Source organism: Scardinius erythrophthalmus (assembly GCF_964197995.2).
Source record: "Scardinius erythrophthalmus genome assembly, chromosome: 9".
Classification (NCBI taxonomy): Eukaryota; Metazoa; Chordata; class Actinopteri; order Cypriniformes; family Leuciscidae; genus Scardinius; species Scardinius erythrophthalmus.
In genome coordinates, this window is record NC_138229.1 from 45,705,471 (window position 1) to 46,858,903 (window position 1,153,433).

General features: G+C 40.3%; 1 protein-coding gene, 3 long non-coding RNA genes and 1 pseudogene across 5 annotated transcripts; 1 reads left to right on the forward strand and 4 right to left on the reverse strand.

Annotated features, from left to right (window-relative positions):
* Window positions 1–229,462: 229,462 nt before the first annotated feature.
* LOC308695668 lies at window positions 229,463–240,433 on the reverse strand (annotated as a pseudogene). Its single transcript has 3 exons — window positions 240,329–240,433; window positions 240,088–240,180; window positions 229,463–229,682 (listed from the first exon to the last, which is right to left on the reverse strand). The product of its transcript is annotated as an uncharacterized misc_RNA (transcript).
* Window positions 233,943–236,896, reverse strand: LOC308695374. The gene is made up of 8 exons (XR_014030700.1): window positions 236,421–236,896; window positions 235,925–235,965; window positions 235,763–235,794; window positions 235,615–235,662; window positions 235,024–235,368; window positions 234,824–234,915; window positions 234,620–234,735; window positions 233,943–234,515 (listed from the first exon to the last, which is right to left on the reverse strand). It is a non-coding gene; the product is annotated as an uncharacterized lncRNA (long non-coding RNA).
* Window positions 240,434–321,801: 81,368 nt separating the features above from the next.
* LOC308695670 (uncharacterized protein F54H12.2-like) lies at window positions 321,802–323,109 on the forward strand (the record flags this gene model as incomplete). The annotated part of the gene is made up of 1 exon (XM_081373848.1): window positions 321,802–323,109. The coding sequence occupies one exon, from the start codon at window positions 321,802–321,804 to the stop codon at window positions 323,107–323,109; it is 1,308 nt and encodes a 435-aa protein (XP_081229974.1).
* Window positions 323,110–403,614: 80,505 nt separating this feature from the next.
* LOC308695905 lies at window positions 403,615–408,638 on the reverse strand. The gene is made up of 3 exons (XR_014030763.1): window positions 408,131–408,638; window positions 406,496–406,624; window positions 403,615–406,165 (listed from the first exon to the last, which is right to left on the reverse strand). It is a non-coding gene; the product is annotated as an uncharacterized lncRNA (long non-coding RNA).
* A 397,381-nt stretch (window positions 408,639–806,019) lies between these two features.
* LOC308695342 lies at window positions 806,020–811,172 on the reverse strand. The gene is made up of 3 exons (XR_014030694.1): window positions 810,683–811,172; window positions 809,151–809,277; window positions 806,020–808,820 (listed from the first exon to the last, which is right to left on the reverse strand). It is a non-coding gene; the product is annotated as an uncharacterized lncRNA (long non-coding RNA).
* Between the last annotated feature and the right edge of the window lie 342,261 nt (window positions 811,173–1,153,433).

A 1,153,433-nucleotide genomic window follows, 5' to 3' on the forward strand; every position in this document is an offset into this window, starting at 1 on the left:
AACCCGCTAAGTGGCGAGGTAGCGGTGGTGCTTTCTTTCCTGCAGGAGCTGCTGGATAGCGGTAGAACCCCATCCACGTTCAAAGTGTATGTGGTGGCAATAGCGGCTTTCGCGAAGCCCACGAACAGCTAGTCACTGGGAAGAAACAACCTCATAATCCGTTTCCTCAGGGGTGCTAGGAGGCTGAACCCTCCTCGACCACCCTCGGTTCTGGTGTGGGACCTTTCCACGGTCCTAGAGGCCATGAAAGGTAAACCATTTGAACCATTACATGTGGTGGAACTGAAGTACCTATCCTTCAAAACTGCTTTTCTGCTGGTGTTAGCCTCAGTATAGCGAGTGGGCGACCTGCACGCGCTCTCAGTAAGCGCTACGTGCCTGGAATTTGGTCCTAACGACTCTAAAGTTATCGCGCACACGTCGACCAGAGGAGAGCGAGACCGCGCACATCAACACGCTTCAACAGGAAATCATCGGCAGCACTGCATAGGATTTGTTCAAGAATGTCTCCAAAAAGTGTGTTTTTGGATGTGAGGGAAAGCTTACCGTGTTCAGCTTCCCAAAGAACCCAGTGTTACAGGAACAGTGGATGCAGTTTGTTTTTCCGGGGCAGCAACGGAGTGTAGCAAGTGTGGTTGTGTGTTCTGGGGCCTCATTTATAAAACTGTGCATAGGAACCTTACTAAAAGTGTACGTGCGCCCGAAAGCCAAAAATGCCGTACGCAAAAAAATATTCAGACTTATAAAACCGTGCGTACGCCAGAACCTGCGCAGAATTCACTTTATAAATCCCAGTCAGCGGAAGATTGTGCGTACATGCGTGTCCACCCGAAATAACCATATATGGAGCTTACAACGCCTAGTTTTACTATGCAGATCCTCATCTACATATCATTTGCCTATGATTATTCATCCACGTGATAACTTAAACGTTATCACGTGGATGAATAATCATATGCAAATGATATAAACTGTACAAGAAACATTACATTAATACAAATCAAGTAGTTGTCTATTCTTGCCTTGTTTTTGAATAGCCTACATAAATCAAATAGAGTAAAATACATTTCAGAGAAAGTTTTTCTCAATCTTTTCCACTTGCCGAATTGTATTTTTAATTGATTTATATTTTTAATGGAAACAGATAGGCCTTGGGCATTATTTGCACGAAACTATTTTCTCAGACAATCTGGTATTATCATGATAAGCAATTATCTCTGTGGTTAAAACATTAAAGCACGCCACAGGAAAAGTGTTCAAAAACAATCGCATCCACAACAAATATTTCTGATTGAATTTAAAAAAAAAATGTTGTAACTTCAGTAATGATTTCATGTTTAAGTGTTTAACTCCATTAATTTGAATGGCATATTTAATATAAATGTTTATATCAGAAGTATTTTATTTATTTAAACTGTTATTTGCGTCAGTTTCACTAAACGGCTCAACACGCTCGCTGCCGCGGACATTTAAGAAGGAATGGATATTTGCTTCAAGTGACAGGCTTGGTGATTGAAATTGTATTTGTATAATCTTTCTGTATATGTTTAATTTTCTTTAGATTTTCTGTATAAAAGTGACCAAAAATACATTTAACTCCAGCTCACCATCGGTGTCACCAAAGTGCTCCATCTCCAAAACGTTCGTACGCATGGGTCAGAGTTTGCGTGCAGGTGCGCAAATTTTCCCGTCAATTTTTTCTTTATAAATCCCACCTTTTGCGCAGGAACTGGCGTACGCATGTTCTCAGCCCCGTTTTGTGTGTACGCAAGCTTTATAAATGAGGCCCCTGGTCATTTCAGTGAACAATGTTTTATTAACAAGGCCCAGGTCGACGCTGGATTTGCAAATCGTTTGCTGTTAAAACGTGGAGCGGCCCCAGTGATAAAAGACCCCATTCATGTAAGTACAACTGGATCAGATTTCTGATTTCTGCTCCCGCTTGACTCTATAGCTCCGCCTCCAGGAGCTCGGCTTTTTCCGGAGAGAATCGGAAAGCTGTATTTTTCTTTTATAAATGTGATAAAACTAAAGACTTTTTGGAGATATGAAAGATGCACTACTACTCTATAGGTACTCAAGATTAACATGAGATTAGGTGAAACTGTGTATGTTATGTACCCTTTAAGGATTTATGTGCAACGCTCTTCCGCCTATAGGCAAACAGAGCAGCTTTTCGTTTCGTTCGGTGGCCACGTCAAAGGGCTGGCCATCTCGAAACAGACCCTGTCCAGATGGATAGTGGATGCTATCGCGTCAGCCTATGCCTCCAAGGGCCTGGATTGTCCCTTGGGGGTTAGGGCCCACTCGACTAGAGGTATGGCCTCGTCGTGGGCATGGACAAGTGGGGTGTCACTTCATGACATTTGTATGGCAGCAGGCTGGGCCTCGCTGTCTACATTTATAAGGTTTTATAACCTAGAAGAGCCTGCCTTACAGGCTAGACTGTTCTGCCCTACAAAGCAAAAAGGCAGTAACTACGCAGAGTGCAGAACTGAGAAAAATGACTTTAAAGTTATCCTGTCATCCAGCCTAAGTAGTTGTAGGTAGATTATTGGACATGTGGCTGTTTTGTTACTTTATGTTAGCTTATTCTTTGTACATATCAATCCTCACATTTAATTTGATATTTTACCCCTATTTTGCAGTTACTGTATTCTTGCTTTGTATTACTTACTAAAAACGTGGCACCATACCAAGGAAAAAAGCAGTAACTACAGATTCTCCAAAAACTATTTTGCCACAACTTGGGCTCTGGGTGTGTTAGATACACTGTATTTGAATTAATTGGAACCATTTGTTTTCCTGAACATGGATATACCAATCCCAAACTAATTTGACCATTTTAGGTCAATATTTTCCACCCGGAAGCTGTTCTGGTGCTGAAACGGCTGCTTAAAGTCGCACATTGCTAAGCTGTATCAAGGTCCAAATGGGGACCATTTATTTTAAAAAGGACCACATTATTATGTGTGAGTATTAGATTAATGTGTGTCTGGGGGTGTTTCTGTATCTGTAATGTAGTATCTGCTATACCTACAAATCACATTAATGTTAAAGCACTGCAAAACAACTTTTCTTTGGAGCAAAACAAAATCATTTTGCCTACGTGTTTCTAATTTGTGTGAAGTTAGAAGGGTGAAATCGCAAATGTTAAAACCGTCCCGTGAGTAGGCCTATGTCTCGATACCAAAATTCCAGTAGTCGGTACCGATACCATTCAAATTTTACGGTTCTCGGTACCAATTTCGGTACCACAGCAAAATCTGTTGAAATTTTTCTATTTTATTTAACTGTTTGGGAAAAAAAAAATATTTATGACGGTGATCATAAGTAAATAATACATAAGCATTGAAGGCTACATGCTGTTTAAACGTAAATATTGCTTATAAAAAAATCAAGTGAAAATTAAGCAACCCTCTATGCACACATTATTTTTAGTAGTAGTAGTAGTATTTTTAATACATGGAGACGTGGCTAAATCTACTGTACAGTAGCCTAATATAATTATTTCTGTCAATTTCTTCAAGTTAAACCGAACTTTTATTTTGACGGGTTGCCGTGAAGACCTTTGAGTTTCTGTGTGTGTATGATATGACGATAGTTTTTCTCAAATTAAACGGTAAAATGCTCATGAAGTGACTCTCAGAGCGGCTCTGGATATGAATTTCATCATGCCATCATATCGTGAGGCAGCAGAGACTGAAAACAGCGCGAGCGTCACTCATGCTTGTGTGTGTGTGTGTGTGTGTGTGTGAGAGAGAGAGAGAGAGTATGACGGCAAATCAATGCCAATAATAAACGAGCGCACAACTGATGCGGGCACGCGCGGTAAATGACTTCCGCGAGAGGATAACAGATCTACACGCGAAGAAACGGGAACTCGCGAGCTCATTCAAACCCTGCGCGCGCGCATAACATCATCTCTGCACGCGATACAAGCCCTCTCGCGCGCGCATGATCATTCCCCACGCGCTCGCGCTTGATCTGCTCTCGCCTGCTGCTTTTGCTCGCTCGAACAATTTTATTTTTGGCAGTCGAGGGGCGGGACTTACTGTTTTAATAACCTCAAATGTCATTGGTTACTTTTCCCCTTTTCCAGAAGTCAGTTGCGATTGGACGCCTGTCCAATGACTCGTAATTCACTTGACTTGAGACATGAGACATCACTTCATTTGTTTTATTCATTGTGGTTTATTGATGTGTGATGTGATTTAATGCATTGTTAATACAGAATAGATTCTTACCAGATAACTTTATTAACAGAAAGTGTTGTTGCATTGTATTGTCAAGAGATATTTAGGCTACAGACTATGACGCATTTCCATGGTTATTAGCATTGCAAATTGACCCAAATTTGTATACATTTTTACATTTTATATTTATAACACTGTGATTTGTGATATTGGCATTAAAATATCTTAAAGAAATTGGAGAAAAACGGGAATGTAAAGTCATACAAGTGAAACTCGAAAAATTAGAATAAGTTAATGTGCAAAAGTTCATTTATTTCAGCTTACAAGGTGAAACTAATTCAACCTACAAGGTGAAACTAATATATTATATAGACTCATTACATGCAAAGTGAGATATTTCAAGCCTTTATTTGTTATAATTTTGATGATTATGGCTTACAGTTTATGAAAACCTTTTCACAATATTCTAATATGGAATTTGTTTCTAATTTTGAACTATTGCATGATGTTCTAACTTTTCGAGTTTCACCTGTATTTGCTGTATATCACCACTACATTACCACTACTCTCATTCACCACTATTTACGTTTACCCAACCAAAATTATATTAGTTCTGTGAACCTCAGAAATGTAAAACGTGACCATTAAATAGTTGCAAATATAACAAGGGCTTTGGATGAAAGATACATTACTTGTTTATATCAATATTCAAGAGTTGTTGTGTAAGCTTTTTGTTATCATCCTGTGTATTACTATTATGTGAATTTTGAGTGGTTTATTATATTTTCTATTAAATGTAAAAGGGATTCTGGATTCTCAAGATACAGTACAAGGCATAAATAATTACACCCCTCTGAAACCCAAACAAATTCAGAATTTTTTTCTTTATCTAGGACATTTAAAAAAAAAAAAAAAGATATGTTATGTTCAGATGGGGTGTAATCATTTATATGGTGTACTGTACTTGCCTCATACTTTCTCTTATTAGGTTAATAGTTAGATGGTTAAGATCACTATATATTTTAATATCTAATTTGCTGGGTTTAATTTTGTTCCTCTATATTTTGTAGCAAATTCTGAAAAGGCATATGTAAGCTAATTCATGCTGTGTAGGCTACTGTATCTTAACTTGAAAAGCCAGAACCCCTTTTGCATTTAATAGAAAACATAATTAACCACTTATATTACCTAAAAATGTATGTGTCATTAGTCTAGCCTAAATATCTCTTAACGACACAATGCAATAAGACTTTCTGTTAATAAAGTATCTGGTAAGAATCTATTCTGTATTAATAATGCATTAAATCACATCACACATCAATAAACCACAATAAATAAAACAAATGAAGTGATGTCTCATGTCTCAAGTCAAGTGAATTACGAGTCATTGGACAGGCGTCCAATCGCAAATGACTTCTGGAAAAGGGGAAAATAACCAATGACATTTGAGGTTATTAAAACAGTAAGTCCCGCCCCTCGACTGCCAAAAATAAAATTGTTCGAGCGAGCAAAAGCAGCAGGCGAGAGCAGATCAAGCACGAGCGCGTGGGGAATGATCATGCGCGCGCGAGAGGGCTTGTATCGCGTGCAGAGATGATGTTATGCGCGCGCGCAGGGTTTGAATGAGCTCGCGAGTTCCCGTTTCTTCGCGTGTAGATCTGTTATCCTCTCGCGGAAGTCATTTACCGCGCGCGCCCGCATCAGTTGTGCGCTCGTTTATTATTGGCATTGATTTGCCGTCATAGTGAGAGAGAGGTACCGTAAATACCGCGCATCTGCGCCATTCATTCACAGAGACAAGCAGAACATGCAGGGTTAATGTTTAAATTGTCTTTTTGCGGTTTAATATATTATACACAGACACTATATCGTGGTATATGCCGGCTACGTCAATATGCACTTAGATAAACATAGAAGCAACTGCAGCTCCTATTACAGAAATGCTGGTATCGTCACATTTAAAAAATTTCAGTACCGAAGTACCGGTACTTTTGACAACACTACCCGTGAAGATGCCGCGAAATCATCTGTGTGTGTTCACCATGGCAACAGTAACTTCACTGCGCAGCAACACGGTTATTTTTTTGTTAGGTAAAACATAACAAGAACACAGTAATGGATGTTACTGTACTCATGCTTTGTTTCACGAGGGCTTTTTGCAGTTACTGTACAAACGACTACCATTTTTCTCCAAAACGACACACATTTGAGATAAGATGTTTTGTCACATAACAAAGGATGCCTTGAATGTCATGAAAATGATAATAACTCATTTTTGACCAAAAATGCAGTTACTGCCTTTTTGCTTTGTAGGGCAGTGTTCTCAGTCTGATGTATCATATTAACACTGTCTACCCAACTCAGTTTGACTAGACTGTTGGTATGCTGCAACGTCCTGTGGGCTTATGCAGTTATAAGGTTGAGGTACTGCCATGACTGTAAATATGTGCGCGCACCTATCACATTGACCGAGTCGTTCCTCCCCGTTTACCGCTTGTGTGTATTCCACTGTTATGAGCCCCAGGCACACTGCCCTTGGGACATTAGTGTTTGAAATTTCGCACGCACTGGGTTTTACATGGGGTTCCCGTAGCATAAGCTTCACTTACGCAACACGAGAGTACTCTTGTAAGACTAACGTTACTAACTTTACTAACTCTACTAACGTTACTAACTCGGTTACTAACGTAACCTCGGTTCTCTCTAGAGAGGGAACGAGTGTTGCGTACGCTGCCGTGCTTGTGCTGCATTATGGTTTCGCTTCATTTGACTGAAATCATTGTGCAACTTCAGCGGTGGCAATTTATAGGCTTGTGGCCACACCCACACATTATGGTTGGTAAATTAAGAGGTGAGGTACAGCTTCGCTTGGACCCGTACCAATTCGCATATAATAATGGCAGGGGTACTGATGATGCTTTAATTACAACTGTCCACTCTATCTTAAAACACTTAGACAATCCATTATGTTATGTTCGTTTATTATTTATGGATTTTAGTTCTGCATTTAATTGTATTCTTCCGCAGATAATGCTAGACAAATTATATCAGATGGAAGTTAACCCCTACATTATTAAATGGTATGGCTCATTCCTGACAGAAAGGAAGCAGCAGGTGAGAGTTAACTCCACTCTTTCCGAGATGATTAATATAAGCACAGGTGCCCCTCAAGGCTGTGTAAGCTCGCCCTTACTTTTTATATTATATACAAATGAATGTAGAAACATCAATGGGAATAATTTTATTATTAAATTTTCTGATGATACGGCCATATTGAGTTTACTCCACAAAGAATCTGACATTGGTACTTATATACAGGAGATAAAGGTGATGGAGAAGTGGTGCAAGAAGCATAACTTGCTCCTTAATGTTAACAAAACTAAAGAAATGATTTTTGACCCTAGGTCTATAGGTGACCAAAGCCCTTTTATAATTGAAGGAGTACCGATTGAACAAGTAACAACATATAAATATTTAGGAATTCATTTAGACAAACAGTTACAGTGGTCACATCATGTAGATTATGTTTCATCAAAAATGTGTCAGCGTTTATATTTTTTAAGAAGACTAAGAGTTCATGGTGTTGATAAAGATATTATGCTCCTTTTTCACAAGACAGTTATTGAGTCTATATTGAGATATGGTATTATAGCTTGGTTTGGTAACCTGTCAGTTAAACTAAAAACACAGCTCCAAACATTGATTAAAAGGGCAGGGAAGATAATTGGATCAGTGCCACCGACTACTCTTAATGAGCTTTTTGAGGAGGCGGTGCGAAAACAGAGTTTTAAAATTATTAATGATCCGAATCATGTTCTCCACAGTGAGTATCCAGCGATTCGGTTATGAATAATTCGGTTCGAGAAATCTCCAACGGGGCGGGGGGGGTGGGTGTTCTGATTAATTCGGTTCGAGAGTAGAGATAAAATCCCGAGGCACACACGCACACTAGCGCACACACGCAAGGTCTCTCGCTCCCTCTCTCTGCCGTGCGCGCGCTACGCTTGCGCGCTCTTGCTTCCGGGAGATTTTAACTGATTTGCGGGCATCAGGGAGCTGCTATCAATATCATAGACAGTAAAAGAAATGGACACAGCGACCCCATTGAATTCAACGGAGACAAAGTGAAGCCAATTAGAAAATCTTACTTCCTGGGGGTCCAGCGTACTGCGCAGACTCAAACTGAGCTCGACGACGTAGATGTGACGTGAGCAACCCGTCTGTCTTCTAGTGGCTGTGCCAAGATCAATCTGAATCATTACCTTCCGAAACTCGCAGAGACGGAGAGCGTGAGTAGGAGCTGTCCATGATCTTGGAGCAAGAGAAACTTTTTGTAGGTGTTCTGATTAATTACTTTGTCATTTTGCCTCGACGTCCCCCCGATTGCCCGCGAGCTTCTCCTCCTGTCCATACGGTAATTCTCTACTGTGCGACAGAGAGTCGCGTGGCTGTGACGCAATCGTTAGCCTACTTTTACAAAAACTGCTTCTACAGGGCCATAACGTAAGATACAAGGTAATGGAGCATTTTATACATTGTCGTGTTTCTTTAGAAATAAATAATGGACAAATGGAGTCTTTAAACGCCTCAGATGTGAAGTTATTCGCTGTCAAAGTGACGCCAAAATGAATGGGAGTCAATGGGATGCTAACTGCAGGTGGGGTTCCGTTAGCCAATGGCGGCGTCCGGGGGTACTTCAAAATAATACAAATCCCTGCACCCTTGATCAATATGCGGGAGACTCCCGGAACTTCCGGGAGACTTGGGATGTCTGAAATCAAATCAAACCTTGGCGGGTCATGACGTAGCGCTGGAAGGCTTCCCATTGACGCTGGAGTCATGCCTGATAGGTTGCAGCAGTTGCTGCAGAGCAGCCAATAGGCGCGCGAGCCGTCTCGCCTAGGTCTGCCTGCTGCAGCAAATGCGTTTTACATTTTGGAAAATTAAGGATAATTTTCTGGCTTCAGTATTCTAAAGAAAAGGAGTTTTCCCGTAGTGTAAGCTTCACTTACGGCCTTTCTAGAGAGAACCAAGGTTACGTTAGTAACCAAGTGTCGATTTCCAAACTTTAATCTTACATTTCACGTATTTCAAGCTTTCTAACATTACACACATCTCCTCTAAAGAACATGTGAAGCAAACTGAGGAAACTTTATTTCAACAATCACACAGTAACAAGTTATGTCATACATTTGTCCCTAATGTTTTTAATAAAGTAGTAAATAGTAAATGAATGCATGTTTTTTAAACTTATGACTGGTTTGTTATTTAGTGTTGCCTGTCCAGATTTCATGAAACAATGGCAGAACAAAACGCCAGCAGCAACAGATCAAGTGAAGATTATTATATCAACGCCAGCAGCAACGGATCAAGTGAAGATTATTATATCAACGAATCAAGTGAAGTACATTATGACAATGAATGGATGAATTGGATCGGCCTTCAGATGTGGGGATTTTACTTGAAACTTGTGTCTGCAGACTCATTAGTTTTCAAGATCATTGCAGCCATTGAGATTCCAATCATGATCTTAACTCTGTTTGCGTTGTGTGCTCTTATCAAATCTAATCGCTCCACTCCAGTGTTTGTTATTCATTTGATTCTTTCAGATCTCATTCAGATCATTTGTAGATTAACATTCACAATCACAAGATCATGGGATGCCTATTATGCATATGTGTATAGTTTGATTGTGGGTCTGTATTTTATGGCATGTGTTGCTTTTGAACGATATCTTCTGGTTTCTCATCCTATCTGGTACAGATCTCATCATTCACTAAAAGTCTGCTGTGTCGTTTCTGTGATCATCTGGTTTGTTCCTCTGATCTTTGCAAACTTTAGCTCTCATGGGCTGCATTTTAAAAATCTGTCCCTATCGATCGGCTGTTTAATCCCCTACCCGATAATCATTCTGTGTTTTGTTGGCACTTGTCGCGGTCTTAAGGATAGACGCGTTTGCCTGCTGTGTTTCAATGCAAAAGCCTGCGTCTCATTCACAGACCGCCTGCAGTTCAGTTTAAACATCTGCACTCAATAAATGAAGTCAATGTCATTCTTTTCACTGCACACACCCTTCCTTTCTGTGACACTTAGGTTTATTAGAGAGAACTCTTGATTCATAAAACTCAAAACTCAATTGCTCTGTTTGCGCTCCATTAAACACATACGGTAAACAGAGTTTTATTAAAGATGTATTGATGTGCCGTTGATGCTTCTGCTGACGTTCTGTATCAGCAGGACTTTATCATACGATGGAGAGGAGGGTTGTATAAAGCACGGTTTATTCTCATTAATTCCCCCGATAGACTGACAGATCAACAACATCAAGTAGTTTAATGTCATAGTCTTGCTTGTGTTCCTAATGCATGTACATTATACTCTTTTACCAAATAACTACTATTCACGCTATTATTCACAGCACTTGAATATTGTTAGTTTAACTTCTGTTGTTCTCCTCATTTGTAAATCGCTTTGGATTAAAGCGTCTGCTAAATGATTCAATGTAAATGTATTAAAAAGATGAATCACTCAAAAATGAAAATTGACATAATGTACATATGCCCTCATGTCGACCAAAAGCTGGATAACTTTCTTTCTTCTGTGGAACATAAAAGACAATATTTAGAGATTTCTTTGTCCATACATTAGAAGTCAGTGGACAGTTTCGGGTGAACTATCCCTAAAAAGACTTGATTTAAAGTGCACAGAATATATTAGAAGAGTACTAAGTTTATATACAAATATTAACCAGAGCTTGCATGGAAATCAGAAGAGAGTTATTTGTAATATTGTTGTGTCTTTATAGAAGTGTTTCATATCGAGTCAGACACTGTCCTGTATTCTCTCTCTTCTATCATTAATATAATTAAAGAGCTCTCAGTTCTCCTGTATGTGTTTCTGTCTGTGATTATTTGACCAATAACAGCTGAGTTGAACTGAGAAGATCCACTTCCAGAAGAGCGAATCCACTTTCTCACATGACTTTAATGCAAAGACTCCACATGGAAAGAGCTCTCGCTCCGCTACAGTATAAGCCTTATTCCGCCTCTCCCACTGTTAATAACATGTTAACAATTATCATACAGTTTTATAAATGTTTGGTATCCAACTGTCTCTCTCTGGTAACATTTTTCATATATGCTGGGTAAGATTAATGGTATAAGTTCAGTCAGGACCACTTGAGTCAAAAATAACAGACAATTCTTTCAGTCAAAATTTTCAAATTTTATTTGCATGATTGTTAAAGTTACATTTGGTGGTATGGCTCTGTTCCGAGTTACCCATCATTTCCATGAGCTCCATGAAAGCTAGTCAGGGAAGAGCAGCAGCTTCTGGGGACATCTCCCATTTAAACTGGGAAAGCAGCAAAAACAAATCCCCCAAACAGACCATACCAGGCAATCATCCCTGGCTCTTCCTGCTAAATCGAAGAGCCAGTAGAGGATAAAAATGAACGTTTCAAAAGCCAATCTTATTTAGATAAAGAATAAGCCAACAGATCTACGTGGAGCTAGCAAGAGGAATGAAGCAAGAGCTAATGAAGCTGTAATAAAATAAGCCCATTAGTTACTGAAGCAATATTTATTTCAACTACAGATCACAAGCATCACTCATAGCTTTCTGAGCCTCAAGGATAGCTCGAGTATCTGGCCGGAGGTACCGTTTATAAGCTGCCGAAGACCGGGCTTTTCACATTGCTCTTAGTCTTAACCCATAATAATATAAGAAGACTATTAAGTGTCAGAAACCCATAATATGGATGGATGGTCATTTATTCTCAATTTCAGTCACTATGAAAGGCCTGTTTAAATATAAATGGTGAAGAATTGTGATGAAATTAGATGCAACATTCTCTTCCTGTGAGGACAAGTCTGTGAGCATCATGGAAACGCACAGAGAAATAATATAATAATTAAAACATTAAAATAAAATAAAAATTATAAAGGTTTGTCATTATCAACAAACATATTTCTCATCAATTAAATAAAACATTTGTCTGATAATTCTTCTACAAAACTTGGTAACAGTTGACGTAATAATTTGTGTAATAATTGAGAAAATTTATGTATTTTTGTCGTTTTTATTGGTTTTCAGACATAAAAGTACCTTTGTGACTCATATCATCAAGCCATAGCGATTTCAAATTTATTAAGATGTATTGTTCAGAATTACTTGAGCATTTTATAATTTGCATGGCTGAATGATGTCTTTCTCTTTTTTGAGTATTTTAAGATAATCCATGTGATCCGTGTGATCATTGAATCCAGAGGATTAAGTTAACTCTATACAATATTTCAGCTTTCCACATCGAGCCCAGGCCGTTTCCCTTCAGGAGTCAGACGTACTGTGATACTGTAATGTCCTCTTACATCAGTCAGACGGCGGGAGTGGAAGGGGGATCGAGTGAGATTATTTAATGGTGTCTATTTCAGTCTCTTTTTAACGATAGTTCTTACGCATCTGTCAATCATCCCCGCTTGCTATTTGGGGAATGAACCCAGCGCTATGATTGGTCGAACTCTTCTTCTGCTGTTGCTTGATCTGAGGACTGAAAAGTTGGCTGATAACTGCAATAAATAACCTAGTTAACTATTACTTGTTCACATATGATGTATTTTATATTATTTAAGCACCTGAAAGCGCATCAGTTTGACAGAATTTTCTACTTCAATGTGTGATAAAAAGATTTGTAATTAAAAATTGCAATCTACACATATAGAAACTACAACATGTCACAGTTGTAATGTTAACCTATTATTAAAAATATATTCCCAGATTAAAAATGATAAATTTTAAACCACAATAAAAGGTAAAAAGTTTACCACAATAACGACAATAGATTGTCATTAGTAAAGTTGGTCATAAATAGTTTAAAAAGCGTATTATTTTTTTGTTGGGGCAGGATGATGTTTTCCATGATCATGTTTGACTTTCTCCATAGTGTTTTAAAGTGGTCATTGTCCAAATAGAATTCAAATGGGTCGCACATGTAAGATTTAGAGTAGACATGCTGGTATACATTAATACGATATATCACAATGATGAACATGCATGATATTATTATTGTGGGCACTTTAAAATACCATGAATAATTATTTATTAATGATCATGCACAATATTTAATGACGCACATTCCCTCTCTGACAGCAGATGGCGCTGATGAACAGCAGAAATGCAGCTGTTACCCTAGTATATACTTCTAAAGCATTTATTAATCTTAGTTCATTTCAACATTTAATAACACTATTAAAATTAAAAACACCTTTTACAGCACTTCAAAGCTCTAAATATTACACAATTTTATTGTTATTTTTAATGAGATGGAAACATCAAAAACTTAATTTGATCCTCTATAAAAGAAGATGTATGAAAATATGTTTGATTAATGATTAATGATTAGCAGCAGGTATTTATAGGGGTCTGTCACTTTAAGACTGAATGCACAGATCCAAAATAATCCGTTTCTTATACGTTTATTTATGAAATCTGACAATTTCCTAGCCATTGACTAATAAAGACATTTCTTTAGTCGCTAGTGTAAAATTTGGTCACATGCAAGTGATTTACTTGTATAGAAGAACATTTATGACAAATTTAAAACAAAAAAGCTTGCTGAATTGCACTAATAGAAAAATAATATGCATTGTATTAACCGTGCTTACATTTTAATGCATTTTATTACTAGGGCTGGTGTATTTATGGGATGAAATGCAGCATGGTCGTATATTGAAGCTGTGTATATTCAATTCAAATCATTTCATCAAATTTTCATTATTAAAAATTCAATAATCCATATTCACCTTTCAGATTTCACTTCCAAAATATTCATTCTGACAGACAATTTTCTGTCAATTTTATTCAGTTGTTCAAATGCTACAGTAAATTCATAATTTCCCATCCGGGAACTGCAGGAATATCAGTAGAGTGTCGATTCATAATCTCCACACTGCAAAAATGCTTTTCTTACTTAGTATTTTTGTCTGGTTTCCAGTAAAAATATCTAAAAATTCTTAAATCAAGATGAATTTACTAGATAAGTAAAATTAGATAAGATAGTATGTCTTGTTTTCCAGGGGAATTAATCAAAATTAAGTGAGTTTTTGCTTAAAACAAGCAAAATTATCTGTCCATGGGGTAAGAAAAATAATCTTAATATACAAACAGAAACAAGGCATGATACTCACCTTTTAGATTATTGATATTAATTCATAACTATGAGCTCATGCGTAAGTGAAAAAATAGGTTTATAGTTTATTTTATAACATATTGACAATCTAAAAGGTGTGCATTATGCCTGACACCTACATGAACACTTACAGTTGGATTTATGACCTTTCGAATGCTATTGAAGTTAGAAACGTGTACACGTCGTATGATTCTTTACAGACGGTCCGTAAATGTGCAAATATTGTACTACCAATGTCAAGCAAACCTAACGCATGTATATCACTGAGAAACGCTTCGTGTGAAACTGTTCATTATGTGTGTCAGATCTGCGTCTGTGTCTGGTTCTCTGTCGGTCGTTGTTCGATGTCATGCTGTGGTCTGCAGTTCCCCGTGTTTTCTGTGTTTTTCTCAGTGTTATTTTGTTCCTGATTTATGTTATGATTGTTTATTTTCATTAAAATCTCCCTGATTTGGATCCGTCATCTCTGCCTGCCGTCTTTGATTCCCCTGTTCAGTGACAGACTATCTAGTGTAGCTTATACATCCCCAATCAGGAGTGAGTTTGGTCTTTTATATCACTGTATTAGTCCATAAGCGTAGGGTTGCCAACTTCAGAAAAGGAAAATAAGGGACAATCGTGGTTCTTCATAAGGGGCAGTCAAGATATGTGTCCTGTACCACACAGTGTGTGTCATTTCAGCAGTGTGTAGGCCTATACTATATAAGTTTAAGAACTATGTAAGAACTATATAAGGTTCTCAGATATAAACACCTTTGTTTTGCTTAACAAAGCACAATAAACCCTTATCAATGCACAATTTAATCCTAAAAAGAATTTTAACGTCAGAGAAATAAATGTCAATTGTCACACACAAACCATCTAAAGCTTTTGTAGCATTATACACTACCGTTCTAAAGTTTGGGATTAGTAATAATTTGTTATAAAGAAATGAATAGTTTTATTCAGCAAGAATGCATTAAGTGTGTCAAAAGTGACATTTTAATGTTACAAAAGCTTTCTATTTCAGATTAATGCTGTTTTATTTTTAGTTTTTTTTACTTTGTATTCATCAAAGAATCCTGAAAAAAATTTACACAACTGTTTTCAATATGGATTTCCCATTAAAGTATCACCGTGAATATCATAATGATTTGTTTGCAATATAATCTACAAATGCACACACAAACAGATGTTGTTCCCCATTTTACTCGCACTCCTAGTTTGCAGAACAAATTAAACCGACAAACTAAACGCTCTCGTCATGTCTGCCGCTGCTAGGCAATCATGAGCCGCGTTCTCCATGATGAGGAAGAAGTTTCAGCGAAGGATAAATGGGTTTGGAGCCCTTGCAGTAGCTCTACTGCTAGATATATTTATGGAGATGAGCAATAAAACATCGTCCTGTACAGCTATGATCAGCTATTCTTCCATCTTGGCTGAGCTTTCAATGTTGTTACGGAATTCAATTGCTGCAGTGAATTACACAGGATATCAGAGTTCTAAAGATGGCTATGTTAGTTAGTTACTAACTATGTTAGTTTCACTTCCGTTGTAAAAATGTGTGTTGGCAGTGTGTGAGCAAAACCACCCTAGAATGATAAAAATCCACCCAGTGTTTTTTTTTACAATCTCAATAAATCATAAGCACTGTCTCAGAATGAGCTGTTCTCAGATTCGGCGCAATGTGACGTAGAATTGAGCAGGCCCCGCCCACGACTGTTGAGTGACACTTCAGTTTGAGCATAGCCCCGCCCTGAGTGAGCTGGACACAGAGTCCGCCATTGTTCGACGCTTGAGCAGCTGTAGACAAGAATGTCTCCTAAGCGATTGAGGTGTGTTGTTGATGGATGTAAGAATGAACATAGCAGTCTTCATTTACTCTCGTTGTTACTCGAGGATGGATCTGTACTGTTCGTGATCCAGCTTACGGTCTCCGGAGCGACAGAACTAACAGGACCACGGCAGAAATGAAAGTGTGAGCGCGCTCTTTATCACAGTTCTTCGAGTCATTTTACGGATATAAGGTTTACCAGTTTATTTAGCACTCACTGAAAAGGTGTGTATATTTGTTTACTGTTAGTTGTAACGAGTGTTTTGTGTATTTCGCTGTGTATGTTGATGATAATGAAAGGGAGAGAGAGAGAGAGAGAGAGAGAGTTTATGGATAAAACTTTAATGCGCACTTCTTATGCTGTGTTTATTCAGCTCTTATGGCGCGTTTCCACCGCAGGAACTTTCCCCAGGAACTAGGAACTTTGGGGTGGTACTCGGTGTGTTTACACCGCAGGAACCAGGGTCTAAATGAAGTTCCGGGTAAATATTTCCCCCTCAGAAAGTCCCTGCTGGCGAGGTGGTACTTTTTTTAAAGTTACGGAACTTTCAGGGGTGGGACTTGTGCGCTGAGCATGCTGATTGGTTGAATTCATGCCACATTGTGATTGGTTGACTCCACGCAGCATTTTATTTATTAGACCGCCATTTTTTTAAATTGCAGTTCTTTGCTTTGTGTAGTTAAAGAGTTGTCTGACATGGAATTTAATAAAAAATACGATCGCTGGACCGACGACGAGGTCCAGGCTTTAATAAGCGTTTTTGCGGAAGAGGAAATCCAGCGGGAACTGGAAACGGCAATCCGCAATGAAAAGGTATACCTGAAAATATCGAGTCGGTTATGCGAGCTGGGCATTATTCACACTGGAAAACAGTGCAGAGAGAAGTTAAAAAAACTAAAACAAGATTACAAGAAGTTAAAGGATCACAACAATAGAAGCGGATCCGATCGACGTACCAACAAGTGGTTTGACCGCCTGGACGCGTTGCTGGGACACAGGCCGGCATTTTCTGGAGCAGCGGTGACAAAAGATTCGGCAATTGCGTTGTTGGAATCACTTCAGGAATCTGAGGACCAGTCGGTTGAAGGTAAATATCACATCTAACAGTTATATGATATCATGTTAAACTCGTTGCAGTGATAAAACAAACAAACTTTTTTCAACGTGTTTTTACAGATGAAATGAATAGCCCCAATGATGTGCAGCCAACGGAGACCAGCGTGTTTTCCCCTGCAATCACCAGTAGCCCTCGTCCCATGTCTCCCGCTGAAACGCGCACACACGCCGAGGTATAAAACAATGTTGTCTGTTGATAAATTATACTTCAAAACTGACCTAATTGTAATCCTAATGGTTTTGGGTCATTGTGTTACTTTTATATTATATTATTTGTGTTATTGCAAACTTAAATGGTGCATGATGGCCCAACACAAGTTTAAAATGTAAGATTTTTTTAGTGAAAACACTTAAAATAAGTGTTTAATGGTTTTATTGTTTCAGGGTGGGCTTGTGTATTTATTGTCATGTGTTTCTTCACTTAGGGAAGAGGAAAAGGGATTATGACTTCCTTGATGCGCTGAGGGACATGGAAGATTCTAACCGGGCCGCCCTGCAGCTTGGACAAGAACAGCGTGACAAATACATGCAGCTGTTACTTGAGAGCCAGGCTGAGAAAAGAGAGATGAGGAGGCAGGAGTTGGCGTTCCTGCAGTCGGAAGCTGAAGAAAGCAGGCGGCAGCAGAGGGACTTTCAGGCTGGGTTTCTGTCTGTTCTTGGACAGTTTGCCCAGTCATTCAAAAAGTAGCCACAATGCCCAGCCTCCTGATTTAACACAAGTTTGCACTTTCTCTTGAGTTTGCACTTGAAATTGCACATTAACAATTATTAGCAATTATAATCTGTATATATTGTTTGCATTCCTGCAAAGAGACTTTTAGGCCGGGTTTCTGTTCTTGGAGTTTGTCTAGTTGTTCTAAATACATTTGTATTTGTTTTTCTTTGCACATTATTTTACTGTTTATTATACTATTTATGTTGTAAGTAGTACTTACCTTGTGTCAAATAAAGTTTGTAAAATGTCACTTTCTTGAGATCAAGTGCCTTTTAATTTCCATGGTAATTTTAGCTCTTACGGTGAGATGCTGGTTAGATGTTTAAACATTTCAGGTGAAAGTGCACAGGTTAAAATAAGCAAAGTGTAGGTAATTTAACAACCTCATAAGTCACTTATGAAATGACATTTTATATTTATGACAGAGCCAAATATACAGGTATATTTGGCTCTGTCATAAATATAAAATGTAATTTCATAAGTGACTTATGAGGTTGTTAAACAAATTAGAATATCATGCAAAAGTTAATTTTAGTAATTCAACTTAAAATGTGAAACTAATGTATTATATAGACTCATTACATGCAAAGTGAGATATTTCAAACCTTTATTTGTCATAATTTTGATGATTATGGCTTACAGCTATGAAAACCTTTTCACAATATTCTAATTTTAAATTTGGGTTTCATAAGCTGTAAGCCATAATAATAAAAATGACAAAGGTTTGAAATATCTCACTTGGCATGTAATGAGTAAGGGATAATGTATAGAGAGGCGGTTGTTATAGCGAATAACAAGCCCGACAGGCTGAACGAGACCCCGACGCGAAGCGGAGGGGTCTTGACAGCCTGAAGGGCTTGTTATTCGCTATAACGACCGCCTCTCTATACATTATCCCGCTTATTACATGGCTACCTACAAAATAAATAAATAATTTGACGCGAATTATTGATTTAAAAAGGAGTTTATTGATTTAAAAACGATTGTATTGCTTCCGCCAAAGAAAATAGTCCGTTCCGCGTCCATAGCAACGCGCTGTTTTTCATGGCAACGGTCTGTTATACTCCGCAGCGGTCTGTTATAAAGAAATAACAGACCGCATTCTACATTGGAATTCAGCCAAGCCATGTAATAAGTCTATATAATACATTAGTTTCACATTTTAAGTTGAATTACTGAATTAAATTAACTTTTGCATGATATTCTAATTTGTGTTTCACCTGTAAACAGAAGGTGATAACAGAATAAATGAAAACCAAAGCATGATTCAAATAAACATTTTTATTTACAAAAAGAAAGTGTTACACAGCAAAAACAATGTGCAAGTGTATACAGCATAAAAATTAAAATTTTGTAAAAAGTAACATTTTACACACAAAAAAAAGTTTCTGGTCTGTAACCAGTGATACTGCAGTTTACTACATTGTAGTCAAAAGCTTCATTAGACCTGTACGTGCATCAAGACCCTCGGCCTCTACAGTGGATGACAGTGCCCCGTCAGGCTGGTTGAATGTACCCGTAGCCCATTCTTCTCTGAACTCATCACCATTCATTTCACAGAGGTTATGCAGAACACAACATGCTTTCACCAGGGATTTGACCTTGTGTGTATTGCAGTCATTTCGTTTTAGCAAACACCTCCATCTGCCCTTAAGTCTGCCAAAAGCATTCTCAACCACCACCCTGGCTCTGCTTGTTTTCTGGTTGTGTTGCACACACAGAAGAGGCAGTATTTTCTGGTGGCACATATAGTGTTTATTTCTGTCACACTGTATCTGCAAAATCTGCAAAATCAACAAAGACAACAATAAAATGAACAATATGTTGATATGGCTGGCAGTGTGACTTCTTTATCAACAGTGAAACTCTGTTCAATAAACTCACATACACATTACTCTGATATACATTTCTCAGATGTCAGGAAATAAGAACATTTGCATTTCACTAACTGATATTAATCTTTCAGTAATCAGATACTAATGCTCAATTCACATTTAAACTGTATACAAGCACTTAAAGGTCTATATTTAATCATATGTGATTGTAAGCTCTGTTCTTTAAATAACATTAGGCCATAACTCTGAATGACTACAAACTCTCTCAATAGCATCATAATAGTCACATAATACCCACAATGACTGAATGTTATGACACAAACGAATTACAGATCAAATGTTGCTTAACTATCTGTAAAGACAACACTGTGTGCATTAAATTGATAATCATTCTGAGATCGCGATCTACCGCGCGACCGAGTAGGCCGCATTCCAGCCGCGGCGATCACTCGCACGGAATTCCAGCCGCGGGTGCGTCGATGCAGTTATTTTTACCGATTAACCACACAATGCATCAAACAAACAAATCAACTTCACATTTAAACATTATAAAACAGTTGCGATGTCCCATCACTCATCTTACCTGCAAAATCAACAAAGACAACAATAAAATGAACAATATGTTGATATGGCTGGCAGTGTGACTTCTTCTTTATCAACAGTGAAACTCCCTGCAGCTCACCACTGCTCCCTAACGTCACCCGCCCGTATCGCAGGTTTAAGTGATATTAACAGACATCTTTACTAAATAAATGGTAACCAACTATACATAATAACAATAACACATATGAATAACAATAAATAAGAGTATTTGAATTTATATGACTATTTAAGTATAATACTAATAAAAAAATAAAAAAAAAAGACTTTATATAACCACTTGAATCTATATGACTACACCCTCCCCCACTAAAAAAAAAAATGTTCCTTGACATTTTACCACAACTTTAGAAAGATATTCCCAGGCTGACCTGTTCATGGCTGCAAAACAAAAAAAAACAAGGTAGGTTTTCAGTATATATTAACTCTGTGCATAAAATCAGTCATCCCCTGTTTGCCATGGCTTGTTTCTAGAAAGAACAAGGGGTCACTCACTACTGCTACATGTTCTGACTATTGCACTTTTCCCTTAATCTGATTATTTTTAACAGCAATGTTAGTATATGTAAACAGTTACATCTTAATTAGATGAATCTTACCATGTAACCAGACTCCATAATTATCGGCCACTTATTCACTTAGTCTTGTTACCTCTTTCTTTTTTCTGTTTACTTTACAGGTCTCAGGTATGTAACACCTTTCTGTTTTCCTCTTCTATCCTTTTTCCTGCTGTGATATTCGATTGCCTTTAGTTTACCATCCTGTCGTTTATTAAAGTCCATGGCCTCCACAGGTTCTGAGTCTGACCACAGGCAGTCTGGAAGTCGATCTCCTTCAGAACTAGATTCCTCCGTACCACTGTTGGTTCTCCCAGTTCATTATAAGTCAACATCTTTGGCTGATGTCTCTGTCTTTTTGGGTAAGTTGATGGTTGTGGCACCTCCAGTTCACTCACAGAATCTTGATCCTCCTCCTCAGAAACACTATCCTCCTGTGGAACATTCTCCTCTTCAGCCCCGGTGACGTCTGGATTCTCTTCTCCTCCAGAATCAGGTAGGTATGTGGGTAAGTCATCATTTATTATTGCTGGTTCGAATGTTTCTGCCTCAGGATTCAGCGTGATGGATGTTCCATTTTGTTTAGAACTGGGACGAAATTTACAGCAGAGTTCATACCCTTCGTCATCATCACTGTCTGAGTCTGGGTTGGTTTGTTGTTCTGGTGTCTTCCTGCTCTTTGCTGTGTGCTTTCGTTTCTGTGTTTGGCATTCTCTTGAGTCTGGCTTTTCCACAGGTAAACTGTCACATGGTAGCAGGAGGTTCCGGTGTACCACTCGGCTCTGTCCTCCTTTCTCTGATCTGATCTCGTACACTGGACCATCAGGACTTTTCCTACTCATTACTGTATACACACAATCTTCCCAGTGTGAGCGCAGTTTACCTGGCCCTCCTCTTTCACTTAAGTTCCTGAGTAAGACTCTGTTGCCAGGCCAAAGTTCAACACCATGGACTTTCTTGTCATAGTATTTTTTTCCTCGCAAGGCCTCTTTCTCGGCAGTCTTTGACGCAATTCGATAGGCTTCCTGCATTCGTGTTTGCCAGTTTGCCACATAATCTGCATAACTCGGCTGCTTTTCATTCGCCTGCAGGTTAAACATGAGATCGATGGGGAGCCGGGGTGAACGCCCAAACAGTAGGTAATATGGAGAGAACCCAGTCGCTTCACTGCGGGTGCAGTTGTATGCATGGATCACTTTGGACAGCGAGTTCTTCCAGTCAGCCTTTTTAGCATCACTCAGTGTCCTGAGCATGGACAAGAGCGTCCTGTTGAACCTTTCAACCTGCCCGTTGCCCATTGGGTGATATGGGGTTGTGTGGGACCCACGCACACCACAAACCTTCTGCAACTGATCCATCAAATGATTCTCAAATTCTCTTCCCATATCATGATGGATTTTCTCAGGAAAACCAAACTTGAGGGCAAAATCACCGAAGATATGCTGTACCACAGTTTTTGCAGACTTATTTCTTGTGGCGTAAGCCTGGGCAAAACGTGTGAAATGGTCCATCACTACAAGTATGTACTCGTAACCATTTTTACACTTCTCAAGGTGAAGAAAATCAATGGACACAAGCTGGAAAGGGTATGTAGTTTGAATGGTAATCAATGGGGCTTTAGTAACCCTGTGAGGTTTTTTTCTTTTCAGACACTCACAGACACGTGTCACAAAGTGCTCAGTCTCTTTTTGCATCTGGGGCCAATAGAATCTCTCACGTATCAAACTTAGAGTTCTCTCCGTCCCAAGATGCCCCATCTCCTGATGCAACTCTTTGTAAACTGTTTGATGATGTTCTTTTGGTAGGATCAGTTGGTTTCTCTTTCCTGATTTTCTGTACAGGACACCGTCATCGCCCAAGTGCAGTCGTGTCCACTGTTTCAGCAGGAGTCTGGCATCATGAGATTCTTTTTTGAGAGTACGGCCAAATGGACGACTGTTATTCTTTTTGTACTCCAAGACACGGCTGATAACAGGGTCTCTCTGTTGAGATTGTTTGATCTGCTCCTGTGAAAGACATAGATTAGTGGGAAGTGATATTTTGTCTTCCACCAGGTGCACAGCTTGTATGTCAATTGCACTCGTCCACAGAGGAGCATCCTTGAAAGGTAACATCACACCCTGCACTGTAGCACTTATCACACCTTGGTTTATCTCCTCTGTGCACAGTTTTATGTACTGGTCAATGTTTGGCGGCATCCTCGACAAGCCATCTGCATCTGCATTGCATCGCCCTGGCCGATATTTGATGGTGAAATTAAAATCGGCCAGCTCCGCGACCCAACGGTGCCCTGTTGCATTGAGTTTGGCTGTTGTCAAAATGTACGTTAAGGGGTTATTGTCTGTATACACTTCGAAATGTGGAGCATGGAACAAATAATCCCTAAAGCGTTCACAAATGGCCCACTTGAGAGCAAGGAATTCTAGTTTTCCTGAATGCATGTGGTAGTTTTTCTCAGGTGGTGTGAGTGTCCTTGACCCATATGCAATCACTGACATCTTCCCTTTCTGTTTTTGATAAAGGACTGCCCCCAGACCGTCCTGTGACGCATCACAATGGAGGACAAATGGTAGAGTCAGGTCAGGATAAGCAAGAATTGGTGGCTCTATTAAGTGGTCAATTAGTGTGTTCAACGCGTCTTGATGAGTCTGCGTCCAAGTTATGGGTGTGTTGGGGGATGCCTGCCCTTTTGACCTGGTACTGACTCTTTTTTTCTTTCCCGTTGTCTCAGCAGGTAATGTGCTTTGTGGTGGTGCAGCGATCAGCTGATAGAGAGGTCTTGCAAGGCGAGAGAAATTGGGTATATATGTTCTATAATAGGAGAGGAATCCCATCATTTTTCTCAGATCTCCGACTGTCGCTGGTGTTCGGAGCTTCAGGGCCTGTACCGGGGCTATTTCGGCTGGATCCATGGAATATCCATCCTCAGACACCATGCGGCCCAAGAAACGCACTTTCCTTTGAAACAGTTCACACTTGTGTGGGCTGAGTTTGACTCCATGTTTCTGGTATCTCTGGAGGACTGTGCGAATATGGTTCACATGATCATCGAAAGAGGTACTATGAACCAGGTTGTCATCCAGGTAAGGCTGACAGATAACATCTCGCAGATCCTCCAGACAAGCTTCCATGTTCCTCTGGAACTCGGCTGGGGCTGAGCTAAGGCCAAATGGAATCCTGTTCCACTGAAATAGCCCCCAGGGTGTTATAAAGGCTGTTAAGGGTCGGCTCTCTGCATCAAGGAATCCTTGGTGATAGGCCTTCCCTTGGTCCAAGACCGAAAACCAAGAACTGCCGCTCAGGGAGTCCAACATATCCTGGATCCTGGGAATGGGGTGCCTGTCCGGTACAGACTTGCGGTTTAACTCACGATAATCGCAGCAAAGTCTCAAGCTTCCATCCTTTTTCCTCACACATACCACTGGGGAGGAGTAAGGGGATCTTGACTTGCTTATCCACCCTCGGTTCAGCAGATCTTGAAGGTACTCCTTCACCTCCTGTAAAAGTGGCTTGGGCACAGAGATATAAGTCTTTTGCACAGGTGTTTTGTCATGGAGTGTGATATGCATGTTAAGTGAGGGGATGTACCCAACATCATTGTCATCAAAAGCAAAAGCATTGCACTCTTCTTTTAACAGTTGTCGTACAATCTGTTGCTGTGACTCTGTTAAATGTTCAAGTTTTATTGGGGGATCCCAATGACTTGGTTTCTTTGATTGATGTGGTGTAACACTCACCCCGCATGTCTGCATCATAGATGTTGGCTGTTCTATCAAAGAGTCTGTTGTTGCTGGGTAAGTTGTTTTTATCACTTCCAGGTGGCCTAGTATGAGTCGTGGCGTAAGTATGACCGGGTGTTTGGCTGTATTAGCGATGGCAATTGGCACTTTCATTGTCTTTTCTGTACTGACTTTGACTACGCCTTCCTGCATTACCAAACCCTCAGGTAATGGAGATGGTTCACTTGGAGCAAATAACAGGCTTTGTTCTTGGAATTGTCCTGCAAGGTGTGCTTGTGCATAGACAGTGGTTATTTGCCCTGCATTGAGCTGAATCTTTTGCTTACCCACTCTCACCATTCCAACAGTCACATTTGAATTTACATTCTTCAACAGGTTAAGCATTGATCTTGCCTTATTTATCGATATAGAGAAAGCTTTGCTTACCCTGCAGACAGTACTGTATCGTGGTTTCTGTTTATCCCACCTGGAAATTATCTCCTCGATAATGTTATAACCGATGATAGGGTTTTCAGCCACACTACCATCACTTGCCACGAGCATGGGTACTTGCAGGGTCCCTTCTGTGTCTGTATCATCACTCAATCGGAAGCTCACTTCCACCCAGCCATCAAAAGGGATCTCTGTTTGATTGGCAGCCAATCCAGTCAGTGTTCCTGGCCCTAGGAGCTCCTCAATCGGTCTGACAGTGGTATATGGTAAGTGTCGCTTTCTCCAGTCCGTGTTGATAATACTGGCTTGGGCTCCTGTGTCCCATAAGGCTTCGACTGCGACATCATTGAGCAAGCAGTGGATCAGGCACCTTTTTCCAATAATGTTCAACAGTCTAGACGTGGTAAGTGACAGTGACTCATCAACAGGAGTGATTTCATCTGTACAAATAATAGGTTGGGTGTTATTTTCTTTACTGCCTTGTTTGCTGAGAACAGGTCTAGATGTCTGTAGCACTTCTGAGCTCGCTTGGGACCCGAAGACAGAATGGACTACTGTGGGGTCCAGTTCAGCAGTCCCCTCCCGTTTCCCGATGCCGGCCTCCGTTGTCGACAGCCCCGTGACAGATGTCCATCTTGTCCACAGCGATAGCAGTGCCTGCACTCTTCACCTCTTTGGGCCTCCTGGCATGAACGGCAGCCTTTGGGCCTCCTTTCAGTTCGTAGTGGAGTCACAGGTGAATTTAACTGTGATCTGGTCGCTTCCATTGTCTCTCTGAACACTTTGGTCATTTCCATGACGTTGGCTCTGAGGTCTTCAATCGCTTTGGTAGTGTCGTTGTCAGTCTCTTTGCTTTGTACCTGTTTCTTCTTTTCTTTACCAGTGATGTCTTTCATCAATGTCTCTTTCCTCTGGTCGTGAGTCTCGCTGCTCATGTGTCGCTCAGTGCCACAGACGTGTTCTACTGCTTGAACTTCACTTAGTCTGAGAGGCTTTGGAGTCGCTGCTTTCTTTAACTTAGTTTGTCTCTCCAATTCCAGATTAGCGGCTTCACCAATTTTCTCAATCAGCACTTCATCTGCCACTTTAGGATCACTGAGGTATGGTTTGACTTGAAACTTAACTGCATCATTCAGGAGGCCTGTCTCCACAGAGCGAAGGAACTTCCGTTGAATGAGCTCAGGGCTAAACTGTTCTCCATCCTGCTCATCTCCAGATGTCCACAGTAGTTTCTCCCTCAGTTCGATGGCTCGGAAGAGAAAACTTTGAGCAGACTCCTTGGGTTCTTGTGAGATGTTCATGAGCCTGTGCAGTAGATCTGATGAAGAATCTATTTTATAATGTCCTCTGAGGATGGTCTTCAATGTGGAAAGTGTGAGGTCTCGCTTTATTTCAAGGAGTTCCCTGAGGGGAAGGCCAGGACTCACTGCTCTGATAACAGCTTCAAGGATTTCTGCCTCAGAGTACCCCTTTCTCACTCCTGATTCGATCTGGTTGTTAAGGCTAGTGTACGACAATTTTTCCTTTTGACCAGCCTCCCCAATTTGTCCAAAGACTCGGAACTCCCTCCTCATAGTAACTTCAGGAATCGAATTGTGTCGTGTGGCTTGCTCTTTCACATTTGTTTCAACTTTTCCTCTCTGACGTTTTTCTTCTAGTAGCTCGATCTGTTCCTCTAATGCGTGACGAGCAATTGCATGTGTCTGTTGTAGTTCTGCATACTCTTTTCTTAGCTTCTCTATCTCAGCCCGGGTTACTGGTGGCGTTTCAAGCTCAGCTGGTTTCTTAAGGGACTCGATGAAAGACAGAAGTTCATTAAGGCACTCTGCATACTCTTCCTCTTCTAAACTTTCCTCAATTTCATCCAATGTTTCCTCCGCCAGTCTGATCAGTGCTCGCCTCGTTTGGCTTGGGAAACCTTCACCCGACGGTTCGCTGCACTTTAGATGGAGGCAGACTTTTACCAGGTCAGGCTTCTCCAGCGCCAGAAACTTGGAGCTAACACAGTCTTGAAGTTGTTCCATATTTATTTTTTTTAGTCTCTATGATGTACCTTATTCTCTGTATTGATGAATTTCTAGGTTCGTCTCAAGGAGGAGCTGTCTCTCTCACATCCAATCAGCATTCCTCCTGGCTAGCTCGCCATGATTATGTTGCACACACAGAAGAGGCAGTATTTTCTGGTGGCACATATAGTGTTTATTTCTGTCACACTGTATCTGCAAAATCTGCAAAATCAACAAAGACAACAATAAAATGAACAATATGTTGATATGGCTGGCAGTGTGACTTCTTCTTTATCAACAGTGAAACTCTGTTCAATAAACTCACATACACATTACTCTGATATACATTTCTCAGATATACAGTATGTCAGGAAATAAGAACATTTGCATTTCACTAACTGATATTAATCTTTCAGTAATCAGATACTAATGCTCAATTCACATTTAAACTGTATACAAGCACTTAAAGGTCTATATTTAATCATATGTGATTGTAAGCTCTGTTCTTTAAATAACATTAGGCCATAACTCTGAATGACTACAAACTCTCTCAATAGCATCATAATAGTCACATAATACCCACAATGACTGAATGTTATGACACAAACGAATTACAGATCAAATGTTGCTTAACTATCTGTAAAGACAACACTGTGTGCATTAAATTGATAATCATTCTGAGATCGCGATCTACCGCGCGACCGAGTAGGCCGCATTCCAGCCGCGGCGATCACTCGCACGGAATTCCAGCCGCGGGTGCGTCGATGCAGTTATTTTTACCGATTAACCACACAATGCATCAAACAAACAAATCAACTTCACATTTAAACATTATAAAACAGTTGCGATGTCCCATCACTCATCTTACCTGCAAAATCAACAAAGACAACAATAAAATGAACAATATGTTGATATGGCTGGCAGTGTGACTTCTTCTTTATCAACAGTGAAACTCCCTGCAGCTCACCACTGCTCCCTAACGTCACCCGCCCGTATCGCAGGTTTAAGTGATATTAACAGACATCTTTACTAAATAAATGGTAACCAACTATACATAATAACAATAACACATATGAATAACAATAAATAAGAGTATTTGAATTTATATGACTATTTAAGTATAATACTAATAAAAAAATAAAAAAAAAAGACTTTATATAACCACTTGAATCTATATGACTACAGTTGCACACAAGTTGTTGGGGTGTCAGTCGTCCATTGTCGGTGAAAGGTTTCATCAGCCAACTCTTCAATGGATAGGCTGCACCACCAAGGACATAGTACCCCACATCATGTCCACAAATGTTCTTGGTTACATCAGGTAGTAACAAACCCCTATCCACTAGGTCCCACAATCCTGACAAACGCAGCACTCTGGCATCATGCAGGCTCCCTGGCGCTCCTAAAAAAACATCCCAAAAGAGACCTCTTCCGTCCACAACAGCCTGTAGGATGATCGAATGCCAGCCCTTTCGGTTGAAGTACTCTGTGTGGTACTCCTCTGGTCCAAGAATGGGGATGTGTGATCCATCAATTGCACCTACACACTGTGGCACACCCCACCTGCGCTCAAAATACACTGCCATTTCTTTTAATTTTTCACTGTTTGGTAACTGGATAACTTCTTGCATGAGTACCTTCTCAACAGATGAGCAGAAATCGTGAACACAGTGACACACAGTTGCAACTCCGACTCCAAATAAATGAGAGATGCTTCTATACTCTGAGTTGGTTGCAAGTTTCCACAGTGCAATGGCGATTCTTTTTTGAATGGGTACACAATGTTGGTAGTTTGTGTTATGTCTCAACCCTGTAAGGGGTTGGGGTTGCAATCGACGACAGAGGTACAGAAAGTATCCTTAGACATCCGGAAATTCTTTATCCACTGGGCTTTGGTGAAAGTTGGAACCACGCTGTCCCACCATTCTGTTGTTCTAGTGTGCATCCAAACCGATCGCGAAACATGACGCATTTGATAGTACTCCATTATCTAAAACATACAAAAGTGACAAAAATAAGTTGACGTAATCGATAATAACATTATTCACAACTTGGTTTAATATGATGGATTAATTTCTTACCAATCTTGTTCTTTCTGCCCGATGGCGCGCGTTCGTCCCAGCCATCTCACGGTCAATGTCCGCTATAGCTGATAACATACGTTGTCTAATTTTATATCTAGCATTACGAGCTTTCTGAATACGCATTAGTATCAGTGCTCGTCTCTTTTCTGCCGTTTTGTTAATTACCTCGTTAGTAAACCAATACATCACACACAAAACCAGCACAGCTTGAATCTCCTCCATACTTAAAACTCGAAACTCAAAAGGCGCTCAAAACTGATTGCTGTCCGTCGCAGACTGAGAGGAGCAGTCGCGCGCAGTTCAACGTCATCAGACAATTTGCATAATCTGCCCGGTACTAGACTGCGGTGTAAATGCAATAAGCAACCGGTCTGGGGTAAAAAAAGTTCCTGGTAAAAAAGTTCCTGGGACAAATTGTTCCGGGTAATTTTGATGTAAACGCGCCATTACAGAGATTCTCTGGAGTAAAACTAACGCTCATCTTTTGTGTGATGTACAATAAACTTCACTGAACTCGTCAGTATATTTTGGTCATCATTCGGACGGGTTTTGCTACAGCAGGCTTGTATTAGTGGGTAAAAGCAGATGACAAATAAGTTATAACCATAATTAAACTAAACTATACCTGTTCTATCTCTATACAGTATTATTATTCTCTGGCTCTGTGGGCATTATTGTCTGACTCCGAGTCGAAATGAACACCGCAACTGAGAGTTTCTGTTCTGATATTATCAGATGAGATTGTCCTGACTGAAGTGCGAGCTTGTGAGGCTCCGCCCCCTGGGCCGACAGCAGCAGCAGCAGTTAATTTGCAATTAAAGGGCACACACTAAAACAGCGCGTTTTTCTGAGCCCCAAAAAATTACAATTTAAACATGCTGTAAAAAATGATCTGTTGGGTATTTTGAGCTAAAACTTCACATACATACTCTGGGGACATCAGAGACTTATTTTACATCTTGCGAAAAGAGTCATAATAGGTGCCCTTTAACATTATCGCTCACTCACTAAACTCTAACTTTCACGAGGAAGCGCCGGTAACACTTTACAATACGGGTGCACTAATCTGCATTAATTCATGCTTAACTAATGCACAGATAATCATGTGTTAGTGTATGACTCACGAAGAATTAAACCATTAATTCACGATTACTGTATCAGCAACTAATAAAGATTCTAAGTGATTAATAGATTAAGTAATATATGAATGATTAATTAAATGTGTCATAATGTACTAATTCCTTAATAACATATTTTATTAACTAAAAGTGTAAATTGATGCGTAAATTACCACAATAGGTTGAAATCATGTACTTCAACTTCCAGTTGTCCACTTTAATTAATCATTAACTAATGATTTGCAAATGTATCATTATGTTTTGACTGTCAAATACAACTCTAAACCGCTTCAATAAAAGCAAACATTTCAACATCTCAGAACACTGAATAACTGAACAATACTTAGATATCCAACAATGTTTAGATTGTTATTATAAAGCTAACATTTAATGGAAAACCAAATTAAATGAGATAACTTGTGAATTATTTCCACATTCTACAGCAATCCAAACACACTGTCATTTGTGGCAACACAGTTCTCTAAATGTACACTAAACTCACTGTAACTGTTGTACTAACCAGGTAAGCGATTGCGAAGGGTGCGGAAGCATGTGGATGAAGTGGGATGATCCGCTCTAACCACCTCCACTTTCATCTTAGCCATCGGTATCTCCCATCCAACCCAAAACCTGACAAGCTGTTTCAGTTGCTCTTGTGACACTGAAAATACAAAGAGCCAAAGCATAAGACCAGGATTCTCAACGGACTGAAAACTGAATCTCTAACCTTAAATGTTACCGGTATGTTTTGCAAGCTTGTTAAGGTTAAAGGTCTATAGTGTACATGTTTTTCCTATGGTGCCTTGACATGTTTGCATAAATGAGTATACATGTTTTGTATAAATTGTGACTTAACAAGTAGGACAAAACATGTATGTCAGTTTATTACATCCTCTGCTCGAGTGCTCAGCATGGCACAGGGACAGAACTTATAATTATTTTATTTCTCCATGCGGTGCACATATACAGGCAACACACCTTCTCAAAAGGTGGCAATAAGCCACTGCCAATGAGATACTGTTCATGGCAAAGTTTATTCTAAATCACAATACAGATCATTTTTTTAATTAACCATGAAAATAAAATAAAAATATCAATATGCAATTTACCTGTCCTCATAAACTGACGCAGGCGCCCCATAATTCTGCATCTGGAGTCGACTGAGTGCCCATCGTCGTCATCATCCTCCAGCCCTCCTTCCTCAGGCCATTTGATGTGGTTTAGAATAACCTAAGAAAGAAAAAGAGAGGATCATGAGTCATGACAACTAAACACATTCTATCAACACTTTCTTTTTTTTTAAATGTGTCCCACATTTATTTGGATTCCTGACTGCCACAAGAACAACAACAAAATAAGTATTCATTGATACCAAGAAACATACCACAGTTTCAAATAGTCAGATGGCACTTTTCTGATAAAAATTGCTGTTGGAAAAGAGGAATGCCTCGGCACTGAACTCAGCCGTCGTTGACTGACGTGGAAAAACCGATGACACTGTGTCAGGTCGAGAGTCCAAAAGTGTCAGGATCAATGATTCCCTCGATCCCTGTTGAACTGCTTCAGCTGGCCTGAGTTTCATCCAAGCAGAAGAAGAATGTAGTCTTTTACCTGCCAAGACAATGCTTTCCTTTTACCATTACTATGCCAAACTATGTAATGTTGTGTCAAATTATTCTACACTGTCTAAAATTATTTTAGTAGTAATTACAGTGTGTTTGTTATTGCTGTCTTAGTGACGGAGCTTGGAGACAGTTCTATAAGTTTACTCATAAATCACTGCACTGGAGATGCTGGTGAAGGGTTACTGGGTTCCCCGTTGGAGAAAAACTAGGAATGGAAAAGTAACCAGGAGTGTACATTAAAAAAAAGAACAAAGCATGTCTATAATATAAACAATGTCCACTGTTAGAAGGGACAAATATTATTATTTTTTTTTGGTGCTGGAACTTTGGGCTTACTGCATGTTGAAGCAGATTATGAAGAAGCCAAGTCCTGTTGGTTTCTGTGTGGCGGAGGGAAATATGCCACCGCCTTGTGGGGGAAATGTTCAGCAATTTACTAAGAAAGACTGAGTGAGCAACAAGATCCTAGTCCCCTCACCCAATGCTTTTAGTCTTTGTACAACTGTTAGACTAGTTGTATGTGGTGTCTATCGTGTTGCAACGTGTAGATGCTTAAGAGGCGGCAAGGTGGGCTTCAGGATTGACTAAATACACGGCAGCCACCTGAAGTGTGTGTGTGTGTGTGTGTGTGTGTGTAGAAAACTCAGTTGACTGCAAAACCCACCCTCCCCGGATCTAACAGGATAGGTAAGACGCCCCCACTCCTTAGTATAAGTGACTCAAAATTAGCATAAACAGTTTTAGCTTAACTAACAAAAAAAAAACATTTATTTATACTGCATTAATTGAAATTAATCAATTTTCTTTGTTTTCACAGGAAGCGTAAAAGAATTTCAAGTACAGTCAAATCAAAGTGAAATAAAAATGTGAAAAACAATAAAGAGGAAAATCAACAAATTTGTGTAGGTTTCAGTTCAATCTCAACAAAATAACAATCAGTTCTACTTTTTAAGTACTGAAACGTTTCACAGATACATTCAGTTAACTCAACCTTTCAAATAAAGTTCACTTGGAAGTTCACTTCAACTCAGAAGTTCACCTAATAAAAGTTCACTTCATTTCGGCTCAAAAATCCAAGATCCAATTAAAAAATCCAGGAAAAGTAAAGGAAAAGTTATACTCTGTCCACTTATAAGTTCACGGGTCCAAAAAAAAATTCAGTTATGCGCACAAAATAAAGTCTATGAATCCCTTTGCAGGAAAATTCACCAAATCTCAGTTCCATGAAAGATAACTGAACGATTGAATAAGTTCAGTTCTGATCACTCACTGACAGAAAATGGTAGTTTGCTTACCAGTGTTCATTTAAAAAATTGGCAAATAGTGTACATCACCACTCTTAATTCTTGGATGAGGCGCTGAATGATGTCCAACGGATGGCAGGGTGGTCAGGGTATATACGTAGTTGGCAAACCGTTTGCCAACTACGTCTAGCAATCGGCAAAGCAAACTGTGGTACACCCCATTTACCAACACGCGATGGGTAACGTACTCGGTTACTAATGTAACCTCGGTTCTCTCTAGAAGAGGGAATGAGTATTGCGTAAGTTGCTTACGCATCGGGAAAGTCTTCTTTCTTCGAGATCTGAAGCCAAAAATTATCCTTAATTTTGTATTCATTGTCAACGCAGTGCAGCAGCCGACAGACCTAGGCAGGCTGTATAAGCGTGCTCATTGGCTGCTCGGCGGCAACTGCTTAAGGCTATCAGTGAGCGCTCTGAACGCGGCAACCACTCTTCGCGCCCTCCACACCCTTCTAACCGTCAGAATGGGTGTTGCCAGCGTGTATATATTCAGCGCTCACAGGCTAAAATTCTGGTTTTCGCAGTCTGAAGCGCAAAAGCTCGTGGCGCGACACGGCAGGTTACGCAATACTCGTTCCCTCTTCTAGAGAGAACCGAGGTTACATTAGTAACCGAGTACGTTCTCTTACGAGAGGTTCTCTCGTATTGCGTAAGTTGCTTACGCATCGGGAACCCCTTGTCAACGCCGTGTGCGCCGAGCATCCAGCCCATGAATCCCAGGGAAACCGGGGAAAAACATTCTGCTGGAATATGTGGCCGGTCAGCACAGTAAAAGCACTTCATGCAGCATATGAAATAGAGCGGCGCGGCCAGTCTATAAGCATAAAACAGTAGGGCCGGCAGAGCGAGCCCATACAGTACATAAGCACTCATAAGGGTAGGAGAAGAACGACATAGTCGTTCTCACATGAAGAGAAAAATCCCCGCGCCACAGAGAGGAATACGGGCGGCCAGCAGCGCGGGCCAGCACCGACAACAGCGCGTAACGGGAAATAGGAAACAGAGCGGATCAGCCGGTCTGAGTCAAACACTTCACCCTGAGTATAGTACCAGAATAGCGCCAGCATATGAACGTAGTCTGCACACGAGAACTGGGCAGAGCATACATGTCACTTATACTGACAATATTTTTGCCTGTAGGGCAGGAACTTCCAGGTTATAAAACCTCACGAATGTTGACGGGGAGGCCAAGCCCGCCGTCATACAAATATCGTGGATAGAAATTCCGCTGGACCAGGCCCACGACGAGGCCATGCCTCTAGTGAAGTGGGCTCTGATGCCCAGAGGGCACTGCAGGTGTTTGGAGGCATAAGCTGCTGGGATCGCGTCCACTATCCACCTGGACAGGCTCTGCTTCGAGGCGGCGAGACCCTTGGTGCGTCCGCCGAAGGAAACAAAGAGCTGCTCTGAACGCCTGAAAGCGGCGGAGCGCGTGATGTAAACTCTCAGCGCCCGGACAGGGCATAGGAGGTTATCACTGTCCCCACTATCGGATGCTGGCAGAGCCGAGAGGGAAATAACTTGTGCCCTAAACAGGGTTCCAATCGCTTTGGGGATGTAACCGTGCCTCGGTCTGAGAATGACTTTTGAGTCATACGGCCCGAACTCAAGACATGCAGGGCTAACATATAGCGCATGCAGATCACCCACTCGTTTGACTGAAGACAGAGCTATCAGAAAAACGGTTTTAAGCGACAGGTACTTTAGATCCACGGATTCAAGCGGTTCAAAGGGAAAAGCCTTCAGGGCCGCCAGGACCAAGGACAGATCCCAAATAGGAACCGAGGGGGGCCGCGGGGGATTCATCCGTCTAGCTCCTCTAAGGAAGCGGATAATGAGCTCATTCCTTCCCATTGCACGGCCACGCGTCGTCTCAGCGAACGCTGCAATAGCGGCCACATATATTTTGAGCGTGGAAGGGGATCTGCCCTTTTCCAACAGCTCTTGTAAGAAGGAGAGCACCCGCGGGACCCCGCATGCGCGCGGATCCAAGCTTTTAGTAGCGCACCATTTGGAAAACACCGACCATTTAGAAGCGTAGAGCCGTCTCGTGGAGGGGGCTCTAGACTGTGTGATCGTGTTCACGACCCCTTCTGACAGGTCAACGGGTATCCGTTGATCACCCATGCATGCAGCGACCAACGCTCTGGATGGGGATGCCAGATCGATCCACCGGCTTGGGAAAGGAGATCCTTTCTCACCGGGATCGGCCACGGGGGTGGGTGCGACAAGTTTGGTTTTCCCATCGCGGGGCTATAAGCAGCACTGAGTGGTGCGTTTCTCTGATCCTCGAAATGACCTGTGGCAACAGGGAGATCGGAGGAAAAGCATACAACGGGAGGCTGGGCCATGTCTGGGACAGCGCGTCCTCGCTCTTCGAATAAAACTTCGGGCATTGAGCGTTGTCTTCCGACGCAAAGAGGTCTATCTCCGCTCTGCCGAATAGGCGCCAGAGAAACTGGACTGTCTGGGGGTGCAGGGACCATTCTCCCGGGGGAATGTTGTCCCTGGACAGTCTGTCTGGACCAACATTCAGGTGGCCCGGCACGTGCGTGGCTCTTAGCGAGCGCAGCGAGCGGTAAGCCCACACGAGAAGGCGTTCTGTCAGTCTGCACAGATTCCTGGATCTGACACCGCCCTGTCGGTTCACATAGGATACCACGGACGTGTTGTCCGAGCGGACTAGCACATGGTGATCCTGTATGAATGGGAGGAAGCGCTTGAGCGCGTTCTTGACCACTATCATCTCCAAACAGTTTATTTGGAGGCATTTTTCCTGGTCTGACCATAGGCCAAAAACCGGTTTGCCCTCGAACAGAGCGCCCCAGCCTGAGGTGGAAGCGTCCATCGAGATAACTTTGCGGTGTGAGATAGTTCCCATTGTCACTCCCCGGTGGTACCAGTCGGCCGCTAACCAGGGCTTCAGTGCTGAAACGCAGCTCTGAGTCACTCTGATGCGGATACCGCCGGAAGTCCATGCTCTGTGAAGCACTCGGCTATTCAGCCAGCGTTGTAGCGGGCGCATTCGTAAAAGGCCCAGCCGAAGCACTGCTGCGGCTGAGGTCATACAACCCAGTAACCTCTGAAATGTTTTGAGAGGTACGGTGCTGCCCGGCCGGAAGGACGCGGCCAGGCGTCGAATGCAGCGCGCGCGCTGTGTCGACAGACGGGCCGTCATCGCTACAGTGTCCAGATCCAAACCCAGAAAAGAGGTTAATTGACTGGGCACCAGCGAGCTCTTGGTCCAAAGACAGGCCGAACGGCAGGACGGTGAACTGATATACCTGACCGTCGAAGGCGAATCTCAAGAATGGCCTGTGACGGGGTATTATCTGGATCTGAAAGTACGCGTCTTTTAGATCAAGAGATATAAACCAGTCCCTCGGGCAAATTTGCGCGAGAATTTGTCTGGTTGTGAGCATTTTGAACGGTCTTCCCATAAGAGCCTCGTTCAAACGTCTCAGATCCAAAATTGGTCTGAGAGCTCCGTCCTTCTTGGGAACGAGGAATTAACGGCTGTAAAAGCCCGACTCGCTCATGGAAGGGGAACCCGGTTCTATAGCCCTTATGCACAGAAGTGTAGCTATTTCTGCTCGAAGTAGATGTGCTACTTCCCCATTCACTCTGGTCTCGATACGCGCTTGAAAGCGCGGAGGGCGGCGAGCGAACTGCAGAGTATAGCCCTGTTTTACTGTGCTTAGCATCCGTTCTGATGCGCCTGGAATAGCCTCCCACGCTTTTGCGTGTGCAGCCAGGGGCAGAATGGCCTCCGGGCTCCGATCGCCGCGCATCGCGGGCTCGAGAGCTCAAAACGGAGGGGCGGGCGCGTGCTCTTGGTGCTTAGATACGGCGGATCGCACGCAACGATAGCTGGCCGTTTTACACACAGTGTCCCGGTGGCTTTGGACGGGGAACATATAGTGTGAGGCGCGAAATGTTCGTTAGTATGTGTGAGCGCTCGAGGGCGGGCACAGGACTTACATTCAAAACATGACCGGTCGTGCAAGGCCGTGTGACAGGGAGACCCGGGTTCGATCCCGGCTCTCGCGGCATATGAAATTTATGCTGTTCGCTTCCCCGAGCTCGCGGCCAGTTTTTCTTACATACAGAAAGCAAGCCGCTCTCTCCCTCGTTGGGCCGCGCAGATTGCGCCGTTCAAGGGATAACAAAGCGGACGGTCACGAGCAACGTTCAGCGTGCGCGCCTCACTCACCGGCGAAAAGAGAAGAGAGTGTGTTAGTCCCGCTGCGGCTGGACAACCGCCAATTCTCACACATTTCTCAGTCCCCTCTTAAGTTCAGGCGGCTGGAAATATTACTATTGCAGTAAACGAGCCTGTTTTAAATACACGCACGCCTGCAATCAAACGCCGACACGACAGATTAGCTCGCGCTAACCGAAAGCTAATGTGTTTTCCCCTGTGGCAGAATCATACGCTTTCGTGCGGGAGATCCGTGTTCGATCCCAGCTCTCGGGGCAGATATAAATTTATGCTGCTTGCTTCTCCGAGCTCGCGGCCAGTCTTTCTTACTTACAGAAAGCGAACCCGCCTCTCGCACCACACCTACTCATGGTGCTCGAGTATTTATGAGCGTCTAAACACGAGAGAAGAAAAGACGGTTAAGTCCCGCAGCGCTGCGGCTGGACCACTGTCGAAGCTTCACGCTCTGTCAGTCCCCGTTGCCACGGCTACTGCAGCTGTTTACCTCGCAGTCAACGAGCCGGTATATCTACCCACACGGACCACTGTCGGGGGCTGAGAATTCTTTTGCTAAACGGCCCTAAACCGATTCCCATTCATTTTCAATGGTAGTGCTAAACCACTACGGATGTAATATTATTTTGGCCACCAAAGGTATGGTGGCGCTCTTCCGTGTTTTCGCACCCCCGGGAAATTTGAAAGTCGCCATTTTCTTCCTGACTCGAAGAGTGAAAACACACAACAGCATTCGTTTCATTCTACACATTTTAAACTCTTCTAACAAAGGTAAGTTACTTTATTTATCTCTTACTATTAATGCTGAAACCTTATGCGAACTGATTCTGAACCAAACTTTACCTTGCCTGCTTTCCTTTTTTCCAGTTCATCGTAGTATGATTTGGACGCTAAATTATAAATGAACATAGGCCTTTCATCTCGTTTTCGTGTTGTGTTTTATATATATATATATATATATTGTGTTTTATTTTTTCGTGGTTGCTGCGTAACGTTATCTTACCAGCTTTAACTTGGGCTACTCGCTATGTTTTCCGGTTGTGGGTGTTTTTATTTTTATTTATTCTTAGATAATTTACGTGAATTAAGTGTTATTATCACTGTAGACTATTACTTAATCAGATTAGTTTTTCCCCGTTATTACATACATCATGCTCCTTCCAATAAGAGAGCTTGCCAAACTATTTGTCATTTTTAACACGTCCCCTTGATTACGAGCTAAATTATGAATGGGCATGACCATTATTTTCAACTTTTGTAATGCTTATGAGATTGCACATATTAAATAGTTCAAAAACTAAATGAAATGAAAACGTTTGCTTGCCCTGTGAGAATGTTTTCGTTCTAGTTATCCATTTTTACCACAGTAAAATAGTACAGTATATATTTTCTATTGTTCTTAATGTTTTGACCATGATATTTGTAGTGTAAGCTTGGTAATATAAATGTAAACTCACTCACTCTCTCTTGCTCTCTCTAAATATATATACAGTATATACACACACACACACACACACACATATATATATATATATATATATATATATATATATATATATATATACACACATATATATATATATATATATATATATATATATATATATATATATATATATATATAAGCATAATATATAACATTAAAATATTGCTTTTTCTGTCTCTCAGCTCAACATGCACAAGAAAGACATGTTTTTCCCTGGAAGGGTTCAAGTTGGGTTCCGTAAGGGACCTCTTGGTTATCTCCTTCAAGAGCCGACTGATGAGGCCAGACTGATCAAAGACAACCCATCTCTACAGGACAAGTCGGCACCTAAGAAGCAGGAGTTGGTCCATCAGAATGCTCTGACTGTGGTCCGTCAGAGAGGAGGTGATGCCTCAGACAGGCGAGAGGTATTAGGCGAGTACATCTTGCAGTTTGGGAAGTACGAGGGGAAATCTTTCCGCTGGCTACTAGAAAATGATATGGGGTACACCATATATCTGATGAAGACCCTGCATAAGGAAGAGGCAGCTGGAGATTTTATAGCAAAGGGACACAGCAAAAACAGCCTGATGTCATTTGTTAGTTATGCTCACAGCTTTGAAGAAATTGAGTCTCTTCTTAGCTATGTGACCAGAACTGGAGCTGCGCCAGCAGCCTTGTCAGAGGATGACCAGCTAGTCGGTTTCGGGGCTCGTGCCAAGAGCACATGGCAGGAGGTTTGGAAAAGCAGGTCTGATGGATATGCATCCTTTGTATTGGGGGCAACCTGTGTCCCAGGGACACGGATGCACAAGCTGCAGCAATACCTGCGGAAACAGCAGCAGCAGCAGTCTACCTGTCCGCCTGTACCTACATCAAGTGCCATAACTCAGCCCATGGGTCAGTTGTGTATTTTTTGTCATTTTTCTTTTTCAGTAGGACATATTGCCATTGTATCAATTAATATAAACAAAATCATAACTTATGATTTTACTCATACATTACACTTTAACAATCTACATTGTTGAAAGTGCTATATAAATGAAGATGACTTCAGTAACACCGAGCAATATTTTAAGAAATCCATTCTGTGAAAATGTTTTTTTAACCACCCGTTGATTCTTGTCTTTCTCCAAAACAGAGATGGATGAAGATGTTGAGTTGGAGAGTGCAATGCTGAGCATCACCCCCTCCAAGCTACAGGTGATGTGTAAGTATAATTTCCTTCCATTATAAATTGATTGTGTTCCGATTTGTTTTCTCTCAAATGTTTTACAAATGTATTTAATGTTTTGTGTGTGTTACCACCACCAGCACCACCACCAGCACCATCATCATCCTCAGCAGCTAAACCGGGGCGGTCTATGGAAAAGAAAAAAGGTTTTTGCGCATTGGGTTCAGCACTGGAGCACAGTTCTGTTGAATTGTGAGATGAAATGATCTCCAGAACTGAACATAAATCCTTGTGTTCTCAGTGTTCTGGCCATGTTCTGGCCTTGTTCCATTAACAATGCGTTTGCCGTTGGCATTATACTAAATGTTCCTGGGGACTATGAATTAATTTCCCCTTCATGAATTGATACCTGCCACAATCAGGGTAAGTACTTGCTTTTGTCAACTTGTAAATATTGCTAACATATGATGAAATGCATGTTCTTGCATGTTTTGTTCACATCCCTCCTGGGCATATGTAATTTTATTTTCTTTTTATAAGACAAGCATGTGAAGTAAGATTAGGGTGTTTTTGTCTTTAAACCTACAGGACCTTCTGCTTCCCTCTCCAAATCACCTGCTGAAAAGAAACCGCGAGTGACACCAGGTCATGGTAAATCCATTGTAATTCTGCCCATCAATTCAAATGTTTGTCTCATGTACTATGGTATTGATCTTTGTTTTTTTATATTTTCTTTTTTTAGCACCACCCTTGTGCCCCACAAAACCTGTGCCCATTCCTGAAGAGTTGATGTTTCTTGTGAAGAAAGATCCATCAGGTTCGACACAAGGTGAGAGAACGGTTTCAACTACAGGTGTGATTTATGTTAGGCTTTGTGGTAATTTTTTATTCTAAAGTCACATTGTAACTGTTTAGCATTTAAATTCCTGTTTGATATTTATAATACCTCACCACTTGTATAAATAATTCTTAATAGATAAATGTTACTCCGTTTCAGGAGACAGCAGCACCATAGACAGCTCTCGAGTGTGCAGGACACTAACATTTGAGGAATGTGTTAAAGATGGTAAGGGTGTACTGCACATAGACTTGACAAATGTTGAATTTTCAATGAAGCTGAGTTAATACTAATACTGGGTTAATATCTTTTCTCTTCAGAGACCACTTCCCACATAGCTGAAGCATCACACGGTAAGATAATTGCTTTACTCTGCTGCTGCAAAATACTAACATTTTCAGAGCATTTTTCTTGTTCAATTGCTTGCTCTTCATTTAATGAACGAGTTTTTAATGTAGCTTAACAAATGTCTGCATTTTGAATGTGGTTGTTCTGAGTTTTTGATTGCTTTTTTTATTATCTTAATTTAAAAGAAAGACCTTTATTATATTATTTGTCTATGTATTTGTAGAGCCATGGTCCTCTGCTCCTGATGATTTGTCAAAGCCAAATCCAGCTCCTTCACAAATGACAACAAAAAGTAAGCATCTAGATGATTCTTCAAACATCTGCCTGATTGATAGAAGAAAGTCTGTAGCTATTCTTATGTCTTCATTTTAATCATAACCAGGTACACCAGCCCATCCCAAAAATCCTCCACCACAACTTAGCTATGACCATGATGTCCGCCAGTGGAAGTGTTCCCAGCAGCAGAGGATCTGGATGAAGACAGAGCTGGAATCCATGGGTCTATGGCCTGGCTCGGTTCCTGTGAGCAACCCCATGAAGACTGTGTCATTGTGGCGTTTACCTCCTCAGCCAGAGCTGATGGACACTATCACTGATCTGCCATCTCCAAAATATTTTCAGCTTCATCCTTTTTTCATTTGGAAGCCTGAAAATGATACCCTGATGGCTCGGCTGAGGAACAACTATGCTCTGCCATGCAATGATGAGTGTAAACAGCCACAGGTGACATCTGCAGGAGTTGGTAGACCTCGTGTGATTACAGGCATCATGGGTCAATACTACCTATTCTCGTCACGTCTGTGCTGCAAAGTCTGCAAAAAGAGATGGTTTGCAGACAACCCACAGTGGCTGGAAAAGCTCCCCAAAAGATTTACAAACTTGTTGCCAGCAGTTCTTACTTATAAGAAGGCTATTTGTAAATCTTTATTGGATGAACTGCGGCGTACAGGTAAATCGCCCACAGACATGGGCAATCAGGTAATGGAAATGATGCACCTAAAATATGAACGTGCACACTTGGCCTACCTCCTCAGTTGCCAGAATATCCTCGATGCTGAGGCTGGAAGGTATGGACAAAAAAGCATTACAGGATTCCTGAGAAAGGAGACCCAGCATGTTCCCTTTGGGGAGTATGATGATCCCAGTGGATGGAATGGAATTGCTGTGTCTGCACACTACCTCACTGACTGCCTCCTGTACGAGTACCAGCGCCAAGAGGGAGCTATTAATAAGCTCCTACAGGGAACCTTTGGGCAGGCTTTCCGTTCCGACCACACCCGGAAGGTGGCCAGGAAGGTTACATTTACATCTGGCACGATGTCATCCTATGCCATCATGAATGATACCTGGATGATCTTATCATGGGTGATGGTACAGTCAGAAACGGACAAATCACTGGAGCCCATGTACAGGGGGCTGGCAAACCGCTACAGGATGGCAGAAGTGGAGAAAGCACAGTACCATTGGGTAGACAGGTAGGCCATGGGGCATTGTGAAAATGATTATAAGAATATTACAGGATTGATAATTCCATACCTTGCCTAAGACATATAACATGGAAAAATGTGCACATTAGATAATAACATTATCCTGACTGATGAACAGATCCAATGACTGATTGCTACAGCAGCATTAACATTATACTTTTCTGTTCTTTTTTTCAGATTGTTGTGCACCGTTCAGAGTGCCAGACCCTGACAAAACAGAGCACCTGAACTGGGAAGCATGGCAGACTACGGATGCCATTATTGCTGAAGCCACTTCCGGAAACTTACAGAACACCTGTGCCTCCAGATCTCACTTTAATCAGCACATCACAGTCAAGCTGGACTTGTTCCACTGTATGAGGCGCCTCCTCCGTGAGTGTGTTTCAGAGCATCACACCCTTTACAGCTCCTTCTCCCAGTTCTTGTCTGCTGCTTTCAGTCTGGTGGATCAGGAAGACCTGCAGAAGCTCAAGGACGCATACATATTTTGTGGGATTCAGCCTGCCAACCCCACAAAGCAGCACATTCGAGAACACTGCAGAACAAAGATCCCACAGCCTGGAGAACTCCTGAGGAGGGTTGAGGATGTTATACACCATTTTCATTTGGCAGCAGATCCTAATGGTGTTCCCCTGTACAAACCCTCTATGCTTAAGACATGGTGCATTCAGCGCGTTCACATTCTGAGGGGCTGTTTAAGTGATCCAGAGGTTGCAGGTCAAATCCTATACAGGCATGGTGGAACACTGCAACTTAACCACGTCCAGGGTGAGGGGGCCAAAGTTCCTATATGGATCCCCATAAGAGGAACATCTCAGCAGGAGGGGTACCACTTCCACCAGGCTCAGTGGGTCACTGGCACACGTGTCTCCTCAGAGCTGTTTCAAGCCCAGGGGATGACAGGAGTGGCACGATGGAACTTTCAGCGTCTGGTGGATCTGAAACAATCAAGTATTCAGCTTCCAAGAGCCTTTGATCCCTCTCTGATTGCTGAGCTGAATACCGTCTCAGAAAGGCTGTTAGGTATGCCGAAGTATCCTGCCCTTCGGGTATCTAATGTAGATACTGGAGAAAGATTCGGGCTGGAGTATGTTGAACCTGGATGCCGTCCTGTTGTTCTGGACTGGGAAAAGCACAAGACCAAGACCACTCAACCTGTAAATCTAGATGAGCAGATTGATCCACCCACTGTCCAGTCTCAATACCCTTCTGCTGCTCTTGATGTGACTCCTAGTCCTCATCTAGAGTCAGGTAAACTTTACAGATGCAGGAACTCAAACGAAACTGTTAGCAGACTTTTTACCCATAAATTAACAAAATGTTTTACTTTCTGTTGTTGTTTTTACAGTAACCACCAGCGCCCAGCCTTTGCCCACGCTGTCCTCATCTTTTGCTGGCCGCGCTGAGCCTCGTTCAGAGACAGGTGAGCAATTTGATAAACACACAGTCATTCCATAAACACCTTTTATTTTTCCTTTATTCAAAATGTAATTACAAATGTTTACTTCCTGTTACAGTAACCACCAGCGCCCAGCCTGTGCCCACGCTGTCCTCACCTTTTGCTGGCCGCGCTGAGCCTCGTTCAGAGACAGGTGAGCAATTTGATAAACACACAGTCATTCCATAAACACCTTTTATTTTTCCTTTATTCAAAAAGTAATTACAAATGTTTACTTCCCGTTACAGCAACTACCAGCGCCCAGCCTGTGCCCACGCTGTCCTCACCTTTTGCTGGCCGCCCTGAGCCTCGTTCAGAGACAGGTGAACATTCATAGATAATCATGCCAAAAATACTGCTAGTATTTATTATCTAGGTCAAGGACTGATTATATATTATTGTGATTGATGTAGGAACTACATTCACACCACCTCTGCCCATGATGGCCTCACCAACTAGCACCCGCACTGGACCTGTGAAGACTGGTGGTAGAGTGTTTGTGTTGGATCACAAAAGGTGGACAGCCACAATGAAGAAGGCCATTGACACCTTACTGGAGAAACACCATGGCAAGAAGGACATGATTAAGCTTGTGGATCAGGAGTATGCAGCAATGGTTCATAACTCCTGTACTGATCCCAACAGCATGCTCCATTCAACCACAAAACTGCACATTACACAGTATGTCAAGCACTTGGCTAAACTCTTAAACACCAGTTCTTCCTTAAACACAAGTCCTGAAAAACTTCTTGCAAGACAGCAACTCTGGTATTCACTGACAGAGGGTAGTGACACTACTAGTGTCCCGGTTATGACAGTGACCCCAGCAGTAGTTGTACATCCACCTGCACCTTCTCTGACCACACCAGTGACTCACGAGGCCATTGAGAAAATTGTGGAGGAAATAATGGTAAGACAGCAGCAACAACAACAGCAGCAGCAGCACCATAAAGAAAAGAAGAAGCAAACAAAGACTTGTCTTGCCTGTGGACAGCCCAAATCTCGGTACGAGAACGATGGCTCCTCCATCCACTTCTTCTATCAGCAAGGTTCTGTTAGGTACTTCTATTGTTCCACAAAAGTTTTTACAACCTACAGTGGAGAAGGACTAACAAACCCAAGAATGCCATTCCAAGATTTTATGGAGACTGAGTTCTTTCAAAGGGAACTGGAAGCCACAAAAAAACGGGTTGAGGAGAAAGGGCAGCCGAAACGGAAGAGGTCTGATACTCCACAGACTGGTCGCCTGTGCAGATTCTGCAAAATGGAACTAAAGCAGGGCCCAAATAGTCCACATATACACACAGGCTTTCCTGGGGTACCAGGGAAATATATTTACTGTCCTTCCAAAGTACTTTCTATTTACAAAGGTCAGGGCATGGACAAAGAGATGACCTGGAAAGAATTTCAAGACTCTGCTTTTTATGAGGTGGAAAAGCAAAGATGGGTGGCAGAGAAGGGAAAATAAAAGGGGGAAAAATTCTTGTTTCTGTAAATGTCTGTGTTCATATTCTATGGTTATCTTTGGCTTACTTTTATAGTTTGTTTTTATAGTTTTATAACAGTATAATTTTGTAATTAACTTTCTTTTGTAAATTTGGAGATTGTAGAATAACATAATAATAAATATATTTTTAATAACATTTATATCTGCTTCATTATATCTGCTAATCTTATTCTTACTTTCCATGGGCCTGATTTAATGCTGTAGCTATTTTGGCCAATAAGCAATGAAAAAACATTAAATCAATTGACTAATGATTGAATGATTTTGTATGATAGATATAAACTATGGGGTGTGTTTTTGTGTTTATGTTGACTCAGAGTTGCATAAAAACAAATCTCAGGATTGCAATGAGTGGGATTCGAACCCAGGTCTAGACGAGCATACCAATAATAAAGAGAAAAAATCTGATTGGCTGTAGTTGTAATTCAGTACCTAGGACAGCGCCAACAAAGCTTCAATTTTATTGGCTGTTGCGGAGTTCCAACTATACACGACTTGCCCCCGCGTGAGAGTCTAAGATTCCGCCACTGAGCCACAGGGGAGAATACATTAGTACTCGGTTAGCGTCATCATGTCTTGTGACGGCGTTTGCTTGCAGGCGAGCGTGTATTTATAACAGGCTCGTATACTGCAATAGTAACAATTCCAGTCGCCTGAACTTAAGAGGGCACTGAGAAATGTGTGAGAAATGGAGGTTATAGTCCGGCCACGGCGGGACGAAAACACTCTGTTCCCCTTTCACTGGTGAGTGACGCGCCAGGACGGAGTAGCTCTCTTGTAACGTAAAGAGAGCTCCAAGACCGTCCGCTTCTGCCATCCCTTGTGAGCGGCGCAGTTGCACGGCTCGAACAGAGGGAGAGTACGGGTATCTATCACATTCGCCTCATCTCCTGACGCGGCGGTGGCGCGGGCGAGAGCCGGCAGTTGAGCGGCCGGGAGGGAGAGGGCGAGAGAGAGCTCGAGGGAGAGGTTCCGGCGAGCTCCTCAGTCACAACAGTCTCCGGTGGTCGCTGCGAGCGGCGCTTCTTATTGCGCGGCCCGGCAGGGACAGGCGGAGCGACAGCTTGGTCGAAAGCTTCAAGTCGAGCCCGCAGGGTCGACATTGAAAGCTCTTCGCACTCGGGGCAGCCGCCCCTAGGAGAGTGCGGCGGCGCCGTGCCCGCGGCCCAGGCAGAGAGCGCAGAGGTGTCGGTCTCCATTGCTGAGCAGGGCGCGGCACGAGCCACAGGAAAACGAGGCGTTTTTACAAAAACGCCTCGTGCTCTTTTAGAATACATACAGTAACAGTAATAATGTAAAGGATATGTCGCCGGATAGCGTAGCAGGCACGGATGGCTGAAGGCGGCGAAGACGGCCGGCTTCCTCAGGCGCTGTCCTAAGCTTGCTGGTCGCTGGTTTCAACGGCGGCGGCTCTCAAGATCCAGCGATGCGAAGAGCGTCACTGAAGACAAGAAAATCCAGAATTTTAGCCTGTGAGCGCTGAATATATACACGCTGGCCACGCCCATTCTGACGGTTAGAAGGGTGTGGAGGGCGCGAAGCGCCCTCATTGGTTGCCGCGTTCAGAGCGCTCACTGATAGGCTTAAGCAGTTGCCGCCGAGCAGCCAATGAGCACGCTTATTTAGCCTGCCTAGGTCTGTCGGCTGCTGCACTGCGTTGACAATGAATACAAAATTAAGGATAATTTTTTGGCTTCAGATCTCGAAGAAAGAAGACTTTCCCAATGCGTAAGCAACTTACGCAATACGAGAGAACCTCTCGTAAGAGAACTCAAAGCACAATGTTAACATTGTGCAAAGCACGGTACCATAGAACGGCATAAAGCAAGAGGGTTAAGAAGTAAGAGGCGGGGCACCAGTTAAAAAATTTCAAAGTTAAAGTTCACGCAAACAGGTAATAGACAAGTTTTAGTCAAATATTGATTGTTTATAGCTGAATTACTAGAACGCAATTATATTTGGAACATTAGAATATAGCTATTAATCCAATAATCCAACGATATAAGACATAGTGGCATATTTCATTTCACACCTCCATTGTGTAATATAATTGTAAAGTCCATTAACATAGATTTAAACCTAATATTGGTTCTGTAAAATGATGTAAAAATAAATTTTAAAAGTTCTTTAAATCGGATAAATAAGCGAATATACATTTACAAACATATGCCAACGTATTGTAAATGTCTAGGTCAAACAATAAATGATTTATATAATCATTTAAGAAATAATGCAGTGCAAGGGCTGTATGGTCATAATAAACAATGGTATTTCAGTCAAATGCTTTACCAAAGTATTGACGTAAAACGACCTCTAAGCGGCGTACTGGCGCTAGCGCACGTCAAATGGATGTAATGTGACGCAAGGCGGTTAAGATGTCTTTGGCATTGGGAACAACAACCTATACACTCAGAAGGGGTAGTTTGTCTGCAGTACTTCGAGAAGATGACTTTACAGTGGACAACGTGGTGAGAATTTTTAAGGTTTGTTCTCGTTAAACTGTTTTAATCTTTGATAAATAAAAGACCCCCCCCTACAGTAGATATGTATTAATACAAAACAACAGGACACAGAAGAAGCTACAAAACCAGACACTAAAATAATTAACCTAAGATGGTGAAAACCAACAAAATCTGACAAAGGATGCAAAGAACATAAGATCCTAATTAAAATTATCAAGATAAAATACACATTAATGAAGTGTATCAAGAAAGTGTTTAGTGAAAAGGAACCCAACTTTAAAAAAGTCCAACAAAACTGATAGATATGACACTCAAATACATAATTTTGCTCATGCATACCTGTTGCTGTTCCTGTAGCTTAATTGGTAGGGCATTCATTAGTAGCCAAGTTTATGGATGTGATACTAAGGGAACACACATGCTGATAAAACGTGAAGCCTGAAAGCACTGGCTTTGGCTCAAAGCTTCTGCCAATTGCAAAGATGTAATATAAAATATTCCAATAGTGCATTGTACGTGTGTGTTGAGAAAAAACACATTACAAGAATGTATGAGTCTGGTATCTAGGTTGCAGAAATGAACAGTTAGCTGAAATCATTTATTTCTGTTGCAATTTCAAAGCAATGTAAAGTGTCAGTGTTTAGAGTATGTATAAAAAAAGGTGTTAAACACAATGTGCTTGTGTGTGTGTTTTCACAGAACTATTTTCCTTGGTCAACTTGAGGGTGACAAAATAGTACAGGTATAGTAAAAATAGTAAAATTAAACATAATTTTAACCGATAGTCAAGGAAACCTACTCCTTGATACCCCTTGCACTAAAGGTTTGTGGTTTTAGGTTAGAATGAACATTGAACAAGTTTATTACGATATTCATTACAGCTCATCAACATGCACGTTACAACTTAGTTTATTACCATTCTGAATTTCATTATTCTATTTACCCCCTCTGTCACAGGTTCTGCTTATTGTAAGCAAAGCTCCAGACGCCTTTTTGCTGTCAAAGAGGATGTATTTGCAGAGATGGGAAGAAGGGAAAAAGGAAAAGTAGGGTAAGTTCATGAATGCCGTCACCAGAAGAATCTAGTCTTCTTTGAACTTTTCATATATTCATGCAAATAAAAATCGAAGTACTGTAGCGATTAGTCTAGTCCATAGACTGTCATTTCTTATCAGTCGACATCTGTGATTTTATGTACAAGTTAGGATTGGACTAGATGTACAAAACAGACCTTTAATATAATTATTTTTACTGAAGAGAATTCTTTGCAGTTCACTCAGCAGAAGTTAGCTTCAACACTCCTTGGCTGCTCTGATCCCACAATCAATACAGCAATAATTATACTTTAACAGAGATTGTGAGATTGTTGATTGTTGATTGTCTTTCAACCGTTAAAGGCAAGCTTCTAGACACGAGGGATCAGAGGTCTTTGAAATGAGAGACAGAAGTGTCGCACGGACAAGTGGATCAGCGCCGTTACTGTCTGAGCGCGCAACAGCGGCATTGACGGAGGGGCGGGGGCTATTTTTTTACAGTCTATGGGCGGGGGAGTACTGGCTACTGTGTGCGATCGAAGGTCTAGAGCGGCTTGCCTGCCTGGCTGTGCATTAGGGATGAAATGTATAACTGATGCTACTAAAATTTATACTGGCCAGCGGGGTGGCCAGTGGGGTGGCCAGGAGTCGGCCAAGGGTGGTCACGGCCACCCCTGGCCACCCCCTGGTGGCGCCATTGGTCACCTGGTCAATATTGCAAAATAAACCCCAAATGGATGATCAGGATCCCAACAAGTGATTTATAGTAGCACTGATGTCAGTTACCTGGATCATTAGTCTGACACTTAGGGGTGGTTTCCCAGAAAGGGCTTAGATTAAGCCAGGACTTTGCGTTAGTATTATTAGGACATTTAAAGAGTTTTTACAAACTTACCTTACAAAAAACATTTACAGGTTGTGTATATTGAGACAAAACAATGGCACTGAAGATATGTCAGTGCAAGCTGTTTTCAGTTTAGACAGTTCTGACATACATTATAGTCTGGGACTACTTAAACCCTGTCCGGGAAACCGCCCTATAGTGTTGTATATTAAAAGAGATCTGACTGCTGAATGTCACAAATGACCATCAGCATCAAATGTCACAAAGAGCTGTGTAATAACGTCCTGTAAGTTTTCTTTTATTGAATTAAAGCAAATGGTATTTTTAAACTGATTCTTAATTATGTATGTATTATGTTTGTTACAGGAGTGATGGACAGTCCTGTGCTGGCACGCTGCTGTCGCAGTTTGGTTGGTTGTCGACGTTATACTTCAGCAGGGTCAAGGATGTGTTAAATGTCGGTTTGCAATTACAGGGGAATCCCTGGTGGCTGTAGCTGGCCTCTCTGAAGTGCTAAATGTAATCAGGGCCATAGAAGAGCAGTTCAGTTCAGTTCAAGATTGCTGCTGTGGTAGTTGTTTCAAATGTTCAGTTGCTACTAGAATAATATTTTCATTGTTTCATTAATATAACTCATAATATAATTGCGTTCTCTTAATATTGAAGTGCATGTTTATAGTGCATGTTTGAATGCCACCAGAAGAGTTTTTATTTTTTATTTTATTTTGGGCGTCGAAACTCAGCTTGTGCCTCACAGATTTGAGAAATATCTATTATAGAAAGCTTGAAATGTCTACTTTTAAACAAAAATATTCAAAACCAAAATAAATAGGCTACTCTCTGAATATGTAATCCATATGAAATGTGCATTTCTCCCTGGCGTTCATGGCGAGACCGCTTCGTCAACTTCATCTTTGCAGCGACACAGAAAACAGCAGTTTATTAATAAATAATTAAATGTCTCCTTGCTACTTTAGACACATTCATAATCATTACTTTTACCGGTTCTTTGTGGCAAGCTTTATGCATGCGGTCGTGCGCTTGAGTGCGGCTATATTACGTAAACGCTCATTATCCTGTCTATAGCCTAAGTAATTAAATTAATATAAAGGGGCGATATGTCCACGAATGGCTTAAATGAACAACTACTCTAGTCGACTAGAAAAAAATTTAGTCGGAGGCAGCCCTTATTCCACATATTTTCTAACCAGCAGGCCATTCTGCGCTGGGCGAGCGACCCTCGGAATGAGCGAGCGGAGCGGAATATTTAGAGATGCGCTCTCCGCTCACGAGCTCTGATCGGAACAAACCCGAACCTCACTGTCTGCTGAACTTGCGCAGAAACATCAAAATAGACATAGCCAACTTTTTAAAATTGTTTTTAAAACTAAACATTTAGACTATTTTAGCACAAATTATGAGCTTATTGTCGATTTTTTATAATTCCTGCCAAAATTAGAATATATTAAAAGGTTTTTTTTTTTTGTTTTTTTTTGGATGGGCCTGTTGAAAAGTGGGTGGGCCCCTGACCACCTTAATCTGCCCCTGTATACAAGTTTCACTTTTTGCATGGAATAACTGAAATAAATCAACTTTTTGATGATATTCTAATTATATGACCAGCACCTGTATAGCGGAACATCACTATTTCACATATTACAGCAAAACTACTCAACTCTAAACATTGCACGTACTCACTAAGGATTCACAACTCTCTTATCTCTTATACTGGGATACATGCATGCAGTTTTGAGGAACATTAACCCACCTGTATGCAGAAACAATGAGACAGAAACTTTAACTTGTGTTCAGCTCAACTGCAGTATTTATTCTGCAGCGCTAGTCTCCTAACGGTGCATGTCCACTGGCACGGTGCGAGCGGAGCGGAGCTGAGCGAGCGTTTTCAATTCATTCCTATGGAAGTCGAGCTTCACGCTCGTGCAATGCATTTTGGGATTGACAGCGGACCGGAGAAAGCGTTGAGAGCGACCGAGAGCGTCAAAAGGTTGGGCAGTTCTCGACTTTATGCAAATATCAAGCGAAAAACGCGGTCGGCAGCCAATTGCTGTGAGGTTCGGGATGTGACGTCTGTTTTGAAAGTTTAAAAATATGCAAATTGTGCAGGAGTTTATGCTGGATTTAGTGCGTAAATCATTTTGTTTACAAATTAGACGCTTTGCAGTTGTTATATATGTTAAAGATTTTATTTTGGATGTGTTCATTGTGATTATATTGGCTGGATTTGTAAAAGTTTATAGAATTGAAAGGATATCTTTGCTTGGTGCATTTGGAAACAAAGCTTGCCTATTTCTAAATGTAATTGCGTGCATTGCTGATGATTAAACTGTCCGTGTGTTGAAAAAGCTTAGATTAAACACACTCGCAACAGACACACCCCAAAGCGGACGCGTTACAGCGTTGCCAGCGGCACTGAGCGGAGTTTTGCCGCTGTAGTGGACACGCACCGTTATGCTGCGTTCACACCATAGACTGTAAAAAAATATGGATGTAGTGTCCGTGACGTCACCCGTAGGTTTCTGAAGAGCATTTTTGACATAGATATTATATAGAGACTAGATGCCCTATTGGCCGCTGGGCACTGAGAAATGCGGCCGCCATCTTAAACCGGTCGTACTCCTAGTTTCGTTGCATGGCAGCAGTTAAAGATGCCAGAGAGCAGTGTGGAGCATTTTCCCTGTTCTAATCGGCGGACCATCGCAAATAGAGCCCGGGGGATTACTTTTAACATTACCGTACTATTGGTTGTATTTTGGGAATAGAATATTACCAGATAATTGAGAAGGAGCAAGGATCTTTGATATAACTGTACTGAAATCGTAGCCAGCTAACGTTAGCTAGGCTATATGTTTACTGCACCAGCCGATGTTCACCCGGCATATGGAGAGGTGGGGTAAAGTAATAATTACAAGAGCTTCTCGGTTATTTTAGTCCCGTCCGAATGTGCCATCTCAGTAATCATTACAGACAATCATGTCAGTAAAGATTACGGCGACTTTTCGCCGGACTACGTTCGAAAGCACTTGTTAGAGGCACGAAACTTATAGCGTTAGGTAAGTGCCTATTACCAACATAATCCAAACTGAAGTTAATTCATATATTGTTCGACCGGACATAACTGTTTTATATGTATATATAAATATACGTTATTTGTGTTTGTGCACGTGATATCAGGAAGCAATGTAATACACGTTTCTTCAACTTATTAAAATATTTTACTTTACTGCAACTATCTGTTTCTGCTTCTTTATCATATTTATAGTGTGTGATTTATAAAATACCTTATATCCTACATCACATATTTTGATTTTGGACGTCTGGTCACCTTATATCTTATTTCAGAATATTATATTACTGTTAAGCCTACTATGAATATTAAAATACGCCGAACCATGTGTCCTGTATCATAGCAACATGAATGACCTTTGCAGCAAAAAAAAAATCAGTTCGGTATTCAGTGAGATATTATTAATTAAATGTGCTGACAGCTCATTGCACCTGCCATACAGATTACACTGAGTGGAGCGGGTGACCGGTCTAAGATGGCGGCCCTACGGCTCGACCGCACCAATATGCAGTAGCGGTCGATAGGGCGTCTATCTATATGATGTCTATGATTTTTGAAGCCTAAAGTGGGCGGAGCCGGCCGTCGCCATCTTGGCCTTGCGTCACTCCCGGATAACAGAAAATGGGCAAAGAGACTGAGAAATCGCCCAAATAGCTCGACGTGATGGAGTTAGCTCAGACTGTTAACGGCTCTGGGTAATGCTTGATAACGTTATGCTACTGACAGTACCAAGTCTGCGACTGCACAGGGCCTCGCGCTAAATTGACACTTGATGATGTAAAGCCAATTAAAAGTTCCTGTTTTTGCCCTTCGAAATATTATAATAGTTAAAAGACATGGCTACAAGTGAGACTGTGTATCGTGATTCTGTACTATTCTGCTAGTTGAAAATGTATTATGCAGTAACTTAATATTACTCTGAGAGTGTGTGTGACAGTGATTTATGTGCATACATGTCAGTCTTTTTTTATAGTCTATGGTCCGTCAGCGCGGCATCGCTCGTCAAGTTCGTAGAGAGCTTATTCAGTCCATTTTAAATTCTGATTTTGTCCGCCTCTCAAATGGGTTAAACCATAGATATATTACCTATGAAGTTCAAGTAAATGCGCTAGATTAGAAAATCCACGCTCATTCATGGATGTGCATTTATTGCATGAATGGAGAAAGTGCCGACGCCTGCATGATTTCATCTGACGGTACATAAGCATATTATAATCCATCTGTTCCGTGAGAGCAGAACGAACGAGCCTTTATTGACGTTTTAAATTTGAAAACTCCAAAAAGCAACGAAATTGTCAGACATCCATTAGTGCATGTTCACAGAGGAAAACAACTGAAATACAGCGCTGGTTGTTCTCTCGAACGACACTCGACGACAACAACGGAATCCTAAGCCATGGGCTTTGTACCCAAGTAATGGGTGTATTAAATTGTATGAAATAATCCCAAAAAAAAAAGCACAAACACTGCAGAGAAAGCAAGTTCAGCAGCAACATTTGCTGAGGTGAAGTGACGGCTAGTAACAGCAGACAAACGGCTAGCATTGACATCAGCGACAACCCACCTGTCACTCAAAAGTGGACACACCCTTAAATGCTGAAATTTAAATATTAATCAACTAAATGGATGAGTTATAAAAAAAATTCTGCTGTAAAGTTGGCAATTTTAACATGGGGGAGATACAGATTTGACTCACTTCTGCAGCCAGCTCAAGCGGCCAGTCAATGAATTGCAGTTTAACTCACTTCCGTGTTGGTTTCAAGAGAGAGAAGGGGAGGTTGCCGCTTGGTTCAAACCAAACGCGAATATGCGTCTGGCGCGAGTGATTTCAATGTTAAGTCAATGTTAAGGCGCGTTTATGCGCGTCTGGAGGTCTTGCGGCGCGAATGAGGCGTTTAGCGCGGTGCGGTAGACGCGAATTCGCCTCATTCGCGCGAATTGTGCTTTTTGTGCATTCACGCGTTTGACGCGAATTCGCGTCTACCGCCCGAGTTGAAAATTTTGAACTTCTGCGTCAATTCGCGCCGCGTTAACCAATCAGGAGCCTGCTTGCTGCTGTCACGTGGTGAAGTGAGTTTATAATGTTATTTATGTTTGGCCTCAATAAATTATTGTGTAATATGACTAAAATGCACAACAAAGCAAATCTTTCACATAAAAACTCGATTTCAATATATGAGAGATACTCATTTTGTATTGAATGCTATTTATTCCATATATTCTAGATTATATGGAACATTATTAATAAGACAACAAACATTTAGTGTATAAAAACTAAAAAAAATCACAGGACAGGTTTCACTTTTGGAGGCTGGCTCCATTTTTTAGCAAAACAAAAATAAATGACAGATTAGGTGCGGGCGAGGGTGAACCTCGCGCCGGGCTGTACAGCGCGGGCTCGTCAGGCAGCGACCACCACTCGAGGCCGAGGCTTATACGGCCTACGCTGTCCTCGTCAGCGTCCTCACCGTTAGGTCCACCAAACCTACCTCCTGGAGCAAATTGTGAAACTCCTGAAACCCTCCGGAGGGTTTAGCTGACCCGAGTACAGCGACGATGTCCCATACGCAGCTGTTTCTGCTCTCCAGAGCATATAGGAGCGGTGACTCTCTCGATTAATGCTAATGCTAATGCTTGATAAACATCTAAAAAAGATGGCCACCAACGGGTTTCTAAACTTTCGCCTCTGACGTGCGTGACAAAATTTCGCTTCAAACTTTTGTTTTTACGCGCGTCGATTTCGCTCTTGACGCGTGAATGAACACAAAGTGGTCACGCGTATAACTAGACGCGGCAGGCGCGAATTTAGACGCATATTCGCGTTTGGTGTGAACGCATCATAAGGGTTTTAAGTTCCTCCAGAGTGCTCTGCGCCATCTAGTGACCTCTTTAAGTATCGCCCCACCACAGTAACAAGAACAATACAATGAAATTGGCCTTTTAGTAACTATTTAATATACAATATCATGAAAAAAATTATATGGGTGTCTATTTTTTCCACATTGTTTATTTTAGCAATAATTGGTAGTATAATGAACTGTACTAACTCAATTACTTTTTTTTCTCTTATGCCTAACTGTGAACACTTTTTTTTTTAACCCTTTACATATATATTGGCAGTTAGATTAAAACACAATTTTAGAAGTGATGTCAAAGCAATATTTCACATACCTAGAATATTATGGCTATTCCATGCCTGAACAAATCTCTGTACCCCAATCTGGCTGATCTCACATGTGAGATTGGATACACAGTATCTATCTGGTCAACCCATCCTCCATATCCAAAGCCTCCTGGTCAACCATCTGAATGAGTGCAGTCTTGATTGGAAAATTGACTCGCTTATTGACTTCAGGCCATATTCTCTCTACGGTGTGGTTCTGTCGAGTAAAAGAGCATTCCCACAATGTAAAGCACAACTCAAATTACAGTATAAAGTACAAAATACACTTTCATGTTAGTTCATTACAACTTCTGATTTTTAAAATGTATTAGTAAATGCTGAAATCAACAAACAATGATAAATAAATGCTGTAGAAGTGTTCATTTTTAACTTGTGTTAGCTAATGCATCCACTAATGTTAACAAATACAACCTTACTGTTACCAGTACCTTACTCAGAAACGTACATGTCATACAAATGATAGCCTAATAATTAATAATTAATAATTAAATCTCACCTTAGTTGATGTTGTCTGGAGGTAAGGCAGTCTTTGCTGGTTATGCCTGTGTTCTGCCAAGATGTCTTGCATGAAGAGGGTTAGATAAAACTCTCTACCATGGTCCACTCTGACCTGATCCCACATCCATGGGAAAGGACAGCATTTCTAGAAAAATAAAATATAATTAAACTTTGATGTTATTGAGTGTACTAAAAATATGGTAAGATTAGAGTAGAAAATCTTAGACGTACTTGTACACCTCTTCATAAATTGTTAAATTGTTTTTTATTGGCATAGTAGAATGTCCAACATTTTTTTTGCTAAACCCATCAATGGCTATGACATGGGTCACACCAAACATGCACAGTTTTTCGTTCTGGTCCATATGCAGTTTGTGACCCACATACTCAGCATTATATGGGACAGGATTTAAATTACATGCACCCTGAAACAAAACAGATTTAATTAGGTTACATATAGAAAGTATTCAGCCCCCAGTTTTAGAAGCACTGGTGTAGAGAGACTATGGGGTGGTTTCCTGGACAGGGTTTAAGTCTAGTCCCAGACTAAAATGCATGTTTGAGCTGTCTTAACTTAAAACAGCTTGCACTGACATATCTTAAAATATATGATTTCCATTGTTTTGTCTCAAGATGCACACCAATAATGTTTTGTTGTAAGGTATGTTTGTAAAAAACTACTTAAAAGTCCTAATATATCTAAGGTCTAGTCCGGGCTTAATGGAAACCTTGCCCAGGAAACCAACCCTATACCTATCCTGCACCCATGTAATTTTCAAATGCAGGTTTTATCTATACTTTTTAAAGTTAAAGATTAAATAGACATTGATGTATGATTATGTAATGTTTAATAATTTAGATGCTAACACATGATAATTACTTTTAATGATAATTGCTTTTTACTATGGCACCCAAGTCTACCTGGCATCGAGCTTGATGATAAGGTTCATGCATCTGTGCCAATGTCCGGCCCACTCAAACCTCTGATGCACGAACTCCTTGTGCAAGAAATATATTTTCAGGATATATTTTGGAATATATGCAAATATTTGAAATTGGCCCAATAAATATATTTCTTACTTATATTTCATATATTTTTATTATATTTCAGAATATATTTCAATGTATTTTTTTCTGTATGGGTCCCCAAAAGTGTCAAAAATATATGTGGCATATATTCCAAATACATTGAAATATGTTCTGAAATATAACAAAAATATACGAAATATAAGTATGAAATATATTTATTGGGCCAATTTCAAATATTTGCATATATTCCAAAATATATCCTGAAAATATTTTTCAAATATATTTCTTTTGTGTATGGGCAGCAAGATAGCCCGTCATCATTTTACGTCCGTAATATGGTCAAGTCTGTACACACAAATAAGTAAAAATTAACCAATAATAGTCACTTAGATACAAGATAATTACATAAATGTAAAGCAATTCATTGCAAAACTCAATTTCTCTTTTTAATGTGGTAAATATATTTTCAGATGTTTAGGCATATTTTAATAAATCTTTAATAAATGTTTCATCTAGATATATCTTAATTGTGGTAATTGAAAATTAATGCAATGCAAGTAAAACTTTCATTAAGGTCTGTCCCTGTTAATTTTAAAGGATTTTATTGGTTAATCAATTAATCATTTGGGCTTTAAGTTTTAAACAGGATAACAGCACATAATGAACATGTAAACCTTTCATCAGTACTGCTGATGTATTTGGAAAAAAACTGAACCATGTAATAAACAACAGATTTATAATATGACAGAGGTTGCCAAACTAAAGTGGCTCACTACATTCTAAAGAAGTGAACTATCAATTTTATTAGACTGTTTAAGCCAGTATTTTAACAGTACAGTTGATGACATTTCTTAAATATTATGTCATCTTGTTTCAGTTCTTACAGTATCAAGTACAGTATTGACAGTGTACTCACATAAATGTATAAAACTTGGTAGATGGTTGTACTATGTCTACACCGATCACGTTGAAAAATCTTAACATTCCATCATTGAAAGTCAATGGGAGATTTTCCAAGTTTAGATCAGTATTTTTAAGAAAAACCATCAGTTAGAAAAGATAAAGTCAGAACAGTCAGAACAGTCTGAAGGTCTGCGCCGAGTTTGGTTGTAGCTTTAAAGATCTAGGAAGAGATACAGTCAAACTTTTGGCTCAGAAGAAAAAGAATAATAATAATGTATTGTTTACCGGTAAGGTTATATACAAAATCAGTAAGTTGCTTTTTCAAGTCAAATTAATAAGAGAGGGCATTCCTCCCAGAATGGCGGCGCCGCCCCAGCATGAAACGCAATGTGACGTAGGTTCACATTCACTTTAAAAAGTGAACAGTTGGATCAACTTAAAAAAATTACTTCAATTGGTAACACCTAAAGAAATTAAGTTTTCTCAACTTAAATTATCACATTTTTCACGATAAAACGTGATAATTTAAGTTGAGAAAACTTAATTTCTTTAGGTGTTACCTATTGAAGTAATTTTTTTAAGTTGATCCAACTGTTCACTTTTTACAGTGTTCTCTATTAATATACAATAACAAATTATAATTGAACAACTGTCTGTAGCAAGAGTTTTAAATATTTGTTCAAATAGTAGCGATACAAAAAAACCATCCCCTCTACAACAGCTTGCGAAACCGCCAACTCCAGCTCGTCTTCGGAGATGCATTTTCTTTTAAGACCTTTTTCAGAGCGAAATTTCCGGACATTTCGCTCTGAATTTTACCCTCTGCATACCATGCTAAACGATATGAAATTTCCGTATCTGTGTGTCCATCTTCATATATGCTCTTTATAATGTCTTCATAAGCTAATAAACTCATGGTAACGAGCTAACGACTAAGTAGACTGCATTTAAACTACGCGGGTTACATCTGCGGTTTACGTACTCTATGCACTGCGAATTTCCGGTAAAATCTCAATCGGTGTCTGGGCGGAGCTTACGAGTTTCCTGTTTAAAGCGCAACTGAAATTATTAGTGTAACGTTACTCTCTCCTATGATCACATAAAGTGATTTCGTCTGCGTTTTGAATTAAGTTAAGCTTCTTTTTTTGATAGCCTAACTGTTGTAGGCTATTCTCAATAGTTTGTACACAGTGAATATAATTTAATAATTACAGCTACTAATTTGTCAGTGGCCTATCGTTTGTAAATGAGCCAACAGCCATCGTGTTTGTTTGTTTTAATTCTAATTTGCATTGATGGTCTTTTAGTAGGCTAATTTCATTTGATGACTTGTATGAATGTATCTGGTGGCATAATAAAGTTTTAGTTTTGTGATTATTTTTTGTCTTTCTCATTTCATAGCATGCATAACTTCAACCAGACATAAGGACATGTATTAATGCAAATTAAAAAAAAATCATGATTTGTTGCACTTGTGTTTGCAGTGTAAGGTGTATTGAGCCAATCAAATCTTTTTTTTTTTTTTTTTTTTTTTTTTTGGTGCAGTCAATTAGTATTAAGTGACTACAGGTATTCAAATGCAATACCCAAACTATTGCAAAGCTGATTTTATTGCATGCAACTCAATACTGCTACACTTTTTTTGCATTTTTGCCTGAAAAACATCACATTATCCAGCTTTCTCTAGAAACTGAATGGCATATCACCACGATCTTTTCTCATAAAGACATGGCGAATTATTATTCAGTCTCTGAGGGGTGCCCAAACTTTTTCCAGATATATATGGTTAGAATCATGGTGAGATGGTGCAATAGCAACCCTGCAGCACTTTCTTAAGGTTTTAGTTCAATTCTACAAGCTTACCACAACATATGGAGATATGGAGATACTGAAATGGTCAAGTTGTGAATTGAGCAAACCTACAGTACATTCACAAGGAAATGTTTTAGTTTTATTCTAAAGGCTTTCCATAACAATTAAAATTTTCACATTTTAATGACATTTATTTAATGGCTAAAATAATAGTCCATGTAGTAATTTGCACATTTACTGTAAACATCAAAGATAAAAGTAAATCATGAGAGTATTTTAAATTTTAATAATATTAAAAAAGAGCAACTGATTCTGTTTTGAAGTTTTATTCACAAACAAGGAGAAGTAATAACATATATGACATAGGCCTATAATTAGCAAAAACACATTTATTTAAACAAACACATTAACACACTTCACCCACAAATCAAAGTTTGGTCAGCTCATGCAATCCCAGTACCAGCCTTGGCAACTGACACATTCAATCAAATATTCAAATAAAACATATAATAAAATGACATTTACAACAAACCTGTATTATTAAATCTGTACACACTATCATGTTCAAAACAAAGTGAAAAATAAAACTGTCTCCTTTGTCTGGTGTACAGAGATATTTATTGGCTCAAGTCATCTTGTTTGGAAAATAATCAAGGTTATATTATACACATTATATTTGTTTATCACATGCTTCATCATGGCCCGTTAAGATAATACAAATATTTAAAGTACATTAATATGTTTTCATGCTTGTGCCATTTAAGTGTGGCTCACCCTGTGCCATGCAGGGGGGCATGGCTACCAGTTTGAGAACCAATATTAGGTTTAAATCTATGTCAATGGACTTTACAATTATACACAATGGAGGTGTGAACTTACTGTAAATATATTAGAAATTCGATATTTTATTAAGATATCACAAGAATGGGTTTGTCATTCCACTATATCTTATATCGTTGAATTCTTTATTGGATTAATAGCTATATTCTAATAGCCTGACAACGTCAGACTTCGTACTTCCGCTCAATTTCATTTCGCTTCTGTACTCAGTCTGAGACAGCTTCAGAGCTTTCTGTTTGCCACCGGTCTGGAAACAGCCGGGCCAATCAACGAACAGAGGGCGGGCTGAGAGCCATGACGTACACGCTGATTGTACCGTGGATGCGTAGATTTACTTCACATAATCTGCAAAAGTCGTTCACAGCCTTGTTCACTCCGGTATTCCGCTCGATGGTTTTGTTTTCGCATCATACATGTGTTTACAATGAAAGGTAAATGCGGCTGAGCATGCGCATAACACACGCCATAACCAAACGTTATGTGATTGGCTTACGGGTAACCAATGATTTTAAACTTCAGACAAGCGCCCCCTAGCAAGAGAGAAAACACTTCTCTATTATGCCATTCCAGACTCTGTCTACGAAGCAAAGTGAAGTAGCAGAGTCTGGTATTACCAGGCTAATATTCTAATGTTCCAAATATAATTGCGTTCTAGTAATTCAGCTATAAACAATCAATATTTGACTAAAACTTGTCTATTAATACCTGTTTGCGTGAACTTTAACTTTGAAATTTTTTAACTGGTGCCCCACCTCTTACTTCTTAACCCTCTTGCTTTATGCCGTCCCACATGGAAAGAACCTATATGAGGATATATGCGCATATATGAAACCTATATGCAGTTTATATGCACATATATGATAATATATAGGGGAGAGGAGGGACAGTTGAAACACTTTTCAGATAAATGTCGTTTTCTAAGATAAGGTTACAGATAGATTTTTTATTTTTTTGTGATTAACAACTCACATATGTGTTCTCTTAGTATCATGTGTTATTCGGTACAAATATAGAATGATTTAAGTAAAATATGACTTTGAACGGGAGTTGTGCTTTGTTTCAATCGTCCCGCCTGTGCAGGACGGTTGAAACACAGGGGTGGGACGGATGAAACATGACAGTTTAAATGGCAACTATTCATCTAATGCTTATTTTTGTGAACAACACCTGACAAATAACTTATGTACATATTGTTACAAACATATTTTGTAATTTATTTTCATTTAAAGGGGACCTATTATGCCCCTTTTCACAAGATGTAAAATAATTATCTGATGTCCCCAGAGTGTGTATGTGAAGTTTTAGCTCAAAATACCCAACAGAATTTTATTTACAGCACGTTTAAATCATCATTTTTTGGGTCTGTGAAAAACGCACTGTTTTAGTGCTTCTCCTTTAAATGCTAATGAGCTGCTGGTTCACGGCACAGGGGGCGGAGCCTAAGCAGCCGCGAATCCCGCGATCAGAGCTAGAACAGGGAAGATGATAATAATAAAACAGACAGTCACAGTAATGGTGTTCATTTCGACCATAAAAATGCCTACAGAGTCAGAGAATATATGCTGAATGGAGTTGGAAAAGGTATAGTTTAGTTTAATTACGATTATATAACCTATTTGGCATTGCTTGTATACACTATTAATGCAAGCCTGCCGTAGGACTCCATCTGACGATCTAACGTAATTGCAGGGTTCTCAAGTCTCACGCATTGGCCGTGAGACACACGCAATTCAACCAGTTCACACGCTCACACGCCACACCGTGTATTTCTCACGCTGAAAAGGCAATGCCAACCAAGTTGTCCTACAAGCTTTATATAACGTTGTATACGAGGCGCGGGCACACAAAGTGAAGTTTCCTGCCGCCAGCACGTATCTTGGCCAGATTGCGTTCGTTAATAGGCAGCATAGATGCGCGAACACACGGAAGTTGATGGAACATTCTCGGCCACCGTACGTTCGTTACTAGGTAACCAACAACATCGCGCGAACACATGTCGTGATAATGGAGAAGGTAAGTTGGAAGAAAGCTCGTCTAACAGTGCTAGAACATTTAATATATAGCCCATCGTATACATTATTATTGATGCAGTCAAAACTCTACAACTACTTTGCAACCAGGCCAGAAGCTTTGGCTCAGTTTGGCTAGCTTACGTTATCTGAAACTAAGGGAAATGTTAGTGGGTATGGGAAGGAATGAAGATGTATTTCTTCATTTTATTTTAAATAAATTTAAATGTATTTATTTTATTTTAAATTATATTATATATTATAGCCTACTGTATTAATAGTATTTCTAGTTACATTAAGGCTACATACGTATTAAAGCAGAGTGCTCTGGGTAATATTTTATATCCTGTCAAAACATAACGTTGCCATTGCATTCATTGATTGCCATTGCATTTGTATTTTTCAAACACTTGCAACACAAAACACATTTCATAAGCTGGAGTGTGTACTCTTGTGTACACACACACACACACACACACACACACACACACACACACACACACACACACACACACACAAACACACACACATACCTTAATAATACTCTGTCATTTGTTCTCAATGTCCCACCACACAATAAATCATTATACCATTTCGACTAGACACATTCAAAATGCAAAAATATTTGTTTTTCCAAACTGTTTGGAGCAATTTGTTATATTTTTGTAATTTTTGTAACTTAATTGTAATTTTGAAATAACACTAAAGAGTATATTTGATGTGATTAATTGCTCTGTCATTTATCAGATTTACCAATTGTTATAATTTCAATTTGTGCTGGTTAATTATGAACAATGGGTAAAATTGGGGGGCGGGGACAGGTGGGGGCGGGGCTCCATTAGGGCTCCTCCCCCAACCGCATGTGATCTCACTCCAAGATTTTGATCAAACTTGAGAACCCTGGTAATTGTCTGAATGATGACACAAAATATACTGATGAGTTTAATAAAGTTTACTGTATGTCACACAAAAGATGAAGCATCAGTTTTTCTTCAGAAGATCGCTGTTAGAGCTGAGTAAACAGTATAAGAAGTGCATAAGTAACTTACATAAATTTCTGTAGAGTTGAGGGAGCATTTTCTTTGAAAACAAAATGAATCCACCTCGTCTTCACTGGCTGGCAGATTTCAAGAGTAAATAGAGAGAGCTATGTGAATGAATACATCCAGCTACAACACCTTCAACGCTTGGGAGATGCTTCGACGCTTCTCGTGAGTGCATTGCTGCAGCAATGGCGGATGTGTACAACTCGCAGTGAACTTGATCAGGGCGGGTCTAAGTTATAATGGTATGTCAGTCAACACTCGTGGGCGGGGCCTGTGGCTTTAGTGATGTCACAAAAGCCACATTCTGAAAACAGGTCGTTTGGAGACACTGCTTTTGATTTATGGAGATTTAAAAAAAAGGAGTGAGTGGATTTTTATCACTGTAGGGTGGTTGTGTACACACACTGCCAACACACATTTATGTCCAAACACCATAGAAAAGTGAATTTTGCATAATAGGTCCCCTTTAAAGGTTCATATTAACCATTTTTGTTCTGTCACCCAATAAACAATAGGCGATAATTTTGTAATCTTTCTAATAGGCTATTTTGACGAAGACAGACAAATCAGTTTACAATTAATTTTCTTACATTTCTTCCTTGAGTCATATTGAGTGTTTGCTAGTTGAATAGCCTGTTATTATGAAGAAAACGAGGCCAACCAGAGGACGATAAATGAAATTTGAAATGGTCATCCAAGATGTCAGACTAAGACGTTTGAGTGCGTGTGTGTTGTGAGTTATCTGTGAGCTATCTGAGTAGTTTCATCAGTTTCATCAGTGTGAACTTCTCGTTCTCTAGTTGGACAAAAGTGTCACATTAATACTAACAAAGTGCGATCGTAAATCCTTCAATTTATGGTCAAAGCACAACAGTTAGTATCTCCGTGCCGTCAACTGAGCCTTATATCAAGCGTGGCTTGTATTTCTGACGGCTTTTCGCGGGTTTGGAGGATTTGGTTGATCCTACCTGGTTGGACTGTGGAAGCTGTCTTGGAGATCGAAGCTATCTGTAGAAGCTGTCCGTGTGGTCATTATGGATCTGAATCCTTCAAGATGAAGGGAAGTGCTTTTTTCTGCCTCTGATGTGGTTTTATTTTTATTCTTATTGTTTTAGACCTTGCTGTTCTTGATTTTATCTTATTTTCCATAGCATCGCGTAACTTCACTGTGCCCATTTTCCTGTTTACATCTGACGTCAAGTACCGCTTTTCATCCATCCCAGGAGAGCGAATAACTGGAGTGGATTACCCACAAAGTGGATTTGGATTCCACTGCTGCACTCGCCTACCGGTACTTTACTATGAAGGGCTTTATAGATGGGTTTCCGTTTCGCGAATTACCCATTATCCTCTGCGGCGCGCCGCCATGTTGTGTGTCAAAGCTGTCAGTAAGCCACTGTGCTGCATTAATAGAAAGCCAGTTAATATAAAGTATTTTTGACTCTTTTGTGTTGAGATAACGATGACAAATTCCTCCAAACCTGGCGACAAGGTGAAGGTTATTTACAGGGACACATTAGACGATGTTTGCCAGGCAAGATATGATGAGAAATTGAGTTATATCGATGGAAAGGATCCTTACACAATGTCGAAAGAGGACTGGTTATGTAGGCTAATCCTGCGGCGTACCCCGATATTCAGGAAATGGACATTGCCAAGTATCTCATCCACACCGTTAGTGCGTACACTTTTGACAAATTAAGAGGAAGAAAGTCTCTGGAAGCATACAATTATTTTGTTAGAATGTGCGAGTTAAAATTTTATATGGTCGCATTTGTGCGAGTGCATGGTCATGTACTACTCAGTTAAATTCACGCATGAATTTTCCTGCATTGAACTTGTTTTAGCGCCCGCCAAAGTGAATTTTTGTCCCGCCAAAGTCTAATTTGATCGGTGAGTAATGTAGATGAACTGGGCGCATGTTTAACTGAAAGAACGAGCAGAGAGAGAGAGAGAGAGAGAGAGAGAGAGAGAGAGAGAGAGAGAGAGAGAGAGAGACGATCGCGCACTCTCTCTCTCTCTTCGGAGCCAGGCGAAAGTGTAAACAAGACTTCACCGTCTCCAAACTAAGCGCTGTCTTGCTCTCTCCCTCGTGGAAATGTTAGTCTGGAGCCCTGCATTGGCGGTTCACATCGCTGTAGCCAGGCGGCTGATATCTGCACAGCCTTTATTATACGGTACATTTAGACTCAGTGTCAAGACAACACCATCTGGGTAAAAAAAAACAACAACACAACGCTCCGAACTCATTTAGTGTAGGAGAGAGATGGAGAGCAGAGGCACGGAGCGATGTGCTCCAGGTGTAGCCTCTGGCTCGACCAGCTGATGTGGCCACAGAGAAAGTGATGAAGGTGGACAATCGTCAGAGTGTGCTTCTGCCCAGCCAACACCTCTCAAGGGCTGTGTCGATAGTAGCCGCCTGGGTACAGCGATTTGACAGCCGATGAGAGCTAGCGCATTTAGCTAGCCCATCTTAGAAATGATTAGATAAAGTGTCACATCTCCAGAGCACAAAACCTCTAAATGTTCACAAGAGCAGCACTGAACATTAACTCCAGCCAAACGGAGAATAATCGTATGATTTTCATGTTCAGAATAATGCCGATTCAGGATATTATCATGCTCCGTAACACACACGCTTGACCCACTTGACACACAAGATGGCGCCGTAAGGAGTTGCGGGAGAAATGTGACGTCATCGGAAATCTATCTTTTGGTGCTTTTGGAGAAAAGATGAAGGGCCTGACTCGAATGCTGTGTTTTTTATTTTACTGTGCCTATCTAGCCATTACAATACTGAAGGTGGTTTTCACGGGTATGACAAACCATATTTAGCGACTCCACTTACGTTCACAGCATACAGAGTAACGTCTGCATCTGGTTTTGCACTAGAGGTGCCGTGTGCCAGACTGTCTTCTATACTCCAGTCCTGTTTTTGCACCGAAGACCTGGTCTGTCTGTCCAGTGTTATGGCTCTTCAGGATAATTTTACAATCTCTATAAGTGCCCACTGGAATTTTAAAATAGTAGAGACAAATTCTAAATATTATAATATTAAATCATTTAGGCAGAGGTGCTTGATTGTTTTATTACTTTTGATTTCGGGAAACATTCAACCTAATCCAGGCCCAGTTTCTGACTCTGCATCAAGCTTAGAAACACCTGCAGATTTTAAATCAAGGTGCGGACTTGGTTTTATTCATTTGAATGTTCGGAGCTTAATTTGTAAAATGGATATGGTTCGTATTTGGGCACAATCCACTGATGCGGATGCAATTGTTCTAACTGAAACTTGGCTAAGTAAATCTGTTCTAGACAAGGATATTTGTATTAGTGGTTATAATGTATATAGGTCTGACCGACCAAAAAGGGGTGGGGGCGTAGCAATATTTATAAAAAAAAGGTTTCATGTTAAAGTACTGCTTTTTAAATCAGTGAGTAAACAATTAGAATTTTTAGCTCTCGATCTTGAGGTTTCTAAATCCCTCAGCATAACTGTTGTTGGTTGCTATAGGACACCGTCTGCTGATAGTAGTGCGCTCCCTTCTTTATTCCAGCTATTCTCAGCTCTTGATGCTAAAGAATTGGTAGTTTTAGGTGATTTAAATTGGAATTGGTTGCATTCAGCAACTGATGAATTTAAAACCTATTGCGATGCATTGAATCTTTTTCAGATTGTCGACAAGCCCACTAGACCAAACCTAAAATGTCCAGAAAAATCATCACTCATAGATCTAATCTTAACAAACACTCCCCATAAGTATTCAACTGCATCCATATTTGCGAATGACATCAGTGATCACTGTGTCATCGCAACAGTTAGAAACACAAAAATTCCTAAAACTAAACCAAACATCATAACCAAGCGTGATATGAAACATTTCTCAGAACAAGGGTTTCTACACGATTTGAATGATTTGGAGTGGGAACAAATAAATTTAATTCCTGACCTTGAAATAGCCTGGGAACTTTTTTATGCAAATCTTTCTGCTTTAGTCAACAAACATGCTCCTCGCAAAAGGTACTGGGTGAAGTGTCGGAATAATGCATGGTTTTCTCATCATTTATCAAATATGCTTCATGAGCGCAACCTGGCATGGGCAAAAGCTAGGAAAACCGATTTAAATTCAGACTGGTTTGATTTTAGGCGATTGCGCAATGCATGCACGGTTGCAGTCAGAAAAGCTAAAGCTGAACATTTTCTTATAGAAACATCTCACAATCTAAACAATTCATCAAAATTTTGGAAAAGTGTTAAATCATTAACTGAAAATAATAAAGGTATAGAACTTCCATCATGTATTAATTATGGCTCTGATACAATCATTGATAAAGTAAATATGCTTAATTGTTTTAATGAACACTTCATTGCTTCTGGTTTTTTGTTTGATTCAGTTAATGGTGCTCATGTGAACCCTTCGACTGTTCAGTCAGAGAGCTTAGTGTCTAGTCAATCATTCAACTTTTCACCAATTGCAATCTCTGAGGTGTGCAAAGCCCTTAAATCTTTAGATGTTTCAAAATCGGCAGGTCCGGATAATTTAGAACCTTACTTTTTAAAGCTAGCAGCTGATTTTATTGCCCCACCTCTGACTTATATTTTTAACCTTTCACTTGACTTAAATGAAATTCCACTTATATGGAAATCAGCTTTTGTTCTTCCTCTGTTTAAAGGCGGAGATCCCACACACCCAAAAAATTACCGGCCCATTTCCAAGCTGTCAGTCTTGGCCAAAGTCCTTGAAACATTGGTCAATCAATTAAAAGAATTTCTGTCTGTTAATAATACCCGGTCTGATTTTCAATCTGGTTTTAGAAAACAACATAGCACAACTACGGCAGCCCTAAAGGTAATAAATTATTTTATTGAATCTGTTGATAACAAGAAACACTGTGCAGCCTTATTCATCGATCTATCAAAAGCATTTGATACTGTTGATCATACTTTACTGATACAACGACTTGTCAGTATTGGATTATCTAAACATACTGTGGCACGAAGGGATACACTTTTCAGGGCTTAAGCCCAGGCAGTTTGCAGACTACGCCACGATGGGAATTTCACCCAAAGATTTAACTATTTTGTTCAACCAAGGCACTCAAGATCGTTGATGGATAGCCAGAGACAGTGTTCCAGTACAAAAATAGAATCTTTATTTTCACTTCGACAATGATTGAGATTTCACAACGAGCATGCACTGTACACCAAATCAAATAAAACACATACACTCAATATTCACTCCACTCACTATACTCCATTCGCAACACACACCTACGAGGGAGGAGGGCAATAGGGCGGAATCTTACCAGTGGGAGGCTAGTGGCTCGAGCAATGAGCATCCATGAAAAACACCCCAATCACACGTGTCAAATTTCACACACACAGCAAGAGATATGACCACACTTAGTGAACATGCAGCCACAGCACACCAAGGGACCCGCCACCGCAAGGGGCACTGCTCCCACTGGCAGTTCTCAGCACCTGGACAATGAACAGACACATAGAAATTAAACAATTACAATACACAATGTCTAATAAGCCACCTGTTCTAAAGCCCAAGGTGGTACTTGGATTAGCAATATGAACTAGGGCTGTAGTCAAGACCACCTTTGTCGAGTCCAAGACAAGTCCAAGACCAGGACTAGTCGAGTCCAAGTCAAGACCGAGTCCAAAGAGGTTCGAGTCCAAGTCAAGACCGAGTCCAAAAAGGTTCGAGTCCGAGTCAAGACCGAGTCCAGGACAGGAAAAAAAAAGTCTGCTAAAAAATATAAGCTAGCCTATAGAAATTAAATCATTATGTAATAATGAAATAATGAATAATTTTAATTTTATTTAAAATAATTGACTAATTCAAAGAACAACAAAAAAATAATAATTATATAGCCTAGGCCTAACACATTCGTTTCGACTGTCTGATCAGCCTTACATTCTGTTCCTGTCAATCATACACGCGATGTCAACCAATTAAACTGCATGAGGGAAGACCGAGACAACTCACAGACACACACACACACACACAAGAGATGCGGATAAACCGCGGATCGGGCGGATGACGTGACGAAAAATAATATTTTAATTAATTTCGGGCGGGTGGCGGCTGAAGCAATCAAATGAAAAAAGTTTGCCACTAAGCAAACCTGCAAGTTATGAGCTGGGTTATTTTGTTTCGATATTAGCTAGATTTTAAAACAGCCAGTCATTGCGCCTACCACTCATGGAATAGGCAAAGAAAGAAAGGTAAGAAAAAAAGTCGGAAAACTTTGCCCATTAATTAGATGTGCAAGGCAAGCAGGCTAGTTTTCGGGGTGTTATGGACAATTAAAAATGTGAATATTCACGTTGCACTAGCGGTGGACTTTCAGCGAGTTTATTTAAACATTTATTTTTTAAAGAGCCGTTTGTGAGTCAAAAGAGCCGGCTCTTTCAGTGAGCTGAGTGAAACGAGCCGGCTCACGAAAAAGAGCCGAAATACTTATTAGGTGGCCAGTGTTTCACTTTCCCTCCAATAATATATTGTTTTAATATCGCGGCGACGTATGTGTGATTACTGGGAACATAATAAAGAAACCTGGACTCGGTCGAGACCAAAAGCCATATTTGGCAAGACCAGTGGCCGAGACCGAGACAAGTCCGAGTCCGAATACCAGCGAGTCCGAGACAAGTCCGAGACCATAGAAAAGCGGTCTCGAGTCCGGACTCGAGTCCAAGACCGGACTCGAGTACTACAGCCCTAATATGAACAGACTCAATCACACAATAAATCAAAATAAACAATTAAACGTGGACAAATCACATAAAAAGGTCAAACAAAAGAAATCAAAATTAGGCCAATCCTCTTGGATATCAGCAGCAAGAAAAGGCCTCCATGCAAGAGTTAAAAGAAATAAACAAAACAATTAACTTGGTGTCACAACAATGACAGGAAGAATCAAACAGTGTTAAACAGGCAACGATGTAACCCGCCAGCCAGCCGCCTGTTAACCACAGGTTTAATAATCCTTAGTCCCGTGTGAAAAGGCAGCCGGGTACGACGAAAATCCATAAACACGTAACGTGAAAAGCATAAGCAAAGCAGCAGATGTTCAGCGTCGATGTAGCCAACTGGCGGCCGCACCCCCGGTTAAATAGCACTCCCTAAAATGCAAAGGATGTCCATTTACATATGTCCCACAATAACCATTCAACTCTTACTCAGTATAGCAACATACCTATGATTAACAGCGTTGCGTCACAGGCCCTGAGCTCTGATTGCTGATCGCAGGGCGCACACTCAGCTGGTGAAAGGGCTGCTGCCGCACCGGGGATTCTATAGCATGAAACATTCCCTATAAGCCCACGTTATAAAGTTAACGAGTGGAAAGATAAACGAAGCTAACCATACCTGCGGCGCTACGGTAAACAGATAACCAGGCAGACATCAGGTCTCTGGGCAGGTAAACAAGACAAGTCGCATACCGGTGACATCATTTGTCAAAAGAAAAGTCCCGGTTTATAAAGGGGTGAAGCCATCGCGATTGGCTCAAAGTTAACTGCCCAGAACCACTCACAGCTGCAGCAAATTAAGCGTCACTTAGGGAGGCATGATCCAAACAACTGCATCCTGCTACAATACGATCGGTTGGTTTAATAACTATCTTTCAAACAGAACTCAATGTGTACAGGCAAAAGGTTTTATCTCTGGTTCACTCAATGTCACTAAAGGTGTGCCACAGGGCTCAGTCCTAGGACCACTCCTATTTACTCTATATATAAATAATATTGATCATAATGTTCATAATGTAATGTTTCATTATTACGCTGATGATACAGTCATATATAGTTCAGCATCCACACCCAATCAGGCTCTCTCTCAGTTACAGCTTGCATTTGATATTGTTCAGCGTAACTTATTTGAATTAAAATTAGTTTTAAATGTTGATAAAACAAAATTCATGTTGTTTTCTAAATCCAAATCAATCCCTCATAATAATCTTCTGCCTATTACTACGTCCCAAGGTTCAGAAATTGAGTTTGTGTCTCAGTATAGGTATCTGGGGATTTTAATTGATGACGCTCTCTCCTTTGGCCCTCATGTCCAGCAACTGGTGAAAAGATTGAAAGTAAAATTGGGTTTTTACTTTAGAATCAAATCCTGTCTTTCCTTTGAGGCAAAAAAGAGGCTTGTTGCAGCGACTTTTCTGTCTGTACTAGACTATGGTGATGTTATATATATGCATGCATCTTCACAGTGTTTACATGCTTTAGACACTGTTTATCATGGTGCACTGAGGTTCATAACAAATCTTAAAACCCTCACTCATCATTGTGTGTTGTATACTCGGGTTGGCTGGTCTGCGTTGTCCATCCTAAGACAAAAACACTGGCATGTTCTTATTTATAAATCTATTCTCGGTTTACTTCCTTCATATCTTTGTACATACATTTGTAAAAAGTATGCTTGTAGCTATAGCCTCCGGTCACAGGAATTATTTTTACTGTCTGTTCCAGTGGCACGTACAGAGTTTTGGAAAAAGGCATTTAAATTTGCTGCTCCCTCTGCCTGGAATTGTTTACAAAGTACATTGAAACTGAAGAAACTGGTTTCGTTGGACACTTTTAAAGTATTTTTAAATGATTTGGAGAAGGAAACATCGGGCTGTAGATGTTTTAGCTAGCTACCGGTATGTAGTGATATTGAAATTTGATTGGATTTGCTTGTGTGTGTATATGTGTATGTATTGTTGGATGTTTGTTAAACTCAAACGTGCTGTGTCTGTCAGTCTTGGCCAGGACGCTCTTGTAAAAGAGATCTCAATGTGCTACTTTCCTGGTAAAATAAAGGTTATAATAATATGACTCACAAGAAAGGTTGCTCCGTATATGACTCACAAGAAAGGTTGCTCCGTAGTCTCAGTCAGTGCAGCCACAAACTCTGAAGAAAAAGAAAGTCAAAGTCAGACTGACTTCTCCATACTTTTGGGGTTTGTACTGTACATTACTGCTAAAGGGCTTTCAGTAATGTAATATTGTAGTAATATGTAATATTGATTTCTTCAACAGTTCAACAAAACATTGTTAGTTGCATACTACACTGTCAGTTACACTATATTGTCCGTTTGTATCGTTTCAGCTGTTATAAAGGTTTAGTTCACTGAAAAATGTAAAATCTGTCCTTTTTTATGCATTTATGATGCAATTTATATGCAAAAATTAGTTTTTACGTGCATATGATACACACTTTATGTCGTGTAATATGCAATAACCCACAGAGCTAATTATGTTAAAGACTAGTATGTTTAAATTTTTTTGGTCCTCCACGACGGGTTCAGTCAAGAGTGAGTGAGCGCGACATTGAGTGTGTGTGAGCGTGCGTGCCCGCACGAGTGAGTGAGCGACGGCGAGTGAGTGAGCCAAGCGACAGTGTGTGTGTGTGAGAGAGCAAGTGCTATTTATTCGTGTGAAGTGTAAGACTCACCAGTGAGTGTGAGTGTGTGTGTGTGTGTGTGTGTGTGTGTGTGTGAGAGAGTGAGTGAACGACAGCGCGTGTGTGTGTGTGAGAGCGCGCGCGCCCCCGCGTGAGTGAGCGACAGTGTGTGTGTGTGTGTGTGTGTGTGTGTGAGTGAGTGAGCAAGTGCTATATTTATTCGTGTTAAGTGTAATGCCTGGAACACAGCAAGCCGACGATCGGCTGAATTTGGTCCTCGTTGGCTTTGTAACGGCCGATTCGACATGTTGAATCGGCGTCGGCCGTCGGTGAAAGAGGGAACTCTTAACATTAGCAGCTCATTGAACAAGTCAGTGCACGAGAATAGCAAAACAGCGAGCAAATAAACCAAAACGGCACAGACAGAAGGCTTCTAATCTTACTTCATCTTACCTGACTGTTTCTTGGCGAATATTTCAATATTAACACGAGCAGAGTGAAATAAAGAAAGTGTTTAGCAGGACTGATAACGTTAATCAAAATGGTAACGTTAACAGTTAAGCATGCACTGCTTTGTTTACGGTGTGTATATCTGCAGCGTCGGTTTTCCCTTTTTAAATGACGAATATATCTGCAGAAATAGACAGTTGTCTCATTTACAAGCAGGTGCTGAACGCGCATTCTAGCTAACAGTCGCTGTAAGTTAGTTATCTTGGTGTGTTTAAGTGCAGCTTTTTACCTCAACGCGAGGCGACAACACAGTTGGCTTTCATCAGCGCTAGTTCGTCGGCTTGGTGTGTTCCAGGCTTAAGACTCACTTTAGAAAAACGAATTCCTTCGTCAGACGCAGTTGAAGTAAAAAAGTGCCAGAGCTAAAAACCAAACCCAGTGAGCTGCGCGGGAAGTCCACTCTTCAACATTGTGCGCGCACGTGCAGAACGCGCTGCATTTCACGTCACTTATTAAAAAAATAATATAGTAAGGTATACAGACAGAGCAAATTATAATCATCTGACTTGGTAAAATAAAAGTGTATCTTAAGGGAAACTTTACTATTGTATCTGACGTTTAATTACCGTTACACATTTTAAATAGCAAATTCTGCGATAATCAGATAATAAAGAACGTGTAAATGATGGTAATGAAATGACGCAGATAACGTTACTTTGCCAAAAATACTTAACGAAATTACCAAAACATTATGAATAGATCTGATCTGACAACGTTGTGATTTGGTAATTTGATGGTAATTACGGTCATGCAACGTCACGTTGTCAGTTAGGAAGTCATGAAATTATCAAAAAGTACGAATACAATAGGCTACGTAACGTTGTGTGTTAGCTGGGATAAAAGTATTATGAAAATGTAAAAGTGGCCACGATTACGATACGATATACATTTTTGACCGCATGTCATGCAGGTGCTGCAGCAGTGTTTTACGGACACCATGCAGCACATAACATGCAGTGGCGTGGCGTGGGGAAAATTTCTGAGGAAGCCAATTAAGACACAACCTCTAAGCTGTGTGTTTTAAGGGGTGGGGGCAGAAAATCATACGTTACCATTTATATGTTGCTATTTGGATGAACTATTAGAGCGCCCAGCATCATCTTACCGGGACTTACGCTTGTTACAATCCAACACTTTGAGCACGGACGCGCTCTCTCTCTCTCTCTCTCTCTCTCTCTCTCTCTCTCTCTCTCACACACACACAGTCAGTCCTCTTAAACATCTTTCATGGTGTTTTTTAATAAAACATTCGCAGATAGGAAACGCCAACGGTAAGCAACAAGAAGATAACCTTTTTCATTTAATACACCCTTAAATCGGTGTGACGCTCATGTAAGGATATACAATAGCGGTTATTCACAAACAATCACAACAATAAACAACAAAGTGCACTCACATGCTGCTTAATCAAAGCACGCAAGAAACGAACTATAATCACATTAAAAAAATAACACATTGCTAAATGGCCAGTTCAGACCAGACGCGCTCTCTCTCTCTCTCGCTCTCTCTCTCACACACACACACACACACACACACACACACACACACACACACACACACACACACACACACACACAGTCAGTCCTCTTAAACTGAGTTGCTGCTGTAGAGGCAGTTTAGTAAAAGATTTTTTTATCAAATACTCCAAATCTCCACCCTCCATAATTACAATTAATAATTTTAGCTAACTAGCTAAACAAGATGTCAACACAAATCCACAAATCTTCCGCTATTTCATTCATTCATTCATTGACGATGATAACGTGATGTGATTGGCCTGATGCCAACAAGTTCATGGCTTCCCTTGACACTGTCCTGACCAATCACAGGGGAGCAGTGTCGTGACATAGCGTCACCTGATTGGTTAATCATTCTTTTTTTTTTCTATCAAGGGATGCCAACTCAGCCTGGCCTCCTCACAGACACAGGGTGCAGTACCATGTTTTCAACGCTCTTTCACCATGTCACTTTTATAGGGGCGCTGTTTTACACATCATAAAACGCTCAGTAATGAATGAAGAGAGACGATGAGGAGATGACAGAAGGATTACGTAAACTGTGAGAACAAAAGTGTTTATTAAATGACGATTATATTCTGAAAAAGTGAGGAAGCCTGGCTTCCCTTGGCCTCCGCAAGAAAACACCACTGATAACATGTGGACAAAACTATATTTATCGTGGCCACTGACAACCCTGTGTTATATATGCATCTAGTTTACACTTAATTTAACAATCATTTTCATAAAAACGAGTTACGGAGTAAGATAAAAGTTCAAGCTTACCTCAGGAACTCTTGATCCAAAATGGAAGTTTCTCATACTAGATAGATGCAGGCGTTGTAAGGGCGTGGTCCGTGGGGTTTCCTACATATTTATGCAGGGGCCGCTCATACAACTAAGAATTCTATGTTGCCTGAACTACTTTGAATAAATGGAGTAGTTGGGCACAGGTAAACTTGATATCTTAAAGGAGAACTCCGGTCAATTTTAACATTGAGCTCATTTTTTTGTACATTTGGAGTGCTGTCAATACAGAGAACAACGACAAAAATCGGTGTTGCCTACACCGAGTTATTCTATTTTTAAAATTTGCACCCTGTTGACTTCAATAGGGCAAGTAGTAAGCCTGCTTTTTAGCCTCTTAACATCCTTTAAGTGTCATTACAAGTGCACAGAAAATGTGAGTGATTCCTTCCGAGTGAACACGGGTGGATCTGACTGCAGTAGATGTTAGAGATATTAATAAAAACGAAGTTAATTCAGCCAGCGCTCATACCTTTGTTTACATCCTGTTTTCGGTGGAAGGCCATAGTAATCGATTGTCGAGTTCACGCGCATAGGTTTAGTTACCAATGATCACGCGCGTGAACTCGACAATCGATTACTATGGCGTTCCACCGAAAACAGGATGTAAACAAAGGTATGAGCGCTGGCTGAATTAACTTCGTTTTTATTAATATCTCTAACATCTACTGCAGTCAGATCCACCCGTGTTTACTCGGAAGGAATCACTCACATTTTCTGTGCACTTGTAATGACACTTAAAGGATGTTAAGAGGCTAAAAAGCAGGCTTACTACTTGCCCTATTGAAGTCAACAGGGTGCAAATTTTAAAAATAGAATAACTCGGTGTAGGCAACACCGATTTTTGTCGTTGTTCTCTGTATTGACAGCACTCCAAATGTACAAAAAAATGAGCTCAATGTTAAAATTGACCGGAGTTCTCCTTTAAGTACGCTCAACATTTTAGTTGAGCTAACTTAGGAAAATGAGTTGAGGTAACAAAAATCTCAAATCCTTGTTTACAGTGCACTTCCCCACAGAAGACACGAAAACTCCTTGACTTCTCCCCAGTAGTCTGTCTGTGTGCATCTTGGACAACTGTAAATCATACAATATACTTTCATTATGGATTATTTGGACAAATTAGTAGGCTCTTTGTGAACTTTTACATGTAGTGTTCCCTTTTTTTCCATTTTTGCAATAAATGTTGTATTAAGTTTACATGAAATAATAAGTCAGTTGGCCAAACCCCCAGCTTCGATCCCCTATACATATGCTAATGACCAAGGTTAATAGGCCATCCGAAGGCACAGGTAAGGTCATTACAAGACATCATCTCAAAGAAGCAGCAGCTCAAGGCCTCTCTAGGTTTGGTTTGCTACTTTTTGAAATGTAAGTTGAATATTTCATCTTTATTTCACAGTTGTGCATGATTCTTTAAGACATTTCAAATGTAATAACTTAATTTACCCATTCATAGATGGAGTTGAAATGCCCCCTGTGCACCTCCAATTTGACTCATTTGAGACATCATTTGAGGTCTGCACACAAGGTTCTGAACCTGGAGGAGCGTAAGGTGCTGCTCAAGTTGACCAGAGGACAGGTGAAATTGCAGAATGTGAGCTGCCCAGTGTGCTCCAAGAAGTTTTCCTTCCTCGAGAGGCACTTGATCAAAAAACACAAAGATCTTACAGTAAGTAATCATACAACTGCCCCCCCCCCCAGCCTAACTCAAAAGCTTGTTGTTGGTTTAAGAAAGATATTATAATAGTTGTGTAATGTAAACATTTATTGTAACACATTGTTAATGTGTTGTTACAACTTTATTACACTAATATTACAATGTCCATAAAAACCAATGTTGTTGTTTTACACTAAACTCTATTTTTTTAGGCAAATAAGGTTAACCCTCTGGGGTCTGAGGTGTTTTCTGGGCCTGGAGGTGTTCTGACATGCTCTGACATTTGTGCTTATTTCTGTTACTTCTGACATTTTCATGGCTAAAGTCTAATTACACTGTATTCAGCACAAACTCTGCTACAATAATATATCAGCAGCATGTGTGTAAAAGTTTGTAGTTTTGAGATAATGACATTTATGCGTGGTTTGTGAAAATGCAAAAAAAAAATTGTCACTGAAATAAGGCCATGAAACCCATACTGATTATTTCTTCACAAGACTTTTGAAAATTGTATCACGTAGCCTAGAATATTTGCTCCAAAACTATGTGAAAATCACCCTGACAACTCATTCAGAGAAGACACTATATTGATTTAAAAACTGTAAGACGTGTTTTGTGTGAGAAAGCTTTATGCAAAGGGGCATGATCACCTCATTAATATGTATGTTTTTCCACACCTGGGAAAGACAAAGGCCCTCCCCTAATGGCCCTATTAGGAGCTATCAGGCCCTATCATTCTGAGCAACCTTGCACAAAGAATGAGGAGATTTAAAAAAGAATGGCTTTTTGATTGTTTGGATTTATTTAAAACACAACATAATCCAAATATACACAACAGTGACAAAAAAACATATTATTTAACACACTGAACTAAAGACAGAGACTTAACCAGTCACACACCTTTGTGCCATTCCTGAAACATAGTACATACCTTTCATTTCCTTGGTGTTTGATTTTTCACTTTACCATGTTCATGAACAGAGACTCATGTGAATGTTGAAGTCAGCAGGACTCCTCAGTGGGGCATCTGATTCCTGAAAAAAAAAAAAAAAAAACCGCTGTGGAACATACTGATATCAAGAGAAACTATAGGAAACTATAAAAAAAAACGATTAAAAAAATGAAGCCTATTGTTTGGCACATTTTGCTTTTCTCAAACCCGTGCAGAGAACATTTACTGAAGTGATCAAGCCATTCAAAACTATTAAACTAATTATTGTTACCATATTATACATCTACGTTTGAGCAGATATCCATAAACACAGTATTTAACAGTAAACACGGTTCTAAACATTTGTAACAACAATGACTTATTTTGGGGAAATAATTAGCTCAAATTAGCATTAATGAGAATATGCATATGTTGCTTACATGAATTAAATAATTCCCAACTAGGGAGTAGGTCAACTTCAACGTATATCAACAATTACACGATTTCTCGTTGTAATTAATGATATAGGCAGATAGAACTATGTTTCAATTTGGGGGAATTTTAGGTATAAGTTGAAGAATGTTCATTTATTGTACAAAATGTGCGTCCAGCACACGAATTGTACAATTTCTGAACGGAAATCTAGCGTCTTTAACACCAAAAGATAACACTTTTCCTGTGGCCACAAAGAAAATAATTATCCTCGTGTTTAGACAATTTGAGATTTCTTTCAATAGTAAAATTGACCGTAGAGCTTAAGGTAAGATCTGCACTACCCAGGGACTCAGATTTGAAACAAACAGAGCAAACTTGATTCAAATGATTTAACAAGTTTATTTAAATGAACTAACTACTTTAAAATCACACAGGAGTAAATATGCATAAACAAAACAATATACGATCGCAATAAGGAAAACAACAAAATAAACGTAGGAATCAAAGGTTAATATAGGGGAAGAAAGGAGAATATAAGAGAGAGAGAGAGAGAGAGAGATGAGCAAAAGAGAGTAAGAGTGATTTTAAGAATGACTTCGTGTGTGTGGGTGTGTTGGAGCACGTGGTCTGGTGTTTTGTCCAGAACCACGTGGGCATGTATTTATGTGTATGCGAAGAAGTGTGAGTCAGTGTGAGTGAGAGAATTGTGAGATAGGAAGAAACAGTTCAATCGTTCACAACAAAAACCCAATAGGCACAGTAATATTAGACATTTGAAACAGCACTTCAGATTACAAATTTAAAGTCTACGTTACTCTTTGTCGGCCTTCCTGGTGCGTGTGTGTCGCGTAGGTGCAGACCAAAAAGCGCCTGGGTCACGTGTTCACCGGAGCAGCGGTTCACGGCGTTGTCGTTGCTATGGCAACTTGAAACGAGCGAAACTTAGCAAGTTGATCTTAGCTTTAAGTTGGTTTCGTTGTTGGTTGAAACAGACTATTTACTGGAGTAAAATAGTTAAGAAAATAAAACTTGGAAGAAAATGAAAGTAAAAGCGAGCGAAGGTTTCCTTGAAGGAAGGAGGCGTGGTCTTCTTCCTCTCTCTGGCAGACTGCAATGTTTTCAGAGTTACGCGGCATTTTGAAGGAGCTGAGCTCACGCCTCTTGAGGTGTATGACCCAATCGCCTGGGAGGGCGATGGCGACTACCTCCTGACGTTTTTGCGGAGGCTCACGCCCCCTTCTAACAGTTATGGAGAAGTTAAATTTGGTCCCAATATTAATAACACCGGAATTAATAAAAGAATGCGTCTTCGGAGATTTTGAGTTAAAGATTCACTACCGTTGAGATTTTTGGAAGAGAACAATACCGTGGACGACTATGTCATGATTTAAAGTCGTAAAGATATAAGATTTTTCACTATAACAAGCATTTCATTCTTTGAGTATATCATAAAACTAGGTTATAGCGGTCCGATTTATAAGGACCATCACATAAAACAAATACATTTCAAGAATACATTTGGAAAAGGGTGATTTTTGATCATAATGTCCGCACATCCGAGCTTCTCTGTGTGTGTAAAGGGGTACTGAAAGTTCACAGCTTGTGTGTCCGGTGCGTGAACTGCGTCTGCTCCCCCCCCCCCTCCTTTCTTTCCTGAGGGGGAAGACCAGTATGTATGTATGTACGTATGTGTGTTTGCCCTCAATGGACAAAGGATCATGCCTACATCACGAGAATACATTTTAAACATTTCACAAGATGATTTCGATCCATACAATGGTAGGATCTGTGTGTGTTTCCTTGTGTGTGTGTGCGGACAGTCTTGAGGGTTCGAGCACGGGATAGAGTCTATGTGTGTGCGCATTACTAGTGTTGATTGAATTAGTCCGGTAGATAATGCTCTGTTGTGCTGAGCTGTTAATCAGTGTCTCAACGATCTCCAGGGGGTGTAAAGATGGCAGACTCGTGATTCCAAGGAGGGCAATCGATGCATGCGCCATTTGGGTCCGCACGTCCTGCCTGGCGGCATTGTGAGACAATAGAGGTGTTTTGTGTATTAGAATTTGCGTTAATCTAATCAAGTCAGACAACGACAAATGGGGTTTGGTCACGAGGAGTTTGAGCAATTTTTAATTACATGCGCGGGCTGTCTCCTTTGTGTTACATTCCCCCTTTGATGAGTTGACGGACGTGTATGGGTCTAGTCGAGTCATCACGGTAACAAAGGTCAGATGGCAGGTGCATGGCTAGGAGGAGGCAGTAAAGAGGGGTTGTTCAGACTGCAGGTTGAATCCGATGAGGTCCTCAGTATTCTCTGGTGCGGCGTTGTCCTTCCGAGGGTTTCTCCTGAAGCTGACGGAGACTGCTTCTGTGAGTTTGGCTGTGGAGGTTCGGATGGCGTTGATCCTTCGGTACAGGATATAGGCCAAGCCCAGAGCTAGGGCATGTCCGAGGATGCTGGTAATGCATAGGGCGGTGTCGGCTGCTGTCCATGTTTGGACCACAGGTGAAGTTTTCAGAATAGGTTGTCGAGACAAGGCCTGAAGGGCTGAGTCCAGTGGGGCTATGTCGATGAGTTGCGACCCCTCTTTCGCGATCCAACTTTCCAGTTCTGGATCTAGTGTGAAGTTGCGGTCCCTAAAGAAAGATGGAATCTCTAGTTCGGCTTGGTACTCTTCACTTGGGAGATGGTACAAGGCGAGGTCATCCAGGTGGAGGATGGCTCCTCGTGGGACTTGAATCCACATGCTTTGGTTCAGCAGGTTGACACGTGTAGCAGTGTCGTGTTGATCGTAGGTCAGTGTCGCTGAGCGTACTGGAGTGTTCACGAGCCATCGGTTCCCTACAATTTCAGCTTGCGTCTCGGTGACTTGGTTGCGAGATTTCGCGTCAGCCGGACAACGGGCGTCGCTAGCCAGCTGTTGGAGACCGCAGATCCCATCGGTGTTATCCCGGAGGAAAGGTTTGCTAGGGCAGAGGTAGTGTATGTCTTTTGTGAGGGTGCACATGTGCAAGTTAGGGGCTAGGTACAGCTGTGGGTCGCTGTCGTGGTACGCTACCACCTCTGGGGTCCGTACCTTAAATTGGGTATTTCCCTGCCAAAATCCAATGTTCACCACGTCTTTAAGTCGGTAGATTCGGCTTGACTCGATAATGGGTAAGTTTAGGAGGAAACCCACTTCTCGCTGCGCCGGGTCCACGTACAGGGGGATGGCACTTCCTAAGGAGTAGGCAAGATGGGTTTGTATAGGATCGGCAGGTGTGGTAATGGCGGAAGCCAGCACGGTCTGGACCAGACTCAGGGGTACCAGGTATGGTGGAATCCTGCCCATGGCTAAATTGTCTATGGAAGAGCTCACTTCTCTGAGCATGTCGCCCATTAATGCGGTGACCAGTTGGGTCTGGGCAAAATCGTTCTGGAAGACTGTGAACATCTGTTTCATGGAGCTCACAGTCCTGTTCAGCATGACGCTATGTGTGTTGAGGACAGTGACCGTGCCTCTCAGTGTCTTGCCTATGGTGGTCAAAGATGCGCTCTGTGTGGTGAGTTGATCTTTCAGTTGTGGAAGTTCCGTCTGGATTTCTGCTACCTGTCGTCGTACCGTGGCGATGTTCACCGCGTTGACACTGGACATACCAATGTTGAACAGGGTGCCTACGGCAGCAGCGGCTCCAAGCAGGGCTCCTAAGAAACGTTTGGAGCGCCTGTTGTGCCCGCTCAATTCAGCCTGGGTGAGGGTCATCTTCTCGAGTTGGTTCAGCATGTGTTCGATGTCGGCTTCAGCGTGTTTGAGGGCGGCCTCCGTCCATTTGGCACCTGCCCAGCTGTACATGACGGCTGTCTTTGGGTAGTGTGCACGGTAGACGTTTCGAGGGTCGAGTCGCACGTACACCTTCTGGGTGTGTGTCCGACAGTTCGTTATGAGCAGTCCGGGCTGCTCTCTCAACACAATTCCCGAGGCCGGAGCTGAGGAGACGAGGTCAGGTGGCGGCTGGCTTTCGGTCGTCGGGAAGCACATGATGACGATCCACAGCAGCATCCTATTATAGGCAAGAGAGAGAGAGGTGTGGAAGAGCAAAGGGGAAAGAGAAAAGGCACAGGTCAGCGAGGGTTGTCCCGTCGGAGGGTCCAGTCTTCTTTTCCTGTAACGACGGCGGTTGAGGTTAGCTTGCATTAGGCCCTTCCTGTCTGTTCCTGCTAGTTGTCACATATCTCTTAATCTGGTTGCGGTGGACCCATTTGAGGACTGGCTCTTTTGGTCCCCTTTTCAGTTGGATTTGATACGCTACGGGGGAGAGTTTGTTCACAATTTCATGAGGGCCAGTCCAGTGAGGCAGAAACTTTTTTGACAGTTGTTTGGGAGGCAAGGCGAAACTGTAGTACAGGATTTTGTCGCCCACGCTGAGTTCTTGGTGCGATGCCTTTCGGTCGTAATGCGCTTTCTGGCCCTCAGCGCTGGTTTTCAGGTGTTGCTGGGCGAAAGCGAAAGTTGTTTTCAAATGTCTATGGAGCTCGTCCAGATATTGGGACGTGGTATAGGCAGTGACGAGGTTGTGGTCTCCCGGTTGGTACAAAAGGTGTAATGGCAGGGTCATCTGCCTCCCGGTCATGAGTTCAAATGGGGATACTCGTGTTGATTCCTGCGGGGTGGCTCTGAGGGCCATCAGCACCAGGGGAAGTTTCACATCCCAGTCTTTCTGGTTAGTTGCCACATATTTCCTCAACATGGCGACCACCGTTCGGTTAGACCTTTCTACCTGTCCGGATGAGATCGGATGGTGGCTGATGTGAAGTTTGGCTTGTACCCCTAGGATTCTCCAGATCTTTTGCATGATCTCTGCGGTGAAATGAGTTCCTCGATCTGAGTTGACTCTGAGCGGTAGGCCGAATCGGGAGAAGATGTGGTTCATCAGGAGATATGCCGTTGTTTGGGCAGTGTCGTTGGGTGCTGGCAGACACTCTACCCATTTGGTAAACTGGCACACTACCGTGAGAAAGTATTTATTGCCTCTTGATGACCGGGGGAGGGGTCCTACCCAGTCGATTTGAAGGTCTGACCAGGGGAACGTGATTCCTCTGCGTTGCAACGGGGCTCTGTGAGTCAGGTTTGTTGGGTGAAACTGACAGCAGACCAGGCATTCTCTCACATATTCTGCCACATCCTGTTGCATACATGGCCAGTATGCCACCTGTCTAAGTGTCTCATATGTGGCTCTGGTACCGTGGTGCCCAGCATATGGTGCGTTGTGGGCGTGATTTATCATTTCCCCCCTTTGACAGCGAGGTACCACGAGTTTTAGCGAAGTGGTGTCATCGTTGACAAACCAAAGAATGTCGTCCCGCACACGTAACATGTGTCTGGAGTTGTATAGATGTCTGAGATCGGAGTCATCAGTGAGATTTGAAGGTGTGAGAGGGGAGGTGGAGGGGTCGAGGAGGTGCGTTTTAATTGCCTGTATGGCAGTGTCTGATGCTTGCATATCTGCAAGGTCGTTGTTGGAAATTTGTGGTGTAAGTGACAGAAGTTCTGACGCAGGTGCTGTTGCAGGTGCGGTTTGCTTTCTGCGGGTTATCACTGCTACTTCTGGGGTGGGTGGGGCTTTTGGGGAAACCCACGGTTCTCCGTGTAGGGCGCCCGCTTTTGCGAGGGCGTCAGTGTGGTCGTTGAGGTCTTTGTCTTGGCCTGGGAGTTTAGAATGTCCTTTCACCTTCTTCCAGTACACGGTAATGTCGTGTGTTGTTGTGATGTTGACACATTCTTGGAACAGGTGTTGATGCTTGACGGGTTTGTTGTTAGCAGTTGTGAAACCATTTTGTTTCCAGGTTGGAAGATGGCACACAAAACTGAGTCTGGCATAGTTCGAGTCTGTGCAGATAAGCAGTTCTTTGAGGTTATGGGCTGCTGCGATTTGCAGGGTAATGAGAATTGCTGCTATTTCTGCGTATTGTGATGACTGGGGGCCCAGCTTGAAGTTTTGGGGTGGGCATGGGTGGTTGTTTACCCACAGTACCCCTGCGCCAGCTTTTAGGATGCCCTCGCTGTTGTAGGAACATCCGTCGACGTAAGCTGTGGGCATGCCTTCGCACGCATTTTTGTCAAAGTACCTGTGGCAGGTCAGTTGTGGCTGCTGGGGCTCAGGTGTATTTAGCGTTGCAGCAGGTGCGTTGTCAGAGCAGTCTTGACATGCCGCCAGACCGTTACCTAGAGCGGATTTGTGGTTTTGTGCATATCTGGCTTCGACGTTTCGTCCTTGGAGAGCCATTAGCCATGTAGCTATGCGTGAGTTGGTGACCACACCGTCTCTTATCCGTTGGCTGTTAAGGAATATGACGGGCTGGTGGCAAGTCTCAATGATGACCTTTTGTGCTCCAATGTAGTTGGAGAAGCGCTGAATGGCCCATACCGTACAGAGCAAAGCTTTTTCACAGTCAGAGAATTTGCATTCTGGAGGGAGAAGTGTCTTGCTGGCATATGCGATCACCTTTTTGTCTTGGTCATGCCGTTGGTATAGGCCAGCACTTAGACATTGGTTTGAAAACCCAGCGTCGAGGTGGAATTCTTTTTGCGGATCAGGGTACGCAAGGCAAGGGGCTGAGCATAAATGTTTTTTAAGTTCTTTCATGGCGTGTTCTTGGGCGTCTGACCAGACGAAAGGGCAGTCCTTTTTCAGCAGAGCTGTGAGAGGCCTGGCTATGTCTGAATAGTGTTCGATGAATTGCCGGGAGTAATTGCATACTCCCAGAAAGCTTCGAAGTTCCGAGACGTTGGTGGGAGGCTTGATGTTTTGGATGGCATGGATGCGGTTTGATTGTGGTTCGATGCCATGGTGTCCAATGAGCAGGCCCACGTAATTTACCTTTTTGCGACACCACTGCCCCTTGTGTAGAGCTATTTTGGCGCCGGCAGCAGATAACTGGTTCAGAACATAGTCAATTTCTTTTAGGTGGTCGGCCACCGTCGTGCTTTTCATGAGCACATCGTCAACGTAAATCAGGTTACCTCTCGTCCTGGCGTCAGGGCAGGCTTTGTTTAAGAAGATGTTGAACTCAGCTGGTGAGTTTGCATACCCGAATGGGCATCGGTTGAAGGTGTACTGGCGGTTGCCGAAGGTGAAGGCCAACTTGTGTTGGTCGTCTGGGTGCACTGGAATAGTCCAGAATCCAGAGGCCACATCGAGTGTAGAGAAGATGGTGGCTCCCCTGATTCTGGGTATTTCTTGCTCCAGTTGTGTCATGGGCCATCGTGACAACGGCACCTGCTGATTTAGTTTTCGATAGTCTATTGTTGGCCGCCATTTGCCGTTTGGCTTGAGAACGGGCCAGATGGGTGCAGAGTAGGTGGAATTACAATTTCGAATTACACCTTTTTCAAGCATGGATTCGATGATTTCCTGCACTGGTTCGTGTGAGGCAATGGGAATCTTGTATTGCTTGACAAAGGTGGGAGGAGCCTTGGGGTGCGTGGGTATGCGCACTGTGTGGAGGTTGGTGAGACCACAGTCTAAAGAGTCTTTAGCAAAGTGTTCTTTGAATTTATATAGGACTTGTCGTAGCTTTTGGCGATCGGCATTGTCCTGAAGTGCGTCAGCATCCTGTAGAATTTGTTGCACTTGGGATTCAAAACCTGGATACGGTTCCTCCGTAGGCTTGTCGTCAGTTGAGCTGGTTGTGACAGGCGTGGCAGGTGTATCAGTCTCAGTGACAGGCATGGCAGGTGTATCAGTCTCAGTGACAGGCTGGTGGGAGACTGTGTACACTGTGAGCTGTTTGTCCTCTGTCAGCTCCGTTCTGCACACCTGGTTTTTGGCCACCGGCATGACAGATGTGATGGCAATGAATTGGAAGGGTGCTGTGAGCAATGTGTTGTCAGTATGCCCTTCAGGTATCAGTGCAGGTGGAATGGGCCCTATGACGGGTAACGTCAGGTCAAAGTCATGAAAGGCGTGACTGACTAGCCATCCCAGTCTGTAGGCTTTGGGGATGCCGATGTCAGTTGCCGTGCAATTGTTGAATAGGATGTAGACTACCCGAGATGACACTTCAGTGAGGGGTGTGGCTTCGAGGGTTAGTCCGAGTTCCACGCACTCAGGTGAAGGCTGGAAGAAGGCCAGTGTGTGGTTTAGGGTTTGGCCTTGTCGCAGGTTGAGCCGTACAGCGACCCCCTTAGTGTAAGCAGGTACCACCGTTCCCTGTTCGTTGATAAGAGTGCAGACTTCTGGAATGGTCTGCCCTGACAGTAGATTGTCATGGCTGATGGGAACAGGTGGCTGTAAAGTCAAGGGAGCCCATACGACTTCATTAATCATGTCCACATGAGCCTTGAGGCGAATCAAAATGTCTGCTCCAATGAAAACGTCGTGGGCTGGGTCTTCCAGAATCAGAAAGTAATGGGTCAAGTGTCGGTGATTCCATGTCAAGTTCAAAGCACAGATTCCTTTGGCAGATGTCATTGAGGATGGATCTGGGTTCAAAGGGAAACGTGTGCGTTTGCAGGTGTAGGGCAGGTCTGGAGTCTTTTCAATGATTGCATTGAATAGGGAGAGACTTATGGCTGAGTTATCTGCCCATAGTGCCAGGGTAATGTCTGTTGTGGTCACATCCTGCAACTGCAGGGGAGTTTTTACTTGGGGGCGGTAATTATCAGAGTCTGGCGTTGTTCTGAATGTGCAGAGTAGCGAACTTGAACCCTGATCAGCTGTGGGGACTTTGTCCTCGTGTCTGGCTGATGGAACTCCCGTGAACCTTGTGGTTTGACAGTCTGGTTCGATGGAGTCGTGTGGCTGAAGGGGGTGTGGTTCGCGCACCTGCGCCCAAACTTGTAGGTGCTTGAGGTCTAATAATGGTTCAAAGCGGTCCAGCAGGTCCTTGCCTACGAGAAATTGATAAGTATTTACTGGAGAAATATATACCGGGTGGACTATGCTCATCGGACCGATTGTCAGGTGAATGGGAGCCACGTTCTTTAGCTGGATGTCATTCTGGCTGTATGACTGCACGTTCAACTCACACGTGTGGAATTTAAGAGTTCTGTTTTGTCTTTGAGTTTCACATTTGAGTTTTTCAAACAGCTGAACAGAAATAAGCGTTAGATCAGAGCCGGTGTCCACCAGTGCTTCGATCTGCATTTCCTTTTCCAAGGTAACTGTTAAGTACAGTTTTCGTGCCACTCCTCTTTCTATTAGGTTGCCCAGAAGTTGCGGTGTTGAACCTTGCGTGTTGATTGACAAGCAATGAGGGTAGGTGTCAGGTGGCTTGTCGTGGGTGCAGATCAGCAAGACAGCACTGTCTGGTACTTTATCATGAGAGCTGCTGCAGTCCCGTTCAGGAAGTGGCGTTGTCAGCTGGTTGTAGTGAGTGACCCTGTCGTTTGGTGATGTAACAGCACGTTCAACAGTTTGTGGTTGGACAGTAGTGTTTTGTGGGGCTGTCAGCTGGATGACGTGAGTGGGGCGGCCATGTGGTGCTGTAACAGCAAGTTCGACAGTTTGTGGTTTGACAGCAGTGTTCTGTTGGCCTGTCACTTGGAGGGAGTGAGTGGAGCTGTCATTAGGTAATGTAACAGCAAGTTCAGCAGTGTGGGGTTTGACAGCAGTGGTAGGTGGGCTGTCAGTGCATATAGCATTGGTTTCAGGCCTGTGGGTTAGTCATGCAGTGTCTGGTTTGTCTTTGTCTTCTTTGTGGGGTTTCTTTTTGAGAAAGTCTCTCAGGACGTTCAGAAGTTCTTCTGCGTCGGACGTGGCTGCACTGTTCCCGCTGGATTTGGGCTCCATCTTGAGCTTACCGGTGTCTTGTCGGGAGGGGTCCCGTTGCCGGTTCTCTGGGCTTGTGTTTCGGGGAGATCGGGGTCGGCCTCTCCTGGGGTGTCGGTCGGCATCCCAGCTGCCCCCCCCCTTTTGGTTGTGGGGGAAGTGCTGTCGGTCCCGGGATCCCCTGAAACGGTCATTTTGTGGTTTTGGGCGGGTTCCCCCCCGCCCACGCTGTCCTCTGCCAGCTTGGAACGGTCGTGGCTGTCTGTTGCTGGGTCCGTAGTTGGTAGGCTGTGCACCTTCTAAATTCAGTTCTGGAAAGGGTGCAGTGACAGGGAAAACTGTGGGGTATTTCCCAGGTTTGTCAGACCCAGTCGTTTGTTTTACGTATGCTTTGTGGGCCAGGTCACGTAATTGTTGAATTGACAGGGTCCGTGGACAAACTAAAACGCCCAGGTGTGCACTTTGAGTGGGGTGGAGATTCCGCAGGAAAAGCGTTTTGAAACTAACGTCCTCTTCCATAAATGCCTCATTCCTCGGTCCGAAGTAAGCGAGTCGCAGACGTTCGTAGTAGGCTTGCGGTGTTTCCAGACGAGCTTGTTTGAGGTCCATTGCCGCAATGATGCCTTGGTCCGAGTCTGGGTTAGAGAATTCGCGGATCAGGGCTTGTCGTAATTGTGGATAATTCTGTTTCACAGATTCTGGCTGTCTATCAAGGAAACTTCTTACAATACGACCAGAAGTGGTCCGAAGGAGGTATAACTTGTCCCAAGTCGTGACGTTGTCCACGGTTTGTAAGTGGAATTCAATGTCGGTTAAGTAAGAGTACACGTCGTTGCCCCCGGCTGGATTTGGATTGAATGTAGGGATGTTTCTTGCAAGCTTGTCCAGTTCTTTGGATGCTGTGCGGTGACTGGTGGCTCGTCCTTCCAGGACGGGGCCAGCAGGTGGGATAGTGTCATGACGTCGGCTTTCCTCTTCTTCTTTAAGCGTTTGGTGGTGAAGTGCAGGTTCGCTGGTGAGGGGAGACGAAGTGGCATGTGTCCCCCCCCCCAGTCCACCTTGCAGTCCGTACGCATGTTTGAGTTCGCGGTGGACAATGTCCAGCTCGTCTTTGAGATCCTGTCTCTGTTGGATGAGCTCGTTAATCTCAGCTCGGGCTTTCTGCAACAATGTCTCACAAGCCTTAATTCTTGCGTCTTTGTCCTTTATTTCTGTGAGTGCTCTTTCTAGCTGAGCCTCTCCACGTATCAGATCGTCATTGAGGGCTGCAGTGGTCTGTTTCTCCGCCTCCACTGTCCTGTCCGTGTCCAGACGCAGGTCCTCCAGGGCCTGTTGTAGTCTTTCCACTTCCTGTTGTAGTTCCGGTTGGGTGTCATCCTCATCCTCCAGAAGTAGCTCCTGTAGACGCTGTTGTGCTTGTTCCTTTTGTGTGCAGGCCTCCTTCAGCTGAGTCCTTAGTCCGGCGGTGTCCTTTTCCAGCTTGGCCTTGTCCTCCTCCAGCAGACGTGCCTGGGACAATAGGTAGTGGGAGAGACTCCCGATGATGCGACTCCAGTCTTTTGCACTGTAGGCTTGCGTGGGGTCCTGGGCCATGATCTGGTCCACTTTGTCGTCCAGCTCCTGTTGGGTCAGGAGTTTTGGGTCACCGAAGTCCTTGGGTAGACAGCCTGTAGTTATGGCGGTTAACCACGCCTCGAGGCTATTCCAGTGTTCCGCAGGACTGGATGCACGGGACATTTTGACTCACTGTAGGCGAGAGAAACACAACACACAAGACACACAAGAAGGGCCAATGCAATCGAGTCGCGAGACTAATAAACTATAGGACGGTGTGCCGTCTATAGAACTTTGGCTAACTGACTTTAGACAGTTAGGCGGGTCCGCACAGGGCCCGAAAATAGATGCTGTTCGGTTGTCCCTCTGATTACTTAGCCTTTTGGGGTCTCGTTGGTGCTCTGCAAGACAAGTTGCAACAGAACATGCAAAGCAGAGTAGGCGAGGATTGAAAGGGAGGGAAGAAACAAAATTAACAAAAATGTCAGTGATTTGGTCTGGGCTGCACTTTGGACACTAATAGCACAAGGGATGTGCCCAGAGGAAAATATTTACGATTATGTGGTTCATAAGAAAGACAAGGGTTTGTTTTGTTTTGTTTTTTTTTTTTGTTTGTTTGATTATCAAAGTTCAGTTTACCTGAAATGGACGGAGGTCAACCCAGCCGGGCCCCGCGGAGCGCAGTCAACCTTTCTGGCGCCCAAACACCTGACCGCCGTGACCTTGGATTCTCTGTCACTCTGCTCACGGCCACGCCCACTCAAACAGAGTGACCGTAAGCACAATCCTAGTAGTCCCGGAGGTACCAGCCAACCGATTGCAATGTAAAGGTGGGTGCTGCCCAGAACCCACCAGCGTACGCTGGAGTGACAGGGGCTGTCGGTGGTTTGTGCAGCGGTCCCAACAATTAACTTTTGCGTCGGCGTGGAGGTTGGCACTCCGAGGCACCGGATTGCTGATGTCACTACTGCGTGCCGCCGCCGGGGCAGAGATAAGAGGAACTCAAGAGTCACCGCACGGTCAGTGCTGGTAACGTCAGTTGGCCAACCCGGCCCACGGAGGTCCAACCGGGCTCCCACAGTCCACTGCAGGTGCTGAGAGTCTTGCCTATGACACACAAAATGGAGTGAGCAGAGTAGCTTAAAGTGATTTTAAGATTCCTGGCTTACACCAAAGTGAGTTAGGTGGAAAATAGGACAAAAATCAGGTGGCCCGTGACAGGTAAATGAAAACAATGATAATAAAATAAAATGTTAAAGAGAGAAAGAAAATTAAACTAACCCAAAAGGGAAGAAGCAAAATAAAGGTGTGGACGGCTTTTGCCACCTAATGTTTACAGTAGAAAGGAGTTTGGATAGAATGAGAGTTATTCTGAAATAACCTAACCCGATGGAAGTTCAGCAGTGACCTCAATGCAGGTGGAAACCAGAAGAGGGGGTGGTAGGCTGCTGCAGTGGCTTATTGCGGCCTCAAGGGGGGCGTCTCTCTGTGGTGCACCCTAATTGTTTGACACAATTTACAATCTTAATTCAAAATTGGTTCAAGATCACATCCAACTAAGCCTGAGGAAGAGTCACAAGTGAATTAGAATCGATTCCTTTTAATGATTACAATAACTGAAGTTATTAAATTTAATAAATCTATAAATTTGTAGCAGGCAGATAGCTGACTTGAGAAGGCTCAGCCACCAGGGGGCAGTGTCCTTCTCAAGGCTAAAATGACTGGAATGTGACAATGGGAATAACCAAAATTAAATTAAGTTCAAATTTCACTTCAAATCTAACTACCTTTGGAGAGAAAAAGTTCTGTTGTTTTGGAGAAATAGAAAGATCTCTAAAATAAAATAATTACTATAACATTGAATTTGTTATTAAATGATTATGAAATGGGAATAAAACCAAACAGAATCATTAAGGCAGATTTAGAAATGGAAACACAGCAGAGTAGAGAGTTCGAACAGAAGAGGGATAGTTGACCCAGAGGGGTGTGGCCGCGAGGGGGCACTGTCCTCTTCCGGGTGAACTATCAGTGCTTTTGGATCGAGACACCCTATGATTTCCGGTTCCGTTTTTGGGAATTTGACAATTCACCATAAAATGTCTCAGTCCAAAAAGGGTTGTTTTAACGAACTCAGCGCGCGGGAAATACAAATATGTATTTAAACAACTTTCTTAGATATCAACGACCGCAAATTTTTGAATCACCAAAATCAAAGCGGAAGAAAAATGACCAACAGGTCTGTACCTGTGGTTGAACACGCGGTGGCAGTGTTGAGCTTACGCGGACCACGTCACCGGGCGGTATTTGGAGAAAGTTTCAGAACGCACAATTTCAAGCGTGCAGGCCTTCGCACGTACACCAAACCACGCTGCAAATACTTCTTTTTAAAGATCACGGCAGATCTTTGCAAACACAAACACACTGCAAACAATTTAATAAGATCTCGGCGGATCTGTTTCTGGTCTGTACAGACGCGGAAACGGGGTTTTCTTTCTGGTGAGCAAAACCAGAGTTTTATAACCCGTATTTTATCGTTTACGAACGATTTACAATAGAATATATATTCTTTCTGACCGGAGTAGCTTATTTGCTCTCGGGTTTTACAGAAAAATACCGGTAGTGCCTTGTGGGATTCCTCTGATCCACACACAGGTCTCAACACAGAATTACATGTACGGTCAAGTAAAAACTGATTTTTCTTAAACTCGCAACAATACTGTAACTGCAGTTTTTATCCAGACCAGATTTACTGGCGGATTATGGCTTTTCGCCCTTTGATCAGTTTTTTTTTTCGAGTCGACTTATTCAGTAATGCAATACTTATTCAATAACGTTATCAGATTCAAGCGCGCACAAAATTGTTAAACTTTCAAAATCACACATGAATACAAAACTTGCACAATCTGTATCAAACTGAGTATGAGAGTGCCCGCATTCTCCACCAATAAATATGTAACAACAATGACTTATTTTGGGGAAATAATTAGCTCAAATTAGCATTAATGAGAATATGCATATGTTGCTTACATGAATTAAATAATTCCCAACTAGGGAGTAGGTCAACTTCAACGTATATCAACAATTACACGATTTCTCGTTGTAATTAATGATATAGGCAGATAGAACTATGTTTCAATTTGGGGGAATTTTAGGTATAAGTTGAAGAATGTTCATTTATTGTACAAAATGTGCGTCCAGCACACGAATTGTACAATTTCTGAACGGAAATCTAGCGTCTTTAACACCAAAAGATAACACTTTTCCTGTGGCCACAAAGAAAATAATTATCCTCGTGTTTAGACAATTTGAGATTTCTTTCAATAGTAAAATTGACCGTAGAGCTTAAGGTAAGATCTGCACTACCCAGGGACTCAGATTTGAAACAAACAGAGCAAACTTGATTCAAATGATTTAACAAGTTTATTTAAATGAACTAACTACTTTAAAATCACACAGGAGTAAATATGCATAAACAAAACAATATACGATCGCAATAAGGAAAACAACAAAATAAACGTAGGAATCAAAGGTTAATATAGGGGAAGAAAGGAGAATATAAGAGAGAGAGAGAGAGAGAGAGATGAGCAAAAGAGAGTAAGAGTGATTTTAAGAATGACTTCGTGTGTGTGGGTGTGTTGGAGCACGTGGTCTGGTGTTTTGTCCAGAACCACGTGGGCATGTATTTATGTGTATGCGAAGAAGTGTGAGTCAGTGTGAGTGAGAGAATTGTGAGATAGGAAGAAACAGTTCAATCGTTCACAACAAAAACCCAATAGGCACAGTAATATTAGACATTTGAAACAGCACTTCAGATTACAAATTTAAAGTCTACGTTACTCTTTGTCGGCCTTCCTGGTGCGTGTGTGTCGCGTAGGTGCAGACCAAAAAGCGCCTGGGTCACGTGTTCACCGGAGCAGCGGTTCACGGCGTTGTCGTTGCTATGGCAACTTGAAACGAGCGAAACTTAGCAAGTTGATCTTAGCTTTAAGTTGGTTTCGTTGTTGGTTGAAACAGACTATTTACTGGAGTAAAATAGTTAAGAAAATAAAACTTGGAAGAAAATGAAAGTAAAAGCGAGCGAAGGTTTCCTTGAAGGAAGGAGGCGTGGTCTTCTTCCTCTCTCTGGCAGACTGCAATGTTTTCAGAGTTACGCGGCATTTTGAAGGAGCTGAGCTCACGCCTCTTGAGGTGTATGACCCAATCGCCTGGGAGGGCGATGGCGACTACCTCCTGACGTTTTTGCGGAGGCTCACGCCCCCTTCTAACAGTTATGGAGAAGTTAAATTTGGTCCCAATATTAATAACACCGGAATTAATAAAAGAATGCGTCTTCGGAGATTTTGAGTTAAAGATTCACTACCGTTGAGATTTTTGGAAGAGAACAATACCGTGGACGACTATGTCATGATTTAAAGTCGTAAAGATATAAGATTTTTCACTATAACAAGCATTTCATTCTTTGAGTATATCATAAAACTAGGTTATAGCGGTCCGATTTATAAGGACCATCACATAAAACAAATACATTTCAAGAATACATTTGGAAAAGGGTGATTTTTGATCATAATGTCCGCACATCCGAGCTTCTCTGTGTGTGTAAAGGGGTACTGAAAGTTCACAGCTTGTGTGTCCGGTGCGTGAACTGCGTCTGCTCCCCCCCCCCCTCCTTTCTTTCCTGAGGGGGAAGACCAGTATGTATGTATGTACGTATGTGTGTTTGCCCTCAATGGACAAAGGATCATGCCTACATCACGAGAATACATTTTAAACATTTCACAAGATGATTTCGATCCATACAATGGTAGGATCTGTGTGTGTTTCCTTGTGTGTGTGTGCGGACAGTCTTGAAGGTTCGAGCACGGGATAGAGTCTATGTGTGTGCGCATTACTAGTGTTGATTGAATTAGTCCGGTAGATAATGCTCTGTTGTGCTGAGCTGTTAATCAGTGTCTCAACGATCTCCAGGGGGTGTAAAGATGGCAGACTCGTGATTCCAAGGAGGGCAATCGATGCATGCGCCATTTGGGTCCGCACGTCCTGCCTGGCGGCATTGTGAGACAATAGAGGTGTTTTGTGTATTAGAATTTGCGTTAATCTAATCAAGTCAGACAACGACAAATGGGGTTTGGTCACGAGGAGTTTGAGCAATTTTTAATTACATGCGCGGGCTGTCTCCTTTGTGTTACACATTATAATATTCACCATAGTATACACTCATACTAGCCTACTTTTATCATGCTGTGTTTTATTATAGAATATAAAAACATCCTTGTGTCAGACATTAGCACTGAAAGGTTGCCTACCAGTCTAGTTCACATTTCAACATGTTGTCTATTAATAGATACATATACATGTACGATATTAGGCTTAGTTCATGTTTTTACTACAATCTCATTTCATAACGTTACATTTTAATCTGGCACCACCAGTTTAACATGTCTTACCTTAAAAATCTTCTCATCTTCAAATTGCGTTCTTCTAATTCTTCTGAGGTAAATCCAAGGTAAACAGCACAGCACAGCACAAACACAGTCTTCTAAACTTGATGAAAAGCAGAGGAGTAAGTTACCGAAGTTTCTGATTCTTTGTTTGGAGGTGATGAGGGCGTTTACAAGTCTGCGTTTCTCCGCGTGGATCATTTGCATGTCAATCACACGTGCACATTAGATTTAATGAGGATGCGTTTGAGAAACTGTACATGCCGCTGCTTTCATACAGATTACTTAAATAGAGAATATTTGTTTTTTATATAATTTACATACTTTAAAAATAGAGACTCCAAGCGTTGTATAGACATGTGTTTCAAGTCTGTGTGACAAACCTTCACTGAGTTACAGGTCATTTTCTGTCGCGTTTCAGAATGAGTTTCACATTGAGAGAGAAGGCAGAACGCGCATCATGTTTATTTTCTTTATTTTACGAAAAACACAACATTTTGTTTTTATTATGAGTGTACACAAATAAAAGAATAAAACTTACATGTAAAATCTAAATCAACAGTCTATTTTTATGTTTCTTTTGTTCTGATAAGAAAAAAAGTGAGCTGGTATCGCCGGCGATACCGCCGACCCTAAAGGGTTAAAGACATCATAAAAGACATCAAGCTGAAGGTCTCAGTGGAGGTGCTTGCTCGCCTGAGGGCAACTAATCCCGAGACTCCAATGGTCAGCACGTTAGATGTCGCTGAGAGCCTGGCCCAAGCAGACCAAGTGACAGCTTCCCAGGACCAAGAGGAGGATTCTTTTTTTCAATCGCTAGGTAAGTAAACCAACCTACAATCTTATTTGAACATAAGTCTTTTTTTACAGAACCCGGTGTATCCCGGAAACCAAGCCGACTTGGAGCTCCATACTCCATATATGTTAAAAAATTGTGTGTGTGTGTGTGTGTGTGTGTGTGTGTGTGTGTTTAATATCACTAGTGTATACATTTTAATATTATTTTGGTCACTATATTTGCACTATATTTTCATTTTGAATAACTTTTTTATATTTTTTCTTGCAAATTTTGCATTCACTATATTTTGTTAACTATATATATATACAGGGGCGTAGCACCAAATTCTGGGCCCTGTATACTCTCAATGTCAGTGGGCCCCCTACACATGCCATTGTACGATGCGGGTTAGCAAAATGAAAATTAAATTTTGAATGACATTTTTTTTTTAAATTATTTGAATATAAACAAGTATAAATAGTGTTTAAATCTATAATCAAATCAGATTATAGTAATGACTGGTTCTTTCATTCACCACCTGAATTGATGCATTTGGCATACTTGTGCTCAAATACCTTTAAACCTTAGGCTACATCGGGTTCGTTTGTGTACTAACATTTTGATCCATGATACTGATGAAAGTTTTAAATTAAAAACATTTAGCAGCTATTTTTTAACAGGAGAACACGAGACAACTGTACCCTCAGAAACCAATCAAATAAGTTAAGCCTGCCATAATGAAAAAAAAATGTCAACTATAAAGGAATAACCTTTCAGTTTTGTAAATTCCCATTAATTCCCTTATATTCCTGTTAACTCCCATGGAAATTTTCCAACTTTGAAAATTCCCAGAATTGTGCAACCCTATTCATTGGCTTTGATAACATCATGCATTTATTGAGAATTGACTATAGCTTTTAAGCACAACACTGTTTGTTTCTGAAACTGGTTAATGTTGGCAACCTGACATTAGGCCTGGCCCATAATTTACTTACAGCAACAAGCAGCCTGGTTGACAAACTAAGCTAAAGATTTAACATTAGCATACATACATTAGCAGCAGCTGTCTGGAGTTGACTACGTTAACTTTAATTGGATGTTGGTGCATAACAAGCAAACTCAGTTCACCTTTTGGAAAGAAAGCAGTCATCAGCTGCTTCCCCTCATTCTGCCTCCTTTCTTTTTCCTGCCTGTCTTTCTTTTTTTTTTTGAAAGCCCGATTTGAGCTTTTTTTTGCGCAGCATGATCAGGCTCCCAGGCTCTAGACCGCTCAAGACTCACTGCGTTACTTGTTTGCCGCCGGCTGCCGTCTATGGGCGGACTAAACCATTTTGAGGGGGGGGGGGGGTTCAGAGTGTCTGGCACTGAGTTCATTCTCTCAGTTGGTGTTATCAATTTATTTTGAAATGAATAACGACATCAATTGGAGGGCCCAATTAATTCGCATTAGGCTACAAAAAAAAAAAAAAAAAAAATGTACAAAAAAATAAAATAAAAAATTGATGGGATTTCAAAGGGCCCTCTCCCTAGACGGGGCCCTGGTTAGTCAGGTCCACTTTTCCCCCCACTACCACGCCCATATATATATATATATATATATATATATATATATATATATATATATATATATATATATATATATATATATTATATTATTGTGGTAAACTTGTAGAATTTATATTTTTAATCTGTTAAGGGAATATATTTTTAACAATAGGTTAACATTACAACTGTGACTTGTTGTAGCTATTGTTTCTATATGTGTAGGTTGCTATTTTTCATTACAAATGCTATAGTAAAACATAAAAATGTTAAATGAAGTAGATCACACACTGAAGTAGAAAATTCTGTCAAACTGATGTGCTTTCAGGTGCTTAAATAATATAAAATACATCATATATGCTATGTGAATGTAACCCCCTCTAGTTATTTCCATGCTTTAATCTCAGAAATACAGCCAGAAAGATAACAAGCATTAATGTCTTCACCAGATTTAGAATGGATGTAGATTTGGGTATCGTCAGCATAAAAGTGATAATTAAGGCCAAGCGATCGCAGCAGATGCCCAAGTGGATATAGATAAATATTTAAGAGTAGAGGGCCTAGAACTGATCCCTGAGGAACACCAGTGAGCACCGTGCAAGTGTCAGACCTAAAGCCACACATCGAAATAAAATGGGAACGGTCAGTAAAATAGGATTTAAACCAGTCTAAAACTGTCCCGGACACACCAAAATCACTTTCCAGACGGGTAAGTAATAGACCATGATCCACAGTATCGAAGGCAGCTCTAAGGTCAAGAAGAATGAGAAGTGAGGTAGCTCCATAATCAGAGGCCATCAACAAGTCATTGGTAACTTTGACCAACGCCGTTTCAGTGCTATGAAATTTACGAAAACCTGACTGAAGGGGTTCAAAGAGGTTATTGGTTGTAAGATGATTACAGAGTTGAGAGGCAACAACACACTCAAGTATTTTTGCCAAACAGGGAAGATTAGAAATGGGACGAAAATTGTTCAAATCATCCACAGGAGCATTATCTTTCTTTGGTACAGGCGTAACAGCAGCAGTCTTTAGTACTGCTGGAACAACCCCAGTTTCCAATGATTCATTTATAATGCTAAGGATAACAGGGCACCACACAAAAAAAATATTATTCTGACTTTTTTTCACCACAAGTCTGAAAGAAGACATGTTATTGAAGACAAATATCCAAAAATCTCAAAATTGACCAGTAAAAAAAAAAAAACGATTTTTGTCTCGCCTTAAGAAGTGGATCTATGACCTCTGGAAGCATCTCTTTCAGTAGCTTAGTCGGTATAAGGGTCTAACATACATGTTGTCAATTTAGATGATTTAACGTGTTTAGTAAATTCTACCTCTCCTATAGCAATGAATGAATCTTCTCCTTTTACTATCACCTGCACCTCAGTCAACATGTTTAGCATATCCTTCTCTGTTAGCACAGGATTTACATGTGACAAATGCAGGGAGATAGTAAAGCTGACGGGGAAGATTTCAGAACTAGAGACACGCATCTAAGCTCTAATCGAGGTTAATTGTAAGAGTGCAAGGGCTTTAGATACAGCTTTGGATGCGACTAGCTTAGTGAACTCTTTACATTGTTCGGTTGCGGCCACAGAGCCCGTGCAGCTGGGCAATTGGGTGATGGAGAGGCCCTGTAGTCACGGGACAAAACACCGCTCTTCCGTTCCGATTACAACATTAAACAGATTCTCCCCACTCAGTGAAACACCCACTGAGAATCCTGTTGATTGTGCCCTAGTTATTGGCGATTCTATTACACGGAACGTTAAAACAGAGACACCAGCCACCATAGTCACATGTTTGCCGGGAGCCAGAGTGCCTGACATCAAAGCAATTTTAAAAGTGCTGGCTAATGCTAATCGGAAATTCTCTAAGATTATTATTCACGTCGGCACAAATGATGTTCGACTCCGCCAGTCGGAGATCATTAAAATTAATGTTAAAACCTCACTGTGAGCACACGCACTCACACACAGCACGCGTCCCCTCAGTATGGCACAGTGGGTATTTGTTCCCCATAGCATCCTTGACGCAGTGCGAGTTCCCATGCGAAAAAGAAAACGCTTCAGGTTACTAATGTAACGGTTCCCTGAGAAGGAGAATGCTTCAGGTTACTAATGTAATGGTTCCCTGAGAAGGAGAACGCTTCAGGTTACTAATGTAACGGTTCCCTGAGAAAGAGAACGCTTCAGGTTTCTAATGTAATGGTTCTCTGAGAAAGAGAACGCTTCAGGTTACTAATGTAACGGTTCCCTGAGAAGGAGAACGCTTCAGGTTACTAATGTAACGGTTCCCTGAGAAAGAGAACGCTTCAGGTTTCTAATGTAACGGTTCCCTGAGAAGGAGAACGCTTCAGGTTACTAATGTAACGGTTCCCTGAGAAGGAGAACGCTTCAGGTTTCTAATGTAACGGTTCCCTGAGAAGGAGAACGCTTCAGGTTACTAATGTAACGGTTCCCTGAGAAAGAGAACGCTTCAGGTTACTAATGTAACGGTTCCCTGAGAAGGAGAACGCTTCAGGTTACTAATGTAACGGTTCCCTGAGAAAGAAAACGCTTCAGGTTACTAATGTAACGGTTCCCTGAGAAGGAGAACGCTTCAGGTTTCTAATGTAACGGTTCTCTGAGAAAGAGAATGCTTCAGGTTACTAATGTAACGGTTTCCTGAGAAGGAGAACGCTTCAGGTTACTAATGTAACGGTTCCCTGAGAAGGAGAACGCTTCAGGTTTCTAATGTAACGGTTCTCTGTGAAAGAGAACGCTTCAGGTTACCAATGTAACGGTTCCCTGAGAAGGAGAACGCTTCAGGTTTCTAATGTAACGGTTCCCTGAGAAGGAGAACGCTTCAGGTTACTAATGTAACGGTTCCCTGAGAAGGAGAACGCTTCAGGTTTCTAATGTAACGGTTCCCTGAGAAGGAGAACGCTTCAGGTTACTAATGTAACGGTTCCCTGAGAAAGAGAACGCTTCAGGTTACTAATGTAACGGTTCCCTGAGAAGGAGAACGCTTCAGGTTTCTAATGTAACGGTTCCCTGAGAAGGAGAACGCTTCAGGTTACTAATGTAACGGTTCCCTGAGAAAGAGAACGCTTCAGGTTACTAATGTAACGGTTCCCTGAGAAGGAGAACGCTTCAGGTTACTAATGTAACGGTTCCCTGAGAAAGAAAACGCTTCAGGTTACTAATGTAACGGTTCCCTGAGAAGGAGAACGCTTCAGGTTTCTAATGTAATGGTTCTCTGAGAAAGAGAACGCTTCAGGTTACTAATGTAACGGTTTCCTGAGAAGGAGAACGCTTCAGGTTACTAATGTAACGGTTCCCTGAGAAGGAGAACGCTTCAGGTTTCTAATGTAATGGTTCTCTGAGAAGAGCTTCAGGTTACTAATGTAACGGTTCCCTGAGAAGGAGAACGCTTCAGGTTACTAATGTAACGGTTCCCTGAGAAGGAGAACGCTTCAGGTTACTAATGTAACGGTTCCCTGAGAAAGAGAACGCTTCAGGTTACTAATGTAACGGTTCCCTGAGAAGGAGAACGCTTCAGGTTACTAATGTAACGGTTCCCTGAGAAAGAAAACGCTTCAGGTTACTAATGTAACGGTTCCCTGAGAAGGAGAACGCTTCAGGTTTCTAATGTAATGGTTCTCTGAGAAAGAGAACGCTTCAGGTTACTAATGTAACGGTTTCCTGAGAAGGAGAACGCTTCAGGTTACTAATGTAACGGTTCCCTGAGAAGGAGAACGCTTCAGGTTTCTAATGTAATGGTTCTCTGAGAAAGAGAACGCTTCAGGTTACTAATGTAATGGTTCCCTGAGAAGGAGAATGCTTCAGGTTACTAATGTAACGGTTCCCTGAGAAGGAGAACGCTTCAGGTTACTAATGTAACGGTTCCCTGAGAAGGAGAACGCTTCAGGTTTCTAATGTAATGGTTCTCAGAGAAAGAGAACGCTTCAGGTTACTAATGTAACGGTTCCCTGAGAAGGAGAATGCTTCAGGTTACTAATGTAATGGTTCTCTGAGAAAGAGAACATTTCAGGTTACTAATGTAATGGTTCTCAGAGAAAGAGAACGCTTCAGGTTACTAATGTAACGGTTCCCTGAGAAGGAGAATGCTTCAGGTTACTAATGTAATGGTTCTCTGAGAAAGAGAACATTTCAGGTTACTAATGTAATGGTTCTCTGAGAAGGATAACGCTTCAGGTTACTAATGTAACGGTTCCCTGAGAAAGAGAACGCTTCAGGTTACTAATGTAACGGTTCCCTGAGAAGGAGAACGCTTCAGGTTACTAATGTAACGGTTCCCTGAGAAGGAGAACGCTTCAGGTTACTAATGTAATGGTTTTCTGAGAAAGAGAACGCTTCAGGTTACTAATGTAATGATTACTAATGTAATGGTTCCCTGAGAAGGAGAACGCATCAGGTTTCTTATGTAATGGTTCCCTGAGAAAGAGAACGCTTCAGGTTACTAATGTAATGGTTCCCTGAGAAGGAGAATGCTTCAGGTTACTAATGTAACGGTTTCCTGAGAAGGAGAACGCTTCAGGTTACTAATGTAACGGTTCCCTGAGAAGGAGAACGCTTTAGGTTTCTAATGTAATGGTTTTCTGAGAAAGAGAACGCTTCAGGTTACTAATGTAACGGTTCCCTGAGAAGGAGAATGCTTCAGGTTACTAATGTAATAGTTCCCTGAGAAGGAGAACGCTTCAGGTTACTAATGTAATGGTTCCCTGAGAAAGAGAACGCTTCAGGTTACTAATGTAACGGTTCCATGAGAAAGAGAACGCTTCAGGTTACTACTGTAATGGTTCCCTGAGAAGTAGAACGCTTCAGATTACTAATGTAACGGTTCCCTGAGAAGGAGAACGCTTCAGGTTACTAATGTAATGGTTCTCTGAGAAAGAGGACGCTTCAGGTTACTAATGTAATGGTTCTCTGAGAAGGAGAACGCTTCAGGTTACTAATGTAACGGTTCCCTGAGAAAGAGAACGCTTCAGGTTACTAATGTAACGGTTCCCTGGGAAAGAGAACGCTTCAGGTTACTAATGTAACGGTTCCCTGAGAAGGAGAACGCTTCAGGTTACTAATGTAATGGTTTTCTGAGAAAGAGAACGCTTCAGGTTACTAATGTAATGATTACTAATGTAATGGTTCCCTGAGAAGGAGAACGCATCAGGTTTCTTATGTAATGGTTCCCTGAGAAAGAGAACGCTTCAGGTTACTATTGTAATGGTTCCCTGAGAAAGAGAACGCTTCAGGTTACTAATGTAATGGTTCCCTGAGAAGGAGAATGCTTCAGGTTACTAATGTAACGGTTCCCTGAGAAGGAGAACGCTTCAGGTTACTAATGTAACGGTTCCCTGAGAAGGAGAACGCTTTAGGTTTCTAATGTAATGGTTCTCTGAGAAGGAGAACGCTTCAGGTTACTAATGTAACGGTTCCCTGAGAAGGAGAATGCTTCAGGTTACTAATGTAATAGTTCCCTGAGAAGGAGAACGCTTCAGGTTACTAATGTAATGGTTCCCTGAGAAAGAGAACGCTTCAGGTTACTAATGTAACGGTTCCATGAGAAAGAGAACGCTTCAGGTTACTACTGTAATGGTTCCCTGAGAAGTAGAACGCTTCAGGTTACTAATGTAACGGTTCCCTGAGAAGGAGAACGCTTCAGGTTACTAATGTAATGGTTCTCTGAGAAAGAGAACGCTTCAGGTTACTAATGTAATGGTTCTCTGAGAAGGAGAACGCTTCAGGTTACTAATGTAATGGTTCCCTGAGAAAGAGAACGCTTCAGATTACTAATGTAACGGTTCCCTGGGAAAGAGAACGCTTCAGTTTACTAATGTAACGGTTCCCTGAGAAGGAGAACGCTTCAGGTTACTAATGTAATGGTTTTCTGAGAAAGAGAACGCTTCAGGTTACTAATGTAATGATTACTAATGTAATGGTTCCCTGAGAAGGAGAACGCATCAGGTTTCTTATGTAATGGTTCCCTGAGAAAGAGAACGCTTCAGGTTACTAATGTAATGGTTCCCTGAGAAAGAGAACGCTTCAGGTTTCTAATGTAATGGTTCCCTGAGAAAGAGAACGCTTCAGGTTACTAATGTAATGGTTTCTAATGTAATGGTTCCCTGAGAAAGAGAACGCTTCAGGGGCCGTATTCACAAAGCATTTTATCTTACCACTAGGACTACTCCTAAATCGCACTAAAAGATTTTAGCTAGGAGTTTTGTCTTAAAAGTTATTCACAACGCCTTTCAGACCTACTCTTAGTAAAGAAAAATGACAACTCCTAAACTAAGAGTGAGTCTTCGTTGCTATGGATGACGTCATCACTCATGCACGAGCTTGACTGAAGTGACCACCTTGATTGGCTGATGACTGTAACGCGGGAATGATTCCAAACACCTCCCCTACGATGATGAGTGACAGGTGACAGGTCTGAGAATGCAGTGCGAAGGACGGAAGATGATGAATAACTGAATAAATAGCCTGAATGAATAAAGAGTAAGGCAAAACAAATAGCCTAGTAGCCTAATGAAACATATGGATTGATGCAATATCTTTGCAACATTATTGAATTAATCTGTCACTATATGCCTCTGCCAACGTTTGCAAAGAGAAGAACATTTTAATTTGATTCACAATGAAAAATTACAAATAGTTTACATGCAATGAGTAGCCTAGTTTTGGTTGTTGTTGGTGGCGTTATTGCATCCCTAGTTATGCCTACAATACAAAATTGTTCCCTCCTGATTGGAAGCTCCTGTAGCCGCCGCATACACATTTCAAAACATCGCAACGTGAAATGCCACAAAAAGCGGTTTGTGAATATGTCTTAGTGAGTTAGGAGTCCTCTCGACTTCTTTTAAGCTGTCCCAGACTTAGGTGCTACTTTTAGGGCTAAAATGCTTCGTGAATTACTCTTAGTGAAAAAAATTAGGAGTCCTAAAGTTAGGAGTGACACGGCCATTATTTTTAGGAGTTGCTCCTAAATTCGCCAGTTAGGAGCTACTTTTAGCCTTAAAATTCTTTGTGAATACGGCCCCAGGTTTCTAATGTAATGGTTCTCTGAGGAGGAGAACGCTTCAGGTTACTAATGTAATGGTTCCCTGAGAAGGAGAACACTTCAGGTTACTAATGTAATGGTTTCTAATATAATGGTTCCCTGAGAAAGAGAACGCTTCAGGTTTCTAATGTTATGGTTCTCTGAGGAGGAGAACGCTTCAGGTTACTAATGTAATGGTTCCCTGAGAAAGAGAACGCTTCAGATTTCTAATGTAATGGTTCTCTGAGAAGGAGAACGCTTCAGGTTACTAATGTAATGGTTCTCTGAGGAGGAGAACGCTTCAGGTTACTAATGTAATGCTTCCCTGAGAAGGAGAATGCTTCAGGTTACTAATGTAATGGTTCCCTGAGAAGGAGAACGCTTCAGGTTACTAATGTAATGCTTCCCTGAGAAGGAGAATGCTTCAGGTTACTAATGTAATGGTTCTCTGAGAAGGAGAACGCTTCAGGTTTCTAATGTAATGGTTCTCTGAGGAGGAGAACGCTTCAGGTTACTAATGTAATGGTTCCCTGAGAAGGAGAACGCTTCAGGTTACTAATGTAATGGTTTCTAATATAATGGTGTCGCAACAATGGGTTGTACATTAATATTAATATTAGCTCAAATGATCTATAGGGAATTTTAATAATTAATCATGAATATGATTAATATTTTGTATGTTACAGTTAAATTAATTTATCGCAGCTGAACTAGATTGATATATGAATGATTACCATAACGGGTTTTGGTTCGTCATTAATACATCAAATAGTCTTATTTCAGCTCGAAGTTATGGGATAACTTTAATGGAATTAATTTAGTTATCAAACAATCTGTTTGTCCAGCAAACATTGAACGTAAGATTAACTTAATTCTCAAGGAAAATTATCATTCTTACAAACACGATTACAAACACGAGAAAGAGTATCTTTTCCAGGCCTTGAAACGACAACTTTCTATGTTTGTAAAATTAGCTGACTTAAATCGTAGGCTACCAAGATAAAGCATATAGCTAAGATCGAACATTTCAGGGACTAAGTAACATGGGCAATTAAAACAGAGTCAGTCAAGGACATATGGAATTTAATAATTAGACTAATACTACATCGAACTAAGGAATACAAGTTCTACAATTTACACGAGTAAATATGTATGTACAGGACACGTAAACAAAATACAAGACTAAACGGATAACAGATGAGAGAGGGAGAGGAAGGGAGAAAGTGAAACTAAAGTTCAGGATGAGAGAGATCACCGAGATGATCTCAGCATGGCAAAATCACAGACAGTAACCCGTAAGAGACAACAAAGAAATCACATTGTAAGTTCAATTCAATAATCGATACTTGCATGGCACATGGTTCTCTTTGTATGAGGGAGGAAGGCAGGGTTCTGCGTGTCTTTCAAGCAGCGTGAGTCGTCTGAGGGGAGGCGTGCGCGTGCTGTGTCTTCCGGCGCGCGTGCGAGCGCGGGAGCTTCAAAGAGTCTTTCTTTGAGGTGAAGTTGCCGGGAATGATTCAGGCTAAGTTCATTCAGCTCGTGAATGAGCAGAGGCGAATAGGAAAACGAAATAAATAAAAGAGAATAAAAGAGAAGCAGGCCGAAGCCGGTCCGGGCTTGGGTTTTGGAGGAGGAAGAAGAGCGTAGGAATGAGAGTGAGAAGAAGGAGGGTTTGGACTTTTTATCAGTGTCCTGTGTACGCCTCCTTTTTCGTGGATGACGAATCAGTTTAGGGCATTCCGAGCAGGAAGATCGTCTGGGTGTGTTAATGCTTCCCGACCCTCGTGTGGAATCACGAGGGGGCAAAATATGATATTATGCTCGGGGAATTAAAACGCATGGAACCATAACGTTTATCACAGTCTCTTATCAAAAAACTTCTTCGTCATGCCGAGGGGATCCAAACAATACTAAGGACAAATATTGGCAAAGATAGCAACATAGAGATACATTATTTTGTTGACATAAAGGCACTTTAAGATTACATTACTGTAATTCAAAAACACAACTACTCTAATATCATTCTGGGGAACATGCAAATCACCCAGAGCACTCTTTATACAGTTGTAATAGTTGGTAAAATGAAATTTTACTAGTGGAAGTCCATAGATGGTAATGTGCGTGTCTGTGTGTATCTGTGAGTTTTGGAAGGTGTGTGCGTTGGAATGTTGCCCCCCCCCCCCCCCCCCGTTATCACTGAGATCGGGTTACAGGATGCGATTCTACTGGGGGAACATTCTTCAGAGAAAAATACATTTCAGAGCCAACACTCGAAGATCATAACTATATGATCACAACAACATTAATCACACATACATACAGGAAGTTCAGATACAAGTCTGAGTTACATACAATAAAAGGATATTAAGGTAAACACAACAGATGTTTGTGTGTGTGTGTGTGTGTGTGTGTGTGTGTGTGTATGTATGTGTGTGTGTGTGTGTGTCATTCAGAATTCAGGCTGCTTTTGTGAACTCTTGTCCTTTCCCCCAAGGTGCAATAAAATGTCGTAAAAGTCCATTTGTTCCAGTCTTTATGGAGCCTGGCGTATGATTTGTAATTTCGAAGTCAGGAGGTTACAAGCTCTGATAAGCTTAGCAAAGAACGTTATGGGCAGGAATGTGCTTAGAAAACACAGAGAGTCCGAATTTGTTAATTCAGAATCAAACGAACGAATGATTCAAATAGCCCAGTCGCTACAGTCCCCCTTTCCGTCCGATGAAGTCCCTGCGTGGACATCATCGGACGGCAATCATCACGATGGGCAGATGACAGGTGAATCATGATGGTCGTGTAGCAGGTGGATCATGATGGTCGTGTAGCCGGTGGATCATGATGGTCGTGTAGCAGGTGGATCTTGGAGCTGAGGATTCAGCTCGATGAGGTTCGGCGTGGTCTCTGACTTGACACCCCCTTTCCGGGGATTCCGTCTGAAACCTTTGGACACAGCTTTCGTGAGCTTGGCTGTATTGCATCTCGTTGAGTCTTCTGTACAGGATGGAGGCCAACCTGGTGTTAGGGTGTGGCTGATTACCTGCAGAGGTGCACAGCCCAATGTCGGCGGCGGTCCCGGCTTGGACCGCAGATGAAGTGTTCAGAACAGGTCGTCGAGTCAGTGCTCGGAGGGCTGTGTTGACAGTAGCAGGGTCGGTGAGTTGGGACCCCCTTTTCTCAATCCAGAGTTCCAGTCCTGGATTCAAGGTGAAGTTGAAGTTCTTGGAGGATGGGAGTTTCAGTGCTGTCTGGTACTCTTTGCTGGGAAGCTGGTACCATGTTAGGCCATCAAGGTGTAGGATGACACCTTTCGGTACTTGAAGTCCCGTATTCTGGTTGAGCATGTTGACACGGCTGGTTGTGTCATGCTGGTCGTGCGTGACAGTGGCTGTGTGCACAGGTGTGTTAGCAAGCCAACTTTCACCTACAATCTCTGCTTGCGTCTCTGTCACTTGTGTGTGAGGCTTAGCTTCGGCAGGGCAGAGATAATGAATGTCTTTGGTCATAGTGCACAGGTGCAGGTTTGGGGCTGAGTACGGTTGTGTGTCGCTGTCGTGGTAGGCCACCACGTCTGGAGTGCGTATCTTGATGTGGGTGTTGCGTTCCCAAAACCTGACCTTGCAACTGTCTGTAAGTCTGTAGACTTGGCTTGACTCGATGATAGGCAGATTTAGGAGAAAGCCCGCTTCTCTCTGCTCGGGATCGACGCAGAGTGAGATGGCGCTACCCAGAGAGTAGGCCAGGTGTTTTTTGTAGAAGGTCAGCTGGCGTGTTGATGGCGGAGGCCAGCACAGTTGGCATCAGGCTTAATATCAGGTACGGTGGAATTACACCTGTCATTGGAGGGGCTAACTTCCCACAGCATGTCTGTCGTTACTGCTGTAACCAGCTGAGTCTGGACAAAGTCACTCTGTAAGACAGTAAACCGAGGCTTCATGGAGTTTGCGGTCTGGTTCGCTGCATTTACACTGGATACACCAATGTTAAACAGAGTTCTGGCGGCAGCTCCGGTTCCGAGCAACGCTCCCAGGAACTGGCTGGAGTGGTGGTTGGTGCTTAGGAGTCCCGATTGTGCAACAGTCACATTCTCAAGTTGGTTGAACATGTGTTCGACCTTGGCCTCGGCGTGAGAGAGGGAGTCCTCTGTCCATCGGACACTTGTCCAGATGTATTGGGCTACGGAGCTGGGGTAGTGTGCTCTGTAGACCGGGCGGGGCTGGATGAGTCGAACATGCACTTGCTGGGTGTAGGTCCTGCCGTCGGTGATCTGGAGTCTCGGTCGTTCTCTCGGTGGCAGCTGTCCTCTGGTTGGCTGACAGTACAGCATGGCGAACCACAGCAGCAACCTGGTACAGACAACAGGGAGAGAGAGAGAGAAAGGGGAGGAAGAAGCCAGCAAGGGTTGTCTTTGATTGGACAGGGCAGTCTTTTTACTTCGTGGGCGGCGACTGGGTTTAGTTCGCCTTGGCCCATGTTTTGCCACATCTTTCTGTCGGCTTGTCGCTTGCTTCAGTGTCTCGTCAGTGTCTCTGGTGCTGCGGTGTGCAGCACATGATGCGTTATAGACGAACATTAGCAGTTTATCCCCCTTTGTGCGCCGTGGCATTACATGCCTTGGCATAGTGATGTAAATCGGTGCACAACTCATAATGTTGTTCTGTACGCGCAGCATGTGCGTGTTGTCATGCAGTGGTCTGAGACACTGGTTGTCAGTGAGGTCAGATGGCGCGTTAGGGTGGATAAGGAAAGTCTTTATGTAGGTGACAGAAGCCGGAATGTCCGTTATGTTTGTCTTTGTAAACAGCGGAGCCAGCGTAAGCGGCTCTGGGGTAGGCAGTGTAGGATGTAAAGTTCTTAAGCTGTGTGTAAGCTCTTCAACCTTTAGGGTGGGTGGGTGGGTTGAAAGTGACCACAGCTTGTTGTTTAATGCGCCAGGCTTGGCAATGGCTTGAGTGAGGTCATGTCGCTGCAGGTCAGTCATGACATTGAGGCAGCAAGTGTCAAAGTCTTTGGTGGGCTGTAAGGTGCAGGGTAGCGGATTCGAACCTTCAGTTGGTGCTGAGTCTGTGTCTTTTTGGCTGGCTGTGGGAGTTCCCATGAACTCTGTGACCTTTGTGACCTGACCGTCTGGCTGTGACTGGAGGGGGCAAAGTTCTCGTACTTGAGCCCAGACTTTGAGCTGTTTCAAGTCCAGTAACGGTTCAAAACGATCTAGAAGGTCTCTGCCGATGAGGAACGGAAAAGTGTCCATTTTTGAGATGAACACGGGATGGACTAGACTCAAAGGACCAATCGTCAGGTGAATGTGGGCTACCTGTTCGAGCCGGATGTCATGTTGACTGTATGACTGTACATTCAGTTCACAAGTTTGAGGTGTAAGAGTTTGATCTTGTCTCTTAGCTTCAAATTGGAGTCTTTTGAAAAGTTCATTTGAGATCACCGTAATGTCTGATCCTGTGTCGATCAGGGCTTCCATGCTCACTTCCTTTTCCAACGTGATGTTCAGGTAGAGTTTTTGGGCCACCCCCTTTTTGATCAGGTTGCCCAAAAACATTGGCATCGGGACAGGTGTAACGGTCGTTGGGTGGTTAGGACCGGTCTCGTGTAGCTTGGTGTGGAGGCAGTTAGACAGAACAGCGTTTCCTGGTACCTTGGTATTTTGGTACCTGGTGTGAGGAAGTGTGCCGTCTCGTTCAGGGTGTGCAGCTGTCAGCTGTGGAGCTTTGGTGATGTTGTCACCTTGTGATGTGACAGTTAGCTCTGTGGTCTGTGGATGATGAGCAGTGTTCGAGGTGCTTGGCTCAGTCAGATGGCGGACAGACGGTTTGGTTTCAGTTCTTATGCTTAGGCATAAGATGTCTGGCTCGTCCTTCTTGTCTTTCTTGCAATGTTTCTGGTGAAGAAGCTCTTTCAGCACCCTTAGGATCTCTGCTGTTTCAGACGTGGCTGCACTGTGGTTATCTGATGTGAGCTCAGGCTTGAGCTTACCAGTGTCGTGTCGAGAGTGGTTCCACTCTCTGTTGGGGCTTGTTGTCCTCGACGGTGGAGATCGGCTCTTCTTGGGTCGCCGGCCGGCTTCCCGGAATCTTTCAGAGCGCTCGCTCTGGTGCTTTGGACGAGCACCACCGCGATTGTGTTGCCCTCTGCTGGTTTGGAACGGTCGTGACTCTCTGTAAAAATGTCTGTGACTGTGGTGTTGTGGGGCACACTCTAAAGTCAGTTCTGAACAGTGCACAGAGACAGAATAGATTGTGGGGTTTTTCACAGTCTTTTCAGAAATAGTCTTTTGCTTGGTGTAAGCTTTATGGGCTAAGTCACGCAGCTGTTGGGTAGACATGGTCCGTGCATCGGCCAAAACCCCAATATGATGGGATAAGGTTGGATGGAGATTCCGCAGGAAAATAGTTTTAAAGGTAACATCCTGTTCCATCCCTGGCTCATTCCGTGCTCCGAAGAAGGCTTGTCGGAGTCGGTTGTAGTAGATCTGGGGGTGTTCACGCCGACCTTGCTTGAGGTCTACAGCAACGATGAAACCTTGATCGGAGTCTGGATCAGAGAATTCACGGATCAAAGCTTGCCGTAATTGTTGGAAGTCCGTTTTGACAGCCTCAGTTTGACGGTCTAGGAAGCTACGAACATTACTGCTAGCCGTTATTCTTAACAGATACAAATTGTCCCAAGCTGTCACGTTGGCGACAGTTTGCAAGTGAAAGTCAATGTCTTTTAAATAAGCATGAATGTCCCAACCTTCTGCAGAATCTGGATCGAACATAGGAATGTTTCGAGCTAGCTTGTCAAGTTCTCGGGGGGTCGTGCCGTGGTTAGTGGCATGGGTTTTCTGAAGGGGTCCTCCCCCTTTTGCTGCTGACATGTGTTCTTGAAAGCTGGCTGGTGATGTCTTGAGCCGTGGGCTTACATCTCCCTTTTCAGTTTTGGGTTCTGGGCTGAAAGGGTTGGGGTGGCTGGGCGGGAGAAACTCTGTGATGTGTGTTTCTCCGTTCCAGCCACTCTGCAGTCTGTAAGAATGTCTCAGTTCTGCATGAACAGTGTCAAGTTCATCTTGGAGCTTGAAGAGAGCGTTATCTGATAACTGGCCACGAGATGGCGTTGTTGCGCTCATGCAGGCGGAAATCAGAAGGGCAAAGGGTTAATTTGGGGCTGCTAAACACTTACGCCCTCTGGCGTTTAGTAAATGGAATTACACAACTTCAATGTGATTCAAACGCTAAGAGCTTTTCAGCTCGCGTCACGCGCTGATTTCTGCAACACTCACAAATAGGACAGAGGTCTCGGCGGACCTTTTGGTGCTATTAATTCTACACAGGAGAGTATGGCGGGGTTTCTTCGCCGCAAATACTCAAATGTGGACAACAGGAATTTTCCGTCTGTTGCTAGACTCCCATACACACTTTATCAAAATAGCACTTATGATTTAATGTGTCGGTTTAAAAATTGGGTAGCTAATCCATTTTTTTCGACCAGGAGTTTTATCGTTTATTTTTGAATATCACTGTGGCTAACCACGAATTCAATAACGATATAGCATGCATGCAAGGCCTATGTTTAAAAAGGAATCTCGCTTAGAAAACATATTTATTAATACCGGTAGTACGCACGTGAGAATTCTTCGTTCACAGCGATTTAAAACAAATATTAGAAATGTATCAACTGCAGAGATATTTCTTCACCTCTTAACAGGACATTTGTAATATTAAATACTGCAGTGTACGTAGCATTTAACAGTGCTAAAATCGTCTAGGCATATTTTAGCAACTTGTTAAAATGTACGTTAGGCCTACTGACTTCGGCTTTTTGCCTTGGACAGTTAGGAGTGAGTTCGCGTTAGCGACTTAACTCACAAATTCATAATTTCATAATGCGCAAAAATTATTAATAACCATATAAACAGACTGAAACTGAATATTGCCCATAACAAAGTTTGAAATGCCCCGCATTCGTTCCACCAAACTGTAGCAACAATGGGTTGTACATTAATATTAATATTAGCTCAAATGATCTATAGGGAATTTTAATAATTAATCATGAATATGATTAATATTTTGTATGTTACAGTTAAATTAATTTATCGCAGCTGAACTAGATTGATATATGAATGATTACCATAACGGGTTATGGTTCGTCATTAATACATCAAATAGTCTTATTTCAGCTCGAAGTTATGGGATAACTTTAATGGAATTAATTTAGTTATCAAACAATCTGTTTGTCCAGCAAACATTGAACGTAAGATTAACTTAATTCTCAAGGAAAATTATCCTTCTTACAAACACAAGAAAGAGTATCTTTTCCAGGCCTTGAAAAGACAACTTTCTATGTTTGTAAAATTAGCTTACTTAAATCGTAGGCTACCAAGATAAAGCATATAGCTAAGATCGAACATTTCAGGGACTAAGTAACATGGGCAATTAAAACAGAGTCAGTCAAGGACATATGGAATTTAATAATTAGACTAATACTACATCGAACTAAGGAATACAAGTTCTACAATTTACACGAGTAAATATGTATGTACAGGACACGTAAACAAAATACAAGACTAAACGGATAACAGATGAGAGAGGGAGAGGAAGGGAGAAAGTGAAACTAAAGTTCAGGATGAGAGAGATCACCGAGATGATCTCAGCATGGCAAAATCACAGACAGTAACCTGTAAGAGACAACAAAGAAATCACATTGTAAGTTCAATTCAATAATCGATACTTGCATGGCACATGGTTCTCTTTGTATGAGGGAGGAAGGCAGGGTTCTGCGTGTCTTTCAAGCAGCGTGAGTCGTCTGAGGGGAGGCGTGCGCGTGCTGTGTCTTCCGGTGCGCGTGAGAGCGCGGGAGCTTCAAAGAGTCTTTCTTTGAGGTGAAGTTGCCGGGAATGATTCAGGCTAAGTTCATTCATCTCGTGAATGAGCAGAGGCGAATAGGAAAACGAAAGAAATAAAAGAGAATAAAAGAGAAGCAGGCCGAAGCCGGTCCGGGCTTGGGTTTTGGAGGAGGAAGAAGAGCGTAGGAATGAGAGTGAGAAGAAGGAGGGTTTGGACTTTTTATCAGTGTCCTGTGTACGCCTCCTTTTTCGTGGATGACGAATCAGTTTAGGGCATTCCGAGCAGGAAGATCGTCTGGGTGTGTTAATGCTTCCCGACCCTCGTGTGGAATCACGAGGGGGCAAAATATGATATTATGCTCGGGGAATTAAAACGCATGGAACCATAACGTTTATCACAGTCTCTTATCAAAAATCTTCTTCGTCATGCCGAGGGGATCCAAACAATACTAAGGACGAATATTGGCAAAGATAGCAACATAGAGATACATTATTTTGGAATGGAATGGAATGTTGCGCCCCCCCCCCCCCCCCCTGAGATCGGGTTACAGGATGCGATTCTACTGGGGGAACATTCTTCAGAGAAAAATACATTTCAGAGCCAACACTCGAAGATCATAACTATATGATCACAACAACATTAATCACACATACATACAGGAAGTTCAGATACAAGTCTGAGTTACATACATTAAAAGGATATTAAGGTAAACACAACAGATGTTTGTGTGTGTGTGTGTGTGTATGTATGTGTGTGTGTGTGTGTCATTCAGAATTCAGCCTGCTTTTGTGAACTCTTGTCCTTTCCCCCAAGGTGCAATAAAATGTCGTAAAAGTCCATTTGTTCCAGTCTTTATGGAGCCTGGCGTATGATTTGTAATTTCGAAGTCAGGAGGTTACAAGCTCTGATAAGCTTAGCAAAGAACGTTATGGGCAGGAATGTGCTTAGAAAACACAGAGAGTCCGAATTTGTTAATTCAGAATCAAACGAACGAATGATTCAAATAGCCCAGTCGCTACAATGGTTCCCTGAGAAAGATAACGCTTCAGGTTTCTAATGTAATGGTTCTCTGAGGAGGAGAACGCTTCAGGTTACTAATGTAATGGTTCTCTGAGGAGGAGAACGCTTCAGGTTACTAAAGCAATGGTTCCATGAGAAAGACAACGCTTCAGGTTACTAATGTAATGGTTTCTAATATAATGGTTCCCTGAGAAAGAGAACACTTCAGGTTTCTAATGTAATGGTTCCCTGAGAAGGAGAACGCTTCAGGTTTCTAAAGCAATGGTTCCATGAGACAGACAACGCTTCAGGTTACTAATGTAATGGTTTCTAATATAATGGTTCCCTGAGAAAGAGAACGCTTCAGGTTTCTAATGCAATGGTTCTCTGAGGAGGAGAACGCTTCAGGTTACTAATGTAATGGTTCCCTGAGAAGGAGAACACTTCAGGTTACTAATGTAATGGTTCTCTAAGAAGGAGAACGCTTCAGGTTACTAATGTAATGGTTCTCTGAGGAGGAGAATGCTTCAGGTTACTAATGTAATGGTTCTCTGAGGAGGAGAACGCTTTAGGTTACTAATGTAATGGTTCCCTGAGAAGGAGAATGCTTCAGGTTTCTAAAGCAATGGTTCCATGAGAAAGACAACGCTTCAGGTTACTAATTTAATGGTTTCTAATATAATGGTTCCCTGAGAAAGAGAACACTTCAGGTTTCTAATGTAATGGTTCTCTGAGGAGGAGAACGCTTCAGGTTACTAATGTAATGGTTCTCTGAGGAGGAGAACGCTTCAGGTTACTAATGTAATGGTTCCATAAGAAGGAGAACGCTTCAGGTTACTAATGTAATGGTTCTCTGAGAAGGAGAACGCTTCAGGTTTCTAATGTAATGGTTCTCTGAGGAGGAGAATGCTTCAGGTTACTAATGTAATGGTTCTCTGAGGAGGAGAACGCTTCAGGTTACTACTGTAATGGTTCCCTGAGAAGAAGAATGCTTCAGTGTACTAATGTGAAGGTTTCCTGAGAAAGAGAACGCTTCAGGTTTCTAATGTAATGGTTCTCTAAGAAAGAGAATGCTTCAGGTTACTAATGTAATGGTTCCCTGAAAAGGAGAACGCTTCAGGTTATTAACCTGTTAACTGTTGCCAGTGCGCGGGCGCACTGAAGCGTTTTTTTAATAAATAGTTCAAAGTTACTATCAGATTTAATGTTATACCTTGACAAACTATACATCATTAAAAAGATATAAGACTCAAGTTTCAGTATTTGACCACTTTTGTATTCTGAGAAACTTATAGCGACAGTTATTTCAAAATTTGTGTCAGGAGTTATGAAATGAAAAAAATGAGTCGATACCTTTGATATGTATTATGCGCGTCAGCCGCTTTCATTCATAAAAAAACTCTGTGATGTCGTCATGACAGCGATACACAAAACAACGTCCCTCAGGGCTTTAGCTCAAAAATGTGCAGATTTGGAGAAATATTGATATATTCTCATAGGTTTACAGGCGCGCAGATGGCACTGGGGACGGGGGGGACATGACCCCCCCCAGATTCATAGTGACCCGATCCGTCCCCCGCCCTCACTATCCCAAACGCGACAAAAAATCGTTAAAACAGGGGATTAATCAGTGTTTTCGCTATACATTATGTGTAGGCTATACACTATAGGCCTACATAAACGTGTTTTTGCAAAACGGATTTAAATCCGATCTTCAATTCCCGCACTTGGCACGCTATAGGTCTATGCATATTTAATGCTGTGCACGTCACCGAAAGTAACCAATATGAGCTGCATTTTATTGATCATCAGCTAAAATTTCAAAATCAAAGACCGCAATAAGAGAGAGCATTAACAGCCCTGGTAAGATCATTTTGTTTCTTTACTTATAATGATGATGATTGTGTGTTAAGCGTCTGTGACTTACTTTCACTTTGATTTGCGATAGTTTGCACGTTTGCTTGAGTTCAGCTTCTCGTCTGCGGCGATGCTGTTCCAGTAGCATCGCCATATTTGGCTATAACACTACATATAGCCTATAACACGCTCTCACGTTTATTTTTTAGCATTTTTGGGAGGAGTAAAATTTACATATATGGTTTCAACAACCAGATGCATTTCCACTTGTTTGTTCAGTTTCGTCTGGAATGCGGCCCAGACCTCCTCCTGAAGTGGTTTGAGCGCTCGGATTCAAATCTGTCTCGAATGCGTTTCGGAGGGCATTTACACCTGGTCTTTTCACGATCGGATAGCTATCTGATCACAGAAGGCATGAAGTGGCCAAGTGTAAACAGCCCCTATTTCTAAACTGAGCCGGTGATTTTCTGAACTGAAAAAAATTGAAAAAAAAAATCACCTTGTTTTTTCAAAAACCAAACAATTAGTATTATTATTATTATTTGCACATAGGTTCTTTGCTTTTTTGCTCATAATGATAGACTTTGTATGCCGAGATATGCAAATGTTTTAAAAAAACATACTTCGCTGAAGACATGAAGTTTTTGGTGGGTGATTGGCATACTAGTCAAATAACAGTCTGATCATGCATTGCTAGTGGTGATCAGGTAGGCTTTTGTTTACCTTTGGTCATTGTTGTTTATCCATGATTTCAAATAACAATTCCCCAATGGCTTTTTAATGCAAATCATTAGCCCAAATTATGCAAAGTTACTACTTGAGCACTAGTTAAAGCCCAAATTACGCAAATAACGAATTGAGTTTAAATCATTTGCTGACAGCTTGGTCCCCCCCAGTTAAAAAATCCTACCTGCGCCCCTGGGTTTACATCAGATTTCTATAGACAGGAATAATATCTATTGAATTTATACCCAAAATGCGTCGATGTAATCATTATGAGTGCTTGGATACTCTGTGTTTTCAATTCATACCAATAGCCTGAGGGCGCCCTCGCCGCCCTGTGAACATGAAGAAGAGCCATGATCATGTGACATTCCAGGACGTCACTGATATACACAAAGCTAACAAGAGATCGCGCTGTAACATGCAGATACAGACGTTTTGAAGACAATAAACATGTTTGCAATGATATTTGAGTTACCTGTGTTTTTCAAGCCATGCCAGGTATTTCCATAATAACAGATTATATTTATAATGTAATGCTAATCTATATAGACTGTCATTGTGCAGAATACTATACCAATAGTATATTTTCTGTCTGATTTTTTTATCTGAAGCCAAATTAGATCACAGAAGATTATTTAAAATACTCCACTTGCGTTATAAAGTAAGTTTATAAGCACAAACATGGTTTTAATCTCATAAATTGTCGTGTATTGATGGTGTGCTAAACTAACATGCTAGCTAGCCCTAGGTGCACCTGCCACCTAGAAGTTATACTTTTATGATTTTTTGAATGCTTACTGAAATGTTTCCTTATTCAAGAAATGCATTTGATACAGTTTAAAATGTGAGGTGAACTTTGAGAAAAGAATTTAGGGACTGAAACCCTATGAATAGCCTGTGAATAGCCAGTCGTTAGTAACTATAATGCAGACAAAAGAAATGCATATTTAGAGCCATAACCAGGCTGGAGAGGTGTGAATGTGTGCAGGGGGAGACTGAGACTGAATGGGGCTCGTCTGCACCACAAAACAATAGAGACAAAAGACTGCATAGATGGTTAGAAGATGACAATAAACATCAGTTGCATTTTAGAGTCAAATCAAAATAAAGTAATTTGACATGGTCTTGAAAAACATTTAACTAAATACAGAGTTTTGGACTCATTATCTTCAGATTTTAAACATAAATTTTTTAGACGTGGCTTTAGCTGTAGTGCATTTCTAGATTGCTACAGTGACAACTTCAATTTTATTTTCATGAGGATGTTTCATAAAAATTAATTTCTAATAACTTTACAAAACTTTAAAGCTATTTATAACAATTTTTTTCATTATGACAATAATTAATTCTACATTTACAATAAACTGCCAGGTGTCAGCTTTCAAATGAGATCATACTTGTGCTTTTAGTACAAAGGGTTCATGAACTGTATCTGACACTCTTATGCTACTTCCTGTTTCGAATGCGCATGTGTCGCGTCTGAACGCGTTGTTGTCTTTGGAGCTTCATCGATTGATTTATAATTCTTGATTTCTCTTTAAACTCACTTACAACGAACATTTTCTACTTTTCCTCACCTCATAGTTACAACGCGGACTGTTGAGCAGACGCGTCTCAAGCCTAGTGATCCAACGCTGGATACTCTTATAGGTTACGTCCGTGGATCACGGCTGAACGCGTCTTCTCCGCACTCATTTACAAACAAACATTTTTTCGCCTATCGTGCGTCTACTCTACACCCGTACCACTAAAAAGACGGATTATATCCAAGACTTCAGCCATAAATTAGTATTAATATTGATAGCATCACTGGTAGCGTCGTTGCTAACTTAACGTACTGTCCATCTGTTAAAATGGCGAATATATCAGATGTAAGTAGTTTACCTTTTGGTGCAGGTGAGGACACATTTGAGCTGCACGCTGTGCAGTCTGAGCTGGAAGCTGTTGAGAACCAGATCCACGACCTTTTAGTGAGACAAGCCAAGCTGATAGACCGGCGTTTGGCTCTTGAAACATCACGCGCCGATGCACACAAATCAGAGACTAACGTTACTAACCCGCTGACTCCGACCTCGTCTACTCCGTGCGTTTTTCAACATCGGTCCCGAGCGTCGAGGTCGCGATCAGCCATGGTCTCGTTATCTCCTGCTCCAACACGCCACCACGAAGCCTGGATATTTCCGCAGCGGAAGACGCGAGTCAGGTCTAGACCAAGAAAACTCTCTCCGACCCTCCCGGTTTTCGAGATATCCACACAAAACCGCTTCTCCCCTCTTCGCAAAACAGAACACGATGCTGTGATCATCGGCGATTCCATCGTTCGACACGTACACGCTACGTTAGATAAAAGTAAGGTGCATAGTCACTGCTTTCCTGGTGCTCGTGTTTCTGAAATCGCTGCTCGCGTTCCCGAGATTCTGAACGATCGCGTCGGAACTGTGGTCTTGCACGCGGGAGTGAACGACATCAGGCTGCGCCAGACGGAGGTTCTGGAGAAAGACTTCAGGAATCTGATCGATACGGTACGCAGCACATCGCCTGATATAACGATCATTGTGTCAGGACCGCTTCCCACGTACCGACTAGGTCATGACAAGTTTAGTAGATTATTCGCGCTAAATGAATGGTTAATGTCATGGTGCAGTGAGCAGAAACTGCTCTTTGTAAATAATTGGATTCGGATCGGATCTTCTGTCAGATAACATCTCCAAAATGTTAAATACCTTTTGACTAGTAACCAAAAGTCCAAATCATAGTCTCTGCTGCACCAATTTAACTGATATAAATAGTGTTGAACATTGCATAGAAACTGTGTCTATTCCTCGTTTAGTGAGATCAAATAATAAATCTAATGCAGGATCTAGAAAAAATCTAATTGTTATTAAACCAGAAAATGTTGCTATTAGTAATCAAAAACAATTTCTAAAGCTAGGTCTTCTAAACATTAGATCACTCACACCTAAGGCAGTTATTGTAAATGAAATAGTCACAGATAATAGCTTCGATGTACTTTGCCTTACTGAAACCTGGCTTAAACCAAATGATTATTTCGGTCTAAATGAGTCTACTCCATCTGGATACTCCTATAAGCATGAGCCCCGTCTGATTGGTCGTGGCGGCGGTGTTGCAACAATCTATAGAGATATTCTCAATGTTACTCAGAAAACGGGCTATAAGTTTATTTCGTTTGAAGTACTTGTACTAAATGTAACGCTCTTAGATGTTCGAAAAACATCCCTATTATCTCTAGCTTTGGCTACCGTATATAGACCGCCTGGGCCTTACGCTGATTTCCTAAAAGAGTTTGCAGATTTTCTCTCAGACCTATTAGTTAATTTCGATAAAGCATTAATTGTTGGAGACTTTAATATCCACGTAGATAATTCAAATGATGTGCTAGGGGCTGCGTTTACAGATTTATTAAACTCCTTTGGGGTCAAGCAAAACGTTACTGGACCAACTCATCGTCTTAATCATACACTCGATTTAATTATATCATATGGAACCGATCCAACCGATATAGATATCATTCCACAAAGTGACGATGTCACTGACCATTACATGGTAACTTGCATATTACGTACTCCTGTAATATATCATGCTGTGCCGCGTTATCGATTAGGCAGAACAATCCTTCCATCCACCATAGATCATTTTTCAAATAGCTTACCTGATCTGTCTCAGCTGCTCAGTGAACCCAAACAAACAGATGAACTTGAGGAATTAACTAGCATTATGAGCACCATTATCTCTGGAACATTGGATATCGTTGCACCCATTAGATTAAAAAAGGTCAGAGAGAAAAGTAAAGCACCATGGTACAACAATACTACGCATGTTCTAAAGAGAGAAACCCGTATTTTAGAGCGTAAATGGAAAAAAACTAACTTAGAGGTCTTTAGAATCGCATGGAAAGACAGTATGTCACGTTATAAAAAGGCCCTAAAAGAGGCCAGGGGTGAGCATCTCCGCAAACTAATAGAAAATAACCAAAACAATCCAAGGTTTTTATTTAACACCGTGGCTAGACTAACAAATAAACAGATGTCTCCTGAACAAAATATTCCGTTACAGTTTAGTAGTAATGATTTCATGAAGTTCTTCACTGAGAAAATAGAAAACATCAGAACCATAATTGTAAACGTTCAATCCTCAATCGCGCCTTATAATTCAGCCTCAATTATCACCCCGCAAGAACAATTACAGTGCTTTACAACTATAGAACAAAAAGAGTTAAATAAACTTATCACTTCATCTAAAACAACAACATGTTTACTCAGGCCCGGATTAACACCGTGTAGTGCCCCTGGGTGACAACATTTGAAGTGCCCCGTCCATAATAATTGGACTTTGGGTTCGATTTTTTTTTTTTACAGTTTTCAGTGGTTATGAGGAGCAATATGAGAGAGAAATTTGGTCATCGTTGTTTAGGTACATTAAGCCACGTAAAGCTTTTTCACGTTAGTATAAAACCCATGAGAACCGTGTGGAGTCAACCCACAGCCCAACCCACAACCCACGCTGCCCTGCTGAAAATGTGAAGCAGAAACGCTTAATGTCAGATAACGTCCTTAACTTTAACCTGGACTTTTGGTTTGATTTTTTGACCGTTTTCAGTGGTTATGAGGAGCAATATGAGAGAGAAATTTGGTAATCATTGTTAAACCACGTCATGTCATATCAGCATGGTACTTATGAAGTAGATTAGTGGGTCAGAGATGTCTAATGCTTTTTGAAAACTTAAGGCTTTCTTATTCATAAAACGAGTTGGACATCATCACATTTTTGTATACATTTTTATTTATTTACATTAGTAAGCTACAGGACATCGTCTTTCAAAACATGACCTGCGCGAAAGAGAAAAAAATAATAATGCGTCATTGTACCCAGCACTTCTGAAAATGCACTTCTGAATGCGTCTCTGTCCCCAGCACATTTCAAACCAAACTGAAGCCCTTGAGTGAGGTTGTCGGGGTTGTCTTAATCCATTGTCGGCATCTTTCCGCTTGGACCCCTCCCTCTAAACTTTTGGGGTACCTGGTGTCAGACTTGCAGGTGCCATAGGGGCATCGTTTCACCATCTTGCTGAAAATCGCAATGTTTGACGGTCACGGGGGTCCTTCTCCTTAGTTACAGTTGCTGAGCTAGGATTGGACGAGGACCGTTCGAGGGCGGGGTTTTGCAAACGGTCAATTCTTTATGGATATAATTAATATTCTCTCTGTATATATTGTATCATTAACTGTTCATTTTGTATCTGCATCTCTTCCAGCAAAATAATATATATACAAAACATGAAAAATATTTTAAAGTCTAGTCATTATCTTAATCACTTGGTGCCCCCCTATTGGCTGGTGCCCCAGGGCACTCGCCCAATCCCGTCTATGGATAATCCGGCCCTGTGTTTACTAGATTCGATACCAACTAAACTATTGAAAGAAGTGTTACCTATAGTGGAAGAGCCTCTCCTCAATATTATTAACTCGTCTTTATCTTTAGGTTATGTTCCAAGAACATTTAAACTGGCAGTTATAAAACCTCTCATTAAGAAACCACAATTAGATCCACATAATCTAGCAAATTATAGACCCATTTCAAATCTACCTTTTATGTCTAAAATACTAGAAAAAGTTGTGTCCGCTCAACTAGGCTCTTTCTTGCAAGAAAATGACACCTATGAAAAGTTTCAGTCTGGTTTTAGGCCGCACCATAGCATTGAAACTGCGCTCGTTAAAATCACAAATGATTTACTCTTAGCTTCTGACCAAGGCTGTATCTCAATATTAGTTTTACTTGATCTTAGTGCTGCGTTCGATACTATAGATCACACAATACTCTTAGATCGACTACAAAATTATACTGGTGTTCAAGGACAAGCATTAAGCTGGTTTAGATCGTATTTATCTGAACGCTACCATTTTGTCTATTTAAATGGAGAAAAATCGATCATAACTCCAGTAAACTATGGAGTGCCGCAGGCATCTGTGTTAGGCCCTCTGTTATTCTCAATATATATGCTGCCACTTGGAAATATTATAAGGAAACATGGAATTAGTTTCCATCGTTATGCTGATGACACTAAAATATATATTTCATCACGGCCAGATGAAAACGCTAAATTATCCAAATTGACAGAGTGTGTTAAAGATATAAAAGATTGGATGACGCGCAATTTTCTTTTATTAAATCTAGACAAGACAGAGGTACTAATCATCGGTTCAAAAAACCACCCACAAAACCTCTCACAATACAACTTTAACATAGTAGGATGCCCTTTTACTTCATCCTCTACAGTAAAAGACCTGGGTGTTATATTAGACTGCAACCTGTCTTTTGAAAATCATATTTCATATGTTACAAGAACAGCCTTTTTCCACCTTAGAAACATTGCTAAGCTACGTAACATGCTATCTGTTTCTGATGCAGAAAAGTTAGTTCATGCATTCATGACCTCGAGACTAGATTACTGTAATGCTTTATTAGCTGGTTGTCCTGCAACCTCAATAAACAAGATACAGTTAGTCCAAAATGCCGCCGCAAGAGTTCTAACTAGATCAAGAAAATATGATCATATAACACCAATTTTATCATCACTACATTGGTTACCTATAAAGTTCCGTATTAATTACAAGGTATTGCTACTGACTTATAAAGCCCTAAACGGCTTAGCTCCAGTCTATTTAACGGATCTTCTATCGCCCTATAATCCATCGCGCTATTTAAGATCACTAAAGTCGAGGCTTTTGGTCATACCTAGGATATCTAGGTCCACCAAAGGAGGGAGAGCATTTTCACATTTAGCTCCAAAACTCTGGAATAGCCTTCCTGATACTGTTCGTTACTCAGACTCGCTCTCCCAGTTTAAAACTAGATTAAAGACGCATCTCTTCAGCCAGGCATTCATATAATTCTTTTAATCTGACAGGTAAATCTGACCTCTAGTTCATAAACGCCAGAGGAGAACTGGCCCCCGACTGAGCCTGGGTTCTCCCAAGGTTTTTTTTTTCTCCATTAGGTCACCTGATGGAGTTTTTCAGTTCCTTGCCACTGTAACGGTTCCCTGAGAAGGAGAACGCTTCATGTTACTAATGTAATGGTTCCCTGAGAAAGAGAACGCTTCAGGTTTCTAATGTAATGGTTCTCTGAGAAAGAGAACGCTTCAGGTTACTAATGTAATGGTTCCCTGAAAAGGAGAACGCTTCAGGTTACTAATGTAATGGTTCTCTGAGAAAGAGAATGCTTCAGGTTACTAATGTAATGGTTCCCTGAGAAGAAGAACGCTTCAGTGTACTAATGTGAAGGTTCCCTGAGAAAGAGAAAGCTTCAGGTTACTAATGTAATGGTTCTCTGAGAAGGAGAACGCTTCAGGTTTCTAATGTAATGGTTCTCTGAGAAAAAAAACGCTACAGGTTACTAATGTAATGGTTCTCTGAGAAAGAGAATGCTTCAGGTTTCTAATGTAATGGTTCTCTGAGAAGGAGAACGCTTCAGGTTTCTAATGTAATGGTTCTCTGAGAAAAAAACGCTACAGGTTACTAATGTAATGGTTCTCTGAGGAGGAGAATGCTTCAGGTTACTAATGTAATGGTTCCCTGAGAAGGAGAACGCTTCAGGTTACTAATGTAATGCTTCCCTGAGAAGGAGAATGCTTCAGGTTTCTAATGTAATGGTTCCCTGAGAAAGAGAATGCTTCAGGTTTCTAATGTAATGGTTCTCTGAGAAGGAGAACGCTTCAGGTTACTAATGTAATGGTTCTCTGAGAAGGAGAATGCTTCAGGTTTCTAATGCAATGGTTCTCTGAGAAAAAAACGCTACAGGTTTCTAATGTAATGGTTCCCTGAGAAAGAGAACGCTTCAGGTTTCTAATGTAATGGTTCTCTGAGAAGGAATGCTACAGGTTACTAATGTAATGCTTCCCTGAGAAGGAGAACGCTTCATGTTACTAATGTAATGGTTCCCTGAGAAAGAGAACGCTTCAGGTTACTAATGTAATGGCTCTCTGAGAAGGAGAACGCTTCAGGTTTCTAATGTAATTGTTCTCTGAGAAAGAGAACGCTTCAGGTTACTAATGTAATGGTTCCCTGAGAAGGAGAACGCTTCAGGTTTCTAATGTAATTGTTCTCTGAGAAAGAGAACGCTTCAGGTTACTAATGTAATGGTTCCCTGAGAAAGAGAACGCTTCAGGTTTCTAATGTAATGGTTCTCTGAGAAAAAAACGCTACAGGTTACTAATGTAATGGTTCTCTGAGAAAGAGAATGCTTCAGGTTTCTAATGTAATGGTTCTCTGAGAAAGAGAACGCTTCAGGTTACTAATGTAATGGTTCCCTGAAAAGGAGAACGCTTCAGGTTACTAATGTAATGGTTCCCTGAGAAGAAGAACGCTTCAGTGTACTAATGTGAAGGTTCCCTGAGAAAGAGAACGCTTCAGGTTACTAATGTAATGGTTCTCTGAAAAGGAGAACGCTTCAGGTTTCTAATGTAATGGTTCTCTGAGAAAAAAACGCTACAGGTTACTAATGTAATGGTTCTCTGAGGAGGAGAACACTTCATGTTACTAATGTAATGGTTCCCTGAGAAGGAGAACGCTTCAGGTTACTAATGTAATGGTTCTCCGAGAAGGAGAACGCTTCAGGTTTCTAATGTAATGGTTCTCTGACAGGGAGAACGCTTCAGGTTAGTAATGTAATGGTTCTCTGAGAATGAGAATGCTTCAGGTTTTTAATGTAATGGTTCTCTGAGAAGGAGAACGCTTCAGGTTTCTAATGTAATGGTTCTCTGAGAAAAAAACGCTACAGGTTACTAATGTAATGGTTCTCTGAGAAAGAGAATGCTTCAGGTTTCTAATGTAATGGTTCTCTGAGAAAGAGAACGCTTCAGGTTACTAATGTAATGGTTCCCTGAAAAGGAGAACGCTTCAGGTTACTAATGTAATGGTTCCCTGAGAAGAAGAACGCTTCAGTGTACTAATGTGAAGGTTCCCTGAGAAAGAGAACGCTTCAGGTTACTAATGTAATGGTTCTCTGAGAAGGAGAACGCTTCAGGTTTCTAATGTAATGGTTCTCTGAGAAAAAAACGCTACAGGTTACTAATGTAATGGTTCTCTGAGGAGGAGAACACTTCATGTTACTAATGTAATGGTTCCCTGAGAAGGAGAACGCTTCAGGTTACTAATGTAATGGTTCTCCGAGAAGGAGAACGCTTCAGGTTTCTAATGTAATGGTTCTCTGACAGGGAGAACGCTTCAGGTTACTAATGTAATGGTTCTCTGAGAATGAGAATGCTTCAGGTTTTTAATGTAATGGTTCTCTGAGAAGGAGAACGCTTCAGGTTACTAATGTAATGGTTCTCTGAGAAGGAATGCTACAGGTTACTAATGTAACGGTTCCCTGAGAAGGAGAACGCTTCATGTTACTAATGTAATGGTTCCCTGAGAAAGAGAACGCTTCAGGTTACTAATGTAATGGTTCTCTGAGAATGAGAATGCTTCAGGTTTTTAATGTAATGGTTCTCTGAGAAGGAGAACGCTTCAGGTTACTAATGTAATGGTTCTCTGAGAAGGAATGCTACAGGTTACTAATGTAACGGTTCCCTGAGAAGGAGAACGCTTCATGTTACTAATGTAATGGTTCCCTGAGAAGGAGAACGCTTCAGGTTTCTAATGTAATGGTTCTCTGAGAAAGAGAACGCTTCAGGTTACTAATGTAATGGTTCCCTGAAAAGGAGAACGCTTCAGGTTACTAATGTAATGGTTCTCTGAGAAAGAGAATGCTTCAGGTTACTAATGTAATGGTTCCCTGAGAAGAAGAACGCTTCAGTGTACTAATGTGAAGGTTCCCTGAGAAAGAGAACGCTTCAGGTTACTAATGTAATGGTTCCCTGAGAAAGAGAACGCTTCAGGTTTCTAATGTAATGGTTCTCTGAGAAAAAAACGCTACAGGTTACTAATGTAATGGTTCTCTGAGAAAGAGAATGCTTCAGGTTTCTAATGTAATGGTTCTCTGAGAAAGAGAACGCTTCAGGTTACTAATGTAATGGTTCCCTGAGAAAGAGAATGCTTCAGGTTTCTAATGTAATGGTTCTCTGAGAAGGAGAACGCTTCAGGTTACTAATGTAATGGTTCTCTGAGAAGGAGAACGCTTCAGGTTTCTAATGTAATGGTTCTCTGAGAAAAAAACGCTACAGGTTTCTAATGTAATGGTTCCCTTTCGAAAGCTACAATCGATGCTGCGCTGCTCAGCGCATTGGGAACATATTTTATCGTGACCAGCTGTGAATATTGTGTATAACACGTCAATGAAATTGACCCGGAGGTAATATAGCCTCGGTCGGTGACGTCATCGGCGCGCCCCCGCGACACGAGGCTATAAGTAGATGAGCCACAGGTGCATCGTCAGGTCTTTTGTCTTCAGACCATTACTGTGCATGTGTGAACGTCAAAACTCTCTCTCTACCTTTTATCTGCTACAGATCTTTGCTAGGAGTAGTTTATTCAGGCAGTGTGCAGAAAATTTCTCATTTCTCAAGCCTTTTTCTCTCTCGTACATCAAAGAGTTTAAAAAAAGAGGAGAAATGAGCCAACAAAACAATAGTGTTGTGTTCTTCCATGTTCCCATCCCATGTCAGAACTGGATACACACACTTACTGCTTTGTTTGTTTGGGGAAAGAACATGCTGCCCTTGCATTTGAGCATGGTGATTGCGAGCACTGTGGAATGTTCACAGTTAAAGTGCTTCGCGTTCGCGTTGCTTATTTCAAAGGGGGTAGCGCCCATAATGATTGTGGGGCTCGCGTGCGATCTGGCTGAGAAGCGAGAGACGGTGCTTCCCTATCGCTCGCTCTCTCTCCAGATCGCGATGTCCTTTTGCCTGACTACCGAAGCGTGCCTCGGCGCTTCTTCGGCTCGGGCAGAGAACATTAAGAGTTAAACACTAAACATTAAGTGTTTGCCGCCTCCGAGCGTTTCTCCCGTGATGATAAAAGGAGATCGCTCGTGGCGATCGCTCGTGCAGTGGCCAGATTGATCTGATCACAACAAAAAGAGTCCCATAAAACAGTCTATAAATAAATAAAGATTGTAAATATTTATGTCTTGTGTCCTCGACATCGAGCCATTCTACTATCACGGGTGCGAGGGCACGCGATTATGATATTGCCTCAGTTTGGAGAGACGCTCGCGGGCTATCTCTCCCCTGGGATCACATTATCAGATGCATTTTCAGCGGTTAGGCTGGTACTGCGTTTACACCATGGCCGTGTTAAAGGCATACCAGGTTGATCTTATCAAAGATTTAAACACAGCCTATCATCCAGACCGTGTTTGCTTGTCTGTTTGGGATGTTTATTGCTGAGGAACTGATATTTATATTTATATATATAATATTTATATAATATAATTATATATATATATATAAATATGTATGTATTATATAATATTGTCTGGCTGTTCTCTGGCCACATTTAATTCTGAGGAATTAAAGCTGCCTCCGAACACATCTCTCGTTATGTTAAAACGTTTGAGAGGTTCTCGAGGTGGTGACTTGTGTGATGGTCGGATTACAGCTAGACTGCCCTCCTTGAGGATCTCCATGACGTTAACTCGGTCATGGGAAAACCTTATTCTTCGTGCATCTTTGTGCCCTTGACGTATTAAGACTATCATGGGTGTGTGGTTATACGATGATGGGCCAGTCTGAAGAGACATTTTCTTCTCTTCTTTTTGCTCATCATCATTTTAGGAGGGCTCAAAAGCAGAGTGTAACGAGTTGCGCTCCCCCTCGTGAAAACTGGGGACCGGCTCGTTGTACTCAGCAGCTGTATAATAGACCTAAGACAAAATCCTGAGGGTTGTTTTGTCCCAGGTCTGTGGGGGTGTGCCCCTACGGGACGAGACATGTAAATCAAACAGCTCCTACCTGACACCCTCATGAAACTACTGTACTTCCTCGCCACCTCTGGTGATTCGGGGAGCAGCGGTTTCCAGCGAAATGTTAGATGTTCTGTTGCTTTTCTGCTGTCATCCAGGACACAGAACATCTAATATCCCCTCAAAAGGAAGTGTTAAGTTGATACCACTCTCAGAGAGTCTGGCAGCGTGGAAACTTCTGCCAGGTTTTTCTACTTGGGTATTAAGTACAGTACAAATAGGATAGAATCCAATTTATTAATCGTCCTCCGCGTTTCAACGGCGTGGTATTCACTTCCGTGAGACCGGAACTGGCGCATGTACTGTCACAAGAGCTACAATCTCTGCTGAGCAAAGAGGCCATAGAACATGTTCCTCTTCCAGAGAGAGAGTCAGGCTATTACAGCAGATACTTCCTGGTCCCCAAGAAGGATGGGGGGTTGCGTCCAATCTTCGATCTTTGAGGCTTAAACTGTACAGTTAAAGCACTCAAGTTCAAGATGTTAACTGTAAAACGATTGTGTCGTAAATTCAACATCACGTTTGGTTCGTCATGATCGATCTGAGGGACGTATATTTTCATATAGAATATTGCCACAACACAGGAGGTTCCCAAGTTTGCTTTTGGGGGCAAAGCTTACCAATTTTGGGTCCTTCCATTTGACTTAGCCATGTTATCTCTAGAGGGTTGAGGTCAACGCCAAGGGCGTTCTCTCTCCCACCCTGAGGGTAACATGTTTGGGGTTAAATGAGACTCTGTCACCATCGGGCATAATTGTCTCCCGCTTGTGTCAGGACCAATTTTAACACCCTAAGCAACATCTAGCTAGGTCAGGACATTACATAGGTCTCATGGCAGCTGCGTCCACAATGATTTCTCTGGGCCTTTTGCGCATGAGACCATGTCAGTTGTGGCTCAAAACGGGGGATTTCAATCCCCAAGGGCAAATAAAGGCAAGAAACACTCACTGAGTGCTTCGTGTCCTTTCTAAAATCCATGTTTATGGTGAGTCACGCGCTGAACGCTTCGTGCACTTTCTAAAATCCATGTTTATGGTAAGGGTTACGCGCTGCGGCTTCGTTCCCTTTCTATGTGGTTCAGACCCCGGTTTCTTGCTTTGGGTCCCACTTTAGGTGTGTCTTGCTGTCGCAGAAGGCTAACGGCAGACGCCTCCCTGATGGGCTGGGGAGCGGTCTTAAGTGGTCGTCCAGCTCAAGGGGAATGGGAGGGTCATCAGCTCGATTGGCACATCAACTGCCTCAAGCTGATGACTGTATTTCTGGCCCTGAAATACTTTCTCCCTCAGTTGAGAGACCGTCATGTCCTAGTGCAGCACAGCGCAGTCTCTTACATAAATTACCAGGGAGGTTTGTGCTCACGCAATCTGAACAGAATAGCGAGGCAGATCTTTCTCTGGGCCCAGGAAAAGTTCCTGTCACTCAGGGCAGTGTACATTTCAGGGCACCTGAATGTGGGAGCGGATTTACTGTTCAGACAGAAACTACCGATAGGGGTATGGAAACTCCACCCAGAAGTAGTCAAACAGATTTGGACCAGATTTTACGAAGTGGTGTTGGACCTCTTCGCCTCTTATCAGAAAGCGCAATGTCCCCTCTACTTCTCTCTGAATCACCCAGCCCCTGGGTCTGGATGAGATGGCGCACACATGGCCCAGAATGTGCCTGTATGCGTTTCCTCCAGTTTCTCTGCTCCCAGGAGTTCTAGCCAGAGTTTGGTTCTCCGAGATAATATCTCTCCTCAACGGCTCGCCATGGACGATTCCGGAGAGGAGGGACTTTCTGTTTCAGACGGAGGCCGCGATATTCCATCCCAGGCCCAACCTCTGGAACCTTCATGAACCTGATGGGTACCAACTGAGGGACACTGGGCTTTCGCCTGGCGTTATTGAGACCATTCTAAGTGCTAGTGATTCCTCCACTAGAAAGAGTTATGCCAACAAATGGAGTGTCTGTGAAAGGTGTTGTACATAATGCAGATCCGGTCAACTGCCAGATTGCTTCAGTTCTGGATTTTCTGCAGGGAAAATTAACAACAGGCACATGCCCCGCCACTCTCAAGGTTTATTTGGCCGCTCTTTTGGCTTGCCATGCCTTGGTTTACGGGGTGCCACTCGGGAGACATCCTCTGCTCGCTTGTTTCATTCGTGGGGCCAGACGACTGAGGCCTCCCGTAAAAACCAATATCCCATCATGGGACATAGCAGTAGTCCTAGAAGGGTCTGGTTGAGACACCTTTTGAAACTCTAGAATCAGCGTCTGAAAACTTCTGACTCTAAAGATGTTTTTTTCTTATGGCAATAACTTCTTTGAAAGAATTGGGGATATGCAGGCTCTGTCGATTTTGCCACCCTGCTTAGACTTTGCCCCAGGAATGGTGAAAGTGATTTTGCATCCTCATCCTGATTACCTGTCTAAGGTGCCTTTTTCGGCTATACATCCTGTCACGCTTGAGGCCTTCTGCTCTCCGCCGTTCACGACGCCGGAACAGGAGAGATCTCATAGACTATGTCCAGTCCGTGATCTTCAGGCCTACGTCCACCGCACTAGCTAGTAGCGTAAGTCAGAGCGACTTTTCGTCTGTTATGGGGGCCGCAACCGATGGCTGCCGCCACTAAGTAGACCATGTCACATTGGGTCAGGGATGCTATTGCTCTTGTCTATGAGGCGCGCGGTCAAGCTTCGCTAATGGCTTTAAGGGCTCACTCCACCAGAGGGGTCGCCTCCTCTGCTGCCTTGGCAAGAGGTGCCCCTTGCAGTTTATTTGTGATGCGGCAGGCTGGTCCTCTCCGCACACATTCATAAGATTTTATAGTTTGGATGTTCATGCCACTCCGGGCTCTCATGTCCTTGAATCGACATCGCAAGCTAATGTCTAGACCTTCTAACGTTCTTGTGAAACACACCTGCACAACCGTGGGAGTCCAGACATGTTCAAGCACGGCGGCGTGGGTATTCTCGTTCCCAATGCGCTGAGCAGCGCAGCATCGATTGTAGCTTTCGAAAGGGAACGTCTCCGGTTACTTAACTGTAACCTTGTTCCCTGAGAAAGCAGAACGAGATGCTGCGCTACTTTGCCGTGCTGAAGATGTCCCAGGACTGCTCTTCAGACAAAATATCCTGACGATGCACCTGTGGCTCATCTACTTATAACCTCGTGTCGCGGGGGCGCGCCGATGACGTCACCGACCGAGGCTATATTACCTCCGGGTCAATTTCATTGACGTGTTATACACAATATTCACAGCTGGTCACGATAAAATATGTTCCCAATGCGCTGAGCAGCGCAGCATCTCGTTCCGCTTTCTCAGGGAACAAGGTTACAGTTAAGTAACCGGAGACGTTCCCTGAGAAAGAGAACGCTTCAGGTTTCTAATGTAATGGTTCTCTGAGAAGGAATGCTACAGGTTACTAATGTAATGGTTCACTGAGAAGGAGAACGCTTCATGTTACTAATGTAATGGTTCCCTGAGAAAGAGAATGCTTCAGGTTACTAATGTAATGGCTCTCTGAGAAGGAGAACGCTTCAGGTTTCTAATGTAATGGTTCTCTGAGAAAGAGAACGCTTCAGGTTACTAATGTAATGGTTCCCTGAGAAGGGGAACGCTTCAGGTTTCTAATGTAATGGTTCTCTGAGAAAAAAACGCTACAGGTTACTAATGTAATGGTTCTCTGAGAAAGAGAATGCTTCAGGTTTCTAATGTAATGGTTCTCTGAGAAAGAGAACGCTTCAGGTTACTAATGTAATGGTTCCCTGAAAAGGAGAACGCTTCAGGTTACTAATATAATGGTTCCCTGAGAAGAAGAACGCTTCAGTGTACTAATGTGAAGGTTCCCTGAGAAAGAGAACGCTTCAGGTTACTAATGTAATGGTTCTCTGAGAAGGAGAACGCTTCAGGTTTCTAATGTAATGGTTCTCTGAGAAAAAAACGCTACAGGTTACTAATGTAATGGTTCTCTGAGGAGGAGAATGCTTCAGGTTACTAATGTAATGGTTCCCTGAGAAGGAGAACGCTTCAGGTTACTAATGTAATGCTTCCCTGAGAAGGAGAACGCTTCAGGTTTCTAATGTAATGGTTCCCTGAGAAGGAGAACGCTTCAGGTTTCTAATGTAATGGTTCCCTGAGAAGGAGAACGCTTCAGGTTACTAATGTAACGGTTCTCTGAGAAGGAGAACGCTTCAGGTTTCTAATGTAACGGTTCCCTGAGAAAGAGAACGCTTCAGGTTACTAATGTAATGGTTCCCTGAGAAGGAGAACGCTTCAGGTTTCTAATGTAATGGTTCCCTGAGAAGGAGAACGCTTCAGGTTACTAATGTAATGGTTCCCTGAGAAGGAGAACGCTTCAGGTTTCTAATGTAATGGTTCCCTGAGAAGGAGAACGCTTCAGGTTTCTAATGTAATGGTTCCCTGAGAAGGAGAACGCTTCAGGTTTCTAATGTAATGGTTCTCTGAGAAGGAGAATGCTTCAGGTTTCTAATGTAATGGTTCTCTGAGAAGGAACGCTACAGGTTACTAATGTAATGGGACTTATAAAACTTTTCGTACGGCAGAACCTGCGCAGAATTCACTTTATAAATCCCATTCAGCTGAAGATTGTGCGCACATGCGTCTCCACCCCGAAATAACCATATAAGCTTACACCGCCTAGTTTTACTATGCAGATCCTCATCTGCATATCATTTGCATATGCATATTCATCCACGTGATAACGTTTAACGGTACAAGACACATTACATTTATAAAAATCATGTAGTTGCCTATCCTTGTCTTGTTTTTGAATACATAAATCAAATAGTGTAAAATGCATTTCAGAGAAAGCTTTTCTCAATTTTTTCCACTGGCCGAATTGTATTTTTATTTGATTTATATTTTTAACGGAAACAGATAGGCCTTGGGCATTATTTGCACTGCACAAAACTATTTTCCCAGACAATCTGGTATTATTTATCATGATAAGCAATTTATCTCTGTGGTTAAAACATTAAAACACAGCACGCCACAGGAAGAGTGTTCAAAACATCCACAACAAATATTTATATTGATTGAATATAAAAAATGTTGTAACTTCTCAGTAATGATTTCATGTTTAAGTGTTTAACTCCATTAATTTGAATGTCATATTTAATCTAAATGTTTATATCAGAAGTAAAACATAGTTTAAATCATTATTTTATTTATTTAAACTGTTATTTGTGTCAGTTTCACTAAACGGCCCAGCGCGCTCGCTGGCGCAGACATTTAAGGAGGGATGGATATTTGCTTCAAGTGATAGGCTTGGTGAGTGAAATTATATTTGTATTATCTTTCTGTATATGTTTTCTTTAGATTTTCTTTAGATTTTCTGTCTAAAAGTGACCAAAAAGACATTTAACTCCAGCTCACCATCGGTGTCGCCAAACTGCTCCATCTCCAAAACATTTGTACGCATGGGTCAGAGTTTGCGTGCAGGTGCGCAAATTTTCCCGTCAAGTTTGTTTTTATAAATCACAACTTATGCATCGGAAGTGGCGTACGCCTCTTTCAGGGCCTGTTTTGTGCGTACGCAACGGTTATAAATGAGGCCCCAGGTTACTAATGTAATGGTTCCCTGAGAAGGCGAACAAGACACAGTGTCTCATTGCCATGCTTCTGTTATGCCTGTGATACGTCCCTTTCAGACAGAGAAGTGGATGACGTCACTACAGGCGCTCTTTTATACTCAGGTTCAGCTAGAGTGACGGCATAGGCTATTACTAATATTTTTAGTTGAGCTAATTTGTCACACATTCATGTCTTAAAATTCTAAATTTAATTCATGCTAGTCAGGATTTTAGTCCAACAAAAGCATATACATCTCACACATCACAGTCACAGATATTGTGCAGATACTTTCAGTAGGAAACAGTTAACATTTGTGTTATATTAGAGGTGCTTTGTGGCATCATTCATAATGAATTAAATGAGGAAATGTGCAATCACACTGAAGCTTTTGAAAATTGAGGAAAAAATCACTCACATGCACTCAATAGGGAAGTGTTTTCTAATGGAATAAACCAAATAAATTATGATACTCTGTTGTAGGGCTAAGCAAACATGGGCAGAACTCTTTACTGCACTAGTACTTCAAAAATCCTTTTAAAGGTATACATGTGAATTAAATGTGACACAATGGCCTTCATCATCACATTATGCTAATGCCTATCTAGTGCAAGGAATTTCATCGATATGCTGATTGAGGACTGTTGGGACACTCCAGGCACAGAGTGGTTCTGTCGGGAGAGAGAGTCGTTTGCACCTCAGTGACACGCCTGTACCATTTGCTTCACAGGACATATGCTTTCAACTACATACTGTTTATTTATTAGTGTGTTCTAATATGTCATGTTTGGTCTCATCTGACAGCCTATAAACTGAAATTAATGGTGGTGAACTTAGTAGAGATATTAAAGTATCTTAATGTATAATCTAGGTACTATTGGTTAAACATGCATTGATGAGAATATGTTAATGTTCTTCTCCCCCTCTGGATCTCCACCCATTTGCCTCATCTTTTGGTTTCCTGTCAGTCAGGTTTAGTGACTGTATTCCACTCATGTTTAACAATGCTTTGCTCAGGGTATAAGAAGGAAAGGTAACTGTTGATCTAAGAGAAAGGCTGTAACCCCGCCACTCCCGCACACCGGTGTGTAAACTCATACTATGAGAAAGGCTTTTACGGCCTCGTCTGCACAACAGTGCATTATTTGTTCATTTCTTTGGTTCTGTGTACATAGAAAAATACTTAGATCTTTGAGTCCAACTCATGAAAAATTGAGGCAAAAACAAAAGTGTTGTGTTTCTAATTTTGTTCAGTGTATATGCATCACATCACTTTTGTGTTCACTATCAACATGTGGATGAAAGTGTTCATTACTGTCATTATTTACTAGGGCTGGGTATTGACACAAATTTTACAATTTGATTAGATTTTGATTCACAAGCTTTCAATTGGATTCGATTCAGTATTGATTATTATGGATATCAGGTTCAATACATGACACATTTTCTCAAGGAAAACAAATCTCTTAACTATTGCTGTAAACTATGGAAGTCAGTTGTAGCCTATAGGCTTCATTAGCCTACTATAATATTGAAGGTAAAAATTAACTGATTTGTATACAAATTGTTTTATAATAATAATGTAATATGAAATATAAACATTTAAATGGTGGCTGTCATACAAATCTGCCAGATTTATTCAAACATGCATTAAATATTGAAGAACATTAAAAATGATAATGAATATTGTAACGGTCTCCAGCTGGAGTGCCCTTGAGAGCCACCAGAGGGCACACCACACCAGACTCTCACGTTCACTCACAGACTACAGCCGTTTCTCAATATGCGTTCTTGTCTGTACTTGTGTTCTTGTGGACTTGTGAAACGTCATCAGTCGCTGCCTTAGTACTGTTCCAATTCAAAGTTCACATCTAGCCAAGTCCAGTTCGAATCCCCGGATGTGTTCTTGATCCGCCCCTTTTACCGAGGATGCATCAAGAGGTGACTTGTGCGGACTTGACAAGCCAGGTATCCCAGAATGCATCTCACACCACCAACCAGCAAGCGTCAATAGCACAGGAGAAACCCCGCGTAATTTAAAAATACTGCTATAAATGTGTCACGAAATGTAGTTTTAAGAGTATTTCAGGCGAGAATGTAGTTGTTTAAAGCTCAAATCTTTGGTTTATTTATAAAGATAGCGCCTATTTGAAAATTTGATCTGACGTTTTCGGAGTTGTGAGAACCAGAAAATCGGACGCTCGGCGCTCGTACCCCGCCGAGAACAGCCTTTTCTCGGCTTCTGCTGCTGACTTGCCGTTGGCTCGGATGTCTCTAGTCTAGTGGTATAACCTTTTACAGTCTATGGGTATAATATGAGATTTAAATCGTCCTGTGTATATCCAACAGGCGATTTATTTATTTTATTTGTCTCATTAATGTATTATTTGTTCCCTGGCAAAACGTTTTAGGTGAGGGCAAAGTGAAGTTATAGCTTTATTTAACGTTAGTCTATTTAACTATGTAGCCTAGAGAGCTGACTTATGTTTGACTGAATCGTTGGCTTTATTATTGTATAGCTTCTTATACCTTTTAGGCTACTTATACTTTTAGAATGGCTATTATTTCATTAAAACTGACATTTAGCAAAAAAGGTTATGTCATTTTATTATATAGCCTATTTAAAACATATAAAATATTTTATTATAATAGCCTACATGTTGCCTACATTCTCTTCACTGTATATACATATATGACACAACCCTGTCTCTTTTTGCTAAATGTTCGTTTTAATGATCAATATTATAATGTTTTTTTTATTCATCATATTTTTAAAATGAAAACAAAAAGAGTCAGGGTTGTGCTTTATATTTCGTGTTTATATGCAGTGAAGATAATCAATTGCGTTGCCTGAACCTCATTTGTGTGGCCATTATGTTAAAGATCTTTTTTAAATGAAAATGAAAAGAGGCAAAGTGGTGGTTTATAACATATTTTGTTTTATTTGTAGCCTATAAAGAGATAACCGGAGTAGCCAGAGCGAGCTGAGTGACATATCAAGTACGCCGCTGTTCCATTTGCAGAATTATCGGACTCGCGTCCTCCCGTCCTCGGGAGTTCGTTCTCCTGAGTCGAACTTGTCAGTCCGAACTACCAAGGACTCAAGTCCGAACTTTGCGTACTTGGTATTGAGAAACGGCTTACATCTCCCATCATTCTCTGCCTGGACTCATCAGCACTCATTATCACATTCACCTGTATCTCATCTTCTTGTTTAGTTCACCCCATATAAGCCTCGTTCACCCCTTCACTCACTGTGAAGTTTTGTATGTTGTTGCACTGCATTTCTGAGCATTTTTCCCTGGTTTTGTGTCTCTTGGTTTTTGGATTTCTTGCCTGTTCCCTGGATTACTCTTTTGCCTCTGACCCCTGCCTGTTTTGGTTTGTTTGTTGGTTTCTGTTTGTTTGGACTGTCTTCCTGTGTTTTACCCCTGCTTGTGCTGATTACGATTCTGGATTACGCCTTCTATTAAAGCTGCAATTGGATCTCTACCTTCGTGTCTCGGAGCAGTTCGTAACAAATATGTAATATGGTGCATATATTTAGCAAAATGCTCCTCTCTAGAGTTCATTTTTCAAGCTGACTAATGAGTTTATGGTCACTGGATATGGTTTTTCTGAGGTAAATGTGACGTTACATGACATTGTTTACAAGCTGTTTTACTGACGTCTTTCCACGGTTGAAACACTGATTGAGCGATTCCATGTGACATGATACGGTCTTCGATAAGTTGTACTCTATCATTTAACACACTTTCAGAAGCTCATTCATGTTTATTTTGCGCTGTAACTGGTGTTAAGGCGGAAGAGAAGTTCATGTGCTTCTCTAGAGCTGAGCCAGAGCGATCTCACGCCACAGCGCCAAAACGCTATTTATGTTTTTGAATTTCGTAAGACTTGATATGAAGACTGTTTCATATCAATAGTAATAAAGCACAAAGGTTATTGGGATTTATTGGATGGGATGCATTCTACAATGTTTCATTCATTCATCAACTGAAAACAGGATGACTAGCCTAATCGATTCTTGGGATTTAAGAATCGAGAAATCAATATTTTTTACCCAGCCCTATTATTTACATTAAGCTAAGGTGCTGTTTGATTGTTCCTCAAGTGTACCGTACTGTGAAAAGGTCTAATGTTCACAATTTTTGAACATGAATTAGTTTTTCACCAATATTAACACAATATAATTTAACATGTGGAACGCACATTTTGTAATGATTTGTGAATCTTTAACTTAAATGCCCATTTCTCGTGTGGATGCAGTTAATATACTTTACATTTATCACTACATCAAGTGTCAATAATTAGAATCAGACACAGATTAGTGGAGCATTATTAAAGCGTAGAGCAGAATCAAACTAACTCATCGTTTACTGACAGATTGATGTGGAGATTCACAAACATCTGTGTCTGGAATGAAACTGCAAATAAAGTGATTTTGTTTTTAGTAGTAAAAGTTGTTATAATATTTTGTCTTTACTGATGTTTTTATTCAGCCCTTACTGTATAATCATAATTTGATAAACTTACAGTATGACACAATCTTAGTATTATATCACTGTATTTCTGGCTATTCACATTCTCCTTTCTATAACACTTGTGTCTTTTTTTTAATGGTTTTATATTGTGGAGTTTGGTTTGGTTTGCTGAGTGCTGATGCGGTTGCATGTGCATTAACTGTTAATGATGTTTAATGCATCTTTGTTTGGTGTTTCTGGGGTTAATTCAGGCTATAAAAGAACGTGAGCAGCTCATAAACACCATCATCTCCTGATGAGCAGCGTCTTCAGTCTTCAGTCTGATTCCCGGTAAGATCATGTCGTCTCATGTGTGAATTATTGTGTCATTGTGTTTCAGCCTTTATTCAAACGTTAGCACATGTTGTTCAGCTTGTTGACTCTCTAGTGTGCTTGATTATGTGTAGAAGAAATTAAAGAAATTAAGATGGAATTGTTTAAAGCAGGTTTGGAAGTTTTCTTTAAGGTCCTGTAGGAACCAGTTTTCATTTCAGGCTCTTGATATTGATTTGATGATGATGTGATCAGCTCATAAACTTCATCATCTGTTTCCCAGGTGAAAAGGAAATGTATTTAAATTGTGCTTTTTTTGGACATACTTAATATTTTTAAATTATACTGTACTAAGTACTACTGCACTTCAAGTACATTTAGTGCATTTAAGTGTATTTCTTTAGTTCATTTAAAATATACTTTCATATTTCTTAACCTACAGTTATCATATATTTGAAGCTAAATTTGAATGTACTTCAAGAACATTTTAATAGCATTTCAGCTCATCAGAAATATATTAGCATTACAATATAGTTTATTATAAAAACTTTAATATACTATCTTGTTGTGTTCATTGCAAAATAAATACCTAGAGTAGATTAAAAAAGTACAGCAGCAGATATAATCTCTTGAACAAAATACATTATAATAAAGATCAGTGAAATGCTATGGCAGAGTTATATTATACACTTTTGTAGAACATTTCTGTTATACCTGTATTACTGAAAAGTAGACTATGGGCCCTATCTCGCACCCAGCGCAATAGACTCTGTACAGCGACGCATGTATCATTCCTATTTCTCACCTGACGCACAGCGGACTTTTCCCTCCACAGATGCACGTCGGTAAATTAGGGAATGAACTTGCGCTCCCGGGGGCGGTTCAGTGAAAAGAGGAGGCGTGTTCCAGCGCAAACGTTCCCTGGTGCTATTTTGCAGTTTCAGAAAACAATTCCGCCACAGACCGAAAAAAACTAGTTTAAAGTCAGTGGCGCGTTGCGCATGTTATTCATATGCTATTTTAAGGGCGCATGCTTGGCCATAATCAATGTAGCGTGTGCACAACATACACTTTGATTCTCTAATCTACACAGAAGCAGCAGTTATCATTTTTGCAAATCATACATTATTACAATAGATAGATAGATAGAAAATTTATTATAAAAGCATACATCTAGCTTACACATTTACCCAAATTATTATATGCCTGTTTAACTGAAGTTAATTTGGGTGTGTTTCTCCATCCCCAATGTCACTTCTCTGTGTTTTACGGCCCTGACGAGAACGTCGGTCTCCTCGGCTGTGAACCGCTCCTGGCAAATCCACCGTTATAATAGCAATCCGCCATGGAACAAGCGCGCCTGCTCTTAAAGGGAATGTGAGATGACGCTCTGATTGGTTTATTTCACGTTACGCCCAAACCACACCTATGAGTAATGAAGCTACTTCAGACCAACACATTTTAGATTTGTGCCGGGCGCAAGAGTCATTTATCCCGCCGGTGTAATAGCAACAGCGCCCAAGACCCTCCCACAAAGTTACTTGCGTTTTGCGCTTGATACTTGTGTTTCGGATCGTTAAAATAGGGCCCAATGAATATTACATCACTCAATAAATAAACATCACAAACGTTACGGAAAAAACAATGTGCAGAAGTGAATAATGCATTAGTTACAAACTCAGGCCTACAAACGGCTGAACCACAGAAACAGAAGAGTTTGAGTGTCACATCTTCATCTTCAAGTGGACGATCACTTCTTTGAGTACGACTCATTTTCCACAACTGAGGGCTTGTGGTTCAGACACTGTAGTGTTGAAGACTGCTTTATCACAGGGTCTGTGAAAGGAAGAATTTATATAAAATTAACCAATGATTAACATTTTTGTATCCATGCATATAAGTCAAGTCAAGTCAACTTTATTTATATAGCGCTTTTCACAATACAGATTGTATCAAAGCAGCTTCACAGTATTAAATAAAATAGTACATCAGTGTTTGTTTCTAGTGGAAAACATCCACGTTTGGTAATGCTGATCAATAGTATCGTTGATTGATTAATTAAATTAAATATCCCCAAATATCCCCAACTGAGCAAGCCAAAGGCAACAGTGGCAAGGAACCGAAAAACTCCATCAGGTGACCTAATGGAGAAAAAAAAACCTTGGGAGAACCCAGGCTCAGTCGGGGGCCAGTTCTCCTCTGGTGTTTATGAACTAGAGGTCAGATTTACCTGTCAGATTAAAAGAATTATATGAATGCCTGGCTGAAGAGATGCGTCTTTAATCTAGTTTTAAACTGGGAGAGCGAGTCTGAGCAACGAGCAGTATCAGGAAGACTATTCCAGAGTTTTGGAGCTAAATGTGAAAATGCTCTCCCTCCTTTGGTGGATCTGGATATCCTAGGTATGACCAAAAGCCTCGAATTTAGTGATCTTAAAGAGCGCGATGGATTATAGGGCGATAGAAGATCCGTTAAATAGACTGGAGCTAAGCCGTTTAGGGCTTTATAAGTCAGTAGCAATAACTTGTAATTAATACGGAACTTTATAGGTAACCAATGTAGTGATGATAAAATTGGTGTTATATGATCATATTTTCTTGATCTAGTTAGAACTCTTGCGGCTGCATTTTGGACTAACTGTAGCTTGTTTATTGAGGATGCAGGACAACCAGCTAATAAAGCATTACAGTAATCTAGTCTCGAGGTCATGAATGCATGAACTAACTTTTCTGCATCAGAAACAGATAGCATGTTACGTAGTTTAGCAATGTTTCTAAGGTGGAAAAAGGCTGTTCTTGTAACATATGAAATATGATTTTCAAAAGACAGGTTGCAGTCTAATATAACACCCAGGTCTTTTACTGTAGAGGATGAAGTAAAAGGGCATCCTACTATGTTAAAGTTGTATTGTGAGAGGTTTTGTGGGTGGTTTTTTGAACCGATGATTAGTACCTCTGTCTTGTCTGGATTTAATAAAAGAAAATTACGAGTCATCCAATCTTTTATATCTTTAACACACTCTGTCAATTTGGATAATTTAGCGTTTTCATCCGGCCGTGATGAAATATATATTTGAGTGTCATCAGCATAACAATGGAAACTAATTCCATGTTTCCTTATAATATTTCCAAGTGGCAGCATATATATTGAGAATAACAGAGGGCCTAACACAGATCCCTGCGGCACTCCATAGTTTACTGGAGTTATGATCGATTTTTCTCCATTTAAATAGACAAAATGGTAGCGGTCAGATAAATATGATCTAAACCAGCTTAATGCTTGTCCTTGAACACCAGTATAATGTTGTAGTCGATCTAAGAGTATTGTGTGATCTATAGTATCGAACGCAGCACTAAGATCAAGTAAAACTAATATTGAGATACAGCCTTGGTCAGAAGCTAAGAGTAAATCATTTGTGATTTTAACGAGCGCAGTTTCAGTGCTATGATGCGGCCTGAATCCTGACTGAAACTTTTCATAGATGTCATTTTCTTGTAAGAAAGAGCCCAGTTGGGCAGACACAACTTTTCTAGTATTTTAGACATAAAAGGTAGATTTGAAATGGGTCTATAATTTGCTAGATTATGTGGATCTAATTGTGGTTTCTTAATGAGAGGTTTTATAACTGCCAGTTTAAATGTTCTAGGAACATAACCTAAAGATAAAGACGAGTTAATAATATTGAGGAGAGGCTCTTCCACTACAGGTAACACTTCTTTCAGTAGTTTAGTTGGTATGGGATCTAATAAACATGTTGTTGTTTTAGAGGAAGTGATAAGTTTATTTAACTCTTTTTGTTCTATAGTTGTAAAGCACTGTAATTGAAGCCCAACACAACTTACAGTGAGCAGAGTTCAATCAAAAACTCACAGATATAGTTATTATCAGTAATAAAGCAACCTGTGAGTATTAGAGGGCATGTTGTGTATTGATAATTATGGTTTATTTAAACCTAGGGTATTCCTCATGAATGTGTCTATTGTGCTCATGCTAACATGCTCTCTCTTCACCTCTGTTGCAGAGATTTAAGGAAATTAGAAGTTGTGCAAAATATTGTATGCCAGGACAACTAGGACTTGCAGCTTTACCAAAAAAACAATCAAATAAACAGATTTTTACATGAATGACAAAAGGAAGCACAAATTAGACACGTTGCTACATTTTCCTACCAAGACTGACAGAATCACCTTCAATTAGGCCGATTCAAAAATGATATGAGATTAAACCAGACTTACTACTTTCTTCTTCGCTCGTCTCTGCACTCTTCAGTTTTACTTCTATAGCAGATGGTCTGAAAAACAGCAAACATTAATATTTCACAAAAAATAGTTACTATAATGACTAATTGTGTTTTAGATGCATTTGACAATGTTTTATAGTTGTTTTAAGACAGACAAATGTCTCCACATAGATTTTAAACAGATTTATCAAAGACTTCAGACGTTGACTATATACACACTGCTGAAGTTGCTAGAAATCAGTGTCAGCATCATGTTACAGCGGTTAACGTCAGTATTCACGTTAGTCATATTAGCAAATGCATAGCAGACCTGTCCACCTAGGAAAAAGTTTAAATTTAGACTTCTAAATCTAATCACATTAAAGTGACATATACACACGCACACCATATATCTGATAAACAGAAGCTCTGAGTGAGGCACACCATATTAGAGGGCTGCATTGGGATTGAGTCCCGCCGGGTCCCGCGGGACCCAACGCAAATCTCGCGGGAGCGGGCGGTTTGAACTTTGCTGCGGGCGGGAATGGGCGGCTAAAAAAAACACTGCGGGATCGGGAGGTAGCCTTGCAACATGATGGAGATGTCAATAATGGCGCTTTTCCACTACACAGTACCAGCTCGGCTCGGCTCGGCTCGACTCGACTCGCCTTTGTTTGGTTTTCCACTGTGTAAAAGTTGTAACTGTATCTGCTTCCAGGTACTTTTTTTCGTGCCCCCTCCGGCGAGGTTCTGAGCGAGCTTAGGCGATACTAAAATGTGACGTGAAAACACGGCAGACTGCTCAGAGAGAAGCATCACTATTCACTGCGTCATCATTGCACGCGCAAGACAGAGTATCCTGAATAAAAAACAGCAAAAACGAAAACAAAACCATCCAAAAACAGCACACTCGATTTCCTCCATTATCCTGTGTGTATGTGTCCAGGAGGCTATGCCGGCCAGGGAAACGAAACAAACAACCCCATGAATCTCTTTAATAATAGCAATACAAATATGTGTTTTTTCCTGCGGGACGGGAGAAGACACAAAATCAATGCATCTCTATTATTGTGCGGGAATAAATTCTCAGAGTTTTGCGGGTGCGGGCGGGAGTGGACATACATATTGCGGGAGCGGGCGGGAGTGAAACACATACGTTGCGGGAGCGGGCGGTAATGGTCAGAAATTCGGCGGGCGCGGGCGGGAGCGGGATGAAGAAAACAGTCCCGCGCAGGGCTCTACACCATATATCTGATAAACAGAAGCTCTGAGTGAGGCGAGGCGAGCTCATTATCATAAGAACCAATCACAACCCTTCAACGGCTCTGGACCAATCAGGACTAGTCATGTGTGTTATGCTATTGTTAGAATTTAAACAAGTACAAACTTTTTTAAACATCTTTGGAAAATGAATCTATTTTGCATTTCAAATAATATGATGTTGAAATCCAGAATTTCAGTAATACAAATGTATCATGTAATGGACAACAGTCTTTAAGTAGCCTTTTACAAGTAGCCTTTTACAAGTAGCCTTTTACAAGTAAAAGTGAACAACATTAATTTCAGGTATGCTTAATAATAGTTGACAAATGTTTATAATACTTTATAAGTTGGTACATTGTAAATGTTTTTTTTTTAATATTAAAACTATAAATACATAAATATTTTAGATATATTGCAGTAGGCCTAAGTGTTTATAAAGTACATATATTTTAAACACACTAAAAGCTTAATAATTTTACTATGTGCTTTAAACAAAGTACAAAAAGTATGAAGTATACAATACAAAGTATAAAATGTACTTTAAGTAAGAGTAAGTATGTTCTCTGTAAATACACTAAAACTTCACTAAAAGTATGCTTGTGTTTAGCATATTTCTTAAAAGTGTAACTAAGCATATATTTATTACTAAAGTACTTGTAGTGTACTTTTTTAGAAATATATTAAAATGAAATTCAATATATTTTGAATGCACTTCAAATTAACATGTTGGGAATACAATTGTATTATAAACATACTACATAAATATAATAAGTATATTTTTAATGCATTTAATACCACGTCTTTATCATCTGTCTTGTAGTTTGATGTTCATTATGATTCCAGGGAAGATCATGAGCTCATCTCATCCGTGAGTTTATATAGTCAACTATCTTTGTATTTCAGCCTCTGGTCTCACTGTGATCATTTGCACTTAAACTAGTTTCCTTTAATTAACACTGAGTGTGATTTCAGTCAGTCAGCAACACAGATTTCCATTTCTTAAAGAAAACAGGCTTGCAGAGCAGCAGAAGAATCAATATTTTAGAGAGATCAAAGTATCTGTGCTTTATCTCACCGATCATTCATGGGTTTCTTATTCTACTGAGGATATGAATAAATGCTGAGTGAACTTTAAAAATGAAAGCATCAGATATAAAGTGTTTTCAGATTACTTCAGTCGTCGTAGTTGAGCCGAACCGTTTGTGAAAGTTAGACTGGTTTTTCACTCAAACCACCATTGTTAGTTAATTGTGTCTTTAAGGTAATTACAGTTGCACACGTTGGATCAAATAGTTTGTCTGTAATCTCAGGCATTTCCTACATTAGATCCACAAGCTTTAAGATGTGTGTTTTTACAGTGTGTGCAGTGAATGAAGAGCTCTTTAAACACAGCAGTGGAAACTTGTGAAACATCTGTCAGTCTGTGTGTTGCTCCACAAACTTCTGCTTTGACCTGCAGACGAAACACACAATCCTATCAGTTACGTAAGTTCTTCAAGATTTATTCCTAGTTTAATAAACCATTGTACACTTGCAGCTGTGCTGGACTGAATATTCAGAACAACAGCATTCTTGCTTCTGTGATATTGTTCAAATGGAGGATTTCCAAACTTTAATCTTACATTTCACGTATTTCAAGCTTTCTAACATTACACACATCTCCTCTAAAGAACATGTAAAGCAAACTGAGGAAACTTTATTTCAACAATCACACAGAAAACAAGTTATGTCATATATCTTTCCCTAATGTTTTTAATAAAGTAGTAAATAGTAAATGAATGCATGTTTTTTAAACTAATGACTGGTTTGTTATTTAGTGTTGCCTGTCAAGATTTCATGAAACAATGGCAGAACAAAACGCCAGCATCACCGGATCAAGTGAAGATTATTATATCAACGGATCAAGTGGAGTAAATTATGAAGATGAATGGAGCCGTCAGATGAGGGAATTTTACAGGAAACTTGAGTTTGCAGACTCATTAATTATCAGTATAATTTCAGCCATTGAGATTCTGATCATGATCTTAACTCTGTTTGCGTTGTGTGCTCTTATCAAATCTAATCGCTCCACTCCAGTGTTTGTTATTCATTTGATTCTTTCAGATCTCATTCAGATCATTTGTAGATTAACACACACAATCACAAGGTCAGAAGGTGCCAGAATTACATATTTCTATAGTTTGATTGTGGGTGTGTATTTTATGGCATGTGTTGCTTTTGAACGATATCTTCTGGTTTCTCATCCTATCTGGTACAGATCTCATCATTCACTAAAAGTCTGCTGTGTCGTTTCTGTGATCATCTGGTTTGTTCCTCTGATCTTTGCAGTCATACTAAGCCCTCTGTTCCTACCGATCACCTGTTTAATCCCCTACCCGATAATCATTCTGTGTTTTGTTGGCACTTGTCGCGGTCTTTCACGCGCAATTTCACTTACTTCTCTAAAGCGCAAGAAAATTTTGGGCAGTTTGTTCCTGGTGCTTCTGACTTACACTTTTCTCATTCTCCCCTTCATGATCAGTTTTATTGTAGGTTGCTTTTCCAGTCACAACAGTTTTACATTGCTTCAGATGTTTGTGTATTTGTCTAATTATCTCCTGTATCTGAACCCACTGGCTGACTGTGTATTGTACATGTTCTTGAGGCCTGATGTTGGAGGGATAATGAAGTCTGTTCACTGCTGTTGTAGAACTGACACACATCAGAGTTCGACACACAGCCGGGACGAACACTCTCGAGACAGTAGTGCAGCGTTTGGCTGCTGTGTTTCAATGCAAAAGCCTGCGTCTCATTCACAGACCGCCTGCAGTTCAGTTTAAACATCTGCACTCAATAAATGAAGTCAATGCCATTCTTTTCACTGCACACACCCTTCCTTTCTGTGACATTTAGGGTTATTAGAGAGAACTCTTGACTCATAAAACTCAAAACTCAATTGCTCTGTTTGCGCTCCATTAAACACATACGGTAAACAGAGTTTTATTAAAGATGTATTGATGTGCCGTTGATGCTTCTGCTGACGTTCTGTATCAGCAGGACTTTATCATACGATGGAGAGGAGGGTTGTATAAAGCACGGTTTATTCTCATTAATTCCCCCGATAGACTGACAGACCAACAACATCAAGTAGTTTAATGTCATAGTCTTGCTTGTGTTCCTAATGCATGTACATTATACTCTTTTACCAAATAACTACTATTCACGCTATTATTCACAGCACTTGAATATTGTTAGTTTAACTTCTGTTGTTCTCCTCATTTGTAAATCGCTTTGGTTTAAAGCGTCTGCTAAATGATTCAATGTAAATGTATTAAAAAGATGAATCACTCAAAAATGAAAACTGACATAATGTACATATGCCCTCATGTCGACCAAAAGCTGGATAACTTTCTTTCTTCTGTGGAACATAAAAGACAATATTTAGAGATTTCTTTGTCCATACATTAGAAGTCAGTGGACAGTTTCGGGTGAACTATCCCTAAAAAGACTTGATTTAAAGTGCACAGAATATATTAGAAGAGTACTAAGTTTATATACAGATATTAACCAGAGCTTGCATGGAAATCAGAAGAGAGTTATTTGTAATATAGTTGTGTCTTTATAGAAGTGTTTCATATCGAGTCAGAGACTGTCCTGTATTCTCTCTTTTCTATTATTAATATAATTAAAGAGCTCTCAGTTCTCCTGTATGTGTTTCTGTCTGTGATTATTTGACAAATAACAGCTGAGTTGAACTGAGAAGGTCCACTTCCAGAAGAGAGAATCCACTTGCTCACATGACTTTAATGCAAAGACTCCACATGGAAAGAGCTCTCGCTCCGCTACAGTATAAGCCTTATTCCGCCTCTCCCACTGTTAATAAAATGTTAACAATTATCATACAGTTTTATAAATGTTTGGTATCCAACTGTCTGTCTCTGGTAACATTTTTCATATATGCTGGGTAAGATTAATGGTATAAGTTATCATCATCTCATACATCTATTTTGTAACTATTTTAAGTGTAACCAATGACCATAACCATATTTTGTCATTAAACCTTTTCAATTACAACTAATGTGCTAACTAGTTTTGATTTGGTATTGACTTTGAAGTGCTACTCTAGTAATCATGGACAGATTTACGATTTCTTGAACTCGAAGAGTCCATAAAGCTTGGCTTCCTTGGTAAATGCAATACAATATTGTCACTCTCTATAGCAACGCTCTCCCACATATTAAGCTATTGTAACTGCGCTTATTTCCGTCGTTGGTTAGGTGGCAGTGGGTGGAACAGACAAGATTTCATGAAACAATGGCAGAACAAAATGCCAGCAGCAACGGATCAAGTGAAGATTATTATATCAACGGATCAAGTGGAGTAGATTATGGAGATGAATGGAGACGTCAGATGAGGGAATTTTACAAGAAACTTGATTCTGCAGACTCATTAATTATCAGTATAATTTCAGCCATTGAGATTCCAGTCATGATCTTAACTCTGTTTGTGTTGTGTGCTCTTCTGTGCTCTACCATCTTGTTAAGAACATTTCTTTAGTCATTCGGCAGTCTTGCAGCCTGAACCACTGCAGGAATCCACCCTTACAGATGGTGCCGAAACCCGGGATCCCTTGCAGTGAGTTTTCTGAAGTTTACTTTGATCGGTCATCAGAATGAGGACATTTTTTCACAGTTGATTTTGTGAATGGATTAAAGCTGACCTTCTGACCATGGAATGGGTAAGTCTGTTTTCATTGTTTAATGGCTTCATTGTTTTCAGCTTTAATAGTCCCATTACTGTATAATTTGTGAATCCGTGAATATTCAGATCTCCTCAGTGATGGAAGGGAAAAATTCTGATAATAGTGATGTATTGTTTGCTTTATGGAGCAAAAATGTTGAGCCTACCCTGTGTAAACTCAAGAAAGTGTTGGACCCAACAGTGCTAAAGACATCTTTGAGTAAGCGGGCAGGGATACTGTCCAGCAGGCAGTTTGCAGGACGAAGCTGCTTAACTACGTCAGAGAGAACGTGTATGTGTAGTAACTTTCCCTCATCAGCTCGACATCCGCTGTTAAAGCTCACTTTGCGTTTTTGTGCAGATTTGCTGACATCAATGTTTTGTCACATGTTTTGTCTCTTTTGACTGACTTGAGTGGTGTGTTGATTACTGTGTAAGTGTGAGTGGATGTAAAAAAGTATATATATATATATATATATATATATATATATATATATATATATATATATATATATATATATATTAGGGCTGTTAATGTGTTTACGTATGCGGTAAATTTTTGTCCAGTTTAACCAGTTAAAATATTTAACGCAAAACGCTGTTAATTTTTGTCATCCTTTGGGTAGTGTTAAACTATATGATCCCGCTCTTATTCATGCAAATGCTTTTAAACCATTCAAGAGCGACAAGTATGGAAGTATTATCAACCCAGTATAAATCTGTCATTATTCAAGTCAATGCTCAAATCATAAATCAAATGCACAAAAGATAAATCAAATGCTCAATCGGAAGCCGCAGATGGCAAATGATAAATCAGATGCAAATGAGGAGTGTCAATCAAGTAGCGTGGGCAGAGCTTAGAGACGGAAGAGATGAAGATAGGTGACAATGGTTCCCTTTCAAGGGTTACCACTAGGGGAACGCTTTACGTGATGATGTCTTGAAGCACATGTAAAATCAGTCCAATGGTGTGGCGGAACGTCAGAGGCGGGTGACGTCATGAACCAGGAAACTATAAAGCCTGGCCAAACAAAGCAGCGCTAGCTTCTGTGTCTTCACAAGCGCTCTATGTTAAACTGTTTTGTCTATTTGGTGTTGTCTGAGTATATATACAGTGGGGAGAACAAGTATTTGATACACTGCCGATTTTGCAGGTTTTCCTACTTACAAAGCATGTAGAGGTCTGTAATTTTTATCATAGGTACTCTTCAACTGTCAAAAATCCAGAAAATCACATTGTATGATTTTTAAATAAATTTTAATCAAATTAATTTGCTTTTATTGCATGATGTAGCCCTATGGGAATTTTGGGTATTTCCTAAAATCATTATTTTTATTTTGGTTATTTTCTTTAAAATGTACATTTCATGTTGTTAAAAATGTTTAAATAATGTTTATGTGTGTTAAAAAATAAGTTAGTTAAAATTCACTTACCTAGAGGAAAGATCCAATCAGGGGTCAGGGTGAGAGGTCGGGAGGAAGCAGGAAGATAACGTTGGGAGAATGACACGAGGGAGAGAAAGAGAGACACATGAGTGAGAACGGCGCTGTAACTAGTCACGTTAAAAATTGGTAAAACACCAAGTTAATGAGTGTGATGGTAAATGAAATGTAATTGTATACCGCACGAAGAGTGAGGAAAAAGACATTTTGACCAAGTTTACAGTGTTAGTTAATAGTTGGACTCGGTTTGAGTTTTCAATGAGGAGAATGAGTGGACGGCTAGTCAGCACGATTCAGCTATAAAGACTATGCCAGTGAGTAGCCTGCTCGGTTGCCCTTTTGTGCATCGTCTGAAAAAAACACTTATCTCCAGAGCCATTCCCTGCTTAGCTGCCGGACGACGTCTTCAACAACCAGCATCGCCAGCACCGCGTTGCCGCGGTGTGGACGACGACAACGACCAGCATTACTACAGCAGTGAGTTTTTGTTCCCTTTCGAAAGGGAACTCTACACTACGTCAGAATGACGCTATGGGGAACGCCTCAGGCGTGACAGGTGTCTGAAATCAAATATCAACTCACGTCAATCATGTTGACCGGCGACAGCCCGTGAATCATCAGCTTGATTGATTAACGCGCGACCTGGATGTATAAAGGGGAGCCTTGCACACATGACAACATCTTTTCGTCTTCAGGGACTGTTTGTCTGTTTTGAGAATATCGCTGAAGCGCGCGGGAGGCTCTCGAGAGAGCCTCTTGTGCAAACTGTGAGCGTTTTTTATTTAAAAATGCTCCGCTCTCGTCTGACCCTTTTCTCGAGGGAGGAGGGTTCAGCATCTGAGCTGTGGTGCGTGCGATCTGTGAAACAATACTGTTTGGGTACGAGGCGTTCACAGTCAGTTCCTGAGGGTGCTGGCAGTGTTCATTAAGAAATATCTCGGCGCGCGTGAGAAAGGAAAAATCCGTGCGCTGTCGGATGTTTCAACCTCGCACCTGTTGACTTTCTTCTCGAGGGATGAAAGCCAAATATTTTTTTAACGGCTCGTTTCTCGCGCTTGCCGAGGCAGTGTGTACGAGAACGTATAAATGTTAAAACAGTATTGTCTGGTGATTATGGCTGCATTTAATTCTATGAATTAAAATGGTGGAATATTATCTGACTTTTAAGAAGTTAGATATTTAGTAATTCAGCCTATCATCCAGATCGCGTTATCCAGTGTTTTTGGCTGCATTTTAATTGAGGAATTAAAATGATGAGCAGTGAACAAAAAGAGCAGGTGTAATTCTGGTCTTTTTGTAAAATGTGAAATTAACATATTTCTGTTTCTTTTCAGACCATGTCTCCTGTTTTAGAGTCTGGGGCAAAATGTTATGGGTAAGAAAGTAAATCTAAAGATTTTTTCGATGGTCAAGTAGTAGGTCTTAACAGGCCTCCTTGACCAGACAGTCCCCATTTTGCAACCGGACAGTGCTTGGGCCTCCCTGAGGTGAGCTCCCAGGAATTGACTGTCAAGGAGGAATGTGGTTCTCAGGTTATAGGCCTCACTAGGCCTTCCTGAATACCATGCCTTCCTGAATATGAGCTCCCACATTCTGTGGTTATCAAGTTATAGGCCTCACCAGGCCTTTTTGAATATGAGCTCCCACATACTGTGGTTATCAGGTCATTGGCCTCACTAGGCCTTCCTGAAAATGAGCTCCCACATACTGTGGTTGAATATGAGCTCCCACATTCTGTGGTTATCAAGTTATAGGCTTCACCAGGCCTTCCTGGTTATGAGCTCCCACATACTGTGGTCGCCAGGTTACAGGCCTCATCCGGCCTTCCTGGTTATGAGCTCCCACATACTGGGATATCAGGTTACAGGCCTTACTAGGCCTTCCTGAATATGGGCTCCCATACACGGTGGTCGCCAGGTTACAGGCCTCGCCAGGCCTTCCTGGTTATGAGCTCCCACATACTGTGGCGCCAGGTTACAGGCCTCACCGGCCTTCCTGGTGATGGGCTTCTACATGTCAGGTTGCAGGCCTCACCCGGCCTTCCTGAATGTGAGCTCCCACATACTGTGGTCATCAGGTTACAGGCCTCATCCGGCCTTCCTGGTTATGAGCTCCCACATACTGTGGTCGCCAGGTTACAGGCCTTACTAGGCCTTCCTGAGTATGAGCTCCCACACACCGTGGTCGCAGGTCTTTCTAGTTATGAGCTTCCTCATGTCAGGTTATAGGCCTCATCCGGCCTTCCTGAATGTGAGTTCCCACTTACTGTGGTCACCAGGTTTCAGGCCTCATAGGCCTTCCTGAGTATCCCACATACTGTGGTCGCCAGGTAACAGGCCTCACAGGCCTTCCTGAGTATGAGCTCCCACATACTGTGGTCACCAGGTTTCAGGCCTCACAGGCCTTTCTGAGTGTTAAGCTCCCACATTCAGTGGTCACCAGGCTTCAGGCTTCCTAAAGGCCTTCCTGGTTATGAGTTTTCACATGTCAGGTTACAGTCCTCTCCAGGCCTTCCTGAATGTGAACTCCCACTCGCTGTGGTCGCTAGGGTTTAGGCCTCACTAGTTGTGAGCTTTCACATGTCAGGTTGCAGGCCTCATCAGGCCTTCCTGAATGTGAGCTCCCACGCATTGTGTCCATCAGGTTACAGGCCTCATCTGGCCTTCCTGATCATGGGTTCCCACATGCTGTGGTTGCCAGGTTACAGGCCTCACCGGCCTTCCTGGATACGAGCTCCCACAGTCTGTGGTCGTCAGGTCATAGGCCTCACTAGGCCTTCCTGAATATAGAGTGATGAAGTACATGCACCTTTACTTCATCTATTTTTCTTAAACCCATGCTTATGGTAAGTCACACGACTAACGTCCTGTGTACTTTCTAAAATCCATTTTTTGTGGTAAGGGTCATGCGCTGTACGCTTCGGTCCCTTCCTATGTGGCTCAGACCCTGGTCTTTCACCTCGGGTCCCACTCTAGATGCGTCCTGTCGTCACGTATATTACGACAGACGCCTTTCTCTAGCTACTTCCACATTCTGATGAGCTCCCACACACTGTGGTCACCGCGTTACAGGCCTCACCGGCCTTCCCGAGTATGAGCTCCCACATGCTGTGGTCGCCAGGTTACAGGCCTCATCAGGCCTTCTTGGATTCAGAATGGCTAAGTACATGCACTTTCTTTCATGTACTTTCTATAATCCATATTTATGGTAAGGGTTGTGCGCTGTACGCTTAATTCCGTTTTTTACGTGGCCCAGACTTCGGTTCTAGGGCCTTTCTGAAAGTAAACTCCCACAGGTTGTGGTCCCCAGGTTACAGGCCTCACCGGCCTTCCTGATATGAGCTCCCACATGCTATGGTCGCCAGGTTAGAGGCCTCACCGGCCTTCCTGAAGGTAACCTCCCACATATTGTGGTTGAATACAAGCTCCCCCATGTTGTGGTCGCCAGGTTAGAGGTCCTACCAGGCCTTCCTGGAGGTAGCTCCCTTTAGGCCCTCACAGGCCTCCTCAGTGTTTTGAAACACAAACACTGGGTAGATCCATGGATCGAGTAGAGAAACTCCCCTCGCTGGCAAGGGTTGTAAAGCACTATGCTGAGTCATACTCTCCAGGATGTCCCGTCTCTGAGATCCAGGCTGAGTGATTCACTGCCTGCTTCGCAGTCCCTCGGGTTGGATGCCTTCCTAAGGCAAGTGTCCAGAGGCTCAGTCTTCGGACAGACAGGAAGTGGCCAGACTGTAGTGTCTTATGTAGTGACACCAGGTCAGGCCTGCCTGGTGGCATTTCAGGTGGTACGCTCCCCTGAATAGTGACTGGCTGGGAGTCCCTTGGGTCCCCTAGCCACACTCCCTAGAAGGGACCCCTTCTATTGGAAGCTGATGTCCTAAGCCTTTGAGCTGGCCCAGATATTCCCCCCATTTACTATGTTCTGGCGGTTTCTTGGTTCATTAGCTTGGGCTATGACCGGTAGGGAGTGCTGTCACTGACAGCCCGATGTGACCTAAGGGTGAGTGGTTCCAGTGTTTCTGAATTACTGGTTCGGACAGTTGTCACTGCCTTTGGGCATACACTCCCCTCAGCATGGTGGCGTTGGTATATCGTTCCCCATAGCGTCATTCTGACGTAGTGTAGAGTTCCCTTTCGAAAGGGAATGTCTCAGGTTACGACTGTAACCTATGTTCCCTGAGAACAGGGAACGAGACACTACGTCTTTCTGCCATGCCTCGGGGCCTGCCTGCAACAGTCCCTTCAGACGATAGGATGTTGTCATGTGTGCAAGGCTCCCCTTTATACATCCAGGTCGCACTTTAACCCTCTGGGGTCTAAGGTGTTTTTGGGGTCCTTGAGATGTTCTGACATGCCCTGACATTTTTGCTTTTTTCAGTTGCTTATAAACATATTAATGGCAAAAAAAAATTACACACTATTTAGCACAAACAGGGCTACCATGAAATGTGAGCAACAAGAATGTACATGTCTGCATTTTTGAGAGAATAATGTTTATGCATGGTTATTGAAAAAACTAAAAACTAAAGTTTCTGAAATAAGGCCATAAAACACATTCTAAATATGTGCCAATAAGACTTTTGTCTAAAAGATGTCATCGCCTAGTGTTTTTTCTTCAAAATGAAGTAAAAATCACCCTGCCTTATCATTCACATAACACAATACATTGCTTTGAATTTTGCAAAGCACTTTCTGTTTGGAAAGGCAATATGCGGAGTGGGCGTCAACGGTCATGCATATTTAGTGGTTCACACCTTAGGAGACAGTGGGGCCCGCATACTTAATTAGCCATTCATTCAGGTGAGTCACTGAGCCACAAAAATGCAAGAGCAACAGTTGGAAGCATCTCAATTCTTTTTTATTTTTCCACATATTGTGCTTGCAATTTGGCCTATAATATCCAAGGAAAACATGTCTAGTAATTGTGCAGTTAATTCTCATACTGTATTTTCAGTTTTGGAATATTTATCCTCTCCCCAAATTTGTCACTAATAAAACACAATAAAAGTTATTTAAAGAAAAGGCTTATATTTACCTTTTAATAGTTTGTTTACATCTACCTTGTAAATATGTTTTTTTATTAAAAAGGTTACAATTACAACAACAATTTAAGTGTAATCTTTCTTTGTAAAAACTAAAGTATACATTTTATCATACATATTTCAAAGGTAAGGATTTGATTGATTATTTGATAACTTTATTTTTGACAAAACATACTATATTTAACATAAGCAAATATTGGCAAACAAAAGCTTATTTGAGGTGGCAGATATTTTACAGTAAAAATGTATAATCTATCCAAAACTAATCAACGAAATGTTGTCTTTCATATGTCTGTAACATAGGTCTTTCATTTTTATTATAAGAAATATAAATGTTAATTTGCAGTTTAATACGTTGCTTATACAAATACATTTTATTTCAACATATTTCAGTCGATTTTTACTCAGTATAGCAATACAGTTTGCTAAAACCGAAACATTCATTCACAAACAGAAACGCCTGACTGTAACGTTGTTTTTATGAAAGATTAGGGCATATAAATGTTAATTTTCAGTTTAATACGTTGCTTATACAAATAGCCTACATTTTATTTCAACATATTTCTGTCGATTTTTACTCAACTCAGTATAGCAATACAGTTTGCTAAAACATCATCATTCGTTCACACAGAGACGCAATTTAAATTTAAACTATCTTTTTGCGAGCTGTGATAAACAGCGTGCATCTCTGCGGTTGCCGTTCATTCATTCACAGAAACGCGATTAACTTGAGAAGGAAAAAAAACTTACTACATTCAGGGAGTTTTTCCATACTCCCTGAAAACTGCAGTTGTCAAGCCCCTCCTGAAAAAGAGCAATCTGGATAAGACCATATTAAGCAACTATAGACCGATCTCAAATCTTCCTTTCATAGGCAAGATCATTGAAAAAGTTGTCTTCAATCAGCTGAACAAATTCTTGAGCTTGAATGGATACTTTGACAATTTTCAGTCTGGTTTCCGACCGCACCACAGCACAGAGACAGCGCTCATAAAGATAATAAACGATATTCGCTTAAATACTGATTCAGGCAAATTATCGGTGCTGGTGTTACTCGACCTCAGTGCTGCATTTGACACTGTTGATCATAACATACTTCTTGACAGGCTGGAAAACTGGGTGGGGCTTTCTGGGATAGTCCTAAAATGGTTCAGGTCATACTTAGATGGGAGAGGTTATTATGTGAGTATAGGTGAACATAAGTCTGAGTGGACATCCATGACATGCGGAGTACCTCAAGGCTCAATTCTTGCACCACTCCTGTTCAACCTGTATATGCTCCCAATGAGCCAAATAATGAGAAAGAACCAAATTGCTTACCACAGCTATGCAGACGACACACAGCTCTACTTAGCCCTATCGCCTAACGATTACAGCCCCATTGACTCCCTGTGCCAATGCATTGATGAAGTCAACAGTTGGATGTGTCAAAACTTTCTTCAGTTAAACAAAGACAAAACTGAAGTCATTGCGTTTGGAAACAAAGATGAAGTTCTCAAGGTGAATGCATACCTTCACTCTAGGGGTCAAACAACTAAACATCAAGTTAGTGGTGTGACACTAGAGTCAGACCTTAGTTTCAGTAGTCATGTCAAAGCAATAACTAAATCAGCATACTATCATCTGAAAAATATTGCTAGAATTAGATGCTTTGTTTCCAGACAAGACTTAGAGAAACTTGTGCATGCTTTCATCACCAGCAGGGTGCATTACTGTAATGGACTCCTCACTGGCCTTCCCAAAAAGACCATAAGACAGTTGCAGCTCATACAGAACGCAGCCGCCAGGATTCTGAGCAGAACCAGAAAATATGAACACATCACACCAGTCCTCAGGTCTTTACACTGGCTCCCAGTTAAATTTAGGATTGATTTTAAAGTATTATTACTGGTATATAAATCATTCAATGGTCTAGGACCTCAATACATTGCAGATATGCTCACTGAATATAAACCCAACAGATCACTCAGATCACTAGGATCATATCAGCTAGAAATACCAAGGGTTCACTCTAAGCATGGCGAGTCTGCTTTTAGCTATTATGCCAGCCGCAGCTGGAACCAGCTTCCAGAGGAGATCAGACGTGCTCCTACAGTAGTCACATTCAAATCTAGACTCAAAACACATCTGTTTAGCTATGCATTTACTGAATGAGCACTGTGCCAATGTTCGTCCGACTGTTTGTACTGTATTTTATTTTATTTTTCTAAACTGTTTTAATTATTCTTATTTCTTTTATTATTTTAATTTCTTCTATGTAAAGCACTTTGAATTGCCATTGTGTATGAAATGTGCTATATAAATAAACTTGCCTTGCCTTGCCTTGCCTACATATTCGGATCTTCTCTCCTGCAATACCCGCACTCTGAAGTAGATTTTCCATTATTCTTATTCCTGACAGCGCTGCCAGATGGTGTAAACACGTAGGCTACAATGATATGATTAAACTTGTGTTTTCTCGAGCTGATATGGGGGCGTTCACAGGTTTGCTTGGATTGCCTCAGTAATTTGCGTTTGAATAGCACGCGCTCTCCGTGGGCGGAGTCACATTACCTTTGAATGAGCTCTAATTAGCTTGACTGGAATCGCTCTCTTTTAATACAGATTTCACAAGATGAGAATATTTGTTTTTTATATAAATTACCTCATTTAAAAGAAGATAATTCAAGCTTCATGCCTGTGTGTCTGTATGCTTGTTTGACTGAGTATTCGCTGAGTCACAGTTCATTTTCGGACGCGTTTCAGAATGGTCTTCACTGACAGAGAGAAGGCAGAACTCGCATCACGTTTATTTTTCTTTATTTGGCAAAAAGCACAACACTTTGTTTTTATTGTGAGTATACACAAAAATAATACACATTTAACAGAATCGATTGATGTATGAAACTTGCTTGTAATATCAAAGTCCACAGAGCAAAATTAATTTCTTTTGAACTGAACTGAAAAAAAGCGAGCTGGTATCGCCGGCGATACGGTCGACCCCAGGGGGTTAATCAATCAAGCTGATGATTCACGGGCTGTCGCCGGTCAACATGATTGACGTGAGTTGATATTTGATTTCAGACACCTGTCATGCCTGAGGCGTTCCCCATAGCGTCATTCTGACGTAGTGTCTCGTTCCCTGTTCTCAGGGAACATAGGTTACAGTCGTAACCTGAGACGTTTTGTTTGCTGCGTCACGGCGCGAAGCGGCCATTGTGTTTAAGGTCTCTCCGCTCACAAGCCACGCTACAGGCCTGCAACGTGTCCTCCTCTGACTGTCTGGGTATTCATTTCATTTTATTTGATTTAGTGGCCACTTAGTCATTTGCCGGCTTAGATTTAATTTTGGGGAATTTAGTGTTTTTGTATAATTGGTCATTTGACTGAACTGTGTTTCATTTGAATTGCACATTTGATATTTGAACTGTATATATGTAAATACTATATATTTTTCAGTAAATAGTTTAAACGTATTTCTGTTGAATATTTTCATTACATTGGGTTTATGATATTGATAATTTTGATACTTAAAGCAAGATAATAGCAAGATAATTATTGAGTTTACAGTAGCCTGGTTTAAAGTGAAAGTGTTTATTAACGGTGCTTAAGATAGCCTAAGTGACTTTTCAATTGATGCTTATTGCACTTATAGTATTGCTAGCCATTTAAAATGGGTAGAATATTAATATAATTTAAAAGGTTAATGCTTATTTAACCAAGCACTTGAGATAGCTGCATACAATTAGTGTTTCACTTTCATTTAGCTATAGAGACTCTTTATTGCCATTTTGCATTAAGTTAAAAGCTACCATTAAGTTAACTGCTAACAACTAAATAATAATTAGGGAAATATAGTAAAGCATTAATTAATATTAGAGAGAGAGAGATCTCTCGCCACATTGGAATTCGGGGAATGCACTCTGCACTAATAGCTATACACGCTAGGGGGCGCTTCAATGACATAAGTATTTGATCACCTACCAACCAGTAAGAATTCCGGCTCTCACAGACCTGTTAGTTTTTCTTTAAGAAGCCCTCCTGTTCTCCACTCATTACCTGTATTAACTGCACCTTTTTGAACTCGTTACCTGTATAAAAGACACCTGTCCACACACTTAATCAAACAGACTCCAACCTCTCCACAATGGCCAAGACCAGAGAGCTGTGTAAGGACATCAGGGATACAATTGTAGACCTGTACAAGGCTGGGATGGGCTACAGGACAATAGGCAAGCAGCTTGGTGAGAAGGCAACAACTGTTGGCGTAATTATTAGAAAATGGAAATTCAAGATGATGGTCAATCTCCCTCGGTCTGGGGCACCATGCAAGATCTCACCTCGTGGGGCATCAATGATCATGAGGAACGTGAGGGATCAGCCCAGAACCACACGGCAGGACCTGGTCAATGACCTGAAGAGAGCTGGGACCACAGTCTCAAAGAAAACCATTAGTAACACACTAAGCCGTCATGGATTAAAATCCTGCAGCGAACGCAAGGTCCCCCTGCTCAAGCCAGCGCATGTCCAGGCCCGTCTGAAGTTTGCCAATGACCATCTGGATGATCCAGAGGAGAAATGGGAGAAGGTCATGTGGTCTGATGAGACAAAAAAAAGTGCTTTTTGGTCTAAACTCCACTCGCCGTGTTTGGAGGAAGAAGAAGGATTAGTGCAACCCCAAGAACACCATCCCAACCGTGAAGCATGGAGGTGGAAACATCATTCTTTGGGGATGCTTTTCTGCAAAGGGGACAGGACGACTGCACCGTATTGAGGGGAGGATGGATGGGGCCATGTATCGCGAGATCTTGGCCAACAACCTCCTTCCCTCCGTAAGAGCATTGAAGATGGGTCGTGGCTGGGTCTTCCAGCATGACAACGACCCGAAACACACAGCCAGGGCAACTAAGGAGTGGATCCGTAAGAAACATCTCAAAGTCAAAAGCCAGTCTCCAGACCTGAACCCAATAGAAGATCTTTGGAGGGAGCTGAAAGTCCGTATTTCCCAGTGACAGCCCCAAAACCTGAAGGATCTGGAGAAGGTCTGTATGGAGGAGTGGGCCAGAATCCCTGCAGTGTGTGCAAACCTGGTCAAGAACTACAGGAAACGTATGATCTCTGTAATTGCAAACAAAGGTTTCTGTACCAAATATTAAGTTCTGCTTTTCTGATGTATCAAATACTTATGCCATGCAATAAAATGCAAATTAATTACTTAAAAATCATACAATGTGATTTTCTGGATTTTTGTTTTAGATTCCGTCACTCACAGTTGAAGGGTACCTATGATAAAAATTACAGACTTCTACATGCTTTGTAACTTAAGTGGGAAAACCTGCAAAATCGGCAGTGTATCAAATACTTGTTCTCCCCACTGTGTGTGTATATATATATATATATATATATATATATATGAAGAGTTCAGATGCAAAAGCCTCTAAGTGCCATCTGAAATTTTCTTCTAAATTTATCATTTTTATCAAGCTTGTATATTTAAGTTCAGTAATTTCACTTAAATGGCAATGAAAACTACCTATTAATTGTTATTTAAGTGAAATTACTGAACTTAAATATATGAGCTTGATAAAAATGATCATTTTAGAAGAAAATTTCAGATGGCACTTAGAGGCTTTTGCATCTGAACTCTTCATATATATATATATATATATATATATTATCAGTATGGCGAGCAAGCAGCAGTTCAGAATTTGTGTGCACCCCTGCCCGCGTTATTTAACGGGTGGGGACACACGTTTTGTGCGTTGTTTGTTTGGGTGAGGAGCATGCACGGTCAGCGCTCGAGGGCTAGTTCCGAGGAACTAGATGTTGTTAGTGTCGAAGCAGGAGGTACGGAGGATTCGCCACCTTAGACTCATGCTTTTGCGGAGCTCGCTGAAGTTTTGCGGAGCCCGCCTCCTCCGAGGAGGGTCCCAGAGCAGTCAGTTCAGTTGTTCCTAGCCGGTTCACCGTTTTGAGGTGACGAACTGACTGCTTAAAGGAACACTCCACCGTTTTTTGAAATCTGGCTTATTCACCTTCTTTCCTTTATTTAGATAGGTGGGCAAATGCATTTTTGTCTCAGTGCATGCATTGTTTTAGTTTGATAGGGTCGGCGCTAGCTTAGCTTAGCTTAATGAATGGAATCCTTTGTTGCCAGCTAGCATGTCCTGAGTAAAAGTGATAAAAAAAACAACAACAACACCTAATTACTTCTTGTGGCCTGCGTATTCACAACGAGTACAAATAGCGATGCAGATTAACACTAGGCGATTTCCTAGGCAGATATTGACTTGGGACTATATTAGGGGGAAGCACAGGCGAAGCACTGCTACTTGGGCGCAGAGATATCACGCAACACATGAAAAATTAAAAGTAAATAAAAGTCATGGACCTGACAAAATCTGTGGTCATTTGTGCAAAAGTCCTGTGTTCCACTTCATGTTTAATAAGTCCTTACAGACACAGCATGTAGCCAAGGTCTGGACGGAGGCTGTGGTAGTTCCTGTTCCCAAATCCAGTTGCCCCAAAACCGTTAATGATTTTAGACCGATTGCTCTCACGTCGATTTTAAAGAACATCTTAGAAAAAATGTTAAGGTCAGAAATCCTACTGAAAACTGAGTAAGTACTTGATCCCATGCAGTTCGCTTATAGCCACACAGAGTCAAATATGCCACAGTTACCTTGCTGAACTTACTTGTTAAACACTTGGAAGGAAATGGGTCTTACGTTAGACTTTTGTTTGTTGCTTTTAATACAATTCAACCACGTATTTTAATCAGTAGGCTAGTTGAACAATACGACCTGAGTAACAATCTTGTGGGTTGGATTCTTGACTTTTTAACTGACAGGACACAAAGAGTTACGGTAAATGGAACGCTATCAGACCAAGTCTCCTCGTCAACCGGCTCTCCTCGAGGATGTGTGCTTTCGCCCCTATTGTTTATCCTCTACACAAACATGTGTCATAGTAGGTATGAAAATAGGACCATTTTAAAATATGTAGATTATTCTGTTATTGTAAGTAGGCTTCAGGACATTGAGACGTCACGAATGTCACGGCCTGGTCATCGATGACTGTCACGTGGTGTGAGAGTCCTACCTTCAATTAAACATATCAAAGACAAAAGATATGATCATTGATTTCAGAAGACATGCCCATATGCATGAAGCCACTTCCATTAAAGGTCAGACAGTGGAATGTAATCCTACAAATATCAAAATTGAATTTTGAGGCAAATTGTGAAGCAAAAAGGGGCACCAGCGCTTGTTCTGTTTGAGGAAACTGTCTTATTTTAACATTGACAAAACCATGATGGTCTTATTTTATCAAGCTTTTATTGAATCAATTTTATCTTTCTCTTTGGTGTCATGGTTTAGGAAACTATCTTTAAAGAACAGAAACTCCCAAATCAAATTGTTAAATGGTCTAGTAAGCTGATTGGTGTGTCACAGTTTAGCCCAGTGTCCTTGTACAGTTACAGCGGATAACTGGCTCAGTTTTAAATGATGATGCCCACCCTCTGCACAGTGAATTTAAGCTTATTCCTTCTAGACAAAGGTATATAGTCCCAAAGTGCAGAACAAATTGGTATGAAAATAGCTTTGTTCCAGCAGCCATTAATCAGAGGAACAAAACGCACAGATGACACAGAAGCTATGTAATTTATTTATTTTCATTTATTTTGTATTGTCTAATGTTTATTGTCTGTGTTTGTCTTAAAAATGTATGGATAACTCTGACACTGCAAACCAAATCTACCTACGGGTACAAATAAAGGAACTTGAACCTGAACCTGAGAATATATGATGTATTTATATTATTTAAACACCTGAAAGCGCATCAGTTTGACAGAATTTTCTACTTCAGTGTGTGATAAGAAGTCAAACTAACTTCATTTAACATTTTTATGTTTTACATGTTGTTTTATAGCATTTGTTATGAAAAATAGCAACCTACACATATAGAAACATGTCACAGTTGTAGCATAATTGTAGCATAATATCATGTATGTTCATCATTGTGATATATCATATTAATGTATATACCAGCACGTCTACTCTGAATCTTACATGTGCAGCCCATTTATATGATATATCACAATGATGAACATGCATGATATTATTATTGTGGGCACTTCAAAATACCATGAATAATTATTTATTAATGATCATGCATGATAATTAATGAAATGCACATTCCCTATCTGACAGCAGATGGCGCTCATGAACAGCAGAAATGCAGCTGTTACCCTAGTATACTTCTAAAGCATTTATTAATCTTAGTTAATTTCAACATTTAATAACACTATTAAAATTAAAAACGTCTCGGTTACGTATGTAACCCTCGTTCCCTGAGTAGGGAATGGAGACGTTACGTCGGATGACGACGAATGGGGTTTCGCTTAGAAAGCCTATCATCTTCGAGTATATAAAACGAGCCAATGGCAATGAAATGCCATGGGTCTGCGGAATTTGCATAGCGTATCTCCGCCCCACGCAGGGGGTATATAAGGAAGTGCGCGAGCAGAATGCAGATATGTCTTCGCTGAGGAGCCGAGACTGAACTCAGGCGTTCCAGCGGTACAGCGGAAGTGGCAGGGAGACGTAACGTCTCCGTTCCCTACTCAGGGAACGAGGGTTACATACGTAACCGAGACGTTCCCTTTCGTTGTCACTCCGAGTTACGTCGGATGACGACGAATGGGGTTCCCAGTGTAATCACGCCACCTCTCGACTGTCTTCCAGTGCCCTGCGTAAGTCTGAGCTCCCTGTCGTGAGACTGGCACGGACGAAGGACTCCTACTTAACACAGGAATACCAAGGTACACTGGGAAGCATATCTCAGTGGAAATATGCAATCATGCCCAACCCGAAGGGGGGGGCTTGGAATACACATATGACCCCGAAGGGCTGCATACGGAGTAACACTGGGGTGTCCAGCCGCAGGTGGAATATTTCAACCCCAGGGGTGGCAAAGTGGCTTGCCAAGGGAAAGACACATGCTCAAGGAGGCTTACAGTGGAAATACACATGTGGGGGTCGCCCAGAGGGGGAACCATGCACATGGAGGCACCTAGCCAAGCGCGAAAGCTGCCGGTGGCATAACTCTGGCGTTGACGTCGTCAGTGCTGGAGGAGACTCAGGGCTTATTAGGCTCACCTGAGGAATATCGCACGTATCCCCTCCGTAGAGAGGAATGGCGAGCAAGCGAAGACACCTGAGCAGAATCTAGTACCGGCTAGTTGAGGCGAGTACATGAGAAGAAACTGGCTCCACTCGGAGATTGTAGAATCTCGCGAATGTGTTAGGTGTCGCCCAGCCTGCAGCTCTGCAGATGTCTGTTAGCGAGGCGCCCAGCCTGCAGCTCTGCAGATGTCTGTTAGCGAGGCGCCATGCGCTAGAGCCCAAGAGGATGCCACACTCCGAGTGGAGTGGGCCGTCACACCAAGGGGGCATGGTCGACCTCGCTGCTGGTAAGCCAAAGCAATGGCGTCCACTATCCAGTGAGACAACCTTTGCTTGGAGAGAGCCTTTCCCTTCAGCTTCCCACCATAACAGACAAAGAGCTGGTCTGAGGTCCTGAAACACTGCGTTCTGTCTACGTAAGCACGGAGGGCGCGTACTGGACAGAGCAGTGCCAAGGCTGGGTCTGCCTCCTCCAAAGGCAGCGCTTGCAGGTTCACCACCTGATCTCGAAAAGGTGTGGTGGGAACCTTGGGCACATATCCAGGCCGGGGTCTCAGGATCACGTGAGAGTTAGCCGGCCCGAACTCCAGGCACGCTTCGTCAACCGAAAATGCCTGCAGGTCCCCTACCCTCTTGATGGAGGCCAATGCAACCAGGAGCGCTGTCTTCATTGACAGGAACTTAAGCTCCACTGATTGCAGAGGCTCAAAGGGAGCACTCTGCAGGGCAGTTAAAACCACTGAGAGGTCCCCAAGAGGGTACGAGGGGAGGAAGAGGAGGATGTAGTCTCCTCGCTCCCCTCAGGAACCTGACGATCAGGTCGTGCTTTCCCAAGGACTTACCATCTGCGTCGTGATGTGCGGCAATGGCGGCAACATACACTTTCAGGGTGGAGGGAGACAGCCTTCGCTCCAACCCTTCTTGCAGGAAGGAAAGCACAACACTGATGGGGCATTTCGTGGGTTCAAGATTTTTAGAAGAACACCAGTTGACGAAGAGGTTCCACTTCAACGCATAGACATGTCTCGTGGACGATGCTCTAGCGTAAGTGATGGTAGCCACCACCGCTGGTGGTAGGGTACTCAAACCTACCTCGTCCCGTCCAGAAGCCACACGTGGAGGTTCCACAGATCGGGACGAGGGTGTCATAGGGTGCCCCGTCCCTGAGAAAGCAGGTCCTTCCTCAGGGGAATAGGCCAGGGAGGTGCTGTCGCGAGGAGAACTAGTTCTGGGAACCAGGTGCGGTTGTGCCAATACGGGGCAACCAAAATTACCTGCTCCTCGTCCTCCCTGATCTTGCGCAAGGTCTGCGCAAGAAGGCTCACTGGGGGAAACGCATACTTCCGGAGGCCCCGCGGCCAGCTGTGCGCCAGTGCATCCGTGCCGAGCGTGCCCTCGGTCAGGGAATAAAACAGGTCGCAGTGGGACGAGTCGTGGGAGGCAAACAGATCTACCTGTGCGTCCCCGAACTGATCCCAAATCAGCTGGACCGTCTGGGGATGGAGTCGCCATTCTCCAGCGAGAGGCCGAAGCCGAGACAGCTCGTCGGCCGCCTGGTTTAGGTCTCCCGGGATATAAATGGCTCGAAGCGACCTCAGATGCTTCTGACTCCATATAAGGAGGTGGCGGGCGAGTTGCGACATACGGCGGGAGCGTAGACCACCTTGACGGTTGATGTACGCTACTGTGGCGGTATTGTCTGATCGGACTAGTACGTGTTGACCCCTGAGCAACGCCCGAAAGCGGTGCAGGGCAAGGCGTACAGCCAGCAACTCGAGGCAATTGACATGCCAAAGGCGCTGGGGTCTTGTCCAGGAGCCCGCGGCAGCATGTCCATTGCACATGGCACCCCAACCCGTGGCGGAGGCATCTGTTGATACAACAACATGCCTGGAAGCTCGTTCTAAGGGAACTCCGGCCCGTAGAAAATTGAGGTTCAGCCACGGGGAGAAGGTCTGACGGCAGGTCGGAGTCACTGGGACCCGGAGCCTGCCATGTTGCCATGCCCACCTCGGGACTCGATCGCGAAGCCAAAGCTGAAGCGGTCTCATATGAAGCAAACCGAGCGGCGTTACTGCGGCTGCGGATGCCATATGCCCCAGGAGCCTCTGAAAGAGTTTCAGTGGGACCGCACTCTTGCCCTCGAACTGACGAAGACAAGTCAGCAGTGATTGCGCGCGCTCGCTCATAAGCTGTGCGCACATGGCGACCGAGTCGATTTCCATACCGAGAAAAGAGATCCTCTGCACGGGGCAGAGTTTGCTCTTCTCCCAGTTGACCCGAAGGCCCAGACAAGCTAGGTGCCGGAGCACAAGGTCCCTGTGTTCGCAAACCTGGTCTCGAGAGTGAGCTAGAATCAGCCAGTCGTCGAGATAGTTCAGGATGCGAACCCCGTGTTCTCGTAGGGGAACAAGGGCTGCCTCAACGACCTTCGTGAAGACGCGAGGAGACAGGGCTAGCCCGAAAGGGAGAACCGCGTACTGGTATGCCTGCCCCTCAAAGCAAACCGAAGAAACGGTCTGTGTCGAGGAAGAATGGAGACATGGAAGTAGGCGTCCTTCAGGTCGATCGCTGCAAACCAATCCTGTGGCCGTACGCATTCGAAAAGTCGTTTGGCCGTGAGCATCTTGAACGGCAGCCTGTGAAGGGAGCGGTTCAAGACGCGCAGGTCCAGGATAGGTCGTAACCCACCGGATTTCTTCGGTACAATGAAGTAAGGGCTGTAGAAGCCGGACATCATTTCGGCTGGAGGGACAGTCTCGATCGCACCCTTCGCCAGTAGGGTGGCGACCTCCGCTCTCATGACAGGGGCATTGCCACCGACCAATGTGAAGCGGACTCCCCTGAAGCGGGGAGTAGACCGCGCGAACTGAATCACGTAGCCGAGCCTGATGGTCCTCGCAACCCAGCGGGACAGACCGGGAAGCTCTAACCAGGCTCCCAGAAACTGAACCAGCGAGAGAGAGAGAACTCTGTGTGCTCAGAGATGGGAGAGTGAGTTCTTTCTTTAACCATTTTAGGGTGCTGCCCGTCGTGGGACGAGCAGCGGGAATGGGATAACCAAGGATTCTCCACCGGGGGAAGGAGCGGCCCTGCTACCGGCTCCTGAAAAGAACTCAAAACCATCTCTGAGCAGCCCGTCTCAGGAGCGCCGCTTGGCCTGGCGTTTAGCGGGGCGCGGGGCGGGAGAGGGCTGTGGCGCCTTCCTGCGGCTTCCTCCACGACGCGGGCCGGAGGCAGATGACTGCTGAGACCGGTCGGGAGGGGCGGGAGCCACAGGAGGGCGCCCTCGGCGGCGAGCGGGCTGAGGCACCTGTGCCGACGACTGCGCTGCCGAAGCAGCGGGCCGCCGGGGCAGGACATGTTTTAAAGCCTCAGTCAGCTTCTGGGCAGTCGAGAACTGCTGGGCAAAGTCCTCGACTGCACCGCCGAAGAGGCCAGCCTGGGATATGGGGGTGTCGAGGAACCGGGTCCGCTCGGCCTCCCGCATATCAGCCAGGTTGAGCCACAGGTGTCGTTCCTGGACCACACATGTGGACATCACCTGACCCAGCGAGCGTGCGGTCACCTTCGTCGCCCGGAGAGCGAGGTCGGTGGCGGCACGCAACTCATCGAAGAGTGCTGGGTCAGTCCTCCCCTCGTGCATGTCACGCAACAACTGGGCCTGGTAGACTTGCAGTGTTGCCATGGCATGCAGTGAGGAGGCTGCCTGCCCCGCAGCTCTGTAGGCCTTCGCCACGAGGGTGGAGGAGAACCTACAGGCCTTGGAGGGGTGCTTTGGGTCGCCACGGGAAGAAGCACTCTGAGGACACAGTTTCATCGCAACAGAGCGTTCAACCTGGGAACCCCAGTGTACCCTTTAGCAGCCCCCTGATCGAGAGGAGGAAAGGCGGAGGAGGCCGCCGAGCGATCACGGGAAGACAATGGTGCCTTCCAGGACCTCGTGACCTCCTCATGCACGTCCGGGAAGAAAGGTATTGGGGTTGGGCGGCGACGAGGGTCAGCGGCCGCTCCCAAAAACCAATCATCCAGCCGCGAGCGCACCGGCCCAGGTGGCGGGGACCACTCAAGACCAATGGCCGCGGCTGCCCAGGAAAGCATGGCCGTCAGCTCGGGATCAGACTCGGGCAATGCTGGGACACCCGAGAGTGGCAGCACAGCCGAATCGTCACTTCCCAAGGACTCCTGCCCACCTTGTGATGCAGCGATCGACATACGGTCCTCCTCTGGAGCGCCAAATGAGACCTGCGGCAAGTCAGTGGACTGTACTGCAGGCTCATTTGGAACACTCGCGGGTTGCACAGTGCTAGAGGGCGGTGTGGAGCGTGGAATAGTCGGCGCTTTGTTCCACACCGTAACCCTCAGGTCACCCTGGCCGCCAGCCGAAGTACTAGCTCTCGCGGAGCCAGTAGATCGGGGTGCGGGTGAGGGGACTCTACCACGAAGGTCATTGAGTCTCGACCGCAACCGTGCGATGGGCATGTTCCCGCAATGGGAACATGACTCATCCACAAACGCTGCCTTAGCGTGCTCGACACCCAGACACACAAGACAGCGATTGTGCCCATCAGAGTCAGACACATATAGACCGCAACCAGAAATACACGGGCGAGGCATCTTTAAAAAGACGTGCCGCGTGCAATGCTCTTTTGTGAAAGGAGATTTCTCCACAAATGCTGAAGCGACCAGGGAGATGAACACACAAACTCTGGCAAATCACTGCACAGATAAGCAGGGAATGTGCACTCGCTGGAACTCGCTGTCACACCAACACTTGGAGAGAGGCTCGTCTCGAAGAGAATGAAGAGATGAACTCAGGATTGGCTGTGGAGTGAAGAATCAACTTGGCTCCGAAGCGAAAACATATCTGCATTCTGCTCGCGCACTTCCTTATATACCCCCTGCGTGGGGCGGAGATACGCTATGCAAATTCCGCAGACCCATGGCATTTCATTGCCATTGGCTCGTTTTATATACTCGAAGATGATAGGCTTTCTAAGCGAAACCCCATTCGTCGTCATCCGACGTAACTCGGAGAATTCTATTGTTATTTTTAATGTGATGACCAAAAACATAATTTGATCCTCTATAAAAGAAGTTGTAAAACTAAACGTTTCAAGATGTATGAAAATATGTCTGATAAATGATTAATGATTAGCAGCAGGTATTTATAGGGTTCTGTCACTTTAAGACCGAATGCACAGATCCAAAATAATCAGTGTCTCTTATACATTTATTTATTTATTTATGAAATCTGACAATTTCCTAGCCATTGGCTAATAAAGACACTTCTTTAGTCGCTAGTGTAAAATTTGGTCACATGCAAATGATTTACTTATATGGAAGAACATTTATGACAAATGTTTTTGAAACAAAAAAGCTTGCTGAATTGCACTAACAGAAAAAAAAAAATGCGTTGCATTAACCGTGCTTGCATTTTTGCATTTTATTACTAGGGCTGGTGTATTTATGGGATGAAATGCAATATGGTCGTATATTGAAGCTGTGTATATTTAAATAAAAAACATTTCACACATTTTCATTATTAAAAATTCAATAATCCATATTCACCTTTCAGATTTCACTTCCAAAATATTCGTTCTGACAGGCAATTTTCTGTCAATTTTATTCAGTTGTTCAAATGAAATTTATTGTAAAGAGGAAAACCCCTTGAGATGTGACATCTCGTTTTCGAGGGGACCTCAACAAGAAAAACATTCACATACATACATAGCCTACATACTAACAAAACAAAGACAAAAGCTCTCCATCACAACAAAACCACCCATGTCTTCCCCAGTCCAACCATTAGAAATTAGACAAACTATTAGAGTCATTCAAATAAACAATGATATAAATGTCAAACTTGAGAAAAACAGTTACAACTGGTATGCAAATGATTAAGAAGAGACATCTTAAACTGGTAAAAGGAGGATATAGATCTAAAAGATCTAGGTAAAGCATTCCATTCAGAAGGAGCTTTAAATTTAAAGGCTCTCCTCCCACTTTCTTTGGATATCTTTGGTACAAAAAAAGAAAAAATGGTCTGTGTCTCTTAGGCTATAAGATGTTTGGTATGGAATCAAGTATTGTTTCAAGTAAGATGGATAGTTAAAAAAAATGCATTTGTGTACAAACTGCAGCCAGTGAAACTGCCGTCTTGAATTTAGTGAGAGAAGATTCAATGACTGATACATTTGGCAGTGATGTGTTCCAAATGGACATCTCAGAACAAATCTGCAGATACCATTATAAATCACATTCAAAGGCCTAAGATTAGTATCAGCTGTATTCTGATAAACAACATCCGCATAGTCAATTATGGGCAATAATAGTTGAGTAATAATTTTTAATCTAATATGTTTTGTAAAACAATTAATTGAACGATATAACATTCTTAAGCTACAATTTATGTTCCCTTTCGTCCTGGGAACTCCAACGTGTCGTCGGGGAGTTCCCTGACGAATTGGGATCACGCTTAGGGAGCCAATTGCCTTCGAGAGAATAAAAACAAGCCAATGGACATTGGCCTGCAAGATTTGCATTCCGCGACCCGCCTACTAGCGCGGGTATAAAAGGCGGAAGTAAACATTGCGCAATGTCTTTCGCTTCGGAGCCTCCAGTATCTGTGTGAGCTGCCGGGTTTGCCTGAAGAGGAATCTTTGGAGAGAGAGGAAGAAGATTCTCTGTCGCTGGTGTGACGGCGCTTCAAGCGATCACCGCGTCCTGCTGCCGGTCGAGTCCTTTTGAAAAAAAAAAGGCCGTTTTCACGGCCGGTATTGGGTGAGTGCAGCACACGGGCTTGCAGTTTCCCCGCTGTGTCTGCCGCAGTGGTCCCTCGGCGCTTCGGCACGTCCTGAGTATTTTTCTCTCTCTCTCTCTCTCTCTTTCTATTATTTTTTTTTTTTCTTCTCTTTTACTAAAAGAGCAGCACGGGCATTTCGCGTCCTTTTCAGGATGTCGTTTCACCCGTGTGTTTCTGGATGCGGTCGACTTCTCCCTCAGGAGGATGGTCATAAACACTGCCTCTCGTGTTTGGGCTTAGGGCACGCTGAGGCAGCGTTTGTGAATGAGTTATGTTCTCATTGCGGGAACATGACTCTGGCGATGCTGCGTTCAAGACTGCGAACCCTGAAACATGGGGGAGTCCCTTCAGAGAATCCCCGATCTAGTTCGTCGGCTGGTTCAGTTCGGCAGGCGGCTACTTCGGTGATTCCTGCTGGTGAGCGTATGAGGATTACAGTGGCGAATGCTCCTGACTGGTGAAAGATCCTATCGGGCTTCCCACTCCTCTAGTAGCTCGTTGCCATCGGGTGTCCCGGTGGAGCTTCCGGGGCCGTCTCGTGCAGTCCCGGTTGTTTCCTTCGGGGTGCCGCCTGAGGATCAGATGTCGATCGCGGCATCGGAGGAGGAGCGGTCATCTTCTGGTGATGACTCAGCGGGTCTACCCCCTTCGGGGGTGGTGGCTGCGGCTGAGCCAGATCCAGAAATGGCCGCTATGCTCGAAAGGGCGGCCGCGAATGTCGGGCTTGTGTGGAACCCTCCACCGGGTCCCGAACATTCGCGGCTGGATGATTGGTGTCTCGGAGGGGGTCGTGCTGTTGCCCCGCGGCCCGCTCCAGTACCATTCTTCCCCGAAGTGCATGAGGAGTTGAGGAAGTCTTGGCTGGCCCCCCTGGCGACCAGGCGTAGACAACCTCGCTCCTCCTTCCTCACCACCCTTGACGGCGGGGCGGCGCACGGGTACGAGGGAATCCCCCCAGTGGAGCGGTCGGTTGCGATGCAGCTGTGTCCTAAGACCGCTTCCGCTTGGCGGGGTGCCCCTTCACTCCCCTCCCGCGCCTGTAAGTTTTCCTCTGGTCTGACCAGGGATGCTTACATGGCGTGTGGAGACGCCGCCTCCGCCCTGCATGCCATGGCGTTGCTGCAAGTCCATCAAGCTAAAGCACTCCATGACTTGCAGGCGGGTGGTCCCGACCCAGCTCTGCTGCAGGAGCTGCGTGCGGCGACGGACTTCGCCCTCCGGGCGACGAAAGTCACCGCACGTTCGCTGGGTCGGGCGATGTCCACCTTGGTGGTCCAAGAACGCCACCTGTGGCTGACCCTTGCGGATATGCGCGATTTTGAGAAGAACAAACTTCTCAACTTCCCCATATCCCAAGGCGGCCTCTTCGGCGACGCGGTGGAGAGCTTTGCCCAAGAGTTCTCCGCCGCCCAGAAGCAGTCTGAGGCAATACGGCATGTCCTGCACAGGAAACGGGCTGCTGCTGGCCCGTCTACTGTTGCCGTAGAGCCTCCGGCTGCTTCCCGTCGCCGAGGGCGTCCTCCTGCGCCAGCTCCTCCTTCAGGGCAGCAGACCAACCCTGGAGGCCGGAAGTCTGGTCGCAAGAAGACGCCCCAGCCCGCTCAGGCGCCCCCGGCCCCTTCCCGTAAAGGGAAGGGAGGGAAGCGTTCCTGAGACGGGCGACCTGAGGGAGGTTCGGGCAGCTGCTCTGTGGGAGGGTGCCTCTGCACACCTCCTTCCCCCGGGGGAGGGCCGGGTGGAGAATCTTGTTTTTCCTTTTCTTTCTGTTCCGCCTGACCTCGCGGTCAGCGGTACCCAAAGTTTCAATAAAAGAACAGTTTCTACCTCCTCCTTCAGGTCATCCACGGTCGAGACTGGTGGGCACACAGTCTCCTCCACCCAAGAGGGCCAGAATGGCAGTGGATGCAGTCTTCGAGCGGCATCGCTCCCGTTCCCCTCTTCCCAGTCTGCGGATAGCAGCGTCGCAGCTTCCGGTGCGTCGCTCCTGTCTGCGGTTGGGCCCGGAGGCGCAGAGACCAGTTTACGAGGAGGCAGGGCCTCATTCCTCGTCTCTTCCCCTCCCCTCGCCATTGGGCAGCCCGCAGCAGAATGTCCACGGGTCTTCTCTGCCGTCTGCCCACCGGGGGAAACAGGTTGGCGTCAAGTTCCTCGCCCAGACCCCGCTCTCGGTCGCTACAATGCCTCCGGAGCCGGGTCCCTGTCTTCCCCCTCGCTGCCCCTCCGCGGGTACGCAGGTGGCTCGGGTAGGCTCGTTGGCATGGTTTCTGGAGGCCTGGCTAGAGCTCCCAACTCCGTCCCGATGGCTCATCCGTACCATCCGGTTCGGCTATGCAATTCAATTTGCACGCCGGCCTCCCAGGTTCAGGGGTGTCCACTTCACCCGTGTGAGGTCAGTGGATGCCCCTGTCTTGCGGAAAGAGATCGACGTCCTGCTGGCGAAGGACGCGATCGAGCCGGTCCCTCCTGCCGAGATGAGGTCCGGGTTTTACAGCCCATACTTCATTGTACCCAAGAAAGGCGGTGGGTTACGGCCAATCCTGGACCTGCGAGTTTTGAATCGGGCCCTGCACAAACTCCCGTTCAAAATGCTTACGCAGAAGCGCATTTTCGAATGCATCCGTCCCCAGGATTGGTTTGCAGCGATCGACCTGAAGGACGCGTACTTTCATGTCTCGATTCTTCCTCGACACAGACCATTTCTACGGTTTGCGTTCGAGGGTCGAGCGTATCAGTACAAAGTCCTACCCTTCGGGCTGGCCCTGTCGCCTCGTGTCTTCACGAAAGTCGCGGAGGCGGCCATTGTTCCCATGAGAGAACAGGGCGTTCGCATCCTCAACTATCTCGACGACTGGCTTATTCTAGCTCACTCGCGAGATGTGTTGTGCGATCACAGGGACATGGTGCTCCGGCACCTCAGTCGGTTGGGGCTTCAGGTCAACTGGGACAAGAGCAAACTCTGCCCCGTGCAGAGGATCTCTTATCTCGGTATGGAACTGGACTCGGTCGCCCGAACTGCGTGCCTCACAGAGCAGCGCGTCCAGTCAGTGCTCACCTGCCTCAAGTCCTTTCGAGGCAGGGCAGCGGTTCCACTGAAACAGTTTCAGAGGCTCCTGGGGCATATGGCAGCCGCAGCCGCAGTAACGCCGCTCGGCCTGTTACATATGAGACCGCTTCAGCGCTGGCTTTACGATCGAGTCCCGAGGTGGGCGTGGCAGAGTGGTACGCTCCGGGTCAAAGTTACCCCGCGCTGCCGCCAAACCTTCTTCCCATGGTCGGACCCTGGGTTTCTACGGGCCGGAGTGCCCCTACTCCAGGTTTCCAGGCATGCCGTGGTATTCACGGATGCCTCTGCCATGGGTTGGGGGGCCACGTACAGAGGGCATGCAGTCTCGGGTCTGTGGACGGGGCCCCAGCTGCATTGGCACATCAACTGCCTAGAGTTGCAAGCAGTACGTCTAGCTTTGTGTCGCCTCAAGGGGTTTCTCAGACACAAGCATGTACTGGTCCGTACAGACAGCACTGCGACCGTTGCGTACATCAACCATCAGGGTGGTCTACGCTCCCGTCGTATGTCGCGACTCGCCTCCCACCTCCTCCTATGGAGTCAGAAGCATCTGAGGTCGCTTCGTGCCGTTCATGTTCCAGGGGAGCTCAACCGTGTGGCAGACGAGCTCTCACGGTTGCCTCCCCTGTCAGGAGAATGGCGACTCCATCCCCAGACGGTCCAGCTGATTTGGAGTGTCTTCGGAGTCGCACAGGTAGACCTGTTTGCCTCTCCAGACACGACCCATTGCCAGTTGTTTTACTCCCTGACCGAGGGGACCCTCGGCACGGACGCCCTGGCTCACCCTACGCAAGTATGCGTTTCCCCCAGTGAGCCTCCTTGCACAGACTCTGTGCAAGGTCAGGGAGGACGAGGAGCAGGTCTTGTTAGTGGCGCCGTATTGGCCCACCAGGACTTGGTTCGCAGAACTCATGCTCCTCGCGACAGCCCCTCCTTGGCCGATTCCTCTGAGGAACGACCTTCTTTCTCAGAGACGGGGCACTCTATGGCACCCGCGTCCAGACCTCTGGAAACTCCATGTCTGGTCCCTGGACGGGACGCGGAGGTTCTAAATGGCCTGCCACAGGCAGTGGTAGATACCATCACTTCCGCCAGAGCCCCCTCTACGAGGCGCCTCTATGCGTTGAAGTGGAACCTGTTCGTCGTTTGGTGTTCCTCCCGTCAGGAGGACCCCCGAACTTGCCCGATCAGAGTCGTGCTTTCCTTCTTGCAAGATGGGTTGGAGCGAAGGCTGTCTCCCTCCACCCTCAAAGTGTATGTCGCTGCAATAGCAGCGCATCACGATGCAGTAGAAGGTAAGTCCGTGGGGAAGCACGATCTGGTCATCAGATTCCTTAAGGGTGCTAGGAGGTTAAATCCACCTCGTGTTTTGCACTCTGTACCCTCTTGGGACCTAGCTCTGGTTCTTAGAGCTCTTCAAAGTCCTCCTTTTGAGCCCTTGTCAACAGTTGAGCTGAATATCCTGTCCATTAAGACAGCGCTCCTGTTGGCATTGGCTTCTTTCAAGAGGGTCGGGGATCTGCAGGCTTTTTCGGTCGACGAATCGTGCCTAGAGTTCGGGCCGGGCCTTTCTCATGTTGTATTGAGACCCCGGCTCGGATACGTGCCCAAGGTTCCTACCACTCCCTTCGTGGACCAGGTAGTGAACCTGCAAGCGCTGCCCCAGGAGGAGGCAGACCCAGCCCTAGCTTTTCTCTGTCCCGTCCGCGCCCTGCGGGTTTATATTGACAGAACGCAAAGCTTCAGAACCTCAGATCAGCTCTTTGTCTGTTACGGAGGCCAGCAGAAGGGGAAGGCTGTCTCCAAGCAGAGGTTAGCGCACTGGTTAGTGGATGCTATCACCCGAGCATATGAGTCTCTGGGTGAGCCTTGTCCTCCCAGGTTGCGGGCTCACTCTACTAGAGGTGTTGCCGCTTCCTGGGCTTTGGCTCAAGGCGCCTCGCTGACAGACATCTGTAGAGCTGCGGGCTGGGCGACACCTAACACGTTCGCTAGGTTCTATAGCCTACGTGTGGAACCTGTTTCCTCCCGAGTACTCGCTACGGCCAGTGGTGCGAGGGAATAGGTTGTGTCGGCTTGCTACGCCATTCCGTGCCTCGGCCGGATACGTGCGACTTTGCTCCGTTGGCGCCCTACGTCGGTGAGCCTCGTGAGTTCCTCCATCACCCCTCCGGTGCCAGGCGTGGCGGACCGCCTGGCGCCAGGTCTGCTACCTCTAGTAGGAGTTGCTAGTAGACTGGGTGTTCAGTGGTCTCTACGGTGACCCATAATGCCACGTGCAGTTCAGCCGTGTCTTCCCCTTGACAGACTCATTCTGTCGTCCCTGTTGAGTACGCTCCCACTTCCCTTGGATTGGGACTACCTCAGGGACTGCCAGGTGTTTTACTACCCCCATTGGGTTAGTACACATGTGTATTCCTGGCCTTCTTCAGGCAGGCTGGGTTTCCGCAGCGTTCCCCCCCCCCTGGGTTAGGGCACGCTTTCCCAGTGTTATCCAAAATCCACTGTGCGGGTCTTGCGGAACAGCAGTGTGATTCCCTAGCTAGCTCCCGCAATTTATTCAAGAAACTGCTGCAGGGTAGCTTAGTTGGGCGCTGGAAGGGGCCAGCACCATGGCGTTTTACTTGGGATCCCAATTCTTCAGGGAACTCCCCGACGACACGTTGGAGTTCCCAGGACGAAAGGGAACGTCTCGGTTACGTATGTAACCCTCGTTCCCTGAGTACAGGGAACGGAGACGTGTCGTCCCGTCGCCATGTTGCTGTGCCTTCGCGGAGGACTGGACACTGTTCGGCTCCTCAGCGAAAAACATTGCGCAATGTTTACTTCCGCCTTTTATACCCGCGCTAGTAGGCGGGTCGCGGAATGCAAATCTTGCAGGCCAATGTCCATTGGCTTGTTTTTATTCTCTCGAAGGCAATTGGCTCCCTAAGCGTGATCCCAATTCGTCAGGGAACTCCCCGACGACACGTCTCCGTTCCCTGTACTCAGGGAACGAGGGTTACATACGTAACCGAGACGTTTTTTACAATAGAATCAATATGAGTTTTAAAAGTAAGTCGGGAGTCGAGCCAAAGACCCAGATATTTAATCTCCTCAACATTCTTCAAAGGTGAACCATCCAAGAATTTAATCTGAAGAGATTTTTTTTGCTTATGAAATGCAGATCTGGTTGAAAAAAGCATGCTATAAGACTTATTTTTATTCAACAAAAGTAAATTAGAAGAGAACCATGTTTGAATTAAATTAAAGTCAGATTGAAGTGAGGTTTGAATCTTAGATATATCGCTGTTAGATGTATACATAACTGTATCATCTGCATATAGATGAATCTGACAGTCTAAGCATATTTGTGGAAGATCATTTATAAAAATGGAAAATAAGAGAGGCCCTAGGGAAGAACCCTGAGGGACACCTGTTTCCATTATTCTAGCCTGGGAGAGAGCATCATTAAAAGACACACTTTGACGTCTATAATGCAGATAAGAATTAAACCAGAGAACAGCTGATTTGGAAAGACCAATAGCATATAGTTTGTCGAGAAGAATATAATGATTGACCAAGTCAAATGCCTTAGTGAGGTCAATAAAGATTGCACCAGTGGACCTATTATTATCTTGTGCCGAAAAAATATCATTGGTAAATAATGTAAGGGCTGTTGTTGTAGAGTGGTGAGGTCTAAATCCAGATTGATTTGGTGTTAATAGAGAAAAGTCATTAATATATTTAAACAATTGTCTAAAAATCAGCTTTTCAAATATCTTAGCTACATTATTGATTATAGAAATTGGCCTATAATTATTGACATCAAGTGAATCACCCCCTTTGTGTAGTGGTATTACTTTCGCAAATTTCCACATTAATGGAATTACACAGGTGGAAAGTGATAAATTAAATAAATCACAAAGTGGAAATGCTAAGACATGAGAAGAAAGCTTAATAAACTTCATGTCCAGACCATCAGGACCAACACCATTAGAAGACTTTACTTCTGAGATGGCCTGTTGGACTTCAGAGGGATAAATTGTAGAAAATGAGAAAGATATATTGTTCACAGGATTTGTTATAGAATATAAGAACTCAGAAGGTTGTGAACAACCAATAGAAGCAAAGTGTTCGTTGAAGGCATTAGCAATTGAAATAGGGTCAGTGATAATATTATTATTCACTCTAAGTTTAGGAGAACTTGTATTGGATTTGTTGATTAAAGAGTTAAGTCTCTTCCAAAACTGCTTAGGGTTTTTGATGTCATATGATAAAGAATGCTTATAATAATTTGATTTAGCATTTCTTGTTTTAGTTGTACAAGCATTTCTTAATTTCTTATATTCAGACCAATCAGCAGCTTCCTTTGTCTTGCAATATCTGACCCAGGCTTTATCACGCTGTTTAAATAGATGTATTAATTCACCATCAATCCAAGGTAAATGATTACCTTTTACCTTTACAGATGTCCAGGGTGCATATTTATCAATGACTATAAGTACCTCGGAGAGAAAGAAGTTCCAGGCGTCTTCAACATTAGGGATCATTTGAAATCTGGACCAGTTAATGCTTAATAAGTCTTGAATAAAAGCCTCTGTATTCAGTTTTTTACATTGCCTTATTCTAATTACCTTTGGCGGGAGACTGGGCAATTTTATTTTCCATACACAAAAAACAATTGAGTGATCACTAAAACAATCCGACAATACACCAGATTTAGAGATTCTATTAGGATGAGTAACCAAAATCCAGTCCAGAAGAGACTTGGATTTATTAACTACCCTAGTCGGATCAGTAATCAATTGAGTAAGGTTTAATCCATTAAATAAATTTTTCTCGTGAGTGGATGAACGATCCAGCCAATTGCGATTGAAATCACCAAGTAAAATCAGCTCATTTGCATGGTCTAAAGAATTAATAGTAGCAAGAATACAATTAGTAGAGTCAACAGGAGAATTCGGAGGTCTATATATGTTACCTATAGTTATCTGCTTGTTTTCATGAAAAGCAATATTAACAAATAAGCATTCAAAGTGTACAGCTCTCTCATTTGGCATAATGAGTTTTGAAAATAGATGTGACGAGATATACGTGGCCACTCCCCCACCACGAGTAGTCCTGTCTGCTCTATACAACGTATACCCATCAAGTTTAACATCTGCATCGGATATATCACTATTCAGCCATGTTTCAGAAAGTGTGATGACACTGGGCTTATTGTAGGAAAGCCAAGCTCTTAACAAATCAATTTTATGTACCAAACTCCTAATATTTAAATAAATAACAAATAAACCTTTACCTATACAAAGTCTTCAAAATAAATAGGCGGAGAACGGGGAGAAATAGGCGATGTTCATGGGAGAGCTTATCACACAAATATTTACAAACATTTACCTACATACACAAACATAGCATACAAGCCTACACACGCATACCTCCATAAACACACAAAACGGGAGAAGAAAAAAAAAGAAAAAAGAAATAGGAAATAAAAAAGATTGAAAAAGAATACAGGCTAAGACCGCAAATTATTAGATGTGAATGCTTTATACACACATTTCCCAGTGTAGACCTCATTATAAATTAAATATCCATAGAAAAATAAAAAAGAAGGCTCATAATAGGCCTAAAAAAAAAAAAAAAAAAATGAAAATGCATAGACAAGAAACAAGTAACGTTAGGCCTAATATTTTTAGATTATGGGTTTCATTTTGTAGCGCTATAGGAAGAGCGCGTCAAAGAGAAAAAAAAAACCTCAATGTTCTGGTCCTGGGAAAAAAAAAAAAAAGAAAAGAAAAAAAAATACATATATACAGTATACTAGGCTATATATATATTTTTTTTTTCCTTAAGTCATTAACATATTATATAACCTTCAAGATAAACACAGATAAATCCCGATTACGCTATAGGATACCAGCTAACAAACATCAACAACCAAAACCTTTATCAATACCTTGACCTAAACGAATGAAGTCCATTATTCAGGTAGACGTTGTAAATCCCTAAGAAACGATTCAGCTTCCCCAGGGGTCTTGCACAACACAGATTTACCATCGGAGATAATCTTGAGCGTAGCTGGGTAGTGCAGGGAGTAATCAATGTCAAGTTCACGGAGTTTCTTCTTGATAATGTCAAACTCCCGGCGTTTTTGGCGAAGACTGATACTGAAATCCGGGAATATATGAACACGTTTGCCGTTGAACTTAAGTTCATGCTTTTCGTGGGCAAGACGTAGGATTTTAAACTTATCCTGAAGACTGAGAAGTTTAACCAGGATAGGCCTCGGAGCCGAATTCTTCTGGTTCTGCGATTGTTGCATGGGGGAGCGGTGGACCCGCTCTAGAGCTGGAGGTACCGGGAAGTTCTCCACACCCAAAAGCTGCTGGATTAGGCCACCGATGAATCCGTGGATGTTTTTACCCTCTGCTTTTTCAGGAACATGAATGAAACGAAGATTATAGGCCCTGCTTCGGTTTTCAAGCTCCTCCAATTTATCCCGCAGGTAGGAATTTTCACCCTCGATTGACTTCAGGCGTTTTTGAGTGTCAGATAAGTTGTCCTCATTGGAGCTGACCCTGTGTTCAAGCTCAGCTACATGTTCGCCTAAAGTTGATAAAGAGCCATTGATAGACATTAAGCTTGCTTGAATACAGTCCATTTTTGCATCGAAGTGTGAAAATATTTCAACTTTTAGTTGTTGTATAGTATCCGCGATAAACGTACTCGGTTACTAACGTAACCTCGGTTCTCTCTAGAGAGAGGAACGAGTACTGCGTAGAATACGCTAGGGGAAAATCCTTTTCCACGAGAATACTGAAGCCAAAAAATTATCCTTTAGCGTTTTTTTTTATAAATAGTTCAAAGTTACTATCAGATTTAATGTTATACCTTGACAAACTATACATCATTACAAAGATATTTGTATCAAGAGATATAAAGATATCAGAATTTGACCACTATTGTATTCTGAGAAACTTATAGCGACAGTTATTTCTTAATTTGTGTCAGGAGTTATGAAATGAAAAAATGAGTCGATACCTTTGATATGAATTATGCGCGTCAGCCGCTTTCATTCATAAAAAAACTCCCGTGCCGTCGTCATGACAGCGATACACAAAACAACGTCCTTCCGGGCTTTTAGCTAAAAAATGTGCAGATTTGGAGAAATATTGATATATTCTCATAGGTTTACATCAGATTTCTATAGACAGGAATAATATTTATTGAATTTATACCCAAATGCGTCGATGTAATCATTATGAGCGTTTGTATACTCTGTTAATGTGTTTTCAATTCATACCAATAGCCTGAGGGCGCCCTCGCCGCCCTGTGCACAGTATTAGAACATGAAGAAGTGCCATAATCATGTGACAATCCAGGAAGCCTCGAGCACACACACAGCTAACAAGAGATCGCGCTGTAACTATGGCTGTAACATGGAGATACAGTCGTTTTGAAGACAATAAACATGTTTGCTATGATATTTGAGTTACCTGTGTTTTTCAATCCATGCCAGGTATTTCCATAATAATAGATTATATTTATAATGTAATGCTAATCTATATAGACTATCATTGTGCAGAACAGTATACAATAGTATATTTTCTGTCTGATTTTTTTATCTGAAGCCAAATTAGATCACAGAAAATTATTTTAAATACTCGATTTGCTTTATAAAGTAAGTTTATAAGCACAAACATGGTTTTAATCTCATAAATTGTCGTGTATTGATGGTGTGCTAAGCTAACATGCTAGCTAGCCCTAGGTGCACCTGCCACCTAGAAGTTATATTTTTATTATTTTTTGAATGCTTACTGAAATGTTTCTTTATTCAAGAAATGCATTTAAAACAGTTTAGAATGTGAGGTGAACTTTGAGAAAAGAAATTAGTGACTGAAACCATATGAATAGCATGTGAATAGCCAGTCGTTAGTAACTATAATGCAGACAAAAGAAATGCATATTTAGAGCCATAGCCAGGCTGGAGAAGTGTGAATGTGTGCAGGGGGAGACTGAGACTGAATGGGGATCGTTTGCACCACAAAACAATAAAGACAATATACTGCATAGATGGTAAGAAGATGACAATAAATATCAGTAGCATTTTAGCATCAAATCAAAATAAAGTCACATGACATGGTCTTGAAAAACATTTCACTAAATACAGAGTTTTGGACTTATTATCTTAAGATTTTAAACATAAACTGTTTAGACATGTGGCATTAGCTGTAGTGCATTTCTAGATTGCTCCAGTGCCAACTTCAATTTTATTTTCATGAGGATGTTTCATAAAAAATAATTTCTAATAACTTTACAAAACTTTGAAGCTATTTATAACAATTTTTGTCATTATGACAATAATTAATTCTACATTTACAATAAACTGCCAGGTGTCAGCTTTCAAATGAGATCATACTCGTGCTTTTAGTACAAAGGGTTCATGAACTGTATCTGTTTCAGTTTGGGTATGTCATTTCTTGGGATTTTTCAAAAGTGGGGTTACAGCTTAACAGGTTAATGAGCGTTACTCGACACCAGAGTAAACTCACCTTGTGCTCTCGCGAGAACTCTGGTATCCTGGGTAATTCACTGCAGCAATTGTAACAGATATATGAGCGTACAAGTTTCTTAATGTGTGATTTGTAGAATAGGATTTGTGCACCTGCAATGAAGAACCAGAGACTGTTGTGTTTCGGGGAGAGAAAAAAAGTTTGCAACTCTTAAAACATTTCTCTCTGTGTAAAATGGGTAAAATGGGGAACAACATCTGTTTGTGTGTGCATTTGTAGATTATATTGCAAACAAATCATTATGATATTCATGGTGATACTGTAATGGGAAATCCATATTGAAAACAGTTGTGTACATTTTTTTCAGGATTCTTTGATGAATAGAAAGTAAAAAAACAGCATTAATCTGAAATAAATATAAAGGTCATAAATCCAACTGTAAGTGTTCATGTAGGTGTCAGGCATAATGCACACCTTTTAGATTATCGATATGTTATAAAATAAACTATAAACCTATTTTTTCACTTACGCATGAGCTCATATTTATGAATAAATATCAATAATCTAAAAGGTGAGTATCATGCCTTGTTTCTGTTTGAATATTAAGATTATTTTTCTTACCCCATGGACAGATAATTTTGCTTGTTTTAAGCAAAAACTCACTTAATTTTGATTAATTCCCCTGGAAAACAAGACATAAGATCTTATCTAATTTTACTTATCTAGTAAATGCATCTTGATGTAAGAATTTTTAGATATTTTTACTGGAAACCAGACAAAAATACTAAGTAAGAAAAGCATGTTTGCAGTGTGGAGATTATGAATCGACACTCTACTGATGTTCCTGCAGTTCCCGGATGTGAAATGATGAATTTACTGTAGCATTTGAACAATTCATTCACAAGATGGCGGCGGCGTGAGCGTTTGATGCAGGCTGGCCAGCATGATTGCCTAGATTTGCCTTCAAATAACTTATTTTTATTTACGCTACGAATGTAATTTGAGAACTGATTTATATTACCAACGTTCTCAAAGCCTTTGATCTGTGCGTGTCCATCATGGAGCAACTTACAAACAAGTTCTCTTACGAGAGATACTCTCGTACTGCGTAGAATACGCTAGGGGAAAATCCTTTTCCACGAGAATACTGAAGCCAAAAAATTATCCTTTAATTTTGTATTAATGTAAAACGCGTTGCGGCAGCATACAGACATAGGCGAGGCAGCTCGCGCGCCTATTGGCTGGTCTGCTGGCAACTGCTTAAGCCTATCGAGCGAGACCTAGAGTGACGTCAGACCCAATGAGGGCGCTTCGCGCCATCTGCGTCACGTCCCGCCGAGACGGGCGTGGCTTAGGTCTATAAATACCGCTCGCAGGCATTATTTCTCTGATTTTTCATCCTTCAGCGAAGCAACTCACATCGCTGGATCCGAGAAGAAGCCGCGCTGTTGAAGAAGCACCTCAGCGGGACGAGTCGACGAAGCTGCTGGCCGCGCCGCCTTCATCGCCTTCCTGCTGCGCTATCCAGCGCCCATATCCTTTATTGCACTGTGTGTGTGTGTTCGCCGGCGCGACTCACACTGTCTAAAAGAGCTGCGTCTTTTTCAAGATGCCTAATTAGAATTAATTATTGTCATAATGACAAAAAATGTTATAAATAGCTTCAAAGTTTTGTAAAGTTATTAGAAATTATTTTTTATGAAATATCCTCATGAAAATAAAATTGAAGTTGGCACTGGAGCAATCTAGAAATGCACTACAGCTAATGCCACATGTCTAAACATTTTATGTTTAAAATCTTAAGATAATAAGTCCAAAACTCTGTATTTAGTGAAATGTTTTTCAAGACCATGTCATGTGACTTTATTTTGATTTGACGCTAAGATGCTTCTGATGTTAATTGTCATCTTCTTACCATCTATGCAGTATATTGTCTTTATTGTTTTGTGGTGCAAACGAGCCCCATTCAGTCTCAGTCTCCCCCTGCACACATTCACACCTCTCCAGCCTGGATATGGCTCTAAATATGCATTTCTTTTGTCTGCATTATAGTTACTAACGACTGGCTATTCACAGGCTATTCATAGGGTTTCAGTCACTAATTTCTTTTCTCAAAGTTCACATTTACATTTTAAACTGTATCTAATGCATTTCTTGAATAAAGAAACATTTCAGTAAGCATTCAAAAAATAATAAAAATATAACTTCTAGGTGGCAGGTGCACCTAGGGCTAGCTAGCATGTTAGCTTAGCACACCATCAATACACGACAATTTATGAGATTAAAACCATGTTTGTGCTTATAAACTTAGTTTATAAAGCAAATTGAGTATTTTAAATAATTTTCTGTGATCTAATTTGGCTTCAGATAAAAAATCAGACAGAAAATATACTATTGTATACTGTTCTGCACAATGATTCTATATAGATTAGCATTACATTATAAATATAATCTATTATTATGGAAATACCTGGCATGGATTGAAAAACACAGGTAACTCAAATATCATAGCAAACATGTTTATTGTCTTCAAAATGTCTGTATCTGCATGTTACAGGCATAGTTACAGCGCGATCTCTTGTTAGCTGTGTGTGTGTTCGAGGCTTCCTGGATTGTCACATGATTATGGCACTTCTTCATGTTCTAATACTGTGCACAGGGCGGCGAGGGCGCCCTCAGGCTATTGGTATGAATTGAAAACACATTAACAGAGTATGCAAACGCTCATAATGATTACATCGACGCATTTGGGTATAAATTCAATAAATATTATTCCTGTCTATAGAAATCTGATGTAAACCTATGAGAATATATCAATATTTCTCCAAATCTGCATATTTTTGAGCTTAAGCCTAGAAGGACGTTGTTTTGTGTATCGCTGTCATGACGACGGCACGGGAGTTTTTTATGAATGAAAGCGGCTGACGCGTATAATACATATCAAAGGTATCGACCCATTTTTTCATTTCATAACTCCTGACACAAATTAAGAAATAACTGTCGCTATAAGTTTCTCAGAATACAATAGTGGTCAAATACTGAAACTTGAGTCTTATATCTTTTTAATGATGTATAGTTTGTCAAGGTATAACATTAAATCTGATAGTAACTTTGAACTATATATAAATAAAACCGCTTCAGTGCGCCCGCGCTCTGGCAACGGTTAACAGGTTAAATACTGTATGCCCCTCTATCTGAGCTGCACCAATCTCATCGGGTTATCTGATATAGGCGGGCCAGAGGCGAGATGACGACAGCGCTGTGACGTCGAAGTCATTAGTAAACATTGCAAGATGGCTCTGGATGAACACCAGTCGTTTGAAACTGCTTTGGCCGCTACAATGAACGAGTTAGACTTGGCTTTTTATCTAAAAGAGGAATAGAAGACGCCACTCGAATCCTTCCTTTGCTTCCTTCCTTAATCTTTCAGATTTGGATCTGGATTTCCAGGCTAGCAGTGAATATGCTGCAAAACGCATTTACACACCCGCATCAAAAAATGTGAAGTCACGGAGAACTTTTGCTCATCCGCAAATCAGTATGTGAATTCATCCGATGAGAGTTGCACACTTGTAGAATATTTCCTCACAGATGTCTTGGATAATTTTCTAGCACAAACACAAGTACATCACTACAACTGCTTTAATCTGCTACGACGAATCTCAAATACTGTTTTCGCTTACAAGTGACAAGTTTCGCGGGCTCTCCCTTTTGCTCCATATATCTCGGTGAAATGTGGAGCAGAAGTGGGTTGTGTATCTGTAGAGGCAGTGGGCGGCACTGTTCAGAGATCAGAGATTCGGCCAATCAGAAGAGCTACTTTGGGTCTTTGCTTGGCGCCCGAACGAGAAGTGGAAAACGAGCGGCAATCTTCACGATCTGCCAGTGGCAAATAGCAATAAACGAACGTAAATATGTGCGCTGGTCAGCTATGTTGGTAATCAGTGTTTCTTAGTAAGGTTAGGCTTTCTTGTTTCACGAAAGGTAAGCTAATGCTAGATGTCCTGCACTGTTAACTTTGCTAACCATCTCATATTAGTTGATACCCTCATAATAAACAATGTATTCCTTATATTCTCTTCTGCTTTACCTTCTAGAAAATGACAGAACATGGTGGTTTGTCGCAGGTCAGTATCATATCAAGTATGCTCCTAATGTAAGATTGCCTTTATGAGAATTTACCATGCTTAGAAAACTATAGGTACCATGCTTTTTTATTTTTTTATTTTGGAGGGTAGTAAGTTTAATAGGAATACCATAGTAAAGTAAAGGGATGTCAGAGCCCAGTAATAATTACTCGCACAGGGAAGCAGTCTCGAAATTGGTCGAGTCACAGAGGGGGTTCATTAACATTTTATATAAAGCCTGTATGTGATTTAAACAATCATTGTAATCCAACGTTACTGCAAATAGGTGTTTCATGTAATATAAAATCAATATTTACATAGTTTAAGAATAGTAAGTTATCTGACCCCCATGTGCCCTGTAGTGTCCCACTAAACCACGTCCGCTGACCTGCTACTGTAATGATAAACAGGTTGGAAGCAATTGCAAGTAAAAGTGTTTATTTCAGTAAAGAAATACTCAGAAGGCAAACAGCATGAAAACATTCAGCGTCGTCGGGACTCCTCTCTCCCTCGCTCTCACTCTCAGGAACGGATCAGGAACGCAGACAGCAGGAGAGGTGACGCAGGGACTGAGACGGGCAGTGAAGAGTGCAGACGATGTCTGGTGATTGGTGAGATCGGCGGTGATGAAGTCCAGGATCCGGTGCACACGAAACACGAGGAAACAGGGGGACAAGCACGCGAACAGGATGCATCAAACAACGATCTGACAAACATGAGACGAAAGACAGGGCATTAAATAGGGCTGATGATGACAAACAGCTGTCGCTGATCAGGATGATCAGCGACCACGCCCACATGAAACAAGGAACGTAACGAGACACACCCACCCGACACAAACACATGAGACTAGAATGAGACAGTGGATCTGACAACCGTGACAGTACCCCCCCCCCCCCCAGGAACGCCTCCTGGCGTTCCCAGAGGATCCTACCTGTCGCTTGAAATCATCGATAAGGTAGTGATCCAGAATGTCTCGAGCAGGAACCCAACTCCTCTCCTCCGGACCGTAACCCTCCCAGTCCACCAAATACTGGAATCCGCGTCCCCTCCGTCTTGAGTCCAGAATACGACGTACCGAATATGTAAGTTCCCCATCTACGAGACGCGGCGGTGGGGGAACTGGGGTAGGCGGATTAATGCGAGAGTAAAATACAGGCTTTATCTTTGACACATGGAAGGCGGGATGAATTCTCCTGTACGCCGGAGGAAGTTTGAGTCGGACTGTCACCGGACTAATAATCTTGGTGACAGGAAACGGGCCAATAAATTTGGGAGCTAACTTATTAGAAACGGAGCGGAGCGGAATGTTCTTAGTAAAAAGCCACACTTTTTGACCCACGACGTATACGGGAGGCCTTGACCGGTGGCGATCGGCCTTGGCCTTGGTACGCGAACCCACCTGGAGCAGAGTCTCACGGGCTCTAGTCCACGTGCGACGGCACCTCTGGACAAAGGCGTGAGCGGAGGGGACCGCGACTTCTGATTCCAGACTGGGAAAAATAGGTGGCTGGTACCCTAAGCTACACTTAAACGGAGAGAGGCCCGTGGCTGACACTGGTAACGAGTTATGAGCGTACTCAACCATAGAGAGTTGTTGGCTCCAGGATGAAGGATTCTTGGCTACCAAACATCGCAACATTCTCTCCAAATCCTGGTTGGCTCGCTCAGACTGACCATTACTCTGGGGATGATAGCCCGAAGACAGACTGACCGTGGCTCCTAACAATCTACAAAACTCCTGCCAGAATTTGGACACAAACTGGGAACCCCTGTCAGAGACCACGTCCATCGGGAGGCCATGTAACCGAAGACGTGGTCAATCACAGTAACCGCTGTCTCCTTGGCTGATGGTAATTTGGGCAAGGGAATGAAATGTGCCGCCTTCGAGAACCGGTCCACAACGGTTAACCTGTTAAGCTGCAACCCCACTTTTGAAAAATCCCAAGAAATGACATACCCAACCTGAAACAGATACAGTTCATGAACCCTTTGTACTAAAAGCACAAGTATGATCTCATTTGAAAGCTGACACCTGGCAGTTTATTGTAATGTAGAATTAATTATTGTCATAATGACAAAAATTGTTATAAATAGCTTCAAAGTTTTGTAAAGTTATTAGAAATTATTTTTTATGAAACATCCTCATGAAAATAAAATTGAAGTTGGCCCTGGAGCAATCTAGAAATGCACTACAGCTAATGCCACATGTCTAAACATTTTATGTTTAAAATCTTAAGATAATAAGTCCAAAACTCTGTATTTAGTGAAATGTTTTTCAAGACCATGTCATGTGACTTTATTTTGATTTGATGCTAAAATGCTACTGATATTTATTGTCATCTTCTTACCATCTATGCAGTATATTGTCTTTATTGTTTTGTGGTGCAAACGAGCCCCATTCAGTCTCAGTCTCCCCCTGCACACATTCACACTTCTCCAGCCTGGCTATGGCTCTAAATATGCATTTCTTTTGTCTGCATTATAGTTACTAACGACTGGCTATTCACATGCTATTCATATGGTTTCAGTCACTAATTTATTTTCTCAAAGTTCACCCTTACATTCTAAACTGTTTTAAATGCATTTCTTGAATAAAGAAACATTTCAGTAAGCATTCAAAAAATAATAAAAATATAACTTCTAGGTGGCAGGTGCACCTAGGGCTAGCTAGCATGTTAGCTTAGCACACCATCAATACACGACAATTTATGAGATTAAAACCATGTTTGTGCTTATAAACTTACTTTATAAAGCAAATCGAGTATTTAAAATAATTTTCTGTGATCTAATTTGGCTTCAGATAAAAAAATCAGACAGAAAATATACTATTGTATACTGTTCTGCACAATGATAGTCTATATAGATTAGCATTACATTATAAATATAATCTATTATTATGGAAATACCTGGCATGGATTGAAAAACACAGGTAACTCAAATATCATTGCAAACATGTTTATTGTCTTCAAAACGACTGTATCTCCATGTTACAGCCATAGTTACAGCGCGATCTCTTGTTAGCTGTGTGTGTGTTCGAGGCTTCCTGGATTGTCACATGATTATGGCACTTCTTCATGTTCTAATACTGTGCACAGGGCGGCGAGGGCGCCCTCAGGCTATTGGTATGAATTGAAAACACATTAACAGAGTATGCAAACGCTCATAATGATTACATCGACGCATTTGGGTATAAATTCAATAAATATTATTCCTGTCTATAGAAATCTGATGTAAACCTATGAGAATATATCAATATTTCTCCAAATCTGCACATTTTTTTGCTAAAAGCCCGGAAGGACGTTGTTTTGTGTATCGCTGTCATGACGACGGCACGGGAGTTTTTTTATGAATGAAAGCGGCTGACGCGCATAATTCATATCAAAGGTATCGACTCATTTTTTCATTTCATAACTCCTGACACAAATTAAGAAATAACTGTCGCTATAAGTTTCTCAGAATACAATAGTGGTCAAATTCTGAAACTTGAGTCTTATATCTTTGTAATGATGTATAGTTTGTCAAGGTATAACATTAAATCTGATAGTAACTTTGAACTATTTATAAAAAAAAAACGCTTCAGTGCGCCCGCGCTCTGGCAACGGTTAACAGGTTAAAACAACCGTCATGCCTCTGGAGGGCGGTGACAAAATCTAGCGCAATGTGGGACCAGGGTCTAGAAGGGACAGACAGCGGCCGAAGTAACCCATCAGGAGGTCGGTTAGACGTCTTACCCATGGCACAATCAGAACAAGCCAAAACAAAATCGTGAATGTCGCGAGCCATAAGTGGCCACCAAAATCGTTGCTTAACTAAGTGACTAGTGCGACTTACTCCTGGATGACAGGCCACGTTGGAGCAGTGACCCCATCGAATGACGTCGGACCGTAACTCCTCCAGAACAAACAAACGACTCGGTGGGCAAGCAGGCGGAGGCGTTACCCCTTCCAAGGCCGTCTTGACCTTCGACTCGACCTCCCATACGAGTGTTGAGACAACTACTTTCTCGGGTAAAATGCACTCGGGAGTCACCGGGCGTTCGGATGGATCAAAAATACGAGATAAGGAGTCGGGTTTGATGTTTTTGGAACCCGGGCGGTACGAGAGAGTAAAGTCAAAACGTCCGAAAAAAAGTGCCCACCGAGCCTGCCTGGAGTTGAGTCTTTTAGCGGATCTAATATATTCAAGATTCTTGTGATCGGTCCAAATGATAAAAGGTACCCCCGAACCTTCTAACCAATGACGCCACTCCTCCAACGCTAACTTGACGGCCAACAACTCTCTGTTACCAATGTCATAGTTACGTTCGGCAGGCGACAAGCGATGTGAAAAAACGCGCAAGGGTGCATCTTGTCGTCTGAGGAAGCGCGTTGGGAAAGAACTGCTCCTACCCCCACCTCTGACGCGTCGACCTCCACCACGAACTGACGTGTGGAATCAGGGGCGACAAGGATGGGAGCCGAAACAAAGCGGCTCTTGAGGTTGGTAAACACAGCCTCGGCTGTGTCCGACCACCTTAACGTCGTTCTGGGGGAGGTCAAGGCAGTCAGAGGCGCGGCTAGCTGGCTGAAATTACGAATGAAACGTCGATAGAAATTGGCGAACCCCAGAAACCGCTGTAGGGCCTTACGGGAATCTGGACTTGGCCAATCTATCACAGCCTTAACCTTGTCAGGATCCATGCGCACTCCCTCAGACGAGATGATGTATCCTAGAAAAGAGACAGACTGTGCATGAAAATCGCATTTCTCCGCCTTGACAAAAAGCCCATTCTCTAACAACCTCTGAAGCACTCGTCTGACATGTTGAACGTGTTCCTGGAGAGACGAAGAAAAAATCAATATGTCATCCAGGTAAACATATATGAACTGATCTACCATGTCTCTCAACACGTCATTGACGAGTGCCTGGAAAACCGCTGGGCTATTGGAAAGCCCGAAAGGCATAACCAAATATTCAAAGTGCCCCCTAGGGGTGTTAAAAGCGGTTTTCCATTCATCCCCCTTCCTGATACGGACCAAATGATAAGAATTACGTAAGTCCAGTTTTGTGAAAATGGATGCTCCCTGCAACCTCTCGAAAGCTGAAGACATCAACGGCAAAGGATAAGTATTCTTTACCGTGATGTTGTTCAGCTCTCGGTAATCAATACAAGGTCGCAGAGAACCATCCTTCTTTCCAACAAAAAAGAACCCCGCCCCCGCAGGAGAAGAGGAAGGCTGGATGAACCCGGCTGCCAGAGAATCAGAAATATATTTCTCCATGGCCTCCCTCTCGGGAACAGACAGAGAGTAAAGCTTGCCTTTAGACGGAGACTTACCTGGCACTAAGTCTATAGCACAGTCATAGGGACGATGCGGAGGGAGCGAAGCAGCTCGAGACTTACTGAACACTTCCTTCAGGTCCAGATACTCCGCGGGCACGTTTGACAGATCCGCTGGCTTCTCCTGTAACACAGAAACAGACACAGACGGACAGGCAGAAACAAGACAGGACTCGTGACAGGGCTCGGTCCACATAGAGATGGAGTTGGAGCCCCAATCCACACGAGGGTTGTGTTTAACCAACCAAGGGTGACCCAACACAACAGGTGCAACCGGGGAGTCCATGAGGAGGAAAGGGATAGTCTCAGTGTGGTTGCCGGAGGTGATAAGGGTTATGGGGTCAGTAGAATGGGTAATGTTGGGGAGTTGTTGGCCATTCAGGGCATCGACAGCGATCTGGTGAGAAAGCGGCGAGATGGGAAGGTGAAGTTGGTAAGCAAGATTAATGTCCATGAAGTTACCCTCAGCTCCGGAATCCACGAGTGCTCGACAGGTGTGCGTACTGTTGGCCCATCTCAGTCTAACCGGAAGGAGAGTGGATGGTGAGGACTTCCCGGCGGAGATCCCACCCGATAGTAGCCTCAACTTTACCAAGCTGGTCTATACGAGCATCCACCCGCAACGCCAGCTCTATAAGTCCATTGAGCGTGGAGGGAAGGTCCAGCATATATATCTCTCCTTTAACACGGTCGGCCAGCCCATGCAGGAACATATCCCACTGCGCCTCCTCGTTCCATTTGCACTCAGCCGCCAGCGTGCGAAATTCGATGGAGTAATCTGCGACCGATGAACTCCCCTGTTTTAGGTCCGCGAGTCTTCTGGCAGCCTCCTTACCAGCCACGGCTCGGTCGAAGACCCTCCTCATTTCGGCGCTGAGTGCTAGGAACGAGTCGCAGCAGTGGTCCTTGTTCTCCCACACCGCCGTCCCCCACAGTGCTGCACGGCCCTTTAGTAACGTGAGCACGAACGCCACTTTACTCTCCTCTGTGACGAACGTCCGGGGCTGTAACGAGAAATGCATAGAGCATCGGGTAAGGAAAGCTCTGCAAAAATTGGGCTCACCGGCGTAACTCTCTGGTACAGGAAGGCGGGGCTCCGCCAACGGCCCTCTCTCAGGTATGGTGGGGGGAACGGACGGTGTGGGCGGCGCAGTGGGAACGCTTAGAAGTTGGACCTGCTGGGTGAGCTCGGACACCTGCGTCACAAGCGCTTGGACAGCGCGTCCGGTGTTCGAGATGCTCTCCTGCTGCTGGTCCATTCGGGAGATGCTGTGATCGATAAATTCCTTGAGTGATGCTGCACTTGCTGCTTCCATAGTTGGTCAGATCGTTCTGTAATGATAAACAGGTCGGAAGCAATTGCAAGTAAAAGTGTTTATTTCAGTAAAGAAATACTCAGAAGGCAAACAGCATGAAAACATTCAGCGTCGTCGGGACTCCTCTCTCCCTCGCTCTCACTCTCAGGAACGGATCAGGAACGCAGACAGCAGGAGAGGTGACGCAGGGACTGAGACGGGCAGTGAAGAGTGCAGACGATGGCTGGTGAGTGGTGAGATCGGCGGTGATGAAGTCCAGGATCCGGTGCACACGAAACACGAGGAAACAGGGGGACAAGCACGCGAACAGGATGCATCAAACAACGATCTGACAAACATGAGACGAAAGACAGGGCATTAAATAGGGCTGATGATGACTAACAGCTGTCGCTGATCAGGATGATCAGCGACCACGCCCACATGAAACAAGGAACGTAACGAGACACACCCACCCGACACAAACACATGAGACTAGAATGAGACAGTGGATCTGACAACCGTGACAGCGACAGACCACTTGGAAACAGGCGCTCCGGTAACACTTTACAATAGTCATGTGCCTCAACAAGTAAAGTCAACATAATGATACATTTGCAAATCATTAGTTAATGATTAATTAAAGCAGACAACTGGAAGTTGAAGTACATGATTTCAACCCATTGTGGTAATTACCGCATTAATTTACACTATTAGTTAACAAAATATGTTACTAAGAAATTAATACATTATGACTCATTTAATTACTAACAATTTATATATTACTTTAATCTATTAATTATTTAGAATATTTATTAGTTTATAATCATTAATTAATGGTTTAGTTCTTCATGAGTCACTGTCACAGGGAGGAACTCCGTGATTCCCTCCTCTGATGGCCAGAGGGCGCCCTCGCCCGAGTATTGACTCTTTCCCCGTGTGCACTACAAGTCCCAGCAGTCCCCCAGCTGATGCTGATCATCAGGTCCAGCTGTAGCTCGTCAATGGGGTTTTTTAAGCACAGCTCTCGCTGTGTTCAGTGCGAAGTATTGCTTTCCCTGTGAACAATTCTGAGCGTTTGTACCCTGTGTTTGCTTACCTGTTACGACTTGATCTGGACCTTATCTCTCGCTGTCTGCCTGGACTCTGTTCTCCGATTGTCTCGCCGCCTGCCTGTTATACCCTCTGCCTGGACTCTGTTCTCTGATTGTCTCGCCACCTGCCTCGACCCATTGCCTGTTCTTGGACTCAGATTGTGTGTGTATTCTGCTCTGCTGTTATCGCTGGTATTTGACCTCTGCCTGTCTGACTCTGTTTAGCAATAAAGCCTGCAAATGGATCCCACATCGAGTGACTCGTCATTACATACATTACATACATTAACACATGATTATCTGTGCATTAGTTAAGCATGAATAATGCAGATTAGTGCACCCGTATTGTAAAGTGTTACCGGCGCTTCCTCACGAAACCAAGCTAGAGTTTAGTGAGTGAGCGATAATGTTAATAACTAATGTATGGCGTTATTTTTTAGTCAAATGTCATGAGCGTGTAAGACATGCTCACGAGCACATTGTGTTATTTCACACGCGCAAAAATTAACCTTCAGCTGGCATGATAAAAGTACTCGCGCACAAATTCAACAACCGAGAGGTGTACAGGTAGCTGCGAGCGAGCGCCTGGCATACTCTTACTCTGCTTGTACAGTGGAATTTTGCTCGCGCAGTGGATTTCTGCTCGCTCAGCTGATTTCTGCTCCCTCGAGTGTACATGACTTTTGACAATTTGGGGGCGGAAACCAAGGAGGGCACTGACCCTCTTATGATTGGTCACTTTCACACAGGGACATCCTTGATTGACAGCTCTCATTACAGGAAGCACGGAGTTGGGTTAAGTTACCACCGAAGAAGAGTGGGTGAGTTGAGTTTGAATGCGTTTTCTAATATACATAAAATGTCTCTGTCTGCACGTATAAAATGCTGCGCAGATCATAGTTAAATCAATTACCATCGATGTATATATTTGCGAACGATGAAGCCTACGTTTTGTTAAGTAAGTTAACATTACCGTTACATATTTTTGAGCAACAAGAAGTAACGTAACTAGCTAGCCTATTCGTTCTGTAGCTAACGCCTTAGCCAACACTTGTGATGATCGCCCGACACTCATTTTAAAACTTTTAATCTTTAAAAACTGCATCTTAGACAACTAACGTTATGGCTAACTGAATTGTTTTCACATGTAAAAGTGCTATTCTTATTGACGCTGATTTAATGCATTTGATTTTGCAGGCTAACATCCAATGCAGTAAAATACTGTTTTGAATGTTGGGTAACTTAGCCACGTTCACATTGTCCCTTATTGTATTTTTGTGTGGATCCAGCTGCTCATCTTGCCGTTTATAGATGTAAGAGAAAATGGCGAATGCAAAAGAGGAGGTGAACTATTTTCTAAAATGTTTATTACGTTAAAGTAGTTCATTTGTGGTGGTGTTTGTTTCAGTTACATTTCTTTATTTCTCCCCATTCCTCTAGGACGATTTGCGCAATATGGCCCTCAATTTGGTGGCCAGGCTGAGAGCTACATTGAATAATCCAACACCAAACAGTATGTATCATGAGTAACTATCTTTACTAGGTTGCATTGCCATCTCTAGACAACATGTGTGGTTTGATTAATTTGCTTTCCCTGTATACATATAACAATATATAAATACTGTTTGTGGAACAACTTATTGCGTTCGTCATGGAAGTGTAGTGTTGCTGTCATCATCATACAGCTAACCTATTCATTTAGCCTATAACACGACAGAAGTTACATGATGTCAGTGAATTAATTATATTGAATGAATAATGAAGTTCAGGGACAGTGCAATGCACAGTCAAGCTCAGCCAGGGTATCCAGGCAGGACACATCCCAGGAACCACAAGAGCACAATGCGGTGCGTGGACTTGCACAGGCACCTTCAGGGACTGCAGTTCAAAAGAATATGGCCAGGTTTGGATGTTGTTCAAAGGATGCATCTCAGCTGTTTCAACAACAGCCCTCTTCAGTTCCTCACACAGTTGTTTGACTGCTGATTCAAATTAATTTGAATTTCATCTACTCCTCTTTCTACAGGTGGAAAATGCAGAAGGTGGAGAAAGGCTGATAGACTTATCAGATGCGATTGTGGCATGTGGCTACACTGGGCCAATAAATGTTGACCAAAAAAAGGCCATCACAGAGTAAGTTAACATAAACATAACACATAAATATTTCTCACAAAATGCTTTAGTGTTAACAATTTAACTCTGAATCAATACAGTATTATTTTTGGTTACACTTTATTGTAAGGTGTCCTTGTTACAGTGTAATTATATATTTAAGTACAGAGTAATATTAAGTAACTACATGTACTTACTATAGGAATAGGGTAGGATTAGGGCTTGGTTGAGGGTTAGTTGCATGTAATTATGCATAATTTACTGTTATTACTATGGTAAGTACATGTAACATATGTAACAAGGACACCGAAAAATAAAGTGTTACCTTATTTTCTTACTGTTTTTGTGCCATCGCTTTGCATGCACTAGTGAGGCTGATCCCGATCTTGAACCAGCTGCGTGAGGGATTGAGGCTCTACGGATTAGATGAGGTGTTAGCACAGCACACCCAGATGTGCCAGCAGCTCTTTGTCCCCGGCCACTTACAGGAAGTCAGTAACGTTGTGAATGAACAATTATTTTATTAGAACAGCCACTGTTAGAGACACTGATGACTTGCTCTTATGGCATATTCTGCATTTTTACTTTAAGCTACCTTCAAATGTGTGTTCAAAGAGCTAAACGCTACAGGTCAAAACATAAAATGAATCTTTAATTTAAATCTGCAATCCTTACTGTTTTACCGTGTTTAAGCATTTGATTTGCTTCCTTATTTTAGGTGAATGTAGACTTCCTTCTGCTTGCGCTATCTCCTGATTTCAGTGAGGAAGGGTCTGTGAGACGGCAGCGAGAGATGCGGATCATCAATTTTCTGCAGGATTTCTTGCAAAAGTTGGAAGACAGAGGTAACACACTGCTTAGCACCTTTTTCTATAATCCTTGTCCATCACTCTTACCATACTATCATACACTTGTTTTCCACCGGTTTCATTTTATTCTATTTTAATTAGTTACTCCCTCTTTAGGTTTGTATTCGTATGTGTATTCTGTCAAACCCCCGCCATGTATATGACGAATGCATTTGTACTAACAGAAATGTTGGAAATTACTTATTTGTATTTGTCTCTGTCTCTGAGAAGAAGCAGACAGCCAAGAAGAGGGCAGCCCTGAAGGTCAAAGTCACTTGGCAGCTGTGCACGGAACAAATGGTGGGGGGAAGCGCCTGTCAGTCCGGAGCTTCCTTCAGTGGGTCACAGGTCAGGCACATGTTCCACTGATCGAATCCAAGAGAGAGGCATTCAAGATAACTGTTAATTTTGATCATGACTGCGACTCCCGCTATGGGGCACATAGCCTTTGTTACCCCATTGTCAATGCTTGTGCTGTTGCCATTACATTTCCTACACGCCACTTAGCCACCTCCCAAGAGTTTGAAAACAACCTAACCGAGGCAATCTGTGGTGGTTACGAGTTCAGCAGACACTAAAGTAGCATTTTAAGGTCCTTGTTACTTGTTTAAGTTACTTGGTAACTTTGTAACCCTTTTTGTGCTTTGTTTCTATTTTCTACTACTGTGTACAAACAAGTGTACAACAAAGTTGTTCTATTGTTAAAAAGAATAAATCTAAAGATTTAACTGTGGTTGTTGTATATTTTATTTACATCACTTTCTGATCACAAAAACAAACATTAAACACCTGACAAAGCCTGAAGCACATATTCATGACATAGGAGGCAAAGGTCTCTAGTGTCAGTGTCTCCATTTTCTTCAATCAGCACCTGAAGCTCTACTAGCTGCTGTTCATTCAGTGGACACTCAAATTCAGGGACTACTATCACACCATCCACATCTTCTCCATAGTCAGCTGCAACATCCCAGTCAATGTCCGGCTCTTCAATATCCTGACAGTCGAACAAGACAGAAAAATACCGCTATCATTAGTCATCCCATGTTTACAGCATCTAATGTAATCTGTTCATCCCAATTGTTTGGCTTTTCAACATTAGCTGAAGATAAACATTTAGGGTTTGTATAACTATGCAACAAATTGATTTGATCAGGTGCTTAAATATTCGTATTGGTGTTAAACAGTACAAGTATACCTAATGAAGAGGTAACTGAGTGCATATGAACTGTATTACCAACATTTGCATCAATTGTGATTGTTTCACCAGCTGAAGATGTGTTACACTGCTTAGAGCCTGGTGGGCCATCTCAAGGTTACATTAACAGCTTATTTTGGATATAAAATTTACTGTAGCAACTTAGTTGTTTTAAAAGGAAAAAAAAAAGAACCTCAAGATTCTCTGGCTGGTCAATCGGTCGAAGCATCATTCCTGAGTGCCAAATCTGCTCAGGAGTTTTATTCCCTTCTGTTCTCAGTGGGTGGTTGTTCCATCCTTCCACAAAAGCCTCCAGGTCTGCCTTCAGTTTAGGAAGGAATGTCAGGTGGACTGTCAAAAGGTCTTCTATAAAGGGACAGGATAGGAGTATGTTACTTTTCACAGGTGAGCTTTGAAAACATAACATTAATCATTGAATTGCCTTTCGTAAATACATCTCATTGATTTATGTTTTTTTCCCCAGTATTTAACCATTTCTAAAATTCCACAATGATTTACAGTGATATACGACTAGCCATTAATGTTTATTAAAGTGCTCCAGACATCTGTTAACCAATCCAATTGTGTTGAAATTGACCAATTATAAGGACGCCTGCGCCTTCCTTGTTTTCCACCTCAAGTCATGATTATTATTATACCAGGCAAGTTTTTAAGAACAATTACTTATTTACAATAACGGCCTGGCAGGGGACAAAGACCTCCTGTATGGAATGGGTACTAGGATTAAATAAAATCAACAACAGAAGATGAAGGACAACAACAAACCTTACAAACCATGCACAAATCAAATAATAATAGAACACAGACACAGGAAACATTTAACTGACCAAGACGTACAACAATCTACAGAAAGTAGATGATAAATAGCACAGTATGATGAGACAAACCCTTACCTCTGGAGGACACATCAAGAAGGTGATCCATCTCTAGGCTGTGGAGTGCGTTGTAATATTTTGATATCACACATGTTCTGACATCCCGCCACAAGCGTTCAATCCTACGGATTTAGAAATTATTATTTTAACAATCAAGGACATGATAAAATGTTAGTATGTTATGATTTTACACACAAAAGACCTCTTTATTAGCTTGGTAAAAGCATCCAAAATACAAAAAAGAAAAACCTTTGATTATGGACGCTTTTTCCTGACTTGAAGCTTCCTCGATCAGTTCCACGGACAGTGAACATATATCGGGCTATTTCAACATTCTCCACTCCCTGATCACCTCTCACCCTGAAGTGCACACACAGATGACCAGTGTGTTAAAATCTGTCAGTGATGTACAATACACAGAAATAAAGTGCTACATTGTGTCAGAATAAACGTGTTCAGCGTGGAGGGGTAAGGCTATGACTGGAGAGTATAAGGAAGTAGAGTGTTGTGAGGAAACATTTAAAATTATAATCCTTGAGAACCCTGAGTTTACAGTAAATTCTTTCTTAAAATATAACATCCATCATGTTTGTGTCTGTACCTTGAAGCCTGTAAAAACTTACCTTGAGGGTATTCCATGCCTCTCAGTAGCTTTTTTGAAGGCAGTGAATGCGGTTGATGCACGATTGTTTGTTGCAGCATTCAAGCACATCACCTGTGTTATGAGACATTTTCATAAATGTACATTTACTATTTGTCAATATCTTACATGTACAATTGGATTACACTCTGGTCCCTTCATGCCTCAGGGAATCTGATATTTTAACACACCTTAATGACTTTTACTACCATGCGGCACCCTATATGATAACTTTTTCTCCCACGTCAACAGGGTAGTATTTCAGCCATCTGAATGCAACATGTAATTATTTGGTGTACATCATAGCAAATTTGCTTACACAGAAGGCCAACACATGAAAAGACCCAATGAAATGAAATCTTACCTTCCTGGAGTAGCCGTCCACTGCACCAAAAAGTACAATGTTGTACCTGATGGGAACAAAATAAAGACCTACATTACCAGTTTCAACCTGGATTTTTATTGTAGAAATGTCATGGCAACATACTTATGCTTTGAGATCTATCAGTGTCTGCATCATTATATTTAACAAAATAAATAAATAATGAATAATCTGTACTGTACAGTACTGACCTGATAAGTTTGTGGTTAGTGTCGACATGCCACAGTGAAAGGGGCCCCCTGACAGAGTAAGTTCTTCGCACAATGCAGCCCAGTCCAGTCAGTCTAGAAAGAATCCCAAGCGAGTCCACTCGATGCATTGATGCAGTAACTCTCCTCCACTGGACGTGGATTCCCATGGACTTTAGCCTCCCTTTGACCATCCGATAGCCTGCTGTGGGCATTTCATTTTTGATGCGTTGGACTGCATTGTCAAGCTCCTGGTCAGTAGCATTGCTGTAGTTCTGTCTGGCAGAGAGACCAAACTCCCTCATCCGTCTGTTGACTGTACTGGCTGAAACGCACAGTAACTTTGCGATGCAGTCCACAGACAGATTTATCTCCAAAAGCTCAACAAGTCTCTCCTTCTCTAAATTGTACCGGGGACGCCCCATCTCTCCAGCTACAGTTTCAACAGTATTGCTGGTAACTTCAGCATTTTCAATGTGGTCCATGACCAGATGGAGGAAATCTCTTAAGGCCTGTACAATATCTGGGGGGACATTTACATGCCTTGACAGTGCTTCCCAGAGGTACAGGCTCCTGCCGACAAGCAAACTGTAAGAAGTCCAAGTCAAGAGGCGTTCTTGAAAGCGCTGACTCTAATTTAATGATCAGCCTGGAAGTAATCTCACGTCTGACTATGTCCTGTTGAAGTGGAAAACAACATGAAATTAACACTGTACAATATCTGGTGGGACATTTACATGCCTTGACAGTGCTTCCCAGAGGTACAGGCTCCTGCCGACAAGCAAACTGTAAGAAGTCCAAGTCAAGAGGCGTTCTTGAAAGCGCTGTATGTTATAGTAACATACATGGTCACTAGTTCAACTAAAACACTTGCCATGAAAAGTTTGGGAACCACTGGCCATACTTTACGTTTTGTTTTACACATGCAGCACTGACTAAAACGCTAGTTTGCTGAGAGACACCTAACTTTTTTCTTTTTTTTCCCCACAAATTTTATTAACATTTTGTCAAATTACAATTTTAACACGTATACGAAATTGAATCAATATTCATATATCTGATCTTAACAAGGTGAAAAAATTAAAAAATAAAGAAATAAAATCGAAAAACGTTAGCCCCTGCTGAGTTTGCTATCTCGCTAGCCTAAAACTTGCTAGTTAAGGTTGATTAGCTTATGTCAGCTACTTACATGTTCCAAAACAAATTTCAGATTAAATTGCTATAACATTGTCAAACACATATGCAAACACATATAACATTGTCAAACACGAGCAAAACAGCGCTCCGCGAGCAAAACAGCACTCCGCGAGCAGAAGCCCGCTGCGTGCGAGCAGGATTCCACTGTACAAGCAGAGTAAGAGTATGCCAGGCGCTTGCTCGCAGCTACCTGTACACCTCTCGGTTGTTGAATTTGTGCGCGAGTACTTTTATCATGCCAGCTGAAGGTTAATTTTTGCGCGTGTGAAATAACATAATGTGCTCGTGAGCATGTCTTACACGCTCATGACATTTGACTAAAAAATAACGCCATACTAATGATCTTTACAACGGAAGTGAATCAATCAAAACTAACTTTATCTGGACAATAACTTTATTCTAGAGCTGCTGTAAAGCCTAAACAATCTCTGTTACTGTAATATCCTGTTATCACCGTAAAGCTGCTGTGAAACAATTCATAATTGTTAAAGCGCTGTATAAATGAAGGTGACTTGACTTTATTCATGTTTTATAATCTTTTTTGGCATAGTCTGGATGTATAATTTAGTCAGTCAACATTTTTGAGATACTGGAATGATTAGTTTGAACTGGTTTTGCAACATTATATTTGTGTTCTGTGCTCGGTCATTTACTGGACAGGCTTTACATCAGACTATCAAGTTGCCTTGAGGTGCATCGTCTCGTCTCTGTGGGAAATGAGAAGGAAGCATGTATAACAGTTTCCCTGGAGAGGGGAAATAGTGTCCGCCCCAGAGTCACAGTATCCCATGAATATGTGTCTGAGCTTAATATGGGCCTATCTGTGAAGTGCATTGCCAATATTGTAGGGGTTTCTAGGTGGACACTGCAGAGACGTATGAATGACTGGAGATTTTCTGTGAGGGATCTGTGACTTAACTGATGATCAACTTGACGTCCTGGTGTCAGACATTCACCACAGCATCCACATGGCGGGTGGGTAATTCTTAGACTATGGGCACTTTTATGTACTTTGGTCATATTTTTAAAAATACATATAATTTTGGACAAATTCCTCTTTCATTTTCAAACTAACAATAAAACCTCCTTAAAAACTTTTTTACTACCTTTCTATTATGATTTTTTCATACTTTTCAACCTCCTAATAGGTGTCAAAATCACTGTTTTCTCCTTGTCGCACACCCAGACTTTTTAACTTCAACAATAAAATACAGTTTAAAAATATGACTTATCTGGTAACTATTAATATACCTAAATTAAGCACTAGTAAAACAATTAAAATACATTATAGTAGCCTATTTAATGTGAGACCACCATCAATATTACTTTTTATACAAAATATAGCTGTCGAACTCAGCCAGTGTTTGGAATAACGGCGTTCTTTTAAACAACAACGTTGTTTTTTCAGTAACGGGGTCATCTAACTAATTACTTTTCCCGTCGTTACAATGCCGTTAACATTACTGGACGTTAAATGCGGTGCGTTACTATGCATTGATTGAATAAACTCTACTAGACATTCTCTGGGGTCCGTTTACAATCCGTGTATCATTCGTTCAATCGTTTTTTGATTTAATATTGAAAGTAGAAAAATGAGAAAACAGTTCCTTTTTCGATTTTTCATTTTTTCCAAAAAAACGAAAAACAAGAATTCAGCTTGATTTTTCGTTTTTCGTTCTGAGGTAGCAAAATTAATAAACAGCTGGAAAATTCGATTTCTACGTGTGGGCGGGAATGAAACGCCCCTTTCCTCTGATTTGTCAGCCGAAGATCAAACTGTCCCGTCATCAGCTCTTCCTCAGTTCTGCACTGCAGAATAAGAGTCCTCCGTTGTGTGGATTCTTAACGCGTTTATTGCAACTACACAGGGGCGTAGAATTTAGTAGGGACGCTAGGGACGTGTCCCTACCAATATCCAATGACCACTGATTTGTCCCTTGCAATAATTTAGATTTTTAAAAAATATATATTTATATATAAAACGAATGTTATATAATTTCGATTTTTTTAAACGAATTTTATATATAAATAATTAAAATATATGTATTATAAAACCACTCTTACAAGAGCGTTCTGTGAAAAAGGCGCAATTCCTGGTACACAATTGGTTGATCTCGTAGAAGTCCCGCCTCGCGAACCCACATCGCTAATCCGATTGGCTTTGCTTTTTCTTTCTAACTTGTGAGAGGCTGTATCTTAAGCGGCAAAATTCCTCCGAAACCTAGATGCGGTAAGTGAGGGAGAAATGAACAAAAATACGGGACAAATCGCGTCAAATATTGATTCTGGGACAGTGCAGTTTTTTTTTCAATGTATGACAATCGCGGGATAAGTAGAAAACCCGTTGGGTGTTTTGTGTGAGTGTGTGCGTGCGTGTGTGTGTGTGTGTGTCTGTCTTTCCGTCTCTCTCTGTATGTCCTGGTAACCATAGACATCATGCTGGTAACCCTGGCCTTGTGGGTGTAAAATGCCCCACAATGATGGCAATATCCGTAATCCTTGTCCTTATGGGGACAAGGATTTTTTTATCCACATGAGGAAAACAGCGTATAAATGATCTTGATGTTTTTTGAAAATGTAAAAATGCAAAAAGTTTTCTGTGATGGGTAGGGTTCGTGTAGACAATTTTTACACATTTTGTACAGTATAAAAAATGTGTGTGTGTACACTTTGTGATGGGCACTTACAGTGAAATATCATGACAACAGGCTATTTTATATGTGCTTGCTATTTAAAAAGATGTATAAATCTGACAAATCATGTTTCTATTTAAGTCTTGTGTTTTGCACAAGTTTCTGTAAGGGTTGTGTTTAGGGGTGGGGCTTGGTCAGTTCTGGATAGTGATCAACAATATATCAAATATGAATTATGAACTTGATAAAAAAAAAGTGGAAGTCTGCAATGCTTACTAATGCTTACTAATATAGTGAAACAAACGTGTTTGTCAATTTAGGCAATTTTTTTGCTTTGCTGAGTCAGGATGGCAGCTAAAAAAAGAAAGGTAGACATTAGGAGCTACTTTAAAACAAATACAAGTAAGTAATTTAACATATTTTCTCAATTGCTAAAGTGTAGAGTCATCAACAATTGTAAAAAATAATAATTAGCCATAAATGTTTTCTCTCGCTGTTAATTCGATCAATGTGTTGTTTTGCCAGCTGAGGTGACCGAAACCGTCCTGCTAGGTAGTAGCTCAGGAAGAGAGGCAGGTGGAGAGGCAGGGTCACAGGTGAGGTCAAGCTATGTGATGTTGACATGTTAGTATAATGAGATTCATTATTGAGACAATTGTTAGGCAGATGATCTGCTGTATAGTTCTTCAATGTGAGTTTGCAATAAGCGCGTTGATTAGGCAGCCACAAGTTATCTCATGTATATGCATGCATTGTTTCGTTTTATCAGGTGACCGAAACCGTCCTGCTAGGTAGTAGCTCAGGAAGAGAGGCAGGTGGAGAGGCAGGGTCACAGGTGAGGTCTAGGCTGGTAACAACGTAATCATAAGAGTAAATGTAGATATTTGTTTTGTATTACATTGAGATTGCACTGGTATATTTAGAGGTTTATTAATCACTCATCATGCATGGTTTTAATAATATGGGCATAAAGTGGTTACTAGCCTTATCATAGTGTAGATGTATTTTTCATATGCAGTAGTTGATACAGAGTGGTTAATTGTGTACTGTGGTGTATTTTTAAGGATGCTGATTCATCTGTAGACAGCAATAGACAGAGTAGCTGTGAAAGTGATGACATCAAAGAACAGAGTGACAACAATGAAAAACTGTGTAGAACTGGAGATATTCTGGACTTTGACATCAACCAACCTCACCCCAAGAACATTGCAGTTCAAAAGCTGTCAAATAGGGTCCTCCATTTTCAGGAAAATTGGTACAAGCAGTATCCATGGCTTCACTATAGCCCCACTGTGAAGGGAATTCTCTGTTTTTACTGTGTGAAAACATACACAATAAAGAAAAATACACTGTCCAAAAAAGCAGACCCTGCGTTTTCCTCAAAGGGATTTAGTAACTGGAAAAATGCTCTTGTTAGCTTTGAACGCCACCAGAATAGCAAATCGCACCATCATGCAGTCACAGTTAGTGCTCAAGAAGCAAACCCAGTAGATTCACAACTCTCAAGTGCCTGGGCAAAGCAACAAGATAATGCTAGGCACTGCCTGAAAAATATTGTAGGTTCAGTACAGTACCTAGCGAGGCAGGGTCTTGCAATGCGAGGCCATGAGACCCAAGATGGCAATCTATTTCAGCTTTTGAAATTTAAAGCCAAAGATGATGCTAGTCTCTCTAGTTGGCTATCCCGTTGTCATGACTATACCTCTCCTCCAGTGCAAAATGAGATTTTACAATTGTTAGGAAATTGTATTGTCAGAAGTATTGCAGTCTCTATCCAGTCTCTACCAGTTTTGCAGTACTCACTCATTATAGATGGCACTCAAGATGTCTCAGGAGTAGAGCAAGAATCTATCTGTTTTAGATATGTGGACCATGACCTGATACCACAAGAGGTTTTTGTTGGTTTATATGAAGTTCCAGGGACAACTGGAGTGGAAATTGCTAGGGTGGCTGCGGATGTCCTCTTGAGGCTAAATATCCCTATGAGTTGTCTAAGGGGTCAGACATATGATGGTGCAGCCAATATGTCAGGAAGACATTCGGGGGCACAAGCAGAACTTAAAAGACAGCAGCCATTGGCTTTGCATGTGCATTGTGGGTCACACTGTCTTAACTTGATCACACAGTCTGCTTGCCTAGCCAGTCCCGTGATACGTGATGCCTTGCAGTGGGTCCATGAGCTAGGGACATTAAGCCACCAGTCTGGGAAATTTAAGGCCTTATTTTCAGCAGTAGCAGCAGGTTCAGAAAGACAGTCGATATCACTCAGACCACTGTGCCCAACCAGGTGGACAGTCCGAGGAAAAGCTATCAGAGCAGTGCTGTCTCAGTATGAGAGTGTTTTATCTAGCTTGGAGGAGATGGCATCAAATGGATCTAACACAGGTGTGAGGGCAAATGGACTACGAGAGAGATTTGAAAAGGGGAAAACTGTGCTTGGACTGTTTTTGGCGTTAGAAGTGATTGATGAGTTAGAGTGTCTGAACAAGTCCCTGCAAAAACGGACAGAAACAATTGCAGGAATGAGAAGGTCAATAGACTGTGTCAGATCTACTTTAAAAGGCAAAAGAAATGAGGACAGCTTTCAGGAGGTTTTTCAGAAAGCAGTGGCAATGGTTGACTCCTTGGGATTGAGTCTATTCAGATTCCTCACCAAAGACAGCCACCAAAACGTTACACTGGTGGGGCGAGCCAGCACACTCCCAAGTCAGCTGAGGAGCATTATAGAACAGAGTTCTATAAAATGATAGATTGTGTTGATGCTCAGTTTCAGGACAGGTTCTTCAACCAACCAGATCTAGATGTATTGCAGAAGCTAGAGGAAATTCTACTGACTGGAAAAGTAGATGACATTGTTGATCACTATCCAGAACTGAATAGGGATAATCTAAAAGTCCAATTAGCCATGTTTCGGACTAAAAATACTTTCAAATCAAGTATTGAAGTGGCTAATATCATGAGAGGAATGGCTATTGAAGTGAGAGGCTTGTTTGATCAAGTTGAAACCCTTGTGAGGCTGCTTTTAGTCATCCCAGTCTCATCAGCTGAGGCTGAAAGAAGTTTCAGTGCTCTTAGGAGACTGAAAACATGGCTCAGATCAACAATGGCACAAGTGAGACTTAACAGTATTGCTGTGTGCCATGTCCACCAGGACAAACTGGACAAAGTTGATGTCAAAAAAATATGCCAACAGTTCATTTCTGTTAATGACAGACGTAGACATGTGTTTGGCTACTTCAAATAGCAAGGGACAAGACAGTAGACACAAAGTTAAGTGAAGTTAAGTCTCTGTCAAACTGCCTCCTTGTCATTATTTGTTACCTGTAACATTACCGAATTCATTATTGCATTACACTATAAGCGGAGTAAAGTTAATAAGTCTGTTAAACGGCCTCCTTGTTATTTGTTACCTGTAACATTACAGAATTCATTATTGCATTACACTATAAGCGGAGTAAAGTTAATAAGCCTGTTAAACGGCCTCCTTGTTATTTGTTACCTGTAACATTACAGAATTCATTATTGCATTACACTATAAGCGGAGTAAAGTTAATAAGCCTTCAAACTGCCTCCTTGTCATTATTTGTTACCTGTAACATTACAGAATTCATTAACATATTCAATGTTCAATTAACATAGGTCAATGTAGACTAAAAACCTTAATACATTATCCTATTAATTTCCTGAATCCTCAGGGGATGTCCCCACCAATCTCAAAATCAAACCTACGCCTCTGCAACTACATTTAATCTTTTTTTCATCAAACAACCAGACTAACGAATGGTTCGACACAACCCGTACTGGGAAATAAACTACACAGGGCTTTCTTCTGTGTAGATATAAATTCACCTAACTTTATGCTTTGCATCAGCTCGGTATGCAGGGTAAATGACAACTGTTAGCCTAACATGGTCGCCCTCGATCGCCCAGTAATTTTTTTTTTAAATAATAAATGTAGATATAGATAATCAATATAATTAGTTGTAAATTAAATATTTCAACACTTATAGAAAAAGAAAAGAATAATGCATTGACTATATATAGCCTAAGCCTAGGCTATATTAACATAAACGCATGAACTGTCATTCAGACTGACTATCTAACAACCGGAGAACAGAGAACAACAGAGATATTAAAATACATACTCTTCTGAGTTTTATAATGTAGGCCTTATTGTGTTTTATTAAAATGTATTAATTTATATCTCAAAGATGTGCGCTTGTGCGCAGTGCACTGGGTCATGTTGAGAGGGAAACAAACGCATTTTATTATTAGCCTATTCAGAAAAAGACCGGTAAATAAAATTCAACATTAACATTATAAACACTATTAATAACATATAGGCTATTTCTATGCGTATTTTACTTCTCCTTACCATTACTTCCCCTTTGACATTTGCCTATGTCAAATCCTTAAATGAATGGTATTCAGAAAACAACAAGAATAAAAAATAAGTAGCCACGTATAATAAAAATATAACCTAATAGCTTATAATAATAGCCTATTGTGTCCTTTATTATAAACAACATTTAGCCTATTTTAAACGCCAAGCCTAAACAAATTTAGGCTATTTGAATCGAAACTGAAACTGTACCGACGTTGGTTTCGCGCATCTCGGTCCCAAGTTTCCATATTTGCAATGCAAAATTTGGATGCTAACTAGTAATGTAAAGAAGGCTTTAAACTTCAGTCGAGTCCCAATATAGGCCTACACGTATAGGCTAAATCATCATCTTCACAGCATGGGAAATGAGTTTGGATTAACTGCTGTGCGGCACAGCCTTTATATTGTACAACAGACGAATTAAATTAAGCAGAATAACTTTTTATATATTTGGTTGACTGTGTTTTATTTTAATAATGAACAGGCTGCGATGTCAAGTTAGCAATGCCAGAAGTGAACTGATAATAGCCTATGTTGAGAGAGCGAGCGATGCGTCGGCGCCATCACTTGGATTTGTTGCTCAGCAGGGGAAATAACTTCGTTATTCGTTACTCTGTCATTCGAAACAGTAAAAAAATATATTTTTATTTGTGTACATTCAAAATGACTTCAAAATGTCATGCCTTTGAAAAATAAAGAAAACAACATGATTTCTACTTTAGTGCGTCTCAGTCTCCTTGAACATCTTTCTGGCGCACACCAAAAATGAACCAAAATAGAGTGAATAGCCTTCGGACGCGCCTACTTTTCAAAGTCAACATTTAGATTATTTGAAGTAAAATGCATTATATAGTCACTTAGGAATAAAACTCAGCGTGGTTCATGATAAAAAAATAAAAAAAACTTTACAGTTCGGAAAATATCAAAATAGCAATCCCCTGGCACTTGAGAACTCTGGTCTACACAGAAGAAAGCCCCGTCTAGTCTATTCCCCAGTACGGGTTGTGTCGAGCCATTCATTAGTCTCGTTGATGGAAAACATGAAAAAGTTGCAATAAACGCGTTAAGAATCCACACAACGGAGGACTCTTATTCTGCAGTGCAGAACTGAGGAAGAGCTGATGACGGGACAGTTTGATCTTCGGCTGACAAATCAGAGGAAAGGGGCGTTTCATTCCCGCCCACGTGTAGAAATCGAATTTTCCAGCTGTTTATTAATTTTGCTACCTCAGAACGAAAAACGAAAAATCAAGCTGAATTCTTGTTTTTCGTTTTTTTGGAAAAAATGAAAAATCGAAAAAGGAACTGTTTTCTCATTTTTCTACTTTCAATATTAAATCAAAAAACGATTGAACGAATGATACACGGATTAAGTAGCCTACATGGATCGTTTGGACAGAATACGAGACAGAATTCTTTATTAAATTCATAAAAGAAACAATAATTAGCTTATGAATCTGTGTATCATTCGTTCAGTCGTTTTTAATTTAATATTCAAAGTAGAAAAATGAGAAAACGGTTCATTCCCGCCCACGTGTAGAAATCGAATATTCCAGCTGTTTATACATTTTTCTACCTCAGAACGAAAATCAAACTGAATTCTTGTTTTTCGTTTTTTGGAAAAAATGAAAAATCTAAAAAGGAACCGTTTTCTCATTTTCCTACTTTCAATATTAAATTAAAAAACGACTGAACGAATGATACACGGATTCTATAGGAATACTGGATTCTAAATCTCAAAGAAATGCCACAATCAAATCCTCGGAGCAGAAATGAGGGCGAAACACCCAGAAACTCCTAATATGTGTTGCTCGGGGGTCTTTCCCTGCCATTAATGCTTGGATAACACACCACTAATAATAATAATAATGTCTAATGCAGTGGCTGTGATATTATAACCAACGTCCGTTGCCGTGATTTTTTTAATGACTTTTTAGTCCATAAAAAAGGATGTTTTAGTCGCATAACATCGGTTAATGGAAACGCCGTCATTTCGCAATAGTTTTTTTATCGATATTTAGATAATAGCGCAAAACATTTGCGCAAATCTGTAATGGAAACGCTGCTACAGCCACGTACCGCACTAGACATTATAATTATTATTAAGGGAAGGAAACGTATGCTTGATATCCAAGCATTAATGGCAAGGAAAGACCCTTACTTACAGCACATATGAGGTGTTTCATGGGTGTTTCTCACTCATTTCTGCTCAAACTGAGTCTTATAACACAATAATTCGCGAATACCTTTAAAGAGACCGAGAGCATTTGCACAATATCATTAACTAGTTTATCTAATTTTACATTTAGTTCCTTTTTGCATCTGAACATTTTTAATAGCTTTAACATGGTTGTGATGCGCTTTTCTGCATTACTGTACAGTACTTTTTATATTATCATGTTTCCCTTTACATGGTATGAAACTAAGCATAAGTGCAAGCAAACAGCAGAGTTTCCAATGATCAATAAAACAGCATGTGCTGTAAATAAATTTAATTCATCCATAATAATAATGCCAGTTGGTTATATCAACATATGTCAAATTAAGTTACGCGATATCAACTTATTTTTATAAGTTATAAACATTAATTTGAAATAACTTAAAGCGTATGTGGTAGATTTGCTTAAATAGCATTTAAACAAAGGAATTGCAAGGGATTAAAACCCCGCCCACACGCTGGTGAAAACTGGAAAACCGGTTTTCTTTTGATTCCCTGAGAGGAGATCGATTAGCATTGGGGGTTGGCAAAGAATTGGCAGACCTGGGGGGTGGGTGGTTTGTACTTTCTTGACTCTGTGGCAGCTAAAACAAGCAGCTAAAACAAAGACTGTGAAATTACATTTTGGAATTAACTTCCTTCATGTCGTTTTATTTATACACTGTAAAAAATGTTTTTTTGAATTTGTAAGTAAAGTTAGCATTAAATATGTTTTACAAACAATTAGTTTACAAACTCTTGGAGGTTTGCCATCATTCAGAAGAGTGGTGCTTGTGTTTAGACTTGCGTTTTACGTGATTAAATCAGGAAGATTACATTGGTTTCTTTTTAGTGCAGGACAGTTTAACAAAATGCAAAAATATAGTATATGAACATCGCTAAAACAAAGAGTGAATAAGAATAAAAAAAGTAATAAAGTTAAAGCTGCTGATAATTTTGTTTAAATTAACTAGCATTTTCTAAGTGAAAATTGTTTCCTAGCTTTTATTTAAGTAAATCCTACTCCAATTTTTAACATACAAAATTTAACTCCTACATAAAAAAATAAAGTTTTTTTTATTTTATTATTAATTTGATTATTTGGATCTCATTGAAATGGAAAAAAATATTATGCTGTACCAGGACAGTGCTGCTTTAATTAATAAAGTAAAGCTATATGAGTTCAGTGAATCAGGTCAAAAGATTGTGAAAAATTACAATTATGTTAAAACACAACTAACACCATCAGATTTAAGTTTTTAGATTTCGTTTTTTTTTTCGGTTTTAATTGGTTGTGACTGGTGGTTAAGTGAACTATACTGTAGGCCTACTTGAGTAGACAGATTTCTAAAAGACATTTAAATTGTTAGTTTTATCTTATTTGTCATTGCTCTTTTTCTACTTAATGTTGTTATGTTATGGATGAGTTAAATTTATTTACAGCACATGCTGTTTTATTGATCATTGGAAACTGTTTGCTTGCACTTATGCTTAGTACCATGGGCGTCAGTTTGGTTTGAAATGTGCCGGGGACAGAGACGCATTCGGAAGTGCATTTTCAGAAGTTCTGGTTACAATGACGCATTCATTTTTTTTCTCTCTTTCGCGCAGGTTATGTTTTGAAAGACGATGTCCTGTAGCTCAGGCACGGCCCCACTTTTCAACAGGCCCACCCAAAACTTAAAAAAAAAAAAAAAAAAACTTTTACTATATTCTAATTTTGTCAATAATTATAAAAAAAAATCGCCAATAAGCTCATAATTTGTGCTAAAATAGTGTTTAGTTTTAAAAACCATTTAAAAAAGCTGGTTATATTTTGATGTTTCTGCACAAGTTCAGCAGACAGTGAGGTTGGGGTTTGTTCCGATCAGAGCTCGTGAGTAGAGAACGCATTTCTGAATATTCCGCTCCGCTCGTTCATTCCGCAGGGTCGCTCGCTCAACCCAGATGTCCTGTTGCCTGGTTCGAAAATATGTGGAATAAAGGTTTTTTTCCTAGTCGACTGGTCCGTGTAACGCTTCACAATTCACTTTTCAGACCATACCATGCAAATACAAAAATGAAAAATTGAAACCAGACATTCATTTTTCTTGTTTTTCCAGTTACATTATCAATGGATATTTGCCTTTTTCTCCCCTTTTTTCAATTTTACTTTTGCTAAATTGTGACTTCAGAAACAAACATTTAAATAAATGAAATAAACCGATTTTCTATTTTTCCATTTTTCGTCTTGTAATTTGTGCCGTGGGCGGTACCATTAGCACGGGGGTGTGGCCGTGGACTAACTTAGTCTTTACTATCATTTCATTGATAACTGCTTTATTTACACTGCATGCACGTTTGAGGAGAAGTTTAAAAGACGGAACACGGGACGACATTTTTCACCCGAAGTGCCATCATTTTTATTATTAATAGTCTGTGCTAAATTATAAGGCAGTCTTGGACCGGCCATCGGGAGCAGCCGGGAAAAGTGAAATCCCGGTGGCCTGGGTACGATTTGGCACATTGCCCTTGTTTGTATTTACCTATTCATTCTTATTTTATTTTATTAATATATAGCTATATCCTTGTTGTTGTTCATTTTACATGGTACAGTAGCCGAGGCAGCCACAACCACGAGATCCCAGACAGTTCATTTTCAGTGCAGTAGAACACTGGGGGTGGCTCGCGAGCAGCAGCGCTTTTCAAGATACTTCACGGGAATCTAGAATAATGATAAAAATTATAGCCTACTAAGCAAAAAATATAGAAAAAAATAAGCATATTTTTCAAGCATTAAAGGTTTTTAGCTCTCGTTTGTAGGCTAATACAATAGGCTATTTAATGTCTATATGCTGATTCATTATCGAATGGCGAATTTAATGTGCTCGAATAAATAAATAAAAAACAAGCTGGGCAATGTGCCAAACGTAGCAAGGTAGGCTATTTATGTTTATTTATTGAAAATAAATAAATATTATTGCTTTTGATTTGCAGCACAGTAGCTATAGCCTATATCGCCTCATGCTCATATCCCGGCGAACTGCTTCTATTGTAATGAACAGACTAGAGTTCTACAACTGTGCTAGATTTAAAGGAGAACTTGGTAACTTTTTTAACTTAATAAAACTGTCTAGAAATCATTTGGATGGTTAAACTACCTGTTCTGGTGATATTGGTGACTTTCCCCGCTCCCCCCAGCGTTCCCAGGCGGAAAACCAACCTTGCAACTTGGGGACTACCGTCCCGGCAAAATAGAAATTGGAAGTCTCGTGAGAAGTGAGAACGAGAACGAGCGCGAAACACGAATCGCTTTACGGCAATTCAACATAAACACACACGCATGTATGATGTATTACCAGATTACCGTACCCACCTCGGTAGACAAAGCTCCAGACGATTCAGTTGGCTTGCTCCGATCAAAACAAACGCACATGAGCAGCGGTAGAGAGGGGGAGGAGGCCGCCGCAAGTGAGTTTTTTACGACCGTGTTGTGACATATACGCCCCCCCACAGCTGTAGGGGGAGCTTGTGGGGAAAACATGCGACAACATAAGGGAAAATCAGCGAAGAAGTGACTAGAGTTCGCTAGAGTTGCCGAGTTCTCCTTTAAGGGCATTTTACGGGAACGACAATCGGTGCAGAGCTAAAGCACACAGAAGCTCAAGCGGATGCCGTGGTAACGAACAATGCCCGCTATAGTGAAAACATCTGCATCTTTATTGTATTGTAGACTATTACAAACGAGAGCTAAAAACCTAACAAAAAAAATAAACTTTTTTTCTATATTTTCGCTTGGTAGTATTTTTATTAGGTCAATACAAACAGGTGGGGCAATGTGCCAAATCATACCCAGGCCACCAGGATTTCACTTTTCCCGGCTGCTCCCGATGGCCGGTCCGAGACTGCCTTATAATTTAGTAGGCTACATGTAGACTATTAGCCTAATAATACAAGTTATGGCACTTCGGGTGAAAAAATGTTGTCCTGTGTTCCGTCTTTTAAACTTCTCCTCAAACGTGCATGCAGTGTAAATAAAGCAGTTACATCAATGAAATGATAGTAAAGACTAAGTTAGTCCACGGCCACACCCCTGTGCTAATGGTACCGCCCACGGCACAAATTACAAGATGAAAAAATGGAAAAATAGAAAATCGGTTAGATTTCATTTATTCAAATGTTTGTTTCTGAAGTCACAATTTAGCAAAAGTAAAATTGAAAAAAGGGGGGAAAAAAGGCAAATATCCATTGATAATGTACTGGAAAAACAAGAAAAAAAGAATGTCTGGTTTCACTTTTTCATTTTTGCATTTGCATTGTATGGTCTGAAAACTGAATTGTAAAGCGTTACACGGACCTCGACTAGTAGGCTAGTTGTTAATTTAAGTCATTTGTGGACAAATCGCCGCTTTATATTAATTGAATTACTTATAGCCTACAGGATAATGATAATATAATTAATACAAAACGAAATTCAATTTAAAGAAAGGCAGCTGTTCTGTTTGAGGTCTCTGTGAAATTTTTAAAGCAGTCAGTTAGTGCCGCTTTCAGAGCGAAAACTGAAACTGAAAACGGTTAAAAAAATCGAACCAAAAGTCAAATTAATATGGACGGAAGTTAAGTGGTGGGTACAAAATGACTCATGAGGAAATCTGGGGTGCGTTTCCCGAAAGCATCGTTGGCCAACTATGGTCGCAAGTTCCGTCGTTACCAATAGAGTTCAATGGACATTGCGTGGTGGGTATCCCATGGTGGGTACGCGTACCCACCGTCCCCACCGAAATCGACGCCTATGCTAGTACAATATCTTTGCTTCTGACAAGTTTCTGTAATAAATCCGTAAATCAATCACAAAACGTGTTGGCGAATAAAATTTTAAATTGTCAATTAAAAAAAAGCAGAAACGTGTAGCCTATAAAAAACACTTAAATTACAGTTAACAATATCTGAACTGTGCTCTTTTGCATACTTCTAATTTTCTCATGCACTTTGTCTTGTATTTCTGCAATAGATTAATTGATCTGGCCATATGTGACCAGACTAACATAATTTCTCTGTCATTTCTCTGTCTTTTTATCTCTTTAAAATATTGCTACTTTTAGAAAAAATGACAATTATGAATCAAATTATTATGAACAAACAATGAAACTGTCAAAATTCAAGGCGATATAACGCACATCTCAGGTTAAATTAATTATATAAAAAACAGAGAACATTTTGTAAAAGCAAAACCGAACAAAATGCGTAATTAAAATAATTGTATTATGTTTTACCAAATGTTTAATACCACTTCCCCATAATGATATAATTAATTTTAAAAACAACATCTGTCAAACTGTCAATCAGATACCTCTTATCTGGTCATTTTTATTTTATTTTAGAAGTCATAACTGTTGATCACCCTTTATATGGATTTTGTGAATATGAATATTTAAAAGATTTACAACCTGTCGGCAAGACCTCAAGCCAACCCCGGACATTCTGAGACTAACGTGGAAAAAGCTTTATGCTTAATGCATTAAGACAGTTCAATTAAAATATTTATAAAAAATGTAATGGCAATCAGATGCGCCCAAAATATAAATGCAACGCGTTGTGCTGCAACATTACCTCACAAGAAATATCTGCACAAGAACAATCACACAAGAAATATCTGCACGAATTAAGAATCTGGGTAAGTCGCATTATTTAAGCCTTTCATTATGTTAGAATGATTTTGTGTATAAAATAAAATAAAATACTGCTGGGTTTTTACAGGCAGTCACGTGTATTATGCTCACACTAAATTCTCTGTTGCACTTATATAAATGCGCATTGCACGCACAATCATCTTAATAGCTGTAGCCTACAAAACAGTTATGCGCTGGCAAGAACGTCACTTTGCTGTTTTAATAAAAGCAATGTTAAATATTTTACATGCACTCATCTCCTGGAAACCACAGCGATGACAAAGCATATATAAAAATTCGTAAACGTTGTCCATTACAACGAGTGTTTTAAGAGAAATCTTGTAAGGATTTTGAGTGTGTTGTTTTTTTATGCGCCACCTGGTGGATATTCTGTGAAGCAAAACACATTGAGGGAATTTGTAAGTAGCGCCCCCCGAAAGCACTTGCAGAATTCTGCGAGACTCAGCGAGACGAATTGCCGAATGCCGCGGGAGAAAACGCGCGTTTTTAAAGGCCACATCTGTATAAGTTAGTTAGAAAGATAGATAGATTAGTTAAAAATAAAGAAAGATAGATAAGTTAGTTAGAAAGATAGATAGATTAGTAAGAAAGAAAGGAAGATAGATAAGTTAGAAAGTTAGATATATTAGTTAAAAAGAAAAAGATAGATAGAAAAGATAGTTAGAAAGATAGATAGATTAGTTAGAAAGAAAGATAGCTAAGTTAGTTAGAAAGACAGATAGATTAGTTAAAAAGAAAGAAAGATAGATAGATAAGATAGTTAGAAAGATAGATAGATTAGTTAGAAAGAAAGATAAATAAGTTAGTTAGAAAGATATATTAGTAAGAAAGAAAGAGAGATAAGTTAGAAAGATAGATAGATTAGTTATAAAGAAAGAAAGATAGGTAAGTTAGTTAGAAAGATAGATAGATTAGTAAGAAAGAAAGATAGATAAGTTAGTTAGAAAGATAGATAGATTAGTTAGAAAGATAGATAGATTAGTTAGAAAGAAAGAGAGATAAGTTAGTTAGAAAGATAGATAGATTAGTTATAAATAAAGAAAGATAGATAAGTTAGTTAGAAAGATAGATAGATTAGTTATAAAGAGAGAAAGATAGATAAGTTAGTTAGAAAGATTGATAGATTAGATATAAAGAAAGAAAGATAGATAAGTTAGTTAGAAAGATAGATAGATTAGTTTTAAAGAAAGAAAGATAGATAAGTTAGTTAAAAAGATAGATAGATTAGTTATAAAGAAAGAAAGATAGATAAGTTAGTTAGAAAGATAGATAGATAGATAGATAGATAGATAGATAGATAGATTTTGAAGATATATAGATAGATAGATAGATAGATAGATAGATAGAAAACGTTTGAAGATAGATAGATAGATAGATAGATAGATAGATAGATAGATAGATAGATAGATAGATAGATAGATAGATAGATAGATAGATAGATAGATAGATAGATAGATAGAAAAAGTTTGAAGATAGATAGATAGATAGATAGATAGATAGATAGATAGATAGATAGATAGATAGAAAGAAAAAGTTTGAAGATAGATAGATTAGATAGAAAGAAAGAGTGAAAGATTAGAAAGAAAGAAAGAAAGAAAGAAAGAAAGAAAGAATAGTGGATTAGTTAGAAAGAAAGAAAGAAAGAAAGGTGGATTAGAAAAAAAAGAAAGAAAGAAAGAATAGTGGATTAGTTAGAAAGAAAGAAAGAAAGGTGGATTAGTTAGAAAGAAAGAAAGAAAGAAAGAAAGAAAGAAAGAAAGAAAGAAAGAAAAAGAAAGAATGGTGGATTAGTTAGAAAGAAAGAAAGAAAGAAAGAAAGAAAGAAAGAAAGAAAGAAAGAAAGAGAGAGAGAGAAAGAAAGAAAGAAAGAGAAAGAATGGTGGATTAGTTAGAAAGAAAGAAAGAAAGAAAGAAAGAAAGAAAGAAAGATGTTTATTGATATTTGATCATAGTTTACCATAGTTTACCATTATTTACCACGATTTACCATAGTTTACCATGATTTACTATAGTATACCATGATTTACCATGTTCAAGTATGATTTACTGATTCTAGCATGATTTATCATAGATTACCATGATTTACCATAGTTTACCATGATTTACCACGATTTACCATAGTTTACCATGATTTACTATAGTATACCATGATTTTCCATGTTCAAGTATGATTTACTGATTCTAGCATGATTTATCATAGATTACCATGATTTACCATAGTTTACCATGATTTACCACGATTTTCCATAGTTTACCATGATTTACTATAGTATACCACGATTTACCATGTTCAAGTATGATTTACTGATTCTAGCATGATTTAGCATAGTTTACCATGATTTACCACGATTTACCATAGTTTACCATGATTTACTATAGTATACCACGATTTACCATGTTCAAGTATAATTTACTGATTCTAGCATGATTTACCATAGTTTACCATGATTTACCACGATTTACCATAGTTTACCATGATTTACTATAGTATACCATGATTTACCATGTTCAAGTATGATTTATTGAGTCTAGCATGATTTACCATAGTTTACCATGATTTACCATGATTTACTATAGTTTACCATGATTTACCATGATTTACCATAGTTTACCATGATTTACTATAGTAAACCATGATTTACCATGTTCAAGTATGATTTATTGATTCTAGCATGATTTACCATAGTTTACCATGATTTACCACGATTTACTATAGTTTACCATGATTTACTATAGTATACCATGATTTACCATGTTCAAGTATGATTTACTATGATTCTAGCATGGTTTACCATAGTTTACCATGATTTACCATACGATTTACCATAGTTTACCATGATTTACCATAGTTTACCATGCTAGCATGATTATCATGTTGCTAGCATGATGCTACAATTTTTTTACCATGTTGCAAGCATGGTTAACCATGATTTACCATAGTTTACCATGATTTACCACGATTTACCATAGTTTACCATGATTTACTATAGTATACCATGATTTACCATGTTCAAGTATGATTTACTGATTCAAACATGATTTATCATAGATTACCATGATTTACCATAGTTTACCATGATTTACCACGATTTACCATAGTTTACTATGATTTACTATAGTATACCATGATTTACCATGTTCAAGTATGATTTACTGATTCTAGCATGATTTATCATAGATTACCATGATTTACCATAGTTTACCATGATTTACCTTAGTTTACCATGATTTACCACTATTTACCATAGTTTACCATGATTTACTATAGTATACCATGATTTACCATGTTCAAGTATGATTTACTGATTCTAGCATGATTTATCATAGTTTACCATGATTTACCATAGTTTACCATGATTTACCACGATTTACCATAGTTTACCATGATTTACTATAGTATACCATGATTTACCATGTTCAAGTATGATTTACTGATTCAAACATGATTTATCATAGATTACCATGATTTACCATAGTTTACCATGATTTACCACGATTTACCATAGTTTACTATGATTTATTATAGTATACCATGATTTACCATGTTCAAGTATGATTTACTGATTGTAGCATAGATAGATAGATAAGGTTTGAAGATAGATAGATAGATAGATAGATAGATAGATAGATAGAAAAGATTTGAAGATAGATAGATAGATAGATAGATAGATAGATAGATAGATAGATAGATAGATAGATAGATAGAAAAGATTTGAAGATAGATAGATAGATAGATAGATAGATAGATAGATAGAAAAGGTTTGAAGATAGATAGATAGATAGATAGATAGATAGATAGATAGATAGATAGATAGATAGATAGATAGATAGATAGATAGATACTCAACTCAAGTCAGAACAGTATGAAGGTCTGACCCGAGTTTGGAGTATGTAGCTTGAACGGTCTAGGAGGAGTTAGTGTCTAAAAATTTGCGGTCAGAAAAATAAGAAGAAGAAGAAGAAGAAGAATAAGTTTAAATAGGATTTCAGTAAGTTGGCTTTCTCAAGCCAACTTAATAAAGGTTAAAGGAATACTCCACCGTCTTTGCATATTAAACTATGTTATTCCCTTAACTAAGACGAGTTGATACATACCTCTCTCGTCTCAGTGCGTGCACTCAATCGCTCTGGCGCGCGGCGAAACTTTGTTCACTCAGTTCATTCAATACGGGCCAAGCAGAGAAGCTACCAAACACCTCCACGGTTTCCCTATTTAAACACAGTTACTCGCGTAGTGTAACTCGACCTAGGACGGTGACACAAAACAAAACGTTGCGCTTTTCTAAGCGTGTAAAATGGATAACTATATTGTATGGCGGAATACCATAGCAAGTGCTTGTAAGCACTTCGTCTTGGCGGAGTAATATCTTCACCAGAGAGAGCGGGGGCTGGTGAGAGGATTTTTCACGAGTGAAGATATTACTCCGCCAAGACGAAGTGCTTACAAGCACTTGCTATGGTATTCCGCCATACAATATAGTTATCCATTTTACACGCTTAGAAAAGCGCAACGTTTTGTTTTGTGTCACCGTCCTAGGTCGAGTTACACTACGCGAGTAACTGTGTTTAAATAGGGAAACCGTGGAGGTGTTTGGTAGCTTCTCTGCTTGGCCCGTATTGAATGAACTGAGTGAACAAAGTTTCGCCGCGCGCCAGAGCGATTGAGTGCACGCACTGAGACGAGAGAGGTATGTATCAACTCGTCTTAGTTAAGGGAATAACATAGTTTAATATGAAAAGACGGTGGAGTATTCCTTTAATAAAGGTTGATCAAAGTACTATCAGCATGTCAGGGCAGGGCAATCATGTTGAATATAGGTAGATATCAAATGTCAATACTCTGGATGGCAAGTCCACCCAGTATAATATGCAAGCTCATGTTTTGAATAGCTTGTCAATTAATGCAAGTAAGAATAAATACTTACTCATCCGAAATTCTATCCACGGCTGGATCAAGTCGCTCTTCAAAATACAAACGGTCGTCATCAGAGTAGTCGCGCTCCTCTTCTGATGAAAATCTGGACTCTTCGTCGCTAGTATCCAGGACGAACTGAAGGGCTTCCGCACCGGTGTACCGTGTCATCTTCCCAACGCGCAGGTGACGAAATGATGAAACTTGAAGCGTTTAATGCATTTGCTTGGGGGCGTTTACCTGTTTTGCATAGATGGCTTAGCACATTATCTTGTGAATAGCGCGCTCCGTGAGTAGGCGTGAACGAATTAAAGTCAATGAGCTCGTAATGAGCTCGACTGGAATCGCTCTCTTTTTATACAGATTACAGAAGCTGATAATATTTGTTTTTTATATAAATGACTTCATTTAAAAGATGCAATCTCAAGCTTTATGCCCGTGGGTCTGTTTGCCTGTTTGACTGAATTTTCGCGGAGTTATAGATCATTTTCGAACGCGTTTCAAATGGGAGTTTACATACAGAGAGAAGGCAGACATCGCATCATGTTAAAGTTTCTTTATTCGTCAAAAAGCAAAACACTTTATTTTTATTGTGAGTATACTGAAAAAAAATAGAAACTGAACAGGATCGATTGATGTATAACACGAAAATTAAAGATCAAAATTAACAGAGCATTTTGTGTTTATTTTTCATTGCTAAAAAAAAAAACGAGCAAAACGCGCCGGCGCGTTTTTGGTCTCCAGAGGAAAAACCTGGCACGAGACGAGCCGGTGAGAGGTGAATGTTCTCCAGCTGGAGCTAACGTAAATAACTAGCAGTAAATCTCTTTTTAGAGAATGCAATACTACTAATAATAGCAATAATATTAACAATAATAATATAATTACAGTAATGTGATGATTATTTTTGCATAGAATAAAGCTTGATCGAGCTTAGGAGTCAGGGCTGTTTTTATTATTGTAACTATTAGTTATTACAGTCTTATCACTTGCCTGTATTTTGTTCCATATTCATGAAGACTTACAAAAAGAGATGTTATAAAGAATATCATGTCAGTTATTTTTTATACTGTAAATTAAAAGGTGAATGAGAATGTCTCTGTCAGCTCAGCTGTCAATTTTTTTTAAATTGTGTTCTTATAATAATTTTTTGCAGTTTACGTTTGTCTGTAATGCAGCTGATCATTTTTTTTTTGTTTTTTTTTTTCTATTGAAAGAGAACCGAATATTTAACCAATGCTTTTTGCATTTGTGTGTGATTTGAGTTGGACAGAAATCTGAAAACTTAAAGAGAATGACCTGTTTAGTTGGCTCAAAGTTCATTAAACCAACCATTTCAACAGCTGATTTTCTTTTTTTATATTATAGTTAGAATATGTATAACTCAGTGTTTTAACTAATTTAAAAAAAGGCTGAATAATCGTTCCAAACTTACTGATTAGTCGGCGAAATAATCGACGATTAGTCGATTAATCGTTCTAATAATCGTTAGATTAATCGATTATCAAAATAATCGTTTGTTGCAGCCCTATTCATTATTACCTAATCATTTATAAAACTATTCTGGGGTTGTTGCCTTTGTATCTAGGTTGTCTAATTAAAAAAAAAAAAGTGTTGGGAAATATTCCCTCCGGTCTGATAATTGTTTTACTCTCTCTGTTCCATTTGTGAGAACTGAACTGGGGAAAAGGGCTTTTATGTACGCAGCTCCATTTGAATGGAATTTACTCCAAACGAAATTGAAATGACAAACTCTGGTGCCTATGGAACATTTTAAATCTATTATTCGGTCACTCGAAGAAGACTCATTGATTTGCAATTGTTTTTAAGTGTTTAAATTGTATATTTGTTGTTTCAGTCTGTAAGTTGTGACTGTAACTGCTGTCCATTCTTGGCCAGGACTCTCATGTGAAAGAGATTTTTAATCTCAGAGAGATTTTCCTGGTTAAATAAAGGTAAAAAAAAAAAAAAATTGTAATGGTTCTCTGAGAAAGAGAACGCTGAGAACGCTTCAGGTTCCTAATGTAATGGTTCTCTGAGAAGGAGAACAAGACACAGTGTCTCATTGCCATGCTTCTGTTATGCCTGTGATACGTCCCTTTCAGACAGAGAAGTGGATGACGTCACTACAGGCGTTCTTTTATATTCAGGTTCAGCTGTAGGGCATAGGCTATTATCATTCATGTCCTAAAATTCTAAATTAAATTCATTCTAGTCAGGATTTTAGTCCAACAAAAGCATATACAACTCACAGATAGTCACAGATATTGTGCAGATACTTTCAGTAGGAAACAGTTAACATTCGTGTTATATTAGAGGTGCTTTGTGGCATCATTCATAATAAATTAATGCTGATGGGAAATGAGGAAATGTGCAACATACTGAATCTCTTAGTAACAAGCTTTCAGGAATCAAGCTTTTGAAAATTGAGGAAAAAATCACTTACATCCACTCAATAGGGAAGTGCTTTCTAATGGAAGAAACCAAATCAATTATAATACTCAGTTATAGGGCTGAGCAAATATGGGCAGAACTCTTTACTGTGAATTAAACGTGGCACAATGGCCTTCATCATCACATTATGCTAATGCCTATATTGCAATGAATTTCATCAATATGCTGATTGAGGACTGTTGGGACACTCCAGGCACAGGATGGTTCTGTCGGGAGAGAGAGTCGTTTGCACCTCAGTGACACGCCTGTACCATTTGCTTCACAGGACATATGCTTTCAACTACATACTGTTTATTTATTAGTGTGTTCTAATATGTAACTATGTCATGTTTGGTCTCATCTGACAGCCTATAAACTGAAATTAATGGTTGTGAACTTGATAGAGATATTAAAGTATCTTAATGTACAATCTAGGTACTATTGGTTAAACATGCATTGAGGAGAATATGTTAATGTTCTTCTCTCCCTCTGGATCTCGTCACATTTGCCTCATCTTTTGGTTTTTCTGTCGGTTGGGTTTCGGTGTTGGTATTCCACTCATGTTTAACAATGCTTTGCTCAGGGTATAAAAAGGAAAGGTAACTGGTGATCTAGGAGAAAGGATTTAACCCCGCCACTCCCGCACACCGGTGCTTAACCTCATACTATGAGAAAGGCTTTTACGGCCTTGTCTGCACAACAGTGCATTATTTGTTCATTTCTTTGGTTCTGCAAACCGATTGTTGCTGCAGCTGTCCGGGGGCTGGTCTCAGACGATCTTGGAGGTGAAGATGCTGGATGTGGAGGTCCTGGGCTGGTGTGGTTACATGTGGTCTGCGGATGTGAGGCCTTTGGAGACGACTTACGGTAGAGAAATGAACATTCAATTCACGAGCAACAGCTCTGGTGGACATTCCTGCAGTCAGTATGCCAATCGCACGCTCCCTCAAAAATTGTGACATCTGTGACATTGTGCTGTGTGATAAACTGCACATTTTAGAGTGGCCTTTTATTGTGGCCAGTCTAAGGCACACCTGTGCAATAATCATGCTGTCTAATCAGCATCTTGATATGCCACACTTGTGAGGTGGATGGATTATCTCGTCAAAGGAGAAGTGCTCACTAACACAGATTTAGACAGATTTGTGAACAATATTTGAGAGAAATAGGCCTTTTGTGTACATAGAAAAAGACTTAGATCTTTGAGTTCAGCTCATGAAAAATGTGGGCAAAAACAAAAGTGTTGTGTTTCTAATTTTGTTCAGTGTATATGCATCACATCACTTTTGTGTTCACTATCAACATGTGGATGAAAGTGTTCATTACTATCATTATTTACTAGGGCTGGGTATTGACACAAATTTCACAATTCGATTAGATTTTGATTCACAAGCCTGCAATTCGATTCGATTCAATATTGATTATTTTGGATATCAGGTTCAATACATGGCACATTTTCTCAAGGAAAACAAATCTCTTAACCAATGCTGTAAACTATGGGAGTCAGTTGTCGCCTATAGGCTTCATTAGCCTACTATAATATTGAAGGTAAAAATGAACTGATTTGTACACTTTTATTTATTTTTATAATAATGATATTATATGAAATATAAACATTTAAATGGTGGCTGTCATATAAACCTGCCAGATTTATTCAAACATGCATTAAATATTGAAGAACATTAAAAATGATAAAGAATATGTAATATGGTGCATATATTTAACAAAATGCTCCTCTCTAGAGTTAATTTTTCCAGCTGACTAATGAGTTTATGGTCACTGGATATGTTTTTTCTGAGGTAAATGTGACGTTACATGACATTGTTTACAAGCTGTTTTACTGACGTCTTTCCACGGTTGAAACACTGATTGAGCGATTCCATGTGACATGATACAGATTTCGATAAGTTGTACTCTATCATTTAACACACTTTCAGAAGCTCATTCATGTTTATTTCGCGCTGTAACTGGTGTTATTACGGCAGAAGAGAAGATCATGTGCTTCTCTAGAGCTGAGCCAGAGCGATCTCACGCCACAGCGACAAAACTCTATTTATGTTTTTGAATTTCGTGAGAAAATGGACGTAATTTGAAATCTGAGACTTTGTTTCATATCAATAGTAACAAAGCACATAGACTATTGTGATTTATTGGATTGGATGCACGCTACAATTTTCCATTCATTCATCAACTGAGAACAGGATGACTAGCCTAATTGATTCTTGGGATTTAAGAATCGATATCGGTTTGTAAAAATGAGAATCGATTAAAATCAATCATTTTTACCCAGCCCTATTATTTACATTAAGCTGAGATGCTGTTTGATTGTTCCTCAAGTGTACCATACTGTGAAAAAGTCTAATGTTAACAATATCTGAACATGAATTACACTCTAAAAAATATTGTGTAGTTCAAACAAAAAAAAATCAACGCAACAGTTTGCATCAATATATTTGCGTTATGACAACTTCTAATAATATTATGTTCAGCCAACAAACTATATTGAGTTAGACAAATGACCTTTTACTCTTTAGACAGAGGTATTTTTAAGTAGCATAAACTCTATTTTTTAAGTTGAGTACTTGAAAAAATTAAGTTGTTCCAACTATTTTTTTACATACATTTTAAAATAAATTAAGTGTTATGTACTTAATTACCATAATTATAAATGCAAGTTTTCAAGTTCACAAACTATAAAAAATTAAGTTGCTTTAATTGTTTAGCTTTTTTTTTTTTCATGTTTTTGTTCATTAATTTAGTTGCTTGTAAGAAATTAATTAATTCAACAACAATTTTGTTAGTTAACTTTTTATTTTATTTTGAATAGCAGTTTCAAAAAATGTAGTTTCAAAATTTTGCACTTAGCACAATTTACAAAACAAAAATGTGTGCTCCCCACAAATTATAAACAAACTGGCACTACAGATTTGCCTTTAAAACATTTGTATGCATACTCAATTATGCCATCACAATGAACAAATTCCAACACAGGAAAGTTATTGGCATTTACATATTTTTTCCACAGTGTCAAACAGTCTGTAAAACTTTAAATTTTAAAACTATTTCTTCACAGTAAAACCCCATTTTTAAAACATCTAAGACTGGTATATTAAACATCACAGGTATATTTAAGTTCCTTGGGGTAACTCAGATTCAGAGCATATATTATGCCCATCAGCAGAGCACAGCACCTTGAGATATCCATTCAGGATTTTGATGCCCTCAACCACAATGGTTGCCGTCTTGTGGTCAAATCCTGAAGGTTGATCACTGATGATGGCAATTGTCATCACTTGCCTTTCAATGTCTTCCTCAAACTCTTGTGTGTTCTTGTAAAGCAAGAGAAAATATAGATAGCATGTTAGAGCTAATGAATTGGATTATTGCTGTTGATTTTTAAGTTAATCTTACTTAATTCAGTTAATCACTGGAAACTTTGTTCTATTTTAACTTTAAAGGTCCACTATGTAAAAATTTTTGACCACAAGAGGGCGCAGTTTCCAACAATAACAAAGGCGAAGCTTGATGACGCTATGAAGGAGGTGACGATGGGAGATGTCGTTTTTAATGCGTTTTCACCATCTAGCGATGTATCTAAATGGAATTAATGAATCATGATCACGGATGAGGTAATTTATTCGTTTTTGTATTACCTGTATGTCTGATCGTATTATTTTATGTCACCATAATTAATGAACTGCAAGGAATGTGAAATGTTATGCTATATTATTACAGGCATGTGGTGTAATTCATATCTATTAAAATTACACACTTAAATGTTTATAAAGGTATATGGCTCATAAATGTGTGACAAGTATTCGCTGAGTTTTGTTTCAGTTTATAGATGTGCTCAAGAAAAAAAGTTCACCGCGACGGAGAGGCAGAACGCACACCCTGTTTATTTTCTTTATTTTACAAAAGCACAATGTTTTGATTTGATTGTAAGAGGACACAAACAAAAGTAGAAATATCACAGATTCTTTTTTTATATTTCTTTTTTTCTGTATGACCATAAATGACGGAGTAATTTAAGTTTATAGTGCTACAATGTGGAGAAAATCCAGCAAAACGCACCCGCGCGTTTGCCGACCTCAGAGGGTTAAAATCATTTTTACTGTAACTATTATGTTACTGGTACAATAAAAAATAATTGATTTGCTTACCAGTCTATCAATACACTCGCGAGAGCAGATCTCTGTCAAGTCCAAGATTGTCGCGCAGCTCTCTCCATCTCGAAAACGTCTGGCCGATATTTATCCGGGTTTTATTCCTCCGTTTGTCACACAGTCCGTGACTCCGCGTGTATCCGAATAGGGACGCTTTCGTTTTGTTGGCACTTCAATACTCGCCAAAGAGTAATCGTGATCCATAACAGCTATAACCATACAGTCTATGGCTATAACGCTATAACCACCACTTCCGCATTTGACCATGTGATATTCCGGTGTGGTGGAACATCACATCAGAGAATGTAGACGGGCTCTGATCACATGGTCCACACCAGAAAAAAAGGATAGAGCGGACATTGCGTCACTAAGAGGCGACATTTCTTTTCCGGGACGGACAGTTATTTAAAATCGGAATTTCTCTGAAATAAAAAATCTTTGGAGACTTTTGAGATATTGTAAGTACACAACTGGAGGAAATATATCACACTGTGCAAGTTATTTTCGGAAATTTTATTACAAAATTGTTACATAATGGAGCTTTAACTCTATTTTAACTTTTTTTTTTTTTTTTTTTAATGACCATGCACCTAGTTACTCAAATGACCAAATAGGTTGCATCAATAAGTAACGATCAAAAATATTTTATCATAAAAATAAAAAGTTTCATGAAATAATTCAAATGGTTAAGTGAAAAAAAGTGAAAAGTCTTTTTCCATACATCTCTTTATTAAACTAAATAGCCCAGTCTTATGATATTGTCACGGGTGACAAAAGCGCTATCGAGCGGAACCCCCTTATGAGCCATGAGTTTCCAGAGGGAACGATTTGTGGGCAACACATCCTACTCCGGTTCCGGTGCTGCGTTCCAGTCCACTTTTAGACACGCACTTGCGAACTTCCCTAAGCACTTCCCCTGGGGGAATCCCTGCCGCCATTTTGAAGTGCGTTCCACTTCGTGAAGTGGACGAGGGAAGTTTATATGGACAGACCCTCGTTCCCTCGATTTTGACCGAGGGAGCGAGTCTGCTTCAAATGTACACTTCAGGCACCTATATGTCCCACAATGCAGTACGATTGTGACGTCACCACATATCTCGTCTAATCACCACCACACAGACAACTCTATGATATATTAATTATATATTTTTTTTTATTTAAAACAACCCAAACACACATAAACATTTGGATGCTGCATTAAACAAATTATTAAAGGGAAAAAAATTTAAATAATAAATCAACTCCACAGCTGATTCCAAGTGATCAAGGGCTTAGGACGTTCCAGTTCAGCCCATTGCAGTTTCCGCCAGTAGTGGGCACTCGCAATGACGTACATCCGAGTGAACGAGACGAAGGGAAGTTAGCGAGTGAAGGGCATGACAATTTTGGACTGGAACGCAGCACCGGTGTGGTGGGAATTTTGCCCGGCCTGATTAGCGCTGATGCACTGCAGGTGCGAGAGAGAGAGAGAGACACAGCCTCCACATAGGCTTTCCGCCTGAGAAATCAAAGATAAAAGAGCCATTGAGAGAAGCATGGTCGTGGTTGTTGTTCGTCGGCCGTTCGTTCTCGGCAAGCGAAGTTTCTGGGCACAATCTTGTTTGTGAGAGCGATCGGGGTGAGAAGGTCTCCTGCTGAAGTGGTCTATATTGAGTGTTAAAATCGGCTGTGGTGAAGCCTCGTTGGGGAAAACCTGCCCATTGAAGTCTGCTGGACTGATTGATCGATTGGATCTGCGCTGAGGAGAGAAAGGGAAAGATAAGTGAACTGATTTCATCTTACAAACAATTGAAAAGCTTGAAGAGGATGCAGAGAACATAGATCTGACGGTTGGGAAAGCTATGTGTTTCAGAGTGTGTTGAAGAGGAACCAAAGATCGAGTATCCTTCACGGGAGTGTAATGAATGGATTGAGGTCTCTGATCAGCCTTATTGTGTGAGTGAATTGCAGTGCTTTTGCCTTATTGATACACATTAATGCATTGCTGTGGATTTGAAGTGAACACATGTGCGGTGTGCTTTTGCTGAGAAGTAGCTTCAACTTCTGCATACGTCTTTGTGAAAAGTGAGGATATCTGCTCTCTACTATTAACCTCTTCTCTGCCGAGCCCTGTGAGTGTACAGATACACTGGTGAAGTACTATTAACCTCTTCTCTGTTGAGCCCTGTGAGTGTACAGACATACTGGTGAAGTGCCATCAACCTTTTCTCTGCCTGAGCCCGGTGAGTGTACAGATACACTGGTGAAGTACTATTAACCTCTTCTCTGCCGAGCCCTGTGAGTGTACAGATATACTGGTGAAGTGCCATCAACCTTTTCTCTGCCTGAGCCCGGTGAGTGTACAGATACACTGGTGAAGTACTATTAACCTCTTCTCTGCCGAGCCCTGTGAGTGTACAGACATACTGGTGAAGTGCCATCAACCTTTTCTCTGCCGGAGCCCGGTGAGTGTACAGATACACTGGTGAAGTGCCATTAACCTTTTCTCTGCCGGAGCCCAGTGAGTGTACAGACATACTGGTGAAGTGCCATCAACCTCTTCTCTGTTGAGCCCTGTGAGTGTACAGACATACTGGTGAAGTGCCATCAACCTCTTCTCTGTTGAGCCCTGTGAGTGTACAGATATACTGGTGAAGTGCCATCAACCTTTTCTCTGCTGAGCCCTGTGAGTGTACAGATACACTGGTGAAGTGCCATCAACCTCTTCTCTGCTGAGCCCGGTGAGTGTACAGATATACTGGTGAAGTGCCATCAACCTTTTCTCTGCTGAGCCCGGTGAGTGTACAGATACACTGGTGAAGTACTATTAACCTCTTCTCTGCCGAGCCCTGTGAGTGTACAGACATACTGGTGAAGTGCCATCAACCTTTTCTCTGCTGAGCCCGGTGAGTGTACAGATACACTGGTGAAGTCACTGCATGAAAAGAGGTGTATCCGGACCAGTATACTCCTGTATACACTGCTGAAATTCGGAAGAATCCAGGAGTATACTGGCCGGATAGCTCAAATTCCATGGGTCTGTATATGTCCGTATACATCCGAAATGATACCAAATCGGATGTATGTTGTGGACGTATACTTCCGTGCTACAGCCATTTGTTGCCATGGCAAGTAATCCCTCAAAGGTTTTTTCAAGAGAACATTTTCACACCTTTGTGCACCTTTTGGCCTTCCCCCCCATTGGTCCTTTTCTTTTAAAACCACTCCCATTACCCAGACCACTATTGGAGGACAGGACACATTGAAAACCCAGGAAAGTGATTTGATTGGTTACTTTTAGAACATAACCCACCCTAGGCCTTATTGCACAGTGATTTGATTGGTTATAGGCCAGCTATGCAGATATTGCTCAGTATACACTAAACCCCCCTTACCCCAATTTTAATACATTCAAATATAATTTTAAAAACACACACAAAGAACAATGAGAAAGTCTGACATTTTTATTAAGGTAAATAAAACATTCCAAAGAGCATTATAAACAAGCATTAAAAAGGAATGGGGGAACAAAAATATTTGAGGGGATGAAAATGTAAAGGAACAAAAACAAATATAACATGAACATTCCAAAGAACATTATAAACATACATTAAAATGAATGGGGAAAAAGAAATGTTAACAAAGGTGTAAAGGAATAAAATACAAAACGTGGAGATCAGCAACATGCACATCAAAAAGAAACAAATATACAAAGTATACAATATAAAACGAGATCAATAAATAAATATAGAAATTAAAGTGTATATATGTAAATATTCATTTTTTCAAACTGCCATGATGCACTGGTGGTGTGACGTAGCGTGGGTCAGCCTCTAGTCTGGTTTGTAGTGCCTGGCAGAGAGCAGATAACTCTGTGGTTCTGTTTGGTGGAGACCTCATCCACACTGGCCTTCCATCAACAATAGCATCTTCATCAGACATCAGTTCTATTGTTGCAGTCTTCCACAGTTCCCTTTCTGTGTTGGTTTGTACAACACTGGACATGGTCTCCAGCATCTGCAAACATGACAGTAATTTAACCACTAAAACACAGAGAGGAGGATAGTTACATTCTGAAGAACAAAAACTAAAAAAACTGCTTAACCAGTTTCTTAACTTACCTGTCTCTTTCTTTAACGGTTCTTTGCAATGTTCTTCATAGTGTTTCTTTTCTGGGCCTTTTCAGGCTGAGCCAAAGAATACTTCCTCTGCAAAGTCTCAAAATACGTCTTGCAACCTGTTAAATAAATCATAAATAAATGTAATGCCAATAAAACTAAGTAAAACAGAGGACATTAAAATGATTACAACATCTTTAAGATTACCTTTTGCACATTCAGGGTCAACGTCTGTAAAAGTTGTCCTTAATTCTTCGAAGAGGTAAGTGGTCACAGCCAGGTTATGTGATGAATTTATTCTGGGGGAAAAAGTTGCAGGCATCATTAATGAAATTCAGTTTTAGTATTTCAAATCCATATAGTAGTAGATTAAACTAACATTTACAGTATACAATACGCAGTCTTACCCGGTTTGTGGATCGTATTTGTGTGGGTTGTTCTCTGAATTATGGAGGCGCTTTACGGATTCCTGTAAAGTTTGAAATTAAAAAGCGTTTAAATGGATTCACAATCTGCAAGAACCACAAAACTGAATTTTCAGTTTGAATAAGTTGGCCATCACAGTAAACATAAGAGACAAAACATATCAGTTCATAAGTCTTTAAGATGTCACTCAGTGCCTCTGATATCTTACCGGTTCGTGCCGCCTTCTGCCTATACAAGGCCACCAGTGCAGGTGTGTGTTGGTCAAGCACAGCATAGAACTGGTTCCGTATGTTGACGTTTGTGATGCGTTGGAACTCAGCACAAAGCTACAAAAACAAACAAAAATAATTATATAAAAAGACTAATACTCGATTTGCAACAGAAAACACATTTGTGATGCAACATGTTCCGTGAAAATACATTGTTGAGCAACATGGTCACATGCAAAGTGATAGTTCTTACACACAGTGAAAAGTGGCATTTGCTGTTCCACTTGAATGTGATACATATAAAAAATTTGGCAGTGAAATATGTGTGAAGAGTGGCAGAAAAGAGAAGTGAGTCTGTTTTACCTGTGATTCAATCCGAAGAGCCGGCCATTTCCCCAAGAAGTCCTTCACCTGCACAGATAAAACAATCAATATGAAACCAGTCAAATTATGCAATCAACCTCTTTAATGACAAATTAATGATACAAAATTTCAAGTGAATGTAACTTACCGATAAAGTTGCTCTCTGGTGACAATGTAGGTCTGCACGCACACAAAAACAGACAGCAAGATATTTAATTTTTAAGAGACGTTTGATTGATGCTAATGAATTAGGCTCCAAATAAAAGAAATGGTGAAAAATAGTTACAGCCTAAATTAACATTTGAGTCACCTTGATTTTGGGGATGCTCACTGCACTCCTTCCACTTAAACCTATAATGAAAAGACGTTTGTAAAGGGTTTAATAAAAACTTGCATAGTTCATTCGGTAACTATTATGTCCATAACCTTAACTTTGTTTGAGTAAAAGTTAATGTAACTGCTAAACGTTAGCCACTAGCTCATTTGGGTGCATGTAGATAACATCGCATTGAACTTGCCAGAGCAGGGCGCTTAACACAAACAGCAGCAACACACTCAAAAACAGAAGGACTATCGCTTGCTGAAAAGAGTTATTGACTAACGTTAACATTATTGCCCTGCCACGACATTAACAGTACACAGGATATTATCTGTAACTAGCAGGCGGACTGACGGCAATCGCGCCTGCGGCACCGCGCTTGCAACTTAAAAATAGCCTCGTCTAACAGTCAAATATCACGTGTAATATAATATTCTTACAATATTACAACAAGCAAAGTAGTTTTGAAGTGTTTTGGTTTACTTACAAGTTGTTTCATTCTTGATACACGTCGCTCAAGAGGGTAGCCATCTTGGACAGATTTTTCAGGTAACGTCAGCTGCACGTCATGACGTCATATCACGTGATCGACAGTACACTTTAAAATAGTGAGTAAACCAGCGGTGTTCACTCAGAAATGCTGAGGCACACAAACATAAAAATACATATTTGTTCATAGACATTAATAGTTTAAAGGTGGATTAACTCAGCAAGAGATTTTAACTGTAGTGACCTCGGTCTTCAATTCAGTGGAGTAGAAAAGCTCAGGTTCCTTCTACCTTTTTAATAAATATCAAGTCACCTTTATTTATACAGCGCTTTTTACAATACAGATTGTTTCAAAGTAGCTTTACAGAGATAACAGGAAAGTAATGCAAGACAGTTTGTTTCCAGAAGAAAATAGCTTCACAGTCCAGCTTAAGTCAGTTCAGTGGTGATTCATTTTGTTGTATAAATAAATAAATACATTTAAATGTGTATATATATAGCCACTTTGGAGAAAACCGTGATATCATCGTCCAGCTCAGTTCAGATCTCATATAATAGTGTCAACGCAGGCAGATCAATAATATTGTTGAATATTAAATTAAATGTCCCCAACTAAGCAAGCTAAAAGCCAATTGTAAAAAATGTGACAATTGTTGTTGTCTGCAATTTGTAAAATTTCACAATATAATTTGAGATATTCTGAAATGTTTGGTTCATTTTTCTTTATTTGTTCCATTAAATTTATTGCTGGAAAAAAAATTAATCGCGATTAATCGCATCCAAAATAAAAGTTTGTGTTTGCATAATATATGTGCGTGTACTGTGTATAATTATTTTGTATATATAAATACACACATATGCATGTATATATTTAAGATTTTTTATTTTTTTTATTTTATTAAATTATTTATATTTATATATAATATCAATTATGTATAAATGTATATACAGTATATACATGCAAATATTTCTTAAATAAATACATGCATATGTGTGTATTTATACATACAGAATAATTATACACAGTACACACACATATATTATGCAAACACAAACTTTTATTTTGGATGCGATTAATTTTTTCCCAGCATTAATTAAATTCCTTTGTTTATTTCATTAAATATTCAGATGTTTTTGTGAACGTATATGTTCAGACTGGGTGTTTATTTTGTCCTGTTTTTATAAAAAATATTTGAATAAGAGACTTTTTTTCATGCAGTGGTTTTAAGGCCCTGACACAGGCGACGTGAGTCAACCCTAGAGTCGGCTTTAGTCATTGCTAGTTCTTTGACGTCGGTTTTGTGTTTCAGGTCCTTAAGAATTTATTTATTTTTCTGTACAAAAAGCTTGTTTGCTGTAGCCTATAGTAATCCAGAGATAATTCTCAACCCTGAAGTCCTCCCTGGCCACCCCTCCCTCTGAGAACAGCCAGCACCTTTAGTGTCAGTCATTAACATATGAAAGGTCTTCACACCTAACAGTTGTCAGTCCTCTCACACCCAGCAGTGTTTCAGCTGTATATGTCCGTGAAATTTCACGGATTCCTGTATATGTCCGCATATGTGAGGTTTCCGGGTTTATCTGGAAATATACTGTTCCATGTTACTCTGATCCGCTTTTTCCCGCATACATCCGGCAAACATCAAATTACACAGGAGTTTACCATGCCCGTATTTTGCCGGATTTGAGTCTTTTCATGCAGTGAGTGCCATTAACCTTTTCTCTGCCTGAGCCCGGTGAGTGTACAGATACACTGGTGAAGTACTATTAACCTCTTCTCTGTTGAGCCCTGTGAGTGTATAGACATACTGGTGAAGTGCCATCAACCTTTTCTCTGCCTGAGCCCGGTGAGTGTACAGATACACTGGTGAAGTACTATTAACCTCTTCTCTGTTGAGCCCTGTGAGTGTATAGACATACTGGTGAAGTGCCATCAACCTTTTCTCTGCCGGAGCCCGGTGAGTGTACAGATACACTGGTGAAGTGCCATTAACCTTTTCTCTGCCTGAGCCCGGTGAGTGTACAGACATACTGGTGAAGTGCCATTAACCTTTTCTCTGCCGGAGCCCGGTGAGTGTACAGATACACTGGTGAGGTACAATTAACCTTTTCTCTGTTGAGCCCAGTGAGTGTATAGACATACTGGTGAATTGCCATCAACCTTTTCTCTGCCGAGCCCTGTGAGTGTACAGACATACTGGTGAAGTGCCATCAACCTTTTCTCTGCCTGAGCCCGGTGAGTGTACAGATATACTGGTGAAGTGCCATCAACCTTTTCTCTGCCTGAGCCCGGTGAGTGTACAGATATACTGGTGAAGTGCCATCAACCTCTTCTCTGCTGAGCCCGGTGAGTGTACAGATATACTGGTGAAGTACTATTAACCTCTTCTCTGTTGAGCCCGGTGAGTGTACAGATACACTGGTGAAGTGCCATTAACCTTTTCTCTGCCTGAGCCCGGTGAGTGTACAGATACACTGGTGAAGTACTATTAACCTCTTCTCTGTTGAGCACTGTGAGTGTATAGACATACTGGTGAAGTGCCATCAACCTTTTCTCTGCCTGAGCCCGGTGAGTGTACAGATACACTGGTGAAGTAATATTAACCTCTTCTCTGTTGAGCCCTGTGAGTGTACAGATACACTGGTGAAGTGCCATCAACCTTTTCTCTGCCGGAGCCCGGTGAGTGTACAGATACACTGGTGAAGTACTATTAACCTCTTCTCTGCCTGAGCCCTGGGAATGTACAGATACACTGGTGGAGTGCCATTAACCTCTTCTCTGCCTGAGTCCTGGGAATGTACAGATACACTGGTGGAGTGCCATTAACCTCTTCTCTGCCTGAGCTCCGCAGCCTACTGGTGAAAAGAGTTTCTGAATCATTGTCCCATCACTGTGCGCCGACGAAAGTATTCTGTACTGAGAAGAATCCTTACCTTCCTACTTACTGCACAAGACTTGAAGTATGCAGCATCACTGGTGAAAAGAGTTTCTGAATCATTGTCCCATCACTGTGCGCCGACGAAAGTATCCTGTAATGAGAAGAATCCTTATCTTCCTACTTACCGTTGATCCCCGAAGAATGCAGCATCGCTGGTAAAGTCAGCTTTTAAACCACTCTCACTATTGTGCACCGACGAAAGTACTTTGTACTGAGAAGAATCCTTACCTTCCTACTTACTGACGAGTCCTGAGGAAGACAGCATTGCTGACGAAGTAAGCTCTTGAGTCATTGTCCCACTACTGTGCACCGACGAGAGTTCCCCATGACGACAAAGGCCTAGAAGACATCGAATTCAATTAAGATTTGTGCCCTTTTTATATCTTGTGATAAATAAATATTATTATTTATTATTATTATTATTATTATTATTATTCAGAACTTATCTTGTGTCTGTGTCGTCCATCTGTTGCAGGCCTGTGGTGTCGGCTCCTCGCGGTGGTGGTGTTTTAAGTCCGGGGCTGGCGGGTCATCCGAGGTCCGCCCCGGTGACAATATCACTGACCTGGGTAGACACCTGGGTAGACCCAGTGTGTGGCCAGTGTAATACAATATACCTAAAATTTGAACTGAAAGAGAGCAGTGCAGGAGCACGTTGTTGCCCTGTGTGTTTACAATGTGCCAAGTGAAGATTTCATTTTATTTTCAAGATGTTGTAATACTCACAGCAAACTCCTTGAAAAGGTCCTCTTCTTTTTCTCCAAGATGGACAACAAGGCAGCGGATAGCTACTTCTCTCCATACTTCAATTGTATTGTGCTATTTAATAAAAATGAAAAAAGAATAAAGAGAAAGTGTCAACAGTAAATAAATATACTTTAATCTGAACAGGTGAATGACGACAACTTGACATTTTAAACACAAATCTAAATTATTCTAGTGTGATGGTCTAAATAATTTACAATACCTCGAGAAGCATGTCCCTGATCTTTCTGATTCTTTCTCCTTTAGCTCCTCCCTTTGATAAGGCCAGGTCCATCAGTTTTGGGGTACACTTGTCAAGTTTGGCCATAAAGGTGGCTTCAAGACTTACAGTGGTTATTCTCTTGAATTCTTCATTTATCTGTATAAAACAGGAATGGTAGAACTTTTCATATGTAACATCAAATTACATGTAATATGTTCTTATACATTAAATAATACTGTTTTCAGCCCTGTTCTCAGTACTTTTTCAATGCAACAACAATTAATACTATGTTTACAATGTCTGTGTTTATTTACAAATTAAAAATTAAATAGTGAACTTAATGTCAATGGTGATGAATTTTCTGCAGCCTGTTTAAATAACTTCAAGGTGATTTTCTGGTAAAGTTCTAAAACTGTAACAATAGCTGTCTGAAGATGGGGAAAAGAACCAAAACTCTAGTCAAAACTCGTTTCGCTTCCAAAGAGAGAACAAAACTTACCTGTGCAGCATCTGATAACGCAGGCCAGCGCTCCATGACATCCCTGATTTCAGGGGTGTTGTAAATTATTTCTTATCTGCGAAGAGAAAATGTCTTGCCCATTTTCTCAGCAACAACTTGGAAATTGTTCTTTTTTGTCACTTCATGCAAAAGGTTCACTCTCTCTTGCTCCAAACTCGCACTGAGGATGAGGAGGCAAGTAATTCACTTAAGCCTTTTTAGGCTTTTTAGCAGGAGTCTGGTCATCTGCTGGTTTTCACTTGAGTGAGTTCACCACAGTTTCTGGACAGCCAATTCCTCTAAGTTTCGATCTAAAATTGTTCATCTTGTATTTCAGTCGTTGAATCCAGCCGTAGTAACCATTGAATGACCCTGGTTCTGTGAGGCAGGGATGTTTTTGGATCAAGGCCTCCGCTACCTGACTTAAGTGAGCACTTGATGGGTATGCAGTGTATTCAAAAATGACTTCAGCTAATTTTCCAAGAATGTCTGGAAGCATTGAAACAAGATCTTTTGTATCAAGACGAGTCCCAGAACACCTGCATTTTTCATTGCCTGACTGAAGCAGTATCTCTGTACTGGAAGAGAAACAGGGAATTGGAAATTCTGAGGGCCAACCCTTTGACCGATAGGTTAGGTTTTCTGAAGTCGATTCTGAAGAAACAGGCTATGTGTCATTGGAGGTCACAGATGAGGACGCATCATTGAAAGGCTGAGAGGGACAATCATTGCTTGTGAAGGAGCTGTCTATATCTGTTAAAGTCAAAGTTACAGTCGGGGGTTCCAGGACATACACAACCTTGATTGTGTCTTTGTCTTTGATATCGGAAGTTGAAAGCAGGGTGAAAAAATCATTGCCAAAATCAACATCCTTGTAATGCAAACAGAAATTCACAGAAATCCTAAAAGTATCTCGAACAACTGATTCAAGTTCTTCAACTGTTCCGGGGACTCCAAAAGGTAATGTCAGTTTTTGGACATCATGGTCTGAAAGAATCACTCGGAGATGAGCTGGTTGGGACATTATCTGTAATACACAAAATAACAACAAATGCAAGTAAGAATACAATGCAATGTTCCCCCAGAGTTGTAGAGGCTCTGCTCAATGCAAGGTCATTACACCAAACTATTTTTTTCGTTAGTTTGTTCTTTTAAATGAAAATACATAGTCTGCACAAGCAATAACTGGGGGACCATCCATATAACAGACTTCGCTGCTGGACTGTATTTGTGTCTTGCATGTTAATCTTATTGAAAAGTAAGTGTATGCTAACAGGCTTAATCCTTGTGAAAAATTGATAAAGTTGCTTTTTGTTCCAACTATGACTTCTGAATTTGACAAGTCAAGGTTTTGTTGGCAATCTAAGTAACATAAATGTAGCGTTTCAGGGTTACAATGCTCTTTCCACTAAACACATAAGTTGATAAAGGGAACATATCAGACAGCTCTGCAGGCTCTAGCACTTTCACAGTGTCTGTTTTCTCAAGAACATAGCTCCTGAGATGCTCAACTGACCATGCAATCAAGGATTTCAGAATGAATACAAGAGTGCCCTTAACAACAACTATTTGGATCAACTCTCCAAAATCGGTCAGACCACCTGTCGAGCCATTAGCCAAAACCATTCCAATTACATACTTTGTGCCACTGTAACACACTGTATTGGCTATCTGAATACGTCTTTCATCAGGGAATTTAGCTTGCAGTGCTTTCTGGATGTTTTCTCTTAGCACAGTAACATCTACAGTAGCCAGATTTGTGGAATGTAAGATGGGTTTTACAACACTAGAATCATGATGGTTATATGCAATCATCAGCTGATGCTTCACGGAGAGTGAAAGCAGAATATTTCAAAAGGTTTGTGTGTGCCTGACAACACGCTTAAAAAAGCTGTGTTTGGCTTCAAACCGCATAGTCCACAGTAACACTAGTGGACCATAGGCTCTGATCAACTCTGGATAATGTTCCAGGAAATGGTGTTTGGGTATTAGTTTTTCCTCTGGGAAAACCTGGAGCAATCTGTGTTTGTGTTCAGAGATTTTACTGTCCAGGTGGCAAATCGTCTCCTCTGTGTGAACGTGGCTTACAACTAGCTCAACTATGCCTTTCAGCACTAGAAGTACTTCCCATGTTGGATCACCCTCAGGGATTTTTGATCCAATGAGGAGGGGCAGGAATCTCAACAAAGACCAATTCTCATGTGCATTCCCTCCAACACTTTTCTTTGTTGCAAAATTCAGAGGGACTTGCTGTGGAGCATCAGTCTTGTCTGACCATTTGTACGGAAACATTTGAATGGCTTTGTTGAGCTCATCAAGAGTAAAGTATTTATTTTTGATAAATACTTGAAGACAGAGAGACAGTTCTCGGGGGACTATACCCTCAAACAAATCATGCATCACATCAGGAGGGTATCCTGATAAAACGTTGAAATGCTTTAGATTCTTCGTAAGTGGACAGTGCCTCTTGACTACATAGACATGAGTCAAGTCTGTATTCTCCTGCACAGCCTGGATATGCATTTCATGCTGTTCTTTAGTTCTGAGAGGAAATGCCCCTGTTCTGACTTCTTCTACCTGAAACTTTGACTTATCACCCAGACAAAATCTGCAAATGTAAGAACCGGAGAAATTTTCAACAAATCCCCCCAAGGAATGTGCCCCAAGATTATCTGCCACGACACAAAACACTGTTCCTTTGACTATTTTGCCTAATGCTGGAACATACAGGCCCTCCTCCTCCAAGCTCACAAGATCCTTGAGCAGTGGCTCAAGTACAGAACTATAACCAAATCTCTTAACATCATCAGCCTTGCAGAGAATTGCTAAGAAGATGGAGGTCAGTGAAGATCTGAGCAGTGCAGGAACATCAGCAAACACCCAGTACACAGCTGTCACTTTGTGTTTCTTTCTTGATGTTCCCAGAGGATTGCATATCTCAAAGTCATCAACATAGAGAATAATAGCAATCGTAGGATCTTCTGCAGAAAAAAACTAATTTGTTTTGTAGTAAATGCCATCAGAAAATGCCCTGTACTGAGTTTGACTGTTACTTTGAGCTTCTCTGTTTTTTAAGATTACATCCCGGATCTCTTTCTGACTCAAAACCTGAAGCAATGACTTCAGAATGGGGACATACTGGAAGCTTCTATTTTCTTTCCTATCCAGTACATACTCCACTGGTTCCACCACATCAAACTGCTCTATATAATAAGATCTTCTCTTGTAGGCAGAAGAAAGGGGACCACTGCTACTCAGGGCAGAGGTAAAAGGATGTCCATCACACAGCTCTGTCATCATGTCTGACACAACAGATTAATCAATCTCACAATTATGTTTCTTCAAGCAGGACTGTAAAATGCATTTGATGATGGGTCCTGATGCTGAATGAGATATGAAATTTAACTCTTCAACAACCTCATCAATACACCTGTTAGATACGTTAAAGGTGCTCTCAAGTTTTAGAAACAACAAAGCCAACATTTTTTCAATGTGGTTTGGCAGAACTGTCACATCATTATCATCATCTTGACCATCATCAGGCAGCTCACTACCTTGAATTTCCACATCACTGTGTTGATCTGTGTTGGCTGAACTTACAAACCTTTTTATAATGTCTTCCTTGAAGTCCGTCAATGAGTGAGGAGTATGTTTTCGGCTTCTGTGGGAAGCAAATGTACCATAAATATTAGTGCTGAAATTGCAGTTCTGAAATACACAGATGACAGTCTCATGTTTTTTCAAATGCTGACCCAGGTGTTAAAATAATTCTCTTTCTGTGGAGATTGTCTTGGCATTGCAACAAGGACAAGTAAACGAGATACTTTCTGCAGATCTGAATCTTTCCTGAGTTCCCTTAGAGTGATGTCTTGATAAATGTGATCTAAGGCTACCCCATGTTCTGAAAGAACAAAAACAGTCTTGATAAAGGCATGGCAGTGGTTGCCCACCATGACCATGGTATAGCCTGTAATGTTTTAGCAACGCTATTTGTGTTTTGGTTTCAAATTTACACATTTTACACCCCGAACCCATTTTTAGATATGGGCCAACTTAAAAATATAACTGATCAGCCTAGAAATGTCATAGTACATTTGCATTAATTGTTCATGCAAATCTCAGCAACCAGTAGATATTAGTAATTTATGCCAAAAGATTCACTGAATGACAATTTAACCATAATTTACTGTATGCCTTTAAGTGCAGGAAAATAAAATACAAATTTTAGATTGCATAACAACAGTGACCAAAATCCAGAATATCTCTATTCTAACACAAAAACACACTATAAAAAAAGCATTAAAAAAAAAACCTGCCACTACTATCTTTTTTACAGAGATCAAAAGTCTGTTAATGTTGGTCAAACAGCAAACTGCCTACAATAAAAGTTGAATGCTACACTGTAAAAAATTTGTAACACTCCCAAATCAAAAATTTCAATTGACCGATAACATCTAAATTTTTCAATTGGCTGTGTGAATGACGACAGATTTTTTTTAAATGTGTCTGTGCATTAAATTATTTTACTATTTACAGCACAAATGAAATTCCCTCTCTGGCTGAGCATATTTTTCAATGAAACCGTTTTTACATTCTAATCCACTGCCATCCTGGTCAAATTATACTGCTAACAAACATTAACTGTATTACCAGGTGTAGCTAAACCTCTATTTAAATGGAGAGAATTTATTTTTAAATGAAATAAGACTCAGATTACTCACCTTGAAATGTCCTTTGTGTCATACTGGTCAGCCTAAAACATGTCTGAACTTGCTCCTTGCTCGTTAAGTGGGGGAGGAGCTTTGAAATCCTGAACTCAAATGGTGTGGAAAAATTACGTTATCAAGCCAATTTCATTGGGTTGCTACAACGTAAATATTGTTTTAAACTAATCAACACATATATTTATGTTTAAATTACAAACATTATTAAGTTGACGTAATTATCAACATTATTCTGTCATGACAACTCATTAAAATAATGCTGGCAACTTAAAAGGTTTAATCAAATTAACAATTTAGAATTTTTAATTTACAACAATGTATTAAATTATGTAGTGGTAACAGATCCCTTGAATTATTTTTTTACAGTGATTTCACCAATATTAACACAATATAATTTAACATGTGTAACACACATTTTGTAATGATTTGTAAATATTTAACAGAAATGCCCATTTCTCGTGTGGATACAGTTAATATGCTTTACATTTATCACTACATCAAGTGTCAATAATTAGAATCAGACACAGATTAGTGGAACATTATTAAAGCGTAGAGCAGAATTAAACTAAGTCAATATTACTGACAGATTGATGTGGAGATTCACAAACATCTGTGTCTGGAATGAAACTGCAAATAAAGTGATTTTGTTTTTAGTAGTAAAAGTTGTTAAAATATTTTGTCTTTACTGAAGTTTTTATTCAGCCCTTACTGCATAATCATAATTTGATAAACTTACAGTATGACAAAATCTTAGTATTATATCACTGTATTTCTGGCTATTCACATTCTCCTTTCTATAACACTTGTGTCTTTTTTTAAATGGTTTTATATTGTGGAGTTTGGTTTGGTTTGCTGAGTGCTGATGCGGTTGCATGTGCATTAACTGTTAATGATGTTTAATGCATCTTTGTTTGGTGTTTCTGGAGTTAATTCAGGCTATAAAAGAACGCTGAGCAGCTCATAAACACCATCATCTCCTGATGAGCAGCGTCTCCAGTCTTCAGTCTGATTCCCGGTAAGATCATGTCGTCTCATGTGGGAATTATTGTGTCATTGTGTTTCAGCCTTTATTCAAACATTAGCACATGTTGTTCAGCTTGTTGACTCTCTAGTGTGCTTGATTATATGTAGAAGAAATTAAAGAAATGAAGATGGAATTGTTTAAAGCAGGTTTGGAAGTTTTCTTTAAGGTCCTGTAGGAACCAGTTTCCATTTCAGGCTCTTGATATTCATTTGATGATGATGATCAGCTCATAAACTTCATCAACTGTTTCCCAGGTGAAAGGAAATGTATTTAAATTGTGTTTTTTTGGACATAATGTATTTAAATTATACTGTACTAAGTGCGTATTAAATTTATTATTTTGAAACAACAGTATATTAAGTGTATTTCAAGATATGCTTAAGATCAAATTTAAGCTATTTGCAATATATTTTAATATATTAAACTGTGCTAAAATGGAACCACTTCAAGCACATTTAGTGCATTTAAGTGTATTTCTTTAGTTCATTTAAAATATACTTTCATATTTCTTAAACTACAGTTATCATATATTTGAGGCTTAATTTTAATGTACTTCAAGAACATTTTAATAGCATTTCAGCCCATTAGAAATATATTAGCATTACACTAATAGTTTATTATAAAGCTGTTTTAATCAGTATCTGTTATACCTGTATTACTGAAGAGTACACTATGATATTACATCACGAAATAATGAATCCATCCATTTGAGTTTGATCATCATTCTGAAAATGATCTGGATGAAGTCTGACATAAACATGATTTTCTCAGCTTTTTGCTCAAAATGTTTTTTTTTTATTTTTTGTTTTTTTTATTAACTTTCAAGTGTTGTTAAAAAGAACAAAAGAAAAACTTTCTTTTGATAAATTACATGTTCAGATATTCATACAACAAAATATTCTGTGGGCGTGAAGCTTTAGTGAAAATGAGCAAAAACACTTGCGGGGAAAGAGTCATAAACACTGAGTGAACTTTAAAAATGAAAGCATCAGATATAAAGCGTTCTCAGATTACTTCAGTCGTCGTAGTTGAGCCGAACCGTTTGTGAAAGTTAGACTGGTTTTTCACTCAAACCACCATTGTTAGTTAATTGTGTCTTTAAGGTAATTACAGTTGCACACGTTGGATCAAATAGTTTGTCTGTAATCTCAGGCATTTCCTACATTAGATCCACAAGTTTTAAGATGTGTGTTTTACAGTGTGTGTGCAGTGAATGAAGAGCTCTTTAAACACGGCAGTGGAAACTTGTGAAACATCTGTCAGTCTGTGTGTTGCTCCACAAACTTCTGCTTTGACCTGCAGACGAAACACACAATCCTGTTAGTAACGTAAGTTCTTCAAGATTTATTCCTAGTTTAATAAACCATTGTACACTTGCAGCTGTGCTGGACTGAATATTCAGAACAACAGTATTCATGCTTTTGTGATATTGTTCAAATGGAGGTTCTCTTACGAGAGTACTCTCGTGATGCGTAAGTGAAGTTTACGCTACGGGAAAACTCCTTTTTTCGAGAATACTGAAGCCAGAAAATTATCCTTAATTTTCCAAAATGTAAAACGCATTTCCTGCAGCAGGCAGACCTAGGCGAGACGGCTTGCGCGCCTATTGGCTGCTCTGCAGCAACTGCTGCAACCTATCAGTGTGTCTTGGCATGACTCCAGCACCATTGGGAAGCCTTCCAGCGCTACGTCATAGCCCGCCAAGGTGGGTGTGGCCACAAGCCTATAAATTCCCACCACTGAAGTTGCACAATGATTTCGTCTCCTTCAGTGAGTGACTACACTTTGCTGGATCTCCGGGAAGAAGCCGTGCCGTCGAAAAGCCTTCAGCGGGACGAGCTCGAGTTTCAGGACGCCGGATTGCCGCCTTCGCTCGCCGTACCTGCTGTGCTATCCGGCGCCCATATCCTTTTCCCTGCTCCATGTGTGTTCGCCCGCTGCGACACATGCGTTTTTCTAAAAGAGCAAAGGCATTTTTAAATGCCAGCCATGTACTGCGGCTCTTGCAGAGCCATTCTCAGCGACGGGGACCGTCATCTGCTTTGCGTTTCCTGCCTGGGAAGGGATCACGCGGACCACGCGCTCGCTGATGGCGGCTGCCAGGAATGCGAGTCTCTGCCTCTCTCGAACCTGCGGGCTCGACAGGCTGTTTTTCACGTTAAGTCCGCTTCACCTATGCCTTCTGTTGGGCCGTGCCGTAAAAAGCGCCACTCTCAAAGGCCACCAGAACCTTCGGTGAAGGAGAACTCGCTGGCGGCGTCCCCCCGAGCCACCTTCTCGGAGTCCCACGTCTCTTTCCTTGACGGCCAGCACCCCGCTGCGGTCGAGACGACAGAGCGGGATGCTATGGAGGAGGACGGCTGCTCTCTGCTGGCGTCCGGGAGTGAGGATTGGTCGGGCTCCATCCCTGACCCCACCCCGTCGACACAGGAGTCCAGCGTGAGGGCCTCGGTCGACGTTGAGCTTCTCCGCCTTCTCTCAAAGGCCGTTGAGGACCTTGGCCTTGACTGGACCACGCCCCAGGAGCCTGCGCCCAACAGTTTGGATGGCTGCTTCCTCACTGGACGCCGCTCTGCACCTGTTTCCAGGCCCGCTCCCTTCCTTCCCGAGCTTCACGAGGAGCTCTCCAAGTCGTGGGGAGCCCCGTACTCAGCCAGGCTGAGATCCTCTGTCTCTTCCACGCTCTCTGCGGTCGGCAGCGCGAAGGACAAAGCATAGCTCGTTGTTCCTCCCGTTGAGGAAGCAGTGGCAGCACACTTGTGTCCGTCCCATGCTGGATGGCGGGCCAAGTCAACTCTGTCCACCAAAGCCTGCCAGACCACGTCAGCCTTGATCGGCCGCGCCTACGCAGCCGCCGGTCAGGCTGCATCTGCACTTCACGCCATGGCTGTTTTGCAGATCCACCAGGCCAACTTCCTCCGGTCTCTGGACGAGGCTGGACCGACTAAGGAATGTGTGACGGATTTGAGGAGTGCGACGGACCTGGTGCTCAGGGCTACCAAAGCCGGCGCCCAGGCCATCGGCCGTAATATGGCTTCGCTCACCTTCACGGAGCGTCACTTGTGGCTCACCCTGTCCGACATGTCTGAGTCCGACCGTGCCACCTTCCTGGACGCTCCTATCTCTCCGACTGGTCTCTTCGGTCCCTCTGTGAAAGGCTTCGCGTAGCGTTATTCGGAGGTGCAGAAAACATCTCAGGCCATAAGAAATTTTCTGCCGCAGTGTTCAAGTTCTGCAGCAGGCCGTGCTAAGAAGCAGCCGCCCGCTCGAAGAACGGCCCCCCCACCGCCTCCGCCCCCCGCTCCACAACAGCACCAGGCCGTGCAGACCGTCGCCTGCCTGGGGACCCAGACCCAGGCTCGCGCCCAGCTTCGAGCCTCCCAAGTCTTCCTAGCCCTCCATTGGAAAGTGCCAATGGTTAAGTCCCTCTATGGCCAGACCGGCGTCGAAATCAGCGCGAACCGCTCTCGTAGTTCCCTCAACAGAGGTGACTCGAAGAGTGTACTTAGCAGCCAACGAGCCGGTTCCACAACTCGGTCGCCTGCACACAAACGCCGTTTTTACGGTGACCCACATAAATCTCAAAGAGAGCATTATGTCTGGTTATATTCCGGCTCAGGCCAAAGGTGTTTTGAATGTAGCAAAGGTGCTCGCTGCCCAGTGCCCACCCACGCACATAAACACTACCCTCTCTGTGTGTCACACTCATCCAGGGTCGAATACAATAAAGCTGGCTCAGGCCGCTCGACCGTTAAATGTAGGAAAAGTGCCCACTGCCCAGTATTCGCCCCTACACACAAGCACTACCCATGCAGTGTCTCACACCACCACAGGGTTCATATCAGTCAAACCGGCTCACGCCGTTCATGTTTTAAGTGTACGGAATATGCCCACTGTACAGCGCTCACCCCTGCCCGTGAAAACGACTGTATCTGCGCTTTGCACACACATACAGCCTCAGCATATGAACCCAGCACGAGCTGGTGGTGTTTCAAGTGTGGACCACGTGTCTGCCTTTCAGCACACACACTCTGTGAAAAACTCTCTGCGTGTCGCACGGCGAGCTCACATTACTGTGTCTGTGATGCAGCATCTCCCCGTTCATACGACTGGAGTGCTAGCTACAGAGCCACCACGCAAACTACTGTCTATCCCATCCGAAATAAACATGAAGAACGAACCATTTCTTCATGGTCTGGTCCCCGGGTCCCCGAATGTGAGCGACCAAAACCCAGACCTCATTCTACCCCTATCAATTCACGTGAAAGCATGGGAATTGATACCAGGGGTTTCAGAATGGGTACTAAAGATGGTGAAATGGCTACTCGCTGCAATTTGCTCGCCGACCACCGCGCTTCACAGCACGGGTCGAAACTTCAGTGAATCAATAAGTAGCACACCTACTTTGCGCCGAGATAGCAAATTTGCTGGGAAAAGGGGCAGTGGAAAACGTCCCTTTGGCCGAGAGCGAGTCAGGGTTTTACAGCCATCATTTCTTAGTACCAAAGAAACACGGCAGACTCCGCCCTATATTAGATCTCAGACGTTTGAACAAAGCGCTGATGATACGCCCGTTCAAAATGATCACGACCAGACAAATCCTCGCTCAAATTTGACCAGGGGACTGGTTTATATCAGTGGATCTGAAAGACGCTTATTTTAAGATCCAAATAGCAGCCCGTCACAGGCAATTCTTGAGATTCACCTTCAAGGGCCGGGCTTATCAGTACACCGTCCTTCCCTTTGGCCTGTCTTTAGCACCTCGTACATTTACGAAATGCATGGACACGGCGCACGCGCCCCTCAGACGACGGGGCGTGAGAGTCCTGAATTATCTGGACGACTGGCTAATATTAGCCCAGTCAAAGGAGAAATTGGTGTCACACAGGACTTTACTGTTGGCCCATCTGGATCAGCTGGGTCTCAGAGTCAACTGGGCCAAGAGCATACTATCCCCCAGTCAGGAAATATCCTTTCTGGGGATAGATTTAGACTCCAGGTCTATGAAGGCGCTTGACGCGAGAGCGCACAGCGGCAATTCAGCTCATGGCTTTAACCCGCTAAGTGGCGAGGTAGCGGTGGTGCTTTCTTTCCTGCAGGAGCTGCTGGATAGCGGTAGAACCCCATCCACGTTCAAAGTGTATGTGGTGGCAATAGCGGCTTTCGCGAAGCCCACGAACAGCTAGTCACTGGGAAGAAACAACCTCATAATCCGTTTCCTCAGGGGTGCTAGGAGGCTGAACCCTCCTCGACCACCCTCGGTTCTGGTGTGGGACCTTTCCACGGTCCTAGAGGCCATGAAAGGTAAACCATTTGAACCATTACATGTGGTGGAACTGAAGTACCTATCCTTCAAAACTGCTTTTCTGCTGGTGTTAGCCTCAGTATAGCGAGTGGGCGACCTGCACGCGCTCTCAGTAAGCGCTACGTGCCTGGAATTTGGGCCTAACGACTCTAAAGTTATCGCGCACACGTCGACCAGAGGAGAGCGAGACCGCGCACATCAACACGCTTCAACAGGAAATCATCGGCAGCACTGCATAGGATTTGTTCAAGAATGTCTCCAAAAAAGTGTGTTTTTGGATGTGAGGGAAAGCTTACCGTGTTCAGCTTCCCAAAGAACCCAGTGTTACAGGAACAGTGGATGCAGTTTGTTTTTCCGGGGCAGCAACGGAGTGTAGCAAGTGTGGTTGTGTGTTCTGGGGCCTCATTTATAAAACTGTGCATAGGAACCTTACTAAAAGTGTACGTGCGCCCGAAAGCCAAAAATGGCGTACCCAAAAAAATATTCAGACTTATAAAACCGTGCGTACGCCAGAACCTGCGCAGAATTCACTTTATAAATCCCAGTCAGCGGAAGATTGTGCGTACATGCGTGTCCACCCGAAATAACCATATATGGAGCTTACAACGCCTAGTTTTACTATGCAGATCCTCATCTACATATCATTTGCATATGATTATTCATCCACGTGATAACTTAAACGTTATCACGTGGATGAATAATCATATGCAAATGATATAAACTGTACAAGAAACATTACATTAATACAAATCAAGTAGTTGTCTATTCTTGCCTTGTTTTTGAATAGCCTACATAAATCAAATAGAGTAAAATACATTTCAGAGAAAGTTTTTCTCAATCTTTTCCACTTGCCGAATTGTATTTTTAATTGATTTATATTTTTAATGGAAACAGATAGGCCTTGGGCATTATTTGCACGAAACTATTTTCTCAGACAATCTGGTATTATCATGATAAGCAATTATCTCTGTGGTTAAAACATTAAAGCACGCCACAGGAAAAGTGTTCAAAAACAATCGCATCCACAACAAATATTTCTGATTGAATTTAAAAAAAAATGTTGTAACTTCAGTAATGATTTCATGTTTAAGTGTTTAACTCCATTAATTTGAATGGCATATTTAATATAAATGTTTATATCAGAAGTATTTTATTTATTTAAACTGTTATTTGCGTCAGTTTCACTAAACGGCTCAACACGCTCGCTGCCGCGGACATTTAAGAAGGAATGGATATTTGCTTCAAGTGACAGGCTTGGTGATTGAAATTGTATTTGTATAATCTTTCTGTATATGTTTAATTTTCTTTAGATTTTCTGTATAAAAGTGACCAAAAATACATTTAACTCCAGCTCACCATCGGTGTCACCAAAGTGGTCCATCTCCAAAACGTTCGTACGCATGGGTCAGAGTTTGCGTGCAGGTGCGCAAATTTTCCCGTCAATTTTTTCTTTATAAATCCCACCTTTTGCGCAGGAACTGGCGTACGCATGTTCTCAGCCCCGTTTTGTGCGTACGCAAGCTTTATAAATGAGGCCCCTGGTCATTTCAGTGACCAATGTTTTATTAACAAGGCCCAGGTCGACGCTGGATTTGCAAATCGTTTGCTGTTAAAACGTGGAGCGGCCCCAGTGATAAAAGACCCCATTCATGTAAGTACAACTGGATCAGATTTCTGATTTCTGCTCCCGCTTGACTCTATAGCTCCGCCTCCAGGAGCTCGGCTTTTTCCGGAGAGAATCGGAAAGCTGTATTTTTCTTTTATAAATGTGATAAAACTAAAGACTTTTTGGAGATATGAAAGATGCACTACTACTCTATAGGTACTCAAGATTAACATGAGATTAGGTGAAACTGTGTATGTTATGTACCCTTTAAGGATTTATGTGCAACGCTCTGCCGCCTATAGGCAAACGGAGCAGCTTTTCGTTTCGTTCGGTGGCCACGTCAAAGGGCTGGCCATCTCGAAACAGACCCTGTCCAGATGGATAGTGGATGCTATCGCGTCAGCCTATGCCTCCAAGGGCCTGGATTGTCCCTTGGGGGTTAGGGCCCACTCGACTAGAGGTATGGCCTCGTCGTGGGCATGGACAAGTGGGGTGTCACTTCATGATATTTGTATGGCAGCAGGCTGGGCCTCGCTGTCTACATTTATAAGGTTTTATAACCTAGAAGAGCCTGCCTTACAGGCTAGACTGTTCTCAGTCTGATGTATCATATTAACACTGTCTACCCAACTCAGTTTGACTAGACTGTTGGTATGCTGCAACGTCCTGTGGGCTTATGCAGTTATAAGGTTGAGGTACTGCCATGACTGTAAATATGTGCGCGCACCTATCACATTGACCGAGTCGTTCCTCCCCGTTTACCGCTTGTGTGTATTCCACTGTTATGAGCCCCAGGCACACTGCCCTTGGGACATTAGTGTTTGACATTTCGCACGCACTGGGTTTTACATGGGGTTCCCGTAGCATAAGCTTCACTTACGCAACACGAGAGTACTCTTGTAAGACTAACGTTACTAACTTTACTAACTCTACTAACGTTACTAACTCAGTTACTAACGTAACCTCGGTTCTCTCTAGAGAGGGAACGAGTGTTGCGTACGCTGCCGTGCTTGTGCTGCATTATGGTTTCGCTTCACTCGACTGAAATCATTGTGCAACTTCAGCGGTGGGAATTTATAGGCTTGTGGCCACACCCACCTTGGCGGGTCATGACGTAGCACGGGAAGGCTTCCCATTGACGCTGGAGTCATGCCTGATAGGTTGCAGCAGTTGCTGCAGAGCAGCCAATAGGCGCGCGAGCCGTCTCGCCTAGGTCTGCCTGCTGCAGCAAATGCGTTTTACATTTTGGAAAATTAAGGATAATTTTCTGGCTTCAGTATTCTCGAGAAAAGGAGTTTTCCCGTAGTGTAAGCTTCACTTACGGCCTTTCTAGAGAGAACCAAGGTTACGTTAGTAACCGAGTGTCGATTTCTAAACTTTAATCTTACATTTCACGTATTTCAAGCTTTCTAACATTACACACATCTCCTCTAAAGAACATGTAAAGCAAACTGAGGAAACTTTATTTCAACAATCACACAGAAACAAGTTATGTCATACATTTGTCCCTAATGTTTTTAATAAAGTAGTAAATAGTAAATTAATGCATGTTTTTTAAACTAATGACTGGTTTGTTATTTAGTGTTGCCTGTCAAGATTTCATGAAACAATGGCAGAACAAAACGCCAGCAGCAACACATCAAGTGAAGATTATTATATCAACGAATCAAGTGAAGTACATTATGACAATGAATGGATGAATTGGATCGGCCTTCAGATGTGGGGATTTTACTTGAAACTTTTGTCTGCAGACTCATTAGTTCTCTTACGAGAGTTCTCTCGTACTGCGTTTTATCAAAACGCTACGGGAAAAGTCTCTTTTCACGAAACACTGAAGCAAAAAATTATCCTTTAATTTTCATATATGTAAAACGCGTTGCGGCAGCAGCAGTCAGCTATGGCGAGACGGCTTGCTCGCTCATTGGCTGCTCTGCGGCAACTGCTTAAGCCTATCGAGCGAGGCCTGAGATGACGTCAGGCCAATGAGGGCGCTTCGCGCCCTCCTCGCCACTTCCCGCCGAAACGGGCGTGGCTTACCTCTATAAAAGGAGCTCGAGAAGGCTGATTCACTTGATTTTAATCTCTTCAGCGAAGCGCACGCATCGCTGGATCACGGAAGCAAGCGTCGTTCGAAGCAAGCACTTCAGCGGGACGAGCCCTCGAAGCCGCTGGCCAACGCCGCCTTCTACAGCCGTACCTGCTGCGCTTTCCGACGCCTATATCCTTTATTGCTATATTGCTCTGTTTTCTGTGTGTGTGTGTGTGTGTTCGCTGCAACACTCACCCCTAAAAGAGCTGCGTCTTTTTCAAGACGCCTTCTCATGCAGCGCTCGCGCTCGCTCCGAGCCAATTGCCTACGGTGACTCTGAGGACTCGCCAGGCATCCTTTCCGAGGCTGCCCTTCCTGGAAGCGGACGGCGGGATTAGTTTTTCTTTACGTTACAAGAAAAGCTACCCTGCCTCTGCACGCGTCATTCACCGGCGAAGGAGAAAAGAGTGTTCTTAGTCCCACCGTTGGTCGGTCTGACCTCTTTTCTCTCACATTTCTCAGTTCCCTGTTCGGCGACTGGAAATATTATTGCAGCAAGTGAGTCTGTTACATGCTTGCCTGCCAGCAAACGCCGAAGAATACATGTTGACGCCGCTTTCAAAGCCTGTATCCCCCTGTGGCTCAGTGGTGGAATTATAGGTTCTCCTCGCGGGAGACCGGGGTTCGGATCCCGGTCTGGCGGCATATATATTTATGCCGCCAATGCTTTGCTCTGTAAGTCCCCTGAAGGCGACTGCAGAGATGCATTTTGCAGCCAGCGAGCGCGTAGTACCCGCTTGCCTGCAACCGAACACCGTTTCTACGGTTCCCGCGCGTCACTGGCAAAAGAGAATGGAGTGTTTTCAGCCCCGCTGAATCTGGGCGATTTCCACTCTTCTCACATTCTGGCATTTTGCAGGCGTTCTGAAAATGCAAATCACTCTGTCTGTTCCCCGAGAGGCAACTGCAGACGTGTTTTTTGCTGCCCACGAGCACGTGGTACAGGCCTGCAAGCAAACGCCAGTGTGGATAATACTCGCGCTGACTTTGTCTATGTATCTTCACTGTGGTCCAGTGGTAGATTCTTAGACTTGCGCGCGGCCGATCGGAGGTTCGAACCCCAGGCTGGTCGGCAGAAAATATTTATGCCGCCGAATGCAAATCACTCTGTTTGTTCCCCGAGAGGCAACTGCAGACGTGTTTTTTGCTGGCCACGAGCACGTGGTATATATGCCTGCAAGCAAACGCCAGTGTGCATAATACTCGCGCTGACTGTGTCTATGTATCTTCACTGTGGTCCAGTGGTAGATTCTTAGACTTGCGCGCGGGCGATCGGAGGTTCGAACCCCAGGCCGGCCGGCAGAAAATATTTATGCCGCCGAATGCAAATCACTCTGTTTGTTCCCCGAGTGGCAACTGCAGACGTGTTTTTTGCTGCCCACAAGCACGTGGTACATGCCTGACAAGCAAACGCCAGTGCGGATAATACTCGCGCTGACTTTGTCAATGTATCTTCACTGTGGTCCAGTGGTAGATTCTTAGACTTGCGCGCGGGGGATCGGAGGTTCGAATCCTAGGCCGGCCGGCAGAAAATATTTATGCCGCCGAATGCAAATCACTCTGTTTGTTCCCCGAGAGGCAACTACAGACGTGTTTTTGCTGCCCACGAGGACGGCCGATGATGCTATATGTGTAGAGAAGATGCCCACTGCTAGTGCCCATCCCTACACACTAGCACAGCCCTTCACACAGGGCCCGCGCTCATATATTCGACTCGGGTCGATCACGCACACAACATAGTGAACGTGCCCACTGCCTAGTGCCCACAAACACTATGTTCTGCATGCCTTGTGGTTTCTGTAAAGACGAAACCTGTGTGCATTCACTCTGCTCAGACAGACAGTGCACTCATTGCAGTAACTGTGCCCGCTCTCCCGCGCCCACACTTACTCACGGTACTTCTGGTGTCCCGGCCACGGCCGATGGTGCTATAAATGTAGTGTCGATGCCCACTTCTCAGTGCCCATCCCTACACACAAGCACAGCCCTGCACTTAGGGCTCGCGCAAATAAAATCGACTCAGGTTGATTGCGCTCCCCACATAGTAAAAGTGCCCACTACTCAGTGCCCACGAACACTATGTCTATCAGATCACAGGCTCTCTGTAAAAACGAGACCTGTGAGCGCGCGCGCTGCTTACACAAGCAGCGCGCCCCAAGCAGTAAATGTGCCCGCTCACAGCCCACATCTACTCGCACACATGAGTCCCATGGGACTCGCGCAGCCCCCCCTCACTCAGCCAAACACTGTTGTAAGGTCAAGGGCGAGCGCTCCGCCCGCTGTATTAAGCGCGCCCCCCGCCTCAAATGCCGCAGGCATAACGCCTATGTTTGTGAGCCCCATAGCACCTCTGTCGCACGGCGAACAGAGCGCGCTCTGTATCCGGCCCTTAGCCAACCATGCAGATGCATGGGCAGCGCTTCCAGGGGTTTCGGACTGGGTCTTAGGCATTATAAAGAGAGGCTTCTCGCTACAGTTTTGTCGACGCCCTCCGCGCTTCACAGCGCGCGTCGAAACTTCGGTTCCGCTGAATGTAGCACACCTACTTCGCCGCCGAAATATCAAAACTGATAAGCAAAGGGGCGATAGAGCTTGTTCCCCGAGTTCAAAGCGAACAGGGGATATACAGCAGATACTTTCTAGTCCCCAAAAAGGACGGCGGTATCAGACCCATTCTGGATCTCAGACGACTGAACAGAGTATTAGTGAAACGCCGTTTCAAAATGCTCGCAACCAGCAAAATTCTCGCGCATGTTCGCCGAGAAGACTGGTTCATGTCGATAGATCTGAAGGACGCGTATTTTCAAATACAGATAGCGTCACATCACAGGCGATTCTTGAGATTCGCCTTCGAGGGTCAGACATACCAGTATACAGTCCTGCCTTTCGGCTTGTCCCTGGCACCTCGTACATTTACGAAATGCATGGACGCAGCGCTCGCTCCTCTCAGACTCAGAGGCATGCGAGTGCTGAACTATTTGGACGACTGGTTGATCCTAGCCCAATCACGATCTCAGCTCATAGAGCACAGAGCCATTTTACTCGATCACCTCGAGAATCTTGGTATCACGGTCATTTGGGCGAAGAGTTCACTGAACCCCAGCCAAACGATTCCGTTTCTGGGTATAGTTCTGGACTCACAGTCTACGACAGCGCGGCTGTCGCCACAGCGTGTGCTGAACATTCAGCGCGCGGCGATGTCTTTCCGCCGCGGCGCTTTCACCCCGCTCAGAAAATTTCAAAGGATGCTGGGTCTCATGGCCTCAGCATCGTCAGTTCTCCGGCTGGGCTTGCTCCGCATGCGCCCGCTGCAGTTCTGGTTGAAAGCGCGGGTTCCGCGCAGAGCGTGGGTGTCCGGTCATTTACGCCTCAAGGTCGATCAGGACTGTGTCACAGCCCTGGTGCCTTGGATGGCGAACGACTGGTACCAATCAGGTGTAAGCCTGGGGACTTCCTCGAGGGTGAGGATGGTGTCTACGGACGCATCCACCTCGGGATGGGGAGCGCTGCTCGAGGGCAGACCGTCCTTCGGCCTATGGTCGGAACGGGAAAAGCTCCAACACATAAACTGCCTAGAAATGCTGGCAGTGCACAAAGCGCTGACGCGTTTTTGTCCCCACATCAAGGACCAACACGTCATAGTCCGTTCGGACAACATGGCAGTGGTGTCCTACATAAATCGCCAGGGCGGTCTGAATTCCATACCCCTGTACAGGCTGGCGAAACGCCTCCTGCTATGGGCTCAGCACAACCTGCGCTCGCTGAGAGCAGTACATGTGCCCGGGCTGCTGAATGTGGGCCCGGACAGACTGTCCAGGAACAACGTTCCTACGGGCGAATGGTCTCTACACCCACAAACAGTCCGGCTGTTGTGGGAGAGATTCGGCAAAGCGGAGGTGGACCTATTCGCGTCCCGCGAAAACGCTCACTGCCCCGCATTCTTTTCAAAGACTGACAGCGCGCTGTCCCAAAAGTGGCCGCGCTGCCTGCTATACGCTTTTCCCCCCATCTTCCTCCTGCCTCAGGTGTTGGAACGGGTCAGGAAAACGAAATGCCCAGTGCTGCTTGTAGCACCGTTCTGGAAGAACCAGGCATGGTTCCCAGTTCTGATGCAGTTAGCAGACATCGCTCCATGGCCAGTGCCGTTGAGGAGAGATCTCCTCTCGCAGGCCAGGGGCTCGATCTGGCACCCACACCTGGAACTATGGTCCCTTCATGTGTGGGCGCTCAACGGATACCCGTTGGTCTCGCAGAGGGAGTCATGAATACCATCACGGAGGCTAGAGCGCCGTCGACCAGGCGACTCTATGCTTCAAAGTGGTCGGTTTTCTCCGGCTGGTGTACAGCTCGGAGCCTTTCACCCCTCGAATGTGAGGTAACGGAGGTTCTCTCCTTCCTACAAGAGCTGTTGGATAAGGGCAGATCCCCTTCCACGCTCAAAGTGTATGTGGCGGCTATTTCAGCGTTCTCCGGTTCAACGCTGGGTCAGTCACTGGGAAGGAATGATTTAGTCATCCGCTTCCTCAGGGGAGCTAGGAGACTGAATCCACCCAGACCTCCTTCAGTCCCTATGTGGGACCTTTCTACGGTCCTGGCGGCCATGAAAGGTGCCCCTTTCGAGCCTATCCAGTCTATTAGCCTCAAACATTTGTCTTTCAAAACAGTGTTTTTGATGGCTCTCGCTTCAGTGAAGCGCATAGGCGATCCGCACGCGCTCTCTGTGAGCCCGGCGTGCTTGGAGTTTGGTCCTAATGACTCTAAAGTCATACTCAAACCTAAGCACGGCTATGTGCCGAAAGCCCTCAACACGCCTTTTCGGGCTCAGGTTATTTCCCTGGCTGCCCTGCCGGCATCGAGTGAGGAAGGGGACTCGAGTTTTCTTTGCCCTGTTAGGGTTTTAAGAGCTTATATGTCCCGCTCTGCTGTCTTCAGACAGACAGAGCAGCTCTTTGTCTCGTTCAGTGGACGTTCCAAAGGAATGGCTGTTTCGAAACAAAGTCTATCCAGATGGATAGTTGACGCCATAGCGCTGGCTTATACTGCCAAGGGCATTCCATGCCCGTAGGGAGTTAGAGCGCACTCTACGAGAAGCGTTGCTTCTTCGTGGGCTTGGTCCAGCGGGATTTCCCTACAGGATATATGTACGGCGGCAGGCTGGGCCTCTCCGTCTACATTTATCAGGTTTTATAACCTAGAGGTTCCCGCCTTACAGGCTAAGCTTTTGTCGGTGTAATCTGTTCAGCCGTCTAGTCAGACCACTGAAACCCATGCGCAATGCGCTACCGACTATCTTGGGCAGAACTGTGTAAGACCCACATTTCCCACATTAGTTCAGGTTCCCTACCCTGTCTATGTGATGTTATACTTGCGTCTGTGGACATGTCTATTCTACGACGCTACAGTATAGGGAATTAAGGCTCCCACCCTTATTCCCTGACTCTGTGTGAGTCAATCTGGTGATTATGCACTGTGTGCCTGAAATAGCTTCCGGTGATCAGTGTTTTTATCCCAGCACGCACGGCGTTTTGCAAGGGGTTCCCGTAGCGTTTTGATAAAACGCAGTACGAGAGAACTCTCGTAAGAGAACGTACTCGGTTACTAACGTAACCTCGGTTCTCTCTAGAAGAGGGAACGAGTACTGCGTTCTCTGCCGTGCGTACGGTTCACTCTGGTTCGCTTCGGCGATCAAAATCAAGTGAATCAGCCTTCTCGAGCTCCTTTTATAGAGGTAAGCCACGCCCGTTTCGGCGGGAAGTGGCGAGGAGGGCGCGAAGCGCCCTCATTGGCCTGACGTCATCTCAGGCCTCGCTCGATAGGCTTAAGCAGTTGCCGCAGAGCAGCCAATGAGCGAGCAAGCCGTCTCGCCATAGCTGACTGCTGCTGCCGCAACGCGTTTTACATATATGAAAATTAAAGGATAATTTTTTGCTTCAGTGTTTCGTGAAAAGAGACTTTTCCCGTAGCGTTTTGATAAAACGCAGTACTCGTTCCCTCTTCTAGAGAGAACCGAGGTTACGTTAGTAACCGAGTACGTTTTCAAGATCATTGCAGCCATTGAGATTCCAATCATGATCTTAACTCTGTTTGCGTTGTGTGCTCTTATCAAATCTCATCGCTCCACTCCAGTGTTTGTTATTCATTTGATTCTTTCAGATCTCATTCAGATCATTTGTAGATTAACACACACAATCACAAGATCATGGGATGCCTATTATGCATATTTGTATAGTTTGATTGTGGGTCTGTATTTTATGGCATGTGTTGCTTTTGAACGATATCTTCTGGTTTCTCATCCTATCTGGTACAGATCTCATCATTCACTAAAAGTCTGCTGTGTCGTTTCTGTGATCATCTGGTTTGTTCCTCTGATCTTTGCAAACTTTAGCTCTCATGGGCTGCATTTTAAAAATCTGTCCCTATCGATCGGCTGTTTAATCCCCTACCCGATAATCATTCTGTGTTTTGTTGGCACTTGTCGCGGTCTTTCACGCGCAATATCACTTACTTCTATAAAGCGCAAAAAAATTTTGGCCAGTTTGTTCCTGGTGCTTCTGACTTACACTTTTCTCATTCTCCCGAACGTAATCAGTACTTTTATTAGTATTCACTGGTACGACAATACATTGTTTCATATATTTGTTTATTTGTCTAGTTATCTCCTGTTTCTGAACCCACTGGCTGACTGTGTATTGTACATGTTCTTGAGGCCTGATGTTGGAGGGTTAATGAAGTCTGTTCACTGCTGTTGTAGAACTGATGTTGGAGGGTTAATGAAGTCTGTTCACTGCTGTTGTAGAACTGATGTTGGAGGGTTAATGAAGGTTGTTCGCTGCTGTTGTAGAACTGACACACATCAGAGTTCGACACACAGCCGGGACGAACACTCTCGAGACAGTAGTGCAGCGTTTGCCTGCTGTGTTTCAATGCAAAAGCCTGCGTCTCATTCACAGACCGCCTGCAGTTCAGTTTAAACATCTGCACTCAATAAATGAAGTCAATGTCATTCTTTTCACTGCACACACCCTTCCTTTCTGTGACATTTAGGGTTATTAGAGATAACTCTTGACTCATAAAACTCAAAACTCAATTGCTCTGTTTGCGCTCCATTAAACACATACGGTAAACAGAGTTTTATTAAAGATGTATTGATGTGCCGTTGATGCTTCTGCTGACGTTCTGTATCAGCAGGACTTTATCATACGATGGAGAGGAGGGTTGTATAAAGCACGGTTTATTCTCATTAATTCCCCCGATAGACTGACAGATCAACAACATCAAGTAGTTTAATGTCATAGTCTTGCTTGTGTTCCTAATGCATGTACATTATACTCTTTTACCAAATAACTACTATTCACGCTATTATTCACAGCACTTGAATATTGCTAGTTTAACTTCTATTGTTCTCCTCATTTGTAAATCGCTTTGGATTAAAGCGTCTGCTAAATGATTCAATGTAAATGTATTAAAAAGATGGTTCACTCAAAAATGAAAATTGACATAATGTACATATGCCCTCATGTCGACCAAAAGCTGGATAACTTTCTTTCTTCTGTGGAACATAAAAGACAATATTTAGAGATTTCTTTGTCCATACATTAGAAGTCAGTGGACAGTTTCGGGTGAACTATCCCTAAAAAGACTTGATTTAAAGTGCACAGAATATATTAGAAGAGTACTAAGTTTATATACAAATATTAACCAGAGCTTGCATGGAAATCAGAAGAGAGTTATTTGTAATATTGTTGTGTCTTTATAGAAGTGTTTCATATCGAGTCAGAGACTGTCCTGTATTCTCTCTCTTCTATCATTAATATAATTAAAGAGCTCTCAGTTCTCCTGTATGTGTTTCTGTCTGTGATTATTTGACAAATAACAGCTGAGTTGAACTGAGAAGGTCCACTTCCAGAAGAGAGAATCCACTTTCTCACATGACTTTAATGCAGAGACTCCACATGGAAAGAGCTCTCGCTCCGCTACAGTATAACCTTATTCTGCCACTCCCACTGTTAATAAAATGTTAACAATTATCATACAGTTTTACAAATGTTTGGTATCCAACTGTCTCTCTCTGGTAACATTTTTCACATATGCTGGGTAAGATTAATGGTATAAGTTCAGTCAGGACCACTTGAGTCAAAAATAACAGACAATTCTTTCAGTCAAAATTTTCAAATTTTATTTGCATGATTGTTAAAGTTACATTTGGTGGTATGGCTCTGTTCTGAGTTACCCATCATTTCCATGAGCTCCATGAAAGCTAGTCAGGGAACAGCAGCAGCTTCTGGGGACATCTCCCATTTAAACTGGGAAAGCAGCAAAAACAAATCCCCCAAACAGACCATACCAGGCAATCATCCCTGGCTCTTCCTGCTAAATCGAAGAGCCAGTAGAGGATAAAAATGAACGTTTCAAAAGCCAATCTTATTTAGATAAAGAATAAGCCAACAGATCTACGTGGAGCTAGCAAGAGGAATGAAGCAAGAGCTAATGAAGCTGTAATAAAATAAGCCCATTAGTTACTGAAGCAATATTTATTTCAACTACAGATCACAAGCATCACTCATAGCTTTCTGAGCCTCAAGGATAGCTCGAGTATCTGGCCGGAGGTACCGTTTATAAGCTGCCGAAGACCATCTTCCCATATAATAGCTTTTAGGGTAGAAACGGGAGTAGAGGAAGCTGCAGTTGTAGCAGCCCCTATGCGCAATGAATGAGCCGAATAACACTGTGGGGGAAGCCCGCAGTATTGACAAAGCAGGCGGAAATGGGATGCAAACCAGGCTCTAGACATAGGCTTTCCCTCCTCCGTTGTAAATAATGGGTCCTACAGACGAGCTTGTGGACGACTCCTCAGATAAGCCATCATAGACAACAGAGTACAAAAAGCAGAGTTAGTTTCAGAAACATAAACAAAAGATTATTCTCTGTTCCTATCAGTTTTTGAGTGCTTTAGAAATATGGTGAAGTGGTGAGAAAAAATTGAAACATCAGATATAGTGAGGTCATGTGCCGGATTAAAGGAATCTGTGTGTTGAAAACTCGCCACCTCTGAGAAAGACATAGAAAGCAGTAAGCAAAACAGATTCTAACATCATATCAGAATAAATCCCAAAGCATTCCTCTCTCAGACGTGATATTAATTTGTTTAAAAGTGGAAGTGTGAGAGGGAGACGATGATCATTGCCTTTAGGTTTCTCTTTTTTACGTCCATTAAGCAGGAGACGAATTGATGCATTTTACGGGACTCAAAACAGTGTACTATAACAGCACTAACATATGAAACATTGACAGGAAATACATCTACAGAGAAGGTGGCAGAGAAAGAACTAATGGTGCCTTCACGTGCTATGGTAATTATGGTAAATACCAAAAGCCGACATGGAAAAATGCACATGAACACCCCCTCATGTGGTATTTCCACTGGGCAACTCGTAGAATATTTTGATGCACGAGTTGCCGAGATGAGATATCCTTTGACCGTTTCAAAATGGCGGAGAGCAACGCAAGAGTCGTGAATACTGTTAGCGGATAGTTTTTGTAGCCTATACAATGTTGTGTCATTAACGATTGTAAAATAATGCGTTAACACTCAATTTTCAACTTTGCCGCAATTTCCTTGGTTCATATTTAATCATTTTATGTCATGTTTTATTTTTTTTAATTATTAATTATGTTTTAATCATAAGAAAGCACCACATTTACGTTTTTTTTTTTTTGTTTGTTTTTTTTGTAAAGATAAAAAAAGATACTCTACTGACACAGACCTTGCGGGTACTATATTACGACAACAAAAGCACTTGAACACAACACACTGGTAAATACCAGTTCACAAGTGGAAAATATCATCTTTTCCATAGCACGTGAAGGCAGCATAAAATGAGACCAAGCAGTGTCGTACATTTTTAATGTCGATGTTGCTAGACCAGTGGTTCTCAACTCCAGTCCTCGGGACCCGCTGCTCTGCACATTTTGTATGTCTCCCTTATTTAACACACCTGAATCAGATCATCAGCTCGTTAAGAGAGACTCCATGAACTGAACTGAGTGTGTCAGAGACATACAAAATGTGCAGAGCAACGGGTCCCGAGGACTGGAGTTGAGAACCACTGTGCTAGACCACTGCGCATGTACTTTGCTGCTGAATGTAAATAAGATTGAAAGGTCATATCTAATCTATTACAGTTTGGCTGAAATGAGGGCAGACCAAGCTGGCTGACGCTGAACCTGGACGCAGCAGGTGGGATTTCTGAAATTCAAATCGAGAAAGATAATCAGCAATTTGATTGTTTAAGCCTGGAATATGAGCAGCCCGAAAAATGAAGTTATTCATGCCTGATAACCAAGTAAGGCACCTGCATAATCTGTTTATAAATGGAACTGATGAGCGACCTTTGTTAATAATATTAACAGTTGCCTCATTGTCGCAAAAAAAAAAAGAATTTGTTTTCTAGACCATTGTTTGCCCCACAGAATACAAGCTATCACTATGGGATATAATTCCAACAGAGCGGTGGACATGTTATTATCAGGCACGGATAGCAGCTCCTTTGGCCATTTACTAGCAAACCAATGACCATTAAAAAAAAAAAAAAAAAAACGACTGAAGGTGCAGCATCTGTATACAATTTAAGGGCTGCAGAAGACTCCAGATCATCGTAATGAAAAAAAGAAATGCCATTCCAATTTTCAAAGAGCAAAGACCAGAACCTGAGATCTGATCTGATCTGCAGCCTGCATCTAAGGTAACTATGTCCTTAAGATCTTTAACTGATTTGGATAAATCGAAGAGTCTGGCAATAAAAGGCCGGCCTTGTGGAATTATACGCATCGCGAAATTAAGATGGCCTAGTAGAGAAAGCAAATCTCTTTTTGAAAAAAATATGGACATCTGAGCATTTCTCATGATTTCTCTAATGCAATTTAATTTCTCAAGGGGCAACGAGGCTTGCATTAAGTTGGAATCTAATGTAATGCTAGCCTGGCAAGCCAGACCTACATCAAGATGTGTGGTCTGGCAACTCTCCATAGACACGGCTCAATCCGAGGGGCGGGATAAACGGTTGTCTCTCAAAATCCCTCTGCACGCAATAGGACAGCGCTACAACCAATCAGAGCAATGAAGAAGGTGACGTAGTCAGAGCGACGGAAAAGAGTTGATGGGGAAGTGTTTCGCGGAAAAGTTTGATGGAGAGATTTCTGTAAGCTACCAAATGTTATTGTAATGGAGCATAATGACTGTTGCCGTTTTTGTGAAAAAAATATGAGAATTGCGGGTGTGCTTGTACATTCAGCAAGCATTTTCGATAAACAGAAGAAACTACTAAGTATTGCCGAGAGACTACTGCATGTCGGAGTGGCGGTAGTTAAAACATCAATAAAGTCGAACAGGATTTGTAAGGTGTGTCTCAATCTTTTATCGAGACTTGAACGTGACTTGCCGGTATACTGGAGATGGGTGGACGATGAAAAGAACAAGGAAGCCTCCGCAGTAGAAACAATTACAGGTCGTTCAGATAAAAGAGAACGTGAGCCTAGCTTTGAAGAAGTTCTGCCATAAACCTGCAAGTCCTGGAAGAGCTAATTAGTTGTATTGTTACATATGTTTTAACATCCAGCCTGATTTTCATTACAGATATGTTGCCCACCAGTTACTCTGAGAGCAACATCAGTTATTGATATGTTTACTTGTACTAGCCCTGTTTTCAAACGCTGTAACTAAAGCTGTTGATATCCTCGTTTCTGTCAGATGTCTATATCAAGGGCTTTGTTTTTAAAAATTTTAAAAGAAGGCAGTGTTTGAAAGGCTCAGAAAATTTGCCATTTCAACGGTGCACAAAAATGCTATTGGAAAGCAGAAGGAATTGTCTAACAAATGTGGATCTGGTCTTTTGCATCTAAAGAGGCAAAATGAAGAATTCCTAACTCTGGAAGCTGGATGTCAGTCTGTCAATCAAGGACAGGACAAAACCTCCATAGACCACAGAAGTGAGTCTGAGCTGTTACTCAGTGATGTCTTCTGAAGCATGGAAGATCTTCAATTATCAGGTGAAAAATAACACATACAGACACACACACACACACACACACACACACACAGAGATACTTTCATGTGCAAGATATGTATGGTGTTATGTTGTCTTATATCTATGTGTCTAATGTATGACAACAGATGAGGTAGCTGAAAGCAGTGCCATAGACCATGCTACACAAGATGAAGAGGTGAGGATCACATCAGAGGTAGTTGAAAGCAGTGCCGTGGACCAGGTTTCTGGACATGACGATGTGAGGATCACATCCGATGCGTTGACGGGGACATGGCCAACTCCACCACATACATATTCCATAATTTTTGACAATTAGGATTTCTACATGCATGCACACCACCAGTCCACCCTACGCAGCAACCGGTCAATACACTGGATACACCACATTGCAGTCCAAGACTGGATCCCAATATATCACCTGGCTAATGACAATCCACTTGGAAATCTTCTGCACTATGACCTGAATTTATCACTCCCTGGAGAGGGTGAACAAATGCAAATGCGAAGGGAATACATTGTCCTAACCAGCTGAATCCTGATGTTACCGGCCTCAGATCTAAGGGATATCTGGGCTGGCAGCAAAGGACACACAGGCAGTGAAGCACTGTGTATCTGTGAAAACACTGTGAAATAATAAAGAGACAGACAGACCGCTTTTGTTTAATACATGGACACTGGCGGATGACATAATCTTCTATGTCACGCTGCATGAAAGGCCAATAAAATCTTTGCCTTGCCAGGTGGGTAACTTTGTCAGCCCCGACATGCCAGCCCGTTCTCATCTCAAGGCGTCATATACTGACGCTTTTGACATTTCGTCTACATCGAACGCACATGGCACCCTTTAGCGTCAATATGAGAAGCAGATAGATATGGGCCAGTAGGCGCCTCCTAGTGGTCTAACCCTAACCCTACCCCAGACCTAAACCTACCCATAACCGAACAAAGCTCTGTGCGTCTCATATTGACGCTAAAGGGTGCCATGTGCGTTCGATGTAGATGAAATGTCAAAAGCATCAGTATATGAGAATGCGTTGGACATGCCCCATGTCATCATGAAGGTGTTTGAGCACAGGAGACTTCAGAGAATCAGGGAGAACCAGCTGTCTGTGTTGTCCGGTTTGTCTGTATAAAATTCCCTGGTCAAGTCGAAGTTTATTCCATTCGTGTATGAGCCGTCGTGTGGTGGGTCCCATTTGTCTCTTGTCTTTCTCATTGGGGTTCCATCCTTTCTTTTTCAATGCAATCACGTCAACGATGGAAGCATCTCCTTTTTGGGCAGCTCGAATGTCTTCTGGAGGAAACAAGGGTATACTGGCTGGAAGCATATTATCATCAGTGGAGCCCAGCTGAAGAGCCGCAACCCACGGTACTTCTCTTTCTCTCTGGGCTTTATCTCCCTGCCATATGGCATACACAACATCTGGAGGTAAAACCTCAGAGTACTCTCTGATGTGGTCCTGGAGCTTCACTGGGAACCGTGATAGGGTGTCAGCGTCAGTGTTTGTCTTGCCTGGTCTATATTTTATGGTGAAATGAAAGTCGGCCAATTCACCCACCCAACGATGCCCAACAGCACTCAACTTGGCGGTACTTAGGATATAGGTAAGGGGATTATTATCTGTGAATATGGTGAACGTGGGGGCGTAGTAAAGGTAATCTCGGAATTTATCGCAAATGGCCCACTTTAAGGCAAGGAACTCAAGCTTGTTAGAATGAAAGTGATAATTCTTCTCAGCGGGTGTGAGTGTCCTCGAGCCATAGGCGATAACGCGTAGTTTACCCCCTTGTTCCTGGTAGAGTACAGCCCCCAGACCTTCATTGGATGTGTCGGTGTGAAGGACAAAACGTAAATTAAAGTCTGGGTATGCCAAGATAGGAAAGATGGTTAACATGTCGACAAGGGAAGCAACCACAGCATGGTGTTCAGGGGTCCACTGGACTGGTGTCTTGGATGGCAGCTGACCCTTTTTTATACTTTGCTTAGTTGTCCTAGTTTTGACAGATTTCTCTCCAGACGCCAGTGGTCGGGCTATTCTGGAAAAATCCTGAATGAAGGACCGATAGTAGCCCAAAAATCCCAAAAGAGCTCTTACTTCTCCAACATTCTTTGGTTCCCGCTCCTTCCATTGCATCACTGCTTCCAAGTCCTTGGGATCGACTTGAATGCCCTCACTTGTAACAAGGCGCCCAACATACCACACTTGGCGTTTAAATAATTCACACTTCTTTGGTCGTAATTTCACACCATGCTCCCGTAAGCGGCAAAAGACTCTCTTCAAATCTTTGACGTGGTCCTGAAAGGATTTGGAAAAGCAGAGAACATCGTCTAAGTAGGGAAAACAGCATTCATCCCTCAGACCACTCAACACACCTTCCATACACCTTTGGAAAGCCGCCGGTGCATTGGAAAGGCCAAAAGGAAGACGGATCCACTCATACAATCCCCAAGGCATGCTGAAAGCTGTCAGGTGCCTGGAGTTCTCCTCAACAAAGCCCTGGTGATATGCACTGCCCTGGTCAAGTATGGAAAACCATGAGTAACCTTCCAGGCTATCTAATAGGTCCTGAATACGTGGAAGGGGGTGACGGTCAGGGATTGTTTTGCTGTTAAGTCCACGAAAATCAACACAAAGGCGTAGGCTCATATCTTTTTTTCTTACGCAGACCACGGGAGAGGAATAAGGTGATACAGACTTTCTAATCCATCCATGATCTAGCAGCTTTTGAACATGTTCCTTAACCTCTCTATACAGGGGCTTTGGGACTGCGTTGTAGGACCTTTGGACTGGTGTATCATCTTTTAAGTAGATTTTGAGTTGTAAGTCAGAAATGAAACCAATATCGGTGTCATCTTTGGCAAAGACATCTGACTGGTCGAATAACATACATTTCGCAATCTCCTGCTCTTCCTCAGCTAGATGAGACAAGTCAACAGGAGGATGCCATTTTTCTTTGGTCATGTGTGTGGTTTTATGCATTTCTTTTTTTCTCAAAGTCTGCTCATGAGTACACAATTGAGCTGCACACAAGTGGGCTGTATTCTGAGGCGTTGGCCCACAGTTTATGGAGGAATGAGGGATTGGTTTAAGATCAAGTATATCTTCGAGAGTACCAAGAGCGGTTTTCTTTGCAAGATAGATGTCATGTTTCGTCGAGTTCTGAATCTGGATTTTGATGCGCTTGGATGAGCCAACAGGAACATCAACTAAAGCTGGGAACAATTCTAGGCCCTCCAGGCAATGATTCTCAGGGCTCGGCTGAAACATCATCGTACCTCCACTGTTCCATCCTTGAATTCTACACTGGACTTCACGGATCTTGCCTGCAGGGATATTTACTCCTTTCTTGCCAAGGCGTACATTACACTATGGCATCTCCGTGGGTCTAATGGTCTGGAGAGTGAAGACTAATGCTTCTACGGTACTGTCACTGACACTCAAAGCTTCTTTCAGTATTTCATTTACATCAACAATATCTTCCTGATCAATGTTTGCTTTGATCATCTCCGCAATGACATTACTACCTAAAAGATGGTAATTGCAGTCACGACTGATAAGCAGTGGCACTCTGATTGTCAGGCGCCCATGGCTGCATATCTGAAGATCAATCTCTGCCCATCCATCAAGGGGAACCTGAGTATTATTAGCAGCAGAAATTTCAAGGGAATTATCAAATAACGATCCAAGTGGCTGTATTTCTATACAGGGTAGTGCTTGTTCAATCCACGATTTGCTCACCATGGTCACTTGTGCCCCTGAATCAAGCAGCATTTGAAGAGGTACCCCATTGATGGAACATGAGACCATGCATCGCTTACCAATGAGTTGAGCTACTCTTTTCTTTGGGTCTGACTGGTACTGTAAGTTTGACTGTGAGTGTTTAGGTGTTTTGACCTTTTCTTGGGGCTCATCACTGCTTAGGATCACTGGCTGCCCCTCTCCAGCGACCTCTTCCCGTTTCCCGACAACCTTCGTTGGAGACAGCCAATGGCGCGATGTCCTGCCTGGCCACAAACAAAGCAGTGAACACAGTAGTTTTTTTTTTTTTTTACACAGTCATTGCATTTACCTCTGGTCTCAGATAATGGTGGTTGTGTGCGGTCAGTAGGTGAGCGGCAGTCTTTCAGCTTCACAGCCTCAGTGGGGGTGGACATCTGGGCTAGATGCTTGGTTAGAGAAGAAACTTGAGCAGTTAATTCTTTGATAGCATCACGGTTTGCTTGTAACTCAGTGTCAACTTTTGTTGGGGTGTTCAGTTCACTTTGGGAGTGCTGAGCTGCGCTTACAGTAACTGGTCTGCTTTTACCTACTGAACCCAGTCTTTTCAATCGCCCTTCTTCTTCAGCTGTTGATTTTGTTATTTCTTCCAAGAGCAAGTCATCACTAACCTGCATGTCTGAGAGAAAAGGTTTAAGATCACGTCTGACATGGCTGTTTCTCTCATTTAACCCCTGGTAAAGTGTGTGAATGAAAGAACCCTGAACGAGCTCTTTGTTATAGCTAAAACCTACACCAGGTTGTTGTGACTCAAAAAGAACACGCTGCTTCAGGCCCATTATTCGGTAAAGAAACTGTTGTGGGCTTTCTTTGTCATTTTGTCTAGCACTAGTTAGCTCTTGAAAAAGTTCAGTTACATTTTTGTCTCTAATGTGGGAGCGGAGAAATCTTTTCAACCCATCAGTAGTGAGGTCATCCACGCCGTGCTATGGTGCCCAATAAAGGACAAAAGGGACAGTTGTGAGTTCACGGTCTGTATACTATGGCTGGGACTCGGAGCAGGAGCATCGATAAGAGGACTCATTAACGTCGAGGGCATACAATATCGATGGTTCATAAAACTTAGAACCGGTTCTCGAGTGGAACCGGTTTTCAATTCACATCCCTAAACACCTACGTATATTTCAATGTAGTTTATAGTTTGTTTAGCACTAGACTGTATCCATTTTCCCAAAACCAGAAGAATATGCAATGACAAACGTGCCTAGTTTTGTACTATGCTATAAAGGATAAAACTGTAATTATGGCCATAAATTATTGTTGTGAATTTAGTGGGCAGTATTTGTGTAGCGCACTTACACTGACATACAAAAAAAAAACGTGTTTAAAAGACAGTAATTTAGCTTTGTCTTACATTAAAAGAATAGTTCACCACAAAATTTAAATTGGCTGTTAATTTACACACCCTCAGGCCATCTAAGACTTTTTTCCTTCAGTAGAACAGTGTGGCGACGGGGGTGTGATAAAGCGAGGTCTGCAGCGGGGAACGAGTGCGGAGACGAGCGGTGATAACCCTTACGTAACGAAAATATATTTCCATATTTTAACACAATATGTTATTTCATATATTTTTCAGTATATTTACACCATATAATATATTGACCACTGTTACATCTTGGATGGCCTGAGGGTGAGTAAATTAACAGCAAATTTATATTTTTGGGTGAACTATACCTTTAATAAATGTTCTTTTTTTACTGTGACAGCAGTTACCAATGTCATATTGAAATCAACTCACGCACCTCACAGACACGGATGAAACTGTTGGGATCCTCCTTTAGGTAATATGGAAGTCCAAGCAAAGGAGCTGCTCTCAACACACACAAAAAACAGGAACGTTAGAAAAACTGTGACAACTGTAGGACCAAGCATCATGCTTATAATACTTATTTCTGATAACACTGGGGCTGAGTGCTGATGTGTCACTTACCATCACAAAATGTTTTATTGCATTATATTGCATTGCTTATAATGTGCGCTGGTCAACTAGTCTAAAATTAAGAAACCCCTAGAAATAAGTAAAAAAACAACAACATAGGAACAGTGTGTGAACATTTAAGATGGGCTACTTAATTTATTATTCCAATATCCTAAGATGATACTAAATCCCACAGGGAAAAGGGCTTCTCTTTGTGACGTGCTGTCTTTGCATTTGAACATTGCACATTTTAAACAGGACACGCATTAGCTGAATACATGTTAGCCAATACAAACATATTTATAGAAAACAGTTGACAATGAATAGTCCAATAATAGCAAAACGAATCACTTTTTCTAAAAAGAATATCAAGTAGTATAACTTAGACGAATCCGACATGTAATGAGGGCTGTGTTAACAGTAAAACGTCCGTCATTTAACGAATTTAAAAACACGGATGGATAATACAAAATGCTTTCTGACATTTTGACAGAAAAACACAAGCAAGAACAAAATTTAAACTTAGCCCGTCAATTTTCATTTTACAATTATCTTATCTCTGTGTGCGCGCGTCTGTGTTTGTGAGAGAGAACGCTCTCAGCACTGATACAATGGTACTTTTTAATCCATAAGTAACTAACGCTAACTAACTAGTTTTCATACAAAATAAATATGTAACAAAATTAGGTACTTTAGTTATTATTAACACAATAACGTAACACATGAAGGCTACGTTTCTCAACACTGAGAATGAATAATTAAACGCCTGTTTCTCCAGACTCGCGCTTATCAGTAATCCACAAATCACAGCACTTTCATAATCACTATTGTGCCTGTTTGTTCCCTTGGTTAATTATTCTGTTCACCTGTTGTTCAATCAAATAACTCATAATTCCCTCTAGGGCTTTTCACATTGCTCTTAACCAATAATAGTATAAGAAGACTATTAAGTGTCAGAAACCCATAATATGGATGGATGGTCATTTATTCTCAATTTCAGTCACTATGAAAGGCCTGTTTAAATATAAATGGTGAAGAATTGTGATGAAATTAGATGCAGCATTCTCTTCCTGTGAGGACAAGTCTGTGAGCATCATGGAAACGCATAGAGAAATAATATAATAATTAAAACATTAAAATAAAATAAAAATTATAAAGGTTTGTCATTATCAACAAACATATTTCTCATCAATTAAATAAAACATTTGTCTGATAATTCTTCTACAAAACTTGGTAACAGTTGACGTAATAATTTGTGTAATAATTGAGAAAATTTATGTATTTTTGTCGTTTTTATTGGTTTTCAGACATAAAAGTACCTTTGTGACTCATATCATCAAGCCATAGCGATTTCAAATTTATTAAGATGTATTGTTCAGAATTACTTGAGCATTTTATAATTTGTATGGCTGAATGATGTCTTTCTCTTTTCTGAGTATTTTAAGATAATCCATGTGATCCGTGTGATCATTGAATCCAGAGGATTAAGTTAACTCTATACAATATTTCAACTTTCCACATCCAGCCCAGGGGTGCGTTTCCCGAAAGCATCGTTGGCCAACTATGGTCGCAAGTTCATCGCAATGTCCATTGAACTCTATTGGTAACGACGGAACTTGCGACCATAGTTGGCCAACGATGCTTTCGGGAAACGCACCCCAGGCCGTTTCCCTTCAGGAGTCAGAGGTACCGTGACTACTGTAATGTCCTCTTACATCAGTCAGACGGCGGGAGTGGAAGGGGGATCGAGCGGGATTCTTTATTGGTGTGGATTTTCAGTCTCTTTTTAACGATAGGCCTTACGCATCTGTCAATCATCCCCGCTTGCTATTTGGGGAATGAACCCAGCGCTATGATTGGTCGAACTCTTCTTCTGCTGTTGCTTGATCTGAGGACTGAAAAGTTGGTTGATAACTGCAATAAATAACCTAGTTAACTATTACTTGTTCACATATGATGTATTTTATATTATTTAAGCACCTGAAAGCGCATCAGTTTGACAGAATTTTCTACTTCAATGTGTGATAAAAAGATTTGTAATTAAAAATTGCAATCTACACATATAGAAACTACAACATGTTACAGTTGTAATGTTAACCTATTATTAAAAATATATTCCCTTAACAGATTAAAAATGATAAATTTTAAACCACAATAAAAGGTAAAAAGTTTACCACAATAACGACAATAGATTGTCATTAGTAAAGTTGGTCATAAATAGTTTAAAAAGCGTATTATTTTTTTGTTGGGGCAGGATGATGTTTTCCTCTTTTTTCATCAGTCTTTTCTAGATCATGTTTGACTTTCTCCATAGTGTTTTAAAGTGGTCAATGCCCAAATAGAATTCAAATGGGTCGCACATGTAAGATTCAGAGTAGACGTGCTGGTATACATTAATACGATATATCACAATGATGAACATGCATGATATTATTATTGTGGGCACTTTAAAATACCATGAATAATTATTTATTAATGATCATGCACAATATTTAATGACGCACATTCCCTCTCTGACAGCAGATGGCGCTCATGAACAGCAGAAATGCAGCTGTTACCCTAGTATATACTTCTAAAGCATTTATTAATCTTAGTTCATTTCAACATTTAATAACACTATTAAAATTAAAAACACCTTTTACAGCACTTCAAAGCTCTAAATATTACACAATTTTATTGTTATTTTTAATGAGATGGAAACATCAAAAACTTAATTTGATCCTCTATAAAAGAAGATGTATGAAAATATGTTTGATTAATGATTAATGATTGATGATTAGCAGCAGGTATTTATAGGGTTCTGTCACTTTAAGACCGAATGCACAGATCCAAAATAATCCGTGTTTCTTATACGTTTATTTATGAAATCTGACAATTTCCTAGCCATTGACTAATAAAGACATTTCTTTAGTCGCTAGTGTAAAATTTGGCCACATGCAAGTGATTTACTTGTATAGAAGAAAATTTATGACAAATTTAAAACAAAAAAGCTTGCTGAATTGCACTAATAGAAAAATAATATGCATTGTATTAACCGTGCTTGCATTTTAATGCATTTTATTACTAGGGCTGGTGTATTTATGGGATGAAATGCAGCATGGTCGTATATTGAAGCTGTGTATATTCAATTCAAATCATTTAATCAAATTTTCATTATTAAAAATTCAATAATCCATATTCACCTTTCAGATTTCACTTCCAAAATATTCGTTCTGACAGGCAATTTTCTGTCAGTTTTATTCAGTTGTTCAAATTCTACAGTAAATTCATCATTTCACATCCGGGAACTGCAGGAATATCAGTAGAGTGTCGATTCATAATCTCCACACTGCAAAAATGCCTTTCTTACTTAGTATTTTTGTCTGGTTTCCAGTAAAAATATCTAAAAATTCTTAAATCAAGATGCATTTAGATGAGTAAAATTAAATAAGATATTATGTCTTGTTTTCCAGGGGAATTAATCAAAATTAAGTGAGTTTTTGCTTAAAACAAGCAAAATTATCTGTCCATGGGGTAAGAAAAATAATCTTAATATTCAAACAGAAACAAGGCATGATACTCACCTTTTAGATTGTTGATATTCATTCATAAATATGAGCTCATGCGTAAGTGAAAAAAATAGGTTTATAGTTTATTTTATAACATATCGATAATCTAAAAGGAGTGCATTATGCCTGACACCTACATGAACACTTACAGTTGGATTTATGACTGCAAGTCATTCTCTTCGAATGCTATTTAAGTTAGAAACGTGTACACGTCGTATGATACTTTACAGACGGTCCGTAAATTTGCAAATATTGTAAAATTAATGTCAAGCAAACCTAACGCCTGTATCACTGGGAAACGCTTAGTGTTAAACTGTGCATTATGTGTGTCAGATCTGCGTCTGTGTCTGGTTCTCTGTCGGTCGTTGTTTGATGTCATGCAGTTGTCTGCAGTTCCCCGTGTTTTCTGTGTTTTTCTCAGTGTTAATTTGTTCCTGATTTATGTTATGATTGTTTATTTTCATTAAAATCTCCCTGATATGGATCCCTCATCTCTGCCTGCCGTCTTTGATTCCCCTGTTCAGTGACAGACTATCTAGTGTAGCCTATACATCCCCAATCAGGAGTGAGTTTGGTCTTTTATATCACTGTATTAGTCCATTAAGTGTAGGGTTGCCAACTTCAGAAAAGGAAAATAAGGGACAATCGTGGTTCTTCATAAGGCGCAGTCAAAATATGTGTCCTGTACCACACAGTGTGTAGGCCTATACTATATAAGTTTAAGAACTATGTAAGAACTATATAAGGTTCTCAGATATAAACACCTTTGTTTTGCTTAACAAAGCACAATAAACCCTTATCAATGCACAATTTAATCCTAAAAAGAATTTTAACGTCAGAGAAATAAATGTCAATTGTCACACACAAACCATCTAAAGCTTTTGTAGCATTATACACTACTGTTCTAAAGTTTGGGATTAGTAATAATTTGTTATAAAGAAATGAATAGTTTTATTCAGCAAGAATGCATTAAATGTGTCAAAAGTGACATTTTAATGTTACAAAAGCTTTTTATTTCAGATTAATGCTTTTTTTTTTTTTTTACTTTCTATTCATCAAAGAATCCTGAAAAAAATGTACACAACTGTTTTCAATATGGATTTCCCATTAAAGTATCACCGTGAATATCATAATGATTTGTTTGCAATATAATCTACAAATGCACACACAAACAGATGTTGTTCCCCATTTTACTCGCACTCCTAGTTTGCAGAACAAATTAAACCAACAAACTAAACGCTCTCGTGGCGTCTGCCGCTGCTAAGCAATCATGAGCCGCGTTCTCCATGATGAGGAAGAAGTTTCAGCGAAGGATAAATGGATTTCGAGCCCTTGCAGTAGCTCTACTGCTAGATATATTTATGGAGATGAGCAATAAAACCCCGTCCTGTACAGCTATGATCAGCTATTCTTCCATCTTGGCTGAGCTTTCAATGTTGTTACGGAAAGGCCAAAGCTATGAATGTATATTTGGTGCAAATCAACTGAACACCTGTGACGTTGGGAATCGTAGTTGTAGAGAAAAGCCACACGTGTATCACAACATGTGTATGTTAGAGTTGACTTTTTTTTCTCTCCCAGAAACACAACACAACAGTTACACCTTCTCTGATTCTTCATTGCAGGTGCACAAATCCTATTCTACAAATCACAAATTAAGAAACTCGTACACTCACTTTTCTGCTTCAGATGCTGCAGTGAATTACACAGGATATCAGAGTTCTCGCGAGAGCACAAGTTGAATTTGCTCAGTGAGTTACTCTGGCGTTGAGTAATGATGCTCATTAAATATGCCCTTGTATCCGAGCTGCACCAATCACATCGGGTTATCTGATATAGACGGGCCAGAGGCGAGATGACGACAGCGCTGCGACGACGAAGTCATTAGTAAACATTGCAAGATGGCTATGGATGAACACCAGTCGTTTGAAACGGCTTTGGCCGCTACAATGAACGAGTTAGACATGGCTTTTTATCTAAAAGAGGAATAGAAGACGCCACTCGAATCCTTCCTTTGCCCCCTTCCTTAATCTTTCAGATTTGGGTCTGGATTTCCAGGCTAGCAGTGAATATATTGCAAAACGCATTTACACACCCGCATCAAAAAATGTGAAGTCACAGAGAACTTTTGCTCATCCGCAAATCAGTATGTGAATTCATCCAATGAGAGTTGCACACTTGTAGAATATTTTCTCACAGATGTCTTGGATAATTTTCTAGCACAAACACAAGTACATCACTACAACGGCTTGAATCTGCTGCGATGAATCTCAAATACTGTTTTCGCTTACAAGTGACAAGTTTCGCGCGCTCTGCCTTTTGCTCCATATATCTCGGTGAAATGTGGAGCAGAAGTGGGTTGTGTATCTGTAGAGGCAGTGGGCGGCACTGTTCAGCGATAAGAGAATTCGGCCAATCAGAAGAGCTACTTTGGGTCTTTGCTTGGCGCCCAAACGAGAAGGGGGAAAACGAGCGGCCATCTTCACGATCTGCCAGTGGCAAATAGCAATAAACGAACGTTCCTTCTTATTATTGTTTTTCTTCTCCGAATTCACTCACCTTTATACATCTGTCTACAGTTTAAATATGTGCGCTGGTCAGCTACCTTGGTAATCAGTGTTTCTTAGTAAGGTTAGGGTTTCTTGTTTTACGAAAGGTAAGCTAACGCTAGATATCCTGCACTGTTAACTTTGCTAACCATCTCATATTAGTTGATACCCTCATAATAAACGATGTATTCCTTATATTCTCTTTGCTTTACCTTCTAGAAAACGACAGAACAGGGTTATTTGTCGCAGGTCAGTATCATATCAAGTATGCACCTAATGTAAGATTGCCTTTATGAGATTTTACCATGCTTAGAAAACTATGGATACCATGCCTTTTTTTTTTTTTGGTTTGTTTTGTTTGATTTTGGAGGGTAGTAAGTTTAATAGGAATACCATAGTAAAGTAAAGGGATGTCAGAGCCCAGTAATAATTACTCACACAGGGAAGCAGTCTCGAAATTGGTCGAGTCACATTTATACGCTGTATAAATGAAGGTGACTTGACTCATGTTTTATAATCTTTTTTGGCATAGTCTGGATGTATAATTTAGGCAGTCATCATTTTTGAGATACTGGACTCTTTCCCTGGAGAGGGGAAATAGTGTCCGCCCCAGAGTCACAGTATCCCATGAATATGTGTCTGAGCTACTTAATATGGGCCTATCTGTGAAGTGCATTGGCAATATTGTAGGGGTTTCTTGGTGGACACTGCAGAGATGTATGAATGACTGGGGATTTTCTGTGAGGGATCTGTGACTTAACTGATGATCAACTTGACGTCCTGGTGTCAGACATTCTCCCCAGCATCCACACGGCGGGTACCGGATGAAGCTGGCACTGCTGCGGGCACAGGGACATCGAGTGCAGTGGCGGAGGGTTCGTGCATCAGTGCACAGAGTTGACACTGCAGGGATCGTAACAAGAACGTCAGAGTTGCGGTGTGTGTTATGCAGGACATACTCTGTCCCAGGCCCCAGATCGCTGATGCTTATCCACACAGAACACACACTTATAAAGTTGGTTGTGTTCTTCAAACAAATATATTGCTTGTTCACAATGTATAAATTAAGGTGAGAGATGTTTATACACATTTTTTACTTGCTCAGTGTAGGTACAATATGGTGATATTTGGTGGAATTGATGGCTTCTCCAGGAGTGACACTCATTTAATGGAGGCCTTTATTTAAAGTATTAACAATTATTTTAAAAGTGGTTATTTGTTAACGCAAAAAAATAGTATTTTAGCATTTCAATATAGACACTTTTAGCTATTACTAGGGAATGTACTAATAGCTGAAAGTAATGAATGTTATCATATTTACCTAAATTAAACTCAGAAAGTTAAAATGTTTTGTGTATGATGAGTTGTTCTGTATTATTCCTGTAGATCATGAATCTCGGTGTTGCCAATAGCAACAAGGCCTCCACTAACCTTGCCTTCTTCAGTGAAGCTGTTGAGAGATGTGGCTTACAGAAAGGGGAATCTTGTAGTTAAATTTATATTTTACTTTTAACTATACAACTGATTGTACTTTGTATGTATGGCATATTAGCTTGTCTTATTAAAGCATATTAAAGTTGTCAATTATATGAATTGTAAAAAAGGATGCAGTCTTGAATTCTGCCACATTTACTTCTCAAGGGTTGATGGTGATCATGGGGTGGAAAGTGTTGATGTGGCTCGCCTTACGTTCTCCATCCGAGGATCCGGGAGAAACGGCTTCATTGCGGGGAAAAGTGTACATAATCAGAGGTATCCATTATCATGAGTACAGTATTTATTTTTAATAAACATTTTCTATATTTTTAACAGTACTATTCTATTGCAAACTATAGTTCTTAATTTGTTAGTCTTTTTTTCTTTTTCTTTTATTCCCTTTCAACTGAGAGAAATCTCACTCCCAATCTACTGTGGCACATGGGTCTACAGCACAACTCTGAAGAGTACAATGAGGTAAATATTGGGGAATTGTACTCAAAAACACCATGCATTTGTGTCAGGAGAAATAATGACTTTATCTTACAGGATTTGCACATCCCTTTGATTGACTGAAAGTAGTGGTCTTATACCGTGTGATCCCAGCTGTGGTGCACATGTCCCTGAGAGTGATGCCCTTTGAGTCCTGATGACCTGCTGTGGACCCAACACAACCCTCAACATGCATGCATGGACTATATGCACAGCATTGGCTATGTGTAGGGCCATCATCTGTATGAACTAATTCCCCATGCAATCAAATAAACACAACTTCATGACCCCCCCCCCCCCCCCGTTTATTGTAAATGCATATGTACAACTGTCAAATACAACTCTAAACCGCTTCAATAAAAGCAAACATTTCAACATCTCAGAACACTGAATAACTGAACAATGCTTAGATATCCAACAATGTTTAGATTCTTCTTATTATAAAGCTAACATTTAATGGAAAACCAAATTAAATGAGATAACTTGTGAATTCTTTCCACATTCTACAACAATCCAAACCCACTGCCATTTTTGTGGCAATGCAGTTCTCTAAATGTACACTAAACTCACTGCAACTGTTGTAGTAACCAGGCAAGTGATTGCGAAGGGTGTGTAAGCATGTGGATGAAGTGGGATGATCCGCTCTAACCACCTCCACTTTCATGTTAGCCATCGGTATCTCCCATCCAACCCAAAACTTGACAAGCTGTTTCAGTTGCTCTTGTGACAATACAAAGCGCCAAAGCATAAGACAAGAATTCTCAAAGGACTGAAAACTGAATCTCTAACCTTAAATGTTACCGGTATTTTTTGCAAGCATGTTAAGGTTAAAGGTCTATAGTGTACATGTTTTTCCTATGGTGTCTTGACATGTTTGGATTAATGAGTATAAATTGTGACTTAACAAGTAGGACAAAACATTTATATCAGTTTATTGCATCCTCTGCTCGAGTGCTCAGCATGGCACAGGGACAGAACTTATCATTATTTTATTTCTCCATGCGTTGTACACAAACAGGCAACGCACCTTCTCAAAAGGTGGCAATAAGCCACTGCCAATGAGATACTGCTCACGACAAAGTTTATTCTAAATCACAATACAGATCACTTTTTAATTAACCATGAAAATAAAATAAAAATATCAATATGCAATTTACCTGTTCTCATAAACTGACGCAGGCGCCCCATAATTCTGCATCAGGAGTCGACTGAGTGCCCACCGTCGTCATCATCCTCCAGACCTCCTTCCTCAGGCCATTTGATGTGGTTTAGAATAACCTAAGAAAGAAAAAGAGAGGATCATGACAACTAAACACATTCTATCACCACTTTCTTTTTTTGTGGCTTATGTGTCCCATTTATTTGGATTTCTGACTGCCACAAGAACAACAACAAAATAAGTATTCACTGATACCAAGAAAAATACCACAGTTTCAAATTGTCAGATGGCACTTTTCTGATAAAAATTGCTGTTGGAAAAGAGGAATGCCTCGGCACTGCAGTCAGCCATTGACTGACGTGGAAAAACCGATGACACTGTGTCAGGTCGAGAGTCCTAAAGTGTCAGAATCAATGATTCCCCCGATCCCTGCTTGAACTGCTTCTTATGTAGCGTGAGTTTCGTCCAAGCACCTGAAATATCAGAAGAAGAATATAGTCTTTTACCTGCCAAGACAATGTTTTTTGTTTCCTTTTACCATTACTATGCCAAACTATGTAATGTTGTGTCAAATTATTCTGCACTGTCTAAAATTAGTTTAGTAGTAATTACAGTGTGTTTGTTATTGCTGTCTTAATTATGGAGCTTGGCGACAGTTCCATAAGTTTACTCATAAATCACTGCACTGGAGATGCTGGTGGAGGGTTTCAGGGTTAGGGTCAGAACTAACTAACTCCCCTCTGGAGAAAAACTAGGTATGGAAAAGTAACCAGAAGTGTACATTAAAAAAAAAGAACAAAGCATGTCTAAAATATACAAAATGTCCACTGTTAGAAGGGACAAATTTTTTTTTTTTTTGGTGCTGGAACTTTGGGCTTACTGCATTTTGAAGCAGATTATGAAGCAGCCAAGTCCTGTTGGTTTCTGTTAACACAGGGAGATCCCATGCCAGTGCCAACTCATTTAACCCTCCGATCCTCTGTGATCCACTGCATTGGTTCTTGGATTCTTCATCTTTATAAAGCTTTCAAATCAAGATGAGACCCATCACAATTACATCTAAATTGTATGTACCACTTCTAAATACAGTGCAGTCTAAATTATTTTCACAATGACACAACTTTTGTTTTGGCTTATGAAATGCAGCATAGAGTGTTTGACATTCTCAGTAGAAGAGACTGGTCAAGCTTTAATTTTAAGGTATTTACATTCATACCTGATGAACTGTGTTCAATTTATGAACCTTTTAAAACATTAACTCACTTTACTGTGTTCCAAAGCTAGTGGACAATTATCTGATGGCTGATGTTTGGCTAGTTGTGTTCTATATTATTATTTTACGTCATTACGTCTGTTGCTATTGTAAGTTCAGGGTTGCTACACATTTTCCATTTTAAAATTCCAGACTCAAATTTCCAAACCACTCTGATTTTTCAGACCATATTTAACTGGTATATAGTAGTCATCTTTAAATATTTTTATTTATTCTTTTTTTTTTTTCATTGCTTTTTTCAAAATGGTGATGAGGCACTTATTTGATGAGCAAAAGTCTGGAAACTTTTTAGCGCAATTTTCCACCGGACAAATTGCGATTGTTAACTCATGATTTCTGTTCTGTGCGTCTGTGCGCACCAATCTAGCACTTCTATCTACTCCTCAACCAGACCACCTAGAAACTTCGGGTTTTCGGCATTATGTTAAGGAAGGTCTAATCTCGGGAACGCACAAAAAAAGTCCAGGAAAAGATTTACTATCTCTTAGTGTTGTGATCCCATGAGATGAGAAAATTGCGCTAAAACACTCACTGAGTTTTTGTTTCAAGATGAGGCAGAGCTCTTGGAAGGAGGACCATAAACATGGCTGATAATGTGGATCACACAGAGGTAAGCCTTAAATATAAGTAAAAATCCACTCTGAAAACAGAGAGGTCTTTCAGCGTACTTTTCAAATCCTGTGATTTATTTTGTGGTCGCCATACTGCCAATACATTTTTGACATCTTTATAATGTAATGTCTTAAAACTGCTTTGAGCATGTAGAGGGATATCTGGAACAGCTGGACTGATTCCCAATCTCCATACACCAGGAACTAGTACCCCAAAACCACCGTACCTCAGACCAGTCTTTCAGTCATTCCTGGTGTACAGAGTGGAAAATAATTCCGATTGATGCAAATATCACTGTACATAGTGTTAGTAAGGCAGTGACCTGAAGATTGGCAGGTGAACCTAACAAACTTTATGGCAGCTGGTACAGATCAGAACATCTAAATTTATCTGATTACTGTCACGATTTGGTTATGTTTCATGTTCCTGTTTCATGTCTGTCATGTGATCCCCTGTTCAAGTCATGTGATCCTGCCATTTGTTCCCTTGTCTGATGTGTCATGTTGTCATTGTTTCATTGTTCACAGGTGTCCCTTGTCTTGTCATTAGTCTTGTGTGTATTTAAGCCCTCATGTTTGCCATGTGTCTTTGTTAAGTTTTGTTTTACTGTAACCACGGTTGGTAAGCGTCACGTCCGTGCGTCCATAGCCGGTTCGGGTTCGGGTTCGGGTTCGGGTGTCTCTGTTACTACGACTCTGCTACCCCTCTGCGTTGTGTTGTGTGATGAATAAAAACTGGAGTCCAATTGCTGGTTCAGAGGTTCTTTATCTGCCTGGATGAGTTGAAAAATGCAGTAATTATTTGTTGCATTCAATGTAGTGCATGTTTAATCAGCCTTCTCCTGTCAAACATCCGAACATAGAAAAGATATCAGCAGACACGCTTCACAGGCCAACTTTCACACTAACATACAACACAACGTGATACTGCATTCACTCGGTTAAACTTTCACTTATGCAGGAAAAACAGCTATAAGTCAAGTTAAGTCAAGTATATTTGTATAGCGCTTTTCACAATACAGATTGTATCAAAGCAGCTTCACAGTATTAAATCAAAATAACACAACAAGGTTTGTTTCTAGTGGAAAAAAGAACGTCCACGTTTGGTAGGGCTGATCAGTAGTATTATTGATTGATTAAATTAAATTAAATATCCCCAACTGAGCAAGCCAAAGGCAACAGTGGCAAGGAACCGAAAAACTCCATCAAGTGACCTAATGGTGTCCTAAAACTCCATCAGGTGACCTAATGGAGAAAAAAAAACCTTAGGAGAACCCAGGCTCAGTCGGGGGCCAGTTCTCCTCTGGCGTTTATGAACTAGAGGCCAGATTTAACTGTAAGATTAAAAATATTATATGAATGCCTGGCTGAAGAGATGTGTCTTTAATCTAGTTTTAAACTGGGAGAGCGAGTCTGAGCAACGAACAGTATCAGGAAGGCTATTCCAGAGTTTTGGAGCTAAATGTGAAAATGCTCTCCCTCCTTTGGTGGATCTGGATATCCTAGGTATGACCAAAAGCCTCGAATTTAGTGACCTTAAAGAGCGCGATGGATTATAGGGTGATAGAAGATCCGTTAAATAGACTGGAGCTAAGCCATTTAGGGCTTTATAAGTCAGTAGCAATACCTTGTAATTAATACGGAACTTTATAGGTAGCCAATGTAGTGATGATAAAATCGGTGTTATATGGTCAAATTTTCTTGATCTAGTAAGAACTCTAGCGGCTGCATTTTGGACTAACTGTAGCTTGTTTATTGAGGATGCAGGACAACCAGCTAATAAAGCATTACAGTAATCTAGTCTTGAGGTCATGAATGCATGAACTAACATTTCTGCATCAGAAACTGATAGCATTTTACGTAGCTTAGCAATGTTTCTAAGGTGGAAAAAGGCTGTTTTTGTAACATATGAAATATGATTTTCAAAAGACAGGTTGCAGTCTAGTATAACACCCAGGTCTTTTACTGTAGAGGATAAAGTAACAGGACATCCTACTATGTTAAAGTTGTATTGTGAGAGGTTTTGTGGGCGTTTTTTTTAACCGATAAGTAGTACCTCTGTCTTGTCTGGATTTAATAAAAGAAAATTACGCGTCATCCAATCTTTTATATCTTTAACACACTCTGTCAATTTGGATAATTTAGCGTTTTCATCCGGCCATGATGAAATATATATTTGAGTGTCATCAGCATAACAATGGAAACTATTTCCATGTTTCCTTATAATATTTCCAAGTGGCACATATATATTGAGAATAATAGAGGGCCTAACACAGATCCCTGCGGCACTCCATAGTTTACTGAAGTTATGATCGATTTTTCTCCATTTAAATAGACAAAATGGTAGCGGTCAGATAAGTATGATCTGAACCAGCTTAATGCTTGTCCTTGAACACCAGTATAATTTTGTAGTCGATCTAAGAGTATTGTATGATCTATAGTATCGAATGCAGCACTAAGATCAAGTAAAACTAGTATTGAGATACAGCCTTGGTCAGAAGCTAAAAGTAAATCATTTGTGATTTTAACGAGCGCAGTTTCAGTGCTATGGTGCGGTCTGAATCCTGACTGAAACTTTTCATAGATGTCATTTTCTTGCAAGAAAGAGCCCAGTTGAGCGGACACAACTTTTTCTAATATTTTAGACATAAATGGAAGATTTGAAATGGGTCTATAATTTCCTAGATTATGTGGGTCAAATTGTGGTTTCTTAATGAGTGGTTTTATAATTGCCAGTTTAAATGCTCTTGGAACATAACCTAAAGATAAAGATGAGTTAATAATATTGAGGAGAGGCTCTTCCACTATAGGTAACACTTCTTTCAGTAGTATAGTTGGTATAGGATCTAATAAACATGTTGTTGTTTTAGATGAAGTGATTAGTTTATTTAACTCTTTTTGTTCTATAGTTGTAAAGCACTGTAATTGTTCTTGCGGGGTGATAATTGAGGCTGAATTATAAGGCGCGATTGAAGATTGAACGTTTACAATTGTGGTTCTGATGCTTTCTATTTTCTCAGTGAAGAAGTTCATGAAATCATTACTACTAAACTGTAACGGGATATTTTGTTCAGGTGACGTCTGTTTATTTGTTAGACTAGCCACGGTGTTAAATAAAAACCTTGGGTTGTTTTGATTGTTTTCTATTAGTTTGCGGAGGTGCTCAGCCCTGGCCGCTTTTAGGGCCTTTTTATAACGTGACATACTGTCTTTCCATGCGATTCTAAAGACCTCTAAGTTACGGGTTTCTCTCTTTAGAACATGCGTAGTATTGTTGTACCATGGTGCTTTACTTTTCTCTCTGACCTTTTTTAAACAAATGGGTGGGAATTTAATCTATAAGAGGGAAGATCACATACTTGTGCATACTCTGTAATAATATTAGCTCAAAAGGGGAAATATTAAAGGGGGGGTGAAATGCTATTTCATGCATACTGAGTTTTTTACACTGGTAAAGAGTTGGATTCCCATGCTAAACATGGACAAAGTTTCAAAAACTAAGTTGTACGTTTGAAGGAGTATTTTTGTTCCAAAAATACTCCTTCCGGTTTGTCACAAGTTTCGGAAAGTTTTTTTCGAGTATGGGTATGTGTGACGTCAGATGTAACGGAATTTCCTTATATGGGTCCTAAGGGCACTTCTCCGGTAAGATCGCGGCCGCGCGCGCACTCTTAGACCAGAGCAAGAGAGTGAAAGCAGTTCGCCATCAAAGCGCCCTGCCCGGCTTTTGGGAAGTCAATGTCACCAAAGAAGTGTGTTTTTGGTTGCCAGGGCAAGACAACCCTGCACAGATTCCCAAAGAACCCAGCATTAAGGAACCCGTGGATGGAGTTTGTTTTCCTGAGCATAAACGGAGTTGTGTAAGACTGTTTGTTCCCTGCATTTCGACGATGATTGTTTTATAAACAAAGCCCAGATCTACGGATTTGCAGATCGTCTAATGCTTAGGATCGAGCAGTCGCAATGATAAAGATTCGCGGTCGTGCGTTGGAACCGGACGGTGAGTAAAACTGTTGAACTGAATAAATGTCTCTGTGTGTTGTCACTAGCTCGGCGCGTTAGCACAGCTAAGCTTCGCCCACAGGGCCCGCCTCCAGCCGCTCGTTTTTTTCTGGAAAGACTCGGTACAGTCTATCTTTCTGTTATTAATATAATAAAACAAAATACTTTTTGGAGATATGAAGGATGCAATATTACTCTATAGGTACTCAAGATTAACAGGAGATTGAGTGAAAATGAGCATTTCACCCTCCCTTTAATAATAATCCATAATTACCAATTATGATTAATTATTAATATTTGGGTCAGTTAATTAGATTAACTTTGAGGTATGCCAAATTAATATTACAATCAATTAATCAGTTCCAAAGAACTCTTCGATTATTCATTTATTCTAAGAAAAGTGTATCTTTCAGGGTCACTGAAAAATAATTATTTCGTATCATGTACAGCAATTAGTACATGTAACAAGATCAAAATCGGGATCAAAAAGGGACTTTGTATGCAAACAGAGGATCAGAAATCAAATTCATAATTGTGCACAAGTTTTATTAACAAAATCACAAACGTAACTAACACTAAACAAACATACATGCATTCATACATACATACATACATGCAGGTAAAGGGGTGAGTGATGTGGAACCGGAAACAGGAAAAAGAACTATGGAAAAGATCTATTTAACATTGAAAAGAACCATAAGCTTATCTTCAGAGCACTTCATTAAAGTATCACAGTGAGTTTGCTGGATTATTCATTAAATAAATGAATAATTTGTGTGTGTCTGATTGGTCCAGACGCTACAACTCATTTACATTTTAACGAAACCGATCACTTAATTAGTGATTATTTTCACTTATAACACTCTTTTGAACAGGAGTGCACACAATACATACCTCGCTCCGCTCAGACCTCCCCTGGACTTCCCTTTTCTTACATAGATGCGTAGCAGAAAAAAATAGGATTTTGTGTGAATTTAAAATAAAACACAAGTTATAATTAATACCCGTTGCATTGACCCCCTTCTGAATTCACCAAAATCCCAAAGACTCAACCAACTTCACTTCTACACTTGACTGGGGTCTCCAAAATGTCTCTACCCATTTCAGCCTGAAAATGCTACCTTCTTAAAAGGTTGAGAGAAATTCAAGGGTGATCAGGCCTTAAAAAACTCCCAGAATAAAATGATGCCTTTTACACCATATCAGGTTTTAAACCACAAATCTTCAAGTCAAATTTATAACATCTATGTCACATCAAATGAATTGCTTTACAGCCACAGGGATAATGCTCAAGTGTATCTCAGAGAATATGAACTTAGACTATAGAATAACTCTTAAAACAAGGTGAGTAGTGACTGGGACTTTCTACCCAATGTGTTTGTAAGTGATTTAATCTTTAACTGTCTTTGTGCCTTAGATTCAATAAGATGATTGACCTTCTTAACCACTCTTCCAGCACGTGTAACTCGTTCTTGAGTATTTTCTACACCCTGGGTGTCTCGGTCTCTAGTCTCTGAACTAGGCTGTTCTGTATTGGGCATATCTCTTTCCTCCACTCTGGGATTGACTCTGTCACAATCAAGACTAAAACAGTCCGTCTGATCATTAAAAGGCTCTGTAATATGACTGTCGTCATCATCACAAAGCTTCTCAGAACAATCACCATCTTGACTCTGCTGTTCTCCTTCAGTATGGAACTGCACAGATCCAGTTTCACTTTGTGAGCTTTGACCCAGGGAATGTTCTATTTCATCTAATACCCAGAGGCTTGTCCATCTCTCTGAACTTTCACTTTCCAAGCAATCTGTAAGATCCTGGGGCTGCGGATGAGCAACTGACTCTCCATCATCATCACAGTCATCGAGAAACGGGTTACTGGCTCCTCCAAGTTCCGTCTGAATGGGAAAGAAGCTGATGTTCAACAAAAGATTGCGATGTACAACTCTCTTAGTTCCTTTTTCATTCTGTACCATGTAGGTATGTGTCTGGGGATTCCAGTTGATGACAACATACAGGGTTGACTCTCACTTGTCGGCAAGTTTTCTCCTTCCCCTCTCTCCCTTATTAGCAATCACCACACGATCTCCAATGCTTAGGTGAGTGCCTTTTACTCTCTTGTTATATCCTTGTTCTTTGACAGCATGCTGCTGCGCAATAGTTGCTGCTTTATGGAGATGAGAGAGTAGTGTCTTGGCGTGACTACCATAATCAACCACCACAGGATCTCGGAATACCTGTTTGAACATCATGTCTTTTTCCACCTTAGAAACGTCTCGGCACCCGGCCAAACATGAGGTAAAAAGGTGAGAAACCTGTTGTTTCATGCACAGTGGCATAATAAGCAAATGTTAAGGTCTGGTTTTGTTGGGGCCACTGATGCTTAGCTTTGAGAGGCAAAGAACGCAACATAGCTCCTAGAGTCCTATTAAATTGTTCAGTTCCCCCATTGCCCATTGGATGATACGCTGTGGTGTGCGACTTAGCCACTCCTGACAATTTAAGTAGCTCGGCGATCAAACCACTCTCAAAATTAGCGCCCTGGTCAGTGTGTATACGTTCAGGCAATTCATAGACATCCCTGACATCCCTGTTCACATCCCACAGCTTCCTGGCCACTTGCTTAGCTGTCTGATTTGCACATGGAAATGCGTGAGCTAATTTTGTAAAGTGGTCCGTGACCACCAACACATCAACAGAGTTCTGCCTAGAGTCTTCTGAGCTCCAGAAATCCAAACATACGAATTCCATGGGTGCTGAGGTTCTCATACTCTCCAACGGGGCTCTAGCAGATGGCTCAGGTGATTTAGCGAGATTGCATCTCTGGCAACATTTAACATAAGACTTGCGCAGTTAAACAACAAGACTAGGCTACTAGTGAGTCTCCGTGACGAGTCTGCACAGGATTTCGAGATCGCCCAAAATGTCCGGGATTCGGATTTTTGCGTTCTACAGTCGCCATTCATCATGTTGCGAGCAGGACGAGGCTGAGGGCCGTGGGAGAACGGCGCGAGGCTGGTGGCGTGATTACTGATGAGCTGTGAGACACACCGGTCTCGTTTCTCTCACGGAGGAGCGGGTATTTTCTTAGTAATGTTAAAACGCACATCAACCGATCACTTGTTTAGCGTTCATGTAAACACTACATTCAGATTCACCAATCGGAATGAATTTAGTTAGATTGAAACAAAAGGTGTGCATGTAAACAATGAATGGCAACTGCAGAAAACAAAAGCCGAATCCCGGACATTTTGGACGATCTCGACGGCCGGACATGTCCGGGAAAAAGAGGATGGTAACCCCTACTACTCAGCTTTCTCCTACTACTCAGCTTTCTCCACAGAACAAGAGCCTGCTAGCTTAGCTTCCAATAAAAGATGGCTGACACTATGTGTACATTCTGTGAGTGAGATCCCACCCTCTATGGGCAGGTTGAAAATATGCGGCACAGCTCCTCTTACTGGCTGTAGTCTTTAGCCTCTGGAAAAAATCCTCAGATGACGCAAAAATCGTCATTTTGCGTCATCGGAGGATTTTTTCCAGACAAAAAATACATAAATCTCTCGTCTCAGGGGGATATGAGGGTGGAAAGCACAGTAATTCAAAAATACTACAGGTTTTCTACTAATACAAAGCTTAATGCTAAATCCTGAAGTATCCCTTTAACAAGGTAAAATACATATCAAAAACACTTCTTATATTATACGTCCCCAGGACGTAACAGTAGGTTGTAGTTAGTAGGTTGAAGTTAGTAGGTAGGTTGTATGTTGGTGAAGTTTATTTATTTATTTTAGAATTGCCTCCCTTGTCCCGTTTTTTGACTAGCCTACTACGCTGATCTATCCACTGACTGATACAACAGCAACAGCAGCAGTGCTGATCACGACACTCGAGAATGATCACCGACACTTGTCATCATCCAATCACAGCTTTTCTTAATCATTGTTTGATTTGCAAACATAATCCTCTGCCGTCTGGGGCCCGTTCTTCGTACGTCGCTAACTCACTTAGCTGGATTTGATTGTTGGCGATTTGGCATGATCTTGGATTGTTTGGTTCTTCGACGCTCATCCTGGACTTGCTGCCATAGCAACATGTGCGCAAACTTAAACCTGCTCGGGAGCAGGCTTATTTCATGTTAACAGGATTAGATCCCGGCTTCATAAGCGGAGCTGATACGGGAAGTCCAGCGCAGCGCGATAGTGCACTTTCTTTCTGAGATTTATATATTTTCTCGTGATTCGTGAGATTGTCGGTTTTTGTCGCTTTTATGTTTAAAAAAAAGTTTTAGGGTTTTTTTGTGGCATTTCAAAGCCACTTAAGACCCAATGTTGTAAAGCAGATTCATTTTTTTTTTTTTTTTTTTTTTTTAGGCTATCATAATTTTTTATGAAGATCATACAATCATGACCATGCCGATTACAGATATGTCACTCAGGCTTCACTAACGTGATTGGTACCATAGACTATAGGCTACCATAGACTGCCATCAAGGCCTCAATGAAGGGGATTATGTGAACAGAAAGGGGGTTCACAATGTAAATGTGCAGCCCAGTTACTATTGTGATTCTTAATATTCCAGATTAGTAATATTATATCAAATAAAAAAAGGCAGTTGACTAAAATCTTCCATATCACAAATGTGAAAGCAAAATGGCCAGGATCTGTGCATGACTTAAGAATTTTCAGAGATTCACATTTATGCACATTATTTGAAAGTGGTAAGAAAAGTTCCACAATTAAATATCAAGCTCACTGTATTACATACACTTATGCTGATCCTAACAGAACTGCATTTTTTCATAGGTGATTATGACATGTTCCTGCAGACAGGTGTTTTATGACCCCATTCCCTGACCCAAACCAGTTACAATGCAGCTCTAGGACAAGGGCACACAATGAAATTAACTTTGGCTAACTAAAGGGAAGATTTCAGTGTCTGAAAAGTCTGAGGGTTGCACACCTGACAGGGCCTGTGACATTGTTGCATGTGCCATATTACACAACATTGCCAAAAACAAAAAAAAACCTTTTCATTAAATGTTTAATAAAAGACAAATATGCTTAGTTCCTTGAGTTTTATTTCAATTGTTCTTTGTAAAGAAAAGCCAGTGGTCAAGTGTCTGCAACAAGAGATATTAGACACATGCCTCATGACACAAATAAAAAGGAAAAGTTGTCTATACACTGCCCACCTGTAGGCCTATGTCTCCTCTGTCTGTGCAGACTCTTCTGTAGGCCTTTCTGTAGATGTGGAATCCTGCAACTTATATTGCAGCCATAAAGCATACAAGTATAAATTAAGTAAAGTTATTTATGCACTTGCAGGTAGGCTAGTTCCTCCATATGACAGTTATCTGAGAGGGTTTATTCACTGGCCAGTGCAATGGAAACAAATGGACATTACAAAGTCTTATATACTTTCTTTCCTTTGGAAAATTAGAAAATGTCCACTTACTGCACATATTTCAGCCACCACTTTGGCTGAACAGATACAAGTGTTGGTGTATTATGTAAAAGTGCACAAAAGTGGAAAACACAATGTCATTACAATGAACTACACTGGGGAAAAATGTGATCAATAACTCATGGCAAAATATTTTTACATTAACATAAGTTTATCAGTTTTCACTTTCACAAGTCAAAGCAATTCATCATTACTCAAGATTTAACTGTTGAAATGACTATACGGCCTTAATTTAATGCAGCAAAAATTATTTTACACTGTAGGCTACTAAGATCTTTTCTATTTTTTTCTCAGCCTTTTTCTTGGTTGCTTTTATAAACAGAACACCATTTATTTAACAGTGCCTTTTATAAAAGAGACTATAATATAACTAAAAATTACCATTATGTAGAATATTTTTGTACTTCACTTTTATTTGTTCCCATGTTTTAGTGTGGTGACTGACATTACAATGCACAAAGTAATTATGCAATTATTAAAATACAAAAATATAGGCTATTAAGTGATAAAAACATCTAACATGGCCACTTCTAACGGATTTAAATTGTCTGCTACTTTTTGCCAGCCCTCTCTCCTGGCTTTTGCAGACTTTGAGGTGTTCTCTAGCGTTTTGATTAAACATTAAAATTCCGAATAAACTTCGACTATTAGTTCTTGCTCTGCTGAGGAGAAAAACTGTGCCCGCTCTTTAGCCACGCTGAACAGCCAATAGCAGCGTTGCTGATCAATGTTTCTACTATCGATACATATCCCCTTTTAACCAGCGCATGAACGCGCAATTATCTCAGATAACTCATCCAGCTATACTAATCATATCCGGCAAGTGTGTTCGAAGAACCGAGTTAGCCAGATCATGATTCGCACGATGATATCATCTTGGATGTGTCATTTGATCTCGGATGTAATAAGCAACGTACGAAGAACGGGCCCCAGGACATCAAAAAGGTGATTTATTCTGGCAATAAATTCAGCAGTGTCTTTTGCTTTTGCCGGCAGCCTCGTCAGTGACACCATTGCTGAAATGCCTGGGTCACAACAGATGTGAGAACTTAATAGGAGGTCAGTATTACATTATAATCTTCAAAATCTGCTACTAGTCATTGCAAAGATGAATAATGCACATGGAATTTACCTGCAGAAACAGTGTGGCTAAACACCTGTGTTGCCAAACTAAAGCCCTATTCGTACGGGATTAGTATTACCTAGGGACCTCCGGTAATTTGTAATAATCGCAGAGGTCGTCTGTGATTTTTATCCCGTGTGAATCTGCCATGTCTGTAAAAATTCCCCCGAAAATTACCTACCGTATTTCGGCCAACACAGGGGTCCTCTGATAATACCAGTCCCGTGCGAATCCCCATGTCTGTGATTTGGGCTGTTTTTCTGTGAGCCTATCGTTTCCTAAAGAACGTAATAACCATTATGGGCCGTTTAACAGTCCATTTTACGTCTGTATTAAAACTATATTAACAATAAAATCTCTCGATATGCTCTACCAATCCGATTATAGTTTTTCTCCAATAAAAACTATGAAGTGCTGCAAAAGAGAAAACTGTCATGAGGGTGAAGGTAGACGAACCCAAAAGCAGACTGAATGCTCACACAATTTATTGTAGACAAAAGAGAAAACAAAACCCACGAGGGGGCAAAACAAGACAAGAGGCAATTAGCCTTGACTAAGACTCAAGTTGACGATGACTAGACAGTAAGGATGGCTGACGCGAAACAGTCGTTCCGAAGCTTTGCGAGATCCCGAAGTGCAGATGTTTCGAAACACAGATCCGAAGCGTGATTCAAAACACCCATGTCACATGACTATGGCCAAACGAAGCCTCGAAGTGTTTCACTAAGTGTTTCATCAGGTGTGGTCCGCCGAATCAGCGTTTGATTGACACGGTCGGGAACAGACCACACAATCGCACATTTGTATAAAAGTGAAATCAACGCATAATGACCTCGTGGGTTTTTGTGAGAGGAGTTTGATTTTGAGATAGCAGATTTTTGATGATATAGTGACAGTGTGATTTGATTAGTTATAGGCTATTTAGGCTTACATTTAAATTTACACAACACATTGACTGATAGGCTAGAGACAGACAGAGTATACATATAGTGACACATTAATAGATACATAGATATAAATATATATAGACAGCTAGATTAATAGATAGATACATATATAGATCGATTATAGATACATATATAAATACATAGATAGATTATAGATAGATACATATATAGATACATAGATAGATTATATCTAGATACATAGATAGATTCATATAGATAGATACATAGATAGATAGATTTGGATAGATAGATAAAATGGAGGCTCCCCAGAAGAGATGCCGTACATCTGTGGTGTTGGAGCATTTCCGTCTAGAAACCCCAAATAAAGTGAGATGTGTGTATTGTGATCGGCAGCTAGCCTACTGCAACGATACATCATCCATGATGCGCCATTTGAGGAGCACTCATCCTGCCATTTTGCAGGGTGCAGAGGATGGCATTCCCCCTGTACCTAGGCCTGCTACTGACACTGCTGGGCCATCTAAGCAAGGTATGCATTGTTTGAAATATAATTATAATTGAAATATAATTACAAACCTTTGGGACACTGTTTAGAAAGTTCATAGCCCTATGCCCTACAACCTAATGTCCCAATCACAACTGCCAATCATGTTAAAAAATATCATAAAGATAGACAAGCAACGATAGACAGTGTTTGACAATGAACCAACAAAGGACAGAGAAACACAAGGGGGTTATAAAGGGAGGCTAAAAATGAACACAACAGGTGAGACTAATATGGTAATAATTACAAAACGAGGATAACAAGGGGGGCGGGGTTAGAAACGAGACAACGCAAGCACATGGCCCAAACAAATGGCCATGTGCTGCACATAAAAACATGGGTCTGTCATGATTCTGCCTCAAGACGAGAGAAAATCAGAATCATGACAAAAACAAACTACAGTAAAGACGTGATCCGGAAGCTCAACTCGGACCGTTGTCATGGAAACGTCAAATTAAGCATTTTGGGCAACATGGAAGCTCTTTTGGAAAGTTTGGACGCTTTTTGTGGTAGTGTAACTTAGTAGTCTGTATCGTGGAGCATTTCTTTGTCTCACACGGCCCTTAAAGACGTCCATCCTGTAAGTATCTCAAGAAATCAAAGTGTGAAAGAGTAAAAATTATATAAAATGAAATAAACCAAATAAAATGAATAGAAAAACAAGCTTATCGCGACGTTTCTGTATTTATAATACCTTCTTCAGGCAGGCTTGTTGTAAATATGGACAAAGAATAAAAGAAAAAGAAGATATATTATATATTTATACAATAATATCATGATATTCTATAATATATATAATATATTTCTCTAATAAATTGGCTTTAAATAAGTTATTTTTTTTAATTGCAATACTGCAGCGCAATCTTCGTTTCAGCACGTTCAGCTAGTGAAGTGTGAATGGGTGGGCGCACGCTGTAAAGTCCGTAAACACAAGGGAATTACGAACATTTATTTGCCCGTGTGAATGAGCCACCAAAAACACAGATGTCAGGGGGTAATTTCTTAATTACAGAGGTCCAGGGGTAATACTAATCCCGTGCAAATAGGGCTTTACACGCATTTTTGAAAATGCAGGCAAAGATATGTGCCTCTCGGTGAGCTTTGGCACCATGCATATAGTGTGGAGCTTGTCGAGCTCATAAAAGTTCGAAATATGTCGCCAAAGAACATCTTTGCCTTGGATCTAAGGATGTAAATAAATATGAGCTGGTATGAGAATCATTTCGATAATGTTGTATCTTAGTCATGCCATTCGTCTTCATGAAACCATTTCATAGACAAATCTTTACAAATGTGATTGCTGTGTTTACTGTGCTTACCTTTAGGCCATATTTGAAGAGTTTGTTCCTGATGGACTTCAGTAGGTGTGGGACATCGAAGACTACAGGAACCCTCTGAACACCCACCAGGATACAGTGGGAATCCTCGCCACCCAGAGGGTCCAGGGTGGCCCCAAGTAGGTGCAAAGCCTTGATGTTAGTCGTTGCCTGGTCACATATTACTGCCTGCACCTTGGAAATAGGTTAATACATTGTCAATACATGGTTTGATAGTAATTTTAGATTGTTAATGTTGCTGTTTAAAAGTCTGTCCAGTACATACTGTCAGCCCTAAATGTTCTAGGTTCCGAATGGCATCCTTAATGATGCTGGCGATTTCCACGGCTGCCATAGAACCGGTGGAGAAGAAATAACCCATGGCCTGTTGAAGGACAAAGTTTTAAGTAAATGTTTTTGATATACACAGCAAAAAAAAATTGTTGGTCTTAAAAAAAAAAAAAAAATTGTTGTTGGCTTGCCTGTTTCCACTTCCCCAAAATGCCCCTAACCATGATGACCATTGTCTGTTTGGCAGCATGGCCTGAGGGAGATACGCCATAAATGGCATAATTTCTCTTGTCATAGTCAAATTGCCTCTTGATGGCCATCTCATCTAAAACAAGAGTACACATTCTTTCTGCAGGGGTCATGGTGGAGGCGATCACTCCCATTTGGGAAATGATTCCTTGCAGGAAGCCTGGCTGTTGGAACAAGCAAGTTTAATCAACAGTTGGCTGTTGGAACAAGCAAGTTAAATTAACAGTTTTGTGTACATTTTGAAATTGTTAAACGGGGTAATATAAAGCAGTCTATATTAAATTGGTATTTACAGAAAAGTATTCCACACGTCCTGTAATGTATCGGCGTATTGTGGTTTTGGAGGGTAGAGCAAAAATGCTTCTTAAGTATCTGTAAGCCTTTGGGCTGCTGTGGAGTATCTGCAGCCCCAGGTCTTTCAGATCGTTGTTAAACTTCCTTCCTCTTCCCTTTTTCGCAGCCTCCGACAGTTGTGCCTTAATATCTTATGTCATTTTACTACTTTAGTAAAATAACGTTATGCATCTTTATTTAAGAAATGTTTGATATTTGGACTGGAAACAAGACAAAAATACTAAGTAAGAAAAGCATTTTAGTGTAATAACTGAACTTGTAACAGTTTTGTTGCAAAGCACAATATTATGGTGAAATTAGATCTCGTGTTTGAGTTAAAACCGAATTATTGTTAAGCATAGCAATAATCATAGCAAAAAGGCTAACAAATAAGAGTTATACCCACCAATTAATATTGCCCCTTCATTCATGACATGGATACCGTAATCATACAGAGAAAACATAGTTGCATACCTTTATCTTTCGCTCGTTTCTAAATTGGGCACCTGATGGCTTTGACCTTTCTTGTCCATCTCTTATTTGACACTCGACATCGACAATCAACAGATTTCCCCTGATCCCCCCCATACCAACTGTCACTCACGACGAGTCACGACCAGAAGTCAAGACTAAACCAATTCACCTTGGTGGTGGTGATCAAGTAATTCTTTTTGTATTACCTATTTTTATTAGCCATTCAGACAATTCAGAAAAACAAAAATGTGCAGGAAATATAGAGGCCTGTATTTATAATATTATGAATGAAATGTGCGTTATTTGGAAGAAAGTCGAGGTGTGACTGACTTAGATAACTATATGGATCCCCCGTTCCCCCCCCCCCCCTTGTCCGTTCCATTTGGAAGAGACCCAGAGGTGAACTGTCATCCGCGCCCGCGCCTCCGCGCCCCCTCCCCTTTCCCCTACTCAAACAAACAGCTTCTGTGCACGGCATCTTCTCAGCAAGCAGGGGCGCCTGCAGCTGCAGGGGGCGCAAATTTGCCAATTCCCCACACAGTGAAATGATAGCTAATAGAAAACCACTTCGCGGTGCAAATTTTTATTTTTATTTTTATTTTTTTTCTGCTCGTGCCGGCCGCCCCCCCAAAAATGCTGCCCCGGGCGATTGCCCGGTTCGCCCGTGCCAAAAACCGCTACTGCCATTAAACCACCACCAGCAGCCTGCACAGTGGTAACGAGGCATGATGGATCCATGTTCTCATTCTGTTTACGCCAAATTCTGACTCTACCATCTGAATGTCTCAACAGAAATCGAGACTCATCAGACCAGACAACATTTTTCCAGTCTTCAACTGTCCAATTTTGGTGAGCTCGTGCAAATTGTAGCCTCTTTTTCCTATTTGTAGTGGAGATGAGTGGTACCCGGTGGGGTCTTCTGCTGTTGTAGCCCATCCGCCTCAAGGTTGTGCGTGTTGTGGCTTCACAAATGCTTTGCTGCATACCTCGGTTGTAACGAGTGGTTATTTCAGTCAAAGTTGCTCTTCTATCAGCTTGAATCAGTCGGCCCATTCTCCTCTGACCTCTAGCATCAACAAGGCATTTTCGCCCACAGGACTGCCGCATACTGGATGTTTTTCCCTTTTCACATCATTCTTTGTAAACCCTAGAAATGGTTGTGCGTGAAAATCCCAGTAACTGAGCAGATTGTGAAATACTCAGACCGGCCCGTCTGGCACCAACAACCATGCTACGCTCAAAATTGCTTAAATCACCTTTCTTTCCCATTCTGACATTCAGTTTGGAGTTCAGGAGATTGTCTTGACCAGGACCACACCCCTAAATGCATTGAAGCAACTGCCATGTGATTGGTTGATTAGATAATTGCATTAATGAGAAATTGAACAGGTGTTCCTAATAATCCTTTAGGTGAATGTATGTCACAAACATATGTTAATGTACTTAACTATATACATTTATAACATACTTAACCACACGAACTTTGCAAGATATTATCATGAATAATAAATACTAATAATGTGTGTGATAGTCAAGTCAAGTCACCTTTATTTATATAGCGCTTTTTACAATACAGATTGTATCAAAGCAGCTTCACAGTGATAACAGGAAAATAATACAACAATGTTTGATTCTAGAAGAAAATTGCGTCATCGTCCACCTTAAGTAAGGCAGATCAACAATATTGTTGAATATTAAATGTCCCCAACTAAGCAAGCCAAAAGCCAAGGCAACAGTGGCAATGAACCAAAACTCCATCAGGGACAGAATGGAGAAAAAAACCTTCTGAAAACCCAGGCTCAGTCGCTCAGTTCTCCTCTGGCCAACGAGCGGACAGTGTATGATTATGATCCAGGCAGCATCAGAGGTCAGATTGGATCAGAACATTCAGAATATTATCCAGTTCCATCTGGTTGGAAGTCGGAGTCATCACGTCAGTATGGAGATGAGTTTGCTGGGAATCAGTGCTGATGGCTGTCATGTCGATGAGGCCTTCACAGGGCTGATGGGGCTGGCACTTCAGGGATGCGTCATGGAGGGGTCCAGGCGCAGGCCCTTCATCAGATCTGGATACGGCCTGGATCCGGCGGACTGCAGTAAACCTCGGAATAAACAAAGACACTAAAATTAGCGTAGATGCCATTCTTCTTATGATGTAACGAGTACATCAGAATTTATGGGAAGTGTTCCTGATTCCGGCTGACCTAATCTATGCAGCCGGTAACACTTTATATTACGACCCGCAAACAACTGCGTAAGTAAACCGAAACTACGGTGTACGTTTCTGTAATTATAGTGTACTTCCGTGTAGGTATAAGGGAACAATATGTTAAGTTTTGGGTAATAAAGGGGTAACAAGCAGATATACAACCTGCAAAGAACTTTGTAAGTAAACCGAAATTACGGTGTACGTTTCTGTAATTATAGTGTACCTCCGTGTAGGTATAAGGGAACAATATGTTAAGTTTTGGGTAATAAAGGGGTACAACCAGATATACAAGCAAATTATTTATAATGTAATTATTTTAAAACTAACAGGTACCTATTCTGTATTCCAGGCAAAAATTTTACGTCTGTTGTATATAAAAGTTTTTATCACATTTCTGGAAAAATATGTTCTTGTGCAATGTAGTTACAGGGTAATTTTGACATCTGTGGGTTGTAAATTAAATATATATATATACTGTATATATGGCTGTATGTAAGCACAGTATGATAAAAATTTAATCTGAAACAATTTTATAAACAGCTGATTTCGAAAAACATTGGCAATGCTATTTATTGGCTTTTCTTACTTAACGTTTAGCCAAAAAAAATAATAATTCTGCTATGACTTTAAATTAGAACGTACCATGTAGTACTTAGTACTTACCTTATCACATTGTATTGCAATGACACTTAAATGTCAGGGCAAATATACTGTGTAATTAAAAGTTTTTTTTTTTTTTTTTTATAAGAGTAGCCTACCTTTCTCTGTAATTACTGTGCAAATAGTGTTGTTTCGTATTGTTACATAGTAAGTAGTGTTTGTTACCCGTTTCAACTGTGTAGTTACAGGGTAAGTGTAACTCCTGCGGGCTGTAAATTAAAGTGGTGCTTGTTACCCCCTTGTTCTGTGTAGTTACAGGGTAAGTGTAACTCCTGCGGGCTGTAAATTAAAGTGGCGCTTGTTACCCCCTTGTTCTGTGTAGTTACAGGGTAAGTGTAACTCCTGCGGGCTGTAAATTAAAGTGGCGCTTGTTACCCCCTTGTTCTGTGTAGTTACAGGGTAAGTGTAACTCCTGCGGGCTGTAAATTAAAGTGGCGCTTGTTACCCCCTTGTTCTGTGTAGTTACAGGGTAAGTGTAACTCCTGCGGGCTGTAAATTAAAGTGGCGCTTGTTACCCCCTTGTTCTGTGTAGTTACAGGGTAAGTGCAACTCCTGCGGGCTGTAAATTAAAGTGGCGCTTGTTACCCCCTTGTTCTGTGTAGTTACAGGGTAAGTGTAACTCCTGCGGGCTGTAAATTAAAGTGGCGCTTGTTACCCCCTTGTTCTGTGTATTTACAGGGTAAGTGTAACTCCTGCGGGCTGTAAATTAAAGTGGCGCTTGTTACCCCCTTGTTCTGTGTATTTACAGGGTAAGTGTAACTCCTGCGGGCTGTAAATTAAAGTGGCGCTTGTTACCCCCTTGTTCTGTGTAGTTACAGGGTAAGTGCAGTAAATATACAATAAAGGATCCAATTTAATTTCTGACTTTTATTTTACAAAAACATTTCAAAACACTTTTTCATCTTAATAAAACATTGTCTTTTCTACAGTATACTCAAACAACAAAGTAACACATTATACCCCCCCCCCCCTTTTTTTATTTGCTTCTCTTGCTTTTCTTCTTCTTTCTTTTCTTGCTCTTCTTTTTCTTAACTTCCACTGGGGACTCTGAAGTTGAGGAGTTGATGGAGTCCCATTGGTCTTGCTGCACTGCAAAAATATGAATATATATACATGCTCTTAGCAAGCTACACCTTCAATTTTAAGTTGTCGAACAATCCTCCACTCTAAAACATTTTGTGCCACCTGATATTACTGTAGTAACTGTAATTTTGAAGAAAACACATTTTGGTCAAGTTTGAGGCAGATCATGGGGGTGTTGTGATATTTTATAGTGATAATGACTGTAGTGCAGCAGAAAATGTTTTTAAAAAAGGCATAGTTGTTCTGACAGCAACAAAAAAACAAAAAAGCATGAAACACAAACATGAGGGCTGTGGCACTATAGGAACAGCATATCTTTGTGTCATTGCAGATGGGACAGCAGACTTCATCTTTTCAATTTCCTTTTTCAAAAAATCACACTCATCTTTGAGCAAGGTGATCTCTGCTTTAAGAGTGATAATCTTATCTTTGAAAGAAAGAAAGAAAGGTTAGACGTTTAAATTTTACTCCTGCCCTACTCCAGGGCTTATACTTGTGACCACTTTCCTATTTTTTAAAACATCAAATTTAAGAACTAAACATCACTGGTACTGTACATTATAAATGCACTTGTTAAAGGATTAGTTCACCCCAAAATGAAAATTTACAACGGACTTCATTGGTCACCATCGTTAAGTCCAAATCAATGCAGTTTCAAAAGTCTTTTAAGTGTTTAAAAGGGCTGTACGCGATCACAGCTGAAGAAGAGGTTGTTATCTAGCGAAACGATAGGTCATTTAAAAAAAAGAAATATATAATTTATAGACTTTTTACCTTCAATAGTTCGGATTGAGCTGATCAACAAACGGACAGGGAACTAAGTTAAGTCATCACGTTGAAAGGTCACGCCTGCGCCGGCAATACTATTTGAACTACTATTCATATTCATCAGAATGTTATTCATATACTATTCATATTCACTGAATACTATTTCTATATATATAATCGCAAACAATACTATTTGAATTATCATCCTACGTACGGTCGCATTGTAAACAGTGGGGCGGTACTTCGGCCGGCGCAGGCGTGACCTTTCAACGTGATGACGTAGTTCCCTGTCCGTTTGTTGATCAGCTCAATCCGAAATATTGAACTATTGCCACAGCCCTCAGGTTTGTGTTTCATGCTTTTTTTTTTTTTTTTTTTTTTTGTTGCTGTCAGAACAACTAGGCCTATGCCTTTTTAAAAAACATTTTCTGCTGCACTACAGTCATTATCACTATAAAATATCACAACCCCACCATGATCTGCCTCAAACTTCACCAAAATGTGTTTTCTTCAAAATTACAGTTACTACAGTAATATCAGGTGGCACAAAATGTTTAGAATGGAGGATTGTTCGACAACGTAAAATTGAAGGTGTAGCTTGCTAAGAGCATGTATATACTGTATATTCATATTTTTGCAGTGCAGCAAGACCAATGGGACTCCATCAACTCCTCAACTTCAGAGTCCCCTGTGGAAGTTAAGAAAAAGAAGAGCAAGAAAAGAAAGAAGAAGAAAAGCAAGGGATGCAAATAAAAAGGGGGGGGGGTATAATGTGTTACTTTGTTGTTTGAGTATACTGTAGAAAAGATAATGTTTTATTAAGATGAAAAAGTTTTGACATTTTTTTGTAAAATAAAAGTCAGAAATTAAATTGGATCCTTTATTGTGTATTTACTGCACTTACCCTGTAACTACACAGAACAAGGGGGTAACAAGCGGCACTTTAATTTACAGCCCGCAGGAGTTACACTTACCCTGTAACTACACAGAACAAGGGGGTAACAAGCACCACTTTAATTTACAGCCCGCAGGAGTTACACTTACCCTGTAAATACACAGTTGAAACGGGTAACAAACACTACTTACTATGTAACAATACGAAACAACACTATTTGCACAGTAATTACAGAGAAAGGTACTCTTATTAAAAAAACTAAACAAAAAAACTTTTAATTACACAGTATATTTGCCCTGACATTTAAGTGTCATTGCAATACAATGTGATAAGGTAAGGACTAAGTACTACATGGTACGTTTTAAATTAAAATCATAGCAAAAACAATTTTTTTTGGCTTAACGTTAAGTAGTTTAGTAAGAAAAGCCAATAAATAGCATTGCCAAAAAGTTTAATTTACAACCCACAGATGTCAAAATTACCCTGTAACTACATTGCACAAGAACATATTTTGCCAGAAATGTGATAAAAACTTTTATATACAACAGACGTACAATTTTTGCCTGGAATATATACAGAATAGGTACCTGTTAGTTTTAAAATAATTACATTATAAATAATTTGCTTGTATATCTGGTTGTACCCCTTTATTACCCAAAACTTAACATATTGTTCCCTTATACCTACACGGAGGTACACTATAATTACAGAAACGTACACCGTAATTTCGGTTTACTTACGAAGTTCTTTGCAGGTTGTATATCTGCTTGTTACCCCTTTATTACCCAAAACTTAACATATTGTTCCCTTATACCTACACGGAAGTACACTATAATTACAGAAACGTACACCGTAGTTTCGGTTTACTTACGCAGTTGTTTGCGGGTCGTAATATAAAGTGTTACCATGCAGCCTAACATTGAAATATAGAAGTCTATAATGTGTTATGTGTATGCTAGGCCAAAGAGATGTGTCTTTAGTCTAGCTTTGAACTAACAGAGTGTGTCTGCTTCCTGGACAATGTTAGGAAGACTGTTCCAGAGTTCCAAATTATCAACTGGCTGGAATTTTGAGATTTGAACACACTCTGTCAATTTGGATAATTTAGCGTTTTCATCCGGCTGTGATGAAATATAGATTTGAGTGTCATCAGCATAACAATGGAAACTAATTCCATGTTTCCTTATAATATTTCCAAGTGGCATCATATATATTGAGAATAATAGAGGGCCTAACACAGATCCCTGCGGCACTCCATAGTTTACTGGAGTTATGATCGATTATTCTCCATTCAAATAGACAAAATGGTTGCGGCCTGATAAGTATGATCTGAACCAGCTTAATGCTTGTCCTTGAACACCAGTATAACTTTGTAGTCGATCTAAGAGTATTGTATGATCTATAGTATCGAACGCAGCACTAAGATCAAGTAAAACTAGTATTAAGATACAGCCTTGGTCAGAAGCTAAAAGTAAATCATTTGTGATTTTAACAAGCGCAGTTTCAGTGCTATGATGCGGTCTGAATCCAGACTGAAACTTTTCATAGATGTCATTTTCTTGCAAGAAAGAGCCCAGTTGAGTGGACACAACTTTTTCTAGTATTTTAGACATAAATGGAAGATTTGAAATGGGTCTATAATTTGCTAGATTATTATGATCTAATTGTGGTTTCTTAATGAGAGGTTTTATAACTGCCAGTTTAAATGTTCTTGGAACATAACCTAAAGATAAAGACGAGTTAATAATATTGAAGAGAGGCTCTTCCACTACAGGTAACACTTCTTTCAGTAGTTTAGTTGGTATAGGATCTAATAAACATGTTGTTGTTTTAGATGAAGTGATAAGTTTATTTAACTCTTTTTGTTCTATAGCTGTAAAGCACTGTAATTGTTCTTGCGGGGTGATAATTGAGGCTGAATTATAAGGCGCGATTGAAGATTGAACGTTTACAATTGTGGTTCTGATGCTTTCTATTTTCTCAGTGAAGAAGTTCATGAAATCATTACTACTAAACTGTCACGGGATATTTTGTTCGGGTGATGTCTGTTTATTTGTTAGTCTAGCCACGGTGTTAAATAAAAACCTTGGATTATTTTGGTTATTTTCTATTAGTTTGTGGAGGTGCTCAGCCCTGGCTGCTTTTAGGGCCTTTTTATAACGTGACATACTGTCTTTCCACGCGATTCTAAACACCTCTAAATTAGTTTGTTTCCATTTACGCTCTAAATTTCGGGTTTCTCTCTTTAGAACATGCATAGTAGTGTTGTACCATGGTGCTTTAATTTTCTCTCTGACCTTTTTTAATCTAATGGGTGCAACAATATCCAATGTTCTAGAGAGAATGGTGCTCATAGTGCTAGTTAGTTCTTCTAATTCATCTGTTTGTTTGGGTTCAGGCAGCAGCTGAGACAGATTAGATAAGCAATTTGAAAAATTATCTATGGTGGATGGAAGGATTGTTCTGCCTGGTCGATAACGCGGCGCCGCATGACATATTACAGCAGTACGTAATATGCAAGTTACCATATAATGGTCAGTGACATCATCACTTTGTGGAATGATATCTATATCGGTTGGATCGGTTCCATATGATATAATTAAATCGAGTGTATGATTAAGACGATGAGTTGGTCCGGTGACGTTTTGCTTGACCCCAAAGAAGTTTAATAAATCTGTAAACGCAGCCCCTAACATATCTACGTGTATGTTAAAATCTCCAACAATTAATGCTTTATCGACATTGACCAATAGATCTGAGAGAAAATCTGCAAACTCTTTTAGGAAATCAGCGTAAGGCCCAGGCGGTCTATATACGGTAGCCAAGGCTAGAGATAATAGGGATTTTTTTCTAACATCTAAGAGCGTAACATTTAGTATAAGTACTTCAAACGAAATAAAGTTATAGCCTGTTGTCTGAGTAACATTGAGAATATCTCTATAGATTGTTGCAACACCCCTGCCACGACCAATCAGACGGGGCTCATGCTTATAGGAGTATCCAGATGGAGTAGACTCATTTAGACCGAAATAATCATTTGGTTTAAGCCAGGTTTTAGTAAGGCAAAGTACATCGAAGCTATTATCTGTGACTATTTCATTTACAATAACTGCCTTAGGTGTGAGTGATCTAATGTTTAGAAGACCTAGCTTTAGAAATTGTTTTTGTTTACTAATAGCAACATTTTCTGTTTTAATAACAATTAGATTTTTCCTAGATCCTGCAGTAGATTTATTATTTGATCTCACTAAACGAGGAATAGACACAGTTTCTATGCAATGTTCTACACTAGTATTTATATCAGTTAAATTGGTGCAGCAGAGACTATGATTTGGACTTTTGGTAACTAGTCATCTGTAGCGACAATGGCATCTGCTTTTCAAATTAAGGAATCATGTGACGTCAAAACACATCGTCTTTGTCCTTACTGGTTAATAATTACCCCACAAGGACCAATTTGCCAGCACCAGTTTGGCTGGGTTTCCCCCAACCTCACAGCCTCGAGACATTCCAGAACACACACACACACACCAAGAGACCAACCTTTAAGTGTAACTCAGGATAAGCAATATTTAGTAAATATATGTACAATTCCATTATGCATGTGTGGTTTCTAATTTGCAGGTTTGAATTCTAAGTGTCTATCGAAAGAATCTTTCCCCCAATTTAGGGTCTCAAATAGAATCATGGTTTTGTAACCCTACCTCAGACCATAAAACTTTACGACCCAGGAAAGCAGACATTCCAGAACACACACACACACACACACACACACACACACACACACACACACACACACTCTGGACTTTGAAACAGATATTCCCCCACATAACAAGCCACTAAATGTTGATATGTATTCCTATGTTTCTCAAAGTGTCGTCGTTTGCCATAACGGAAACACTGACAATTTTATTGTGTGTTTAATCAAGCTTTATTTGTGTGTAATGATGCATATGAACGTAACGTTATGTGTGTCCAAAATCTTTACCTGTCATAATTGGTATCTGTCTGACCGTCCTGTTTTAATTCGACCAGTCACACATAAGAGATTACAGTAAGATGTATCGTTCTGTGTGTACAATCTTAAGAGGAAATATGAATCCTTTCTCTCATAAGACATATGGTCAAAGTAGGCGTGTCTTCTTCACACAAAGAAGACTTCTTCCCGCTTCAGATCGGAAGATCTGATTGGCTGTTGTCACCGAAAACAGGGCGTAAACAGATGTCTTTAAAAAGCAAGAGACCCTGTTTCCTCTCTCTCTTCTCTCATCGATCCCGCTGATCCCACTTCCTCGCTTCTCCGGTCCCTGACCTCCTCCTCCTTCTCCACGTGCAGCGCTGCTCCAGCTGGACAGGCCTTGCCTTGGCCTCTGGGACACATGGCCCGCGCCATGTAAAAGCCCGCCGTCTTTGCAACCAAGATTTGCAACCTCTCCCGTCCCGGGAGACGCACCTGAACTTTCTCGGTAATATTACATTCAGTGAGCCTTTTTCAAGCTTCGCGCGACACCGGAAGACGCAGCAGAAACAGGACACCGTCCGCGCTTCCTTCCTGTCTCAGCCTCACCCGAACAGAGAACAGACTTGCAAGTATCTTTTGATCCCTCTAAAGCTGATTTCCTGGGGTCCGGCTTTTAGGTTTCTGTATGTAACAATTACTATCTTTTCCCTTCTCTCTATTTCTTTCTTTCTTTCTTTCATTTCATTCTGATCATGTTATGTTTTATGTTTTGGTTAGGTTAAGTGTTTGTTTGTTTATTGTTTGCATTTTTACGTACGTTTATATTTGTAGCTCATATAATCTCTAGCCTTACATTTATTAAAATCCATGGAATACTTTTCACTGTCTCTGTGTTTGAAAATCCACCTTATAAGTCAATGAAACTTAAAAGATCCAATTATAAGCTACAAAGCTCGATATATAGACTACTTGAGTAGTTTTAATTAATAAACTCAGAAAGTTTGATGTCCGTGGCCAGAACATAAAACTTTCTTGGAGTTTGTGAATACCCCTTCTTAACTGTAATGATCTTACATTTATTCGCTGGACGAATTAAATGTTGATCAGACCAGTTACAGAACAAGGTAATCTCGATAATTGATAAAATAAATGTACATGCGACTTATGAATTATGACCATGAGTCATAAATATTAATATTCCCAGAATTCCCCATATTCTTGAGCTAATTCACATTTACCCAGAGTCGTACACGCTACACATCTAATGGTATTTAATATTTTGGAGATGTCGATAGATGTAGTGTAGTGTCGATAGAATATAATCTAGCCTTGATGTCATGAACGCATGGACTAATTGTTACGCATTTGTCAATGAGAGCATATGACGTAATTTAGATATATTTTTAAGATGGAAAAATGCGATTTTACAGATACTAGACACGTGACTTTCAAATGAAAGATTGGTATCAAAGAGCACACCCAGGTTCCTAACCGACGACGAAGACTTAACAGAGCAGCCATCAAGTGTTAGACAGTATTCTAGGTTATTACGTGAGGAAGTGTTTTGTCCAATAATTAGAATCTCTGTTTTTTCAGAATTAAGTAGTAGGAAATTTTTTTCCAATTTCCAATTTTTTTATATCCGCTATGCATTCCGTTAATTTTGTGAATTGGTAAGTTTCGTCTGGGCATGAAGAAATATAGAGCTGAGTATCATCATAAGTATAGCATCATCGGCATGACAGTGAAAACTAATTCCATGCTTCCTAATGATATCTCCTAATGGTATGATTTAAACCATGCTAATGCAATTCCACTAATGCCAACATCATTTTCGAGTCTATTTAAAAGAATGCTGTGGTCAATGGTGTCAAATGCAGCACTAAGATCGAGTAACACTAATAGAGAGATACAACCACGATCGAATGGTTTGGACTGCTTGACTGGCTGGGGTCACATTTGCTTTAAAAAGACCAAATCACCCTCACTGTGTAAGAGTACACGACCCACTTTCTCACTATGTAAATATTGATAGGCCTCAGTACTTTTATCATTTTTCATTGCTGCTCCATCAACTCCTTCTGACAGGACGAAGTAGTTAAATATGTCCCCATAGGTTACCTCTGGCCACTTCTCCATATCGTCTACCCATGTTAACAATGACGATGGATGGAACAATATGAGACCATCTGATCATCAGACAAAGTTTTCTCCGTGCTCCCAATTTAGAAGTCGGACGAGAAAATGCGGAAGAGTGAAGTATTAACAGTGGGAGAGGCGGAATAAGGCTTATACTGTAGCGGAGCGAGAGCTCTTTCCATGTGGAGTCTTTGCATTAAAGTCATACGAGCAAGTGGATTCTCTCTTTTGGAAGTGGACCTTCTCAGTTCAACTCAGCTGTTATTTGTCAAATAATCACAGACAGAAACACATACAGGAGAACTGAGAGCTCTTTAATTATATTAATGATAGAAACGAGAGAATACAGGACAGTCTCTGACTCGATATGAAACACTTCTATAAAGACACAACAATATTACAAATAACTCTCTTCTGATTTCCATGCAAGCTCTGGTTAATATTTGTATATAAACTTAGTACTCTTCTAATATATTCTGTGCACTTTAAATCAAGTCTTTTTAGGGATAGTTCACCCGAAACTGTCCACTGACTTCTAATGTATGGACAAAGAAATCTCTAAATATTGTCGTTTATGTTCCACAGCAGAAAGAAAGTTATCCAGCTTTTGGTCGACATGAGAGAATATGTACATTATGTCAATTATAATTTTTGAGTGAACCATCTTTTTAATACATTTACATTGAATCATTTAGCAGACGCTTTAATCCAAAGCGATTTACAAATGAGGAGAACAATAGAAGTTAAACTTAACAATATTCAAGTGCTGTGAATAATAGCGTGAATAGTAGTTATTTGGTAAAAGAGTATAATGTACATGCATTAGGAACACAAGCAAGACTATGACATTAAACTACTCGATGTTGTTGATCTGTCAGTCTATCGGGGGAATTAATGAGAATAAACCGTGCTTTATACAACCCTCCTCTCCATCGTATGATAAAGTCTTGCTGATACAGAACGTCAGCAGAAGCATCAACGGCACATCAATACATCTTTAATAAAACTCTGTTTACCGTATGTGTTTAATGGAGCACAAACAGAGCAATTGAGTTTTGAGTTTTATGAATCAAGAGTTATCTCTAATAAACCTAAATGTCACAGAAAGGAAGGGTGTGTGCAGTGAAAAGAATGACATTGACTTCATTTATTGAGTGCAGATGTTTAAACTGAACTGCAGGCGGTCTGTGAATGAGACGCAGGCTTTTGCATTGAAACACAGCAGGCAAACGCTGCACTACTGTCTCGAGAGTGTTCGTCCCGGCTGTGTGTCGAACTCTAATGTGTGTCAGTTCTACAACAGCAGTGAACAGACTTCATTAACCCTCCAACATCAGGCCTCAAGAATATATACAATACACAGTCAGCCAGTGGGTTCAGAAACACGAGATAACTAGACAAATACCTAAATATATAAAACAATGTCAAACTGTCATGACTGTGAGAAGTCTCTATAATAAAAGTCATGATTACGTGGGGGAGAATGAGAAAAGTGTAAGTCAGAAGCACCAGGAACAAACTGCCCAAAATTTTCTTGCGCTGTAGAGATGTAAGTGATATTGCGCGTGAAAGACCGCGACAAGTGCCAACAAAACACAGAATGATTATCGGGTAGGGGATTAAACAGGCGATCGAGTGGGACCGAACTCTAAACCGCCAAAGATGAGAGTTAACACCTGCAAAGATCAGAGGAACAAACCAGATGATCACAGAAACGACACAGCAGACTTTTAGTGAATGATGAGATCTGTACCAGATAGGATGAGAAACCAGAAGATATCGTTCAAAAGCAACACATGCCATAAAATACAGACCCACAATCAAACTATAATAATATGCATTATACGCCTTCCGTGACCCTGTGATTGTCATCATTAATATACAAATGATCTGAATGAGATCTGAAAGAATCAAATGAATAACAAACACTGGAGTGGAGCGATTAGATTTGATAAGAGCACACAACGCAAACAGAGTTAAGATCATGATTAGAATCTCAATGGCTAAAATTATCATGATAATTAATGGGTTTGCAGACAAAAGTTTATTGAGAAATTCCCTCATCTGATCGTCATAATGTACACTTGATCCGTTGATATAATAATCTTCACTTGATCCGTTGATGCTGGCGTTTTGTCCTGCCATTGTTTCATGAAATCTTGACAGGCAACACTAAATAACAAACCAGTCATTAGTTTAAAAAACATGCATTCATTTACTATTTACTACTTTATTAAAAACATTAGGGACAAATATATGACATAACTTGTTTTCTGTGTGATTGTTGAAATAAAGTTTCCTCAGTTTGCTTTACATGTTCTTTAGAGGAGATGTGTGTAATGTTAGAAAGCTGGTGTGCCGTCAGAGCCAGCAGGGCCTTCTCTGCCAAAAGAAAAAAGAAGGCCTTCCTGTCAAAATAGAAAATATATATTTTTTCTATAATTAAATTAATGGTAGCATCAGCAGCCATATCACCCTGTAGCCCAAGACTGGTTGCCCACTGAAGCTAAGCAGGGCTGAGCCTGGTCAGTACCTGGATGGGAGACCTCCTGAGAAAAACCAGGTTGCTGCTGGAAGAGGTGTTAGTGAGGCCAGCAGGGGGTGCTCACCCTGTGGTCTGTGTGGGTCCTAATGCTCCAGTATAGTGATGGGGACACTATACTGTCAAAGAGCACCGTCCTTCGGATGAGACGTTAAACCGAGGTCCTGACTCTCTGTGGTCATTAAAAATCCCAGGATGTCCAAAAAGAGTAGGGGTTTAACCCCGGCATCCTGGCCAAATTTGCCCCTTGGCCTCTGGCCATCATGGCCTCCTAATCATCCCCATATACTGATTGGCTTCATCACTGTCTCCTCTCCACCAGTAAGCTGGTGTGTGGTGGGCGTTCTGGCGCAATATGGCTGCCGTCGCATCATCCAAGTGGATGCTGCACATTGGTGGTGGTTGAGGAGATTCCCCCATCTATGTAAAGCGCTTTGAGGTCTCAGAAAAAGCGCTATATAAATGTAACAAATTATAATGTGTGTCTGAACATGTTTAAATGTTCAATTACTGTCTATCAGTATGTACGATTATATTTCCAGAAAGAATATGGTTATTTTTTGTGAGTCTGAGCAGGATTTTCCATATGTCATCTAAACGCAGCTCCGTGGACCAGCACTAGTAGTATAGCTAGCCTTCCGTTGAAGCTGCCATTTTCCATTTGATCATAACTTTGACTGACGTGTTTTATCAGCCAATCAAATTGTGATGTGTATGACCGAACGCCCCAGAGGCCCAGCGATGTGTCGACGGCTAGCCCGCGCTGATGTCATCGACATGGGTGGGCTGATACAATACATGTTTGTGTACAACAACAATTTTCGGGAAAAATAACATTCTGGACAATGTCCAGAAATCAATTTCAATAGTAGGCTACATTGGGTCATTTTGGGTACATTTGTCATTCAAGAACTACTAATATTGTTAGTACCGATAATTTCCACGTAACTAAAAGCATTGATACTTATCTTGCATTTGTGTACTGCAATGGTCTTGTGGTAGAATGTTTGCCAAGCGTGTCAGAGGTTCTGAGTTCTAATCCATCATCTAAACTCGTATAGGTTTTTTTTTTTTTTACCGAAAATGTTCATCAGTGGTTGTATATAAAGCAGGGCGTTTGTGTGCATTTTGTTTTGTAAGATTTCAACGAATAGAAAGTCTCCGTAACGGCGATAGAAGCGCGCATCTGAGTGAAAACTGTGCACGAGCCACAAGAGAACACTGTATCCGCGCCACTGATAACAGCGTCAACGAGCGTTAGATCGTTACTGAAGGCCCTGACTGAAACCCCACGGTACGCTACTGGTGTAATGTTAGAAAGCCTGAAATACGTGAAATGTAAGATTAAAGTTTGGAAATCCTCCATTTGAACAATATCACAGAAGCAAGAATGCTGTTGTTCTGAATATTCAGTCCAGCACAGCTGCAAGTGTACAATGGTTTATTAAACTAGGAATAAATCTTGAAGAACTTACGTTACTGACAGGATTGTGTGTTTCGTCTGCAGGTCAAAGCAGAAGTTTGTGGAGCAACACACAGACTGACAGATGTTTCACAAGTTTCCACTGCCGTGTTTAAAGAGCTCTTCATTCACTGCACACACTGTAAAACACACATCTTAAAGCTTGTGGATCTAATGTAGGAAATGCCTGAGATTACAGACAAACTATTTGATCCAACGTGTGCAACCGTAATTTTCAGGGTGTGTACAGGTAGAAGAAGACGAGGAAGGCAGAAGGTTCCAATACAAAGTGTTTACTTACAATTAGAACTCAAGTGATACAAAATGGCAGGGCACGCACGCTATGACGTTACATAGACGAGAACGGACAAAGAATGAATGAACGAACAGAGGGAACTACATACAGACACTGATGAACATAAACCAGGTGACACAGATGAAGGTGATTTACAAGACAAAGGTGATGATGATGAACTAATGAAGGTAGACATGGCAACGGATAAGTGGCGGAAAAACAAAAGACATGTGACTAATAGGACTAAACAGGAACACTACTGTTACAGTAATTACCTTAAAGACACAATTAACTAACAATGGTGGTTTGAGTGAAAAACCAGTCTAACTTTCACAAACGGTTCGGCTCAACTACGACGACTGAAGTAATCTGAAAACGCTTTATATCTGATGCTTTCATTTTTAAAGTTCACTCAGTGTTTTTAACTCTTTCCCCGCAAGTGTTTTGCTCATTTTCACTAAAGCTTCACGGCCCACAGAATATTTTGTTGTATGAATATCTGAACATGTAATATATCAATAGAAAGAATCAACACTCTGCTTTAAAAAAACACACACACACACAAAAAAAAAAACATGCATTCCTTTTTTTAACAACACTTGAATGTGGGAAAGTTTAATAATAAAAAACATTTTGAGCAAAAAGCTGAGAAAATCATGTTTATGTCAATAATACAGGTATAACAGAAATGTTCTACAAAAGTGTATAAATATATCTTTATTATAATGTATTTTGTTCAAGAGATTATATCTGCTGCTGTACTTTTTTAATGTACTTTAGGTATTTATTTTGCAATGTACACAACAAGATAGTATATTAAAGTTTTCCTGATTTCAAAGTGTGTGTATGTCTTCACATTTATATTTAATTATTTTTGCACTTTAAATGTATCATTTTGAATACTGATTAAAACAGCTTTATAATAAACTATTAGTGTAATGATAATATATTTCTAATGAGCTGAAATGCTATTAAAATGTTCTTGAAGTACATTAAAATGCAGCCTCAAATATATGATAACTGTAGTTTAAGAAATATGAAAGTATATTTTAAATGAACTGTAAAGAAATACACTTAAATGCACTAAATGTACTTGAAGTGGTTCCATTTTAGCACAATTTAATATATTAAAATATATTGCAAATAACTTAAAATTGATCTTAAGCATATCTTGAAATACACTTAATATACTGTTAGTAGTTCTTATGCTATGGCACCTGTCAAAATGATTGATGACTTCCGGTCCCGCCCACTAGATATGACATCTGGTCACCGCCCTTCCGGTTGTCCGTTGAGCTGTCCCGCCCTTTCTGGCGTGTATAGATATGGATATGGATTGTTCTATCGAGCGTTCGATCATGCGTTTTGACAGTTTTATCTACCACATATGTTGTTTTTTTTATCTATTATCTTTCTGGCATATGTTGTTATGGTTTGCCCTATCGTCCTAGCTAGTCGTAGATCATTTGGTTTTGACAGAAAGTTTGAAGACTGTGTCACACAAGCATTATCTCTTGCACACAAGCTGGGTGTATTTTCTGTGTTTGTGATAGACATCTGTTTTTTGACAGAAAGTTTGAATTTGCGGTCTGTATTCACTGAATTGGCCATAAACACTGATATCTCTGCTACGCAGACGTCCACCCTCACATTCCAGAGTGATGTATATAAATGGGGGGGTAGTGTGTTGTAAAACCATCAGCAGAAACATGAGCTACATGAGCATGGATGGTTTATCCTCTCCTCAATCCCCAGAGCCGGGTGTGTGCGACCAAATGATGGAAAGGCTGACTATGGCACCAAGAAAAAAAAACCCTTTCGGGCGCATCCGTTTGACAAGTTTTCTCCATGAACTTTCGGAATGGACTACAGCTGAATATGTAATGTGTAGGAACCGTGTATTCGGATACAAATTTCACAAACCAACTCGAGTTGTTACACTCTACACCACTGACAGCGTCGGAGAGTTTCAGCCTGGGGAAGATACGTGTGTGGTATTTCCTGAAAAAGACTGGACTCTCTTCTACAATCGTGTCTGGAAGGATCTGAATGATGACGGCGAAGAGCCTTTGTACATTTCGGAGTGGGACGGGGTAACCGATAATGTTCGGTACCGCGTGGTAGGTGACCATACTAACAAGAGCCCTACTGATTCTGTTTACATATTCTGTTGTAGAGACAAGACAAAGCTCAACAACAAGCGGTCGGGACGCATCCAGCCTAACGAGCATCACGATCTGTATGAAATGCAATTTTTGTTCGACTGGTGCGATCTGAATCTCCTGAATATGTTTTTTTCAATCATCAACAAAATGTTCAAATGGTGTGACATGCATGACGAATACAGCAAAATTAAAGTGCAACTGTTCCACCCTCAGACATGTCCACGGAGTGGCATATGGTCTCGACCATCCCCACCCATTTACTACAGCCATCCTAAAGCTCGCAAGCCAGACCTATCCAAATAACGCCTATTAATCAGGTTTTGAGTGCTACAACAACCCCGCCCCTTTACTACAACTATCATAAATTCCTGCGACCAGACCCTTCCAAGCAGCATTTATAAACCATGGCTGAAGACGCCACTTCAGAACACCATCATGTATGTAGCTGCGGTATCTCTTTCGGCAGCATTCTCGACCCTCCCGACGACAACGCAACCCTCCATACTCTGACTGACGCCTGCGGGTCATTGGGCATACACAAAGACTGGGCTCCGGCTAAAACTATCAAACGCCGCATAGACTTTGAATCATGCATTGAAAGCGATTGGGGTCCGGGTAACATTTTCAACCCTGAACCATTGGACCTGCGCAAAGACTGGACTCTGGCTGAAAGACGCAAACGTAGCTTAGACTGGGATCCGGAGATCGAGTGCGACTGTGGTTGTACTAAACCTTGGTCACCACCACCACCACCACCATCCAACAAAAAGCTTGAATCTCCCAACCTGGCTGACCTCTCTCACGCTAAACCCGGTTTCGATGCTACAGACGGATGTTTCAGTGACGTGGGATTCAAAATCATAAAAGCCGCGACAGTGGTTTTGCTGCAACATCTCATCGGAAAGAAGCTGAAGGACGAGTGCGAAGGTTGTGAGATTGATCACCCCAGTCAACTGCAACATTCCTGCCTGTTCGACCCACCTAACTACTACTTTGACACACATTTTGATGAACTTTCAGCCAAACTGTTTAGACCCTATTTTCATGCCATCATCGGTATCCTCCTAGGACGGTTGGGGTTAAAATCTCACTCCCAACGTATTCAAGGAACAGTCGGGACTATTCTGCACGAATTAAAAGACGAACCATTCATCGCCGCTAAGCTAGAAGAAATCAGGACGAGACTTCTGGACAAACCCTGTGAGGAAATAGTGCACGACGTCGTTGATCTCTGGGAAGGTATTTCGATCGTGAATGGAGAGTGACCAAGACCCCACCAGTATGGGTGCTGCCTGTAGCCTAACCAGCTGTATGGAATTCCTGTTTAAAGGACATTACAGACGACAGATGACCAAACTGATGAATAAGATTATCGATGATGCATCACGCGATGGTCATCCACCTATGGAGGACTCTACACGTGAAGCAAATTTCAAGAAACAAATGGTGTATATAAGAGGATCGGCTAATTCATGGGATGATTTGACGGATAAATGCGCTCATGGTTTCGATCCGTACGTTGTGATGATAAAACAGGTTCTAGATATGATGTGTGAATCGCAACTTCCGCTCGGGGTCACCGATCTGCTATGTACTTGTACCTATGTGGTTGATGTGTGTACCGAGTTGGTGAAGAAATCAAAAGATTATGACTCTGATGATCAGGACGAAATGTCTGAAAATGTCAATGAAATTGTCGTAATGTACGTCAATTACATCCTAGACAAAAACATGATGGCCTGTCGTGATTTTCTTTTCTGGTTAGACTATCAGTGATCCATTTTACTTAGACTATGCATGTAACGTCGTTATATCTAATTTTACTATATTCAGTTTTGTACTAACATTATTATATTCAATTTTACTTAGATTTTGTTGTACTAACATTATTATTATTATTATTATTATATCCATGTATACTATCTTGTATTATATCCATTTTACTTGCGTTATATTAACACCATTTTACTTCAATCATGTATCCTGTAATTTTTTTAATAAAAGATTGATTCAAACCACATGTACGCGTTATTCTTTTGCAGCGGTTGAAACGGTAGCATGTCGGAGCTCATGAAAAAGGCTTATTATACACCCTCCAACCCCGGCTCTTTAGGGGGTAAAAAACGATTAAAAGACGCCGTCTTAAAAGATAGCGGCGTCCGACTAAGCGATAAAAAGGTTTCAGAATGGTTGTCTGGTGAGGATGCTTACACTTTACACAAAACAGCTCCTATAAAATACAAACGAAATAGAGTGGTTGTGTACGGGGTCGATACCCAGTTCCAGGCCGATCTAGTCGACATAATCGCCTATGCCAAGGATAACGACGGCAATAAATATCTGCTGACTTGCATAGACGTATTTAGCAAGTATGCGTGGAGTCGCGTGTTGACGAATAAGAGTGGGCCTGAGGTCGCTAGAGCGTTCGAGTCTATACTCGAGGAGGGTCGTGTGCCACAGAAATTGCAGACGGATCAGGGGAAGGAATTTTTTAACAAACAATTTCAAGATGTAATGAAAAAGCACAACATTGATCATTTCGCTACCGCTACCGATTTGAAAGCCAGCGTCGTAGAACGATTTAATAGAACGTTAAAGAGTCGTATGTGGAGATTTTTAACAGCTACAAATTCTCGACGATACATAGATGTTTTACAAGACATTATGCAGGGGTACAACACCAGTTATCACCGAAGTATCTGCATGAGACCCGTGGACGTCGACAAAGTAAACGAGGATCAAGTGTTTCAAAACTTGTATGGTGATATAAAGAAGACCGAGAGAGCCGTATTTAATTTCAAAGTCGGCGACGTCGTCAGGATTTCTAAAGTGAGAGGCCCGTTCGCCAAAGGTTATGAGCAGAACTACACGGAAGAATTTTTCACCATATCCGCATGCATTCCGCGACAACCCCCGGTCTACAGACTCAGCGATTATGACGGTGATGTCATCGAGGGGGTTTTTTTATGAAAAAGAGTTGCAAAAAATAATTGTGAGTAAAAACAAATCTTTTAAGGTGGAAAAGATTTTAGGTCAGAAAAAACAAGGGAAATCTACGCTTGTTTTAGTGAAATGGCTAGGCTGGCCTTCAAAATTCAATAGTTATATAGATAAAAAAACACTGTTGGACTTAAAACACCCCGACGTTTAATGGATGAGTTCATACGAGCGAAGGACAGTCATGGATGATCAAGGGTTCTACATTACGCTACCGTGCAATGCATCGAGCTCGGTTTACCCCGAAAATCGCATATCCGGCTATACAACCAGGTTAGCAAAAGCTATACAATTGAAAGGACAATGGGAGGTGGGGCTCGCCGAAATCGAATATCCTAGAAGTTGGTATAACTTTAATGACAAAGACGGGGGTTTCACCCTGTACACAGGCCCCGTATTCAAAAATAGTGTGGGCCCCAAAGACACAGTTAAAAAAGACTTACCCACGTTTTTTGTATCGAGGATATTATACATATCTGGTGGGTACTACGCGAACATTCGTGCGATCCTCCGCGTGATAAATCAACTTCTAGCACCGACGGCCGTATTGGATTACGATGAATTAAAAAACAAAGTGTTTCTGATCGCGAAACCCAATGTTTCAGTCAGCTTTCAAGGCAGACTAGCCACTATTTTAGGAATGATACCGGACGATGCTCTCGGACGCTCGAACTACCATAAAGAAGCAGATTTTACTACGAGTCATATCACGTACGCTCCTCATCAATCCGATATCAACGCAGGGTTCTACACAATGTACGTTTACACCGACATCATTCAATATCAATCGGTCGGTGATTCTTACGTCCCGCTTTTGAGATGCGTACATATATCGGGTAAAAGCAACGAGACGGTCATTGCTAGATACGACAACCCGCATTACGCATCGATCAACAAGGATCACATCACCAGCATTACCATAGAGTTGAAGGACGACCAAAACTGTGAAATACCATTTTCTTACGGGAAAGTCATCGTAAAACTACACTTTAAGCCAACGAATCATTCTATTCTTTAAAATGAGTTATTACTATGGCCCTAGAGACCACAATACCGCGGACTATGTGGACTATTACCGAAATCAGGCCGGCGGGGGTTTGCCAGGCTATGCCGGGGGAGGGGTTATGTACGGGGCAGGGTTAGGAGGACTTTTCAGAGGTTTGTTCAGGATGGCCATACCTCTGTTAAAAAGAGGATTTAGCATCGCGAAACCCCATCTAAAATCCGCTGCTAAAAATATAGTATCCGACGTCGTCTCAAACGTATTGACGCGCGCGCATAGCAATAATGCTAATGCTCAAGACGGATCTGGACTGATGGTCATGGCCCGTAAGAGAATGTCTAAACCGCCGGGTGTGAGGAGGCGTGGTCAATGGGGTAAGAAGAAGAAGAAAACAACAAGCGGAACAAGGAAGCGTCCAGTCATACGCAGAAAGCGTAAGAAGTCTGTTAGTCGAAAAGCATCTGTCAAGAGATTCGTAAAAACCATATTCTAACATGGCGCTACTGCATCGTATGTCGGGGGAATGCATCAAGTCCGAGTTGGACTTATTTACGGTCCCGCTGACACAGACGGTTATTGAGAAAAACGGCTATTTAGAAGTTGCCCCTTTATCCGCCATATCGGACACCGCTCCATTAGAGTTTTTTATCGCAGGCAATGGCGATGATTATGTGGACCTAAATAACACGATGCTCTATCTACGCCTGAAAATCACGAGACCTAATGGAGAGAACATCGTGCATCCTGCACGGGTTGCCTTAATAAATTACCCCGGAGCCACCATATTTTCACAAGTCGACGTGACCCTGGGTGATCGTCTGATATCGCAGAGTTCGAGCACCTACCCTTACCGTTGCATCATAGAGAGTCTGATCAACTACAGTAAAGATGCGTTGGAATCTCTTTTCTCCGCCGGACTGTTTTACAAAGACACTGCCGGTCACATGGATGTGAATGACCCCGTAGGCCGTAACGCGGGGTTGACAAAGAGATCGACCTACACCACCGAAAGTAAGGTGGTGGAGCTGATGGCCCCTATACACAATGATATATTCTTTCAAGAAAAACTTTTGCTGAATGGAGTTGACATCAAGATACGCCTAATTAGAGCAAAGGATGAATTCTGTCTGATGAGGTGTGATGACGTGGCTTACAAAATAAAAATAGAGTCGGCGTCCCTATTTGTCAAGAAAGTTGCCGTAGCACCGCCAGTGAGACTGGGACACGCCCAGGCGTTACTCTCGACAACCGCAAAGTACCCCATAGATAGGGTGGTTCTAAAAAATTTCTCCATACCTGAGGGTACACGTGTTTCAAATCAAGAAAATCTGTTTTTAGGGACCCTACCAAAATCTATCGTCATAGCCATGGTCGACAATGACGCATTCACCGGTTCCTACGAAAAAAATCCATTTGCTTTCAAACATTACGATCTTGAGTTCCTGGCCGTCTATGTAGACGGTCAACAATTCCCCTCCAAGCCTCTACAGCCTAATTTCGAAGCTGGTACGGCAGTGCGTGAATTTTATCAGTTGGCGATGACGACAGGAAGACATCTTAAAAACCAGGCACTCTCTATCGACAGGGCTGATTTCCTGAACGGATACACGCTTTACGCGTTTAACCTCACGCCTGATGAAGACTGTGGTCAGCACATTTCCCTCATCAAGTCCGGGAATATCAGACTCGAAGCTCGATTCAGACAACCGCTGCCGAATACCGTTAATTTATTAATTTACGCCGTATTCGACAGCATCATTGAAGTGTCTAACCGGCGACAAGTACTAGTCGATTACTACTGAGATGAATACTCTACAACTGACTGCTATCATGGATAAAATTACGTGCAGGACTCATTTTCTCGGCGTGCTACCGAGCGATCAACTACCCGAAAAACCGCTTAGGATCTTACCGTCGATGGCCGTCATAAACACCCACCCTGCTCGGCTACCGGGAGAGCATTGGGTTGCCGTTTATTTAACCCAAGAGGGAGCCGCTTGTTTTTTCGATAGTTTTGGCAATCCGCCCAACAGCCCTCGCTTTCCAATCTCCATCAATAACTTTTTAACTGGCAACAACGTCGACGTGTTATATTCCGACAGACGCGTCCAGGATTTTTCATCAGATACCTGTGGTCAGCATTGTGTGTTTTTTCTCTATCATTTAGTCAGAGGTTACGACTATAACCATGTGATGAAACTATATACCAATGATTATATCAAAAATGATAAAATGGTGTCCCTCTTTGTAAAGAGATTAAGACCGCATGTTTGTAATGATAAAATGTTATCCTGTGTCCCCTGTGTGCAGACGTGTTTGACGTATAAATAAAAATCTTGAAACCATTATATATTTTTAGCGTCTTTTATTTAATGTATTTGTTAAAATTCCAACCATCGCTTTCGTTTGAGAGCCGGCGATTTAAACACAGAGTCTTCGGGGTTTGGAACCGTGTAAGGCGAATATCTTTGTGTCTTTTTATAAGGTCTAACACGGGGAGGGCTGCCGGGTTTACTCTTTAGAGACTTAATCTTGCGTCTGACCTGCTGATTCGGTACTGTAGAAAATGGGATGTTTAATTCGGCAAAGGCACGTAGAAACTCCGACCATCCTCGAGGTCTCCGTTCATCCCTAACGTTTTGCGGTGCCGTAACATTTTTTAACAAATCGACCATGTGCGACCCTTGTACGGCTTTACCCCTGAACACAAACTCCCCCGATTCGTTCCACGTACTTAGCGCTTTAGCTTTAGACATCTTGTCTAATATGTATCTGCTGTTTTTCACACTTCTCGAAGGTACGTTCTTCAGAACTTCATCGACAATGTCCTCCCCCTCAGCTCTGCCGTCTTCGACATTATTATCACCACCCACTGGTTCGTCTTTATGATTGAGATCAGTATCGGGTAGCGAAAGCGTTAAAACACTGCTCTCACGATCGCCTTGTTTAACGATGGTCAAAAACCTACTCAGGGTATTAGTGTAAAGTTTGGCTTTTTCGTACGGATTCAGGTCAGTGCGCGTAAAATATTTCTTATGCTATCATCCAAATCGTTTTCCACGCTCCGTTGAATGTTCTCGTGAACATTTTCTCTATTCATCTTATCCAGTTGATGGTGCGGGACTAAATACATCTTCTCGGCATACTCCATCCTATCGATTTGCTATTAAGCTTGATATAAAGGGTACTGCGACGCTTAGAAGCGGCAATAGGAATCCGCCCTTCTGGTTGAAGACTCGTTTCTTGGCCGTAATGCCAATTTTTTTATTGGCTATAAATTTGATTTCGGCTTTTCTCTTTTTCAGTTTTTGGTACTGCTGCCTATTGACCGGAATGGTACCGTAGAGGATGTTAAGCGCCACTTCACACAACACTAAAATGAATTCGTCGGACGACGATTGTAAAATAAGACGTCGCTGTTTAGGACTGGATTTATGTAGCAGTTTTAACACCGGCAGATGTTTACAAAGTCTGGCGGACATGACGTTTGATCACGTTCTTCTTTTTTTCGGGATATAAACCACTTGACGGTCAGAAAGCAATCCTGTTCTGAGACGGTACTGCTCCGGAGTTTTTGCTTTATAGTCTATCATTAGATAGCCAAAAGGACGGTCGACTGCGTCGTGATAACACTCCATAAAGTATTTAGTGTTTCCCGGGTACATTTGACGTCCTAGCATCGCTACTTGATTGACGTCCCGAGGATTTTTAAACAGTATCATATAATTGGCGTTTAAGCTTATGGTTCGGCTGGACTTACCCTGTGCAAATAAATTTTGCACTATGTAAATAGAACTGAGATTCCTATGGTGACAGTATTGCGTAAAAACCCGTTGAAGTTCCACGTTACCGCTAGCTTGCTCCATTAAATCATCCACCACGAGTAGGTTTGTCTTGGTGACAGGCAGTAAATCATCATCATTCAGAGTCTGGGGTATTCCTTGCACAAATTTAATGTCATACAATTGAAGTAAATCATCGTACAAAGTCTGCCAACAATCATACAACCAAACAATGTTTTCAATTTTCTTGGAAATGATATTCAAACCTTTTTCCAACAAAAGTTTTACAAAATAAGACTTTCCAGAATTTGATGGGCCGCTCACGACACAAGAGAAAGGGTGTTGAAGTCTGAAATCAAAATCGGAAACATCCTGAGAGCCTCTGTGCATCATCTGATCAGTAGCCATAAGGAAGCGTGCTAAAGTCCTGTAAAAGTCTACGTTTATTGTACACGACCTTGAACCTTTTAACGACTGATTTGTTGTGCAATGTGAGAGAGCTCTTATTTCGCACAATATTCTCGCTCTGAGCCAGGATGTATTTGGATCTATCATGCGATGTCACATAACTGTCAACCAGACCAATCAGGGATTCGAGACAGATAGCTTGTGAATTTTTAGCATTCAGGGTTATCCCTTTAGCTTTCATACACACTTTACCTTTGGCCGTGGCAAAACCATACGATTTGGGACCGCTCGACGAAAATTGTGATATAAAATCCCCATCGTCCAATTCGCTAGTCAGATCTCCCAAATAATCCCCCAGAGGAGGCTCCCAGTCCCCCTCCCTAGACACAAAAATAACACTATCTGTGTCAGAGTAAAGCAATCGGCTGCCGAGTCTGTCCATCAATTCGTACAATTCCAGTCGGGCGTGCGCGGTGGTAAAAGCACCTACAAAAACGTTTACGTCGCGCGCCTTGCAAACATCCTCTTTGGATGGTTTATGCTGGACGAGCGCTACGTCATCTGAAACGAATTAGAAATACGACAACGTGTCGGTATTGCCAAAAACAATTCTGGTGAAATCTTCGGGGTCGTTCACCAGAGTAGTTTGAGGCAAGTTCTGTCTTAAAGAGAAACGTCCCCATAGCGAATTCAAAATTAATTTTGTTATTGCCCTCTGGGCGGCGTTGTACTTAATCTTTTCGGGGTCGAGTTGAATCCCCTCTTTTTCAAAATACTCACGAATGTAAGTCTCTTTCTCAGCATCCGTGACGACATTGGACGGGTAGCCGGACGCTTGTTTCAAACGCAAAAACGTTTTTACGTATTCGGCAAACAACGTGTCTGACCGCTGCGGAAAATGCCAAACCTCGTCTATCTTGCCCACCACATATCCCTTCTCGATGGCTTTTAAAAGCTCGATACTGACCCAACAGCCCGAGAGCGATCTTTCCTCGTCCGTGTGACTACAACTCGTGGTCTGGTTTTGCTCCTGAGCGCAGGTTCTGCATAGCGGGAACATGAGTTTTCCTTGACATCTGTAAGGGAGAACCGGGTGCAGTAATTTACGCGGAGGGTACACGGTCGCTTTGATAAGCCCGTAATAATTTTCAATCGGTTCAAAATCTGTGAATATGATTTGGGGGTGTTCGATCGGATAGGTTTTCCTCGCTTGACAATATGGAGATACCTTATTTTCTCATCACCGGTCACTTTGTGATAAAGTTTGTAGGCGTTCGTTCTGCCACCGTACAACGCATCTCGGGGGTTCAATCTCTCCGGGGCGGAATAATCGGTCATAAATTCTATCACAGAGGGGTCGGTCTTTTTCATCCGGTTCCATTCGCATTCCCAAAGAACTTCGATTTGCAAACCATACGCGTTCCGCAGAATTTCAATCTTATCGTCAAACTCGCCCCTGAGAACCCCGTAGGGTACTCCAGAAAGGGGGTGGCTATGATGGGGTTCAAAGTGACAGCAATGACCATGGAAGACACAGCCGGCGTACTCTAAACCATGCCTAACACCGTCCTGCTCATAGTAGCCGTCTAAAAAGTACTTACCGATCGATACTTCACCATGGTTTACGGCGTGGTGAACGTCCACGTTTCGAGTCTTTTTTACATACTCTAACCATTCGATCGAACCGCTTGAGTAGGCCTTATTCTGATGGACGTACGCTTTGTTATGGGTCAGCGCAAGCGTGTTTCTGTCGAGATAATGTGTTTTGAAGACCCCCATCGCACAACTGGCGATCGTCGTGAACGCAAAAGGGTCAAGTTTGGTGCATTGTATGAAAGACTTTCTGTATGTCATGCACCCTTCGCGTAATAAGACGACGTCGTTAACGCCGTACGCGTACAGTTCTTTCTTGAAGTCAAAGAACTTAGCCTGAACCGTGCTGTACCACGCATCAAACTTTTCTCTGTCTTTATCAGACATGTTATCGTAGTTGTAGAACTTTTTGTCGGGGTATGGTCCGAAATAGTTCTCATTTTCCACCCTGTTGAAAAGATGCGGAAAGTAACCTTTTTCAGTTGTCGCTAAGTCTAACCCCGCGGGCATTTTGGCCAGAGCGAATGGGAAAAATGAGTAACTGTCGATATATCGCTGGGAGAATGCTTTGTCGTACAACAGAAGTAATTTGCACCCTTGCATTATGACCTCAAGCGCGATCCCGACTTTGCTAAAATACTGGAGGATTAGAAAGGAGTCAAATCTGGAGGCGTAATGAGCGATGAAGCAGTAGCCTTCGTATCGAGGTTGTCTGAAATGGCTGATTAGCTTAGCGATGCAGTTGGTACCATGAGCAGTAAATTTCTTACCTTTGAATGTGATGGCGCAAACAAAATTAGCCACGTGCCTACCATTTTCGTAACGCGTTTCAAAATCATAGAAGATGTATTTCTCACACGATTCCTTAGGCTCTAGAGGTTGTATGAAGCATTGGTGCTCCCCATCGGCCGTCAGTCGCTCTCGACAGTGCATGCATTTGTCCGGGGCGCAGATGTGTTTACTTTTTTTCTTATCATCCGGTTTAACGTCGTAACGTCTGTTACATAGTTTACAGTATTTAATCATATCACAGGCTGGGTATTCCTGACCGGGAGGTGAGTTTTTTTTATGCATTTCGAAACAATATGCCGATTTACAGTACCGAAGACAATCGAGGCAATGTATGATTCTTACAGGGAACCTGTGACAATCGGTGGCAAAACAGATGTTGCAAGCGTACTTACATCGATGGTTTCTGCGGTTGGTGTAAGATTTGTAGCAAAATGGACACACGTATGGCGAACCCATGAACCCCGTCAAATTCAGTATCATGTAGTAATGATCATTATGTAGGTAAAGGAAAATCGTTTTTGGGTGGGGTTCGTCAGAATTTTTGTACGTTTCTAAGACCATGGCGTTAGATCTGTGAAATACGACGATTTTAATGTCTAGCGCACGTTCAAACGATGCTATGTCGTCAAGACCGATTTTGTCTTGGATTGAGAAGCCGACGCTGTTTTGGATAACGGCCGCCAGTTTTTCTAACTCGCCCTCGGGCTGTTGTGGGTTAAGGAAATGGGCGATACAGATGGAAAAGCACAAATTATTTGAAATATTGTTTGGGCAGAATAAGCTCGTCTTTTTTCTTTTAATTACCTGATCAACGGCCAGATCTGTAAGTTTTCGACGTTGTCCACCCCCGCCTTGTCTGTTCATTGCTACTGACGCATCAATTTCAACGGTTTGGTCAGATAGTAACCGATTGTTGCTCTGTAAAACTTTTTCAATTTGATCGAGAAGTAAATCCACGTTGTAATTATTACCATGAGTTAAAACCCCGCTGACTGGTGTTTGGAGACTGGGAGCTGACAATGTAATATTGATTACGGAATTGTGGTCGAATTCTCTAGCAAAATTAACAATCCCATTGACCATGTCGTGTAAGTAAGTGTGATAAGAGGCCAAATCTGTAGAGTTAATCTCTCTCAGATTCATAGTCCTTCTCAACGTTACGCTATTGAAACGAGGTCGCGGTAAAACATGATATCCGTTAACGTCCCCACCCTCACGAATCAACCTGTCAATGTCTGTGCGACTTAGAGTCTGTGTAGTAGTAGAATCGACATTACCTGATGTGGATGGTTGCGAAGTATCATTACCGCCGGGGTGGTCTGGTGGTGGTTGGTTGTTTAAAACACCACCAAATTGTACAACAGGATCAACGTCTACACTTGACATGTGATCGTACAAATTCATATTTGGATTTACAGCTAATTCGAAAAGATCCAAATTAGCGAAGGGTTGTGAAGATTCTAAATTAAACAGATAGTCTTCTAAAGAATCAGGAAGTATACTTAGCATTTCAATTTCGTCGGGTGATAGTTCTGTGTCGTCAGCGTCAAAGCTTTTAGCACCGTCCATTTTAGATTTCAGACCAAAACATGAAATAGTACAAAATCAGAGTATATGTAAAAATCAGAGTATATGTAAAAAGTAAATAGTACAAAATCAGAGTATATGTAAAAAAGTATAAAAAGCAAACATAAAATAGTACAAAATCAGAGTATAAAACCATAAATGAAGTAGTACAATATAAAAATCAAAAGCAAACATAGCATATAAAATCAATACATGATTTAATGGAACACATGTATTTTACTCATCTGACTGTTCGACGAGAATGAGAAGAAGATGATGAACCAAAAGTACTAGTTCATGATGGTGTTCGTTGAACACACGTCCGTTTCTATTGATACGTCGAAATATTTCATCAACCAGATTTTGAATAAATCGATCTTGCGCATCGATTCTGCTATGTACCTGCAACTGAGAGTTGTGAAGATCATCGCTCAATGCGACTAATCTACTACGTGTTTCTATCTGTGTGTCACGAACCTGAACGTGCAGTGTCTCTAATCGGTTTTGTGTTTCGCTGTGTGCATCACGAAACTGTTGTCTCAATGATTCTATTGAATCAATAAGCATATGCATCAGAGGAGTAGCAGCGTCGTCATCAACTGCCTGAGACCCTCCCGCTGGGGCTACTTCTTCCTCAATGGCTCCTTCGTCTTCTTCCGATGATTGACCGCTGTTTTCATCAATTGTTTGAATAGTGTTTACGATCGATACCTCATCGTCGTCGTCGAGCTCACTTGCCCAAGAACCACGCTCCCATGCTTCCAGTTGATCACTATTCCAAGTCGTCACATCATCGTGCTTTCCGGTCGAACCTGTTGTGTAGAAAAATAACAAAATTCTTAATGGTCTGTTTCAATTTGGATTTTTAAACTTATGATAATGTAGTTAGTCTTACCGTAAAACCCGGTCGTGTCAGGACTGTGCTGCTGACTGCTTGCGCCAGTGGTAGATGGTCTGGCTGACTGATTGTCAGGCGGGGTAGTAGGGGAAATGACGGGTGGGGTGACAGGCGGGGTGATAAGTAGAATGACCGGAGGGGTGGTAGGAGGTGTGACAGGAGGTCTGGCATGTGATGTAATAGGACTGGGGGGTGGGACGGCTAGTGGAATGGCTGGCGGGGTATCGGGGAAACTGGAACCGACGGTTTTTCCCAAAGGTTCGCCGCTTGGTCCAGCAATCTCACCGTCATCGTCGTGCGTGGTGGAATCGTTGGTCTTTCTAACCTTTCTCAAAGGTTCACCGCTTGGTCCAGCACTCTCGCCGTCGTCATCATCTTTTGTAAGATCTATCACAGCCGATACTGTAAATTAAAAATTTTGTTAAAATAAATGGAATAAAATAAGTTCATTTTAATTTATAAAACAATATAAATTACAATAAGTTCATTTTAATTTATAAAACAATATAAAAGATAAGTTCTCACATGCATCATTAATGGCTTGGAAGGCGTTCAATTCAATATTCGGGTTATTCGAGCCTGGAAAAATATAAAACCTGTTTATGCATGAAAGACAATTTAGTGAGCTGATTTTACACACACACACACACACACACACACACACACACACACACACATACACACACACACACACACACACACACACACACAGCATGAATTTAAATAAATAAATAAATAAATTACATTTAAAAAACAAATAATTAAATTTTAAAATAAATCATTTAAAAAAAATAATTTAAAATAAAATAAATAATTAAATATAAATAAATTTAAAAAACAAATAATTAAATATAAAAAAAATAAAAATAAAAAAAATAAAAAAAATAATTGAATATAAATAAATTAAAATAAATAAATAAAATTAAACAGATTATCAATCATAAAATAAATTATAACAGCTTGTCGTAACAATAACAAACCACGAGATGTCAGTATTTTACAAAACAGGAGGCTGCAATAACAAAAACAACCACGAGATGTCAGTATTTAAAAACAGCTTGTCGTACCAATAACAAACCACGAGATGTCAGTATTTTACAAAACAGGAGGCTGCAATAACAAAAACAACCACGAGATGTCAGTATTTAAAAACAGCTTGTCGTACCAATAACAAACCACGAGACGGCAGTATTTAAAGCAGGATGTAGTTCTTACATCCCTAACGCTAGGGTTGCTGCGGCATCGGTTTAACAACAACAACAACAGCTGGGTTGAATGACCCCGCTTTTCAGAAAGTGTAAAAACAGACTTTTATGTTTTAAAACATCACGAAAACATAGCGACCCAACTTAAGAAACCATGTAGACGGCGGTAAACTAGTTTGGGTAAACAATTACACGTAGAACTCATAGAACATAAGTCACAGTTAGCACGCATATGATATGATAAGCCAATAACTTATAATAGAACATCAAAATGAGATCAGACGGGCCAGCGTTAGAACACAATCAGAGCAAAGACGTAATGAAAGCTTAGATGTGGGGAAAAACATTTGTTGTGAACATAAAAAGACAAAAAACAAATGTAGCATAATGGCTAATCAACCGACGGGGGTTAACACTAGAAGTCCCAGAGAGCAGCCATTTGGCTTTTCTACCTATAAAACCCGCAGGACAGCCGATGGGCTGGAAGGCTTTAGGCTAATATCCTTAATCACCTGTGAACGGTTGCTTTTGTTATGTAAATAATGTGGGGCCATGCTGAGCCACTTCATGGAAACTTGTGTTTCACTTTGCCATCTTAGGGAGAAATCAACACACATGTTTTTTTTTCCTTTGTTGCTGAGATTTATTGATAAAAACAGTACAAAATAAAATAGAAACCAACCATTTGTACACATATTTACAAATATTATTAAAAAGTGAGTGAGTACATTCCAGCAATCACTCACAATCCTGGCACTGCCATGGTATCTCCCGTCTGCATTTACCACATGTGTATCTGTAGCAGTGAACACATCGCACAGTGGCATGATTGTTCTTGCATTGGTTTTTGACTTGACACATGGCTCTTTTTCCAGGGCTAGGTGTGGAGGGTTGTGTCCGAAGCAATTGTTCTTTTCTTGCCTTCTTCGCACACATATGAGAGTTAGCCAACTCTCTTGCAAGCTCCACCAGGAAGTCCACCCGTCTTTCCTGCCTTCCGGTGCATGCTTGATACAGCACATGTGCATTCAGTGCTGCCATGTCAATCATGTTATAGAACACGGCAACTGGCCAGCGCCGTGTCCCTGTGCGGACAGTGTACTCCCGCACCATCTGGTCCATCACATCCACGCCGCACTTTGTGGTGTTCTAAAGGGTGACAGTGTTTGGCTTCCTTTTGGTGGTATTATCAGTCTGAATCACGCTGTGTATGCTGCTAAGAATGTAGACGGTCTTCTTCCGTTTGGGCGCATATGCCGTCAGCGTAGCAGCAGTGGTTGAAAACACCTAATAAATAAGATAAATTGTTATTTTCATAGCACTTTTACACACAATGACACACTTGGCGGTGTTGATTCTAAAAATTAGAAACACAAACATAGAACCACAAAAGACCTGCAACATACCTGAGTGGTGAATTCATTGCGATCTGTGTGTCTAGCGGATTGAGGGATTTCCCGGCGAATCTTGTTGACTGTGCCGAGGATGGTGGTTTTCCGGCTAAGAAGTTTATGCGCAAGTGACAGCGATGTGAAGAAATTGTCCGTGGTAACATTTCTGCCCTTGTCTAGGAATGGTTCCATCAGCCTCATCACTACATTTTCAGACAGTCTCTCTCCACTGGGACGACTAGGGTCCTTGCCAAGATATGGGAGGACATTACAAATGTACTTGGATTTTAGGTCGCAAGCCACCCAAAACTTGATCCCAAACTTGTCAGGTTTAGTTGCAATATACTGCAGGAAACAGCAGCGAGTCTTTGATGGGAAAAGCTGTTCATCAACGGTGATATGTAGACCAGGGTTGTAGGACGTGATGCAATTGGTGACAAATGATCCCCACACACTGGAAATTGCAGCAAACTTATCAGTCTTTGCTCGATCCCTCCGGGTGGACCTGTCATCAAAGCGTAGGTGTCGCATGATGTCTTGGAAGCGGTTTCGCGGCATTGTTCCAATGATATGTGGGTTTCCCAGGTTTGCTGACCAGCAGTCACGTAGTGATGGAACCTTGGTAAGCCCCCGCAAGATGACAATTGCAATAAATGGCATTAGTTCAGGGAGGGCCATGAACCAATGAACATGCTCCGTTTCCTGTGCATGTTGAATAGTCCATTCTTGAATGCTATGAAGCATGTCAAGAGTGATGAAACACAGGAAGCTCTGAAGGCGACTCGAGATACTTTTCCTGGCCTTAGCCGTTGGCTCTCCATCTGCAGCGTACGCTTTGATTGGGGTGAAAGGGAGACGCATCCCCACCTGTTCTTCACGCCACACTGTGCCATCTTTCGCTGTCTCTGTCAGGTCAGTCCCCAAACAGGCTCTCTTTTTTGGTTGAGGAGCAGTCTCCTCATCTGCAGTGTGAACAAATTCAAATTGTGAGCAATGGAAAAGTCAAATGATATCACAAATGCATGCATAGATACTAATAATAATTCCAGTCTCTCCTTCTCTGTATCGAAATAATGTCTGAAATATCTTCCTAAATAAAAAGATACAACTAAAGCAAAGAAACAACTAATAATGTTTTGCACTTCAGATGGCAGTGAATGTCTGCTAAGTAGTACAAACAAAAAAGTGGACAATACAAAAAAGGCAGAGTAAATATTTATGTCACTCCACTCTGCTTTTTTGGTGTTTTCCACTTACTGGTTTGAAATGAAATAGGAAATAATATGAAATGAAACTTAACCTGAAGACAGATCAGACAGCTCTGAGTCCGAATCCGGCTGTAGTTCTATGTCTTCTCCATCTGAGTCACAAGGGTTTACTTCACTCAGGATAATTTCCAAGGCCTGCCGAGTGGTGAGTCTTCTCTGCATTTTCTTTTCTTGGAGAGGAGGTTCGTACACCACAGAATTCTTGAGGGCACTGAAGTAGTAGGCTATGTGCAGTGAGATTTTATCCACCTCAGCACAAAAGGAATTACCTCTCATTTGAGAGCAAGCTGCATGCAATTAGATGTGCTAATTCATACCTGTTTACACCTGGGCAAGACCTTACATGCCAATGTGAGACATGGTCAATCAAGTTCTCTGCTTTTAACAGCCCTCCCTCCCCCACACATACAAACAAGCCACCAGCAACCATTCACACACACCCCCCAACCCCCCTGCAGATTGCTCAGGTAATGACCACATTTACACATGAATTGATGCTAATGATAGCCGAAAGACTAGCCAGTTAGCATCCACTTGGCTAAAGGAGGGTTACAAATCTCTGGGACTTCTAGTGTTAAGGAAGGCCTAGTCTTTTCATAATAAAAGTCATGGGAAAACGAACAAAATTATAATTTTGTTTTTTTTCTGAAACATAGACCAAAACTAGTTGACAATCAGATTTATGTGTCTAGGACAGAGTGCGACAACCGGGAAATTATGATATGATAACCCATGTTTTGACAAAGCAGTTTAAACAATGTTTTTAGATAAAACAGCTGCAATACCAACCAAGCAACTATAGTAAAACAATGATAAAAACAGTAATGAGTTATGCCTAATGTATAAAAACAGATAAAGCCAAGAGATAAAAAATAGTAGGCAAAGTAGTTTAAAACAATGTTTTAGATAAAACAGCTGCAATAACAGTCAAAAAGCAACTAGTCAATCAATGATTTAAATCAGTAATGAGTTATTCCTAATGTATAAAAACAGCGTAGTAATATAACATAAAACACTTACTTTTTTCCATCTTGAAAAGGTGAGTTGGTCAGAGTCGGTAAACTGATGGTTTGGCTGAAATCCAAGCTCTGTATTTATAGACCTGTTGTGCCTGTGGTGAAAAAACGGTACTGCGACGAAAGATGGCGCTCTTGCATAAGGAATAAATTTGTACTCAGGAAATGCACATCACGAGTCAGGATCGAAACAGGATGCCAACACCCTATGCAACGCCAATAATCTATTTCAACCTGTCAAACGGACTAATAAAATGTCCACCATCTGTGTATCTTTAAACAGAAACGGCTAACACGTTAAACCATGCGTTGCAGAGATAACAGTGTTTATGGCCGATTCAGCGAATACAGATCGTAAAGTCAAACGGACTGCTAAAATGACCAGTAGGCTACACAAAGTGAAAATAGACCGTTTAGTGCGTGCAAGAGATAATGATTGTGCACAAAGGCGCTTACATCAGCTTTCTTGAACACATAAGTTCGGGAGTTGTAACTGTCTATAAACATGTGAGATTAAGAATTTTATTTATTTATTTATCTAAAACTAAAATCCCCTGTTACCTAATATGGAATAGGCTAGTGAGGAGTAGGAGGACGCGCGCTTAGAAAGACAGACACCTGCGCGTGCACCGTAAACACTGAATGAGTGAGACGTCGCGAGATGGAGCTGCGAGAGAGAGAGAGAGAGAGAGAGAGAGAGGGAGAAACACTGACATTTATGTTATATTATTTTATAATCTTTTCATTTATACTTTAAAAGAACAGTATGTTTTCAACTTTTTTTTTTGTGATAGGCTTTAGTATTTAGTAAAATCCTTATTCATTTTATTCTTTTGTCTCTCTAAAACTGAATTAAATGGTTTCAGTAGATTTTTAGTAAGATATTATTGCATATTATTTGTGTGAAATATAAAACATGATTAGGGTAACTCTCTTTTTCTCACTTTCACTGTTACCTCAGGAATGTGGAGGGGGTCATGTCAGAGGACGCACACACACACACACACACACACACACACACACACACACAGACACAGACACATAACTGAACCGGACAACAAATTCAAACTTTCTGTCAAAAAAACAGATGTCTATCACAAACACAGAAAATACACCCAACTTGTGTGCAAGAGATAATGCTTGTGTGACACAGTCTTCAAACTTTCTGTCAAAACCAAATGATCTACGACTAGCTAGGACGATAGGGCAAACCATAACAACATATGCCGGAAAGATAATAGATAAAAAAAACAACATATGTGGTAGATAAAACTGTCAAAACGCATGATCGAACGCTCGATAGAACAATCCATATCCATATCTATACACGCCAGAAAGGGCGGGACAGCTCAACGGACAACCGGAAGGGCGGTGACCAGATGTCATATCTAGTGGGCGGGACCGGAAGTCATCAATCATTTTGACAGGTGCCATAGCATAAGAACTACTACTGTTGTTTCAAAATAATACATTTAATACGCACTTAGTACAGTATAATTTAAATATATTAAGTATGCCCAAAAAAGCACAATTTAAATACATTTCCTTTTCACCTGGGAAACAGATGATGAAGTTTATGAGCTGATCACATCATCATCAAATGAATATCAAGATCCTGAAATGGAAACTGGTTCCGACAGGACCTTAAAGAAAACTCTGTGGTGAGATCTGGTATTTATCTCATCTCCTGAAGAACCCCTCGTATAGAAGTAGCTAGGTAGTCTTTTGCTGTCAGGTCAGAATAGGATTAAATCCTCACTGGCTTGTTTAGCCTATACCAGTAAATCTAGGTGTGTCCCTACACCTTCGTGCACAATAACAATCATTGACAACTAGGCCTATTGATCAAACTCATACTTACCCTCCAGCAGAATCTCTCCTGGATCCTTCGTTGTCCTTGGTCTCGCAAGATATACTATAATGCTCTTTCTATTACTTATAGAACTGTCTTTGTAAGCTGAAGTAAAACTGAACAGTGTTGGTCTTTATAAAGTAAAAATTTATTTGAACAAATGATAAAAATACTGGTTACACAATGATTAATATTAGTAGCAAATCATCAAGAGGTTACAGGTTATAATACTTCAGCTTATCCAATCTCAACAGGGCAGTCCTGTATGAGTGGAGAATTACACAGGCTATTTACCTTGTAAGCAGTTCAAGCAATAGATGTTAAAAATAACTTGTCCTCATATGAGCTATTCAAGTTAAGATAATACAGCAGAGCAATATAAGCAAAAAGAGTTTTAGTTAATAAACTGAACTAGAAGAGAGCTAATCTCTCCCCAGGGATGCACACGACATCAATATCAAAAATGCAACAACTAACAGTCAAAAAGCAGTCATATTTATACAGAACTGGTTTACATTGTTCCTATGCAGTTTCTTGGGTTTTTACCAGAGGAACTAAATAACGTGACATCAACCTTCTATGGCCTCAGTCGAGGGGGCTTCTGGTGTCGACATTGTTTCACATATATGGGCATTCTTCCCTCCTTTCCGTCTACTGCGCTTCGGGCCTCTGTGTAAGTGTGTGCGTGTATATGTATCTGGAAGTGTATTTGTAGGTTCATAATATCTTTCAAAATTCAAATGATTCCCTGCAACTTCCAAACCTGCTTTAAACAATTCCATCTTCATTTCTTTAATTAACATGTGCTTGTTGGGCTCTCACAATGTCAGATGTTCAGGGATGTTCACATCAGTGATGTTAGCATATTGTTTAGTTTTGATAACTCAAATAATCAACAATCAATAGACAATATAGTGTGTGTGTGTGTGTGTGTGTGTGTGTGTGTGTGTGTGTGTGTCATTTTGTGTTTTGTGTCCATTTTCTCAGTGTGGACATCCTTTATCCACTTGTTTTCCCTCTATGTGGAAAAGCTGCTGTCCGTAGTCTCTGAAATGGTTTGTTTCTGAAATCTCCTCTTGTTTCACTTCTCATTGTCCATTTTTTTCCACTTAGAGCGCAAGTCCTTCTAGAACAGTGGTCTCAAACTCAATTCCTGGAGGGCCACAGCTCTGCACAGTTTAGCTCCAACCAGCTCCAACTCACACCTGCAAGGAAGTTTCTAGTAATCCTGAGGACCTTGATTAGCTGGATCAGGTGTGTTTGATTAGGGTTGGAGCAAAACTGTGCAGAGCTGTGGCCCTCCAGGAATTGAATCTATTCTTTTCTTTTTCTTGAGAAAATCCCCCTGGCTCCACTGGTTCCACTTCCTTCTCGTCCTTCAAACGACCAGATCACCTTTCTCCAGGAGGTTACACATTTCAGACAAACATCTCGATGCTTATATCTGAAACTATAATCAAAAGAAGAGGTTGCCCCCCTTTCCCCCACAAGCATCTTTTCACATTCAAACATCGGTAATGTTTTTAAAAATTATTTCTAAACATAATGTCATTAAAACATTTATTATAAATTACAACTACATATCAATGCTAATATAACGTTTCATAAATCATAAAGAATCACCCCCCTTTTGATAGTAAACCTTTACTATCATAAAACTATTTCTAACTTGCATCAGCATTTGCTTGTGACTGAGCTACAGTCATGTTGCTCGTGTAGTGATATGTTTGACAAGGTGTGAATGACTTCTTTATTTCCTTCCAACAGTGCCAACTGGGTTTCTAAATTGCCTATTTTCTTAAGCAAACTTGAAGCACATTAGCAATTTTCCCTTCTTAGGCATTTTGGGATCATTTTCAAACTTAGAGATAGCCCACTTGTACGGTTTATCAACAATATTCTCTATTCCGTCAAACATTCCCTGAGAACCGTGTTTAGTGATGTATTTAACAATCATTTCTTCCATTTTCAAAAGTCTTATCGAGCTTTAAAATATCTCGTGATCTAATGGTTATTCACAAAGTCTGATTTAAATGACTACACGTTATCTAGTTCCTTTAAGATATCCGTTAGTCTAAATATTCACAGCTCCAGTACTTCAGACACAAATGATCAAAATAGTTTAAAACACTGCCACAGTACGTCGGGCAAAACCACACTGCTTCGGGTTCTTGTTTTAAACTTCACAGAGTCACGGCGCGTCTGACTCACTAGCCTACACACTTTAACACACAATTGTTGTGAAATAATTCTGTGACCACACTGCGTCAGGTCTATTCAATTACTATAGAATTTCCTCAGAATTATTACAACTTCACAATCGGTTTCAAGTATGCTAGAAACACACATTTGTTTCAGTTACTTTAGAAACAACCAATCTAATATAACTCTGCCACCACACTACTTCGGGTTGATTCAATTACTTTAGAATCTTAACAGAATTATAAGAAACCAACACCAAGTTTCAGTTACATTAGAAACTTTACATTTAAACACTTTGTTTCAATTACTTTAAAACAACAATTCCAATACAACTGTGCCACCACACTGCTTCGGGTTTATTCAGTTGCGTTAGAATCTTAAACAAAATTGTACGGAATAGGCTTTAACAACTCCTCCTGCTAATACTGAATAAACCAAATTCTCTTCTGTCCTTAAAATTTTCCTTTCTAGATTTTTTAAACGAGGGGGTTCCCTGACAAAACCAGCATAAATGAAAGAAAACAGCTTTTTCTTACCTTTCCCCACTTTTTTTGTTGGAAATTCCTCGCTGGGTGGCTCGCCAATGTAAGAAAAAATGATGTGGACATCGAAGATCTCAAAAATGAAGTTTATTACAGCATAGCAGTGGCAAGGTACACAAAGCACCTTGGGTTCACCGGCGTCAGAATGAACCCAGAACATCCAAATCTTACACCTTTTATCCTGTTACAGTTTACAACTCTTAATGTAAATTAAGTTGCCCTTGTTGTAACAGCTGTGGTCTGTATGTTAATGAAGTTGAGACACCCCATTGTCTGAGAAGGTTCTCTGTGTCCCACACCCAGTCCCATTCTACAGTTGACTACCATTTGCTCAGGATGTGATCAACCCAAATGGTCAAGAAACAATATAACTTGACCGCCTTAATCTCTATGATAATTAAGCCATTTTGGGGATGAGCTCATTCTAAAATATATTTAGGAGTGAAATCTGGGTCAAGGCAGACTACAGTTTCTTACAGTAAGGTACACAACACATACTATTGATATGAAACAAAGTCTCAGATTTCAAATTACGTCCATTTTCTTATGAAATTCATAAACATAAATAGCGTTTTGTCACTGTGGTGTGAGATCGCTCTCGCTCAGCTCAAGAGAAGCACATGATCTTCTCTTCCGCCTTAATAACACCAGTTACAGCGCGAGATAAACATGAATGAGCATCTGAAAGTGTGTTAAATGATAGAGTACAATGTAACAGTGGTGGTGGCTGCCCTAACTTAAATTATTATTTTTTAACGAAAAATTCGGGCGCCAGACAGTTTTCTAAAAAACTGACAAAAATCAAACACCCAGGATAGCAAAGAAAACCACTGATTACACACAAAACCAAAGTATTCTCAATTTAACTCGAATTTATTACATAATGTCCACAAACATTATTTTAAGAAAAAAGAATACTTATTTCGAAAAAACAACCAAACAACTAAACAAACAATAAACAAATAAAGAGATAGATATAGTTCTTAATGTAACATTCAAATTTCACAGTTCAAAATCAGTGTTCACACAATCACATAAACGCTATAAACGAAATCCCAGGTCATACTGGTCACACTCTAGCTGGGCGTCAACACTGGCAGATTCGTGTGTCCATATTCACGCCAAACTTTCCATATAACAAAAGAGAAAAAGGGAAAAACATATTCAATTCACATTTCGCGGGTGAAAACTCAAACAAAAGGCAAAACTTCAAAGATCAACGATAATGCATTCAACTTAATCAAAAAGCACGAGTAAGCAAGAAGCAAATGTGCGGATGTGAATGGAATGCGTGTGTGTCTGATAGCGTGTGAATGAGTGTAGTGTGAGATTGCGTGTCGGGCACACTGACCAATTTTGGCGGACGGAAACGCAAACTGGAGAGTGTAGTTGGACCTCGCCTGGCTCCAGGAAGGAATTTTAATGGCCTTGGACTCGTTTGAGAGTGAACCGCTCACCCACAACAGCCGGTCTTTAAGGTGCGTCGCTATGGAATCGCCAGACTCTACGTCGCATCAGACAGCATGCGCGGAAAGCCTCAGTTCAAACAACCGCCGTCTTCCACTCCACATGGTAACCATTTACTTCACTCTCCTTCTCACGAATCGAAACATACCCCTGGTGACGTGTCCTCCTTCCACCTTATTAAATAGGCCTAACCTCCATTTCCCTTTCCGCCATTAATTAATCACTCCACCCTTTCCGTTAAAAAGTGAAAGTGAAAGTAAACATAAACATGGCCGTATAGTTTACTGCACTGTCACACTCTCTCCCCCCTGAAAGAAAACAACCCATGGTTGTTTATTTGGGAGTGTTAAAATCCCAGAAACTCCTCTTCTTCATCGGAGTTGTCATGGAATATTTTTCGGAGTTTTTCCTTACTTTGGGACTCTAATTCTTCGGCTGTCGGGTAGCACATTTTCATATTGCACACATGGGTTGTTCGGACATCTTCTCCAGTAGTCTCCAGTGCAACACGGTAATTCAGTGGACCCAGCTGTTTTATTACACGGTAAGGACCTTTCCATTTACTTGCTAGTTTAGCAGTGAATTTAGCTTTTGCACTAGATTGTGGAAAGTTCCTTATCCACACACGATCTTCTTCTTTAAATGTTAGTTCTCGTCTGTGTTTGTTGTAATTTCTTGTTTGTCTAACATGAGCCTTTTTGCTGTTTTCCATAGCTTTGGATTGAAACTGGGTTAAACAATGAACAACATCGTATGCTGGCACATCAGGATTGAGATTTTTACCTCGGAGAAGTTTGTCCATCGGACTCTGTAGCTTTCTTCCCAGTTGCAGTTCCGCTGGAGTCATTCCTATGGTCTCTTGGACAGCAGAATTGATGGCAAATCTGAACTCCGGTAAATACTGATCCCACTTGTTGTGATTTTCATCTAGGTATGCCGCTATCATGTATTTAAGTGTGCGATTGACTCTCTCAGTCATGTTGGTCTGAGGATGGTATGCAGTAGTCAGTTTAGGAGTTACATTCCATTTTTCGCAGACATCCTTAAATACAGACGACACAAATTGTGTACCCCTGTCAGACAGCAGGAAATCAGGCACACCCCATCTGGTCAGAATCTCCTTCCTGAAGATGGCAGCAACCGTTTGTGCAGTGGCATTTCGCATGGGGAACATCTCAACCCATCGAGTGAAGTAGTCGATGAAGACTAAGAGATATGCATTTCTGTTGGAACTACACGGCAAAGGCCCCATTATGTCCACACCCAGCATTTCATTTGGGTGAGTGACAGTGGTGTGTTGCATTTTGCCAGCAGGTTTTTGATTGTCACTCTTAAGTTGTTGACATTTTACACATCTCTTTACCCATTGCTTGACATCATTCCACATTCCTGGCCAGAAAGCCACTTCTTGAATTCTCTTATAGGTCTTGAATATTCCTCCATGGCCACTCAAGGGGCTAGCATGATAATGCTGAAGTACCTGTTGAATGAGGCTACTAGGAACGCAAACACGATAATGCAACTGGTTGTCAGCCAGGTGAGCTTTACGGTAAAGCTTGTCCTCCAGTACTTCATATTGTTCTTTCAGGTTGTCATCACCTTCTGCCATAGTCTGCAATATTTTCATAATTACGGTGTCTTTATGTTGTTCTTCCCAGATCTTATCCAGAGAGATTGGGAGATCCTCTGACTCCTTGTGGCTGGCATACAAGTTGCAACTCACACTGATGGGGATTCGAGAGAGAGCGTCAGGTGCCACATTTAGCTTTCCCTTCCGGTATTCAACAATGAAATCGAATCTCTGCAGTCGTAGGGCCCATCTGATTAAACGACTTGAGGTCTTGGTGGACCCCATCACCCATTGCAGTGCAGAGTGGTCCGTAACAACAGTAAACAACTTGTGTTCCAGATAATGCTGCCACTTCTCCAGAGCCCAAACTACTGCCAAGCATTCTTTTTCCGTTGCAGAATAATTCACTTCAGCTTTGTTCAAAGCTCTGCTAGCATAAGCTATGACTTCCTCTTTCCCATGGTCCTTCTGTGTCAACACAGCGCCCAGACCGGTCTCACTAGCATCTGTGTAGACAATGAAGGGGTGCTGTAAATTTGGGTGTCCCAGAATGGGAGGTGTCATCAAGCTTATTTTCAACTGCTCAAAAGCCTGCTGACATTGCGGCGTCCACTGGAAAACTCTGTCCTTCTTCTTCAGGGCATTGAGGGGTTCAGCGATCTGGGAAAAGAATGGGACAAACCGGTGGTACCATCCGGCTAAACCAAGGAATCGCTGGACCTCCTTGAGGTTTCTTGGAATTGGGTAAGAACGAATAACTTCAACTTTGCTGGAATCAGCAGAGATGCCTTGAATACTCACGACATGGCCTAGGAACGCTAGTTCCTGCAGACAGAATTTGCTTTTTTTAAGGTTGATAGTCAGGCCTGCTTTTTTCAGCTTGTATAAGACACTCTGGATGTCAAGGAAGTGCTGTTCAATGGTTGGGGAATAGATGATGATGTCATCTATGTACACAAAGCAATTGTCACCACGTAGTTCGCCCAAAACCGTTTCCATTAATCTTTGGAATGTAGCTGGGGCATTTTTCAATCCAAATGGCATTACATTAAACTGAAATAATCCAAATGGTGTAATAAATGCTGTCTTCGCTGTACTTTCAGGGTCCATGGTCACCTGCCAGTAACCGCTATTCAGATCAATGGTTGAAAAAATAGCAGCTCCAGAAAGAGATTCCAATATCTCGGCTATGTTTGGCAGTGGGTATGCGTCACTTTCCGTAACAGCATTTACCTTACGGTAGTCTACACAAAACCGGAGACTCCCATCTTTTTTTGGGACAAGGACAACCGGTGAGGCCCAACCTGAATGAGAAGGTTTCACAATGCCTGCACTCAACATTTCTTCTAGTTGTTTCTCCACAACAGCTTGTTTGGCAGGGGACATGCGATAGGGTCGTTGTTTTATTGGTACTTGCTGGGTGAGGTAAATACGATGTTTGAGAACATCAGTGCGACCTGGTCTGAGCGCACATACCTCTGGATTGGCCTCCAAGACTTGACGTAGCTGGCATTTTCCATCAGCCGGTAAGTGGGCTCCATTCACTGCACTGTCAATAAAGTTTTTAATGTCCATGTCATCTGTGCTGAATGTAAATTTGGGTTGAGGGGGAGGAATTGAACTCAAGAGAGAGATACTCTGGTTGGTATTACCTTGTTGCTTTCCTTTTCTGGGTCTGTTCTCAGGTACACTTGCCCAGCCTGGTTGGAATGGGTGTTCCACGTCAGGAGTAGATTTGAAAGTATACTTTTTGTCGATTACACTTATTTGTAAACCACTAAAGAAGATGAAATCCAGGCCCAGGACTACTGAATATGACAGAGCTTTGGGTGCTAGAACTGCAGCTGGTATGGTGAATACTTTGTCATGAATATTAATTGAGACATTCAGCCATCCAAGAGGAACCTCTGCTTCACCGTTAGCAAGATACAAAGGTCCAAGTGTCCAGGGTTGGACATCATGGGGTGATTGAGCAATGTTCTTCCAGAGAAACTCATGGATAAGGGTATAGCTTGCACCTGTGTCCACAATGGCTTTTCCCTTCCATGAGCCAACACTAACAGGCACAATTAACTGTTGAGGCACGCTGACAGGATTGATAGGAGTAGATGATGTACTTCTAGCTGTAATGGTGGAAATGGGTTTACCTGGGGGTGTTTGAGAATTCTTCATAGTTGTTGAAGACACTGAATTGTTGGAAGGTTGGCCAGGTGGCTTGGGTGACTGGAAATTCCGTTTGTTACTAGGTGGCTGATAACCTGAAGACGGGGTTGATTGAGCTGGAGAAGTAAAGTGAGGGCATGTACCTGGTGCGTGAAGTCCTCTACATCGCCAACATTGTACAGCAGGTTGGACAGGAGTCATCCCTCTGGGTGATGCGACAACAGTTTTGGAACCAGCTTTGCTGTCACACTGCTTCTGTTGTTCATGGTCTTTCTCCAGTTGGTGACCCAGTCGAACCAACTCTTCCACGGTGGTTACATGGCTACGAAGATGACTAGCGAGGTAAGGTTTTATGTTTTTAAGGATCATCTTAACTATGTCTGCTTCAGTTAAACTTGGTTTCCATCTTTTACAGAGAGCTCTGTAGGTGAAAGCAAAATCCCTTATGGACTCCTTTTCGCCTTGAATCCGATGGCGGACACGTTCAGCCAACTCATCTTCATAGTCCTCAGCTAGAAAAGCAGCAAGAAAAACAGACTGAAACTCACTCCATGTTGTGACAGATGATCTGGCAACTTCCCACCAGTCACGCGCAGTGCCATATAAAACTGTCCTGAAGGTGGCCAAGATATCAGCGTCCATTAGAGGATGTACAGCAAGAAAGTCTTGACATCGTGTTATGTACAACAAAGGATCTGGGTCGTCAGCTGGCCTTCCAAATGCGGGAAATGTTAGCTTGATGTGGTCAGTTTTAACAGCAGTAGCAGGGGCTGCTGGATGAGTCACTTGTGATGGTGATTGAGATAAGGGGTTATGAAAAGAAATACTTTTCCCACTCAGGTCAGTTATTCTTTTTTCTTGACTCTCAAACTTTGCTTCCATTTTAGTTTGCAGTTCTTTCATGTTTGTGGACAATTTGTCAGTGAGTAATGTCAATTTACTACTTTTTTCCAGCAGTTGATTAGAATCCTTCTTAAAGTGCTGTTGAACTGATTGAATGTCCTGTTGAATCTCAGACTGCAACTGTTGCACCATGAAGCGCACTTCTCCCACTAAGGTATTCTCTACCTTTTGGAGTTCCTGAGCCATCATCATTTTCATAGCTTTAATTGTCTGATCAGACTCAGTTTCAGCTTGCTGCTTGTTTGCAGATAATGTAGTGGAGAGTTGTTGCTTGATTTCGTCCATCTTTCCAGCGAGTTTAGTGATCTGGCTCTCATGGCTGGACGAGTTGGACTTGAGTTCATTAGTGAGTTCAGTTACAGCTTCCTCTTGTTTGGTCATGAAATCATGCAACTGGTCCCAGTTACCTTGTGCTCGTGCAGTGAGTTGACCAATCTCTCTTCCAGGTGTTGGGAGAGTTCTAGGCAGGTCATACTGTACCCCTGAAGATGAAGAAGGTGGTGGTGAAGCAGCGGCTGGAGATGATGTCCCAGGTGATGGAGTGCATAATTGCATGGGTTCTGGAGGTCTTGGTTCTCGTGGGAAAGGTTGATTTGGAATGCTGCCTCCTAAAGGTGTGGACACAAACTGCACATGTGGTCCTGGCTGCACAATGCGACTGAACTGGGTGGGCGTGTGGCAGAAAGTTGGAGCATAGGATTCCTGAGGAGCTGGACGGTACATAGGTGGCCAATTAGGGGTGGCCACATCCGGAGCCTCCATTTCGACAAAGGTTGAGTGTGGGGAAGGGTGCTCTGCCATGATTATGTAAAGGAAATATAATATCAATAAATGATGCAATAAAAGTGTTGCAAATCAGTAGTGTGTATGTCAGTTAATTCATATAATTTACATTGCCTTTTAATTGTACAAATGTAGTTCACATTTCACACAGTTCACAACATTAAGCAAGTATCTCAAAACAATTGTCCAAAAAGTCAAAAAAATAAAAATAAAATAAAAATAAAATTTGACAGGTGTAGTAAAAAGGATTCCCACACTTTAGTTCCAAAATTCAAAACTTCCCAATTATGTAAATACAAAAAGAAAATAACAATTCAAGTAAAGAAAAAAATTAAATTCAATAAGTCAATGCAAATTCACATTCACAAGTAGTCACGTATTCACACTCAATTGTGTTCAAGTCCCTGTTCGGGCGCCACTCTGTAACAGTGGTGGTGGCTGCCCTAACTTAAATTATTATTTTTTAACGAAAAATTCGGGCGCCAGACAGTTTTCTAAAAAACTGACAAAAATCAAACACCCAGGATAGCAAAGAAAACCACTGATTACACACAAAACCAAAGTATTCTCAATTTAACTCGAATTTATTACATAATGTCCACAAACATTATTTTAAGAAAAAAGAATACTTATTTCGAAAAAACAACCAAACAACTAAACAAACAATAAACAAATAAAGAGATAGATATAGTTCTTAATGTAACATTCAAATTTCACAGTTCAAAATCAGTGTTCACACAATCACATAAACGCTATAAACGAAATCCCAGGTCATACTGGTCACACTCTAGCTGGGCGTCAACACTGGCAGATTCGTGCGTCCATATTCACGCCAAACTTTCCATATAACAAAAGAGAAAAAGGGAAAAACATATTCAATTCACATTTCGCGGGTGAAAACTCAAACAAAAGGCAAAACTTCAAAGATCAACGATAATGCATTCAACTTAATCAAAAAGCACGAGTAAGCAAGAAGCAAATGTGCGGATGTGAATGGAATGCGTGTGTGTCTGATAGCGTGTGAATGAGTGTAGTGTGAGATTGCGTGTTGGGCACACTGACCAATTTTGGCGGACGGAAACGCAAACTGGAGAGTGTAGTTGGACCTCGCCTGGCTCCAGGAAGGAATTTTAACGGCCTTGGACTCGTTTGAGAGTGAACCGCTCACCCACAACAGCCGGTCTTTAAGGTGCGTCGCTATGGAATCGCCAGACTCTACGTCGCATCAGACAGCATGCGCGGAAAGCCTCAGTTCAAACAACCGCCGTCTTCCACTCCACATGGTAACCATTTACTTCACTCTCCTTCTCACGAATCGAAACATACCCCTGGTGACGTGTCCTCCTTCCACCTTATTAAATAGGCCTAACCTCCATTTCCCTTTCCGCCATTAATTAATCACTCCACCCTTTCCGTTAAAAAGTGAAAGTGAAAGTAAACATAAACATGGCCGTATAGTTTACTGCACTGTCACAACAACTTATCGAAATCTGTATCATGTGACATGGAATCGCTCAATCAGTGTTTCAACCGTGGTAGGAAAAACACATCAGTAAAACAGCTTGTAAACAATGTCATGTAACGTCACATTTACCTCAGAAAAACCATATCCAGTGACCATAAACTCGTCAGTCAGCAACAAAATTAACTCTAGCGAGGAGCATTTTGCTAAATATATGCACCATATTACATATTCATTATCATTTTTAATGTTCTTTAATATTTAATGCATGTTTGAATAAATCTGGCAAGTTTTTATGACAGCCACCATTTAAATGTTTATATTTCATATAACATTATTATTATAAAAATAAATAAAAGTGTAATTTAAGTATTTGTATACAAATCAGTTCATTTTTACCTTGAATATTATAGTAGGCTAATGAAGCCTATAGGCTACAACTGACTCCAATAGTTTACAGCAATAGTTAAGAGATTTGTTTTCCTTGAGAAAATTTGTCATGTATTGAACCTGATATGCAAAATAAATCAAATTTTCCTTGAGCTTTTGACATATAAGAGGTCATCATACTATAAGAATATCCTGTAAGTTTCAGAACTGAAAACTTCCTTGTTAGTCCAATAAAAGCTTTTATTGACAGCAGGCACAGCGAACGACAGGTTTTTCAAAGTGGGGATCTATGACGTCAAAGGGTGTCAAACCCCGCCTCCGCAGAAGAAGATCAACGCCTACTTCAACACTGCTCGTTTAGCCCCGCCCACCGATTCGCGCATTACATGAAACTCATTATAATATGCAAAGCTGTTATCCAATCATAGCAGTGGGCGTTTACTTCCAAGTCTTCAATGCGACACGCCCATAAAAACCGAGCGTTTCAGGAGCTAGGCTCAAAACCAGGGTAGACAATAGCCTATTACTTATTAATTTTTATGTTTTTGAATGTAAAAACCAAGCCAACGTCATAAGTTGACCTCAAAGAACAATATAAAAAAATTTAAAAAGCCAGTTCATGACCCATTTAAAGTGTCAGTCATGAAGGATTTAACTTGAAGCACTTTTGCTGAGTATCGTAATTGAATTTAGTCGTTGTTTGATTTTGAAACAGATTTTGGTGAACAAAAGTGAGGTGACGGCAGCGCTCGGGTCACAGAAGTCTCTTCTCCAACTGAAAATCACACGCCTATCATCAGTTATCATGCCAATTAAGGACATGAATGTGTGACTTAGGGCCGTTTCACACCTAGCTTGTTTGGTCCGGATTTTCGGACTTTTTATTTTGATCCGAATCAAAATTACAGGAGTGAAATCTCCCCCGGACCACGGTCCGGACCAAACAGACGAAAAGAGGTAGTCTCGGTCCGGATCAAACTGAACAAAGGTTTGGTTCGTTTCTAGTGTGAATGCATTTTCTGTATGGTTTCGGACTTTTAGACCATTTACAGGAAGTTCCGGTGGTTCCGGCGTAGCTGACGAAGACAGAAGATAGCTGGAAAAATTATATTTTAGAAACAGTTTCTATTTTTCTGTGATGTCGCGGCTGGGACAACAAACACAAAGTGTGGCAATGATAATGTCATGTACTGTTTTATGTGCTTAAAACGTGTCATGTGACTTTGAATATCATTTAGTGCTCCCAGCTAGCCTCGCGGATAGTTAGTGCTGCAGGGAGTAATGCCATAATAATAACAATTGTGGTGGATTTTAATTAATCAACTTTAATTAATCAACTAACATTTGTTTTTCTTGCAGGAACAACATTCATATGCTTTTAATGTGTCAAAACTCTTTGGGGAAAAACTTGTGACTATGAGTGTATGTTTCTGTGGGTATTAATAACAGAAAGGGGAACTGAAACTAGACATGACTAGTTCGCAAAAACCTTGTGATAAGTAATCAGAAAATCAGAGTTTGCTTATGCCAGTGACTGAGGGAAAAGGTTGGGGCTTTTGAACCAATTGAACCAATCATATTGAAGGTGACATGTTAGTCTTATTTGTTTTCTTGATTCTATAAAAACTGTTGTATATGTGTTTTTCGGTGGGATTCTCAATGGAATTTGTCTGAGATCCTCCGGCCTTGCTTCTTGGGAGAGATTTCTTTGAGAACTGCTCGAGAAACTCTCCCGGCCGTGATTAAAGCATTTAAAGGACAATTGCCAGAGTTTGTCTGTCATTTATGCTGCGCAGCAAGAAAACTAGTAAGTAAGGGAAAACAAGTTAGATTAGGTAAGATTTCAAAGTGAGGACGTCGCCAGGAGACGATACTCAGAAATCAGCTACCCGAGTAGGGACGTCGCCAGGAGACGAGACCTAGGTAGTTAGGTAGTTAGGTAGTCCGGTGATCTATAGAGTGGGGACGTCAGGGACGGGAACCAATAGATAGAGCCGGATAGTTAGGTTTAGGGAAAATATCCACGACACAATATAGTTGCAATGATATGCATTTGTGACCACCCTGTATAACTGGGTCACAAAAATATTTAAGTGTATATATATATATATATATATATATATATATATATATATATATATATATATATATATATATATATATATATTATTTTGTATTTATATATGTCTCTTTCAATTTATTTACAGTTTATGTATGTTTTATTTAAACTACTTTAATTATAATGAGTTTGCACTGGACAGTTGCATTTTCTGAATTCGGAGTGGCAGTTGGGAGTTGAGAGTTGCTATGACGACTGTGGCATCCTCAAACAAAACAGAGAGGACCACTGAAATAACACAGTTTCGCCTCTCTCAATCTCATTTATTGCTAAAGGTTAGTTTATTAGTAAAAATGATAAGATTTCAGAAAAATAACTGTAATTAAGATGTTTTGGCATATACTATTTTAGTTCAATTGGATGTTCGTTTTATTAATGATTTTGGTTTAATTCTATTATAGAACATTTGTTAGTGTATCAATCATCTACTGTGTGAAACAACTGTGAGAGAGTCTGGAATATTGTATTTATTATTATTATTATTATTATTATTATATTTGTTGTTTTCTTTGTGTGTATATTTGTTTACTTATTTATTGAGAGTTAAGAAAATTACATTTGTTTCATGGTATTGAAAACTATGATTAAATAATAAAAAAACAAAACAGAGAGGACCACTGAAATAACACAGTTTCGTCTCTCTCACTCTCATTTATTGCTAAAGGGAGTACTAGAAATTTTGGAGGCACCGCTGGGATGTTTATTGAGTGGTTCATGAAGACCAGCAGAACCCCATCCTGTAACATTCATACTTACCTACTGGAAAAGCAGCTGAGTGAAGCAATTGAGTGAAGTGGTCATAGTTACTACAAAACTGATTGAGCAGCGCATGTGCTTGGAGTACAGTGATTACTAAAGGCAGCCTAAGTCAAGTCAGTGAGGTAAACATCCACTTTCCACATACTGTCAGCCACTGCAGATAGAGATGGGGGCGATTCCATGCAAATGTCAACCTTGCCATGAAAAAAATAAAGTTATTATCAAAATATCAAAACCCTTTCTAAGTTGTCCATTTGGGTCTGTATTTTATTGTATTGATGTGCTGTCATGTAAATTTTAAGGAAATTTCTGTGTTTATTCACTTCAAATAAGGTGTGTGCACAGATACTAATTGCTTTTTCAAACAAACATATTTCATGCTTTAAAAAGAAGGATCGAAGTCTCCTTTTTATATACTTTATATTGACATTAAGCAGTTTGTAGAAAGATGGGAGCATGACTGAGATAAATACACCCACTTTGTTATAACTGCATTGCCCTTTAAATTTATAAAGGCTACATTTAGGAAGTCATGACGCTTTAGTGCTGTGTCACGTCCGTAACGATTTAAATAATAAGTTTATATTGTATAATAATTATTATTACAATTGATTAACAATTCATCTCACTTATTTGCTCTAAACAACCTAATTATGCGTTACGGACGTGACCGTTACGGACGCTTCATGTTAAATCATGCATGATTTGACCAGCGCATATTTGTTGAATGAATGGATTAATTAATTTATTTCGAGCAATATAATGACACATAACAAAAGGCAATCAAGAAGCATTCTGATTAAATCAATACGAAAAGATAAATTCATAAACTTTACAATATAAATCGATCTATTGCTTGAGAGAGAGAGAGAAAAAGAGAGAGAAATATGAGACGCGCCTTTCGTGATGACGACTCACTTTCTTTCCCGCGCGCGCCCTCTGTGGTCAAAAGCAGTTATTTCTGTGGTGATTGTAGATCTGCGATCTCTGGACATTGCAGTAATTGGTAAGTAATTTGATATCTATATGTACATTTTAATTTAGAGAAAAAGTGTATAAATTACAAATATATATATCGAACACACTGGCCATGGAATGGCTAATGAAAAAATCAGCTTAGTCAGCTTTTAACTATTTTTTATTACAAAATATCTCTTGACATCCAAACCATAATGCAAACACATACATTGGGCCTGCTGAAATGAAGTAATCATTGTGATTTTGACTTAAGACAATAACATTTAAATTATTCTTACAATGCATTGGCTAATATTGCAATAATGTGGCTATTCTGAAGCACGATTGCGCATTCAACAACGCAAAATCGGTATAAACATTGCGATCATTTTGACACAAAACATAATATTGCGATCATTGTGACACGATTGCGTTTTGCATACCGCTCTCCAGACTGTGTGTTCTATATAGACACAGGCCTACACACTTTTACAATCGGACAGCGTTTCAATTCACCTAACCTTGGACTGAGGGGAAACCGGCGATCTCGACTCCGGAGAATATCAATATGATAAAAATACAAAATAGCTGCTGATGTATCTTAGCAATTCCCTATCTTTCTGGGTCTATAGTAAACACTACATTATCAAGAAATATCACGCCCGAATTGAGTTTTGAACATGCCCAAGCTGGTTAAATTTTAGCAGCATGAGAGATATGCGTGAACAGAGGCTTATCTATAACACGGTGATTTCAGTTTAAATTTGATTAATTGTGCAGCCTTACCTTACTGATGTCACAGATGTCATCATCTCAGATGTTTGTTGTTTCAGATACCCAACAGAGACACACAAATAGGTCTCTGTTCAAGTTTTTAAACCATTTTCTCTGATTTTCCAGCGTCAGCCAAGTGTCGATTTCGGAACTGTCACGTCCATAACGGAAATCCGTCACGTCCGTAACAACGTTTTTTCCTCATAAACGAAAAAATGAAAACTAAAATAAAATAAATAATTTATTTTCTATAGTGAGCCAACACTTATCCCTTCGGTTGGTATTATTTATTTTGGCTTGTGCATTTTAATTCGCAGAATTTCTACAAAGTATGTTGTCTCCCACAAACTCGCGTCTTTTTTTGTCACGTCCGTAACGCATGTGTATTTTCCTCATATTAAATATAAAACGCATGTGTAGACTGATATTTTTCTAATGTCTGGACTCCTTTATTAAGTGAGTATGGACATATAAACAGACGTTTAAATACATTGGTATTAAATGCATTTTCTGAGAATTTATATTTTTCGTTTTGACTGTTGTTATGTGCTGTTATCTTCTGGGCCTACAGGCTGTCAATGTTGTCTGCTGCCTTTTCTGCCCTCTCCCTTCCACGCTCATGGGTTTGGTACTCTGTGTTGAAGTTGTTTCTGCATGATAGATGATACTTAGCTTCCATTGCAAAACGATCCTTATCCTGCACCTTGTGATAAAGAGCCTCTTTCTTTAATCCCTGTGCCCTAGGTTCAATAACTTTCCAGGCTGGTTCCTTGTGTTTTCAACTCTGAAACTTTGTAAGCTCTTCAGTCTTGCCCTTGAACTTGGATTTTGCTTTGTCACAGAAAATGCACTGATTGGGAAACAAGAAGGAACACCTCCTTGGAGCTCCTTCAGATTGAATTGACAGAGATTTGACATGGTGCGGAGAGTCCTTATCTCGGATACTGTGTAGATATGATAGCTTCTCGCTTTCCGAAAGCCTGTGATTATACTAAAAACTGTTGAAAAATTACTTGTGACTTAGTTATGGCTACAAAGGTAGCCTATATCTTAATTATAGTTTCAAATACTTACTGAAATTGTTCCAAAAGAGAGAGCAGTGGGAGATGGCGATCTGCAGGTACCAACCAACAGCCACAACTGCCAACTACAAAGCCCTTTTTGGAATTTTTTCTGTATTTTTTTTAATTTTTTTTTAATTTTTTTAAGTTAATTTGCTTTGTTTTGTTTACTTCAAAAGTAAAGCTATTTTCGATTTCTTCAGGTTCAGGATAGGTGCAGTAAAATGTTAAAATAAACCCCATTTCAGACTGCTATTAGTATAATAAAAACGTTGTAAAATTAGCTTTTTTTTTTTTTGCTGTTTTTGACCATAGATGGTCAAGATGTTGTAAAATATAACAAATAACAATTTCCCCGGGTCAGAATTGTATGTAAAAATGTGTCCATTTGTCTCTGTGAGTTGTTTACATCAAAAGTTATGGCACTTTATATCACATTAGATTTTTCGGGTTTGGTGCAAAGGGTTAAAAATAAAGCATTTTGGACATTATTTCAGCTTGGTACCCAATTGAATCTTAAAATAGACACTTGAATGATAAAGAAATAACAGGTTGTGAAAAAAAATCACCCTATGCGCTTGAGAAAACAAAAATATAGTTGATCCTCTACACATCTTTGGCCATTTTTTGCTATTTTTGTCCAGAAATAGGGTCAATATGTTGTCAAATGTCAAAAATATCCATTCCATTAAATTCCTGGAGTCAGAATTGTATGGGAAAATGTGTTCATTTGTCTCTGTATGTTGTTTACTTCAAATGTTATGCCACTTTCTATATAATTTTTTGATTTTTCGGGTTCCGGTCGGGTGCAGCAAAGGGTTAAAAATGAAGCCTTTGTGACATTATTTCAGCTTGGTACCCGGCAGATTCTGAAAATAGACACTTTAAAGATTTAAAAAAATCAGGTGGCATAAAAAAAGCCAGGGGGTGCGTGTGGACCCCTATTTCCATCTAGACTACAGAGCTGCCTTTCCTCCACTCAGGCTGTTATAGAAAAGTACAAGTCAAGGTATGTATTATATATCCTACAATTTATGATTTGATTTTAGGTTGTGTTGGTGTGTTTTCATCTCAGTATAAATAAAAAATAATTAAAAAGATGCTCATCCATCTATCTCTGCACAATTGTAGACCTGGGCCTAAGCTGGACACAGACACCTATGAGGGAGTCCTCCTGAAGCCTACTGATGCCGACCAGCATTACAAGGCAAAGAATGAGCTCATCAATTCTCTGTGCCGGTGCATCACTGCTAGATTTAGTGATGTGAACAGTGGTGTCCTGCAGGCTATGCAGCTGACCAGTTTCCAGTGCTGGCCAGTGGCAAACACGAGTTCAGGTTAGCAATTCAAATGTAATGAACAAATCTTTACGCATTTTATGTTTTAAGACAACTGCTTAACTTTATATGAATGTTTTCCCCATTGTTCTCAGATTTTGGTGATGAAGAGGTAAACAAACTTATCAGTCACTTCTGACCTCTTTTTTTTATACTCTTTATTTGGCATTTTTCTTATTTACAACACAACATACAGAAACAAAGAACAAGGGGCACTATATATTGTATAATGGGCGATTCCACAGTTTAGGGCTAACTGCAAGGACAATAGCCTGCAAAATCAATCTTCATGGAGGAAAGCCATTGTCCTCAGGTTAACATCCTGAGAAAACCTGGGGTACAGCTGTGTGAAAAGCAGGATAAATCTGGCAATGGTAAACTAGTAAACTTTGATCAAATTTGAGTTGATGTCAAATTTAACGTATGTAAAATGGACGGAAAAACAGTGTAAGTTCAAGCAGAAAGTGTACTTAATCTAATTCAGTTTAATAAAATTCTGGTTGAATCCCAGTTCATGTTTTGCTTTGTTCCTAATTTGGTATAGTTATGAGTCATACGTTGTGTATGGTTCACAAAACTGGTAAGGACTTCCATGCAGGCAGTGTCACGGTTGTGAATTCATTGTTTCCTCTGTGTCTCGTGTCATTGTTGTTTACATGTCTGTGAGTTTGCGGGAGTGGGCGTTGTCCCGCTCACGTGTTTGTTCAGTGCTCCAGCTGTTCGCAATCATCTCATTTCCCACCTCAGCTGATTCACATTACCGTTCCCTATTTATACTCACTCATCTCTCCATTCCAGTGTCCATCCGTTGTTTGCTGTTCCTGCGTGAATGTTCGTGTCGTCTTCCGGGTTGTCGTGTCTTCAGTGGATCCCTGTTGTTTCACCGCACCCGAGCACAGATCACCGAGCACCAACACTCAGCACCGAGCACTTGACCATCGAAGTCCCTGTGTGTCCGAGTCTGAGCGTTTCCCCCTGTCTGGACCATCCGGAGTTGTTTCCTGCACGCGAGATCGCGACCGCACCCTGAGAGGAACTTTCATTCCTGAATTGTCTTATTCTGTGTTTGAGTTCCAATAAATATTGTTCACCTGCAATTGTTTCCAGTCTTCTGTCATGACAGAACGGATGGACCAAACGATGGGAGCAGCGGGTGATTCATCTGCTTCACTGGAGGATTTCATTCGAGTATGCATCGGCCGGATGGATGCACAGGAGCGCAGCCAGGGGGAGACAGGACGCGCTATCCAGACTCTGGTCACACAGGTGTCCGAGCTCACCCAGCGTTTTCATCAGCTACAACCCCCCACTGCGCCAGCACCTCCAGCAGCACTTGCAGTTCCCCCCACACCACCTGTGCCTCTCTCCCAGTCGGAACCCAGACTGCCCACGCCTGAATTATACTCTGGTGAGCCGAATTTCTGCCGTCCATTTCTGACACGTTGCAGTATGCATTTCTCATTACAGCCCAGAACTTTTGAAAAGGAGGAGGCGAAAGTAGCCTTCGTTCTGACGCTACTGACTGGGAGAGCGGCGCTTTGGGGAACTGCAGTGTGGGAGAATCAAGACCAGTGCTGCTCCTCGTTCCAAGCCCTCTCGGCGGAGATGAGACGTGTCTTCGACCGAGCCGTCGAGGGGAAGGAGGCTGCCAGGGTCTTGACTGACCTACGCCAAGGAGACCGATCGGTATCTGACTACTCCATCGAGTTTAAGACCCTGGCGGCCGGGTGTCGCTGGAACGAGGAGGCGCAGTGGGACCATTTCCTGCATGGGCTGGCCGAACGTGTCCAGAGGGAGATCTACGCCCTGGACCTTCCTTCAACGCTTAATGGACTCATCGACCTGGCCCTGAGAGTGGACGCCCGTCTGTCCAGGATTGGGCAGAGAACACCCACCAACCCAGTTCAGAGTCGGAGTGAGAACCAGCGGTCCAGCGGCCTGGACACGTTCGGCTCCCACGATCCCGAGCCCATGCAGGTGGGGCGAGCTCGGCTTTCCCGGGAGGAGAAAGAAAGGCGGAGATCCCAGGGCCTCTGTCTCTATTGTGGTGGCAACGGACATTATGCCTATAGTTGTCCAGTAAAAGGCCCAGCCCGATAGTAAGTTTGAGGCTACTATCGGGTGGGATCTCCGCAGGTAAGACCTCATCCACTTCCACCATCCTCCCGGTAAGACTGAGATGGTCTACTCTGGATCACCACTGCACTGCACTCATTGACTCTGGGGCAGAAGGTAACTTTTTGGATCATCAGTTTGCACTACAATTACAGATTCCTCTTCAAACACTTTCCCAGAAGATCACAGTCAACGCATTGAATGGACAGACTTTACCCACCATCTCCTTGGTCACCGAGAAACTTACACTCATCACTTCTGGAAATCATGCTGAAACTATATCATTTTACATTACGGACTCTCAACTCACACCCATAGTTTTAGGACACCCCTGGCTCAGTTTACACAACCCACGTATCGACTGGAAAAGACGGACCATCTCAGCTTGGAGCACTGAGTGTCACAATTCGTGTCTTGTGTCTGCTTGTTCTGTTGTTTCTGTTCCTGTGTTACAGGAGGAAGTAGTGGATTTATCAAACGTGCCCGAGGAGTACCGTGACCTGAGTGAAGTGTTCAGTAAGTCTAGAGCTGCTTCTCTCCCTCCGCATCGTCCCTATGACTGTGCTATAGATTTATTGCCAGGTAAGTCTCCGCCTAAGGGCAAGATTTATTCACTTTCAGTTCCTGAGAGAGAGGTTATGGAGAAATATATTTCTGATTCTCTAGCAACCGGGTTCATCCGCCCTTCCTCTTCTCCAGCGGGGGCGGGGTTCTTTTTTGTGGGGAAGAAGGACGGCTCTCTGCGACCTTGCATTGATTACCGAGGACTGAATAACATCACGGTAAAGAATACTTATCCTTTGCCGTTGATGTCTTCAGCCTTCGAGAGGTTGCAGGGAGCGTCTCTCTTCACTAAATTGGACTTGCGTAATGCTTATCATTTGGTCCGCATCAGGGAGGGGGACGAATGGAAGACTGCTTTTAACACCCCTAGGGGGCATTTTGAATATTTGGTTATGCCTTTTGGGCTTTCCAATAGTCCCGCAGTCTTCCAGGCACTAGTCAATGATGTGTTGCGAGACATGATCGATCAATTCATATATGTTTACCTGGATGACATATTGATTTTTTCTTCGTCTCTCCAGGAACATGTGCAACACGTACGACTAGTGCTTCAAAGGTTACTAGAGAATGGGCTTTTTGTCAAGGCGGAGAAATGCGTTTTCCATGCACAGTCAGTTCCTTTCCTGGGACACATCGTGTCGTCTGAAGGTATGCTTATGGACCCTGACAAAGTTAAGGCTGTGGTAGAGTGGCCAATCCCAGATTCCCGCAAGGCCCTGCAGCGGTTTCTGGGATTCGCCAACTTCTATCGGCGTTTTATTCGCAATTTCAGCCAACTAGCCGCACCTCTGACTGCCTTGACCTCTCCCAAAACTGCGTTCAGGTGGTCAGACGCAGCTGAGGCTGCGTTTGCCAAACTCAAGAGCCGCTTTGTTTCAGCTCCTATTCTCATAGCCCCTGATGCTTCACGTCAGTTTGTGGTAGAGGTCGATGCGTCGGAGGTGGGGGTAGGTGCAGTGCTTTCACAACGTTCACCTTCAGACGACAGAATGCATCCCTGCGCGTTTTTGTCACATCGATTATCTCCTGCCGAACGTAATTATGACATTGGTAACCGGGAGTTGTTGGCAGTCAAGTTAGCTTTGGAGGAATGGCGTCACTGGTTAGAGGGTTCAGGGGTACCCTTTACAGTCTGGACTGATCACAAGAATTTGGAGTACATTAGAACCGCTAAGAGATTGAACTCCAGGCAGGCTCGGTGGGCACTTTTTTTCGGTCGTTTCGATTTTACACTTTCCTATCGTCCGGGTTCCAAAAACGTCAAACCCGATTCTTTGTCGCGTATTTTTGATCGTCCCGAACACGAAGCTACTCCTGAGCGCATTTTTCCTGAGACCCTGATTATCTCTTCGCTCACATGGGAGGTCGAATCGAAGGTCAAGAAGGCCTTAGAAGGGGTAACGCCTCCGATCCGGTGCCCACCTAACCGCTTATTTGTGCCGGAGGAATTACGATCAGACGTCGTCCAGTGGGGTCATAGTTCCAGTCTAGCTTGCCATCCAGGGGTGAGTCGTACCATATTTCTAGTTAAGCAGCGATTCTGGTGGCCCTTGATGGCTCGTGATGTTCACAATTTTGTTTTGGCTTGCTCTAGTTGTGCCACTGGTAAGTCGTCCAATCGACCCCCAGCTGGGTTACTTCAACCGCTGTCGGTGCCTTCGAGACCTTGGTCCCACATCGCTCTAGATTTTATCACCGCCCTCCCACCCTCCCAGGGTAACACGGTAGTTTTGACCGTGGTGGACCGATTCTCGAAGGCAGCCCACTTTATTCCCTTGCCCAAATTACCTTCAGCCAAGGAGACAGCGGTGGCAGTCGTTGATCACGTCTTTCGGTTACATGGCCTCCCGACAGACGTGGTTTCTGACAGGGGACCCCAGTTTGTGTCCAGATTTTGGCGAGAGTTTTGTAAATTACTGGGGGCGACGGTCAGTCTGTCCTCTGGGTTTCATCCCCAGAGCAATGGCCAAACTGAGAGAGCCAACCAAGATTTGGAAAGATCATTACGATGTTTGGTCTCCAAGAATCCCTCCTCCTGGAGCCAACAACTTTCCATGGTGGAGTACGCCCACAATACGTTACCAGTGTCATCCACGGGCCTATCTCCGTTTAAGTGTAGTGTAGGGTACCAACCACCTGTTTTTCCTAGTACTGAGTCCGAAGTCGCTGTCTCCTCCGCCCACGCCTTCATCCAGAGGTGTCACCGTACTTGGACGAGGGCCCGAGAGACTCTCCTCCAAGTGCGGGAACGCACCAAGGCCAAGGCCGATCGCCACCGGTCAAGGCCTCCCGTATACGTCGTCGGTTCCAAAGTGTGGCTTTCTACTAAGGACATTCCGCTCCGCTCCGTTTCCAATAAACTGGCACCCAAATTCATTGGCCCGTTTTCTGTCACTAAGATCATTAGTCCAGTGACAGTCCGCCTCAATCTTCCTCCAGTGTACAGGAGGATTCATCCCGTTTTCCATGTGTCTAAAATTAAGCCCGTCTTTTTTGCACGCATTAATCCGCCAGCCCCGGTTCCTCCCCCGCCGCGACTCGTAGATGGGGAACCATCCTATTCGGTTCGTCGTATCCTGGATTCCAGGCGGAGGGGACGCGGATTTCAGTACTTGGTGGATTGGGAAGGTTACGGTCCGGAGGAGAGAAGTTGGGTTCCTGCTCGTGACATCCTGGATCACTCCCTTATCGATGATTACAATCGACAGGTAAGGAGTTCTGGGAATGCCGTGAGGCATTCCTAGGAGAGGGGGTACTGTCACGGTTGTGAATTCATTGTTTCCTCTGTGTCTCGTGTCATTGTTGTTTACATGTCTGTGAGTTTGCGGGAGTGGGCGTTGTCCCGCTCACGTGTTTGTTCAGTGCTCCAGCTGTTTGCAATCATCTCATTTCCCACCTCAGCTGATTCACATTACCGTTCCCTATTTATACTCACTCATCTCTCCATTCCAGTGTCCATCCGTTGTTTGCTGTTCCTGCGTGAATGTTCGTGTCGTCTTCCGGGTTGTCGTGTCTTCAGTGGATCCCTGTTGTTTCACCGCACCCGAGCACAGATCACCGAGCACCAACACTCAGCACCGAGCACTTGACCATCGAAGTCCCTGTGTGTCCGAGTCTGAGCGTTTCCCCCTGTCTGGACCATCCGGAGTTGTTTCCTGCACGCGAGATCGCGACCGCACCCTGAGAGGAACTTTCATTCCTGAATTGTCTTATTCTGTGTTTGAGTTCCAATAAATATTGTTCACCTGCAATTGTTTCCAGTCTTCTGTCATGACAGGCAGGGTGGCCATCTAATATTATCTGTTCTATAAACTTAAAGGTGCATTTTTGAGTCTGGTATGTTCATAAACTGAAAGCCAGCAAAATTACTAACAAATACCACAGGTATATTTTTCTAAATTTATTTGCCAAATGCAGAAGACAAAGGAACTCGTTATTAACTCTAAGTTATAATGTGTGTAACGTGGACGGAAAAAGTTAAACAATCCTGCAAGATTGCCTCTGTAACACAAAATAATACCATTTCATGAAAACTGAATAGAATAGAATAGAATAAAATAGAATAGAATAGAATTGAATAGAATAGACTAGAAAGAATAGAACAAGTTCATAACACATTGAAATAACCTGTCATCATACTATTAAATTTAAAGATCATACATCGTGAATGAAATAACATTTGTAACGTGGACAGATAAAAATGAGTAATTCTGCTGAATAGAGCACCAATAACTCTTTATGCAAAGTAACCCTGAATATTTGTTAAATAAAGGACAATTAATTTACTACAGAAGTAAATGGAAGGCAGTTGAGGCAGATAAATCTCAGTTAAGCAGCGGTCAGGGTGAACCTGTCACGGTTCATGAATTCACTGGTTTCTTTGTGTCTCGTGTATTTGTTGTTTTGTGTGTGTGGGTGTGTGTGAGTGGGCGTGGCTGCTCGTTCAGTTGATCAGCACTCCACCTGATCTCATTCCCCTCATCAGCTACCATTAATCATCTCTGCTATATAAACTCATCGCACTCTCCTTTCCCTGTCAGATCGTTGGTTTTGGTGTCCTCAGTGTTTTGTCGTCGTCAGCTCTTCCAGTTCCTGTTCCAGTTCCTGATCGTGTCCTGTTCGGTGTTTTCGTGGTGTTCGTCGTGTTGGATGTTCACTTCACTGGATTCACCGTCACCTGTCTTCACCTCCACGCTGACCATCAAGTCCCTGCGCCACCAGCCCACCCGTGTGTTTTTGCTGTGTCTTCTGACCAACAAATAAAGAGTTTACTTGCATATTGCTTCCGCCCCTGAATCATGACAGAACGATCTGACCAGACGATGGGAGCAGCAAGTGGATCCTCTTCGCTTGATGACTTCATCAGAGTAACCATTTCTCGGATAGAGGCTCAAGAGAGGACATCTACGGAGTCGGGTCGGGCCATTCAAGCTCTCGTGGCGCAGGTGTCCGAGCTCACCCAGCAGCTTCAACATCTACGAGCTCCCACTGCGCCACCACCCACACCGGCCGCTCCCCCAGTTCCACCATCAAGCGCCTCCCAGTCAGAACCCCGTCTACCGGTCCCTGAACCCTACAGTGGTGAGCCGAATTTTTGCAGAGCTTTTCTAACACGCCGTACTATGCATTTCTCTCTGCAACCCAGAACATTTGCCACAGAACAAAGCAAAGTGGCATTCGTACTCACACTACTGACTGGGAGGGCAGCTCTGTGGGGGACGGCGGTGTGGGAGAATCAAGATCCGTGTTGTGCCTCGTTCCAGACACTCGCCGCCGAGATGAAGATGGTGTTTGACCGCGCGGTCGCGGGAAGAGAAGCAGCACGAACCCTGGCGGATCTCAAGCAAGGAAGCAGATCCGTATCAGATTATGCCATTGAGTTCCGGACCTTGGCGGCTGAGTGTCAATGGAACGAGGAAGCGCAGTGGGACATGTTCCTGCATGGGCTGGCTGACCGCGTCCTGAGAGAAATCTACGCGTTGGATTTACCCGCTACACTCAACGGACTCATCGACCTGGCGCTTCGCGTGGATTCTCGTCTCTCTCGTGTTGAACGGATGAAGTTACCGGTTCGGGCTTCAACCACCGTGGAGACCACGCAAGCCAGCGGCGGGGACGCGGTCAGCCCCGTCTACGATCACGAGCCCATGCAGGTCGGGCGAGCTCGGCTTTCCCGGGAGGAGAAGGAAAGGCGGAGATCCCAGGGCCTTTGCCTGTACTGTGGGACTGCTGGTCACTTCGCTTACAACTGCCCGGTAAAAGGGCAAGCCCGGCAGTAAATCTGAGGCTACTGTCGGGTGGGATCTCCGCTGAGAAGACCTCATCAACATCAACTCTCCTTCCGGTAAGACTTAGATGGTCAGCCAACACTCACGACTGTCTTGCACTTTTGGATTCCGGGGCAGAAGGTAACTTCATGGACTACACATTCGCTCACAAGATTCACGTTCCCCTGTTACCACTCACCCATTCCATTGCTGTGCACGCCCTCAATGGTCAAGCCCTTCCCACCATCGCATTCACCACTGGACCCATTACACTCACTGTATCCGGCAATCACACAGAGACTACCTCATTTTACATCCTGGACTCCCCCCTGGCACCTGTCGTTCTCGGTCACCCCTGGCTAATCAAGCATAACCCCAAAATTGACTGGCAGCAGAGATCAGTGTTGGAGTGGAGCAGTTTTTGTCATGAGTCCTGTCTTGCGTCTGCCTGTCCGTCTGTTATTGTTTCTGCTTTTCAGGAGGAGGCAGTGGATTTATCAAACGTGCCCACGGAGTATCTGGACCTGAAGGAAGTGTTCAGTAAGTCTCGGGCTGCTTCTCTCCCTCCGCATCGTCCCTATGACTGTGCAATAGATCTACTGCCAGGTACGTCTCCGCCTAAAGGCAAGCTTTACTCTCTATCTATTCCCGAGAGGGAGGCCATGGAGAAATATATTTCTGATTCTCTGGCATCCAAATTCATCCGACCTTCCTCTTCTCCTGCGGGGGCGGGGTTCTTTTTTGTGGGGAAGAAGGACGGTTCTCTGCGACCTTGCATTGATTACCGAGGGCTGAATAACATCACGGTAAAGAATACTTATCCTTTGCCGTTGATGTCTTCAGCCTTCGAGAGGTTGCAGGGAGCGTCGGTCTTCACAAAACTGGACTTACGTAACGCTTATCATTTGGTCCGCATCAGGAAGGGGGATGAATGGAAGACTGCGTTTAACACCCCCAGGGGGCACTTTGAATATTTGGTTATGCCTTTCGGGCTGTCCAATAGTCCAGCAGTCTTCCAGGCACTCGTCAATGACGTGCTGAGAGACATGGTCGATCAGTTCATTTATGTCTACCTGGATGACATATTGATTTTTTCTTCGTCTCTCCAGGAACATGTTCAGCACGTCAGACGAGTGCTTCAGAGGTTGTTAGAGAATGGTCTTTTTGTCAAGGCGGAGAAATGCGCTTTTCATGCACAGTCTGTTCCTTTCTTAGGGTACATTGTGTCGTCTGAGGGGATGCGCATGGATCCTGAGAAGGTTAAGGCTGTGGTGGATTGGCCAAGTCCAGATTCCCGTAAGGCCCTACAGAGGTTTCTGGGGTTCGCCAATTTTTACCGGCGGTTCATTCGCAATTTCAGCCAACTAGCCTCACCTCTGACCGCCTTGACCTCCCCCAGAACTACGTTCAGGTGGTCAGACGCAGCCGAGGCTGCGTTTGCCAAACTGAAAGGCCGCTTTGTTTCAGCCCCCATCCTAGTTACGTCAGTTCATGGTGGAGGTCGACGCGTCAGAGGTGGGGGTAGGTGCAGTGTTATCCCAACGTTCTCCTACAGACGACAGAATGCATCCGTGCGCGTTTTTGTCTCATCGTTTGTCCCCTGCCGAACGTAATTATGATATTGGTAACAGAGAGTTGTTGGCAGTCAAGTTAGCATTGGAAGAGTGGCGTCACTGGTTAGAAGGGTCGGGGGTACCTTTTATCGTATGGACCGATCATAAGAATCTGGAATACATTAGAACCGCTAAAAGATTGAACTCTAGGCAGGCTCGGTGGGCACTTTTTTTCGGACGTTTTGACTTTACTCTCTCGTACCGCCCGGGCTCCAAAAACATCAAGCCCGATTCTTTGTCACGTATTTTTGACCATTCCGATCGCCCGTCTACTCCCGAGTGCATTTTTCCGGAGTCCCTAATTGTCTCCACACTCTCATGGGAGGTCGAATCGAAGGTCAGAACGGCCTTAGAAGGGGTAACGCCTCCGCCCGGTTGTCCACCGAACCGGTTATTTGTGCCAGAGCAATTACGGTCCAACGTCATTCAGTGGGGTCATTGTTCCAATGTGGCTTGTCATCCAGGAGTCAGTCGTACCACGTCTTTAGTTAAGCAACGATTTTGGTGGCCACGTATGGCTCGTGACGTTCACAGTTTTGTTTTGGCTTGCTCAGTTTGTGCCACTGGTAAGACTTCCAATCGACCCCCAGATGGGCTCCTTCAACCGCTGCCGATCCCTTCGAGACCCTGGTCCCACATCGCTCTAGATTTTATCACCGCCCTCCCACCCTCTCAGGGTAACACGGTAGTTTTGACCGTGGTGGACCGATTCTCGAAGGCGGTCCATTTCATTCCCTTGCCCAAATTACCCTCAGCCAAGGAGACAGCGGTAACAGTCGTTCACCACGTCTTTCGGCTACATGGCCTCCCGACAGACGTGGTCTCCGACAGAGGACCCCAATTTGTGTCCAAATTTTGGCAAGAATTTTGTAGATTACTGGGTGCGACTGTTAGTCTGTCCTCAGGGTTTCATCCCCAGAGCAATGGCCAAACTGAGAGAGCCAACCAGGATTTGGAGAGAACGTTGCGATGTTTGGTCTCCAAGAATCCTTCCTCATGGAGCCAACGACTGTCAATGGTGGAGTACGCTCACAATTCGTTACCAGTATCATCTACGGGCCTATCGCCGTTTAAGTGTAGTCTAGGTTACCAGCCACCAATTTTTCCTAGTCTGGAATCCGAAGTCGCGGTCCCCTCCGCTCACGCCTTTGTCCAGAGGTGTCGCCACACTTGGACTAGAGCCCGCGAGACTCTACTCCAAGCGGGAGCGCGCACCAAGGCTAAAGCCGATCGCCACCGGTCTAAGCCTCCCGTATACGTCGTTGGTCAAAAAGTGTGGCTTTCTACTAAGAACATTCCTCTCCGCTCCGTCTCTAATAAGCTAGCTCCCAAATTTATTGGCCCATTCACTGTCACTAAAATTATTAGCCCGGTGGCAGTCCGCCTCAAACTCCCTCCAGTGTACAGGAGGATTCATTCCGTCTTCCATGTTTCCAAAATCAAGCCCGTGTTTCGTTCTCAGTTTAATCCGCCCGTCCCGGTTCCCCCCCCGCCGCGTCTCGTAGAAGGGGAACCTACGTATTCGGTTAATCGCATTCTGGACTCAAGGCGGAGGGGACGCGGATTCCAGTACTTGGTGGACTGGGAGGGTTACGGTCCGGAGGAGAGGAGTTGGGTTCCTGCCAGAGACATCCTGGATCACTCTCTTATCGATGATTACAATCGACAGGTAAGGGAGTCTGGGGACGCCAGGAGGCGTTCCTAGGAGAGGGGGTACTGTCACGGTTCATGAATTCACTGGTTTCTTCGTGTCTCGTGTATTTGTTGTTTTGTGTGTGTGGGTGTGTGTGAGTGGGCGTGGCTGCTCGTTCAGTTGATCAGCACTCCACCTGATCTCATTCCCCTCATCAGCTACCATTAATCATCTCTGCTATATAAACTCATCGCACTCTCCTTTCCCTGTCAGATCGTTGGTTTTGGTGTCCTCAGTGTTTTGTCGTCGTCAGCTCTTCCAGTTCCTGTTCCAGTTCCTGATCGTGTCCTGTTCGGTGTTTTCGTGGTGTTCGTCGTGTTGGATGTTCACTTCACTGGATTCACCGTCACCTGTCTTCACCTCCACGCTGACCATCAAGTCCCTGCGCCACCAGCCCACCCGTGTGTTTTTGCTGTGTCTTCTGACCAACAAATAAAGAGTTTACTTGCATATTGCTTCCGCCCCTGAATCATGACAGAACCTGATATCTGCCTGGTGACAATCATGGCAGTCGGTATAACCTACTGTGACCGTGTCTTGTGGTCCTGGAATGCTAAAACAACTTCAAACAAGTCAGCAACTTTGAATGGGTTATGTCCCGTTATGGTAACAGGTCCATAAAAGATCCACATGGGATGAACACACTCAATGTCATCTCTCCTTGGCCACGAGAATGTGAAGTAGTACTTTATTGTCATTGTATAAAACAATGAAATTACATTTGCGACATCCCCACAGCGCATTTAAAAGGAAAAAGTACATTTTCATTTAAAAAACAAAAAAAACAACACAAGTAGTTAACAATGCATTTGATGAATGAATGCATGATAAAATAGAATAGTTAATAAATATATTAGTAAGCTTAACAATAATAAATACAATATAAAAACTAAGAAACTGTCTCATAATAAACATTTCAAATGTATTCATGATATTTGTTAACTGGCATGTCCATAATAAATGCAATGGTACTAATACTAATATTATTGCATACCTATATAGCAGCAAGAATTGTTATTGCACTCAGAAATGTCATATTATCAACAGTTGCTAAATATTGTCCAACATGGCAGTATCACAGTTCAGCAATATTATTGCTGTCGGAAAAAAACGTTTTTTAATCTGTTTGTACGGAGGCGGGTTGACCGAAAACGCCTGCCCGATGGAAGAAGCTGGAACAGGCTATGACAAGGGTGTGTGATGTCCTTAATAATGGTGTTAGCCCTTCTCAAACAGCGATTGTTGTGAAGGTGATCCAGTGATGGCAAATCAATGCCTTCAATCTTCTGTGCTGTTTTAACAACCTGCTGCAGGATTTTTTTGTCAGCTTTAGTACAGCTGCTATACCAGGCTGTCATACAATTTGTTAGTATGCTCTCTATAGTACATCTATAGAAATTTACCAACAGCTTCTGCGGAAGGTTAGCTCTCCTTAGCCTCCTCAGAAAAAAGAGGCGTTGTTGGGCTTTCCTTGTTATGCCTGCAGTGTTCTCACCCCATGTGAAATCCTCAGTGATGGTAACTCCTAGAAACTTGTGGCTAGGGACTCTCTCCACAATATCATCTTTGATGGTTATTGGGTTGTGGATGATTTTTTTGGTGGTCCTAAAATCCACAATAATTTCTTTAGTCTTTTTGATGTTCAGGACTAAGTTGTTAATGTCACACCATGCTTCCAGATTCCGAATCTCGTCCCTGTAGGCATCTTCGTTGTTATTTGATATAAGTCCAATAACAGTTGTATCATCTGCAAATTTGACCAGAGCGTTCGACTCATGGGTAGTTTTACAATCGTGGGTGAAAAGTACATAGAGGAGGGGGCTTAACACACATCCTTGTGGCACACCAGTACTCACGGTTAGAGTAGATGATGTATACTTATCCAACCGCACTGACTGGGGGCGATTGGTAAGGAAGTTCAATAACCAGCGACATGTTGAGGGAGTTAGTCCTAATGCATGTAGTTTGTTGGTCAGCTGGCTCGGTACAACAGTGTTAAAAGCCGAGCTATAGTCGACGAAAAGCATCCTGATGTATGTGTTCGGCTTTTCCAGATGTGTCAGGGCAGTATGCAAAGCTACGCAGATAGCATCCTCTGTCGATCTATTTGCCCGATAGGCAAACTGATATTGGTCTAGGTCAGCTGGTACTGAGTCTTTAATGTGTGTGATTACTAATCGTTCAAAACATTTCGCAATAACAGGAGTGAGAGCAATCGGTCGATAATCATTGGGGCATGTTATCATAGTTCTTTTTGGGACAGGCACAATAGTTGTAGATTTCAAACACGTGGGGACCACACACAAGGAGAGGGAGAGGTTGAAAATGTTTGTAAACACCTCTGCCAATTGGTCAGCGCAGGCTTGTAGCACACGTCCATGCACACCATCTGGGCCGGCTGCTTTCCTTGTGTTGATGTTTTTAAGTGCCCGCCGTACTTCAACAGTATTTAAAACCAGGTGCTGTGAGTCTTCTGGCAGGTAAACAGGCAGTTCATTATTTTGGTTATCAAACCGAGCAAAGAAACTATTTAGTTCTTCTGCTAGGTTAGCATTATTGTTGAATGACATCTGTTGTGTGTCATTTTCCTTTTTATAGTTTGTAATTGATCTAATGCCTTGCCACATTCTCCGTGGATCAGAATTATTACTAAAATCCTCTTCAATCCTCTGTTTGTATTTTAATTTTGCAGACCTGATGCCTCTCTTGAGATTAGCTCTGGCAACTCTGTAAGCAGAGATATCTCCTGATTTGAAAGCTATATCCCTTGCTCTGAGCAACTGTTTTACTACATTGTCCATCCATGGTTTCTCGTTTGGGTATACTCTAATCTTTTTATTTACCGTGACGTTATCTACGCAATAACTAATATATGATAGTACAGATGAAGTAAATGTCTCTAAATCGGACTGATGGGAAAATATGTTCCACTCTGTATTTTCAAAACAGTCCTGGAGTTGGTTCATGGCAACTGCAGGCCAAGTTTTAATAATCCTGCTAGTTGGTTTAGCACTGTTGACAAGTGCTTTGTATGCAGGTAAGAGATACAAGGAGATATGGTCTGATTGTCCGAGGTGGGGTCGTTGTATGACCTTATAAGCATCCTTTATGTTTGTGTAAACATGATCTAGGATTTTTTCACCTCTAGTTTTGCATTTTACATGTTGGTAAAAACTGGGCAGTACAGTCTTAAGATGTGCTTGATTAAAATCCCCAGCGATAATAAACACTCCATCGGGGTGATTATTCTGTTGTTTACTGATGATGTCATATAGCTGCTCCAATGCTAACTTAACATTAGCTTGAGGTGGTATATATACAGCAATAACAAACACAACTGTGTGTTCCCTGGGCAAGTAAAATGGTCGGCATCTTAAAAATAAATATTCTAAATTTGGAGAGCAAAACGTATTGATTATAATTGAATTTGTACACCAGGAATCATTTACATAAACACAAAGTCCTCCTCCCGATTTCTTACCGGATTCAGCCGTTCTGTCTGCGCGATGTAGCGTACGACCTGCTAACTCGACTGCGGCGTCCGGTATGGTGGCGTTCAGCCATGTCTCTGAGAAAATCAGAAGGCAGCAATCCTTTGTGGTTTTATGTGTAACAATGTCCAGTCGAAGCTCGTCCATTTTGTTGGTAAGTGATCTGGTGTTTGCAAGAAAGACACTCGGGATGGGGGTTTTATGGGGAGCTGCTTTTAGTTTGGCTAGTAGGCCTGCTCGTTTACCCCTCTTTTGCTTCCTCTCCCTGCGCCGTCTGCGCCGTCGTTCGTGAATAGGAATCAAGGATGGTCCTGGTGATCTGAAAATCTCCTGTGGTATTGCTTCCGTATTATAATAGTAGTCTATATAGTCCAATCCGATCTGTAGTAGTTCCTGACGACTGTAGTAAGTGTTCGCTCTTATTAGTGAAATAATACTCAATATTAAAAACATTATTAGCATAAAACAACACCTATGTGGGGAGCACAAAGCCGCAGCGTCTGTGCGCGCCGCCATCTTGCTTCTTGAATGAGTTGCATGCCGGGTCTTTGTGTAGAAACTTGAACTTCACATGAGGGATGTCAACACCTTCACAGAGACAGTGATCTGTTACTCTTCCTATGTAATAGGCACGATCATAATACACAGCATAATAGCCGTCCTTCTTGAGGTCTGAACCTGCAGGCAAAAAGCAGGATATCAGAAAAAAAAATATTTTTGCAATTATATGAGCACCTATTTATGAACCATAAACATGATAAAAGAGGTAGTGATTTCACTGCTTACATCTGTACAGCTGCTTTGTATCTAGCTGCCGTCTCTCTGTCTTCTCTCCACTTGTGGGCCTGTTTTGCACTCTCATGACTGTAGGACTGGACTTCTGCAAAATTATATTAGGAAATAATCTTAAAAAGAGGGGTGTGCAGCTCAAATTTTTCATGTGAACTTTCAAGCATTTTTGCATTTTTCAATTTCATATGGAATTCCAGATGACGCTAAAATATGGAGAATTACCTGAGACTCACTGTTCAACTGTGTTTGGGAGCAGCCAGCTACAACAACAGGGTCAGTCTCGTGTACATTTGTTGCAGCACTTCGATCCTGAAAATGATGTGAAACATTTGTTGTGTTAAAAAATCTGTACAATGATGTGTAAGGTGATTGAATACTGTATACAATTGAATACATTTTTAGCAACTGAAAAACCATGTAAAAAAAATATTTTTGAACACTTAGTATCTGTACTCACCTCAAGCTGGAAATGACCACTTTCTAAGTCTTCTATGAGATCATCCACTAGATCACCCATTTCTGCAAGATCACCTACATCGGAGTCTGGGCTTGGAAACAATGCTGAAATTGAAAGAAATGAGTGTTAATATCAAAGCTTAAATTACATTGAAAACGTATAAAAAAATTCCAGTTTTAACCCCTATGACAAAGTATTATCTTTTAGTTTTGATGTGTGGTACACTTTTTGAAGAGAAGCTGACAGGGCTTTTACCTCACCTGATATACCAGAGATGTCCAGGGATGGATCTGCATTTGGCTGTTTCTTCAGCTTGATTACCCTATCAAACCAGGGACCTGTGTATGACCTATCAGCACACTCTCCTCTGCCCTCTTCACATGCTTTGCAGAAGCAGGACAACCTGCGAGTCTGGACATTGTAAGGCTCACGACCTCGAACAACATGAATTTGTCTTGTCCCTGGAACAGTGTAAACATCAACCCGGTCTTGACGTTCACGAACAACTTGCTCAAGAGGTACAAAGTAGAAACATCGCCTAGAATGACTGCAGGTACCAGAATCTAGAAGAGCAGGTTTTGTCAGTTCTTTCTCACAAAATCTAAAGAAAGATTCTGGAGAGTTGATGATTTCATCACTAGCCTTGACGGTACGAGCTGCTGCAGATTTCACCACGCCCCCTTCCCCATCACATGGAGACTTACCATGACGAGACCCAAAAAAGTGTCTTTCTACAACCAAGTCTAGATCCTGCTGACCGAAGGAAATGTCAACAAAAGGAGTTTTAGACTTGTATTGTCCACTACATCCATCTGTGAACTGAATCATCCTGGACAATGCAAGTTGGCGAACTTCTTTCAGATGTCCAGTGACAGTATTAACAAATACTGCGACAGCATGGGAATCATGCTTGGCATTATTTGACACAATTATCACTGAATCTCGTACTGGCTCTGGATCACCACAAGAACAAGAGTATAAACACACTACTGGGTGAATTGTAACCTGGACTTTGGCCCAGTGGGCACTCTGTACCTCATTCTGTAAAAGGCATGTATAATTCTCAGCGAAGTCCATAACACAGACAACTGAATCTTTGGGGGGATTTTTCACTATTTCCCAGAACTTCTGCTGCTGCCATCTAGCTTGAAAAAGATGGTTGGGTAAGATCTTGAGCTCACTTTTCATCTACTGGATCAATTCTTTAAGCTGGCCAGACCTGGGTAGTAGGGCCTTCCTAAGATTTCCACGCACTGTAGTATTTCCCCAGACCTGCCAGGAGACTTCTTCTTCTGCTGCTACATCTAGTGGTTGCAGATATGCTTCTACAGCATCAACACCGCATTCTTGACATTTCCGGTCAATACACGGTAACTTGTGAAGCTTTCTGGCATCATTTGAAGGTGGACAGATGGTGATGTCACTTGCATGGTACCGATCTCTGATTTTGCAGTCCAGATTTTTTGCTTGGACAACCTGGTTTATCACCTTTAACTTCAAGTCCATATTCTCACAATATTCACAGAGGCATTGGTTCAAATGGGCTTTTACATAGGGCAAAATGTGGCTTGGTCGGAGTGTGCAAAACTTACTGAAGCACAACTTCATGTTGGGATTCTCATTTTGCCAGACAGAGTATGTGGATTCCATGCTTTTCTGCAGGATTTGCTTCTGTAAGCCAGTTCGTTTGCTGACTGTTTTCTTGTGAGGCAGTGTGGTTGATACATCAGGTCTTCCAAAAAAATCTTGCACAGAAAGCCAAATTGCATCACTTACTGCATCACAACGTTTTTTTCGTTGTTCTGGATCATGCCCTGCTTTTCTCAGACGCTCATACTTCCTAATGATCTTCTGTGATATTCCTAACTTTCTGCTAGAGGCATCCCTGACTTGCTTACTGGCAGGTCCAAGGATGGCTGCAAGATTGGCATTAAACATTCTTCTATTGGCTGTGGACATCTGTTTGCAAGTTTGCTTCACATATCCTAAAACAGAATCCACATCCTTGTCCTTACCGCCAAGCATCATGTCATGGAGAGCAGTTTTTTTTCGCGGGCTTGCAGATACAACTAAGCCAGCTACTATTGTGCCATACTTCTGTGGACTGTTTGGCATCAGCCTTTTTATCCTCCAGGTTGCCTTCCTTCTAGAAAAATCAGTTTTGTACCCAGAACTGGTAGACAAAACAGGTGTTGCATTTAGCTGACACTGTATTTGAACCGGATTAGATTCCTGATTAGCAGGTGTTGCAGCCCCCGTGTGATTAGGTGGATTGTTATTGATGCTTGAGTCTTTCTTCGCTTCTGCTAACACCCTTTTCCTGTTGCGATCCTTTTCTCTCTCTCGTCTTTTCTTTTGTGTAGACATTCTAGCTCTCTGTTCACGCTTCTTGTTCTTAAAGTATTCCCTTCTTGCGGCTATTTTTTCCAGTTCACTCCTAGTTTGAGGCTTTCTTGACATGACACCTTGTGTTTCCTCACCCCCTTGAAGATTCTCTTTCTGGCGTTCTCTATACCTTCTCATCCTTTCACGGGCTTGTGCTTTCTGAATTTCCTTCTTTCCATCAGATAGATTCATCCTGTACTCCTTCAATCTCTGTTGCTCTTCCAGTCTATGCAGTACATACAATTCAGGGTTCTGCTTTAACTTAGCCCGGTACCTCCGCATTCCAGCAGCAGCTTTACTTATTCTTGAAACCACATCTGGACCATTTTAATTCCTTGGCAGGTTTCTCTCTCCTCCAGGACGCTCCATGGAGCGAAGCCTCAACTTGATGAGACCTGCCATAATTTCTGAAAAAAGTAAATAAAATAAAGAAAGGTCATATATGTTAGAATATATGTATGTTTGCAAAGGATATGTATAAGAGTTATGACTAATTATTTTTTAACACTTGAAATTTATAATTGTTTAATTATATGCTCTGAACACCACAGCAAACTTAATTTACAGAATAGCTGCTTAATTTCTTGAATACACTTCTTAAATTATCTGAAATATGAATGATGACTTTTAGTCTCCATGTTCATGTCAATTTCAAGATAAGGATATTATCTTCTTATTGTCATTTATTGGCTTATTTAAGTGTTACAATGTTACATGGTACAATTTCTGGTAAGCTATTTTTTTTTTATTGCTTGACACAAATTTCACGATTTCAATTTAATTAAATTCTTGTGATCTGATTTAATATTGACTCATTTGGATTAATATTCGGTACACAAGATTATTACATTAATTTTTCTCAAGAAAAAAAATCTCAACTAATGCTGTAAACATACAGAGAGCTATCAGCTGGTAGTATTATTTAAGGTTAAAAATAACTCAAATTAAATATAATGCATATTTAAATAAATATAAATATATAAATATATATATATATTTTTTATTATAATAACAACTTTAATAAAAGTAAAATAAAATGTCAAGTAAAAATATAATAAATACGTAATATAGTAGCCTACACATAGGCCTATAGCAAAATACTTTCTATAGCTCTTTTTTTCTAGTCAACTGCTAGCCCATATTATGGTCATTAATTGGCTTTCCTGAGGTAAATGTTACGTGACATAGCCTAAAATGTTCTCCAGTTGTTTTATTGACCTCTTTCCGCGGTTGAAAAACAGTGATTGATCGATATTATGTATGAGGAATATACATTTCGGTAAGTTGTACTGTAGCCTATCTTTCAACATTGTTCATTCGTGTTTATTTACTATTAGCTGATGATCGTTCACGTGCGGCTAGGGATCTGTCACGTCACATTTACAAGCGTTAACCCTCTGAGGTCTGAGCTGTTTTCTGGGCCCTGGAGGTGTTCTGACATGCTCTGACATTTCTGGTTACTTGTGACATTTTCATGGCTAAAGTCTAATTACACTGTATTCAGCACAAACTCTGCTACAATAATATATCAACAGCATGTATGTAAAAGTTTGTAGTTTTGAGATAATGGCATTTATGCGTGGTTTGTGAAAATACAAAAATAAATTCTCACTGAAATAAGCTCATGAAACCCATACTGATTATTTCTTCACAAGACTTTTGAAAATAGTATCACGTAGCCTAGAATATTTGCTGCAAAACTATGTGAAAATCACCCTGACTGCTCATTCAGAGAAGACAATATATTGATTTAAATTTTTTACGACGTGTTTTGTGTTAGAAATCCTTATGCGGCAGCTCATTAATATGTATGTTTTTTCTCACCTGAGAAAGACAAAGAACCTCCCCAACGGCCCTATTAGGAGCTATCCTAATATAGCTCCTAATAGCCCTGTCATTCTGAGCAACCTTGCACAATACTGTAAATGAGGAGATTTAAAAAAGAATGGCTTTTAAATTGTTTGGATTTATTTACAACACAACATAACCCAAAGATACACAACAAATGCCCAAAAAAAAACACTTCAAAGACAGACCTTTGTGCCATTCCTAAAAACACTGTACATACCTTTAATTTCCAAGGTGTTTGATTTTCACTTTACCATGTTCATGTTCCAGAGACTCATGTGAATGTTGAAGTCGGCAGGACTCAGTGGCATCTGGGCCCTGAAAAAAAGTGAACATACTGATATCAAGAGAAAGGCCTGCACGATTTTGCAAATAAATATTAGATTTTTCTGGTTAAAATTGCTTTTTAAAATTCACAAAATACACACACACACACACACACACACACACACACACACACAAATGTTTCCAACAATATATAATATAACAAACACCAGGTTTGTTGTGTCTTGTAGGCATAGGCTATGCGCAGTGCTGGGTAAAATAATAATAACAATTGATAGCAGTATAAATCTTCCAAAATATTTCAGTAACAACCAAGCTAGAGAAAAGTATATTGATTATCATGTTACTTCAAATGTTTCCATTCGTTATGATGATATGAAATGAGATAATAGTAAAAACATGAAGGAAACGTTTGGTGTGTTTTGCTTTTCAAATTTTCAAATGATACATTCAAACGCGATCGCGCTGCAAAATCTGATACATTCAAACGCGATCGCGCTCAAATATAAAACATTATGGTTACCATACATATCTACGTTTGACCAGATATCCACAAACACAGTAGGCTTAACAGTAAACACGGGTCTAAATATTATAATATTCCCCATATATCTAGCAACAGTTCAACTGCAATGTGACATTTATGCAACAATAACAAACTAATATGTAAAAAAATTTTACCTTAAATCTTTCTTGTCTACAAATCGTGTTTCTTCTTCTTCTGAGGTAGCCTAAATCCAATGTAAGCTCTGGCGCGTCTTTCAAACACAGTAAGGAGTAAGTTACGAAGTCTCTGCTTCTTTGTTTTGAGGTGATGAGGGCGTTTACAGGTCTGCGTTTCTCCGCATGGATCATTTGCATGTCAATCGCTCGTGCGCGCGTGGGTGTGGTCACATTATAGTTAATGAGGACGCGTTTGAGAAACTGTACATGCCGCTGCTTTCGTATGGATTACTTAAAAATAGAATATTTGTTTTTTATATAATTTACATACTTTAAAAATAGAGATTCCAAGCGTTGTATAGACATGCGTTTCAAGTCTGTGTGACAAACATTCGCTGAGTTACAGGTCATTTTCTGTCGCGTTTCAGAATGAGTTTCACATTGAGAGAGACGGCAGAACGCGCATCATGTTTATTTTCTTTGTTTTACGAAAAACACAACATTTTGTTTTTATTATGAGTGTACACAAATAAAAGAAGACATTTAACAGTTTTGAATGATGTACAATACAAGTATGTAAAATCAAAATCAACAGAGTATTTTGCACTGATATAAAAAAAAAACGAGCAGATCACGCCGGCGTGATTGCCGACCTCAGGGGGTTAAAACGGTATTTATTGTTTGAATTTCGTAATAAAATTGACAGAATCTGAGAGCTGAGGATTTTTTTAACTAACCTGCTCTGTCTAGTCTGTTGGTCTCCGTGTCCTCGCAGAAAACAACGTTCAAAGTTGGACAGACTGAAAATTTCCGTCTAATTTACGAACAAGATGCGCAGAATCTGTCAAAATGTATAAAACCACCATTCATGCATGCTCTTTCTCAATGAACACGACGCCGCTTTCGGTCCGAAACCACTCGCAATCATCCGATTTGCACACTCTTTTATCCTTTCTCATCACAATGATCCTATTTAATGTTTACTTAACTAAAGTTTACCACGTTCGTATCATTTTAATGTTCGTAAACTTTTGGACAGAATCCACAAACTTACCCACATTCGTCGAAATCCGTGAAATCCTGATCCTCTTCCTCCCACACAGAGCGACCGTGACCTAGACAATCTTATTACTGACATGAGAACCGTTGAGACATTAGGAGATCGGAAATTCAGCGTCAGAATAAAATGTTCGAGCGTTATGATTTTTGGACAGAAAATCTCGGCCCCTGTTTTATCCCGATTTATTAACAATGTATCATGTAGCAACGCATATGAGAATTTAACCCACACAAGATGTTTTTATCGTTTTGCTACTGATAGAATTACATGGAAAAATTAAATCTCTGCTTCCTTTAGAATCATAGTTTAACGTGCGTAACTGCTTGGACAGAAAGTGTAACGAACGTTAGTACATGTTTACATTGCATCGTGGCGGATTAAGGGAATTATGCTTTCAGTGTTAGTAGTAGTATTTTGTAGAAGACACACCAAAATAAATGTTATGCGCCAAAATTCAGGATTTTATTAAAGGAAATTAAAGAAATGACTTAGGAAAAATCCAGATGCACTGAATGTCCCACCGTGACATCCGCAATTTCTGGGGACGGAAATAAAATAAAGTCTCATTACACGATAATGCCAAGGCCTAGTGGGATAAAAGTAACTTTATTATTTCTTACATCTATCTTTAACAAAATAGTGAACTAAAAATAAAAAAATGACAACAACTGGGTATTATTCAATCTATATTTTTCATTACACCCCTTGTGGACAGATACTGTGGAATCGCCCAAATACCAAAATAAAGTATTAAAATTGTTCCGCTTCTTTATATGCAAACCATTTTGTCCAGTGCTTATTATATATGTGTCCTTTGATACGTAGAAAGTATGTCATCTTCTCCATTGAGTGTATCTCCTCCACTATTTCTTTCCATTGTTCAGTCCGAGGTGGGTCAATCTTTAACCAAGACCGAGTGATAGCCTTTTTACATGCAATCATTAGAATTTTATAAAGATAAATGTCGTCTTTTTGGACCACCTCACCAGGTAGTAGACCTAACAAGAAAATCTTAGGGATGACATAACCCATTATCCTCCCAGTAATTAAATAGATACTGTCCCAGAATTGTTCTAACTTTGGGCACGTCCAAAATATATGAGAGTGATTGGCGTTCCAATGCCCACACTGTCGCCAGCATTGCTGATGTTCACCCCTTTGGTAATTAATAATATGAGGTGTAATGAAAAATCTGACCAGACTCTTCCACCCAAATTCCCTCCATCTTTTAGAACTAGTAGACGTCTGTTGTGTCACGCACATCGAAAGCCAATCACCCTCTGACACTTCCACACACAGCTCTTTTTCCCATTTTGACTTAATATACAAGGTATTATTTCCATTTTGTTTCTGCAGTGCTTTATACAATTTAGAGACAGTTTTACATGGCAGGAACTTATAAGCATTAATAAAAACTTTAACAATGTCACTGCCTTCAGGAGAAATACCTTTTCTTATTTCACTGTTATAGAAATGTCTCACTTGAAAATATTTGAATATTTCTCTGTTCTCTAGTTTGTACTGTCTTTTGAGCTGTTCGAATGTCTTAAAGGTGTTGCCGTCTACAAACTGACACAGGACCATGAGGCCATGATCTTTCCAACTCAAGAATGAGGAGTCTATTTCACCTAGTCGAAAAGTTGGGTTGCAGGAGGGCCAGATCAAAAGTTTAATATCATTAGCCAATTTGTACTTATTTACAACCTCTTTCCAAATTAATAGCGTATCTTCAACTATACAATTCCCATCTTTATTTGTGATAACTTTACCTCCTAGACGGGTTTGAGGTTTATTCTTTATTCTTTTATTCTTTTATTTTGGATAGCCCCTTGAGATGTACCATCTCATTTTCAAGGGGGTCCTTTCAATCACTAATTGAAAATAACACCAAGAGCCACACATGCTCAAAACATAACAGTACACAATAACACATGTAAAAAGAAAAACAGCACAAAAATAAAGACCAAACTCAACAGGACATCATTCACAGCATTTACCCCCACAAGACCCACCACCTCCACAAATTATACAGTAAATTACATGGTTTACATTGACAAAAAATAAATAAATAAATAAATAATTAAAAAAAATAATAATAAGGCCTCATAGAATGTTCACATAACATTACAGCATTCTAATGTGCCCAAGATTTACTACAATATGAACTGAGAAAAGGAATCCTCAATTAAAACATGTACATGGTGTCTTTAAATATGAAAATAGTGCTGATTTAAATAAATGTAAAGATGTAATAGATTTCAGTGACAGTGGGAGGTTATTCCAGTCCATAGGAGCTTTATGACAGAATGCTCTTCTCCCAATTTCCCGTCGGATTCTTGGTGTAGCAAAAAATGGGTGTAGCAAATGTCGTATGGGATAGGCTGACATGTGTCTGACAAAATATTGTTGAAGATAAGGGGGACATTTATTGGCATAATTAGTGCAATTAAAAATAAACATATACCAGTGATACATTCTTCTTTCTTTAGGTTGGAGCCAGTCCAATTTTTCATAGAGCGTACAGTGATGTGTCATAAATGGATACCTTAAAACAAATCTACATATGGAATTAAATAAAAGATCTAGAGCTTTGAGAGAAGTAACACTTGATGTGTGATAAACAATATCTGCATAATCAATTAGCGGTAAAAGGAGTTGCTGTGCAATACGCTTTCTTGTACCAAATGTAAAGCAATCAATTGAACGGTACAACTGACACAAGCATTGTTTAACTTTCTTGACTGTAGCTTCAATATGAGCATTAAATGAAAGCTCAGTATCTAACCACAGTCCCAGGTACTTAAATGCATTTACATTTACAAGAGATCTTCCATCATTCATGCAAATTTGTATTTCATTCGTGGTAACTTTAGATGGTTTCAGCTTAAACAACATAGTGCATGTTTTTTTCTCATTAAGAAAAAGGTTGTGCTCTCTAAGCCATTTTTGGACAATGATAAAATCTGATTGTAATGCAATTTGTACCTGGTCCTTTTGGTTATACGATGCATATAGGACCGTATCATCAGCATAAAGATGGACATTACAGGATAAACAAATACAGGGCATATCATTAATATAAATAGAAAAAAGGAGTGGCCCCAACACAGAACCTTGGGGTACACCTTTACCTATAATTATACTAGTGGAGCATGTATTTTGTAATGCAACGTATTGACGCCTACCATGTAAATAGGCATTAAACCATAATAAAGATCTTTGGCTTAAGCCAATCTAATACAATTTATCTAGAAGTAAATAATGATCAACTGTATCAAACGCTTTCGAAAAATCAATAAAGATGGCTCCAGTATATTTTCCTTCATCAAATGCTGTATATACATCATTTGTAAAGTTGAGGAGAGCTGTGGTAGTAGAGTGATTAGGTCAGAATCCAGATTGTGCTGATGATAAGATACCATGTTCTTCAATAAATTCACATAATTGCATGAAAATTAATTTCTCAAATATTTTTTGGACTGTACATATAATAGAAATAGGTCTGTAGTTATTCAAGTCATCTGGTTTTCCACCTTTGAAAACAGGCAATACCCTAGCCAGCTTCCAAATAGGTGGAAGTGAGTTTGTATTTATAGATAAATTATATAATTCTGCCAGGGGGAACATCAAGATATGTGATGCATATTTTATAAACTTGGATTCCATTCCATCAGGTCCAGCACCAGTACTCAACTTCAATTTTCCTATAGCTTGATAAACATCAATAGGTGAAATCGGTTTAAAAGAAAAAAGATTTTGGGGCAGGGGGTTTTTGAAAGTTGCATATGAATATGGGGTCTCATTAGCTTGAGAAACTGCAACAAAGTGATCATTAAGAGTTTGTGAGATTATTGTGGAGTTCTGTATAATTTCATTATTGATATTCAGTTGATTAATACGTGCTATTTTGTTACGGTTAAGTAAAGTGTTAAGTTTATTCCAAAATTGTCTTGGATTCTTAAACTCTCTATTTAAGCTATTTTTATAATATTCTGACTTTGCATTCCTTATTTTAGTTTTACTACTATTCCGTAATTGTCTATATATTTCCCAATCGCTTTGATTTCTAGTTAGGCGGAATTTGGCCCAAGCAACATCTCTTCGCTTAAACAGAGAAATCAATTCTGAGTTAATCCAGGGAAGACGAGTCCCTTTTACTCTGACTGTTTTAAGTGGAGCGTGCTTATTAATCACATTCATAACCTCACTGTAAAAGAAGTCCCATGCATCATTAACTGTAGGTATAAGCGAGAGGCGTTGCCAATTAATACTGCCCATGTCATCATTAAAGAGGTTCACATCAAAATATTTACACTGTCTGAATGTTATATCTTTAGGGTGAGCTTTATACATTTTGATTTTCCACACACAATATATTACAGAGTGATCACTTAAACAATCTGGCATGACTCCGGAGGATAATATCCTTTCTGGGTTGGTTACAAGTATCCAATCTATTAATGTTGATGATTGTAAATTTACTCTGGTAGGTTTATTAATCAATTGTGATAAATTCACACTGCTAATTAGATCTCTGTCTCCTGCTGAAGATCGGTCAAGCCAATTACTGTTAAAATCACCAAGAATTATACATTCATTATTCTTTTCTAAGGAGCTTAGGGTTGACAATATATTCTTCATAGAGCCAGAGGGGGCTGAGGGCGGTCTATATATGTTTCCAATTGTAAGCAATTTATTTACATGTAATATTATATTAACAAAAACACACTCAAAATCAATTGGACCAATTCTAGGGATAGAATGCTGAGAGCACAAATTGGAGCACACATAAGTGACCACTCCTCCTCCTCTTGATCCTCTATCAACCCTGTATAACAAATACCCATCCATTTCAACATCATTATTAGATATGCCACTATGTAGCCATGTTTCAGAGACTGTAATAATATCAGGCTTATTGTGACTTACCCAGGCTCTTAGAAGATCTATTTTAGACATAAGGCTTCTAATATTTAAATGAATTATTTTAAGACCTTTATAGGAATTAAAAGCCATCATTATTATTGGAGCTTGCCATCAGCAACAATAGGGTTAAATGGTGGGAAAAGTGGGGAGCACACTGTACATTTAGAGACAAACATGACACAGAACAAAGACAAAACATAAAAAGCAAAACAAATATGTACTGTAAAATTTCAATTTTGTGATGGAATAGATCAGACTACTTTCACAAATATATCAATGCATAACTTATATAATCCTTATTTATTTACAACAATTGTGACGTATAAGCAAACGACAAACAAATCGAGTTTACGTCACTCATTTACGGCAGCAAGAACTGTTTACTGCAAACAAAACAAGTGTGTTGATCATAATCATACACGCCCACATTCTCATCGAGGGGAAAATCAAAACAGTATATACTTTAAGTCGCATAACTTACTCCGTGATAACAAAAAGTTAACTCAGTGACAATCAGGTGATCAACCAGGTATTCGACTACTCACACTGACGAATACGAAGAAATTCAAATGCCATCGAAGAATTTCTCCGCATCATCGGCACTACGAAAAAGTTTTGGTTTTCCGTCCACTTCGACTTTCAGGGTGCATGGATACACAAGGGAGTACTTGCAGCCCGCTCCACGTAGTTTCTTTTTTATAGTGTCAAACTGCCTGCGTCGTTTGACCAGGTCAGCACTGAAGTCAGGATAAATATGAATCTGCGATCCCTTGTACAGGAGCCCCTTTTTCTCCCTGGCCAGGCGCAGTATCTTTGTCTTGTCCAGGTAGTGCAGGAACTTGGCGATGATCGGTCGAGGTTTGTTTGATTTATTTGAGTTGTAAGACGGAGTACGATGAGCTCTTTCAATCACCGGAGAAATGGAGAAGTTGTCACTACCAAGTTGACCAAGTATCAGCTGGGTCAGAAACCCAATCACGTCAACTCCTTCACTCTTCTCAGGAACATTGATGAACCGTAGATTGTTTATACGGCTCCTGTTTTCAGCTTCATCCACCTTCTCCTTTAGGTAAGCATTCTCCGCCTCCAATGTCTGCACTCTTGTTGTTAAGTTATCTACATTATCCTCATTGCTACTCACTCACTGCTCAAGCTCAGATATTTGATCTCCAAGCGATGATAAAGCACCATGAATATTGTTGAGACTTGTCTGCAGTGGTTCGATTTTGGAGTCAATATGAGCAGTCATTTCAGCCTTGCTTTGTTGGATGGCCTCCCAAATTGTTTGTAAGGACATCTCAGCCATCTTGTAATTTGGATTCAGTCAGTCAATCCTTTAGGCTGTTCAGGATATAATGGACAACAATTGGAGCTCCAAATGCTCATAGTCAAGTCAAGTCAAGTCATCTTCATTTATATAGCGCTTTTAACAATGTAGATTGTCTCAAAGCAGCTTTACAGAGATAAGCGTATAATTTAAGGTAACAGAGATTGTTTCGGCTTTACAGCAGAGTTAAGTTATTTCCATCTAAAGTTAGTTTTAATTGATTTGCTTCCGTCGCAATGATCATTTGTTATTAAATTAGGGGCCGCTAAGACGACACCATTCCCTCTACACAGACTTTAAACGCGAACCTGTGAGAAACACTGATGGCATTCACATGCGCATTTAGAATGGGTTCTATAGTTATGTGCGTTTGAATATACGCAGGTTTGGAATTCCCTATAAGCCAAGCCTAAACAAAATACTTGTCTTTCCTTATAAATTTTGATAAGGAATTTTATTTTATTTGTTGCTTTGGGGTAGGACCGCGAGACGAATTTTCCCGACAACGCCTTATCTGTAGAGTGGTAGTGGGATCCTCCATAGGGAGAGACTAGTTGGCACTTCAGCACTGCGTTGTCATCGGTCCAGGCGAAGGTCCTTCGTCAGATCTGGATACAGCCTGGATCCGGCAGGCTGCAGGAAAACCTCGGGATAAACACAGACACTAAAATTAGCGTAGATGCCATTCTTCTCATGATGTAACGAGTACATCAGGATTTTTGGGAAGTGTTCCCGGTTCCGGCTGACCTACTATATGCAGCCTAACATTAAATTATAGAAGTCTATAATGTATTATGTGAAAGCTAGGTCAAAGAGATGTGTCTTTAATCTGGCTTTGAACTGACAGAGTGTGTCTGCTTCCCGGACAATGGTAGGAAGACTGTTCCAGAGTTTTGGTGCTAAATAGGAAAAGGATCTACCGCCAGCAGTCGATTTTGATATTCTAGGTATTATCAACTGGCCGGAATTTTGAGATCGTAATAGACGTGACGGACTATAATGCGTTAAGAGCTCGCTCAAGTACTGCGGAGCTAAACCATTCAGTGCTTTGTAAGTAATCAGCAATATTTTAAAATTGATGCGATGTTTAATAGGGAGCCAATGCAGTTTTGACAGAACTGGGCTAATATGGTCATACTTCCTGGTTCTGGTAAGAACTCGAGCTGCTGCGTTTTGAACCAGCTGTAGTTTGTTTATTAAGCGTGCAGGGCAACCACCCAGTAGAGCATTACAATAATCTAGCCTTGAGGTCATGAACGCATGAACCAATTGTTCCGCATTTGTCAATGAGAGCATATGGCGTAATTTAGATATATTTTTAAGATGGAAAAAAATATAGAGTTGTTAAATATAGAGTTGTTGTCATACAGTTGTTAAAGTGAGTTGTTATCTGAGGTTGAGGTTGGCTCTGTCCCTGGGTTAGTTCAATCAGTCTCCATCGAGCCTCGATTTCTGGGGAACACCAGTAAACCATATATCTCATTTGAGATGCGTAATAATATTCCTTCAGATTTGGAAGGGCTGAACCGCCATGATCTTTATCAATCTGAAGTGTCCTAAATTTTATCCTTGGTCTAGCCCCTGACCAAATAAATCATGATATTAGCCGGTCCCAAGCGTTTAAGTGTAAGTCAGCAATCCTGATAGGCAATGACATGAAAAGATACAAAAATCTGGGGAGAAGATTCATTTTCACTATTTCCAATCTGTCACATAACTGTCCTGTCTTGTGCTGCACATGGGTGTTTTGTTATTTTGGGCCATGTGCTCGTGTCTATTGTCTAGCCCCTCCCATCTTGTTATCTGATTATTGGTTTATTTGTCCCACCTGTCTTTCTCGTTACCCTCCTTTGTTTGTGCCCCTATTTAGCCTCCTTGTGTTTGTAATCTTGTGCTGGTTCGTTTGTCTGAGTTACCTGTTCCTGGTGTTTCCTTCCCGCTGGCTATCTGTGTCTTGAGTTTTGTACTTTGTCTGTTAGTGTCTAATAAATCTCCTCTGCATTTGAATCCTCGTCTCTCGTTCACTGTTCCGTGACACCCAAACCAGAGCAGGACTTGACCATTGTTATTATCCTCTACACGTTCTGTTATTTCCTTCTTAATGTCATTAATTGTGGTTTCCTTGTTGAGAATGCTTATATTTAAGCACCAAAGTGTTGTTTTTGGTTGATTAGATAAGTGAATAGACAAATAAACAATATTGTGGTCAGATATATCAGATGTTCCAATTTTGCATTCCTTCACCCTAAATGTCACGGTGTGACAAATAACAATCAGAAAAGAGATTAAAGCCCTTGTGAATGCAGTGTTATTTGGAGACCTCCTGTGGACACCCGTCTCATTGCACTGCGAATCTGTTGCTATGGCAGCGAGGCCAATTGCCCGATTGACAGCAGGTGTGGAGTAATTACAGAGAGCGTTGTGAGAGGAACACGGATTCAGATGGGGCTTTAAAAAGAGAGAGGAAACAGACTGTGGGGTGGTTCTCCTCCCGTGAGGGGGGTTCTCCTCCCGTGAGATACTGTGTTTGTCGGCGGGTTGTTTTGGATTTGAGGCTGGGCTGTGAAGCGGGCGAAGATTGAAGCTGAGAAGTGGAAAGAAGAGAGTGAGGTATTTATCAACGAAAACCCAAGGAATATCGTCAGCAGTGGGGAAGACGCAAGGTGATGAGTATCGGATCCGTTGTTTATATGCACTAACACTGAAGTGGTGTTGAGAGTCTGAGAAGTGTGTGGCACGAGTGAATTAGTACACCGAGTGAATTGTTGATCTGTCTCCAACTTTTGCCCGCTCCTCGCTGAATGTGACGATCGCTGCACCCGTTTTCTGCTATCTCTGGAGAGAAGTTGAGCCCTTGCGAGAGACGAGAGTGATCTGGTGGAGAGAGACCGGTGGGTGAGTGCTGGCCCGAATGCACGGTGTGCGAGTGGAATGCAGTGCCTGAAGTGACGATTCACACGGTTTGTGTTATGGGGTGAAGTTCATCGTGTGAAGAAGTAATAGTAGTCTGCTGTGCACTCTCTCCTTACAGTCTTTCACTCGCCGTCTCCAAGGAAGGCTTTGATATATCCAGCGCCCAACTTACCAGTTTGAGACAGCCTGGCTCTGTTAATGCTGAATGTTTTCTATGCTGTTGAACTGTTAAACCCTGCTACGTTGTTACAGTGTACAGCTGAAGTGGAGTGGCTCGCTTAAAGCATCCTCCCCGCCGGTGGTCTCCACACGCTCCTAACGAAAGCCGCTGCCCTGTTCAGAACGAGAAAAGGTATTGCAGCTGAATGTTTCATCTACTGTTGAATGGTTAAAGCCTGTTGCATTGTTACAGTGTACAGCTGAAGTGGAGTGACTCGCTTAAAGCATCCTTCCTGCCTGGTGGTCTCCACACGCTCCTATTGAAAGCCGTTGGCCTGTTCGGAACGAGAGAAGGTATTGCGGCTGAAGGTTTCATGTGCCGTGGAAAAGTTAAACCCGGTTATCCGGTTACAGCGCACAGCCGAAGTGGAATGTCTTGCTCAAAGTGTCCTCCCCGCCTGGTGGTCCCCACATGCCCCATTGAAGGCCTCTGCCCTGTTCAGAACGAGAGAAGGTATTTTAACTGAATGTTTTCATGTGCTGTTGAATAGTTAAACCCGGTTACCCGGTTACAGCGCACAGCCGAAGTGGAGCGCCTTGCTCAAAGTGTCCTCCCCGCCTGGTGGTCTCCACACGCCCTAATTGGAAGCCTCTGCCCTGTTCAGGAAGAGAGAAGGTACTTTAATGGAATGTTTCATATACTGTCGAACAGTTAAATCCTTGCTGTATCATCACAGTGACCTACCTTCGGAGCAGCATCAGTGACTCGCTTCACCCTCGCACCTGAATACCTACTTGGTTCCAGCCCGAATGGGGTCCGTATAACCACGACCTCCTCGCGAGCCCTGTAAAGAGTACTTACCCAGTGACCTACCTGGATGGTGTGCGTCCTCCTCTGATCCCTCTCCGACGAGCTGCAGGGGGTCCACGAACGTTCATCCCGCTCCGGTCCAGGGGGCCCATCGGATCGCTTCTGGCGACGAGAAGGAAGATTTTAATTAGGACTTTTCAAATTATCTGCTTTTAACTCAATAAAGAAATTGTTATTCCTTTATCCGTTGTCTGCTTGGTCCTTGACGCGCTCCTCGAGGTGGTACCCGGTCTCCAGGGGTGGGTGCAGTCTGGTTTGGCCCACCTCGACCTGTGACATAAACCTGTCAGTGGTGTTCATCAAAAAGAAGTCAATCCTGGAGTGGACTTTATGTGTGAGAGAATAATGGGTAAAATCTCTCTCTTTAATGTGGAAATCCCTCCAGACATCGAACATACCCGTCTCTCTAATTAAAATATTAAGATATTTTGATCTGCCAGTTTTGTTTTTTGGAGCTGGTTGTATCCATGGTATAATTTAGGATTGTATTCCAATCACCAGCACAAACTATAATCCCCTCACTTACTGAGATTATTGTATCAAAAAGCAGTTTTAAAAATTTCCTGTCACTTTCAGGTGGGACATAGATGTTAGCAAACGTGACCACAGCATTAACAATTCTCCCTTTTATAATAATAAACCTGCCTACTTTATCAATCTTTTCAGAAATTAATTCAAAGTTTAGAGAGTTGGAAATAAGAGTAGCCACCCCCCTTTTCCTACTAGTTTTACACCAGCTATGAAATGTATTTGAGTACCCTAATGTTTTAAATTTATCATGTTCTTGCTTAGACATATCCCACTTGTATCCCATATTTTCTCAATTTAGCTAGAACCCTTTTTCTTTTCACTGGACTACTCAAGACATTTACATTCAAAGAAGCAATTTTTAAATCATATGACACTGTTATAATAGCAAAAGCCCTTACATGATTTAGCGACCCCTAAAAACACACATTGAACAATAACAAAAATGAACCTTAACCCTCTGGGGACCAAGCTGTTTTTGGGGTCCTTGAGATGTTCTGACATGCCTTGACATTTGTGCTTTTTTCAGTTATTTATAAACATGTTAATGGCAAAGGTGTAAATTCACTCTATATAGCACAAACAGGGCTACCATAATATGCGAGCAACGTGTATGTAGATGTCACGGTGTGACAAAAACTAGAAAAAGAGATTAAAGCCCTTGTGAATGCAATGTTATTTGGAGACCTCCTGTGGACGCCCGTCTCATTGCACTGCGAATCTGTTGCCATGGCAGCGAGGCCAATCGCCTGATTGACAGCAGGTGTGGAGAATTACAGAGAGCGTTGTGAGAGGGACACGTATTCAGATGGGGCTTTAAAAAGAGAGAGGAAGCAGACTGTCAGTGTTGGTTCTCCTCCCGTGAGATACTGTGTTTTGTCGGCGGGTTGTTTGTATTTGAGGCTGGGCTGTGCAGCAGGGCGAAGATTGAAGCCGAGAAATGGAAAGGAGAGAGTGAAGTTTTGGTCAACGAAAACCCAAGGGATATCGTCAGCAGTGGGAAAGACGCAAAGTGATGAGTATTGGATTCGTTGTTTATATGCACTGGCACTGAAGTGGTGTGGAGAGTTTGGAAAGCGTGTGGCACGAGTGAATTATTACACCGAGTGAATCATTGATCTGTCTCCAACCTTTGTTCTTCCTTCACTGAATGTGACGATTGCTGCATCTGTTCTGGCTGTCTCCGAGAGAAGTTGAGCCCTTGTGAGAGACGAGAGTCGATCTGGTGGGAGAAAGACCGGTGGGTGAGTGCTGGCCCGAATGCACGGTGTGCGAGTGGAATGCAGTGCCTCAAGTGACGATTCACACGGTTTGTGTGGTGGAGTGAAGTTTATCGTGTGGAGAAGTATTAGTAGTCTGCTGTGCACTCTCTTCTATAGTCTTTCACCCGCTGTCTCCAAGCAGGGTTTGTCACATCAAGCGCCCAACTTACCATTTTGAGACCGCCCCGCTCTGTTGATGCTGTTGCCCCGTTAAATCCTGTTACATTGTTACAGCGTACAGCCGAAGTGGAGCGTCTTGCTTAAAGCATCCTCCCCGCCTGGTGGTCTCCACATGTTCCTATCGAAAGCCGCTGCCCTGGTCCGAGCGAGAGAAGGTATTGCCGTTGAATGTTTCATCTACTGTTGAATGGTCAAATCCTGTTGCATTGTTAGAGAGTAGAGTAGAGTAGCCTTTATTGTCACTAGTCACAAGTACCAGCGAAATGTCATTGAGGAAAGAAATACAGCATAACATGAGGAGAGGTGAGGAGAAAAAAAAGGCAACCCCCAGACTATGCTCCTGTAAGGAGTACAGTTTGGGAACAGTAAAAAAAACCTCAGCAACATTAGCACATAATCAGTACACAACATGAACACACAAGACTTGCAACAGGGTAGGGGAATGGGGAATGGAGGTAACCCAGCACAGGCAAGCAGCCATCCGGTCCTGCAGCCATTTCGGCGCTGGTCACAGACCCGCCTGTCAGACTGGTGGTACAAAGCGTCGAAGGCGTGGGATGGGGGGTGGGGTGGGTGACTGCATATCTGTATATATGTAAGAGTTCGTGTATGTGTAGGCCTGGGGAGTCGCTACGCCTGGCATCCTAATCTAGGTGCCTCAGTCCGCAGGATGTCATAGCGATACACAGCAGTTGCCATGGAGTCAGCCTTGATCAGGTCCCAGCCAGAGTCAACAATCAGCAGGTGTCAGTGTGTAGTGGGTGAGGAATGCAAGAGCGTCTCACAGCAGTGCTCTACTGGAGGAGTTGTTGTTGCAGCAGCAGCCAAGGCCAAGGCCAGTGCTGGTAGAGGGGGGCCGAAAGCAGATAAGATAGGGATTGTTTGGTCTTGGAACGAGTAGCCGCATTCCAATTACACAGCTCCTGGTCCATTTGGGTCTCGATCCATTTGCCTTTGCAAAGCTGTAAGCTTCTCCAAGATGTTATCAATATTTTGGTTCATAGTCACCAAAGTCACAGTCTGAGTGCTGACAGCTCTGCCCACCGCTTCAATCATGACGGGCAGCCTTGTGGGGTTTTGGACAGCTGTCACCGTCTTCTTAATTCCTCGATAAACCAGGGCAATGCCAAATCCAAACAGCAGAAAACCTGTTATGGTTCCGAATAGGTAGATATCTTCAATGTCCTCCACGGAAAGAGCCGCCAGACACACGACCCGCCACCTCTCCCACGCGTCCATCGTGTAGCCAGCTGCGAACGTTCCGGCAGGGCAGTCAGGTTCCCCCGAACCCAAGCTTCTCGTCGAGAAGATGGTGTCAATTGCGTTGAGAGACCAGTTGATCAAATCCATAATTTCTTAGTTTGGAGAGCAGTGCGGAGAGAGTCTCTCAAAGTACAAGAAAGTAGACTAGACAAGACGAGAGAAGCAAAGCAGGGGAGATAAGGGAGAGGAGGGTAAGAAAATGCGACCGCCTTCGTTGAGAGCCAAAGAGAGCGTACAGCTGAAGTGGAGCGTCTTGCTTAAAGCATCCTCCCCGCCTGGTGGTCTCCACATGTTCCTATCGAAAGCCGCTGCCCTGGTCCGAACGAGAGAAGGTATTGCCGTTGAATGTTTCATCTACTGTTGAATGGTCGAATCCTGTTGCATTGTTACAGCGCATAGCTGAATTGGAGCATCTTGCTTAAAGCGTCCTTCCTGTCTGGTGGTCTCCACACGTCCCTATCAAAAGCCGCTGTCTGGTTGGAACGAGAGAAGGTATTACAGCTGAATGTTTCATTACTGTTGAATGGTCAAACCCTGTTGCATCGATACAGTGTACAGCTGAAGTGGAGTGTCTTGCTTAGAGCATCCTTCCCGCTTGGTGGTCTCCACATGCTCCATCGAAAGTTGCTGTCCTGTTTGGAAAAGGAAAAGGTATTTGGAACGAACGTTTGATATGCTGTTGAATAGTTAAACCCTGCTACCTGGTTACAGTGCACAGCCGAAGTGGAGTGCCCCGCTCAAGTGTCCTCTCCGCTTGGTGGTCTCCGCATGCCCTATTGAAGGTTTCCGCCCAGTTCAGAAGAGAGAAGGTATTTCAATTGAACGTTCCATATGCTGTTGGGAAGTTAAATCCGTTACCTGGTTACAGTGTGCAGTCAAGTGGAGTGTCTCCCTTAAAGCATCTTCTCCGCCTGGTGGTCCCCACCTGTCCCCACTGAAAGCCTTCGCCCTGTTCAGAAGGAGAGAAGGTATCACTATTGAGCGTCGCATCTTGTTGAACCATTGAACCCTGTTGTATCGTTGCAGGGCACAGCCAAAGTGAAGTGTTCTCTTGCCGGGTGGCCCTCCGTGCCCGTTGCAAATTGTTGCCGCTGTTCAGAAAGAAGAAGAATAGCCGCGGCACGTGCCTCGATCAAAGTGTCGTTCTGCTGTCCATGGTCCCCTCCTGGCCCGGCCCGCTCGCCACCTGCGTCCCTGTGACCCGTCTGAGTTGAGGGTCCCCGTCCTCTGGATACTTACCTCTGGGCAGCCTGTGAGCCCTGTAAAGAGTACTTACCCAGTGACCTACCTGGATGGTGTGCGTCTTCCTTGATTCCTCTCCGACGAGCCGCAGGGTGTTCACAACGTCCATCTCGCTCCGGTCCAGGGGGCCCGTCGAATTGCTTCTGGCGACAAGAAGGAAGATTTTAATTAGGACTTTTCAAATTATCTGTTTTTAACACAATAAAGAAATTGTTATTCCTTGATCCTCTGTCTGCTGTTTGGTTCCTTGGCACGCTCCTCGAGGCGGTACCCGGTCTCCAGGGGTGGGCACAGTCTGGCTAGGCCCACCCCGACCTGTGACATAGATGTTTGTATTTTTAAGAGAATAATGTTTATGCGTGGTTATTGGAAAAAATTAAAATGAAAGTTGCTGAATTAAGACCACAAAACACATATTAAATATGTGTCCACAAGACTTTTGACTAATGGATGTTGTCCCTTTGAGTTCTAGCTTCAAAATTATGTGAAAATAGTCTTGCTTTATCGTTCACAAAAAAAAAATACATTGATTTAAATGGTGTAAAACAGGGGCCTGTACCATGAAGATAGCTGAACAAACTCGGGGTTACAGGATTAGTTTTGAGTTGACAAAACCAAACCGATGCAATCAGGCTTTATTGGTACCATGATGCAGCTCATCGACTTTCTCTGTCAACTCAGGCTTTGATCCTCAAGCTATGATTACTCCACGCGCGTGTGCACATAAAAGAGTGACGTCGACACTGAACAACCAATCGCGGGTAGAGCGAGAGCGATATATTTTTCCACGGAGGAGCAAGAGATAATCATTCAGAATTACGATGAATTTAAATATGTATTTCAACCTCGAAACAATACGTTCTTTGCTGCCAAAGCAAGAGAAGACTGTTGGAGAAAGATTGCTGATTGTTAATGTGTAAGTTAAACAAATACGTTCTATATTTATGTAAAATTATGTATATATGTATGTGTAGCCTATACGTGTAATATAGCCTATAGCCTATTTTTATAATATATAAAAAATGTGCATGTATGTACTAAGAGATTAATATTCTTTTTTTTTTCTTTCTTTTTTTTTGATGCAACCCCAACTCCAAATGTTCTTGGCAGCAGATAAAGACAAAATATAAAAATATAATTCAAAGTGGTGAGTATTTACCACAACCTTTTATTATTTTTGTGAACATTTTATCACAAACACTTGTTTGCAGCAAACAGAAATAAAGAGTTAAATTCAGAAAACCAGAATACACTGGCGGAGGCGTTGGCTCTGAGTGGGCAATAAGGGACGGCCGATTATGGATGTGATTACAGGTGCTGTACAATCTGACCCTGGTGCTGGCTCCTCTAAGCAATAACACTGGGTACGTGTGTGATACATTACTACTTTTTTAAAGTTGTAAATATGGCTGACTGTATATTCTGCAGTAGAGGGAAATACAGTGTCCCTGTTGAAGCCAACACACATACACACAGTCTCCCACACAGAGGTCAGTATGCAGCAGACAGAACACCAAACATAACCTGCTTTACAACAGTGTTGTTTTACATTGGCCTATTTTTATTTATTAGGGTGGAGGAAATGATGAAGACACTCTGTCTGTGTGTTCTCAGACAGTTGCTGATGTGAATGCACTGGGCTTTTTATTATGGCAAACATTTGAATGTGTGGCATAATTAAGGGACTGGCCCTTACACATCTTTTATTGTAGGATTTTTCACAACCTGCCCCAGAAACTGAGGCCTCTACTACCTAAATGGGCTTCAGAAGAAATGTGAACAAGGTAAGGATTTAAAACCCTTGACAAATTACAGTCAGTCCTGTGTTTGTAGGAAGTCAATTAACTTTTTTTTATTTGAGCCTCCAGAAAACTTGTAATGATCATGTTTGTGGTGGAATTATGTTTCAGGAGGAAACAGACTCAGTTAGGGCCCTGTACAAAAGGAGCCTTGAACTAGACTGCACACTAAAGGAGTCTTGAACTAGACTGCACACTAAAGTAGTCTTGAACTAGACTGCACACTAAAGGAGTCTTGAACTAGACTGCACACTAAAGGAGTCTTGAACTAGACTGCACACTAAAGGGGACTCGAACTAGACTGCACACTAAAGGAGTCTTGAACTAGACTGTTCAATAAAGGGGACTCGAGCTGGACTGTGAGCTGAGGAGGCTCCAAAAAAATAAAAAAAATAAATTGGAGATCAAACAGCTGGATAAAACTGTTCTCAGTATGTGAACTTATTTAACAAAGTAACACTTTAGTAATGCAACTTTCTCTTGCTCTCTTTCTCCCTCCCATCCCACAAAACCAATAAAACAGTTTGAGACCTATCTGCAGTTTCAATGTGCTTTTATTAAGTGTAATATTGTATGGTGATTGCATCTACGTCTGCACCAGCTGGGTGGTCAAGTGTGATCGGGTCAGTTTCATCGGGGAGAAGCTGGTTTTGTGGTGTTTCTTGCTCCTTTCTACTGGTGGCTATATTGTGCAGAATGGCACATGCAGTCACTATCTGTGATGCCCGCTCTGGTGACTCTTAAAGGCCGAACACAGTTGAAATGTGCCTTTAGGATGCCAAAGGTCATCTCTGTCTTCACTCTGGTTTTACTGAGGGCCACATTGAAGCGGTGCTGTGGCCCTGTCTGAGGGTCATGATAGGGGGTTATTGTGTAGGTTTTTCTATCTCAGTTCAAATTAACAGTGTTTTGTACTGTACCAAATTTAACTTGCTTTCCTCAAAGCGCTGACACAACACAGACTCACGGAAAATTCGTGAGTCAAGCACTGGAGCCAGGCCATTTGGCATCCAAACTTGTGATCATATGTTCATGACCACAAGTCGTTTGCAGATGAAATGTTGAGTAGATCATTATTATATCTGTTAATGTTACTATTAATTTAAAGATTCATCTCACAGAAAATAATCATCTCACATATTCACATCATCTCTCTGAACATTAAGACTGTGATAGGACTTCCTATTAACATAATCTGCCTCATATTCCCCTAGAGCAGTGGAGATTGGAGCAATAGACTGCATACATGCAATGACTCTAGGGAATCCTATCATAAGATTGAAAGAATAATAATAAAAAAGATTTAAAATAATTCTTAACATGTATTATATTGTATAGTAGGCTACATTTGTGAAATTTGCTTTATGAAAAAAAAAAAAAAAGTGTTCATGTGACGTTACCCTATCAATCTTACCGGCAATTTTATAAAAGCCCTCTTTTATGGATATTGTCGATAAATGTCCGGGGAACACTATTAATGAAACTATTCATGTACTCCTGCAGATGACCTTGCGAATGGTTCGACAAACTGTGTTTTCCCCTAGCTTCTGTGCGTCACCCACCGTGCAAGTATGTACCACTTGCAAAAAAAAAAAAAAAAAACTTAACGCAATTCCATTTGCGGTACAGTAAGTGCATGAATTCGACGTGTTAAATTCTTCATGTGCGGCTCAAGAAGTTCGCAAAGATAAGACATTCCTTCCGCGGAAAATCGGTATATTTTTCATACAAGTAACTATCAGGAAAGGCAAGGGGATTTTGTCTGGCTAAAAACTCTTTCTCTACGAAGTGCTCGTCTAACAATTTGCGCTGAGATGTCCACAAGATTTGGAAGAAAAGGTGAAGTCATTGTAACAGACACTGGGAATAAGTTATGTCACCTATATGTTTCTTTGCTCTCAGCTGATTGGTCAAACTTCAGTCTGAGATCTTGAATCCAGAACATAACCTGCCCCGGAGCAGGTTAGCCGTGCAGCGTAAGATACCATGGCAACGAACACCGATTAAACCCGAGCTACTTTCATAGTACCTAAAACCCAGGGTTGGCGGAAACTAAACTGAAACATAGCTGGCTAGCCACCTAAACCGGCTTCATGGTACAGGCCCCAGGTTTTGCTTGGAAAGCCAATATGCGAGGGGGAGGAGCAGTTTACACCTTAGATTACAATGTCCCACCCACTCTGCATAATTAGCCATTCATTCAGGTGTGACACTGACTGAGCCATAATGCAAGGACAAAAGATGTATTTAGAAGAAGAATTATATTGACCATTTAAGATTTTGCTTACATCTCTCTTGTAAATATGTTTTGCTATTTTATTAAAAATGTTACAATTACAACAATAATTACAATTTCAACAATATTTCAAGTGTACTCTTTCTTTGTAAAAAAAAAAAAAAAAGAAAAAGATTATAGGCCTACATTTTATCATATGTATTCATTAGTTTGAATATAGCCAACATTGGAACATCTAACATCTTAGTCTATGAATTTATTTTTGACAAAAATAGTATTTTTTTTGCAGTTTAATATGTTGCTTATACAAATACATTTTATTTCAACATATTCCAGTCGATTTTTACTCATCTCAGTAGGCTATAGCAAAGCAGTTTATTCTTTCACACACAGACGCGCGATTCATATTTAGACTAAACAGTCTTTACAAATATGTCCCCTTCATTCATCTCACAGAAAGGCGAGTCATATTATAGAAATGGGATTCATCTTTTTGCGGTTTACATAGGCCTACACTAACGTTATTCCATAACGTTATTCCACACGTGAGAAAAGAAAACAGCCTACCTCACTCCTCAGCGGAATCTGCTCCTCATTTCAGGAGATATTGCTCCTCATCAGCACTGTTCTGAGGAATCTTTTCTCCATAAGGTAGGCTATAATGTCTCACTCGCGAGGAGTCGCGACGCGCTTTGTTTACAGCTGATGTGGGCGTTTCACAGCTCTGAAATAGTTCTCAGAATTTGCGTTTGAATAGCACGCGCTCTCCGGGGCGTGGTCGCATTACAGTGAATTAGCTCGTAATGAGCTCGACAGGAGCTGCTCTCTTTTTATACAGATTACAGAAGCTGATAATATTTGTTTTTTATATAAATGACTTCATTTAAAAGATGCGATCTCAAGCTTTATGCCCGTGGGTCTGTTTGCCTGTTTGACTGAATTTTCGCGGAGTTATAGATCATTTCCGAACGCGTTTCAAATGGGAGTTTACTGACAGAGAGAAGGCAGAAATCGCATCATGTTAATTTTTCTTTATTTGTCAAAAAGCAAAACACTTTATTTTTATTGTGAGTATACAGAAAAAAAATAGAAACTGAACAGGATCGATTGATGTATTACAGGAAAATGAAAGATCAAAATTAACAGAGCATTTAGTGTTTATTTTCATTGCTAAAAAAAAAAAAACGAGCAAAACGCACGGGCGCGTTTGTGGTCCCCAGAGGGTTAATGAACTGACTTCCAAACGAAAAGAGGATTCTTCCTCCTCTCCTGTAACCCCGTTGGCAGGTTGAGGGTTAATTCTCTTTGGACGAGAGGGCCCGAAAAAGACAGTAGATGTGTCTGGATGTAAAAACGCGTCCATCTTATTAGTCCAACGTAGATGATAAAGTGTGACCTCTCCCACATAGTAGATAATCAAGCACTGGCCCTCGCGTTGTAGCGTGATGCCCTGCTCCTTTTTAATCAGATTGCTCCCTCTGGAATTCTTGCAACTTGGCCTTCGCTCTGAGCGCCACGACGGGCCCGCTGCTGTTCGCTGGCTGCCAGCCCAATAGCTCCCGAAGACGAGACTCTGCGCTGTTCCCTCTGTCGGCTGTAACTGGCTCCTCCACTTGAAATCCGCGTCTCTTCAGCTCCTTCTAGGCTTCCCGAGTGCTGGAGTTTGTGCGCACGCCAGTCTCCCAGTGGATCCTCATGTTAGTAAACGGCTTTGGAAACGTATGCCTTTGTCCTTGAGTGTTTTTTTAACCCTCTGAGGTCTGAGCTGTTTTCTGGGCCCTGGAGGTGTTCTGACATGCTCTGACATTTCTGGTTATTTCTGTTACTTGTGACATTTTCATGGCTAAAGTCTAATTACACTGTATTCAGCACAAACTCTGCTACAACAATATATCAGCAGCATGTATGTAAAAGTTTGTTGTTTTGAGATAATGACATTTATGCGTGGTTTGTGAAAATACAAAAAAAAATTCTCACTGAAATAAGGCCATGAAACCCATACTGATTATTTCTTCACAAGACTTTTGAAAATTGTATCACGTAGCCTAGAATATTTGCTGCAAAACTATGTGAAAATCACCCTGACTGCTCATTCAGAGAAGACAATATATTGATTTAAAATTTTTACGACGTGTTTTGTGTTAGAAAGCCTTATGCGGCAGCTCATTAATATGTAAGCTTTTCTCACCTGAGAAAGACAAAGAACCTCCCCAACGGCCCTATTAGGAGCTATCCTAATATAGCTCCTAATAGCCCTGTCATTCTGAGCAACCTTTCACAATACTGTAAATGAGGAGATTTAAAAAAGAATGGCTTTTAAATGGTTTGGATTTATTTACAACACAACATAACCCAAAGATACACAACAAATGCCAAAAAAAACACTTCAAAGACAGACCTTTGTGCCATTCCTAAAAACATTGTACATACCTTTCATTTCCAAGGTGTTTGATTTTCACTTTACCATGTTCATGTTCCAGAGACTCATGTGAATGTTGAAGTTGGCAGGACTCAGTGGCATCTGGGCCCTGAAAAAAAAGTGAACATACTGATATCAAGAGAAAGGCCTGCACGATTTTGCAAATAAATATTAGATTTTTCTGGTTAAAATTGCTTTTTAAAATTCACAAAATGCACACACACACACACACACACACACACACACACATACACACACACACAAATGTTTCCAACAATATATATAATATAATGAACACCAGGTTTGTTGTGCCTTGTAGGCATAAGCTATGCGCAGTGCTGGGTAAAATAATAATAACAATAGCAGTATAAATCTTCCAAAATATTTCAGTAACAACCAAGCTAGAGAAAAATATATTGATTATCATGTTACTTCAAATGTTTCCATTCGTTATGATGATATGAAATGAGATAATAGTAAAAACATGAAGCCGTTTGGTGTGTTTTGCTTTTCAAATTTTCAAATGATACATTCAAACGCGATCGCGCTGCAAAATCTGATACATTCAAACGCGATCGCGCTGCAAAATCTGATACATTCAAACGCGATCGCGCTCAAATATAAAACACTATGGTTACCATACATATCTACGTTTGACCAGATATCCACAAACACAGTAGGCTTAACAGTAAACACGGGTCTAAATATTATAATATTCCCCATATATCTAGCAACAGTTCAACTGCAATGTGACATTTATGCAACAATAACAAACTAATATGTAAAAATTTCTTACCTTAAATCTTTCTTGTCTTCAAATCGCGTTGAAAAGGAGTAAGTTACGAAGTCTCTGCTTCTTTGTTTTGAGGTGATGAGGGCGTTTACAGGTCTGCGTTTCTCCGCATGGATCATTTGCATGTCAATCGCTCGTGCGCTCGTAGGCGTGTTCAAATTAAATTTAATGAGGACGCGTTTGAGAAACTGTACATGCCGCTGCTTTCGTATGGATTACTTTAAAATAGAATATTTGTTTTTTATATAATTTACATACTTTAAAAATAGAGATTCCAAGTGTTGTATAGACATGCGTTTCAAGTCTGTGTGACAAACATTCGCTGAGTGACAGGTCATTTTCTGTCGTGTTTCAGAATGAGTTTCACATTGAGAGAGAAGGCAGAACGCGCATCATGTTTATTTTCTTTGTTTTACGAAAAACACAACATTTTGTTTTTATTATGAGTGTACACAAATAAAAGAAGACATTTAACAGTTTTGAATGATGTACAATACAAGTATGTAAAATCAAAATCAACAGAGTATTTTGCACTGATATATAAAAAAAACGAGCAGATCACGCCGGCGTGATTGCCGACCTCAGGGGGTTAATGGCGTTGTATTCTCTGCGCCTCTTAACAATCTCGGGTGCGTAATCATGGTTGAAATGAATAAATGCGGTGCCCACCTGTATCTTGCCTTTTTTCCACACTTCCCTAAAGATTATTTCTTTCGTAGAAAACTCCAGAAAATTGACAATTCCAGCCCTCGTGATGCTCCAGGCGGGGGTTTACTTGCAAGAGCCCGATGTGCGCGTTGTATTTTAAGGTTAAAATCCTCTGGTAGTTGTAGCTGGCTCTGCAAAATCTTCTCAATAAACTGCGTTACAGAGTCCCCCTCTTGTCCTTCTGGCACCCCAAAGACACGTATGTTGTTTCTTCTGGATCGTGATTCTAAGTCAAACACTTTGATCTGAAGTTTCCTCTGCTGTTCGAGGCAGGTGCACAGCGCCTTAGTCGCCTCCTCTGCCCAGCCCTCCACCTGGTTCACGTGGGCCTCCGCCTGGTCCATCCGCTGTGATAGGCCTTGTACGTCGGTTGCAATATTGTCCAGTTTACCGTTGATTTCTTTTCCCAGTTGGCCAATATCCTGTTTGAGCTTTGCATTGTCTCCTTTTAGATCAGATTTTAAGTCCTCTATTGCCTTAAGTACCCCAGCAGTGTCCATGCTTATCCCGGGGCTCCCCGTTCCCCCGCCAGCCGTGATGTTGCTAGCTTGGTCTGGTTGGGTGTTAGCTTTTGCGGCTGAGGCACTTTTATCCTGAGCTTTGGGCATTTTTATCGATCTATTGTGACCTAGTGTGCTCCTTCTCCCTCTCATATATTATTTTGTTAAAAATAACAAACAGTATAGCGAGTTCAAACGGGATTTTCAAGGTTAAAGTGGGAGAGAGGTTTCAATGCGACCGACTACTCCATGAGCACACCCGGAAGTCCACTTCCGACCTCTTTTACTGTCTGCTGGAGTGGATGAGGAGTTGATCCCTGATCAATGGACAATTCTCAAGACTGAACTGTACACAGCAGGATTCAGCCAAGGTACTTGGAGAATGTACCTTATCAGCAGCATTTTTAAACAAGTGCTTGAAAAGTTCCCAAGCTCTATAGAAATGTCTAATATTGTAAGACAGTTTTATTTTGTTGATCAGGAATCAGAGTAAATATCATTTGTTAAAGGCACAATCTAAATTTGAATGCCATCTTTTAACAACTAAAGTTGCATTTGAAAATGTATAATTGTTTGCAAATGCATAATGCATATTGTCTGTCTCACCCTGCTACAGGAACCTTTGAGAAGACCTGGCCTACTGTGAACAGAATGCTGCGCCATCGGTGTCCTGATGTCCTTGATCTTTTTGATGCTCTCCTCACCATCCCTGCAACTACAGCTGACTGTGAAAGAGGGTTCAGTGCTATGAAGCAGGTAAAGAGTGACTGGCGCTCATGCCTAAAAGGTGAGACCCTCTCTGACCTTCTTAAAACCCAGTTGTGCTCACCTGACATCAAAGACTTTGATCCAACCAAAGCCATTGACATCTGGCATGCTGACAGTTTGCGCTCACGCAGGCCTGACTTTGTGACTCTGATGGCACCTCTGAAGAAGAAGAAGAAGAGCTCTGAAGACATGCGATTCAAATGAAAGATAGATAGATCCCAAACTTGAAATTAAATGTTTGCACTTTCTGTCTATATTTTGTTGTATTGTACTTTGTGTTTTTCATGCCAGCAATTCTAATAAAATTATCAAATGCATTCAGTGGCACTCAAAATTTCTATTATTTTCACCGGAAACAATTTGGCTAGTGGATATTCTGATTGGCTGGTAACTTTAGAAAGTTCCGAGGCCATGGTCCTCAGTCGGAAAAGGGTGGCTTGCCCGCTTCAGGTTGGTGGAGATTTCCTGCCTCAAGTGGAGGAGTTTAAGTATCTTGGGGTTTTGTTCACGAGTGAGGGAAGGATGGAACGGGAGATTGACAGACGGATCGGTGCAGCTTCTGCAGTAATGCGGTCGATGTACCGGTCTGTCGTGGTGAAGAGGGAGCTGAGCCGCAAGGTGAAGCTCTCGATTTACTGGTCAATCTACGTTCCTACTCTCACCTATGGTCATGAGCTGTGAGTCATGACCGAAAGGACAAGATCCCGGATACAGGCGGCCGAAATGAGCTTTCTCCGCAGGGTGGCTGGGCGATCCCTTAGAGATAGGGTGAGAAGCTCGGTCACTCGGGAGGAGCTCAGAGTAGAGCCGCTGCTCCTCCACATCGAGAGGGGTCAGCTGAGGTGGCTCGGGCATCTGTTCCGGATGCCTCCTGGACGCCTTCCCGGGAAGGTGTTCCAGGTGCGTTCCACTGGGAGGAGAGCCCGGGGAAGACCTAGGACACGCTGGAGGGACTATGTCTCCCGGCTGGCCTGGGAACGCCTCGGTGTCCCCCCGGAAGAGCTGGAGGAAGTGTCTAGGGAGAGCCTGGGCATCCCTGCTTAGACTGCTGCCCCCGCGACCCGGGCCCGGATAAGCGGAATAAGATGGATGGATGGATGGACGTTATTTGTCATTTCACTAAAGTTTTGGCTAGCTATAAACAATCTTCTAACTACTGAACTAGCTACCGGATGTGCCGTGTTTAGCGGACGTCGGATGAGAAAATGCGTAAGAGTGAAGTATTAACAGTGGGAGAGGCGGAATAAGGCTTATACTGTAGCGGAGCGAGAGCTCTTTCCATGTGGAGTCTTTGCATTAAAGTCATACGAGCAAGTGGATTCTCTCTTTTGGAAGTGGACCTTCTCAGTTCAACTCAGCTGTTATTGTCAAATAATCACAGACAGAAACACATACAGGAGAACTGAGAGCTCTTTAATTATATTAATGATAGAAACGAGAGAATACAGGACAGTCTCTGACTCGATATGAAACACTTCTATAAAGACTAGGGCTGCAACTAACGATTATTTTGATAATCGATTAATCGGACGATTATTTTTACGATTAATCGATTAATCGGTTTATGTACTTATATTTTAGTTTTAGCCATTTTTCCCCAAGTAAATTATTAACAAAGGGTCTTTATCATTCAACATAGACTTTTTAGAGATTTTAACCATTTTGCATTGTCATATCCTCATCAAAAACATACTTGGAGTTGTGTTTTATTATGTGTTAGTAATCCTTTGTCGAACTCTTCTGCAATCAAAACACTGACCCATAGGTACTCTAGCAAATTTCACAAAGGAGATTTCAAATGTTTTCACCATGGCAGTCCTTAGGGCTCCTAAAGTAAAGTAGTTTAACATCCCGAACAAAGCTTATTAAGGAATCTTGCAGAACATATTTTCACGAAGAATAAGAATAAAGAATACAGTTGCAGTAAATTGCATTTTATTTTATTTTTTCCTGTAAACACACAGCTTATACCTGGGAAACAGCTTTATAGCTTATGCTGTGAAATCAATCAGAAAGTTGAAAGTAGCTTTTTTTGGTAAATTTATGGTAAACTTTCGTTCCTACCAAAACATTAGTTCTGAGTAAAAATAATGAATTGCAGAGTTTAACCATCATAGAGTTAAAGTGTATCATTTGCTTGTGACAAGTCCTGTCAGTTTAACAGAGAGCCCCGGCCGTGCGCGCGCGCACTCACCCAAGCGCTGTCTTGCTCTCTCTCTCTCCCTCGCGCATATTAATCAAAATCAATTGATACGATGGTGTCGGAAAAAAAAAACCTCTCCAGTGATGAAATGTTTTCTTTGTTGACAATTCTTGTGCGATATCCTAAACTGCCGAATGCTGCTTCGTTCGATTAGTTTCATCTTCCGCTTTTTTCTTTTTCTTTCTCGAGCTGCCATCTCGCTGAATGCTGCAGAGACGCTGTGCGGGAAGCACGTGACATAAAACAAGGCCAGCTATTGGCTATTCGCTACTTCTCCTGCTGTACTGGCTGAGTAAAACCTCCGGTGGATCATTACTGCCACACTTTGGTCACCGCAGATTTAAAATATGCACGAAATGAGCCGCTTACGGCAAATAAAAGTTATTTAGCAACTAATCGATGACTAAATTAGTTGACAACTATTTTAATAATCGATTTTAATCGATTAAATCGATTAGTTGTTTCAGCTCTAATAAAGACACAACAATATTACAAATAACTCTCTTCTGATTTCCATGCAAGCTCTGGTTAATATTTGTATATAAACTTAGTACTCTTCTAATATATTCTGTGCACTTTAAATCAAGTCTTTTTAGGGATAGTTCACCCGAAACTGTCCACTGACTTCTAATGTATGGACAAAGAAATCTCTAAATATTGTCTTTTATGTTCCACAGAAGAAAGAAAGTTATCCAGCTTTTGGTCGACATGAGGGCATATGTACATTATGTCAATTATCATTTTTGAGTGAACCATCTTTTTAATACATTTACATTGACTCATTTAGCAGACGCTTTAATCCAAAGCAATTTACAAATGAGGAGAACAATAGAAGTTAAACTAACAATATTCAAGTGCTGTGAATAATAGCGTGAATAGTAGTTATTTGGTAAAAGAGTATAATGTACATGCATTAGGAACTCAAGCAAGACTATGACATTAAACTACTTGATGTTGTTGATCTGTCAGTCTATCGGGGGAATTAATGAGAATAAACCGTGCTTTATACAACCCTCCTCTCCATCGTATGATAAAGTCCTGCTGATACAGAACGTCAGCAGAAGCATCAACGGCACATCAATACATCTTTAATAAAACTCTGTTTACCGTATGTGTTTAATGGAGCGCAAACAGAGCAATTGAGTTTTATGAGTCAAGAGTTATCTCTAATAAACCTAAATGTCACAGAAAGGAAGGGTGTGTGCAGTGAAAAGAATGACATTGACTTCATTTATTGAGTGCAGATGTTTAAACTGAACTGCAGGCGGTCTGTGAATGAGACGCAGGCTTTTGCATTGAAACACAGCAGGCAAACGCTGCACTACTGTCTCGAGAGTGTTCGTCCCGGCTGTGTGTCGAACTCTGATGTGTGTCAGTTCTACAACAGCAGTGAACAGACTTCATTAACCCTCCAACATCAGGCCTCAAGAACATGTACAATACACAGTCAGCCAGTGGGTTCAGAAACACGAGATAACTAGACAAATAGAAAAATATATCCAATAGATGAAACAATGCATGGTTGTATATTCTAATAATATTCACGATTACATATGGGAGAATGAGAAAAGTGTAAGTCAGAAGCACCAGGAACAAACTGCCCAAAATTTTCTTGCGCTTTAGAGAAGTAAGTGATATTGTGCGTGAAAGACCGCGACAAGTGCCAACAAAACACAGAATGATTATCGGGTAGGGGATTAAACAGGCGATCGGTAGGGACAGACGTCTTAACAGCCAATGAGATTTACCGGCTGCAAAGATCAGAGGAACAAACCAGATGATCACAGAAACGACACAGCAGACTTTTAGTGAATGATGAGATCTGTACCAGATAGGATGAGAAACTAGAAGATATCGTTCAAAAGCAACACATGCCATAAAATACAGACCCACAACCAAACTATACACATATGCATAATAGGCATTCAGTATAACAGAGGCATTAAATGACCATGTTAATGTGTGTGTTAATCTACAAATGATCTGAATGAGATCTGAAAGAATCAAATGAATAACAAACACTGGAGTGGAGCGATTAGATTTGATAAGAGCACACAACGCAAACAGAGTTAAGATCATGATTACAATCTCAATGGCTGCAATGATCCTGATAATGAATGGGTCTGCAGAATTAAGTTTCCTGAACAATTCCCACATCTGATCGTCATAATCTACTCCACTTGATCCGTTGATATAATAATCTTCACTTGATCCAGTGCTGCTGGCGTTTTGTTCTGCCATTGTTTCATGAAATCTTGACAGGCAACACTAAATAACAAACCAGTCATTAGTTTAAAAACATGCATTAATTTACTATTTACTACTTTATTAAAAACATTAGGGAAAATATATGACATAACTTGTTTTCTGTGTGATTGTTGAAATAAAGTTTCCTCAGTTTGCTTTACATGTTCTTTAGAGGAGATGTGTGTAATGTTAGAAAGCTTGAAATACGTGAAATGTAAGATTAAAGTTTGGAAATCCTCCATTTGAACAATATCACAGAAGCAAGAATGCTGTTGTTCTGAATATTCAGTCCAGCACAGCTGCAAGTGTACAATGGTTTATTAAACTAGGAATAAATCTTGAAGAACTTACGTTACTGACAGGATTGTGTGTTTCGTCTGCAGGTCAAAGCAGAAGTTTGTGGAGCAACACACAGACTGACAGATGTTTCACAAGTTTCCACTGCCGTGTTTAAAGAGCTCTTCATTCACTGCACACACACTGTAAAACACACATCTTAAAGCTTGTGGATCTAATGTAGGAAATGCCTGAGATTACAGACAAACTATTTGATCCAACGTGTGCAACTGTAATTACCTTAAAGACACAATTAACTAACAATGGTGGTTTGAGTGAAAAACCAGTCTAACTTTCACAAACGGTTCGGCTCAACTACGACGACTGAAGTAATCTGAAAACGCTTTATATCTGATGCTTTCAGTTTTAAAGTCCACTCGGTGTTTATAACTCTTTCCCCGCAAGTGTTTTTGCTCATTTTCACTAAAGCTTCACGGCCCACAGAATATTTTGTTGTATGAATATCAGAACATGTAATATATCAAAAGAAAGAATCGACACTGCTTAAAAAAAACAAAAAAACAACAACTTGCATTCCTTTTTTTAACAACACTTGAATGTGGGAAAGTTTAATAATAAAAAACATTTTGAGCAAAAAGCTGAGAAAATCATGTTTATGTCAGAATTCATCCAGATCATATTCAGAATGATGATCAAACTCAGATGGATGGATTATTTATTGAGTGATGTAATATTCATAGTGTACTCTTCAGTAATACAGGTATAACAGAAATGTTCTACAGAAGTGTATAATATAGCTCTGCCATAGCATTTCACTGATCTTTATTATTATGTATTTTGTTCAAGAGATTATATCTGCTGCTGTACTTTTTTAATGTACTCTAGGTATTTATTTGCAATGTACACAACAAGATAGTATATTAAAGTTTTCTTGATTTCAAAGTGTGTGTATGTCTTAACATTTATATTTAATTATTTTTGCACTTTTAATATATCATTTTGAATACTGATTTAAACAGCTTTATAATAAACTATTAGTGTAATGCTAATATATTTATAATGAGCTGAAATGCTATTAAAATGTTCTTGAAGTACATTAAAATTAAGCCTCAAACATATAACTGTTTAATAAATATGAAAGTATATTTTAAATGAACTGTAAAGAAATAAACTTAAATGCACTAAATGTACTTGAAGTGGTTCCATTTTAACACAATTTAATATATTAAAATTTATTGCAAATAACTTAAAATTGATCTTAAGCATATCTTGAAATACATTTAATATACTGTTGTTTCAAAATAATACATTTAATATGCAGTATAATTTAAACATATTAAGTATGTCCAAAAAAGCACAATTTAAATACATTTCCTTTTCACCTGGGAAACAGATGATGAAGTTTATGAGCTGATCATCATCATCAAATGAATATCAAGATCCTGAAATGGAAACTGGTTCCGACAGGACCTTAAAGAAAACTCTGTGGTGAGATCTGGTATTTATCTCATCTCCTGAAGAACCCCTAGTATTGAAGTAGCTAGGTAGTCTTTTGCTGTCAGGTCAGAATAGGATTAAATCCTCACTAGCTTGTTTAGCCTATACCAGTAAATCTAGATGTGTCCCTATACTCTCGTGCAACAATAACAATCATTGACAACTAGGCCTATTGATCAAACTCATACTTACCCTCCAGCAGAATCTCTCCTGGATCCTTCGTTGTCCTTGGTCTCGCAAGATATACTATAATGCTCTTTCTATTACTTATAGAACTGTCTTTGTAAGCTGAAGTAAAACTGAACAGTGTTGGTCTTTATGAAATAAAAATGTATTTAAACAAAAGATAAAAATACTGGTTACACAATGATTAATATTAGTAGCAAATCATCAAGAGATTACAGGTTATAATACTTCAGCTTATCAAATCTCAACAGGGCAGTCCTGTATGAGTGGAGAATTACACAGGCTATTTACCTTAAAGCAGTTCAAGCAATAGATGTAAAAAATAACTTGTCCTCATCTGAGCTATTCAAGTTAAGATAATACAGCAGAGCAATATAAGCAAAAAGAGTTTCAGTTAATAAACTGAACTAGAAGAGAGCTGATTTCTCCCCAGGGATGCACACGACATTAAAATCAAAAATGCAACAACTAACAGTCAAAAAGCAGTCATATTTATACAGAACTGGGTTACATTGTTCCTATGCAGTTTCTTGGGTTTTTACCAGAGGAACTAAATCATGTGACATCAACCTTCTATTGCCTCAGTCAAGGGGGCCTCTGGTGTCGACATCGTTCCCCATATATGGGCATTCTTCCCTCCTTTCCGTCTTCTGCGCTTCTGGCCTCTGTGTAAGTGTGTGTGCATGTGTGTGTTTATCTGGAAGTGTATTTGTAGGTTCATAATATCTTTCAAAATTCAAATAATTCCCTGCAACTTCCAAACCTGCTTTAAACAATTCCATCTTCATTTCTTTAATTAACATGTGCTTGTTGGGCTCTCACAATGTCAGATGTTCAGGGATGTTCACATCAGTGATGTTAGCATATTGTTTAGTTTTGATAACTCAAATAATCAACAATCAATAGACAATATAGTGTGTGTGTGTGTGTGTGTGTGTGTGTGTGTGTCATTTTGTGTTTTGTGTCCATTTTCTCAGTGTGGACATCCTTTATCCACTTGTTTTCCCTCTATGTGGAAAAGCTGCTGTCCGTAGTCTCTGAAATGGTTTGTTTCTGAAATCTCCTCTTGTTTTACTTCTCATTGTCCATTTTTTTCCACTTGGAGCGCAAGTCCTTCTAGAAGAAGCAGTCACTGGTGTAGTTCGAGTCTGTGCCTCTTCATCAGTTCCATCCATCCCATGGTGGGTCTCAGGGTTTCTAGGTCTTTTAGGCCTGGAGTTCTGGATCTTGCAGGTCTGTAAATCTCTATTCTTTTCTTTTTCTTGAGAAAATCCCCCTGGCTCCACTGGTTCCACTTCCTTCTCGTCCTTCAAACGACCAGATCATCTTTCTCCAGGAGGTTACACATTTCAGACAAACATCTCGATGCTTATATCTGAAACTATAATCAAAAGAAGAGGTTGCCCCCCTTTCCCCCACAAGCATCTTTTCACATTCAAACATCGGTAATGTTTTTAAAAATTATTTCTAAACATAATGTCATTAAAACATTTATTATAAATTACAACTACATATCAATGCTAATAAAACGTTTCATAAATCATAAAGAATCACCCCCCTTTTGATAGTAAACCTTTACTATCATAAAACTATTTCTAATTTGCATCAGCATTTGCTTGTGACTGAGCTACAGTCATGTTGCTTGTGTAGTGATATGTTTGACAAGGTGTGAATGACTTCTTTATTTCCTTCCAACAGTGCCAACTGGGTTTCTAAATTGCCTATTTTCCTGAGCAAACCACAATAGCCCATCTTTCTTTTGTGTGAAAAGTGACACTGTCTTGCCTTGTGTCCCATCTTTCCACAAGCAAAACAAACAACTTCCTGATCTTCCTTTCTTTTCTCCAAACAGTGCCTTGCAATGTGACCATCCTTTCCACATGCATAGCAAAGAATAACACCTTCTGAATTTATTCTTGCAAATCTCCTTTGTCTATGATGGAAACCATTAGACAATGTAGAACATTCTCTCTCGCCACAGGTAGCAACTGGGTGTCTAGATTTGGCAGCTTTCATTTGACTATTTGCATTAGCATTATTGTTGTAAAACTGTCATTTTAGCAGTAATGTCATTATATTCAGAGAGTGGTGTCACTAGCATTGTCACAGCAGACCGGGTGAGTGGGTCACATTTGTTAATCAAGGCAGACTTGAAACTGACATCATTCTTAGTAATATCAGGATTGCCACTGAAAGTCTTAAACATCTCCAATAATCGTTCTGAAAATGCTGCTGGATGCTCTCCTTTCCTCATGTGCATCTCAGATATTTTATCCCAATTAACTGACATCACACCTAAGACTTCAAGCAGTGCCTTTTTCCTCTTTGACTTATTATCATTTCTGTCCTTTACTTTCTGAGTTAAGGCTCCAGACAAAGTGTCAGGCAAGCACATTCTTAACAAAACACACGCATCACCATCTGTTAAATTGTAAACTTCAGCATATTTCTCCAAGTTTTTCAGAAAATCTAATGGATCTTGTTTGGCAGGATCAAATTTACCAATATTCTTGATCACAGTTTCTAGTTCAGTTGGATTAAATCCTCGGACTATGGTAGAGCTCATTGGTTCTTCCCTTCCTTCTCTATCAGGCATAGTGGTAGTAACATGAACTGGTGCCATGGGAAATCTGACTCTACAGTCAGAGTATTGGCTACTGAATGACTTTTTCCCAACCCTCAGTCCTGTCTTCTTGCAAATCTGGCATTTCTGGAACTGGGTTACACAATGTGACACCTTTTTTTTTTTTTTTTTTTTTTTGGATTAAAGCACCACATCCAGAGTGAAACACATAACACTTCTTTTTCTTCTTTTCCCTTGATGCTGAACTCATTGTTCTTCTTTTACATTCACAATGTGACACCTACAGATGGTGCCCAACCAGAATGAGACTTTTACCGCCGCCGTTCCCGCGGCGGCAAAATTGGGATGTGTATTTGCTGCCTTTTACCGCTGAGTGGCGCTGTAATCACAGACTTTGAAAAGTGTCAGTTTATTCTCTTTATGACGTAATCTGCCGCGGCAGTAATCTGAGCTGAGGTCGCAGATAAATTCAAGATAAATATTGTGGTTAAACGAATTCAAATTCATTAAATTTAAACAAAGTAGACACACGTTAACATTGTGTGCCCAGTTTTTCTATAATTTAGAAAGGCTATGTCAATAGGTTACTTGTCATTTACTTTGTGTTATTTTAATGTGTTTGTAGATTTATTAACTGAAACATAACAGTGAAATAAATTAAAATAATTTACCGTAAAATTAAAACATTTTCAGGACTTGCAGTTACTAACCGATGTTAGTCGGTTTAAGCATTCTTTGTTATATTCAGAATTAAATAGGCTTACATGTTGTATCAATTGAATTCTTTAATAAATAATCAACCACAATGCCTATTACTGCCGCAGCAAAAATAAACCAGTCGAATTTCAAAGTCGTTCGCGAAATGACTAGGCTATACCGGGTGCCGCAAGTGACAGGGCAAAACAGCAGCAACTGCGGCATTTTAAAAGGTAAGTTTCCTATCTGTTTATTTAAAAAAAAAAAAAAAAAAAAAAAAAAAAAAAACATGGCGCAAGATCTTGTAAAAAAAAAACGTTTTTCATTATTTGAACAAAAATGAGACTGATTGAATATGTAAAAATATAAACAAACAAAGCAGAGAATAAAACAAACTTTTAGGGAAAAAATATAGGCCTATTATGCTACAGCAGAATTGGTTAACATTAACGAAAGCAAAATATGTAAAAATACATTTCAAACAAACTAAAACAAAACAAATTTGTGGCCGAGTGGTAGGCTATAACTTACGTTTCAATAATTCAGATGACACGGGTTCTAATCCCGAACAAACATGGGCTACTTTTTTATTATTAATGCAGAGAGATTTGATAGTTCTAAAATATTGCTACACCATATTGTTTTTTTCTCCTATAGCCTATATTAAATATTTTATATTTATAAAATAAAATTACCATTAATTTCCATTTTACATTAGGGACAATTTTTATCCAACAGAATGGCTGAATTAACATCTGCATAATAATAATAATAATAATAATAATAATAATAATAATAATAAATAAACAGCACAAGGTCTTGTAAAAACACTTTTTTTTATAATTTTTTTCGAGACAGTAAATTGCCAATGTTAAAAAACATAAGCAAATAAAAAAAGAATATAACAAACTTTTAAAACAGAGAAAATAGTAGACCTAGGCTATTCAGACGATAGCTCTGTGGTCAATGCATTAACAATAGCCTCTCGAAGCTTCAAACGATCTGAGATCGAATCTCAGTGTAGCCGACAGTGTTTGTGTTTTTCCATTCTTGATGCTTAAATATGCATCTGTTTATTAAAGTCAATCATCTTGTTTAATTATCAATTTACAACATAAATTTGCTACATTCCAGTTGAGCCGCTGCAAAGACGACACATCTGATGAGGAAGACTGTCAGCCGATTGCACCAGAAAATTAAGATGATGAAGCTCGTCTTTAATCTGCTAAAAAGAAATTTGTGTGTGAATCATTCACGAGATTGAGATGACTGACAGTAATACCCGGCCATAGCAACGGAAGACATTTTTCAAAACAGATCGAACAAATCAGAAAAATACTTTCAATACAGTATTGCTTTCAATTAAAAAATAAACAATGAAAATGTAAAAGAAAAAGAAAATTAATTAAGTTTGAAAACCCATCGCACATTTCAAGGTATGAATAAAGTGTCGGAACAGTTTATTTATTTAAACAGGGTTCCATCGATAGAGTTTATTCCCTTTGTGATGCAAAATAAGAAACACAATCTTATTCTTGCAACATTTTAAATTTCTATTGTCAAAGAAATTGCAGCTAAATTAAAAAATTAAAACGGTACAAAACGAAAAAAGTTCAAAGCAACATAAATTAAGAACAGGCGTTTTTCTTTGTCTCTCTCGCTCTGGGCCCGGTTTCCCAAAGCGTTCTTATCTCTAAGTAGTTCTTAACCTAGTACTTAAGTTCTCTCTTAACCTTAATGCACGGTTCCCGACATGTTCGTACGCTAAGTATATCTTCTGTAAGTCACACTTTCGTAAGGTTGGTCCAGACCATTCGTAAGCTCTCTCTTAGCGTTGTTTGCAAGTCAAACTATGGTATGTTGACAATGTTGTGGCTCAACAATGATTTTATGCTATATATAATGATATATATACTAATAAAAAAAATGTCCGCAATGGATACAGGACTATTTATGAAGTTGACTTTATTTGTTATTAGAACTAAAATGGTGCTAATTAGCCTTGGCTATTTTCTAATGTCATTAAAGCATTAATGATTGTCAATCTATAATTGGCATTCACTTTTGATAATTATAATCTGGCAAACAATTTGCCTCTAATTGCTACACTACTACACTATAACACTACACTACACTACATTACACTACATTACACTACACTACACCAAATTACACTACACTACATTACACTACACTACACTACACTACACTACACTACACCACATTACACTACACTACACTACACTACACTACACCAAATTACACTACACTACACTACATTACACTACACTACACTACACTACACTACACTACACCACATTACACTACACCACATTACACTACACTACACTACACTACATTACACCATATTACACTACACTACACCACACTACACTACACTACACTACACCACATTACACCACACTACATTACACTACACTACACTACACCACATTACACCACACTACACTACACTACACCACATTACACTACACTACACTACACTACACTACACCACATTACACTACACTACATTACACTACACTACACTACACTGCACTACACCACACTACACTACACTACATTACACCACACTACACTACACTACACCACACTACACCACACTACACTACACCACATTACACCACACTACATTACACTACACTACACTACACTACACTACACTACACCACATTACACTACACTACACCACATTACACCACACTACATTACACTACACTACACCACATTACACTACACTACACTACACTACACCACATTACACTACACTACATTACACTACACTACACTACACTACACCACATTACACTACACTACATTACACTACACTACACTACACTACACTACACCACACTACATTACACTACATTACACTACACTACACCACATTACACTACACTACACTACACTACACCACATTACACTACACTACATTACACTACACTACACTACACTACACTACACCACACTACATTACACTACACTACACTACATTACACCACACTACACTACACTACACCACACTACACTACACCACATTACACCACACTACATTACACTACACTACACTACACTACACTACACCACATTACACTACACTACACCACATTACACCACACTACATTACACTACACTACACCACATTACACTACACCACACTACATTACACTACACTACACCACATTACACCACACTACATTACACTATACTACACTACACTACACTACACTACAAGTTAAAGAAAAACCTTTATCATATTCAATATCTGTAGAGAACAGGCCTCAAAACATAAGAATATCTGTGAGTGATCAGCCCTGTTAAATACCCTTATATGGGCAATGTATCCCCCAGGATACAGGCATTCAATGCCTGATAATCAAAGTTGTGAGAAGATTATTTTAAAAATATCCACAAGAACATGTAAAACTATCCTTAAAAAACTATTTTCTAAAACAAAATCACTCTAAAATATCATAATCGTGAAAAATATAAAAACACTTCCCTCATAGCCAGTGTCTTTGTCCACGTATGCTGCCATTTTGGATTTTGATACAAATATTTGGAATGTTGGCATAAAGTCACATGACCTGATTACATGACCCATCACCCCATCAGTGTTTCTCATCAACTGCAACCACATAATGCCCCTCCCCCCATGGCCCTTCCCCCCACAGCCTGTTAAATGACTGTATCCCCCAATATACAGAAACTCTTTAAGGGTTAATGTTGACAAAGGAGTGTACACGTTAGAATTTCTGCATCAAAAATTTACATATGCCCAAATGACCACGTCTCATAGCTGATTCATCTTCATTCATTTATAGGGCATTGAACGCAGGTCACATGGTTGTCAGAGGATTCCCTTTCCACTGCTTTGCCTCATGCATAGCTTTACGTCAAACACACAGATAATGTACATTACAAACTAATGTCTTTACGCAGCCTCTTCAAATGAGACTTTATATCTGAATGTGCACTTAGAATGACACTGTTTAATTTCCTTCTGGATAAATAAGGTATCTCATAGATAGAGCATAATTACATAATTTTTAGAAGTCGTTAAACCCATGTAAAGAAGCTGCACAAGTGGCACAACGGGATAAGGAGGGTGGATGATTAGCGAGGGATACCCGGTTCGTCTACCCGTCACAACATATTGTGTGAACATATTACTGACAATTTAACCATTTAATTAATGGGCTATATTTTACTGATAACTTACACTATGTTAAAATAAAAGTTACTGGAATAATTTGAGGAATGTTTCATTTGGATAGAACGTGTTGTCTTTCTTAACGCTGTAATGCACCATGTGAAGTGTAAAATCGATTCCTGAGCAATCGATGCCAACTAATTCAGCACCTTCACTTGGGACAGCGCCTTTGTTAAGTTGAACTTAAGCGGCAGCGATTTAAGAAGCTTCCAAGAGACACTTCGGGGAACACACTTAAAAACATAAACTACTTTGGTAAGATTTATCTTTCGAGTCTTCTTAGCAGGCTAAGAGTGAGCGTTATCGGGAAACCGGGCCCTGGATATTTTTTTAGTAAGTTTGGTCTCCCTCACTGCGCGCGGCGGGTCTCTCTCGAAATTAAGCATTTCAGCGTAAAAAAACACCATACAGCTGATAATACTGTATATGTCGCTGTGTGTCATCCACACAAATCACGAAAGAAAAAACTGTAACAAATAGCTTTTGTTCCTTCAAAGATACAACATGCCTTGCTGAATTCACCTCACAATAAAACGAGGTGGGTCGCGAATTAAAGAGCTCTGTATCTGCTAAATTGAAATTGTGTGTGGAAAACGTTTAAATACAATCAATAAAACTACAATATATAATTTAATAAGATATAAGGCCTACTGTACATAGGCTATGGACTTTTGGAGATTTTGAGATTAATCCTTAAAAGAATTTTGCCTTTGCCTGCTCATCAGGCTGGCTCCGACACTCTCCATATGAAAGACGGAACATTAACACCTCTTGTCCTGCACCCCCACGATAAATCAACTATTGCCTTCTCCAAACCCCCCACAGGCTAGCTGAGTTTGCAAAACAAAACAAAGAGTTTGCCACTCGTCGTGGTTTGCCAAAACACTTAATTATAAACTTCAATATTTCATTCAAAACAATCTCAAAACGCTTTGTGACATTTTGAAAAGCCGTGGATGCATTACTGCCACTGGAACCATGAACGCAAATACTGGTTCTGATTTTATTGTTTGTCGTTTAAACGTCATATATATATATATATATATATATATATATATATATATATTTTTTTTTTTTTTTATTTTTTTTTTACAGAACTGCTTTTGAAATTACGATTGGAATCATTATAGGCTACAGAAGTAAAGTCATTGTATAATAGGCTATTTGTTCCTTAGTGTAAAATGGAAATGCATGGTGATTTTATTTTGTAAATAGGCTATAAGCAAAAAACTATGTTTTAGAACTAGACAAATCTCTCTGCATCAACAATAGACTATAAAATGCATTAATAGGCTAATATAAAAATATCAGTAATCCAAGTTAGTTCGGGATTCGAACCCGTGTCATTTAAATGATCGTAACGTAAGTTCAACCACTCGGCCACGATTCACTCGTTGCGACATGGCCTAACGTTCCAGTGTGTCTTCATTCAAATGAACGCGCCGCCGCGTTTGTCGAACACTAATTCAACATGCCAGAAAAAAACCTGGCTTTGGAACAATGCATAGCGCCACTCGTCGTCGTGTGCCAAAAAAATTACAATAGTTTAGTTTAATTTATTTCAGTGTTAATGTTTGAGTTAAAAAAATCCCCTACAAATTAAATTAACACAAAGTCGGCTACAAGAGTCCTTTATAGGCTAAGTAAAAAGCAAAGGGCTTACAGTCTTAACATTTAGGCTACTTTGCTTAAATTCGATACATTTATTTTCAGTAGGGCCTAATAAATTTGTAGGGATGTAATTTCAGTATGCTTCACCAACGCTATGTATTCAATTAAAGTTCCAAGAGGTCTGGTATATATTTCCTTCCCAGCTGACACAAAAAATCACAACTTGTGCTTGCTGCGAACGCAAGTTATTTAAGGTGTCTCAACTGTACACAGTCTACCATACAGTGTGAATTCGTTACAAGGTTTTATTTAATTAAATTAATGTGCAGCAATTTGTACAAATAGAGTCTATAGGCCTACTATACTGTTGTAGCCATTAAATAATCTCATTTAGTATCATATTTGTTTTACAAATACACATCTTGCTTGTTGCACGCACACATATTATGTCAAAAAAACGAAATATTATGTTGAAATAACATTATTATTAATAATACATCTTTTAGAATATTTAATTAAATGCTGATTGTTGCGCTTGTTCAATTTAATAAAATTAAAACTTTAATTGTGATAATTAAAATAATTGAAAATTAAATATTTAGTGGCCAAGTTTTGCTAATTTAGGCTATTATATAGGCTAGTATATGCCTATTGCCTATATTAAGTAGGTCATATTAAGACAAGGCATATATTAAGTTATTTTAGCTGTTATGAGAAAAATAAATCTAACGAAATCTAAAATCTAAATCTAATAAATCTAAAAAAAAATTCTAACGCCAATTCAACATGTCAGAATAAAACTTGATTTTTGAACGATGCGTAACGCCACTCGGCCTGGTGTGCCAAAGCACTACATTTTAAACTTCAATGTTTAATTCAAAACAATCTCAAAACGCGTTGTGACATTTTTTTAAAGCAGTAGCCTATATACATTAAGGGCATTGGAACCAGGATCTTAACTAAAACCCGTTCCGCGTAATCTCTGAAAAATTATACCACACTACTCCATGTATTTTTTTTTTAAGGACTGCTTTTGAAATCACTATAAATTACTATGCAATTGTATCGCTCACGAGAGCTCTTCATTTATCTAATTCCTCAATAGAATAGTAAAAATATTCAGCGTCATTGCTCCTAATATCGTCTCTATTTTTAACTTTTGATTCTATTTTTTTCAGTTCTAAAATTGATTCTATCTTTGGTTCTATTCTGTTGTAGCATAATAGGCCTATTTATATATATGAAAAATATGCCTATCAGGCTTAGGGTTTTATATTTAACCCACTTACATTTTAAAATACGGCTATTGCTGCTGTTTTGCACAATGTCCCTTTGCGCCACCTGGCGGTCATTTCGGGAACGACTTTGAAATGCGGCTGGTTTATTCAAATCACCGCGGCGGCTGGCGCGGCGGTAATAGGCATTCTGGTTGGGTACCATCTGTTACAATGTCTTACTAGGGTTTTTCTCAGTTGTGCCATTCTTTATCATAAACTGACAAGCCGCCTTCGTCTCCTCCAAATTGTTGGACAATGTTTCCACAGATGATTTAAGCATACTATTGTTAGTTCTAAGGAGTGCGATCTCATTTTGCATCTTGACCTTTTCTTCTTTCCATATCGTTTCACTAGCCAGGTAATTTTTTGTAGAAATTACCCCAACACTGAGTCGCTCATTTTCAGCCTCTAACTCATCTACTCTCCTCCTAGTTACTTTGTATGAAGCAAAAAGTGCTTGAAGCGCATTAGCAATTTTCCCATTTTTGTTCTTAGGCACTATTTCTGTATTTTGTTATATTCTTAAAACAACTTGCTTGGCCACAGTACTTCAGGCTTAAAGAATATTTATCAAATTTAAAACACTGCCACAGTACGTCGGGCAAAACCACACTGCTTCGGGTTCTTGTTTTAAACTTCACAGAGTCACGGCGTGTTGTGAAAACACACAATAGTTGTGAAATAATTCTGTGACCACACTGCGTCAGGTCTATTCAATTACTTTAGAATTTCCTCAGAATTATTACAACTTCACAATCGGTTTCAAGTATGCTAGAAACACACATTTGTTTCAGTTACTTTAGAAACAACCAATCTAATATAACTCTGCCACCACACTACTTCGGGTTGATTCAATTACTTTAGAATCTTAACAGAATTATAAGAAACCAACACCAGGTTTCAGTTACTTTAGAAACTTTACACTTAAGCACTTTGTTTCAATTACTTTAGAAACAACAATTCCAATACAACTGTGCCACCACACTGCTTCGGGCTGATTCAGTTACGTTAGAATCTTAAACAAAATTGTACGGAATAGGCTTAACAACTCCTCCTGCTAATACTGAATAAACCAAATTCTCTTCTGTCCTTAAAATTTTCCTTTCTAGATTTTTTAAACGAGGGGGTTCCCTGACAAAACCAGCATAAATGAAAGAAAACAGCTTTTTCTTACCTTTCCCCACTTTTTTTGTTGGAAATTCCTCGCTGGGTGGCTCGCCAATGTAAGAAAAAATGATGTGGACATCGAAGATCTCAAAAATGAAGTTTATTACAGCATAGCAGTGGCAAGGTACACAAAGCACCTTGGGTTCACCGGCGTCAGAATGAACCCAGAACATCCAAATCTTACACCTTTTATCCTGTTACAGTTTACAACTCTTAATGTAAATTAAGTTGCCCTTGTTGTAACAGCTGTGATCTGTATGTTAATGAAGTTGAGACACCCCATTGTCTGAGAAGGTTCTCTGTGTCCCACACCCATTCCCATTCTACAGTTGACTGCCATTTGCTCAGGATGTGATCAACCCAAATGGTCAAGAAACAATATAACTTGACCGCCTTAATCTCTATGATAATTAAGCCATTTTGGGGATGAGCTCATTCTAAAATATATTTAGGAGTGGAATCTGGGTCAAGGCAGACTACAGTTTCTTACAGTAAGGTACACAACACATACTATTGATATGAAACAAAGTCTCAGATTTCAAATTACGTCCATTTTCTTACGAAATTCAAAAACATAAATAGCGTTTTGTCGCTGTGGCGTGAGATCGCTCTGGCTCAGCTCTAGAGAAGCACATGATCTTCTCTTCCGCCTTAATAACACCAGTTACAGCGCGAAATAAACATGAATGAGCATCTGAAAGTGTGTTAAATGATAGAGTACAACTTATCGAAGTCCGTATCATGTGACATGGAATCGCTCAATCAGTGTTTCAACCGTGGAAAGACGTCAGTAAAACAGCTTGTAAACAATGTCATGTAACGTCACATTTACCTCAGAAAAACCATATCCAGTGACCATAAACTCGTCAGTCAGCGAGAAAAATTAACTCTAGAGAGGAGCATTTTGCTAAATATATGCACCATATTACATATTCATTATCATTTTTAATGTTCTTCAATATTTAATGCACGTTTGAATAAATCTAAGTTTTTATGACAGCCACCATTTAAATGTTTATATTTCATATAACATTATTATTATAAAAAAAATAAAAGTGTAATTTAAGTATTCGTATACAAATCAGTTAATTTTTACCTTCAATATTATAGTAGGCTAATGAAGCCTATAGGCTACAACTGACTCCCATAGTTTACAGCATTAGTTAAGAGATTTGTTTTCCTTGAGAAAATTTGTCATGTATTGAACCTGATATGCAAAATAAATCAAATTTTCCTTGAGCTTTTGACATATAAGAGGTCATCATTCTATAAGAATATCCTGTAAGTTTCAGAACTGAAAACTTCCTTGTTAGTCCAATAAAAGCTTTTATTGACAGCAGGCACAGCGAACGACAGGTTTTTCAAAGTGGGGATCTATGACGTCAAAGGGTGTAGTATAATTTTTTTTTTAAAAGCCAGTTCATGACCCATTTAAAGTGTCAGTCATGAAGGATTTAACTTGAAGCACTTCTGCTGAGTATCATAATTGATTTGGTTTCTTCCATTAGAAAACACTTCCCTATTGAGTGGATGTGAGTGATTTTTTCCTCAATTTTCAAAAGCTTGATTCCTGAAAGCTTGTTAGTAAGAGATTCAGTATGATTGCACATTTGCTCATTTCCCATCAGCATTAATTAATTATGAATAATGCCACAAAGCACCTCTAATATAACACAAATGTTTACTGTTTCCTACTGAAAGTATCTACAGAATATCTGTGACTATCTGTGAGTTGTATATGCTTATGTGGACTTAAATCCCGACTAGCATGAATTTAGTCATTGTTTAATTTTTAAACAGATTTAGGTGAACAAAAGCGAGGTGACGGCAGCACTTGGGTCACGGAAGTCTCTTCTCCAACTGAACATCCAGCCCGTTCTCATCCCAAGGCGTCATATACTGACGCTTTTGACATTTCGTCTACATCGAACGCACATGGCACCCTTTAGCGTCAATATTCAGATAGCAATGGGCCAGAAGGCTCCTCCTAGTGGTCTAACCCTAACCCTACACCAGACCTAAACCTACCCATAACCGAACAAAGCTCTGTGCGTGTCATATTGACGCTAAAGGGTGCCATGTGCGTTCGATGTAGACGAAATGTCAAAAGCGTCAGTATATGACGCCCTAGGATGAGAATGCGTTGGAACATCACACGCCTATCATCAGTTATCATGCCAATTAAGGACATGAATGTGTGACTTAGGGCCATTTCACACCTAGCTTGTTTGGTCCAGATTTTCTGACTTTTCATTTTGATCCGAATCAAAATTACAGGAGTGGTCAGACGAAAAGAGGTAGTCTCGATCCGGATCAAACTGAACAAAGGTTTGGTTTGTTTCTAGTGTGAACGCATTTTCTGTATGGGTCGGACTTTTAGACCATTTACAGGAAGTTCCGGTGGTTCCGGCGTAGCTGACAAAGACAGAAGATAGCTGGAAAAATTATATTTTAGAAAAGGTTGCTATTTTTCTGTGATGTCGCGGCTGGAACAACAAACACAGAGTGTGGCAATGATAATGTCATATACTGTTTTATGTGCTTAAAACGTGTCATGTGACTTTGAATATCATTTAGTGCTCCCAGCTAGCCTCGCGGATAGTTGGTGCTGCAGGGAGTAATGCCATAATAATAATAATATAGTTGCAACGATATGCATTTGTGACCACCCTGTATATTTGGGTCACAAATATATTTAAGTGTTTATATATATATATATATATATATATATATATATATATATATATATATATATATATATATATATATATATATATATATAATTTTGTATTTATATATGTCTATTTCAATTAATTTACAGTTTATGTATGTTTTATTTAAACTACTTTAATTATGAGTTTGCACTGGACAATGGACTATATGCACTTGTTCTTTGTGTATATGTTCTTTGGAACTTCCGCATAAAGATAAGTCAGCCCGTGAACTTCCGGTGGAACGTCATTTGATTAGTGGGTACTTTTAGGTTAGTGGGCGGCACCTTCAAATCCATGAGGTAAAGACTCCTTGATACTCTAGTGGTTTATAGATAAAGTTTGAACTAGAAATTATTTATTTAATTTACTATTTATTCAATAGCTACATGAAAATAAAGTAATAACTTAGGTTAACGGAAATGAAAAAGGCATTTAAATTTCAGCGCTGTGAGGGAACGTCAGCTGAGCACTGTTGTGTCCCTCAGTGTTCGTCCTCAGCGAAATTCAATTCAGTCATTAGTTTTCATACTTTCCCTTCAGACGTACAACAGAGAAAGAAATAGATAATAAATATAAGAAGAGACAATTTAATTATATCTCACCATACACGCGTGTGCAGTCGGCACTTTGTGCCAGAAGAGCTCAAGGAGCCTGCTGAAGTCAGAGGGAGGCGAAGGCTGAAGTCTGGTGCCGTACCTGTACTGTTCCCTTGGAATAATTACTCTCTTGGAGAGAGAAGGCTTGGGGACGAGAACGAGACCAGAGAGTATGGAAACTGGGGAATATTCTGAACGTATATCTACCAACGACCACGATTACAGCACAGCACCGCAGCCCGCGTTTGTTGACTCGGTTCTGGAAGAAAACGAAAGGCTTCGCGAAGAAATCGACCATGTGAGGCAGCAGCTGGAACAGATGTCTATGTCAGTAAATATCGATTTGTAGTATACTTAGTATGAAATAAATATATTTTAAAAACATTTTGGTTTAGGTTTTTTTGCACTAGGGTGTCCAAACCACAAACATTGAAGATTAAATATAATCAGCATGTCAAATAGACCAGTGCAAGTCACTTCCTACTTCAGGTTCACCTCTGACCTGGTGTGCACTGTCAAAATAAGAACCTATAAATGTAATAATATGTATGGTGCTTAATGCAAGAAATGTCAATGCTGTAACGATATTAGCTCAAATGGGAAATATTAATAATAATCTATAATTACTAATTACGATTAATTATTAATATTTGGGTCAGTTAATTAGATTAACTTTGAGGTAAGCCAATTAATATTACAATCAATTAATCAGTTCCAACAAACTCTTTATTTATAAACTGATTATTTCTTTTATTCTAAGAAAAGTGTATCTTTCATGGTCACTGAAAAATAATTATTCCTTAGCATATACAGCAATTAGAGCATACTGTAACAAGATCAAGATCGTAAAAGGGACTTTGTATGCAAGCAGAGGATCAGAAATCAAATTCATAATTGCGCACAAGTTTTATTAACTAAATCACAAACATAACTAACACTAAACAAGCATACATACAGTACATTCATACATACATACATACATACATTCATACATACATACATGCATAGGTCAAGTGGTGAGTGATGTGGAACCGGAAACAGGAAATAGAACTATGGAGCAAGATCTATTTCAGTATGAAAAGAACCATCAGCTAATCATTTTCAGAGCACTTCATTAAATTGATTTACTTGCATGGTCAGTTGCAATCGTGGACAATTCTTGAAGTGGTTGAAAAATGAGTCCGTTGGTGGGTCCGTGAAGGTCAAAAGTCATGGTGCAAGTTGCAATCGTTTCTTCTCCATTGGATGAAGGAGATAGGATGAACTTATATTGTCGCTGTTCTCATGGCTGGAGTGCAGATTGTAGCCTACACGCTCTGGGCCGGCAGGACACAAAGAGCACATGGTGAGAGTTGCGAGGGACTTCGTCCGTGTTGAATGACGTCACTGAACTCCTGAAGTTGTCCTTGATGCTGGAGTGAGCACATGTCCTGGATGCTTCGAAGCCTCATGCCCTGGGCCTGTTGAGGCCACGCTGGACCACACAGCATCCTTAAGGCAAGAGTTGTCCGTTTCCTTCTTGGTTGGATTTAAGAAAGGCAGGCTGACTCGGTCTGCAGAGGTCCCCCCCGAGGTCCGAGGACAAGAGCTAAGAGGGCCGGATCTTGGGGTCAGTGACTTTTGAAGCGTGAAAATGGCACACCCATTTGGAGGTATAAGAGCCAATAAGAAGTGTCTTCCTTTGGAGGGAAAATGTCCTTTTTATGACCTTTGTTCAAGCATACTCATTTGCAATGTGTACTTTCATTGGGTGCTTAAGAAAAGAATCTTCAAGATTCTTATAATTCTATTGCGTCACAAAGTTAGCAAAATGTAATGTAAATTAACAAATTGGGGATGCAGATTGGAGTTTATAGAGACCAAATACACCACACATCTGATTTTGGTAAACCATAGTATGCAACAAAGTCTGAAAATCATGAGGTGGGAGAATTAGATACATGTACACATTTCTCAAGAGGTTATCCATAGGATACATATGATTAATAGGGTTTATCTCTCCTTCTCAGCGAGAAGTCTCGTTTTGGTTGTATAATCAAAGTATATACATAATAGTACACAAAACATCACACTCATTCACACAGTTTCTGGGATGCACGTTCATTTCTAGCTCAGTTCGTCTCTGATTAATGCAGCGAAGTCTGCATGGAAGATTGTTTCTTCCCATTGTCTCTCTCTTGCACATGCGGCCACATTCCTTTCGATCGTAAAAACTCTCTGTGTTCCCTGTAACAAGACACCGTCCTGCCAGTGTGTTAGCTTCATTTGGGATGTTAGTTTTTGGTGAAAGTTTCACAGTGAGTTTGCTGGATTAATTTGTGTGTGTCCGATTGGTCCAGACGCTACAACGGTTTGACATTTTCACTATTTACAGGTTTTTGGCAGGTCATTGAACCATCACTGAGATTCATGGTTCGGGTAACCAGAACAGGAACTGCAAACGTTGAATCTGAAAAGCAAAGTGCTTCCGTGGTAGGTCTGTCGTCTGTGCTATTATGACCAAACTCTCCGGCTACAGAAATTATGCATCCTATCATATACTTGTTCAATACATGGTTGGACTTTTACTTTCTGAAGCCAGGATGTTCACCTTATGACCAACACTAGCACTTTTAGAATTGAATGTAGAATGAATGGAAATAAATTACACACCATCCGATGTCTGTTGTTGTAACTGTACTGTACACCTACCAGTTTTGACAATTACATATACATATAATTGTGTTGTGATCTGTCAGTCCTTACAGGCAATAGATGAACTGTTCCTCTTCCTGGACTACCTTGCCCTTGGTCTGAAGCAGAGGGACCTAGCTGAGCGGTATGGGGTGCATCAGTCTACTGTAAGCAGAATCATTCTGACCTGGAGCAATTTTTTGTTCTCTGTTCTTGGTTTGCATTTGGATGACTCAAGACAAAATTAAGGAACACATGCCCTCAGAGTTTGAAGACTACCCAGACACCACCACAATTCTGGACTGCACAGAGCTCCGGTGTCAAACACCCTCCTCCCCTTTACTTCAGAGTGAGGTATACTCAAACTATAAGTCCCACTGTACCCTGAAGGGAATGATTGGCATGGCCCCCCATGGCGCTGTAACCTTTGTTTCCTCCCTTTTTGCCGGCTCAGTAAGTGACAAACAGATCTTTGTAGAGTCAGGTATTCTTACTCTGCTTAGGCCAGATATGGCAATTATGGTCGACAGAGGTTTCCTTGTGGATGACTGTGTGCCCTGTAAGGTGTACAGGCCTGCATTCCTCGCTAGGAGACCTCAGATGCCAAAGCACGAAGTCAGGGAGACCCAATCTATTGCACATCTCAGAGTGCACATTGAGCGCCTAATTCGTAGACTGAAGGAATTTAAATTCTTTGATACTGTCACCCCCTTAAACATGTTTGGTAACATAAATCAGCTTTATGCAGTTGCATGCCTACTGTTAATTTATCAGAGTGGGCCACTTGTAAAAGCTTGGGCTAAGTAGAAGTGCCTCTTGTTTTTATCCTCTCTTAATCCTTGTAAATTTTTTTTTTTTTTTTTTTTACTTTATTTAAATAGCACAAGTAAACACAACTGATGTTGACCACTGTGCTTTACATAACAAGGAAAGCATGAAAAGGAGAAACATCACAATTACACAATATAATCATACCCACATAAAACATTAAAATTAAGGAAATGCCTGTTCGAAGAGATATAACTTTAGTTTAAGTTTAAACTCATATAAGGAAGTCAACGATCTCAGCGAGGAGGGGATGCTATTCCACAGCCTCGGACCGATAACAGCGAAAGCACGATCCCCTCTCGACTTTAATCAAGAATGTGGTAGGGACAAATTAAAATTACTAGAGGACCGTAGACATCTACTAGGCACATTTACAGTCAGAAGTTCGGATAAATAAGAAGGTGCAAGACCATGTAACGATTTAAAAACAAGCAACAATAATTTCAAGTCAACCCTATAGCGCACCGGCAGCCAGTTAAGCGACAATAAAATTGGAGTGATATGTTCATGTTTGCGGACCCCAGTTAGGAATCTGGCAGCAGCGTTTTGGACCATTTGAAGCCTTGTAATAGAAAACTTGGGTAATCCTGCATATAAGGAATTACAATAATCCAGGCGGGACAGAACAAATGCATGTATAGTTCTTTCAAGCTCTAATGATGATAAGAAAGACTTTACTCTGGATAGCAGCTTCAAGTGATAAAAACATGATTTAACTACTGTGTTTATATGTTTATAAAGCTTAAGAGAGGAATCCAACGTAACTCCCAGACTCCTAACGGTAGGTTTAATATCACAAAATTGGTTTGCAGCATTAAAGGTGGTTTTTTCATTTCCTATGGAGGGCCCAAACACAATAGCCTCAGTTTTGCTTGCATTCAGATGTAACAAATTTGCGGACATCCAGGATTGTATTTCATTTAAACATGCTAAAAGGGTTTCCAGGCCCTTTGAGTCAGTACGTTTAAAAGGCAGATAGATTTGAGTATCGTCTGCATATAAATGAAAAGACACTCCATATTTCCTAAGAATTGATCCCAGCAGTAACATATATAATGAGAACAAAGTAGATATAAAAGATAGATATAGAGAACAAAGTATTGTAAATATATCTAAAACATGCCTCTAGATTTAATCTCTGTATATATCATTCATCTCATAGTTTAAACTTAAAATCTATTCACTAAAAATCTGATTAACTGTATTATAATTACTGTTGTTGTTTTTACATTATTTCTATGTTTATAAATGAAGTATAAATTCAGAACACACACAAACAAATAATATGTATATGAAAATATGTAATTTAATCAGTTAACAACAGATCCTGTACATTTGTGGAAACAGTTCAAAATAAAACATGGCCCCAAACCAATGGGAAACCGTACACAACTCTGGTTCAACATCGGGTTCCCGATGCATAAGCAACTTACGCAATACGATAGAACCTCTCGTAAGAGAACGTGAAAACCAGATATTTCAGCCTGTGAGCCCTCCTAATATACACACTGGCCACACCCATCTTGACGGTTAGAAGGGTGTGGAGGGCGCGAAGCGTGTGACATCACATCCTCATTGGAAAAATTTCAAAAATTAAAAAATTTCAGGTCTCATTGGTGAGCCAGGTCAGAAAGATAGATTGTCATTCTCTAGTCTTGCACGTCAAATAGAGAGTGGGTTGAATAAGGGCTACCTCGAGCAAGGCATTATGGTCATTCGAGCGATCACACCTGGGCTTCAGTTGCGTAGTTATCTCGAGGGCAAAGCAGACCTCGCGCTTCCAACATTAAGAAGAATTCTCTGCTCTCACTATCAAGAGAAAAATGTCACAGAACTATACAAACAGCTTACTTCAGAGGCCCAGCGTGCTAAAGAATCACCACAAAGCTTTCTCATTCGTGTTCTTGATCTTAGACAGAAAATCCTGTTCGCTTCACAAGAAGATGAGTCCGGCTAAAAATATGACCCAGCTCTAGTCCAAAACATGTTCCTTCAAAAGAGCTGCCAAATCAAACATGGGAAACCAGTCACACCACACATGAACAGCGTCAGTATCCATTGCAGCCCCGTCACCCTAAACCCCAACAGAATGCTGTTCTGCAGCAACAACATACAACATCACAGTTTCGCAGTCTGCAACCATATTCTACATCATTACAACAGCCCTTGCAACATTCAGTCTCAACACAGTATGCGGCTCAACCATCACTATATGCCTCACCACAGTTTTACACACCACAGCTGAACACAGCGCCCCAGCAATTTACATCAACAATACCGACACCACAGTACCCTCAGCAGTTTCGACAGTCACGTCCTCAACGGACAAGACAGTGCTTCCATTGCCAGCAAAGGAGATCAGAGGAACTATGTACTCATTGTTATTGTTGTGGTAGCAGTGAGCCCTTTTCAGCAGGCTGCAGAACCAGAGGTGCAAGATTCCAAAATAGAACTCCTTTAAACGGGAACGGGTTGCCTCCACGGGACAGGGAGTGACCCAGACAGTCAAAATGTCCCACCAACGTTCAAGGCAACACTTTGAAAATTCACAGCAACACTCTAAGTTTCCTCCACTTGATAACATCTTAACAGCTTCATGTCAAGTTAAAAATACTCACCTGTAACTTCTCTTTTCGGCAAACAATTTCTGGTAACCTGCTACTTACAAGGGCACAAAACTGAGGCATTATGGGACACAGGTTCCCAAGTATGTATTGTAGACAAACAGTGGAGGAACAAGTACATACCTGAGGTGAAACTGAAAGACATTTCTGAGGCAACAGATGCCCCAGATAGCCTGCAGCTTGTGGCAGCCAACGGGACCAATATGCCTTATGTTGGATGGGTAGAGATAACCTTCAAATTGGCTTCCCCTGTTGACAGTGTAAAAGAGTTAGTCATTCCTGTTCTTGTTTTAAAAGATCAAAGGTTATCCAAGCCAATCATTGGCTACAACGTGATTGAACAAGTGATGAGGCCGAGTGAAATTAATGAAAACAGTGAAGAGAGTAAAGGACATTTGCAGAAGATTGTTAAGTATGCCTTCCCTGGCATGAAGAAAAATAAGATACAGAGCTTCATTAATCTTGTAACTGCTGAGAATCCGAGTGAATACTTGGTGAAAACGACGAAAAACTCTGAATATATAACAAAACACACAATTATGCAGATACAGTGTCAAGTTAAAGTGTCATATGTGAAGCAAGACAGTGTTCTCCTGTTCGAACCACATGTAAATCCACAGTGGCCAGATGGTCTTGAACCCATGGAAACTCTACTAACTCTGAAAAAAGGAAGTCACCCAGTGGTTAAGATCAGTGTGCAGAACATCACGGACCATGATATTAGGCTTGCAGGGAAAACTGAGCTTGGAACAATGCAAGGTTATTTTCGTAAACGAAAACTGAAACTAAGACTAAAACTATTGGTCAAAAAACATTTTCGTAAACTGAAAAAAAAAAAAAATTCATAATAAATGAAAAACTAAAACTAAACGAAACTAACAACAGTTACTGAAAAACTAACTGAAATAAAATAATAATTAGCAAAAATAAATAATCGTTTTCGTATTTAATAAGCTCTTTACTTTGGTGGAAAGTCTGACCGGCTGTTTAGGGAAATGCCTGTATATTGCGCTTCACACGCGTGAAGTTGCTGAGGCGATTAACCGCTGTCCTGTGACGCGCTCAATGAAGGACCAGCGAACACATCGTATGGCAAGCCAAGAGGCTCAGAAATACGCCATAGATTAATCGCGTTTAAAGCCAAACGCCGTCAAATACAGCGCTTTGAACCGTATTGGACGCCGTAAAATACGGCGTTGTAATTACAAACGCCATAAAAGACGCGCGAAATACGTCAATGACGCCGTATTTGAGTTTTAGTGTGCATGGAAAGCGCCGCTTTTTACGCCGTTCATCTCGCCATATGACGCCGTAAAAAACGCTGTTTTGGTTGCACAGAGCGCCTGCTATTTTACGGCGTTTTGCTTGTAGTATAATGAGACACGCCCACTGATTTCCACAGCCAGTAGGTTTGAACTGTTCTCTCCCAATCAATGATGAACTGAGTCAGACCAGACGAATTCAGCACGGATCATTTGTGGTAATCCAATTATTATGCTCATATATGAGGAGTTATTAAACAAGGAAAAGAATCCAGATCGTATTGGCTTAACTCGGCACATAAGTGCTGAATAACACAAAATATTGATATAACCCATAGAATGCCCTATGAATTTGTGTGTTTTAAATAGGCCTATTTGAAAAAAATAAGACGAATGTATTTTTTGCTATTTCTAAAAAATGTGGCAGGTCTGTAAGCTTCTCCTTCCAGAATTAAATAGTGTTCCGATTTTTGTAGGCTAATTCAATTTGTGTTTTATTCATATTACATTGATTATATATTCATTAAATAACATTATTACATTTCGTTATATCCAATATATTTTTGTAAAATTAAGATTCAAATATTTTGCCCTTTCGATCGTCCAGTTCATAGTGAAATAAACGACTTGGGGAAAAAAGTCAACCGTTTGTGGGTATAGAAGTTCAGTGAGTACAAAGCCGTTTTTAAAATACGAATTTTGAAATAATTTCCGTCATTTTAAAAGATAAAACATAAGGTGCAAGGGGAGCAAACTCAGCAAATGACAATAAATAAATAAATAAATAAAAATAACATAGCCTAGTTATTTCTTTCCCACATTTGAGTCATTATTCTTAAAAGAAATGTAAATTATGCTTGCAACAATAGCTGTAGGTTAATTGGCCTGGATGAGTGTGATTGGCCTAATATTGTGTCCCAGACCGGCATTAAATAATTTGTGAATATTTGTAAAAATTCGTGGCTTGAAAGAGTTGGAAAATTGACAGTTCTGTCGATGTTTTGCCCAGGCAGGGTTAGTTAAGTAAAACTAAAACTGTTAAAAACATTTAAATGCTAATCGAAATAAACCTGAAATAAAGGAAAATATAACTGAATATAAACGGAAATGAGAAATGTTTTTTTTATTTTGAAATGTTTTTTTTTTAAACTGGATTCATTTCGGGGTTTTTTTTTCCTGCCACCTTCAACCGACGCGATCTTCCATTCATTAACCGACCATATTATGTTAAATTAAAATTAAATTAAATTAAATTAGAATGAGCGACGGCGACTCAAAATGGGGGTTGGAGGTAACGGAACAAAAAAAATTACACTGCCTACGTAGCTTCTCTGCAGGGGCGGTGCCAGAGAATTTTTAACTCATGTGCTGAGGGGGTGCTAGATCATTGACAGGGGGAGCTGCGCAAAACTTGGCCACTAAATATTTAATATTCAGTTATTTTAATGATCACAATTAAAGTTTTATTAAATTGAACAAGCGCAACATTCAGCACAATCAAATATTCTAAAAGATGTAGGCTATTATTAATAATGTTATATCAACATAATATCTCGTTATTTCGACATAATATGTGTGCCTGCAACAAGCAAGATGTGCATTTGTAAATCCGGTGACGCGTGCATTGATTTTTATTAATAAACTAGTGTTTTCTGACTGTCTGCTGCAAAGATGAAGTTGATTATCGCCATCTCCGTAGTGAACGCGCCTAGAGAGAAATGCACATAATGTATTACATAATCAGAGAGTAGCCTTTTTCTTTTTTTTTAATTTTGAATTATTTCGTTTAAAGTCATTTCAAGCTTTGTGTATTTGATGTATTTGTGTATTTGATGTATGTGAGGCATACACTGAGTTTCGTTAAGTTAGGATAAGATGCTCCAGTTCACGTGCAATGCAAGTGACCACGCGGGCACCTCCATGATTGTCTGTTATATTTGCTTCTTATTCATTAAATGTGCTACAGTGGTACAAGTGAACTAAGTGGTACAGTGAACTACTGTCCTGACAGCAACAGTTAGGCTGTAAGCCTTTGTAAACTCCAAACAGAGGTCTATTACAATCACTATCTGCATACATTTATATATATATATATATTTTTTTTTTTTCATTTTTTTTTTCATTTAATTCCTAGAGAGCAGACACTGTAAACATTATTACATTGAATCTGATCTCATTCCCCTACACTCAAGTTGTGTGGTCTCTCATTTTTTCCTCATAGACCTGAAGCATCTTGCCCTCACAGAAACCTCTCCTGCCTCATTCTTGTCAGAAACTGAGAAACAAAATAATTACAACACATGGAATATCAATACACATGCACTTGGATTTTTCCTCAGCAGTGGAAACATCTTAATACTGCCTGCTGTTATTTATGGTCATACAGATAAGAGTACATCATTGAAAAGGGAAAGTCTGTAACCTTTGATAATCTAGCGGCTAATAAACAGAACTGCATGCGTCTTGAGGAAGAACATTGTAGCCGGAGCTACTTCTCTATGTTTATGTCTATGGCGAGTCACGCAGGTATGTGGTTACTCCAGTCCGTATAGTGATACAAGCCGACTGGTCTAAAATAGTCGCAATATAAACACTATTATAGGTGTGTAACGTAATGATTCAGGATAAGACAAAAACATGGTTTGGAAAATGGATTCATAATGTACTCGCTCATAAATTGTGTAAATTTTGAAAATAAAAAAGTTACAGACAGCAGCTAAGTAATGATTGTGGTATTTTACAGTTTTATGTTATTTAACAACATACTAGTGTATATGTCAAGCCTGGTAATCACGGGAGAGTACCTAGACACGTTATTGTACATTTAAATGCTGACAACTAACGTTAAAAACTATGTTAAAGCGTTAACTGTTTGGATGTTTGCTAGCAATCATATCTCGTAAACAACATCATAACAGCAGTCTTGATAATAGATAACTTACCTTCACAGTCATGAATATAACTGGATATGTACAACTTAAATCCTTTTTCCCGTTTACTGGACGAAGCCTTGGAGTTTTCCTGAATAAGGCGGTGTACATCATTGATGTTGATCCTGAAAATCCTGAAGGCAGAGAGTGTAGAAAGACATCTTCACGGCCGGTTGATTTTGGACAGATGACCGGAAATTACTGAGCTGACTTATCTAAACCAGGAAGTGGCCGTGCATATACATACAACCGGCACATCCGGGAACTTAACTGTCAATTTGGTAACCGCCCCTTTTTAGGGGAAAACAAACCAGACTTCCCATAGACTTCAATACAAAATAGCGGCACAAAACAACGTCCGTACACAGCCGGCAGACATGTATAACTTCAGAAATCACTTAGATGAAATATGTCGAGTAATTATATGTCCACCCTGCCCTTGTGAAAAAAAAAAAGCACTTTAGTGTACTTTTGTAAAGTGTACTTATTATACAAATAATATGCTTTAAATGTATACACTTAAGTGTAAATTAAGTGCAATGTTTTCACCGGTCTGAATGCACATTAAGTATAATTGATTTGAAATACATCACATATTAAGTTGAAATTAAATGCAATAAGTTGTCATTAAGAGTGATTTTTTGGTACAACTTAAGTGGCACTTTAATACAACTTTATATTTACTTTAATAATTGCTTCTAGTGTCTTTAAAATGGATTTTAAGTGCACTGCTCAATGCACTGACAAGCAATTAATGTGAACTAAAATATACTTTAATGTCAGTTAACAATACACTTAAGTGTGAATTAAATGTAATGTTTTCACCGCTTAAGTGCATTTTATTTGTATTTAATTTCAAATGTATTACAAATTAAGTTAATACTAAATGCAATTAGTTGAACTTTTGAATGCTTTTTTAAACATTAATGGGACTTTAATACATATTTAATAAGTACTTACATAATTGCAAAAAGTGTATTTAAAATATAGTTAAAGTGTAGTTTAATGAACTGACAAGCAATTAATGTGAACTACAATATACTTTAATGTCAGTTAACAGTACACTTAAATGTGAATTAAGAGTAATGTTTTCGACAAACGTATTGCATATTATATGTAATCGATTTCAAATGTATCAAAGATTAAGCTAAAATTAAATGCAATTAGTTGAAATTAAGAGTGATTTTTTTGGAACAACTTAAGTGGGACTTTAATACATTTTTATATGAACTCTGAAATATGGTAAAAGTGTACTTCCAAATATACTGACAAGCAATTAATGTGAACTAAATATACTTTAATGTAATATACATGTACACTATTATATAATTAAATACATTTGTAATTTAAAAAATTAATAATAAAGTTGCAATTTATTTCAAATTTGAATAAAAAAAATCTTAACCTAGTTACAATGAACACATTCAATTTAAAACACTCTACATTTACTGACAAAATCTCAAATGCATACATAAAAACCTTTGTTGATGCACAAAAAACGTCTCAGGTTACGACTGTAACCTATGTTCCCTGAGAACAGGGAACGAGACACTACGTCAGAATGACGCTATGGGGAACGCCTCAGGCGTGACAGGTGTCTGAAATAAATATCAACTCACGTCAATCATGTTGACCGGCGACAGCCCGTGCATCATCAGCTTGAATGATGAGCGCGCGACCTGGATGTATAAAGGGGAGCCTTGCACACATGACAACATCCTATCGTCTGAAGGGACTGTTGCAGGCAGGCCCCGAGGCATGGCAGGAAGACGTAGTGTCTCGTTCCCTGTTCTCAGGGAACATAGGTTACAGTCGTAACCTGAGACGTTCCCTTTCGAAAGGGAACTCTACACTACGTCAGAATGACGCTATGGGGAACGATATACCAACGCCACCATGCTGAGGGGAGTGCGTGCCCAAAGGCATTGACAACTGTCCGAACCAGTAATTCAGAAACACTGGAACCACTCACCCTTAGGTCACATCGGGCTGTCAGTGACAGCACTCCCTACCGGTCATAGCCCAAGCTAATGAACCAAGAAACCGCCAGAACATAGTTAATTGGGGGTATATCTGGGCCAGCTCAAAGGCTTAGGACCACAACTTCCAATAGAAGGGGTCCCTTCTAGGGAGTGTGGCTAGGGGACCCAAGGGACTCCCAGCCAGTCACTATTCAGGGGAGCATGCCTCCTGAAATGCCACCAGGCTGGCCTGGTGATCTATACTAAGACTCACAGTCTGGCCATTGCCTGTCTGTCCAAGACAGAGCCTCCGGAAGTTGCCTTGGATAAGGCATCCAGAAACTGAAGGCCTGTAAAGCTGGCAGAAACCATTCAGTTCCGGATCACAGAGACGGGATCTCCCAGAGAGTGTGACTTAACCTCAAGAAACGACGGAAGTCGTCCACTCAATCCACGGGTCTACCCAGTGCTCGATCCGAACACTGGGGAAGTAAGAGAGGGTTCAAACCCAGGAAGGTCTACTGAGACCTAAGACCTGATGACCCCCTCATGTGGGGAGCTCCAGTACATGAGGGCTCATATCAGGAAGGCCGCTGAGGCCTGTAACCTGGCGACCACAGTATGTGGGAGCTTGTATTCAGGAAGGCTGGAGAGGCCTGTAACCTGACAGCCACACAATGCGGGGCTACCTTCAGAAAGGCCTAATGAGGCCTGTAACCACAGAATGTGGGAGATAGCCTGAAAGGGAAGCGCCTGTAGTAAAACATTGCGACAGAAGACGCATCTAGAGTGGGACCCAAGGTGAAGAACCGGAGTCTGAGCCACGTAAAAAAGGGAATGAAGCATACAGCGCATAACCCTTACCATAAATATGGATTTTAGAAGATACACGAAACGAAAGTGCGTGTACTTAGCCAGTCCAAATCCAGGAAGGCCTGGTAAGGCCTCTAACCTGGCGACCACAGTATGTGGGAGCTCATACTCAGGAAGGCCTGTGAGGCCTGAGACCTGGCGACCACAGTAAGTGGGAGCTCGTATTCAGGAAGGCCGGAGAGGCCTGTAACCTGACAGCCACACAATGTGGGGCTACCTTCAGAAAGGCCTAATGAGGCCTGTAACCACAGAATGTGGGAGATAGCCTGAAAGGGAAGCGCCTGTCGTAAAACATTGCGACAGAGGACGCATCTAGAGTGGGACCCAAGGTGAAGAACCGGAGTCTGAGCCACGTAAAAAAGGGAATGAAGCGGACAGCGCATAACCCTTACCATAAATATGGATTTTAGAAAGTACACGAAACGAAAGTGCGTGTACTTAGCCATTCTGAATCCAGGAAGGCCTGGTGAGGCCTCTAACCTGGCGACCACAGCGTGTGGGAGCTCATACTAGAGATGCGCGGATGGGCTATTATTTCATCCGCAACCGCATCACAAAACTCATCATCCGTCCGCCATCCATCCGCACCAACGTTTTTGACCAATTTTCAAAACCGCAACCGCCCACCATCCGCTGATTGGGAGATGCAAGGCGCTGCTGATGACAGCCGCGAGACTAGAAAGCTCTTACTTTCAGAATATCAGCAGTGAACTCCGTCTCCGATCGGCGCACAGGGACAAAAATAAATAGGCTACATTATTTAAATAAATAAATAAATAAATAAATAGCCTAAATTAAACGTGTTTCGGCAAAACTGACCTTATCTGATAGGCTACTGTAGGCCTACATTATTTTCATTGTAGCCTAATAGAAAACGCATTTTGGCACATCATTTAGGCTTTTTCGTTGGTGCGCCATCAGCTAGGCTTATGCCTACAAAAGACAGATGAAATCTAATATTAATAATTGATCCATGTCGGTATAGGCTACACAGCCTAATATTTAACACTTATAATGAAAAAATAGCCTATACAATCAAGATAGCCTATTTACTTTTTAATTATTAAATCCAGGACATGGTTAGTTAATGAAACATGGATTAAAATTAAGATACAATTAATACCAAACGAAATTCGCTTTAAAGAAGGGCTTTGTGCTTTCTGTTTGAGGTCTCTGTGAAAGTTTGAAAGTCTTTTCTCAGAGCGGTCGCGTCCGTAATGGAGAACTGTCACGTAACATTGTTTTTTCCTCATAAATGCAAACACGAAAAATAAATGATAAAAGACTTTTTAAAAAAGACAAACCATCAATTTTTGGAAAAAATGTATGGATTTATAGCGTTTTGGTAAAAAAAAAAAAAAAAAAAAAAAATATGTATGGATAACCTTCTATTTCCTTTGTTTTTAATTCTCCTTTTTTGAGTTTGTCACGTACCTCCTTCGCCGGTGTTACCATCTCTGATAATAACAAGCAGTCTGCATAGACTGCATAGATAGTGTGCTTTGCAAAAAATTCCAAAAGCAATTTTTTTGGATGTAGGTATAGTCAGATAACAATATCTAACAATGTATACATATATTTTTTTATTTGATTGGTTCAACCGCCCGCCACCCGCCCGAATTTAATTAAAATATTATTTTTCATCACGTCATCCGCCCGATCCGCGGTTTATCCGCGGAGTCCGCGGCTATAACCGCCAACCGCGCATCTCTAGCTCATACTCAGGAAGGCCTGTGAGGCCTGAGACCTGGCGACCACAGTAAGTGGGAGCTCGTATTCAGGAAGGCCGGAGAGGCCTGTAACCTGACAGCCACACAATGTGGGGCTACCTTCAGAAAGGCCTAATGAGGCCTGTAACCACAGAATGTGGGAGATAGCCTGAAAGGGAAGCGCCTGTCGTAAAACATTGCGACAGAAGACGCATCTAGAGTGGGACCCAAGGTGAAGAACCGGAGTCTGAACCACATAAAAAAGGGAACGAAGCGTACAGCGCTTAACCCTTACCATAAATATGGATTTTAGAAAGTGCATGAAACGAAAGTGCATGTACTTATCCATTCTGAATCCAGGAAGGCCTGGTGAGGCCTCTAACCTGGCGACCACAGCATGTGGGAGCTCATACTCAGGAAGGCCTAGTAAGGCCTATAACCTGACGACCACAGTAAGTGGGAGCTCACATTCAGGAAGGCCTGATGAGGCCTGCATCCTGACATGTGGACGCTCACAACCAGTGAGGCCTATACCCTAGCGACCACAGTGCGTGGGAGTTCACATCCAGGAAGGCCTGGTGAGGCCTGTAACCTGACATGTGAAAACTCATAACCAGGAAGGCCTAGGAGGCCTGAAGCCTGGTGACCACTGAATGTGGGAGCTTAACACTCAGGAAGGCAGAGAGGCCTGAAACCTGGCGACCACAGCATGTGGGAGGTCATACTCAGGAAGGCCTAAGAGGCCTGAAACCTGGTGACCACAGTATGTGGGAACTCACATTCAGGAAAGCCGGATGAGGCCTATAACCTGACATGAGGAAGCTCATAACTAGGAAGACCTGCGACCATGGTGTGTGGGAGCTCATACTCAGGAAGGCCGGGTGAGGCCTGTAACCTGGCGGCCACAGTATGTGGGAGCTCACATTCAGGAAGGCCGGATGGGCCTGTAACCTGACATGTAGAAGCCCATCACCAGGAAGGCCGGTGAGGCCTGTAACCTGATAACCACAGTATGTGGGAGCTCATATTCAAGAAGGCCTGGTGAGGCCTATAACTTGATAACCAAAGTATGTGGGAGCTCATCCAACCACAGTATGTGGGAGCTCATAACCAGGAAGGCCGGATGAGGCCTGTAACCTGATCACCACAGTATGCGGGAGCTCACATTCAGGAAGGCCGGTGAGGCCTGTAACCTGACATATGGAGGCTCATAACCAGGAAGGCCTGGTGAGGCCTATAACCTGGCGACTACAGTATGTGGGAGCTCATATTCAACCACAGTATGTGGGAGCTCATACTCAGGAAGGCCTTGTGAGGCCTATGACCTGATAACCACAGTATGTGGGAGCCCATATTCAAGAAGGCCTGGTGAGGCCTATAACTTGATAACCACAGAATGTGGGAGCTCATATTCAACCACAGTATGTGGGAGCTCATTTTCAGGAAGGCCTAGTGAGGCCTATGACCTGACAACCACATTACTCCTTGACAGTCAATTCCTGGGAGCTCACCTCAGGGAGGCCCAAGCGCTGTCCGGTTGCAAAATGGGGACTGTATGGTCAAGGAGGCCTGTTAAGACCTACTACCTGACCATCGAAAAAGTAAATCTAAAGATTTTCTTACCCAAAACATTATGCCCCAGACTCTAAAACAGGAGACGTGGTCTGAAAAGAAACAGAAATATGTTAATTTCACATTTTACAAAAAGACCAGAATTACACCTGCTCTTTTTGTTCGCTGCTCATCATTTTAATTCCTCAATTAAAATGCAGCCAAAAACACTGGATAACGCGATCTGGATGATAGGCTGAATTACTAAATATCTAACTTCTTAAAAGTCAGATAATATTCCATCATTTTAATTCATAGAATTAAATGCAGCCATAATCACCAGACAATACTGTTTTAATATTTATTTATACGTTCTCGTAATCTACACACTGCCTCGGCAAGCGCGAGAACGAGCCGTTAAAATATATTTGGCTTTCATCCCTCGAGAAGAAAGTCAACAGGTGCGAGGTTGAAACATCCGACAGCGCACGGATTTTTTCTTTCTCACGCGCGCCGAGATATTTCTTAATGAACACTGTCAGCACCCTCAGGAACTGCTGTGAACGCCTCGTACCCAAACAGTATTGTTTCACAAATCGCGTGCACCACGGGGCTCAGATGCTGAACCCTCCTCCCTCGAGAAAAGGGTCAGACGAGAGCGGAGCATCTTTAAATGAAAAACGCTCACAGTTTACACAAGAGGCTCTCTCGAGAGCCTCCCGCGCGCTTCAGCGATATTCTCAAAACAGACAAACAGTCCCTGAAGACGAAAAGATGTTGTCATGTGTGCAAGGCTCCCCTTTATACATCCAGGTCGCGCGCTCATCATTCAAGCTGATGATGCACGGGCTGTCGCCGGTCAACATGATTGACGTGAGTTGATATTTATTTCAGACACCTGTCACGCCTGAGGCATTCCCCATAGCGTCATTCTGACGTAGTGTAAAGTTCCCTTTCGAAAGGGAACTATAAACAGTGACAACACTTTAAAGGGAGTTCACTTTATAATGAAAATTCTTACCCTCAAGTTGTTTTAAAACTGTATGCATTTATTTCTTCTGCTGAACACAAAGGAAGATATTTCGAAAATTGTCAGTAACCAACCAGTTAACTGGTCTCATTGACTTCCATAGTAGAAAAAAAACCACTATGGAAGTCAATGGGACCAGTTTACTGTCTGGTTACTGACATTTTTCAAAATATCTTCTTTTGTGTTCAGCAGAAGAAATAAATTCATACAGGTTTAAAACAGCTTGAGGGTGAGTCTGATGACAGAATTTTCATTTTAAAGTGAACTATCCCTCTCATTTAGAAAGAGTCTGGAGGACAATGATGCTTATTATGCACACTCATTTTCTCCCTCATACAAAGGTACCTAAACCTAAACCTATCCATCACAGAAAACATTTAGCATTTTTACATTTTCAGAAAACATCATTCTGTATGATTTATAAGATTATTTCCATGTAATTTACTGGTATTACTATACTTTTGGGGTAATTTGGTCCCCATAACCTAGGGATTACCAGTACACACATTTTAGAAGCAAACACACAGTATCTCGAACACACAACCCATGAATTAATACAAACAAAATGTGAAGAAAAGTATCATTCCATGTACAACACTAAGATTTAAACGGGTAATGCTTTACAAAAAGGTATTATTAGTTAACTACTTCAGTTAACATGAACTAAGAATGAATAATACTTTAAGCATTTATTATTCTTAGTTAATGTTAATTTCAACATTTAATAATGCATTATTATATTCAAAAGTTGTGTATTAAAATTAGTTAATGCACTGTGAACTCACATGAACAATGACTATAAATTGTATTAACTAACTTAAACTATATTTTAATTAATATTAACAAAGAAGATTAATAAATACTGTAAAAAAAAAATGCTCATTGTTAGATCATGTTGGCTAATACATAAACTAATATTAACAAATGAGACCTAATTAAAGTGTTACCGAACCTTGTTAATTTTAGCTCTTAAACCTTTACATAGCACCAACATTAAACAGGACAAAATGCTTACTCCAGCATTACAGTGAATATAAGTTTGTCTAAAAACAAAACAAAAACTGAAGAAATCCAAAGGCACAAAAACAAGAAAACCAAAATCTTGTCACCAAAACAACTGAAATACAGCGCTGGTTGTTCTCTCGAACGATACTCGACGACAACGACTGAATCCAAAGACGTGGGCGCAGTAATAGGTGTATTAAATTGTATGAAATAATCCCGAAAAAAAGCACAAACACTGCAGAGAAGGCAAGTTCAGCAGCAACATTTGCTGAGGTGAACTGACGGCTAGTAACAGCAGACAAACGGCTAGCATTGACATCAGCGGGAACCCACCTGTCACTCAAGTGGCCACACCCTTAAATGCAGAAATTTAAATATTAATCAACTAAACGGATGAGTTATAAAAAAATGCACCCCCCTCACAGTTGTTATGAAGGGCAAAATTAGCTGTATAGACCAAAGCCACATAGAGATCCAGGCTGTAAACATGTTTTTTTCTGCTGTAAAGTTGGTCATTTTAACATGGGGGAGATACAGATTTAACTCACTTCTGTGTTGGTTTCAAGAGAGAGAAGGGGAGGTTGCCGCTTGGTCACGTCGCACCCATAGACTGTAAAAAATATGGACAAAGCGTCTGTGACGTCACCCATAGACTTTCTGAAGAACAGTTTTGAAGCCGTTTATGGGGGGTATGGGCGGCGCCATCTTGGAAAATCTTGGGAAATCCTAACCCCGCCCCCCTTCTGACGCAGCGCGTGTCACTCAGCTCGCTCTGCTACTCCGGTTATCTCTGTGTATATTTTAGGCAACGAAATATGTTATAAAACACCATACTAACTCTTTTCGTTTTCATTTAAAGAAATCTTAAACATTATAGCCACACAAATGTGGTTCAGGCAACGCGTATTGATTATATTCACTGCACATAACGTTTGCCTATTTATAAAACAAAACAAAATATAAAACACAAACCTGCCTCTTTTCGTTTTAAATATAATATAAAAATATTAAACATTTTAATATGGTCCAGGCAATATGTGCATTTGTACTAAACAACAAATGCTGCAGTAAACAACATTACAGATCATATTCGTTGTATTAAAATTTAAAATGACAAAACTCAACCCAGTCTCTTTTTGTTAAATTTCAGTTTTATCAATATTAGCTATTATAAAAGTATAAGTAAAAGGTAAAGTTACAAGAAGCTATACAAATAAAGCAAACAATTCAGTCAAACATAAAAAGGCAGCGCTCTAGTCTAACCATACATCGGTAAAGTTAAATAGCTTATAAAGTTATGAAACTTCCCCTCAGCCAAAACGATTGCCCAGGGAACAAATTATAGATTTACGTTACGAGACCAAAAATCGCCCGTTAGATATACACAAGACAACACAATTATATCTCATGTTTAACCACTACAGAGACGCCACGAGCAAACCTCAGAACGACTAGCCGAGGAAAGGCTGTTCCAGGCGGGGTACATCGCGCCGAGTGCCCGGTCATCGCTGGATCTCACAACTGGATACAATTTTCATAAATCTTTATAAATAAACCACAGATTTGAGCTTTAAACAACTACATTCTCACCTGAAAAACTCTTAAAACTACATTTCATGATACAGAAACAGTAGTATTATATGTCAACTGTATTAAAAAATGGCGCTTCTTATGTTGTCATTCTCCGTGGCGCTGCCTTGTCAGCTGTCAATCAAGCTGTCAATCAAAGTTAACCACGCCCTTACTGTCATACATTTTATATCTAAATACGATCTAAACTAACGAGTTAGAAAAAAATTCACCCCCCTCATGGTTGTCAGGCACTCGGAACCTATCGAAAAATACAATAAAAGTCCATGGGACCAACCTGTAAAAACATGAATTTATGCTGTGAAAACGGACATTTTAACATGGGGGCTATGGACATTTGCTCCCTTTTGGGACCTTCCCCTAGCGGATTTTCGATGTATTGCAGTTTTTCGCACTTCCGGGTAGGCTTCATTTTTCAGATCAGAATGTTGCCCCTTGGTCGCACCATAACGTTACTCAGCAGAGAGCAGAGCAGGCTCCAATATAAGAGTCCTCCTTTCAGTTTTCATAATAAAAGTCCTGGTTTCTCATAATAACAGACTATATTCTTTCACTAATCCTGTAATGATTTACCTTCAAGTCCCACATCTCTTACACTTCACATAAATAAAAATAAATTTATGTTTAACGTATAACAACTCTACGCAAAATGTGTACATACTTTGGGATGTCACAAAAGCATGAAGATATACTTAACGTTACTTGACGGATTATTTGCAGTATAACATCTCATCTGCAAACACCCAAACGTGGCGCTCCTTTCTTCGCGTTCTCTTCTTGTTTGGGTTGGGAAGCTTCCGTTTCCTCACGCATCGCGATTACAGAAACATAACAGCACATTTTTCAAACTCTAGTTCATTCATTCATTCATTTCTCTTTTATTCTTTTTATGAAAATGCATTATTTGTACAAGGCACATACAATTCATTTGAATTTTCCTTTACATTTCCATGATCAGAAAGGAGCAGATGGAAGAATAATATTCTTATATTTATCTGCCCCCTTTATAAACATAAATAGTAGATGGCATTTACGTTGTTCCCTCCACCATCACCCAAAATATATTAACATAAATAGTAGATGTCATTAGCATTGTTCCCTCCACCATCACCCAAACTCCAACATATCTGATATTTGTTTAAACGTTTTACAATGGTCACATACAGTCCAAATCAAAATTCAGTTTGATATAATTCAAGTTGTTTCTTTTTATAACTCCTTTTAAATTCCAAAATATTTTTACAACTTTTTAAATCTTTCCTTAGAGAATTCCAAGCTTTTACTCCAGCAACAGACAAACACATTTGTTTCAGGTTTATTCGTGCTATTAGATGTTTAAAGTCATACGGCCGTCTGTGATTTCAAATAAGTAAAAACAAATAACTTTTGTAAGTCATGTGGAAGAGCTTTGCTTCTAGCTTTGAACATCACTAATAGAGTTTGTAATTCTACAATGTCTTTAAGTTTTAATAATCCTGACCTAATAAAGAGTGGATTTGTGAGGTCTCTATATCCTGCTTTGAAAATAATGCGAATGGCTCTTTTCTGTAAAATAAATAAAGGCATAGTGTTACTATGATATGTATTTCCCCATATTTCTACACAATAGTTTAAATAAGGCAAAATCATTGAACAATATAACATTTTCATTGTATTATACGGTAAACTGTATTTAACCTTATTCAAAATAAATAGGCTTTTTGCCATCTTATTTTTTACATGCAATATATGACTTTTCCACGTCAATTTCTCATCTAAGGTGACTCCTAGAAATCTGATTTCAGACACCTTCTCAATATTTACATTGTTTATAGATAAGCTGACTTCCTCCTTTCTTTTATTGCTGAATATCATAAACTTTGTCTTATTCAAATTTAAAGATAATTTATTTACATCAAACCACAATTTTAGTTTAACCATTTCATCTTCAATATTATTAGCTAAAGTTTTCAAGTCATTTCCTGAACTGTATAAATTTGTATCGTCTGCAAATAATACATAGTGTAATTTTTTTGAAACCTCACAAATCTCATTTATATATAAAATAAAAAGTTTGGGTCCTAAAATTGAGCCTTGTGGAAGTCCACATTCAATATTCATACATTCTGACCTATAACCGTCAAACTCAACATATTGTTGTCGTTGTTGTAAATAGCTGGTTAACCAGTCCAGTACAACTCCTCTAATTCCATAAGTATATAATTTAGAAATAAGAATTTGATGATCTATAGTGTCAAATGCCTTCTTTAAATCAATGAACACTCCTATTGTGTATTTATTTCTGTCTATTGCGGTTGTAATGTCTTCAATAATTTTCACGATAGCCAAGCTTGTAGACCTATTTGACCTAAATCCGTACTGATTTTCATTTAATAATTCATGTTTTTGAATAAAGTTGTCTAATTTATTAACAAAGAGTTTTTCAAACACTTTGGAAAATTGAGGTAGGAGAGATACTGGTCTATGGTTATTAAAAATATGTTTATCTCCAGTTTTAAAAAAAGGTATTACCTTAGCTGTTTTCATACTATCTGGGAAAACTCCTTCTGTAAAAGAATAATTAATGATATAATATAATGGTTTAATAATGCAATCAATTGTGTTTTTTATTATTTTCATGTCAATACCATCACTATCCGTTGAGGTCTTGTTTTTTAGCTTATAAACCACAGATAATATTTCATTTTCAGTCACCTCACCTAGATACATTGACTGCATAATCCTATTTTCCCTTTTCCAGACTCCCCCTAGCTGATCACTAGATATTGGTATTTCGTTTGCTAAGCTAGGTCCTACATTTACAAAGAATTGATTTAGTTCATGGACCATTTCATCTTTATTTTCAATCGCCCTATTGTCCTTTTCAAAATATTTAGGTAGTTCCGTTCGTCCAGTCTTATTCCCAATTACATTGTTCAGAATATTCCATGTAGCCTTTGTTATTTTTATTTTCATGCAACATTCTATTATAATAGTCCTTTTTTGTGTGTCTCAATATATCAGTCAACTTATTTTTGTATTTCTTATAGCGTTTTTCTGCATTCTCTGTTCTTGATTTGATAAACTCCTTATAAAGTCTATTTTTCTTTTTAGAGGCATTTTTTAATCCGTTTGTTATCCAAGGTTTACTATTTTGCCTTTGTTTGGATCTGCATGGGATCTCAGGACAATGCTTATTATACAGAGTAAGATAACATTTAAGAAAAGAATTATAAGCATTATTTACATCATCTGTGTACACCTCTTTCCACTCTTGTTTGATTAAATCATTCCTAAACTTATTAATATGATCAGCACTCCTTTTTCTTTTGTATATTTGATGGTATACTGTTTTTTTAGGCAACTTATAGTCAAATATTGCAAATATAGGCAGATGGTCGCTTATATCATTTATTACCAACCCACTAGTAATGTGATTCTCCAAAACATTTGTAAAGATATTATCTATTAAAGTTGCACTAGTTGTGGTTATTCTGCTAGGCTTCGTTATTAATGGATACAACCCGTTTTTATATAATGTCTCAAAAAAATCTGAGTTTTGTATATGTGAATCTACCTTTAGAAGATCAATATTATAATCTCCACAAATTACGATATTTCGTTTGTTATTTAGACCATGAATCATTTCTTCTAATTTATCTATGAAGGTTTCCACTTTTGATCCTGGTTTTCTATATACACATGCAACAACAATATTCCTATTTTGTTCTAATTCTATTTCTACAGCTACACTTTCCATTAAATCATTAATGGCTGTTGTCATGCATTTAACTGGTCTACATTTCAATTCATTATAGATATAGAGGGCCACTCCCCCTCCAGTCCTATTGACTCTGTTGGTGACATATAAATCATAGCCCTTTAATTTCAGATCAACCTCCTTGCCTTTCTTTATCCATGTTTCAGATAAAGCAATTAACTTAAATCTTCCTTTAAGTGTCTCCAAAAAATGTTTGATTTCAGAAAAATGTTTTGATAGACTTCTGCAATTAAAATGAATAAAAGAAAATGCCTGTTCAATTTGTACCTCATCAAATTGTTCCTCAGTGTAATACTGACAAGAGTTCCTAATATGATTAAATAAATTAGTCTCTGGATCCACATTATTTTCAAAATCATATGTATCACGTTCTATATAATCAACACTTGCAAAGGCTTCAGTCTTAAATGAGAGAGTCATGAGTTCCTTATAAGAGATCCAATACTCAAGCAGAAAAAAAGAATGATGCACTCACTATTGTCATTTGTACAGATCCAGGTCCTTCATTTTTCTCACCATAATCACCTTGACTTGTTCCGGAGGTCCATTCGTCCGGATGAAAACTTTTCCATTCCTGGTCCAGGTTGATTGAATTTTGATTTCCTTTTTCAGGGTACGACTGGTCCAAGCAAATTCTGCATTTTTCTTTGTCAAGTGCTCATTTAAATACACTCCGGTGCCTTTAAGTTTCTTAGCTTCCTTCAGGATTTCCACCTTGTGCCTTCTACTTGCAAACTTGACAATAATTTTAGGTTTAGTTTTTTTGTCCTTACTTGGAAGAATGTAACATGCTGAAATTTGCTGACTGTCCAGAGGAATGGTTTTACTCTTCATGAAGCGCACCACTTGTTGCTCCAGGGTTTCAAGCTCCTCAGATGGTGCATCCTCACCTTGTTGGTCACCAGATAGGCCTGTAGCCCGGGCGTAACTTTGATGCCTAGTCTCTAGGCCGGTGATTACAAGGTCATCATCTCTGGAATCCTGTTCCAAGTCATCCACCCTTTGTTCCAGGAGCTCAATACGTTCATCCTTCTGTTGGATAATAGTTTTTAGTTGCCTGATCTCCTCCATGAGGCCTGTCAGTTTTCTTTGTTGTTCCACCACTTCACTTATTTCCCTTGACATAAAATTCAGGGAATTTTTAATTTCCGCCATTTCAGCTGCTATTTTTGCAGTAGTGGCCATTGTACTCCAAGCAGTCTTGACTTTTGTTGGATGTCAGTGCAATTTGATGATTTTAATGGATTTCATCAGGCCTTTGAGCAGAGAGAAACTGTTGCAGCCAGTGCAATTTGATGATTTTAATGGATTTCATCAGGCCTTTGAGCAGAGAGAAACTGTTGCAGCCATCTTACTCCAAGCCACGCCCACCCCAAAATCGAACTAGTGAAGTAGTGCGTCATCATGACGTAGTATTTCTGGCGCATGCACATTAAACAACATGTTCATATATTTCATGCATGGTTAAATGTTATTTCCATAGACAGTATATAAAAGTGTTATTTCAGGTTTTCTGTTTAAGTTGTTCTAACTCATTGTGTTGTTAGACTCTGTAGCCTAAGTTCACAAAACTTTACTCTTTCCCCTAACTAAAAGTCAATATTTTTGTTCAGTGTAGTGTAGTGTAGTCTGATTACAATTAAATGTGTGTTTAATTGACTTAGAACAACATAATGATATTGAAAGTATTCTATTCACAGCTGTAAAGTACAACACATTATGCTAAGATCCTCTCATAAATTACATTTTATTGTCAAATATTATGTAGAAAACGGACAAAAATGTCAAATGTCAATAAGCAAATGTATTGGAAAAAATACATTTCAAGTGCATTAATGCACACAGTAAACATTATAGACTAAACACATTTCAAATACATTAACAAATTATTTTTGGACAACACAACTGAGTTGAAATTAAATTAAAATAAATTATTTTCCATGTTTTCCATTAAAATTCGTATTTTATTTAGTATATTAGTCAATACATCAAAATAAATTTCCTTTAATAATAACTTTAATAACTTTAAAACACTATAAAATCATAATTATTTAAAATGTTTGTTTAAGTAAAAGTAGAGTAGACATTATTAAAAAGTGCATTTTTTGAAAACATGCACTTAAGTGTGTTTAGAAATAGTATCATGAAAGTGTACTTTCTTTAAATAAAACTTAGACAATTATTACAAAGTGCATTTTTAAAAAGTACACTTAAGTGTGTTTAGAAATATTGTGAAGAAAGTGTACTTTAAGTTAAGCTTAATTGGATATTATTACAAAGTGCATTTGTAAAAAGTACACTTAAGTGTGTTTAGAAATATTATCATGAAAGTGTACTTTCTTTAAATAAAACTTAATTAGACATTATTACAAAGTGCATTTTTAAAAAGTACACTTAAGTGTGTTTAGAAATATTGTCATGAAAGTGTACTTACTTTAAGTTAAGCTTAATTGGATATTATTACAAAGTGCATTTGTAAAAAGTAAACGAAAAAAAAGTTCACCGCGACGGAGAGGCAGAACGCACACCCTGTTTATTTTCTTTATTTTACAAAAGCACAATGTTTTGATTTGATTGTAAGTGGACACATACAAAAGTAGAAATATAACAGATTCTTTTTTTATATTTCTTTTTTCTGTATGACCATAAATGACGGAGTAATTTAAGTTTATAGTGCTACAATGTGAAGAAAATCCAGCAAAACGCGGGGCGCGTTTGCCAACCTCAGAGGGTTAAACGGATTGTTTGCTTTATGGAGAAAAAAGTTGAGCCTACCTTGTGTAAACTCAAGAAAGAGTACATTGGGATTAAATGTCTAGATGAGGAAATGCTCCAATGGTGGGACACAATTGGCAAACATCAAAAGAAATCAAAACATGGTGAAATAATTGAGTCTTTAAACTTCATAAGTTGTACACGGCTACGTGAGTTAACAACGTGTCTATCTTCAAGTATAGATGCTAAATGTAAAGAAGTGCAATCTAAAAATGCAGAGGCACAAAAGTTTGAGGCAAAGATTCAAGATCTTCAAACACAGCTAGATAAGTTACTAGCTGAGTAGTTAGCCCTGACTGAAAAGTGTAAAAATCACAAAGAGACCATTGCAGAACTCAAGGCTAAGCTTGAGTTGTACCATGTACCAGAACGCACGGTGTTCAAGCATTAGAGAGTCGTGAAAATCCTCAAACTCCAGGAGAACATAGCAAACATCCCTATGGTAAAGAAAGCAGGTTTTGCAGTTCCTGTCAGAAAATAGGCTATAAAGAGGGAAAATGCTGGTCACTGGGAAGGAGCAGACCTCCACCTTATATTTAGAAAAATACAAAACCACTTTCTAAGAGCAAAAATCTGCGATCTACATGTACAGGTAAAGCTCTTAGTGAGTTAACTGCTTTGTTCATGCAAGGCCTTCAGCTATCAACTTCACTTGCTAGTGGGTTAGCAGCCCAATAGCAACAAGTTTATTAGTTAATAACCAAATTGAAATGATCATGTTTGTATTTTCAAATGTGTAATTGTGCGTAACACATTGTGCTCATAGAACACACTTTGTAGTTGTTTGTGCTACTACATGTGCACATAGGCTAATTAATGTTACATGAGCCACCCTTAAATGGAAAAAGCACGACTCAGGTTCATTAAATAGAAAAATACCCAAGGTTTATTTTTGGCTTACACAAAGATATATCACACACACATGAGGATGCTTTCATCACAAACTACCAGTTAATTCAAAGTAAATTACATGCAAAAAATAGCTCCTCTGTTCAAACACTAGGCCTGTAGCATCCTCGTGCTGCAGTAATAAATAGTGGGGGAACAAACAAACAAAAAAGGAAAAGAAAACTAGTCCGCCCCAAGGGCCTTTCCAATTTCTTTTGGTCCCAATTATCAGCTCAAGCGCCCGGGCGGATTAGACAATATACCCCAAAAAAACACAAAAAACAAACAAACCAAAAAAATCAAATACAACAAGAGCAACAAATGGGCTCGGTAGAGCTGAAAATACAAGCATTAAAACACCTTTATTATTCATATTAAAACAATCGAATAGAGAGACAGGACAGCAAGTTGTCAATGATCACATTATACGTTTCCACCTTAAATCGCTGACTTCCATTTAGGATCTCGTCATTCTCCGTGGACTCATCTGCAAATATTTTTCTTTTTCTCACCCGCTGTGTCTCGTGTTAATAGAAATGAGTCACACACTTCATGTCCCGAGATGACTTTTCAAACTGAGAAAATTGATCTCTGAGTGTTGCCACAAACAAATGCAGAGATTCTAGCAAACGCTGTGCAGTATCTAAGTTAGTAACGCTTCTGCAACGTGTCACTTGTGGCTTTGAACCTACTCAGCACAGTATGACGAGTGGATAGTGCCACGGATAACTTACCGAAGTCGACAGTCGTGTACTTTTACGTGACAGAAGGGGTACGCCGCACCACAGACGCGTGACACCAACGCGTGACTCCAACGTCGCACCACAGCATGCCGCACCACAGACGCGTGACACCAACGTGTGACTCCAACATCGCATCACAATAAATTAATATCTATTTTTCCCCCTAGCTTTTCTTATCTTTACTTTGTTATCTTTCTAATCAATCATTCTTTTCTTGTGTTCTGATGACATTGTATACAATACAAAATTTGTATCAATGATATTTTCAAAGTTGTGTATGCCATTAATGTCATCTCAGAATGGTTTACGAACATAGTATTTAAAAAAAAAAAATAATTCACTCACTTTCTACTAAATATGAGGGCTATGCAAATTATACACCATCAAAGTCACAACTTTTTGCACAATTATTAACAACAACTTTAAAGTTGAACAGATAAATTCATTAATTGTAATCTATAAACATAATATTCTAGAATGTGTCATTCTGAGTTTTTACTTTTGAAGGTGGTAATAATTTTAATTAACACAGTTGACCATAATGGGCGAATACACAATATGAAACTATTCACGATATTGTTTACAGGAGAAGGTGACAAGAAAGTATTTTAATAGCCTATTATTTTCAAGAAATCAACAATGAAAAAATATAAGACAGAGAAATAGTCTTTTAGTCACAAAATGCAAAACCATGTAGGTTCAAGTTCAAATGTTCAAAACTAGGGCTGTCAGTGTCGACTATTTTATTTATATATTTTTTGGTCATAAAGATAGATCTGAAGTGAACAATAGCCTTTAGTATGACTTAAACACATATTACAAATGAGGCAATATAATTGGTTCAAATAAAGTAGGCTATTAAAATTAATTAATTATTTTATTTTATTTAACAACACTATTAAAATACATGAAGAAATATATAAACAATGAACATATGTAGGCTATATTATGTACAAATGCCAACAGAGGGCGCAAGAGGGCTGACGATAGCCTAATTGTTACACTTTACATCAAGAGCAGTACTATGGTGACGCATTGCTGCCACATACATATTATTTTCCCCCCTCAATTATCTCGTAATAACGAGATCTTATGTCGTTTAAACGACATCTTTTCTCGTAATAACGTGATCTTATGTCGTTAAAACGACATATTTTTCTCGTAATAACGAGATGCTATGTCGTTAAAACGACATCTTTTTTTTTTTTTTTGTTGCCTTTATAAGGACATGTGTAGTCATGTACAAAATATGCCTTTATCCACATAAAATTGACAGCCTATCGCGCCTTTATAACACTTCTACGTTCAAAAAGCTTAAGCAAATAGTAGCAGCCCCCAATCAGGCAAAATTAATCAAGGAGGCCCGTTTTTAAAATATAATTTATATAGGCCTATACGTTTTTTTTACATAATATATTATATATAGCCTAAGATTTATTTTTGTTAATAGGCTATATCTTCATTACCTAGAGATATAATTAAACAAAAAAGTAGTCAAAACACATCTAACAGAACCAGTGTTGGGCAGTAACGCGTTACTAGTAACGCGTTACTGTAACTCAGTTACTTTTGACAGTAACTAATACTGTAACGCATTACTTTTTAAATAAATTAACTCCGTTACCGTTAACATATGGTGCGTTGTCCGTTACTTTTTTAAATGAATTATGTGCGGCAGTCATGGCGAGTCAAGGCGAGAGCAAGGCGAACAAAAGCGAGGCGAACAAAAGCGAGTCAAACGCCGCGAGCGCCCTTGAAAGTGAGAGAGACCGTTGGAGAGCGCGCTCGGAAGTGCGCGAGAGAGACCGATGTGTCCGAGAGCGAGCTCGAAAGTGCGCGAGAGAGACCGATGTGTCCGAGAGAGACCGGTGTGTATGTTGGAGAGCGCGCTCGGAAGTGCGCGAGAGAGACCGATGTGTCCGAGAGCGAGCTCGAAAGTGCGCGAGAGAGACCGATGTGTCCGAGAGAGACCGGTGTGTATGTTGGAGAGCGCGCTCGGAAGTGCGCGAGAGAGACCGAATGTGTTCGAGCATAATATAGTTTGTTTATAAAGAAATTACACACTTCAGCATTTGAATAATATCTGTAGCATATTGGTATCATCTGCAACGTTTTAATTAGTTTACATATGAAACAAAACTCCAAAATAACCTGCAAAGAACGTTCCCAGAACACATCTGACCGGTTGTGAACACGACACATGCGGCAAACACGACTAGAATTTGGCTTAAATAACCTCTGATGGTGACGTTCTCTGTAGGTTATAGAAATAACTTCCTCTATAGTAAAGATAACATTTTAATATTTAAGGTAATAGGTGTCTCCAGGGATGGATTACTGACCGGGCCTATGGGGCCAGTGCCCAGGGGCCCTTGCCTACCAGAAGCCCGGGGGGGCCCTGGGGTTTAAGGCCACGCAATCCAGTTTGGTTCAGAAAACCCATTAACAATAGAACAATAAAGATCTGCTGATCTTATGTCCTTACATAACATAACTAAGTTAGAACAATACTAAGGTAGAGCACATTGAATTTAGCATTTAAGGTTATGATGATGATATCAGCTGTTAATCAAAGTTTCCAGCAAGAGATTCGTGCCAGTCCTGTTCTCTCTATTGTAAGTTAAATGAGTCAGATTGGTAGTCTAACAAAGATATCAATAGCAAGATTAGTTTTAACATTATGTGACCATTGCATATCGACATGATGAAAATATTCATTCAAAATCATTCGTGTATTAATGCTTCATAATTATACCTGAGAATGCTTTGACGCGTTTCCACAGTGCACGATGCTTAAGGGAACGTCTGCCAATTACACCAACTGCGTTAAATGTAGTCTATAATGTGTATTATTTAAAATTACTTTTAACATTTAAAAACAGACGTTTTCAAATTCCAAAGCTTGCGATTAAAGATTACAAACAATCTAATGACAAGGTTTTAAAGCTAGCCTATTTCTTATCATTTTTTGGCCTTCAAAAGTCCTAAATTGCACATATGTAGATCAGAGAAATCCAAATTTTCGCGGGGGCCTTGAGTCTTGTTGCCCAGGGCACAGGAAATTGTTAATCCGGCCCTGAGCTCAATGAAATAACAACTTATGATTTCGGGGGTTTACATAGCAGGCTATTGTCCGGTTTCCCCCTCAAAATTGACTGACGCCGCGTCTGATCAAAAGTAACCTGCCTTGTCTTGTCTGTTGGTGTCAGTGGCCTCTTTGCTTCGGGATTTTTCATTGCATGAAAAAACGGAGAACAGTGTCAACACGATGCGTGAGATTTGGCAGCCCTGTCTTCACCAACAACATTGTGCATTATATTTATCAAAAAACGATTTTATTATCGAACTGAGGGGGGCCTTTGGAGATAACTGGCCCCAGGGCCTTTACAAGTCATAATCCGTCCCTGGGTGTCTCTCACAATGTCCCACACCAAATTAACATTAAAATAGTGTGAATTAGTGTACAATATTTTATAATAATAATTTATTCTATTTAGTGTCCATTTTTCATTTAACTTTTTTTTTTTAAGTAACGCAATAGTTACTTTCCCTGGTAATTAGTTACTTTTGTAATGATGTAACTCAGTTACTAACTCAGTTACGTTTTGTGAGAAGTAACTAGTAACTGTAACTAATTACATTTTTAAAGTAACTTGCCCAACACTGAACAGAACATAGCCTAAGTTGTTTATTTTTTACAGCATTGTGTTCTTATGTTTAATTAACGAAATGTCAATCTTCATCTTTATAACAGAAGATACAATACAAAAATCTTCAAGATACAGCCATATACAATCTTCACATGTATAACGGATTGTCACCTTATAAACAGTCCTTTGTGTGGTGGAATAAGCAATGCTATATATATATATGGTTACCGGTATCTTAATTTAAACTTTATTTTATTATTTTATTTGTTAATTAACTAATTATGCTAACTCAACTAATTTAATGTAAAGAGCTGGATACTAATTACTAATTAAATAATGTCAAATATTAAATGTAGGCTATTGATTAGAGTTGCCATAGACTTAAGGATTTTTCTAGACTAGCAATTAGGACTAATCGCACGTTTATATTCAACCCTGGGTGTATATATGGCTATAGCATATTCCGCGCTCAAGCGCATGCATAAAACTTGCCGCAAAGCACCGGCAAAAGTAGGCTAATGATATAATAAATGTGTCTGAAAAAAATAATGAAGCATTTTAATTGTTTATTAATGAACTAGTCTTTTCTAAATCAGTGTAGGCTGCCTGCAAACATATCTACATCTCCGCTGTAATTTAGCCTCTAGAGATGCGCCTTTCATACGGCAGGATTACATAATCAAATGGTAGCCTATACCGTTGCTTTCGATTGGATTTTTTTTTTCGTTGGTGGACATTTTTTTTATTTATAAACTTTATATAGATAGTTATATTTCTCATGTCTGTGAGGCTTGTCTATACACTGTTTTTCAGTTCATTTTTGAGACTCGCTCCAATTCACAGAGATCATGAAAGCGCGCCCTGTTCGTTTTCTTTTATTTTACAAAAGCACAATGTTTTCTTGTTGTTGAGAGTTTACACAAATAAAAGTAACTGCGACTGATGTATTATTCTTTTCTGTATAACCAGAAATGATGGAGTATTTTAAGTTGTTTCCACTGTTGATAGGAAAATGCGAGTGATGGCACCGGCGCCTCCATGTCATGCAGTGTGCGCTCCACACTCCGCACAAACACTCGGATATGCGCTTAATAATAGCGAACATTTATCTAGGTTAACGTTAGAGCGAGCGGCCATGCCAGACTGATAAGTCCTCTTCATGTTTAACAAATCAAATTCTGTTGCATTTTCTTGCGCCAGTTTGAAAAGGACGGCTGAAACGCCTATACAGATAAATGCCCAACGCTGGTGTTTTTCTTTAAACAATTTCGTTTAGTCTTTAAAATAAATATTGCTTGTGGGCTAATTAATGCCACAATAATTTGTTTATTTTATTGGCTACTTTTATTTTTCATTTTTGTTTTGCATTGAATACCATTTAAAGGATTTGCTGTGCACCGCAATGCCATCCTCCCATAGAAAGGCACGTTAAGAGCCAGCTTTATTTTCTTTATAATAAAGGGTTTCTATCGGAAAACGCTTAACGTATTGCATTAAATGCATTGCGTTCATATTCTGGGCTCAGGGACAGAACTTATAATTATTTTATTTCTCCATGCGTTGTACACAAACAGGCAACGCATCTTCTCAAAAGGTGGCAATAAATAATTTTTTTAATTAACCATGAAAATAAAAATAAAAATATCAATATGCAATTTACCTGTTCTCTTAAACTGACGCAGGTGCCCCATAATTCAGCTTTTGGAGTTGACTGAGTACCCACCGTCGTCATCATCCTCCAGCCCTCCTTCCTCAGGCCGTTTGATGTGGTTTAGAATAACTTAAGAAAGAAAAAGAGGATCATGACAACTAAACACATTCTATCACCACTTTCTTTTTTGTGGCTTATGTGTCCCATTTATTTGGATTTCTGACTGCCACAAGAACAACAACAAAATAAGTATTCACTGATACCAAGAAAAATACCACAGTTTCAAATAGTCAGATGGCACCTTTCTGATAAAAATTGCTGTTGGAAAAGAGGAATGCCTCGGCACTGCAGTCAGCCGTTGACTGACGTGGAAAAACCGATGACACTGTGTCCGGTCTAGAGTCCTAAAGTGTCAGGATCAATGATTCCCTCGATCCCTGTTAAACTGCTCCATCTGGCATGAGTTTCGTCCAAGCACCTGAAATATCAGAAGAAGAATATAGTCTTTTACCTGCCAAGACAATGCTTTTTGTTTCCTTTTACCATTACTATGCCAAACTATGTAATGTTGTGTCAAATTATTCTGCACTATCTACAATTATTTTAGTAGTAATTACAGTGTGTTTGTTATTGCTGTCTTAATTATGGAGCTTGGCGACAGTTCCATAAGTTTACTCATAAATCACTGCACTGGAGATGCTGGTGGAGGGTTTCAGGGTTAGGGTCAGAACTAACTAACTCCCCTCTGGAGAAAAACTAGGTATGGAAAAGTAACCAGGAGTTTACATTAAAAAAAAAGAACAAAGCATGTCTAAAATATAAAAAAATGTCCACTGTTAGAAGGGAGAAATTTTTATTTTTTTTTTGGTGCTGGAACTTTGGGCAACTACTTTTGTTTTGGCTTATGAAATACAGCATAGAGTATTTGACATTCTCAGTAGAAGAGACTGGTCAAGCTTTAATTTTAAAGGGGGGGTGAAATGCTATTTCATGCATACTGAGTTTTTTACACTGTTAAAGAGTTGGATTCCCATGCTAAACATGGACAAAGTTTCAAAAATTAAATTGTACGTTTGAAGGAGTATTTCTGTTCCAAAAATGCTCCTTCCGGTTTGTCACAAGTTTCGGAAAGTTTTTTTCGAGTATGGGCATGTGTGACGTCAGATGTAACGGAATTTCCTTATACGGGTCCTAAGGGCACTTCTCTCGGGAGGGCGCGGGCGCGCGCACACTCGTAGACCAGAGCAAGAGAGCGAAAGCAGTACGCCCATCAAAGCGCTGTGCTCGGCTTTAGGGAAGTCAATGTCACCAAAGAAGTGGGTTTTTGGTTGCCAGGGCAAGACAACCCTGCACAGATTCCCAAAGAACCCAGCGTTAAGGGAGCAGTGGGTGGAGTTTGTTTTTTCAGAGCATCAACGGAGGTTGAGCAAGACTGTTTGTTCCCTGCATTTCGACGATGCTTGTTTTATAAACAAAGCCCAGATCGACGGATTTGCAGATCGTCTAATGCTTAAGGATGGCATGCGTGCGTTGGACCCGCAGGCGGTGAGTAAAACTGCTTCTATTGTCTCTGTGTGTTGTTAGCTCGGCGCGTTAGCACAGCTTTAGCTTCGCCCACACGGCCCGCCTCCAGCCGCTCGTTTTTTTCCGGAAAGACTCGGTACAGCCTATCTTTCTTTTATAAATATAATAAAACTAAAGACTTTTTGGAGATATGAAGGATGCAATACTACTCTATAGGTACTCAAGATTAACAGGAGATTGAGTGAAAATGAGCATTTCACCCCCCCTTTAAGGTATTTACATTCGTACTTGATGAACTGTGTTCAATTTATGAACCTTTTAAAACATTCACTCACTTTACTGTGTTCCAAAGTAAGTGGACAATTATCTGATGGCTGACGTTTGAGTAGTTGTGTTCTATATTATTAGTTTATATGAAAAAATAAAAAAGAATCAGATCAAGTCTGATCTGTATGTGGCACTTACATTACGTCTGTTGCGTAATGTCCAAGTCCAGGGTTGCTACACATTTTCCATTTTAAAATTCCAGACTCAAATTTCCAAACCACTCTGAATATTTTTCAGACCATATTTAACTGGTATACTATAGTAGTCATCTTTAAATATTTTTATTTTATTCTTTTTTTTTCCCATTGCTTTTTTCAAAATGATGATGAGGCACATCTTTGATGAGAGGAAACTTAAACGCTTTACATATATTCACCTCTGACACATTAGTTCGATACTGCAAATGTGGTTTGATGTTGCACGTAAATGCAAGATATTGTCACCAAGAAGTCTTGAGTGAAGTTCAAAAGAGACTTTGAAAACAGTTGAGTAATGAAAATTACTAAATAATTACTAAGACAATCACTAAATAATCAAAAAACGTTTGCCTCAGACCAGACTTCCAGTCATTCCTGGTGTACAGAGTGGAAAATCATTCCGATTCTTCTTCTTCTTGTTGTTTAATGGCGATTAACTCCTAAGGAGCATTATCGCCACCTACTCTGCTGGATGGCAAATTAACTTTGGGTGATAAGTCTGAAGTTTAAAACTGTTTCCTCTTCCTTCTCACAAATGGACCATTGACTATCTATCTATATTTCCTTGTTGAACCTTACTCTATCATCCCACATACATCATCATTATTCATCATACCTGCAATAGAGGTTTCATTGAGCTTCATCCGGCGCTGCGTGTTCAGCTCCTCCGTCCACACTCAGCCCCCTTGGCGGGTTCAACGTTTCAAGCATATTATATTCTAAATCCCAAACCTGAATCATATATAAATGCAATTAGTGCTCTATATATATATCTGTCTATCCATTAAACCTTTTCCTAAAATATCTGTCATGAAACAGTTAACGTGAGACGAGGAGATGCAGAGGAAATTTATTAGTAACATGCAGACAAGGTACAAAAACTCAGGACTCCAGGAACGAGAAACTCGGACAACGAACCAGCACCAGACTACAAACACAAGGAGGCTAAATAGGGGAACAAACAAAGGAGGGTAAAGAGACAGACAGGTGGGACAAATTAATCAATAATCAGATAACAAGATGGGAGGGGCTAGACAATAGACACGAGCACATGGCCCAAAATAACAAAACACCCATGTGCAGCACAAGACAGGACAGGCATGTGACAATATCCTCATTCTTTATTCTATCACCTCCATTCTTCAAATGACTGAATAATACATCACAAAATATATTATACTTACTACAAATAAATAATACATGACATACATTTTCAGATACACCACACACATCACATAATCCATTGTCATGTAACCCCATAATTGCCAGTGTTGAGTTTAACCCTGTATGTCCCAGTCTTAACCTAGACAGCAATACTTCTTTCCTATTTACTCCCTGGCAGTTTATCCTCCCTACTGTCTGTGTGATACTATAACACCATCTCCCTGTGCTACTACTGTCCCATCTTATTTGTCACTTATTCATTAACTTTATCTTTAAAATCGATTTTGCCTCCTTTTTCCCCATAGTTACTTTAACATCCACCTCCCTCTTGTCTAGTGCTTTTTTTTGCTAGTTTATCAGCAACTTAATTACCAGATACCCCAACATGTGCTGGTATCCAACAGAAATACACCAATATTCCAGCCTCTTTCAGTCTGTATAATGATAAATATACTTCCATTAATAAATCTTCTCTGTCTGATCTTGCATGTACTATACTAATTAAAGCTTAAGAAGAATCTGGACATATTACTACTTTATTTGGTCTGACTTGTTCGACCCACTGTAGTCCTATTATTATAGCTGTTAACTCTGCAGTGTACACGGACATCTCATCAGTCAACCTCAAACTAATCTGTTTTTTTAAATTGTGGAATATATGCACCTAATCCAACCTTTTGACTGATAGGTTCCTTGGATCCATCTGTAAATATTTGTAATGCTGAATAAAATGTGTTATTTAAAAAAGCTTTAACTTAATTTCCAATGTTCTCCTCTTTGGACTTATCTAGTAAGCTCAAATCTACAAGCGGTTCAGGCACTTTCCATGGTGGAGTATCAGTATCAGTGTATATTGGGACAGAAGATCTTATTGTCCATGCAACATTCCTTAGCCCATACTCTGCTCTTCCATCCAAAACTGAGTCCTCCATCATATGAGTATTCCCAGCACTCCTCCAATACTTTGCAGGTAAGGTGATTATTTGCTGATTGTTGAAGATTTACCCAGTATGTAATTGCCAGTTTTTCCCTTCTAATATCTAGAGGCATCTCTCCCATTTCTACTCCAATTGCATCTACAGGGGATGTTTAACTGCTCCACAACATATTCTTAGTGCTTTGGATTGAATTATGTCAAATTCTTTCATTAAAGACTTGGTTGCCGAACCATATACAATACATTCATAATCAAAGCAAGAATGAATCAATGCTTGATACATGCACAACAATGCACTACGGCTAGCTCCCCAATTGTGACTAGCAACCGTACGCATGCAATTTAAGATCTTTTTACACTTTGACTCAATTTTACTGATATGACATTTCCATGTTAATTTTCCATCAAACCATAATCCAAGATATTTAAAAACAGGTACTCTTTCCAATGTTTGTTCATACAACTTCAGATCTAAATGTTCATTCCTCTTGTTCTTTGTGAATAACATATATTGTGTTTTTGAGACTGAAAACTTTAGACCCCAATCCAATGACCATTCTTCCACTTCTTTAATTGACTCCTGAATGCCTTTAACCACATTTTTAATATTACGGCCTCTCTTCCATAATGCTCCGTCATCTGCATAAAGAGCCAATCCTATTCCTGGTTTATTAACTTTATCAAAAACATCATTAATCATTAAATTAAACAATAATGGGCTAATTGCACTACCCTGTGGAGTTCCATTTAGAATGTTATAAGGAGCTGATAATTCTTCCCCAATTTTCACCTGAAAAGTGCGTTCAAATAAAAAATCTAAAACCCAAATATAAAATTTTCCACCTATTGCAATTTTATTCAGTTTAATTAGCACACCTTCCCTCCACAAAGTGTCATAAGCCTTTTCTATGCCAAAGAAGACTGCAATTATGTACTCTTTCATTACAAAATCTTTTTTAACTTCATTTTCAAATAATACTAAAGCATCTGCTGTAGACCTACTTTTACTAAAACCACTTTGAAATGTTGATAACAATTCCCTTTTCTCTGAATTGTAATTCATTAGCCTCACAATCATTTTTTCCATTACTTTACATAGTGTAGAGGTAAGAGCGATGGGTCTGTAACTACTAGATTTTGTTATATCTTTCCCAGGCTTAGCTAGAGGGAGCACAATTGCCATTTTCCATTGCTTAGGAAGGATACCCTCATTCCATATATAATTATATAAGTCCAATAATGCTTCTAATGCTTTTGGTGATAATTTCTTTAAGATTCTATAACTTATCATATCTTTTCCTGCTGTGGTACTCTTTGAGTTATTAATTACTGTTTTTAATTCAAAATAACTAAACTCGTCATCCAAAATACTATTAAAATCTTGCTTTTTCTTTCAAGCATCTCCATAGATATTCTTAATTTGTTGTCGTCTTGTTAAAAATGTATCATCTAAATTTTCAATGCTATGAGCTTTAGCAAATGTTTGAGCCAACATAGTAGCCTTGTCTTTATCTGTGATAGCTACCTGTAACCTTCCCATTTTCCTCCATTACAGGTATTTTTTTAAAGCTGTCAATTCCATTAATCTTTTTAATCATACACCAGACTAGAGGCTGACATTTTTTCGGGAATCCCACGGGTCACGGGATTCCCGTGGGATTCCTGCAGGATGGGAGTCATCTTTGCTATTAATCACGGGATTTGGACGGTACAGGATAAATGGTTAACGGGAGCAGACGGGAGCGGGAATCAACCAATAGCAAAGACGACAAAAAAAAAAAAAAAGTAAATGCACCATTTTGTAGTTTCCTTTTAACCTGTTAAGCCTCACCAGTGCGTCGGCGCACTGAAGCGTTTTTTTTATTTTATTTATTTAGTTCAAAGTTACTATCAGATTTAATGTTATACATTGACAAACTATAGGCTACATCATTAAAAAGATATAATACTCAAGTTTCAGTATTTGACCACTATTGTATTCTGAGAAACTTATAGTGACAGTTATTTCTTAATTTGTGTCAGGAGTTATGAAATGAAAAAAATGCGTCGATACCTTTAATATGAATTATGCGCGTCAGCCGCTTTCATTCACAAAAAAACCTCCCGTGCTGTCGTCATGACAGCGATACACAAAATAACGTCCCTCAGGGCTTTAGCTCAAAAATGTGCAGATTTTGAGAAATATTGATAGATTCTCATAGATTTACATCAGATTTCTATTGACAGGAATAATATTTATTGAATTTATACCCATAATTGGACTCATTATGCAAGAGCATAATTGATGAAAATCGTTAACATGTAATTAAAAAAAACTATAAATGTAAACTATAAATGTATTGTTTACTCAACAATAAATGAGAAAAAGGCAGCTTTATGTGCTGTTTGGGTTTATTAAACTATTGTAGACATGGTGTGAACTATGTACTGTTTTTCTTTTATTTGCTGTCTTACATTTTCTGGAGAAAATCTAGAAACGGGCTCAGCAGCTGGTCTAAAACAGTATGGAGAGCAGATTAAATCAAATTATGTATTAACTAAACACTAATTGAAGAAAAAAATATATGGGAGCGGTACAGGAGCGGGAGTCAGTTTAAACAGGAGCGGGATGGGAGTGGGAGTCAATTTACCAGGAGCGGGATGGGATGGGATTGTTTTTAAAACTTTGGTCTGGGAGTGGGACGGGACAAGATTTCTTTCTATGGGAGTGGGACGGGACAGGAGTGAAAATCCACTCCCGTGTCATCCTCTACACCAGACTGCATTTATTTCGGTTTCCCTCCCTATTGTATCGCAAAAGTTTTGCCATGCTGTCCTTTTTGTACTTTTAATAATCTTTTTAACATAAGCCCTTTTTCTTTGATAATCTATGACTGCTTCTGGGGTGAGTGTTCTTTTTAAAAACTGAAATGCTTTATTCCTTTCTCTGATTGCTGCCGAGCACTCCTCTGACCACCATGGCACATTCTTTCTTGTACTTGTACCACTTGATAGTGGGATAGACTGAGAGGCTGCAAAATAAATGCCATTCACTACTTTATTATATCTGTCATCAACACTACCCTCTACTGATAGATCTTTGAATTGTTCTTCACAAAAACATTTCAAGTTTTCCCCAATCTGCTTTCTTATATATCCATCTTACACCATAATTACATTTTTGTAGTTGAATCTTATTTTGAATTAAGACACATGAACACATGTCACTGGAAAATGATCACTTCCTATATTATCCTTAGATATTGACCATATACATTTACCAGCTAATGATGCTGAAACTATTGTGATATCCAAACATGACATTCCACCTCTTGCTATGCCTTTTCTTGTTGGATTGCCATTTTTTAAACATACTAAAAAGTTATCTTCCATGAATTATTCTATTATTTCTCCATTTTTATCTGTACTCCTGCTACCCCAAATACAATTGTGAGCATTAAAGTCACCACATATAATCATTTTGTTTGCCTTTTCTCCCATGGCACTTTTCAGGATATCTATTGTTAATTCTGATTTCTGATTATAGAAATTTAACACTCTGATTACCCCCTGTGTACCCATTCATTCTATACATATGCTCTCTGCATTACCTTCATTATTTCTTTGTCTATATATCACATTTTCTTTTATGAATGTTGCACACCCTCCACCTCTACGATTAATCCTGTCCTTCCTTATTACCTCATAGCCGTTCAGCCTAAAATCTAATGACTTGCATAACCATGTTTCTTGTATACAAATGATATCAGGAGATTTATTCATATCTGCAAAATACTTTTTAAACTCCTGTCCATTAGCGATTAAGCTTCTGGCATTCCAATGAAGCAACAGGAAATACATGATAATGTTATATATCATTACATTGAAATGCATCATAATTTGTTGTTATACTACCTTCTGTTCTCCCTTCTTTAGACTGTAGTATCTTGTGAACTTGCTTTGCTGATATACCGATGCAGTTCAAGAATTTGTTTGCACATTCTACCACAATTTTTATTTGATCAGATCTTCTTTCTACCTGCCGTGCCATTCACCACTGCACAGATAAATGCCACAAAATCTGTTTTGCTCATGTTAATGTTGTCATTTGAGTCATTCTTTATCAAGTTCAGCTGTTCCATTGACTTGTCATTCTGAGAGGTTGGTTCCGGTCCAATATGTATTCTTGTATCGTCTACATGTTTCACTCTACGAGCTGCTTCTGCATATGTTACATTCTGGGTGGACTTTACCTTTTGGATTTCACGAGCCTGTTGCTGTACTGGACATCCTGCATATGCAGCGCTGTGCTCTCCCCACAGTTGCAACACTTGATCTCATCTCCTTCCTGACACTTCCTGTATTCATGCTCCCCTCCACATTTTGCCCAACGCATTTTCCCTTTGCAAATGTAAAGGTTGTCAAATGTTTATTCAACAATTAATTGAAAACCGATACCTCCCTATTTTTTTTAATGTGAACACCAATAGTTCAGAATCAGTTCACCGCCACGCCAGCGGATGGCGCTTGAGCGCTCCTGTGAAGCACACTATAGAGACTATTTTTTTCCCAGGTGCGATCCAAGCGGGTAATCCATCGACCGGAAGTTGAAGCCGGCCGCGTGCTGCCATCTTGTAGCAGAACTTCACTTGCATTAGCATTCCATTGACTCATTCATTTTGGCGTCACTTTGACAGCAAATAACTTTACATCTGAGGCGTTTAAAGACTCCATTCGACCATTATATATTTCTAAAGAAACACAACAATGTATAAAGGGCTCTATTACCTTCTATGTTACATTATGGCCCCGTAGAAACAGTTTTTGTAAAAATAGGCTAACGATTGCGTCATAACCACTTGACTCTCTGTCGCACAGTAGAGAAATTACCGTACAGACAGGAGGAGACAGTGATGGAGGACTTGAGTCCGACTCTGGACTCGAGTCCGACTCGAGACTCCATTCTCTGGACTCAAGTCCGACTAAAGATGAAAAGATAATAGCTACAAACCTTACAAATTCACTAACTAAAGTTCAAAACTGGCTAAATCAAATTTGTCTCACTCTTAATACCAAAAAGACCGTTGTGATGATGTTCACAAAAAAAAAACAAAAAAAAAAACCTGTGAAGCCAAATACTTTAAAAACTGAATGTAAGACACTCATTGAGCAACCACCAACAAGAAGTATATCTTCTGTGTTTTTGGGAGGGGAGGAATTGGAGTTGGTAGCCCAGTTCAAGTACCTTGGGGTTATACTAGATTCAAACCTCACTTTCAAAAAACACATACAAAAGGTAACCAATGTTATTAAATTTAATCTACAAAATTACAAACAAATCAGGTCCTACATTACAACTGAGGCTGCTAAATCATATCTTCATTGTATGATTTTTTCCCACATTGAGTACTGCTTCACAGTTTGGTCTTTTGCTGGAGTTACTGTATTAAAACCCATTGTTCAACTATATAAAAAAGCAGTTAAGGTATTTGACAGGAAACCACAGTCGTTTCACCTTTGTCCAATTCTTGAGAAGTATCAACTCCTAAATTTTGAAAATCTTAAAATTTTTAAAAATAGCTGTCTTATTTATAAATCTATGAATGGAATCGCCCCACCACCCCTAGGGGATTTTATCAAAAAGAGAAATAGCGAGACGAAGACTAGATCATTTACCCAGGGGGATTGTGAAGTACCATTTAGAAATTCTTCGTTGCACAAAATGTCCTCTCTATTAAAGGCTGAACAAATTGGAACAGTATGCCAATGGAAATTAGAGGGAGCCCAACTTTTGTTTCATTTAAGAAACATCTTAAAAAATGGCTGAATAACAATCAAAAATGTAATCATTAAGTACGAAAGTAAAATTTGATAGGTAGTTTTATTTATATATTTATAACTTTGGGATGTCTATGTACAGGCATTTATGCACTTTAAATAAATATTACAATAAGTACTCTATAAGGTATAGGATCTTTTAATGTTTTTTTTTTTTTAGCTCTATATGTATATTTGTTTGTGTATATTGTTTGTATTTGGTTTGTATTTCGTCTATGTTTGGGACAACGGATGGAAATTAGCATTGTGTTAAATCCGGCGTATTTATGTTCAACTTTGATTGTACGTTCATGAATATGCACTGTCCCATTTAAATAAAATAAACAGAAAGAGTATCTGATTAAGAATAAGATCAACTTTGTCATCACTGATAATGCGTCCAACATGAGGAAGGCATTCCAGGCCCGATTTCTGCCAGAGGAAGATGAGGATCTGCCAGAGGAAGATCTTCTGGTGTCAGGTCTTGCCAGATTTCATCCTCTGGCTCCATGTATGTCCTGGGATCATGAACTTCTGCAGCCTCATCTTCCTCTGGCAGAAATCGGGCCTGGAATGCCTTCCTCATGTTGGACGCATTATCAGTGATGACAAAGTTGATCTTATTCTTAATCAGATACTTTTAGATTAAAAGATCCTATACCTTATAGAGTACTTATTGTAATATTTATTTAAAGTGCATAAATGGCAGTCAATACCACTTTGGATGAGAACTGTAAGATGCAGAGACTGTCGTGCTTCACACATTCACTGCAGTTGGTCATAAAAGATGGTTTGAAAGAAGCCAGTGGGCTGTCAGGCACCCTAGCCAAGCTGTCCCGTGCAGCCAACCTCCTCCACAGTGGCACCTCGTTTAAAGACTGTGTAACCTGCGTCGCGGCGACAGTGCAACCCTCACTTACAAACAGCGAAATATGCAAATGAGCGTGAAGTGCACCGCTTCAAAATTTGGACCAGTGACCAGAAGACCAGATTCGCTCAAGAGACTGCGTCAACAGCAAGGGGAGAAAGAATTTGTGACAAACACTCTTTGGTTAGAAAATTTAGTATGATGTATTTAAGGAATTTTAAATAATAAAGCAGTGAAATTTAAAACATCACATCACACAGGAGGGAAAGAAAAAAAATAGATATAATGACCAGGAGAACAGCAAAGATTTGCTGTGGAACAAATAAATGTAACCTTAATATAAACCCTAATTTATATTTCCTATTTAGTTTATAATTATTATTGTTTCTCTTTTTTATTACCTATTTAGTTTCAAGCTAATAAATTTAATTGACCCTTATTCTATTAATATATGTATATAATTTATTTGTTTACCTATTTATTCAATTTGTTTCTAATTGGCTTATTTAAGGTTAAGTAAACGTTTAAATTCAAATGCAATCCTTCCAAATGATAACCCTATAAGAATCCCCTTTTTACTCTCGTTCTCCAAGAAAAATAAATAAAAATAAAATATAAAATCAAAATGAAATACAATAGAATTTGAAAGAAAAAAAAAATAACAGTAGAGAAAATAAAATACAGGTCAAAATTTACTGCTTAATTAGCAGTCTCAAATTCAATACAATTCAGATTCCTTTTTTCTTTTTTTTTATGTATATAATTTATATACACACTAATTCTCAGTTCCAGTTCGAATGCCGCTCTCACGAGATCCCTCTTCCGCAATGTATCTCGGATCAACACAGTTCAATTCAGATGTGTGCACAATCATACCACTCCGTTCGTTCCTTGATTCACAAGCTCGGTCCTTCCTTATATGGGCATTGGGCAAATGGCTCGCCAGTTCCCGCTCGCAACGGTTTTTTTTTTCCCCGATGTGAAGCAAGCAGGGACAATTCACATACAATTCTTCTTCAAAATCGTCCGGTGTCCAGGAAATGTGCAGCATCCGACTCAGAAATGACAAAAAGTAGAAAAGAAGAAGAAAAAAACAAGAAAAAACCCACTAAACATTGGACGTCGGATAGACGTGCAGATCATGTCTATATTGGGTCCGTCGGTCCATGACCAATTCTGGACATCTATTCGACGTCCAAACTAGGTCCACTATTTGGACGTCCAACCATGACCCAACTTGGACGTCATATAGACGTTCAACATTGGACCTTTGAACTGGGTAATTTTTTTCGACGTCCAAACTAGGTCCACTATTTGGACGTCCAACCATGACCCAACTTGGACGTCATATAGACGTTCAACATTGGACCTTTGAACTGGGTAATTTTTTTCGACGTCCAAACTAGGTCCACTATTTGGACGTCCAACCATGACCCAACTTGGACGTCATATTGACGTTCAACATTGGACCTTTGAACTGGGTAATTTTTTTCGACGTCCAAACTAGGTCCACTATTTGGACGTCCAACCATGACCCAACTTGGACGTCATATATACGTTCAACATTGGACCTTTGAACTGGGTAATTTTTTTCGACGTCCAAACTAGGTCCACTATTTGGACGTCCAACCATGACCCAACTTGGACGTCATATTGACGTTCAACATTGGACCTTTGAACTGGGTAATTTTTTTCGACGTCCAAACTAGGTCCACTATTTGGACGTCCAACCATGACCCAACTTGGACGTCATTTTGACGTTCAACATTGGACCTTTGAACCGGGTGATTTTTTTCAACGTCCAAACTAGGTCCACTATTTGGACGTCCAACCATGACCCAACTTGGACGTCATATTTACGTTCAACATTGGACCTGAACGGGGTAATTTTTTGGACGTCTATGACAGGTGCAGGAAATTTACATGATTATTATAATTTTTTTAATTTACAAATGAAGAGCTCTTTTCCAAAACGCGAGTTTGTCGTGTCATTTTGCTGTGTAATGAACCTATTCACTGCTCCATCCACGTTTCCAAATCGCTATATTTAAAATGTAATATATTTTTAAAATATTTAAAATATTATATTTAAAATATTTTAAATGTACTGCAAGATGCTCGTGATCCAAGCGCCGAACCTATTTTTAGCCTAAACGCGATAATCATAAATTATATCACTCTCTCTGTAGCTCAAACAGTAGAGCGTTGGCACGTGGAGCAGATGATCACGAGTTCGAATCCCAGGTAAAGTGTGTGTGTGTGTGTGTGTGTGTGTGTGTGTGTGTGTGTGTGTGTGTGTGTGTGTGTGTGTGTGTGTGTGTGTGTGTGTGTGTGTGTGTGTGTGTGTGTGTGTGTGTGTGTGTGTGTGTGTGTGTGGAAGAAGCCGCTGTTTTGTTTGAGAGCACTGAGCGCGATTTATTGTAAACAAACTTTTGTGGATGGACGTCGAAAAATGACGTGCGGAAGACGTCGAAAAATGACGTGCGGAAGACGTCGAAAAAAGACGTCGCCTGGCGTTACAAAACAACCCCTTCAATGGACCAAATTTGGACGTCCAAAAATTACATGAAAATGACGTCACTACGACGTCACATTGCGCAGTGGGAAGGGAAAAAGGAAAGAAAGAAAAGACCCAACCTTGCAAAGACAAGGCCAAAAATACAATTAGACATTCCTTTCAAAAATATACATCATTAAAGCAGTTAGTCTGCGTATAAACAACCTTCAACATTTTTTCCTTTTACTGAAATTCCGTCTTACTTTAGCACATATAACGTTAGTTTGTATGTGCAAAGAGCTATTTTTCCGATGACGCACTTAGGCCTCATCTGCCCGTATTACATGTGCGTCATGATCGCGCGTTAACTCATAGCTCAAATACACGACGAAATTCGTTAAAATAACCTCTATTAACCACTCGAGGTGACTTTTAACTCTAAAACATTAATTATTCAACACATACATGCAATACTCTTCCCATTATAAACAAAAAGGGTCAACTCTTTTACATACAACTGCATATAACATCAGAATTTAATGATTCAATACCATTTATCAATCATTTTACACACAAAAATAATTATTTAATTACAACACTCACCAAGAGAACTCAATTCTCGGCTATGAAGGGAAAAAACTCCCAACTTTGGATATGCACTCTCTTCGTAGCGGTCAATGACACTTTCACTCGTAACGTTTGACCGATGAAACTCAATCCGCACTTTAATCTAAAAGTCTCTCTAGTGTTTCTCTGATTTCACTCTTGGTTTGTTCGTTCTAATTCTCTCTCTTGGTTCTTTCTTTAGGATCGCACCAGCAGTTTCTCTCACTTGAACTAGCCGCTTCACTGTCTCGTAAAAAGTGTTGCATCATCCTTGCCCTGAGTCCACCTATTAAGGCGGGGTTAACTCCCACACGTTGAATTGGACCAATCTATGCATGCATGCGTACAATTGTATGCATGTACCAAGGGCTTTACAAACTCCTTCCACCTAGACTTCTTCTCATTCTCTAGCGTTCCCAACATTTGGAGAAGCGTCCGGTTAAAACGCTCTACCGGGTTACCCCTGGGGTGATAAGGTGTAGTACGAATCTTGTGAATACCCGCTACATGACACAACTCTTTGATTGTACGGGATTCAAAATCAGGTCCTTGGTCACTATGTAGCTTTTCGGGAAACCCATAATGTACCAGGAAGTTTTCCCACAAACTCTTCGCAACTGTACGAGCCGTTTGATTCTGGGTCGGTACTGCTACGGCGTATTTCGTGAAATGATCCGTAATAACCAATATGTTACTGGTATTACTGCGGTCTGGCTCTAATGACAAGAAGTCCATACAGACCAACTCCAAGGGTCTACTGGTTTGAATGTTAACCAGGGGAGCGGCTCTGTCTGGAGGTCTTTTTCTACGCACGCAACGTTCACACGTCTTGATCTTCTTCTCCACGGCTTGGGACATTCTTGGCCAAAAGAATCTGGACCTCACCAAGTCTAAAGTCCTCTCAATACCTAAGTGCCCCATATCATCGTGAAGACTACGCAACACCATGTCTCTTAGTCCAACTGGCAACACTAACTGATAGTGAGAGACTCCGTTCTCTTGCTTCTTTCTATACAACACTCCGTTCTTCAACTCAAATCGACTCCATTCTCTCAACCACAATGCTAAATCAGATGGCTGACCCCTCAGGGTACCTGGCTTAGTTCCATTTCTCATCCACTCAACTATCATCTTGAGCTCCGGATCTTTCTCTTGCCATTCTGCCAATGCTGCCTTAGAGAGATTAGGGAGATCAGGTAGACCATGCTCAGCCTCGTGCTGCAACTCATTCGGCAAGGCATCAACACAATGAGTGAGGGACTCGACCAATGTAACAGAAGGGTGTGTCAAACTGAGACTTTCAGGTAAACTAATCACCTCATGTCTCTCACAAATGGCTTTCACAACATCTGCCATGAGAAAATCAGATTCGTTTCCAGGCTCCGCAAGGTGATGAAGTGCAAACTTCTCAATTCTTTCCCGTTCTTTCTGAGAGACCAAATCATCAAAAGGCTCACCATGTGGACGCCGGGAAAGACCGTCCGCATCCTGATTCTGACTCCCAGCCCTATATTGGAGCTTGAAAGTGTAGGTTGACAAACTAGACAGCCAACGGTAGCTGGTAGCATCAAGTTTCGCAGATGTTAAAACGTACGTCAAGGGATTACTGTCCGTTACAACAGTGAAGTCTGTACCATACAAATAATCACTAAACTTAGCTGTGACAGCCCACTTCAATGCAAGAAATTCCAACTTATGTGCCGGATATTTCGCCTCACTTTTTGTCAATCCCCTACTGGCGAACGCTACCACTCGCATCTGCCCTTCCTGCTCCTGGTACAATGCCGCACCCAGCCCCGTAGTACTAGCATCAGTGTGGAGCGTATACGGAAGTCTGGGGTCAGCAAAGCCCAGGACAGGAGCAGAGGTCAACTTTGAAATAACATCATCAAACGCATTCTGACATGCATCAGTCCATCGATCACCAAACTGCTCTTTCGTGTTAAAATACTCGCTCCCCTCTCGCTTCCCACTGCGGCCCCTGCGCAGTGGAGGGTACCCTACAGTGAGTCCCGTGAGAGGCTTGACCATTTTCGAGTAGTCACGCACGAACCTCCTATAGTACCCCGCAAAGCCTAAGAAAGCTCTCAACTCTTTTAAATTTGTGGGCCTCGGCCAAGTTTTTAGAGCTTCAATCTTAGCCGGGTCAGTCTTTACTCCGTCCTTTGAAACAACATGCCCCAAATACTTGACTGATGTCTGAAAGAAACGGCATTTTTCAGGCGCTAGCTTCAACCCGTACTCTTTAAGCCGGTTTAGGACCTGGACTAACCGCGACTCATGTTCTTCTAAAGTCTCTGAAAAGACAATCAAGTCATCAATGAAAACTAAGACCTGCTTCCTGTGAAGATCACCCATACACCGCTCCATTAACCTCTGGAATGTACTATGCGCATTTGTGATTCCCTGAGGCATCCTATTGAATTCCCAGAAGCCTAGGGGACATACGAAAGCAGTCTTGCACTTATCAGCTTCATCCATTTCGATCTGGTAGAATCCAGACTTCAGATCAAGTACCGAGAACCATTTGGAACCAGTAAGCACAGAAAAGACCTCCTCTAGATTTGGTAGCGCGTAAGCATCCTTAATCGTTTGGGAGTTCAACTTCCGAAAGTCGATGCAGAGCCGAACCGAACCATCTTTCTTCCGGACCACCACTATGGGCGAAGAAAAGGAAGACTCGGACTCGCGAATGACTCCGGCAGAAATCAATTCCTGAAGATGCTTTCGAACGGCATCGATGTCTTGAGGGTGAATTGGACGCGCCCTATGCTTAAAGGGTGTCTCATCTGCCAATCTAATCTGGTGCTTCACTTGACTAGTACAACCAAAGTCAAGATCATGCAAAGAGAAAACTTCAGGCATGGAATTTAGCCGGTTCGAAATTCGCTCTTTCCAATGTGAAGGCAAAGGAGAATCTCCAAAGTCAAAGGTAAGGTTGGCAGAGGTAGGTGCTGATGACTCTACTCCGCAAGAACTCTTGGTGCTCTTCTTGGTGCTCTCTATCACTTTCTCTACAGCGTAAATCTCCGCAAGTATAGCTTTAGGAGGAATTGTTATATCAGTCCGAGTGTCATTCTTAACCCTCTGAGGTCTAAGGGCATTTTTTTCACTTTTTCTTCGATTTTACATATCTTATTAAATTCACCTTTTAAAGGCAATTACATAACATAATCCCATGTGTTTTATATCAAAATGTGCAGAGAAAACCCAGCTCTTTCACTGATGAGCTCACCACTTGTCCTAGAGCATTGTGTAAAGAGAGAGAGAGGGATAATTTAGCTCTAAAAGGTGAAAAATGTAAGTCCGATTTTTGAAATTCTTCAAATCTCTTGTGGAAACATACCATTACTCATGTGGATGAATTGTTTTGGCCCCTGATATGGGTTCCCCAAAGTCTTAGGGTCACAAAAGTAGTGTAATATATGAATAAAATAGTAGATAATGAATAATAATTGTCTAAAGAGACATTTTGAAAAATCGTTTTTTAGTACAAGTTTTGTCTGTGACTCTACCTTCAACAAATGTTAGAGGGACTGAGATAAAATAGGACTAAAATAACTTCCTACTACATATCAAGCTTTATGGGATGTGTGCAAATGAAAAAGTAGCATTACAACAGGTCTTTCTTTCAAGCAAATGTTTACTTTGTGAAAAAAGCTCACTACTAACAATATTCACAAAATGTACAAATTTTCATGTTTTCTTGTCTACGACATGTCAACTTTTCAACATTTTTTTTTCAAACCAAAGGTGAACTATATATTAGATATTAGGGGGGGGGGGGGTTTGACCTCTTGGCTGGCCGGGTTGATGATGATGGTTGCTGTGCAAGGGCTGGTGGTGACCTGGTGACTTGGTGGCAGGCACAGGTGAGGCTGCCTGTGTTACACTGGGCCCTGGTAGCTGTGAATCCTCTCTGAAAAAAAACACAACAACAAATAAGTTAGGACTTGCATTATCAATTTGGCCAAAACATATTGATTCATCACTACAAGAGATAATGTTATTCAAATTGTGAATTGAAGTGAAAAAAATATTACATTAGTTATCAAAAGGAGACCACCAAGAACAGCCTACATGCCTACAACGTTACTATTTGTAAGTGTACCCCAGTTTTACACAAGAAAATAACTTTTACATAAAGTAAACACTTTGCTAAAGGCGCAGTCAATTTGTCAAAGTTCAGATACACAAAGCAGCACTGCGCATTTTAGCCAATATGGTCACAGTTAGTCTAGGACAAAGTGCACCATGCGAACAATGTTTTTATAAAATAAATACGCTTACCCGTCTTCAACTGGATCTCTTTTTGGTGATCATAATCCTCATCTTCATCAGAAGAAAATCCATCAGGCTCGGAAACTCGCCTTTCATCCTCGTCGCTGTTCTCCAAAACCGCCGCAAGTACTGTCAATGTCTTCGCCATTATCTTTCATCGTCTTCTTCTTTATGTTTTTGCCATGTTTTTTCGCGGACTTTTTTACTCTTTCTCTCTCCGTGTCAGCTTGTATTTTCCTCACTGTGAGGAGATGTGAGGAGATGGGAGGGGACTTAGGGATTTCAACTGCATCTATTGGTTGGTTTCACACAAAATGCAGACAGACAAGCTAGCCCACCAATCACGCAAGGCGAACGGTCATCTTGTCTTCCCTCTTGCTCTCTGTATGAGTTACGTACGATTTCGCGAGAATAAGGACGTTGAAGCTGAGAATCTATCGATTACGGCAAAATCAGAACCATTTATGTGTGCTGCACAATCGCGGAGATATTAATAGAAACATTTAGTAAACATCGAGTTGACGCGCCCGCGCGTCATCCGACCTCAGGGGGTTAAGCAGAACTGACAGCTGAGAGGATCGTCTGGATGGCAAAGTGTGTACACAACTCGCCACCGAAAGACCGCTGAACGCTGGGGTTGAAGGCGGTTCAAGAGCTATCAATTTCTCTAAGCAAGGTTCCCGAAGCTGAACATAGCCATTCAAGACTACTGTATTTCCGGCAGGCACAACCTCAGGGATACTCCCCATCAATTTCACATGTCCTAATGGTTCACTGCTAGCTTGCCTCCTTCTTGCTTCAAGGACTTTAAGCACTGCCTGATACCCATGAAGATTAGAACAAGGATTATTCTGTTTCTCGTTGATACAGTGACCATAAAGCACATCCAAGGAGTTGGTACCTACTAGAACTTGCGACAGACTATTGAGGTCCGGAACTACCAAAGCTAAGGTAGGGATTTCAACTTCTGCACCCACGAACTCTTTCGGAAACTTCAAGACCAACTCTATGTACCCTAGATATGGAACTGCTTGTCCATTGGCTCCTTCTACCTCTAGTAGGTTTCCCAATGACTTCAACGGATGATCAGACAGGTGCGACTCGTAAAACGACTGGGGAATGGTAGTAACCTGAGATCCTGTGTCTAGAAGACAACTAATTTCTTTACCCCCAATGACAATATGCGCTGTGCACTTTACTCCTACTAACCCCTCTGGCAGGTTCTTTAAGGGTGATCTATTCTGATTACTCGCGACGGCCGCTTGTCTATAACACTTAGGGCGGTTAAAGTTACACCTCGTCTCTGTATGCCCCGCTACAGAAACGCCCCTTAGTTTAAAGACAAGGAAGAATTCCCGTGCAGAGAGTCCCACTGGGCCTGCTGCTCTCTCAGCTTACGACGCTTTTCTTCAACTCTCAAGGGGTTTGCTGGATTATCACAGGCAACAGCCAAATGACCGTTCTCTCCGCATCGGAAACAATATCCGGGACGAGGCCGATTGGCCATTGGTTGGGCCCTTCTAACATCTCGACCAGTATCTGTCTCTATCAAATTCTGAGGCAGAAAAACTCGAGGACCAGCAGTCACACGGGAGTGATCTCTAAAATTTCTCTGAGCAACATTCTGAGCTTGCAGTTCAGCTACCTGTCGTCGTAGGTTAGCGACTTCTAAGCTATCTGAATCTTCACGTTTTGCTTCTTGAGTCATGGAAACTTGCATAGCGGCTATCTGAGCGCGCAACTCTTCTACTACTTTTCTCAAAGCATCAAATTCTGTTTTCTCAGAACATCCGCTCTGGCGTTTCTGATCTGAATTTCTACCTAAAGTAGCAAGTTGAGCCTGAGCTTCTGCAAGTTGCTTTCTCAGAGAATCTGTTTCAGAACTACTAGCATTTGGTGTTTCTTGAGAATACACTGACACTTGCTGGGTGGCAGCTCGAGGTTTCGGGTAACCAACAGGAGTTTTTGGCAACCCAAGGTGCTTTTTCATTCTCTCTTCTTTGGAAGTACGTTTATTCTCTTCTGTTCGAATTAACACAACCAACTCAGCGAAAGTGAGTGGCTGGGTTCCGCTCTTCCCTAACTGAAGGCTGTCAATGAGACCATTATCCCAACATCCCCTCATAAACTGCTTCAAAAGACAACGATCATGATCTTTCTCCACGATACCTCCCCTCTTAATCGTTGAACTCAGAAGAACTTGCAACCGGTGCAAGAAATCTGATGACTTTTCACCTTGGTTCTGTAAAGTGCCCATAAACTTGGCCAACAGTTCGTCACCATCCTCTACGGAACCATACACTGATTCTAGCAACTCAAGGTACACCGCAGGCAAAGCTGGAGGTCGCACATGCTTCACTACGTCTGCGGCAGGAGACAACAAGCTATCTAGGATCCTACGTACTCTTTGCAAATCGGAAATAGCCGGATCACTTAGCAGGAGTTCTACACTTACTCGCCAAGTGTCAAAGTCAGGTTCATTTGGAGGACGCGGGCACCTCCCTGAGAAATTCCTAAGACGGACTGAAGTTTGCTGTAACATCGCAGCATCAGCTGACTTCACTATGTGCTCTACAACCATCTTCTGAATACCTGGTGGGTCTACAACATTCATGGGGAAACCAGAACGAGTAGTCACTGTAACACCATCAACGGTGGTTTCTGGAAAGGCCATAGGGCCCGTCTGTCTCTTGATTGGGTCTTTGAATTCTAAATCTCGCATTCCTACTGTTTCTGCTTTACTGGAATCATCACAGCTCACATTTCGCGCTCTCTCTGGAGTACAGTTGGTAGAGTGAACTTCCTGGAGTTCATTCAACTCCTCCTGAAACACATTTGGAAGAGGTTTCTCACTGGCTGTCTGGTTACAGACGCTAGCCAAAGCTCGTACTTGAAACATGACACTTGGATTCGAAAGACTTCCCAAAGTTATGGGTAACATTGGCGCTAAGTCCAGCATTGCAGAGCTGTGAGCATATTCTACAATGGCATGCTGATGGAACTCAGAAGTTTGATCGTCAATTATCAAATTACGTTTAACTGAGCCATACCTTTGCAAGAAAGTACTCAGCTCATCATCTGTTTCAGTCAACGTGAGACCTTTGACAAGAAGCGCATTCGCTACGTCCACACTCTCTCTCTCAATTATTTCCATTGTCACAACGCAAGATCAACGCTTCTGAGAAAAATTTGGTTTCTTATTAGCTTGTTTCCTACTACTATCCTTGTTGCTAAGCAACAGTCTCCTGGCTGGCTCGCCAACTTTCTGTAACCTGCGTCGCGGCGACAGTGCAACCCTCACTTACAAACAGCGAAATATGCAAATGAGCGTGAAGTGCACCGCTTCAAAATTTGGACCAGTGACCAGAAGACCAGATTCGCTCAAGAGACTGCGTCAACAGCAAGGGGAGAAAGAATTTGTGACAAACACTCTTTGGTTAGAAAATTTAGTATGATGTATTTAAGGAATTTTAAATAATAAAGCAGTGAAATTTAAAACATCACATCACACAGGAGGGAAAGAAAAAAAATAGATATAATGACCAGGAGAACAGCAAAGATTTGCTGTGGAACAAATAAATGTAACCTTAATATAAACCCTAATTTATATTTCCTATTTAGTTTATAATTATTATTGTTTCTCTTTTTTATTACCTATTTAGTTTCAAGCTAATAAATTTAATTGACCCTTATTCTATTAATATATGTATATAATTTATTTGTTTACCTATTTATTCAATTTGTTTCTAATTGGCTTATTTAAGGTTAAGTAAACGTTTAAATTCAAATGCAATCCTTCCAAATGATAACCCTATAAGAATCCCCTTTTTACTCTCGTTCTCCAAGAAAAATAAATAAAAATAAAATATAAAATCAAAATGAAATACAATAGAATTTGAAAAAAAAAAAATGACAGTAGAGAAAATAAAATACAGGTCAAAATTTACTGCTTAATTAGCAGTCTCAAATTCAATACAATTCAGATTCCTTTTTTCTTTTTTTTTTATGTATATAATTTATATACACACTAATTCTCAGTTCCAGTTCGAATGCCGCTCTCACGAGATCCCTCTTCCGCAATGTATCTCGGATCAACACAGTTCAATTCAGATGTGTGCACAATCATACCACTCCGTTCGTTCCTTGATTCACAAGCTCGGTCCTTCCTTATATGGGCATTGGGCAAATGGCTCGCCAGTTCCCGCTCGCAACGGTTTTTTTTTTCCCCGATGTGAAGCAAGCAGGGACAATTCACATACAATTCTTCTTCAAAATCGTCCGGTGTCCAGGAAATGTGCAGCATCCGACTCAGAAATGACAAAAAGTAGAAAAGAAGAAGAAAAAAACAAGAAAAAAGGGAAAAAGGAAAGAAAGAAAAGACCCAACCTTGCAAAGACAAGGCCAAAAATACAATTAGACATTCCTTTCAAAAATATACATCATTAAAGCAGTTAGTCTGCGTATAAACAACCTTCAACATTTTTTCCTTTTACTGAAATTCCGTCTTACTTTAGCACATATAACGTTAGTTTGTATGTGCAAAGAGCTATTTTTCCGATGACGCACTTAGGCCTCATCTGCCCGTATTACATGTGCGTCATGATCGCGCGTTAACTCATAGCTCAAATACACGACGAAATTCGTTAAAATAACCTCTATTAACCACTCGAGGTGACTTTTAACTCTAAAACATTAATTATTCAACACATACATGCAATACTCTTCCCATTATAAACAAAAAGGGTCAACTCTTTTACATACAACTGCATATAACATCAGAATTTAATGATTCAATACCATTTATCAATCATTTTACACACAAAAATAATTATTTAATTACAACACTCACCAAGAGAACTCAATTCTCGGCTATGAAGGGAAAAAACTCCCAACTTTGGATATGCACTCTCTTCGTAGCGGTCAATGACACTTTCACTCGTAACGTTTGACCGATGAAACTCAATCCGCACTTTAATCTAAAAGTCTCTCTAGTGTTTCTCTGATTTCACTCTTGGTTTGTTCGTTCTAATTCTCTCTCTTGGTTCTTTCTTTAGGATCGCACCAGCAGTTTCTCTCACTTGAACTAGCCGCTTCACTGTCTCGTAAAAAGTGTTGCATCATCCTTGCCCTGAGTCCACCTATTAAGGCGGGGCTAACTCCCACACGTTGAATTGGACCAATCTTTGTCTTGCTAAATTGGATAACTTTTCTAAATGAGTTTTATTTTATTTTATGCATTTTCTTATTTTCTCTTAGAATCTTAAACTTTCTATTTTTTTTCTTTCCCCACAGATATGAATAAAATAACTGTTTTATATATTCACAAGTGTTAGTCTTTTTTTTTTTCTCTCTCCTTACATCAACAGAATCTCTTTAGTGACCTGGGTTACAACTGCTTTGAAGCATACTTCGGTGATGCAACAATTCCAACAGCAAATGCTACGCGATGGAATTCCACTTTGAAGCAAGTAAAGGCATATGTGAATTTTGGCATACAAAAGCTAGCATATGTGTTGGATTTAGAGGGGCACAAAAGTCTAATCCTATCACAGCGAGAATACGCTCAGCTTAATAAAGAACTGATTGAAGTTCTCGATCCATTCTTAGAGGCAACCAACCTGACTCAGGGAGAGAAAACTGTCACTGTCAGTGTTGTTGTACCCTGTGTCCTCACTCTGCACAGTCATCTGCAGGAAATAAGAGGAAGAGTCAGATACTGTGGGCCGCTGGTGAGAGCTCTGGAGAACTCCATAAAAGCAATGTTCACAGAGATATTCAGTGCAGTGATGATGCCGGGATGTGAGCCAGATGAAGGAAGAGGTCCCACCAAATTTCCTTTCACCATTGCCTACTTTGTAGCCAGCATTTTGGATCCAGCATTTGGTTTCCAGTGGCTAGAACATGATGTGCAGCTGGACAATAGCATTAAAGGGGAACAAAAGAGTCAAATAAAAGGTGAGAAATGTTTTTTCATGTTTACCTCTATGAGTTTTACGCCCACATTTAATATGTAAGCCCATTTAATTACATATTTATAACATATCTCTCCTGCCACCTCTTGTTTCAGAGTATATCAAAGCAGAAGGCGAGAAACAACAGTCATCATCATCATCAGCCGCGGCAACTGGGACAGGGGTAGGTGATGCTCCAGCATCTCCTCCTGAGGCCCCTCAGAAGAAGCTGAAAATGTTCTCCCACTATCAGAAGACTCCCTCCTCCACTAACGACAAGCCATCAGTCCATGCTCAGTTGACTGCATATCTTGACTTGATTGCCGAGCAGGACTCAGTCCCATGCTTTGGGTTTTGGCAGCAACACAAAGCCAAGTTCCCTGCACTCTATCAGCTTGCCACACAGGTATTCTGTATTCCTGCCACCAGTGCACCCATTGAAAGGGTATTTAGCCATGGAGGCATTTTGATGAGGCCTCACCGATGCTTTTAAAATGCAACATGAAAATGCAGCATGATTAAAGATGCAATTTTTAAATTTTCTACGCTAGGGGTCTCTCAATCACAACAATGGAAGTAAACACATGCTTTTGATGGTGTCGTAAAGTTGTAAAGTGTGTTGCAAAGTGTATATGTCAAATCAGTAAATAAACTCTCTTTGCAATCGTGACAGTGGTGTCATTTTTGTTTAATGTAGAACCTCTTTTATAAATTTGATCAGCTCTTTAAAGGTACCAGAGTGGAGACAGGCACTGGGGGCTCGAGACTCGACTCGGACTCGAACACGGGACTCGAGACTCGACTCGGACTCGAACTCAGGTAATGGTGACTCGACTTGGGCTCGAACACTGGGACTCGAGACTCGACTCGGACTCGACAGCTGGTGACTCGACTACAACACTGGGAGGAGAAGCTCGCAGGCAATCGGGGGGACGTCAATATGGCGTACTGGCGTTACATTTTAAAATAAATACTATACAAAATAATTAATCAGAATACTTACTCCTGCTCACTCACGCCAAAGAACTCTTTGCTCAAGCTCGCCGTCTCTGCAAGATTAACGTTGGCAGTTTGCACACACAGCTACTAGAAGATTTACATCTGTCAGACAGGTTGCTCACATCATCAAGCTTAGTTTGAGTCGGTATGAGTCGGTTTGAGTCTGCGCGTCAGGAACGGAAGTGCTAAAAAATCGCTAAAAATGGGTTTCACTTGTCTCAATTGAGTTCCAATGAGATGGCTCTGTCCACTTCTTATACTGTCTATGGTGCGATCTCAGAAGTAAACAGACGCGCCAAAGGAAGTACACTCATTTTGTCTGTCTCTTTATTATTTCACAGGTAAAATAATATGCACTTTAAACATTCTTCTGATTGTTCACATGACTATAGGAAGGTTTAGGAACGTAATTGTGAAGTGTTTTGAGTAACTTTTTCATGTTCTAATGTGTTTTATACAAATTGAATTAACTCGAGAGTTACAGCTGCAAACGATTTATTGTTTAGTAAATGCATTCAAAAGTATTAAGTTATACAGCATTGTTGTGATGTTTTGAGTGCATTGGCAGTGCGAGGTTGCTTGTTATTTGTGTTTTAATTGAGTAGTTGAGTATATCTGTTGCATTAACAATTCAATCGCCATTTTGAGAGCTTTGCGCACACGCTTAATGAGTGACACGAGGCAATCAGGGTGAAGTGGTGTATGCAAAATGGCGTTGGGTTTTAGTTTATGCATTCTGTGTGTTTAAGTGACACGTTTGTCATCTTTCTAGTTATGTGAGTAATGAGAGTATCATTTATGTGAATCTTTATTGATTTATTCTGTACACACACTTCTTTCCACATAATATGGAAATCATATATTGCCTTTATGTGAAACAGGCTATGGAATACAGGTGTGTTTGTATTCATATATCTTATGTGTACACGTATGAGTCATATAACATAAGTTATTGTGCAGATGAAGTTATTTTTTTATGTAACTCAAGAAGTGTTTACAGTTACTAAAGTTTTATGATCTCAGAAGTAAACTGACGCGCCAAAGGAACGACACTCATTTTGTCTGTCTCTTTATTATTTCACAGTGTTTTTCACAGGTACACAGTTCTTCACTGCCTGTGTATCCTTTGCTGCCAGCCCAGATATCCCCTAGGTCTGAGGCCGTTAACACAAACAGCAGCAGTATGTCCTATGCGCTGACACTTAAAACAACGCAAAGGAGGGGGTAAATACTCCCGTACCACATAACTGATGAAGCCTAGCTTCACCTTGACTGGTAGATTGCTGTCTTCAAAGTGTAACAGCACAGAAAGACTATCACACTTTTTATTATCTTTCCATGTCGTCAATCTTCTAGCCAAAGCAACTTTTCCTCCAATCAATTTTCCTTTTACTTCTTCCATTGTTATATTTAAGGGTACTGCTGAAATAATGCCACGTTTCTTCACATCTATTTCAGCACAACTTATTTTACCACCAGCTAGCGTTTTCAGTTTTAGAATCTTTGCTTTCTGATTTTCATCCTTACACTTAATCAAGACTCTTCCATTGCTCAGACATGTTGCCCCTTTCACTGATCCCACTTATTTTTCTATCGCTTTTGATAGTTTAACAGGATGCATGTATTGCTCTGCTTGTTTGACAAATGTGATCATAACTTTTATTTCCTTTTCCTCACTGTTTCTCATCATCCTTTGCCCTGAATACCTGGTTTTACTTGAACATAGTTTCTCATATTCAGACTCATCACCCATGTTACTTCCTTTTTTCCTTTTATTATATCTTACTTTTTGGAACTCCATATCTTGATTACCATCATCCGAAGAATCGTCCATTGTCCACCCGTTCCTGTTTTGTCCTTTTAGAATCTATTAATTTGTCCTGACGTTTCCAGTTCGATCAACCCCGTCGACGGGCTTTGGCCTTCTGGTGTAGATTTTCGCACGAACAAGTCCTCGCTCATTGTTCTTCCCAATCATTCCGATTGCAAATATCACTGTACATAGTGTTAGTAAGGCAGTGACCTGAAGATTGGCAGGTGAACCTAACAGACTTTATGGCAGCTGGTACAGATCAGAACATCTAACTTTATCTGATGACTGTCACGATTTGGTTATGTTTCATGTTCCTGTTTCATGGCTGTCATGTGATCCCCTGTTCAAGTCATGTGATTTGTTCCCTTGTCTGATGTGTCATGTTGTCATTTGCTCATTGTTCACAGGTGTCCCTTGTCTTTTCATTAGTCTTGTGTGTATTTAAGCCCACATGTTTGCCATGTGTCTTTGTCAAGTTTTGTTTCACTGTTTCACTTGAGTTCTCTCTACAATTTGCCTTCAGTGGAATATGTTACAACTACTTCCTCAGTCTTCATTTAGCTGTTTCACCTCATCTAACACATAAAAAACACCATCATAAAGATACTAAATCCTGACTATATGCTATTGATGATATTGATTATATGCTAACAGATGCCACAGTTGTTTCATATGACTGAGAAGATGGTGGAACAACAGTAGTTGTCACCTAGACCATATGACTGAAAAACCTCTATGGAGAATCGGCTCTAATATTTACATTTACTAAAAACTACTACTACTACTATCATCTCTTCTTGCCAAGTATCAATATTGCTGTCAACCATATAAACTCAGCAAAAAAAGAAACGTCCTCTGACTTTCAACTGTTTTTACTTTCAGTAAACTTAATGTGTGTAAATATTTGTATGAACACTAAAAGAGTCAACACCATAAGACATAAACTAAAAAATTTTCACAGACATGTGACTAACAGAAATAGAATAATGTGTCCCTGAATGAAGGGAGGCTCAAAATCAAAAGTACCAGTCAGTATCTGGTGTGGCCACCAGCTGCTTGAAGTACTGCAGTGCCTCTCCTCCTCATGGACTGGACCAGATTTGTCAGTTCTTGCTGTGAGATGTTACCCCACTCTTCCACCAAGGCACTTGCAAGTTCCTGGACATTTCTGGGGGGAATGGCCCTAGCCCTCACCCTGCGATCCAACAGGTCCCAGACGTGCTCAATGGGATTGAGATCCGGGCTCTTCGCTGGCCATGGCAGAACACTGACATTGCTGTCATGCAGAAACTCACGCACAGAACGAGCAGAATGGCTGGTGGCATTGTCCTGCTGGAGGATCATGTCCGGATGAGCATGCATAAAGGGTACCACATGAGGGAGGAGGATGTCTTCCCTGTACCGCAAGGCATTGAGATTGCCTGCAGTGACAACAAGCTCAGTCCGATGGTGATGTGATATACCGCCCCAGACCATGACGGACCCCCCACCTCCAAATCGATCCCGCTCCAGGGTACAGGCCTCTGTGTAACGCTCATTCCTTCGACGATAAACACGAATCCGTCCATCACCCCTGGTGAGACAAAACCGTGACTCATCAGTGAAGAGCACTTTTTGCCACTCCTGTCTGGTCCAGCGAAGGTGGGTTTGTGCCCATAGGCGGCGTTGTTGCTGGTGATGTCTGGTAAGGACCTGCCTTACAAAAGGCCTACAAGCCCTCAGTCCAGCCTCTCTCAGCCTATTGCGGACAGTCTGAGCACTGATGGAGGGATTGTGTGTTCCTGGTGTGACTCGGGCAGTTGTTGTGGCCATCCTATACCTGTCACGCAGGTGTGATATTCGGATGTACCGATCCTGTGCAGGTGTTGTTACACGTGGTCTTCCACTGCGAGGATGATCAGCTGTCCTTCTTGTCTCCCTGTAGCACTGTCTTAGGCGTCTCACAGTGTGGACATGGCAATTTATTGCCCTAGCCACATCAGCAGTCCTCATGCCTCCCTGCAGCATGCCTAATGCACGTTCACGCACGGACCCTGGGCATCTTTCTTTGGGTGTTTTTCACAGTCGGTAGACAAGTCTCTTTAGTGTCCTGCGTTTTTAGAACTGTGACCTTAAATGCCTACTCTCTGTAAGCTGTTAAGGTCTTAACGACCATTCCACAGGTGCATGTTAATTAATTGATTATGGTTAATTGAACATGCATGGAAAACATTGTTTAAACCCTTTACAATGAAGATTTGTAAAGTTATTTGGATTTTTACAACATTATTGTTGAAATACACAGTCCTGAAAAAGGGACGTTTCTTTTTTTGCTGAGTTTATGTCTGGCATATTAACTAGACTATGAGGTTTTCTACCATATACAGCTGAGGACCTTAACTTTATTTTCACAATGACAGCAGTGCACATTTATTCCAGATAAGTCGAGTCCTGCTGGAAGAATTCCCCAAGATGAGAGATTTGCGCGGTGGTTGGCTGCTTACAAAAGCATCTGGGGGGTATTCCAGAAAGCAGGTTATGTGACATACCCGGGTAAGTTTAAGGGTAAGTTAGTGGATAACCTCAACTTTCGGTTCCAAAAACGGAGGTAACTTTCTGGGTATGTATGTAACCATAGGAACTTACTCTCTGAAGATAACCTGCTCGGTAGCAGGTTATGTTCCAGGGTTAGTTTATTTCAGAAGGTTACTGAGCATGGCGTGCCGTTTTAAAGACGATCCAGTGGATGTGGAATCACAGATAATACGAATTCTTTTCCGCCGTGAGAGGGTGATACGACCACGTATCAATGTGTTTTCGTATCCAAATGAATATTTGCGGGAGCGTTGCCGTTTTTCAAAAGAATCGTTAATTTATTAAACGAAGATAATGGAGTTAAATATTTAACTCCATTTATTTAACTTTTTTGCAACGGTGAGTTTTTTGTATACAATAGGCGATGCAGAGCATATGGGAAAGGCAACTGTGTGTAGGGCTGTTCGTACAGTTCCTGCTGTCCAAACGGTTCCTACACACTTTTGTGCAGTTCCCTGGCCATAAACCACTGAGGGTCATTAAAGAGGAATTCCACAGAGTGGCGGGTTTGTCCATTCTATGATATTCTATGAAAGACCATTTTAGTTACATAGCACTATACTTAATCTATTCATACTGTATACAGTGACAGTCACAATAATTTTAAAAGTTTCTAATTATATAACTTTCAATTTCAGGGTTCCCAAATGTGATTGGGTGCATTGATGGAACCCACATTCCCATTAAAGCTCCTTCAGTCAATGAAGGAGACTATGTTAATAGGAAGTCAATCCATAGCATCAATGTGCAGGTGACAATAGATTTTTTGGGTGCTAAATGTTTGGGTGTTTAAACCATTAAATCACCCTCATTACTGGTCCCCACTAACTAGGTAATATGTGATGCAACCCACCTCATCACTAATGTTGAAGCCAAATGGCCAGGGTCTGTAAATGATGCCAGAATGTTTAGGGAGTCATCATTGTGCCACAAATTTCAACAGGGTATGTTTTGCCTTACACAATGTTTTTTTTTTTTTTTTTTTTAGGGTTTTTTTTTTAATGCAATTATACACTTTAACTACCTTTATATGACACTTCAATGGTTACTTGCTGGGGGACAGAGGGTACCCCTGTCTGCCCTATATGATGACACCCTACCCTGAACCTGAGCCTGGACCACAGGCACAATTCAACCTGGCCCACAGCAGAACATGGGTCAAGGTGGAAATGACCATAGGCATCCTGAAGGCAAGGTTTCAGTGCCTGCGTGGGCTCAGGGTCAACCCAGAAAGGTCATGTGACATCACAGCTGCTTGTGTTGTTCTTCACAACATTGCCACACTGAGATCACTTTTAATTAAAATCACTTTAATTAAAACCAGTTAACAGTCAAGTGTTGTTCATTGTTTCTTTATTTCCTGTAACAAAAGACATTTGTATTTATTGCTTTAGATTTCATTCATCAACCAATGACAGATTACTGTTCACATACTTTTTCCCACCTTAAGCTGGTGCTCCAGCAATTCAAGTCTGGCCTTTTTTTAGGTTAAGCCTTTTCTCCTCCATTTGAAGCTGTATAAGGTCCATCTCCATGTCACTTTTTCTGATTTGCTTTTGAAGGTGGACCTTATACAGCTCTTTGGCAGGCAACTAGAAAGACAGAATAATTAAACATGACTGATAAAGTCTGTAATACAAACACAGACCAAATATTTAAATGAGGAAGGAGAACTGCAGAACATTTCGTACACGGCTACGATTCTGTGTGGAGGTAGACAGACCCTCATCTGTATTAAAATCTCCTGCCATATTCTGTAAAATGACAATGACAATTTATTTATTCTCTAATGCAAAAAAGGGGGAATTCATTCTATGCATCATACCTCTATGGGCCACCCCACATTTTCTGTTTCTGTCACAGCAGAAGTGGTCTCTTCATCTTCAGCCTACAAGGAAAATAAGGAAGGATGCTTGGTCTAGCAAACAGAAACCTTAAGACAATAATCACTTACAACTGTGACAGAGTGTGGTGTTGCAGGAGGATCCAATAATACAATGTGGCCATCAGCAACTGCAAGATAATTAAACCAATAAGATAATCATGCATATTCAATACTCAATGTATATTCTTAAACAAATACAACTAATAAAGAAGGACATTAGGAACATCTAAGAGTACTAGTAATAAGATTACAGTACACAGCATATGCAGTCAAAGCAGCATGCATACTGCGCAAGTGAATCAATGACTGTAAAATGCATTCAAAATGCCAATTTAAAATGGTGACAATGTTGATGATTTTCTTTATTAAAACACTGACAAAAAACAGTGAAAACATCAATAAATCCTAAGTATTAATATGGTACACCTACATTTTACTAAGCCACTTGTCTTGGTAGCTGAGTCCGATGAACTGCCCCTGGAATCCCATCGACCACAGGTCGCCCTTTATTAAGGGACAGTGCCAGCTCCTCGGCTGGGGTGAGGGAAGGTGGAGGTGGACCCCCACCTGTTTTACGGGCCTCAGCCTTCTTTCTATTGGCTACATAGAAAACGTCTCGGGTTACGACTGTAACCCTTGTTCCCTGAGAAGGGAACGAGACACTGCGTCGTCGTCTTGACGACACTTTGGGGAACGTAGCGTAGCGCATCTGAAGTATGAATGAAATCTGTCCAATCCTGATTGGTGCTGCGTCATGACGTAGTAGATGACGGCATAACCGGAAGATACAAAGGGACGCCGGCACAAACACACGTTAGCTCCTTTGCGATGAAGCAAGCGCTCTGCCCGTGATAGGTGTGGCGACGAGACGCAGTGTCTCGTTCCCTTCTCGGGGAACAAGGGTTACAGTCGTAACCCGAGACGTTCCCCTTCGAGGGAACTCGCACTGCGTCGTCGTCGTGACGACACTTTGGGGAACGTAATGCCCACTATGCCACACCGTAATCACGCCCGCCCTAGTGTGAAGCTGGGAGACCAGGCACACTTAGGACGCGAGCACTCTGGCGCCAGGCGTCACAGGGAGTTGCAGACTGTAGAAACGTATGAAGGTGTGCGGGGTGGCCCACCCGGCCGCCTCGCAGATCTCCTGAAGCGAGACGCCAGAAAGGAGGGCCACCGAGGAGGCCATGCCCCTGGTGGAATGTGCCCCCACGGCCATAGGTGAAGGCAATTGCGCACCTGATAAGTCGTGGCTATAGCCTGGACAATCCAATTGCTGATTGTCTGTTTAGATGCAGGCAGCCCCTTCTTGGGTGAACCAAAGCACACCAACAACTGGTCTGACTTCCTCCATTGAGAAGACTTCTCCAAATAAACCCTCAGGGCTCTGACTGGGCAGAGCAGGTGAAGTCTCCCCTCTTCCGCCGTCCCATGAGGCAGAGGATGGAAGGCCTGAAGAACCACTGACCGTGCCACATTCGATGGCACCTTGGGCACATAGGTCTAGGATGTAAGGATGTAAGATGGCCTTAACTCCGCCAGGGGCAAACTCCAGGCAAGTTGGCGTTATAGCCAAGGCCTGGAGATCCCCCACTCTCCTCAGAGAAGTGATAGCAAGGAGAAAGGCCACCTTAAGGGTCAGGTTCTTTGCCTCAGCCGACTCCAGTGGCTCGAAGGGGACCTCAGCCAGCCCTTCAAGTACCACCGCCAGGTCCCAGGTTGGGACTCTGGAGCAAGCTGCAGGCCTCATCCTCCGAGCCCCACGGAGGAAACGTACAACCAGATGGTGCTTCCCCAAAGGCCCATCACCTACAGGCGAGTGGAAAGCCCCAATGGCAGCCACATACACCTTAAGTGTGGATGGGGTTAGACCGGCGGAGAAACGATCTTGGAGGAACTCCAGCACTGAAGCCACTGGGCAGTTAACTGGGTCCACCTCACGCTCTCTACACCAAGTGGAAAACACATTCCACTTCAGGCTGTACAGTCTCCTGGTAGAAGGAGCCCTGGAACTGAGTAGGGTCTCGACAACATCTGCTGACAGGCCAGCCTCTAGGTACCGAGCCCCCCCAGGGGCCAGACCCAGAGGTTCCACAGCTCTGGCCGGGGGTGAAATATTGTGCCCCCTGCCTGCGACAGCAGATCCCTCCTCAGAGGGACCTGCCACGGAAGGCCGTCCAGCAGTGCTATAATGTCGGAGAACCATACTCGGGTCGGCCAGCGGGGTGCTACTAAAAGTAGGCTGATCCCCTCTCTGCGGACCCGCTCCAAGACTCCCGGGAGCAGAGCGATCGGGGGAAATGCGTACAGACGCAGCCTCGGCCACGTCTGCATCATGGCGTCCAGCCCCAGCAGAGCTGGATGCCTGAGAGAGAACCACTGTGGACAGTGGGACGTCTCTTGAGATGCGAAAAGATCCACTTCTCTTGGGCCGAATCTCACGCACATGGCTTCCACCACCTCTGGGTGGAGTCGCCACTCCCCGGGCCTCAGCCCCTGCCTCGACAGGACGTCTGCTCCCTGATTTTGGTCCCCGGGGACATACATCGCTCTGAGAGACGACAGTTTCTCCTGGGACCACAGAAGGATCTGGTGTGCCAGTCTGCATAGTGGGCGCGACCTCAGACCCCCCTGATGATTCAGATACACGACTACAGAAGTGTTGTCCGAGCGTATCAGGACATGGTGGCCGCGGAGGTCCGGGAAAAAGCTCCTCTGAGCTTTGTAGACCGCCAGCATTTCCAGGCAGTTGATGTGCCAGGAAAAATGCCGGGTCTCCCACAGACCTCTCGCAAAGCGGCCATCCATGACCGCGCCCCAAGCAGTGAGGGAGGCATCTGTTGAAACGGTTTTCCGGCAACATGATGCTCCCAGCACCGGTCCCTGGGACAGGAACCAAGGTTTCTTCCATATGACGAGAGAACAAAGGCATTTGCACGTTACCCTGATCCTACGGAACGGATTTCCCCTCGGGGAAAACCCCTTGGCTCTCAACCACCACTGTAGGGGTCTCATGTGTAGCAGGCCAAAAGGTATGATGTTGGACGCTGCTGCCATGAGCCCTAGCAGTCTCTGAAACTGCTTCACAGTGAGGTTGTGGCCTAGCTTTGCTCTGGAGACCATCGCCCGTATGGATTCCACCCGTGCAGGAGACATTTGTGCCCGCATCGTCGTGGAGTCCCATACCACTCCCAGGAACGTAGTCCTCTGGGAGGGCGTCAACACGCTTTTCTTTGTGTTGAGTCTCAGCCCCAAGCACCTGATATGGGCCAGAACGACATCTCGATGCCGAACTGCCATATCGTACGACTTGGCTAATATTAGCCAGTCGTCAATGTAATTGAGTACACGAATGCCCTGGAGTCTCAGCGGAGCCAGCGCTGCATCCATGCACTTGGTGAAGGTGCGAGGGGAAAGAGCTAGGCCAAAGGGAAGAACCCGATATTGGTACGCTTCGCCCCCGAAAGCGAACCTCAGGAACTTCCTGTGACATGGAAGGATGGATATATGGAAGTATGCGTCCTTCAGATCTATCGTGACGAACCAGTCCTCGAACTGGATCTGACTCACGATGGCTGGAATTGTGAGCATCTTGAACCTGAATCTCCTCAGAGAACGATTCAAGTGCTTGAGATCTATTATTGGACGCAACCCCCCATCCTTCTTGGGAACTATGAAGTACCGGCTGTAGAACCCGGACTCCCTGTCTGGCAGAGGAACACGTTCTATGGCCTCCTTGACCAACAGGGATTGAACTTCCTGTTCCATAACCCGAACCTGCTCTGGGCCGACCACAGTCCAGATCTTCGGGGGAGGGGAGCTGAACTGCAATCTGTAACCCAGCTCTACAGTACGCAGGGCCCACGCAGATATATTCGGAAGGCATGACCATGCGCCGAGATAATCTACTAAGGGAACCAGCCTCTCGAGGCTGGCCTCGGGTGTCAACCGAGCCTCGTTCCCGACCCCCTGAAGCGGCTGACCGGCAGGGAGCAGTCGAGAATGATTTTCGGTGTGCGAACGCGTTCGCTGCCCAGCCGCAGGTCTTTCTAGAGGCGGCTGGAGCGGCGTGCTTACGCAGGAAATCAGTGTGGCCCGAAGCGTACTGGACGGCGGGAAAACAGCACTGATTTCCCAAGAGCTCCGGTGGGGAGGCGACCTCGATCGCTCCACCCCGGGGGGGACAGCTCTGAGCGGTCCAGCCGCAGCTAGGACCGCTTGGCGGAAGCCTTCTTTGCCTGAAGGACGGTCTTCAGATTGACCTTAGGGTCAGAAGGCTTGCCGTGAGAGCGCTGCCTCCTTTGCCAAGCTTCCCTCGGGAGGGGCGCGGGAGGCGACACTCTCTTTTTGCACCTGTCAGTGCGAGGCTCAACATTTTAATTCCTCAAAATTAAATGCAGCCAAAAACACTGGATAAGTGAAACACGGTCTGGATGGTAGGCTGAATTAAAATATCTAACTTCTCAAAGTCAGATAATATTCCATCATTTTAATTCCATAGAATTAACCCTCAGAAGTCGGAGATCACGCCGGCGTGATCTGCTCGCTTTTTTCCTTATGAGTTGAATTGAGACCCCAAATACTCTTTTGACTTTGATTTTATAAAACAAGTTTCATACATCAATCGATTCTGTTAAATGTGTATTATTTTTGTGTATACTCACAATAAAAACAAAGTGTTGTGCTTTTTGCCAAATAAAGAAAAATAAACACGAAGCGAGTTCTGCCTTCTCTCTGTCCGTGTAGTCCATTCTGAAACGCGTCCGAAAATGAATCATAACTCAGCGAATACTTCTCACACAGGCACGTGAGATATGTCTTTATGAAGCTTGAAATCTCCTCTTTTAAATGAAGTAATTTATATAAAAAACAAATGTTTTTAACTCATGTAATCCCTTTGAAAGCAAGGAGAGGTACCGTTTTTCCTTCTCCCTTCATTATCTCTAAATGAGCTGCAGCCCCCCCGCCCCCGGCGCGATTCACATGTAAATAGTTTACCTGATCTAGTATGCATCGCATACGCCCCCCGATCAATGCCATAAAAACACAGTTTGTTCATCAGACTTCAGACTGATAGTTCATCGCGTTTTGAGTATGACACGCTTCTCCGGTAATAAAGACTCCCTTCAGATGATTCTGGACAGCGAGGAAGAATGCACCTTTTCCTCAGAGGACGAACGGCAGCATTTTGAAGAGCGAATTCCGCCGAGAACACAATTTCGGAGTAAGTTTTACTTAAAAGTCTTTTGTCTTTTATTTTTCGTGTTTGCATTTATGAGGAAAAAACAATATTACGTGACAGTTCTCCATTATGGACGCGAGCGCTCTAAAAAAAGCACTAAAAGACTTTCAAACTTTCACAGAGACCTCAAAACAGAAAGTACAAATCCTTTCTTTAAAACGAATTTCGTTTTGTATCAATTGTATCTTAATTTTAATAATTTTTTCATTAACAAATTTCCTGGATTTAAAGTAAATATAGGCTAGCAATCACAACATAAGGTGCTTGAACTGGAGATCATCATGAACCAGACCGTATAGCCTACTCGCCTCACATGTCTAAAAAATGTGAAATATATTTACAGAAAGCTGGTTCTAAACAAACCATCCAAAACACTAGCCTACTGCGAAGATCGCGAGTCAATAGCCTATTGTCAACTTCATCTTTGCCAGAAGTTAAATTTAAATCGCGTGTGTGAATGAATGATGATGTTTTAGCAAACTGTATTGCTACTGAGATGAGTAAAAATCGACTGAAATATGAATACATAGATAAAATGTAGGCCTATAATCTTTTTTTTTTTTTACAAAGAGTACACTTGAAATATTGTTGAAATTGTAATTATTGTTGTAATTGTAACCTTTTTAATAAAATAGCAAAACATATTTACAAGATAGATGTAAGCAAAATCTTAAATGGTCAATATAAGTCTTCTAAATATATCTTTTGTCCTTGTATTGTGGCTCAGTCAGTTTCACACCTGAGTGAATGGCTCATCATTATGCAAAGTGGGTGGGACACTGTAATCTAAGGTGTAAACTACTCCTCCCCCTCGCATATTGGCTTTCCAAGCAAAACCTGTTTTACATCAATTTAAATCAATGTATGGTTTTATGTGAACGATAAAGCAAGACTATTTTCACATAATTTTGAAGAAAAAACACTAGGCGAGGACATCCATTAGTCAAAAGTCTTATTGACACATATTTACTATGTGTTTTGTGGCCTTATTTCAGAATTTTTATTTTTAATTTTTTTCAATAACCACGCATAAACATTATTCTCTCAAAAATGAAAACATGTACATACACATGGCTCACATATTAGCCCTGTTTGTGCTTTATAGAGTGAATTTACACCTTTGCCATTAATATGTTTATAAGCAACTGAAAAAAGCACAAATGTCAGGGCATGTCAGAACATCTCAAGGGCCCCAAAAACAGCCCAGACCCCAGAGGGTTAAATGCAGCCATAATCACCAGACAATACTGTTTAATATTTATTTATACGGTTTCGTAATCTACGCGCTGCCTCGGCAAACGCGAGATTCGAGCCGTCACAATATATCGGCTTTCATCCCTCGAGAAGAAAGTCAACAGGTGCGAGGTTGAAACATCCGACAGCGCACGGCTTTTTTCTATGCACGCTCGCCGAGATATTTCCCAATGAACACTGCCAGCACCCTCAGGAGCTGACTGTGAATGCCTCGCACCCAAACAGTATTATTTCACAGATCGCGTGTGTCCCTTAGCAGACTCGTAATCTACGCGCTGCCTCGGCAAACGCGAGATTCGAGTCGTTCACAATATATTTGGCTTTCATCTCTCGAGAAGAAAGCCAACGGGCGCAAGGCTGAAACACCCGAAACGCACGGCTGTGTGCGTCAAGATATTTCTCAATGAACACACAGCCAGCACCCTCAGGAGCTGACTGTGCATGCCTCGCACCCACACAGAATCTTTATTGCAGAGCAGCCCCATAATCTACGCGCTGCCTCAGCAACGCGAGACCCGGGGCTACTATAGAATAGATTCTGTATTGCAATGCAGACATTAATCTACGCGCTGCCTCGGCAAACGCGAGATTAGTCACAGAATCTTTATTGCAGAGTAGCCGTAATCTACGCGCTGCCTCGGCAAACGCGAGATCCGAGCCACTATAGATTCTGTATTGCAATGCAGACCTTTAAACTACGCGCTGCCTCGGCAAACGCGAGATCAGTCACAGAATCTTTATTGCAGAGTAGACCCGCAACCTACACGCTGCCTCGGCAAACGCGAGATCCGAGCCACTATAGATTCTGTATTACACTGCAGACCTTTAAACTACGCGCTGCCTCGGCAAAAGCGAGATCAGTCACAGAATCTTTATTGCAGAGTAGCCGTAATCTACGCGCTGCCTCGGCAAACGCGAGATCCGAGCCACTATAGATTCTGTATTGCAATGCAGACCTTTAAACTACGCGCTGCCTCGGCAAACGCGAGATCAGTCACAGAATCTTTATTGCAGAGTAGACCCGCAACCTACACGCTGCCTCGGCAAACGCGAGATCCGAGCCACTATAGATTCTGTATTGCAATGCAGACCTTTAAACTACGCGCTGCCTCGGCAAAAGCGAGATCAGTCACAGAATCTTTATTGCAGAGTAGCCGTAATCTACGCGCTGCCTCGGCAAACGCGAGATCCGAGCCACTATAGATTCTGTATTGCAATACAGACCTTTAAACTACGCGCTGCCTCGGCAAACGCGAGATCAGTCACAGAATCTTTATTGCAGAGTAGACCCGCAACCTACACGCTGCCTCGGCAAACGCGAGATCCGAGCCACTATAGATTCTGTATTGCAATGCAGACCTTTAAACTACGCGCTGCCTCGGCAAAAGCGAGATCAGTCACAGAATCTTTATTGCAGAGTAGCCGTAATCTACGCGCTGCCTCGGCAAACGCGAGATCCGAGCCACTATAGATTCTGTATTGCAATGCAGACCTTTAAACTACGCGCTGCCTCGGCAAACGCGAGATCAGTCACAGAATCTTTATTGCAGAGTAGACCCGCAACCTACACGCTGCCTCGGCAAACGCGAGATCCGAGCCACTATAGATTCTGTATTGCAATGCAGACCTTTAAACTACGCGCTGCCTCGGCAAAAGCGAGATCAGTCACAGAATCTTTATTGCAGAGTAGCCGTAATCTACGCGCTGCCTCGGCAAACGCGAGATCCGAGCCACTATAGATTCTGTATTGCAATGCAGACCTTTAAACTACGCGCTGCCTCGGCAAACGCGAGATCAGTCACAGAATCTTTATTGCAGAGTAGACCCGCAACCTACGCGCTGCCTCGGCAAACGCGAGATCCGTGCCACTAGATTCTATATTGTAATGCAGATGTTATGGGACAATTCTTATGGGACAAACAACACCAAATAAGACAAACAGTTTCACACAGAGCGCTTGCTGAAGAGCAAAAAGCTAACGTGTGTTTGTGCCGGCGTCCCTTTGTATCTTCCGGTTATGCCGTCATCTACTACGTCATGACGCAGCACCAATCAGGATTGGACAGATTTCATTCATACTTCAGATGCGCTACGCTGGGGGCGTTCCCCAAAGTGTCGTCACGACGACGACGCAGTGCGAGTTCCCTCGAAGGGGAACTAAATTACATGGCGTCAGTAACAAGTTTAGAAAATATTATCTTGCTGGAGAATGTTTTTGTGTTTCATTTTGACTTAGCTCACACTTCTTCTGGCTCCAGAAGGATTACACCTGATAAAACAAGAAGCCAACATATTACTAGCCAATTATGTGCATTACTACTGTAATATTAAGAAATGTATGGAGGCCAACAAGTAAATACTTGTCTATTTTTACTACATGCACCAAATAATTTTTGCGTCACAATGAAAGGGGAAAATAGCCCATTTATAATTTTATAAACTCGTGCATTTACTCTGTCCGTTATTTTTTGCCAAGCCAACTTTCTTTTGCTGATGCAGCAGTATTGTTTTTTTGTTTTTTTTGTTATAATGGGCTTATAGTCTTCATAAGCAAGCATTAAAACCTCCAACTCAGTTTCACCTAAGTATGTAGCTCGCTTTTATTCTCCCTGGGTTTCCATGGTGACTCCTGAAATCGGCGATCCATTGAAAATGTCTTTATGTACTCACCGTGCGCGCGCATTAACTCTGGGTAACCAGTAGGAGGTTGATTAAACTAACTCTTCTCATGTGTTTTGGAACCGACATACTCATGGTATGCAGGTTTGGGGTAAATCAACCCAGAGGTTATGATTTACCAAATGGTAAGTTAACCAAGCTTTCTGAAATACCCCCCTGGTGAGTGTTTTGTTGTTGTTGTAGTAGTTGTTACAGAAAATAGTTTTTTATTAAAACCAAATTCATGTTATTTGGTAACTGTAAAAAGAGTACACAAGTCCAGATACAGTTAGATGGTGTGGACGTAGAAAGGGTTAATGAAAACAAGTTTCTTGGAGTAATAATAGATGATAAAATATGTTGGAAGCCTCTCATAAAACATGTGCACAATAAACTTTCAAGAAGTATTTCAGTACTGAACAAAGCGAAACATGTTCTGGACCACAAATCACTCCACATTCTTTATTGTACGTTGATATTACAATATCTAAATTATTGTGCAGAGGTTTGGGGTAATACTTATAAATGCAGACTATCATCAGTATCTATGTTGCAAAAAAGAGCTGTAAGGATAATTCATAATAGCGGTTATAGAGAGCACACAAATTCATTATTTTTAAAATCAAAGACATTGAAATTCACTGACCTGGTTCATGTTCAAACAGTACAAATAATGTACAAAGCAAAAAACAACTTACTTCCTGGCAGAGGTGTGGACTCGAGTCATGTGACTTAGACTCGAGTCATGAATTTGATGACTTCAGACTCGACTCGACAAAATGTACAAAGACTTGCAACTCGACTTGGACTTTAACATCAATGACTCGTGACTTCACTTGGACTTGCGCCTTTTGACTCGAGAAGACTTGCTACTTCCCATGAAAACTGGGGAAAAAAATGTCCACACGGCCGCACCGCTCTCAGTTTATCTGCATCTGTGAAAAAAATGTGCACCACCTGTATGCATGCAGAGAGCGCGCGCGCTGCCTGCACGGCCAAATCACTGTAGTCCCACGTTGTTTTGATTCGACAGCATCTAACGCCCGTTTTACACATACTCCGTTTGCAGTGCGTATGCGCCAGCGGTGCGTTTTTTTTCCCCGTACCCATGTTAACAGGTCAGAGCTTTCACACTGCACGCGGTTGCAGTCCGTCGATCCGTTCCAGTTGCGGTGCTTATACAGCAGTGCAGAGATCGTTTCCGCACCGAGTCTATTTCTGCTGTGCTGCACGCACTGAATTAAAGTGACAGCGCATGTTTCATGGTCAAAATGAACACAGATTGACCTAAAAATGTAGTAATTTCACCATAAATGTGATTAATTAAATAAAATGTAGTAATCTCACCATAAATGTATTTAATTAAATACTATTTTACTTTAAGACCAGGGTAAAGCAAGGAAAACTACAATTTACCTCAATAAGATAACATAATGAAGTTGAACGACACTCGTCTCATTCGTGGAGGTGGAAAAACATCCCAGACAGCAAACTGACTACGAAACGCATCCGCCGCGGCTCGCGGATCCGGTCCGACACCGCTGCGGTCCCTTTGCGTATCCGTACATAAATGGGTACATCCGCCCCGGCTTCGCTTTGGATCCGCGAATGAGCCGCATATCCGCTCCGGGTCCGTTTTGGACCCGGTCATATGCCCGGCCCGGGTCAGTTTTGGACCCGTTCATAAAATTCCGTCCACAATGCCACTTTTTTCCCCACACTTGATTATCTGGCCAAAACTATAGCTACAGATATATTTAAAATCTAATGGTGGACGAACATTAGATAGACTGGACTGCTCTATAAAAGCTTGAATAGTTATTAATGTATATGTGCCTTTGAATAAAACATGAAATCATTAAACATTAATAATTTTTAGCCAACTAACAATAACAAAATAGGTTATTACAGACTATAAATGTATTTACTAATTTTTTAAATAGTTTTATTCATGTATACATTGAATAGACATTACAGAAAAAAATGAAATCAACCATGAATTGTACCAAGAACATCATTTTATTTAGTGAAAAACATTACACTAAAATGATAAAGTATTTTTTTTCCACTACTGTTGGGTCAAGGTTTGCTGACAGGGGCTCCGGCTCCTTGAGCTTCCCCTATCTGATGCCAGGTTGAACCACCGGATTACATGTTTTGTAATGTCGTCATCGGTGGCGGCACAGGAGACATGGCTCTTTCTCACAGCACCTGTAAGACATAAGCAGATTTTCATTACATGTCATGAAATCACATTGAAGCTACCAGGTTGTTGTTTTTTAGAGGATAGACATAATTCTTTTTTTAACTTAAAATAATGTCAAGTCGTAACAGGGTGAAAGGCACTTCTGCCTCCGCTTTGCGGTCCTTTATCTGCTATAACCACGCTATGTAAGATTGCCAGATCGGGTCGCGTTTCTGTAGTTCTAATGAGACATAAGAAAACTACAGACTTTAATAGACTCCCTAAAGAATTTGGCACAAACACAAACAGAAGTTCAACTAAAATGACTAAGTGATTATAATTTTAACCATTAAAGCTGCAAGCAGCGATGAAAGGGCCCTCGCACCCGTGCCATCAACACTCGGTGGCTTTAGGAAGACAGAGCATGGTTGGGAAATGTACATTTAAGGAGGTATATATAGTAAGAGTATGTCAAAGTCAGTTACAAAATGTTTTGTATAATGGTGATAATAGCATGCTTCATGACTCAGCTAAGTGTTGCTAGCATGTTTAGTGTGTTTCTAGCATGCTTAGTACACAATAATTATGTGGTTAGTACTGCATTACTGTGTTAACCATGTCAGTTTCTGTTGCCAGTAGGTGGCGTTATGACTATAACTGAATATGAGCTTGGATGTGTGTTCAGGACAGAACTCTTATCAAACGTGTGAAGTTTGGTGCAAATTGGACATTGCCTTCTTGAGTAACAACAAAGTCATGTTTCATTGAATTAGCATGCTTTAGCACTTAGCTAAGCATTGTTAGCATGTTTTAACATGTTTCTAGCATGTTTAGAACTCAATGGCATTTTTAACATGTTGCTAGAACGGCATCAACGTGTTAAACATGTCACTTCCTGTTGCCAGTTGGTGGCGCTATTACTATAATTGAACATTCTCATGTAGATGTGTTCAGGCCATGACTCTTATCAAAAGTGTGAAGTTTGGGGCAGATTGGACATTCCATGCCTGAGTTACAGCAAATTCCTATTTAATTGCAATAATAGCATGCTTTAGCACTTGGCTAAGAGTTTGCTAGCATGTTTTAGCATGTTTCTAGTATGTTGTTAGCATGTTTAACACTTGCTGGCACTCTTTTATATGTTATTAGGAGTCCATAACAGTGTTAAACATGTCACTTCCTGTTGCCAGCAGGTGGCGCTATGACTGTAACTGAATATAAGCATGGTCATGTGTTCAGGACAGAACGCTTATCAAAAGTGTGAAGTTTGGGGCAGATTGGACATTCCATGCCTGAGTTACAGCAAATTCATATTTAATTGCAGTAATATCATTCTTTAGCACTTAGCTAAGTGTTTGCTAGTATGTTTTAGCATGTCTATAGTATGTTGGTAGGATGTTTAGCACCTACTGGCATTTTTTTATATGTTATTAGGAGTCAAGAACAGTGTTAAACGTCACTTCCTGTTGCCAGCAGGTGGCGCTATTACTATAACTGAATATTCTCATGTAGATATGTTCAGGACAGAACGCTTATCAAAAGTGTGAAGTTTGGGGCAGATTGGACATTCCATGCCTGAGTTACAGCAAATTCCTATTTAATTGCAATAATAGCATGCTTTAGCACTTAGCTAAGAGTTTGCTAGCATGTTTTAGCATGCTTCTAGTATGTTGTTAGCATGTTTAGCACTTGCTGGCACTTTTTTATATGTTATTAGGAGTCCATAACAGTGTTAAACATGTCACTTCCTGTTGCCAGCAGGTGGCGCTATGACTATAACTGAATATGAGCATGGTCATGTGTTCAGGACAGAACGTTTATTAAAAGTGTGAAGTTTGGCGCAGATTGGACATTGCCTTCTTGAGTAACAACAACATCCTGTTTCATTGAATTAGCATGCTTTAGCACTTAGCTAAGTATTGCTAGTATGTTTTAACATGTTTCTAGCATGTTTAGAAGTCAATGGCATTTTTAACATGTTGCTAGAATGGCATCAACGTGTTAAACATGACACTTCCTGTTACCAGTAGGTGGCGCTATTACTATAACTGAATATTCTCATGTAGATATGTTCAGGACAGAACGCTTATCAAAAGTGTGAAGTTTGGGGCAGATTGGACATTCCATGCCTGAGTTACAGCAAATTCCTATTTAATTGCAATAATAGCATGCTTTAGCACTTAGCTAAGAGTTTGCTAGCATGTTTTAGCATGCTTCTAGTATGTTGTTAGCATGTTTAGCACTTGCTGGCACTTTTTTATATGTTATTAGGAGTCCATAACAGTGTTAAACATGTCACTTCCTGTTGCCAGCAGGTGGCGCTATGACTATAACTGAATATGAGCATGGTCATGTGTTCAGGACAGAACGTTTATTAAAAGTGTGAAGTTTGGCGCAGATTGGACATTGCCTTCTTGAGTAACAACAACATCCTGTTTCATTGAATTAGCATGCTTTAGCACTTAGCTAAGTATTGCTAGTATGTTTTAACATGTTTCTAGCATGTTTAGAAGTCAATGGCATTTTTAACATGTTGCTAGAATGGCATCAACGTGTTAAACATGACACTTCCTGTTACCAGTAGGTGGCGCTATTACTATAACTGAATATTCTCATGTAGATATGTTCAGGACAGAACGCTTATCAAAAGTGTGAAGTTTGGGGCAGATTGGACATTCCATGCCTGAGTTACAGCAAATTCCTATTTAATTGCAATAATAGCATGCTTTAGCACTTAGCTAAGAGTTTGCTAGCATGTTTTAGCATGCTTCTAGTATGTTGTTAGCATGTTTAGCACTTGCTGGCACTTTTTTATATGTTATTAGGAGTCCATAACAGTGTTAAACATGTCACTTTCTGTTGCCAGCAGGTGGCGCTATGACTATAACTGAATATGAGCATGGTCATGTGTTCAGGACAGAACTCTTATCAAACGTATGAAGTTTGGGGCAGATTGGACATTCCATGCCTGAGTTACAGCAACTTCCTGTTTCATGGCGAAACATCAAAATTTGTCAGGCCGCCGAGGACCCGCCCTTCGACGAAAACTCAAGATCTTCGCAATTTAACGTCGCAAAGGCCTTAAGATTACACTCACCAAATTTGAAGATGATCAGATTAAAACTGTAGGAGGAGTTCGTTAAAGTATGAGGCCTGAAAATGTCAAAAACTGCACAAAAATCTGGGAGGAAGTTCAAAATGGCTGACTTCCTGTTGGGTTTAGGGCTATGCTCCAAGAGACTTTTTTGTAGGTATTAGGTCATTACATGTATGTACCGAATTTCGTGCACGTACGTGGAACGTTGCGGGAGGCGCACTCCGTTGAACTTTTATAGGTGGCGCTATCGAGCCGTTTTGCCCCGTCCAATTCTGAAACCTATATCAGATGTAAATTTTCGCCAGTTCTGACGCGTGTGCAAAGTTTCGTGAGTTTTCGCGCATGTTTAGGCCCTCAAAAATGCAATTCAATGCGGAGAAGAATAATAATAATAATTAAAGCTGCAAGCAGCGATGAAAGGGCCCTCGCACCCGTGCCATCAACACTCGGTGGCTTTAGGAAGACAGAGCATGGTTGGGAAATGTACATTTAAGGAGGTATATATAGTAAGAGTATGTCAAAGTCAGTTACAAAATGTTTTGTATAATGGTGATAATAGCATGCTTCATGACTCAGCTAAGTGTTGCTAGCATGTTTAGTGTGTTTCTAGCATGCTTAGTACACAATAATTATGTGGTTAGTACTGCATTACTGTGTTAACCATGTCAGTTTCTGTTGCCAGTAGGTGGCGTTATGACTATAACTGAATATGAGCTTGGATGTGTGTTCAGGACAGAACTCTTATCAAACGTGTGAAGTTTGGTGCAAATTGGACATTGCCTTCTTGAGTAACAACAAAGTCATGTTTCATTGAATTAGCATGCTTTAGCACTTAGCTAAGCATTGTTAGCATGTTTTAACATGTTTCTAGCATGTTTAGAACTCAATGGCATTTTTAACATGTTGCTAGAACGGCATCAACGTGTTAAACATGTCACTTCCTGTTGCCAGTTGGTGGCGCTATTACTATAATTGAACATTCTCATGTAGATGTGTTCAGGCCATGACTCTTATCAAAAGTGTGAAGTTTGGGGCAGATTGGACATTCCATGCCTGAGTTACAGCAAATTCCTATTTAATTGCAATAATAGCATGCTTTAGCACTTGGCTAAGAGTTTGCTAGCATGTTTTAGCATGTTTCTAGTATGTTGTTAGCATGTTTAACACTTGCTGGCACTCTTTTATATGTTATTAGGAGTCCATAACAGTGTTAAACATGTCACTTCCTGTTGCCAGCAGGTGGCGCTATGACTGTAACTGAATATAAGCATGGTCATGTGTTCAGGACAGAACGCTTATCAAAAGTGTGAAGTTTGGGGCAGATTGGACATTCCATGCCTGAGTTACAGCAAATTCATATTTAATTGCAGTAATATCATTCTTTAGCACTTAGCTAAGTGTTTGCTAGTATGTTTTAGCATGTCTATAGTATGTTGGTAGGATGTTTAGCACCTACTGGCATTTTTTTATATGTTATTAGGAGTCAAGAACAGTGTTAAACGTCACTTCCTGTTGCCAGCAGGTGGCGCTATTACTATAACTGAATATTCTCATGTAGATATGTTCAGGACAGAACGCTTATCAAAAGTGTGAAGTTTGGGGCAGATTGGACATTCCATGCCTGAGTTACAGCAAATTCCTATTTAATTGCAATAATAGCATGCTTTAGCACTTAGCTAAGAGTTTGCTAGCATGTTTTAGCATGCTTCTAGTATGTTGTTAGCATGTTTAGCACTTGCTGGCACTTTTTTATATGTTATTAGGAGTCCATAACAGTGTTAAACATGTCACTTCCTGTTGCCAGCAGGTGGCGCTATGACTATAACTGAATATGAGCATGGTCATGTGTTCAGGACAGAACGTTTATTAAAAGTGTGAAGTTTGGCGCAGATTGGACATTGCCTTCTTGAGTAACAACAACATCCTGTTTCATTGAATTAGCATGCTTTAGCACTTAGCTAAGTATTGCTAGTATGTTTTAACATGTTTCTAGCATGTTTAGAAGTCAATGGCATTTTTAACATGTTGCTAGAATGGCATCAACGTGTTAAACATGACACTTCCTGTTACCAGTAGGTGGCGCTATTACTATAACTGAATATTCTCATGTAGATATGTTCAGGACAGAACGCTTATCAAAAGTGTGAAGTTTGGGGCAGATTGGACATTCCATGCCTGAGTTACAGCAAATTCCTATTTAATTGCAATAATAGCATGCTTTAGCACTTAGCTAAGAGTTTGCTAGCATGTTTTAGCATGCTTCTAGTATGTTGTTAGCATGTTTAGCACTTGCTGGCACTTTTTTATATGTTATTAGGAGTCCATAACAGTGTTAAACATGTCACTTCCTGTTGCCAGCAGGTGGCGCTATGACTATAACTGAATATGAGCATGGTCATGTGTTCAGGACAGAACGTTTATTAAAAGTGTGAAGTTTGGCGCAGATTGGACATTGCCTTCTTGAGTAACAACAACATCCTGTTTCATTGAATTAGCATGCTTTAGCACTTAGCTAAGTATTGCTAGTATGTTTTAACATGTTTCTAGCATGTTTAGAAGTCAATGGCATTTTTAACATGTTGCTAGAATGGCATCAACGTGTTAAACATGACACTTCCTGTTACCAGTAGGTGGCGCTATTACTATAACTGAATATTCTCATGTAGATATGTTCAGGACAGAACGCTTATCAAAAGTGTGAAGTTTGGGGCAGATTGGACATTCCATGCCTGAGTTACAGCAAATTCCTATTTAATTGCAATAATAGCATGCTTTAGCACTTAGCTAAGAGTTTGCTAGCATGTTTTAGCATGCTTCTAGTATGTTGTTAGCATGTTTAGCACTTGCTGGCACTTTTTTATATGTTATTAGGAGTCCATAACAGTGTTAAACATGTCACTTTCTGTTGCCAGCAGGTGGCGCTATGACTATAACTGAATATGAGCATGGTCATGTGTTCAGGACAGAACTCTTATCAAACGTATGAAGTTTGGGGCAGATTGGACATTCCATGCCTGAGTTACAGCAACTTCCTGTTTCATGGCGAAACATCAAAATTTGTCAGGCCGCCGAGGACCCGCCCTTCGACGAAAACTCAAGATCTTCGCAATTTAACGTCGCAAAGGCCTTAAGATTACACTCACCAAATTTGAAGATGATCAGATTAAAACTGTAGGAGGAGTTCGTTAAAGTATGAGGCCTGAAAATGTCAAAAACTGCACAAAAATCTGGGAGGAAGTTCAAAATGGCTGACTTCCTGTTGGGTTTAGGGCTATGCTCCAAGAGACTTTTTTGTAGGTATTAGGTCATTACATGTATGTACCGAATTTCGTGCACGTACGTGGAACGTTGCGGGAGGCGCACTCCGTTGAACTTTTATAGGTGGCGCTATCGAGCCGTTTTGCCCCGTCCAATTCTGAAACCTATATCAGATGTAAATTTTCGCCAGTTCTGACGCGTGTGCAAAGTTTCGTGAGTTTTCGCGCATGTTTAGGCCCTCAAAAATGCAATTCAATGCGGAGAAGAATAATAATAATAATTAAAGCTGCAAGCAGCGATGAAAGGGCCCTCGCACCCGTGCCATCAACACTCGGTGGCTTTAGGAAGACAGAGCATGGTTGGGAAATGTACATTTAAGGAGGTATATATAGTAAGAGTATGTCAAAGTCAGTTACAAAATGTTTTGTATAATGGTGATAATAGCATGCTTCATGACTCAGCTAAGTGTTGCTAGCATGTTTAGTGTGTTTCTAGCATGCTTAGTACACAATAATTATGTGGTTAGTACTGCATTACTGTGTTAACCATGTCAGTTTCTGTTGCCAGTAGGTGGCGTTATGACTATAACTGAATATGAGCTTGGATGTGTGTTCAGGACAGAACTCTTATCAAACGTGTGAAGTTTGGTGCAAATTGGACATTGCCTTCTTGAGTAACAACAAAGTCATGTTTCATTGAATTAGCATGCTTTAGCACTTAGCTAAGCATTGTTAGCATGTTTTAACATGTTTCTAGCATGTTTAGAACTCAATGGCATTTTTAACATGTTGCTAGAACGGCATCAACGTGTTAAACATGTCACTTCCTGTTGCCAGTTGGTGGCGCTATTACTATAATTGAACATTCTCATGTAGATGTGTTCAGGCCATGACTCTTATCAAAAGTGTGAAGTTTGGGGCAGATTGGACATTCCATGCCTGAGTTACAGCAAATTCCTATTTAATTGCAATAATAGCATGCTTTAGCACTTGGCTAAGAGTTTGCTAGCATGTTTTAGCATGTTTCTAGTATGTTGTTAGCATGTTTAACACTTGCTGGCACTCTTTTATATGTTATTAGGAGTCCATAACAGTGTTAAACATGTCACTTCCTGTTGCCAGCAGGTGGCGCTATGACTGTAACTGAATATAAGCATGGTCATGTGTTCAGGACAGAACGCTTATCAAAAGTGTGAAGTTTGGGGCAGATTGGACATTCCATGCCTGAGTTACAGCAAATTCATATTTAATTGCAGTAATATCATTCTTTAGCACTTAGCTAAGTGTTTGCTAGTATGTTTTAGCATGTCTATAGTATGTTGGTAGGATGTTTAGCACCTACTGGCATTTTTTTATATGTTATTAGGAGTCAAGAACAGTGTTAAACGTCACTTCCTGTTGCCAGCAGGTGGCGCTATTACTATAACTGAATATTCTCATGTAGATATGTTCAGGACAGAACGCTTATCAAAAGTGTGAAGTTTGGGGCAGATTGGACATTCCATGCCTGAGTTACAGCAAATTCCTATTTAATTGCAATAATAGCATGCTTTAGCACTTAGCTAAGAGTTTGCTAGCATGTTTTAGCATGCTTCTAGTATGTTGTTAGCATGTTTAGCACTTGCTGGCACTTTTTTATATGTTATTAGGAGTCCATAACAGTGTTAAACATGTCACTTCCTGTTGCCAGCAGGTGGCGCTATGACTATAACTGAATATGAGCATGGTCATGTGTTCAGGACAGAACGTTTATTAAAAGTGTGAAGTTTGGCGCAGATTGGACATTGCCTTCTTGAGTAACAACAACATCCTGTTTCATTGAATTAGCATGCTTTAGCACTTAGCTAAGTATTGCTAGTATGTTTTAACATGTTTCTAGCATGTTTAGAAGTCAATGGCATTTTTAACATGTTGCTAGAATGGCATCAACGTGTTAAACATGACACTTCCTGTTACCAGTAGGTGGCGCTATTACTATAACTGAATATTCTCATGTAGATATGTTCAGGACAGAACGCTTATCAAAAGTGTGAAGTTTGGGGCAGATTGGACATTCCATGCCTGAGTTACAGCAAATTCCTATTTAATTGCAATAATAGCATGCTTTAGCACTTAGCTAAGAGTTTGCTAGCATGTTTTAGCATGCTTCTAGTATGTTGTTAGCATGTTTAGCACTTGCTGGCACTTTTTTATATGTTATTAGGAGTCCATAACAGTGTTAAACATGTCACTTCCTGTTGCCAGCAGGTGGCGCTATGACTATAACTGAATATGAGCATGGTCATGTGTTCAGGACAGAACGTTTATTAAAAGTGTGAAGTTTGGCGCAGATTGGACATTGCCTTCTTGAGTAACAACAACATCCTGTTTCATTGAATTAGCATGCTTTAGCACTTAGCTAAGTATTGCTAGTATGTTTTAACATGTTTCTAGCATGTTTAGAAGTCAATGGCATTTTTAACATGTTGCTAGAATGGCATCAACGTGTTAAACATGACACTTCCTGTTACCAGTAGGTGGCGCTATTACTATAACTGAATATTCTCATGTAGATATGTTCAGGACAGAACGCTTATCAAAAGTGTGAAGTTTGGGGCAGATTGGACATTCCATGCCTGAGTTACAGCAAATTCCTATTTAATTGCAATAATAGCATGCTTTAGCACTTAGCTAAGAGTTTGCTAGCATGTTTTAGCATGCTTCTAGTATGTTGTTAGCATGTTTAGCACTTGCTGGCACTTTTTTATATGTTATTAGGAGTCCATAACAGTGTTAAACATGTCACTTTCTGTTGCCAGCAGGTGGCGCTATGACTATAACTGAATATGAGCATGGTCATGTGTTCAGGACAGAACTCTTATCAAACGTATGAAGTTTGGGGCAGATTGGACATTCCATGCCTGAGTTACAGCAACTTCCTGTTTCATGGCGAAACATCAAAATTTGTCAGGCCGCCGAGGACCCGCCCTTCGACGAAAACTCAAGATCTTCGCAATTTAACGTCGCAAAGGCCTTAAGATTACACTCACCAAATTTGAAGATGATCAGATTAAAACTGTAGGAGGAGTTCGTTAAAGTATGAGGCCTGAAAATGTCAAAAACTGCACAAAAATCTGGGAGGAAGTTCAAAATGGCTGACTTCCTGTTGGGTTTAGGGCTATGCTCCAAGAGACTTTTTTGTAGGTATTAGGTCATTACATGTATGTACCGAATTTCGTGCACGTACGTGGAACGTTGCGGGAGGCGCACTCCGTTGAACTTTTATAGGTGGCGCTATCGAGCCGTTTTGCCCCGTCCAATTCTGAAACCTATATCAGATGTAAATTTTCGCCAGTTCTGACGCGTGTGCAAAGTTTCGTGAGTTTTCGCGCATGTTTAGGCCCTCAAAAATGCAATTCAATGCGGAGAAGAAGAATAATAATAATAATAATAATAATAATAAACAGAGCAATTCCAAGAGGGTCCTCACACCATCGGTGCTCGGGCCCTAATTAAAGCTGCAAGCAGCGATGAAAGGGCCCTCGCACCCGTGCCATCAACACTCGGTGGCTTTAGGAAGACAGAGCATGGTTGGGAAATGTACATTTAAGGAGGTATATATAGTAAGAGTATGTCAAAGTCAGTTACAAAATGTTTTGTATAATGGTGATAATAGCATGCTTCATGACTCAGCTAAGTGTTGCTAGCATGTTTAGTGTGTTTCTAGCATGCTTAGTACACAATAATTATGTGGTTAGTACTGCATTACTGTGTTAACCATGTCAGTTTCTGTTGCCAGTAGGTGGCGTTATGACTATAACTGAATATGAGATTGGATGTGTGTTTAGGACAGAACTCTTATCAAACGTGTGAAGTTTGGTGCAAATTGGACATTGCCTTCTTGAGTAACAACAAAGTCATGTTTCATTGAATTAGCATGCTTTAGCACTTAGCTAAGCATTGTTAGCATGTTTTAACATGTTTCTAGCATGTTTAGAACTCAATGGCATTTTTAACATGTTGCTAGAACGGCATCAACGTGTTAAACATGTCACTTCCTGTTGCCAGTTGGTGGCGCTATTACTATAATTGAACATTCTCATGTAGATGTGTTCAGGCCATGACTCTTATCAAAAGTGTGAAGTTTGGGGCAGATTGGACATTCCATGCCTGAGTTACAGCAAATTCCTATTTAATTGCAATAATAGCATGCTTTAGCACTTGGCTAAGAGTTTGCTAGCATGTTTTAGCATGTTTCTAGTATGTTGTTAGCATGTTTAACACTTGCTGGCACTTTTTTATGTTATTAGGAGTCCATAACAGTGTTAAACATGTCACTTCCTGTTGCCAGCAGGTGGCGCTATGACTGTAACTGAATATAAGCATGGTCATGTGTTCAGGACAGAACACTTATCAAAAGTGTGAAGTTTGGGGCAGATTGGACATTCCATGCCTGAGTTACAGCAAATTCATATTTAATTGCAGTAATATCATTCTTTAGCACTTAGCTAAGTGTTTGCTAGTATGTTTTAGCATGTCTATAGTATGTTGGTAGGATGTTTAGCACCTACTGGCATTTTTTTATATGTTATTAGGAGTCAAGAACAGTGTTAAACGTCACTTCCTGTTGCCAGCAGGTGGCGCTATGACTATAACTAAATATGAGCATGGACATGTGTTCAAGAGATAACTCTTATCAAACGTGTGACGTTTGGGGTAGATTGTACATTGCCTTCTTGAGTAACAACAAAGTCCTGTTTCATTGAATTAGCATGCTTTAGCACTTAGCTAAGTATTGCTAGTATGTTTTAACATGTTTCTAGCATGTTTAGAAGTCAATGGCATTTTTAACATGTTGCTAGAATGGCATCAACGTGTTAAACATGACACTTCCTGTTACCAGTAGGTGGCGCTATTACTATAACTGAATATTCTCATGTAGATATGTTCAGGACAGAACGCTTATCAAAAGTGTGAAGTTTGGGGCAGATTGGACATTCCATGCCTGAGTAACAGCAAATTCCTATTTAATTGCAATAATAGCATGCTTTAGCACTTAGCTAAGAGTTTGCTAGCATGTTTTAGCATGCTTCTAGTATGTTGTTAGCATGTTTAGCACTTGCTGGCACTTTTTTATATGTTATTAGGAGTCCATAACAGTGTTAAACATGTCACTTCCTGTTGCCAGCAGGTGGCGCTATGACTATAACTGAATATGAGCATGGTCATGTGTTCAGGACAGAACGTTTATTAAAAGTGTGAAGTTTGGCGCAGATTGGACATTGCCTTCTTGAGTAACAACAACATCCTGTTTCATTGAATTAGCATGCTTTAGCACTTAGCTAAGTATTGCTAGCATGTTTTAATATGTTTCTAGCATGTTTAGAACTCAATGGCATTTTTAACATGTTGCTAGAACGGCATCAACGTGTTAAACATGTCACTTCCTGTTGCCAGTAGGTGGCGCTATTACTATAACTGAATTTGAGCATAGACGTGTTCAGGCCATGATTCTTATCAAACGTGTGAAGTTTGGGGCAGATTGGACATTCCATGCCTGAGTTACAGCAAATTCCTATTTAATTGCAGTAATAGCATGCTTTAGCACTTAGCTAAGTGTTTGCTAGCATGTTTTAGCATGTTTCTAGTATGTTGTTAGCATGTTTAGCACTTGCTGGCACTTTTTTATATGTTTTTATATGTCCACAACAGTGTTTAACATGTCACTTCCTGTTGCCAGCAGGTGGCACTATGACTGTAACTGAATATGAGCATGGTCATGTGTTCAGGACAGAACTCTTATCAAACGTGTGAAGTTTGGTGCAAATTGTACATTGCCTTCTTGAGTAACAATAACATCCGGTTTCATTGAATTAGCATGCTTTAGCACTTAGCTAAGTATTGCTAGCATGTTTTAACATGTTTCTAGCATGTTTAGAAGTCAATGGCATTTTTAACATGTTGCTAGAATGGCATCAACGTGTTAAACATGACACTTCCTGTTATAAGTAGGTGGCGCTATTACTATAACTGAATATTCTCATGTAGATGTGTTCAGGACAGAACGCTTATCAAAAGTGTGAAGTTTGGGGCAGATTGGACATTCCATGCCTGAGTTACAGCAAATTCCTATTTAATTGCAATAATAGCATGCTTTAGCACTTAGCTAAGAGTTTGCTAGCATGTTTTAGCATGCTTCTAGTATGTTGTTAGCATGTTTAGCACTTGCTGGCACTTTTTTATATGTTATTAGGAGTCCATAACAGTGTTAAACATGTCGCTTCCTGTTGCCAGCAGGTGGCGCTATGACTATAACTGAATATGAGCATGGTCATGTGTTCAGGACAGAACTCTTATCAAACGTGTGAAGTTTGGGGCAGATTGGACATTCCATGCCTGAGTTACAGCAACTTCCTGTTTCATGGCGAAACATCGAAATTTGTCAGGCCGCCGAGGACCCGCCCTTCGACGAAAACTCAAGATCTTCGCAATTTAACGTCGCAAAGGCCTTAAGATTACACTCACCAAATTTGAAGATGATCAGATTAAAACTGTAGGAGGAGTTCGTTAAAGTACGAGGCCTGAAAATGGCAAAAACTGCACAAAAATCTGAGAGGAAGTTGAAAATGGCTGACTTCCTGTTGTGTTTAGGGCTATGCTCCAAGAGACTTTTTTGTAGGTATTAGGTCATTACATGTATGTACCGAATTTCGTGCACGTACGTGGAACGTTGCGGGAGGCGCACTCCGTTGAACTTTTATAGGTGGCGCTATCGAGCCGTTTTGCCCCATCCAATTCTGAAACCTATATCAGATGTAAATTTTCGCCAGTTCTGACGCGTGTGCAAAGTTTCGTGAGTTTTCGCGCATGTTTAGGCCCTCAAAAATGCAATTCAATGCGGAGAAGAAGAAGAAGAAGAATAATAATAATTAAAGCTGCAAGCAGCGATGAAAGGGCCCTCGCACCCGTGCCATCAACACTCGGTGGCTTTAGGAAGACAGAGCATGGTTGGGAAATGTACATTTAAGGAGGTATATATAGTAAGAGTATGTCAAAGTCAGTTACAAAATGTTTTGTATAATGGTGATAATAGCATGCTTCATGACTCAGCTAAGTGTTGCTAGCATGTTTAGTGTGTTTCTAGCATGCTTAGTACACAATAATTATGTGGTTAGTACTGCATTACTGTGTTAACCATGTCAGTTTCTGTTGCCAGTAGGTGGCGTTATGACTATAACTGAATATGAGCTTGGATGTGTGTTCAGGACAGAACTCTTATCAAACGTGTGAAGTTTGGTGCAAATTGGACATTGCCTTCTTGAGTAACAACAAAGTCATGTTTCATTGAATTAGCATGCTTTAGCACTTAGCTAAGCATTGTTAGCATGTTTTAACATGTTTCTAGCATGTTTAGAACTCAATGGCATTTTTAACATGTTGCTAGAACGGCATCAACGTGTTAAACATGTCACTTCCTGTTGCCAGTTGGTGGCGCTATTACTATAATTGAACATTCTCATGTAGATGTGTTCAGGCCATGACTCTTATCAAAAGTGTGAAGTTTGGGGCAGATTGGACATTCCATGCCTGAGTTACAGCAAATTCCTATTTAATTGCAATAATAGCATGCTTTAGCACTTGGCTAAGAGTTTGCTAGCATGTTTTAGCATGTTTCTAGTATGTTGTTAGCATGTTTAACACTTGCTGGCACTTTTTTATATGTTATTAGGAGTCCATAACAGTGTTAAACATGTCACTTCCTGTTGCCAGCAGGTGGCGCTATGACTGTAACTGAATATAAGCATGGTCATGTGTTCAGGACAGAACGCTTATCAAAAGTGTGAAGTTTGGGGCAGATTGGACATTCCATGCCTGAGTTACAGCAAATTCATATTTAATTGCAGTAATATCATTCTTTAGCACTTAGCTAAGTGTTTGCTAGTATGTTTTAGCATGTCTATAGTATGTTGGTAGGATGTTTAGCACCTACTGGCATTTTTTTATATGTTATTAGGAGTCAAGAACAGTGTTAAACGTCACTTCCTGTTGCCAGCAGGTGGCGCTATGACTATAACTAAATATGAGCATGGACATGTGTTCAAGAGATAACTCTTATCAAACGTGTGACGTTTGGGGTAGATTGTACATTGCCTTCTTGAGTAACAACAAAGTCCTGTTTCATTGAATTAGCATGCTTTAGCACTTAGCTAAGTATTGCTAGTATGTTTTAACATGTTTCTAGCATGTTTAGAAGTCAATGGCATTTTTAACATGTTGCTAGAATGGCATCAACGTGTTAAACATGACACTTCCTGTTACCAGTAGGTGGCGCTATTACTATAACTGAATATTCTCATGTAGATATGTTCAGGACAGAACGCTTATCAAAAGTGTGAAGTTTGGGGCAGATTGGACATTCCATGCCTGAGTTACAGCAAATTCCTATTTAATTGCAATAATAGCATGCTTTAGCACTTAGCTAAGAGTTTGCTAGCATGTTTTAGCATGCTTCTAGTATGTTGTTAGCATGTTTAGCACTTGCTGGCACTTTTTTATATGTTATTAGGAGTCCATAACAGTGTTAAACATGTCACTTCCTGTTGCCAGCAGGTGGCGCTATGACTATAACTGAATATGAGCATGGTCATGTGTTCAGGACAGAACGTTTATTAAAAGTGTGAAGTTTGGCGCAGATTGGACATTGCCTTCTTGAGTAACAACAACATCCTGTTTCATTGAATTAGCATGCTTTAGCACTTAGCTAAGTATTGCTAGTATGTTTTAACATGTTTCTAGCATGTTTAGAAGTCAATGGCATTTTTAACATGTTGCTAGAATGGCATCAACGTGTTAAACATGACACTTCCTGTTACCAGTAGGTGGCGCTATTACTATAACTGAATATTCTCATGTAGATATGTTCAGGACAGAACGCTTATCAAAAGTGTGAAGTTTGGGGCAGATTGGACATTCCATGCCTGAGTTACAGCAAATTCCTATTTAATTGCAATAATAGCATGCTTTAGCACTTGGCTAAGAGTTTGCTAGCATGTTTTAGCATGTTTCTAGTATGTTGTTAGCATGTTTAACACTTGCTGGCACTTTTTTATATGTTATTAGGAGTCCATAACAGTGTTAAACATGTCACTTCCTGTTGCCAGCAGGTGGCGCTATGACTGTAACTGAATATAAGCATGGTCATGTGTTCCGGACAGAACGCTTATCAAAAGTGTGAAGTTTGGGGCAGATTGGACATTCCATGCCTGAGTTACAGCAAATTCATATTTAATTGCAGTAATATCATTCTTTAGCAGTTAGCTAAGTGTTTGCTAGTATGTTTTAGCATGTCTATAGTATGTTGGTAGGATGTTTAGCACCTACTGGCATTTTTTTATATGTTATTAGGAGTCAAGAACAGTGTTAAACGTCACTTCCTGTTGCCAGCAGGTGGCGCTATGACTATAACTAAATATGAGCATGGACATGTGTTCAAGAGATAACTCTTATCAAACGTGTGACGTTTGGGGTAGATTGTACATTGCCTTCTTGAGTAACAACAAAGTCCTGTTTCATTGAATTAGCATGCTTTAGCACTTAGCTAAGTATTGCTAGTATGTTTTAACATGTTTCTAGCATGTTTAGAAGTCAATGGCATTTTTAACATGTTGCTAGAATGGCATCAACGTGTTAAACATGACACTTCCTGTTACCAGTAGGTGGCGCTATTACTATAACTGAATATTCTCATGTAGATATGTTCAGGACAGAACGCTTATCAAAAGTGTGAAGTTTGGGGCAGATTGGACATTCCATGCCTGAGTTACAGCAAATTCCTATTTAATTGCAATAATAGCATGCTTTAGCACTTAGCTAAGAGTTTGCTAGCATGTTTTAGCATGCTTCTAGTATGTTGTTAGCATGTTTAGCACTTGCTGGCACTTTTTTATATGTTATTAGGAGTCCATAACAGTGTTAAACGTCACTTCCTGTTGCCAGCAGGTGGCGCTATGACTATAACTAAATATGAGCATGGACATGTGTTCAAGAGATAACTCTTATCAAACGTGTGAAGTTTGGCGCAGATTGGACATTGCCTTCTTGAGTAACAACAACATCCTGTTTCATTGAATTAGCATGCTTTAGCACTTAGCTAAGTATTGCTAGCATGTTTTAACATGTTTCTAGCATGTTTAGAAGTCAATGGCATTTTTAACATGTTGCTAGAATGGCATCAACGTGTTAAACATGACACTTCCTGTTACCAGTAGGTGGCGCTATTACTATAACTGAATATTCTCATGTAGATATGTTCAGGACAGAACGCTTATCAAAAGTGTGAAGTTTGGGGCAGATTGGACATTCCATGCCTGAGTTACAGCAAATTCCTATTTAATTGCAATAATAGCATGCTTTAGCACTTAGCTAAGAGTTTGCTAGCATGTTTTAGCATGCTTCTAGTATGTTGTTAGCATGTTTAGCACTTGCTGGCACTTTTTTATATGTTATTAGGAGTCCATAACAGTGTTAAACATGTCACTTCCTGTTGCCAGCAGGTGGCGCTATGACTATAACTGAATATGAGCATGGTCATGTGTTCAGGACAGAACTCTTATCAAACGTATGAAGTTTGGGGCAGATTGGACATTCCATGCCTGAGTTACAGCAACTTCCTGTTTCATGGCGAAACATCAAAATTTGTCAGGCCGCCGAGGACCCGCCCTTCGACGAAAACTCAAGATCTTCGCAATTTAACGTCGCAAAGGCCTTAAGATTACACTCACCAAATTTGAAGATGATCAGATTAAAACTGTAGGAGGAGTTCGTTAAAGTATGAGGCCTGAAAATGTCAAAAACTGCACAAAAATCTGGGAGGAAGTTCAAAATGGCTGACTTCCTGTTGGGTTTAGGGCTATGCTCCAAGAGACTTTTTTGTAGGTATTAGGTCATTACATGTATGTACCGAATTTCGTGCACGTACGTGGAACGTTGCGGGAGGCGCACTCCGTTGAACTTTTATAGGTGGCGCTATCGAGCCGTTTTGCCCCGTCCAATTCTGAAACCTATATCAGATGTAAATTTTTGCCAGTTCTGACGCGTGTGCAAAGTTTCGTGAGTTTTCGCGCATGTTTAGGCCCTCAAAAATGCAATTCAATGCGGAGAAGAAGAATAATAATAATAATTAAAGCTGCAAGCAGCGATGAAAAGGGCCCTCGCACCCCTGCCACCGCCACCCGGCACCTTTAGGAAAGGCCTTAAGATTACACTCACCAACTTTGAAGAGGATCAGATCAAATCTGTAGGAGGAGTTTGTTAAAGTACAACATCAGGAAATTACGAAAAATGCCCAAAATCTAGGAGGAAGTTCAAAATAGCTCACTTCCTGTTGTGTTTAGGGCTATGCTCCAAGAGACTTTTCTGTAGGTATTGGGTCTTTACATGTGTGTAGCAAATTTCATACCTGTACGTGAAACGTCGAGCCGGGGCAAAATGTAGGGGCAATAAGTAAGCCATTTTGCCCCACCCAATTTTTAAAACCACATCACACGTAAATTGTCACCACTTCTGAAGCGTGTGCAAAGTTTCATGATTTTTCGAGCACGTTTTGTATTTGCCACACTTCCTGCTACCAGCAGGTGGTGCTATTGCTATAATCATAATGAGCATTGGCATGTGTTCAGGACAGGAGTCTTATCAAACATGTGAAGTTTGTGGCAGATTGAAAATTGTATGCCTGAGTTACTGCAGGCTGTCTGTGGTTGCCTAGCAACATCAGAACTCCAAGCAACATTAATATTGAACTTATCTGATCATGCATATATCACCAAAAGGCCGAAATTGGGTGAACTAGTGCAAAAAATGCCCGTGCAAAATCAGTTTTTGTGTGTGTTTTTAGTAATTGTTGGTTTGGTGTGTGCTCATTGTTACAATTACACAGCAAAAGTTCAGTGACATTTTTATTTGTGCATGGTAAAAAGCACACAGTGAACTCCGAGAAAACGCTATGCTTGAGCAAACAGTTTGTGAATAGGCAACTACAAATGATGCCCGTGAAAGAGACTGTGAACGCATTGAATAGGATATGTTTAGTTGGTGAATAGCATAGGCTATTATTACACAGTAGCGACAACGTTAAGCGCACCAGAATGAAATATAATATTCAGAAGTAAACACTAACAGCATAGCTGACTTACAGATTCAGTTTACATCCACAAATGAATAAGCACCTCGATTCAGGGAGCAGTGCAAAGTGCCCGTGCAAAATCAGTTTTTGTGAGCTGATCGCCGTCAAAAAAGTTCAGGAGATATTTCTTGCGATGGCAATATGATCAAAAATAACTTTATATTGATTCAATGGATTAATAGCATTTTGAAAAAAAAAAAAAAGTCATGAATTTATTGCATTTTTGGGAAAAAATAATCCGTTTTTATAATAAATCTTAAAAAATTCAAATCCAGATTTTGATTTTCAATGTTGTTATAACCTAAAGATGCTATGTGAAAGTTTGAAACAGAAAATAGTGGTTTTCACACATTTAGTGGTTATCTCACATTCGAGAGATATGCGAATAACACACAGACAGACAGACGGACGTTTCTGTAATTTATAGATAGATGGATTTATCACGTTCGGGAACCAAACTATAATATTCAGAAGTAAACAGTGTAGCTGACTGAGTGTTTATGTCAGAATGTTTATTTTTAAACCACAGCCTTCTTGGGGCTTCTTTGACCGATACAACTCTCTAATGTCAGAATGTTTATTTTTAAACCACAACCTTCTAAAAATGATATATTTAACGATATCTTTTGCATTTCTCATCCAAACAATGTCAAACTTGGCACTGCACTTACTCGTGCCCGTGGCAAGACACCTGTCGAGTTTGAAATCAATCGGACTAACGGTTCGAGAGATATGCGAGGAACAGACACACACACACACAGACAGACAGACAGACAGACGTTCCTGTAATTTATAGATAGATGTTTGTCAGGCCGCCGAGGGCACACCCTTCGACGAAAACTCTAGATCTTCGCAATTTAACGTCACAAAGGCCTTAAGATTACACTCACCAAATTTGAAGAGGATCAGATCAAATCTGTAGGAGGAGTTCGTTAAAGTACAACATCAGGAAATTACGAAAAATGCCCAAAATCCAGGAGGAAGTTCAAAATAGCTCACTTCCTGTTGTGTTTAGGGCTATGCTCCAAGAGACTTTTCTGTAGGTATTGGGTCATTACATGTATGTACCAAATTTCATACCTGTACGTGAAACCAGGAGCCGGGGCAAAATGTGGGGGCAATAATTTACCGAATTTGCCCCCCCCAATTCTGAAAACCATATCACACGTAAATTTTCACCACTTCTGAAGCGTGTGCAAAGTTTCATGAGTTTTCGAGCATTTTTAGGCCCTCTAAAAAGCGATTCACTTTGGAGAAGAAGAAGAAGAAGAATAATAATAAACGGAGCAAAAACAATAGGGTCCTCTCACCATCGGTGCTCGGGCCCTAATAATAAACAGAGCAATTCCAAGAGGGTCCTCACACCATCGGTGCTCGGGCCCTAATAATAATAATAATAAACAGAGCAATTCCAAGAGGGTCCTCACACCATCGGTGCTCGGGCCCTAATAATAATAATAATAAACAGAGCAATTCCAAGAGGGTCCTCACACCATCGGTGCTCGGGCCCTAATTAAAGCTGCAAGCAGCGATGAAAGGGCCCTCGCACCCGTGCCATCAACACTCGGTGGCTTTAGGAAGACAGAGCATGGTTGGGAAATGTACATTTAAGGAGGTATATATAGTAAGAGTATGTCAAAGTCAGTTACAAAATGTTTTGTATAATGGTGATAATAGCATGCTTCATGACTCAGCTAAGTGTTGCTAGCATGTTTAGTGTGTTTCTAGCATGCTTAGTACACAATAATTATGTGGTTAGTACTGCATTACTGTGTTAACCATGTCAGTTTCTGTTGCCAGTAGGTGGCGTTATGACTATAACTGAATATGAGCTTGGATGTGTGTTCAGGACAGAACTCTTATCAAACGTGTGAAGTTTGGTGCAAATTGGACATTGCCTTCTTGAGTAACAACAAAGTCATGTTTCATTGAATTAGCATGCTTTAGCACTTAGCTAAGCATTGTTAGCATGTTTTAACATGTTTCTAGCATGTTTAGAACTCAATGGCATTTTTAACATGTTGCTAGAACGGCATCAACGTGTTAAACATGTCACTTCCTGTTGCCAGTTGGTGGCGCTATTACTATAATTGAACATTCTCATGTAGATGTGTTCAGGCCATGACTCTTATCAAAAGTGTGAAGTTTGGGGCAGATTGGACATTCCATGCCTGAGTTACAGCAAATTCCTATTTAATTGCAATAATAGCATGCTTTAGCACTTGGCTAAGAGTTTGCTAGCATGTTTTAGCATGTTTCTAGTATGTTGTTAGCATGTTTAACACTTGCTGGCACTTTTTTATATGTTATTAGGAGTCCATAACAGTGTTAAACATGTCACTTCCTGTTGCCAGCAGGTGGCGCTATGACTGTAACTGAATATAAGCATGGTCATGTGTTCAGGACAGAACGCTTATCAAAAGTGTGAAGTTTGGGGCAGATTGGACATTCCATGCCTGAGTTACAGCAAATTCATATTTAATTGCAGTAATATCATTCTTTAGCACTTAGCTAAGTGTTTGCTAGTATGTTTTAGCATGCTTCTAGTATGTTGTTAGCATGTTTAGCACTTGCTGGCACTTTTTTATATGTTATTAGGAGTCCATAACAGTGTTAAACATGTCACTTCCTGTTGCCAGCAGGTGGCGCTATGACTATAACTGAATATGAGCATGGTCATGTGTTCAGGACAGAATGTTTATTAAAAGTGTGAAGTTTGGCGCAGATTGGACATTGCCTTCTTGAGTAACAACAACATCCTGTTTCATTGAATTAGCATGCTTTAGCACTTAGCTAAGTATTGCTAGTATGTTTTAACATGTTTCTAGCATGTTTAGAAGTCAATGGCATTTTTAACATGTTGCTAGAATGGCATCAACGTGTTAAACATGACACTTCCTGTTACCAGTAGGTGGCGCTATTACTATAACTGAATATTCTCATGTAGATATGTTCAGGACAGAACGCTTATCAAAAGTGTGAAGTTTGGGGCAGATTGGACATTCCATGCCTGAGTTACAGCAAATTCCTATTTAATTGCAATAATAGCATGCTTTAGCACTTAGCTAAGAGTTTGCTAGCATGTTTTAGCATGCTTCTAGTATGTTGTTAGCATGTTTAGCACTTGCTGGCACTTTTTTATATGTTATTAGGAGTCCATAACAGTGTTAAACATGTCACTTCCTGTTGCCAGCAGGTGGCGCTATGACTATAACTGAATATGAGCATGGTCATGTGTTCAGGACAGAACGTTTATTAAAAGTGTGAAGTTTGGCGCAGATTGGACATTGCCTTCTTGAGTAACAACAACATCCTGTTTCATTGAATTAGCATGCTTTAGCACTTAGCTAAGTATTGCTAGTATGTTTTAACATGTTTCTAGCATGTTTAGAAGTCAATGGCATTTTTAACATGTTGCTAGAATGGCATCAACGTGTTAAACATGACACTTCCTGTTACCAGTAGGTGGCGCTATTACTATAACTGAATATTCTCATGTAGATATGTTCAGGACAGAACGCTTATCAAAAGTGTGAAGTTTGGGGCAGATTGGACATTCCATGCCTGAGTTACAGCAAATTCCTATTTAATTGCAATAATAGCATGCTTTAGCACTTAGCTAAGAGTTTGCTAGCATGTTTTAGCATGCTTCTAGTATGTTGTTAGCATGTTTAGCACTTGCTGGCACTTTTTTATATGTTATTAGGAGTCCATAACAGTGTTAAACATGTCACTTCCTGTTGCCAGCAGGTGGCGCTATGACTATAACTGAATATGAGCATGGTCATGTGTTCAGGACAGAACGTTTATTAAAAGTGTGAAGTTTGGCGCAGATTGGACATTGCCTTCTTGAGTAACAACAACATCCTGTTTCATTGAATTAGCATGCTTTAGCACTTAGCTAAGTATTGCTAGTATGTTTTAACATGTTTCTAGCATGTTTAGAAGTCAATGGCATTTTTAACATGTTGCTAGAATGGCATCAACGTGTTAAACATGACACTTCCTGTTACCAGTAGGTGGCGCTATTACTATAACTGAATATTCTCATGTAGATATGTTCAGGACAGAACGCTTATCAAAAGTGTGAAGTTTGGGGCAGATTGGACATTCCATGCCTGAGTTACAGCAAATTCCTATTTAATTGCAATAATAGCATGCTTTAGCACTTAGCTAAGAGTTTGCTAGCATGTTTTAGCATGCTTCTAGTATGTTGTTAGCATGTTTAGCACTTGCTGGCACTTTTTTATATGTTATTAGGAGTCCATAACAGTGTTAAACATGTCACTTCCTGTTGCCAGCAGGTGGCGCTATGACTATAACTGAATATGAGCATGGTCATGTGTTCAGGACAGAACGTTTATTAAAAGTGTGAAGTTTGGCGCAGATTGGACATTGCCTTCTTGAGTAACAACAACATCCTGTTTCATTGAATTAGCATGCTTTAGCACTTAGCTAAGTATTGCTAGTATGTTTTAACATGTTTCTAGCATGTTTAGAAGTCAATGGCATTTTTAACATGTTGCTAGAATGGCATCAACGTGTTAAACATGACACTTCCTGTTACCAGTAGGTGGCGCTATTACTATAACTGAATATTCTCATGTAGATATGTTCAGGACAGAACGCTTATCAAAAGTGTGAAGTTTGGGGCAGATTGGACATTCCATGCCTGAGTTACAGCAAATTCCTATTTAATTGCAATAATAGCATGCTTTAGCACTTAGCTAAGAGTTTGCTAGCATGTTTTAGCATGCTTCTAGTATGTTGTTAGCATGTTTAGCACTTGCTGGCACTTTTTTATATGTTATTAGGAGTCAAGAACAGTGTTAAACATGTCACTTCCTGTTGCCAGCAGGTGGCGCTATGACTATAACTGAATATGAGCATGGTCATGTGTTCAGGACAGAACGTTTATTAAAAGTGTGAAGTTTGGCGCAGATTGGACATTGCCTTCTTGAGTAACAACAACATCCTGTTTCATTGAATTAGCATGCTTTAGCACTTAGCTAAGTATTGCTAGTATGTTTTAACATGTTTCTAGCATGTTTAGAAGTCAATGGCATTTTTAACATGTTGCTAGAATGGCATCAACGTGTTAAACATGACACTTCCTGTTACCAGTAGGTGGCGCTATTACTATAACTGAATATTCTCATGTAGATATGTTCAGGACAGAACGCTTATCAAAAGTGTGAAGTTTGGGGCAGATTGGACATTCCATGCCTGAGTTACAGCAAATTCCTATTTAATTGCAATAATAGCATGCTTTAGCACTTAGCTAAGAGTTTGCTAGCATGTTTTAGCATGCTTCTAGTATGTTGTTAGCATGTTTAGCACTTGCTGGCACTTTTTTATATGTTATTAGGAGTCCATAACAGTGTTAAACATGTCACTTCCTGTTGCCAGCAGATGGCGCTATGACTATAACTGAATATGAGCATGGTCATGTGTTCAGGACAGAACTCTTATCAAACGTATGAAGTTTGGGGCAGATTGGACATTCCATGCCTGAGTTACAGCAACTTCCTGTTTCATGGCGAAACATCAAAATTTGTCAGGCCGCCGAGGACCCGCCCTTCGACGAAAACTCAAGATCTTCGCAATTTAACGTCGCAAAGGCCTTAAGATTACACTCACCAAATTTGAAGATGATCAGATTAAAACTGTAGGAGGAGTTCGTTAAAGTATGAGGCCTGAAAATGTCAAAAACTGCACAAAAATCTGGGAGGAAGTTCAAAATGGCTGACTTCCTGTTGGGTTTAGGGCTATGCTCCAAGAGACTTTTTTGTAGGTATTAGGTCATTACATGTATGTACCGAATTTCGTGCACGTACGTGGAACGTTGCGGGAGGCGCACTCCGTTGAACTTTTATAGGTGGCGCTATCGAGCCGTTTTGCCCCGTCCAATTCTGAAACCTATATCAGATGTAAATTTTCGCCAGTTCTGACGTTTGTGCAAAGTTTCGTGAGTTTTCGCGCATGTTTAGGCCCTCAAAAATGCAATTCAATGCGGAGAATAATAATAATAATAATAATAATAATAATAATAAACAGAGCAATTCCAAGAGGGTCCTCACACCATCGGTGCTCGGGCCCTAATAATAAATATAGCTGCGAGCAGCGATTACGGGCCCAAGCCGATGGCACCGCAACAAGGCACCGGGGTCGCGGTACCGCCGGCTTTGGCCCTTCATCGCTGCTCGCAGCTATATTTATATATATATATATATATATATATATATATATATATATAATATATATATACACGGCTATAATGAACAGGCTGCGATGTCAAGATTGCAATGCTGGAATGTGTGTGTGTGTGTGTGGCGTGGGCGCGATGGAACAGTGGACACATAAAAACATACGTCATTATACAGGAGCACATTCAAACTGCAAAGTGTTAACTTATATTTGTGTACTGTCGCAATAAGACACAACATTGTGCTTTTGTAAAATAATTTCAAGCAATCCACCCCCCGAAAGGCGCTAATTTTAAAATTAAACTAAAATGCTCATGGCTGCACGGGCATTCATGGTGCGCATCCACGACAAGGAACGAGCAGAACAAAGTGGACGTTTTTCAGTTTATTCCTACTTCCATAGGAATTCATTTGAAACGCCCGCTCAATCGCTCACCCTGTGGTCTGTGTGAGTCCTAATGCCCCAGTGTAGTGACGGGGACACTATACTGCCAAAAGAGCACCGTCCTTCGGATTAGACGTTAAACCGAGGTCCTGACTCTCTGTGGTCATTAAAAATTCCAGGATGTCCTTCGAAAAAGAGTTGGGGTGTAACCCCGGCATCCTGGCCAAATTTGCCCCTTGGCCTCTATCCATCATGGCCTCCTAATCATCCCCATGTACTGATATACTGATTGGCTTCATCACTGTCTCCTCTCCACCAGTAAGCTGGTGTGTGGTGGGCGTTCTGGCGCAATATGGCTGCCGTCGCATCATCCAAGTGGATGCTGCACATTGGTGGTGGTTGAGGAGATTCCCCCCATCTATGTAAAGCGCTTTGAGGTCTCAGAAAAAGCGCTATATAAATGTAACAAATTATTATTATTATTATCAACCACTATCAATGTCAGTGCGGACGAAAATATTTTACTTTCGTTTTTAAGTTTGCGATTCAAAAGCCCCCAGCGGTGTCACACGTCGATTAACCGGTGGTAAAATATTCTCACCGTCACATACCTAGTATATTTTTATGTAAATACAATAGGCTTACCTGATTTTGAACACAAGAGGGCAGTATAGCCCTATGAATGACTTGACTTTTATGAGACTAAATGGTACAATTACTATTTTTAAACTTATAAATAATTATTAAATTAAAAAAAAGAATAAAATGAGTTTGGTTGTGATATTTGTATACTTTTATAGAAATAAATGGTGTATAATTAAATTTTTAGAAGATGAGGCTTTTAGTGTTTAATTTTTGTACATTACTTCAGTCCCTCACTATAGCAAAACCATTTGAGATGTTTAATATCCGTTCACAATTTAGCATCTTTAATGTATTTTCATCATTTTGAAAAAGTTTGGTGTGAAAAAAAGTTTGGAAGAGTAGCTAAAAACTCAGAGTCTGAAATATCCCAAAAATCCACATTCAAACCAAAATATCTGACTTTCTTTTGCTCTGAGCTAATGACTGTTAATTAGAAAGTTGTCCGGCTCGGTGAGACCAATATATATACTCATGTTTGTAACTGTTGGTAAAACTAACCCCCCCACTTTTGTCAAAAGCATGTTGAAAGTGACACACTTCCTGCTGCCAGTTGGTGGCGCTATAACTTTGACTCACAATAGTTACATCCATCTGATCGGCCTCTTATCACAAACACACTGCTGAAGTTTCATCAAGATCAGTTAATGTATGCAGAAGTTCTAACACTTCGTGTCTCTCTTTTCTCGCCATAAATTCATTTCCTCGCCACGGCCAAACCGTTTAAGATATCAAAAATCCGTCCGCAATTTAGCATCCTCAATGCCTTGACTTCACGCTGACCGAGTTTGGAGGCGAATCGATGTATTTCCTAGGAGGAGTACATTAAATTCCACAGCAAGCGTTTCCAAACAACCCTAAATAGCCGACTTCCTGTTGGGCTGGCGTAAAACTTAGAGCACGAAAGTTGTTCGGCCCAATGAGATCTATATGTGTACCGAGTTTCAAATTAATTCATGCAAGTGTGTTTGATATATGGACCAAGTTTTAGAACCCCGTTCAAGGGGGCGCTGTCGAGCCCCCCTGCCACGCCCGGCTACCAGATTCAGCCCCGCCCTGATGGCCGCGGGTTCTGACCTGTGTGCAAAGTTTCAAGAGTTTTCAAGCACGTTTAGGGACCCAAAAGCCCCAGAAACCTTGAAAAACAATTGAAAAAGTAAAATCTCACTCAACTGACAAATCACCCCCACCCCTCACACACTCAGAGACAGAGAGAGAGAGAAAATTCTCCAAAAAAATCACATTCAAACCAAAATATCTGACTTTCTGTTGCTTTGAGCTATTAAGTGTAAATTAGAAAGTTGTCCGGCTCGATGAGAACAATATACATACCGATTTTGGTGATTCTAGGCAAAACTAAGGCCCCATTTTTGACTAAAGGTGGCGCTACTGAGCCATTCCACCACGCCCGTTTTTGAAACTTTGCACATGTCTACAGGCTAATAAGTGTGATGTGTCTGTTGAGTTTCATGCAATTTCAAGTATGTTAAGAGTCTCAAAAGCATCAAAAAAGAATAATAAAGTTTGATGCGTTGCCATGGCAACAGTATCTAAGATATCAATAATCCTTTCACAGGTCTACATCTGCCGTGTGTCTACATTATACACATAAAGTTTGAAGCAAATCGGGTAAAAATAAGAGAGTGATTTCAAAGCATTTTGAAAGTGACACACTTCCTGCTGCCAGTTGGTGGCGCTATAACTTTGACTCACAATAGTCACATCCTTGTGATCGGCCTCTTACAACGAACACACTGCTGAAGTTTCATCAAGATCAGTTAATGTATGCAGAAGTTATAACACACTTCCTGTGTCCCATTATTCGCCATAAATTCGTTTCCTCGCCACGGCCAAACCGTTCGAGATATCAAAAATCCGTTCGCAATTTAGCATCCTCAATGTCTTGACTTCATTCACACCTAGTTTGGTGGCGATCGGATGAATTCCCTAGGAGGAGTATTTCACATTCCATTGTATGCATTTTCCAAACAACGTATAATAACCGACTTCCTGTTGGGCTGGTGTAAAACTTAGAGCACGAAAGTTGTTCGGCCCGATGAGATCTATATGTGTACTGAGTTTCATATTATTACATACAAGCGTGTTTGATTTATGGACCAATTTTTCTGACATAATTCCAGGGGGCGCTGTCGAGCCCCCGTGCCACGCCCCGGTACCAGCTTCAGTCCGGCCCTGATGGCCGCAGGTTCTGACGTGTGTGCAAAATTTCAAGAGTTTTTGAGCATGTTAAGGGCCCCAAAAGTGCCCGAGAAGTAGAAAAAAATAATAATAATAATAATAATAATAATAAATATAGCTGCGAGCAGCGATTACGGGCCCAAGCCGATGGCACCGCAACCCCGGTGCCTTTACCTAAAGGCACCGGGGTGGCGGTACCGCCGGCTTTGGCCCTTCATCGCTGCTCGCAGCTATATTTATATATATATATATATATATATATATATATATATATATATATATATATATATACATACACATGGCTATAATGAACAGGCTGCGATGTCAAGATTGCAATGCTGGAATGTGTGTGTGTGTGTGTGTGTGTGTGTGTGTGTGTGTGTGTGTGTGTGTGTGTGTGTGTGTGTGTGTGTGTGTGTGTGTGTGTGTGTGTGTGTGTGTGTTTGCATGTGTGTTCATGTTTTTCTATCCCGGTGGGGACTTCAACCTGAATGCACACAGACTCATGGGGACTCGTGTCACAGTGGGGACCTAAATAGAGGTCCCCATGGGTAAACAAGCTTAGAAATCATACACAATGAGTCTTTTTGGAAATGTAAAAATGCAGAAAGTTTTCTGTAATGGGTAGGTTTAGGGGTAGGGTTAGTGTGAGGAGATAGAATATACAGTTTGTAAAGTATAAAAACCATTAAGTCTATGGAGAGTCCCCACAAAGATAGTAAACCGTGTGTGTGTGTGTGTGTGTGTGTGTGTGTGTGTGTGTGTGTGTGTGTGTGTGTGTGTGTGTGTGTGTGTGTGTGTGTGTGTGTGTGGCGTGGGCGCGATGGAACAGTGGACACATAAAAACATACGTCATTATACAGGACGACATTTAAACTGCAAAGTGTTAACTTATATTTGTGTACTGTCGCAATAAGACACAACATTGTGCTTTTGTAAAATAATTTCAAGCAATCCACCCCCCTGAAAGGCGCTAATTTTAAAATTAAACTAAAATGCTCATGGCTGCACGGGCATTCATGGTGCGCATCCACGACAAGGAACGAGCAGAACAAAGTGGACGTTTTTCAGTTAATTCCTACTTCCAAAGGAATTCATTTGAAACGCCCGCTCAACCGCTCACCCTGTGGTCTGTGTGAGTCCTAATGCCCCAGTGTAGTGACGGGGACACTATACTGCCAAAAGAGCACCGTCCTTCGGATTAGACGTTAAACCGAGGTCCTGACTCTCTGTGGTCATTAAAAATTCCAGGATGTCCTTCGAAAAAGAGTTGGGGTGTAACCCCGGCATCCTGGCCAAATTTGCCCCTTGGCCTCTATCCATCATGGCCTCCTAATCATCCCCATGTACTGATATACTGATTGGCTTCATCACTGTCTCCTCTCCACCAGTAAGCTGGTGTGTGGTGGGCGTTCTGGCGCAATATGGCTGCCGTCGCATCATCCAAGTGGATGCTGCACATTGGTGATGGTTGAGGAGATTCCCCCCATCTATGTAAAGCGCTTTGAGGTCTCAGAAAAAGCGCTATATAAATGTAACAAATTATTATTATTATTATCAACCACTATCAATGTCAGTGCGGACGAAAATATTTACTTTCGTTTTTAAGTTTGCGATTCAAAAGCCCCCAGCGGTGTCACACGTCGATTAACCGGTGGTAAAATATTCTCACCGTCACATACCTAGTATATTTTTATGTAAATACAATAGTCCTACCTGATTTTGAACACAAGAAGGCAGTATAGCTCTATGAATGACTTGACTTTTATGAGACTAAATAGTACAATTTCTATTTTTAAACTTATAAATAATTATTAAATTTAAAAAAAAGAAGAATAAAATGAGTTTGGTTGTGATATTTGTATACTTTTATAGAAATAAATGGTGTATAATTACATTTTTAGAAGATGAGGCTTTTAGTGTTTAATTTTTGTACATTACTTCAGTCCCTCACTATAGCAAAACCATTTGAGATGTTTAATATCCGTTCACAATTTAGCATCTTTAATGTATTTTCATCATTTTGAAAAAGTTTGGTGTGAAAAAATAAGCCAGTTTGGAAGAGTAGCTAAAAACTCAGAGTCTGAAATATCCCAAAAATCCACATTCAAACCAAAATATCTGACTTTCTTTTGCTCTGAGCTAATGACTGTTAATTAGAAAGTTGTCCGGCTCGGTGAGACCAATCTATATACTCATGTTTGTAACTGTTGGTAAAACTAACCCCCCCACTTTTGTCAAAAGCATGTTGAAAGTGACACACTTCCTGCTGCCAGTTGGTGGCGCTATAACTTTGACTCACAATAGTTACATCCATCTGATCGGCCTCTTATCACAAACACACTGCTGAAGTTTCATCAAGATCAGTTAATGTATGCAGAAGTTATAACACTTCGTGTCTCTCTTTTCTCGCCATAAATTCATTTCCTCGCCACGGCCAAACCGTTCAAGATATCAAAGATCCGTCCGCAATTTAGCATCCTCAATGCCTTGACTTCACGCTGACCGAGTTTGGAGGCGAATCGATGTATTTCCTAGGAGGAGTACATTAAATTCCACAGCAAGCGTTTCCAAACAACCCTAAATAGCCGACTTCCTGTTGGGCTGGCGTAAAACTTAGAGCACGAAAGTTGTTCGGCCCGATGAGATCTATATGTGTACCGAGTTTCAAATTAATTCATGCAAGTGTGTTTGATATATGGACCAAGTTTTAGAACCCCGTTCAAGGGGGCGCTGTCGAGCCCCCCTGCCACGCCCGGCTACCAGATTCAGCCCCGCCCTGATGGCCGCGGGTTCTGACCTGTGTGCAAAGTTTCAAGAGTTTTCGAGCACGTTTAGGGACCCAAAAGCCCCAGAAACCTTGAAAAACAAATGAAAAAGTAAATCTCACTCAACTGACAAATCACCCCCACCCCTCACACACTCAGAGACAGAGAGAGAGAGAGAAAATTCTCCAAAAAATCACATTCAAACCAAAATATCTGACTTTCTGTTGCTTTGTGCTATTAAGTGTAAATTAGAAAGTTGTCCGGCTCGATGAGAACAATATACATACCAATTTTTGTGATTCTAGGAAAAACTAAGGCCCCATTTTTGACTAAAGGTGGCGCTACTGAGCCATTCCACCACGCCCGTTTTTGAAACTTTGCACATGTCTACTGGCTAATAAGTGTGATGTGTCTGTTGAGTTTCATGCAATTTCAAGTATGTTAAGAGTCTCAAAAGCATCAAAAAAGAATAATAAAGTTTGATGCGTTGCCATGGCAACAGTATCTAAGATATCAATAATCCTTTCACAGGTCTACATCTGCCGTGTGTCTACATTATACACATAAAGTTTGAAGCAAATCGGGTAAAAATAAGAGAGTGATTTCAAAGCATTTTGAAAGTGACACACTTCCTGCTGCCAGTTGGTGGCGCTATAACTTTGACTCACAATAGTCACATCCTTGTGTTCGGCCTCTTACAACGAACACACTGCTGAAGTTTCATCAAGATCAGTTAATGTATGCAGAAGTTATAACACACTTCCTGTTTAATTTTTTCGCCATAAATTCGTTTCCTCGCCACGGCCAAACCGTTCGAGATATCAAAAATCCGTCCGCAATTTAGCATCCTCAATGTCTTGACTTCATGCACACCGAGTTTGGAGGCGAATCGATGAATTCCCTAGGAGGAGTACATTAAATTCCACAGCATGCGTTTCCAAACAACCCATAATAGCCGACTTCCTGTTGGGCTGGCGTAAAAAGTAAAAGTACGGAAGTTGTTTGGCCCGATGAGATCTATATGTGTATTGAGTTTCATATTATTATATGCAAGCGTGTCTGATTTATGGACCAAGTTTTCGAACCGCATTCAAGGGGGCGCTGTTGAGCCCCCCTGCCACGCCCGGGTACCAGCTTCAGCCCGGCCCTGATGGCCGCGGGTTCTGACCCGTGTGCAAAATTTCAAGAGTTTTCGAGCATGTTAAAGGCCCCAAAAGTGCCCGAAAGGTTGACAGAAAAATAAGAATAATAATAATAATAATAAATAATCCTACCGGAAACAATAGGGCCTTCGCCCTTTCAGGGCTTGGGCCCTAATAAACAATAATCCTACCGAAAACAATAGGGCCTTCGCCCTTTCAGGGCTTGGGCCCTAATAATAAACAGAGCAATTCCAAGAGGGTCCTCACACCATCGGTGCTCGGGCCCTAATTATACAGCGTGACAAAAAAAAAAAAAAGTTTTCCTTGAATAAAACTTGAATGCCCATAAGTTTAGTTGACTAAAAAAAGAACTAAACAAAAACAGGATAAGGTTGACTAAATATGATAAAAGTTAAATAGTAAATTTGACACAGGACTAAGCATGCATAAAAATAAAAAAGCTGACAAAATAAACTCTATTTGAGTCTTGTATCTAATGAGGTATTGCTCACCAGAGCAGGCAATACTGTCTGATCCACATCTTCCCCCCCCCCGCCAGGTAGGTCTGTAGACCCTGCTTGCAGAAGGGGTTTGCTCTTCTGCTGGTCTCTGTGAACAGTGAGGCAGAGAAATGGGTGGAGGTGGAGCAGCTGTGCCGCTACTTAAGATAAAAGGTGGTGGTGCGATAACAGGAGCTGATGGTTGTGTTAAAAGTTTGCCTCTCTTTTTATGAGCATCTTCCTCCTCGCTCTCATCAGAGTCTCCCAAGAAATGACTATAAATTAGGGTGGAAAAAAACAAGCAGTAAACATCTTATTAATTACTCTTATTAATAAAAATAATAAATGTAAAGCCTTCCTGTAGCTCAAACAGTAGAGTGTTGGCGCTTGCAATGCTAAGGTCATGGGTTCAATTCCCAGGGGAAGCAAGAACTGATAAGAATGTAAATGTGTACCTTAAAATGCAATGTAAGTTGCTTTGGATAAAAACGTCTGCCAAATGCATAAATGTAAATGTAATTACATAAACATTTTCACTGGCCTAAGAACTTAAGTTGTAAATCAATGTAATTGGTTGAGAATGGTTTCTCTGAGAAACCATTTATCTATATTTCAGCTGGCTTTACGTGTGGTGGTTGTCGGGTTCATCATATCCTAAACACTAAATTATGTTTTTGAGAAAATATAGAGGCCAAAAAGTTAATGTAAAATATAAAGGATAATATACGTATACTAACATCGGCTTTGGCCTTCTTTTTGGCCGAATCTCCTCCTCTTCCTCTTCAGACTGTAGATCTGATGTGTTGCAATTTAGAGCTTTCTTCAAGAGTTGTTGTGCCACAAAGTAGTCATCTAAAAAATAAATAGCCTACATGTTAAACTTCAGTAGACCTTCAAATTAATAGAGTAGAACTATAGACAACAGAACAATATGAGAATGTAATTAAAAGGATTTTCTTCCCATATAACATATTGGCAAAATACTTTGATATTTGCTTACAAAAGCCATTTAGATTATTTAAAAAGAAAATAGCGTACCACATGACTCTGGCATCATATTTTTTCCAGTCAGGTCCAGGTTCCTCAGAATTTTTCACTGCCCCGTTCACTCTCTCATCATTTTTGTAGTTTGGCCAATAGGTAACTCCATCACTGTACCAATTTTGTGGCACCAAACATCCTTAAACGAGAAGGAAGTAACAAACAGCACCAGATAAATTTAACTTCCTGTTTCAAGAACAGGTCAGTATGTCTACCTTGGGTTATTTCACCAAGTGTATGGTGTAATTGCATATGGGTCACTTTTAAGTTAAAAAAGCTGGTCCAAAAAATAAAAGAAATTCAGATATGGTCAACAAATCAAAATTGGGCATCAAGACCTGCAGTATAAATGTGGCCTTACTGAACTCAATTGAATCAACAATGAACTGTCAACTTACAGTGAAGTTGCTGAAGAACTTACTGTCTTAAGGTGGAGCTGGAGACAGGTACAGTTTTTCTATTCATTTTATCTAAAAGAAACGTAACAGAAACACAAAATACACATTTCAACTAGTGAGTTGTGGAAAATAACCAAAATTTTGAGTGTTTTCAAAAATAATTATACAGCAGGGCTCGACAATAAGGACTGCCTGATGGCCCGGGGCCAGCGTGAAAGACACTTGGGCCAGTTGCAGGAACTTTCACCTGCCCCATTGGGCCAGTGCTGCATCTTCAAGTTGATCATTTGCAAATTTTTAAGCCTTGACAATTGAAATGCTGTAGTGTGGACCAGTGTCAGTATTTGACAACATATCTGGCTAAATCAAGTTAGAACAGTATTAAATCTTACTTTACTCTGATGTCAGGAAAAGATGAAACTCCAAAATAAGACTGGTGGCACTTGAACAAACTGTTAACTGTAAGCTGCAACAGAACACACACACACACACACACACACACACACACACAATATCTTAATATGATATGAAATAATTATCTGAAACAACATTACATGGGGAGGTGGTGGAGAATATATTTGTCATGATGTAAACAAAAATGGACTCAAACTAACCAAACCAGTACAGTATTAAATGCTGTAGTGTGGACCAGTGTCAGTATTTGACAACATATCTGGCTAAATCAAGTTGGAACAGTATTAAATCTTACTTACTCTGATGTCAGGAAAAGATGAAACTCCAAAATAAGACTGGTGGCACTTGAACAAACTGTAAGCTGCAACAGAACACACACACACACACATACACACACACACACACACACACACACACACACAGTATCATATAATATTAATTATTTTTTTGAAACAACATTACATTAGGAGGTGGAGCTGTCAAAATGTAAACAAAAATGGACATATTATACCAGAAATTCAGTGAAAAACGTAAGTTGGGTAACGTTAGGCCTAACATGATAATATTGCCTGACATTTTAACGTTACTGGAGGGGAGAAAATACGCGATCAGGGTGTGATAAAAATCCGGACAGCTAACGTTAATTAAATCACCTAACCTCCCAGACAGAAAGAATATACCATCCAAATAGCTTTTTACTCAAAGTTATTAATTATCAAATACATTTTTACTCAAATCTACGCTAATGACAATTTGCTAACTTCGTTTGCCACAATCATTTCAGAAATAAAATCATCGGTATGTTGAACGGTATGAACGGTAATGTTTTACAGCTAAGTAACTGTACAAATAAAGCATATTTGAACCATTCTTACCGTGTTCCGTGCTTGTCGACCTGCCGGTTAGCTTTTCCACAGAGCGGAGAATGATTCTGTGACGATGGCGACAGTTGAAATTAGGCGCGTTTGGTCAGCGGGTCCGCCCAGCGTCTGTAGCGAGTCCGCGAGGTGACAGTGCGTTAGGGGGCGGGGCACATGTTAAGGCGCGTCCGAAGTGCGGATCCGTATGTGATCCGTTCTGGGTTCGCCGATTAAAACCGCAGGCGGGGCCGATCCTGGAGGCGGGGCTGATCCTGTTAGCGCAGCGAAAACGAATCTGACAGTTACGCCGGTTTCACACTGCACGCATTAGCAGAGTGTAAGCAGCGCAGGAGCAGTGCATATGGTGAGCAGGAGCAGGACACGAGCATTTTGCTTTCACACTAGCAGCGTTTGTCACGCGCGGCGTGTGTAGACAGAGTACTCTATAATCAGGGTAAGTTGGCATTGCTTTATTTCGTTTTCAAATACATTTAAGAGAAAAGACTTGTCAAGAAGCTTATTTTATTAATCATTTCATTTATATAACTTTTGATTCGTCTTTGTTTTTATTGTTCGGGCAACAAGTTTGTTTTTGGACATTTGTTTTCTTTTTAAATTGCTGTTGGTCATTTGAGTGACTGTTTAAAACACAATAGATATCATCAATGCGCTTTTGGGGTAAAACTGCGGTGTATTTTGGCCTTGATCAATGCGTGTCACTTTAATTCAGCGTAAGCGGCGCGTTAAAAATAGACTGGGCGCCGAAACTATCGCGGCACTGCTGTTCCTGCTCTGCTCCTGCTACGCGCTGCCGCGCCGCTTCTGCGTGCGGTGTGAATGCACTCATTGATTAACATGGACGCCGAAAAAAATACGCGCTGCTCACGCGCCGCTGACGCTTGCGGTGTGAAAATTAAATTTTAATTAACCAGAAAATTAAAAGGTTTGATTTTGTGTATGATGAGTTGTTCTGTATTATTCCTGTAGATAATGTACCTTGGTGTTGCCAATAACAACAAGGCCTCCACTACCCTTGCCTTCTTCAGTGAAGCTGTTGAGAGATGTGGCTTACCACAAAGGTCAATCTTGTAGTTAAAGTTATATTTACTTACTCTTAACTATACCACTCTGATTGTCCTTCGTTTAAATGGCCTTTTATATTAGCTGAAAGTTGCCGTTTTAAATTCTGGCACATTTACTTCTCAAGGGTTCGTGGTGACCATGGTGTAGAAAATGTTGATGTGGCCCGCCTCATGTTCTCCATCCGGGGATCCGGGAGAAACAGCTTCATTGCAGGGAAAAGTGTACATAATCAGAGGTAACCATGAATAAATGTTTATATGTATATATAAACAGGTTAAATGTTTACATATGCTTTATTTTTTAATACTGTATTTTAAATGGATGTTCCACAACTTTTTATGTTTTGTTAAACCTTGCAAGTACCAAACCAAGGCCAGGATTAGAATCCTCTTTCACCTCAATTGCCTAACATGAGTACAGTATTTACTTTGCACTTACTGATAAAAAAAAAAGACTATTATATTGCATTAACTAGTTTTTGACTTGTTTTAATAGTCCTTTTTTATTTGCATGCTCCAATTATTATTCAGTTGGAATAACTTGTTTCTGGGCAGGAATATTCTAAATGCTGAAATAAATGTATGTGTTTTTAACAGAATTGAACGTCTCTGGCGAGATGTGTTCACAGCGGTCACATGCCACTTCTACAATGTGCTGCACCAGCTGGAAGGGGATGGTCTACTTGACCTGTCCAGTAGTGTTCATCTATTCTGCTGCCATTATGTTTTTATTCCCCGCTTGCAAGCCCAGCTTGATGGATTCAGAGATGGCTGGGACAATCACCCCCTTTCAACTGAGAGAAATCTCACTCCTAATCAACTGTGGCACATGGGTCTACAGCACAACTCTGAAGAGTACAATGATGAGGTACATGTTTGTTAATTATACTTATTACATGGCTTGGTTAAATTCCAATATAGAATGCGGTCTGTTATTTCTTGTTATACCATGGTCTGGGTGAATACTCGATTCTGATTGGCTGCAGGGTGTCTGTTAAAAAGTGATAATGGACACCTAGGAAAGGCGTCCCGTCAATTTGCCATTTTCATGATTCACAAATTTTATCTAGATATCCTAGCTTTTCACTAAACATACTAAACAAATAGCAAGACATACTAATTCAAATAATTATTTTATATCTTATAAGACTATTTTAATTAGTCTGCCAATGTGAGCAATACGAGTTGTTTTAAATCTGGATGTTACAATATTTTTTGCACGGCACTGTTTTTTGTTTGTTGTTTTACATTATGCTTGCAATACCTTTCACCACATGAACTTGCATGGTAGGCAACAATCTCTGCAGGAAACTGCTTTCCACAAATTGGACAGGAGTCCTAAGGGCCAAGTGGTTATAAAGAGGTATATAAATTTAACAAACCTGGAACTGAAAATACTACAGTGGTATATGAACCGAAGAATAAAAGATACTGAAGTTTGTGATATCAGTCTGTGTCATTTTTTTTCTGGATTGCAGCTTTAATATTAACCTGAAAACATCATTGATGGCTTACCACACAAATAAGGTCTGACTCCTGTCCTGCTGGCTGGTCTACTGTCTGGTCTGCTTCCTCTTCAGATTCATCTTTCTTTGAATATAAAACACAAAAAACAACCCTTTATAACAATGACTTGTCTGCTGAAAACTGAATTACAGTACAATGATTCAAACAAACCATAAAAGAGGACATGAAGTGTTATATTTATTTTATAAAACAACTAGTACTTAGAAGAAAACTTACATTATCTCCACAGGACTCAATGTGGAACTGTATCAGGGGCAGAGGAATCAACTTGCCACAAGTCATGCATGGCATTCTTTCAAACTCTGCAGCATCAAATGGGAGTGGGGTGGTATCTATCTTTTCTTGAAGAGGGACAATGTATATTACATTTTTCCCATTGTTTGATGAAGACTTTAGGACTTTAGCAGTGTACCCTTCAGCACCCTGGGGCAATGGAGTGGTTTTTCTTTGTCCACTGCCCCCTTTGAAAACATAAAACATTTTAGTAGCTCATTCAAATGACCTTTTCTTTCTTTGTATGATGGAATATGATATTATTCAAGATGACATATATCAAAATGTAACACAAACAAACCTTTTGTGCTTAACTGATATATAACTAGATCTAGAGACTTAAAAGGTCTAGATGTTTTCTATAACAATGGAGAAAAAACCTCACCTGAAGCCTTTGTAAGCAGCCAACCACCACGCAAATCTCGCATCTTGGGAAATTCTTCCAGCAGCACTCGACTTATCTGGAATACATTTGCACTGCTGCTGTCATTGTGAAAATATCAGTTCCACCATCTTTTCAGTCAATTGAAACAACTGTGGCATCAGTAAACATTAAATCAATATCAATAGCATATAGTCAGGATTTGGTATCTTTACGACCAGTGTTTTTATGTGTTGTATGAGGTGAAATAGTTAAATGATGACTGATGGCAGTTATCAGATAAAGTTAGATGTTGATAATGTGTCTGATCTGTACCAGCTGCAATAAAGGTTGTTTGGTTCACCCACCAATCTACAGGCCACTGCCCTACTATGTACAGTGATATTTGCAACAATCAGACTGATTTCATACACCTCCATAAATCAGGAATGACTGAAAGACTTTCAGTCATTCCTGGTGTACGGAAGATGGTGTACAGACTAGCTGTTGCAGATATCAATCTACAAAATCAACACAGCAGTGACAGGCAGAGCAGGGGATAAATCAGACAAGATAAACGACAACTTGTATGGATTAGACAGACTAACAATGAAATCACTTAAAATGTAAACCACAGTTACAAAGTTCTGTGGCATAATCAAAGCAATTGTAAGACATTACAATATACAGATGTCAAAAATTGACTGCCAGTATGGCAACCACAACAGAAATCACATGTTTTCAAACAGTAACTGAAAAATGTCTATGTCTCCAGAGTCGATTATTTTTTTTTTTTTTTGGCTAACCTCTGTGTGATCCACATTTTCAGCCATATTTATTGTCCTCCTCCCAAGACCCGCTTGCAAGAGCACTGCCTCATCCCTTGGGGTTTTGTCAGTGTTCTCAGGCTGAAGGCAGAACTGCAGTTCCATAAACTTTATTGCTGACACTCGTGGAATATCCGATGACTTCCTTTTTCTTTTTAGTCCTCCCGAATACAAAGATGGGAAACATCTTGGAGGAGGCATAGACAGTTATTAATCAGTGAAAATCTAAATATCAAAGTAACATTTTTTTAATGAATATAAAAAGGTGTTGAGTTGTTGTTGTTGTGTAAATTGTGTTACATTGTAACTGAGTATTTCTTCTTATTAAGAAATGATTATTTATTCAAGTATTTGTATTTCAAGACATTTGTAAGGTTTTTGTCCTTAATCCGCTCTTGTGTGTAGGACTCATTTCTTATGCCAATCACTTCATCTCATCCCAAGCCTCCATTGCTTTCTCAATTGTTCATGTTAACTCAAGACATAAATAACTCATTTTACTTGAAAATACATGTAACTTTGACTCATAGGTACTGTATGTGTATTTAACTGTTCAAGCTCAATTAGTTAAAGGTGAACTAAGTAACTTTTTTTTACCTTAACTGAACAGCTTCGGAGTCATTGGAATGGTTATATTACTTATTTCGGGTTGAATGGTGGTCGTTTCGCACCCCCCTGGTGCCCGTGAGCGGAAAATCCGCACTTGCAACTTTGAGCCGGCGGGCCACCGGCCGCCGCGTCAGGAAGTATCGCGTGATATCAGGTCTCGCGATGTAAACAATTGCTTCATGGCCAAAAGAAATCTGCTCAAATGCTGTCATTATTGCGCTCCCTCACGCTGTCCGAACCCGAATGAAGAAGACGTTTTAAAGAATGTCCCATCTGCTTTGATGTCGTTGATCTACTAGCCTCTGGTGTCCGAGAATCACCAACGAGTTTTTACAACAGTGTTGTCAAATATCTATTCCGAAGCTGTGGGGGGAGCTCTAGAGAGAAACCTGCGAGCAAAAAGTGAGAATACAGCAAAGAAATCCCGAAGCTACTGAGTGCTGCTTTAAGCACTCAGTTCAGTTCTTACACAGTTCTCTTTTGTTTGTTTTTTGTTGTTGTTTTTTTGCTGTTGAAGTCTGTTCGACCTTGGAAATAATTGAAATCATGTGGCGAAGTGATATGGAACTGTAATGTGGTCAAGACCTGCCTGGAACTACTTTAGCCGTGCATTTCCCTAAAAATAATTGCACACCTAGAATATTTATCAACCAATCAGATTCAAGATTTCAACAGCTCCATAGTATAAATAAAGATAATTCAGCACAGCACACATTCTATTCTTATTTTACAACAAGGCTGAGAGATTACTGGAATGTTTCCTAAGTTGTGTTAAGTAAGAGTGATCTACTTTTTGACCACAATAATTGTGGTTATTTTTGTCAAAAAGCAAAATTTAGTTTTGCTAACAATCACTTACCTTTGCATCTCCTGCTGCGGCGTGGCTGGTCTTACAGGTCTGCTGCTGGTAGGAACAGTAGCAGTAGGCTGAGCAATGGTGTTTTGATGTGACGGAGGTCTTTCCCTTTCACTTTGTATGCAGTTTAGAAGCACACGGACTGCTGACTCAATGTTTGTCTTCTGTTCATTTAGAGAAGTCTGGGTTACATTTAATTAGACATATTTAGAAAATGGAATCATAAAAATTTAAGTCTTGACTGTATAGACACACAATTTGTCTCTGATGCCTAAACCAACATCATTTTAATTGTCAAGAGTATATAAGATCAAATAACAAAGTAGGGAGGCAGAAATCGCCTGTTTCTAAGTGGTTTAAGCATCTGTTGCAGGTCAGCTGATTTGTGCCACTGCGGGGCACATGGGAGTGAACTAACTATTCTTAAACTATGTAAATAGTGATTTTATATTTCATGGAACACCAATTTGCAGTAATTTTGTATTTAAAACATGCTTTAAATCACATTGGCTTTATAGAATGTTAATTAACCTGCTCTGTGACTCACTGCAGCTTCCAATTATGCCTACTGGGCAAATAAAATACCTTTACTTTACTATGGTATTCCTATAAATGTTATCATCCACCAAAAACAAACCAAACCAAAAGAAAGAAAAACATAGTAACATTACACATTTGATATGATATGATAATGAACTGCGAAGACCCACTCTGTTCTGTCATTTTTCTAGAAGGTAAAGCAGAAGAGAATATAAGGAATACATCGTTTAATGAGAGTATCTTTAATTATAAGACGTTTTAATAGCAAACTTAACAGTGCAGATACGTTAGGCTAGCGTTAGCGTTAGTGTAACTTACATTTCGTGAAACAAATAAAGGCTAACCCACCTAAGAAACAATGATGATTACCAACTTAGCCGACCAGAGCACATATTAAAACTACTTAAAGGAGAACTCCGGTCAATTTTAACATTGACCTCATTTTTTTGTACATTTGGAGTGCTGTCAATACAGAGAACGCAACCTGGTCTCACAGGATTCCGTGAAATGTCCACGGGTCCTTAACTCAAAATCCGTGCAGCCATCACGGAATCGCCCCAAATTCCGTGATTCGGCCACGGATATTACTCCAACGCAAGTCAATGACACTGACCTTCCGTGGTCCACACACGGATACCCGTTTCAATGACGGAGTACAGATCTCACTCAATCAACGTGCTTTCTCATTTGGAAACGCAACATTTGAAGTATTTGTGAACTTTTCCTACATCAAATGCCATAATGACGTTAACCTGATTGTTATTGAAGCTATTGCATTGTCCTGTCATCATAAAACTTCGGTTTGTTTCAGTTAGCCTAACCAAAGTCCCGTGATGGCACCACGGACCTCAACAACCTGACCTCACTCATGGACGTTGTAATGTTGCTGGCTTGTTTAGGAACTTATAAGCTTTAGGTCGACTGTGTTGCAATGGCATGTAATTAACTTGACATTTTGTCTCGTCCTGTCATCATCAAATCCAGTTTGATGCCGTTTTACACCTATTGCTCGCTTGGCTATAGTCAGATCTAAAATCTGTGGTAGGAGCACGGATTGAGTCTGTGGTGAGACCACGGATAACTCCAACGCGCAAGTCAATGACACTCATCTTCCGTGGTCCACACACGGATATTCGTTTCAATGACAGAGAACAGATCTCACTCAATGGACGTGCTTTCTCATTTGGAAACACAACATTTTAAGTATTTATTTATTTTCCAACACCAAATACCATAAAGACTTTAACCTCTCTGTTATTGTAGCTATTGCATTGTCCAGCCATCATAAAAATCCAGTCTGATTCTGTTAGCCTAACTGAAGTCCCGTGATGGCACCACGGACCTCAACAACCTGACCTCACTCACTGGATGGTGTGATGTTGCTCACTTGTTTAGACACTTGAAAGCTTTATGTCGACTGTGTTGCAATTTTGTCTTGTCCTGTCATCATAAAATCCAGTTTGATGGCGTTTTACACCTATTGCTCGCTTGGCTATAGTCAGATCTAAAATCTGTGATAGGAGCACGGATTGAGTCTGTGGTGAGACCACGGATAACTCCAACGTTCGTGGTATGGTCAATAATTTAATCTATTGATTCGTGCCACGGACACGTTTATTTCGTAATTTTTCGTCTTTCGTGATCACAGCTCGATTATTTCTGCCTGTCGGCTGCAGCAGAGAAGCTGTTTAATCAACATTTATTCACGAGATCTTATCGTGGTTTATGTATTTTTTTAATGTTATTATTTTGGTCTTATTGCCAGGGAAGCTGGATAGTTTTGCTGTTTATTGATATTTTTAAAATGATATTTTATTAGTAGGAAATCGCGCTGAAGAAGTCTCGTTCCGATGAACACATCGCGATATTTGGCATCAGTTCACGTGTGTCAGCTGTTGGTAAGTAGCCTAGTAAATAAATACCTAAATACGCTGTCCTAATAATGTGTGATATAATGTCTTTTCTGTTTGTCCATAATAATCTGCCAAATATATCTGCCATTTCCACGGAGACTTTGCGTTTCATTGCTTTCTAATTCAAAATGATTAAACACTGCCTGTCACGTGACGTGCTATAGGCTTAGATATATCAGATTAAAAATAGTACAATTAGTTCCAAAGTTGTATTTGTAGTAGAAGCACAGTAAAAACAACACTTACCATGCTTTTACCACAGTAACCCTAGTTTTACTGTGATAGGGTGTGGTAAAAGGACAGTAACCACAAAACTTAACATGCTTTTACCTCTGTATTGATAGTTTTAAAATGATATTTGTTGTAAATGCATATTAACCACAACACTTGCCATGCTTTTAACGCTTTATAATGTAACATCCAATATTTGTAAGGTAAATCAGTACTTTTTCCTTTATATAATCCTATATATTATACATAATGATATTTTCTTTTCTCTTTTTTCAGCTGAAAAGACCAAAAGGGCCTTTCGGACTCAGTCAGCCCATTATTGTTTGAGGAGAAGTAAACGGAGGAGACGGAAAGCTGCAAAGGCAAATATTCACAATGGTATGTATGTGTTGGTTTGAACCCTAAATCAAACATTTTATCAAGCATTTGTTGTTTCTTAAAACTTTTCTCACAAAACCCATAGCCCAATCAGTACAAACATAGTCTGAAAGTCTTAATAATTCACAAGATTTAACAAGTTGTCAAATTCGTACGATACTCGTACATATTTGTATACTCATACACAATCCTGCAGCTTTTACTTCTAGTGCTGTCATTGGCTACTGCCTCAATTCCTGTACATATTTATTGCGATATTTGTAAATCAGTTGCGCCACTTCTTGGAAAGTTGACGGATGTCACACACACTGTCAGAAAGTTTATATTAATTGCAAATTGGTCCCCGTCTGTTCATGTTCCAGTGATACATGATGTCTCTCCACACCTCATAACCTACCTCTGTTTGCAAGAGTGGAAAAGCTTATCTGACTTGTCACATGACATCATATACTCGATTATTTTGTCATAATCAGATCAGTTACACTGCTGATAACTGTCCCGTTTGCATGTAAATCATTTTCATGATTATTGCTTGCTATTAAAGACATACTTTTATTCATAGAAATGCCCACATATCAGTGAACTTATAACATAAAAATGCTTTTAACATTTAATTATGCAACACTCTTTACAGAAAACATATCCCACGGTTATGGATAAACTCACAACGTCATCATCAAGTGCTGTGCTGTGCACATTGGGCAACAAGTGTCCTCCAACGTATTCGATCCGTGGCCATGTTCTCCACATCTTCCCATGGGACACTGACATTCTTCAGGTCTTCGTGAAACATCTGTCTCTGTGTCTACCTTGGTCTTCCCTGTCTCCTGCATCCTCCTGGCGGTGTCCAGTGTCCACTTCATCACTGTGTTTGGGTGTTGTTGTTTGGGCATGTGTAGGATGTGTCCAGCGAGGTGCACCCTTTGCTCTGTCTCAGTTTCTGAAAGTCTTCATGTGGAGTCCCACTCCTCCTCAGGATCTCTTTGATATATGCAGAACCAATATTGAACATAGTGATTTATCTTTTTCCATATTGTTAAAGCATTTTGTTTTCTCTTTTCAGCTTCATAAACTGTACTTGATGTCTGCCTAATGCCTTTATAAAAAAGGGTCAGTGCTCATCAGGTGTTTTGCTAAAGGTCATAATCATTGCATAGTTACAACAAAAGTGACCAATAATCACAAGGATATAGAATGAAAGTTGAAAATGTAAAATGTTGTGCTTATGTTTTTGCCTATTTGTTCTTTAAAGCGACGAAACAAATGTCTTTTCACATAACAAAGTTGAATCTCATCTTTTGGTTTGTAAATATATAACTTCATCATAGCAATTTTTTTAACGTTAATGTATGTGTCACTATAATAGATTGCCCCTGTCTCTGGATATTTTTAATTAACTGATTTTTATACTGTTGTGCAGTAGTTTTGGCGCTACATTTGTCTTTAAACAGTTTGACATTAAATATTGGAATAAGCTTTCAAAATTGTGTCCATTCATTGTGCTTTTGTTACATTTATTTGAATATAATTGATATACCTTTAATATACTATACATACACTGTAAATGTTAGAAGCACTTTAGTACTTGTAATAATCTTTCATTAAAATACTGCAAAACTACCCTGCTGTAGGACATTGCTTAGAAAAAAGTTTCTCTTTCAAATGTATTTATGCATCAGTCTAATCAAATAAGCAAATTTGTGTCATTGATCATGTGAACTCATTTTTGGACGGTAACCACACAAAGAGTCTTTTGTTTTTAAATATGAGTTTTATAATTTAATTAGAAATAATACATGTTTAACAGCCTAAATATTAAATATTTAAGGTATCTATCCCTGCAGCCGGAACCAGAAGAGATCTGTCATCGTTTACCATAAATGGGCATGTAAGTGTGACGCATTTGTTCAGCTGGGTTTTTATTGGCTGTGACTTTATCGCAGAACTCGCTGTGATTGGACAATCGTTTAACCCATATAAACTGGCGCTTCATGTTACAAAGTATGGTTTGGTGTTATTATTACATTAGTTATACATTAAGCTAACTATAAAGTGTCTCTATAATGTGAGAAATTACTCCTTTGCCGAGATCCTAACCCTAACCCTAAGCATGTCTGCACATTTCAATGAACTACAGAACAATGCTTCCTGTTCCACTGATAGAATGACAGAGATATGTGGGTAATGTAGTTTAAAACGTTTTGTAATAAAACAATAAATGTTAAATAAATTATATATTTAATGGACAACTGGATATCTAAATTTGTTCATTGTGCAAACCTTTATGACATATATGAGGGACAGGCTGAAATTTGATATTTTACTGTGAGCACTTTAAAAATAACCTTTATGCCAGCTTTCCATATATATCTGAAAACTGTGGCCAACATTATTTATTATACATAGCATAAGCAGTCGTCCTGCGGATTTTCTCTTTGATACACTAACCGGACTTCGAGTTACAGCCATTTGAAATGTGCATTTGTTTGCTCTTCTGGGGGCCATTGCTGGGCCCCTGGGGGTGGAGGGGCAGTATAATCTACACAGATCTACACACACTATTACTATTACACAAGGGTAATGCACCATTCAATAAAAAAAAATAAAAAAAAACAGTGCCAACATTTCCTTTTCACCCCCTCTTGCTGCTTATATGCCTGACATCAGTGATATATGCTTTCATTCGAAAAGCAGTTGTAGATGTACTAGAATGATCAACATGGATCATCTTCAATTAAGTTTTAAGTATTTATAGCAAGATAGCCCACTGGAGCCTCTTGTTATTCACATAGCTTCCTTTTATTTCACTGCAAACTGGCATACATGCAAGTATGTGTAACTTTTGTTGCATTGTTGTCCCAAATATCATTAACCAGATCTACATTTTTTATGTCCCAAGTAAAAGAATCATGGTCATTAATTATATGTAGTAATTTATAAGTTATTAATTATATGTATGCCTTGTTATTTTTTAATTAATTAAACTAAAGAAATAAGAAATTAAAATTTCTATTTACTGTACCAAACACCACTTTCAAAACACAATAGTCGTCACCATACTTTATTAAACAACACTTTATTGGAGGACACAGAATAAAGTTGATAAAGTAGCATAAAGACAAATGAGATTCAAGATAAATAAAAATGTGTCTTCAAAAATACATTAACATCATAATAGTCCATTCACAGCTGCTGAAGCCATAAAATTAGTGCCAGAGAATCATATTCAGTCACCTACAGAAAACAGATTTGATATTGTGTTGGAAAATAATGATTCATTATCACAGCTAAACTGGTTTCTTGCTCTTCCCTGAACATGTCTCTATCATGTTCATGTTCTTCTTCCTCGTCTAAACAGTTTGTTCAGTTGAAGAACAGAAGATGTGATCACTGATGTGGTGTAGCTTTTTCTCAACCAGAAGAAGAAGTCTCAACATCCCATTGTCAGGCGTTCTCCAGTCCTGGTCTGAAAGTAAAACAGAAAACAGAAACCATTCAAATAAAGTTGTTTAATGGACAGTCGGGTCAGCTTATGTTCTGCATTATTTAAAGCAGTGATGGTTTACTCTGGCCCTCAGCGTCCACTGTCCTGCAGATTTAGCTCCGACCTCAAACCCTCCTGCCTATTGTCTAGAAGTAAACCTGAAGACTTTGGTTAAAATTTTCAGATGTGCTCGATTAGGGTTGGAGGTTAACTCTTAATTAACCTCAAAAAGTAGAATGCAAAGGGCCAGAGTTGCCTGTTCCTTACATAAATTTACAAAGCAGCAGTCAGTACATTATATAATATACACATTGAAGTATTATATATTATATATATATATATATATATATAAATATAAATATAAATCTATATATATATATATTGGAGCACATAATATAAGCTAAGAACTGAACAAAAACTGTTTTACCCATATCAACAGCAACCTATTTTAAAAGATTTTTAAGAAAGGCATGGTCTCTTTTGAGCCTTTGCCAGTGATGCTTGGTTTCTTTCCAGACAACATACTCTTCTGTCACTTGTTTCAAGAGCTTCACATGATCAAAAACCAAGTGAAAACCTGTACAATGTAAAATTGTCAACATCAAATTATGTACTACATTTTACAGCATTGTTTCAATTCAAGACATACCAATGGACTCGCTCACTTTTCTGTCTTCTTTGGGCACCAGATGTTCCTTCCTCACCCGAAACAAAGGACTTATTTGATTAGCTTGCGTTGATATAAGGACTGGTCTTCCTTCTCTGCTGTAAAACAAGAAAGTCTCGACTTACTCTATGTGCAATTACTATTGTTCCTGAAACATAAATTAAGACAGTATTAAATAAGTTAATTTACCATATGATTCAGGAGAGAACATTTGATGAGTAAATACTGATTGCAATATTCTAGAAACTTCACCTGGGAAGGGCTGATCACAGCAAGATTCGCTGCGACTCACTAGTAGCTCTTGTAATGGTTGGCTCCTAAAAGAGCTCTTGAGTTTGATATTGTAGAGCTTTAAAAAAAAAAGGACTAAGTAATCCTGCAAAACAGAAAGGAAGGTAATTTTAATACATTACTTGCAAATAGTCAGTTTATAACTGTAGGATATGTTTTCTGTAAAGAGTGTTGCATAATTAAATGTTAAAAGCATTTTTATGTTATAAGTTCACTGATATGTGGGCATTTCTATGAATAAAAGTATGTCTTTAATAGCAAGCAATAATCATATGAAAATGATTTACATGCAAACGGAACAGTTATCAGCAGTGTAACTGATCTGATTATGACAAAATAATCGAGTATATGATGTCATGTGACAAGTCAGATAAGCTTTTCCACTCTTGCAAACAGAGGTAGGTTATGAGGTGTGGAGAGACATCATGTATCACTGGAACATGGACAGACGGGGACCAATTTGCAATTAATATAAACTTTCTGACAGTGTGTGTGACATCCGTCAACTTTCCAAGAAGTGGCGCAACTGATTTACAAATATCACAATAAATATGTACAGGAATTGAGGCAGTAGCCAATGACAGCACTAGAAGTAAAAGCTGCAAGATTGTGTATGAGTATACAAATATGTACGAGTATCGTACGAATTTGACAACTTGTTAAATCTTGTGAATTATTAAGACTTTCAGACTATGTTTGTACTGATTGGGCTATGGGTTTTGTGAGAAAAGTTTTAAGAAACAACAAATGCTTGATAAAATGTTTGATTTAGGGTTCAAACCAACACATACATACCATTGTGAATATTTGCCTTTGCAGCTTTCCGTCTCCTCCGTTTACTTCTCCTCAAACAATAATGGGCTGACTGAGTCCGAAAGGCCCTTTTGGTCTTTTCAGCTGAAAAAAGAGAAAAGAAAATATCATTATGTATAATATATAGGATTATATAAAGGAAAAAGTACTGATTTACCTTACAAATATTGGATGTTACATTATAAAGCGTTAAAAGCATGGCAAGTGTTGTGGTTAATATGCATTTACAACAAATATCACTTTAAAACTATCAATACAGAGGTAAAAGCATGTTAAGTTTTGTGGTTACTGTCCTTTTACCACACCCTATCACAGTAAAACTAGGGTTACTGTGGTAAAAGCATGGTAAGTGTTGTTTTTACTGTGCTTCTACTACAAATACAACTTTGGAACTAATTGTACTATTTTTAATCTGATATATCTAAGCCTATAGCACGTCACGTGACAGGCAGTGTTCAATCATATATTTTGAATTAGAAAGCAATGAAACGCAAAGTCTCCGTGGAAATGGCAGATATATTTGGCAGATTATTATGGACAAACAGAAAAGACATTATATCACACATTATTAGGACAGCGTATTTAGGTATTTATTTACTAGGCTACTTACCAACAGCTGACACACGTGAACTGATGCCAAATATCGCGATGTGTTCATCGGAACGAGACTTCTTCAGCGCGATTTCCTACTAATAAAATATCATTTTAAAAATATCAATAAACAGCAAAACTATCCAGCTTCCCTGGCAATAAGACCAAAATAATAACATTAAAAAAATACATAAACCACGATAAGATCTCGTGAATAAATGTTGATTAAACAGCTTCTCTGCTGCAGCCGACAGGCAGAAATAATCGAGCTGTGATCACGAAAGACGAAAAATTACGAAATAAACGTGTCCGTGGCACGAATCAATAGATTAAATTATTGACCATACCACGAACGTTGGAGTTATCCGTGGTCTCACCACAGACTCATCAGTCCGTGCTCCTATCACAGATTTTAGATCTGACTATAGCCAAGCGAGCAATAGGTGTAAAACGCCATCAAACTGGATTTTATGATGACAGGACAAGACAAAATTGCAACACAGTCGACATAAAGCTTTCAAGTGTCTAAACAAGTGAGCAACATCACACCATCCAGTGAGTGAGGTCAGGTTGTTGAGGTCCGTGGTGCCATCACGGGACTTCAGTTAGGCTAACAGAATCAGACTGGATTTTTATGATGGCTGGACAATGCAATAGCTACAATAACAGAGAGGTTAAAGTCTTTATGGTATTTGGTGTTGGAAAATAAATAAATACTTAAAATGTTGTGTTTCCAAATGAGAAAGCACGTGCATTGAGTGAGATCTGTTCTCTGTCATTGAAACGAATATCCGTGTGTGGACCACGGAAGATGAGTGTCATTGACTTGCGCGTTGGAGTTATCCGTGGTCTCACCACAGACTCAATCCGTGCTCCTACCACAGATTTTAGATCTGACTATAGCCAAGCGAGCAATAGGTGTAAAACGCCATCAAACTGGATTTGATGATGACAGGACGAGACAAAATGTCAAGTTAATTACATGCCATTGCAACACAGTCGACCTAAAGCTTATAAGTTCCTAAACAAGCCAGCAACATTACAACGTCCATGAGTGAGGTCAGGTTGTTGAGGTCCGTGGTGCCATCACGGGACTTTGGTTAGGCTAACTGAAACAACCCGAAGTTTTATGATGACAGGACAATGCAATAGCTTCAATAACAATCAGGTTAACGTCATTATGGCATTTGATGTAGGAAAAGTCCACAAATACTTCAAATGTTGCGTTTCCAAATGAGAAAGCACGTTGATTGAGTGAGATCTGTACTCCGTCATTGAAACGGGTATCCGTGTGTGGACCACGGAAGGTCAGTGTCATTGACTTGCGTTGGAGTAATATCCGTGGCCGAATCACGGAATTTGGGGCGATTCCGTGATGGCTGCACGGATTTTGAGTTAAGGACCCGTGGACATTTCACGGAATCCTGTGAGACCAGGTTGGAGAACAACGACAAAAATCGGTGTTGCCTACACCGAGTTATTCTATTTTTAAAATTTGCACCCTGTTGACTTCAATGGGGCAAGTACTAAACCTGCTATTAGCCTCTTAATATCCTTGATGTGTCATTACAAGTGCACAGAAAATGTGAGTGATTCCTTCTGAGTGAACACGAGTGAGTCTGACTGCAGTAGATGTGAAAGAAATGTATAAAAATGATGTTATTTAAGCCAGCGCAAATACCTTTGTTTACATCCTGTTTTTCGGTTGAAGTCCAAAGTAGTCGATTGCCGAGTTCACGCGCGTGATCATATGTATTAAACCTATGTGTGTGAACTCTGCAATCGACTACTTTGGACTTCAACCGAAAAACAGGATGTAAACAAAGGTATTTGCGCTGGCTTAAATAACATCATTTTTATACATTTCTTTCACATCTACTGCAGTCAGATTCACTCGTGTTCACTCAGAAGGAATCACTCACATTTTCTGTGCACTTGTAATGACACATCAAGGATGTTAAGAGGCTAAAAGCAGGTTTAAAACTTGCCCCATTGAAGTCAACAGGGTGCAAATTTTAAAAATAGAATAACTCGGTGTAGGCAACACCGATTTTTGTCGTTGTTCTCTGTATTGACAGCACTCCAAATGTACAAAAAAATGAGCTCAATGTTAAAATTGACCGGAGTTCTCCTTTAAACAAATTTAAAACGGTGATTGATTGCAGGGGGAAGATAAGAAGAAAAAAAGCATACCTTTATTGGTCCCTCAGATCGCCACCGCAGGAAGATGGTCACGTTTTTTTTCCCCTTTCTCGGTCGCGCGCCGACGGCTCAAACGAGCTCTTCTGATTGGCCGAAATTCTCTGCTCTCTGAACAGTCCCTGCCGCCGCTGCCTCACAGATGCACAAATCACTTTTGCTCCACATTTCACGGAGTATATGGTGCAAAAGTGAGAGCGCGCGGAACTTGTCATTTAAAGGCGAAAAAACTAAATATGAGACTCGTAGCAGCAGATTCAAGCAGTTGTAGTAATTGGACTTGTGATTATGTTAGAAAACTATCCAAGAAAAGTAATGCATTTGTGACCAGATATTATACAAGTGTGCAACTCTCATTGTATGGATTCACATATTCATTTGCGGGTGTGCAAAATATGTCTACAACTTCACATTTTTGATACGGGTGTGTGAATGCGTTTTGCACCATATTCACTGCAGCAACTGTAGCAAAAAATGTGAGCGTATGAGTTTCTTCATTTGTGATTCGTAGAATAGAATTTGTGCACCTGCAGTGAAGAATGTGTGAAGGTGTAACTGTTGTGTTGTGTTTGTAGGAGAGGAAAAAAATCTACAAGTTTACAACTCCGAAAAAATGTTTCTCTGTGACTTCAAATTTATTGATACACATGTGTGGGTATGCTCTACAGCTACAAATTCCGCTCTCACATGTGTTCAGTAGTTTTGCACCAAAAATACCTTCATACACGCCCCCCTCGCCACACCTACGTTGTTTAAATTGTGTTTAAACGTGAATACGTCTATTAAAGAGTGTATAGGTGTACAAAGAGAATCGCAATGCTGAGACGTTAAGACCGGGGTAAATCAAGGGAAAATACATATTTCAACAAGGCAACATAATGAACAATCGTCTCATTCATGGAGGTGGAAAAACAAGTTCTTTGTGACATGCAAGATTTATTGTATAAAGATTTAAATTATGCAAAAGAAAGAGTATGAGTCTGCTGTTTTTGTCAATTTTAATTTTTAATTTAAAATGTAGGCTATGCGATTTTAGTATAAGTACATGGTTAAATATTTTACCACTTGCTTGAGCAACTTAATATATAATTATATAAGAGTAATGCATTGAATAATACGTTGTTTAAATTGTATTTAAACGTGAATGCGTCTATTAAAGAGTGTATATGTGCACAAAGAGAATCGCAAAAGTTGCTAATAACTTCTGGATTTGAAATACAAATAGTGAGTATGTGTTTGTGGTACAGCCGCGGATTATGCACTGCAAACGCAGCATATGTGAAAGCACTATTGCGCGTGCTGGTCTTGCACCGCATACGCACTGCACATGGAGTATGTGTGAAACGGCGTAAGCAGGCACATTGCAAGACAACCAATGAAGCGCAACAAGCAACAACGCGCCAGTTGGCAAAATGATACCGAAGGTATTTCGTTTGGCTATAAAAATTACGAGGTAGTCAACAAAAAACGAATTTGAAGTTGCCTGAAGTTGCACAAAGAAAGGTAAGTTTTGAACGAATGCTAAGCACCTTATCGGATGTACCGTAAAACTTCAAATAATAGCCGAGTCCCCAATAGACGCCTGTCTCTTTTAAACGGTCTTCTCTCTCTCTCTCTCTCTCTCTCTCTCTCTCTCTCTCTCTCTCTCTCTCTCTCTCTCTCTCTCTCTCTCTCTCTCTCTCTCTCTCTCTCTCTCTCTCTCTCTCTCTCTCTCTCTCTCTCTCTCTCTCTCTCTCTCTCTCTCTCTCTCTCTCTCTCTCTCTCTCTCTCATACACACCAGTCTCTATGGAGGCATTCCAATTATATTATCAGGTTGGTCCAGTTTTTCAGAAGTGATAATTTTGAGGAGTGAGGATTTTATTGATGACATGTTTAAAAAGGATTAGGCTAAAACGACCCATGTCTATATGAAAGTTAAACTGTTTTGCAATATGAGGTCAATACAATACAGGACTGAAGCTGCATGCTGTGCATTGTTCTAGTGCAATATGCTGTTAAAATACAAGCATTTTTTGTGAAAATTAAATTTTCTGTTTTTTACTGTATTTGATTAATGTCATTGTATAAAAAGAGGTTTGAATAAATACAAATCTCACAGACATGCATGATTTGTATAAATTTTATTTCTGTGGTAAGAGGACTTGAAATGACTTGAAACTAAAATGGTAGGACTTTGGACTCGACTTGAGACTTGTTGGCTTTGACTTTTGACTCGACTCGGGACTTGCCTCATCTTTGACTTGACTTGACTCGGGACTCGAGGGCAAAGACTTGAGACTTACTTGTGACTTGCATAACAATGACTTTGTCCCACCTCTGCTTCCTGGCATTATTCAAAAACTGTTTTTTAATAGAGAAGGGAGGTGTAATTTTAGAGGTGATTGCAACTTTAAACATTCCTGTGTCCGTACAACATTTAAAAAGTTTTTGAATTTCTATATGTGGAGTGAAGTTGTGGAACAGACTAAGTTCAGTTATCAAACATTGTCCAAGCATGACTCGCATGAGCGGTACAAAAGTATGGCTTTCACAAGGTACAAGGATGAAGAAGGTCGTTGACTATGTGTCCTCACTGGTCATTTATACATTTATTTTTTACATTGTTTATTATTTATGGAGGATATAAACATAGGTAAAAATGTATGTTATTTTGGTATTTCATGGTGTGTGGAGAATTTTAATGTTTAAATGCTTAATGTTTATACAAATTAAGATGATCAGCCAACCGGGTGATTATTAACAAGTAGTGAGAAGGGGTAGGATTAAATACACTTATGCTTCTTCCTACTCCTTTTCGGACATGTATAAGTTAATATTGTTTTTTGCTCTCTTAATTTATTTTTTGTATTGTTTGTTTTTTATGTTGATTTTTTTTATTTATTTTTTATTGAATTGTTATTGTTATTATTATTGTTGTTTCTTTTACATGTTCGAAATAAAAATAAAATAAAAAAAATCTAAACCTGTTATATATCAGATAAACACAGGTTAGTTTGTGTTAAATGTTAATGCATGTTGGTATGTTATCTTATGTAATAAAATATTCTATCATTCAAAGAAAGAAAAAGCCAAGTGAATGTTTTTTTGTTTTTTTTTCAAAGGGGGCAGTGGACAAAGAGAGACCACTCCATTGCCCCAGGGAGCTGAAGGGTACACTGCAAAAGTTCTGTCCTCATCAAACAATGGGAAAAATGTATTATATTATATTGTACCTCTTCAAGAAAAAATAGAGACTACCGCACTGCTATATGATGTTGCAGAGTTTGAAAGAATGCCACAAAACACAAGCATGACTTGTTCCCTGATCCAGTTCCACATCGAGTCCTGTGGAGATAAAGAGAGTTGTCTCGTAAATCTTAGTTGTTTTATAAAAGACATATAAAAAACACTTCCATGTCCTCAGCTATGATTTGATGGAATCATTGTAGTTTAATTCAGTGTTCAGCTGACAAGTCAATTGTTATAAAGGGTTGGTTTATTTTGTTTTATTTTCAAAGAAACATGAATCTGAAGAGGAAACAGACCAGACAGGATTCAGATCTTATTTGTTTCGTAAGCCATCAATGATGTTTCAGGGTAATATTAAAGCTGCATTTCACAGAAATGCAGGTTCAGGTTTATTTATATGCCTCTTTATAACCACTTGGCCCTTAGGACTCCTGTCCAATTTGTGGAAAGCAGTTTCCTGCAGAGATTGTGGCCTACCATCAAGTTCATGTGGGGAGAGGTACTGCAAGCATAAAAAAATAAAAATAAATAAAAAACAGTAGTGCCAGTGCTGTTAGATCAATCGATTAAATTGATTAATTTGAATTTCTGTTATAAAAAATTAAAAAGCTTAATTGTAACATCCAAATATTTAGCGTTCAGTGTCAGTTCAGGTAGGCCGCGTAGTCAAGCTCAGCTATCAGCTGATACCCAGACCTATCAGCTGAACCGATTCCTAAGCACTCAATTGGTCCCTTTCAATTTATATACATTACAGTGTGTGTATATATACGGAGCCCCTGAGGGGACCTGTGCAAAAATAATAATAATACGGACTTTCGCGTGCGCACGAGAAAGTTTCGCGAGCTCACGCGTTACAATTTCTGGTTTGGTTATAGTGTCATTACTACAAATGTGGGAAAAGGGATGAGATGAGAGTGTGCTTGGAGCATGCTTCCAGAGATTTGTCTTATTATAGGGAGTTTGCATTTGAGATTGTTTGTGGACTGTGCTTTACTGTAAGAAAAAAAGCATGAATATTACATAAATGAATATTACATAAATTAATATCATGTCCCACATCATGAATTGCATAATCGGAGAGTAGCCTATTTCTTTTCATTTTGATTGTTTCGTTTAAAGACATTTCAAGCTATCTTCAGATAGTCAAAATCCATTTGCGATCCATTCCATTCTGAATAAACAAACAATGCAGTTTACATGGTTCGTCTTTGTTGCATTATTAATTAAGATAATAGGCCTAATTAATAAATGCACGCACAATTATCCGTGAAATTGATAAATGTTGCAGATGTATTACTATGCACAAACAAATGCCTTTCAACTTATGTGTGCAAAATTCAGAATTAAATGAATGTGCAGCAATTTGTACAAATAGAGAGTCTGTAGGCCTTCTATAGGCCTATGTGTTGTAGCCATTAAATAAGGGCATTTAGTTTCATATTTGTTAAAATATTATAATGTATAATTTTTCCATCTATGTTGATTATGAAAAGTGAACAGCACGAGTAAGATAGGATGCGCAATATATGAGACATGGAGTGGGTCAAACATGATTTTGACCACTTCATTAAGTTTTGTAGATAGACTTTGTTTAAAGTTAATTTCGTTTTGTATAAATTGTATCTTAATTTTGATATTTTTTTCATCAACCAATTGCCTGTATTTGAGAAGCAAATATATAACAGACAATATAATCATGGAGGTGCGCCGTGGTCACTTGCGTTACTCGTGAACTGGAGCGCATCTCATCATAAATTAACCGAAACTCGGTGTATACCTCACATACATGAGAAATACATCTGAAGATAGCTTGAAATGTCTTTTAACGAAACAATCAAAATGAAAAGAAATAGGCTACTCTCTGATTATGCAATTCATGATGTGGGACATGATATTCATTTATGTAATATTCATGCTTTTTTTCTTACAGTAAAGCACAGTCCACAAACAATCTCAAATGCAAACTCCCTATAATAAGACAAATCTCTGGAAGCATGCTCCAAGCACACTCTCATCTCATCCCTTTCCCACATTTGTAGTAATGACACTATAACCAAACCGGAAATTGTAAGGCGTGAGCACGCGAAACTTTCTCGTGCGCACGCGATAGTTTCTCGTGAAAGTCCATATTATTATTTTTTTTCACAGGTACCCTCAGGGGCTCCGTATATATATATATATATATATATATATATATATATATATATATATATATATATATATATACACACACACTCACCTAAAGGATTATTAGGAACACCATACTAATACAGTGTTTGACCCCCTTTTGCCTTCAGAACTGCCTTAATTCTACGTGGCATTGATTCAACAAGGTGCTGAAAGCATTCTTTAGAAATGTTGGCCCATATTGACAGGATAGCATCTTGCAGTTGATGGAGATTTGTGGGATGCACATCCAGGGCACGAAGCTCCCGTTCCACCACATACCAAAGATGCTCTATTGGGTTGAGATCTGGTGACTGTGGGGGCCATTTTAGTACAGTGAACTCATTGTCATGTTCAAGAAAACAATTTGAAATGATTCGAGCTTTGTGACATGGTGCATTATCCTGCTGGAAGTAGCCATCAGAGGATGGGTACATGGTGGTCATAAAGGGATGGACATGGTCAGAAACAATGCTCAGGTAGGCCGTGGCATTTAAACGATGCCCAATTGGCACTAAGGGGCCTAAAGTGTGCCAAGAAAACATCCCCCACACCATTACACCACCACCACCAGCCTGCACAGTGGTAACAAGGCATGATGGATCCATGTTCTCATTCTGTTTACACCAAATTCTGACTCTACCATCTGAATGTCTCAAAAGACCAGACTCATCAGACCAGGCAACATTTTTCCAGTCTTCAACTTTCCAATTTTGGTGAGCTTGTGCAAATTGTAGCCTCTTTTTCCTATTTGTAGTGGAGATGAGTGGTACCCGGTGGGGTCTTCTGCTGTTGTAGCCCATCCGCCTCAAGGTTGTGTGTGTTGTGGCTTCACAAATGCTTTGCTGCATACCTCGGTTGTAACGAGTGATTATTTCAGTCAAAGTTGCTCTTCTGTCGGCTTGAATCAGTCGGCCCATTCTCCTCTGACCTCTAGCATCAACAAGGCATTTTCGCCCACAGGACTGCCGCATACTGGATGTTTTTCCTTTTTCACATCATTCTTTGTAAACCCTAGAAATGGTTGTGCGTGAAAATCCCAGTAACTGAGCAGATTGTGAAATACTCAGACCGGCCCGTCTGGCACCAACAACCATGCCACGCTCAAAATTGCTTAACCCTTCTGGGGACCAAAAACGCGCCGGCGCGTTTTGCTCGTTTTTTTTTTTAGCAATGAAAAATAAACACAAAATGCTCTGTTAATTTTGATCTTTAATTTCCGTGTTATACATCAATCGATCCTGTTCAGTTTCTATTTTTTTTCTGTATATTCACAATAAAAATAAAGTGTTTTGCTTTTTGACAAATAAAGAAACTTTAACATGATGCGATTGCTGCCTTCTCTCTGTCAGTAAACTCCCATTTGAAACGCGTTCGAAAATGATCTATAACTCCGCGAAAATTCAGTCAAACAGGCAAACAGACCCACGGGCATAAAGCTTGAGATCGCATCTGTTAAATGAAGTCATTTATATAAAAAACAAATATTATCAGCTTCTGTAATCTGTATAAAAAGAGAGCGATTCCAGTCGAGCTCATTACGAGCTCATTGACTTTAATTCGTTCACGCCTACTTACGGAGCGCGCAATTCACAAGATAATGTGCTAAGCCATCTATGCAAAACAGGTAAACGCCCCCAAGCAAATGCATTAAACGCTTCAAGTTTCATCATTTCGTCACCTGCGCGTTGGGAAGATGACACGGTACACCGGTGCGGAAGCCCTTCAGTTCGTCCTGGATACTAGCGACGAAGAGTCCAGATTTTCATCAGAAGAGGAGCGCGACTACTCTGATGACGACCGTTTGTATTTTGAAGAGCGACTTGATCCAGCCGTGGATAGAATTTCGGATGAGTAAGTATTTATTCTTACTTGCATTAATTGACAAGCTATTCAAAACATGAGCTTACATATTATACTGGGTGGACTTGCCATCCAGAGTACTGACATTTTATATCTACCTATTCAACACGATCTAATGAAAGTGCATATCTATACCATGAATTTAATATCTCGTACCATTTCAACGTTAAAAATGTTTTGTTTTGTTTTTTTGTGTACATATGCTACACCCCTTGGTTAGGAAATTTGTATTTGTATGTGTAGCCTAAATGATATGTTTAGATCATTATGTATGAAAGATAGAATTTAGAAATTATTTTAGAAAGTAGGCCTAGTAGGTGTTTAGATTATATTTTGACTATATAAATGCTGCCTCATTATCATTAACGATGCATGCTCGCAAATATCAGTTGTAAATGTGTGTAAATGTGCTGAAATGTGTAAATATACCCAGTTAATGAAGTGCACAAATGTGTTAGGCTAATGTTTGCGGTGTGCCTCTCCGGTAATGGCCCATTGACACGCATATAGGCTTATTGCACGCGTCTAAAATTATTTACATCAGTAATTCATTATAGACTAATGCTACTATAGTTATATTTATGTAATAATATTCTTCAACTTTTTTAAAAGGAATGTAGCTTCATCACTACCTCCGCCTGCAACTCGGAGTGCGCTTAGCAACACAGTCAGAAATCAGAAAGAGTAAGTACATATTTACCCACTATTTTACAGGTGTTAGTTCAATTTTGTTTATACTTAGTGTTAATAATATGAGCCTGTATGACTTTATTATTTATTTTTGGAGATTGGTTGATGTTACATTTGTTTTGTAACTTTTTTTTAAAAGGAATGTAGCTTGTTCACTCTCGCCTTCCACTGCAACGAGGACATGCAGCAACAAAAATCAAAAAGAGTAAGTACATATTTACCTACTATTTTACAGATGTTAGTTACATTTTGTTTATATACTTAGTAGGGGTGGCACGGTACATGAAAAAACATCCGAACCGTTCGGTTCGCTTGTCTCGGTTCGGTGCGTGTGTGCGTCGCACGGTTTGCACGGTTCGACGCATGCGCAATGTGCGAGGCTTCGTGCACGTGCTAATACAATGCTAAATCATAAATCAGATGTATGCAGAATAACATTACGATGTCCAGCAATCGATTTAAATAGTGCACTGGATTTACTTAGACATTTAATGAGATCTACTCCACTATATGCTGTTTTTTCACGTGAATAAATACATAGATCGACTGTTTCACGTATGTAGGCTACTTCAATGGTCCAGTGGAATAACTTTTGCCAAGCCTGTCAGAGGTTCTGAGTTCTAATCCGCACTCGTGTATATTTTTGTCTTTTTCATGAAAAACGATTATGTTTATCAGTGGTTGTATATCAAGCAGGGACAGATTTGAGTGAATTTTGTTATGATTTCATCGGAAAGAATAGAGAGTCTCCACAACGAATTGAAGTGCGCGTCCCAGTGTAGACTGTGCGGCATGTGCGCGAGCCACAAGAGAACACTGTATCAGCGCCACTGATCGCAGCGGCAACGAGCACTTTGATCACTTGATTTAAAAAAAAAACACATTTCAGCGCTAGATTGCTTCTTATTTAACAAACGAACGAAAATAATACTTTGCTAGTTAACTGGAGATGCTTTATTTATTTGTATTGGTACATCCCTGCCGCGAGATGTTTCAAAAGTGGTGGGGTAAATATCGACCCTGGCAAAAAATGGTGGGGAAATGTCCCACTCGCAAATTACGCCTATGATGACGAGACACGAGGAGAAATTGACATAGAACTGTCCGACACAGCCCACGTAGCTCTCACTACAGATGATGGACCTCCAGGGCCACTGAAAGTTTCCTCACGGTAACCGCTCACTCGCTCACTATATTACTTAGAAATGGGAAATGAGAAGCTGCGTTTTGTAAACACGCCCCATTAATGAAATAAATAATTAGATAATTAAGTTATATATCATATGCTGAAGTAAATTTTTGCAGTGTGTTAAAGGTAAAAAAAAAAAAAAAAGAACCGTACAGAACCGAAAACCGTGACCCTAAAACCGTGATACGAACCGAACCGTGGGTTTTGTGAACCGTGCCACCCCTAATACTTAGTGATGATACAAATGTAGCCTATATGTGCCTGTGTGGCTTTGCAACAAATGTGTTGTTATGCATGCACAATATAACAATTATTGATTGGTAATGTTAATATAAAAGGTCACATATATGTAATATATGGTCACATTTGATTTGCTTAGAGCCCGCATCAACGGGGCATAAGCATTTACTGTGAGATACCTGCCTTTACTTTTGTTTTTACAAAATTACAATAAAACAGATTGAAAAACAAAACATTTGAATCTCCTCATTCTTTGTTCAGGCTGCCTCACTGATGGCCCATTAACACTTGGGGGAGCGTCTATGTCACACCTCTGGTCTGAATCTCATTAATATTGATGACCCATTACCACTCCCACGCATAAACCTCTTCTGACAAAAAAACTGTTTTACAATCTTTAAATCAATGTAGTGTTTCATGTGAACAATCAGGCAGGATGATTTTCACATAATTTTGAAGCTAGAACTCAAAGGGACAACATCAATTAGTCAAAAGTCTTGTGGACACATATTTATTATGTGTTTTGTGTTCTTAAATCAGCAACTTTCATTTTATTTTTTTCCAATAACCACGCATAAACATTATTCTCTTAAAAATACAAACATCTACATGCACGTTGCTCGCATATTATGGTAGCCCTGTTTGTGCTATATAGAGTGAATTTACACCTTTTCCATTAACATGTTTATAAATAACTGAAAAAAGCACAAATATCAAGGCATGTCAGAACATCTCAAGGACCCCAAAAACAGCTTGGTCCCCAGAGGGTTAAATCACCTTTCTTTCCCATTCTGACATTCAGTTTGGAGTTCAGGAGATTGTCTTGACCAGGACCACACCCCTAAATGCATTGAAGCAACTGCCATGTGATTGGTTGATTAGATAATTGCATTAATGAGAAATTGAACAGGTGTTCCTAATAATCCTTTAGGTGAGTGTATATGCTCTTAACCTTGCAGTTTTTCACATATCATGTAAGACTCAATTTCTCCATTTCTTTGCGCAAAACTCTACAGAAAATGCCATTTAATTTTTGCAGGGGGGCATACCCCTGGACCTCCCTAGGGAGAGCCCCCCCACATAATAAATCCCAATTTAACCCTCTGGGGTCTGAGGGGTTTTCTGGGCCCTGGAGGTGTTCTGACATGCTCTGACATTTGTGCTTTTTTAAGTTAATTATAAACATGATAATGGCAAATGTGTAAATTCACTCTATATAGCACAAACATGGCTACCATAATATGTGATCAACATGCATGTATATGTTTTAATTTTTAAGACAATAATGTTTATGCGTGGTTATTGAAAAAAATAAAAATGAAAGTTGCTGAAATAAGACCACAAAACACATACTAAATATGTGTCAACAAGACTTTTGACTATTGGATGTTGTCGCTTCGAGTTCTGGCTTCAAAATTATGTGAAAATAGTCTTGCTGTATTGTTCGCATAAAACAATACATTGATTTAAATTGTGTAAAACAGGTTTTGCTTGGAAAGCCAATATGCGAGGGGGGCGTGAACAAGGAGTGGTTTACACCTGAGAATACAATGTCCCACCCACTCTGCATAATGAGCCATTCATTCAGGTGTGACACTGACTGAGCCACAATGCAAGGACAAAATATGTATTTAGAAGAAGCCTTATATTGACCATTTAAGATTTTGCTTACATCTCTCTTGTAAATATGTTTTGCTATTTTATTAAAAAGGTTACAATTACAACAATAATTACAATTTCAACAATATTTCAAGTGTACTCTTTCTTTGTAAAAAATTATTATAGGCCTACATTTTATCATATGTATTCATTAGTTTGAATATAGCCAACACTGGAACAGCTAACATCTTAGTTGACTTTATTTTTGACAAAAATAGTATATATATATATATATATATATATATATATATATATATACATGTATATATATAGGCCTATATATAACATATGAGCAGAAATTTCTAAACAAAAGCTTATTTGATGTGGCAGTATATTCTACAGTAAAAACTGTACTCAAATCTAGTCAACAAAATGTTGTCTTTCATATTTCGCCTGACTATAACATTGTTTTTATGAAATATTAGGGCATATAAATGTTAATTTGCAGTTTAATACGTTGCTTATACAAATAGCCTACATTTTATTTCAACATACAGTATTTCAGTCGATTTTTACTCATCTCAGTATAGCAATACAGTTTGCTAAAACATCATCATTCAATCACACACAGAAACGCGATTTAAATTTAAACTGTCTTTTTGCGAGCTGTGGTAAACAGCGCGCATCTCTGCCGTTCATTCATTCACAAACAGAAATGCGATTCACTTGAGAAGGAAAAAAAACTTACTACAGTATTCCTCAGCTCAGTCGGATCCTTTCTCCTCGAAATACCCGCACTTCTGAGGTACATTTTCCATTATTATTATTCCTCACAGCGCTGCGAGACGGTGTAAACAAGTAATGATCTGAATAAACTTGTGTTTTCTCGAGCTGATATGGGGGCGTTCACAGTGTTTGCATCGATTGCCTCAGTCATTTGCGTTTGAATAGCACGCGCTCTCCGTGGGCGGGGTCACATTAAAAATAATTAGATGAGATGAGAACGACTGACATCTCGCTCTTTTCTTACAGATTACATGAACTGAGAATATTTGTTTTTTATATAAATGACTTCATTTAAAAGAAGAGAATTCAAGCTTCATGCCTGTGTGTATTCGCTGAGTTATTGTTCATTTTCGGACGCGTTTCAGAATGGACTTCACTGACAGAGAGAAAGCAGAACTCACATCATGTTTGAAAAACAGGGTTTGAAATGAACTTTTTCACCCACCGGACAATTTGGCTACAAAATCTAAGTTACCAGCTAATTCAGAACTTCTACTAGCCAAAAAAAAAAAAAAAATGTCCACAGCTTATTTATATTAGGCTATATTAACATTTGGATTTCATACATTCATTTCTTATTCTGTCCTCTGCATGCGTGTGCGTTGGGCATGCAAATACAGATAGCTAAACATTGTAACGTGATGAAGAGGCTTCAATGACCACTCAGAGGATGTCAATTTTCTTCTTTACTTGAGTGTAATCATGTTATTTCTCTCAATGTTACATTACTTTGTGAAACTGAAAAAGTAATACAAAAATTCTTATTTAAATATAAAGAAACAATATACAAAAACTCTTTACACAATGTTTACATTAATATCGGAAAATTACACTAGATGTTAATTGATCACATGGCGATCTCCTGAAATGTCCGCATAATGCCCGCGGAACCACTAACGTGCGTCTAATATATACATTTTAATATGATACAGACACAAAGTATATAAAATAACAATTATATTCGATAAACTTACAAGCAAAGCTTCTCTGGACTTTACACAACAAACTGGAATCAGAAGAAAAGGGAACGCGATCTCTCTGCTGCGCAGAACTGGAAAATGCCTGTTGAGCTTTGCGTGATTGTAGCTATGAAGCATAACAAATAAAGTTTTCCAAGAGACGATTAACTAAACCTATGGCAAACAGCGCCATCTAGTGGCGAAAAATGATTAATGTTAGACATGACATAATATTTCTTATTCAAACAAAAGCCTGTCATCCAGCAGTCTCCTCCCTCCCTCATTCATTTTCATCTTTTTTACCAAAAATGTGTTTTAGGTGAACAGATCAATACAGTGCAAAGAACATGTAGGATGTTGTAAAATATCAATGCCTTTTCTGTTAACGAAACGCTTTTTAAACTACGCTATTCCTTCAATGCAAGTGAACAAGCACCGCTATTTGTTGTGTAGTGACGTGTGTGTTCAAGTTGTAGCGTGGCCACAAAAAGGGACGTTTTTAAATAAGGTTAGTGCCACATAACGAAGTATGTTGTGTCACTTTTTGTATTACCTTGTCGGCTTGCCTCTGTACGCTGTATATGCCTCTACTTTTAGGCTCGTTCGACTTCATGCAGCTCTGCGCAGACCGATTGGTGGCTGACTTGAAGCAGTGCATGCCGGTAAGAAATTTTGTCTGACTTGATACAGCGTCGATGCCAGGTGACTGTGACTTAATCATCAAAATACCGCGAGATCGATTCAAGAGTAGCCGGAGAACTCAGCCAGCGCAGCCAATGGCGATTCTAGGGGGTGGCCTGGGGTGGCCGGGGCCACCCCTGAAAGCTCATTGGCCACCCCTGTGGCCACCCCAGATCTGATAGGTAGGTCAAGTTCGTCAACACAAGAAACGAGACATCATTGATGTTGTCAATCAATGATGACAGCTGATCAACTGATTTAGGGCCAGTTTCACATTTTTAACTAACACAGTAACGGTCGTACTGAGACTGTGAGAGCTGATTTCTGCTCAGCGGACGTTTGGCCATGCAGGTCAGATGACCCATGAGATAAGAGCACGCGCGCTGCTGGTCCGTGAAACAAGAGGACGGTCACACAGTTGCAACAATACAACAACGATAAAAACGCTGGAATCAGTCGATTGAGAGGTAAGGTCGGGACCCAACGCAACAGAGCGCGGCACGGGAATATAGATCTGATGGCCGAGTGTGGGCGCGAGCGATAATGCACTCGTGTGTCGATTCGCGGGAGTCGGGACTCCCGCAAAATAGAATTATCTATAAATTGAACAAATAAAAACGAATAAATTGTCATTCATCTGTTGCACAAAAGCAACAAGAACAACTAAAACAAAATAGAAACGATTTACAGGCCAGAGTCTCTATTTATAACATGTTTGCAGCGTTGAACAATGTAACCAATCACAGACATGTGTTGATTTCTTGAACGCAATGGCCAATCAGATGCAATTAAGATAGAATCCCCTCACCACTCAAAATTGACTTTTTGTTCAGTGCTGAATTCTGCATACTGGCAAATCATCTGATTATAGCAAAGAAAGTGTAGATATTATGAAAGATTAATTATGCAGCCAGTTTCATTGATAATAACAGAGATTTGTGAGATGGCGATGAACTGAGATGTCAGCTTTTTAGGAATTATTAAGTGAGAAATCCGTCCCACGCAGGTCTCTAATGTAGACTTTAAAAACAAACCACTAACATTATATTTACATTAACAGTAGCCTAGACTGCAATCTAGTGTATGTAAACCTTTTTGCAGATAAACACAAATGCATTTTCGGTCAAGTTAATGGACAAGTTAATTGAGTAAATCATATCCCCCCCCCACTACGTAATTAATAACAGACTATAGTAAACACATTTCCTAAATAGGCCTGTGACTGTATCTTACATTTTATGAATACCATTATTTAAAAATAAAGTTTGCACTTTGTTACTATTATTAAAATACCATTTTAATAATAGTATTCCTCTATTGTTCATAAGAGTTTGAAGGTTTACATAACATTACTTTATAGTATATATGGCCACCCCACTCTATCTTGGCCACCCCAGTAAAAATGTCCTGGATACGCCACTGAGCGCAGCTTCTCAAGAGCGGCTGCAGGAGGGTTGATGACGACACAGCTGTTCCACAATTGGCCGGATTCACCGCATGACAGCGATCACGTGTGTTTTGTGTTTATTCAAACACCTTTAGTTCCTCTAAAGTTCACAAATAAGTTTTTTTTTTATAACAGTAAACACTCTTTTCATGTAGTTGCGATGTTATATTGTGTCATGTTTATTAAATTAAAACTGATTAAAAAACGTAGACTCCACTTCATTGATAGTAGCTTATGTTGAACTTTATTCTTGTTCAAACAGATGCCGTATGAAGCAGTACATAAAGTATTGAATGAAAATGTCTCTGAAACATCTGTGTATTATTTGGCAAATATTGCATTTATTTCACTTCAGCTGTGGTAAAGTATGCAAACACCACGTGAGCGGTCACTACGGGAACCAGAAAGTGTTCGACTTCACGTCTCCGTTTGTAGCTCCTCCCCGCCTGCACGCGGCTACTCTGGCCGATCGGTTAAATCCAGCCGCAGCCGATGTCCAACACACCTACTGTGTATTGGGAACCTCATTATTGTTCACGCGAGATCTGCACATGACTTCTCATCACGTGGGTTTTGCTCGGTAAACAGGAAATGACTGAGTTTTTGCCATAAAAGGAAACGGTATGTCGGTCTTTCGGAGAAGCGTCTTCTCATTCACAAACCTGACAGTGTGTATGTGGATTATCCCGTGGTTGACTGTCTTGGAAGCGCCAGGTCGCCGGTCCTCCTGGGAGTATTTCAGTGAGTATTTACAAGTTGATTGTACTGAAATGTGTGTTGGCAGTGCCTGTACACAACCATCATAAAATGATAAAAATCCATCCAGTGTTTTTTTTTTTTAATCTCCTTATATGTTTTACTCTGAAATCAAGCCGTTTGATTTTGTGACGTCGCGGGGATTCCCCACGATCAACGTCCATGTTTTCATGTTTGCGCGAATCATTTCACACACACCAGACTGCTTTAAAAAGGAGGGTCAGTATAAAGCTGGTTTTGCTAAGAAGCTGCTCCTGAAAAAAGGATCAGTACCAACTATTCGTGTTCCTGCTGCACCTCCAGTAGAAGAAGTGAGTGTAACGTTTTATTAACCTTTATATTAATATTTATATTAATCTTTGCAAATAGCTTGCACACTTCACGATGAATGCGGCTGTTTACACTCAGGGTACATTACGGCATGTTTTCTATGTACGATGTTCTCAATATAATTCATAATCCCACGTTTATAATGAACAACGCATCATGGTTATTGTGTTATTTCAAACAGTGTGCGCACAGAACAGAGGGGCGGGGTGAGCAAAGCTCATTATCATTTAAAGACATGCATTAAACAGTATGCTGAAAACAGAGCTGTTTTTGACCAGGAAAAATTAGTGTTTTCTTTCAAGAATTTTTAATTAACCCCCTGAGGTCGGCATTCGCGCCAGCGCGATAGGCTCGTTTTTTTCCTTATCAGTGCAAAAAAAAATCAAAATAATATTATTAATTTTTATTTTATATGCTTGTGTCATACATCAATCGATCCTGTTAAGTGTGTATTATTTTTGTGTATACTCATAATAAAAACAAAGTGTTGTGCTTTTCGCCAAATAAAGAAAAATAAACATGATGCGAGTTCTGCCCTCCTCTCTGTCAGTGAATTCCATTCTGAAATGCGTCCGAAAATGAACTGTAACTCAGCAAATACTGTATTCACAAGTCTTTATGAAGCTTGAATTCTCTTCTTTTAAGTGAAGTAATTAATATAAAAAACAAATGTTTTCAACTCATGTAATCTGTTTGAAAGCAAGGAGAGGTGTCGTTTTTTTCCTTCTCCCTCATTATCTCTAATAAGCTGAGGCCGCCCCGCCCCCGGCGCTATTCACATGGTAAATAGTTTAGATGAGCTATGCTTCGCACACGCCCCCCGATCAATGCCTTGAAAACACAAAGTTTCATCAGATCAGATTCACTGATAGTTCATCGCGTTTAGAGAGGATGGCTCGTTACTCCGGTAAACAACGCCCTTCAGATGATTCTGGACAGCGAGGAAGAAATCACCTTTTCCTCAGAGGAAGATTGTAACTCAGACAACGAACGGCAGCATTTTCAAGAGCGAATTGATCCAGCAGAGGATACAAGTTCAGAGTAAGTTGTTTACTGTTATATAATTCCTTTTCTGATAATATAGAACTTTATATATATTTAATTTCTGAATTTCCAGACTATGTTTTCCCTTTTGGCTAGCTTTTGACACCTTACAGGAACAATTACTTTACAATATCCCTAACATTCATATTCATGTAGCTGTTGACTATTAAAAGCGTGCATGTAAGTGGTCCAGGGGTAGAACTTCTACCTAGTGTGGCAGAGGTTCTGGGTGCGAAACCGCGCTCACATAGCTTTTTTTTTCTTTTCTTTTTCTCAAAAACGATTATGTTTTTCAGTGGTTGTATATCAGGCAGGGACACTTTGTGTGCATATTTTTTTCTAATTTCACCGGAACGAATAGAGAGTCTCTCGTGCGTGTCGAGTGAAGACTGTGTGCGAGCCCGAAACAAACAATAGTATCCGTGCCACTGATCGCAGCGGCAACGCGCACTTTGGTCAGTTGATTTAAAACAAAATAACACATTTCAGCGCTAGATCGCCTCTTATTTAAAAAAACGAATGAAAAGAATGCTCTGCTAGTTAACTGAAGATGTTTTGTTTATTTGTATTGGTACATTCGTGCCGCGAGATGTTTCAAAAGTGGTGGGGACAATATCGACCTTAGAAAATAGTGGTGGGGACATGTCCCACCCGCAAATTACGCCTATGTAATATTTTACAGATGAAATGTAGCCTAATTGTGTTTACATCATAATAATATAGTAGCCTACCTATTCTTGTGTGAAATTACAAAAAACGTTGTCTTTTTTTATCCGTGGCCATTAGTGATTGATAATGATAATACAATTTATTTAATTGTGTTATCAGAATGCTCACATGTTTTTTTTTGTTTTTTTTTTTTTTTTTTTTTTACAGATGTGACAATGAACATGTTCAAGCACCTGTCCCGAAGAGAGCAAAGGCAAACAAGCAGGCAAGCAACAGGCAGTCCACTCTGACATGGAAAACATGAGTTGTTTGAAGTTGCTTTGTTTATAGCAGACTGATTTTTTTTTTTTTTTTTTTTTTGCTCACATTTGATTTGCTTAGAGCAAATTTAGAACATTTAGTTTCTCCACATAGAGGAATTACAATAAAACAGATTGAAAAACAAAACCTTTGAATCTTCTCTACTTCTTCCAGGCTCCTTCACTTGATGGGCCATTAGGGTCATTATGTGTCTATGTCACACCCCTGGTCTGAATCTCATTAATATTGATAGGGAATTACCACTCCCACGCATAAACCTCTTCTGACAAAAAAACTGACTTGCAAAGTTTAAATCAATGTATTGTTTTATTTGAACGATTAGGCAGGATGATTTTCACATCATTTTGAAGCTAGAACTCAAAGCGACAACATCCATTACTCAAAAGACACATATTTATTATGTGTTTTGGGGTGTTATTTCAGCAACTTTCATTTTTATTTTTTTCAATAACCACGCATAAACATTATTCTCTTAAAAATTCAAACGTATACATGCATCTTGAGCACATATTATGGTAGTCCTGTTTGTGCTATATAGAGTGAATTTACACCTTTGCCATTAACATGTTTATAAATAACTGAAAAAAGCACAAATTTCAGAGCATGTCAGAACACCTCCAGGGCCCAGAAAACCCCTCAGACCCCAGAGGGTTAAGCAGCACAACAGTTTCCAACACTGATTTAAAACTCATTGCCGTTTTCTGTGACACACCACAGAGCTCTGTTATAAGTTGCTCCATAAACTCTTTATGGGACAAGTTACCATGTAGCTCTTTGTGCACAATGAAAGAGTTGGTGGAAGCAATGTCCAAGAAGTGTAGAAAAATCTTACTGTACCACTTCATGGTTATGTGCTGTGTTGTGTAGTACTGTAATAGCTGATCAGACAGGTCAACACCCCTCATGTGTTTGTTGTAGGCAGTCACAGGTGCAGGACATGGAAATGTCTTTGTCCTCCATGTATCTTGTGTTTTCACCCTCATCTGCGCAGTGTCTCCTGTATAAGCAGAATGGATGTTTTTTGTCATTTCACACAAGAATACGTAGGCTACTTTTATATTATGACGATGTAAACACAATTAGGCTACATTTCATCTGTAAAATATTACGTCTATGCACTTACTCGGTATGATTTCTCGATCGCACTGAGAACTGAAGGTTCACATTCCTAAAAAACAACATCAAAATAAAACTTTTAGCATACATTATACAAAGTAAACTGCTGAGCAAGTGATGGTTATGGACAAACAATGTATAGTTGATGGGCCATAGAATGGAGAAATATCTATTTATGGGCCATAGACCGCGTCACCGCGAGTATCTGTTGATGGGTATCCGCACGCATTTAGTGACACACGCAATGAACGGATCGTTCGCGAACGACACACATCACTACATTTCAAACATTTACACCTGTATTCACAAACATCTGTGCATAAGGCAGTATTGAAGCGTGTCTTAGGCTAACCAAAATCGAGCATTTATATAAAAATATAATGTAGACAGTAGGCTATCACATATTTTACCGGAGGCTGAAACATATTTGCACTAAATCACATTAGAAGATATTCGCAAACAGGCTACATTACGCATAAAGAAGTATTTTAGCATTATAATCAGTGTCATAAGCTAATCAAAACTGAGTGAAATATATATGAAGTATATAAATTTAGCTCTGAAAGGTTGCCTACCAGTCTAGTTCACATTTTAACACGTTTCTGTCTATTTATAGATGCATATACATGTACGATATTAGGCTTAGTTCATGTTTTTACTCCAAACTCATTTCATAACATACATTTTAATCTGGCACGACCAGTTTAACATGTCTTACCTTAAAAATCTTCTCATCTTCAAATCGCGTTCTTCTGAGGTAAATCCAAGGTAAACAGCACAACACAGCACAAACGTCTTCAAACTCAATGAAAAGCAGAGAGGAGTAAGTTCCCGAAGTCTCTAATTCTTTGTTTTGAGGTGATGAGGGCGTTTACAGGTCTGCGTTCTGCCGCGTGGATCATTTGCATGTCAATCGCTCGTGCGCGCGTGGGTGTGGTCACATTATAGTTAATTAGGATGTGTTTGAGAAACTGTACATGCCGCTGCTTTCTTACGGATTACTTAAACAGAGAATATTTGTTTTTTATATAATTTACATATTTTAAAAATAGAGACTCCAAGCGTTGTATAGACATGTGTTTTAAGTCTGTGTGACAAACATTCGCTGAGTTACAGGTCATTTTCTGTCGCGTTTCAGAATGAGTTTCACATTGAGAGAGACGGCAGAACGCGCATCATGTTTATTTTTCTTTATTTGGCGAAAAGCACAACACTTTGTTTTTATTATGAGTATGCACAAAAAAAATACACACTTAACAGGATCGATTGATGTACAACACAAGCATATAAGATAAAAATTTATATTAGAATTTAGATTTTTTTTGCACTGATAAGGAAAAAACGCCGGCGCGATAGCCGACCTCAGGGGGTTAAATATATATGAATATCATTCACGTGACCTCTTACGTCATCCGCTCTTTTTCCAGTTGACTGCAGCCATCTTACCTTACCTACCGAGTACTGTCTACAGTACTGACAAGCATTAGCTTGCTAGCTTGCTACTATTTAAAGCTTCGTACGGATACAGAAAATGGCTACGAAAGACAACATTTCGCATCTTGACTGCCATGAAAAGAAACGCTACTTTCAAAAAATATCATTGTTAGGGTGTGATCCCTATGCGATACCTGATGCGTACTTCCAGCCTCTGTCCGCTGCTACCGAACTACCAATCCTGGCATTCAATGATATTACATGTTGATCCGACTATTTTAAGTGTGTATTTAAATGGTCCAGTGGCAGAACTTTTGCCAAGCGTGTCAGAGGTTCTGGGTTCTAATCCGCACTCATATAGTTATTTATTTTTTCTCCTCAAAACCGATTATGTTTATCGTTTAACGGATTGAAGTGCGCGTCCGAGTGAAGACTGTGCGCGAGTCACAAACAAACACAGTATCCGCGCCACTGATCACAACGAGCACTTTGATCACTTGATTTAAAAAACAACACATTTCAGCGCTAGATCGCCTTTATTTAACAAACGAATGAAATGAATGCTGTGGTAGTTAACTGGAGATGTTTTGTTTATTTGTATTGGTAACGTTACATTCGTGCCGCGAGATGTTTCAAAAGTGGTGGGGACATGTCCCAGCCGCAGATTACGCTTATGGATGTGATGATTAAACGATAAACTGACCTTTGACGATAAACTCATGCTGTTAGACAGTATATGAACCAATTCATACCAATTGCTTGATACTGTTTGGAAAGATTCGTAGGCTATGTTATCTTTAAGTTGGCGATCAGCTACAGTGAGCTGCTAGCGTTAGCTCGTTAACAATATATTTACATCCACTCACCACAGACAAAATGAGCACTGCACAGACGAGTGTTTGCAATTGGTGTCCAGTCTGCCCTCTTGATGGCTGCAAGCCACTGATGGCGTCTTTTTTAGTTCTGAGGTAGCCTGTAAAAGGCAAACATCCCAACCTGCAAAACAAATTAACTGAAATTAATTAACTGCTGTGTGTTGAGCATATGCCGTGCAGGAATGCAGCTTTATCCTGTCTGAGTTGAAGAGGATTTATGAGAGAAATTGCCCTCTGCTATTGAATGCTGCCATCACCGCTCTGTGGTAAGAAGATCCAGCTGCTGATTGTTGAAACCTGTACTCACCGCTGCTGTTCTGTGAACATAGAGAAATCGCCCTCTGCCATTGAATGCTGCCATCACTGCTCTGTGGTAAGAAGACCCAGCTGCTGATTGTTGAAACCTGTACTCACCGCTGCTGTTCTGTGAACATAGAGAAATCGCCCTCTGCCATTGAATGCTGCCATCACTGCTCTGTGGTAAGAAGACCCAGCTGCTGATTGTTGAAACCTGTACTCACCGCTGCTGTTCTGTGAACATAGAGAAATCGCCCTCTGCCATTGAATGCTGCCATCACTGCTCTGTGGTAAGAAGACCCAGCTGTTGACTGTTGAAACCTGTATTCACCATTGTTGTTCTGTGAACATAGAGAAACTGCTCTTTGCCATTGAATGCTGACACTACTGTCCTGTGGAAAGAAGGCTCAGCTGTCGACTGTTGAGATCTTTTCTCACCATTGTTGTTCTGTGAATGTAGAGAAATTGTCCTCTGCCAGCGGAGGCGACCGCCACTGTTCTGTGGGGAAGTTACTGTCCGTCGCTGCATTTTCAACTGTCGTCGGCTTGTGGAAGGAGAGTGGCCCCCAGCTAGCGGGCGCGTCTCGTGGAGGGAAGGAGAGAGCCCCCGGTTGTCATCTGTGACGGACCACTATACTGCGGCGGAAAACCCCCTGCTCCATCCTTCCCCCCTGTTCCAGACAGAGGTGACACTTGAATGGTTGATGCTGTCCTGTGAGAAGAGTAACTCTTTCCCTTGTTGGAAATTCCCTGCCAGTGTCTGCTCCATTACTTAGGGCTGGCCGAAGAGGAGTTGCTGTGCGAATCCTGGCCAGCGCCTGCCCCTTTACTTACTTCCGGCCGAAGAGGAACCGCTGTGTAAATCCTTAGCAGTGTCTGCTCTATTACTTGCCTTTGGATGAAGAGGAGTTTGCTGTGCGAATCCTTACCTGTGTCTGGATTACTACTTACCTTTGGCCGAAGAGGAGTTGCTGTGCGAATCCTTACCTGTGTCTGTTCATTACTTACTGCCGGCTGAAGAGGAACTGTTGCTGGGACTCTTACCTGTGTCTGCTCCATTGTCTGCTTCTGCCTGTCCGAAGAGGGATCGTTGTGCGAACTTCCCACGCAACCTGGTAGAAGAGAGAGGAGGATCAGCCGGTGGATTTTAGATTGAGATTGAACTTATTTTAACTAAATAAAATACAAGCTTTTGATACTTATCTTGTCTGTTTCTGGTGTCTCTGGGTAACTCCTCGAGGTGGTACGTTGAGAAGGGGAGGAAAGGCCACCCCGGCCTGTGACAAAATGACATTTCACCACAGAGTTGTTGTCCCTAAAATATATAAAAGCATAAAACATAATTTCTATAGGCTATAGGCCTATGCAATTATTTGTTAACCCCCTGAGGTCGGCTGTCGCGGCTCGTTTTTTTCCGTATGAGTGCAAAAAAAATAATAAAAAAAAAATATTAATTTTTATCTTATATGCTTGTGTTATACATCAATCGATCCTGTTTAGTGTGTATTTTTTTTGTGTATGCTCATAATAAAAACAAAGTGTTGTGCTTTTCGCCAAATAAAGAAAAATAAACATGATGCAAGTTCTGCCTACTCTCCGTCAGTGAAGTCAATTCTGAAACGCGTCCGAAAATGAACTGTAACTCAGCGAATATTCAGTCAAACAGGCATACAGTCACACAGGCATGAAGCTTGAATTCTCTTCTTTAAAATTAAGTAATTTTTATAAAAAACAAATATTCACAGTTTATGTAATATGTATGCAAAGAGAGAGATGTCAGTCGTTCTCATCTCAGCTAATTAAGTTTTAATGTGCTCCGCCCACGGAGAGCGCGCTATTCAAACGCAAATGTGAGGCGATCCAAACAAACCTGTGAAACGCCCACATCAGCTGGATAACACACACCGCGAGTTCACTTTCAGACTTATGTACTTTACGACGCTGTGAGGAATAATACTATCTTGATAATAATCCTGCAAAAATTTACCTCAGAAGTTCTGGAAGTATCATTTCGAGGAACAAACGGATCCGGCTGAGGAATAGGTCAGTTCTGTTTGCTTTGTTCTAATCGGAATGAATGAACGCACAGATGCGTGCTGTTGTGGAGCTACTACAGCTGGCAAAAATACTGTTTAAATATTGATCGCGTTTCTGTGTATGAATGAATGAACGAACGAACGCACAGATGCGCGCTGTTGTGGAGCTACTACAGCTGGCAAAAATACTGTTTAAATATGAATCGCGTTTCTATGAATGAATGAACGCACAGATGCGCGCTGTTGTGGAGCTACTACAGCTGGCAAAAATACTGTTTTAATATGAATCGCGAATACAAAGAAAGATTACACTGGAAATATTGTTACAATTTTAAATGTTGTTGTAATTGTATAACCTTAAAAAAACAAAACAAAAAAAAAACATATATATATATATATATATATATATATATATATATATATATATATATATATATATAAATATATATATATATATATATATATTTCTATAAGGATAGATGTAAACAAAATCTTAAAAGGTCATTATAAGCCTTCTCTTTAAATAATTTTATTATGCTTTATTAGTGACACATTTGGGAAGAGAATATATTCCAAATCTGAAAATACAGTATGAGAACAATTAACTGCACAATTTCTAGAAATTTTTACCTTGGATATTGTACAATTTGCAAGCAAAATTTGTGGGAAAAAACAACAAACCAGTTATATATTGTCCTTGCATTCTTGTGGCTGAGTCACACACCTGAATGAAAGGCTCATTACGTATGCAGCCTCATTATTCGGGCCCCATTGTCTCCGCAGGTGTGAATCACGCCCACCCGCATATGGCCTTTCCAAACAAAAAGTGTTTTACAAGATTTAAATCAATGTATTGTGTTATGTGAATGATTAGGCAGGATGATTTTCACATAATTTTGAAGAAAAAATTCTAGGCAACGTCATCCATTAGTCAGAAGTCTTATTTACATATATTTAGAATATGTTTTATGGCCTTATTTCAGAAACTTTAGTTTTTTGTTTTTGAAAAAAACATGCATAAACATTATTCTATCAAAAATACAAACATGTACATGCAAGCAGTGGCGGACTGGGACAATAATTCAGGCCGGGAATTTGACTCCACTGCCAGGCCACCTCTGCTGCTGCAGTCACCACCACCCTATTCATGTAATCTACTGGACTGATAAACTTGTAGGCTAACCCTATTAATGTAACAGGTTATAGCATAATTGCCTAAGTCATTTTTTGTTTCTTCTTGTTTTCCAAAGACATTGAAATATGACTTAGGCAATTATGCTATGAGGCTAACGATATCTAAAATAATTTTGTAGACATAGAGATGCACCGATTACAATTTTCTAGGCTGATTCCGGTTTTTCATTGAGTTTGACCTGCCGACTCCGAATTTTTTTCTTCTAACCACTTTACAGCACACACAAATATTTATTTTTGATCTTTTCTTGACTTTAACCCTTTCACGCGTAAGTTTAAAATATTCTAACTGACACCCCCACCCCCAGAGTGAGTTTTTTCAAGGCGAACGTTCCCTTTAATGTTTCCATGGTGACGCGTCACGCGATATTATATTTGAAAAGATTGTTATGGCTGCTTCCACAAACATCAGTGTGTATTTTACAAACTCCAAATGTATTTTTTTCCCGTATTTAAATATCTGAAACCTAAAATAAACATTATGAGGTTGAAAACACTGCTTAGTTGTGATATATGACAGCGCTGTATGCGTCCGACTCTGGCTCAGCGCCAGCCAACGCGCGAAAGCACAGTTTGAATCTGGCAGTTATACGACGTCTCAAATCGGTAAAATTAAATATGTAAAATTAAAGACGTAATGAGTGGCACATAACGTGAAGTAACATGGCATTTTATTTTGTTTGAAATTTAACTTGTCCAGTGGGACAACTAATTTTCTATTCCACTTGTCCCGGACAAGCAGACAAGCCTTAATGTCGAGCCCTGCACTAACACTATTCTGTCTACTTTTTATTCATTTTTATTTATTATATAAAAAATATGCTACATGTAGACGAAACGAGACTTGACACAGCACAGCAGCACTTACATATTGTTGCTCGTTTGTTGGTTTAATTTTATCTATTGTGATTATCTAAGTGATTTGGATGAAAGCGTTCGTCTGCCAAATTATTATAAATATAATGTAAATGTAATCTTGACCGACCTGTTCCCTTACTGGCGAACATGGCTGGGATTTTGCAGCAGCTTGCTGCGTCTGTGGCCAGGGCTTTTTTCCTTTTTATACGCTCCCTCTCTGCTCCTCCTTTGCGTTTACGCTCCATTTTTTGAACGATTTAGTCAGATGTAGGCAGTGCGTCGCTGATGTTGGGTGGGAGTGTCATTTTCACTCCGCCATTGCCTGATTCGTCGATTGAGAGATCCGTCAATTAATTCGTAGTTGCACACCAGTCTATCACATGCCAGGCTGATCGTCTGCACAGCGGCAGCCGGCAGGCCAGAACGACCGTCAGGCCACCGGGAAATGTCCCGGTGCTCCCGATGGCCAGTCCGCCCCTGCATGCAAGTTGTTCACATATTATGGTAGCCCTGTTTGTGCTAAATAGAGTGAATTTACACCTTTGCCATTAATATGTTTATAAGCAATTGAAAAAAGCACAAATGTCAGGGCATGTCAGAACATCTCAAGGACCCCAAAAAACCCTCAGACCCCAGAGGGTTAATAATGTTACAATATGTAGATTACTTTTACTATTTATTTAGGTTGCTTATACTTTTTATGTAAACTGCTTTTATTTATATTCCACTGCAGCTTTAAACAGGTCTAAGGAGTTTGTTGTTTTCATGTAGCCTTGGCAACTAGCCGGCCTGAATAAAATGCACATGAATGAAATGAAACTTGTTGAACTCACCTCAACATGTCTTTTACAATCATTTAACCCGCCATGGGCAATGCTGAAGTCACTGTTACAAACTGTACAGCGTGCAAGACTATCATTATGTTTTACTCTTATAAGACGGGTACACTTTCATGTAGTCTGGCGTAAAATGTATCTTATACTTTCTTTTTTGTGGCACTCTCCCTTTGCCATGGCGCTCCTGTGTCTAGATACACTAAACTGATTAATTCGGTTCGGGAGAAGAGAAAACTCGCCCACACTGACAATTGATTGGTTGATTAACCGAAACAGGCCAATCAGATGCTCTCTATCTTACATGCGCTTCATGAGGCACACTAGCACACACACGCAAGGTCTCTCGCTCCCTCTCCCTCTCTGCCGTGCGCGCTATACGGTTTTTGGAACACAGTCTCTGTCTCCCATGCGCGCTCTTGCTCGCTCGCTCTAGATTCCAGGAGATTTTAACTCATTGGCGGGCATCAGGGAGCCGCTATCAATACGCGGGAGACTCCAGGAACTTCCGGGAGACTTGGGATGTCTGAAAAGTATATTTTGGGGTCTCCTTTTTTGTTGTTGCACCCCACCGCACAAGTCAAGTCCCAATTCGCCTACTTATACTACGACCTAAAAGTATGTACTTTTTTTGTGATGAAAAAGTACATACTTTTGAGTGTGTAGCAAAAAAGTATGCACGTTCTGGGACATACTTCAATGACGTCATGCAACGTGAACTTGAACGTGGTTGCCTAGTTACGCACACCGCGACTGTTAACAAAACATTTGACATTTCATTCATTCTTATATATCCAATATAATTTTATTTACTATACCCATCTTTTTTTCCACAATACATTTAGGCTACAATGTGTTTACCAAATTGAGGAGTGAAGCAGGGCGTCGTCGTAGATCAACCAAACGCAGGTCGTTTGTGAGGCGGCTGGTTCTGACGTTCATGTGCAAAGTGTGTAACGAAAGCTAGCGCTACTTATTTTCTGAGTTAAAATATTTAAAGTTTATAGTGTAACTATTGTTTAACGTATTTTATACTTAATCTTATACTTATGTATAATACTTAAAAATACCCCGATGAAAATGAACCATGCTTTTACTATAGTAAAAGTGTAGTAACCATGTTTCTTTGGTTGGACTGATAAAGTTAACATATGTACAGCCACAGAATTACTACAAATAAGTCAGACAGAAACATCAAAAGAAATACATAAAAAAAGACACTTGCATGACACTGTACTAGAGCCTTTTTATTTATTGTTTTGTAGTCTGCAATGAGGCGCTCGGTATCTTCATCGGACCCTACAAGATAAACATGGTACTTTTTTGGCACAACATAAACCCATTAATATTACGAGACAATAAAATATACCTTTAATTAGGGTTAAACATTTGAATTCTTACACTTAAAAACTGAGGGCGCATCTCCGTTGCTGCATCCGACTGCCAGGTTTACATCACCATCATCACCGCAAAGCTCCTCCCTCCCGAACGCAATGGGTTGTGGGCAATATCAGCCGTTAGAGTGTGCATTGATCTGCACTTCGAATTCTAACCGGAAATAGTAGACCATCCGGGTATCTTTGGAATACTCATTTCAACATACTACGATTTGGGACGTACTAATTCTAGTTTCGCATACTATTTAGGACGGATAGTATGCGAATTGGGACTCAGCAATTGTCACGGGTGACTAGTCGCGGAGAAGACGGAACGAATATTCGGAGTTAAGGTTCCTATGGGGAGCGCTTTCAGCGTGGGACCCACCGAATCTCCGGTTTAGGGTAAACCCGCGAACGCCGGCTATTCTAATGTTTTAATTAGAAACAGGTGCGTAAGGATGGTCCGCGGGGTCCCGATTGGAGAGCGCTTGGATTGAGTGGAGTTTAAAAGGGCATCACATCGAGTCAGAAGGAGGTTGTTGCTCAGTGAGGTCGTTGCTCAGCGAAGGGGGTTGGTTCCGGGTTGCAGATGAATGGAAGCCATGAGCGGGGTCTATCAAGTAGAGAGAGATAAGTGATATTTTGAGTTGGATTATGACATTACTGATGATCCTTGTAACTGTTTCAAAAAACCTATGACGTGAAGCTGACTGTTTAAAGGAAGTTGTCGTTGCAGTGAGTGACCTATACTTCCCTATTGTCGCAATCAGGATTATCTTGATGAGTGATGGATGAGACACTGCTCTGAAGCCTTACCTTTGTGAGTGGAGTGAATCACAGTATCTTATAGTATTTATTTACGTGTGTTTACCTGTGTGGATTGTAGTGAACATGAGTGTGGAGAATGCATAGCTGAAGCAACGGTGGTTTCAACCTACCTTCAATCTCTCTGCCTGAGCCCGAAGAGGACAGTTATGCTGGTGAGCAACCTACCTTCACTCTCTCTGCCTGAGCTCCGAAGAGAACAGTTACGCTGGTGAGCAACCTACCTTCACTCTCTCTGCCTGAGCTCCGAAGAGAACAGTTATGCTGGTGAGCAACCTACCTTCGTTCTCTCTGCCTGAGCCCCGAAGAGAACAGTTACGCTGGTGAGCAACCTACCTTCACTCTCTCTGCCTGAGCTCCTAAGAGAACAGTTACGCTGGTGAGCAACCTACCTTCATTCTCTCTGCCTGAGCCCCGAAGAGAACAGTTACGCCGGTGAGCAACTGCCTCCATTCTCTCTGCCTGAGCCCCGAAGAGAACAGTTACGCTGGTGAGCAACCTACCTTCATTCTCTCTGCCTGAGCCCCGAAGAGAACAGTTACGCTGGTGAGCAACCTACCTTCATTCTCTCTCTGCCTGAGCCCGAAGAGAACAGTTAAGCTGGTGAGCAACCTACCTTCATTCTCTCTCTGCCTGAGCCCGAAGAGAACAGTTACGCTGGTGAGCAACCTACCTCCATTCTCTCTGCCTGAGCTCCGAAGAGAACAGTTACGCTGGTGAGCAACCTACCTTCATTCTCTCTGCCTGAGTCCCGAAGAGAACAGTTACGCCAGTGAGCAACCTACCTCCATTCTCTCTGCCCGAGCCCCGAAGAGAACAGTTACGCCGGTGAGCAACCTACCTTCATTCTCTCTGCCTGAGCCCCGAAGAGAACAGTTACGCTGGTGAGCAACTTGCCTCCATTCTCTCTGCCTGAGCCCCGAAGAGAACAGTTACGCTGGTGAGCAACCTAACTTCATTCTCTCTGCCTGAGCCCCGAAGAGAACAGTTACGCTGGTGAGCAACCTAACTTCATTCTCTCTGCCTGAGCCCCGAAGAGAACAGTTACGCCAGTGAGCAACCTACCTCCATTCTCTCTGCCTGAGCTCCGAAGAGAACAGTTACGCTGGTGAGCAACCTACCTTCATTCTCTCTGCCTGAGCCCCAAAGAGAACAGTTACGCTGGTGAGCAACCTACCTTCATTCTCTCTGCCTGAGCCCCGAAGAGAACAGTTACGCTGGTGAGCAACCTACCTTCATTCTCTCTCTGCCTGAGCCCGAAGAGAACAGTTACGCTGGTGAGCAACCTACCTTCACTCTCTCTGCCTGAGCTCCGAAGAGAACAGTTACACTGGTGAGCAACCTACCTTCATTCTCTCTGCCTGAGTCCCAAAGAGAACAGTTACGCTGGTGAGCAACCTAACTTCATTCTCTCTGCCTGAGCCCCGAAGAGAACAGTTACGCTGGTGAGCAACCTATCTCCATTCTCTCTGCCTGAGCCCGAAGAGAGCAGTTACTCTGGTGAGCAAGCTACCTTCATTCTCTCTGCCTGAGTCCCGAAGAGAACAGTTACACTGGTGAGCAAGCTACCTTCATTCTCTCTGCCTGAGTCCCGAAGAGAACAGTTACACTGGTGAGCAAGCTACCTTCATTCTCTCTGCCTGAGCCCCGAAGAGAACAGTTACGCTGGTGAGCAAGCTACCTTCATTCTCTCTGCCTGAACCCCGAAGAGAACAGTTACACTGGTGAGCAAGCTACCTTCATTCTCTCTGCCTGAGCCCCGAAGAGAACAGTTACGCTGGTGAGCAACCTACCTTCATTCTCTCTGCCTGAGTCCCGAAGAGAACAGTTACGCTGGTGAGCAACCTACCTTCATTCTCTCTGCCTGAGCCCCGAAGAGAACAGTTACGCTGGTGAGCAACCTACCTCCATTCTCTCTCTGCCTGAGCCTCGAAGAATACGGCTGTTCCGGCCGTCCTCCTGGTTGACACGAAGAAACCTGCCCACGGAGAGTCGTTCTAAAATCAGAGTTTTAATCAATAAAGATCTTTTTACTGTACTCCACTGTCTCTGCCTGTCTGTTGTGTACCTGCGGTGTCGGCTCCTCACGGTGGGGTGTAAGTTAGGGGTGCGGCCGGTCATCTGGTGCCCGCCCCGGCCTGCACTGGTGACATCATCTTCATTTATATAGCGCTTTTAACAATGTAGATTGTTTCAAAGCAGCTTTACAGAGATAAACGTATAATTTAAGGTAACAGAGATTGTTTTGGGTTTATAGCGGTCCTTTAATTAAGTTATTTTCCAGCTAAAGTTAGTTTTGATTGATTCGCTTCCGTCGCAACGATCATTTCGTTAGCCTCATAGCATAATTGCCTAAGTCATTTTTTGGCCAAATATGACTTAGGCAATTATGCTATGAGGCTAACGATTTGTTATTAAATTATTAAATTAAATGTTGTTCATGTGATGGCGTTCACATGAGCATGAAGAATTGGTTCTATAGTTATGTGCGTTTGAATATATGTGCGCAGGTTTGGAATTCCCTACAAACCAAGCCTAAACAAAGTACTGGTCTTTCCTTATAAATTTTGATACAGAATTTTATTTTATTTTGTCACTTCGGGGAAGGTACGCAAAATGAATTTTCCAGACATCGCTTTATCTGTAGAGTGGGAAAGGGATCCTCCATAGGGAGAGACTAGTTGGCACTTCAGCACTGCATTGTCATCGGGTCCAGGCGAAGATCTGGATACGGCCTGGATCCGGCAGGCTGCGGGAAAAGCTCGGGATAAACAAAGACACTAAAATTAGTGTAGATGCCATTCTTCTTATGATGTAACGAGTACATCAGGATTTATGCATTTTGGACCAGCTGTAGTTTGTTTATTAACGTGCAGGGCAACCACCCAGTAGAGCATTACAATAATCTAGCCTTGATGTCATGAACGCATGAACAAATTGTTCCACATACGTCAATGAGAGCATATGGCGTAATTTATATATATTTTTAAGATGGAAAAATGCAGTTTTACAGATACTAGACACATGACTTTCAAATGAAAGATTGGTATCAAAGAGCACACCCAGGTTCCTAACCGACGACGAGGACTTGACAGAGCAGCCATCAAGTGTTAGACAGTATTCTAGATTATTACGTGAGGAAGTTTTTTGTCCAATAATTCGAATCTCTGTTTTTTCAGAATTTAGAAGTAGGAAATTACTAGTCATCCAATTTTTTATATCAGCTATGCATTCCGTTAATTTTGTGAAATGGTAAGTTTCATCTGGGCTTAAAGAAATATAGAGCTGAGTATCGTTGGCATAACAGTGAAAGCTAATTCCACGTTTCCTAATGCTAATGGTAGCATGTACAGAGTGAACAGCAACGGTCCTAGTACTGAGCCTTGTGATACGCCATACTGAACTTGTGATCGATGAGACATCTCTTCATTTACTGCTACAAATTGATAACGGTCAGATAAGTATGATTTAAACCATGCTAGTGCAATTCCACTAATGCCAACATAGTTTTCTAGTCTATTTAAAAGAATGTTGTGGTCAATGGTGTCAAATGTAGCACTAAGATCGAGTAACACTAATAGAGAGATACAACCACGATCGGATGATAGGAGTAAATCATTTGTGACTCGAGAGCTGTCTCGGTACTATGGTACGGTCTAAAAATCTGAAAACTGAAACTGAAAATCCTCGCAGATATCATTTCTTTCAAGAAAGGAATACAGTTGTGAAGATACTGCCTTTTCTAGTATCTTTGACAGAAAAGGTAGATTCGAGATCGGCCTGTAATTGACTAATTCTGTAGGATCAAGTTGTGGTTTTTTAACAAGCGGTTTAATCATAGCCAGCTTAAATTTTTTTGGTACGTATCCTAGAGACAAAGACGAATTAATGATTTTAAGAAGAGGATCTGTGACCTCTGGAAGCATCTCTTTCAGTAGCTTAGTCTGAATAGGGTCTAACATACATGTTGTCGATTTAGATGATTTAACAAGTTTGCAAAATTCTTTCTCTCCTATAGCAATGAATGAATAAAATTTTTCCTCAGGGAGACTACAATGCACTGCCTGATGCGATACTGTAGTACAGGGGTGCCCAATACTGCTCCAGGCGATCGACTGTTCTGCACAGTTCATCTCCAACCCTAATCAAACACACCTAAAGCAACCAATCAAGGTCTTCAGAGCACGTCAGGATCACTTGAAAATTAAAGGCAGGTGTGTTTGATTAGGGTTGGAGATGAACTGTGCAGGACAGTCAATCGCCAGGAGCAGGATTGGGCACCCCTGCTGTAGTAGATGATTGCATAGTTATAATTTTGTCCCTGATATTATCAATCTTATAAGTGAAGAAGTTCATAAAGTCATTACTGCTGTGTTGCTTGGAAACTTCTGGGCTTGAAGCTTTATTTTTCGTTAGTTTAGCCACTGTTTCAAATAAATACCTAGGGCTTTGTTTATTTTCTTCTAATAGGGTTGAAAAATAAGCAGATCTAGCAGCTTTTAAGGCCTCTCTGTAAGCAATCGAGCTCTCTTTCCATGAAATGCGAAATACCTCTAGTTGTGTTTTCTTCCAGTTGCGCTCCATTTTTCTGGCTGCTCTCTTAAGGGCCTGAGTGTGCTCGTTGTACCACGGCGTTGGACTATTTTCTTTAATCTTCTTTAAGCGCAACGGAGCAGCTGTGTCTAAAGTGCTGAAATAGAGAGAGTTAAAAGTTTCTGTTGCAATATCAAGTTCTTCTGAGCTATCTGAGATGCTGAGATGATGAAACTGATCAGGAAGATTATTAAAGCAATCTTTAGTGGCAGAAGTGATAGGTCTAACATATTTATAACATGGAGTTGGCTTTGCAGCCTTGGCTAAATGTAATTTACACGAGACTAGATAATGATCTGAGATGTCATCGCTCTGCTGCAGAATTTCAATGTCATCAACATCTATTCCATGTGATAATATTAGATCTAGAGTATGATTACGACAATGAGTAGGTCCTGACACATGTTGTCTAACCCCAATGCATCTTTTTCATTATCGATGTGTATATTAAAATCACCAACAATTAGTACTTTATCTCCAGTCAATATTAATTCTGATAGAAAGTCCGCAAATTGTTTGATAAAGTCTTTATGGTGCCCTGGTGGCCTGTATTAAGTAGCCAGCACAAATCACTATATATTTTTACATTAAACACCAACACTTCAAAAGAATTATATTTAACCCTCTGGGGTCGACAAACGCGCCCACGCGTTTTGCTGGATTTTCTTCACATTGTAGCACAATAAACTTAAATTACTCCATCATTTATGGTCATACAGAAAAAAGAAATATAAACAAAATAATCTGTGATATTTCTACTTTTGTATGTGTCCACAGGGTGTGCTTTCTGCCTCCCCGTCGCGGTGAACTTTTTTTTTTTGAGCACGTCTATAAACTGAAACCAAACTCAGCGAATACTTGTCACACATTTATGAGCCATATACTTTTATAAACATTTAAGTGTGTACTTTTAAATGATCGGATTCAAACTGAAAACAAATATTCTCTGTTTAAGTAATTTTTATAAAACCAACAAGATGTCCAGCTTCTCAAACGCTTCCTAATTATTTTTAATTTGAACACGCCCACGAGCGCAAAAGAGATTCACATGCAAATCTCCACATGGAACGCGATCGCACTCATTACCTCAAAAACAAAGCACGAAAAAACTTCACAAGTCTCTGCTTTTCGTCGAGTTTGAAAGACGTGCCATGAGCTTACATTGGATTTACCTCAGAAGAAGAAGAACGCGATTTGAAGACAAGAAAGATGTAAGGTAAGAAATTCTTACATATTAGTTTGTTATTGTTGCATAAATTTCACATTGCAGTTGAACTGTTGCTAGATATATGGTGAATATTATAATATTTAGACCCGTGTTTACTGTTACTGTGTTTGTGGATATCTGCTCAAACGTAGATATGTATATGGTAACCATAATGTTTTATATTTGAGCGCGATCGCGTTTGAATGTTTGATATTTTGGATCGCGATCGCGTTTGAAAAGCAAAACGCACCAAACGGCTTCATGTTTTTAATATTATCTCATTTCATATCATCATAACGAATGGAAACATTTGAAGTAACATGATAATCAATATATTTTTCTCTAGCTTAGTTGTTACTGAAATCTTTTGGAAGATTTATAGGCTGCTATATTTTACTGTTGTTATTATTTTATGCAGCACTGCGCATAGCCTATGCTTACAAGGCACAACAAACCTGGTGTTCATTATATTATATATTTTTGGAAACATTTGTGTGAGTGTGTGTGTGTACTCTGTGAATTTTAAAAAGCAATTTTAACCAGAAAAATCTAAAATTTATTCCCAAAATCGTGCAGGCCTTTCTCTTGATATCAGTATGTTCACTTTTTTTTTTCTTTCAGGGCCCAGATGCCACTGAGTCCTGCTGACTTCAACATTCACATGTCTCTGTACATGAACATGGTAAAGTGAAAATCAAACACCTTGGAAATGAAAGGTATGTACAATGTTTTTAGGAATGGCACAAAGGTATCTGTCTTTGGATCATTGTTTTCAATAAGTGTTTTTTTGTCATTTGTTGTGTATCTTTGGATTATGTTGTGTTGTAAATAAATCCAAACAATCAAAAAGCCATTCTTTTCCTCATTCTTTGTGAAAGGTTGCTCAGAATGATAGGGCCTGATAGCTCCTAATAGGGCCGTTAGGGGAGGGTCTTTGTCTTTCTCAGGTGTGAAAAGCTTACATATATTAATGACCTCCCGCATAAAGCTTTCTCACACAAAACACGTCGTACAAATTTTAAATCAATATATTCTCTTCTCTGAATGAGCAGTCAGGGTGATTTTCACATAGTTTTGGAGCAAATATTCTAGGCTACGTCATACAATTTCTAAAAGTCTTGTGAATAAATAATCAGTATGGGTTTCATGGCCTCATTTCAGTGAGAATTTTTTTTGTATTTTCACAAACCATGCATAAATGTCATTATCTCAAAACTACAAACTTTTACATACATGCTGCTGATATATTATTGTAGCACAGTTTGTGCTGAATACAGTGTAATTAGACTTTAGCCATGAAAATGTCATAAGTAACAGAAATAACCACAAATGTCAGAGCATGTCATAACACCTCCAGGGCCCAGAAAACAGCTCAGACCCCAGAGGGTTAAAACTTGATTTCTGAAAATATTACTATAAATTACAGCAACACCTCCCCCTTTGCGTTTCAGACGAGGTTCATGTTTATAACAGTAATCTTGTGGGGTGGACTCATTTAAAGTAATGTAATCATTTGGTTTTAGCCAGGTTTCTGTCAAACACAGCACATCTAGGTTATTATCTGAAATCATATCATTAACAATGAGTGCTTTTGAAGTAAGGGATCGATTATTCAGCAACCCAAGCTTTAGAATTTGCTCATCTGTATTATAGCTGTTTTTTTATTTGTTGAACATCAATTAAATTTTTAACCTTAGATGGGTTTAAACGTTTTTTGGATTTCCAAATTCGGGGAACAGACACAGTCTCTATATGATGATATCTAGGTGAAAGAGGCTCTATGTGATGGGATTTATCTGACCTGGGTGACGCGAGGCCGCTAGCAGACAGTCGGTTTAGCCAGTCTGTCTGCTTCCTGACCTGGTGCCCAATTTGTAATTTTTTTATCTCTAAGACTATGAGCCAAATTACTAGAGAGAAGAGCAGCACCATCCCAGGAGGGATGAATACCATCTCTTTTCAACAGGTCAGGTCTGCCCCAAAAACTTTTCCAATTGTCTATGAATTTTATATTATTTTGCGGACACCACTTAGACAACCAACCGTTAAGCGAACACAATCTACTAACTATCTCATCACTCCTGCAAACAGGAAACTGCGAATTACAGTGTTTGACATCGTACTTGCGAGTTCACACACCTCTTTAATGTTAATTATGCTGATCTCCGACTGGCGGAGTCGAACATCATTAGTGCCGACGTGAATAATAATCTTAGAGAATTTACGATTAGCATTAGCCAGCACTTTTAAATTTGCTTTGATGTCAGGCACTCTGGCTCCCGGCAAACATGTGACTATGGTGGCTGGTGTCTCTATTTTCACGTTCCGTGTAATAGAATCGCCAATAACTAGGGCACAATCAACAGAACTCTCAGTGGGTGTTTCACTGAGCGGGGCAAATCGATTTGTTATGGTAATCGGAACGGAAGTGTGGTTTTTTGATCCGCGACTGGAGCGATCCCTCACTGTCACCCATTTGCCTTTCTGCACAGGCACTAATTCAGCCAGAATCGAGTCATGTAAAGAGTTCACTATGTTAGGTGCATCCAAAGCAGTATCTAAAGCTCTAGCACTCTTACTATCCTCAATTAAAGTTTGGATGCGTGTCTCTAATTCTGAAATCTTCTCCGTCAGCATAAATGTCTCCTTGTATTTATCACATATAAATCATATATTGCCAACAGAGAAGGCTATGCTAAACATGTGACATGAAGTGCAGGTGACAATAACAGGACAAGACATTACTCACCTGAGCTTTTTATGAACTCAAAGGCGCGAGCGCGCGAGAGAACAACAACAACAACAACATATTGAAGGCATAGCTAGCTAGTTCCTTTGCGACTGACGTGAATCAGGTACTCAAGATGGCGGCAGACAAGTTTTAGAAGTGAGTGATGTCAGTGAGGAAACGTTGGTGACATCATCTGATATTAATCTATATACATTTATAACATACTTATGTTAACCACACGAACATTGCAATATATTATCATGAATAATAAACACTAATAATGTGTGTGATCATCTTACCTTCCATAATATAGAGTCTGCGTGGCTACAGGACCTTCCCAAAGCAGCGCTGCACGAGCATCTAGTAGTCTCCACTGGTCCCTGGTGACTAACTACTCAGTTTAGCAGAAGTCGGATGAGAAAATGCAGAAGAGTGAAGTATTAACAGTGGGAGAGGCGGAATAAGGCTTATACTTTAGCGGAGCAAGAGCAACATGTGGATTCTCTGCATTAAAGTCATGTGAGCAAGTGGATTCTCTCTTTTGGAAGTAGACCTTCTCAGTTCAACTCAGCTGTTATTTGTCAAATAATCACAGACAGAAACACATACAGGAGAACTGAGAGCGCTTTAATTATATTAATGATAGAAGAGAGAGAATACAGGACAGTCTCTGACTCGATATGAAACACTTCTATAAAGACACAACAATATTACAAATAACTCTCTTCTGATTTCCATGCAAGCTCTGGTTAATATTTGTATATAAACTTAGTACTCTTCTAATATATTCTGTGCACTTTAAATCAAGTCTTTTTAGGGATAGTTCACCCGAAACTGTCCACTGACTTCTCATGTATGGACAAAGAAATCTCTAAATATTGTCTTTTATGTTCCACAGAAGAAAGAAAGTTATCCAGCTTTTGGTCGACATGAGGGCATATGTACATTGTCAATTTACATTTTTGAGTGAACCATCTTTTTAATACATTTACATTGAACCATTTAGCAGATGCTTTAATCCAAAGCGATTTACAAATGAGGAGAACAATAGAAGTTAAACTAACAATATTCAAGTGCTGTGAATAATAGCGTGAATAGTAGTTATTTGGTAAAAGAGTATAATGTACATGCATTAGGAACACAAGCAAGACTATGACATTAAACTACTTGATGTTGTTGATCTGTCAGTCTATCGGGGGAATTAATGAGAATAAACCGTGCTTTATACAACCCTCCTCTCCATCGTATGATAAAGTCCTGCTGATACAGAACGTCAGCAGAAGCATCAACGGCACATCAATACATCTTTAATAAAACTCTGTTTACCGTATGTGTTTAATGGAGCGCAAACAGAGCAATTGAGTTTTGAGTTTTATGAGTCAAGAGTTCTCTCTAATAAACCTAAATGTCACAGAAAGGAAGGGTGTGTGCAGTGAAAAGAATGACATTGACTTCATTTATTGAGTGCAGATGTTTAAACTGAACTGCAGGCGGTCTGTGAATGAGACGCAGGCTTTTGCATTGAAACACAGCAGGCAAACGCTGCACTACTGTCTCGAGAGTGTTCGTCCCGGCTGTGTGTCGAACTCTGATGTGTGTCAGTTCTACAACAGCAGTGAACAGACTTCATTAACCCTCCAACATCAGGTCTCAAGAACATGTACAATACACAGTCAGCCAGTGGGTTCAAAAACAGGAGATATCTAGACAAATACCAAATTATATAAAACAGTTTATAGCTGTAACTAAACGCTACCGGTGTACTGTCGTAACCAGATGTATATATAAAAGTTAGGATTATGTTTGGGAGAATGAGAAAAGTGTAAGTCAGAAGCACCAGGAACAAACTGCCCAAAATTTTCTTGCGCTTTAGAGAAGTAAGTGATATTGCGCGTGAGAGACCGCGACAAGTGCCAACAAAACACAGAATGATTATCGGGTAGGGGATTAAACAGCCAATCGATCGGGAAAGATGTTTAAACAGCCAATCAGAGTTAACGTCTGCAAAGATCAGAGGAACAAACCAGATGATCACAGAAACGACACAGCAGACTTTTAGTGAATGATGAGATCTGTACCAGATAGGATGAGAAACCAGAAGATATCGTTCAAAAGCAACACATGCCATAAAATACACACCCACAATCAAACTATAATCATATGCATTATACACACACCCTGACCTTGTGATTGTGAATGTTAATTTACAAATGATCTGAATGAGATCTGAAAGAATCAAATGAATAACAAACACTGGAGTGGAGCGATGAGATTTGATAAGAGCACACAACGCAAACAGAGTTAAGATCATGATTACAATCTCAATAGATGAAATTATCATGATAATTAATGGGTTTGCAGACACAAGATTCAAGTAAAATTCCCTCATCAGACGGCTCCACTCATCTTTATAATTTACTCCACTTGATCCGTTGCTGCTGGCGTTTTGTTCTGCCATTGTTTCATGAAATCTTGACAGGCAACACTAAATAACAAACCAGTCATTAGTTTAAAAACATGCATTCATTTACTATTTACTACTTTATTAAAAACATTAGGGAAAATATATGACATAACTTGTTTTCTGTGTGATTGTTGAAATAAAGTTTCCTCAGTTTGCTTTACATGTTCTTTAGAGGAGATGTGTGTAATGTTAGAAAGCTTGAAATACGTGAAATGTAAGATTAAAGTTTGGAAATCCTCCATTTGAACAATATCACAGAAGCAAGAATGCTGTTGTTCTGAATATTCAGTCCAGCACAGCTGCAAGTGTACAATGGTTTATTAAACTAGGAATAAATCTTGAAGAACTTACGTTACTGACAGGATTGTGTGTTTCGTCTGCAGGTCAAAGCAGAAGTTTGTGGAGCAACACACAGACTGACAGATGTTTCACAAGTTTCCACTGCCGTGTTTAAAGAGCTCTTCATTCACTGCACACACTGTAAAAACACACATCTTAAAGCTTGTGGATCTAATGTAGGAAATGCCTGAGATTACAGACAAACTATTTGATCCAACGTGTGCAACTGTAATTACCTTAAAGACACAATTAACTAACAATGGTGGTTTGAGTGAAAAACCAGTCTAACTTTCACAAACGGTTCAGCTCAACTACGACGACTGAAGTAATCTGAGAACGCTTTATATCTGATGCTTTCATTTTTAAAGTTCACTCAGCGTTTATTCATATCCTCAGTAGAATAAGAAACCCATGAATGACTGGTGAGAGAAAGCACAGATACTTTGATCTCTCTAAAATATTGATTCTTCTGCGTCTCTGCAAGCCTGTTTTCTTTAAGAAATGGAAATCTGTGTTGCTGACTGACTGAAATCACACTCAGTGTTAATTAAAGGAAACTAGTTTAAGTGCAGATGATCACAGTGAGACCAGAGGCTGAAATACAAAGATAGTTGACTATATAAACTAGCGGATGAGATGAGCTCATGATCTTCCCTGGAATCATAATGAACATCAAACTACAAAACAGATGATAAAGTTTATGAGCTGATCATCATCATCAAATGAATATCAAGAGCCTGAAATGGAAACTGGTTCCTACAGGACCTTAAAGAAAACTTCCAAACCTGCTTTAAACAATTCCATCTTAATTTCTTTAATTTCTTCTACACGTAGTCAAGCACACTAGAGAGTCAACAAGCTGAACAATATGTGCTGACGTTTGAATAAAGGCTGAAACACAATGACACAATAATTCCCACATGAGACGACATGATCTTACCGGGAATCAGACTGAAGACTGAAGACGCTGCTCATCAGGAGATGATGGTGTTTATGAGCTGCTCAGCGTTCTTTTATAGCCTGAATTAACTCCAGAAACACCAAACAAAGATGCATTAAACATCATTTACAGTTAATGCACATGCAACCGCATCAGCACTCAGCAAACCAAACCAAACTCCACAATATAAAACCATTTAAAAAAAGACACAAGTGTTATAGAAAGGAGAATGTGAACAGCCAGAAATACAGTGATATAATACTAAGATTGTGTCATACTGTAAGTTTATCAAATTATGATTATACAGTAAGAGCAAAATAAAAACATCAGTACAGACAAAATATAATAACTTTTACTACTGAAAACAAAATCACTTTATTTGCAGTTTCATTCCAGACACAGAAACCATGCAGCATACAAATTATAAACACATTAAACAAAATACAATAATAATAAAATAAATAAATAAAAAAGACACTGATGTGTGTGAATCTCCACATCAATCTGTCAGTAAACGTTGAGTTAGTTTGATTCTGCACTACGCTTTAATGTTCCACTAATCTGTGTCTGATTCTAATTATTGACACTTGATGTAGTGATAAATGTAAAGTATATTAACTGTATCCACACGAGAAATGGGCATTTCTGTTAAAGATTTACAAATCATTACAAAATGTGCGTTCCACATGTTAAATTATATTGCGTTAACCTTCTTGCTGCATTAGGACATGTTTGGTCATTTTCAGTTTAAAGGAGAACTCCGGTCAATTTTAACATTGAGCTCATTTTATTGTACATTTGGAGTGCTGTCAATACAGAGAACAACTACAAAAATCGGTGTTGCCTACACCGAGTTATTCTCTTTTTAAAATTTGCACCCTGTTGACTTCAATGGGGCAAGTTTTAAACCTGCTATTAGCCTCTTAACATCCTTGATGTGTCATTACAAGTGCACAGAAAATGTGAGTGATTCCTTCTGAGTGAACACGAGTGGATCTGACTGCAGTAGATGTGAAAGATATGTATAAAAATGATGTTATTTAAGCCAGCGCAAATACCTGTGTTTACATCCTGTTTTCGGTTGAAGTCCAAAGTAGTCGATTGCCGAGTTCACGCGCGTGATCATAGGTAACTAAACCTATGCGCGTGAACTCGGCAATCGACTACTTTGGACTTCAACCGAAAAACAGGATGTAAACAGGTATTATCCTGAAGGTCATATTTTACCCTTTCTGTCTATACTCTCTCTCTCTCTCTCTCTCTCTCTCTCTCTCTCTCTCTCTCTCTCTCTCTCTCTCTCTCTGTGTGTGTGTGTGTGTGTGTGTGTGTGTCAGTGGCGTAGGATGTGTGTGTAGGCGTGTCGGTATGTGTGCATTTAGTAAGAGAAAGCGCTTCTCACTGCATTGTTTTATTTCGGTTTGATTTGGCTGAACAATGACCCCATTTTGTTTTGAAGTTTTTGATATGTTTGATATGTTTATAGAATTTAGAAAAATAAAAATTCATGTTCATGGTTATCTTGTACTTTTGCTTTCTTTCTAGAGCAAATTTTGATGTGTAGGGAGACAGGCACAGGTTATAGTCACCTAGTAGAAATCAGGAAAATGTTTGCAATACTGCAGATGTTTGCAGTATGTCAATTATATGAAAAATGGTACCAACTGGTGGAAAACAGTAAAAAGTAAATATTTTACCCCAAGGCTTGGTAATGACAGGGTATTTGAATAGAAATTATGATTTTATGATATTATGGCAGTGGGTTCAAAAATGGATATTTTAATGGGTTTAAATAGGATCAAATTTGTCCTTAATGTGCTATGTGTGATTTTTTTATTTTTTTTTAAATCTGACATAGCACAAAAAATACAAAAGCACCAAAAATAATGTTGCTGAAAAAAAAAAATCTTTGACATATTCAAGACTGTGATAATCCAAAGCCAAGGTTTTCACTTTGCATTTAGTATATGGAAAATAATTACATTTTTGTGTTTTTTCCTCTCATACAAATTGATGGTATCGTCACCAAAACTGGAATTTAAAGGGTTAAAATCCTGAAATTAAATAAATATTTGGTAATTATGATGAGGACTGATGCTGGTTAAAAGATTTAACTTAGTAAAAGTGGAAAATAATAATAATATATAATATTATAGGGCAGTGTTTAATATGTGACCATTGCTGGTCCTAAACGCGCTAAGTGTGATTTTTTTTTTAAATGTGACATAACACACACAAAAAAAAAAAGCGTAAAAATCAATGTTGCTGCTAATCATGGACATATACCAGGCTGTGATAATTCCCTCCCAAGAAATCCACCTAGCATGTAGTACACAATTGTTTTAAAAAAAAAAAATTTATCGATAAAAACAGTGGCATCATGTAAACAAATGTCATTTAAGGGGTTAAAATTCTGAAAATTAAATAAATATTTGGTAGTTATTTTCAGGACTGATGTTGGTTAAAATATTTAACTCAGTGAAAGTGGAAAAAAAAAATATATATATATATATAATAGTTTTATGGCAGTGTTTAGAGTGGACATTTTTGTCCCTTAAAGCTCCACTATGTGATTTTTTTTTACCACAAGAGGGCGCAGTTTCCAACAATAACAAAGGCGAAGCTTGATGACGCTATGAAGGAGGTGACGATGGGAGATGTCGTTTTTAATGCGTTTTCACCATCTAGCGATGTATTTAAATGGAATTAATGAATCATGATCACGGATGAGGTAATTTATTCGTTTTTGTATTACCTGTATGTCTGATCGTATTATTTTATGTCATCACAATTAATGAACTGCAAGGAACGTGAAATGTTATGCTATATTATCCCGTTACAACTTACAGCTAACGTATTTGTCAAATGATTTGTTGGGTTAATGTTGTGCAGTTTTACGTGTTTATGGTTAATGCCGTGTTGTTTAACGTGTTCAAACCAATATCTAAAAGTAAATTTGAATGAACATTTGTGTAGATTTAAAAATCATGGTTTCCCCTTTATGGTTGAATCACGGAAGCTACACCAGTTACCTTTGCCAAGAGATATGAATTTATTATGTATCATGTGTCAGACAGAGAGAAACAAGCATAAGAATAAGGCAACATGAGAGGTCTTCATCCCAGATTTCCCTGTTCTCCATTTCTTTATCTTCTCATCCCATCATACTAGATGTAAATGGTTTCTCTGGCTTTATGTTTCTCTGCCATTAAGGTTCTCATGCCTCATGCATTTGTTTCTCTGAGGTGGTACAGTAAGATTGAGCTTAAATACACAACTGAGCAACTTTTGTCTTCCTTTTAAGGTATCAAAAACATATAGCTGATGTTTAAAAATGGAATGTAAACCTAATTCTTACACATGGTGCAATCCACTATCCTTCTGTATATACATTAATACATTAGTGGTACACAAATGGTACATTTGCATTAGTTGAAACATTCCTCTTCTCGCAAAGAGCATACCAACTGTACACATTTGAAGTATCATCATCATTGGAACTCTGCTAAGTGAACATTGCATTGCACACATACCTTTAAGCAGAAAACAAAATCCTCAGAGCTACCCTCCTTGTCCAAAATATGTTCCTTAAACACGTGTCCATGCAATCTATAGTCTCCTCATGCACTGAACACATGCATAACTCTGGCTTGACAAAATACATTATGAAATTATGAATAAAAGAAAAATAATACAAATACATAACATTAAACAGTAAATTTTTAGTCTTCAGTCCCTCCACTGGAACTACGACAGTCAGTTCCACACGTCACTCCACCAGTGGCCATCTAATGAAGCGATAGAAGGAAAGGAAAAGCAGACCAAAGAAAGACACGATAACAAAACAAAATAAACAAAATAAAGATACAATAGAAACATAAGGAAAAGGGAAAACACGAAACAAACAAATAACCCCACCATGTCATGTCCCCGTGTACTATGTGTATTTTAACGTCTATGTGTAAGCATTTAAAATGGACCCCAATCATCTGAGAAAATAAAAACTAATAATTCTTCTGCTGGTGCCTTGACTCGTTAAGTACTTAACTCCTCAAGTTCCCGGCCAAAACAACAAACCAAAACAAACGTTGATGTTAAAAAGATCCTATCCCTTGGGGTTGAAAATCAGTAAACGAGTGTTCATTGTTTGTGAGGTTGTGGTTTGTAAGTAGTGTATAAAATCTCTATTTCACTCCTTATGTCCCATTCTCAGTTATATCCATTTGTCATCAAAGGAGCATTTCCAAAGTTATATTTAGTTTAAATAATGAATTAATTTATCCCCTGTTACCCAGACTTCTTTTGAATTAGCAAAAACAAAGTCTTCATCTTTAAACACCACCATGTCTTGGAATTGTCCAATGTCATGTCTAATGATCTGAAATGTGAAAACTATGATAGAAATTAATTCAACATCATACAGCCATCGCAAATTCAGGATATAAAACTTTTAGACAATTTATAAACAACTAACACCATAATCTAAAAAAATAAATTAATAATGTTTTTTACTCTCCATATCATTAATGACAATTACCCTCATGGTCTCAGCTAGTTCTTGAAAACTCTTTCCCATCAGCTCTTTCGTATATAATTTCCTTTCCTCAGGGTGTTGTCCCCTGGCATTGATACGGCGAGTTATGACACTTGTCACAATGAAATACAAACCATTCAAGGAATGCGGTCTCTGGTGATCAGGCATTGGAGAGCTCACTTTTTTAGGGCAGACTGCTGTAACCCTCAGTGATGCTGTTGGCCTAACAAACATCTGCTCAACCATACCCATCTCACATAAACACCTCCCTTCAGGGTAGGTGCCCAGTGGCGGTGACCCCCCTGCCTTAGGTTGTCCTCCATTGGCCAAAAGAGAATCTTACCCGTCTCTGAGAAATCACCCCATTTACACTGGTAACCGCTCTTTCCCATTAGGTCATTTTTAACAAGTATTTTCCAGAGCTCAGGAAAGTGCATTCAAGAGCCACCAGAGCCATTTGGAATGCCTAATAGTGTAAACATGGAGACAAATTAATGATAGTATTTAATCACTAGAATCCATCAAACATCTTCAAACATCAACATAGCAATGCTGAGTTTACTCAGTGAATTTAGATATTACAACCATTAATTCAGTGTAATGTTCTGTTACTTCAATAACCGGAACCAATCAATAACTGGAACCATCAGTCCTGTACATGGTGAAGACAAAGATGAGACAGAGAAGTTACTGGTCATGGAATAAACAAATAAAAATGGTCTCTTCTATCATTCAAGGTAGAATATCATTAAAACATTTAACTCCCAATTGCATATATTACTTCTTTAAAAATCTCTGTCTATAATTTCCAACTGAGATGCTGTGCTCACTCTAAATAGCTTGTTAATTATGACACAGGCTCAAATGTCAAAATCTAAATGACTTTGAATAAGAGAAAGACTTCTGAGAGAATGTCAAGACTGCCTCAGAGTAATTCTGCATTTTCAATACTTTTAATTTCTTTCTAATCACTACTTACTCTCTGACTTAATCAGAAATAATATGTATTCCAAATAAAAATCTTTGTTTATATTTGTAATTTCCTTATATATTTTCCAACTCACATTTTATGGAGTCATTATCTATAATTTTCATCAGCTTGTACTTGTCATTTAACTATACAACTATTATCATTGATCTTTCCTCAAATTAATTCCTTAACTTCAATCTTATGTTCTTATGTCTTGTTCTTTTTCAGACATAACTCAAATTTTGTAATGTTAAACAATGGTCAACTTTCAAACACACTTTAACACCAGAAATCTGCTAAAAAGCTTAGCTTGTTTCTGTTTTTCTCTTCAAATACCCAGAAGATAATGTTTTGCTATACAATAACCCTCGTGTATTCTAGAGAAGCAACAGGCTTTCTATTTATATCTCTCTGTGTGTGTGTCTAAAAGAGGATATAGATTCCAGAGGAAGGGCTGCTTCACTCTCCCTTCTCACTCACAAAATTAACCCTCATATGTTCAGTTATCTTTTCTTACTTTTTCAGTTAAACTCAGATCGTTTTTTTTTTCTTTTCTTTTCTAGTTTTAGTTTATTTCTTTGAATTTTCTTTTTCCTCTAAGCTTGCTCAGAATAGTATCCTCAAAATATTTGAACAGCTTTACGGTCAAAATCAGAAATGCCTGCGATCTTATCTAGTTACATCGGCACATTCATACTTTTATGACTCCAGTGTTAATGTCCTTAGAGCTTATTTTTAACCCTTTCTATGGCGCTCGTCACACTTAACTACTCCTGTCAATCAAGTCTTGCTGCCTTTTCATACTTGTATTAATTCCAGCGTTGATGTCTTTAGAGACTATTTTTACTCCTTTCTTTGGAAACTCCCTACATCTAACTGCTCCTATTAATCAAGTATCCTCAAATATTTTCTAGCTTCAATCGTCTTACAGCTAATTTCCCCAATTTTTGACTAGATAGTCTTTTTTCTAAAAAAGATCTATCTCTATCCCAGCATATCAAATACCCTAGAGGTTTACCTTTCAGAGGAACTTAAATTCCAAATTAAATTTAATTACTTAATTTAATTCCAATTTTTAAAGGTGCATGTCTGACACATGTTTCTTGGCAACACAACTGGTAATTTAAAATAGCACAGTTCTTTTAAGCAGTTTCAGTCTATGTTTAATCATCAGGCAGACTCATAATTATTTAGAATAAAATAAGGTCTTACCTGGAATGGCTGAAAATATTCATCCTGTTCGTGACGCCAAATTGTAGCATAAGAATAAGGCAACATGAGAGGTCTTCATCCCAGATTTCCCTGTTCTCCATTTCTTTATCTTCTCATCCCATCATACTAGATGTAAATGGTTTCTCTGGCTTTATGTTTCTCTGCCATTAAGGTTCTCATGCCTCATGCATTTGTTTCTCTGAGGTGGTACAGTAAGATTGAGCTTAAATACACAACTGAGCAACTTTTGTCTTCCTTTTAAGGTATCAAAAACATATAGCTGATGTTTAAAAATGGAATGTAAACCTAATTCTTACACATGGTGCAATCCACTATCCTTCTGTATATACATTAATACATTAGTGGTACACAAATGGTACATTTGCATTAGTTGAAACATTCCTCTTCTCGCAAAGAGCATACCAACTGTACACATTTGAAGTATCATCATCATTGGAACTCTGCTAAGTGAACATTGCATTGCACACATACCTTTAAGCAGAAAACAAAATCCTCAGAGCTACCCTCCTTGTCCAAAATATGTTCCTTAAACACGTGTCCATGCAATCTATAGTCTCCTCATGCACTGAACACATGCATAACTCTGGCTTGACAAAATACATTATGAAATTATGAATAAAAGAAAAATAATACAAATACATAACATTAAACAGTAAATTTTTAGTCTTCAATTTGCAAGTAATGACTAAATATATTTTTTTTAACAACACATATCCGATTGTATTTAATTGTACTGCCATAATCTCGGTCACCACACGTGATAAAAAGCCTTACCGAAGTACAAAGAGCAATATAACTTTATTTATAAGTGCTATTATTGACAGTTGCATGTCTTACCTGTCTATCAATACACTCGCGAGAGCAGATCTCTGTCAAGTCCAAGATAGTCGCGCAGCCATCTCCATCTCGAAAACGTCTGGCCGATATTTATCCGGGTTTTATTCCTTCGTTTGTCACACAGTCTGCGTGTATCAGAATATGGACGCTTTCGTTTTGTTGGCACTTCAATACTCGCCAAAGAGTAATCGTGATCTATATCAGCTATAACCATACAGTCTATGGCTATAACGCTTTAACCACCACTTCCGCATTTGACCATGTGATATTCCGGTGTGGTGGGTCATATTTTTTATTTTATTTATTTTTCTTCTTTGTCAGACGTCTTTATTGTTTATTGTGATAAGAAAAAAAACCTCAATAAAGTTGTTGTAAAAAATAAATTAAAAAAATCCGGTTAGAGCGGGGATAGAGCGGATAGAAAAAAAGGATAGAGCGGACATTGCGTCACTGAGAGGCGACATTTCTTTTCCGGGACGGACAGTTATTTAAAATCGGAATTTCTCTGAAATAAAAAATCTTTGGAGACTTTTGAGATATTGTAAGTACACAACTGGAGGAAATATATCACACTGTGCAAGTTATTTTCGGAAATTTTATTACAAAATTGTTACATATTGGAGCTTTAATGCACTCAACGTCATAAAATATATAATAAGGCATAAAGGTTAATATTGGTGAAAAGCTAATTCATATTCAGATATTGTGAACATTAGACTTTTTCACAGTACGGTACACAACACATACTATTGATATGAAACAAAGTCTCAGATTTCAAATTACACCCATTTTCTTACGAAATTCAAAAACATAAATAGAGTTTTGTCGCTGTGGCGTGAGACCGCTCTGGCTCAGCTCTAGAGAAGCACATGATCTTCTCTTCCGCATTAATAACACCAGTTACAGCGCGATATAAACATGAATGAGCATCTGAAAGTGTGTTAAATGATAGAGTACAACTTATCGAAATCTGTATCATGTCACATGGAGTCGCTCAATCAGTGTTTCAACCATGGAAAGACGTCAGTAAAACAGCTTGTAAACAATGTCATGTAACGTCACATTTACCTCAGAAAAACCATATCCAGTGAACACAAACTCGTTAGTCAGCAACAAAATTAACTCTAGAGAGGAGCATTTTGCTAAATATATGCACCATATTACATATTCATTTAACATTTTTAATGTTCTTCAATATTTAATGCATGTTTGAATGAATCTGGAAAGTTTTTTATGACAGCCACCATTTAAATGTTTATATTTCATATAACATTATTATTATATATAAAAAAAGTGTAATTTAAGTGTTTGTATACAAATCAGTTCATTTTTACCTTGAAAATGATAGTAGGCTAATGAAGCCTATAGGCTACAACTGACACCCATAGTTTACAGCAGGGTTCACCAATCTCGGTCCTGGAGGGCCGCTGTCCTGCAGAGTTTAGCTCCAACCCCAATTAAACACACCTGAACCAGCTAATCAAGGTCTCACTAGGCATACTAGAAACTTTCAAACAGGTTTGTTGGAGCTGGTTGGAGCTAAACTCTGCAGGGACAGCGGCCCTCCAGGACTGAGATTGGTGAACCCTGGTTTACAGCATTGGTTAAGAGATTTGTTTTTCTTGAGAAAATTTGCCATGTACTGAACCTGATATCCAAAATAATCAATATTGAATCGAATCGAATTGCAGGCTTGTGAATCAAAATCTAATCGAATTGTGAAATTTGTGTCAATACCCAGCCCTAGTAAATAATGACAGTAATGAACACTTTCATCCACATGTTGATAGTGAACACAAAAGTGATGTGATGCATATATTTCACATATGATGAATTAAAAGATTCTAATAGCTAAAATGATAAACAATACAGTTTTATGGATTCTATAAAGGGGTGATGAACTGAGAAATCAAATTTTCCTTGAGCTTTTGACATATAAGAGGTCATCATACTATAAGAATATCCTGTAAGTTTCAGAACTGAAAACTTCCTTGTTAGTGCAATAAAAGCTTTTATTGACAGCAGGCACAGCGAACGACAGGTTTTTCAAAGTGGGGATCTATGACGTCAAAGGGTGTCAAACACCACCTCCGCAGAAGAAGATCAATGCCTACACTGCCCGTTTAGCCCCGCCCACCGATTAACGCATTACATGAAACTCATTATAATATGCAAAACTGTTATCCAATCATAGCCGTGGGCGTTTACTTCCAAGTCTTCAATGCGGCACGCCCATAAAAAAAGAGCGTTTCAGGAGCTAGGCTCAAAACCAGGGTAGAAAATAGCCTATTACTTATTCATTTTGATGTTTTTGAATGTAAAAACCAAGCGAACGTCATAAGTTGACCTCAGACAACAATATCATTTTTTTTAAAAGCCAGTTCATGACCCATTTAAAGTGTCAGTCATGAAGGATTTAACTTGAAGCACTTCTGCTGAGTATCGTAATTGATTTGGTTTCTTCCATTAGAAAACACTTCCCTATTGAGTGGATGTGAGTGATTTTCCTCAATTTTCAAAAGCTTGATTCCTGAAAGCTTGTCAGTAAGAGATTCAGTATGATTGCACATTTCCTCATTTCCCATCAGCATTAATTCATTATGAATAATGCCACAAACCACCTCTAATATAACACGAATGTTAACTGTTTCCTACTGAAAGTATCTGCACAATATCTGTGACTATCTGTGAGTTGTATATGCTTATGTGAACTTAAATCCCGACTAGCATGAATTTAGTCGTTGTTTGATTTTGAAACAAATTACGGTGAACAAAAGCGAGGTGACGGCAGCTGTAGTATTAAAGGTGAACTATGCAGGTTTTTTTACCTTAACTGAACAGTTTCGGAGTCATTGGAATGGTTATATGACTTTTTTCGGGTTGAATGGTGGTCTTCTCGCACCCCCCTAGCGCCTTTGAGCAAAAAAAACACCCTTGCAACTTTGGGCCGTCTTTTCAGCGTCAGGAAGTATTGCATGATATCAGGTCTCGCAATGTAATGAATTGCTTTACGGCACTGCCAAATACACTATCTAAACATTTATATGCTAGCCTTCTGTGTATCATACATACCTCAGTGGACATGGCTCTGTGCGTTCGCAGGCTTCTTTGAAAACAAATGCACATGACAGGAGGGAGAAGATGGGAGGGGGCGAGTCGCCAACAAGTTTTGATGACAGTGTTGTCAAATATCTATTCCGAAGCTGTAGGGGGAGCTCTATAGAGAAACCCGCGAGCAAAAAGCGAGAAAACAGTGAAGAAATTGCCAAAACTGCATTGCGCTGCTTTAAGATCCACCATATGTCAAAAATGATTGATGGCTTTTTAATTAATGATGATTGATGGGTTGAACTTTTAACCTTGCCCCTCCCCCTGCCCTTGGGTTTACCTTGGGTTGACCTTGACCTGACCTTGCCCTAGCTGTGACCTTGTGTGTAATTGAATAATAGGATTTGTGAGTATAAGGGATCCATTGTTTAATATTTGAACTTTGATATAATGGAAGTTATGAGGGTTATTTTTTTAGCTCTGACATCAGGATGTGTGTCACATGCAAGCATCAGGATGGAGCTCCCTCCCTCCCTCCCTCCCTTCCAGACTGCAGTGGGATTGCTGGGCACTGTGGAAGTGAGAAAAAGAGGTTTTCTAATAATGCTGTATACAGGTAACACAGACACTGTATGGTGCAATGGAAACATTTGTGATTAAAACACTGTCTTATTTTTGTTGTTTATAGAGTTGTTGGGCATTGATGATTGTGAACCTGACCGGGAGCTACCGCTACCACTCCACTGCCGCTCACCAGTACCGTCTTGCAGCTCAGCAGCTGAAAGCTCCTCATCTGCCTCTTCCAGTCAGCAGACCAGAAAGGGTAAGGGATCACGCCCCCACGCATATTGCCTTTCTAAACAAAAAGTCTCTTACAAAATTGAAATCAATGTATTGTTTTATGTGAATGATTAGGCAGGATGATTTTCAGATCATTTTAAAGCAAAAACTTACATTTTTTGTTTTTTCAATAACAATGCATAAACATTATTCTCTCAAAAACACAAACATGTATATACATGTTGCTCACATATTATGGTAGCCCTGTTTGTGCTGAATAGAGTGCAATGATACTTTTGCCATTAATATGTTTATAAGCAACTGAAAAAAGCACAAATGTCAGGGCATGTCAGAACATCTCAAGGACCCCAAAAACACCTCAGACCCCAGAGGGTTTAAGAGCAACCAATCAGCTTGTGTTATGTAGACAATGACGTGATTGCAACCAATAAGCTAAAGACCCATCAGCCTGCACCTTTCAGAGTTTCATGCCAGAACTATGTAAATATCCCTTCAGCATATCAACTGAAAATTCATTATAAGTGGTTGATAGATTGTTTACTATCTCAACATGTCTATCAATGTTTGTTTATGCTGAATGAACTAAATAACAGTTTGTTTTTCTTTAAAACGGCATTCGTGCCCAATGGCGTAACGCAATTCCATGGGCCAAAAATTTGAGAATGAGACTCCTAGTGTTGACCCTCCTGTTGTCTCTCAACCACCAGCGTTACCTTTCAAAAATGGAAAGTTCTTATGGTCCCGCTCACCACTTGAAAGACAGGGTAGACAAAGGCCTTGTCCACACTAATACGTTTCCGTTTGAAAACGTATATTTTTCAGGCGTTTTTTCAAAAGTTTCTCATCCACACTGAAACGTCCGAAAACGCCTGAAAACGCTAGTGTGGACGGAGAGCGTTTATAAACAAAAACGCCTTTTTCAAATGTATCCGGATTAATGTAGATGTAGCCTTAGTGCTTGTCATCTTCAATGCTTTGCCACTGTCGTTTTGCCCCATTGAAAGGGAAAACTGTCCTGCTAATGAGCACTATGCACAAAGATGCACCAGAGAAGACCGAAAACCACAAATGGTCCCGGACTACAATGAGACAAAGGGAGAGGTTGATCATTTGGACAAGGTCACAGCCACCTTCAGCTGCCGATGACTGCCCGTTGGCACCTTGTCATTTTCTTCAACATCGTTGATGTGAGCGGACAAAGTAGTGCAGACGAAAGGCTGGAACTGGTGGGCTGTAGGATAATAACAAATATGCTGTTCATATTCTGTCAAACTCGTATATTTGCATATGTAATGGGGTGACCCTTTTATATACTTTTTTTATATGAGTGTGTGTTGAGGCGAGGGCGTGTTTGAGTGAGCTCGGTGTGAACCGTAAGAGCGCATGTTTGTGTGAGCACGTTTTATGTGAACGAGTCTTTACATGAGTGTGTGTTGAGGCGAGCATGTGAACGTGTGTTTGTGGTGGTGTTTGTGTGTATGGAAGTGTGTGCGTGTGCTGAGATGATTGGGTATTGAATTATTTATTTGTTATATTGGTTGATTTAATTGTATTTTATTTCATTTGATATTTCATTTTTTTTGTGGCTTGTTAATTGTGTTCTTGAGTACTGTGGGTGGTTATTGCCACCGCTCTAATCTACTGTCAATTACTTTACAACCACCATGGGCTATTAGCTGCTGGGATTGGGAGGATTTATTTAATCCATTTACACTTTTGTTTGTTTATTGTGTGGATTGTGATTTTTGGTTATAAATTTGCATGAAGGTGTGAATTGAGGTTTGAATTTAATTTATTTGGATCTTTTTGTTTTCATTTTTTTCTTTCTCTTTCCAAAATGTGAATTATCCCATGGGATATTGATATTGACTGTTCAAGATCCGATTTTACAGGTGGCCACTTTATGACTTATTCTTTTCCTTTTGTGTGAATGTTATTGTATTTGTAACTTGTGTATTTTTTTCCTAAAATGTTTGTATAATTATACTTTTACTACTTCTTGGGTGTCAAATAAAGATTGTTGTTTGCAAATCTAAAATGTGTTGGTCTGAAGTAACTTCATTACTCATAGGTGTGGTTTGGGCGTAACGTGAAATAAACCAATCAGAGCAACATCTCACATTCCCTTTAAGAGCAGGCACGCTTGTTCTATGGCGGATTCCTATTATAACGGCGGATTTGCCAGGCGCACGCCAGCAGTTCACAGCCGAGGAGACAGACTTTCTCGTCAGGGACGTTGGGGATGGAGAAACCCACTGAAATTAACTTCGGTTAAACAGGCGTATGATAATTTGGGTAAATGTGTAAGCTAGATCTATGCTTTTATAATAAACGATCTATCTATCTATTTATCGTAATAATGTATGATTTGCAAAAATGAAAACTGCTGCTTCTGTGTAGATGAGAGAATCAAAGTGTATGTGCGTTGTGCACACGCTACATTGATTATGGCCAAGCATGCACCCTTAAAATAGCATATGAATAACATGCGCACCGCGCCACTGACTTTAGACTAGGTTTTTTCTGTCAGAGGCGGAATTGTTTTCTAAACCTGCAAAATAGCACCAGGGAACGTTTGCGCCGGAACACGCCTCCTCTTTGCGCTGAACCGCCCCGGGAGCGCAAGTGTATTTCTTAGTTAACCGCCGTGCGTCTGTGGAGGGAAAAGTCCGCTGTGCGCGGGTGCAAAATAGGAATGATACATGCGTCGGTGCAAAGTCAATTGCGCTGGGTGCAAGATAGGGCCCATTTACTTTAAGTCAGTAACGTGCGGTGAAATCTTGTCATGGGTAGGCTGTGACCTATCAATGTGGCATATATGTTCATATATTCATTCAGTTAATGTAGCAACCCAAGTTCATATCAGGCATCATCACATCGCTGCCTGCATACAGCAAAGTCAGTCATATGTGAGGCTAATGCACAATCAAATCTAATAATCAAATTAATGGACACATCTATCTTATGACTTATACAACAAACAAATGTTTTATGCGGGACACAGTAAGAGAGGAAGGCGGCGCGGTGTCAGCGAACCGACAAGCAGCCTAGTCACTATTGTAGTTTGTATTAATATTGAGATGTAAACTCGCAATTGTAAGATAAAAAGTCGCAATTATCTTTTAAAATGTTTTATTCTGTGGCGGAAACAAGCTTCCATACCTCCTGGCCTCTTCCTCCCATCCATCCTCCCTGATGCGTAGCTACCGTTACGGTAGGGCCGGACTAGCTATCGGTAGGCGCCGGCGGTGCCGCGGTAGCCTACCTGAGAAAACGTTTTGGAAAAGACGGGCTATGGACCCAACCAACTCTATAGGAGGGGAGGGGAGAACTCCCTCACATGGTACAACCTATGCAGAGGCTGCGCGCTGCGGTGTCAGAATGCGAAACATCCGAACGTGTGTAGCCTAATGTAACTAACGTGACAAATGTGAAAAAAAAAAAATCCTCGACCGGCCCAAAAGTGAAGCGGCCCACCGGGAATTCTCCCGATTACCCACCTGTTGACAGCCAATGCTAGGCGCCGCTAGATCGGGAAGCGCGGATTGAGTGAGAGCGAGTGGATCACGTGACATGAAGCAAGCTCGATCTCTGCCTCAATGTTGATAATTCAAGACAGCATGAGAACTGACTGCGCATGCGCAAACTTACGTAAACTACGTTCTATGGACCAAAGAGGCACTGCTAACCTCTGCCTCAATGGCCATGGCCTTGAATTTCCTGCATGAAACTGTTATGTATTGTCATGTCTTGTCATGTTATATCTTGTTCTTGTTCTCTCTCTCTCTACTCTGTCTCCCTCTGCTGGGGTTTTGGAGTCACTGTTTCTTTCCCTTCTCCCTTCCTCCAGCTGTTCCTCATCTTCTCTAACTACCTCGTTGACTTTCTTCCCACCTGTTCCCTTTCCCCTCTGATTAGGTCCCTATTTCTCTGTCTGTTTCTGCTTCTTTCCTTGTCGGATTCTCACTTGATTTTCTCATGCAAGAAGCTAACAATAGTCCTGTTTGTCTTGTCCGAGTCCTGTCCCGTCCTGTTGGCGTCCGCCTGGTGAGCGCTATCTTTACCATAGTAATCATCTTGATCTTTGTATTCTGTCCAGTTCATCTGATGCCGATTGAGATCTGGTAACCACAGTCGTGATCTGAACCTTGTCTTCACTGAGAGACCCGCAGCCTGTCACCGCTACCACAGTCATCTCTGTCTGCTGCCTAAAGAGACTCTTTTGATCTGTTCTGATTTTTTTTCTTTTACAAAAGTACTTTTTGTTTTTGTTTTGTATCGCCCTCTCTGCGGGTCGCCTGTTTTGCCTTTATCTCTCAAGAAGAGGATTTGTGTTCTACATTATTGCCTTCCTGTGCTGCTACCCTGTGATCTCATTAAAGACACTATTTTTGTTAATTCGCTATTGGGTCCTCTCTTACCTGCATAACAGAAGAATCCGACCAAGATGGATCCAGCGACTCCTAATCCGATCCAGTCTGCAGTCGAGATCCAGGGAGCGATGATCGGCCAGCACGAGGAGGAGTTATCCGCCGCTCGACGTGCCGTTGAAACCCTGGCTGCCCAAGTCTCTGATCTCACTGAACAGGTTCATCATCTTCGCCTTGACCCACCGGTCGCTTCCAGGGCTTCCGAACCTCCCGAACCCAGAGTCAATAACCCCCCTTGCTACACGGGTGAGCCCTCTGAATGCCGCTCGTTTCTCACTCAGTGTGATGTGGTTTTTTCTCTCCAGCCCTCCACATACTCCAAGAACAGAGCCCGTATTGCCTACGTTATTTCTCTCCTCACCGGACGGGCCCGGGAATGGGGAACGGCGATCTGGGAGGCGGAGGCTGAATGTACTCACCTGTATCAGGACTTTAAGGAGGAAATGATACGAGTTTTTGATCGTTCTATTTTTGGAGAAGAGGCTTCCCGGGTCTTGTCGTCTTTGTGTCAGGGTAAGCGCTCTGTTACTGACTATTCAATTGAGTTTCGGACTCTCGCTGCTTCTTGCGACTGGAACCCGCCGGCCTTACTCGCCCGTTTTCTGGAGGGGCTCTGTGCGGAAGTAAAGGATGAGATCCTCTCTCGAGAAGTTCCTTCCAGTGTTGATTCCCTGATTGAACTCGCTATCCGCATTGAGAGACGGTTCGATCTTCGTCGCCGAGTTCGCGGTAAGGAGACCGCCTTCTCTGTTACCTCCTTCTCCGCACCTCTACCGTCTTCCTCCGCCAGCTCGGACTCCGAGCCCATGCAGCTGGGGGGCATCCGCATTTCGGCTAAGGAAAAGGAGCGGAGAATCACCAACCGCCTCTGCCTGTATTGCGGTTCAGCTGCTCATTTTGTTTCCTCCTGCCCTGTAAAAGCCAGAGCTCACCAGTAAGAGGGGAGCTACTGGTGAGCACTACTACTCGGGTCTCTCCTTCAAAGTCCAGCACTACTTTTTCGGTCCATCTCCGCTGGACCGGCTCGTCGGCTACTTGCAGCGCTTTGATAGACTCTGGGGCGGAGGGCTGTTTTATGGATGAGAACTGGGCTCAAGAACATGATATTCCTCTCAAGGAGTTAGAAGATCCCACTGCCCTGTTCGCTTTGGATGGTAGTCCTCTCCCCAGGATTCAGCGTGAGACGCTGCCTTTAACCCTCACCGTCTCTGGTAATCATAGCGAGACCATTTCTTTTTTAATTTTTCAGTCACCTTTCACTCCAATTGTTTTAGGCCATCCCTGGTTAGTCCGTCATAATCCCTCTATTAATTGGGCTAAGAATACTATCCTTTCTTGGAGCATTTCTTGTCATGTTGAGTGTTTACTGTCTGCTATTCCTCCCGTTTCCTCTGTCTATTTCTCAGGAGGAGTCTGGTGATTTGACGGGGGTGCCGGAGGAGTATCACGATCTCCAGACGGTGTTCAGTAGGTCCCGGGCCACTTCTCTCCCTCCACACCGTTCGTATGATTGTAGTATAGATCTTCTGCCGGGAACTACCCCCCCCCCCCCGGGGAAGACTATACTCGTTGTCAGGTACCGAACGTAAGGCTCTCGAGGATTATTTATCCGTAGCCCTCGATGCCGGTACTATTGTTCCCTCCTCCTCGCCCGCCGGAGCGGGGTTTTTCTTTGTTCAAAAGAAGGACGGGTCCTTACGTCCCTGCATCGATTATCGAGGGCTGAATGACATAACGGTTAAAAATCGTTACCCGCTCCCTCTTATGTCATCAGCTTTCGAGGTCTTGCAGGGAGCTACATTTTTTACTAAACTGGACCTTCGTAACGCTTACCATCTCGTGCGCATCAGGGAGGGGGACGAGTGGAAGACGGCGTTTAACACTCCGCTAGGGCACTTTGAATATCGGGTCCTTCCTTTCGGCCTCGTCAACGCTCCAGCTGTCTTTCAGGCACTGATAAATGACGTCCTGAGACATGCTGAACATCTTTGTTTTCGTTTACCTTGACGATATCCTGGTCTTTTCGCCGTCACTCCAGACCCATGTCCAGCACGTCCGACGAGTCCTCCAGCGCCTTCTAGAAAACCGTCTTTTTGTAAAAGCTGAGAAGTGCACTTTTCATGCCTCTTCCGTCACGTTTCTCGGTTCTGTTATTTCTGCAGAAGGGATTCAGATGGATCCTGCTTAAGTCCAAGCTGTCATTGATTGGCCCGTTCCAAAGTCACGCGTCGAGCTTCAGCGTTTTCTCGGCTTCGCTAATTTTTATCGACGCTTTATCCGTAATTTCAGTCAAGTGGCTGTCCCTCTGACAGCTCTTACTTCTGTCAAGACGCGTTTTTTTTGGTCCGATTCTGCCCAGGGGGTTTTTGATCTTCTCAAGAAACGCTTTACGTCCGCGCCTATCCTTGTTACACCTGACATTTCTAGACAGTTCATTGTTGAAGTCGACGCGTCAGAGGTGGGCGTGGAAGCTATTCTTTCTCAGCGCTCTCTCTCTGACAACAAGGTCCACCCTTGCGCGTATTTCTCTCATCGCCTGTCGCCATCCGAACGTAACTATGATGTGGGAAATCGCGAACTGCTCGCCATCCGCTTAGCCCTAGGCGAATGGCGACAGTGGTTGGAGGGGGCGACCGTTCCTTTTATCGTTTGGACAGACCATTGGAACCTTGAGTATATTCGTTCTGCCAAACGACTAAACGCGTGTCAGGCTCGTTGGGCTATGTTTTTTGCTCGTTTCGATTTTGTCATTTCCTATCGTCCAGGCTCGAAGAACACCAAGCCTGATGCGTTGTCTCGTCTCTTTAATTCCTCTGAAGTCTCAATGGACCCCGAGGGAATTATCCCTGAGGGGCGTGTCGTCGGGTTGACTGTCTGGGGAATTGAGAGGCAAGTAAAACGAGCGCTCGCTCACACTCCTTCGCCGCGCGTCTGTCCTAAGAACCTTCTGTTTGTTCCTGTCCTGACTCGTCTGGCCGTTCTTCAATGGGCCCACTCTTCCAAATTAGCAGCCCATCCCCGCGTTCGGGGCACGCTCGCGTCCGTCCGTCAGCGTTTTTGGTGGCCCACTCGGGAACGTGACGCACGTCGTTTTGTGGCAGCTTGCTCCGTCTGCGCGCAGACTAAGTCTGGGAACTCTCCTCCCGCCGGACTTCTCAGACCACTCCCAATTCCTTCTCGACCGTGGTCACACATCGCCTTAGATTTTATAACCGGGCTTCCTCCGTCGGCGGGCAAGACGGTTATCCTCACGGTTATTGATCGGTTCTCTAAGGCGGCTCATTTTATTCCTCTCGCAAAACTTCCTTCTGCTAAAGAGACGGCGCAAATTGTCATCGAAAATATCTTCAAGATTCATGGTCTCCCGTCGGACATCGTTTCGGACAGAGGTCCGCAGTTCACGTCTCAGTTTTGGAGGGAGTTTTCTCGTTTGATTGGGGCTTCCGTCAGTCTCTCGTCCGGCTTCCACCCCCAGTCTAACGGGCAAGCCGAACGGGCCAATCAGACTGTTGGTCGCATTTTACGCAGCCTTGCCTTTCGTAACCCTGCGTCTTGGTCAGAGCAGCTTCCCTGGGCTGAATACGCCTATAACTCACTTCCTTCGTCTGCGAACGGTCTGTCACCTTTTCAGAGTAGTCTTGGGTACCAACCTCCGCTGTTCTCGTCTCAGCTCGCCGATTCTTGCGTTCCCTCCGCTCAAGCTTTTGTCCAACGTTGTAAGCGCACGTGGAGGAGAGTCAGATCTGCTCTTTGCCGTTATAGAGATCAGACTGTGAGAGCTGCTAACAAGCGTAGAACTAAGAGCCCTAGATATTCTCGTGGCCAGAAGGTATGGCTCTCCACCCTCAATCTTCCGCTTAAGTCTGTGTCTCGTAAGTTGACCCCGCGTTTCATCGGTCCGTTCCGTATTTCTCAGATCATTAGTCCTGTCACGGTGCGACTTCTTCTCCCTCGTTACCTTCGCCGAATCCACCCGGTCTTCCACGTCTCTTGTGTTAAGCCCGCTCTTCGTGCTCCCACTCGTCCTCCTCCCGCCCCTATTCTTGTCGAGGGCGCTCCTATCTATAGGGTCCGCAAGATTCTGGACATGCGTCCCCGGGGTCGTGGTCATAAATATCTGGTAGATTGGGAGGGGTACGGGCCCGAGGAGAGAAGTTGGGTTCCCTCTCGGGACGTGCTGGACCGGTCTCTCATCGATGATTTCCTCCGTAGCCACCAGGTTCCCTCCTCGGGAGCGCCAGGAGGCGCTAGTTGACGGGGGGGTACTGTTATGTATTGTCATGTCTTGTCATGTTATATCTTGTTCTTGTTCTCTCTCTCTCTACTCTGTCTCCCTCTGCTGGGGTTTTGGAGTCACTGTTTCTTTCCCTTCTCCCTTCCTCCAGCTGTTCCTCATCTTCTCTAACTACCTCGTTGACTTTCTTCCCACCTGTTCCCTTTCCCCTCTGATTAGGTCCCTATTTCTCTGTCTGTTTCTGCTTCTTTCCTTGTCGGATTCTCACTTGATTTTCTCATGCAAGAAGCTAACAACAGTCCTGTTTGTCTTGTCCGAGTCCTGTCCCGTCCTGTTGGCGTCCGCCTGGTGAGCGCTATCTTTACCATAGTAATCATCTTGATCTTTGTATTCTGTCCAGTTCATCTGATGCCGATTGAGATCTGGTAACCACAGTCGTGATCTGAACCTTGTCTTCACTGAGAGACCCGCAGCCTGTCACCGCTACCACAGTCATCTCTGTCTGCTGCCTAAAGAGACTCTTTTGATCTGTTCTGATTTTTTTTCTTTTACAAAAGTACTTTTTGTTTTTGTTTTGTATCGCCCTCTCTGCGGGTCGCCTGTTTTGCCTTTATCTCTCAAGAAGAGGATTTGTGTTCTACATTATTGCCTTCCTGTGCTGCTACCCTGTGATCTCATTAAAGACACTATTTTTGTTAATTCGCTATTGGGTCCTCTCTTACCTGCATAACAGAAACAATGGTTTTAGGAGCAAACAATGGCAAAATGAGTATATTAAATGTGTATTCCTGAAAATTTTTGTTACAAAAATTAATATTTGGAATAAAATAAATGCAAATAATAAAGTGGTGAATTAATAAAGTTCTTGGAATTAATAAATGTAATGTCAACATTTCCTTTGGTGAGGCACTGCCTACCCTGCCTACCCTGACCGCACGTCCCTGCTTTAAGTATACTTAGTATACTTTCAGTATATGCCTGTGAAGGGACTAATTACATGCGTGTAGTGATATTAAAGTGTACTTTATTTGTGTTACAAGTACATTACAAATTCATTATGAGTGTCTTCGAAACATACAAGCAATATACTATTAAGCTATTGGTACTATATTTTTATATATTAAATTGTGCTAAAATGGAACCATTTCAAGTGCATTTAAGTGTATTTCTTTACAGTTCATTAGAAATATACTTTCATATGTCTTAAACTACAGTTATAATATACTTGAAGCTTAATTTTAATGTACTTCAGGAACATTTAAATAGCTGTGATGCGGTTAGAGAGGACTCAAAAGCGAGAGTGACAGTTACAGTTCTTTAATAGAATCAAAAGTCTGACCACAGGTAATCCAAACTAAAAGTTCAATAATAAACAGCAAACCGAAGAAACCAGTAGACTGGTAATATAACGTGAACACAAATCTCCTCTGTGGCAGGGATGAACAGAAGGCTGGTGAAGCAGCGGTTCTCGTAACTCACGGAGAAACAGATGGAGCTGGATACAGGCGGCGAGCACCGAGCAGGTAATTAGCTTCAGCCTTAAGCAGGTAAGGTTCTGTGGATGTACAATGACGAGCACAGAGTAATTCCAGCAGTAGAAGTTATTCCGTAGAACACACGGACAAGAGGACAGGACTGTGAAAACTCTGGTCAATGTGCATCTGAGACATCAAACAATCTGACAACAAGACAGGGAAAGAGAGGGTTAGAAGAAGCCAAGATAATGAGAGGAGATAAGGAACAGGTGGAGAGGAATGAGCGTAATGGAAAGTGAAAACAGCTGTCAGTAATGAAAGTGAGAGCGTGATGGTGAATTGTGTGTGTGTGTGTGTGTGTGACCAGCAGAGGGAGACAGAGAAAGAGGCAGGATCATGACAATAGTATTAAACATTTATTAGCATTACACTAATAGTTTATTATAAAGATGTTTTATTCAGTATTTAAAATAAATGGTATATTAAAAGTGCAAAAATAATTAAATATAAATGCTAAGACATACACAGACTTTGAAATCAAGAAAAATGTAATATAGTATCTTATTGTGTACATTACAAAATAAATACCTAGAGTACATTAAAAAAGTACAGCAGCAGATATAATCTCTTGAACAAAATACATTATAATACATGAAAGATCAGTGAAATGCTATGGCAGAGCTATATTATACACTTTTGTAGAACATTTCTGTTATACCTGTATTACTGAAGAGTACACTATGAATATTACATCACTCAATAAATAATCATCACAAATCTTACGGAAAAACAATGTGCAGAAGTGAATAATGCATTAGTTACAAACTCAGGCCTACAAACGGCTGAACCAAAGACACAGAAGAGTTTGAGTGTCACATCTCCATCTTCAAGTGGACCAGGGCCGTTTGAAGGAATTTGGGGGCCCCAAGCAAAATGGACATGGAGGCCCCCCCAATAAAAAACATATTATAATTCCGTCCGTTCGAAAAAAAAGTTGCACTAACTGTTTGTTACAAGCAGCATTTGCCGTCAGGCAGGTAGCTAACATAAACATATTTTTTCTAGCCTACCTGCTGCAAAATTACACCATTTGTACAAGACAAGTGGAGCTATTTTATCCAGTGTAATTTATCACTTACCACTAGGGGTGTAACAAAATTCACGGTTCGGTTCAATACGATACACACGGTTTGGTATGTTTTCGATACAGCAAAAAGAAAGAAATGCCAATTTCCTTGATTTATTTATTTTTCTTCTTTTTTAATTAAAACTAGCATCATAAAATATGATTTCTTTTTACTTTGAGCAATTCTGGAGCTATAATTGACTCTTCTTAGGAGCATATAAAACAAAACAGCTCCTTGGAAAAAATGAAATGTAATATTGTAGTAGTTATAAACAAATGTTTATTTTAGTTAAGATTAACATTTGAGGGCATTGTATTCATAATGTCAAAATAAAACCGACGTAATGTTACTTGAAGGCATTATAGCCTACTATTCCTGCCAAACTATGTGAATGTTTCTCACTAGATCTCGCAGCGATGTTATTACTTCTGTGGCGAATTCAAATGCTTTCTTTACTGGATCTCTTATTAGCGCTGTGTAGTAACAGTGTCGCATGATCACAATCGGCTCGCGCTGCACTGGTCCAAATTGATAAACAACGATCCGTCAACCACACAATAACGAGTAGCCCAGTTTCGTTCCGCTTGCATTACGTTTGCACATTTGATGTTGGGCAATGTTGTGGTCGCGCCGGCGTCTCTACATTATGAGCGCGCTTGCCACGCGCAACGCGCCTACATTTGAAATAACGAAATTTTGGTCGGCAGGAAAAATGGTCCAACAAACCGTTCGGTTTGAAAATGCGTACCGAACACCGAACGAAAGCCTCGTACCGAACGGTTCAATACGAATACGTGTATCGTTACACCCCTACTTACCACTATCTTGTTTTTTCTTATCCTCCTCTTCCTTTCTCTTCATTCTTTTCTGGCTTCCTGAAACATAATTCCGCTTCATGATGACTGCCGAGGAGGTTTTGTATTTTGCCGGCCCGGCAGCAGAGATCGCGTGGTTGGCTGGCTGCTGTCAGCGACTACTGAGAGGGGCCCCCTTGAGGGGGATCCCGATAACAGTGTCATTGCACTTTACTGCATTGACTATCAAAGGGGCGCTCACACAGTTTGTCGTTGCATTTTATTCTTAACCAGTCGTTGTCTTGGGGCCCCAGGCCAGCTCGGGGCCCCAAGCAATTGCTTGGTTTGCCTGCCTTGTCGCGACGGGCCTGAAGTGGACGATCACTTCTCTGAGTTTGACTCATTTTCCACAACTGAGGGCTTGTGGTTCAGACACTGTAGTGTTGAAGACTGCTTTATCACAGGGTCTGTGAAAGGAAGAAGAAATTATATGTATCATGTTTGAATATATGTATAATAATTTGCATAGAAATACATTATAATTCCGTTGACTTCAGTTTACCTCTCAAAGCTTTGGCTATATCCTCATCAAGCTGGACATGAGTGTCTTTTATCCTCTTGTCTGTCGTCACTATACAGAACTCTATGAGTTACACTGAACATGAGATTAGAAGAAGCCCAACACAACTTACAGTGAGCAGAGTTCAATCAAAAACTCACAGATATAGTTCAAGTTCAAGTTCCGTTTATTTATAGAGCACATTTACTACCGGCTGTCACCGACCAAAGTGCTTTACAATAATTACGATCAAATACACAATAAAACAATCAATGATCACTTGTAATCAATAAATACAAAAATCCAATTACATATTAAAAGCTGAATCAAACAGATGAGTTTTCAGAGCAGATTTAAACTCAGATAAAGAGGAAGCCATTTTAATTTGGATTGGGAGTTTGTTCCACAACGTGGGGCCCGCCACTTCAAACGCTCTATTGCCCCTGTTTTTCAAGCGGGTTCTGGGAATCTGAAGGAGGAATTTGTTTTCCGATCTAAGCCCTCGCTTAGGGGTATATAGGTGAAGTAGGTCCGACAGGTATAATGGTGCAAGATTATTTAGTGATTTGTAGACCAGTAATATAATTTTATATTCAATTCTATGCTGAACCGGTAACCAATGTAGGGATCTCAGAAGGGGTGTAACATGCTCAAACTTTTTACATCCCTTCAGGAATCTCGCTGCTGCGTTTTGAACGACTTGTAGGCGTGAAATTTGAGTCTTAGCAACACCATAATATAGAGAGTTGCAGTAGTCCAGCCTCGATGTTATGAAGGCATAGACAGCGACCTCTAAAGAGGCGTTAGAGAGAAAAGATTTAATTTTAGAGAGAGAGCGTAGATAGAAAAAGCTAGAGCCCACTACAGAGGCAATTTGTCTGTCAAATTTCAGACTATTATCTATCATCACACCCAGATTACGCACTTGGGATGAGATCCTCAGATTTGAGAACTCCAAATTTTGAGAGTTTTGTCTACTAGTTTCGGAGGGGCTAAAGACAATAACTTCCGTTTTATCTGAATTTAAAAAAAGGACATTTTTTGAGAGTCATGATTTTACGTCGTCCAGACACGCGGATAAACAACTAAGAGCATGCTCATTTTCGGAGGTCAGAGGCAGATAGATTTGCATATCATCAGCGTAGCAGTGGAAAGAAACATTATGTTTCCTAAAGATAGATCCCAAGGGAAGCAGATAGAGAGAGAATAGAGTAGGTGCAAGAACAGACCCCTGCGGTACACCACAGGTTAGCTTGCGTGATGATGAATTAAAATTTCCTATTTTAACCGAAAAAGTTCTATTGGTTAAAAAAGATTTGAACCACTTTAAGACCATTCCTCCAAGCCCCACATAGGACTCCAAGCGAGAGATGAGAATTTCATGATCGACGGTGTCAAAGGCTGAAGACAGGTCTAGCATAACTAACATGACAGAATCTCCCGAGTCAGTAGCCATTAAAATGTCATTTAGAACTTTTACAAGGGCCGTTTCCGTACTATGCAGTGTTTTAAAACCTGATTGGAAGGTCTCATAGATGTAATTGTTAGTTAAAAACGATTGTAGTTGCAGAGAGACAATTTTTTCCATCACCTTAGAGATGAAAGGTAGAACAGAAACAGGCCGAAAGTTTGCTAAAATAGAAGGATCCAGTGTAGATTTCTTTAATACAGGGGCGACTGTGGCCATTTTTAAGCTCTCAGGGATACCCCCTGCTTTCAGACAGTTATTAAGTAGAGATACAAGCCCTGATCCTACAGTATCAATTAATTGCTTTAAGTAGCGGGGGTGTATAATGTCATGGGGACTAGGGGAGATTTTTAACTTAGTAATTACTTCTTTAAGAGATTGCAGAGAGATGGAATTAAAAGTAGTCCAAGAGGCCAAAGGACTCTTTAGCAATGTCATTTCACCCTTGGTCACTTGTGTTTGAGCTCTAAGATTGGTAATTTTGGTCCCAAAATAATTTAAAAAATCTTCACATAATGCATTGGTCGCATTGTTAAAAATCTGTACAGAGGGATTAAGTACTGAGTCTATAACCGAAAAGAGAACTCTAGGAGTTTGATGGTGTTTTTCAATCAAGTTAGAAAAATAGAGAGACTTGGCTTTCTTAACAGCGTTCTGGTATATCAACAAACTGTTTTTAAGTATATTAAAAGATATGTGCAGTTTGTCCTTCTTCCATTTCCTTTCTGCTTTCCTACATGATTGTCTCAAGGCGCGAATGTCATGATCTATCCAAGGCTCTGATTTACGCTTCGGCTTTAGAGACCGATAAGGTGCAACATCGTTCAGTGTTTCCAACCATACAGTGTTTATAGATTCAAGATGCTGCTCAACATCTAAATCAGATAATAAAGACTCATGGGACAAAGAGAAAATATTTCCATTGTAGCGTTCAGTAAGAGCCTCGCAGAATCGAGGTGAGTACACACGGACCTGTTTAGTGTCAGAGACAGTTCTGCAAGGGATTGCGGGGAGAGACATTTTAAACATGATTGGAAAATGATCAGAAATCGGAGATTCAATCACTTCAGTATCAATTATAGACAGACCAAAAGATAGTATTAAGTCCAACGTGTGGCCTTGATTGTGTGTAGGTTTTTTAACCCATTGTATCAGATTAAAAGAGTCAATTATATTCAAAAAGTCCGCCGCTAAATGTTTCGAAGCACAGCATACATGAACATTAAAATCTCCCACGAGTAGGATCCGATCATGTGCAATAATTAGATCCCCTACAAACTCAGAGAATTCTTCAATAAAGTTTTTCGTCAGATGAGGAGGTCTATATATTAGAGCTATGACAATAGGTTGAGACCAGTCAAGCAATAATAGCTGAACTTCAAAACTTGTGGGGTTAGTGGATATAGTTATTATCAGTAATAAAGAAACCTGTGAGTATTAGAGGGTATGTTGTGTATTGATAATTGTGGTTTATTTAAACCTAGGGTATTCCCCATGAACGTGTCTATTGTGCTCATGCTAACATGCTCTCTCTTCACCTCTGTTGCAGAGATTTAAGGAAATTAGAAGTTGTGCAAAATACTGTATGCCAGGACAACTAGGACTTGCAGCTTTACCAAAAAAAACAATCAAATAAACAGATTTTTACATGAATGACTCAAAGGCAGCACAAATTAGACACCTGAAATGGATATGTTGATAACATTTTCCTGACTGTCAATCACCTTTCAATAGGCCTCAAAAATCTCTATAACAGAGTTGATATGAGATTAAACCTTAATAATACTTACTACTCTCTTCTTCACTCGTCTCTGCACTCAGACTTCAGTTTTTCTTCTATAGCAGATGGTCTGAAAAACAGCAAATATTAATATGAAAAAAGAGAGATTTTATACACACACACACACACACACACACACACACAGACACACATATATATTGTAACTATATATATATATATATATATATATATATATATATATAAGTCAGGCAAATTATGATGAATGATTTGTTTTCTTTTTATGAATGACAGTACGCTGAGTACAATGTACTTGGTGGGTAATCTAATCAAAACCCTTCAGACTCAGCAGTTTCAGATGTATGCTCTCTTATAAACATCCCTTTTAACAATCATTGTACTAATTTGTTATAAGAAATATATATTAGAAAGTAATCAAAAAGGCAATAAGGTTGTCAAGCTTGAACAAATATAAACACCAATCAAACTTTTCAAAGATCATTTACATCATCCAAGTGTCGAGGTGTCCATGAGCAAGACACCTAACCCCAGCTGCTCCCGACGAGCTGGATGGCGGCTTGCATGGCTGACACCGCCGTCGGTGTATGAGTGAGTGAGTGAATGTGAGGCTAAGACGCTTTGGTGGTCTGTGAAAGCGCTATATAAATGCAGTCCATTTACCATTTACCATCATAACAATGAAGCCAAATTGTTCAGGAAATCAGAAGTAAATACACAGTTAATAATAATAATGTAATGTTGTATATGTTATAATGACTAATTCTGTTTTTGCAGATGCATTGCACAATGTTTTATAGTTGTGTTAAGACAGACAAATGTCTCCACATAGATTTTAAACAGATTTATCAAAGACTTTGACTATATACACACTGCTGAAGTCACTAGAAATCAGTGTCAGCATCATGTTACAGCGGTTAACGTCAGTATTCACGTGTTAGTCATATTAGCAAATCCATAGCAGACCTGTCCACCTAGGAGAAAACTAAACCGTGGGGGATTTATTTATGCAAACAGCAACTAAAACTTACCAGTAACTTCTGAGGGCAGATCTTCATCTCGACTTCGACTTGAAAAGCTTGGCTCTGATTGGTCAAACTGAATGTAGCTGAACTGAAAAAGACGTGCTGTTACACTTTGTGTCAAAAATACAACTGGTGTTACGGATCAACTGGGGATCATGTTAACAGGGGATGCGCGCGTGCACGCAGATAGTTTAACCTGGATTTCCAGCAGATGTTAAAGGTATAGCGGAGGATTTTCCCGAATTTTAGAAAAGAACCGCCCTCTCCACTTTTTGAAAAAATGCACATGCGCAACACTCTACCTGCTCCCGAGAGGGAACGCCTATTAAACGTGTGCAAGAGCTAATCACAGCTTACATTAACTTTTACTAGCAGTGATTTTAAATGGATTTCTCCAAATAGCTTGCCAAACTTTACCTGTCAAGTAGAAACTTCGCGACTGAGGCATCAGTGGGAAGCCCAACCTGTGTTTTGAGCGCACGCCATCGTGTGAATCATGTGCACGTGCACGTACGACGGCCTTACGTAAACATATCACCAGAATGATTGACACTTAGGAGGACCAATAATCTTGATGATCCACCCGGAAAAAGAAAATCCTCCGCTATACCTTTAAACGGTGACAGATTCGTCACAGCAAAAGCTTTCCACGTTATTGGTAAATGTTTGTATCATATTAGGACACTGTTGTTTACTCTGTCGCTGCTCTGTTGAATGTTTCAGACGCCTTTAAGGGAAGTTTTAATGTGTTTTAATTTCACGACACACAGACCACGCCCACATTATTTTGTTACATTTGTTTCAATGAAATTGAATATCTGATGACAACTGTAAGTAGATTAAATAAATTATGCTATTGACATTGTGTCTTTTGCAGTGCGTGTGTATTCGCAGATTATTGGGTAACACTTTAGAATACTGTTCCTTCGTTAATGAATAATTACACAGGAACAAACGAGTAACGAATTATTAACATTCTAGTAACTACTATTAACTAACAAGAAACTCTGATTAACAAATTAGTAAGTAATAGCACTCAGATGAATGTTGTAGTTCATTATTAGCTAATCAAGAACTACTATTTTTTTCATACCTCCCAGAGAACTACTATCTACAGGTTCATAATTAACATGAATAATGCATAATTTATAATAAAAGGTAATGGTAACCCACTAGTAATGACTCAAGTATTACTACATCATTCTAAAGGAAACTACTAATTATTTGGATCAGTATTCTAAAGTGAACAACATGATAATTACCTAATATTGACTGAAGTCATTGTAAGCTTTTGAGATTTTTGTAAGATTTTGAATAGCAATTCCTTCCAATGGATTTGGTAACACTTTAGTCATTACTAGTGTGTTCCCATGATCTTCACTTTAGAATACTGATCCAAATAATTAGTAGTTCCTTTAGACAGATGTAGTAACGCTTGATTCATTACTATCCAAAACCTTACAAAAGCCATAAAAGCTTACAGTGACTTCAGTCAATATTAGGTTGTTATTATGTTGTTCACTTTAGATACTGATCCAAATTATTAGTAGTTCCTTTAGAAGGATGTAGTAACACTTGATTCATTACTAATGGGCTACCATTACCCTATATTAAACATTGTGCATTATACATATTAATTATGAACCTGTATATAGTAGTTCTTATAGTCTTCAGTGAGGTATGAAAAATAGTAGTTCTTGATTAGCTAATAGTGAACTACCACATCCGACTGAGCGCTATTACTTACTAATTCGTTAATCAGAGTTTCTTGTTAGTTAATAGTAGTTACTAGAGTGTTACTAATGCATTACTAATTTTGTCCTGTGTAGTTATTCATTAATGAAGGAACAGTATTCTAAAGTGTTACAGATTATTGTTATGATGCCAATTTGTGGCTTAATTTAAATTGAGCAGCAATACTGCTGTGGTTAAAGGGATGTCAAGCATTTATTTATTATTTATTTTAATGTTACTGAGGAATGAGTTAAAGCATAAAGCATACAGTAGGCTACACTCCATAAATGTCCCTAGAGTGTTGAAAATTGAGAAGCCATAGCTTATGGATCCAGTGAATTACCCACAGCATTTCTTCAGAGGAATGTTCAACAAACACATTCATTAGATAACAGGTATGAAAGCACCAATAACAAAAGGAAGAAGAAAAAAAGGTAAATGTGCATGTATGCAGGACAGCTGTATTTGCCAACAGTGGAAGATCTGATCACACAGTCCCAACTTCCACATTCTGAACATTCAATCTAAGGAAGGAAGATCAAACTATAGACTACGTTACATGTTAATGAAGAACGGTTACTTGTTTTGCAATGTATATGTATAAATTTTTCTTACCCATTGGCCAGTTTGGCCTTCATACCTATTGTAATATCCTTTGAGACATCACAAATGTGGAGACATGAAGATAATTTACTTAATCTTTATTAACAGGTGCAGAGCGGACAACGCATCTTAACACAGCGCCTCAGCAGATGACAGACTGACACCCGAACAACACTCATCAGGAGAAAAGGTAACATAAATAAACCCATGCCGCCCTCTACTGGACAACCTTGTCTAACCATTTACTACATCCCCTTTCCCCAGATAACACTAGCTTCAAATATTTATCTACATTACTCTTTACAATATATGACGTTTTACAACTATTGTACATTTTACCAACACAAAACCATAACATTTGTGCATTTACAATATAAACTAGGGACTTCGGGTGGACTACCTCCATCCCAGTGAGTTCCAGGACGCATTCTTGCCCTGTGGCTGGGGAACTCACTTCTAACTACTCATAGTCCTGTAAATAACTTGGAGTCTTCTTCTGTCTCGTCGACCTCCTTAACTCTAAATTGTCTTTCAGCACAGGAGTTTCTGATCCTAACACCTCCTTGGTCGTTTCCTCTGTCTGCTCCACATTAGTGTCTTTGGAAAGTGTGACACCCGCGATTGATGTTAACTAGTCCCCCTCTTTCAGAGACGTTTCCTCCAACTCCAGAGTTTCCTCTGAAGGCACAACATGCCTGTTCCTCACTTGATCTATGTGCCGGCGCACTACCTGGCCATTTCCAAGTGTAACAGTACAAGACACCGGTCCCGTCTGTTTCTGAACTGTCCCAGGAATCCAGATAGGCCCTGAACCAAAGTTCTTAGTGTACACTTGATCACCTTCAGTCACCTGTCTCTTTTTAGCATGTCGATCATGGTAAAATTTTTGCTTTTCCTGCACTTGACTTTTAAAGTCAAGGTGGATGAGATCCAAGGTAGACCTTAGTTTTCTTCCACACAACAGTTCCGCAGGAGATTTCCCAGTAGTCGACTGTGGTGTGATCCTGTAACTGAACAGTGCTCTAGCCAGCTTTGTCTCAATGGAATCTCCTGTGCTCTTCTTCATTAGACATTTGAACGTTTGCACCGCCCTTTCAGCCAGTCCATTAGAAGCTGCATGATACGGTGAAACATCTGCCATTATCCGACACCACCATTTCAGGTATCCCATGTTGGCTAAAACTTTGTCTCAGGCATTGAATGGTTACTGTAGAGGTAGACTTATTTAACGGGTACAACTCTAGCCATTTAGAGTAGGCATCCACTACGATCAAAAACATTCTCCCTAACCACGGACCAGCATAATCAATGTGGATTCTTCTCCATGGCAGATTCGGCACCTCCCACGGATGCAAAGGTGCACAGGGTGGAGAATTTCTATTCTCTTGACATGTGGCACAAGTTTTTACCATGCCTTCTATTTCCGCATCCATCTGTGGCCACCACATGTAACTTCGTGCCAAACCTTTCATTCGGGTTACTCCAGGGTGATTGATGTGTAATTGTTTCAATAGAGCAGCACGGCCCGGCGGGGGAATCACCACTCGCGCTCCCCACAGAACACAGCCTCCCTGTACACTGAGTTCCTCTCATTTCTTAGCCTCCCTGTACAGTTCCTCTCGTTTCTTAGCCTCCCTGTACAGTTCCTCTAGTTTCTTAGCCTCCCTGTACAGTTCCTCTCGTTTCTTAGCCTCCCTGTACAGTTCCTCTAGTTTCTTAGCCTCCCTGTACAGTTCCTCTCGTTTCTTAGCCTCCCTGTACAGTTCCTCTAGTTTCTTAGCCTCCCTGTACAGTTCCTCTAGTTTCTTAGCCTCCCTGTACAGTTCCTCTCGTTTCTTAGCCTCCCTGTACAGTTCCTCTCGTTTCTTAGCCTCCCTGTACAGTTCCTCTCCTTTCTTAGCCTCCCTGTACAGTTCCTCTAGTTTCTTAGTATATGCTCCAAAAACGGACTCGTCCATTCTCTTTGGCCATCCTCTGAGCACATACTCGAGCTAAAACTGCATCTTTGTCTGTCCATTTTCTCACTTGTTCTGCTTTGACAAGGGGCACATAATTTTCTTCAAGTAATTTTCTTCTCTTTCTTCCTCCGCTTGAGTCTCTACTCCTTTACTCCAATATATTGATTTAAAAATTTTACGACATGTTTTGTGTGAAAAAGCTTTATGCGGGAGCTCATTAATATGTAAGCTTTTTACACCTGAGAAAGACAAAGAACCTCCCCTAACGGCCCTATTAGGAGCTATCAGGCCCTATCATTCTGAGCAACCTTGCACAAAGAATGAGGAGATTTAAAAAAGAATGGCTTTTAGATTTTTTGGATTTTTTGGATTTATTTACAACACAACATAATCCAAAGATACAAAACAAATGACAAAAAAGCACTGATTGAAAACAATTATCCAAAGACAGAGACCTTTGTGCCATTCCAAAGGTCATCACACATACACACACACATAAATGTTTCCAACAATAATATAGGCTAATGAACACCAGGTTTGTTGTGCCTTGTAGGCATAGGCTATGCGCAGTGCTGCATAAAATAATAATAACAATAACCATATCAGCCTATAAATCTTCCAAAATATTTCAGTAACAACTAAGCTAGAGAAAAATATATTGATTATCATGTTACTTCAAATGTTTCCATTCGTTATGATGATATGAAATGAGATAATATTAAAATCATGAAGCCGTTTGGTGCTTTTCAAACGCGATCGCGCTCAAATATAAAACATTATGATTACCATATACATATCTACATTTGAGCAGATATCCACAAACACAGTAACAGTAAACACGGGTCTAAATATTATAATATTCACCATATATCTAGCAACAGTTCAACTGCAATGTGAAATTTATGCAACAATAACAAACTAATATGTAAGAATTTCTTACCTTACATCTTTCTTGTCTTCAAATCGCGTTCTTCTTCTTCTGAGGTAATTCCAATGTAAGCTCACGGCGCGTCTTTCAAACTCGACGAAAAGCAGAGACTTGTGAAGTGTTTTGGTATTTTGTTTCTGAGGTAACGAGCGCGTTCGCGTTCCATGTGGAGATTTGCATGTGAATATCTTTTGCGCGAGTGGGCGTGGCCAAATTAACTGTAATGAGCAAGCGTTTGAGAAGCTGGACATCTTGTTGGTTTTATACAAATTACTTAAACAGAGAATATTTGTTTTCAGTTTGAATCCGATCATTTCAAAGTACACACTTAAATGTTTATAAAGGTATATGGCTCATAAATGTGTGACAAGTATTCGCTGAGTTTTGTTTCAGTTTATAGACGTGCTCAAGAAAAAAAAGCTGATTGAATCTTTTCATATAAATGAGATTTAAGACGACTAAAAAGTACAGTTTTTCTACAATCTAAAGTTTTTGAACAGACAGACATTGTTTAATAACAATTATACTTTTATAAGATAGCTATTTTATTTTATACACTTATAGGCCTAAAGAACGGAATGTTTATGTAATATGATTTTTTATTCTTTTGTTTATCTAAAACTGAATTAAATGGTTTCAGTAGATTTTTAGTAAGATATTATTGTATATTATTTGTGTGAAATATAAAACATGATTAGGGTAACTCTCTTTTTCTCATTTTCACTGTTACCTCAGGAATGTGGAGGGGATCATGTCAGAGGACACACACACACACACACACACACACACACATACGCACTCTTCTCACTTTCCACAAGGCCCACAATGGACCCTGGAATGCGGAGGAAATGCTGACACACATATCCTATATATATAACAGCGCCTTCAAACTTTCTGTCATACAAACACCCGTCAAAAATCACATGATCTAGGGATAAAAAGGTTCAAATAGGGCAAACTTTCTGTCAAAACCACATGATCAAAGACTAGCAAGGACAATAGGGCAAACCATAACAACATATGCCGGAAAGAAACCGGAAGACCAACCTGTCAAAAACTCATGATCGACGGATAGGCAGGGTCAGTAGGTCAAAACTAACTGTCAAAACCACATGATCGACGGATAGGGAGGGTCAATAGGTCAATCCATAACAATACAGGCCGGAAGGGCGACCGGAAAGGTCAACCGGAAGGGCAATGACAACCGGAAGCCATCAATCATTTTGACACATAGTGTAGGGTAAGGACTACTCGCGCGCTTCTCCATTTCAAATGTAGTTTACCGACTGAAATATGACATGTCGCAATCTGTGACGAACAAGGACGAACAGGCGAGAGCCAATGAGCGTTTGATATCACTGCCGTAAAACATGTCGTAACGCTTCTTGAGGGCGCAATTTTTGAATTTGAATTCATCACGAGCGCGGGATTTGCCAGTTACAGACTGCGCTGCTGTGATAGCCTGTGAAATGGAGATGAAGATCGCTCACTGGATAAAGGGCTGAATTTGGATCTCTTTCTTGCAAACGTATGGATTCTAAAGATTTGGATTATATCAAGTATAATAAAATTGATGTCTTTTGTGAATTTATGTTGGGTTTTGGTGTATTATTGTTCTATTGGAGAAAACGCATTTTGTGTCTCACTGTAAATAAACTAAATATTAAAATGGTTAAACGATTAAATAAGGTATTTTAAGGTTTTAAATTGTATACTTGTTTAACTGCATGTAGGCTAATCGTTTTTGTGCTGTATAAAACGTAAGTAAATGTACGTATGGTAGAATTACACTTTACGTAAAAATACACACGTATTCTCATTAGATCACGTTGAACATTCTCAGTAAGTAAAGTGAAAATGTACTGTAAAAGGAAGCCTTTTTATTTCCATGGAATTACTGGGATCTTACCCTATAATCTGTAATAGCTACAGTTACGTACAGTACAGCTCCCATTAAAGCGCTATGGGAGGAAGATCTGGGGATTGCTTTTACTGAAGATATGTGGGGGAATGTTCTTGACAAAGTACACCACTCTTCAATTTGTGCCAAACATGGATTGATCCAGTGTAAAATTTTACACCGTACTCATTTGACTAAGACCAGGCTCTCTAAGATGTTTAACAACATTGACCCGACTTGTGACCGCTGTCACCAGGCAGCAGCAACACATATACATATGTTTTGGTCTAGTCCTGTCCTAACAACTTATTGGCAAAATATTTTTGATTCTTTGAGTGAGGTCACAGGGAAGAGAATAGTGCCTGATGCTGTCACTACACTTTTCGGGGTAATTCCGGTCACAATGTCGTTGTCTGCAGAGCTCAAGATTCACTGGATTAGGGATGTCCTTTACTTTGCCAAACTGGAAAAAATTAGCCATTTGTTAAGGGGCTCCCAGGCTAAATTTTCAAAGATGTGGGATCCCTTTTTTGAATATGTTGGGAAGTTGACCTTCCCAGACAATCCTGAGTAAACTTAGTGTCCCACGTTTTTATCCCGAAAATGACTGGGCAGTAGTCCTTGGACCATCACTCACAGCTATTAGTTAAGGTTTTTTTTGCAGATTCCCCACACTCTTGAGAGAGGCCAATGCTAACAAAAGCGCCACCTTAGCCCCTTTCACACAGAGATTCTAGAAAATACACGGATAATGTGTCTCGGGATCTTTTAATTTTGGTTCATTCACACTGCCAGTTATATCCGGAATCTGTGAGTGCGTTCACACACATCCCATAAAGATCCCGTAAAGACACGTGACGTCAGGATGAGATAACTCTTGTCAGATGTCAGTTCTGCTGATAACTCCTCTTCGTCATTTCTACACAAAGACGAGTCCATACTGCGTCATCACTACGACACACCCCTTATGGCATTTTGTTCACACAGGGCGCGTTCCGGGACTGATCAATGCAATGTTACTAGGTCCCCATCCTGGCATCAATCCCTTGGACGTGTTTGTGTTCACACAGAAGGCATTCTGTCAATCTTACGGCAATTTCCCAGGATCAAAGCGCTGTGTGAAAGGGGCTCTTGAGAGTCAGAATCCAGTCCGGAGCTGACTCCAAGGGTTCAAAGGGAGGCTCTAATAGCCCCTCCAAAACAACTGATAAATCTCAGGAGGGGACACTAATAGGACGTGAAGGCCTCAAGCATCTAACTCCACGCATAAACGAGGAGACCAGACGGTGTCTATCTAGGAGGACCTCGTCTGACTCCTGACAGGCGGTGACAGCCGCGACTTAAACTCTTAAGGTAGTAGCAGCTGCTCCAGACACAAACTCCTGCAGGAATTCCAGCACTGAACCGACCGGGCAGCTGAATAACTCCACTGCATAAGCTGAACACCAAGAATCAAAGACCTTCCACTTAGAAAAATATAGCCGCCTAGTAGATGGCACACAAGCGTTATCAATGGTCTCCCAAACATTAGCAGGAAGACCAGACGCCACTGTCGCTAGCGATTCCCTTTTATCGGCCACACTCACAGCCTCCATATCTCGGGTTGAGGACGCCAAATCTTGCCCTGGAGCTGAGACAACGGATCTCTCCTGATAGGAATCTGCCAAGGGGACCCTTCCACCAGGGAGTTCCGAGAACCACGTCTGGGATGGCCAGAATGGGGCTACCAGAAGGAGGCGGATTCCACACTCCCTTACTCTGCAAAGGACTGCAGGGATGAGCTTGACAGGACGGAATGCATACAGTCTCAAATCCAGCCACAGATGAGCGAAGGCATTTATCCCCAGAGGCGTCGAATGAGACAGGGAAAAAGTGAGTGATGTAGCGTCCCTGAGGAGGCGCCCGCGCCATCAGCCAATTAATTGGCGTGGTTCTATACGGGTTCAGACTAGTGTTGTCAAAAGACCCGGTACTTCGGTACCAAGTCGGTACTAAAAAAATGAAACCGCTACGTTACCATCTTTTCTTAAGTACCGGATTAATCCGGTTCTTGATGCGCTGTCCAAAAGGTGCACAGTTGCGTCCTCTTCCTAAAAACACAGAGACATGGCGACCGGCGGCACTACTAATGCGGTGGCTCTGAATCCACTCGTTGACAAGAAAGGAGGAAAGAGCCACATATGGAAATATTTTGGATTAGGCTAATGTCACGTTGCTATAAGGGGGCGTTCACATAGCTCATTTTTTGCGTGTGCAAATTCGTTATTTCAAATGTTTTTTCATAATAGAAGCGGCGCAGCGCGCTCGTTTTTCCAGGCTCGTTTCCTTTGTTCATGGTTGCACAGCAACTACAGACGCCACGGGAGAGCAAGCACATTTGGAAAGAAGGAGAAAGCGGTGCGAACTGCGCTCTCCATGATGACGAGGAAGTATCAGCAAAGAATTAATTTATTTCTAGCCCTTGCATTAGCTTTACCACTAGATATATTTATGGAGATGAGAAATAAAAAGCTGCCCTGTACAGCTATGATCAGCTGTTCGGCCAAGCTTTCGATGTTGTTACGGAAAGGCCAAAGCTGATCGGTTGATTTTTGTCACATGACCTGTTGAGATGAGAAGTTGAGACGGTTTCATCTCGCCGTGGCATAGTCTACATTTGAAGTAAAGGTATGTAAAATGCAGTAAAAGTCAGGACTGCAGAGGGGAGAGTGAGAAAAGTGTAAGTCAGAAGCACCAGGAACAAACTGCCCAAAATTTTTTTGCGCTTTAGAGAAGTAAGTGATATTGTGTGTGAAAGATCGTTAGCATAACAGTCTCTTGAGGGCACCGAAGGGAGACGGGCACTGTATAGTGAGATGTTTGCCGGTCTACTTCGGGGGGGACTACCCTCAATGGCCTGTGCCGTCCGGCGTCAGGATCTTTTTCCCGCAGCCTTCTTGGGAATAATGAGCAATAACGTCTTACCCCTTGAAGGCTGCGGTTGAGCGCGCTTTCCGTGTCCCCAGCTTCTTCCTTTCTGTGGGGGAGCACGGGAAGCCACGCTCTGTTTTTGTGTGCCACGTTGTGAGGAGCTGGCTTTAGATGTTTGGGGCTGCTTCCACTCAGCTGCCCCGGAGACATGTGTATGACGGGGGAGGAGTTTCTGAAATGCAGCCGAATGCTTGGCTGATTCCTGGAACCTCTCGACAACTGAGTTTACTGCGTTGCCAAAGAGGCTAGAGGAAGAGATAGGAGTGTCCATCAAAAGGTTTTTATCTTTCTCCTTAATCTTGCTCAAATTCAACCAAAGACGTCTCTCAGGGGCCACCAGGGCTGCCATAGACCGACCGATAGTTTTAGCCGTCTCCTTGGCGGCCCTGAGAGACAAATCTGTGGCCCGACGCAGTTCGCAATCCCCGTCCGGGCCAATACCCCCGCCCTCATCAAGATCTCCTAATAGTTCGGCCTGGTAAGCCTGCAGCAGTGACATGGTCTTTATAATGTGAAATAGAGGAATAGTGAGATGTTTGTGCACTATGATATGAGAAGAGTTTCTCCCACGATCTCGATCGAAGGCCCCTGTTTTGAGATTGTGAAAGAGAGGGCAGGAAGCGTTCGTCAAGTTTACTTTTTTAACAAACGTCCTGCTTATCTGCCGGCCAATTGGTGTGTAATCTTTCAACTGCTCTCGTTACAACCTCAACGAGCTCTGCAAAAGCACGAGACTGAGGTGGGAATCCCCAGTACCTCCTGCTTCGACACTAACAACATCTAGTTCCTCGGAACTAGCCCTCGAGCGCTGACCGTGCATGATCCTCACCCAAACAAACAACGCACAAAACATGTCTCTTTGTCTTACCGGCTCCTGGAAATGCCTAGTAGGAGGGGCCGCGAACTGGAAACAATTATATGTAATCCTGAAGGAGAGGAGTTGGTCTATTAAGAGTATTTAGACCCAAAGCTCATGAATGTTTATGTGTTTGTTTTGTTTTCTAAGTGGTAATGTAACTGGAAAAAGAGAGACATTATCAATGTATAGTTGGTAAGGTTACATATACTTTGTGAACTATGAAACGTATAGTTAATAACTGATGAAGAGTTATGATTGGTCAGTTTGAAAATGAAGGAGGAGATCAAAACTATAAAAGAACAGATGAAATGTTTTGAAAGAAAACAAAGGGGTGTTTGGTTGGATCAGTAGCCAACTGTGTAACTTATTTTTCCCTTGAGTTTGTTTTGTTTGTTTGTTGTTTTGTTTTGAGTTGTACTTTGAACAAATTCCTTTTGTTAGTTTGTTTTCCAGCAGAATTTCTGAGTTAAACTTGGACTTGCAAATGGACATTTTGCTTTGGACTGTGTTGCACCTTTTTTGGAATTTGTGACATCCTGAATAAACGTGAATTTTTCCATTAGCCAACGCAGAACAGTACATCCTACAAAAGTATGCCTACCACATTTACATTTACCTCACCTTTTGCATATTCAGTGCGTGCATATTTTTTTTCCTATCATATTTTACCAATTCCAAACCACATCAATCTTAATAATTAGCATTAATTTTGTTTTTAATTATTTATAAGTGATATATAATTGTTCATGAAGGCTGGAAGTGAAAAATGCCTTATATTCAGATGTGCATAAAGAAAACCTGCTTAATACACACCTAAAATACACAATTAATAGTAGTTATTAAGATTGATGTGGTTTGGAATTGGTAAAATATGATCAGAAAATCAAATTGCATAATTACACATGCAATGTACTTACCTGGACTCCATTCACTTACCTTACTCCACTGTACAATTAAGAGATTTGACAAGATACTTAGCCTGCCGATGGTCATCAGCTGTGTATATGTCACAAACTCATGTTAATATACTTAAATATATACATTTATAACATACTTATGTTAACCACACGAACGTTGCAAGATATTATCATGAATAATAAATACTAATAATGTGTGATAGTCTTACCTTCCATAATATAGAGTCTGCGTGGCTAAAGGACCTTCCCAAAGCAGCGCTGCACGAGCATGCAGTAGTCTCCACTGGTCCCTGGTGACTAACTAGCACTCACGCAGAGTGGTTTGGACTGCTCGACTGGCTGGGGTTCATTTGCTTTAAAAAGACGAAATCACCCTCACGGTGTAAGAGTACACGACCCACTTTCCCACTGTGTAAATATTGATAGGCCTCAGTACTTTTATAATTTTTCATTGCTGCTCCATCAACTATTTCTGACAGGACGAAGTAGTTAAATATGTCCCCATAGGTTACCTCTGGTCGCTTCTCCATATCTTCTACCCACGTTAACAATGACGATGGATGGGACAATATGAGACCATCTGATCATCAGACGAAGTTTTCTCTGTGCTCCCAATTTAAAACATTTACGGTATCAACGTTATTTGTCATTTTGCTAAAGTTTTGGCTAGCTATAAACAATCTTCTAACTACTGAATTAGCTACCGGATGTGCCGTGTCAGTTTAGCGGAAGTCGGATGAGAAAATGCGGAAGAGTGAAGTATTAACAGTGGGAGAGGCGGAATAAGGTGTAAGGGTGGATTTCCAGCAGCGGTTCAGGCTGCAAGACTGCCGAATGACTAAAGAAACACTATTACCAGCGACTGAAATAAGCGCAGTTACAATAGCTTAATATGTGGGAGAGCATTGTTATAGAGAATGACAATATTGTATTGCATTTACCAAGGAAGCCAAGCTTTATGGACTCTTCGAGTTCAAGAAATTGTAAATCTGTCCATGATTACTAGAGTAGCACTTCAAAGTCAATACCAAATCAAAACTAGTTAGCACATTAGTTGTAATTGAAAAGGTTTAATGACAAAATATGGTTATGGTTACACTTAAAATAGTTACAAAATATATGTATGAGATGATGATAACTTATACCATTAATCTTACCCAGCATATATGAAAAATGTTACCAGAGAGAGACAGTTGGATACCACCCACATGGAAATAACCTATATAAACATATATGTTTTAATATAGGTTTTGATATAGGTTTTGAATATATGTGACATATATAAAATTGGCCGTTTTCCTATATTATATGTACATATATGCACATATATGTACATATATATGCACCTATATATGTGTGCATATATGCACCTATATGTTCACCTATATGTGTGCATATATGCACCTATATGTTCACCTATATGCGTGCATATATGTACCTATATGTTCACCTATATATACACCTATATGTTCACCTATATGTTCACCTATATATGCGTGCATATATGCACCGATATGTTCACCTATATGTGTGTATATATGTACCTATATGTTCACCTATATATGCACCTATATATGCGTGCATATATGCACCTATATGTTGACCTACTATGAAGTTATGTATAAAAATGCATTAAGTACATAAATTCAAACACAAAGTTTGTATATTTACAGTTTTAATTTTTGCATTTCAAATTTCACAACTTTAACCAATCTCTAATTAAGTACTTAATAATAGCAAATGTACAGTCAATGTCTGTTAAATTAACTAAACATACCTGAATACCTGCACATTTACAGTATTACTCATTAAACAAACACTGCACATCAAGATACGTGAATGATAGGAAATACAATCTTAGTATATAATTTAGAACATGTAAAAATATCCACATTAAAAGGCAATTGCTGTATGCCTTTATACTCTAATATAACTTATTTTTACACATTTACAATTACATATTATCTAAAGTGACTTAAAAATTAAGAGAACAATAGAAGCAACAAGTGCAGTGACAAGTCCCAGTTAGTGTAGCACAGTACACATAGCATTTTTTTTATTTTTTTTTACAAAGATTTAGTATTATTGGGTCAAGTGTTTATGAAAAGATGGATCTTTAGAGTTTTCTTGAAAATGTGTTGAGTTGGGCCGGTCATCCCACCAGCAGGGAACAGTCCAGGGAAAGGTCAGTGAAAATGATTTTGTGTCTCTTTGGGATGATGGCACCACAAGGCGCCGTTCACTTGCAGAACACAAGCTTCTGGAGACACACAGATCTGAAGCAGTGAGTTTAGGTCTTGCTGCAGCATCTGGATCAGTTGCAGAGGTTTGACTGATGCTGGAAGGCCTGCCAGGAGAGCATTACAATAGTCCAGTCTGGATAGAACAAGAGCTTAGACAAGGAGTTGTGTGGCTCCGATAGGAAGGGCCAGATCTTTCTGGTGTTGTATAAGGCAAATCAGCAGGATCGCAGCAAGGTTGGTTTGGCTGAAACCATAAGCAGTTCTGTCTTGGCAAGGTTGAGTTGAAGGTGAAGGTCATTCATCCAGCAAGAATTGTCCATCAGGTAGGCTGAGATGCGAGCAGCAACCGTCAGATCCTCTGGCTGGAATGAAAAGTAGAGATATATGTCATTAAGTGATAGGAAAACCCATGTTTCTAAATGACAGAACCTAGTTACAATACAAAAAAGAAAAAAGAAAAAAGAGATGGGTGAAATCTAACACAATCGTGGTCTTACTGTAGCAAAACCAAACCTTGTGCAGCTCCAGTGGCCTCACAAGGATCAAATGAATATTCATATTGGAAAATATAAAATAAAACAAATTAATGTTACATTTTCTGCCACTTTTAGTGCAATCATATGGAATCAGAAGACTCCGCCATTACAATATTTTAAATTACTTCTTCCCATACCTTGTTTGCCATGATCATTCTGCTTTCCACTTGACCTGAAATCACAAAAAAAAAAAAAAAAATTTTACAACTCAGTATTACATTTACACATGTCAGAATATGTTCCACTTCCAGACAGTGTTTCAAAATGTCCTGCCATTTAAGAGATTGATTTACTGACAGATACTATCGCGTATTAACAAAGCTTTTATATACAATTAAACGGACTTTGATATGTATAACATGTCTACGAAAGCTTGTTTTAGGTCTTTTGAGGTGTGGGATATCTTTCTTAAAACAGATGGAAAATGTAATGATGCATGCTAACGTACATTTTCAGTGTTTTGCCTCCAGCTCTCGCCAGTTAACTGAACATCATTTAAAAATGCTAACGTTAGCTTGAAAACTGTAACGTAAACGTAACACAAATGTAATATAAAATATCGTTCACATGTAGACTCTTACCTGCAGCCGGTGATCGGTTGGCATGATGTCCGCTGTGACGAACCAGGCTCACTGAAAAGGGCGTTATTCCCGAAGAATCCAAACCACTGATCTATTATCAGTGATCAAACGCTGACTGACAACAACAGGCATCCTGCTCACGGCTGCTCTCGACGAATACGATTGCTTTGAACCACTGTTAATCTCACAATCCACTTCACAAGAGTAGACTGAATTCAAATCTCCCGCTTGCCCTTGATACAGATCCAAACAAAGTCGACTGGTCAACAACTAACCGTTGTGGGCGGGACTAAACAGCGTAAACGTAATGGCGGCGAATTTGAAACTGCGTCATTGCGTGCGCACACACACACACAAAGCCCTGAATGTGCAGCAACGGAGATCTGGAAAATATTAATAAAATATACATGAAATTATGGGAGAATAAGACAATGAAATAATGATCAAAATGAGCATCTATTTGCAAGACAAGATTAAAAGACTATAGCCTATATGCAATTAAAAAAGAATTCAATACAGGCGTACTGTAGCCTATGTGTAACTCACTTTAACCCACACATGCTTAATAATCTGTAAGGACAAGACAACATATTGAATAGATGCAGATTTCTGCAGTTACACACCTTTTCTTTGTTTTCTAATTTCACAGAAATATTACTTTGTAAAAATACAGATAAGTTCCTTTTAAAAAAATGTAAAATTGATGTAAAACCAAAATACAAGCAATTACCTGTAAATTTAATAGTGGACCTTAAATTACAGCAAATATCTGTAAAATAACAGGCATTCACTGTATAATGACAAAATAATAAAATCCTGTAAAAAAGAAAAAAATACAGACCATTACCTGTAAAATTACACTTTTTTTTTACAGTGTAGGCAACATAAATAAAAGCCCAAAATGTAGAAATATACATTATTTATTTACTTAACAACAATCAAATAGTACAAGAACATAAATAAGACAAAAAAATGAACAGAAAAAAATGTATCTTTTTGATCTTCTCGAATTGATAGTGCCTATCAGAGCTAGGCATCATGTATGACAGTTGCCAAAGTGAGATATGAGCTACAAAATGACCATCCTGCCATGAGCTATATAGGAGGCATATCTTGTATGTACATATAGGGCTTATATGTGGATATAAAGAAGCAATACAGGAGCCCTATATGGCCTGTATATGCACATATATGCACCTCAGTTTTGCCTATATGTGGCATATATACGCATGTATGCAGCATATATATTATCATATATGTGCATATATGCACCTCAGTTTTGCCTATATGTGGTATATATACGCATATATGCAGCATATATATTATCATATATGTGCATATATGCTGTATATATGCAGCATATATGTGCATATATGCTGCATATATACAACATATATGCTGCATATAGGTTTCATATATGTGCATATATCCACATATAGGTTCTTTCCGTGTGGGCAAACATTTATAAAACTGTTTGATAATTGTTAAATTTTATTAACCCTCTGGGGACCAAGCTGTTTTTGGGGTCCTTGAGATGTTCTGACATGCCTTGATATTTGTGCTTTTTTCAGTTATTTATAAACATGTTAATGGCAAAGGTGTAAATTCACTCTATATAGCACAAACAGGGCTACCATAATATGCGAGCAACGTGCATGTAGATGTTTGTATTTTTAAGAGAATAATGTTTATGCGTGGTTATTGGAAAAAAATAAAATGAAAGTTGCTGATTTAAGAACACAAAACACATAATAAATATGTGTCCACAAGACTTTTGACTAATTGATGTTGTCCCTTTGAGTTCTAGCTTCAAAATTATATGAAAATCATCCTGCCTGATTGTTCACATGAAACACTACATTGATTTAAACATTGTAAAACAGTTTTTTTGTCAGAAGAGGTTTATGCGTGGGAGTGGTAATGGGTCATCAATATTAATGAGATTCAGACCAGAGGTGTGACATAGACGCTCCCCCAAGTGTTAATGGGCCATCAGTGAGGCAGCCTGAACAAAGAATGAGGAGATTCAAATGTTTTGTTTTTCAATCTGTTTTATTGTAATTTTGTAAAAACAAAAGTAAAGGCAGGTATCTCACAGTAAATGCTTATGCCCCGTTGATGCGGGCTCTAAGCAAATCAAATGTAACCATATATTACATATATGTGACCTTTTATATTAACATTACCAATCAATAATTGTTATATTGTGCATGCATAACAACACATTTGTTGCAAAGCCACACAGGCACATATAGGCTACATTTGTATCATCAGTATAAGTATATAAACAAAATGTAACTAACATCTGTAAAATAGTAGGTAAATATGTACTTACTCTTTTTGATTTTTGTTGCTGCGTGTCCTCGTTGCAGTGGAAGGCGAGAGTGAACAAGCTACATTCCTTTTAAAAAAAGTTACAAAACATATGTAACATCAACCAATCTCCAAAAATAAATAATAAAGTCATACAGGCTCATATTATTAACACTAAGTATAAACAAAATTGAACTAACACCTGTAAAATAGTGGGTAAATATGTACTTACTCTTTCTGATTTCTGACTGTGTTGCTAAGCGCACTCCGAGTTGCAGGCGGAGGTAGTGATGAAGCTACATTCCTTTTAAAAAAGTTGAAGAATATTATTACATAAATATAACTATAGTAGCATTAGTCTATAATGAATTACTGATGTAAATAATTTTAGACGCGTGCAATAAGCCTATATGCGTGTTAATGGGCCATTACCGGAGAGGCACACCGCAAACATTAGCCTAACACATTTGTGCACTTCATTAACTGGGTATATTTACACATTTCAGCACATTTACACACATTTACAACTGATATTTGCGAGCATGCATCGTTAATGATAACGAGGCAGCATTTATATAGTCAAAATATAATCTAAACACCTACTTTCTAAAATAATTTCTAAATTCTATCTTTCATACATAATGATCTAAACATATCATTTAGGCTACACATACAAATACAAATTTCCTAACCAAGGGGTGTAGCATATGTACACAAAAAAACAAAACAAAACATTTTTAACGTTGAAATGGTACGAGATATTAAATTCATGGTATAGATATGCACTTTCATTAGATCGTGTTGAATAGGTAGATATAAAATGTCAGTACTCTGGATGGCAAGTCCACCCAGTATAATATGTAAGCTCATGTTTTGAATAGCTTGTCAATTAATGCAAGTAAGAATAAATACTTACTCATCCGAAATTCTATCCACGGCTGGATCAAGTCGCTCTTCAAAATACAAACGGTCGTCATCAGAGTAGTCGCGCTCCTCTTCTGATGAAAATCTGGACTCTTCGTCGCTAGTATCCAGGACGAACTGAAGGGCTTCCGCACCGGTGTACCGTGTCATCTTCCCAACGCGCAGGTGATGAAATGATGAAACTTGAAGCGTTTAATGCTTTTGCTTGGGGGCGTTTACCTGTTTTGCATAGATGGCTTAGCACATTATCTTGTGAATAGCGCGCTCCGTGAGTAGGCGTGAACGAATTAAAGTCAATGAGCTCGTAATGAGCTCGACTGGAATCGCTCTCTTTTTATACAGATTACAGAAGCTGATAATATTTGTTTTTTATATAAATGACTTCATTTAACAGATGCGATCTCAAGCTTTATGCCCGTGGGTCTGTTTGCCTGTTTGACTGAATTTTCGCGGAGTTATAGATCATTTTCGAACGCGTTTCAAATGGGAGTTTACATACGGAGAGAAGGCAGACATCGCATCATGTTAAAGTTTCTTTATTTGTCAAAAAGCAAAACACTTTATTTTTATTGTGAGTATACAGAAAAAAAATAGAAACTGAACAGGATCGATTGATGTATAACACGAAAATTAAAGATCAAAATTAACAGAGCATTTTGTGTTTATTTTTCACTGCTAAAAAAAAAAACGAGCAAAACGCGCCGGCGCGTTTTTGGTCCCCAGAGGGTTAACAGTGGGAGAGGCGGAATAATGCTTATACTGTAGCGGAGCGAGAGCTCTTTCCATGTGGAGTCTCTGCATTAAAGTCATTCTAGCAAGTGGATTCTCTCTTCTGGAAGTGGACCTTCTCAGTTCAACTCAGCTGTTATTTGTCAAATAATCACAGACAGAAACACATACAGGAGAACTGAGAGCTCTTTAATTATATTAATGATAGAAGAGAGAATACAGGACAGTCTCTGACTCGATATGAAACACTTCTATAAAGACACAACAATATTACAAATAACTCTCTTCTGATTTCCATGCAAGCTCTGGTTAATATTTGTATATAAACTTAGTACTCTTCTAATATATTCTGTGCACTTTAAATCAAGTCTTTTTAGAGATAGTTCACCCGAAACTGTTCTAATGTATGGACAAAGAAATCTCTAAATATTGTCTTTTATGTTCCACAGAAGAAAGAAAGTTCTCCAGCTTTTGGTCGACATGAGGGCATATGTACATTATGTCAATTATCATTTTTGAGTGAACCATCTTTTTAATACATTTACATTGAATCATTTAGCAGACGCTTTAATCCAAAGCGATTTACAAATGAGGAGAACAATAGAAGTTAAACTAACAATATTCAAGTGCTGTGAATAATAGCGTGAATAGTAGTTATTTGATAAAAGAGTATAATGTACATGCACTAGGAACACAAGCAAGACTATGACATTAAACTACTTGATGTTGTTGATCTGTCAGTCTATCGGGGGAATTAATGAGAATAAACCGTGCTTTATACAACCCTCCTCTCCATCGTATGATAAAGTCCTGCTGATACAGAACGCCAGCAGAAGCATCAACGGCACATCAATACATCTTTAATAAAACTCTGTTTACCGTATGTGTTTAATGGAGCGCAAACAGAGCAATTGAGTTTTGAGTTTTATGAATCAAGAGTTCTCTCTAATAACCCTAAATGTCACAGAAAGGAAGGGTGTGTGCAGTGAAAAGAATGACATTGACTTCATTTATTGAGTGCAGATGTTTAAACTGAACTGCAGGCGGTCTGTGAATGAGACGCAGGCTTTTGCATTGAAACACAGCAGGCAAACGCTGCACTACTGTCTCGAGAGTGTTCGTCCCGGCTGTGTGTCGAACTCTGATGTGTGTCAGTTCTACAACAGCAGAGAACAGACTTCATTAACCCTCCAACATCAGGCCTCAAGAACATGTACAATACACAGTCAGCCAGAAGATATCGTTCAAAAGCAACACATGCCATAAAATACACACCCACAATCAAACTATACCAATATGCAATATAGGCATCATCTGACCATGTGAATGTGGCCGTTAATCTACAAATGATCTGAATGAGATCTGAAAGAATCAAATGAATAACAAACACTGGAGTGGAGCGATTAGATTTGATAAGAGCACACAACGCAAACAGAGTTAAGATCATGATTACAATCTCAATGGCTGAAATGATCCTGAAAATTAATGAGTCTGCAGAATAAATGAGAAATTCCCACATCTGCATCATGCATTAACAATTCTCCCTTTTATAATAATAAACCTGCCTTCTTTATCAATCTTTTCAGAAATTAATTCAAAGTTTAGAGAGTTGGAAATAAGAGTAGCCACCCCCCTTTTCCTACTAGTTTTACACCAGCTATGAAATGTATTTGAGTACCCTAATGTTTTAAATTTATCATGTTCTTGCTTAGACATATCCCACTTGTATCCCATCTTTTCTCAATTTAGCTAGAACCCTTTTTCTTTTCACTGGACTACTCAAGACATTTACATTCAAAGAAGCAATTTTTAAATCATATGACACTGTTATAATAGCAAAAGCCCTTACATGATTTAGCGACCCCTAAAAACACACATTGAACAATAACAAAAATGAACCTTAACCCTCTGCGGACCAAGCTGTTTTTGGGGTCCTTGAGATGTTCTGACATGCCTTGACATTTGTGCTTTTTTCAGTTATTTATAAACATGTTAATGGCAAAGGTGTAAATTCACTCTATATAGCACAAACAGGGCTACCATAATATGCGATCAACGTGTATGTAGATGTTTGTATTTTTAAGAGAATAATGTTTATGCGTGGTTATTGGAAAAAATAAAAATGAAAGTTGCTGAATTAAGACCACAAAACACATATTAAATATGTGTCCACAAGACTTTTGACTAATGGATGTTGTCCCTTTGAGTTCTAGCTTCAAAATTATGTGAAAATAGTCTTGCTTTATCGTTCACAAAAAAAAATACATTGATTTAAATGGTGTAAAACAGGTTTTGCTTGGAAAGCCAATATGCGAGGGGGAGGAGCAGTTTACACCTTAGATTACAATGTCCCACCCACTCTGCATAATTAGCCATTCATTCAGGTGTGACACTGACTGAGCCACAATGCAAGGACAAAAGATGTATTTAGAAGAAGACTTATATTGACCATTTAAGATTTTGCTTACATCTCTCTTGTAAATATGTTTTGCTATTTTATTAAAAATGTTACAATTACAACAATAATTACAATTTCAACAATATTTCAAGTGTACTCTTTCTTCGTAAAAAAGAAAAAGAAAAAAGATTATAGGCCTACATTTTATCATATGTATTCATTAGTTTGAATATAGCCAACATTGGAACATCTAACATCTTAGTCTATGAATTTATTTTTGACAAAAATAGTATTTTGTTTGCGGTTTAATATGTTGCTTATACAAATACATTTTATTTCAACATATTCCAGTTGATTTTTACTCATCTCAGTAGGCTATAGCAAAGCAGTTTATTCTTTCACACACAGACGCACGATTCATATTTAGGCAAACAGTCTTTACAAATATGTCCCCTTCATTCATCTCACAGAAAGGCGAGTCATATTATAGAAATGGGATTCATCTTTTTGCGGTTTACATAGGCCTACACTAACGTTATTCCACACGTGAGAAAAGAAAACAGCCTACCTCACTCCTCAGCGGAATCTGCTCCTCATTTCAGGAGATATTGCTTCTCATCAGCACTGTTATGAGGAATCTTTTCTCCATAAGGTAGGCTATAATGTCTCACTCGCGAGGAGTCGCGACGCGCTTTGTTTACAGCTGATGTGGGCGTTTCACAGCTCTGAAATAGTTCTCAGAATTTGCGTTTGAATAGCACGCGCTCTCCGGGGAGTGGTCACATTACAGTGAATTAGCTCGTAATGAGCTTGACAGGAGCTGCTCTCTTTTTATACAGATTACAGAAGCTGATAATATTTGTTTTTTATATAAATGACTTCATTTAAAAGATGCGATCTCAAGCTTTATGCCCGTGGGTCTGTTTGCCTGTTTGACTGAATTTTCGCGGAGTTATAGATCATTTCCGAACGCGTTTCAAATGGGAGTTTACTGACAGAGAGAAGGCAGAAATCTCATCATGTAAATTTTTCTTTATTTGTCAAAAAGCAAAACACTTTATTTTTATTGTGAGTATACAGAAAAAAAATAGAAACTGAACAGGATCGATTGATGTATTACACGAAAATGAAAGATCAAAATTAACAGAGCATTTAGTGTTTATTTTCATTGCTAAAAAAAAAAACGAGCAAAACGCGCGGGCGCGTTTGTGGTCCCCAGAGGGTTAATGAACTGACTTCCAAACGAAAAGAGGATTCTTCCTCCTCTCCTGTAACCCCGTTGGCAGGTTGAGGGTTAATTCTCTTTGGACGAGAGGGCCCGAAAAAGACAGTAGATGTGTCTGGATGTAAAAACGCGTCCATCTTATTAGTCCAACGTAGATGATAAAGTGTGACCTCTCCCACATAGTAGATAATCAAGCACTGGCCCTCGTGTTGTAGCGTGATGCCCTGCTCCTTTTTAATCAGATTGCTCCCTCTGTAATTCTTGCAACTTGGCCTTCGCTCTGAGCGCCATGACGGCCGCTGCTGTTCGCTGGCTGCCAGCCCAATAGCTCCCGAAGACGAGACTCTGCGCTGTTCCCTCTGTCGGCTGTAACTGGCTCCTCCAGTTGAAATCCGCATCTCTTCAGCTCCTTCTAGGCTTCCCGAGTGCTGGAGTTTGTGCGCACGCCAGTCTCCCAGTGGATCATGTTAGTAAACGGCTTTGGAAACGTATGCCTTTGTCCTTGAGTGTTTTTTTAATGGCGTTGTATTCTCTGCGCCTCTTAACAATCTCGGGTGCGTAATCATGGTTGAAATGAATAAATGCGGTGCCCACCTGTATCTTGCCTTTTATCCACACTTCCCTCAAGATAATTTCTTTCGTAGAAAACTCCAGAAAATTGACAATTCCAGCCCTCGTGATGCTCCAGGCGGGGGTTTACTTGCAAGAGCCCGATGTGCGTGTTGTATTTTAAGGTTAAAATCCTCTGGTAGTTGTAGCTGGCTCTGCAAAATCTTCTCAATAAACTGCGTTACAGAGTCCCCTTCTTGTCCTTCTGGCACCCCAAAGACACGTATGTTGTTTCTTCTGGATCGTGATTCTAAGTCAAACACTATGATCTGAAGTTTCCTCTGCTGTTCGAGGCAGGTGCACAGCGCCTTAGTCGCCTCCTCTGCCCAGCCCTCCACCTGGTTCACGTGGGCCTCCGCCTCGTCCATCCGCTGTGATAGGCCTTGTACGTCGGTTGCAATATTGTCCAGTTTACCGTTGATTTCTTGTCCCAGTTGGCCAATATCCTGTTTGAGCTTTGCATTGTCTCCTTTTAGATCAGATTTTAAGTCCTCTATTGCCTTAAGTACCCCAGCAGTGTCCATGCTTATCCCGGGGCTCCCCGTTCCCCTGCCAGCCGTGATGTTGCTAGCTTAGTCTGGTTGGGTGTTAGCTTTTGCGGCTGAGGCACTTTTATCCTGAGCTTTGGGCATTTTTATCGATCTATTGTGACCTAATGTGCTCCTTCTCCCTCTCATATATTATTTTGTTAAAAATAACAAACAGTATAGCGAGTTCAAACGGGATTTTCAAACGGGATTTTCAAGGTTAAAGTGGGAGAGAGGTTTCAATGCGACTGACTACTCCATGAGCACACCCGGAAGTCCACTTCCGACCTCATTTACTGTCTGCTGGAGTGGATGTGGAGTTGATCCCTGATCAATGGACAATTCTCAAGACTGAACTGTACACAGCAGGATTCAGCCAAGGTACTTGGAGAATGATGTTTGAGGAAAAAAAATGCATACTGATGTACCTTATCAGCAGCATTTTTAAACAAGTGCTTGAAAAGTTCCCAAGCTCTATAGAAATGTCTAATATTGTAAGACAGTTTTATTTTGTTGATCAGGAATCAGAGTAAATATCATTTGTTAAAGGCACAATCTAAATTTGAATGCCATCTTTTAACAACTAAAGTTGCATTTGAAAATGTATAATTGTTTGCAAATGCATAATGCATATTGTCTGTCTCACCCTGCTACAGGAACCTTTGAGAAGACCTGGCCTACTGTGAACAGAATGCTGCGCCATCGGTGTCCTGATGTCCTTGATCTTTTTGATGCTCTCCTCACCATCCCTGCAACTACAGCTGACTGTGAAAGAGGGTTCAGTGCTATGAAGCAGGTAAAGAGTGACTGGCGCTCATGCCTAAAAGGTGAGACCCTCTCTGACCTTCTTAAAACCCAGTTGTGCTCACCTGACATCAAAGACTTTGATCCAACCAAAGCCATTGACATCTGGCATGCTGACAGTTTGCGCTCACGCAGGCCTGACTTTGTGACTCTGATGGCACCTCTGAAGAAGAAGAAGAAGAGCTCTGAAGACATGCGATTCAAATGAAAGATAGATAGATCCCAAACTTGAAATTAAATGTTTGCACTTTCTGTCTATATTTTGTTGTATTGTACTTTGTGTTTTTCATGCCAGCAATTCTAATACAATTATCAAATGCATTCAGTGGCACTAAAAATTTCTATTATTTTCACCGGAAACAATTTGGCTAGTGGATATTCTGATTGGCTGGTAACTTTAGAAAAGTTCCAAGGCCATGGTCCTCAGTCGGAAAAGGGTGGCTTGCCCGCTTCAGGTTGGAGTTCAAGTATCTTGGGGTTTTATTCACGAGTGAGGGAAGGATGGAACGGGACATTGACAGACGGATCGGTGTAGCTTCTGCAGTAATGCGGTCAATGTACCGGTCTGTCGTGGTGAAGAAAGAGCTGAGCCGCAAGGTGAAGCTCTCGATTTACCGGTCAATCTACGTTCCTACTCTCACCTATGGTCATGAGCTGTGAGTCATGACCGAAAGGACAAGATCCCGGATACAGGCGGCCGAAATGAGCTTTCTCCGCAGGGTGGCTGGGCACTCCCTTAGAGATAGGGTGAGAAGCTCGGTCACTCGGGAGGAGCTCAGAGTAGAGCCGCTGCTCCTCCACATCGAGAGGGGTCAGCTGAGGTGGCTCGGGCATCTGTTCCGGATGCCTCCTGGACGCCTTCCCGGGAAGGTATCCGGGTGCGTTCCACTGGGAGGAGAGCCCGGGGAAGACCTAGGACACGCTGGAGGGACTATGTCTCCCGGCTGGCCTGGGAACGCCTCTGTGTCCCCACGGAAGAGCTGGAGGAAGTGTCCAGGGAGAGGGAGGCCTGGGCATCCCTGCTTAGACTGCTGCCCCCGCGACCCGGGCCCGGATAAGCGGAATAAGATGGATGGATGGATGGACATTATTTGTCATTTCGCTAAAGTTTTGGCTAGCTATAAACAATCTTCTAACTACTGAACTAGCTACCGGATGTGCCGTGTTTAGCGGACGTCGGATGAGAAAATGCGTAAGAGTGAAGTATTAACAGTGGGAGAGGCGGAATAAGGCTTATACTGTAGCGGAGCGAGAGTTCTTTCCATGTGGAGTCTTTGCATTAAAGTCATACGAGCAAGTGGATTCTTTCTTTTGGAAGTGGACCTTCTCAGTTCAACTCAGCTGTTATTGGTCAAATAATCACAGACAGAAACACATACAGGAGAACTGAGAGCGCTTTAATTATATTAATGATAGAAACGAGAGAATACAGGACAGTCTCTGACTCGATATGAAACACTTCTATAAAGACAGAACAATATTACAAATAACTCTCTTCTGATTTCCATGCAAGCTCTGGTTAATATTTGTATATAAACTTAGTACTCTTCTAATATATTCTGTGCACTTTAAATCAAGTCTTTTTAGGGATAGTTCACCCGAAAATGTCCACTGACTTCTAATGTATGGACAAAGAAATCTCTAAATATTGTCTTTTATGTTCCACAGAAGAAAGAAAGTTATCCAGCTTTTGGTCGACATGAGGGCATATGTACATTATGTCAATTATCATTTTTGAGTTAACCATCTTTTTAATACATTTACATTGAATCATTTAGCAGATACTTTAATCCAAAGCGATTTACAAATGAGGAGAACAATAGAAGTTAAACTAACAATATTCAAGTGCTGTGAATAATAGCGTGAATAGTAGTTATTTGGTAAAAGAGTATAATGTATATGCATTAGGAACACAAGCAAGACTATGACATTAAACTACTTGATGTTGTTGATCTGTCAGTCTATCGGGGGAATTAATGAGAATAAACCGTGCTTTATACAACCCTCCTCTCCATCGTATGATAAAGTCCTGCTGATACAGAACGTCAGCAGAAGCATCAACGAAACATCAATACATCTTTAATAAAACTCTGTTTACCGTATGTGTTTAACAGAGCGCAAACAGAGCAATTGAGTTTTATGAATCAAGAGTTATCTCTAATAAACCTAAATGTCACAGAAAGGAAGGGTGTTTGAGTGAAAAGAATGACATTGACTTCATTTATTGAGTGCAGATGTTTAATCACCGTTACAACTTGATTTATGTTGTGTTGTTAACACACACACAAAACTAAAATAAAACTAATGTAATTATAAATAGTTGAGTAATAAAGTAATTTTTAATACTTTTAGCTTTTAATAATAATAATAATAATAATAATACATTTTATTTATTTGGCGCCTTTCTGGACACTCAAGGTCGCCTAACCTACATAAGGTTTTTAAGGTTTACATTTAGGGAAACATTGCATGCAGGTAGGAGAGAATATTATAAAATATAATACACACTCACAGGCTATATATACAAGATCTGTATCTTATAAGAACGGGAAATTTGGTTTATGAAAGAATTCCATATTAAAGATCTCTCAGTAGTTTAATGTAACACTTTTTTTTTTTAAAGAAAATAGGTACTGTAGCCTGTATTTTATACACATATTTTATTTTGACATAAATGTTGTCGCGATATCGACATAATAGTAAAAATCAAGAAAAAAACGAGAAATAATAATAACGCATTTCCGCTTCTGAAAGGGCTTCCGTACGGTTTTGATTGGATGGTTGGAAAATGCCTAGACCGGTTTGAAAACACCCAATAATTGGGAAACACCTTCTTGTTGTTCCGCAGAGACCTATACTTGGACTGATCAGCTCGTTGTGGGCGGGACTAAACAGCGGAAACGCAATGGCGGCGAATTTGAATCTGCGTCATCGCGCGCGCGCACACACACACACACAAAGCCCTGAATGTGCAGCAATGGAGATTTGGAAAAATATTAATAAAATATACATGAAATTATGGGAGAATAAGACAATAAAATAATGATCAAAATGAGCATCTATTTGCAAGACAAGATTAAGAGACTAGCCTATGCTATAAAAAAGAATTCAGTACAGGTCTACTGTAGCCTATGTAGGGTAGGCCACTGTACAAATACTATTATTTAACCTTAAAAAAACGTCTCGGTTACTAATGTAACCCTCGTTCCCTGAAGGAGGGAACGGGAGACGTAACGTCGACGTGACGACGTAATTGGGATCACTTCAGGGAGCCCTATCAACTTCGAGTGTCTACAGAACGAGCCAATGAACGTTGGCGTGCTTGAATCGTGTCACGCGCCCCCGCCCCGCAGCGCGGGTATAAACAGGAAGCGGGCGCACGCACACATTGTTTTTCGCTGAGGAGCCGAGATTTGTGACGGCCATGCAGCGATGGTCAGCAACGGTGGCGACGGGACGTTACGTCTCCCGTTCCCTCCTTCAGGGAACGAGGGTTACGTTAGTAACCGAGACGTTCCCTTTCAGTCGCTCACGTTCGACGTAACGTCGATGTGACGACGTAATTGGGATCCCATGGAAAACGCCACGGTTGTTGCCACATCCAGCGCCCTACGCAAGACTCTCAGACCCCCAACTGCTGGGGCGGAAGACCTGCGTAGAGGGAGTTCAACTGCTGTTCCATTATACCCCACACAGCGGAACTCTTGGATAACACTGGGAAAGCGTACCTTTCCAGGGGAAAGAACGCTGCGGAGCCACATCCTGCCCGAAGGGAGGTAACATGTGGAGAATACACATATGGACTGGCCGAAGGGGCAGTGCGACATATGGAATGTCACTGGGGTGGCTCCAGCCGAAGGGGGAGACTACACCGACAGTGACGGCAGAGCAGACTCTGCCGAGGGAAGACACGGGCTCACCGCAGGGAGCTGGTCGTGGAGGAATACACATATGGGATCGCCGCAGGGATCACTACATATGGAACCCAGCCTAGCACAAGTTACACAAGCATACGAGCACTAGGCCTGGCGTCGGACGCTCCGCAACGTCCGACTGCCGAAGGGGTGCGGAGGAACTCACAGGGTTCGCCAGTGGGGAACTCGAATGGAGTAAAAAGCGCACGTATCCGTTCCTAGGAAGGGAGTGGCGCAGCAAGCCGACACTAGAGCGGGAACTTCGGTGTTACCGGCTAGTAGAAGCGAGCACACAGGAAGAAACCGGCTCAACACGTAAGCTATAAAACCTAGCGAACGTGTTAGGTGTCGCCCAGCCCGCAGCTCTACAGATGTCTGTCAGCGAGGCGCCGTGAGCCAGCGCCCAGGAAGAAGCGACACTCCTAGTGGAGTGGGCTTTCAACCCAGGCGGGCAGGGCACGCCTTGAGCTTCGTAAGCCAAGGCGATGGCATCCACTATCCAGTGGGCCATCCTCTGCTTGGAGACAGCCTTCCCTTTCTGCTGGCCTCAGTAACAGACGAAGAGCTGATCTGAGGTCCTAAGGCTTTGCGTTCTGTCCACGTACAGACGCAGAGCGCGAACGGGACAGAGAAAAGCCAGGGCTGGGTCTGCCTCCTCCGAAGACAACGCTTGCAGGTTCACTACCTGGTCCCGGAAGGGAGTGGTAGGAACCTTGGGCACGTATCCGGGCCGGGGTCTCAGGATGACGTGAGAGTTATCCGGGCCGAATTCTAGGCACGATTCGTCGACCGAAAATGCATGCAGGTCCCCTACCCTCTTGATAGAGGCCAATGCAACCAGGAGTACTGTCTTACAGGACAGAATTTTTAACTCAGCTGATTGCAGAGGCTCAAAGGGTGGTCTCTGAAGTGCCGAAAGGACCAGAGACAAGTCCCAAGAGGGTATAGAGAGTGGGCGAGGAGGATTCAGTCTCCTCGCTCCCCTCAGGAACCTGACGATCAGGTCATGCTTTCCCAAAGACTTACCATCAACAGCATCGTGACGTGCGGCAATAGCGGCAACATACACTTTAAGGGTGGAGGGAGACAGCCTTCGCTCCAGCCCTTCTTGCAGGAAGGAAAGCACAGCTCTGATCGAGCAAGATCGGGGGTTCTCCTCATGAGAGGAGCACCAGTCAACGAACAGGTTCCACTTCAATGCATAGAGGCGCCTCGTAGAGGGGGCTCTAGCGGAAGTGATGGTGTCAACTACCGCAGGGGGTAGGTCACTTAGAACCTCCGCGTCCCGTCCAGGGACCAGACATGGAGTTTCCAGAGGTCTGGACGCGGGTGCCATAGGGTGCCCCGTCTCTGAGAGAGCAGGTCCTCTCTCAGAGGGATGGACCAGGGAGGGGCTGTCGCGAGGAGCACTAGTTCCTGGAACCAGGTCCGGTTGAGCCAATACGGCGCGACTAACAAGACCTGCTCCTCGTCCTCCCTGACTTTGCACAAGGTCTGTGCAAGAAGGCTCACTGGGGGAAACGCATACTTGCGTAGGCCCCGGGGCCAGCTGTGTGCCAGAGCATCCGAGCCGAGGGTCCCCTCGGTCAGGGAATAGAACAACTGGCAGTGAGACGTGTCCGGGGCGGCAAACAGATCTACCTGTGCGGTCCCGAAGCGCCTGAAAATCAGCTGGACCACCTGGGAATGGAGTCGCCATTCTCCTGGTAGCACCTGCTACCGTGAGAGCTCGTCGGCTGCACGGTTGAGCAGGCCCGGAATGTAAATGGCACGAAGCGACCTCAGATGCTTCTGACTCCAGATGAGGGGATGGCGGGCGTGTTGTGACATGCGGCGGGAGCGTAGACCACCCTGACGGTTGATGTACGCAACAGTCGCAGTACTGTCCGTACGGACCAGTACGTGCTTGCCTAGTAGCAGCGTTTTGAAACGGCTCAGAGCAAGACGTACTGCTAACAACTCGAGGCAGTTGATGTGCCAATGCATTTGATGCCCCGTCCACAGACCTGAAGCTGCATGCCCGTTGTACGTGGCCCCCCAGCCGGTGGTAGAGGCATCCGTGGAGACCACAGAGTGTCTGGACACTTGTTCCAGGGGAACACCTGCCCGCAGGAACGAAGGGTCCGACCACAAGCTGAGAGTTTGGCGACAGTGCGGGGTCACTTGGACCCGGCACGAGCCGCTCTGCCACGCCCATCTCGGGACTCGATCGTGAAGCCAGTGTTGGAGCGGCCTCATATGAAGCAATCCGAGCGGCGTAACCGCTGCTGCAGATGCCATATGCCCCAGGAGCCTCTGAAAAAGTTTCAGTGGTGCCGCTGTTCTGCGTCTGAGCGTACTCACACAGTTCAACACTGACTGGACACGGGCCTCGGTGAGGCGCGCTGTCATGTTGACCGAGTCCAACTCCATACCGAGAAAAGAGATCCTCTGCCCGGGGGTGAGTTTGCTCTTTTCCCAGTTGACCCGAAGCCCTAGGTGGCTGAGGTGACTGAGCACCATGTCCATGTGTTCGCACAACTGCTCTCTCGACTGGGCCAGAATAAGCCAGTCGTCGAGGTAGTTGAGGATGCGAACACCACGCTCGCACATGGGAGCAATGGCCGCCTCCGCGACTTTAGTGAAGACGCGGGGCGACAGGGCCAGCCCGAAGGGTAAGACCTTGTACTGATATGCCCGTCCCTCGAACGCAAAGCGGAGAAACGGTCTGTGTCGAGGGAGAATCGAGACATGAAAGTACGCGTCCTTCAGGTCGATCGCTGCAAACCAATCTTGGGGACGGATGCATTTGAAAATGCGTTTCTGCGTAAGCATCTTGAACGGTAGCCTGTGAAGGGACCGGTTCAGGACGCGCAGGTCCAAGATTGGTCGTAACCCACCACCTTTCTTGGGTACAATGAAGTACGGGCTGTAGAAGCCGGTCTTCATATCGGCTGGAGGGACCGGCTCGATCGCGTCCTTCGCCAGTAGGACTGCGATCTCTGCCCTGAGCACAGGGGCACTGTCTGCCAGAACACGGGTGAACAGAATGCCCTTGAAAGCAGGGGGACGCCGGGCGAACTGGATCGCATAGCCGAGTCTGATGGTACGGATGAGCCAGCGAGACGGGCTGGGAAGCGTTAACCAGGCTCCCAGAGACCGAGCAAGCGGGACTAACGGCACCACAGACGTACCCGGGGTGGGGCAGCGCGGCGGAATGCAGGGACCCGACTCGGACGGCACAGCGGCCCGAAGTGGGGTCTGAGTGTGTGGTGCAGCACATACCTGCTTCCGTTGAAGGGCAGAGTGAGAGTGTGGAGGCGACAGCACGTCCGGAACACAGCCACTGCTGCTCGCTGGCGATGAAAGAGGGGCTCGGGAGTGACAAGGCATGGCGGCGTCGTCGACTGCCAAGCGCGCCCTCTTGGGGCCCAGAGGTTTCAGAAATTGCTCTTTTTTTGAAAATGTGGGTGGAACAAAAAGGAAAGGAAACAAAAGATTCTCCGCCCGGCCCTCCACCGGGGGAAGGAGTGGCGCCTTCGCCATCTCCTGAAGAGCAACTTGATCCACCTCTGGGCCGCCCGTCTAAGGGTCGTTTGCACCGTCGCTTGCCTCCTGGTTTGGCAGCGGCCTGGACGGGCGGGGTCGACTTCCTGCGGCTTGCTCCGCGCTGAGGCCTGGATGATGGCTGCTGCTGCTGGGGCCTGGCATGGGCGGAGGACGCCCGCAGAAGGCCGACCTCGGCGACGAGTAGACGGAGGGTCTGCGGATGACGGATGGGTGGGAGCGGCAGCGGTCCGCCGGGGCAGGATGTGTCGGATGGCCTCCGTCTGCTTCTGTGCGGCCGAGAACTGTTGGGCAAAGCTCTCAACCGCGTCGCCGAACAACCCAACCTGTGAAAGAGGGGCATCCAGGAACCAATATTTATCGGTGTCCCTCATATCTGCCAGGTTGAGCAAGAGGTGGCGCTCCTGGACCACCAAGGTGGACATCGCCTGACCGACTGAACGTGCGGTTTCCTTCGTCGCCCGGAGGGCAAGGTCGGTTGCCACACGGAGCTCCCGGAGGAACTCTGGGTCAGAACCACCCTCGTTCATGTCCATGAGCGCCTGGGCCTGGTGGACCTGCAAGAGCGCCATGGCATGGAGGGTGGAAGCAGCCTGTCCACAGGCCTTGTAAGCCTTCGCCGTTAGACCGGACGAAAACTTACAGGCCTTGGACGGGAGGCGTGGATTACCCCGCCAAGAGGAAGCGGACGCCGGACACAGTTGCATCGCGACGGCCCGCTCCACTGGGGGGATATCCACATACCCCTTAGCTGCCCCGCCGTCGAGGGTGGCGAGGGGTGAGGAGCCACTAGAACGGCTTCGGGCACTATACGGTGCCTTCCACGTCCTAGAAAGCTCCTCATGCACTTCCGGAAAGAAAGGTACCGGGGCGGCGCACTGAGAACCAGCACGGCCCACCCCGAGAAACCAATCGTCCAACCGAGAAGGTTCGGGACATGGTGGAGGATTCCACGCAAGCCCGACCTTCTCGGCGGCCCGGGAAAGCATAGCAGTCCATTCTGGATCTGGCTTGGACAACGCTACACACCCCGAGGGGGGCAACGCAGCCGAGTCGTCATTTCCAGAGGACAGCTCCCCCTCCGATGCTGCGATCGACATCTGATCGTCAGCTGGAGCCCCAAAGGAAATGGTTGGCCGTTCCGGGGAAGGACTAAGACGTTCACTAAGGGGCTCCAATGGCAGCAGCGTATGTGAGGCATGAGGGGCCCGCGGAGAATGACTCGACGGGGAAGCCCACACGGTAATCCTCAGATCACCCTGGTCATGCGCCAAAGTAGGTCTATTCTGCGGGGCAGAATAGACTCTAGATCGGGGCATAGGCGAGGGGACTGCACCTCCCTTGAGGTAAGCGAGTCTCGATCTTAACGCTGTGATAGTCATACTCCCACAATGGGAACATGAACTATCCACAAAAGCTGCCTCAGCGTGCTGAATGCCCAAACACGAGAGGCAACTCTTGTGGCCATCTGCTGGCGCCAGGGAACGACCACACCCAGAAACGCACAAGCGGAATGACATCTTGAAAAAGACGCAGGGTCACGCTTGTGTTGCTCTTTTAGTTGAAAATAAAAAAGGATTTGAAAAACTCTCTTTGTGTTGAGGCACCCAGGGGTAGCCGCAGTGTGAATGCACACACACAGGGGAAACGCCCACCGAACCGACACACACACATAGACACAAACAACAGTGCTGTGAAAACAGCAGTTGAGAGCTGCAATGCTCGTTACAATGCATTGTTACAGGTTGATGGTGGGCATTCTACCTGATTCAAAGACACATTGTCTTTCACTTCGGAGCCGAGCTTCTATGAGACTTTGCGCCTGCGTCAGACTGTTGCTGGCTGAACAGGATATAAAATCACGATAATCAAACACGGTTTTAATGATAATTAAATTTTAAACGATATTACTAACCGTCAGTACATTTTATCGTGGTTTATCGTGAAACCGGTAATCGTCCCATCCCTACCCCAAATCCGTCCCGCTCAGCTGTGCTTCAGGGTTGTTGCATGCATTGAGAACTACGGCAAGTCTAAAGAGACAAACAGCACGGTGAGTAATTCTTCTACCTGCTTTCTTAAAGGAGCAGCACACTTTCTTAAAGGAGCAGCACACGTATGTTCTGTTTATTTCTTTCCTTACAGGCTACATCAAAAATAAATTCAATATTGAAGCAAGTATAATTAAGAAGGCCATCTCCCAGAAATGTGCAGATGAATGCAAGATGTCGAAAAGGCGCCACAATGATTGTGTGTGAGTTTGTTTGAATCAAACTGATTTGCTCAGGATGTTTAATATTGTATCTCACAGTTGGTGTGTGTGTGTGTGTGTGTGTGTGTGTGTGTGTGTGTGTGTGTATGTTTGTGTGTGTGTGTGTGTGTGTGTGTTTGTGTGAGTTTGTGTGAATCAGACTGATTTGTTCATGATGTTTAATATTGTATTTCACAGTTGGTGTGTGTGTGTGTGTGTGAGTGTGAGTGTGTGCGTGCACATGTGTGAGTTTGTGTGAATCAGACTGATTTGTTCATGATGTTTAATATTGTATTTCACAGTTGGTGTGTGTGTGTGTGTGTGTGTGTGTGAGTGTGAGTGTGTGCGTGCACATGTGTGAGTTTGTGTGAATCAGACTGATTTGTTCATGATGTTTAATATTGTATTTCACAGTTGGTGTGTGTGTGTGTGTGTGTGTGAGTGTGAGTGTGTGCGTGCACATGTGTGAGTTTGTGTGAATCAGACTGATTTGTTCAGGATGTTTAATATTGTATTTCACAGTTGGTGTGTGTGTGTGTGTGTGTGTGTGTGTGTGAGTGTGAGTGTGTGCGTGCACATATGTGAGTTTGTGTGAATCAGACTGATTTGTTCAGGATGTTTAATATTGTATTTCACAGTTGGTGTGTGTGTGCGTGTGTGTGTGAGTGTGAGTGTGTGCGTGCACATGTGTGAGTTTGTGTGAATCAGACTGATTTGTTCAGGATGTTTAATATTGTATTTCACAGTTGGTGTGTGTGTGTGTGTGTGTGTGTGTGTGTGTGTGTGTGTGAGTGTGAGTGTGTGCGTGCACATGTGTGAGTTTGTGTGAATCAGACTGATTTGTTCAGGATGTTTAATATTGTATTTCACAGTTGGTGTGTGTGTGTGTGTGTGTGTGTGTGTGTGTGTGTGAGTGTGAGTGTGTGCGTGCACATGTGTGAGTTTGTGTGAATCAGACTGATTTGTTCAGGATGTTTAATATTGTATTTCACAGTTGGTGTGTGTGTGTGTGTGTGTGTGTGTGTGAGTGTGAGTGTGTGCGTGCACATGTGTGAGTTTGTGTGAATCAGACTGATTTGTTCAGGATGTTTAATATTGTATTTCACAGTTAAAGGTGCTCTAAGCGATCCCGGGAGTCGTAACTTCTTGTTGACATTCGAATTGTTGTCAAATAAAACGGAGGCTAGCTAGACCCTCCCTCCTCCTCATCCCGTCTCCTCCCTCCTCCCCTCCCTTCTGGCATAAAGGAAAGTCAAAGTAGTCACTACAAACAAAGTTAAGTTTTACTGACACTTCATTCAATGTGTAATGTCGCCAAGTTAGATAAATGCTTTTATATATTGCAGAACAGAATGCAGAAAAAGAGAAACACTATCTTAAAATCGTTTCGCCACCTGAGGTTATAACTAATCTAATTAATTCATGCTTAACTAATGCACAGATAATCATGTGTTAATGTATGACTCATGAAGAACTAAACCATTAATTAATGATTACTGCATCAGCAACTAATAAAGATTCTAAATGATTAACAGATTAAGTAATATATGAATTGTTATTAATTAAATGTGTCATAATGCATTAATTACTTAATAACTTATTTTATTAACTAAAAGTGTAAATTACCACAGTTGGTCAAAGTCATGTACTTCAACTTCCAGCTGTCTGCTTTAATTAATCATTAACTAATGATTAGCAAATGTATCATGTTATGACTTTACTTGTTGAGGCACATGACTATTAAGTAATATGCCATTTTGGTGCCATGTTAACCCATAAATTGCATATTACTTAACAAATTAGTTAATAGTCATGTGCCTCAACAAGTAAAGTCATAACATAATGATACATTTGCAAATCATTAGTTAATGATTAATTAAAGCAGACAGCTGGAAGTTGAAGTACATGACTTTGACCAACTGTGGTAATTAACACATTTAGTTAATAAAATAAGTTCAATTCAATTCAATTCAAATTTATTTGTATAGCGCTTTTCACAATACATATTGTTTCAAAGCAGCTTTACAGAAAGTGCATTTCAGAAATGTACATAGAGAAATACAGTTAGTTAATCATGTATTGATTTAGGGCATAAACATCGCCAGCGTCGAGTCGTCTCTTCTCAGGCGCCGAGTCGTCTCTGCACGGGTGTTGGAGAATCTGTAGTTTCCATGAGAGGCTGGATACAAACTGGAGCTGACGATCTGTATTTACCTCGGGACTAGCGTCCCGAGATAACAACAGAAAAGCATATGGGAAATAATTAGCGTAGCTGCTGTTCGCAATATTAATGCATTCAATCTGATTCAACTGTAGTATAAAATGTAAGTATTATGTGAATGCTTGGCTGAAGAGATGCGTCTTTAATCTAGTTTTAAACTGGGACAGCGAGTCTGAGCCTCGAACAATATCAGGAAGGCCATTCCACAGTTTAGGAGCTAAATGTGAAAACGCTCTCCCTCCTTTAGTGGACTTAGATATCCTAGGAATGACCAGAAGCCTCGAATTTAGTGATCTTAAAGAGCGCGATGGATTGTAGGGCGATAGAAGTTCCGTTAAATACACGGGAGCTAAACCATTTAGGGCTTTATAGGTCAGTAGCAATACCTTGTAATTGATACGGAACTTTATAGGTAACCAATGTAGAGACGACAGAATTGGTGTTATATGATCGTATTTTCTTGATCTAGTAAGAACTCTAGCGGCGGCATTTTGGACTAACTGTAGCTTGTTTATTGAGGATGCAGGACAACCAGCTAATAAAGCATTACAGTAATCTAGTCTCGAGGTCATGAATGCATGAACTAACTTTTCTGCATCAGAAACAGATAGCATGTTACGTAGCTTAGCAATGTTTCTAAGGTGGAAAAAGGCTGTTCTTGTAACATATGAAATATGATTTTCAAAAGACAAGTTGCGGTCTAATATAACACCCAGGTCTTTTACTGTAGAGGATAAAGTAACAGGACACCATTCTAAATTAAAGTTGTATTGTAAGAGGTTTTGTGGGCAGTTTTTTGGACTAATAAGTAATACGTTTAATAGCAGAAAATTACATGTCATCCAGTATTTTATATCTTTAACACACTCTGTTAATTTAGATAATTTAGCGTTGTAGGATATTTGTAATTTGTAGTGATTACAATTTAGCTCAAAGGAATTATTAATTAATTTATAGGGAATTCAAAAGAGTCACTTATTACAACCGAGCAAATGACTTGTTCGCGGTTCATTTGAACTGGCTGTAATTATCAACTCTGCAACGGATATAAATATCCGAACTATAGTGAAACACTATATAGTTAGCAAGGTAACTTAGATCAGAAGTTTAAGACATTAAATTTGTAAGCACAATAACACAAGTAATATTTCTCTTTAAAATACAAACAAGACTTTATTGATTATTCTAACACATAAAACTAATATCTAACACAGACACACACATTCATACGCGTTGCAGAAAGAAAGAGAGTAAGGAAAGATTAAGTTTTAAGAGTGAGTTTAAGAGTGAGATGATGTAATCCCAAGTTTCTATGCACTTATAAGACACAACCTGAATGAACCATCAATCATTAGTTTAACCCTTTTATCGTTTCCTAGGTTATTAAATCAGTATCAAATACACCAGTTCAGTTTAAGAGTCTGGAGGCAGTACTTGCTTGTCTTTGCTTTTGGGGATTCCCTTTTGTTGCGTGTAAAGGGTTTTCCCGGTCCATTCGTTGGCTGGTCTCCGCGTGCCTGATGTCTGGGTCACGTGGTCAGTCACGTGGCGTGCTGGCGGAATGAAAGTCTTTGTTTGAAGCTGGCTTTGCAGAAGAAACGTGGCTCGAAATCTTGTCGCAAAACTTAACTTAGAACCGAGACTCACAACGGAAAAGAAAGGAAACTAAGAAAAGAAAGGAAATTGAGAAGAGTAGATGGTGGCTTGAATGAAGTTGTTTAACCCATGTTCTTCAGATCTTGATTTGGGTTATTTCGTCTGAGCGTTTTACATGGTTACTGGTCTGTCTTAGATCTTCATCTCCCGCTGCATTTTTGGTTCTGCACTAAAAACTCTAAACTTTGTTCTGGTGTTAAGATTTTAAACTCAAATGTCCGCCCAGCCTCCTGGATCAGTTCTAACCAATTAGACACTGTCTTTGTTTAGGAGGTGGCGTTCTCTTCACTTCTTATCATAAATCAAGCTTATCTGTGCTCTCCTTACTCTCTAAGCTCTAGCAAAGAGTACAGAGGCCACAGCTAAGACATTATTACTATTATAAGAATCCGAAACATTTTCCACAGATTTCAATCAAGCCATCCTTTGAATTAAGAACATACGATCATATTGATATGAAACACAACACATTTTCATTCAAACATCTAACAATTATAACAATTACATGAATTGTATGGCATCTAAGCATATCAGATACACCCATCTATTGTAGGAACAATATAGAATCATGTCGTTGCATGATTCTTGATCTATAAGTCCATTGAAAATTTTCTTGAATGATTGTATGTATGTTATAGGTAAAATCTCAGTTCTGTGGTTTGAAACGATTTTACACCCTGAGGTCTATCAGAGGTCCTTAAGGAGGAGGGGTCTGGAATGTTGTGGGCTCGAGCAGCTCCTGCTGTTATCTTGATCGGGCTGAATTGTGCTATCTCTGAGCCAATCATTCTTTTCCAAGCTATCTCACATTGACCAGTTCTTCCTTTAGTTGGGCTCATCTTCTTTGAAGCTTGCATGGCCATAAAGTTCTTAGCTGGGGGTTTTCGTTGGTCAGCGGAGACTGGCTGGCTGGAGCCTTCTTTTATGGCTCTGGGGTTGGTGATTTGGTGTCTGGAATGTTCAGTTCTGTGAGAAATTATGTTTGAACAATTCACCTGGAAGATTCATTTGTGTTTGTTTCGCCCTCAATCCTACAGCGTTTTCATCTGGTCGTGATGAAATATATAATTGAGTGTCATCAGCATAACAGTGGAAATTAATTCCATGTTTTCTTATAATATTACCAAGTGGCAGCATATATATTGAGAATAGTAGAGGGCCTAACACAGATCCTTGCGGTACACCGTAGTTTACTGACGTTATCTTCGATTTTTCCCCATTTACGCAGACAAAATGGTAACGGTCTGATAAGTATGATCTGAACCAGCTTAATGCCTGTCCCTGAACACCAGTGTAGTTTTGTAGTCGGTCTAAGAGTATTGTGTGATCTATAGTATCGAACGCAGCACTAAGATCAAGTAAAACTAGTATTGAGATACAGCCTTGGTCAGAAGCTAAAAGTAAATCATTTGTGATTTTAACGAGCGCAGTTTCTGTGCTATGATGCGGCCTGAATCCAGACTGAAACTTTTCATAGATATCATTTTCTTGCAAGAAAGAGCCCAGTTGAGCGGACACAACTTTTTCTAGTATTTTAGACATAAATGGAAGATTTGAAATGGGTCTGTAATTTGCTAGGTTATTATGATCTAATTGTGGTTTCTTAATAAGAGGTTTTATAACTGCCAACTTGAATATTCTTGGAACATGACCTAAGGATAAAGACGAATTAATAATATTGAGAAGAGGCTCTTCCACTACAGGTAACACTTGTTTCAGTAGTTTAGTTGGTATTGGATCTAATAAACACGTTGTTGGTTTAGATGCAATGATAAGTTTATTTAACTCTTCCTGTCCTATAGTTGCAAAGCACTGTAATTGTTCTTGTGGGGTGATAATTGAGGCTGAATCATAAGACACCATTAAAGATTGTACATTTACAATTGTGTTTCTGATGCTTTCTATTTTCTCAGTGAAGAAATTCATAAAATCATTACTACTACACTGTGACGGAATATTTTGCTCCGGTAACGTCTGTTTATTTGTTAGTCTAGCGACGGTGTTAAATAAAAACCTAGGATTATTTTGGTTGTTTTCTATTAGTTTGCGGAGATGCTCAGCCCTGGCTGCTTTTAGGGCCTTTTTATAACGTGACATACTGTCTTTCCATGCGATTCTAAAGACCTCTAGATTAGTTTGTTTCCATTTACGCTCTAAATTACGAGTTTCTCTCTTTAGAACATGCGTAACACTGTTGTACCATGGTGCTTTAGTTTTCTCTCTAACCTTTTTTAATCTAATTGGTGCAACGATGTCTAATGTACTACAGAAAATGGTGCTCATAGTGCTAGTCATTTCCTCTAGTTCATCTGTTTGTTTGGGTTCACTGAGCAGCTGAGATAGATCAGGTAAGCTATTTGAGAAATGATCTATAGTTGTTGGAAGGATTGTTCTGCCTGGTCGATAACGCGGCGCAACATGACAAATTTCAGCGGTACGTAGTATGCAAGTGACCATGTAATGGTCAGTGACTTCATCACTTTGCGGTATAATATCTATATCGGTTGGATCGGCTCCATGTGATATAATTAAATCTAGCGTATGATTAAGACGATGAGTGGGACCAGTTACGTTTTGCTTGACCCCAAAGGAGTTTAATAAATCTGTAAACGCAGCCCCTAAAGCATCATTTGAATTATCTACGTGTATGTTAAAATCTCCAACAATTAATGCTTTATCGACATTGACCAAAAGATCTGAGAGAAAGTCTGCAAACTCTTTTAGGAAATCAGCGTAAGGCCCTGGCGGTCTATATACAGTAGCCAAGGCTAGAGATAATATGGATTTCTTTCTTACATCTAAGAGAGTAACATTTAGCACAAGTACTTCAAACGAATTAAACCTGTGACCTGTTTTCTGAGTAACAGTAAGAATATCTTTATAGATTATAGCAACACCACCGCCACGATCAATCAGACGGGGCTCATGCTTGTAACAGTATCCAGGAGGAGTAGACTCATTAAGACCGAAATAATCATTTGGTTTAAGCCAGGTTTCAGTAAGGCAAAGTACATCGAAACTATTATCTGTGACCATTTCATTTACAATAACCGCCTTAGGTGTAAGCGATCTGATGTTTAAAAGACCTAGCTTTATAAATTGTTTTTGTTCACTAATATTGAGATTTTCTGGTTTAATCACAATTAGATTTTTCTTAGATCCTGCAGTAGATTTATTATTTGATCTCACTAAACGAGGAATAGACACAGTTTCAATATAATGTTCTACATTGGTACTTATATCAATTAAGTTTGGACAGCAAAGAGTGTGATTTGGACTTTGACTTACTAGTCATATGGTGTGTAGCGTCTTGGAGATGTTGTTCGACAGAAGAGCCGCTCCGATTCTGCTGGGGTGAAGGCCATCAGCACGAAAGAGCCTAGGTCGCTCCCAGAAAAGATTCCAATTATTTACAATTATTACTTAAGTTATTAAGTAATTAATGCATTATGACACATTTAATTAATAACAATTCATATATTACTTAATCTGTTAATCATTTAGAATCTTTATTAGTTGCTGATGCAGTAATCATTAATTAATGGTTTAGTTCTTCATGAGTCATATACTGACACATGATTATCTGTGCATTAGTTAAGCATGAATTAATGCAGATTAGTGCACCCGTATTGTAAAGTGTTACCACTATAGCTCCCATACAAGGATGCAATAATAGCAAAATAACGTTCCCCTTCGCGTTTCCCAGTGAGCATAAACAACGGCGGCGGCGTAAACAAATTTAGTCAAAGTTGTCAATAGCCTATAAATGAACATTCAAATTCATAACAAACCGTGGGTGAAAACAATCGTTCACACAAATTGTCTGTTGTGAATTTGCTTGATCATTTACAATGGAGATTGATCGCTGCTAGAAACATATGTTGTATTCACCAAAGTTAACGCTGACTGCATAGTTCTAGCTAATTACATCCTTGTGTTGGTTTGGCGAACATGAACGTCTGTTTAGAAATAAAAATGGATTTACCTGTTCTGCAAAAACAGAGCAACTGAAAGTCGGATTGGAAGCCCTTCTGCCGGCGGAGTTCTCGCCACCTTTCGAAGGTTTTTCCGATGTAAATTCGGTATTTCGCGCGTTTCTTATCCTTGTCCCTCTTCTTTGGAACGTTGTCTCTTTGGTCGTGTGTCGGCCATAATTCAAACTTCCCTCTTCTGCTTTTCTCTCCTCCACACCCCCCTACATGTGTACGCGCACTAACCCCCCAAACCCCACCCTCAAATTCTTCTTGCCAGTGATTGGCTGGAACTCTGTTTATTATGTTTCGTAGTGCGGGTGAGCCCAGTTTGTTTTTGTTGCCGTTTGTGGAGCCTGTGGTGTCTAGAGAGACCGTGTTTTTTTACAGTGTGTTCAGGGGACAGGCAGCCAGCGGATAGTGAGGAGATGTTTGCTGTATGTGACAAAAAATGTTTTGGCCTAAAAAACGCGTGGCATCGCTTAGAGCACCTTTAATGATGTGTGTTTGTGAGTTTGTGTGAATCAGACTGATTTGTTCAGGATGTTTAATATTGTATTTCACAGTTTGTGTGTGCGCGTGTGTGAGTTTGTGTGAATCAGACTGATTTGTTCAGCAAATGTTTAATGTTGTATTTCAGTTATCGTTGTGTGTTTGTTTGTTTGTGTGTGTGTGTGTGTGGGGGGGGGGGGGTTGTGTGTGTGTCTGAGAGAGTGTGTATGAGTGTATGTGTGTGTAAGTCTGTAATGAATATAATCTGTAAAAAGTAATAAATTCATTAGTTATGATAGAAGAAATAAATAAATAAAATACTAATGAAATTAAAATAATGCATTTGTTTGTTTTATTTCATCAATCCATTATCAGTGCCTAAAGCCGCGTTTCCACCGCAGGAACTTTACCCAGGAACTAGGAACTTTGGGGTGGTACTCGGTGTGTTTACACCGCAGGAACCAGGGTCTAAATGAAGTTCCGGGTAAAAATCCCCCCCCCCCCCCCAGAAAGTCCCTGCTGGCGAGGTAGTACTTTTTCAGAGTTCAGGAACTTTCGGGTTGGGACTTGTGCGCTGAACATGCTGATTGGTTGAGCTCACGTCACATTTGATTGGTTGACTCCACGCAGCATTTTATTTTAGCCACCATTTTTAAAAATCGCGCTTGCTGGCTTCGTGCAGTAAAGAGTTGTCTGGAAATTATGGAGTTTACAAAAAAATACGACCGCTGGACCGACGACGAGGTCCAGGCTTTAATAAGCGTATTTGCGGAAGAAGAAATCCAGCGGGAACTGGAAACGGCAAACCGCAATGAAAAGGTATACCTGAAAATATCAAGTCGGTTATACGAGCTGGGCATTGTTCACACTGGAAAACAGTGCAGAGAGAAGTTAAAAAAATTAAAACAAGACTACAAAAAAGTCAAGGATCACAACAATAAAAGTGGATCCGATCGGCGTACTAACAAGTGGTTTGACCACCTGGACACGTTGTTGGGACACAGGCCGGCATTTTCTGGAGCAGCGGTGACAAAAGACTCTGCAATTGCATTTTTGGAATCCATTCATGAATCTGAGGACCAGTCGGTTGAAGTTAAATTATTACACATCTACATGATATCGTCTTAAACTCGTTGCAGTGATAAAACAAACTAACTTTTTTCAACGTGTTTTTACAGATCATGTATAAATGAATGGCCCCAATGATGTGCAGGCAACAGAGACCAGCGTGTTTTCCCCTGCAATCACCAGTGTCTTCCGCCGAAACACACACACGCTGAGGTATTAAACAACGTTGTCTGTTGATAAAAATATACTTCAAAACTAGGGGTGTAATAATATATCGTGCAACAATATATTGCAATTCAAAAATGCAACAATACGTATCGTGGATAGTTCACCCAAAATAAAAATTACTGTGTGAGAAAAAAATTCAGGTTTTCAGAGTTTTAGTGTCAGTACTACATTAAAATGATGTTGATAATAATGGTTTCGTTCCAATGAACTGCAGTAGCCAAGGCGACATCTAGTGTATATATCTATACCCGCCCGCGCCTTCAGATCACTGGACGCGGCTGTGTTCAAGAGATAACAACAACGATATAAATACTGTTCGTTTTCTCACACAAACCGCTCGTTTCGTGTCTTAGGCCATCAATGTGTACTTACGATGGGGAATTGTTTAATTTGGACGATGGGGAATTGTTTTAATTTGGACTCTGTGCTTACTCTTTGAGGGGGTGACCATAGACCTGCATTATATGACTGACAGACAAGAACGGTTTGACCTAAAAATATCCAAATTGAAACTACTGCAGAAAAAAAGACACCTACATCTTGGATGCCCTTGAGGTAAGCTAAAACATACCAAAATTTAATTTCAAAGTGAAATATCCCTTTAACTTTTCACTGTTTGGTAACTGGATAACTTCTTGCATGAGTACTTTCTCAACAGATGAGCAGAAATCGTGAACACAGTGACACACAGTTGCAACTCCGACTCCAAATAAATGAGAGATGCTTCTATACTCTGAGTTGGTCGCAAGTTTCCACAGTGCAATGGCGATTCTTTTTTGAATGGGTACACAATGTCGGTAGTTTGTGTTATGTCTCTCCAGTTGGGGTTGCAATCGACGACAGAGGTACAGAAAAGTATCCTTAGACATCCAGAAATTCTTTATCCACTGGGCTTCGGTGAAAGTTGGAACCATGCTGTCCCACCATTCTGTTGTTCTAGGGTGCATCCAAACCGATCGCGAAACACGACACATTCGATAGTACTCCATTATCTAAAACACACAAAAGTTGCAAAAAATAAGTCGATGTAATCGATAGTGATGGGGACGAGACCGCCTATGCCGAGTCCGAGTCAAGACCGAGTCTTTGAAGGGTCGAGTCCGAGTCGAGACCGAGTCCGTTGGTTTTCAAATTCAGTCGAGTCCGAGTCAAGACCGAGTCTTTGAAGGGTCGAGTCCGAGTCGAGACCGAGTCCGTTGGTTAACATGGGAGGATTTGAACTTGAAACACGGAGTGTACTGACCCCTTTCCGTGGTTAAAACAACATTGCTTCTTATGTTTGTTCATGTTTATTTGAGGCTATAAATTAACTAAAAGGAAGAGATGATCGGTTCACGAGCAGCTTTAACTGATGCTCTACAGCGATCTGTCACTACACATTTAAGAGCCACAAAACGGTATTTATTGTTTAAATTTCTTTTAAAAAATGACCAAATTTGAAAGGCGAGACTTTGTTTAATATGTTTAATATCAAAAGTAACCGAAAAGTAACCTGGTCTGTCCTGTCTGTCAGCGTGTTGTCAGTCTCCTCTCTGCTCCGCGATGTATTTTTCACTGCGTGAGAACGGTGTAGCTTGTCGGACATAGCGACAGTAACTAAGGGGGGCGGGTCTTTGCGAACAGTCAATTAAAATTTTCTAGTGGTATGTATTCTAGTGGACTAGTGATGGGACGAGACCGCCTATGCCGAGTCCGAGTCAAGACCGAGTCTTTGAAGGGTCGAGTCCGAGTCAAGACCGAGTCTTTGTAAGAACAAGTCCGAGTCGAGTCCGAGAAAGCAGAAATCGGTCTCGAGACCGGACTCGAGTACTACATCACTAGTAATCGATAATAACATTATTCACAACTCTTGTTAATTTTGATGGATTCATTTCTTACCAATCTTGTTCTTTCTGCCCGATGGCGCGCGTTCGTCCCATCCATCTCACGGTCAATGTCCGCTATAGCTGATAACAAACGTTGTCTACTTTTATATCTAGCATTACAAGCTTTCTGAATACGCTTTAGTATTAGTGCTCGTCTCTTTTCTGCCGTTTTGTTAATTACCTCGTTAGTAAACCAATAGATCACACACAAAAGCAGCACAGCTTGAATCTCCTCCATACTTAAAACTCAAAACTCAAAACAAAGGTACTTCCTGTCCGTCACAGACTGGGAGGAGCAGTTGCACGCAGTTCAACGTCACAAGACTAATTTACATAATCTTCCCGGTACTTTAGACCGCGGTGTAAACGCAGTAAGCAACCGGTCTGGGGCAAAAAAAGTTCCTATGAAAAAAGTTCCTGGGACAAATAGTTCCTGGTAATTGCGGTGGAAACACGGCTTTAGAAATGTATGCACTAATACTGTGTGCCCAAATCACCTGCCATGTTGTTTACGATGTGACTGTTCACTGTTTAATGTATGTTGTGCAACCTGCAATGTCTACATTGAGGTGAATCTAGAATCTGTTTCTCAGCTGCGCACCAAATACCTGACACGACTCCCAAGTTGCTTTTTGTAGAAATTAAGTTTTATTCACGGCCGGGAGATCACTGGTCACAACAACCAAGTGAGTCTCCTGAATAGAAAAATACATTTATATCATATAGTTGAGTAAAAATCAATGTCACTCAAGTCTTCTTCACTGTGATTTGTTCTGGTGATTGGTTTGTAATGATCTGAGCTAGTCATATGACTGTTAGTTCTACTGTGTTAAGCACTTTTTGGTTAAGTATATGGCTTTTGACCTGAGCATCAGTCTGCGTTTCTCTGTACATTTAATGTTGAAAATACCCATTACATAAAATATTTTTATCACACTCTATAAATGAAAAGGTTTTAATGATATCTGTGGATCATTGATTGTGATCGAATGTTTGACTATTCCTTTTAACTCTTTAATGAAAATAATGTCAAAGTCAGTTAGAATAATCAAATGTAACAATTTATTATGTCAGGTAAATATATCATGCCAATTTCATAATCAATTCAAAGATAATCGATACAAAACATCAAATGCTCTGGAATAAAGAGAAGAGATGCGAACCCAACATTAAGAAATACATGAGGCTGAGAGATCTCACTGTCAGCCTCACGGGCAAATCTGAGGTACAGAAAGACCCGAACCCTTTGCTATATTTCATTATATAGACAGACCTCTTTCACATGGAAACATGTGCTAACAAAAGATATTTACATTCAGAGGTTACACCTTTTGGGGATGAGTGACCATTTGCCAGGAGACCACCTTCCTTTGTGTGCCAGTTATCCCTAAACTCTTAAAAACCTTATTACCTTTTGTTTTACTTGTTTGGAAATGAGACATTTGTACCAGTCGCAATGAGACATTTCAAATGATACTAAATATGTACAATACTCAATGTCAATCATTCACATCAAACTATACATTTTCTTGGGTGAATTCAGGTGATCTGTACGGAAGAGGATTAGGGCTAGGCAATAATAAAAAAATAAAACCATCTCGAGATTAAAGTCATTATAATGCGAGATTAAACTCATTAAATTTCGAGAAAAAAAGTCGAAATACAATCTTGAGAATAAACTCATTAAATATCGAGAATAAAGTCGTTGTGTTGCGAGAAAAAACTTGTTAAATTTCGAGAAAAAAAGTCGAAATACAATCTCGAGAATAAACTCATTAAATATCGAGAATAAAGTCGTTGTGTTGCGAGAAAAAAACTTGTTAAATTTCGAGAAAAAAAGTCGAAATACAATCTTGAGAATAAACTCATTAAATTTTCGAGAATAAAGTCGTTGTGTTTCGAGAAAAAAAGTCTAAATGAAATGTAGAGAATAACGCATTCGATCAGTGTTCATTGCATAGCCTACTGATATAAACCTCATCGAGGTTTCGTGGTTTCCCAGGATACCATAAGACACATTATAAATCGTTGTTGGTTGTGTACGCCTCCATCCACAGAATGTAACGACTGTAACCATCTATACAGCCATTAATGGCAATGCTGTACGGTTTTAGTTTATCATAGCTGTCCATATGCCAGAGTGTATTTGGGCCAGCGCAAGTGGCGTCTTCTCAAGCGTCTCCTTCGTCGAAATTCCACACCTTGAGGATCAACAAGTTTAATAATGCGTCTTATGGTATCCTGGGAAACCACGAAACCTCCATGAATTTCATGTTGGACAAAAGCGAGTACATCACGCAAATTGGACTGATTTTTTCTTCTAAAAACACCTAGCCGACCTAGACCTAATGTTCTATTCTTTGTTACTGAAAGAAAGTCAAAAATATAGATTGTCTAAGTGATCTAACTCTGCCATGTCCTCTATCAGGTTATGCAATGAACACTGATCAAATGCGTTATTCTCTAATGTTACATTTCATTTCGACTTTTTTTCTCGAAATACAACGACTTTATTCTCGACATTTAACGAGTTTTTTCTCGAAACACGACTTTTTTCTCGAAATTTAACGAGTTTTTTCTCGAAACACAACGACTTTATTCTCAATATTTAATGAGTTTATTCTCAAGATTGTATTTCGACTTTTTTTCTCGAAATTTAACGACTTTAATCTCGCATTATAATGACTTTAATCTCGAGATGGTTTTATTTTTTTATTATTGCCTGGCCCTAATCCTCTTCCGTAGATCTGAGCATGAGAGAGAGTGAGAAAAGAGGGAAAGAGATGTAGATTAGGATGACTCGGGGGTGAGACTTTCGTCTCTAGTGCACGAGGGCTAGTTCAGATGTTAATTTCCAGAGAGGGCCTTTTGTCCTCTCAGGGTCTGGTCGCTCTTCAACCAGACTGTCCAGCATCTCCTAATTTCTCAATTCTTACACTGCAGTTTTCAGTGTGACTAGATGCAGATATAGATCAGGAAAGTGTTCTAACCACACCAGTCATGATGACTCGCATGCTCTCATATCACACTCACACACACTTATACATGTTCTCATCTGCTTCTATCAAAGCATCAAATATAAAAATAAACATCTTTTCTGAATTTATTCATGATGTCTCTTTTACTAGCTTATGTGAAAATCTGTTTTAAGTATTGTGTGTGTCTAGGATGGTCATGTTTGTGCATGAGTGTGTACAACTTATGTCCGTAAGTGACTGTGTTTGTGGGCATGTTTTTAGATGATATTTAAACACTGTTCACTAAAGTTCTTGTTAATCCTTGATTGTAAAGTCCTGTGGAGGAAATCGTAGGGTTCTCTTCTTCATTGTAAGGTTGTGTGTGCATATGTTTGTGTATGAGTGTGTACATATGGCCGTGTGCGGGGTGGGTGAGTTTTCAATATCTCTGTAAATAATCAGATGTGCAATCACCATCTCAACACTCAACTGGTTAAAGTTGTGGCCCATCTCTGAAAGGGGAAGTTCTGATATTCAGTTTGTCTTAAAGGAGAAGATGACTTTGTTTCTTTAGCATGCGCCTTAATCAAGTGTTTTCATCAGCCTCTTCTGCATGACTTTATTAGTGCAAAGTTGTGCTATATAATACTGCAAGGCTGGTAAAAAGAGGAATGAATTTGAATCTAAATTTGAACTTTTTGCAAGTTGAGTGCTTTTGACTCTGTATGGGATCAGGTGAAAGAGTTTTTAACTTTAGCTCTGGTAATTCTTCCAGCTGTGTACCGAGCCATTGCACATTTACAAAGACTTTATGCTTTACAAAGATGCCTACACACACACACACACACACACGGGTCTATGTGGATTAGCCAGACTTTTTCTCCAAACAGGCCCAGTGGTGGTTTAGATGGACTACCCTTTCCTGAGGTCCTAGAGCTATGGGAGTTCGATTAAAACACTCAAATTTGAAAAAAATTCAGGACACTTTAGACTTCAGATACACCCTTCAGAGCGTGATACACACCACCCTAAAATTATTGTGGTTTATAGAGACAGTTCTCATTTTGAAGAATATGTGACTTATAAGGACCAAAACAAACATTATTGGGACTTTAAAGGGACAATGACTTCACTTAAATAATTGCTCATTAGCATAAATGCTCATTAACATAAATACACATTAACCTGACACCACCAAGCATTAATGGGACTTAATTTATTATTTTATTGCACAAATCTAACATCACCAGTGTTAGTTGGTGACACTGACTAACAGCCAGATAACAGCCTGTAAGAGCTAAACAATAGATTGTCACACAACACAAGTGCCATGACAATGAGAATTGAGCAAAAAAGGTCAAATAAGTTATTCTTACCCAACTTCAAAAGACCCATGGTTGCTCATAACAAAAAAGTAAAAAAAATAAAAGCTGTTTTACAGTTTGCTTTTGTGATGGCCTCTTTGAACATCATTACAAACTATCACAGGCAGACAACAACTTAAAACACAAGAGCCGCACTTTTTAAAACATTAAAGGAACTTTGGACTTTTGGGACTTTAGCTTATTCCCCGTATCCCCCAGAGCTAGATAAGTCCACACATAGCCTTCTCATCTCCGTGCGTGCCGTAACTCTGTCTGACGCACCCACCGCTAGCCTAGCTTAGCACAAAGACTGGAGGTAAACGGCTCCAGCTAGCATACTGCTCCCAATAAGTGACTAAATAACGCCAACATTTTCCTATTTACATGTTGTGATTTGTATAGTCACAGCGTGTACAAATAACAAGGTCACATGAGACACAGCCATCTTCTAACCGTACACACACTGGGAACTAAATTCTCAGAAGGCGAAGAACTGCTACTTCTGCGGAGTGATTTTCTCGCAGCACCTGAGAAGCTCGGTGGTGAGGGGCAGGGAGTTCGCTCAGAGGGTTGCGCTAATCACTCCAGCCAGCAGTGCTTCGCCTTCTATATAGTAAATTCTATGAGAATACAGTTCCCTGTATGTATACGGTAAGAAGATGGCTGTGTCTCATGTGACCTTTGTACACGTTGTGACTATACAAATCACAACATGTAAATAGGAAAATGTTGGCATTATTTTGTCACTTATTGGGAGCAGTATGCTAGCTGGAGCCGTTTACCTCCAGTCTCTGTGCTAAGCTAGGCTAGCGGTGGGTGCGTCAGACAGAGTTACGGCACACACGGAGATGAGAAGGGTGTGTGTGGACTTATCTAACTCTGGGGGATACGGTGAATAAGCTAAAGTCCCAAAAAGTCAGCGTGTTCCTTTAACACAAACATAGAAACACCACCACAATTGTCAGTGTATTTAAATCTTTTCTTTTTCTGACTGCCTCTTTGCAGCTATTCCTCTATTTCGAACAAAGTCCCTTATATTTTGCACTGTTCTTTGTGCCAACACGGGGTCTTCCAACAGTTTGCAGTTAAAAAACAAACAAAAAAAGAATATATCACAAACAAAATGTGTTGTCCAGTTGAAGCCATCAAAACATGAGTTCAGTTAATGCCACAGTTGACAAGAAATTACAGTTTACTTTTCTTAATTCACTTTGGGTATCAGTTGGTGTCTCACTCGATGTGATTTCACCAAATTTACTAGCCCACATTAGAGTGTGGACAATATGGAGTGTATTTATGTGGCCAAATCTTAATACTACAATTAGTAACATGTCTTAAGTGATTTTGGCATTGTACTTCAACACACCGTATTTTAAATGAAACAAAGACTATGGGGTTTAAGGTCTGATTTCTCAGTCTAAATCTGATTTCATAAGGTTAGCTAAATAGTGTTGGAACTTGGTCTGAAAGTTTAGTCTTGATATTGAAACCGTATGTAACAATCAGCCTAATACTACGGTGGCCGAGAGAGCTCAACGCGCTGCAAATGAAGAAAACGCATGCAAACTGAAAAAAACGCATGCAAACAGAAAAAAACACATGCAAATAGAAAAAAAACCACCAGCGAATAAGAAAACATCTTCATCAGTTTTACAACTCACGTGCGTCCCAATACTCACAACACAACCAAATACGGAAACGCGCTGCAATTACAGAAACGCGCTGCAAAAGTTCACAACAACCAAATACAGAAACGCGCTGCAAAAGTTCACAACAACCAAATACAGAAACGCGCTGCAAATAGAACAGAACACAACGGAAATGTTTCCGGGGAACCCAATAAGTGACGGACGGACGGCTAGAACGTGCTTACAGCTGTCTACTTTTATTATTATTATTATTATTTTTTTTTACAAAACATACAAAGATGACACGTTTATGACATACAACTTTGTATACAATATACAAAATGTATTTGCGATATGTTCAATGTCATAAGAATACTAAAAAGAACAATGAGCTGAAGACTAAAATAAATAAATAAATAAAAAGATAGAGAAAAAGAACGAGGAAAAGACATTAATCTATACATCAGTTACATTGAACACATTTTGTCATGTTATGTTATAATAAGTTTCATAAGAAATGTTAGAATGTAGCTATAGGTCCAAATATGAGACGGCAAGTTTTAAAGTTGAGACACTCACACAAAGATATAACACATATTTTAAAAACTTTGTTGTATAAAATGTATATTTATTTGCAACAGTTATGTTAACAGCATTAATACTATATTTCTGGTAAGAACAGCTATTCAGCTGATGGACACGCGCTGCGTTGTCATGGGAACATCCCAGGTGAAAATAATGAGGAAATTACGTTGTCTTTCGTTGCTCCCTTCATCAACATAATGGCACACAAGTGCCCCGCTCACTCCAAAGTGCCCAATTCAAGGGCTCTGCCGTCTGCCCTTTTAAGAGAGTAACGTTAGGGCATAGGTAAAGCCAGAGCCCGCGTCTCTCTGGTAAAGCTCGCGAGCCTTCCGTCCGTCACTTATTGGGTTCCCCGGAAACATTTCCGTTGTGTTCTGTTCTATTTGCAGCGCGTTTCTGTATTTGGTTTTGTTGTGAACTTTTGCAGCGCGTTTCTGTAATTGCAGCGCGTTTCCGTATTTGGTTGTGTTGTGAGTATTGGGACGCACGTGAGTTGTAAAACTGATGAAGATGTTTTCTTATTCGCTGGTGGGTTTTTTTCTATTTGCATGTGTTTTTTTTCTATTTGCATGTGTTTTTTTCTGTTTGCATGCGTTTTTTTCTGTTTGCATGTGTTTTCTTCATTTGCAGCGCGTTGAGCTCTCTCGGCCACCGTATAATACTACTTTTAACCTCTTAATCTTCCAGATTTTGTGGCATGTTGTGACTCAGTCATTCAGACCAATTAATTTTTAGTCTTTTAACCAACTTGCTAAAAAGACAATTATTAATACGTACTCATGGGCAATCAAGAGAACATGTGAAGAGAAGGAGGTAACTTTACTTTTATCTCAAATTCAGGATACATTACCTGATAATATAGTAAGTGTATATGCTCCCTTGCAGACAAGATGTCTTGTACAAATGCAGTACAGTTCAATTTAGGGCTATTTATTTATATCTCGTTCTTTAAGATTACTCTTGCATTTTGATAGTTGAAAACATCACAAAGACGTGCATAATAATCCTTCTGTTAAAGGGATACTTCGCCGTTTTTTCATGTTAAACTTTCATAAAAACTGACTTTTTACATCAAGTCGAAGTGCTCCCAGTGCTATTCCGCCATACATTATAGTTATCCTTTTTACCCGCTTAGAAAAGCGCCACGTTTTATTTTGTCACCATACTTGGTCGTGTAACTACTCGAGTAACTATTTAAGTAGGGAAAACATGGAGGTGTTTGGTCGCTTCTAGATTCATCTCTGTTTGGATCCTAATGAATGAACTGGGCTAAGCTAAGTGCTATCAAAGTGTCCCCGCACGCCAGAGCGATTGAGTGCACGCACTGAGACGAGAGAGGTATGTAGCAACTCGTCTTAGTTAGGGGAATAACATAGTTTAATATGAAAAAACGATGAAGTATCCCTTTAAGGGAGTTGGGCAAAGTAAGAATTTCATCGTAGGGTATAGACCTTATGTAGCCCCGCCCCTTTTCAGCGCTGCACTCGTTGTCTTTTGACTTCCGGTCTGTATTTTCACTGCGATTTTGCGTTTATTAATGAACGGCTCGTTTTAAAATCTTCCCGGTCGACTGACATTTGTTTAGTCATCTGCTTTAAACATTACAGTCCTCATGATAACTTTCGTTAACTTTACATTAAGTAAATCCACTTCAAAAGCTAATTACTCCTGGACAGTAGCGCCATAGCAGTGGCGGCTGCTGGTCTTTCAAAGAGGGGAAGCTCATTTTCGGCCTACATCATAAAAATTGTCCATTTATTTATACGTAAATTCTGCCCAACGTTCCTTTTCAAGAAAATGCTCTGTGACCCTATATCGTTCCAACTAGGCGTCTTTTCCAGTGACTAACCAGTGTCCTCTCAATGGCCAGCAGAGTTAGGTATAATTGTATAAATGTAATAATATAATAAAGGTATAAATAATAATATAATAAAGTATAATAATAATACTACTAATAATATATAGGCTATTTTTAATTATTTTAATAATTATTGTTTTAATTATTACTAATAATATTATAAAAAATATAATAGGATAAGTAATAATATAATAAAGGTATAAATGTATAATTGTGTGAAATGTATTATGAAAAATGGCTAGCAATTTCGACAAGCAAATACCAAGAAAGAGGTAGCAGCAGTTTGTCTTTTGACTATCACTTGAAAAATCCGCGATGGGACTGAGCTCCAATAGCTTCAGCGGCAGCGACTTTTTATTGTATGAAATCGCTGTCAATCAAAAGGAGATGCAGCCCCTCCAATCATCACGCGGAAGCCCGGCGTCCGGGCCAGCCCACTCCTCATTCACCCCCAGAGACGCTGAGCGTCCGTGGGCGGGACATAATCGCAGCATTTATCCAATGACCGTCTAGTTTCGAAGCGTTGTAAAAAACTGTTCAGAGCAGCCCCACTGAAGTCAATGGACGCTGGGCTTCAACAGGGAAATGCACTGTCTGTGACGCTACGGGAATGTATGAGAAGGAAATCGAGTCAGCCGACCTGCTGTATGTAGCTGATTCTGAACGAACTCGTCTTTGAGATGAACGTTTTCTAACGCATTTTTAGTCAATAAAATGTTAACACAATAGTACATATTTGACCATTAATTTTTTTGACATTATAGGGGAAGCCGAGCTTCCCTTGCAGTCTTAAAGAAATCCCCACTGCTCCATATAAATATACAGAGCGACCGCAAAAACGGAAGTTAAAAGACAATATTCTAAAGATGGCGGCGCCCTCGTTTCACTGGCGCATAAGGTCTATACAGCACTGTGTTTCTTCTGTGCATAGACAATAAACCTCTTGAATCTGAGGACATTGTAGTGCCCTACAATGAATAATGTCCGCGATTTTCTTCAGTGTATGCCCCAGTTCCCTTTCGTTGTCACTCCGAGTTACGTCGGATGACGACGAATGGGGTTTCGCTTAGAAATCCTATCATCTTCGAGTATTAAAACACGAGCCAATGGCAAAGAAATGCCATGGGTCTGCGGAATTTGCATAGCGTAACTCCGCCCCGCCCTGGGGGTATAAAGGAAGTCGCTGGCAACATGCAGATATGTTTTCGCTTCGGAGCCAAGTTCAATACTTCACTCCACAAGCCTTTTGAGTGTCATCTCAAATCTCTTCGAGACGAGCGGCTCTTCAGTGTGTTGGTGTGACGGCGTGTTCCAGCGAGATCGCATTTCCTGCTGCTGTTTTGTGCAGTAATCTGCCTACAGTGAGTGTGTTTCTCCCCGGGCGCTTCAGCACTCTGCTGAGCTTTTCCACTCTCTAAAAGAGCTGCACGCGGCACGTCTTTTTCAAGACGGTTCGCCCGTGTATTTTCTATTTTCTGGATGTGTGTGCGTGATTCATCTGTCTAACGGTCGCGAGCGCTGTTTTGCGTGTTGGGCTTAATCACGCTCGGCAGCGCTCGTTGATGAGTCATGTTTTTCATTGCGGGAACATGACCATCGCGATGTTTATAGATCGAGACTCAATGATCTCCATGTGAGTAGAGTCCCCTCTGCCACACCCCAATTTATCTCTTCCTCGAGAAGGGATACTTTGGCTGGTGGCCAGGGTGATCTGAGGGTTCGGTGTGGCACAACAACCGACGAGTCAATTCCTCGGGCCACACCCCCCTCCACATCGCAGACCATGCACTCACAGCATCACAAGGCGGGCTTGATTCCTCTGGAAATGAAGTTTCGACTGCGTTGCCTCCCACGGGAGTGCCATCGTTGCCGGGACCGATCCAGAGTTGTCAGCCATGCTTTCCCGGGCAGCTGAAAGCATCGGCTGGAGTGGCCCCGCCCTCCCCCCGAGCGCTGTAAGCTTCTCCCGGACGTGCATCAGGACGACTGCGCTCCGTGAGAGTCCACGTGACTTTCGCGGCCCGCGGGTGTCCTCCGCCTTCGCTGCTTTCGATCGCACGGCGATCATGGTCTGTATGGTCCCTGTCACTATCGTGGCATGGTCATGCAGTGCTGTGTGTCGCCTGCGCCTTCGATGCAGTGCTGTCCCGGGAGTTCTGTCCGAACCGGCCGCAGTGGAACGCTAGTCCTTCCCTGGCCAACCCTGGCAGAACGCGGAAATTCTAACCACGCCCCTATGCTGGGACGCTATGCCTCCCATGCCCGGCCTGGTTTGTTCCGCCACGCACACTGCCGACCTCGCTCAGGCGACATCAGCACCTGCGTGATCCTGGGTCAGGTGATGTCCACTAGTGTGGTCCAGACATGGGCTTAGCCAGGTTGATGTGGGGGTGTCTGAGAGTTCATCTTCTAAGCTCCCCCATGTCCCAGGTTGGGCCCTTTGGCGGTGTGGCTTCGACCACCTGAAGTAGACTCGGGTCCTGCACCGATGGTCATCCATCCATGTGGTCTCCTTAGTCTGCTTCCCGCCAAGGCCCCCTCCATGCGGTTGCTCCCCTCGGGTCTTCACCGGCCCTGAGCAGGAGCAAGTCGCAGGAGGGCGGCGCTGCCCGTCTCCACCCCTTAGACTGCCACGCCAGTCTAAGCAGCACTCTGAGACGGGCAGCCTAGTCGGCGGTGTGGTTCAGGATTGCGCCCAACAGTCTTCGATCACTCTATAAGCAGGCTGAGGACCTTCTGCACCGACGGTCATCTGTCCGTGCAGTCTCCTTAGCCTGCTTCCCGCCGACACCGCCCCTCTGCGATTCCTCCCCTCGAGCCTTCACTGGCCCAGAGTACGTGGAGGTCGCAGGAGGGTGGCACCAACCTGTCTCTGCCCCTTAGCCGGCTAACACCTGGCTGAGCAGCACAAACCTGAGAGGCAGGCAGCTTGGAGTTAGGGCTCAGTTCTTCAGGAGCTGGTAGCAGGACCACTCCTTCCCCCACTGGAGGGCTGGGGCAGAATCTCTACAAAAGAACTGATGCTCTTTCTCTGAGCCCCAAGAGGCTTGGATGACAGCACGCGCCGCCCACGGGCCACGCTCCTCTCATCCCCCTCTGTCGCCAGACCCCTGCCAGAGCACGCCCCTGTGGGACGCTGGTCCTCCCCTGGCTTCCTCTGGCAGGACGCGGTTAATGACCGTGCCCCCGCACCGGGCCGCTATGCCACCCACGCCTGGGCCGGTCATTCCGCCTCGCTGCACCCCCGACGGTACGTCTGTGGTTCGTATGACCCCGCTGGTGCACTTTCTGGAAGCCTGGCTAGAGCTTCCCAGACTGTCCCGCTGGGTCGCGAGTACCATCAGGCTCGGCACGCGATTCAGTTCGCGCGATCTCCTCCCCGCTACAGCGGAGTCCGCTTCACTATGGTCGGTGGCAATGCCCCTGTCATGAGAGCGGAGGTCGCCACCCTACTGGCGAAGGGTGCGATCGAGATTGTCCCTCCAGCCGAAATGAGGTCCGGCTTCTACAGCCCTTACTTCATTGTTCCGAAGAAATCGGGTGGGTTACGACCGATCTTGGACATGCGCGTCCTGAACCGCTCCCTTCACAGGCTGCCGTTCAAGATGCTCACGGCCAAACGCATTTTCGAGTGTGTGCGGCCACAAGATTGGTTTGCAGCGATTGACCTGAAGGACGCCTACTTCCATGTCTCCATTTTACCTCGACACAGACCGTTTCTACGGTTTGCTTTCGAGGGGCAGGCATACCAGTACGCGGTTCTCCCTTTCGGGCTAGCCCTGTCTCCTCGCGTCTTCACGAAGGTCGTCGAGGCAGCCCTTGTTCCCCTACGAGAACACGGGGTTCGCATCCTGAACGATCTCGACGACTGGCTGATTCTAGCTCACTCTCGAGACCAGCTTTGCGAACACAGGGACCTTGTGCTCCGGCACCTAGCTCGTCTGGGCCTTCGGGTCAACTGGGGGAAGAGCAACCTCTGCCCAGTGCAGAGGATCTCTTTTCTCGGTATGGAAATCGACTCGGTCGCCATGTGCGCGCAGCTTACGAGCGAGCGCGCGCAGTCACTGCTGACTTGTCTTCGTCAATTCGAGGGCAAGAGTGCGGTTCCACTGAAACTTTTTCAGAGGCTCCTGGGGCATATGGCATCCGCAGCCGCAGTAACGCCGCTCGGTTTGCTTCATATGAGACCGCTTCAGCTTTGGCTCGCGATCGAGTCCCGAGGTGGGCATGGCATCACGGCACGCGCCGAGTCCAAGTGACTCCGACCTGCCGTCAGACCTTCACCCCGTGGTCGAACCTCAGTTTTCTTCGGGCCGGAGTGCCCTTGGAACGAGTGTCCAGGCATGTTGTTGTATCAACAGATGCCTCCACCACGGGCTGGGGCGCCATGTGCAATGGACATGCTGCCGCGGGCTCCTGGACAGGACCCCAGCGTCTTTGGCATGTCAATTGCCTCGAGTTGCTGGCTGTACGCCTTGCCCTGCACCGCTTTCGGGCGTTGCTCTAGGGTCAACACGTACTAGTCCGATCAGACAATACCGCCACAGTAGCGTACATCAACCATCAAGGTGGTCTACGCTCTCGCCGTATGTCGCAACTCGCCCGCAACCTCCTCATATGGAGTCAGAAGCATCTGAGGTCGCTTCGAGCCATTTATATCCCGGGACACCTGAACCAGGCGGCCGACGAGCTGTCTCGAGTTCGGCCTCTCGCTGGAGAGTGGCGACTCCATCCCCAGACGGTCCAGCTGATTTGGGATCAGTTCGGCGACGCACAGGTAGACCTGTTTGCCTCCCACGACTCGTCCCACTGCGACTTGTTTTATTCCCTGACCGAGGGCACGCTCGGCACGGATGCACTGGCGCACAGCTGGCCGCGGGGCCTCCGCAAGTATGCGTTTCCCCCAGTGAGCCTTCTTGCGCAGACCTTGCGCAAGATCAGGGAGGACGAGGAGCAGGTAATTTTGGTTGCCCCGTATTGGCACAACCGCACCTGGTTCTCAGAACTAGTTCTCCTCGCGACAGCACCTCCCTGGCCTATTCCCCTAAGGAAGGACCTGCTTTCTCAGGGACGGGGCACCTTATGGCACCCTCGCCCCGATCTGTGGAACCTCCACGTGTGGCTCCTGGACGGGACGAGGTAGGTTTGAGTACCCTACCACCAGCGGTGGTGGCTACCATCACTTCCGCTAGAGCATCGTCCACGAGACATGTCTATGCGTTGAAGTGGAACCTCTTCGTCAACTGGTGTTCTTCTAAAAATCTAGAACCCACGAAATGCCCCATCAGTGCCGTGCTTTCCTTCCTGCAAGAAGGGTTGGAGCGAAGGCTGTCTCCCTCCACCCTGAAAGTGTATGTTGCTGCCATTGCCGCACATCACGACGCAGTTGATGGTAAGTCCTTGGGAAAGCACGACCTGATCGTCAGGTTCCTGAGGGGAGCCAGGAGATTAAATCCTCCTCGTCCTCCCCTCGTACCCTCTTGGGACCTCTCAGTGGTTTTAACTGCCCTGCAGAGTGCTCCCTTTGAGCCTCTGCAATCAGTGGAGCTTAAGTTCCTGTCAATGAAGACAGCGCTCCTGGTTGCATCCTGGGACCTGCAGGCATTTTCGGTTGACGAAGCGTGCCTGGAATTCGGGCCGGCTAACTCTCACGTGATCCTGAGACCCCGGCCTGGATATGTGCCCAAGGTTCCCACCACACCCTTTCGAGATCAGGTGGTGAACCTGCAAGCGCTGCCTTTGGAGGAGGCAGACCCAGCCTTGGCACTGCTCTGTCCAGTACGCGCCCTTCGTGCTTACGTAGACAGAACGCAGTGTTTCAGGACCTCAGACCAGCTCTTTGTCTGTTATGGTGGGAAGCTGAAGGGAAAGGCTCTCCCAAGCAAAGGTTGTCCCACTGGATAGTGGACGCCATTGCTTTGGCATACCAGCAGCAAGGTCGACCATGCCCCCTTGGTGTGACGGCCCACTCCACTCGGAGTGTGGCATCCTCTTGGGCTCTAGCGCATGGCGTCTCGCTAACAGACATCTGCAGAGCTGCAGGCTGGGCGACACCTAACACATTCGCGAGATTCTACAATCTCCGAGTAGAGCCAGTTTCTTCTCATGTACTCGCTTCAACTAGCCGGTGCTAGATTCTGCTCAGGTGTCTTCGCTTGCTCGCCATTCCTCTCCACGGACGGGATACGTGCGATATTTCCTCAGGTGAGCCTCATAAGCCCTGAGTCTCCTCCAGCACTGACGACGTCAACGCCAGAGTTATGCCACTGGCAGCTTTCGCGCTTGGCTAGGTGCCTCCATGTGCATGGTTCCCTTCGGGCGACCCCCACATGTGTATTTCCACTGTAAGCCTCTTGAGCATGTGTCTTCCCTTGGCAAGCCACCTTGCCACCCCTGGGGTTGAAATATTCCACCTGCGGCTGGACACCCCAGTGTTTCTCCATATGCAGCCCTACGGGGTCATGTGTGTATTTCAAGTCCCCCCCCTTCGGGTTGGGCGTAATTGCATATTTCCAACTGGATATGCTCCCCAGTGTACCTTGGTATTCCTGTGTTAAGTAGGACTCCTTCGTTCGTGCCAGTCTCACGACAGGGAGATCAGACTTACGCAGGGCACTGGAAGACAGTCGAGAGGTGGCGTGATTATACGGGAACCCCATTCGTCGTCATCCGACGTAACTCGGAGTGACAACGAAAGGGAACGTCTCGGTTACGTATGTAACCCTCGTTCCCTGAGTAGGGAACGGAGACGTTACGTCTCCCTGCCACTTCCGCTGTACCGCTGGAACGCCTGAGTTCAGTCTCGGCTCCTCAGCGAAGACATATCTGCATGTTGCCAGCGACTTCCTTTATACCCCCAGGGCGGGGCGGAGTTACGCTATGCAAATTCCGCAGACCCATGGCATTTCTTTGCCATTGGCTCGTGTTTTAATACTCGAAGATGATAGGATTTCTAAGCGAAACCCCATTCGTCGTCATCCGACGTAACGTCTCCGTTCCCTACTCAGGGAACGAGGGTTACATACGTAACCGAGACGTTTCAGCGCAAGGCTTGGTTTCTGGTACGAGTGTTTTTTTTTTTTTTTTTCAAATATTTTTTATTTTCTTTTGAACAAATTTAGGTTTAACAAACAAGAACAGAAAAACAGAGAACAAAGCTCAGCACAATATAGATCTGGACAGTATACATCTGGACAATATACAGGACATATGACACAATACAAATAAAAATGATTAATCTATAGCGACGCCATTCAATATAGATGCAACAGTAGAGTTGGTAAAACGAAGATAGGGAGTCCAAATATTTAAGAAACGTCCTTTTGTGGAATGAAGAAGGCAAGTTAGGTATTCCAAAGGAAAGAGCTCCATGATGAGTTTATGCCAAGATGTTTTAGAAGGAGGTTTTTCGCTAATCCACGACAGGAAAATGTTCTTGCGTGCAGCATAGGTGAGAATATCATATAGTCTGCCTGAACCATGACTGATTTTACGGTCTCTATATCCCAAGAGCAGCGAGACAGGATCACAGGTCAAAACAGTTCCAAAAATAGCGCTCATATCTTCGAGAACATCTAGCCAGTATGACTGAATTTTAGGACAGTACCAAACACAATGAGTATATGTACCCAACGCAGTTTTGCATTTAAGGCAATCAGGAGAGGTATGAGGATACATTTTATGTCTTTTGCTAGGAGATATTTGCAATCTGTGAATAATTTTAAACTGTAACAACCTGGCGCGATTATAGACAGATACCCGTTTTTTTTTATTACAGATGACATCCCATTTCTCCTTATCAATAGCTACACCCAATTCAGTTTGCCATGTTAGTGCTGCGCAGTGTTGCCAGATTGGAAATGTCCAAGTATCGTGACAGAAGCTCAAAATTATCGTATTTGGAAGAAAATTATCGTACACGAGTCAAACCTGTACATAATACAGCAGAATACAGTTAAGAAATCTCCAACGGGGGGGGGGGGGGGGGGGGGATTTCTGATTAATTCGGTTCGGGAGTATAGATAAAAGCCCACCCGCACTTACAATTGATGGGTTGGGTCCTTACATGCGCTTCGTGAGGCACACTAGCACACACACACGCAAGGTCTCTCGCTCCCTCTCTCTACACGTTCTTCCGGCCGGTAGACGTAGAATCCACAGCTAGATCAATGAGAAGCCCTATGATTACAACGACCATCATTTGAAGTGTCACACAGTTCTGAAATTATCATACATTATCGTACAAATACGATAATTATCGTACATCTGGCAACACTGGTGCTGCGTCTGAGACTGCCAGTATGACAGATGTCTGGTTAAGCACATTATAAAAAGAAGTGATCACCTTCTTAACTGGACATTTGAGTAGTAATTTTTCTATTAGAGATAAAGAGGTTTCAGAAGCAAATGTGGTTTTTTTGAATATAAAATCTCGCACTTGGAGATATCTAAAAAAATGAGAGCCAGGGAGGTTATATTTAGCCTGAATTTGTTCAAATGAGGATAAGGAGGATCCCGCAAACAAATCACACATCTTTTTAATTCCTTGGCGTGTCCAGATATCATAACCTGTATCTGTCATGCCCGGTTCAAAGTCAGGGTTTCCTTGCACTGGGGAAAGCAAAGGAGTCAGTAAAGATCTTCCCTCCAACTTACGCACTGCAAACCATGCTTTAACAGTATTAACAACTATAGGGTTGTTATTGCACAAAGTCCTTACAGACTTTATATTCTTACAGGATAAAAGACAATGAGCAATGAGCAGTGAGTATGAAACTTTTCTAGACATAACCAAACAGAGGTGGGATCCTCCTTTGGCATCCACCCCCCCTTTTGACGTTGGTAACTGTAACTTGGAAAATTTAAGCCTGGGTTTTCTTTTATTCCAAATAAATTCACTCAACCAGCTGTTAAGTAGTTACAGTACTTTGTTTGAAAGTAGTAAGGGGATCATCTGTAAGGGGTAGAGTAATCTAGGAAGAACGTTCATCTTAATAAGAGATACCCTACCAAGCAAAGATAAGGGAAGAGAGCACCACCTTTGTAAATCTCTTTTTATGACATCTAGTAGAGGAGTGTAGTTAGCCTTAAACATTTGGTGAAACATAGGGGTGATATGGATACCGAGATACACAAAACCAGACAGGGACCAACGAAATGGAAAAGGTACAAGGGAATTAGTCCTTCCTCTGAGAGCCCCCAGAGGCATCGCAAGAGATTTAGAGAAGTTTATTTTGTAACCTGAAAATGTTCCAAATTGGCGAACTAGTTTGATGAGATGGGAAATAGTTGAAGCTGGTTCTGATATATATAATAAAATATCATCCACGTATAGAGAAATTTTATGTTATGTTGAGTGTCGCCAGCGCTAATTCCTTTTATTAATAAATCTCGCCTGACGGCCGCGGCCAGGGGCTCAATCGCCAGGGCAAAGAGGGAGGGGCTGAGAGGACAGCCTTGGCGTGTCGAGCGGTAAAGTGAGAAATTGTTAGACCTACAGCCATTAGTGATAACTGAAGCTAAAGGGTTATTATACAGCAAACTAATCCACCTTATAAATGTCTCTCCTAAATTAAACTTATGTAAAATATGATGCAAATAAGGCCACTCAACACGGTCGAAGGCCTTTTCCGCATCAAGTGAGATGATTAGACTTTCGATATTCTGAGTTTGACATATATTAATAATATTTAAGAGTCTTCTTACATTGTGGCTAGAACTTCTTCCCTTGATAAACCCCGTCTGGTCTTCCTTGATTATGACAGGCAAAACTTTTTCGAGTCGGAGCGCTAGTATCTTAGAAAGTAACTTAAGATCCTGGTTTAACAAAGCGATAGGCCTGTAATTAGGACAGTGATCTGCGTTCTTGCCCTTTTTAAGGATAACTGTGATGTCTGCCTCTCTCAAAGATTGAGGTAGAAGGCCGGATGTAAAAGAATGCTCTAGCATAGTCAAAAAAGGGTCCAATAGCACGTGGTGGAACTCTTTATAAAAATCGCCAGTCAAGCCATCTGGCCCGGGCGCCTTCCCTGATTGTAATGTTTTAAGTGCAAACAGGGCTTCATCTTTAGTAATAGGTGCATTTAATTCAACCTTCTGAGTTTCAGAAATAGTAGGAAGAATTATTTGAGACAGAAAATGTTCCATATCCACAGAGGCCCCTGGGGGAAGATCTGATTTATAAAGTTGTGAGTAAAATTCTCTGAAAATATTATTTATGTTTTTATTGTCAAAATAACGAATACCGGCAGTATCAACTATTGAGGTGATTATTTGAGGATCTGATTAGACTTTAGTCAAGTAAGATAGATACTTGCTGGGTTTATCACCAAATTCATATAGTCGCTGTCTAGAAAAGAGAATAGAACACTTAGCCCATTGAGTTAACAAAGCGTCTAATGCGGCTTGCAAAGCGCATTTATTTTGTAATAATAATGGGTCGGATGATGAAGTTAACGTTTTCTCAATATCCTTTAAATCTTTCTCAAGCTTTGACTGGAGCTCTGATTGCCTTCGTTTCTTAGAGGCAGAGTAGCCAATTACTAAACCTCTGATATATGTTTTTGAAGTCTCCCAAAGTAGAGAGGGGTCTTCAGTAGACTGTGAATTTATATCCATAAAGATTTTAAATTCACTGGTCATATAAGATACAAATTTCTCATCTCTTAGAAGGCGTGAATCAAATCTCCATCTCCTGCTTCCTGCAAAATGTCCAACAGTAGTCAATTTCAGACAAACCATAGCATGATCACTAACAACAATGTTCCCGATTGCGCAAGATGAGACATATTGTATGAGGGACTTCGGGACAAATAAATAATCTATACGAGTGTGGCATTTATGAGGAGGGGAGTAAAATATAAATTGTTTGTCGGATGGGTGTAAAGTTCGCCACACATCGAGAAAGCTCATCTCATCACATATCGCAGATAGAGCACTGGCCTGGTTTGTTAAAGGTCCCATGACATGAAATTTTCACTTTCTGAGGTTTTGTAACATTAATATGAGTTCCCCTAGCCTGTATATGGTCCCCAAGTTTCTAGAAATTTCAATCGGTGTAAATCGAGCTTCTCTGCCTTTGAGAAAATGGAGGCTCAATCGCGCTGATCTTGAATCTCCTCCTTGTGACGTTACAAGGAGGAATGTTACCTCCCCTTTCTCTGCTTTGCCCGCCCAGAGAATATTTTCCGCCCATGAGAAAATGAGCTAGGAAGTAGGAATGCGCACGCGCGATTTTAGTTTGTCCACGAGAGATATCATGGCTTTTGAGCGAGCGAAGCATAACAATTGCTCAATAATTGGATGTACAAATGAACACCGAAGGGTTAATACAGAGCTGGGCTTGCTGAACGTCTGAAACTAAAGTCTGGATCACTCTCTTTGGCTCAGCTACACACCTCGGAACAGTAAGTCAACTAATGATATATAAGTGTGGTGCTTTACTGTTTATGGTTACCTAGATTGTTACACGTAGAATGTGGCTGTAACATTAGCTATGCAGCTATGCAGTTTATGTGTGTGAATACACACACTGTAACGCGAGTGTTGTACACTTCTTTGTTATTTGGATAACCGTCCTGTACTTTTCCACTGGGTTATACGGCACGCGCGATATCCGCATTTCAAGATCGCAGAGCTTGATGATGTAATTGTAATAAGATAAATTACAGATGTTACAGATCTCTCATGAAAAGGCAACAGTAGGTTAGCGTTAGCTACATGATAATAACTGTAAACCATCCGAATAAAGTACCGTATCCAGACATAATATTTTAAACTAACCATTCGGAAACGTCCTGCTGGAACCGCTGAGTTGTTGCTTCTCCATCCGGATCAGATTCTGGGTCAAACTGAAATGCTTGAACGACTGCGTGTCTTCGTGCCATTGCTATATCCAACGTAAACATGCACGGACCGGTACCGTTGCGCAAGATGGTCAAGGCCACACCCACCCTCCACCTTGCACCGCCTTTCTCCTCCTCATTAACATTTAAAGCTACAGACACCGAAACGGCCTGTCTGAAGGAAGCTCATTCTGGGACTGGCTTGTAGTGGCTATAATTCTGCACCGAGGCTGAATTTTTGAAAAGAGATTTCAGATACAGTACTAGGGACCACTAAGGCCTATATTAAAGCCTACAAAAAGTAGCATGTCATGGGACCTTTAAAGCAGAGCTACGCGAGGGATGCCTATCAATTAGGGGATTGAGCAAGCAGTTAAAGTCACTTAGGTAAAGTTGGTTTTATATTCGCATATTCGCACATTCGCGGACTTCCGCGTTCAATAACTCGTGAACTAAATGTTGTTGCTACAGAAAACACCTATCACATATAACTACAGATAAAACACCAGAAGCTACAACATAATTTTCCTCAAAACGATCTTTCCTTCGCACTGGACAAAATACATTGATCTCTATGCGCAGGCTGCTAAGAAGGGACCATCTGCAAAATGCAAACCCGAAGGAAAGCTCGTTTTGAGGAAGATTTAAATATTAAAACAATTTTATTTGTGTAGTAACAATATTCAGCTCACGAGATATTGAACGCGGAACTCCGCGAATATGCGAATATAAAACCAAATTTACACAAGTTGCAGACTTAATCATGTAGGACCTTCAGTACCACATACGTGGACAGCACCATGAACATAGTCAAGTAAAAAAAAAAAAAAAAAAAAGTTGCCATCCAGGGTAAAAATAGTTTCAGGTTTGATATTTGCTGCGTATTCACCTAGACTGCTTTAGTGTACTTTTGTATAGGCTATTACAGTACACACAGTACGCAAATATGTTTTATTTAAATAACATTTACACATATTTATTAGCCTACACATTTTTTATGTAAAACTTACAATAATTCACCAAAGGGATATTCCAAAGGTTGTAGAATGCTCCTAGTGACCTGACTGACTTACTACAGGTGAGCTTTTGACAATACCACCCTAACTGTATATACAACACACAAAAATCCACATGGAAAAATTACAGTAATTCACCTAAAGTGTTTTTTCATGTTCCAAAGGTTGTAGTGCTTTCCTAGTGACCAGACTGACTTACTACAGGTGAAATTTTGACAATACCTCCCTTACTGTACCAACAATAATCAAATATGTTTATGAAACAATTACTGCAATCCCCCTAAAGTATTTTTTCATGTTCCAAAGGCTGTAGTGCTTTCCTAGTGACCAGACTGACTTACTACAGGTGAAATTTTGACAAAAACTCCCTTACTGTACGTACAATTATCAAATAAGTTTATGAAAAAATTACTGTAATTCACCTAAATAATTTTTTCATGTTCCAAAGGCTGTAGTGCTTTCCTAGTGACCACACTGACTTACTACATGTGAAAATTTGTCAATACCTCCCTTCCTGTACATACAGCACACAAAAATTCATATGGAAAAATTACAATAATTCACCTAAAGTATTTTTTATGTTCCAAAGGCTGTAGTGCTTTCCTAGTGACCAGACTGACTTACTACACGTGAAATGTTGACAATACCTCCCTTACTGTACGTACAATTATCAAATATGTTTATGAAACAATTACTGTAATTCCCCTAAATCATTTTTTCATGTTCCAAAGGCTGTAGTGCTTCCTAGTGACCACACTGACTTACTACAGGTGAGATTTTTACAATACCTCCCTAACTGTACATACAGCACACAACAATCCACCTGGAAAAATTACAGTAATTCACCTGAAGTGTTTTTTCATGTTCCAAAGGTTGTAGTGCTTTCCTAGTGACCAGACTGACTTACTACAGGTGAAATTTTGACAAAACCTCCCTTACTGTACCAACAATAATCAAATATGTTTATGAAACAATTACTGTAATCCCCCTTAAGTATTTTTTCATGTTCCAAAGGCTGTAGTGCTTTCCTAGCGACCAGACTGACTTACTACACGTGAAATGTTGACAATAACTCCCTTACTGTACGTACAATTATCAAATATGTTTATGAAACAATTACTGTAATTCCCCTAAATAATTTTTTCACGTTCCAAAGGCTGTAGTGCTTCCTAGTGACCACACTGACTTACTACATGTGAAAATTTGACAATACTTCCCTTACTGTACGTACAATAAACAAATATGTTTATGAAAAATTACAGTAATTCACCTAAAGTATTTTTTCATGTTCCAAAGGTTATAGTATGTTCCTAGTAATCACTCTACTAAATTAACTTTGATAAATGTGTTAGGTAAAAGTAGGTATTAGAACTGCTGTTCCTTGTACAACACATTTCTTTAATTGATAAAAAATAAATGCAGATATTTTAGGTTAATCATATTTTCAATGTTACAAATAAGCAACACCCTTATTGTAATGATTTAAGTTAAGTTTTTGTTATGAAGTCCTGAAGAAGTCCTGAAGAAGTGGATTCTGGAACACCCTGCTGATTATAATCAAGGTATTAATCAATAGTTTTCCTTCTAAATATCAAATGAGTTGAATGACTTCTCTAGGTTTATGAGATTTTACTTTGTTATAGAAATTACCAGTGTGATTATCAAAAATGTTATTTCATGTATCCTTTAAATGTCTGTATTTGATATCTGAGGTGTAACGTAAGGGTCTGGCCCATGCCAGGAATGCAGTAACAGTGCTTGCTCATTTAGCCTGGCTTCCAGAGATGAAATATGGACTTCTTTAACAGGTGTCACTGCATCCATCTGCTTTTCTAGGCTACCCTGATAGCAATGGTCTCAGGAGTCATTGAAACCTATAGTTGAGAGACCATTTCTTAGTTAAAGTCTTTACAGTTAGATTTAAAGTATCCTCTCCTTGAGAGAAAGAACATTTATCTTGATGTTTTGAGAAGACTATCCTCCTCACCAAATCCAGTCTTGAAGAAACTGTGTCTGTGTGTGTTAGTATTCTTGGTTACAGGTTAAGGAACAAGTGGAAATATAGCTGCAAGCAGCGATACGGGGCCAAGCCCCTGAAGCAGCAGCAAGAGCAGGAAGACTAAATCAGCAGAAATTCAAGAAAAAAGAGCTGGTTCAGAAGTACAGGTGAAAATTAACTCAAAATGAACAGAAGTTCAGATGAGAATGAACACAGAATGAAAAAGACATACTTATTTGTAATCCAAGAGGAAGAAAGATTAGTACAAAGTTGAATAATAAAGGAATCACACAATTTTTTTAAATCATCCCACGCAGGGCTCGAACATATTATCTTTGGGTCAGATACCTGTCACTCATATCATTGCGCCACTGGGAAGTTGCGCAAGCTAAGTTAGCTTAATGCTAATGTAGTTTATGGTTAGCCTGATAGCTGAAGAGCCACATTAGAAAGAATGGCATCTGGTTAGCATGCTAACCAATTAGCATGCTAAGCTAACTACCATAAGGAGACAAATACAGGTCAAATTTGGAGAAAAATATATCGGGAACGGTAGCGAAAATCAAAAATCTGTTCAGTCACTTCTGTGTGGCTCGGTCCAAAGATCATCTTAGCCAATTGTCGTAAGAATTGAACAAAATTTGAATGAGGAGTAGCAAAAAAAATGAACACTGTACTTTTCAAAATGGCCACTACTGTAATCTTAGTGGCTGAGTCGCTGAGTACTGAGTCTTAATGTAAGATATTGATTGTGATCACCATAATGAGTGGAATCAGGTGTACTAAGTTTCATTTTACATCTATTTACATTCACATCTAGATCAAAGGGTTCAAAAGCTATAAACCTTTTAATGTGGAATTTTTTAACTGGTGGTGGCGCTATTGAGTTGGTCCTAGAGACTCAAAAATTGATCCAATTACTATTCATTACAATCACTACAAGTGTGGAAGGTCACAACCTAAATTCAGGGTCCGAATGTCAGCCGCATAATTGATGGAGATATGCTTCAGTCTATCTGTGTAGAAAATGTGTGATTATTTATTAGCCAATCAGAATCATTCAACCTGAAGCAATGACAAAGCTTAGACCTTGGTGAAGGGTATAATTGCTTTGATTTTTGTAAATGTAAGGGTGTCAGCACTTTTGTTACTGTAATCATTCCTTGTGATTCTTGAAGCTGACTTCTGCCTGATTAAACTGCAAACTGTCTTCAAATCTATCAGTAAAATTTCCTTTAATTTATTATAATTCTGACTCTTGTCTTAAATTGACTGCACTTCTAACTCCTGGTCTTAATAAATCATATCTGGTCCTTGGGTCTTTAACTGTAAGATCCCAAAATTACAGATATACAGTGGTAATCCATACTGCAACAAGGACAATAAAGCAGAAGTTTCAGCAGATATTCTTTAATGATGTTCCACTGTTTAAGGTACACAGTGAGCACAACCATTGGGCATCTTTTCCAGGTAGCTTGTCTGGTGATAGTCCAATGCAGGATACACTGGGTACCATCTTTGGCACTGTTCACACTGGTAAACGTGACAAGAATTAATTATGTAACAAACCACTAACAGTTATGTGTGTTAACCAATTACATAATGCAATGAATAAATATTAAATAACATGTTCAATTGATTAAATATTTTTGTTTACCCAAAGTAGTCCTGACTGAAAACATTTGAAAAAATTGTATTCAAACACACACATTTGTTTTACTTAAACTTTTACGTCACTTCACTAAAAGAAAATATAGTAAAGTAAAAAGTACTTGACAAAACAATCAGTTAAAGGGTTTATGATAATATAAGAACAACTTAAACCAAGAGAGGATCAACAACAGCAAAAACATTTTAAGAGGTGAATTTGAAATATTACTCTAACCACGAAGAATTAATTACAACTTTTATGTATAATCCCAGTGGTATTCCATTGTTATATACTGCTCGGAGACCAGAGAGTTTAGATCCAAATGCAGCTTTTAATAAACAGAGTAATCCAAAGAACAGGCAAGGGTCGTACACAGGCAGGCAGTCCAAACAAAGAAACAAACAAAACAGGCAGGGACCAGAGGCAAAAGAGTAATCCAGGGAACAGGGCAAGAAATCCAAAAACCAAAATACATGAAACCAGGGAAAACGCTCAGAGATGCAGTGTAACACTTAAACAAGACTTCGCGGTGAGTGAATGAATGAACATGGTATAAATAGACTGAGACTAACAGGATGATGAGACACAGGTGAATGTAATCAGTGAATGAGGTACAGGTGAATGTGATCAGTGATAAGTGATGATGAGTCCGGGCAGTGAATTATGGGAAATGTAGTTTGTGAGTGATAATAGTCTTATGTGGAGTGCCCTTTGGTGGCTCTCAAGGGCACTCCAGCTGGTGACCGTTACATCCATGAACAATGTTAATAGAAATAAAACAGTGCACTGTACAGTATCTTGAATGCCTCCATGATATTGCTGTACATTATCTGTCAGATTTGCTAAACCAATGCGTACAGGTTCAGTCACTACTGTTAATAATAATGTAGCCCCTATTAATGTACTACAACCTTAAACAAACAAAACCCCTTTTAGTGAATTACAGTATTATATCATTATGTAATACAGTATTATTAGGTATTGTCAAAATTAAGTATGGTCACTAGGAAAGTACTACAGCCTTTGGGATATATATAAAAAACACTATAGGTGATTCACAGTTTATTTCATAAACATATGTAATAAACATATGTAATAATATGCTCATTACATAAACATATTTGATAATTGTACAGTAAGGGAGGTATTGTAAAAATTTCACCTGTAGTAAGTCAGTCTGGTCACTAGGAAAGCACTTGGGGAAAATACTTGGGGTGAATTACAGTAATTTTTTAAAAAACATATTTGTCAACTGTACGTACAGTAAGGGACTTTTTGTCAAAATCTCACCTGTAGTAAGTCAGTCTGGTCCGTAGGAAAACACTACAGCCTTTGGAACACGAAAAAATACTTAGGGTGAATTACAGTAATTTAAAAAAAAACATTTGTCAACTGTACGTACAGTAAGGGAGTTTTTGTCAAAATGTCACCTGTAGTAAGTCAGTCTGGTCCGTAGGAAAGCACTACAGCCTTTGGAACATGAAAAAATACTTAGGGTGAATTACAGTAATTTAAAAAAAAACATATTTGTCAACTGTACGTACAGTAAGGGACTTTTTGTCAAAATTTCACCTGTAGTAAGTCAGTCTGGTCACTAGGAAAGCACTACAGCCTTTGGAACACGAAAAAATACTTAGGGTGAATTACAGTAATTAAAAAAAAACATATTTGTCAACTGTACGTACAGTAAGGGACTTTTTGTCAAAATTTCACCTGTAGTAAGTCAGTCTGGTCCGTAGGAAAGCACTACACCCTTTGGAACACGAAAAGGGAGTTTGTCAAAATTTCACCTGTAATAAGTCAGTCCTTTCACTAGGAAAGTGCTACAACCTTTGGGATATAAAAAAAAAACACTATAGGTGATTTACAGTTTATTTCATAAACATATGTAATAAACATTTAATAATATGCTCATCACATAAACATATTTGATAATTGTACAGTAAGGGAGGTATTGTCAAAATTTCACCTGTAGTAAGTCAGTCTGGTCACTAGGAAAGCACTACAACCTTTGGAACACGAAAAAATACTTAGGGTGAATTACAGTAATTAAAAAAAAAACTTATGTCAACTGTACGTACAGAAAGGGAGTTTTTGTCAAAATTTCACCTGTAGTAAGTCAGTCTGGTCGTAAGAAAAGCACTACAGCCTTTGGAACATGAAAAAATACTTAGGGTGAATTACAGTAATTTTTAAAAAAACGTATGTCAACTGTACGTACAGTAAGGGAGTTTTTGTCAGAATTTCACCTGTAGTAAGTCAGTCTGGTCACTAGGAAAGCACTACAGCCTTTGGAACACGAAAATATACTTAGGGTGAATTACAGTAATTTAAAAAAAAAAAAAAAACGTATTTGTCAACTGTACGTACAGTTAGGGACTTTTTGTCAAAATCTCACCTGTAGTAAGTCAGACTGGTCACTAGGAAAGCACTACAGCCTTTGGAACACGAAAAAATCCTTGGGGTGAATTACAGTAATTTTTTTTTAAAACATATTTGTCAACTGTACATACAGTAAGGGAGTTTTTGTCAAAATCTCACCTGTAGTAAGTCAGTCTGATCCTTAGGAAAGCACTACAGCCTTTGGAACACGAAAAAATACTTAGGGTGAATTATAGTAATTTAAAAAAAAAACGTATTTGTCAACTGTACCTACAGTAAGGGAGTTTTTGTCAAAATTTCACCTGTAGTAAGTCAGTCTGGTCACTAGGAAAGCACTACAGCCTTTGGAACACGAAAATATACTTAGGGTGAATTACAGTAATTTAATTTCCATTACAATCCACCCCATGTTCATTCAAAGAACATACACACAATTTGACATTTACTTCTCCATACTCATAGTAATTTACAACAGGTACATTTTCCCCATGGTCATTTAATTTCTTAGTCAAACTCATGTTTGCTCTCGTTCTCGTATACCTCATCTTCAGACACTGTAGCCTCAACTTCATCTTCTTCCCAACATTCTAATTCTAGCAATCTAATTCTATTTTCAGAAAAAACTAACCATACCATAGTACAGTACATTGCCTTTTAACTTTGAATCAAGTTTCATTATCCTTTGCTAAATTTCGAATCACATTAATCTATTAGGCCTTTAACAGGCTGATACTGCTGATTAACCATTTTTCTTAACCTTATTTTGCTAGCTTTTAATTCAAGTAGGCGATTGTTTTACTTAGTCAAATCTATTTAAGGATCTGTGTAATAAAATCTAACCAAAAAATAATATAATCTTTTCATTTTTATCTTTTAACACAAATATCAATAATTGTATTATCTTGTCTCAAACAGTCATTAATTTTAAAATTAACTCTCACCCAGCTGTTGTCATGAGAATAGCTTTAGCTGCTGATGTGCCATTTCAATCATTAATCAACTATCCTAAAATCCTATTTTTCCTGAATTAACTGATGGACATAACATGTCCTGCCTCTATTTGTTGGCAATGCGGAATAATTCATAATGGATCCATTGATCCAGATCATTAATTCTGTAACTTCATTCTGAATTAAGAGAGGTTTTTTTTTTTTTTTTTTTTTTTTTTTTTTTTTTTTTTGCTTTGAGCAAATATTCTATTTCACTGAAATGTCTTAACTGTTTAGATTCATTTTAGTTTAAATTTAACATGTTTGGGTTACATTGCTCTTGGTCTAGGTTTTAACTTTGTGCTCCCTACACTCTAAAAAATGCTGGGTTATTTTATCTACCCAACCGCTGGGTTATGAAATGTTTTACCCATTATGGGTTATTTATATGGAAGTTGGGTTATTTTGTGCAACTCATGTGTTGAGTCAAAATCCATCAACCCAACAATATATCGTTTGACCCAGCACGTGGGTTGTTTGTGCTTCGAACGTCATCATATCGTCACCAGAGTCCACACACACCGAGCAGCGCTCGCAGAGACAATTTGGCGCTCGTCACAGCAGAGAACCTGACTGATCATCCAGCGAGGCAAACAAATAATAAAAGGTATGTGTACACTACATGACTAATTCACATTGTCTGTGTTGCGTTACCTATTAAATTACTATCTGTATATTAATTGTCGATGTCGAGGCTAGTTGGTTGGTTTGGCTAACGCCTTAGCTATAACGTTAGCCATTTAGCCGTTATCAGCACGGATAGCCTGCTTATTTGGTCCGAATTACATTTTTGTTAGGTGTTATACATTAAGAAAAAGTTTATTTTTATTCATGCGGAGATGTGGGACTTGAAAGTAAATCATTACAGGATTAGTGTAAGAATAGTCTTTTGTGGTGAGAAACCGGGACAATTTTGAAAACTGAAAGGAGGACTCTGTGCGCGCCTGCGCCCCCTCACATCTTCTGAGGCTTTGGTGCGACGTGACGCGGTGTCTCCTGTTTCATCAATTTGTCCTGTTATTTTGCAGGTACTATTGTTACAACAACTTGATAATATGCACACAAGATCTGTAATGTAAATGTATATGTTCATACCGCAGATATTTCGGGTAACGTTAATGACGTTCGGGGTTGTGAATATGTTGAATATAGGTCTATGGAGACTGTCCGCCATTTTGTGAACGCTGTAACACACGAGGTTATTGTGAAATGCGTTTAATTCGATTCAAATTGACTCCAGTTACAAGGTTATAGTGTTCATTATGAGTTTACTTTTATTTGTGTTTGGTTTAAGTTATGTATACATATAAAGATCGGATGCACTTATTTTGCAGAACTGTCTCTCTAACGTTACTTGGCCTTCTGCGCGGGGCCTGTAACATTAAGAAATATATAATATATTTCAGTGCCCTATGCAGTGAGCAGCCACAAATATTATTGTGCAGTAAAAACAGAGACAATTTACATGTAACTTGCATGCAATTTGTCATATGAATTGTTGAGAGGGAGGATTGTTTTCTCTATATTTTGTATAACTTAAGTTGATGGCGCTCTTGCAAGGGCTCTCATACCAGGTAATTATTAAACAGAATAATTATTTGATGAAGCAAAACAATCATATTTCAGTGACTGACAACTTTGTTCTTTTTTACAAAATGTACCATATCAGACGAACGTGCGTCACAGCTTAAATAATGGTTGAGAAACAATTCTCAGCCCCTCAGCCAGATAGAGACCTACATGCAGAACACAGCAGTCTACAGGGCCAAGTGGATTAGGGACAACAATTGGACCATCGATCAGATCCTCGAAGAGTTCCCTCGCCCGATGACCAAAGGCATGGTAGGTATAGGGAAATATGATCTTGAATATGAGGATGCATTGTTTAAAACGTTTTATTAGTGTGCTACATTGAATTGGTTTTAAAAATGTGTTTTCCATTTTATAGATTGCACAGAACTTTCTTGTCCTGCATTGGGATGCTGCATCAAAGTTGTTTGAAACATGGCTACCCATCTATGCTGAGAAGATAAGAAGATACCTGGCAAGACAGAGCTGACATTGCCCCTGGATGGATTAACACCAGGTAATATATTGGTAATATAATATATTAATATATTAGCATTCCTCTTTCCAACATTTTTGAAGTTTTTTGACCAAAAACTTTTCACATAATTTTGGCCAGAATAGTGACTTGGTGAATAGAGAATAGTGAGTGATATCATCATAGGAATAGTTAAATAAATCCGTCAGCCTCTTTATGCTAATTGGGTACAAAAAATGGCAAGTTTTCACAGCAGAGTCAACACAGCGGTACCGGTGTAACTAATAACATTAACCAGTCCCTCCAGAAAAACGCAGAGTTTTTTTGTGATTGTTGCGGGAAAAAATCCTTGATTATGTGGCACGTTTTCTTAAAAAATGCGATGGAATATGCAGGATATTTATGCGACGATATTGCGGGGATTGTGAAATCACAGGTATGCCATTCCACATTGTATTGACACCTATGTCTTACAGATGGTGTTGGGGAACTCGCCCTGAGGCAGCTGCCAGCCTTGCTTCCACCTACAACTTGGAGAGTTGGCCATGGCCATGGCCGCGGTGCGAAAGTGGTTTGCCACACCATTCAGGAATGCAGCTTGGCCTTCATTGACCATAAGCCTGTAAGTCCTCAAGCACATCTAAAGGGGGAAACTTTATTCATTTTATCAACATATCTGAGCTCAAGACTGTGACGCACACATGCATATCCAGGTGTTTTTTTTAACTATACTTTTGGGGACAGTTATCAAATATAGCCTGACAGTATTCGGAAAATGGCTGTTCTATAAGCTTAAGTTGGTCACTATCAAAGCATCCTGGGCTTCTAGAACACCTCAGCAGTGCCACAGGCTGGTAACCTCTGTACCACACCACACTGATGCAGTAATTTGTTCTAAAACAGGCACCAACAAAGTATTGAGTGCAGAAATTAACATAATTATCAGAAAGTTGACACTTTTGTATTTTAACCCATTTGGATCTGACTCTATGAGATTGACTCTAAAGAAGTCTTCTAAATCTACAAAGCATTCGCGGCCCATCTATCTGACCACCTAACCCCGCTGCCCATCGGCCAGAAAGGATAGTCAGATAGGTGGGCCACATTCGTTTTCTGAGCATGTTTATTGTAATGATATATCATCAATCAATTTATGGCTTTTTAGGTCAATTGAGGTCTGAATCGTTTTTTTTTTATTATTGTTTTCTGTAATGTTGTTATGTGCAATGAGATGTAGACTATTACAGTTCAACTTTTTTAATTATAAATGCACCAAATCTTTTCCAAATTGTAAAGCTAACTAGACTTTATCATAAAACAATTTCTCTAGTGAGGACCAGGAAAATGGTCCTCACAATGTCTATATTTTAATTATACTATAGTAGTCGGTAGACATTTGGTCCTTACTCACTTGCACTCTCTAACTCTCGCTCTCTTGTATTCTTTCTTTTTTAGCCTGGAATAAACATGGTGGAGTACTACCTTCATGAGGCCAAGGCATGCAAATCTCCACTGCACCAGTTCCACTATATTTTTTATATGAACTGCACCAGTTCCACTATATTGTTGCAATTAATTCATGTTATAATAAAAAAAAAATTCAGAGATTCCATTGTTGTTTTGTTTTTGTATTGTTTAAGTGTTTATTGCATAATATATGCATGAATCTAGCATGTATTCTGTTCTAAGTTTGTAGTTTAACAGTTTTATAGCTATGGGTAGTCTATTGCAGTTTATTTTCTTAAATTGTACTGTAATGTGTTAGAATTAATCTGGCATTTGGGTTAATTTTACCCAGAATTTGGGTACACTATATAACTAATATGTAGTTAAATCAACCCATAATTGTAATTAATTTGACCCAGCATTTGGGTACACTATATAACTAATATGTAGTTAAATCAACCCATAATTGTAATTAATTTGACCCAGCATTTGGGTACACTATATAACTAATATGTAGTTAAATCAACCCATAATTGTAATTAGTTTGACCCAGCATTTGGTTAGAATTTTTAACTCATCTGTTGGGTTAAATATGACCAACCCATCTTGCTGGGTCAAAATAACTACTGTTGGTCTGGTGCAATATTGATCCAGCGTTTGGGTTAAAGTTGGGTTATTTTTAACCCATCATTTTTAAGAGTGTACCTAATTTTTTTTCTCAACAAAACAAGTCCAGATTTCATTTCTGGAAGCCGGACTAATAATAATCCAGAAATTAAATATGTTTCCCAAAATCAATCTCCTTTTGAAAGTTTTTCTTTTGCTATTTTAACAAATGGAAACACCTAAAAAATATTTAATTTAGTCATCAATTAATCGCTATAGAAGTTTACCCTATTATCTATTCAGACCTAGTCCAGCAAAGTAACTTATCCTCTCTCATTAGAGAACAATTATTACCACTATTAAATTTCTTTCTTTTTTTTTTTTTTAGCATCTATGATATCTGAATTAGGGTTCTAAAACCCTCTTTCAAATTTTCTTCTTTTTCTTTTTCTAATTTTCTTATTTTCTTCAAAAATAGTCCTTAGATTATTTATTATCTTTACAGTAAGGTACCTATTTAGAGTCCCTATACTCTATAGAATTAAGATATTTTCCTCTTCTTAATTTACGTGTACCTGAAATGTTCAAATTAATTAGTAATTTTTCAAATCATGAGATCTATATCAATTCTCAGTCGTACAGTTTGATTGAACTGAATAAAACATCAGTTAACATCACACACAATTAATTATTACACTAAGCTAAAACCATTAGTTGGTCCACATCTTCCTCCAGATCATCTCGTTGCCCCATGGACGTTCCATCTTCACCAGGGTGATTCTTTGCGAATCGTCGCAATGGGCTTTCCCACGTCGGCAAGGGAGGAAAGTTAAACTAGCACTTCCTTTGTCCCTCACTTTACGCTGTGCGTTGTCGTTGGTGTCTGCGTTTGGGGTTGCTGAGGCTGGTTGGTGTAGTTTAAGTCGATATGCTTGGACGGAGGTGACACTGCACCCCAGATGGGACCTTGTTTGTGGAGTGAACCACAAGAACAACCTGTGAATGGAGACCTTAAGTATTTTTGTTAGTTACAACATCATTTAACTCATCTGCTTGTCTGGCCGGACATCATTTTTGATGAGACCTGTAAAATTTCATGTTAAACAGTAACAAGACAATATTTTATACATTTGAAACAGAATCAGTTATGTTGGCTGAGATCCATCATGACATCCTGTAAAAAGTCAAAAGTTAAATATGGGGTAGACAGGGCAAGCTTGCTTGCTCTCTGCCTTCCCAAAGTTATACGCTGCGCAGGTGTCATTGTGTATTTCTGCCACAACAATAACCCATACCACAATAGTTAGCCAAATTCATCCATGGTTGTTATTTTATTGGGAATATTTTCTTCCCTGTTGGGTAATATTTTATCTGTTTAGATACAGCTGTTTGATTGACATCTTTTATGTCTCTGAACACCATAATTCACACACTTACTTTCACACACTCCACACACCCCTCTCTGGCCAGAGATTCATTCATTCATCCATTCATTCATTCATGACTGCCTTAGCAGTTTATGAACTGAATGGGGAACATATATTTATTAGGAGTGGAATACCACCAAATATGAACGGTAACAAAGTTCGACGACGACAGAAACTACTGAACGTAGACACACTGTGGCATTCCCCTTGCGACAGTGTCTGAACGTTAGGATATCAATTTTCAATTGTCCGATGCAGTCGTCATGTGTTTAAGTTTAACACAGTGAACTTAAACCTAACTTTTCAAAATCAAATAGATTAAACACTTTAAGAGTACCTGTTGCTCGGTTTTATATATCTCATCTACATAAATACATAATTAAAGTCTAACTCATAAAAGTTTCTTCATTACTCAAAATTTCCTAATTATCACAGAATGCATATTCCTATTATTATTTATGATTAAAAATTTTATCAATTTCTTCATTTTTTTTGCCATTGTACTATCACACATCACTTCAACAGTTCTGATTCCCTTAATATTTTTCCTTAGTGACTGTTTGTAAAACCCTGTGCTCTCAGATTGCCACACATTTTTGTCAGTGGTTGGCCACCAATCTTTTAGTGAGTCACATTGTTTCACAAAAAGCCCCAATTCTCTCCACTCTGCAGTCTGTGGTTTAGCTAAAGAGATGTGAGGGACGGCCCCCTCCACATCATACAGTGATGCTTGGCTATCAGTCAATTCAACCTTCACAGCACACCATTTATCTGACCAAACTAACTCTGAGGTTTTCAATTCCTCAATCTCTAGTTCAGACCATTTTTCAGCAAAAATTTCATCTGGCTCATTGCTAACATGACATGTGCAATGCAAATCACTTTCTTCCATGAAATCATGGTCAGGAGGCATCCTATTTGTGTCTTTGTTTTGCAGACCACACTGAGGAGTGCTCCATTTCAAAAACATATAATGTTTCAGTTGGCATTCGCACCATCTGCTGATATGAATCAGCAGTGAGGCCACTGTCATCACAATACAAATTTAGCTTTAGTTTACACATCAAATCTCTTCCCAGAAGATTACAAGGACAGGTAGTAGTTACAAGAAAAGCATGAGAAAATGAGCAATCACCAATCTGACAAGACAAATCTGCTGTTTATGGTTCCTTTACCAGATGCCTTGTGACACTTCTGGAGGTTGCCCATTTTCCAGATAATACAGTTAAATCAGGCAATTGTTCATTTTTAATTCCTGAGTTCGTCACTCCACTGTCAATTTAGAACTTAATTTTCTTTCCCTCGACACTAATGTCAATCATTGGTAATTTTGCAAATGCTTTATACATTCGTTCAGTGTCAGCAAGCGAATTTTCTTCATTGCAAGAAACAGCAAGCACATTTTCTTCATTGCAAGGAGCAGAGAAGAGATAAGATTAGACATATTTACCACCTGGGAGTCAGACCCTTCACCGTCGCTCCCCTCCCCCTCCTTCTTTCAATCTCCTTGTGGCTCTGGTGGCTGTTGGAATCCTCTCTTCTTTGGAGGATCCGGACAGTCATTTCTCCAGTGTCCTTTTCGCCCACAATTATAACAAGCTTCAGGGTCCATTGCGGGTTGGTCACCCATTCCACGTCCTCTTCCTCCTCTGCCTCGTCCTCTTCTGCCACCTCTTCCTCCTCCTCTTGAGTAATTTTCCATCATCAACCCTCCCATCTTCAGCAGAGCCAGTTGAGTGTTTTTGTCAGTCTTTTTCTGTTTGTTCTTGGCTTGGTCTCTCAGCAGCTTTTGTTGATGCGTTGCGTGTCATCGAATTTCTTCCAGTCGCGCTTGGTGGTACCCCACACAAGACGTTTTGACCTTTTTCCCTATTTCAGGGTCCAGACCATCCAGAATATCTGAAAACCATCCAGTTTTCAGATATTCTTCATACGTACTTATATTTGATTGTCTGGCCTGTGCTTCTCTTTGGGTTGGTGAACATTTACGAACTTTGCAGATGGAGGAGTGTAGTCTGGAAGAGCAGAGGGCAGGGTGATTGAACCTAGCAGGCTTCGATATGGGTGTTTTGGTGGTCTTGCTTGCAGACTCGTTCCCTCTTCTTCTTTGCCTTCCTCAGGATCTTGACCTCCCATTGCTCCTGGTTGTCTTTGTGGTTCGTGGAGGGCCACTGCTGGTGGTGGTTGGTAGGGGGAGTAGGGAGCCGGACAACGGTCGTCCTCAGCCAGGCGGGTTTTCATGCATCTCATTTCCTCGGAAGAATTAGAAACAGAGTTTAGTTAAGTTTTTCTGGCTTCCTCTGCCTTTGTCTCTCTACTATCTGTACTCTCTAATGGTACTAATGCTGCGTTTATCTGTCTTCTTTGTCTGGTAATTGCCTCATTTAACCATACATCTATAATTCGACCATCAAAGTCATAATTATCTTTTTCTGTATATTTTTGGACTTGTTTTTGTCCAATTTTCCTTTGTCTTTTGCAGATGGCTTACACTCAGACATTAAACACACATTAAATCCGTACAATTGAATTAACTGTGGTATACTATGATGCCACCACGTTCCATTTTTCTTGGTCATTGAACAATAATTCCCTTTTGAGAAATCCACTGTCTCCAACTCTTTATCAGTAACATTACTCATTTTTGCACTAATTTTACTCAATAGTATTTATATTTGCGTATTTAAATTCCTCCCCTGCGTGGTCACCACACACTATATTTACTGTGTTAATTCTTCCCCCCAGCGTGGCCACCACGCCTGCCTAAATCCGTCAATTTAGGACTTTCAAAATGCCCACATCCGTCGATGCTAGGTCTTTTTCCCAAACAAGTGCCTTCTTAAATGTTCGAAAATTACTATCAGGCTTATTTCAAACAGCACCTTGTCTGGACGTTTGAGAAATTACTATCAGGCTTATTCTCAAACTCTGGCCCTTCTGGGAAAACAATTAACACATGGCATTTGAGAAATTACTATCAGGCTTATTCTCAAACCCTGTTTGGAAATTACTTTCAGGCTTATTCCAAACTCCTGACCCTTTTAGGAAAAATATTCAATACGCAAATAATTTTCTTATTTACTCACGTAAATAATTTTCCCTCACCGTGCTTTTGCAGCTTGGTTCTTTTATTCGGGATCGCGTCCACCTAGGCCTGCCGTGGTGTCCACAATTCTCCCGTCCCTTGCATTTTTAGCGTTGGGGTATCGGAGCCAGAGACTTCTTGTCTTTGGGATGTTCAATCAATTGCTTCCAGGATTTTTTTTAAAACATATTTGTCAACTGTACATACAGTAAGGGACTTTTTGTCAAAATCTCACCTGTAGTAATTCAGACTGGTCACTAGGACCATGCTACAACCTTCGGATAGTAAAAAATCCTTTTGGTGAATTAATGTAATTTTATTCTAAAAATATGTATGTACATTATGTACAGTGAGGCAGGTTTCCTAAATACAATCATTATAATGCACTTTTTATTGTTGCTAAAGTACAATCAATAGCATTAGAACACATAATGTGAGAGATATTTATTATATCAGAACTTACCCAAGATTGTGAAAATATTTTTTATTTCATGGAAATCCTAAGGAAAATGTCACTTTTTCAAAGTTTTGTGGAGCTGAAAAAACATGGCTGCTGCATGTGAGTGCAGGTGAGGAAAAGACATTGAAAAGGGGGTTGGACAAGTCATGTGATCAAATACAAGCATTCTGTTGGCTTTTCATACTTCATCCAGATTAAAATAAGCTTTTTTTTTTTGGGGGGGGGGGGGGTATGATTTTGTAAGCCTGAGAATATGAGGGAAAATGGGTATGTTACCCTGAAGCAACACTATGCAATAGAGGGTTAAGTCCCAAAATAGGTAACCTTACTTAGGCTAATGGCACAAATTGAATCCAATCAACTAGTACACGTAGCATACAAAACTACTGTAAAGTAGAGTGTTGGCAATTCAGCAACTTAGTTTTTTTCTCTGGCCACTAGAATTCACATTTTATAGACTAGCAACTTTTTCGCCGATTTGTTAATGTTTTTTGTTGAGAAATATCAAAATATGTAGTCTAACTTCCCTACAGCGCTCTGTCTCAATTGCTTGTCTGTGAGTTAGTGATGTCACACCAGCCTGAAATGGGCAGCTAGAGCATATGGGCAACAGTTTTAGCCACATGTACTATAATGAGGCAAGTCAGGGGCCACATATTGTACAATTTAGACATAGCCTAGTTGTGTTGAGTTGAATGCCATGCCAATGATATTTCATGTTACAGTAGCCCCATCATTTCTCAGTATTTCACTGATTTTTGGTAGGCTACAGCCTCATCATGGGCCTATTACATAAATGTAATTGAAACACTCCAAGGGCTGCATCTGGCCCAGGACCATATGTTGCCCATGTGTATGATCGTACTAAAAACACCAACTAAAAAAAGTACCGGTATGTGCTCTTCCTGGTCAGATGTAAATATGCGAATTATGCAAACAATATAATTATGTATGCAGATGATGCAAATTACTGACATAGAAAAGGATCTACCGCCAGCAGTCGAATTTGATATTCTAGGTATTATCAACTGGCCGGAATTTTGAGATCGCAATAGACGTGAAGGACTATAATGCGTTAAGAGCTCGCTCAAGCTCTGCGGAGCTAAACCATTTAGTGCTTTGTAAGTAATCAGCAATATTTTAAAATTTATACGATGTTTAATAGGGAGCCAATGCAGTGTTGACAGAACCGGGCTAATATGGTCATACTTCATGGTTCTGGTAAGAACTCGAGCTGCTGTGTTTTGAACTAGCTGTAGTTTGTTTATTAAGCGTTTGTTTAGGTAACAAGATGGAGGGGCTAGACAATTGACAGGAGAGCACATGGCACAAGAAAATACATGACAAGCCATGTGCTTACAACAAACCAGACTATACACAAACATGACAAACCAGAAATGCCAGAGCCCTGTCACTAACCCAAGATGTAACCCAAACAGAAGTGACAGAACTCTGACATTAGACCTGGCACGAATGTAACATCTTTTCAGAGTTTCTCTCCTGACATATAAGAATAAAAGATTTTTCTTGGCAAGATAACTGGTGTCCGGTCCTGTGAATCAAATAATAAGGGAAAGGCTTAATTCCAAGTCTACAGTAGGATTAAAATGTAATGCTTTTGAATGCCATTTAAGGCCTTAATTTAAGCTAAATCCATTAATGCTTTTTAATGCCCCACAGAGACCCTGTTAAAAGATATTTTTATATTTTTAAACTTTCACAGTTATCATATTTAAAAATCATTCATTATTATTACACTTAATGTTCACCTAACTTATTCCTTATATCAGGTGATAGCGTAATTAGACTTAATGTTACACTTAATGTATGCCTACCACATTAACCTTTACCTTACCTTTTGCATATTCAGTGCGTACATATTTCTTTCCTAGCATATTTGACCAATTCCAAACCACATTAATCTTAATAATTAACATTAATTTTGTATTTAATTATTTATAAGAGATATATAATTGTTCATAAAGGCTGGAAGTGAAAAACCGAACGTGCTACCGGATGTGCCGTGTCAGTTTAGCGGAAGTCGGATGAGAAAATGCGGAAGAGTGAAGTATTAACAGTGGGAGTGGCGGAATAAGGCTTATACTATAGCGGAGCGAGAAACTTGCTCGTTTGACATTAAAGTCAAACGAGCAAGTGGATTCTCTCTTCTGGAAGTGGACCTTCTCATTTCAACTCAGCTGTTATTTGTCAAATAATCACAGACAGAAACACATACAGGAGAACAGAAACTCTTTAATTATATAAATGATAGAAAAGAGAGAATACAGGTCAGTCTCTGACTCGATATGAAACACTTCTATAAAGACACAACAATATTACAAATAACTCTCTTCTGATTTCCTTGCAAGCTCTGGTTAATATTTGTATATAAACTTAGTACTCTTCTAATATATTCTGTGCACTTTAAATCAAGTCTTTTTAGGGATAGTTCACCCGAAAATGTCCACTGACTTCTAATGTATGGACAAAGAAAGCTCTAAATATTGTCTTTTATGTTCCACAGAAGAAAGAAAGTTATCCAGCTTTTGGTCGACATGAGGGCATATGTACATTATGTCAATTTTCATTTTTGAGTGAACCATCTTTTTAATACATTTACATTGAATCATTTAGCAGACGCTTTAATCCAAAGCGATTTACAAATGAGGAGAACAATAGAAGTTAAACTAACAATATTCAAGTGCTGTGAATAATAGCGTGAATAGTAGTTATTTGGTAAAAGAGTATAATGTACATGCATTAGGAACACAAGCAAGACTATGACATTAAACTACTTGATGTTGTTGATCTGTCAGTCTATCGGGGGAATTAATGAGAATAAACCGTGCTTTATACAACCCTCCTCTCCATCGTATGATAAAGTCCTGCTGATACAGAACGTCAGCAGAAGCATCAACGCCACATCAATACATCTTTAATAAAACTCTGTTTACCGTATGTGTTTAATGGAGCGCAAACAGAGCAATTGAGTTTTATGAGTCAAGAGTTATCTCTAATAACCCTAAATGTCACAGAAAGGAAGGGTGTGTGCAGTGAAAAGAATGACATTGACTTCATTTATTGAGTGCAGATGTTTAAACTGAACTGCAGGCGGTCTCTGAATGAGACGCAGGCTTTTGCATTGAAACACAGCAGGCAAACGCTGCACTACTGTCTCGAGAGTGTTCGTCCCGGCTGTGTGTCGAACTCTGATGTGTGTCAGTTCTACAACAGCAGTGAACAGACTTCATTAACCCTCCAACATCAGGCCTCAAGAACATGTACAATACACAGTCAGCCAGTGGGTTCAGATACAGGAGATATTCAGAAAAATACCAAAATATATAAAACAGTGTATAGCTGTAACTCAACTCTAGCTGTGTATTGTTGTAACTAAATGTATATATAAAAGTCAGGATCATGTTCGGGAGAATGAGAAAAGTGTAAGTCAGAAGCACCAGGAACAAACTGGCCAAAATTTTCTTGCGCTTTAGAGAAGTAAGTGATATTGTGTGTGAAAGACCGCGACAAATGCCAACAAAACACAGAATGATTATCGGGTAGGGGATTAAACAGGTGATCAATCCAGGCAGAGGTCTAAACAGCAGAACAGAGTTAACGTCTGTAAAGATCAGAGGAACAAACCAGATGATCACAGAAACGACACAGCAGACTTTTAGTGAATGATGAGATCTGTACCAGATAGGATGAGAAACTAGAAGATATCGTTCAAAAGCAACACATGTCATAAAATACAGACCCACAATCAAACTATACCAATATGCATTATAGGCATCCCATGACCTTGTGATTGTGAATGTTAATCTACAAATGATCTGAATGAGATCTGAAAGAATCAAATGAATAACAAACATTGGAGTGGAGCGATTAGATTTGATAAGAGCACACAACGCAAACAGAGTTAAGATCATGATTACAATCTCAATGGCTGCAGTGATCTTGATAATTAATGGTTCTGCAGACTCAACTTTCCTGTAAAATTCCCATATCTGACGGCTCCATTCATCGCCATAATCTACTCCACTTGATCCGTTGATATAATAATCTTCACGTGATCCGTTGCTGCTGGCGTTTTGTTCTGCCATTGTTTCATGAAATCTTGACAGGCAACACTAAATAACAAAACGGTCATTAGTTTAAAAAACATGCATTCATTTACTATTTACTTCTTTATTAAAAACATTAGGGAAAGATATATGACATAACTTGTTTTCCCTTTCGTGGTCACTCCGAGTTACGTCGGATGACGACGATTGGGGTTTCGCTTAGAAGCCTATCACCTTCGAGTATTAGAAAACGAGCCAATGGCAATGAAATGCCATGGGTCTGCGGAATTTGCATAGCGTAACTCCGCCCGCCGCAGGGGGTATATAAGGAAGTATGCGATCACAATGCAGACATGCTTTCGCTTCGGAGCCGAGAACTTCTCCACTCCTGTAAGCCAAATATTCTGAGTTAGTCTTCTCTTACCTTCGAGACGAGCGAACTCTCCGGTGTTGGTGTGACGGCGATTTCAGCGAGTACTCACTACCCTGCTGGTCTGTTCAGTGATCTGACAGTTAGTGTGTTTCTCCCTGTTCGCTTCAGCATCCGCGGAGTTTATCCTCTCACAAAAAGAGCTTGCACGCGGCACGTCTTTTTAAAGATGCCTCGCCCGTGCACTTCTGGTTGCGGTCGCGATATATTTTTCTCTGATGGGCATGAACACTGCTTAGCGTGTTTGGGCGTTGATCACGCTAAAGCAGCGTTCATGGATGACTCATGTTCTCACTGCGGGAACATGACCATCTCCATGCTGCGGTCGAGACTCAATGAGCTCACCAGAGCGAGAGTCCCCCTACCCACACCCCGATCTACTGACTCCGAGAGGGCTAGTACTTCGGCTGGTGGCCGGGGTGACCTGAGGGTGACTGTGTGGGACATACCGCCGACACGTCCGCGGTCCACACACCCCTCTTCAGCAGTGGTACCCGCGAGTGTACAGTCTGAGACCGCTGGTCCCTCTTCGGAGCCCCAGCGCGTCTCGTTTGGAGCTCCAGAGGAAGATACAATGTCGATCGCGGCATCACAAGGTGGGCGCGAGTCCTCGGGAAGTGAGGATTCGGCTGCGTTGCCGCCCTCGGGCGTGCCAGCGTTGCCCGAGTCTGATCCCGAGCTGACCGCCATGCTTTCCCGGGCAGCCGCGGCCATTGGTGTTGAGTGGTCCCCGCCACCTGATCCAGTGCGCTCGCGGCTGGACGATTGGTTTTTGGGAGCGGCCGCTGACACTCGTCGCCGCCCAACCCCAATTCCTTTCTTCCCGGAAGTGCATGAGGAAGTCACGCGGTCCTGGAAGGCTCCCATGTCTTCCCGTGATCGTTCGTCGGCTTTCTCCGCCTTTCCTCCCCTCGATAAAGCTGATGCTTGTGGGTACACTGGGATTCCCACGGTTGAACGTTCTGTCGCGATGCAGCTGTGTCCGGCAAGCGCTTCATCACGTGGTGATCCAAAGCACCCTTCCAAAGCCTGTAGATTCTCGTCTACTATGGTGGCGAAATCTTACAGAGCGGCGGGACAGGCAGCTGCTTCACTGCATGCCATGGCCATCTTACAGGTCTACCAGGCCAAGATGCTTCGTGACATGCACGAGGGTAGGACAGACCCAGGGCTCTTTGATGAGCTGCGCGCCGCCACTGACCTCGCTCTCCGGGCGACGAAAGTGACCGCGCGCTCCCTGGGTTTGGTGATGTCCACAGCTGTGGTCCAGGAGAGACACCTGTGGCTGAACCTGGCCGATATGCGTGAGCCTGAGCGGACTCGTCTGCTCAACGCTCCCATATCCCAGGCCGGCCTTTTCGGCGGTGCAGTCGAGGACTTTGCCCAACAGTTCTCGACTGCTCAGAAGCAGACTGAGGCCATTAAACATATTCTGCCCCGGCGTGCTGTTGCTGCTAAGCCACCGGTTCAGAGTCCTCAGCCTGCTCGCCGCCGAGGGCGCCCTCCTGCGGCTCCCGCCCCTCCCGCACGGCCCCAGCAGCAGTCATCGGGGTCGCGTCGTGGAGGAAGCCGCAGGAAGGCGCCACAGCCCTCTCCAGCCCCGCCGCCCGCTAAACGCCAGGCTAAGCGGCGCTCCTGAGACGGGCAGCTCAGGATTGGCTTTCTTTTCTGTTCAGGAGGTGGTAGCAGGGCCACTCCTTCCCCCGGTGGAGGGCCGGGGGAGAATCTTTTGTTCTCCACTCCCCGCTGCTCGTCCCACGACGGGCAGCACCCTAATGTGGTTAAAGACAGAATCGAAATCCCCAATCCTGAGCCCACAGAGTCCGAGGGCCACAGTGCGCGCCACCCTCGGGTCCCGCCACTGCCGCCCTCCTCTGTCCCAGAGGTGCGGGATGACAGCACGCGCCGCCCACGGGCCTCGCTCCTCTCATCCCCCTCTGTCGCCAGACCCCTGCCAGAGCACGCCCCCGTGGGACGCGCGCCCTCCCCTGGCCTCCTCTGGCAGGACGCGGTTAATGACCGTGCCCCCGCACAGGGCCGCTATGCCACCCTCGCCGGTGCCGGTCATTCCGCCTCGCTGCCCCACCGACGGTACGTCTGTGGTTCGTATGACCCCGCTGGTGCACTTTCTGGAGGCCTGGCTAGAGCTTCCCAGACTGTCCCGCTGGGTCGCGAGAACCATCAGGCTCGGCTACGCGATTCAGTTCGCGCGATCTCCTCCCCGCTTCAGGGGAGTCCGCTTCACTATGGTCGGTGGCAATGCCCCTGTCATGAGAGCGGAGGTCGCCACCCTGCTGGCGAAGGGTGCGATCGAGATTGTCCCTCCAGCCGAAATGAAGTCCGGCTTCTACAGCCCTTACTTCATTGTACCAAAGAAGTCCGGTGGGTTACGGCCAATCCTCGACCTACGCGTCTTGAACCGCTCCCTTCACAGGCTGCAGTTCAAGATGCTAACGGCCAAACACATCCTCCAGTGTGTGTGGCCGCAGGATTGGTTTGCAGCGATCGACCTGAAGGACGCCTACTTCCATGTCTCCATTTTACCTCGACACAGACCGTTTCTACGGTTTGCTTTCGAGGGACAGGCATACCAGTACGCGGTTCTCCCTTTCGGACTAGCCCTGTCTCCTCGCGTCTTTACGAAGGTCGTCGAGGCAGCCCTTGTTCCCCTCCGGGAACACGGGGTTCGCATCCTGAACTATCTCGACGACTGGCTGATCCTAGCTCACTCTCGAGACCAGGTTTGCGAACACAGGGACCTAGTGCTCCGGCACCTAGTTCGTCTGGGCCTTCGGGTCAACTGGGAGAAGAGCAAACTCTGCCCCGTGCAGAGGATCTCTTTTCTCGGTATGGAGATCGACTCGGTCGCCATGTGCGCGCAGCTTACGAGCGAGCGCGTGCAGTCACTGCTGACTTGTCTTCGTCAGTTCGAGGGCAAGAGTGCGGTTCCACTGAAACTTTTTCAGAGGCTCCTGGGGCATATGGCATCCGCAGCCGCAGCAACGCCGCTGGGATTGCTTCATATGAGACCGCTTCAGCTTTGGCTTCGCGATCGAGTCCCGAGGTGGGCATGGCAACACGGCACGCTCCAAGTCCCAGTGACTCCAGCCTGCCGTCAGACCTTCACCCCGTGGGCGAACCTCAATTTTCTACGGGCCGGAGTGCCCTTAGAACGAGTTTCCCGGCATGTTGTTGTATCAACAGATGCCTCCAACACGGGCTGGGGCGCCATGTGCAATGGTCATGCTGCCGCGGGCTCCTGGACAGGACCCCAGCGCCTTTGGCATGTCAATTGCCTCGAGTTGCTGGCTGTACGTCTCGCCCTGCACCGCTTCCGGGCGTTGCTCAGGGGTCAGCACGTACTAGTCCGATCAGACAATACCGCAACAGTAGCGTACATCAACCATCAAGGTGGTCTACGCTCCCGCCGTATGTCGCAACTCGCTCGCCACCTCCTCATATGGAGTCAGAAGCATCTGAGGTCGCTTTGAGCCATTTATATCCCGGGACACCTGAACCAGGCGGCCGACGAGCTGTCTCGAGTTCGGCCTCTCGCTGGAGAATGGCGACTCCATCCCCGGACGGTCCAGCTGATTTGGGATCAGTTCGGCGACGCACAGGTAGACCTGTTTGCCTCCCACGACTCGTCCCACTGCGACCTGTTTTATTCCCTGACCGAGGGCACGCTCGGCACGGATGCACTGGCGCACAGCTGGCCGCGGGGCCTACGCAAGTATGCGTTTCCCCCAGTGAGCCTCCTTGCGCAGACCTTGCGCAAGATCAGGGAGGACGAGGAGCAGGTCATTCTGGTTGCCCCGTATTGGCCCAACCGGACCTGGTTCTCCGAACTAGTACTCCTCGCGACAGCACCTCCCTGGCCAATTCCTCTGAGGAAGGACCTCCTTTCTCAGGGACGGGGCACCTTATGGCACCCTCGTCCCGATCTTTGGAACCTCCACGTGTGGCTCCTGGACGGGACGAGGCAGGTTTGAGTACCCTACCACCTGCGGTGGTGGCTACCATCACTTCCGCTAGAGCATCGTCCACGAGACATGCCTATGCGTTGAAGTGGAACCTCTTCGTCAACTGGTGTTCTTCTAAACATCAAGAACCCACGAAATGCCCCATCAGTGTCGTGCTTTCCTTCCTGCAAGAAGGGTTGGAGCGAAGGCTGTCTCCCTCCACCCTGAAAGTGTATGTTGCCGCCATTGCCGCACATCACGAAGCAGTCGATGGTAAGTCTCTGGGAAAGCACGACCTGATCGTCAGGTTCCTGAGGGGAGCGAGGAGACTAAATCCTCCTCGTCCTCCCCTCGTTCCCTCTTGGGACCTCTCAGTGGTTCTAACTGCCCTGCAGAGCGCTCCATTTGAGCCTTTGCAATCAGTGGAGCTTAAGTTCCTGTCAATGAAGACAGCGCTCCTGGTTGCATTGGCCTCCATCAAGAGGGTAGGGGACCTGCAGGCATTTTCGGTTGACGAAGCGTGCCTGGAATTCGGGCCGGCTGACTCTCACGTGATCCTGAGACCCCGGCTTGGATATGTGCCCAAGGTTCCTACCACACCCTTTCGAGACCAGGTAGTGAACCTGCAAGCGCTGCCCTTGGAGGAGGCAGACCCAGCCTTGGCACTGCTCTGTCCAGTACGCGCCCTCCGTGCTTATGTAGACAGAACGCGGTGTTTCAGGACCTCAGACCAGCTCTTTGTCTGTCATGGTGGGAAGTTGAAGGGAAAGGCTCTCTCAAAGCAAAGGTTATCACACTGGATAGTGGATACCATTGCTTTGGCATACCAGCAGCAAGGTCGTCCGTGCCCCCTTGGTGTGAAAGCCCACTCCACACGTAGTGTGGCTTCCTCTTGGGCTCTAGCGCATGGCGCCTCGCTAACAGACATTTGTAGAGCTGCAGGCTGGGCGACACCCAACACATTCGCGAGATTCTATAATCTCCGAGTAGAGCCAGTTTCTTCTCATGTACTCGCTTCAACCAGCCGGTGCTAGATTCTGCTCAGGTGTCTTCGCTTGCTCGCCATTCCTCTCCACGGACGGGATACGTGCGATATTTTCCTCAGGTGAGTCTGATAAGCTCTGAGTTCCTCCAGCACTGCTGACGTCAACGCCTGAGTTATGCCAAATTCCATACTCAGCTTTTGCGCTTGACTAGGTGCCACCATGTGCATGGTTCCCCCTCTGGGCGACCCCCACATGTGTATTCCGCTGTAAGTCTCCTTGTGAGCGTGTGTCTTTCCCTTGGCAAGCCACCCTTGCCACCCCTGGGGTTTAAAATTCCACCTGCGGCTGGACACCTCAGTGATCTTCCATATGCAGCCTCTGGCCATATGTGTATTCTAAGTCCCCCCCATCAATGGCTGGGCATAATTGCATACTTCTCTCTGGAGATATGCTTCCCAGTGTACCTTGGTATCCCTGTGTTAAGTAGGACTCCTTCGTTCGTGCTAGTCTCACAACAGGGAGCTCAGACTTACGCAGGGCACTGGAAGACAGCCGAGGTGGCGTGATTAGACTGGAACCCCAATCGTCGTCATCCGACGTAACTCGGAGTGACCACGAAAGGGAACGTCTCGGTTACGGATGTAACCCTCGTTCCCTGAGTGGGAACGGAGACGTTACGTCTTCCTGCCACTTCCGCTGTACCGCTGAAAAACGCCTGGGGCCAGTCTCGGCTCCTCAGCGAAGGCATGTCTGCATTGTGATCGCGTACTTCCTTATGTACCCCCTGCGGCGGGCGGAGTTACGCTATGCAAATTCCGCAGACCCATGGCATTTCATTGCCATTGGCTCGTTTTCTAATACTCGAAGGTGATAGGCTTCTAAGCGAAACCCCAATCGTCGTCATCCGACGTAACGTCTCCGTTCCCACTCAGGGAACGAGGGTTACATCCGTAACCGAGACGTTCTGTGTGATTGTTGAAATAAAGTTTCCTCAGTTTGCTTTACATGTTCTTTAGAGGAGATGTGTGTAATGTTAGAAAGCTTGAAATGCGTGAAATGTAAGATTAAAGTTTGGAAATCCTCCATTTGAACAATATCACAGAAGCAAGAATGCTGTTGTTCTGAATATTCAGTCCAGCACAGCTGCAAGTGTACAATGGTTTATTAAACTAGGAATAAATCTTGAAGAACTTACGTTACTGACAGGATTGTGTGTTTCGTCTGCAGGTCAAAGCAGAAGTTTGTGGAGCAACACACAGACTGACAGATGTTTCACAAGTTTCCACTGCCGTGTTTAAAGAGCTCTTCATTCACTGCACACACTGTAAAAACACACATCTTAAAGCTTGTGGATCTAATGTAGGAAATGCCTGAGATTACAGACAAACTATTTGATCCAACGTGTGCAACTGTAATTACCTTAAAGACACAATTAACTAACAATGGTGGTTTGAGTGAAAAACCAGTCTAACTTTCACAAACGGTTCGGCTCAACTACGACGACTGAAGTAATCTGAAAACGCATTATATCCGATGCTTTCAGTTTTAAAGTTCACTCAGTGTTTATAACTCTTTCCCCGCAAGTGTTTTTGCTCATTTTCACTAAAGCTTCACGGCCCACAGAATATTTTGTTGTATGAATATCAGAACGTAATATATCAAAAGAAAGAATCGACACTGCTTTAAAAAACAAACAAAAAAACTTGCATTCCTTTTTTTAACAACACTTGAATGTGGGAAAGTTTAATAAAAAAAAAACATTTCGAGCAAAAAGCTGAGAAAATCATGTTTATGTCAGACTTAATCCAGATCATATTCAGAATGATGATCAAACTCAGATGGATTATTTATTGAGTGATATAATATTCATAGTGTACTTTTCAGTAATACAGGTATAACAGAAATGTTCTACAGAAGTGTATAATATAGCTCTGCCAAAGCATTTCACTGATCTTTATTATATATTTTGTTCAAGAGATTATATCTGCTGCTGTACTTTTAATGTACTCTAGGTATTTATTTTGCAATGTACACAAGATAGTATATTAAAGTTTTCTTGATTTCAAAGTGTGTGTGTGTGTCTTCACATTTATATTTAATTATTTTTGCACTTTTAATATATCATTTTGAATACTGATTAAAACAGCTTTATAATAAACTATTAGTGTAATGCTAATATATTTCTAATGAGCTGAAATGCTATTAAAATGTTCTTGAAGTACATTAAAATTTAGCTTCAAATATATGATAACTGTAGTTTAAGAAATATGAAAGTATATTTTAAATTAACTGTACAGAAATACACTTAAATGCACTAAATGTACTTGAAGTGGTTCCATTTTAGCACAATTTAATATATTAAAATATATTGCAAATAACTTTAAATTGATCTTAAGCATATCTTGAAATACACTTAATATACTGTTGTTTCAAAATAATACATTTAATACACACTTAGTACAGTATAATTTAAATATATTAAGTATGCCCAAAAAAGCACAATTTAAATACATTTCCTTTTCACCTGGGAAACAAATGATGAAGTTTATGAGCTGATCACATCATCATCAAATGAATATCAAGAACCTGAAATGGAAACTGGTTCCGACAGGACCTTAAAGAAAACTTTGTGGTGAGATCTGGTATTTATCTCATCTCCTGAAGAACCCCTCGTATAGAAGTAGCTAGGTAGTCTTTTGCTGTCAGGTCAGAATAGGATTAAATCCTCACTAGTTTGTTTAGCCTATGCCAGTAAATCTAGGTGTGTCCCTACACCTTCGTGCACAATAACAATCATTGACAACTAGGCCTCTTGATCACATTCATGCTTACCCTCCAGCAGAATCTTTCCTGGATCCTTTGTTGTCCTTGGTCTCGCAAGATATACTATAATGCTCTTTCTATTACCTATAGAACTGTCTTTGTAAGCTGAAGTAAAACTGAACAGTGCAGGCCAATCTGCTGACAGTATTTTGCAACATACGTCGTTGAAGGGTGATTCAGTTTGTCATTAAGTTCCTCTCGCTTTTATCGGAAACCGCACATATCTGAATGTATTGGTCAATTTCCTTATTTCCGACGGCTGCAGGCATTTTTGAACAATGTGACTTGACTGATGCAATACTCTCGGTTTCACAATCTTATTCTTCTGAGTTTTTTCGTTTCTAAATTCTATCTGGTTATCGCAAATTAGCTTTGTCCATTTCGACCAGGTAAAAACATGAATACACTTATTCTCATTTACCAAATTTTTCGCTTCTCTGGCTAATAAATCGATACCTTCACCTTTAACCCTCTGGGGTCTGAGGTGTTTTCTGGCCCTGGAGGTGTTCTGACATGCTCTGACATTTGTGCTTATTTCTGTTACTTGTGACATTTTCATGGCTAAAGTCTGATTACACTGTATTCAGCACAAACTCTGCTACAATAATATATAAGCTGCATGTATGTAAAATTTTGTAGTTTTGAGATAATGACATTTATGCATGGTTTGTGAAAAAAAAAAGTCACTGAAATAAGGTCATGAAACACATACTGACTATTTCTTCACAAAACTTTTGAAAATTGTATCACGTAGCCTAGAATATTTGCTTCAAAACTATGTGAAAATCATCATGACTGCTCATTCAGATAAGACTATATATTGATTTAAAATTTGTAAGACGTGTTTTGTGTGAGAAAGCTTTATGCGGGAGGCGTAAACTAGTGTTGTCACGATACCAAAATGATTGTTTCGATACTGATACCAAGTCAAGAATTGCGATTTTGATACTTTTTCGATACTTTTCCTGAAAAGGGAGAAACACTCTCAAATATCATTGCTGTGCTTTATTTTAAAACCGGGACAACATTCTAATCATATAACACACTGATAAATGAACATATGAACAGCAGATAAATTAAACATTTGAACAAAATATGAAATATCAAAATATAAAAAATAAATTAGAGAAATGACATTCAAGGTAAAAAAATAATAAATTTAGCAGCATTATCTGAGTTATCATAAGAAACATAAGAGTTACCGGTAATAACTTTATCTTGATTCTGAACTTTGAATAAAAATATGAACAGCGATTATATTACACAATGTTTAATATTGGTAACATATGATAAGCCTCATTGGTGATATATTTGACATATGTGGAGAGAGTTGTGGAAGGCCTATACTTCATGTTAAACATAAATATATAGCAGAAAAAAACAACGTCGGCAGTGTTGACGGCAATATAGGCTACAGAATATTTTGTTCTGTATTGAGAGGTGCAGTATTTGAAAATCGATAATATTTTTTTTAATTACATTTATATTTGCATTTATGTCAAAATCTAGAGACTTTCAAACATCAAAATGTCATTTATTAATACGTATTCATGTCAAAATGACATAGAAACATCTTTTCCTATTCTATTTTGCCTGGAAACGCTTCCAAGACGCTTGCGTGTCGCGTGAAAAATAGGCGTCGGTTCTATTTCTAGCATGCACGCGTTTTCCGCGTGGCTCCAGCCGATCCTGAGATGCGCGTGTCACGCAGGCAGTGTGCAAGCTCTAACCTGTTAACATGGGAGCCGAAATAAAAACGGACACGCCACACAGCTGAGACGCTCACAAGTGTGTCATCCAGTGCCTTACAAATCTGGAACGCGGTCATTCTTAGAAGTATCGATACTAATAAATTTAGGAATCGTGACGTTTTTAATTTCCGACAATCGCGATAGTTTTGAAGTATCGGTGCACCGTGCAACACTAGCGTAAACACATCCTGAATATTGATGGCTTTCACACCTGAGAAAGACAAAGACCCTCCCCTAACGGCACTATTAAGAGCTATCAGGCCCTATCATTCTGAGCAACCTTGCACAAAGAATGAGGAGATTTAAAAAAGAATGGCTTTTTGATTGTTTGGATTTATTTACAACACAACATAATCCAAAGATACACAACAAATGACAAAAAAGCACATTATTGAAAACAATGATCCAAAGACAGAGACCTTTGTGCCATTCCTAAAAACATTGTACATACCTTTCATTTCCAAGGTGTTTGATTTTCACTTTACCATGTTCATGTACAGAGACTGAGTGAATGTTGAAGTCAGCAGGACTCATCAGTGGGGCATCTGGTCCCTGTAAAAAAAAAACAGCAACCTGTGAACATTAGCGCTGTGACGGTAAACTTGACAACCGCACCACCGTGGTTGTAAAGCACCACCGCGGTGGCTGAGTAGTACCGGCGGTGGTTCGCCCAAAAAATTTTTTGTATGTGAATGCTGTTTTACATTAATATGACACACAAAGCTTTGTTTACAAAGTGTAACTCGCATTTAGTTAAGTCTTTTATTTTGGCGGGCCCACTTCCTGCGCGTTCCCTGAACTCCCAACTTCCTCAAAGTTACGCGTCACGGAGTTCACTTCCTCTCTGTCTCCACTGTGGCTGTGGCATGGTCTGTTCGGCGTCCCCAAACAAATTTACAAAGTGCTCCAACTTTAGCGATTCAATCTCTGAATACTCGGTGAGTCTTTTTCCAACTGTAATATGTCCAGTTCAGCCGTGTGATTGATCACCGAAGCATTATTTTGGCTATAGTTGCTGCCGCTTTCCAGCCAGAGCCCTGTCTGATTCTGCTCTGTTTAGACGTCGGGCTGCGCCTGGAGACCCCGCGTTAGTCATTCCGATCTCAAAGGTAAACGTTTTACCTGTTATATTATGAAGGCATTGATTTAATAGGTTAGCACGGTTGCTAGTTTAGAGCATTATTGCTGTTTTGAGCATGTTTTGTCACTGTTGTGACTACCGCTGAAATGGCTACATGTATTGGCGGTCATTGAAGCCTATTTATTTTAACGTAGCTACGTATTTTCCTTTTTGATATTGCGCAATACTTTTCACGAATACCAAACTTTGCTTTAGTGTTTTGGGTAATTTGGAGATTAATACTTTTGTTTATTGGAATTTGAAGGTGCACTTTGTATTATTATTTTGAATGTTAATTTTGAGTATATGTTTTGATTCTGAAATGACTACATTTAGATTAAGTTGACTATGAAATTCAAGTTATGGTGAAATATCACAGAACATGAGATTAATTACTTTACTTTATTATACTTATTCCATATAAGTATAATACAATTATTGTACGATATAGTTAGATGTATTTTTGATTTTTAGATTAATGATATTTATTTATTGAAATGCCTTGCATTAAGTGGGTATGGTTATGTATATATTGATTTACTTTAGTATTTGTTACGGTTATTTTATTTTTGAATGGAATTCTTAATTTGTATTTTTGGCCTTAGGTCAGGTTTTTTCCTGGATCAACTAATCTCCATTCTCCAATTATATTCTCTTGAATTCTCGACCGTCCCAACTCGAGGACTCCGATCGAGATGGCGAGCTAAGAGAACTTGGACATATATGTGGTAGGATAAGCGAACCACACATCCATCACGACTGAACCTTTCCCTATTTGGATTATCTATTGCTCAATCCGTAATTAACTGACATCTCACCAGACTCTGCCTCGGCCGTGGAACACATTGCGTCGGGGTTATTTTTTTTTTTTTTTTTTCCCCATTCGTTGGCAGCGCATTAAACTGCCATTGAACTGAACTTTAAGTAGAATTGTGTTTTGTATGTGTCATTGAAGGTACTTTGTTTATGTTGTTTATGTTTAGTTCATGTTTTTTATGTTTTGACAATAAACATGATTGCAATGATATTTGAGTTACCTGTGTTTTTCAAGCCATGCCAGGTATTTTCATAATAATAGATTATATTTATAATGTAATGATAATCTATATAGACTTCATTGTGCAGAATACCATACAATAGTATATTTTCTGTCTGATTTTTTTTATCTGAAGCCAAATTAGGTCACAGAAGATTATTTAAAATACTCAACTTGCGTTGTAAAGTAAGTTTGAAGCACAAACATGGTTTTAATCTCATAAATTGTTGTGTATTGATGGTGTGCTAAGCTAACATGCTAGCTAGCTCTAGTTGCTCCTGCAACCTATAAGTTATCTTTTATGATTTTGTTTCTAAATAGGAATGCTTGCTGAAATGTTTATTTATTCCAGAAGGGCATTTGATACAGTTAGATACAGTGAGAACTTTGATAAAAGAATTTAGGGATTGAAACCCTATGAATAGCCTGTGAATAGCCAGTCGTTAGTAGCTATAATGCAGACAAAAGAAATGCATATTTAGAGCCATAACCAGGCTGGAGAGGTGTGAATGTGTGCAGGGAAGACTGAGACTGAATGGGGCTCGTTTGCACCACAAAACAATAGACAAAAGACTGAATAGATGACTTAGATGATGACTATAAACATCAGCAGCATTTTAGAGTCAAATCAAAATAAAGTCATGACATGATCTTGAAAAACATTTAACTAAATACAGAGTTTTAGACTTTAGACATCTTCATATTGTACATATAACATGGTCAGACATGTGGCTTTAGCTGCAGTGCATTTCTAGATTGCTACAGTGCCAACTTCAATTTTATTTTCATGAAAATGTTTCATAAAAATAAATTTCTAAGAACTTTACAAAATTTTGAAGCTATTTATAACTATATTTTTCATTATGACAATAATTAATTCTACATTTACAATAAACTGCCAGGTGTCAGCTTTCAAATGAGATCATACTTGTGCTTTTAGTGCAAAGGGATCATGAACTGTATCTGTTTCAGTTTGGGTATGTCATTTCTGGGGATTTTTCAAAAGTGGGGTTGCAGCTTAACAGGTTAAACAAAACAATTCAAAACGAATATAAACCGACTAGCATATGCTTATGTATTGCGTATGAAGTGTGCATTTCTCTCTATAGGCGCACTCGTTAAGGGTTGTTTTAAGGACATCATGGACATGTCTGTGCATGCCCGTAGCCAGCCACTCTGAAGCAGTCAAAGGCGATTCTAAACTAGTCAAAAAGTCGAGACAGGACCCATCGTCAAAATTTCTGTGTCCACCACTCTAGTTCATCCAAAACAAACCAGAAAAGAGACTCAAAGTGCTAAATACCGGAATTATCCTTTAAATAGATCTTTTCCATAGTTCTATTTCCTGCTTCCGGTTCCATATCACTCACCATTTTACCTATGCATGCATGCATGTATGTATGTTTGTTTAGTTTAGTTATGTTTGTGATTTAGTTAATAAAACTTGTGCACAATATGTATTTGGTTCTGATTCTCTGCTTGCAACAAAGTCCATTTTACGATCTTGATCTTGTTACATGCTCTAAGCGCTGTACATGCTAAGAAATCATTATTTTTCGGTGGCCATGAAAGATACGTTTTTCTTAGAATACATGAATAATCAAAAGAGTTTGTTGGAACTGATTAATTGATTGTAATATTAATTCAGCTACCTCTATCTAGTCCAATTAACTGACCCAAATATTCATAATTAATCATAACTGATAATTATGAGTTATTATTAATATTTCACCTTTGAGCTAACTTGTTACATATATGGTGGAGAATGTGGGCATCGCATTAAACACTGTATGCAAGCAGACAGTAATCAATCATATGTTGTCCCATAAGTTTTTATTAACATTGTATACATGCACGTACAAGTTTCTGAACAAATCAGCAAAACTATAGCTTGAATATGCCTTCCTTCGAACAGCAGAAAGTTTCTCAATGCTATAATGCATGTTTAACCCTCTGGGGTCTGAGGTGTTTTCTGGGCCTTGGAGGTGTTCTGACATGCTCTGACATTTGTGCTTATTTCTGTTACTTGTGACATTTTCATGGCTAAAGTCTAATTACACTGTATTCAGCACAAACTCTGCTACAATAATATATCAGCAGCATGTGTGTAAAAGTTTGTTGTTTTGAGATGACATTTATGCATGGTTTGTGAAAATACAAAAAAAAATTCTCACTGAAATAAGGTCATGAAACCCATACTGATTATTTCTTCACAAGACTTTTGAAAATTGTATGACGTAGCCTAGAATATATGCTCTAAAACTATGTGAAAATCACCCTGACTGCTCATTCAGATAAGACAATATATTGATTTAAAAAATTTACGACGTGTTTTGTGTGAAAAAGCTTTATGCGGGAGTAATATGTAAGCTTTTCACACCTGAGAAAGACAAAGACCCTCCCCTAACGGCCCTATTAGGAGCTATCAGGCCCTATCATTCTGAGCACCCTATCATTTTTGGATTTATTTACAACACAACATAATCCAAAGATACAAAACAAATGACAAAAAATCACATATTGAAAACAATTATCCAAAGACAGAGACCTTTGTGCCATTCCTAAAAACATTGTACATACCTTTCATTTCCAAGGTGTTTGATTTTCACTTTACCATGTTCATGTACAGAGACTCATGTGAATGTTGAAGTAAGCAGGAGTGGCATCTGGGCCCTGAAAAAAAAAAAAAAGAAAAGTGAACATACTGATATCAAGAGAAACTATAGGCCTGCACGATTTTGGGAATACATTTTCTGGTTAAAATTGCTTTTTAAAATTCACAGAATACACACATACACACACACACACATAAATGTTTCCAACAATATATAATATAATGAACACCAGGTTTGTTGTGCCCTTTTCGAATGCGCATGCGTCGCGTCTGAGCGCGTTGTTGTCTTTGGAGCTCCATCGATTGATTTATAATTCTTGATTTCTCTTTAAACTCACTTACAACGAACATTTTCTACTTTTCCTCACCTCATAGTTATAACGCGGATTGTTGAGCAGACGCGTCTCAAGCCTAGTGATCCAACGCTGGATACTCTTATAGGTTACGTCCGTGGATCACGGCTGAACGCGTCTTCTCCGCACTCATTTACAAACAAACATTTTTTCGCCTATCGTGCGTCTACTCTACACCCGTACCACTGAAAAGACGGATTATATCCAAGACTTAAGCCATAAATTAGTATTAATATTGATAGCACCACTGGTAGCGTCGTTGCTAACTTAACTTACTGTCCATCTGTTAAAATGGCGAATATATCAAATGTAAGTAGTCTACCTTTTGGTGCAGGTGAAGACACATTTGAGCTGCACGCGGTGCAGTCTGAGCTGGAAGCTGTTGAGAAACAGATCCACGACCTTTTAGTAAGAAAAGCCGAGCTGATAGACCGGCGGTTAGCTCTTGAAACATCACGTGCCGAGGCACACAAATCAGAGATTAACGTTACTAACCCGCTGACTCCGACCTCGTCTACTCCGTGCGTTCCTCAACATCGGTCCCGAACGTCGAGGTCGCGATCAGCCATGGTCTCGTTCACTCCGGCTCCAACATGCCATCACGAAGCCTGGATTTTTCCGCAGCGGAAGACGCGAGCCAGGTCTAGACCAAGAAAACTCTCTCCGACCCTCCCGGTTTTCGAGATATCCACACAAAACCGCTTCTCCCCTCTTCGTGAAACAGAACGCGATGCTGTGATCATCGGCGATTCCATCGTTCGACACGTACACGCTACGTTAAATAAAAGTAAGGTGCATAGTCACTGCTTTCCTGGTGCTCGTGTTTCTGAAATCGCTGCTCACGTTCCCGAGATTCTGAACGAGCGCGTCGGAACCGTGGTCCTGCACGCGGGAGGGGCCGACATCAGACTGCGCCAGACGGAGGTTCTGAAGAAAGACTTCAGGAATCTGATCGATACGGTACGCAGCACATCGCCTGATATAACGATTATTGTGTCAGGACCGCTTCCCACGTACCGACTAGGTCATGAAAAGTTTAGTAGATTATTCGCGCTAAACGAATGGTTAATGTCATGGTGCAATGAGCAGAAACTTCTCTTTGTAAATAATTGGAATCTGTTTTGGGAGCGTCCTAGGCTTTACCGTGCTGATGGCTTACACCCAAGCAGATTCGGATCGGATCTTCTGTCAGATAACATCTCCAAAATGTTAAATACCTTTTGACTAGTAACCAAAAGTCCAAATCATAGTCTCTGCTGCACCAATTTAACTGATATAAATAGTGTAGAACATTGCATAGAAACTGTGTCTATTCCTCGTTTAGTGAGATCAAATCATAAATCTACTGCAGGATCTAGAAAAAATCTAATTGTTATTAAACCAGAAAATGTTGCTATTGGTAATCAAAAACAATTTTTAAAGCTAGGTCTTCTAAACATTAGATCACTCAAACCTAAGGCAGTTATTGTAAATGAAATAGTCACAGATAATAGCTTCGATGTACTTTGCCTTACTGAAACCTGGCTTAAACCAAATGATTATTTCGGTTTAAATGAGTCTACTCCAGCAGGATACTACTATAAGCACGAGCCCCGTCTGAATGGTCGTGGCGGCGGTGTTGCAACAATCTATAGAGATTTTCTCAATGTTACTCAGAAAACGGGTTATAATTTTATTTCATTTGAAGTACTTGTACTAAATGTTACGCTCTTAGATGTTCGAAAAACATCCCTATTATCTCTAGCCTTGGCTACCGTATATAGACCGCCTGGGCCTTACGCTGATTTCCTAAAAGAGTTTGCAGATTTTCTCTCAGACCTATTAGTTAACTTCGATAAAGCATTAATTGTTGGAGACTTTAATATCCATGTAGATAATCAAAATGATGCGTTAGGGGCTGCGTTTACAGATTTATTAAACTCCTTTGGGGTCAAGCAAAACATTACCGGACCGACTCATCGATTTAATCATACACTCGATTTAATTATATCACATGGAACCGATCCAACCGATATAGATATCATTCCACAAAGTGACGATGTCACTGACCATTACATGGTAACTTGCATATTACGTACTCCTGTAATATATCATGCTGCGCCGCGTTATCGATTAGGCAGAACAATCCTTCCATCCACCATAGATAATTTTTCAAACAGCTTATCGGATCTGTCTCGGCTGCTCAGTGAACCCAAACAAACAGATGAACTTGAGGAATTAACTAGCACTATGAGCACCATTCTCTCTGGATCATTGGATATTGTTGCGCCCATTAGATTAAAAAAGGTCAGAGAGAAAAGTAAAGCACCATGGTACAACAATACTACGCGTGTTCTAAAGAGAGAAACCCGTAATTTAGAGCGTAAATGGAAACAAACCAACTTAGAGGTCTTTAGAATCGCATGGAAAGACAGTATGTCACGTTATAAAAAGGCCCTAAAAGCGGCCAGGGCTGAGCATCTCCGCAAACTAATAGAAAACAACCATAACAATCCTAAGTTCTTATTTAACACCGTGGCGAGACTAACAAATAAACAGATGTCTCCTGAACAAAATATTCCATTACAGTTTAGTAGTAATGATTTCATGAAGTTCTTCACTGAGAAAATAGAAAACATCAGAACCACAATTGTAAACGTTCAATCCTCAATCGCGCCTTATAATTCAGCCTCAATTATCACCCCGCAAGAACAATTACAGTGCTTTACAACTATAGAACAAAAGGAGTTAAATAAACTTTTTACTTCATCTAAAACAACAACATGTTTACTAGATCCTATACCAACTAAACTATTGAAAGAAGTGTTACCTGTAGTGGAAGAGCCTCTCCTCAATATTATTAACTCGTCTTTATCTTTAGGTTATGTTCCAAAAACATTTAAACTGGCAGTTATAAAACCTCTCATTAAGAAACCACAATTAGATCCGAATAATCTAGTAAATTATAGACCCATTTCAAATCTACCTTTTATGTCTAAAATACTAGAAAAAGTTGTGTCCGCTCAACTGGGCTCTTTCTTACAAGAAAATGACACCTATGAAAAGTTTCAGTCTGGGTTCAGGCCGCATCATAGCACTGAAACTGCGCTCGTTAAAATCACAAATGATTTACTTTTAGCTTCTGACCAAGGCTGTATCTCAATATTAGTTTTACTTGATCTTAGTGCTGCGTTCGATACTATAGATCATACAATACTCTTAGATCGACTACAAAATTATACTGGTGTTCAAGGACAAGCATTAAGCTGGTTTAGATCGTATTTATCTGACCGCTACCATTTTGTTTATTTAAATGGAGAAAAATCTATCATAACTCCAGTAAACTATGGAGTGCCGCAGGGATCTGTGTTAGGCCCTCTATTATTCTCAATATATATGCTGCCACTTGGAAATATTATAAGGAAACATGGAATTAGTTTCCATTGTTATGCTGATGACACTCAAATCTATATTTCATCACGGCCAGATGAAAACGCTAAATTATCCAAATTGACAGAGTGTGTTAAAGATATAAAAGATTGGATGACGCATAATTTTCTTTTATTAAATCCAGACAAGACAGAGGTACTACTTATCGGTTCAAAAAACCACCCACAAAACCTCTCACAATACAACTTTAACATAGTAGGATGTCCTGTTACTTCATCCACTACAGTAAAAGACCTGGGTGTTATATTAGACTGCAACCTGTCTTTTGAAAATCATATTTCATATGTTACAAGAACAGCCTTTTTCCACCTTAGAAACATTGCTAAGTTACTTAATATGCTATCTGTTTCTGATGCAGAAAAGTTAGTTCATGCATTCATGACCTCGAGACTAGATTACTGTAATGCGTTATTAGCCGGTTGTCCTGCATCCTCAATAAACAAGCTACAGTTAGTCCAAAATGCCGCCGCTAGAGTTCTAACTAGATCAAGAAAATATGATCATATAACACCGATTTTATCATCCCTACATTGGTTACCTTTAAAGTCCCGTATTAATTACAAGGTATTGCTACTGACTTATAAAGCCCTAAACGGCTTAGCTCCAGTCTATTTAACGGATCTTCTATCGCCCTATAATCCATCGCGCTCTTTAAGGTCACTAAATTCGAGGCTTTTGGTCATACCTAGGATATCTAGGTCCACCAAAGGAGGGAGAGCATTTTCACACTTAGCACCAAAACTCTGGAATAGTCTTCCGGATACTGTTCGTTGCTCAGACTCGCTCTCCCAGTTTAAAACTAGATTAAAGACGCATCTCTTCAGCCAGGCATTCATATAATACTTTTAATCCTACAGTTAAATCCGACCTCTAGTTCATAAACGCCAGAGGAGAACTGGCCCCCGACTGAGCCCGGGTTCTCCCAAGGTTTTTTTTTTCTCCATTAGGTCACCTGATGGAGTTTTTCGGTTCCTTGCCACTGTTGCCTTTGGCTTGCTCAGTTGGGGATATTTGGGGATATTTAATTTAATTAATCAATCAACGATACTATTGATCAGCATTACCAAACGTAGACGTTCCACTAGAAACAAACATTGATGTATTGTTCTAATTTATTACTGTGAAGCTGCTTTGATACAACCTGTGTTGTGAAAAGCGCTATATAAATAAACTTGACTTGACTTGACTTGACTTGTAGGCATTGGCTATGCGCAGTGCTGCATAAAATAATAATAACAAGAACCATAGCAGCCTATAAATCTTCCAAAATATTTCAGTAACAACTAAGCTAGAGAAAAATATATTGATTATCATGTTACTTCAAATGTTTCCATTCGTTATGATGATATGAAATTAGATAATAGTAAAAACATGAAGCCGTTTGTTGCTTTTCAAACGCGATCGCGATCCAAAATATCATACCATACCATACCATACCACTTTATTTATATAGCACAATTTAAACAAACAACAAGGTTACCAAAGTGCTTTACAGAGATAAAAAAATATAAAACAAAAACAAACAAAAATAAATAAATAAAAGCATCAACAATGACAACGACAACGAAGACCACATCAGCTCTCATGTTGAATCAAAAGCCAAGGAATAAAAATATGTTTTTAAACGAGATTTAAAAGTGTGGAGGGTGGGCGCAACTTTAATGTGCGGCGGTAAATCATTCCACAATTTGGGAGCAACTGCTGAAAAAGAGCGGTTGCCTCTGGTCTTCAGCCTGGTCCTGGGCACATTCAGCTGATCACCAGACCTCAGTGACCTTGACGGGGTATACATGTGCAGGAGCTCTGAAATGTACTGAGGTGCCAAGCCATTTAGCGACTTAAAAACAAACATTAAAATCTTAAAATGTATTCTAAAATATACAGGGAGCCAGTGGAGCGAGGCCAAAATAGGGGTAATGTGTTCATGTTTCCGGGTTCCTGTTAACAAATGAGCAGCTGCATTTTGGACTAACTGTAGGCATGAAAGAGAAGTTTGGTTCACGCCAATGTAAAGTGCATTACAGTAGTCCAAACAGGTCGAAATAAAAGCATGAATCACTTGCTCAAAAATATAAAAAGATAAAACAGGTTTAATTTTGGCTAAAAGTCTCAATTGATAAAAACAGGATTTAACCACCATGTTTATCTGCTTGTCAAGCTTAAATTCACTGTCAATTTTAACGCCTAAATTGGTAACTACTGGCTTTACATATTGCTGCAGGGACCCAAGGAGTCACAAACCCGGCTGGGTCCAAACACAATGATCTCAGTTTTTTCTTCGTTTAAATTAAAAAAATTAAAAGACATCCAGGTTTTAATATCCTTGAGACATTCAAGTAACGGAGTCAGAGAACTGTTTGCGTCTCTTCTCAGTGGTAAGTAGATTTGCGAGTCATCCGCATACAAATGGTAGGAAATACCATGTCTTTTAAAAATATTTCCAAGAGGGAGAAGGTACAAGGAGAACAATAGTGGTCCAAGGACTGAGCCTTGAGGGACTCCACAGAGAAGGGGGGCGATAGATGATGTAGAGTCACCAAGTTTTACAGAAAAAAATCGGTCAGATAAATACGATCTGAACCACAGCAGGGCAGTATCTCGGATGCCTACACAGTGCTCTAGGCGAGAGATAAGAATGGCGTGATCAATTGTGTCGAAAGCAGCAGTAAGGTCTAAAAGCACGAGAATAACTGAGTCTCCACGGTCTGTAGTTAATAAAAGATCATTAAAAACTCTTAAAAGTGCAGTCTCGGTACTATGAAAAGCTTTAAAACCAGATTGAAAAATTTCTAAAATACCATTTGTATCTAAATAGGATTGTAATTGTGCAAAAACAGTTTTTTCTAAGATTTTAGAAATAAAAGGAAGCTTTGATATTGGTCGGTAGTTAGCTAAAATAGTAGTGTCCAGATTTTGCTTTTTAATTAGAGGTACAACAGTTGCCTCCTTGCAATAAGCTGGGACAATTCCTGAAGTCAGACTGCTGTTAATAATTTTTTGGACATTTGGCCCTATAGTGGTCCAGACCTCCTTAAAAAGGCGAGGGGGGACAATGTCCGTGGGACATACTGAGGGATTAAGCTGTAAAATTAATTTATTGAGGCAAGAAAGCGACACGGGCTCAAACTGGTCAAACACTGTTAAACAGGTCAGCATTTCAAAGGGGTCGGATACAGGTGGGGAAATATGAGCTCTAATGGAGGCAATCTTGTCTAAAAAATAATGTAAAAAGTTCTCACAGACTTCAGAAGAAGCTTCTAAACAATAGGATTGGGGTGAATTTAAAATTGAATCAATACTTTTAAAAAGGACATGTGGTTTGTTTAAATTTTGGACTATTTTTTCTTTTAGATATCTGTTTTTTTCAGCTTTGAATCATACATTCAAACGCGATCGCGCTCAAATATAAAACATTATGGTTACCGTATCTACATTTGAGCAGATATCCACAAACACAGTAACAGTAAACACGGGTCTAAATATTATAATATTCACCATATATCTAGCAACAGTTCAACTGCAATGTGAAATTTATGCAACAATAAATATGTAAGAATTTCTTACCTTACATCTTTCTTGTCTTCAAATCGCGTTCTTCTTCTTCTGAGGTAATTCCAATGTAAGCTCACGGCGCGTCTTTCAAACTCGACGAAAAGCAGAGACTTGTGAAGTGTTTTGGTGTTTTGTTTTTGAGGTAATGAGCGCGTTCGCGTTCCATGTGGAGATTTGCATGTGAATGTCTTTTGCGCAAGTGGGCGTGGCCAAATTAACTGTAATGAGCAAGCGTTTGAGAAGCTGGACATCTTGTTGGTTTTATACAAATTACTTAAACAGAGAATATTTGTTTTCAGTTTGAATCCGATCATTTAAAAGTACACACTTAAATGTTTATAAAGGTATATGGCTCATAAATGTGTGACAAGTATTCGCTGAGTTTTGTTTCAGTTTATAGACATGCTAAAGAAAAAAAAGTTCACCGCGACGGAGAGGCAGAACGCACACCCTGTTTATTTTCTTTATTTTACAAAAGCACAATGTTTTGATTTGATTGTAAGTGGACACCTACAAAAGTAAAAATATCACAGATTCTTTTTTTATATTTCTTTTTTCTGTATGACCATAAATGACGGAGTAATTTAAGTTTATAGTGCTACAATGTGAAGAAAATCCGGCAAAACGCACCGGCGTGTTTGCCGACCTCAGAGGGTTAAATCGTACGATAAGAAACTCCTTATTTTAGCGAAGAAATCCCAATTGCAGTTCTAAATCGAGCCTAAACCTTCTCTGTGAAAAAATCTTAGATTAGCCACGCATATAAATGGTACCAGAACAAATTAATCTGATGGTGGGCGAAGAAATCCCCATTTTCAGCATTTTGAAGGTGATTGAGCGTAGCTCCTCAGTCACCGATTAAGGCCTTATTATTCATTACGTCATTGTATTCATATTAAACTGCTGAACCGCTCATATGAAACAATCACGTTGAATTAGTGGTATAAATTCTAGCCTAGCTAACTAGTAATTTGCCATTGTCTGTGAAGGGACTGTGCTGTTTTGATTTGTGAAAGAGTTGCATCACTTGCATGCAACTTCATGTGTTTAAACTGGAGTACTCAATGCAGACTGTCAACACAACCCGATCGCTGCTCCGTTCGATTTGTATTGTTGGTTGGCATTGGTCTCTTAGCAACACATGACACCGGGAAGTGCGAGCAGGCACTTCTGATAATCTGACACCCAGCACAAACCTCACAGACCCTTGTGTAAACCAGTGATTGCGTGTAGCCAAACTACACGCATACAAGCTAAAGCCCTTTCCCTCGACTGATAGCTTTTAGCGCCGGCTAAAACTTAGACCCCTGTGAGCATAAAGTGTAACCTTTAAACCAAAGACTATAGACTTTGGGCCTTGGCGCTTGAAACAAAGGGATAGTGATTTGAACACAAGTAACGAGAGCCAAAGCTCCTCGAGGCTTTGAATCAAAGGAGTCAATTGCGTCACAAATGATTCTTTATTTTGAAGCGCCTTCGTTGGTGACACCTGCTGGTCAGAACAGTGTAAGTGTAGAGAACTCAACTCAATGAAACACCTTTCACAAACCAATCGCAAAAGTTTAATCAAAGGTGTAATCAAGTAATGGCAATCCACAAACCATCTAATACCCTTTTAACATGAGGTGTCTTTCAAGGCACGATATCTTAGAAACCTATAGGGCTCGTTTATGAAAGCTTGGTCAATAAGACCAATAAGAGACAATGAAATTCGCCTCTTTCCTTTATCAAATGCGTCATTAAATGTGTACGAATCTATAAAAGTGATACAAGATCACATAGAAATCAGATACACACTGGTTCACGAACCGTTGAAATTTAAAATAATTTCGAAACAGCTATGACGCGTAACAATGCCCCGTTTACTGAAATCACGTAACTTTGACAGTTTGATCCACGCTCAGAATCACTGATTTGAGACAATTGATCCACACTGGTTTCAGAGCTTCACAAAGCATGTCTCATAGGCGGATTAAACCACTACGTCCTCTCTCTGTCTCTCTCTCGAGACCCCCTCCCTTTTTGTTTCACTTTTTAGTTGAAACCCAGATACCTGGGTTTTTATTTGTGTTTTTTTTTTTTTTTTGACTTAAGTCTACCCCTATTTTATTTTATGTATTTACACCTGTTGAGCCTGAATATTCCTATTCAGTTAAGTTGAATTTAATTAAATTTTGAATTTAATTAAATCAATTTGCTTATTCAATTTCCCTTTTAGTTAGCAGAGCTATGAGGACACTCCCTGTTTACTCTTTATTTTGATTTTATTTCAATTTATTTATTTACTTTGTTTCAGCCTGAATTTTCATATTCAGCTAAATAAATTTCAACTAAATTTGAAATTTAATTAAATCAATTGTTCCCTTTCCTTTATTTATTTATTTATTTATTTATTTATTTATTTATTTTTTTTGGAGCTATAAGGACATTCTACCTTTACTTATACCATTATCTTAGGTATTTACTATCAACATCTTCCCTCTCTCTATAGGATTACAGTAGTTCTAGCAACTGCTGTTTCCGTAACGAGCTACCCCGGTTATTAGTATCCTAATTCCTGTCTGTGCTTTACCCCTCCTCACTCCTTAGCACCAAGCTAAGTACATGAAGTACGGTTAACGTAAACGCACAGTAGGCCCCAGACAGAACTGGAAACACTTTTCTTCTTCTTTTGACCTTGATGTTTGATGTGTCCCTGCTAGCTTCGTCTAACAGCAGCATAACCCATAAGTGACACCTGTTTACCTATGTCTCCTAGCTAAACTTAAACAGGTAAAACACTCCTTTCGGTAACACTTTATAATAACTGCACGCTATTAATCATTAGTTAAGCATTAGTAAACAGTTAGTTCGTCATTTATAAAGCATTAATAGACAGACATTAATAAGCAGTTTATAAATACAGTTATAAATGCTTTGATCTTGATTTTAAAGCATATCTATAATGTGTTTAATAATTGTATTTTCATACTTTATGAATGATCAATTTATCATTTCTAAATGAAGTATTGCATTATTTACAAACCCGTTATTTAGGAGTTGTCAGTGGGTCATAAGATCACTTAGAAAGTGTAAGTAAATGATTAATAAACTGTTTAAATACATATTATTATTCAGACATATAGTAATAGTTACTTAGTGTGTTAATAAATGCTTTATTAACATGTATTTCTACTGTAATTCATGATTAATTCAGGAATTAATAAACCGGTTACATATATATATATATATATGTATATATATATATATATATATATAATATTGCAGCACATAATATAATCTAAGTACTGAACAACATGGGTTTTAACCATATGTGACCCTGGATAACAAAACCAGTCATAAGTTGCACGGGTATATTTGTGGCAATAGCCAACAATACATTATATGGGTCAAAATAATCGATTTTTCTTTTATGTCAAAAATCATTAGGATATTAAGTAAAGATCATGTTCCATGAAGATATTTTGTAAATTTTCTACCGTAAATATATAAAACATATATTTTTGTCAGTGAATACAGAACAATTGCGAATATAAATGAACAACTTAAAAGGCGATGTTCTCAATGTTCCTCAATGTTGAACATTTTCTCTATGTTCCTTCCTCACCCGAAACAAAGGACTTATTTGATTAGCTTGCGTTGATATAAGGACTGGTCTTCCTTCTCTGCTGTAAAACAAGAAAGTCTCGACTTTCTCTATGTGCAATTACTATTGTTCTTGAAACATATCATTTAAGACAGTTATAAATAAGTTAATTTAACATACGATTCAGGAGAGAGCATTTGATGAGTAAATACTGATTGAAATATTCTTGAAACTTTACCTGGGAAGGGCTGTTCACGGCAAGATTCGCTGCGACTCACTATTAGCTTTTGTGAGGGTTGGCTCTTAAAAGAGCTGTTGAGTTTGATATTGTAGAGCTTTTAAAAAAAAGACTAAGTAATCCTGCAAAACAGAAAGGAGGGTAATTTTAATACATTACTTGCAAGTAGTCAGTTTATATAAAACTGTAGGATTTATTTTTGTGAAGATGTTTGCATAATTAAATGTTAAAAGCATTTTTATGTAATAAGTTCACTGATATGTGGGCATTTCTATGAATAAAAGTATGTCTTCAATAGCAAGCAATAATCATATGAACTCATTTAAAAATAACATGATTTACATGCAAACGGGACCGTTATCAGCAGTGACAAAATAATTGAATATATGATGTCATGTGACAAGTCAGATAAGCTTTTCCACTCTTGCAAACAGAGATAGTGTAACGGTCACCAGCTGGAGTGCCCTTGAGAGCCACCAAAGGGCACTCCACACCAGACTATCATGTTTGTGTCACACTGCATCTCTGAGCATTTTCCCTGGTTTCATGTCTCTTGGTTTTTTTGGATTTCTTGCCTGTTTCGTGCATTACTCTCTTGCCTCTGACCCCTGCCTGTTTTGTTTTGTTTGTTTGTTTGGACTGCCTACCTGTGTTTTGACCCATTGCCTGTACTTTGGATTACGCCTTTGGATTACCCATAATAAAGCTGCATTTGGATCTCACCATCGAATCCCAGAGCAGTTTGTGACAGGTAGGTTATGAGGTGTGGAGAGGTGTTCATTGGAACATAAACAGACAGGAACCAATTTGTAATAATTTTAATAAATACAATGCAATTAATATAAACTTTCTGACAGTGTGCGGGACATCCGACTACTTGCCAAGAAGGGGCGCAATTGATTTACAAATATCGCAATAAATATGTACAGGAATTGAGGCAGTAGCCAATGACAGCACTAGGAGTAAAAGCTGCAAGATTGTGTACGAGTATACAAATATGTACGAGTATACAAATATGTACGAGTATTGTATGAATTTGACAACTTGTTAAATCTTGTGAATTATTTTAAGTAATTAAGAAACAACAAATGCTTGATAAAATGTTTGAGTTAGGGTTAAAACCAACACATACCATTGTGAATATTTGCCTTTGCAGCTTTCCGTCTCCTCTGTTTACTTGTCCTCAAACAATAATGGGCTGACTGAGTCCGAAAGGCCCTTTTGTTCTTTTCAGCTGAAAAAAGAGAAAAGAAAATATCATTATGTATAATATACAGGATTATTTAAAGGAAAAAGTACTGATTTGCCTTACAAATATTGGATGTTAAATTATTAAGCATTAAAAACATGGTAAGTGTTGTGGTTAACCCTCTGGGGTCTGAGCTGTTTTCTGGGCCCTGGAGGTGTTTTGACATGCTCTGACATTTGTGCTTATTTCTGTTACTTGTGACATTTTCATGGCTAAAGTCTGATTACACTGTATTCAGCACAAACTCTGCTACAATAATATATCAGCAGCATGTATGTAAAAGTTTGTAGTTTTGAGATGGTAACACTTTCTTTTACGGTGCCCTTGATACAGAGTAATTACTTAGTTAATTACTTAGTAATAAACATTGTAATTACATGTACCAAAATGTAATTAACATGTAACTAAGTTATGGTACAGCCTGTACTTACAGATTGTAATTACACACATGTAATAAGCAGCTACTGTTACACATATGTAACAAGCCGAGTCTGTTACATACATGTTACAAACTTGGTACACTGTAATTATGTAGGAAAGTACTTAGTACCACACATGTACCTTAGTTTGAATTAACTCACTAGTTCACAGCTTAAATACATGCATTAGCTTCCTAATTACATTGCAATTACATAATATTACACAGGTATAAGCTACGTAAAATAAAGTGTATCAAGACTGTACTTAAGTGGACTTCATGTGTATCTACATACCTTATCCATATGTACCTTAGTTTGAATTAACTCACTAGTTCACAGCTTTAGCTTCCTAATTACATTGCAATTACATAATATTACACAGGTATAAGCTACGTAAAATAAAGTGTATCAAGACTGTACTTAAGTGTACTTCATTTGTATTTACATACCTTATCAATATGTACCTTAGTTTGAATTAACTCTCTAGTTCACAGCTTAAATACATGCATTAGCTTCCTAATTACATTGCAATTACATAATATTACACAGGTATAAGCTACGTAAAATAAAGTGTATCAAGACTGTACTTAAGTGGACATCATGTGTATCTACATACATTATCCATATGTACCTTAGTTTGGATTAACTCACTAGTTCACAGCTTAAATACATGCATTAACTTCCTAATTACATTGCAATTACATAATATTACACAGGTATAAGCTACGTAAAATAAAGTGTATCAAGACTGTACTTAAGTGGACTTCATGTGTATCTACATACCTTATTCATATGTACCTTAGTTTGAATTAACTCACTAGTTCACAGCTTAAATACATGCATTAACTTCCTAATTACATTGCAATTACATAATATTACACAGGTATAAGCTACGTAAAATAAAGTGTATCAAGACTGTACTTAAGTGGACTTCATGTGTATCTACATTATCCATATGTAGCTTAGTTTGAATTAACTCACTAGTTCACAGCTTAAATACATGCATTAGCTTCCTAATTACATTGCAATTACATAATATTACACAGGTATAAGCTACGTAAAATAAAGTGTATCAAGACTGTACTTAGGTGGACTTCATGTGTATCTACTAGAGATGCGCGGATGGGCTATTATTTCATCCGCAACCGCATCACAAAACTCATCATCCGTCCGCCATCCATCCGCACCAACGTTTTTGACCAATTTTCAAAACCGCACCCGCCCACCATCCGCTGATTGGGAGATGCAAGGCGCTGCTGATGACAGCCGCGAGACTAGAAAGCTCTTACTTCAGAATATCAGCAGTGAACTCCGTCTCCGATCGGCGCACAGGGACAAAAAATAAATAAATTATTTAAATAAATAAATAAATAAATAGCCTAAATTAAACGTGTTTCGGCAAAACTGACCTTATCTGATAGGCTACTGTACATTATTTTCATTGTAGCCTAATAGAAAACGCATTTTTGGCACATCATTTAGGCTTTTTCGTTGGTGCGCCATCTGCTAGGCTTATGCCTACAAAAGACAGATGAAATCTAATAATAATAATTGATCCATGTCGGTATACACAGCCTAATATTTTACACTTATAATGAAAAAATAGCCTATACAATCAAGATAGCCTATTTACTTTTTAATTATTAAATCCAGGACATGGTTAGTTAATGAAACATGGATTAAAATTAAGAAACAATTAATACCAAACGAAATTCGCTTTAAAGAAGGGCTTTGTGCTTTCTGTTTGAGGTCTCTGTGAAAGTTTGAATGTCTTTTAGTGCCGCTCTTTCAGAGCGGTCGCGTCCGTAATGGAGAACTGTCACGTAACATTGTTTTTTCCTCATAAATGCAAACAGGGAAAATAAATGACAAAAGACTTTTTAAAAAAGACAAACCATCAATTTTTGGAAAAAATGTATGGATTTATAGCGTTTTGGTAAAAACAAAATGTATGGATAACCTTCTATTTCCTTTGTTTTTAATTCTCCTTTTTTGAGTTTGTCACGTAGGCCTACCTCCTTCGCCGGTGTTACCATCTCTGATAATAACAAGCAGTCTGCATAGACTCTGCAGGCGAGAAAATTTGACTAGGCTATATCAAAGTGTACTTTGCAAAAAATTCCAAAAGCGATTTTTTTTGGATGTAGGTATAGTCAGATAACAATATCTAACAATGTATACATATATTTTTTATTTGATTGGTTCAACCGCCCGCCACCCGCCCGAATTTAATTAAAATATTATTTTTCATCACGTCATCCGCCCGATCTGCGGTTTATCCGCGGAGGCCGCGGCTATAACCGCCAACCGCGCATCTCTAGTATCTACATACCTTATCCATATGTACCTTAGTTTGAATTAACTCACTAGTTCACAGCTTTAGCTTCCTAATTACATTGCAATTACATAATATTACACAGGTATAAGCTACGTAAAATAAAGTGTATCAAGACTGTACTTAAGTGTACTTCGTTTGTATTTACATACCTTATCAATATGTACCTTAGTTTGAATTAACTCACTAGTTCACAGCTTAAATACATGCATTAGCTTCCTAATTACATTAAAATTACATAATATTACACAGGTATAAGCTACGTAAAATAAAGTGTATCAAGACTGAACTTAAGTGGACATCATGTGTATCTACATACATTATCCATATGTACCTTAGTTTGGATTAACTCACTAGTTCACAGCTTAAATACATGCATTAACTTCCTAATTACATTGCAATTACATAATATTACACAGGTATAAGCTACGTAAAATAAAGTGTATCAAGACTGTACTTAAGTGGACTTCATGTGTATCTACATACATTATCCATATGTACCTTAGTTTGGATTAACTCACTAGTTCAAAGCTTAAATACATGCATTAGCTTCTTAATTACATCGCAATTACATAATATTACACAGGTATAAGCTACGTAAAATAAAGTGTATCAAGACTGTACTTAAGTGGACTTCATGTGTATCTACATACCTTATTCATATGTACCTTAGTTTGAATTAACTCACTAGTTCACAGCTTAACCCTCTGAGGTCGACAAACGCGCGGGCGCGTTTTGCTGGATTTTCTTCACATTGTAGCACTATAAACTTAAATTACTCCGTCATTTATGGTCATACAGAAAAAAGAAATATAAAAAAAGGATCTGTGATATTTCTCCTTTTGTATGTGTCCACTTACATTCAAATCAAAACATTGTGCTTTTGTAAAATAAAGAAAATAAACAGGGTGTGCGTTCTGCCTCTCTTTCGTGGTGAACTTTTTTTTCTTGAGCACGTCTATAAACTGAAACAAAACTCAGCGAATACTTGTCACACATTTATGAGCCATACACCTTTATAAACATTTAAGTGTGTACTTTTAAATGATCGGATTCAAAACGAAAACAAATATTCTCTGTTTAAGTAATTTGTATAAAACCAACAAGATGTCCAGCTTCTCAAACGCTTGCTCATTACAGTTAATTTGGCCACGCCCACTCGCGCAAAAGATATTCACATGCAAATCTCCACATAGAACGCGGACTCTCATTACCTCAACAACAAAACACTTCACTTCACTTTTCGTCGAGTTTGAAAGACGTGCCTGAGTTTACATTGGATTAGGCTACCTCAGAAGAAGAAGAACGCGATTTGAAGACAAGAAAGATGTAAGGTAAGAAATTCTTACATATTAGTTTTTTATTGTTGCATAAATGTCACGTTGCAGTTGAACTGTTGCTAGATATATGGGGAATATTATAATATTTAGACCCGTGTTTACTGTTACTGTGTTTGTGGATATCTGCTCAAACGTAGATATGTATATGGTAACCATAATGTTTTATATCTGAGCGCGATCGCGTTTGAATCTATCATATTTTGCTGCGCGATCACGTTTGAATGTACTGTATCATATTTTGGATGAAAGCAAAACGCACCAAACGGCTTCATGTTTTTATTATCATCTCATTTCATATCATCATAACAGATGGAAACATTTGAAGTAACATGATAATCAATATATTTTTCTCTAGCTTAGTTGTTACTGAAATATTTTGGAAGATTTATACTGCTATAGGTTATTTATTGTTATTATTATTTTATCCGGCACTGCGCATATACCTTATGCCTACAAGGCACAACAAACCTGGTGTTCATTATATTATATATTGTTGGAAACATTTGTGTGTGTGTGTGTGTGTGTGTGTGTGTATTCTGTGAATTTTAAAAAGGAATTTTAAAAAGCAATTTTAACCAGAAAAATCTAATATTTATTTCCAAAATTGTGCAGGCCTTTCTCTTGATATCAGTATGTTCACTTTTTTTTTTCAGGGCCCAGATGCCACTGAGGACTTCAACATTCACACGAGTCTCTGTACGTGAACACGGTAAAGTGAAAATCTTGGAAATGAAAGGTATGTACAATGTTTTTAGGAATGGCACAAAGGTCTCTGTCTTTGAAGTGCTTTTTGGCATTTATTGTGTATCTTTGGATTATGTTGTGTTGTAAATAAATCCAAACAATTTAAAAGCCATTCTTTTTTAAATCTCCTCATTTACAGTATTGTGCAAGGTTGCTCAGAATGACAGGGCCTGATAGCTCCAAATAGGGCCGTTAGGGGAGGTTCTTTGTCTTTCTCAGGTGAGAAAAGCTTACATATTAATGAGCTCCCGCATAAAGCTTTTTCACACAAAACACGTTGTAAAATTTTTAAATCAATATATTGTCTTATCTGAATGAGCAGTCAGGGTGATTTTCACATAGTTTTGCAGCAAATATTCTAGGCTACGTCATACAATTTTCAAAAGTCTTGTGAAGAAATAATCAGTATGGGTTTCATGGCCTTATTTCAGTGAGAATTTTTTTTGTATTTTCACAAACCACGCATAAATGTCATTATCTCAAAACTACAAACTTTTACATACATGCTGCTGATATATTATTGTAGCAGAGTTTGTGCTGAATACAGTGTAATTAGACTTTAGCCATGAAAATGTCACAAGTAACAGAAATAACCAGAAATGTCAGAGCATGTCAGAACACCTCCAGGGCCCAGAAAACAGCTCAGACCTCAGAGGGTTAAGTGTACTTCATTTGTATTTACATACCTTATCCATATGTACCTTAGTTTGAATTAACTCACTAGTTCAAAGCTTAAATACATGCATTAGCTTCTTATTTACATTGCAATTACATAATATTACACAGGTATAAGCTACGTAAAATAAAGTGTATCAAGACTGTACTTAGGTGGATTTCATGTGTATCTACATACCTTATCCATATGTACCTTAGTTTGAATTAACTCACTAGTTCACAGCTTAAATACATGCATTAGCTTCTTAATTGCATTGCAACTACATAATATTACACAGGTATAAGCTATGTAAAATAAAGTGTATCAAGATTGTACTTAACCCCCTGGGGTCGGCTATCGCGCCGGCGCGATAGGCTCGTTTTTTTCCGTATGAATGCAAAAAAAACAAACAAAATTTTTTTTTTAATTTTTATCTTATACAGATAATGGTCAACCAGAATGCCTATTACCGCCGCGCCAGCCGCCGCGGCGAAATTACCGCGGCGAAAATAAACCAGCCGCATTTCAAAGTCGTTCCCGAAATGACCGCCAGGTGGCGCAAAGGGACATTGTGCAAAACAGCAGCAATTGCCGTATTTTAAAATGTAAGTGGGTTAAATAATAGGCATATTTTTCATATATATAAATAGGCCTATTAGGCTACAACAGAATAGAACCAAAGATAGAATCAATTTTACAGCTGAAAAAATAGAATCAAAAGTTAAAAATAGAGACGATGTTAGGAGCAATGACGCTGAATATTTTTACTATTCTATTGAGGAATTAGATAAACGAAGAGCTCTCGTGAGCGATACAATTGCACAGTAATTTATAGTGATTTCAAAAGCAGTCCTTAAAAAAAAAAAAATTACATGGAGTAGTGTGGCATAATTTTTGAGAGATTACGCGGAACACGTTTTAGTTAAGATCCTGGTTTCAATGCCCTTAATGTATATAGGCTAGGCTTTAAAAAAAATTCACAACGCGTTTTGAGATTGTTTTGAATTAAACATTGAAGTTTAAAATGTAGTGTTTTGCCACACCAGGCCGAGTGGCGTTACGCATTGTTCAAAAATCAGGTTTTATTCTGGCATGTTGAATTGGCGTTAATATTTTTTATTTTTATTTATTAGATTTAGATTTTAGGTTTTGTTAGATTTATTTTTCTCATAACAGCTAAAATAACTTAATATATGCCTTGTCTTCATATGATTTTTATCAATGAACTAGTGTTTTCTGACAGTGTCGACTGCAAAGATGAAGTTGACGATCGCCATATTTGTAGTGAACGCACCTAGAGAGAAATGCACAAAGACATAATCAGAGAGTAGCCTTTTTCTTTTTCGTTTTGAATTATTTCGTTTGAAGACATTTCAAGCTTTGTGTATTTGATGTATTTATCATGTCTGTGTGAGGCATACGCTGAGTTTCGTTAAATTAGGAGGATGAGATGCGCTCCAGCTGACGTGCAATGCAAGTGACCTCACGGGCGCCTCTATGATTAGTGTCTGTTTGCTTCTCTTACTTATTGAATCCAGACAATTAGGTGATGAAAAAATGATTAAAATTAAGATACAATTTATAGAAAACGAAATTAACTTTAAAAAAAGGTTTTCTACTAAACAAAACTTAATGAAGTGGTCAAAATCATGTCTGACCCACTCCATATCCATCTCTCGATATAATGCATCTTATCTTACTCATGCTGTTCACTTTTCATATTCAACATAGATTGAAAAAACAACATTATAATATTTTAACAAATATGATACTAAATGAGATTATTTAATGTCTACAACAGTATAGTAGGCCTATAGACTCTATTTGTACAAATTGCTGCACATTAATGTAATTAAATGAAACCTTGTAACGAATTCACACTGTAGACTGTGTACAGTTGAGACACCTTAAATAACTTGCGTTCGCAGCAAGCACAAGTTGTGATTTTTTGTGTCAGCTGGGAAGGAAATATAGAGACCAGACCTCTTGGAACTTTAATTGAATACATAGCGTTGGTAAAGCATACTGAAATTACATCCCTACAAATGTATTAGGCCCTACTGAAAATAAATGTATCGAATTTAAGCAAAGTAGCCTAAATGTTAAGACTGTAAGCCCTTTACTTTTTTACGTAGCCTAAAGGACTCTTATAGCCGACTTTGGGTTAATTTAATTTGTAGAGGATTTTTTAACTCAAACATTAACACTGAAATAAATTAAACTAAATTATTGTAATTTTTTGGCACACCACGACGAGTGGCACTATGCATTGTTCTAAAGCCAGGTTTTATTCTGGCATGTTGAATTAGTGTTCAACAAATGCGGCGGCGCGTTCATTTGAATGAAGAGCGTTTCTCGCTCGTGTGAGCGAACACACACTGGAACATTAGGCCGTATCGCAACGAGTGAATAGTGGCCGAGTGGTTGAACGTACGTTACGATCATTTAGATGACACGGGTTCGAATCCCGAACTAACTTGGACTACTGGTGTTTTTATTAGCCTATTAATGCATTTTATAGTCTATTGTTGATGCAGAGAGATTTGTCTTCTAAAACATTTTTTTTTTGTGCCTATTTACAAAATAAAATCGCCATGCATTTCCATTTTACACTAAGGAACAAATATTATACAATGACTTTACTTCTGTAGCCTATAATAATTCATATATGACGTTTAAACGACAAACAATAAAATCAGAACCAGTATTCTGTTGCGTTCATGGTTCCAGTGGCAGTAATGCATCCACGGCTTTTCAAAATGTCACAAAGCGTTTTGAGATTGTTTTGAATGAAATATTGAAGTTTATAATTAAGTGTTTTGGCACACCACGATGAGTGGCAAACTCTTTGTTTTGTTTTGCAAACTCAGCTAGCCTGTGGGGGGTTTGGAGAAGGCAATAGTTGCTTTATCGTGGGGGTGCAGGACAGAGGTGTTAATGTTCCGTCTTTCATATGGAGAGTGTCGGAGCCAGCCTGATGAGCAGGCAAAGGCAAAATTATTTTAAGGATTAATCTCAAAATCTCCAAAAGTCCATAGCCTATGTACAGTAGGCCCTATATCTTATTAAATTATATATTGTAGTTTTATTGATTGTATAGGTTTTCCACAAACAATTTAAATTTAGCAGATACAGAGCTCTTTTATTTGCGACCCACCTCGTTTTATTGTAAGGTGAATTCAGCAAGGCATGTTGTATCTTTGAAGGAACAAAAGCTATTTGTTACAGTTTTTTCTTTCGTGATTTGTGTGGATGACACACAGCGACATATACAGTATTATCAGCTGTATGGTGTTTTTTTACGCTGAAATGCTTAATTTCGAGAGAGACCCGCCGCGCGCAGTGAGGGAGACCAAACTTACTAAAAAAATATCCAGCGCGAGAGAGGCAAAGAAAAACGCCTGTTCTTAATTTATGTTGCTTTGAACTTTTTTCGTTTTGTACCGTTTTAATTTTTAAATTTAGCTGCAATTTCTTTGACAATAGAAATTTAAAATGTTGCAAGAATAGGCCTAAGATTCTGTGTTTCTTATTTTGCATCACAAAGGGAATAAACTCTATCGATGCAACCCTGTTTAAATAAATAAACTGTCCCGACACTTTATTCATATCTTAAAATGTGCGATGGGTTTTCAAACTAAATTAATTTTATTTTTATTTTACATTTTCATTGTTTATTTTTTAATTGAAAGCAATACTGTATTGAAAGTATTTTTCTGATTTGTTCGATCTGTTTTGAAAAATGTCTTCCGTTGCTATGGCCGGGTATCACTGCCAGTCATCTCAATCTCGTGAATGATTCACACACACACAAAAAAATAATTTAGCAGATTAAAGACGAGCTTCATCATCTTCATTTTCTGGTGCAATCGGCGGACAGTCTTCCTTCATCAGATGTGTCGTCTTTGCAGCGGGAATGTAGCAAATTTATGTTGTAATGTACAATTGATAATTAAACAAGATGATTGACTTTAATAAACAGATACATATTTAAGCATCAACAACACTGTCGGCTACACTGAGATTCGATCTCAGATCGTTTGAAGCTCCGAGAGGCTCTTGTTAATGCTTTGACCACAGAGCTACCGTCTGAATCGCCAACGTCTACTATTTTCTCTGTTTTAAAAGTTTGTAACATGTAAGGCTATATTTAGTTCTGAATATAACAAAGAATGCTTAAACCGACTACATCGGTTAGGAGCTGCAAGTCCTGAAAATGTTTTAATTTCACGGTAAATTATTTTAATTTATCTCACTGTTATGTTTCAGTTAATAAATCTACAAACACATTAAAATAACACGAAGAAAATGACAAGTAACCTATTGACATAGCCTTTCTAAATTATAGAAAAACTGGGCACACAATGTTAACGTGTGTCTACTTTGTTTAAATTTAATGAATTTGAATTCGTTTAACCACAATATTTATCTTGAATTTATCTGTGACCTCAGCTCAGATTACTGCCGCGGCAGATTACGTCATAAAGAGAATAAACTGACACTTTTCAAAGTCTGTGATTACAGCGCCACTCAGCGGTAAAAGGCAGCAAATACACATCCCAATTTTGTCGCCGCGGGAACGGCGGCGGTAAAAGTCTCATTCTGGTTGACCACCATCTGTATGCTTGTGTTATACATCAATCGATCCTGTTTAGTGTGGGTTTTTTTTGTGTATGCTCGTAATAAAAACAAAGTGTTGTGCTTTTCGCCAAATAAAGAAAAATAAACATGATGCGAGTTCTGCCTACTCTCCGTCAGTGAAGTCAATTCTGAAACGCGTCCGAAAATGAACTGTAACTCAGCGAATACTCAGTCAAACAGGCATACAGTCACACAGGCATGAAGCTTGAATTCTCTTCTTTTAAATGAAGTAATTTTTATAAAAAACAAATATTCACAGTTTATATAATATGTATGTAAAGAGAGAGATGTCAGTCGTTCTCATCTCAGCTAATTAAGTTTTAATGTGCTCCGCCTACGGAGACCGCGCTATTCAAACGCAAATGTGAGGCGATCCATACAAACCTGCGAAACGCCCACATCCGCTGGATAAGGCCGGTGAAACACTGGATGCGTGGCGTAAGCGTCTCAGCTGCGTGGCGTGTCCGTTTTTATTTCGGCTCCCATGTTAACAGTTACAACTCCAAGTAACAACTTTACTTACAGGTGCCCTCATTCTCTCAAATACCATTTTAAAGCCATTTACTGGTCAATAAATATTATGTTGTGAATAATCAGCTTTGTTTTTTTGTTTCCCCAGAACTCAGTACATTTCTAGACATAATTTCTACATGAAACAAATTCTTCTATAACTTTTTTTTTAATAAAATTGGTAAATGAAAATCATTTGTTCCACAGGCTACATTAAAGTAGCACCAGCAGCACCCGCACCAGCAGCAGCACCAGCAGCACCCGCACCAGCAGCAGCATCACCAGCAGCACCCCCAGCGGCACCAGCAGCAGCAGCAGCACCAGCAGCACCACCAGCAGCACCCGCAGCAGCAGCACCACCCGCACCAGCAGCAGCAGCACCAGCAGCACCCGCACCAGCAGCCCCAGCAGGGGCAGCAGCAGCACCAGCAGCACCCGCAGCAGCAGCACCCGCACCAGCAGCAGCACCACCAGCAGCAGCAGCAGGGGCAGCAGCAGCACCAGCAGCACCCGCACCAGCAGCCCCAGCAGGGGCAGCAGCAGCAGGGGCAGCAGCAGCACCCGCAGCAGCAGCACCCGCAGCAGCAGCAGCACCCGCAGCAGCAGCACCACCAGCACCAGCAGCACCTGCACCAGCAGCAGCAGCACCACCACCAGCAGCAGCAGCAGCAGCACCAGCACCACCAGCAGCACCAGCAGCACCCGCAGCAGCAGCACCACCAGCACCCACACCAGCAGCAGCAGCACCACCAGCAGCAGCAGCAGGGGGGGCAGCAGCAGCACCAGCAGCACCAGCAGGGGCAGCAGCAGCACCCGCAGCAGCAGCACCCGCACCAGCAGCACCCGCACCAGCAGCACCTGCACCACCAGCAGCAGCAGCAGCAGCATCCGCACCACCAGCAGCACCAGTCCCACCAGCAGCAGCTCCAGCACGAAGGCGGTGAGACAAAGGGCAACTAGAGAGGGACTGCAGAGACGAGGAGAGCACAGGAGAGTAGAGAGAGGATGGATAGGCTGTTTTCTCTTCTTGAGAGAATGATTGAAATATATATATATATAAATATATATATATATATATATATATATATTCTATATATTCTTGTTTAAGTTTTTTTCACTTTTATTTTTGAAAAGGAAAGAAAAAATCTGTACATTATTTTTATGCAACTTCAAATGTGTAAATAAAAGAGAATGAATTGTTCTGGACATTGTTTTATTTTTGACATAATTTCTACATGAAACAAATTTTTCTATAACTTTTTTTTTTATAAAATTGGTAAATGAAAATCATTTGTTCCATGGGCTACATTAAAGTACTTTTTCCAACTATTAACAACATATGTTCAACATATGTTAAACATATCAAAATCAACATAAACATTTACATTTACAGTACATAAAATAAGAAAAAAATGATGTAGACTTGTATTGAGCTGAGCAGGGAGACCCTGGTAGAGCCGCTGGACTGGGATGGGCTCCACAATAGACCCTGGTAAGGCCTCCTGCTGGTAGGACATCATCTGGGATGGTCTCCAGAGTGTTTGAGTGCATATTTCCACTGTCCACTAAGTTGTCTACCAACAGGTTTGCAGGGCTGACTCAATCGACGGCTGCCATGTCACTGAGTTTTTTTGTTGTTGTTTTTTTTCAAAAAGAGTATATTTCTGAAAAAAGTACTTTTAATAACTACTAATACTGCATTGGGGAAACTACTAAAACCTTAGTTAAGCAAAATTATGTACTTAAAGTACATAAAATACTTAAAGTATCAAGAGTAAAACTAGAGGTATGTATTCTGCAGGGGGGAAAACTCCTTGTCAGGGTTTTTATGATAGTTTTGCATTTATATTAGGCTACTACTGCATTTTACTTCTGAATATTTTCAAGGTTGTTATTATTATTTCCTTCATTTAACCAGGGGCCCATTCTTCGTACGTTGCTTATTACATCCGAGATCAAATGACACATCCAAGATGATATCATCGTGCGAATCATGATCTGGCTAACTCGGTTCTTCGAACACACTTGCCGGATATGATTAGTATCGCTGGATTAAGTTATCTGGGATAATTGCGCGTTCATGCGCTGGTTAAAAGGGGATATGTATCGATAGTAGAAACATTGATCAGCAACGCTGCTATTGGCTGTTCAGCGTGGCCAAAGAGCACGCTCAGTTTCTCCTCAGCAGAGCAAGAACTAATAGTCGAAGTTTATTCGGAATTTTAATGTTTAATCAAAACGCCAGGGAACACCTCAAAGTCTGCAAAAGCCAGGAGAGAGGGCTGGCAAAAAGTAACAATTTAACTGAATAATTTAAATCCGTTAGAAGTGGCCATGTTAGGTGTTTTTATCACTTAATAGCCTATATTTTTGTATTTTAATAATTGCATAATTACTTTTTGCATTGTAATGTCAGTCACCACACTAGAACATGGGAACAAATAAAAGTGAAGTAAAAAAATATTCTACATAATGGTAATTTTTTGTTATATTATAGTCTCTTTTATAAAAGGCACTGTTAAATAAATGGTGTTCTGTTTATAAAAGCAACCAAGAAAAAGGCTGAGAAAAAAATAGAAAAGATCGGTAACCCTTCCTTTTACAGTCCCCTAATTACTAGGTATTTACCTGGTAAATATATGGTAAGTTATAGTTGGTTATTGGTAATTACCACAGGTAACAAGTATGTATATGCAAAGAAACTACAAACTAATTACTAGGTATTTACCGTGTAAATATATGGTAAGTTATAGTTGGTTATTGGTAATTACCACAGGTAACAAGTATGTAAATGCAGAGAAACTACAAACTAATTACTGAGTATTTACCTGGTAAGCATATGGTAAATTATAGTATTTTATTGTGTAATTACTTAAGGTGATTAGTATGCAATTACAGAGAAACTACCAGGGGAAAAAAACACCACTGTTAAATATCAACTCAACAAAGTACTGTGTACTTGTTACCTGTTTAGGTTGGTAATAACTCAGATTTAGAAACACCTCCAGTATTACCCATCAATTCAAGTTAGGTGTGTAGTTATCCTAGGGTTCTGTTGGTAACAGTCCATGTTTATTTATTACTATCTTGAAATTAAGACGGTAGTTTCCAATAAATTACCTTGTCTTAGTTGTTGTTCATAGTTGTTGCTCATTGCTACACCCATTTATAGAGGGTTTATCAAATAATTTACCTTACACTTACCTGGTAACTACCCCGCAGGAACGGTTTTCCCTAATGTCATGGCACATCTTAAATACTGGGTATGTTCTTGCAGATGTTTTTACAATTTACTCGGTAAGTTAAGTGCAACTGTACTGTAAAATGAAGCCTTGTTTATTTCCATGGTATTACCGGAATTGTACCATATAACCTGATCATTCCCTTTTCCATATAGTCACAATTTTTTACCTCGTATGTCCTGCAACGTTACCAAGGAAAACATGACAATTTACTCGGTAAGTAAAGTGCAACTGTACTGTAAAAGGAAGCCTTGTTTATTTCCATGGTATTACCGGAATTGTACCATATAACCTGATCATTCCCTTTTCCATATAGTCACAATTTTTTACCTTGTATGTCCTGCAACGTTACCAAGGAAAACATGACAATTTACTCAGTAAGTAAAGTGCAACTGTACTGTAAAAGGAAGCCTTGTTTATTTCCATGGTATTACCGGAATTGTACCATATAACCTGATCATTCCCTTTTCCATATAGTCAAAATTTTTTACCTTGTATGTCCTGCAACGTTACCAAGGAAAACATGACAATTTACTCAGTAAGTAAAGTGCAACTGTACTGTAAAAGGAAGCCTTGTTTATTTCCATGGTATTACCGGAATTGTACCATATAACCTGATCATTCCCTTTTCCATATAGTCAAAATTTTTTACCTTGTATGTCCTGCAACGTTACCAAGGAAAACATGACAATTTACTCGGTAAGTAAAGTGCAACTATACTGTAAAAGGAAGCCTTGTTTATTTCCATGGTATTACCAGACTCTTACCACATACTTTGCTACTGCTTAAACATTTTTGAAATCACAAACTTTTACCATGTGTGTTCTGCAACTTAACTAAAACATTCCAGCCTGGTCTCATTGTTAATACGTAGTATTAATACGTAATTTTCAAAGATAGAAAACATACGTTTTGTACGTTTGGATAGATGCTGAAACGTATGATATGGACGTATCTGCAACAATTAAACGTAACATTATTACGTGTTTACAGCAACAAAACGTTAAATATTTACGAATCTTTCATATGATTAAGATATCTGTATAATTTACCTTTTGCCGTTTTATAGATAAATGGAAGATCCCTTAACCCTACTCCCAACCTAAACATTCTCGAGGTCGGACATCCGGGACTTTTACTCCCATAATGCACTGCGCGCGCATAGCAACGCGGCGAAGGGTAAAACAAACAAGCGCCCACCATTAAAGGGACACTTCACCCATTTGCATTAAGCTTTGCATTGTTAGAAACCCAGTCATACTATTGAATGGTCGTGCAACACTCTCTCATTTTCCCCTGAGACGGGAGAAATCTGTTATTTACCTCTTACACTTCCTCCTACAATGACGCAAAAATCGTCATTTTGCGTCATTGTAAGAGGAAGTGTTAGAGGGGGGATTTCTGTTAAGACTACAGACACTAGTTTCTCATCTTTCCCAGGGTGGGGCGCGCTCACGCTACAGACCTATTACAGATCAGTGGGTGGGACTTTACTCTCTGAAACTGAAAGCAATATCCTCCATCTTGTTTGAAGCTAAGCTAACAGGCGCTGTGGAGACAGATGTAAAGTTATGACAATAGCGGAGGAGAGTGCTCAATATGATATAGAAGAAGAGGATTTCGGAAGTCTGATGCTTGAATCAGGTGTTTGTGGCTACCTTTACAAGCCGCATTATAGCGAAGAGCAGCCGAGGCAGAAGACCTGCCTGCCGCGGACGAGGAGCCCGGACTGGCTCGAGTTAGGGTGGACTGGTGTCGCCGGTGATCTCACAATGCAGCTACGAACCGCTACGAACACAGAGATAGAGTCCGTCTGCGGCAAAGAATTTCAACGATGACAATTTCTCCTGGACGAAATCTCTGAATCAGACGAGGACACGGACGTTTGTGTTGAGAACTATCCTAGTTTCGCACCGCATATGTTCTGACTGAACATCCAGGTACCATGCAATAATTCACCTTTTCGAAAGAAATACAAACGAGGAGTAATGCACTAATGAGTTCGCCAACTAACTAGACATTTTGTGTGAATGTGAAATGAATTTCAAGCTCTGGTGGTAGCTAGCCTTGTAGACGGAAGAGTGATTTCTCTTATAGGCAGATATGCGCTTTCTGGATTAGTGGGAGTGGCTTGCGGAGCTGTGCAATGTGGTGCATTGTGGGAGTTGTTGTCTTTCATACAAATGCGTTCTGAAGTTATTTTTTGTCTTTTCTCGGTCACGAAGGCACCAAATTCAAAAATTATTTTTTGTTAGTTCACACAGCACAAAGCTATGGCGGCCTACATCAGATTACCATTACGTTTGCTCCTCTCATTTCATGGAAGGTATGTTGTTATCAAGATTCTTCACATGTTTCTGTAGTTGCCTGTTAATGTGGTCGCCGTTTGCCCATCAGTCCCCCACTGGGAGCTACTCAGTAGGAAAAATTTAGATGTTGTCACTTTGCTCCTCAAAACAGGAAAGAAGAACAACAACCCCGCACACCCAGATTACACTCCGTCCATTTTCCCGCAAGCAGTGCTGAAGGAATCGACTAAGAGTACCAAACTTGATTGCTTCAACAGAGCACAGAAAAGAAAAGGTAAGTTCGCTACCCAGTTCCGGAGCCTTTTTTTTTTGTTTAAAGGAATAGTTCACTTTAAAATGAAAATTCTGTCATAATTTACTCACCCTCATGTTGTTTCAAACCTGTATGAATTTCTTTCTTCTGCTGAACAGAAAGGAAGATATTTAGAAGAATATCAGTAACCAGACAGTTTCTGGGTCCCAATGACTTCCATAGTATATTTTTTTCCTACTATGGAAGTCAATGGGACCCAGAAACTGCCTGGTTACTGATATTCTTCTAAATGACAGAATTTTCATTTTAAAGTGAACTATTCCTTTAAGCCAGCCTCCTTGCACAGTAACGTTACCCTATATCGTTAACAGAAAAATATCAAACTGGAGTGTGACGCAAAAGATCAACATGCATCTAGTTTGCACCTAGCTCAATGACCAAAACATGATCTGAATTTATTTTCGACACAACACTTGAAATTAAAAGCTAAAAAATTGCAATTATTTTTTTTTACTCAAACACATAGTCCAGAGGAAAAGCATAGCAAATGGTGTTTCTTATGGTGTTAACACAGTACCTGCAGATGCTGAGCTGTTAAAAAATTAAAGGATTCCTTATTGCAATGAGGTCGTGTACAACAATTGCTACTAGCACCTCGTGTTGTCCCCCATATAAAATACATGTTGATTTCTAATGACAAATTTGAAAAACTAGTACTTCAAGTTTCAAGTTTCAGTTTTATTGTCATATGCATATTCGTACAGAGTACCACAGCAATGAAATACAATGTGCCTTAGCACTCTCTCAGCACCAGTCAAAAATAAGATAGAATAGAATAGAATAAAAAATAAATCTAAAAACATACGCTCAAACCTCAGCCCTCCTTCCTCTTACACTATCGTTCAGCAGCCTTACAGCCTGTGGATAAAAACTGTCCCTAAAACGTGACGTACGTGTTGGGATGCTCTGCCAACGTCTCCCTGATGGGAGTTGGGAGAAGAGACTATGTGCCGGATGACTAACATCCTGTATAATACTCAGTGCCTTCCCAGTGCTGCGTTTCCAATAAATATCCTGTAATGATTCCAATGGAGCCCCAATAATTTTTGATGCAGTTTTAACCACCTTTGTCAAAAGATTCAATTCACTTGAAGTAGCCCTTCCAAACCACACGGTAATATTACCTGTCAGTATACTCTCAATTGTACAACGGTAAAATCTTTTTAAAATGTTAAGTGACATACCATATTTCTTAAGACACCTCAAGAAATAAAGCCTCTGGTGTGCCTTCTTAATGGCACAGGTGATGTGGAAAGACCATGAAAGGGAGTCTGAAATATGAATGCCTAAAAACTTAAAAGAATTAACAATTTCAACTGCAGAGTTATTAATGTAGACAGGTGTATGTGTGGGTTTGTTTCTTCTAAAATCTATGATGACCTCCTTAGTTTTCCCCACATTCAGGGACAGATTATTTCTTCGGCACCACATGATCAAATTTCTCACCTCATCCCTATAGGCAGTTTCATTATTGCTGTCAATGAGTCCTACCACCGTAGTATCGTCTGCAAATTTCACAATACTATTTGTGGGATATTTTGCAATACAGTCATAGGTATACAGACTATATAATAAAGGACTAAGACAGCAACCTTGAGGTGCTCCAGTATTTAACATTATTTGGGCTGAGTATGTAGTGCCTACTCTAACTGTCTGAGAACGACCTGTTAGAAAGTCCTGTATCCACCTGCAGATGGAAGTACAGAGGCCCAGGTCTAACAGCTTAGATATTAAAATGGAAGGTCTGATGGTATTGAAGGCACTGCTATAATCAACAAACAGCATCCTGACATACGTATCCCTACCCTCTAGATGTTGAAGTGCAGAATGTAAAACCAAAGATACAGCATCGTCCACAGCTCTATTTGATCTATATGCAAATTGTAGTGGATCAGTGAAGACAGGAATGCAGTTGTTAATATATGATTTCACAAGCAGTTCAAAGCACTTCATTATCACAGAAGTCAAGGCTACAGGTCTAAAATCATTCATACAGGTGGTAGTTGTTTTCTTAGGCACAGGAATTATTATTGATTTTTTGAAACAATTCGGAACTATACAAAAAGAGAGTGACAGGTTAAAAATATCAGTAAAAACAGATGCAAGTTGATTACAACATGTCCTTAAGACTCGCGGAGTAATGCCATCAGGCCCAGCAGCCTTCCCTATTTTCACGGCTTTAAAAACTTTACAAGTATCGGAAACTGAGACCTGATATACTTGGCTGCCAAGGGTAACCCCATCGGGAGATGATATGTCTGTTTGTGTGTTCCCATATAAAGGTACTTTAACATGCACATCCCCAATTGGAGATGTTCCCCGCGTCAATGCCTCAGCAGCGCATTCAAAACGAGCATAAAAGTTGTTCAAGTCATTTGGGAAAGAAGCAGAGCTTGTTATGACGCCGCTAGGTTTGGCCTTATAGCTGGTGACCGCTTGTAGGCCTTGCCAAACACGCCTAGAGTCCCCTTCAGAACAATATCGCTCAATCTTCTCCTTATGTAATTTTTTTGCAGATTTAATTGCATTCCTAAGCTCGTATCTCGCGCTCTTGTAACGAGCATCATCCCCAGATTTAAAAGCAACTGTCCTCTCATGCAATTTCGCGCGAACATTTTTGTTTACCCACGGTTTTTCATTAGGGTAAACACAGAAAGTACGTGTGGGAATACAACTGTCCACACAGAATTTAACATAATCCGTAACTGCTTCAGTGTACTCATGCAAGGTAGCAGAATCACTAAAAACTGACCAGTCAGTAGAATCGAAACAATCTTGCAACATAAGCTCACCTTCAGCAGTCCAGCGCTGTACTGTCCTCACAGTGGGTTTCTCCCTTTTTATCTCTTGCTTGTATATGGGGAGCAGTAGTACAGAGGAATGATCTGATTTCCCAAAGTGCGGGCGGGGGATAGATTTATAAGCTCCCTTGATGGTTGAATAACAGTGGTCAAGAGTTTTGTTGCCTCTGGTTACACAGCTGACGTGTTGATAATATTTCGGTAGCACTGACTTCAAATTACAATGATTAAAGTCCCCGGCTACTATGGAGAGGGCTTGCGGATGCAGCCTCACACACCTGTTGACAGCGTCACAGAGCTCATCCAAAGCTGCCTTGGCGTTAGCTTGGGGAGGTATGTATACTGCAGTGAGTAAAACTGATGGAAATTCTCGTGGTGCATAAAACGGCCGACATTTGATGGTAAGCTGTTCAAGGACCGGTGAACAAGAGTTAAAGATCACTTCCACGTCAGTGCACCACGAGTTGTTTACCAAAAAGCACACACCCCCACCTTTCGATTTACCGGTCGTGTCCTTAGCTCGGTCCGAACGTAATACAGAGAAACCATCCAAGTGAACAGCACTGTCAGGATAATCCGATGTTAGCCATGTCTCAGTAAAACAGAACACACAGCAATTTCCCAGATCTCGCTGGACACTAACACGGCAGCGAAGCTCATCCATCTTATTACTGATAGACTGCATGTTTGCCAGCAGCATGCTTGGTATTGGAGGCCGTGTAGGTCGATTCCGTAGCCTCACCAGCAGTCCCCCGCGTCTTCCTCTCTTTCGCACATATCGCCTTTGATTTCCAGAGCGCCAGTTTTCTGATCTTTTGTTAATATCCACAGGTATCATAGATGTTATAGACAGTTTTGGAACATTTTGTCTAATGTCCAATAGAGTCTGTCGATCATAAATAATAGAGGAGGACATAGGCTGTATTATCAAACTAATAAATAAAGTTAAAACTAACACTGAACGTAGCGTGAGAGAGGCTCGTAGCGTGTCGCCATACATCGGCGCCATCTTGGTCTCCTAGTGGTCCTACTTGGGAGGTTAACTGCTACAAAAATGGTAATCCATGTCAAAATACAGATCTTGGAGGTACAAATTGAATATACAAGGCTTGAAGATACATTAAATGTTTCTGAAAAGAACAGAATATTTTGTTAACAAATATTTTCCTTGCAAACAAAATGAACTCTATATGAAAAATACATTCATTGCATCTACAAAGTAAATAGTTATGCACATTTTTGTACATAATGCCTAGCCTCTAAATTCATGGTAAAATGTTATTTATAGTACCCAACTAGTCTACTGGTCGCTGCTTCCTAGTCATAGTCGACTATTATGACTAGTCGTCCCAATCCTACTCAATACTAAATATGAGGCCACAGTAAATGACTTGGTGCCATAAAATTTCTGTGATCATTTGCAAAATATATACATTTTATTTATTTATTTCAGCACCATCCACTACAGTATCGCGAAAGGAAAGGAAAGTGAAGAAGCAACTGGAATTTGAGGAGACCAGCGTCCCAGAAGAGTTGCAACAAGAAGTGTCAATACCCTGCATGGAAATACAAGACGTGCAGCAGACGTAATTAGGCAATGACAAAATTAGCGATGATTCGGTCTCCACCATCACGCCACCCGCCATTACACCACAGATGTGTACACTACCTGAAACATCAGGACTTGCCACCCCTTTGATTCCTGGGGAAAGGGAAATGTTGTATAGAGAAATGGACAGTCTTTGGAGAGAAAGAGATGAGGCCATAGCAAAAGCAGAGCTGGCAGAGAAAAAACTGGAAGGCTTCACTTTATCAGCTGCTGCAGTTGAGGGAAACAAGGAAAAGTGCAAAATGATGACCGGCATCAGTTGGACAGTTTTTGAGAAATTATACCAGTTTCTTTCAACATGCCTGCCTGTGAAGTCAAAAAACAAGGCAAGTATGCCACAGCGTGAGCAGCTCTTCCTGACTCTTGTCAAACTACGCCACAATTTGAATTTTGACTTACTGGCTTCTATTAAAGGCATTTCCAAAAGCACGGCTGTTGACTACTTTTGGAAATGGGTCAATTTAATGGACACAAACATAACATTTCTTATCAGATGGCAGGATCGAGAAATTATATTCCGGACAATCCCACCAGTTTTCAAATCAAAATTTCCACGCTTGACATCGTTGATTGACTGTTTCGAGATTTTTATAGATGCCCCAAAAAATCTCAAGGCAAGGGCACAGACCTGGAGCAACTACAAAAAGCATTGTACAATTAAAGTATTTGTGTCATGCTCTCCACTGGGCACCATTAACTATCTTTCTACAGTGTGGGGGGGGGAGAGCATCAGATGTCCAAATTGTTCGTCAATCCGGATTTATAAGCTGCACATATCACTTGCCTGGTGACCAGATATTGGCTGACCGTAGGTTTACATTGCACGAGGACTTTGCAGCTGAGTGTGGGTCTGTACTGTTGACACCTGCCTTCACCAAGGGGAAAAAGCAGTTATCTGCAGAGGAGGTTGAAACGTCCCGAAAGATTCGGTTTGCACTTGGTTCGCATTCATATAGAACGTGTCATAGGGCTACTGAAAAATAGGTACACCATTTTAAAGGGACCTCTCCCCATCTCGATGATACAAAGCCTTGCCAATGAAGCTGTGGAATCACCATTGGCCTCTATAGATAAGATAGTGAAAGTGTGTGGTGCACTCATAAATCTCGGTGAGAGTGTGGTGTACAAGGAGACACAAGAGTGAGAGGGAAGTGAAGAGGGAGGGAGGTGAGGGAGTTGAGGGAGGTGAGGGAGGGAGGTGTGGGTGGGAGTGAGGGAGTGAGGGAGGGAGGATCGACGTGTGATCTGCTATTTAAAACGCACCTTTGCAACGTGCGCTTTGGGGTCACCGAAAACGCGCGTTTTATAATAACAAAAATGGGCGTTGAAAACGTGTGTTTTGACTAGGACAAAACACACACTTTTGACGTGTAAACAGTTAACCCAAACAGGCAGTACAAACGTGTGTGATGTTTCCAACCAGGCGAAAAGGACGCGTGAAATGCGAGTTAAAATCAGTTTGAACGGGTCAGTGTCACTGGCTGCTGAAGGCTTGGGTCTAACCATTTCTGTGAGCTTAGGGGGGTTTAGCTACTGTTCATAGACTAGACTACCACCATTTAACATGCCATAGATCAGGTTATTCAGCCTATCTATTTTGTCCTTTTTTGTAGAACTTATAGAAATAATATATTTAAATTGCAGTTTAATCAAAATTTAGATAAAAACAAAATTGCCTTGTTTTTCTTCGCTCATGCATTTGTCCCTATGTGGTTTAGGTCTCTTGTATTTATCATTAAACCCAAGCAAAACAGCATGGAATTATCGATGGCAAATTTTACAGAGGAGGGGATTATAATTTTGTTATTATTTCGGTGACCCCAAAGGTTGCAAACGTGCGTTTTAAATAGCAGATCACACGTCGAGGACGCGCGTTTTCAGTGACCACAAAGCGCACGTTAAGAACGCGCGATTTTATGGCAAATCGCACGTCAGGGACGCGCGTTTGTCTGTCAAAACGCACGCTTTTGAGGTGTCAGTGTGCAATCAGACGCCCGACCAAGCGTTTATGAATACTTTGGCTTGCCATAATTTCACGCATCGCCCGTGATGCTTGCGTATGAAAGGGAGTGCGTCGATCGTTGCTCGCGTTGACTATGTAACGGCCCTAACAGTTACAAGGACATTTTACTTGTAGTAACAAGAATGTAGTAACAAGAAGAAAGGCTTAGATTATGAGCCATTTTCCCTTTTCTTTTGGCAGTTTGTAATGTAACTGATTGTTACTGCTGGTTGCCAAGGTAACATAGAGTCTTAAGGGGGTCGCACACCGAACGCGCAGCTCAGCGCCGCGCAGCGCCACGTTTTCTAAATTCGAACACATTATTCTCTATGAGAGTACACACACCGGCGGCGCCTTTCGGCGTCTGTCCACGGCGCCCAGCAACGGCTCAGGATCGTGTTCAAAATCCTGCCGCGCCACAGAGCGCCATTTAAATAGTTTTATATTAAATTTACATTTATGTGTCTCAAATCGTAGTTAATGTATATATGGACTTAACCCTGTGCTGCAATATACATTTAGTTTTATATTTATTTACAGAAATCAGAAAATTGCTGATGTTATCGGATTTTCAGGTGACAGTTGTCCTAGACGTGGCGCGGCGCGGCGCTGAGCTGCGCGTCCGGTGTGTGACCCCCTTTAGACCTAAGTTAGCCTGGGGGTAAGGTGTCTAAATTAAGTCAGTCTTTATTTTTGTGAAACAGTCTAACTTGCATTAGACTAGTCTATGAGCAAATTTTAGACTTGTCTAACACTATAGACCGGTATAAAATAGCTTTGTGAAACCGGCCCCAGTGGTAGAAAGTAACAAAGTAAAAAGTACCAATTATAGGTACAGCTTTTTCTGTTGTTGGACCTAAATCGTGAAATGAGCTGCCCCTGTGTATTAGACTGTCCGATTCACTTCCTGTTTTTAAGTGTAGCCTTAAGACACACTTGTTCTCTTTGGCTTTTATTTCATTATGAAGTGTTGATATTTTGCTGTAAATAATGTTTATCTGCCACTGCCTTGTACTTTCTTAATGTTTTTTTTTTTTTGTCTTTATTGTACTGCACTTTGGTCAATTGTGTTGTTGTTTTTAATAGTGCTTAATAAATAAACTGGATTGCATTGGATACTTTTACTTTACTCAAGTAAATTTTATGATAAATACTTTTTACTTAACTACAGTTTAGAGCCTGTATCTGTACTTTCTACTTCATTACATTTTTAAAATTGGGTATTTTCTAAGTGACCTCTGGTTTAGTCCCAGTTCAGTGGTTTAATCTTTTAGACCTGGTTTGATTCAAAGGATTAAATTAAAATCCTGCACAATAATCTCTTAAGAAATACTTTTACTTTGTACTTATATTCAATAACTCTGTATCAAAGCCATGAACACTTTAAATAATAAAATAATACTCCTATGTAAACAACACCTGAATTACATTTGAACAAAACAAAAAGTGCAAAAAGTAAGGAGGCTCATGAACACTTAATAACATTAAATAACTTTGTATCTGTATTTTATTGAATGACAACTTTGCAAAAACAATTACTATACAAAGGAATATACATTTTGTTTTTAGAATATACCTATAAACATATCCCGCCCTCCCACCCAATTACAAACAGACCTGCATTACAAATTCCTGCAAATCAAAGTCTAAATTATAATACATAAAGGTGAAAATATTAAGAATGGAAGACACTAAATACACACCTAAAAGAATAAATAAATAAAAAAGGGGGGGAAAGGGGTAGCTACTCTGATATTGTTGTAGTTGGTTTCTCAAAGAATGTCAAGAAGGGGCGCCATAGACAGCCATTAACACTTTAAATAATAAAATAATACTCTATCTATGTAAACAACACCAAGCAATCACATTGCTGCTAGTGATAAATAATAAACTATGGAAAGAGATGAATTTACAGATGTACATTAGCAGCAATGTGGGCATACCACATAGTGCAAATAGAGCAGTACAAATGGAACAGGTTATTCACTTTACATTAGTCTGATACAGAGTTATTAAAGGGATACTCCACTTTTCTGCTGAACAGACAGGAAGATATTTAGAAGAATGTCAGTAACCAGACAGTTTCTGGTCTCATTGACTTACATAGTAGGAAAAAAATATATACTATGGAAGTCAATGAGACCAGAAACTGTCTGGTTACTGGCATTCTTCTAAATATCTTCCTTTCTGTTCAGCAGAAGAAAGAAATTCATACAGGTTTGAAACAACATGAGGGTGAGTATATGATGACAGAATTTTCATTTTAAAGTGGAGTATCCCTTTAATAACTCTGTATCAGACTAATGTAACCTGAATAACATGTTCCATTTGTAATTCTCTATTTGCACTATGTGGTATGCCCACATTGCTGCTAATGTACATCTGTAAATTCTCCATTTATGCTACTGTACTTGTGTTGTGCTAATTTGCTGTTTTATTACATTTTTTTATCTCTTTCCATAGTTTATTATTTATCACTAGCAAAGTTTATGTTTCATGTTGCACAAGTACACCGAAGAAAATTCCTAGTCTGTGAAACCTTTCATTGAAAATGGCAATAAAATCTATTCTGATTCTGATATTGCGTCATTTTACTTTTAAATTAGAGTCAACTGGAAGAGCCTTTGGTTTTCCTGCATGTTTTGCAATACCAGTGCTTAGATCGAGGAACACGTTTTAGGCTGAGACATTGAATGTGGAACCACTCATCACATCTATCACATGCAACCATATTGTCACAGAGTGACAAATTGGAACTATAACAAACGGAACGAGTTCCCTTGGGGAAACAGTTCCGGTGTAACACCAGGCCGGTTCCGGTGACCTGTCATGGCTGCCCATGTTGATGAGCGACAGCTGCAGTGGATAATCAAGTGGCTATTTCAACGGTCGGTGTTTAGCGTTCAGTGTTCAGTGTGTGTGGTGGTCTGGGGTTCAGTGTGCACGGCGGCTTGAGAAGAGAGAAGCGGCAGTTTGAAGAGAGAAGCGGCAGTTTGAAGAGAGGAGGTGCAGATAAGCAGAGCGGACTTGATCAAAATTGAGGTATGAGAAGACGAGAGGCAGAGGCGGCAGTTTGAAGGCACGAGTGTGCTTTGAATTCTGGATTGTTGATCGAACGTGGTGTCTCCCTTTGAATGTTTTACCATAGTGGATGGTGCCGGCCCGACGAGCTGAAGTGAAGGTACCCTTTTCACTCTTAAGTGGTGTGTCATTGCAGTGTCTGACGATTGAAGTGAGCACGTGTGAAGATTTATAGTGGTTTGATATATGCACGAGTGTTTGAAAGCTTGATGTTACCAGCACTCTGAAAGCTCAGTCGGAGATCGTCCAGCCCGGTGGGGAACCAAGAGTTAACGTGAACATCGAGAAACTGCTAACCACCACTGCTGTCTGTCATCGCTGTCCTGTGGTAAGAAGACTCATTTGTTAACTGCTGGATTCTGTACTCACCACTGTTGTTCTGTGAACATAGAGAAACTGCTATCCGCCGCTGCATGCTGTCATCGTTGTCCTGTGGTAAGAAAACTCAGCTGTTAACTGTTGGATTCTGTACTGATTATTGCTGTTCTGTGAACATAGAGAGCCTGATATCTGCCGCTGCATTCTGCCATCGCTGCCCTGTGGTAAGAAGACTCAGTTGTTAACTGCTGAATTCTGTGCTTACCGCTGTTGTTTTGTGAACACAGAGAAACTGTTATCCGCCACTGCATGTCGCCGCTGTCCTGTGGAAGAAAGGTGACACTCAGTATCTGACGCTGTCCTGTGAAAAGAGAAAGCCCACCGTCTGCTGTCACCCACCTGTAGCCCCTTGTGCCCTGCCCACCACCTACTACTCTCTGCTCCCCACTACGAAGGTCCTGGTCCTCTGTCCCATCCCCGCTGTCCTGTGAAAGAGAGGTGACACTCAGTGATCTGATGCTGTCCTGTGAGAAGAGAAACCCCACTGTCTGCTGATCCTTACCTGTGGCCTCCTGTGTCCTGCCCACCACTTACGTTGGTCTGCTGTCTGTCATCTGCAGGACCTGGCCTCTGGACCAATTCGTTTCCCGTCCCTTCCTTCCTCCTTCTATTGTGGCCTTGTGAGCAGAGCTACCCAGCCCCCGCTGTTGCTTAAACGAAGGCATTCGTCCCTTATCCCTCCTCCCCCCCGTATTGCTCCGTGCAAGGAAGAGATCAACTGGTGGCCGACCGGAGCCTTCCTCCACAGAAGCCCTGTTTAGACGAGTGGCCCTACGAAGACTCTAGTGGCAGTGACATTCTTTTAAAGTGTTTTTATATTTAATTAAAAGAATCAAGCTTTTATATCACGTCGTTGTCTGACTCTTGGTGTTCTTGGTGTAGCTCCTCCGGAGTGGTGGTTGTCCTCCGCCCTAGCGGTGACAATATCACCCGAGTTGTCTGATGAACGGCAGATGCAATATACTGGAGCCTGGTTGATAGCATGCAATGGAGACCTAACAGGTGAGGTCTGATGTCATGTCACACTGGTGTTGTTAGATCCATTTGGTGCAACATTTTCCCTGTTGAGTCCAAGCTCTTGTTTTCTCGATAGGATTTAAGGAATAATGACACCTCGCCAGAAAGTGGACAACTTGTCTATCATTTCTGTGATGAAGTTGTCATCTCTAAGTATGCGGATGGCAACACATTCTACAGTTGTCCACAATAGCAAGTCAGCATAAGTTGTGTTGCAAACAAACATTTGCATTTGGACCTGCGTGAAGTACTGGTGGTCCTTCTTAATGTTAATTTCCGGGTCAAGACAAAAGTGTTGATCTTGTACTGCTTCAATAATGGGACTGTCCTTGTGCTTATAGAGGCATTTTATCTCCATTACCCCTTGTCCACAACACTTGCAGTCAACAATGCCATCTGGTGAGGCAGCAAGATATGTTAATGTCCTTGAAATATAAAGACCAGACTTTTTGGTAGTGCACAACACGTGGTGTTTTGACACTTTCATGCTGCTGCCGTACCCTCAGTCATTGCCTCTTTGTACAGGCGGAATGCCACATCCTCATGTCGTCTTCCCCATATGACTGCTGGTGCATTGATAGGGGTCAACTGGGGTTTACAAATTTTTGAGACGAGTGATGTTGGCTTATCTCTGGCTTTCATTGCCAAATGAGCTGTTGAGGCTGTTATGCGACCAGCACGTTGCTCATGCCAGACTAAAGAAGATGACTGAGCATGAGTTACCTCTTCCACATAGTCAAGTTGTTCTGGTGATATTGTTGGCAATGTCCAAGTTTTACAAAGGTCCTTTAGGTCACTTTCACTCATGTTTGCATATAGTTCGGAATGAAGAGTCCTTAAACTGTTTGGTAAATGAAGACTGGCAGTTATGTCTCTACCATCCACAACTTGACAATAATCCGTGTATGTTGAAATGGCCAGCAACTGGTCATCGTCATCTGCCAGAGTCTGCACAAACAGGGCTCTCTGCCTTTCTGTTGAACATGTAATGTTATTCACCTTATTCCTCCGAGCTTTTAGGACTTTGTCCTTCGCTTCCTGCTTGTAAAACTTTATCTTGGAAACAGGAGCTGCCTCTAGCTTCTTAACAAAGCACTGATTCCATCGACAAGGTTCGTCTGTGCATGCTGAACTGGTGTATCCCATACGTACAGCTGCCTCGATCTTAAACAGAGCTGCTGCAACATGAGAGCAGGTCTCCCCCAAGCCTGCCATGCAGTCACAGTGAGCAGCAACAACATGCGCGTCAACTGTGACAGCAATCCAAGGGTGATGTGGCTCAACCCAGTGTGCCTGTATCTTGCTCTATTGCTGTTCTATTACAAGATAGAAAGTCTAAGGCCTTCAATAGCTGTACAGCAAACCTAACTAATCTGGTGCCTATTACACGTCAAACTAATATTGCTGTGGGGAAAAGTAAATCTGTTAAGTTAGCACTCCTTAACATCCGCTCACTTAAAAATAAATCACTCCTAGTCAACGACTTAATAACCACAAACAATCTGGATTTTATGCTTCTAAATGAAACCTGGCTAGAAGACAGCAGCAGTGCAACAATCCTCAATGAAGCAGCCCCTCCTAACTTTACTTTTATGAGTGTCTGCAGAGCTGCTAAGAGAGGTGGGGGTCTAGCTGCTCTTTTTAAAGATATCTATCAATGTAAGCAAATATCATTTGGGAATTACCTGTCTTTCGAATATCTGGGTATTGTGTTAAAAGGTGCTCCACGCATTTTACTTATCATTATTTACAGGCCTCCAAAATACTCTCCAGCTTTTGCTGAGGACTTTACAGAACTGGTATCAACAATTACATCAGAGTTTGACTGTTTTGCCATTGCTGGAGATTTTAACATCCACATAGATAATGCAGAAACCAATATGGCAAAAGAAATCAATACTGTTTTAAAAACTTTTGATCTGACTCAGCATGTACATGGACCCACACACAATCGTGGACACACTCTAGATTTACTAGAGTAAGGGTCAAAACATTTCATCGATTTTTATTAAGGATGTAGCACTGTCTGATCATTTCTGTATTTTCTTTGATATATTGATCTCTCCTGCCACTGAAGCTAGATCTGTGTCTGTCAAGAAGAGATGCTTAAATGAGAACACCAGTGTACTATTTATGAAGGCTATATCCTTAACACCAAGCATATCTGCAGGCTCTGTTGATTTTCTCCTTGATTCTTTTAACTCAAAAGTTAAAAGTGTAATTGATGAAATTGCTCCTGTTAAAGTCAGGAAGAAGAGTGGCAGACAAAAAGCACCTTGGAGAAACTCAACAGCAGTGCAAAATATGAAAAGACAATGCAGAAAAGCAGAGCGCATGTGGCGGAAGACAAAACTTGTAGTCCATTATAACATCTACAAAGACTGCATCCATGCTTTTAATATGGAACTAGGCAAAGGTAGACAGACTTTTTTCTCAAATATTATAAACAGTAATTTAAACAACACACGCACTCTTTTTGCTACTGTAGAGAGACTGACAAACCCCCCAAGCCAGATTCCCAGTGAAATGCTCTCAGACAGCAAGTGCAGTGAGTTTGCTTCCTTCTTCTCTGAGAAAATCAATAATATCAGAAAGGTGATCAGCACATCCTTGAGTTGCCCTGGGGTCAGACAGATCAGACCACCTGAGAAAGTAGTTACTATGTCTGACTTCAAAGAAATTGATGGCAAAATTTTGGAAGAAACCGTACAGCACCTTATAACATCAACCTGTGCTCTTGACACACTTCCCACATCATTTTTCAAAAGTGTGTTAAACAGTTTAGAAGCAGATCTTCTAGAAGTGGTAAATGCCTCACTTCTCTCTGGGAGTTTTCCAAACTTCCTGAAAACTGCAGTTGTCAAGCCCCTCCTGAAAAAGAACAATCTGGATAAGACCATATTAAGCAACTATAGGCCGATCTCAAATCTACCTTTCATAGGCAAGATCATTTAAAAAGTTGTCTTCAATCAGCTGAACAAATTCTTATGCTCGAATGGATACTTTGACAATTTTCAATCTGGTTTCCGACCGCACCACAGCACAGAGACAGCGCTCATAAAGATAATAAACGATATTCGCTTAAATACTGATTCAGGCAAATTATCAGTGCTGGTACTACTCGACCTCAGTGCTGCATTTGACACTGTCGATCATAACATACTTCTTGACAGGCTGGAAAACTGGGTGGGGCTTTCTGGGATAGTCCTAAAATGGTTCAGGTCATACTTAGATGGGAGAGGTTATTATGTGAGTATAGGAGATCATAAGTCTGAGTGGACATCCATGACATGCGGAGTTCCTCAAGGCTCAATTCTTGCACCACTCCTGTTCAACCTGTATATGCTCCCAATGAGCCAAATAATGAGAAAGAACCAAATTGCTTACCACAGCTATGCTGACGACACACAGCTCTACTTAGCCCTATCGCCTAACGATTACAGCCCCATTGACTCCCTGTGCCAATGCATCGATGAAGTCAACAGTTGGATGTGTCAAAACTTTCTTCAGTTAAACAAAGACAAAACTGAAGTCATTGCATTTGGAAACAAAGATGAAGTTCTCAAGGTGAACGCATACCTTAACTCTAGGGGTCAAACAACTAAAAATCAAGTCAGGAATCTTGGTGTGACACTAGAGTCAGACCTTAGTTTCAGTAGTCATATCAAAGCAATAACTAAATCAGCATACTATCATCTGAAAAATATTGCAAGAATTAGATGCTTTGTTTCCAGACAAGACTTAGAGAAACTTGTGCATGCTTTCATCACCAGCAGGGTGGATTATTGTAATGGACTCCTCACTGGCCTTCCCAAAAAGACCATAAGACAGTTGCAGCTCATACAGAACGCTGCCGCCAGGATTCTGAGCAAAACCAGAAAATATGAACATATCACACCAGTCCTCAGGTCACTGGCTCCCAGTTAAATTTAGGATTGATTTTAAAGTATTATTACTGGTACATAAATCATTCAATGGCCTAGGACCTCAATATATTGCAGATATGCTCACTGAATATAAACCCAACAGATCACTCAGATCACTAGGATCATATCAACTAGAAATACCAAGGGTTCACTCTAAGCATGGCGAGTCCGCTTTTAGCTATTATGCCAGCCGCAGCTGGAACCAGCTTCCAGAGGAGATCAGATGTGCTCCTACTGTAGTCACATTCAAATCCAGACTCAAAACACATCTGTTTAACTATGCATTTACTGAATGAGCACTGTGCCACTGTTCGTCCAACTGTTTGTACTGTACTGTATTTTTATTTTTCTAAACTGTTTTAATTATTCTTTTTTCTTTTTATTATTTTAATTTCTTCTATGTAAAGCACTTTGAATTGCCACTGTGTATGAAATGTGCTATATAAATAAACTTGCCTTGCCTTGCCTTGCCTCTTCCGTGATCCGCCAGGAAGGCTTCACGTCAGCCTTGAACAGAATGTTGGAACCTACTTTCTGGTGATACACAGTCTGTACCCATCCAGACATGAAAAATTTGTAGGCTTCAAGGGATCTATAATTGTCCATGGCGGCAGAACTAAAAACACATGAAACAAAAGAAAATGAAGGGATTAATCTTTTTTTCATTGAGGTCTTTTTATACATGGACATTTCACAAAAACATTGACAAATTGCAAGTAAATGATACAAATGCTTTCATGTCAATCTTCACGCCTTTTAGTATTTCATTTGTACAATGTCTCTCAACTTATACAATGTCTAAGAAACAATTTCTCATTACAAATGTTAAAGTCTAGCTGTTGTCGTTAGACACTACATTCATTAAAATTGAATCTGATGCCTGGTTAATGCAAAAAGTGTGAATAGAGGGTATGCACATACCATTTTACATTAAATCTAAATAGAAATGTAATCTCCAATGAATGGACAAATTGAGGGGCAAATCAAAGAATAACAAAATAATACCATTGCAGAGATGGCCACTCAATTTTCTGTTGCTATGTTATGACATTGCTATGCATAATGGTCGGCAGCTCTACACTGATAAGCAACAATGAAATGCACTAGTTGTGTGGGGAATAAGATAGTTTCTGCAGTTAGCCTTTTTTTGCTTTTTTGAAAAAACTGTGTCCCTCACTGACACTGTACAAGCTGTGCCACTGACAGACTGAGCTCATTACAGCCATTGTGTAACACAGTGCTTTTGAATGAACATAGTTTTTTTTTTTTTTTTTTTTTTGAATGAACATAGTTAATGTAATCGATGCTTGATGGGTATTTAAACATGACTGCAAGTGTAGGACACATGGTATGTACACATGGTGTTCATACCAGGGGATTTGATGAGGTAATTGTATATGTCTGGATACTCAAGCCTGGGCCATGCCTTTGGGTTGTTCTCCCAGGACTCAGCTGGATGTTGATAGGGACAAGATTGTAACGTTAAACCTTAAGCGTTAAGTCTTTCTGTGGTACCTGGTCAATGCAGGCGCAAGTAGACTTTCTATATATTGATGAGACATTCTGTAATAGAAGAAGAAGATCTGTATTCGTATAGCTGCTAGCGCCTTTCACATACATGTAACGTTAGCTAGTCACAAAGCGCTTTACATGATTGTTTTATTACATTCACTTCACTTCTCACCACCGACATACATTCGCATACACAGATATCATTCATCATTAATACAAAGTAGTCCGTTAGTATCCATAACTGACATAATCCACAGCAAAACTTCTGTGAATAGATACCTTTTTGATTTTCCTCGGGCTTTGCCTTGATTTGTGACGTAACGCCGACCAATAGAATAACGTTACCCATTTTATACTGAATATAAAAAGGATAAAACGTACTCGGTTACTAACGTAACCTCGGTTCTCTCTAGAAGAGGGAACGAGCACTGCGTTTTTGTAAAAACGCTACGGGAAAAGTCTCTTTTCACGAAATACTGAAGCAAAAAATTATCCTTAATTTTATATATATGTAAAGCGCGTTGCAGCAGTACACAGCTATGGCGAGACGGCCTGAAGTGACGTCAGGCCAATGAGGGCTCCTCGCTATCTCACGCCGAAACGGGCGTGGCTAATCCCTATAAAAGGAGCTCGAAAAGGCTGATTCACTTGATTTTGATCGCCGAAGCAAACCAGAGTGAACCGTACGCACGGCAGAGAACGCAGTACTCGTTACGTCTTCTAGAGAGAACCGAGGTTACGACAGTAACCGAGTACGTTCTCTTACGAGAGTTCTCTCGTACTGCGTTTTTGTAAAAACGCTACGGGAACCCCATGTAAGACGCCGTGCGTGCTGGGATAAAAAACACCGATCACTGGAAGCTAGTCCAGGTGTATAGTGCATAATCACCAGATAGACTCACACAGAGTCAGGGAATAAGGGATTCCTTCTGCCCTTATAAGGCCGCGTCCGCAGACGCGAATATGACATCACATAGACAGGGTAGAGAGCCTGAACTAATGTGGGAAATGTGGGTCTTACACAGTTCTGCCCAAAGATAGCCGGTAGCGCGTTGCGCCTGCGATTTCAGTGTTCTAGTTTAGACAGCTGAATCGACTATACCGATAAAAGCTTAGCCTGTAAGGCGAGAACCTCTAGGTTATAATACCTGATAAATGTAGACGGTGAGGCCCAGCCTGCCGCCGTACATATATCCTGTAAGGAAATCCCGCTGGACCAAGCCCACGAGGAGGCAACGCCCCTCGTGGAGTGCGCTCTGACTCCCAACGGGCACTGAATGCCCTTGACAGTATAAGCCAGCGCTATGGCGTCAACTATCCATCTGGATAGACTGTTTCGAAACAGCCATTCCCTTGGAACGTCCACTGAACGAGACAAAGAGCTGCTCTGTCTGTCTGAAGACAGCAGAGCAGGACACATAGGCTCTTAAAGCCCTGATAGGGCAAAGAAAGCTCGAGTCCCCCTCCTCACTTGATCCCGGTAGGGCAGACAGGGAAATAACCTGAGCCCGAAACGGCGTGTTGAGGGATTTTGGCACATAGCCATGCTTAGGTTTGAGTATGACTTTAGAGTCATTAGGACCAAACTCTAAGCACGCTGGGCTCATGGAGAGCGCGTGCAGATCGCCTATGCGCTTCACTGAAGCGAGAGCCATCAAAAACCCTGTTTTGAAAGACAAATGTTTGAGGCTAATAGACTGGATAGGCTCGAAAGGGGCACCTTTCATGGCCGCCAGAACCGTAGAAAGGTCCCACATAGGAACTGAAGGAGGTCTGGGTGGATTCAGCCTCCTAGCTCCCCTTAGGAAGCGGATGACTAAATCGTTCCTTCCTAGCGACTGACCCAGCGTTGATCCAGAGAACGCTGAAATAGCCGCCACATAAACTTTGAGCGTGGAAGGGGATCTACCCTTATCCAACAGCTCCTGTAGGAAGGAGAGAACCTCCGTCACCTCACAATCGAGGGCTGATAGGCTCCGAGCTGTACACCAGCCGGAGAAAACCGACCACTTTGAGGCATAAAGCCGCTGAGTCGACGGTGCTCTAGCCTGAGTGATGGTATTCATCACTCCCTTTGTGAGACCAACGGATATCCGTTGAGCGCCCACACATGAAGGGACCACAGCTCCGGGTGTGGGTGCCAAATCGAGCCCCCGGCCTGCGAGAGGAGATCTCTCCTCAACGGTACTGGCCATGGAGCGATGTCTGCTAACTGCATCAGGACTGGGAACCATGCCTGGTTCTTCCAGAACGGTGCTACGAGCAGCACTGTGCATTTTGTTTCCCTGATCCGCTCTAACACCTGTGGCAGGAGGGAGACGGGGGGAAAAGCGTATAGCGGGCAGCGCGGCCACATCTGGGACAGCGCGCTGTCGCTCTTTGAAAAGAACGCGGGGCAGTGAGCGTTTTCGTGGGACGTGAACAGGTCCACCTCCGCTCTGCCGAATCTCTCCCACAACAGCCGGACTGTTTGTGGGTGTAGAGACCATTCGCCCAGGGGAACGTTGTTCCTGGATAGTCTGTCTGGGCCCACATTCTGAAGCCCAGGCACATGCACTGCTCTCAGCGAGCGTAAGCTGTGCTGAGCCCAAATCAGGAGGCGTTTGGCCAGCCTGTACAGGGATGCGGATCTCAGACCGCCCTGGCGATTTATGTAGGACACCACGGCCATGTTGTCCGAACGGACTATGACGTGTTGGTCCTTGATATGGGGACAAAAGCGCGTCAGCGCGTTGTGCACTGCCAGCATTTCTAGGCAGTTGATGTGTTGGAGCTTTTCTCGTTCCGACCACAGGCCGAAGAACGGTCTGCCCTCGAGCAGCGCTCCCCATCCCGAGGTGGATGCGTCTGTCGACACCATCCTCACTCTCGAGGAAGTCCCCAGGCTTACACCTGATCGGTACCAATCGTCCACCAGCCAAGGTATCAGGGCTGTAATACAGCTCTGATTGATCTTGAGGCGTAACCGACCGGACACCCACGCTCCGCGCGGTACTCGCGCTTTCAGCCAGAACTGCAGCGGGTGCATGCGGAGCAAGCCCAGCTGGAGAACTGATGATGCTGAGGCCATGAGACCTAGCATCCTTTGAAACTTCCTGAGCGGGGTGGTCGCGCCGCAGCGGAATGATCTCGCAGCGCGCTGAATATGCAGCACGCGCTGTGGCGACAGCCGCACTGTCATAGACTGTGAGTCCAGAACAGTACCCAGAAACGAAATCGTTTGACTGGGGTTCAGTGAACTCTTTGTCCAATTGACCGTGATACCAAGATTCTCGAGGTGATCGAGTAAAATGGTTCTGTGCTCCACGAGCTGTGATCGTGATTGAGCTAGGATCAGCCAGTCGTCCAAATAGTTCAGCACTCGCATGCCTCTGAGTCTGAGAGGAGCGAGCGCTGCGTCCATGCATTTCGTAAATGTACGAGGTGCCAGGGACAAGCCGAAGGGCAGGACTGTATACTGGTATGTCTGACCCTCGAAGGCGAACCTCAAGTATCGCCTGTGATGTGACGCTATCTGTATTTGAAAATACGCGTCCTTCAGATCTATCGACATGAACCAGTCTTCTCGGCGAATATGCGCGAGGATTTTTCTGGTCGTGAGCATTTTGAAACTGCGTTTCACTAACACTCTGTTCAGCCGTCTTAGATCCAGTATGGGTCTGATACCGCCGTCCTTTTTGGGGACTAGAAAGTATCTGCTGTATAGCCCCCCTTTGCTTTGAGCTGGGGGTACACGCTCTATCGCTCCTTTGCTTATCAGTTTTGATATTTCGGTGCGAAGTAGGTGTGCTACTTCCAAAGACACCGTAGTTTCGACGCGCGCCGTGAAACGGGGAGGGGGTCGACAAAACTGTAGCGAGAAGCCTCTCTTTATAATGCCTAGCACCCAGTCCGAAACCCCTGGAAGCGCTGCCCATGCTTCTGCATGGTTGGCTAAGGGCCGGATACGGAGCGCGCTCTGTTCGCCGTGCGACAGAGGCGCTTCGGGGCTCAATAACATAGGCGTTATGCCTGTGGCATTTGAGGCGGGGAGCGCTCTTAATACAGCGGGCGGAACGCTCGTCCTCAACCTTACTACAGCGCTTAACTGAGTGTGGGAGGACTGAGAAAGTCTCGTGGGACTTGTGTGTGCGAGTAAATGTGGGCGGGAAGCGGGCACATTCACTGCTTTGGGCGCGCTGTCTGCCTGAGCAGAGCGCGCGCTCACAGGTCTCGTTTTTACAGAGAGCCTGTGATCTGTTAGACATAGGGCCCTATTTTAACGATCTGAAACGCAAGTGTCAAAGCGCAAAGCGCAAGTAACTTTGTGGGCGGGTCTTGGCGCTGTTGCTATTTTCCCGGCGGGATAAATGACTCTTGCGCCAGGCGCAAATCTAAAATGGGTTGGTCTGAAGTAGCTTCATTATTCATAGGTGTGGTTTGGGCGTAACGTGAAATAAACCAATCAGAGCGTCATCTCACATTCCCTTTAAGAGCAGGCGCGCTTGTTCTAAAGCGGATTCCTATCATAACGGCGGATTTGCCAGACGCACGCGAGGAGTGGTTCACAGCCGAGGAGAGCAACGCTCTCGTCAGGGACGTTGGGGATGGAGAAACCCACCCAAATTAACTTCGGTTAAAAAGGCGTATGATAATTTGGGTAAATGTGTAAGCTAGATGTATGCTTTTATAATAAATTGTATATCTATCTATCTATCTATCTATCGTAATAATGTATGATTTGCAAAAATGAAAACTGCTGCTTCTGTGTAGATGAGAGAATCAAAGTAAAGTGTATGCACGTTGTGCACACGCTACATTGATTATGGCCAAGCATGCGCCCTTAAAATAGCATATGAATAACATGCGCAACGCGCCACTGACTTTAAACCATTTTTTCCTGGTTAGTGGCGCAACTGTTTTCTAAACCTGCAAAATAGCATGAAGGAACATTTGCGCTGGAACACGCCTCCTTTTTTGCGCTGAACCGCCCAGGGAGCGCAAGTTCATTCCCTAGTTTAGCGACGTGCTTCTGTGGAGGAAAAAACGCGCTTTGCGCGGGTGCAAAATAGGAATGATACATGCGTCGGTGTACAAAGTCAATTGCGCTGGGTGCAAGATAGGGCCCATAGTGTTCGTGGGCACTGAGAAGTGGGCACTTTTACTATGCTGGAAGCGCAATCGACCTGAGTCGATTTTATGTGCGCGAGCCCTAAGTGTAGGGCTGTGCTTGTGTGTACGGATGGGCACTGAGGAGTGGGCATCGACATTACACTTATAGCACCATCGGCCGTGGCCGGGACACCAGAAAATACACTCTTTTCGGGATATATCTGGGTAGCCGTGAGAACGGCTTTTGTGTGCAGGCAAGCGGGCAACTGTGGGGGCTTGTACCTTGCAGAAAACGCTGGAACAGCCGCAAATCTTGGGGCTGAAACAGCGGTGCGCTTGGGTGAGAGGCCGGCCGCAACGGGACTCACACACCTGCGCTTTCCTAGGCGTGCTAGGACTTCTTCGGGGCTTCCGGCTTTACCACAACCCTCGGCCGCAGCCCGCGTGTGGTGGGGCGTCGGGCGCTTGAGCGAGAGCGGGGTCTGGAGCTGCGCTGCTGTCGCTGCTGTGAAGAGGCGGCCGGAGGCGGGTGCTGAGGCTGAGAGCTCCGCGGGGTCTGTTTGTCACGACTCGCTGTGGAACCGGAGCGCTTCGGCAGGAAGTGTTTGAAGGCTTGAGACGCTTTCTGGGCTTCGGTAAATCTCTCCACGAACTCGGAGAGAGAAGAACCAAAAAGACCAGCGGAAGACAGCGGGGCGTCGAGAAACGCGGTGCGCTCGGAATCGGCCATCTCCGTGAGCGTCAGCCACAAATGCCTCTCAGCAACAGTGGTGGAAGCCATACACCGTCCCATGGCTTGTGCGGCAGCCTTGGTGGCTCGGAGCGTGAGATCAGAAGCACTCCTCAAGTCCGCAATGCAGATAGCATCAGGTCCCATCTCGTCCAATTTCCGGAGGAGATCACCCTGGAATATCTGCAGCGTAGCCATGGTGTGTAGCGCTGACGCGGCCTGCCCAGCGGTGGAGAAAATTTGCGCGAGCAGCGTCGATGTCATGCGGCAGGCTTTGGAAGGCAACACCGGATTAGTCAGCCGTCCAGCAGAGGGCGGGCAAAGGTGGGTCGCTATCGCCTGTTCCACCGGAGGAAGAGAAAGGTAGCCCCGGTCCTTGGCATTATCCAGCGAGGAAAATGCAGGCGACACAGATGAGCGCGTCCGCGCAGAGTAGGGCGCGTTCCAGGCCTTCGCAACTTCTTCGTGTAACTCAGGAAGAAAAGGAGCGGGCTTAGATTCCGGAGAAGTGCGCTCACCAGGGAGGAAGCTACCATCCAGCCGGGTGCGAGAGGGGGGCTCTGGTGCAGACCACTCGAGGTCGAGGCTCGCCGCGGCCAGCGCGAGTACTCTCATGAGCTCCGTCTCATAGTTGGCTCTTGTCGTGGGCTTGCGGGCAGGAGGCGCGAGATCCTCAGAGCTCGCCCAGTCCTCGCTGCCTGAAACCAGCAGAGAGCAGGAATCCTTCTCCCCCGATGCGGCCTCTGAAACAACTTCCTCAGATGAAGCGGCGGCAGACTGCGGGCGCTGAGCATCCGGAAGTGTTTCGAGAGAAGCCGGCGAAGCTGGCGGGCGAACCGGCGAGCTTGGTCGGGCTGGAGCGGGTTCCGGGACCCGCTGCGAGCGGCGCTTTTTACGGCGCGGCATCGCGGCGGTGAATGCAGGCTTCGAGAAGGATGCCAGGCGAGTCCGCAGAGTCGCCAACGGCAAAAGCTCGCAGTGAGGGCAGCCGCCGTCAGCGAGCGCGAGCGCTGCATGTTCCTCACCCAAACAGGAGACACAGATGACGTGGTTGTCTCCCTCGGTGAGTGGGGCTCGGCACGAGCCGCAGGATGGCATCTTTAAAAAGACGCAGCTCTTTTAGGGGGTGAGTGTTACAGCGAACACACACACACACAGAAACAGAGCGAATACAATAAAGGATATGAGCGCCGGAAAGCGCAGCAGGTACGGCTGTAGAAGGCGGCGTTGGCCAGCGGCTTCGAGGGCTCGTCCCGCTGAGGTGCTTGCTTCTAACGGCGCTTGCTTCCGTGATCCAGCGATGCGTGCGCTTCGCTGAAGAGATTAAAATCAAGTGAATCAGCCTTTTCGAGCTCCTTTTATAGGGATTAGCCACGCCCGTTTCGGCGGGAGATGGCGAGGAGGGCGCGAAGCGCCCTCATTGGCCTGACGTCACTTCAGGCCTCGCTCGATAGGCTTATGCAGTTGCCGCAGAGCAGCCAATGAGCGAGCGAGCCGTCTCGCCATAGCTGTGTACTGCTGCAACGCGCTTTACATATATATAAAATTAAGGATAATTTTTTGCTTCAGTATTTCGTGAAAAGAGACTTTTCCCGTAGCGTTTTTACAAAAACGCAGTACGAGAGAACTCTCGTAAGAGAACGTACAGAGTGTAGGGAAATGGCAATTTTATTTTTTTTAGCAGCTAATCCTACTCCTACCCCTAAACCTACCCATAACAATTTCTTAAAACTACATAGGCAACAATTATGAAGAAAAACAACATACGTGTAATCACAATAATTTATTTATTGCGAAAATGTCAAAACCGGTACCAAAAGTCGTTCACATGACGATGTGTTGCAGTTAGGGCTGTACTCAACCAAAGAAAATCTTGGTCGACTGAAGTCCTGAAATTTTCGACTAAAAATCGACTAAAATCGACTAAAAATGACGTTAGAAAAAAAACGTTAAATTAATTAGATGCGCACTGTGCGCAGTACTTGGTAGCCTTGTTGTCCGCCTAAATGAATTATAAATAAACATAAACAACTAGTAGGCTATTTGCAGTATATTAAATCGTTTTTGACCTAATTATTTTGCACTGAAATGAGTCTGACACTCGAGTCTGTCAGCTCTGACAGCGCTGCATCACGTGCACCTGCGCAATATTATAGCTTATGATTTCCGAAAATAGTACTATGTTGTCAACTAGTGATATCATCACAAGAACTGTTGAGGAATATGCAACATAATTTAGACAATTATTTTTGTCATGTTATAATAATAAGTTATAACTGTCAGACACTATCATTTCACCGTGCATGTCCTCGCACCGAGCGAGGCTGAACATGAGCTCAGCTTCGCAGCTGAGACACGAATAGACTATTAACTTAAAGCTTTTACTCTTATTAAACACAAAAGGCACGTCCACTTTAATAAAAAAATAATATTTATTAAACAAACCAGATCAAGAGCAGAAACGAAATAAAGTGCATAACTGAAAAATAAAGCATCCTAGGCTCAAAACTAACACAACCAACAGCACAGCGCAATTGCGCATTAGGCTCCAAATAAAAAATAAAAAAGTTAGGTTATCACACTAAAACATTGAAATATGCAAATTCTGATATGTTCATAGCCTACTCAAAACAGACAGGGCAAGCTAACGCAGACAAGTGAGCTTACCACTTTTAGATGATATGTCATGTTTGTCGTCAAGCTGTGGAAAACTGTTGCTTGCAAACTTTGCATTCGACCTTTTTCCTGTTATCAATTTTAACAAAATGCTGCCACACTGTCGATTTCTTTGTTGTTGACATGTTAGAAGAGGACTGACTATTAAACGCTCTCAGAATTAAATAAATAATATTCAGCATCAAACCTTCTACGCTCGACGCTCTCTCTTGGGTTGAACTAATCCAAAAAAGGTGAAAACAAGGGGGGTGTTTTGAAGACAGACTGTTACAGTGAAACAAGGGTACTCTGAAAACACCCCCATTAGCAGTTAGTGCTTTCCACCTGATGAAATGAGCGCGCCTCAGCGCGGCAAAACTGATGAAATAAACGCGGCAGAAAATCGACCAATCAGAATTTTGGTCGAACCAGAACGTATCGACCAACTAATCGACTAATCGACTAGGACAGTACAGCCCTAGTTGCAGTCATAGTCCTCTCTTTCAGTATATAATAGTTTTGAATGAGGTACAGAACAGAATTTAAGTTATTAATCCATGAAAATGTTAATCCGGCTTCGCTCTGTGTGAAGGCGCGCGCGCTTCTCCATTTCAAATGTAGTTTACCGACTGAAATACGGAATGTCGCAATCTGTGACGAACATAGACGAACAGGCGAGAGCCAATGAGCGTTTGATATCACTGCCGTAAAACATGTCGTAACGCTTCTTGAGGGTGCAATTTTTGAATTTGAATTCATCATCACGAGCGCGGGATTTGACAGTTACAGACTGCGCTGCTGTGATAGCCTGTGAAATGGAGATGAAGATCACTCACTGGATAAAGGGCTGAATTTGGATCTCTTTCTTGCAAACGTATGGATTCTAAAGATTTGGATTATATCAAGTATAATAAAATTGATGTCTTTTGTGAATTTATGTTGGGTTTTGGTGTATTATTGTTCTATTGGAGAAAACGCATTTTGTGTCTCACTGTAAATAAACTAAATATTAAAATGGTTAAACGATTAAATAAGGTATTTTTAAGGTTTTAAAGTGTATACTCGTTTAACTGCATGTATGCTAATCCTCCGAAACGAGTTTGCAGCAGAAGGCATGAACAGAGCGAAATGTTATTAGTCTATTTCTTGAGTAAACTGCATAAATGCGAGTGAAAACATAATTGATAAGACATTTGAATGCAATAGAGTCAAAACATTAATGCCATGATTTTAATATGCATACATTTTAATATGCAATGCATAAATAAGAATACGTACAAATATGTACGTCGGTAGAGTTGTTCATACGTAAAAAATGTACGTTTTTGTGCTGTTAATACGTAAACATTTTACGTTTTAGTGCTGTAAATACGTCAGTTTTATACGTTTCTGTGTGTATAAAACGTAAGTAAATATACGTATGGTAGAATGACACTTTACGTAAAAATACACACGTATTCTCATGAGATCACGCTGAACATTCTCAGTAAGTAAAGTGAAACTGTACTGTAAAAGGAAGCCTTTTTATTTCCATGGAATTACTGGGATCTTACCCTATAATCTGTAATAGCTACGTCGCTATTACAGATTATAGGGTAAGATCCCAGTAATTCCATGGAAATAAAAAGGCTTCCTTTTACAGTACAGTTTCACTTTACTTACTGAGTAAATTGTCATGTTTTCCTTGGTAACGTTGCAGGACATACGAGGTAAAAAATTGTGACTATATGGAAAAGGGAATGATCAGGTTATATGGTACAATTCCGGTAATACCATGGAAATAAACAAGGCTTCCTTTTACAGTACAGTTGCACTTTACTTACCGAGTAAATTGTCATGTTTTCCTTGGTAACGTTGCAGGACATACAAGGTAAAAAATTGTGACTATATGGAAAAGGGAATGATCAGGTTATATGGTACAATTCCGGTAATACCATGGAAATAAACAAGGCTTCCTTTTACAGTACAGTTGCACTTTACTTACCGAGTAAATTGTCATGTTTTCCTTGGTAACGTTGCAGGACATACGAGGTAAAAAATTGTGACTATATGGAAAAGGGAATGATCAGGTTATATGGTACAATTCCGGTAATACCATGGAAATAAACAAGGCTTCATTTTACAGTACAGTTACACTTTACTTACTGAGTAAATTGTAAAAACATCTGCAAGAACATACCCAGTATTTAAGATGTGCCATGACATTAGGGAAAACTGTTCCTGCGGGGTAGTTACCAGGTAAGTGTAAGGTAAATTATTTGATAAACTCTCTATAAATGGGTGTAGCAATGAACAACAACTATGTAAGACAAGGTAATTTATTGGAAACTACCATCTTAATTTCAAGATAGTAATAAATAAACATGGACTGTTACCAACATAACCCTAGGATAACTACAAACCTAACTTGAATTGATGGGTAATACTGGAGGTGTTTCTAAAAATTTGCTGCCTACATTCTGAGGATGTACACAATTAAATCTGAGTTATTACCAACCTAACCAGGTAACAAGTACACAGTATCTTCCGCTTGGCGAAGTATAATGTATAAATATCAGTGGCAGGAACGAAAATAGTAGGTGCGTTTGTTTCCGGCCGGCGGAAATAGATCAACACTCGTGGTGTTCGTATGCGAGAGGTTTGCATGTGGATTTGTTTGGATCTTGGAGACAGGTATGAGTTGATTTGAAGTATTAAATTGTTTTAACATGGGGTGATTGTTTTAACCCCCTGGGGTCGACGGTATCGCCGACGATACCAGCTCGCTTTTTTTCAGTTCAGTTCAAAAGAAATTAATTTTGCTCTGTGGACTTTGATATTACAAGCAAGTTTCATACATCAATCGATTCTGTTAAATGTGTATTATTTTTGTGTATACTCACAATAAAAACAAAGTGTTGTGCTTTTTGCCAAATAAAGAAAAATAAACGTGATGCGAGTTCTGCCTTCTCTCTGTCAGTGAAGACCATTCTGAAAGGCGTCTGAAAATGAACTGTAACTCAGCGAATTCTCAGTCAAACAGGCATACAGATACACAGGCATGAAGCTTGAATTCTATTCTTTTAAATGAGGTAATTTATATAAAAAACAAATATTCTCATCTTGTGAAATCTGTATTAAAAAAGAGCGATTCCAGTCGAGCTAATTAGAGCTAATTCAAATGTAATGTGACTCCGCCCACGGAGAGCGCGCGCTTTTCAAACGCAAATTACTGAGGCAATCCAAGCAAACCTGTGAACGCCCCCATATTGTCACGGTTGATTTATGCACTGTTTCCTCTGTGTCTCGTGTCACTGTTTGTTTACATGTCTGTGAGTGTGTGTGAGTGGGCGTTGTCCCGCTCGCGTGGTTGTTCAGTGCTCCAGCTGCTATCTATTACACTAATTCCCCGCTTCAGCTGCAATCTATTCCCGCTCTCCATAAATACTGACTCATCTCTCCATTCCAGTGTCCATCCGTTGTTTGCAGTCCTGTTATGTGTGTGTCGTGCCGTTTCATCCGGATCCTGTTTTGTCGGTGGATATCATCTTCTCTGTTTCACCGCACCCGAGCACTGAGCACTGGAGATTACCACGGTTTCACCGCATCCGAGCTAGTGATGGCCAGATCGAGGCCTCGTGAAGCAATGAAACAGTTGAACCAAATGTGCCATATTGTTTCGAGGCTTCGAATCATTCCGACACCTGTCTCAACGGTGACACCTAGTGGTCACTTGCAGGTGTTGATCTGAAACAACCTTGACGAGCCATTAAAAAAATGTGTTGTTTTTTTATTATTATAATTTTCTAATATGTGAAGCTTGTAACCTATAGGCTCCTCACTGTGCATAATGTTATTTTGGTCATGAAAAATGAATATTAATAAAAGAAATCAGGCCACAATGTCTCACTTTTTTAGAGATTTTTATTCAAAAATATTAATTTCTCTGCTGTGGAAGGACTTAGCCTACTTCTTTTTTTTACAGATAATTTCTCCAGCATTTGAAAAAATCCTCTCACAAGGGACACTTGTTGCTGGCATGCAAAGATATTTTTTTAGCTAGGACATACAAATGAGGAAAGATTACTGCTATCTCTTTCCAGTTAAATTTAAATGTAAGCCTAAATAGCCTATAACTAATCAAATCGCACTATGTCACTATATCACCAAAAATCCGCTATCTCAAAGTCAAACTCCTCTCACAAAAACCCACGAGGTCAAAATGCGTTTATTTCACTTTTATACAGATGTGCGATTGTGTGGTCTGTTCCCGACCCTGTCAATCAAACGCTGATTCGGCGGACCACACCTGATGAAACACTTAGTGAAACACTTCGAGGCTTCGTTTGGTCATAGTCACGTGACATGGGTGTTTCGAATCACGCTTCGGATCAGTGTTTCGACACATCTGCGCTTCGGGATCTCGCAAAGCTTCGGAACGACTGTTTCGCGTCAGCCATCCTTAATCCGAGCACCACTTCACCTGACCATCGAAGTCCCTGCGAGAGAGCCTGATTGCCTTCCCCCTGAGAGAACCTTCATCATTGACTTTTGAGTGATATTACCTTCCAGTTTTGCTGTTCTAAATAAACACTGATTTTCACCCGCATTTGCTTCCAGTAATCTATCATGACACACATCAGCTCGAGAAAACACAAGTTTAATCAGATCATTGTAGCCTACGTGTTTACACCATCTGGCAGCGCTGTGAGAAATAATAATAATGGAAAATCTACCTCAGAGTGCGGGTATTACAGGAGAGAGGATCCGAATATGTAGTAAGTTTTTTTTTCCTTCTCAAGTTAATCGCGTTTCTGTGAATGAATGAACGGCAGCCGCAGAGATGCACGCTGTTTATCACAGCTCGCAAAAAGACAGTTTAAATTTAAATTGCGTCTCTGTGTGAATGAATGATGATGTTTTAGCAAACTGTATTGCTGTACTGAGTTGAGTAAAAATCGTTTATATTTATATGCCCTAATATTTCATAAAAACAACGTTACAGTCAGGCATTTCTGTTTGTGTATGAATGTTGCGGTTTTAGCAAACTGGATTGCTATACTCAGTAAATATCGACTGAAATATGTTGAAATAAAATGTATTTGTATAAGCAACGTATAAAACTGCAAATTAACATTTATATTTCTTAGAATAAAAATGAAAGACCTATGTTACAGACATATGAAAGACAACATTTCGTTGATTAGTTTTGGATAGATTATACATTTTTACTGTAAAATATCTGCCACCTCAAATAAGCTTTTGTTTGCCAATATTTGCTTATGTTAAATATAGTATGTTTTGTCAAAAATAAAGTTATCAAATAAACAATCAAATCCTTAACTTTGAAATATGTATGATAAAATGTATACTTTAGTTTTTACAAAGAAAGATTACACTTGAATTGTTGTTGTAATTGTAACCTTTTTAATAAAAAAATATATTTACAAGGTAGATGTAAACAAACTATTAAAAGGTAAATATAAGCCTTCTCTTTAAATAACTTTTATTGTGTTTTATTAGTGACAAATTTGGGGAGAGGATAAATATTCCAAAACTGAAAATACAGTATGAGAATTAACTGCACAATTACTAGACATGTTTTCCTTGGATATTAAAGGCCAAATTGCAAGCACAATATGTGGAAAAATAAAAAAGAATTGAGATGCTTCCAACTGTTGCTCTTGCATTCTTGTGGCTCAGTGACTCACCTGAATGAATGGCTCATTAAGTATGTGGGCCCCACTGTCTCCTAAGGTGTGAACCACTAAATATGCATGATCGTTGACGTCCACTCGAATATTGCCTTTCCAAACAGAAAGTGCTTTGCAAAATTCAAATCAATGTATTGTGTTATGTGAATGATAAGGCAGGGTGATTTTCACTTCATTTTGAAGAAAAAACACTAGGTGATGACATCTTTTAGGCAAAAGTCTTATTGGCACATATTTAGAATGTGTTTTATGACCTTATTTCAGAAACTTTAGTTTTTAGTTTTTTCAATAACCATGCATAAACATTATTCTCTCAAAAATGCAGACATGTACATTCTTGTTGCTCACATTTCATGGTAGCCCTGTTTGTGCTAAATAGTGTGTAATTAGGGCCCAGGCCCTGAAAGGGCGAAGGCCCTATTGTTTCCGTAAGGATTTTTTTTTTTTTTTTTTTTTTTTTTTTTTTTGCATTTTGCCACTTTTGGGGCCCTTAACATGCTCAAAAACTCTTGAAATTTTGCACACACGTCAGAACCTGCGGCCATCAGGGCCGGGCTGAAGCTGGTACCGGGGCGTGGCAGGGGGGCTCAACAGCGCCCCCTGGAATGGTGTCCGAAAACTTGGTCCATAAATCAAACACGCTTGCATGTAATAATATGAAACTCAGTACACATATAGATCTCATCGGGCCGAACAACTTTCGTGCTCTAAGTTTTACAAAAGCCCAACAGGAAGTCGGTTATTATACGTTGTTTGGAAAACGCATACAATGGAATGTGAAATACTCCTCCTAGGGATTTCATCCAATCGCCACCAAACTCGGTGAGAATAAAGTCAAGACATTGAGGATGAATTCTTGCGAACGGATTTTTGATATCTCGAACGGTTTGGCCGTGGCGAGGAAACGAATTTATGGCAAATAATGGGACACAGGAAGTGTGTTATAACTTCTGCATACATTGACTTATCTTGATGAAACTTCAGCAGTGTGTTTGTTGTAAGAGGCCGATCACATTGATGTGACTATTGTGAGTCAAAGTTATAGCGCCACCAACTGGCAGCAGGAAGTGTGTCACTTTCAAAATGCTTTGAAATCACTCTCTTATTTTTACCCGATTTGCTTCAAAATTTATGTGTATAATGTAGACACACGGCAGATGTAGACCTGTTAAAGGATTATTGATATCTTAGATACTGTTGCCATGGCAACACATCAAACTTTAATATTCTTTTCGGATGCTTTTGAGACTCTTAGCATGCTTGAAATTGGATGAAACTCGACAGACACATCACATTTATTAGCCAGTAGACATGTGCAAAGTTTCAGAAACGGGTGTGGTGGAATGGCTCAGTAGCGCCACCTTTAGTCAAAAATGGGGGCTTAGTTTTTCCTAGAATCACAAAACTTGGTACGTATATTGTTCTCATCAAGCCGGACAACTTTCTAATTTATACTCCTTAGCTCCGACCAACAGAAAGTCAGATATTTTGGTTTGAATGAGGATTTTCTCCCTCTCTCTCTGCCTCTAGCCTACGTCTCTGTGTGTGTGTGTGTAGGGGGGTGGGGGTGGGGGATTTGTCTATTCCATTTAATCTTAGTTTTTCAAGGTTTCAGGGGCTTTTGGGGTCCTTAACATGCTCAAAAACTCTTGAAACTTTGCACACAGTTCAGAACCCACGGCCATCAGTGCCGGGCTGAAGCTGGTAACCGGGCGTGGCAGGGGGGCTCAACAGCGCCCCCTTGAACACGGTCTGAAAACTTGGTCCATATATCAAACACACTTGCATGAATTAATATGAAACTTGGTACACATATAGATCTCATCGGGCCGAACAACTTCCGCACTCTAAGTTATTAGCTCCGTCCAACAGGAAGTCAGCTATTATGTGTTGTTTGGAGAACGCTTGCTGTGGAATTTGAAACACTCCTCCTAGAAAATTAATTAAATCGCCACCAAACTCTGTGTGCATGAAGTCAAGTCATTGAGGATGCTAAATTGCGGACGGATTTTTGATATCTCGAACGGTTTGGCCGTGGCGTGGAAACGCATTTATGGCGAGAAAAGAGAAACACGAAGTGGTATAACTTCTGCATACATTAACTGATCTTGATGAAACTTCAGCAGTGTGTTGGTGGTAAGAGGCCGATCAGATGGATGTAACTATTGTGAGTCAAAGTTATAGCGCCACCAACTGGTAGAAGGAAGTGTGTCACTTTCAAAATGTTTTTGACAAACGTGGGGGGGTTAGGTTTACCCACAATTATAAAAATCAGTAAGTATATTGGTCTCATCGAGTCGGACAACTTTCTAATTTACAATCATTAGCTCTGACCAAGAGGAAGTCAGATATTTTGGTTTGAATGTGGATTTATTTGCAAATTCAGCCTCTGCATTTTTACCCACTCCTGCTAAGTGGTTTATTTTATTCACACCAAACTTTTTCAACATGATGAAAATACATTAAAGATGCTAAATTGTGAACGGATATTGAATATCTCAAACGGTTTTGCTATGGCGAGGGATTAAAGTAATGTCAAAAAGGGAATCAGAAAATGTCTCAGATCTTCTAAAAATTTAATTATACACTATTTATTTTTATATAAAATTATACAAATATCAGATCTAAACCCAGTTTTGGGTTTATTCAGGTTTTTTTTAATTCAAGAATTATGTACAAGTTTAAAAACAGCCAGAATGAGCTATTTAGTAAAAAGAAAAAAGTCATACATAGGGCTATACTGCCCTCTTGTGTTCAAAATCAGGTAGGCCCATTGTATATTGTATATAAATATATTAGCGATGTGACTGAGAATTTTTTCCCACTGGTTAATCGATGTGTGACAGCGCGGTGGGGGCTTTTAAATCGCTGCCTTTAAAGCGAAAGTGAAATATGAATATATATATATATAAATAAATATATATATATATATATATATATATATATATATATATATATATATATATATATATATAAATATGAAATATAAAAAAACATTCACTCTGTTCTGCTCATTCCTCGCTGTAGACACATATTGCCCATGCAGCCGTGAGCATTTTAGTTTCATTTTAAAAATGGCGCCATTTCGGGGGTGGGATTGCTTGAATGTTTTTTTACAAAAGCACAATGTTGTGTTTTATTGTGAGTGTACATAAATATAAGTAAACACATTGCAATTTAAATGATGTCCTGTATGAACAAAATTACGGAGTAGCCTATATTTTTATGTTTCCACTGTTCGATCGCGCCCGCGCCCGCGCCACACACACACACACACACACACACACACACACACACACACACACACACACACACACACACACACACACACACACACACACACACACAACAACAACATATTGTGCATTCCAGCATTGCAATCTTGACATCGCAGCCTGTTCATTATAGCCTTAATAAAATATAATAATAAAATAGTCAACCTAACATATAAAAATTACACTGCTCTGTTTAAATAGACAGTAGTACAATTCATACTATTCACAGAAATCACTGCTCAACTGTGATGTTTCCAAGCACATTTTTGCGCATGTGAAGAGCATGTGAAGTTTTCCAAGCACATTTTTGCGCATGTGAAGAGCATGTGAAGTTTTCCCTTCGATATTGGAACGTGAGTGAAGTACAAAGCATATAATAAACAATAGTTTAGCATCCAAAAAAAAAAAAAAAAAAAAAAAAAAATATATATATATATATATATATATATATATATATAAACATTAAGGGACAAGACAGAGAATATTACTTGTCATATATATATATTTTTTTTTTTGCATATATATATATATATATATATATATATATATTGATGCATTATTTATATATATATATATATATATATATAGCTGCGAGCAGCGATGGAGGGCCCAAGCCAGTGACACCGCCACCCCGGTGCCTTTAGTGTAACTAAAGGCACCAGGGTGGCGGTGCCACCGGCTTGGGCCCGCAATCGCTGCTCGCAGCTATATTTTTTTTTTGCCATTACAGTTTTTCTCGATTGCTTAAACACTATAACCAGGCTTTTGAACTAAAATTTCAAAACCATGACACCATTTATCAAAAAGCACACCCATTTCAATAAACTATAAACACTCTTCCCTGTTTTGACACATGAGTCAGATTTGTTGAACTGTCACTGCAAAACTCTACACACAAATCCCTTCATTTCTCATTGCTTAGACCATGTTGTCATTTAGAAAGCACTAGCATTCAAAATTGTTCACTCAAGTCAGCACAGCTTCAGCTCAGTTAGCACACATTTACCCAAGTGGAAACACTAAGAGTCAAAATTGAACACACATCAATCAGAACCTTCAATAGATATATAAAAGGGCCCAAATCAGTTTATTGCGTTTTGGAACAATGGATCCAGAAAGACATGAAGGAAGAGGGATAAGAATGAGGAGGAGGAAGGGCAAGGACAAGAAGACAAGCAGTCTCAGATGAAATTCAAGCCACTCTAGTTGCCCATGTCTTTGTCAATGGTATGACTATGAGGGAGACTGGGCTACGAGTAAGGCCAAATTTGAGTCGCTTTACCGTCGCCTCGAGAACCTTCAGGGAGGTGTGGTGGCAAACAAAATTCTATCACTGAATAAGAGACAAACATTTCCAATAGTCTTTGATGAGGTTTATTTTCTTGCAAGAAAAGGCCAGCAGTCATACAGTCAGACAGTGTGGCTGCAGAGTGTGACAGTGAAGAGAGGGCATCCTTTCTCCTTTATAGTCTTGACTCCCAGAATATTATCTTTCTAGGCAAATGATGGTATTTCAACCATATGTGGAACATTCTTAGACGTGTCCATCATATTGTATCCTTGAGTGGAGGCCCTCCTGTTACGTCCCAACACTCTTTACCATTCCAATACAATTTGAATTCCATATTAGAATATGGCTTGTGTGTGCTCTTTTACTGTCATATGTTGGTCACACACATCTTACTGTAAGTAAATATAAAAAAAAAATTAGAGGAGAGAGTAAAAAAAAAAAAGAGTAAAACAGGAAAAAAAAAATTGTGTGTGTGTGTTTTCTGTGTATGAATAAAAATGTGCCAATGTATCCACTGGTTGTGTCTTTTGTGTTCATCATGTGAAAAGGTTTGTGATGTGGAAACCACAAGCAACATAACTTACCAGTTTTGGAAATGTTGTTTTGAATTTATTGCACCAGTGTGTTAGACTATGTTGTAGTGTGTGTGATTTTGAGGGCTTGTGTGTCCTGTCTGAGGGTAAAGTTTGGTTTTTCAGCAAGAGTGAATGGTTTTGAGTGTAGAGCTTAATTTTGACCTGAAAATAGGATGTTTGGGGAATTGGGTGAGACGTTATGGATTTGTGTTTATAGTTTTGAGAATACGAGGCATAGTTTCATGAAATGTGTTTAAGCAATCGAGAAAAACTGTAATATGTTTATAAGCAACTGAAAAAAAGCACAAATGTCAGGGCATGTCAGAACATCTCAAGGACCCCAAAAACATTTTTAGACCCCAGAGGGTTAATATGAATAATAAAGGTGTTTTAATGCTCTACGGAGTCCATTTGTTGCTCTTGTTGTATTTGAATTAATTTTTTTTTTTTTTTTTTTTTTTGAGGGTATATTGTCTTGTCTGCCCGGGCGCTTGAGCTGGTAATCGGGTCCAAAAGAAATGGGAAAGGCCCTTGGGGCGGACTAGTTTTCTTTTCCTTTTTTGTTTGTTTGTATATTGTTTGTTCCCCCACTATTTATTACTGCAGCACGAGGATGCTACAAGCCTAGTGTTTGAACAGAGGAGCTATTTTTTATTGTAATTTACTTTGGATTAACTGAGTGATTCACAAGGTTTTGTTTAATGAATTTAACTTATGGGTTTATTTTGACTGTTTGATTTCTTTTTGCTTTGTGGTGTAAAGGCTCCTTCTGTTCGGGTAGTTTGTGATGAAAGCATCCTCATGTGTGTGTGATATATCTTTGTGTAAGCCAAAAATAAATCTTGGATATTTTTCTATTTAATGAACCTGAGTCGTGCTTTGTCTATTTAAGGGTGGGTCATGTAACATTAATTAGCCTATGTGAACATGTAGTAGCACAAACAACTATAAAGTGTGTTCTATGAGCACAATGTGTTATGCACAATTACAAATTTGAAAATACAAACATGATCATTGCAATTTGGTTATTAACTATTAGACTTGTTGCTATTGGGCACTAACCCACTAGCAAGTGAAGTTGATAGCTGAAGGCCTTGCATGAATGAAGCAGTTAACTCACTAAGAGTTTTACCTGTACATGTAGATTGCTGATTTTTGCCCTTAGAAAGTGGTTTTGTATTTTTCTGAATATAAGGAGGAGGTCTGCCCCTTCCCAGAGACCAGCATTTTCCCTCTTTATGGCCTATTTTCTGACAGGAACTGCAAAACTTGCTTTCTTTACCATAGGGATGTTTGCTATGTTCTCCTGGAGTTTGAGGATTTTCACGACTCTCTAATGCTTGAACACCGTGCGTTCTGGTACATGACTCTGCGCTATTACGGTGCTGCATAACCTTAAGAACTGAAATACGCACACTTTCTTGGACAGTTGAACATGCATCTTCTGAACTAAATGTTTCAGATTCATTAGAGCAAGTCACCTCCTCTAAGAAGTGAACATGCTTAGTCCCATCGCTGTTAAGCATTTTGGGAGACATGGACTTTTTAGCATTTAGCTTAGTCTTGAGTTCTGCATTGATTTCCTTGTGATTTTTACACTTTTCAGTCAGGGCTAACTGCTCAGCTAGTAACTTATCTAGCTGTGTTTGAAGATCTTGAATCTTTGACTTTTGTGCCTCTGCATTTTTAGATTGCACTTCTTTACATTTAGCATCTATACTTGAAAATAGACACGTTGTTAACTCACTTAGCCGTGTACAACTTATGAAGTTTAAAGCCTCAATTATTTCACCATGTTTTGATTTCTTTTGATGTTTGCCAATTGTGTCCCACCATTGGAGCATTTCCTCATATGGACATTTAATCCCAATGTACTCTTTCTTGAGTTTACACAAGGTAGGCTCAACTTTTTTGCTCCATAAAGCAAAAAATCCGTTCGAAGGGAATTTTTCCCTTCCATCCCTGAGGAGATCTGAATATTCACCGATTCACAAATTATACAGTAATGGGACTATTACAGTTTTTTCTGATGGCTTAAGCACATTTTTTTGTGACTATTGGCTATTTTTGCAAAACTCTACACACAAATAAGAAAACCTTTCACCAAATCAGCAAAACATTGACGTTCTCTTGCAAAAGCTAATAAACCTTGCTTAACTCTTCAAACCTTCGTAAAAATGGTATTTTTGTATCAAACAGTTAACACAAGCCATCACATTAATAAGCACACAATGCGCCAACTACACACTGATGGTATGAATAAAAAACACATCTGGCTTTTGCTTTCTCTGTGCACAAGGTAGGCTATGTCAGTTTGAGGTCATACTTTTGTCATAGTTCTGTAAACATACAGGGATCCAAACTTCAATTACTGGTGTTTATTTACACACATCAAAACAAACAAAAAGTGTTTTTTCCAAGTCAAAACACAAAATAGTACGGAGCCCCTGAGGGGACCTGTGAAAAAAAAAAAAAAATAGGACTTTCGCGTGCGCACGGGAAACTTTCGCGTGCGCACGAGAAACTATCGCGTGCGCACAAGAAACTTTCGCGTGGGAACGAGAAACTATCGCGTGCGCACGAGAAACTTTCGGTTTGCGTTATAGCGTCATTACAGTTTTTCTCGATTGCTTAAACACATTTCTTGAAACTATGCCTAGTATTCTCAAAACAGTAAACACAAATCCATAACGTCTCACCCAATTCCCCAAACATCCTATTTTCAGGTCAAAATGAAGCTCTACACTCAAAACCATTCACTCTTACTGAAAAACCAAACTTTGCCCTCAGACAGGACACACAAGCCCTCAAAATCACACACACTACAACATAGTCTAACACACTGGTGCAATAAATTCAAAACAACATTTCCAAAACTGGTAAGTTATGTTGCTTGTGGTTCCCCCATCACAAACCTTTTCACATGATGAACACAAAAGACACAACCAGTGGATACATTGGCACATTTTTATTCATTGATGTACTACACAGCACAATACACACACAACAAAACAAAACAAAAAAAATTTCCCTGTATATTTTATTTTTTATTCTCTCCTCTAAAAAAATTGTTATATTTACTTACAGTAAGATGTGTGTGACCATCATATGACAGTAAAAGTGCACACACAAACCTTATTCTAATATGGAATTGTATTGGAATGGTAAAGAGTGTTGGTAGGTGACAGGAGGGCCTCCACTCAAGGAGACAATATGATGAACACATCTAAGAATGTTCCATATATGGTTGAAATACCAGCCTAGAAAGATAACATTCTGCGAGTCAAGACTATAAAGGAGAAAGTATGCCCTCACTTCACTGTCACACTCTGCAGCCACTCTGTGTGACTGTACGACTGTTGGCCTTGCAAGAAAATACACCTCATCAAAGACTATTGGAAATGTTTGTCTTTTATTCAGTGATAGAATTTTGTTTGCCACCACTCCTCCCTGAAGGTTCTCAAGGCGACAGTAAAGCGACTCAAATTTGGCCTTACTCGTTGCCCAGCCTCCCTCATAGTCATACCATTGATAAAGACATGGGCAACTAGAGTAGCTTGAATTTCATCTGAGACTGCTAGTCTTCTTGCCCTTGCCCTTGCCCTTCGTCCCCCTCCTCCTCCTCCTCCTCATCCCCCCTCCTCCGTTAATGTTGTATTTTATTTACAGGTCTTTTACACTATTTCTGAATAGACTAGCCTAATAATATAATGCGTGTTTCCCTCTCAACATGACTGAGTGCGCCACGCACAAGCTCGCATCCTTGAGATATAAATTATAGGCCGATAAATTTTAATAAAAAAAGGCCTACATCATAAAACTCAGAAGAGTATGTATTTTAATATCTCTGATGTTCTCTGTTTTCTGGTTGTTAGACAGTAAGTCTGAATGACAGTTCATGCATGAACGTTAGGACTATACAGTCAATTATTACCTTTTTGTAGCTATTGTTTTAAATATTTAATTTACAACGAATTATATTGATTTATATCTTAAATTATTATTATTATTATTATTATTATTATTTTAAACTTACTGGACGAGGGCGACCATGGTAGGCCAACAGTCGTCATTTACCCTGTATACAGTATATCTATACAGAAGAAAGCCCGGTCTAGGCTCTTCGGTACGGGTTGTGTCGAACCATTCGTTAATCTGGTTGTTTGATGAGAAAAAGATGAAATGTAGTTGCAATAAATGCGTTAAGAATCCATACAACTGCAGCAGAGGATGACTATTTTATTCTGCAGTGCGGAACTGAGGAAGAGCTGATGACGGAACAGTTTGATCAAGATGAATAGCAATCTTGTGAACTTTACTTCTTTAAAAAAATGTTTCCTTCATCTCAGTAGCAGAAGATTATTAGCCTGTTGTTTATTTTTTATCAATACACATACAAATACAAAGTTTATTCAAAGTATATTCAAAGTTAATACAATTATTTGAATTGTGACTAAAATATGCCTCTAAGTCTTGTCTTTAATAGCACCTTGCTTGAGATTTTTGCTAAAATATACACTTCAAAACATGTCAAACAACAACATAAATGATATATACATCATCCATATTTCCACATTTGTATTAATGACGCTATAACGCAAACCGAAAGTTTCTCGTGCCCACGCGAAAGTTTCTCGTGCGCACGCGAAAGTCCTATTTTTTTTTTTTTTTCACAGGTCCCCTCAGGGGCTCCGTAAAATAGTAATTTCACTGAGAAAAAAAAAAATCAGTCTACATAGTGTTGTCTCTCTGGGTCCGGCCACAAACATTTCGTCTACATCACATGCAATGTCCTCTAGTCCAAGGCACCGGGGAAAATATCTTCTGGAATGCCGTATCCAGGCCTGACATGATGCATGGTCAGTATCCCCACATGCCTCCTCCATTGCCTGTAAAAGGGCTATGCGTTGATGGGGATGACAGTCATAGACCTTCCAGCGCCAGGCAGAGAAAGAACTCTTCAATTGGATTCAAGAATGGAGAGTATGGGGGGAGGTTGAGTACAGTGAAGAGTGGGTGATCTGTAAACCAATTGTGGACCAAAGCAGTCCTATGGAAACTAACATTGTCCCATATAATGACGTATCTGGTCTGCTCTGGTCTCTGAACATTAGTGAGCATGTCATGTATGGTGTCCAGGAATGTAATAATGTGTGCAGTGTTACATGGGCCAAAGGGTTGCATGATGGTGAACAACACCATTTTGACTTATAGCTGCACACATAGTTATGTTACCAACACGTTGTCCTGGGACATTGATTATGGCACGGTGTCCAATAATGTCCCTGCCACGTCTCCTTGTTTAAGTGAGGTTAAAACCGGCCTCATCCACAAAAAGTTTCTCATGACCCATGGCATCTTCCTCTAGCTCCATCACTCTCTGGACAAGACACAACAAATGCAGCACAGTAGGCCCATGCACAGCACTACAGTATGCACTTCCAAATTCAGTACCAATGATACTATAGCTTACCTGCACATAATCATATCGCAGTTGTTTTACACGTTCACTGTTTCTTTCAAAAGGGACTCTGTAGATTTGTTTCATTCGGATTCTGTTGCGGGCAAGTACACAACATAATACATAAATGCTCATATTGTGTATGTTTTGGAAGGTGGTGTCATCCTCAATTATGCGCTGCTGTATTTCTCATAGCCTTATGGAATTATTTGTAATCACCCAGCATCTGGACGTCTAGCAATTCTGTAAAGTAACAATTTCAGTATTTTTAAATGTATGGTATTGTTGTGTTTCTCATTAGAGTATGGCAGTGCTACAAAACTTAGTGCACAGTGACTGTACTAACTGATTCTCATTTCGAAATGTCCTTATGATGCTTGCTACAGCGTAGCGGCTCAAGTTAGGCTGAACCCGTTGGCCAGCTTCCCTCAGGGTCATTCCATGGTTGATTCCATGGTCTACTATTTGTAGCGCCTCCTTCAGGTCACCGGGACACCACGGCCTAATGGGCACCAAGGTAAGTCATACAAGAGGATACGTGGACCAGTACTCTAGATTCGTAGGGAGCAGCAGTGAGAGATTAAATGAACAGACAGACAACAAAGGTAAGTTAGAATAATGTTGCAAGATTTATATTAAAGGGGAAAAAAATAATTAATGAAATGAATTAAATTGTCTCTCTTTCAGGAAAGACGGAAATGGCAGAAAAGAAAAATGGGCAGTTGACTAACAATGAAACCACGGATTATTAATAAATGCAAGAAAAATAAAATAATTAAATAAAATGGTTTCTGGGTTTTCTCTTTTTCCTTGTTAGAATTATTAGTTATTTATCCCTTTTTTAATATATTTCTTTTTCTTTTAGGCGTTAGCCTATTTATTTTCTTTTAATCTCTTTTTGAAAGCTAATTTATTGCAAATTTCCTCGAACTCTTATTTCAATGTTTTCTTTTTACATATTTATCTTTTAGTTTTATAGTTCCTTATTTGAACTAATTTTAGGTTTTAAGTTTCTTAATCGAAATCCACAATGGATTCGTTTCTTTTTTTTCCCCCCAGTTCAACTCAGAAATAAAAATAAAATAAAAATAACAATTATATCTCAATTATTTCACACAATAAACCCTTCTCTTTAAAATAAAAGTAAAAACAGGCAATGAACAATGAACAAACGATCAAATATCTGTAGATTCAGTAGTGTTTTTTCCAAATACCAGTCTCTGAATTCAAAAGAGAAAAAATATCGTCCATACCCCAGTAAACGTTAGATGCAACAGTTCAGGCCTACCGTTGTGGTGAAAGGGGAAAATAGAATACTGTCAATTGAGAAGAGAAGAGAAAAGAGTTCGACGTCAGTTCACTCTGTCATCCTGCACAGTTCTTTTCCTCCGTCCGGGGAAAACTAAGCAGAGGGTCCGATGAAATCGTTCCATGGTTTCGTTTTAATCAGGATTCGCTGGGAGGCTCGCCATCTTGTTCCACACAGTGATGAGCTCAGTCCGTATCATCGCCGTGTCCACGATAAAAACAATCAAAACTAACTCAAAATCACTCATATAGTTGAATTCAAATAAAATAAATATACCTCTAGACGTTTTGTCTAGTTTTATATCAAAATCACTGTTAATTTCACTCAGAATTATCTCTGCCGATTTCTCTGTGCAGACTGTGCTTACATCTCCTCTCCCCGCGTGCTCTGACGTCATCCCCTCATTCACATTACTCTCTCCTGATAGGTCGTCAGTGAACTACACATCATATTCTCTTAAAGGCAACATAACATTCAAAATACAGCATACATTTTTCATATTCACAACATAAGAAAAATAAGAACAAAAAGAAAACACTTTTGAATCATTAATGGAAAAAAGTTTTAACTTTACAATTCTGAGCTCAGTTATTAATTTACTTTTCTTTTAATTCAATTTACTTTTGGTTATTTCTTTTAGTACCCACTCTGGCTTACTATTTATTTTTTTCCTTTCTTAATTTTTATTTGTAATCACTCTGGGTTACACCCTCCCCCGTTAACTCTATGCACGTCCCTGTGCATGCAACTAACAGGTTGTGTTAATACAGGTTTAGGTGAATCTGTAAAACTGCTTTCCGTGATAGAGTCAGTCACAGCTGTACTAAGACTCTGGAAAAGAGACTGTACTATGGAAATTAAAGGATTACCCAATTCAGGGTAAGTGAACTTTTTTGGTTTCTGTCTAACTCTATTAGACTTTCTGATGAAACTTTCATCATTTTGCTCTTTTGTGGTTTCATGCTCACAGACTCTTTCTGTTTCCTCTACAGGTATGCTTTGATTAGTGAACGTGTCAGAAGCGACTGCAGGTACATTTTCATTAGCCTCAGGCTCCAAAATCTCTGGATCATCAACAGGTAAGTAATTCAAGGTAGGTATACTGTCAATTCTAGAATGCTCTGACTCAGGTAAGCATTCGGCAGCAGAGTCTGCCAAAACAGGCAAGTCATCAGTTGAAATGTTATCAACAGAGTCCTGAACAACAGGATTCGAGGGAACGTCATTCTGTAACCTTTTTTCAGTTTCATAGACCTCAATGAACCTGGTGTTCGTGCAGACTAGAGGATCTCGGTACGGCAGTTCTAAAGGAATATCGTCATCAGAGTCAGAATTTGACTGCTCTTGTACCTCAGTACTAGGATTTCTACGAGTTGGCGGACGTTTTCGAGTCCTGGGCAATTCAACTACCTCCTCAGGTAACTGCAACAATTCACAAGGTAGTAAAAGGTCTCTGTGAAGCGTTCTCAACGGACTATCTTTACCTTCTGGCTTAACAGTATACACAGGAAGATCACCTGCCCTGCTTACAACAACATAAACAAGTGATTCCCACTTGTCTGCTAGTTTATGTTTCCCTCTTAGGCGCACATTTCTGACTAGAACCCTATCTCCAATGTCCAGAGTGGATTCAAGAACATGTTTGTCAAAACGAGCTTTGTTCCTCTCTCCAACTTTAGCAGAATTTCTCATTGCTAAGTCATATGTTCCCTGCAACCTAGACTTCAAATCACTGACATATTGTGAATGCGTCTTAAACTGCTCTCTGTTCTGAGGAACATCAAAAACCAAGTCGACAGGCAAACGCGGCTGCCTTCCAAACATTAATTCATATGGGGTAAACCCAGTAGAATCGTGTTTGGTACAGTTATATGCGTGTACGAGGGGTTTTACAAAACTACTCCAATGCACCTATTCACACTCTTTCACCGTACCAAGCATACTTAAGAGAGTACGATTGAATCTTTCAACTGGATTCCCCCTGGGGTGGTAAGGGGTTGTCCTTATCTTTTGAATTCCCATCAGTTCACAAAGCTCTTTGATAGTCTTTGATTCAAAATCAGCTCCTTGGTCGCTATGCAACTTCTCGGGGATCCCATAATGGACTATGAAATTCTCCCAAAGAGCTTTAGCCACAGTACGCGACTTCTGGTTGGTAGTAGGAACAGCAACCGCATACTTAGTGAAAAAATCCGTGATAACCAGCACATCCTTGGTGTTTTTGGAATCTGGTTCGATAGACAAAAAGTCCATGCATACCAGCTCAAGAGGTCGAGTCACATGAATGTTGACTAAAAGAGCAGCTTTCTCAGGTAAGGACTTACGACACACACATCTAGGGCATGTTTTGATCCTTTTCTCCACATCTGCAAACATTCTAGGCCAATAAAACCTCGATCTGGCAAGATCCACTGTGCGTTCTATGCCCAAATGTCCCATTTCATCATGTAGACATGTCAGAACTATACCACGCAAAGATTCAGGAAGAACCAACTGGTATTGGATATGACCTCCCTCCTGTCTTCTCCGATAGAGAATTCCGTTTCGCAACTCCAGCTTCTTTAACTCCCTTATCAGCAATGGAAGCAAAGGAAACTCTTTCCTTACAGAGGGAGGAATTGTCTCCCCAGTCTCTAATTGCTGAATGACCTCACGGATGATGGGATCAATCCTTTGCTTTTCCTTCAAATCAACCTCTCCGAAGGTTGGGATTATAGGAATACCATCACAGACCTCATTCTGATCAAAACTGCATGGGATTGCATCAACATGCATGGCGAGGGATTCGACCAAAGCAAAAGGAGGACCACCACAACCTACTGACTTGTGATGGACAATGTGCTTGTCGCATATAGCCTGAATAACCTCAGCAGGAACAGTGAGAGCATCATCATCAAGTAGGTGATTCAAGGTGAATTGACGGATTCGCTCTTGCTCCTTTTGAGATGTGATGTCATTTCTCCAACCACCATTTGGACATCTGGACAGACTATCAGCATCCAGATTCTGTTTACCAGCTCTATACTGTAGCTTGAAAGAATAAGTCGAAAGGGCTGAGAGCCATCTGTAGCTAGTTGAGTCCAGCTTCGCGGAGGTCAATAGGTATGTCAAAGGATTACTGTCTGTAACAACGGTGAACTGGTTACCGTACAAGTAATCATTGAACTTTTCCGTGACCGCCCACTTCAGGGACAAAAACTCCAACTTGTGAGCTGGATAACGGGCCTCACTCCGAGAAAGACCTCGACTGGCATAAGCGATTACCTTCAATTGCCCATCCTGTTCTTGATATAAGGCTGCTCCTAGCCCTACAGTACTTGCGTCTGTGTGCAGAACATACGGAAGTTTCGGATCAGCGAAACCAAGCACTGGAGCAGTAGTTAATGCTTCAATGATCGCTTCAAATGCCAGTTGACAACTCACAGACCAACGGCTCCCAAAAGGCTCTTTGGGATTATGGTAGTCTTTCCTCTCCTTGAATTTACAACCCTTTCGAAGTGGTGGATACCCAGATGTCAAATCGTTTAAAGGCTTCACAATCATGGCATAATCTTGGATAAATCTCCTATAGTATCCTGAGAACCCTAAGAACGACCGTAACTCTTTCAGATTCTTTGGGACTGGCCAACTTTTCAGCACCTCGACTTTTTCAGGGTCTGTTTCCACGCCACTGCTAGACACAATGTGTCCCAGATACTTTACAGAGGATTGGAAAAATTTAAATTTTTCTGGAGAGAGCTTCAATCCATACTCCTTCAACCGACTTAACACTCTCAACAACCTGCGCTCGTGTTCCTCCAATGTGTCTGAAAACACTATCAAATCGTCGATAAAAATAACAACCTCTTTCAGATGGATGTCACTCATGCACCTCTCCATCAGTCTTTGAAAAGTACTGGGAGCATTTGTGACCCCCTGCGGCATTAAGTTAAACTCCCAAAATCCTAGAGGGCAGACAAAAGCGGTCTTATGCTTATCTGACTCCTCCACCTCGATCTGGTAGTAACCAGACTTGAGATCAAGAACAGAAAACCAGCGTGAACCAGTGAGGGCAGAAAAGGTCTCCTCTAAATTTGGCAGTGCATATGCATCCTTGATTGTTTGCAGGTTAAGTTTGCGGTAGTCGATACAGAGTCGGACATCCCCATTTTTCTTTCGAACGACTACGATGGGTGAAGAAAAAGAGGACTCTGATTCCCGAATAACACCAGCATCCAGTAACTCCTGCAGATGTTTGCGAACTGCATCATAATCCTGAGGGTGTATTGGTCGTGCCCTGTGTTTGAACGAGGTTTCATCCTGTAGCCTTATACGATGCGTCACCTTATCGGTTCTACCGAAGTCAAGGTCATGAAGGGCAAAAACTTCTGGCATTAACCATAGTTTTTCTGAAATTCTTCTATTCCACTCCCCAGATATTGGTGAGTCACCAAAATCAATAGTGAAAGGCTGAGCATCTTCCACCTCATTGCTACTCCCCATTGCAGCTTCTTTAGTGATCACACTTTGCAGCGAATGCAATTCTGCAATGACACTCTTTGCAGGGACTAAAATGTCATGCTCCGTTTCATTTTTTAGGATCACCGGAATTTTCTGTGATGTTCTAGGAGGAAGTGTGACAAGACAAGAAGTACACAAAAGACCTCCTGGCAAAGTTGTTTTAGAAGGAGACTCCATAAGAACCCACTTGTCAGAGGATGACTGGTGTGTGCTGATTGCGCCTTCAAAAACAAGGGTTTGTCCAGCGGGAACACATTCAGGCTTGGTACCCATAATTCGCACAGATCCAATAATACTATTAGATTTTTGCTTGAATCTGTGTCCAAGGACATTCAGAATGGCTTTGAACCCATAAGGTACAGTCTGAGTAGATACTGTAATCTCTGCATCAGAGTGATTCTCATAGGCTAAGTCAAGGGTGTTTGTGCCTATAAGTACAGAAGATTTAGCACTACCGCTGGTATCTGCAGTAACCAAAGCAAGTGTGGAAAGTTTAGTCTCAGCTCCAAGGAAACCCTTGGGGAACACCACATCAATTTCGATATACCCAAGGCTTGATTTCCAGATGGGACAAATTCTGCTCATAATAGGTCTGTGTAACAGTGGTCACTTGTGACCCCGTATCTAGAAGACAATTGCATATTTGACCTGCAATAAGGACTTCAGCGGTGCACTTTGCCCCAACCAATCCCTTAGGCAGAACAAAAGGTTTGTTTCTTGTGCGAACGTGCCAACTGCAACTTCTGTTTTTATAGTTTTCGGGACCTCTGATCAATTTTTCAGCCCCTGTTTGTCCCACAACTGGAGCTGGTTCTAGTTTAAAGGGGCAGGCTGTGATGACCCCACACGTGTCTCCCAGGAAGACTGTCTCTCTTTTAATAGCTTTCTTTTAGAGGCTACCAGAGCAGGATTTGCAGCATTATCACAAGTCGAGACAATGTGGCCATCCTCGCCACAGCGGAAACAGTACCAGGCTTTAGGTTTACTCAGTTGCTTAGGAGAAAAGCTGTGGGAAACTTCACTCAAGTTTGTTTGCACAGACTGTGATTTGGTCATCTTTGCAGCGGATTTAACATGTGCAGACTTGGCTGGCTTAACAACAACAACTTCACTCTGCAACTCTGCTACTTGTTTTTGCAAGTCACGAACTCTACTCTCGTGAGAATCCTTTGTTTGATCTTTGGTCTTTTTTAAGCTCTCAACCTGGTCCTGTAGCACTGCAATTTGCTTCTTCAAGTCAGAAACCGTTTGATTTGAAACCATCTCATCAGAGGAAGCATACAAGGAGTAAGAAGAAGTGCGCTGCTTGGATGTGCCAAGATGCTTTTTCATACGGAACTCTTTGGTGCTTTGTTTGTCTTCTGCTGTGCGCAACAGCAGCAAAAGTTCTGAGAAAGAGGGGGGATCAGTTTTCTTTCGTTCAAGCTGAAACTCTGAAAGGAGGGCATTGTCCCAACAACCTCTACAAAACTGTCTCAACAAGTGTCGATCAGCCTCACTAGAGGACACACCACCTCTTCTTATGGCCCGTGTCAAAGCTACTTGCAGACGTTGTAAGAACTGGGATGGTCTTTCTCCTGCGTCCTGCAGCGTGTTCAAGAATTTAGCGAACAACTCATCGCCATCTTCCACGGCTCCAAAAGCTGAATCTAATAGATCAAGATACGCTCTTGGTGTAGCGTGTGAACCCAACATCCTCACAATGTCAGCTGCTGGAGGCAAAAGGCTGTCAAGAATTTTTCTGGACCTGACTAGATCAGAAACAGCAGGATCTTGTAGCATGAGTTCAACACTATTGTGCCACGTGTCATAATCCACCTCATTCCCTGGACGAGGGGACCTTCCAGAAAAGAACCTTAGCTTGAGAGGAGCGTGCATGTGAGAAGCAGCATCTTCGCTCTTCACAATATGCTCAACTACAACACGCTGTACTTCTGGGGGATTCAAATTAGGAACTGGCATTCTGGTCAACGGAACGAACATAGCATCAGTTCGTGGTTCGTGGTTCCCTTGAACTGGATTTACCGGTGCAAAGTCTGGCTGGGTCTCAGGCATGGCATTTGCAAGAGTAGGTGATTGAGTTCTCCCACAGTCATCTTTGTTCTGAGATACCGGTTCTTTGCATTTTGAAAACTCCTCATTTAAGAGTTCCTCAAATGATTTACCACTAAGCTTTGCGATGCGCTTCAATTCTTCCATATAGCCCTTGGTGGTGCTACTAGTGACTGTTTGCACATAGATACTAGACAAAGCTTTAATCTCATACTTGAGATTGGGCTGATGTGGGCTTTCAAAAACGAATGGCAACTGAGGCTCTAAGCTCTTCAGTGCACTTCCACTTTCATACTCAATTATCACATTTTTGTGATATGTAGACTCAGGGCTATCAATGCGAACAATCCTGCCAATGCGCCCATATCTACTGAGATGCTCAGTCAGATCGTTATCTCTCTCGGTATTTGTAACACCACTCACAATAAGTGAGTTTGGAACCTTAACATTCTCTTGCTCAATGACTTCCATTCTCACAATGCAATGCCTCTTTATATCTGTCTGTTCTCTGTTATCAAGATATCTCTCTACTTACTGCTCCTGGCTGGCTCGCCAAAACTGTAGCACCTCCTTCAGGTCACCAGGACACCACGGCCTAATGGGCACCAAGGTAAGTCATACAAGAGGATACGTGGACCAGTACTCTAGATTCGTAGGGAGCAGCAGTGAGAGATTAAATGAACAGACAGACAACAAAGGTAAGTTAGAATAATGTTGCAAGATTTATATTAAAGGGGAAAAAAATAATTAATGAAATTAATTAAATTGTCTCTCTTTCAGGAAAGACGGAAATGGCAGAAAAGAAAAATGGGCAGTTGACTAACAATGAAACCACGGATTATTAATAAATGCAAGAAAAATAAAACAATTAAATAAAATGGTTTCTGGGTTTTCTCTTTTTCCTTGTTAGAATTATTAGTTATTTATCCCTTTTTTAATATCTTTCTTTTTCTTTTAGGCGTTAGCCTATTTATTTCCTTTTAATCTCTTTTTGAAAGCTAATTTATTGCAAATTTCCTCGAACTCTTATTTCAATGTTTTCTTTTTACATATTTATCTTTTAGTTTTATAGTTCCTTATTTGAACTAATTTTAGGTTTTAAGTTTCTTAATCGAAATCCACAATGGATTCGTTTCTTTTTTTTTCCCCAGTTCAACTCAGAAATAAAAATAAAATAAAAATAACAATTATATCTCAATTATTTCACACAATAAACCCTTCTCTTTAAAATAAAAGTAAAAACAGGCAATGAACAATGAACAAACGATCAAATATCTGTAGATTCAGTAGTGTTTTTTCCAAATACCAGTCTCTGAATTCAAAAGAGAAAAAATATCGTCCATACCCCAGTAAACGTTAGATGCAACAGTTCAGGCCTACCGTTGTGGTGAAAGGGGAAAATAGAATACTGTCAATTGAGAAGAGAAGAGAAAAGAGTTCGACGTCAGTTCACTCTGTCATCCTGCACAGTTCTTTTCCTCCGTCCGGGGAAAACTAAGCAGAGGGTCCGATGAAATCGTTCCATGGTTTCGTTTTAATCAGGATTCGCTGGGAGGCTCGCCATCTTGTTCCACACAGTGATGAGCTCAGTCCGTATCATCGCCGTGTCCACGATAAAAACAATCAAAACTAACTCAAAATCACTCATATAGTTGAATTCAAATAAAATAAATATACCTCTAGACGTTTTGTCTAGTTTTATATCAAAATCACTGTTAATTTCACTCAGAATTATCTCTGCCGATTTCTCTGTGCAGACTGTGCTTACATCTCCTCTCCCCGCGTGCTCTGACGTCATCCCCTCATTCACATTACTCTCTCCTGATAGGTCGTCAGTGAACTACACATCATATTCTCTTAAAGGCAACATAACATTCAAAATACAGCATACATTTTTCATATTCACAACATAAGAAAAATAAGAACAAAAAGAAAACACTTTTGAATCATTAATGGAAAAAGTTTTAACTTTACAATTCTGAACTCAGTTATTAATTTACTTTTCTTTTAATTCAATTTACTTTTGGTTATTTCTTTTAGTACCCACTCTGGCTTACTATTTATTTTTTTCCTTTCTTAATTTTTATTTGTAATCACTCTGGGTTACATATTGTAGCTCTGATGTAATCAGTATTTCTATTTCTTACTCTTCTTACCCTTCCTCTTCCCCCTCCTCGTCCTCCTCTTGCTCCTCCTTGTCCTTTTCCTCTAACTTCACCTCCTTGTCCTTGTCGTCCTCTCCCTCTTGCCTTGCTTCTTCACCTCCGCGTCCAAGCTTCCTCCTCTAATTCTCACTCTTCCTGCTCCCTCCATTGTACTCCACACGGACAGCTTACCTGTGACTTATTTATAGTGCTTAGGCTGATTGCAAAGTGAACTAATTATCTAAAACAGTTTTCACATGTGACAGTGTGGCAGACAGTTGGCAAAATTGTGTAAATAATAGCCATACATGTGTATAGTTTTGCTAGGAGTGTGTTGATCATTTGGAAATTGAGTGTAAAGCAGTGAGTTGTGTTTACAGTTCCACAAAATGAGTGCTCTCCAGTGGATTGTACCTACAGTTTTGCAAAGTGTGTGTTACAAAATTGCAAACTGAGTGCAAAGCAGTATTTGTGCTTTTAGTTTTGCAAACTCAGTGAGTGGTTTTGCTATAAGTATTAATAGTTTTAGAAATTGTGCTATAAGAATCAAGGTTAGGGTTTAAGCATTCAGAAAAGGTTAGCTGTAAAGCTACTCAAAACTTTTCTAAATTCTGTTTCATTCAATTCATGCAAATGGAGACTTTTCCTATCGTACCATTAAACAATGAAAACAGACTTAACCATTCCATGGTCGGAAGGTCAGCTTTAATCCATTCACAAAATCAGCTGTGAAAAAATGTCCTCATTCTGATGGATGCGGTCAAAGTAAATTTCAGAAAACTCACTGCAAGGGATCCCGGGTTTCGGCACCATCTGTAAGGGTGGATTCCTGCAGTGGTTCAAGCTGCAAGACTGCCGGATGACTAAAGAAATGTTCTTAACAAGATGATAGAAAACTTGTCTGTTCCATCCATTGTCACCTAACCAACGACGGAAATAAGCGCAGTTACAATAGCTTAATATGTGGGAGAGCGTTGCTTTAGAGAGTGACGATATTGTATTGCAATATGAAGCACTTGGCATTTACCAAGGAAGCCAAGCCTTATGAACTATTAGAGTTCAAGAAATCGTAAATCTGTCCATGATTACTAGAGTAGCACTTCAAAGTCAATACCAAATCAAAACTAGTTAGCACATTAGTTGTAATTGAAAAGGTTTAATGACAAAATATGGTTATGGTTAGACTTAAAATAGTTACAAAATAGATGTATGAGATGATGATAACTTATACCATTAATCTTACCCAGCATTTGAAAAATGTTACCAGAGACAGTTGGATACCAAACATTTGTAAAACTGTATGATAATTGTTAACATTTTATTAACAGTGGGAGTGGCAGAATAAGGCTTATACTGTAGCGGAGCGAGAGCTCTTTCCATGTGGAGTCTCTGCATTAAAGTCATTCTAGCAAGTGGATTCTCTCTTTTGGAAGTGGACCTTCTCAGTTCAACTCAGCTGTTATTTGTCAAATAATCACAGACAGAAACACATACAGGAGAACTGAGAGTGCTTTAATTATATTAAGGGACTGTTCGTTATTTATTTAAGGGGCCACCGGAGGAGTTTTGAGATCTGTTGTCAAAAAAGACATGACCCTCCCTTCGCCAGCAATAATTTTTTCTATGACCCTCCAAAATGATTGTGAAAAAAGGCATGACCCTCCCCGATAATTTATTGATTAGCCTAATTCTGTACTGGTTTGCGCTTGGCAAAGGTGTTCAGATAGCCATTGTTTGTTTGTTTTTTAAACCATAAACTCTTGCTTTCTCATCTGGCTGTAACGATAGACCAAACCTACGATTCGGTTCGTATCACGATTTTTTATTTTAGATTTGAAAAAAAATCATGTTTTCGGTGCTGATGCGGTGTGACTCGTTCAACATGTGGGTGGCGTGGCGAATAAAGCATCTAAAAGCTGTCACAAAGAACCGGCAAAAGTAATGATTATTAATAGGCTATGTCATATATAGCTAGACATTTTAATTGTTTTTAATAAACAAGTGTTTTCTGTGTCTACTGCAAAGATGAAGTTGACGATGCGTCGCGATCTTCTCAGAACGCGCCAGAGAGAAATGCACATTTCATAAGGAGAAAGCAGTCTGTTTTCCTTCGTTTTGAATTGTTCTGTTTAAAAGTAGACATTTCAAGCTTTCTATATATTTCTCAGGTCTGTGAGGCAAGTAGCATACCTTACGCTGAGTTTCGGTTCATTTATGAGACAAGAGTCCAGTTCACTCGCCCGCGCCTCCGTGTCATGATTATCTATTTTCTACTATATTTAGACTACTTCTTATTTATTAAATCCAGATGAAACATTGATTAAAATTAAGATAAAATTAATAAAAAAAAAACGAAATTCACTTTAAAGAAAGGCTTTGTGCTTTCTGTTTGAGGTCTCTCTGTGCAATTTTAAAGTCGCTTCAGAGCAGTCATGTCCGTGCGTAATGGAGAACTGTCACGTCCGGAACATTTTTATTTATTTTTTTTACATAAATGCAAACACGAAAAATAAAATAAAAATAATATAAAATTTTCTGTGGAGGCCGATCTTTATTCATCCGGTGGGTATATATTTTGGTTTGCACAGTGTAATTTATAGAATTACTAAAAAATATTTTGCCACCTAAAAGTTAAAGATTTTTTTGTGTCACGTCACATGTGTATTTCCCTCATATTAAATATAAAACGCATGTGTAGACTGATATTTTTCTAATGTCTTGACTGCTTTCAGACGTTTCAAATAGGCTAAATGCTTTTTCTGAGAATTTTTATTTTAAGTTTTGACTGCAAATGTCACGTCCATTCACTGGAATCGCCCAATTTTAACGAATTTATCCTCAACTAGTTTTTGTGGTGTAGGTCTATGTATTTTTTGTTAACTTAAATAATAGCCTAATAGTGATTTAAAGATGTGGTAGCGCTGTTGTGTTGTGTATTTGTTAATACAATAAAAAATTCATTTAAATTATTGTTTAATAAAATTATAAGCCTATTATTTTTAGTTTATTAACAGCAACAACAGCTGTAAAGATGAAGTTGACGATCGCCATCTCCGTAGTGAACACGCCTATAGAGAGAAATGCACATCATTACATAACCAGAGAGTAGCCTATTTCTTTTCATTTTAAATTGTTAAAAAGACATTTCAAGCTTTCTTAAGATATATTTCATGTATGTGAGGCATATGCTGAGTTTCGTTAAGTTAGGATGAGATGCGCTCCTGTTTACGAGCAGTGCAAGTGACCACGCGGGCGCCTCTATGATTGTGTTGTCTGCTATATTTGGTATTTGGCAATTGGTTGATAAAAAAAAAAAAAAAAATTAAGATAAAATTTATACAAAACGAAATTCACTTAAAAAAAATCGTTTTCTGCAAAACAAAACTTAATTAAGTGGTCAAAATCATGTCTGACCCGCTCCATGTGTGCGGTTCACTTTTTATAATCAACATAGATGAAAAAATAACATTATTATATTTTAACAAAAATGAAACTAAATGAGCTTATTTAATTGTAACAACACAGTAGGCCTACAGACTCTGTATTTGTACAAATTGCTGCACATTATTTTTATTCTGAATTTTGCACACACAAGTTGAAAGGCATTTGTTTGTGCATGCATGTAAAACATATCTGCAACATTTATCAAGTTCACTGATAATTATGCGTGTATTTATTAATTATTATCTTAATGAATAATGTAACAAGGACGAAGCATGTAAACTGTTTAGAATTTGGATCGATCATCGCAAATAGATCCGAATGAAGAAACGTACAAAACCATAGGCTATAGAAAATGGGTGGGCCCGGACCTAAATGCCCACCCGGGCCCAATGGTAGCGCCGCGGCTGGTGGTAGCCCTACATCTTACACATCGTAGAAACAAAATAAGAATGGAAACTAAAATATGCAGTATCGCCCTACAGCGCACATTCTATCAGCAGTTCTGGCGCCTCAGTCCCAATACTGTTAAACTCGACGTACGTTCACATCACATGTTAATGCAGCGGTAGAGTTACACTCACAGGACACTGTGCACTTAACAAAAGTTCATTATTTGCTCGTGCTTTAAAGCTTTGCCGGGTAAACATTTCTTTGGCATTCTGTTCTGACATGATGCACTTTTTCTAAGCGCGACCTGAAGCGCACACTGTCAAACAGCGCCAAACTGGATTTTTGTTGGGTCAGACCCATCTGATATCGAAGGGGGGCTGATAACGCGAGATCAAAATGGAGCTAAATGGAAAAAAATAATAAAATAAAAAGCACAAAACAAGCCACTTTGAAATGTTGCTGTTTTAATGAATATAAAAGTTGGGTGACCCTCCCCCTAAACTAAAAAAAGTTGGATGACCCTCCCCTCAACAAAGAATAAAAAGACATGACCCTCCCCTATTTTCCTCCGGTGGCCCCTTCCATAAATACCGAACGGTCCCTAATGATAGAAGAGAGAGAATACAGGACAGTCTCTGACTCGATATGAAACACTTCTATAAAGACACAACAATATTACAAATAACTCTCTTCTGATTTCCATGCAAGCTCTGGTTAATATTTGTATATAAACTTAGTACTCTTCTAATATATTCTGTGCACTTTAAATCAAGTCTTTTTAGGGATAGTTCACCCGAAACTGTCCACTGACTTCTAATGTATGGACAAAGAAATCTCTAAATATTGTCTTTTATGTTCCACAGAAGAAAGAAAGTTCTCCAGCTTTTGGTCGACATGAGGGCATATGTACATTATGTCAATCTTCATTTTTGAGTGAACCATCTTTTTAATACATTTACATTGAATCATTTAGCAGACGCTTTAATCCAAAGCGATTTACAAATGAGGAGAACAATAGAAGTTAAACTAACAATATTCAAGTGCTGTGAATAATAGCGTGAATAGTAGTTATTTGGTAAAAGAGTATAATGTACATGCATTAGGAACACAAGCAAGACTATGACATTAAACTACTTGATGTTGTTGATCTGTCAGTCTATCGGGGGAATTAATGAGAATAAACCGTGCTTTATACAACCCTCCTCTCCATCGTATGATAAAGTCCTGCTGATACAGAACGTCAGCAGAAGCATCAACGGCACATCAATACATCTTTAATAAAACTCTGTTTACCGTATGTGTTTAATGGAGCGCAAACAGAGCAATTGAGTTTTGAGTTTTATGAATCAAGAGTTCTCTCTAATAACCCTAAATGTCACAGAAAGGAAGGGTGTGTGAGTGAAAAGAATGACATTGACTTCATTTATTGAGTGCAGATGTTTAAACTGAACTGCAGGCGGTCTGTGAATGAGACGCAGGCTTTTGCATTGAAACACAGCAGGCAAACGCTGCACTACTGTCTCGAGAGTGTTCGTCCCGGCTGTGTGTCGAACTCTGATGTGTGTCAGTTCTACAACAGCAGTGAACAGACTTCATTAACCCTCCAACATCAGTTCTACAACAGCAGTGAACAGACTTCATAAACCCTCCAACATCAGGTCTCAAGAACATGTACAATACACAGTCAGCCAGTGGGTTCAGAAACACGAGATATTTAGACAAATACCTAAATATATGAAACCATGTAAAATTGTTGTAACTGTTAAAATGTTCAGTAAAACTGATTATGTAGGGGAGAATGAGAAAAGTGTAAGTAAGAAGCACCAGGAACAAACTGCCCAAAATTTTCTTGCGCTTTAGAGAAGTAAGTGATATTGCGCGTGAAAGACCGCGACAAGTGCCAACAAAACACAGAATGATTATCGGGTAGGGGATTAAACAGCCGATCGATAGGGACAAATGGCTAAACAGCCGATGAGAGTTAACACCTGTAAAGATCAGAGGAACAAACCAGATGATCACAGAAACGACACAGCAGACTTTTAGTGAATGATGAGATCTGTACCAGATAGTATGAGAAACCAGAAGATATCGTTCAAAAGCAACACATGCCATAAAATACAGACCCACAATCAAACTATACACATATGCCATATGCACATCCAAGGACCATGTGAATGTGTGTGTTAATCTACAAATGATCTGAATGAGATCTGAAAGAATCAAATGAATAACAAACACTGGAGTGGAGCGATGAGATTTGATAAGAGCACACAACGCAAACAGAGTTAATATCATGATTGGAATCTCAATGGCTGAAATTATCCTGAAAATGAATGGGTCTGCAGAATCAAGTTTACTGAGAAATTCCCACGTCTGATCATCATAATCTACTCCACTTGATCCGTTGATATAAAAATCTTCACTTGATCTGTTGATATAATAATCTTCACTTGATGTGTTGCTGCTGGCGTTTTGTTCTGCCATTGTTTCATGAAATCTTGACAGGCAACACTAAATAACAAACCAGTCATTAGTTTAAAAACATGCATTCATTTACTATTTACTACTTTATTAAAAACATTAGGGAAAATATATGACATAACTTGTTTTCTGTGTGATTGTTGAAATAAAGTTTCCTCAGTTTGCTTTACATGTTCTTTAGAGGAGATGTGTGTAATGTTAGAAAGCTTGAAATACGTGAAATGTAAGATTAAAGTTTGGAAATCCTCCATTTGAACAATATCACAGAAGCAAGAATGCTGTTGTTCTGAATATTCAGTCCAGCACAGCTGCAAGTGTACAATGGTTTATTAAACTAGGAATAAATCTTGAAGAACTTACGTTACTGACAGGATTGTGTGTTTCGTCTGCAGGTCAAAGCAGAAGTTTGTGGAGCAACACACAGACTGACAGATGTTTCACAAGTTTCCACTGCCGTGTTTAAAGAGCTCTTCATTCACTGCACACACTGTAAAAACACACATCTTAAAGCTTGTGGATCTAATGTAGGAAATGCCTGAGATTACAGACAAACTATTTGATCCAACGTGTGCAACTGTAATTACCTTAAAGACACAATTAACTAACAATGGTGGTTTGAGTGAAAAACCAGTCTAACTTTCACTAACGGTTCGGCTCAACTACGACGACTGAAGTAATCTGAAAACGCTTTATATCCGATGCTTTCAGTTTTAAAGTTCACTCGGTGTTTATAACTCTTTTCCCGCAAGTGTTTTAGCTCATTTTCAGATAAACTGAAGTCAACGGAATTATAATGCATTTCTATGCAAATTTTTATACATATATTTAAACGTGGACACATATAATTTCTTCTTCCTATCACAGATCCTGTGATAAAGCAGTCTTCAACACTACAGTGTCTGAACCACAAGCCCTCAGTTGTGGAAAATGAGTCGTACTCAAAGAAGTGATCGTCCACTTGAAGATGAAGATGTGACACTCAAACTATTCTGTTTCTCTGGTTCAGCCGTTTGTAGGCCTGAGTTTGTAACTAATGCATTATTCACTTATGCACATTGTTTTAACATTTGTGATGCTTATTTATTTAGTGATGCAATATTCAAAGTGCACTCTTCAGTAATACAGGTATAACAGAAATGTTCTACAAAAGTGTATAATATAGCTCTGCCATAGCATTTCACTGATCTTTATTATAATGTATTTTGTTCAAGAGATTATATCTGCTGCTGTACTTTTAATGTACTCTAGGTATTTATTTTGCAATGTACACAACAAGATAGTATATTAAAGTGTCCTTGATTTCAAAGTGTGTGTATGTCTTAACATTTATATATAGTATATTTTAAATGAACTGTAAAGAAATACACTTAAATGCACTAAATGTACTTGAAGTGGTTCCATTTTAGCACAATTTAATATATTAAAATATATTGCAAATATCTTAAAATTGATCTTAAGCATATCTTGAAATACACTTAATATACTGTTGTTTCAAAATAATACATTTAATATGCACTTAGTACAGTATAATTTAAATATATTAAGTATGCCCAAAAAAGCACAATTTAAATACATTTCCTTTTCACCTGGAAACAGAAGATGAAGTTTATGAGCTGATCATCATCATCAAATGAATATCAAGAACCTGAAATGGAAACTGGTTCCGACAGGACCTTAAAGAAAACTCTGTGGTGAGATCTGGTATTTATCTCATCTCCTGAAGAACCCCTCGTATAGAAGTAGCTAGGCAGTCTTTTGCTGTCAGGTCAGAATAGGATTAAAGCCTCACTAGCTTGTTTAGCCTATACCAGTAAATCTAGGTGTGTCCCTACACCTTCGTGCAACAATTACAATCACTGACAACTAGACCTATTGATCAAACTCATACTTACCCTCCAGCAGAATCTCTCCTGGATCCTTCGTTGTCCTTGGTCTTGCAAGATATACTATAATGCTCTTTCTATTACTTATAGAACTGTCTTTGTAAGCTGAAGTAAAACTGAACAGTGTTTGTCTTTATAAAGTAAAAATGTATTTGAACAAACGATAAAAATACTGGTTACACAATGATTAACATTTGTTGCAAATCATCAAGAGATTACAGGTTATAATACTTCAGCTTATCCAATCTCAACAGGGCAGTCCTGTATGAGTGGAGAATTACACAGGCTATTTACCTTAAAGCAGTTCAAGCAATAGATGTAAAAAATAACTTGTCCTCATCTGAGCTATTCAAGTTAAGATAATACAGCAGAGCAATATAAGCAAAAAGAGTTTTAGTTAATAAACTGAACTAGAAGAGAGCTGATTTCTCCCCAGGGATGCACACGACATCAAAAATGCAACAACTAACAGTCAAAAGGCAGTCATATTTATACAGAAGTGGGTTACATTGTTCCTATGCAGTTTCTTGGATTTTTTAGTTCCAGAGGAACTAAATCATGTGACATCAAACTTCTATTGCATCAGTCGAAGGGGCTTCTGGTGTCGACATCGTTTCCCATATATGGGCATTCTTCCGTCCTTTCCGTCTTCTGCGCTTCGGGCCTCTGTGTAAGTGTGTGTGTGTGTGTGTGTGTGTGTGTGTGTGTGTGTGTGTGTGTGTGTGTGTGTGTATCTGGAAGTGTATTTGTAGGTTCAAAATATCTTTCAAAATTCAAATAATTCCCTGCAACTTCCAAACCTGCTTTAAACAATTCCATCTTAATTTCTTTAATTTCTTCTACACATAATCAAGCACACTAGAGAGTCAACAAGCTGAACAACATGTGCTAACGTCTGAATAAAGGCTGAAACACAATGACACAATAATTCCCACATGAGACGACATGATCTTACCGGGACTCAGACTGAAGACTGAAGACGCTGCTCATCAGGAGATGATGGTGTTTATGAGCTGCTCAGCGTTCTTTTACAGCCTGAATAGGCTAAATGCCGCGCGCTTCCGTTCTGATGCTTCCGGACTCTTCAGCCAGCTTTAGTACTTCCGGTTCACGTTAACGTTTGCTGCAGCCATGTCGTTTTTTACGCGATCGCTTCAGGACCTGCCGAGTATGACGGCAAACGATGTACATCGGATCATCCAGGCCACATCGAAGACACCAACATCAAAAAAGGACAAAGGTTTTAAATTGTATGTGTCCAGCTATATAAACAACTACAAAGGTAAGTTAACAAGCCTCTGTTTTGAGTTTACAAAAAAAAATATACATGCTAGCTCCTTACTAGCTAAAGTACGGAAGCCCTGAACTGCAAGGTGAGAAAAAATAAATAAAGAAAACTTATCTCGTTATTTCGACTTAATAAGTCGTTATTTCGACATAATATCTCGTTATTTCGACATAATAAGTCGTTATTTCGACATAATAAGTCGTTATTTTGACATAAATATCTCGTTATTACGACATAATAAGTCGTTATTTCGACATAATATCTCGATATTACGACATAATAAGTCGTTATTTCGACATAATATCTCGTTATTTCGACATAATATCTCGTTATTACGACATAAGTCGTTATTTCGACATAATATCTCGTTATTTCGACATAATATCTCGTTATTTCGACATAAATATCTCGTTATTTCGACATAATAAGGGGACATTCTAATATGCATTAAGCTACATTTAGCGTTCTTATAATGAGTTTCTATGGGAGGAAAATGCTTAACGTCAAATTAAACGCTTTGCGTTCATATTCTGGACTTATCTGATTTTTGTAGTAGCCTATAGCCTACTTTATTATGATTTTAGTATCATATTGATTAATAAATGCACGCACAATTATCCGTGAACTTGATAAATGTTGCAGATATGTTTTAGGCTACTATCCACAAACAAATTGCTTTCAATTATGTGTGCAAAATTCAGAATTCAACGAATGCAGTGCAACAACAACAATAATAGTTAAATTAATATTAGTATTATTATTAATAATAATAATAATAAAGGTCGCAGTAGTGCTAGGCTAAGGCAGTGCAAGCCAAGTCAAGTAAAACAGAGTTTCTTTGCGTTCATAGTCTGGACTTATCTGATTTTTTTGTAGTATACTTTATTATGATTTTAGTATCATATTGATTAAGAAATGCACGCACAATTATCCTTGAACTTGATAAATGTTGCAGATATTTTAGGCTACCCATAAACAAATTGCTTTCAAATGTGCAAAATTCAGAATTCAACGAATGTGCAGCGATTTGTACAAATAGAGACATTTTTGTGTATAAAAGACATTTTTGTTTTATTTTGTATTAATTTGCGCGTCCATTTATTGACGTCTGAGTCGATCTCATTTGAGTGTATTCGGCAATTTGCTTAACGTGGAATTAAACGCGTATATTCTGAGCTCATCAGATTTTGTTGTGCATATACTTTATTAGTATGATTATTTACTGTGTTTGGTCTGTTAGTAAATATGTTAAGATTTGTATTCATTTCGATATGCCACTAGAGGGCAGAATAAGACCGGGAATTATAGAATGCATTGTAGTTATGTTGACCTACTGTTTTCATAACACTGGATATTCTACTAAGTTATACTTTTCTAAAACGTTGCATATTAATGGCAATTAACTTTGGCAATTACACTAATAATAATAAAAATGATAACAGCCGCAGTAGTGGTATAAGGCAGTGCAAGCCAAGTCAAGTAAAACATAGTTTCTGATCTGCAAAATAGGCTATCTGCGATTGAGTTGTGTAAAGTTAACAAATAAACCAAATCTAGATAAACTATCAAGCTGGCTGAAAGAGCAATACTGACAACAAAACTAGCACAAAACTATGTGTAATTCGCCTTTGGCTAAGCCACGCCCTAGAATGTAGATTGACCAATCACAGCGCAGCCAAGAACGAGCTCCGACAGAGGTCCGACACTTTTTCACAGCGCTCCATTGACTTTAACGCAGGCGTCTCATATTTTTGGTCTCGGCAGGCTATTACCGTCGTAGTTTTATCAAAAATATGGTTAAACGTTGTGCCTGGGGCATTTGTAACACAGATACGCGTTTCCCAGAGAGGTTGGAGTTGGGTGTCCGTTTTTTTCCCTTCCCAAAACCGATTTCAAATCCTGACAAGTGTCGTCTTTGGATTAAACTGTGTGTGGACGTCCTCACAGTCAGCTAAACCCCTCAAGGATCAACAAGCACACTTTTGTGTGCTCTAAGGTAAATTTTCTTTTAACCTTCCCGTCAAGTTATACAAGTTATAATGCTAGTTAGACAGTTTTATGCTGTTTTAGGTTATGATTTCGGTTCTCTACCCTAATTACGTTAATGAAGAATCAAGGTGCTAGCAAGCAAGCTAAAGCGAGTTTAGTTATCACGTAACGTAAGTCAGGATTGTATGTTTTGACTAGCGGCTGGATGTTAGCTAACTGTGTTATTCAAGATACAAACACCTAACGTTAACGTTAGGTGTTTGTATCTTGAATAACAAAGTTAGCTAAACAAACAGCATATAACTGTCTAACTAGTATAACTTTACAGTAAGGTTAAAATCTAAATTTACCTTAGAGCACACAAAAGTGTGCTTGTTGATCCTTGAGGGGTTTAGCTGACTGTGAGGACGTCCACACACAGTTTAATCGAAAGACGACACTTGTCAGGATTTGAAATCGGTTTTGGGAAGGGAAAAAAACGGACACCCCCCTCCAACTTCCCTGGGAAACGCGTATCTGTGTTACAAATGCCCCAGGCACAACGTTTAACCATATTTTTGATAAAACTACGACGGTAATAGCCTGCCGAGACCAAAAATATGAGACGCCTGCGTTAAAGTCAATGGAGCGCTGTGAAAAAGTGTCGGACCTCTGTCGGAGCTCGTTCTTGGCTGCGCTGTGATTGGTCAATCTACATTCTAGGGCGTGGCTTAGCCAAAGGTGAATTGCCAAATGTTAAACAGTTTGAGAATTCATGAGTAGGCCTACGGTTTATAAACTGAGCGGACGGGATGGGTACTTTTCAATCAACATCTCTACTACATTCATAATCTGGACACCTGTTGGGTACGCACTGCGCAGTGTAACGAAATATTGTATCTGCTAGTGTCTCAAGGACACTTCTCTTCACTTCAAAATCTTTTGTTTATTTGTGATAATCTTAGCACTTTATTATTATTGTCCAACCTGTATTATGACTGATATTTGACGATTTGGCTTGTTCCTTTTTTTGTAAGTTTTGGACAAAAGCGTCATCTAAATATGTAGCCTAAAATGTTATTATTAATATTTGAGTTTATAACTATAAATGAGTTAACTTAAGACAGTAATATGTTTATTATAAAATAGTTTATGAATGCTATATTTGTAAGCAAAAATTATGCAAAAAATGTAGGCCTCTTTTATCCAAAACTGTAAAAGTGTTTATAAAAATAAAGCATTGATAAATCATATTATTAAATTATATTATGACAAACATATTACTCTATTACTAAGTGAACTCATTTATAGTTATAAACTCTAATAATAATAATAATTATTATTATTATTATTACATTTTAGTCTACATATTTAGAAGACGCTTTTGTCCAAAACGTACAAAAAAGGAACAAAGCAATTCGTCAAATATCATAATACAGGTTAGACAATAATAATAAAGTCCTAAGATTATAACAAATAACCACAAGATTTTGACGCCCATCATTCATATTAAATCGTCTATTCCAACATATTCCACCATTATTGTGGAGCGCACACTGCATGATAAGTCCAGAATTCCACTGTTGATAGGAAGATGCAAGTGATCTCGCCGGCATGGAGGCGCCGGCGAGATCACTTGCGTCTTCCTATCAACAGTGGAATTCTGGACTTATCTGATTTTGATACTAGGCCTAGGCATATTCTATATTACGATTTTAGTATCATATTGATTAATAAATGCATGCACAATTATCCGTGAACTTGATAAATGTTGCAGATATTTTAGGCTACTATCCACAAACAAATTGCTTTCAATTATGTGTGCAAAATTCAGAATTCAACGAATGTGCAGCAATTTGTACAAATAGAGACATTTTTGTGAATAAAATACATTTTTGTTTTATTTTGTATTTACACACACACACACACACACACACAGTAAAATACATTTAAAATTCAAAAGCATATGAATGTTGTTAAATAAGGTTAGATGTTAAAAACATGGTTAATTTAATATTCGGTTTAAAATTTCGACCACACACTGCATTCTTACAATAGCCGTTCTTACAATATCACTGTGTAATTGCCAAATAAGTTATTTGCCATTAATATGCAACGTTTTAGAAAAGTATAACTTAGTAGAATATCCAGTGTTATGAAAACAGTAGGTCAACATAACTACAATGCATTCTATAATTCCCGGTCTTATTCTGCCCTCTAGTGGCATATCGAAATGAATACAAACCTTAACATATTTACTAACAGACCAAACACAGTAAATAATCATACTAATAAAGTATATGTACAACAAAATATGATGAGCTCAGAATATACGCGTTTAATTCCACGTTAAGCAAATTGCCGAATACACTCAAATGAGATCGACTCAGACGTCAATAAATGGACGCGCAAATTATAATCACTAATACAAAATAAAACAAAAATGTCTTTTATACACAAAAATGTCTCTATTTGTACAAATTGCTGCACATTCGTTGAATTCTGAATTTTGCACATTTGAAAGCAATTTGTTTATGGGTAGCCTAAAATATCTGCAACATTTATCAAGTTCAAGGATAATTGTGCGTGCATTTCTTAATCAATATGATACTAAAATCATAATAAAGTATACAACAAAAAAATCAGATAAGACCAGACTATGAACGCAAAGAAACTCTGTTTTACTTGACTTGGCTTGCACTGCCTTAGCCTAGCACTACGGCGACCTTTATTATTATTATTATTAATAATACTAATATTAATTTAACTATTATTGTTTTTGTTGCACTGCATTCGTTGAATTCTCAATTTTGCACACATAATTGAAAGCAATTTGTTTGTGGATAGTAGCCTAAAACATATCTGCAACATTTATCAAGTTCACGGATAATTGTGCGTGCATTTCTTAATCAATATGATACTAAAATCATAATAAAGTATACAACAAAAAAATCAGATAAGTCCAGAATATGAACGCAAAGCGTTTAATTTGACGTTAAGCATTTTCCTCCCATAGAAACTCATTATAAGAACGCTAAATGTAGCTTAATGCATATTAGAATGTCCCCTTATTATGTCGAAATAACGAGATATTTATGTCGAAATAACGAGATATTATGTCGAAATAACGAGATATTATGTCGAAATAACGACTTATGTCGTAATAACGAGATATTATGTCGAAATAACGAGATATTATGTCGAAATAACGACTTATTATGTCGTAATAACGAGATATTTATGTCGAAATAACGACTTATGTCGAAATAACGACTTTTTATGTCGAAATAACGAGATATTATGTCGAAATAACGACTTATGTCGTAATAACGAGATATTATGTCGAAATAACGAGATATTATGTCGAAATAACGACTTATTATGTCGTAATAACGAGATATTTATGTCGAAATAACGACTTATGTCGAAATAACGACTTTTTATGTCGAAATAACGAGATATTATGTCGAAATAACGACTTATTAAGTCGAAATAACGAGATAAGTTTTCTTTATTTTTTTTCTCACCTTGCGGGTCAGGGCTTCCGTACTAAAGTTATCACAGTGAGGAAGCAACGTTAATAATGTTAGCAGAGTGATAGGTTAACGTCATGAATATTTTGTGTTTCTGAAATGCAATACCCTAATCTCTATATTAATCCCATCTGAGGCTTAAATCAGTTCCCCCAGTGTTCAGCTGCACAGAAACTGAACAAAAGTGGCACAAACCAAGGACCATGGTAGCAAGCCTTTTAATGACTCTTTCATTTGATGTATTTATAACTCTTGCATGTTTCTCAAACAAGTTTTTATTTTGATGCAGGGTATTAAACCTGGTCCAGTTAATGACATGGTCGTTATATCAGCCAGGCCAAAAGAAAGGAGACTTGCAGAAGGAATCAGGTATGTGTTGTTATCTACAGTACCAGTCAAAAGTTTGGAAACATTACTATTTTTAATGTTTTTGAAAGAAGTCTCTTATGCTCATCAAGCCTGCATTGAAAAAAACAACAGTAATATTATGAAATATTATTACAATTTAAAATAATGGTTCTCTTTTTTAATATACTTTAAAATGTAATTTATTTGTGTGATGCAAAGCTGAATTTTCATCAGCAAGTACTCCAGTCTTTGGTGTCTTATGATCCTTCAGAAATTATTCTAATATGCTGATTTATGATCAATGTAGGAAACAGTTGTGCTGCTTAATATTTTTTTTATAACCTGAGATACTTTTTTCAGGATTATTTGATGAATAAAAAGTTAAAAAGAACTGTATTTATTTAGAATAGAAATCTTTTGTTACAATATACACTACCGTTCAAAAGTTTGGGAACAATAACTATTTTTTTTTTAAGAAATTAGTACTTTAATTCAACAAAGATGCGTTAAATTGATAAAAGGTGATGGTAATGATTTATATTGTTAAAAATGTTTTATTTTGAATAAATGCTGTTTTTATGAATAAATGCTGTTAACGTTTTACTCATCAATGAATCCTGAAAAAAGTATTCCAAAAAGATATATTAAACAGCACAACTGTTTCCATCATTGATAATAACTGAGTATCAAATCATCATATTTGAATGATAATATTACTGTTTTTTTTTTTTTTTTAACTGCAGGCTTGATGAGCGTAAGAGACTTCTTTCAAAAACATTAAAAATAGTAATGTTTCCAAACTTTTGACTGGTACTGTATACTAAACACACACAACAAATCCATTTGCACACATACATTTACGCACCATCAGAAGTACTTACTTGCTCAACCCTTGTGCATCAATTAAAAAAAGTTACACATAGGTGATAGGTCCATGGTGGACAAAAATGTCTGTCAAAAAAAAAAAAAAATGAAGCTTGAGATCACAGATTTAGGTGTGGTCTCATTTAAAAGTAAAAAAAAAAAAAAAGTTTAAAAAAGTGAAACCAAAAAAAGTTATAGAGGTTTAAGTTTAGGAAATTGATTTATGAACATTATTTATATAAACTATAAATTTTATATAAACTATATATTTTATACATCGATATTCAATATGTGATACAATAATGCTTAAATTATCTTAAAAATATATTTAAAATTATATAACCTACATGTTTCATGTTATTTTTGTGACAAGAAAACATCCCTACAATTTTGACTGATTCTTATTAAAGTTATTCAGCCAAGAGTGAGTGATTTTCTCTTTGTCTTTTGTTCATGACCGCAGTTATTGCAAGCCATTGTGATATGCATATTGCGATATACATTTGTGATCTGTCACAAGCACAAAACTCATTGCCTTTGCACATGTACTTCTTAATTCTAACACATTTGTTTGTCTTTTTTTCACAGAAGCAATTTGTATAAAGGAGTTAACTGCCCTCTGCCAGACATCTCCACTCTGAAAGTTCAGGAGGCGTACCATGGACTTAGTGCAGACGAAGCTCCCATGATCACAGCAATGGCTATCTCCAGTGATGTACCTCTGGTTGAGTCCATGTTTGGTCCGGTGCAGGAGGGAAGTGTGCTTTCCTATCAGCTACCAGTAAGGACCTGTCCACACACAGATGCCCCTTCTCCCCCACAGCTGCCACTCTCGGATTACAGACTAGGACCCCCTACCTGTGCATTTGTGTTTTCTGAACATCAGCACCATCATCTGGCATCCCTTGCAACATCTTTTGAGATGGCACACAAAATTGAAAAAAGCACGCGACAGCAGAGTTCCTGCGTTGAGTGGCACCAACTAAGGAGGTGCCGCATCACCTCTACTAAATTCAGAGAAGTTTGCCACACCAGGGGGGAAAGCTCATCTGAAAACCTGGCAAAAAGGCTTCTGGGATCTAGCCATCAGACTGCTGACATGCGCCGGGGTCTTGCCCTGGAGCCTGTAGCAGTAGAGGAGTACTGCCAGGTGAGGGAAGTCAACCACTACCCATGTGGGTTCCTGATCCACCCTGACTCACCATGGATGGGGTCAACACCTGATGGGATTGTGTACGATCCTGAGGGGCAGCCAGTGTTTGGCCTGTTAGAAATTAAATGCCCAAATGTAACTAGCTATGTGGACTGCCCTTACGTTATGATAAAGGATGGTACACATACACTGAGGCGAACCCATCCTTATTATTGGCAGGTCCAGGGACAAATGTTGATTTCTGGGTGTGACTGGTGTGACTTTGTCATTTAAGTCAAGTCAAGTTTATTTATATAGCGCTTTTCACAACATAGGTTGTATCAAAGCAGCTTCACAGTAATAAATTAAAACAATACATCAATGTTTACACAGAAGATGACATGTTCATTCAGAGAATTCCCCGTGACATGCAAGTCATACAAACCATTAAAGAAAAAGTTGACTATTTCTTCTTTTATTTCTTCCTCAATGCCTTCTTGGCCAATTAATAACTTGTATTTGACAGTGTGTTACGACCCTATGGTTTGTATTTTGTTATATCTCTGTTGTTTTGCAGAGTACTTTAAAAGACACGTCATCACTTCTGTCACGAGCTGAGCTGTGACGTGCTCACAAAGCCAGCAGCCAGCCGAACGCCGCCGCTAACCTTCACTGTTGTCATCTTGCCACAACTTCCTCTACAGAGAGATCTTGTTTTTGAGCAGAGAATTTGTGCTTTTGAGAGTGTTAAGAGTATCTACAGAGTATTTTCAGAGTGGTAAGAGTATTTTCAGAGTATTTTCAGAGTGGTAAGAGTATTTGAAACTGTGAATATTGTTTGTTTGAATTGAAAGATGTTTGTATCTGAATATCTTTGTTGGTATATTTGACCCTTTGCCTGTTTCTGACACTGATTTGGACTGCCCTTTTCAGTTTGTTTGCCTGATTGTAAATATATTGTAAATACTGATTTTTTTGGGAAAGTAAGGAGTCTGATGCCATTTTTTGTTTATTGTAAACTGTTTGATCTCTGTTCTTGGTTAGGGAGTCAGGTTTACAGATTGTATTCTTATTTTCTTTTGGGTTAGGGTTTAGGAAAGAGGTTTAAAGACAAGGTTGTTTTGTTTGTTATTTTGGCCTAGTCAGCTCCTGAATCAAAAGTCCCAAATTAAGTAAATAAATGTACCTTTGTTCAAATATCCTGCATATTTCTGAGTCATTCATGTTGCACCCTTTTCCCCTAGACGGGGCATAACACAGTGAATTGTTTTGATTGTGATGTAATGTTTAATGTAATTAATAACTTGGATCCAAGCATTTTGGTGTTTTGTACGGCTTAAGTTTAATTTTAAAAGGTAAGAGACAGGAATTAAAAAATGAGAGACCAAACAAAAGCAGATTACTAACAATTATTTTTAATATCACTAAGTTTTCATAAATCTTTCATAAAGGCACTGCATGTCAAGCTTTTACTCAGACGTCCCTCATCAGTGCACTCCACATATAATACATAGTTTTTATGTATGTTATGTGCAATGCCTTGTTGAAGGCCGTCTGGCTGAAAGCCTGATATGCAGTGCCTTTATGAAAGTGTATAAATATACAGTGTGGTTGCATGTTGGAAATCCTCAGATCTCAGGCTTCTTTGCCCAGGCCTTTACCAGTGGCCCATTTTCATAGTTCGTAAGGAGACAAGCTGACAAAAGAGACAAATGTCACTGCCCCATGTGGCGCAATCCCAATGAGCCCCTTCAGAGTGCAGTGGGACTTGTAGGAGGAAAATACCTCACTCTGAAGGAGAGGGGAAGATGGGCATTGACACCTCAGCTCAGTGCAGTCAAGGATGACTGTGGTGTCGGAGTAGTCCTTAAAGTCAGCAGGCAGTTTTCTCTGTATGTCCTCTTCGGGTATCCAGATCCTCACTGAGCCGAGTACTGTGAACAGGAAGTTGCTCCATGTTGTTATGATTCTGGACTGATGGATACCATACCGGTCAGCAAGGTCCCGTTGCTTAGATCCGAGGGCAAGGTAATTCAAAAAAAGGAAAAACTCATCAATGGGCTGCAGGGAATGGGTTGTAGCATTTGACTCTGTGAGAGCTCCTCTTTGTGCTTGTCGAACACTGACCATGGATGGTAGAGAGTTTGCAATCAAGCCCCAGAAACGCATCAGTAGATCATATGATGCAAACCTAAAGAAATGGAATACAGACACTATTAATAACTGTTCATAATTAACTACACAAAATGTACACACATAACTTTAATTAAATGTATCTGTGCAAAATTTAAAACACTAAAGAGTTTTGGTACAAAATCATGTTTATCAGACATTTTGGGAGACAGAACAAGTGAATATGGAAATAAGTTCCATATCAATATTCCTAAAAATTATTTGATATTATTATAAAAATGTTGCCAATCATTACTCCCACTTTTTTCATCACATGTTGCAATGGAAAATTGTATATCAATCAATTGCATTAGGCTATGTCTTTCATAACATAGTTGAGAATTATCTTTAAACAAATTTTGGTTAAAAAAAAATCATGAAACCTAGAAATTGATTGGTGAATAACATTTTTTTTAAATACCATTGTTTTGGTCTATACATGTAATTTCATGTCATTTTATTTTTTTAAACAACCTGGTGTTCTCTACAGAGGACATACTAAATTCAAAAACCTTTTTTATCTGGGATGTGTGCTGTCCTGACTCACTGCTTAAAATCGTTACAACACCCATGCTTGCCCTGATATATTGCACTTTACAACCTCCCGCATCCCTCAGTCACATCACATCACAACACTCACTCTCTCTCACTCTCTCACACACACACACACACACACACACACACACACACACACACTCTCTCTCTCTCTCTCACACACACACACGTCTGATTTACTATCTTTGTGAGGACATTCCATAGGCGTAATGGTTTTTATACTGCACAGACTGTATATTCTATCCCCCTACACTGCCCCTATCCCTAAACCTACCCATCACAGGAAACATTCTGCATTTTTACATAAAAAAAACCCACTGCTTAGTATGTTTTTAAAGCCATTTGAAAAATGAGGACCCCCAAATGTCCTCATTTTTCTGAGTGTCCTCATATGCAGGTGTGTTATCATAAAAGTGTCCTCAGTTGTCATGAAAACAAGAGCACACACTCACTCTCTCTCTCACTCTCACTCTCTCTCTCTCTCTCTCTCACACACACACACACACACACGTTAGCCTAAGCCTACCTGTCTAAACGTACCTTGTAAAGAACCTGATATCCTTGTCCGAGGCAGCAAAACGATAAATGCCGAACCGCTGCCTCAGCGTAAGGCCCTCGATCTGTTGGCGTAACAGGCGATTCTCCTCCCGGAGAGAAGTATTTTCCTCCAACACCAAATCAACGACTGCAGCCTCAGGTTTCGATGCATAGTCGTGTTGCATGAGGACGCCGAATGTTACGTTGTCCGGTGTAACGTTATCCTGTGTATCCTCCCTGTCATCCTCTGGCGACGGTGGTCTTTCCCTTCTCTCCCAAACCCCCGGTCTTGTAGGTGGAAGGGAGAAGTTGTTCCACTCAAATAAAACTGGAACAACACCCCTTTTTAACAGCCGACGACCTGTTTCTGATGCTGGTTCACGGATGTCTTCTGTTCTGAAGTGCCGGCTACACACCCGGGTGTGAGGCGTCACGGTGAATTTGTCCCTCCGTATATTGACGATCCACTTACGTCTCAGCTCCTCATCAGCAGGAAAAGTAAAAAAACTAAGTACAGAATTGTACTTTCCAGATGCCTGGCACTGTGGCACACAGCAGTGTTCGGCAGTACAGTAGTACCAGACACTTTCTGGTATTTAAACTTTGATGACTTCATGTCAACTAGAAGCAGCTACCAAAACAAGTGAAGGCTTAGGCTAGCCGGAAGTATTCGCGGTGGCTGACATTTCAGCGGAAGTGCGTCACAACAGCCGTTGGCATTTAGCCTATTAACTCCAGAAACACCAAACAAAGATGCATTAAACATCATTTACAGTTAATGCACATGCAACCGCATCAGCACTCAGCAAACCAAACCAAACTCCACAATATAAAACCATTTAAAAAAAGACACAAGTGTTATAGAAAGGAGAATGTGAATAGCCAGAAATACAGTTATATAATACTAAGATTTTGTCATACTGTATCATATTATGATTATGCAGTAAGGGCTGAATAAAAACATCAGTAAAGACAAAATATTATAACTTTTACAGAAAACACAATCACTTTTTTTGCTGATGTTTGTGAATCTCCACATCAATCTGTCAGTAATGTTGAGTTAGTTTGATTCTGCTCTACGCTTTAATGTTCCACTAATCTGTGTCTGATTCTAATTATTGACACTTGATGTAGTGATAAATGTAAAGCATATTAACTGTATCCACACGAGAAATGGGCATTTCTGTTAAAGATTTACAAATCATTACAAAATGTATGTTCCACATGTTAAATTATATTGTGTTAATATTGGTGAAAAGCTAATTCATGTTCAGATATTGTGAATGTAACACTTCTGTAACAGTTACAGTAGGGCTGCAACTAACTAATATTTTGATAATCGATTAATCGGTCGATTATTTTTACGATTAATCGGTTTATGTACTTATATTTTAGTTTTGCCCATTTTTTCCCCAAGTAAATTATTAACAAAGGGTCTTTACCATTCAGTAGACTTTTTAGAGATTTTAACCATTTTGCATTGTCATATCATCATCAAAAACATGCCTGGAGTTGTGCTTTATTATTTGTTAGTAATCCTTTGTCGAACTCTTCTACAATCAAAACACTGACCAATACGTACTCTAGCAAATTTCACAAGGAGATTTCAAATAATGTTTTCACCATGGCTGTCTTTAGGGCTACTAAAGTAGTTTAACATCCCGAACAAAGCTTATTGAGGAATCTTTCAGAACATATTTTCACGAAGAATAAGAATAAAACAATAAAATTGCATTTTATTATTTTTTTCCTGTAAACACACAGCTTATACCTGGGAAACAGCTTTATAGCTTATGCTGAGAAATTGTAAACAATCCTTCGAATAAAGTGCCAATGGCATGAAACCTGAATGGAACTCACATTTTAAAGTAAAATTTAAAGGGGGGGTGAAATGCTCATTTTCACTCAATCTCCTGTTAATCTTGAGTACCTATAGAGTAATATTGCATCCTTCATATCTCCAAAAAGTCTTTTGTTTTATTATATTAATCAAAGAAAGATAGGGTGTACCGAGTCTTTCCGGAAAAAAACGAGCGGCTGGGGGCGGGCCGTGTGGGCGAAGCTTAGCTGTGCTAACGCACCGAGCTAGTGACAACACAACACACAGAGACATTATTTGTTCAACAGTTACTCACCGTCCGGTTCCAACGCACGACCGCGAACCTTTATCATTGCGACTGCTCGATCCTTAAGCATTAGACGATCTGGGCTTTGTTTATAAAACAATCATCGTCGAAATGCAGGGAACAAACAGTCTTACACAACTCCGTTTATGCTCAGGAAAACAAACTCCATCCACGGGTTCCTTAATGCTGGGTTCTTTGGGAATCTGTGCAGGGTTGTCTTGCCCTGGCAACCAAAAACACACTTCTTTGGTGACATTGACTTCCCAAAAGCCGGGCAAGGCACTTTGATGGCGAACTGCTTTCACTCTCTTGCTCTGTTCTACGAGTGCGCGTGCGCCCGCGATCTTACCGGAGAAGTGCCCTTAGGACCCGTATAAGGAAATTCCGCCCTATCTTACGTAAGACAGAGCCATACTCGAAAAAAACTTTACGAAACTTGTGACAAACCGGAAGGAGTATTTTTGGAACAAAAATACTCCTTCAAACATACAACTTAGTTTTTGAAACTTTGTCCATGTTTAGCATGGGAATCCAACTCTTTACCAGTGTAAAAAACTCAGTATGCATGAAATAGCATTTCACCCCCCCTTTAAAGTAAAATCCATCAGAAGGTTGTCCAGAAAAAAATTGGACACAAAAAACCTGCTGTGTGAAAAAGAGCAGTGAATACTTAGAAAAAAAAGTGCATTTCAAATACATTTACCCTCTCTCATTCAGTCATAATTAGGCTGTGTGATGACGGGTGTTAAGAGGACGTCATCACTGCTGAAATCTTTACAAACTGTTTATAGGATTATTTTTCTTTACATTTATTATTTATGATTTAGTGTCTTATGACAAGGGTACAGTTCATTAGATTCATTATTACATTACATTCATTTATAATAAGTTTAAGATATGCTGTTGGTGTTGATTGCGGATAGGTGCACATGTCAGCAGCCATCACAACATGTTATCTCTATTATAGTTATCTTTTGATTTTTCTCATTAACCACACAGAGTCAAGTTTTGTTATGCAGTTTTTGTTATTTATTATTTCAAATCTGTAATTATTTTTTCTTTGCAAACAGTTACCCCACATGCTGTCTACTCACCATTTCCTGTTCCTGTGACTCCTCAAAGGAGGGGGCGGGACTACGGCATGTCTTTTTATTGTGTTGGGTTAAACCATTTCCGTTAATAGGGAAGGGAAATTAACCCCTGTTAATGTAGGCAATGGCATAGATAAATGTTTTTCGGTGTTGAGATTGTTTAATTTGCTGAATGAGTTTATTTTAATTATTTTTGTGGAAGTTAAATTGTTAACTGGTCATATGTTTAAGCTACAAAGATTTTTAGTATTGATACCCCTGCAGTTGGTACGGTCTTGAATGTAATGAGCATGTCCTAGGCCATATAAGTCAGTCCAAACTGAACCTTGAGAGGTAAAGGTGTGGTCATACTTCTGAAAGTATTCCTGAAGGTTTTGCTGCCTAAAGCAATTTGTTTATCTTTGTTTGTGGATACAGCAAAGTTTGCACTGCTTCAAGTGTATTTTTTTTTTTTTTTAAATTCAGTATTTTTTTTTTCTTTGTATCTGGCACATCACTGTGAATATGCCCACCTCTATTTATCCACTGGCACTGAATAAAAAGATCTTCTTTGGATGCAATCTGAGTCCTTAGCCTATCTACCACCTTCCCTTGATCTCTACGGTACACACTATGACAGGCTGCAAGACTGAATTATGAACTGGTAAACGACAAACTGATCACAGAACATGTTTGTAAAGCTTTAAACAGCAATGTTATCAGCTTTTACGACTAAACATTTGCAAAGAACATTGTACTGCAGAATCTGCGTATCAATTGATTTTGATTAATATGCGCGAGGGAGAGAGAGAGCAAGACAGCACTCGGGTGAGTGCGCGCGCGCGGCCGGGGCTCTCTCTCTCTCTGCTCGTTCATATGCCCTGTCAAGCGCGCCCTGTTAAACTGACAGGACATAAAAGCACATGCAAATGATACACTTTCACTCTATGATGGTTAGACTGTGCAATTAATTATTTTTTCTGAGAGAAGCCAGCTTCCATTGAAAATGAATGACTTCCGATAACTTTGGAAGCTCAAGTCGGCGGCGGTGTGAACGTACAGTTACTCCACTGCCGCTTGCCTCCGCCATCTCGCTGAATGCTGCAGAGACGCTGTGCAGGAAGCACGTGACATAAAACGAGGCCAGCTATTGGCTATTCGCTACTTCGCCTGCTGTACTGGCTGAGTAAAACCTCCGGTGGCTCATTACTGCCACACTTTGGTCACCGCAGATTTAAAATATGCACGAAATGAGCCGCTTACGGCAAATAAAAGTTATTTAGCAACTAATCGATGACTCTATTAGTTGACAACTATTTTAATAATCGATTTTAATCGATTAAATCGATTAGTTGTTTCAGCTCTAAGTTACAGTATACTAGGCTCAGTGCTAGGTTCCACTACGGAAGCAGTGATTGATGTAAGATGTACTGTAAACAATTTCAGACTTATAATATTCACTTTATTCCTGATGTTTTCTTCAGGAAAGAGGATAACCACAGACCACAGAATCAGTTTAAATTGCCGGCTTAATACGTTTAGTTGACAGCATTAAAACAGACAGCTGACATACAGTTAACATTAATTTCAAAATCACTTCAAGGAAAAAAAAAAAATTATTTCCCCCTCTTTTTATGTTCACGGGAGTTAGTTTATGAATCCTTTTTTTTTTTTTTTTTTAAACCTACTATTTGGCCTAAAAGGATACGATTTTCAACCTAGGTTATTATTAGTCTCAAGTTGTATCACTAATTCATGTGAGTTAACTCAGTTTTATTCTGGATAAAGTTTAGTTCTTAAGTTTCAAGGTTTAATTAAAGTTTGGTTAAATTCCCTGTTAGTTTCAACCGTTTTCTATTTTGTTGTTCGTACCCCCCAAAAAAATATTACCTGTCAGAAAACACCATTACAGCATTAACATGAAGGGTTAACAAAAAAAACAATAGCCAAAAAAAAAAAAAAAAAAAAAAAAAAAACCTCAAATTGTATTCAGCAAAAGACTGAATAAACTTGTATTTCACAAGTAATTGTCTTTGTTCTCTTAAGTGTCAGTCCTTTAATTGTCCTGGGGTGCGTTTCCCGAAAGCATCGTTGGCCAACTATGGTCGCAAGTTCATCGCAATGTCCATTGAACTCTATTGGTAACGACGGAACTTGCGACCATAGTTGGCCAACGATGCTTTCGGGAAACGCACCCCTGAACGGTTAATCCAGTGTCTCTGTGGATCCACTGCAGCTCTGCAGTGAAATGTGGATCAATCCTACCAGTTTCTGATGAAAACCATGCAACATCCGGCAGAGGCGCTTTGCTCCTGTGTGATGCACAGTTCATGGGGTCACTGGGTGGCTCGCCATCTTACACCTCGCACGTGGAATCCAACTCCGATATTTGCTCAGAATTTCCGGTCCAAACCTTAATGGCCTAGCATAATAATAAAATAATATGCACAAAAAAAAAATAATAATAAAAAAATAATACACCTGGTAGCTTCACATATTGATAAAAGCTTGTTTTTTAGCTTAATTGGCACTTCATGAAATGGCGCATTCGCCATCATGGCGGGCAGAAAAAACGCAACATCACAGGACATTGAACTACAGGCCTGTGCTTCAATCCACCATGTACATCCACCATTCCAACACAAAACATCATAAATTAACTACCTTAGCTTTCCATCTTCATGAAAGTACCGATACATCACAACAAAATGTTCCACACATAAAATAAAATACATTCCTTTTAACTCACCAAGTCCCGTTCGGCAATGAACACAAGTATGTAATGTCGCCAGGTCACAGCAGGATGGAACACAAAAAAAAAAAAACTCCTTCAAGGCACAAAATTAACTTTAAATGGACTCTTTACTTGTTTTCCTCTGTTTTCAGCAGCAGCTCTGCAACGACTGTCTGTGCGTTTCTCCCTCGTTAACAAGCCTGAAAAAAACAAAACAACCCGGTTGGCTGTGACTAGTAGAGGTGGGCGGATCGATCCTAAAATATCGATACTTCGATACTGACGTGGTATCGAAAAGGATCGATCCTTACATAAAAATATCGATCCAAATGTGTGTTTTTTTACCAGCAATTTTTATTAATTTAGCACGCAATTCAGTGCGTAAAATAAGCTTCTAAGTGGAAAAATAAGCGAATGTTAGCGGATAATTGTGTAGGATATAACTTTTTCTCCTAGTCATCTGGATACAAGACGAAACCAATCAATCACAGAGAGCGTTCGATGCTGGTGCTTCACTGAGCTCACAGGCACGTTTGGGAAACGAAGCCTTGCTTAGATGACAGAGAAACAATCGGGAGTTATTTTGCAATAAACAAAGCAAAAGTGTATATAACGGTTCAAAATGTTGAGGACAGTAAGATTTTTTTTAATGAAATTAATATTTTTATTCAACAAGGATCGATGCATTAAATTGATCAAAAGTGACAGTCAAAGGGTTTTTCACTGTTAAAAAAATCTACTTCATATAAATGCTGTTCTTTCAACTTGGTTCATCAAATAATTCTGCATCATGGTTTCCACAAAAAAATATGAAACTGTTTTCAACATTGATAATAAGAAATGTTTTCTGAGCTGTAAATCAGCATATTAAAATTAATTATCATCATAACTGGAGTAATGCAGACTGGTGCATAGATATATATACACTAGATGCCGCCTCGTTCCAATGAACTGCCGTAGCCACGGCGACATCTAGTGCATATGCACCAGTCTGCACTCACGTCACATAATAGGAAGCGCCCGCGCCCTCAGATCATTCGGACGTGGCTGTGTTTTATGAGGTAAAAACAATATAAATACTGTTTCATTTTCTCACACAAACCACTCGTTTCGTGTCTTAGGCCATCAATGTGTACTTACGATGGGGAATTGTTTAATTTGGACGATGGGGAATTGTTTTAATTTGGACTTTGTGCATGCTCTTTGAGACAGTGACCTTAGACCTGCATTATATGACTGACAGACAAGAACGGTTTGACATAAAAATATCAAAATTGAAACTACTGCGGAAAAAAAGACACCTACATCTTGGATGCCCTTGAGGTAAGCTAAAACATACCAAAATTGAATTTCAAAGTGAACTATCCCTTTAATGTAAATAATAGGGCTGGGTAAAAAATATCGATTTCTCGATTTTAATCGATTCTCATTTTTACCAACCGATATCGATTCTTAAATCCCAAGAATCGATTAGGCTAGTCATCCTGTTTTCAGTTGATGAATGAATGGAACATTGTAGTGCGCATCCAATCCAATAAATCGCAATAAGTTTTTGTGCTTTGTTACTATTGATATGAAACAAAATCTCAAATTACGTCCATTTTCTTACGAAATTCAAAAACATTAATAGCGTTTTGTCGCTGTGGCGTGAGATCGCTCTGGCTCAGCTCAAGAGAAGCACATGATCTTCTCTTCCGCCTTAATAACACCAGTTACAGCGCGAAATAAACATGAATGAGCATCTGAAAATGTGTTAAATAATAGAGTACAACTTAGCGAAATCCGTATCATGTGACATGGAATCGCTCAATCAGTGTTTCAACCGTGGAAAGACGTCAGTAAAACAGCTTGTAAACAATTGTCACAGTTGTGTTCTGTTTAGTTTGTTTTCATTGGACTTGTCTGCCTGTCATCATGTCACGTGTCTTCTTCACTGTCATTATTAGTTAAGTTGTATCACCTGTGTCTAGTTAACCCTCTGGGGTCTGAGCTGTTTTCTGGCCCTGGAGGTGTTCTGACATGCTCTGACATTTGTGCTTATTTCTGTTACTTGTGACATTTTCATGGCTAAAGTCTGATTACACTGTATTTAGCACAAACTCTGCTACAATAATATATCAGCAGCATGTATGTAAAAGTTTGTAGTTTTGAGATAATGACATTTATGCGTGGTTTGTGAAAATGAAAAAAAATTGTCACTGAAATAAGGCCATGAAACCCATACTGATTATTTCTTCACAAGACTTTTGATTGAAATTGTATCACGTAGCCTAGAATATTTGCTCCAAAATGATGTGAAAATCATCCTGACTGCTCATTCAGATAAGACAATATATTGATTTAAAAACTGCAAGACGTGTTTTCTGTAAGAAAGCTTTATGTGAAGAGGTGTGATCACATCATTAATATGTAAGCCTTTCACACCTGAGAAAGACAAAGACCCTCCCCTAACGGCCCTATTAGGAGCTATCAGGCCCTATCATTCTGAGCAACCTTGCACAAAGAATGAGGAGATTTAAAAAAGAATGGCTTTTTGATTGTTTGGATTTATTTACAACACAACATAATCCAAAGATACACAACAAATGACAAAAAAGCACACTATTGAAAACAATGATCCAAAGACAGAGACCTTTGTGCCATTCCTAAAAACATTGTACATACCTTTCATTTCCAAGGTGTTTGATTTTCACTTTACCATGTTCATGTACAGAGACTCATGTGAATGTTGAAGTCAGCAGGACTCAGTTGCATCTGGGCCCTGAAAGAAAAAAAAAGTGAACATGCTGATATCAAGAGAAGCTATAGGCCTGCACGATTTTGGGAATAAATTTTAGATTTTTCTGGTTAAAATTGCTTTTTAAAATTCAAAGAATACACACACACACACAAATGTTTCCAACAATATATAATATAATGAACACCAGGTTTGTTGTGCCTTGTAGGCATAAGCTATGCGCAGTGCTGCATAAAATAATAATAACAATAACCTATAGCAGCCTATAAATCTTCCAAAAGATTTCAGTAACAGCTACGCTAGAGAAAAATAAATTGATTATCATATGTTACTTCAAATGTTTCCATTCGTTATGATGATATGAAATGAGATAATAGTAAAAACATGAAGCCTAATGTTTGGTGCGTTTTGCTTTTCAAACGCAATCGCGCTCCAAAATATATATATAACCTTTATTTTACCAGGAAAGAAGCACATTGAGATTAAGAATCTCTTTTACAAGAGCGTCCTGGCCAAGACTGACAGACACAGCACGTTTGAGTTTAACAAACATCCAACAATACATACACATATACACACACAAGCAAATCCAATCAAATTTCAATATCACTACATAGCTAGCTAAAACATCTACAGCCCGATGTTTCCTTCTCCAAATCATTTAAAAATACTTTAAAAGTGTCCAACGAAACCAGTTTCTTCAGTTTCAATGTACTTTGTAAACAATTCCAGGCAGAGGGAGCAGCAAATTTAAATGCCTTTTTCCCAAACTCTGTACGTGCCACTGGAACAGACAGTAAAAATAATTCCTGTGACCGGAGGCTATAGCTACAAGCATACTTTTTACAAATGTATGTACAAAGATATGAAGGAAGTAAACCGAGAATAGATTTATAAATAAGAACATGCCAGTGTTTTTGTCTTCGGATGGACAACGCAGACCAGCCAACCCGAGTATACAACACACAATGATGAGTGAGGGTTTTAAGATTTGTTATGAACCTCAGTGCACCATGATAAACAGTGTCTAAAGCATGTAAACACTGTGAAGATGCATGCATATATATAACATCACCATAGTCTAGTACAGACAGAAAAGTCGCTGCAACAAGCCTCTTTTTTGCCTCAAAGGAAAGACAAGATTTGATTCTAAAGTAAAAACCCAATTTTACTTTCAATCTTTTCACCAATTGCTGGACATGAGGGCCAAAGGAGAGAGCGTCATCAATTAAAATCCCCAGATACCTATACTGAGACACAAACTCAATTTCTGAACCTTGGGACGTAGTAATAGGCAGAAGATTATTATGAGGGATTGATTTGGATTTAGAAAACAACATGAATTTTGTTTTATCAACATTTAAAACTAATTTTAATTCAAATAAGTTACGCTGAACAATATCAAATGCAAGCTGTAACTGAGAGAGAGCCTGATTGGGTGTGGATGCTGAACTATATATGATTGTATCATCAGCGTAATAATGAAACTTTACATTATGAACATTATGATCTATATTATTTATATATAGAGTAAATAGGAGTGGTCCTAGGACTGACCCCTGTGGCACACCTTTAGTGACATTGAGTGAACCAGAGATAAAACCTTCTGCCTGTACACACTGAGTTCTGTTTGAAAGATAGTTATTAAACCAACCGATCGTATGTTTAGATAATCCAATACTGACAAGTCGTTGTATCAGTAAAGTATGATCAACAGTATCAAATGCTTTTGATAGATCGATGAATAAGGCTGCACAGTGTTTCTTGTTATCAACAGATTCAATAAAATCATTTATTACCTTTAGGGCTGCCGTAGTTGTACTATGTTGTTTTCTAAAACCAGATTGAAAATCAGACAGGGTATTATTTACAGACAGAAATTCTTTTAATTGATTGTTGACCAATGTTTCAAGGACTTTGGCCAAAACTGACAGCTTGGAAATGGGCCGGTAATTATTTGGTTGTGTAGGATCTCCGCCTTTAAACAGAGGAAGAACAAAAGCTGATTTCCATATAAGTGGAATTTCATTTAAGTCAAGTGAAAGGTTAAAAATATGAGTCAGAGGTGGGGCAATAAAATCAGCTGCTAGCTTTAAAAAGTAAGGTTCTAAATTATCCGGACCTGCCGATTTCGAAACATCTAAAGATTTAAGGGCTTTGCACACCTCAGAGATTGCAATTGGTGAAAAGTTGAATGATTGACTAGACACTAAGCTCTCTGACTGAACAGTCGAAGGGTTCACATGAGCACCATTAACTGAATCAAACAAAAAACCAGAAGCAATGAAGTGTTCATTAAAACAATTAAGCATATTTACTTTATCAATGATTGTATCAGAGCCATAATTAATACATGATGGAAGTTCCATGCCTTTATTATTTTCAGTTAATGATTTAACACTTTTCCAAAATTTTGATGAATTGTTTAGATTGTGAGATGTTTCTATAAGAAAATGTTCAGCTTTAGCTTTTCTGATTGCAACCGTGCATGCATTGCGCAATCGCTTAAAATCAAGCCAATCTGAATTTAAATCGGTTTTCCTAGCTTTTGCCCATGCCAGGTTGCGCTCATGAAGCATATTTGATAAATGATGAGAAAACCATGCATTATTCCGACCCTTCACCCTGTACCTTTTGCGAGGAGCATGTTTGTTGACTAAAGCAGAAAGATTTGCATAAAAAAGTTCCCAGGCTATTTCAAGGTCAGGAATTAAATTTATTTGTTCCCACTCCAAATCATTCAAATCGTGTAGAAACCCTTGTTCTGAGAAATGTTTCATATCACGCTTGGTTATGATGTTTGGTTTAGTTTTAGGAATTTTTGTGTTTCTAACTGTTGCGATGACACAGTGATCACTGATGTCATTCGCAAATATGGATGCAGTTGAATACTTATGGGGAGTGTTTGTTAAGATTAGATCTATGAGTGATGATTTTTCTGGACATTTTAGGTTTGGTCTAGTGGGCTTGTCGACAATCTGAAAAAGATTCAATGCATCACAATAGGTTTTAAATTCATCAGTTGCTGAATGCAACCAATTCCAATTTAAATCACCTAAAACTACCAATTCTTTAGCATCAAGAGCTGAGAATAGCTGGAATAAAGAAGGGAGCGCACTACTATCAGCAGACGGTGTCCTATAGCAACCAACAACAGTTATGCTGAGGGATTTAGAAACCTCAAGATCGAGAGCTAAAAATTCAAATTGTTTACTCACTGATTTAAAAAGCAGTACTTTAACATAAAACCTTTTTTTTATAAATATTGCTACGCCCCCACCCCTTTTTGGTCGGTCAGACCTATATACATTATAACCACTAATACAAATATCCTTGTCTAGAACAGATTTACTTAGCCAAGTTTCAGTTAGAACAATTACATCCGCATCAGTGGATTGTGCCCAAATACGAACCATATCCATTTTAGAAATTAAGCTCCGAACATTCAAATGAATAAAACCAAGTCCGCACCTTGATTTAAAATCTGCAGGTGTTTCTAAGCTTGATGCAGAGTCAGAAACTGGGCCTGGATTAGGTTGAACGTTTCCCGAAATCAAAAGTAATAAAACAATCAAGCACCTCTGCCTAAATGATTTAATATTATAATATTTAGAATTTGTCTCTACTATTTTAAAATTCCAGTGGGCACTTATAGAGATTGTAAAATTATCCTGAAGAGCCATAACACTGGACAGACAGACCAGGTCTTCGGTGCAAAAACAGGACTGGAGTATAGAAGACAGTCTGGCACACGGCACCTCTAGTGCAAAACCAGATGCAGACGTTCCTCTGTGTGCTGTGAACGTAAGTGGAGTCGCTAAATATGGTTTGTCATACCCGTGAAAACCACCTTCAGTATTGTAATGGCTAGATAGGCACAGTAAAATAAAAAAACACAGCATTCGAGTCAGGCCCTTCATCTTTTCTCCAAAAGCACCAATAAAGCCCTTCATAGTAAAGTACCGGTAGGCGAGTGGAGCAGTGGAATCCAAATCCACTTTGTGGGTAATCCACTCCAGTTATTCGCTCTCCTGGGATGGATGAAAAGCGGTACTTGACGTCAGATGTAAACAGGAAAATGGGCACAGTGAAGTTACGCGATGCTATGGAAAATAAGATAAAATCAAGAACAGCAAGGTCTAAAACAATAAGAATAAAAATAAAACCACATCAGAGGCAGAAAAAAGCACTTCCCTTCATCTTGAAGGATTCAGATCCATAATGACCACACGGACAGCTTCTACAGATAGCTTCGATCTCCAAGACAGCTTCCACAGTCCAACCAGGTAGGATCATCCAAATCCTCCAAACCCGCGAAAAGCCGCCAGAAATACAAGCCACGCTTGATATAAGGTTCAGTTGACGGCACGGAGATACTAACTGTTGTGCTTTGACCATAAATTGAAGGATTTACGATCGCACTTTGTTAGTATTAATGTGACACTTTTGTCCAACTAGAGAACGAGAAGTTCACACTGATGAAACTGATGAAACTACTCAGATAGCTCACAGATAACTCACAACACACACGCACTCAAACGACTTAGTCTGACATCTTGGATTGAACTTTTCTTTCTGTATCTTTTTATAGATATGAAACATTCAAATGGACTGCATGCTGCAAAATATGAAACATTATGGTTACCATATTATACATATCTACGTTTGAGCAGATATCCACAAACACAGTAACAGTAAACACGGGTCTAAATATTATAATATTCACCATATATCTAACAACAGAACAACTGCAATGTGAAGTTTATGCAACAATAACATAAACTAATAAGTAAGAATTTCTTACCATACATCTTTCTTGTCTTCAAATCGCGTTCTTCTTCTGAGGTAAATCCAATGTAAGTGTCAGGATACACACTCAGAGACCAGGTAAGTGAATCCAAACACAGTGTTTATTTACAAGAATAAAGTGCAAGATGAGTAATTAGGTGAAACAGTGGCAAAGTTGGTGGCGATCACACGATGCATTGGAGGTGAGCAGGTGAGTATATCCGCGGTACAATACGTTGTATTGCAGTGGACAAAAGTCATTAATACTTGGTCTTTTTCCTCACAGATATGGACAAAACAGATGGGAACAGAGTCTCAGAGGATACACAGGAGCCGGGAGATCAGACCAGGAATCACTTAGCGGATCTGGAATAAGATCAACAGAGACACAGAGTTTAACAATCTTCAGATAAGTATACTTCTCTTCGTGAACTTGGAACAGGCTATGAAGACAAGGAGACAAGCAGGTAAGTGGTCTGTCCTATTCGAGGATTGACGCTGGAGTGCTGTTGTGAGATGGGTTTTATAGTGCTGGATAATGACTGTGCTGATTGGGAACAGGTGCTTGTGATCAATACTCAGGTGAGAGTGAACGCTGAGTGGTGGATGGAACTGAGCTTGATTGGTCCCTGACATAACCCCCCCCCCCCCCCCCCTCCAGGGTCCGTGTCAACTCAGTCAGTAGAATAGGATCAAGGATATAATTTCAAAGTACCCAACACCTCTCCTCTGGTCCGTAATCCTCCCAATCCACTAGGTATTCGAGGTGACCACCCCGACGTCGGGAGTCCAATATCTCCTTAACCGCATAGATGGGATCAGCTTCAGTGGGTGGTAGTGAGGGGTTGTCGTCAGAGACCGGATCTGTGGAGGGAACAGGCACAGGTGAGTAGTGTGGTTTCAAGAGAGAGACATGGAATGTGGGGTGTATCCGATACTGGACAGGGAGTTGGAGCTTGTAGGTGACTGGGTTGATTTGTTCTTGTATAGGAAACGGCCCGATATATCTTTGGCTCAGTTTTTTACAGGGTTGACGTAGGCGAATGTCTCGTGTTGAGAGCCATACCAGTTGACCAGGCTGGTAGTTTGGGTTCTGTTGTCTGTGGACATCTACGAACCGTCTTTGTTGATTCCTGGCTTGTTGAAGGTGTTGGTGGGCTTGATTCCAAACCTCTTCACTTTGCTGAAACCATTGATTTACTGCAGGTACTTCTGAAGGCTCACCTGACCATGGAAATAACGGGGGTTGGAAGCCCAGAACGCACTGGAATGGTGTGAGGTTAGTGGATACTTGACGGAGCGAATTTTGGGCATATTCTGCCCAGATCAGATATCTGCTCCATATGTTTTGGTTGTTGTGACAGAATGTACGTAAGAAACGACTGACGTCTTGGATCTTGTGTTCCGTCTGCCCATTCGTTTGTGGATGGTACCCGGATGTCAGACTCACTGTTACATTCAGGAGTGAGAAGAACACTCGACAGACCCTAGAGATGAACTGCGGTCTTCTATCAGACACGATGTCCTCCGGGATCCCAAAGTTTCGGAATACATGTTCGAAGAGTAATTCGGCGGTTTTAAAGGCTGTGGGGAGACCCTTGAGGGGAATTAGTTTGCAGGCTTTAGAGAACCTATCGATGGTAACGAGGATACACATATTTCCTTCAGAGGGTGGTAGATCGGTGACGAAGTCTACTCCGAGGTGTGACCAGGGGCGCTGTGGAATGGGTAGTGGTAACAGTTTCCCTGAGGGTAAGTGTGGAGGAACCTTGGTCATGGCACAGAGTTGGCAACCTTGGATGAACTCTTTAACCTCTTGGTGCATACCTGGCCACCAATACTTCTGCTGGATCGATGTGCATGTCTTAGTAGTCCCGGGATGGCCAGTCCCTACTGAGGAATGAGCAGAGGAGAATAAAGCCATGCGGAAGGCTTCCCTGGAGGACATTCAGGAGGAGTAGGTTGACCTTGTGATGCTTTCTGGAGCTGGTCGTTTAGGTCCCATTGAATGGGACTGACGAATATCTTGGCAGGAAGAATGGTTTCAGGTTCATCCGTAACTTCTTCTGGTGAATGGAGACGTGACAGGGCATCCGCTCTAGTGTTCCTTGACCCGGGACGATAAGAGATTGTGAAATGGAAGCGGGTAAAAAACAAGGCCCATCTGGCCTGACGGGGATTTAGTCTCTCTGCTTCCTTCAGATACTGCAAGTTCTTATGGTCTGTTAATACTATGAATGGGTGTCTGGCCCCCTCTAACCAGTGTCTCCACTCCTCAAGTGCAAGTTTGACTGCTAAAAGTTCTCGATTCCCATTGTCATAATTGCTCTCTGCAGAGGACAACTTCTTCGAGAAGAAAGCACAAGTCATGGGTTTGGTTGAGTTTTCTTGATGTTGTGAGAGTATGGCTCCGACTCCTGTAGTCGACGCATCGACTTCTAGGATGAATACTCTGTCGGGGTTTGGATGACGGGGCAGTTGTAAAAGCTGTCTTCAAGGCTTTGAATGTCTCTTGGGCCTCTGGATTCCAACTGAGGACTTTGGGTTTTCCTTTAAGGAGGGAGGTCAATGGGGCTGTCATCATACTATACTTATCAATGAATCGACGATAGAAGTTCGCAAAGCCAAGAAATCTTTGCAACTCTTTCACAGATTTGGGAATGGGCAATGTGGTGATTGCATTGATCTTACTATCATCCATTTCCACCCCTCTCTTGCTCAGACAATATCCCAGGAAGTCGACAGACTCTTGATGAAATGTGCACTTCTCCGCCTTGAGGAACAGTGAGAATTCTCTAAGTCGTTGGAGCACCTGAGAGACGTGGTGTTGATGGTCGGAGGGATTCTTGGAGAAAATGAGTATGTCATCGATATAGACTAGTACGAAACGATTCAAGAAGTCTCGAAGCACCTCATCCATGAAACTCTGGAAGACTGAGGGAGCATTTACCAGCCCATAAGGCATAACCAGATACTCGTAGTGCCCTGCTGGTGTTATGAACGCTGTTTTCCACTCATCACCTTCCCGAATTCTGATCAGGTTGTAGGCGCTCCTTAAGTCCAGTTTGGTGAACATGGTAGCCTCTCTGAGCTGTTCCAGAGCGGAAGGCACAAGCGGGAGGGGGTAGCTGAACTTAACCGTGATCTTATTTAGGGCTCGGTAATCTATACAAGACCTTAATCCTCCATCCTTCTTAGGGACAAAAAAGAAACTGGCAGCTGCAGGAGAAGTAGAAGGTTGAATGTGTCCCTGTTGTAGGGCCTCTTGGACATATTTCTGCATGGCTTCTTGTTCTGGAATGGATAAGGAGTATATTCGCATTAACTCAATGGCGCAGTCCCAGGGTCTATGTGGAGGTAGTTTGGAGGCCTCCACAGGGCTAAATACGTCGGCGAAGGAAGAATAACATGGAGGTGTGATCACTGAAAGTTTCTCGTTGGGACTTTCAATGGAGGTAGAATTCACGTGGACTGATTTAGATAATTCGTTTGCAATTTGAGGATGATCATTGAAGCATGTGAAGCACTTGCAACCCCAGCGAATTATTTTACCCGTTTTCCAGTCGATCTCAGGTTGATGACGAATCAGCCATGGACGACCTAGGATAATGTCCGTCTGACAATTTTCAAGAATAAAAGGATAAAAACACTCCCGGTGGTCTTTCTCTACACACAATGTAACTGGTTTGATCTGGTAGTTGACATACCCCTTATTGATGATCTCTCCAGTTACTGCGTGGATGGAGTATGGCTTCGGAGTGTTGATCCTCTTGAGCTTGAGTCTGGAAGATAATTATCCCGAGATGAAGTCCCCTGCAGACCCGGAATCAATAATGGCAGAGACTGAAACGTTAAAACTAGGAGACATTAATGTCACTGAGATCGTGAGTGGGGAGGAAACGGAGGGGGTATTTAAAATCGCACTCACCATCAAGCGAGGAGGACGAGATGGACATAATCGTAGGAAATGGCCTGGATTTCCACAATATAAACATAGCTTGAGTTCGTAGCGACATTTCCTCTCTGCTTGGGATAATCTGCTGGTTTCCACTTGCATCCGCCCCGTGTGTTACCATTTGTTCAGTGAGATTCATTTGAGGAGTGGAAGCTTGGTTCGGAATGTCACGGTAACAAACTTGGGATCGCTGATCTACCCGTAGGGCTTGTTGCATGAATTTTTCTAACCCCATGTTGTCATCATAAATGGCTAGTTGTAGACGGAGTGTGGGATTCAGCCCCCTTCGAAACACTGTGATGAGAGCTTTCTCGTTCCACCCACTAGCTGAGGCCAGGGTTCTGAATTTCAACGAATACTCAGACACTGAATCTTTACCCTGTCGAAGTTGCAGGAGCTGATCGCTGACGGAGGAATCTCCCACTGGTCGGCCAAACACTTCTTTGAAATGTGTTATAAAATTCTGTAAGGATTTTCTGTAAGAGTTTCCTGGAACCAGAGGGTTTCTGCCCATCTTAGAGCTGGCCCGGATAATTGTTGTACAATAAAATATATCTTGGATCTTTCTGTGGAATATTGGTGTGTTTGTTGTTCCAGGGCCAGTGAACATTGAAGCAGAAAACCATTGCAATCTTGCCAGAGAAGGGCGCTGGTCTAGAGGCTGGGCTAGCAACGTACATCAGCGAAGGAGTGGATGTTGCGGAAGCGCTGGAGTGACTCGCTGCGTTCAGCGTTGGATCGATTTCTGGCTGTGTTGGATCCATGACGGTATTTTGGTCAAGCCTTCTGTCAGGATACACACTCAGAGACCAGGTAAGTGAATCCAAACACAGTGTTTATTTACAAGAATAAAGTGCAAGATGAGTATTTAGGTGAAACAGTGGCAAAGTTGGTGGCGATCACACGATTCATTGTAGGTGAGCAGGTGAGTATATCCGCGGTACAATACGTTGTATTGCAGTGGACAAAAGTCATTAATACTTGGTCTTTTTCCTCACAGATACGGACAAAACAGATGGGAACAGAGTCTCAGAGGATACACAGGAGCCGGGAGATCAGACCAGGAATCACTTAGCGGATCTGGAAGAAGATCAACAGAGACACAGTTTAACAATCTTCAGATAAGTATACTTCTCTTCGTGAACTTGGAATGGGCTATGAAGACAAGGAGACAAGCAGGTAAGTGGTCTGTCCTATTCGAGGCTTGACGCTGGAGTGCTGTTGTGAGACACTCACATGATATAGAGGACTGAATGAATATTTTGAATGCTTTTATTGGCATTTGTGTTGTTTCTGAATGCTTTTATTGGCATTTATGTTGTTTCTATTGTTGTGTGTTACGTCCCTCGTTAATTAGATGTTATTTGTCTAGGAATATTATTAGACATAACAACAGTTTTGCATGTGTGTGTTTACGCAGTAACAGGAATTGCAAAGGAAAAGGAAGAGACAACAACCCATGACTCAGTTAAAAGATTTTTAATTCCTCAACTGCAATAATTTGAGGTAGTAATGAAAAAATAAAGTAATGAAAAGTAATGAAGTAATAAATATTTACAATGCGTACAACGTAACCAGAATAATCAAAAGTACAGACAAACTGAGGGAGAGGAAAGAGCAAGAGAGTGGTGCTTAAATCAAAAAACTGAATATAACAAAAAGACCCTTTAACTAAAGTTAAAGAACTAAACTAACTATCAACAAAAGAGGTAGAAATAAACATCTTCAGCGTATGAGACGCTATAACTAAACTATACTAACTAAAACAAAAACATACATAATTAGCACCACCCCTAACACTAGTGCGTCTAATACATCTCAGTAAACTACGTGTGCAAATTTAGGTCGCGACCTGCTTACCTGACTCACAACCTCTCCCGCCAGTCTACACAATGTCTTACGATGAACTGAGATGAAGATTTCATGACAGCAACAAACACTTAGAAGGCACTGCAAGCACGTAAGTTACCAAGGGCAACACAAAACACATTCGCGCAAGTTACCAAGAGTAACACAAAACATAAGCACGCAAGTTACCAAGAGTAACACAAAATACAAAGAGAACTGATCTAACTGCAAGTTCACAAAAGCAGCGAACCCCAAATAATGATCAGTCTCTCAGACTGGTCTCTCGGACAAGAGAACCGTCTTCACAGAGTGTGCAAACCCAGAGTCTGTCTCGACTGCCGGCATTGAAGTCAGAGCCATTCATAAACTACCCGGCGACAGGCGATTGGTGGCGCGATCCCACACGTCAGCATCCTACGTCAGCTGATTGACAGGCGGACTCTCCAATCGAACTTCACACCTGAAACAAATAGAGTACACAGACATACATGACACGCATATGCAGCAACATACGCACAAAACAAAAATTACGTAGCGCGGCGTACGTAACATTGTGTGAGGGTGTATACCTTCTGGATGTAATGGCGCTCTCTCTCTCTCTCTCTCATTAAAATTTGTTTATTTTTATTAAAAATTTGTTTATTTTTATTTTTATCATAATCCATGTCTTATTCCAAATTAGGATGTTATGGTATCAATCTGAATGGGAAAGCCATCGAATTGTACTAATGGCCTTTGTGCCCTGTCATATGGCCTTGGTGCCCCTAAAAAAAAAGAAAAGGTGGAGGCCAAATGGCCTTGCCCCTAAAATTACATAATTCCCACCCTGGTCAGTTCATTAGCATATTTCATAGAAGATGATTAGAAAGTGTATTAAAATATATGTGCAGTTATCAATGCTAGAGTAATGTGAATTTATACTAAACTATTTACATGGTTATGTTTATTGAGTTTAAATGCATGACTCGCTTATATTCATTTTAAAAGAGTTTGTGAAACTTTAATGACATTATTCGTCAGACCTTTCCTTTATGCCAAGTGAGAGCAGGCACAGCGCATGTTCAGATCTATGTTATGATGTTTATGTATTTAGAGCATGTATTTCTTGAGAATTGAGTGTGGTATAAAGAGTAATGTGTCTAGTGTTATGTACCTGCTTAGATATTTGTACTATCAGACATGTGATTGTTTATGATAGTCTGTTAAGGTATCAGAATAGAAGTAGCATTCAGTACATGATGAAGTGCGGTGTACGTGCAGAGAAAAGTGCTCTTTGTTTGACCTGTGTTTTTCATGTATTTTCTACAGAAATAAATGTGTTGCCCTAGGAAGTGACATCGCATCCTTCTTAAAAGTGTAACATTACCTTACGATTTATTTCGACCAAACCAGACTTGGTGATTGCTCACAGTAAAATCTCCAGTGTTGAAATCCTGGTGTTAAGGACTTTTAGAGTAAAGAGTTAATTTTCTGGTGTTGAATTTCAAGGGATTAACACAGCTAGTGTAAACCGCACCCTCTCGGTGGTGAAAATATGTGGAGTTAAAGGGCGGGTGAAATGCTCATTTTCACTCAATCTCCTGTTAATCCTGAGTACCTATAGAGTAGTATTGCATCCTTTATATCTCCAAAAAGTCTTTAGTTTTATTATATTTATAATAGACAGATAGGCTGTACCGAGTTTTTCCGGAAAAAAACGAGCGGCTGAAGGCGGGCCGTGTGGGCGGAGCTAAAGCTGTGCCAACCAAGCTATAACAACAACACAGAGAGACATTTTAAGCAGTTTACTCAAAACCTTTATCATTGTGATTGCTCGATCCTTAAGCATTAGACGATCTGCAAATCCGTCGATGGACCCTGGGCTTTGTTTATAAAACAATCAACGTCGAAATGCAGGGAACAAACAGTCTCGCACAACTCCGTTTTTGCCCCGGAAAAACAATCTGCATCCACTGTTCTTAACGCTGGGTTCTTTGGGAATCTGTGCAGGGGTGTCTTGCCCTGGCTGGCAACCAAAAACACACTTCTTTGGTGAGCTGAGCAGAGCGCTTTGATGAGGTAACGTACTGCTTTCGCTCTCTCTCTCTCTCCTCTGTCTGGTGTACGCGCGCGCGTCTTTCCGGCAGAAGTGCCCTTAGGACCCATATAAGGAAATTCCGCCCTATCTTACGTAAGACAGAGCCATACTCGGAAAAAACTTTCCGAAACTTGTGACAAACCGGAAGGAGTATTTTTGGAACAAAAATACTCCTTCAAACGTACAACTTAACTTTTGAAACTTTGTCCATGTTTAGCATGGGAATCCAACTCTTTAACAGTGTAAAAAACTCAGTATGCATGAAACAGCAATTCATCCCCCCTTTAAATGAATAACACTGAGAGAGTGTAATTAGTTACATCCGGGACATTTACGCGCTGGGCGTGACCAAACTAGCTGAAACTTTTTTCAAAGACGCCATTTTCTTTGACTCGCGATGCAAGGCATACGAGGAGGGAAAACGCATCAATTAAGTGTTTTATCGCATTTATACATGCATTTTATAACATCATATTGTTTTATAACAATATGTATATGCTGTGCATGGCTAAACTGCTCTCAGAGGGGCATTTTCCATGACGCGCGATGTGGAGCAGACCAGGATGGTGTTGCTTTTTAACAGGGAAACGACGAAAGTAAGTGTTTTAACTAATTTACAATATCTATTTGATAACATATTGATTTATAGCAATATTTAAATGCTCTGCACGCTTAAACGAGCCGAAACTTTTTTCAAAGGCGACATCTTCTGTGACTCAATACGGAGCTGACGACGAGGAGATTTGCTTGTAACGTTAACAGGGAAAACACCGAAAGTAAGTGTTTTTACCTAATTTACAACATGTATTTCATGGCATTATATTGTTTTGTAACGATATTAATGTGATGTGCGCGCTTAAACCTTTCTCACAGACTAACGTTAGGCCCTCCATCTTCTTTGACTCGTGACGCAGTGCAGACACGGAGTTTGCTTTTAACAGTGAAAACACTGAGTAAGTGTTTTAACTTATTTACAATACGTGTTTTATAATGTTATATTGTTTTATGATAATATTTGTGACGTGCAAATATCATAAAGTAGCCTATGTATTTATCCTCAAACTATCTTTTACTCTCGTTTGCCAGCACACCTAACGTATAACTTTAACTGAAAAACAGAAGAACAACTCCACAAACTGCGGACCGACAATGCACGTGAAATTGTCACTTTATTTCTTTATTTGGAGGACCAATTTTCTTAAAATTGGTAAGTAATTTACTCAGATTTAATTTCAGATTAAATTCAGATTTACTTTTGGTTGATGTTTGGATATGCTTTAAATGTATTGATTTTGCTATTTGTGTTTGCTAGGAGCATTTCTATGATGCACCAAGTAGCTACTAGCTAAGAGTAGCAGGCTGGGTGTTTAAAGGTCCTGTTCTTCGTGATCCCATGTTTCAAACTTTAGTTAGTGTGTAATGTTGCTGTTAGAGCATAAATAATATCTGTAAAATTATAAAGCTCAAAGTTCAATGCCAAGCAAGATATTTTATTTAACAGAAGTCGACTACAGTGAACGGCTCGTTTGGACTACACCCCTCTACTTCCTGCTTTAGTGATGTCACTAGAACCGTTTCTTGACTAACCTCCGCCCACAGGAATGCTCCCTCAACTCTACTGGCTACTTGCGCACTTCTTATAACTTAGCCTACTGTGTTTACTCAGCTCTTACGGTGATTTTCTGAAGTAAAACTGACGCTTCATCTTTTGTGTGATGTACAATAAACTTTATTAAACTCATCAGTACATGTTTTATCATCATTCAGACAGCAGACTTGTAGGCTATTAATAAATAATGGATACATACAAGCAGATGACAAATACGTTATAATAACCGTAATTAAACTACTAAACTATACCTGTTTCATCTCTATACAGCACTCTGACTCTATAGGCATTATTGTCCGACTCGAAATGAACGCCGTTACTGAGAGTTTCTGATATTATCATCATTCCGTAAGATGAAATTGTCCTGAGAGACTGACCGCGAGCTCATGAAGCTCCGCCCCCTGTGTCGTCCAGCAGCAGCTCATTTGCATTTAAAGGGCACACACTAAAACAGCTCGTTTTTCTGAGCCCCAAAAAATGTCAATTTAAACATGCTGTAAAAAATGATCTGTTGGGAATTTTGAGCTGAAACTTCACATACACACTCTGGGGACATCAGAGACTTATTTTACATCTTGTGAAAAGGGGCATAATACGGGACCTTTAAAGACTGTACAGACTAGAACCTGGTGATGGTAAGATTTAACAGATAACATACATGTATGAGAGAATCATGGGCACAAACATAAAAAAATAATCATAGCTTTGTTGCTATTTGGTAGATTTTCTGTTTCATAACACTCATTTTGAATTTGTCCAGTCAAATTATTTTACAAAAGTAAATCTTTTTTTCTTTTTTTTACTTAAAATGAGTTTTCAAACCTTGTCATGATTTGACAGGTATATGTTTTCTTGCTGTTTAATTTTAGACTTTTAAATTTTGGTATGTTTTAGCTTACCTCAACGGCATCCAAGATGTAGGTGTCTTTGTTTCCGGAGTAGTTTCAATTTTGATATTTTTAGGTCAAAACGTTCTTGTCTGTCAGTCATATAATGCAGGTCTATGGTCACCACCTCTTAGAGCATGCACAGAGAAGTCCAAATTGAACAATTCCCCATCGTAAATACATATTGATGGCCTAAGACACAAAACGAGCAGTTTGTGTGAGAAATCTAACAGTATTTATATTGTTTTTACCTCTTGTACACAACCACGTCCAAGTGATCTGAGGGCGCGCGCTTCCTGGTGTGTACGTCACTCATTGTTTACCACTCCCGGATGAGTTCGCGCGAGCATACGTAATTGTTTACTTTTACGTCGGTTTAAACATCCCGGATAAGTGCAAATTAGTACCATTTCTATTAGCCGTCTTACCTACAATCTCTGTTCTGTGTAAACAATGAGTGACGTTTACGCACGAGAGATCACTTCCGGCGCTTGCGCAGACTAAGCCAGAACACGCGCACACGTCACACACCAGGAAGCGCGTGCGCCCTCAGATCACTTGGATGTGGTTGTGTACAAGAGGTAAAAACGATATAAATACTGTTCGTTTTCTCACACAAACCGCTCGTTTAGTGTCTTAGGCCATCAATGTGTACTTACGATGGGCAATTGTTTAATTTGGACTTCACTGTGCATGCTCTTTGAAATAGTGACCATAGACCTGCATTATATGACTGACAGACAAGAACGGTTTGACCTAAAAATATCAAAATTGAAACTACTGCGGAAACAAAGACACCTACATCTTGGATGCCCTTGAGGTAAGCTAAAACATACCAAAATTTAATTTGAGTGAACTATCCCTTTAAACAGTTAGTTCACCCACAAATGGAAATTCTGCCATTAATTACTCACCCTCATGTTGTTCCAAACATGTAAGACTTTCTTTCATCTTCACAACACAAATGAAGATATTTTTAATGAAATCTGAGATGTCCCTGTCCCTCCATTGACAGTCCACGCAACTACCACTTTCAAGCCCCAGAAAGGTAGAAAGGTACATTATTAAAGTACTCCATGCGACGCCAGTGGTTAAACATACATTTTATTCAACTACGCGAGTGCTGTGTTTGCAGCAAAAAAACATTTACCACTTAATTTATAAAATATTAATTTCCAACATGCGTTCATGAGATAATTAAAACACGTGCATGTTGTTAATGCGAGAGCAGATGTTGTTGTGTGATTGTGCATTGAAGATTAATATTTTGTAAATAAAGTTGAGTTAAAATTGTGTAGAAAAAGTCGTAAAATTGAGGTCAAACCACTGGAGTCAATGGATTATTTGTGATTTTCTTTATACCTTTCCATGGCTTTGGAAGTGGTAGTGGAATAGGCTGTCGATCAAGGGACAGAAATCTCTTAGATTTCATTAAAAATATCATCATCAGTGTTCTGAAGATGAGCAAAACTCTTACTGGTTTGGACAACATGAGGGTGAATAATGACAGAATACAAATTTGTGGATGAATAAAGTCTTTAATTTACTAGGAAATCAGTAAATTCAAGTCTTAATCTTACCAAAATAGTTTCTTGTTTGAGTCACGAAAGTCTAAGATGGTTGAACTTTTTCGACCATAAACTTGCTGTATTTATAAAACACAAATTGTATTGATTGTAATTGGTCTGGTTTTGTGTTGTCTAGGGAACCAGCACTCCAGGATTTTTCGAGAAAGTTGGATCTGCACAGCCTTTCCTTCTCTGTGAAAAAACTATGCACTGAACTGTACTGTTAGCAACTGGACACAACTGATCCACTCATATTCTGCAATTGTTTTTCATCTGCTGAATGTTGTTGACCCAAGCACTGCTGTACTATTGCAAAGTCGAAGGTACTGAATCAACTTCACTGACACAGGACTTACATTCACTGACATGTACAGGACTTGAGGTATTACAGACCATTTGAATAAGCAGCTTTCATATAATTCTGGTGACAGAAATGCCTATATTGTGCCTTCATTTATTTTAAAAGTTAACCTATGATGTAAAGGGGCTTGTTAGTTAATAAAAAAACTAGTTTGTTAAAACAACTGTTTGCCTTTATTTTTAACTTTACAATGAACAGAATTCTACTATGATCCCAGACTGAGGTTACAATTTAACTTTGTGGATTGTTTTGAAATAAAGGTTTGAAAGAGTAAAATAGAGTGATGTGTTTATTTCAAAGAGTTTATTTTACAGTTCTTTAAAGTGGCAGATGCAGAACACTAGTAAGAAAAACTGGTAACTCCCTGTTATGCGTTTTATCAACACCAGGATGGTGTAATATTTGACTCCTATAAGGTTGAGAAGATTGTGATTTCCATTCTATTAAAAGTGTTAGGTCAACACCAGAACAGTGTAGAATTTTAACTGCACCCAGCTCTGTAACAGTGTTGTTGTTCTCTGCATTGGTGTTAATATTTTACTCTCTTAGTGTTCATATTGTAACACTGTGTCGGTGTTGCGAGAGGCAACACTTTTGAAAGTGTTGAACTAACACTTTGTGGGTGGTTCCCATATATACACTTTTAAAGTGTTGAAATTAACTCTATTGGTGTTGATTTCCGGATTTCAAATTTACTGTGCTGGAACGGTGGTAAGACAAATCGAGATGGGTTTTGTGAGTTTTATTTTGTTAATTTTTAATTAAATGTGTTTTCCAATGGTCTGCGAGATAAAAGATAAAATTACTGCACATGTTAGGTTTGAAGGATCTTATGATGAAAAATGTCTAAGTTAACTGTTATCTCTGTAGGGATAATTTCCATAACATCCGATCCGAGTCTGTCAGTGGTAAAAACAATCACTTATAATAGACGTAACGTTACATAGATTGTGCTCAAACTGCTAAAATGATTTGCAGTCCGTTTCCAGGATGACGTATGCAGCGGTCGCGGTCAATGCTGGACCAATTTGAATAACGTTAAGTCGTTTAGACACAAAAACACGTAAAAACAAGGCTTAAAGGGATACTCAACTTTAAAATGAAAATTCTGTCATCATATACTCACCCTCATGTTGTTTCAAACCTGTATGAATTTCTTTATTCTGCTGAACAGGAAGGACAGAATTTTCATTTTAAAGTGGAGTATCCCTTTTCTTTCCTTTGCTTTGCAATGCAAATGGATGATTTGGGCTTAGATAGATTGGCTATTGGTACCAGTATAGCCTTTTACTTAATTTATGTTTGGGGAGACCCAGTTCTGTAGCATTGTGATTTGTAATGACAAATAATGATTATTATAATAACTCAAAATATGAATAAAGGTGTAAATTATAAATAAAAGAAAACCTTTATCAGAGTTAATAATGATCTATTAGGCAACACAAATAAGTAAAAAGCATGCCAAAGAAGTTAAAATATATATTTTTTTAATTAAACTAGATGTAGGCCTATTGTTGGAGTGTATGAAATATATGTTCTTAACAAGCACATAACAGTTAAAGGGACACTGTGGAGAAATTGTGTTTTTGTCAAACAGCGACCCCTAGAGTCACTGTGGAATACTTGCACTGTCGTAAATACCCCTCCAACCCCCCACACTCCACCCTGTACACCGGTACCTGCGTCGGGCATGGAACAGGCACACAGACTCCGAAGACTTATTGCAATTTATCTAGTTTGCAAATTGTGCTCGTTTATTTACAACCTCTACGTTAGGCTTATTTATGTCCTGATATTTATGTGAGATATTGAAAACTGTTCTCATGATAATCGCAAGAATCAACGTCAACAGCGTCGTCTGATATCCCTCAGGACTACGTGATAAATACACCTCACAACACCTGAGTTCAGCTGGCAAACTAGTTCGTGAGGCAAGCTAACATAACGCAAAAAACACGTAAGAGAACGAGTGTTTGTTGTCTGTTAACAGCTCTGATAATCGAAAGCTAGCTAGACATATGTGGAAATTATTGGACTGGTCTAATTATCAGCAATGGATGAATGAACAGCATGTAAAAAAATGACATACTCTAAGCAAGCGCAACAACATACAACATAGAATGCAAACAAGTTTACAAATAAGAGATTTATTTACTGGCCACTTCGTGCGTTTTCTCAGATCAGATAGCTAACGTTATCAGATTTATCAAAACGATTCTATTTACACTTGGTCACATAAATGTGTTTTTGCGAAACGGATTTAAATCCGATCTTCAATTCTCGCGCTATATGCAGATTTAATGGAGTGCACGTCACCGAAAGCAACAGATATGAGCTGCATTTTATTGATCATCAGCTAAAATTTCAAAATCAAAGACCGCAATAAGATAGAGCAGCAACAGCCCTGGTAGGATCATTTAGTTTCTTTACTTTTAATGATGATGATGACTGTGTGTTAACCCCCTGAGGTCTGCTATCGCGCCGGCGCGATAGGCTCGTTTTTTTCCGTATGAGTGCAAAAAAAAAAAAAAAAAAAAAAAAAAAAAAATTTATCTTATATGCTTGTGTTATACATCAATCGATCCTGTTTAGTGTGTATTTTTTTTGTGTATGCTCATAATAAAAACAAAGTGTTGTTCTTTTTGCCAAATAAAGAAAAATAAACATGATGCGAGTTCTGCCTACTCTCTGTCAGTGAAGTCAATTCTGAAACGCGTCCGAAAATGAACTGTAACTCAGCGAATACTCAGTCAAACAGGCATACAGTCACACAGGCATGAAGCTTGAATTTTCTTCTTTTAAATGAAGTAATTTTTATAAAAAACAAATATTCACAGTTTATGTAATATGTATGCAAAGAGAGAGATGTCAGTCGTTCTCATCTCAGCTAATTAAGTTTTAATGTGCTCCGCCCACAGAGAGCGTGCGCTATTCAAACGCAAATGTGAGGCGATCCAAACAAACCTGTGAAACGCCCACATCAGCTGGATAACACACACCGCGAGTTCACTTTCAGACTTATGTACTTTACGATGCTGTGAGGAATACTACTATCTTGATAATCCTGCAAAAATTTACCTCAGAAGTTCTGGAAGTATCATTTCGAGGAGCAAACGGATCCCGCTGAGGAATTAGGTCAGTTCTGTTTGCTTTGTTCTAATCGGAATGAATGAACACAAAGATGCGTGCTGTTGTGGAGCTACTACAGCTGGCAAAAATACTGTTTAAATATGAATCGCGTTTCTGTGTATTGGAATGAACGAACGAACGCACAGATGCGTGCTGTTGTGGAGCTACTACAGCTGGCAAAAATACGGTTTAAATATTGATCGCGTTTCTGTGTATGAATGAATGAACGAACGAACGCACAGATGCCTGCTGTTGTGGAGCTACTACAGCTGGCAAAAATACTGTTTAAATATGAATTGCGTTTCTGTGTATGAATGAATGAACGAACGAACGCACAGATGCGCGCTGTTGTGGAGCTACTACAGCTGGCAAAAATACTGTTTTAATATGAATCGCGAATACAAAGAAAGATTACACTGGAAATATTGTTACAATTTTAAATGTAGTTGTAATTGTATAACCTTAAAAAAAAAAATATATATATATATTATATATATATATATATATATATTATATATATATTATATATATATATATATATATATATATATATATATATATATATATATATATATATATATATATTATATATTATATATATATATATATATATATATATATATATATATATATATATATATATATAAGGATAGATGTAAACAAAATCTTAAAAGGTCATTATAAGCCTTCTCTTTAAATAATTTTATTATGCTTTATTAGTGACACATTTGGGAAGAGAATATATTCCAAATCTGAAAATACAGTATGAGAACAATTAACTGCACAATTACTAGAAATGTTTACCTTGGATATTGTACAATTTGCAAGCAAAATTTGTGGAAAAAAACAACAAACCAGTTATATATTGTCCTTGCATTTTTGTGGCTCATTCACACACCTGAATGAAAGGCTCATTACTTATGCAGCCTCATTATGCGGGCCCCATTGACTCCGCAGGTGTGAATCACGCCCACCCGCATATGGCCTTTCCAAACAAAAAGTGTTTTACAAGATTTAAATCAATGTATTGTGTTATGTGAATGATTAGGCAGGATGATTTTCACATAATTTTGAAGAAAAAATTCTAGGCAACGTCATCCATTAGTCAAAAGTCTTATTTACATATATTTAGAATGTGTTTTATGGCCTTATTTCAGAAACTTTAGTTTTTTGTTTTTGAAAAAACCATGCATAAACATTATTTTATCAAAAATACAAACATGTACATGCAAGTTGTTCACATATTATGGTAGCCCTGTTTGTGCTAAACAGAGTGAATTTACACCTTTGCCATTAATATGTTTATAAGCAACTGAAAAAAGCACAAATGTCAGGGCATGTCAGAACATCTCAAGGACCCCAAAAACCCCTCAGACCCCAGAGGGTTAAGCATCTGCGACTTATGTCACAGGGTGACGATTAAGCGGAACTGTCCCTCTCCATTCTTGTTTCCGGTGGGAGCGAGTTTAATGTAACATCAGAACGGTTCCGGGTCTTTTCCGTGTAAACAGTCTGACGGAGCTTGCTAATGAGGGAATGAGTGGCAGCTGGGCGATGAGCAGAGATTGAGCCACAAGGGATATGGATTTGTGAGGGGGATTATAAAAGGATCCGGTTGATGTGCAGGAGGGCGAAGAATTTTAGCGTGGTAATCGTTGGTGAGACGTATCTGAGGGTGAACAAACTTTGGAGCGAAATATTTGGGGTTGATGCAGACTGGAGGAAATCTTTTGTTGTTGATCTGCTGATCACGTCGAGCAGTACACGAGAGGGCAGATCGTTGAAGGACGGGAAAGACTGTGTGTAAAGAAGGAAGCGCTGGAGAGCGGCGGTATGATTGAACTGTGTTATCTCATCGAACAGATAAGTGTTATCTGCCAGTCCTATTAGGAAGTTAATGCCTGTAGTGTCCGCTACCCGCCATGATTTGGTGAAGCCACCCCGGCGTTCAGTGAGTTCTGTTTTGAAGTCTTTCAATGTCAGTTGTGTTTCCATAGTCAACCACCTACACAGCTTGGATGTACAGTTTGTCAGTTGAGCGGAGAGAGTCGGCTGGGACCACGAGAAGAGACCTTATTCATTGTGAGTTGATGTGATTTGCAGTGCCTAATGTGAAGTGAACACGTGTGATCATTTGAAGTGACTGAATTGTGCACTGGTGTGGAAACTGTAATTTTATGTCTGCCCGTTCCCCAGTTGACTACTCGTGGGTTTTGAAGGTCAAACTGAAATTAATTAACTGCTGTGTGTTGAGCATATGCTGTACAGGAATGCAGCTTTATCCTGTCTGAGTTGAAGATGATTTATGAGAGATCTATGCATCGCTGTTCTGTGGTAAGAAGATCCAGCTGTTGACCGTTGAAACCTGTACTCACCACTGTGGTTCTGTGAACATAGAGAAATTGCCCTCTGCCATTGAATGCTGCCATCACTGCTCTGTGGTAAGAAGACCCAGTTGTCGATTGTCAAATCCTGTACTCACCACGGTTGTTTTGTGAACATAGAGAAACTGCCTTTTGCCATTGAATGCTGCCACTACTGTCCTGTGGAAAGAAGATCCAGCTGTTGACCGTTGAAACCTGTACTCGCCACTGTGGCTCTGTGAACATAGAGAAACTGCCCTCTGCCATTGAATGCTGCCATCACTGCTCTGTGGTAAGAAGACCCAGTTGTTGATTGTCAAATCCTGTACTCACCACGGTTGTTTTGTGAATGTAGAGAAATTGTCTTCTGCCAGTGGAGGCGGCCATCACTGTTCTGTGGGGAAGTTACTGTCCGTCGCTGTGTTTCAACTGCCGCCGGCTTGGGGAAGGGGAGTGGCCCCCAGCTAGCGGGTGTGTCCCATGGAGGGAACGAGAGAGCTCCCCGGTTGTCATCCACGACGGACTATTGTACTGCGTTAGATGATCCCCTGCCCGATCCTCCCTCCTATCCCAAAAAGAGGTGACACTCAAATGATTGATGCTGTCCTGTGAGAAGAGTAACCCCTTCCCTTGTTGTCAATTCCCTACCAGTGCCTGCTGCAACACCTACCTCCGGCTGAAGAGGAATTGCTGTGCGAATCCGTACTAGTGTCCGCTCTACTATCAGGGGTGTCCCACGGAGGGAGAGCGAGGGAGCCCCCGGCCGCCATCAACGACGGACTATTACACTGCGTCGGATGATCCCCTGTCCTATCCTTCCCCCTATCCCAAAAAGGTGACACTCAAATGATTGATGCTGTCCTGTGAGAAGAGTAACCCCTTCCCTTGTTGTCAATTTCCTGCCAGTGTCTGCTCCACTACTTATGTCTGGCCGAAGAGGAGTTGCTGTGTGAATCCTTGCCAGTGCCTGTTCCATTACTTACCTTTGGCCGAAGAGGAGTTGCTGTGTGAATCCTTGCCAGTGCCTGCTCCATTACTTGCCTCCGGCCGAAGAGGAGTTGCTGTGTGAATCCTTGCCAGTGCTGTTCCATTACTTACCTTTGGCCGAAGAGGAGTTGCTGTGCGAATCCTTACCTGCGTCTGTTCCATTACTTCCGGCCGAAGAGGAACTGTTGTTTGAACCCTTACCAGTGTCTGCTCCAATCGTTTGCTTCTGTCTGTCCGAAGAGGGATCGTTGTGCGAATTCCCCACGCAACCTGGTTGAAGAGGGAGGAGGATCAGTCGGTGGATTTTAGTTTGAGATTGGACTTATTTTAACTAAATAAAATACAAGTTTTTGACATTAATTATCTTGTCTGGTCTGTTGGTGTCTCTGGGTAACTCCTCGAGGTGGTACGTTCAGAAGGGGAGGGAAGGCCACCCCGGCCTGTGACACTTACTTTCACTTTGATTAGCGATAGTTTGCACGTTGGCTTGATGAATAGATGCTCAGCTTCTCATCTGCGGTGATGCGTGTTCCAGCGCGTCGTCATATCTGGCAACAACATATAGCCTATAACACGCTCTCACACGTTTTTTTTATTTCTTTTTTAGCATTTTCAGGAGGAGTACAATTTACATATGTGGTTTCAACAACCAGATGCATTTACACTTGTTCAGTTTCGTCTGGAATGCGTCTCAGACCTCCTCCTGAAGTGGTTTGAGCGATCGGATTCAAATCCGTCTTGAATGCGTTTCGGAGGGCATTTACACCTGGTCTTTTCACGATCAGATAGCTATCCGATCTGAGAAAACGCATGAAGTGGCCAGGTCTAAACACAACAGCCTCCATGACAAAAACATGCGCACGAAAGCCGAAAACAAACGCTGGTTGGCATCTCATGTCCATAGACAGTATAAACGCTCACGTCCGAATTTGAGGAAGTGGTGGGGGAAGTGACGTATGCCGTAAAGCAGTCGAATTTTGTAGTTCTTTTTGTGCTCTGGTTACTACCCGAACCCCAAAGTTACATAGTGCCAGTAAAAGCGATACAGACCCCGTCAGGCTATGGCAGACGTGTCATTCAACCTATTGTAAGTCGATGTACCATCACAAGGGTCTTGGAAATATATTATGAAGGTTGAAAAGTTACACGGTGTGGCTTTAACTGAATAAAATGTATTTTGATTTCTTACAGCTCTACAGTGTGGGCCAATTAATATTTGTAGAACAAGGCATTAGAAAAAGAGAGAAAGGAGTTATTTTAAGGTACATTTTTATTCAGATTCAGGTGTTTGACTTGTGCTGTGCTCTGCTGGTTTTGGTCCTAGTTTGGATCAAATCTTCACTGCAGATTTTCAGTGTGACTAGATGCAGATATAGATCAGCAAAGTGTTCTAACCACAGCAGTCATGATGACTCACATGCACTCATATCACACTCTCACACGCACACACACTTATAGATGTTCTCATCTGCTTCTATCAAAGCATCAAATATAAAAATAAACATCTTTTCTGAATTTATTCATGATGTCTCTTTCACTAGCTTATGTGAATATCTGTTTTAAGTATTGTGTGTGTCTAGGATGGTCATGTTTGTGCATGAGTGTGTACAACTTATGTCCGTAAGTGACTGTGTGTTTGTGGGCATGTTTTTAGATGATATTTAAACACTGTTCACTAAAGTTCTTGTTAATCCTTGTGAAAAAAAGTGCACTTAAGTGTACTTTTATAAAGTGTACTTATTACATAAATAATATAATTTAAATATATACACTTAAGTGTGAATTAAATGCCATCTTTTCGGCGCACTTAATGCACATTAAGTGTAATTAATTTCAAATATATATATTAAGTTGAAATAAAATGTAATAAGTTGCCATTAAGAGTGATTTTTTGGAACAACTCAATTGGTACTTTATTACAACTTTATATATACTTTCATAATTGCTTCTAGTGTTTTTAAAATATACTTAAAGTGCACTACAAAATGTAATGACACGCAATTAATGTGATTTAAAATATACTTTAATGTCAGTTAACAATACACTTAAGTGTGAATTAAATGCAATGTTTTCGACACTGAATGCACGTTAAGTGCAATTAATTTAAAATATATCACATATTAAGTTGAAGTAAAATGCAATAAGTTGCCATTAAGAGTGATTTTTTGGAACAACTTAATTGGTACTTTAATACAACTTTATATCTACTTTCATAATTGCTTCTAATATCTTCAAAATATAGTTAAAGTGCACTACACAATATAATGACACGCAATTAATGTGATTTAAAATATACTTTAATGTCAGTTAACAATACACTTAATAAGTGTGAATTAAATGCAATGTTACAATCACATTGTCAATCAATTTACTGACAAAATAATCTCTAAAAGAAATACATAGAAACACTATGCATAAACACAAACAGTTTTGGAAAGAGACCATTGGGTAATGCTTTATAAAAATATATTAGTTACCTACTTCAGTTAACCCTTTAGGCGCCAAGTTTTTTTTTGAAAAAATGCTGGATTTTGACATCAAAATTTCAAAAGCTTGTGGCTTGAAAGGGCTTAAATATAGAGATCTACTGTAAATTAGAAAAATGTTGGGGATGACTGAAAGTTTATGTGGGGTGTAAATATACTAATCTAATTTGCATATTATGACGTCATCAGGGGGCGGCCCTCTTGAATTTCATAATATTCATGAAATAGTAGATATTGAACTGATGTTTGAACTTATTTGCATGTTTTATTTTTATTTATCCTCATTCCAAATGATGAGAAAAGAGGAAACCAACAATAACAGGAGAAAGTACTAAATTATTACTATACTATATAGTAAAACGCATGTGAACAGTAGCCTACTTTTTGATCAGTTCATCAGTAATATTCAGGAAATAGTAGATATTGAATTGATGTTGGAATTTATTTACATAAGAGGAAACCAACAATAAAATAGGAGAAAGTACTAAATTATTACTATATTACAATACTTTAGTAGCAAAACACATGTGAACAATAGCCTACTTTTGGATCAGTTCATCAGTAATATTCAGGAAAAAAAATATATGGAGTGTTTTTTTTTTTTTTTTTTGTCTTTTTATCCTCATTCCAAATGATCAGGAAAAGAGTACACTAAGCTTACGTCCACCCCCGCCACCCCCGCCACCCCCATCCCCGTTGGGCAAATGGTCAAAATGATCTGCTTGTGCTTCGTGAACATTCGCACCTTGCACGGCGGCACCATTGCGCGGCAAAGATGTACCGGGAGATGCGCGCGCGGCACGTTGCGCGGCAAAGATGTACCGGGAAATGCGCGCGCGGCACGTTGCGCGGCAAAGATGTACCGGGAGATGCGGGCGCGGCACCATTGCGCGGCAAAGATGTACTGGGAGAAGCGCGGGCGGCACCATTGCGCGGCAAAGATGTACCAGGAGAAGCGCGATCATTAGACGGCCGATCGTCATTTCCGAAAGGCAAATATTCCTCTTCAGAGTCAGAATCGGCGAATAACATTTGAACACATCCTCACGGACCACGGTACAAGTTTTTATTAGCCATTTTCTCTCACAAATCTCACAATTTACTCAGACGCTCTGAACTGAACTGCTTCCGCATCAATGACATGATCGCTCACTTGCTCTGCTGTTTCCTCCAACACTTTGAATAGGAACATGACGTCATTTTGGTCTTGAATCGAAGTATTACATGTCTGCCATCTAGTGGTAGGGAATACAAATGAGATATTACACCATATTAGGATCTACAGCCTGTTTTATTAAGTATGACGTCTTGTCGCAATTTTGCGACTTTGGCGCTTAGAGGGTTAACATGAACTAAGAATGAATAATACTTTAAGCATTTATTAGTCTAAGTAAGATAATATTAGTCTTGGTAAGATCATGTTGGCTAAAAAATAAACTAATATTAACAAATGAGACCTAATTAAAAGTGTTACCGAACCTTGTTATTTAGCTCTTAAAGGGATACTCCACTTTAAAATGAAAATTCTGTCATCATATACTCACCCTCGTGTTGTTTCAAACCTGTATGAATATCTTTCTTCTGCTGAACAGAAAGAAAGATATTTAGAAGAATGTTAGTAACCAGACAGTTTTTGGTACCATTGACCATTGACTTTTTTTCCTACTATGGAAGTCAATGGTACCAAAATCTGTCTGGTTACTAACATTCTTCTAAATATCTTTCTTTCTGTTCAGCAGAAGAAAGAAATTGATACAGGTTTGAAACAACATGAGGGTGAGTATATGATGACAGAATTTTCATTTTAAAGTGGAGTATCCCTTTAAACCTTTACCAGCACCAACATTAAACAGGACCAAATGCTTACTCCAGCATTACAGTGAATCTAAGTTTGTCTAAAAAAAAACAAAAAAACTGAAGAACTCCAAAAGCACAAAAACCAAAATTATTTGTCATCCAATTTTTAAGTTGTTAAGGCTTTTTTTAAGGCTTTATGTCAATGTCCCAGATGTTCTCCAGAGTATATGTGAATGGAAATGTTTCAAAGATGCAGGAAAGTCAGAAAAAATGCCTTGAGGAAAAAAACAAACACAAAAAAACAGAAAATTTGTTTATAATACAGATCCAGTCCATTATTATATTTGGCTCAATTGAATGAAAGAGATAGATATACAGTTGCGCTTCAAAGTTGATACACCTTGCAGTATCTGCAAAATGTTAACAATTTTAGCAATAATAGGGATCACAAAAATGTATACGTTTTATCTTTATTTAGTACTACCCTGATGAAGCAGTTTATTCTGCAAGGTGTATGTAAACTTTTGACTGTTAACTGTTGATGAATGTGTAATGTGATTGATTACCTCAGTCACCAGGGCCACATCGTAGTAGAAAGCTGGGCAAGGTTCCTTCTATTTCCCACAAACAGCAGGATTCCACTGACTACGCCATCTTTACTGACACTGGGCTTAAAGTGATTAAAAATAGAGAACCTTTTTATTGCTACTTTACAGGGAATTAAGCATAACTTTATCAATTACACAAATATAGATATATGACCCATGCAAACCCAGGACCAATGCAAATTAAAGGAGCATTGCGTAGGTTCTGAAATTTCTAACGGTTACTGACACCAGTGGCCGTTAGAGGAACTGCAGCCAGCCTCATGCTCGTTCTCGGTGCGCACACGCGTCGCTCATACGAGCACGACCACATCAACCAGGGTTGCCGCAGCAACCACTGACGGCTCATAGAGATTCACCAGCATAATGTTTGAGGTAAGAAAACACCATTTGAAAACACTACCGATTGCCGCTGCTTACTAATAATGGCTGCCGTGACGTACGGATGTAAGCCCAAGTAGACAAGAACGCGCATGACGTCACATTTTGTGAATTTTCGCGCCGATTCGGGCCCGACTCCTCCACACACAATTGAGCCTACAGGCTGTTAGAGGCAACCGTGGTGGACAGTCAATGTGTCATTCTTTTTATTACATCATGGTTGGCCCATACATGTACAAATGAAAACTCTATCTTAAAGATTTTTTTAAGTAAAAACCTCCACATAGCTCCTTTAAGAAAGGTATTCTTACATTTTAAGCGTGCCCCACATAGCTATCTTCATGAAGGATGTTCCTGTTCCTGTATTTACCACGGTTGACACAGCAATGCTGCAAGCCTTCTTCCTTTGGTTTGTTACCTATAAAATATATGATGATTATAGGCGCATGTGTAAATGCCCAGGTGGGAATTTATTACTTGCACATGCAAAAGATTCAAAGCATTTAAAAGCTATAGGGATAGTTAGTGACTTGAAAGTAGTGTTTTAGCTTGATCAGGATGTGCTGTCATTATAAATCTTGTAACATCACCTCATCAATACAGGTCTGTGATTCCACACCGCTTGCACTGTATCTCCAATAACAAATATGAACTGATCCTGCAAAATGAATGTTTAAATCCAGATAAACACAAAAATATTACATATTCCCAAACAAATAGTAATAGAACAACTCTTTAAATACAAAATGAAATTGAACACATTACAAGCATTTTTTCTAGAGGTGGGTAATATATTAAATATTTATGGTGGTTATAAGATTGATTATTTGTATTAAATGTATATAAACGTCTTCGAGTGTTACAATATTGGATCAGCATTCAGCAAATTTTTAGTAGCTTGTTTAAAATAATTTAAAAAGTCGGTTTAGTTAAAAAAAAAATCAGCAACCAAATTCCTCGAACACGACCACACACACCTTCCTCACATTACAATGTAAGACATTATTAGAATGCAATCATATATAAATTATTGAAAACATGATTAATTCACCTCCCGAGTCTATTGAGTTTATAATATCTGCGATTAAAATGCACTCAGCAACTGACATGTTACGGTGAAAAAAATAATAATAACTAAAGAGAGCATCAAGATATACTTACTTGACTGATTATTTGCAGCATAACGTCTCATCTGCAAACAAACATCCAAACGTGGTGCTCCTTTTGTTCTCTTGTTTGGCTAGCTTCAGTATCATCACGCATCGCAAACGGATCGCAAAACATAGCGCATTTTTCAAACTCTAGTGAAGTAGTGCGTCATAATGACGTAGTATTTCTCGCACATGAACAACATATTCCTATAACATGCATGGTTAAATGTTATTTCAGCTTTTCTGTTTAAGTTGAAGTTGTTCTAACTCATTGTGTTGTTAAACTCTGTAAGTTCACAAAACTTTACTCATTAACCTAACTAAAAGTCAATCTTTTTTTCAATGTATTGTAGTGTGATTAAAATTAAATGTATTTTAACTGAATTTAAATGCAAATTCATTTTGTTTACATTTGTTTAACTTTTGCTCGCAATTAATACAATTAAATGTGTGTTTAATTGACTTAGAACAACATAATGATATTGAAAGTATTATGTTCACAGATGTAAAGTAGCTACAACACACACTATTAGGCTCCTCTCATATTACATTTTATTTTCAAATATTATGTAGAAAGCTGACACTAGTTGAGTTCATAGAGCAAGGGCTGGTGATAAAAATGTCAACAATAAGTTGTACTGGATTATACTGTACAAGCAGATGTATTGGAAAAATACATTTCAACTGCATAATGCACACAGTATATATTATAGACAAAACACATTTAAAATACATTAACAAATTAATTTTGGACAACAGACTTGAGTTGGAATTAAAATCAATTATTTTCCATGTTTTCCATTAAAACTGTTATTTTATTATATTAGTCAATACATCAAAATAAATTTCCTTTAATAACTTATAACTTTAATTTTAATAAATTTAAAACACTGAAAGACTTAAAGATTAAAAAACAAAGAAATATTGTGATGAAAGTGTACTTACTTTAAATTAAACTTAATTAGATATTATTACAAAGTGCTATTGTAAAAAGTGCACTTAAGTGTGTTTATAAATATTGTGATGAAAGAGTACTTACTTTAAAGCTCCAATATGTAGGAATTTTGTAATAAAATTTCCGAAAATAACTTGCACAGTGTGATATATTTCCTCCAGTTGTGTACTTACAATATTCCAAAAGTCTCCAAAGATTTTTTATTTCAGAGAAATTCCGATTTTAAATAACTGTCCGTCCCGGAAAAGAAATGTCGCCTCTCAGTGACGCAATGTCCGCTCTATCCTTGTTTTCCGGTGTGGACCATGTGATCGGATATTCCACCACACCGGATTTTTTTTATTTTTTTTACAACAACTTTATTGAGTTTTTTTTCTTATCACAATAAACAATAAAGACGTCTGACAAAGAAGAAAAATAAATAAAATAAAAAATATGACCCACCACACCGGAATATCACATGGTCAAATGCGGAAGTGGTGGTTAAAGCGTTATAGCCATAGACTGTATGGTTATAGCTGATATAGATCACGATTACTCTTTGGCGAGTATTGAAGTGCCAACAAAACGAAAGCGTCCATATTCTGATACACGCAGACTGTGTGACAAACGAAGGAATAAAACCCGGATAAATATCGGCCAGGCGTTTTCGAGATGGAGAGAGCTGCGCGACTATCTTGACAGAGACTCTGCTCTCGCGAGTGTATTGATAGACAGGTAAGACATGCAACTGTCAATAATAGCACTTATAAATAAAGTTATATTGCTCTTTGTACTTCGGTAAGGCTTTTTATCGCGTGTGGTGACCGAGATTATGGCAGTACAATTAAATACAATCGGGTATGTGTTGTTAAAAAAAAATATTTAGTCATTACTTGCAAATGTTCGTTCAAATTTACTTTTAGATATTGGTTTGAACACGTTAAACAACACGGCATTAACCATAAAAACGTAAAACTGCACAACATTAACCCAACAAATCATTTGACAAATAGCTGTAAGTTGTAACGGGATAGCATAACATTTCACGTTCCTTGCAGTTCATTAATTATGATGACATAAAATAATACGATCAGACATACAGGTAATACAAAAACGAATAAATTACCTCATCCGTGATCATGATTCATTAATTCCATTTAGATACATCGCTAGATGGTGAAAACGCATTAAAAACGACATCTCCCATCGTCACCTCCTTCATAGCGTCATCAAGCTTCGCCTTTGTTATTGTTGGAAACTGCGCCCTCTTGTGGTCAAAAAATCACATACTGGAGCTTTAAGTTAAACTTAATTAGATATTATTACAAAGTGCATTTGTAAAAATTGTACTTAAGTGTGTTTATAAATATTGTGATGAAAGTGTACTTTCTTTAAGTTAAGCTTAATTAGTCATTATTACAAAGTGCATTTTTAAAAATACACTTAAGTGTGTTTATAAATATTGTGATGAAAGTGTACTTCCTTTAAAGGGATAGTTCACTTTGAAATTAAATTTTGGTATGTTTTAGCTTACCTCAAGGGCATCCAAGATGTAGGTGTCTTTTTTCCCGCAGTTGTTTCAATTTTGATATTTTTAGGTCAAACCGTTCTTGTCTGTCAGTCAAATAATGCAGGTCTATGGTCACCACCTCAAAGAGCATGCACAGAGAAGTCCAAATTAAAACAATTCCCCATCGTCCAAATGAAACAATTCCCCATCGTAAGTACACATTGATGAAACGAGCGGTTTGTGTGAGAAAACGAACAGTATTTATATCGTTTTTACCTCTTCTTACACAGCCACATCCAAGTGATCTGAGGGCGCGGGCGGGTATAGATATATACACTAGATGTCACCTTGGCTACTGCAGTTCATTGGAACGAAACCGTAGCCAAGGCGACATCTAGTGTATATATCTATACCCGCCCACGCCCTCAGATCTTTTGGACGCGGCTGTGTTCAAGAGGTAACAACGATATAAATACTGTTCGTTTTCTCACACAAACCGCTCGTTTCGTGTCTTAGGCCATCAATGTGTACTTACGATGGGGAATTGTTTAATTTGGACGATGGGGAATTGTTTTAATTTGGACTCTGTGCTTGCTCTTTGAGGTGGTGACCATGGACCTGCATTATATGACTGTCAGACAAGAACGGTTTGACCTAAAAATATCAAAACTGAAACTACTGCGGAAAAAAAGACACCTACATCTTGGATGCCCTTGAGGTAAGCTAAAACATACCAAAATTTTATTTCAAAGTGAACTATCCCTTTAAGTTAAACTTAATTAGATATTATTACAAAGTGCATTTGTAAAAAGTGCACTTAAGTGTGTTAATAAATATTGTCATTAAAGTGTATTCCGTTTAAGTACACATAAGTGGTCTTTAATTTTAATTTTATTATATTATCTGCAAGTGCACTTTTCAAAAAGTATACTTTTATTATTTTAAGCACACAAAAAGTGTGCTTTCAATACAATTAAGCACACTTCTTTTTCACAAGGGAATCCTTGATTATAAAGTCCTGTGGAGGAAATCTTAGGGTCAAAAAATCAATTTCAAATTATTTTTTTTATTTTACATATATATATATATATATATATATATATATATATATATATATATATATATATATATATATACATATATATATATATATATATATACATATATATATATATATATATATATATATATATATATATATATATATATAATTTATGTTTTGATGTGTGATAGTTAATAAATAAACACACTTAATGACCTTTTTAAACCAAAAATTGTAAAAAGAAAAGGTCGAGCCTTATTTGTTGGCAGATGCCACTTGGTTTGATATACTGTGTCGAATGCAATGAAATGTACACATTTTAAAGTGTCATTTAAGTGCTGTTTTCAAGTACTACTTTGAGCCACTCAAATGCAGTGACGAATTATAAATGATGTCTATGATGTCTTCAAAATCACACAAGGCAAATCAGTTAGATCCAAGTACTTAAGTAAAAACAAAAACAGTTAAATAAATATAGACATTGAAAAGAGTATATTTTGGCATATGTACATATGCAGATACAGAGCTGTATCTTGTGAGGGAAGAAGTGAGAAGATGGAGGCGACCTGATAACAGCCTCTTGTGTGACTCTTGGTCAGGCAGCTCTGTGGCATCAGTGGGCTGAGTTTCATCTGCAGGCCTTATGACACATGAAAACTATATAAATACAGTTTGAAAATGATTTTTATTGTTTTCTCTAACTTTAAAATTAAGTAATTAATGATCTAAACTTAATTGCTGCTTGACAGAATCCAGTTAAAAAAAGATGGCTAATTTAGCTGCTGTTTGGTGGGATTAGTTCACCAATTAGGTGATTAGGACTGTTAACATCCATATTTAGAGAGTGAGACTGAAAGAATGTGTGTGTGTGTGTGTGTGTGTGTGTGTGTGTGTGTGAGAGAGAGAGAGAGAGAGAGAGAGGAGAGAGAGAGAGAGAGAGAGAGAGAGAGAGAGAGAGAGAGAGAGAGAGAGAGAGAGAGAGAGAGAGAGAGAGAGAGAGAGAGAGAGAGAGAGAGAAATGAGAAATGAGAAATCCTTGCTAAGGAGGGAGGGAGAAAGGAAGGGGACAGTAATGAAAATTAAAGAGAAAAGGTTGGGTGGGTAAAGTTCCTCACACCAAGTTCCAGACAACTTCTCATCTGGATGATAAAGTCAAACCCCTTTACAATTTATTTTATGATTTTATGAGGGAAAAATAAAGAAATATATAATCTCGAAGACAATTCAAGCTCATTTCCTTTGTGGGAATTGATGCATGTTTTCTTTCTTTTTTTTTCTTTTCTTTTTTTTGTGAATGAGGAGATTTAGAGCAGCCTTGCCGAGGACGATTGAGGGAGACGGATGAAAATGAGTCCGATTGAGTCCGATATGGTGTCTGATACACACTTTTTATATTAACACACATGAAAGCTTGAGAAATCTTTATTTTATTTTATGGAACATTATGTGAGCTGATCTGACCTTTGTAATTTAATCTTATTTGATTCTTAGGGGAAATCTTTATTGATCCTTAGGATCCTTATGGATTTGTTCAAAATAATGAATTTCAATTAGCAATTTTGGATAGGGATGCTTTAATGCATCAACCAGAATAATAGACTAATATTGTGCATTCTTATTTTGCAGTTTTGCCTGTGATATTTTTTTTTCTTGCAATAAATAAATAAAATAAAACATCCAATGACAAACCGTGCTACCTCTCCTTATGAAAATATGGAAAGGTCAGTGAAGCATTCACACCAGATGTCATATAAAGAAGAGAGATTATCTTAAAGGTGTGAATTTTCTTCTCTCAATGAACAGATAATTGCTATAGTTACCAAATTATTTTATAGCATATTTCTTTTAGTTTTCTCTTCATTTATTAGTACTTTTGTTGCTGCTGCCAATGATGATTTTGACTTTTTTTTTTTTTTTTTTTTTTGCGATGTGTATATGTAATTGGTGTGCAATTGTGTTTGCTTTTATTTGTAGATGATGAAGTCCACATTTCCAAGAAGAAAAACCGCTGTTATTAAAGCTTTCAGCAAAACCAGACAAAGGTATATATAGACAAGCAAATACACACATACAAACATACTCTTTTTTTGAGGAGTCTTTGGACATTTTAAATTGATGTGGAATGTAAATGTAATATTCTTTTAATTTCTCATGTCTCATTTTCACTTCCCCCTCACACACATACAAACATGCTCTCGTTATTCTTTCCCTGTGCCACTGGCTTCTCCTCCTTTACCCTTTATTAATTGACTCCAAACAGAAAATCAAAATACCTCTTTTTCCCCTCTGTTCCTGACTGACTGATCTATGTGTGCCTACTTACCTACTTAACCATATTTTGGGGACACATTTGTACCCAGAAGTCAGCTACCCTGCGGGTGCCTCCTCAGCGGCGCTACGTCACTCACTCTTATACAGTGAATATGTATACCACACACGCCAAGCTAAGCACTGCCAGATCTGGCCCAACAAGGAACTCTCCTTTAACCTTTTTTTTTTTTTGAGCCAGACCAAACTCAACTAAGACCTAAGCGACCAGTTCATATGAAAAGAACCCAGGAACCAGGGGCCGCATCTAAATCCAAGTAATCAAACCTGATAAAAGTGTGCGGAGAGGACCAACCTGCCGCCACACAAGTATCTTCTAAAGGAACTCCCTTAAAAAGAGCCTGGGAAGACACCTTAGCCCCTTTCACACAGAGATTCCAGAAAATACATGGATAATGTGTCCCGGAATTTGTCCCGGGATCTTTTGATTTTGGTTCATTCACACTGCCAGTTATATCCGGAATCTGTGAGTGCGTTCACACACATCCCATAAAGATCCCGTAAAGACACGTGACGTCAGGATGTGATAACTCCTGTCAGATGTCAGTTCTGCTGATAACTCCTCGTCGTCATTTCTACACAAAGACGAGTCCATACTGTGTCATCACTACGACACACCCCTTATGGCATTGGTCCTGGCTTTTGTTCACACAGGGCGCGTTCCAGGACTGATCCTGGCAATGTTACTAGGTCCCCATCCCGGCATCCATCCCGGCATCCATCCCGGGACGTGTTTGCGTTCACACAGAAGGCACTCTGTCAATTTTACGGCAATTTCCCGGGATCAAAGCGCTGTGTGAAAGGGGCTCTTGAGAGTCAGAATCCAGTCCGGAGCTGACTTCAATGGTTCAAAGGGAGGCTCTAATAGCCCCTCCAAAACAACTGATTAATCCCAGGTGGGGACACTAATAGGACGTGTAGGCCTCAAGCATCTAACTCCACGCATAAACGAGGAGACCAGACGGTGTCTATCTAGGAGGACGTCGTCTGACTCCTGACAGGCGGCGACAGCTGCGACTTAAACTCTCAAGGTTGTAGCAGCTGCTCCAGACACAAACTTATCCTGCAGGAATTCCAGCACTGAACCGACCGGGCAGCTGACTGGGTCTACTGCATGAGCCGAACACCAAGACTCAAAGACCTTCCACTTAGATTAATATAGCCGCCTAGTAGAAGGCACACAAGCGTTATCAATGGTCTCCCAAACATTAGCGGGAAGACCAGACGCCACTGTCGCTAGCGATTCCCTTTTATCGGCCACACCCACAGCCTCCATATCTCGGGTCGAGGACGCCAAATCCTGCCCTGGAGCTGAGACAGCAGATCTCTCCTGATAGGAATCTTCCAAGGGGACCCCTCCACCAGGGAGCTCAGTTCCGAGAACCACGTCTGGGATGGCCAGAATGGGGCTACCAGAAGGAGGCGGATTCCACACTCACTTACTCTGCAAAGGACAGCAGGGATTAGCTTGACTGGAGGGAATGCATACAGTCTCAAATCCGGCCACAGATGAGCGAAGGCATCTATCCCCAGAGGCGTCGGATGAGACAGGAAAGACCACCTGTGATCCTGTGATGTGAGCAAAGTTCGTAGAGTCAATCAGGACTTTTGTGACTTGTTCAGTTGACGTGTCATTCCTTCATGGAGAAACTCCTGCTTCTCTGGCACCTTCCCCATGATGATAATCTTACCCTTCTTGACCAATCCTGTCACCTCCAGCGGTGCGGTTGTCTGGGCAGACCTCAGTGGATGAAGGGGTTCTCCTTGGTACACACTGCTTTGTGTGAGACACCTGAAAAGCATCTTAAATGTCCACTTCACGATTGAGCACTTATGAAAGTCGTAGGGAAATATATGGGAACACATAATGCAACAAAACGAAATCATGTCATGTTCAATATAAAATATCATGTTCATGTCAGCAAGTGCGAGTGGTATATTTGGTCTCATGTGTTTCTCAAGGTCAGGTAGGGTGGTCTCATTTTAAATGTCTAATTCTTCACTACCACTGTGATGTTAAATGGCCGTGAAATTTAAATATTCTTGGTCTGAATTATTCAATGGAAATGCAGCAAGAGGTCGGTGTAACCTAAATAATAAAATCAATGGTATGCATCAATAATTCTTGTAATAACAGCAATAATGATATTCAATCACAATTAGGAAGAAATGCATGTATATAATAATCAGTTTGTTTGATCATGGATCTTCCAATGCAAGCCACCTATGCAGATCTAAGAAGTGACTTGGAACATGTTTAGGCATACAAGAATGGAGATTGCTCATTCCTTGTAACAGTTTTGTGTTTCTGTGTTTGTGAGAGCGAGTGTGTGAGAGCGAGTGTGAGTGTGTGTGTGTGTGTGTGTGTGTGTGTGTGTGTGTTTTGTGTTGATTAAGTCACAGTCGATGACAGGGTTAACCCTCTGGGGACCAAGGTGTTTTTGGGGCCCTTGAGATGTTCTGACATGCTTTTTTCAGTTATTTATAAACATGTTAATGGCAAAGGTGTAAATTCACTCTATATAGCACAAACAGAGCTACCATAATATGCGAGCAACTTATATGTAGATGTTTGTATTTTTAAGAGAATAATGTTTATGCGTGGTTATTGGAAAAAATTAAAATGAAAGTTGCTGAATTAAGACCACAAAACACATATTAAATATGTGTCCACAAGACTTTTGACTAATGGATGTTGTCCCTTTGAGTTCTAGCTTCAAAATTATGTGAAAATAGTCTTGCTTTATCGTTCACAAAAAAAAAATACATTGATTTAAATGGTGTAAAACAGGTTTTGCTTGGAAAGCCAATATGCGAGGGGGAGGAGTAGTTTACACCTTAGATTACAATGTCCCACCCACTCTGCATAATGAGCCATTCACTCAGGTGTGAAACTGACTGAGCCACAATGCAAGGACAAAAGATGTATTTAGAAGAAGACTTATATTGACCATTTAAGATTTCGCTTACATCTCTCTTGTAAATATGTTTTGCTATTTTATTAAAAATGTTACAATTACAACAATAATTACAATTTCAACAATATTTCAAGTGTACTCTTTCTTCGTAAAAAAGAAAAAGAAAAAAGATTATAGGCCTACATTTTATCATATGTATTCATTAGTTTGAATATAGCCAACATTGGAACATCTAACATCTTAGTCTATGACTTTATTTTTGACAAATATATATATATATATATATAACGTTAGATATGAGCAGAAATTGCTAAACAAAAGCTTATTTGATGTGGCAGTATATTCTACAGTAGCCTAAAAACTGTACCCAAATCTAGTCAACAAGTGACTGACTGTAACGTTGTTTTTATGAAATATTAGGGCATATAAATGCTAATTTGCAGTTTAATACGTTGCTTATACAAATACATTTTATTTCAACATATTCCAGTCGATTTTTACTCATCTCAGTAGGCTATAGCAAAGCAGTTTATTCTTTCACACACAGACGCGCGATTTATATTTAGGCTAAACAGTCTTTACAAATATGTACCCTTCATTCATCTCACAGAAAGGCGAGTCATATTATAGAAATGCGATTCATCTTTTTGCGGTTTGCATAGGCCTACACTAACGTTATTCCAACGTTATTCCACACTTGAGAAAAGAAAACAGCCTACCTCACTCCTCAGCGGGATCTGCTCCTCATATCAGGAGATATTGCTCCTCATATCAGCACTGTTCTGAGGAATCTTTTCTCCATAAGGTAGGCTATATTATGCCTCACTCGATCGCGACGCGCTTTGTTTACAGCTGATGTGGGCGTTTCACAGATCTTCAATAGTTCTCAGAATTTGCGTTTGAATAGCACGCACTCTCCGGGGAGTGGTCACATTACTGTGAATTAGCTCGTAATGAGCTCGACTGGAGTCGCTCTCTTTTTATACAGATTACAGAAGCTGAGAATATTTGTTTTTTATATAAGTTACTTCATTTAACAGATGCGATCTCAAGCTTTATGCCCGTGGGTCTGTTTGACTGAATTTTCGCGGAGTTATAGATCATTTTCGAACGCGTTTCAAATGGGAGTTTACTGACAGAGAGAAGGCAGAAATCGCATCATGTTAATTTTTCTTTATTTGTCAAAAAGCAAAACACTTTATTTTTATTGTGAGTATACAGAAAAAAAATAGAAACTGAACAGGATCGATTGATGTATTACACGAAAATGAAAGATCAAAATTAACAGAGCATTTAGTGTTTATTTTCATTGCTAAAAAAAAAAACGAGCAAAACGCGCGGGCGCGTTTTTGGTCCCCAGAGGGTTAACCCTCTGGGGACCAGGCTGTTTTTGGGGTCCTTGAGATGTTCTGACATGCCTTGATATTTGTGCTTTTTTCAGTTATTTATAAAGACGTTAATGGCAAAGGTGTAAATTCACTCTATATAGCACAAACAGGGCTACCATAATATGCGAGCAACATGTATGTAGATGTTTGTATTTTTAAGAGAATAATGTTTATGCGTGGTTACTGGAAAAAATTAAAATGAAAGTTGCTGAATTAAGACCACAAAACACATATTAAATATGTGTCCACAAGACTTTTGACCAATGGATGTTGTCCCTTTGAGTTCTAGCTTCAAAATTATGTTAAAATAGTCTTGCTTTATCGTTCACAAAAAAAAATACATTGATTTAAATGGTGTAAAACAGGTTTTGCTTGGAAAGCCAATATGCGAGGGGGAGGAGTAGTTTACACATTAGATTTCAATGTCCCACCCACTCTGCATAATGACTCTGCATAATTAGCCATTCATTCAGGTGTGACACTGACTGAGCCACAATACAAGGACAAAATATGTATTTAGAAGTAGACTTATATTGACCATTTAAGATTTCGCTTACATCTCTCTTGTAAATATGTTTTGCTATTTTATTAAAAATGTTACAATTACAACAATAATTACAATTTCAACAATATTTCAAGTGTACTCTTTCTTTGTAAAAAAGAAAAAGAAAAAAGATTATAGGCCTACATTTTATCATATGTATTCATTAGTTTGAATATAGACAATTGCTAAACAAAAGCTTATTTGATGTGGCAGTATATTCTACAGTAGCCTAAAAACTGTACCCAAATCTAGTCAACAAGTGACTGACTGTAACGTTGTTTTTATGAAATATTAGGGCATATACATGCTAATTTGCAGTTTAATACGTTGCTTATACAAATACATTTTATTTCATTTTATTTCAACATATTCCAGTCGATTTTTACTCATCTCAGTAGGCTATAGCAAAGCAGTTTATTCTTTCACACACAGACGCGCGATTTATATTTAGGCTAAACAGTCTTTACAAATATGTCCCCTTCATTCATCTCACAGAAAGGCGAGTCATATTGTAGAAATGCGCTTCATCTTTTTGCGGTTTACATAGGCCTACACTAACGTTATTCCATAACGTTATTCCACACGTGAGAAAAGAAAACAGCCTACCTCTTTCCTCAGCGGAATCTGCTCCTCATATCAGGATATATTGCTCCTCATATCAGCAACATCTTTTCTCCATAAGGTAGGCTAAATTATGCCTCACTCGATCGCGACGCGCTTTGTTTACAGCTGATGTGGGCGTTTCACAGGTGTGAAATGGTTCTCAGAATTTGCGTTTGAATAGCACGCGCTCTCCGGGGAGTGGTCACATTACTGTGAATTAGCTCGTAATGAGCTCGACTGGAGTCGCTCTCTTTTTATACAGGTTACAGAAGCTGAGAATATTTGTTTTTTATATAAGTTACTTCATTTAACAGATGCGATCTCAAGCTTTATGCCCGTGGGTCTGTTTGCCTGTTTGACTGAATTTTCGCGGAGTTATAGATCATTTTCGAACGCGTTTCAAATGGGAGTTTACTGACAGAGAGAAGGCAGAAATCGCATCATGTTAATTTTTCTTTATTTGTCAAAAAGCAAAACACTTTATTTTTATTATGAGTATACAGAAAAAAAATAGAAACTGAACAGGATCGATTGATGTATTACACGAAAATGAAAGATCAAAATTAACAGAGCATTTAGTGTTTATTTTCATTGCAAAAAAAAAAAAAACGAGCAAAACGCGCGGGCGCGTTTCTGGTCCCCAGAGGGTTAAATTGTAAATTTTGTAATTGATTGAAGCGCTCGCATTTCAGATCTGTCAGTTTTTTATTTTTCTGTTATTAGTGGTATGTTTGAGAAATCAGAGGCCCTCTGATCTTCCAATCACCCCAATAACAATCAGAAAGTTTGAACATTTTGAAATTTTATAGCAGGTCTGTCTCTGCTTTATAATTCGCATCATTGACTTGTGACTGTAGCCATTCATATGTATATTTCAGTGTTTCCCATGAGTTGGCAGTGTGTGTTGTGAATAGCGTATGCTATGTGTGTCTCTTACTGTCATCATGGGATCAGCTTTACCATCCTATGTGTGTGAAGCTATCTGGATCTGTTAGTGTGACGATGGACAATAGATCTTTAGTGAAGTGACACTTTTGGACTCTATGTCATCTTTATCTTCTTATGATGTGTAGTGTGGGAGGTGTGTGTTCAGTGTTCATGTCTAGGAGATGGGTGGAATATAATCTATAACAATTGTGTTGCAAATTTAGTTCCAGTTCTATACTGGGAGGCCATATTTACGCAGTAATGTGATAGTGTGACGTGTGAAAAGGCCTTTTGTAATGTCTTTTCACCCATCTCCCGAGTCTCAGGTTATGTTCTAACAATTCCGCTGTCCTGGATTTGCTCCAGGTGGGCTCCTGCCCCTCCTGGCATCTGTCTTCCGAGGAATTTGCAGAAGTAAGCCTGAGACAGAAAACAGAGGAGAGCGAACCACAGATAATTCCAATATTTCAAAAGACGTGTGGAATTCTTTTACTTGTTCCATTATCATGTCAGTTGCAATTTTAATTCCAGATGTCACATGAAACCGAGTTTCATTGGCCACATCTGAATTGTTGCTGTTGTTTCAGTGTGTTGTGACACCTGAAGCTGCTTTTTCAGTTCAGCCTTCAGTCCGCTGCATGTGCAATGCTCATTGCTTTCTCTCATTACAGCCAAAAACTGTGGTACTTCTGACTGCTGTTTAGCATTTCACACCCTCCTCGTAAATTTACTTAATTTCACCCTCCTCGTAAATTTACTTCTCTGATTAGATTACATTTTAGTTGTTGCACAATTTGGTTTCCTATTGCCTGTGCCACAATTCTAGCCGTGTTTTCTAATGGTGAAAAATAAGGGCATACCCCTCCCCTTTTTTTGGCACTGGGTAGCACACAAATGAAATTCTGTTTCAGAAATTCAGTTTTAATGACGGAAGTCACGCTTCTTCAATTATTATCCTGCTCTGCGAGTGTATTATAATGTTTATTATAATTCAAGTTATAATATAATTATATTCTTTAACAATACAAGTCAAATTATATTGTTTTCGGTCTCTGAAGAGTCTCTGGAACGGCTTATTTGTTAAAGTGTTCGTTTTTCAAAAGACGATTTATTTTAGATTTGGCCCTGTAGTCGCAGCCGTACTGGCCAGTGCATTGTATGTGCAACACAGGTCAGGCTGAAAGCCAATGAGGGACTCTGTCGTTGTTAACCCTCAATGAACCGCCAGCACATGCTAAACACATGGTCAAGTCTCTGCTATTTATCATGTCAATACATTTGAATATAAAAAGGCTTTTTGGCTCAGGGCTGATAAGATGTACATTCACTGTTTTTCTTTTTTTTCTTTGCTAGGTTTCAAATACCTTTTCTTCTCATTTAGTCTTTTTAAATGGCCATTATAACGTTTGATTCTTCTATTTACTCTTACTTTATATTTTTCCGTTTATAACTATATCGCTTTGCAGTCCTTCTCCTAAGGATGCACGACACAATCTCGCCAGTCTGATTATCAAAACAGAGGTAATTGGCTAAATATCTGAGATTTGCCGTATTCACACGTACAAAATAACAGACACTTAAATAGCCCCCTTGAATGCCACCTCAGGAACTTAATTCAATCGTTTCAATTAGTAGAGGTCAAGACCACCATTACAAGACGTTAGCCGATCAACTTACTTTTCTTAAAATGGCTTTGGTTTAGTCAAGCTCGTGGTATATCCACGTACACTTATCTAAAAGAACATTAAATTAGAACAGAGGTTATGGAACGCACCCGAATCCAGGTTGATCAAACAGCATTTGCTGATTCTGGACGGAAATAACTCGCCCCCCTCATTCAAGTACACTTAAATCTGATATCCAGTATTAGTCGTCACTAATGTCTGGCGCAAACTTGTGGAAATATACGAATCTGGTAATCTATTTGAGAAAAATAATTGCAGAGCAATCCAGAATGAGTTCAAACGTGACAATATTTCGTTCTCTGAAGCCTTAAATATGAAAAGGTTTTTGTTTCAGGATTAATGAGATGCGTTCACTGTTTCTGATTTTCAAATTCATTGTGAATCTCATTATAGCCACCAAATTCCGCATAGACACACATGTTTAATTCAGTTTACACAGGATACATGGCCTAGAATACAACATCTACAACCTTTACCTAAGTGTTCCAAATACACTCACAGCAAAGCAATAGAATACAACATCTATATCACCTTTGCTTAAATGTTTCAAATAAAATTACAGTAAAGCAATCCTGTGTTTGAACAATAAACTTTAAATTAGCCTATGTGCATGTTGTAGCACAAACAACCAAATTGTGTTCTATGTGCGCGATGTGTTAAGCACAATTTCAAATTTGAAAATTCACAGAATTATTGCATACTTTTTAATCCCATCGGTGTTAAAGTTTAAGCTTTTAAATGCAATATAGTAAAATTAGTTTAGGTTTAGTATAGGATATTAATGTTTTCAATGTGGCTTTTGGGCCAAAACAAGGGTTAAGCGTTTTGGACGCAGCATGGCTTTAGCGTTTAGCATTAGCCTTGGGCGCAGCATGGCTTAGCATTGACAATAGCATTTAGCATTAGCCTTGAGCGTTTTTAGCCTGTAAATCATATCATCCTGTTTTCCCAAAATTTTCTTTTCCTAAACAATGCATCGATCTGCCTTTTCATTTATAAAATCACGTGTTTTCCGATCGTTTACAAACTTAGATTTTTCTTTCTGTTTTCTGTTAGTTTGCTCATTCTCTTCACGTGTTGCTGGTGTAACGCAAAGGAGATGGTCAGATCACCAGCTCTCTCTCTCTATATGTTTAAATTACTGAAATTACCCTGTGATCAAACCCCCCTTTGGTCTGAGACCTAATCAAATCACTGGCATCCTAATCCACAAACACCTCTATTGTCTCAAGAGTCTTCCTTGCAGGACGCGCAGACCCAACGGCGCCAACAAATGGCGTAAATCATTGACTGCCTATCTGAAAACAGAGATCTCTTACTGCTGAACCAACAAGGACCTCTGGTTTATGGCTCGGCGAACATCCGCTGACCAATAAGAGCAATCTCGAGAGAATCCCCAGGGCTTTTCTCGGACATTGATTTACATTTAGACACTCATTTAACACGTCAGAAAACAACCAGACTCTGTTCAACCAGATGCGCTAAACTGATAATCTCATCAAAACCAGAAAAGCGCACACACATAACCTCTCACCCTCTCTCGAGGACAAAAGTTCATCGCGCCAAGCTTGAACTCTCGAACTGGGCAGCACACACACACACACACAGAAACACACACAGATCCTACCACGTGTGAATCAAAATCATCTTGTGAAATGTTTAAAATGTATTCTCTTGGTGTATGCATGATCCCTTATCCCAAATATTATGCCTATATAGCTTTATTGATTTGTAATCCATTTGATGTGACTATATCGCGAGAAATCATTTATCTACGGGTAACTAGGTCATATAGTTACCATTCGTGGTATCGTTTTGCTCCATAAATCCCAACGGTGGGGAATCTGTAACACAAAATATCAGAGGATGCATTCTTTTATTAATACCAGCGTTATTAATGTTAGGAACGAATTTATCTTTTCAATACTAAATCGGAAGGGGCGTATCGACCCTCGAAACGTCAGGAGGTGGGCGTGATACATCGGTAAAAACGATTGGCCTATGGACATGAAGGGGCGTGAGTGTGGCCCCTTTAAAATATCAGGCTTTCCTCTCCTCAATCGCAGTCCGCCAGAGAGAGAGAAAGAAGACCACGCCTCCTTCCTTCAAGGAAAACCTTCGCTTGCTTTTACTTTCATTGTCTTCCAAGTTTTATTTTCTTAAAACTACTTTACTTCAGTTGATAGTCTTCTTCAACCAACCAACGAAACCAACTTAACGCTAAGATCATCTTGCTAAGTTTTCGCTCGCTTCAAGTCGCCCTAGCAACCAAGACGCTGTAGCAACCCGCTTCGGTGACCACGTGATTCAGGCGCTTTGTCTACCCGACTCGACGCGCACACACACAACAAGGCCGAGCTTCAAACCGAGCCGAGCTTCAAACAGAGTAACGTAGATTTTAAATTTGCAATCTGAAGTGCTGTTTAAAGTGTCTAATGTTACTGGGCCTATTGGGGTTTCGTTGTGAATGACTGAACTGTTTCTACCTATCTCTAAATTCTTTCACTCACACTTACACACTCTTTCACACACACACCTACACAGACAGAAACACACGACCACGTGCTGCTATAGGCGTGCTCCTACACACACACACACCTCTCCTTACCACGCTATCATTGTACACACACAAAAACCATTCTTAAAAATCAATCTCTCTCTCTCTCTCTCTCTTATATTCTCCCTTTTCCTTCCCCTACTCTAACCTTTGATTTTACGTTATTTTGCTGTATTCCTTAGTGCGATCGTATATTGTTTTGTTTATGCATATTTACTCCTGTGTGATTTGAAATAGTATTTGTAACCAGTAGCTCGTTTGAATAAACTTTGTTAAATCATTTGAATTGAGTTTGCCTGTTTGTTTCAATACTGAGTCCCTGAGTAGTGCAGATTTTTACCTCTTAAAGCTCTACGATCAATGTTACTATTGAAAAAAATCTCAAATGGTCTAAAACACTAAGATAATTATTTTCTTTGTGGCCACAGGAAAAGTGTTATCTATCGGTGTTAAAGACGTTAGATTTCTGTTCAGAAATTGTACATTCTGTGTGCTGGACGTACAGTTTGTACAATAAATGAACATTCTTCAACTTATACCTAAAATTTCCCCTAATTGATCATATTCTACCCGTCTATATCAGTGAGTACTACAAGTAATTGTGTAATCTCTGATATAAGCCGAGGTTTTGACCTATTCCCTATTTGGGAATCATTTAATTCATGTAAGCAACATATGCATATTCACATTAATGCTAATTTGAGCTAATTAATTCTCTAACATAAGTCATTGTTGCTACACTGGTTTGAGTTAACAAGCCCAGATACAACAATGGCCGGAAAACATGCAGCTGATTTTAAAACTTTTTAGGCTTTACTTTTTCAGCTCTTCATCGAGTTATTAATTATTTGGAAGATGTTATTCTCACTTTAGGTTTCGTTTCTAGTTGCTTAGGCAAAACAAGGAGATCTTTCAAATCTAATACACAAGGTTTTTCATTCTTCATCTGGCTGCCGCTGTCACGGTCACGTTCTTCAGCCTTCATCTGTGTGTGCATTTCATTCCCCAGAATCCTCCGTGGCGCACACCTGCACTCACTCACGCAATCACCAATCATCATCATCACCTGCACTCCCTCATTATCCACCCTTTATATTCAGCACTCTTCCTTCACTCCTGGTCTGGTCTCGTTGATGTTCGCCTTAACATGACCCACAGACTTCCGAACACTTACCTGGATTCCTACCTGCCATTTATCCTCTCCAATCCGTCCTGCCTGTCATCCTGTTCTGCCTTCAGCCCGACATCATCTGCAAAGAGAAAGAAAGACAAAGACATTACCAACCAGCTAAGCATCCACTGTTATTCTGTGTTTCTGTTACTCACCATCTGTCTGCATCTCCGCACTTCCTGCAAATAAACTATTAACCTTACCATCTTGTCTGCATCCTCTGTGAACCCTGACAGCCGCATCACGCTTCTAAACAAAGGGTTTTAATTCCGACCCGTAAACAATGCAAACATTTCTTCAACACTTCTATAAAGGGCAGAAAAAGTTTACTTACCATAGCGGCGGAAGAAAGAGAAGATGTTCAAACCTCGTGCTGATTTTAGAATCCCAAGTACTTGCTGGAAAGGACGTTTCTCGTGAAACTGTTTTGATCTGTTTTGAGATCACGTCTCGAGGTCACCATTTTGTAAGGCCCGCTATATTGGTCCAATTGCCGGTTCGCCAATACACGGGGAAGGTATCACGTGTTCTGTCCTCACTCATGCAAAGTATTGGTTGGTTAAATGCAATACATTAATCATGTATTCTCTCGTAATTTCATCTGACTCCATAAATGAAAGGTTTTAATAATATCTGTGCCTCACTAAAAGTGAGCGAATGTTTGACTATTCCGTTTAACTCTTCAATGAAAATAATGTCAAAGTCAGTTAGAATAATCAAATGTAACAATTTATTATGTCAGGTAAATGTATCATGCCAATTTCATTATCAATTCAAAGATAATCGATACAAAACATCAAATGCTCTGGAATAGAGAGAAGATGCAAACCCAACTTTAAGAAATACATGAGGCTGAGAGATTTCTCTCTCTCAGCCTCACGGACCGATCTGAAGTACAGAAAAGGCCCCGATCTCCCTGCTGCATTTCATTAAATAGTCAGACCTCTTTCACGTGGAAACATGTGCTAACAAAAGAAATTTGCATTCAGAGGTAGCACCTCTTGGGGGTGAGTGACCATTTGTTTGAGAGACCATCTTCCTTTGTGTGTCAGTTATCCATAAACTCTTAAAACCGTATTACCTTGTGTTTTATTTATTCTGAAATAAGACATTTGTACCAGTCGCACTGTGACATTTTAAACGATACCAAACATGAAAATACTCTGTGATAATCATTCACATTAAACTATACATTTTCTTGGGTGAAATCAGGTGATCATCTGAGCATGAGAGAGAGGGGGTGGAGGGAGAGGGAACGAGATGTAGATTCGGATGACTCGGAGGTGAGACTTTTGTCTCAATGGTGCATGAGGGCCAGTTCAAATGGTGATCTCCAGAGAGGTCCTTTTGTCCTCTCAGGGTCTGGTCACCCCCGAAACAGACTGTCCGGGATTTCCTAATTTATCAATTCTTACAACAGTATACGTTCACTGTATAAGAGTGAGTGACGTAGCATCCCTGAGGCCAATTAATTGGCATGGTTCTATACGGGTTCAGACTAGTGTTGTCAAAAGACCCGGTACTTCGGTACCAAGTCGGTACTAAAAAAATGTAACCGTTACGTTACCAGCTTTTCTTATGTACCGGTGGTACCGAAGTACCAGACTAATCCGGTTCTTGATGCGCTGTCCAAAAGGTGCACAGTTGCGTCCTCTTCATAAAAACACAGAGACATGGCGACCGGCGGCACTACTAAATGCGGTGGCTCTGAATCCACTCGTTGACAAGAAAGGAGGAAAGAGCCACGTATGGAAATATTTTGGATTAGGCTAATGCCACGTTTCTATAAGGGGCCGTTCACATAGCTCATTTTTTGCGTGTGCAAATCCGTTATTTCAAATGTAGGTGCGCGGCTTGTGCGCTCATAATAGAAGCGGCGCAGCGCGCTCGTTTTTCCAGGCGCGCCTTTGTTCATGGTTGCACAGCAACAACAGACGCCACGGGAGAGAAGTCGCCACTTCTTTTCCTTTGGAAAGAAGGGGAAAGCGGTGTGAACTGCGCTCTCCATGATGACGAGGAAGTATCAGCAAAGAATTAATTTATTTCTAGCTCTTGCATTAGCTTTACTACTAGATATATTTATGGAGATGAGAAATAAAAAGCCGGCCTGTACAGCTATCATCAGCTGTTCGGCCAAGCTTTCGATGTTGTTACGGAAAGGCCGAAGCTGATCAGTTGATTTTTGTCACATGACCTGTTGAGATGAGAAGTTGAGACGTTTTCATCTCGCCGCGGCATAGATTTATGTCATTAATATCAGTCCATCAGAAAAACAGTTCTAGGATTATTCTTGGCTGGATAACTCTTAGCAGGTTTAAAAAGCCCTTTTAAAATTAAATATGAATGCAGTTTTGGATTAAATAAGTCAAATAAAAATCAAATAAAACATGATATACACTTTAATATATGTAAATTTAATCTAAATTAAGCTTTGGTACCGAAATTGGTACAGAGAACCGTGGATTTTCATTGGTATTGGTACCGAATACTGAAATTTTGGTACCGTGACAACACTAGTTCAGACAATCAGCACCACCCTAAAGCTCAATTTATACTTTTGCGTCGACCTCCCACCGTAGCTATGTCGTAGGCTGTGTGTAGCGCGCGTACCCTACGGCGTACCCTGATGTGCACCTCTCCAAAAATGTAATAATGTGTCAATTCTACGCAGACGCAAGCGCTGTGATTGGTCCATTAGAACCGCTCCCTCGGGTTTCACATGCTCCCTCTGCATGTGTAATTGCGTGTCAACGCGGACAACGACGCAGAAGTATAAATGAAAACCAATGCGTAGTCTACAGCTTAGAGGCTCCGGCGACGCATAAGTATAAATCAGCCTTAAGGGCGTTTCCATTGTGTCATTTCTAAGCAGCGTCCAGTGAACCTATGAAAGAGAACAAAATCACTTAGCAACTATACCTTAAAATCCCTGGTAATAACACCAAATTTGGCACACACCTAGTCAAAACCCATATCTATAGGAAAAAAATATATTCCACTTTTTTCCATGATACCACAATTTTTTGCTTAACATTGATGAAACAGACAGCTATATATTAAGACCTACTGTATCGCACAGATCTAATTTTACACATCAAATGTGTTCCCCCAACATTTAACAGCTCATTTAAGACATAGCAGATGTTTGTGTGAATTTTCACCAAGACAGATATTTTAAAATACTGTCTGTAATTCTGTATTCTGATCTGTCAGTCAGTCAGTCAGCGCGCGATAGATTGTTTTACTTACATCAGCATGAGATTAAAAAAATCGCATTCATTGGTTCAGACTCATGCCATCGAGAATTTGCTATGAATATTCACAAAGTTGGAATGCTGCGCTTTAAAACGATACCAAACTTGTGCTGAGAGGAACCGCCAGTCGCCGAGAAGCGAGCAGAGAAAAAACGCATTTTTCAAGGAAAAGGAAAGGTACTACTCCTCTCAGAAAACGTACAAATAAAGATACCTTTACTGTACGTTCACACCGCCGCCGGCGAGAGCGGCAAAATTCGCTCTCGTCGCCCTGCCACCGACGCCGTAGAAAGATTCGGGGACGCTATGACGCTCTGACGTAGATTAGAATGCGTGATTTTTTTCCTCTAAGGCGGAGGACTTCTACATTCCGATTGGTTGCCGCTGGTTGCCGCCGAACCGCGTCATAGCTTATTACCCTAAAGTTTACTTGTTTTCAACTCCTCTCGCCGTCCAAGGCGCGCCGCGCCGCCCTCGCCGGAGCTCGCCGCCGGCTCTCATTGAAAATGAATGGCTTCCGGCCACTTTGACGCTCTCGCCGCCGGCGGTGTGAACGTACAGTTAGATGTTTAATTACAATTTGGAGCATTGGGATCGCTAGATGAGGGCTTAATGAACTAATTTTTGTGAAAACCTCAAAAAAAAAAAAAAAAAAAAGAAAAAAAGTAAATTACATTTTTTTTCACTTGTTTTGCCTATAGCTTGAAATTAGCCCATGCGCACTCCGATTCATTTTGCCAGCACGACACACACACACATATACTCACACTTTTTTGGTCGATCGGATCATATGTCGAAGGACGAGTGAACGCTGGCGCGTCTTTGCTGCCGCTGCTCTCCGGTTTTCTTTCAACTATGTGGATTAACTATGTGTGGCTTGTGCTCGTCTGGACTGTCCTGTCTTTGGTTTCTCATTCATCGACTGCACTGTTCCAGTATTCTACAGCTGAGCTTCTGAGGTTCCGTTTATATCTACATGACGATCCACCATCATCAGCTCTGCTTTCACACCCGGATATTTTATACTTGCCTCGTCGGAAATACATTCACCGTGGCTCTCGTCAGAACTTTCAGTATGATAAATCCAACTCCATAAAGTCCTTCTGGTCTACTACTCGACGTCCATTGAGGAATACCGATCGCCGCGTTGATCATAGTGTGTTGGCCCGCCTAGCTAAGTCGGCTATCACGGCTGTCAAAATCAGTAACACTACTGTCAACTTTGGTCTTTTTAACATCCGCTCACTTACGAGTAAGGAGCATCTTGTGAAGGATCTCCTCGTTGACCGTAAGTTTGACTTTTTGTGTTTAACAGAAACGTGGCAGCAGCCAAATGACTTTATTTCACTCAACGATGCTTCTCCTCCGGGATTTGTTTACATCTCTCAATCGCGTGACTCTGGCCGAGGGGGAGGTTTTGCGGTAATCTACCGTGAGAAGTGGAGGATAGCGCCTGTCAACGCTCCTGTCTGTCACTCATTTGAGGCTACTGTTTGTCAGCTTTCTGGACCTATTCCCACCATTGTTGCTACTTTGTACCGCCCACCAAAGCCTAACAAGGATTTTATTGATGACCTTGCTGCCTTTCTGATTCACCTATCCACACTTTCATCAAATATAATACTCCTGGGGGATTTGAATATACATATGGATAATGTTGACAACACTCTCACCAAAGACTTTACATCCTGTCTGGATAGTTTTGGACTTCAGCAATACATAAACTTTCCCACACACAATAAAGGACATATTTTGGATTTAATCTGCTGTTCAGGTGTTACACCTGTTAACTGTAAAGCAGATTCTTTCCCTTTTTCTGATCACATGTTGCTCTCATTCACTGTTAATCTCTCACTCTCCAAATCTAATCTCCCACGTACTATAACATTCCGAAATATTAAGGATATCAACTTGGACATTTTATCCTCTAGCATCACTAGTTTTCCCAGTGTCTACAGTTTTTCTACCCCGGGTGAACTGCTCTCTCACTACAACTACAACCTTCATAACCTCTTTAATAGCCTTGCTCCACTCAAAACCAGGACTGTTTCATTTACTCTCTCTGCACCTTGGTTTATTCCCACTCTTAGAAAATTAAAAACAAAAGGAAGACAACTTGAAAGACTTTACAGGAAAACGAGTCTCACTGTGCACAAGGACATGTATTTAAATCACATTCTTTTTTACAAAGATTCGATTTCTAAAGCTAAAACCACCTATTATTCTGGCTTAATCAGTTCAAGTGAAGGAAATTCAAAGGCCCCTTTTTCACTCCTTACAAACTTCATAAAACCTCGGGATCCACTTCCTCCTCATTTGTATTCCTCTGATTTTTGTAATTCTATATTAGCATTTTTTTCTTTAAAAATTGAACATATCCACCAGCACCTTATGTCTACTTCTGGTCCGAACTCACCTGTCCCAGTTTCATTTGCTCCCACCTGTCTACTCTCAGCATTTACCTTACCCTCCGTAAATGAAATGAATGAACTCATTCAAAAATCTGAATCTTCAACCTGCAGATTAGACCCCATTCCAACTGTGCTTGTGAAAGCCACTGTTTCTTTTCTGTCCCCTCTCATTACTAACATCATTCACTCTTCACTTACCACTGGAACTGTTCCTTCTTCTCTTAAAACAGCTTCTGTAACTCCCATTCTTAAGAAACCTGGTTCAGATCCCAACGACCATAATAATTTCCGTCCTATTTCAAATCTTCCATTCATCTCCAAAATTCTAGAAAAAATAGTTGGTGCTTAACTCCATACTCATCTTTCCTACAATAATTTATATGAACAATTCCAGTCTGGTTTCTGTCCTTTTCATAGCATGGAATCAGCACTACTTGAAATCACTAACAACCTTCTCCTAGCGGCTGACTCTGGTTTACTATCCATTCTTCTTCTGCTTGATTTGAGTGCGGCCTTCGGTACTATTTCACACACCACCCTTTTAGACAGACTTTCCTCTATTGGAATTACTAACACATCTCTTAACTGGTTTTATTCATATCTTTCAGGCCGCACTCAGTTTATTCAGTTAAAATCATTCACCTCTCATTCAGTCCCTGTCATTACAGGTGTGCCCCAGGGCTCTGTTCTGGGGCCCCTACTGTTTATTATTTATCTTCTTCCCCTTGGTTACATCTTCCGTAAACATCAGATTAATTTCCATTGCTACGCAGATGACACCCAGCTCTATCTTTCAACCAAACCTAATTCTACACTTCCACCATCTTCCCTTACTAACTGTCTTCTTGACATAAAATTCTGGTTCACTTCAAACTTCCTTAAATTAAATAGCAATAAAACAGAATTGCTTCTTATAGGTACAAAATCAACATTAAACAAAGTCCACAATTTTTCTATTCCCATTGATAGCTCCTTCATCTCCCCCTCCCCTCAGGTTAAGAGTCTGGGTGTCATCTTCGATAGCACCCTCTCTTTTACATCTCATGTTAATAATGTTACCCAGTCTGCTTATTATCATCTTCGAAACATCAACCGCTTGCGTCCTTTCCTCACGCCTCACTCCACTGCCATTCTTGTTCACAGCTTAGTCACCTCCCGTTTAGATTATTGCAATTCCCTTTTGTTTGGCCTCCCACATAAAACACTTCATAAACTTCAACTGCTCGAAAACTCCAAAACTCAGCTGCTCGTATCATTACTCGTATCCCTTCTATTCATCACATCACTCCTATTTTACAGCAGCTCCATTGGCTCCCTATCATTTACCGTATCAACTATAAAATACTTCTCCTCCTTACTTTTAAAGTCATTCATAATCTAGCCCCTTCATATCTTTTTGATCTCCTCCATATACCCACACACGCTCGTACTCTTAGATTCTCTTCTATTCATTTCACTGTTCCCCGTGTCCGCCTTGTTACTATGGGGAGTACAGCTTTCAGCTCCTCTGCTCCTCAGCTCTGGAACTCGCTTCCACCGGACCTCTGTAATATTGATTCTCTCTCATATTTCAAATCCAAACTCAAAACTCATTTGTTTAGAATAGCTTACTCCCTTTGACCACAACTGCATTTTATTTTTTAATTGTATTGTATCTCATTGTTTTTACTTAAATATTGTTATTGTTGTTGATGATGATGTAAGGTGACCTTGAGTGTCAAGAAAGGCGCCTATAAATAAAATGTATAATAATAATAATATACTGACTGACTGTTTATATCTGACCAATCCCTTGGTAATGGCTAGAAGACAGAAGCTGTGTCCCAATGTGAAGGCTGCATCCTCCGAAGGCCGTATTTGAAGGCTGATTGCGTCACAGCGGCGCGACGAAGGACGTCCCAATTCAATTCTGCATCCTTCGAAGGCCATATTCGAAGGCCGGTTGCGTCATCGCGCCGCTACGAAGGCTTCCCTGATTCAAAAGCAACGCCAAATGCACTCTTCGTTTCCCCCGTGAAAGGAAGGATACATAAAAGGATCCTAAGCGGCCTATCCTGTCATGACTTCGGTCTGATCTGCAGTGTTTTTTGTCTTTTCCCTGTGTGTATTGTTGTCTTTTGAGCACATGCGCTTGTTTTGTTTGCTTGCCATGTGCTCCGCTGTCATTTTTGTGCATCTCCCCTCCCACTCGTTATCCTTGTTCTCTTCACACCTGTTATCAATTATCCCTCATTATCTCCTCCTATTTTAGATCCGTTTGTGTTCAGTCCTTTGTCAGACTGTTGTTGTGAGTAAGGCTTCTCCTGTGACCATCTCTTCCTTGTCTTGTGTCTTGCTGTGCTTCTTCAGACTCCAAGTGTGGCTTTTGTTTTATATTTTGGTTTTTTGTCCTGCTGTCACTGTCTCCCTCTCACCCTGCCAGGCCTGGTTTCCTAGTCTGCCTGGACGCCCAGGTGTTATCTATTGGGACTTGGAAGAACCACCCCAGACCTTCTCTGTGAGCTCATTCTTCTTCAGCAGGGAACTCAGTGTGACTTGGACGTTGCGTCTAATGACGATTTGATTCATTTCTTTTGTAAAGTGCTCTCCTGGCCCAGAGGACGTTTATTTTGGACTGCCTTTCCTTTCTGTGTTCCTGTTTTTTTCCTGGGATTTGAGCGCAAAATAAACTGTTGTTACCTGCAACTGAATCCGTGTTTCTTCCTGACAGATCCTACCCTATCCTACCCCATAAGTCATTGCACGCTGGTGATGACAGCATTTTTTTTATTTTTTTTTAAAGGCGGCCGAGACTAGATTTCGGTGGTGGACAGCAAATTCACATTTAAATGTAAGTATTATGTTTTCATTTACTCAAATAGCTAGCGAAACCAGAGTTAAAGTTTCTTATAAACTTCATCTTAACTCCTTCGTCACCATTGCGTGGCTTCATTTGTCAGGTAGTTTGAGGCAAATCTTGTGCTATTAGTTTAACGACCTATTTGTAATATTTGCACTAGTCTATCTCACTTGTGTATTATAAGAAATATCGGTAACACTTTAAAATAACTGCACACTATTAATCATAAGTTAAGCATTAGTAAACAGTTAATTCGTCATTTATAAATCATTAATAGACATTAATAAGCGGTTTATAAATACAGCTATAAATGCTTTATTCTTGATTTATAAACGTATCTATAATGTGTTTAATAATTGTATTTTCATACTTTATTAATGATCAATTTATCATTTCTAAATGAAGTATAGCATTATTTACAAAGCAGTTGTTTAGGAGTTGTCAGTGGTTCATAAGATCACTTAGAAAGTGTAGGTAAATGATAAATAAACTGTTTAAATACATATTATTATTCAGACATATAGTAATTGTTACTTAGTGTGTTAATAAATGCTTTATTAACATGTATTTCTACTGTAATTCAGGGTTAATTCAGGTAGTTATAAAGCATTTAGTAGTGGTCAGTTAACTATTTTTGTGAGCTCATCTAAAGTGAGGACTAGTTATGCCTTGTAAAGCATTTACAAAGTAGATTTAAAGGCTGTTAAATATTTCTATATTCTTTATCACTGTGTTGTGTTTGTGTCCTTTTTCTGTTTAGAAGATAACTGAGTCTTTAAATCTCCTTTATAAATGCTTTACAAGGCATACATAGTCCTCACTTTAGATGAGCTCACAAAAATAGTTAACTGACCACTACTAAATGCTTTGTAAATTAAATAAAGTAAATTCAGGTAGTTATAATGACAACACCCAAAAAACTGGTTTGTAAATAATGCAATATTTCATTTAAAAATGATAATTTGATCATTAATACAGTATGAAAATACAATTATTAAACACATTATAGATATGCTTATAAATCATGAATAAAGCATTTATAGCCGTATTTATAAACTGCTTATTAATGTCTATTAATGCTTTATAAATGATGAATTATCTGTTTACTAATGCTTAACTATGATTAATAGCGTGCAGTTATTATAAAGTGTTACCGAAATATCACTCACCCTATAAAGCCCACAACAATAGGAAAAGCATTAGATAAGGCAATGGGGTTTCACTGTCATGAAAGCTATGTCTACAAAGGTTTTAACCAAATTTGAGTTTCCAGAAATTATGATTTCTGAAGTATTTTGTATGCATGTCTTGATGTGTCATATTTTGCAGTGTTAACAATGCACTTAAAGGGGTCATATAATGGTACATGCACTTTTACAAGTTGATTGCACTGAAATGTCTGTTGGCAGTGCCTGTACACAACCATCCTATCATGATAAAAATCCATCCAGTGGTTTTGTTTTAATCTCCTTATATGTTTGACCCTCTCTGAAATCAAGCCGTTCGATATTGTGACGTCATAAGATCGTACGCCCCTCCCGCTATTGTGATTGACAGCCGTCTTTCAACACAAGACCCGCCCTGAGCGAGCTGTGACAGCCGTCATAGTAGTCCGCCATTGTTGTTATGCTGGAGCAGAATGGCGTCTAAGCGATTGTGGTGTTCAGTTCTTAGATGTAATAAGGAACACAGCAGTCATTTGGATGTTCCTAAATCCGAGCCGTTGAAGATGCAGTGGCTGAGTTTTGTTTTTGAAGCGATATGCCCAAAGGATTGACGCGGGGATTCCCTCACGGGGATTCCCCACGATCGTCTGTGCTTTCATGTTTGCGCGAATCATTTCAGACCAGACAGCTTTACAAACGAGAAAAAACGGATCGGTACCAACGTGTTCCTGCTGAACCTCCAGAAGATGTGAGTGTAATGTTTTATTAACCTTTATATTAGTATTTATATTAATCTTTGCGAAATTTGCAAACCTTGCTGCAGGCTTCACGATGAATGCTAAGGTTAACACTCAGGGTACATTACGGCATGTTTTCTATGTACGACGTTCTCAATATAATTCATAATCCCACGTTTATAATGAACAACGCGTGGTTATTGTGTTAGAAACGGTGTACGCACAGAACAGAGGGGCGGGGTCAGCAAAGCTCATTATCATTTAAAGACGCATGCACTGAAACGGCGTGCTGAAAACAGAGCTGTTTTTGACCAGGTAAAATGAGTGTTTTCTTACAATACTAATGAGAATTTTTAATTAAAGTATATTACAAACTTTTAATTTAGACCCTAAAGAATCATATTAGCTTGTACAAAAATGGCATTATATGACCCCTTTAAGATTAGAGCTGAAGATCTTTGCCCGAACCCGACGGGACCCGATGGGTTTGGTCGGGTTCGGTCTTAATTTCTATTATTTTACACGGGCTCGGGCCGGGCTCGGGCTCGCGCTTCGGGTTGCGTGGTAAATGAGCGGTCAGGTGATGTGTTTAGATTAGCGTGAAAATGGATCTTGAGGAGGTGAAACGGAGGCTGGTCTCTGGAGGACTTATTTTATTTCTTTGTTCCAACTTCCAAGTGGCCTCTAGCCTCCGTTAGTCATGAATAAATGATGTTAAAAAATGTATAAATTACTCCTTTTTTACGAAAGACAAAGGTGCTCACGTGTGCGTGCGGCGCAGTCTCTTTTTTTCTTTTTCTCCCTTTTCCGCCGAGTGGTGCGTGTGCCGGCTCGCGGTGTGAAGCGCGTGTCCGCGCTATTCTCCGACACTCTTATCACTGCTGATAGACAGCCTTTTGGACAGTCGGGCTGTAAACGGGTTCGGGCTTTTAAAAAGCTGTCAATCAAAATGTACTTGTCGGGCTCGGGCCAAACTCTGTCGGGCTCGGGCCTTTTCGGGCCGAACTTTTAAGGCCCGATTACAGCTCTACTTAAGATTGCACCCCTGTGTTGAGTACCCTTTTCTGCTTTTTTAGAGCAATTCAGGAGAAAAAAAAATACAAAGTAAGAAAGTTAATACACACGTCTTTGCTGAAATGTATTGTGCTGTTGTTGTTAACATTGTTCATTTGCTCTGCCTTTAGGATTGCAAGTGTCCTGGGACAGGTGAGGGTGTGAATGGGAAACCCACTGCTGAAACTTGGCCCTGGTTTGTCCTCATGGATGAGGTGTTGGAACAGAGGCATTGCACCAACCCCCCTGTCGTCATTGCCTCAATCCCTGAGGACACACCAGGGCCGAGTTCAGTAGTGGGTGCCCACGGTGAGGAGGAGCCAGGGACAGCAGCACCAGCACCAGCACCACCACCACCACCAGCACCAGCACCAGCACGAAGGCGGCGAGACAAAGGGCAACTAGAGAGGGAGGCAGAGGTGAGGAGAGCACAGGAGAGTAGGGAGAGGATGGACAGGCTGTTTTCTCTTCTTGAGAAAATGATTGAAAAATATTTTTTTTTCTACATATTCTTGTTTAACTTTTTTTCACTTTTATTTTTTAAAAGAAAAGAAAAATTCTGTACATTATTTTTATGCAACTTTTAATGTGAAAATAAAAGAGAATGAATTGTTCTGGACATTGTTTATTTTTGTAATGACAGTCATAATTTCTACATGAAACAAATTATTCTATTCCTTTTTTTTTTTCAAATAAAATTGGTAAATGAAAATCATTTGTTCCACGGGCTACATTAAAGTACTTTTTACAACTATTCCAACATTAAACATATCAAAATCAACATAAACATTTAAATTTACAGTACATAAAATAAGAAGAAATGATGTAGACTTGTATTGAGCTGAGCAGGGAAACCCTGGAGGAGCCGCTTGCCCGGGATGGGCTCCACAATAGAGACCCTGGTAATGCCTCCTGCTGGTGGGACATCATCTGGGACGGTCTCCAGAGTGTTTGAGTGCATATTTCCACTATCCACTAAGTTGTCTACCAACAGATTTGCAGGGCTGACTCAATCGACGGCTCCCATGTCACTGAGGTTTTTTTTTTTTCTTCAAAAATAGTATATTTCTGAAAAAAGTACATTTGGGAAAAAAACGTATCGGTTACTAAACGTAACCTCTGTTCTCTCTAGAAGAGGGAACGAGTATTGCGTAAGTAGCTTACGCTGCGGTGAAGTCTTCTTTCTCGAGATACTGAAGCCAAAAAATTATCCTTAATTTTTCATAATCTTGTCAACGCAGTGCGGCAGCATGCAGACCTAGGGCAGGCTACTAGCGTGCCCATTGGCTGCCCTGCGGCAACTGCAGCAGCCTATCGCTGAGCCCTTGGCGTGACGTCACGACCAATGAGCGCGCTTGGCGTGCTTCATGCGTCACAGCCCGCCAAAAGGGGTGTGGCTTAGCGTATATAAGCAGGGCTCAGAGGCTGCTTCACTGGTTTCTGTCGCTGAAGCTAGTGAGCTCGTGGCGCGAGCACGGCGGGTTACGCAATACTCGTTCCCTCTTCTAGAGAGAACAGAGGTTATGTTTAGTAACCGATACGTTCTCTTACGAGAGGTTCTCTCGTATTGCGTAAGTAGCTTACGCTGCGGGAACTCCCTTGTCAACGCCGTGCGCGCCCAGCATCCACTGAATGAGTCCCTGGGAGAGCCCGGGGAACGTGATAACAGGGAGCCGGGCGGCCAATCGAAGGCTAGCGCAGTACACAAGCACATATTAGGGAGCACGGAGCGGCACAGCCGGTCCGAACTGACAATTCCCTGTACAGTGCAGCTCAACCAGTAGAGCTAAATCAACCAACGTAGCCCGCGCACTGATAGTGGGCCGGTCTACGCGAGACTTAGACTGATAAAACTTTCGCCTGCAAGGCGGGAACTTCCAGGTTGTAAAACCTAACAAATTTAGAGGGGGAGGCCCAGCCTGCCGCTGCACAAATGTCATGAATGGAAATCCCGCTGGACCACGCCCACGATGAGGCCATGCCTCTGGTGGAGTGGGCTCGAATGCCCAGTGGGCACTGCAGGTCTTTAGACGCATAAGCAGTTGCGATAGCGTCCACTATCCATCTGGACAGGCTGTGTTTCGAGGCGGCGAGACCCTTGGTGCGCCTTCCAAACGAAACAAAAAGCTGCTCCGAGCGCCTGAAAGCGGCGGAGCGTGTGATGTAGTGTCTCAGTGCCCTGACCGGGCAGAGGAGATTACTATCGGCCTCGCTGCTAGGGGTTGGCAGGGCTGAGAGGGAAATGACCTGCGCTCTGAAGGGAGTGCCCAATATTTTGGGAACGTAACCATGCCTCGGTCTGAGAATAACTTTAGAGTCATTAGGTCCGAACTCGAGGCACGCGGCGTTAGTGGATAACACGTGAAGGTCTCCCACTCGTTTGACTGAAGACAGCGCTATCAGAAAAACGGTTTTGAGCGTGAGGTATTTCATATCCACAGTTTCCAAGGGTTCAAAGGGATGCGCTTTCAGGGCCTCCAAGACCAGTGAAAGATCCCACATAGGAACCGAGGGGGGTCGCGGGGGGTTTATCCTCCTGGCTCCTCTAAGGAAGCGGGTGACGAACTCGTTCCTTCCTAATGCGCGGCCCAGCTCTGAGACAGTGAAAGCTGAAATGGCCGCAACATAAACTTTGAGCGTGGAGGGGGACCTGCCCGCGTCCAGCAGCTCTTGAAGGAAACACAATACTTGCGATACCCCACATGTCTGTGGATCGAGCCCCTTGGCAGTGCACAATTTGCTAAACACAGACCATTTTGACGTGTAGAGCCGCCTCGTAGAGGGGGCTCTAGATTGTATGATCGTGTTTATAACCCCTCTTGGCAGATCAACGGGTAACCGTTGAGGCTCCATGCATGCAGAGACCAGCGCTCTGGATGGGAATGCCAGATCGAGCCGCGGGCTTGAGAGAGAAGGTCTCTCCTCACCGGTATCGGCCAGGGGACTGTGTCTGCCAGCTGTATTAGTTCCGGGAACCAAGCCTGGTTCTCCCAGTATGGGGCTATGAGGAGCACTGTGTGGCGCGCTTCCCTGACTCTCCTGATGACCTGAGGCAGCAGAGAGACCGGGGGAAAAGCAGAACTCTGGGCAGTGAGCGTTGTCTTTTGACGCAAAAAGGTTGACTTTTCGCCACAGTGACTGGACTGTTTGGGGGTGAAGAGACCACTCCCCAGGGGGAACGTTGTCCCTGGACAGTCTGTCGGGGCCCTCGTTCAGGTGGCCAGGCACATGCGCGGCTCTCAGCGAGCGCAGAGAGTGCTGAGCCCACACGAGGAGGCGTTCTGCCAGGGTGCAGAGCGTCTTTGATCTGACGCCGCCCTGGCGATTCACATAGGCCACTACCGATGTATTGTCCGTGCGGACTAGAACATGGTGACCTAGGAGGAATGGGAGGAAGTGTTTGAGCGCTTTCTCGACGCGAGCATCTCTAGACAGTTTATGTGTAGGAGATTCTCCTGGTCTGACCAGCGGCCATAGACCGGTCTGCCTTCGAAGCCAGCGTTGAAGCGGGCGCATGCGCAATAAGCCCAGCTGGAGCACTGCTGCCGCTGAGGCCATATGCCCCAGGATACGCTGGAATGTTCTCAGCGGAGCCTGGCTGCCTATTTGGAAGGATGCGGCGAGGTGACGGAGCGCGCGCTCCGACAATCTTGCCGTCATAGCCACCGAGTCTAGTTCTATTCCAAGAAAGGAAATTGACTGACGGGGCGATAACGAGCTCTTGGTCCAGTTGACTGAGAGACCCAGACCTTCCAAATGGCTGAGAAGCGCTGTTCTGTGAGACACAAGTTCCGTCTCTGACTGCGCTAGAATAAGCCAATCGTCCAGATAGTTCAGTATCCGCATTCCCTGTCTTCTCAGGGGAGCGAGAGCCGTGTCCATGCATTTCGTAAATGTACGGGGTGCTAAAGACAGGCCGAATGGCAGGACTGTGTATTGATATACTCGACCGTCGAAGGCGAATCTCAAGAATGGCCTGTGACGGGGAGTTATCTGGATCTGAAAGTACGCGTCCTTTAGATCGAGAGAGATAAATCAGTCTCCTGGGCGAATCTGCGCGAGGATTTGTCTGGTTGTAATCATTTTGAACGGCCGTCTCATGAGGGCTTTGTTCAGATGTCTCAGATCTAAAATAGGTCTTAACGCTCCGTCCTTCTTGGGTACGAGGAACTAATGGCTGTAAAAGCCCGACTCGCTCAGAGAAGGATGAACCTGTTCTATAGCCCCTTTGCGCAGCAGTTTCGCTATTTCTGCTTGAAGCAGGTGCGCTGCTTCTAAACTCACTTTCGTCTCCGTCTGCGCTAGAAAGCGCGGGGGGCGACGAGCGAATTGAAGCGAATAGCCGTGTTTTATAGTATTCAGCACCCATTCTGACACACCCTGAATAGCTTCCCATGCTTTTGCACGCATAGCTAGGGGTCGAATGGTCTCTGGGTTCAGATCGCCACGCTGCGCGGGATGAGGAACCTGTATCAGAGAGGATGGGGCGGCGCACGTGCACGCCGGTGCTCGAACACGGGGGCTGGTAAACAGTGCTGGCCGGCTGTACAGCGTACGGAGGCTCGGTCCCTAGGGATGGAGCGCGTTTAGCTGTCAAACACCCCTGGCGCGAGAGCGGCGTGGGGGTTATCGTGTCTGAAAGTGAGTGCGCATGCTCGTGAGCGGGCGCAGAGTTTGCACTTATAACACGGCCAGTGTTTGGGAGCTTTAGAGGGTCTGTAACCCGAGGTAACTGAATGGCAGAGCGAGTACTTAGTATCATCGGTAACACTTTACGGTAAGGGTACATGAATTATCATGAATTCCTGTATAAATTCATGCATGAAATATGCATTAATTCATGCATTAATATCTCATGAATCATCAGGAACTTACACGAGTTCAACGTTTTTCATTCATGACTTCATGGATGAACAACACCTTAATTAAAACATTAACTAAGATGAGTACATCATCATGAATTATGATTTATTACGCATGATCATGATGTTTTCTTTGTTCACACAAAAAATTGGTCTTTACCACCCACTGTGGATAAAGCTATGGTTATGGTACATGAATCATCATGAATTCATGCATAAAAAAGTATTAATTCATGCATGCAAGACTACTCTTCGAATTATTAAAGGAATGTACAAAAATCCACATTATCTAATGCATGCATACAGGCTAGAACAGTATATCAATTAATGTGAGAACTTTTTTTCTGAATTATGATCTGAGTTATCCAGCATGTTCATGTCTTCTTCATAGCCTGCAGGTAAATGGACAGACCCCAAAATTGGCCAATCACAGCACATGACATACGAATTCTGTTGGCGTTCAAATACAGTAGTCATCATTAACTAAGCATTATTTATCAATGATTTCATCATGTGTGTGGCCCCTCAACTAAAGTGGTGACTTGGTGCTTTGAAACACTGATGAACAATGTGTTTTCATTATGATCTGAGTTATCCAGCATGTTCATGTCTTCTTCATAGCCTGCAGGTAAATGGACAGACCCCCAAATTGGCCAATCACAGCACATAACATACGAATTCTGTTGGCATTAAAATACAGTAGTCATCATTAACTAAGCATTATTTATCAATGACTTCATCATGTGTGTGGCCACTCACCAAAAGTGGTGACTTGGTGCTTTGAAACACTGATGAACAATGTGGCATAACTGTGAAATGACATGAATATGAACATGAAAGTTCAAGTCTTTGCAAACAATGTACTGTAGACACAAATGGACTTTGATCTTAACTGTACTGCTTTATTCTTAAACGGTATAAACCAGTTAAAAACCATAAAGCTGTTTAAAAAAAAAGTTTCACAAACAGCTTTATCTCTATTTGGGTAAAGAGTCACCTTTTAACGTATAAAGCTACTGATGTGACTCCTCCATATCATGAAATTGTAACAGCTTTATGGTTTTGTAAAGAGTTTTCAGATAGGCTATACAGGCACTTAAAATAAAGTTCATGGTGTATGTACTGAATTCCTTCTCAGCTCTTTCCAGCTGTTGATTTAACTGGTTTATACCGTTTGGTCTCAGAATAAAGCAGTAAAGTTACATAACATTATTACGATTTTACAGCTAAAAAACGTACGTTAAACTATTTACGAATATTTCATATCATAAAGATATCTGTATAATTTCCCTTTTACCATTTAATAGATTATAAATGTACGATCCCTTAACCCTAACTCCACACCTAAACATACCCATTTTATAGATAATATTAAAAGGATAAAACGTAATGGACAGATATGTGTAGGGAAATGGCAGCTTTATTAACAATGTAGCATTAAAAGATAGTTTGAGCCACTAATCCTACCCCTACCCCTAAACCTAACCATTTCTTAAAACTACGTAACTACAATTATAAATTAAAACAACAGACAGACAATCACACTCATTTATTTATTGAGAAAATGTCAAAACCGGTACCAAAAGTCGTTCACATGACGATGTTTCGCAGTCCTCTCTGGTAGTAACGTTATAATAGTTATGTATGAGGTAACGTTACAGAGCAGAATTTAAGTTATTAATCCATGAAAATGTTAATCCGGTTTCGGTTCGCTGTTCGCTCTGTGAAGGCGCGCGCGCGCGCTTCTCCATTTCAAATGTAGTACACAACAAACACGGCATGTCGCAATCTGTGACGAAGCATGCGAGAGCCAATGAGCGTTTGATATCACTGCCGTAAAACATGTCGTAACGCTTCGGGCGCAATTTTTGAATTTGAATTCACCACGAGCGCGGGATGCCGGGATATGACGTTGACGGTCTCTGCCGAGAAATGGAGATGAAGATCACTGGATAAAGGGCTGCATTTGGATCTGTTTCTTGCAAACAACGTATGGATTTTGGATCTGTTTCTTGCAAACAACGTATGGATTCTAAAGATTTGGATCACATTAAGCTAATAAAATTGATTTCTTTTGTGAATTTATGTTGTGTTTTAGTGTATTATGTGTCAAAATATTAATGCCACGATTTTAATATGCATAAGTTAAATAGGAATACGCCTAAATTTGTACGTCGTTGTTTGTATAAGTTGTTTATAAGTAAATAAATTACGTTTTTGTGCTGTCCATTGTCAGTATTATACGTTTCTGTGTGTATAAAACATAAATAAATGTACGTATGGTAGAACTACACTTTACGTAAAAATACACGTATTCTCATGAGATCACGTTGCAAGTTAAGATCAAAGTCCATTTGTGTCCACAGTACATTGTTTGCAAAGGCTTGAACTTTCATGTTCATGTCATTTCACAGTTATGCCACATTGTTCATCAGTGTTTCAAAGCACCAAGTCACCACTTTAGTTGAGGGGCCACAAACATGATGAAGTCATAGATAAATAATGCTTAGTTAATGATGACCACTGTATTTGAACGCCAACAGAATTTGTGTGTTATGTGCTGTGATTGGCCAATTTGGGGGTCTGTCCATTTACCTGCAGGCTATGAAGAAGACATGAACATGCTGGATAACTCAGATCATAATGAAAACACATTGTTCATCAGTGTTTCAAAGCACCAAGTCACCACTTTAGTTGAGGGGCCACACACATGATGAAATCATTGATAAATAATGCTTAGTTAATGATGACTAGTATTTGAACGCCAACAGAATTCGTATGTCATGTGCTGTGATTGGCCAATTTTGGGGTCTGTCCATTTACCTGCAGGCTATGAAGAAGACATGAACATGCTGGATAACTCAGATCATAATTCAGAAAAAAAGTTCTCACATTAATTGATATACTGTTCTAGCCTGTATGCATGCATTAGATAATGTGGATTTTTGTACATTCCTTTAATAATTCGAAGAGTAGTCTTGCATGCATGAATTAATACTTTTTTATGCATGAATTCATGATGATTCATGTACCATAACCATAGCTTTATCCACAGTGGGTGGTAAAGACCAATTTTTTTGTGTGAACAAAGAAAACATCATGATCATGCGTAATAAATCATAATTCATGATGATGTACTCATCTTAGTTAATGTTTTAATTAAGGTGTTGTTCATCCATGAAGTCATGAATGAAAAACGTTAAACTCGTGTTAGTTCCTGATGATTCATGAGATATTAATGCATGAATTAATGCATATTTCATGCATGAATTTATACATGAATTCATGATAATTCATGTACCCTTACCGTAAAGTGTTACCGTATCATCACTTAGTACTCGAGCGGCGTGTGTCCGCTTTATGAGAGAGAGCGCTCTGAGCGCGTTACCATGGGGACCGTGTTTGTGTGTAGCAGTGAGCACATGGGAGTGGGCACATTTTCTACACTTATGACACCTTCGGCCGGAGCCGGAAAACACGAATTTATACTCTTTCTGAGATTTATCTGGGCCGCCGTAAAAACGGCGTTTGTGTGCAGGCAAGCTAGTGGTATTACTGGCTCGTTGGCTGCGGTGTAAGCTGCTGCAGTAGCCTGACTTGAGGGGACTGACAGAGCTGGGCGCTTTGATGGCGGTCCGGCCGCAGCGGGACTCAGCCATCTTTTCCTCCTTACGGTTGCTAGGAGGACTTCGCGGGCTCAGACTTCAGCGCTATCCTGGGCCGCGGTCCCCGGGGGGGCGGCGGTCTGTGACGGTCGGTCGAGCGCTGCCTAGGGCGGCTGCCCTGGCATCGCTGCGAAGCAGTAGGTGGCCGAGACGAGCACTGTGTGGAGCTGCGCGCAGGAGGCTGAGCTTGAGAGCGGCCTGCGGCTGGGCTCGAGCGGCGGGGCAGGAAGAGGTTCATAGCCTGCGACGCCTTCTGCACTTCGGAGAAGCGATCCACAATCCCGCTAACCGCAGGGCCGAAGAGGCCAGTGGGCGAGAGCGGGGCATTGAGGAACATAGCGCGCTCTGTCTCACTCATATCCGCCAGCGTTAACCATAGATGTCTGAGCGCGGCCATAGATCTGCCGATGGCTTGTGCAGCGGTCTTGGTGGCACGGAGCGAAAGGTCCGTAGCGCTGCGCAGATCCGTTAAGGCCCTTCTCATCCAGTTCACGGAGGAGGTCGGCTTGTAGGATCTGAAGCACAGCCATCGAGTGCAGGGCAGAAGCAGCTTGGCCGGAGGCGGCGAAAGCGCGGCCGGCGAGAGCTGAGGTGGTCCTGCAGGCTTTGGACGGCAGGGCAGACTTTGAGCGCCATGTAGCGCTTACTCTCTGGCTATTAACTAGTAGATTAATAAATAACTTGTTATATGCCAATCTATGGACCAGCGTTTCAGAAGAAATAGATTCGCTGCTGAGAAAGATGCCACAACAACAGTGAACACTCGTTTGAACACACTGTATTTTCAGTATGACAACTCAACAGGTGAATTACATTAATTGATAAACAAATAAAATAAAAAAAATAAAAATAAGAATATGAATATGAATTTTTTTTCCACAAGAATGTAACTTCCCAAATCTTGCTGTTATTTCCTTTGTTTTTTTAGGTCTCAATTTTTCTCTTTAGGTTTCAACGAGGTAAAGTCAGCTCACTACGCTTACTGCAGTGTTCCCTTAACTCAATAAAGGTTAAATGTACTCACTCATTGTACTTGTACACACTTGTGTCTTTGGTAAGCAATCAGTATCAATTATCAAAACCCAAATAAACAATATACACCCAATTTAACAACAAAGATTTTTCAATTGAATAGAATCAAAATGTTCAGTCTTTGTGAAAAAGAGTTATTTGCAAAGTCCGTAGAAAAAGTTAGTTGTCCTTTATCTGTTGATAACGGAAAAGGTCTCCATCCGAGAAAAAAAACAAAAGATGAGGAAAGTTATTCTTTTTCCTACCAGTCGCAGTTCAAATCAGTGCAAAGACTTGTCTTTCCTCAACTGAAAGATCCAAGACTGACTCAAGGGAGGCTCGCCAGTCCAAACCCTCCTCAAAACCACTGGAAGGCCGGGACAAATCCAGAATACAGGCACCAACACAGCATCACATCAGACAGAGGACATCAATCGAAAAGGACAGAACAACAGAAAAAAAAAACCTGACCTTGAACAGTCAAGGTCACAAAAATATCATTAATATCTTTGTTGTAACAACATACAATAAACATCTTTAACTCATGACCGTAAATGAATCCATTTTACCCAGAACTTGGACATTAATAAATGCATTTTTCGAATAAAGAATATTTATTTTACAAAAGCAAAGTTTGTGACTTTCAACATAATGTACTGATTAATATATTAACCAATTTACTGTCAGTTTAGCTGTTATTAACCAGATACAGCATTAAACATTTTTTTAATACATATAAATCACTCACAGATTTAATTTCGCTTGCTTTTCCTCTTATACAAAAATAACAGTCTGATTTGTAACAGTTACAAAGCAATTTGACTTACCAAGGAGATCGTTAAACTCACAAAAATTCCAGAGTGGTTCAGGTACAGCACGTCCCGTTTAAATCGTTCTCTTTACCCTTTTTAATCAAAAATACACTCCATAAACACCTCAGCAATACTCTGATGCTAATCAAGTATATGTATGTCACCAAACATTTTTATATTAACCAGTTGAATGTCCGTTTCACTCTCATAACAATACCAACATCTCTCATAACTAACTGGAAATAAAGTGCGTCATTTCACTCACATCAATCCATCGACAGAACTCATCTAGAAGATAATTTTCTTTCTGTTTCTCGGAGCGTCGTGACACCGCGCTCATCAGGCATCCGTGCACGAGAGAGAGAGCTGCCTCTAACTTCACGCATAACCCTCGTGCAAAACCCGGAAATCAATTTTTCCGCTGCGCCAGATTCTGCGCTCGCATTGGCTCATCTCAAGTTCAAAACTCATCACCATTGGTCACAGTAATGCCCAAATGAAAAATATACATTAGTATGAAATTGATATATTTTTTCTTTTATGATGTTACTTCTATTGAATAGCTTTCAATAATTCTCCCATTAGTTTATTATTATATTGATTACAATAATTTTTTTTCTCTGGTAACCTTGGTTACAGCCATCTAGCAGACGGCGGGCAAAGGTGCGTTGCCACAGCTTCCTCCACGGAGGGGATGCCAGCATACCCCTTCTCGGCGGCCCCGTCCAACTGGGAAAGAGCCGAGGAGACTGGGGAGCGGAGTCTAGCGGAGAAGGGCGCATTCCAAGACTTTGATAGCTCCGCGTGGAGCTCAGGCAGGAAGGGTGCTGACCTAGAGGCTGGCGCTTGGCGAGGGCTAGGCAGAAAACACCCGTCGAGCCGATTAGGTGCAGGCTCCTTCGGTGGGGTCCAGTCCCAGACGGTCGACCGCTTTGGTGAGGAGGCGGAGCGGTGAGAGCCCGACCACTCCTCGCTGTCTGAAGCCAGCAGAGAGCAGCTGTCAGCGGCGTCATCGGCTTCATCCCCTGAGGCGACGGCAGTGCGGGCAATGGCCGGCCGCTGCGCGTCGGTGAAGGGCAGGGGAGAGGGAGAGAGCGAGGCTCGCGGGAGGGGCTCCGGCAAGCGCTCAGCTGTCATACCCGGCTCGGGAGGCCTTTGAGAGCGGCGTTTCTTCTTACGCGGCCCGGTAGAGGCAGCCGGAGAAGGGGGAGGATCCTGAAACATGGCGAGTCGAGCCCGCAGGGTCGACATCGGCAAGTCCTCACACTGTTCGCAGCCGCCCGCAGAGAGGGCGTGGGCTGCGTGGTCGAAGCCTAGGCAGAGAGCGCAGATCACATGGCGGTCTCTGTCGCTGAGCGTGGCTCTGCACGAGCCACAGGATGAGCGAGGCATTTGAAACAACGCCTAGCGCTCTTTTAGATGCAAAGTGTGTCGCGGGGCGAACACACAAACACACACAAACAGAGCAGGTAAAAGGATATATTCGCCGGATAGCGAAGCAGGCAGGGAAAGCTGAAGGCGGCGAAGGCGGCCGGCTTCCTCAGTCTGAGATCCTCGGCGTGCTGGTCGCTTGATTCGACGGCGGCTTCCTCAGAGTCCAGCGATGCGGAGAGCTTCGCTGAAGAGACAGAAATCAGTGAAGCAGCCTCTGAGCCCTGCTTATATACGCTAACCCACACCCCTTTTGGCGGGCTGTGACGCATGAAGCGCGCCAAGCGCACTCATTGGTCGTGACGTCACGCCAAGGGCTCAGCGATAGGCTGCTGCAGTTGCCGCAGGGCAGCCAATGGGCACGCTAGTAGCCTGCCCTAGGTCTGCATGCTGCCGCACTGCGTTGACAAGATTATTAAAAATTAAGGATAATTTTTTGGCTTCAGTATCTCGAGAAAGAAGACTTTCCCGCAGCGTAAACTACTTACGCAATACGAGAGAACCTCTCGTAAGAGAACTACTAAAACCTTAGTTAACCCATTTGTGCCCAAATTTTTCTGAATGGTTTCATGCATGTAATCGTGTTAATAGTGTCCTGTCACAGTGTGAAACTGTGTTTTGTGTTTATTGTATTGTATTAGTGTTGTTCCCTGAGTTGCCACCAGATGTCTCTTCCCCTCACTGTCATATGTATTATGAACTGCATTTCCCATACTCCTGTCTGTTAATCATTGATCATTTGTCACCAGCTGTTTCCCATTAACCTGCATATATAAGCTGTGTCTTTGTGTGTGTCTTTTGCTGGTTCATTGTTTGATGTCACTGGTTGTTCTGTTGCCTTCTCTGTGTCACCTGTTTGGATTATCACTTTGTGTACGGCTGTGAGTTTTATGTTTTTATTAAACACTGTTAACCTGCAAATCCTTCTCCTCATTTGATACCGTGACAGTGTCCTATATGAACATGTTCTGCATTTATTTTCCCCAGGTTTTTTTTTTCTTTCTTGAAAATCATATTTGAGTGTGTGGCAACTATAGTTGCCGGTGGGCAGATATGTTGTATGCACCCCCTCAATGTAAAATATGAATAGGAGGAGAACATTTGGCATTTATGTCAAAATAACTGCTTTCAACAGATCAATCTTTATTCATAAACAAATTTATTATGTATAAAAGTTGAAGAACATTTGATGCAAACCCAAAAAAACTGCATCTAGCTTATAATCTCTTGAATATGAAAACACAACAAACAACAAATCCATTTGTCTTAACCCTTGTGTGCTGTTCAGAGTCTTTTTGACCCACATTTCTAACTTTCATTCATGGGGATAACATGGATAATTTGACATGGTTTAGTGTAAGATTTTTGCCCATCTTTTGGAAAATGCTGTTTTAAAAGTAACAAATTATCACTTTAACCAGTAGATGGCTGCAGAGCACCACTATTTGCTATTTGCTTTTTGACTAACTGAAAGACATCTTTTCACAAGTTTTTCCAGTTGTATTCATATCTACATATTTTGAAATCACAATTATAATAATAAAAGTTACTTTTTGTCAAAGTTTAGGCACTTTTTGTATTGAAAAAAAATCTGTTTTTCAGTAATGTTATATTATGATTAGAATCAAATGAATTTGATCAATGGACAAAATTCATCCTCAAAATCAGAAACAACAGAACACACATAGACAGAAATGAAGTGGCACACTTTAAATTTGTAGAATTATATGAAAAACAGATGTTTGAAATAAATGATAAACTCTAAAAACTTCAACTTTTCTCTTTGTAACATCCTGATCAGGTTTGATTCTAATCATAATGTAACATTATTGAAAAACTGATTTTATTTCAGTACAAAAACTGCTAAACTTTGACAAAAAGTAACTTTTGTTATAATTGTGATTTCATTATATGTAGATATGAATCTAACTGGAAAAACTTGTGAAAAGATGTCTTTTAGTTTTTTAGTAACTTTTAGTACTTTTAAAACTGCATTTTCCAAAATTTGGGCAAAAATCTTACACTAAACTATGTCAAATTATCCATGTTATCCCCATGAATGAAAGTTAGAAATGTGGGTATTTTATAAGGCAATTTTTTTATTAATTTGTTTTTTTTTCTTTTTTTGAACATTTTGTGGAGTAAAAATGTCCAAATGTGGAGTAAAAATATTAATAAACTGAGTAAAATTACATTTGTTTAAAATATATATATTGTTACAAAATTACATTTTGTTGCCTGGAGTCTCTCAGACCCCAAATAGCCTGGCTGTAAACCGCAAACGAACAGCGCACAAGGGTTAAAGTTGTGGAACATAGTGCAGAACAAAGTGCAGCCATAACAGGGCATTGTGTATCAAAAAGTTAAATGAAAATAAATAAATTCAAATAAATAGAATGAAGAAAAAAATATATCTATATAGAGATGTCATTTAAAGGGTTAAGTTATGTTAATGCACTAAACAAGACCAATAAACTTGATTTATTAACCTATTAACACAGTATACCCCATTTACCCATGATATATGTACTTACAAGGCATTTGCCCACCGGCAACTATAGTTGCCGCTTGGACTTTTGACTAAGTATACAAAAAACTATAGATCTCTTGTAAGATTTGTTTTGTTTGGATGATTCTAGAGACCTTCATGATTATGTAGATATATATATACTGTATGTCAACAAAAAATACTTATTAGTAACATGAAAATGACCTTTCTTTGGGAGGGTTTGCCTTCGCCATGCTTCCTGGAAGTAGGGGTAGGAAGTTGATAGCCTCATGTGACAGGGAGGAAGTGAATACCTTTTTTTTTTCTTGAAATTTCTTTATTTGGTTGTTTGCTTGCATGTCATTGAGAAATAAAACATGGACAACATCTAGAAAAATACTTACAAAAGGAAAATGACAACTATGCACTGCGGCAACTATAGTTGCCGGTGGGCTTAACCTGTTAACCTGCACCCCCCACTCAGGGGCTTACAGCTGAAAATGACATACCTGAATTAAAATAAATATAGCTCCTGAGAACAGTGTACCACAGGCACAATTAAGGTCTCTTTGGAAAGAAGACACTTGGCACTCTACTAACAATCAATCAGAGTTGATAATGCTCAAACAAATAAAAAGTTATAAAAGTTGAAGTGCCTCATAAATAATGTGAACTACAAAGAATGTTTTATTATTTCATGTACAAATATATAAAAATAGACCTGGAGGAATCCAATTAGGTAATGGATTGAAAGCCACAAGTCTCATCAGTTTATATTTCAAATTTGAGGAAGATATAATGAAAAATGCGGTTCCTGCAAGCTTTTTTCCAAGACTATGTCAGTTCCCTTTCTCCCTCCCCCTGCCTGAGGCACATCCCCAGAAATGACATCCCCAAACTAAAATAATTGTAGTTGTTGAACAATTTGCTCTACATGCACAATTTAGACATATTTTAAAAGAAGACACTTTAGAGTTTATTACCCAAATGTAAAAGTTGAAAAAACTTACACAGACAAAAATTTATAGAATTTAAAGTGTCTTGAAAATAATTTGTACTGCAAGTAACATTTTATTATTTTATGAAAAAATAAATGAAAACAAACCTGGAGGAATCCAGTTCGGTAATTGATTGAAAGCCACAAGTCTCATCAGTTTATATTTCACATTTGAGGAAGATATTATGAAAAATGAGATTTCTGCAATATTTTTTCCAAGACTATGTCCAGGTACCAAGAAGCCTCCTTGGATACCTCAAAAAGCAACCTAATGACCAAATGTTATGAAGGGTACTGCAAGCTATTTTAGTCATCATATACACTGCTCCATGCTTTTTCAATTATAAAATAATCCACACAACCATAAGACTTTATACAAGTGATTTATTTGCACAACAGAACAATAAAAATATAAGTAAAATATTATGAAATATTTAAAAAAATAAATATATAAAAAAATAACTGAATTTCTTTGCAACAGAAAAGGCAAAGAAAATAAATCAACAATGCTGTTGTCTCCGGCAAAATGCTAAGTCCTGTTTAGTCAGTGCTGGTCATGCCAAACAGCGAAGCAGTCAAAATGCTAAGTCCTGTTTAGTCAGTCCTGGTCATGCCAAACAGCGAAGCAGTCACGCTTTGGCTGAAAGCACAATGGTGTTGAACAAGTCTTGCAAAAAACAGGAGTTTTTTTGGAACAAATCCTGCACTCACGCCTTCCTTTGGTGCTGTCTGAAGCAAAGTTCCCTGGTAAATGGCGAGTCTCATCTTTGTGGGATGGAGGAGATGAAGGAACATCAGCACGCACCAACACAGTAAGTTCCTCAACAAGACGTTCTCTGAATTGTTTCTGTGTCAGTGGCTTCTGGTTCTTCATACAGGCCATTTGACGTTGGAGTATAAAGGCATTGACTATGGCTATGTCCACGAAGTGGTAGAAGAAGGTACGATACCACTTTCTTGTCTTGTGTGAGACTGAGTAGTAGCCAATGAGTGCATCTGAGACATCCACTCCACCCATGCACCTGAATAGAAATAGAAACGGTCATATTTTAGAATACATTTTCAGAAATGTACTTGATATTCAATATAGATGAAATATAAACAAGTAAAATTGACACTACTGAATATATTTTACAAACCTGTTATATTCTGCAACACAGTCTGGAAGAGGTACATCCAAGGTTTCCCACTGTCCATTTCCACCTTTCACTTTTCTCTTCACAACACTCCCTCCGCTGCCTCTGTGAATGGTGGAGCACATCTGTACCTCTCTCGTGTCCTTCCATTCCACAAACAGCAAGTCCCCTTCTCTCAGCCAACGATGTGTGCCACGAGGAGCTTTTTTGAGAAGCTTGTTCATGCCGGTTTTAGGGTAGCCTATCCTGTTGGACCGAATAGTTCCACAAGCCCAGATGTTTTTTTTCAGGAGATCTCTAAACAGAGCTGGACTAGTGTAGAAGTTGTCAACAAACAGTCTGTAGCCTGTTCCCAACATCTTCTCATCAACCAGTGCCATGACAGACTCATAACTCAGTCCTTTGTTCTGTGGAATGGGTGCTGCAGGTGATTTACCCTCATAGACAAAAAAGTCCCATGTGTACGCACACAGCGAGTCAGCAAGGACGAACAGTTTATATCCCCACTTTGTTGGCTTGGCCTTCATATACTGCTTTAGTCCATTCCTAGCTTTTGATGCCACCATCCTCTCGTCAATGGCAATGTTCTGGAAAGGATGGAAAAAGTTCTTACATGCATCTCTCAGCTCCTGATACATCGGTTTGATCTTGCAGAGACGGTCATAGGCAGCTGTTCCTTTTTTGTTGTTGTTTTCGGCATCCACCTTGGGGGGTAAACTTGATGGCTGTTTCATGGGAAAGAATGGAAAGATAATTAGCACCGCATGTCAAGTAAATAATTATGTATAGTTTTTATGTGGCTGGCCATTCAATCAACAATCAAACTGATGGGCAGCCGTTTAGACAGCATTCATACTAAAGGTCGTCCATACAATCAAATTGATGGGCAGTCATTTAGACAGCATTCATACTAAAACTTGTCCATTCAATCAACAATCAAACTGATGGGCAGTCGTTTAGACTGCATTCATACTGATAGTCGCCCATTCAACAATCAATGGCTGGTGATGGCCAATGATACAGACAGCATTCATATGGATGGTCAGACATAGAACCAACAATCACACTGATGGCCGGCCATCAGACAGGCCATTTGTTTTATAAGGTAAATGCATTGTGGTCTGAAAAGATGATGCTACTTTATTTCTATTTGTATATATTGGACAATTGTATAGGTGTTTAGTTATTTCTGTAATTTTTCCTAGCACAAACACACACACTATATATAATTTTTCCTAGCACAAACACTCTATATATATATATATAGTGTGTGTGTGCTAGGAAAAATTACAGAAAAAATGTCAAGTCTATTTATATTTATAGGACAATTGTACAGGTGTTTAGTTGTTTCTGTTTTGTTTTTTTTCTAGCACATACACTAACGTTATATAGATATATAGCCTAGTGTGTGTGTGCTAGGAAAAATGACAGAAACAACTAAACACCTGTACAATTATCCAATATATACAAATATAAATAGATAAATAAATAAATACATAGCATTATCTTTTCAGACCACAATGCATTTACCTTATAAAACAAATGGGAAAACAAACACACACTCACTCTCTCTCTCTCTCTCACACACACACATACACATACACACACACACACATACACACACGTATAATGTGTGCATGTTACATAATGTATATAGCAACTCACCGATATAAAATTGGATCATCTTTTCCGTCCTCAAGCATATCACCCTCGTCGTCGCTGTCTTCACTCTCCTCAATTTCGTCATCGCTGCTTCGAGTGATCTCAAATAAAACATCTTCAGCAGAAAAAAACTTCTTCTGACGATCCATTTGATGAGATAATCCGTCCAGTAAGAAAGACGCGAAAACAGATGTTGACTGGGGAACCGTCTTTTTGCTATGGCTAGTTAGCTGTCAAATGACGGGGGTGTGGTCACAGCCTACGTCGCAGGTTAGCTCCTCAAGCGGAATGGAGAGTGACTGATTCAAATAAATAAATAAACATCTTGTTCGCGAGGAATTTAAACTTCCCGGGTATCGTTGGAATCATGCACTGATTGGCTACATTTTCTATTAGTCATATAATTTCAATTCTTTCATTGGCTTTCGTTGTAAAGACAAAATAATAGGATCAGCATATCATGACGTCAAAAAAACTGACCGCAGTGTTTGGATATTTTGACCTATATATTGCCTATCTTTGTATTTGTGTGTGTGTGTGCGGTCTTAATTTGTTCATTACACTCTAAGCAACACACCCATATAACGTTTGGCTACCGGGAGTCTGTTTTTTATGCATAATTTTATTGCATAACCGACAAGTATGATACTTCACCCTGAAGAAACTCGATGTAAACAAAGGAATAAACATCGATATTACAACGTTATTGTTTCTTTGGACTAAAAATGCTCTATGGGATGTTATTCAGTGGACCCTCACCTTTCCATTCAATCTGGAACTTTTAGCAGTGGATGCGTGTGTGGCTCGTTATTACGACACTAATGGTATGTACTCCGTTTTTTATTACGTGTGTTTTGATCTGTACTGCTTACATAAATGCAAGAAATACATTCGTTATAAGCTTTTCATCGTAAAACAGAGCTCTATTATCGATGCTTGAGGCTTAGACCTTTAAAATGATATATAGTTTGCCAAGATTAATGATGTTCTTTCACGTTAAATCCATTCATAAACATTAAACTAGTGGGGAAAAAAAACGCTTCAGTGCGCCGGCGCACTGGCAAAGGTTAACAGGTTAAATGGGTAAAAAACTTAAAAAGTGAAAAGGGGTGTTTGATACCAGAAATAATTGCATGCATTGTCTTTGTAGATGTCAAGTAGTTGGTAATAGCGTGGGGGAGCTCCCGATAGTCTTTGCCAGTACTTGGAGTAATTCTGTGTGGATTATTTGAAATACTGGTACTGCTGATTTAGCGCTAAGAGTTTTGACGTACGTACATGAGGATCTGTGTATGCTTATCAAGAGGGCCTTTGATGGATGATGAGCAAAGCATGCACACAGAGGATTTATAAGGATATAAGTTAATTTGTGTTTACTTGTCAAGAGGGCCTTGAGGACGGCAAGTGTACTGATAAGGATATCAATGGTTTATCTGTGTTTACTTTAAGTATAGCATGTGCACAGATGGCTAGCTCACGGTTACTGTTTTGTTAAACAAAGTTTTAACAAAAGTCTGCTTGGGTGAAGCTGGGAAAGTAGAGGTTTTAAAAGTGTATAGGTTTAGCGTAACGGTTACCGCCTCGATTGCATGTAGCGAGGGTCTGCTCGGGTTACCTAAATCCTATGGAATAGGATAGTTAAAAGTGTTACTGTGTTGAGGAGGTGTTTTAGTGAATCTTTTAATGTATTGTTCAGATCTGACAGGGAGTACAGAATAGTGTGTATGTGTGTAAGTGTCTGTGGGATCCTGTGACTGTGCCTGTGGTTGAAAATAAGTGACCTCTGACCCTGGTTGCTTGAAGGGACAGAGAATGTGTGAATGAGCTTTAGGGACATGTATAAAATGATGGGTATTTAAAAAAAAAAGAAAAGTAAGGGAAAACAATTGTTTCAAGATATTAATTTAGCAGAATATTGTAGTATAACATAAGTTAAAATAATAAGATATATATTTAATCAATAAATGTAATAATATATATTAATAGATAAATACAAATAAGATTGCACGTGCTCAATATATTATATATCTGAAGTAAAATTTGTATCTCGTTATCCCTGAAGACAGAGTGGAAAAAGTATTCCATTGCAGATAAATGCGTTTGTGTTAAGAGAAAAATAACTGGTGCAAGGTTAGCAAGATTGAGTGACCAAGTTTCAAAAGTCAAAAATATTTTACAGAAATCTTAGAATTGTAGTAAATGGGATTTGTTGATTCAATAATAAAAAAAAGAAGAAAAGAGAGTAAATAATAAGAGGAATTCCTTAATGTTTGTTGAGGAAGATTTTATTCACCATACTAGATTATTGTGAACACAGCATGCAAATATAGAAGAAAGATTGAAGTCTGATTTTATGATAGGGAAACTTATTTAACTGTATTATTCTCAGATCATCAGAGTTATATTATTGCTGATATAGAAAAAGAGAACTAGCTTGCTTTTTCCTGCAATGAAGAACTGCTTACTAATAGAATGGGGGAACTGCTATGGTCAACCAGTGAGATTTTTATATAAAAGAACTAGTGAAAAGATGCAGGTTAAAAAGTGGAATGTAGATAAAGAGCTAATAGCTTATTTGTAAAAGTTCAATTTGATTCATGCGGATCTCTGAGTGTTCAAATTCCAGATACCTTCAGTGACGAATGGAAGCAACAAGATTGCAAAGGGCAAAGACACAAATGCAGAGAGAAGAACAGAGAGTGGATGAGGAGCTTTCAGCTCCCCTTCTGAAAATTCAGCAAGGAGAAAGACTGAATTAATGTTGGAAAAGGTGAAACTTTCACTTGAGACTTTTCCTGAAAACAAAGAAAAAATCCTGAGATGCAAAACTGGCAGGATCGATCAAAAGCCCAAACTGAGAAGAGGCAGAGAAACAACAGATATTCCACTCTGCAATGGCCTTTGAGTGACAGCAAGGCTGAAAAACACGTCAACAGACACTGATCTAAAAACAGAAGAACAGACCCTTACGGCACAACAGGTGTGGCTACTTGATCACTCTAGAGACTGCTTCAAATTTGATTAATTATTATATTAACTTAATTCAATCTGATTATTCACTGGTCTCATAGCAATTCTTTATATTCTCTGCTAAACTAACCCTCTCTGCTTTTTCAATAGGTACAAGTCCAGCTCTATAAGAAAAAGAAAATACAGAGAAGTGGGTGCTCAACTCACCAAATAGTTAAAACTGAGGCTGGATTTGGTATAGTGAGGGCTATTAGACAACTATAGGGCTAAAAGCATGACAGAATTATTCTCTGGCAAAGAAAAAGATAGACGTCAAAGAATGATTATTTTTGTTTGAAAAACAATGAAACTGGTCACTCCATCTTGTTTTGGTAATTTTCTAGAGATAGATTGGAGAAGGATAAATAACTCCAAAAGTCCAAAAATATGAAATCAAAAATGATGTCGAAACTGGGATAATGAGATGGAAATGTTATTGGCCATGGATCCAAGATTATGCAGAGATCTCCAATTTTCTTCTTAACCCTCTGGGGTCTAAGGTGTTTTTGGGGTCCTTGAGATGTTCTGACATGCCCTGACATTTGTGCTTTTTTCAGTTGCTTATAAACATATTAATGGCAAAGGTATAATTACACTCTATTTAGCACAAACAGGGCTATCATAATATGTGAGCAACATGTATGTACATGTTTGTATTTTTGAGAAAATAATGTTTATGCATGGTTATTGAAAAAACTAAAAATTAAAGTTTCTGAAATAAGGCCATAAAACATACTAAATATGTGTCCACAAGACTTCTGAATAATGCATTTTGTCGCCTAGAGTTTTTTCTTCAAAATGATGTGAAAATCATCCTGCCTAATCGTTCACATAAAACAATACATTGATTTAATTTTTGTAAGACACTTTTTGTTTGGAAAGGCAATATGCGAGTGGGCGTGAGTCACACCTGAGGAGACAATGCCCCCACATAATGAGGCTGCATACTTAATGAGCCTTTCATTCAGGTGTGTGACTGAGCCACAAGAAAGAATGCAAGGACAATATATCTATATATATATGTATGTATATATATCTATATATATATATATATATATATATATAATTGGTTCACAGTTGTTGTTGTTTTTTCCACAAATTGTGCTTGCAAATTGTATAATATCCAAGGTAAACATTTCTAGTAATTGTGCAGTTAATTGTTCTCATACTGTATTTTCAGACTTGGAATATATTCTCTACCCAAATGTGTCACTAATAAAGCATAATAAAATAATTTAAAGAGAAGGCTTATAATGACCTTTTAAGATTTTGTTTACATCTATCCTTGTATATATATATATATATATATATATACATATATATTTATTTTTAATTTTTTTATTAAAAAGTTACAACAGGTTACAATTACAAAAGTTATACAATTACAACAACATTTAAAATTGTAACAATATTTCCAGTGTTATCTTTCTTTGTAAAAACGAAAGTATACATTTTATCATACGTAATTCAATTCATATGAGCAGAAATTGGCAACATTATAAGCTTATTTGATGTGGCAATATTTTACAGTAAAAACTTTATAATCTATCCGATTTTGTAGTCGATTTTTAACTTTTCTCAGTATAGCAATAGAGTTTGGTAAAAGCTGTTCATTCATTCACACACAAAAACGTGATTCATTTTTAAACAGTATTTTTGCCAGCTGTAGTAGCTACACAACAGCGCGCATCTGTGCGTTCATTCATTCATACATAGAAACGCGATTCATATTTAAACAGTATTTTTGCCAGCTGTAGTAGCTCCACAACAGCACGCATCTGTGCGTTCATTCATTCATACACAGAAACGCGATTCATATTTAAACAGTCTTTTTGCGTACAGACACTTGCGATTAGATTATTTTTTATTACCAGGATTATTATCAAGATAGTATTATTTCTCACAGCGTCGTAAAGTACATGAGTCTGAAAGTGAACTCGCGGTGTGTGTTATCCAGCTGATGTGGGCGTTTCACAGGTTTGCCTGGATCCTCACATTTACGTTTGAATAGAGCGCGCTCTCCGTGGGCGGAGTCAAATTAAAAATAATGAGCTGAGATGAGAATGACTGACATCTCTCTCTTTTCATACATATTACATGAACTGTGAATATTTGTTTTTTTATATAAATTACTTCATTTAAAAGAAGAGAATTCAAGCTTCATGCCTGTGTGTCTGTATGCCTGTTTAACTGAGTATTCGCTGAGTAATAGTTCATTTTCGGACGCGTTTCAGAATGGACTACACTGATAGAGAGTAGGCAGAACTCGCATCATGTTTATTTTTCTTTATTTGGCAAAAAGCACAACACTTTGTTTTTATTGTTAGTATACACAAAAATAATACACACTTAACAGGATCGATTGATGTATGAAACGTGTATGGAAGATCAAAGTCAACAGAGTATTTAGACTCTCTATTGCACTGATAAGGAAAAACGCGAGCTGGTATCGCCGGCGATACTGCCGACCCCAGGGGGTTAAAGCAGCTCATGAGCAAAAACAAAAAGAATATGAAAAAGTAAACTGCATTTGAGAAATTACAATTGGCTGCCTTACTCTCAACTGCACCATACTTAGGCCTATTATTCTGAAATATTTAATCATTTCAGAAGAAGTGTCAGTGATCTTAAGGTTTAGTTTAACACAGTTGTTACAAACCCTTTTTTTTTTTTTTTTTCAAAGATCACTGACACTTCTGAATAGCTGAGTTGTGATGTTGTCCGTCAGACCTTTGGAATTCCACAGCTAAATTTATAAGTTCCGCATTTAGAGCACAACCTGTGGAAGAAGAATGTGTGATGGCCGATGAGTGACTGAGTATGAATGGAGTGGGAGATGGTGTACACCAAGGCAAATCAATTATTTTGCCTATGCAGCTTATATCTAAATTTGATATGTGGGCCCACAGGGCATATTCTGCCCAATAAAATAATGGCCATGGATGGATTTGGTTAATTTCCTGGTCGAAATTGTAGTGGCAATAGAAAAAAGAAGAAGAAAAAAAAACAGTACCACATTTGCGCAGTACCTAACACATATGACTTTCCTTTCAGAATATCATGATGGAGCTGACTCTTTGTCAAAAGAATGAAATATTGTCTTGTAACTTTTGTCTTTTAGTAATGTGGGTTGAGTGTTGTCCAAGATGCCTGATAAATAGTGTGCTAACAGTGGGACTCAAAACAATGAGATAACTGAGCTGAATTGACTTATTATAAAAAGTACATTTTAAATTTATTATGAGAAAAATGTAAAAAGGTTGCAAATTTGATGATAAAAAATAAAATTAATGAAAAACAAATGGGAAAGCTCTGCTGCTAATGAAAGCAGAAAACCCCCAAAAGGGGCCAGAACACCACTCAGCCCACATGACCATTCTACAGGTGACACCAAGAAGGACAATGGGCCAGATGAGCAGATGATTTAATACATGTTGTTGTCACTAACAGAACTAACTGAAATAATGAAGGTTGCATTCACAGATGACAGCAGTACAATTCCAGGAAGGTTTCTGGGACGGTTCAAACAAAAAGAACCAGTGACTGTGCTTTGTCATCTCAGAAGAGGCTTGAACATTCATCAGCAAAGTGACATTTGAGTCCATGCTTCTCAACTTAAAATACACCAACAAGCCTCTACCCCCCACAACAGGAAGTGAGGGATCAAGGACATGCTGGCAATGATCTTCCCTTGCCAGTGAGAGAAAAGGAAAAAGCCAATTGCAAAAACACACAATGAGCAACATGGAAAAAGAAGACAAACGACCAGAAACAAATGAATGAAAAGTTGCAGAATGTGAGAAGCTCACAAGGAGTTGTGCAAAGAAGAGAGACTCAACAGAGATGAGTACAAGTTCAAACAATAGTCAACATCAACCAAACTTTCTTTAAATGTAATATTAAAGCCCTTGAATACAACTAGTAACAACTTAATAATAACCCCACAGGAAGAAATAAAATATTGAATTAAAGGGGACATATCATGCTAAATCCACTTTTTTAGCCCTTAAATGCATTTTGTTGTATATTTGGAGTGTTTAGAAGTACAGAAAAGTTGAAATTATTCTCTTCAGGTGCTTCGTTGATATCTTTATATTCTGTTTTGGTCATATTTTTCAACCTGTTCAGATTTTTCTGTTATCTATGACATTTTGTGAACTATCACGTCACAGTATTTGCAGCGGAACTGCCAAATAAGGACATTGACTTCCAGCCCAACACTTCGAGCAATCCGCCATTTTTATTTCTCGCTGCAAAATTGTAGTCCAAGCTAAAAGATGCAGAAGTTACGAGAGGGTAAGTTAAAATGTTCGGTTGTTGGATGTAGTAACCCATACGCTTCATTACACCGTCTAATGTAGATGAACTGCCGCACTTATGACAGTGCGCATGTTTAACTGAAAGAACGAGCAGAGAGAGAGTGAGACCCGGTCGCGCGCTCACTCTCTCTCTTCAGAGCCAGGCGAAAGTGTAAACCGTCTCCAAACTAGACGCTGTCTTGCTCTCTCTCCCTCGCACATATTAATCAAAATAAATCGACACGGTGGTAAAAGGTCGGAAGACCAAAGTTTCATGTGTAAATACAGTAAGTAACACACCATTGCGATACATCCATATGAAGACGTTCTTCTGCAGGTTCGTCGTCTTCATTTTCATCTCGCTCCGGCTCCGGACTCTGGCTCGAACATGTAAGGCTGGCTGGACAAGTCTTCCGTTGTTGACATTTTGTTAATAACGTGTGAATAAAAAGTTTCTGTGCCGCTAGATAATCGTATCTCTGCTATCAGACTACAAAAATGGCCGAACGGGGTGGAGTTGAACCTCTGCAAACTGGAGAGGGGGCGGGGTATGACGTGTCTCAATTGTATTTAAAGAGACCGCACCAAAACGAGTTGCTGTCAGACGCACATCAGAAAAGGGGTAAAAAGGGGGCCTGTGGAGCTATAATAATGAGGAATTCAGACCCAAGCATTGCAGTTCCGCTTTATATAGACTACAAATGTATGATTTATATGTTAAAAGGAACGATTTAAAAGCATGATATGTCTCCTTTAAAGAATATATCAAAAACAATGTAGAAACGATAATGAAAAATCAGAAAAGAAATGAAAGTAATGAATGATAAGCGACTAATTCAAGTAATTGTCATAGCACAGTGAGAATTAAGACAAGTCATGGAGGAAAATACAACTAGAACTAAAAATAGATCATAATGGGTACTCGAATGTAATTTGTCAATACAGGGGTATAAGTATTTAATTTAAGGCTACAGTTGAAAATTAAAGAAAAGATTACCACTGGCTATTAACAAATATTTGATTTCAATTTTAATTCATAAGATTAAGATTTGATTCAATATGCTATTGACTAATTAAATGTATTTTAAATGGTGCTAATAGAACGATCACCTCAGTTGGAAGTTGTTCGAATTGAATAACAAACAGACCTTATGAACTGAACAATCTATATGGTTCCAGAGGGGGGTAAGAATGACAGGTTGTTGCACAAAAACATACTTTTGAATATTCTCAATCCAGATGCGCATGGTTTTGACCAGTGCGCAAGGGGGGAGTAAGGAGGGATTAAGAATTAGGAAAAGGCTAAATTAAGAATAAGGAAAAAATTAAAAGGCTAAATTAAGAATAAGAAAAAAAAAAGAAAAAAAAAGGCATTTTTTGCATTTTTGACTGTACACAAGCGAAATTTGTGCCAAAAATAAAGGTAGGAAAGGAACAGTGACACAAATAGGCCATATATCAGTACCAGAAGGACTAATAAAACACTTGGTAATGGATTATATGAACAAGATAGAGATGGGTAAAGGCAATGAAATCCGCAGAGGAGGGTCAGGAGAAGTAATTAAATATTACCAGAGAAGTATTCCGTAGTGTAACGAGGTATGTTGTTACGGGAAGAAGGAGGCGGGAACCGGCGAACATTTAAAGACTTTTAATGACAAAAATAAAACAAATACAAAATGAAAGTAAAAGCCAGCAGCCCCTCACGGACGACTGCTGGCAACACAGAACATCAAATAAAACACAGGCCTGTTCCTCTCTCGCTCTTCACTGTCGTCGCTCCTCCTTTATGCTTCCGCTCCTCCGTGAGAGATGCGAGACCGGTGCGTTGCGCACGTGTCGCTCATTATCAATCACGCCACCAGCCTCGCGCAGTCCTCCCACGGCCCTCGACCTCGTCGTGCTCGCCACACGTAGATTTGAAATTCTATCAGAAATAAGTTCAGATAATGGGTCAGCAGTCATTCCAGAAATATTGAAGATTAAAATTAATTGTATGCAAAAACTTAAATTACAGAAAGGAAGTTTTAACAATAATTAAGTTATAATGCTTTATGTTTGAAATGGTTGCGGAAAAAACTTAGATATACAGAAAAAGAAATGACCGTACAATGAATATGTAAGATAGTATAAAAAGTTATTTTCGAGAGTATTTCGAGAGTTTTTTCTAATTGTCTAATGAGTTTATTTAATGACTTTTTATGAAGTAAATGTAACATTGCTCTTAAAGCTTTCTTAAGTTTGAGTGATTACAGGTGACATAATTAAGTTTATTAATGATAGTTAATTTAGAAATTAGTAGAAAGGAAGAAAAGGTATTCAGTTAAGGTATGCTTGAACTGAGAAGCTATAATGAGAAAGAGCTGCAACACGTGAGATTAAACATTTTAGAAAATAGTATTTATTGTTAAATTTGGTAATAAAATAGACAGAATTTGAAATGTAAAACGTTATAACGGAGAATATTGCGATTTAATGGATAGAAGCTGCACTACAATGTTATGTTCATCAACTAAATATGACTGACTAAAAGATTGATTCTTCAAATTTAAGAAATTATATTCCTTCATAAAAATAAGAAGCGAATAAAAATGAGAAAATTATTTTTACCCAGACCTATTTTTAATCTAAATTCATATGAATCATGCAAAACAAAGACACAAACTGAATCAATTATTCTACTATAATCAGCAGAGATTTATTATAATGAAAACAATTACATGAAAAAAGTAGAATGACTTATGTTTGGAGATTAATTTAGCAAATACGATTGAGTATTTGTAAGTAAATGTAAGGCAAAATTGATTTAAAGAATTAGGAATGTTTTTTTGGAGTTGCAATATTGAAAGGGGGTTATTATTCTGTTGTGTACTTCCCATATTAAAAAGATAATGAAAACTAATTTTAGAGGGCAACTAAATCACATATTATTAAGATTGGGCTTATGTACCGAATTGAGATTTACAATCATTGGACATTGATTGAAGTACCTCGAATGAGGATGAAGAAGATAATGAATAAGCCAGATCCTGGGTGTCTGGGTCGAAGAGGATATCTACACCGCAAGAGAACTTTATAGAATAAGGGATTTTTGTGTTTGACATATTCTACATAACTGGGACAATAACAGACAATGCTGAACCAATTTCATCCACACACTTTGTTAGAAGTATACTTTCCTTATCTCAGCTCTGTCCATAGAAAAAGCCTTGCTTGCACATTCCTTTGTATGTATGTAAAGCACATCTGTTTCATATTAAGAAGGACCCAAAGATTCTGTGGGGGAGAGAGAGTTCTGTTCTTTCTATGCATTGTATTGTATTGTATTGTGGAAGCCTTTTTGTACCTCAAGGCGCAGAAGGCAATCTTACCGGATATTTACCATTTATAGAGATGTTATATAAACCTAGTGTTCATTGTACACTTTCTGCATTTGGGTTCATCTCCTTGCAAATTCATGACAGAATGAACCGACCAAAGGAGAACCCAGCAGATAGAATGTCATCTTCTGTCAAACCTAATTCGGACAACCTGGAACTTTGGTGGCAGTTGGCTATCGCCGACAGTAAAGACGGCAAGCTTCCGTTTCCTCCCCTGGGTGAGTCGACCCTGAGACGGTACGCCCAGGTCGTGGAAGGGAGGAGATTTTTCTTGCCAGAGATCCTGGTCAACCGGTACTTCATTGCAGGTCTTAATAATCCCCCTCTGCTGTCTGAACAAGAGACGCTGACTCTTCGTCCTTTTCGAGAAGTGGTGGATCGCTTATCCCGGAGAGAGTCACAGGCTCCCACGAGCTCATCATCTGCCAAGCTGCCCGTGATCCCGGAAGGTCGTGTTTTAGCTGTGGTCACGCATGGTGACCAGGCTCACTCCGCTGCGACTCCTGAGGCATCACCCGCACCCACAAGTCTCCGCGGAAAACGGGGAAGATGTCTCTCATGGGAATCTGCTTCGGAGTCCTCTGCTACAGGGTTTCCCCAGGTTTGATCACCCCAAATTTAAGACTTTTTTAAGACCTTTTTAAGACCACTTTAATGAAAATTAAGACCTACGTCGCACCCATTATGCAGTCGTAAAATACCAGATCAAATCCCAATAATGACAATTGCTAACAAAGGTTTTAATTAATAAAACATTTATTATTACACTGCAAAGTGATGTTTTTGGTAAATATCAAAACATTCATAACAATATACAGACTAAGTTTTAGTTTTAGCTAACTTTCTCAGCATTCAAATTATTTCAACCATTTTACATTTACAAGAATAAAAAGAAATGTAAACACACCTTAAAAACAAGGGGAGGGATAGAGAGACATAGAGAGGGGTAGATAGATAAAAAGAGACACACAATGAGAGATAGATAAGAGAGATAGATAGGAGAGAGAGAGGGGTAGACAGATAGGTAAGAGATATAGATAGAATAGCGAGATAGGAGAGAGACAGCGACAGACAGATAGATAAGAGATATAGATGAGAGAGAGAGAGAGAGAGAGAGAGAGAGAGAGAGAGAGAGAGATAGGAGACACAGAGTAATAAACAAATTAGATAGGAGAGAGTGATAGACATAAGATAGACAGGACAGAGAGAGAGATAGACAGACAGACAGATAGGAGAGACAGTGTGATAGATTAGATAGGAGACAGGAGAGAGAGAGGGGAATAGGCAGATATGAGAAAGAGAGAGAGCAATAGATAGGAGAGCGAGAGAGAGGTAGATAGGAGAGAGAGTTTTCAGTACATCACAACAACATCAAATCACAGTAGTACCTACAAGTTTCTTAGCTCAACACCTTTGGCAACAATCTCTTCATCTATATTCTTAAGCTCAGCCAGTTTGTCTTTGTGGCTCCTTCTGAAAGCGTTCGATTTTACAATAAGTTCAGTCATCTTGTTTCCGTGCTTTGATTCTGCCTGCTCTGCTAATTTGTCTGCATCCCTAGCTAGGTTTCCAGCCACTTCCTGAATGGATGATCTTTTCTTTCTCAATTGCTGCAATTGCTCCTCAATTGCTTTCCGTTTAAAGCCTTGGGCTTCTGATACCTTTTTTTGTTTTTCGGTTTCGAGATAAATTCTATACCTGCTCCTTGCAGACACAACTGAGGACAGAAGCCCTGATGTCAAGGGTACCTTCAAGACACCTCCGTGCAGTGATACATAATCGCATACAATTCTGTGTGCAACAATGGTATCTTCCTGAATATTTGAGATTTCCACCTCCTTATTCACCGAGAAGCCCCTTTCAACCGTGGCCTGTCCGTGTGAGAGCAATAACAGCTTCTGGATGAAAGCCCACAGCTGGGGGTAAGGATGACTGATGTAAGTATGGAGGAAAACATCCAGCCGCTTCTCCAAAGGTTTGGAGGCAAAGAACTCCTCCCTGTCCCGCACTTCCAATGACAACAACTGGGCAAACTGCTGGGTGATTAGGTCACCTGAGGAATGAGAAAATAACGTCAGTGTCACGCACAGTATATAAGAAAAGGTTCATTAGGAAACAATATGTCTCAGTTCATGTCAGTACAATATTTTTTCAATAATGAAAGGAGACATTATCTACCGGCAGCAGTTTCACCATCCAACTGCTTGTCCTGGATAAACTGTTTAACTAGGCCTTTCATCTGGCTCTGACAGAGCTCAGGAGAGGTGTACATCTTGGCTGGATCAAGACAACTCATCCGTCTCACAGTTGGGTATTTCAAAGGGCTTTTGTCCTGAAGCTTCCTCACTATTTTGATCAGACCCTCCATGCACTCTTTTCTGAACTGAAGAACAGAAAGCTCTCCAGTGGTCTTACTCTGTTTCTGAAGTTCCTAATACAGGGAATAAGAACTAACTGAGGAAAAACTGAAGTAGCAGTCCCACAACTCCCCTGATAACTAAACAAGTTGACCAACTGAGAACACTAAATAAAATAAACTTCTCTGACTTTTTCATGACTAAAAAGCTAAATTTCAATGACTATACTTACAGTATATCTGGATTTTTAGGCTAAAGAAAAATATGGACCCATACATACCTTGATGGCATTTTCCACTCCAATGCCAATGGCCCTCACAGGTACCATTGCCTCCTTTTCAGTGACATCGAGATGGACTAGTTGTGCAGGGGTAGCATCTCGAAGAAGGTCTATTTTAACGAATCTCCTCAGCAAGCTCTGCAAATAAGTTGAAGCATGACAAACAAACAAAAACCACAGAGTTTATGGAATACTACCAAATACAGAGATTAATAATTTGTATTTGTCACAATAGGGATAAGTAATCTGGATTACTGCTATGAAAACCCTGCAGTGATGAACAAAAGTCCAAATAATTCAAAGGGGTTCCCAAGCTTTACAATATGACTATAGTTATTTAGATCACATTTACAACATGAACACAGAAAATCTAACTCACCTTTATTAGTTCTGCTAGGTCGTGTGCGATGAATGGCAGGACCGGCACATCAGTTTGATACTTTGTGAGGAATGGTGATACATTTCGGCATACTGCGGTGAAAAACTCCAGCTTGGCTATTACAAAGGGATCTTTTGCTGCCACCTCGATGGTGTCGTATGATGAGGTGGTTGGATTGTTGACATCTTTGTTTCTTACAGCTGCTACATATTTGAGAATGTTGGGCCATATTTGGAGGGCTCTTTCGGCAACAGGCAAGTTTTCAATCCACCGGTGCCCACAAAAGGGTAGGGCGAAAGTGCTTGATCCTGTCACAGTGATGAAGTCCTCTCTTCTTGCTGGCACATTTAAGAAGAGAAAGTGAAGAGCTCTTAATATCTTCTCCATATGCCAGGAGTTGAACCCTGCCTTGACAGCATTATGAAGGGTATGGAGGCCGCATGTCGCGACCACTGCCATCTGCTTCCCACCATTATGCTCACCATGCTCCTGCTGAAGCATCTCAAAGAATTTCCAGTTTACGTTTGGTCCATCCATTGAAATAGACACCATTCTCCGCTGATCAAGATCACTGATACATTCCTGGAGATGATAAAGAGATTTTTTTTTTTAATTATACAAATTGACACATAATGCATTTCATACATATCGGCAGTTTTTTTTCATAATTCCTTTTGTGCATATCTCAGATCAAAAGGCATTTGGCCTTTGTTCAAAGCAACGACAAATCAATACTGTGTTGTGTACAAGTAATAGAATGTTGTGGAAGTTGAATAAGTAGTATTGAGAATTAAGCCGAGAGGCCGTGGGTTACACTGATTCTACAACAGCTAAGGTGCGTTGTTTAAAATCCCTTGGCTGTTGTAAAATCAGTGTAACCTACGGCCTTGAGTGGTTTATTGATTTTCTAAAACTGTTACTATAAATACCTGGCAAAGTTTTATAAAGTAAACTAAGGCAAAGCAACGAGAAATGTAACGATTTATTCATAGATAATCATTCTTCCACCAAGAAATATATTTAATGTGAACTGCATCAAGCGGAACATCACTAGCCACCAATAATGCCACTAGATGGCATTAGATCGTCAGAAGCATGGCACCAAATGACTGAACTAGGGAAGTTAGTTAAGGCGAGACACTACAGGTGAATAGGGTAAAATTTTTAAATAATAGATATCACCATGAAACTTCCTCAGTTGATTACTTACACAAGTATATAAAAAAAATGTATTACAAGTTTTAGAAATTTGTATGTTTAATTATGCAAATTAGGCATTATCTCATTAAATATGCACGATTTTGCATATATTTTCGGTAGATAGATCTGAACATATGATAAAGCCAGGTGCAAAATTCTTTTTTCATTTTGTTTACACACAAGATGAAAATAAAAACTCAGAGGGATTTCAGGACATATGCTTTCATTACCTAGGGAATCAAAATATACTGTCCATAGCCATAAAAAATAGATTTTTGCCATATTTTTTTGATTAAAATGTCACATAAATCAGGCCAGGAATGATTTATTAACAAATCCCTCTGAAAATATCTTCAGAATACTGCTAAGTGTATAACTGGAAAGTTTGGTGTACATAGGTGCTACACAGGCTGAGATGTTTCTACTGGAGAATGACAAAAAACTCATTTTGAGAAAACAGCAGTTAAAGATTTAAATAGCTCTAAATGAGAAATCGTCGTTAGCTTTAAATCCCCCTTTGGACATTCACGATTGGTTACTGATAGAAAGGAAATGCCCATATTTGGGTTACATAGCATTGTGCGGGAGACTCAGAGCTTTACAGCGATACCGGTCATGACAGACTTCAGTGAACAGACGGAGCTCGGCGTGTCGCGTTGTAATACTAACTTCCTGGTAAATTCGGGAGAAACTTACTGCCGCAAGTAAACAAAATGTAATAAAATAAACATTTTAATGTATATTTTCAACGTTTTCTTTATAGCAGCTTGAAAGAACACATATTGAAGGAGTAAACTAGCCCAAAATCTCAAAACTGACCACTGCATGAAAATCGATGTTTTTGCTTGCCGTGTCTCGCCTTAATCTTAGCTGCCTAGCTAGTAGTTATCAGAATGCAAACTACAACTCACCACAATAAAACACTAACAATAGATAAACCTAAGAAACCTAAAATAACAATTAGTATAACACAACAGTAATAAACCTTTAACTTAATCAAGCTTAATAAAAAGAAAACACTTACTTTAAAATGTTTCAGTAGGTCTTCAGCTTTTCCATGACCCATAAACTGGGAGCCAAGATATCTGGGGGCAACATGGTCGCCACTCCAATAACGGAGGTGGATGTCCATTTGCTTGGTTTTTGTAGTTTTGTTGAGACTCTCATCAAACATGGCAACGAATCCACCACTTGCCTCGTTAACGTCTTTTACCAACAACTTTGTTATGTATGGAGCCAGGCCGAATTTCGTAATATAAGATGTTTTGTTTTTGCCGCAGGTGAACGCTGCAGCAATTTCAGAGTCATCGAACATCACCTTAAAGATTTCGCTTATTCCTTCATTTGAGTTGTACGAGTGGTGGTCATAAATTGTGTGTAGAATCCATAGCACCTCTGCCCGAAGTGTCGGGGCTCCACCGACATGCATCACGCCACTTCTCGGCCCTTGTGCTGTTGCTGTTCTTATCGATGATGTCTGGCTCTGCTGGTGCTGCTGACTTTCGTTCCTGTTGCTAGTGCTAACTCGAGGTTCATTCGGAGGTTGAGCCGTGCAGAATTGAGCGATGGGCGGCTGGCGATGAAGGGCTGCTGCGTTGTGTTTCACTCTCTTCATGTGAGACTCCAAAGCGAGATGACCTAATGTAGTCAGCTTGAACGTCTTCCGACACACACAGCATCGTGCTTCGACGTTGCTTCCCAGAACCGCCCTCACCCAATCTCTATACCTAGCATCTAAGAGCCACTGTGTATTAAAACGACACTTCCCCATGACGCTCCTCTCGACTGACTGAATGTTGATCCCGCCGGCGTGAAAACCCAAACGACTGTTTGCGCATACTCCAAGACGTTCTCTGACGTGACGTTACGTTACGTTACGCTACACCATGTTGAATTTTCACGTTGTTGTTGTTTTTGTTTTTTTCCATTTCACCGTGCGTTGCAGTCTGGTTGACTTTGAATAAATAGGCTAGTATAATGAAATTTAAGACCTTCGTTTAAAAATGAAGACTTGGACAACGGACTTTAAGACTTTTTAAGGCCTTAATTTAGGAACATGACATTTAAGACTTTTTAAAGACTTTTAAGACCCCGCGGCTACCCTGTACAGAGTCGATCCTGCCTGAGACTGACCTTTCTATACCTGTTACGGTTCCTGCTGAGCTCTCCCAACCGGTCGCTGTTCCGGCTATGGTCTCTGCACCGCGACCAAGGAGGAAGAGGAGGAAGAAGGGAGTTGACAGTCCTAAGTCTCTGCCTTCCCCTGAGTCTGCGGTGGAGACAGCTGTGACTGTGGGCACAATTCCGGAGTCTGCTGCGGGAGGGGTCGTTTCCGAGTCTGCCACTAAGGGTGCTGTTCCAGAGTCTGCTGCAGTGAAAGCCGTCCCTGAGTCTGCTGCAGTGAAAGCCGTCTCTGAGCCAGCTGCTGTGAAAGCTGCGGCCGACTTAGCTGCTGAAGCTGTCTTGTAGACCGTATCAGCTCGTCAAAGGATGCCTGTTGTCATTGCCGCTGAGGCTTTATCCAATTATTTGTCAAGTCTTGTCAAGATCCTAGAAGTTCCTTCCAAACCTGTCTTGTCTTCAAGTCCAGAGTCAGCGTCAGAGAGTGCTGTTCCCGAGTCAGCGTCAGAGAGTGCTGTTCCCGAGTCGGCAGTAGAGAGTGCTGTTTCAGAGTCAGACGCAGAGAACGCTGTCCCCAAGTCAGCTGCAGAGAGCGCTGTTCCCAGATCAGCTGCAGAGAGCGCTGTCGGCAGTAGCGCAGTCGGCAGTAGAGAGTGCTGTTTCAGAGTCAGACGCAGAGAACGCTGTCCCCAAGTCAGCTGCAGGGAGCATTGTTCCCAGGTCAGCTGCAGAGAGCGCTGTTCCCAAGGCAGCTGCTGAGAGTATTGTCCCCAAGTCAGCTGAAAGGAGTATGGTTCCTGAGTCAGCTGCACGGATTGCTGTTCCTGAGTCAGCTGCACGGATTGCTGTTCTTGAGTCAGCTGAACGGATTGCTGTTTCTGAGTCAGCTGAACGGATTGCTGTTCCTGAGTCAGCTGAACGGATTGCTGTTCCTGAGTCAGCTGCACGGATTGCTGTTCCAGAATCAGCTGCGGACAGCGCTGCTGTTCCAGAGTTTGCTGTGGACAAGGCTGCTGTTCCAGAGTCAGCTACAGTTAATGCTGAGACCAAGTCGGAGGAGAGCGCTGATTCAGAGCCCGCTTCGGAGTACGTTGATTTCGACTCTGCTTCTCAGAGCTCAGTTTCGGTCCCAACTCCACAGTCAGACGCAGCGTTTCATCACTTCGCTCCTCAACCACCTGTCGCACCCCGTGTCTTCGCTCCGCTGCCGGACGCAACGGCCCCCGTCTCTATCAAGCCCCCGAGTATTCACCCCTGTCACTGTCCAACCCTGTTCTGTTTCTCCCAAGACTTCCCCTCATGTATCTTCGCCAAAGCCTGCCCGGATCCCTCGCCTCAGGCCTTCGTCCCGTAACCCCAAGACCCCTGTCCCACCTGTTCACCATGGACATTTCCCCATGAACTCTGTGTTTCCTTCACCTCCCTTACCTTGTTTGTTGTTTTTGATATTTCACCCCAATCCTGTTATTGTTTATTCATGTATGCCACTGTTGTTATTTGTCATGTTTTGTTGGTTTGTGTCTTTGTCTCAGTCGGTCATGTCTCGTGTTTGATGTCCCCTTGAGAAGCGTCTGGTAACCGCTCCTTAAGGGGGGGGGGGGGGGGGGGGGTTCTGTCATGATTCTGCCTTGTCTCTGACACACCTTTCTACGATGTCTATCGATGACCTGGGCAAACGCTTGCGTGAGCTTTCCTCTGCCGGAGCCTTTGATTCCTCCAGAGGAAAAACTCCGGTAATGTTGCAAGTTAATGCCACGGCTCAGAACTGTCCATTAATTAACTCTAAAAAACCCATCACATGTTGCTGTGGCCGTACTGGGCACATTGCCAAATTCTGTAGAAAGAGAGCCGAGATGCAGCAGGCTAATGGGAACCTGATGTGTAGGCGCTCTGATGGCTACGGGCCAAAAGCCCCCTCCTTGCGCTCTTCCTCTCTGAGCAGAGCGTATCAAACTGAATGGAAAAAGCAATGGCTGTGCCTGCACACCTGGGAGCCTAACCTTTCAATGATTACGTTGAATTATTGTAACAAGTCAAATGTTTTGCCATTCATTGAATAAAATGTTGATCATAAACCATACGCATTTCTTGTCGATTCAGGTGCGAGCGTATCGTCATTGTCATGAAATGTTTACGAGGGCCTCATCACAGGGAAGAAAATCAACTCTGTGGGAATAGACAACGTTCCCGTGAAATGTGAAATGAAGCCACCCTTACCGGTTACATCTAATGATGTACCATCATTGTTTAAAATGCATGACTTTGCAGTAAAACCGAATTCACCATTCTGCCTGTTGGGTAGGGACTTAGAGAGCACAGGAAGTGCTCTCGTCGACGATTTGCCTGCAACTGTGCTGAGACAGGAAGTTTCAGGCGTCAACCCTCAATTGTGGGTGGAACACAAGGATGACGTAGGGTTAATAGACGTCCTGCCCTACAGGGCAAATTTGATAAATGTGGCCTGTGTTTCAAAAACAATACCCGCTTTCAAAGGAAAAAGAGGAGGGAATTGCACCCCTCATTGAACAGCTATTGGCCCAGGGCATTCTGGTTCGCACTCATTCACCTTATAACACACCAGGGACGTCATTAGGCCTATTTTAGGGGGGCTGAAGCTACCCCAAAATGTTCCTAAGCCCCCCTAAATGATAATAAGAACAACAATTACAATTCAAATTATCAATAACCGTATCCTCATTCATATTTAGACGCAACAAATTATATATATCCAGCTACAAAAAATAGCTGAAAAGTTGGAAGTTGGAAAGAAGGCCGCAGAGCTGCCAACTCTCCCGCATTCACCGTGAGACACACGCAATTGACACTTTTCACACGCTCTCACACAAACACATCCATTTTCTCACGCACAGAAAAATCGCGCAGCAAAGAGGACACGGAGACCGACAGACTAGACAGAGCAGGTTACTTATGATATAAAAGAATCTCAACTGTCAGATTCTGTCAATTTTATTACGAAATTCAAACAATAAATACCGTTTTGGTGCTTGTAAATGTTACGTGACAGATCCCTAGCGCACGTGAACCGATCATCTCTACTAGCTAATAGTAAATAACACGAACACTGTTGAAAGATACAGTAGTAGGCTACAACTTACCGAAATGTATATTCCTCATACATAATATTGATCAATCAGTGTTTTTTATCAGCGTGAAGAGGTCAGTAACATAGCTGGAGAACAATTATGTTACATTTACCTCAGGAAAGCCATTTAATGAACATAATATAGGCTATAGCACGTAGCTGGCAAGAAAAAAAGAGCTATAGAGAGTATTTTGCTAAATATGTGTTCTATATTACATATTTATTATATTTTTACTTATATCATTAAATAAAGTTGTTATTATAATTTAAAAAAAAGCATTATATTTAATTTGAGTTATTTTTAACCTTAAATATTACTGCCAGCTGATAGGGCTCTCTGTATGTTTACAGCATTAGGTGAGTTGTTTTTTTCTTGAGAAAAATTAACACCTATCTTGAGTACCTAATATTTATCCAAATGAGTCAATATTAAATCAAATCACAATAATTGAATTGAATTGAAATAATAAAAAAGCGTAGCTTACCAGAAATTGTACCATGCACCATAACATTTACATATAATTTTACTAAAAATATACTAAAACCTGAAATGGGCAATTTTTGTGACAGCAACCCTATCATTTTTGATCAAAGATGTGGCTTAACTTCAGAATTTGAACTAAAATCAGTATTCTTATGATTGCTCTGAACATTTCTGACTAAGTTCAACAAACATTAAATTACTTATTCATAAACTTAAAAAAATAATTAATAAAAATGTAGGTGCGACGGGGTTGAGACTAGGGTAACAGGGTTGAAGATGGTAATGGGGTTGAAGAGACAAATACAGCTAAAACATATACATAGTCAAATTCACTGTAAGATTTTCTATAAACGCAAGTTACAAATCTTCCAATCTTCCTGTCTTCCAATCCTAGTGACGTCCCTGTAACACACCAATTAATCCTATCAAGAAAGCAAATGGTTCTTGGTGTTTAATGCAAGGCCTGAGGACAATTAATGATTTGATAAAACCACTTACACCAATTGTGCCAGATGTACAGACGATAATTAATTCTATCCCTTCAGAACATGCATTTTATTCTGTTATTGATTTAAGCTCTGCCTTTTTCAGTAGATTTCCTGTTGATCATGAAACTCAGCCACTGTTTGCATTTGGTTTTAAGAGTTGTCAATACATGTGGACAAGACTCCCACAAGGGTTCAGAGATTCTCTCCGCTGTAGTGCATGCAACGCTGAAACTCAAACTCCCTCCAGACACCTGCCTGCTCCAGTATGCTGATGACATTCTAGTCACTGGTGCCTCTGCGGACATGTGTGCTGCTGCCTCCACAATTGTCTGCAACATACTAGCTGAGGCTGGTTTCAAGGCATCTAAAGAGAAACTTCAGTGGGTGCAGAGAAAAGTCACCTACTTGGGTCATGAACTGTCACAAGGCCAAGTCCGTCTGTCTGCTGCTGCATTCAAGCATCCATCAACACGAAACCAAATGCAAAGCTTTCTGGGACTGGTCAATTACTGCCGACTTTGGGTGGCTAATTGCTCCATGTATGACAAAATCCTGCGAGAAGCTACACTGGATGATAAAGAGGACATTACATGGACAGCTGAAATGGATCAGGCATTCAGACATTTGAAATCCTCTCTCTAAAGGCCTCCTGCCCTCGGCCTCCCATGCTATACCCAAGAATTCCATCTGTACGTGCACGAAGGTGGGGGCACAGCCGCCGCAATCCTGGCCCAAGATCATGGGGGCACCTTTCGTCCAGTAGCTTATTTATCCAAAACCCTTGATTCAGTGGCTAGGGGTCTCCCTGCCTGTTTGCACAGTGGCTGCTACGGCAATAATGGTACAGGATGCTGAAAGGGTCATTTTATCACATCCACTTACTGTACATACTTCTCATCATGTAGGAGCCATTATGCATAATATTTCTACACAACATATGACTGCTCATCGCGTTCAGGCTATGAGGCTATATTGTTAGCTACTGCTAATTTAACTTTGAAAGTAACCTCTGTTGTTCATGGTCCCACTGTACATTTGCACAGGTTGCTGACACAAGGTGAATTTCAGAGTGACGACCACGACTGCCTGACCAGGATCCAGACTTCATCTGCCTGCAGGCCAGATGTGTCTACATCTGTCCTGGAGGAGGGGAAGCATTGGTATATCGATGGATCCTGCTTTAAGCCAAACGACAGTACATACTTGTGTGGTTACGCTATTGTTGAATTACCTGATAATGTAATTGAAGCGTATTCTCTGCCATATAAATCAGCACAAGTTGCAGAACTAATTGCTCTAACGAGAGCTTGTCAATTGGCAAAAGGTCAGTGCATCAACATATACACTGACTCCAAATATGCATATGGCGTAGTCCATGATTTTGCTAAATTGTGGGAGGAAAGAAATTTCAAAACCTCCGACGGAAAACCAATTTCGCACCATAACATTGTGGCCGAGCTGATCAGTGCAGCACAGCAACCATTGAAGCTTGACAGACTAACTAAACTAACTAACTAACTAACTTTAGACAAACTAAACAGAACACAACAGTGACATTACTCCCCCCTCCCGGTAGGCGCGACCTCGCGCTGCAGAAGGACCAAGGCGGAGCAGGTGGCCAGGGCGGAGCAGGCAGTTCAGGCAGCCAGGGCGGAGCCGACGGAGGGAGTAGCCATGGTGGAGGCAGGGCAGACGACTCCAGGGGGCCGACTGACGGAGGCGAGGCAGGTGGTTGAGGAGACCAGGGTGGAGCCATAGAGCCGACGAGACGGGGCGATAATGAGGGACTGGGAGGACATGGCGACATCGACGGCTCCGGCGACCGAGGCTCAGGCGGGGATCCAGAAGACCACGGTGGAGCCTGAGTGACCGAGGACCAAGGTGAAGACGGAGGGAGTGAGGTGCCCAACAGAGCTAAAGGGATGGATGGACGAGGCGAAGCCAGAGGAAAGGAATCCCGAGGCGAAGGCAGGGCGAGGAATGACCAAGGCGAAACCGGGGGGACAAGGGAGCCAAGTGGAGCTGGTGGGCTGATGGGCCACGGCGGAGGTGAGGGAGGTAAGAGCCATGGTGGAGGTAATGAACTGACAGGCTGAAGCAGAGTCCAAGTAGAGGAGATTGGAGGCGGAGACTGGGGATCCACCGACCCTGGTGGAGTTAGTGGAAGGCAGACCCACGGCGACACCACCTCCTCAAAGGTGGATAGAGGAGCAGAGGGGCTGACAGGCAGTGGAGGAGGAAAGGTAGAGAGGAGGCAGATGGGAGGAGGTGGGAGAGGGAGGCCGGGTGGGAGTTCAGGCTCAGGGCTGGGCGGAACCAGCGGCAAAAAAGTATATGGGCTGGCCGGGACCAGCAGTGAAGAAGGCTCTGGGCTGGGCGGAACCAGCGGTGAAATAGTCTCTGGGCTGGATGGAACCAGCAGTGAAGAAGGCTCTGGACTGGATGGGACCAACGGCGAAGGAAGCTCTTCCAACTTTTTAGGGAGATCACCCGAAACTGTCCACTGACTTCTAATGTATGGACAAAGAAATATCTACATATTTTCTTTTATGTTCCACAGAAGAAAGTTATCCAGCTTTTGGTCGACATGAGGGCATATGTACATTATGTCAATTATCATTTTTGAGTGAATTATCTTTTTAATACATTTACATTGAATCATTTAGCAGACGCGTTAATCCAAAGCGATTTACAAATGAGGAGAACAATAGAAGTTAAACTAACAATATTCAAGTGCTGTGAATAATAGCGTGAATAGTAGTTATTTGGTAAAAGAGTATAATGAACATGCATTAGGAACACAAGCAAGACATTAAACTACTTGATGTTGTTGATCTGTCAGTCTATCGGGGGAATTAATGAAAATAAACTGTGCTTTATACAACCCTCCTTTCCATCGTATGATAAAGTCCTGCTGATACAGAACGTCAGCAGAAGCATCAACGGCACATCAATACATCTTTAATAAAACTCTGTTTACCGTATGTGTTTAATGGAGCGCAAACAGAGGAATTGAGTTTTGAGTTTTATGAATAAAGAGTTATCTCTAATAAAGCTAAATGTCACAGAAAGGAAGGGTGTGTGCAGTGAAAAGAATGACATTGACTTCATTTATTGAGTGCAGATGTTTAAACTGAACTGCAGGCGGTCTGTGAATGAGACGCAGGCTTTTGCATTGAAACACAGCAGGCAAACGCTGCACTAGCAAACGGCTGTGTGTCGAACTCTGATGTGTGTCAGTTCTACAACAGCAGTGAACAGACTTCATTAACCCTCCAACATCAGGCCTCAAGAACATGTACAATACACAGTCAGCCAGTGGGTTCAGAAACAGGAGATATTCAGAACAACGCCAAATTATATAAAACAGTGAACTGTACCTGTCGTAACCAGATGTATATATAAAAGTCAGGATTACGTGGGGGAGAGTGAGAAAAGTGTAAGTCAGAAGCACCAGGAACAAACTGTCAAAAATTTTTTTGCGCTTTAGAGAAGTAAGTGATATTGCGCGTGAAAGACCGCGACAAGTGCCAACAAAACACAGAATGATTATCGGGTAGGGGATTAAACAGGCAATCGATTGAAAAAAACAATACCCACGTCGTTGCACTACACAATAGAGACCCTGCCGACTACGCCAGATTGTGACGGAGTGGTATAGGTTTCAGACACAAGGAATTTCGACTACGCCACACTCGGGAATTTCACCCAGGGAAATATGAATGACACCTAAAAGATTTTCATTAGGTCACCCAGGTTCGACTCTCTTAAGAAGGTAGGCAGAAACGTGGGTATCATATAAAGTACAAAATTTTATTAATACAAAGTTAAATTTAAAGAAAGATAAACAAAAATAAAGTTGGAAGATACAGCGTTCTCGCAGTATGGCAGCGGAGAAGAGACAAGGCTGTAACTATAGCGACAGCAGAGAAAACGATAGCCACGAACGAGAGGGAGAATCCTGAGCCAAATACAAACAAAGAAAAACAAAACAATTACTAAGATTTATTAATCACCTGCTAAAATTCTCAGCGCATCACTACATGCACGATGACACTTACCGGAAAAGGACAATGTGCTCTATTATGCCTTCACAGGCACAGGTACACCACATTCATATAAACCGCCGTTTAGCTGGGATACAGGGATACTGCACATGACAAAACATCAGCCAATCCCTAAGCCCCGAGCGAAGCTAAACAATCTGCTTTCCACGGAACAGTTCGCACATACCTGAGAGGTGAGCAGTCTTAGAATCCATTTAATAAAACAAGCCGAAGGAACCAAGGAGGGGGAAAGACAAGCTATAATGCAACAATGAATCATTAATGCCACACGCACAGCAACTAGAAGTAAAACTGCTACAAGCTAACGACACATACCTGCAGCTAGTGTCAACAACAGAAAGGGGAGGAGCCGGACGTGACACATCACAGGCTATAGCCAACCAGCTCTTAAATAGGAGGAACTCCTCACTGATAGGTGCTCACAAGTGTCAATCACCGCCACTCATCTCATTCATTCGGTTACACTTCCATAATATAGAGTCTGTGTGGCTACAGGACCTTCCCAAAGCAGCGATGCACAAGCATCCAGTAGTCTCCACTGGTCCCTGGTGACTAACTAGCACTCACACAGAGTGGTTTGGACTGCTCGACTGGCTGGGGTCACATCTGCTTTAAAAAGACGAAATTACCCTCACTGTGTAAGAGTACACGACCCACTTTCTTACTATGTAAATATTGATAGGCCTCAGTACTTTTATAATTTTTCATTGCTGCTCCATCAACTCCTTCTGACAGGACGAAGTAGTTAAATATGTCCCCAAAGGGACTTCCGGTTTGAGCATGTAGCGAACAGACGTGTGAGAAGTGGCTCCCGAATTACTTTTTTATTTTCTACCTCATTTTTTCGGCATAAAGTTTGGCGCACCTTAAGTTGATTACGTGTACGTTAAGCATAACTTTGCACAACTAAATGAGACGTGACCGAGGGCAAAAAACAACCGAGATGGACGAAGATGCCACAAGTGAAGACAACATGGCTACACAAGCTAGCCCAAGCTCGGAGTTACCTGCTGATCTTGCTAAGCTTCACTCGGTGCTTCTATCCGACCTTGCACAGCAAATAGACTCCCTCCTGAAAAAAGCACTCGGCGATGCACTGGCACCAATTTCGGCATCCCTGGAACTGGTAAAATCGTCGCTTGATTCCCACGAAGAACATATCCATGACATGGAGGAAGGGTTAAACGACCACAGCGACAGGATTGAGGCTATCGAAACAACATACACCGCACTTCTAGCTGAAAACGAGAGGCTCAAAAACAAAGTGGAGGATTTGGAAAATCGCTCCCGTAGGTTCAATCTGCGAGTGTGTCAAATACCGACTATCCCGGAGCATATGGAGGGGCCGGACACAGTTAAGTTCATGACTGAATTTTGCGAAGAAGTCCTGGGTAAGGAATTCTTCCCACATCCCCTCATTATCTCCCGCGTGCACCGAGTGGGACCCAAACCGACCGCCGAACCCGGCGCTAGCTCCAAACGGCCGAGGATATTCCTCGTTCTCTTCCACAACTTCCAAAACAAACACCGCATAATAAAGAGGAAACGAGTGCAGCTGTTCTTCAGGGGACATAAGGTATTTATCCACGAGGATGTCAGCGCGTAACTCGGCAAGAAACAAGCTGCTTTTAAAGAAGTGAAATCCCTCCTGTATAAGAAGAACGTCAGGTTCGCTCTTATCTATCCCGCCCGGCTCCGCGTCCTTCATGACGGACAGACGTTGATTTTCGAGACTCCGGAGAAGGCCAGAGAGTTTTATGAGCTTCATTGGGGAAAGTAGCCTAAATGATGCTGGAGCACAGAATATTTACGACAAGATGAAAGTAAGCCTAACTTTCAGCTTAGATACTTTGATTCCTTGGGACTATTTGTTTTCGTACGTTTAAGTTTAAGGTACAATAATAACGCAGTGGCCTCTGTGATTTAAATATACAACAGCGTTTTTTTTTTTGCTTTTTTTAAGCATGGCAGGGTTGTTTTAGTTAGTGTGGCTTTCACACATAACTGGCATATGACCATTTCACAGACTGGTCAATTTAATAAGGTAAATTAACCCTCTGAGGTCGGCAAACGCGCAGGCGCGTTTTGCTGGATTTTCTTCACATTGTAGCACTATAAACTTAAATTACTCCGTCATTTATGGTCATACAGAAAAAAGAAATATAAAAAAAGAATCTGTGATATTTTTACTTTTGTATGTGTCCACTTACATTCAAATCAAAACATTGTGCTTTTGTAAAATAAAGAAAACAAACAGGGTGTGCGTTCTGCCTCTCCGTCGCGGTGAACTTTTTTTTCTTGAGCATGTCTATAAACTGAAACAAAACTCAGCGAATACTTGTCACACATTTATGAGCCATATACCTTTATAAACATTTAAGTGTGTACTTTTAAATGATCGGATTCAAACTGAAAACAAATATTCTCTGTTTAAGTAATTTGTATAAAACCAACAAGATGTCCAACTTCTCAAACGCTTCCTAATTATTTTTAATTTGAACACGCCCACTCGCGCAAAAGAGATTGACATGCAAATCTCCACATGGAACGCGATTGCGCTCATTACCTCAAAAACAAAGCACGAAAAAACTTCACAAGTCCCTGCTTTTCATCGAGTTTGAAAGACGCGCCGTGAGCTTACATTGGATTTAGGCTACCTCAGAAGAAGAAGAACGCGATTTGAAGACAAGAAAGATGTAAGGTAAGAAATTCTTACATATTAGTTTGTTATTGTTGCATAAATTTCACATTGCAGTTGAACTGTTGCTAGATATATGGTGAATATTATAATATTTAGACCCGTGTTTACTGTGTTTGTGGATATCTGCTCAAATGTAGATATGTATATGGTAACCATAATGTTTTATATTTGAGCGCAATCGCGTTTGAATGTATCATATTTTGGATCGCGATCACGTTTGAAAAGCACCAAACGGCTTCATGTTTTTACTATTATCTAATTTCATATCATCATTACGAATGGAAACATTTGAAGTAACATGATAATCAATATATTTTTCTCTAGCTTAGTTGTTACTGAAATATTTTGGAAGATTTATAGGCTGCTATAGGTTATTGTTATTATTATTTTATGCAGCACTGCGCATAGCCTATGCCTACAAGGCACAACAAACCTGGTGTTCATTATATTATATATTGTTGGAAACATTTATGTGTGTGTGTGTGTGTGTGTGTGTGTGTGTGTGTGTGTGTGTATTCTGTGAATTTTAAAAAGCAATTTTAACCAGAAAAATCTAAAATTGATTCCCAAAATCGTGAAGGCCTTTCTCTTGATATCAGTATGTTCACTTTTTTTTTCTTTCAGGGCCCAGATGCCACTGAGTCCTGCTGACTTCAACATTCACATGAGTCTCTGTACATGAACATGGTAAAGTGAAAATCAAACACCTTGGAAATGAAAGGTATGTACAATGTTTTTAGGAATGGCACAAAGGTCTCTGTCTTTGGATCATTGTTTTCAATGAGTGCTTTTTTGTCATTTGTTGTGTATCTTTGGATTATGTTGTGTTGTAAATAAATCCAAAAAATCTAAAAGTCATTCTTTTTTAAATCTCCTCATTCTTTGTGCAAGGTTGCTCAGAATGATAGGGCCTGATAGCTCCTAATAGGGCCGTTAGGGGAGGGTCTTTGTCTTTCTCAGGTGTGAAAAGCTTACATATTACATAAAGCTTTTTCACACAAAACACGTCGTAAAAATTTTAAATCAATATATTGTCTTATCTGAATGAGCAGTCAGGGTGATTTTCACATAGTTTTAGAGCAAATATTCTAGGCTACATCATACAATTTTCAAAAGTCTTGTGAAGAAATAATCAGTATGGGTTTCATGACCAGTGAGAATTTTTTTTTTGTATTTTCACAAACCACGCATAAATGTCATTATCTCAAAACAACAAACTTTTACACACATGCTGCTGATATATTATTGTAGCAGAGTTTGTGCTGAATACAGTGTAATTAGACTTTAGCCATGAAAATGTCACAAGTAACAGAAATAACCACAAATGTCAGAGCATGTCAGAACACCTCCAGGGCCCAGAAAACAGCTCAGACCCCAGAGGGTTAAGTGAGCTGGATACATAACTAGGTCAGTCACTTCGAATTATTTTACATACTTTTATCAGTCCAATTGTGCTCTGTGTAATTGCACAGATGCAAATCAGGGATATATCATATTACTTTCAAATTTATTTATTTAGTTTGGTCCCTTTTTTCTTTATTCTCAAGGTGAGCGGAACAGATAATTATGGTAGAACACAAATCACTTACTGAGAGAGGAGCCATCCTCAGGTTAGGATAGGAGTTAAAGACAAAGTTAGATGTCTTGGAAGTTTTCCGTCTGGGAATTCCAGCGGTTTTCTTCGTTTGGGGAAGAAGATCTAGGTTTGGGGTGTTCAGTGGGTTTTTAAAAAAAAATTTTTTTTTTTTTTTTTCTATTTCAACTTAAGTTTCATGAGAACTGAGGAACATTTTATTTACATGGCAAAACCTTATCTTCTGAGGATGCACATAGCTATGTTAAACTGTATTTTTAGTTCATTATTGTTACTATTTCATTTTACTTCTACACAACTGCACGCAGTGTGTGTTGACATCACTTATGACCACAAATGTACTTCCACAATGTGGTTCAGGCTAATAATACACATTTTGGATGTCTCCTATGATAAATAACGCAGGCGGTACAAGCCCAGGAGGGGGAGCTGCAGTTAGGTTTTTGTCCTGGAATGTTAAGGGGATGAACGGTCCTGTGAAACGTTCTAGGATTTTTTCCCATCTTAAACAATTGAAAACTGATGTTTTATTTTTGCAGGAGACACATTTACGGTTAGAAGATCACACCAGACTCCGTAAATTATGGGTTAATCATATCTTCCATTCCAAATTTAATAACAGATCGCGAGGGGTGGCAATTTTGATTAATAAACGAGTCAAGTCAAGTCAAGTCATCTTCATTTATATAGCGCTTTTAACAATGTAGATTGTTTCAAAGCAGCTTTACAGAGATAAGCGTATAATTTAAGGTAACAGAGATTGTTTCGGCTTTACAGCAGAGTTAAGTTATTTCCATCTAAAGTTAGTTTTAGAACGAATTCAATTCTCACTAAATGCAATTATTGCAGACCCCAATGGTCGATATGTCATTGTCTCTGGCCTCCTATTTCAAACACCCGTTCTTTTGGTAAATGTGTATGCCCCTAACTGGGACGATACTGAATTTGCCAATAAGCTTCTGTCATCTCTCCCTAATTTAGATACACATAGACTGATCCTTGCAGGAGATCTTAATTGTACAATTAACCCATTGCTCGATAAATCTAGCCCTAAATCTACCTCACCTTCTGCAATGTCGAGGGTCTTTTCAGACTTCATGAGACAAAATGGCTGTATAGACCCATGGAGGTTTCAAAATCCAACCTCCAAACAGTTCTCTTTCTTTTCTCATGTCCACCATTCTTTCTCAAGGATAGATTACTTTTTTATAGATAGCTCGTTCATCCCTGCAGTGAAATCGGTTGAATACTTGGCCATCATCATTTCAGATCATGCACCACTCATCTTAGACCTTTCTTTCACTTTGAACATTAGAGAGCAACCCTAACGATGTTAGATCGACCTCTTGCACTGACAAGAGATCGCTGCAGCCATCGGAGACATGCAAACTGGTAAATCTCCAGGACCCGACGGTTACCCCCCCGAATTTTTAAAGAAATTTAAAGATAAACTTGCACCTATTATGCTAGAAGTATTTAACGAATCATTGGGAAACGGTTCCTTGCCCCCAACCCTCACACAAGCTAAGATTACACTACTCCTCAAAAAGGACAAGGACCCCACCAACTGTGGCTCTTACCGTCCTATCTCCCTCCTAAATGTTGATATAAAAATTTTAGCCAAGGTAATGGCACATCGTTTAGAATCCGTTCTCCCCAAAGTAATCTCTGAGGATCAGACTGGTTTCATAAAGGGTCGCCACTCTTTTTCAAATATTCGCCGACTTGCTAACGTCATCTACTCCCCCGGTCCTTCCTCGACTGCAGAAGCTGTAATCTCTCTGTACGCGGAGAAGGCGTTTGACCGGGTGGAGTGGAAATAGTTTGCCGTATTGGAGAGGTTTGGGTTCGGTGACACGTTTCTGGCATGGATTCGTCTGCTCTATTCGTCCCCACAAGCATGTATTCAAACTAATCAATCTCATTCCAAATTTTTCCCCCGACACGTGGGACACGTCAAGGATGTCCTCTATCCCTGCTCCTGTTTGCAGTGGCAATCGAGCCTCTTTCGCTTGCTTTAAAGTCGTCATTGTTATTTCGGGGGGTTGGGCGTGGGACTGAGGAACATCGCGTCTCTCTGTATGCAGACGATCTCTTGATCTATGTAAGCAATCCAGAAACCAGCACCCCTGTAATTATATCACTATTGAATAATTTTGGGTCTTTTTCTGGCTACAAACTCAATTATCAGAAAAGCGTATGCTTCCCCATTAATGATTTGGCAATGCAAATTAAACAAGAAGCAGTCCCCTTTCACTTAACACATTCCGGTTTCAAATATCTTGGAATAAACATTACGTGTTCCTTCACCTCTCTTCTTGGGGCTAATTTTACACCTTTAGTTAACCAAATGAAAGCTGACTTTCAAAGGTGGAGCTGCCTACCTCTGACTATTGCAGGGAGGGTACAATCGGTGAAGATGAACGTACTCCCAAAATATTTGTATTTGTTTCAATGTCTACCGTTATTTCTGACTAAATCATTTTTTAAATCAGCTAACACATCCGTTACCTCCTTCATCTGGAAGAATAAAGTTCCAAGAGTTAAAAAAGGCTTACTTCAGAGGGGTCGCGATGTGGGGGGACTAGCTCTCCCCAGTTTTATCCACTACTATTGTAAAAAAAAAATATTCTGGCTCCATGTGCCAGACACCGACATGTGTACACTTGAGGCACACTCTTCTCGTCTTCTCTCCCTGCTTTGGTGTACTCCTCCCTGCCCACAAAGTGGTCCAAGTTTACCTCCAATCCCATAGTATTGTCAAGTCAAGTCAAGTCAAGTTTATTTATATAGCGCTTTTCACAACATAGGTTGTATCAAAGCAGCTTCACAGTAATAAATTAAAACAATACATCAATGTTTGTTTCTAATGGAACGTCCATGTTTGGTAATGCTGATCAATAGTATCGTTGATTGATTAGTTAAATTAAATATCCAAATATCCCCAACTGAGCAAGCCAAAGGCAACAGTGGCAAGGAACCGAAAAACTCCATCAGGTGACCTAATGGAGAAAAAAAAAACCTTGGGAGAACCCGGGCTCAGTCGGGGGCCAGTTCTCCTCTGGCGTTTATGAACTAGAGGCCGGATTTAACTGTAAGATTAAAAGTATTATATGAATGCCTGGCTGAAGAGATGCGTCTTTAATCTAGTTTTAAACTGGGAGAGCGAGTCTGAGCAACGAACAGTATCCGGAAGACTATTCCAGAGTTTTGGAGCTAAATGTGAAAATGCTCTCCCTCCTTTGGTGGATCTGGATATCCTAGGTATGACCAAAAGCCTCGAATTTAGTGATCTTAAAGAGCGCGATGGATTATAGGGCGATAGAAGATCCGTTAAATAGACTGGAGCTAAGCCGTTTAGGGCTTTATAAGTCAGTAGCAATACCTTGTAATTAATACGGGACTTTATAGGTAACCAATGTAGTGATGATAAAATTGGTGTTATATGATCATATTTTCTTGATCTAGTTAGAACTCTAGCGGCGGCATTTTGGACTAACTGTAGCTTGTTTATTGAGGATGCAGGACAACCAGCTAATAAAGCATTACAGTAATCTAGTCTCGAGGTCATGAATGCATGAACTAACTTTTCTGCGTCAGAAACTGATAGCATATTACGTAGCTTAGCAATGTTTCTAAGCTGGAAAAAGGCTGTTTTTGTAACATATGAAATATGATTTTCAAAAGACAGGTTGCAGTCAAGTATAACACCCAGGTCTTTTACTGTAGAGGATGAAGTAACAGGACATCCTACTATGTTAAAGTTGTATTGTGAGAGGTTTTGTGGGTGGTTTTTTGAACCGATAAGTATTACCTCTGTCTTATCTGGATTTAATAAAAGAAAATTGCGCGTCATCCAATCTTTTATATCTTTAACACACTCTGTCAATTTGGATAATTTAGCGTTTTCATCTGGCCGTGATGAAATATAGATTTGAGTGTCATCAGCATAACAATGGAAACTAATTCCATGTTTCCTTATAATATTTCCAAGTGGCAGCATATATATTGAGAATAATAGAGGGCCTAACACAGATCCCTGCGGCACTCCATAGTTTACTGGAGTTATGATCGATTTTTCTCCATTTAAATAGACAAAATGGTATCGGTCAGATAAATACGATCTAAACCAGCTTAATGCTTGTCCTTGAACACCAGTATAATTTTGTAGTCGATCTAAGAGTATTGTATGATCTATAGTATCGAACGCAGCACTAAGATCAAGTAAAACTAGTATTGAGATATAGCCTTGGTCAGAAGCTAAAAGTAAATCATTTGTGATTTTAACGAGCGCAGTTTCAGTGCTATGATGCGGCCTGAACCCAGACTGAAACTTTTCATAGGTGTCATTTTCTTGCAAGAAGGAGCCCAGTTGAGCGGACACAACTTTTTCTAGTATTTTAGACATAAAAGGTAGATTTGAAATGGGTCTATAATTTGCTAGATCATGTGGATCTAATTGTGGTTTCTTAATGAGAGGTTTTATAACTGCCAGTTTAAATGTTCTTGGAACATAACCTAAAGATAAAGACGAGTTAATAATATTGAGGAGAGACTCTTCCACTACAGGTAACACTTCTTTCAATAGTTTAGTTGGTATAGGATCTAGTAAACATGTTGTTGTTTTAGAGGAAGTGATAAGTTTATTTAACTCTTTTTGTTCTATAGTTGTAAAGCACTGTAATTGTTCTTGCGGGGTGATAGTTGAGGCTGAGTTATAAGACGCGATTGAGGATTGAACGTTTACAATTGTGGTTCTGATGTTTTCTATTTTCTCAGTGAAGAACTTCATGAAATCATTACTACTAAACTCTAACGGAATATTTTGTTCAGGAGACATCTGTTTATTTGTTAGTCTAGCCACGGTGTTAAATAAGAACCTAGGATTGTTATGGTTGTTTTCTATTAGTTTGCGGAGATGCTCAGCTCTGGCCTCTTTTAGGGCCTTTTTATAACGTGACATACTGTCTTTCCACGCGATTCTAAAGACCTCTAAGTTAGTTTTTTTCCATTTACGCTCTAAATTACGGGTTTCTCTCTTTAGAACATGCGTAGTATTGTTGTACCATGGTGCTTTACTTTTCTCTCTGACCTTTTTTAGTCTAATGGGTGCAACAATATCCAATTTTCCAGAGAGAATGGTGCTCATAATGCTAGTTAATTCCTCAAGTTCATCTGTTTGTTTGGGTTCAGGCAGCAGCTGAGACAGATCCGATAAGCTATTTGAAAAATTATCTATGGTGGATGGAAGGATTGTTCTACCTAATCGATAACGCGGCGCAGCATGATATATTACAGGGGTACGTAATATGCAAGTTACCATGTAATGGTCAGTGACATCGTCACTTTGTGGAATGATATCTATATCGGTTGGATCGGTTCCATGTGATATAATTAAATCGAGTGTATGATTAAAACGATGAGTTGGTCCGGTAACGTTTTGCTTGACCCCAAAGGAGTTTAATAAATCTGTAAACGCAGCCCCTAGCGCATCATTTGAATTATCTATGTGGATATTAAAGTCTCCAACAATTAATGCTTTATCGAAATTAACTAATAGGTTTGAGAGAAAATCTGCAAACTCTTTTAGGAAATCAGCGTAAGGCCCAGGCGGTCTATATACGGTAGCCAAGGCTAGAGATAATAGGGATGTTTTTCTAACATCTAAGAGCGTAACATTTAGTACAAGTACTTCAAACGAAATAAACTTATAGCCCGTTTTCTGAGTAACATTGAGAATATCTCTATAGATTGTTGCAACACCGCCGCCACGACCAATCAGACGGGGTTCGTGCTTATAGGAGTATCCTGATGGAGTAGACTCATTTAGACCGAAATAATCATTTGGTTTAAGCCAGGTTTCAGTAAGGCAAAGTACATCGAAGCTATTATCTGTGACTATTTCATTTACAATAACTGCCTTAGGTGTGAGTGATCTAATGTTTAGAAGACCTAGCTTTAGAAATTGTTTTTGATTACTAATAGCAACATTCTCTGGTTTAATAACAATTAGATTTTTTCTAGATCCTGCAGTAGATTTATTATTTGATCTCACTAAACGAGGAATAGACACAGTTTCTATGCAATGTTCAACACTATTTATATCAGTTAAATTGGTGCAGCAGAGACTATGATTTGGACTTTTGGTTACTAGTCAAAAGGTATTTAACATTTTGGAGATGTTATCTGACAGAAGATCCGATCCGAATCTGCTTGGGTGTAAGCCATCAGCACGGTAAAGCCTAGGACGCTCCCAAAACAGATTCCAATTATTTACAAAGAGCAGTTTCTGCTCACTGCACCATGACATTAACCATTCATTTAGCGCGAATAATCTACTAAACTTTTCATGACCTAGTCGGTACGTGGGAAGCGGTCCTGACACAATGATCGTTATATCAGGCGATGTGCTGCGTACCGTATCGATCCGTATCGATTGTCCACCCTTAGAATCTGGGCCCAGTTCCGAAACCATTACAAATTCACCTCTCCCTCCCCCCTTAGCCCTATTTGTAAGAATAATTTATTTCCAGCCTCCTCTCTCGATTTAACATTTACTCAGTGGGGCAGGAAGCAGCTTTCCTGTTTTAAAAGCTTGTACTGTAAAGAAGGGTTCGATAGTTTTGATAATATATGCCAGAAATATGATCTCTCACGCAGTAATTTTTTTTAGATATCTCCAAATACGCCACTGTGTCAAAGCACTGTTCCCTTCCTTCCCGGTCCTCCCTACTGAGGCAGCATGGGAAGAAATTACCCTCCTCCGTCCAAAAAAAGGACTGATATCACAACTATATTCTCAATTTATGTCTCTGGAAAACCATGACCTTTCAAAAATTAAGAACGGGTGGGAAGGCGAGTTGATGGTTGAGTTGTCGGACAGACACTGGGAGGATGCACTACGAAGGATTAACTCATCCTCATCCTGTGCGCGCTTGGGGCTCATTCAGTTTAAAGTAGTGCATAGGGCTCATTTCAGTAGGGCTAGGTTAGCAGATATATATCCAGGAACAGACAGGAGTTGTAATAGATGCTCCCTCTCTCCAGCTGATTTAACTCACACGTATTGGTTGTGCCCCCGTCTAAATCAATATTGGTCATCTGTTTTTCAAACTTTATCCGAAGTCATAAAAATTCAAATTAAGCCCTGTCCGTTGATTGCAATATTTGGTATTCCAAAGGAGACCTTAACTTTAACCCGGGACCAATCGGACATTATCGCTTTTACATCACTTCTTGCCCGTCGTAGAATCTTAATGGTTTGGACATCCGCTACTCCACCAGCGGTAGCCGCATGGTTAAGTGATGTTTTATTTTTTCTTAAACTAGAAAAAGTTAAATTCACGTTGAAAGGGTCCGTCCAGAAATTTTACTTAAAATGGCAACCATTTGTGACATATTTTTAGAAACTCAAAGTATTGCCTGAAGTATGAGACTCCTTTATATTTTACAATTTACTACTTCTTCTCTGTGTTTACTTTTTTTTTTTATTTTTTTTTATATATGTTTATTCAAATAAATGGTCAATCACCTCAATGTGGTGGGAACTGAGTAGACAATTGTGAAACTGTGAGTTTAAAGCCCTGTTAACCAACTGGGGTCGAAATGTGGGCATGCAGCTGTGTGCTTGTTTTCAATGTGTAGATCCTAACTGTTTTGAAGTACTGTGTAACAAACAAAATGGAAAAAGATTGTTTTCCCAGAATGTTGTCAAAATATGGGGGGTGGGAAGGGTTGCCATTAAGTAGTGTTTTTTTTTTTTTTTTCGGGGGGGTTTGTATAAGGTTTTAGTTGTTTAAGATAAAATGAAACTGGAGAACTGTTTCATTTCCTGTAAAATGTAACATCCTTGATTCTCCAATAAAAAGATATAAAAAAAATAAAAAAATAAATGTCCCCATAGGTTACCTCTGGCCACTTCTCCATATCGTCTACCCACGTTAACAATGACGATGGATGGGACAATATGAGACCATCTGATCGTCAGATGAAGTTTTCTCCGTGCTCCCAATTTAAAACATTTACGGTATCAACGTTATTTGTCATTTTGCTAAAGTTTTGGCTAGCTATAAACAATCTTCTAACTACTGAACTAGCTACCGGATGTGCCGTGTCAGTTTAGCAGAAGTCGGATGAGAAAATGCGGAAGAGTGAAGTATTAACAGTGGGACTGGCAGAATAAGGCTTATACTGTAGCGGAGCGAGAGCTCTTTCCATGTGGAGTCTTTGCATTAAAGTCATTCTAGCAAGTGGATTCTCTCTTCTGGAAGTGGACCTTCTCAGTTCAACTCAGCTGTTATTTGTCAAATAATCACAGACAGAAACACATACAGGAGAACTGAGAGCTCTTTAATTATATTAATGATAGAAGAGAGAGAATACAGGACAGTCTCTGACTCGATATGAAACACTTCTATAAAGACACAACAATATTACAAATAATTATCTTCTGATTTCCATGCAAGCTCTGGTTAATATTTGTATGCAATATATATAAATGCATATGATTCAAGACTATAAATACTCTAATCGATGTTTTTCAATATTATGCCGGAATAAGTTATGTAATCTGATCACTTATTTGCTTTTCAATGAACTATCGTATACATCAGTAAACACATAGTGTTCGTACCTCACTTCTCTACCCTGCCAGTACACACAAAGATAGATCAAAGTGACATTACGTTAACCAACCATTCAGAAATGTGCCATTCAAAATTTGAGCCTTAATTATTAATTATCAAATTTCTTCGGGGCCGTCATCTTGTTCCGGGTCTGACTCCGGTTCAAATTGATACGGTTGCACAGTGTCCTCAGAGAATCCCGCTGCCATTCTTTAAAAAATACCCTCAACTGTTGTCAAGGCAACACTCCACGTGTGTTGTGTCAGGTCAAAACACCCCACAGAACAGAGGGGCGGGGTGAGCAAAGCTCATTATCATTTAAAGACACATGCACTTAAACGGCGTGCTGAAAACAGAGCTGTTTTTGACCAGGTAAAATGAGTGTTTTCTTACAATACTAATGAGAATTTTTAATTAAAGTATATTACAAACTTTTAATTTAGACCCTAAAGAATCATATTAGCTTGTACAAAAATGGCATTATATGACCCCTTTAATAAAACACTGTTTACCGTATGTGTTTAATGGAGCGCAAACAGAGCAATTGAGTTTTGAGTTTTATGAGTGAAGAGTTATCTCTAATAAACCTAAATGTCACAGAAAGGAAGGGTGTGTGAGTGAAAAGAATGACATTGACTTCATTTATTGAGTGCAGATGTTTAAACTGAACTGCAGGCGGTCTGTGGATGAGACGCAGGCTTTCGCATTGAAACACAGCAGGCAAACGCTGCACTACTGTCTCGAGAGTGTTCGTCCTGGCTGTGTGTCCAACTCTGATGTGTGTCAGTTCTACAACAGCAGCGAACAAACTTCATTAACCCTCCAACATCAGTTCTACAACAGCAGTGAACAGACTTCATTAACCCTCCAACATCAGTTCTACAACAGCAGTGAACAGACTTCATTAACCCTCCGACATCAGGCCTCAAGAACATGTACAATACACAGTCAGCCAGTGGGTTCAGAAACAGGAGATATCCAGAAAAATACCAAAATATAACAAACAAAGTACTGTCGTACCTGTAAAAATGATCACTAATTAAAGTCACGATTATGTTTGGGAGAATGAGAAAAGTGTAAGTCAGAAGCACCAGGAACAAACTGCCCAAAATTTTCTTGCGCTTTAGAGAAGTAAGTGATATTGCGCGTGAAAGACCGTGACAAGTGCCAACAAAACACAGAATGATTATCGGGTAGGGGATTAAACAGGCAATCGATCGGGACAGAAGTCTAAACAGTCGATCAGAGTTAACGTCTGCAAAGATCAGAGGAACAAACCAGATGATCACAGAAACGACACAGCAGACTTTTAGTGAATGATGAGATCTGTACCAGATAGGATGAGAAACCAGAAGATATCGTTCAAAAGCAACACATGCCATAAAATACACACCCACAATCAAACTATAATAATATGCATTATCCACATCCAATGACTCTGTGATTGTCCATGTTAATCTACAAATGATCTGAATGAGATCTGAAAGAATCAAATGAATAACAAACACTGGAGTGGAGCGATTAGATTTGATAAGAGCACACAACGCAAACAGAGTTAAGATCATGATTGGAATCTCAATGGCTGAAATTATCCTGATAATTAATGGGTCTGCAGAATAAAGTTTAATGAGAAATTCTCTCTGACGACTCCTTTCATCTTCATAATCTACTCCACTTGATCCGTTGATATAATAATCTTCACTTGTTCTGTTGCTGCTGGCGTTTTGTTCTGCCATTGTTTCATGAAATCTTGACAGGCGACACTAAATAACAAACCAGTCATTAGTTTAAAAAACATGCATTCATTTACTATTTACTACTTTATTAAAAACATAAGGGAAAATATATGACATAACTTGTTTTCTGTGTGATTGTTGAAATAAAGTTTCCTCGGTTTGCTCTACATGTTCTTTAGAGGAGATGTGTGTAATGTTAGAAAGCTTGAAATACGTGAAATGTAAGATTAAAGTTTGGAAATCCTCCATTTGAACAATATCACAGAAGCAAGAATGTTGTTGTTCTGAATATTCAGTCCAGCACAGCTGCAAGTGTACAATGGTTTATTAAACTAGGAATAAATCTTGAAGAACTTACGTTACTGACAGGATTGTGTGTTTCGTCTGCAGGTCAAAGCAGAAGTTTGTGGAGCAACACACAGACTGACAGATGTTTTACAAGTTTCCACTGCCGTGTTTAAAGAGCTCTTCATTCACTGCACACACTGTAAAAACACACATCTTAAAGCTTGTGGATCTAATGTAGGAAATGCCTGAGATTACAGACAAACTATTTGATCCAACGTGTGCAACTGTAATTACCTTAAAGACACAATTAACTAACAATGGTGGTTTGAGTGAAAAACCAGTCTAACTTTCACAAACGGTTCGGCTCAACTCCGACGACTGAAGTAATCTGAAAACGCTTTATATCTGATGCTTTCATTTTTAAAGTTCACTCGGTGTTTATAACTCTTTCCCCACAAGTGTTTTTGCTCATTTTCACTAAAGCTTCAAGGGCCACGGAATATTTTGTTGTATGAATATCAGAACATGTAATATATCAAAAGAAAGAATCAACACTCTGCTTTAAAAAAACAAAAACAAAAAACAACAACTTGCATTCCTTTTTTTAACAACACTTGAATGTGGGAAAGTTTAATAATAAAAAACATTTTGAGCAAAAAGCTGAGAAAATCATGTTTATGTCAGACTTCATCCAGATCATATTGAGAATGATGATCAAACTCAGATGGATGGATTATTTATTGAGTGATGTAATATTCATAGTGTACTTTTCAGTAATACAGGTATAACAGAAATGTTCTACAAAAGTGTATAAATATAGCTCTGCCATAGCATTTCAATGATCTTTTATTATAATGTATTTTGTTCAAGAGATTATATCTGCTGCTGTACTTTTAATGTACTCTAGGTATTTATTTGCAATGTACACAAGATAGTATATTAAAGTTTTCTTGATTTCAAAGTGTGTGTATGTCTTAACATTTATATTTAATTATTTTTGCACTTTTAATATATCATTTTGAATACTGATTAAAAACGGCTTTAAAATAAACTGTTAGTGTAATGCTAATATATTTATGAGCTGAAATGCTATTCTTGACGTACATTAAAATTTATCTTCAAATATATGATATAGTTTAAGAAATATGAAAGTATATTTTAAATGAACTGTAAAGAAATACACTTAAATGCACTAAATGTACTTGAAGTGGTTCCATTTTAGCACAATTTAATATATTAAAATATATTGCAAATAACTTAAAATTGATCTTAAGTATATCTTGAAATACACTAAATATGCTGTTGTTTCAAAATAATACATTTAATACGCACTCGTGCAACAATAACAATCATAGACAACTAGGCCTATTGATCAAATTCATGCTTACCCTCCAGCAGAATCTTTCCTGGATCCTTCGTTGTCCTTGGTCTTGCAAGATATACTGTAATGCTCTTTCTATTACTTATAGAACTGTCTTTGTAAGCTGAAGTAAAACTGAACAGTGTTTGTCTTTATGAAATAAAAATTTATTTGAACAAACGATAAAAATACTGGTTACACATTGATTAATATTTATAGCAAATCATCAAGAGGTTACAGGTTATAATACTTCAGTTTATCCAATCTCAACAGGGCAGTCCTGTATGAGTGGAGAATTACACAGGCTATTTACCTTAAAGCAGTTCAAGCAATAGATGTAAAAAATAACTTGTCCTCATCTGAGCTATTCAAGTTAAGATAATACAGCAGAGCAATATAAGCAAAAAGAGTTTTAGTTAATAAACTGAACTAGAAGAGAGCTGATTTCTCCCCAGGGATGCACACGACATCAAAATAAAAAATGCAACAACTAACAGTCAAAAAGCAGTCATATTTATACAGAACTGGGTTACATTGTTCCTATGCAGTTTCTTGGGTTTTTACCAGAGGAACTAAATCATGTGACATCAACCTTCTATTGCCTCAGTGTTACGGGAAATGAAGACAGAAGATGCAAATGCAAGAACTCAATTTTATTGAATGAACACGTAGAAAGAGTATTCCAACACTCAATGTTCAGTCCATATATCCCTGGTAGCGCAGGGAGCAGATGGGCAACCCGAATCCCGTGGTGATGTGATGAGAAGGGATAAATCCTCAGATGACGTGGGCTGACAGGAACACAACACGAACCAGTGAAGTGCAGAGACGAAACAGGATCCTTGAACAAGAACAGGCAGGCAGAACTCAACGTGAACATCCAAACGGGAACCGGGAACACCAAAGAAGACCAACAGCACAGGGAGAACTCTCGCAACGATCTGACAAACACAAGACGAAACACCATGAGCTTAAATAGAGATCGCTGATCAGAATCAGCTGGCGCTGATGACAATCAGCAACTGATCAGCGACCACGCCCACAACACACACACACACACAACACAACACAGCGCGAGAAAGAGTCAGTGAATTCATGAACCGTGACATTACCCCTCCCCCTAGGAGCGCCTCCTGGCGCTCCCAGGAGGACCTACCTGTTGATTGTAATCATCAATAAGGGAGTGATCCAGAATGTCTCTGGCAGGAACCCAACTTCTCTCCTCCGGACCATAACCTTCCCAGTCCACCAGATACTGAAATCCGCGTCCCCTCCGCCTTGAGTCCAGAATACGATTTACCGAATACGTAGGTTCCCCATCTACGAGTCGCGGCGGTGGGGGAACCGGGACTGGCGGATTAAGCTGAGAATGAAACACGGGCTTTAATTTGGAGACATGAAAGGCGGGGTGAATTCTCCTGTACGCTGGAGGAAGTTTAAGGCGGACTGTCACCGGACTAATGATCTTGGTGACAGTGAATGGGCCAATGAATTTAGGAGCTAGTTTGTTAGACACGGAGCGGAGCGGAATGTTTCTAGTAGAAAGCCACACTTTTTGACCCACGACGTATACGGGAGGCTTTGACCGGTGGCGATCGGCCTTAGCCTTGGTGCGTGCCCTCACTTGGAGAAGAGTCTCACGGGCTCTGTTCCATGTGCGACAACACCTCTGGACGAAGGCGTGAGCGGAGGGGACCGCAACTTCGGATTCCAGGCTAGAAAAAACTGGTGGCTGGTACCCTAAACTGCACTGAAACGGAGATAGGCCCGTGGATGACACTGGTAACGAGTTATGGGCGTACTCCACTAATGAAAGTTGCTGACTCCAGGAGGAAGGATTCTTGGACACCAAACATCGCAACATTCTCTCAAGATCTTGGTTGGCCCTCTCCGTTTGCCCATTGCTCTGGGGATGGTAACCCGAAGACAGACTGACAGTCGCGCCCAGTAATTTACAAAACTCCTGCCAAAATTTGGACACAAATTGGGACCCTCTGTCAGAAACCACATCAGTCGGGAGGCCATGTAACCGAAAGACGTGATCTATGACAGCCACCGCTGTCTCCTTGGCTGAAGGTAATTTGGGCAAGGGAATAAAATGAGCCGCCTTCGAGAACCGGTCCACTACGGTCAAAACGACCGTCTTACCCTGGGAGGGTGGGAGGGCGGTTATAAAATCTAGCGCTATATGGGACCAGGGTCTCGAAGGGACAGACAGCGGTTGGAGTAACCCATCTGGGGGTCGATTGGAAGTCTTACCAGTGGCACAAACCGAGCAAGCCAAAACAAAACTCCGAATGTCGCGAGCCATTAATGGCCACCAGAATCGTTGCTTGACCAAAAAACTGGTACGATTAACCCCTGGATGACATGCTACGCTGGAACAGTGACCCCATCGAATAACGTCGGACCGAACCCCCTCTGGCACAAACAAACGACTCGGTGGGCAACCGGGCGGAGGCATTACCCCTTCTAAGGCCGTCTTGACCTTCGATTCGACCTCCCATGTGAGTGTGGAGATAACTACTTTCTCAGGTAAAATGCACTCGGGAGTAACCGGGCGTTCGGATGGGTCAAAAATACGAGATAAAGAGTCGGGCTTGATGTTTTTGGAGCCCGGGCGGTACGAGAGAACAAAGTCAAAACGTCCGAAAAAAAGTGCCCACCGAGCCTGCCTGGAGTTGAGTCTTTTGGCAGATCTAATATATTCCAAGTTCTTATGATCGGTCCAAACGATAAAAGGTACCCCCGACCCCTCTAACCAATGACGCCACTCCTCCAGCGCTAACTTGACTGCCAACAACTCTCTGTTACCAATGTCATAGTTACGTTCGGCAGGAGATAAACGATGGGACAAAAACGCGCAAGGGTGCATCTTGTCATCTGAGGAAGAACGCTGGGATAGAACTGCACCTACCCCCACCTCTGACGCGTCGACCTCCACCACGAACTGACGGGAGGAATCAGGGGCAATCAGAATGGGAGCTGAACTGAAGCGGCTCTTGAGGTTGGCGAACACAGCCTCGGCTGCATTCGACCACCTGAACGTCGTTCTGGGGGAGGTCAAGGCAGTCAGAGGCGCGGCTAGTTGGCTGAAGTTGCGAATAAAACGCCGATAGAAATTGGCAAACCCCAGAAACCTCTGTAGGGCCTTACGGGAATCTGGACTTGGCCAATCCATCACAGCCTTAACCTTGTCAGGATCCATGCGTATTCCCTCAGATGAGATGATGTAACCTAAGAAAGGAACAGACTGTGCATGAAAAGCGCATTTCTCCGCCTTGACAAAAAGCCCATTCTCTAGCAACCTCTGAAGCACTCGTCTGACATGCTGAACGTGTTCCTGGAGAGAAGACGAAAAAATCAATATGTCATCCAGGTAAACATATATGAACTGGTCAACCATATCTCTCAGCACGTCATTGACGAGTGCCTGGAAAACTGCTGGGGAGTTGGACAGGCCGAAGGGCATGACCAAATATTCAAAATGGCCCCTGGGGGTATTGAAAGCGGTTTTCCATTCATCCCCCTTCCTGATGCGGACCAAATGATATGCATTGCGCAAGTCCAGTTTTGTGAATATGGAGGCTCCCTGCAACCGCTCGAAGGCTGAAGACATCAACGGCAAAGGATAAGTATTCTTTACCGTGATGTTGTTCAACCCCCGGTAATCAATACACGGTCGCAGAGATCCATCCTTCTTACCCACAAAAAAGAACCCCGCCCCCGCTGGAGAAGAGGAAGGACGAATGAATTCGGAGGCTAGAGAATCAGAAATGTATTTCTCCATGGCCTCCCTCTCAGGAACAGAAAGAGAGTATAACTTGCCCTTAGGCGGAGACGTACCTGGCATAAGATCTATAGCACAGTCATAGGGACGATGCGGAGGAAGAGAAGCAGCCCGAGACTTACTGAACACTTCCTTCAGGTCGAGGTACTCCGCGGGCACGTTAGATAAATTCACCGACTCCTCCTGCAAGACAGAACTGGACACCAAAGAACAGGCAGACATTAAACAAGACGCATAACAATTGGTGCTCCAAGCAGACACAGAATTGTGACCCCAGTCAACCCTGGGATTATGCTGTGTGAGCCAGGGATGACCGAGGACCACCGGGGAATGAGGAGAGTCCAGGAGTAAGAAAGATAGTTCTTCTGTATGGTTGCCTGAGGTTATGAGTGTCAGCTTATCAGTGGTGAGTGTAATGACCGGTAGTTCTTGTCCGTTAAGTGCATTGACAGAAATCGGACTGGTGAGTGATCTGATGGGAATTTGCAGCTTACGTGCCATGGATAAATCCATAAAATTCCCCTCGGCCCCAGAATCCAGAAGTGCGTGGCAGTTGAAAAATCGGGTTGCCCATTGCAGTCTCACCGGGAGGAGAGTGGAGGAGGTCTTGTTGGTGGAGATCCCGCCCGACAGTAGCCTCCCGCTTACTGTCGAGCTCGATCTTTTACGGGGCAGATATTGATGAAATGACCAGCCCCACCGCAGTACAGGCATAGGCCCCGGGATCTCCGTCGTTCTCTCTCCTCCCGGGAGAGCCGAGCTCTACCCACCTGCATGGGCTCGTGATCGAAGGTATGGCTGACCGTATCACCACCACTGGCTCGAGGGGCTGCGAAGGTCTCCGGAACCAGAGTCCTGCGGGAATGTTGTTCCACCCGTTGCAGTCGGGCATCCACCCGCAGGGCCAACTCGATTAGTCCATTAAGATCCTTCGGGAGATCCAGAGCATATATCTCTCGTTGGATACGGTCAGCCAGCCCATGCAGGAAGCGATCCCACTGCGCCTCCTCGTTCCAGTTACACTCCGCGGCGAGAGTGCGAAACTCAATCGAGTAGTCGGTGACTGATTGGCTTCCTTGGCGAAGATCAGCTAGTTGACGTGCAGCTTCTCTTCCAGCCACCGCTCGATCAAACACTCTCTTTATCTCCGCCGCGAGTGACTGGAACGAGGAACAGCATGGATCTTGACTCTCCCACACCGCCGTTCCCCACTGAGCCGCACGTCCAGATAGTAGCGTGAGAACCAGAGCTACCTTTGCGTCTTCTGAAGCAAAAGTCTGGGGTTGCAGAGCAAAGAACATGGAACACTTGGTTAGAAATGCTCTACATAAATGTGGCTCACCGCTGTATCTCTCAGGAGCTGGTACTCTGGGCTCATGTGGCTGGTTAGTTGACGGGGTTGTAGGCGGGGTTGGCGGTGTGGGTGGCGCAGTGGGAGGAGTTAGATCTTGAATTCGCTGGGTGAGCTCGGTCACCTGCGCTACCAAGGCTTGCACAGCGCGTCCAGTCAGGGCTAAATTCTCCTCCTGCTGGTCCATCCTCGTCGTGCTTCGGGACAGAAACTCTGCCAGGTCTGTGCTTCTTGCTGCATCCATGATGGTCAGATCGTTCTGTTACGGGAAATGAAGACAGAAGATGCAAATGCAAGAACTCAATTTTATTGAATGAACACGTAGAAAGAGTATTCCAACACTCAATGTTCAGTCCATATATCCCTGGTAGCGCAGGGAGCAGATGGGCAACCCGAATCCCGTGGTGATGTGATGAGAAGGGATAAATCCTCAGATGACGTGGGCTGACAGGAACACAACACGAACCAGTGAAGTGCAGAGACGAAACAGGATCCTTGAACAAGAACAGGCAGGCAGAACTCAACGTGAACATCCAAACGGGAACCGGGAACACCAAAGAAGACCAACAGCACAGGGAGAACTCTCGCAACGATCTGACAAACACAAGACGAAACACCATGAGCTTAAATAGAGATCGCTGATCAGAATCAGCTGGCGCTGATGACAATCAGCAACTGATCAGCGACCACGCCCACAACACACACACACACACAACACAACACAGCGCGAGAAAGAGTCAGTGAATTCATGAACCGTGACACTCAGTCAAGGGGGCTTCTGGTGTCGACATTGTTTCACATATATGGGCATTCTTCCCTCCTTTCCGTCTTCTGCGCTTCGGCCTCTGTGTTAGTGTGTGTGTGTGTGTGTATCTGGAAGTGTATTTGTAGGTTCATAATATCTTTCAAAATTCAAATGATTCCCTGCAACTTCCAAACCTGCTTTAAACAATTCCATCTTAATTTCTTTAATTTCTTCTACACATAATCAAGCACACTAGAGAGTCAACAAGCTGAACAACATGTGCTAATGTTTGAATAAAGGCTGAAACACAATGACACAATAATTCCAACATGAGACGACATGATCTTACCAGGAATCAGACTGAAGACGCTGCTCATCAGGAGATGATGGTGTTTATGAGCTGCTCAGCGTTCTTTTATAGCCTGAATTAACTCCAGAAACACCAAACAAAGATGCATTAAACATCATTAACAGTTAATGCACATGCAACCGCATCAGCACTCAGCAAACCAAACCAAACTCCACAATATAAACCCATTTAAAAAAAGACACAAATGTTATAGAAAGGAGAATGTGAACAGCCAGAAATAAAGTTATATAATACTAAGATTTTTTTATCAAATTATGATTATGCATTAAGGGCTAAATAAAATTCTGCACTACGCTTTAATAATGTTCCACTAATCTGTGTCTGATTCTAATTATTGACACTTGATGTAGTGATAAATGTAAAGCATATTAACTGTATCCACACGAGAAATGGGCATTTCTGTTAAAGATTTATAAATAATTACAAAATGTGCATTCCACATGTTAAATTATATTGTGTTAATATTGGTGAAAAGCTAATTCATGTTCAGATATTGTGAACATTAGACTTTTTCACAGTACGGTACACAACACATACTAATGATATGAAACAAAGTCTCAGATTTCAAATTACGTCCATTTTCTTATGAAATTCAAAAACATAAATAGAGTTTTGTCGCTGTGGCGTGAGACCGCTCTGACTCAGCTCAAGAGAAGCACATGATCTTCTCTTCCGCCTTAATAACACCAGTTACAGCGCGAAATAAACATGAATGAGCATCTGAAAGTGTGTTAAATGATAGAGTACAACTTATCGAAGTCCGTATCATGTGACATGGAATCACTCAATCAGTGTTTCAACCGTGGAAAGACGTCAGTAAAACAGCTTGTAAACAATGTCATGTAACGTCACATTTACCTCAGAAAATCCATTGACCATAAACTCGTTAGTCAGCGAGAAAAATTAACTCTAGAGAGGAGCATTTTGCTAAATATATGCACCTTATTACATATTCATTTATCATTTTTAATGTTCTTTAATATTTAATGCATGTTTGAATAAATCTGGCAAGTTTTTATGACAGCCACCATTTAAATGTTTATATTTCATATAACATTATTATTATAAAAATAAATAAAAGTGTAATTTAAGTATTCATATACAAATCAGTTAATTTTTCCCTTGAATATTATAGTAGGCTAATGAAGCCTATAGGCTACAACTGACTCCCATAGTTTACAGCATTAGTTAAGAGATTTGTTTTCCTTGAGAAAATTTGTCATGTATTGAAACCTGATATCCAAAATAAATCTAATTTTCCTTGAGCTTTTGACATATAAGAGGTCATCATACTATAAGAATATCCTGTAAGTTTTAGAACTGAAAACTTCCTTGTTAGTGCAATAAAAGCTTTTATTGACAGCAGGCACAGCGAACGACAGGTTTTTCAAAGTGGGGAACAATGACGTCAAAGGGTGTCAAACCCCGCCTCCGCAGATGAAGATCAATGCCTACTTCAACACTGCCTGTTTAGCCCCGCCCATCGATTCACGCATTACATGAAACTCATTATAATATGCAAAACTGTTATCCAATCATAGCAGTGGGCGTTTACTTCCAAGTCTTCAATGCGGCACGCCCATAAAAAACGAGCGTTTCAGGAGCTAGGCTCAAAACCAGGGTAGAAAACAGCCTATTACTTATTCATTTTGATGTTTTTGAATGTAAAAACCAAGCCAACGTCATAAGTTGACCTCAGACAACAGTATAATTTTTTTTAAAAAGCCAGTTCATGACCCATTTAAAGTGCCAGTCATGAAAGATTTAACTTGAAGCACCTCTACTGAGTATCGTAATTGATTTGGTTTCTTCCATTAGAAAACACTTCCCTATTGAGTGGATGTGAGTGATTTTTTCCTCTAATATAACACAAATGTTTACTGTTTCCTACTGAAAGTATCTGCACAATATCTGTGACTATCTGTGAGTTGTATATGCTTATGTGGACTTAAATCCTGACTAGCATGAATTTAATTTAGAATTGTAGGACATGAATGTGTGACAAATTAGCTCAAGTGGAAATATTAGTAATAGCCTGCCTATGCCGTAACTACAGCTGAACCTGAGTATAAAAGAACGCCTGTAGTGACGTCATCCACTTCTCTGTCTGAAAGGGACGTATCACAGGCATAACAGAAGCATGGCAATGAGACACTGTGTCTCGTTCTCCTGCTCAGGGAACCATTACATTAGTAACCTGAAGCGTTCTCTTGCTCAGGGAACCATTACATTAGTAACCTGAAGCGTTCTCCTTCTCAGGGAACCCTTACATTAGAAACCTGAAGCATTCTCTTTCTCAGGGAACCATTACATTAGTAACCTGAAGCGTTCTCATTCTCAGGGAACCATTACATTAGTAACCTGAAGCGTTCTCATTCTCAGGGAACCATTACATTAGTAACCTGAAGCGTTCTCCTTCTCAGGGAACCATTACATTAGTAACCTGAAGCGTTCTCCTTCTCAGAGAACCATTACATTAGTAACCATTACATTAGTAACCTGAAGCGTTCTCTTTCTCAGAGAACCATTACATTAGTAACCTGAAGCGTTCTCTTTCGATTGGGAACCATTACATTAGTAACTTGAAGCGTTCTCCTTCGATTGGGAACCATTACATTAGTAACTTGAAGCGTTCTCCTTCTCAGGGAATCATTACATTAGTAACCTGAAGCGCTCTCCTTCTCAGGGAATTATTACATTAGTAACCAGAAGCATTCTCTTTCTCAGAGAACCATTACATTAGTAACCTGAAGCGTTCTCTTTCTCAGGGAACGATTACATTAGTAACCAGAAGCGTTCTCTTTCTCAGAGAACCATTACATTAGTAACCTGAAGCGTTCTCCTTTTCAGGGAACCATTACATTAGTAACCTGAAGCGTTCTCTTTCTCTTTCTCAGGGAACCATTACATTAGTAACCTGAAGCGTTCTCCTTCTCAGAGAACCATTACATTAGTAACCTGAAGCTTTCTCCTTCTCAGGGAACCATTACATTAGTAACCTGAAGCGTTCTCCTTCTCAGAGAACCATTACATTAGTAACCTGAAGCGTTCTCTTTCTCAGGGAACATTTACATTAGTAACGTGAAGCATTCTCTTTCTCAGGGAACCATTACATTAGTAACCTGAAGCGTTCTCTTTCGATTGGGAACCATTACATTAGTAACTTGAAGCGTTCTCCTTCTCAGGGAATCATTACATTAGTAACCTGAAGCTTTCTCCTTCTCAGGGAACCATTACATTAGTAACCAGAAGCGTTCTCTTTTTCAGAGAACCATTACATTAGTAACCTGAAGCGTTCTCTTTTTCAGAGAACCATTACATTAGTAACCTGAAGCGTTCTCTTTCAATTGGGAACCATTACATTAGTAACTTGAAGCGTTCTCCTTCTCAGGGAATCATTACATTAGTAACCTGAAGTGTTCTCTTTCTCAGGGAACCATTATATTAGTAACCTGAAGCGTTCTCCTTCTCATGGAACCATTACATTAGTAACCTGAAGCGTTCTCCTTCTCATGGAACCAGTACATTAGTAACCTGAAGCATTCTCTTTCTCAGGGAACCATTACATTAGTAACCTGAAGCGTTCTCCTTCTCAGGGAATCATTACATTAGTAACCTGAAGTGTTCTCTTTCTCAGGGAATCATTACATTAGTAACCTGAAGTGTTCTCTTTCTCAGGGAACCATTATATTAGTAACCTGAAGCGTTCTCCTTCTCATGGAACCATTACATTAGTAACCTGAAGCGTTCTCCTTCTCATGGAACCAGTACATTAGTAACCTGAAGCATTCTCTTTCTCAGGGAACCATTACATTAGTAACCTGAAGCGTTCTCCTTCTCAGGGAATCATTACATTAGTAACCTGAAGTGTTCTCTTTCTCAGGGAACCATTACATTAGTAACCTGAAGCGTTCTCCTTCTCATAGAACCACACTGTAAATTCTAACAAGTTCAGTTTACTTAAAAAAAGTTTGGAAACCGATTGCCTTATTTTTGCAAAGCAAACTTAAAGGGAAAACTGAAGTTAAGATAATAATCAGCTAAAAGTAAAGAAAGCAAACTCTTCCCAAGTAAATTAAGTAATAAATATCAAGTTAGTTTAATGTCAATTTTAGTTAACATACTCTATAATATTTACTAATCTTACTGAAGATTTAATAGTAAGATTACTTAAATAATTCCATTTAACAGTATTAAAATGTATTCTGAAAACATATTAAATACTATTATTCTCAACATGGTTTTAATCTGCCATTTTAAGCTACGTAGACTTAAAAAAATATGTGCAATCGGTTTCCACACTTTCTTCAAGTAAAGTGAACATATTTTTAGTAGTTCAACTAGCATGGAATGCACTTACCACAAGTGTGAAATTCTCAACTGTTTATTTTTTTGTAAAAAACAAACAAAACAGGTTTTACAGTAAATTTAAGAACATCACAATGCAAATATGCTTTAAAACATCAGTGTTTTTAAACACTATTGACTTCTTGGCTAGCAGCATTCTGCTGTCATGACATTTTCAAAACAAGAGACACAAACAGCAAAAATAACAAAATAGGCCTTTACAACCCTAAAATACAGACCTTTTCTTTGATTGAAATACAAACCTTTCCTTCCTTGACACAGCATGTGTCTCTGGAAAGGTTTAAAAAACATGGCGACTGTAACAACTTATTTGTGGCCACTCGAAATTAGTGCAAATGAATATGCCTACATCTTAAACACGGCAGCTTAGGCATCCAATGCAGAAAGTAAGGAGACACAAGTTTAGCTTAAAAGCTGATTTTTAAGGGTTTGGAGTTTGGGTTTGAGATTCTTCCCTCCCAAAGACAGAAATACCCGCTGAATGAAATTTTTACAGTAAATTTAAGAACATCACAATGCAAATATGCTTTAAAACAGTGTTCTTTTAAACACTGTTGACCTCTTGGCTAGCAGCATTCTGCTGTCATGACATTTTCAAAACATGCAGTGTGCAAACAAAACAGCAAAAATAACAAAATAGGCCTTTACAACCCTGAAATACAACCTTTTCTACCTTGAATAGGCTTTTACAACATTGAAATACAAACCTTTTCTACTTTGACACAGCATGTGGCTCTTGAAAGGTTTAAAAAACATGACAACTGTAACAACTTATTTGAACTAGTGGCCACTTGAAATTAGTGCAAATGAATATGCCTACATCTTAAACACGGCAGCTTAGGCATCCAATGCAGAAAGTAAGGAGACACAAGTTTAGCTTAAAAGCTGATTTTTAAGTGTTTGGAGTTTGGGTTAGAGATTCTTCCCTCCCAAAGACAGAAATACCCACTGAATGAAATCAAATGTGTTCCTCATTGTCTTTGGGTAGTCTAAATTTAGAGCATAGATCAAAGCAAAAAGGAGACATACAGCATGTGGCAAATTTGGGACATCATCCACAACAATTGTTCCCTCCAGAACGATTGCCCTTATTGCGTCCACGTTGAGGGCATTTGGACGCTTGGAAGACATTTCTTCGGGTAAAATTGTGAGCAGGCCAACATCTACTTCACTGAAGTCTGCATCTACATCCACATCCTAAGTAGAGAAGGAAAAATCAGAATTGTTTCACAAGAGACATATATAGTATCTACTGCAAAACTACAAAAATTACACCCAGAATTAATATTTTTTCCTAACATGAGCTATACTCTCATGGAATAAAACAAAATGGCAATTTAAGAAAGCAGAAACACCAATAACATTACTTACAAAGCACGTCCGGAAAAATTCCTCTGGGTCATCCCCCATGAGGACTGGAAGTCCCTGAAGTACTGCGGTGCGAACACATGTTACATCAGATGGCTACGAAAAAGAAGAGACAGGTAGACACATTATCGGCCTAGGGTAACAATAATATGCAAATCATGATTCAAAGATAGCATCATAAAAGAATACCTTTGAATTAACTTGTTGCAAAATTTCATCAAGTATTCTTCCCTGGTTTCCTCCTTTTTTTCGGAAAATTTCAAACAAGCGTGCAGAGTGCGTGTCCAACGCTGCGTAGAACTGAGATCTCAGATTTTTCCCAGATATGCGATTGAATTCTGCTAAGATCTAAGCACAAACATAGAGTGGTTGTTAAAATTCAAACACACCCAAAACACCCACCCACAGGATTTTGAAGAGGAAAAGAAAACAAACAAACCTGGCTTTCCATGAAAAGTGCTGGCCACTTCTTCAAAATCTCACAGACAGGAGGTTCAGAGTGGATGATTTCTTTCCGTCTCAAAGCAAATGTGCTGTCCATCTTCTTGCCAATCAGGCTCATGTTTAGGGGCCTCTTTTTCATTTCTTCTACAAGTTCTATTCTTGTGCATTCTTGACTTTCTTCATCTTCCCCATTAGGAAAGTTTGGCAAGAAATTTAATTCAAATCGCCTTGGTTTTTTAAAGCCTGACTTTGTTGCCACCGTTGCACCTCTCTTCGCCCCAACTGCAACATCACTACAGCCACATTTACGCAGTTTTGTCCTATAATTGGCCATTTTAAATTTCAGGCTGTTTTTCCAGCCAGCTGAGCCTGTTGGGGAGCCCTGTTCAGTCAAACAGGGATGTGCTTTGATTAGAGCAGCAGCAACTTGGGCAAAATCTTCATCTCTTGGATATGCCTTAAAGGTGTACATGGCCCCAGCAAGTGCTTCCAGTATTTCATGTTTTATGTCTCTTCCAACATTAAGAGTTGTACCATCCTTCATGAAAGCAAGGTTTCCCTGACGGAGACGGTACTCAACATTAACAGATAATTTTGGTATTTCAAAATCCTCAGGCCATTCAAGCTGTCGTTCAGCAGACAACTGGTCTGATGTATCAGAACCTGAGAGAAGTACAGTGCTAGCTTGACTTGAGGAGGGAGATGTTTGTTGAGGAATTATTTTCAGTGTTGCCCTCTCTGGCAATTCATTAATGTCACTGACATTACATAGTGCATGATTAAAGTCAGGGTCTTCAAATTGGACACTGAACGTGTATGTGAGCTGCAGCTTCTCTTGCAACACTTGTTTTAAGGCATCAACATTAGCTGGTTTTTCAGGAATGGTTACTTTTCTGATGTCACTGTCGTGCACAATAACGCGGAGTATCATCGACATGGCTAAGTGAAATTCTAAAATGGAAGAAAAAGAAGAACAGAAGTAAAAAAAACAAGCTATAATACAAAAGAATGTCATTTAGCAGCAGATGTAATACTTCAATGTGACATAGAACTGGCCTTGGATATTATAAGCAGCCAAAGGGAAGGGGTCGTTTAGTTCAGAAGGCAGAACAACTTTCAGTGAATGTAAGCTGCACAATTCATAAGAGCGCAAATGCTCAATGTACCATGCAGTCTGAGGTTTGCAGAGGAACATTATGTCAGTGTTGATCGTCAAGATTTTTTCAATCTGCATGAATTCTGGCAAACCTGAACAAGATCCAACTGAAACCACCATGTTTGGACAGTACTTAATTCCATCAATGTAAACACTGGACGCAACTAGCACAGTACTACAATTAGGACTCCTCAGCTCTAGATATTCCTGAACATTTTCAGGAAAGGCTGTGATAAGTGAACTACAGACCCTGTCCATTTGTACTCTTGGCTTGAAAAAAGAACCGGCATCCATGTGATAGGCAATTGCCATTTGGTGCTTCTTGGCCAGCATTAGGGGGACATTTTTGAAATTTTGTGCATCACGGATTACTTTCTTGAAGAATTTATGTTTCCCCTCAAATCTGATTGTCCATAAATTCCTCAATGGCCCATACATTCTGATCAGCTGAGGATAATGCTCCATGTAGTGATGCTTTGGACGCAGCACAAAATTTGGAAACACTTCTTTAAGCAAAGCTCTGTGATCTGAGATCTTGCAATTCAAGAAATCCACAGTGTCATCAGAAAAGTGGGTAGACAAAGCCAATTCGACAATATCTTTCAACAACATTAGAATTTCCCAGGTATGGTCATTCTCTCCCACTTCATGGCCAATCAAGAGTGGGAGGAGCCTCAAGAGGGCCCAATTCTCATGGCCGTTTCCCCCTATTGTTTGCTTACTTGTGTATGTTTTTGGAATTGGCTGTGGCTGGTCAGTCCTGTCTGAAAATTTGTATGGGAATTTTTTGATGGCATCATTTAGGGAATCCAGGGAAAAGTAATGTTTGCCAATTAAATCCTTCAAACACACCGCCATCTCTACAGGAACAACGCCCTCCAAGAGATCATGCAACAGATCTGGGGGAAAACCATGAATTACATTGAAGTGTTGCAAATTCTCACTCAATGGACAGCTACCCTTCACGCCATACTGTGCCACCAAAGTACTATCCTGTAGAACATCTTGAACATGCTGTTCGTGTGTTTCTTTTGTCCTCATTTCAAAAGAGCCGGACCTAACTTCTTTGACTTGAATGTCATCTCTTGTGGCCATGCAAAATCTACAAGGAAAATTCACTCTGAAGCTCTCCTGAAAGCCTGCCAAAGAATGGGCACCCAGATTATCTGCCAGCACATGCAGAACCGATCCCCTTACACATGATCCCAACTGTTCAACATAAACTCCCTGCTCTTCAAGACATTTCAGGTCTTCAATTAGTGGGTGAAGTACTTTTGAGTAGCCATGTTGCTTAACTACATTTGTTTTACACAGAAGAGCTAGCTGAATGGTGTGCAAAGATGATGTGTGTTTTGCAGGCAAGTTCGCAAGAACCCAGTAGATGGCACACAATTTGTGTTTTTTCCGAGATGTTCCTAGTGGATTGGCCACTTCAAAATCATCTATGTAGAGATTAAGGGATATTCTACAATCACCTTCTGCAAAAAATGAATTATCCCTATAATGGGTACCATCCCTGTAACTACTGTATCCCCTTGATGTCTCACCTGCCGCCAGCACCTCATCAAGAACTTCCTGTTTATTTAGCAATTTCTGCAACATTTGAATAATTGGGACATACACATAATATTGATCATCTCCATCAATTTTGTACTCAAAAGGAATAACAACTGGAAATTCTCTCATAAAGTATGATGCTCTCCTATTAATTGTGGATAGAGGACCTCCTTCATTTGTACAGTGTAACAGCACATTGCTGTCAGTAACTGCCTTGACAAGCTCTTTCACAACTGTGCTTTCTACCTCACCGTAGTGCTTAACCATAGTCTGCTGTATTGTGCTATATAACAGTGGCCCTGACAATAAATTAATCTGATTCAACTGTTGGATAATTTCTTGTGTTGCACTATCAGAAATATGCAAGATTGTTTGCATTTTCAGAAAAAGTGATGCCAAATTGTGTTCCAACTTTTGTTTTGTGTCATCCAAATTGTCTTGTTCCTCTGCCACATTACATTCATCTTCACTGCCTGATCGGTCAACAAGTGGATAAGCTGTATCTTCTTCTGTGTGACTAAGTTGGGTGCTTAAAACAACCCCTACTTTAAAATCTTCAAATAAGTGGTGTTGGTGTGCCTTACTTTTATGCGCATTAAATGTGGAGTACACATTAGTCTCAAATGAACAGTCTTTGAAAGGACACTGAACTTTCTCATTATTCCTCAAATGAGTACGCAAATGGGCAAAATAATCTGGTTCGCTACATGGCTCAGTTAAGTCACAAACATGGCACTTGTAAGAAACTAAAGCATGACCAGAACTACTTGATTCTACAGTTCTATCCTGGAAATGGATTTTTGATAAATGCACTTTTAATGCATTGAATGACTTAAAAGTACATGGACATTCAGTATGGAGACATGGTACTGGAACAATTCGTGAATATGTTCCATGGCTTATGCGGTAGTGTTTGAGAAGTTGTGCCCTCTTTTCTGATGTGTAAGTGCATAACTTACATTTCCACTGCATAGCAGCTCATCAACTGGTATTCTAAAAAAAAAGAAAAAAAAAAGACGACATCAATCAAAAGTCAAAGAACAAACAACATAATCAGATGCATAGACCAGTGTTCCTCTCCCTCTCTTTTTTTTCAAATGGTTGGACACGTGCAAAGTAGTTAATGAGTTAAATGGAAACATCACATGCATTAGGTATTATTTTAAAACTAAGACTATTACAGTTTACGTGCTAACTTGTATTTAAATAAGTTGTTTATACAAATGTTATACAATATTTATAGTATCTATGAGGAGGTGGGTTAATGGGTCTGCTAAATACTAAATAATCGCTAACAAACTCGATTGAAAAACACCACAATTTTCATCTTATTGTGCTGCCAGCCTGCATATTGCCGTACTGATCATAATAAGCACGCACTATGTTTTCGAAGCAACCGGCTTGACTGGAGTTCAGCTTTTATTGTTGCGTTTAACGTGTCCTGTCAATTTTAAAAAAGTTATTTATAAAGATTTTAAAATAACTAATCTAAAAATGTAACGTATAGCGGTCTTTTCCATCCATTTGTACTTTGTATTGCGCGCTCTCTAGAGTGAATGCAGCCGTGTCATGCCTCGTTCGAAATTGGCGTGTCCAGCTATCCCATTGAATATGCTGAGCGTCAAATAAATCATACCATAACAAACACAACATTCAAAACGAGGTGACCCATTTGAAACGTTTTGTAGAATTGTCAGTTTCAAATTCTGTAAACATTCACGTCAGCATAATCATGACCAATCATCAGTTTAAATTACTAGCTAACCCTGCCCATCAGTACAACAAATTAACGAATTAACAGTAATTAATAGGCAAACGGGCAGCTGGATTTACAGATATAAAGCGGCAAATAAGTACGTTAGTTTGAGCAGAAATTGCTTCAGATAATGTGCAGTGGTCAAAACGTGTTTGTTAGTTCGTAACATGGGCTATATTCAACAAAACAGAATGCAACTAACAAAAGGCAGAACATTTTAAGATTATAAAGACTAGCAAACAAACAAAATCAGAAAATTAAGTTTAAATTAAAAGAGTTTACCTTGAACTTCACGAAGTAGTTGATCCTCTCTGCAAAAGCTGCTTGTGGTGCTTCTGTGAGTGTGGGGGAGGGGAAATTGTGGACCAGTACGCATGCGTGACAGCACGTCTTAGACATTTTGAGTAATTTTACTTAAATTACATTAGTTATGGTAACTATATTTTCAAATATTTCAGCAACAATATACAATTTTTAGTAAACTCAACATTTTGGTTAAAATCAAGTTAACCTACTAGTATTTTTATAGTAAGGAATACAATTTGATTTTACAGTGCAGTACATTAGTAACCTGAAGCGTTCTCTTACTCAGGGAACCATTACATTAGTAACCTGAAGCATTCTCTTTCTCAGGGAACCATTACATTAGTAACCTGAAGCGTTCTCCTTCTCAGGGAATCATTACATTAGTAACCTGAAGTGTTCTCTTTCTCAGGGAACCATTACATTAGTAACCTGAAGCGTTCTCCTTCTCAGGGAACCATTACATTAGTAACCTGAAGCGTTCTCCTTCTCATAGAACCAGTACATTAGTAACCTGAAGCGTTCTCTTTCTCAGGGAACCATTACATTAGTAACCTGAAGCATTCTCTTTCTCAGGGAACCATTACATTAGTAACCTGAAGCGTTCTCCTTCTCAGGGAACCGTTACATTAGTAACCTGAAGCGTTCTCTTTCTCAGGGAACCATTACATTAGTAACCTGAAGCGTTCTCTTTCTCAGGGAACCATTACATTAGTAACCTGAAGCGTTCTCTTTCTCAGGGAATCATTACATTAGTAACCTGAAGTGTTCTCTTTCTCAGAGAACCATTACATTAGTAACCTGAAGCGTTCTCTTTCTCAGGGAATCATTACATTAGAAACCTGAAGCGTTCTCCTTCTCAGGGAATCATTACATTAGAAACCTGAAGCGTTCTCCTTCTCAGGGAATCATTACATTAGTAACCTGAAGGATTCTCCTTCTCAGGGAACCATTACATTAGAAACCTGAAGCGTTCTCTTTCGAATGGGAACTGCGTCAAGGATGCTATGGGGAACAAATACCCACTGTGCCAGACTGAGGGGACGCGTGCTGTGTGTGTGTGTGTGTGTGATCACAGTGAGTTTTTTTACAGCTAGAATATGGAACGAGCTGCCTGTGTCTGTGTGTGTGTGTGTGTGTGTGTGTGTGCATTCTTGCTTTTTATTTTTTTATTCACGCATATTATATTTTGATCCGTGACCACGTTGTTTCATATTCTGATCATTATGCATTCTTTTTTTCAGTTTGTGCAATATATTTTTACGTGTTTTTACAAATTTTTTATCCACACTTATTTTTTGATCTGTGACTGCAATACTTTTGAGGGGATATTGATCATAATTGTGCTACACTGTATAATGTTAAGAGCAAGCTAAGTTTTTCTTAGATCTTTGCTTTTATATTGGATTGTGGTTTTATATTTTAACAGATGCATTTCAAACAAATGTGTGTAACATGCTTCGCTTTATGTACTGTATATCTGTAATCTGTATGGATTGGATTATTTTATTATAATTGTATTTATTGAAACACCAGCGCATATACTGTATAAATCTTTCATTTAAATCCAAATCATGTTGAATTAGACTTCCTTTATTAATCCCTAGGAGAAATGAGGTAACATGACAAAAATCTGGCCTGTCAATCATCTTGTCACAGTAAACTGGCCTGTCAATCATCTTGTCACAGTAAACTGGCCAAGAGATTGGTATGGTAATAGAGATTGGCATGGTAATGGATATGGATATGGCAATGTTAATGTATTTGGTGTTGGTGAATAGATCTGCTACGCTGCTGCACATGTAACATACATGATTTAACCCTCAACAAAGCAGGAGACAAGAGAAAAGGCCAGAGCACTCTTCAACACAAACACCTAAACTGATCATTTACAGTTTGTACAGCCAATGCCAATAAAGCTGTTGTGCAGAAGCTGAAAAGAATGTTATAGGCATTTATATAGCACTTTATAGATGTTTCCAACTCTAACTTTTAACTCATTCTGTAGAATATATATATATATATATATATCGTCGCTGCCCGATGAAACTCACGTATGTCCAAAACGGTTACTTTTCAGGAAGTGAAAAAAACACAGTAATTTCAAAAGCAGTTGAACGTAGTGTTGTCATACTTGGTACGGCATCTTTAAATGTAACCATATTCTTGCCAGTGTAATGATATAATCCACATTTGACCAAAATCGAGTTTAAATGGACATACGTGCATATTTTACAGTAACGGTGGTCGATACCGTTTTTCTGATCATTAATTAGAATGGCCAAGTCGCGTTTCATATTGACAGATGAATAGGCTACGCTCAGTTTATTAAATAGCCTACGTCTCAGTTTATTAAATATGCTCAGTTTATTAAATGTTTCTTGCAAACTATGAAGGGACAATGAATCAATACACTGACACACTAGCGGCGCCAGGATTTTGATTGTAGGTGGGCCTCCAGAAAACTGGATGGGTCAGTTAAAATAAGCCCAAAAACAAACAAACAAAAAAAAAACAACGGGTTCCCCTTCATCTCCGTTTCAGCGCTTTTCTGCGGCACTGAGGACAGCGACTCAGTAGCCTACCTGAATTTAATGCATAATTAGCATAGGTTAAAAAAAAAATTAAACAGGAATTTTTTGTTGCTTTTTTAATACAATTACAATTTCATTTAATTTATTGTTTAATAAAATTATAGGCCTATTATTTTTAGTTTATTAACAGCAACAACAGCTGTAAAGATGAAGTTGACGATCGCCATCTCCGTAGTAGTGAAAGCGCCTATAGAGAGAAATGCACATCATGGATTACATAACCAGAGAGTAGCCTATTTCTTTTCATTTTAAATTGTTAAAAAGATATTTCAAGCTTTCTTAAGATATATTTCATGTCTGTGAGACATATGCTGAGTTTCGTTAAGTTAGGATGAGATGCACTCCTGTTCACGAGCAATGCAAGTGACCGCGCGGACGCCTCCATGATTATGTTGTCTGCTATATTAAATCCAGGCAATTGGTTGATAAAAAAATTATTAAAATTAAGATACAATTTATACAAAACGAAATTTACTTAAAAAAAGGCTTTCTACAAAACAAAACTTAATTAAGTGGTCAAAATCATGTCTGACCCGCTCCATGTCTCTCGATATTGCGTATCCTATCTTACTCGTGCGGTTCACTTTTCATAATCAACATAGATGAAAAAATAACATTATAATATTTTAACAAATATGAAACTAAATGAGCTTATTTAATGGCAACAACATATATAGTAGGCCTACAGACTCTCTATTTGTACAAATTGCTGCACATTCATTTTATTCTGAATTTTGCACACATAAGTTGAAAGACATTTGTTTGTGCATGCATGTAAAACATATCTGCAACATTTATCAAGTTCACTGATAATTATGCGTGCATTTATTAATTATTATCTTAATGAATAATGTAACAAGGACAAAGCATGTAAACTGCGTTGTTTGTTTAGAATGGAATGGATCGCAAATAGATCCGAATGAAGAAACGTACAAAACCATAGTAGAAAATGGGTGGGCCCGGACCTAAAATGGTAAAAAAACGGGCCCAATGGTAGCGCTGCGGCTGCACTGACATGGCAATGCTAGACAGATACTTTGTTTTCACTGTACAGTCCTACCGTAATTTTGTCACTCCTCTCCACTCCTAGACGTACGTCTGGCGTCAGGGGGTACGCGTTTACCTCGATAAAGTTAGGCCTAGGACTACTGTAAAGGAAAGTCATTGTCTCACCAGGCTATGTTTATTTGAAAAATAGTGTTATTCGGCTATCCAATGCTGCGCTTCCAGAGACGCTTAAGATGAAACTTCACGAGACCAGCGAGATGCCTCCACAGGGTGGGAGATACGCGGCGTGATTGACAGCTTTGACACCAAATGGATATACGTGAAAATCAGATGACATGATTTCACAACTTTTCATTGGTCATTTAGATATGTGAAGTATAGTCAGGTCCGAATCTTCAAGATTGTGTAACCCTGTAGGCATTTTTGAGGAAAAGTTGTTATACCACATTTTTAGAAAGTTCAATGTCTCCTGAATAAGGATCCACCGTATAACATTGAAATAAGGGTCCCATTTTCTTGTAATTGTCATTGAAACAATAGGTGCATTATTCACAGCCAAAACACTACAGGTGGATAGGGTAAAAAATTTAAGTTATAGATATCACCATAAAACCTTTCCAGTTTTTCACTTACATAGAGACAGACATTTTTTGTATTACAAGTTTTCTGAAATGTCATGTTTACATATGCAAATGAGGCATACCAGTATATATATATATATATATATATATATATATATATATATATATATATATATATATATATATATATATATATAATTCGAGGGGCAGGCATACCAGTGCGCGGTTCTCCCTTTCGGGCTAGCCCTGTCTCTTCGCGTCTTCACAAAGGTTGTCGAGGCAGCCCTTGTTCCTCTCGACGACTGGCTGATCCTAGCTCACTCTCGAGACAAGGTTTGCGAACACAGGGACCTAGTGCTGCGGCACCTAGCTTGTCTGGGCCTTCGGGTCAACTGGGAGAAGAGCAAACTCTGCTCCGTGCAGAGGATCTCTTTTCTCGGTATGGAAATCGACTCGGTCGCCATGTGCGTGCAGCTTATGAGCGTGCGCGCGCAGTCACTGCTAATTTGCCTTCGTCAGTTCGAGGGCAAGAGTGCGGTTCCACTGAAACTATTTCAGAGGCTCCTGGGGCATATGGCATCCGCAGCCGCAGTAACGTCGCTCGGCTTGCTTCATATGAGACCGCTTCAGCTTTGGCTTCGCGATCAAGTCCCGAGGTGGGCATGGCAACACGGCACGCTCCGAGTCCCAGTGACTGCCGTCAGACCTTCACCCCGTGGACGAACCTCAGTTTTCTATGGGCTGGAGTGCCCATAGAACGAGTTTCCTGGCATGTTGTTGTATCAACAGATGCCTCCATAATGGGCTAGGGCGCCATGTGCAATGGACATGCTGCCGCAGGCTCCTGGACAAGACCCCAGCGCCTTTGGCATGTCAATTGCCTCGAGTTGCTGGCTGTACGTCTCACCCTGCACCGCTTCTGTGCGTTGCTCAGGGGTCAGCACGTATTAGTCCAATCAGACAATACCGCCACAGTAGCGTACATCAACCGACAAGGTGGTCTGCGCTCCCGCCGTATGTCGCAACTCGCCTGCCACCTCCTCATATTGAGTCAGAAGCATCTGAGGTCGCTTCCAGCCATTTATATCCCGGGAGACCTGAACCGTGCAGCTGATATGTCTCGGTTTCGGCCTCTCGCTGGAGAATGGGGACTCCATCCCCAGTCGGTTCATCTGATTTGGGATCAGTTCGGGGACGCACAGGTAGATCTGTTTGCCTCCCACGACTCTTGCCACTGTGACCTGTTTTATTCTCTGACCGAGGGCACGCTCGGCACGGATGCACTGGCGCACAGCTGGCCGCGGGGCCTCCGCAAGTATGCGTTTTCCCCCAGTGAGCCTTCTTACGTAGACTTTGCGCAAGATCAGGGAGGACGAGGAGCAGGTAATTTTGGTTGCCCCGTATTGGCTCAACCGCACCTGGTTCCAAGAACTAGTACTCTTCGCGACAGCACCTCCCTGGCCAATTCCTCTGAGAAAGAACCTGCTTTCTCAGGGACGGGGCACCCTATGGCACCCTCGTCCCGATCTTTGAAACCTCCATGTGTGGTTCCTGGACGGGACGAGGCAGGTTTGAGTACCCTACCACCAGCGGTGGTGGCTACCATCACTTCCGCTAGACTAGAGCATCGTCCACGAGACATGCCTATGCGTTGAAGTGGAACCTCTTTGTCAACTGGTGTTCTTCTAAACTTAAAGAACCCACGAAAGGCCCGATCAGTGTCGTGCTTTCCTTCTTGCAAGAAGGGTTGGAGCGAAGGTTGTCTCCCTCCACCCTGAAAGTGTATGGTGCCGCTATTGCCACACATCATGATGCAGTTGATGGTAAGTGCATTGGAAAGCACGACCTGATCATCAGTTTCCTGAGAGGAGCGAGGAGACTGAATCCTCCTCGCCCTCCTCTCGTTCCCTCTTGGGACCTCTCTGTGGTTTTAACTGCTCTGCAGAGTGCTCCCTTTGAGCCTTTGCAATCAGTGGAGCTTAAGTTCCTGTCAATGAAGACAGTGCTCCTGGTTGCATTGGCCTCCATCAAGAGGGTAGGGGACCTGCAGGCATTTTCGGGTGACGAAGCGTGCCTGGAATTTGGACCGGCTAACTCTTACGTGATCCTGAGACCCCGGCCTGGATATGTGCCCAAGGTTCCCACCACACCCTTTCGAGACCAGGTGGTGAACCTGCAAGCGCTGCCCTTGGAGGATGCAGACCCAGCCTTGGCACTGCTCTGTCCAGTACGCACCCTCCATGCTTACGTAGACAGGATGCATTGTTTCAGGACTTCAGACCAGCTCTTTGTCTGTCATGGTGGGAAGCTGAAGGGAAAGGCTCTCTCCAAGCAAAGGTTGTCTCACTGGATAGTGGACGCCATTGCTTTGGCTTATCAGCAGCAAGGTCGACCATGCCCCCTTGATGTGACAGCCTGCTCCACCCGGAGTGTGGCATCCTCTTGGGCTCTAGCGCATGGCGCCTCGCTAACAGACACATGTAGATCTGCAGGCTGGGCGACACCTAACACGGCCTCTGGGCGACCCCCACGTGTGTAGTCCACTGTAAGCCTCTCTGAGCATGTGTCTTTCCCTCGGCAAGCTACCTTGCCACCCCTGGGTTTGAAATATTCCACCTGCAGCTGGACACCCCAGTGATTCTCAATATGCAGCCCCCTGGGGTCATGTGTATTCCAAGTCCCCCCCCTTCGGGCTGGGCATAATTGCATATTTCCACTGATATATGCTTCCTAGTGTTCCTTGGCATAATTCCAGCAGCCATTAAAAACTATCCCTTTCATGTTAATGTTGTTTTTTCATTGTTTACATGTTTAAATATTCTGAGAATGCATAGTTTTAGTTCTAATGTTTAATGTTTAAACTGTAATAAATGCATTAAAACTTTTTTTTTTGGCAGCCATTTTGTTTTTATTGTTTATGACAAAACAGTGATGTTTACAACTTGTTATACGGCAGAAATGGATTCAGCACCTAAAAATCATATAGAAACAACACTTGAAGTACTTTTCCTCAAAAATGCCTACTGCATCTTATCCAGGGCTATTTATCTATTTTGGGACCTGACTAGTATACTGTATACGGAAATGAACCTGGACATTCTATTCGTCGAAAAATCTCAAAATCGGCAAAATGGACATACACGGTTTTCATCGGACAGCGACGATATATACATATATATATATATATATATATATATATATATATATATATTTATATATATATATATATATTTCTTTTGTCCTCGCATTCTTTCTTGTGATTCCCTATCCATGACATACCTGACTGAAAGGCTCATTTTGCGGGTCATTGTCTTCTCAGGTGTGAATCACATCATTATTCATGATCATTCATGCCCCCACACATATTGCCTTTCCAAACAAAAAGTGTCTTACACAATTTAAATCAATGTATTGTTTTATGTGAATGATTAGGCAGGATGATTTTCAGATCATTTTGAAACAAAAACTCTAGGCGACAACATCCATTAGTCAAAAGTCTTATGGACACATATTTAGTATGTGTTTTGTGGCCTTATTTCAGAAACTTTAATTTTTCGTTTTTTCAATATCCATCACATTATTCTCTCAAAAATACAAACATGTACATACATATTGCTCACATATTACGGTAGCTCTGTTTGTGCTAAATAGAGTGCAATGACACTTTTACCATTAATATGTTTATAAGCAACTGAAAAAAGCACAAATGTCAGGGCATGTCAAAACATCTCAAGGACCCCAAAAATACCTTAGACCCCAGAGGGTTAAGCAACCAATCAGCTTGTGCTATGTAGACAAGGACGTGATTGTAACCAATAAGCTAAAGACCCATCAGCCTGCACCATTCAGAGTGTCATGCCAGAACTATGTAAATATCCCTTCAGCATATCAACTTAAAATTCATTATAAGTGAAGACAGATGAAGAATGAAGAAAGATTATAAATGAAGAAAGAAACCATTATATACTCTGTTCATATATTTTTCACACGCACTTTGTGATCGATGTATCTTTCACTCGTATATTAATGTCTGTGACAGAGGTGACGTAATTTTGACAGTAGATTGATTCGTACTTGTAACCCAGCAATCATTAAACTATATTTTGTGTGTGTAAACTAAACCTATTGTAAATTCTGGAGTCGTACTCGAACAAACGTAGCAAATTTCATATCTGTATCTGTTTTGATAATAGATTCATAGGAAACAATCATAGGAATCGTACCCTCATAAATTCATGATTACACAGTGTTTAGAATTGCGCACATATGGTTTTGATTTATGCCAATTCAAGTCACCTTTGTTTTTTTTTACTTCTTGGCCTCTCCTTTACGTGTTCATGTCCTTTACATGTTCACTATCATTGCACATCATCGCATCAGCAGGCTAATCACTAACCGCTCTGCAGGTCTATTACTTATACGTTGATTCTGACCAATGCTCAGCGAACACGTCACGTGTGCTCATCCCGTTTACGCTTACCTGTCAGTCTCACAGCTCGCATCAGCTTCATGCTGCCAATGACAGAGATATATAAGTCCGGAATTGGATAATACAATATACTTACGAATATAATTATGATTAATAATGATTTAAAACAAAATGCCCAACGCACTGGCTCACACAGACCGCAGACCACTGGAATCTCCCGGTAATCTCGATGGCCAGTACAGTCTAGATGCAGCGGTCGGCTGGTGAGGACGAAGGCTTGCTTGGTGCATTCTTCCATGGCTTCCTGTACTGAGCACCGAGCGGTGCCTCGTCTGTTTATTTCTCGGCGATCGCTGGACTCTGTCGTCAGCACGGATGAGGTGTTCCAGGCCTGTCCCCCTGCTCTCCTCGCCCCCGTTGGCGTGGAGTTAAATTAAAATAGTTCTTGAAAAGATAGTCAATTAATGCCATTTTTCAAAGACCACTATATTTTAAACGTTTTTAATGTTATCTTTTTAGCTACTGACTCTGGTGATTGTGTTATTCTTGTGCTTCTTGATTTAACTGCTGCGTTTGACACTGTGGGCCATGAAATCCTGATCACTCGTTTAGAGCGGTGGGTGGGCATCAAGGGCATAGAATAGAAACATACTAAAATAGTTCAGGTCATACTTGAAAGGTCGGACCCTCTGTGTCAACTGTGGTGACTCTGAGTCCTCCTCTGCTCCTCTCTCTTGTGGGGTCCCTCACGCCCGTTTCACACATACTCCATGTGCAGTGCATATGCGGTGCGTGTTGCGGTGCGTATGCAGTGCAGGAGCAGCACGCGCAATAGTGCTTTCACATATGCTGCGTTTGCAGTGCGTAACTGATCCGCTGTTGTAGGCTATACCACAAATACATACTCACTATTTGTATTTCAAATACAGAAGTTATCAGCAACTTTTATTTAAAAAAAGTTTTTTGTCAGCATTGCGATTCTCTTTGTACACATACAGGTGCTGGTCATATAATTAGAATATCATCAAAAAGTTGATTTATTTCAGTAATTCCGTTAAAAAAGTGAAACTTGTATATTATATAGACTCATTACATGCAAAGTGAGATATCTCAAGCCTTTATTTGTTATAATTTTGATGATTATGGCTTACAGCTTGTGAAAACCACAAAATCAAAATCTCAGAAAATTAGAATATTACATGAAATCACACAGTAATTACACAGTAATCCCATGGTCATTGAACCAGGTTTTGGTTATTTTGGCAGTGTAGGCAGGTGCAAATCCTGCTGGAAAATTAAGGAAGCATGAAGTGCTCTGAAAATGTCCTGGTAGACGACTGCGTTGACTCTCGATTTAATAAAGCACAGTGGACCAAAGTCCTCTTTTCTGATGAGAGCAAATTTTGCATCTCATTTGGAAACCAAGGTCCCAGAGTCTGGAGGAAGAATGGAGAGGCACACAATCCAAGATGCTTGAAGTCCAGTGTGAAGTTTCCACAGTCTGTGTTGGTTTGGGGAGCCGTGTCATCGGCTGGTGTTGGTCCACTGTGCTGTCCACTCAACGCAGACGTCTACCAGGACATTTCCAGAGCACTTCATGCTTCCTTCAGCAGACAAGCTTTATGGAGATGCTGACTTCATTTTCCAGCAGGATTTGCACCGGCCCACACTGCCAAAATAACCAAAACCTGGTTCAATGACCATGGGATTACTGTGTAATTACTGTGTGATTTCATGTAATATTCTAATTTTCTGAGATTTTGATTTTGTGGTTTTCACAAGCTGTAAGCCATAATCATCAAAATTATAACAAATAAAGGCTTGAAATATCTCACTTTGCATGTAATGAGTCTATATAATATACAAGTTTCACTTTTTGAATGGAATAACTGAAATAAATCAACTTTTTGATGATATTCTAATTATATGACCAGCACCTGTATACACTGTTTAATAGACGTATTCACGTTTAAACACAATTTAAACAACATATTATTAAATGCATTACTTCTATATAATTATATATTAAGTTGCTCAAGCAAGTGGTAAAAATATTTTACCATGTAGGCTACTTATATTAATATCGCATAGCCTACATTTTAAATTAAAACTTAAAATTGACAAAAACAGCAGACTCATACCCTTGCCTTTCTTTTGCATAATTTAAATCTTTATACAATAAATCTTGCATGTCACAAATAACTTGTTTTTCCACCTCCACGAATGAGACGAGTGTTGTTCATTATGTTGTCTTGTTGAAGTAAATGGTATTTTCCCTTGATTTACGCCGGTCTTAACGTCTCAGCATTGCGATTCTCTTTGTACGCATATACACACTTTAACAGACGTATGCATGTTTAAACACAATTTAAACAACGTCAGCCTATTATTCAATGCATTACTTCTACTTATATTAAGTTGCTCAAGCAAGTGGGCAAATATTTAACCATGTAGCCTACTTATATTAAATCGCAAACATTTGAAATTAAAACTTAAAATTGACAAAAACAGCCGACTCTCATGCCTTTTCTTTTTCATTTAAATTTTACAATAAATCTTGCATATCACAAAGAACTTGTTTTTCCACCTCCACGAATGAGACAAGTGTTGTTCATTATGTCACCTTGTTGAGGTAAATTGTAGCTTTCCTTGCTTTACCCCGGTCTTAAAGTGAAAAAAAAAAAAGTATTTAAATACATTTATGTTGAGATTACTACATTTTATTTAATTAATAAAATGTAATAAAATAAAATTGCTACATTTTCAGTTCAATCTGTGTTCATTTTGACCACGAAACATGCGCTGTCACTTTAATTCAGCGCGTGCAGCACAGCAAAAATAGACTCGGTGCGGAAACGATCTCTGCACTGCTGTATACGCACCGCAACTGGAACGGATCGACGGACTGCAACCGCGTGCAGTGTGAAAGCTCTAACCTGTTAACATGGGTACGGAAAAAAATACGCACCGCATACGCACTGCAAACGGAGTATGTGTGAAACGGGCGTCAGGGTTCAGTTTTAGGCCCTCTTCTCTTCTCTCTTAATTTGCTCCTGCTTGGTTCAGTAGTCAAAAAGCATGGCATGTCTTTCCACTGTTACGCGGACGATAGCCAGAATGATATGCCTCTTAAAAACAATGACACTGTTGGACCGCTACTCAAGTGTCTTGAAGATATAAAGGCCTGGAAGTTTCACTGCACAAAAGACAGAAGTGATGGTTTTTGGTGGTACCATTGGGACCTCTCCTGTTGATTTGGGTGCCTTGGCCCAGTACTCCAAGCCAACCATCACTAATCTAGGGGTTAAAATTGATTCTGACATTTAGCTCGACAGTCAGATCAGGGCAGTCATTAAATCAAGGCTTTTATTATTAAGCATTTTGGTCCACTTTGGTTGTTTTAAAGTGCTTTATAAATAAAGTTTGATTGATTGATTGATTAAAAAATATTGTCAGGGTTGAGGGATGAGGCAAGGACTCAAATGCAGAGCAATGGGCTTTTTATTAATAGTAAAAAAAAAAAAAAAAAAAAAAAAAACAATAAGGGAAAGCAAGACAGGCAGTAAGACTGGACTTGGCAGGATCAGGACAAATGAGGGTACCTTAGACCAGGGGTTCCCAAACTTTTCCATTCCAGGACCCACCTAGACAAGAATAATCTCTCTCAAGACCCACCAAAATATAAAATAATTTTAAAGCATGAATGTGGGGTGGGAGGCGTTAGTTCTCTTTGGAGCATTTTTTTTTTTCCTTGTTATAGTATGAATGACAAGTTTAATTGCAATACAAACTTTTGGCACATTATCAAAAATTGAGAGCCTAACAGCCTAATGGCTGTTGAAATAATGTGAAGAATACTGAGTAGTTTTTGTCTGCTGCCTCAACTGATTTACCAGACATGGCAGAACAAATTTAAAGAAATGAAAAAAGATTTTAAAAGTAAGCTTAATCATAACCAAAGGTTTGATATGACAAAAATCAGAATATAAAAAAATATAATAGACTAATAATTTTATTTGACAGTAGGCCCAGGACCTAGAATTTCAATACTAATATTTATGCTGCGAGTGTTGTTAAACTCATTGCGTTGTTCAGCGCAGAAAACGCTTTCGTGCTCGTGTGTGTACATGTGAAACACTTTATATATAGGCTATATTTTTTGCGTTGTAGCAAAATGCATGCAAGGGAACGCAAACAACGCACTCTTACGACGACCATATCTCTGAAAGACAACAGTGCTGTGTTGAACAGACGACAGAGAAATCAGTGCGATTTGTTTCATGAAGCGCGCGCTTGCGACATGTTGTGTTAACAATTTCAGCGTCTCAGAGCGGCGCGGTTCATTGAGCGGTTATGTGCGCATTATTAACAAGAAGAAACTCGTTTACTCCAATCACTGCTCTGCATTCTGCATGAGATCGCATTACACCGGATAATTCAAATGTCACGAAAGGCTGATTCAGGTCTCCGCTGCGTTTCTCAAAAGCATCGGGAGCTAAGCTGATCGTAGAGACCATAAGTGGCAACGGTTTTATGATCTACTTAGGCATACGATGCTTTTGGGAAACGCAGCGCCTTTCGTGACATTTGAATTCTCCTGTGTAATGCGATCTCATAGCGATTTCTATTTAACGTTGGTACATCGTGCAAAATGTTTGTGCGTGTGTCATTCATGAAACGTAAATTTAGCTGCAGCCAATAGTGACTGCGCGACCCACCTCTTCCCAATCTGCGACCCACAAATGGGTCGCGACCCACAGTTTGAAAACCCCTGCCTTAGACGATGAACTCACACAGAACTTCTTCTCGAGTTTTATGGAGGTTTGGCAAACCAACTTAAAGGTTGTATCAGTGATTTCAGGCCCCAAAAAAAAAAAATCCCATTCTTCTAATCTTTCCTATCGATCCGCTAGCTGCCCGCCTCATAAGCATGCCATCAAAAAAACACGTCTATGTAGGCAGCCTAGGCTCTGAGATCTGCACACAAAAACAAATGGTTTCACCAACCACTCAAAACCAAAACAAATAGTGTTCCAACCAATCACCGACAGGGGGTGGGTGTTGTAAGGTTTTGAGCCAGCTTCTTCTTCAGCTCCGACTTCGTGTCCAGCCGTGCACGAGCACAAAACCTCACAACACCCACCCCCTGTCGGTGATTGGTTGGAACACTATTTGTTTTGGTTTTGAGTGGTTGGTGAAACCAATTGTTTTTGTGTGCAGATCTCAGAGCCTAGGCTGCCTACAGAGACGTGTTTTTTTGACGGCATGCTTATGGGGCGGGCAGCTAGCGGATCGATAGGAAAGATTAGATGAATGTGATCTTTTTTTTTTGGGGCCTGAAATCACTGATACAACTTTTAAAGGTGTGTTTCTGCCGCCTACTAGTCTGGAGTGTGAAGCGTACATAGGTTTAACTATCTAAGAATATGACAAGGGATAAGAGGGATAATAAATGGTGAATAAAAAAATGTCTTTCTATTACTCCTGTCTTTTTTAGATACTTAACCCTGCTATTATCCTTGGGGTTAATTTGAGAATGAGACTCCTGGGGCCCTATTTTAACGATCTGAAACGCAAGTGTCAAGCGAAAAGCGCAAGTAACTTTGTGGGCGGGTCTTGGGCGCTGTTGCTATTTTCCTGGCTGGATAAATGACACTTGCGCCCAGCGCAAATCTAAAATGGGTTGGTCTGAAGTAGCTTCATTATTCATAGGTGTGGTTTGGGCGTAACGTGAAATAAACCAATCAGAGCGACATATCACATTCCCTTTAAGAGCAGACGCGCTTGTTCTAAAGCGGATTCCTATTATAACGGCGGATTTGCCAGGAGCGGTTCACAGCCGAGGAGACCGACGTTCTCGTCAGGGACATTGGGGATGGAGAAACACACCCAAATTAACTTTGGTTAAACAGGCGTATGATAATTTGGGTAAATGTGTAAGCTAGATGTATGCTTTTATAATAAACTGTTTATCTATCTATCTATCGTAATAATGTAGGCTATGATTTGCAAAAATGAAACCTGCTGCTTCTGTGTAGATGAGAGAATCAAAGTGTATGCGTTGTGCACACGCTACATTGATTATGGCCAAGCATGCGCCCTTAAAATAGCATATGAATAACATGCGCAACGCGCTACTGACTTTAAACTAGTTTTTTTCGGTCAGTGGCGGAATTGTTTTCTAAACCTGCAAAATAGCATGAGGGAACGTTTGCGCCGGAACACGCCTCCTCTTTGCGCTGAACCGCCCAGGGAGCGCAAGTTCATTCCCTAGTTTAGCGACGTGCTTCTGTGGAGGGAAAAGCGCGCTTTGCACGGGTGCAAAATAGGAATGATACATGCATTGGTGTACAAAGTCAATTGCGCTGGGTGCAAGACAGGGCCCCTAGTGTTGACCCTCCTGTTGTCTCTCAACCACCAGCGTTACCTTCCAAAAATGGAAAGTTCTTATGGTCCCGCTCACCACTTGAACGACAGGGTAGACAAAGGCCTTGTCCACACTAATACGTTTCCGTTTGAAAACGTATATTTTTCTCTCCGTTTTGTCCTTCCGTCAACACTGAGATGGTGTTTTTATTAATGAAAGCGAAGCTTTTTGAAAACGCTCTCCAAAGTGGATACATTTGAAAACGCCGATTTCACGTTGTAGTGTGGACTGAGAAACCGGTGGTATTTAAAAACGATGACGTAAGTTTAGTCATGTGACGCATATTGTACCAATAGATATTCATGTTTATACCAGTATTGTGCCTGTTATGTACTATTCACTTTCACACTGTTGCTAAAAATATTCTACATTGCACACTCTTCATATCACAGTCCTGCAAAGATGACAGAATTTACGCACATTTGCTGTCCTGTGATAATACATGAGAGCAGTTTTAGCGTTTTAGACCAAACATATGGTGACTGCGTGCGACCTGGACCGCATCAGTGAATGCTGAGATATTTGACTAAATAAAATTATCCTGTCAGAAGAATTGCGTGATAACTTCATTATTTATTTTTCTATCTGAATCATATCAGTGATCTTTGGTGGGGTTTTACGCATGCGCAGTAAAGGTGAATTTAGCGTTTTCAGGCGTTTTTTCAAAAGTTTCTCATCCACACTGAAATGTCTGAAAACGCCTGAAAACGCTAGTGTGGATGGAGAGCGTTTATAAACGAAAACGCCATTTTCAAATGTATCCGGATTAATGTAGATGTAGCCTTAGTGCTTGTCATCTTCAATGCTTTGCCACTGTCGTCTCCTGTTGCCTCAAGAAAGGGAAAAATGTCTTGCTAATGAGCACTATGCACAAAGATGCACCAGAGAAGACCGAAAAACACAAATGGTCCCGGACTACAATGAGACAAAGGGACAAAGTAGTGCAGACAAAAGGATAGAATGTACCTTCTGGTGGGCTGTAGGATAAAAACAAATATGCTGTTCATATTCTGTCAAACTCATATATTTGCATATGTAATGGGGTGACCCTTTTAGGGTTTTCCGTTCTGTGTGGGTGGATGGAGCTGGGCGGAAGTTAAGCTCAAGGCCCCTTTAAATACACGGAGATTCGCCTTTACTTCCGTTTTCCCTCCAGCATGGTATGCAGACTGCGTTTTTTTGTGTCGCAAGAGCAATCTATTATGCATCAAGCACTGAGCGCGTATTAAGTGTCATATACCTGCATAAGTTGGAAATCCCCTTTTAACTTTTGCCGTGGGCCTGTGGATGTTCAACTTAGGGGTGGGCGATATCTCAATATTTACGATATATCGAGATATTTTTTAAACTCGATATGGATTTTGACATATCGTATATATCGATATATTGTTTATATTTAATTCTGATTTCGCCACTTTGCTTGTTTGCCTTCTATGTGCTGTGCTCGCCGTTGCCGTCCTCCGCCTGCTTGCTTTTGTTCCCCCTCCCCTCGCGTGTTGTCTCATTCAACCAAGTCACATCAATCTTTCCCCGCCCAGCGAGTGCTTGAAGTGCGTCCGAAACAGCGCGCGCGCGCGATCAGTTGTTGTTGGTAATTTTTTGTGTAGCGTCGCCTCTCGCCGCATTGCTTTTGTTTGAGGGCGCTTAACACACTCACACTTAACATGCTCCCCTGTAGAAACGGGCCTGGCAGCTCGCGCCAGGTCTAGACACGGTGAAAGTTTCCTGATTGTGACGGATGGCCGAATTTACATGACACATTATAAATTAGCATTAGCCTACCTATTCTGCTATAGATACAGTGCCAAAAAGAAGAGAAGAGGATAAAGACAGAGGTAAAGTGATGTAATGAATGAACAGTTTATCTAATTGTTATTTTTACCTTAAACTTTATGCTAGCAGTTGTTCTGAGTTCTCCAGAGGCCTAAGACAGTGTGATTTTGTAACAATCATGTCAGTTTTTAGACGCATTTTTATAACTTTTTTTTAAATTAATGTTTTACTCTACAGTTGTGCAGTTTTTGGGGGATATATGGCATTTTTTAAATTTATTTGCCAAAATTAGTAATGATATTTATATACAGGTTTATTAAAAATAGTGCAATATGTATTATTTCTTCCTTTATTTTACAGTTAAATTATTATTTTTGTATACAGGGTTTTTTTTTTTTTTTTTTAAATGTTGCAGAAACACTTTGTTCCTACATGAACTGCCTACCTATTTGCACTTCAATAAAAAAAAAGACTTTGTAGTATTTGGCATATTTGTTTTTGCAGTAGTTTTTGGGGGGTTATTTTTCCTGTAAAGATATCGAGATATATATCGTATATCGAGATATAGCAAAATATATCGAGATATATTTTTTGCTCCATATCGCCCAGCCCTAGTTCAACTGCATTAACATATTTCAAGGTATGTTACTGCATTGATATGTTGCTGCAATCATTCTTTAATAGTACCGTTTTTAATGATGACTCGTTTACATAGTGTGATCAAGGCAGTATTGGTGGTTTGTTCACCGTTCTTACCGAGGGCCAGTCAATGTGCTGCAGCAGGTAAGTTTATATGGTATTTTGTAAGTTGTTTGCTAACCAGAGATGTAATTTTAGACATAGTGTATGCGTGGTTAATGACCAAATTGAGTAATTATTTTATAGAAATCTGCCCGCTGTTGTTTTGCTGCTGTGTGGCGTCTCGTTACTGTGACCCGTGGTGCTGTGCTGTGGAGACTGGAGAGGTTGCGTGCTCAAGTCCCACGGACTACCGTGATTTAGAAGCACACGGTTGTGTGAGCGGGGTTTTATGTGAGTGTGTGTTGATGAGAGTGCGTGTTTGTGCGAGCGCATGTTTGTGTGAGCACGTTTTATGTGAACGAGTCTTTATATGAGTGTGTGTTGAGGCGAGCGAGCTCGGTGTGAACGTGTGTTTGTGGTGGTGTTTGTGTGTATGGAAGTGTGTGCGTGTGCTGAGATGATTGGTTATTTAATTATTTATTTGTTATATTGGTTGATTTAATTGTATTTTCTTTAATTTGATATTTCTTTTTTTTTTTTGTGGCTTGTTAATTGTGTTCTTGAGGACTGTGGGTGGTTATTGCCACCGCTCTAATCTACTGTCAATTACTTTACAACCACCATGGGCTATTAGCTGCTGGGATTGGGAGGATTTATTAAATCCATTTATACTTTTGTTTGTTTATTGTGTGGATTGTGATTTTTGGTTATAAATTTGCATGAAGGTGTGAATTGAGGTTGTCTGAATTTAATTTATTTGAATCTTTTTGTTTTAATTGTTTTCTTTCTCTTTCCCAAATGTGAATTATCCCATGGGATACTGATATTGACTGTTCAAGATCTGATTTTACAGGTGGCCACTTTATGACCCGTTTTCGGTCGAAGTCCACAGTAGTCGATTATGATCACGCGCGTGAACTCGACAATCGACTACTGTGGACTTCGACCGAAAACAGGAAGTAAATATAGGTATGTGCGCTGGCTGAATTAACATCATTTTTATTCATATCTTTCACATCTACTGCAGTCAGATTCACCGTGTTCACTCTGAAGGAATCACTCACATGGCTGGGAACTTGTAATGACACATCAAGGATGTTAAGAGGCTAAAAGCAGGTTTAAAACTTGCCCCATTCAACAGGGTGCAAATTTTAAAAAGAGGATAACACGGTGTAGGCAACACCGATTTTTGTCGTTGTTCTCTGTACTGACAGCACTCCAAATTTACAAAAAAATGAGCTCAATGTTAAAATTGACCGGAGTTCTCCTTTAACTTGATGTGTGCTATTTTGAAACAACTAATTTTGTACTAAGTATATTTTAGTAGTAGTAGTAGTAGTAGTAGTAGCCTTTATTGTCACTTAGTCACAAGTACCAGCGAAATTAGCCATCAACTTGTCCATACAAACATACATACAATATGACAAGGGGGTAGACAAGACAGGAAGACAGGGGATTGAGGAAAAAAAAAATACAGCATGACATGAGGAGAGGTGAGGAGAAAAAGGCAACCCCCAGACTATGCTCCTGTGAGTACAGTGTGGGAACAGGAAAAAAACACCTCAGCAACATTGGCACATAATCAGTACACTCTACAACATGAACAAACAAGACTTGCAACAGGGGAGGAGAGTGGGGATGGAGGTAACCCAGCACAGGCAAGCAGTCATCCGGTCCTGCAGCCATTCTCGGCGCTGGTCACAGACCCGCCTGTCAGTCTGGGGGTACAAAGCGGCGAAGGCGAGGGATGGGGGGTTGGGGGGGTGATTGCATATCTGTATATATATGTAAGAGTTCGTGTATGTGTAGGCCTGGAGAGTCGCTACGCCTGGCATCATAACCTAGGTGCCTCAGTCCGCAGGATTGTCATAGCGATACACAGGAAGTTGCCATGGAGACAACCTTGGTCAGGTCCCAGACAGAGTCAACAATCAGCAGGTGTCAGTGGGGAGTGGGGGAAGGAACGCAAGAGCGTCTCACTGCAGTGCTCTTCCGGGGGAGTTGTTGTTCCAACAGCGGCCTTGGCCAAGGCCAGTGCTGGTTGAGGGGGGACCGAAAACAGATAAGATTGGGATTGTTTGGTCTTGGGGCGAAAAGCTGCATTCCAATTTACACGACTATTCTCCTTGTCCATTCTGGTCTCCGAATCGATCCATTTGCCTTTGCAAAGCTGTGAGCTTCTCCATGATGTTATCCATATTGTGGTTCATAGTCACAGTCTGAGTGCTGACAGCTCTGCCCACTGCAATCATGACGGGCAGCCTTGGGCTTTGGACCGCTGTCACCGTCTTCTTCATTCCTCGATAAACCAGGGCAATGCCAAATCCAAACAGCAGAAAACCTGTTATGGTTCCGAATAGGTAGATATCTTCAATGTCCTCTACGGAAAGAGCCGCCAGACACACGACCCGCCACCTCTCCCACGCGTCCACCGTGTAGCCAGCTGCGAACGTTCCGGCAGGGCAGTCAAGTTCCCCCGAACCCAAGCTTCTCGTCGAGAAGATGGTGTCAATTGCATTGAGAGACCAGTTGATCAAATCCATGAATTCTTAGTTTGGAGAGCAGTGCGGAGAGAGTCTCTCAAAGTACAAGACAGTAGACTAGACGAGACGAGACTAGCAAAGCAGGGGAGGTAAGGGGGAGGAGAGGGAGAGAAAATGCATCCGCCTTCGTTGAGAGCCAAAGAGAAGATGGAGTAGTAGTAATTAAGTAGTAATAGTAGTAATTAAATTGTAGTAAAGCAGAACTTTAAGTGTATTTAGTGTACTTATGTGTACTAAATTGGAACAACTAATTAGAAGGGACTAATTACATGCTTATAGTGATTTTAAAGTGTACTTTATTTGTGTTACAAGTACATTAAAAATTCATTATGAGTGTCTTCGAAACATACAAGCAATATACTATTAAGCTATTGGTACTATATTTTTATATATTAAATTGTGCTAAAATGAAACCACTTCAAGTACATTTAAGTGTATTTCTTTACCATTCATTAAAAATATACTTTCATATTTCTTAAACTACAGTTATAATATATTTGAAGCTTAATTTTAATGTACTTCAAGAACATTTAAATAGCCTTAAACATGTATTAGCACTGTATTAGCATAATAGTTTATTATAAAGCTGTTTTATTCAGTATTGAAAATAAATGGTATATTAAAAGTGCAAAAATAATTAAATATAAATGTTAAGACATACACAGACTTTGAAATCAAGAAAACTTTATAGTATCTTATTGTGTACATTACAAAATAAAGAGTACATTAAAAAAAGTACAGCAGCAGATATAATCTCTTGAACAAAATACATAATAAAGATCAGTGAAATGCTATGGGAGAGCTATATTTATACATTTTTTTGTAGAACATTTCTGTTATACCTGTATTACTGAAGAGTACACTATGAATATTACATCACTAAATAAATAAGCATCACAATGCAATTTTCTGAACAAATTAAAATAAAAGTTACAGAAAAACAATGTGCAGAAGTGAATAATGCATTAGTTACAAACTCAGGCCTACAAACGGCTGAACCACAGAAACAGAAGAGTTTGAGTGTCACATCTTCATCTTCAAGTGGACGATCACTTCTCTGAGTTCGACTCATTTTCCACAACTGAGGGCTTGTGGTTCAGACACTGTAGTGTTGAAGACTGCTTTATCACAGGGTCTGTGAAAGGAAGAAGAATTTATATAAAATTAACCAATGATTAACATTTTTGTACCCATGAATAGAAGAAGCCCAACACAACTTACAGTGAGCAGAGTTCCATAAAAAACTCACAGATATAGTTATTATCAGTAATAAAGCAACCTGTGAGTATTAGTGTTACAAGACAGAAGGGGCAGACACACGGATAAAGGTAATGAGAGTTTATTTTGAACAACCAGATGAGTGATCGGCAGTGCAGATGAAGGTGAGTGGATGTGAAGATATCCAGATGATGTAGACTTGAATGACTCAGTTTGTTTTCTTGCAGATGGAGATCGGAAGGAGACAAACAGAACCGGAGAAGACCCTGGAGCACACACACTGGAGACGAGGAACAACGAGGAAGACTTGGAGAGGTGACAAAGGACCAGGTAAGTAGCATAGGAGTCCTGGAGGTAAGCACAGCGTTAGTGTCTTGATGCAAACGATACCGGACAATGACTGAGAGTGAGAGAGGTGCTTAAGTGCTGGAGGTAATTGCTGAATTGATTCCGTGCAGGTGTGTGTGATCAGTACTCAGGAGAGGGAGTGCGCTGTGATTGAGTGTGGGTGGAGTCTGGCGTGATTGTGACAATTTGAGGGTATGTTGTGTATTGATAATTGTGGTTTATTTAAACCTAGGGTATTCCTCATGAATGTGTCTATTGTGCTCATGCTAACATGCTCTCTCTTCACCTCTGTTGCAGAGATTTAAGGAAATTAGAAGTTGTGCAAAATATTGTATGCCAGGACAACTAGGACTTGCAGCTTTACTAAAAAAACAATCAAATAAACAGATTCAAAGGCAGCAATAATTAGACACCTGAAATGGACATGTTGCTAACATTTTCCTAACTGTCAATCACCTTTCAATAGGCCTCAAAAATCTCTATAACAGAGTTGATATGAGATTAAACCATAGGCTACTTACTACTCTCTTCTTCGCTCGTCTCTGAACTCAGACTTCAGTTTTTCTTCTATAGCAGCTGGTCTGAAAAACAGCAAATATTAATATGAAAAAAGAGAGATTATACACACACACACACACACACACACACACACACACACACACACACACACACACACACACACACACACATATAGTCACATGCCTGTCCTGTCTTGTGCTGCACATGGGTGTTTTGTTATTTTGGGCCATGTGCTCGTGTCTATTGTCTAGCCTGTCCCATCTTGTTATCTGATTATTGATTAATTTGTCCCACCTGTTTGTCTCGTTACCCTCCTTTGTTTGTTCCCCTATTTAGCCTCCTTGTGTTTGTAGTCTGGGGCTGGTTAGTAACATATGCATATTAGTATTAGTATACTAATGTAATATTAGTAACATGCAGACAAGGTACAAAGGTACAAAAACTCAGGACTCCAGGAACGGGAAACTCGGACAACGAACCAGCCCCAGACTACAAACACAAGGAGGCAATAGACACGAGCTCGTGACAATAGACACGAGCACATGGCCCAAAATAACAAAACACCCATGTGCAGCACAAGACAGGACAGGCATGTGACATATATATGCTTATATAATGAGGTTCCAAATGTCACACGCCATGCAAACTTGAGGAAGCTGGGTAAAAAACTGACATATTTTAATGAAACCTGAGAGATTTACATCCCTCCGATAAACGATTCATCAGGGGCCTGTTTCAGAAAGGAGGTTAAGTGAAAACTCTGAGTATGTTAACCCTAAAATGAGGGAAACTCTGGGTTTTCTGTTTCAGAATGGGAGGTATGTCAAACCTGAGAAAGCAGAGTAAGTCAAGCCCGTTTCTGAAAGAGAGGTAACTTATACTCAGAGTCAGTTACCATGGTATAAGAATACCCATTTATACTTAGATTTAAACTTAGATTCTATAGGCTCATACAGGCTTCTATAGGCTTAGATTCTATAGGCTACTCCACATACAAATGTGAACAAATCTGAATGTGTAGATTGTTTGATGTGTAGACACATAATATTAACATTACCTCTGTAGGCCTCTCTGTGGCAGCAGAAACTCTTTATCCCCATCGTCCTGTGAAGATGAGCATTTGGTCGATTGCACTTTATAACACTATTTGTCATAATGTCTGGTGTATTGAGTAGGCTACTTACGACTGGCTGGGGTTCTGTTGGGACAGGAGGCTTCAAAAGACATATATTACCATCAGAATCTGTTGGGACCAACAAAAAACCCAACCCAAAGTAAAATAAATGGAAATATCAAAAATAGCCTATATAAAAAAATAACACATATGTAAACCTCTTACATTTTATGAAGGCCCTTGGATCTTAGGTTTAACATACTGTTCTTCCATTTTCACCTCTGATATTAATTATTAATTACTAACTACAAATGGCATCTTCAACATTGTAATTAGATTAATGTAATAATGACTATCTTTAGAATGTATTGGTCTACTTATTACTTATTACTAAATCCCATATCAACCTCAACCACTTGAACAATACAAGGAGAGACAAGAAACTGCACTTTTAATGCTTTCAAATAAACATTATACAATTGCATTAATTATTCTTGAATTGACCAAAGTGTGTAGAGGGAGAAGGTTACATTAAAAATATACCTTTTAAAAATGTATGTTAAATATACAGAATTGTTCTATAGTCTAATGCAATTGCATCAGCTTTTACTTTAAATTACAGAAGAATTAAGAGTAAGCCCTTTAATTAAATTACAGTATTTAGATTACTTGGTAATTAATTACACCCATCACTGTATAACAGTAATTAAAATGTAAACTTACGCATTGACTCGAGCAACTATTTTCTCCCTAGCTAACTCTCTGTCCTTCGCTGCTGGAGCCGATATTTAAAATAATAATAATAATATGTGTTGGTACTCTCCATATGCTTGCAGAAGCTCATCCAGTTCTGCCGGTGAGAAATATGAAGAACTCTTTTTGTCTGGCGCTGTTGCCATGGTGACTCATAATATCTGCACTCCATTGCTAAGTTGTGGTGCACACGCTTAACTCAGAGTAAGTCAACTCAGAGTTGATTGAGCTAACTCATTTCAGCTGTTCTGTAACCGAAAACTCAGAGTTTCCCATTTCAGGCTAAGCCAACTCAGAGTTCAATTTTTAACTCAGAGTTGGTTGAACCTCCTTTCTGAAACAGGCCCCTGTTCCTCCTCGTCTTTGTGTGCTTGCTACCACGTTACGTGACACATAATCAGATTTTATAATAAATATATCTAAATCTGTTTTATATCTTATATTTTGGTTTGGTATAATTGGTATAATCCCAACATGGATTATACAGCGTGCTTATGTTTAAAATGTTTTACTTTAGGAATGTTGAGCAAATATTTTTTTTAACAGTAGTAGATCTACCAATCTAGTTGCTGAAGCCACTGTCTCGTATTGATGAGGTGGTCCTATAAGGTCCTGTGTTGTACAGCCAACTCATTTGGCACAAAAGTGGATCCACCAATTATTTTGTTCCTGTTTACATTAATGTATGTGTGTTGCGTCAAAGAGACACACAACATGAGCACAATGGCAGCTTTTCCTTTAAAGAACTCCAGGCCTGAAGAGGGCAGATAATCCAAACTCACGAGTGGAACTAACAATTGAGCCAGCATTTCTGGAGGGACTGCTTTTACCTGCGCACCTGGCAGATAAGCATGGGTATAAAATGTTTGGGGTTAGCTTTTGCTTGTGTCCTCAACCTACAAACAAGAAAAAAAACAGCTCATTGTTCAACCTTAGAGACGCAGCTGGTATGTAATGTTTGGAATAATTTATTATGTTGCATTCAGTGCTTAGCACAAATTCCATGTTTAATTCTGGTAGGAGTGGTGAGTCCTTTTATTGTGAATATTTCCTGACTGCAGATAATGTGGCAGTTGAAGTAATTGCTTGAAGTGCTAGATTAAGTTGAGATGTTTAACCCCCTGAGGTCGGCGCGATAGGCTCGTTTTTTTCCTTCTCAGTGAAAAAAAATAAATAAATAAAAAATATTACTTTTTATCTTATATGCTTGTGTTATACATCAATCGATCCTGTTAAGTGTGTATTATTTTTGTGTATACACACAATAAAAACAAAGTGTTGTGCTTTTCGCCAAATAAAGAAAAATAAACATGATGCGAGTTCTGCCTCCTCTCTGTCAGTTAAGTCCATTCTGAAACGCGTCCGAAAATGAAAAATAAATCAGCGAATACTCAGTCAAACAGGCATACAGACACACAGGCATGAAGCTTGAATTCTCTTCTTTTAAATGAAGTAATTTTTATTATTAAAAAATATTCTCTGTTTATGTCATCTTTATGAAAAGAGAGATTTCAGTCGTTCTCATCTCAGCTCATTACGTTGTAATCTGCCCCGCCCACGGAGAGCGCGCGCTATTCAAACGCAAATGAATGAGGCAATCCATGCAAACCTGTGAACGCCCCCATATCAGCTCGAGAAAACACATCAAGTTTATTCAGATCATTGTACTTGTTTACACTGTCTCGCAGCGCTGTGAGGAATAATAATAATGGAAAATGTAACTCAGAAGTGCTCGTATTTCGAGGAGCAACGGATGGAATACTGTAGTAAGTTTTTTTCATTCTCAAGTAAATCGCGTTTCTGTGTGAATGAATGAACGGCAGAGATGCGCTGTTTACCACAGCTCGCAAAAAGACGGTTTAAATTTGAATTGCATTTCTGTGTGTGAATGAATGTTTCGCTTTTAGCAAACTATTTTGCTATAAAAATCGACTGAAATATGTTGAAATAAAATGTATTTGTATAAGCAACGTATTAAACTGCAAATTAACATTTATATTCCTTATAATAAAAACGAAAGACCTATGTTACTGGCATATGAAAGACAACATTTCGTTGACTAGTTTTGGATAGATTACACATTTATACTGTAAAATATCTGCCACCTCAAATAAGCTTTTGTTTGCCAATTTTTGCTAATATGTTAAATAAATGGTATGTTTTGTCAATGTAGGCTATATTCAAAGTAATGAATCCTTAACTTTGAAATATGTATGATAAAATGTATACTTTAGTTTTTACAAAGAAAGATTACACTTGAATTGTTGTTGTAATTGTAAACTTTTTAATAAAAAAAATATATATTTACAAGGTAGATGTAAACAAATTTTAAAAGGTAAATATAAGCCTTTTCTTTAGATCATTTTTATTGTGTTTTATTATTGACAAATTTGGGGAGAGGATACATATTCCAAAACTGATAATACAGTATGAGAATTAACTGCACAATTACTAGACATGTTTTCCTTGGATATTATACAATTTGCAAGCACAATTTGTGAAAAAAAAAAAAAACCTTGCGATGCTTCCAAATGTGAACCACTTTGGTAGATATATATATATTGCTCTTGCATTCTTTCTTGTGGCTATAGGTGACACACCTGAATGAATGGCTCATTAAGTATGCAGGCCCCATTGTCTCCTCAGGTGTGAACCACTAAATATGCATGATCGTTGACTCCCCTTGCGCATATTGCCTTTACAAACAAAAAGTGTTTTACAAGATTTAAATCAATGTATTGTGTTATGTGAATGATTAGGCAGGATGATTTTCACATCATTTTGAAGAAAAAACTCTAGGCGACCACATCCATTAGTCAAAAGTCTTATTGGCACATATTTAGTATGTGTTTTGTGGCCTTATTTCAGAAACTTTAGTTTTTTGTTTTTTCAAAAACTATGCATAATTATTATTCTCTCAAAAATACAAACATGTACATGCAAGTTGTTCACATATTATGGTAGCCCTGTTTGTGCTAAATAGAGTGAATTTACACCTTTGCCATTAATATGTTTATAAGCAACTGAAAAAAGCACAAATGTCAGGGCATGTCAGAACATCTCAAGGACCCCAAAAACCCCTCAGACCCCAGAGGGTTAAACGTTTATTTTATTCAAAGCCATACTTTGTTGCTGTGTCATGCATTGTTTATTGTGTAAAGTAATGCATGTTTATTTTCTGTTTTAAGGTTATCAACCTATTCCCCATTCCTTAATCCCTAATTCTATGCCATTCAATTCATTTCAAGTACTCTATTCAACAATTCAACTGTTTCAACATATTCAACCATTGGCATCAAAACCATCTGGAAGAAAAATAAAGCATTAAAAAGTAATTGAGTTGTCCCTTTGCATCCTTTATGTCAGGGGTCGGCAAGTAACTTTGGCCGCGGGCCAATATTTTTTTTAGCCAGTAGATTGCGGGCCAGCTACACTGAGTAGGCCTATGGATACAAATTAAATACTCTTAATGAACTCTGTCTCACCTCCCATAGCAATCGCAATCGAATCGAATCGAATCGAATAGCAATCATGCCTCATTCGCTTACAGTCCGACTTTTGAACTTTATTCCTTTTTTTATTATTATTTATTCGGGACACACACATACACACCTAAGGTTTAAGGAGGTCTACGCAGGACTGTTTTTTTTTCGTCCCGAAAATATAATGTATAGAATATAGAATATAATGCATAGTGCTAGTAGTAGGCCTACGTTTATTAGTCACATTCTTCCACTTGAGTAAACTTATAATGAACTATCGCTCTCTCTCTCTCTCTCTCTCTCTCTCTCTCTCTATATATATATATATATATATATATATATATATATATATATATATATATATAAAAAGAGCAAAACTTGGCCACTAAATATTTAATATTCAAAGTTTTAATTTTATTAAATTGAACAAGCGCATCATTCAGCATTCAATCAAATATTCTAAAAGATGTATTATAAATAATAATGTTATTTCAACATAATATCTCGTTATTTCGACATAATATGTGTGCGTTCAACAAGCAAGATGTGCATTTGTAAATCTGGTGACACGTGCATTGATTTTTATTAATAAACTAGTGTTTTCTGACTGTGTCAGCTGCAAAGATGAAGTTGACGATCGCCATCTCCGTAGTGAACGCGCCTATAGAGAGAAATGCACATAATGGATTACATAATCAGAGAGTAGCCTTTTTCTTTTCGTTTTGAATTATTTCGTTTAAAGACATTTCAAGCTTTGTGTATTTGATGTATTTCCCATGTCTGTGAGGCATACGCTGAGTTTCGTTAAGTTAGGATGAGATGCGTTCCAGTTAACGTGCAATGCAAGTGACCGCGCGGTTATATTTGCTTCTTATTTATTAAATACAGGCAATTAGTTGATGAAAAATTTATTAAAATTAAGATACAATTTATACAAAACGAAATTCACTTTAAAGAAAGGCTTTCTACAAAACAAAACTTAATGAAGTGGTCAAAATCATGTCTGAGCCGCTCCATGTCTCTCGATATTTTGCGCATCCTATCTTACCCGTGCTATTCACTTTCCATAATCAACATAGATGAAAAAAAAAAAAACATTATAATATTTTAACAAATATGAAACTAAATGCGCTTATTTAATGGCTACAACAAGCCTACATACTCTCTATTTGTACAAATTGCTGCACATTCATTTAATTCTGAATTTTGCAAACACAAGTTGAAAGGCATTTGTTCAAATCAAGTTCACGGATAATTGTGCGTGCATTTATTAATCATTATGATACTAAAATCATAACAAAGTAGGCTATGCTATGTACAGAAACATCAGATGAGCCCAGAATATGAACGCAACGTTTAATTTAATTTTATTTTAATTTATTATTATATTATTGTATTTATTTATGAAATACAATAAACGTACAAATAAATATCGGAAATGTCGTCCAGTTTTCTAATACTATTATTTGATGACAACAATACATTTGGAAAACAAAATACAGCCATTACTGCTTTTTTTCTTTTAAACAAAAAACCAAGCTGCACCCTTTTTTAAATTTAATCTTTCATTCCGAAATAGAATAATGAATGAACGAAAACGTACACGGGCCAATACACGGGGCCTATTTGTAAATCCGGCGGGCCAGAAAATATTGCTGGCGGGCCATTTTTGGCCCGCGGGCCGCCTATTGCCGACCCCTGCTTTATGTGTTGAGCAAGCCGTTTTCAAGTTTGGGCAGAGCTGAACTTATTATAACACCTAGACAACTTGACAGCTCTGGCTACTGTGGATGTGAAAATCTTGCAATGTAGTTGCTCAGGGTCATTTGCAATTGATGAGACCACAAAGGATGGTAATTATGAAAATGCGGTCCTGGGAAGAAGTGTGTTATTGAGGGCATGCATGTAATTCAGAAGTGTGTGCCAGAAGGATGAAGACAATCATGTTAATGCGCAATACATTCATATTGTGAACTTAAGAGCACAAAAACCAACCACTAAGAAAAGCAGCAGAAGGAGAAACAACCATGCAAACGTGTGCAGCGTGACTCATATATTTTATGTCTATGGAGATGGATCAAAATATGTATGGATTGGAACATTACACGAGTCTTTTTTTTTTCTGTTCCTCATTAAGCCTGCGTTCAGTGATCTCTGACTCACAATCATGGCTGCTCAGCAGCCTCCACCCTCCACACTGCACACTGCGGCTGACAGCAGCAACATTTCAGGCCTGATTCTCACAGAGTGTGTTTGAGAAAGAACGAGAGAGAGAAACTTCATGTGGCAGAAGGAATACACATAACAGGGCTTAGGCCCAGGCAGTTAGCAGACTACGCCACGATGGGACTTACACCCAAAGAATGAACTATTTTGTTATGAACTAGTTAACCAGGCACTCAAGTTCGTTGATGGATCAGCCAGAGACAGTGGTCCAGTACGAAAATAGAATTGGTAACACTTTACAATAAGGTTCCATTAGTTAACATTAGTTAATGCATTAGTTAACATGAACTAACCATAACCGACACCTCTGTTCGGCATTAGTTAATATTTGTTAACGTTAACTCACACATGTACTAATTGCATCAATTCACATTAACAGCACAGTTAGTTAACATTAGTTAATGCATTAGTTAACATGAACTAACCATGATCGACACCTCTGTTCAGCATTAGTTAATATTTGTTAACGTTAACTCACACATGTACTAATGCATCAATTCACATTAACAGCACAGTTAGTTAACATTAGTTAATGCAATAGTTAACATGAACTAACCATGAACAATGCCTGTAAATAGCTTTACTGTTTTGTAAGGTTAACTTACTGTACATATTTACATTAGTTTACGTAGCAGTTGACACACACTAAGTATGAATATTTCTAACTCACCATGTTACCCTAAATGTAAAAATACTGTTGTGTACCTTATCAACACTCTTTTATATATATAAGGCATTGATTTGTTGGTAAACATAATTCTACAGCGGAAAAATATGTTGTTCATGTTTATACGCACTTTTCTATCATTACTTGCATTCAAATAAGTATTTATTAATGGATTGAGTGAACCTTATTGTAAAGTGTACACTATTTCAACATTAACTGATGTGTTACTAACATTTGTAGACTCTTTATTGACATGACTTACCATTAATAAAGCATTTATTGATGGAATTTATAAACCTTATTGTAAAGTGTACACTATTCGGTATTAACTGATGTGTTACTAACATTTGTAGACTCTTTATTGACATGACTTACCATTAATAAAGCATTTATTAATTGAATTTATAAACCTTATTGTAAAGTGTACACTATTCAACATTAACTGATGTGGTACTAACATTTGTAGACTCTTTATTGACATGACTTACCATTAATAAAGCATTTATTGATGGAATTTATGAACCTTATCGTGTACACTATTCAGCATTAACTGATGTGTTAGTAATATTTGTAGGTACGTAAACAGTCAATATTGAATTTACCAGACCTTAACCCCCTGGGGTCGGCGGTATTGCCGGCGATACCAGCTCACTTTTTTTCTTATCAATATAAAAGAGAGTCTAAATAGTCTGTTGATTTTGATTTTACATGTAAGTGTTATACATCAATCAAAATGCTTAAATGTCTTATTTTATTTGTGTACACTCATAATAAAAACAAAATGTTGTGTTTTTCGTAAAATAAAGAAAATAAACATGATGCGCGTTCTGCCGTCTCTCTCAATGTGAAACTCATTCTGAAACGCGACAGAAAATGACCTGTAACTCAGCGAATGTTTGTCACACAGACTTGAAACGCATGTCTATACAACGCTTGGAGTCTCTATTTTTAAAGTATGTAAATTATATAAAAAACAAATATTCTCTGTTTAAGTAATCTGTATGAAAGCAGCGGCATGTTCAGTTTCTCAAACGCTTCCTCATTAACTCTAATGTGACCACGCCCATGCGCGCACGAGCGATTGACATGCAAATGATCCACGCAGAGAAATGCAGACCTGTAAACGCCCTCATCACCTCAAAACAAAGAATTAGAGACTTCGGTAACTTACTCCTCTGCTTTTCATTGAGTTTGGAAGACTGTGTTTGTGCTGTGATGGGCTTTTTCACTTGGATTTACCTCAGAAGAATTAGAAGAACGCGATTTGAAGATGAGAAGATTTTTAAGGTAAGACATGTTAAACTGGTGGTGCCAGATTAAAATGTATGTTATGAAATGAGATTGAAGTAAAAACATTAACTAAGCTAATATCGTACATGTATATGTATCTATAAATAGACAACATGTTGAAATGTGAACTAGACCGGTAGGCAACCTTTCAGTGCTAAATGTATACATGTTCGACACAAGGATGTTTTTATATTCTATAATAAAACACAGCATGATAAAAGTAGGCTAGTATGAGTGTATACTATGGTGAATATTATAATGTTTAGAACCGTGTTTACTGTTAAATACTGTGTTTATGGATATCTGCTGAAACATAGATGTATAACAATAATTAGTTTAATAGTTTTGAGCGGCTTGATAGCTTAAGTAAATGTTATCTGCACGCGTTTGGAAAGCAAAATGCGGCAAACAATCTGCATCATTTTTTTTACTCCAAATGTTTATTTTCGTTATGACATTATGAAATGAGATTGAAGTAACATATGATTATCAATATATGTTTCTCTAGTGCAGTGAAGTGTTGAAGTGTTCCTTTTTAACGATTTATAGGCTATTGCTATTATTATTTTATGCAGCACAGTACATAGCTTATGCCTACAAGGCACAACAAACCTGGTGTGTGTGTTCTGTACATTTTAAAAAGCAATTTTAACCTGAAAAATCTAAAATGTATTCCCCAAATCGTGCAGCCCTAGTTTCTCTTGATATCAGTATGTTCACAGCGTTTTTTTATTTTATTTTTTCATTGACCAGATGCTCCACTGAGGAGTCCTGCTGACTTCAACATTCACATAAGTCTCTGTACATGAACATGGTAAAGTGAAAAATCAAACACCTTGGAAATGAAAGGTATGTACTATGTTTCAGGAATGGCACAAAGGTGTATAAGTCTGGTTAAGTCTCTGTCTTTAGTTCAGTGTGTTAAATAATGTGCTTTTTTGTCATTTGTTGTGTATCTTTGGATTATGTTGTGTTGTAAATAAATCCAAACAATCAAAAAGCCATTCTTTTTTAAATCTCCTCATTCTTTGTGCAAGGTTGCTCAGAATGATAGGGCCTGATAGCACCTAATAGGGCCGTTAGGGGAGGGTCTTTGTCTTTCTCAGGTGTGAAAGAAATTAAATATTCATGATGTTCACGCCTCTTCGCATAAAGTTTTCTCACACAAAACATGTCTTGCAAATTTTAAATCAATATATTGTCTTATCTGAATGAGCAGTCAGGGTGATTTTCACACAGTTTTGGAGCAAATATTCTGGGCTACGTGATACAATTTTCAAAAGTCTTGTGAAGAAATAATCATTAGCCTATGTGTTTCATGGCCTTATTTCAGTGAGAATTTTTTTGTGTGTTTTCACAAACCACGCATAAATGTCATTATCTCAAAACTACAAACTTTTACATACATGCTGCTGATATATTATTGTAGCAGAGTTTGTGCTGAATACAGTGTAATCAAACTTTAGCCATGAAAATGTCACAAGTAACAGAAATAAGCACAAATGTCAGAGCATGTCAGAACACCTCCAGGGCCCAGAAAACACCCCAGACCCCAGACGGTTAAATGAGTGAAAGCCATTCATCACTAACATTTTCAGAATGTTGAGAAAAGACCTCTTTATTACATTACAGAACTGGTCAACATTGGCAATCTTTGCCAGAACACAACATACAAAACTAAATTTTTAAGGACAAACAAAATGTGCTGCACTATCAATTCAGGCCTAAACAAGGCAAAATATATTACTGGAATTAAACATGGGGAACACGTATATGGTTCTTTTTTTTTGTTAGCGACTTTTTATAATATGAAAATTAACTATTTTCTTATTGGAAGCAACTTCCCATCCGTTTTCATTGTTTGTATTATGTTTACAATGTTCTCATCGGCCATGATTGCGTCTTGACATTTCTGGGTTATGTTTGATAATTTCTCTCCCTTTTCCTGTTTGTCATGGATTTCTGCATATTTCTCTGGTGCTGCAATCGCCAGTTCAGCAATAGCTGCACTCTGCACGATTGTGTTCCGGTCCACACCATACTTTCGGAAAGCTTCTGCCATGTTGCTTCCTCTTTTGAAAATCTCCAGGACTGATTTGTACCGCTTTACCACCTGCCATGGATCAGTAACTAAGACAGTAAAAAAAAAGATTTTTTTTAAAAAGAACAAATTTTGGCAATTGTTAGCTTTCTAGTGATCACATTTTAAGAAGCCATTCATGTGTTTAATGGTAAACTACACAACACAGATACAAAGTTTTACATGATATATATAAAAAAAAACATTTATTAAATTATTTCAATTTGCACAACCTACCCCTTTGACAGAATTTACTCATTTGCTTGTTTTTTTCTGTTTTTTTCACTCTTTTCTTTGCTTTCTTTCCCTCCTTCCTTCTTTTCTTCTTCTCCCTTGAAGAGTCTGAGCTAGATGACTCTGAGTCAGAAGACTCAGAAGAGTCAGAATCAGTGGAGTCACTTTCTGAATCCTCTTTAGAGATTTTCATTCTTTTGGGGATGTCTGCAGGCTTATCTTTAATTTTGTCAGGAATGTTGTCCATTTTGATGGCTTTAATTGGGGGAAAAAAGCCAGTTAAAAGTCATATTCTGTATGCCTGCATTTGTGACTATAGGTTACATGTTAACTTCACTCCAAATGACAAAAAAAGTCCATATCAACATCACCACTCTTAAGGTTTACTTAGTTAAAAATTGTAAGTAAAAATCATTTCGTTTTCTCAGTTATTTCTACTATTCAAGCCTGGATCAACCGTTTTCTTGATGGTTTCATTTGTAAAACTTAATTAGTATCTAAAGTTAGCTAGTTGATAAACGTGCATCATTTACCGGATTTTTCTGTGCGTTCATCACGAGACAGTTTTTTTTTCTGTCTCCCTCTGGTCTGATGGTTTAAATTGCAGACATGGGGACTTGTGACTTGGTGACTTGGACTCGAGTCGACTCGAGTCGCTATTTTTATGACTTGTGACTTGACTTGACAAAAAATTAAATACTTGAGACTTGACTCGGACTTGGAAGTTAAAGACTCGGGACTTGACTTGACTTGAGACACGATGACTTGAATGACTTGAGTGTTAATCACATCATGTTTTCAGTTTGAATATAAAATATATAAATTATTTAAAAAAATAAAGTTGATTACCCAGCTGGAGCGCAGGCTGAGAATAGCGTTGTCATGACTGGATCACGACACTATCATCAGTCGCGCCCTCTCGTACCTTGCACACCACGCCCACTTAGATCAGATATCATATCAACATGTCAGCCGGAGGGGTACTGACTCCGAGGGTCATCGCTTTCAGCTTCAAGAATTATTCACAAGATGGCAAAAGATGAACAGCGCTTTGCAAGACATGCAACATTAACATCGCGGATAGCCAGACAGAGCTGCCAACTCACGCATTCACCGTGAGACACACACGACACTTTTCACATGCTCTCACGCCACACATTCATTTTCTCACGCACAGAAAAATCGCGACGCAAGAGCAGGTTACTTATGATATAAAAAAAATCTCAGCTCTCAGATTCTGTCACTTTTATTACGAAATTCAAACAATAAATACCGTTTTGGCGCTTGTAAATGTGACGCGACAGATCCCTAGCGGCAGGTGAACCGATCATCTCTAGCTAGTAAACAAACACGAATGAACAATGTTGAAAGATACAGTAGGCCTACAACTTACCGAAATGTATATTCCTCATACATAATATCGACCAATCAATCAAACAAATGGGTCAATAAAACAGCTGGAGAACAATTATGTCACATAACATTTACCTCAGGAAAGCCATTTGATGACCATAATATGGCTATAGCACGTTAGTTGGCTAGAAAAAAGTATTTTGCTAAATATGTGTACTATTACATATTCATTATATTTTTACTTATCATTAAATAAAGTTGTTATTATAATAAAAAACGCATTATATCTCTCTGTATGTTTACAGCATTAGGTAAGTTGTTTTTTTCTTGAGAAAAATTAAGGCCTATCTTGTGTAGCCTACCTAATATTTATCCAAATGAGTCAATATTAAATCAGATCACAATAATTGAATTGAAATAATAAAAAAGCGTAGCTTACCAGAAATTGTACCATGTAAACATTGTAACATGTTGTCACTAAACCGAATACAATTCAGTTTAGTTACTAAAATGTTTTGACAATCACAATACACTTATTGTAAACACAGTTTACGTACAACATTAAACTTTGTTACATTTTAAACACTGTTGGCAGAAGTGAAAACTAAATAATTTTATGAAGTTACAATTTTGTTTGATTCCATGATGTATTTTACTGAACATGAGTATTTACAATGCAACTCCAAATTATTGTAATTTATTGACAGTTAACCATATCTGGTCTTTTCACTTTATTAAGATCAGATTCTGCAGGTAAAATTACAATAATAAGGTGACTTGACTTGGACTTAACTTGACCTACTACAGGACTTGACTTGACTTGACTTGACATAGCCTGTGACTTGACTTGACTTGACTTGCCCAAGAAAAAAATACTTGGGACTTACTTGAGACTTGAAGGTTAAGACTTGAGACTTACTTGAGACTTGCACATTTGTGTGATATTTTTATTCTATAACTATTTTATTGAATAAATAATTCTATATATGATATATTTTCATCTTTATTCATGAAATGCAAAAATGCATAAAACCTTACTATAGTTAATCATGAGAATATTTACATTGTTTTGTCTATGTCTAATGTCTAAACCATCTGTTGCATGAATACTAAATATTAACGTATTAATTATTATTATTATTATTTTAAATATACTCTTATAATTAATTGTTTATGTATTTATAAGGTGACATGGCTCCGTCATTAAATCGAAAATTGCTGTCAATGATTGAAGGACGTCAAACAAAGAGGAAGAATTTGAAGTTGATTAAATGGCTCCAGAAAAAAAAATTGCTTAAAGCAAAAATTAAGTGCAATTTATGCCAACATAAAATGAAGCTGACTCATAAACCCAACAAAGCAGACAACTATGTTTGGTAAGTATTATTATTATTATTATTAATTTAAAATAATTGTATGTCCAGAGCTTGCTTGCTTAAATTATCTTTTTAATAATTCATAATGTTATTGTCCAGACATAGCTGGACAATTTTAAATGTCAGCTATGGTTTTAGGAAAATTTAAACAAATATGACGCATGGTCTTACTCACTAGAATCTTTTATAACATGTTTAAAGGTCCTGTACACGAAACAGACATAAGGAAAGATTCAAGTCAGTGAGGTATGGATCACTTTTCGCCAAGTCAAAGTGTAATTTATTCTCCTGGATGAAGTTCATATATCGGTATGTTTAAAACATTTTCATTTAAGTTTTAGTCTAATTTTGAAATATGAACACTAAAGTTTTGTCATTATTTTTAACAAAGGTTTGCTCAAGGCCTTCAGTTGAGACAAATCGACATGATTGAAGATGGCATTGCTGGAAGCTCACGTACACTCAGCAGCATGGCCAAAAAAGTTTGAGCTATTTGTAAAGAATCCATTAAGTTGTATGCCAGAAGGAAGGGCCAAATGATAGGACAACCCAGGGAGTTCGTTATGATTGATGAGAGCAACTTCCGTAACAAGCGAAAGGTAATTTAAATATTCCCATAAAATGTATGGCATTTATTTTAGATTAATAACCTTAGTTATGTTAGTGAAGTTGTGTTTTACATTATGTACTTTGTACATTTGGCAAAATTTGCAATTTTGCTAAACAAAAAACAAAGAGTGTTAAGTGTTAAGTTCAAAGAGTGTTAGATTGATTGTTAGGCTGATGAGTGTTAGAATGTATAGAAGGATTGCATTGTTTTGAATGATGTACAGATGATGCCCAACCAGAATGAGACTTTTACCGCCGCCGTTCCCGCGGCGGCAAAATTGGGATGTGTATTTGCTGCCTTTTACCGCTGAGTGGCGCTGTAATCACAGACTTTGAAAAGTGTCAGTTTATTCTCTTTATGACGTAATCTGCCGCGGCAGTAATCTGAGCTGAGGTCGCAGATAAATTCAAGATAAATATTGTGGTTAAACGAATTCAAATTCATTAAATTTAAACAAAGTAGACACACGTTAACATTGTGTGCCCAGTTTTTCTATAATTTAGAAAGGCTATGTCAATAGGTTACTTGTCATTTACTTTGTGTTATTTTAATGTGTTTGTAGATTTATTAACTGAAACATAACAGTGAAATAAATTAAAATAATTTACCGTAAAATTAAAACATTTTCAGGACTTGCAGTTACTAACCGATGTTAGTCGGTTTAAGCATTCTTTGTTATATTCAGAATTAAATAGGCTTACATGTTGTATCAATTGAATTCTTTAATAAATAATCAACCACAATGCCTATTACTGCCGCAGCAAAAATAAACCAGTCGAATTTCAAAGTCGTTCGCGAAATGACTAGGCTATACCGGGTGCCGCAAGTGACAGGGCAAAACAGCAGCAACTGCGGCATTTTAAAAGGTAAGTTTCCTATCTGTTTATTTAAAAAAAAAAAAAAAAAAAAAAAAAAAAACATGGCGCAAGATCTTGTAAAAAAAAACCGTTTTTCATTATTTGAACAAAAATGAGACTGATTGTATATGTAAAAATATAAACAAACAAAGCAGAGAATAAAACAAACTTTTAGGGAAAAAATATAGGCCTATTATGCTACAACAGAATTGGTTAACATTAACGAAAGCAAAATATGTAAAAATACATTTCAAACAAACTAAAACAAAACAAATTCGTGGCCGAGTGGTAGGCTATAACTTACGTTTCAATAATTCAGATGACACGGGTTCTAATCCCGAACAAACATGGGCTACTTTTTTATTATTAATGCAGAGAGATTTGATAGTTCTAAAATATTGCTACACCATATTGTTTTTTTCTCCTATAGCCTATATTAAATATTTTATATTTAATAAAATTACCATTAATTTCCATTTTACATTAGGGACAATTTTTATCCAACAGAATGGCTGAATTAACATCTGCATAATAATAATAATAATAATAATAATAATAATAAATAAATAAACAGCACAAGGTCTTGTAAAAACACTTTTTTTTATAATTTTTTTCGAGACAGTAAATTGCCAATGTTAAAAAACATAAGCAAATAAAAAAAGAATATAACAAACTTTTAAAACAGAGAAAATAGTAGACCTAGGCTATTCAGACGATAGCTCTGTGGTCAATGCATTAACAATAGCCTCTCGGAGCTTCAAACGATCTGAGATCGAATCTCAGTGTAGCCGACAGTGTTTGTGTTTTTCCATTCTTGATGCTTAAATATGCATCTGTTTATTAAAGTCAATCATCTTGTTTAATTATCAATTTACAACATAAATTTGCTACATTCCAGTTGAGCCGCTGCAAAGACGACACATCTGATGAAGGAAGACTGTCAGCCGATTGCACCAGAAAATTAAGATGATGAAGCTCGTCTTTAATCTGCTAAAAAGAAATTTGTGTGTGAATCATTCACGAGATTGAGATGACTGACAGTGATACCCGGCCATAGCAACGGAAGACATTTTTCAAAACAGATCGAACAAATCAGAAAAATACTTTCAATACAGTATTGCTTTCAATTAAAAAATAAACAATGAAAATGTAAAAGAAAAAGAAAATTAATTAAGTTTGAAAACCCATCGCACATTTCAAGGTATGAATAAAGTGTCGGAACAGTTTATTTATTTAAACAGGGTTGCATCGATAGAGTTTATTCCCTTTGTGATGCAAAATAAGAAACACAATCTTATTCTTGCAACATTTTAAATTTCTATTGTCAAAGAAATTGCAGCTAAATTAAAAAATTAAAACGGTACAAAACGAAAAAAGTTCAAAGCAACATAAATTAAGAACAGGCGTTTTTCTTTGTCTCTCTCGCGCTGGATATTTTTTTAGTAAGTTTGGTCTCCCTCACTGCGCGCGGCGGGTCTCTCTCGAAATTAAGCATTTCAGCGTAAAAAAACACCATACAGCTGATAATACTGTATATGTCGCTGTGTGTCATCCACACAAATCACGAAAGAAAAAACTGTAACAAATAGCTTTTGTTCCTTCAAAGATACAACATGCCTTGCTGAATTCACCTCACAATAAAACGAGGTGGGTCGCGAATTAAAGAGCTCTGTATCTGCTAAATTGAAATTGTGTGTGGAAAACCTTTAAATACAATCAATAAAACTACAATATATAATTTAATAAGATATAAGGCCTACTGTACATAGGCTATGGACTTTTGGAGATTTTGAGATTAATCCTTAAAAGAATTTTGCCTTTGCCTGCTCATCAGGCTGGCTCCGACACTCTCCATATGAAAGACGGAACATTAACACCTCTGTCCTGCACCCCCACGATAAAGCAACTATTGCCTTCTCCAAACCCCCCACAGGCTAGCTGAGTTTGCAAAACAAAACAAAGAGTTTGCCACTCGTCGTGGTTTGCCAAAACACTTCATTATAAACTTCAATATTTCATTCAAAACAATCTCAAAACGCTTTGTGACATTTTGAAAAGCCGTGGATGCATTACTGCCACTGGAACCATGAACGCAAATACTGGTTCTGATTTTATTGTTTGTCGTTTAAACGTCATATATATATATATATATATATATATATATATATATATATATATATATATATTTTTTTTTTTTTTTTTTTTTTTTTTTTAACAGAACTGCTTTTGAAATTACGATTGGAATCATTATAGGTTACAGAAGTAAAGTCATTGTATAATAGGCTATTTGTTTCTTAGTGTAAAATGGAAATGCATGGTGATTTTATTTTGTAAATAGGCTATAAGCAAAAAACTATGTTTTAGAACTAGACAAATCTCTCTGCATCAACAATAGACTATAAAATGCATTAATAGGCTAATATAAAAATATCAGTAATCCAAGTAAGTTCGGGATTCGAACCCGTGTCATCTAAATGATCGTAACGTAAGTTCAACCACTCGGCCACGATTCACTCGTTGCGACATGGCCTAATGTTCCAGTGTGTCTTCATTCAAATGAACGCGCCGCCGCGTTTGTCGAACACTAATTCAACATGCCAGAAAAAAACCTGGCTTTGGAACAATGCATAGCGCCACTTGTCGTCGTGTGCCAAAAAATTTACAATAATTTAGTTTAATTTATTTCAGTGTTAATGTTTGAGTTAAAAAAATCCTCTACAAATTAAATTAACACAAAGTCGGCTACAAGAGTCCTTTATAGGCTAAGTAAAAAGCAAAGGGCTTACAGTCTTAATATTTAGGCTACTTTGCTTAAATTCGATACATTTATTTTCAGTAGGGCCTAATAAATTTGTAGGGATGTAATTTCAGTATGCTTCACCAACGCTATGTAGCCTATTCAATTAAAGTTCCAAGAGGTCTGGTATATATTTCCTTCCCAGCTGACACAAAAAATCACAACTTGTGCTTGCTGCGAACGCAAGTTATTTAAGGTGTCTCAACTGTACACAGTCTACCATACAGTGTGAATTCGTTACAAGGTTTTATTTAATTAAATTAATGTGCAGCAATTTGTACAAATAGAGTCTATAGGCCTACTATACTGTTGTAGCCATTAAATAATCTCATTTAGTATCATATTTGTTAAAATATTATAATGTTATTTTTTTCCATCTATGTTGAATATGAAAAGTGAACAGCACGAGTAAGATAGGATGCATTATATCGAGAGATGGATATGGAGTGGGTCAGACATGATTTTGACCACTTCATTAAGTTTTGTTTAGTAGAAAACCTTTATTTAAAGTGAATTTCGTTTTCTATAAATTGTATCTTAATTTGAATAAATTTTTCATCAACCAATTGCCTGTATTTAATAAGTAAGAGAAGCAAATATAACAGACACTAATCATGGAGGCGCCGCGCGGTCACTTGCGTTGCACGTCAGCTGGAGCGCATCTCATCCTCCTAACTTAACGAAACTCAGCGTATGCCTCACACAGACATGATAAATACATCAAATACACAAAGCTTGAAATGTCTTCAAACGAAATAATTCAAAACGAAAAGAAAAAGGCTACTCTCTGATTATGTCTTTATGTGCATTTCTCTCTAGGTGCGTTCACTACAAATATGGCGATCGTCAACTTCATCTTTGCAGTCGACACTGTCAGAAAACACTAGTTTATTGATAAAAATCAATGCACGCATCACCGGATTTACAAATACACATCTTGCTTGTTGCACGCACACATATTATGTCAAAAAAACGAAATATTATGTTGAAATAACATTATTATTAATAATACATCTTTTAGAATATTTGATTAAATGCTGATTGTTGTGCTTGTTCAATTTAATAAAATTAAAACTTTAATTGTGATAATTAAAATTATTGAAAATTAAATATTTAGTGGCCAAGTTTTGCTAATTTAGGCTATTATATGGGCTAGTATATGCCTATTGCCTATATTAAGTAGGTCATATTAAGACAAGGCATATATTAAGTTATTTTAGCTGTTATGAGAAAAATAAATCTAACGAAATCTAAAATCTAAATCTAATATATCTAAAAAAAAAATCTAACGCCAATTCAACATGTCAGAATAAAACTTGATTTTTGAACGATGCGTAACGCCACTCGGCCTGGTGTGCCAAAACACTACATTTTAAACTTCAATGTTTAATTCAAAACAATCTCAAAACGCGTTGTGACATTTTTTTAAAGCAGTAGCCTAGCCTATACATTAAGGGCATTGGAACCAGGATCTTAACTAAAACCCGTTCCGCGTAATCTCTGAAAAATTATACCACACTACTCCATGTATTTTTTTTTTAAGGACTGCTTTTGAAATCACTATAAATTACTATGCAATTGTATCGCTCACGAGAGCTCTTCATTTATCTAATTCCTCAATAGAATAGTAAAAATATTCAGCGTCATTGCTCCTAATATCGTCTCTATTTTTAACTTTTGATTCTATTTTTTTCAGTTCTAAAATTGATTCTATCTTTGGTTCTATTCTGTTGTAGCATAATAGGCCTATTTATATATATGAAAAATATGCCTATCAGGCTTAGGGTTTTATATTTAACCCACTTACATTTTAAAATACGGCTATTGCTGCTGTTTTGCACAATGTCCCTTTGCGCCACCTGGCGGTCATTTCGGGAACGACTTTGAAATGCGGCTGGTTTATTTTCGCCGCGGTGATTTCGCCGCGGCGGCTGGCGCGGCGGTAATAGGCATTCTGGTTGGGTACCATCTGTATGCCTTGTTTCCACTGAGGTAAACCCTGATCCGGCTTGCATTTCTACTGCCAACAGTGGGCCGACCCTTACTTGATTGGCGTGGTGTATGCCTGAAAGAAACGAACAATATAATTCTTGTAAAGTAGAAAACAACACAGAAAATAACAATGGAGTACATACAGTATAGCAGATCTTGTTCCTGCTTCTCGGCTGTTCTTCTGTTTGTCACAAGAAGAAATGGTATTGTGTTTCAACTGTATTAAAAATGGCTCCTCTTGTGTTGTCATTCCTCTTGTAGCAGGCGCAAGTGACGATTATCTGTCAACAAATCAACGTTCTGCTAACTCCACCCTTTAGTACCGGACTACTGTGCTAGGTACCCCAACGAAAGGGTCTCAAAAAAGTGGTACGGTATGGTTCGGTTCAGAATTAGGGTATCATTCACATCTTCTGACAATCGAAACTACAAAAATTGAGTACCATACTGAACTGTACTGTGCCGTACGGCTCAGTGGAAATGAGGCATTAAATAAATTTGAAAGCTTTGTATTTTTAAAGTGTAAGTTGCAGGTTAACCACCACAGCCAATTAATGTGTAAATTAAAGTGCTCTATATGTATATATTTAATTATTTCTGTCTTAAAATGTGTTAAAATAACATTTATTGGGGTTTCTTCAAAGGTAGAGTGTTTTTTCAGTTACTGGGTGATGACGTCACAAGAGGAACTCGCAACCCATACTCCGCTAGATTCTTACTGTATTATGTCTATTTGGAGAACGACTGAGGATGTGGGAAACCATCAAATTCTTTATGGACCACAGCCCTACAATTTTTAACCGGTCAGGCGTGAGAGAGGGGAGCCATGGCACTCAAAGAGTTATTAATGCTTGGTGTGAGGAGAATGAGTGGAGGGTTGGCCAGGTGTCCCAGTGAGTAACGTTAGCTACGTTAGAGCTAGTCTAGCCTGGTGCAAACTTAACCCGGATAATATAACGGAACAAGCAAGTCTTTTCAAAATATTGCCGTCATGTAGAATAGCAAGGAGGGACAACGACTGAAGACATTATTTACTTACAGTAAGTCAGTCCAAATCAGAGCTGTAACGTTAGAGATGCACACACTGCACAGGCATCAATCGCTAGTCTCATCGATGCCTCAAACGTCATGTAATACCCTTCCTCAATCCACGCGTTATCAATTTCTCACGATTTAATTAGCGATGTTTATTGTCAGAAAAGAAAAAGAGAGATCGATGTCCCCATCACTGTTTGTGTGGGCTATCAGCAGTGGAGAGTATGTGCTGAGTGCCGTGAGGTGAACGCGTTTAGTTTAGTGGAACAGCTCGACCTGCGACCGGCTGATCTGACGTGCCTGAACCCGTTTGTTTTGCGAATAGCTTATTCTCATTTCAGGCAGGATCACGGTCCCCTTGAAGTCAGCACACACGAGTATGTTTACAATTGAGTTATTTTATCCATAATTTTTTTTATCAAATAAAACATACAACCAACTTTTCTGAAGTTATGTAAGGCATCTATAGCTGCTAGCGTACAGTAACTCTACTAGTGAGTTCCTCTTATGACGTCACGCCCCATCTAGTGGAAGGGAGCGGGAGCGGTTAAAACCACTGTTAAAAGTGCCAACTTTTCATATTATATCAGCATTTTGGTATAAAAAAACAATGGTGGGCGGTTCTTATCTTTATGTTTAATAAACACATTATCATCTTCGTGAAAAATTTAACCTGCAACTTACACTTTAAATATTGTATAGTTGTATACTTGTTTTTCAGTATGGACGTGGAAGGTTCGCAAAGACTTGGCGTAGAAGAAAGTGGGTCTTTGGGATGCTGGGGGTTGCACCAAGAAATAGCAAGCCTATTCTAAAACTCGTTCATCGAAGGTCCCGAAACCATCTTATCCCACATATTGTACGACATGTGCATCCTGGAAGTTCCATACTTAGTGATGAATGGCGTGCTTACAGAGGGGTACTAACCGATCTTGGCTATAACCATTTTCATGTGAAGCATAATCAGTGTTTTGTAGATCCAATAACAGGCAGCCATACACAAAATCTGGAAAGAGCATGGTTAACTTACAAAGGAAAAATATGGCGTCTTAGAGGAAATAGGACAGAGGACCTACTAAAACAACATCTAAAGCTGATAGAGTGGACTTACTGGCTTGGAAATCGGCACAAAAATGGTCCTCTTGGAAGACTGTTGAAGGATATTCATCGAAAATATCACCTTTAAAACACAAAGCTGATAACGCCCGAAGCCCATTATTTCTCCAGCCTAACTTGACCATGCTGGCTCACTCCCCGATCATCCTTATTTTTACTCTTTTGAAACACCTCTTCCATAGTCCCATTCATTGATACAAACAGTATATATATATATTTCTATATTTCTTATTTTGTACATTTTGTAATTTTGCTGCAGATGATTTTTCTTGCTTACTTTAAATAATTTTAAAAACACTACAGTTGTACAAATGAATTTCCAATTGTCTTTTTATTCATTTGTAATATGTATACATTGTTAATTGATACCATTGTTATGTAATGTAGTAAAGGTTTTGAAAATGCAAATGATGTGTGACTTTCACTCATTTAAGGTTCAGTAAAATCAATAATCACTGCTTTGTAACAAATCTACAAACGTTAGTACATCACTTTACAATAATGTTCATAAATTCCATTAAAACATGCTTTATTAATGGTAAGTCATGTTAATAAAGAGTCTACAAATGTTAGTAATCCATAAGTTAATGTTGAAATAGTGTAAACTTTACAATAAGGTTAATAAATTCCATCAATAAATGCTTTATTAATGGTAAGTCATGTCAATAAAGAGTCTACAAATGTTAGTACCACATCAGTTAATGTTGAAATAGTGTACACTTTACAATAAGGTTCACTCAATCCATTAATAAATACTTATTTGAATGCAAGTAATGATAGAAAAGTGCGTATAAACATGAACAACATATTTTTCCGCTGTAGAATTATGTTTACCAACAAATCAATGCCTTATATATATAAAAGAGTGTTGATAAGGTACACAACAGTATTTTTACATTTAGGGTAACATGGTGAGTTAGAAATATTCATACTTAGTGTGTGTCAACTGCTACGTAAACTAATGTAAATATGTACAGTAAGTTAACCTTACAAAACAGTAAAGCTATTTACAGGCATTGTTCATGGTTAGTTCATGTTAACTATTGCATTAACTAATGTTAACTAACTGTGCTGTTAATGTGAATTGATGCATTAGTAAATGTGTGAGTTAAAGTTAACAAATATTAACTAATGCCGAACAGAGGTGTCGTTCATGGTTAGTTCATGTTAACTAATGCATTAACTAATGTTAACTAACTGTGCTGTTAATGTGAATTGATGCATTAGTACATGTGTGAGTTAACGTTAACAAATATTAACTAATGCTGAACAGAGGTGTCGGTCATGGTTAGTTCATGTTAACTAATGCATTAACTAATGTTAACTAATGGAACCTTATTGTGAAGTGTTACCATAGAATTTTTATTTTTACTTTTAAACTCAATGAACACACACACACACACAATATTCACTCCACTCACTATACTCTATTCGCAACGCACACACACCCCCGAGAAAGAGGACAATAGGGCGGAATCATACCAGTGGGAGGCTAGTGGCTCGAGCAATGAGCATCCATGAAAACACCCCAATCACACGTGTCGAATTTCACACACACAGAGCAAGAGAAATGACCACACTTGGTGAACACGCAGCCACAGCACACACCAAGGGACCCGCCACCGCAAGGGGCACTGCTCCCACTGGCAGTTCTCAGCACCTGGACAAAGGACAGACACATGAAAACAAAATTACACACACAAAAATGACAATAAACAATGTCTAATAAGCCACCCGTTCTAAAGCCCAAGGTGGTACTGGGGTTAACAATATGAACAGAGACTAACAATCACACAATAAATCAAAATAAACAATTAAACATGGACAAAACATCATAACCCATCCACAACAATCAACGGGACAAAATTGCCCTATGGATCAATCACTTCAAGTTCTTCAGTCAGTGTGGACAAATCACAAAAAAAGGTCAAACAAAAGAAAAATCACAATTAGGCCAATCCTCTTGGATATCAGTAGCAGGAAAAGGCCTCCATACAAGAGTTTAAAAAAAAAAAAAAAAAAGAAACAAAAAAAAAAATTAAAGTGGTGCCAGTCCATCAAACACACTCTACACTCAAACACTGATTCACAACACTGACAGGAAGAAGGATCAAACAATGTTAAACAGGCAACGATGTAACACGCCAGCCAGCCGCCTGTTAACCACAGGTTTAATAATCCTTGGTCCTGTGTGAAAAGGCAGCCTGGTACGATGAAAATCCATGAACAACACGTAACGTGAAAAGCATAAGCAAAGCAGCAGATGTTCAGTGCTGGCGGCCGCACCCCCGGTTAAATAGCACTCCCTAAAATGCACAGGATGTCCATTTACAAATATGTCTCACATTAAACATTCAACCATTACTCAGTATAGCAACATACCTATGATTAACAGCGTTGCGTCACAGGCCCTGAGCTCTGATTGCTGATCGCAGGGCGCACACTCAGCTGGTGAAAGGGCTGCTGCCGCACCGGGGATTCTATAGCATGAAACATTCCCTATAAGCCCACGTTATAAAATTAACGAGTGGAAAGAGAAACGAAGCTAACCATACCTGCGGCGCTACGGTAAACAGATAACCAAGGCAGACGTCAGGTCGCTGGGCAGGTAGACAGGACAACAAGTCGCGTACCGGTGACATCACTTGTCAAAAGAAAAGTCCCGGTTTATAAAGGGGTTTAGCCCTCATGATTGGCTCAGAGTTAACTGCCCAGAACCACTCGCAGCACAGCAAATTAAGGGTCACTTAGGGAGGCATGAGCCAGACAGCTGCATCCTGCTACATTCAGTTACACCTTCACAACTCTAAACAAAAAGATGCTTCTTAGCATCAAGGCATTAGAAAAAGAGAGAAAGGAGTTATTTTAAGGTATATTTTTATTCAGATGCTCGGTATCAAGGTATTTGACTTGAGCTGTTGTAAGCTCGCGTTTGATCGGCCCAAAACCGGCATCCGACCAGCGCGGAAGGTCTTTATGTGTTACTGTCCTTTTCTCGAGGCAAAGTATTTTTTGATTAAATGCAATACATTTGAATATGTATTCTCTCGTTATTTAATCTTACTCCATAAATGAAAAGGTTTTAATGATATCTGTGCATCATTAAATGTGAGTGAATGTATGACTATTCCTTTTAACTCTTTAATGAAAATAATAAAGTCAGCTATAATAATCAAATGTAACAATTTATTATGTCAGGTAAATGTATCATGCCAATTTCATAATTCAAGGATAATCGATACAAAACATCAAATGCTCTGGAATAAAGAGAAGAGATGCGAACCCAACATTAAAATACATGAGGCTGAGAGGTCTCACTGTCAGCCTCACGGGCGAATCTGAGGTACAGAAAGACCCGAACCCTTTGCTATATTTCATTATATAGACAGACCTCTTTCACATGGAAACATGTACTAACAATGAATATTTACATTCAGAGGTTACACCTTTTGGGGGTGAGTGACCATTTGCCAGGAGACCACCTTCCTTTGTGTGCCAGTTATCTTTAAACTCTTAAAAACCTTATTACCTTTTGTTTTACTTATTTGGAAATGAGACCTTTGTACCAGTCGCACTGAGACATTTCAAATGATACTAAATATGTACAATACTCAATGTCAATCATTCACATCAAACTATACATTTTCTTGGGTGAATTCAGATGATCTGAGCATGAGAGAGAGAGGGGGGGGTGAGAGAAGAGGGAAAGAGATGTAGATTAGGATGAGTCAGAGGTGAGACTTTCGTCTCTAGCGCACGAGGGCTAGTTCAGATGTTAATTTCCAGAGAGGTCCTTTTGTCCTCTCAGGGTCTGGTCGCTCTTCAACCAGACTGTTCAGCATCTCCTAATTTCTCAATTCTTACACTGTGCTCTGCTGGTTTTGGTCCTAGTTTGGATCAAATCTTCACTGCAGCTTTTCAGTGTGACTAGATATAGATATATATAGATAGATATAGATATCTACAGATATAGATCAGCAAAGTGTTCCAACCACACCAGTCATGATGACTCGCATGCTCTCATATCACACACACACACACACACACACACACACACACACACACACACACACACACACACACACACACACACACACACACACACACACACACACACACACACACACACTTATAGATGTTCTCATCTGCTTCTATCAAAGCATCAAATAAAAAAATAAACATCTTTTCTGAATTTATTCATGATGTCTCTTTTACTAGCTTATGTGAATATCTGTTTTAAGTATTGTATGTGTCTAGGATGGTCATGTTTGTGCATGAATGTGTACAACTTATGTCCGTAAGTGACTGTGTGTTTGTGGGCATGTTTTTAGATGGTATTTAAACACTGTTCACTAAAGTTCTTGTTAATCCTTGATTGTAAAGTCCTGTGGAGGAAATCGTAGGGTCCTCTTCTTCATTGTAAGGTTGTGTGTGTATATGTTTGTGTATGAGTGTGTAGATGTGGCCGTGTGCGGGGTGAGTGAGTTTTCAATATCTCTGTAAATAATCAGATGTGTGTGCAATCACCATCTCAACACTCAACTGGTTAAAGTTGTGGCCCATCTCTTAAAGGGGAAGTTCTGATATTCAGTTTGTCTTAAAGGAGAAGTTGACTTTGTTTCTTCATCATGCGCCTTAAGCAAGTGTTTTCATCAGCCTCTTCTGCATGACTTTATTAGTACAAAGTTGTGCTATATAATACTGCAAGGAAGGTAAAAAGAGGAATGAATTTCAATCTAAATTTGAACGGTGTGCAAGTTGAGTGCTTTTGACTCTGTATGGGATCAGGTGAAAGAGTTTTAACTTTAGCTCTGGTAACTCTTCCTGCTGTGTACCAAGCCCTTGCACATTTACAAAGACCTTACGCTTTACAAAGATGCCCACACACACACACACACACACACACACACACACACAACACTCATGCACTGAAAACAAATCCTGATCATTTCAAATGATTTTTTATTTTTTTAATATATATATATAATTTATTTTTTTGATGTGTGATACACTTGTTAAAACACACTTAATGACCTTTTTAAACCAAAAATTGTAAAAAGAAAAGGTCGAGCCTTATTTGTTGGCAGATGCCACTTGGTTTGATATACTGTGTCGAATGCAATGAAATGTACACATTTTAAAGTGTCATTTAAGTGCTGTTTTCAAGTTTTCAACTCAAATGCAGTGACAAATTATAAATGATGTCTTTATAAATGATGTCTTCAAAATCACACAAGGCAAATCAGTTAGAGCCAAGTACTTAAGTAAACACAAAAACAGTTAAATAAATATAGACATTGAAAAGAGTATATTTTGGCTCCGTCCGTCCATGAACATATGCAGATACAAAGCTGTATCTTGTGAGGGAAGAAGTGAGAAGATGGAGGCGACCTGATAACAGCCTCTTGTGTGACTCTTGGTCAGGCAGCTCTGTGGCATCAGTGGGCTGAGTTTCATCTGCAGGACTTATGACACATGAAAAATATATAAATACAGTTTGAAAATATTTTTTTGGTAACACTTTAGAATACTGTATCTTACTTACTGCATAACTAATAAGGAATTATTGAGGAACTAATAGATAATTATTTATTAACACTTCTGTTCACTACTAAGTCACTACTGTTAACTACTAAGGAAGATGTGTTAACTAATTAGTATGTAATAGAATTGTATGATTGTGTTAAGTTTCAGTTAGTTAATCAATAACTAATGAATTATGTCATAACTCTTGAAGAACTATTATTAATTATCTATTAATTAATGTGCAAGAAAAATAACTAAGAAGTAACTACTAATGAACAGTCATACACAGTGGTTACAATAAACCGTTTTATTTTAGCAGTGGAGTGGTGGATGAAGTACACAAATCAAATACTTGAGTAAAAGTACAGATAACCCAATAAAATATTACTCCAGTAAAATGATAAACTATTGGCCTATTCATTTTCAAAATTACCTTAGTAAACGTACAAAGGTAATTACTTGAAAAGTAAAAAGCACTGATCAATGTTTTTTTTTTTTTTTCTAGCCAGTTTTAGTCATTCTTCAGCACTAATAAGAAAGATAAGGGCAGACATTTACTAGGCTATATATTGATCTGCAAATAAGCAAACTTTTTATTTAATTAGCAAAATGTATCATAATGTATGATAACTTATCTATTTTACAAAGGTTTAGATAATACCGTTAATAATGTGTTTTTTACAGTAAGTTTGATTTGAGTCAGAAGTATGTGGTAATTCTGTATTAATTACTAATGAGTTCCCTATATTCTCACTTTAGAATACTGTTCCAGGTTCCAAGTAATTCCTGAAGAATTATCTAATTTATTTGTTAATTACCAATTAATGTCCTTATATGTTCACTTTAGAATACTGTTTCAGGTTATAAGTAGCCTAATTCCTGGATAATTATTTGATAATTATTTATTAATTACTAATGAGTTCCCTATATTCTCACTTTAGAATACTGTTCCAGGTTCTAAGTAATTCCTGCAGAATTATTTGATAATTATTTATGAATTACTAATAAGTTCCCTATATTTTCAGTTTCCCTCAGTCATTGCCTCAAACATGAATTTACTCAATGGCATTCTATGCTGAGGAAAACAGACACACACAGTACTGTATATAAAATATAAAAACTAATCTGAGGTTAGTTTTGTATGACTGTTCATTAGTAGTTACTTCTTAGTTATTTTTCTTGAACCTTAATTAGTAGATAATTAGTAGTAGTTCTTCAAGAGTTATGACAGAATTCATTATTTATTGATTAACTAACTGTTACTTAACACAATCATAAAAATATATTACATACTGATTAGTTAACACATCTTCCTTAGTAGTTAACAGTAGTGAAGAAGTAGTTAATGAATAATTACCTATTAGTTCTTCAATAATTACTTATTAGTTATGCAGTAAGTAAGATACAGTATTCTAAAGTGTTACCCATTTTTTTATTGTTTTCTCTAACTTTAAAATTAAGTAATTAATGATCTATAAATAGTTGCTGCTTGACAGAATCCAGTTAAAAAAAAGCTGGCTAGTTTAGCTGCTGTTTGGTGGGATTAGTTCACCAATTAGGTGATTAGGACTGTTAACATCCATATTTAGAGAGTGAGACTGAAAGAATGTGTGTGTGTGTGTGTGTGTGAGAGAGAGAGAGAGAGAGAGAGAGAGAGAGAGAGAGAGAGAGAGAGAGAGAGAGAGAGGGGGGGGGGGGAAAGAAATGAGAAATCCTTGCTAAGGAGGGAGGGAGAAAGGAAAGGGGACAGTAATGAAAAAAGGTTGGGTGGGTAAAGTTCCTCACACCATCATCTGGATGATAAAGTCAAACCCCTTTACAATTTATTTTATGATTTTATGAGGGAAAAATAAAGAAATATATAATCTCGAAGACAATTCAAGCTCATTTCCTTTGTGGGAATTGATGCATGTTTTCTTTCTTTTTTTCCCTTTTTTGTGAATGAGGAGATTTAGAGCAGCCTTGCCGAGGACGATTGAGGGAGATGGATGAAAATGAGTCCACATCAGAAGGGCTCAAACTGCAGTAACCTTCAATCTACCAGAAGTGGACCGGTGACCAGGCCTGTGGAGGAAAAGGTGAATTTACATAGAGGAATTTACATAGCAATGGTTTGTTTGTGTAAGTTCAGCAGATGATTTACTTGAGGTGTCCTTGAATGAACTTCAAACTGAGGGTAGGTGAGCTATACATGAGACATTTACTTAAACCTGTTATGCATTTAGTGGTAGTGCATGCATTTAGCTCATATTTAATCTTCTGATATTCACATCACTGGTCAGTCGTATCTAAATATGAAATTCTGTACCTTAATTAAATCTGGTTCCTGGGGGTAATTGCTGCTATTTCAGTGCAAATATACAGCATTCACAGCCATCCAATCTTTTTGCAAGTTAAAAGCTTCCAAGGTTTTTACTTTTAATGTTTTGTTTTATTCAGACCCATGTGTCCTGGCATGACATGTGAATGTTTTTCAGATATTATCTATTTGTTGTGATTTGTAACTAAATAAGAGCATCTGCTCATCTACAGTATGTCTCCTAAACATTCCCTGTCACAATTAGAATGCAGTGCTTTCCAGATCTGTAACCCCCTGGGGTCGACGGTATCGCTGGCGATACCAGCTCGCTTTTTTTCAGTTCAGTTCAAAAGAAATTAATTTTGCTCTGTGGACTTTGATATTACAAGCAAGTTTCATACATCAATCGATTCTGTTAAATGTGTATTATTTTTGTGTATACTCACAATAAAAACAAAGTGTTGTGCTTTTTGCCAAATAAAGAAAAATAAACGTGATGCGAGTTCTGCCTTCTCTCTGTCAGTGAAGACCATTCTGAAACGCGTCCGAAAATGAACTGTAACTCAGCGAATACTCAGTCAAACAGGCATACAGACACACAGGCATGAAGCTTGAATTCTATTCTTTTAAATGAGGTAATTTATATAAAAAACAAATATTCTCATCTTGTGAAATCTGTATTAAAAGAGAGCGATTCCAGTCGAGCTCATTAGAGCTAATTCAAATGTAATGTGAACCCGCCCACGGAGAGCGCGTGCTATTCAAACGCAAATTACTGAGGCAATCCAAGCAAACCTGTGAACGCCCCCATATCAGCTCGAGAAAACACAAGTTTAATCATATCATCGTAACCTACGTGTTTACACCATCTGGCAGCGCTGTGAGGAATAATAATAATGGAAAATCTACCTCAGAGTGCAGGTATTGCAGGAGAGAGGATCCGAATATGTAGTAAGTTTTTTTTCCTTCTCAAGTTAATCGCGTTTCTGTGAATGAATGAACGGCAGCCGCAGAGATGCGCGCTGTTTACCACAGCTCGCAAAAAGACAGTTTAAATTTAAATTGCGTCTCTGTGTGAATGAATGATGATGTTTTAGCAAACTGTATTGCTATACTGAGTTGAGTAAAAATCGATAGAAATATGTTGAAATAAAATGTAGGCTATTTGTATAAGCAACGTATTAAACTGAAAATTAACATTTATATGCCGTAATATTTCATAAAAACAACGTTACAGTCAGGCGTTTCTGTTTATGAATGAATGTTTCGGTTTTAGCAAACTGTATTGCTATACTGAGTAAAAATCGACTGAAATATGTTGAAATAAAATGTATTTGTATAAGCAACGTATTAAACTGCAAATTAACATTTATATTTCTTATAATAAAAATGAAAGACCTATGTTACAGACATATGAAAGACAACATTTCGTTGATTAGTTTTGGATAGATTATACATTTTTACTGTAAAATATCTGTCACCTCAAATAAGCTTTTGTTTGCCAATATTTGCTCATGTTAAATATAGCATGTTTTGTCAAAAATAAAGTAATCAAATAATCAATCAAATCCTTAACTTTGAAATATGTATGATAAAATGTATACTTTAGTTTTTACAAAGAAAGATTACACTTGAATTGTTGTTGTAATTGTAACCATTTTAATAAAAAAATATATTTACAAGGTAGATGTAAACAAACTATTAAAAGGTAAATTTAAGCCTTTTCTTTAAATAATTTTTATTGTGTTTTATTAGTGACAAATTTGGGGAGAGGATAAATATTCCAAAACTGAAAATACAGTATGAGAATTAACTGCACAATTACTAGACATGTTTTCCTTGGATATTATAGGCCAAATTGCAAGCACAAAATGTGGAAAAATAAAAAAGAATTGAGATGCTTCCAACTGCTGCCCTTGCATTCTTGTGGCTCAGTGACTCACCTGAATGAATGGCTAATTAAGTATGCAGGCCCCATTGTCTCCTCAGGTGTGAACCACTAAATATGCATGATCGTTGACGCCCACTCCGCATATTGCCTTTCCAAACAGAAAGTGCTTTGCAAAATTCAAATCAATGTATTGTGTTATGTGAATGATAAGGCAGGGTGATTTTCACATCATTTTGAAGAAAAAACACTAGGTGATGACATCCATTAGACAAAAGTCTTATTGGCACATATTTAGAATGTGTTTTATGGCCTTATTTCAGAAACTTTAGTTTTTAGTTTTTTCAATAACCATGCATAAACATTATTCTCTCAAAAATGCAGACATGTACATTCTTGTTGCTCACATATTATGGTAGCCCTGTTTGTGCTAAATAGTGTGTAATTTTTTTTTTGCCATTAATATGTTTATAAGCAACTGAAAAAAGCACAAATGTCAGGGCATGTCAGAACATCTCAAGGACCCCAAAAACACCTTAGACCCCAGAGGGTTAACAGAAGTCTTGCTGGCATGTGTGCTTACTGGCATATGGTGTCTGATACACACTTTTTATATTAACACACATGAAAGCTTGAGAAATCTTTTTTATTTTATTTTATGGAACATTATGTGAGCTAATCTGACCTTTGTAATTTAATCTTATTTGATTCTTAGGGGAAATCTTTATTGATCCTTAGGATCCTTATGGATTTGATCCTTAAGCAATTTTGGATAGGGATGTTTTAATGTGTCAACCAGAATAATAGACAAATATTGTGCATTCTTATTTTGCAGTTTTGCCTGTGATTTTTTTTTTCTTGCAATAAATAAATAAATAAATAAATAAAACATCCAATGACAAACCGTGCTTCCTCTCCTTATGAAAATATGGAAAGGTCAGTGAAGCATTCACACCAGATGTCATATAAAGAAGAGAGATTATCTTAAAGGTGTGAATTTTCTTCTCTCAATGAACAGATAATTGCTATAGTTACCAAATTATTTTATAGCATTTCTTTTAGTTTTCTCTTCATTTATTAGTACTTTTGTTGCTGCTGCCGATGATGATTTTGACCTTTTTTTTGTTTTTGCGATGTGTATTTGTGATTGGTGAGCAATTGTGTTTGCTTTTATTTGTAGATGATGAAGTCCACAATTCCAAGAAGAAAAACTGTTATTAAAGCTTTCAGCAAAACCAGACAAAGGTATGTATAGACAAGCAAATACACACATACAAACATACTCTTTTTTTTTTTAGGAGTCTTTGGGCATTTTAAATTGATGTGGAATGTAAATGTAATATTCTTTTAATTTCTCATGTCTCATTTTCACTTCCCCCTCACACACATACAAACATGCTCTCATTATTATTTTCCTGTGCCACTGGCTTCTCCTCCTTTACCCTTTAATTGACTACAAACAGAAAATCAAAATACCTCTTTTTCCCCTCTGTTCCTGACTGACTGATCTATGTGTGCCTACTTACCTACTTAACCATATTTTGGGGACACATTTGTACCCAGAAGTCAGCTACCCTGCGGGTGCCTCCTCAGCGGCGCTACGTCACTCACTCTTATACAGTGAATGCACCTTCTGCTCCTCAGATTTTCCACCGATGAAGAAGAAGCTCCTTCAGCAGCAAGAGGAGCTTAGCAGCGAACGCAGTGTCTCGTTCCCTATTCAGAGAACATGGGTTACGCAAGTAACCCGAGACGTTCTCTTTCATAGGTTCATCCGACGCTGCAATGACGCAATGGGAACGATATACCACACACGCCAAGCTAAGCACTGCCAGATCTGGCCCAACAAGGAACTCTCTTTTAACCTTTTTTTTTTTTTGAGCCAGACCAAACTTAACTAGGACCTAAGCGACCCGTTCATATGGAAAGAACCCGGGAACCAGGGGCTGCATCTAAATCCAAGTAATCAAACCTGATAAAAGTGTGCCGAGAGGGGGACGCTATGGCGCATGGTGAAGAGTAGACGTGTCCTCCACTGGCTCCGAGGGAAATTGACTTTTATACTCTTTTTGTTGTACCTTTTTTCAAATGAACTTTTTGTGATTGCTTTTACTGTAGTTAGAAGACAGTCTATACCAATTATTTCAACTTGGGCATTGCAAGATGTACAATATTCTACAGAAACAGGACATCCAAAAAAGGAGGCCGCAAAACACCGCCTCCTCCTGATCCCGAAACACCGGACCCAGAGAGCAGCGCTGCTAGCACTCTGGATGCTAGGATACAAGCTATGATGGACGCGCTTAAGAATGATATTTTCTCTAAAATGATATTTTCTCTAAAATGGACACTGTTGCTGTTGAATCTCGTCTGTTAGAGGGGAACTGAAAGCCTCAATCGAACCACTTCAGCGGTTAGTGGACTCCCATGAAGCGGCAGTGCGGGACCTCGAGCAGGCCGCAAACGACCATAGATCCCATATAAGCGAACTCGAGGCTACTGTTAGCAAGTTAACCGCTCAGGTAAATCGTCTGGATGATAAGTGCGAAGACTTGGAAAGTAGATCTCGAAGAAATAATATTCGTGTTGTTGGTGTACCGGAGGGAGAGGAAGGACAGCATCCTACTGATTTTATTGCAGTCTTGCTACAGGATCTACTGGGACTGGAAGAAAAACCGTTACTTGATCGTGCTCACCGCTCTCTGCGGAACAAACCAGTGGCTGGGACCCAACCTCGGGCTTTTATCGTGCGGGTGCATTTTTTCCATGTTCGTAACACGATTCTACAGCGAGCAGGCGAGTCTTCTCCACTCCTTTACAAGGACACACGGATCTCTGTGTTCCCAGACTTTACATCCTCTGTCGCCAAGAAGCGTTCTTCCTTTTCTGCTGTAAAGCGCAGTCTGCGCTCCTTTCCGGAGGTAAAGTATGGGCTTCTATACCCCGCCACACTTAAGATCACTATGCCGGATGGCACCTCGCAGCGTTTTGAAGACCCCTCTTTGGCCAGTGACTTTGTTAAAAAGAACTGTAAATAGAGTGGGCATTTTTGGTGCCAGGATCAGTCTGATGTTTGCATGTAGACAATGTTATGTCATTTGTTTTGTATACTGGCCCTGGGTTATCTACTATCTACAGCCTTAATTTGGATTTTGTGGCCTTTACAAACTCTGTAGGTACATTTGTTCAGTTTTTTTTTGTGTCATTTTTCTCTCGGGTAGCACTATTCTTTCTAGCTTAGAGCTATTACGGAGCGTTCTGTGCTTTTAGGTAGGACCCAAACAAAGGGAATTGATTTGGGTGACAAACTAACAATGGGGTGGTGTGGGGGTATGGGGGGGGCTTGTGTTTTACTTTTGTTGTTGCTGTCTTGTGTTTTCTAGGTTTTATTGTATTGGTTTTATAACTGTTTTACCAATTTACGCTGCAGTGGTGACGGTTTATTTGTCATTGTCCTTGACATTTTTTTTCTGCCTTATTTTCGGTGGATGGCCCAATCGAGTGTAAACCTAAGTACTGTTGGAGGTGACCTCAAGCTGGTGTCCTGGAATTGTAAAGGCCTGAACTCCCCTGTGAAATGTACTAAGGTTTTAAATCATCTTAAAAACTTAGGAGCACAGATTGTTTATCTTCAAGAGACGCACTTAAAATCTACTCCTCATTCTCAAATTAAAAGTAGGTGGGTTGGTCAGTCCTATTTCTCATCATTTTATAGTAAGTCCAGGGGCGTTACCATCTTATTTCATAAATCAATTCCCTTTGTTTGTTCTAAAGTGCTTTCTGATCCTAATGGTAGATATTTGATAGTTACAGGCAGCTTATACGGCACCCAACTGATTTTAGTTAATGTGTATGCCCCAAACTGGGATGACGCTGAGTTTTTCAAGAAACTTTTTTCTGCCTTTCCGGACATGTCCTCCCAGTTACTCATCTTGGGTGGGGACTTTAATTGTTGGTTGAACCCAGATCTTGACCGTTCCTCCAATAAAGCTGCAGCGCTTTCAAAATCGGCTAAAGTTATTAAAGACTTTATGGAGAACTTTTCAATTTCAGATCCTTGGCGTTTCTTTAATCCTACAAGCAAAGCATTTTCCTTTTTCTCTCCTGTGCATCGCACATTTACTTGGATTGATTATTTCTTATTGGATAATAGATTTCTTCCATGTCTCACTCCTACCTCTTGTTCATATGAACCAATGGTTATCTCAGACCATTCTCCTGTTGTACTTAACATTAGGTTTAAAGGCTTGGTTCGATCACGCTGCCCTTGCCGTCTTAATACGCGCTTATTGTCAGATGAAAAATTTGTTGATATGATCTCCAGCCAAATTGATTTGTTTTTGAGTACTAACAGGACCCCTGATGTTTCTGCGTCTGTCCTATGGGAGACGTTGAAAGCTTACATTAGAGGTCAAATTATCTCTTACGTGAATCACGATAGAAGGCTGAAGAGGGAGAGATTGGTCACTCTAACCAATCGTATTGCCCAATTGGATGCCGTGTATGCTACTTCTCCAACTCCTGAGTTGTATAAAGAACGCCTTACAGCTCAGTCAGAATTTAACACATTGGCGGCGGACCGTGCTGTTGAGCTGTTACTTAAAGGACAATTCCGGTATTTAACACTTTGAGTCTATTTTGTAGTTTGTTTTGGATGAACAAGAGTGGTGGACAAAGAAATTTTGACAATGGTTCCTGTCTCGAATTTTTTGACTATTTTAGAATTGCCCATGACCGCTTTAGAATGGGAGTCTATGGCCATGCACAAACATGCCCTTAAAACAACCCTTAACATTCGTTTGCAAAACTGTGCAACTCACCGAGTGGTTAGTGGTGTTCGTTGATGATTAAAAACAAATATATCGGCGCAATGTATGATTTCAATCCGTTTATTTTTCTATAGTGGAACTATTTTTTCAGATACCTCACAACCGCGTATAAACTTCCGCTCTTCCGCAACTTCCGTTGCTCTGCTCACGCTAGCTTTCTGAGCTCTATGCTTCTGAGAGACAACCGAGCGAAAAGACTACAACCAAATGTAAACTGACCCCTTTCCGTTTCCGGTAGCGCAGTTACAGTATATCAACGAGCAATGAGTCCTCCAACGGAAATCAATGGGATTTTACAAAATGCCAAATAAAACACGACAGAAACTGTATTTTGCTACGCTACTTGTTTTGGAACATCAACGAACACCACTAACCACTCGGTGAGTTGCACAGTTTTGAAAACGAACGTTAAGGGTTGTTTTAAGGGCATGTTTGTGCATGGCCATAGACTCCCATTCTAAAGCGGTCATGGGCAATTCTAAAATAGTCAAAAAGTCGAGACTGGAACCATTGTCAAAATTTCTTTGTCCACCACTCTTGTTCATCCAAAACAAACTACAAAATAGACTCAAAGTGTTAAATACCGGAATTGTCCTTTAAGACTAGAAGTGCATACTTTTAACAGGGGGACAAAGCTGGTAGAATGTTGGCACATCAATTACGGCAGACTATCTCCTCTCATCTGATTCTGGAAATCGCCACATCTTTAGGCACAACGATAGAACCAGAAAAAATAAATGATGAATTTATAGCTTATTATGGTTCATTATATACATCAGAGACAAATGTGGAAAAGTGTGATTTTGATGGCTTCCTCTCCCATTTAGAAATCCCTCAGGTTAATTTGGATATGGGAGAGCAATTAGAAACCCCAATAACTGCTCTAGAACTTTCAGGTGCTCCTAAAGTGATGCAGTCTGGCAAATGTCCAGGGCCAGATGGCTTTCCTGTAGAGTTTTATAGATGCTTTCAAAACAAACTAGCCCCGGTTCTGATTGATATGTTTGAATCTTTTCTGACTGCTAAACTTCCCCCTACACTTAATCAGGCATCGAAATCTCTTATTTTGAAAAAGGACAAGGACCCTCTTAGTTGCTCTTCGTATAGACCAATTAGTTTATTAAATGTTGATTTCAAAATTTTATCTAAAATGCTTGCTCTTCGTTTGGAAACTGTTCTTCCAGATATTATCTCTCCTGATCAAACGGGGTTTGTTAAAAATAGGCACTCCTTTTTTAATTTGAGAAGGCTCTTTATTACTATTTATAATCTTCCGTCAACAACCTTACCTCAAGCAATTATATCATTAGACGCGGAGAAGGCCTTCAACCGCGTGGAGTGGGCATACTTATTCTATACTTTGGGGAAATTCGGCTTTATGGAAAATGTCATTTCTTGGGTGAAGCTTTTATACTCGTCGCCTTTAGCTTCAGTTAGGACAAATAATAATCAGTCTTCTTACTTTCCTCTTTATCGTTCAACGCGCCAAGGGTTCCCTTTAAGTCCTCTTTTATTCGTTGTGGCAATTGAGCCTCTTTCCATTGCGCTTCGTGGTGACCCGCACATTAAAGGCATTGTGAGTTGTGGGCAAGAACAGAAAGTATCTCTATATGCTGACGATCTTCTTTTATTCATTACTGACTTATCTGTGTCAGTCCCAGCTGCACTTTCTGTTCTTCGTTAATTTGGATCCATATTTGGTTACAAGCTAAGTTTAGGTAAGAGTGAGCTTCTTCCTCTTAACCCTCTGGGGTCTGAGGTGTTTTCTGGGCCCTGGAGGTGTTCTGACATGTGCTGACATTTGTGCTTATTTCTGTTACTTGTGACATTTTCATGGCTAAAGTCTGATTACACTGTATTTAGCACAAACTCTGCTACAATAATATGTCCGCAGCATGTATGTAAAAGTTTGTAGTTTTGAGATAATGACATTTATGCATGGTTTGTGAAAATACCAAAAAAATTGGCCATGAAACCCATACTGATTATTTCTTCACAAGACTTTTGAAAATTGTATCACGTAGCCTAGAATATTTGCTCCAAAACTATGTGAAAATCACCCTGACTGCTCATTCAGATAAGACAATATATTGATTTAAAATTTGTAAGACGTGTTTTGTGTGAGCAAGCTTTATGCGAAGAGGCGTAAACGCATCCTGAATATGTATGGGTTTTCACACCTGAGAAAGACAAAGACCCTCCCTAATGGCCTTATTAGGAGCTATCAGGCCCTGTCATTATGAGCAACCTTGACAAAGAATGAGGAGATTTAAAAAATAATGGCTTTCTGATTGTTTGGATTTATTTACAACACAACATAATCCAAAGATACACAACAAATGACAAAAAAGCACATTATTTGTAGGCATAGGCTACGTGCAGTGCTGCATAAAATAATAATAAAAATAATCTATAGCAGCCTATAAATCTTTCAAAAGCAACATTTCAGAGTAACAACCACGCTAGATAAAAATATATTGATTAATCTCATTTCATATCATCATAACGAATAGAAAAATTTGAAGTAACATATGATAGAGTAAAAACATGAAGCCTAATTTTTGGTGCATTTTGCTTTTCAAATGCACAGCGCGCTCCAAAATATGAAACATTATGGTTACCATATTATACATATCTACGTTTGAGCAAATATCCACAAACACAGTATTTAACAGTAAACACGGGTCTAAATATTATAATATTCACCATATATCTGGCAACAGTTCAACTGCAATGTGAAGTTTATGCAGCAATAACATTAACTAATAATTACGAATTTCTTACCTTACAGCTTTCTTGTCTTCAAATCGCGTTCTTCTTCTTCTGATGTAAATCCAATGTAAGTTCACAACGTGTCTTCCAAATATATGGCGGAGTAATTTAAATTTATTGTGCTACAATGTGAAGAAAATCCAACAAAACGCGCCGGCGCATTTGCCGACCTCAGAGGGTTAATAAGGCAGCACATGAATACCCACTTCACACCCTGTCATTTAAAGTTGCTCAGCATGAGTTAAAATATCTTGGGATTCAGGTTACTGCTAAATTCAAGGATCTTTATCGCGCTAATTTCACTACTCTCCTGTCTCAAGTACAAAGCAGTTTTAATCATTGGTCAGTGCTGAACTTGTCTCTAGCTGCTCGGATTAATAGTATCAAGATGAATGTCCTTCCCAGGTTTTTATATTTGTTTCAATGTGTACAGATTTTCCTTCCGCAAACCTTTTTTCGTAAATTAGACACCACTATTTCGGATTTTGTTTGGAATGGGAAGCCACCAAGATTACGCAAACAGTATTTGCAGAGCCCGAAGAAGCTAGGAGGAATGGCCTTACCCAACGTTAAGTTTTATTACTGGGCGGCTCACCTTAAAATAATTCAGTTTTGGCTACATTCTGGTTCACAGTTATTATCATCAGTTTGGTTGGGAATGGAACAATCTTCCTGTAAGCCTGTTTCACTTTCAGCTTTGGCTTATTCGCCTGTTAAATCACCTATCACAAGTTACACCAAAAATGTCATTATTAAGACAACTGTGAAGATTTGGAATCAGTTTAGACGTTGCTTTGGTCTTCAAACATATCCTATTTTGGCACCAATAACAGCTAATCACTCCTTCCCTCCATCATTAATTGATTGTGCATTTGAGGTTTGGTCCAATAAGGGTATCAAAACATTTAAGGATCTCTACATTGACAACACTTTCGCCTCATTTGAACAGTTGTCCAAAAAATTCTCCCTCTCAAATCAACACTTTGTTAGGTACTTGCAGATCCGTAATTTTGTTTTTCATAGGTTCCCTCAGTTTCCTTCTATACCCTCTGACACACCCCTTGATACTTTTTTAAAACCAGCTCCTGCTTTGAAGGGTATGATTTCACTCATTTACGCTCAGATGATTGGTTTCTTTGTTGTCAATTAAAGCGCTATGGGAGGAAGATCTGGGGATTGCGTTCACTGAAGATATGTGGGGGAATGTTCTTGACAAAGTACACCACTCTTCATTTTGTGCCAAACATGGATTGATCCAGTGTAAAATTTTACACCGTACTCATTTGACTAAGACCAGGCTCTCTAAGATGTTTAACAACATTGACCCGACTTGTGACCGCTGTCACCAGGCAGCAGCAACACATATACATATGTTTTTGTCTAGTCCTGTCCTAACAACTTATTGGCAAAATATTTTTGATTCTTTGAGTGAGGTCACAGGGAAGAGAATAGTGCCTGATGCTGTCACTGCACTTTTCGGGGTAATTCCGGTTACAATGTCGTTGTCTGCAGAGCTCAAGAGCACATTCACTGGATTAGGGATGTCCTTTACTTTGCCAAACTGGAAAAAATTAGGCATTTGTTAAGGGGCTCCCAGGCTAAATTTTCAAAGATGTGGGATCCCCTTTTTTTGAATATGTTGGGAAGTTGACCTTCCCAGACAATCCTGAGTAAACTTAGTGTCCCACGTTTTTTGCCCGAAAATGACTGGGCAGTAGTCCTTGGACCGTCACTCTCAGCTATTAGTTAAGGTTTTGTTTTTTGTTTTTCTCTCTCTTCTTCATTGTTACTATGTTGTTTGTCGTTGTTTATTTTTGTTGATTCTCGGTGTTTATGTTTTTGTATTTTTTTTTTTTGTATGTGAAGGGGAACTTTGTTTGTTCTTATTTCATGTTCAGAATTTAATAAAGAGATTGATGGGGGAAAAAAAAGTGTGCCGAGAAGACCAACCTGCCGCCACACAAGTATCTTCTAAAGGAACTCCCTCATAAAAGAGCCTGGGAAGACGCGATACTCCTAGTAGAGTGAGCTTTAACGCCCAGAGGTGAAGGACGTTACCGAAAGAAATTGCGTCTCTCACCTTGTGCTTAAAGGTGGCGATCCCTGGGCAGCTGGCCCCAAAGCATACAAACAACTAAGACGACTTGCGCCACTGGCCAGAACGGTCCACATATGCCTTTAAAGCCCGAACAGGGCAAAGCACATGATGCTTCTCCTCCTCAGCAGAGGAAAAAGGAGGGGGACAGAAAGAGTGAAGAATGACTTGAGAACAGAATGATGTTCACAAAACTTTGGGACCAGGTCTAGGTCGTAGATACACCTTCACAAGACCTGGGGCAAACTCAATGCAAGGCTCACTCACAGAAAGAGCCTGCAGATTCCCCACACTCTTGAGAGAGGCCAATGCTAACAAAAGCGCCACCGTAGCCCCTTTCACACTGAGATTCCAGAAAATACACGGATAATGTGTCCCGGGATCTTTTAATTTTGGTTCATTCACACTGCCAGTTATATCCGGAATCTGTGAGTGCGTTCACACACATCCCATAAAGATCCCGTAAAGACACATGACGTCAGGATGTGATAACTCTTGTCAGATGTCAGTTCTGCTGATAACTCCTCTTCGTCATTTCTACACAAAGACGAGTCCATACTGCGTCATCACTACGACACACCCCTTATGGCATTGGTCCTGGCTTTTGTTCACACAGGGTGCGTTCCGGGACTGATCAATGCAATGTTACTAGGTCCCCATCCCGGCATCGATCCCGGCATCAATCCCAGGACGTGTTTGCGTTCACACAGAAGGCACTCTGTCAATCTTACGGCAATTTCCCAGGATCAAAGCGCTGTGTGAAAGGAGCTCTTGAGAGTCAGAATCCAGTCCGGAGCTGACTACAAGGGTTCAAAGGGAGGCTCTAATAGCCCCTCCAAAACAACTGATAAATCCCAGGTGGGGACACTAATAAGACGTGCAGGCCTCAAGCATTTAACTCCACGCATAAACGAGGAGACCAGACGGTGTCTATCTAGGAGGACCTCGTCTGACTCCTGACAGGTGGCGACAGCCGCGACTTAAACTCTCAAGGTAGTAGCAGCTGCTCCAGACACAAACTTATCCTGCAGGAATTCCAGCACTGAACCGACCGGGCAGCTGACTGGGTCCACTGCATGAGCCGAACACCAAGACTCAAAGACCTTCCACTTAGAAAAATATAGCCGCCTAGTAGAAGGCACACAAGCGTTATCAATGGTCTCCCAAACATTAGCAGGAAGACCAGACGCCACTGTCGCTAGCGATTCCCTTTTATCGGCCACACCCACAGCCTCCATATCTCGGGTTGAGGACGCCAAATCCTGCCCTGGAGCTGAGACAATGCATCTCTCCTGATAGGAATCTGCCAAGGGGACCCCTCCACCAGGGAGCTCAGTTCCGAGAACCACGTCTGGGATGGCCAGAATGGGGCTACCAGAAGGAGGCGGATTCCACACTCCCTTACTCTGCAAAGGACTGCAGGGATTATCTTGACTGGAGGGAATGCATACAGTCTCAAATCCGGCCACAGATGAGTGAAGGCATCTATCCCCAGAGGTGTCAGATGAGACAGGGAAAACTACAGTATACGTTCACTGTATAAGAGTGAGTGACGTAGCGTCCCTGAGGAGGCGTCCGCGCCATCAGCCACACTGCAAAAAATGCATTTCTTGAAACAATCAAAATTCACTTGAATCTAGTTAAAGTGAACTAAAATTAAGCAAAAAAATCTGCCAATGGGGTAAGCAAAACTGACTTGATAAGAATTCTTGAAAATAGCATAAATATCTAGTCACTGATAAATACAATTGAATCTTAAAACTAGAAAAAAATTCTTAAAACTATTCAGTTTTTACTTATTATGAGAATTAAATAATAAATAAATTTAGTGAAAATTGCATTAAAACTAGAATATTTATCTAAACTAGAATCTTAAATCTAATCACTAATATACTGTTGGTCTTAAAACTAGACAAACATGCTTAAAACTATGCAGTTTTCTCTTTTTTTAAGCACTGAATATTAAGTAATTTTAGTGAAGATTGCATTAAAACTAGAAAATTGGATCTTAAATTCAGCTTATTTAGATTTAGATTTTTTTAAGGGACGAGACCTGAAAATAGATAAAAATTCTTGAAACAATCCAATAAAGGAATATAGTACAAATATTTACATTTAAATGAATAATCAAACAACATATTCAGTTTAGCTGAAGATTTATTAAAGAACATCCTCTTTAACAAATGGAGCATATAAAGCAGGATGAAGGCTGACTCTTGACACTTGAAAAGAAAAAAAACATGGCACATCAACAGCAAATGTTCTGCATAGCATACACTGTATTAACCTCAAACAGCTTTAAACAGAAATTACTCAATGAATATATTACATTAATACAATTGATTTAAGAAACACTACTGAAAAAGCAGGGAAATCTCATAATAGCACAAATCAAGTATAATATAATGGGGAACAAAACAAAAACTAAAAACAAACCTCAGTTTGCAACCGTATTTATTCAACAAACATTTTCCATTCCTGAATGGCCTTTTTATAAGAGGGGGTTGCATCCTGCTCATGGAGGACATCTGCCAGAACTTGTGTTTGCAACACAGACAAGAGTGTAGCAATACACTTGGGATAGGTCAGGTGGAATGCATAGTAATATGCCAGGAGGTAGAGAAGCCCCTCATGAAGCAAATCTTTCCCAAAGGTTACAACTGGAGTTGTACCTACAACCACCATGCAGTTCTCCTCACCAACCAGCAAGACAGGACTGGAAAGCACACGCCGGTGGACGAAGGTATCAGGATCCTCTGAGGGCTAGAAAACCAAATATATAAATATAGAATTTAGACTACAAACACAGCAAACAAAGCTAAATAAGTAGTCAAGTCATCCTCATTTATATAGTGCTTTTAACAATATAGATTGTTTCAAATCACATTTACAGTAATAATATGGAATTACAGTAACAGAGATTGTTTGGGCTTTACAGCAGCTATAAAGTTATTGTCCAGCTAAAGTTAGTTTTGATTGATTCACTTCTGCTAAACAACATTTTAACTGAAAACAGAAAACTTTGATGTGTTCTGGCAGTCCATTTGCATAGCAACAGTTTTTGGTCAAGTAATGTTTTTTTCATTTGTTGTGGGATGGAAGTGGTTAATGAATAAATATGGAAGCATCCCAGAGCAAGACGGTTTCAACTACTCTAAATATTTCTTTTGAGAGATGGGTTTTGCTTAAATATGCTCAAATAATTTTTATTTTCAGTAAATTTTATATTAATTTTAAATAAAAATTAACAAATTAATTTGTTATATTAATAAAATAAAAGCCACTTTTAAGCTATTTTTATCAGTTTCAGTTGTTGGTGTACTGCTTTGTGGGACTGAGGGTAGTATAAGTACATATATGCGATGCACCCAAAATTAAACATTTATAATTTAGGCCATTTACATGTAATAGCATTTAACGCCTTTCAAAATGATGGGTTATTATGGGTATTTTTTTCTACCCAAAGGCTGGGATGAGGTAACTTTATCGGTTATTTTTATTTTATTCTTTTGAGTAGCCAGATTAGGATGTTTTTAAACCAAGTATTTTGTTGAGAGGGTAGGCATCTTAAAGGGTTAGCCTAGTTCACCCAAAAATGAATATTCTGTCAGTAATTACTCACCCTCAACCCCGTAAGACCTTCTTCGGAACACAAATTAAGATATTTTTGATGAAATCCGATGGCTCAGGAGGGGCTCCATTGACAGCTATTAAATTAACACTTTGAAGGCCCAGAAAGGCAGGAAAGACATTGTTAAAATAGTCCATGTGACTACAGTGGGTTAACCTTAATGTTATGAGGCGACGAGAATACTTTTTGTGTGCCAAAAAAAACGAAATAATGACTTTATTTAACAATTTCTTCTCTTCTGTATCAGTCTCCGATGCGCGTTCACGAGAGCACCATGACATATGCACCTGTGTGTGTGTGTGTGTGGTGATGACGCAGGAGCTGGCATTCTGACATATGACCAGAAAACGCTGGGCTATGTTTACAAGCAGAGGAAGACGCAAGCACAACATAAAACAGTTCAGAACTATGTCTGCAGATTTCGACACAGAGGATGAATTGCATTTTTTTAAACCAGAATATACAGAGAATGAACTAAAAGAGACAGAAGAGGCTGGAACACAACAACAGCCACAGGCTTCTGAAAGACAGAGAGCAATGAAGAGCTAGTGGTGTAGATGTCATCAGTGCTAAGCGATGCCTACTGAACAGGAGAGTGTGTGCTACATCGATTGTGATATTGTCATGCCACATCTTGAAAGTTTGGATAATTCAGACGATGAGGTGACACATGTATCTCGCTGTATAACAGAGGATTCCGGCTTTCCACACGCATGTGTCGTGGTGCTCTCGTGAACGTGGGTCGGAGACTGATACGGAAGAGAAGAAATTGTTCAATAAAGTCATTATTTTGTATTTTTGGTGGACAAAAAGTATTCTCGTCACTTCATAAAATTAAGGTTGAACCACTGTAGTCACATGGACTATTTTAATTATGTCTTTCCTACATTTCTGGGCCTTCAAAGTGTTAATTATATAGCTGTCAATGGAGACAACTCACACTTAAAACTCACCGTAAGAACATGGAAAAGAGCCTCACTGATTGGGACCACTTTCTTGGGTACTGCAGAGCCAGATGGGAAGAGCAGTGGTAGGGCGGTAAAAACAGCAATGGCATGTTCAACTAGTAAAACAAACACACAAGAGTGGAGATCTATATTGATATGCACTAAGAAATTTAACACTTTATAATAAGTATACAGTAATAAAGTACTTGCAAATCATTAGCAAACTATTAGTTTATAGTTAATTTATAGTTAACATATTGTAGTATCTACATTGTTAATATATTAATAGGCTATATACAAATAGTGAGTTCACTGTCATTGTAATTAACAATTATTATTGTTTAATTAGCTTGTAGTAAAGGAATTTTTGATTGGTTATTAGGAGTAAATAGTTCTCTTAAAGCCCTGTTTACAGATCGTTTCTGATGAAATAGAACGGTTAAGATTACATTTTGGACAAATGCTGCTGTCCCGAGAATTTTAGGTTTCTTTCGCTTTCCCCCCCACCAGTAGACTGGTTGCATATGTGCACTGGAACAGTCCTTCCTAAAATGCATTAAACCTTCGTTTACAAAGATGTGAAACTCACCGAGTGGTCAGGGGTCTTCACTGATATGCTCAAGCATCTTTTGCAGCGATTTTTGTGTGAGCATATCAGTGAAGACCCCTGACCACTCGGTGAGTTTCACATCTTTGTAAACGAAAGTTTAATGCATTTTAGGAAGGACTGTTCCAGTGAACCGTTCTATTTCATCAGAAACGATCTGTAAACAGGGCTTTAAGTGTAAAATACCGAACTTGTCCTTTAAGTGCTTTAAACCAACCTTTATTAGACATTAATTCCGTTCATATTCAGTGTTTCTTAAAATGTTTACAAATACATGTAAACAATAAAATACAAATACTGAGCAGTTAACTAACTATTAGTTTGCAAATGATTTTCTAGTACTTTATTACTTTATTTATTTTAAAGTGTTACTGAAATTAGGTGTGTGGGTATTATCTATAAAGAATCAATCAATCAATCAATAAAATACAGCTTTACCTCCATTTAATGTCCTTGGAGGCTTCATGACTTTCTTCATGACACCATAAAACTGAACCTTGGAGTAGAAGGTCTCCCACCTGCCTTTCACCTCAGAAATGTACTGGCAATTGTTCGGCTCAATGATTCTCTGCAGTTCATCCATTGTCTGAGAGAAATAATTATTGAAAGTTATAAGAATCATCAACCTGTACGTCTGCAGTTAGGTAGATGATATGTTTTACATCATACATATAAATGATGCTTCTGTGTACTCACATGGTCCAGTTCTTTGAAGCACGGGTATGCCTGTAAAATTTGTGTGGGTCTGTCTTGCTCCTTCAAAGTATCTGAGTCAATGAAATTTCTTCTGGACTGGAACTCCAGGTCTAATAGATGAGTTACAGCAGCTTTGTTTGGCTTCTTTGCTTTGTACATTTCTCGTAGAGTCCTGTAATGTCGTGCCTGTGTTTTCTGGCTGTCAAGGCTGTTGTTTGGACCATCGGCTATAATTCAGGCATACGATATAATTAGAATATATCATTGAACAAGATGCACAAAATCAACAATTCAAGAATGTATGCCACATATAAATAAATAAGGCAGAATTAGGCTTACATATATTACCAAATATTATGGTATTACTTGTTGCAAAAATTCTATACATTTTATAGTAGGGCTGTGCAATTAATTGAATTTCGTTTTGAAAGAACGCTCTAATTTTGTCTTGTGTTCTGAATGACGCGCGCACGCGCACATCCGCCCCTCCCGATGCCATAAACTCTCTCAGCTCGAATGTTTAAACTGATAAGACTTAAAAGAAGTGAAAATGATAAACTTTAGTTACGATGCAATGCTGACCGATTGTGCAAGTGACAATTCCGTCATGTCCCGACTCCTAAACGCGAGAGTGTAGTTTCGACGCTTGCCTTGTCCAACACATTCAGAGAGAGAGAGAGAGAGAGAGAGAGAGAGAGAGAGAGAGAGAGAGAGAGAGAGACGCAGCACCGCTGAACACTCATGTGGTTTGTGAAATTGCGTCTTGGAGAAAGTTTTAAAATGATTGATTTGATTTTATAATCTGTGTGGATTCATTTAGGATACTCATACAATCTACATGCTAAAGTGAATCAATGTTTGCGGGGGAATTTCCCGCATCATAAGTGGTAGACCAGCGGGAATTATTAAAATACTCATTGAAGTATTCTCTGTTATATTATTTATTTTAATAGTTCAAAAAGTACAATAAATGTTCAAATTTCGATTTTTTTTTAAAGAATTGTTGAAAGGTGTCTTTGGTAACACTTTACAATAAGGTTCATTAATTAGCATTAGTTAACTACCTTAGTTAACATTAACTAATAATGAACAATACTTCTACAGCATTTATTAATCTTAGTTAATATTCATTTCACCATTTACTAATACGTTATTAAAATGAAAGGTTGTATTTGTTAACATTAATTAATTCACTGTGAACTAACATGAACAAACAATGAACAGCTGTATTTTTATTAACTAAAAGATTAATAAATACTGTAACAAATGTATTTCTCATTGTTAGTTCATGTTAGTTAATACATTAACTAATGTTAACTAATTAACATTATTGTAAAGTGTTACCGTGTCTTTTTAATAAATGCAACACGTTCCCAAAGTCATGTGAAATAATCGTGTTACATAATCGTGATTTCAATACTGAACAAAATAATCGTGATTATGATTTTTTCCATAATCGAGCAGCCCTATTTTATAGTACATTTTTATGTACATACATGCTTCATCGATGCTGTCATTTTCTTGCCGTGGGGTGCTTGATTTTGAAGGTGAGGATAGATGAAGTGTTGATGCACTGGAATCAGCATCATAGTCACTTGCCACTGCAGCAGAAGGTTCTTCGTCCAGGCGGGCTCTCTTGGAATGAGGGGGTTTGGCCTTCACGGGACTTCGGATATTTGAAAGTCGCTTCATGAGCTTTTTGGCAACAGTGTCCTGTACGACAGAACAAAAGCATCAATGAATTGTTTAGAAACAATGTTAGCAGAAAAACATACTTTAAATATAAATATTCAAGTAAACAAAGTCACTTACCCACTCGTGACTAGATCCAGTTGACTTATCTTTTATCATAGGGTAGTATTCCACTAACCGCTTCGCCATGGCAAGAACTTCATGTTTAGTGGGGTATTTGTAGTCATCTGAAGAGGCTCTTGCAATTGAGATCATATTTGTCATGGTATTTCGGATGAGCCGGCAGAAGAGCTCCTTTGATAAGGTGACTTCACCCTCTTTTCCAAGACGCTGCTGCTCAAAGTATGCACGTCTCACGTGTTGTAGTTCACTGTCAGTGAAGAGAACGTATTCTGGGCTGGGTAACTTCATAAACTTTGAAGTGCTGGGGTCATCTCGTTTTGAACTTTCATTATGTTCATCATCTGTTGATGAACCTTGGGTTTCAACAGGAATCGTGTGCCCCTAAAATACAAATGTTTACTGTACATTAATCAAATCAAAGTCATTTTATTTTCAGAGCATCTCACTTGTATGTATAAGTGTTAATCTTTAACGACACCAACTTACATATGGTGTGGCTAAAGTACTGAAAACAGTTGAAAAATATCCAAAACACAAGTATTTTAAGTAAAATTACCTGTTCTTCCTTATGAGTCATAAGCCAAATGGCTTTGCGCCGCAGGAAGTGCTCAGGACCAGGAAAGAGATCTCGGATATCATCTCGTGAGAGAGTTGGTAAAATCTCTTCCCCAATGTTAGCAGCTTAGATCAGAACACATGTAAATATGTTAGTTAGCATAGCTCAGGTTTCTAAGCGTTATACTTTGTATACAGAACTTTTCAGATATTGTAAAAATATATCCACATCATTATAACTATTTAGTTCACCCAAATAGAGAAATTTCTGTTTTGTAACATGGACCTAACAGGGCAGAAATGTTAAATCTATGAAGTGATTTATGAGTGAAAATAAAACAGGCAATAATGATAACAGCTTCGTAACACTTGACAATAAGGTTATTTTTATTTGCATCAGTAAATTCATTAAGTATTATGAAAAAGCAATAAACAGTTGTAGAGCATTTAACAATGGTTATTTCATAACAATCATACAATGAAATATTTGTACTACTATTAACCAATGTTAGAGTATACACATTTAAATAAAAAATGTAGGTAACGCTTTATAATAACTGCATGCTATGAATCATTAGTTAAGCATTAGTAAATAGTTAGGCTAATTCATAATTTATAAAGCATTAGTAGACATTAATAAGCAGTTTATAAATACAGCTAGGCAATAAATGCTTTATTTATAACTTAAGCATATCGATTTTGTTAAATAATGGTATTCTCATACTATTATTACTGTATTTTCAGTTATTTAAGAGTTGTCAGTGGTTCAAGATCAGTTTGAATGTGCAAGTAAATGATTAATAAACGGTTAAAAAGGTACATGTATACATATTATTTAGACATACTGTATGTGTTAATAAATGCTTTATTGACATGAATTCCTACTGTAATTCATGATTAATTCAGGTAGTTATAAAGCATTTAGTAGTGGTCAGTTCACTATTTTTGTGAGCTCATCTAAAGTGAGGACTAGTTATGCCTCGTAAAGCATTTTCAAAAGAGATTTAAAAGGCTCAGTTACCTTCTAAAGTTTAGGTTCTCAATCCTGGTCCTGGGGACCCACACCTCTGCACAGTTTATACTCTCCCTCATTTAACACACCTGATTCAGATCATCAGCTCGTTAGGAAAGAGCTCTATGAACTGAACTTGGTGTGTCAGGCTACGTTTACACGTGGCCAGCTATTTTCATAAACGGACATTTCACCCTCTCCGTTTACAAAAATAACATTGTGCACACCTGTCAGTTTTCAGAAAAGTGCTCGTTTACACAAACCCGTGTATATATGCCGTCAAGAGCATGCTAAACCTGTAGGTGGCAGTGTAACGAGAAGCTCAAGCCCATGCTAGCCAATCAGAATCCTGAAAATAGCAACAACAGCAACAAATCACTAGATATAGCCAGAGAATGTCTAATAGGAAGAGAATTGGCACTCTCTGCTTATTTCCGGTTTCTGGACTGGCTGCAGTAACACGTCTCTGTCCATGCGGGGGCGCTCGCAGGCGAGTGCAGAATGAATGGAGGTCTATGGCGAAATACCCCTCAAAATCCACTTTTCTCAGGATATAATTTTTTGTCTAGTAATTTGAATGTTGTATTCGAAAGGAGATGCAATGAAATTACACATTGCTGGGTGTTAGATTTTTTAGAGTCACTTATTTGCTTTAAAAAGTCTTTTAAAATGTCAGTGACGTCAGAATGCTGACGTCATTAGCAGAATGCTAGCGTGTTATGGGCAACAACAACTCAACCTGTAAGAAATCGAAAAAAATAAGTACTCGTTCATTCAACTTTCGACCTATAACCCATGTTGAACTTGCAAAACCTACAATAAAATCTGAGATTTCTCAACGGCAATCGGGTGAAAGAGACACATTTAGCCGTCTAGCCCCATTGACTCCCATTCAGTCTGCACTCGCCTGTGATCACCCCCAGTGGAACTCTAATGGAACTGCAACTAAGATCGATACAATGGGGCTAATAGGAAGTGCCAAGGCTCTCCGTAGACGGGCTCTGATATAGCCTAGCCTAATAGAGCAGCTGTATTTGCAAATTCAAACAGACAAAAAGGGTTTGCACCAACATAAATGAGACTGCTACCCTGAATGTATCCATGATCACCATAGCCAAATGAAAATGTAAACATAGGTTGCACTTTTGACGCAGGTGCAAGTTCTGTCGCATACTGTGACGGGCTGCCTAAAACTCAGTTTTTCTCAGTTTACATGCAAACGTGCAAACTAAGTTTTCCAAAATCTCCACTCTGGCCCGAGGTTTTAGAAAGAATCGTTTTCAGAGGCAAATTCTCTGTTTGCATGTAAACAGGGGCACAAACAAAGGGAAATGTCCCCGTTTTTCAACAGATATTCTCAGATAAAGGAGACATATAAAATGTGCAGAGCATAGGACCAGGATTGAGAACCACTGTAGAGTAAAAGGAAACAAACACAACACAGAGTAATAAGCATGTTCTGTATAACTCGTGTTGTGTTTGTTTCCTTTTACTGTTCAGAAAATAACTGAGCCTTTAAATATCTTATATTAATAAAGCATTTATTAACACAAATGTCTAAATAATATGTATTTTGTACCTTTAAATAGTTTATTAAAGCATTTATTAACACACTGAGTAACTGTTACTATATGATGCACCTTTAAATAGTTAATTAATCATTTACTTACACTTTCTAACTGATCTTATGAACCACTGACAACTCCTAAATAACTGGTGTGTAATGTAATAATTTAGACATTATAAATTGATCATTAATAAAGTATGAAAATACAATTATTAAACACATATAGATATGCTTATAAATCAAGAAAAACGCATTTAGCCTATATCTGTTTTAATAAACTACTTATACAATAAATAAAAACCTGCATCAGAATTAAGTTATTGTGATTGTCAAAACATTTGGTAACTAAACAGAATTTTATTAAATTATTGACAACACCTTAGAATGTTTACATGGTACAATGACTGGTAGGCTACTGTTTTCTTATTATTGCCTGACACAAATTTCAAAATTTAAATTCAATTCTTGTGATTTGATTTCGATCTTGATTCAGTATAAATTAATGTGGATAAATATTAGGCAAAGTAGATACATGTTAATTTTTCTCAAGAAAAACAATCTCTCACTTAGGCCTAATTCTGTAAACATAGAGCCCTGTCAACTTGTATTATTCTTAAAGTTCAAAAATAACAACTCAAATATAATGCGTTTTTTATTACAATAACAATGTTATAATATTTTAACGATACAAGTAAGGAATAATTGACGACAGGCCGTTGAATTATTAGAAAAATAATGCACACCCGAGGTGGTAATGCGGTCACGACGCGAAGCAGACTATAATTAAAAAAAATAAAAAAATATATAATAAATATGTCATATAGTGCATATATTTAGCAAAATACTCCTCTCTATGGGTAATTTTTCATGGGTAATTTTTCAAGCCAACTAACGTCCTATGGTCATTACACGGCTTTCCTGTACGTTAAATGTCACTTTATGTGACATATTGTTCTCCAGCTGTTCATTCTATTATAGTGTTTACTTATACTAGTAGTGAAGGAGATATATTATTCGGTTCACGTGCCATTTGAACTGATGCTGCCTTCACGTGCTATGGAAAAGATGATATTTTCCACTTGTGAACTGGTATTTACCAGTGTGTTGTGTTCAAGTGCTTTTGTTGTCGTAATGTAGTACCCGCAAGGTCTGTGTCAGTAGAGTATCTTTTTTATCTTTACAAAAAAAAAAAAAACGTAAATGTGGTGCTTTCTGATGATTAAAACATAATTAATAATTTAAAAAAATAAAACATGACATAAAATGATTACATATGAACCAAGGAAATTGCGGCGAAGTTGAAAATTGAGTGTTAACGCATTATATTACAATCGTTAATGACACAACATTGTATAGGCTACAAAAACTATCCGCTAACAGTATTCACGACTCTTGCGTTGCTCTCCGCCATTTTGAAACGGTCAAAGGATATCTCATCTCGGCAACTCGTGCATCAAAATATTCTACGAGTTGCCCAGTGGAAAATACCACATGAGGGGGTGTTCATGTGCATTTTCCATGTCGGCTTTTGGTATTTACCATAATTACCATAGCACGTGAAGGCACCATGAGGCTTCTACAACAGCAGTCTGTCACGTCACATTTACAAGCGCAAAAACTGTATTTATTGTTTGAATTTCGTAAAAAAATGTACAGAATCTGAGAGCTGATGATTTGTTTCATATTAAAAGTAACCTGTCTCGTGTGGCGCGAGAGCGTGCTGAATGCGTGAGAGTTGGCAGCCCTGTCAGCTAATTTCATTCGGTTACAGGAACGTGTTGTTTCCAGTAGGAAGCATTTTCGATAACAATTCAATTTCAAATACATAGAATGACCAATAGAGGATTTTTTTTTATTATTATTATTTACAAATGACCTACCTTTTAAAGTTGAAAACGCAACATCATCGAGTCCATCCATGGTGAGAATCTGGCGCGAGGAAGTGCCACTGACTGACTTCGTTTCCTTGCTCCTCATTGGCTGCACCTGGTCTCGTTGATTGCGCATGCGTATTACAAAACGTCATGCGTCACAAGATCAACGCGGTTCTCTCTTCCTCCTGTGTTGTAAGTTACGGGGTTTAGTTTGGCACGTTGGTAAGATACGATTTTAGAATCAACTCTGGTTTTATCTGAGGTACAATAGCTTGCTTTAATTTCATCGGAAACAATGATTTGGCGCTGCGTCATTTGTTATGTATTTGTGGCTCTTACTCTCAAATCTTTATTGAGTCACATCAATTTTGCACATAGCCGTAGTCCAGATTTCCGCCTGGTTTGTGGAATAGATGGGTGCACCAAAGAGTACCGTGTCTACAACTCTTTTTGGTATCACATCAGACGAACACACTCACAATATCTAGACGGCCTGGGTAGAAGCAGATCACATCGGAGAGAGAGGTCAGCCAGTGAACCTAGAAGAACGGTGAACAGCAACAACTTGTGGGCATATAACGTTAGTGGACCAACGGCAGTGGATACTCAGTATACTCGCAACTCAAGTAACAATTCGGATAGTGAAACGACATTGGGGAGTAATGTGGATCTACAACCCTCTCTTGCTGATCCCGTGGAACATTTTGGTGATTTTGATGCTTTTGACACTGGTGAAACAGTTTTCGCTGGCTTAAGCAGTAACAGCGTTTTACAGTCGCCTCAGAATCCGGACCCTCAGGATGTACCGAATGAAACTTCAGATTCGAATCCCTCTCTACTCGGCCCGAACAGGCCTTCAGATGAGTCCTGTTCTTCACGCCTCCCCCAAGAAACCACGGTAAATTAATAACTTAGTTATGTTGTTAATACCATAGCAGTAGCATTAGTACCCAATTAGTAACCCAATTAAATAACGTTACATTCAAGTATTTAATAATTTAATGTTTTCTTTGTGTTAGAATGATGAATTATCAAGTGATGATGTGCTATCCAGACATGCCACTTCTATTGTGATGACTGCTAGAGAGAAACATCATCTCTCACAGGTAAGCATCAATCAGTAAAAGAAAAAGCTTGTTTGTGTGTGTGTATTTACACGCATAACGTTTTTGAAAGAAGTCTCTTATGCTCAAGCCTTCATTTATTTGATCAAAAATACAGAAAAAAAACATAATAGTGTAAAATATTACAATATAAAATTATTATTTTATATTTTAATATTTAATATTTAAAATATAATTTATTTTTTTGTGAATCAAAGCTGAATTTTCAGCATCATTACTCCAGTAATACTCCATTGCTAAAGTCCAGTAGCGGCTCCTGATAATAAATTTAGGTGGGGCAGATTCTGAATGATATTGTGGGCTATATGATTAACCCATGATGGATTGACTAATGTCTCCACAGATGAGAATCTTGCGCTGGCCAGTGTTACACTTATACTGACACCGACCAGCGTGCGTCCGTGCAGCATCATCATGCAAAAATAAAGGTTTACAGTAACGGTTGCGACTGTTAATGCGTTATTAGTAGTGACCCATGAGAGATTTATTTCTTGTCTTTCCTAAAATGGGCAGTTTGCGACTTTGCGTGATAAACAACATAAAGTAGCACTGGTATTACAAAACATTCAGTGGCATATTCCACTCAAATACAGAAGTGACACAAATAACATGTTTGAAAAAAATATTACTGACTTGAATGTGTTTAATTAATATTTAAAATATCACTAAATTAGGTTATTTATTTAGGATTTTGTGTCACAATTATGTCAGCAGGGCTCGAAATTAACTTTTTTTACTTGGTAGCACTGGTGCTCCCAACTTCAAAAAGTTAGGAGCACCAACAAAAATTTAGGAGCACCCACCAAAAAACAAAGGTCAGTATAGCTGCTCGATTCATCTGTCAGTCACTACTGGAGGTGTCATGACATACGGTGACATGTTCCACGGCTCGGTGTTTTGTGACAATGTCAGTGGCACATGCCACTATCTACTAGCACATCATGCCAATGAAGACCGGATGTGTCACTATACATAGCGACGTGCCATTGCCTTCTGTGCGTCAGATCCCATGTTGCTTAAAGGAGAACTCCGGTCAATTTTAACATTGAGCTCATTTTTTTGTACATTTGGAGTGCTGTCAGTACAGAGAACAACGACAAAAATCGGTGTTGCCTACACCGTGTTATCCTCTTTTTAAAATTTGCACCCTGTTGACTTCAATGGGGCAAGTTTTAAACCTGCTTTTAGCCTCTTAACATCCTTGATGTGTCATTACAAGTGCACAGAAAATGTGAGTGATTCCTTCTGAGTGAACACGAGTGAGTCTGACTGCAGTAGATGTGAAAGATATGTATAAAAATGATGTTATTTAAGCCAGCGCACATACCTGTGTTTACATCCTGTTTTTCGGTTGAAGTCCAAAGTAGTCGATTGCCGAGTTCACGCGCATAGGTTTAGTTACCTATGATCACGCGCGTGAACTCGGCAATCGACTACTTTGGACTTCAACCGAAAAACAGGATGTAAACACAGGTATGTGCGCTGGCTTAAATAACATCATTTTTATACATATCTTTCACATCTACTGCAGTCAGACTCACTCGTGTTCACTCTAAAGGAATCACTCACATTTTCTGTGCACTTGTAATGACACATCAAGGATGTTAAGAGGCTAAAAGCAGGTTTAGTACTTGCCCCATTGAAGTCAACAGGGTGCAAATTTTAAAAAGAGGATAACACGGTGTAGGCAACACCGATTTTTGTCGTTGTTCTCTGTATTGACAGCACTCCAAATGTACAAAAAAATGAGCTCAATGTTAAAATTGACCGGAGTTCTCCTTTAAAGTCGCCATGAAATCAAATTTTACAATTCGTATTTTTATATGTAATATTTTGTAGTGTTTCTTATAAATGATTTATCTGTGCTCTTCATTAATTAAAAAAAATTAATGTGCCCTTAGATTCTTTAATCAAATACGTTATCCTTCCCTCCCCCCTCGAAACAACTTCTCTTCTGTGTGTGCTATGTGCTATGGCAACTCCCCTCAAACCATTAGTATGCTATGAGCGAGAGATGGAGAGGAGGAGCACTATGCCCTCTATTCAATATTCCGTTTCACTTGGAAATACGTCACAACACTGGAGAAAAGTCGTTTGTAACTTGCGGTTCATGGCGACTTTAATGTTAATACCGCTACTGACATTCAGAACAATTTTGGCCGAGGTCTGGGGTCCTTGCATAATACATCCTGTAGGTTATGCTCTAAATAATGTTGATTAGCAAGCTCGACATACATAGGATGTTATCTTAGAATGAATGTAGTATTTATTGTGTATGAATATTGATTTAGAATGTTATGAGGGGAAAAATGTGGGAGAAGAAAACAGCCAATTCTCTGAATAATTATCAATGAGCATGGGTAACTGCATTATTAAACAAAACAAACACAAACAGTAAGTAAAGTATTTACAGGTTATTAGGGGCCAAGCACCGAAGGTGCGGAGGCACCTATTGTTTTCGTTCCCGTTCTTCTTCTTATTATTCTTCATTTTTCCGACTGGGAGTCTATGGCAGCCCATAGAACCGCTTGCGGGAAAGTTCTAAAATTTGGCACACTGATAGAGGAGAGTCTGAACTATCAGCATAGCAAATTTGGAGTCTGCAATTCTTTCCCTCTAGCGCCACCAGCTGTCCAAAGTTGCACTCATGTTTATGCTAATAACTTTTGAACCACAAGTGCTAGAGACAAAATTCTTTTTTCCTCTTATTCCTTGGCTCAGTACGATTCGATTGCACCCTATGACGTCATTTTCCGTCATGGAAATTTTTCCGCCATTTTGAATTTTCCGAAAAACCTACTTTTTCGAACTCCTCCTAGGCCGTTACTCCGATCTTCACGAAAATTGAACCAGATCATCTCCGGACCATGCCGATAAAAAGTTATGGAATTCAAGTTGATTCGCCAAACCGTTTTTGATAAACCCTCGAACAAATTTTACATAGCACTTGCGAAAACAGACATAAGGCTGTATCTCCGCAACGCTTTATTGGATTCAGACCAAACTTGGTAAATGTCATCACAAGCATGACTTGAGGCAACATGCTGCGTTTCGGCACAGCACCACCTACTGGTCCGGAGATATGAAAAATAGATTTTTTTTCTTATAACTTCTGAACAGTTTGTCCAAAAATCATAAATTTGGTCTTGTTAGATTCAGGGCGTCATGCTGAGTCGATTTATATCCAATTTTCCCAGATCAGCCATTTAGGCTGTCGGCCATTTTGAATTTTGTGCTAAAATGCTGTATTTTAAGAACGCATTAACGGATTGTTACGAAACTTGGTATGGGTCATCAGCACAATGCCTTGAAGTAGCGTGAGAAGTTTCAAGACAGCGCCTCCTAGTGGTCAAAAGTTATAACAAAATTTACATAAAGGCTAATAACTTTTGAATAAATCTGGCTATTGAAATGGCACTGGTCTTAATAGATTCCTTGGGTCAAGCCGAGAACATAGATACCAAGTTTACCTTATTTGGCCTAACTTCCTGTCCGCCATCTTGATTTTCATTCAAAACCTACTTTTTCAAACTCCTCCTAGACCGTTTGTCCGATTTTCACCAAAATCGAATCGTATCATCTCCAGACCGTGCCGACTAAAAGTTATGGATTTCGTGTCGATTGACAAAACCATTTTCGTATACCGCAGCAGCAAATTTGAGGCATGATGCCAAAAGCACTATTCAGGCTTTATCTCTGCAATGCCTTGACATATTGACACCAAACTTTGTATGTGTCATTGTCACTTCACTCTGACCACATCACATCAGTTTTGTAACTGCGCCACCTATTGGTCGAAAGTGATAAGCCATTAAATCATATTTTTCATTACTGTTTCAATGATTTTTCAGGCATTTTGCCTAAAATCCTCTTTAAATGTCTTTAATTGCTCATTGTTGCAGTTGGTCTGACACGTCTTGTCGTCTTATTCTGCTTGGCCCCGGTAATGGCTGCTTGCAGCTATATTTTTTATTTTGTTTTTTTACATTATATTTTATTGTTTGCTCTTTTGCAATTGTTTATTTTTCTGAAATTTAGAAATGTCTGGTATGTGCCTATCTATTAATATTTATTTACAGGCTATTTACAAGAGCACGTTTAAACTAATTGCTTTGTTGAACTCAGGGATCTCACGCATTAAGCACTTTTCAATTGAAAGCATCGCCAATGCATTTAGCTGCTCCTGTGACATAGTGTTTCTAAGACATTTTTTAATGTTTAAGGGTGGAGAAACATCTCTCAGACTTGGCAGTTGTCATTGGTGTTGTGATCAGGATACGTAAGAGTTTCATTGTTTCTGTGAGCACACATCGTTTAAATTATTACTGTTTATAAATGTGAAAAATGTGACTGCACCTCCGCACGCGCCGAAGTCGGAAATTGTCATAAATCAACGAGAGCTCTGTTTAGAGACGTTGCTGATTGTACATAGGGTATGCATCAACAGCCCTTTTAAATTTTTCTTTAGAAAAGTCTTCACAAAAACGCATGTTGTCGAATAAGATCGCAGCTGAACTGGTGTTCTTTTTGGCAATCTCAAAAAAAAAGACGAATAGCCACCAAGATCAGAGAAGAAACATCGGACAGGTGCCACTACGGACACAGCTTGCTCCATTATCTAATTTAATTGGTGTGCATAGCAATGTACAAAATGTTCATTCGGGTAAATGTCTTGCACTTTCTTGCGCACTCCTCCAGATGCTCCTCTCATCTCACTAGCCCCATCAAATGTTTGTGCAATGAGTCTCCCCTTGTCAAACTCACTGTCAGGGGAGCAAACAAAACAACAGTTTTCTAGTAACTGTCTAGTTAGCTCCCAGCTCGGTAGCCTATTATCAGGCGGCAGGCGCTGCGTCATATCATTACGCCTGCTGGACTCATGGCACAGCAGCAAAGTTTATTGATTATTACGCAGGAATGAGAGTATAGTTCCTAGCCATATCAGCCTAGAAAATCGCAACTTTTCATTTTCCGTCAGTTTTAGTACACGATGTAACTACAGAAGAGTCAAGTTTTAAATAGGAAAAATATCGAAACTCTTTGTTCATTTTTTTGAGAGAGATGCTAATGGTCTTGTCCGGTTCAATTCATTATGCTAAGCTATGCTAAAAGTGGGACCCCCAGAGCCGGAGATCGGCTGAATGGATTCGAAAATGATAAAACTTTAACTGTTTAACTCTGGGGGAGTTGTAAAATGAACCTATTTCCAAAAAAAGTGGAGTATCCCTTTAATATAGCCAACCTTTCAACCCAAGCCATTCATTATATTTCAACATATCCATCTCACTTTATGCCTTAAAATAACCTAGAAACTCATAAATAAATGCTGAACATATTTACAAGTTAGAATTTTAAGATTGATTAAGTTTATCTAGAGTTCTATGTTTTTCAAGTGGTTGAATATTGCACATACTGTGGCCCACCTGCTCCAGTCAAATTCAATGTCAGTGATTTATCATCAATGTTGGACACAGTTGTGCTGCTTAATATTTTTTTATAACCTGTGATACTTTTTTCATTATTCTTTGATGAATAAAAGTCGAAATCGAAATCGTTTGTAACAATACACACTACCGTTCAAAAGTTTGGGGTCAGTATTTTATTTTATTTTTTTCGTCTATTAATACTTTAATTCAGCATGGATGTGTTAAATTGATAAAAAAGACTTGTATTGAAAATATTTCTATTTTGAATAAAAATGAATCTGAATTTCTAAATGAATAGAAATGAATTACAGATTCAAAAAAATATTAAGCAGCACAACTTTGTCCAACATTAATAATAAATCAGCATATTAGAATTATTTCTGAAGGATCATCATGTAACACTGAAGCCTGATGCTTCAGTGTAATGATGCTGAAAATTCAGCCTTGCATCACAGAAATAAATGTATTTTTTAAAGTGTATTAGAAAAACATTATTTTAAATTGTAATATTTCACAATATTAGTTTTTTTTTTTTTTTTTATAAATGCAGATTTGATGAGCATAAGAGACTTCTTTCAAAAACATAAAAAATAATGTTTCCAAACGTTTACAGTGTGTATATATACTCATCTTCTGTTTTATTTTTTGTTTTTTTTATAAATACAATATACCTTACAAAATGCTCCATAAATGATAGCTCTAAAATTAGTATTGGCCACTATTAAAACTGTTAAAATAAATTTGTTGCTGAGACACATTAATGATCTATCAGTGATGTTGTAATGTTCAGTGTATTTCCCTGCTAATTAATGTTCTTTTTCTTTCCAGAGTGGTGTGAATGATGTTGTGACAGCGGTTCAAGTGTATCAAGCTCAGTTACTGAACAGCTTGAGGAGTCAGCTACAAACAGTATTCAACAGACATGCAGGAAGTGAACTTCAGCAAGAAGCTTTGGGACTCTTTGACTCCTTTAAAGATCCATTTGCTGCTGTTTCAACATCATATAGACAGGACAGTGTCATAAAAGAACAATTCAATTTTGTGGAAGCAGAAGAGGTTACAGTTGGATTGGCAGCATGTTGTCAGAAAAGAGATAAACAAAGAGCTCTCGCCATAAAAAACGTACTCGGTTACTAATGTAACCTCGGTTCTCTCTAGAAGAGGGAACGAGTATTGCGTAAGGTTAGCTTACGCATCGGGAAAGTCTTCTTTCTTCGAGATCTGAAGCCAAAAAAGTATCCTTAATTTTGTATACATTGTCAACGCAGTGCAGCAGCCGACAGACCTAGGCAGGCTGTATAAGCGTGCTCATTGGCTGCTCGGCGGCAACTGCTTAAGCCTATCGGTGAGCGCTCTGAACGCGGCAACCACACGCGGCTTCGCGCCCTCCACACCCTTCTAACCGTCAGAATGGGTGTGGCCAGCGTGTATATATTCAGCGCTCATAGGCTAAAATTCTGGTTTTCGCAGTCTGAAGCGCAAAAGCTCGTGGCGCGACACGGCAGGTTACGCAATACTCGTTCCCTCTTCTAGAGAGAACCGAGGTTACATTAGTAACCGAGTACGTTCTCTTACGAGAGGTTCTCTCGTATTGCGTAAGTTGCTTACGCATCGGGAACCCTTTGTCAACGCCGTGTGCGCCGAGCATCCAGCCCATGAATCCCAGGGAAACCGGGGAAAACACTCTGCTGGGAAATGTGGCCGGTCGGAGAGACGGGCCAGCGCAGTACAGGCACTTCATGCAGCATATGAAATAGAGCGGCGCGGCCGGTCTATAAACATGTAACAGTACAAACAGTAGGGCCGGCAGAGCGAGCCCATACAGTACATAAGCACTCATAAGGGTAGGAGAAAAACGACATAGTCGGTCTCACATGAAGGGAAAAATTCCCGCGCGACAGAGAATAATACGGGCGGCCAGCAGCGCGGGCCAACACCGACAACAGCGCGTAACGGGAAATAGGAAACAGAGCGGATCAGCCGGTCTGAGTCAAACACTTCACCCTGAGTATAGTACCAGAATAGCGCCAGCATATGAACGTAGTCTGCACACGAGAAATGGGCAGAGCATACATGTCACTTATGCTGACAGTATTTTTGCCTGTAGGGCAGGAACTTCCAGGTTATAAAACCTCACGAATGTTGACGGGGAGGCCCAGCCCGCCGCCATACAAATACCGTGATTAGAAATTCCGCTGGACCAAGCCCACGACGAGGCCATGCCTCTAGTGGAGTGGGCTCTGATGCCCAGAGGGCACTGCAGGTGTCTGGAGGCATAAGCTGCTGCTATCGCGTCCACTATCCACCTGGACAAGCTCTGTTTCGAGGCGGCGAGACCCTTGGTGCGTCCGCCGAAGGAAACAAAGAGCTGCTCTGAACGGCTGAAAGTGGCGGAGCGCGTGATGTAAACTCTCAGCGCCCGGACAGGGCGTAGGAGGTTATCACTGTCCCCACTGTCAGATGCTGGCAGAGCCGAGAGGGACATAACTTGTGCCCTAAACGGGGTTCCAATCGTTTTGGGGATGTAACCGTGTCTCGGTCTGAGAATGACTTTCGAGTCATTCGGCCCGAACTCAAGACATGCAGGGCTAACAGATAGCGCGTGCAAATCACCCACTCGTTTGACTGAAGACAGAGCTATCAGAAAAACGGTTTTAAGCGACAGATACTTTAGATCCGCGGATTCAAGCGGTTCAAAGGGAAAAGCCTCTAGGGCACGAGGGAACCGAGGGGGGCCGCAGAGGATTCATCCGTCTAACTCCTCTGAGGAAGCGGATAATGAGCTCATTCCTTCCCATTGCCCGGCCGCGCGTCGTCTCAGCGAACGCTGCAATAGCGGCCACATATACTTTGAGCGTGGAAGGGGATCTGCCCTTTTCCAACAGCTCTTGTAAGAAGGAGAGCACCCGCGGGACCCCGCATGCGCGCGGATCCAAGTTTTTAGTAGCGCACCATTTAGAAAACACCGACCATTTAGACGCGTAGAGCCGTCTCGTGGAGGGGGCTCTCGACTGTGTGATCGTGTTCACGACCCCTTCTGACAGGTCAAAAGGTATCCGTTGATCACCCATGCATGCAGCGACCAGCGCTCTGGATGGGGATGCCAGATCGATCCACCGGCTTGGAAGAGGAGATCCTTTCTCACCGGGATCGGCCATGGGGGTGAGTGCGACAGCCTCACTAGCTCTGGGTACCAAGTTTGGTTTTCCCATCGCGGGGCTATAAGCAGCACTGAGTGGTGCGTTTCTCTGATCCTCGAAATGACCTGTGGCAACAGGGAAAAGCATACAGCGGGAGGCTGGGCCATGTCTGGGACAGCGCGTCCTCGCTCTTCGAATAAAACTTCGGGCATTGAGCATTGTCTTTCGATGCAAAGAGGTTGATTTCCGCTCTGCCGAATAGGCACCAGAGAAACTGGACTGTCTGGGGGTGCAGAGACCATTCTCCCGGGGGAATGTTGTCCCTGGACAGTCTGTCTGGACCGACATTCAGGTGGCCCGGCACGTGCGCGGCTCTCAGCGAGCGCAGCGAGCGGTAAGCCCACACGAGAAGGCGTTCTGTCAGCCTGCACAGATTCCTGGATCTGACACCGCCCTGTCGGTTCACATAGGATACCACGGACGTGTTGTCCGAGCGGACTAGCACATGGTGATCCCGTATGAATGGGAGGAAGCGCTTGAGCGCGTTCTCGACCGCTATCATCTCCAAACAGTTTATGTGGAGGCATTTTTCCCGGTCTGACCACAGGCCAAAAGCCGGTTTGCCCTCGAACAGAGCGCCCCAGCCTGAGGTGGAAGCGTCCGTCGAGATAACTTTGCGGTGTGAGATAGCTCCCATTGTCACTCCCCGCTGGTACCAGTCGGCCGCTAGCCAGGGCTTCAGAGCTGAGTCACTCTGATGCGGATACCGCCGGAAGCCCATGCTCTGTGAGGCACTCGGGCATTCAGCCAGCGTTGTAGCGGGCGCATTCGTAAAAGACCCAGCCGAAGCACTGCTGCGGCTGAGGCCATACAACCCAGTAACCTCTGAAATGTTTTGAGAGGTACGGTGCTGCCCGGCCGGAGGGACGCGGCCAGGCGTCGAATGCAGCGCGCGCGCTGTGTCGACAGGCGGGCCGTGTACTGATATACCTGACCGTCGAAGGCGAATCTCAAGAATGGCCTGTGACGGGGTATTATCAGGATCTGAAAAGCACGCGTCTTTTAGATCGAGAGATATAAACCAGTCCCTCGGGCGAATTTGCGCGAGAATTTGTCTGGTTGTGAGCATTTTGAACGGTCTTCTCATAAGAGCCTTGTTCAAACGTCTCAGATCCAAAATTGGTCTGAGAGCTCTGTCCTTCTTGGGAACGAGGAAATAACGGCTGTAAAAGCCCGACTCGCTCATGGAAGGGGAAACCGGTTCTATAGCCCTTTTGCACAGAAGTGTAGCTATTTCTGCTCGAAGTAGATGTGCTACTTCCCCATTCACTCTGGTCTCGATACGCGCTTGAAAGCGCGGAGGGCGGCGAGCGAACTGCAGAGTATAGCCCTGTTTTACTGTGCTTAGCACCCATTCTGATGCGCCTGGAATAGCTTCCCAAGCTTTTAAGTGTGCAGCCAGGGGCAGAATGGCCTCCGGGCTCCGATCGCCGCGCATCGCGGGCTCGAGAGCTCGAAACGGAGGGGCTCTTGGTGGTTAGATACGGCGGATCGCACGTAGCGATAGCTGGCCGTTTTACACACAGTGTCCCGGTGGCTTTGGACGGGGAACATATAGTGTGAGGCGCGACGCGCGATGTCGGCGTCGGGGCGAAAATGTTAGTTAGTATGTGTGAGCGCTCGAGGGCGGGCACAGGACTTACATTTAAAACATGACCGGTCGTGCGAGGCCGTGTGACAGAGCGGGCAGTGAGTAGGTGTGGGCACGGAGAAGTGGACACGTGACCTACTTTTAACACTAAAGCGGCTTTTGCCTGCTTCATGAGAGTGGGCTCTGTGAGAGACACGGGATGTATAGTGCTTGTGTACAGGGGTGAGCACAGAACGTGGGCACATTCACTGTACTAGAAACACATACGGCGTCAGCCGTGCAACCAGACATTATGCTCTTTTGAAATTTTTCTGGGTTGCCGTGAGAACGGCGGATGCGCGCAGGCGAGCGGGTAGATACCGGCTCGTTGACTGCGGGGTAAACAGCTGCAGTAGCCGTGGCAACGGGGACTGACAGAGCGTTAAGCTTCGACGGTGGTCCAGCCGCAGGGCTGCGGGATTTAACCGTCTTTTCTTCTCTCGTGTTTAGACGCTCAAAAATACTCGAGCACCCTGAGAAGGTGTGGTGCGAGAGGCGGGTTCGCTTTCTGTAAGTAAGAAAGACTGGCCGCGAGCTCGGAGAAGCAAGCAGCATAAATTTTTATCTTCCCCGAGAGCTGGGATCGAACGCGGATCTCTCGCATGAAAGCGTATGATTCTGCCACTGAGCCACAGGGGAAAACACATAAGCTTTCAGTTAGCGCGAGCATATAAAAAGCGACCTCATGTGTCGCGTCGGCGTTTGTTTGCAGGCGTGCGTGTGTTTAAAACAGGCTCGTTTACTGCAATAGTAATATTTCCAGTCGCCTGAACTTAAGAGGGGACTGAGAAATGTGTGAGGATTGGCGGTTGTCCAGCCGTAGCGAGACTAACACACTCTCTTCTCTTTTCGCCGGTGAGTGAGGCGCGCACGCTGAACGCTGCTCGTGACCGTCCGCTTTGTCATCCCTTGAACGGCGCAATCTGCGCGGCCCAACGAGGGAGAGAGCGGGCTTGTTTTCTGTATGTAAGAAAAACTGGCCGCGAGCTCGGAGAAGCGAACAGCATAAACTTTAACTGCCGCGAGAGCGGGGACCGTACCCCGGTCTCTAGCTTGACAGTCTAGGATTCCGCCACTGAGCCACAGGGGAGAATACATTAGAATTCGGTTAGCGTCATCATGTCTTGTGACGGCGTTTGCTTGCAGGCGAGCGTGTATTTATAACAGGCTCGTACACTGCAATAGTAACAATTCCAGTCGCCTGAACTTAAGAGGGGACTGAGAAATGGAGGTTATAGTCCAGGCCACGGCGGGACGAAAACACTCTGTTCCCCTTTCACCGGTGAGTGACGCGCGAGGACGGAGTAGCTTTCTTGTAACGTAAAGAGAGCTCCAAGACCGTCCGCTCCTGCCATCCCTTGTGAGCGGTGCAGTTTGCGCGGCTCGAACAGAGGGAGAGGAAACTCGCTCCGAGACCGTCCGCTTCTGCCATCCCTTGTGAGCGGCGTAGTTGCACGGCTCGAACAGAGGGAGAGTACGGGTATCTATCACATTCGCCTCATCTCCTGACGCGGCGGCGGCGCGGGCGAGAGCCGGCGGTTGAGCGGCCGGGAGGGAGAGGGCGAGAGAGAGCTCGAGGGAGAGGTTCCGGCGAGCTCCTCAGTCACAACAGTCTCCGGTGGTCGCTGCGAGCGGCGCTTCTTATTGCGCGGCCCGGCAGGGACAGGCGGAGCGACAGCTTGGTCAAAAGCTTCAAGTCGAGCCCGCAGGGTCGACATTGAAAGCTCTTCGCACTCGGAGAGTGCGGTGGCGGCGTGCCCGCGGCCCAGGCGGAGAGCGCAGAGAGGTGGCGGTCTCCGTTGCTGAGCGGGGCGCGGCACGAGCCGCAAAAACGCCTCGTGCTCTTTTAGAATACACACAGAAACAGTAATAATGTAAAGGATATGTCGCCGGATAGCGTAGCAGGCACGGATGGCTGAAGGCGGCGAAGATGGCTGGCTTCCTCAGGCGCTTTCCCAAGCTTGCTGGTCGCTGGTTTCAACGGCGGCGGCTCTCAAGATCCAGCGATGCGAAGAGCGTCACTGAAGACAAGAAAATCAGAATTTTAGCCTATGAGCGCTGAATATATACACGCTGGCCACACCCATTCTGACGGTTAGAAGGGTGTGGAGGGCGCGAAGCCGCGTGTGGTTGCCGCGTTCAGAGCGCTCACCGATAGGCTTAAGCAGTTGCCGCCGAGCAGCCAATGAGCACGCTTATACAGCCTGCCTAGGTCTGTCGGCTGCTGCACTGCGTTGACAATGTATACAAAATTAAGGATAATTTTTTGGCTTCAGATCTCGAAGAAAGAAGACTTTCCCGATGCGTAAGCTAACCTTACGCAATACGAGAGACCTCTCGTAAGAGAACAGATGTTTCCATTATATACCCCTGATAAAGAGTTTAGAACAGTTACTGTCTCATCCAAAAATCTTTGCCATGATAAATGGTGGATCCCAGAAATGCAGTGGTGGATATTTGTATGACATCATAGATGCTGAACTCATGCTGTCACACCCTTTATTTTCTTCTAGACCCTCTGCTTTACAGATAATCCTTTATTTGGATGAAATCGAAATTTGCAATCCCCTTGGGTCTCATGCGTCAAAGAATAAATTGCTCATGTTTTACTACACTTTGGGAAACATTAATCCAAAGTACAGGTCAAAATTAGCTTCAATTCGCCTTCTTGCCATTGCGAAGCAAAGTGAACTCTCAGAATGTGGAGTTGATGCCATATTGGCAAGATTGCATGAGGACTTGGTAAAGCTATATAATGGTGTGAAAATTCATCTTGCAAGTGGTGAACATGAAATATATGGAGCAGTGGTTTCCATTTGTGGAGATACTTTAGCTCAACATGAGTTGTGTGGATTTAAAGAGGGCGTAGGCTTTGCGCACAGTAAATGTAGACATTGTGAATGTTCTTTTGAGGACATGCAAATGTTTTTTAATGAAGATAATTTTGAGCAAAGGACACTAGAAAGACATATTCGACAGTGCAGTGACATTGAGAAAGCCAGCACTGAGTATCTCAGGAACAGCCTTAAAACTACATACGGAATAAACCGAAGGAGCAAAGTAATGGATTTCCCTGCCTTCAATTTAATCCAACAAACACCTCAAGACATAATGCATGTCATTCTTGAGGGCATTGCTCCCTTGGAAATTAAGTGCATGTTGAAACAATTGGTTATTTTGGGACAACTGGACCTAGATGTTTTCAATGCTGATATCATTGGTTTCCCATATTCTCCACAAGATATTAGAGATAGGCCTTGCCCTATTGCGTACAGTACGTTAGCTTCCAACGACAACAAACTGAAACAGTCATCAGGGCAAATGCTTGTTTTACTCAAAATATTGCCATTTCTGTTGGATGTGATTAGAGGAACTGCTTATTTTTCATTCATTCTTGAGCTTCTGGAGATTGTTCAAATTTTGTTTTCACCTGTTATTTGCCTTGAGACTATTGACAAGTTGAAAGTACTTATTGAACAGCATCTTAAACATTTTAAGGAACTTTTCCCCGAGAACAACATTACACCTAAACAACATTACTTGATTCATATTCCATCCCAGATTAAACTGTTGGGACCAATGCTACGTCACATGTGCATGAGATTCGAATCCAAACATTGTTTTTTTTAAAAATGGGTTTCAAAAGTAAATTTCAAAAATGTCTGTAAGTCCTTGATTAAGCATAACCAAATGTTTGAATGCTGTCAGAATGTAAACTGCTCCGACCACCCTATTTTTGCCAGCGAATGTGTATTGGGACCAGTATCAGAAGTAAAAAACATGCCATATTTAACAGGAAAAGTAAGGGACTACTTTGGATTTGATCAGATAAACCATGCAGTGTCTGTTAAGTGGATTACTTTGAATGGTAACAAATACATTCGTGAAAAAACATTACTTGTGTGTATGGCAAATGCTAGTAGCCTACCTGAATTTGGACTTGTGAGGAACATATTTGTCATAAATTCATCTTTGTATTGTTTTGAGTGTCAGATGTTCAGTACAGTCTGTTTTGACAGAGACTACATGTCTTATAAAATTGAGGTTCCCAACCTGGCAGAGGCAACTGAACTGGTTAATGCAGACAACCTTGTAGACTTCACACCGTATTACAGTTTCAGTCACAGGGACATTACATATGTCCCTATGAAATATTACCTTGGAGATGTGCTTGAATTACATAAAGCCTCAAATGTGTGAGAAAGTTATGGCTGTGTTCTATAAATTGCATACTGTTTTGGCTGTATACATTTATTTATTTTTTTTGTCTTTTTTCATTTATCATTGTGATGTTTTGGAATATTCTTGGTTCAATACAAGCTAAGCTCAATCAACAGTAGAATGTTGATCAAATCTTTTTTAAGAAGAAAATGTTAAATCCGTTATTTTTGTGCTCATCAACATTACACAACAAATGCTGCCGATAATCTTAACCTGTATTGAACCCAGACTATTCCTTGTATAAAGAGATTGTGTAAATATGCTGTCTGTTTCATGTAAAGTGCTGTCTGTTTTGACAGCCACAGGGATACAAAAATCTGTGTGTAAATTATTATATTTGTGTATTAATTTAAATGAAATGCATTGTTGTATGTGTTTGTAGATATGAAATTTAGTAAATCAGAATCAAGCCACTTTTTGACCATGTGTTTATGCTCACACAAGCAGTTTGTCTTAATTTAATTTTTAAATACCTGAACAGACACAAACCTATGAACAGAAGATGACTAACAAAACAATATCATACAAAATTTGACCTTTCTTAATTAAGATTCTTGAAATTAGAATTTGTAGGGGTAGTATTATTCTTAAAATTAGCACAAATATCTAATTGAACATGCACAAAAACTTGCACTTTATAACTGTCACTTGTTTCTAGTAAAATTTACCTCAAAATTAGTTAAAATGTACTTGTCAAGACCAAAGAATACCAATTTTCTTATATTAAGATTTAAAGTCTAGTGTGCAATGCATTTTGTAAGACTTTTTATCTTTCATGGCAAAAAAACAAGATGTATTCTCTAGAAATAAGTTTTTTTTTCTTTCTTAGATTTCAGTTTTTGCAGTGCAATTAATTGGTGTGGTTACTGGTGGTACCGAAGTACCGGATTAATCCGGTTCTTGAGGCGCTGTCCAAAAGGTGCACAGTTGTGTCCTCTTCATAAAAACACAGAGACATGGCGACCGGCGGTACTACTAATGCGGTGGCTCTGAATCCACTCGTTGACAAGAAAGGAGGAAAGAGCCACATATGGAAATATTTTGGATTAGGCTAATGTCACGTTGCTATAAGGGGGCGTTCACATAGCTCATTTTTTGAGTGTGCAAATTTGTTATTTCAAATGTAGACGCGCGGCATGAGCGCTCATAATAGAAGCGGCGCAGCGCGCTTGTTTTTCCAGGCTCGTTTCCTTTGTTCATGGTTGCACAGCAACGACAGACGCCACGGGAGAGCAAGCGCATTTGGAAAGAAGGAGAAAGCGGTGCGAACTGCGCTCTCCATGATGACGAGGAAGTATCAGCAAAGAATTAATTTATTTCTAGCCCTTGCATTAGCTTTACCACTAGATATATTTATGGAGATGAGAAATAAAAAGCCGCCCTGTACAGCTATGATCAGCTGTTCGGCCAAGCTTTCGATGTTGTTACGGAAAGGCCGAAGCTGATCGGTTGATTTTTGTCACATGACCTGTTGAGATGAGAAGTTGAGACGTTTTCATCTCGCCGCGGCATAGTCTACATTTGAAGTAAAGGTATTGAACGCGCAAAAAATGCAGTAAAAGTCAGGATTACAAAGGGGAGAATGAGAAAAGTGTAAGTCAGAAGCACCAGGAACAAACTGCCCAAAATTTTTTGCGCTTTAGAGAAGTAAGTGATATTGCGCGTGAAAAACCGTTAGCATAACGGTCTCTTGAGGGCACCGAAGGGAGACGGGCACTGTATAGTGAGATGTTTGCCGGTCTACTTCGGGGGGGACTACCCTCAATGGCCTGTGCCCTCGGGCGTCAGGACCTTTTTCCCGCAGCCTTCTTGGGAATAATGAGCAATAACGTCTTACCCCTTGAAGGCTGCGGTTGAGCGCGCTTTCCATGTCCCCAGCTTCTTCCTTTCTGTGGGGGAGCACAGGAAGCCACGCTCTGTTTTTGTGTGCCATGTTGTGAGGAGCTGGCTTTAGATGTTTGGGGCTGCTCCAGCTCAGCAGCCCCGGAGACATGTGTATGGCGGGGGAGGAGTTTCTGAAATGCAGCCGAATGCTTGGCTGATTCCTGAAACCTCTCGACAACCGAGTTTACTGCATTGCCAAAGAGGCTAGAGGAAGAGATAGGAGTGTCCATCAAAAGGTTTTTATCTTTCTCCTTAGTGTTGCTCAAATTCAACCAAAGATGTCTCTCAGTGGTCACCAGGGCTGCCATAGACCGGCCGATAGTTTTAGAGACAAATCTGTGGCCCGACGCAGTTCGCAAACCTTGTCCGGGCCAATACCCCCGCCCTCATCAAGATCTCCTAATAGTTCGGCATGGTAAGCCTGCAGCAGTGACATGGTCTTTATAATGTGAAATAGAGGAATAGTGAGATGTTTGTGCACTATGATATGAGAAGGATTTCCCCCACGATCACAACACCTCGGTCGAAGGCCCCTGTTTTGAGATTTTGAAAGAGAGGGCAGGAAGCGTTTGTCAAGTTTACTTTTTTAACGAACGTCCTGCTTATCTGCCGGCCAATCGATGTGTAATCTTTCAACTGCTCTCATTACAACCTCAACGAGCTCCGCAAAAGTACGAGGCTAAGGTGGCGAATCCTCAGTACCTCCTGCTTCGACACTAACAACATCTAGTTCCTCGGAACTAGATCGCTGTATAACTAGTTCCTCGGAACTAGCCATCGAGGGCTGACCGTGCATGCTCCTCACCCAAACAAACAACGCACAAAACATGTCTCTTTGTCTTACCGGCTCCTGGAAATGCCTAGTAGGAGGGGCCGCGAACAGGAAACGATTATATGTAATCCTGAAGGAGAGGAGTTGGTCTATTAAGAGTATTTAGACCCAAAGCTCATGAATGTTTATGTGTTTGTATTGTTTTCTAAGTGGTAATGTAACTGGAAAAAGAGAGACATTATCAATGTATAGTTGGTAAGGTTGCATATACTTTGTGAACTATGAAACGTATAGTTAATAACTGATGAAGAGTTATGATTGGTCAGTTTGAAATTGAAGGAGGAGATCAAAACTATAAAAGAACAGATGAAATGTTTGGAAAGAAAACAAAGGGGTGTTTGGTTGGATCAGTAGCCAACTGTGTAACTTATTTTTCCCTTGAGTTTGTTTGTTGTTTTGTTTTGAGTTGTACTTTGAACAAATTCCTTTTGTTAGTTTGTTTTCCAGCAGAATTTCTGAGTTAAACTTGGACTTGCAAATGGACATTTTGCTTTGGACTGTGTTGCACCTTTTTGGAATTTGTGACATCCTGAATAAATGTGAATTTTTCCATGGACATTTTTGAAGTTTAGCCAACGCACAACAGTACATCCTACAACAGTATGCCTACCACATTTACTTTTACCTCACCTTTTGCATATTCAGTGCGTGCATATTTTTTTTCCTATCATATTTTACCAATTCCAAACAACATCAATCTTAATAATTAGCATTAATTTTGTTTTTAATTATTTATAAGTGATATATAATTGTTCATGAAGGCTGGAAGTGAAAAATGCCTTATATTCAGATGTGCATAAAGAAAACCTGCTTAATACACACCTAAAATACACAATTAATAGTAGTTATTAAGATTGATGTGGTTTGGAATTGGTAAAATATGATCAGAAAATCACATTGCATAATTACACATGCACTGTACTTACCTGGACTCCATTCACTTACCTTACTCCACTGTACAATTAAGAGATTTGACAAGATACTTAGCCTGCCGATGGTCATCAGCTGTGTATATATCACAAACATATGTTAATACTTAACTATATACATTTATAACATACTTATGTTAACCACACGAACGTTGCAAGATATTATCATGAATAATAAATACTAATAATGTGTGTGATAGTCTTACCTTCCATAATATAGAGTCTGCGTCAGGACCTTCCCAAAGCAGCGATGCACGAGCATCCAGTAGTCTCCACTGGTCCCTGGTGACTAACTAGCCCCACGCAGAGTGGTTTGGACTGCTCGACTGGCTGGGGTTCATTTGCTTTAAAAAGACGAAATCACCCTCACTGTGTAAGAGTACACGACCCACTTTCCCACTGTGTAAATATTGATAGGCCTCAGTACTTTTATAATTTTTCATTGCTGCTCCATCAACTCTTTCTGACAGGACGAAGTAGTTAAATATGTCCCCATAGGTTACCTCTGGCCGCTTCTCCATATCGTCTACCGACGTTAACAATGACGATGGATGGGACAATATGAGACCATCTGATCATCAGATGAAGTTTTCTCTGTGTTCCCAATTTAAAACATTTATGGTATCAATGTTATTTGTCATTTCGCTAAAGTTTTGGCTAGCTATAAACAATCTTCTAACTACTGAACTAGCTACCGGATGTGCCGTGTCAGTTTAGCGGAAGTCGGATGAGAAAATGCGGAAGAGTGAAGTATTAACAGTGGGAGATGCGGAATAAGGTGTAAGGGTGGATTTCCAGCAGCGGTTCAGGCTGCAAGACTGCCGAATGACTAAAGAAACGTTATTAGCAAGATGGTAGAAAACTGTACATTTCTTGTCTATTCCACCCACTGCCACCTAACCAACGACGGAAATAAGCGCAGTTACAATAGCTTAACCCTCTGGGGTCTGAGGTGTTTTCTGGCCCTGGAGGTGTTCTGACATGCTCTGACATTTGTACTTATTTCTGTTACTTGTGACATTTTCATGGCTAAAGTCTGATTACACTGTATTCAGCACAAACTCTGCTACAATAATATATCAGCAGCATTTATGTAAAAGTTTGTAGTTTTGAGATAATGACATTTATGCGTGGTTTGTGAAAATACAAAAAAAAAATTCACTGAAATAAGGCCATGAAACCCATACTGATTATTTCTTCACAAGACTTTTGAAAATTGTATCATGTAGCCTAAAATATTTGCTCCAAAACTATGTGAAGATCACCCTTACTGCTCATTCAGATAAGACAATATATAGAGCATCACAGTCCCGCCCACAGCCCGAGAGCGCTTCGGTGCCGGAAGTAAATTTCCCATTCATTTCTCCCATTGACGTTTTGGAAAATCCGTATCTAAAGAGTTTTAGAGCATGTCTGAGGATAACCAGCTACGGCTGAACTCATAGGCATACAACATATTATTTCGAGTGAAAAAACGACGAGAAAATCCAAAAAAAGTCAAAGGTACAAGACTGTGTACATATTTTCATTTCCGAGCGAAGGATCTACTCATCCCATAAACCACCGCGCCTCACTGAAGTTGACTGAAGCCACAACCGCGAAAGAGCCTTTAGAGCGACTTTCAAATCTGACGACAGCCACGCGAACTTTTTCTTGTGCAGTTTATAGCAGTTCTTTCAGTAGTAATCGTGTAAATAATAGTGTTTTTTATAGGTATTGTGTATTGAATTTTATATTTATCATCGTGTATTTTATCGTGTATTTTATATTGTGTGCGTGTGTGAAAAGCGGTTAACGATAACGTTAGCAACATGGTGCAGTGCTTTGTACCTGACTGCAATCACCGCTCAGTGGTCAACACATGTCGTTTCCATCGATTCCCCAAGAGTGATGCCGTGAGGAATCGGTGGATAAGATATATCAAGTAAGTACGTTATTTTATTATTTTTTTCAAATGAATGTAAGAACGCAATCAAGGTGTTGTGTGTTAATAGTAACGCATTTATGTATACATTACCTATCTTATGTGTTCGTGTTACGGTATAAAGGACATCGACGAGGTGTACATTTACATTTACATTTATTCATTTAGCTGACGCTTATATATATGCTATATATGCTATATATATCAGAGGTCGCACACCTCTGGAGCAACTAGGGGTTAAGTGTCTTGCTCAGGGACACATTGATGTCTCACAGTGGATTCGAACCTGGGTCTCTCACACCAAAGGCATGTGTCTTATCCATTGCGCCACACCACCACATTTAAATCCATTAATGCACATTAATGACAGTAGTGCATTAAAACATTTGTTAAATGCATTTGTGTCAAAATGTTTTTGTTCAGGTATTAATGGAAATGGCTGGATAGACCATGCAGCTAGCGATGTTTCTGGCTTCTGACTTTCTGCTTCTTAAGCTTCTACTTAGCTTTGATATTTAATAATTCAATAATAATCGCATAACTGTACTTGCTTAGGCTTTAATGAATAACTGTATTGGTTTCTGCATTCATGCATACATGTACTTGTTTAGGCATTAATGCATAACTGTATTTGTTTATACTTCAATGCATAGGCCTACATGTATTTGCTTATGCTTTAATGCATAACTGTGTTTATGCATTAAAGGGTTAGTTCACCCAAAAATGAAAATTATGTCATTAATGACTCACCCTCATGTCGTTCCAAGCCCGTAAGACCTCCGTTCATCTTCGGAGCACAGTTTAAGATATTTTAGATTTAGTCCGAGAGCTTTCTGTTCCTCCATTGAAAGTCAATGGACGGCATACTGTCCATGTCCAGAAAGGCAATAAACACATCATCAAAGTAGTCCATGTGACATCAGTGGCTCAATCTTAAGTTTATAAAGCGACGAGAATACTTTTTGTGCGCAAAAAGTAAACAAAAATAACGACTTTATTCCACTATTCATTTCCTTCTCTCTGGGCCTCGAGCTATTTCATGTAGTGTTTTAATGACATAATTTTCATTTTTGGGTGAACTAACCCTTTAATGCAGCTTAGGCTTTAATGTATTTGATTATGCCTTAATGCATGTAAGTAAACCATGAGTATGAATAACAATTGTTTTTTGTTCAATCAGGCGTGCAGACAGGGCACCCAGTCCCTACTCCAGAGTGTGCAGCTGCCATTTTAAAGATGGACTTGAAAGGGGTCCAACATGGTTCCTAGGGCGTAGTCACAATGAACCTGTCGAGGACAGCACGAGTCAGCCCCTGGAGCCCAGCACGAGTCAGCCCCTGGAGCCCAGCACGAGTCAGCCCCTGGAGCCCAGCACGAGTCAGCCCCTGGAGCCCAGCACGAGTCAGCCCCTGGAGCCCAGCACGAGTCAGCCAAGCACGAGTCAGCCCCTGGAGCCCAGCACGAGTCAGCCAAGCACGAGTCAGCCCCTGGAGCCCAGCACGAGTCAGCCAAGCACGAGTCAGCCCCTGGAGCCCAGCACGAGTCAGCCCCTGGAGCCCAGCACGAGTCAGCCAAGCACGAGTCAGCCCCTGGAGCCCAGCACGAGTCAGCCAAGCACGAGTCAGCCCCTGGAGCCCAGCACGAGTCAGCCCACACAGGAGAGCCTGCCCATGACGTCCAGTCCCATTCAACATGTGCATCAGTGTTCCAGGTACTCTGCATCAATCCTTGATGAAAAGGTCCTACGGATGGAAACTGGCTTCCCCGACAGAACCATTTTTAACATCTTTGTTGGCTATGTGTTGCGATTCAAGGAGTCTATCGTGTACTATGCTGGGTGGAAGGTAGAATGTCTGTCAATTGATGACCAGATCCTGATGACTCTGATGAAGCTTCGTCATAATTACACTAACCTGCATCTTGGTCAGCTTTTTCAATGTGGCTCATCCTGCGTGGCTAATGTAGTACTGACTTTTATCTATGTTCTACATGAACTTTGGTTCAAAGACATCATGGCTGCTGTGCCAAGTCGGGAGAAAAACCAGTCGAGCCTACCATTGTCTTTCCAGATGTTCCGTAACTGCAGGATGGTGATAGACTGCACTGATGTTGAAATTGCTACTCCAGCCTCAATGGACCTTCAAAAACACACCTACTCGTCATACAGAGGCATGCATTCATTCAAGATCCTGCTAGGTGTGGCACCAAACGCTGTCATTACATATTGCAGCAGATTGTATCCTGGGTCAGTCTCTGACAAGGCCATTGTGGCTAAGAGTGGCATCCTTGATGTCTTCAAGTCGGGTGACGTCGTCCTTGCTGACAAAGGCTTTCTGATTCGAGATCTTTTGCCAGAAGGAGTCAGCTTGAACATTCCACCATTCTTGCACCATGGCAAGTTAACCAAGAGTGAAGTGAAACTCACAAAAGATATTGCACGGACAAGAATTCATGTCGAGAGGGCAAATGCTCGTTTGAAAGAATATAAAATCCTGCACTTTGTTCCTCACTCCTTACGTAGCCATGCTGACGTGGTGGTACAGCTCTGCTGTGCTTTGGTGAATCTCCAAAATCCCCTGATAAAGGAAGTTGCAGTGAATTTGGATGAGTGACTTTTTACACACACACACACACACACACACACACACACACACACGGAGGAATGGACGCTGGGGAGCAGCGACTCTCACACACACACACAAAGGAATGGACGCTGGGGAGCAGCGACTCTCACACACACACACACAGAGGAATGGACACTGGGGAGCAGCGACTCTCTCCTCTCACACACACACACAGAGGAATGGACGCTGGGGAGCAGCGACTCTCTCACACACACACACGGAGGAATGGACGCTGGGGAGCAGCGACTCTCTCACACACACACACAGAGGAATGGACCCTGGGGAGCAGCGACTCTCACACACACACACAGAGGAATGGACGCTGGGGAGCAGCGACTCTCTCACACACACACACAGAGGAATGGACGCTGGGGAGCAGCGACTCTCTCACACACACACACAGAGGAATGGACGCTGGGGAGCAGCGACTCTCACACACACACACACACACACACACACACAGAGGAATGGACGCTGGGGAGCAGCGACTCTCTCTCACACACACACACAGAGGAATGGACGCTGGGGAGCAGCGACTCTCTCACACACACACACACAGAGGAATGGATGCTGGGGAGCAGTGACTCTCACACACACACACACACAGAGGAATGGACGCTGGGGAGCAGCGACTCTCTCTCACACACACACATAGAGGAATGGATGCTGGGGAGCAGCGACTCTCTCACACACACACACAGAGGAATGGATGCTGGGGAGCAGCGACTCTCTCACACACACACACAGAGGAATGGACGCTGGGGAGCAGTGACTCTCTCACACACACACACACACACACACACAGAGGAATGGATGCTGGGGAGCAGCGACTCTCTCACACACACACATAGAGGAATGGATGCTGGGGAGCAGCGACTCTCTCACACACACACACAGAGGAATGGACGCTGGGGAGCAGTGACTCTCTCACACACACACACACACACACACAGAGGAATGGACGCTGGGGAGCAGCGACTCTCTCACACACACACACACAGAGGAATGGACGCTGGGGAGCAGTGACTCTCTCACACACACACACACACACACACAGAGGAATGGACGCTGGGGAGCAGTGACTCTCTCACACACACACACACACACACACAGAGGAATGGACGCTGGGGAGTAGGGGTGGGGGAAAAATCGATTCTTAGATGCATCGCGATGTGGACGATTCTGAATCGATTCACAAAATGTCAAAAATCGATTTTCTAAAAAAATAAAAAAAAATTTCTTTTCTCTAATAACGTAATATTGACGGAACGCAAAAGGCGGAACTCTAAAGCGGACGTGCAGTGCGCGGACAGTCTGTGGCGTGCACATAACGAGGTCGCACACATAACAGTAACAGACGCATGATGGCGAACGTACTGAAAATTGTCAATTTCATTGTTACCTATTTTGTATTTTTTGTATGAGAGCTGCCTTCTGTATTGTTTAGTTTTCACATCAGTATGCTGTAAACCGATCTGTTATACTGCAATGCCAGTCACAAAAAGTTACATTTTGACTGTGCTCTCTGCAGATGCTCATTCACTTTTTTTGTATAAGCTGTTTTTGATTGTGGTATACAGCAAACATTTCAAGTCATAACTCTTTATTATTTAGTTGTGTATAAGAGCGGCTTTGTATGTTACTAACTAGGCTATTCAGAATATGCACAAGCCACATGCAATAAGTCCACAAGCATTATATGAGAGCTGCTGGTACATAATTCAATATTTTTGAACGAAAACGGTTTGTGATTTTGCTACAGCAAAATGTTTTTTGTCTGAAGGATTATATTGCTCATTGGAAATAACAAGAGGATGTTGGTTAGAAGTCTATTATTAAATGCTAGAGATTCCGAATATGCTGAAGTTTGTATTAATTTACTACAAGTACGCTGCTAGTACAGGCACACATTTATTTTCCTGTTGGTTCTTGTTGGGACAAATGCTGGCAAATGTAACCTTACAGTTGACTTGCCAAATCACTTCCATTTGTTTTATTAATAAAATTAATATAGGAAGATTGGAAGTAAGTTCGTTATGGGTCATCATAAATACTTTGCTTTAAAAGTACCAAGTAAGTAAAAAAAAAAATCGTTAATAATCGATAATCGTTACCCTGTGAATCGTAATCGAATCGAATCGTACACACACGGAGGAATGGACTATCTATATGTATGTGACTTTAGGTTGCACTCTGAGAGGCTAGTTGTTTTTATTTCTTATGTTCTGGATCATTGGCTTCCCTGTAACCAGGTACTGACAGGAGGCGCGACGAGAACGCTGATCCTTTGCCACCCAAAAATGTTTGAACAGAACTATGAAGAAATCCTCAAGGATGAACAAAGGGGAACTGATTGTAAGAACTATTACATTATATACACTATTTACAATTTACAAGTTCTGCTCAATATGTGGGAGCATATGAGCTCTGTAAAATGCCTCCAAAATCCCCAAGTTAGGCAGCCAGGAGTCATCACGGGAGATTGGCAATATCATGCACTGCTTAGGTGTCCAAATGATGAAGTGGCATGTGGTCTTCATTGTAATGTGCAGCTGCCCCTGCACTTGGTGCCAGTAGCTGTGGTCCCTTTTCAGGTGGTAGGTGCCACCTTCCTGGTGAAGGTAAAAGCTGTTCTCTTTCACCGCTTCCTCAAAGGTACTGTCCCTCCATCTGTATGGACACTTCACCTCAATAATGCCCGTCTCTCCAACGAGACCATCAGGGGTGGCACCAAGGATCCCAGAGTCAGCCAACCATAAACCAGACCCTCTGACTTTCAGGCCGGTGCCCTCCTCGAATGCAGCAATACCCTCTTTTTCATTTACTATGCCCCACTGCACAGCCAAAACTCCAGAAAGGTCCTGGTTCCCACAGAGCCTGTTGATGAGGGAAGGGGTGGCACGTTTTGCAGACAGCACGCTCCCAAAGTTGCTGGCTGTTAGGCGACCTTTCCGCAGGGCATGCCAGAGGTGGTTATCCTTTTGGCCCACTGTTGCTGTCTGGATGGCCATTATCTGGTCCAAGGACAGCCTTAAAGCAGCAAGAACAGCATCACTGCCCAGGTGTTTGTTGGCAGTTATAATGCTGTGACTGCAAAGATTAAGAAGAGATCCCTGCTGAGTTTCTGGCTCAGGAGTGAGCAGCCAGGAAAACCCCGTGAAGCGACCCTGGAATTGATCCAGCAACCACTTACGGTCATCCGGGGTCACTGAACGAGTCAGTGGCTTGTAGCTACATCCAGGGAAAAGTTCCTCCACTGCCTTTACTGTGTCTGATGGACCACTAGGCTTTTTCCACCTGCACTCCACGTCCGTGGAGCTCAGGTTATGCACAGCCCAGATCATCAGAGCAGCAGCGTGACTGCATTTATATTCTCCACGGGGACATTCACAAGAGGTAGAGGTGACATCGGCCGAGTCACCAGTGGAAACCTGAAGAGAAGCTTATTAATGCAAAAATTTGTGACAACTTCATTTATGTTTAATGCATCAATGTGATGGTTCTAAATAAATTGAAATGATGCAACACACTTTATATTGTTATTCATTTGTTTATTTATTCATTGATTTAATCTCATGTTAGAATATTGTCACAGCTGAAAGGTGTAGAGATATTTCTGTTTGTGTTAGTTGGTGAATGTCAGATGATTGTATAATGTATAATTTCATGCCATCTGCTGTAGCCATCAGTACCACTGCCAATCTAAAAACAAGCAATCGACCTTAACTGACAATGAGAGTAATTGGTATTATCCTGACAAAGACTATTAGTAAAATTCATCCAAAATAAACTTCAAACAAACTAAAAAAAAGAAAGAAAGAAAATTACAATTATTTATTTATTATTTATTATATATTCAATACATTTATTTCAAAGCCCTTTATGACACAGGGACACTCTGCTACACACTGATGATGGCTTAGGCCGAAACGCGTCTGTGTGGACATGGTTACAATAAATTTATGAAATTATACCTTGAGAGTGTGGTTTTTCGTCTTTATTTTTGATAACTTTTTTATTACTCGCACCCATAAATGATTTGGGAGTTGAGCGCTCCTGTTCTCAATATTACAGGACACTCTGCTGACAGGACAGGTTGAAGATGTTTCTGTTCAAAGGTTCCAAAACATGTAGCATGCATTCTAGCCTACTTTACAATTATTTGTAATGTCTAGCATGTTGTGTTGTGTGTGGACGTGTTTATGAAACTGTTGGTAGCCGGGTCACGCTCTTAGACCAACAGCCTGCGAGGTTTAATAGTTTTGGCGGTCCGCGGCGTTCTGCTCATCAGTTTCAGCGGACACGGGCAGGTTGCCTCAACAATTTCCCACTTGTGGTCCATGCTCATTTTATTCATGAAGTTATAGTTCATCCTTAATTTTAATAACATTTAATGTATTTTCTTAATAACAACAAGTGAAAATTAAAAAGTGATGGTCAGCAAACCAGAAAGTGCATCATATTCAGTTTATTAACTTGCCATGAATTATTACACAAATGTTCAGTAAATGCAAGAGGTAACAGTTATGCTTAAGCTAAATATTGTTTTGACAGTGGCATCATAAAATGCTTGATATGACTCATACCATATGGAGGCTATAGTAGCCTAGCTAAAGTGAACGATAATGCTAACTAACGTTGCCATCTCCCTGCCATCTCCCTGCAAAACTCACCACAACTTTGTAGGTCTTGTCCCTCATGCTGGCCCTTACAAAACCCACAAGCTGACCCTCGGACACGCTACACTCAACTACATGACCCGATTTGAAGTGGTTTTCACCTCTTTTAACACTTTTATTTTCCTCCTTGAAAAAAGCCATCATGGCAGCCAAGGAGATCATGATTGCACTGATAAATCTACCGTGCAAAAAACGCAACACAGGTTTTTTTTTTTAAAATGATCTTCAGTCTTCATGGACTTTCGCGGGGTTTAACCAGACAGTTACACGAGCTCCACCAATCAGATGCATCACTGTAGGATTGTGGGATTGTTCAGGATTGTGGGTAATGAAGTACTTCTCCAAGACATCGCGAATAAAAGACATTTATCCCAAAACAAGGTTAGTGCCCCATGAACTTTTGGCGGTTATATGAGCATATACAATCGCTTAGTACAGCCGTAGCTGGTTTTTATGGCTTATATCCCATCTGTCAATGGAGAAATTGTATTGAATTTTTACTTCCGGCACCGGCTGTGGGCGGGACTGTGATGCTCTATTGATTTAAAATTTGTAAGACGTGTTTTGTGTGAGAAAGCTTTATGTGGGAGGTGTGATCACATCATTAATATGTAAGCTTTTCACACCTGAGAAAGACAAAGACCCTCCCTAACGGCCCTATTAGGAGCTATCAGCTCTGTCATTCTGAGCAACCTTGCACAAAGAATGAGGAGATTTAAAAAAGAATGGCTTTTTGATTGTTTGGATTTATTTACAACACAACATAATCCAAAGATACACAACAAATGACAAAAAATTGAAAACAATTGAAAAAATATAGCTGCGAGCAGTGATTACGGGCCCAAGCCGGTGGCACCGCAACCCCGGTGCCTTTAGGTAACCGCCGGCTTTGGCCCTTCATTGCTGCTCGCAGCTATATTTATATATATATATATATATTTTATATATATATATATATATATATATATATATATATATATATATATATATATATATATAAAAGACAGAAAATATTACTTGTCTTACCTTATTATGATTTTATGATACACTCAAAATATTGATTAATGTTGATTAACCTGTTGATTAACCGGTGGTAAAATATTCTCACCGTCACATAACTAGTATATTTTTATATAGATACAACAGGCCTACCTGATTTTGAACACAAGAGGGCAGTATAGCACTATGAATGACATGATTTATTTATTTTTTGGACTAAAAAAACATTCTGGCTGTTTTTAAACTTAAACAATTATTAAATTGAAAAAAAAAGAAGAATAAAATGGGTTTAGTTGTGATATTTTTATAATTTTATATAGAAATAAATGGTGTATAATTACATTTTTAGAAGATATGAGGCTTTTAGTGTTTCCATTTTTGACATTACTTTAATCCCTCGCCATAGCAAAACCGTTTGAGATACGTATTATCCGTTCACAATTTAGCATATTTAATGTATTTTCATCATGTTGAAAAAGTTTGGTGGGAATAAAATAAACCACTTAAGAGGAGTGGGTAAAAATTCAGAGGCTGATTTTGCTAATAAATACACATTCAAACCAAAATATCTGACTTCCTGTTGGTCGGAGCCAATGACTGTTAATTAGAAAGTTGTCCGGCTCGATGAGACCAATGTGCATACTGATTTTTGTAACTGTACGTAAAACCAACCCCCCCACTTTTGTCAAAAGCATTTTGAAAGTGACACACTTCCTGATGCCAGTCGGTGGCGCTATAACTTTGACTCACAATAGTTACATCCATCTGATCGGCCTCTTACCACGAACACACAACTGAAGTTTCATCATGATCAGTTAATGTATGCAGAAGTTATACCACTTCGTGTTTCTCTTTTCTCGGCAAAAATTTGTTTCCTCGCCACGGCCAAACCGTTCGAGATATCAAAAATCCGTCCACAATTTAGCATCCTCAATGTCTTGACTTCATGCACACCGAGTTTGGTGGGGATTGGATGAATTCTCTAGGAGGAGTACATAAAATTCCACAGCATGCGTTTCCAAACAACCCATAATAGCCGACTTCCTGTTGGGCTAGCGTAAAACTTGACTGAGGGAAAGTTGTTCAGCCCGATGAGATCTATATGTGTACCAAGTTTCATATTAATTCATGCAAGCGTGTTTGATATATGGACCAAGTTTTCAGACCCCGTTCAAGGGGGCGCTGTTGAAGCCCCCCTGCCACGCCCATTTCTGAAACTTTTCACTTGTCTACTGGCTAATAAGTGTGATGTGTCTGTCGAGTTTCATCCAATTTCAAGCATGCTAAGAGTCTCAAAAGCATCCGAAAAGAATATTAAAGTTTGAAGCGTTGCCACGGCAACAGTATCTAAGATATCAATAATCCTTTCATAGTTCTACATCTGCCATGTGTTTACATTATACACATAAAGTTTGAAGCAAATCGGGTAAAAATAAGATGGTGATTTCAAAGCATTTTGAAAGTGACACACTTCCTGCTTCCAGTTAGTGGCGCTATAACTTTGACTCACAATAGTCACATCCATGTGATCGGCCTCTTACAACGAACACACTGCTGAAGTTTCATCAAGATCAGATAATGTATGCAGAAGTTATAACACACTTCCTGTTTCTCTTTTCTCGCCATAAATTTGTTTACTCGCCACGGCCAAACCGTTAGAGATATCAAAAATCCGTCCGCAATTTATCATCCTCAGTGTCTTGACTTCATGCTGACCGAGTTTGGTGGCGATCGGATAAATTCTCTAGGAGGAGTATTTCAAATTCCAGAGCGTACGTTTTTCAAACAACCCATAATAGTCGACTCCCTGTTGGGCGGAGCTAATAACATAGAGTGCGGAAGTTGTTCGGACTGATGAGATCTATATGTGTACCGAGTTTCATACTAATACGTTCTTGTATGTGTCCAAGATTTCAGATTGTGTTCTAGGGGGCGCTGTTGAGCCCCCCTGCCAAGCCCGGGTACCAGCTTCAGCCCGTCCCTGATGGCCGCGGGTTCTGACCTGTGTGCAAAGTTTCCAGAGTTTTCGAGCATGTTAAGGGCCCCAAAAGTGCCCGAGAAGTAGAAAAAAAAAAAATATATATATATATAGCTGCGAGCAGCGATTACGGGCCCAAGCCGGTGGCACCGCAACCCCGGTGCCTTTAGTTACCTAAAGGCACCGGGGTGGCGGTGCCGCCGGCTTTGGCCCTTCATCGCTGCTCGCAGCTATATTTATATATATATGCTGTATATATATATATATTAGTGGTGGGCCGTTATCGGCGTTAACGTGCTGCGTTAACCCGAGACTTTCTATCGCGCGATAAAAAAAATATCGCCGTTAATCTATTCTCCAAGTTGCGTTGGGAGCTGGCTAATACTACACAAGCTATGATGATGCAATCTACCCGCGGCCGCGAGGAACACCCGGCTGCAACGCATATTCGTCGTCATCTTAAGTAAACACGGCTGAAAGTGAAAGCTGGTGAAAAAGATCGGTGCAACAGGCAGCAGCAAACTATATAGACAGAGTGTGTGAGGTAACAGTTCGGTACGTTAACACACGACTAATCCGTTCTACCACCTCAAATTCAAAACGAAACATATCACTGAATACCAGCGCGCGCGTATTATTCCCAATATATCTTAGTGGTGTACAGTGTTCGAATTGTGTCAAAGCTCTTGCCCCCCCCCCCCCCCCCCAAAAAAAAAACAAACAAACAAAAAAAACAAACAAACCTAATAATATACATATTTTCATTTATTTTTTTCATATAATACTATGATTTCATTTACTTAACTTTTAATGTTTCAGAACATGTTTTTGCAGCTGAGCATTAACTCTGTGCATAATTGATGAACAAAGACTTTTCTATTGTAATAATCCAGATTTTCCCTGGCTCAAAATGAAGCGTTGGTGCTAAAATCCCGATCATGTATTTTAATAAGATAATTAAATGTGTATTTTTTGTAGACCATCATATAACTGTTTCCCTCAGTATTTTTGTGGGTTGAGCTCGGTACCTCTTGGGGGGTCCGGGGGCATGCCCCCCCGGAAGAAAATGTTGTACATTTTAAAGATAAATTCATTAATCTGGTGCACTTTGAGTCCCCCGAATCTGCTGTTAAAAATAAATAATCCACCCGCCAATCTCCCGAACCTATATGATATTCTCTGATTTAGATATCTGCATTTGATCATCACATTTCAATTATTCAAATTCTCAGTGTTAAGCATGATGATATGATAAAATATCACACTGAAGTAGGCTGATTTAAAATTAAGATTTATTTAAAATAAAAGTTCTTCTTTTGTCAAAATTACATTTCCAGTCTAAACAAAGACTTTACTCCCTTCAAACTTAAATTGTCAATGTTTCATTACATCACTGTTGGAAAACACTCTTATCAGAATAATTTTTTTATCTTTATAAAGGGCATTTCTTTCCCTAATTTTTACTCTCAGCCTACTCTTTCCCTACTCTCAGGGAACTGAGGTTACGTTAGTAACCGAGTAGGCCTACGTTATTTCTTATTTTATTTTTTTGATATTGAAAATTGTTTTAGGTACAATTGGGCAAGTACAATTCTCTTTCACTTGTCCCTTAAAAAACACGTAGCCTACACGCACGTGTCCCGGACAAGCGTTAATGCTTAAATTCTATTCAGATCTGTAAATTACCAAACAATCATAAAAGAAAGAATATTATCTTACCGTCATCGTGAGGTGAAAATGAGGATTCACTCTGCCAGACTCTCGTGAAAGTGCTTATTTATAGCACAAAATTTATTTCTCGTACCATTTATTCGCAAAAAATAGTTTTTGCGTGCATATGATACGCACTTTATGGCGTGCAATACACACGTACTACACACCCCTAATCCTACCCAAGGGGTTTGCAGTGCGTATCATTTACACGCAAAAAAAAAAAAAAATGTTTTTGGCGTATAAATGGCACGATCAATAAAATGTATCTGTTTATAAATTTGAGCTTCTTTTCAGACGCAAATCTAATTTGAATTACTTTCTAATGGGAGCGGCAGCGCAATACTTTGATTAAAAATAAATATATTACCTAATAAATTATGTTTCTATTATTTTAGTTTTAATGAAAAACCAGGGGACCCCCCGAGATAATTTTTTTGGGCCTTATGGGGGGTCCCTTGATGCTTATGGGGGGTTCCGGACCCCCCAGCCCCCCCCTCAATTCGAACACTGGTGGTGTAGCACATAATCTCTGTCTGCGCCCGACTTTAAGAATCGTTGTTGTGTTTCTTTTTAACTGAAAAGACATCAGTTAGACAATATTCTAACTTTAAATTTGGGGTTTCATAAGCTCCAAGCCATAATAAACATTAGACCTACTTAAGTCTCTGCAGCTAGTGTACTTACATTTTATTTATCTGCAAAATTATGTTGTATACTTACAGTTTTGCACAATATATGTTCTCAAAACTACATACACCCTTTAAAAAAAAAAAAAAAAAAAACATTTAGCAGTTGTTTAGCAGGGTCTGTGTAACCTGTTCTGAAATGGTTTTATTATAAGCGTTATCGCAAGAGGCTGCAATGTATATCACAATATGGATTTTAGGCCATATCGCCCATCCCTAATTGATAGCCTATAGTAGTTGATAATAACATAGGCCTACCTAATGTTGCCTACGTACGGTAACAGTACAGTAGTAACCTTTTACAGTCTATGAGTAGAACAGCTTTCTCAAGCAGTTTGTGATGCATTTTGGAAACAGGAGATGAGCCCCTGGTCTAATACGCCACATGGCTTGAGAAACCCGTTCTCAAAGACTTACTTTTATAGTCATTATTTGGGTAGCACACATATTCTGAATGCCTTCGGCAGAATTCAAATGAGCCATTTTAATCTAGATTAATCTAGATTAATTTCAAAATTAATCTAGATTAATCTAGATTAAAAAAATTAATCTATGCCCACCTCTAATATATATATATATATATACAGTATATATATATATATATATATATATATATATATATATGACAGAAAATATTACTTGACTTACCTTATTCTGATTTTGATACACTCAAAATATTCCACAACAAATCCTTTAAATTTAATGTAAAAATAAAAACGAAAGTAAGCATTGTTGGGCTCACGTAACCCTCTCATTAGAATCAAAATGTTTCAACATTTGCGATGTATTTGGATGCTAAACTATTCTTTATCATAGGCTTTGTACTTCACTCACGTTCCAATATCGACAGAAAAAAATCATACTCTTCACACGCGCAAAAATGTGCTTGGAAACAACACAGTGGAGCGTTGCTTACCGTGAATGGTACGAATTGTACTGGCATTCATAACGGTGCGCGACTGTGCTTCCACGGCGAGGAACGAGCAGAACAGTCAACGTTTTTTAGTTCATTCCTACTTCCATAGGAATTCATTGAAAACGCTCACTCTACTCCGCACCATCATCAATGTCTGTGCAGACGAACATATTTTACTTTCGTTTTTAAGTTAGCGATTCAAAAGCCCCCTGCGATGTCACACGTCAATTAACCCGTGGTAAAATATTCTCACTGTCACATACCTAGTATATTTTTATATAGATACAATAGGCCTACCTGATTTTGAACACAAGAGGGCAGTATAGCCCTATGTATGACTTGATTTTTTTTTTTACTATTACTGTTTTTCAACTTAGAATAAAATTAGAATAAAATTATTTAAAAAAAAAGAATAAAATGGGTTTAGTTCTGATATTTCTATAATTTTATAAAGAAATAAATGGTGTATAATTACATTTTTAGAAGATATGAGGCTTTTAGTTTTTCCTTTTTTGACATTCCTTTAATCCCTCGCCATAGCAAAACCGTTTGAGATATTTAATATCCGTTCACTATTTAGCATCTTTAATGTATTTTCATCATGTTAAAAAAGTTTGGTGTGAATAAAATAAACCAGTTAGGAGGAGTAGCTAAAAACTCAGAGTCTGAAATATCCAAAAAATCTACATTCAAACCGAAATATCTGACTTCCTGTTGGTCAGAGCTAATGACTGTAAATTAGAAAGTTGTCCGGCTCGATGAGACCAATATACGTACTGATTTTTGTAACTGTGGGTAAAACTAACCCCCCCACTTTTGTCAAAAGCATTTTGAAAGTGACACACTTCCTGCTACCAGTTGGTGGCGCTATAACTTTGACTCACAATAGTTACATCCATCTGATTGGCCTCTTACCACGAACACACTGCTGAAGTTTCATCAAGATCAGTTAATGTGTGCAGAAGTTATAACACTTCGTTTTACTCTTTTCTCGCCATAAATTCGTTTCCTCGCCACGGCCAAACCGTTCGAGATATCAAAAATCTCTCCGCAATTTAGCCTTTTTTGACTAAAGGTGGCGCTACTGAGCCCCTCACCATGCCCGTTTCTGAAACTTTGCACATGTCTACTGGATAATAAATGTGATGTGTCTGTCGAGTTTCATGCATTTTCAAGCATGTGAAGAGTCTCAAAAGCATCCGAAAAGAATATTGAAGTTTGATGCGTTGCCACCGCAACAGTATCTAAGATATCATTAATCCTTTCACAGGTCTACATCTGCCATGTGTCTACATTATACACATAAAGTTTGAAGCAAATCGGGTAAAAATAAGAGAGTGATTTCAAAGCATTTTGAAAGTGACACACTTCCTGCTGCCAGTTGGTGGCGCTATAACTTTGACTCACAATAGTCACATCCATGTGATTGGCCTCTTACAACGAACACACTGCTGAAGTTTCATCAAGATCAGTTAATGTATGCAGAAGTTATAATACACTTCCTGTGTCCCTTATTCGCCATAAATTCGTTTCCTCGCCACGGCCAAACCGTTCGAGATATCAAAAATCCGTCCGCAATTTAGCATCCTCAATGTCTTGACTTCATGCTGACCGAGTTTGGAGGCGATTGGATGAATTTTCTAGGAGGAGTACATCAAATTCCACAGCATGCGTTTCCAAACAACCCATAATAGCCGACTTCCTGTTGGGCTGGCATAAAAAGTAAAAGTACGAAAGTTGTTCGGCCCGATGAGATCTATATATGTACCGAGTTTCATATTATTACATGCAAGCGTGTCTGATTTATGGACCAAGTTTTCGGACCCCGTTCAAGGGGGCGCTGTTGAGCCCCCCTGCCACGCCCGGGTACCAGCTTCAGCCCGGCCCTGATGGCCGCAGGTTCTGACCTGTGTGCAAAGTTTCAAGAGTTTTCGAGCATGTTAAGGGCCCCAAAAGCCCCTGAAACCTTGAAAAACAATTATAAAAGCAAATCTCTCCTAACAGACAAATCCCCCACACCCCACACACACACACACAGAGACACAGATACAGAGAGAGAGAGAGAGAGAGAATTCTCCAAAAAATCACATTCAAACCAAAATATCTCACTTCCTGTTGGTCAGAGCTTATGACTATAAATTAGAAAGTTGTCCGGCTTGATGAGAACAATATACATAACGATTTTTGTGACTCTACTTAAAACTAAGCCCCCATTTTTGACTAAAGGTGGCGCTACTGAGCCCCTCACCATGCCCGTTTCTGAAACTTTGCACATGTCTACTGGCTAATAAATGTGATGTGTCTTTCGTGTTTCATCCAATTTCAAGCATGCTAAGAGTCTCAAAAGCATCTGAAAAGAATATTAAAGTTTGATGCATTGCCACGGCAACAGTATCTAAGATATCAATAAACCTTTCACAGGTCTACATCTGCCGTGTGTCTACATTATACACATAAAGTTTGAAGCAAATCGGGTAAAAATAAGAGAGTGATTTCAAAGCATTTTGAAAGTGACAAACTTCCTGCTGCCAGTTGGTGGCGCTATAACTTTGACTTACAATATTCACATCAATGTGATCGGCCTCTGACAACGAACACACTGCGGAAGTTTCAGCAAGATCAGTTAATGTATGCTGAAGTTATAACACACTTCCTGTGTCCCTTATTCGCCACAAATTTGTTTCCTCACCACGGCCAAACCGTTCAAGTTATCAAAAATCTGTCCGCAATTGGATGAATTATGTAGGAGGAGTACATCAAATTCCACAGCATGCGTTTCCAAACAACCCATAATAGCCGACTTCCTGTTGGGCTGGCGTAAAAAGTAAAAGTACGAAAGTACTGAGTTTCATATTATTACATGCAAGCGTGTCTGATTTATGAACCAAGTTTTCGGACCCCGTTCAAGGGGGCGCTGTTGAGCCCCACTGCCACGCCCGGGTACCAGCTTCAGCCTGGCCCTGATGGCCGCGGGTTTTGACCTGTGTGCAAAGTTTCAAGAGTTTTCGAGCACGTTAAGGGTCTCAAAAGTGCCCGAAATGTTGACAGAAAAATAAGAATAAAAATAATAATAATAATAAATAATCCTACCGAATCCGCCCTTTCAGGGCTTGGGCCCTAATAATAATCCTTACGAAAACAATAGGGCCTTCGCTATTTCAGGGCTTGGGCCCTAATAATCCTTACGAAAACAATAGGGCCTTCGCCCTTTCAGGGCTTGGGCCCTAATTTTTGAAAACAATGATCCAAAGACAGAGACCTTTGTGCCATTCCTAAAAACATTGTACATACCTTTCATTTCCAAGGTGTTTGATTTTCACTTTACCATGTTCATATACAGAGACTCATGTGAATGTTGAAGTCAGCAGGACTCAGTGGCATCTGGTCCCTGAAAGAAAAAGAAAAAAAGGTGAACATACTGATATCAAGAGAAACTAGCCTATAGGCCTGCACGATTTTGGGAATAAATTTTTAGATTTTTCTGGTTAAAATTGCTTTTTAAAATTCACAGAATACACACACACACACACACAAATGTTTCCAACAATATATCATATAATGAACACCAGGTTTGTTGTGCCTTGTAGGCATAGGCTATGCGCAGTGCTGCATAAAATAATAACAACAATAACCTATAGCAGCCTATAAATCTTCCAAAAGATTTCAGTAACAACTACGCTAGAGAAAAATATATTGATTATCATGTTACTTCAAATGTTTCCATTCGTTATGATGATATGAAATGAGATAATAGTAAAAACATGAACCCTAATGTTTGGTGCGTTTTGCTTTTCAAACGCGATCGCGCTCCAAAATATGAAACATTCACACACACAGCATGCTCCAAAATATGAAACATTATGGTTACCATATTATACATATCTACGTTTGAGCAGATATCCACAAACACAGTAACAGTAAACACGGGTCTAAATATTATAATATTCACCATATATCTAGCAACAATTCAACTGCAATGTGAAGTTTATGCAACAATAACATAAACTAATAAGAAAGAATTTCTTACCTTACATCTTTCTTGTCTTCAAATCGCGTTCTTCTTCTTCTGAGGTAAATCCAATGTAAGCTCATGGCGCGTCTTTCAAACTCGACGAAAAGCAGAGACTTGTGTAGTTTGGTGCTTTGTGTTTGAGGTAATGAGCGCGTTCGCGTTCCATGTGGAGATTTGCATGTGAATATCTTTTGCGCGCGTGGGCGTGGTCAAATTAAAAATAATGAGCAAGCGTTTGAGATACTGGACATCTTGTTGGTTTTATACAAATTACTTAAACAGAGAATATTTGTTTTCAGTTTGAATCTGATCATTTAAAAGTACACACTTAAATGTTTATAAAGGTATATGGCTCATAAATGTGTGACAAGTATTCGCTGAGTTTTGTTTCAGTTTATAGACGTGCTCAAGAAAAAAAAGTTCACCGCAACGGAGAGGCAGAAAGCACACCCTGTTTATTTTCTTTATTTTACAAAAGCACAATGTTTTGATTTGATTGTAAGTGGACACATACACAAGTAGAAATATCACAGATTCTTTTTTTATATTTCTTTTTTCTGTATGACCATAAATGACGGAGTAATTAAAGTTTATTTTGCTACAATGTGAAGAAAATCCAGCAAAACGCGTGGGCGCGTTTGCCGACCTCAGAGGGTTAATATGTGGGAGAGCGTTGCTGTAGAGAGTGACAATATTGTATTGCATTTACCAAGGAAGCCAAGCTTTATGGACTCCTCGAGTTCAAGAAATCGTAAATCTGTCCATGATTACGAGAGTAGCACTTCAAAGTCAATACCAAATCAAAACTAGTTAGCACATTAGTTGTAATTGAAAAGGTTTAATGACAAAATATGGTTATGGTTACACTTAAAATAGTTACAAAATAGATATATGAGATGATGATAACTATACCATTAATCTTACCCAGCATATATGAAAAATGTTACCAGAGAGAGACAGTTGGATACCAAACATTTATAAAACTCTTTGATAATTGTTAAATTTTATTAACAGTGGGAGAGGCGGAATAAGGCTTATACTGTAGCGGAGCGAGAGCTCTTTCCATGTGGAGTCTTTGCATTAAAGTCATTCGAGCAAGTGGATTCTCTCTTCTGGAAGTGGACCTTCTCAGTTCAACTCAGCTGTTATTTGTCAAATAATCACAGACAGAAACACATACAGGAGAACTGAGAGCTCTTTAATTATATTAATGATAGAAAAGAGAGAATACAGGACAGTCTCTGACTCAATATGAAACACTTCTATAAAGACACAACAATATTACAAATAACTCTCTTCTGATTTCCATGCAAGCTCTGGTTAATATTTGTATATAAACTTAGTACTCTTCTAATATATTCTGTGCACTTTAAATCAAGTCTTTTTAGGGATAGTTCACCCGAAACTGTCCACTGACTTCTAATGTATGGACAAAGAAATCTCTAAATATTGTCTTTTATGTTCCACAGAAGAAAGAAAGTTATCCAGCTTTTGGTCGACATGAGGGCATATGTACATTATGTCAATTTCATTTTTGAGTGAATCATCTTTTTAATACATTTACATTGAATCATTTAGCAGACGCTTTAATCCAAAGCGATTTACAAATGAGGAGAACAATAGAAGTTAAACTAACAATATTCAAGTGCTGTGAATAATAGCGTGAATAGTAGTTATTTGGTAAAAGAGTATAATGTACATGCATTAGGAACACAAGCAAGACTATGACATTAAACTACTTGATGTTGTTGATCTGTCAGTCTATCGGGGGAATTAATGAGAATAAACCGTGCTTTATACAATCCTCCTCTCCATCGTATGATAAAGTCCTGCTGATACAGAACGTCAGCAGAAGCATCAACGCCACATCAATACATCTTTAATAAAACTCTGTTTACCGTATGTGTTTAATGGAGCGCAAACAGAGCAATTGAGTTTTGAGTTTTATGAGTCAAGAGTTATCTCTAATAAACCTAAATGTCACAGAAAGGAAGGGTGTGTGCAGTGAAAAGAATGACATTGACTTCATTTATTGAGTGCAGATGTTTAAACTGAACTGCAGGCGGTCTGTGAATGAGACGCAGGCTTTTGCATTGAAACACAGCAGGCAAACGCTGCACTACTGTCTCGAGAGTGTTCGTCCCGGCTGTGTGTCGAACTCTGATGTGTGTCAGTTCTACAACAGCAGTGAACAGACTTCATTAACCCTCCAACATCAGTTCTACAACAGCAGTGAACAGACTTCATTAACCCTCCAACATCAGGCCTCAAGAACATGTACAATACACAGTCAGCCAGTGGGTTCAGAAACACAAGATATTCAGAACAATTCCAAAATATATAAAACAGTGTATAGCTGTAACTAAACTCTATCTGTCTATTGTTGTAACTAAATGTATATATAAAACTCAGGATTACGTAGGGGAGAATGAGAAAAGTGTAAGTCAGAAGCACCAGGAACAAACTGCCCAAAATTTTCTTGCGCTGTAGAGAAGTAAGTGATACACGCGAAAGACCGCGACAAGTGCCAACAAAACACAGAATGATTATCGGGTAGGGGATTAAACAGCCGATCAATCCAGACAGAGGTCTAAACAGCCGATCAGGGTTAACGTCTGTAAAGATCAGAGGAACAAACCAGATGATCACAGAAACGACACAGCAGACTTTTAGTGAATGATGAGATCTGTACCAGATAGGATGAGAAACTAGAAGATATCGTTCAAAAGCAACACATGCCATAAAATACAGACCCGCAATCAAACTATACCAATATGCATTATAGGCATCGCATGACCTTGTGATTGTGAATGTTAATCTACAAATGATCTGAATGAGATCTGAAAGAATCAAATGAATAACAAACACTGGAGTGGAGCGATGAGATTTGATAAGAGCACACAACGCAAACAGAGTTAAGATCATGATTACAATCTCAATGGCTGAAATTATCTTGATAATTAATGGGTCTGCAGACTCAACTTTCCTGTAAAATTCCCATATCTGACGTCTCCATTCATCGCCATAATCTTCTTCACTTGATCCGGTGATGCTGGCGTTTTGTTCTGCCATTGTTTCATGAAATCTTGACAGGCAACACTAAATAACAAACCAGTAATAAGTTTAAAAAACATTCATTCATTTACTATTTACTACTTTATTAAAAACATTAGGGAAAGATATATGACATAACTTGTTTTCTGTGTGATTGTTGAAATAAAGTTTCCTCAGTTTGCTTTACATGTTCTTTAGAGGAGATGTGTGTAAAGTTAGAAAGCTTGAAATACGTGAAATGTAAGATTAAAGTTTGGAAATCCTCCATTTGAACAATATCACAGAAGCAAGAATGCTGTTGTTCTGAATATTCAGTCCAGCACAGCTGCAAGTGTACAATGGTTTATTAAACTAGGAATAAATCTTGAAGAACTTACGTTACTGACAGGATTGTGTGTTTCGTCTGCAGGTCAAAGCAGAAGTTTGTGGAGCAACACACAGACTGACAGATGTTTCACAAGTTTCCACTGCCGTGTTTAAAGAGCTCTTCATTCACTGCACACACTGTAAAAACACACATCTTAAAGCTTGTGGATCTAATGTAGGAAATGCCTGAGATTACAGACAAACTATTTGATCCAACGTGTGCAACTGTAATTACCTTAAAGACACAATTAACTAACAATGGTGGTTTGAGTGAAAAACCAGTCTAACTTTCACAAACGGTTCTGCTCAACTACGACGACTTAAGTAATCTGAAAACGCTTTATATCTGATGCTTTCATTTTTAAAGTTCACTCAGCGTTTATTCATATCCTCAGTAAAATAAGCACAGATATGTTAATCTCTCTAAAATATTGATTCTTCTGCTGCTCTGCAAGCCTGTTTTCTTTAAGAAATGGAAATCTGTGTTGCTGACTGACTGAAATCACACTCAGTGTTAATTAAAGGAAACTAGTTTAAGTGCAGATGATCACAGTGAGACCAGAGGCTGAAATACAAAGATAGTTGACTATATAAACTCACGGATGAGATGATCACATGATCTTCCCTGGAATCATAATGAACATCAAACGACAGATGATGAAGTTTATGAGCTGATCACATCATCATCAAATGAATATCAAGAGCCTGAAATGGAAATTGGTTCCTACAGGACCTTAAAGAAAACTTTCAAACCTGCTTTAAACAATTCCATCTTAATTTCTTTAATTTCTTCTACACATAATCAAGCACACTAGAGAGTCAACAAGCTGAACAACATGTGCTAACGTTTGAATAAAGGCTGAAACACAATGACACAATAATTCCCACATGAGACGACATGATCTTACCGGGAATCAGACTGAAGACTGAAGACGCTGCTCATCAGGAGATGATGGTGTTTATGAGCTGCTCAGCGTTCTTTTATAGCCTGAATTAACTCCAGAAACACCAAACAAAGATGCATTAAACATCATTAACAGTTAATGCACATGCAACCGCATCAGCACTCAGCAAACCAAACCAAACTCCACAATATAAAACCATTTAAAAAAAGACACAAGTGTTATAGAAAGGAGAATGTGAATAGCCAGAAATACAGTGATATAATACTAAGATTTTGTCATACTGTAAGTTTACCAATTTATGATTATGCAGTAAGAGCAAAATAAAAACATCAGTACAGACAAAATATAACTTTTGCTACTGAAAACAAAATCACTTTATTTGCAGTTTCATTCCAGACACAGAAATCATGCAGCATACAAAATATAAACACATTAAACAAAATACAATAATAATAAAATAAATAAATAAAAAAGACCCTGATGTGTGTGAATCTCCACATCAATCTGTCAGTAAACGTTGAGTTAGTTTGATTCTGCACTACGCTTTAATAATGTTCCACTAATCTGTGTCTGATTCTAATTATTGACACTTGATGTAGTGATAAATGTAAAGTATATTAACTGTATCCACACGAGAAATGGGCATTTCTGTTAAATATTTACAAATCATAACAAAATGTGTGTTCCACATGTTAAATTATATTATGTTAACCTTCTTGCTGCATTAGGACATGTTTGGTCATTTTCAGTTTAATTTCTTTGACCATTTTGGCTGTTTTAATGCAAATGGTATGTAATTTGGCAAAATTTGGACTTTTTGGATACATTTTTAAATTTTGATGCCATGTTGCATAATATGTATAACACACACTGTGTAGATTAAATAGGAACATATAGCAACATAATGACCTAAAATGGCCCATTGAAACCCATTGAAACCCTTTAAAATGTCATTTAAAGTCGGGCTGTCATTAATACATGAATCATGACTTGATGAATCAATACATGTTGAAACATCCTTTCATTTTGAAGCAAAAGCATTATATTTGCATTATATAGTGTATCCACCAGATGACGTCACTACATAGGTATTCCCAATGGGGAGAAATACACATTATTTTTCTGGTTTCCACTAGGGGCACTATTGACTGTGTTATGAAGCATTTTAATGGCTCAATGATCTAAAATGATGTTTCTGAGTATGTGTGGATGTCTGAGAGCAATGTGTGTATGCGTTGACAAAAGTGTGTGTGTGTAGGGCCTAAATATAATACTTGGTGTTTAGGCGAGTGACAAAAATCATAATATCCATCCATCCATCCATCCATCTTCTTCCGCTTATCCGGGACCGGGTCGCGGGGGCAGCAGTCTAAGCAGGGATGCCCAGACTTCTCTCTCCCTAGACCCGGGCTATTCAATTGGCGGCCCCCGGGCCGGGTCCGGCCCCTGAGGGATTTTGTACCGGCCCTTGGAGTGAAGTGTAGTCATAGGCGTGGTCAATATTGTCCCTACCACTTTTGAAACATCTCGCCGCACGAATGTATCAATACAAATAAATAAAAAATCTCCAGTCAACTAGCAGAGCGTTAATTTCATTCGTTGTTAAATAAGAGGCGATCTAGCGCTGAAATGTGTTGTTTTTGAAATCAAGTGATCAAAGTGCTTGTAAGGACATTAGCTCAAAGGGGAAATATTAATAATAATTCATAGGGGTGTAACGGTTCACAAAATTCACGGTTCGGTTCGATACGATACACTTGTGTCACGGTTCGGTACGGTTCGGTTCGGTACGTTTTCCATACAGCAAAAATAAATAAATGCCAGAGAAATTTCCTTGAATTTTTTTTATTATTATTATTATTTTATTTAATGAATCTAACATCATAAAGTATTTTTTTTTTTTTTTTTTTTTTTTTTACTGAACAATAATGGAGCTATACTTGACTCTTCTTATGAGCATATAAAACAAAACAGCTCCTTGGACAAAATGAAATGTAATATTGTAGTAGTAGGCTAGTTATAAACAAAGGTTTATTTTAGTTCAGATTAACATTTGAGGGCAGCAATAATTGTATTCATAATGTCAAAATAAAACCGACGTAATGTTACTTGAAAGCATTATAGCCCACTATTCCTGCCAAACTTCCATACCTTGCAGTTAGTGTTACTACAGTAAATCCATTCTACGGTGAATGTTGCTGATCTGACACCGGCCAGTTCATTCATGGCACGATGTTTCTCCCTGGTTTCCACGTCAGCGCTGTTTGATCCGTTAATAACAGAGAAATGTGCATGTTTCTCACTAGATCTCGCAGCGATGTTATTACTTCTGTGGCGAATTCAAAAAGCATTTGAAATTCAAATGCTTTCTTTACTGGTCTGGATCTCTTAGCGCTGTGTGGTAGTGTTGCTTGATCAGGCTCGCGCATAGGGCTCGCGCATAGGGCTCGCGAGTCCCGCTTCACAGGTCAAAACTGATAAACGGTCCACACAAACACAACAAGAGTAGCTCAGTGTCGTTCCTTACATTGCATTTGCCAGTTGATGTTGTGGTCGCGCCGCGTTTGCCACCCGCGACGCGCCTTCATTTGAAATAACGGAATTTTTGTCGGCAGAAAAAAATGGTCCAACGAACCGTTCGGTACGTAATGCGTACCGAAAACCGAACCGAAAGCCTCGTACCGAACGGTTCGATACGAATACGCGTATCGTTACACCCCTAATAATTCATAATTACCAATTATGATTAATTATTAATATTTGGGTCAGTTAATTAGATTAACTTTGAGGTAAGCTAATTAATATTACAATCAATTAATCAGTTCCAATGAACTCTTTGATTATTCATTTATTCTAAGAAGTTTATCTTTCATCATCACTGAAAAATAATTATTCCTTAGCATGTACAGAAATTAGAGCATACTGTAACAAAATCAAAATCGTAAAAGGGACTTTGTATGCAAACAGAGGATCAGAAATCAAATTCATAATTGTGCACAAGTTTTATTAACTAAATCACAAACATAATTAACACTAAACAAACATAAATACATTCATACATCCATACATACATGCTTAGGTAAAGGGGTGAGTGATGTGGAACCGGAAACAGGAAATAGAACTATGGAGCAAAATCTATTTTTGTATGAAAAGAACCATTAGCTTATTTCAGAGCACCTCATTAAATGTATACCTTGCATGGTCAATTCTTGAAGTGGTTGAAGATTGAATTCGTCGCTGGGTCCTTGAGTGTCAAATGTCACTTTATGAGTTGCAATCGTTTCTTCTCCGTTGGATGAAGGAGACTGTATTGTCGCTGTTCTCATGGCTGGAGTGCAGATTGTGGCCTGCACGCTCTGGGCCGGCAGGACACGAAGAGCACATGGTGAGAGTTGCGAGGGACTTCGTCCGTGTTGAATGACGTCACTGAACTTCTGAAGTTGTCCTTGATGCTGGAGTGAGCACATGTCCTGGATGCTTCGAAGCCTCCTGCCCTGGGCCTGTTGAGGCCATGCTGGAACACACGGCATCCTTAAGGCAAGAGTTGTCCGTTTCCTTCTTGGTTGGATTTAAGAAAGGCAGTCTGACTCGGCCTGCAGAGGCAAGCAGGGCCCTCTACCTTAAAAAAAAGAAAAGTTGACTCGGAGAACAGGCAGTTCAACAATGAATGGACAGAGAAATACGCGTTTATTACCGTTGATGTGAATCCTGTGTGCTTAATCTGCAACGAGTGCCTCGCCGTGTGTAAGGAGTATAATTTGAGAAGGCATTTCAAAACAACACATGCTAACTTTGATGCTACTTTCCCACCGGGCTCTGCTGCTCGGAGGCAAAAGTTAACAGGGCTTATTTCTTGTTATGAGAAAAGACGTCGCATTTTGTTTCGGGCCTGTACGGATCAAGAGAGAGCAACTGCGGCATCGTTACGAGTGGCATGGATATTGGGCAAAAAGAAAAAGCCGTTTACAGACTCAGAGACAGTCAAGGAGTGTATGCTGGCATCCATTGAGGAGGTGGTAACAGATGAGAAAACCCGAAAAAACATTACTGATTCGATCAAGCAAATTCCAGTTTCTGACACGTCAAATATGAGGAGAGTCGAGTCCCTTGCATCGGACGTTTTCGAGACGCTTTTGGACAAGCTGAGGAAGGCTGAGGTGATGTCTTTGGCCGTGGATGAGTCGACTGATAACAGTGATGTTGCACAGCTGTGCCTCTATGTGCAATTTTTTGATGGGGAATGTTTTCGTGAGGATCTGCTTGGACTAATTCCCATGGAGGGGCACACTACCGGTGAGATTCTCTTCACCAAAATTGCTTCATTCTTTGAAGAGAACAACTTGGATTTGGCGCGCATTAACATGTTGGTGACGGATGGTGCGCCCTCGATGGCGGGCAGGGATCAGGGGCTCGCCGGAAGGATGGCAGCTGCGGCTCCGCAGATGAGATCTCTGCATTGCCTCATCCACCAAAGCCTCCTGTTCACAATGACATTAGATGGCTTAGCAAAGGTAACGCTTTGAAACGTTTTTGTGAACTAAGAGGGGAGATTCTGGTGTTTCTCCGGTCTTCAAAATTGAAAAAAGCTGGCAAGTTTCTGTCTCTGATGGAAAATGATGAGTTTAATGCCGCTGTTTGCTTTTTGAGTGACGTTTTCCAACATTTGAACCAACTCAACATGGAGTTGCAGGGCAGAGATAAAACAGTCGCAGAACTTGTGGAGAAACTTCATGCTTTTCAAAGAAAGCTCTCACTCTTCTCTGCTGATCTTTGTCCTGGCAAGATGCTCCATTTCCCAACATTGAGGAAATCTGGCCTGCAAATTACAGAGGTGATGTCAGGGTTTATTGACTCATTGAAAAACAACTTTTCCACTAGGTTTGAGGATTTTAGCATCTCCAGTGAAGTGATGAGATTTGTGAAGGACCCGTTCTGTGTGAATGTTGAGGCAGACTTTGCATTGAAAGGGAAGGAGCTGGTATCGTCATTGGATGAGGGGTCTTTACAACTGGAAGTCATTGACATTCAGTCGTCAGATGACTTGCGACAGTCATTGCTGCAGGCAGGTTTTGAGAAATTCTGGACCCATGAAGTCAGCCGAGAGAAATTTCCACATTCAAGGAGTCTTGCACTTTTTCTTCTGACAATGTTTGGCTCAACATACACTTGTGAGTCGTCATTCTCACACATGAATGCCATTAAAACTCACAATCGCATATCTCTCACTGCCCAGCATCTGCAACACTGCTTGCGCATTGCCCTGACAACATATACACCTGACTTCACTGCTCTTGCCAAATCAAAAAAATGCCATTTCTCTCATTAGATGGCAAATGTTGGCAAACTATTTTGAACAGTATGATGCAATTAACATGTTATTCACACCATATTATGCACTTAATGTTTTTCTTGATGTGGTAGTATTGTTGAATGCAGTTTGAAATGTTTTGCCTTGATAAAGTGCCATGCACTGTTATGTTGTTATAATTCTATTCTGTACCATACAATGCACTTTGGTTTTATTTTTGTTGGTGCACTTGGAATTTAAGATGTTTGTTAGTTAAATTAATGAAATTCTAAACAACTGATATGGCTCACCTAAACTGAGTGATTTAAAATACTTTTCCTTGATAAAATACCATGCATTGTTATGTTATGTATTCTATTCTGTACCACACTATGCAATTTGGTTTTATTTTTGTTGGTGGTGATACAGTACATTTGATGTTTCCTGTCACTCGATCTTAAATATATGTGATATGGCTGACCTAGACTGATTGTTAGGTGTCTGATTTATGTTCAAAATGGACAAAAGTGAGTACAGTAGTAATCCATGTGTGGATTTATTGTTGTAATTTCTTTATTTGTTACCATAATTACTCATATTCTCCGGACCCTTATTTTGCCTCAGTTTCATGAACTGGCCCCAATTCCAAATTAATTGAATAGCCCTGCCCTAGACACTTCCTCCAGCTCTTCTGGAGGGACACCGAGGTGTTCCCAGGCCAGCCGGGCGACATAATCCCTCCAGCGTGTCCTAGGTCTTCCCCGGGGTCTCCTCCCTCTCGCACCGGACGGTTTGCCAGAATCTCTTCGAGGCCGACCGGTAGTCCTTCTCCATGGCCTCACCGAACTCCTCCCAGGCCCGATTTTTTGCCTCCACAACCACCCGGGCTGCAGTCCGCTTGGCCCGTCGGTACCCGTCAGCTGCCTCAGGAGTCTCACAAGCCAGCCAGGCCCGATAGGACTCCTTCTTCAGCTTTACGGCATCCCTTACTTCCGGTGTCCACCACCGGGTTCGGGGATTGCCATCTCAACAGGCACCGGAGACCTTACAGCCACAGCTCCGAGTGGCCGCATTGACAATGGAGGTGGAGAACATGGTCCACTCGGACTCAATATCTCCAGCCTCCCTTGAGATCCGGTCGAAGCTCCGCCGGAGGTGGGAGTTGAAGATCTCTCTGACAGGGGATTCAGCCAAACGTTCCCAACTGACCCTCACAGTACGCTTGGATCTGCCAAGTCTGTCCAGCTTCCTCCCCCGCCATCGTATCCAACTCACCACCAGGTGGTGATCAGTTGACAGCTCCGCCCCTCTCTTCACCCGAGTGTCCAAGACATACGGCCGGAGGTCAGATGAAACGACCACAAAGTCGATCATTGACCTCTGGCCTAGGGTGTCCTGGTGCCATGGGCAACTCTAGAGTGGTGAAGAGTCCATCCTCTCTCAAGGAGTGTGGTTCCAGAGCCCAAGCCGTGCATGGAGGTGATCCCGACTATCTCTAGTCGGTACCTCTCAACCTCATGTACAATCTCAGGCTCCTTCCCCGCCAGCGAGGTGACGTTCCACGTCCCTAGAGCTAGTTTCCGAGTCCAGGGATCAGGCTGTCGAGGCGCCCACCTTCGACTGGTGCCCGATCCACTAAGCACCGGCCCCTTACGGTCCCTCCTGTAGGTGGTGGATCCACGGGAGGGCGGCCCCACGTCGCTCCTTCGGGCTGAGCCCGGCCGGACCCCAAGGGAGGAGGCCCGACCACCAGGCGCTCACATATGAACCCCAACCCCGGGCCTGGCTCCACGGTGGGGCCCCGGCTGCGCCATGCCGGGCGACGTTACGGTCCTCGAATTTATTGGCATCATAAAGGGTTTTTGAACCGCTCTTAGTCTGACCCGTCACTTAGGACCTGTTTGCCTTGGGAGACCCTACCAGGGGCATATAGCCCCAGACAACATAGCTCCTAGGGTCATTCGGGTACTCAAACCCCTCCACCACGGTAAGGTGGCAGTAATATAATACTCGTATTATATTATATTATATTATATTATATAATAATCATAATATCCTGAAGGTCATATTTTACCCTTTCTGTCTATACTCTCTCTCTCTGTCTCTGTGTGTGTGTGTGTGTGTGTGTCGGTGGCGTAGGATGTGTGTGTAGGCGTGTCGGTATGTGTGCATTTAGCAAGAGAAAGTGCTTCTCATTGCATTGTTTTATTTCAGTTTGATTTGGCTGAACAATGACCCCATTTTTTTTTTAAGTTTTTGATATGTTTGATATGTTTATAGAATTTAGAAAAATAAAAATTCATGTTCATGGTGATCTTGTAGTTTTGCTTTCTTTCTAGAACAAATTTTGATGTGTAGGGAGACAGGCACAGGTTATAGTCACCTAGTAGAAATCAGGAAAATGTTTGCAATACTGCAGATGTTTGCAGTATGTCAATTATATGAAAAATGGTACCAACTGGTGGAAAACAGTAAAAAGTAAATATTTTACCCCAAGGCTTGGTAATGACAGGGTATTTGAATAGAAATTACGATTTTATGATATTATGGCAGTGGGTTCAAAAATGGATCTTTTAATGGGTTTAAATAGGATCAAATTTGTCCTTAACGTGCTATGTGTGATTTTTTTTTTTTTAAATCTGACATAGCACAAAAAATTAAAATGCACCAAAAATAATGTTGCTGCTAATCTTTGACATATTCAAGACTGATAATCCAAAGCCAAGGTTTTCACTTTGCATTTAGTATATGGAAAATAATTACATTTTTGTGTTTTTTCCTCTTATACAAATTGATGGTATCGTCACCAAAACTGGAATTTAAAGGGTTAAAATCCTTAAATTAAATAAATATTTGGTAGTTCTGATGAGGACTGATGCTGGTTAAAAGATTTAACTCAGTAAAAGTGGAAAATAATAATAATATATAATATAATATTTAGGCAGTGTTTAATATGTGACCATTGTTGGTCCTTAACACGCTGTGTGATTTAAAAAAAAAAATCTGACATAACAAAAAAAAAAAAAAAAAAAAACCTTAAAAATCAATGTTGCTGTCAGGCTGCAGAGTGGATGAAGTAGGAGGCAAACTCACAGATAAAGTAATCCAAGGTTTTAATTCACAATCTCACTAAAACAAGGAACAGGGAGCGTGTGCTCAGGCAAGGATAGCCTAACATAAAACACATTGACTGACAAAAGACAAGTGAAAGACAGGAACTTAAATACACAGAAGATAATGAGTGAAGACAGGTGACGATGATGATGATGGTGATGAGGACCAGGTGCAGGTGATGACGACTGAGGACTCTGGGAAGTGTAGTGCACACACAGACGAAGACAGAAGAACGTGACCGTGACATTACTCCCCCCTCCCGGTAGGCGCGTCCTCGCGCCGTAGAAAGACCAAAGGGGTGGGAGGGTGGGCGCCCTGGAGGCTGACGGGGAAGACAAGGCAAGGGAGACAAGGCAGGAAGCCTCCAGGGCGGAGCAGACTGTGGGTGTGGTCACAGTGGAGCAGGCTGTGGGCGTGGCCAGGACGGAGACAACCCCTCGGGCGGCCACGGCGGTGAGGACCCCTCGGGCGGCCACGGCGGTGAGGACCCTTCGGGTGGCCACGGCGGTGAGGACCCTTCGGGTGGCCAGGGCGGTGATGTCCCCTCAGGCGACCACGGCAGTGAGGACCCTTCGGGTGGCCATGGCGGTCCGGACCCTTCGGGTGGCCAAGGCGGTGCGGACCCTTCGGGTGGCCATGGCGGAGAAGACCCTTCAGGTGGCCATGGCGGAGAAAACCCTTCAGATGGCCATGGCGGAGAAGACCCTTCAGGTGGCCACGGCGGTGAAGACCCTTCAGGTGGCCATGGTGGTGAGGACCCCTCAGGTGGCCATGGCCCCTCGAGTGGCCAGGACGGAGCCCTATGCCCCCCCCCCCCCAAAAAATACTTGGGAAAAGTCCCGGGTACCAGAGAGGGCTCGGTGCTGGGCAGCGATGAGGGCTCGGTGCTGGGCAGATCCAGCGACGAGGGCTTTGAGCTGGGCGGGACCAGCGGCGAAGAGGGCTTTGAGCTGGGCAGGACCAGCGGCGAAGAGGGCTTTGAGCTGGGCAGGACCAGCGGCTCTGAGGGCTCTGAGCTGGGCAGGACCAGCGGCTAAGGCGGCTCTGAAAACTCTGGCTCTGGCTCATCAGGACCGATGAGAGGAGGAAGGTCACTGAAGTCATCAACCCCGGACATAGGCTTGGCAGGCACGATGTTGTCAGTCACAGGCACGGCGGGCGTGACGCTCACAGTCTCAGGGGCGGCGGGCACGACGCATACTGCCTTGGTCTCGGCAGCTCTGGCGTGAAGTGCGGGCTCGGCTGGACTGGCGTGACGTGCAGGCTTGGCTGGACTGGCGTGAAGTGCAGGTTCGGCTTCGCCCACAGTGAAGAGAGATCCACAGAATAATAAAACAAAATCAAGATACTGGGCCAGAGTACTTTTGGGGTCGACATCAGGTAGATACAGACTCACTTCCTGGTCCAGACCCATCCAGAAACAGTCTTTAACTTTTGCATCGTCCAAGGGAGCCAGGTGGCAATAAGTCAAAAACTCACTCACATATTCCTCTATGGAGCGGCCATTCTGGAAGATGGAGCAGAGCGTATAAATTGGATCCATGGTGGTCCTTAAATTCCTCCAACTGGATCTTGCAGTAGTTTTGGTCAGTCAATCTGTCAGGCTGCAGAGTGGATGAAGTAGGAGGCAAACTCACAGATAAAGTAATCCAAGGTTTTAATTCACAATCTCACTAAAACAAGGAACAGGGAGCGTGTGCTCAGGCAAGGATAGCCTAACATAAAACACATTGACTGACAAAAGACAAGTGAAAGACAGGAACTTAAATACACAGAAGATAATGAGTGAAGACAGGTGACGATGATGATGATGGTGATGAGGACCAGGTGCAGGTGATGACGACTGAGGACTCTGGGAAGTGTAGTGCACACACAGACGAAGACAGAAGAACGTGACCGTGACAGTTGCTGCTAATCATGGACATATACCAGGCTGTGATAATTCCCTCCCAAGAAATCCACCTAGCATGTAGTACATCATTGTTTTAAAAAAATTTCCATAAACAAATGGCATTTAAGGGGTTAAAATTCTGAAAATTAAATAAATATTTGGTAGTTATTTTCAGGACTGATGTTGGTTAAAATATTTAACTCAGTGAAAGTGGAAAAAAATAATAATATATAATAGTTTTATGGCAGTGTTTAGAGTGGACATTTTTGTCCCTTAATGCACTCAACGTCGTAAAATATATAATAAGGCATAAAGGTTAATATTGGTGAAAAGCTAATTCATGTTCAGATATTGTGAACATTAGACTTTTTCACAGTACGGTACACAACTAGGGCCCTATAATTTCTGCGATCACGGAATCGCGGACGGAATCGCGGAATTGACAAATTAACGCGGAATCTAGTGTCAACGCGGAATTTCGCGGAATTTTAGATATTTGGAATAAAATTCTGTTTTTGTGTGGGAGAAAAACATGTCTGAGGAAAATCGCATATTACTGAAAGAACGAGCAGAGAGAGAGGCCCGGTCGCGCGCGCGTCTTCAAACTGTCTTGCTCTCTCTCACTCCCTCGCGCTTATTAATCTAAATCAATTGAGAATTGACACAATGGTAAAAGATCGGAAGAACGAAGTTTCACGTGGAGTATTCGGATATTTTTTTTCCTGAATTAGGCTACCGCTGGGTGTGAATTGTGCAAAAAAAATACTTTTTTACCTTGCCTTCTTCTCTGAAAAGCGTCCCGCCCATTCAGCTGACATAAAAAACACTTTCAATAAACTAAACAAAACCTATCCAATGATGAAATGTTTTCTGTGTTGACAAATCTTGTGCGATGTCCTAACTGCCGGGATAATCACACAACGCGTACAAGTCTGCTAATGATACGTCCGATTCGCGAACTAATGACTCCTTTGAACCGATTCACTTTAATGAATGGTTAAAACAACTGATCTGTCCAACACTGAATCGGTTCGGTGTATAACAAAATCGGTAACACTTTACAATAAGGTTCCATTTATTAAACTCTAGTTAACTAGATCAGTTAACATTAACTATTAATAAAGTGCACTTCTACAGCATTTATTAATCTTTATTAATGTTAATTTCACCATTTAGTAGCCTACATTATTTAAATGAAAAGTTCTATTTATTAACATTAGTTAGCTTAATGCACTGTGTGAAGTAACATAATAAAAATGCAGGGTTAGGGTTAACTAAGATTAACAAAGATTAATAAATACAGTAACAAATGTATTGCTCGTGGTTCATGTTAGTTAGCCTAATACATTCACTAAAGTAAACAAACCAAACCACATTTAACACCTCTTAAAACAAGAATTTTGTTTGTTACCTCAATAAATTTAGGGTCATTCTTATTTTATTTGTGTACATTTTAATCATTAACATTAAAAACACTCTTTTTACGACTAAAATAACAGTAAAGGGTAAAAAAAAAACTGAATTCCCAAAAATTAAAACGGAAAAAACGGAATTTGCAAAAATTAAAACGGAAAAAACGGAATTTGGGAAAAAATAAAACGGAATTTGGGAAAAAATAAAACGGATTTTATAGGGCCCTACACAACACATACTATTGATATGAAACAAAGTCTCAGATTTCAAATTACGTCCATTTTCTTACGAAATTCAAAAACATAAATAGCGTTTTAGCGTTTTGGCGCTGTGGCGTGAGATCGCTCTGACTCAGCTCAAGAGTAGCACATGATCTTCTCTTCCACCTTAATAACACCAGTTACAGCGCGAAATAAACATGAATGAGCATCTGAAAGTGTGTTAAATGATAGAGTACTTATCGAAATCCGTATCATGTCACATGGAATCACTCAATCAGTGTTTCAACCGTGGAAAGACGTCAGTAAAACAGCTTGTAAACAATGTCATGTAACGTCACATTTACCTCAGAAAAAACATATCCAGTGACCATAAACTCGTTAGTCAGCGAGAAAAATTAACTCTAGAGAGGAGCATTTTACTAAATATATGCACCTTATTACATATTCATTTATCATTTTTAATGTTCTTCAATATTTAATGCATGTTTGAATAAATCTGGAAAGTTTATGACAGCCACCATTTAAATGTTTATATTTCATATAACATTATTATTATAAAAATAAATAAAAGTGTAATTTAAGTGTTTGTATACAAATCAGTTAATTTTTACCTTCAAAATTATAGTAGGCTAATGAAGCCTAAAGGCTACAACTGACTCCCATAGTTTACAGCATTAGTTAAGAGATTTGTTTTCCTTGAGAAAATTTGCCATGTATTGTACCTGATATCCAAAATAATCAATATTGAATCGAATCAAATTGCAAGCTTGTGAATCAAAATCTAATCGAATTGTGAAATTTGTGTCAATACCCAGCAGGGACGGACTGGGACTAAAAAACGGCCCTGGACTTTTGACTAGGCCCGGCCCAAAGCAATCGGCACGCGGAAACTCAACAACAACAACAATAATGCCTGGCATGAGTGTCACAAGACTTAAATTGTGGCTCATGATACTATACCATCCAAATTATAGCAATAGCACTGATGTTGACTAGATGTTGTGTTAAAAGCATATTATTCTAGATTAACTTGAATACTCGCATATAAATGGACTTGGTCTAAGCTCAACCTGAATAAACAAATGATGGAATGGATTTAAAAAACAAAAAAAAACAGGTTTTATTCCAAGAGAACATGGAATAGATTATATAATATGCTGTGACAATCTATTCCATTCTGTCTTAAAATGAATTTATTACTTAATAATCTTATTTAATTTATTAATCTTACTGCACAAGTAATAATAACACATCTAAATGAAAATACACCATTACAAATGTAACTTCTGTATTCAAAATCTTCAAAGTTTGTAAGCATTAACTGTAATGTTACCAACATTTTTACCAACATTTTTAAAAGTAAAAGCACAACATATTTCTTAATATTAGCTACTGCATGTGGGATTTTACAGCTAAAATGTTTAAGTTTAGCTGTTTTAACTACTGTAATCATTAAAAATGTAGCAACCTGAATATCACTTCCTAACATCATCCCTAGCAAGTAACTCTCTTTCTCCTCTCATGTTCCATACTTACTTGCCCTGGATCTGCCTGTGGAACCAGCTCATCTTTCTGTCCCTCATCATCACTGGTGGCATGTTGCTGCATAGCTGTCTGGCTCACTTGCTGTCTGTCTGCTAATATTTAACTGCGAGGTGCTGCTGCTGGCTGTGCTGCTAAATATTCCAGTTAGTTTGCGACATTTAGCGGCTTCAGTATCTAAATTCCGCAATTTTTTTTTCTCTCGCCTTCTCAGCCCCACCCTTTTTTTTCATCCGTTTTTTACCCGCGGCCGCGTTATGCATATTGTATGCTTTTATCTAACGTCTTTGCTTCTTACTTGGCGGCCACGGCCAGTGCAGCTGGCATCCAACTTAAAGGTGCATTGCTGCCGCCTACAGTACTGGAGTGTGAAACAGATTAGTGGGGGAAAAAAAAAAAAGGTGATAACTGCGTGCGTGGCGGGTGGTGGGCCGGCCCACCGGCCGTCCTGGAGTACCGGCCGTTCTGTGATTCTCCAGATCACACAGATGGCCAGTCCGCCCCTGATACCCAGCCCTAGAAAATAATGACAGTAATGAACACTTTCATCCACATGTTGATAGTGAACACAAAAGTGATGTGATGCATATATTTCACATATGATGAATTAAAAGATTATAATAGCTAAAATGATAAACAATACAGTTTTTATGCATTCTATAAAGGGGTGATGAACTGAGAAATCAAATTTTCCTTGAGCTTTTGACATATAAGAGGCCATCATACTATAAGAATATCCTGTAAGTTTCAGAACTGAAAACTTCCTTGTTAGTCCATTAAAAGCTTTTATTGACAGCAGGCACAGCGAACGACAGGTTTTTCAAAGTGGGGATCTATGACGTCAAAGGGTGTCAAACACCGCCTCCGCAGAAGAAGATCAACTCCTACTTCAACACTGCCCGTTTAGCCCCGCCCACCAATTCGCGCATTACATGAAACTCATTATAATATGCAAAATTGTTATCCAATCATAGCAGTGGGCGTTTACTTCCAAGTCTTCAATGTGGAACGCCCATAAAAAAAAGAGCGTTTCAGGAGCTAGGCTCAAAACCAGGGTAGAAAACAGCCTATTACTTATTCATTTTGATGTTTTTGAATGTAAAAACCAAGCGAACGTCATAAGTTGACCTCAGACAACAATATAAAAAAATAAAAAAGCCAGTTCATGACCCATTTAAAGTGTCAGTCATGAAGGATTTAACTTGAAGCACTTCTGCTGAGTATCGTAATTGAATTGGTTTCTTCCATTAGAAAACACTTCCCTATTGAGTGGATGTGAGTGATTTTCCTCAATTTTCAAAAGCTTGATTCCTGAAAGCTTGTCAGTAAGAGATTCAGTATGATTGCACATTTCCTCATTTCCCATCAGCATTAATTCATTATGAATAATGCCACAAACCACCTCTAATATAACACGAATGTTAACTGTTTCCTACTGAAAGTATCTACAGAATATCTGTGACTATCTGTGAGTTGTATATGCTTATGTGGACTTAAATCCCGACTAGCATGAATTTAGTCGTTGTTTAATTTTGAAACAAATTACGGTGAACAAAAGCGAGGTGACGGCAGCTGTAGTTTTAAAGGTGAACTATGCAGGATTTTTTACCTTAACTGAACAGTTTCGGAGTCATTGGAATGGTTATATGACTTTTTTCGGGTTGAATGGTGGTCTTCTCGCACCCCCCTAGCGCCTTTGAGCAAAAAAACCACCCTTGCAACTTTGGGCCGTCTTTTCAGCGTCAGGAAGTATTGCATGATATCAGGTCTCGCAATGTAATGAATTGCTTTACAGCACTGCCAAATACACTATCTAAACATTTATATGCTAGCCTTCTGTGTATCATACATACCTCAGTGGACATGGCTCCGTGCGTTCGCCGGCTTCTTTGAAAACAAATGCACATGACAGGAGGGAGAAGATGGGAGGGGGGGCGAGTCGCCAACGAGTTTTGACGACAGTGTTGTCAAATATCTATTCCGAAGCTGTAGGGGGAGCTCTATAGAGAAACCCGCGAGCAAAAAGCGAGAAAACAGCAAAGAAATTGCCAAAACTGCATTGCGCTGCTTTAAGATCCACCATATGTCAAAAATGATTGATGGCTTTTTAATTAATGATGATTGATGGGTTGAACTTTTAACCTTGCCCCTCCCCCTGCCCTTGGGTTGACCTTGACCTGCCCTTGAACTGCCCTTGCCCTAGCTGTGACCTTGTGTGTAATTGAATAATGTGATTCGTGAGTATAAGGGATCCATTGTTTAATATTTGAACTTTGATATAATGGAAGTTATGAGGGTTATTTTTTGAGCTCTGACATCAGGATGTGTGTCACATGCAAGCATCAGTATGGAGCTCCCTCCCTCCCTCCCTTCCAGACTGCAGTGGGATTGCTGGGCACTGTGGAAGTGAGAAAAAGAGGTTTTCTAATAATGCTGTATATAGCTAACACAGACAATGTATGGTGCAATGGAAACATTTGTGATTAAAACACTGTTTTGTGTTGTAGTGTGGACTGAGAAACCGGTGGTGTTTAAAAACGATGACGTAAGTTTAGTCATGTGACGCATATTGTACCAATAGATATTCATGTTTATACCAGTATTGTGCTTGTTATGTGCTATTCACTGTTGCTAAAAATATTCTACATTGCACACTCTTCATATCACAGTCCTGCACAGATGACAGAATTTACGCACATTTGCTGTCCTGTGATAATACATGAGAGCAGTTTTAGCGTTTTAGACCAAACATATGGTGACTGCGTGCGACCTGGACCGCATCAGTGAATGCTGAGATATTTTACTAAATAAAATTATCCTGTCAGAAGAATTGCGTGATAACTTCATTATTTATTTTTCCATCTCAATCATATAAGAGATCTTTGGTGGGGTTTTACTCATGCGCAGTAAAGGCCAATTTAGCGTTTTCAGGCGTTTTTTCAAAAGTTTCTCATCCACATTGAAACGTCCGAAAACGCCTGAAAACGCTAGTGTGGACGGAGAGCGTTTATAAACGAAAACGCCGTTTTCAAATGTATCCGGATTAATGTAGATGTAGCCTTAGTGCTTGTCATCTTCAGTGCTTTGCCACTGTCGTTTTGCCCCATTGAAAGGGGAAAATGTCCTGCTAATGAGCACTATGGACAAAGATGCACCAGAGCAGACCGAAAAACACAAATGGTCCCGGACTACAATGAGACAAAGGGAAGGGTTGATCATTTGGACAAGGTCACAGCCACCTTCAGCTGCCGATGACTGCCCGTTGGCCCCTTGACATTTTCTTCAACATCACTGATGTGAGCGGACAAAGTAGTGCAGACGAAAGGCTGGAACTGGTGGGCTGTAGGATAATAACAAATATGCTGTTCATATTCTGTCAAACTCGTATATTTGCATATGTAATGGGGTGACCCTTTTATATACTTTTTTATATGAGTGTGTGTTGAGGCGAGGGCGTGTTTGAGTGAGCTCGGTGTGAACCGTGCGAGCGCATGTTTGTGTGAGCACGTTTTATGTGAACAAATCTTTATATGAGTGTGTGTTGAGGCGAGCGAGCTCGGTGTGAACGTGTGTTTGTGGTGGTGTTTGTGTGTATGGAAGTGTGTGCGTGTGCTGAGATGATTGGGTATTGAATTATTTATTTGTTATATTGGTTGATTTAATTGTATTTTCTTTCATTTGATATTTCATTTTTTTTGTGGCTTGTTAATTGTGTTCTTGAGGACTGTGGGTGGTTATTGCCACCGCTCTAATCTACTGTCAATTACTTTACAACCACCATGGGCTATTAGCTGCTGGGATTGGGAGGATTTATTTAATCCATTTACACTTTTGTTTGTTTATTGTGTGGATTGTGATTTTTGGTTATAAATTTGCATGAAGGTGTGAATTGAGGTTTGAATTTAATTTAATTGGATCTTTTTGTTTTCATTTTTTTCTTTCTCTTTCCCAAATGTGAATTATCCCAAGGGATATTGATATTGACTGTTCAAGGTCTGATTTTACAGGTGGCCACTTTATGACTTATTCTTTTCCTTTTGTGTGAATGTTATTGTATTTGTAACTTGTGTATTTTTTTTCCTAAAATGTTTGTATAATTATACTTTTACTTCTTCTTGGGTGTCAAATAAAGATTGTACGCATCTCTGCTTGTTCTTTCCATTTATTTGGAAACCCTGTAGTTGGGAGCATTTACAAAACATATTCTATATCTTAGGTGGCAATAGCCTCCGCTCACACATAAAGCACTTAAAGGGCCCTATTTTAACAATCTAAAACGCAAGTATGAAGTAACTTTGTGGGCGGGTCTCGGGCGCTGTTGCTATTATACCGGCGGGATAAATGACTCTTGTGCCCGACGCAAATCTAAAATGTGTTGGTCTGAAGTCGCTTCATTACTCATAGGTGTGGTTTGGGCGTAACGTGAAATAAACCAATCAGAGCGACATCTCACATTCCCTTTAAGAGCAGGCACGCTTGTTCTATAGCGGATTCCTAATATAACGGCGGATTTGCCAGGCGCACGCCAGCAGTTCACAGCCGAGGAGACCGAACCCACCGAAATTAACTTCGGTTAAACAAGCATATGATAATTTGGGTAAATGTGTAAGCTAGATCTATGCTTTTATAATAAACTATCTATCTATCTATCTATCTATCTATCTATAATGTATGATTTGCAAAAATGAAAACTGCTGCTTCTGTGTAGATGAGAGAATCAAAGTGTATGCGCGTTGTGCACACGCTACATTGATTATGGCCAAGCATGCACCCTTAAAATAGCATCTGAATAACATGCGCACCGCACACAAATCTCCTCTGTGGCAGGGATGAACAGAAGGCTGGTGAAGCAGCGGTTCTCGTAACTCACGGAGAAACAGATGGAGCTGGATACAGGCGGCGAGCACCGAGCAGGTAATTAGCTTCAGCCTTAAGCAGGTAAGGTTCTGTGGATGTACAATGACGAGCACAGAGTAATTCCAGCAGTAGAAGTTATTCCGTAGAACACACGGACAAGAGGACAGGACTGTGAAAACTCTGGTCAATGTGCATCTGAGACATCAAACAATCTGACAACAAGACAGGGAAAGAGAGGGTTAGAAGAAGCCAAGATAATGAGAGGAGATAAGGAACAGGTGGAGAGGAATGAGCGTAATGGAAAGTGAAAACAGCTGTCAGTAATGAAAGTGAGAGCGTGATGGTGAATTGTGTGTGTGTGTGTGTGTGTGTGTGTGTGTGTGTGTGTGTGTGTGTGTGTGTGACCAGCAGAGAGAGACAGAGAAAGAGGCAGGATCATGACAATAGCATTAAACATTTATTAGCATTACACTAATAGTTTATTATAAAGATATTTTATTCAGTATTTAAAATAAATGGTATATTAAAAGTGCAAAAATAATTAAATATAAATGTTAAGACATACACAGACTTTGACATCAAGAAAACTTTAATATAGTATCTTATCGTGTACATTAAAAAAAAAGTACAGCAGCAGATATAATCTCTTGAACAAAATACATTATAATAAAGATCAGTGAAATGCTATGGCAGAGCTATATTATACACTTTTGTAGAACATTTCTGTTATACCTGTATTACTGAAAAGTACACTTTGAATATTACATCACTCAATAAATAATCATCACAAATCTTACGGAAAAACAATGTGCAGAAGTGAATAATGCATTAGTTACAAACTCAGGCCTACAAACGGCTGAACCACAGAAACAGAAGAGTTTGAGTGTCACATCTTCATCTTCAAGTGGACGATCACTTCTCTGAGTTCGACTCATTTTCCACAACTGAGGGCTTGTGGTTCAGACACTGTAGTGTTGAAGACTGCTTTATCACAGGGTCTGTGAAAGGAAGAAGAATTTATATGTATCATGTTTGAATATATGTATAATAATTTGCATAGAAATACATTATAATTCCGTTGACTTCAGTTTACCTCTCAAAGCTTTGGCTATATCCTCATCAAGCTGGACATGAGTGTCTTTTATCCTCTTGTCTGTCGTCACTATACAGAACTCTATGAGTTACACTGAACATGAGATTAGAAGAAGCCCAACACAACTTACAGTGAGCAGAGTTCAATCAAAAACTCACAGATATAGTTATTATCAGTAATAAAGCAACCTGTGAGTATTAGAGGGTATGTTGTGTATTGATAATTGTGGTTTATTTAAACCTAGGGTATTCCCCATGAGCGTGTCTATTGTGCTCATGCTAACATGCTCTCTCTTCACCTCTGTTGCAGAGATTTAAGGAAATTAGAAGTTGTGCAAAATATTGTATGCCAGGACAACTAGGACTTACAGCTTTACCAAAAAAACAATTAAATAAACAGATTTTTACATGAATGACTCAAAGGCAGCACAAATTAGACACCTGAAATGGACATGTTGCTAACATTTTCCTGACTGTCAATCACCTTTCAATAGGCCTCAAAAATCTCTATAACAGAGTTGATATGAGATTAAACCTTAATAATACTTACTACTCTCTTCTTCACTCGTCTCTGCACTCAGACTTCAGTTCTTCTTCTATAGCAGATGGTCTGAAAAACAGCAAATATTAATATGAAAAAAGAGAGATTTTATACACACACACACACACACACACACATACACATATATATATTGTAACTATATATATATATATATATATATATATATATTTATACACACACATATAAGCTTATATGCTCTCTTTTAAACATCCCTTTTAACAATGTAATATTAGAAAGTAATCAAAAAGGCAATAAGGTTGTCAAGCTTGAACAAATATAAACACCAATCAAACTTTGGTTGCTCCACATTAGTGTCTTTGGAAAGTGTGACACCCGTGATTGATGTTAACTCTTTCAGAGACGTTTCCTCCAACTCCAGAGTTTCCTCTGAAGGCACAACATGCCTGTTCCTCACTTGATCTATGTGCCGGCGCACTACCTGGCCATTTCCAAATGCAACAGTACAAGAACACCGGTCCCGTCTGTTTCTGAACTGTCCCAGGAATCCAGATAGGCCCTGAACCAAAGTTCTTAGTGTACACTTGATCACCTTCAGTCACCTGTCTCTTTTTAGCATGTCGATCATGGTAAAATTTTTGCTTTTCCTGCACTTGACTCTTAAAGTCAGGGTGGAGAGATCCAAGGTAGACCTTAGTTTTCTTCCACACAACAGTTCCGCAGGAGATTTCCCAGTAGTCGACTGTGGTGTGATCCTGTAACTGAACAGTGCTCTAGCCAGCTTTGTCTCAATGGAATCTCCTGTGCTCTTCTTCATTAGACTTTTGTACGTTTGCACCGCCCTTTCAGCCAGTCCATTAGAAGCTGCATGATACGGTGCTGTGGTGATGTGTTTGATGCCATTTCGGGTCATGAACTCTTGGAACTCTGCACTTGTGAAACAACTGCCATTATCCGACACCACCATTTCAGGTATCCCATGTTGGCTAAAACTTTGTCTCAGGCATTGAATGGTTACTGTAGAGGTAGACTTATTTAACGGGTACAACTCTAGCCATTTAGAGTAGGCATCCACTACGATCAAAAACATTCTCCCTAACCACGGACCAGCATAATCAATGTGGATTCTTCTCCATGGCAGATTCGGCACCTCCCACGGATGCAAAGGTGCACAGGGTGGAGAATTTATATTCTCTTGACATGTGGCACAAGTTTTTACCATGCCTTCTATTTCCGCATCCATCTGTGGCCACCACATGTAACTTTGTGCCAAACCTTTCATTCGGGTTACTCCAGGGTGATTGATGTGTAATTGTTTCAATAGAGCAGCGCGGCCCGGCGGGGGAATCACCACTCGCGCTCCCCACAGAACACAGCCTCCCTGTACACTGAGTTCCTCTCGTTTCTTAGTATATGCTCCAAAAACGGACTCGTCCATTCTCTTTGGTCATCCTCTGAGCACATACTCTCGCACTCGAGCTAAAACTGCATCTTTGTCTGTCCATTTTCTCACTTGTTCTGCTTTGACAAGGGGCACATCATTTTCTTCAAGTAGGAGTACTCTTTCTTCCTCCGCTTGAGTATCTACTCCTTTCTCTGTTAAAGGCAGTCTGCTAAGTCCATCAGCATTTTGATGTTCCTTCCCAGCTTTGTAAACAATGGTGTATTCGTATCCACCCAATGTCACAACCCATCTCTGTATACGTGGCGATGCCATTTGTGGCACTTCTCTCAGTTCATTAAATAATGAAGTCAACGGTTTGTGATCCATTACAATGGTGAACTGCCTCCCATACAAGTATGTGTGGAACTTCTTCACACCAAAAATGACAGCTAGACCTTCCTTCTCTAACTGAGAGTTATTCTTCTCAGCTGCATTCAGTCTTCGTGACACAAACCCGATCGGCCGCTCTGTGCCGTCCTCCATCCTGTGCGACAACACAGCTCCAACCCCGTATGGGGAAGCGTCACAAGCCAGAATGATCGGTTTCTTTGTGTCATAATGCACTAGTATGGCTGACGACTGCAGAAGATCTTTTGACTTCTCGAAGGCTTCTTTTTGTTCAGAGCCCCATGTCCATTTTGTCATCATTCACTCCACACACAAGTCTGTCACGCAACATTTGCGAAAGCTTTGTCTCGTACTCACAATGTTGTGCTAATTTTTTCAGTTCAGCCACATAGTCAGCAACAGTCTCTCCATTCTTCCGTGTGTGTGAATTAAACTTATATCTTTGCACGATTTCACTCAGCTTTAGATTGTAATGGGCTTTGAGCACGTTTATCAACTCCCCATATGTTTTCTCTCCAGGAGTCATGGGACACAGCAAACTTCTCAACAAACTATAAGTGGCTGCACCTGCCCCACTTAATAGCACTGCTTTCTTTTTGTCAGCGTCGGTAATCTCGTTTGCTTGAAAGAAAAATTCCAGCATCTCACTGTATTCTTCCCATAATTGTGTCTCACCGTCAAAAGGGCTCACCGTTCCTACCAGCGCTGCCATCGTTTTTATCCACAGTCTGCTCTTCTCCGCACGTGGACTGTACGCCGTGTACAATTTCAGCCTGGTTCCTTAGTGCCTTTTTATCCTCGTCACCATTTATGTAATATCCTTTGAGACATCACAAATGTGGAGACATGGAGATAATTTACTTAATCTTTATTAACAGGTGCAGAGAGGACAACGCATCTTAACACACCGCCTCAGCAGATGACAGACTGACACCCGTACAACACTCATCAGGAGAAAAGGTAACATAAGTAAACCCATGCCGCCCTCTACTGGACAACCTTGTCTAATGCATGCCATTTACTACACCTATGCTCTCCATCTAATGTAATCATGTTATATTAGTAAATAAATGTCACAGTTGTATTATCTTTTTAAGACCAATTTAACACACCATCACCCTTCATTGTGAAATTTTCACATCTCCTCTTTATATAATCACGCTCCTTTCTTGAGCAGCGATCGGGATATTGGTAATCCTGCAAAGTTTTGGATTTGTCTAACTTTAATTGCATCCATTTGCTGTGGCAGTATATGGCCTAACAACAATGACACTTCATTTATAGACCTTTTAATCTGTTCCTAACAGTTAGCAGACGATAACAATGAAAGCACATGATGTGATGAATAACAAGTAAAGAGAATATGTTAATGAGATTCATGGTACCAGTCAAATGAAGAGAACTGGCATAATTTAAATTTATATTACATAAAAAGAGGCCCACACCCATTACATTTTATTTATAAAACTGATAGACCATTGTGTCATATTTTTTTTGTTAAAGAGGTTAGCAAAAAAGTAAACAATAAAGCATTTCCTATTGTTTTAGAGAGAGTCATGCTATTCGTGTGAGGTGACAAATGATAGGCCTATGTAAATATTAGCCATAGAGAATATCAGTATATATTTGTAATCATTTTCACTATCTCATATGTTTTGCTTATTTCAGTAATACAATTTGTGGTTGCCTGTCAGTGTTTTTCACAGGACTTTAATCACTAAAGACAAAGTATTCTCTACATGTCCAATACAAGACATTAGATACACAACATTCAAGTTCATGCTCCTACTGAGCATAATGTACATTTACACATTTGGCAGACACTTTTATCCAAAGTGACTTACATTGCATTTCAAGGTACACATTTACATTCTTATCAGTTCTTGCTTTCCCTGGGATCGAACCCATGACCATGGCATTGCAAGCACCAACGCACTTCTGTTAGAGCTACAGGAAAGCTTGATACAATGTACAATTCAATATTACTATATAAAATTCACTTAATTATAATAATTATGATTCTAAGAAGATGCAGTATTACATACAGAATTGTTCTGAAAGAAGAAGAGTCAAAATTAGTTTTTATTTTTTTAATTTATTTATTTTATAAATCTGTTGAAAATGTTACAAGTACATGAGATAATTAACTTCATGACTCTATAAGCAGCTGCTTTATGTCCAGGGAAAAGGATACGGAGGCGTCAGAGCTGGTTGTACAGAAAAGAGATCTTAATATAATCAGCAGAGTAAAATAAGCTGATAAGTGTTTTTATAGAAAAATAATAGATCCATTATAAAATTAGGCGATATGCAGATCAATAAATGCAACTTGTTGAAAAAATGTAAATGTTCTCATGACAACACACTACAGAAAATATGATACACTAATGTTGAGAAGAAGATTCTTACGCGTCTTCTGAAGTGCGCTGACAAGTCTGTTTATCCAATGAAACCGAATGCCCCATGTTAACATAGGCGTGGTTTCTGAGCTTGACACTAAAGTATGTTAAACTTCATTGAAACTGCGTCAAATACGCAGGAATATACACTTCAAAAACAAATCGCTTTATTATGCATACCAGTGTGTATACAACTGGTGAAACATACGTTTTTAATCATTGATCCGTGTAAAATGGCTGTGACGAATCTGTAGCCGTCTAACATCTGCTGGAAATCCAGGTAAAACTATCTGCGTGCACGCAGTTGATCCGTAACACTGGCACAGACAAGTAACGTTAATGTAATACAAATCTTACCTAGAATCACAATATAATGAGGTTCCAAATGTCACACGCCATGCAAACGTGAAGAAGCTGGGTAAAAAACTGACATATTTTAATGAAACCTGAGAGATTTACATCCCTCCGATAAACGATTCATCAGGGGCCTGTTTCAGAAAGTAGGTTTAGTGAAAACTCTGAGTATGTTAACCCTGAAATGAGGGAACTCAGAATGTTTCAGAATGGGAGGTATGTTAAACCTGAGAAAGCAGAGTAAGTCAAGCCCGTTCCTGAAAGAGAGGTAACTTATACTCAGAGTCAGTTACCATGGCAACTTACTCTGTGAACCTAACCTGGTCGGGAGCAGGTTTTCTTCGGTAAACCCACAGTTTCTTTTGGTCTCCTCCCCTTTTAAAAAGAGGAAGCGGTGTTTAAACACCTCATTCTTTCTTTCAGTACATTTTTATTAATAAAATTATAATAAATAAAATATTCCTATTTTTACTGCTGTTTTTTTCTATTTTTTTAATAAGATGAAGTCTATATAACTCCTTATCTGGCAACTGAAAATACAGTAGTAGATTAGAGTTACATAATGTAGTTCTAAGCAAATTCTACAGAATTAAACTCTGGCATTTACTGGAAATCACTGAACTGTTCGTCTGTGCACCAGAAGTTGCTGGACCGTCCTCCTGCTGTTCTTCCACACTCTGGGGGCGCGGGGAGAGATAAGAATACCTGTTTATACTTAGATTTAAACTTAGATTCTATAGGCTCATACAGGCTTCTATAGGCTTAGATTCTATAGGCTACTCCACATACAAATGTGAACAAATCTGAATGTGTAGATTGTTTGATGTGTAGACACATAATATTAACATTACCTCTGTAGGCCTCTCTGTGGCAGCAGAAACTCTTTATCCCCATCGTCCTGTGAAGATGAGCATTTGGTCGATTGCACTTTATAACACTATTTGACATCATTTCTTGTGTATTGAGTCGGCTACTTACGACTGCCTGGGGTTCTGTTGGGACAGGAGGCTCCAAAAGACAGATATTACCATCAGAATCTGTTGGGACCAACAAAAAAACCCAACTCAAAGTAAAATAAATGGAAATATCAAAAATAGCCTATATAAAAAATAACACATATGTAAACCTCTTACATTTTATGAAGGCCCTTGGATCTTCGAGAGTGACTGGCTCTGAAGTCCCTCCAGGAATTCCCTCAGCCGAAACTGCTGCTGCACTGCTAGACTCTGGATGCTATTTAATATTTTAATATGTCAAATGTGTGTAAAGTCAGGTAGCCTACACCCATGATATGCTCAAGCCTTACCTGATTGAATTATGTTTTTATATTTAATTTTCAGCAGCTGCTGCTATGTTCTTTTAATTCCTGCAGGATTGCACCTACATGAAAATTAAAATTAGGTTGAACAATATACTGTTCTTCCAGTTTCAGTTTTTGGGTAAGTTACTCTAAAATACTTATTAATTACTAACTACAAATGACATCTTCAACAGTGTAATTAGATTAATGTAATAATGACTATCTTTAGAAAGTATTGGTCTACTTATTACTAATTACTAAATCTCATATCAACCTCAACCACTCGAACAATACAAGGAGAGACAAGAAACTGCAATTTAATGCTTTCAAATAAACATTATACAATTGCATGAATTATTATTGAATTGACCAAAGTGTGTAGAGGGAGAAGGTTACATTAAAAATATACCTTTTAAAAATGTATGTTAAATATACAGAATTGTTCTATAGTCTAATGCAATTACAGAAGAATTAAAAGTAAGGCCCTTTAATTAAAGTACAGTATTTAGATTACTTGGTAATTAATTACACCCATCACTGTATAACAGTAATTAAAATGTAAACTTTCTCACTGACTTGAGCAACTATTTTCTCCCTAGCTAACTCTCTGTCCTGCTGGAGCCGATATTTAAAATAATAATAATAATATGTGTTGGTACTCTCCATATGCTTGCAGAAGCTCATCCAGTTCTGCCGGTGAGAAATATGAAGACCTCTTTTTGTCTGGCGCTGTTGCCATGGTGACTCATAATATCTGCACTCCATTGATAATGGCTTTTTATAGTCTGCAACTGAGTGGATTTTAGAGTCCACTTGCAACGGTCGAGCTCTTCACGGACTTCTTTTGTGGTTGATTGGTGTTTTCGTGCTCAGCTGTCATGTGGTAATGTGTGAATTTCTGGTAGGGGATGTTGGATCCTCTGGTCTACTGAGTTTTCACACTCTTTCTCCTCGCGTCTCCACAACTGCTGACGATCACAGGTTTCTCAAGTCTTGCACATTGGCTGTGAGACACATGCAATTCAACCAGTTCACACGCTCACACGCAGGGCTGGACTGGGACAAAAAATCAGCCCTGGCATTTTGGCCCAGACTGGCCCACTATATGATCATAAACACCACCCATCTTTGCACGCCCTTAAATATATGCATACCATCTCCTATTCCTTAAAACCACTAATGCCATGTAATGAGTGAGTATAGGAACGAGTGAGAGTTAACAGATGAAATAAGTAAAATATTGACATTTATTAATACAGTTGAACTATACTCCACAGTGAATAATCCTAAAACAAGCTATAAGCTGCATTGGCATAGCAATACCAGTGTTTCTTACAGGATTTGTGTTAAATCTGTGGTGGGTGGACCTCGGTCTTTCTAGGGGGTTTGGGGGCATAACCCCCCCCCCCCGTGAGAAAATTTTGTGCATTTTAATGTTAAATTCATCATTCTGGAGCACTTTGAGAGTTCAAAATTAAAAGCTCCTCCAACCCATATTCAGTGTGCAAATTAAACAAAGAAAAATTCAAACCTCTTTTAGTAACAGTGTCTATTTACATTACACCTACTACATAATAATAGTTATAATATTAATCCCATGACAGTAATAGCCATATTTTGTAAAACAAATGCACTAAAAAATAAAGGAAACTTTCATAATTAGTTATGAAAGAGATAAGTACATGATCTTTTATTTTGGCGGAAAACATGGTTTACAAACGCCTCTTATTAAATTTCTAGTGAATTGCGGCAATCGTCAACTATGCAGATGTGCAGATCTGTAACTGGGTTATGGGTTCCTACACTCATGACAGAGCCTAAGTGTTTTGAAAGTAGTTCTGCTTACTGCGGACTCTACACTTTCTCACTCTCTCCTGATCCTCCTATCATCATCATCACAGGAGCTGATGAAGGGCAGAAAACATATATGTTGACACAGTTTACAGTGTCTGCTTTAAGGGCCTGGTTCTATTTTTTCACGCTATTTCTCTGCACATTCCTTGCGTTTCTTCTCCATCTCGCTGACTATTTTGACAGATACACACTGACACTGCTGCACGCTCGCTCACTCGTTTAAAGTTGTGATTGGGCCAGCCCAGTGTCAATCAAGAAAAGAACCAATGGGCTGATCTACGTGTTTCATGGGCTGGTCTGACAGTAAAAAAAAACTAACGCTGACTTTTTTTGACCAATGCATTACACCGGCACAAACCCAGCGCCGCCAATTAAGCAAAACAAAACAAAACGAATGGGCCGCCGATGTACGAGTTTTATCGGCCGTTAAAAAAAAAGAAAATATAATAATAATAAAAATTATGTTTGAGTATGAGATGTATCGGCCCAAAAAGCACGTGGGCCCACCGGGAAAGTGCCGGTATGCCCGATGGCCAGTCCAGCCCTGCTCACATGCCACACCGTGTATTTTTCACGCTGAAAAGGCAACTCTACGCTCTACAACTACTTTGCAACCAGGCCAGAAGCTTTGGCTCAGTTTGGCTAGCTTACGTTATCTGAAAAAAAGGGAAATATTAGTGGGTATGGGAAGGAATGAAGATGAATTTCTTCATTTTATTTAAAATTATATATTATACTGTATTAATAGTCTTTCTAGTTACATTAAGGCTACATGTATTAAAGCAGAGTGCTCTGGGTAATATTTTATATCCTTAATCATTGCCATTGCATTTGTATTTTTCAAAGATGTCAGGGAAAAAGCAACAAGATATTTGATCATTCTGGGCACCAAAGGGTAAGCCCCCTAAAAAGGTTGCCAGATTAGAGGAGGAGACAGTGGAAGAGGTGATGGCAGAGACGGTGGAGAAGACACCAAGTGAAGACAGTAGGAGAGACAGTGGAAGAGTTATATTTTTGTAATTTTGAAATATAACATTAAAGAGTATGAATTGCTCTGTCATGTATCAGATTTACCAATTGATATTTCAATTTGTGCTGGTTAATTATGAACAATGGGTAAAATTGGGGGGCGGGGGCGGGGCTCCATTAGGGCTCCTCCCCTAACCGCATGTGATCTCACTCCAAGCTTTTGATAAAACTTGAGAACCCTGCGATCACTAATGTGTGACGGAGCTCAGGTCCAACCCTAGACATTATCATCAGGCAGACGACCTAGTCAGACATGAAGATCTTGACATTTTATAAGCCATAAAATCCAGGAATCAGTATTTGATTTATGCAATTTAAGTCATTTAAATTGAAGAAGAGTTGCTAAATTAATTCAGAAACAATTCAAATGGAATATGGTCTGTGTTTCCCAAAAGCATCAATAATCAATTGGCACCAGTGGACTCTGTGATCTACTTAGGCTTACCATGCTCATGGGAAAAGCAGCCCTGATCAATTCACACAATTAAATGAATCAGTAGCCTATTACATTATTATTATTATTTTTAATTTCACCAGAAATAATAGAAATGTACTAAAAATGCTGCTTTTTTTATTGTGCAAAGACATTCCCGTTTTTAATATTGATGATCTGATTTCTGGACAGCTGTTTATATGCAAGGAGAGAAAGTAGATCATTTTATGGCTGATGATGAATCTTTTGCCTTATTAAGAATGATTGAATCATTAGAGAGATTGAGGAAGATTAGGAAGATTCAGAATAATGCAAAAAGGTCAATTAGCCTGTCGACAGTGTGCTAGTTCAATATAATCAAGCTTGAGTGTTTGGCTAACCCAGATGCTTTGTACCAGCCGTGTCTTACAGTTGCTTGTGCTCGAGGTTAATGAGCATTAATGTAATGTGCTTTAATGGAAATATAATTGATCAATGCACATGCATGGCAGAGAACAGACACACTGGTCCAAAGTTGGCACATACCCTTTTTGTGTTTCGGCTAGTTAGCAAGCTAAACAAACTGTTAATTGCTACAGATGTCACAGGTCGGGGTGGAGCGCCAGCGGGCCGCCCACCCCTTCGCTTGCGTGCCGCCCCTGAGGAGCTGACCGTGGACACAAAGGAGACAGACTCAGAATTAAAAATAAATGTTCTTTATTAAATAAATAAAAAGTTTCTTAAAAGTCTCTTCAGCGTTCTCTTCTTTTGGAGAGCAGGTTCTTCACTGGACTCAGACAGAGAGTAGAGGATACGTATATCTCACAGCATTAGCAGGTTCTTCTCACAGCACTAACAGGTTCTTCACTGGACTCGGAGAGTGGAGGATACGTATATCTCACAGCATTAGCAGGCTCTTTCAGCATTAACAGGCTCTTCCAGCATTAGCAGGCTCTTCACTAGCCTCAGACAGAGAGTGGAGAATACGTATAACTCACAGCATTAGCAGGCTCTTCACTAGCATTAGCAGGCCCTTCCCGCATTAGCAGGCTCTTCCAGCATTAACAGGCTCTTCCAGCATTAGCAGGCTCTTCACTAGCCTCAGACAAAGAGTGGAGGATACGTGTAACTCACAGCATTAGCAGGCTCTTCACTAGCCTCAGGCAGAGAGTGGAAGATACGTGTAACTCACAGCATTAGCAGGCTCTTCAGCATTAGTAGGCTCTTCCACATTAGCAGGCTCTTCCAGCATTAGCAGGCTCTTCACTAGCCTCGGGCAGAGAGTGAGGATACGTGTAACTCACAGCATTAGCAGGCTCTTCAAGCATTAGCAGGCCCTTCACCAGCATTAGCAGGCTCTTCACTGGACTCAGGCAGAGAGTGGAGGATACGTGTAACTCACAGCATTAGCAGGCTCTTCACTAGCCTCAGACAGAGAGTGGAGGATACGTATAACTCACAGCATTAGCAGGCTCTTCACTGGACTCAGACAGAGAGTGGAGGATACGTGTAACTCACAGCATTAGCAGGCTCTTCACTAGCCTCAGACAGAGAGTGGAGAATACGTATAACTCATAGCATTAGCAGGCTCTTCACTGGACTCAGGCAGAGAGTGGAGGATACGTGTAACTCACAGCATTAGCAGGCTCTTCACTAGCCTCAGACAGAGAGTGGAGAATACGTATAACTCACAGCATTAGCAGGCTCTTCACTAGCCTCAGACAGAGAGTGGAGGATACGTGTAACTCACAGCATTAGCAGGTTCTTCTCACAGCACTAACAGGTTCTTCACTGGACTCGGAGAGTGGAGGATACGTATATCTCACAGCATTAGCAGGCTCTTCACTAGCCTCAGACAGAGAGTGGAGAATACGTATAACTCACAGCATTAGCAGGCTCTTCACTAGCATTAGCAGGCCCTTCCCGCATTAGCAGGCTCTTCCAGCATTAACAGGCTCTTCCAGCATTAGCAGGCTCTTCACTAGCCTCAGACAAAGAGTGGAGGATACGTGTAACTCACAGCATTAGCAGGCTCTTCACTAGCCTCAGGCAGAGAGTGGAAGATACGTGTAACTCACAGCATTAGCAGGCTCTTCAGCATTAGTAGGCTCTTCCACATTAGCAGGCTCTTCCAGCATTAGCAGGCTCTTCACTAGCCTCGGGCAGAGAGTGAGGATACGTGTAACTCACAGCATTAGCAGGCTCTTCAAGCATTAGCAGGCCCTTCACCAGCATTAGCAGGCTCTTCACTGGACTCAGGCAGAGAGTGGAGGATACGTGTAACTCACAGCATTAGCAGGCTCTTCACTAGCCTCAGACAGAGAGTGGAGGATACGTATAACTCACAGCATTAGCAGGCTCTTCACTGGACTCAGACAGAGAGTGGAGGATACGTGTAACTCACAGCATTAGCAGGCTCTTCACTAGCCTCAGACAGAGAGTGGAGAATACGTATAACTCACAGCATTAGCAGGCTCTTCACTGGACTCAGGCAGAGAGTGGAGGATACGTGTAACTCACAGCATTAGCAGGCTCTTCACTAGCCTCAGACAGAGAGTGGAGAATACGTATAACTCACAGCATTAGCAGGCTCTTCACTAGCCTCAGACAGAGAGTGGAGGATACGTGTAACTCACAGCATTAGCAGGCTCTTCACTAGCCTCAGACAGAGAGTGGAGAATACGTATAACTCACAGCATTAGCAGGCTCTTCACTAGCCTCAGACAGAGAGTGGAGGATACGTGTAACTCACAGCATTAGCAGGCTCTTCACTAGCCTCAGACAGAGAGTGGAGAATACGTATAACTCACAGCATTAGCAGGCTCTTCACTAGCCTCAGACAGAGAGTGGAGGATATGTGTATCTCACAGCATTAGCAGGCTCTTCACTAGCCTCAGACAGAGAGTGGAGGATACGTGTAACTCACAGCATTAGCAGGCTCTTCACTAGCCTCAGACAGAGAGTGGAGAATACGTATAACTCACAGCATTAGCAGGCTCTTCACTGGACTCAGGCAGAGAGTGGAGGATACGTGTAACTCACAGCATTAGCAGGCTCTTCACTAGCCTCAGACAGAGAGTGGAGAATACGTATAACTCACAGCATTAGCAGGCTCTTCACTAGCCTCAGACAGAGAGTGGAGGATACGTGTAACTCACAGCATTAGCAGGCTCTTCACTAGCCTCAGACAGAGATTGGAGGATACGTGTAACTCACAGCATTAGCAGGCTCTTCACTAGCCTCAGATAGAGATTGGAGGATACGTGTAACTCACAGCATTAGCAGGCTCTTCACTAGCCTCAGACAGAGAGTGGAGAATACGTATAACTCACAGCATTAGCAGGCTCTTCACTAGCCTCAGACAGAGAGTGGAGGATACGTGTAACTCACAGCATTAGCAGGCTCTTCACTAGCCTCAGACAGAGAGTGGAGGATACGTGTAACTCACAGCATTAGCAGGCTCTTCACTAGCCTCAGACAGAGAGTGGAGAATACGTATAACTCACAGCATTAGCAGGCTCTTCACTGGACTCAGGCAGAGAGTGGAGGATACGTGTAACTCACAGCATTAGCAGGCTCTTCACTAGCCTCAGACAGAGAGTGGAGAATACGTATAACTCACAGCATTAGCAGGCTCTTCACTAGCCTCAGACAGAGAGTGGAGGATACGTGTAACTCACAGCATTAGCAGGCTCTTCACTAGCCTCAGACAGAGATTGGAGGATACGTGTAACTCACAGCATTAGCAGGCTCTTCACTAGCCTCAGATAGAGATTGGAGGATACGTGTAACTCACAGCATTAGCAGGCTCTTCACTAGCCTCAGACAGAGATTGGAGGATACGTGTAACTCACAGCATTAGCAGGCTCTTCACTAGCCTCAGACAGAGAGTGGAGGATACGTGTAACTCACAGCATTAGCAGGCTCTTCACTAGCCTCAGACAGAGATTGGAGGATACGTGTAACTCACAGCATTAGCAGGCTCTTCACTAGCCTCAGATAGAGATTGGAGGATACGTGTAACTCACAGCATTAGCAGGCTCTTCACTAGCCTCAGACAGAGATTGGAGGATACGTGTAACTCACAGCATTAGCAGGCTCTTCACTAGCCTCAGACAGAGAGTGGAGAATACGTATAACTCACAGCATTAGCAGGCTCTTCACTAGCCTCAGACAGAGAGTGGAGGATACGTGTAACTCACAGCATTAGCAGGCTCTTCACTAGCCTCAGACAGAGATTGGAGGATACGTGTAACTCACAGCATTAGCAGGCTCTTCACTAGCCTCAAACAGAGAGTGGAGGATACGTGTAACTCACCAGCGCGGCTGTACACTCACAGGGCTCAGGCAGAGAAGAGGTTAATAGACAGCTGTGACTGCGAGTGAACAGCAGAAACACAATTCCCACACTTGTATATTCACCACACACCGCAAGGTTTCACTCGTGCTCATTTCCATAATAAAACTGCAATTCAACAGACTCACGGTGCAAACAACAGCTTACACCCGCAATCTAGCCGAAGTCTTCTATCTCTGTCTCTCTCTCTTTCTCTCTCTCCCGCGACCTCCATCCGCATCCGCGGCCTCTCTCGCCGATCTCTCCTGCCTCCTGCCGCCTGCCGCGGGCGTGCGCCCCCGCGATCCTTCCGCGCTCCCCCCACCTCACCGCCAAAGTGTCCTTTTATGAGCCACCTTCCTCCTCCATGTCCCAATCACCATCCTGTATCCTCTCCTCTCACACCTGCCGCGAGTTTCCCTCATCAAGCCTCGCCCGCCGCCATGACACTCACGTGGGAAACCGGAACCGTCCTGGTGTCCCAGCGGAAACGCTCCCCGGGGGAAACAAGTTCTAAAAAAAAAGGTTCCCGCCTTCGTCACCCCGTGACATCCTCCCCCACCAATCCGCTCCAGGGTGCTGAAGAAAAGGGAGAAAAAAAAAAAAAAAGACAAAACAAACACAAAAACAAAAGAAAAAAAAAAAGAAAAGAAAAAAACTGGTCGCCATACCCTCGGCCCATGGTCGCTCAACTCAGGGCGGCAATCCTGCCGACTACGCCAAATTATGTCACAGGTCGGGGTGGAGCGCCAGCGGGCCGCCCACCCCTTCGCTTGCGTGCCGCCCCTGAGGAGCTGACCGTGGACACAAAGGAGACAGACACAGAATTCAAAATAAATGTTCTTTATTAAATAAATAAAAAGTTTCTTAAAAGTCTCTTCAGCATTCTCTTCTTTTGGAGAGCAGGTTCTTCACTGGACTCAGACAGAGAGTAGAGGATACGTATATCTCACAGCATTAGCAGGTTCTTCTCACAGCGCTAACAGGTTCTTCACTGGACTCGGAGAGTGGAGGATACGTATATCTCACAGCATTAGCAGGTTCTGCCAGAAAGACTCGGGAGAATTAATGCTGTAGCATAGACATTTATTAATAAGCTCAGCAAGCAATCAAATTCTTTGGCGGAGGCCCCGTTCATGACTCGAATTCCAGGGGTATTGAATCAGCGACTGCTGACTGAAGATGAAGGCAGGGGCGCCGCTCACCCCTCGAGGCGATGAAGGGGGCCCTCTGGTGGTGGTGGGGTGGATGGAAGGGAGGGCGTCTTGAAGACTTCAGGTTGGAGAGAAGAGCCCATCTAGTGATGTTAGGGATGGTGAAGGTGGACACCTGGGTGGTCGTGATGGGGGGGATGGAGGAGAAGATCCGTCTTAGTGGTGGTGGGGAGGAAGGTGGTGGCTGGAGCAACAGCATCTGCGGACTCAGATATGAGTAAGTGCTGCCCTTTTATACTACAGCAAGGAAATGATAGGGTAGTTGAAAAGGCAATTAGTGACGTAAATGATTGAGTCTCCCTGGCAGAACTTGCGCTAGCTTTATTTCTGCCAGAAAGACTCGGGAGAATTAATGCTGTAGCATAGACATTTATTAATAAGCTCAGCAAGCAATCAAATTCTTTGGCGGAGGCCCCGTTCATGACTCGAATTCCAGGGGTATTGAATCAGCGACTGCTGACTGAAGAAATATAAAGAAATATAAAAAAAGAATCTGTGATATTTCTCCTTTTGTATGTGTCCACTTACAATCAAATCAAAACATTGTGCTTTTGTAAAATAAAGAAAATAAACAGGGTGTGCGTTCTGCCTCTCCGTCGCAGTGAACTTTTTTTTCTTGAGCACGTCTATAAACTGAAACAAAACTCAGCGAATACTTGTCACACATTTATGAGCCATACACCTTTATAAACATTTAAGTGTGTACTTTTAAATGATCGGGTTCAAAACGAAAACAAATATTCTCTGTTTAAGTAATTTGTATAAAATCAACAAGATATCCAGCTTCTCAAACGCTTCCTCATTACAGTTAATTTGGCCACGCCCACTCGCGCAAAAGATATTCACATGCAAATCTCCACATGGAACGCGTCTCGCTCATTACCTCAACAACAAAACACTTCACTTCACTTTTCGTCGAGTTTGAAAGACGTGCCTGAGCTTACATTGGATTTAGGCTACCTCAGAAGAAAAAGAACGCGATTTGAAGACAAGAAAGGTGTAAGGTAAGAAATTCTTACATATTAGTTTGTTATTGTTGCATAAATGTCACGTTGCAGTTGAACTGTTGCTAGATATATGGGGAATAGTAATATTTAGACCCGTGTTTACTGTTACTGTGTTTGTGGATATCTGCTCAAACGTAGATATGTATATGGTAACCATAATGTTTTATATTTGAGCGCGATCGCGTTTGAATGTATCATATTTTTGATAGCGATCGCGTTTGAATGCATCATATTTTCCTGCGCGATCGCGTTTGAATGTACACATCATATTTTGGATGAAAGCAAAACGCACCAAACGGCTTCATGTTTTTATTATTATCTCATTTCATATCATCATAACGGATGGAAACATTTGAAGTAACATGATAATCAATATATTTTTCTCTAGCTTAGTTGTTACTGAAATCTTTTTGAAAATATATATAGGCTGCTATATTGTTATTATTTTATGCAGCACTGCGCATAGCCTATACCTACAAGGCACAACAAACCTGGTGTTCATTATATAATATATTGTTGGAAACATTTGTGTGAGTGTGTGTGTGTATTCTTTGAATTTTAAAAAGCAATTTTAACAAGAAAAATCTAAAATGTATTCCCAAAATCGTGCAGGCCTTTCTCTTGATATCAGTATGTTCACTTTTTTTTTTTTTTTTTTTTCAGGGCCTAGATGCCAGAGTCCTGCTGACTTCAACGTTCACAGTACATGTCTCTGTACATGAACATGGCACTTTTTTGTTGTGTATCTTTGGATTATGTTGTGTTGTAAATAAATCCAAACAATTTTAAAAGCCATTCTTTTTTAAATCTCCTCATTCTTTGTGCAAGGGTGGTCAGAATGATGGGCCCTGATAAGCTCCTAATAGGGCCATTAGGGAGGTTCTTTGTCTTTCTCAGGTGTGGAAAGCTTTCATATTAATGAGATGATCCGCCCCTTCGCATATTGCTTTATCACACAAAACACGTCGTAAAATTTTTAAATCAATATATTGTCTTCTCTGAATGAGCAGTCAGGGTGATTCTCACATAGTTTTAGAGCAAATATTCTAGGCTACGTCATACAATTTTCAAAAGTCTTGTGAAGAAATAATCAGTATGGGTTTCATGACCTTATTTCAGTGAGAATTTATTTTTGTATTTTCACAAACCACGCATAAATGTCATTATCTCAAAACTACAAACTTTTACATACATGCTGCTGATATATTATTGTAGCAGAGTTTGTGCTGAATACAGTGTAATTAGACTTTAGCCATGAAAATGTCACAAGTAACAGAAATAACCACAAATGTCAGAGCATGTCAGAACACCTCCAGGGCCCAGAAAACAGCTCAGACCTCAGAGGGTTAATACGGACACATGGGCCACAGACCATCTTTTGATACGGACACATGGGCCACAGGCCATCTTTTTGATACGGACACATGGGCCACGGGCCATCTTTTGATGCAGACATATAGGCCACAGCCATCTTTGGCGGAACGGAAGCCTATGATAATCTTTGATAGCGCTTTAGCGGAACGGGCGGTTTGGGCTGTATCTACTTGAATTTACAGAATGCAACGCCTGAATTTGGCAGACATTTAGCCATCTGGCTATAAGGAGATTATGCTATTTAGACGTATCGAGCCATGAGGCAACAACACCACCACCAGAAGTTAGATAAGGTTTTTACCTTAACAGTTACTGGAGAGCTTGCTGAGCTTCGAGGATGAATTTAAGATCTGGTCTTATGTAGGACTCGAATGCTGAAGAGGACCATCTGCCCAGGATTTTGATGGCTGCTGGAGAGAAACCTCGCTCGGCCGCTGTGGTAGCGGCTCCTATCCTGAAGGAATGCCCAGTGAACTGAGAGGGAGATAGGCTGCAGCTTTTAAGAGCGGAAGTAAGATGAGACCTGAACCAGGTTTGAGAGATAGGTACTCCGTTTGGAAGGATGAAAAGGGGAGAAATAGCGGGGAGTCTAGGGCGAATTTTAAGAAAATTGAGCATAGAGGAGAATGGGCAAAAATCACTACTAATTTTTGAAATAGTCAAGGTAGTACCGGATCCTTTGGAGTCGTTCTTAGAATGTTTGAGAAAAAGAGTGAAGAATTTTGGAAAAAAATTTATGTCTGAAAAGGAAAGACCACGGGCTGGATCAAATTGGCATGTTGGAGAGGTGAATTCTCCTGGGCGCATGAAACCGTAGAAAGCGGTTAAAAATACTGCTTCTAGCAAGGTGTTAACATACGTGGAAAAAAGGCCATTGCGAACAGAAATGATTAGCCTATGAATTAAGGGTAGAGTCAAAGGCAGCCTTTTGTCGGGGACCGCTACGGAGGATTTAGCTATACCTTTGATCATTAAGCGAATAGGAGAAGCGGTGAATAGGCTAGGAAAATCAGGGTTGTGGTATTTGGCATAAAACTGAATGCCTGCGAGCAGTCTACGAATTGAAGAAATTTTTTGATGACGTTTGTCATAATTAAAAACGAGAAACGAGCAAACGGTCGAAATTAAAATGGGAAATAACGGAATTTGTAAAGAAAAACAAAACATTGCAAATGAATACCAGGCAGAAGTATAAGCTTTAAGGGTGGATGAAGCAACGCCTTTAGACATGTAATATCTGGCTGAACGAAGTAAATCTCCTAGTATAATGTTGTGGCTGACAGGGGGGGGCAGGGCGTTGAATCCTTGTCGGCTGTTGGGCAGAGCCGTCTGAATGTCTGAAAGCGAAAGCGAGAGAGTGCGTCAGCAATGACATTGTAGTGCCCCGGAATGTGAGCAGCTTTAATGATGAAGTTGTGGGTGACGGATTGCCAGATTAGCCGACGCAGAAAAGGCATAATCATTGGGCAAGATGATCTGCCTTTGTTAATAATAGCTACGACGGCTTCGTTGTCGCAGAACATGAGAATGCGTTTCCTCGACCAATCTGGACCCCAGATTACACTAGCGACGACTAGGGGATAGAGTTCATATAGCGCTGAAGAGAGCGGTTTAGATGTTGATTTAGGAAATTCGCTCGACCATCTCTCTGCGAACCAGTGCCCTTGGAAATAACCCCCGAAGCCAACGGACGGGGCTGCGTCAGTGAATAATTGTAAATCGGCGGAAGATTCGAAAGCCTCGTTATAAAAGAAAGAAATACCGTTCCAATCATTTAGTAAGCGAGACCAAAACGAAATGTCAGACCAACAACCTTCGTCTAACTGGACCGGATTACATAAATCGGGCACGGAATGAGCCGACGTAAGGAGACGAGATATGAAAGCTCTGCCTTGCGGGATGATACTCATAGCGAAATTTAGGTGGCCCAGCAGAGACAATAAATCGCGCTTAGAAACGACATGAATTGAGGAAAAATTATCCAGAAAAGATCGGATTCTAATGAGCTTTTCGAGCGGAAGAGAGGCCTGCATTTTGACCGTATCGAGGGAGATACCTAAGAATTCGAGATTAGTGGAGGGGCCGAGAGTTTTCTCATGGGAGAGGGGAACGCCGACGTCGCTAAAGACCTGTTTTAATATGTCGAGGACTGGGGAATGGGGTGAAGGAAAATCGATTAATAAGAAATCATCGAGTAAGTGCAAAACGAATGGAAGCTTGCAGACGTTCAACAGGATCCAGCACAGAGCTTCCGAGAGATTGTTGAAAATATGGAGGCTGCTTCTACACCCGAAGGTGAGCCTCACTGCAAAGTAGTATTGAGAATCCCATTTAACACCAAAAAGTGGCCAGTCGGTAGGGTGTATTGGCATGGTTTTGAACGCATCAGTTATGTCCGCTTTAGCCAGCCAAGCTCCTTGACCTGCAAGTTTGATTAAATGAATAGCGTTGTCTACCGAAGCGTAATGAAGGGAAAAAGGTTCGAGCGGAATGCATTCGTTAACGCTTGCTATTTTACTTGAATGGGGAGAGGACATGTCGAATATGAGGCGTTTTTTACCGGAGTATTTACGAGTAGCAACTCCGATCGAGTTAATCCTGAAAGGAGAAAAAGGGGGGGAAGCGAAAGGTCCGATAACATAGCCTTTATTAACTTCTTTCTCAAGCAGTAAAGAGACAACATCGGGTTCGATCATGGCTGATTGCAGGTTTTTTGCTGAGAAAGATGAAGTAAGGTGCGAAAGTATCCCCACCCGAAACCCTTGGGACAAGCCGGTGATAAGATAGTCAACAAATGATGGATCAGGGTGAGAAGAGAGGTAGCTGGATAGGTTTGAAATGTTGATGGGAGTAGATGGATGATTGCTTAGAATTTCCTCTGAAAAGGGGGTTTCCTTTTGGTTTGAAATTTGCACCGGCGTGGGCAGACTGATTTTGGGTGTGGATCCTTGCACAAGCTACAAATGTGAGCAAAACGGCAGTTATTAAGAGTACATACAGCTTCATTAAACAAATTGCAAATAGGACTTTCGATAAGTTCTGCGCCGGGGCGACCTCTGCTGTAGGAGCTCCGTCTTACATTTTCAGGACCGCAGATAGCACCCGAGCTGTTGCTAGAGAAAGCTTTCGGGCAGAAAGCAGCTGAATGACCGTGAGCGCTGCAGATAGAACACGACAGGCTTCTTTGTCCACCGAAATGACGAACTAACAGTTCGGTATCAGTGACAGCCCAGTCCAGTCTTGAATTATAGAGAGTGATATAAGACGCTGCTTTAGCGGAGAAGGATTTGTGATACTCGTAAAATAAGGTTCCCCCGTACCTTTGATTAAAGTCTGCCATCATTGAAAGATAAAGGTCTAGTTCTTCCCTCCTTTCTGGAAAAACTTGGCATAGCGTGTCCCTATAAACGCTAAATGCGATAGCAAACTCGCCGAACGAAAGACTGCGAAGCAAGCGTGGGTCTGATGTTTTGAGTAGGACCGCCACGTCACCACAATCCACCATTTTCCTATCGGCGGCCGGTGAAGGGAGGAGTAAGGAAGCCAGGTTGATGTCCTTACCTTGGATAATGTTAGATCTGAGATGTGGTGATACTGTAGCTGCGGCGGGTGGAACAAACCGCCTACCGAATGCTTGAGCTGGTGTTGCCGTGGTGAGGTTAAAGATCGGAGAAGCCGGTGGAGCGGGGACATTTTGAAATGGTGACTGAGACATCAGCGTGGAGACTGGCAATGAGGTTGAAGTAGAAGGTAAGTTCGCTGGAAAATTACTAGTGGAGGAATGTTGAGCTGAAAAGTGATCTGAGCTGGAGTTGGGGTTGACGAAAGAGTTTTCGATATTCGTCATTTTTGCCTGTAATCCTTTAACGGTCTGGGTTAGATTTTGGACTGCAGAAAAGAGCAGCTGATTAGTGTCCGAAGGATCGGCGAGTTGTGAAGGAGGTGTTGTCGGTGTTCTTTTGGCTGGACGAGGTGAAGATTTTGCTGCTCTTTTCCTGCCGGCTTTCTTTGGTTGTGCGGGAGCTGGGGCGATGTTGGAGTGTGGAGGAGAGGAAGTTGTTGGGTTACCCAGCGTGTTCTGGGCCAACAGTATAAGATCCTCCCTTTGTATATCATCGCTTACAGGAATGCCCGCGTCTCCGAGAGCGTTATAGATGTATTCAGAAGGCCGGCTGGTCCAAGCAGAAGATCGGCTTTGGATACGGGTACTGCGGCGTGTAACTGAAGGGGATGGCTGAACGGCATCATCTGAATCAGAGTAATCGCAAATGGATTGCGTGTCTTGAGACATAGTTAGGTCTGCTGCTGGTGCTAACAACTGGTTTGGCTGGAGCAACAGCATCTGCGGACTCAGATATGAGTAAGTGCTGCCCTTTTATACTACAGCAAGGAAATGATAGGGTAGTTGAAAAGGCAATTAGTGACGTAAATGATTGAGTCTCCCTGGCAGAACTTGCGCTAGCTTTATTTCTTCTCACAGCACTAGCGGGCTCTTCACTGGACTTGGAGAGTGGAGGAAACGTATAACTCACAGCATTAGCAGGCTCTTCACTAGCATTAGCAGGCCCTTTCCGCATTAGCAGGCTCTTTCAGCATTAACAGGCTCTTCCAGCATTAGCAGGCTCTTCACTAGCCTCAGGCAGAGAGTGGAGGATACGTGTAACTCACAGCATTAGCAGGCTCTTCAGCATTAGTAGGCTCTTCCAGCATTAACAGGCTCTTCCAGCATTAGCAGGCTCTTCCAGCATTAGCAGGCTCTTCACTAGCCTCGGGCAGAGAGTGAGGATACGTGTAACTCACAGCATTAGCAGGCTCTTCAAGCATTAGCAGGCCCTTCACCAGCATTAGCAGGCTCTTCACTGGACTCAGGCAGAGAGTGGAGGATACGTGTAACTCACAGCATTAGCAGGCTCTTCACTAGCCTCAGACAGAGAGTGGAGAATACATATAACTCACAGCATTAGCAGGCTCTTCCAGCATTAGCAGGTTCTTCACTGGACTCAGGCAGAGAGTGGAGGATACGTGTAACTCACAGCATTAGCAGGCTCTTCACTAGCCTCAGACAGAGAGTGGAGAATACGTATAACTCACAGCATTAGCAGGCTCTTCACTAGCCTCAGACAGAGAGTGGAGAATACGTATAACTCACAGCATTAGCAGGCTCTTCACTAGCCTCAGACAGAGAGTGGAGGATACGTGTAACTCACAGCATTAGCAGGCTCTTCACTAGCCTCAGACAGAGATTGGAGGATACGTGTAACTCACAGCATTAGCAGGCTCTTCACTAGCCTCAGATAGAGATTGGAGGATACGTGTAACTCACAGCATTAGCAGGCTCTTCACTAGCCTCAGACAGAGAGTGGAGGATACGTGTAACTCACCAGCGCGGCTGTACACTCACAGGGCTCAGGCAGAGAAGAGGTTAATAGACAGCTGTGACTGCGAGTGAACAGCAGAAACACAATTCCCACACTTGTATATTCACCACACACCGCAAGGTTTTCACTCGTGCTCATTTCCATAATAAAACTCCAATTCAACAGACTCACGGTGCAAACAACAGCTTACACCCGCAATCCAGCCGAAGTCTTCTATCTCTGTCTCTCTCTCTTTCTCTCTCTCCCGCGACCTCCATCCGCATCCGCGGCCTCTCTCACCTCTCTCGCCGATCTCTCCTGCCTCCTGCCTCCTGCCGCCTGCCGCGGGTGTGCGCGCGCCCCCCGCGATCCTTCCGCGCTCCCCCACCTCACCGCCAAAGTGTCCTTTTATGAGCCACCTTCCTCCTCCATGTCCCAATCACCATCCTGTATCCTCTCCTCTCACACCTGCCGCGAGTTTCCCTCATCAAGCCTCGCCCGCCGCCATGACACTCACGTGGGAAACCGGAACCGTCCTGGTGTCCCAGCGGAAACGCTCCCCGGGGGAAATAAGTTCTAAAAAAAAAAGGTTCCCGCCTTCGTCACCCCGTGACACAGACATAGCTAAATATCTTATCAGTTTTATGTCCTGGGACTGAAATTAACACCCGCCAACCTGACAAATGTGGGTGAAAATCAACTGGGGTGGGTAACAATATCAACTTACTAGCCTATTTGGCAGGATATGATTATGTTCGACATATTTTTACATGGCTTTGTTAGAACGGCACGAATGTTTTTGAACGGATGTCAATTAAGGAGATTCTTCAGAAAGCTGAGTTCAGTACTCAGGAAAAGAAAGGAAACAGCTGATCATTTTATGAACTGAGAGCCGGTACACTCATCTTCAGAATGCTTACCATTAACCATTTACTTTGTAGCGAGTTATATTTGGAGTTTACAATGGAATAAATTCTGTTTTAAAAGAGAAGAATTTTGAAACAAGTGTTCACTTTATGGCTCGTTTATTTCTATGATATCCGTAAACAATAATTGAAAGCAATTCAGTTATTCAAAATGTAACATGTATGTTCTGTGTTTCCCCCTTAATTGTGTTTCTGGTTTAGTCCCTGTGACCTAGTTTTCCCCAGTCAGTGTAATTAGTCATTTCATTCACATGTGTCCAGTTAATTACCTGATTAAGTTTCTTTGTGTGCCCTTGCATTTATAGCCTGTGTTCTCTCTCATTCTTTATCCGTTCTCATCTATGTTATAGCGCGTTATGTTTCCTGAGTTTTTGTTATTAAAAGATCCTGTTTCCTGTTCCTCCTCGTCTTTGTGTGCTTGCTACCACGTTACATGACACATACTCAGATTTTATAATAAATATATCTAAATCTGTTTTATATCTTATATTTTGGTTTGGTATAATTGGTATAATCCCAACATGGATTATACAGCATGCTTATGTTTAAAATGGTTTACTTTAGGAATGTTGAGCAAATCATTTTTTAACAGTAGTAGATCTACCAATCTAGTTACTGAAGCCACTGTCTCGTATTGATGAGGTGGTCCTATGAGGTCCTGTGTTGTACAGCCAACTCGTTTGGCACAAAAGCGGATCCACCAATTATTTTGTTCCTGTTTACATGAATGTATGTGACAGCTCTGGCTACTGTGGACGTGAAAATCTTGCAATATAGTTGCTCAGAGTCACTTGCAATTGATGGGACTACAAAGGATGGTAATTATGAAAATGCAGTCCTGGGAAGAAGTGTGTTATTGAAGTAGTGCTGCAACTGAGTGGTTTTTAGAGTCCACTTGCAACGGTCGAGCTCTTCACGGACTGCTCTTGTGGTTGATTGGTGTTTTCGTGCTCAGCTGTCATGTGGTAATGTGTGAATTTCTGGTGGGGGATGTTGGATCCTCTGGTCTACTGAGTTTTCACACTCTTTCTCCTCATGTCTCCACAACTGCTGACGGTCACAGGGTTCTCAAGTCTCACACATTGGCCATGAGACACACGCAATTCAACCAGTTCACACACTCACACGCCACACCGTGTATTTCTCACGCTGAAAAGGCAACTCTACGCGCTACAACTACTTTGCAACCAGGCCAGAAGCTTTGGCTCAGTTTGGCTAGCTTACGTTATCTGAAAGGGAAATGTTAGTGGGTATGGGAAGGAATGAAGGTGTATTTCTTCATTTTATTTAAAATTATATATTATACTGTATTAATAGTCTTTCTAGTTACATTAAGGCTACATGTATTAACCCTCTGAGGTCTGAGCTGTTTTCTGGGCCCTGGAGGTGTTCTGACATGCTCTGACATTTCTGGTTATTTCTGTTACTTGTGACATTTTCATGGCTAAAGTCTAATTACACTGTATTCAGCACAAACTCTGCTACAATAATATATCAACAGCATGTATGTAAAAGTTTGTAGTTTTGAGATAATGACATTTATGCGTGGTTTGTGAAAATACAAAAAAAAATTCTCACTGAAATAAGGCCATGAAACCCATACTGATTATTTCTTCACAAGACTTTTGAAAATTGTATGACGTAGCCTAGAATATTTGCTGCAAAACTATGTGAAAATCACCCTGACTGCTCATTCAGAGAAGACAATATATTGATTTAAAATTTTTACGAAGTGTTTTGTGTGAATAAGCCTTATGCGAGAGCTCATTAATATGTATGGCTTTTCTCACCTGAGAAAGACAAAGACACTCCCCTAACGGCCCTATTAGGAGCTATCAGGCCCCTATCATTCTGAGCAACCTTGCACAATACTGTAAATGAGGAGATTTAAAAAATAATGGCTTTTAGATTGTTTGGATTTATTTACACAACATAATCCAAATAGACACAACAAATGGCAAAAAAGCACTTATTGAAAGACAGAGACCTTTGTGCCATTCCTAAAAACATTGTACATACCTTTCATTTCCAAGGTGTTTGATTTTCACTTTACCATGTTCATGTTCCAGAGACTCATGTGAATGTTGAAGTCCTCAGTGGCATCTGGGCCCTGAAAAAAAAGTGAACATACTGATATCAAGAGAAAGGCCTGCACGATTTTGGAAATAAATATTAGATTTTTCTGGTTAAAATTGCTTTTTAAAATTCACAAAATACACACACACACACACACACACACACACACACACACACACACACACACACAAATGTTTCCAACAATATATAATATAATGAACACCAGGTTTGTTGTGCCTTGTAGGCATAGGCTATGGCAGTGCTGGGTAAAATAATAATAACAATAGATAGCAGTATAAATCTTCCAAAATATTTCAGTAACAACCAAGCTAGAGAAAAATATATTGATTATCATGTTACTTCAAATGTTTCCATTCGTTATGATGATATGAAATGAGATAATAGTAAAAACATGAAGCCGTTTGGTGTGTTTTGCTTTTCAAATTTTCAAATGATACATTCAAACGCGATCGCGCTGCAAAATCTGATACATTCAAACGCGATCGCGCTCAAATATAAAACATTATGGTTACCACGTTTGACCAGATATCCACAAACACAGTAGGCCTAACAGTAAACACGGGTCTAAATATTATAATATTCCCCATATATCTAGCAACAGTTCAACTGCAATGTGACATTTATGCAACAATAACAAACATGTAAGAATTTCTTACCTTACATCTTTCTTGTCTTCAAATCGCGTTCTTCTTCTTCTGAGGTAGCCTAAATCCAATGTAAGCTCAGGCGCGTCTTTCAAACTCGACGAAAAGTGAAGTGAAGTGTTTTGGTGTTTAGTTGTTGAGGTAACGAGCGCGTTCGCGTTCCATGTGGAGATTTGCATGTGAATATCTTCTGCGCGAGTGGGCGTGGCCAAATTAACTGTAATGAGCAAGCGTTTGAGAAGCTGGACATCTTGTTGGTTTTATACAAATTACTTAAACAGAAAATATTTGTTTTCGTTTTGAACCCGATCATTTAAAAGTACACACTTAAATGTTTATAAAGGTGTATGGCTCATAAATGTGTGACAAGTATTCGCTGAGTTTTGTTTCAGTTTATAGACCTGCTCAAGAAAAAAAAGTTCACCGCGACGGAGAGGCAGAACGCACACCCTGTTTATTTTCTTTATTTTACAAAAGCACACTGTTTTGATTTGATTGTAAGTGGACACATACAAAAGTAGAAATATCACAGATTCTTTTTTTATATTTATTTTTTCTGTATGACCATAAATGACGGAGTAATTTAAGTTTATAGTGCTACAATGTGGAGAAAATCCAGCAAAACGCGCCCGCGCGCGTTACCAGCAAAGGGTAAGCCCCCTAAAAAGGTTGCCAGATTAGAGGAGGAGACAGTGGAAGAGGTGATGGCAGAGACGCTGGAGAAGACACCAAGTGAAGTTAGTAGGAGAGACAGTGGAAGAGTTATATTTTTGTAATTTTGAAATATAACATTAAAGAGTATGAATTGCTCTGTCATGTATCAGATTTACCAATTGTTATTTCAATTTGTGCTGGTTAATTATGAACAATGGGTAAAATTGGGGGGTGGGGGCGGGGCTCCATTAGGGCTCCTCCCCTAACCGCATGTGATCTCACTCCAAGCTTTTGATAAAACTTGAGAACCCTGCGATCACTAATGTGTGACGGAGCTCAGGTCCAACCCTAGACATTATCATCAGGCAGACGACCTAGTCAGGCTTGAAGATCCAGTGATACCGAAAGATCTTGACATAAGCCATAAAATCCAGGAATCAGTATTTGAATTATGTAATTTAAGTCATTTAAATTGAAGAAGAGTTGCTAAATTAATTCAGAAACAATTCAAATGGAATATGGTCTGTGTTTCCCAAAAGCATCAATAATCAATTGGCACCAGTGGTCTCTGTGATCTACTTAGGCTTACGATGCTTATAGGAAAAGCCTGCCGAAGGCTACTGAAAAAGGTCAATTAGCCTGCAGACAGTGTGCTAGTTCAATATAATCAAGCTTGAGTGTTTGGCTAACCCAGATGCTTTGTACCAGCCGTGTCTTACAGTTGCTTGTGCTCGAGGTTAAAGAGCATTACTGTAATGTGCTTTAATGAAAATATAATTGATCAATGCACATGCATGGCAGAGAACAGACACACTGGTCAAATGTGGGTGAAAATCAACTGGGGTGTGTAACAATATCAATTTACTAGCCTATTTGGCAGGATATGATTATGTTCGACATATTTTTACATGGTTATGTTAGAACGGCATGACTTTTTTTGAACGGATGTCAATTAAGGAGATTCTTCAGAAAGCTGAGTTCAGTACTCAGGAAAAGAAAGGAAACAGCTGATCATTTTATGAACTGAGAGCCGGTACACTCATCTTCAGAATGCTTACCATTAACCATTTACTTTGTAGCGAGTTATATTTGGAGTTTACAATGGAATAAATTCTGTTTTAAAAGAGAAGCCACAGAATTTTGAAACAAGTGTTCACTTTATGGCTCGTTTATTTCTATGATATCCGTAAACAATAATTGAAAGCAATTCAGTTATTCAAAATGTAACATGTATGTTCTGTGTTTCCCCCTTCATTGTGTTTCTGGTTTAGTCCCTGTGACCTAGTTTTCCCCAGTCAGTGTAATTAGTCATTTCATTCACATGTGTCCAGTTAATTACCTGATTAAGTTTCTTTGTGTGCCCTTGCATTTATAGCCTGTGTTCTCTCTCATTCTTTATCCGTTCTCATCTATGTTATAGCGCGTTATGTTTCCTGAGTTTTTGTTATTAAAAGATCCTGTTTCCTGTTCCTCCTCGTCTTTGTGTGCTTGCTACCACGTTACATGACACATACTCAGATTTTATAATAAATATATCTAAATCTGTTTTATATCTTATATTTTGGTTTGGTATAATTGGTATAATCCCAACATGGATTATACAGCGTGCTTATGTTTAAAATGTTTTACTTTAGGAATGTTGAGCAAATATTTTTTTAACAGTAGTAGATCTACCAATCTAGTTACTGAAGCCACTGTCTTGTATTGATGAGGTGGTCCTATGAGGTCCTGTGTTGTACAGCCAACTCATTTGGCACAAAAGCGGATCCACCAATTATTTTGTTCCTGTTTCCATGAATGTATGTGATAGCTCTGGCTACTGTGGACGTGAAAATCTGTGTAGTTGCTCAGGGTCATTGCAATTGATGAGACTACAAAAGATGGTAATTATGAAAATGCAGTCCTGGGAAGATGTGTGTTATTGAGGGCATGCATGTAATTCAGAAGTGTGTGCCAGAAGGATGAAGACAATCATGTTAATGCGCAATACATTCATATTGTGAACTTAAGAGCACAAAAACCAACCGCTAAGAAAAGCAGCAGAAGGAGAAACAACCATGCAAACGTGTGCAGCGTGACTCATATATTATGTCTATGGAGATGGATCAAAATATGTATGGATTGGAAGATTACATGAAAGCCTTTTTTTCTGTTCCTCATTAAGCCTGCACTGTTAAATGTCGCTGTAGATTTAGCAGCACAGTACTGTAAAAACCTACAGTACATTGCTGCATTTTTATATTACAGTAAACTACCGTAATTTGCATTGCATTCTGGGTAATTTTGTTTGAGCGGGAACATTCTACAGTATATTTTAGTGTTCCTGTAACCTGGCTGTAATATGCCAGGCAATAATACAGGGTTGCTGTAAACAGAGAGCATGCGCGCCGCCTAACTGACGTCAGAGCACAACTGCAGGCGGCTGGACACTCACTGGGTATATGGACGTCTCACTCTGCTGATATCTGGAAGATTGGTAAGTTAAGTTTTACTTTTATAATTAGGTTTTAGGATTTTACGCTATAGTGTACATAGCTTTTAGTGTGAAACGACAGTGTAAGTTTAGACAGCGAACGTTTTAAAAACACAGTTATAGTTGGATCTGCTCTCTGCCCCGCTGCTTTACGTTACCGACATTTTCAAGTCTTAACGCAGTGAATTAAAGGGTTACTTCACCCAAAAATGAAAATGATGTCATTAATGACTCACCCTCATGTCGTTCCAAGCCCGTAAGACCTCCGTTCATCTTCGGAACACAGTTTAAGATATTTTAGATTTAGTCCGAGAGCTTTCTGTCCCTCCATTGAAAATGTATGTACGGTATACTGTCCATGTCCAGAAGGGTAATAAAGACATCATCAAAGTAGTCCATGTGACATCAGTGGGTTAAATTTTTTGAAGCATCGAAAATACATTTTGGTCCAAAAATAACAAAAACTACGACTTTATTCAGCATTGTATTCTCTTCAGGGTCTGTTGTCAATCCGCATTCATGACTCCGCAGTGACGCTGCTGACGTAAGACGCTGCTGACGTGTTATCTGGTGCGACCGAGCTTCGTTTACAGTCTGAGGGAGACGCACGCTGTATTCAAGCTATTCTACATTGTTTGTATTTTGGTATTGTTATATTTTTTAAAATGGTGCGTAAGTGTGCATGTCACGGATGTCCTAATCGCCAAAAACAACCACGGCGACGTAAAAGTGCATCACCAGATAACACGTCAGCAGCGTCTTACGTCAGCAGCGTCACTGCGGAGTCGCGAACGTGGATTGACAACAGACCCGGAAGAGAATACAATGCTGAATAAAGTCGTAGTTTTTGTTATTTTTGGACCAAAATGTATTTTCGATGCTTCAAAAAATTTAACCCACTGATATCACATGGACTACTTTGATGATGTCTTTATTACCCTTCTGGACATGGACAGTATACCGTACATACATTTTCAATGGAGGGACAGAAAGCTCTCGGACTAAATCTAAAATATTCTTAAATTGTGTTCCGAAGATGAACGGAGGTCTTACGGGCTTGGAACAACATGAGGGTGAGTCATTAATGACATAATTTTCATTTTTGGGTGAACTAACCCTTTAAAGTTACTGTAGCACTGTGGATGTCAAAAGGGACAAATAAAATTGCACCCCCTTTAAATTTTGAACTTGGTAAAGACATTATTGTTACATTTATTTGTATACTGGATTGCACTGTGTTCATTTTGGTTAAACTCAGGTTCGTCAGCAGGGGGCACCCAAGAGTTACACTACGCATCAGTAGCTGACTAACAGAATAGAAATAGCATTCAGTTCGTGATGAAGTGCGGTCAGAGAATGCCTAATAGGAAGAGAATTGGCACTCTCTGGTTACTTCCGGTTTCTGGACTGGCTGTCTCTGTCCATGCGGGGGCGCTCTCAGGCGAGTGCAGAATGAATGGGAATCTATGGGGTTTCACCTCAAGAATCCACTTTTCTCAGGATGTAATTTTTTGTCAAGTTGCATTCAAAAGGGGGGGGCTAAGATAATACACTCAGCTGAAAATTGCATTTTTAAGTTCACTTATCTGTTCTAAAAATCCATTCAAAAAATGTGATGATGTCACATATTTTCGTACTGCCAGAGGTGCTGCTTTACGGCAATTTCTGAGTCAATTTCATTTATACAGGAGCAAGAAAGAACATTACCTTTTTTTGTCCTTGGGGAATGAAAAGAAGGACCATCCATTCCCACTGTTGGAACAATGTATTGTTGCACACCTACGAGGCATTTTCAATCTTTATTTCTAATTTATGCTATGATCAATGAAATGTTATTGAGCGGGATATTGACTGGATTATTTAAGGTTGTCATACCGTACCATGTATATAAACACATTGAACATTGAACACAAGAATAGAAAAAACACTCAAATTCCATTTATACCCATGTACTTTTTACAATACATATATAACGATATGAAAATAAAAGTGCCCGCAAGAAAATATAAATACAGTACACAAAAATTAACTTCGACAGAAAGTCCTCCTTAAGATAATGTTTCTGATTCTGCTTTAGCTTCAGGTGCCATTAAATGGGGTCTCTGGTCGTAATCAGTCGCAAGTCCGTCACTGACCAATCAGCATTCATTAGCAGAATGCTAGCATGTTCCGGTCAACAACGGCCCAACCTGTAAGAAATCGAAAGGACATAAGTACTCATTCATTCGACTTTTGGACTATAAACTATATTGAACTTGCGGAATCAACAATAAAATCTACGTTGATTCAACGACAAGCAGGAGAAAGAGATACATTTAGCCATCAAGCTCCATAGACTCCCATTCAGTCTGCGCTGAGGATTAGGGGCCGCTAAGACGACACCATTCTCTCTACACAGACTTTAAACGCGAACCTGTGAGAAACACTGATGGCGTTCACATGCGCATTTAGAATGGGTTCTATAGTTATGTGCGTTTAGGAAGTGCCAAGGCTCTCCGTAGACGGGCTCTGGTGCGGTGTACATGCAGAGAAAAGTGCTCCTTGTTTGACCTGTGTTTTTCATGTATTTTCTACAGAAATAAATGTGTTGCCCTAGGAAGTGACATCGCATCCTTCTTAAAAGTGTAACATTACCGTACGATTTATTTCGACCAAACCAGGCTTGGTGATTGCTGGAACGGTGGTAAGACAAATCGAGATGGGTTTTGTGAGTTTTATTTTGTTAATTTTTAATTAAATGTGTTTTACGATGGTCTGCGAGATAAAATTTCCGCACATGTTAGGTTTGAAGGATCTTACGATGAAAAATGTCTAAGTTAACTGTTATCTCTGTAGGGATCATTTCCATAACATCCGATCCGAGTCTGTCAGTGGTAAAAACAAGCACTTATAATAGACGTAACGTTACATAGATTGTGCTCAAACTGCTAAAATGATTTGCAGTCCGTTTCCCGGATGACGTATGCAGCGGTCGCGGTCAATACTGGACCAATTTGAATAACGTTAAGTCGTTTAGACACAAAAACACGTAAAAACAAGGCTTAAAAATACTGAACTTTATTTGCAATGCAAATGGATGATTTGGGCTTAGATAGATTGGCTATTGGTACCAGTATAGCCTTACTTCATTTATGTTTGGGGAGACCCAGTTCTGTAGCATTGTGATTTGTAATGACAAATAATAATTATTATAATAACTAAAAATATGAATAAAGGTGTAAATTGTAAAAAAGAAAAAAAAAAAAAAAAAAAAAAAAAAACTTTATCAGAGTTAATAATGATCTATTAGGCAACAACAATAAGTAAAATGTATGCCAAAGAAGTTAAAATATATACATTTTTTATTAAACTAAATGTAGGCCTATTGTTGGAGTGTATGAAATATATGTCCTCAACAAGCACATAACAGTTAACTGAATAAAATGTATTTTGATTTCTTACAGCTCTACAGTGTGGGCCAATTAATATTTGCAGCCTGGGAATGAGTTTTCTGTAAGTATTAGCCATTTTAGTACAATGTTAACAAAGTTTTAAAATCTAAAAGTAAAAAAAAATAAAAAAAAAGGTGGTTGTTGTTATTTCAACAGAATTCTCTTTTACAATTTCTCTCTTACACTGTCTGCTCATCTTTATTGGTGCTGTGGCTAACAGGTTTTGTCATACGTGTTTGTGTGTCATGTCTTTTTCAGTCCAATCTTCGCCAGGTTCCAGTACCCCCTCAAAGTCATCCCAGTCAAGTTTTAAAGTATGTCCAACTACAGCTGCAAGTCATGCAGTTTCTTGTTATTTTAGTTGTTGTTGGTCACTTGTAATTCTTTTACCTAACTCAATCCTCAAGTTCACTTCATCTTGTATGTTTTTGTATCATTTACAGCTGTGCACACTTAAAGGGATAGTTCACCCAAAAATGAAAATTAGACCATGATTTACTCACCCTCAATCCATCCTCGGTGTATATGACATTCTTCTTTCAGACGAATACAATCAGAGTTATATTAAAAAATGTTCTGGCTCTTCCTAGCTTTATAATGGCAGTGAAGGGTTGTTTCTGTTTTGAAAGTTCATGAAAGTGCTTCCATTCATCATAAAAGTGCTCTCTGGGGGGTTAAAAAAGGCCTTCTGAAGCGAAGCCATGCGTTCGTGTAAAGTAAATATAATATATTAAAAATATATTATAAAGTAAAATAACTAGCTTTCAGCCAAACGAACATACAGATTCGACTTAAATCTAAAACGCAACTTGAATATGAATATTTTTCTTACACAAACGCATGGCTTCGCTTCAGAAAGCCTTTATTAACCCCCCAGATCCATGTGGAGCACTTTTATGATTGATTGATGTACTTTTATGGACTTTCAAAACAGAAACAACCATTCACTGACATCATAAAGCTTGGAAAAGACAGAATTTTTTTTTAATATAACTCCGATTGCTCCAGCAGCAGCAGCAGCAGCAGCCCCAGCAGCACCAGCAGCACCACCAGCACCAGCACCAGCAGCAGCAGCACCCGCACCAGCAGCACCAGCAGCAGCACCAGCACCACCAGCAGCAGCAGCACCCGCACCAGCAGCACCCGCACCAGCAGGGGCACCACCAGCAGCAGCAGCAGCAGCTCAAGCAGGGGCAGCACCAGCACCAGCAGCAGCAGCAGCAGCAGCTCCAGCAGGAGCACCACCAGCAGCACCAGCAGCAGCAGCAGCAGCACCAGCAGCACCCGCACCAGCAGCAGCAGCACCACCAGCACCAGCAGCACCCGTAGCAGCACCAGCACCAGAAGCAGCAGCACCAGCAGCACCCGCAGCAGCACCACCAGCACCCGCACCAGCAGGGGCACCACCAGCAGCACCAGCAGGGGCACCACCAGCAGCAGCAGCAGCAGCAGCAGCAGCACCAGCAGCAGCAGCACCACCCGCACCCGCACCCGCACCAGCAGCAGCAGCACCAGCAGCAGCACCACCAGCAGCAGCACCAGCAGCACCAGCAGCAGCTCCAGCAGGAGCACCACCAGCAGCACCTGCACCAGCAGCAGCAGCTCCAGCACGAAGGCGGCGAGACAAAGGGCAACTAGAGAGGGAGGCAGAGGCGAGGAGAGCACAGGAGAGTAGGGAGAGGATGGACAGGCTGTTTTCTCTTCTTGAGAGAATGATTGAAAATATATATATATATTTTCTACATATTCTTGTTTAAGTTTTTTTCACTTTTATTTTTTAAAAGGAAAGAAAAAATCTGTACATTATTTTTATGAATGAATTGTTTTGGACATTGTTTATTTTATTTTTGACATAATTTCCAGGTTGTGTTATAATTTCTTATAACACAGCCACGTCCAAGTGATCTGAGGGCGCGGGCGCTTCCTGCTGTGTGACGTGTGCGCAGACTGGTGCATAGATATATATACACTAGATGTCGCATTAAAGACATTCGTTCCAATGAACTGCCGTAGCCAATGCACCAGTCTGCGCACACGTCACACACCAGGATGTGTTCGCGCCCTCAGATCACTTGGACGTGGCTGTGTTATAAGAGCTAAAAACGATATAAATACTGTTCGTTTTCTCACACAAACCGCTCGTTTCGTGTCTTAGGCCATCAATGTGTACTTACGATGGGGAATTGTTTAATTTGGACGATGGGGAATTGTTTTAATTTGGTCTCTGTGCATGCTCTTTGAGACAGTGACCACAGACCTGTCTGATCGATTGCTCCTGTCTGCCTCGCTGCCTGCTGTGAGTGTGTTTGCTTCGGTGCTGTAAGCTCCGTCTTAGCCTCGTATTTCCTTGTTTTGAACCATCATTTACTACAATTTCTAGTTGTTTATACTACTACTAAATACAGCTTACCCAACATCTCAGATTAACCTGACATCGCTAGCTTCCGTTACTACTAGCACAACACACTAGTAATTCGCTAGCCTGTTAACGCGCCACCCGTGCGCTCAGCTATTTTTATTTATTTATTTTTCTCTCGCGCCTTTGAGTTCATAAAAGCTCAGGTGAGTAAGAATCACTCAACAAACACGGTGAGTAATGTCTTGTCCTGTTATTGTCACCTGCACTTCATGTCACATGTTTAGTATAGCCTTCTCTGTTGGCAATATAGGATTTATATGTGATAAATGTAAGGAGACAGTTAGGTTGACAGAGAAGATTTCAGAATTAGAAACACGCATCCAAACTTTAATTGAGGATAGTAAGAGTGCTAGAGCTTTAGATACTATTTTGGATGCGCCTAGCATAGTGAACTCTTTACATGATTCGGTTCCAGCTGAAGTAGAGCCTGCGCAGCCAGGCAAATGGGTGACAGTGAGGGATCGCTCTAGTCGCGGATCAAAAAACCACTCTTCCGTTCCGATTACCATAACAAATCGATTTGCCACGCTCAGTGAAACACCCACTGAGAATGATTGTGCCCTAGTTATTGGCGATTCTATTACACGGGACGTGAAAATAGAGACACCAACCACCATAGTCACATGTTTGCCGGGAGCCAGAGCGCCTGACATCAAAGTAAATTTAAAAGTGCTGGCTAATGCTAATCGTAAATTCTCTAAGATCATTATTCACGTCGGCACTAATGATGTTCGACTCCGCCAGTCGGAGATCACCAAAATTAATATTAAAGAGGTGTGTGAACTCGCAAGTACAATGTCAAGCACTGTAATTTGCTCTGGCCCCCTTCCTGTTCGCAGGAGTGATGAGATAGTTAGTAGATTGTGTTCGCTTAACGGTTGGCTGTCTAAGTGGTGTCCGCAACATAATATAGAATTTATAGACAATTGGAAAAGTTTTCCTGATTTGATGAGGTCAACACGACAACATCATCCGCAAAGAGCAGAGATGAAATCGTGTTGTCACCAAACCTGACACCCTCCGGCCCCTGGCTGCGCCTAGAAATTCTGTCCATAAAAATTATGAACAGAACCGGCGACAAAGGGCAGCATGCACTGGGACGGTTTGCAGCTGAGTGTGAAGCAGCTGGGATGAGAATCAGCACCTCCAAATCCGAGGCCATGGTCCTCAGTCGGAAAAGGGTGGCATGCTCACTTCAGGTTGGTGGAGAGTTCCTGCCTCAAGTGGAGGAGTTTAAGTATCTTGGGGTTTTGTTCACGAGTGAGGGAATGATGGAACGGGAGATTGACAGACGGATCGGTGCAGCTTCTGCAGTAATGCGGTCGATGTACCGGTCTGTCGTGGTGAAGAAAGAGCTGAGCCGCAAGGCGAAGCTCTCGATTTACCGGTCAATCTACGTTCCTACTCTCACCTATGGTCATGAGCTTTGGGTCATGACCGAAAGGACAAGATCCCGGATACAGGCGGCCGAAATGAGCTTTCTCCGCAGGGTGGCTGGGCGATCCCTTAGAGATAGGGTGAGAAGCTCGGTCACTCGGGAGGAGCTCAGAGTAGAGCCGCTGCTCCTCCACATCGAGAGGGGTCAGCTGAGGTGGCTCGGGCATCTGTTCCGGATGCCTTCTGGACGCCTTCCCGGGAAGGTGTTCCGGGCGCGTCCCACTGGGAGGAGACCCCGGGGAAGACCTAGGTCACGCTGGAGAGACTATGTCTCCCGGCTGGCCTGGGAACGCCTCGGTGTCCCCCCGGAAGAGCTGGAGGAAGTGTCCGGGGAGAGGGAAGTCTGGGCATCTTTGCTTAGACTGCTGCCCCCGCGACCCGGCCCCGGATAAGCGGAGGAAGATGATGATGATGATGGAAAAGTTTTTGGGGCAAACCTGACCTGTTGAAAAGAGATGGTATTCATCCCTCCTGGGATGGTGCTGCTCTTCTCTCTAGTAATATGGCTCATAGTCTTAGAGCTCAAACATGACAATCTGGGGCTCAGGTCAGGAAGCAGACAGACTGGCTTAACCGACTGTCTGCTAGCAGCCTCGCGTCACCAAGGTCAGATAAATCCTATCACATAGAGCCTCTTTCACCTAGCTATCATCATATAGAGACTGTGTCTGTTCCCCGAATTTGGAAATCCAAAAAACGTTTAAACCCATCTAAGGTTAAAAATTGAATTGATGTTCAACAAATAAAAAACAGCTATAATACAGACGAGCAAATGCTAAAGCTTGGGTTGCTGAATATTCGATCGCTTACTTCAAAAGCACTCATTGTTAATGATATGATTTCAGATAATAACCTAGATGTGCTGTGTTTGACAGAAACCTGGCTAAAACCAAACGATTACATTACTTTAAATGAGTCCACCCCACAAGATTACTGTTATAAACATGAGCCTCGTCTGAAACGCAAAGGGGGTGGAGTTGCTGTAATCTATAGTAATATTTTCAAAACCACTAAGAAATCAAGTTTTAAATATAATTCTTTTGAAGCATTGGTGCTTAATGTAAAAATATATAGTATAAATGATAAATCACGTTTGAGATTTGTGCTGGCTACTGTATACAGGCCACCAGGGCACCATAAAGATTTTATCAAAGAATTTGCGGACTTTCTATCAGAATTAATATTGACTGCAGATAAAGTACTAATTGTTGGTGATTTTAATATACACATAGATAATGAAAAAGATGCATTGGGATTGGCATTTAAAGACATTGTAAACTCAATTGGAGTTAGACAACACGTGTCAGGACCTACTCATTGTCGTAATCATACTCTAGATCTAATATTATCACATGGAATAGATGTTGATGCCGTTGAAATTCTGCAGCAGAGCGATGGCATCTCAGATCATTATCTAGTCTTGTGTAAATTACATTTAGCCAAGGCTGCAAAGCCGACTCCGTGTTTCAAATATGTTAGACCTATTACTTCTGCCACTAAAGATTGCTTTATTAATAATCTTCCTGATCAGTTTAATCATCTCAGCATCCCAGATAGCTTAGAAGAACTCGATATTGCAACAGAAACTTTTAACTCTCTCTTTTCCAGCACTTTAGACACAGTTGCTCCGTTGCGCTTAAAGAAGATTAAAGAAAATAGTCCAACGCCGTGGTACAACGAGCACACTCGGGCCCTTAAGAGAGCAGCCAGAAAAATGGAGCGCAACTGGAAGAAAACAAAACTAGAGGTATTTCGCATTTCATGGAAAGAGAGCTCGATTGCTTACAGAGAGGCCTTAAAAGCTGCTAGATCTGCTTATTTTTCAAACCTATTAGAAGAAAATAAACATAATCCTAGGTATTTATTTGAAACGGTGGCTAAACTAACGAAAAAGAAAGCTTCAAGCACCAAAGTTTCCAAGCAACACAGCAGTAATGACTTTATGAACTTCTTCACTTATAAGATTGATAATATCAGGGAGAAAATTATAACTATGCAACCGTCTACTACAGTATCGCATCAGGCAGTGCATTGTAGTCTCCCGGAGGAAAAATTTTATTCATTCGTTGCTATAGGAGAGGAAGAATTTACTAAACTCGTTAAATCATCTAAATCTACAACATGTATGTTAGACCCTATACCGACTAAGCTACTGAAAGAAATACTTCCAGAGGTCATAGATCCTCTTCTTAATATCATTAATTCATCTTTGTCTCTAGGATACGTACCAAAAACCTTTAAACTGGCTATGATTAAACCGCTTGTTAAAAAACCGCAACTTGATCCTACAGAATTAGTCAATTACAGGCCGATCTCGAATCTACCTTTTCTGTCAAAGATACTAGAAAAGGCAGTATCTTCACAACTGTGTTCCTTTCTTGAAAGAAATGATATCTGCGAGGATTTCCAGTCCGGATTTAGACCGTACCATAGTACTGAGACTGCTCTCGTTAGAGTCACAAATGATTTGCTCTTATCATCCGATCGTGGTTGTATCTCTCTATTAGTGTTACTCGATCTTAGTGCTGCATTTGATACTATCGACCACAACATTCTTTTAAATAGACTCGAAAATTATGTTGGCATTAGGGGAATTGCACTAGCATGGTTTAAATCATACTTATCTGACCGTTATCAGTATGTAGCAGTAAATGAAGAGATGTCTCATCGATCACAAGTTCAGTATGGCATACCACAAGGCTCAGTACTAGGACCGCTGCTGTTCACTCTGTACATGCTACCATTAGGAGATATCATTAGGAAACATGGCATTAGCTTTCACTGTTATGCCGACGATACTCAGCTCTATATTTCTTCAAAACCTAACGAAACTTACCAATTCACAAAATTAACGGAATGCATAGCGGATATAAAAAATTGGATGACTCGTAATTTCCTACTTCTAAATTCTGAAAAAACAGAGATTCTAATTATTGGACAAAAAACGTCCTCACGTAATAACCTAGAATACTGTCTAACACTTGATGGCTGCTCTGTCAAGTCTTCGTCGTCGGTTAGGAACCTGGGTGTGTGTGTGTGTGTGTGTGCTCTTTGATACCAATCTTTAATTTGAAAGTCACGTGTCCAGTATCTGTAAAACTGCATTTTTCCATCTTAAAAATATATCTAAATTACGTCATATGCTCTCATTGACAAATGCGGAACAATTAGTTCATGCGTTCATGACCTCAAGGCTAGATTATTGTAATGCTCTACTGGGTGGTTGTCCTGCACGCTTAATAAACAAACTACAGCTAGTTCAAAACGCAGCAGCTCGAGTTCTTACCAGAACCAGGAAGTATGACCATATTAGCCCGGTTCTGTCAAAACTGCACTGGCTGCCTATTAAACATCGCATCAATTTTAAAATATTGCTGATCACGTACAAAGCACTAAATGGTTTAGCTCCGCAGTACTTGAGCGAGCTCTTAACGCATTATAGTCCTTCACGTCTATTGCGATCTCAAAATTCCGGCCAGTTGATAATACCTAGAATATCAAAATCGACTGCTGGCGGTAGATCCTTCTCCTATTTAGCACCAAAACTTTGGAACAGCCTTCCTACCATTGTCCGGGAAGCAGACACACTCTGTCAGTTCAAAGCCAGATTAAAGACACATCTCTTTGACCTAGCGTTCACATAATACATTATAGACTTATATAATTCAATGTTAGGCTGCATAGATTAGGTCAGCTGGAACCGGGAACACTTCCCATAAATCCTGATGTACTCGTTACATCATAAGAAGAATGGCATCTACGCTAATTTTAGTGTCTTTGTTTATCCCAAGGTTTTCCCGCAGCCTGCCGGATCCAGGCCGTATCCAGATCTGACGAAGGCCCTTCGCCTGGACCCGATGACAACGCAGTGCTGAAGTGCCAACTAGTCTCTCCCTATGGAGGATCCCTTTACCACTCTACAGATAAAGCGTCGTCGGGAAACTCAATTTGCGTATCTACCCGAATTGATGAAATAAAATAAAATTCTGTATCAAAAATTATAAGGAAACACCAGTACTTTGTTTAGGCTTGGTTTGTAGGGAATTACAAACCTGCGTACATATATTCAAATGCACATAACTATAGAACCAATTCTTAATGTGCATGTGAACGCCATCAGCGTTTCTCACAGGTTCGCTTTTAAAGTTTGTGTAGAGAGAATTGTGTCGTCTTGGCAGCCTCTAATTTAATAACAAATGATCGTTGCGACGGAAGCGAATCAATCATAACTAACCTTAGCTGGAAAATAACTTTACTAAAGAACCGCTATAAAGCCAAAACAATCTCTGTTACCATAAATTATACGTTTATCTCTGAAAAGCTGCTTTGAAACAATCTACATTGTTAAAAGCGCTATATAAATGAAGATGACTTGACTTGACTTGACTTGACCTGCATGATATGACTGTCAGACAAGAACGGTTTGACCTAAATATATCAAAATTGAAACTACTGTGGAAATGTGGCATCTTGGATGCCCTTGAGGTAAACTAAAACATACCAAAATTTAATTTCAAAGTGAACTATCCCTTTAAGGCTTTTTTGTCCGATTGAGCCGCCGATGCGTTTACTAGCGGATTATTTTGTTGCATGTAAACGTAGCCTATTGTGAAGCTCATTTATTAGCTGTGCTAGTGAACACAGAAGTCTTGCGACCCCCTATAGAATTATCAACGACCCACTTGTGGGTCACGACCCACCGGTTGAGAAACCCTGCTGTAGAACATTTTGCAAAAGACGTTTAAAAGTGCTTAAGGTTGGAAGTGCGTCTAAATTAAGAACATTTTGCAATTCATTCCAAGCCAAAGGAGCATAAAAGGAAAATGCACTTTTGCCAAATTCTGACAAAACCCTTGGGACTTTTAGCCGAATGTGGGAACCTGACCTAGTACAATAATTATTTGTATAATAAATTAAAAGATTTGATATATAAAAGGGTAATTTACCTAAAAGAGCTTTTGCGATAAATAAATACATGTGTAGCTTTCTCCTTTGATATAAAGATGACCAAGATAAAGAATCATATAAAATACAATGATGCGTCCGTGACTCTGCACCGGAGACAAAACGCAAAGCTGCATGATACACAGAATCTAGCTTTCTAAGTAGAGATGTAGCTGCATGCATATAAAGAAGATCACCATAGTCAATTATAGATAAAAAAGCACTCTCTACTATTTTCTTTCGGGCCTCATAGGGGAAACAGTTTTTTAAGCGATAAAAGAAACCTAATTTTGGCCTAAGCTTCTTCAACAAATGATCAATATGTACATCGAATGCTAATCTTTCGTCCATCCATATACCTAAATATTTATAAGAACTCACTCTTTCTAATGGTATATCATTTGAAGTTATAAATGAAATGTTACTTTAGAGCGACCCCGGATAAAAATGATAAAAATCATATATTTTGTCTTTTTAGAATTTAGAACCAATTTTAACTGCGTCAGTGAGTGCTGCAGTGCTTGAAAAGCGTTCTGTAGTTGCTTCATTGCTTGGTTTAAAAAAGATGCTGTTGTATAAATAATTGTATCGTCTGCATACAAGTGTAATTTAGCGGAATCTATTCCATGACCAAGATCGTTGATGTAAATAGAAAATAAAAGAGGGTCTAAAACAGATCCTTGAGGAACCCCAGTAGTTTTCCACGGACACACATTGAGTACGACCTGAAAGATAGTTTTCGAACCAATTTAAAGCTGCTTCACTAAGGCCACTAAGCTTCACTAGGTCTCTGTAACAATAATTTATGATCTACAGAATCGAAGGCTTTTGATAAATCGACAAATAAAGCAGCATATGACTTTTTACTATCTAGAGAGGTTATACTATCATTTGACACTGACATGGCTGCAGTAATGGTACTGTGTCCTGTTCTGAATCCAGACTGATAATCGTGAAGAATATTATTGGCTGACAGATATTGTTTTAATTGGTCGTTTATTAATGATTCGAAAACTTTCGCTAAAACTGGCAATCTAGATATAGGACGGTAATTGTTTGGATCTTCAGGATCTCTGCCCTTTAATAAAGGATTAACCATTGCCGATTTCAATATTTTTGGGATAGTATTGGAGACCAGACTTAAATTAAATAAAGAGGCTATAGGTTCTGCTACGAGATCAGCTGCCAGTTTTTGGAGATAGGGCTCAATTTGATCGATTCCTGCCTTTTTTTTTGGATCTAGTTTCATTAGAGCTTTGTGAACCTGTGCGGTAGTAATAGGCACAAAATTAAATGATTGTGAAAGGCAATATTGGATAGGTTCTGTAGATTCTTTACAAGTATTAACACCCGAATTAATAGACTCAGAAGTGGAGCCAACTGAAATAAAATAACTATTAAGATTATCTGCAATAGCTTCTTTGCCCTTAACCACAATATGATTAACTTTAAGATGGTCTGGAAATTTAAATGACAGATTTGATGCTGAAGTAACTGTGGGATTATTTAAATTTTCATTTATCGCAGACAGATAATAATCACGTTTTGCACTTTTGATTAATTTTGTGCATTTATTTCGTAATGCTCTATAGGAAATCCAGTCTAAAGGATTGTTTGAGTTCTTTGCCTTAGCCCAAGCAGCATTCCTCTGTTTTATAAAGGTAGAAACAGTGTCATTGAACCAAGGGTTATTTTTACCACTTATCCTAAGTCTATCCTAAGTGTTTATCACATATGGATGTGAATGTCGATTTAAAATAATCCCAAGCCAGAATAGCATCTGGCATGCATGAAACAACACCTAAATCACTATGGTAGAGATCGCGTAGGAAAGCTTGATCATTAGAATGCTTAAAAAATCTTTTATAAATATAACGCAGTGAAGTTCTGAGAGTTTTACAATTTCTGTGACAACTGCACAGTGATCACTAATATCATTGCAAAAAACACCTAATGATGAGTATCTATGGGAAGCATTAGTTAAAATTAAATCCAGTAACGTGGATCTGTCTGTATCCTTTTGATTCATCCTGGTTGTTGAATTAATCAACTGTACCAAGCAAAGAGAGTCACAGGTCTCTTTAAAAAGATCAGAAGATGACAACAGCCAGTCCCAATTGAAATCGCCAAGTTAGTTGGGGGCCTTAAGCACATTTTCGCGCAAATTCATCTAAAAGCGCCAAATTTGGCACAGATGTAGCTCAGGTCATACCGAAATGATTTAGCTAGGGCGCCGGAGCCAGCGACCCTCGGCGCCAAGATGGCGGCCAAATCCAATATGGCCGCCGCCCGAAAGGGTTCCGGCTTTAACTTTTGAACCACATGAGTTACAAATACAAACTTGATATGTTTTTCAGCTTAATTGATCATGAGAAACACATAGGAATGTTTATATTTATGACCCAGTATATCTGGACCCCTCGATCCTCCAATTCCAATATGGCCGCTGTCCAAAAAAGCAGTTTGGGCTGTAGTATGGGGCCTTACACACCATTGTTCGCGCAAATTCATCTACAAGCACCAAATTTGGCACAGATGTAGCTGAGGGGATACTGAAATGATTTAGCTAGGGCGCCCGAGCCAATGGTCCCTGAGACCAAGATGGCGGCCAAATCCAATATGGCCGCCGCCTGAAAGGGTTTCGGCTATAGCTTTTGAGCCAGATGAGATACAAATACAAACTTGATGTCTATTTTACCTTCTTTTACCATGGGAAACCCATAGGAATACTTACATTTATGATTGGGTATATCAGGACCCCCCAAATTCCCTAAATTCAATATGGCTGCTGTCCGAAAAACGGTTTTGTCAACAAATTTTGAACCAAATGCGTTACAAATGAGGATGTGGTGTCTATTTTATGTTTATTGACCACAGGAAGTCCATTGGCATATTTATATTTATGCTTGTGTAAGTCTGGAACCTGTATTCTTTTCAAGACTGTGGTTGAAAATCCTTTTTTTTTACCACAACTTTGAAGGTTATTCTCAATGTTGATTAATTTCCATAAGAAAGAATAAGACACAATTATTATTGCAAGGCAATATTTATATTATGTTAAATTATTAAAATAATAATATAGTCAATTTTTCCAAAACTCTTAAAGGTTTGCTTAGCATAACAAAAAAACAGCAATAACATAAAAAACAACAGTGAATTCTCATGGTCTCTCACATGAATTATCATTATCACTCACAATCACCGGATCTCTCATTGTCTTCACCATCATTGTTTGTACAAGCACCCTCACATGCACATATAGAAGTGCAACGAACTCCGGCTTTACAGCACTTACAGTGCCCTCTACATGCTGTCTTGCAGCCACAGTGGAGGAGAATGGTGCAGGCTTTACTGGCGTCTCCGAGATTAGTCCAGTAAGGTTCCCAAGTCTTGCTCGTAGAGTCCCGAAACCAACCCCATGCATTAAACTCTGGGATATCTTACTGGACAGCGGTTGCCTGATTCCAGTAGAAGCTGGCCTGCAGCAGTGCTCTTTTGATGTGCTGAATCAATGCAGCTTGGGTGGGTGGCAGGTTCTCGAGAGACTTGGTACCATTCGAGAAAAGGTGATGTCTAGCTTCATCTACACGGCTGGAACCACAGCTCTTGCTGTACATGATGAGCTCATGTGACAGATTCATAGCTCATGGTCCAAATGGTCCGGCCAACTACTGAAAAAACATTCCATGACTACGTTAACACCAATATTGCTGGGTTTGTGAGGTCACACATAAGCTATGAATCTGTCACGTGACTGGATATTGTGTTTGATACATATCCAGAGGAGAAACTTAAAACACAAACTCACCAACGCAGAGGAACCGGATCAAGAACTAAAGTAGATGGGAGAACTCCAATTCCAAAACGTAACTGGATATATCTATTATATATATACTGGATATATTGTTATATATCTAACTATTTGGATATATCAGTGAAGAGATAACCAAGCATGGCATGTCAGGTAAACTCCTCCTTTCCACCAAGAAAGATGTTGTACTCTCCAACAGACCAGGGTATGACATGTCTGCCCTTCAGCCTTGTAATCATCCAGAAGCAGATACAAGAATAATCCTGCATCTTGCGCATGCTGGGGCCAATGGCCATAAAAAGGCATTTGTCCGG